The 1130435-nt window shown below is 35.9% G+C and overlaps 6 protein-coding genes, 1 non-coding gene and 1 pseudogene across 10 annotated transcripts in view; 3 read left to right on the top strand and 5 right to left on the bottom strand.

The window, feature by feature from the left end:
* Positions 1-9767, bottom strand: part of KFase (kynurenine formamidase) — a 74558-nt gene extending 64791 nt beyond the window's left edge. The window contains exon 1 of the mRNA XM_090397066.1: positions 9610-9767. Within this exon, the coding sequence (XP_090253192.1) occupies positions 9610-9762 (153 nt within the window). The 5' untranslated portion in view covers positions 9763-9767. The remainder of the gene's footprint in view (positions 1-9609) is intronic.
* An 82176-nt stretch (positions 9768-91943) lies between these two features.
* On the top strand, positions 91944-500841 carry LOC150103732 (uncharacterized). 4 transcript variants are annotated; one of them, XM_090397132.1, is made up of 30 exons: positions 91944-92080; positions 163548-163798; positions 184233-184410; positions 186414-186486; positions 186687-186782; positions 194444-194630; positions 195090-195555; positions 196875-196970; positions 198786-198920; positions 199027-199179; positions 200239-200371; positions 201251-201321; positions 206355-206541; positions 206730-206882; positions 207288-207377; positions 208140-208264; positions 217785-217995; positions 327452-327631; positions 331829-331966; positions 349184-349250; positions 388855-388946; positions 389051-389148; positions 389292-389409; positions 396893-397026; positions 428600-428792; positions 442236-442448; positions 453283-454877; positions 484897-484984; positions 492246-493244; positions 499813-500841. In XM_090397132.1, the coding sequence occupies exons 2-29, from the start codon at positions 163747-163749 to the stop codon at positions 492489-492491; spliced, it is 5568 nt and encodes a 1855-aa protein (XP_090253258.1). In that variant the 5' UTR covers positions 91944-92080; positions 163548-163746; the 3' UTR covers positions 492492-493244; positions 499813-500841. The 4 variants fall into 4 exon arrangements, with proteins under 4 accessions (XP_090253258.1, XP_090253260.1, XP_090253262.1 ...); XM_090397134.1 differs by having other exon boundaries at positions 492246-492666; XM_090397136.1 differs by lacking the exon at positions 492246-493244.
* Positions 225976-226047, bottom strand: TRNAA-UGC (transfer RNA alanine (anticodon UGC)). Its single transcript has one exon. It is a non-coding gene; the product is annotated as a tRNA-Ala (tRNA).
* On the bottom strand, positions 228595-242548 carry LOC150103734 (uncharacterized). Its single transcript, XM_090396515.1, has 5 exons — positions 241506-242548; positions 233801-233869; positions 233026-233113; positions 232019-232903; positions 228595-230765 (listed from the first exon to the last, which is right to left on the bottom strand). The coding sequence occupies exons 1-5, from the start codon at positions 242379-242381 to the stop codon at positions 230137-230139; spliced, it is 2547 nt and encodes an 848-aa protein (XP_090252641.1). The 5' UTR covers positions 242382-242548; the 3' UTR covers positions 228595-230136.
* A 7195-nt stretch (positions 500842-508036) lies between the features above and the next one.
* On the bottom strand, positions 508037-577728 carry Xrcc2 (X-ray repair cross complementing 2). Its single transcript, XM_090397096.1, has 3 exons — positions 577674-577728; positions 534051-534163; positions 508037-508997 (listed from the first exon to the last, which is right to left on the bottom strand). Exons 2-3 carry the CDS (start codon positions 534099-534101, stop codon positions 508107-508109), a joined length of 942 nt encoding a protein of 313 aa, XP_090253222.1. The 5' UTR covers positions 534102-534163; positions 577674-577728; the 3' UTR covers positions 508037-508106.
* Positions 577729-596273: 18545 nt separating this feature from the next.
* LOC150103736 (E3 ubiquitin-protein ligase COP1-like) lies at positions 596274-1002123 on the top strand. Its single transcript, XM_090396516.1, has 22 exons — positions 596274-596996; positions 606228-606287; positions 620051-620148; positions 640941-640996; positions 645796-645915; positions 662144-662212; positions 688371-688430; positions 759209-759253; positions 780677-780817; positions 793357-793483; positions 822366-822498; positions 850631-850691; positions 876368-876450; positions 901316-901424; positions 921585-921666; positions 946505-946621; positions 963034-963151; positions 973288-973412; positions 983204-983292; positions 983412-983471; positions 996556-996600; positions 1001625-1002123. Exons 1-22 carry the CDS (start codon positions 596857-596859, stop codon positions 1001640-1001642), a joined length of 1956 nt encoding a protein of 651 aa, XP_090252642.1. The 5' UTR covers positions 596274-596856; the 3' UTR covers positions 1001643-1002123.
* On the top strand, positions 719234-719352 carry LOC150103737 (5S ribosomal RNA; annotated as a pseudogene).
* Positions 1002124-1041672: 39549 nt separating the features above from the next.
* LOC150103738 (rab9 effector protein with kelch motifs-like) lies at positions 1041673-1116785 on the bottom strand. The gene is made up of 5 exons (XM_090396517.1): positions 1115282-1116785; positions 1097347-1097456; positions 1073596-1073918; positions 1060560-1060715; positions 1041673-1043538 (listed from the first exon to the last, which is right to left on the bottom strand). Exons 1-5 carry the CDS (start codon positions 1115702-1115704, stop codon positions 1043408-1043410), a joined length of 1143 nt encoding a protein of 380 aa, XP_090252643.1. The 5' UTR covers positions 1115705-1116785; the 3' UTR covers positions 1041673-1043407.
* Positions 1116786-1130435: the final 13650 nt, after the last annotated feature.

The following is a 1130435-nucleotide window of genomic DNA, read 5'->3' on the forward strand; positions in this document are numbered from 1 at the left end:
ACACACTTCTCTTCATTTAAAAGTTTGGACCCTTCTTCATTCATATACAAGATGTCAGAAAGGATGGATAGCTGGAACCCACCTGAATCATGAAAGAGAATAACTTGTATCATGATGATTCGTGCCCGCCATCAAAATAAGGATATTACGACTGCTGCCCAATGCTCCCTGAATACAGTAAAAACAATCAGGCATGAACTAGAGACTTGCAATGGTGACTACGAGGATGTAGCAAGAAGAAAGATCCCTAACAGACGATCTGATTGCGTTCGTACAGCAGAATTCCTCGCAAATCTGCAGGAACAGGTGTTGAAGAACCCTGGCATTGGAATTCGGGCTTTGTTCGTGGAGTTGCTAACTGTAGTCAAGCCCTGGATAACAAGAGTAGCCAATGGTAGGCCGTATGTATGGCAGCAGGATTCGGCCCCTTGCCACACCTCTGGGAAAAGTCAAAAATGGTTGTCTGAAAATTTCTACGACTTCACCAGTCCAAATGTTTGGCCTCCAAACTCCCCAGACCTTAACCCCATGGATTATTTTGTATGGGGCGCAGTTGAAAAAGACACCAATCGCACTTCCAGTAATACAAAAGCCCAGTTAATGGATAAAATTAAAACAGTTTTTGCGGCCCTTCCCAGGGAGACTGTAGCATCAGCTTGTTCGAGGTTCCGAAGCAGAATTGAAGCTGTGATCGATGCTAATGGTGGTTATTTTGAGTAAATCTTGTTGATAGTATTGTAATTAACTCTGCTTGTAATGTTTTTTTGTCAATTCATTAAATTTAATAGATACAAAGAAGATTTTCTTTTTCCTTACGAAACTGTCAAATTTATCCCGAACACCCTGTATATATATATATATATATATATATATATACACTGTGTGTGTGTGTCAGATATATATATATATATATATATATATATATACACATACTGTGTGTGTGTCAGATATATATATATATATATATATATACACATACTGTGTGTGTGTCAGATATATATATATATATATATATATATATATATATATATATATATATATATACACATACTGTGTGTGTGTCAGATATATATATATATATATATATATATATATACACATACTGTGTGTGTGTCAGATATATATATATATATATATATACACACATACTGTGTGTGTGTCAGATATATATATATATATATATATACACACATACTGTGTGTGTGTCAGATATATATATATATATATGTGGCGATTAGTTTTTACTCGGTTGTTATACATTTCAAAAAATAGATTTAATGACTCCAAGACCGAGATAACATATAAAGATTTTAATGATAAATACTACTAGTTTCGGCATATAGCAGCCTTCTTCAGGTATTTATAAAGGAAAGGAATACTAATAAACATTGAATTATTTAAAAAACTGTAAATTACAGGTACAAATTGCCTCACATAATCGATACATAAAAACGTTGTATTTTTTCAAGTTGTTCCAACTGGAGTGCCATTGTTTGTTGCAATTGTGCGTGCAAGTTCACGTGAACGCCAATATTGAATAACTGCAGCATGGCTATCTGGGATGTTATAACTTAAATTATTATTTAAGTGGACCGGGTTCAGTAGGATTTCGCTTGATTCTACGATTTTTCTTTCAAACTCATCTTCACAGCGAAAAATATTTTCTGATCTATTCCAGCATACAGAGTGGCTTTGTTGGTCATTATTAGGATTATTTGAAAAAAGAACATGACTGGAAATTTTGAACATGACTCTAAATTGGTACATCTGTCATTAGTATCCGTGTGAAATTACAAGTCATTCTATCAAGTAGTTTGTTTCATACAGCTGTCTGAAGCAAAAGTGTTGTCTGTATCCCTTGAAATGGATAAAACTGAGTATCGTGAGGTTATGAAATTCTTTGTAAAAGAAGGTTTAACGCCAAAAGAAATTCATTCGAAGTTCATAAAAGTTTATGGGCATTCTTCTCCTTCGTTTTCTAAAAGTAAGAAATGAGCTGCCGAGTTTAAACGTGTCCATAACAGCCTTGAAGATGATCCACGTGAAGGACGTCCAAAAAGTGTAACAACACCTGAAATCATATCATTGATGAAGTGCACATTAAATGACCGGCGAGTCAAAGTGCGTGAAATTGCTGAGACCATAGGCATTTCAAAGGAACGTGTAGGATATATTTTGCATGCTGAAGAATTGCAAATGAAAAAGCTTTGCGCAAGATGGGTACCGCTCTTGCTCACACCAAATCAAAAACACATTTGCATGAAAATGTCTGAAAAATGCTTGGAGCCTTTTAACAAGAATAAAACTGATTTTGTCCGTCGATTTAGTACTGTGGATGAGACTTGGATTCACCATTATACACCAGAACCCAAACAAAATTTTTAAATTATAAATTCGTTTTTTCATTATTAGGCAGAGTTTATTGAAACATTTCGAGTTTATTTAAACTGGAGAGAGAACTTGACGTGAGCTAATAATAAAAAAAGTTTTATTATTAGCTAAAATAAAGAGCCAAAAGTCTTCAATTCGGCGATGCAAAATTATATAAATTAAGTGGATATTAAATCCAACATTATTTCAAAGCCGACTACAGAAACTATAAAAGTTTCGACGAAGTTTGACCTGAGAGGTTAACGGGAACACTCGACGCCGTACTCCGAGTTGCCCCAGCCAAACGATAGGAAGCACGATCGCTAGTATTATCAGAACGAAACCGTGAATTTCAGCTGTTTGTGGCTTATCACAGCTTGATAATCAGCAATAGTCGCAATAAGGGGAGGCAATGGTAAAGAACAACGCGATGCATGTTTCTAAAGATACTTATTCATATCAGTTGTTGTTGATTAGTATGAAGTAACTGGTGCTACGACGAATGTGCTAACACGTAAGTGTGTATATTCGGCAGGGTTGCTGTTTGCCAGTACATGTTTTGGAGGGGGGGGGGGGGGACCCGAGATTTCTTCTTGGAGTTTTTTTTTTTTTTTCCTTCCATGTTAAAGTCTCTGGAACTGTAAACTACGTAGGAAGTAGAATGGAAATAAATAATTTACTGAGTAAAATTTATTATTTATAAGTGTAATGACTTGTTCAATTTGTACGTAGTCTTCTGTTAGACTGGGATACTTTATTTAGATTAGTTATAATTAATGATAGTATTAGGGCATTTCTATCAGCATAGAGGAATTTACATTCTGAATAATATGCTAGCCAAGAAAACGCTTCGAAATTGCGAAAATATCGCGATGTTTTAGATGAATTAATTGCCAAATCGGTTGAACGGTGAAACTTGTACCAGCTTCTTATGGCGCTTTGCTTCTTTTTTTTTTTTTTTTTAACCTTCCTTTACACCCTCCACTTAGTTCCATTTTTGTTAAGGGAACGTAATCAGTGTAAGAGTCATGCTAGAAATTTGGTCGAAATCGATTGTTCCGTTTGGAGGCGGTTTTGAAATCTCTGTAAAATGAAGAAAAGAAAAAAAAATGGCGGATCAAACATATTTAACATAGAACGGAATAACAGTAAGTTGAATTTGACCCTAATGATTCTTGTAATAAGAACAGAAGTCACTGACTCACTATACTATTTGAATTCTGTCGCTCTCTGCATAATCCTTGGTAATAATGATATTACAGATAAAGTTCTTGCCAATTTGGATGATAAAATCGTGGATGCAGGCAAATAATAGTCGTGTTTGTTTCTGAATTTGCAAAATAAACACACACAACACACACACACACACACACACACACACAAATTACTGTTATCACAGAAACGAAATGCAATGAATTAATAAAAATAAGATTAACTTCAAATTACTGAAATGCTTGATTTGTTTTTGCATAGTCCCATTAAGTAATCAGTTAATAACTCTTAGGACTTTGGTATCTATGGCTTCTTCTTCTTTATTTTTTTTTTTTTTGAATCTGCTGCTAAATATCATAACTGAAAATTAGCATCGTTTATAGTTAAGAGATTGTCAATGAGTTAGTAATGTATTAAAGTTATTATAATGATTATTATTGTAATTCAATGAAACCTCCAAGAATTCACGCGAGAGGGCACTCTACACCACACAACCGAAGGTCTACAATATTTCATTCTCTATTTACCCACTACGCCACTACTCACCACCACGCCATCTACGTCATTATGTTTCTTTGCATTTGAAGAGAACGGTGGCTGTAAAAATAAGAATGTTTTCGTATTATTTCTGAACATTATTCTCTTTTTGAGGGAGCAGTACTTAGTTTTAACTTTAAAATAATATTTTTGGAATGATGAGTTCTTAATTAACAACAAGATATAACCAAGATTTTCATATAAACTAAGAATGGGTTTGCAGTTCTGTCTCCTAACTTCTTCTCACATGCATTACAGGTGATGACCTTGCTGAATGTACCCACTACACTGCTATGAATAAATTAGGAAGCTACTTTCTCAGCTCTCCCCCTACCCGAGTTTAGCATCGGGTAGGGGGAGAGCTGTCGAGGCCATTCTTGGATTGGAGTCGGGTCACTTCGTGTGTGGGAGGTGCGTACATAAGTTCCTCCCCTGCTTTAGAAGTTTCCTACCTTACGTCAAGCATGAAAGAGAAACCAATAAGAAGCAGAAATGTGGATATAAAATCTCCAACAAACAAAGAATTAAAAAATCGCAAAAAGTGTACAAAATACAAGAAAAAATGTACAAAAAATAATAAAAATTTACCCGAAATAGCCAACATGAGACAAAATCTCACCTAGTAAAGAACATTTCCACATTCATTTAACAAGCATTCCGGACGTCTGCACAAACATTAATGATGTATTAGATTGAGCTGTAATTGCAGTTACAGCCAAACCCGATCTGCTATTCCTAATCGAGTCCCAGTTGGCATTCTCCGAGACTACAAGTCTTCCTCAGCAATCCTAGTAAGTAACATCTTTCCTAATGGCTTCCATAACAAGGAACGAACATGTGTGCTTTTGTCAAATCACACTTTCTTGCCACAAATTATTCAACTTGGAATCACTACATATGACTTGCTGTGACGTAACACTTTTTGCCTCCCTTCATAGCTTTCATACACCCTCTGTCCGAAAAGAAACCGAACTTTTCGAAAATAGAAGAAACTAGTGGCGCCACCTGTTGTATCTTTTTGTTGTCGAAAGCGGCAACCTTCATTAGTGTTGTGTCAACTGTTTGTGACATTTATTTCATTAGAAGCAGAGTTATAGTGCCAAGAGGGACAGTGTGTTTTGACGAACGGTCGGAAAATGAGTTTCAATCATACAGCTTCGAATGAATGCTTATCCCGTACTTAAGTTTACGAGTGGTTTAAGCGATTTCAAAGTGGTTGTGAGACTCTTGAGGACGAAGAAAGCCGATGTCCAAAAACTTGTTAACATCCAAACAGTGCGTGATTTCATCAAAAAAAGCCCAAAATCGTCTGTGCGATTGATTGAAGATTAATTGGGGATTCCAAATTCAACTGCGCACAACATTTTGACCGAGAGTTTGGGTCTTCGTAAATTAAATTCGCGATTTGTTCCCCCAAGTGACCGACGACCAAAAAATGTATCAGAATGAACACTGCAAGGACCTCATTAACACCACTCGTAACGACTCAAACTTCCTTGAAACGATCATTACTGGTGACGAAACGTGGTGTTTTGAGTATGAGCCCGAAACAAAGCGCCAGCGTGCTGAGTGGAGACCACCAAAAGAGGGACATCCGAAAAAAAGTCGCTTGGAGAAGTCCAAAGTAAAGACAATGCTGATTTGATTCTACGAATCCAAGGGCATTATCCACAAAGAATTCGTTCCGCCTGGTCAAACGGTCAATGGTGAGTTTTATCTCGAAGTTTTGAAGCAATCGATAGCGAGAATTCGTTGCGTACGGCATGAATATCGTGATGCAGGCAGCGGGTCACTTTTGCACGATAATGCACTATTTTATCGTTCGAACATTGTGAAATAGTTTTTGAGCAAAAACCAAGTTTGTGTGTTGGATCACTCGCCGTATTCACCTGATTTAGCACCCTGTGACTTCTTTCTCTTCCCCCGAAGTCATTTGCGATGAAAGTAAAGCGATATGACGCCATTGAAAACGTTCGATCGACCCTCAACAGTATCCCAAAAACCAATATAAAAAACTCATTTAACGAATTAATTGACCGAGCCAAATGCTGTATTGAAGCTGAGGGAGAGTATATTGATTGAAATAAATGATTTGAATAATTATAATTTATTTTTCTATCAAAAATTCGGTTTCTTTTGGGACAGAGGGTGGATGATGCCTTTACCATTTTCCTAATTCAGAAAGACTCTGCCCTCTTTCATTACTTATCTCTAACATTTGATTCCATACAATCTAATTACTCAAACTAGTGTAATAATAATCTTAGGAGACTTTACCTTTCATAACACAAATTGGCTCCCCTTTCTCTAACTTCAAAAATGATCATAAATGAAAGGAAGCCGAATAATCTGCTATCAGTGAGGATCCAACACAAACCGTTTACCTATCGACCCGAATAGCAGATGATCTTCATCATTGTCCAAAACGTTGCTTACCCAGCGTTCCTTACAAATACACGGCAGATATTTGAAAGATATCATTAGTGGACTGTAGATGGCGTGATGTGGACAGTGGATTGTGTAGTAGTGTATAGATGATGGAATAAGTGAAGTGAACGGGTTGTGTGCTGTACAGCGCCCTCCTGTGATGAGTCATTGGGCTCTTGAGATGTCAGGTAATAATAGATATAATAGTTTTTTATCTCTTGCACACCATCTCTTTCTTAGTGAGGGAAGAAAAAAGTACATTAACGTTGTACTAAAACTTTTCATAATAGGTAAAATTCAATGAAAACTCGATGAAGAGCGGCTAGCTAGGCAGAATTTTGTTTCATGATAGAAAAATATTTCGAATAAATGTCTTGTAGATAAAAAAAAAGTTTATCTTGGCATTGCGTATATAGCAGAATATACTATACGTTAATTCTGCTATATTATTATTATTATTATTATTATTATTATTGCTTTATTCACATAATTGATACCCAGTCAAAACAAAATATTCAAACTACAATTTGAAGTTGCACCAAGTGCAACGATAACTATTGAAATGGCTTTGGTGTGTTTAAGCCACAGTCAGCCAACTTCGATTGCCAGATCTCGATATTTAGTAATTTTTTTCCTGTTCTTTGTTGTTAATGTTGTTATCACTGGGTACTGCGATATCAATAATCCACACGTGTCGATGTTCGATAATTATGATGTCAGGTCTATTGTGTTCCAAATGCCGATCACTTTGTATTCGAAAGTCCCAGAGAATTTTTGCTGTTTCGTTTTCCAATACTGTCCCTATTTTATGCTGCCACCAGTTATCAGATGTAGGAAAAGCATGGTTTTTGCATACATGATGAATTATTTTGGCTACTTGATCATGGCGGTATTTGTAATCAGTTTCAGCTATTTTGCTGCGGGCACGGATTAGATGTTCTACAGTCTCATCTTTCTGATCGCATAATCTGCATTTGCTGTTATTATTGATGTTCAAAATGTTTGTTTTGATTGTACAACTTTGTAATGTTTGTTTTTGAGCTGCTAGAATAAATCCTTTGTTTCTTTTTTAATGTATCCTCAATTAGCATAAATATTTTCAAGTCGTAAACATGAGTAGCACATGCGCAGTGTTGATTACTGTACTCAATAATATGCAGGCTTGTACATATTGAGTTACAAGAATGTTCGTATTAGTATTTGTATTGCACACGATGAACGATAAAATCGAAATAACAGTAATGTGCATTCCTTCAGTCATAACCTCTAGCTTTTCTCTAATTTCCTGTCTTTTCTGCTGTCCCAATACAAATAAATACACCGACCTTTTTGACTATTTATCCCTGAAGATTGGTTTTCTACAGCCTGATTATCCAAGCAGTGAGATTAACTTCCACGAGACTTCAATATTCATAATTCATGCTGGAAGAGAAGGCAAAATATGTTTTCATCTAACCAGTGGCGGCTCGTGACTTGAAATCGTAGGGGTGCTGCAACTTTCGAAATATGCATACACACTGTAAGTACAGTGTTTGGATGAAATATCAGAACTATGATAAAAATTTAAAAGAAAATGTAAACATGAAAAAATATTGTTTATTATCGATAAAATTTACAGTTTGATGTAGTTAAAAATTACTTAAAAATAAAACCCATTATCATAACTCCAATAAATTTCTAAAATAAAAACTACTTTATAACAAATGTTATGTCTTTAATTGTAATGTCCAAATATTTAAAGAGACGGAGTAAACACGATAAGCACTACGAACACTGTTAGCGCAAACTGCATATAAACAACAGTGGAACTGCGCGAAGGACAGTGCCGCATTACGCTAATAGCTTGCATCTCACTATGAAATGCACATGTTTGCACGCGTTGCAAATACTAGCAATATGAGACTATATCATATTGCTAGTATTTTTGTTGTATAGGATTTTTGATGATAAAAAGTAAACATTACAAGCAAATATAAATAAATTAATAAATATATTTATATATCGAGAAAAATTGGGGATGCTGCAGTTCCGCAGTGCCCATCACCAGCCGCCCCTACATCTAACATAAATTGATCACGACCAAATAACTAAAATATTCATTGCCAGAACGAAAACCTCCATAGCTCACTACACACAAAACTTTCAATCCATGTCGAAGTCTTGGTTCTCGTGAGTGTCAACACAGTCCAAGATAAAGATTCGCTCAAATAAATGTTCAAATCAAAAATTGAAGCTTTCATTTCAGTTCCACTACAGCCATCTCATAGCAACTGTAAAAAAATTAAAAAATCGAAAACAGACTTTGTACCGGCTAAGTACAAAAAAATCTAAATCTCTGTTCAAAGAGCAGTCGCGCCTTTTGGTCCTTTGCTAAGTGGCAAATTCTACCCGTTCTTACTTCCATCGCTTTCACATTCTGGTGATGACAACACCTAAAGATAAGACAAGAACTCATTTCATAAGTCTTTTCTATTTTGCAACTCTCGTATACACAAACAAGATGAGTGTGTCCTTTGATCTTTTACCAGAAGGACATTAGAAAATGAATGATTTTATTCTATTATTTTGAAATTTATAAAATGATACCATAGTTATTTTTATGTAGGATCGTAAGCCGCTTGCTTTGGACCAACCAATACCCATATGCCTTTTCCTAAGCACTAAGCATCATCATAACGATATGATCGTATCAAAAAAATGCATACTAATAATTGTTGTTTCTGTGAGGAATGGGGGACGATAAAGCTGATAATGTCTTCTTTCACTAAGAGGCATTAGTCTACCTGGGCTGACAAAGATGTTACAAGAATACTTAAAGCCGTTTTTCTACTTTCGATGGGAAATAAGGGAAAGGTGTAGTGGGAAGTGTATATAGGGAGGGAGGGAAATGATAACATACTGGCGGTGTGCAGAAATAAAAGCAGGTGAATGCTGTATATATGCAGAGAAGAAAAGAAAGAAGGAATAGCAAATAATGCGCTTAAAAATAGACTGAACGATGCACGCATACAAAGGTTTGATGTACAAAGTCTTTTTTTCATATAATGTGCGAAATCGACTTACCTTGGTGTCGTCCATAGCTGAACCAGCAACGCATGATAGCTGGGTCACAAGACGAACATATAAAGCCAACAGCACAACTTTCCCAACGACACTGAAATACGATAAGGTGTTAGCCATGAACTTTGCTTGACTTGCTTGTTGAATTTTACACATGCAACTGTTTATCGATCCGTAAAGAATTGCTTTGTCGTCTGTGATCTGGTTTTCTTTCTCCTTTTATCACAGACTACAAATGACGTTGGGGATTTAATCTCATCTCTCCCATCTTCGTCATAAAGTGTCACAATTGAAAAACAGAACAAAAACAGACAAAATTTAATCTCAATATACAAAGTTTTTTACCTTTCAGATTTTCAGATAAATTTATTTCGATTTTTGTTACTTAAAAACAAATGGGATTTCGTGTTTTGGTTCCTACTCGAAAGTTTATTATGATTTGGTTTTATTTCATTTTTTTAGATTTTTGAAGTATTTCAGATTAGACAAATTTTGAATTTCTATTTTATGAAAAATGACAAACATTTTAGGACTACTTCCTAAGTTGATCTATCGATGTCTGGTTGGCCGAAGTGGATGCTCTCTAACCAGTAAGCTATGAATTCAAATCTCACTGTAAACATGCATGTTTACGAATGTCTTTGGAAAATACACGATTTTCTTCACCAAGTGGAACTGCAGTGACCTGAAGAAATATCCGTTTGGTCTCCACAGGGGGGATTATGGCCAAAATAAATAACGTTATGAGACCAGCATATTATATCTGTGTGTTTCTTTTGATCAAGTCATCTCTTTTTGTGGGAGGAAAAGTCTACTTTCCGGGGGTGATGGGGGGGCATTGCACCCTCCCTATGAGACAGGCTAACTCGCCGTCAGTTGGAAAGCTATGATAACGTTCTTTACGTCCTAGACGGGATTCCAACCCTGGTTTTTCTAGCTAAAAGGTATCGGCGATGTTGATTGAGCTACGGAAGAAAAACTGCATGAAACTGCTCTTTCATTTGAAGTGTTCCGCTATAACGGTTCTTCGCCTCTTGGACCGGATTCAAATGCTTTTTCCAGCCAAAAGGTTTCGTCGTTATCTACTGAGATTCAGAGAAGGATTTCGAAATTATCTAATTGTTAACTCACCATGGTGTTGTGTGTACGATAGACTTACCATGTTCATGGGTGAGATTTACATTCTCGATAAACAAAAATCATCGTCTGATATCGATTTTTCATTTTAGATTTATTAAAGTTACAGGAAAACTTCGCTTAACGCGAATTCGGTATGCAATAATCAGTTAGCGCGATTGAGTGAAAAGATACTATTTCCCGCTTTAAGCGAGTGATTAATCAGTTAATGCGATTTTTTTACGTTATGCGAAATTTTTTGTCGCCAACTACAGCGAGCGGAAAAGCTGGAAGTCATTAAGAGAAATGAAAGTGGCGCTAATAATACAATGTCTGTGCGAGATCTGGGATGCAGCGAGCCTACAGTTTGGAATATATTAAATGAGAGCAAAGAATACAAAGAACAAGTATAAGTTACTACTGCTTCTTTAAGCATGTAACAACAATGTAGGTCAGCCAAAATAGAATACATTTAATGATAGATGGAGCGTCTTCTGTCACTCTGGAATATTCAGGCAAAAGCTCTCAAATTTTTTTACCTCATTGAAAGAGACCAAACTTCCAGAGGAATGTGAAAGCTTTACTGCGACTTTTGATGGCTTAACCAATTTCAAAATCGAACTGGACTGCGGGAATCTGCTAGTGCTGATAAAGATTCCGCAGCCAAATTTCCTGAAGAATTACAAAGGATAATTTAGGAGGGTGATTATGACGATCGGCAAATATTCAACGTCGACGAAATTGGTCTCTTTTGGAAGCGTATGCTAACAAACACTTTCCTTGCTAAAACTGAAGAATCTCAACCAGGATCCAAAGTATCTAAAGATCGTCTTACGCTTTCATTAGGAGACAATGCAAAAGTCGACTGTAAACTCAAGCCTATGTTAGTTTATTGTGCGCAAAATTCAAGATCTAATATTATTGAAGAAATGAGCACAATTGGAAAAGAACTTGGATTTAATCAACTGGATAAATGTGAGAAACTTGCTCGATTCCCATTCAGAACAGCTAAGCGAGAATGATCTCCTTCAACTAGAACCACTGCGTGCATATGAAGAAAAAGAAAAGGAGCGTGAACAAGAAGAGAATGTTACAAATAAGAAGCAAAAGAATTTGAGCTAGTTTTCAATCACATTGACCATGCTAAAGAAATTTTGTTTGATGCTAGTCCTGATAACGAAGCTTCAAAATCCGCCGAAATCATTATAAAGCGATTGCCAGCTATTGCAAATTGAAACATCTTTACTTACTTTTTTTTCTAAAAAAGTAATTCAATCAAATGTTTAGACATTAAATAAAAATGTAAGCAATTGTTTTTTATCAACTTGGATGATTTTATCTTCTAATATATACTGTAATTTTTTTCCAAATTTAAGATAACTGATGAAGCAATTATAATTATTCCTATCGTTTATTGTATTCTCTTTACGCGATTTCGCTTAGTGCGCATTAATTGACGAATTAATTAATCGCGTTAAGCGAGGTTTGACTGTATATTAAAGAGATGGATCAGCACAATGCGATGAATATTAGAAATAAAATACAAGCAATCATTTGTTGTTCATTGGTACATGGATAGCTTTACTATATAGACGCTTTCTTTTATACCAATTTCTCGATATCTTCTCGCCAGATTAAAATCGTCAAGGTTATTTCCGGTATACACGATCTAAAGTACCACCTCTGCAGGACCTAGAATGCCTTGGAGACAAACCGCCATAGCTTAGATGATGACGCCATTTTGTCGGAAAGATCGGAGTTCAAATCCTCTCTCTCATCCCATTCAAGTGCCGTCTCCTGTCCAGGAGGTTGACTACCATGATGTGACTGATGGTTAACTACGCAGTAACGACATGTGGTGAGGACCCTATCTACTCCACATATTGTCGTAAGTATTCATGGCTGGAAATCCGTGTGTATTCACGGGGTCGGTTTGCCTGTACTGGGTTAACGAAAAACCCGAGTTTCCGGGTGAAAAAAACCATATCTGCGTATGAGACCGGCTAACTGACCTTTAGTCGAAAGAAACCAGATAACGGATCCTTACGTCAATGATGGGAATCGAACCCAGGTCTTTCTGACCAAAGGTCAGAAAGACCTGGGTTCGATTCCCATCATTGACTGAGCTACAGAGGCTCCAAATCTTCTCTACAACAGGAAAATACCTTCATAAGGGCAAATCAGTATATCAGTAATTATCATCAGTATATGGTCTTCACCTGAAAGCCTTTATGAAGGCTTCCAATTGAAGATGAATTGGCCCGGCTGATATGCAGGTTGCAGCTTAGAACTCGGCCTTTTCAAAAGCAGGCAAAATAGCCGTAAAAATAATAGTTTTTAATCGGCCTTTTCATCCTGCATAATAGACAAACCAATTAGAATAATTAGCAAACACTTAACAAGCATGATACGTACAAAGTTATGAAGTATTAGGTTTGATATCGTCTCCTTAGCTGCTTTAACAAAAATGTTGTTGCCAGCGAGAAAGAGTAGGAAATAAATATCGAATCTTGGACATTCCCATTCTTGTGGACAGGAAAAGGGATTTGTTTGATCTTGACTATACTTACTACCTCCATAATCAATTTTAAAATCTGAAGGTCAACGAGAAGTGATCTCCCCTTTGCAGATGTTTAAGTCAAATATGTCATGATTATTGACCAGTCTGAATATTACACATTAAATCCAGCAACATTAAACGTTTGTCAGCTGATAAAGGCGTGCATTCAGTTAACAATAAATCTGTTTTGGGATTTCTTATATTACACAAATCAACTTTCAAACACTGTTTGGTCAAGAAATTAATAAACTCTCTGTGACAACTATATTAGGAACACTTGAAGCTGACTTAACAAAATATTGCTCTCATATGTTGCAGTATGGAAAAGAGAGCCAATCAATATTGGCTTTCCCTTTTCGTCCATCAACAAATCATTGAGTGCACCGAGAAAAATCTTTGTCAAAGTTCTGGAACCACTCGTGCATGAAGTAAGTCCTACGCCATGGTCCCTTATCTTACTAAGATGTAAGATTAGAACCGCGTAAGAATTGTTGTACAGAACACCAAACATGAAGAGATGAACTTCTCGAAAACAATTCTTAATTGGGATATTGAAGTTGGTCTGTTATCGGAACATTCCCATTGTGTTTCAAGGAAGGCATCATCACACTTGTTACAACTTCCAGCAATTTCTAACCACACGCGCTTGGGGTCCTTTGAATCGCACGTTTTGAGATTTCTCATATTCTGGTTGGCTGTTCTTTCACTAGCAAATTGCAACTAGATTTATCGAATTATCCTTTTGTTTTAATTTTCAATGTTCATTTGCTATGCGCAGTTTTCTGTTCTACTACCGAAAAAATTGTTCAAAGGCAGTCACAGGTGTTTCCTAAACCAAATGATTAATTTTATGACGAAAGAACTAACTTTCTCCACTCCTCCCAACAAGTTTCAGCAGCCTCTTTCAAATTCTGAATAAATCCATCTAGAATTTCGAAATTTTAACTTTACTTCTACAGTGATTGAAATTCTAAACGGCATAATCAGGATTAAGTATTGTTAAAAACAAGAGACATTTTTGTCTTTCTCCGATAGTATGAAAATTTAAAACAAATCACCGAAGACCTTTATATTTTTTTGTTAATCTCATACACGTAAGGTTATTCACCTTATAATACGCAAATCTGATGGGAGTCAGAATTATCAAGAGAAAGAAGAAACTTGTGAACATTGGATTTGAACACTTGCAGGTTTTCTTCTTTGTGAAACACGCCTGATGGAAAAATTGTTCCAAAAAATAGTGTTAACAGTGAGAGCATATAAAGAGAAAGAAATAAAGTGGAGGAAAGTCAGCTAATGCATTTTGTTCTCCTATAGGGAGTAGGCGAAGATATTTCAGCCCTATGTAACTTTTGGAGACCAAGTGGGCAGTTCAGTCTCACCGGTAGCCAATCAGAGACAGATAGTCCAAGACTTTCACTAATTATAAAGCGCATACGATGAAGAGATAACTGGCATATGTCGCCATCTCGTGATTCCTGACCCTAACACAATATTATAGTCTGAAATGGTGTGTATTCTGCGGTCGATTTTCTTGAATTTTCTGCTAGTTCATTCCGGAGATCGACTAGCTGAGGAACCGGTCAAAGAAAGGCTTAGAAAAAGTTCCTCGAGTGGGACAGAATGCAAACGCCATTTCCACTACGCTACACAGAGAGTGGGGGAAATTATTGATGTTATTTCTCTAAAAAGAACAAGGAAATAACTGCAGAAAATGAACGTGCGTGCGAGCGAAAGAGAGTGGAGTGACTGGATCAGAGATGGGGATCATTAATGGATGGTATCACTCTCTTTTGTAATGAGTCGAGTATTATTAGGTCTCTATTAGAAGCCCCACTGAAATGCGAGAACATCGTTAAGTGATTGGACGGATTTATGATTTAGAGTGTTCGTAGCTATTCAGAGATAAAATTAAAGAGGTAAATTGAATTCGCAGTCAACCGATGAAAGTCATGGATATACAGAAGACAGACAGTAGATGAAACAGCAGAACTCTGTGGACCAAATTAATTTAGAAAAAATATCCATCCATCGTGATATATCAAAAGCAACTCCTCCAAACGGAATGCCAGCAAACCTAGTTGCAGAAATGTCGGATAATGGAAGCTTGTTTAATACGCCTTTGTGTTCTAAACTCTATCGAATGACACTCAGGAGCATTCACTTGAGATTCTGCGAACTTTTCCATGGCCTTTGATCAAAATGACATGCGCAGAAAAGTCCACAACTCATCGATGATGGTGTAATCCATTTCAGAGGACATTATTAGCTGAGAGGCTCAAGATTGAATAAAAAATGAGTGAATGAATTAAAAAAGAGTTGAAATGAACGAAACTGACGTTAACTGGATGGTAACGATTTGTTATTTTCTTATTAATAGCTCGAACAATTGCTAATTTCAGGACGCAGAATAATTACCTTTCCACTAGCAGAATAACAAAAGGCGGCACAGAATTCAACGCCGAAACACATATCTTCAAACACATCGAAAAAATGCCGATAGGACCAAGAGAATTTTTGAAATCCAGTTTTGACAAGATTCTTCTTATCTTCTTCTGACAATAAATCAAAAAATACATTGAATTTTGTTTGTTTCAAATGATAAGATGACATGTTCTGAAATCGTCTATTCACGACAAAAGACATTCGCTTTTCTGTGAGTAACGATGAAATGAAACCATCCGATCACTATTGAAGTGAAAACGTCGTTGAACAAAAGTTACTGCCAATAACTTTGAAAATAAATCAGAAAACATGACTCCCATTTGGACACAGTTCGTATTTTATGCTTTTTAGCACTTTTAAAATCAATTTAGTTGTGTTGATAGATTGCTTGCAGCAGTTTCGGGCTTTCATATGAACAAAAAGAAAAATTGAGAGTTCGATTAAAGCCAGTTGAGATATATCAGGTGTATTCAGCCTTAGCACACATTCTGAGAACCAAGCCTCAGATAAAAGATCTGAATTTAAAATGGGATTGCAATCAACTCAATAAGAATAGCTTCAGTGATACATTCAGCGTAAAATTTTTATCAGAACACTGAAAACGTAATTTAACCCATGAAATGAGGAATAGAAGTCATGAAATCCTTCATTCTACTCAGCATTCTAAGCTGTCTGGCAATACTTGGGTGAGAGAAACTATTTGAGTGTTGCTCCATAGGAGAATAAATCAACTGTAGATTGTGGTTTCAATTTTCCAGTAGACGAGCATTTTTACTTAATGGATCAGTGTAGACAGAAAATGAAATCTGGTTGCAGCTGTTATAAACAGTAAAATCTCAAAGAAATTTAACTTCGGTATTAGGAATGTTGGAAATTCTATGGCTTTCTATGTGAGAGCGAACATATGCACGTTTGCCATCTATGAGACGGTTAGAGTCGAGCGTGCGGGGATTGGAAAATCAGAGATGAGCAGTGACTGATGAATCTATCTGCGTTTCCGAAAGTATGGTTTTGCAGATTGCAGATGGAAATGAGGTTGGAGCTAAACCAATGCATATTTGTGAAATGGATGTACAAGGCTTTGGAATGTTTGTCTTTATCCGCATGTAATTCATTGGCTTTTTATCGTCTTTTCATGTTTGCTGTGTTTAACTGAACTGAAATGGAAAAGCACGTGGAATATACAGTAACAGATTCTTTGACAAGTCGTATACATGGGTGATTTCGCTTAACTCTTCTGCAAATCCAGACACTGTTCTTAGACACCATTACACGGAATCCCCCGCCACCCCTGGCATACCTGAAAGAATATTGGCAGCAAGATATTGTTCATCCACAGCCCGATCACTAAATAATACACTAGACGAAAGTAATTGTAATGTTTTACGAGGCGTCCAGGTCAGAGAAACCTCTAGACATCACTCATATTTAGTTCACTTCTCCTAGAAACGTTGTCCAGTCTTTGATGGTTGAATTGGCTTGCGTATATCCGGCACTTGTAATGACCTACTAACGTGAAAGTGTAGTTAGACGATTTGTGGTCTACAAACAACCTGTCATTCACTATTTTGCATAATCCATTGGCGTTTTAGACTTTGGTAGTTCACCGTAAGACAGTGAAATAATGTTATCTATCTTAGCTATCAAGATAAGAAACCTTCATCATCTCTCCATCGTTTGTAGCAATGAAAATGTTAAACGGGGGAAGAAATTTGTTGCATTCAGATAAACTTTGAAATAAGCAACTGAGTTAGAAAGGGTAAAATTAAGCGAAGAAAGAAATAGACAAACAAATACTTTTTTTTTTCACACAAAGAAAGCTTACGCCTGAAATTCCACCAACTGTACACATCTTAGACTCTAGATTTGGCTGCTCAGAAGATTGGTGACGATTTCTAGTGAAAGTGCAAAGAGAAATGTGATTCTGGAATTGGTCCTCTTTAAATTCAATGTCTTGAAGCCGAATTAGTCAGAAATTTGCCGTTTTTTATGATTTTCTCATGTAATTTCCTTACCGACATTTGTTCTCACTTAACAGATCTCAGAATAAAGGTGATTTACCCATCAGTGAATTCTGGTGTGACTTCGCTCATAATATGAATTGGTAGATGAAGCTTTGACGAGGATAGATATTGCTTATCAAGCCTCCTTAGCAGTTATCACGCGCTAAGATATTAAATTTAATATATCAAGAGTGTTTCTAAGAACAAATAGAAATCCAGAATTCAAACCAAAATTATACTTCATTGATAAATTTCAGCAACTAACCTAAATATTGAGCCGCAGTAGCTCAGTCGGTATAGAGGAAGCCCTTTGGTCAGGAAAACCTGGGTTCGATTCACGTCTATGACGTGAGGAATCTCTATCTGGTCTCTTTCGACTGAAGATAAGTTAACCGGTCTCATACAGAGGTAGAGTGTTTTTTCAACTGGAAACGGGGGTTTTTCATCCCACAGAACAGGTAAACCGACCTGTGAACACACGCATCTACAGACATAGGACACACCGGGAGACATAGGGTTAACCACCTTATCCACAAGGCGGTCGCGGTTTCCAATCGTAATGGCCTATATTAGGTCCACTAGGCCTAATATACGTAAGAGGAATCTAAATAATAAATGATTGAAATCTCCAGCCTAATGTTGTCTGCTTCAGATGACGCTTAAAGGAACGTAAAATGGTTGCATATTGTCGAGAAAGGCAAAGAAAATAATTTTGAAATAAAATATCGAACCCCAGACACTATGAGATAAATCTTGTCTTTTGTCTCTTCAGGTAACAGAACTTAATTAAACATCAGCTCCATTTATCTTTCTCATAATTCTATAAAGATTTAGATGCTCCTAAATTTAGGAGCATTTATATGCTCCTAAATCATTTTCTGATGATTGCAGAATTTTTCTGCAGTCATCAGAAGAGAACTGATTTCAGAAAAATTATGGCAATTTCTTTAATATTAGCAATTATTTTTCACTAGCAATTATTGCCACATTTTTATGAAACAGTTTTGAACAGTTTCACATTCTAATCTCATATAAAACGGATCAGATATCTTGGGCTCATAACTGAAGAGCACATGACTGATTTGAACTCAGCCATGTGCTCACAAATGGCTGGATATAAGATCTATGTGCGCAAGCACGCACACACACACACACACACACATTAGGTATTCCGTATAATAAAGATAACTAGAAATAAAAACGGTAGTCGTACTCTGAAGTGGAATTTACCTGGCCAGTGATTACCCATTACATGTAATTCTAAGCGCAGTGATCTCGCGAACAGGCAGAAATCACTTGGGGCAATGGAATGATTTTTTTTTTTTTTTTTTTTTTGCTTCTTTCCACCTGAATGGAGATAATGAGCCCTTGCCGGAGGCAATCACAGTAAAAGCGTCAAGTGATGCGAACTGGCCTGGAACAGCTGCCATTGTTGGCACACAATTGAAGCCTCACAGGCAAAGCCATTCTTCGTGGAAACCCTGCATACTAATGCTGTCTCTCATGTGCTACTCGGAAAGAGACAGACTTTACTGACTCAAGAGATATCGCATTAATTGCGTTCTTTCTACAATAATAAAGTTAATGAGTGCAGAGAAAGAATGCTCTTTCTGTGCTGCTACTGAAGTATTTTTACTAAATCGCAGAGGCCTTTTGGTTAAGTGAGTGGAAACAAAATTAGATAAGTCACAAGTTCAAGCAGGCAGTTAACAGTAATGGTTTCATGGCACGTATTATCAGAGAAACTACTTATTCTGTAATTTAGAATGTTTCTTGCCTCCGAGCCAAAAATAATATTGTCTTCTTGATACTACTACAGTGCCTTCAAACAAATATGCTTTACAAAATGTCTGAAAAATAAATATATATTTCTCCAAACCGAATTACATCATCCCCGCTTTATATTAAAACTAGAACAGATAAATTATAAGATTACATTATTTTATGAATATTCAGTCCAATCTTTTGGAAGACTGCCTTCAGTTTGAAAGATTGTACAAAGCAAATTAGATATGGACAGCCTAATAGCTGAATGTCCTAAAAACAATCGGTAAATGAGGGAGAAGAAAAGTTATCGCAAAAATCAATATTCAACTCACAGTGACTTCTTCTTCTTAGAAGCTACATCCCAGTCCTGGATAAAAATCTATTAATTGCAACAGAAATAATAGATCAATTTAAAATTCTCGTCATGCCAAAGATAGTAAATAGAGCATATTATCAAAGGTAAAGACGCTAAATAACAATAAACACGTGATCTTCTTAGTTTCTTAGATTATTTTAATTTCTGCTTAGATTTGTGAAGTGTTCAATTGTAGTGTCATCATCAGGTCATCCTGCTAAAAGTGCTACTTAAAACCAAGAGTCTAAGAATCATAGCAGATCGTAAAATCTGAAATTAAATATATTAAGCTTATTTATTCAACAGCTACTTTTTTGATATAATTAGAATTTAAAACTTACGAACACGCGCCTTAAAGTATACAAGTCAATAGGAAAAAGAAAACCAGGGTGTCCTCTTAAAAGATTCAACGATGACTTCTAAGGGCGGAACAGGCCATGCTAGGCCTAAATCCTTGATATGCATGATGATGATGATGATGAGAACTTAAACCAATAAAGGAGAAATGAAAGAGTTGAGTTATCTCTGGGGTGGATCCTTTCAAGTTACGGTGGTAAGTTAAAGTTTAACTTCTGCTGAGGAAACAAGCTGCCAATCTCCATCTGGACTCAAGTCCGTACACAGGATGGTTGACGAGAGACATCCAGTAATAAAACATTATGAGGTTTCGTTATGAGATGTTTCCAAACATCATTATGATTCGCTTTTCATTAGAATAATAACGGATAGGGTTGCCTCATAAGCAACACGCAGACAATTCACCCGTGATGATAATAAGAAGGCCAGGACTACTTTAGCAAAACTTGAGATGTTGAAGAAATAAGTATAAAGGCCTTTAAGAGGACATAGAGGGTATTGATGATTTCGATTAGCATCTCCGAATGATTAAAATGTCCTGAAGAGAAGGAAAAGAGGAAATCATAAATTCTCCGTTTCAAAAAACATGTTAAGGGAAGTGAGCTTGATGCTGATTACACGCCTTTATAGGTGCTCTTCGTTCTTCGGGCACCTGCCTTTAAAGGAGGCGACCGAAGAACGAACAAACTAGAGAATCATTCCATCAAAGACGGTGTTTGGAAATGAAGAAAGATGTGATAGACTTTTGAGCACACGACTTGAAATAAATGGAACGGACTAAGGAATATATTATCTATTTATGCACTGTAGAGAGGTGAGTACCAGGAAGTAAAAGATAATTTCGGAAACTTCATGAAAAAGACATTACAAGAGGCTGTAGAGGTTGAGCCGGTGTCTGTGGAAGAGCATACGAATAGATAGATCTATTAAAAGAAATATTAACAATATTAAAGATATAAAGAGAATTGATGAAGTAAAAAGTTTCGGGAATATGAATCGGGATGAGAAGAGAATTCCTTTCTCTCTGTCTCTCTCTCTCTCTCTCTCTCTCTCTCTCTCTCTCTCATTAACAAGAGAAAGAAGCACCTTCCTTACCACATGAAGGAGTAGAAAGAACATTTCTGATAGAATATTGTAAGAAATCTCAATGGATGGTCAAAATTTTAGTAACCTCCAAAAGATTTTGATGTATCTGAAAACAAAAACAAAATGGGAGGAAAAATTGGGAAAGGAGTTGAAAAGAATGACAGATGAAAATGAAAGGGTAGTGAAGCTGGTGAGGAGAGAGAGAGAGAGAGAGAGATTGTGGGAATTGAATTGGAAACCAACAAAAGAAAAGTAATTTGGTGGTAGGACGAAGATGCACTGCAGGAAGTAATGGAAAGATAAAAACTAAGAAAATTAACCATAAAAAAAGCTCAAAAATTATTAACGTTAGCTAAGAAGTAGAGTCGAATGACGTCATGAAGAACATGAAATTTAGCGGAAAAGAAGATCATCAGAAGAATATACGCAAAAGCGAGAGATAAGGTAACGGAAGATAATCACATTAGTCCGATGAAAAATTTTATCAAAGAAGCAGAATATAAAGACAAGATGAAAGTAATATTTTTGAAAGACTCTTGAACGAAAAGAATCACAGATTAGTAAGAGAAGAGGGAAAGCCAAATTAAGGAATAAATATAAGGAAGTACGTGATGTCTTGAAAAGTGCATGAAATAGAAAAGCTAGCAAGCCAGGCAATGTACCTGTTGGATACAGAAGGCCTGAGAAATCTAGTGAAACATCGTACCTACAAACCGGAAGTGATTTTGTAAGAATAGGGGAACAGTGCATTCGAAACCATTTTCAAAGAAATGTGAAATTTTAATATCTACCGAAGGGCAAGCTAATTTCACTTGACATGAAGATACGGAAAGGAATATTGGATAAGAGAAGACCTAAAAATAACATAAATAGTAGTTGCTGATGTCGGAAGCGTTGTTATGTTCGTATTGAGACAACTCCTAAAAATATAAAGAAGAAAACAAAGCGCTACTGCGTGGGGTGTTTATAGAAAGGAGAAAGAAATATGATACAAGAAATGATGCAAGAAAGACGTAGTTAATAATGGAAATGCTTAGAGATGCCTGTCAAGCAGAGAAGTTTGGTAAACCAAATAAATTGAGTCCTTTTTTTATTTAATGTTGTCATGGATGTAATTCGAATCTCATCAAGGACTCGAAGAAACGTTTTGTGTTTTTCTGTTGAAAATAAGGTTAGCCCATCTCAAAAGGTGAAAATCGTTTTTTAAAAAAACATCCGCTACAAAGGGTGAAGACGGTGGAATGAAGATGAATAGAACTTCAGGAATAAGTGATAAGTAGAGTAGGAGTATCCCCCCCCCCCTTTGAATGGTGTTGCAAAATAACTGAAGGAAAACGTGTGATACTTTGAAAACTAATGAGACTTTAAATGCATTTAAAACTGGCAAAATCAGTGATAAGTACAACGTCGAGACTTGATAGCGAAGAATGGAGAATAAGTTAAATGTTGACAGCATGATGGGGTTGAAATTAAAGTGCAGTTGCTGAGAAAGATCGAATATGGGACTAAAATTACTCGAGGAAATACTCGGGGAACTCTGCTATACGGACCAAACATAGAATTTTTTCAATCCACTTCAGGTATCCAGTAAGCCGAGCGGTAGTCTCACACCTGGCGAATAAATTAATCTCTCATCTAAAAACAAACGCAAACACATCCATGGCCTGTAATAGGTTTCAAATCCACAAGTGTTCAGTCGGGGCCAACCAGGTTGGTAATAATATTCATATTTTGAGAAGAATAGGAAGATTAAAAAGATGAGGGAATTGGAGTGGTTTCAGGATAGCTGAAAATAGGGGAGGATATGAGATTGTATACGTTCAAATGAGCAACTATTTTCTATATACGGGTCATCATATGAGCCGTCTAATAACACTTAAACTTTAAACTGAACCACTGAACTAGTGCAGTGTTTCAGTTTAAGAAGTTAATGCGTTGATTTCAAGCTCCGGCTGGAAATCCATTCGGTTTCCATTAAGGTTTTGCCACCATTAACTACTCAAACATTTCGATCATTCTCCAATACTACTGCTTGAATATTCAGTGTCCTAACCAATCCATAACGGCCATAATTCCATACTGTTTCTTCGTCTCAATGGTCTTCAAGAAAGATTGATTTAGTAACTCAATGTTTCCTAAAAAGTTCACTGCTTCTGTGATACACGAACTCGTGTTGTGAGGATTGAGGGGTAGCGATGTTGGAAGAAAGCAGTCTTATGGAAAGAAAAAAATATTCGACAACAGCTCCTGCCTCTTTTTTATTCTTATTTATCAAATATAATAATAATAAAATAAAAATGCAAACATATTTCCCTGACGCTTTCCTAAGTACCACACACACACACACACACAAGAGTTTAGTTGAATTCGATTGGTTGTTTTTGAAATTACGGTTTCGGAGAAGCAACTACAGGTTATGAGGCCGGTGTATTATCTATATTATTTTTTTTTTTTTTCAGCTGGTTTGCTTGCTCCTCGGAATGAAAAAAACCGACTTTCAGGGATCCCAAATATGTGGGCACCACATCTTCCAGAACCAACTTAACAACTCTATTTGAAACATTGAACTTAACCTTATAATCCTCATTCATCAAACCAAACGTGTATGCAGAAAAGAATAACAAGATGAACAAAATGTCTTTTAAATTCTGCAGCTAGTGTTCGATTAGACGAAGTGGATAGCACTATGATTTCCGCTATTTGCCTCGTCATTCAAATTTCACCGGTGCTTGAATGTTTGTGAATGTTTTCAGATGAAAGATGATTTTTATCATTGTGTGACAATACTCCTTTTCAATACCTAAAGTGGTTTTACCAGTATCATCCTTGGTCTCTAGAAGGTTTTCGGATTATTTAACCCTTATTTAGTACAATGATTATTCAAAATAATAATAAAAAGGTTCAATGGGAAGCACCTTCTACCTCTTTTTCGATGTAGTGTTCTGCAATTACCAGCTCCTCTGTACGGACAAAAATATCGCAAATCCATTGTCATTACAAAACTCCAGAAACACGACCAAAATCTAATATTAACAGGTCCCATCTGAAAAAATAAAAACGTTCGTTTTACTTGAGACATTAATAATATAGACCTGATATTTATTTTCCCCATTCGAATTCAAATATCTCTCTCCATACAAATTTCAATAATGACATTTAGGCTTAGTCGTTAACAATGACGTCATTCTGTTCTAAACAGTACATTGTAATACGTCTGTAAGGCAAGGTGGAGATAGAACAGTAGTACAACGCACACTGTTAACTTCTAATATTCTGAATTCATTTGAGTACAACATACCTTTAAACGGGATTAAAAAAGGGTTATTTAAGCGAATAATAAATTCTAAATGTCAGCACTGAAAATACCGAATTTTAATGCTGGCCGTACATCGAAATCACTGTTATCCATGAGCCTTTCAATTATTCTCTTGGATCATTTCCATGTTTGTTTTGATCTCCCAGCGGTGATCATATAATCCACATGCAGCCCGAGTTCTATCCAACGTGTGCAAAGATAATAAGAATTTTCACTGTCGATATTTCTGGAGCATTCTAACCTTCATAAAAAAATCCCAATTGTTTTTACACGCAAATCATATGAAGCAATCGTGTTTGTTTAAGTTATAGCGCTTAATTTATTTGCTTCTAGAAAGATTCAGTATCTGAGTATGAAGCGAAAACAATTTTTAAAAAAAAAGTGTTTATTTTTTATTTTAGCAGAATTCCTATTTAATTATTAACACACGCAAATCTAAACAAAAGAAACTTAAATTACTTGGATATAAAAACCTGGTGGGAAAAAAGGATATTAGCAATCCAATGCCAAAATACCGCTTGCGTTGCCATGACAATGCTGAGGTTTATTACAGAAATCTTTATTTATTGTTTAATGCAACAACTAGCTCCAGATCGACCAAAGCGAAAAGTAGTTTTAATGTGTGTGTGTGTGTGTGTGTGTTTTTTTTCTGCGTGAGGATTATTCTCTTCTATCTTCCGGCCACGGTGTTCGGTAAGCGAACTTCGCTGTCAGGTAACTGTAGAAACGCAGTCACAACGAGAAGATTCTAATCTAGTGGCCGCTGTTGACATTCCAGATTACTTTCGAACAAAAATGAAAGACTTCGATTTTTCTCGACAAGAAAAGGTGGCTTTATCTCTTTTCCCGCCCCTTGTTCCCCTCAGGTGATCACTCCCACCTTAGGGCATCAATTTCTGATCGAAAAGACATCAGCTTTCTCTCAGAGTTTGCAATAATGTTGCACAGTTTCGTGGAGTTTGATACTCGAAATGTAAACCTCTGGCGATTTGTAATGACTCCGGGGCTGATGTTCCTGTGGAGGATTTACAGTTCGAATTTCTTAATCGGACGCACGAGAAAGACTGTCGACTGTTGTCAGCCTCTGTCAGAATGGAGATAAGAAAGAGAAGATCTCTTTGGCGTAATTGCAGAGGAACTAATTGAGGAACGATCATCTCTGCTTGTCAACAGTGGATGAAGGCTTAGGATTTTATTTCCTGATCATGTTTTATTTATTTATTAAATAATTTCATTTGGTGGGGCGTCAAATAGATTTCTGTTTACATAAAAAGTAATAATAAGAGATGATTTTGAAAGTATATATTTCGATGTGAGATGGATATTACTGGGGAGCGATAACCGATAATTGTATTCATATGCTCATACGTCTGAGCATATGAATACAAATGCTCAGACATGTTTAGATTGTGTAAAAAAAAGTTTCATAATGGAAGGTTGTAACTAGAGATCTAAAGGGGAAGAAAGAGATTGCACTTGGGAGAAACTCTTGAGTTCATAAGAGATCGCTAGCCATAGATCATACAGAAATGATTTGATTTTGAACAAAATACCAGCATTACCACAGATTGGTAATGCTTTTCTGAATTTTCCGGTAAATTATTTTCTAAACTTTACTCCTGCCCACAGCAGTAAAGCCCAGAAAATAAGTTGAAGTATTACTATTATTAGTTAGCGTACCGATCCTCTAACAAACAGGTTGGGGTTCGAATTTCGCCCTGGACGTGAATGTATTTTCATGGGTGATGTGCTGCTGTATTGTAGAGACCTGGATTCGAATTCAGTCTATGATTCGACCTTGCCAGGAGTCTTTATAAAGACATTTCGATTTAATTACACCAGTCCCGTACAGAAATATTCTCATTACTTAAAAATAAAACCTGCATTTTCATTCCTAGAAGAATACTCTAATTAACATACAGCATACAATAGCCTCATAACCTTAGTTGGATCTGCTGTAACTTCATCCAATTCAAGCAAACTCGCAATTGGCTTCCACTGGCATTCACAGGTTTCCATTAGAAACCTGTGAAAGCGAGTCGACACCCTTTTACCCTCCAACTCCATCCCAACCGAACTAACCACCCGTCATTCTCTATCTGCCTTTGTCTTCTGAACAGCTGTTGTCACACTTGTTTTTAACCAAGAACTACAACCACCAACTTCTTAAGAAGCACATCAGTTGGTTCTTTATGTCTTCTTAACTACTTTCCCAAGCACTACACTGATGTGCTATACGTTTTTCAACCTCCGGTCTGTGGAATTGATATAAAAACTTGGTCTCCGACTTTTTGTTTTAAGTGAACTGCAACTTATAGCTACAGCAACTGCTATGACCTCCTAAATTTTTTACTCCTCCTCACAGAATCGCCGAAATGATTCATGCCAGGATGAAGGTTGTCCAATAGATTGCCTTGCTTCTCCAATATGTGAGCTGAGGCAGCATAAGAAAAAAATTAAGAAAGAAACTGTCAGTTAAAGTGCAAATTTCAAATGCTGTTTAGATAAGATGTGATTTTTTTGCAGTTTAAAAGCAAAAGAATTCTGTGGCGATTCTTCTTCGTTCAGTACACACACACACACACACACACACACAAAAAAAAGAAAAAAAAAACAGCATCTTTTCCCTTTTTGATAACATTTTTTTATCTGTTGATTTTATCTAGAACTATAAATTTGATTTTTCCGTCATTTTCTACAGATAGTTCGTAACATTTATCAAGGACTGGGTTTTCAAATGTATTGGCAGTCACTTTGATTGATTGTCAGAAACTGTCTTCCTACTCACATCCTTCTCTTCTGTGTTGTGTCAAATAAATAATTTACATTTAAAATTTACTTTGGATTTAGTATAAAAAAACTGACCTTCAAAACGTGATCAAAACTTCAAAACTTCAAATTTGATTTCTAACGATGTATTAAGTACCAAAGTTTTTTCTGATTTCAAATTAGCTCGTGAGGCTGTTTCATATTCTCACCACTCTCGAAGAATGAAAAATAAATAAATAAATATGTAGGCGTAACTTGAAATCTAAAATCGGATCCTATGGTTGCCATGGTAACATTACTTCACATCCGGTTCTCATTACACACAGAGAGAGAGAGAGAGAGAGAGCATATTACACCACATGCAAGAGGAGAGCTCACTTCTTCTTAAAAAACAATTCAGTTTATTCTGATGACAGAGTGAATGTATCTCTCACATCATTTCAGCGTTGTGCGTGCCAACAGCTAAAAAAAAAAAAAAAAAAAAAAAAACACCAGAATTTAATTCGCCGTCACTCCTAATGCAAACGCAGTAATGTTTGCACTGCGCTGCTGTTTTAACTTGGTGTCGGCAATACAACCCTACTGCTCGATTCCGATACCATATTTTCTTCAGAGAATTGTCAATTGACACCGTGGCAACCGTTTTAACAGTTCGACTTGTGGCGCCATCTGTAGACTAAGTGACAAAGTAAGTGATTATTAGTCTTCATGAATACAAAATTGTGAACTGGCATGCATTGCTCAGTAACCAACTAAACGCAGACAAGCCATTTCCTGTGATTATAGCCATGGAGATACGAAGGCGAACAAAAATTTGGGAAATTAACAAACAGTGACCAAACGTTGGTATTAGCTTTGGATATTCCTTTGGATATCAGTAACTTACTTGCTTCATGAAATACATCAGTTGGAGCACATCATTATTAAGTTGTTTATAACGATGTGATGTTCCATTAATTTCTTTTCTTGGGTATACCATTTATATATATGGACTCTGTCATTATGTTGATAGAGGAAAAGGGCCTTCACCAAACTCTTGCCACAAAGTTGGAAGCACAGAATTGTCTAGAATGTCATAATAGGCCACAATATTAAGCTTTGCCACCACTGGAACTAGGAAGCCATCCCGAACAATGAAAAGCATCCCCCAGAGAAAGATGCCTTCTCCACCAAGCTTCGCGTTTGGCACAACACATTCGGACAGGTGGTGTTCTCCTCCAAAGCTAGACTCGTCCGTCGGACTGCCAGATGGTGAAGCGTAATTCATCACTCCAGAGTCCAATGCCGGCGAGTTTTACACCGCTCCACACGACGCATACGTTTCCCTTTTTGATGTAAGCTTGTGTGCGGTTGCTGAAGAACATGGAAATCTACGTTCTTTAGCTCCCGACGAACAGTTCTGGTACTGGCATTGCTTGCAGATTCGGAACTCGGTACTGAGCATTCAGCGGTCTGGCTTTACGATCTTATGTGGCGTACTAGGTCACGATTGTGCTGTTGTTGCTTCTAGGCATTTCCACTTCACAATAACAACATCGGGACAGTTGCAGTAACGCAGAAATATCTCAAACTGGGAAATTTATTTATTCGTAATGGGTTATCCCCATTCCTCCACCTTTCCTGAGGACTGGTTGAGCCCTCCACTGAGGGATTAAATATGTATTTTATGACTGTTGATCCGCGTGTGTGTGTTCACGCGCCTGTTTGCCTATTCTGAGGGACCAAAAACCCGAGTTTCCGGGTGAAACCCCCCACCTAAGTATGAGACTGACTAACTCACCTTTAGTCGAAAGAGACTAAAGGTGAGTTAGTCAGTTCCACCCATCACTGATGGGATCGAACTCAGGACTTTCCGACCAAAGGACTTCGTCTATACCGACTGAGCTATGGAGGCTCCAAGTGGGAAATGATGACTATCGATACATAGAAAATTGCACCGGGATCCATATTGAAGTTGTTGCTGTAGATATTCTGACCATTTCACAGAAATGACAATTATATTTTCCATATCATAATCGTTTATTCAAATTAAGTTTTCTCTCATTGAACTGCGATAACCCAGTTGCGATTTATCTGATCCAAAAGAGGATTGTCATCGAAGGTTGGCAGGGGAAGAGGAATGAGGTTAACTGAGATTAGACGAAGCGAATTTATTACGCCTTTAACAATTCCGGAATGCCATTTCATCCGGATCTAGTTAATACTTTGTAATAATTAATCTGTGCACCCAAAGAATGGTATTAACTGACCGTCGCAGGTTTTACCTCGTTATCTTCCCGGTCTTCTCTTGGCCCTTTCGTCAATAAATGTTTCTTTTGGGCGGAGTTGTATTGCGGAAATGCGCCGAATTATCGGATCTGCTCACAATCTCGACCGGAAATGAAATTAGTGGTGGCAAACGCGTGGCCGGAAGAGTAACGACATGGGTGACGTATCACTTCCCCTTGAGAGACACTCCGGTCGTTCTAGGGCTTAACCCGTTGCTCTCTGCGACATTACTTGGTCTAGTGATGCCCACGACAATCAAATGTCATCTTATTCCCCCCCCACCCACCAAGTCCCTTCATCAATCCCTTGTGATTAGTTCACTTTCTTGCCACAGACGACGAGACTGTGTGTCGTGTGTTTGAATCCTTCTCCGATTTTGAGAAGCAAGTTGATATTCTTCATCGAAAACAGTGAAGAAGGACATCGGACAAATAATGAAAGATGTACAACAATAAACAAAAATAAATAAATAAATACTGACATTCGAGAACATGAATTTCTTTGTCTTGTTGTGGAATGATTTCGTATCAGATATATTCAAATTCAAATAATATCCAATTAAAAATTCTGCATCTGCAATGGAAAGAAAAGAAAAAGGTTTTACGTGTTTCCACATCATATTTATTTTATTTTATTATTTGTTTATTGATTTAGTAGTCTTTAGATTTCTGTATGTTAAAATTTAGGAAGTCTTCGCACATCACTAACAATCCTTTTCTTGTTCGTTTTTAGGATATGATGAGCTTCTTTTTGTGGCTGTAATTCCTTAAGCAGTTGACCGCCTTTGTTCCTACAAGAAGGGATCCAGTCGTGCTTATTTCATGCAATATTTTCACTTATATCCAGTGTTTCGGGAAGATTGCTTTCAGTAATTTTTCGAACACTTATTTGCGATTTAATTTGCTTTGGCTGTTTTGTTCGTTTGCTGCAAGAGCTGTCAGCTCCGCTGAGATTTAGCACTTGACTTGCGACGCTGTTTCTGAAACGTCAAAGGAATTATAGCGCAGGTCACTACCGCAGCTTAAGCATTTGCGGTTGCAGCGAGTACGTATTACTTGTTCCATTCTGTGTGAATGCTTTGTTTAACTGTAATAGTTGTTGTTGTTGTTGTAAGGAGTGCAGTAGAACTAAAAGAAAGAAAGAGAGCCATACGGAAATTACAGGTTGCTTCTTACTCTTTGTGCTCCTGATAAGCAAATATTCAGCGGGAGTGGGGAGGGGAGGGGAGACTACTGGTTGAATGTCAGTCCCATGAGAGCACATAAAAATCACCGGTTTTTCACTGTTCTTGTGAAATATTTCCAGAAAACTGAACACGATTTACTGTAAGCATTTTGAATGTCGTTTCTCTCATCATAGAGCACGTTTTCAATAGTGCTCTATCCAGAAGAATTCGACAAGACACCAATAGGCTGATGTACTTTTTACAGATGACAGTCGCTTTAGTCCTTCCTCCGATTCTAGACGATACTTGATCTGGAGTGAAAGTGGAACTGCTTACCATCGCAAGAATGTTCTTGAAGGGGATAAATAAGGCAGTGTCGGGGTCACGGTGTGAGGAGCCATTATGCTTAATGATGGACACATTGAGCTACAAGAGCTGGAAAAACGGACTATGACTAGTGAACGATATTGCCACGAAGTTCTTAAACGTCATGTTCATTGTTCCATGTGCTGTAGGGGAAGAATTATTTTCTTTTTTTTTTATGAATGACAACGCCACACTACATCGTACACGACCGGTGGAGATACTTCTGGAGTAGGGACCGCTCGTGCATAAGCACTGCGGAAATGCAGCACCCCAATCTTTCTCGATATATAAATATATTAATTTATTTATTTATATTTGCTTGTAATATTTAATTTTATCATCAACAATCCTACACAATTCTCTTATTTTGCATAAAAAATAATAAAATTCCATCTTGTAACACGTATTTTTATTATTTTTTATTTTGCATTAAAAATAATAAAAATCCATCTTGTAATCCATCTTGCAACTAGGGCCCTGTGTTTACCCTGTGGGTAAACACAGGACGCTAGCAGCACTGTGTTTACCTACAGTGTCATATTGCTACGCGCGCAAGCATATGCACGTCATAGTGAGATGCGAGCTATTAGCGTAATGCGGCACTGTCCGTCTCGCAGTTCCACTGTTGTTTAGATGCAGTTTGCGCCAGCAGTAGAGTGTTCGTAGTGCTTCTCGTGTTTACTCCGTCTCTTTAAATATTTGGACATTACAATTAAAGACATGACATTTGTTACAGCTTTTATTTTAGAACATTATTGGGGTTATGATAACGGATTTTATATTTAAGTAATTTTGAATTATACTAAACTGTATAATTTTATCGATAATAAACAATATTTTTTCATGTTTATTTATGTTTTTTCATTTTTACCATAATTTTGATATTTTATCCCAACACGTATGCACTGTACTTACAGTGTGTATTGTATATTTCGAAAGTTGCAGCACCCCACGATTTCAAGCCACGAGCCGACACTGTTCTGGAGACCGAGGATATTAATCGAATCGAGTGGCCAGCAAGCTCTCCCGATCTCAATGCTATAGAACACATTTGGGACCCAGTACGGGTGACACAGTGAACCTTTTCATAATACTCTACATCCCCATTTTGAAATTACGCATTGCCACAAGATGAGAGCTAAAAGAAACGTGAAAACCAAGCTGAATCAATTTGATTCCTTTGTCTGTAGATAGCTGAGCGCAATTAAGGATATGCCGGATAGAGTCGTGGATATCAAAGTTCACAAACGCATCTATAAAAAATTTCAAAATACGGAAACCGAGGAAAAGAATATCTACTCAAGACTGAAGCTCCAATGAGACTAATTCCTTCCAGGCTTGGAAGTTGATTAAGGAGTTAATATCTCATCGCATTCTTTTTTTTCCTAAGTGATTTAAAACGAGCGCCTGATTTCTGTTCATGCTGCCAAGTGAGTGAGTGAAGGACCATTCCCCCTATGCTTTGATTTCGGATGGAAATTGTTCGCTAGGTAAGGCAGAATGCCTACGTCCCAATCGAAGGCAATTCCTGGTAGATGAAGGATGTTCAACACAGATTTTTCTTCTTTTCGGTATTCAAAGTTGCTGAAATATTCTTTTTTTCCTTCTCGAAAAAGTTCTGTTTGCGGGATGCATGTAAGGTACGCCACAAGAACACAGAATTCTACAATCACCAGATGTTTGAAGACAGGGTTGATGTCTTTTGCAGATCTAAGGAAGCGACGGACACTTTGGATAGGACTGTAAGTAAATCTGATAATATATATTAAGAAAATTAAGATTAAGATTTCGTCTGAGAGAAGTAACGGAAGATAGTATCCTCTTAGTGACATTCTTGGAATGCATCCTCTATCCAAAAAAGAAACCGAACTTTTCGAAATTAGAAGAAACTAATGGCGCCACTTGTTGTATCTTTTTGTCGTCGAAAGTGGCAGCCTTCATTATTGTTGTGTTTATGACATTTGTTTCATTAGAAGCCGAGTTATATTGCCAAGAGTGACAGTGTGTTTTGAAGAACGGTCAAAAAATGAGTTTCAAACAGAGAGCTGCGATTGACTTTTGTGTTAAACTTAGTAAACATTTTACCGAAACACATCAAATGCCTCAAAAAGAATACGGTGGTTAATGCTTATCCCGTACTCAAGTTTACGAATGGTTTAAGTGATTTCAAATTGGTCGTGAGACGCTTGAGGACGACGAAAAGCAGGGCTATCCAAAACCTGGACTGAGCGAAGTTAACATCCAAAACGTTCGTGATTTCATCAAAGAAAACTCGAAATCATCCGTGAGATTGATTGAAGATGAATTTGGTGATTCCAAAATCACCTGTGCACAACATTTTGACAGAGAGCTTGGGCCATCGTAAATGGAATTCGCAATTTGTTCCCCACAAGCTGACGACAACCAAAAAATATATCGAATTGAACACTGCAAGGACCTCATTCAAACCGCTCGTAAGGACTTAGACTTACTTGAAACGATCGTTACTGGTGTCAAAACGTGGTGTTTGAGTATGAGCCCGAAACAGAGTGCCAGAGTGCTGAGTGGAGACCACCAGAGGAGGAGCATCCGAAAAAAATCGCTTTCAGAAATCAAAAGTAAAGACAATACTGATTTGTTTCTACGATTCCAAGGGCATTGTCCACAAAGAATTCGTTCCGCCTGGCCAAACGGCCAATGGTGAGTTTTATCTCGAAGTTTTGAAGCGATTGATAGCGAGAATTTGTCGCATACGGCATGAATATCGTGAGGACCCACCGTTCGTCAAAACTCACTGTCCCTCTTGGCACTATAACTCGGCTTCTAATGAAACAAATGTCATAAACAGTTGACACAACACTAATGAAGGTTTCCGCTTTCGACAACAAAAAGATACAACAATTGGCACCACTGTTTCTTCTATCTTCGATAAGGTCAGTTTCTTTTTGGACAGAGAGTGTATTTATTCAGGACAAACTGGGGGAGAAACCAAAGTTCTTCTTTAGCTTATCTTCATCTTTAAAAAAAAAAGACTGCTCGATTTCATGGGTGTGAATTGTGTTGTGTCTACCTTTTGAAAGAAATGATGAAGAGACGAAGTATGAAAATGGCGTCTAATATGAGTGGGCTTATCGAAAATATACAAGGAAATGTAAGATGGTTTCTTTGAGATTAGCACATTAAAAAAAAGAGATAGTTTACTTGCGATCTACCAAAGAGAGAACACGTTTCAATAAAAAACATGTCTGAGAACTCTTTAAAACTGCAAAACGTTTAAATCCGTAGAAGGAAGATCTCGCCATAGATCTTGTCAAAAATCTAAGCAATACAGGTCTAAAGTTAAGTCAGACTACTAGTGAACCTCTGCAGTTAAATGATATTCAGTCCATAAATCGGCTACAACCTCCTGCGAAAAAAAAAAAAAAAGAAGGTGAAAAAAAGCAAATGAATAAGTCTTGTCAGAAACCCATTCCTGTCATAGTTCGTCTAACAAGCAAGTCCACAAGAGACAACCTCAGAAAAGCCAGCAGACTGAAAAGGCCAGTCTCCAAAGACCTGAACGTACGTGTCTCGAGATAATACTCTAATCGTCTTGTCCACGTAATTAACACTATTTCTATCAAAATCTGCTGTATGATAGCAAGAAAATCAAAATCAGAAAGAAAAAAAAATTTCTATGGTCATGCACGCAATAAGATTCTTGAAAAAGTCACACAGCTTTTTAAAGAATACAAATACAAAATCAAGACCTCGAAAGACATAAATAAACAACTACAGTGACATATCTTAAAGCGAAATACTTTAGTCAAAAGAAAGGACAGCTACATCTAACCAAAATGAACATAGAGCATCAAACCAGCACACAGCAGCTGGCATGTTATTAACTCGCTCAGTGGATTGAAGCAAATGCAATGAACAAGTAAAGGGTTGTCTATTGTAAATATAAACATCACAGGCATTCAGAAACATTGGCTTATGCTGCAAGCTTATGTGAATAATCATACTGGCGTTATGATATATTAGTCCTAATTGAAGAAGTCACTGATAAAGAGGCAACGAGTTACCAAATGCCAAACTTCCAGCTAAAGACACACTGCCGACAAATAAAGCAAAGAGATGGAATGGTAATATTCCCAAAATAAAAAATTAACAGTGAAATTAACTATGAAGTTAAACATTCTGTGTGTGTGTGTGTTAAAAACTTTTGACTTTTTTTCACGTCAGTCAAAATCTGTTGGCATCCATTTACAGCCCCTAGTGATACCTTTTTTTTTTTAATAAAAACAATCAGAAACCATATACAGTTTAAATGTTCAATTTGGAGACGAGGTAGTGATAGTAACACCTGAAGGACATTATACAGAAAGTTCCAAATACTGGCACTAGATGGTGCGGAATGAATTTGATATCATTGATCGAAGTGTTCTGTGATAAATATTGCATAATTCGCAATAATACAAGTAGAAAGTACAATATTGAAGGGAGCGCTGTGTTGCATAGTAGATGTGCATGAAATGTTATCAATATAAGTTATTTTCGCTTTCTAATTGGGGTTCTTGTATCCTGTATAGAAATTGTACGCACGCGACATTTTGGTATGGCAAACATGGTGCTATATGCAGGTATATTTATGTTACAGAGAGACGCTAAATCCAATTTTACATTTAAACAATAAAGTTATTTTTTTTAAAAAAAATAAGCCAGTATGATAATTTGAATTTAATAGCATACTTTTAAATTATTATAAATAAAATCTGATAATTATAGTATACTTATCTTTTTATAATAAATAAATATAATTATTATATCTCCTGCTGAAAATGCCAAAAAATAAAAAACTAAACTAAAATATAAAAAAATGCATTATTCACGTTAATTTCAATAACTTGCGATGCTAAAAAAGTTCTGGCTGAAATCTTTATAGATTATGAATGTTAAACCAGTTGGTTTTGAATATAAAAGGATTTTCGAATTCCATTTTGACTGAGTGATCTAAAGATCATCGGCTTCAATTCTGCAGATTTTTAGAATAAAATCTTTAAGGGATAGACTGTCAAGTTTAAAGATATAATTTCAGAAATATAGAGTGTAATATAATTGTACATAAACAATTAAAAAAAGTGTTTTTCTTGGAAGGTGTCGACAGAATTGAATAATAATTGGAACTCTTTAAGAGTAAAAAATAATTTAGCAAAAGTTGCTAAAAACAAATTGAGTAATAAGAATTGAAATGGTGATCAACATACAATGTACCACTCTTGATTTCAATGATATTCGAAAGCTGACTGGAGACTCGTTGGCAAAGCGAGTGGGTGAGCAAATTGCCAATAAATGAGGTTGGTGAGCAGTCAGTGACGGCTCGTGACTTGAAATCATGGGGGTGCTGCAACTTTCGAAATATATATACACACTGTAAGTACAGTGTGACACGTGTTTCGATAAAATATCAAAATTATAGTAAAAATTTTTTAAAAAAAGTTAAACATGAAAAAATATTGTTTATTATCGATAAAATTATACAGTTTGGTATCATTTAAAATTACTTAAAAATAAAATCCATTCCTTTAATTACAATTAAAAGAATGGATTTACAATTTTTGGACATTACAATTAAATCCTTTAATTGTAATGTCCACATATTTAAAAAGACGGAGTAAATACGATAAGCACTCTACTACTGGTGAAAACTGCATATAAACAACAGTGGAACTGCGCCACGGACAGTGCCACATTACGCTAATAGCGCGCATCTCACTATGAAGTGCATATGCTTGCGCGCGTAGCAAATACCAGCAATATGACACGTGTGGCGAACACAGTGCTGCTAGGCGCCCTCCTAAGTGCTACAAGATGGATTTTTATTATTTTTTATACAAAATAAGAGAATTGTATAGGATTGTTGATGATAAAATTAAATATTAAAAGCAAATATAAATAAATTAATAAATATATTTATATATCGAGAAAAATTGGGGGTGCTGCAGTTCCGCAGTGCCTATGCACGAGCCGCCCCTGTGAGCAGTGATGTAATCAGCAGTAATCATTTCGTGAAAAACAAATAAGGTTAGCTTGCCATCTGCCAAGCTAATTTACAGTTGGGAATCCTGGGAATGTGGAGGTATGACAATCACTTCTTTTCAAATCGCAGCGGTTCTTTTGTATGACAAAATTGCTACAAAACTTCGCATCAGACGAGGTGCTGCACTCAGCGTATTCAAAAATGAAAAAATAAATACACCATAACGATGGTTGTGTATCTAAACCAAGTTCTTCGTTTTCCTTGATCTCATCGATGGGCACCACTGGTAATGGATTCTGATTGTACGTTCACTAGCTCATTATTGTCTTAAGCAGAAGTCGGACAAATCATTACCGATCGAAAGCAGATGGTTCATTGCTAAGAACCATCTGCTTTCCTCTGCGTTCAAATGAAGCGATAACAGCTTGACTGCTGTTATCACTTCATTGGAAAATATTCCTTCGATTTTTTTTTCTTTTTCTCTCAATCGCTATGCTTGCTTTAATCTTTATTTTAGCTTCAATCTGTCGTTTTATTTCCATCTGTTTTTTTTCGGCTTCGTGACCATCCGCTTCATACACAATAAATATCTCGCTACAGTCTTCTGTTTATTTTAATAAAAGCACGAATCAGAACAATTAAAGTGAATCGCTTATTTGAAAAGCATTGCTGTTAATTCCTCATCATCCCCTAATTTTCACCAAGCCCCTTTGTTGTCAACATCTTTTCTTGAGCAGTGACGCCTGAGGAATATCACCGCTCTGTGAGATAGATTGGGAAAGATCTGAAGTCACGTGAAGAAAAAGTTCCATACCGAGTATGGAACTTTTTCTTCGAAGAATCTGGAGCGGAGGTTCCGGATTCTCTGATCCTTACCCCTCACACAATAATAAATGTATGCACTATATATTTTCCATCTTTCGTAAGTGAGACATTACGTGGAAGATAGAAAGAAGAAAATTGCCTGATGAGAACAAACACAATAGTGACACTTACCCGATTGCTCGCCTTTAATCGTTGACACACTGACATTTCCAGGGCCTGAGCGTTTTCAGTGACATCCCTCTCGAATCCCAATAGAATTGAGACCCATTTCTCCATGGTCTCAATCCATTCAATCTTAGGTCTTCATCATTACTCTGGATCAACGTTTCCCAGATTTTTCCTACGGCGGAACACTTCACAAATCCTGAAATTTTCATGGTTTGTCAAGTGTTGGTTATTTTGTAATGTATTAATAATTAATTATGCCATAATTAATTTAATTTAATCATAAAGAGTATTAGTACACTTATGTACATGGTGTGACATGTTGACAAATATAAAATTACATTTAAATCAGTTATCAATAACTGGACTAATGAAATCTTGTAGCATATTGTAGTTTCCTCAGGCCAACATCATTAAATTAATTTGTGCTGATTTCATTGACATATCCCGTTCTGATCACCAAAAATTTATAATATTATTATAAGTACTTACGAGTGAATGCCGACTTTTTCTCCTATGTGCTGGTAGTTTTCGCCTCGTTTTGTACATCCTGGAGATCGCTTTGTAGGCTGGTGGTAGATGACTCATTATCTGTTGCGTCACAAACACCTTCAATAAGAGATTTCTTAACACCAAAAATAAACAAAGTGCCTTGTCTCTTATTTATATTAAAATTTAAATCTGTAGACCTATCACTTTTAAAAAATCACGGCACTACGGCTTCGAAACAAGTACTTTCACCCTACAATACGAACTTGCGAAGAAAGTATTCAGTATTACTAAATTTGAGAACCGGATACAGACCACCTTGATCTTCAATTTTCGTGGGAAAATTTTCTTTATATTCCCTTGCTGATTGGTCACTGACATTTGCTACACAGATGTTATTTCGTTCAGTTTTGAGAACAGAGGATACGCCGCCCATTTTTATAATCGGCTTGTAGGTAATTTTTATGACCGGTCATAAACAGCGGTATACCTTTTCCCGAATTACTTCCATGTTTAAAAATACACGGCTTGGTCACTGACATCAATGAACACTTATTCACTTTCCGCGGAACACAATTTGGGAAACCATGCTCTAGATAATGACATTTAATTGCTAGGGGAGAGATAAGCATTATGCTTATTGAAGAACTGAAGTGGCTTGAAAAAGAGATCCATGTTTGATAACAGAGCCTGGTTTCCAGATCATCTAACTTATAGCTTATCTACACTTATATATTACAGATTTATAAACGTTTTTAGGAGATTATCGCAAAAAAAAAAACATTCTTGTACGACTGTCAATCGATGATTCAAACGTTATGTGTTAGCTCCAAAACAGATGCTTTGATATAATACTTAAGCCACATCTGGTCGATACGTGAGCGAATGAAGCTGGAGGAGTTTTCTCAATGGAGCCCACAGTGATGAAAATGTTACTAATTTATTGTAAGCGGCATTCAGTGTATTACACCAACAAAAAAGTGGATGACATTGGAGACGATGTAATGAGTAAGGAAGGGTCGTCACCTCAGTGTTTTTGTGAGAACTATAATCTCCAATTAAAAAATGGTTCTCCTCTGCTAGGTTTCTATAAGGCACGAAAAACTGCAGCCAGTGGAAGAGTTCTTCGTTATCTATACAATTTTCTTAAGACGTATAAATTCGAGGTGAAACTCATCTTTGGTGAGGATAAATAAGCATCTCCAGTAAACAGAAAAATATTTGATTAAATTTTTAATCAAAGGCGTTACCTTACAAAACTTACCGTAGCTATTTTTGCAGTTCATAAACAAAAACGATTCTCAGCAAGACATTAATTGCACTTGAAGATAGTCCTTATCGCTAGGTATGCACAAGAAAAAGAAGTAAAAAAAATGCACTTTTCTTTAGGATATACGTTTTTAAGGAACTGGTAGTAAAGCAACATGGTTGGTTTGGGTTATTTTGCAATTACTGTTGAAGAGATTAAGGCTATGAGTCCAGAAAACCATAAAAGTCTTTAAATAGCAAAATAAGTCACGATTTGCTAGCATTCTTTTATATTCCTCCCCTAATAACATCATTGTGGTGTCAAGAATAAGAAGGAAGAGATAGATGAAGGATGGTTATGGAGTAAGAGCGTGTTAAGTCATCCATCAAACCAATCCTCACGACAATAATCTTCTCCTCCTCCTGCAAAAAGTCTTTTTCTCTCATTATTGATAAATAGTGATTGTAGTTTTCGTAAGAGGGGAAAAAAAAAAATTTTTTTTGCACTTGTGCAAAAGGAGCATGCTTCATACACATATTATTATTATTTATTTTATTATTAAAATTTTATTATTATTACATTCATGTTGGACGTTTAATGGAATATTATCAGCACTGAGAAAGGATTAAAAACAATTTTAATACTTCCAATATTTAATATCCGTCACAGACATCATCACGGATTACAAAAATAATTTGTAACAACACACACACCGATATAATACATTAGTGAGTGAAACTTAAGTCCTATATAGGTGGTGCGTGTGTGTTGTTACAAAAGTTTTTTTGTAATCCCTGATGATGTCTCTGTGACGGGTACGAAATATTGGAAGCATTAAAAAAATTTGTTTTAATCCTTTCTCAGTGCTGATAATATTCCATTAAACCTCCAACATGAATTCTTCACAGCACGTAAGCCTCAACACACGATTTATCATTATTATTATTATTATTTTATGTGACTTCTGCTCACCAGAGGTTGTAAACTCACAGCGCATTGTTACCGTAAGTGGAATTTTTTCTTTTTTTCTTTTTTAAATATTTTTATCTATTTTTACATAGTCCATAAATCCTGGTCTAGAGGACAAACGTGGAACTTTTTCAATTCATTCAGGATTTCAGTGATTGGAGTAGTAGTTTAATGCAATGCGATGAAACTCGCATCCTACCGATTGAAGGATGTGAATGAAGTTCAATCATTTATCGTAAACTTCTTTCATATTATACAAATATAGTTTTATAGTTTACTTTGTATCGTACGAATACATGTACATTTAACTTCTTTATCGTGTTCAGTTGTCTTCCGAATAAAAGTTGATGGGTGGTGTAGAGTAATCCCGGGGTTTCTCCGATTAAAATTGATTAACTGCTCATACTTGCAAAAAGGAATCGACAGTAGTACAATAATATACTGCATTAGGGTACTGGTGAACGTAATGGCAGCTCTTGTCTGCCTCTCTTTATCAGATGCCACTTCTAATTACCGATAGGCTTGCGCCAGCTATCTCTGACAAGCCATTTCTTAAAATGGCCTTGCCTACTTCCTATATGGTATAAAAGGCGTTAACGAAAATTCTTTATATAAAAGCACGACGGATAAACGATAAATAATACCACTTGCAGAAATGTATGAAATTAAGAACTACGAAAATTAAAAACAACACAAGAAAATTAAGGCTGGCAATTTTTTTTAATAATATTAAATAAATTGCTACTCCTGTTTAGAACGAGCTCTAATTTTAGTGATAATGAAAGTTCTTTACAATAAGCGCTCGTTGATACTCCAGACAACTACGCCATCTTGTGTACTTAATCCCAACTCTTACTATTTTCTGAAACTGTGAGTTCTACGCCACTTAGTTGCATCATTAATAAACCGAATTCCCAGAGGAATGACCCTACTTGCACCAAATATCGACTAAGTAAGGAAATCATGCTCTAATGTAGATTAGAATTAAACCTTTATGGCCTTTATTTTGCAGACCTAGCATTTTGAGGCTACTAAGAGGATCAATAAACCTTCAACAATTACCTTTTTCTGTACAGACTAGAAACTTAACAGATTACAATCGTTGCAAAATAAAATGGTAAAACTGATATTCTGGGAACAAAGAGAAAAGCCCACACGGGCAGCAAGGACAGACCACACAATATTCACAGTGAATCACTTATGCCAGTACATAGCCATACTAAAACATTACTTCAGTCCAACCTACAGATTAACCAGCACAACATATCAGATAACAAGACCACTGTGAACAAAGTACATAGCATGCAAGTACTCTGTAATAATCACTACAGAAAACTCACCTAAAGCTTGTACATACCAGACATGATCAAAAAACTGTCATTCAACGGGAAAAACTTAGGGACCTATAGAGAGCTGAAAGAGACGCTACATAAATAAGGGTGGTCTGAAACGTTCTCGGCCTAACAATGAAAAAGAGAAGAATTTATAATTTCAAAATTATTTTTATTTTTCAACATAATCTCCCTTAAGACTAAGACATTTATTCCAGCGATGCTCCAGCGCCATTATTGTTATCCCTGTTGTGGTTCTCACTAAGATCTGCAAAATACCCTTCTACAGCTACAATCACCTCTTGATTCGAAGAAAAACGTTGACCAGCGAGGGAGAGTTAGTTTTGGGAAGAGACAGAAGTCAGAAGGAGCCAAATCTGGAAAATAGGGTGGATGTTCCAACAGTTCATAGTGCAGATCCCTTAATTTTCCCATTGCCAAAACACCTTTGTGGGCAAGCGCATTGTCCTGATGAAAGATTATTTTTTTCTTCTGCAAACCGGGTCTTTTCTCACGAATTTTTTCTGGTTAAAAGATCGGAATGATATTCCCCGTTATTTTTTTACCCTTTTCAAGATAATTAATAAACAAAATGCCTTTACCATCCCAAAACACTGATGCCATGACCTTTCCTGCTGATGGAACTGACTTTGTCTTTTTTAGTGCTGAACAATCGGCTTCTGTCCACTGTTTTGACTGCTGTTTGGATTCTGGTGTGTGTAATCCAAGTCTTATTCATAGTAATAAATCGACGCACAAAATCAGTTTTATTCTTATTAAAACGCTCCAAGCACTGTTCAGAGATTTTGATGCGAGTGCGTTTTTGATCTGCTGTGAGCAAGCGCGGCACCCATCTTGCGCAATGCTTTTTCATTTGCAATTCTTCATGCAAAATATATCCTACACGCTCTTTTGAAATGCCTATAGTCTCAGAAATTTTACGCACTTTGATTAGCCGGTCATCCAATACCATATTGTGCACTTGATCGATGATTTCTGGTGTTCTTACACTTTTGCACGTCCTTCACATGGATCATCTTCAAGGATGGTACGGCCACGTTTAAACTTGGCAGCCCATTTCTTAATTGTCGAAAACGAAGGAGAAGAATGCCGATAAACTTTTATGAACTTCTGATGACTTTTTTTTGGCGTTATACCTTTTTTTTTTACAAATTTTATAACCGCACGATACTCAATTTTATCTATTTCAAGGGATACAGACAATTCTTCCTTAACCACATCAACTAAACTTCTAAGGATGATCCCTTGTCCTCTCCCCACCTTCCGTATAACGAAATATTTTCTTAAACGATATCCTATAACACCCTCCAGCAGTTTATAGATCTCTATTATGCCACTTCTCTTTACCAGTGTCAGTAATTCACATACGTATTCTCAATCTGTCCTCATAATCTACATTCCGTATCCTTATCCTGACGTAATGTTAATATTTTTATCTTTTCTTTGTATCCTTTACACGGCTTCTTTATCCCAAATCCCAAACTAGAAACTAAATCTTCACGCAGTAGTTCTGCTGCGCTCTTATCAAAGCCTTGTAAAGAGGCAAAATGACTTCCTTATCCTTACATCTCTCAAGTTTCGCTTCAACATCGCCATTATCTACTGAGTTATATTTGCAGGTTTTTTCTGTGATCTTTGAAATTCCACTTGCTATTCACCATAACTCCAAGACCACCAGCTTCATCATTTTCTTGCAACACAATCCCACCGATATTATAAGCGATTGGATATGTAATCACACCAACGTCACATAACGTTACACTAAATAACATTGAGAAGTCCGACATTAACATTTCCCACACTTCTAGCTTATTGAAATCATACTGCAAGTAATGTATATCAGCAGCATTCCTGATTACCATGCCTATCTTTGCATTATCAGCAAACAACTAAAGATCTCCTGTCAGTCCCTTTCCAATAGCATTAATGTACAGATTAAACCACAAATGGTCCAAGGACTGATCCCTGAGACACACCACTAGTCACCTTAAATCTGGCAGATTCATATCCCCCATATACCCCTTTCTGATACCTGTCCGTCAGCAACCTACTTATCCAGGCTAATAGTTGAAATCCCAGTCCCATATTCTCCAGTTTATGCAACAGCATTTCGTGTAATATTTTATGAGATGCCTTGGCGAAGTCATCTTTATTTTCGTCGTCCAATTCCTTTAAATTTCAATAAAAATATTTACTGTTGTTGAGCCTTGATTTTCTTCAAGTTTAATTTCAGTTACATTGAATAAAACAACCTATGAAAAATATCATTAGAATCAGCTTTGACTCGAGTTCACTATACTTTTAACTATACACACTTTGTTTTCCTTTCGATTTCTTGGTCCTCGCTGATAAAAGTAGGTATGTGGGATCAACGAAATTATTGTTACAGAAACAGACATATGGTAAAAAAAATAAATAAATAGACATCTCTTCAGTCCATTGCAGTAATAATGGTACAAATTGGTATTTAATGACAAGATAAAAAAATATTGCTGTCTTATAAAATATTTATTATTGTCTCTCAAAAGAATACACAAGTTGTAATTTTTTCCAACATAAATCCAATTTGGTTTCCAATACTTTGTGCAACGATATAAAAGCTTATGTCTGTCTGCACTATACTGAGGGAAGGAGTGAGGAGTTTGGTTAGCAGAAAACCCTATATACTATCGTTCTCTCTCTTTGATTAATGGTAAAATGACTGCATTTCAAGCACTTTTGATGTGGCCCAAACAGGAGATGGTGCAACAGGACAGGACATGGTCTGGACTGGATAGCGAAAATCTACTTGCGAGAATTAGTGCACGAACTTTTCAATATTCTCATCAGTCGTTGATGTGAAAGGGTCCCTTATCATTGTTCATCAGCGGCACTTAGTCGGTTGAATATGAATTTGTTCAAATACGCCTTACTGAAGCCGAGCCTTGTTGCTATACTGTAGTGTAAATGTTCGTTAAATTTGGGCACCTCACCAGGCGGCCCCGAATAATCGAATCACTGCATGCTCTTCTTCTTTGGAGCGTAATCAACTCAACTAAGATGATGCACCAGGAGAATTCGGCAATAGAATTGATTTATGAGTTCTCCCTCATAAGTACCTTCAATAAGAGTGAGGTCCCATATTTACGTATGTGTGTATTCATCAACGAAGCCAATTGAGAAAAAAAATTCAATATTTATATATTTAGATACTTTTATCACTTTTTCTTGCACATCTGATAAACACAGGCTTTTTTTTTCATTATTTTAATCCCACACACGAAACTTTGTGCACATGTAGTACATTAGTGCATTGGATGGATGAGGGATAAAATAACTCTAAATTTTAAAGCCATTTCATACCTCCGCAATCATGCTTGTGCACAATTATGGTATCACACCTGACGACTAAAATAACCTTCTATTCAAAGGCATTCCTAAACATCTTGTCCGCGGTATGATTCTATCCTCATGTCTGATGGTCGAAAGGCAGAGATTCTATTTACTGAGAATTTTGCTTTATAAGAATACAAAAAAATTCCACCCACAACCCCGAATAGGTTTACTACGTTCTGATGATAGATCTGTTAGTGAAAAAAAAAAAAAAAAAAAGAGAATATTCCGAAGAAGTCTGAAGGTACCTAATTTAGCTCCGATTTATGAGAATCAGGTCGAACCATCTTCCATTAGCCATCTGCATAAATATATTATTTGGGAGGGAAGAAACGACAGTGGGATTTTTAATCAAGGTGTCTTCTGATTTGCGATGTGATGCCAGAAATGAAAGGGAAAGAAATATCCCACCACATTAATTCAATATTATGATAAGAACGACTCTTCGAAACCACGTCCAATAAAATAAGTTATTTATTTTTAGCATCGGTACACCATCTTTTCTTTTCACCAGTTTCGCCGCTACATGCCGCCCACATTTCATCGATTGGCGTGAGCTCCGTTCTTAAAACACATTGACGTAATAAGAACCTCGCGCTTTGAAGAAATCCGGTAGCAAAGCACTCAGACAGCCAACAAAGGGTGAGTTATCTTCTTGTATTGATGCTAGTTTACAGCAGAAAATGATCTTCTAAAAGCTCGTGTTAAACATCAGCTTTGTAATGACGTAAACCTGAGAAGTTTGGATTTTACGCCACGATTAATCACAATGGCACAAATCTCATAAACAACTTTTTTATTTCCTCTTTGAATGTAGTGTTTGAGCAAAAGGAAGATAATGGGTTTATACTGGGTGAATCTGGAACCAACCGGGAGGAGGGGGGGGTGACAGTTGTATTTTTATCTGTTTATTTGCTCCTCAGTAACCTTCCCTCTGAGTTCTCCACCGAAACTCACAAGACAATTTCTACTAATCATAGTAGCTCGAAAAGAGACTGTTTTCCTTCTAAATTAGATTTCATGAACAGCTGCTGAATCTCTCTCTCTCTCTCTCTCTCTCTCTCTCTGAACAACTCTTACGTAGAGATTGTCACTAGAAGCAAACCTATCGCCATAATCCTTGTTTATTATCTCGGCGAAGTAAATGCCATTGGTCCTTGCTCGCAAGTTAGAAACTCGGATTAGGTGGTATTGTTAGTAGCATTCAGAGCCAACCAATTTACGCAATTAGGTGGTGCTAGGAGCTACAATATTAATGTGATTAGGAGTGTATTAATACGCGTGTCTAAATCTCGTCGGTATTGATTATGTTCTCTAGTTTAACTGTGTTGATTAGATGCTGCTGTTGTTGTAACAGAGTACAAATATATAATATTTTCCATTGAATACAAATCATTCAATCTTTGATTTATAGTTTAACGAGAGTTTTTTAATTCATATTTTTAATGAACAAAACTGAGCAAATTAGCACTTGAAGCATATTTTAAAGTAATTTCCACCTCTATTTGAAGTCACTAGATTTCAGATTTCAAAATATCTTGAAATCTGGAAATCACGAAATAAATGGACGAAAATTAGCACCTTGTATTTAATATTTGATGAAATTAAAATAGTTAATGTTTAAAAATAAGTGAATATTCTAACTCATTTTCATGGCCCAAAGGAAATAAGCGAAAAACGCTTATAACATTAATTCGTGTAAATATGAATGGTAGCTATTCTCCAGCATTAGCTATCACTAATAGCTGAGCTCATGGTTATCGATTATTTTAAAGGCATATAGGGAAGAGTGGTATCCGGAGAGTTCACTGAAAAACAGTTGACCGAATGACTATTCATCGAATTCATCGAAAGATAATTTATCGAAAAAGCAATTCACCGATCAGCAGTTAAATGAAAACACAATTCATCGAAACGCAATTGATCGTAAAACAACAATTAATCGAAAAATCACAATTCATCGAAAATACAGTTCACCGAAAAATGAATTATAAGGGCATGTGGGGTGAAGATGTATGTGCAATTTTATTTATTTATTTTTTTTTTTTTGGAATTGTTTTGAGAGGGATATATCTTTCAGGTCACTTATATACGGCAAACTACTATTTATCCGACTTCGATGAATTACATTCGGGGAGAGTATGTCAGACAATTGCTGCCATTCTATGATCCTCAATACTAATTCGTATTACAGTTTGAAAATGGTGTGTTCTAAAGTCGACTGATTGTTCTGAGTTGCCGCGTTCAAAACTGGAATTTCGGGAGAAACCGTCCCAATTTCCTGCACCAAAATCGACCAACTTTGAAACCAGTTGAAGTCTTAGAAAACAATTTCTACTAGGCAGGCTATTATATTCGGGTGTAGTCGGCTACTATAGCCAAATAGAAAAGTCTTTCTTCTTGAAATCTGGAAATCACGGAAATAAATGTTGGCATCAACTTTACATTGCCGTATAGTGTGTAAAATATTAAATTAACAAGGTGGATGATAAAGTTGATTAACATAATAAATCAGTTATATATGGAAGAATGGCGTAGAATTATTACAATTGCATATTTCCAAGGACAATAAAATATCTTGAAAGTCATCTCTTTAAAATTGTACGAAATTTCTGTATTCAACACGATTGAAAAGTATCGAATAACATTAAAATCAGAATTAAAAATTAATATTATAAAAAAAATAACAATTATTATTATTATTATTATTATTATTATTTCGCATATGGTTCGGAATTCTTAAACATCTTGTCCCAGATTTCGCTGCAGAGCCATCTGACGGGGAAAGATTTACTCGTTACAATAGATAACATGAAGTGGTCATTGACTTTCATGCGGGCGATATGCCATAAAAACACCGGAGGAAATACAGAAATCTAGTTACTTGCGGATGTCAAATATTTTAAGCTTTCTTCCGGTTCTGAATTGCATGCTGGATCCGACAACTTTACTCTTCCTATGCAACGTGGGCGAGTATAGCTACAAAAACATCGCCGTTTATTAGCTTGACCAAATAAATAAATAATAAAAATAGCACGATCATCTTTAAGTTTTGCGAGCTTGGAAGCCTCGTGCAATACTAAAGACTTCGGCTGCATATTTTTTGAAGAAAATTGTTAAGTAAAATGTACATTTTAACATAATTATACACAGCGTATAATATAATTATACACAATTGTATATAATTATACAATTAATTATTAATGACTATTATTAATTATTAATAATTAATAATAATATTATTATTAATAATTAATATAATTATATATGTATATAAATATACATAATTATACACAGCTTACACACATATTTCATTGAAACATTTCGTTTTATACATTCACAAGAAAACTGCGCATGTGCAGCACAGCGCCACCATAGCACATAGTTCTTACAATAGAAAATAATAGCTTTTATATTTCAAATAGATTGCCTCGCCTTAAAATGATATACTGTATATACACTTCCCAATATACATAATGCAATAAATGCACTTGAATTATTATTAACGATTAATTTACGTTTAACTCAATTTCTATTATAAAACTGTTGCCATTAAATTAATAAAACATTAATATAACAGTACGTTAGCTGATGAATTTTTAACCAGTCGTTACCTACGACTGGTTAAAATGAAGATGAATTTTTAAACAGGTTTATCTTGTCGTTGCCTACGACAAGTTCTGTTTTATTTAAACAGTTCTTTATGTTGTGAATAATTAGAGTGGGCAATTGTAGAAATAATATTAAAGACTCAGTCTGTGAACGCCTCAGTTTTGTTTAACATTCTTGGAGTTATTAAGACCGTTTGTTGGCATGGTTTCCACATGTGAAGCCACAGTATATCTATGACACTCAAACTGAAATATTATGGCAGTTTTTCCAAAAGACACTGCCGGTACCAATAAGCTTAGAATATCATAATATTGACAGAAGTCTTATTATCTCCCTTTCCTTGTGTTTCATTTCGTTTTATATGCAATATTAATTGCTTCAGTTAGTCTCCTGTGTTATCAACGACCTCAATAATGGAGTACCTAAACGTTTAAGCAGACTTAATTGAGTGGAATCCTCTTCCGACTTCTTTTTTCGACTTTTATTTCATAGGACTTCTCTTCAGGTTATGAAAGGCAGTCAAAGCTTCCAAGAGACCAAAGAAAGCTTATTGAAAAGGACTCAAAAATTATAGTTACATTACTGCAATGAATGCATTGTATTATATCCATAAAGATAGAGAGACAGATAGACAGAGCCCTGAAAGTAGAAATATTATGGGAAAATACGCTTAACAAACATCATTCGGGAGAGGGGTAAAAAACTGCTTGGAGTACTCAAACAGGTTTTATATCTCAAAATGCAAACTGGGGTTTCTCATCCTGAAACTACGATGGGAGGGGATCGGGAAAGTTTTGATAACCCCTAGGGTAAAAATGATATTAAATAACTGATGTAATCCCAAGAAAGAAAATACGAGGATATATAAATTGCCTTCATAACTCTGCAACTAGCATGTTCTTTCTTGTGGTTATATCAGTTGCTTTAATATCATTTTGGTTCTAGGTGTTATCAGAACTTTCAGACACCCTCGTAAGAAAATCGGCCAAAGAATAAGGACTAGAGAATAAGTTAATAGACAAAACAAAGGTGGTATAGTGAGAGGTAATCGATTCTATTAACCAATGGCATTAATGGCAGAATTATTTTAAAAATGAAGAAAGTACATAGTTCCACTCAAGAATACGTAAGTAAAAGCTAATCTTATGTGTATGGTTGCTTAAACAGAATGAGAGAGCAAAAGTTATCAAAACAGATGCTTCAAGACCAATATCTACTTGTCTTAAAGATTGAAATATAACATTTGATCATTTTATTTTTGAAAAATCACAGATTCGTTTGGAAGCAAGTTGCGTCTGACAAGGTATTAATAGAGTAAATTTCATGATGTTCAATACTATTACAGGAGTGACACTTAACCTTGTTGATGATGAGAAGGTCGAGATCAGCAAACTGTCGATTTGCAAAAATTTGGGACTAAAAGGAGTGCGATCTTACTCCCTTTAGAAGCGAATTTATTTATTTCGGAGATATCACAATTTTTAATGTATTCATTCAAGGCTTGTGCTCATGTCCCAACTTGCTGATTTCGAGTGTCGGTTAATGTTCGAAATCGTCTCTTTGGTAGAAAGAAAATTGATTTCTGAAGGAACTGAGTTAAAACTTTTTTAAATACGATTAAATTATTACATAAATAATAACTCTGTTTATTACAAAATGTGAAAATTTTGTAATAATTTTCTAAATTTGAAACTTAATTCAACCATCTAGCTCTTCTTCTTTTTCTTAAGTATTCTGCAATTCAGCAGGTTCTTCTCTTAGTAACAAAATCTTTCCTTCCACTCTCTTCTGTTCTGAGCCTTCTCTTTCAAGGTCGTGTACCTGTCTCCATTCAGCATGTCATCTAGCATTGTTTTTCTTACTCTTCCTCTTGGTCTTTCTCCGTCTATTTTTCCTTCGATGGCATCTGTGATGATTCCATTCCCTCTCAGAATATGTCCGATCCAATTTCCCTTTCTTCTTTGTTTCCTCTTTAACAGACTTCTTTCTTCTTCTACTCTTTTTAAGACCTCTTCATTAGTTATTTTATCTGTCCATTTGATTTTTTCCATCCTTCTCCAAATCTACATCTCAAAGCTTTCCAATATCTTAATTTCTTCTTTCTTCAATGTCCAAGTTTCAGCTGTATAGAGGGCAACACTCCACACATAACGTTTTATTAGTCTTTTCTTTAAATTTCTATCCATTTTACTTCTGAATAAATTTCATTTTCCATTAAAGGCATCTCTTCCCATCGCTATTCTTGCTTTTATGTCACTTGTACATCTTCCATCGCTGCTAATCACATTTCCTAAACATTTAAATATCCTTCTTTATAATTTTTCTCCATTTAATCTTATATCCATAGCTGTTTCTTATATTGTTATTTTCATTACGTTTGTTTTGCTTATGTTAATATTTATTCCATAGTTGTACAGGATTCCAGTAATCTGTTCAGCAAATGTTGTAATCCTTCCTCAGTGTTTGATAATAATGCCTTGTCAGCTGCGTATCGTATTGCAAATATCTGTCTACCTTCTATTTTTATTCCTTCTTCCAGTGCTTCTTTTAGCATTGCTTCGGAATACATACTGAACAAAAACAATCTAGTTATAATCTTAAAAATCAACTTCATTTCAATGATTATTTTTATTTTCTTTTGCACTTTCGATAACTGATTTTTCCAAGTGTTAACATTTCGATCTGCCTTCTCTTGTCTACACTTCCTCCTTTTTCGTGTACTGTACTAATCTTATTAACTTCCACGATTAGTGATTGCAGCGCCCTCTCGTTTTGACGTAATAGAACATTAAATATTGAGACATTCCAGAAAACAATGGCAACTTAAAAGAGACGTTCTCCACCCACGAATTGGCGCTGTTGTGTTTCTTCAATTATTTCTCGTGTGTAGCGATCGTACAGGAAGTGACATTTGTGCAAAATCCTTCACAAAGGTCAAGGCGTGTAGCTATTTTTGATATTGCCGAGACCACTATGGAAACATAACAGCAATGACAAGAGACAGGAGTTCTACTTCCTGAAAGAACACGAAAAATCCATTTAAGTTTTATCAAGCTTCGAACGCCGCCAAGTTCGTAAAGGTACACTTCAGAAATCATTTCCATATCACATCCGTGGGACTCATTAAGGTCACGACATGCGATACGACGCTGTTTGCATACTATTAAGGAGAGGGACCTTCATTTTGGTGTTTAAAAACAGGTGATTCGTGTTGTACATTATACCACGCAACATGCAAGTGGTCTAAATATAGAGTTATGAAAGGGTTCATGGGTTGTACGCATATCGCATCCTGTTGCATACGTCTTCATATTCACGCCACTTGCGAAATCGTGGATTAAAGTAAATAACTGGCACGATAAATTCAGGCAGATGAGTTCTCTTAGGTCCAATATGGCACTTAAATATACTTCGAATATCTATTGATTAGTTTTCAGTACTTTTCTTTTTTTAACCAGCTCTATTGAAACGTAATGTTAAAAGAAATAAGCTGTTGTTATTCTGAATTATGACCCAAACAGCTAAGGCTATGAGTCCATTGTGTTATGTCTGTGAATGGCGTGTTTTGGTATAGCCCGTCTGCCTATTTTCCTGGATAAAATATCTAAATTTCTTGTAGGAAATATCCTGCCAACTCCATACGAGACCTGTTTAATTCGTCTTCAGTTGAAAATCTCTTACAAAAGCGTTCGTCCTAGACGGTATTCGAACCAATGTGTTTACAGACAAAGGGCTACCGAATGAACCACAGAAGTCCAGCAGGTAAGCATACCTAAATATTAAAAGAAGATAAAAGCAGGAAGATAGAAATTAAATTATTAATAGAAGCATTTAAATATATACACAAAGGAAACATTTAGTCTGTACATAAGAAGTGAAGTGCAATATGCAATCTTTCACTCTATAGACTATCAACTCGAACTCCTCATTTTTGATTTGTCATCTCAGTGAAGAAAGCCACTCTGCCAGGAGAATTATGAAGGAATCCTAGCAGTTGTGTGGTAGAAACATGGAAAGGCAAAATTGGATTACTGGATGGATTTAATTATGGCCGCTACATCTATGAGGCCAGCGTATTTGCTGTGAAATGCGTATGTTCTTCTAGTCTATTTTCCTTATTTAAGGAACTCATAAACCTGAATTTCTTGACGAAACCAGCCTGCGTAGCTCAGTCGGTTTCGACGAAGCCCTTTAGCTGGATAGTCCTGAGTTTGAGTCCCGTCTAAAGCGCGAAGAACCTTTATCAGGGTTTTTTCAATGGAAGGTGAATTAGCTGATCTCATACACAGATGCAGATTTCCTTCTCGAAAACTCAGGCTTTTCATCTTAAGGCTAACGCTTTATCTAACAATTATGGTCACGAAAACCAATCTGAGCATATTGTAAACCTTGAAGGTCTGTTAGTACCGTGCGTTATTATTATTATTATTATTATTTATTCATATAATTGTCAACAGTGCCGTGAGAAAACGAAGAACAAACACCAGACACCAAAGAAAAGTAACGACGCACATCAAGGTAAGCCGCTTCTGGATCCTAAAATTACAGATAACTTTGATTCATTTAAACTCATGGTGAAAGACTTATTAAATGCACACATGGAACAAATTAACAAAAAGTTCGAGGAGTATGAACATTACATACAGGTCAATAACGAGACCATTGAAAAAATGTTAGAAACCGTGCGAGAAATAAAGACGGAATTAACTGTAGCGATAGAAACGCAAGAAACACTCCAACGCGAAAATCAAGAATTGCGGAAAGAAGTAAACACACTCAAGTATCAAATGAAGCACATGTTACAAAAAGAAAGAAAAAAAGAACTTCAAATTGAGGGAATAACAAAAGAAAATACAGAAGACTTAAGCAACATAATGCAACTGATCGGCAGCAAAATTGGAATTCAAATCGCAAACACAGATATCACCTATATATCAACCGAGGCCCACAAAAAAATAAAGAGAGACCGCCACCAATCATCGCTCGTTTTACCAACAGAAATCTGAGAGACTCCATTCTTACAGCAAGCAAGAAAATAAGGCCGACAACAGCGATCCTAACTGATAATAAACTCACAACACCAATCTATATAACGGAACACTGGACTCCATACTTCAAAAATCTTTTATACCAAGCAAGGAAGACAAAATCAGAGAAAAACTGTGGACAAAGAATTCCCAGGTATTTTTAAGAAAGAATGAAAACACTCGAGTATACATAATTACAAGTGAATCCGACTTACACAGCCTACCAATATAAAACACTAACTTTTCACATCCTTAAGAATAAGATTAGAACTCATTTAATGGAGATCTCAAACATAGGCGAACATATCCAGTCAGACAACATGAACTTCAAGGTCTTTGACTCTGAAGAAATGGTCAGACAACATTTCCACCAACACCAACTTCACTATCATACACACAAACATAAGAAGTATAAAAAAAACACTGGCTTACATTGATAACACAGCTCAATTATACCATGATAAACATAGATGCGCTAATACTGACCGAAGTTGCAATAAACGACACAGAAATTTACGCATACAACATAAATAACTATCAAACCTACAACTTATGTAGACCAAACAAAAGAGGAGGTGGCATTGTGACATTTATCAAAAAAAATACAATGTGACAGAAAAACAAACTCACTTCGAACATGCGGAAACACTATTTTTGGAAATCACAAATAGCCACACAAGAAATCACAAATAGTATCAAACACACAATAAACACAATATAACAGACCCCCAGATAATAATCAACTCAGTTTTCTTCACTAGTTAGAAACATAGCTAAGCGGCATCGAACCGAGTACAACGCTCATCCTAATAGGAGACATTAACATAAATACTCTTGACCACGCTTCAACCACTAACACATATCTTGATATACTAAGTCAGTACAACATAAACCCTACCATTAACTCCCCAACAAGAGAAGAAATACTCAATAATTCACTAACACAATCATGCATTGATCATATCAACATACGAGCTCCCATTCATACAGATACATCATCAGTAATAAAAATTGCCGATCACAACTTTGTCTCAACTTCGTTTTATTACGTTTCCTACCTCCCCCCCCCCTCCCACTACCACAAAAGTCGACAAAACTTGATCATACTAAAGAGCATTGTCGATAACCAAGTAAAAAATACAGACTGGAATTCCCTACTTAAAATAAACGATCCTATAACATTATACGAGAATTTTCAACTAAAGTTCACAAAAATATACAAAAAAACAACAAAACCTACACAAACGAGGCGACAAACAGACAACAATCCATGGATAAATGACGACATACTAAATACTATTCCTGTAAAAGAAAATCTATGGAAAAAACTTAAAAAGTCACCCAGTAATACACATTTACAAACCTTATACAAAAACATAAGAAATAAACTAACAACACAAATTCGTAGGGCAAAAAGACGCTACTACTTCCAAAAATTCATGGAATATAACGACAACATTAAGCAAACATAGGCTACACACAACGAATTAGTAACCCGAAAAAAAGAAAACTTCAGCACAAGATTTTATTGCAAAACGCTTCGGTCAGGACACAAACCAAGAGGAACTAGCAGACTCATTCAACCATGCTTTCACAAACAACATCACACAACTCATAAAAGACAAACTACCAACGATCAACAAAAAACTACCGACACTAAGTCAACAACAAACGATGTATTTTCCACCCATAACAAAACAGGAACTTAAAGAAGCAATCCTACAACTAAAACCAAAGATCACTCCAGGAATAGACAAAATAAGACTTACAGACCTTATAACACACTTTGAACAAATAAATCCAATACTTTTGAAACTCGTGAACATAATATTCAACACAGGCATTATTCTACAACAACTAAAAACTGCAGTAATTACGCCAATTACACGGCAAAAGAAACGATACGCAGAACTACAGACTAATAGCTACACTACCAGTCATCTCAAAAATTCTAGAAAAAATAACACACACCAGACTACAGAACTATTTACAGAAGTACGACATCATCTCACAAAACCAATATAGCTTTCAGAAGACAAAAAAGCACCATTACTTTATTAGAAGACATCGCCAACACAATAAACAAAGCTCTCGATAAAAACAAGTATGCCGTCCTTATACTGCTGGACCTAACCAAAGCATTGGATACACTTGAACATGACATACTACTCACCAAACTATACTCAGTAGATATAAGAGGAACACTGCATACATGGTTCAACTACCTCTCAAACAGAACATACGTAACAAGTGCATGTCACAGTCGGAGTATACAAGTAAAACACGGTGTACCTCATGGTGCCATATTATCACCCACTCTATTCAACATATACATTAACGATGTTCATAACATATCCACAAGAAGTCAAATATATCAATACGCAGATGACACTGTACTACTAACAATCCACACAGACATTAACACAGCTTTCTGCAAAGCACAACAAGACCTAAATGAAATCACAACATACTTCCACCAAAACGCAATTCTAATCGACGGCACCAAAACACAGATGTTGATAATACACAACCCAAAAATCATACGCCCCGCATTACTATCGATACATTGTCACACATACCGCTGCATTAACAACAAAAATACCTGCCAATCTTCCGAAATCAAACCTGTAATACACGCAAAATACCTCGGTCTCTATATAGATTCCCACCTTAAATGGACAAAACATATAGAATACCTACACACCAAACTCCGGATTATCACAGCAACTCTTCCAAGTTAAAGACATTATTCCACACAACATAAAAAACTCCTATATCACGGTATCTGCGAATCCCTACTCTGATACCGAATAACAGTCAATGCAAATACATCAAACAGCCACCTAAAAAAATTGGAAACACTACAGGAAAATCGTGTCAACAGTGATCTGGACACCTTACACGCAACAACCAATATCTGACAAGCACATGGCGATACACAGAATTCTGAGCATTAAAAACTGAAACACTACATGACATTAATAAGGAATTACTTTAACATCACCTATCGAAACAACAGAGACACATATCGTATAACACGACCTACAACAACTCTCTACATCCCCACACCCTTCAACAACTCATATGGTTCTTTTGTGAGATCACATCAGATACCCACGCAACTCAACAACCTACCAAGAAATTTAAAACACGTAGATAACTCCAGAACATTAAAAAAAAGAACTCTGGAAAATATACCAACAAAGTTAAGAAACCATTACCACTAATATACACATCACAAATCACTAGCATCCAATGCCAACATCCCATCCATAAACAGTAGCAACAACACAAATAGTGAAGGCTAAATCCCACTCTCTTCATAAAAGCTAACCCAGGCTTCGAAGTAGGTGGGATTAACTTGCCTCACTCATCTACAAGTAATCCTTATAAACAAATGCAGAAATTTATTTTAATAATCACTCTTTCTCAAACTTTGAAAAAAGAAAAAAAAATATACAAAACATTCTGAATAATCTTCATTGTTAATATTAGAAGAACATGTGTTGTAAATACATAATATAAAGGCAAAAAAGTATTATTAAAAATCTTAATTGACATCAAATGAAGAAAACGCAGCACTTAGTGCTGAACTCTGTAAAATTATAACGTGCAATATCTTACAAGATGTTTACTGTGTGTATAAATATTTTAGCAATCAATAAATTATAAATTATATTAAAAAAATAATAAAATAAATAAAAAAATATTATTGCAATAACACCAGAACATACCGGAAATTTCACTTTGATCAGATCAGACCATTCATTTGACCTCCCAAACATCAGCCTACTTCCAACACAGCAATCAAATCAATAAAAAAAATGCATATATCTAACCGGTGTCATCCTCATATAAGCTCAATTAAAAGCTTCGAGGCTGCAAGCTGAGACATTGTCCCTCAACTGAAATCAATAGAAAAAAAAAAGAAAAGAATTATTTATTACATTGAATTGTTGTAGTTACAGCGGTTAAAAACATTAAACAGCAAAAATTGTAAAATACATATAACTTTTTGTTACACTATAAATACTGTTAAAAATATGTAACCTTGTCCAATTGCAAACTATAAATTACCATCCATAGTAACTATTATTAACGCATTTTAGAATACAAAAATTTGTGTGTGTGTGTGTGTGTGTGTGTGTGTGTGTGTGTGTGTGTGTGTGTGTGTGTGTGTGTGTGTGTGTGTGTGTGTGTGTGTGTGTGTGTGTGTGTGTGTGTGTGTGTGTGTGTGTGTGTGTGTGTGTGTGTGTAAATATGTGTATGTATGTAAATGCTCTATAAGATGATCAATAAAATGTTATTATAAAAAAATTATTATAAAAAAATTTTATTATTATTATTATTATTATTATTATTGAGAGAAACTCTGCCACCTCCGTGCTCGGCCCACTAATTCACATTCATGTCTTAGGGAAATTAGATCCAGAAGGAAGGAAAGAAAAAGGTATCTCCTCCCTCAAATTCTTCTCTTTTCCACTGACAGTCCTAAACCAGAATAGGTCCTCTTCTCTCACAGCCATTCACCTTTTGTTGTATGACAGTCGTGAAAGACAATCAATACCTTCCAAAAACCTGAACCAGGAAAGCCTTTCAGTTTAATGCATAGTAAATCATGCAGGAAGAATCGTAGATTAATTACTTTAGAGTTCTATTAAAGAGTATTGTGGCCATACGCGGACATTTTGTAACATTATATGAATACATTAACGTCACTGTTACTGCGTTAACATTATCGCCAAACAATATTTTATTTGAATTTAAAGAAGTAGATATTTTGCACTAAAAATAAATAACTTTTAAAAATACACAAAAATGGATCAAAACCTTTTAGATGGAATATACTCCCTGAACTGCAACTTCAAACAGTTTTAAATTCTCCTTGAATCCTCAAAAATCACTGTTACTTTTTTTACTATTTTACTATTTTTCTTGCCTTTTCATTTTCTTACACGCCGATTATAAATGCACCTCTGGCACCCTTTTCATTCTCCAAAGGGAGCAAAAAAGAACACTCTTCAGCCCTAAGTTGTTGGAAATCAGTAAGAAGTCAGAATGCGTCTTTCACCATCGCCGAGTTCAAGTGCATTCCTAACACGTGCTAGATAAGAGAGGATGCTTCTAATCTTAACTGATATTACAGCAATGATATGTGTGTTGTGGCAGATTCTGTTAAGTCTTGAGATTAAAATCCCGCTTTACTTCCCGATGGGGGAGAACAAATGATAAAAATGACAAGTAAACAATGTCCTACTAATTGGTGACTAACGTCGAAACTGTTCTTCAGATCAACAGTGACAGCGTAACCATGAAGCCACATAAACAACTCGGATGGGAATAATCGTTCAATAAAATCTTCACGGTTATTTTCATCTTAAAGGTGAGCTCATAAATAGGCTTTGACATCCTATGCTAGAGATGTCAAACATAAGATATGAATTTTTAAGCTGTTCTGACTCCAAGTTTTCTGGCTAAGATTCTTTCTGTCACATTAAAAACTTCTATGGCTCCTCTTACTCAATAACCATCAGAGATTATTGGATTAGAGAAGGTTATTGATTAAATTTAGGAGCTTCTCATCTTTATCAGCCATTAAAATATTTTTTTATCTGTATATCAGTTGGTGCATTTTTCCACATGGCTTGCACTTTATATCATCACGCGGCACATGTTGTTTTTTTTTTAAATAGTTTATTGTTTTACTATATATACCGGGTGATTATAAAATAACGTCAAGTGTTCAGAGCCCTCTAGCGAGTAATGTATTGGACGAAACACACCAATATTCAGTAGACGTACACAGTGTAACATAGGGATTCGATTTAACGGGAAGAAAAAATAGTACCAAAAGTCGCCAACAGGGAAAATTTTGGCGCTGCCAAATTAATTTTAGTAGGTGTGACTAATGAATGACTAAATGGCAAATGAGAGACAGCACACATCAATTTCATGACGTTTATTGTTAATTATAAATGAGGTTCAATATGACCACCATTCTGATGTTCCAGGAACTGCATACGATGCACGACATTTTCCACAGTGGCTTGCAACATATCGGAATTGATTTGTCTCACATGTAACGTTATTCGATCTTTCAAAGTTGGAATACTGGGTACATGTCCTTGATACACAATGCTTTTAAGAAATCCCCACAGCCAAAAGTCACAAGAATTGCGATCAGGAGATCTCGGTGCCCATGGCGTGGGAAATGCACGACCGATGAGTCTTCTGTCAGAGAAATGTTGTCTCAAAACACGCTGTACCTGAAGTCCGATGTGGAGTGGTGCACCATCCTGCATGAAGATGGGCGAATCGAGACATCCTCTTTGCTGCAGTTGTGGAACCACAAAGTTCTGTAGCATATTGGCATACCTGTTAGCATTGACGGACCACACTGTGACTTTGGGCGAGTGGATAGGCGTCTGCAGACACACGTGCGGATTAGTTGCAGTCCAAACGCGACATTTCCGTGTGTTAATATCGCCGTTCAAATAAAAGTGCGCTTCGTCACTCCATAAAATCTGCCACGGCCATGCATCATCCACTTCCATGCGCGCTAAGAATCTCAAAGATAAGTCGATTCGTGTGGTCATCACCAGGGCGCAATTCTTGAACATGACTGATTTTATAGGGGTAAAACTTCAACATCTGATGTAGGATTTTTCACACCTTTGTGTATGCGATATCTGTTTGCCGGGATATTGCTCGTGCACTGCTGGTACCCTGCACATTCGTCATCTCCTGTTCCACAATAGCAGTTGCAAGTTGTTCAACTTGTTGGTGATTGATTGATTTGCATCCCCTGCCTACCTGCACTGCTAGAGTTCCAGTAGTTTCAAATCGCCGAATCAGTTTTCGTAAGTTTGTTACGCTAATCGGTCCTTTTCGTAAATTTTTCATACACCGAAAATCACGAAGACAAGCTGGCATTATTGTTCCGCTGATAATACAGTTTGACAAACAAAGCACGCTCACGGAAGGTAAGAGGCATCGAAAAGCAGTTCGTCTACGAATGACAAGAAAGCTGACAGGCTTTCCTTTTATTGCATGATCGCTCACAAGAAACGCGATAATGCAAATTAATGCATTTTACTCGGTAAACAGCGCCATAATTTCCCCTGTTGGCGACTTTTGCTACTATGTTATTTTGTTAAATCGAATCCCCATGTTCCACTGTGTACGTCTACCGAATATTGGTGTGTTTCGTCCAATACATTACTCGCTAGAGGGCTCTGAACACTTGACGTTATTTTATAATCACCCGGTATATCAGCCTGTCACTGAAGATGACATTTTACTCGATTCTGTTTGTTTCAATTATATATTCTTGTGTCTGCATGTACAAATGACTCTAAATATCAAAGGTTTTGTCCTTTTCTTTAACTATTAGAACTCCTGCAGTTAAGGTGCAGGAAATTTATAAAGATTACATGCTTTTCTTATTTCGGAGAAAACTGCAAGATTAACGCCAGAGCATTTACTCTCCGCAACTGTTATCCAAGTACTATATTAAACACCAGTTCCCATGATCTTAATTCTTTATTAGAGGGAATGGTGTTCTCGACCATTCCTTCAAATAATTTCGATCTTTTCCTCAGCAGTTTCTTACTGTACATCAACGATATTTTTTATACTGTAAACAAGGCTTTAAACGTCTGCAGACGTCAGCACTATGCGTTCCTCATTCTCTTTTTTCTGAAAACTTAAAATGAAGAACAACTCGAAAATCTCCAACATCAATCCTTGAATCCTTGAGTGCCAATCGATTTATCATTCCAAGGAGAAGGATCAACAATCTCACCTACATCGAAATGGAATCATGTTTCATTTTGACCCAGAATGGAACACCTGCTCTCTTTCTCTCTCTCTCTCTCTCTGTGTGTGTGTGTGTGTGTGTGTGTGTGTGTGTGTGTGTGTGTGTGTGTGTGTGTGTGTGTGTGTGTGTGTGTGTGTGTGTGTGTGTGTGTGTGTGTGTGTGTGTGTGTGTGTGTGTGTGTGTGTGTGTGTGTGTGTGTGTGTGTGTGCAGAAAGACAGCTCCAAACTTTACTACTCACTTCAACTACGGTTCATACTCTACAGATTCTAGATCTGTCCACTTATGGAATGGTAATTCCATGTTCTGAGAGATCTCCGAAAACCTCCTTAAACATAGAGAACAATTGGTTATCAGTGTGTGTCTGCTAACACACTCACTATTCTTCTCGCTGTTGTTCCGAAGTGTTCAATTTCTGACGGTGTCTTCCAGTGTAACTTTCATGGATAATATTCACCTGAGATTGTATCTGTCATTTTTACACTTTCATCAGATCTTTAAAAAAGATTGAGGAGATTATTGTTCTTGCAGCCCAATATACATCCTCTCTCCAAAAGGAAACCGAACTTTTGATAGAAAATAAAACACAGGCTAATTATAATTATTCAATTCATTTATTTCAATCAATATACTCTCCCTCAGCTTCCATACAGGGCTTGGCACGGTCAATTAATTCGTTAAATGAGTTTTTTATATCGGATTTTGGGATACTGCTGAAAGTCGCGGTTACTGCTGCTTGAACGTTTTCAATTGTGTCGTATCGCTTTCCTTTCATCGAAAAATGAAATTGGAGGAAGAGAAAGAAGTCACATGGTGCTAAATCAGGTGAATACGGCGAGTGATCCAACACACAAACTTGGTTTTTCTCAAAAACTGTCTCACAATGTTCGAACGATGAGATGGTGCAAATCGTGAATTCAAAAAAAAAAAAAATATCGAATTCAATTTACGAAGGCCCAAACTCTCAGTCAAAATGTTGTGCACAGTTGAATTTGGAATCCCAATTAATCTTTAATAAATCTCACGGACGATTTCCTGTTTTCTTTGATGAAATCCCACAGCTTTTGTATGTTAACTTCGCTCACTCCAGTTTTTAGACTGCCCTGCTTTTCGTCGTCCTCGAGCTTCTCACGGCCACTTTGAAATCAGCACTGCCCATGTGCTACTCATGTTTACGACTTGAAAAAATTTATGCTAATTGAGGATACATTAAAAAATAACCAAAGGATTTATTCTAGCAGCTCAAAAACAATCATTACCAATTAATGCAATCAAAGCAAACATTTTGAACATCAATAATAACAGCAAATGCAGATTATGCGATCAGAAAGATGAGACTGTAGAACATCTAATCAGTGCCCGCAGCAAAATAGCTGAAACTGATTATAAATACCGCCATGATCAAGTGGCCAAAATAATTCATTGGCATGTATACAAAAAATATGGCTTTCCTACTTCTGATAACTGGTGACAGCATAAAATAGAGACAGTGTTGGAAAACGAAACAGCAAAAATCCTCTGGGACTTTAGAATACAAAGTGATCGGCATTTGGAACACCATAGACCTGACATCACAATTATCGAACAGCGACAGGTTTGAATGTTTGATATCGCAGTTCCCGGTGATAACAACATTAACAACAAAGAACTGGAAAAAATTACTAAATATCGAGATCTGGCAATCGAAGTTGGCCGACTGTGGCTTAAACACACCAAAGTTATCCCAATAGTTATCGGTGCACTTGGTGCAACATCAAAGAAGCTATCCAACTATTTACAGCAATTAAACATCAACGAAGTGACCCCATATGACCTACAGAAAAGGGCATTACTTGGAACAGTCCATATTTTACGACGCTACCTGGCGGACTATTCTTAGATTCTTGGGTAGAATCTGAATTGTTCTGTATCACCAGTCAGATTGTTGTTTATATGATATCTTGTTTTGACTGTTTATCAATTATGTGAATAAAGCAATAATAATAATAATAATAATAATAATAATAATAATAATAATAATAATATAGCAGAATTAACGTATAGTATATTCTGCTATATACCCAATGCCAGGAAAAACGTTGTTTTTTTTATCTACAAGACATTTATTCGAAATATTCTTCTATCATGAAACAAAATTCTGCCTAGCTAGCCGCTCTTCATCGAGTTTTCATTGAATTTTACCTATTATGAAAAGTTTTAGTACAACGTTAATGTACTTTTTTCTTTCCTCACTAAGAAAGAGATGGTGAGCAAGAGATAAAAAACTATTATATCTATTATTACCTGACATCTCAAGAGCCCAATGACTCATCACAGGAGGGCGCTGTACAGCACACAACCCGTTCACTTCACTTATTCCATCATCTATACACTACTACACAATCCACTGTCCACATCACGCCATCTACAGTCCACTAATGATATCTTTCAAATATCTGCCGTGTATTTGTAAGGAACGCTGGGTAAGCAACGTTTTGGACAATGATGAGATCATCTGCTATTCGGGTCGATAGGTAAACAGTTTGTGTTGGATCCTCACTGATAGCAGATTATTCGGCTTCCTTTCATTTATGATCATTTTTGAAGTTAGAGAAAGGGGAGCCAATTTGTGTTATGAAAGGTAAAGTCTCCTAAGATTATTATTACACTAGTTTGAGTAATTAGATTGTATGGAATCAAATGTTAGAGATAAGTAATGAAAGAGGGCAGTCTTTCTGAATTAGGAAAATGGTAAAGGCAACATCCACCCTCTGTCCCAAAAGAAACCAAACGTTTGATAGAAAATAAAATTATAATTATTCAAATCATTTATTTCAATCAATATACTCTCCCGCAGCTTCAATACAGCATTTGGCTCGGTCAATTAATTCGTTAAATGAGTTTTTTATATAGGTTTTTGGGATACTGTTGAGGGTCGTGGTTACTGCCGCTTGAACGTTTTCAATGGCGTCGTATCGCTTTACTTTCATCGGCAATTACGTCGGGAGAAGAGAAAGAAGTCACAGGGTGCTAAATCAGGTGAATACGGCGAGTGATCCAACACACAAACTTGGTTTTTGTTCAAAAACTGTTTCCCAATGTTCGAACGATGAGATGGTGCATTATCGTGCAAAAGTGACCCGCTTCCTGCATCACGATATTCATGACGACGACTTCTTGCTATCAATCGCTTCAAAACTTCGAGATAAAACTTACCATTGACCGTTTGTCCAGCGGAACGAATTCTTTGTGGCTAATGCCCTTGGAATCATAGAAACAAATCAGCATTGTCTTCGCCAGTAACTATCGTTCAAGGAAGTTTGAGTCCTTACGAGCGGTTTTAATGAGCTCCTTGAAGTGTTCATTTCGATACATTTTTTGGTCGTCGGTCAACTTGTGGGGAACAAATCGCGAATTTAATTTACGAAGGCCCAAACTCTCGGTCCAAATATTATGCGCAGTTGAATTTGGAATCCCTAATTCATCTTCAATCAATCTCACAGGCTATTTCGGGTTTTCTTTGATGAAATCACGCACTGTTTGGATGTTAACTTCGCTCAGTCCAGTTTTTGGACGGCCCGGCTTTTCGTCGTCCTCAAGCGTCTCACGACCACTTTGAAATCGCTTAAACCACTCGTAAACTTGAGTACGGAATAAGCATTCATCACCGTATGCTTTTTGAAGCATTTGATGCGCGTCGGTAAAACGTTTATCAAGTTTAACAAAAAGTCAATCGCAGCTCTCTGTTTAAATCTCATTTTCTGACCGTTCGTCAAAACAAACTGTCACTCTTGGCACTATAACTCTGCTTCTAATGAAACAAATGTCATAAACAGTTGACACAACACCAATGAAGGTTGCTGCTTTCGACAACAAAAAGTTGCAACAGGTGGCGCTACTAGTTTCTTGTATTTTCGAAAAGGTCGGTTTCTTTTTGGACAGAAGGTGTATCCGATTTTTCAAGTATATGTTAATTTGTGGAAGATGTTTGCTTTTTTTAGCGGATCAGAAGAGATGGTAAATCACTAGCTTCGACATTCTGACTATTCTGCGGTTGAAAAGTTCGCATTTGATTTTTTGAATTATTTCAATGGTTTTATTGGCTGAATAAGGTCGAGTATCGCTATAATTCTAACGAACAGCTTTGTGCAGATTCACTGTGTGATTTGTGTTTGTTCCGTTGCTTCTGAATCCTTTCACCCAGTTTAGTTCCGTTTTCTTTGACTTGCACCGTTTCACTATGTTGTGATGGCATTTTTCTAAAAATCTAGGAAGGTATGATCCCTTTCGACTAATTGCATTTTTCACTACCGCTAGAATCAAAAAGTGGAGGTTAACATGTTTATTCTTCGATTACTCGAAACAATGAGCACCTGCGACTGGGTCGACACGTTTAGATGTTCTTAGCCATATAGCTTGTGTGATGATGACTTTGAAATTGAGATCCGACGTGCTGTGTTATTCTTAGATGCAAATTGACTGATTTATTTGGCTTTTCTTTCGTGTAGTTCTTCAGTAGACCCTTTCTTCATGAAACATTTTCTTGACTACTGTGCACAAATCGACTCACCTGCGTTTCATAGCGATGAGGAACAGGTGGAGAGGATCCAGAGACGAGTGATCAAGATGGTGATAGGTCTATGGAATGCACCTCATGAGAGTAGGTTGAATATGTGTGGATTACAAAAATTGGCTGAAAGATGGCAAAGTGATGATATGATTGAGACATACAAATTACTGAAGGATTTTTGGAAGTTAAATAAAGAGGAAATATTTGAGTTTAGGTCTGGTTAATGGAGAACTAGTGCCGTTCCTTCCTGCAAATTAAGAAAGAGCGTAGTTAGCAAGATGTGAGGACTAGATCTTTTGCTTGGAGAGTAGTGAATAAGTGGAATAAGCTGCCAGAGTCAGTTCTGGGTGACATGACTGTGAATGAGTTCAAAGCAAAGTATGATAGTTACTCCGCAAATGTTGGATAGTTCTTGACATGATGTTTAGGGCCTACCTCGATGAGTCTAAGGACACCTTGGAGTAGTAGTAGTAGTAATAATAATAAATTCATTATGAACTTATATTTATTAAATACTGTATTCTATGATCTATAATATCACATTATATCTATAATTTGAACTCATTCAGGTGAATTTTTCAAAATATAAGCGGATACGGGCTTTGAACTACTGTACTAAAAGAACAAATTAGTTTCTATTGTTTTAGAGGATGAATCTGTACGTACGGTACTGACAGTTATCAGCCATTATACGATGGCAGAGATAAAAAAATTCATATTTGTAAAATCGTATAAACAAAAGAAAAAATACTAATTTTTATTTCACGTTTGAATTTTTAATTGTTTTTCATGTTTTAAAACAAATATATGGATATCTTGAATACACTCAACACAAGAAACATGCAAGCAAACATTGGAACACACAAGATCTTGTTTCCTACACTACCGAAACACAAAGAACCGTTTAAGTTTTATGTAGAAAAGGAGACTGAAGTGGGTTAAACTGATGGGTTTTTCTCTTGTTTTTATACAAGTTGACCATAATAAAAGCAAGAAAAGATATCCACAGAGACGGTTTATGGGAAAAGTGTCTCCTTCTGTAATTGATTGATCTCTTGCAGAGAGGCCCAGCTACCTCCGAAGAGGTAATTTGTATCATCAGCCTGTGACGTCAGTAACAGAATGGTGTGTGTGTGGGGGGGGGGGGGGGGGTTAAACGTAGCTCTTGTCATCAACAATGATGGAAAAACAGAAGAATAAACTTACAGCTCGTCTTAAGTGCGACGTGGGACCTTCATGTTTGACCAAAAATAATGGGAACATCGAAGTAATATCGCCAGTCGCCTGGAGAGCAAGATACACGAACCAACCGTAGCTAACCACGAAGCATATTCCGTGAAGTACTTTTACTAAACCTTCAAGACCTACCTAATGATATTTACTTGTGAGTAATTTCTTCTCAAAGAATTAAACCGAATTTATTCTCTGCAGTTTTTTGATTTACCAACGAAAGAAACCCAAGATTACCAGCATTAACCTTACTAAATTTAGCCTTAAAACGCTGCACAGAAGTGCTGCTAAAATGACTGGTAACTACTTAAACGAAGTCTGCTCTCCTGGGCTCCCTCCATCTTCACATACACTACAATACTCAGTCTAGGATAATTATAAAAGGAATCATTAACAAGTGTATACAAGAATGTAAGACTTTTTGTTCTCTTCGTAAAAGCTCCTTTGATGATGATGTTGTCTTGAACGCAAGGCAACCCAACGCAATCTATGGCCTACCTAACTATGCCAAGTACTCATTACTGCTAATGGTGATAGACAAAGTAAGAAACTATAACGGAAACATCACATTTATATAATCAAAAGATTCTCCCTTCTCTGAAGTTCGTTCTTCTGTATTGCTGATGAGTCAAAAATACTCTTGACTGCATTACGACTGTTAATTCCACTTACTAAATTCAGTTTAACTATATCACGAGACGAACACTCCTACTCACTTGCCGCCGTTTCTATGTTCACTGATAAATATCGGCGCCATCTATTGGAGCGATTATGGTTATCTAACAGTTCGAATTTTATCCCAAAATGTCACAACACCATTAGATTAACATATTAGCCAATCAACGTCCACACAAAGACTAACTTGTAAACACATCATCAGTCAGTTCCAGTTAACTCCGATATAAATACATAAACTATTCAAAGAATACATGATTTAAATTATTGTCCAAACACAGATCCAAGACTCTCGGCTGGCAATATGCCAAGAAGAGTCAATTCATGTTGAAGGGGAGAAGGGAATAAGGCGATGTACGAATTCGTTACCAAAAACGCTAAATCAAATGCTTAAGTTTCCAACTGTTGTACAAGCAAAATAGGTACCACTTTATAAATTAGAATGTTCATAAAAGAAAAGCTAATTTTCCCACGTATAATAATAAACACTCACCCCACGAAACGCAGTGATCACCCTATTTAGGAATGGATTCGCCTTCTTCTGACATGCGCAAAAGTGTCAAGGGGTCTCGCATCTGTGGTCGCAGAGTAACATCAAAACTAACACCCTTCCCTCTCACAACAAACCTGACAGAAAAGCGCCACATTTACGACCAATAAGTCTTAAATACTTGTAGGCCAGACTGATGTCAGTAGCAGATTTTGTCTTGAACGCAAGGCAACCCAAAGCAATCTATGGCCTACCTAACTATGCCGAGTACTCATTACTGCTAATGGTGATAGACAAAGTAAGAAACTATAACGGAAACATCACATTTATATAACCAGCAGATTCTCCCTTCTCTAAAGTTCGTTCTTCTGTATTGCTGACGGGTCAAAAATACTCCCTTGTTTAGAGAGTTCGGATTTCAAATCCAATCTTGAACATTTCTAACGACATCTTAATCAGAAGTGAATAATTGATCCACGATAGTAGATGACTGTTGCGTGATCCATGATGTCTGGTTTTCTGGTTTCTATCCACTACGTGTATCTCATCCAACCCGAAGTATTTCTGAAAAATATCAACGTGATTCTCAGAAAGTTAGGCTGGGAAGCTAGATCCTTAAAGCATTTGCTTGGTTGGGTGAATAGCACGTAATCCTGTAACGGAATGTGAGTCTCCCAAAGCGTGGATGAATGTTTGTGAAAGTTTTTGGATGGTAATCCGATCTTAGTGTAAGATCGGATTACCATCCCATTTATTACAACCATGACGTAATCTGAAAAGTTCGAGTTTGTTCTGTAGAACAGAGTTTCCCGGTTATAAAATCCATAACCCTCCATGATACTTAAATGTGTGTTAGGTTTACTTTTGCTGGTTGAGATTCACTTAAAAACTTTCACTGTGTTTGGCATCCAGATTTTCTGGGGAAGTAGAAACTTAATCATTAGGTGTTTCATTCGTCTGATTTTTCACTGCGTGTGATGACAGACAGCTTTCTACTCACAAACTTTATTACCATTGGTGATAAAGTATGTGAATTTGTTTGTTTCTTTGCACCAGAAGTGCACCAGAAGTGTAAAAACTGAGTGACCTTTAAAACTGCACATTTTAAGCAGGGGAAATAATGCACTCGAGTTTGGAAATATTATCCTAGAAATTTCTTCAAAAATGGCAGATCTTGTGAAGGAATTCAGAAAGACTGGTTAATTCTTTTCTCTTACTGAGTACTCATTTATTTCCACTGGAATACAGAGACCCTGTAGATTTCTCAGAGAATACTGTTCTTCTAAACTTGGCTTCGTAAATCCACGATCCTTCTCAACCCTCATTAAATTCAGAACTGAAAACAATGGTCATGCATTTTCAGTTCATATATATATGGTACTATTTTAACCTTATGGTGGCTCCATTTAGGATTACTTTAGTTTCCTCATGATTAACAACCATACTGGTGCAACCTTTGTGTAACTAGTTACAATTGTGATGACCTTGTCTTGCCCTAAAGCCAGTGAATACGGTATTGCTCACAGGTTCCAATACTGAAATGTGTAAAGGGAGATTTCTAATTTTCACATATGACTAAGTTCCACGAAGTCTTGCAGCAATACAGCACAGTATTATGTCTTTTGTTATTTATTCCCAAATCTAGTTTTCCTCTGTAGAGATTTCATCTGTTTACTTAGCACGGAAATGTAACGAAGGATATCAGATCAAGTGTGTGTCCAGCATATTTGCAGCATGGCTAATATCATGACGCATAGAGCACTGATCGATACTGAAGCACATGTCAGAATTTCGATCAGATACCGTCCATAGAAGTTGAAGTAGGCGTAGGAGGTATCATTTCGTTATGATGTTTATTTGCCTCGGTTTACGAGATCATTTTCAGAAAGAGAAATCGTGATCTCTTCTTGGAAATCCCAGCAACTGATTATTATCTGAAGGTCATCATTTTTACGACTTTATTCCTAATCAGCGAACGAATTCTTTCAGTCTTCTCTCATACATCTGCCAATTTAAGTTTCCTACATACCCCCACGCTCCATAAAAGCAGGCTTTATCTCACTGGCCATTATGGACAAGTACGTTTGTCATGCGTCTCAAATGGAATGGTTGCCAACCGAAATGCACCTTAATGCAAGCGAGGACGCTTATATGGGAACACTATTTTAACATAAATCTGGATCTCACCGAATTCCTCAAATGAAAATTAATAGCGTAAATTGAGTATGCTTAAATATTCCTTTCACAGTAGTCGTAACGAGAACATTTCTGTGGAAAGGCTTTTTTTGCTACCGCCGTACTACACACATAAATAAATGAGCCTTTGAAATAGTTTTGCCAACTACAACAGCACGTAAAACCAAGAGTCTCCTTCTTTTGGAAATAACATATTCAAGAAAAGGAGCCGATTATTTTAAAAAAAAAAAAACCTTCACAGAGAACGGAAGCCGTGATACAGGATTTGATTTTCCTGCTAACAAGTAGTTTTTGTGCGCATCATCTTCATGGGGTTGTGTGAACTTTCATCATACGTAGATAATCTATGGCTGAATTGTGCGAATTCGTTCGCGCTTAGAACAGTTTGTAGTTAAGGCACAACAGAATGATCCCCGAGTAATTATAAATGCAAACATATTTCCAAAGGTGTTGTAGATGCCGGGGTGTTTACAAGCACCACTCAGTCACTTACATATAGTGAATATTTTTTGCGTAAATACCGGCTCCGATTGTTTATTTTGTTCTTTGTGCTAAATGTTATTAGAAGTGTACTTTTTTTAATATTAACCAAACATACGACAGATAAAAAAAAAACTTAAAAGTAAAGAACCCTATGATACTCTAGCATTGAAAGAGTATCAATTCCAGGATTGCTTGTCCTGGTGAGTGCTTCCTCCTGTCCTTTGTGACTGGAGGCCAAGGAGAAAGCGATCATGCAGACAATTTGGAGGGAGAGCTGATTACGATAAAGTCCAAAGTGTCAGAAAAATTATGGATGAGGATTGTTTGGTATCTTGGTTGGCCGATTAATATTTGTGTTAGATCATGAGGAATAGTAAAGGATTCGACTTACCTTCCGGCTTGATCTGTGAAGATACTTAAGGAGAGCAAGTTTGCATTACGAAGTTTTAATGTCTACATGGAAGACAATCTCAGAGATTTGGTAATTAGATTTTATGGAATCACCATTCGTAGATAAGTAATCAAAGTGGGCAGCATGGAAGGCTGAAATAGAACAGCAGCAAATGAAAGCTGTAAAGTGGGGTGTGAAAATCTTGAGCAAGAGTAGAACGCAAAGTGGGGATCCATGTTGGATAACCTTTGGCGTGGATTTCACAAAAGATATTCCTCATTTTAGGAAGGCATCAAACGATGAGTTCTTATAGCCATGATAGATGGCAATCGTGGAGTATGCCAGTTAGAGTTGATTAGAACTAACAGATCAGGTTTCGCTAAACTAGAATTCTGAACAGCAGATGTCCCCAAATGACCGTTTGCATCTGAATCGCTAAGAGATTTTTTCAAGGACGATTCCAGCACAGCTCAATGGTTTGGTGTGACCAGTGGCGTACCCAGAGGGGGGGGGTCCCGGCCCTCCAAAGAAAAAGGAATAATAAAGTCTATACTATTTATGAATTAGCGATCATTGCAGAGGCTCAGTCATAGATCGTATGCGATGCGCAGTGTGTATTCTCAAATCATCCACTCAACTGCTCCCCCCCCCCCTTCCAAGATTAAATCTTGAGTTTGAGTGCGCTACTGGTTGTGACAATATTTTTGTTTTGAATTTTGACCAATCACAGTATTGTGTGTTTAGCCTTTAAAAAACGTCTACTGTACATGTACGTCAGGTGAGTTGGCTCAGTTCAACCCTTACGCCGTGATTTGCAGTATAAATAATTCAAATCCACATTTTATAAACGAAATTTCATAAAACGATAAAAAAAAACAAAAAAAAACGACGATCTCGGTTAACTGACAAACACCTTTGACCTTTGATATACGTAGGAATTTGAGTGTAAATTTTGGGAATGATTTTTTTTTCCCAAGCAATGTCATTCTTCTTAATTACTATTTGAATTTATAATCTGAATTAAATGCTACTAATTATCCATTCACGAATATATATTAATAAACTTAAATAAATCTAAAACAATACTGAAAAAATACTAATCTAGTTACGTTTATCCCTTCCTAACCAAGTAAATCTTACTATACAGTAATATAATTATTGATGCATCTGGTTATTTATCTAAGGTTGAATCGAATTCAGTGCCCCTCCATGTGGGGTACCTGTTTGCGGTCGAAGTGACCTCCCAGTGATGGTACTGGCCCTTTTCATTCTTCCTCTTTTTCTTTGCTTTTCTTCCCGTATTCTTCGCTCTACTTCTCCTTAGTCTGTTTCACTATCCTTTTTCCAGACCACTCATTGGGATCCAACGCAGTGCCGCTGTGTTTGCCGTGCGGTGCGACCCGTGGACATCCGGAAAGAGGGATCCTGGTAGTCTTGCACTATTTTGGCCCCTGCTTCGGCAAGACGGGCGGTCCAGGATGACCCAGTCAGGATCAATCGGCTAGTGGACTTACCTGCAAGGGTCAACGGTGTTGCAGTAAGTCTCTCACCCCATAGTCTGAGATCGGGATCCTAGACCTGCTGCAGTGCCGGTATAGCGTCCATGGTAGCCCTGGGGTTTCACTCCTGAGCGCAGTCTTTGCTTGCCGGGTAGTGGGTGTCCATGTGTGGCTCCATGGTGGGTGGGGAGCTCTGGCGCCTTCCTTCATCCTCAAATGTTTCAGGGACCTTAACAAAGTCCCAACCAAGCACTGATACCGTAGATACAGCATATGGAAAGAGAAGCAAGAAACGAAAGATATCGGATGCTAACATAAATGTACCAACCTTTTTAATCATTCATGCAACAGGTGAGAAACCAATTGGGAAAATGCCACCCTTCTTTATTCAAAAAGGTTTAGAAGGACTGGCAGCCCCTTTCAAAACTGTTAAAAAATTGCGTTCTGGTGATATCCTCCTGGAAACACTATCAGCAACATTCCGAGAAACTACTGAGAACAACGACAATAGGTGGAATACAAATTGCAATAACACCTCATAGAACATTCAATTCCAGTAGAGGAGTGATATCAGAATGGGATCTCCTTGATGTTCCTGATGAGGAGATATGTTCAGAGCTTAAAGATCAAGGAGTGACGGGGGTGTGGCGCATCCTGATACGTAGGAATGGTCTCCTGATTTCAACCAAGAACATTATCTTCTTTTAATACACCTAGGGCTCCGACATCTGTAAAAGCAGGGTATCTCAGCTGTCCTGTTAGAATGTACATCTCTAACCCGCTGAGATGCTTTAAATGTCAGAGATATGGACATGCCTGTCGTGGTTCTACTACCTGTGCCCGATGTGGTAATAAAGAACATGATAACAAATCTTGCTGTGCAAAAAAAGTTAAATAAGTCAACTGTCAGGGAGATCATCCAGCTTACTCTCGTGCATGTCAGAAATGGAAAGATGAAAAAGAGATACAAAAATTAAAACAGAACAAAACATAACATATCAGGATTCAGAAAGAAAGCTGGCCGCCATTACACTTGTTCTGAGATCCTCTTATGCTGAAAAAGTAACAATTAAAAAAGTGCTAACAGCAACTCAAACATGAATGTCTGTTCACCATCTGATAATTTCACCATACCTGAAGTTTATGATCTCAAGTACTTCTCTGTTGAGTGCATTAATCACAAGACCTATGGCCTTACTCCAGAGATGTCCAGAGACAACTTCAAAAATGGTCCCAGTCGATGAAAACTCACCTGTCAAAAAAATTATAGCGGAGATATCACTCAAAGATAAACCACCAGAAACTCGCACAGAAAAAATGGATACCCACTGAAAGTAAACTAAACCTATCAACTGACCCTAACACATTTGATGTTTTGAACACTCTACTAGAGGAAGAGATGGATACTGGCCCTCCATACCTCCCTAAAACAATGGATAAATATAAATCTGACAAAGGTAAGCCTTCAACCTCCTGAAAACCAGACAAGTCAATAAAATCAAAACAGTAGGAAACTTTTTACAATGGAACTGTCGATGATATCAAGATGTTGCAGAAGCACAAATCTTTCTGTTTCTGTCTGCAGGAAACGTACTTAAGACCCCAATGAGGACCGTATCTTTAGGAATTTCACTGTTGTACGTAAGTACAGAACTGGAGATGGTCCTGTTCATGGAGGAGTAGCTTTCGTAGTGGGCAGTCATATTTCTTTCCATCATGTCCAGCTTAATACTACTCTGGAAGCAGTAGCGATTCGGCTCTCTGTGGGATTTCTTGTTACAGTATGTTCAATTTATTTACCACCGAGTGCTCAGTTAAATGAAATTGATCTTGACAATCTTATCTTGCAACTGCCTGAACCCGTACTTTTGATGGGTGACTTTAATGGTCACAGTACTCTGTGGGGTACTGCCAACACTAACAGACGAGGTCGAATCATTGAAAGAGTCCTGGATAATAATAACCTCTCCCTTTTAAATAATAAACTCAATACTTTCTTCCATATGCCTACCCGTTCATATTCGGCAATTGATCTTACAATATGTTTCCCTTCCATTCTTCCACTGCTCATGTGGGACATTGAAGAGAACATATATGGAAGTGATCACTTTCCTGTTCTTTGTACAATGTCTTCACAGAAACCATGTTCACCCACACGGATCACTATATGGAAAATGAACCAGGCTGATTGGAATAGTTTTTCTTATCTTGCAAACTTTAATGCCCATACTATCAGTCAAACACCTATCAATGAAGCGGTAAAGTATATAAGAGAGTGCATTGTCCAAGAAGCAGCAACCTCCATCCCGAAAACATCATCTCGGTTTCCATTCTATCCAAAGCCTTGGTGGAACCCAAAATGTCAGATAGCCAAAAAAGATCAACACAGAGCATGGAGCATATTTTGTAGATATCCCACCACATCCAACTTAAAAGCTTTCAAGCGTGCTCGAGCTAAAGCACGTTATGTGAGATGTCAGAGTCAAAAACAATCATGGATCCAATTTACTACATCAATTAATTGTATGGGATAAAAAGTCCAAAAATTACAACCTTTTTGGAAATTGTAATATCTGCCTTTCATTTTCCGGATAAATTCCGGAAAATGAAAGGCAGATATAGAACACACTGTTTGTCTACCTTAGACCATAATGGAAGTGTTATTGCTGATCCCAAAGCTATTGCAGACACTTTGGGAGAAACGTTTGCTAGAATCTCAGCAACAGCTTCATATTCTCCTGAATGTTTAATACTGAAAGAGCAACAAGAGAAACAAAACCTTAATTTTTGTACCAACATTCTTCAGCCATGTAATCAGCCATTTGTTGAGGAGGAACTAAAAAGAGTTCTCCTACAATCTCACCCTAGTGCAGTAGAGCCTAATGACATCCATTATGAAATGATAAAACATCCACCATCATCATCTTCGATTGTTGGGACTCTCCCGGGACAGACAGAAGTGGAAAGATTTCATTCGACATCATCATCATCCACATAGATGATGGAAGAATCATCTTCTATGTATCTTCGTCTCTTATTATTCAATAGGATACTTGCAGAGGAAGTTTCCAAATTCTTGGCATAAGTCCATTGTCATTGCTATTCCAAAAGCAAGAAAAGATCCAACACAAGCAAATAATTATCGACCCATTGCTCTGACCAACTGTCTTTGTAAGATACTAGAGAAAATGGGTAATGCCAGACTTCTCTGGTATTTAGAAAGGAACAGTCTTCTCTCCCAGTACACAGTGTGGTTTCCGGGGACATCGTTCAACTTTAGACCATTTGGTTGGTTTAGAAACTTGTATAAGAGATGCATTTCTGAAGCGAGAACATCTCGTTTCAGTTTTCTTTGACATGGAAAAATCTCATGACACAGCCTGGAGATATGGCATATTAAAAGACCTCTGTAACCTACAGTAGGTCTTAAAGGACACCTCCCTGTATTTATTAAAAACTCTGTCTAGGAGAACTTTCCAAGTCAGTAAAGTACGCTATCTCGACCATATCATTAAGAACAAGGCATTCCCAAGGCTCTGTCTTAAGTGTGACTCTTTTTGCTATTAAAATTAACTCAAGCATCGAACAGCTTCCTCCCACTGTAGACAATGCTCTATGTGTTGATGACTTCACAATGTATTATCACTCACATAACATGAGGGTAATTGAAAGACAACTTCAGCAAGCAATTGATCATGTCTCTCTGTGGGCTCTTAACCCCTTAACGTAACAATTAAAAATCAGAAAGCTGTCGTTTTTCTGCCAAGTTTTGGGCGGTTTTTGGGCGAAGGTAATTTGCTGGATCAAATTCATCATTATTTTTCAAATAATGATGAATTTGTGCAAACACAAACGAAATAGCCGATACACGCCGTTGGCAACTTTTCTCGGCTGAAAGGAAATAGGCACAAGATTGTCTGGCGTCTATATTCGGTTGTATTTATATGTGAAACCAAAATTCAAAATCAATTTTGATGCAATAAACAAAAGACGTGTCACATACGTCTTTGTATGTTAAGGGGTTAATAATGGGTTTAGGTTTTCAACAGAAAAATGTGTCTGTGTACACTTCTGTCGAAAACTCACTCATCACCTAGATCCTGAATTAAGAATGGCACATACTGTTATTCCACTAGCTACAGAAACCAAGTTCTTGGGACTCATCTTTGATAGAAAACTTACATTTCTAGCACACATTCGTCAACTAAGAGAAAAGTGTAAAAAAAAAACTTTGAACCTCCTTCTCACTCTATCCTCTACTGAGTGGGGTGCTGATCAAGCTTCATTGCTCCATCTTTATCGTGCACTTACGTTCGTAGCTGGATTATGGGTTCCAAGTCTATGGTTCTGCAAGACAGCGTAACCTGCGATGGTTGGATTCCATCCATCATCAGGGTATACGGATAGCTACTGGTGCCTTTCGCACATCACCCACTCATAGTCTTTGTGTTGAAGCAAATGAACCGGCTCTATCACTTCGACGGAAACAGTTATCTCTTACTTATGCCCTAAAAATAAACTCTCTCCCAGATCATCCTACATGGACTAGTATCCTCTCTCTGCATTGAGAAGCTCAATATCACAAACATCAAACTGCTATACATCCTTTTGGTATGCGTGTTAAAGAAACTGTGCAAGCTGTTGGTATAAATGTTGACAATATTAGCTACACTAAACATAACAGAATTCCATGGCAGGTTTGCACACCATCCTGCAACCTCTCGCTTTGTCAGCTTCAGAAATCTTATACTCCATCATCCATTTACCTGCAATTGTTTAATGCACACAGAGCAGCACACGCTGATTTCTTACCCATCTATACTGATGGTTCAAGAACTAACACCTCTGTTGGCTATGCTGCTGTGTTTCCTGACATTCTTATCTCAAATCAGATCCCACCAGACTGCAGTAATTATACAGCAGCGTTACATGCCATTCAGCTTGCACTTGTGCATATAAAAGAAAACTCCTACCAAAAGTTATAATTTACACAGACTCATTGAGCTCTTTACAGGCTATATCCTGTATTATCCACATCCAGTACTTTATGAGGTGCTACACGTGTTTCACAAAATGAAAATCCTTAATTTCGATGTTCAGTTCTGCTGGATTCCCAGCCACTTCGGAATCAAAGGAAATGAGGCTGCAGCTGCAGCTGCTAAATCAACCCATACCTTCTCCACGTACTGTTTGACAGTTCCATATACAGACTACAGACAGCTAATAAGATCAAAGCTAATTGCTCAGTGGAGTCAACATGGCAGGAAACATTGACAAACAAATTATTGGACATTAAACCTGAAATTAAGCACTGGCATTCCAGTCAACGTACAAAGAGAACGGAGAAGGTTGTTCTTGCTAGGCTCCGCACAGGTCACAGTCACCTTACGCATTCTTATTTACTGAGAGCTGATGACCCTCCCACACGTGAAAAATGCAATACCAATCTCACTATTTATCATATTCTGGTAGAGTGTCAACAATTTACACGAGAGAGGAACGAAATTTTCACCTATCTAACCAAGCCATATACATTGAGGGAAATGCAAGCAGATTCAGGCAGATTGCATGATGTTTTTAATTTGTTAGAAAGAATTAATTTGTACGAACACATTTCACCATAAATTTGTTTATATGTAAATACTGTATTGCTTAACTTAACTTTTATACAAACATATTATTCATTAGTGTAAATTTTGACTAATTATGTATTACTGTAGGCCTTGATCTTGTATATTTGTGCCATCCTGTTGTAATTTTGTTCATATGTAAACACCACGATGCTAAACTTAATTTTTATGCATATATGCTGTATAATAATTACTTTCTGACTCTTTATGTATTAGTATAATATCATTTGTTGTAATCTTACTATATGTAGATACTGCTTTTCTTGACTTGTTTTGTATATGCATATATTAACCTGTACTCTCATTTATTTATGTACTGCTGAAACCTCTGCCGTAATTATATTTATATGTGGATACTGCATTGTTTAACTTAAATTTTGTATATGCATTTTATTTACTAGTTTATTTTTCGACTAATCATGTATTGCTGTAGGACACCTTGTCTATTTGTGTACCTTCTAGTAATTCTATTCATACTGCATTGATAAATTTAATTTTCATCATGCATATTGTATAATATCCCTTTCTGGCTATTTTTCTACTGCTGTAAAAGCATCTGCTATAATTTTATATATATATATATATATAGATAGGTAGATACTGCATTCCTTGGCTTGGTGTTTCGTATTTTGTGTATTAACTTATATTGTTAACTATTTTTGTACTACCGTAATAACCTCTGACCTTGTGTGTTGCTGTGCCCTCTGCAGCAGTTCTGTTTATCTGTAGATGCTGCTTTGTGGAACTTGATTTTTGTACAGACATATTGTTTACAATTTTTTGTAACTGCTTATGTATAGTTGTAACCTTTAGTATAGCAGTATGACCTATGTTGTCTTTGTACTAAATAAACTATAAACCAAACCAAACCAATCGTCTTCGCAGTGCACTCCATAGTCTGTGTTGTTTAGATGGTAGAGACATTTATCACTGCTCGTGACTTGAGTGAGAGAAGGTTTTTATTCCAATTCATTGCTTTAAAACATATTCTAGAATATCGTTTCATATTCCAGCTTGCACCTTTGTAGTTCGAAGACAACAGACAAAATTATTTTTACCGTTTTATGAGTGTATATATTATGTGGACAGTCGTGTGCATGTATGAGTGGATGTCAATATGTTTGTCACAGTAAAATTTAATGAGCAGCTTTCTCTTTCGTTCTCTCTCTTTCTTTCTCTCTGTCTCTAACAATATTCTATAAGAGGGATGCTCTTATGTTTCTTCTTTATGTGCTGTGAAAGATTTTAATGAATTCTCTTTGAGAAAACGCTAGCAAGACATGCAAATTGTGGATGAAATATCTTAAAATCTTGTATAGAATTCCCAATGAACTAAAAGTCGCAACATCGTTCATTTTTCACAACCATTTTTCCTTAATTCACTTACAAGAATATCTGATTGCGGTAGAATTCCATGCAGCCGAAACATCGCTAAGTTAGATCGATAAAGTCGCCTTCCAAGAAAGAGGCTTGCGGTGGGCGGGCTGCTTATTTCCGGAAGTGCGTTTTAGAATTCACTTCTTCTGATGATGTCAGCTTAAAAGCGTTGTCATACTGTTGGCTCAACGTGAATATTATATAAATAAACAAACTTTTGTTATTTGACAGCGTTTTTATGTCGGAATTTTCTTGAAACTAAAGAAAAATCAGTGGACTGAAGCAGAGGTTGGTTGGTTGGTTGATTAGTTATTTACGAATAATAAAAAAGCAATCGTGAGTTGAGTGGATTCGATGTTTAATCATCTGTTTGTTTCTGTTTCGCAGGATAAAAACCTGAGTTTTGGAAATTGTTTGTGTTCTACGTCGGTGATATGTTTGGACGATTGAAAGCGTAGCTGCTGTCTGGAAAAATACCTGAAAGTCAATCAGAGATTAAATCAAATGTGTATAAAAAAAAAAAAATTTCGTCTTCATCTGAGTCCTGTTAAATGAGTTTCTCAAAACTGGATCATTCCTTAGAAATAAGATAACTTCGTTTAATCGCTTAGCGAAATGAAATCTTTTTCGATAATCCGGGCTACTTTTCCTCCTCCTTTAGTTTGATTCTTTTTTTTTTTTTTTCGGTGTCATCTGTCGGAAGTTTTACTCTTTTGCCACCACCAAAATGGATCCTCCAGAAAGGAAGGCAATGATTTCGCAGTCCATTTTTAAACTCTCTCTCTCTCTCATCTTGGCTCTTCTTTTTTATTTTTCAGAAGTATAAAATGGAAAAATTTTGAAAATAAAATCTTTTTTGAGATCATTATTTATTATTTTAAGACAAAAAATAATAAATAATTATCCGGTTTATATTAAAACTTTTAACATCAATCGGGTTAAGTAGAAAACAAACTACTTAAAAAAATCTAAATAGATTTCGGATTAAAGGAATAATAAAATTATTTCGAAAAATTTCATCAGTGTTCTATAGACTTACTTTAAACTGTTTTATTTTCTTAAGATTGAATGTGCTATACACAAAGAGCAAATGCTGGATTCACATTTTCGCTCCTTTCAAATATTGATGTTGTTGTGATGATCTACAACATCAAAATCAACGCTACTTTTGACTCTTTTTTTTCTTTTGTCGGAAAGGGGTCAAAATCTTGGATCTGAATAAATAATAAAAAAAAAAAAGTATTGTAGTAATTTTTGTAAAAAAAGAAAAATATATATTAAAAACGAAACAAGTATTTCGGCTATGGAGGCTCTAATATATAAATAGCCACTCAAAATCTCTAAAACAATCAAGGACTCACATAAAAAAATATAAATAAATATAAAGACAATACACAACAATACACAAAAACTGCTGCGTCACCCGACTCGAAAGTTGCACGTGCACCGCTAGAGCGTGTTGCGATTACAACACGCTCTAGCGGTCAAAACAATAAAATGTAAAACATTAATCTCATTACAGTACTTAACCGGCACATTGTGTAGATATCGGAGAGAAAAATGATCACCAATGCAGAGAGCAGAGATTATTATCCTAATCTTAGGCAAGGAAATAAATATAATTGTTATTTAAAAGACGTTTAGTTAATGTAACTGATGTCTCCCAAATCACGTTACATCGAAGAATTAAATGACGTATTAAAAGCAATGAAAAATGAAAAACCACCAGGAAAAAGATAAAATCCCCATAGAACTTATACAACATGCAGGAAGTAAATTTGACCAACAATTTCTTACTTTAATAAACATAAAATATGACACTGGAAACAGAGGCGGATCAAGCGGTGTCGGACCTGACAGCCGCCAGGGTAGGGATCCCAGATACATTGGAAAAAAATACGGGACTCTTATGACTGAGGACGAAAGATTAGTATGCTCATACATCACATATGCCAGTCTTACAAAATGATTATAACTTTCGAAGTGTGTGCGTGGTAAGGTTTACTATGCACACGCTTTACTAAGTATAAGTAAACAAATAGTAAATCCAATTGCATATTTTCATTAAGCCACTTTAAGTTGCCTCCAAGTGGATTTTAATTACTATTATAGATACAAAATAGATTGTTAATACAGTAATGCTCTTCTCACCTCATGGATTTTGTTATTCAGTCTTGAACTCTAAAATAGAGGACAAAGCTGTCCCGAAGAGTTTTCTCGGGACAACGGGACGCATTAGCCAAAAACGGGACGATCCCGTATTTTACGGGACGTCCGGGATCCCTACGCCAGGGGCCACGAGCTATGTGGAAAAATTAAGAGGTCTATAAGAACGATATAGATATTTTGATGATGAATTCGACTATGAATTCATAGTCGAATTAAAAATAGATGAATCTACTATTTTTAAAAGAATATAAAGATGAATTCAATTTAGAAACGCATCTATCATTACATTGAAGATTTAGGCATTTCTAGCAAAATTAACAAATTTTTCAAAGTAAACGGAATAATAAAGAAAACATTAAGGTCAAATTAGCTCCAAAAAGCATATTAAGAATGTATAGTATTTTATCCAACCAACATTTTATACGGCAGTGAAGAATGGACAATATGAAAAACAGATGAGAAAAGAATGCAGAAATATATGAGAAGAACAGCGGGTTGTACAAGACAAGATAAATAATGGAAACTATGGAAAAATAGAGAAGCAAATGGAAAGCGTATCTAGAACGAATGGCATGCGATAGAATATACAGGAAGACGATCAGGTACGAGATAAAAAGGTTCGAAGAAACAGAAGCAGACCGATGAAATTCAGAGATAAAACCGAAACAGGTTGCCTGCCTATATTCGTGAAAGGGGAAAGAAGAAGAACAACAATATTTGAGTAGTGAATAATGTAATATATATATATATATATATAAGCGCTATCTGAAATTCATAACAAATTTCACTCTCACCGAAGATGTCTACGGGCTAATTAAATTCACATTAAATGAACATTAAAGGAAAAAAGAAAGAAAAAAAGAATTGCAGAACAGCTCACAAACGATATTGATTATTGCTTCGCGCGTTTGTATTAGAATTAATTTTGATGTTGTGTAACATTCGTTGAAATTGTCTCCCACTTATTCTTTCAAATTATCAAAAAATTCTTGTTAAATTCCTTGTGGACAAGGTCGTAAAAACATCCTGTCTAGAACGAATAAAGTTGGTGTTTTTTGTGATAGGTCTGCTATAATCACAAAAAAAAAAAAAAAAAAAATGTGATTATATTGTATTGATAGTTCCACCACCAGGTGGTGCTAAACTGTCGTGTTTAGTACTAGAGAGGGTGGAGGATAAAACAGTGGACTTTCTGAAACTATAGCGGAGGGTGTTTTTTGCAGGTCGACTATGGACACATCTGTGTTATTTTTAACCGCAGGTGAAGTCCGTAAATTGACACATCTGTCAATCAAGAGGATGCGTACGATGTTAAAAGCGCTTATAGTGCGGACGTGCCAGGAGAGTTCGTCTTTCAGATGCCTTCTTTGCTGTGAAAAGATGATTTGCTGTTTTTGTGATGTCCATTCGTCTCGCATTGCTGCCGAAACGGGTTGGCAATAAATCGTGGAAGCTCTTCACATTCCCGACATTTTAGTGCCGACCACAAGACATACCAAACCATAACGGTTGAAACCCAAGTAAGCCATGTGTTTGTTTCGTATCGTCAGAATGCGAATGATGGCAGTCAATTAAAAAACAACGCTTCAAACACTATAAAACCAGAAACTGCGAGAAACGTACTGGAGAATATGAAGACTGATAATTAAAGTGTGTTATTCTCCCGGTAACTAATACCGGTGTGTCGTTGCACTGTTGGGAAGATGTGCAGCAGTGAGTGCGATGTGAAGGCCATTTGCGTGTAAGAAATTATTCTTATTATACGATACAAAAGTTCTGAATATCACTGCACAAGATCTGAAGGTGTTGATGCAGTTGTATCACTCTCACAAACGATGGGGGAAATAGACTAACTCGACCTGCATTTGGAAATCAGTGCTCAGCCTGCTCTCAACACGAAGGTTAGTGAACGACTTGTATCACTAGAATTTTGTAGTGAGAAGGGCTCAAATCATTTGTGGTTAATAGAAGAGTGAGAGGACAAAATTATTAAAATAGATGCTAATAAAGATATTGTTAATAAAGATAGATAATAAAGTTATTAAGATATAACTTTACCTTTCTTTGGCTTAAATCTCATTTTGATCTAAAAAGTATTCGTAGTTCTCTATTTACAAAAAATATTAACTTAGTTGAATTACTTTTCTCTCTCTCTCTCTCTCTCTCTCTCTCTCTCTCTCTCTCTCTCTCTCTCTCTCTCTCTCTCTCTCTCTCTCTTCCATTTTACCGGTAGATGGCAGTAATTTCGAGGTTGGCCGTTGAAGCCAACTCCGCAGGTTAGTGATGAGTTTTCTTGAAAGTTTTTCGCTTTGTTCATTCTGAGTTGGAATCACACATCACTGCAACGTGACAGAGCGAATCGTTGGAAATGACTGTGTATATCAAGTAGCAGCTTCAGATGGGATGTGATTATCTTCTCAAGACGTTTATGGTGTTGTGCTGGAAAGAAATAGTACTATATGACTATGAAGATGTATACGCGATATCCGTGTGCCTACACACGTAATGAAACTGTACCTTCAGTAACTTAAAAGACGAGATTAAGTTTGTGTGTTACTGTAGGTTAGAGTTGCACGGTATATTACTGGCTGATGTAGTGGGAAGTATTTGCCACTGTTTATTATTAACGAAAGACTTTGAAATTGGGATCTTCGTTGCTCAAGAACGCACTGTCTATTAAATTACGAAAAGTCCAGCAGTGTTTTGTTAAGTGTGAGTTCTCAGACACACACAGTTGTTCCCAAATATTTAACTGAAGTTATTTTCTTAAAGTACATTCTAAGCAGGCAGAAATGTATCACATTTTGTAATAAATACTACTTTCTGTTCTTCGGTTAAACTTACTTGCAGTGGTGCACTCAGGATTTATTTTTTTTGGGGGGGGGGGATTGAGTAGACGATTTGAGAATACACATTACGCATTGCATACGACCTATAACTGAGCACCTGCAGTGATCGCCAATACATGATACCCATGATCTCCTCTGGCCCCGCTCGGGCAAACGAAGTAGCAATCGGTCCGCCCGAGCACTACCTCGTTCGCCTTGCGTTCACAGCGGCCGTGATTCCCGAGAGCTATAGGGTATTTCCACCTTATGTGACCGCTAATTCATATGTAGTATAGAAATAGAAGACACGACACAACATAAATTAAAAATAATAATAATTTTAATTACAAAAGAATTTTTGGAAATTTTTCTAGTGTTTTTTTTTTCTTTTTTTTGGGGGGGGGGAAGAGCCCTCCCCAGGTGGGCCAATGCCTACTTGAGAGATTCAGTAACCTAGAATCTTCATAGTAATATCGTCTACAAAGATTGCATTACTGCTTGCAGACCGAAGTTCTTAAGGGATAGTTGATGGCAGCACAATTGTATCTTTGTGTGTGTGTGTGTGTGTGTGTGTGTGTGGGTGTGTGTGGAAATTTCGAGTCGCTACGATGACTCTAATTAGGAAGGCAGTAAACGGGGTAAAAATAAACCGATTACGCTAATTAGAGCTACTGAAGAGTAATGAGGCCGTTAGAATCACCACGGCAATAGAAAGGTTACACCGCTAGGAATGCGAATTAGGATCATAGGAATATCACCATGGAGAGAGAGAGAGAGAGAGAGAGTACGCTGATCAAAATTGCCTTGACAGTCAAGCACCCTAAGGCAAGAATCACAACGACAATTGCAAGTCGATCCCTGCTAAAATATCGTCAATAAGGTTTTAATTGGTGTAATCTCTTCACGACCAGAGTGATTTGGCGATTACACCAATTAGAACCGCTTACGATAAAATGCTGGTTGTCGTTTCTACGTGAAAATTCATCAGGATACGGAGATGTACGAAAGTAGAAAGATTAGCCATTCAACATGAATGTCATTTGTGTTTTTTCAGATGTAAGTGCGAATACTCGGTGAAAAGGTATTTCTTTTATATTGCGTTTATGTTTTTTTTTCTCTATTAAAAAAACAGATGGGCGATATTTAATCAGCATACTGATTTCAATTTATTCTAAAAATCTTCAGAAAGATCTCAGGGAGAAATGAGAAAGCTGTGCCAAGAAGGTAAACAGACCTTGAGAAAACATACAAAAAGAAAAGACAGCGTAAATGAAGAAAGACAGACAATTAACAGGAATGTGTTATTCGCTCGTAAGCCTATGTGAAACCTACAGGGGAAACAAGGGCAGTGTATAAAATAAGGAAATGTAGTCTTATCATGATCCGACCTTTGGATTTACGAAGCCCAATGAGATGCAGTGACAAGTTGCATTGCTCAACCTCTTTCTTTTGCCATTTATTAGAGCTCATCGTCCCTGAAGATGCGCAGTTCAAGGCCTTCTTCCGAGATCGGTCATGATGGTGAGCTTCTTTGGATCTCCATGGAAGCATCGTCTCAATCGTCGAGCATCAAGTCGAAAAATAGGTCATTCTGGCGAGACTGTCACTTTTGATGAGTGGCTTAGGTTGAGGATGTAAAGACACTGATAAATGATTGCATAATTTATGCTTTGTGAGAACCATCGGTGTTATTCAGGGCAGGCTCTACCGACGGTGCAAGACGTGCATTTGCGCGGGGCGGCAAGTTTGTTTGAGGCGGCAAAGTTGGCATAAACTATACGTAAAATAAGGGAGAAGGGGCGGCAAAATATGCTACTGCACGGGGAGACAAAATTCCTAGGGGCGGTCCAGGTGTTATTGGCCTAATAGGATACAATAGCGTTCTCCCCCTCCCCCACCTCTTTAATTCCAATGCAGTGGCGGCCGGCGAAAATTTTAAGTGGAGTGCTGTATATATATATATAAAATAATAAAAAACACTTTTTTCCCTAATCGGTAACGAATTTATTAATAAATAAATTTACATATTAAAAAACTGCTTTATTATAAATATTTCATCCTCACCACGAACAAACACCAATAATAAAAGTTTCGTATCAATAGCAATGGTAAGCGCAAACGAATATCGGCGTTAGATCGCAGTGCATTCGTTTCGTAATCTAAAGCGTTAATCGAATAATTCCAATTATTAACTATTCAATCAATGTCGAAACATAACCTTTAACATGTTGTATTGCATTTATATAATGTTGTAATCATTGTTATTATTTAAAAACACAAATAAAATTTATTTTTTTCATTTTTTCCTTGGGGGTGCTGCAGTGTCGCAGTGCTCATGTACGGGCCGCCACTGTTCCAATGTGAACAAAAGAAAGAGGAGAGTAGTGAAGTAGGCCTCCTCATTTACAAAAGTTACTGTCTGATAGAAGTATAAAAAACAGCGGCTGGATGGAATGATAGATATAAAAGTGTGTGTCCAACTAATAGCTGCATTCTTGAACAATTTTTATAAATATATAAGCTGGTTGTAGAGTGGCCTTGTGATCACTTTCATGTTTACTGGAAGAGAGAGTTTACAAGCTTGATTCTGTCGTCGACTGGAACTTTTTGGTCTTTTTTTTTAGCTGCTTCCCGAATCGGTTTCGTGATGATAGAATAGCATTATCGCAATAATATACTGGTTAAGATAAGGCGATAGTTTGACATATTCCAGTATCCGCTGGAAAAAAAATTAAATACTGTAGCACATTAACTTTTAGATAATCAGAAGGCGTTAGAAGATTGATATACACATTTTAAGGAGGTTTTTGATAAATTCGACAACACGATAAATCTGATACACATAGCAATGCAGTATATCAACAAGAGTGGTGCCAAAACCAATAAAACAATACTAAAAACGACAAAAAATATACAGGACTAAGAAATGTCAGAACACACCAAAGTCCCCATTCAAGTACCATCTCCTATCCAGGAGGTTGACTACCATGATTTGACTCATGGTTGACTACGGCTTAACATGTAGTGAGGACCCTCTCTCCTCCACATATTGTCGTAAGTATTCATGGCTGTGAATCTCTGTGTGTTAACGAGGGGGGGATTCCTGTTCTGGGGGACAAAAAATCCGAGTTTTCGGGTGAAAAAAAATCCCCTACCTGCGTATGAAACTGGCTAACTCACTTTTAGTCGAAAGAAACCAGATAAAGGTTCCTCATGAATCGAACCCAGGTCTTTCCAATCAAAGGGCTTCGTCTATATCGACTGAAAAGGGAAATAAAAAGGACAAATATCGGATCTCTGTGTATTAGGATTCGTTGAATATATACAAAAAAAAAAAAAAAAATGTAGAACAAATATAACACCTAACGTTGAAACAACACTACGTTTCTAGGAGTTGCAAAAATATTCAATACAATATTTAGAAAGAGAGAGTCCAACAGTGAAATGGAGACACAACAACATCGATGTAAAGATAATTATTATTCAGATGTCAAGAACCACATCCGTAGAAGCAAAATCGGTGTCACTTCAAAAAAAGCAAAACCAAACAGAAAAAATGTAGGGTACTAACTTTGAACAGGATAAACTTCTTATAGTACTAAGAAGAATCGAAGGAGCAATTTAACATGTAAACCGATTCCAAACATCTGCTTGGAATTGGTTAACACGTTCAGCTAAAAAGCCCTCGTTTGATCCAGTTCAAGATGGGATTCGAACTGGGATCATTCTAAAGCGGAAGATTGAACTGAGATCATTCAAAATTAATACGTTTAACTTGCCGCAAATCAGCAAACTACACAAGCATTGATTCAAGTGTAGAAAAGACCCAGAGATATTATTTATTTTTTCTTCTTGACAAGAACGACACCACTTGCATTTATTGTTCCGATACACACACGCGGGTGTCACTGCTTTATTAAAAGTAACGGCATTTCATCCAAGTAGTTGAGGCAGAAGCGGGATTAGTGGAATATGTGCGGCGAGCCCTCCCCCCCCCCCACGTGTGTTAAGTACTTGGTTGTAACCCACACCCTATAAGATTAAGTGCATAAAGTATCCGATGAATAAAAGAAAAGCTTAGAGATGACGTCCGAAACACTTCTTGTCTTTCAAAATTACTTCCCATAATCCTTTTGCAACGCTGTCAGGAGAAAGACGTAATTGGATTAACGGAGAGAGCAGCATTGCTGCGGAAATTGTGGCTGCAGTAGTGCGATGCAGGAGAGGGACTGCGGGCGGACACGCGGTGGAAGCTGCTTTTGAATGATGGCAAACATCACATTGCTTGGAAAGATCTACGAAAACACGTTTCTGCTATATTAAGTATTTTTCTTTTATTTTCCATCGACAAGAACACTCCATTTTTGGCCTAAAAGCAAAAATATTCCTGGTACATCTCTCTCCGATTATTCTAGGTAGGGTGTGATGACATTCTAATGATCGATAGAAAAAAGCCTCTTAACTTAAAATCTTGAATCTTTCTAAGAGACCTAATGCCACAAAAGATGGATGAAGGTGTATTTGCAAAGATTCTAGACTCGTTGATCTCTACAAGACAAACAAGGATAAAATATTGACGCAATAGAAAGAAGGCTTCCCTATTCAGACGCAGCGGATTCCATTTATGTCAACATTTGGAGAAATTGAGATAAGTCTGGCGATAAATGGCAGAAATCTGAAACCCTTTTAGCCGAAGATGCACACAGAAGGGATGGAAGAACCAATCGATAGAAGGAAGCCAACATCTGGAATGCTTAAAGATGGGTTTGGAGAGATTGAAATTAAAAAAAAAAAAAAAAAAAGACGAGAAATTTTTGAGATTGCTTCACAATACAGCAAAAAAGAGAGAAAGAAAAAAAAAGTTTCTTGGCGTTCAAAAGGTATGAATTTAGGATACTTGGAAGTGTTCGGAGTGCTACGACTGTTCACAACTCCATCAAACGAAACGCGGAAATGCATTTGAAGTACTGCGATAAATATGCTACGCTCTGACAAAGAAATCCCATTGAAAGTTAAAACAAAGGAGGTAAAATGTCTGCGTCAATCATGTGATGACGCATGCGCGATGAGTGCACTTCTCACCGCGAGGAATCTTTCCCTTAACCACATCAGCGTGAACAAGATGAAGGTCACATTCAAAGAAGGCGTGAAGGAATCAACTATTTACGAAACTTGAAATAAATAAAAAAATCAGTAATATCAAAACAGAGATTAGAGAGGAGGGATCATAGAGTTACTTTAAACACGCTCTTCGGTTTATTACTCTTGATTTTTTTTTCTTTTTTACCTCTTCGTTCGTTTCTTGAAGAAACTGCATTCATGAATTGGCCACATTAGCCTTTATTTATGAATGACACGCTGTTTACATGGTTGCTTAGCAACCTACATCCTAGCGCATCCATCGTTTGTTCTTTCCTCTCGTTTGTCCTTCAGGCTTTTGATCGCATCGATCATTGTCTTAAGTGGCATGTTGCTAATCTTAAACAAATACTATGACGTCATCACTGCAATAGCTTTTAACGCGTATTGACAAATTCTTACTCTTTCAGCTACTCGTGTCTTCTGTCTCCCTCTGTTGCTACCAACATATAAGATATTTGATCCCTTGCATCTTCAGATGAAAGTACGATACGTTCAGATCAATATTCGGATCTTTACAAATTGCGTTATCTCTCTCTCTCTCTCTCTCTCTCTCTCTCTCTCTCTCTCTCTCTCTCTCTCTCTCTCTCTCAAATTGTATTTTGCTATAGAAAAGGCACTTTGGATACCGAGCATATTTTTTTTGTGTAGTCCAACGCCCGAACTTTCTTTTCGAAGAACATCTCTTTCTGATAAGATTGGTTCACTTGGTATTCTGCTTCGGGGTAATATATTATAAGATAAATTCTATTTTATGACAAGAATAAAAACAACTAGTGCTATTCATTCCACGATCGATTTTCCTTTGCGATGATGATGGAAGTTGAGAAATATTTTTCGAAACTTTTATCCACAAAACATATGTACTAAAAGGCACAGCATGCATGCAGGTTCGCTCACGTGACATGGGTGGTTTGATGGATTTACAAATTCTAATACTAGAGTGCGGCTGAGTATCCCCGACTGTTCCTTCGTTGTTCTTTTCTCTTCTTTTTCTCTGTATCCCTCCCCCCACACACATTCCATTTTGAACTGCTATTCGGTAGCGACTTTCCGAGTGTCGCCAGTGGCCGCATACGCCTACACAAGCACCCGCCACAAGTGTGTTATCTCTTCGTGCAAGCACGTCAGACCGACATCTATCACCGGTCACGTGTTTCGTAGCTGCACAGCGAACTCGTGCGTGTGTATGCGCTCAGTCGCAGCAAAACGTCATACGGGCTTCAGCAGCCGACTGATGTTTAAGCAGCGTTGCCACGTTCTGTATCTTTTCTGCCGTCGTTTAGCGGTGTGGGTGGGTTCGTAGCGGTGTGTGTGTGCAAGACCGTTCACGATCCAAGAATCGCCCCCCAAGAATGACCTCCGTACACGTAAGTACAACTTCGTTTTTTTTTTGATATTTTGAGCAGTCGTGGTTTCCCAGTTTTAGTGTTAACTTCCGCTATGTTTGAACGTCTGTTTTTCTTTCATTTGAAGAAAACATTTTTCGTTCGTACTCTCTCTCTCTCTCTCTCTCTCTACAAATGTTATTTAAACACAGGCAAATCCTCCTCCCAAACGTGACGCTACTGGCAGAGCGCGCGCCAGCTGTTTGTACCCATACCCGGTGTGTGGTACACGTACCTGCAGGTGATACCTGTTGCCCTGACCTAAAGTGGGACTTGCTTCCTAGAGCGAAAAATTCAGAAGAGATTTAATTTTATTTTTTAAAAGGTCACGTGGTTATTTTAGCTCATTTTTTCATTCGTTTTCAAAACTCATTTTCTCAGTACTGTCTGAACATATGGAAGTCATTCATTAACCCAACACGACAATTCTGTGGCACTTTCCACATACCAGTAACAGTTCCTGGTGTGCAGGAAAGTTGTGTTTCAGGGAAAAGTAAAATAAAAGCGTAAAATCGTTCGACTTACATAAATATGGTTTCGTACGCAAGGCTTGCCATTGATAACTGAACAAGCTAAAAGCAAGGAACGAGATGAGTAGGAGATGATGTCACTCCTCCTCTCTCTTCATGAATTAATCTGAATGTGCTACGTCTCTAAACAAATGTATTCACTGTACTTCAAGAATAATATCACTTTCTCTCTCTCTCTCTCTCTCGGATCTCCTCATGTCTGAGGATTCGTGACCTTCCTAATGATGCTTCGCCATTTCTTTCTCTCCTGTGTTTCTCTTATTGCTTGTTCTAGTTTAAGACTAGCGATTCTTGATATTTGGTCAATCCACCTGTTCGGGGAGGGGGGGGGGGTTTCCCTCTTTTTCTTTTCCCACACGGTTTACCCCGGATGATTATTTTTTCCCAGGCAGTTGCCTTCCCTTCTACATGTGTGTCCAAAATATTATACTGTTCTCTTGTCAATTATGTTTGTCAGTCTTGTGTGGATATTCAGTTCTTCTTGGATACTTTTGTTTGTTCGTTTTTCCGTCCAAGACACTCTTAACAATCTTCTCCAGCACCAGAGCTCGAACGCCTCAATTCTTCTTCTGTCATCTTTTGTCATTGTCCAAGATTCAGAAGCATAGAGAAAGATCGAATAAACTAAGGTTTCTACAGGCTTAATTTTGGTCTTTTTGAGATGTGCCTGTCTTTCCAGATCCTAGTTAAATCAGTTATCGCTTTCTTAGCTAGTGCTGTTCTTCTTCTGATCTCTTTTTTACATCCATTCCAGACATAAATCTAGACATAACACAGAACGAAATGGAAGACAATAAGATACTAATCTTAGGGTTGGCGGAAACTCACTGGAAAGAACGTGGTTATTTTACTACACATAAGGGAAACAAGGGGTTTTTCTCTGGTCAAAATAATAATAACAGTGAAAAGGAGTTGCCATCTTTGTCAATAAAACAATAATACATAAGTAAAGCAGTAAAAGGATACAATTAATCTGAATGCGCTACGACTCTAAACAAATGTATTCACTGTACTTCAAGAATAATATCACATTAAAACAAAAAAAAAAAGGAAGAATAATATTAATGGCACCCACCAAACTTTTAACCGACTTGGGTTAAATAACCTTTTATTTCCGATGGAGGGACTCGTCCAGGGTGGGATAAAAACCCTTTCAAACATGCGAGGAGAAAAACAGAAGTCATTTCCGTTAAAAAAACAAAAAGCCTTTGAACTCTTAAGATTAATTTCACAATGAGTTGCCTTAGTATTGCAATGCATAAGATATCCCTTGTGTTAGAGCATCGGTTCCCAACCGGTGGTACGTCCTGGGCCGTTTTGGGTACACGAAAAATAATCAGTAATGGCGGAACAATAAATAAAGTAAACAAAATGCAAAACGTTAATTTGGAACAATAAATGTTAAGTTTGAAGCACCGATAATGGAGACACTTCCAAACTAGCTCACATTGGCGATCTCACCAACAATGTTTCAATCGGCTACTGATCTGTATACCAATTATTACAGACTGTTCAGATAACACAAATAAATATAATTAATAATAATAAATCAAAAGTTTGTTAAATACGTGATCATCATTATCAATATTTAACATGAAGCTATACTTATTTCTGTGTTACGAATATTGTAAAATGAAATCTGTGGTTTGTACTTTCAGTGCAGTAATTTTCCTTTCCCAACTCATCACCTCACTTCCACTATTTTACGTTAAGATAGGCACTGAACGGAAGTATTTAAAAACAGCTATTTTAAAAACAAGGGGTACAATTTATAGAAATGGATTTAAAAGGGACACACAAGTGGAGAAAGGTTGGAAACCACTCTGTTCGAGGACGATAATCTGTCATTGAGATGACGAAACGGGAATCCAAATTAAGACATTCTTTTTACTGCTACAAGGAAAACCGAAGCAGTTCTCTCCAACAGGAGTCTGTTGCTTAAGTATGAGGGCTTGTGTGGAAGGAAATCCTAGTACAGTATCTATGTGGGTCATTGAGGAGTGTATATGTATGTTGCGACATGTTTTTGTTGTTAATTTTAAAGTTATCTGAATCTAAAGGATGCATCTTCTGAATCTAGTATCATGAAAGTTGTGGTTATCGCTATACAAATGTCTGCGATGATTTAGGATCCTCACTGGTTTGCAGCTCCGTTTGTCTACCTCGCTTGTGTTGGGACAGCAGAAACAAAGGTAATATTTCGATCACAATATGGAATCATACCAGAAAAGGTTTAAACTGTTCGACATGCTTAAAAACGGTTTGTTTGTTAAAATGCGTATAGATGACGTATATTCATTGTCTAAACTTGTTTGATGCCCTTTCTACTTTAAGTAGAGAAGAGTGTCAAAAGCTAATCAGTGTACTCAGTTAAATAAGGGCTATTTGCTATTTTCTAGATAATCTGTTTACTATAAGGAACCATTTCCCCAAAATGCACACGCAAAAATCAGTGAGCCAGAGACTTCTAAATGTAACTCGTGATAGCTGACAATACTTCTCGACAACAGGCTCAGAGTCCATTAGATTATACAGGACCACAAATGGTTTAATACCACTTTAGATGTAGCAACAAATCGATTTTCTTGACAGTCGTTTCAACAAATGGCTACTCCTCAAGAAAACGTTCCGTACGATCCTACAAAATCTGCAGATTCAAAGGATCGTGAAAAAAAAGTGTCGAGAATTCTTAGGCACCTGTTTGCATTTTTCTACTGCCAAGAACACGTGAATTGATGTGGAGTATTCGCGAAGCCATTCCATCGATAAATATGCACGTGTGACATTGGACCAGGTCGAGATTTGAGTGCAGATTGGATATTTGCCGGTTTGATAGTGATGCAAGTATGGAATCCTACTTGAACACTTTTAATTTAAAAAAAAAAACGGTGTTTAGGGAGAGGAGTAAACGCCTGTAAGGCAGTTTTAGGGAATAGAAGCATTTTAAATTGTTAGATCCATGAGTCCGCAGAGGGGGAAGCAAACGAGGCACTCCCTCCCCGGATCTACTTGTGAAAAAAAAAAAATTAAATAATTAAATAAAAGTTTATTAATGTAATTATTTGTTTCCAATCATTGTCCCCCCCCCCCGAAAAAGTTTCTGTGGACGCCCATGGTTAGATCGTTTATGTAACATCTTCTGTACGCTCCAACTTTATAACGTGGGAGTCTATACCGGATGAAGTTTTTTTTTATGTCTGGACACGATGACAGCATACGGATACCTCCAAGAGTAATGGAACCATTTGTTGCTCCACCTACGTGTAATAATATCAAAATTAAACGGATTGCCTTTGTAATGCTTGTAATCTTCGCCTCTAGTTACCACCTCTGCCTAATGACATTCCGGATGGACGTAGCTTGGCAATTACCGATTTGGATCCTCTTCAAATATAACTCTAGCAGACAGACTTCCACTTACAACGCTATTGCTTAACTCGTACAACTGTTAACCCAGTACAAATCCGAAATCTGCATAACTTTGGAATACTGTTCTCACGTTTGGGATGATGCACCAAAGATTCTCCTAAGAAATCACGATGATATTTAGAACAGAGCGGGCTGCTTAGAGATACCAGATGACCCTGTTTATCTCTCCAGTTACTTTCGCTAGATGTTCTGTTTCTGCCTTATGTCTTTTCTATAAATATTACGTACTCCTCTGCTGCTAAACTGGTCACCATCATTCCTCCACGTTCTTCTAAGACCACAACAACCTCAGCCATCATAGTTCAGCTCCAACCCTAACAAAGCAACTTGCTGTCCTCTTTACCTGCATCTGTCTCTGTCCTCTGGAGCAACCTTTGTCATACTGCGTTACATCGTTTCTCTTGGATCATTTGGTTCCAACCTTCCTCTATTCCTACCCACTTATCCCCAGACGACATTAATGTGCTAGAGGTTGTGCAGTCCTGCATGCTCGGATTGGTCTTAAAGGGCAGTGGGAAGAAAGCAGACATTACCAGAATATGACCTTAACTGTAAAAGAAAGCGTATTTTTTTTCTTTTCAATATCAGCGCGTTCTTTCTCATGGTGATAAATCTTTATTACTTTATTATCATCCTTAAAGAAGGAAAAATAATAATAAAAAAACTATCTCGACGACAGCAATGCATATTTATGATCATCTACCATGTGATAAACATTCGAACTAGTGATTTCGCAACGTTGGAAATGGCTAGAGAGCGAGGATGACCTTGACAAAGCCCAGTCATGACCTTGACCATGAAGATAAAAAAATAAAACCTTGAACAGTGGTGCAACGGAAACAGCGCAGATGACAGTCGCACCCACCAGAGGAAGAGGAAACTAAAGAGATTGTGTTAGACTGCGTTTTTAAAGAACTCTCGCCCGAATGACGACTCTGCGTCTTCCGAGTTTCATGAGAAGACACTCGGCGACAGTCCATGGACATTCGATTACAAAGATAGTCGTAAAATAATCGTAAAGCATGTCTAGAGATATTCCCGCATGTCTTCAATCAAACGCCCGATTGTCTTTCGCTTACGTTCCTCTATAAAACGAGCAAAACAAACCAAAAAAAAATTTAGTGCCGATCTCAGCAATATTCTACGATTTGTTAAAAGGCATTCCGAAGATAACTACTTCTTTTTCGCTTGCAGGAATGCTTCAAACCCGGAAGATTTCTTGTGGACATCGACGGAAAGAGTTTTAAGATGCCTTCAGAACAATCTTTTTTTTTTTTTCCCCCCGTTTCCGTGTTTCCAGTCCGGTTAACAAAAGTGGACCATTCTTTTGCATATAAATGAAGTTCGGTCTGTGGATTCCGTTCATGCGATACTCTATTTCCTTCTCCCCCTCCCCCAAATCTCCTCCTCCCCAAGCACTTCGCTTTCCCCAACAATTCCGTAAATGACGCACACAATGGTGATCTACGTGTGATAAGTTATCTGGCTGCTATGGCAACCAAGAGCTTTTGAGAATCGCCGAAATGTACTTTAAAAAAACACCTCACCTATTTTAGAAAAGCCGTGTGCAGTTGGCAGTGGATAAATGTTGATAAGACGGTCGCTTAATGCTTGGAATAATCTAATTCGAAGGTTATTTCGAATCCTGGACCATTATTTGGTCGAATTGACTGTACAGGATGAAAGGAAAACGTTTTCAATCAATACGTAAACGAGCGCTGCGAGAAAAACTTGAAGTGGACGGAAATTTAAAAGCAAAACTATTTTTAATAACTACTTAAAATCTAAAAAATATTCAATAAAATTAGTTTTAAAAATGAAGAGTGATTAATATTAATACTAATAAGGTATAATTATTTTTATTAGTAGTAAAATAGCCGGTCGCAGTCGGGTTTTCTCCCAACCAATCGTTGAATGTTTTACCATCGGCATCACCAAGCCTTAAACATCAGTAAAATCTTGCAGGCCTCATTAAAAATAAATAAAAATCACCTTCGTAATGTGGCTAACTGATGTCATGCAGTAGCACAATTCTGCACTGTTAGGATGCCAATGTTTTAAGATCACATTTCATAAAAATCGGTGGGATAAATAATAATAAAAAAATCATTTGACAGTTCACACAGAGATTCGTCAAAAAACTGCATGTGTTACACAGTAACTGATGTGACACAATGATAAATAGAACCGACGCGAAGAAAATGAGAAATAACGACAATCTGTAGGATGGCAGGCTTTAAGTGGGTGTATCTACGATGGCTTCTTTAAGAAATTCAATTCAAAGGCGACGAAAACTGTATCTATGTGAAACTTCACTTTCCTTTTAAAATTGTTCTTTTTGACTAAATATTTAGTAGGAGCTATTAAGAAGTAACTCTCAAAAATGGACAAAGTTGATATTTCAATGGTGTCCCAGAGATGGAAAGAAAGCAACGATAGGAAGACCAAAAAGATGGAGGGGGGGAATTACAGAGATGACTGGAATTCAGTGGTGGAGGCCTTCGTCTAACAGATCACAAATTTTAGTATATACGAGGATGGGCTGAAAAGTTCTCGGCCTAACAATAAAAAAAATTTATAATTTCAAAATTATTTTTATTTTTCAACATAATCTCCCTTAAGGCTAAGACATTTATTCCAGCAATGTTCCAGTGCCATTATCCCGTCCCTGTAATGGTTCTTAGTAAGATCTGAAAATATCCCTCTACAGCTACAATCACCTCTTGATTCAAAGAAAAATGTTGACCAGCGAGATAGAGTTAGTTTTTGGAAGAGACAGAAGTCAGAAAGAGTCAGAAATCTGGGAAATAGGGTGGATGTTCCAACAGTTCATAGTGCAGATCCCTTAATTTTCCCATTGCCAAAACACCTTTGCGGGCAGGTGCATTATCCTGATGAAAGGTGATTTTTTTCTTCTGCAAACCGGGTCTTTTCTCATGAATTTTTTCGTCTAGTCTGATTAAAAGATCAGAATAATATTCCTCGGTTATTATTTTATCATTTTCAAGATAATTAATAAACAAAATGCCTTTAGCATCCCAAAACACTGATGCCATGACCTTTCCTGCTGATGGAACCGACTTTGTCTTCTTTGGCGCTGAACAATTATGCAATTCTTCATGCAAAATACATCCTACACGTTCGTTTGAAATGCCTATAGTCTCAGCAATTTCACGCACTTTGACTCGCCGGTCATTCAATATCATATCGTGCACTTGATCAATGATTTCTGGTGTTGTTAAACCAGAAATCATTGATCAAGTGCATGATATGGTTGGACGTCCTTCACATAGATCATCTTAAATGCTGGTACAGCCACGTTTAAACTCTTCAGCCCATTTCTTAATGGTTGAAAACGAAGGAGAAGTGTGTCCATAAACTTTTATGAACTTCGAATGAATTTCTTTTGGCGTTAAATTTTCTTTTATAAAGAATTTTAAAACCGCACGATACTCAATTTTATCCATTTCAAGGGATACAAACGACACTTTTGCATCATACAGTTGTATAAAACAAACTACTTAATAGAATGACTTGTGATTTCACATGGATGCTTATGATAAATGTACCAACTTAGAAAAAAATAATCGTGGTGATAGTGTTGCCATCTATGGTCGAGGCCGAGAACTTTTCAGACCACCCAGGTATGATGAAGTTGCATATCGCTTACCCTGTATTATTGAGAGAGAATCCAAAAAGGAAATATTATGAACTTAACGATAAAGCATCGTTCCATTTTCTATGAAAACCTCCCCATCTCCCCCTCCACACACACACACACACACACACACACACAATTTCGGGAAGGAACACATGCACAGTTAGCAGCATTCTTCCCAAACACTCCCGCTACGAAACCAGCATCCTGAATTAGTTTTTCTCGTGTAAGTTGTGTCGCTGTCTTTCTGGGAGGACAGCATGTTTTGATAACATTCCTGACAACTTGTAATTAATGTTTCGACACAGCTGGAGTCGTGTGAAGGTCGGAGATTTCTTTGGAAACAAAATTACGACAAAACGTGAAGGATAAATCTCCAAATCGCTTCTCGACTCATTACATATTTATTACTAACCCCATTTTGGTAAAAATTGTTTCTTTATTAAAGAATTGTGTTAAGTTACAAACAGACTCGGAGGCATATTTGCGACAACGAAAGTGTCGTGAGACGCGTGAAAAATGAAGACACGCTTGAGCGATCCATTTGGTCGGATTAGGAAAATGTGTCTGCGAGCAGCGTCTGAATGCGAGCACATCTCGCGTCAAGCATTTCGTTTTGTTGTCATTAAAAAAAGTCCAGCGTATGCACAATGAGCTGAAAGGGGAATGGAATCAACCAACCCACTCTTCCACGACGCAAAAGTTGCTCAAAATATTTCCTCACTTCAAGGCGTCTAATATAAACTGTGCAACATTGTTTTAGGTATTTGCTAAGAATTTGTATTTCTTATCTGCCGTAGTGTATTTATCTTATTTGTTCCAAGGAATAATAATAATAATAAAGATGTTTCCGGCATGACTCAGCTTGAGAAATGTGTAAAACTCGGAAGAAAAAAAATTAACTATTGAGTTTGTCATTTCTTTTAGAGAACCTGGATTCGAATCCCTTTTAAGACATAAAGTATCTGGCTTGTCTGCCTGGGAAGTAGCCAGAAAAATACACGTTGTTAAGGGGCATAATACGCTTATCCTATTGCCTTAGTTGATTCCGTCATAATTCCAACTATAACACGACCTACCGCAATTGAACTATGGACAGCTGGTTGACAGAAGAAGCTTCTATCGTGATGTAACTTTGAAATTTGTCTAATTAGGTACGATATTTATAGAAAATCACATTAGTCATGTGACTATCTAGTACTTTTCTAACCGATTCGGGTGGATTGCAAACCACCAGCGGCCAAAATATTCTAGATCCTCATGCTAACGAAGGATGACAAATCGGCTATAAATAGACAATAGATTGCTTCCAGGAGATTACCTGCATTCAAGTGTGTGTGTGTACGAGATAATTGTGATAAAGAAGAAATGTACACTAAAAACAGGACGTCTCTTCAACAGTATCTCGGAAATCTTTTCCTAGTAGGAAGGTTACGTTATGTGACCTTCCTACTAGGAAAAGTTCTTTCGCCGTAATAGGAAGCTGTGATAAACATCAAGTTACCTTAACCCATTTAGCCGGAAATAGCTGATGGATAAGAGAGAGAGAGAGAGAGAGAGAGAGAGAGAGAGAGAGAGAGAAGCAACATCTTGAAGTCCAGTAGGCTTGCTGTAGTTACTCAAATGACTACAAAATACAACCGGACTGAAAGGAGGCGTATTTACACTCACCGTACGTAAGACACAGGTATTACTCCAGATAACCATTGAACTACGAAGCCTATCCAATAAAAACAATCACCTACTGTAAAAATGTCAGCATTAGCCACCATAAGGTGTGAGAAAAGTCGCATGGAGTTATGAATCTCTGTTCCTGTAATTTCGGTCAATAGAAGAGGAAGGATCTTCCGACACGACGACAGATTCATACGCTTGCAGAAAATAATGCAGAGCATGACCTGGAGTAGCTTTTCTTCTCACTTAACTTCTGAATGTGTGTACGTCAAGGGTCAAATGGTGTGTGATCTATCAGCAGAAACAAGTAGCCATCGCAAAAACATCGTTGCAGACTAGTTGTGTCCTTTCGTGGTGCTCATTTACCTTAGATGTCGTGGACTCTTTCAACAGAATAACGCGCAATACCATAGGAGCGCTGTAATCAAGGAATGGACACGAAACATAATACTGATTTTATCGTAATGGATTCCGTTTCCCTTACTCTGAAGCATCAGATCCCAATCAGTTTGAGCAATTGTGAGATCTGGCAGAACAATTTTTTCACGACAGGGTCCACTATCACCAAATATGATGGGCTGCTGCAGAATTCATTCTGTACCTCCCTCTTCCCAGAATTTGATACCTTTGAGGGTTTTTGGAATCTTCATGCAGTTCTTCTTACATCTAACATTGATACATTACGCACTAGAGAAGTATCTTTAATAAGCTGGCCACTCAAAATATATAAGATAAGTTGTCTTTCAAATAGTTAAAAAAATGTCCAGTCAAAAATGTTATCGAACGATAATGTTCGGCTCTAACACTAGGCTACGAAGACAGCATTTTTTAACGTAACGTGGTTATTTTTTTTTTTTTTGGATATCTGCATGTCTGCGAGTAATTAGACATACATCATCTGCATAGTTTAGATTACCCAAAGTTTTAATTATTTTCGTGATATTCCTTTGGTATGTCATTGCTGTCTGTTCTAGAACATGATCTTGCGCCAGTATAAAGGGAAATATCAGACATCCTTTCAAACTCCAGATACAGTTTGAAGAGGCTGTGACAAATATCTATCATGCAGTACCTGGCATTGGAATTTATTATATCCCTTCTATATGTGGTTTATTATCTTCTATGGCATTCCTTTGCCTTGAATTGCAGTTTACACACAAACTCTAGCAATGGAATCGAAGATTTTTTCATAATCCACAAATAGCAAATATCAAGGAGAATAAGTTCACCCGATTGTTATCATTATTATTCTTAAGGCGTTCATGTGGTCTGATCTATTTCGCCTGAAACCAGACTGCCCTCTTCTCATGCCCCCATCTAAAATATTAAAGATTCGTTGAATTTTGCAGAATCTTTTTGAAGGTTTATTCCCCTCCAATTATCACAATTTCCTAAATCTGTTTTCTTGGGTATTTTTACTATTATTCCAATCCTTAGGGAATGCCTCTTTTTCCCAGATACTTCGGAACAGTGGGTAGAGCATATCTGTGATTGTTGTCGTGTCAGATTTTAGAACTTCTGCGGGAATACCATTTTGTATGTCCCACCTTGCAGCTTTCCCATTTTTCATCTCTTTAATAGCTTGCTTTTAATCTCCAATTTAGATAGTGGGCTGGTATCAATTATTAATTCATCTGCCCATTTTTTATTTTTATCACTGCTATTTAAGATTTGAGTAAAATGTTGTCTCCACCTTTCCGGTTGTTTTACTTTTGAAACTAGAATTTTTCCATTGATATCCTTCACTGGGACATTATTTTGCATGGCTTCCTCAGAAAGTCTTATAATACTGTATTAAAATATGTCCATATTTCCCCTTAACTTTATTTTAAGCTCATTACAGGCTTCATCATCGTTGCTATTTAGCAAGATCAAATTTTCGTCTATTAAATGCTTTCCTCTGATGATTTTTTTGAATATATAACTGCATAGATGCTATTATCAGGTGATGATCTAAGCCAATATCAGCACTGCTTTGATTTCGGACATCTGATAACATTTTCCTGCATCTTTGGATGATGGTAATATGATCTATTGGATTCTGTGTTATGCCATCTGGTGACACCCAGGTTACTTTATGTTATGCTGGAAGATTGTGCCACCTATTACAGAGTTATGTTTGCCACACAGTTCCATCAATGCTTCACTATTTACATTTCTCTTTATATTCATATTGTCCATTATATTCTCCAGCCACTCGCCCATGAGAAGTATGCTCTCGTTACCATGTGTCATCATGAAGATCCTATCAAGTAAATTGCAAAATTTTTCTCTTTCTTCAAAGGATGCATTTTCAGTTAAGGGCATAGCACGGAATAATTCAGCCTTCCAAATTTAGTTTTAAGATTTACTTTCATTGTTCGTTCTGCAATTGGTTCCTATTAAATGTTTTCCCCTGATGATTTTTTCCAATCATTGTTTGACTAAATCTTTTGCTTATGAGGATTCCAACTCCATGTTGATGTATATCTGTTATATTAGGCATCCCTGCTGAATAAAGAAATACGCTCCCATTCGGACAATTTATTCTACCGATTATTCGATTCCGTATTACTTGGCTAACTTCAAATAATTCAATATTTTATTTGTCATAGCCTTTCTTAATTGGCCAATTCTTGTCCTAATTTTCCAAGCTTTAGTCGATATCAAGCAGTCCATCCGATTTCTTCATTTATCTGACAAGACTTACGGGTTGTTAGCCCACAGAGTTCCAATTCTGGTGGTAGGGCTGCTACTTCAGCATCCAGACATGTGTTTTATACACAAACATTTCCTCTAGTGCGATGTTTCGGTTAAACCGCCGATATCCGGTCACCAGAACCTCCTTTGTGATAACAGGTTCTACTATGAGAAAGAGGGCAGTGCTGAGTGGGAAAAGCTATATGCTATATATCATAAAGTCAGAGCCTTCATAATATCAAGCAGTCACCACCTCTTAGAACCCAGAATAAGCTTAAAAATCCTTTAATCAGGCCGTCGGGTTTTTAGTTTTGGCCACACATAGTCTGGCCCTAGTCATCAGACCTTTAAGATATAATTCATCCTGAAAGGAATTACTCGGCACCCCAATCCTATGCTGATCTTTAATTACAAGAATAACGATCCATCCTGACTTGTTTCTGAAACTATAGGAATAATGAAAAAATTCTAGCTCACCTCGGTAGACTTTTCCGGTCTACGTCGCGCTGACATACTCATGTAACATAACTTTTAAATACAAAGAAATTGTTTAGTTCTTCCTGTAATGTCTTAATCGCGTTCTCATTATTTGGATGAAGTGTACTTCTAACTGGATGAAAATCCCCTTTAGTCAACGGTAGACAGAACATCAGAGAGAGATGCCATTTATCTCTTCAGTTTTCTTTTCTGTTTACAAGTTGCTAAGGAGACCATTGGTTATCCAGTGCGAAAAGGGCGATTCTGATATTCATTTGATCAACAAGTTCTAGTCTGGAACTTTCCAACGAAAAAAAAAAAAAAAGGAGACTTGACACACGAGAGCTGTTTGCCACCTTATTGGCTTCATAACTGCTGTTTGACTAGCTTCCCTCACTTCCGCTGCACATAACTTTCAACTTTACTCTCTGAAAACACCTGTCCTTCAGTTGGCGATACACGCGTTGAATGATTCCTTTGTGAGCTTTTGGAGTTCACACCTTACTTTCACATCCGTATAGAGCAAATATTATTTCGACATCTCGACCATTTTATTACCAAAGAATTATACCTTGTGTGCTGTTGTAACTTCACCTTTGAAATGGCGTGGTATGACCTTTGCTGTCCGTCCTTGCACCAATAAATCATAAATCGACCAACCAAGCAAATTAATTAATTATTATAAATTTAAATTATCTATGATTAGCGTTGACCTGTGGGGTGCCGTCATCTTGGCTAGTGGCGTGCGTGTTTGAGGATGCCAATATTTGAACCAGTTGGATCTGTTACAATATGAAGCTCGAATAGCAAACAGTGACAATGAAAACAATCAAACCAACAAAATCAAAAACCTAAAACAGCAGTCATGGAATATGCTCACTCGCATTTATGAACTGATTGGTTCATTTATCGTTTAAACACATCTATAAAAGGCCTAGGTTCATATTTCGTCTATAACCCGAGGAAAGTTTATAATTGCTTTTCAACTAAAGCTGAGTTTGCCGGTCTCATGTGGAGGTGGCAGAATGTTTTCCCCTGCAATTTGTTTCAAGTCTTTCAACCTGGATAACACATAAACCAGCCTGACCACATAAAAATGATAGCCTGTACACCTCATGGTCTTTTTTACATCATGATCATCACGAACCATGGGCACACTACCAGTTGGTGTCTCATGCCTCCTTTACTATCTTCTTCCAGCTTTCCTTGTCCAGTGCATAGTATCGCAGTGTCCAACTCCATTCCACACCAGTCCTTCATGTCGTCTATCTATTCTCTGTATGGTCGAACTCTTCTTTTTATATGGCTTTGCGTAATCCACTTCCATAAACGAAGTCACTGTTCTGAACTATAATTATAGAAAAATAGTCTAGGAATGGGGGGGAGGTCTTTTAAAACTGAGGATGGTAAAACCAAGTTGACTGTACTGATTATAGTAGAGGTGTGTGTGTGTGTGTGTGTGTGTGTGTGTGTGTGTGTGTGTGTGTGTGTGTGTGTGTGTGTGTGTGTGTGTGTGTGTGTGTGTGTGTGTGTGTGTGTGTGTGTGTGTGTGTCGTTTGAAATTGTTCCTTCTTGAAATACCTGTGCTTAGAGCTAAAATGCATCGCATCATTTCCTCTTATCTCGATGCTTGTGAAAATCATTAGTAACAAATCGCAGTTACACATCGCCAGCGGATTTATTTGTTTCATTTTCTTGGTAGTCAAAATTCCTTACGGCAACAGCCCCGTCTTAGAGGTGACAGTCTTGGAAAACAAAGAAATTAAACTATAATTAATGAGTAATTACCCATTTAATTAACCGGCTCTGACATTTTTTTTTAATCTTCAAACCCAAATTAAAATGCAGTAATTGCAGCCCAAGATATTTCCAGAACTTTCCGAATGAGAACTACGCATGCCGGCTGCCATGCCTTGTCACCTAGAGATTCACCGTTCGTCCACAAACGAAAAACCAAAAAAGAAAGAAAGAACAAATGAAACAATTACCAGTGGTTCATGTAAAGGTGTTCAAAATTTTAAGAAAAGGTGACGTCAGTCGAAATACCGATGGGACTCGTTAATTGGGAGAACCGTTTTGTCCATTCTCTTGGTACTTGGAAAATATGATTTACGACTGCTTTAAAAAAAATAGTTCGTATTTGAGAAACAGATTATTCGAGCAGTTGTGGAAACTACATTTCTGTGACTGATAAATGCGCGGTAGGTTTTTTTGCACTCATTGCAATAAATGAATTTATTGGAGGTGCTCTGTTGAATTGATTCCTGGAGCCAAGTTTGATGTGAGAGATAAAGTTACGGAATTCAAAAGAAATTCTGCAGAGTTCTTGACTGAAATAGGGAAAACTGTAACGTGTATTTAAAAAAAAAAATTTTTTTTTTTCATTAAAGTAAGTGGTTTTTTTCTGACAAAGGCAATTGCAGTAGCGAACGAATTAATCCGAACAAGCCGAATTTTCGGCGGTTTTTGGTTTTTTTTTTTTTTTTTTTTTTCATTTCACAATAATTTTCGTTTTGGTTTTAGTTCAGTATTTTGGTTGAGTGCTGCTTGTTTTAACTGTCTCTACGATGTTCATTAATAGTGTTGTGCGTTTTCAGTAGTGCAACTAAGTTGACATTCGCAGTGTTTTATTCATTTTGTGTCAGATGTATCTATAAAATGGATACATCTCCAAGAAAGCATTCAAAAATATGTACTCTTTCTCGGCACACATCCATGACTCAAAGAAAAATTGCCATTGAGTCTGGTGTTGGTTTGGATACTGTTAATACCATTTCAAAAAGGTTTATGGAGACAGGTACCTTTTTCTCCTGACAGAAAAGGAAAATGGACGATGAAGGAACACTACACTTACTGAAGATCGTTTATTAGTTAGGAAAAGCAAAATCAATCCCAGATTGTCTGCTTTAGACTTAAATAGAGACTTAACAGCTAGTGGGATTAATGTTTCTGACATGACAGTCAGTAGAAGAGTATTGGAAGGACTTGCCCAAAAAAAAAAAAAAAAAAAAAAAAAAAAAAAATTGTTGATGAAGACTATGCAGAAAAAAAAAGAGGCTCCAGTTGGGGAAAAATGTACAAATTATACTGTTGAGAGGGGGAAGAAGGTCAATTCTCAGATGAGAGCCATTTCTTTATCCAAGGCGAGTAGCCTATGTTCGCAAATCTAAGACTTGTTGAAGCCCATCCTCAACAGGCTCCTAAACATCCATCTAAAAATATGTTCTCTGGTTGTTTTTCACATGACAGTCCAGGATCACTGGTGCCTGTTGACGGTATGATGAAAAGGGACCATACATAAAAATATTGGAGAAAAGAGTGGTCCTACAGATCCAGAAAGACAAAAAACTCATCTTCCAACAGGATCTGGTTCCCTACCACACTTAAGAAGAAAAAAAAAAAAAAGAGTTCGCTAAAAATCACAACATCCAGTTGCTTCAGTGACCAGATCTTCAGTAACTCTCCTGACATTAACCCAATAGAAAATTTGTGGGCCATAGTGAAAAAGAGACTTGGAAAATTAAATTGTGACACAAAGCATGACTTAATACACATTATAAAAATATGGTTTCGAGATGCAGAAATAAGAAAACGTGTTCTACGTTGGGAGAGTCCATGCCTAAGGAATTAATGAACTTATTAGTAACAGAGACGCACTTGAAATTATTAGGGAAAGTTGGAGTTTAATTTTTGTATTTATTTTCTTGCAAAATTATACTTTTTCTTTAAAATGCGAGCGTTCGGATTAATTTGTTCGCTACTGTATGTGTCTTAAAAAGAAATTGCACTATGGTTTCTCTAAAATCCTCATTAAAATATCTTCTAAAAAATCCGTTTTATTTATGTTCGGTCATCTCGTACTTATCTTTAAATGCAGTGAATATTGCAATAGCTTACATATTTTTAATTTCAAGAATTCAAAATTTTAAATCCTGTGATTTATCGAAATAAAATCATAAATATAGAACTATAAAAAACTGTTTTGTTATTTTTGAAAATGAGGATAGCGTACATTTATGGCTGTCTTAAGAAGTATACATAGATTCGGTTCGTCCACATGGATTTGATGAAAAAAGGTCGTCTGATGTCCAAGTGCTTCAACATCAAATATCAGGCTAAAAAGCAAGTAACACGCTGAGATTAAGACAATATAATAAGCAGCGCATTAAATAGATCGAATGGGATTCTAATATGTTGAGATTAAGTTGTTATAAGAGGCAGTGCATGATACTGCTGGCATTGTAACCGAAGACAAACATTTCTTGAGTTTATTGTTAATTTTCGCCATCGTAACTTTATAATCGTGATTGAAATCTCTTGCATTTGTTCTTGATCTCGTTCTACCTTAATTTTAGCCAATTTCTACTTTGAAACTACATATTTCCTGGTGAATCGACTGTATCGTATTGGAACCCATCTTCATTCAACATTTATAGATAAGTAGCTGCTTTTTTTCGCCTTATTTTTTCTCTCTCATGAAACGTTCAGCCCTCATAATTGGAATTCTTTCTGCAGTCTGTGATCAACACAACTGCCTCGAACGGTAATTGATCAATGAAGCGATCTCTCATTCTCTGAGGCACTTGACAACTCGAAATCTAGTGGCTGATAACGTTTTTCTTGCTGCCAAATAATGCAATGAAAGAACGCAGCTGTTTTTCCAGCCGCCAGTTACGGTACAGCTGCGGTTTGCTGTTTTCGATATCCTTCGCTGTTGCAATATCATGATACAAACAGAAACATTCCTCTCCATCCACGCAACACACGCAAATCTCTCTCTCTCTCTCTCTCTCTCTCTCTCTCTCTCTCTCTCTCCCTCCCTCCCTCCCTCTTTCTCTCTCTCTGCTTCTTCCAAGAATTTTAAGCATGCTGGAGAAGTCGTCAGTTATTTGCAGTACGTCGTGTATAGGAGAGTGTGCTGCTTCTGTAGAGTTCATTGAAATTTGTGGTTGTACGAATGAGTTATTAAATATTCTGCCTAAAGAGTTTGAAAAGTTTTGAAGATTTTTCTTATTAAAACCATTTCTTTCGAAAGGTTCTTACCGCGAAATTTTCTATTTTGATAATTTCCATCGCTGTTTGCGAAGAATTTCGCCAGATGCTTCCACCTGTTTACACAGTGGATTACGTAACATTTCATAGAACTTAGCAGAGAAGCTGGGTCATTCAGGTAAGGTCGCATTATTTTGATCAGAAGGTGAAGCAATAAAAAATTGCACCCGGTGCTGTCACTTCTCACTGCTAGCGGTATTATTTCTCTCGAAGTCCATAATCTGCTAGAATTTTAATCAACAGATCTACATAACATATCTTTCGTAATTTTACTGATCTTAGGGCAAATATAGCTTAAATGTCTTTAAGCGGCAGATAATGTTTATCACCTGATGTGAACTGACCTACCTATTTACTGAAGTGCCTTTAAAAGTTGCATATTTTGTATCAGAACAGTGTTTCTGGACTATCTAACCCCTTAGCCCACCAACATGGTATACATTTATACCACCGTATATTTATACATTTATACCACACTATATATATATATATATATATATATATATATATATATATACAGAGAGAGAGAGAGAGAGAGAGATGGCACTTTGTGATAAAGGTAGAAATAAAAAAAATAATAAAAAAAAATATTTTAGTTATTTAGAAACACCTTATGAAAAGCCTCATAGTACAATAGACAGATGATTGAAATTAAAAAGTACCCACGAGTATACCAGAATAATAAAAATGTCTCAAAAACGCAATTTCCTAACGGTGGTGATCTGTTCGTTACTGGTGGAGTGTCTCCAGCTTCTCCAGCTTCCCCTCCCCAACTAGTATCGAAGTAGGACTTTATCCCCGTGTAGAGTACAAGTAATTCCTTGGGGGTACCATCCACACACCAGGCGATCTCGATCTTACTGTTATGAAGTTGTGTGTTTTTGTAGATATTTTCCGTTTTTATTTTCTTGTAGACTCTCAGCTACAACAAACTGGATGTTTAGAACTTTGTGTTGTTTCTTTTTAACTAACCGAAAAAAAGATATTAGAATTACAATACATGATTACATTTAAGATTTTTTTTAAATGTCAGGAAAATTAGTTAAGAATAAAAATGCCATTATTAAACTTCCTAAAATATTGAACAAAAAAAAATATTTCTTTGATTAATAAAATATCTGAGGATTTATTCGCTAAATAACGATTCGTTGTTAATTGTTAGAAGGTCTCCCTTTGAAGAAATGAAAATTGTTTTCTTTATTTATATATAATTTATTAATAACAGAAGGGTAGTTGAAAGTTTAATAAATAGCTCTGCATGATATGTCAAGTATTAAATTCATGTAACTACAAAAGCGCCTCTGTCGTTCATTTTGAATTTCTGTTGATTGTTGCATTTTCATATCGTCTGTTATATCACTTATGCCTGGTATAATATTCAACTAGCTTTTTTATGTTTAGTATTTATAATTCATTTGTAATATTTGAAAAAGTAAGTTTTCAGTAGAGAGAGAATAACGAAGTAAATAATCATTCTATGCATAGCCTGTTTCTATGCATCTGTAAACGAGGCTACTGGGTTGCCAGTTGCTGATAATCTCTAACAATAACTCAGTGAATCTTTGCTTTACATACGGTGATAGACTTCGGATTCGTGCCAGGTGTGTTTGTATACGGCAGACATGTCTTATCAGCTGTCCTCATTGGCTAATACTGATTAACGCCAACTGGTGTTTTCTTATCTAGTGCTAGACATTTAACAACGTACAATTTGGGGCTATGGTTTGTATAAAAATACATTTTTATGGCCATTAAGGAATTCTTTATACAAGAAATAGAATATAATTAAAATGAATTGGTTCAAATGCGTTTTAAAATTAAGCCTACAAATGCATGTAGCAAATGGCTTACTTCTTTAATGAAAAAGTGGGTTGGTATCTATTCTGGACAAAACGAAGAGCTTAAAAAAGACATTAATATGGATCCAATCTTCATAGGATTATAAATATATTTATATTTCTTTTAAAAAAACTTCTTTTTTTTCGTTATTGGTTGTATTTCGTAAATAAAAGATTACAGACTTCAAAAACACTTAGAATATAATAATCGATTAGCAAAGAAGCTATTGTTTTTCTTGTTGACGTGATTCTTCATTAAGGATAGAAACATTAAAGCACAAATTCATTCTGAGTGTTCAAGATAAAAAGATCTGCGTTATTGTGTTGAGCCCCTTAATGCAATAACGTTGAATACATCAAGGTTTCGTGCAAAGTAAGGGATGTATCAAAGCTCATTGCTTTGTTGACGTTAATGGACCATTGGAATAGCAGACAGACAAGCTACACATCTTGAGAAACATGGAAAAAGAAGAAAAGAATTGCTGTGTGCGCTTCGGTTGTAATCAGATTATGGCAATTAAATTAGCACCAGGAACTGTCACAGGACTCAGTGGAGGATTGTGAAGAGCTCTACGTGCCCTTATCCATGATAAAAGGCGTATTATGTGCTGGTTTGGTGCACTCATGAGTTCATGAGAATTTTTTTTATAAGACGAAATTTTGTTGAGGATTTTGATTAAACATTTGATATCGTTTTTCGACTGTGGATCACAAACAGTTCTGGATTTATAGAAATAACCTCTTAAATGAATAGTCAGTAAATAACTGATTTCATTCTGAGAATAATTAGATTTTAAAGTTTAAAATGAATAAGAAATTTAAAAAATCTGCAGAAAAGTGTAGTCATTTTGAACTGACGATTATAATATATTCAGTTTAAGGGTAAATTGGATAAAACTGACATGTTTACAATCTTTCTAACATTTTCATAGAGTAGGTGGACAGCAGCAAACAGAAAGAATTTACTAACATTAGACTTAAATAACTGCACGTTGTTATCTGTAAGAAACGCTCAAGAAGAAAGATGAAGCTAAAACAAATTTGTGATTTTGAAGAATGTATGGGTGGAGACTAGAAGATGCTGTTTGGTTTTATAGTTTTGAAGAATGTAGGAATTAGGAATTCCATTTTAATTAAACTGAGCCCGTTTGGAATTGCCTATAAAAAGGCATAAAGCAGAAACACACTATCTGTGTGATGGCTAGCGAGTGACTCATGAAAAAGGGTTGTCGATTCTGTAAACTGCAAGATTTCTAAAGAGATGTTTTAAGTGAGCCTCTGCAGACGACTAAGGATACATTATTTTAAATAAGGAATGCGTTATTCAGAAGAGAATTACATACTTAATGATGATCCCAAAGGTCTAATGGCTGTTCCGTATGCAGCACTCTAGCACTTTGGATCTATGGAGAGAGAGAGAGAGAGAGAGAGAGAGAGAGAGAGAGAGAGAGAGAGAGAGAGCATAACTATATTCTGTTCAAAGAAATAATGGTACAGTGGGGATGGATAAAGAGAAAAGCAAAGCTCTACTCTGCTGGAAGTTAAACTGAATGAACGGTGACTGGTCGTGTAGGTGACCAGTCACCGTTGAAAACAGAAATGGAAGAATGATCATTTATAATCGTCACTGAGTTATGTAAATATAATGTGCAATAGAATAAATTATTGAAAGAAGGACAGAAAATCAACTAATTTCTCTCTTTTTAAAGTTAAGGTATTGTGGGCGTTGTAGGAATGTTCGGAATTACTGCAACTTTCTATGAAGCCACTACATTTGATATACTTGTGAAATCAGCGTGTTCTGCTGACAAACTTTCCTGTTTTGGAGGAAAAATCCGAATTTCCAAGAGGAAACCACCTTGTCATCTCTGTATGTGACCCGATAACTCACCTTCAATTGAAAAGTCCACTACTCATTAGAAAGTTTGAATGTAAGGACACATCATCATCATACATTCTGATGCTAGACAAGTCCGTCAGTTGAAAAGGCACAGGAGGAGACAATCAGATATAAAGTTTTTTTTTTTAAGTGTTACGTTGTAGTTGCAAATACTTGTGCGTTCGTAAAACGTTTCTTTGGTAGTTTGTGAACGAATGTAATCTGATATGGTTTCAATGAGATTCGCGTTTGTCTAACATTAAAAAAAAATACTGAAAATCATTTATTAATTGAGGGACTGTGTAATTACTGCGGATGTTTCGTGTTTGGAGATTTCTCTCTGACTCACTCGAAGATATGATCTCGAGAGAAATTAGAAATCTAATCACCAACCGACTGTTTTGATATCCAGATTTCTCAAGCCTGTTCTATTGCTGTCTGTGTAACATCACAAGAGGCAATGAATGCAAAATGTACTTCTGTTAGCAGATGGATCACAAGCGAAGAGAATCAGAAAAAAAAATTAAAAAATCATTCATTGGCTAGATTTCTCAGTAGCCATTGTTATATCGCACCATTTGAATTTCAAAAAAAAAAAAAAAAAGACGGAGAAAAAGTTTTAACAGAAACCACCGCGCAGCTGTGGATTTAAAAAATATGACGAGTATTTTAGGAGTGTGTAAACTTTATACTTTCGATCATTTCGAAATCACTCTTTTGAAGAATTTGTTAATGATTTGTTTGCAATTACTGCTGGCTTGTTCCATAAATAAAATCTTTGCAAATATTTTGATCGAAGATGAAATAGTCTGACTAACAAAAGGAGAAGAAAAATTACGAAGATTATTCCATTTGCGATGGAACTCCAGTAGAGAGAAAGGGAGAATCTTTTCTAAGAAACATGAATTTCCACTGACAATACAAGTGATGAACCCCAAGAGAAAAAATTAATGTTTCTGAACCATATAACAGAGTGGGAGTGGCCATTACTTTGTGAAATTTCAATTGGAGTTTCTCGCCGTGTTTTTTTATTCCGTGTCCTTTTAACTGTTCCACAGATTTTCAGAAATTTCTTTATTTTTTCATCGATATCTTTATCTTTTCGATATGTTATTATGCATCCTCAAGAATTAAACTCTGTCACGTGTTCTATTATTTTATTTGCTATAACCATTTTTGATCTAACATGATCTCTGCCTTTAAATGCCATGACTTTTGTTTCCTTTTGTGAATTTTTTAAATTGTATCGTTGGCTTATTTTGTTTAATTCATAAACTGATTTTTGGAGGTCATCTTTATTGTCTTGTAATATAATCTGATCATCTGCATACAGCATTGCATTGATAACAGTTCTTTTTCTGGTTAACTGGATGTCTTATTTTATTGTTGTTTCCATATTTTAATAATCTGATCAATATACAGTATATATATATATATATATATTGAATTGGAAATAACCTACATACCTGTCTGACACCCTGATTTATTTCAATCTCCTCTGTTAATTTATTACCTAACTATAACTGTAGTTTTGTATCTTTATATAGACTTTGTATGGCTGCTTGTATCAAATATAATGAAAGAACAAGGATATATTCCATAGTTTTTCTCTGTGTGTTTTATCTCGTTATCTATAAAGGCCATATGAGCCTTTATAGATAACGAGAATTCTCATCTTTTTTTCAATAATTTGTTTTAACACATAAATATTTAACATATAAAAAAAGAAGATCTATACATGATCTTCCATGTTTAAAACCATTCTCTGAGAGTAGATTGTTTTTCGAAGTCAGGATTTTAATGTAAATTTTGTAATCTTCCATTTAATAAACTCGTTCCTCTGTAATTTCCACAATCATCTCTGTCTCCTTCATTAAATTTACATATAACCTTTAGCTTTTAACCAATCTAATGGAGCCTCACATTTCCTCTAACAGTTATTTATTAATTTTAAGAATCTGTGAGGTAAATATTCTCCGGCATATTTCCAAAGCTCTGCATTTATGCCATCTAATCCGGTTGATTTTCTACTTTTTGATACCTTTTATTGTTTCTTTTACGAGTAGTTCTAATCTAATTGGTTCTGTATCAGTGCTGATTTCTTATTATTTTCTGTTTATTATTTGAGTCATACCATAATTTCTTAGAATGTTCCATTCTTTCTCTTGTATTATGTTGATTTGTTCTGTATCTTTTTCTTCGTTATTTAATTTCCTTAATATTTTGTAGGCTATGTCCAGTCTTCCATGTATGTCTTCTATTTTATTAAGAAATCTGTCTCAACAACCTTGGTGAGATTTCTGTACTATGGTTTTAGATATATTCCTTTTGTTTTTGTATATTTCTTCTGTTTCCTTTGTATGTTTTTAAATAAGTGATTTGTATGCCATTTGTTTTTCTTTTATTGCATTTTCTATATCTGTGTTTCAGATTTTTAATGTTTTTCTTTCTGTTTAATATTTTATTTTTCTTTCCAAGTATTTCAGAGCGTGCTTTAAGAATTATCTTTATTAAAATTTTCCATTCTTCTTTTATATCTTCACTGATTTGGGCTTCTTTGAGGTAATCTGTTAATCGTGATTGATATAGTGTTTAATGCTTTCTTCTTGTAATAGACATACTTTGTGCATTTGTTCTACTTCTTCTTTTTCTTATTTACCAGTACTTCTTTTCTCAATGTTGTTATTATTGCTGTTTTAGAAACTAATGAATAATGATGTAAACATGTACATCTCTCATACTTGGAGCTAGTTTCTGATTAGTAATGATGTAATAAATTACAGATCTTGTTCCTCTGCATTTCAAGTATATTTATTTATATTCTTTTTTCTTAAATAAAAATAAAAAGCATTGGTTATTTTAAAATTATTGAAGGTACAAATGTGTAATAGTTCTTGACCTATTTGGATGAATAACAATATTCATCCAAATTTCTCCATATTTTCCAACATTTGGGATTGGATTATTTCCAACTCTAGCGTTAAGATCACCTGTTATTAATATATAGTCATTTTTATTACATTTATTTAGCTGATTTTCTAGTAGTTCCTCATAAAATTGTTCAGAGTCATCTTTCCTTAAATATCAATAGGAGTATATGCTCCTTCTTCAGGGGCATATACTCCTATTAATATTTCATTTATTTTTTCAAAAAAAATAAATTTATTTTTAAAAAAAATTATTTTTTTAAATAAACTTTCATTTATTTTTGACGTTCTCTTCACTATGTAATGGTAAAAAGATATGTCTGATTAGTACTATATTCAAGTAACAAGTAAACAATGTACAGTATTTCTCCTATAGTACGCCCACAGATTCGAGACCCTCAACACTTCTGCGCATGTCAACAGAAGGAGAATTCATTCCGATAATAGGGTAATCAATCGGTATTGTGGGATGAGTTGTTTATTATTACACGTCGGAAAATTAACTTCTCTTTTATGATCATTGTATTTTTTTTAAGTTTTAACTATGTTGCTTGTATAACAGTTGGAAACTTTTACCTATAAAAACACGTGATTTCGCATGTTGGTGACCAATTCGTACGTCCTTCATTTCTTTCTCCCCTTCATCATGAAATGACTATTCTTGGCAAGTCTCAAAGCGAAGCTCTCTAAAGTGTGAGCATACTATACCTACCCCAAAAATGAAACCTACTTTACTTCAAAGTGACGTCATAAATTAAATAACTGGTACCAAGGACGATTTGCAAAACTTTAGGGGATAACCGCTTTCTTTTCTAAAGCACTGTGATTTCATCTAAGTCAAAATGCAAACATAAACAACAGGATTGTCGTTATATACATCCCACATACAAGAGGTCACAGAACTTATAATCTAACAATATCCTCTACGGGCAAGGAGAAAGAACAAATGCATTCATTTTTAAAAAAATAATAATAATAAATAAATAAATAAATAAATAAATAAATAAGACGGTTTGTTATCATTGGGGAAAATGGTGTGACGAAGACTATACCTGGGATGAAGGGAAAAGATGAGAGATTGGTTGGTTCCATATGTTTCAAATTTAAATATGTACGGATATTAATAACCAGGATTTTTCCCTCTTGTTCTTACATGTTTATAGCTTCGATGAAGCACCGCATACGATAGTACCTATAAAAAGGTATAATTCAGGAAGATTGCAGAGAGTATTTGAGAGAGAGAGATAATCGTTTAAGGGAACTTCCCTCTTCTGTACATAACTATAATCCTTAGGGTGGTTGTGTTTTGGATGTACTATCCCAAAAATGAGAACAGTAGTCCAAGATTGGGAAGATTTTGATTTCAGGAATTCAGCAAGTGAGAGACTAATGAATTGTAAGAAAAAAGAATGCCAAGTTTTCAGTAGTTGAAGAGGCTATGAACGTAATGTGTTTATGCCAGGATAATTATTGTGAAAATTAATCCAAGAAGAGCAAGCTGGTCTTCATTGGAGATTGAAATTTTATCAGAAGTTCATCATCATTTTAGGTGGCATCTTCATACTGAAGGTTCGCAATTATGGATCTGTCCATAATACACTGGGGCTAATACTTCGCAGGGACCCTAAGAACCAAGTGCAGGTATCAGACATTATGAAATGTTTAAAAAATAACAGTGAAGTAACACCTTTCTTGTGTAAAACAAGACAGGACTCTGTTTTGATAGCATCGAAATTCACTAGATTATCTTCGAATTGCGAATAGCGAGCAGATCAGTGTTTAATGGTTATTGAAGTTGAAATCGTTTGAACGCTGCGATCCATTGACTTACAGCTAAAAGAGTGTCAATTATTTATTTATTCGTATTGTGTGATTAGTTGCTTGCCTATCTGATAAGACTTCCAATGCAAAATATTTCACCTCTTATTCCTTTGACTTTTCGAACACAGGTCTAACTGAGTCCAAACTTTTAATCAGTCTATATCTCCTCTTCCTAATGTATACAGTTTTTGACTTATATTACAAGAACTGAGAGGAACAGAGAGGCACATGTTCGTTTCGGAATTATATATATATATTTAATTTTCATTTTCTTTTGAATTTTGTGCCGGGATACTCATATTGAAGAGAATAATCCAGAGACATATGAAAAGTAAGAACAGTTAATGATTGCACAACTATAAAGTGCAATTCAAAAAGCGTCAAAATAATTAATGCTATCGATATATAAATTAAATCATTATTGATATTTCTGGAAGCAGTTTTATATGTACACAAAATATATAGAGATAACAAGTTTAGCTGTTATTAAAGCAAATATATATATATATATATATATATATATATCTTTGGCAAAGATATACTCCAGTGGAATGCTTTGCTTCGTATTTCATCTCGACATTCATTTTAGAAATATTACGCAAAACGCGCACACTTTATAAGGATAAGGATAATCTAAACGCAATGAGGAAAAAAAAAATACGAAAAGGATATAATTTTAAAGAAGTACCGGAAGTTTCTCTACTCACAAATTCCAAAGATATTCTGCTTCGCTGCAGATATAAAAGTTCATATATTGCTTGTCGCTATGGCTCCAGAAGTGTATGTAAATAGGAGTGACCATGGCTTCACGCAAGCAAGCGAGCATCGATAAAAATTCTTAATAAATATTAAACGAAGAAGAAAAACTAATCCGGACTACGACGTTTTATTACGATAATTCAAATGCTAGAAATAATGACACGAAATAAGCAAAACTTTCGAAGTAACTTAAACGAGTTTAAAGCTGACGCAGAAACAAGAAAACACAAGAGGCTCACAAGCAAACAGAAATTCGAATGAAATAAAACAAACTTCTCGCAAGAATCGTATTCTTCAAGCTTCCAATTATGACGGAGATAGAAATGCCATCGCCCCTCAAAAATAAATCAATCCCGAATGGATAAAATCATGCGAGAAGTACCAGGAAGGATTTAAAGATCCCCCAGTTGATAAATTGCGTTGTCTACACAGACGAGGAATCCAATGAAATCAGCAAGTGCCAATCGATAGCTATTCCTATAGCAGAAAAATTAATGGCAGCTACTAGACCGCATAATATACTGAAGAATCGTTCTGAAGAAATCTTTACGATATCAGATAAATGATACGATTTCTAGGAATACGACAGCACTGCGAAAGAAACTGGTTCGTGTCAGCGAAATATCTTAGGAAAGGATGATATGATTATAATACTCATTCGTGACAAAATCTCCAGTGAACAGTTTTGACCTAGATGATTACAGCGCCTCTAGTATCAGTTTTTTGGACTTCGCTATGAAAGTGACACTGGGTAAAAAAAATAAACATAATGCATTAGAATGATTGTCCATTCGCAAAATATTTGCTTGGATAATCATTTTAGGTTTTTTTTTTCCTGAGTATTAAAAGGTCAATTAACTTAGCTTCCAAAAATGAATTCCGTTTCATCTAATATTCAATTCAATGCTAGAGACATCTACAGTACATAATCGGACACATTTATTCTAGAGCACGGCTGATACGCACATTTGCTGACACAGTAAATGCTCCAGACTGAATAAAAGAGCACATTGAATGGTCAGAAATAGATTCCTATTTTAAAATGGCATAAATGTCACGACTTAGCTCTGAATAAGGATTACAAGAATACTTTAAATTACTGAATTAATTTAATATCTGTTAAGATAATAAATATGCAAACGGTCAAGGACCTTCGTATGTTTTATACAAATTGATTTGGATTATTTTTGTAACATAATCAGCATTTATTTAACAATGTGGTTTCTTTTAGTTGAACCTTTGCGAGATAAAAATCATCTGATTATTAGAAGCATATTTACATATTTCCTTATAATGACAAATCTAGACTTTCTGCGTAACTGAATTACCTAATTCTGAGAGAAAAATTCAACAAACTCTTTTCACTAATTTATGGAATTCAAACCTTAGTAGGCAGTTTTTTTTTTCGTGTGATATGAGGTTGTTCTTCTAAGCTGCTGTGAGTTCTTCATTGATCTAAAGCGAAAACGAAGTTTTAGCTGCAACAGATGACCTCCTCGCGGACTAGTAAACTCGCAAAGTGTTTCATTTCTTAAGATGTTCCTGTTGATGTAAGAGATCCTAAAGGCAAACAGAAAACGGCGAAGTCCTTAAGAGATGAAGTGAACAGTAAGCGCATTCCTTCGGGGGTCATAAGAGAGAGAGAGAGACAGAGAGAAAACGCGCGAGAGAGAGAGAAACGAGTAGGCGCTCGGCAAACTTACAATTGCTAACCTGGAAGCACCTTCGTTCGTTCTTGGTAGCATGTTCCTTCGCAGAAGAGACCCGGATGCTCGTTTTGGCTGAACACTTCGGTGATTAAATTTATTTCATGGATGAGAGGCTCGTTGCCAAAAAACACAACTTTCTTATTAGCCGCCACCAGAACTGGTGACAGCTTACATGAACTTCGCCACCAAAACACGTTAATTAAGCAACGAACGATCGATGGAAAATGTTCCTCAATAGACTTCGCAAGAGAGTGACAGATAATTATGATGGAAACTAAATAGCAATTTCGCTTGGAGAGCCGCATATGGGAAAAAGTGGATTGTTTTAACATGGAAATCAGATTTAAATGACGAATCATTAGACGTGCGCTTCTAAAATAGCAATCCGTAGTGCTTCCATTTTGCTGGCATAAATAAAATGCTGACGAACGACTAGTATTTTTATGAGCAGCCTAAAGCACATCCCTTGCTACATATCTTTAACACATTTTTATGCGAATTCCGCCCATGAATGTTTGAAAGCAAAAGTTGAACGCTTCGTTGACGAAGTGTTACAAAACGTGGTTCTCTTGGCCTGACCGAACACTGAATTTTTTTCAAGCCAATAGATAGAAATCGTCAATCACGTTAGGACTTTCACAAACATTCGTGCTAGCAGTGAAATTTAAATCCATAATCTGTTGGTTAGAAAACAGGAAACTTCTATCCACTCCAACCAGAGTGGCGTGGGTGAGGGAGACCTGGGTTTGATTCCAGTCTGAAACGCGAACAACTTTTATAAGGGCTTTTTTCCAATGAAGGCGAGTTATCCAACGTCATATGGGAATGACAAGGTTTTTCCTGGAGGAAACCCACGTTTATCATCCCCAAAACATGACCAGAAGAATAAACGCAGTGGATAATCACAAATACAAAGGCCTCCGAGCTTGAATTTTTCAGCCGTAATTCGGAAATACCTCAGAATCGTTGAGACCAATCGTTTAGCCAAAAAACTTCAGGGTTGTCGACAATTAAGGTCGCATGGGTATATAATAGTCGACAACCCTGAAGTGTTAACAACTGGAACATAATAGCGTTAACAACCTTTACATAGAGTTAGCAAATGGTGCAGGAGAGACCTGAGTTCGAATCTCCTCTAGGGATTCAAAAGAATTTTTGAACCGATGGTGAGTAGTCGGTCTCCTAAGAAAGTGGTAGGGTTTTCGCTCTCAAAAAACTCCTGTTTTTCATCCTAATAAACAAGCAATTGGCTGAAGATCGCGCATTAACGTACATAATACTAACTCAACATCCTTTGCTACTCTGGCCGTGTTTAGCTAAAAACAGTTTAGCTGAAACAATGATTTTTTTCTCATTTATGATGACAACATAATTTACAGGGAAATGAGAACGTGGGGTTATAAATTACCTTAAACTTTAAGGATGCCACTATCCTATCAACTGTTTGCTCTTGTTATGGTTTCAATGCGGTATAAAAGTTCTAATTTCCTGTTTTCACTGCCGGTAAGAACCCCCAGATAAAAGCGGGTATAGATGCCATCAGGAGAGCGATAAAATTGTATTTTTAATTTCATCTTTAAAGAGTTTTCTGTTTATTGTCCATCTAAATGAATGCGATCCAACGTATTCTCTTTTGTGCGTAAACAGCATTCACTAACACAATACGATGGAGGCTTTAGTACGTGCTAAGTGTAGCCATGCGTAACCTACGATCCATAAAGCAATGCTCTCGTGGACTCGGCTTAGCCGTTAATGCAATACATAATTGAGTTAAGTGCTTGCAGGCGGATGAAGTGGAGAAAGCCAGAGAAATCTCTCTGTCTGGCATGTGAGTCGAGAATGGAAAAACACAGAATATGGATTTTTATTTTATTTTTTTATTTTTCGTTTGTTGTTCCAATAGGAACAGATACGTCTCTTCCGGTAATACTTTCAGCATGATAACATCTCTGCCATGGTGATGTCAAAGATGACTGCGTGTGATCTTTTCGTCAAGCATACACTTGTAGAAAACACCTGTGCCTAGCGATCGCGCACATGGGCAATTTCTCTCTCTCTCTCTCTCTCTCTCTCTCTCTCTCTCGCTTTTTCATATGTGACCTATTCCAAATATTTACTGCTCCAAATTTAAACCATCATATATGATTGCCATACGAATTTATATATACTAGTAATAAGATTAAATCCATACAGTATATTTCAGCAATAAAAGAATATCCAGCGTACAAAGATTAGTAAAAGTAAATACAAATTAAAAACTTTGTAAATATTTATGCATTCTTTATTTATTAAATACTGTACGTGTTAACACGGGCCCTATTATTTTAAACAAACGGATGGTTATTAAGAATCAGAAGCTCTATAAAAAATAACATCTTTATAGATAGATAACAAAATATATCTTAAGTCAGTGCCATTTGGAGATTGACACTCGCGTGCATTCCATACATTCGCATAGCAATAGCTGCTAATTAGCAGCTTCTGGTATGTAAATGTAATCACTATCTGTGAGAAAAGTGACATTTTTAAAGAAATATTATTATATCAGGCTTTAACTCAGTTTTTTTTAGCCCAACACAGGCTTTCACTAAAATTGCAGTGTGACATCGCATAATAAATACATCATAATAATAACACATTTATTGGTAAATCGGTAACATAATATTAGTTGAAAATTAATACCTCTGTTTAATTATCTTTGTCTGCTCTAAAGAACTAGCTAATTTAAAAGGTAAAGTCGTCGTTCTGTGCCCGTTTGGTTATGAATAAAGCACATTAATATTAGGAACCAATTCAGCTACAGAGTCTCTATTACTGATCAAGCGTGTGAACTCTAAGATATCTTTGGTTTAAAAAATTTATTGTTGCACCAAACCTTCATTAAATATCACTGATCAATAACATAAAAAAATGTGAAAAAATAATAACTGCAGTAAGATTAACGATGGGTCCGAGACCTATGTTACATATATTTTTGCCTTTCTCAGCAGTATCATTATTAGCAGTCCACCTTGTTGAGGAAGTTTTTTTTTTCCTTTAACCAGGTGACCGAAACCCTCATCCAAAGTAGCCAATAATTAAAATGACTGGAATATTTACGGCTGCAATTTAAATGAAAATGTCTATGGAGAACATATCGAACATCCAATTACATTTGACAACCATCTGCAAACAAAATGAGGAGGGGGGGGCGATGAATTAAGAATCTATTCCCCGGGAATGTAAGTTCCTCGTAGCAGAGGATTGTAATATTGGAAAGCACGTGCCACGAAGGCGAATGCAGTTTTCGATGAATTACAGCTCTGCGCTCATAAGATGAAGCAATCCCCCGATGAAATTTAAATCAACAAATCATTACTTTGTTGCTCGCTGGTGAGATGATGTGGTCCCGGGTTAAGGAGCACGCGACACTTCTCATTAACGCTTCCGGAATTTAGCTCGCTATAAAAGTTTAATATGTTTAATTTCCCCAGCGGCTGCATACAAACACAGTTAAGAAGAACGACAAACGGCTCATAAATATTATGCCAATAACAGGATAGTTTTTTTTTTGTTTACACGCTTGGCCAGTTAATTACTTTGATTTCCCTTAATTAATGTATTTTCTTTATCCTCCAGTTGCCTCTTTTCACTCGAACTACAAACAAAGAAAGTTTCTCCTGCTTGTATCTCACTTTATGTTCGCCATCAGCCTTCTTTTTCGGTCATTGACCAAACGCGGAACAGTAGAATGTTCGTGTGGAGCTACTGCTTGTCTGATGTAGTTAAAATTTGTGTTGGAGACGAGCTATGGGGAGGATACTTTATTATATGCTTGGCTAATCAGTTTCTGCAGTGTTGTTGGACTTCTGACGCAATCTGAAAGCTCATCTTCCTTGGAAGCAGCCATGAATCAATGTGCAGACTCATCCGTGATGATTATGCAAACAAACGCATTCAACTTCTACTAATGATACCAGAAACTTGAACAGGAAATGTCCGGGTGATATATTACATTCTTTTTAATGTATACGGCGGATGAAATACTGTAGTTTCCTTTTAGATTATTTATTTATGATTTTCTGAAGAACACACATGATCAAATGTTGAACATAAGTGTAACCAACAGTTATTCATTATTATTAGGTATATTATTTTTGCGTATATTATAAACTACTGTATTAATTTTAGGAGTTTAAAATATTTAGCAATTTAAACTCATTAGAATAATATATAAGGTGTATATGATTTAAATTTAAATCGTTTATATACTTCTGGAACTATATTGGCATGAATTTCTGACGCTGCTAATTTATCAAAAAGCATTTCAACTGACCACGTTGGTAACAACCCCAACAGAAAGTGAAGGGCTTCCATCCTTCCTTCACTTTCCAGTGGCCAGGGAAATACTTGCAGAAGAGGCAGAGCTGAAGCAGTGCGTCTGGGAAATAGAGGTAGGAGTGAGTTAGTGAGGGAAGGGTCAGCTATCAACCTCTCCTCTGGATAGCGTCAAGAATTTTTAGGTAGACCTTAGGTACATCACCTCAAACATGCAGGCAGTATTCTGAGAATGGACGGATTTGGGATTTTTACAAAGTTAGCAGTTCTATAACTGAAAAACGGCACCTTAGCAGAAAAGAAATCGTAGTTTTTTAAAGGCTGAGAAAGCTGTTGATGCGATGTGTTTAAGCCAGGAGAAACTGGAGGTAAATGTAAAAGAGAGAGAGAGAGATGATCCTGTTTGATGATTTATGTCTTACTAGGTACAGACATAAGGGAAGCAGAGCCATGATACCTGTTGCGAAAGAAAAAGGCAAGATTGCGGATTGATGGCATTGAAAATAACCAGATTGTCCTCACCCCGTTGAAGACTGATATGAAAATCGGTGTTTAAGGCGCTGATTGAGGATGCCCTTGAAGTTTCTGATGTCTGAGGATTACATCGTTTGTCAAAGAGTACGATTGATGGAGTTTACGCTCACTAGCAAAGTTGAGAAGAAGATCAGCATTGAAAATGAACGCCATTTGACCTTTATAAACCCCTATTTGAAAAGACAAGCTAGGTTTGGAGCCAAAATGTTTGTTGTTCGACACGTCTGAGTCCATACCAAGCATAAGTTTGCAGTTACCGATTTCCTGTAATAATCGCTTCTTCAAATGCTATCATTTGGTGAAGGTGATGAGAAAGAGATGTGATACTGATGTAGATCCTCACCGTAAAAAAAAAAAAAAAAAAAGTAATCCCCCTCGAGTCGGGGTTGTAACACTTCAATAGCCAAACTATTTTTTTTCTTTTTGGGTCTTATATATAGAGAAATGAATTGCAAATAAAGGATTTTCTAACTTTTTCCTTGTTTCTTACCTTTGTTTTTACTCTTTTTTTTTTTTGGTCGATAAAAGACAGCAAGAAAAAAAAAAGTCACTTATTGCATGGTAGTATGTTTGTCACTTTCGAAATCTTATTATAAAAAATTATTTTTTTCTTCAATTTGAAATAAAAATACATCGATTTTTAAGTAAAGTAGTCTATAAATAACACTAACAAACCAATAGAAACCATTTTAAAAGAGTCGTATACGATGCATAAACACACAACCCAGTCTTTTGTTGTTCAGGGTATTTAGCAGCTTTTCACCGACATCCGAGGATGGAAACTAACAACAATTATCAGAATGTTGCAATCACAAACAGTAAACAATCACCCACTGAGGTAATGTTTCTTTCAGAATATCAACAGATGTTTTTCTCAAACAGAATAAATAAAATAAAGAATTCATATATGCTAAGAAGCAAAGCGTACAGCATCGACGCTAAAACATATGGACAGTTCTCGAGAGCAAAAATTCTTCATTTGATAGTTTCATACAAGAATTCACAGCATTGCACTAAGTGAAAATGAAACAGAAGGTCACTCATACTAAATTAACTTTATTGAGATAGTTATTTAGTTTTCCGAATAAACAATTCTGATATAAATATTAGGATAGAACTATATTCAGAAGAACCTAAACTGCACACTACAATATGATGTATGCTTTTTCCTTAGCTCTGATCACGCTTTGCATTCTTTTCTTCATATTCTCCACCAATTTGGGATCATTCAAGATGTCCATCATTCTGTGTACGTTGTGGAATGCGCTTGTGTTGCCCTATATAACGTCCTGGTTCATCCCAAAGGCTGTTCTGTTGAGTTGCCATTCTTAGCAAGCCAGTCACATTTTTACACATCCTTTTTCTCAAACTATGTCGTAAGAGCAACCGGTGTTGTAAGACTGGGTGCATTGTCATGTTGAAAGAAGAGACATGAGCCTGCTCCATAAAGCTTAGATAACGTAGGAATCATTCCATTATTCATAAGTGTTGTACATGCTATACATACAACAAACATTTCAGTCTATACCAAGTATTATAATTCCACACCATTACACCATTAGCTCGTGTCTCGGTCTCAGCTGAAGTATATGATATTTCACTGTTACAGTTCAAGGGAACAACTGCAGTTAATGCATAGATAAAAACTATTAAAAATAATTATTAATTAAAAAACTTATCAATTATTAGTGATCACTTCCCAAAACTTGGATATTGGCATACAGTCTGATCGGGTCAGGTTCGGACGTTTCAAGGAAGAGACGACCAAATTTGAACTTGCTGAAGTGAAGTTTTTTTCTGGTTCCAAAGAACTGTGTGTAGTGTCAACAGCGTGAGAAGCAAGGCCAGATTTGTCAGATTCCAAAAATGTAATATAATCTTGATTGTTTTTTCAATTTTAATCAACGCAGAACGGCCAGTCTGTCTAAAATAGGAACGATGACATGAGCAGGTACTTGATAGACACCTAGTAAGGAAAGAGGTGGTCATTTGCATCCTTTGTAAATGGTTGGAAGGAAGACAGTTTCCGAGCTGGCTTGAAGGAAACACACAGATTGAATTTACGAAGAATCCCTACTCTTAGTTGCGAGGTTCCTTCAAGGCTGGGTATTGAAATTCTTTTCGCTTCGGATTCTAGTCTGGTAGAAGGATGATAATTATCAATAATTTTTGAATGGTAATTTTGTTGTATCCATTACATATCGAATGCTTTTAATTTTTATTTTATTCAGTTCATCTAACAAAATACCATCAGAAGAGCAGATTGTATGAGCTCTATGCATGAGACTCTTGATATTACCCACTTTTTGGGATTAATGATGGTAGAAGGATGAGTGAATGTATCTGCTGGTAAAGGGTGGTGTCTTCGGATAAACTGAAAATTCGACATAACTCTTGGATCTCGAATTATAATTAGGGTATGCAAAAAGGGTGGCTGTTTGTTGGATTCAAGTTCAATAGTGAACTTGATAACGGAGTACAAGAAGTTTACTTTCTCTAGGAACTGAAGTAAATCTGACTCAGTGTAGGACTAGATGCAAATATATTATGAATAAAACGTAACCATATACGATGCTAAGATAAGATAGTGTCAGAGAGTTCCTTTTCTAGATGCTTCGTGAAATAATAAGTTAAGGCTGGTGAGATAGGATTACCCAATGCTGTTCATTCTATTTGTCTGAACAACTTATACCAAGTAAAATAGCCTCCATTGATGGTAAATCTAAACAGTTAACAATATCTTCTGGAAAATCAGATTGTAAAACCTGGAGAGTGTCTTGTAATGGCATTTTGGTGAATTGAGAGAATGTCCATCAAAAGAAACCATAATTTCGTTATTAGACAAATGTAGATCTTTCATTTTCTCTTTGAAGTAAAGACTGTTTTTGATATAAGAACTGGTGTGGCCAGTGAGATTCCGAAGATGACGAGACAGACGTTTTGCAAGGTAGTAAGTGGGAGATCCAATACAATCCACTATTAGGTTTAGTGGGTTGCCATCTTTATGCCTTTTGGGCAATCACAGAGACGAGGCGGACTGCATGAAGAATTCGTAACTTCTCAACAGAGTGGCATCCTACGATTGTACATTGTCTAATAATTTGTTTAATTTACTGATTTGACTTTTTGTCCGATCCCTGCTGATAACACTGCGGGTTTATCTCTTAATAAGATATTCATTTCACGGTTAACCTCGGTGGTATTTTATAAATTAACAATTATTTTAAATATTTTTTCTACGCAACTTACTACAATTCTTCCTTTGAACTGTAATAGTGTAACATATACTTCGGCTGCGACCGACACACGAACTACACATGATTTATGACTCGTTATTTTGATTAATTTTTTGAAAGAGTTAACTGTCTCTCTCTCCTGATGATGCCCACGTAACGTTGGATGAAATATATTGGATTTCTGAATAAATTCTATACGGTTTTTGTTACATGCGTAAGGCAGCACTGTCTGTTAGTTGTCATGGCTTATGTAGAGCGAATATCCTTCGAAACTGAGAGCGAGAAGCTCTTTATGTCTTCTATAGATTCTGACTTTAAACTTCTAGTTGATCATTTCAACTAGAAGTTTAAAGTCGAAACTTCTAGATGAAATGGTGTTAGTTTCCAAGTGCATTTTTGGCCGAACTGGCGTCCTCTTACAATTCCACTGCCAATCTGCAGTTGATTTGAGGTGATGCCGTTTTCTCTCAATGTTACAAACGTTTACAATGTCATAATTGGATATGCCAGTAAGATGACAGCATGCTTTTCTATTTTTTTTTTAATTCATCTGTTTAAAATTCTTTGGAATTTAAGACACTATGAAAAATTATACTGAAGTTTTATACGCAACGCTGGTTCAGAATTACAGTTATTGCAGTAATTTAGAACTATGGATAAACGACGAAGTGTTAATGGAAGTGGGTTGGATGAAATGGTTTCATCTGAATAATACGCTGGAAAATTCTACGTGTGATATTTAATTCTTTCGAATTGTGAAATACTGGATTTACGAAAATTTATTTCTGTAATGAGTAATTAAATCAATGTGTTGAGTATTTCTAAGGTATTTAATTGTTCGTTATTTGAAATGAAATAATTTATTCGAGTCTTAGACATCTCGCATGGAATTCGATGCCCATTCCAGTTAAACAATATTCGGATATTTTAGAACTTTAAAATGTCATTCGCGGCAGTGAATTTTAAGAAAACTGACGCTTATTCTCATCAGATTTCGGCGTTAATATTTACATAAACTCGTTCTAAGAATTCATTAGCTGTAATGATCGTTATCTAAGATTGCTCTTTATTAACGAAAATAATTAAATCGAAATCGTTGTGACGAGAGGAGTGAGAATTGATTACCGTTTGTTGAAAGGAATACTTGAAGCAAATTTTTAAGTAGTTAAGTTAAAAATTTTCATTTTCTTAACGCCACCACTGGTGTAACGTGCAAAATTTATCTGACTCCTAGTGATAGATGATGTGTCTGATCGGGAAAATGAAAAATTAATTTAGCAATGAACAGCTCCAAGAAATGCCAGCGATATTCCTTCTCAAAAACCCTTTAGCGAGAGAATTCTGGGAACTGATGAGGTGAATAATGATGTTTAATAAGTAGGAAGAGACCACAGACTGACAAACTGGGACGCTTGTACCTCATTGGTCATAGAAATAAGGTTAATTACAGAGACTGTTTGTCACCACCTTGCGGTAAACAAATCCCTGGGGAAGACAGACAATAACACATCGTTAGCATTATTTCTATTTTCCCAAGACTTTTATTTTCCAGGGAATATGCTTCGAAATAACAAAATTTCGATCTAATTTTTATCTAAGCAGTTAACCATTCTTTCTTTTTTATTTCCCATTTTTTTCTTTCTCATTCATTCCTGATTACTTTGTCTCACATCAGGGGCGTGTCTGTTTCTTTGCAGCAGGAATAACACTGTAAGGCTTGCTAAAAAAATAAAAAGAACGAAATCTCGCTTTATTAAGGATTTCAAATTGATATTAAAAGTATTAAAAGGATAAATAAAGATAACCTGTGTTGAAACGATACTAAAGGTGGTGCAAAAATAGTACATCGTCCCAGATACAAAAATTTAAAAGAAATAATTAAAATTTCTCCACTGTGTAAAGCCTTTCTAAAGTATTAACTGAAGTGAGTTTAAAAATATTAATAGCAATGCCCACCAGACTTTTTTTATATCGATCAGAATGTTATTTTTTTATTTTATTTTATTATCTTTTTTGTCGACTCGACAGAATCTGTAATTTTTCAAACTATTTGAAAGAATACTAAAATTTTCTCCAGACATGGAGCGAACATTTGAAATTCTTATGTTTTGTTCGAAAATGTTCTATGACTTGGTTACATGTGTTTACATCCACAGATACGGTCACAAAGTAATAACGACAAGACGAGACACATCAAGTCACCTTTTGGGAACTCGCATGAGAAGAATATTGATCGTTTGGCCTCTTGCCAGTCAAGAACTTCGAGAGGTGGGCGGGAGCAAAAATCTTCAACTTTTTCATCGGTAAGGAAGTAAAAATGAAAACTTCACTTTTCACTTTGTCTTTAGAGAGAGAGAGAGAGAGAGAGAGAGAGAGAGCAAATAACTGCTACTCTAACCCAGCACTCATCTGTTTCTGTATCAATACCTACATATCAGTTCCATTGATTTAGGTCTCTCGAGTTGACGGTATTTTGTCTAATCATACAATCAGTCTATTCATTTTGTAGAAAAAGCACCTGGGAAATAATTTTCTCATTCTTTTATGCTATTACTCACCTTTCTTCTGATTACAAAACAAAAGCTAATTTGGTAGGATCAATAAACAAAATATTTGCGCCTCCTTTTTTTACGTTTTGTTTCTGTATTGTGTAGATAACAACACCTTTCTTTTGTGATTTTCATTTTTGTTTTATTTTTATGGCCTATTTGCAGAAAAGCTGCATAAATTAATTCGGTTATTTGTGAATTTTTATCATAATGAAGGACTTCCCATTCCTAATACAATCTATTCGCATGATGACACACTGAATTAAATCTCTGTTGAATCATAACTGTCACCTGCATGCCCTTGGGTATGAATATTTAAGTCCTTGATTTTGAGACCTTTCCTACTATTACTATATAAACAGATGAGTACCAGGCTTACTCAGACAGCACTACCGTACATCATGACACTCGTCGAGACAAGAGAATGACAGGAAATGACGCCATATGCCATTCAGTTAGTTTTGTGCTTTTTCCTCTTCATTCTTTACTAGCGAAGGGAACATAACAAAATCTACCAGAATAAATCGATGCTAGGATATCAACAAAGTATTCAAGAAGAGTCCAGTTGTTTATTTTCTCAGCAGTCCTTTTTATATCAATATAGAATGACTTTTAATAGCAGCCTTTTTTTTTTTTTTTTTTTTTTGTAAAGTTATAATCCTCTCGACTAAGTTTGCTTATCAACAGCTTTTGTAGCTGTTGATAAGCAAACTTAGTTGAATATATAAATATATAAATAATATATAAATACTATGAATATATATAAATAATATAAATTAGTATGTTTATACTAATTTTATAATTCTTATAAGTAAAAGAAAACTTTCAAGGTGCTTGTAGAATTGACCTTTACTTTCAGAAACTCAATTTCATTTTCTTGCAGAAAATCAAAATTTTAACCTGCATATAAAAAAAAATCGATTTAAAACTGAGTTCTATTTATTGAGGAAATAGAACCACAGCATAGCGGTACTTGTCCCCGTTTTCTCTCTCTCTCTCTCTCTCTCTCTCACACACACACACACACACACACACACACACACACACACACATACACACAAATTTGAAAATTCTTCATTCATTCATTGATAGTTTGTTCTTACTCTCAGTGAGGTATGAAAGATGAAGACCAGGATTGTTCACTTGTTTTCTAAAGGAGAAGATTGGCTGCTCACCACCTTCAAAAAAGTTATTTAGGGAGCTAACGGCCTCAACTCCCGTTGGGGAATAAAAAGCGTTAGCAGATTTATTTATATCGAAATCTAAAGTTTAAACAGCAAATTATTATTATTATTATTATTATTATTATTATTATTATTATTATTATTATTATTATTATTATTATTATTATTATTATTATTATTATTATTATAAAAACCTCCATGGAGTCAAAGACTCATCATGGGAGGATTACAAAATGCCTTGGAAAAAATCAACTATATTCCATATATGACACTTCTTTGCAAGCCTCATAATATTCAGAGATCATTTCCCACATCATATGTCACTTGAATATATGTCACTATCATTATAACAGTTTATGAATTACTGTGTGTTAATATTTAATCAGTATTAATTATTTTAGTATACGTAATATGAAATACACTGAATATAGTTTTACAATTGTATGGCTATTTAATTAATTAGCAGGAGGGATCAGGTTCTAAATTTGCTCAATAAAAGCTCTTTGGACTAAAGAGAACTGGTTGAGTTTTATTGTTTTTAAGTTTCATACGTTAATGTAATAAAATTACAAATAGACTATTTCCACAAGTTTTTTTTTTTTTTACATGCATATTTTTGTATATATTTACCTATTCATTCTTAAATAAATTATGAGGATAATGTTAAGAGGGGAAAGTTATTCAAATGCAAAAAATGAAGTGCATTACAAAAAATACTTGCATTACAGTAGTAGTCGACTTTAAATATAAGTAAATTGCGTCATAACCTATGCAGAACGTATTGCAATATACCCAACAGCGTTAAATAAACACAATTCTACCCACAATTCTCTGTAGACTTGCGCAAAAAACAGCAGACGATTAGCAGTCAATTGTATTTCGCTACATTCGCTACTAGGGCGACACTATAATAAGCTCATATTATCATTTTTGATTCTTTCTTGAAGAAATAATTATAAACATTTTTATAAATCAAATAGTTTTAATAGTTGTGTATTTTAAATGTATTTCTCCGCTCTCTTCTGTCTTCTTAAAAGCGCCAATTAAAATCATAATAAAATCCATAAAATATGAATAATAAAAAAGTTATAAAAATTAAAAATAATTGGATAAATAAATAAATAGCCATATTTATTATTATTATTATTATTATTATTATTATTATTATATAAGGTGCCTCCATGGAGTCAAAAGATTCGTCGCGGGAGACCCAACGTTGACATACTAACCGTTATTCATACAATACATATCATACTTCCCCTTAAACTCATTCACAGATGAAGCATTCACAACCATCTGGCAACGCACTCCACCCATTTAGAACCCTCCAAGCAAAAAATCTAATCCTAACACCCTTGTTAACCACACTTTTACACAATTTCCAGGGATGATCCCTCGTTCTCTCCCTTCCTGCGCTGGTCTTAAAACCTTTATCAGTATCTATCCTATAAAACCCTTTTAACAATTTATATGCCTCTATCATATCTCCTCTCCTACATCTATCAACTAGTTTTTGAAGCCCACAGACCTTCAATCTATCCTCTTAGGAGACATCCCACAGGCCTGCAACAATTTTCGTAACCCGCCTCTGAATCCTCTCCACATTTCCACATCACCAAGAAATCCAGGTGACCAGATCTGTGCACAATAGTCCAAATGAGATCTTATTAATGCTTTATAAAGGGGGACAATCACTTACTTATCCCTTCTTGTCAGTGTGTTCTTCAATAACCATGTAATCTGATGTGAAATTTTGGCAACCTTTGCAATATGCCCTCGAAACTTAAGTTCTCTGTCAACAATAAATCCCAAGTCCCTAGCCTCATCAACTTCTTGCAGTTCAGTTCCATTAATATAGTAAACAGAAGTGATCTCATCATTCCGAAGTGCATCACCTTACACTTGGCCACATTAAACTGGCAGCCATTTAGTTCAGCCCAAACCGTCAGCCTATTTAAGTCATCCTGCAAGATATCCACATCATCTGAATTAACTATCGCTCTTTCCAGTTTTGCATCTTCAGCAAACAAGTGGATATCTCCTTTCAAACTATTCCCAATATCATTGATGTACAAATTAAATAATATGTAATTTAATATTTAATAATTTAATAATCAAATAGCCATATTTGAGAGGAATATAATCAGTAGTTGAAGCATTGTTCGTATTTCGCTTCATAAACGTCAATAAAATATTTCTCACTTTAACTTGAATTTATGAAATAGATGTGCAGAGTGCATTGGGTTGATTTTAGCATTTTATACTTGTTAAATTATATTGGATCAAATATGAGAATGCGAATCTCTGTCACAAGCAAGAAGGAACTTTTCTTTGAAACTCGGAATTTTTAACCCAATAATTCAAAAAGATCTACTGTAGAGCTCTCACTATTTAAGACAATGATATATACTTGTTAGAGTTTGGGACCATGACATGGTGACAATTATCGGCGTACGCTCTCTTTCTCTCTCTCTCTCTCTCTCTCTCTCTCTCTCCCTCCCTCCAATTCTCAAACCCTTGAATTAGCTCTCATTGACTGCTGGTAAGGCTGAAGACTAGCTGACCACTGATCTTCTAAAGGTTAGAGCTAAAAGAGCTCCATCATTCCTTTGGAAATAAAAGACTTTGGAGGATTTGTTGTTATTGATGCACAGGAACCTCAATGGAACCTGAAGACTCATCGCAGAAGGCCCACAATAACCATTATGCACATTCTTGTCGTATCTATCTCTCCTTAAACTCATTAATATTCCCTATTACAATACCCCTAAGAACCCCTAGTTTCATCAATTTCCTGCAGTCCAGTGCGCTCAACGTAATACTTTATTCATAATATGTTTATCCCACAGTGCTTAACCTTACAATTCGCTGCATAAATCTCGAACCCTTCTTTTTTTTGTCCCTACAGCCTTTCAACCTATATCAGCTTTACTAAAACGATTTGTGATTTTGATAAATAAAACATCTTATATTTTAAAAACAACATTTTAAGCATTTTTATTTAAATGATAGTTTTCTTCACTCAAAATAACTAAGCTACTTCAAATCGTTCAACTGCAACCTGGAATAATAGCATACTCGGCATTAATGAAACCTTTAATATGATTCAGTTTTGTCCTTATACTTCTGTCTTTATATTTAGTTTGGAAATAAAAATATGTACTTAAGATTTGTTAATGTTTTCTTTCGAATCCTTACAAAATTTCTCTAGGACTGGCATCTCTGGGACTTTGTGCGCATCTAAGAATTTTGTTCCACAGTAATGAAGCAGCGTACACTCGTTCTTTTACTTGACGCAACCAGGAAGCTTATTTGTCAAAGTAACAATCCTTATTGTACTAACGATGTCTGCTATTAGCGCTTTTCAAGCTGGGTATACTAATGAGCAATGCCATTGCTAGTTTAAAATGTAGGAAACGAGATTTAATAGGACCTACCCGTTGCATTCTTAATCCTCTTCCTTTAATCCTTCATAAATTATCATTGGAATACCATAACATGGTTCCCAAATGCTATTCATTTGTCGCAGATCCCTTTTCGGTATTTAAGGAAACGAGTGGAAATATTCGGGTACAGATTTCGATCTTTTCATCCTTATAATAGAAAAATTGATGCTTGAATATTTTAAATGAAATTTACACCCTCTATCCAAAAAGAAACCGAACTTTTCGAAAATAGAAGAAACTAGTGGCGCCACCTGTTGTATCTTTTTGTTGTCGAAAGCGGCAACCTTCCTTAGCGTTGTTTCAACTATTTATGACATTTGTTTCATTGGAAGCCGAGTTAAAGTGTCCAAGAGTGACAATGTGTTTTGACGAACGGTCGGAAAATGAGTTTCAAACAGAGAGCTGCGATTGACTTTTGTGTTAAACTTGGTAAAATTTTACCGAAACGCATCAGATGCTTCAAGAAGCATACGGTGATGAATGCTTATCCCGTACTCAAGTTTACGAGTAGTTTAAGCGATTTCAAAGTGGTCGTGAGAGGCTTGAGAACGACAAAAAGCCTGGCCGTCAAAAAATTGGACTGAGCGAAGTTAACATCCAAAAGGTGCGTGATTTCATCAAAGAAAACCCGAAATCGTCCGTGAGATTGATTGATGAAGAATTGGCGGATTCCAAAATCAACTTTGTAAAACATTTTGAGAGAGTTTGGGCCTTCGTAAATTGATTTCGCGATTTGTTCCTCACAAGTTGACCGACGACCAAAAAATGTATCGATTTGAACACTGTAAGGACCTCGTTAAAAAGTACATTAATTTTTTTTTTTAAATAATCATTAAAATACGTTTTGAAGGACTCAATCTTCCTTGAAACGATCGTTACTGGTGACGAAACGTGGTGTTTTGAGTATGAGCCCGAAACAGAGTACTGAGTGGAGACCACCAAAAGAGGGACATCCGAAAAAAAGTCCCTTGGAGAAGTCCAAAGTAAAGACAATGCTGATTTGATTCTACGAATCCAAGGGCATTATCCACGAAGAATTCGTTCCACCTGTGGCGGAACGAATTCTTCGTGGATAATGCCCTTGAGATATTTGCCCAAACGGTCAATGCCCTTGAGATTTTGCCCAAATGGATAATGCCCTTGAGATATTTGCCCAAACGGTCAATGATGAGTTTTATCTCGAAGTTTTGAAGCGATTAATAGCGAGAATTCGTCGCGTACGGCATGAATATCGTGACGACCGACCGTTCGTCAAAACACACTGTCCCTCTTGGCACTATAACTTGGCTTCTAATAAAACAAATGTCATAAACAGTTGACACAACACTGAATTTGTTGCCGCTTTCTAAAACAAAAAGACACAACAGGTGGCACCTCTAGTTTCTTCTATTTTCGAAAAGTTCGGTTTCTTTTTGGACAGAGGGTGTAAGTCTACAAGAATGTCTCACATTCTCTAAACTGAAAAGAAAACTATCATCCACTCCTAATTGAGGGAAGTGTTTGCTTCATTTTTGTTGTTTTTCATTTCAATATCAGTTCTGTTTTCCTTGCACAATTAGGAATTCAAATCGCAGTAGATATTTGCCATAAACATTTCCCTGCAGGAAATGTTATGGCAAACATTTACATACCATTCCAATTCTATTCATAAATTAATTTCGATTCTCTTCCTATCACGTGACGCGAGAGGTATATTCACGGAAACGTAAACGTCATCAAACGTTTCTCTGTCAATATTAGTGATGAATTTAATTTTAAAGTGAGCGAAAGAGCTAATGAAGCTTACTGAAGATAATACACGGATTAGCTGCTATGGATATTCAAGTTTTTGAGTGGTTCTGTCGATTTAAAGAAAGAATAATCTTCTGCCGAAAGAGATTCTTGCTATGTCTTCAAAGTTGAATTTGGAAATTGAAGAAAGGAAATCATGATTCAATGCCAAATGATCGGCGAATGCCTTGTAGCCATGAGAATAAAATTTTTAAAAGCTCGTAGAAACCTGATTTTAACTGAAAATTAAAAGATGGGGAATTACAAGGTGGTGATGGATCCATACGAATGAAAAATCCATTTTCCCAAGTGAGTTTCGAATTATTGGGAGGCCATAAGAAATAAGTTACTCAAATGATTTTCGGATAATTTCTTCTTTTTTTTAAATTCTCTTTTTTCTAATTTCTCATACACGTCTCGTAAATCTTTTAATTTGTAGTTTTTCTGCGGTAACAAACGATCTTAAAAAGGTCAAGGCACATTCGTTGGTTTGTTCGTGTTATCATTCCTGGAAAGGTGAGCTTGATTTACAGCAGAGCGGAGAAAGTAAGAATGGCTCGCGCTTATGCAGAGGCGGTCAGTAATTGATAAGTTATGGTGGAAGTGGGAAATTACAGAGCTGTTCATTAAAATGCTTGATATATCGGAGTTTAATTAATATCCCAAAATTATATGCGCGTGATTAGATTTCTGATTTAGAATTTCATCTGACTGGAGAACATATTTTTAGCTGGAGGAAGGAAAGAACAGGAATAGGGCATGGGAAGTAACCGCGTGCTTTTTTTCCATCGGTGGTAAATTGAGGTAAATAGCAATTATTGGCGGAGAGTGTGGGAAAAATTCGTTAGAAGCAACGATTTAACTCACTTACCGAAAGTGCTTTTCTGTCGGAAGTGAAGCAAGAGCAGTTTTTTTCTTTTCTTGTTTTTTTGCCAAAGAAATTGCGTGAGTTAATTTCGAGAAGGTCATTACACATAACAGTCACATTGTTCATCAGATTATCCTGCTAACGAGACAATAATAATCATATGAACAGAGAAGAGTCATTTATGCAATTCAAATAAGGTTTTCGTACTCATCTATTGCATATTTGGCCCGATTTGACTTTTTTCTTTGCGGATGAATATGTTGAATCTTAAACTGCAAATACTTCATTGCCCACAAAACAAGAAATAAAACCCCCACCATCATATTACTAGTGCACGAATATGAAGAAAGCATAAGAATAGTTCAATGAAAAATATTTGGGCAAATCGAAATTTGGATTCAATCACATAAACCGACCATACGGTAAATTAGTGGTATGTATGACTCGAATTTCTGTCGGAACAGCTTTGTAGAAAACAGGAGAGTAACTGAAAAGTATTCGAACTACTTCATTATTTTTAACCGTCTGTCTGCGGTAATGTAAACCCTGGACTAAACTAGCCAGAGTACATGAAGAAATTCCATTCTCTTCAAACAATGTTCCTTAACGTATTATACAAAATCCAAAAAGAAAAATAATAATAAGCAATTTCGTGAAAAATTGAATTTGTTGCGATTAATTTTATGTTACTTATTAAATGTGGAATAATAAATTGAAAAACGAGACAGAACAATCTCAGATTTAGTTACATTCACAGAGGGGTAATAATGGGGTTTGATGTTGTCTCTCTTCCTATAAGACTATACGTTATCTGTGCGAAGCTTCACATTTAATTTTTTTTTCATATTTTGATCAACCTTTCAATATTTGATTATCTTCAAAAACATTTCGTGTTAAAAAGCCGAACTCAAATCCCTTTAAGTACGCAAACACTAATGATGAATTGTGACACATAATAAAGAAAATTTCTAATACGAACAATAAAAATTGGTTTCATATTTTAAACTAATTTGGAATGTGTTCTTGGCCTTGGTTTTAATATATGCTATACAAGTTATTTAGAAAGGAAATTGGGTTTCGTCCTTCTTTAGTGATTATCTGATTTTTTTATGTTGTTATGTTATGTTATGATTTATCCTAGCTTGGAACGTGATAGGATGTTGAACATCGCTGCCTCTCTACAGTTACCTCTGAACTCCCCCCCCCCCCAGTCTCCAAAAAAGGTTAAAGCTAAAACGGCTTGGCCTATTTCCTATAGGACATCCGTTCCCAACCGGTGGCACGCGTACCTCCGGGGATACGTGCTTATTCGTTCAGGGGGGTACACGAAAAATAATCAGTAATGGCGGAACAACAAGTAAAGTAATACAAAATGCAAAACGTTAGTTATGGAACAATAAATGTTAAGTTTGAATCACCGCTAATGGAGACACTTCAGAACTATCTTACATCCTCATAACTAGCTCAACGATCTCACCAACAGTGTTTCAATCGGCTAGCGATCTGTAAACCAATTATTACAGACTTTTCAGATAACACAAATAAATATTATTGATAATAATAAATCAAGAGTTTGTTAAATACTTGATCATCATTATCAATACTTAACATGAAGCTATGCTTATTTCTGTGTTACGAATATTGTAAAATGAAATCTGTGGTTTGTACTTTTAGTGCAGTAATTTTCCTTTCCCAGCTTATCACCTCACTTCCACTATTTTACGTTAAGATAGGCACTGAACGGAAGTATTTAAAAACAGCTATTTTAAAAATAAGAGGTACAAATTATAGAAATGGGTTTAAAAGGGGCACACAAGTGGAAAAGAGTTGGGGATCACTGCATAGGAAATAAAAGACGTTAGAGGATTGATTGATTGATTTAAGAATGACAGCAACTTATTGCTTGAAACTACATTATCATTTGTGCATGAGATGACTCATAATCGCCACTGATATTATAGCGAAGCCTCCGTGACAATATTAAGCAATGAAATTTAGATATTCTACTAGATTTAGTAATTTGTTTTTGGATTTTATTATATTACTATACTACGATTATGTGTATGTACATTCACAAGTTTAAGTGGTTACGTATGATCACTTAAACTCAAACAGACTACTTGGTTTGCTTGAATAATATTGCACTGAGTTCTCTGTAAAAGAGATAATGCAACGTGTAGCAAAGGCAGTTGGGATAGATTGCTCCTACATGTCGGCTGAGAGTTTTTCGATTGCAAAACGCCCACATAACAGCTGCGAAAAGAGACAAAAGGAGGTAAAACAGTGGATGGCACGCGAAAATAAATCAGTTCGAAATATTCTAAGGTATAATTTAAATTGTATGAAGAACACAGTTTATCAAAATCAGAAAGTTTTTTCTATATTTGCTATTGTTTCTTTGAGTATTTAATTTTCACACCATACAAATAATAAATAAAAATAGGACTTAAAATACACGCATTCATGAACGTTTCCTAGATGCAAAACTAGCTCCGACCTGCGCATTACGGTTAAAGGTGCACTTGATGATTTGCTGGCATCCTGGTAGCAACTATACAGTATCAGCAAGACAGACACTGTAATCCTGGAAACTAGGTATGCGGGGGACAGGTGATACGAGAGTTATGTAAACTCTTCTGTATCACCTGTTTTGTTGTGCAAGAAAACAACTGTTTGTCATCAGCTACAAAAAATGACCTCAATTACCTTAACCAGCAGTAACAAGAATTTCAAAGCGCTTGGTAACAGAGATGTCCTTATTAATGACTTGCAGTAGGCTGTTTGAGCGGTTATCTCTTAAAAAAAAAATGAATAAATGTCAAATGTTTTTTTTTTTTTTGTGTGTGTGTGTGTGTGTGTGTGTGCGTGCGTGCGTGCGTGCGTGCGTGATGTGAAATGTTATTTAATTTGTACTATTTTTCCCCAAAAGTGAAAAAAAGTCCTTTCTTAACCATTATATTTAAATATTTAAATACATTTGATGCGACAGACGAGATATGAACAGATACTAGCGACCTCTAGGAAGCAAGTTGGAGACTGTGCAGTATTTCTGCATTTATGAGTATGAATCCCACTGAAACACAAAAACGTTTTCGTGGATATACTTAAGTTATTATCCGGTGTGAGAGCACTATCCTGCTTATTAGGAATCTGAAGTGGTTTTAAAAATATCAGTTTTTTCTTGAGCAAGGCTTCAACATTTTCTAACTCAACTTTTCAGCTGCCCAGAGTATTAGGTTTACTTTTCTAGGTGAAAAATCAAAATACTGCCTTGAACAGTGCCGAAAGAATTCAAAGATTTACAAATGAGTGATTGGTTGACGCTGCACATGTAAGTGTTCGAGGGATTTCGAAGGCTCTCAACCTCTAAAAGTACTGCATAGAACATCATAAAGATGAAATACGAAAGTCGTGCGAAGCTGAAATGATATCCAACCGGTTGCGTGTTTTACAGGTACTTAAAAGAGATCTCACAGGTTGCCAAACAAATCTCTTCAACAGCGCTGTGCAGTATAAAAGGTCAGTATCTGATGTCATGGACAAATCGCAGTCCATAAAATCATGATCGCAACGTTAAATCCTTAGCATCTCCAGTGATGTCTTCTGCTTTGTGCACGATGATATGGCGAGTGCTTGATGCTCTGACATCCGAAATAGAGTGGCACTACTCAGGTAATTCAGTTCTCTGCGAATTGCATTAAAAAGGACAATTTCGCAAATTTGGATGTGCTATGGCCTACTTGAAGATGGTAACTTTCTACTTATCTCCATGACGAGTCTTCGTGAGGATCGGAATCAAGAAGACCTTCCAGACGACAGTTTACGGAATGTGTTCTTTGAAAGTTGTTACTAATTGGAGAAATCAGACCACACAAGCTAACTGAAGATCAGGGGTGACCCTGTTAATAATACATACGCAGACATTTGTCAGAAGGAATTGATTACCTTGATGGACCTGTGATTTCAATCAGGATTTCTCCTGATTGAAATCACAGGTCCATCTGGACTCTTTACGACTGCTGGACTCTTTACGACTGCAGGTCGTAAAGAGTCCAGCTGTTCCTGTCTTGTGCCTTTCATCTCCATTTTATTCCAACTTTCTTGATCATTGGGTCTTTCTTCCCACCTTATGGCCAGTCTTCCAGGTTTCCTTTTGGTATCGCTGGTATACCAATTTTTTACTCTAACTCTGACTGTTACTTCATCTGTGGTCTTTCATTCTGGCGAGATGTCCCGCCCATCTACGTTTGCTGTTGTAGATTGCTTTTATTATATCTTTGACTCTACACTTCTTCCTGATTTCTGTGTGTGTCTTACGTGGTCTATTTTATTTATATCGCACATTCTTTCTATTGCACGCTGAGTTTTGTTCTTCTTTTAAAGTTGTGTTCCATGTTTCACTGCCGTAAGTTAATGCCGGTAGGATGTGACTATTGAAAAGGTGGGCTCTTATTTCTATATCTATGTTTTGGTTGGTGATTGTTGATTTTATTTTGTTGAAGGCCATCCAAGCAGCTCTTTTTCTCCTTGCTATTTTCATTTGATATGTCGTTATTCATTTTTATGGACTCTCCGATGTAGATGCAATCTTCAACTTTTTCAATGGTGTGGGATTCTAGAGTGATTATATAATATTCACACTATTTGTTTTTCATCCATCTTGTTTTGTCTGAATGTATTTCCAATTCAATTTTTTGGCAGTTTTGGCTTATGTCATTCAGCATTGAGTCTAATAGTTCGGGGGAGTGAGCTATTAATACCACATCGTCGGCGAATAATAGGATATTTAACATTTCACCATCAATGTTTATTCCACCTTTCGTGTCCGTTTTTCGAATGATGCTGTCCAGAGGATGTGATATATAGGCATAAAACAGCGGGGACGAGTTGAGGATTCGTGAGAAAGAATAAAATCATGAATGTTGGCCTTGAATAACTGCAAAGCGCAATTCCCAGAAAAACACAGATGAAAATAAAAGTGGAAATAGTAGGCTTAAATGAAGAGGAAGTTGGTCTAGCGTTGATCTATGAATGGATGGTGGCTGATTGATAAAGAGAATAAACACATTTAGACTGCATCGAAAGGAAATAAGGGAAGTGGGATCGTTCACCTTCAGCGGACACAGGGAATCCCACCTAAAACTTCCGTGAATGTCGAAAATATTTATAAGTTTAGGATGGTTTAACGCATTCCAAGAAAGATATCGAATGGAATGCTCGTTTCACTTCATGTACCGTATTTAGAGAGAAAGAACAAAATTAGGCAGGGTTTCCAAAGAGCACTGGTATTTTGAATGCAATATTTTTATGCCAAGCTGTTAAGGGTCACTCACTCTAAGAGAACTGTTTTACATTCTCGAGGGTTTTGTTTGCATGCAATACCATTCTAAATGGTATTTCAAAATGACAACATTGCAATTATAACAAAAATAAACAGTGTGTATTTTAAGGTTCGCAAAATTTTGAATTCTGTGGATTTTGCAACGAGAACAACTGACTAATCTGTCAGACTAATTCACATGATTATAAATCCAGCAGAGGGATGGTCAGTAAAGAAACTGAGAATATTGAGAAAAATAAATCTAAAAGATGCCAAAGAAATCTGGAACCGTTCTAGAATAAGTGGTTGGGCATAAAAGGGTCAATTTTCTTGCCACCGATTTCTGTTTACTGATCTAAGGATCAGTTAGCTATCGACCACTGAATCAAACTTCCCATGCGACTGCAAGGCCGGGTCGGAGTAATTGATTTGATATTCGATTAGAAATGCTGCAAGTACGGCTATCCGGGAATGATGTGCACATTGGCACAACTTGAATTACAATACGATGAATGGAAGCTCACAATGAATTTGTTTACTCCAAATAAAAAATAATAAATATAAATATTGTATTCGCATAAAAATTGTCATTCTCATAAAAGTAAGATAAAGAAAGATTTATTATTTCTTTATCTTAATAGTTTTCAATTTATTTAGATTTACAATTGTTTGTTTTTTCTTGAAAACTTTGCGTCACGGTAGATGAATTAGAATTTCATGAAAATCTAACAATAAATCGAAATAGCAAATAAAATTATTTTTCAACGTTTGAAGCAATGCTTGGAGTATTTCTGTTTACTAATTCATTATCTTTATCTTGTTCTTCCTTCTTTTTGAAATCTCTTAATCTACAGAAAATACCTCTCATCTATGTATCATTCCATCTATAGATGGGACTTTATTTCGTAATTTCTTTAAAAAATTGTCCATTTTAACAAAGGAATAACATTTGACATGAAACACTCACCGATTTTTAACAAAACGCACTACTACTAAGAATCCTTTGAATGTTGGTTGGTTTAAGAAGAAAAATTCAAGACTTGTGCAGCCACCTGTTCCAAGCGCTCCTATAAGAAATATTAAACTAATGGATTAATTAACAACTCATTGCCAGACTCCATTGGATAAACCTTTTAGAGCTCATATATTCTAGGCCTCGTAGTCTTCCGTGGCATAAGATGCTGAGCTCATTGTCACATTCCAGTGGACCGAGGCCAACTTTATCAATTTCAGTGTCACCAGAACAAATTTGTTGTTTAATCCCAGAATCCATCCCCAACGAATCCCAGATAACATTCGTAGGGGATTTTCAGCTATCGAATTTGTAATAGGATTTTAAGAACCTTCGTAAGGGATTTTTTAGCTAAAAGCAAGTTAGCCAGTCTCCTCTGAAAAGCGGCAGAGCTTTTACTCCCAGAATCTCGGATTTATCATTCTTCAAAACAAGCAAACCAGCTAGAGAACACATGCAGTTATCAGACACAATACGCCAACTTTATAACCTTAGAAACCCTTAGTTTCTTAGCTGCAATTCCAGATAACCATAGCAACTAAAACTATAACATCTGTATATTACGTGCGTTGGTTATAATACATTAGCCGCACAGCCTCGTTGCTTACTTGTATTGTAATTCCAAACATCTCACCACTCAGAATCACTTCAGTCATCTGCTCTTTCTGTTTTTTTTTGTTTGTTTGTTTTGTTTTTTGGTCTTACGGCTCTCCTGCATGTACTTTCATTTCCATTGAACTGTCTGCCAGCTTCATGCATTATTCTTTCAGCCTGTAAGAACATAGACAGCTGCAGATTCACATCCAGTTCGCAGATCTACCAAAGTAACTTACAGATGCCTTCTCTCTTCTTAATCTCGTCCCCCCCCCTTAAGAATACTACAAATTTTTAAACTCACGTGTATGAGGCTGATACATAAAAAGGTGTTGTGTTATATGTTATGGTTTAAGTATGAATGTCATAAGCACACAATCCATTGTGTTATATACCAATGCATGCAGGGGGACCCTTTCGAGCGAATCCTCAAGAACCCTCTCTTAAAATGAAAGAGCTATCACAAAGCATGCGTTTTGAGAACCTACAAACATTCACTATAAGGAATGTAACTTGTTGGTATATGTGTAATTAATGATAATAGTCATAATATTGAAACACAACAACAAATTACAAGGATTTCTTTCATTTTCGTTTGTTCGCTATGGTAATTATGTGAGGCTATTTGAAATTCGCAGAGGAAAGACACGTTATTTGCTAGTTCGTAGTCGTGGTATAGCACAATCAGAACATATCAGAGACATCAGATATTAATATGTTTCGAAATAGATATTGATGATGTTGTTTCTAAATATGCAAGCGATTGTACCCATTTTTATGAGTTCAGTTATCTGTGGACATGCAGAGGCTGTCGGCGAATAACACCTACAGAATTAAAAACAGGAAATAATTAAAATGATAAAATAACCTGCATGACAAACACCCAACTTAGAGAGAAATGAACTACTCAAAAAACCTGGGCTTGTTTGATTCTAACAAACAGATGGCCGCTTATCTCGACTATAGGTACATATCGCAACAACAGCACATCAGGTAGCTGTTGGATTAATGAAAGACAACTAAGTCTACATTCATGTGCTATATTAATCACCCGATTGTGTTCAGGTTATATTTTTTTGGTAGATAGAAAAACTATCTTTCCGATGTGCGAAAACTCTACAGTCTGAAAGCGTCCTTTACCGATTTGCCTTGTCCGACAAGTGTAAAATTGGGTAAAGAATTACAATTGCATTCTTTTATTAAGATCGTTCTTATTATAAAACCATAAAACAAATAAGATTCTCAGTATATTTTTCTATCTGAGTCACCATTAAATCAGGATTCATTCACAATACGTTGGATTCTTTACTAATTGCAAAGTCTCTCTTCCTATATACCAGTGGTTCTTAACCTTTTCGAAGTCACTTTTGATTATAAGAAAAATTTGGGGAACACTAAAAGCATTAGGGTCATAAAACTAACAATAAAAATATGCATAGACTCGCCTTTTATAAAAATTGAACTTATTTTAATGCGATACTTGAGCGTGTCGGCTTTTACAGGTTTCAGCAATATCAGGTCTAACACGGGATATGGCTACCCTCATCTCTTTGTCTATATTAGTTAGTATTTCACGCTTTTAGTTGATATATGGGTTAGTATTAAGAAATCGAGCTGACACAAATATGATGTTGAAAACTGTAACAATATTTTCAGTGTCCTTGGGGGAGAGCGGGGTATTCAGCTTGGACAAAAATCCAAAATTCCTCAAGAGTAATTTCAGAGAATTTCATTTTTAAAATATGATCCGTTGACAATAACTAATTGTTCTTCTTCTTCTTGTAACGAAAATTCACGACTCGATGTATTAACTATGCCAAATGGGTTTCATGTCCAGTCATAATTGTGTGTATTTAAGGAAGAAAAGTAACTTGAAATCTTTTCTTCCAATATTGCTAAATGTTCTGTTATAACGGAAATCATTCCCTCGGCATTTTTATTCACAGTAGCCAATTACACTCAGAACTGTGACGCCGCTGAAAGATGTCACATGACATCTTTCAGCGGCGAAACACTTGTAACCGGTTGACGGATCACAAGTGTTCCGGGAAACACCGATTAAGAATCAGTGCTATATACAATAAAAATAATAAAATAAAAAGGAAACTTACTATTCAAATATCCAGCTCCGTCTATCTGTGAAGTGGCGAGGTATTATACATTTTTGTGTGTATGTAAATAAGAACATTAAAATAACGCCAGAACAAAAAAAAAAGAGCATCATTGATAACTCAACTGGTAAAATTGTCACACATTTTCTTATAGAACTAAGTAAGGATGAAGAGATACGTGAAGGCGTAGTTAGATGAAGTCAGAGACTCCTAGTTAAAAAACGAAAGTAAATATAAGAGAGAGATAAGACTATAGCAATGTAGAGTTATTTAAAACAATTTAAATAAGTAAAAGGAGTGCAGACTGATTTTGTGAAGAAAATAAAATCTTTCGCCATCTTAGGTTTTCCTTGAAGTGTCTCTGGATCTTTCCATTAAAAGACTGCACTTCGTTCAAGAGTGTAAAACCAACGTCTTTGATTGGTAGCATTTCAGATATGACATTTCAAAGAAATCTATTGCAACGTCTACGAAAAATGAAGATACAAAGTACTACGCGAGATAAAGCAAAGAAGCCTTTTCCTTCTTCCTAACGGTCCAATTGATGTGAATATTCCGAAGACCTCCATTAAGATCGTACTTACTCGCGGCGCTGTTGCGATCAATTTAATGTCCTCACTCCGTGATTCCGGAGGACAGGAGGCACTTTATGTTCGAATAACGTTGGCGCTTCATGCAAATCAGCGAACAGCCTGGTGCAGTAATTGAGCAGCGAGACATCACTCGATACAAGTGCTAGAACCACGAGAAGGTGGGCCGATGGCATTTATTTACAAGAATGCCGACACTGGTTCTGAGTGCTATAATTAATACTCCGGCTTGCAGCTTTTTTTGCAAATAAATTTCCCATTTCGAATAATAGCAGTCGGAATTTCACAATTTTTCCATGTCTTTTATCTTTAGCAGCTTTAGTTTATAGCTTCTGAATATATTTCCCTTATTTCTAAAAATAAAACAGTTTTTTTTTTCTCAGAAATGTATTTTTATTCTTTATTCTTAACTTGGTGGTTACATACAGAACATGTTTTTATCTAAAATTATTTTCCTGATTTCTTCTTCGTGTAGATTCCTCGGTGAGAGGGTGCAGCACCATGTCTTTCCAGTTCTCTCTGTTGGTGGCTTTCCTCTTTGTTTCTGCATAGCCATGTGATCCTGTCCATGATCTTATATCTTCAAGCTCTGTCCTTCGTTTTTTTCCTCTTGATCCTTTTCCCATAATTTTCCCTTCCAAAACTGTTAGTATCCTCTGTCCTGCTGAACCTCTCAGTACATGTCCCACCAATCTCATCTTTCTCTGGATCATTTCCTGTAATAAAGATCTCTGTGTTCTCTGTAGGACATCTGTATTTGTCACATGTTCTGTCCATGGGATTTTCAGAGCTCTCCAGTAGCATCACATTTCAAAGGCCATTATCTGTTGCCTTACTCTCTTCTTTCCTGATTTATATTTCCTTTTTTTTTTTTGTCGATTTATGCTTGTTCTTAGAGCCTCCGTGTTGCTCAGCCTTGAAGATGCTCTTCGATTGAAAAGAGCTGGATTCGATTCCCGTCTGGTACGCGAACTATTATCACGACTATATAAATCAAGTGGATATTAAAAACCCAGAATTCAAATGCAGAAACTATGAAAGTTTCGTACCATTTGACCAGAGAGCTTATGGGAATACACTCGCCAGCATTTACGAGTTGCCCTAGCTCGGACCTTATAGAAAACACAATCGCTTGCCCCAGCGTCCATATATTCGCCTTCTATTGGTCCATTTTGATAAGATTTCACTGGCCTGACAGCGGTTTCAAACTGGTTGGTTCTCCTCAGAGACTAGGCAGAAAACTTGAGAGAGAAAAAACTCTCTTTCAGTACTAAGGAACTGGAAGTGTCGGAGAGGTTATTTTTCGTAAGCGAACTCTCGGTTGGTGCGTAAATTATTTATTAAAATAAAGTGCCAAAAGGCTCTTTAATATCCACTTGATTTATATAATTTTGCATCGCCGAAATGAAGCCTTTTGGCTCCTTATTTTAGTATTATCAAGACTTTTCAAGTGAAGGTGAACTAGCTGGTCTCATACAGAGTTAGTTCGGCTTTTTTTTTTTTTCTCGGAAACTTGAGTATTTCATTCCTTAAACCAGCCAGGAAAACAAAACGTATGCAAAGTAGACTTCGTAGACATAAGGTAACCCACGTTATCCTGGAATTATGGTTACGAAATCCAGAAATATTTTGAATGTCGTAGACGTATGACTTCTTAGAACTACTGATGATGATGATGATTGTTTTTTTTTTTTTTGTATGGCCTGCATTTTGTCCAAAATTTCTGAATTCCTTAAAGTTAACTTATATTCCTGTTCCTGAATTTTAGTCCTTGACTGGTAAGTTTTATATTATTAAAGTAGACATGTTCTTCGAATTATTTCTGTTCCTTATTCTTATTTTAATTTCCATAGACATGATTTTATCCAGATATTAGTTTTGTATTTCGGATTTTGAGTTCATTTCCGTGACTTATACGTTGCCTGTTTCTTTAAAATATCTTTAAGGTGATTCAGAAGAAGAAGAATTTTTTTTTGTTTGTCCGAAAAATAAATATATATGTTTATGCCAGCAGTGTGTTCTTAATTAAACCAGCGGCGGCCGGTGAAAATTTTAAGTGGGGGTGCTGCATTTACAAAATAAAAAAATAAAATAAAAAAATATTTTTTTCCTAATCAGTGATCAATTTATTAATAAATAAATTTACATATTAAAAATTGCTTTATTAAAAATATTTCACCCTCACCACGAACAAACACCAACAATAAAAGTTTCGTATCACACAAAAATAACGCGCAAGCATACGATACACTGCTCAAACGGGCAGTGTCGGAATCACTTGTAACGTGCAATGTGAAGCGCAAACGAATATCGGCGAGTCTGGCTGCAATTGGTCGAACGTGATAATATCGACACTGCGGTAGATCGCAGTGCATTTGTTTCGTAATCTAAAGCGTTAATCGATCAATTCCAATTATTAACTATTCAATCAATGCCAAAACATAACCTTTAACATGCTGTATTGCATTTATATAATGTTGTAAGCATTGTTATTATTTATAAACACAAACAAAATTTATTTTTTTCGTTTTTTCTTTGGGGATACTGCAGTGTCGCAGTGCTTATGTACGGGCCGCCCTTGTAAAGAACACACTCTTGACTGACTTTACAATCAATTCCTGCCCTGAACTGCCTACCTTGTATAATTTTAAACAAGAAACAACAGCAACATTCACCTTGTTATTCTTCACTGGACTAATATACTCCATAAGAACAGTGATAAAATCACGAATTTATCCGTGTTTCTCATCTTTAATTTTACGTTTTCTTTTTAATGTATACGCTTTCGTTAATCTCAATTTATGTTTCCCTTTCCCATGAATAATGCATCATATAATCAGGGTTTAATTTATTCTTCTTCGTTATTACTCCTTAGCTACTTTTGTGGTAATGTGAAATGTGCTTCTTATCCTTGATTTATTCTTCATAAATATGTTTCTCGCTAGTCACGTGTGTGTAAGATTATATTACAGTCGTTTTAATATTAAACAATCTGTTTAGAATTCATATTTTTGTCGTGCATGGTTATATCAAAGCGTATCAGATAAAAGAGACTGAAGGGATTAGAAATTTATTGCAAACTCATATCACTCGCTAACTAATATATATATATATATATATATATATATATATATATATATATATATATATATATATATATATATATATATATCAAGATCAACAAACCCACTTTTGATATCATCTGCAATGAATACCTGAGATTAGAAATAGTATCTTCTGGCAATATGCGAGGGATTTTACAATTGATAAGGGTAGTTTATCATATAAAGCAGAGAATTATAGACAAGTGATTGGTATTAGTATTATTATGAAGAAAGTAAAAGAAAAACCAATTAGAAACTGAATCCAGAAAATTCTTGAGATGAATTGCTTGTTGACCTTGACCCAGCATGTCTTTAAATGGCATACCTGTTTACCTTTATGAATAGATCGTGGGAGGAAATAGACCAAGGCAACGATGCAATTTATTTGGATTCCTGCGAAGATTTTGATGGCGTTCTACGTAACAACCTACACATTAAAAGATGACAGATAAGTGCTGATGATTAAAAGTGGGGAGGAAATTAGGTGACAGAGAAAGATGAGAGGAGATGGTGTTCAGAGGAAAGTTTCTTAAATTACGCTGTTGTAGAAAGGTGTATCACGGGTTTAGTGTTAGAACCCATAGTAGAGAATTTTATGGAGTTTACGTTCAATTTAGGTTCAAATATGGAGAAGTAAAATTTCTCTCTTTAATGATAATGCGAGGTTAATTCTATTCACATTGTTTACAGAGTGAACAATCCTCAACCTCCATATTAGATTCGGATAAAGGTTCACTAATCCTACTCGAGAAACTAAACGTGGAAATTTTTCAAATCACTTCAACCATCCAATAAAAAGAATGGTTGCTTTCACACAGGGATATTAAAATAATCTTCAACCTAACGCCATTTGCAGATTTATTATGCTCAAAGTGGAATTGGAATCCACACCTTGTTCGTAGGAAAGAGACGTTATGCACTCGGCCAACCACTCCTGCCAAATATTAGCACAGTTGAACATGACGGTATTATTTTTATGTGTCCGTAGAAGAATATCAGTGCAAAATAAATAAATAAATAAATGTAATAAGGTTATTTATTGTAATAAGGTCATTCGCCTGCTATTCTTTCTATGTTCCTTTTTTTTTTTTTTTTTTTTACTTGGATACTTGGTCTTTGACCCAGACTATGGATTGATTTTCCTCCAAATACTATAGTGTCTACTACCATAAAGCCGAACTCCAGAACATTTGGTATAGTTACATGCACACCTACCAGCACCGGGCCGATTTATGAGCTGTGTAGCTCCTGAATTTTTATGTTGTTGGAACTAAGTCTCCTGGTGGCAGCCGAAAAATAAGAATAATATTTGCATCATACTCACAGTCTAGAGGGTAATCTCCTTCGATTCAGGCTTTCTCCCTTCACGCACAAATTTATTCAGTCGTTTGTGCCCTACTAGAAGCACTTTTCAAGTGTATTTTGTTCAGCTGTATCAACATCTTCATTTTTTTTTACTTTCTATTTTCTATGTAGCGAAAAAAGAAAAGAAAAAAGTAGCAGCATGTCTGTGGACAAAAAAATAACTCATGCACACATGAATTTGCTTCGCGTATCCCATAAAAACACTCTATTCGAGAAATATAACAATCAGGATCAGCTCTAAAATTTTCTGTTCCAACGAAAAGCCGAATTTGTATAAAACATCATCGATTTAATATGGTGCTAGAACAACAAATCCTCACACACGTACTCAAGCGCCAACAGATTAGTCAAGCAATTCCACTAGGCCAGTATTTTTATTTTGTTCCTTTTTTTCTGCAGTTAAAAAGTCACCCGCTGCTGAACACTAAGCGAAAGCTATCGAGGGTAAAATAAACATGGTGACACTGATTTCATCGTCCATAACCTTGAAATGAATGTTGACAATGAAGCAAGTGATGCAATATCAGTCACCTGTACGCTAATATTCAGCTATTCTGTTCCACGTGCAAAAGGTAGATTCGTACATCAAAAAAGTGAAAAATTGTCATTCCAGCCGAAAGAAATCTTCTTGCTAAATAAATAATTAGCTAAATTCCTTTACGAGTATTCTTGCATATAATAAATAATTTTAATTTTTAATCATTTTAAATATTTTCTTCTTTTTTTAATAAAAGAAATTATTTAAAAAAAATTAGTGCGCAGTTTACTTATTGCGATAGGTGGCGCATTGCATAATAACATTTCGTTATTAAGTCAAGCATATCTGTTTTCTCAACAACTGCCTTTGTTTTCAAATCATGTCCGTAAACAAAATAAAAGAGTGAATATATGTCTAGTGGATTAAAATGTAACAAAAGTGAGCTGATTATTATCTTATTGAACGTTTTTTTTTTTTTTTTCAATTTCAATCTGCTCTGTTATAAAGCCTTAATACAACTGACGTATAATAGATTTAGTTTAATCCTTTATCCCAGTGAGAGCAAACAAAGTTTGCACCTGAAAATATCTTCAGGACTAAATATAGTGTTGTACTATCTTATCCAGTAAGTAGTGCAACACCAAGGCAACTCGTGGCAAAGGTGGAGCAAGCTACCAGGCACTTCTAACCCAGTATCTCCCATAATGCAAAACACATTTCCTATGTGGATATGTATACTGTTATGCAGTAAAGGGATTGGCCATCTACCCAGACTAGTTTCGACCTTTATTGAGGTCTCTTCAGTGGGAGCCAGGCCCAGAGCTGGAGATACCAGGCAGAAGCAGTAGCAAGTCATCTGTGCCTATGGGAGTTGCCAAAAGGTTTATCACCTTTTTTAAAAATTACTCTGGATTTAGAGAAAGATGTTGAAAATTTATTTATCACTAGGTAATTTATCACTTATTTATCACTAGATAAATAAATTTTCAACATCTTTCTCTAAATCCAGAGTAATTTTTAAAAAAGGTGATAAACCTTTTGGCAACTCCCATAGGCACAGATGACTTGCTACTGCTTCTGCCTGGTATCTCCAGCTCTGGGCCTGGCTCCCACTGAAGAGACCTCAATAAAGGTCGAAACTAGTCTGGGTAGATGGCCAATCCCTTTAATGCATAACAGTATACATATCCACATAGGAAATGTGTTTTGCATTATGGGAGATACTGGGTTAGAAGTGCTGGTAGCTTGCTCCACCTTTGCCACGAGTTGCCTTGGTGTTGCACTACTTACTGGATAAGATAGTACAACACTATATTTAGTCCTGAAGATATTTTCAGGTGCAAACTTTGTTAGCTCTCACTGGGATAAAGGATTAAACTAAATCTATTATAGTCTAACTTAGTGATAAATAAATTTTCAACATCTTTCTCTAAATCCAGAGTAATTTTTAAAAAAGGTGATAAACCTTTTGGCAACTCCCATAGGCACAGATGACTTGCTACTGCTTCTGCCTGGTATCTCCAGCTCTGGGCCTGGCTCCCACTGAAGAGACCTCAATAAAGGTCGAAACTAGTCTGGGTAGATGGCCAATCCCTTTAATGCATAACAGTATACATATCCACATAGGAAATGTGTTTTGCATTATGGGAGATACTGGGTTAGAAGTGCCTGGTAGCTTGCTCCACCTTTGCCACGAGTTGCCTTGGTGTTGCACTACTTACTGGATAAGATAGTACAACACTATACAACACTATATTTAGTCCTGAAGATATTTTCAGGTGCAAACTTTGTTTGCTCTCACTGGGATAAAGGATTAAACTAAATCTATTATAGTCTAACCTAGTGATAAATAAATTTTCAACAACTGACGTATATCAGTTTAATGTGAAATCGGACTTTCTTTAATGCCTTTGTTTGTGGGATTAGTACAAGCAATCGCCGCAGAATGGTGCATTTCTTTCAAGAATAAATGTTAATTTCCTAGATTTAGCTGTTACCATAGTTACTAACACGTGATAGAAATTGTATTATTTCCTAGAAAAACAAATATTCTTTTAAATTTCTTGTTAAGAAGTCCACAATGGTTGAATTTTCTATAGCCACGGAATATAATCACGAAATAGGAAAAGTAAACAACAGCCAGCGACATAGTTACCATGGTTTCCTCTGGGAAATAATATTTAATTAGCAATAGTAATAGCAATGGATGACAGAGCGTATGCAGATGGCACCAGTACCCAATTAGTCTTCATAAAGTTCCGCTCTGCACTATATATATATATATATATATATATATATATAGAGAGAGAGAGAGAGAGAGAGAGAGAGAGAGAGAGAGAGAGTAGTGATTGATGACGGATGTAGAAGACAGATGGCAGCACCGAAGAATTATTTTAACAGTGATAAACGTATTCTGTACATCATCATAAAACCATTTTCTTGATGCACATTTAATGGAAAATTTAATATATTTTTTTTTTCTTTTTCGATCTATCTGCCTATCGTTTAGAACATTACAATGTTTGTTTCTCAGCAGAGCGCGCTTAGGAAGTAACTAGCTCGCTGTCGTAATGGTTGTATTCTTGCAACTACATGACTCGCAGGGAGATTTGCATAATGGCATCGTAGATCTCTTGAGAGTCATTCTCTCAGCCAGCAAGATTAATTTGGTGCGCGTTGACCGTGGGACTCAGCAGGTGTCCCCATGAAGAGAAGATGCTTGTATTTCATCCTCCCACGATGAAAATACGAGCGAATTATGATCTCCATGTAAGGAATTTAAGTGACTTTTTTTGGTAAGTTTCGAGCGTGAATCTGCTTATCAAAATACACTTTCATGCCTTCGTAAGCTAAGCCTAATCGCTTGGCGTCTTCGCCAACGACACCTAAGAGAACACCGGATATTTTGCTTGGTCGTTTATTGTGCTTTTGCCACTACTTAACTTCGACCAACAGCGTCCTCTATAGGATGCTGCAATATTATACGATTGTTGGCAACTGTGTTTGCCTGCTTGAAATAGACGTTTATGAATTTATTGATGCCAGCAGGCCGTTGGCAATAAAACCGTGGAAATAGCGTCTTGCACTCTCCCTGTGGTCAAATTTCCATCGGAGATTCCTTACTGTGGCGATCTTATTGGAGCAGCTCAAGTTACAACCTCTACCAATTTCATGTTGTTCGCTTACAGAGACATCTCGCTCAGAAATAAATCAGAAAACAATGCTGCCATAAATCGAATTTATGTTATGACTGTAGCGCCGCCTTGCGTTAGTTACTGTAGCTTCAGAACAATCGACAAATCTTTATGGTATTTTCTAGCAATGTATGAATTATTTCTCACAGTTCGTGTGAATCGAAACCTTTGATTTAACTGTTGTAAATATCATCTGCTTGAAAATTCTCAAAATTGTCTTAATTACATGTAAATAATGACCACAGCTTTTCGTTTGACTTTTTTCCCCTTTAAAATTAAATGATTTCATAATTAATTGTTACAATGTAAACATCGAAATAATTATGTTAATAATCGCATCGATATTGTGAGCTTTACGGATTATATACATAAACAATTCATAATTTATTTTTCTATTAAATAAATACACAAATTTTCAGTGTTATAATTCTCAACGCAGTCCATAAACACATATTCTTTGAGTGTCGTCATTATGTCAAAAAATATGTTGACATCAGACCAAAAAATAGGTAATCACTTGGGTGGGGGTGGGGGGTAAAAGTTTAGACAGAGAATTAATTTCTTCAAACGTTTTTCAATGACTGCATAGACTGATGGAGATCGAGCGTACAACAGCAAATCGGAAGACATGTTTGGGCATGTTTAACCATACAACAAGTATGATATATATATTTCTGTAATATATTTTTCTAATATATAATATTTATTTATTATATTTATTATCTATTATAGTTATTATTTATTATTTATTTATGATATTTATTATTTATTATGGTGATGGCACATTGCAAAAATGGCCAAATCAGCTCATCAAATCACTTGGTTGCTGAAGAATACGTTGACAAGCAGAGACAAGCAGGTTATTGTTCCTCTGTATCGAGCCTTGATAAGACCTCATCTCGACTACTGTGCCCAGATTTGGTCACCTAGGTTTCTTCTTGATGGGGAGGAGGTGGAGAGGATCCAGAGGCGAGTGACCAAGATGATAGTAGGTCTGTGGAATGAACCTTATGAGAACAGGTTGAAGATTTGTGGTTTCCAGAAATTGGTCGATAGGCGGAGGAGGGGCGATATGATTGAGACATTCAAATTACTGAAGGGTTTCTATAAAATTAATTCAGAAGATATTTTTGAGAACAGGGCTGGACTAGGGGACATCCATGGAAGCTGGGCAAAAGTGTAGTTAGTAAGGGTGTTAGAGCTGGGTTCTTTACTTTTAGAGTGGTGAATGAGTGGAATGGGCTGCCAGAGTCTATGGTGGATGAATGTCGTATAGGTGTTATGAACATGATTTGGGCCTCCCTCGATGAGTCTAAGGACTCCCTGGAGTTGCCCGTAATAATAATAATAATAATAATAATAATAATAATAATAATAATAATAATAATAATAATATATACAGGGTGGCCATAAAATAACTTTCTCTCTTTGGAGGCATCTGTAGCTAAAACCAATAAACGGAATGAGACCAAATTTTACATTGAGACTTTTGAAGGCATGGGGAGATGATTTCCGCGAAAAAAAGATTTAGTACCAAACTTCGACGATGGGGCAAATTTTGGCTCTGGCGGAGCCGAAAACAAGCGGATAATTACATTAAAGGCAGATAAAATGGAATAATAACATTTCGACAGTGAAAGCGACAGCCGCGTCACTCATTCCGGCTGAATATGCGGCGCGTTACAATGATAATCATAATAATAATAATTAAACAAAAACAACAACTTGCGAGAGACACCAAAATTAATGTAGTGATTGAACTCACATGAAATAATGTTTTATTCATCAGAATCAGGGTCCCCTGGACCACACACACGATTTTCAATGCGCTGACCTTTCTTGTGTACAACAAATTGCATCCGGTGTGCGACATGCCCTACAGCTGAGCGTAAGGAGTCGGATTGGATGTTCCTAAAAGCCCGTTTTATGTTCGCTTTCAAGACATGTAAGTTGGGAACGCCACCAACATACACAACGGATTCAAATACCCCCACAGCCAAAAGTCACATGGAGATTCCGGGGATCGAGACGGCCATGCCGTCGGAAAGAACTGACTGATAACCCTCTCATTACTGAAATGCTGATATAAAAGGCGCTGTACTGAACATTCAATGTGTGGCCGTGCTGCATCCTGCATAAAAATTATGGAGTTCAAACATTGTCTTTGCTGCAATGCAAGAATGACAAAATATTCCAGCATTCGTCGATAAATCTCTCCAGTAATGGCTCTTGAATTCATCTGAAATTTAAAAAGTATATCTGCTTATGAATTATGGATGAAACTTACTACCGATTATCGGTAGCCAATCAACAAAGACTCAGTCTGTCATTTTGTTTTTTAATGATGGCGTCATCCTCGATGAATTACAGGCTGTACAATCGACTAATACATTTCGATGCTCTCTGTTTTAGCTCAATGACAATAACAGGGAATTAGGTAACATTTTAAATGAAGTAAAAAAAGAATGATGAACCGTACTAAAACTACTGGGCGAGGCATATTGTATCTCTGATTTCAAGAGCGAACTCGGTTTTCTTAATTATTAAATAAAAGAAATGTGTAATTAGAAATCCCAGCGCAAATTAATTTGTGTGAAAAAAAAATTTAATTCGACTTCGTCATCAACATGAAATTTAAATTAATAAGCGAGATTTCATATTTCTTTTTAAGTATTTTATAACTTAAAACTGTTCTGAAAGATGTATGACGTGTTTCGTAACCCTAGAAAACTAATTTCAAGATTACTACCCCCCACATCCCCGTCGTGATTTCATCTTCAACGCCTATGATTCACTCCAAGCAGTTAATTAGTTCCGGAAATTTGATAGCTAACAAAGATAATTTTTCTCGTAAGATAATGCACAGACAGGAAAGATAGATTCGTGTCACCACCCTATATTCGTTACCACCATAAAGTGGTAACGAATTTGTGGAATGACCTATTTTGGAACTGTCAACAGCGAAGCAAATAAAAGCACAGAATGTATTAGTCTAATGTATTATACACTTGTTAGCTGTGTTTAGATATGTGAAGTTATAAAATATATTTGCGACTGTTATATAAAAATGCAATTTTAAGATTATTGTTTCCAGGGGCGTACAATCCAACGCAGGGGCGGCTTGTGCATGGGCACTGCGGAACTGCAGCACTCCGAATTTTTCCCGATATATAAATATATTTATTAATTTATTTATATTTGCTCGTAATATTTATTTTTATCATCAACAATCCGATACAATTCTCTTATTTTGTATGAAAAATAATAAAAATCCATCTTGTAGCACTTAGGAGGGCGAAGGACGCTACCGGCACTGTGTTTACCACAGTGTCATATTACTACGCGCGCAAGCATATGCACATCATAGTGAGATGCGAGCTATTAGTGTAATGCGGCACTGTCCGTCGCGCAGTTCCACTGTTGTTTATATGCAGTTTGCGCTAACAGTGTTCGTAGTGCTTATCCTGTTTACTCCGTCTCTTTAAATTTGGACATTACAATTAAAGACATAACATTTGTTATAGTTTTTATTTTAGAACATTATTGGGGTTATGATAATGGGTTTTATTTTTAAGCAATTTTGAATTATACTAAACTGTATAATTTTATCGATAATAAACAATATTTTTCATGAAACAAAACAGGAATATATTTTATTTTTAAGTAATTTTGAATTATAAACTATAATTTTATCGATAATAAACAATATTTTTTCATGTTTATTTATTTATTTTTTTAATTTTTACCATAATTTTGATATTTTATCCAAACACGTATACACTGTATTTACAGTGTGTATGTCTATTTCGAAAGTTGCAGCACCCCCCCCCCCACGATTTCAAGCCACGAGCCGCCACTGATTGTTTCAATTTAAATACTGTAAATACGATATTGATATTTGATATAAAGTATGACTTTAAATTAAAAATTAAATAATTTCTAATTTTAAATATTACTTTATATTCTATTATTAACAGAATACGAAGTAATTATCTGCCTAAACAGCCTTCTGATATAACTCGGAAAAGGATAGTTATTCCATACGTCTAAAGCGTTTCTTAAAGAAGTCCCTAATATTCTAAGAAAATGCTACCTTCCTCTTCTTTCCAGTTAAAAAGTTATATTCTTTTTGTCCTACTGTAGAGATGCAGTTTGTCTTTTGGAGGGTGTAGAGGCGATGTGTGTGGTCAAAAGGGTTGCTCAGCTAAAGCTGAACGTGAAGAACATTATGAAGTACACTTGTTTCTGCCAATTTACTATGTCAGGATTACGTGAACATGATATTAATACAGATTATCGTATTAAATGACAGGATATAATCCTTTAATCACAGTTCTCTTCAATGCGTGAGATTATTCACTGACGATCCCCATAAATATGTTTTCACATCAGTCAAATATCCGAAACATTTAAAATCGTTACTGAAGGTCCGACCGGCCTGTTTGGCCGAGTGGTCAGCGTGTTTGCTCTCTCTCCAGCCAAGAGGCTGCGGGTTCGAATCCCGCCGTGGGCATAGATGTTTGTGATTATCCTACAAACTTTGTGTGGAAAGGGAATCTGCGACCTTACCACTTATTCTCGCAGAAGACATCGTTGCCAAAACCATGTGAGGCACGGCAGTGACCATACGGCGTCTACGGACGGGAAATGTGAAAACTAAAGATCCTGCTTCTGCAATTAACAAAGAGAGTGCCCCTTTCAAATTTAAATGTGATTATTTAACCGATTCGAAGCTGTACGTTGTTTCAATTCAGTTATTTCTCAATCCCCCCACTATCTACTAATACCAATGCACACCATACGCTAACAGTCTTTCTTTCTGCGATTAACACAAACAAAAAGCATGATGATGATAGGTCCGTGTTATGATGGCCAGATCTTTATCATCATCACGTAAGATTCAATACTGTATGTGAAATTTCTCTCGTCCTCTGGCATCCAATGCCGATGTTCACCTTAGTCATAACCGCTTGAAGGTAAGCCTCCCCGACAAAACTGCTTGTCTTGTCGGAGAGGCTAACTATCCTCAACACCCTGTTGTTATATCCCGCTGGAGACGGTAGATCATGCATGGAACATTCGGATCTACTTCCTAGAAGACCCTGTTTATTCTCGCCGTCACTTGATGACTTGTAGTGTATCTATCGAACTTTACGATCCCATTGCCCTTTTGTCAACTTAACACCGCAGGTGGCCACCTAACGGCTTAACAATCGTTTCTGAAATACTCTCACCACCCCATCTATCATTTCTTTTGTGAAATGACGACCTTTCTTTACTATCACACACACACACACACACACACACACACACACACACACACACACACACACACACACACACACACACACACACACACCTGAACAGCGAAGCTGCCTTTCATATTAATCGCATGTAAATGGAAAATTATTTAAAAAGCTCCGCAGTTGCTTTGGCGAGATAACAAAAGGTCAATCGTTTGTGTCTTACCCGCAGAACTCTGGGTTTAGTAAATACAAACTGGCCTAACTGAACATGCCTACGATAAAAATAATTTAATTTAACGTAAGTTATCCATTCTTTTATTTGTAGAAGTAAGAATATCTAACATTTTGACCACTGAGTGTAGTTAACATTCGTTTACAACCAATTCGTTTACAAAGAGAAAATTATTAATTTCTGTAAATTATAACGCGCCGAATTGCTATTTCACAAGTAAAATGACTACATCCAGGTGGATACATGGCTGTGCATAAAAGAATACGCAGGACATAATACCAAAAGGGATATAAAAGGAAGGTTTATAACGTTTCGCGCATGTTTCTGCACGCAATGGACATTACGTTTATTTAATATTTAAAAGGACTTCTTAGGTGTATAAAATGTATACTTCCATATTCTCTTTCTGTAAATTAATAAAGAATTTAAAATAATGTAAAACTAATGCCAATTTTATGTAAATCTCAGTCCAGATAACTGAGAAATTAAAATTAAAAAAAATCTTCGAGAGAATATTTTAGAAATGGATTGAAAAACATTTAAAGCAAGTTTCTTATGAAGAAAAACACGTCGGCATTAGGAGAAAATGGGGGAGGGGGACCTCAACCAAGGGCGACTCGTGCATAGGCATTGCAGCACCCCCGATTTTTCTCGATACATAAATATATTTATTAATTTATTTATATTTACTTGTAATGTTTAATTTTATCATCAACAATCCTATACAATTCCTTATTTTGTATAAAAAATAACAAAAATCCCTCTTGTAGCACTTACGAGGGCGAAGGACGCTAGCGGCGCTGTGTTTACCACAATGTCATATTGCTACGCGCGCAAGCATATGCACCTCATAGTGAGATGCGAGCTATTAGCGTAATGCGGCACTGTCCGTCGCGCAGTTCCACTGTTGTTTATATGCAGTTTGCGCTAACAGTGTTCGTAGTGCTTCTCGTGTTTACTCCGTCTCTTTAAATATTTGGACATAGCAATTAAAGACATGACATTTGTTATAGTTTTTATTTTAGAACATTATTGGGGTTATGATAATGGATTTTATTTTGAAGTAATTTTTAATTATACCAAATTGTAAATTTTATCGATAATAAACAATATTTTTTCATGTTTAATTTTTTTTTTAATTTTTACCATCATTTTGATATTTTATCGAAACACGTGTACACTGTACTCACAGTGTGTATGTATATTTCGAAAGTTGCAGCACCCCTACGATTTCAAGCCACGAGCCACCACTGGTGTCAACAACAGATCTACTCAGGTCTCCGCTGAGCAGTCTTAAAAAAAAAAAAAAGCTCAAGGGGGAACTGTACAGCCATCATTAAAGCAGTTGTGATCTTCAGACCTGAACCATTAATGAGAGAGAAAGAAAGAGAGAGGAGTCACTGGAGGAGCGTTGTCCATGGAGAATTGAACTTATCAATGCAGAGTAGGATTAAATTATTATTTTTTTTTTCACACCTCCAGGGAGTCCAAAGACTCATCAAGGGAGAGCACCTGCTCTACAACGCTGTCTCCACCACTCAATCCACCGCAACTACCAACGCCATCTACCGCCGCCACTGGTATTTCCACAGACAATCACAAACATCCCTGCCCACGACAGGATACGAGCCCTCAGCCTTTTGACTGGAGAGTGGATACGCTAACCACTCGGCCAGCCAGGCCGCCATTATGTAAAATTATATATTATAATAATATTTAAAAATCCCATTTTTAACAAACTTTCATTAGTTATAATTTTGAATGATTTGCGGGAATCTTCAAGGGTTTTTAGTTTTAATATTCTTTTGATAGGAGCTGCCATAGAACGAGGTGTACAATGCATCCTAATTAAATTCTTTCTTTGCAGGTTTGATTATCCATCGTATCGAGCTATTCCGGTGGGAGCTTCTGAGGTCAGAAATAATCATGAGTTGCTTACAAGTGGGGCGAGTGAGCGAGAGTAGAAGTCATTCTTGTCGATGTCTAGTTTTTCGCTGAAACAATCTTCCGATATTAGCTACCAGGTGTAACCGTTTAACCTTCTCTGTGACGTCAAACGATTTCGAATGGCTGCTTGGAACAAACTGGAAGGTTATTTAGTGCTGAGGCCTGCAGGAGGTAAGTCTATGGAATAGGGAATCGCCATTATAAAAATTCTTATAATTCATCTGATGAGCTGAATAAATAAATAAAAAATAAATAAATAAATAAAATAAATAAATAAATAAATAAATAATAAATAAATAAAAAATAAATAAATAAAATAGAACTCTCAAAAAAATCACCTGTACAGAAAATTAATGATGTGCCCAATTTTGATTATAAAGAGAAAAGTTTCTCTCAGTCTATTACGCCAATAATAAAAGATGGGAGTAAATATCATAACTGCTATTTATGGAGATATTTGCATGACCTACTTTTTAACTTAAATTTTAATTATGCAATTGAAGTTTTAATTCGATGAAATGATATGGAAATTTTATACAAGCTTAGTCCAAAATTACACTAAGTCTCTGTCGCATATATTTAGCATTTCTGATGGTAAAAATGCGGATTGCACCATAAATCTGAAGTAGTCGTAGAGGGAAAGAGAAAAGAAGCAAATGAGATTTAATGTTTGCACAGAACATTGTCCAGTGGAAGAAGAAGAAAAAAAAAAACCTTTTACTGCGTCAAATTACATTGTTTGTCTTACTCTAAATCACATAAATCTTCTCTCTGATGGTATTCGCGTGCATCAGTGATTTTCACTTTACGTCTGCCCACTACCAAAAGAAGTTGTGGAAATTAAAGCGATATTTTATCGTCTGTTATGTCAGCAAAGATTTATAACAGCCCAGATTTGACTCGTTAATTATAAACAGGCTAAATGAAATCGTTTTGGTCGCTGACGAAACAGTAATGACGTCATCGGTGTGGGAACGCCTTCGCAAAGTACTTCAATCATGTCAGACGATTAATATGTAAATCTAAAAAAAAAAAAAAAAAAAAAATGGGTGGAAATAAATCAATCACAAATACAAATTTCGGTAAAGCGATAAAAGCACATTTTAACACACCAAGTTAGGACACCATTTTGTCATAATAAAATCAATCACGCATCACAATATTGAGTTTGCTTCATTGGTTTTACCAACCATAGCATAATCCTGCACTTCCAAGTAATGATATTCCACTAATAAGAAGTAATAATGATGATATCCAGATTATAAGCATCACGAAAATTAATAATAATAATAATAATAATAATAATAATAATAATAATAATAATAATAATAATAATAATAATAATAAGCTAACGCTTTTTTTTTCCTTATAGGGAGTAGGCGAGTCCTTTTAACCCTATTTAGCTTTTTTTTTTTTTTTATAGACTGTAGTAGCCACATTATTTCGGGCAGTAACACATCCTGTTAGGGTTAGGTACCAAGAGATGGCAGCACTTGTTGGCTGGTCTCTTCCTCGGTGGCCGCCTATAATTAGTGATGGACAAGCTATCTCTGATTGGAGATTGAACTGCCCACTCAGTCTTCACCACAAAAATTAAAAACAAATATTTTTTTAGAATCATTACAAACACGCGTAAAAAATAGCATGGACAGAAACGGAAAAACGATAAAAAAAGGTTGCAGCAGCATTTCTATATAATAAGGTTTTTATGATGTGTGTGTGTGTGTGTGTGTGTGTGTGTGTGTGTGTGTGTGTGTGTGTGTGTGTGTGTGTGTGTGTGTGTGTGTGTGTGTGTGTGTGTGTGTGTGTGTGTGTGTGTGTGTGTGTGTGTGATTCCCACATACGGTTGTATTAGCATAATGGCGATCTAAGGATTTTTATGTTTTTATTTAATATTTCATACTTTTTTCATTTTATTTTTGGTTTATGAACTATTGATCAAAATTGTCCCAACTGTGTTTATCCCAACAAAATTAATTATCCCAACTGCAAAGAATGATGCGGGTGATATGCATCGGCAAATAAATTCAATAAGTAGAGTCGGATAATTATTGTGGGTGACTTTATTATGGGATATACATTGAAAGGGACAAAGGTCATACGGACGAAAGGAAATGGAATTTATGCAGCTTCTGAGGAATGATTACTTAAGGCAGCATCTAATGGAAGGTGCAAGTGGATCGAGAGTGCTGGATCTTGTGATTACCTCTGAGGAGTTGTGTATAACTTTTATTTATTCGTGTGGGTTCCCTCCCCCGTCCCTCGACCGCGCCCCTTAGGGCTGGTTGAGCCATCCCAATGAGGGATTAAGTACTATATCATATGACTGTAGCCTGTGTGTTCACGGGCCGGTTTGCTTGCTTGCGGGATGAAAAACCTCCAATAAACTGGGGTTTATTTGAGGTTTTTCAACAGTAAAAACTGGGGGAGAACCCTGCTGTCCACGCCCAAGACTGGCTAACTTGGCTATGGCTGAGAAAGATCCTTAAGCTCCTCACGTCATCGACGAGAATCGAACCTACGACACTCCTTACCCGGGGATATGGTTGCGAAGCGCATACCCACTAGGCTAACCGCGCGGACTGTGTATAACTAAGATGGGTGTATTGTCACCAGTCGGTGAGAGCGATCATTCAGTTTTGATCTGGGAGGGGGCTAAGCATGTGGGCTTTTCAGTAAAGAAGGGTTTAATGTGGACTTACAAGGCTGGGAACTACTAGAAACTTAGGAAAAATTGCTTGAAATGATAGTATGGGAGGATATACTTCAGGAAAAAGATGTCAGTAGTGCGTGGGAAGTGGTAAAGTGGGTAAAGTGGTAAAGGTAGAAGTGTGTGCTAGCACATAGCATGTTTGGTATGCAGTTAGCTAGCTGTTCTTCCTTCGAACAGCTAGCTAACTGCATACCAAAAGTTCAGAGAATTTGTAAACTGGGAATGAGTTAAAAGGAAAGAGAAGCATGTGGAAGAGATTCATGGATTAGAGGCGACCAGCATGCCCATGAGCAGTATAAAACATAGGTCAGAGGAGTGACTCGTATGGTGAGAAAGGCAATTTATTTATTTATTTAGCGTATGGCTAACACATGAAAAGATACATTACGTATAAACATTTAGTATGTAATCTGTATTATATAGTATACATAGTATATTATGTATGTGTAGGTTGCTTATTCAATCAACTACACTTGTGTAGCGTGGTGAAGTCGGACAGGTTTCCATGGTATGCACGTTGAGCACATTCTACTGAGGTAGGACTAATTGTCTGGCACGATTGTCCCACGCACGTGCAACTGTGGATCACAGTTGCACGTGCGTGGGACAATCATGCCCCATTTGTGAAGATGATCTGCACATCTGCCATGATTGGTGCTGATTCTGTTAAGGACAGACCAAGTTTTCCGTGGTAGGTCCAAACTCGAAGGCATCTGGGTTGGGTCCACTTATTCATGGAAGATCCTCGTTGAAGTGTTACGCCAGGACTCTTCCCACTTTTCCTTCATGTTAAAACTTGTCTCCGCAAGATTTTTCGCTGCTAAGATTGGAGGGTGCCCTGACGTTATCCTATTTATTTCTAGGGATGTCTTCGCGGATTGGGAGATCTTGGGTGTCCATGATTTTGTTGCATTCATGTAGAAGAAAGTTGGATCTGCGGATGTGCGGAGGTGGGATGTTGCTTAGCACTGGGAGCCAGTAGGTCGAGGTTGATTTCACAGTTCCAGAAATAAGGCGCATAGCGGTGTTATGTTGAGCATCAACCAAGTACACATGGGCGTTGTCCAGCCACACGAGTGAGCAGTATTCAGCTGTAGAGTAAACGAGGCCAAGAGCAGTGCAGCGAAACGTTGCTGCTGAGGCACCCCAAGTTGCTCCGCAGAGTTTTAGCAGTATGTTGTTTCCTGTTTTTAGCTTGGATGCTGTGTTAATAAGATGTGGTTTAAAAGATAGAGTTCTATCCAAAGCTATTGTGATTGAAATAGGCCATCAGATTTGTTAGCTGGTTATTGTTCAAGTGGAAGCACGAAACTTCTGTTTTGCTAGGGTTTGGGCATAATCTCCGTTTGCAGAAGTACGCATCTAGGACTTCAAGGTCATTTGTTAGTATGTCTTCCATTGTAGCAAAGTTGGTGTGTCGAGATAAGATAGGAGAGGAGATTAACCGAACAAGCTAAGAGTAAACCCAAAGAGTTCTTTAAGTATGTCGCAAACCAAAGAGTGACCACAGTAGAATGATTTTGAAGAATGCAGACGATACGGAAGCTATCGAAGCAGACGAACTAGCTGAATCATTGAGTGATCATCATGATGATATTACAGTAATAGATGCTGGGGGTTAACGTGGAAGTAAGGATACAGGGAGTCGAGGTACGTTGGATTACGGAATCTGGATGTCAATACAGTTATCGTATTGGACGAGACATCCGCTCATGTATTACGAGAATGTGCTAGGGAATTGGTAGTCCCTTTAGATTCTTTAATCTCGTGTAGCGTCCCAAGGGAATGGAAAGAAGTCAAAATAGTTCAATTGTATAAAGAAATAGCTGACACAAGAGGCGGTAAAGATAACGGCGACTTCGCAAAGGCGTTTGAAAGGATACTGCATGGAATCCTGATCCATCAGATGGGTATGAATATGAAGCTGGTGTTGTGGATAAGAGAATGGTTGATGGCGAGATATCAGAGAAGAGTTTATGCAGGTGCATAATCCTGTAGAAGGCATGTGACTAGTGGCGTGCAGCAGGGTCCGCGCTTGTTTAATTTGTTCATTAACGATATAGGAAATGATCTGAGGGGAAATGTTCAGTTGTTTACCGATGATACAAAATTGGGAAGAGCAATACTCAATACAGATGATGTTGATATTTTACAAGATAATTTAAATAGACTAGCAGTGTGAATAAAGAAGAATGGATGTCAATTTAATCTGGAAAAGGATAAATTATGCATTTTGGAGTGAATAAATTACCACCTGTGTACCATATTGATGGAACTGTACTCCAAGAACTTGGTAAAGCCAGGGATTTGGGGATGTTCGTGGATATGCAGTTGAAATTCAGAGGGCACATTGCAAAAGTGGCTAAAACCGCTCATAGGATTGTCTGGTGAACACTTTGACACGCAGAGAGACAAGAAAGTTATTATTCTTCTTTATAAGGCTTTGATAAGGCCTCATCTGGATTATTACACGCAAATTTGGTCGCCTGGATTTCCTGGAGATATGGATGAGATAGAACGGATTCGGAGGCGAGCAACTAAGATGATATCAGGACTATGTAATGCTTTTACATAGTCCTGATTTGTGGGTTACAGAAGCTGGTTAGGTTGGGTTAATAGGGGAGATATGATAGAGACATATAAGTCGCTTAGGGGATTTATTGGCTTGATGTGGATGAAATATTTTAGTATGTTAATAATGTAAGGAAAACTGGAAGTCATCCATGGAAACTTAGTAAGAGTGTGGTTAGTATGGGAGTGAGGAATAGATTTTTTGCTAGGAAAGTTACGAATGATATAATGTAAATTTTATTGATCTCTAAAATATTTACATATATACATAATTATCTTGGACGACATTCCAACAAGTTATTTTACAGTTCAGCACTTGATTTTGCATATATGGTGCAGACTTGGAATATCTTCAAAAGCAGTAACCAATATTATAAATAACTTTGGAACTATTTGTCTAAGAAATATCCTGGATTACTCCTGGGAAGACCACATTCCCAACTCTACTACATTAGATGAAAATTAGCAAGATCCTCTAGTGAGCACTGTTCAAAGAAACCAAATAAAATGACTCGGCCACCAACTTAGACATCCACCCTCTGTACCCTTTGATGCGCTGGGCCTCTACGCCCCTACAGATCGAAAAAGAGGCAGACCCCGAACTCCATATTGCAAATACATCAGCAATATTCTCCCCGTTTCCCCCCAACTCTCTGCTCTGCATCAGCGATCCATCAGTTAGCATATGAGAGAGAAGCCTGGTTTTCCTTCACGTCATAACAACCTCCAATCTTAGTGTACACAGACTACTTATTTGTTTTGATTGGTTTCCTTATTTATAATTGTAAAATTATAAATAAATGATGATGATAATGAATATTGAAGACCTCTCATATGCTATCAATCACATACTGATTTCACACAACAATGGAGAGGCTGTACGTTGATACACGTGATTAATCATTCCGGTCTTTTCAATTTATAGATATTAACTACTGTTAGAAACCGTTAACTTTTTTTGGGCGATTTTTACTTATGTTAAACAACCTCCCGATGATGCCGAAACGCGAAACGCGTAGTGGAAATTTAAAAAACAAATGCATACGTGTTAAACCCTGATGGTTATCATCAAGCAATGTACTCGTAGTGAATAACATAATTTATTTTTTTATGTACTATGCCCAATCAAATTCCTTAGAGATATGGGGAGCAACCATTTTCGGATTCATCAAACTTTTCCATGGCTTTTGTCAAAGATTTTTAACATGAACGAGATCTCCTTTGCTAGATAGTAGAGAAATCGGTAAAATAAATTAGGTTTATTAGTTTTAGAGATTTCAAGGAAGTGTAAAAGTTGAGGGTCAATACTTTCGAAAGAACTTAAGTGAGGGAGTAAAATTGGATGGTAATTAGATTTATATAGTTTTCCTTTTTTTCTCTCTAATCACATTAACACAGATTCCTTTCTTCTGTCTCTTATTGCATGCCAATGTGACAGGTCTGCGTGTGGGGAAGTGATTAGGCGAAAAAAAAAGGAGTCTGTTAAGGATTGAAGGAAACAGTATGAAGAAGACTATTCTAGGAATGTAGGAAGAGGATGGGAGGTTTATTCGGTGAGTCTAGAAAAGAACTGAAACTGCATGTTGGCCAGCAACCACCGTGTTCGTGTATGATTAGGGAGAAGCGGAGAAATAGTGGAGAACTTACAGCCATGGAAATGCTTATAGAAAAGATATAATGCAGAAAGAGATCGTCTGTGGAAAAGCGATTGGAATAAGACAGGATTGTGTTTTGACATTAGAATTTACTGTCCCTTCACCCCACTTGAAAATGATTAGAAGAACAACGTTTGAGGTATTGCTCATCTTGAAGCTTGTATCTTCTGAGTACTACAAGGTTTTATGAGTGATAAAGAGGAATGCGATCGAAATAATGAGAGAAGGCATTCGGGTATAGGAGAAAGGGTAGGTTAAAGTACAGAAACGTAGAGTACTCTATCAATTACGGAAAAATCAAAAATAGAAAGATGAAAGGGGTACCATCCACCATGACGCGTATTGAATGATCAAAAAAGGAAGTTGCGATCCACTCACAAAGGGTAAGCGAGAGTCCATAAGATGGCAGTTTCGTGATAAGGTCAAGATGTCAGACTCGATGGAATGCCTTGAAAATATGAAGACGATCGACTTTCTCCAAGTACTTCCGTCGCCATTGCTCAAAGATTGAAAGAGTTAGCGAAGATTATGCCGTAGAATGAGAATGCAGAAATCTACATTAATGATCACTCAATAATCGATGGGTCTCTAAGTAGCGAAGAACAAACAAAAAAAAAAATTATGACATATCAAAGCTGAAGCACAAACCTTCAGAACAGCAGAAATTCCTTGAGACCAAGAGACGTCTTCGTGGTAAGTTTGGAGAAGAATTCTGATCTCTTCATGTTGAAAATCGAAGAAGCATTGAATTTGGAATGACAGAAGCAATCAGCCAAAATGGTCTATGCATGAATTAGAAAAAATCCAGACTGGCGTTTTCTTTGAGTAATAGTGCAATGGAACCATCCCGTTCAAAAGAAGTGGAGACGTAGTCCGACAAAAGTTGTATTCAATACCTTTGTACTGAACTTCGCCTTGTTTTTCCCAAACGAAATAAGCGAGGAAGTTTAGCCATCACTGACTTTTGAATAAAACTGTACGAAATAAAGTAACCAATGAGATCAGGAAAACTGTAATGCGAAAGGCATTCCTAATAAAGTGGATACTCAGTGTACATGAAAGCAAATTAATTGAAATATAATAAACTTCTTTTCGTATGCTCTATTGATTTAACTACAGCATTTCATAGAATACAGTAATAACCAAATTAAAATGCAGAAAAATGCAAAAACAAATGTCAGACGCAATTAATATTGTATACACAAATAACAGATCTCTAACAAGTACATAATAAGGACAAACTGAAGAAATTAAAATAACCGACAGAATTAGAAAAGATGAGTCGTTAATTCTCACTTTGTTTAATTTAGCGATTACTAGCCAGTGGGAACAAATGATCTAAAACTCTGGTTATTTAAAATACTAAGGAAGACTTCTTGGCACATATTAACTTCTAAGTCCAGAGTTTAAAAGGTTGTTTTTTTTAACAGTAATGAATCCAAGGTCAGAGCAATGACAGATGGATTCTAAGTAAAACCAGGCGATGAATCTAACTTCATGATATAAACAATTCTATATCATGAAAACGTGTCATTGCTAAGCCAAAACTCAGAAATCCTCACAATATGCTGCTTAATTGACCTACATGAACTTCGGGAATTGCTATATAAACAGGCAACACCATTCAAGTTAAAGCATAATACCCATTTACTCCTATGCTATGCGAATCCCCCTTATTACTATTGGGAATATCCTTATAATCTGCTTCCAGTTGGATGCCATAAACACCAAAGCAAAGTTGGGGAAACTTTACGGTAAGAAGTGGTTGATGCTTGACACAATAAAATGACTTTGAAATATGAAGAGCGACTGAGTGAGTTTCTTCAAACTTTAGCATGGGCTGTGTCCAAAGGGGAATTTAGTTAACGAGGAAATCTGTAGAAAGAGAGCGGCAAAATCCATGATGGTAATCGCGAATAAATTGGTGAGCTAATTAATCGGCGAGTCTCCAATTGAAGGTAGCCATTAATGACCTTCTTTATTGCTTTCGAGGTTAATGAAGTGAAGGCAATCGGACGACAGTTTGATGACTCACTTTTATCTCCTTGTTTTTAGGGACGGACCGAGGAAAAGTAATCCTACGCTGTTTGGTACATGCCACACAAGTATAACAGCGCATGTGCAAGCCGAGCATTAATTCTGAAGCAGAAGTGCTTAGCATAGCTAAAAGGACATTGTCTGGTGTCGAAGACCGATTAGTATTAATACTACTGAGGATTTGCTGATTCGCTGCTGAAAAAATACTAGATGTAGCATGCTATGTGCAGCTCGCGGTGTGGTACAAGATGACTTCCCTTCGCACATTACCTGCTTTGGTTGTTATCACGATGTCCTTTGGTGAGAAAGACCTGCTTTCATTCGAATTTCGTCTGAGATGTGAGATAGTCGGTCTCATATGAAGGGAGGACTTCCCCTCTAGGAAATGGTTTTTTCATCTCCAACAACAGATAAACCGACCACAAGAACGCATGCAATATACAGACATAGTTCTGCACATCGGCCCATGACCTTGTTTGCTTTGGGTGTAAATTTCTCGAGTACAAAGCTCGATTTCCACTTGAACAGAAGACAATCTATTTCGCTCTTACGAACTCATAGCAGATTATCTAAATGTGTAGACGGATTTGTGTCATGATAGTAAGGATAATCATCTGACTGTAAGCTGGTGAATTTATCTAACAGTATCCTGAGAATAGATTTAATTTAAGTTGACGATAAAGGTATAGCCAGAGTTTGCTGCATTCGGCTGAACCGAGCATTGCTGAAGTTCATTTTTTAAGGTGAGGATAGAATATAAATAACTGCCTAACAGACAGTTTGTCTTCTTGAAAGTCAGCTAAGTGCACATCATGGTATAAATATGGATTTGGATAATTCCTAGAGATAACTCCTTGCCACGCTAGATGAACCAGAGTCTTAGGGTGATAGGCAGATTAATAAAAATGATAAATTACTTATACAAAATACTAGTGGATGGATAATTGGTGCGTCTTTTATTCCTTCTGAAGCTAGCTGTACTTGAGTATATTGGAATAAGAAACAAAAGTCAAAAGGGAACTACTTTTCGCGAATATACTTCTGCACACTCAGAGAGACATCGCTGAACATGAAATAATTATGAAGTTGAAAACGATAAGCATTCGTCGCAAAAGAAGAAGGCATACTTGGCGAAACCTGATTAGCTTTCTGATTTTTATTGTTTTCTAAGATGGAGTATTTCGATGGAGAAAATCACTAGTGTAGGCATTGAAGCTAACAGCAAATACTCTTGAAGTGGTCAAGAATTTTCAACTAGGAAGGCCAAAAATATTCATGAGGCACTCGAGTTTAAGCCAACACACACACACATAAAAAAAGCCTCGAACCCTTGTGATATTACTTGTGGAAATAGTACGCTCTCTGTAGCGGATTAGTGCATCCACCCCAAAAGAGTAAAACTGCATCTTCAACCGCTAATCCCCTGAGATTACTCGGCGTCTGACGGACATTGTGTTCCGTAATGAGAGCTTTCCTCTACACTCTGACACGGAGGTTAATGTAACCCTTTCATTAGCAACAGCTCACCTGCCATCATGCTTTTCAAGTAAGAAGTATGTCTGAAGGAAGAGCACTCGTTAATTAGAATTGATACCTTCCTGTCTATGATCACATTTTCTCATTTAATACGGTGACGTAAACATTATTTATCGCCATCCCCCTGGCACCGTGAAAGCGACTTCTTTATTTAAACATTACCCAACAGCTCTTTCACAAAAGAAACACGGAAAGATTAACGTGTACAACGCCCTTAATACATCGATTTATCGAAAAATGACGACACCTTTATTTATCTTAAAGCTAAACAGAGCGCGAAAGAAACAACTGATGGGCCTGTTACTAAGATAAGCAAGTCTATAAACACTCCTTTCAGGTTAAATGCTGTCGTTTTGAAACGGCAGACCAGCAACAAAAACAGTATTATTTCTTTCATTATTTCACTTGGACTGTGATATGCCATTGCCAATAGCAGTGTGTATAGTTCCATAATGCCAAAGACCTTAGGATCGCTACTAGGCTCTTTTTCAGTCAGTTTCCAATAAGCAAATGGGGTTATTTATCCTAAAACTCGGGATTTTAATCCCACAACCCAAAAAAAATCGACCACATAATTCATGCTAGTTCAGACAATAATAAGACTTAGGTAAGAGCCTGTGTAGCTAAGTGGTGTTTGTCCTCCTCAACGCTAAACCGCCTGAAGAAAGAGCATACTGAGTTCGATTCTAGTCGCCGACTACAGGAACTTTTTCTAAGCCTTTTTTCGACCGGTTCCCGAGTTAATAGATTTCTAGCATGGTTAGCGGTTTTTCTTCTCCTCGAAACACGGGATTTTCGTTCCGTAAACTCAAGAAAATCGACCCTAGAACCCACGCAATTTCAGACATTTAAAATAATCTGTCAGGGTTAGGAACCACGAGGTGGCGGCACTTGTTAGCTGTCTCTTCACTGCGTGCAGCTTAAATGACTGATAGACTTGGGCCTGCTATCTCTGATTAGTCAGCAGTTCAGTCTCCACTGGTAGCTAATATCTCCAAAAGTTAGATAGGGCTTAAACTGCCTCGCCTACTCCCTATAACAGAATTAAAAGCGTTAGTTGATTTTTAAAGTGACTTAGGTACCCACTCTCCAACCAACAGACTATAGTGTGATTCTGATTCGGATCCCACTATAGGCGAGGATGTTTGTGATTGTGTTATCAATTCTGCAACTCTATAACCCTATCACTACTTCTTCCAACAGAGAATTCACTCCCAAAGTAACTAATCACGCAATGACCTTTAATGTCTGTCATTTCAAAGCCTTCAAAAACATTAGCAGTTATGAGCTCAGCTATCGGTGACGGCTAAGGGTGGAATTGGCTACTCATTGATTTACAAATGTTAGTTAAGGCTCAAAGAGAGAATAAAAAAGATGTTAAAGGATTTATTTATTGTGCTACTTACTTATTCGTTTTATATATTTAGTTGGTTATATTAGATTTGTTTATTTATTTATTCCTCTTTTTTCCCCCCATTAATTTGTTGATCAGTAGATTTTTGTCAAGATATACAACAGTACTGGGTGAATATTTCTAATACAGAGTCACAAGTATTAAAAAATAAATAAGCGACATTGCAATTGACAGATAAAAACTACTATTGGTGGTGGTGATGGGCGGTAGATGGCGTTGATGGTGGTTGTGTGCGGTGGGAGAATTAAGTAGTAGGGAGACGGTTACGTATGTGTAGCGCAATGGAGTGAAGTAGAGTGTCCTTCCGCAATGAGTCCTTGGAAATGTCACATAATAATAATAATAATAATAATAATAATAATAATAATAATAATAATAATAATAATATATAACAATGATATAACATAATAATAATAAGAAGAAGAAGATACATTATGAATAAATTCTGTAAGATAAATGAGATGAAAAAATTCATAATTTTGCTTCATACGTAACTGATCTGATGTAATTCAAGCGCTTTTATGATATGCTTATTTTATTGCTTATATCACACGTGCATCTCATGTGGACAATAAAAGCAACCGTTCCAAGTTCATGATTAATGTATAAATTCTGTGCTGAGAAGTCCCCAGCGGTCGTAGTGGTGAGTCCCGCTTTTTAAACGAACTATTAATCGAGTGACGAAACCCCAAGAAAATGTCACATAATCGATGCTCATGAATGAGAAAAAGATGTAAATTACCCCACCACCTGAGCTCTGTTAAGTGTTCCAAACTGCCTCTTACGCCCTAGCCATTCCAATTTAATACGCATCTTGCTCCAGTCATGTGCTCAAATACTAAACACTTGGACTTCATTTAATCGCCCTTAAAGTACACATTAGAATCTCCTAACTTCTCGCTGAATCGAAAATCGAACTGCTTTTCGTGTCTGGCGTTCCTTTGCCAGCTTATGACCTTTGACCTTTTCAATTTACGCAGTGGGAGGTTAGGAATGCGGACGACTTCGAGTAACCAGTTAAAATCAGTTAACTTTACACATTGATTTTTAAAAATTCCGTACAGAAGAAAAGATGCGATAAATAAAGTGTATTTCGCACAACACTAAAGAAGAAATCATATCAGATACGCTGTTAACTGAAATTAGTAGTAAATCAAAATGTCGCATTTGTATTACTTTCCTCAGCTACAAATTCTTTAATAAAATATTTTCTCGAAATGCAATATAATGTTAAATAGTGAAGCAACATGACGGCAAAGCGATAAATATTTTCGTATGTCCGTTTTTTTCCTATTCCCAAAGTTGCGGTTTATTTGATTTGTCAATATGCATTTTATTCGATAAATATCGTCTTTTTTTTATTACTATTTTTGTGACTAAGAATCAGCATATTTCTGCGAACGAATTTTTTCTTTAAAGAGAATTCTTACTTGAAAACAAAATCGGCTTGTAAACCTATAAAAATACCAAACTAAATAATAAAATATGCAATTCCACTCATGACGTATTTGGCACGCGAAGAATGCCATTAGACATTTCTCGCTTGCAGTCATGTGACGTATGCGCGTGTTGTTCTCCAAAAGACAAATTTTATTCCTTTTCAAATAACGAAATGTAATGTTCTTTGAGCAGCTTATGAAATTTAATAAGCAGAGTAACTGAAAGAAATCAATAGAAAAACAAAAAAATCAAATGTTCTTTGGAAGTGTATTATATTTTGCATTCATGAATATCTGATATCGCTTCTCAACGAGACTTGCTTTTTTTTTTCTTGTTTGGCCTTCTTATTATCTTTGAAATACAGCGAACCATATTTAAATATCTTATTTGATTTTGAAAGTAAACTAGCTCATCAAGGCGTGTGTTTTGTTGTTTTATTGACTGTAAAAGGATAACTTCTTCAAACTTACAAGAAGTTAGAAAAAATAGACAAGCTTTATGGGGATTAAAAAATAAGAAACACGATTAAAAATACTAAGAAGAAGCATGATTAAAAATTACTGATGTCCAACACCATTCGTATAACTTTTCTTCTCTCTGTATTTGCACCCGACGAAGTTTTTTAGTAAAAGGACAGCCTAATAGCCATATACTCAAGCAGGAAGTTCATTCCGTTGACTTATTTCGCGATAATCAGCCATATAAACAAAAGACTCCACCCAAGTGCAAGGAATGCTTTCTCATCTGTATGCATGCATACTTTTAGGGCTGATTTTTATTCGCATTGTAAGGTTATGTTTCCAAAACCCACTGAATAATGGTTTCGATATCAGAATTAGCAGCGTTCAGGAGAAGAAAGATGAAGAAGAAGCTTGTTGAGATTGGATTTGAATCCTCATAGATTGCACTTTTTAAGAAAAAATAAAATGGAAGCCTGTTCCAGATGGCAGCAATAGAATGAATGAATAAACGGGGGGAAAAATTATTTTGGAAGTTGAAAGTTGAACTGCGATTCAGGAGTTTGTTGAAAATGTATTTGACAGAGCAGAGTTGGTGATAGGAAGCTTACAAATCAATGCCATCGCTTTTAGTATTGGTTCGAGTGTCTGTAGGGGCTCTTAGAAGTACCAGCCCAAATGTGAGAAGAGGACTCGATAGATGGATGGATTTGTGATTTGCAAGAAGTGACTAGCCGCTCGGTGAAGTGAGGTCTTGAATGAAAGTGAACACCTAATTTCTCGGTATTGAGTCGGCGATATTTCAAATATGTTTATGCCAAGGAAAAGTTAATGAGAGTCAGATTTATCCTAAGAAGAGAAATCCGTCTCTTGTTCAGAGAGAGATTATTATTACATAACACCTCCAGGGAGTCCAAAGACTCATCGAGGGAAGGCACCTACTCCACAAATCTCCGTCTCTACCACTCCACCAACCGCAACTACCTTCATCATCTACATCAACGCCATCTACAACGACCACCACCACTAGTATTTTCACAGTCAATCACAAACATCCATGCCCATGGCGGGATTCGAACCCGCAGCCTTTTGGCTGGAGAGCGGATACGCTAACCACTCGGCCAACCAGGCTGGCATATCCCGAAAATTCACCGAAAACAATTCATCGAACGACAGTTTATCGAAAGGCAATTAATGGGAAAAAATATTAATCGAAAGTCAGTTCATCGAACAGCAGGTAATCGAAATAGCAAATAATCGAAAGGCAATTATCGGAAAATACATTTCGAAAGGCAATCGTCGAAAACCAACAATTCATCGAAAAATCACAATTCACCCGGAACTATAAATCACCGAAAGAACAGTTGAACGAAAAATGAATTGCAAAACATGTGAAGGGAAGTGTATTATTTATCAAAAAGAACTGCAGTTTTTAATTGGTTAACTTGTGGTGTAATTGAAGCCTAGCATATTCCCTTTATATATGTTTCGCAGACGTGTGTGGCAACTTTTATTGGAGGGATATTCCTTTCAGTCAGTGTATGCGTTTTGTGTATTTTATGTAAGTTTTACACAGGCTGGGAACAAGATAGTTTCCCGTTGTCTTGCTTATCCGGAAGTGTTTCACTTTCATGGAGACCAATTTGCAAGATGAACGACTCGAGCTTCCAGGAGTCAAAACACCACCATCGCCATATGAGACCGAATAACTCACTTTAAGTTGAAGAGGACCGAAAAGAATTCTTCGCGTCATGCACGGGATTCGAACTCACGTCTTTCTAACTAAAGGACTTCTTTTATAGCGAGTGAACAAAGGAGGCGCCATTATTATTATTATATGATAGTAATAGTAGTATTATGTAAAATCTGCGCGCACACATACACCAGTTATGTGGCGAATTTTACTTCGATTTAGTATTTGAAACTTTTACAAAAACCTTTTGTCGAACAGTTCCAGTTTTCAGTTCAACTCTATTCGGGGCTACAAAGGGACGACAAGTCGGCATTTTATATTGCAATAAGAGTGAAGTGAATAACTTTGTAACCTAGTGGAATAGGCACAAATTTGTAATTTGTAAAACGCACAAGAAATCCGTTTGGTCCAGTTTTAGTTCCAACGAGATCACTTTTATTAGAAAATTTTCGTAAAGAAGTTTGGAATGATATTAATCAAATTTTATAGTTAAGATCTGTATTAAAATTCGTCAGGTTTGATTTCAATCTGATCATCGGTGTTTGTGAGAAAACAAAATAGGTAGAACGAACTCTTTGAACGAATGAACTTCAGTATACAAACGGAACGCTGGTCTAGTCACGGGTACTCCTTTTTCTCAGGAGCATTTGAAAACAATGTCCTAGAAGAATACCATCATACACCAAAATCATGAAAAAGGTACGTCGATGATATATTTTTCTTCTGGAGCCATGGACTACCTTCACTTCTGCTTTTTCATGAGTACCTGAATTGTTAATACCCTAACATAAAATTCACCTATGAATTAGAATCTAATGGTTCACTCCCATTTCTGGACCGTCTACTAACTAAGCAATCGTATAAATGGAAATGATATTTCGAAGCCTACCCATACTGAGATACATCTAAGTGTCTCATCTCATCATTATAGACCTCAAAAATCAGGATTCATTTCCACGTTAGGAGCAGGAGTGTGCCGACTCATCACTGACAAGGACAAACTACCCAAAGAACTTCAACATTTAAGAAACACTTTCCTTCAAAATGGCCACAGTGAGCACGCCATCTCCAGACTGCTCAACCGACATGGGACCAGAGAAATTTCTGATAAAGAAGAAAACAGAGGATTCATCACACTTCCATATGTTAGCTCTGTTTTTATAAGAAAATACTTAAGGAATATAAAATCAAAGTATATTAATCCCCTTAATCAAGATGAGATCGCTACTAAGATCCACCAAACCTCGACATCTCTCACTTCAATATCAGGGTGTTTATCGGATATGATGCAATTTCCGAACATCTTACTATAGACAGACAAAAAAATCAATTGAACAAGGCATTGAAGAAAACGTTCGAGATATCGAATACCACAGGAGCGAAACCTCAGCTTTGCCATCACACGTGCTCCCTTCGACTCACAAGACGCTTCGCAAAGGAGACATCACGTGTTATGGGACAAATCGGAACTATTACACCTTTGCTATGACACAACAAGAAAGAAAAAATGTGTGTGTGTGTGTGTGTGTGTACAGGAACGCGTCAAGGGTATTTAGTGGTTTTGAGTAAGATCTACAAAATACCCTCTACAGCTGCAATCACCTCTTGATTCGAAGAAAAACGCTGAGTTTTATTTTTTTGAAGAGATAGAAGTCAGAGGGAGTCAAATCTGGGAGAATAGGGTGGATGTTCCAATAATTCATAGTGTGGATCCCTTAATTTTCCCATTGCTAAAACACCTTTGTGCTCTCTCCTGACGAAAGATGATTTTTTTCTTCTGCAAACCGAGTCTTTTCTCACGAATTTTTGTCATCTAGTCTGCTTAAAAGATCGGAATAATATTCCCCGGTTATTGTTTTACCCTTTTCAAGATAATTAATAAACATTGGATGACCGGCTTCTGTCATCGTTTTCTGAACAACCAGCTTCTGTCCACTGTTTCGACTATTGTTTGAATTCTGGTGTGTAATGTGAATCCAAGTCTCATCCATAGTAATAAATCGACGCACAAAATCAGTTTTATTCTTGTTAAAATGCTCCAAGCACTGTTGAGATTTTCATGCGAGTGGGTTTTTGATTTGGTGTGAGCAAGCGCGGCACCCATTTTGCGCAAAGCTTTTTCATATGCAATTCTTCATGCGAAATATATCCTACACGTTCTTTCGAAATGCCTATGGTCTCAGCAATTTCACATACATTGACTCGCCGGTCATCCAATACCATATCGTGCATTTGATCAATGATTTCTGGTGTTGTTACACTTTTTGGACGTCCTTCACGTGGATCATCTTCAAGGCTGGCACGGCCACGTTTAAACTCGGCAGCCCATTTCTTAATTGTCGAAAATGAAGGAGAGAATGCCCATAAACTTTTATGAACTTCTTTGAATGAATTTCTTTTGGCGTTAAACCTTCTTTTACAAAGAATTTTATAACCGCACGATACTCAATTTTATCCATTTCAAGGGATACTGAAACACTTTTGCTTCAGACAGCTGTATAAAACAAACTGCTTGATAGAATGACTTGCAATTTCAAATGGATGCTTATGACAGATGTACCAACTTTGAAAAAAAAAATCTTACCGATAGTGTTGTCATCTGCAAGTATGTGTTGTCTCAACTACGGTATGGCGAGAAAAAAAAAAAATACCGAATTTCGACACATAACATATATCGTTGTAGTTAGTCAGTACTGTTTTTTTTTTTTTTTTTTTTTTTCGCCATACTGTGTAAGAGTAGTTTTTGAAGTGTGATGTGTGTGCGGGGAGAGAGTGGTCATGATATCCAAGTCTCCTGATTTGTGTCGATAGTAGGATAGATGTATCTCCCAGTTCTAGATTACGATAAATTGCTGGAATTCGACAGTGTAAATGCCTTCTTAATTCCAGCAATTCAATATCTCCTGTAAGATAGAAGACGTCCACTGCGGCTTGACTTGAGGATAGCAATATTTCTCTAAAGACTTTAGCAACAACTCTGTATCCGTTCCCGTTCATCCCACAAGTGTTCGATCTGGTTTAGATCGGAATTTTAATATCGAGCCTTACAAAGAGTCATGCGCGGTGAATGAAGATGAATTTCCCATAAAACTTATCTGAAATATGTGGATAGTTGACTTCATAGACTAAATGCTGCAATACAGGCCAATGACAGGCCTTGTGAAGAAGATAATGATTTCATATCCGTTTGTATTTCTCCCATGTTCCAATATAGATGGCAACATAATGTTCAGGAATACTTAACAAAATAGCAAAATGTTTTCTCTTTAAAGAGTTGTTAAATTTCTCTGCTTCCACTAGTAGAATTGCTGATCATAGTTGCCCAACAGAACTGTTGGAAATGGATGATATAAGTCTGCGTTTCCTGTTGTGTGATAACACCTAAAAGTTTGTCAAAGAAATATCTTCCGTATTTAAAGTAAGTATTCAGATAAGTTTATTTATCAACGAAATACATCCAATTAATAAACAACCAAGGAGCGCAGACGTATTTAAGAGGAGAATTGTGTGAAGGAGACAAACAAAAATGACTCTTTCAAGAAATGGGTCTCTTAAGACGAACCCCATTTCTCAAATTAATTGAATCTCTCCCGCCAACTCATAAAGCTCTCTCTTGAGAAAACGTAGACACGTGTTAAGTGTGCTGTACAGAAGCAAGCGGGATTGCTAATTGCTTGGGTGTATTGTAAACGCACGCGAAAACTTCCTTTTCATAATGAGGTTGCAAATCCGATAAAATTCATCTCTGCTCTCTACCGGAGACTCGAGAACACTTAGCTACTTCGGCAAGAAAAGAAAGGGAGTTGTTGTTACCTCCGGAAAAGGAGTATTCGCCTTAAATTGAGTTACATCGTAAACGCTGAAAACAAGAATGATAAGTAGACAGCATACACGGAGTACTTGGATCTTGCCATGACATTCTTTACTGAATCCTAATGGAACATAAACAATTTTCATGTAATGTGAAAATTATCTTGGATATTTAGAAAACTTACCGTCCACTGAAACGTTTTACATGATCTCTCTCCTTCCCTTGGTCTAAGATTCGAAAGATAAGCAGCCGCAAAGTAAATCTTAATGTCTCGCACATCTGACCACATCTTCATGTACCCAGCGCAAGTTACAGCCAAGCAATTCGACTTATACACAACTCATCTTTGTAAATAATAGAGCTTTTGATTCTCTCCATTGTTTGCTGAGTTGGTTGGCGCGTGATTCTATGGTTGGTTTGTCTGTTTGTTTTTATTTCCGTGTTTTCGGTTAGAAAACTCGAGGATGAGAACGCGAGGTTTCTGGAGCAAAAACTGCCTTCCCCTACATATAATATCCGCTATCTCAACTCACCTCCAGTCGAACTAAACTTGTCAAGAAATTATATGGTTTTTTTTTTAATCCTTTACCCAAGCGTATGCAAACAAAGTTTCTTCAAGACTATCCTACTTGTATAGAGATGTTGTTGAGGTTATAATTCATTGTATAATTAAATATAAGATATAATTTATTATCAGTAATATCCACCTTCAGTCGAAATTCATTAAACCCTCCCCTCCTGGGTGGAATTCGAACCGACTCCTCCCACTACAGTGTTTTCAGGTCACCAACTCACACACTGTTAAAGGAGGATTCAGTTCGTGGTAAATCAGTATTTAAAAGGCTCTTAAAACTGTACTGTAATGAAGAAAAAAATTATTAATTATCATGAACCTATAATAATTGTTACACCGAGGTAAAATGGAGATCGAAAAAACTGTGAACTTCAAAAACTAAAATCTGTTCTTACCCAAGAGTTGATCCTGACAGGTCCTGCATCCAAATAATGATGAATAACCAGTTATTACTTTGTCACCAGGTGGAAAGATTTGATAATTTTACAGATCATAGAAGAATCTCCCCTACCAAATAAATAAAATCATCGGTAATTCAAGTGTCAAGTTCTACATACTTTACTTGAATAATTATGCGCACTGTTAGAGTATATTTGACATATAAAATGGTTTTCTCACCCTATTTTTTATTAACAGCCACTATTTTACAAAGCTATATTTTGAAAACCATTTTTTCATGGTTTTATGTAATCTCTCCTTGCAGCTCTGAGTCGTCTGAAAGCCAGGAAGAGGCAATGGTACGTTTTTGATGAAAGTAGATGTCAACTGTTGTACTATAAAACAGAAACGGATTCCAGAAGCAAGCAGCCCCTGGGCGTTATCAACATCAGAGGGGCGGCCATCTCTCTTACCCTTGAAGAGAGTAACCAGTTTGTGATCCAGTAAGTTGAATTAAATAATAATATTATGGTATTCTAAACTAAGACCTCTAGAATATACATTTATATTCATAATAGCTATGGATGCTGCAAAAATTTTTCTTTGCCAACTTCGAGAGCCATCCAACCAACAAAAATTCTTTCCATTGTTTTCCCCGTCATCGCCGTATGTCAGCAGACAAATTCTCTGAGGAATGGTGACTGTCCCCAGAGGGTTGGATATTTATTGTGCACTTTAAGAAAGTTTCGATTACGAGCAAGAAATCCTTGGTTGCTATAGAAACGCATCTTCAGTCTCCCTGGCAGCAATGAAAATGTTACTGTTAGTCTATTTCCGACTCGCCACAATATGAAGTCTCAAACACACATACTCTGTGCGAATTTTAAATTAATTTTTCCTAACACTTACAGAGAGAGAGAGAGAGAGAGAGAGAGAGAAGTTCTTTGCCTCGGATAAGAGACCAATTTTACTTTCATCATAACCACAGTGACAAAATTGTAATTCTTGTATTCAGATACGTCCTAGATGCGAAAACAAGAACAGGTTTATTAACAATTGCAAACGCTGAAAGAAATAAAGGTATGTGTATTAAAATCGATTAAAATTTTTATAAATCATAAAAAAAAGTAGTTTTATTTCCCTTTACATTGAAAAAAAAAATTATGCGAAATTCACATTCACGAAAGTGATTAAATTTGTATTTTTAGCTATAGCGATAAAGAAAGTAAAATATTTCATGAAAATATAAACCATAAAATGAATGGCTACTCATCCATAAATTATGTTGAATTCGTTTCACTTTTTATTTCCGATTGTCAGTTTCTTGGCTATAATAATAATTCATTAGCAGCGCCCTCTCTGGAATTATATAAATATCTCTAGAATGCAACAAGCAAAAGATAATTGTATTTCACAAACAAGAAAACAGTCGCATTAGCTTGTAACTATGGTCGATGTTATAGTTACTGTAATAAAAGCTGTAATTAGGCTATCAAACATTGGGCTATTACTTCCGTATTTATGTTATCTAAACTAAGCGGATTAAAAGTAAATTTCCAGAGAAACGTTTTGTGAGACTGACTTTTTTTTTTTTTTAATGTTATAAAATAAACATCAGAGTTTGAATTGGCAGACTGGTGTAATTTCATCTACTTAATGGCCCATATAGTACGTTAGACGAGATTGTATTTAGTTGCCTCTTCTTTAGAACACTGAAATAAAAATACAAGAAACTTCTTTACATTTGCTAGTTCTTGAAATGGGTAAAATATTAATATTATCCACCGAAAACTGGAAAGTACTTGCTGGTGATTAACTAGATGCATTTTAGACCTCTATATTAGCATAAAGTTGGCCATTACACGATGAGTAATGAAGCCATTTTCACAAACACTTGAAACACAGCAGCGTTTGCTTTTCTGCGTCTGGTGCCAAATTATAACACGCGTAGAGACGGATAAAGGTATGATGAAGGATTATTAGTGAGTTGCGCTTGATGTACCCATCATAAGATTGCAATTAATGGTGGCGCCTACTGGTGATAAATATTGCAACTAAATGTTTATTTTAGCTTAATTCGCTAGAAGGAACAACGTTCTTAAGTCCTGGTGAGCTTGATGCAGCAACGTCTTGTACATCATTACCCAAATTATTCTCGCACTAAGTACTTTTCAACAAAACTTATCTCCAAGAAATGCAGATTTTCGTATTCTTCATCAGCCAAGTCCTGTAACTCCCTAATAGAACAGATGTTTGCCCTCGACAATCTTTAATGTCACTTAATTAACTGTAAGAGCCCCCTAATAAGCACAAGATTTAAGAGCTACTGGAATTCAATTAACTTTTATTAGAGAAAAGCTGGCAGTCTGCGCTATTAACATATGGATTACTGCATATAGTAAAAGGTTTTTGTTTTCATGTCGCCATGTTTGGAGATTAGCGATTACACTGATAAAACTTTAACGCTGTCTACAATATCTAATGAACATTGTTTGGTGTATTGTAGTTCTGATGGCAAAGATTACGCTCTGGCAGCTGACAGTCACGAGTCCATGATGATCTGGGTGGTTGCGTTGCAGGTCAGTTACTGGATTTTTTCAGTTTTTTTTTTAATCTAACAATTATTTCTCAAACCAACGACCGGAAATGGTCTTCTTGTAAAGCTCAATTTGAACTTCTAATATCAGTTTGATTAAACTTTCTCAACCACGCTTTTCACAATACCATGATTCTTTATCTATCTTTTTTTTATTTATTTATTAAATGATTTATTTTTCAGTCGAAGCGCGACGCATCTGTTAACAAGGTTAGGGCATCGACAGAAGATACTTCGTTTCGAGCTAAAGAGGCTGTGCAAAAAACAGATTCTTATCCGGTAAGTTTCGTTAATATTCTAAGTAGAAGAATCGATCGTAAAAGGTAATAATTATAGATATCTGATCCTTTGATCACGCATCTTCTATCAGTTACAGATGTCAGTAAAAGTTGATTAAAAAGCCAACTAAATTTCATTGACTTCTTACAAGCACAACAATAATTGTAAACAAGTGAATTTTCGTTTAGATATTCACAGTTATGTCAATATTTCAGTTTCATTTTTTCTCCAATTCGTTTTTATTTTCATTTACGTTTATTTTATTTTTCAAGTCGCAACTTACAGTTTTATACATCTGCAATTCTTGTCATTCTTTAAAGCCTCCGTAGCTCAGTCAATATTGACGAAGCCCTTTCGTCGGAAAGACCTGGGTTCGATTCCCGTGTATTCTTCTACAATAATTCCCGTAGATTCTTCTACAATAATGAGGTTGGGAGTTATAATTTTCGGAGAAGGAAATGTATGTTGAAGTGTATAGAGCTGCACTCAATATCCCATAATATGATTGGATATGAATTTACCACGAGCTACTCAGAGATGTGATAATTACAAATAGAGTTAATCATTCATATATAATTTTTTCATATATATATCGTACTAATTAAATAAAAAAGTGGTATGAACATGTACTTCTGCATGATGGACTGAAAAGAATAACTGAAGGCAAAATAGAGGCGAACTCTGTACAATGTCTCTGTTCTCCAACTAACAAGCTATGAATTCGAATCTGATTGTGAGCGTTGATGTTGGTAACTAATAGACGAACTTCATCCCAAGTGTGAACCCACATCACACTTAATAGAAACCCGAAGTGGTTTAAAAAATTGACTTGTTTCGTATTTAGTTTCTTGGGTTTCTCATTTGGTTTGTAATGAATGTCGCTTCTCGGTTCTTGTTGGAGAGCTAACGCTGAACTATCGTTTGAATCGGATGTTGGCGATGTCAACTGGAAAATGTCTTTGGGAAAATGATTTTTCGAAATCAATCCTTGTCCGCTCTTCAATGATGATGAAGTCTGTTCTTTCTTTTAATCGTTTATTTTTTTATTCGGATGTTTTCTTTTGTGAAATTCGAAGGGTATGACTTTAAAAATAATAGCGTAATGAAAACTAATTTGAGCCAGTAACGCAGAATCTTTTTTTTTTTTTAGGTAACATTAAATGGGTATCTAGAATAGAACTCACCTTGTTAAAATATCATTATAACACCACTGGTAGTGACCTTCCTTTATCAAAATCCCCCGATTTAGAATCAGACTGTATTATTGTTGGAAGTTGTTCCACTTGGTTCTGCAATAAATTAAAGATGCCAAGAAATTATATACTTGGTTTGATCCTTTATCCAAGTGCTTACACTTGGATAAAGGATTAAACGAAGAATATAATTTCTTGGTATCTTTAATTTATAGCGGAACCAAGTGGAACAATTTCCACCAACTATCCTTAATCCAGAGTATGTTAATAATAAGGAGTGACACCTTTTAGCTACTCGTATATGGAAATATGACTTCGTCAACCTTGGTATTACTTCTGGGTCTAGCTCCCACTGATGAGACCTCAATAAAGGTCGAAACCGGTCTAGTAGTGAGCATTCCCATAATGAATAGCATTATTCATGTCCGTAAGGATATGTACTTTGCATTATGGAATGCTAAGGCAATTGATTTGAAGTCATTAGCTTCTATACGAGTTGCCCTGTCTTGAAAATAGTTCAGGCGCAAACTTTGTTTGCTTACACTTGGATAAAGGATTAAACTAAGAATATAATTTCTTGGCATCTTTAATTCAGACTGTATTATGGCTGTACTGATGATTTTATACTTTTATTACAAGATGAGTTTTAAAAAATAAAATCACCAACGAACTAAAAGGCAATTAATAACAGTGTTTGACAACAGATGAATATGCGATGGAAATATTCCTTAAGTCTCCCCATACCAACATTTCAGTCTTCTTTCAGAAATGTGTCCCATAAATAAACGAAATAATAAATCTGCAGTTATTCTCATATCGATCGATTCTTTTAGCATGTTGTGTGCCTGTAGAATGCGGCTTGTGATAGTCGGCAGCACCCTTTGCGAATGTTTTTCGCCTGCCTCACCGACGGATACAGAAATCAACTTTTCGTTCTGTTTGTTCTGCAAATGTCACTCGCCAAGTCCTTTGCCAGTAAATATTTAGTCAGCAGAAAAGAATTTGCTTTGCCCATCTGCCATTACTGTCAACGGACTCTTCGCTATTTGACATTTAGCGAGAGCACCGCTCATCTCGGCTGTTGCAGATGTCAGGTCCACTGGCGCACATTATTATGCAATAGGAACCGCACACCGCCTCCTCAACCGCTAAATACATTTCGCCTCGTATCAAGCACAATGACAGCGCAAGCCGTTGAAATCCCTGGTCGCCTTAGAAGATGAGAGGAAATCCCATTACTCTCGCCTGGATCCACGAGAATTTGAATGCGACGTCTCCAGTAAACACTGTGACCCAAGTGTCTTGATGGCTTTAACCTTGTAGCCGGTCCAGTGAATGTGCCACATGGCGAAAGAAATATGGGCAGACGTCGTCATCATGGGAATACGACCGACATAAGTTTCCACTAGAGGTCGCTGGTTACTCCCGGGATCATTTTGGACGAACATTTATAAAGTATCTGTTCAAGTAATGGGACTGACGCACTCGTAAAAAATGATCACAAACGCCGACACCATGTGTGTGTGTGTGTGTGTGTGTGTGTGTGTGTGTGTGTGTGTGTGTGTGTGTGTGTGTGTGTGTGTGTGTGTGTGTGTGTGTGTAAAACAAGAAAAGAACGGTATTGCGCAAAAAAAAAAATAATAAAAATAAAAAAACAGTACTGGACTTCTACCCCCTCTCCCTTCAGCATACGCGCTAGGAGATATGTCGTTCGACGGCATGCACTGTAGCAATGGTGTTGTCGTTCGACGGAATGCACATTAACAGAAGAGCACGGCGGAAGTCCACGATGGCGTAGACTCCTCCAAGAAGTGGAATCTACGCCATCACATTGAGCTGTAGCAATGGTGTTGATGTTGGAAGAAAACACGTTTATTGTTGAGCATTATTTTCGTTCATGTGGAGTTGGTAAAGCAAATGGTCCAAGTCAACGACATGTTTGTGAGCAGTTTGTTCGTCACTCCAGTAGGACGAAGCAACCTGTCACACACCACGTGGTTCTTTTTTTTTAACAGTTTTTATTATTCACATCACGTATACAAATTATACATATTATACTATTCAACTTGTATAATTATGACAATATTTCACAATACAATTCAATGCACAGTACAATATTACAAAATAAAATGCAAGTATTACTATCATATTCTGGTGGTACTAACACTTATTTTGGTTATTATTTTATTATGGTTAATAAAAAGTTTTCTCATATATGTAAGTAGAATATAATATATTTCGAATGGTTTCAAAGTTATGATAAGTAACTGGTTTAGAGTAATGTAAGTTAGTTAGTAATTAGCTCAAAACAGTCACTGAGAGAGTCCAGGGACCGCATCTATGAGGGCTCCCTTACCAGTTATAATGATGTACGTGTTAATATATTAATATCTAATTTAATGAACCAATTTGTAAATCAATACCTTAATTGGTTACGATATATGAGTTATTATACATTTAAAGTAATTGTCAACATTGTTTAATCCCATAAGATAATCTCTCAATCTTTTTCTGAATACATATTCTGAGGTTATTGATTTAATTTCTTTCGGAAGTTTATTATAGCTACTCTCCGCGTTCTTCTAATATCACATTTTCATGTCTTCGTTTTGGAGTATGTTGAAGGAATGGGTATTCCACCATGACCCGCCTTCAAAACTTGATGAACTAAGGGATAAAATTACACGATATGTCCAGCAGATATCACAGCCCTCGTTCTCCAAGATGACAGAGAACCTTCGCATGTGCTACGAAACCTGTCTTGAAAGACAAGGTGCCCATTTCGTCATCTATCGTTAATGCTTCGACCAAGATTCCACCGATTGTTTTGAATGTTCATATCATCAGGTGTAAACATATGTTTCTTGGTTAATAAACCCTTTTACTCCATAACACATATCGTTGTAGTTACATCGGTTTTTGTTTTGTTTTGTTTGTTTTGCACCATATTCTATAATTTCATTCAGAAATATAGGAATGAAGTTAATAATAGTAGTCTCCTTTACTAACCCCACCTGTTGGCAGACTTTTTCTTCCCTTAAGCTTTAGGCTCAATAACATGTCATAGCCGAGTAACTTGGCTTTTTAGGAACCTGCTTACAGCTTATAATAGGGCAGTTTATCCTATCTGCATAGAATAAATATCGATCTGATTTGTCTATTAGTGTGTATGTTCTCTAACCGATTTGTCTGTCTTGCGGACCAGCAAATTCGCCTTTAGTTGAAATGCCTTTATTAAGGTTCTAAAGGTCATCTCAAAAGGACATCCCTTGTTACTAACCAAGCTGGAGAGCTCATACACGTGTTTGTATTTTACTGTCAATATTATTATTATTATTATTATTATTATTATTATTATTATTATTATTATTATTATTATTATTATTATTATTATTATTAAAGATTATACCAGATGAAATCAATGGATAAAGTAAGGTCACTCTTCATAGAATTATATACAAGTAAAGAAAATCTAGCGAAGAAAATGTCGCCTTGCTTCTGCTGTGAGCGTGAATATCTACTGCCCACCCAACAGTGACGCCGAGATGGCCAAGGTGACTCTCAAGCGTGCCACCCCAATGTGCAGCAAGAGGAGCCTTCGTCTCCTACATTTGAAGTACTTATTGTTCACTTTGTAAGCGTAGACTGCACTTCCAATGCTGCAGTATTTCTGAAGTCACTCTGATAGTCCAAAACATCCTGAAGAAATGAAAATAAGACCAATTATCAAGGAAAAGGTAGAGAAATATAACACGATGTTGGCTTTTTTTGTTGTTGTTTAGTTTGTGTGCTTTTCAGACTTTTCAATTTCGATAAACATGATGCATTCGAATGCATGATGCAAGACATATTCAATTCTCGAGTGCAACAGATTATGAAAATCTACATAAGAAGAATTGAGAATAGTTCCCGCTATAAAAATCAAAATTAAAAGAAGGAAATGAAGAGCAGCAACTCTTAAAGAAGGAAAATAAAGAACTACGAAACAAAGCAAACCTACTTAAATTGCAAATGGAAATGCGAATTACAAAAAAAAAAGAACTGCAAACTGGCACGCACAAGATGACAAAGAATAGAGATCGAATTTCTCTAATTAAGTAGACTAGCACATTCCTTCTCAAATATCACCTCTGCTATTGGACCAAAACGGAATGAAGGAAAATCAAACACTAATCACATCACAAGCAAGACCTTGGGAAACCGATCTGTTACAGCCGGAAAATTGATGACGTCAGTGCTCAATAACAAACAACTCCCAACTTCGATCGATGTTCTGTACATAACAGAACATTGGACTCCGTTCTTCAAAACTCTGCTGTTCCAAAACTGTTCAGATCATCTGCCTGTCTATGGTACGATTGGTTGACACCTTTTCGTGGACAGAATTCAAATTAAACATCAAGCATTATTAAAACCTTAAACAAATAAACATCATCCGTACTGTCAAGGTGACATTCGTGCATCGGGACTTGTGAAGTCTAACCCTGCCATAACTATGAAAGCTTCTTTTCACCATTGATAAAGCGGATATCAAAGTGGTTTTAACTTCCAACATTTTGTTTCTAACAAGACAAACAAGAACATGGTAAACATGGTGCGAAAATTATTCATCGTAATTAGGACTGGACATGGATGTGGTTCTTGTGTTTTTATTTTAGCTAATTTAGATTAATCCAATATTTGCAATGGGTTCCTTCGGATGATAATACCAATTCGTTGCGATTCTTGCTCATCCAAGAACGCGTCTACAAAAGCTATCTGATCAACGTGATAATTTGCAACGATTCACATTACCGCACACTGGCAGTAATATTCTGCTTCCACTTACATTCGCTGTGTATTTATGGATATGTTTCTCGTGATCAATTTAAAATTCAGTCCGAACCACTCAAACACTGTCTTTTAAATTGTTAAGGAGGATAGAGATTCATTAATAGGTAAAGAATTTGGCTTTTAATCCCATCTTATGCGTGCAATATTCAGTTTTACCAATATTCACTTTTACCAATTTTCTCATTGGTAAAAGCAGGTGTAAGAGCAAGAGTAACAAAAGCAAAAAAGATTTGGACACACACACACACACACACACACACACACACACACACACACACACACACACACTAATCTATGTTTCATTATTCCCCACCTGCAAAGTAGATGCACCTGTAGGATGAATCCGTAGCAGAAAGTTACCGTATCAGTGGAGTTCCACAGGGAGCTATTCTCTCTCTCTCTCTCTCTCTCATTAACCTTATTTAACATATTCACCCATGATATTAATCAACTTCCTATAATAAGCGAGAGATCTATATGCTGACGACACCGCCATGGTGGTCTACACAAATCTGCCATGACATTAATTAATTTGGTTCCCAGCTGTCTAGTGATCAGACTAAGGCTTATATATGCATAATGCTACGTATAAAGGCTGGATAAATGATATTTAATGATACTTGCAAACCTACAGGTCCAATCCATCGAAATGAAGTACCTTGCAGTAGAATTCCTAAAATATAACTGTCACACTTGTGAGTACAACATGACCTCGGGCTTTATCTCTATGCTGATATAACATTAGAATAGTCATAAGAACTGTCTGCATTTCAAACTCTGGATAATAGCAAATAAACAATTAATATATTAAAATATGTGTCTCTTCATAGTAGAAATCTTAATCTACAAGGCATTGTAAATTATGAAAATATATTTACGTATTTTATCTCCAGTTAATACAAGATCTCTCTCTCGCCCTCTCGTGTATCTGATCGATATTAAACTTTAAAAAAAAAAGCAAAGTATGCTATAAGAGTATATGCAGAGAAGTGTTGACTTACTTTAAAAGTAAACAAATTGCCATCACTAGTAAACTGATTCGGTTTTCTTGAAACACACAAACTAATAATAGTTATTCTGGTGTGTTGAGTTTTCTCTGAGGAATTCTGGTATGTTGAGTTGATGTTTGCTGTTTTATGAACATGTGGAGTTACAGTAAAGTGTTACTCCGAAACACACAAAAGATAGCAGATCAATAACAAAAAATAAATAAAAATAAAAATATTACTATTAATAATAGTTACACAGGTAGTTCTCACTACAGTGAACTTTAAGAACTAAAGATTAACTGAGTGGATGATATTATAGTGAAAAGCTATAATGTAAAATTCTGTTTCAAGTCTTTTGGAGGTGAAACAGAATTTTTGGTAGCTTGAAGTGAGCGAGTTCATTGTGGTGATGTGTGGTGTGGTGAGAACTTACTGTAATAATAAACGAAGTAATAGTTAATTGAACTAACAGTTCAATAAACTATTACCTATTACGCAGAATGAGGCCATCTTTATGATTTGGCTTCTGTAGAAAATTTGACCCATTTAAGACTTGAATCTGTTGTTTAATTTAAGTATCCCATCTGAAGAGGGATTGAGCGGAGTGAATTCACGAGCCCTTAGAAACTTTGTTAATCTCTTTCAGAGCGACCAAGAAATCCAAACGGTGCTCAGGAAAGCCCAGAACGCCGAAGAAAAGCCGAAGGTATTCCGAACGCAGTCGCTACATTTGAGGGGAAAGTCGAAGAACGAACCAGCCCGTCAAAGTGCCGTCACCCGAATGCGTAATCTTTGGATGGGTCAGAATGCGGAAGCGGAATCAAGCTGCAAAGGTAAAACCTGTCCTCGACATGCGATTGTGTTGTATTATATTCGTGTAGTTGCCATAGCAACCGGTTAAGATGTCTGTGGTAATCTTTACATTACAGCAATTCAATTACAAAACTGCCTCCGCGTTGTGGTGACCACAGTGACGCAGTCACTAGAACACGCAATCAAAATGCAGTTACTATGGTAACCTGTTGCAACAAAATAAAGTCGCCAAGGATTACTACGTATCAGTTGCCGCATCGAAACTAAGGTTGTCAGGCTACCCAAAGAAACTGCTGTGGATCGGTTGCTATGACAACCATATCGTTTGTTGCTATGATCTCCGTATTGTATCTTATTCGCTGTAGTCAGTTCTGTTCGATAAATGTTGCTTAACTCTTTAACAAAATTGAAAATTGCTTTCGAACATGGATCGGATGGTCGACCGTCTAATTCTTTGCCCTTCTCTCCTCTTTCTGTAGACAGATTACAACCGCGGTATCGTTTATCGCCTCTCCCGCAAAGTGCCAGCCTGTCTGACGGCGAAGAGGTCGTTCGCAACTGCAAACCGACTTTCAGGATGACGGACGAATCGAAAACTTCTTCGCAGTCTGCCAACGGAGTTGCCCCTGCCGTCCAAGCTATCGAATCCGACCTGACGGTGACCGATGACAACAACAACGACAACAACCACAGCGAAACTGCAAAGTCTCCGAACGTACCGAACGGCAGCGCCCGATCTTCGTCTTCTTGTTCCACCACTGACTCGTGCGATGCTTCCGACGATGCTTTCGACGGAGAAGAAGAGGAGGGCATCTCGTCGTTGAACGGAAACAGAAGGGTGTCCATCCAGTCGGTCGTGTCCAGGGACAAGATTCGTTTACTTCGTCAAATGAACTCCGATCCCATAAGGATGGACGACACCAGGTCACCGAAGGACAGAGCAAGGTCAGTGGAATGTGTTGAAAACATCGTGAAAAATCTTTAATTATTCAGTGGAGTCTTATTAATATTTCCACCAATCTTTCAGTTCGTTCCATATTGAGGCCACACAGCGCAGAGTTTGACTACAAACATCAGCATGTTATTGTGTTTATTGTTATCTTTGATATTGCTGCTGCTTCAATGCTGTGCTTTATTTACTTGTTGAGTTGCTTCAGTTTTATTTTCAATTTTTCAAAATCAAATATAAGAGAGGGACAATCGTATCATGTTAGCGGAGTATCGTGAGAGCTGAAAAAAATAAACTGATTGCAAGTAATGTAAGAATTTTCGTTTAACTACGCGATCTGCCTGTTAAAAAGGTTAGTTGGCACATATGAGAACTCAGAAATCAGCCACTTTTTTCCACGCAGTTAACTATAAATTATTGTTGATTTATAGCGCACACGCACATACACCCACGCTCACACACGCTTGAAATTTATATTTCCAATTTAAAAATGTTTAAAATATAAATCAGATTTTAAAAATATATATCTGAAAAGTGCTACTCGCCTTCATGGGTGCATACTTCTGATACGCTTTTGTCATCAATAACAAGATGAATATTGCCAGTTTGAAGGTTAAAAGAAGTATTAGATGATAATAAGCAGGTCGTAATGAACTTACTGTTGGATAAAAGTGTGGCCCCACTCTGTATTAGAGACCACACCGTTTAAATCGTCGTTATGGCTATTCAAGTAAGTCAGTTCAAATAATTAGTCGCATTTGCCTTGCAGAACACTTTTGAGATTATCAAATGCATTATCGGGAATTACCATTAAGGCACTCGTAAATCGGATTGAGATTTATGCAATAAGATTCATACTGCATAAATGCTTCAAACCATCAAGATGTGTAGTTGGAATACAAAACTCTCCAGGTACAGTTTCATTGTGGAAATTACCAGATTTTCAAATTGGTAATGAATTTGTAATAATTTATATACCTGCTTAAGTAAAAGTCAGTTATCTTGACAAATAAACCCAGTAATAATGTTAGAATTGGACTTGGCTCGTATGACCTTAACACCATTATATATTCCTTAGTATTGGTGACATCTTTAAACATTGTCCACTTGGGTGTGATGTGACTTTAACATTGATGACATCTGGAGTAAGTATGGTAGAGAACAATTTCTTGATGCTTCCTTTTTTGCTGCTAAAAACGTCCTCATTTGGCTTCCTCTTAACATCAAATCATTTCTTTCAAATACTGCAGCTAGATTTTGTATAAAACATGGTTCTCTCTGCTGTACATTCTTTCCATGATGTTTTTCTTTTCAGTTCTCTCTCCGGGAATTCCTTGTCCGGCGACTCAGCCCTCGGTAGTAGCGAATGTTCGTATTCTTCCAGACTACAAGAACTGGAAACGGAACTCATGTAAGTTGCTTCCATTTCAAAGGGTGTGGAAAAGTTTACAAATTTTAAATTAGCAAAATATTATCTTTCTCCAGGTTTCTTAATTTAAGTTTACTTGCCTACAATTACAGTTCATAGATCATATATCCTTCGACTTTTACTTAAATAAATTCCTCGACCATATTTCGTTGAAGAGGAATTATATCATGATATTTAGAAGAATCAGTTTTTCTTTATAACATCAACGAGAGCTAGCCTCGTTGGTCGAGTGGTCAGCGTATCTGCTCTCCAGTCAAAAGGCTGCTGGTTCGAATCCGGCCTGGAACATGGATGTTTCAGATTCTCTTTTCCATTTAAATATTCATACATATAAATATACATATACTTTCCCAAACTGAATTCCGTCTTCCGGAAGAAGTAGACCTAACCCTCACCCAAAGTAGATGCCTTCACCAAGCAGCTGAGGAGGGATAGTTACACGCTGAATATCATCACCATCCACGAGGATTGGAGAACCTAAAATTATAACAGGTTTTGAAGTGTGTAAAGACAGAGGCTGTAAAGAGAGAAAGATCGCACTGATCTTTCGGAAAACTGGAGTTTGTAGTTCCTTGGAAAACATTGAACGTGGATGGCTGTTTCTAAAGAATGGAGGTAAAGGGAATGATAGGTTCCAAGAAAGGGGATTAGTTTTGGTGGAGAGCTTGGAGCACTTCTTCATTGGGAGGAAAATCATCTTAATTATAATCTAAATCTCAAATCTGAAAATACAAATGACCTAAAATATACTCGATGTCTTCAATGGCGGTGATTCTGGAACTTGGTCACTCGCCTATTAAGAGACTTCGTCCAAAAAACTTCGTCAGAGGAATATCAATCTTAGGCACGAATTCAGTTTGCAACTTGAGCAGAATAAAATCTTATCTTCATATTAATTTCACTATCAACGAACAATTTCAAAAAGAACGGTACAAAAGTAATGCCTCCTTATTTTTATTTTCTTTCGATTCGACTCTGTAAAACCTTTACGCGTCACTGAGTGGATAGTAGTCTCTAGTTCTACCACAGCAGAAGGCGCTGCGATCGGTCCTATGAGTACAGAACACTGAAACATGGATTCACCATTACTCCAGGAATTACCTCTGGAGAGAGGGAACTCGATCAGTTCAGAACAGTACTGAGAAGTTATCGAAGTTGGAAATAAATGAAATAAATAAAATACCAATTCGTAGAGTTCGGTCCACCATAAACTTAAATGAGGTTTTCTTTCTCATGACAGCATCACCACTCTTCACACCCATGCGCACAAAAGATGCAATGCAGCATTTGGCTGGTCTTTCCCATCCCATCTATAGCCTGGATATGCCCCACTCTCTTACATGTTTGTCCCTTTGAAGGATGAGACGCCATTTTCTGGACGACAAGAAGCTGAAAGAAACTGAGTATAAGCAGCTGTAATATCGTAGAAAAAACGTGCTGAAGAATCAGAGAACGTTCGGGAAACATGAAGTATTGAAGCCATTATTAAATAGATTATCGTTACCGAGAGAAAATATTTGAAAGCGTACCTTTCGTACATCTAGTGATCGTACACAATTCAGAAGTGAACGTCGAGAAGGAGAAGAAGGTCTACATTGAGACCAATGAGACATTGAGATTCTGCGAATCTCCGGAGAAATTTCATTTCGTTGTCTTTCGCGTAGATAAACAGCACGTCCAGGGTTTGTTTTGGGAAGAATGCTAAGCCTAACATTTTTTTTTAATATTGATATTCAATTTCTTGAAGGTAATAATATTATTTTTGAATGTTCTTACTGTTTTCATTTCTTTTCTCAGTACAATTAAGTGTGAGCTTGCCAAGGCCCTCAATCGCGAATCGGCTTACAAGAATGTCATCGAACAGAAAGAAGCGTCCGTCACTGAACTCAAGGAACGTCTGCAGCACGTGGAGGTGGGAATGGAAGAGTTCTGGTAAGCTGAACTACAATTTTATTATTTTTCGTGCTTCGTGTCAAACAAACTGTTCTTTGAAAGGTGCCAAACTGTCTTTCATTTATGGGATGTCCTTGCCTTCTAGGAAACAAAGTCCCGTCAAGAATGTAGCCGGAGCGCAGAGGTTGCAGGAGAAATGCCGAATCTTACAGAACCACAACAGATTTTTGAACGAAGAGGTTTTGAAGCTTGCCAGGATGCTGCAACAGGAACAATCGAACAATCAACTCAACAAGACGTAAGGAATTCTTTGTGAACTTAAAGTAAACGCCTGTTTTTTTGCATATCCAGTACAATGACTTCAATCACACAGAAATAAGTAAAAAATAACGATTTTTCACTGCTATTTTTATTGTTAAAATCAAATGAACATCAGCACAGATTATGGCTGTAGGTGTAAAGGAACATAAGGATAGTTTACTCTTTGAATTTCATAAGCGAGGTGACAGTTCAAATCATAAACTGGGCTGACACCGTATCAAATATGTCTGGCCATTCGTCTCTCATGCTTTGACATGCTGCGTGAGGATGCCCTCCTGCAACACAATATCATCGTGCCCCACACTAACACTCCACATGAGAACGACTATGGCTCTATCACTGGATGGCACATCCTGATTTTGTAACCAGTGATTTTTATCTGTCCAAACTACTAAGGCTGGAAATCGATTTGCTACCGAAGCAATCTTGGCTTCATATTGCCGTTTCATGGTTGAACTCAGTGAATACCAATTTCTTGTATGTCACTGAGTCTTTCTATGAAAAATGTGTAAACATCTCATGTGACAACCTTTGACCAATGGGATTTACACAAAACAGATTCCGGAATAAAGTCCTGTGTGGTTCTTATGATACTTTTGAGACACTCCTTAACAATAATAAGTATAGTATATAAAATAACATTATAATAATAAATTTAATATACAAACATTGTATTTAAAAGATGCATAATATTTGTATCGAAAAAATAGCACTTCACTAGTTATAAATAAATTCTGGATTGAGATAGCAGCAAATAGTTTTATTATTATCGTGCCTAATAGTAAGGAAATATTCAAATATTATGGTAACATGATTTGTAAAAACAATTGCAAGACTCATTACTGATTGCTAGTTTCAAGACCTTTGTTATCTAGTCAGAAAATAAATCTGGAACTCTTGTGTATTGTTACTGAGAATAAAACAAAAAATAAGATAAACGAGAAAGAATGATGTGTGTGTGTGCGTGAGAGTTTAAAATAACAGAGCAAGTCTCCGTTCGATACGTGATTACAGAATAGCTTCTCTCTTTCACTAGGCGGATCCATGAAATGGAGGGAGAGAACGATCAGTTTAAAAGGGACTATGTCTTCCTTCTTCAATCGTGTCTTCGTATCACGTGCTCCGACGGTCCAGAAGCAATGGAGGTGTATTTGTACGGTGGCGCGAGGGTAAGTATGCATTTTCTTTCCAGAGCAGACTTGGGAATTAATGTTAAATATATAAACAATGAGTGTAAATGAGAACAGACGACGGTTTGAGCTAACGGTCGATGTTATCAACATACGCAAACTTCCGCGAAAGGGATATTCGATGTTAAATTGTTTGTTTAATAATAACCTGAAATTAGTGTCTTCCATTTTTATATAAAGAAAATTAACTTTCATCCTCAATATATGGGTCATCCTTAACTGTCACGTTATTAGACTTGTAGACTTATGAGGCTTGTCGATTTCCCAAGAGTAAAAAACATTTAAAGGCAACCACATAATGTATATGCCTTATGGTGTTGATTAATGATAAATTAGGTCCCATGTGTATCATCCTATTCTTGTCATTATATTACACTACGGAGTACCTGACCTTCAGTCAGAAAGGTTAACCTGAGGGCTGACGATCTGGTGAACAAATTCTAAAGCAAATATTGTGTTTCTGATGGAAGGATAAATTGTTATATTGAACATTTCTCAGAAATAACAATTTTTAGTTAGTGAGATTCATGTAAAAGTAATAATGGACAAATAAGAGAACTTGTTCGGCTAAGTAGCAACAAGATATCTTATTCAAATACAGTTTTTTAAAATTTCTTTATTATGCTTGGATATAAATTTTTGAGCCGAAGATTAACTTTCTGGGAATAGCGATGTGGTCACCTTAACAAGTTAATAAAGGCTTTGATAGCATGCATCCATTTGTGTATCAAAATGATTGATTTATTTATTAATCATAGCACAAAGAATTCTTTCTGTGTACAGTACTTGTGTTCATGTGTAACTCGTTCTTTTTTCTTTTCTTTTCTTTTTTTTTTTTTTTTTTTTTTCACGATCTAGCATAAAGAAAGAGTTTTGTCGCTGCTGGAAGAGGCTAAAAGAATCAATCCCACTTTGCCAAGTTACGACAGGTAACATCCCCTTGACCTAACTTTCCGTAGCATTCTATCATCAGTTATTACAACAATATATGTCTTCGGAAGAAAATATTACACTTTGGCCAACTTTTGCAACACGTTTGCTACTTTTATCTTAGTTACCTACAATTTGTATTCACTACAGCGCCTCTGTTCTTTAAGCGGCGAACAGTGTAACGAGAACTACTTTATTCTCGCTCGTTGTCATGGTGACTGTTCTGATGACATCAAAGGCCCTTCGCGAGCTCTGATTAAGTTTTATTTCACTTGTTGCATTGGTCATTTCTTATTTCTGTTTTTCTTCGGAATACTGATGAGGTCTTTTAGATATGCAGTGAAAGTAACAGTTCTTTTATTTATTTATTTTTCTTTCCTAAAAGCTTAAAGTTTTGTATAATCCTAAACAATGTCTTTACTGGCAAAGGAATATCATGTGTAAAACATATTATGTACTGTATAATATGTTTTATACAAATTGCATTTACAGTTGCATTTCCAATGTTTATTTACACCCATAAATCAAATATTATCAGCTTATTTATTTATTTAATTTCTTTTTATTTTTTTTTTACAAATCATCAGATCAGTGTTATATTTGGGCACACATGCATTGTAACAGTCAGCATTTAAATTACATCACAAATTTAAGCATTGATTAATGGAAAAAATGCTTATTCTTTCACACTTTTTTTTTTTTTTTTTTTTGCAAAATATGAAACAAGCATTAAATACATAACTTCTTCCTTAGCGAGTTACTCTTCATACTCTTCATTCCCGAGTTACTTCATTTCCTATAACCTAATTAGGTTTTATGATCGTATCTGCTTGGCTTTTTAATTTCATGTGTTCCTCGGCTGATTTGACTGTTGTGCAGATGAAAAACATGAATGTGAAAGTGAAACTGCTAACCGCTAACGCACCTTCAGTTTTCTAAATAATAATAATTGTTATTATTATTATTATTATTATTATTATTATTATTATTATTATTTTATTTTATTTTATTTTTATTTTTTATTTTTTTTTCCTTCTGAAAATGAGCAAAGGCCAAAAGAACACATACACTTAACAAACATAGGTTATTGGTATCTTCCTTAATTCGAAATAATCCAACCTAAGTCGATATTGGTTTAGGAGCTAGGGAATAGCGGCAATAAACCATTGACTAAAGGAAAGCCAGAGAATTTTATTTGAACTTGTTACTAGAAGTTTAACAGAAACACGCGCGTTAGACATAATATAATATTTAAATAACGGCTTTACACTTGTAAGAGAAAACTGAGTAGAATTTATTACTCTTATATTTCGCTCACTATGTCATGAGCGTCATTCAGGGAAAAGGCAGAAGAACTGCTAACAACATTTAAATTCTGAATACAAGAATAAGCACGCGTATAATATCACGTGTGTGGTCGCGACTGTACAGTAGGAGGAAACACTCTTAGAGTTCAGAGACGTAGATATAAATCTGCAATTAATTATTTAAAAATTATAAACAGTTAACAGCAATCACTTCCCAAAACTTAGGCATGCAGTCTGTCCGATTATGACAGTGGCATAGGGCTTCCCACGATTCAAAATATAGACGATCAAATTGAACCTACCGTGGTGTAGCATCTTGGTACGGTTCCAGTGAACTCTGTGTCTAGTATCGATGGTATGAGAAGCAAGACCTGAACCTTCCGAATCCAAAAATTTTATATATTTTGAATGTTCTTGGATTCTAATAACAGAACGGCCAGTCTGTCCAAAGTAGCAAAGATGACAGGAACAGGGTATTTGATAAACACCAGACACCGATAGAGGTGATAATGTATCTTTGAAGGCGGTTTATTTATTCGTGTGAGGTTCTCCCCGTTCCTCGACCGTCCCTTAAGACTGGTTGAACCCTCCTAATGAGGAAATACGTATGTATTTTATTACTGTAAATCCGTGTGTGTGTGTGTGTGTGTGTGTGTGTGTGTGTGTGTGTGTGTGTGTGTGTGTGTGTGTGTGTGTGTGTGTGTGTGTGTGTGTGTGTGTGTGTGTGTGTGTGTGTGTTCATGGAGGCTCTTGATAGGCGATAAGAAAGATGACAACTTCTGGACTGGTGTGAAGGTCGTATGCGAATTATATCTGGGAAATATTCTTGTTATTTGTTCGGATGTTTCTTTAAGGTATGTTGGTCATTGAATAAATTCTATTCAGTTTATATACTATATCAACTGAATATACTCAATTCGGTTTATATAATAATAATAAAAAAAAAACCTCATATATTTCGCTCACTATATGTCAGGCGCTGCATTCAGGGAGAAGGCAGAAGAACTGCTAACAACATTTAAATTCTGAATACAAGAACGAGTCACACAGCGTGCGTATAATATCACGTGTGTGTATGTAAATAATTAAATAATTAAATTAAATTTTTAAATATTATTTAAAAATTATATTACTGAACTTTTTCATTTGGAAATATTGAATCACCAGCGAGAGTTTCAATGAGATTCGAGACTCTTCCATCATCAGTGAACGTAGTAAATTCCAAAGATTATTCCAGTAAAAACATTACAAAACTGGAGAACTCACTGTACCTACCGACTATTGAGTTAGGCGAAAGTCATCCACGCGCTGTGAATATCCGTCAATTCGGTTGTGGAAATCGATACACTTCTTGAAAATCCCTTTTCCCCATAAAAATGCTCTACAAATCAAGCAGAGAATTTTTGAAGCTACTTCAAGCATGCTGTAGACAAGCCGTTGATTGATCAGGGTTTGGCTTGGCTGAATGACTGCTGGCAGCAGAATCGGAATGATCCTATCGATATAAGGTTAATGATGGTACTGATCGATAGAACCCTTAGCACGCAACACTCGCCCTCAATAGAGAAATCCGATGCACAAAATCACTTTCGTTGTTTTAAGTCACACTTTACTCATCCTCTACCGATTACACAAGCAAACCACATACAAAATCAAAATAAACATAATTCCAATAACATTCTTCTATGCTCAATAAAACACTTATTCAAGTCGGTTATCAACGCTGTTTACTCCACTTCAGCAGAGGGTTATTTCATTTTTATTTACCACTGTATAGTGTTGTTATAGCAGTCTTCAAGATTCTAAACTGATCTGCCTTGGATGCGATGCGTGCTGCCATCTAGGGAATACAACTGGTATTAGCTGCACTGATCACAACAATTTTCTCCTTCCATCTTAATTCATGCAATTTCAGTTAAGAACGAATGCATTTATGTGCATTCATTAGTGTTAGCTATACTTGGTTGCTACATCGCAAAATGCCTTGAAGTTTTTGTCTTTCTTAAGCAATCGTATATCCATGGAATTTTTTATTGCAAAGTAAGCATCACTCTTTTAGCTACCTTGTGGAAATCGATAGGCAGCTGGTGTTCGTCCTTCGTATTTGAATAAATCCAATCAATCCTCCAACGCATTTCATTCTCAAAAGAACTAGGAGGAGCTAATTTAGCGCTAACTTTGAAAATCAGCAGCAAACGTTCTGTTAATGACAACCAACGATTTAAAGACTTTACGGGTGACGAGTATATGGCAGGCAACTGGCTCCATCTAGTGCTACAAACGCTAAATAAATATTACTCCGTTGAAAATAGTATTTGTTTTTTGAGTTTCAAGGTAAACCAAAAAAAATGGAGATTCTGGATAAAAAATCCTACTAACGTGCTAAAAATGGCCAATTAAGAACAGGCTTAAATAAAATAAAAAAACATTTTTTTTATCTTCAGGTCTTCGACCAGATTCGAACCTATACTGTTTTTTTTTTCTGCATGAAAGTTACAAAAAAGACAAGAGAGACACTCCAATTAATAAATGAAATAAATTCTTGTTTCTGGTATTTGTTTAAGACCCATAATGAATCTTAAACAAATAAAGAAACCTTAAAGACTTAATAAGATCTAGAAGACATTCTTGTATGGATTAAACCGAATCGAACTTTTTTTCTGCTGCTGATCAACTTCGTAAAAGTTATCACGGTTTACACAGAACTCCTGTGAATTTCTTCTTCCACAGAACTTCTTCCACAGAACTTCTTCCACAGAACTTCTGTTACTTGGCAATCAAAGAAATTTGTGGTATCATTTGTGGAAAATTAATTTTAAAACACTTAAATGAATTAAGCGAAGATGACGAAGCATAAGATCAGAAATGAGGTAAATAAGAAAACTGGAAGAAGAAGAAGAAATGCCTAAATTTGGTAATTGTCTGTTTCGTAGATCCTCTTGGCATAAACATAGAGTCAGTGTATCAGTTGAAAGGTTAATCTTTCGAAAAATTTGCTCAACAAAATCAAAAATACAGTATGGACTAAAACCATGTAAAAGTCCAAATTTCAATATAAATAAAAAAATCTCTAAGCATTTTATTCCCCTATAGGGAGGTGGGAAATGTCGTTTTATCCGTATCTAACTTTTGGGGACGTAAGGAGGATAGTTCAGTCTCCACCGGTAGCCAATCAAAGATAGCTGGTCCAAGACTGTCGCTAATTACACTTGACAACTGGTTAAGAGAGGCGAATGACAAGTGCCGCCATCTCGTGGTCCCTAATTCTAATACAGCGTTTACTGTCTAAAACAGTTTTGGTTTTACGACTGATTTATTTATTTTATTTGTCCAAATTTCAAGTTAATTTAAACTTAATAAGACTGTAGAAATTAATTTCGGATACGAAAATTATCTATGAATTTAACTAATGCTAACTCAAACATTTTAAATAAATGACATCAAAACTAATGCACTAAAAGCAGAAGATCTGAAAACGGTGATCACCACACGGAGCATTATAACCGATAAAAGCCGCTATTAAGGCCGTTCAGGATTTTACCCAATGGTTGAAAAATCACTAGGAACGTGCTGAAAAATATTTTTTTTTTCCATATACATGATGCTCTTGGTTTACTGAAATGATTATTATATTTTTGGCAATTAAATTTATTCTATTTTCATTAAATAAATAACAAAGAATGACCGTGTTATAATCTAAATTAATCTGCATCTTATTATTACAGTCTCAGCAGTTCAACGTGCCACGTAGATCCGCTGGGTTTCAAACATATCTACACGGACGACAGTCTCATTCTACATTACATATGTCGACAACTCCATCTTCATTATAGCACCTTAGTTCCAGGCTATGAACGTCATCAACATCAGTGGAAAATTTACATTAAACAAAACACTAATTTACAGATGTCGGTAGGTGTCGCTGCGACAGCCATGTATTTTGTTATCATAAATACTTTTAGCCTAAGCTACGTGTTAATAAAACAAAACTTCATTGATTAGTTGATTACACGCGACTCTTTTAGCGGTTCTAAACGTCAAACTGCAATCTTCGCTAATCGGGTTTCTAATAATTTTTTCGTTTTTTTCCTCCTTACCAGAAAGAATTAAAATCGCTTGTACGTGGAGGAATACCAGCCCATTTACGTCGCAGGGTGTGGTGCGCCCTCTACCGGGCTAGAGTTGGAGACATCATGAGAGAAAAAGGATCCCATTACTACAATTATCTCTGTAGCATGGCTCCGGACTCCATAGTAAGTTAGTTTATTTTGTTAAGCTGAAGAAATTAATGTATGACAATTTAATTAAAGCATAGCTAGTTAAAATAAAATACGTTTCTTATTTTTCAAGCAATTAATAATTACGTAAATTAATAAATAATTAAAATGTAAAAATAGATTAAATGATGTGACAATATCGAATATAATAAACGTAATTAACAAACACAGTTGCAATTTGCAAAATTATTCTGCTAATTTTTAAAAACATTTTAGTGTTTGTTGCTGATTCGAAAGTCAAAGACTGTAAAGGTCAAATCAGAAATACGCAGATCACTTGTTTAGTGGAATATTTCAGTAATATCAGTTTATATCAGTGTATTATTGTTATTTAAGTAATCCACCGATTCTAATATTGCTTCTAATAATTTTGTTTTATAGAAAGTGACAGAACACAGACGCCAAATTGCATTAGACCTCCTTCGGACTATGCCTGACAATATTCGCTTTTCTGATCAAAACGCTGATGGAGTAAGTTAAATATTATAACTACAGTAAACTATTTTTAAAAAGTAAATTTTATATTAAAAAAATACACAACAAGGCTTAAAATCGGTCTCCCTCAAAACACGTCACAAATTTTCTGGATACTACTTCATTAAAAATGATAAATATGACTCTTTGACTCAATGAAATCCTCTGTTCAAAAATATAAATACACACAGTCGGGGTATTAATTATTGTTTCTGTCCTTTTCACATGCAAAAAGCTTTAGAGTCCGTTATCTATCGTCTGCAGACCGATAACATCAGTCATCGACCATAGAATGACACTATTTCAGACAATGATATACATTAGGGAATAGACCCACCACGAGATGGCAGCAATTGAATGCTGTATTCTCTCTCCTGATGCTTTATGGAATCACCAGGTTTTGAACTTAGCTGTCTTCAATGGCTAAGTGGAGAGTAGTTGCTCATCAATCTGCCAAAAATAAATAAGCAAAAAGTTAGAAAACAGAATGACTTTTGCCTGCTCTCTCTCTCTCTCTCTCTCTCTCTCCCTTCTATTTTTATTATTTATTTTCTTCTTCATTGAATGGCTCTGACATAATGAGAATTTTCTTCAAACAATGATACATCAGTGCTAGTAAAATTTTGCATAATTTTTGGAACGTGTGCATATGCTGCTATCTTGTGATAGTGTGTGGAATTATTTTGGAGTATACTACATTGATAGTATTACATAGACGCTGCTGATAATACTAATTCGGTATTATAATTTATTCTTTAGGTAAGGAAGATGCAAGAGGTACTTCAAGCCTTCTGCCTTCATAATCCTTCCTTGGGCTACTGTCAAGGGATGAACTTTTTAGTTGGTATGTGCCTGCTATTCATGGAACCCGAAGATGCCTTCTGGTGAATACTACTTGCATCTATTTCACATATTTCGTGCTTTCTGCCATAGAAAATATGATTAAACTTTAAAAATATCATAAATAATGTGCCAAACAATTCTTTGACATCTTACATAGGAAGTGAGGTAATAACAGATAGTCTTTCCCTCAGCAAATCGTATTTATTCTAATGGGATTATTTTATGCAAATTTCCGCTTGGATTAGTAAAATTGAAATCTGCTTCAGTAGAAAATAGCTTAAAAAGAGTTATTTTGTATCACAAACGCTAAATCAATTTTTGTATCAGTGAGTGCGTGTTGTGCCTCCATCTTGTGACGAAATAAAGAATCTTTTTTCTCAACATTGGTGATAAATACAGCTATGGAATAAATTTCGAAACGGATATTTATTTCCACTTTAATTATATCAATATAGCACTTAAATCTGAATTTAAAATTATCTAAAATGTTTATGCCAATAAAATACAATAATCTTAGAAACTTAACAAAACAAAACAAATATCTTTCGTAAAATGCATAAGGAACTATGTAATAATAATAATAATAATAATAATAATAATAAAATAAAATAAAGCGCCTCCGTAGCGCAATCGGAAGAACGACGGTACATTGCGCCCTTCGATTGGAATAGGCCTAAGTTCGATTCTCGTCGCGACGGGAGGAATCTTTATCTGGTCGATTTCAATCGATGGTGAGTTAGCCGATCTCATACGGAGGTAGCAGGGTTTTTTCTCCCGAAACTCGGGTTTTTCATCCCGCATACATACAAATCGGCCCTTCAGAACACACGCAATTTACAGACAAAAATTACTAGTTGTGGTGGTGTTGGAGGTGGGCGGTAGATGGCGTTGATTCGTAGTAGAGGTAAGGTGTAGAGACAGTTGAAGATGTCCTCCCGCGATGAGTCTTCGGACTCCTTGGAGGTATCAGGAATAATAATAATAATAATAATTTTTTTCCCCGACTTTATAAAAAGTTTTTATTTAGCGTGTGATGTACAGGTCTCAGGATAATACATAGATAAAAAGTTGATATCGATGCTGTTGGCATACTCTCCCTCGATGAGTCTTTGGACTCCCTGGAGGTGTCAAATAATAATAATAATAATAATTTTTTTTTATTCTTTCAAATACTTACAAATGCACAATGATCATCTATTCAGTATATTATTTTACAAGGTTCAGCACTTTGTGCTACATATAATGATATTTAAATAGTAATGATGATAACTGTTTTTTTTATTTTATTTTATTTTTTTCATAACAATCATAATAATAATTTACAATTATATTGTTCAGAGTTACATAAGTTGTATAATATTACATGTTGTAGTTTACTATTTTTTTTCCAAGTTTGAAAAGGTGTGATTATACAACAGTATTTACACATATGCAATCTAAATATTATGTTTCCTTATTCTCACAAACATACAGTGTAAACTCATAATTTACATTTAAAAGAATTTTTTTTATTACATTGCATAGGTTTATTACAGTTATTATATACATTACATACATTTGATTACATATGATACATTACTTACATTTGTTTACATGTGATACTTACATTAGGAACATTTGTTTACGTATAATACATACATTACATGCTTTGGTTTACATGTGATACGTTCATTACATGCATTTGGGTTACGTATGATACATCTTGGATGAGAACTAATTTCGTTGCTTTCATCCTCGAAGCTTATATGTAAGCTTATCTGAGGATGACACAAGTTGGTTATTATTTATTGTTTTTTTTTGTTTTTTTTTTTGCTGTGTTAGGATGCTACGGAATCTATGATTGAGAAATAATAATAATAATAATAATATGGTGTTCATATATTGTACTATACCCAAACCATTCTGTCAGTGTAGAGAATAATTTCGCATTGATCTTTAAGTTATTTACTGATAATTCGGTTGTTAGGAATAAAGAAGCCCAGCCTGCTTCCTTTGAACAGTACAAAGAGCTCATTGGATTTATAACTGAGGGTTAAATAGTCCAGAAAGGTGCTCCAGAACTCATGAATCTCTTTGAAGCCACTTTATGCCTTAAAGCAGGACGTGTGATATCTTTCAAAGATGGATGTTTGTAAAAGACAATCAAAAACATCCATGTCGGCGGAAGAATTCGAACTCGAACCCTGTTCGATGGATTCGCTAACCACTCGGCCAAGGAAGCCAATTCTATCAATTTGTGAAGATGTTGGAAAATTGCAGTTTGAGTTCCTAACTTAAATACCTTCACAAATAAGCATTCGGGCATTCTTACCGCCTGAGTCGAAGTGGCCAAATTTTCATGAAAAAACATGAGATTTATTTACCTGTACTCTTCACACAGTATAAGGGTGATCACAATTGAAGTACCCATGTTTAAGACGTTGTAGAGAGTCACCCAGTGATCCAAATGCTTGAAAACTTAGCACAAAAAAATCGGGCGTTGTGCAGAAGCGATATTTGAGAAAAAAGTTCCAAAATTCACCAACAGATGGCGCTGTAAACACTGAATGCGTGGAATTTGCGTATCACGCAACTCGGCAGGTGGTAGGAGGGTTTAAAAAGATGGACACGGGATTTTCCCTTCATTCTGGTTGCTAATTCCGTCCACATTGGTGGCACTCATATTGTACCAACATGCTTTGCTCATGAAGCTGTAATGCCTAAACAATTGCAATGCTGTTGCTGCACTCCACGAATTTCGTCGACTGAACAGATGTCGACGAGGTCCACTATCTCCATGTGCTAAGAGACAGGTGATTAGTTGCTTTGAAAAAAGGATCGTTGGGAGTTCGACCTTGCAGAAATCGCGAACCAATCAGTTCACAAGTGAATGAAGTTATTACTGCCGTTGTGGAGCAGGCCATGAATATCAATATTGGTTCGAACAGTTCACGTGCTGTATCAAGACATACCAATATGACTTACACAACCGCCTGGAAAATTCTACAGAAGATTCTGCATTTCAACCAGTCAAGATAACTCTGACACAGGAGTTATGACGCAGGACTTTGAAAGTTGACTGACACTCGCTTTGACATCCCTTGCTCGAGTGGAGTTGGATGTTGTGCAACCATGGATGATTTTGTGGGAAGATGAGGCTCACTTTCACTGGATGAAGCTGTGAATACCCACGAGTATAAGCTACGCAAAACCCGCATGTAATTCGACAAATTCTTTTCCATTCACTGAAAGTTATTTGGGTTTACAACTTTATTTATTTGGACCATTCTTCTTTGAGGACATTCGCCAGTCGGGTTCTGCCACCTGCTCAGTTACTGCCGAGTGGTATTGCGATATGGTAAACAATTTTTCTGGGCCACAGTTGCAACAGTTAGTTTCATACAAGATGGTGCTTCTCAACATATTGGTGAATCCGTACAGGAGATTCTTCGAGAACATTTCACGGAAACCAGTATGATGAGCAGTGCGTTTCCCACTGCATGGCCTGATCTGATTCCCTGTGACTTCTGGCTTTGGTATTTTCTCAAAGACAGAGTTTATCGGGATCATCCTGATAACTTGCCAGCGCTAACGTGGCATGGGCGCAACATCAGTGACAACCAGCTGCTGTTGAACACTCTGTGTAAAGGAGGCAGTTTGTGGTATACTGGGAAGAGCAGCACATTGAACAGTACAGCTTGTGAATGCATAATGGAAGTGAATAAAACTGTGTTATTTATGTTTGTGTCTCTTTTCTCCTTGCACACGCAGAAAAATTACTACATTTACATTACGTACAGCATACAGCGTCCCTGGTGGTGAATTTCGAAATTACTTTATTTTTTTCTCGGATATCACTTCCCCATGACGCACAATGCACTTCTGAAAAGTTTCGTAGCATTTGGATCATTTGGATCACAGGGTAATCAAAATTAAAGATACTTTAATTTTGATTACCCTGTACGTATATGCTCGCATTACTGTTCATAGCAACTGACATAAGAAATTACTCATAACGCCATACTAAAAGAATTCCACTATTACTTCGTCCCAGTAATTACGTAGTATTAAGGTATATCAGCTAACGCCTTGTATTCCCTAATAGGACGCAGGACATATATGGCGCAGAGGGTGAACCTTGACGCTTTTTATATTCCCTGTTGTCTGTTTCGGGAGCAGTGATGGGAGAGATTTGTGAGCTATTTTAGCTCTCCCTGAGTGGGTAGAAGTGGTTATACGTCGTTGAGTGTTAGGATGGTTTTCGGTCATTTATGTTTCCAGTGGTCATTAGTGTCATAGTTTCCGGCTTGTTGTATTAGTTGGCTTGGATGCGTAGATGTCTTCATAAAGAATTTTTCTGCTAGGTAGCGTAGTAGTGGAGAGATGTGGGGGATATTTATGTCCCGGTGGATCTGGACGTTCCTGATGAACCACGGGGCGTCCAGTATCATTCGCAGGCACTTCTTCTATAGTCTTTGTAGCTTGAGGATGTTTGTCTTGGGAGTATGGCTCCAGGCTGGGGAGGCGTATATAATTGTGGGACGGATCACTGTCTTGTAGAGTAGAATTTTGTTTCTTGAGCTAAGTTTGCTGTGTCCATTGATCAAGGGGTATAGCTGGGCGATAACGGTTGAAGCTTTGATGCATGTGCTCTTGATGTGGCTGTTGAAGCATAATCGTTAATCGAGAAGTATTCCGAGGTATTTTGCTTCAGTTTTCCAGGGAATTTTAGAGTTGAACAGGGTGATGTCTCCTTTAGGGTATGCTCGTCCTCTTGTCAAGAGTATCTTTGTGCTTTTCTGGGGGTTTAATTGTAGTCGCCAGTCTGTAAACTATTTTTCTAGATTCAGAATGGAATCTTGTTGTTTTTTGATTACGAGATGTGGTTGGCGGGATCTGGCTAGTATAGCCGTGTCATCTGCATAAAGGGCGATGGTGGATGTGAGAAGATTTTGAGGGATGTCTGCCATATAGATGTTGAACAGGATCGGGGCTAGTAGTGATCCTTGAGGAACTCCAGCGAGGATTTTACATTGGGTTGAGACTGTTTCATTGATTTTGACTTGCATCCTCCTGTTTGAGAGGTATGATTTAATTAGGTGTATCATGTTTAGTGGAAGGTTTGCGATGATAAGTTTGTAGAGTAGGCCTTGGTGCCAGATCTTATGGAAGGCCTTTGAGATGTCTAGGAACACGGCTCCATATGCTGATTCCAATTAAATCCTGTGGTGACGTATTCTACTAATCTATGGATCTGTTGGGTGGTGCATGCTGTGATTTTGATGGAAGCCAAATTGTTCTTGTGGAATGATATTTAGTTGGTTGACATGATCTTGGAGTCGGATGAGGATGATTTTCTCTGCTATTTTCCCTAAGTTGGACAGCAGGCTGATGGGATGGTAATTTTCAGGTAGGTGTGGGTCTTTGCCTGGTTTGTGAATTAAGATGATGTCAGCTATTTTCTATGACTGGGGGAAGTGCTGCTATTTGAGGATGGAGTTTATGATGTTTGCCAGATGTGCTATGGCTTTGCGTGGTAGTGCCTTGATGACTTTGTTAGTAATGCCGTCGGAACCTGGGGCTTTTTTGATCTTGAGATGGTTGATGATGCCGATTATTTCGGTAGGTGAGGTAGGCATTATAGGGTTTGGATTTTCATCAGGATGATTTATTGTGAACCTTACTTTACGATGGATCTTGTATACATGGCTGATGTTTAGGTTCTCATATGCAGGACTACATTCTTTCTCTAGGTTTCTTGCTATGGCTTCGGCTTCGTCAGCATCTGTGTATGCAAGGTGCTGTTCTGTTTGAAGAGGGGGGAGGGATTTGCGCTTGTTCCTGGGGTTGTTTAGGAATTTCCATATGGAATGATCTGCTGTGGAGGTGGAGGTAAGCTTTGTCCCATTGTTGATTCCTGTGGTTCTGGAGAGCTTCTCGGACAGATTTGTTTAATCTGTTGAGGGCTGTTTTGTCCTGGGGAGCACGAGTGTTGTGGTATCTTTTTCTTTGTCTGTTTTTTTCCCTTATTAAGTCCATGATTTCTTCCAGGAGACGGTTTTGTTTGTGGGTAATCGTGGATACTGTGGCTGCTGTTATGACTTTATTGATTTGATTGGTGAGGTTCTTTATTGCCGTGTCTATTTCTTCCTTGGCTTTTATATGGGAAACCGGACCAATGTGTTCTGGTAGCACTTTCCTAAGTTTCTCCCAGACAATGGAGGTTTGGAGGGGGAGGTGACTGGTCTTTGTTCCCTAAGTGAAGTAGGATTGGGTTGTGGTCTGATGATAATTCGTTCAGTGCTTGAATGCTGTACTGGTATTTGATGTTGTGTAGGATGGTGATGTCTCGGATGGCTGTGCCAGTTGGGCTGCGGTGGGTTGGTTCAGTGGGTCCTGTTACAACAGCATTGAACAGCATGGTTCTGTTGTTCCAGAAGGAATGTTTGGAGTTTAAGTCCCCAACGACGATGATGGATTCATTTATGCCCAGTACAGCATCCAAGTCAGAAAATAGCAGGGTCTTAGGGGAGAAGTTGGAGGCAGCATAGATTTTAAGTCTTTCAGTTGAGTTTGTGTGGACTTCGACACTGGTGAGTTCTAGGTTGGAGATGGGGGGGTGAGTATTCCATTGTGCCCGATGCAGTTCCTGATAAATATGGCTGTACTACCGCCTCTGTAGTCCAGTCGGTCATTTCTACACAGTATATAGTCTCTCAGTTTTGGATTATCTGCAGGTCTTAGATGAGTTTCATTAATTAGGATGATGTCAGGGTTCTATCTGTGAGAGAATTCTTGAAGCTGTAGTGTCTTGTTTTTTAGGCCATTGGCGTTCCAAGCGGCGATCTGTAGTGAGTCTGGGAGTAATCTAGTTTTGTTCATTAACAAGCATTGATAAGATGGTTTGAGTTTCTTTTAGAAATCTTTTTTGTGGAGTTTGTTGAAGGGTTTGACTTACTTAAGTCTTGAAGCATATTTGCCAATGAGGCTGTGATGACTGTTGTCATGTTTGGAAGAATTTGGTCCTGCTAGATATCTTTGGATGAGCGGGCTGCTTCGACATATGTCCTGCTTTGACGGTGGCTTTCCAGACTGTTGGTATTTTCCATTTGTGAGAGCTGGTGTTTTGTTGTCTTTTGTTGGGTGTCAGGCAACTGGGGAGCTGTCGACTCTGGTGCCTGTGGGCAGGGTTGAGAGATCTGTTTTCTTTTGTTGTCTGTTTTATTCTTAGAGTAGTGACTGTAGCCTCTGTAGTCTACCGGGTGGGGCCCCTCGGTTCGCGCATTTGGCTGGCGAGGTCCTGGGTTTTGAGCAGGTTGCTGTGGGGTGGTTTTGGCCACATTTGAGGCATTTGTAGTCTGCTCTGCAGAGTTTCTGTGCGTGTCCGTACTTCTGACATCTGTGGCACTGGCCTGATGAGGGTCTTTTCCTTAGTGGTTCAGTTGTGATTTTCAGACCACAGATCGTTGTTATGTTGTATATGTTCTTGTGTGTGTTGGATATCTCTACAAGTAATACGGGCAAATGGACTGTTGTCGGCCCATAGCATTCTGCTGACCTTGACAGGTGGGCGATAGTGAAGGCAGAGGTCTTCAGTTATTTCATCTGTGCAGATGTTTTCTGTTAATCCCCTGAGTACAACTGTTAGGTTTTTCTCCGACTTCAGTGAGCAAGTATGATATTTAATATCTAACTCATCCATGGTTTTTGCGAGGTGTCTGTAGTCGCCTATTGTAGCAGGCTGGATTTTAACTCCGTCGTCTACGTTTTTTTCCCATGAATAGGCAATTTGGTGGTTTTGCATAATAGGTCTGGCGGCAGTCCATCGTTCTTTTTCCCGTAGTACAATTAGAGGAACTTTTTCATTGTTGGGTGTGGAGAGGTCAATGTTGGGGGAATTTTCTTCCATCCCCTGGTTTACCTGAGTCTCAGTTGTTTTACGCTTTTTTCGAGCGTGGGTTTCTGTATCGTCTTTTGGTGTGGGAGCAGAGATTATCAGGTTCATCTTCCCTTCCTCCCCCTGGTGTTGAGTTGTCCCCTTCTGTGGAGTCATCTGTCGCTGAATATAGGTTTAGAAACCCTGGCCACTCTACCTCAAATTTCTTCAACAGTTTTTTGAGGAGGTCGAGCGCCAGCTTCTTATCCAGAGATTGGACAAAGTCGTCAGTACTTAAACTGTTCATGTTTAAAAGTATTCAAATATGCTTACCTGAGAAATATTTAGAATGGCGAAGAGAACGGACAAGAGCCGGAAAATTGCATCAAAATCCAAGTCTTACCTTGTATTCTGTTATCAAAGAAGATTCACAAAATCTAAAACTTACTAATCACCACTGAAATCAAAAACATTCTTGCAACAACAACAATCCTCATGCTGGTATCCCAAACTACGCCATTACGTATCTATTCCCTAATAGGGAGTAGGCGAGGCCTTTTATATCCTATCTAGCTTTTGGAGACTGAGTGGGCAGTTCAATCTCCATCGGTAGCCAATCAGAGATAGCTGGCCCATGTCTATCACTAATTATAGCAGCCACCGATGAATAGGCTGGCAAACAAGTGCTGCCATCTCTTGGTACCTAACCCTAAAAAGATACGTTAAGGTATATGCCACCCCTAAATTCAACAAAAGATGTTATAATAAAAAAAAATTAAATTAAATAAAGCGGTGTTTTTCTGGTTGAGATACAATTTTGCTGGTTTGATACCTTCCAAAATTGCCACTCGTTCTGGACATGCCTAACTGTATGTGTGTTATCTGAAAATAATCATGCCATTTATTTGCCGATAACACACACTTGAAGTAGCTTGACAAAGTTCCATTTTGTTCTCTACAGCAAGATTTCCAGGCTGTAAGTCTAGTTAATAAAAGTTGATACATGTTTCCTGCAACCACATCAATGTTATTTTATGCAAAAGAAAATTCACCGTCAATCCTAAGCTTGGATGAAGCATAAAGGAAGGTTAACAGAAAAAATCTACTTAACTGGTGTCTGGCGACGGAGTTGATTCTTGTACACATCTGCTTTGCACTCTCTTCACACACACACACACACAAAGGATCCCACTGAGTCTGTAGACTCATTGTAGGAGGTCTATGGTCACAACTGATCCTTGCAATCTGTTCCATCATTCGCCACTTTCCTAGCAAAACAACTGTAGCCATTTTGTGTTCCTAATTCTATCTAGCATTTATTGGTGCATTCTTTGTGTTCTGTTGTCAATTTTTTCAAGAAAGCGAGATCTAAACACAATTGTAAGCTAAAAAAATAATGGAATTGGCTGAATAAAAGCGGACAAAAATTCTGTTTTAGTCTTTCATTATTATCAAATCTTTTTCCACTGATCTAGTATAACAGACATTGAAAAGTCACACGGGTACTTGGCAGTAAATAACGGATGTCCAGAAGTTTGTATAAGACTAATGTGTCTTACAATCTGGATATGTCTCTATCCTGTCTAGTTACGAAAATCACTTATATTTAATGAATTTGAGTAGCACGGATAGCGAGAACAATTATAATTTTTTTCCCAGCTAAATTGATTTTTAGCTTAAAATCACAGCATTTATTTCTTTACCAGGTGTCTTGTGGCCATCACGGAGCGATACTTCACTCCTCATTACTTTGACCATAACTTGGTGGGTGCCCAGGCAGATCAGGAGGTCTTAAAAGAGCTTCTCAAAGACAAGATGCCCGTTCTCTACCACCATTTGGAGGTGCTGGATATCGAACTGTGTACAATCACTTTAAATTGGTTTTTAGCGATCTTCTTCGACTGCGTACCCTTTGAGGTGAGGCATTTTTTTAATCATTTGACAGTTGAGTTTAGTAACCAGTAAATCATTCATTTTTGGGCAATTGATTTCCATGCTATCAGAAGCATGGATTTAAAAAAGAATTACTTAATGTCTTTTAAGCAAGGATGATATCTAACTTTTTGGGGGACTAAGTGAGCAGTTCAGTTTCCACCAGTAGCCAATCAGAGTTAGTTGGCTCAAGACCTAACACTAATTTTAAGTGAAGAGACTGGTAAACAAGTGCTTCCATCTGGTGGTCCCTAATCCTAACACGATATGTTTTTGTCTAAATAGTGTGGATTATGCAGTCGATTTTCTTGAGTTTACGGGACGAAAAAACAAAATTTCCCCTGTTAGAAATCGACTTACTCAGGAATCGATCGAAGAAAGGCTCAGAAAAGTTCCTCTGGTCGCCAATCAGAATTGAACCTTGATCTTTCTTCGGGAGGACTAGCGCTGAAGAAGCAAACGGTACTTCCATGAGCTACACAGGCAGAAAAAGAAAAAGAATTGGATTGTTTTTAATTAATTCCAGTACTCCACTACGAAATCTTTTTATTTATTTATTTATTCATAAATATTAGTTCTACATACGAAAGGCCGCAAGAAAGGTAGCAAATAAATTCTGTGTGCAGACTGTGATCCACACTGTTTTGAAATAAATATTAGAATATCTCTTTTACAATGAAACAATGTAAAGATTCCTGTTGTCAACGTACATCCATATATGAGGGGAGAAGTGGAGAAAAACTTATGAACTTCGAAATAGATGTTACATGGGATATCACTTTTGTGGCCTATCTCTTTGCGATATTGATAAAAGTCTTCTAAAACAAAACATAAGCAACATTATCATTCAAAGAAAATCTAAGGATATGAGGCCGGATTATTCGGTTTATCAATGGTGTGGATTCTTCAAGCAGTTTTTCTGTTTTGTGGGATAAAAAATCCCAGTGTTTTTGGGTGTAGAAAAATTCGGGCTTTTCTACCTAAAAACCTGCTACTTGTTACTCTTTTACACTAGCAAGTTAACCATCTGTTAAAAATCCCCTATATAGGTTTCTCGTTTCCTAAACGAGATTCAAACCTGGGTCTTTTCAACCGAAAAGCGAATTTGGTGGCTACTGTATCAATATTGAGATTTCAGTGCTTTGCTTCAAAGGACCGAAAGTTGATTATGAATTATCGATATGATATGCAAATGATAAAGCAAAAGTTCAAAGAGTTTAAATGGATTCAAATTAGCAGAAGGAGGCCTCATTAAGTTCTGCAGTCTTTTCAATTGAAGTGCAGTTATATGTAAGCCAAGCATCAGCTTTGGGATCAGCAACAGCTTAAGTTACATTGATCTAAAGAGATATCTATACATTAGACTGGGACTCATTACAGTATCTGAGATCATGCTACATCTTGTTCCAATGATTGAGAGTGGTATAAGTCTGGGAAATGAATGTTTTGCCCCACTGGTGAAGTTTGCTGGTGGGGATTTAATGGCTTAGTGGAAGAAGTGGAACATTGGATAGAGGAGCACTAATTTTCTGAAATAGAGTGTCCTCTGAGTACGTGTTCAACATGGTGTATCTTTATGAAAAAACGGTAATCTCAAAAGTGGTGGATTAACCTGTAATTTAAACTATATCTTAGGAACCATAATTTGCTGGCCTTAAAAATGAATTTATTTCTTCAACAAAGGTGTCGTCAATAGTCGAACACTTGAAAAATGTCGAACTCTGTAATAGTTTAACATTTCAGTTAAATGTATTGCTGTCAATGCTGCCTTAATTAATAATTTAAATCTGTTTTACTTTTTGAAGAATCTATTATATACGATATATAATAACGCCAAGTAAGGTACTTTATTTAATTTTATTCTATAACGTTAAAGAACATACAATGTTACGTTATATAATATGTTTAGTATTATATTATGTAATATCCTAAATAATTTAGAAATATTTACTTGTAAAAAAAATAAAAAGGCGTGACAATATTAATAGTACTTAATATGGCTGCAAAATCCTTGAATCTAGCCATCAGTCAGCATTGTTCTCGCCGCTTGGTGGTGCTCTGTGTTTTCTTAACAGCGGAGTTTTATTTCGTTAATAATTTTCACGAATAAAGGATTTTGAGAATTCTTCATCTGTGATTAAAAATAATGTGAATTCAAAAAATTGAAAAACATTTACAAAGCCCTTGTAGCCCTTGCAAGAGTTAACCTGAATTAAAAAAAAAAACATTAAAAATTAAGATAAGTTAACGCATTGGTTTTAATTTTTTTATTAAGTATGCATAAGCAAATAGAAGAAATGAATGGAAGGAGGGTAATTATTATGGGTGATTTCAATTATGGTAACATTGACTGGAAAGAGGAGAGGGCACATGGGAGGAAGGAATTGGATTTTATGCAGTTATTAAGGGACAACTATCTACGGCAACATGTATTGGAAAATACCAGGGGGCAGAGAGTGCTGGACCTAGTAATTGCAACTGAGAATGTAGCTGTAACGAACATGACCATGTTGCCACCAATTGGTGAGAGTGACCATAAGGTCATGACTTGGGAGGTGGCTAAAGGAGTCGAATTTACAATTAAGACAGGGTATATGTGGAATTACCGGGCTGGTAAGTATGACAAGCTTAGGTGTGTGCTTGGCTCAATGCCATGGCATGTAAAACTGCAAGGGCTGGATGTTGATGGTGCATGGGAGGTGGTTAAGAACTGTTTGCAGGAGGCAATGGTTGACTGTATACCAAGAGTCCGAATAATAAATCAGGTAGGGGTTAAATGGATGAATAACACTATTAAGCTTGAGCTGCAAAAAAAGAAACAATTGTGGAGGGAATTTAAGGAGAAGGGTGACCATCAGGTGCATGAACAGTATAAAGCTCAGGCCAGGATGGTAACAAGGGTGGTAAGAAAAGCAAAAGCAGATTACGAAAGGAAATTGGCCATGCAGGCTAAAGAGAATCCCAAACAGTTTTTTCAATATGTTGCAAGTAAAAGGAAAAATGCTCATGGTAGAATGATCTTAAAAAATGCTGAGGGTAGGGAGGTAACTGAATCAGTCGATGTTGTGGAATTACTGAGCGAGCACTTTGCAAGAGTATATCATCCAGGTGGTGGCTTTGCGGAAATGGAGGAACCAACAGCTTATACTGGAATTGTGATGAATGAGGTAGAGGTAACTAGTCTATTACAGAACCTCAATGTCAATACATCTGTGGGATTGGATGGTATACCAGCTCGTGTCGTACGTGAAGCGGCCAAAGAATTGTCAGTGCCCTTGACCATTATGTTTAATTTGAGCCTCAGGACTGGGTCAGTCCCAAGGGGGTGGAAAGAGGGGAAAATAGTTCCACTGCACAAAGGTGGTTCCAAGGCTGCTGTTGAAAATTACCGGCCAATCAGCATAACAGGAATCATTATCAAGGTCTTAGAGAAAATAGTCAAGAGGAAAATACAAGATTGGATAGAAGAAAATGGGATACTGTATCGGGGACAGCATGGTTTTGTGAAGGGTAGGTCATGCCTCAGTAACTTGCTCACGTATTATAACACAGTGACGGCTGAACTGGATAAGGGTAATGGGTTTACAGTGATTCTGCTGGACCTTGCTAAGGCCTTTGACAGGATACCACATGGAATTCTAATCAGTAAATTGCAGCATATGGGAATGGACATAGGGTTGGTGAGATGGATAGGAGGGTGGTTGACGGAGAGATATCAGAGAGTGGTTTACTCAGGAGTAGAGTCCACTAGACGGCCTGTGACTAGTGGTGTACCACAAGGATCTGTTCTTGGACCACTGCTGTTTAATTTGTTCATAAATGATATAGGAAAGGATCTGAGAGGAACAGTTCATTTGTTTGCGGATGATGCGAAGTTGGGTAGGGCAATAGTGAATGCAGATGACGTCAAAATTTTGCAGGATGATTTGGATAGATTGGAGGTCTGGGCTAGGGAGAATGGATGTCAATTTAATGTGGCAAAATGTAAGGTTATGCATTTTGGGGTGAAAAGATGGGAGGCAGTTTACTGCATTGGTGGAACCGTGCTCCAGGAAATTGATGAGGCACGAGATTTAGGAGTGTTGGTGGATAAGGAATTGAAATTTAGGGGACACATTGCAAAAGTGGCCAAATCAGCTCATCAAATCACTTGGTTGCTGAAGAATACGTTGACAAGCAGAGACAAGCAGGTTATTGTTCCTCTGTATCGAGCCTTGATAAGACCTCATCTCGACTACTGTGCTCAGATTTGGTCACCTAGGTTTCTTCTTGATGGGGAGGAGGTGGAGAGGATCCAGAGGCGAGTGACCAAGATGATAGCAGGTCTGTGGAATGAACCGTATGAGAACAGGTTGAGGATTTGTGGGTTGCAAAAATTGGTTGATAGGCGGAGGAGGGGAGATATGATTGAGACATTCAAATTACTGAAGGGTTTCTATAAAATTAATTCAGAAGATATTTTTGAGAACAGGGCTGGTTGTGGGAGGACTAGGGGACATCCATGGAAACTGGGCAAAAGTGTGGTTAGTAAAGGTGTTAGAGCTGGGTTCTTTACTTTTAGAGTGGTGAATGAGTGGAATGCGCTCCCTGAGTCTGTGGTGGATGCTGTGACGGTGAATGAGTTTAAGGCGAGGTATGATAGATACTGTATGAATGTCGAATAGTTGTGATGAAAATGATTTGGGGCCTCCCTCGATGAGTCTAATGACTCCCTGGAGTTGCCCGTAATAATAATAATAATAATAATAATAATAATAATTAACTGTACTAAGTTAACAATTACTGTACTCTCACTTAAAATAAGTAATCTACTGAATGTGCCGCCATCTAGTGTCAATTTTAAATGCTATTCTAAACCAGTTCCTGTTTGAATATGAAAAAGCTAATTCAGACTTTTGACAAATACATGTAATTTGCTACGATGAAAATGGTATAATTGTAGATTTTGGCTCTCCCTCGTAAATGTTTTGATTTAGCTCACCTAATGTCCAGTAGCGAATTCTCCACGCTTGCTATGCTTGCTGTGCAAGCTCCTTACTTGAAAAAGAAGTACTATTTATTTGTTAATAAATGCGTGCATTTATAAGCATTCCATTTAGGCTTTTATTTTTGTCGACAGAAGACGTCTTAAGCTTGCGCAGCAATAATTGAGCTTTGCGTTGTGTATCGAAGGCCGATGCTCGCTCTACCATGGCTTGCTCGGTTGTAGGAGCTTCCAGATCCTCGCTGTAGCACTGTGATTTCATGCGCGCGCATAGCCATTTCACGTCGTCTCACTCTGTTGCGTAAACACAGGCCATACGCAGTCAACGTAGCTCTAGCCAGTGAGCTTCAGCCAGCCTTTGCAAGTGTGCGTGTTGCTTGGCAAAATTCAGTTACAACCAACTTTTTATGACGATGTTATTGACTACTTCATAAAGAAGAACCGTAGGGTAGAATTTGGATTCAAGTAGCTAAATTGAAAAAGATAGAAAATAAATATTGTATTTGTATGATTAAATGTACGTAAATTTCTAAATATATAATTTTAAATGGTCAGTAATTCATTCTTCCGCTAATCAGACTTCAATCCCACCTCTCACTCCCTGAATTAACAAGAGCAAGCGTGAATTTCCAGACCGGCATTCACCGCTGCTAATCTTTCATCTACCCACCCCTCTGGAGTCGCAGCTACGCCTCTGCTGTGATTCAGAGAAAATCAAGAAAATAAATAGATATCATTTCGAGGGCTCTTGAAATTATATGTCTTGTATTATTATTGTTATTATTATTATTACTACGTATCTCGTGTATTTCTTTTTAAAGCTGTCGACAACACAGTTCAAAGAACTAAGGGTCTTTCTATTGAAAATACCTGAATTGAATTGTCGACATGAAGACAGGGATCCTTGTTTGGACTTTTATTTATCAGTTGAAAGTGAGTTAGTTGCATCTCATGCATACGAAAGTAGAAACAGTTTTTCATCTCGCTGGGGCCACAGAACAAAGCAAACAAAAAATACAGTACAGTGTTTGGTGTGTGCCGAGCCCTATGAATTGTGTACAGAGGTATGGAGTTGCTTCTCACGAAGAGTCCTAGACTCCAGAGAAGTGTCAAATAATAATTTTGATTACTTTTATTTCATGGAATTTGAAGATATGAAACAGCACATGTCTCTTAATAGCACACCAAATTGATTACCCGAAATATTTCATTATATATTCTTAAATGGGTTCCCAACCTCTCTCTCTCTCTCTGCCTCTTATATTCAGAACTGTGAATCTCGGTTTACCTTGTTCTGTGTCACTGCAAAGTGTATCGTGAAACTGATAAACAATGGATCAGCGCTCAGCTTCGATGCTTGTTTAACCTTGTTGAAGTGGCAGTGTCATGCACAAAGCTAGGAAACCCGAAAAAAGAGACAATTCTAAGTGGTTAAGTCGGCAATTACAAGAGCTTTTTTAAGCCCATAAACTCAAAAGAAAATGGACCGTAGGATGTACACTATTTCAGACAATAGTATAGTGTTGGTTAGGGACCACAAGGTATCGGAATTTTTCTGCCATACTCTCTACATTAGATGCCATTTAAAAGCATTGACTTCAACTCACTCTTCACAAGTTAAATAGGACTATAAAGAGCCTTGTCCACTTTCTTAGGGATTAAAACACGTTAGCCGTTTTTTTCTCTAATTCTCTATAAAATTTTCATTTTCTTCAAATGAATAAAATGTAATGTGGAGTTTTAACGTTATATTAAACTGTCAGACGCCTTTCTATATTTGAGTCGATTAAAACAACCTTTCTCAAACACACTTACATAACTAGATTTCATTCCCAGAATATATAAGTGGCCAAATCGTGTGTGATATTACCAACAGTTGGAGAAGAGTGTGTAAGCTTCGAGTGGAGCGGCAACTGCGTTGGCGTCCCACTTGAAGAGACATCGAAAAAAATTGAGTCTATTTTTACGCCTTCCCAAAAATTGATTTAAAAAAAAAAATGGAAATTTCAGTGTTAGTTTCCCAATTTTTGCGATGGAACTGTCATAAAAAAAAATGCCCTTCCATTCCTCAAAGTTCCCTTGTTAATAAAAGGCTGGTAAATAAAAGCAACCTTGAGTTAAATCCCTAAAACCCTCGCCAGACACCATTTCTCTGAACTTAGTTTCGGCTGAAGGCTTCATTGCAGTGGCGTAGCTAGGGGAGTACGGAGGGGGCGGTCCTCCCAGGGCGACACTTTGAACCTTTTTGAACTTTTGCAGTTAATTCCAAAATACAGTCTCGAGAACTGAGCTCCAAATATTGTAATACTACTGCGAATTTTCTTCCCAATTGCTGTAAGTGTTGTCAGTCGTGAGAGGAGTTTTTTTTAATAAAATTGATTCAGAATTACCTACATTACTATGAAATAGACTTCGCCAATGTAATCGACGATTTTACTAACAGAAAAGCAAGAAAAATAACATTTTAGAATGTTGAAATTAAAGTTTTACTTTAAAAATAAACAGTGTTTTAATTTATTTCCCTATACGTCGTTTTGACTTTTTTGGGCGGCAAACTCAGGGTTTCCGCCCCGGGCGGCAACAGCTCTAGTTACGCCAATGTTACTGCATATGTTAAGTTGAAGGTAATTATTTCGCTTAGATTTTGTATGTTTTAGAAGAAGTGGATTTTTTAATTTTTATTAAATACATCTTTTTTTTTTTTAATTATAATAAGAAACTAAAGAAGGTTCTCCCAAATAAACTATCTCCTAATGTTAGTTTCCCATATTCACAAGAGATGGCGCCATCTGCCAAAACATGGGTGATAAATGATATGATAGATATAACTTGAATGGTTTAATATCTAAAAAGTAAATAAAGAGTGCTGTGCATATCAGTAAGTTTAAATCTGAAGATTCATTTTAAAAGCACCCTCTCAGGGGCGTTAAAGAGTAGTTCTTTAATGAAATTAATTAGAAAAAATATGAATTTTAAAGTACTGGAGGTGCCGGGGATCGAACCCGGGGCCTTTCACATGCAAAGCGAACGCTCTACCACTGAGCTACACCCCCTTCTGCTGTAGCAGACCCAAATAATACTACAAAAGTAGTGACTAAACCTGGTCGGCTTTGCTGAATTATTATTTTATTTAGTGGAAAGTTGATTTTGATAAATTCAGGTTACTAGAATGGACTATAACTTTTTATGATATACTAAAGATAACCATTTTATAGTTAAATTCTATAATTTACTGCGGGATTGAGTAATGAATATAGCTAGACAATTTTTTAATAAAATCTTCACCAGAAATACCTTTAGCTATTATTATTTTTTTTTTTTAAACCCATCTTGTTTCGTATTAAACACAAAACGACTGTGCTTTTAGTGTTTCGAGCTGTTCGAAAGTTATAAGCATAACTGATCCGTATTTTATTTAATAAAAAAAGAGTTTTTAATTTATTAATATTATTATGGAACATCTCAATAAAATCCAGCTGGGCAAGCAAGTGTGGTTGAATAAATAAGACACCCACATCGTCATGCTTGATGTGCTCTGTTGCCAAATACAAAGGTGGTCACTTGTATCGATGTCGTGTTTTATTGTCATTGCACAGATATTAGGAGGTTAGTGTGTTGTGTTAGCAAGTGAAGAGGTTATCAACCTACGTTTTACACATCCCCACCAGATGTCGTCCTACCCGCATGTAATTGTCAAACATCAATTCATCTGCGACCCACATTCACATTTAACTTTTAACGACCGTTTGAAACACGCTACATAGCGGCAAGTCACAGAGTTCGTCGAATTTCCTGTTGCTAATCCTCTCATCTTTATTGATGGGTCTTGTGGACATCGGCTTTTTTTTTTTTTTTTTTTTTCCATGGGAAGATGGTCTCAAGCAGTACGGGAAAGTATAGAATGCTTGCATATTAATGATAAGAATAACATGCTATTCAACTCAGCGGTAGATTCATTCACTTGATAACGATTTTGATTATTCTTTTAGTATTGTTGGAGATTAGTGAAAAGTTGTTTGTCCTAATCTTGGGGAATACCTCGGTCGTGTTGGGAAAGAGAGAAAGATTCTCAGGGAGTGATGACAAGGCAAGAGAGATACAGAAAGATAAAGTAGAAAGACACGTTGATATCAAGTCAATAACATAAGTATCTGATGACATCTGCTGTCCTCGGTTAATGTTGTAGCTTTATATGGTTCTTGTCCTTTAATTTGACATTCTAAGCACGGGGAGTGATCGGATGAGCATCTACAGGTAGTCATTGTCATTATTTTCTGACAATATGCTCTTGAGAGGTGTTGATAGTTGAACACGATTTCATTACTCTTTTGTATTATGAGTAGTTTTCTTTCTAACTCACCTATTAATTGTTAGTTCTGTGATTTTATCTTTCAGTCTTCTAAAACAGTCCCAATTGCATTATTTCAGTTTGTTCCATTTTAAACTTTTAAAATTATATTATACGTTGCTATTAGCTGAAAATCAATTTTAAAATAGATCGGGCCTGAGAGTTTTAGAGTTATGCTATTTTCTTTCTCTTAGATAGATTTATTCCAGTAGCTCGCAGATATTATTTATCTCTTTCCAGTAGATCTTGGTCCTACTTCTACAATGAAACAATCAGAAACTGCTTGGTTCCTCTTAGTATTTTACCTGCCTTCCTAAAATATCCTAAAGTCTCTTGTGTAAATTGAAGGGTGGGCTAAGGGATAATTCTTTTAAATTATATGTTACATTTTTTTTTTCACGCAATTATTTCAAAACATGGCTCACGAATCTAAAAATATTTTATTCATCGTAACTCCACTTACTCAATGGCTAATCTTATAGGCGTGTTTTTTTGTTACTGCATTGTATTTGATGTTAATATGGACGACGGTCGTTGAAAACTCGTTACGTTGTTTTCTCAACTTTTAACTGATAGCTGAAAAATCTAACATGAGTTTTACGAAGGTACACCGGGATTGCACTTTTTTTTCTAATAAAATATTTTACATTTTGAGTAAAAGATTTAACTCAAAACTTTATTCCTTCAATCAGGAATTCCTTCGAAATAAATGGAAAAAAAAAAAAAAGTTGGGATAATAAATGTTATCGTCATATTTTAGGAGAATTTTGATTAGATTAAAAGATGGTGTTAGCAAACATTATGTTTAACTAGTTTAAACTACAGACAAATCAGTCCTTCAGAACATACGCAATTTACAGATAAAAATACTAGTTGTGATGGGCGATAGATGGCGTTGATGGAGATGATTCGTAGTAGAAGTTCGATGTAGTGGTCGAGACAGTTGTAGGTGTCTTCCGGCGATGAGTCTTCGGACTCCTTGCAGGTGTTAGGAATAATAATAATAATAGTTCAAAGTGTAAGATAGTTATGACAAGCAAATACAGGTAAATGCTTCAATAACAGCCACAATAAAAGCTGTTTAAGTAACAACAAATGGATGGTTCATTTATTTATTTTGCTTGCTAAGTTACTACAAGTGCTCCCAGAATGAAGTATAGTCGTTGAATTAGAAACTTTTGTGTTTTACAGCATCCATTGGCCATATCTTATCGCTATGTTCAGTGGGATGATTAAAAAAAGACTTCACTGGTTAGTTTTCAAATTCATTTTATTATTGTCGACTAAAACTTAATCCATATAAGCAAAGAGCCATTTCTAAACAGTTTAATATTTTCAACTGGCATACAATTATTCACATTTAAGAATTGCATCGACCAAATTAATGAGGATTTCTTAGTTCAAACAATATTTACAACACTGCACATTTGGCAAACCAGCCAGAGGGGCGATACGTCACATGTTCCTAATGATGCACTTTGCTCGTTTAAATCGATAATACGATTTTAACAGGCTATTTAAATTGAATACATATTTACATGCACTGACGGGCAGGGAATATGACACTGTTAATTAAATTCATTTCTGAGGAACAAAAACCAAAAAAAGAAAAGAAAAGAAAAACTAAGAAGCGCATAAAGATCCGAATGCTCAAACGGCCGTTACTTTTTTTTTCTTAATAATTTTGATATTTTCTCAAAATATTCAAATTAAAAAAAGAAATACCAGATGAATGATTTTCACTACTATTCAATCACTATCTGCGATTGAATCCGATTTTGGGTGGGTGGGAAATTTCTCAGACGTTTTTACGCTTGTAATAAAAGGTGATGCTGCTATCATGGTTAACATCTTTTCATAAAACAGAGGAAGAAAAATCTTGCCAACAAAGTGACAAAGGTTTTCTTTCAAGTTTTGTTTTTCTTCGCACCCAACAGATGGGGTTAGCTACCATTACCGTCGAAGTTGCTTATCAAGCTTTCGAAAATTAAGAAATTGCTCTAAAAATAAGTAATAATAATAAACGCTGGAGGAATAATGATAGCATAAATGAAATTAAACAGTTGTGACTAACAGTAGCTGTTTTGTATATTGCCTAATAGATTTTGTTCTTTTATCGAAAATAAAAAAATAATATTAAAATAATACAACCGTTACAAAAATACGTATATTTCATATCCGGAAGAATGATTAATTCAAATGCATTAATACTCTGAATATTTAAAACACTATTTACATAAAGATTTTATAAAATAGAAAATACTCCAATTTCTATCTCTCGTAATCCTGAATTCGGCAAACACACATACATACAAAATAAGCTAAAATAAATATATAATACATGACTAAAATTGCAAAAGGAGAAATAATAAATAGACCATATTGCATTATGTACAAAAATACAATTATAGTTATTAAATTACATGGATACCAAAAGTATATAAATTAATGAGCTGTCATTTTACTTCAAAGGATGCTATTTACAGATTCATTTATCAACCGAAGTTGAGGAAAAAATAAATAAGATAAAGAATATATTTTACATCCCATAATATAAGGGTTTGTCGAGAGATGGCACCACAATACATCATGATAGCTTCACTCCGATACAAGATTCTATTCTTTGGAACTTCGCTGTACTGCCTTCCATAAGACAAGCAAGAAATCAACTGTCAATTTAATTGTTAAAATTCACACGGATTTAAGGTCCTGTTCAAATTGCAGAATTTATATTTATTCAGAGGAACTGATTAAGACTGCGTTGAAACAACGTCCGTATGAACAATCGTAGTTCTTAAGAGTATCTTCTGGGCCTAATTTTCATTTCCACTCGGGACAATTGCACCCACTCTTGACCTTCGCTGTCGTACCACGTAACTCCTGACTTGTACTTCCCGTTAATGTTAACGTACTGGCAATGATTGTACCAAAACCCGCTGGAATAATATTCGGCACAATTACTGTTACTGGCATCGTTATCTCTGTCCGCGGCACTGAAAGACATCCCGCTGTGGTAGTCCAAAGCATCGCTGGCGTTTCCATGGTAACCACTCACGAACAATTTGTAATTGTCGGCTTCGTCTGTGATGTAAAATTCTTTGTACTCTGAGTATCTGTATTGTCCGTAGATGTCCCACATGTCGATGCGCAGAGAATAGTTACCGCCGTAGGTCAGGCGATGGATGAGGTCGTTTCCTAACCAGTACTCCCCTGTGGGATTTCCGAAACCGTTCTTGTAATCTGACCAGCCACCGGAGAAATCTTCACTCCCATCTTGTCGGCGTTGAATGACAGTCCACTGACCCCCTGAGGTCTGCATGTCACAGAACACCTCCACAGCTTCGGAGATACCCTTGGGTTTGATCAAATATATCCCGCTTTTATATTCCAGGGGCTTCGCTACATCGGATTCCATAGAGCAATCTGTAAAGATAGAGAAAAATACATTACTTAAAGAGAACAAAAATACAACATTTAAAAAAAATAAAATATTGTCTGTAATCTAATCAATGCTAAGAAATTATCCGAGTGAAAAACATCTCGATTATATTAGCATAGAAGAGTGTTTACTTATTTAATAAAATTAAAAACATCGTAAGCAACTAACATTCATTTGTCGCTTACGATGTTGCCAAGGTAACATTTGTTACCATGACAACTAATGAAAACTATTGGGTATCCTAGAAACAAATGAAAACGACAATTTTCATTTTAATTTGTTCCCAGGATAACCTGGGAATGAAAATTATAATGTTCACTTGTTGTTAAGGTAACAAGTAATTTTCACATGTTGCCAAGGTAACAAGTGATTTTCATATGTTGCCAGGTAACAATTAGCAATTCAATGTTTGTCTGTTCTCCAGTAAATTTATTAGGTCATTATACTTCATTTCTTTATGATTTTAATTTACTTTTAGTATTTTTTATTTATATTATATTATATTTATATTATTTTTTATTTTATTAATCTTTATTTAATACTCGCCTATTGTTACCTAAATACAATGTCAGATTCAAGCTACTTTATGTTACAATATTTATGATTAAACCAACATTAAATATTACCAGTTATACAGTGATGCAGTTTTTCAATCTTTGTCTCTATCTTCAATAAAGCGTTAGATTTATAATTCATTTTAGGTGCCGTTTGCAAAATGGGAAAGTGCCTAATAGATTCGCTTTCTATTCAGTCTACTATAAGTTATTTTCGGATGATGACTGGACGATTTTTATTGAATTTTATTTTAATAATTTTTATTCTAAGAATTATCCTAACAAAAGATTACTGAGTCTTCATCTTCCATTTCAATCAGCCCGTTCGCGGGGATATACCAATGGGAGAAAATAATATAAAATTGTATGTCGTTTTATAATTCTAAATTATGTAACTGCACTCTAGAAGAATTTAATATAATTTGTGATTAATGATCTGTGTGAAAGTTTCTTGAGGTTTAGATTTAGATTTCATCACCCAAATCAAGTGATACATTATATGTTTTCGAATTATTAAAATACGAAAGGAATAACAGCAAAATCGCTTTCGAAAATATTAATATGAAATATTTAAAAATAAAATCGTTAGGTCTCTAGTAAAAATGTTCTCAGGCAATGGAAATACTTTCTCCCACCAACAAGTGCAATAATAAATGATAAGAATCATCATTTGCGATATTTACCTTCGGATAAATGATTGACCAGTCTCCGAAGACCTTTTTCAATTCTGGAAGTGAGATTTCGTAAAGCAGGAAGCTGGGATCTTACAGCTTCCATTTCTTCTTGGATGTTCCCTTCGTACCGAGAGACGTCGCTAGCATCTGCTTTAGCATCAAGCTGCTTGTACAAGTCCGCAACTTGTTTCCTTTTATCGTGAATATCCGAAGTCAGAGAAGAAATGCGAGATTCGAGAGCATTCATTTTCAGTTCCTGTATCGCTTCTGAACTGTCCTTCTTACAGTCCTGGATAGTGTGATTGATGACATTATTCTGAATGGCCAACAGACGAAAGTGGTCGCGTTTGATCTCCAGCTCGAGTGTGTTCATGTAATGCTTCAACGACTTCAAATTCTGGACCTGGGTGGTTTGGTCTTCTCTGAGAATACCAAACGAAGACTGGATTTGGGCCATGTTGAATTCCAATTTAGACATTTCTTTCTGCAAGTCGTCGACGCTCTTGTCGTATTTTGTCTCCAGAGATTCCATGGCTTCGAAAAGTTTCACAGTCGACGAATGCAGTTTGGCGATTCCGGCGATATTTCCGGTGGCGTTGTGGACATCTCTCGAGTTCTCCTCTGACTGCCTTTGCACGCCAAGGAGACGAATCTCCATTTCCGTTAAGCGACGTTTGAGGTCGCCTTGATCGCCTTTACATTTCACGGTCTCGTTAGACACGCGATTCGATATGTGTTCAACGTGGAGGACAGTTGCATTCAAGTTACTGTGGCCACGGAGAAGGCGTCTCATTTCTTTGTCCAGCAGCATCTGATGGTCGCTGATTTTCGAGAGGGCTTGTCGCAGAAGGTTCACTTCGATCTTCAGACCTCTGTGATGACGAAGTCTGTGATCTGAAAATACAAATAATTTTTGAGAATCGGAACAACAAAAAGATTAATCAAAAGATTACATCTACTTAATAACCACTGTACTGGGAACAAAAATCACACAAGAATAAGTATGAGTTAATTACCTTTGTGATGCTCTCGGGAATCTTTTTCAAAATTAGGATCATCATCTATGATATCCTGCTGGAAGGAAAAGTCTTCAATGTGGGAGTCCTGTAAAAATAAATTACAGAAATTATTTCAGAGAAAATGCATATTTCAGATTGAAATCACATGCAATATAAAATTGATGAGATGCAACGTATGTAAACTGAATAGCATGGATGGTGTTAGCGCCCTCTACCGACAGAAATCGGAAGTAGAATTATATGTCATTAGGGACCATACTGTAAGTGGTGGCTGAAGGCATTATGAATACAATAGGGCGAGGACAGTGTCTCGAGAATGGCAGGAAGCAATAATCGGCAGACAAAACAATGCTGATCGCATAAAGCTGTTAATTTATGTTCCATTTGAGCCCTGAGGATTAAGGCTCTTATGCTTCGCCAAATGGGAATGCGCGACTCAACATGGTTAAACTGGGAACTAATTTTGATTAGAGTTTCCTGAGAAGAAGAATTATATCTACGGACATATTTCCGCCCTTCGTGCGAACTGTTTCGGTAGCTGTACGCAGTTCGTTGGTCTGCGCCATGCGATTCAGTTTACATACGTTGCAGGTAATTTTTGTTTCCTGTAATCGGTTTTTGTACCGTTAGTATGGCAATAGAAAATGATAGGTTATAATTGGTGTTGCACGTTGACAAAAAAACTTGTCAGAAAGGCTTTCCATGGATTTCTTACAATCCACTGTAAAATTAAAGCTAACCGTGAAAGACAATTTCAGATGACGCAACTCACCTGTTGATTAAATGCAGCAGAACTCGAGTGATGGCGCTGAGTCAACAAGTCTTCGCGGACGGATGTCATCTGCAAATAAAGTGAAGACAATTAAAGAAATCCAACAGCATATTTCAAGGTCTAATGCTTACATGAGCAAGTGAATGTTAAAAATAGTGAACGAATTCGTTTTCAGTCATTTAAAGAAAGTCGAAAATGTTTATTGCATAGATAAATAAGTCCATCAATATTTTTCCTCTTTAATGTGCAAAATAAATACTTTTTTTTTTATTTCAATGCTTAACAGAGCTATCACTGCCCTTCTTAAAACTTTATTTAACAGGATAGCTTCCAAAGTGGTTGTTTGTTTGTTTATATTTATTTCATTCTGCGTGTAGCTTTTCCTTCCGATTTCCTAAACTTACACAGTCTCTTGGCTCGGCAAAATTTGATGATGCCCTTTTCCCAAGTCCAAGTTGTATTTCTTTTCTGGATATTCCTCATCGAGCGCATCTTTGACAACATAATGAAGGGTGTGGTTAAAAGTTCATAATTTTGAAATTCTTTCAAACGCTCGGCTCTGTTAACTAATAATAAAAAGATAACTCGTGGTACAGACCTTTCAGGGGCCCACGACCTGGCTTTCATGACCATAATTTTAGGAAAAGGCGGTTTCTATGTCTAATGGCTCTACAAAGTAGGCCATCCCAAGCAGCAATGTTGGATGTTGTGAATCCCTACGCTTGCAGAATATGAAGTTTATCGTTTATCTAGTGGAGAGTGGAAGTGTGTGCGAGTCTTACGGAAGCCGGGTATCGCAACAGGAATCTAAGCTTCTTAACAAAAAAAAAAAAAAAAAAAAGCGAGTCCGACTGCACCCCTACCTACTCCCTCTTCAACCTACCTAGCTCTGTATCCTCAGCAGGAATCCCTTTCAAGTCCGAACTTCTTTCATAGGCCCAAACTGAACGAATGGTGTAGGGTTTCCCGCCCAATCAACCCCAATAGAGCGGGAGGCCGAAAAGTGCAGACGCCCGCAAAAACAACAATGGCCGCTGTCGACCGACGTGCGCTTTTCAACGTTTTCGCTTCAGACATCCGGCGCACGGATTAGTAGAGGCATTCATCTGCTACTGCTTGCGAACGCCAGTCTGTCTGGGCAGCCTTTGTGTCCCTGAGGTTTGCTATTTGTCTGCAGGCATTCCACTCTCCATCATCGCTTGCTGTTACTCCTCGGCCTGCGGGCGCTTTTGTTCAACCGCGTTGTTTGCAGTCCCGGGGTACTTCTGGCGACATTAAACTCCCGAGTTCAACGACAAATTCCAGTGCCGACACCATGAAATGGGGGTTTAGTTAACGGGGAAGACGACAGAGGGAACAAAAATTCGGTTAACATTCAAATAACTACTCATCGATGCAATGCGGTAAGCCTGGGAAGAAGGGGGGGGGGATACAGGGTCCAGTCCTCTGTGCAAGAATTCTCCCTCGTGTAATAAATTGCTGGCCCATCTCCACCTCCCTCTGCATGCCGAGCACGGAACGCTGCCTCCGACGGCTTTACAAAGTGTGACCAACCAAAGCAAACATCGAGCCGAAGATCGTGAGGAAGCAAGTTCTTGTCTTTAAGATGTTTCGCGGAGTCTGATAGCCTCGAGAAACTTCATTATCGCTTTTGATGAGTAAATAAACTACCGACGACATTACGAAAGTCACCAAACTTGATATGAAATCAAACGCGCATGGTTTGGGTTTATCTCGTATTTAAATGAATGCAACCCGCACAGAATTTACATCCAGGATCAGTGTGCTAATTTATAAGCCGTTTTAATTCACAAGGCAGTAATCGTAATAAATTTATTTTCCTAAGTATATGAATCTTATTTCGCATTTTAACAGAGAAAATGCGTTGTAAAAATTTTCAGTAAATACATTTCGCGTAAAGTGAAATCATTCCGAGGAGTCAGTGGATTATCGTAACATCCGAGAAATGACTCACTTCGGACAAGATGGGATTCTCAAAATTCTCTTTTGGATAATTAATTCAGCCTATTTATTACAAGCGCCATTATAATTATGAGTTTAGAGCTGGTACCACCAGGGTCCCTTTGTCCTATGTGCATTTTTCACACAACTACAACATACTATAGAGAACAAGCCACGCCCAGAACAAATGAAATAGACACGACCCTTTGTTCGATGCGTACGTAGGTGGCCTCTTTATTCACAGGAGAGCCGCTTACTATTAATAACAGGAGTATTTTAATTAGTAGCAAACGACGATCGCATACTTCGAAGTAGTTAATAGTTTCAAAACATGCCTACAGAAAGAATGCAAACTTAAAAAAGAGAAATTCGTGAAACCATTTTTATTGTTAAACAAGTAACAATTCTAAGCAGAGGTCGTCAAAGATTACTCAATGATCATTTAATAGATTTCACCTTCCGTTCCCGTTATTTATGTTTTTATACGAATCCCACCATTGAACGGTTGGGCATTAGCACTGTTGGTAGGCCTAACATTAGATAATCCAAAAATTCGAGCTTAAAATATTGAGTTCGTGTTTTTTTTTTTTTTTCAACTGATATTTCGTGTACAGCGCCAAGTCCAAAAACTGAGTGCGTTTTTTATTTCACAGATTTAAAATTCCAACTTCAAGCAATCTTTCTATAAATAAGAATTCTTATTTCTTTATCATTAAAAGAAATATTTGTAAATTTTTTTCTAGTCTGAAAATTCAAGTCAGAAATGCTTCTAGATAGCAAGGAAATATATTTATCTGACATTGCCATCAGCTGTGCTGCCATTTGCTTCAAATGAATGTCGTGGTCAAATAAAAAAAAATAATAAAAATAAATAAAAACTTGCCAAATACTTCCTCACTGGACCTCGCATTGTGTTCCCAGCGTGCCTTTCTATTGAACGTGCCAGATAGCACCTCACAAACCAACCAGTGTCTCATCGCTTTGCTCATTAAAACCGGCCTCGTTTAACTTTTCGCTGCATGTTGCTCAGCCGCGGCAGGTGACTCTTTAGATAGAGGGTTAAAGGTCAATGAGACGCGGCTGGGGCAATTCGCATTGCGGCAGCTGCGATACGGGCAGCTGACAACGCAAGCCAGCTGCTTGGCTTGTCTGGTTCAACTTTACCTGATCATTTGTTTCATCTCTCTCTCTCTCTCTCACACACACACACACACGCGCGCCTATGATGTCGAAACAACTTGAAATTCTAGAATTCGTCCTTTTGCCTCTTTCAAAAGTTATCCGTTTTACTATCCTTAGCTTCGAATTCGAAATTGTTGTACGCAAGACATTGATTGCTTAGAGAGCCGTTAGCTAATGAAACTTCTACATCGAGGAATACAAAAACTAAACAAGACGTGATTGATGCTTTGTCGTATAGTAACCGCCTTACGTAATCAACGGAAGGTGTAGACCGCCGCAACATTCGCATTTATCAGAACACATCCTAAGCTTTCTAATTCATGACAAAAAAAAAAAAATTAATTAAAAAAAATTAAGTCGGCAATTAGTTTTAAATACATTGTTGTACCGATTGATAACTGAATTTCCATAAATGTGCCTATTAAATTAATTTTCTATAAATTTTCGACTTATTTGGTGTCCGAGACATTCTATTCCTAGCACTGTGCCTTGTCATAATACAAAATAAGACAAGTTCCATTACTAGTAAGCAAAACAATGTGGAAATTAGATCCATAAACGATTCAATATCCCATTGCCCAAACATGTTCGGTATCCAGTAACCGATGATGACGTCAGAAAAGGGTATTCATATACTCCCCAACTCCTGCATGAATAGCCTACATCTGCTCTTGACACGATTTTAGTCCAGTTCCTGTTTTTGCTTTCCTTACCAACTCCCTCCCTCAGGTTTTCTCGAAGAGACCTTTCTTTATTCACGTTAGCTCTATCTTATTGGTTCTCAGCGCGCACTTTGTGTCACAGACCATATACGTATTGATTTGCCATTGGTGAGGGATTAGAAGAGTAAAAACAGACCAAACCGTACGCTTGAAATGCGAACGTGTTTGCACGTTTATACAAAGAAGAGATAACATAAATCGAAACCGCAGGCTTTCCTGGTCTCGCACTCTTCCAAAGGAATATTACAAGCAAAATAAAGTTATAATATTAAATAAATATCAATAATAATAACTATTATTATTATTATTGTTTCAATAAAAAATCATTTTTGCAGGCCGAAATGAAAACGTAATATTACGATAATACCATAAATGCTGCTTCTTAGCATATTACTTTTAGTCGTATTATTTAGCAGAATAAAACTATAAGAAAGATTGAATTTATATCGTATACCAATTTAGGTCGCCATTTTTTTTTATTTCTCTTTATTCTCAAATGAAATGCACGTGCTTCACACATAACTTGAGACTTAAGCATCCTTAATGTCTGACAATTTAATACTCAATATTTTCGGTCTATTTTTATGACTAAATTACGCAAAATATAAACGACCCTACGATGCAAAATTAGTGCCAGTAGAAACTATGCCACCTAATTTATTCAAAATATTTTCTGAAAGTTGTTCAAAATTGGTATTTTATTATTAATTAATCCGTAGCTCACTCACTTTCCATAACTTTGACGTCTTTCAGGTCATACAATTTATTTTCCGAGAGTTTAATCATCTACCATAAACAAACTACTTTCAATAAGAAACTGCGCAAGTGCAATTAATCAACAGACGAAGATTACTGTACCGTATGCAGAAAGTGAAAATGACTGAAGCGCCACCTAATTAGTCTAAATATTTTCTAGAAGTTCTTCAAAATAAGTGCTTTATTTTAAATTAATTATGCGCAGATAATGCCGTTTGTATCGACATAAGAAGTCCCATGAAATACGTATTTAATGCTTATATAATTTATTATCATTATTCTCGTAACTTTGAGAGTTTTAGAAAGTAAAATGCATATTAAAACGTAGTTGTTTTTTTATTATTATTTTACGTTTACGATAGGAAAATATTTCTAATAACTCAATTACAATTTTATACGTAACTTTTAGATATAAATTTACCCAAGTTATTAGATATTAATTGAAATCACTTCGAGGTTTATTATTTAATTAAAGGTTTCAGGGTTAACTTCGGTTTTGTCCGTAAATTACAGAATATCGTCGGAGAAGTTATAGAATACTATTATATAGCTTTTATTGATTTCAGTTTGAAAGAAGACTGGTGATTGTTTACAGTTTTGGTCAGTTCTAAGCAAAAATGTTTCCTTGACGACCACCTGCTGCTATTTTAAAGCATACACAGTTGCCTACAGGCGCGGCCAACCTTCTTTCTTTCTTGTTGAAGTCGTTATTCATTCCGTTCGCATTTTCGTGCACTGTATTCGTCGACCTTGTCCGAACAACACCTGTTGCACGTGGCGAACCAGAACCTACCATCATAGCTTCCGTACGGCAGTTGAAACCCTGAGATTACTACACCGACATCTTAGGTTGTGGGGTGGGAGGGGGGGTGGAAACCTCTTTGAAGTAAGGAAGACCTGAATCCAGGAGGCAACCGGGATAAAAATACCCACCATTATTGTTTTGTATTTCAAAGAAATTCTTTGGTTTGTATTGTTCTATGTTTTCTGCATTGCTAGTCTTTCTTTGTATGGGACTTTAACAAAAAACATAACCATATTAGCTTCGCTTTGTCTGCAAGTATATCACTGACCATCTGAAAGGTGAATGGGATGGATTTTGATTTTTCCTAATGTACTTTAAGACTTGTTTTGGTAATCTTTCTGTTTTCATTCTTTGAACGTGTTCCATCCATTTGTGTTTATATTTTTTAAATTTTTTTCTATTACCGATTCCTGGTTTAATATTTTCATAATTTCTCCGTTTCTTTTGTGATCAAATAGAGTATAGTTTGCAGTTTTTCTCACAAACTTCATTTCAGCTGTTATTAATCTTCGTTTGTCTTTTTGTTTTATTGTCCAGATTTCACTTTCATACAATAGGACTGGTAGGGCTAATGTATTGTATACTTTTAGTCTGGTTTGTTTTTGAAGTTGGTTTGGTTTAAACATAGAGTTAATTATACCTGATATTTTTAAATATATTTTGCAATTTTTAGGTTTATATCTTTTTCGGAATGAATCTATGGAAAGTGACCCTGGAATGGAAAAGGTAAAACGAAATGGAAACGACAAAATATAATACATATAGCAAACAAAAGCGTAAGAGGAATAACATATAAAGAAATAGAATTAGACCAAATATTAAATGAAAGAAATTTTCAAATAGCAGTATGTATGTAAAAATGTATCCGAATTGAATCCAAAATCATTGCTGATGTTTAAGATATTTAAGTCAACATCGAGCACATTTGATTATAATCTCTGGATTATTTTTCAGATTTTTTTTATTATTCATTCGAAACTAGATGAAAAGTGAAGTTTCGTCAGAAATGTGGTATATTCGTACATCTACCAATCGTAAGATGTTCACTTTTTCATTTTTATTTGCAGAATTAAAAACTGCAAAATCTTCGAGCAATGGCTTCAACATAGAAAAAAAAAATTTTTTTCAAGATTAATGACACTGAATTTGAGATGAACAATAAGTTTTCTTTTTTTTTTTCTGAATTACTAATAAAATGGGGGAAAAATCCACATCTGCGCCATCTGGTTATTACACGGAAGTTGCTATCTACTTAAGCACAGTTGGCATATTTTTCGCCAGCTGAAGATCATTTCCTTTGAGTGGCGAGACCCAGAGGAGGGAGGGATAAAAAAGAGGGTAAATGGAGCCTAATTAAGCGGTTAATGATTGCAAAGAATTTGAACTGTGTCACGTGTGTAAAAACATAACATCCCTCGGTGCAGACAAAGTAAGAAATTGACGCAACACATCCAGAAGGCAGCCAGACGACCCTTGATAAAAAAAAAAAAAAAAAAAAAGAAAGAAAGAAAAAACGAGGGGGGAACTAAAACGTGAGCACCTGGCGTTCTGACGAAACTAAGACAGACCCTTTTACCTGGGGGAAGGGGGAAAACCTTTTAACGACACGCGACCAACTGCTTCTCCTTGTTCAGCGTATCGACCAGGCGAAGCGGAATTTCAAGGGGGGGGGGGGAGAAATCTAAGGTTAGATAACTGGTTTTGTAGACACAGTGGAGTGAATAAGGGCTCCACGAGTGGGCCCCTTCGTAGCCTGTTACGATAAGGATTGATGAATTGCAGTGTGAAGGTTATACAATGAAAGCTGCGCTCTGAAGATGTGTACGTCTATATCGATTTTCCTCTTTCTTACAAAAACTCCGCAATGCAACAGCTTTGAATTAATGTTCAACTATTTCAAATGCAAAACAACTCTTAGTTTTTGTTACTGCAGTAAAAATTGCACATCATTTGAAATATAATTCTGATAACAAAATGATGCCAATGAATGAAAGTAATCAAAATGATGTGAATTTTCAAGATTAGAATTATTTCTATACAATATACTTTGGCTAATCTGAACCATAATCACTTGCTAAGTCGACTACGGCCAGTAAATGTAACACTACGTTTGGAGGGTATTGGACGTTAGCTGAAGTTAATTATAGAACCTTCTGAATATCCAGAAGGTTCTGTGATAACCAAAACTTAACGAAACATTAAGTGATTCGTCTTAAAGCATCGCTGATCATTTTGATTGAAAATAAAATGATACCAAGTCAATGATATAAACACTCACCTCTTCTGCAAGATGTTGATAGTTGACCGTAAGTTCCTGGTTCCTTTTCCTTAACTCGAGAATGTCTTGTTGAAGCTGAGTGACCGTGGCTGAGTCACGTTCTTGATGGACCTTGAAACCTTCAATCTCGCTTCTTAAGGATACCACGTCCGATCTGACGAGGCTCATGTTAGCCTCTACCATCTGCCGCTGTCGGAAAGCGACGGAAACGTTCAGAACGGAGGCCATCTCAGCCATCTCGTGCCGAATTTCTTCCACCGTCTTCTGCAACCATTTCGTAGTCACTTGAGTGGATCGAAGTTGGCTGAGAATGGTCAAGTCCTCTTCGTGTTTGGCTCTGACGGCTTCCACTTCCTGTCGTAATCTCTGGATCTCGGCTCTCAGGGAATCCGACTCTAAACGAATATCACCCATGACCCCAGCAGCGGCAGCCTCCCTCTCTTTCACCGATACCATCTCCATCAAATCACGCTTCAGCTCCTTCAGGGTAGAATCGAGAGCCGACAGACCGTGTCTTTCCTTTTCCAACATCCTAATAGCGCGCGAATTCATGTGAATCTCACCTTTGACATCGCCCAGTTTCTGCGACTCGTCGGCGGCAGACGGAATTGACACATCCTCGAAACGGGTAGGAGGAGATGCTAGCGGAACTGCGGTGGCTGTCAAACCGTAAGAGTGCAGTTTGTGTAGTTTGTCTTCGAGAACGAGAATGGTCGCTTGGTCCTGGGCTCGAGCTTCTTGGAGAGCCAACACTTGCGACTGCAGTTGACTTACGATCTTGGCAAGTTGTCCGGCATCAGTTCCACTCACGGCCGCTACACATTCTACAAAACAAACGACAACCGATAAAATACACGAAAGTCTCGACCACCCCATGGTTGTGTCGGGAAAGGGGAACACCGATGAACGAACGTACTCCACAGTTACCGATCTATACCTTCGCTCGGCGTGCGATCATCAATTTACAGCTGAAACCGCCTCCGTCTAAAGGTTTTATATGGAGACGGGACGTCCTGGAGACGAACGCACCACGTGCCACCAGAGGGGCGGGCTACAGCGCGAGGACGGAAGCAGTCACGATTCTCTCGAACCTCCGCAGCTGTCACCGGAGTGTAAGGAAGAAAGGGGATAGGGGATGAGTGGGGGGAGAGGTGAACAGCAGATTGCTCTCTCTTTCTCTTCAAGCATGCGGGCTCGTGTAGGGTCGTCTTGAGCGTGCGCCTTGCTCGTTGGTAATGAATTCGCTATCACTGACGGACGCGCGCACAGTACTATGTAATTGTAGTAGGCACGCGCAATAGAAATTGTGCCATTGCACACGGACCAGCCGCCTGTTCAAGTTTAAAGTGTCTGTTCCCTCTGCGACCCTCTTAAAGTTAACAAATTATAACTCAGAAAGAGCAGATGACATTCTCGAACGAACTACGTCGCGTTTATTGGTATTAAATTATGAGAGCGAACAGAGCAACAAACAGAATATAAGCATCGATTTAAAAGACAAAATAGGAAAACTAGTTAACAAGAATTCAATTGGAATAATGAGTTTTTTATATTATATTTTATTATATTTCATTTCTCATAAGCTAAATTTATACACAATAGTAAGTTTATAAGCATTCGAACAATTTCTTTTTGTTTATATATATATATATATAGATAGATAGATAGATAGATAGATAGATTGCAAAGTTTTCTTTTAAGAAAATTGACTATAGGCATTATAGTTTTCATAAATATGCAAACGTACTACGTCTTCGTCTTAAATTATCAGCTCAAAAACACATTATATAGTTTCTTGTTAAACTATACAACCAGATTTAAAAACCTGCATTAAACAAAATAAATAAGGAAATGCCTCTTTAATGACAACGCAGCAATAAAGACTACAATTTCATTACAATAATTCATTTTTATATTACGCATTAACTTAAATATACTCGTACATTAAGTTAAAATTTCATTTAAAACAAATTACAGTACAGAAATAGCAGACGATAAACGAGCAGCTACTAAAATGGACACATGCTTGATACATTTAGGCCTAGCTGCACTTTATAATTACATAGCGATAAAAAAATAAAACTTATCATGAAATTATATTACCGTCAACATATTTTAGACCCAAAACTATTTAACGCTTGCTGTTTAAGAACATAATCGATAAAGACTAATATTTAAAATTCTTATTTTTCAAAATTTCTAAAACAGAATATTCCATCTTGTTATAAAGTTGTATTTACTTCCAATAGTTTATTGTAATAAATTAAATGGGAAAATCAATAAGTAAGCTTAGATTAATGTGATAATAAACAAGGAATAATTTTATGCAGGGGTTAAAATATTACTGAATAAAATAAAGGGTTATCTATTTCAGATTGATATTTAAATATTAACGTTATTTCTCTAAAATTTCTTACTTAAAAAAAATGAAGAATAAAAACCCGAAGGGGGCGTCATAATTTCATTACTTCGTATAATTTGAAGACTTTTTTTCCCCCTTGTTAGCTTGTTAAAACTAACATAATTTATACATTACATTATATCTACTACGATCATAGTTAAATATCTTGTGTAAAGATAAAGTAAAGGTTCCGGAATATTTGGAAATTGAACGCGCTTGTGAGCAGTACCAAATTTATTTGTCTTGTTAGGATTATTCGTATTTTGTGCAGCAGCATTTTTTTTTTTTTAATCACTAAACAAATACTGGGAGATTATCAGCATTGGTCTCTCCATCCACGAAGAGATAGAACATCTTTGTCATTCTCCTTGTGAGCTCTGTAATTAATTTACTGTCGCAGGTTGTCATGTTGACATGATCGATACGAAGTGTTAGCTGACTCAACAACTATTTTGGAGAAAGTTTTTTTTTTTTTTTTTTAAAGGAGGTAGAATTTTAAAAAAATACAATTTAGTATAGTAATAATAATAATAATAATTTTAAAATATAATTAATGCATGCACATACAGTAATATTTGAGGTTTTCTCTATTTTCTCTATACAAAACCATGTCATAAAGGTTTCTCGGTTTTTTTTATTTTATTATTATTATTATTATTTTTTTTTTTTTTTGGTATTATCTTTTGGTATGATACTATAAATTTCCGGCTTTTTTAGAAGACTTTTATATCCACTTACTATATGTTAAGTTATGATAAAAAATTGATATAGAGGGAAAGAATCTGACAAACAGTAAACATTAAAAAAAAAAAAAAAACATGCTTGGGAATCCGAATTCCAATAAAATTTTCATTTTCTTGTGTGTCTATGTGTGTGTGTGTGTGAGTGTGTGTGTGGCTAAAACCTAAGACCCAAGAAGAAACTCAAATGTATCATGCCACAAAACAGCCAAACCAGCCACCCAGAACACACGTAACTAACAGACACACATTGACCTTGCAGTCATGGTCGCCCCGTCCTTAATTCCAAATGACCCATCCCAACCAATCCTAGGTCACTGAAACACAAATATGTTATCCACGTTTGAAAATTATTCAGAGCCACATCAGAGTGAGTAATAACAAATTATTCGCTGCATTCGACTTAGGATAAACTTCCAGTGTGTTGGTTAACTCCAAGATCAATCATCTTGACAAGTGATGACTTATTATTATTCAAAAGATGTATCAGATACTTGAAATGTCGTAACCGTGAGGTATCTTCTGCGTAGGAGTTGCAGTTAGAATGTAATTTGTACGCCAAGGTGGGTCTTCAGAACTAAAGTTGGACGCACTTGCGGATTACGTAGAGAAAAATCGATACGTGTGATCATCTAGCAGTGCACAATACAGTATTCGAAACTAAGCATTATAAGAGTACAGTCCAAATAAATTTACATCCCCTTAAATCTTGACCTCCGGATCAATCCATGCTTTTAGTGCCACCATGCGAAGTTGCTATAAAGCACTTTCGTATTTCTCTAACTTACATTGAGAAATCATTTTTATTATTTAAATTAAGGGGATATTAAATCCCACATTGTTTTAAAACCGAATAAGAAACTCAAAGATTGAAATCAGAGAGTTTCATGCGAATATAGTAAACTATAAAGTATCGGCGACCACTAGCATGAGCTAATGCACGTTGTCCAAGTACGTAGTACAAACTCGGGGCAACTCGTAGCAAAGGTGGTGAAGTTCTGATCGCTATTTTTAGGTATTTTCCATAATGTAAAAACACATTTCCTAGGAAATGTATGCTGTACATTACATTATGGTGGGAGGTCACTACCCAGACCAGTTTCAGCCTTTATTGAGGCTTCATCAGTGAGTAGCTAGACCAATTAGATACCAAAGGGTATAGCGAAAAGAACTTGTATACTTGGACTACGTGCATTAGCTCACGCTAGTGGTCGCCGATACTTTTATAGTTTACTATATTCGGCATGAAACTCTCTGATTCCAATCCTTGAGTTTCTTATTCGGTTTTAAAACTATGTGGGATTTAATATCCCCTTAATTTAAGTAATGTTTATATCGACGAAATGAAGCCTATTGGCTCTTTATATTTAAGTAGTCATTTTTATTTTTTCAGTTTTATAAATACATTATTTGATATGCATGATGATGATGATGATGATGATGATGATGATGATAAATGCAACAAGTGGCAAACAATTGTACACTTTGTTTTGAAAGCAATTCTCGGTACAACCGTACAGACTTGGAATTTCTTGGATAGTTTTCCTCCTTCCGTTGTATCTCGAAGGCCACTGTATAACCACACCTGCCATCTTAGCGTCCTCTTTAGGACTAACGAGGTTATAGCGGAGAATGGATGACCTTATTTCATATTGTCATGGCCAAGTACGTTGCAGGAGATAAATAGCAGTGTGTGTGTGTGTGTGTGTGTGTGTGTGTGTGTGTGATAAGCACGATCTTGTGTAACATCTTTATTCAAACACTTTTCATTTCTGTGTTTACTTCAGATAAACAAAGTTAAAGACAGATAAAAAGGTAGCACTAACCTTACGATTTTGGCGGTTTGAAGCACTCCCTAAATAAGGCTGTGCTTCTACACTAAGAAATATGATTCGTTTGTTATACCGTAAATTAATTATAACATTTGTGTGTTTGTGTGTGTATATATATCCCCAATCATGCACTGGTATCCTTACCCAGGGACTGATGTTACTTTCCAGAAGGGGGCGTATTCTATTACATCAGTTGCGCGTGTGTGCGCGCGAAGAAATTTTCTGCCAGATTGTCTGCCTTTCTTTATGCAGGTGGCTTTGAGTTGAATCCTTAGTTGTTTATTCTTCTTTGCATTCTAGTTCTCGCTTATCACTGACAGCTGCAAAAATCGTCAATCAACTCGGCCGAATGAGATTCGATTTCCGTGTGTGTGTGTGTGTGTGTGTGTGTCTTTCTGTCTCTCGATGTCATCTCCTTCGTTCTATTCAGAGCCTCTTTCGACATCTTTAGCTAATTTCACAGTTCGTCACCCTTCGTAAGTATATTAGGAAATCGTCGAATAAATACTTTCCTACAGAGAATGAATCTCCATTCCTTAATGTTGATAATAGAGTCGGCAGTAGCATCAAGTTTCCGACATTCGCTTCTTCTCTTAATTCTCCACGTCGGCTATTTGGTTTTTCCAAGTCGTTCAGCGGCGAACCAGCCATCTGATAGGTTCGCTAATCAGCAGTTTCTTACTAGATGGATCATCGACACAAATGCTGTTTTTTCAGTTTTTTTCTTGGAGGTTCACTGCGACTCGTAAAAGATAATTTTACACTTAAAAGTGCAAACAAGAGCAACCATCTATTCTTATGCTGTGTTCCATTTACTTAATGAAGTGAGCTATAGACTTATTCATGCCAGGTTGAACAGACTAACGAAGCCCTAATTTCGTCGGCCTCAACTGATCTAATAAATACACTTGATCATTCAAATGTGTCTCTTTTCTTTTTTCTTTTTTTTTTTAAATAACTTTAATGAGTTACTTTTACCACGCATTTAAAAATATTACCAGAAGGTTTTCACATGAAAAAAAAAAGGAAAATGGCGACCGTTTTTTTTTTTTCAACAGAACCTGCAACCATTCAAAGTATCTCCTGCAAAGCAGGATATCAAAAATTATTCGCAGTTCTATATATATATATATAAAATCAGTGAAACACAGAGATCCTTTTTACTATATCACACATTCATGAGGCGAACTCTCACCTCATACTAAAAATGACTTTAAAATTATCGACATCGTCTACGTGGAAGCCATTTTTCAACAAGCACGCCTTCTCTTTTTGCACTGTATTTGCCACTCCGTACATGTATTTATTCCAGTTTAAATTCAACTAACACTAACTTTTCAAAGGTCTTTTGATGGGTCGGATTGGATTTCGAGGCCTCTTTGAAACCCGATAGGCAAAGAAGGAAAAATTCTCGGTGTCTTTTGTCTACGACAGATAGTAGCTGCATCGAAACACACCAGTCTATAATAATAAGAGGGTCCACAAGTTCATCATAATATAATAAAATCTCCAAATAAACCAATGACACCAGGAAAGAGGATACAAGTTAACATTGGCTGTGAAAGAACCATTTTCTTTGGCTCACATTTCGACATCGTGAAAACCATTAACAAAGTTCCTCCCAGTGGATTTTTTTTTGTTTCTTTTCCCGCCACCCAGAGGATCCTTGCATAAATCCCCAACTGGGCTCTAATTTTGGTCTTATTGTTTAGGATAAGGGGAAGATGACCTTCCGTCTGTTATATGACCTACTTTTTTTGCCTTCATTACAACAGCCGCATGACCTCGCTTGTAACACTAGACGTGTGATGGCATTTCTGTGACAGAGAGAAGAGAAACGAGTAGGGGAATGTTCTCGGCCCCTTATTCATAAAACAGTAGGGGGATGAAGAGTGGAAGCTTTATTTTACAAAGTCTTAGTTTAAAAAAAAAAATGCTAGAAGTCTATTTATTTTTTAAGCAATACTTCATCTAATCTGAGAATCAATTCTTCATTTTGGGGAAAAAGTAGAAATCAGGAAGGGGAAAAAAAGGCTTGGTGAATATCGATGGGTTGAAACACACTTTTTTGGGGGGGACTCCTTAACACTTCCATCATATCGTATGACTTTTGTACATTCCAAACAGGTTTCATATATACGGCACTAATTAATGATACCCACAAGGAAATGACGTAAATAACCGGAAGTGAACTCAAATGCACCTATAACTGAACAATATTACCCCTTCGTTCGTTCCTTCCCCCCGATTTTTGTTTTGTTTTCCTGCGTTGCAGTAAGTTGAAGCCGTCTCCGATGTGTCCACACTTAAGAAATCCACTTCCTCTGCAACACATTCTTCGGCACCAACGTCTGTGTGATCGGGAGGCACGCTGTGAGCGAACTATTTGTACCTGTCATGTCACAGAAGCAATTAATCACAGCCCGTTCATATACAGCATCTGGCGTCTGCTGTAAGCACCCTTCTACAGTCTTTTTCTTTCTTTCTTTCTTTTTTTTTTTTCTTCTGGTTGTTTGAGGCCAACTAAATGCATAGACGTCGGCCTATTTGCACCATAACGGTTATACTTAGCAATTGTTATTTTAATTCTGCCCAAAACTACCCCTTATTTGAGTTTGCATCACAAAATCTCTCTCCCCCTTTCAGTCTTTCTTGGTTTAATCGGAAAGAGGAGGAGGAGGGAGGAAGGAAACAACAGTTCACGTGGCCGACTCTGCTTGCATATGCAAAATAGTGTCAAAGAAAAGCACTGCCGAAAGGTGGCGCTTATTTACAGAAGCCTGGACACAAATCAACGATGTTGAATGTCCAAATACTCTGGTTAAGCGGAACGTTTGTGCACCAGTTGGTTCGATTCCAGTAAACGTTAAACTAATAACTAATTTTATGGTCAACCAATCGTTCACTAATTGGATGTGTTTGTGTGTTGGTATTCATCTTCTTGCCATGATGGGGATACTACTTTTACTTCTGTTTTTAAGTAGTTTAAGCATTTTAAAGAAAGTTATAAAACCCTTCGCCATCTAATAATAACGGGGAATTGGTGTGTGCTGAACAACAGACATATCACCCACAACTAACATTATGTTGTTAGCCTAGTGGCTATGCGCTTTGCAACTATGCCTGAGAAAGGCGTGTCCCGGGTTCGATTCCCGTCGCTGACGTGAGGAGCTTAAGGATGTTTCTCAGACATAGCCAAGTTAGCCGGTCTTGGGCGTAGACAGCAGGGTTTTCTCCCCAGTTTATCTGGGGTTTTTCGTCCCGCAAGCAGGCAAACTCTCTGAACACGCATCCATAGACATGGGACACACCGGGAGGCATAGGGCTAACCACCTTATCCTCGAGTTACGGTTGCGCTAAGAATACTTGGAAAGGTCGTGGGCGCTTAAGCTAGGACCTATTAGGACCACTGATAGGATAGGAACATCACTGTTTCATCCTGGTGAGTCTCACACGCCACCATATTAGCATTCATTGCATTACTCCAAACCCTAATCTTGAATAATAATAATAAAAATGGTAACAATGGAAAAGTACCACTGATCATCTCTTACAATAGTCAGTCAAGAAAAGCATCTTACCAAACACAAAGAATGTCCGTCATACTCAATGTCCTCCCAAATGCTTGTCCTGGACCTGCTTGAATGTGTCCAGTATTTACTAGTACAATACATTTTGAAGGTTTATTCCACTTTTAACTGTTCTTCAATAAAATAACATTTCGTTAAGTTGCCCGAGTTGGATTAGTTGGCTGAGGAGTTATGTCCTCGCTCTTCAACGAAGTTATTGTGGAATTCGAATCTAACCATAGGCGCGGACGTTTTGTGAATGTCTTTAGGCGGTAAATGATATTTATCGCCCAATGCGACATCACTGTTCTGCTTATTGCAAGCCTTCGAATCTTAGTTGGTATGGACGAAGCCCTTCACAGCATGAAAAAACTTGTTTTGCCATTTTTATTACATAGATCTTCTATATGTTATCCAAGGTCTCTCGGGGACTTCTACAGAGTAGCAAAAAAGAATTTTGGGTTGTGCAACATTTGAAGAATAAGGCAGTGAACGAATGCATAGAATTGAATATTTAATACACTTCAAATTTAGCTACCATCACAGCATATCTGTTCCAAGAGAAGACGCTCTTGAGATGATCTTTGGACAGCTGCTATGAAACCGGAGCACAAAGCAGGAAGAGTTTTTTTTTTTTATCTTCAGACTTCTATATCAATGACAGAATACTCAGAATTGACACAGTGGAACATACTTCTACTTTTATTTTCACCTAAACGACTGTTTACGTTCCTACAAATGTTTCATCCCTATCCGTATAAAAATATAAACCTCCTTAATTCAGAATATATTGCTCTCAAATATCTCTTTAAAAATCCTGATATTCAGTCGAATTTTGTGCAGTCATACCTGCGGATTGGGAGCCTCCGTAGCTCAGTCGATATGAACGGTGTCATTTGTTTGGAAAAGCCCGAGTTCGAATCCGTTCCAAGACGAAAAACCATAATCACGACTTTTCTTCCGAAGTGAGTTAGTAGTTAACAGGGCTTTTTCCTTCCAGAAACTGTGAATTTTCATCTCCTATAACAGGCATACAAATAGAAGAGCATCCAATTAATATCCGAAAATATATTTAATAGGCATAAAACTAACCACCTTATCCTAATAAAATTTAGGTTACGAAAGTCTAGGATGCTTGGCAGACTGTAGGCTCTAAAGTCCAGTAAGTCCTGCTGGTGAATAATCCAATGAAACCTGTTGGATTGCTGAGTCGCTCCGGTTCTTAACAAATACATGGACAAGAACTCATTGTATTGCTCGGGAGTGGATATTTACATTCTGGACAAGTCTGTGTTGTTGCGGAGGTTTTTGTATTATTTTGTATTTAGATTGAAGCCCTTCTATCACAACTATACAGAAATTTAGTCCTGATATTAAAATCGACAAAAAGAGAAGCCTCTTCAACTCTTTCCTTAGAATTCCCTTACTGCATGATGAAAGGGTCATACTACACCGCGGTGTTTTTATTCGTGTCGAAATTTCCCTGGTGATAATTCAGGGAGTATTGGACCACCCTGTCTGATGTGAATTGTCCTTGTAACTCAATGATGTCATCAAAGGAGTTCGTCAAAAGGAGATGCTATTAATGTATGCTGTTTGTTGGTATCATAAAAGTGCTGGGTTCCCCTCTAACGGAGACCGCAATAATAAGTTCCCTAAGATAGCCACCCACAGCTCAAGTGATTAGATAGAATCAGACAGGCCATTCAGGATTTTATTTTGCGCCAACTTGCGACGCCTCGAGCTCTTCACAAAAGACTTGAACTCCCCACACTTCTGTCCTCTCTCTCTCTCTCTCTCTCTCTCTCTCTCTCTCTCTCTCTCTCTCTCTCTCTCTCTGTGGCGTCTTGTGCTTCGTTGTTCTGACCCTGTCGTTTTGCGGGAGGGAGTGAGGGACAAAAAATGGAGTGTCCTTTAGCTATGCTGACGTACTCTCTTGTAGAGCCATCTCCGTGGAAAAATGAACACAATACTTGTCAGGGAAAGCGAAAGTTCCAAGTAAGAAGGGTCCACGTCTAAAAGGAGACCACTCCGAGAGAAAAGGACACTTCACCCTAGAGGGGTCAGAGGTCGTGGTACTCACCAATTTGATTTCCTTAGAGTACTTCTTATCCAGAAGTCTTCTACGGAGCCTTTCTCATTTTATTCTTCTGAGAGTGACGAAAAAAAAATTTTTGTTATGTTGGTTGCTTAGCAACTGAAGTTGTTGAATCATCTTTTCATTCTGGTTTATTTATTTGGTTGTTGTGCTTGTTTATTAGTTTCGTATCTAAATCTTCTTCATCAAAACTAATTGAGAAATCTTTGTTTACCTTGTGATAGAACTTGCGCAGCAGCAGCAGCTGAGCTTCCTGACTTTCTCAAATCATTAGCAATTATATATATATATATATATATATATATATATATATATATATATATATATATATATATATATATATAATTGACATTCCCCTAGCAACGTGGCTTCGTATAAATGTAATTAATGCTATGATAGAGCCGTTGATCCTACCTAAAGTGTGCTATCCATATGTGTTCTACGTTTCAATTCCATGTGCAGAATTGAAAAAAAAAAAAAAAAAAAGAAAGTAACACAGTTTTCTTTGAAATCTGCTTACAGAAAAGTCTAAAAAAAAAGTTCCTCTAGTTGGTAACTGGAATCGAACCTATAAAGATTTGATTTTTCAAAGTTGAGGTTATAGACGTTCCCCTAGCAACGTGGCTTCGTATAAATGTAATTAATACTATGATAGAGCCGTTGATCCTACCTAAAGTGTGCTATCCATATCAAAGAAAGGATTCTCTCTCGCTGGTTTATCAAACCTCCATGGAGTCAAAAGACTCCTCACTGATTATATAATATCAAACACCAATTTTCAATGATTTTTTTAAATATTTCTTTTCATCTTTGAGCTTCTGGAAACGTGCTGTCATACAGAGAGAATGGTCTTCTGATTATAGTGATGGGGCGCTAATTCTTACAATTTTTGTATTTATTTTTGCGATGTAGTAAATTTGCATCCCTCGGAAATATAAAGAGACAGAAATCGTTGGAAAGTTTGAAAAAAAAAAAAAAAAACTGAACAAGGAAAAAAAACAACAACATTAAAATGCAGAAAGATAAACGTAAGTCAGTAATTTTTAACTGTCTAGAAAAAGATTCTAAATACTAAACGGACCAAATGCTAAAGTCTGCGAAATTGTTTTCAAATCTTGAGAGATATTCTCTAAATGAGGCACGTTTAAACTTGCCCAGTCCAAGATTCGGACTAAGTATTCCAAGAACGAAATATAAAGAACATTGTGACTCTACTCCAAAGGCCTATTGATCAATTAGTAGCAAAACTGAAAACTGCAGCGATCAATAATAATATTCCTTTATGTAGAAGTTAACAGAAAAGATGTGGATTCTTCATGATGTGGACTATCGCTCGAAAACTCTTGTTGAAAATGAAACCTGCATAGAAACGTAGTGTGTTGCTTTTAGAATACAGTCTCTTGCTTAAAGAAAAACTATAATATTCAGAAGACATCTGATGGAATATAAGTACAGTCTCTTGCTTAAAGACATCTGAAGGAATATATCCAGTGCTGCATTCAAAAATATTTTTGAACACATATTTTATTTTGTCGTTTAAATTTTGTGAATGAATCAGTTCGTTGATTTTGTGTTCCAACGTGAGTGGACATAAAATTTCCGATATTAGTCTGTAGTACCACGAGATGCATTCGGAAGCTGTCAACACAACACCAGCAGAAAAAGGTGCCTCCCTCTGATTTCTTGGGACCCGATTTACAGACTCCCTTCAGGGATAAACTACAGTTTCGTGTAGTTTAAGCGTGGCCACGTTTCTGGTTCTTTTGTAGCGAGGGCAGATGAACAGTTAGAATCGCGGAAAAGTGCTTCCAAGTCTGCAGTCAAATCCCCAGTCGAAATAAGGAAAGAAAAAAAAAAAGGTACCGTTACTTCTATTTCCAAACATCTCCAGATACAATACGGAACACACGTTCATTGCAGCTGCCCCGTGTGGCCCAGTCAACAGCTGGCAAAGTGAAGAGAGAGAGAGAGAGAGAGAGAGAGAGTGTTTTCTGCGGCGACATCTGGCCTCCGCCGATGGCAGCAGAGGAGTTAAACAATAGAAAAAGTGGTTACAATAGACACAAACGTAGGACGAAAAAAATGCTTGGGAGATGACCAGTATAAGGCTTGCTCTTTACAGAATAATAATAAAAAAAAAAGAGGAAAAAAACGGAAAGGTGCAAGATTTTAAAATACAGGCAAATATTCTAAGACAGGAAATAGAATGGGTCGTGTGTGCAACTCAAGCCAGCTGTAAATAACGGCTTTTAGAGGGATCGCTGAATCTTCGAGTGCTACTTGAGATGACGACAGCCGTTTGCGTATTTCGGTTGGTCCAATGAATTTCGTGGCAGTGCACCCGTAAATCACCTCGCATAAATGATCAGAAAAAAAAAATGAAATGCGGATAATTAGGCCTACGTCCTGTAGGCCTAATTATCCGCAACTTCGAAGGTGGCTGCGAAAAGACATCGCTTCTGATAGCTGACGATTTTGCTTATCGCACTTTGGAGAAATGTCAAAGGATTTTCAGAGAGGAATGCAAAGAGGAATTGTGGTGGGATGGATACAATAATCGGTTGGTTAGTTATTATCTGCGGTGAAAAAATTTAAGTTGATGAGGGAGAATATTTGACTGAAATGTGAAGCTTGCATTGCATATCGCTGAACCACTTACCAGAGCGAAAAAGAATAAATAGAATGTGATTATTTATTTAATGTCACGGTGAAAAATACGTTTAAACGCTTCCAGCAATGGGTTTAGGGGGAAAAAAATGAGTGGTTTTGGCGGGGGGGGGGGAATAGCTACTTTATATGAATTGATTCTCGTGTATATGCTAGCCATTTGTAATGCTTATAGGTAATAGGTATTTGTACTAATTTCTTAACATAACCAACACGAAGACGTCTTTTGGGACACCTCACAAAGACGAGATTTAATCCTTTTTTCTTGAGGCACCGCAATTTCTATCTCAACACGAATGTGAAGGCAGTGACTGATCACAATTGGAGATAGCAGTGGAGGCCATTGCGTTTTCTCAATAAAGAAGAGCAAAAAATTGTTGTCAATTGTACCTAATTAATTTTGATGTGAAACCCATCCATGAAATGTTGCCGACATCATAAATTTAGTATTGTTAATGGATACGCCAAGGGACTGGATTTCTAGAAATCTTGTACTAGGTATCAAAATATGAATCTTTTTCAAGCCACTTCAGGTCCGGCGTCTCATAAGCAGGAACAATGATCTTACTGAGACGATGCAATTCATCTTCCACCTAAAGACTTTTACCAAGCGTCTAGGATGGTTGCATTCGAACCCACAATCTGTTGGTTGGAGAGAGCAAGTAGCTTTACTTCTATACAAAATAACAACTTGTTTATTGATCTAGTACGAATCAAAAACTAGAAATATCCCTTGTTAGTGAGAAATCGAATAAATAAGAAAGTCCATGGAAAACGTGAAAAAAATTCAGAAAACTGATGTTTGATAATGAGAGTGTAGCATATGCATGAATTGCCACGTTTAATATTTCATATGGAAGTTGGCAGGCTTATTGGTGAAATTTAAACAAATTGTAAAAACAACCAAACAAACAAATAACTTTAATAATATTTCAGTACATTTGAAATTTAAAAAAATGCTAACGAAGTAATAAATAATAAAAATATAGAATATGATACTTGCGTTTGGTGTAAAAATGTAGAACTTGAATTTTAAAGATACCTTTTTCTTATTATTATTCTTTCCCTCCTCTTTTACCTTGTAGTGTCGAGGATTTTTTTTTTTTTTTTACATTTAACTCTACCGTATCGAGGATAAGGTGATTAGCCCTATGCCTTCAATTTTAAAGATATACTGTATATATATATATATATATATATATATATATATATAATAAATGCCAGATTCTGAATATTAACTCGGTGAGGAGCATGAGTAATGACAACTTTATCAGCAGTTCTGGTGAAACAGACACAGTTGCTAGGAGACCCCTTCAAAAAAGACAGAAATTGACACTTCATAACAGGGGTCAGCGATACAAGCAGCCCCGAATGAATCTAGTGAAAACAAGAGCGAAAGAAACGAAGTGGCAGATCAAAGAAAAATGAACAACCATCTGTGGAAAACAAAGTCACAGAGAACATTGAAAAATATATATTATATGTGAAAAAATATATATACATTTTCTCTTTCTCTCTCTCTCTCTCTCTCTCTCTCTCTCGTCTGTGTCCATTAGTTGTTCTGCAGAGAGCAAAGGGCACTGGACATAGGTGAAGGTCGATGTTGTAGTTGGTGCCCCAAGCACCTCAAGTGATTTTACGAATTGTTTATATTAGAGATATTTGCAATCTTCCTTTAAGAATGACAGTATTAGGAATGTGATCTTGCTGTGTTTATCCTAGTATTGTTCGAAGGCATGTTGTTCCGAATCAATTGATGATATTAACCGCTCGTTGGGTAGTGATGTTCCAGTCTTGGCACCATATGTAAATAAGGCATGACTCGGTTTTGTACAGACAAATTTCGATCAGATTGGATTTTCAGATATTAGTTAGACTTTTACGGGATTAAAGCTTTTGCTATAATCAATATGTCAATGAGAGTATCGATGTAAGACACAAAATCGTCTACTTCTTCAGGAGTGTTGTCATTTAGCCTAATATTTTCTTCTATTCCCTTCTCCAGAACTTTGACTTTGCTGCTTTTGATGGTCACCCCAATCAGTTTTGTATTCTTACATAGATTATCTAAGTGGTCTGGGACAATCTGAATATTAGAGTCAATCAGTACATCATATACAAAACATAGACTACGCATGTGGGTTTGTCTTCTGAATCTTCAAGTTATTCCGGTCCCATTTCCTGTGAGTATAAATACATAGTCAAAGATAATAATAAAAAAAAAAGATGGTGTCAAAGAGTCTCCCTGAAGAATTGCAGTGGTAATAGGAAGACAACTCAGTTGGTGGAGAGAGATGACTGAATTGCCTTCCTGTTACTATACTATTGCAGTTCTTCAGGGACACTCTTGGACACTATCTTTTCGTGGTAATTTTGGAACGGTTCTGCTGTTGCTTTGATTATTTTCTGGGTATGCCGTAATAACTGAGAATTTTGAACATCTTGTGTCTATTGATTGAAAAGAAGGCTTGTGGAAATTCTACGAAGGTTACGACTTAAAGAAGGTTTTTACCTCTTGCTACCTGTAGCAATCTTCTAAGGCAGTGGGTGTTTAACAGTGCGTCTGTTTTTCAGGAAATCTGCTAGATTTTTGAACAGCGGTGTGACATATGGTTTAATCCGATTTGGAAATAGGATGGTGTGGACAACATCAAAATGGGGAATTAGACAATGAAATTTATTTGGACCTATCGTCCAATGGAAGATTCTGTTAGGAATGAAAAGGAAAAAGTAGTTCGTGTTGGAGACCCAGACAGAAGAGTAACATACGAATAAAAAAATATGTAAAAATTGTATTTAAAATTTGGGGAGGGGGTAATAATAATGGTCAGTATGCACTGGATTTCTGTTCAAGACATGAATTAAATATAATTAATGCCATGCTCAAAACAGTAATAATAATAATAATAATAATAATAATAAAATTCAGATATATAAAACACAGAATAAATAAGAAAGACCTGATAGATCGAAGCGTAAACAACAGATTTTAAATAGCAAATTATTGCCATTTAGTATTGTGCATTGGGGGGGGGGGGGAATATCAGTGAAACAACAACCTACGTTCTAAAAAAATCGAAGCGAGAAGCATTCGAATTTCAATTATAGCCTCAAATATACAAATGTTATTGAAGAAAAGATGAAAGAGATTGAAAACACGAACAAACTTTAAAGGTCCAATAACAATATCTGAAGAAAACATTAATTCCACAAGGCAGAGAAAAATCAGAACATAACGGTGGACTTAAGATAAAGAAGTAGCTTTCCTGAGGTTTTCTTTTATTATTTTCTTTTTATTTTTTAATATCTAAACGCAGTCACGGGAATATTTTGAGAAGAAATTAGAAGATTAATATCATGAAAAAAAAAGCAATTCTGGTGTCTAGTAAGAGTTAGAAAGAGAAAATATTAACATAGAAAGAATTTTCCATGATAAAACTGATTCTGGATGTTCCGAGTATTCATAAATGAGATAACCGTCAAAAGGGGGGTGGACAATATCCACAAGAAATGCAGTAATGTGTAGTCTTGGAAGTACGAAGAGGTGGACATCTCCAAAAATGCTCAAATTTGAAATGTGGAAAAGCAGCTGGAGGAGGTGAGGTTCGACCACCAATGCTCAAATAGAGGTTTAAAAGTTTTACAGTGGTTGCGCTGCATAACTCAGAAGGACTGGTCAGAGGGTCGCTTTGACCAGGAATGCTCTTTTTCTTAATTATACTTGAGGTTGTCTCATACTTCATCAAATAGTGAGTTAACTTGGTCGTTTCCTTTTAAGTTTTGTTTAACTCTCTCTCGGTGTGTGTGTGTGTGTGTGTGTGTGTGTGTGTGTGTGTGTGTGTGTGTGTGTGTGTGTGTGTGTGTGTGTGTGTGTGTGTGTGTGTGTGTGTGTGTGTGTGTGTGTGTGTGTGTGTGTGTGTGTGTGTGTGTGTGTGTGTGTGTGTGTGTGTGTGTGTGTGTTAAATTAACACGTGAATGTAAAATAATAACAACGTATTAGTTTCAGCTTTGTGCCTCTTCTGCAGGTGTTTCTTTGGGCGGCGTTTTCCGAACTAGCCAAGATCACCGCTTCACTTTCCCCTCAAAGCCATAAACACACGAGCAGCTGCTGGTCAACATTCGCTCCCTGTCTAACTCCAAACATACCAAACCAGATGCTCGTCCTCCTTCGCTTTCATATAATCTCCGCCTTGGAACAGGTACCGTCTTTCTGACCATTTGTCTACACACCGCACTGATGTGCTCTAAGGTTTTTGGAACCCCTCTTGTGTGAGATCGATGTAAAAAAAAAGGTATAAAAAATCTATCAGTTGTCCCATGGCTCTTCAGCAAATTTTTTCAAAACTTTCTGAAATGAGGATAGACTTTGGTCATTGACTTATATTAAATTATAATACATTTCGATTACACGCATGCGCTTTATAAGGTTGAGTATCAAGAGTTGTGGGAAAATGGAACTCTGGAATTAGAGTGTTTATTATCAAGTGTATGTATGAAGAAATTGAAAGGAAATTAATTGTGGCATAAGCATTGTTGCCAATGGTTTGAATGTGATTATACTAAACTCTTTGGTCTAACTCGACTCAGAAAAGACACATCAATGAATTGCCACTTTTCCAAACTGAGTAAACAAGTTTTTTGATATTTTGAGTACTAAAATTAAAACCATGCCTCATAAATGACCTCTAAAGATACAGATTCGTGTCTCGTTGCAACTGTCCAAGTTTTCCTTTTCTAAAAATCTTTAGTTTTCCTGTCGCTGCACTCACAGACCATTCGGTCAAAAACAGTTTTATGAATAGAGGAGGATCTCAGGGTAGTGGTACAAGTTATATCAATCCCTAATGAAGGGTTGTTTGTTTATTTATTTAAAGATCGCTAGTCTGGGGATGTTAACTACTTGAGTTAACGCTGGAAAAATAAATATTTTTTTGAATATTTTTGCCTGTGTGTTTAAAACGCTCCTTGCATTTTGAACAGACTTTATACAGTCGCGTATTGAAGACTTTAGGGATAGTCGCATCAAATGAAGTAGATATGACTTTCCTTAAGGAAATGTGCCTAACTGCTGAAAGATAAAAAACAATATGTTGCGTAAAGCTGTCAGAAAAATGGAAAATAATCCAGCTAGAAATCCTTGGAACATCCAAGACAAAATTATGCATAGTAAAAAGAGAAGCTGGCATCTTTGGCCAGTGTAAATTAATTCTGGTATAGAGAACGGTAATTTATGCACAAAAAATTAACAACTTTTTTTTTAAAGTCTAACAGCTTTAGTTTAGCTTTAGTTTATACTAAATCATTGATATTTAATTCTAGGAAAAGAATTCCATGAAGTAACAAGTGAATCCAGAAGGTTAAGATTTTTACGTGTTTTATTGATACTGACCAAAGGACAACCGGTTCGAGGCATTCCACTGGATATCAAACAACGACACCACTCTCGGTAGATCCAGTTTATGATTATCTTTGACAATGGCCAGATAGAGCAGAGGATGTATCGGTAATGTTTCACAGAATCGACATCGCGACTGTCACTAGTAGAATAGCGAACTGCATGCCACAAAGAGTAGAATTTTTGACTGTATAGCTAAAAACAAAAGTGTTCAACAAGTCGCCGAGGTAGTGAATAGGGAAGAACATCCTTGTTTATTATTCCCAAGACTTGATGTTCATTTTCGGGTTGTGCATGTCAGCTTTGATACATAATAAACTTATGCAGTTCGATCATTGAAGTTACTGCTCTTATCAGGAAGATAAAACATAACGCCACTTCACAATTCCAGCTACTGAATGCATGTAAAAACAGCGACACCTAGAAACATATATCTTTGAAAAAAAAAAGATTCAGCGAAGAAGTGGTTTTAAATGGCTATTATACTTTTTTCCATCACTTTCACTTCCCAAGTATTCTTCCCTTCTAGGTGGGGTCATACCTGCTTCCCACTTCTTCTTACAAGTAAAGAAGAAAAGCAAGTGAATGCTTAGCTGAGCTAGGACAATCGTGTCCTGGTCGAAAAAGGCCTTTGTGTCATGTTTACAGTCAACCTTCGTTTCTCCTCCTTTTGTGTTGGATTGAACAAAGTGTCGTTTTGAGCGTAGTAATACGATGTCTTGAGGGATAAACAGAAAGTTAAGTATAACGGTAGGGAGGGGGGGGCGCACAAAAAAAGCGAATGAAAGATCAATAACTCGATTTCCATTTAACTGGCGAGTTTGAAATTTTGGGGAAAAATCCCCACACTGTCTTCACACCAAAGACAGTGTCGGAGAAAGGGATTCTTTGGATTTCAAAGACGAGATGGTTTTCTTTGTAACAAACCTCCACTGAGATTGTATACGATGTGTAATATCTCAGTATGGTGCTATTAGGCCTAACTCTATGTAACAGCAATATCAGAGAATCTCCTGAGTATATATTTTTCGAATCGTTCATTTCGAATAATGAATCGTTTCCTTAAGAATCGATGTCATCATCTTGAGACATTCGTAATATATATATTTTTTTTTTTCTTTTACAATAACGGCATGCACGAGACGCTATTCAACCTACAATAAACTAATAAGAAGAAATTCATATTGATTCCCTTAAGAAGTACAGAAGAAGGTTGTTGCGAAGGACTGCATTAACGGAATAAATGAATAGATGAATAGAGAGAGAGAGAGAGAGAGAGAGAGAGAGACTTGGTCTGCATATTTAGAGTTGAATTGAAGGCAAAGGGATGTTGATTACTCACTGCACATGTGTTAGCCAATTTAAAGAGAAATGGGGGATGCCGTTCAGATAAAGAGTGAGCAATGTTTGTAAAAAATGTATGCTAAACGGACTGACCGTCTGTGTGACACACACACACACATGCAAGAAATAAGACAGACTTAAGTTGACCAGTGTTATTAGAGTGCCACTGAAGAACAGTTTGCAAATCAGAATTCAAAAGTTGTAGACGCGGAAGGTTTGTGTGAGAAAGAGGGATGCTGTGTACTGTCATCACTTCGCAGCCAACTGAAGAGGATATACAGAAGGAAAAGAGAAGGCAAAAGAACAGAGCGATATGGAATGCCGCGTCGTTAGTTGCAAAGTCTGCAGATTAATTCATGTTGGAGGTTTAATGGAATACCAACAGCACTGAGAAAGGATTAAAGCTAATTTTAATACTTCCAATATTTCGTCTTGTCACAGAGACATCTTCAGGGATTACAAAAAACGTTTTGTAACAACACACACACACACAAATACAATACAGAGTGAAACTAAAGTCCTATCTAGGTGGTGCGCCCTCTATGGGCATTTGCAGGTGGCCTGGGATATAAAGAGGGATCTCCGATAATTAATGTTTCCCAAATTTTGGGAAGTTTAATGCAACTATATTTGTTTAAATTAGGTTGATTGCTGAGTGCAGATGCAATTTAAACAAATACGGTGGCATTAAACTTCCCAAAATTTGGGAAACATTAATTATCGGAGATCCCTCTTTATATCCCAGGCCACCTGCAAATGCCCATAGAGGGCGCACCACCTAGATAGGACTTTAGTTTCACTCTGTATTGTATTTGTGTGTGTGTGTTGTTACAAAACGTTTTTTGTAATCCCTAAAGATGTCTCTGTGACAAGACGAAATATTGGAAGTATTAAAATTAACTTTAATCCTTTCTCAGTGCTGTTAGTATTCCATTAAACCTCCAACATGAATTCTTCACAGCACTTAAGCCTCAAAACACGGATTCTGCAGATTAAGATCTGCGCTGTCATCAAACATAACGCCGCTGTCCAGAGAGAAAATTGATGACCACCTTTTTCTTTCAGTTGCAAAATTCCGAGCCTAAGATAGAACTCGTTTAATAGACTTTTGTGCCAAACACGGTCAAGTACTGTATCTCAGAGATATTTGGAATAACACCTGAGTTTCTGCAAAACTGTCTATTGGATTTGTCCAAGCAAGAAGAAAATCTCCCGAAGATCACGAGTCCCATAATTGAGATTGGTAATCACTTGTCAGTTTAGAAGTTGACTGCTAACAGATTTCCAAAGGAGGAAAGTGCAATAGGAGATCAGGATGGTAGGGGTTTCATTTCCATCTTAAGAATATAAGGACTATGGCTTAATATCCAAACTGTATTATAAATAACAACGTAGTAGGTTTAGTTGGGTTGGAATTACGGGAAAAGCAACTAAAGCTATGAGTCAAATGTCTTAGGTCTGTTAACTGCTCTTCTCCAGTCTGTTGGGCTATTTGGCAAGATGAAAATAGCGAACTTACGATCTGTACAACACTTAACATGAAATAAGGCAGATATTCGGGATTTTTCTTTGGCTTTTGAGCAATAGCAGATCCAGACTTTACTTTTATGAGGGACGATCAAATTGTGATATTATGGTGGGGGAAGAATGAGAAACGTTTATTATTTTGTTCTCTTTCTTGAGGTTGAATAGTACGATCGCTGCAGTAGAGCCATAGAAAGTAATATAAAAAGTGACAGTAGATGCCCTTTGGAGGTCGTGTCGTTAAGTAGTGCAATACTAAACTAATGTATGTTAAAAGTGTTGTATTAATTGCATTCAGAAATTTCGGTTGCTTTACAATAATTAATTCGCTCACTCGAATGGAAAATATTTCCGTTTATTTTTTCTTTCCTTCTGTGATCATCATGGATTTCCCATTCGTGTGGAAGAACGTAATTCAAACCATCCGAAGAGATGCGAGACAGACCTGTTCGGGATTAACAGCACCTGTTCTGGGATTCGGTACAAGGTCACTTAATATTGCTTTATCTTTTCAGAGATCACAACGACCCCTATTGGGACCCCCGTCCCCAATAGCGTCTTACCTATACGCTGACCATAGAACTGGCAGTTATAAGATGGAGCAGGGCCAACTTCAAGCGGTCCGACTTTCCTTAGCGACCATCTGTTGTGTCAAGTAAGAATAGCCGGAGGCGTCTTGCATTCTACCAGAAGAAAGTTCGGGCAAATAGCTGAAAGGACACACGAGTTTGGTTAAGGCACCGATGGGTTCTCCGTATTGCCCGCATATGCATTGTCACGGGTGAGTTAGCGGCACGCATCAGGTTTAAGGTCTCGGTTTCAGACAGTTGGCTCCTGTGCCGCATTCTGTTTATCAGTAGCCAGCGGACAGTCGGTTCGTCTTCTGGCAAGCACGCTGGCTTGCGCGCGCGTCAAGGTCAAGGGTTGTCATCAACCACCAATAGCAGAGTGTAGCGGAAGTCCGACAGGTCTGCTAACACCTGCCTCTTCACCTTGGAGCGAGCCACTATCCAAGTGCCATTGACGTTTTTACAACCCTGCTTGGCTGCGGGCGCACCAGGTACCTTGGGCAGCGAACGTGAACTGATTGGCAAACAAACCTGCTGCAGATCGAGGACGGAGAAATATTCGTTAGGAAAGCAATTTCGAACCAACTGTGCAGCTGCGTCTGTCTGTAACACGATTAAGGATTGTTTGAACAGTATACCGAATGTGCAGTGACGTCACTCCACACCTTAAGCCATTCGGGCACTTCCGAAGTATTTGAATACATTCTCAGAAATTGCCGAGTGCTCACTTGCTTCTGATCGAGTTATCTGAAGCACTGATGGCATTCTCCAGACCGAACTTAGACATGCAGTCACCTACTTATATTCCTAATGTTAAACAGATTTTTTTTTTAGTCTTAGCTGTAGGCCTTAGTTTTTAGTGAATTCTTTAAGAATCTTCGCAATAAGCCTCTTTAGAATTTTTAAGAAGTTTTTAGAATTTTTTTAAAGAAGTTTTTAAGCCTAACAGACAGACAAAACTACTGAATTCGTGCTTTGCAGTCCCCAAATAAAATATAAAAAAAAGATAGTCATTTTGTATTTTATTAATAGAAAATTTTTTTAGCAATTTGTAGCAAATCGCATATTTTTAAATGATTTTTTAAATAAAATTATGGTATGAACGAGAGATCACACTTATTACATTTGATGAAGACAAAAAAAAAGGGATTTACAAAAGCAAGCAAGCATTTCTAATATATTTCTAAATATGCAATGCAAAACATGTGAGTCTCACATACCGACTTGAAACTGCAAAAAAGTGATTTGCATTGAAGATGATTAGCTGCGTGGGCATTACTATTTATAACGGCAATTACAGGATGGCAGTTCACCTTGACATTAAAATTGCTTAGCATTTTCATCATGCTGGTCGTGGAGACTACAGTCGGATAAACCTACTAAGTTTCTTTCGAAGCTGGTGTATATATGGAATTTTTAAGCACTCGGAGCGACGGGTAGTACACAGTAATTGCCATGAAGCTGTAATAATAATAATAATAATAATAATAATAATAATAATAATAATAATAATAATAATAACTAATAGATAGAATACAAACTGATCGGTATTTGGAACACAATAAACCTGAAATCCCAATTATCGAACATCGACACGTGTGGATTATTGATATCGCACTAACAACATTAACAACAAAGAACTGGAAGGAATTACTAAATATCGAGATCTGGCAATCGAAGTTGGCCGACTGTGGCTTAAACACACCAAAGTCATCCCAGTAGTTATCGGTGCACTTGGTGCAACTTCAAAGAAGCTGTCCAACTATTTACAGCAATTAAACATCAACGAAGTGACCCCATATGACCTACAGAAAACGGCATTACTTGGAACAGTCCATATTTTACGACGCTACCTGACGGATTATTCTCAGATTCTTGGGTAGAATCTGAATTGTTGTGTATCACCAGTCAAATTGTTGTTTCAATGATATCTTGTTTTGACTGGGTATCAATTATGTGAATAAAATAATAATAATAATAGAAAACACTAGGCGTCTTGTTGTTGGTTTTCCATATTTATTGTGGATCGAAATCTGTGGCTTCATACATCGTAGACGTTCACTGTTTTCTGCATTTATCCTTAAAATCACTTCTAAGAAATGGCTTGTTATTTGTTATTGCTGTATTATTGCTTTATATGATGTCCGTCCTTCAGGCCTACATTTTTGTTGTGTCATCTTAGTAATGCTACCCAGTTGAGTTGAAGGAAGCAGAGGACCACTCGCAAACAGATTTATCATTTTTAATGAGCAACCATTTCTTTTGTATTTATAAATTAAGGAGGAAGGAGTTCAAATTAATAACAAAATTAAAGTGTGCTTGAGACGTCAGATAGACCTTGCTGGTGTACGCGATACATACATATCATACTGAGAACTGCAGGACATATACATGGATAGTCACAGATATCGGGTTCCCGAGCTCAGGATGAGTTTTTGATGAAAGAGACCGGAAACAAGTCCTCTAAAACATGCAAGATATATCTAAATGAGGCGGTGTTGTTTTTTTAATGATATCATTGAACAATGCAGTTAACAAGATTGGCTACATACATATGAAAGATTTTATTGAAAACCAACGACACAGATCATTAGAAGAACAAGGTAAGGTAAACGATAACAGGGAACTCGGGGACAGAAAGATAGATCAGTTTATTCCATATTCCTTTATTTTATTATCTTTTTTTTTTATTTTTTTTTTTATCAACGACTTTTATAAATGCCCGTTGACTTGTACAGGCATTTGTGAAAGCCCGCACATTGCACACTCTGTATGTTTAGATTTCATTAAAACGAAGTCATCCATTTTACATTCTCATCAGCAACGTTTCCTAGTAACGCTGGCAGATGGCCAAATATCATCTGTTGAATTTCAGAAGGTCATTTTGAAATGCAAAAACCAGTCTTGTGTGGAGACAGACGTCGAAATAAAATGCAAAGTATAATCTGCGCTGCCAGCGCCTTCCAGAAAAAGACAAGGTTTAAACTACTACTATATAAATACTACTTATATAAAATACTACTTATATATTGAAAATACTAGTAGTGGCTTACTACAGGTGAAAGAGGGATTTATGCAGAGCGAGTTTCACTATGTTGACTTAGTTCTTAGAACTCAGATTAATAAAGGGAAAAAAGAAATAAGCCACTAGTCTTGGCAAATCACCAAGAATATTCGAGTTAAAAACTCACAAAAAAATAATAATAAATAAAATAAATAATTGATCATAAAATTAATTTTGCCGACAAATGAATTCTTACTATTCATTTCTCATCGACTTTCTTTAATTGAATTGTGATCTTGTACACAATTTTGCTGTCAGCACCTCCCCGTTAACAAGAATGTGATAAACGAAATCGAATATTTTTTTTTTTAATTTGGAAAACATGAACATTTACAATCATTACACGTGTGTCCATTTTTGTATGTGAAGAATCCTACGAAAGCCTTGTAGCCTATATCCTCATATTTCATATTCCTTATTTCGTTGCTTATCTTATCAACATTAGTGTCATGGGTGGATTAAAGGGTTACTTCAGTACCTTCCAAAGTTAATAAAATCAGCTGACTAAGGATTTTAAAGAAGTTGCTGGGCCGCATTTTTTTAAATATAAGAGCACTGAAAGGTGATCAGCAGATGCCGTCTATGATCATCACATAGACGGCATCGTCCTGAACTGCATTCAAAATACAAGAAGAGAGTACGCAGCGTCATAAATTCCTTCTCCATGATCTAAATGTGGCATCTTATTGGTACATAACACGGAGTCTTTCCTCATAAGTCCAATTCGGTCCCCTCTGTTCATAACTAGCGCTGTAATTCTCTATTTAACCAACTTGTGTCAATTCTCTATCCATTGTTCCCGCTAATAATGATGCCATTTCGAACGGAAGTCTACCATGAACTTTTCCAAGACTTCAGACTATGCAAACCCATCTACGAGAGGCAAACCTATAGTTCATTAGCACAGTAGATGGATTGTGGATTAGATCATCGGGACTTATTCTCTGGAAATAAACAGTCTTTTAAAGTTAATTGGAGTCTATTTGATAAGCATGATGATATTCTCCCATCTTTCGATAAAATTCATCGACCAACCGAAAAACTTTGAGAAGCGTCCATGCATCGGTAGGATTGGGCCATCAAATCAGGAAGTTATTGTAGATCAGCATCTTTATCCTAACAGGACACTCCTGGTGTTATCTGGAGACATAATTGTTCTGGTGGTCATCTCAATAAGTTCCTCCTGGAGACTGTATCGGTGATGCATCGACTTTACCAGTGGACAACAATCTGTGGTGAAAATAATAAATGATTTCCCCATCGTTCATACACTGATGTATAAGAGCTCTGATCCATTATTGCTTATTTAGTTGTGTTGACCAATGTGATGAAATTCTTTCTTTTGAGATATTTTTTTATCCATAACATTCTGAAACTTGATTTAATTTTGAAACTTTCAGCCTTGTGATTTCAAGCATAAAATCTCAGCTTTGAAAAAAAAAAAAAAATCACAAAAAAGGTGTTCAATTCGAACTGAACTTCCTGGTCCCAATGAGGTCTAATCCAAATCCAGAACGTTATAAACCAGTGAATCTTTCTTGTAAGAAAAGTCTAGAAAGTGCAACATTATCTTTACAAAATATTTAACACAGTAACCTAAACTATTCTTTAAACTCGATGCAAATAATCTTCACTGTAATCATTGACTGATCAGCTTCAGTAAAGTCTGCGATATGGACTCACGTGGAGTGAATCCGAGGTGGAGTGCATGGAACTACCACATTGGCGAATTAATCACGATCGACAGCAGATGTTGACGCCAAGTGCAACGCCGTGTCACCTGCTTTAGGACACGAAGGGTGTCCTTTGGATGATCCCAACATAAACATCATCTGCGTATTAACTCTATTTTTATTTCATTTACAGACAGAAGCTTGTCAGCTGCTCGATTGACTTGATTTTCACCTGCCCGTGCTTTGCTAAAGAGGTCATCGCTCTAAACGCCTTGAGCTGACCTTAGACCACCTGCCAGTTTTTTCTTCTGTGCTCTTTCTCGATGTCATATTTGATTCTGTGCTTTAACTAGCTAATGAACTTCCAACAACCTTTGGAAGAGTTCGTTTTAATGTATTCTGAGAAGAGACCTTATTCCCATTAATCATTAAATTTATTGATGCTTTTCCTTATGTTCCTGATTTAAAAATCATAAAAAAAAAAAAAAAATGCAAATTGGATCATTCAAAACCCACCGAGAACGGATGCGATAGATATTTCTGACAAGCAAATTTTGCCATTCGATGTATGTAATTTGTCATTACTGATGGATCGTTACTTTGTCTGTCTTAATAACAACAGTGCTAGTATTCTGTGTATCAAACAGTCCATTCCTTGTTATATTCAAAGAGTATGGAGTGAACTGAAAGAATAAAACTAATTCTTGAACCTTCATATTTTAGCGTTTTTTTTTTTTTTTTTTAAACGACATTTCCTTCCAAAGTAAATTTGAAAGGAAATCTGAATGGATCATGTCAACTCTCTAACTTGGGCTGTGGGTTCGATGCATTTCACTGTGGAAGAGATGGCTGTGAAATCTCCATCTTTGTCACTCGGTGTGTGAGATCTCATCCTGTTTATTGGAGGACTGAACTGGCTTGTAAAAGTACCGTCTTCTGTCTGATCTGCAGATTAGGGTTCACGTTTTCTTTCAACCATCTAAGGCACTGAATGCACGATGGGTTTAGGTGAATGAGATTCGCATAAAAAATATAATCAAAAAAAGTTGGATATTTGAGTGTGCTCTGAGGTACTGAATCAGCTTCAGCGTAAGATTCAATGAATGATTCTTTGAATCTTCTTTTAAAGATTATTTTTAAAAAATCATTAGCACTTATTGATAATGATTTTGTCAATTTTTTATTGCTTACAAACAAATATATACGCTTCAAAAGGAATAGGACGCAAAAACAAATTGAAAGAGTAGGTTATTATATCTGCTTCGTTATGAGAGAGCTTTTCCTTTTCTTTTATTTATTTCTTTTATTTTATTTTATTTTTTTCATTCGCATCCAGCTCTGCATGCGTTTAGATTACAACCATTACTGTTATACAAGCGACTCTGCTATAATGGATTTTAATATTCTGTTGCGACAACAGTCATGCCATTTTTACCTTTGCCGTGTTTTGCATTTAAAAATGGACAATTTGCAAACATTGGTATTTGAAGAGTGTTAAAAGCAGATGGTATTCAGTAGATGTAGCTCACTTTGCATTTTGTTTTTCATTGCGCGCTTGTACATTGTTCAAATGAGTTGTTATTACTGGTGTCTTTAACTGCGTACGTTCTTCTATGCAGTTTGCCTATTGCACAGGATGAAAAATCTCAATTTTCCAGGTGGAAAATTTTCAAGCATTCGCGTGAGATAGACTAATTCATCTAAAATATTGAAATTGTTAGGATAACAAGTAAAGAAATTATAAGCAACCATCAGAAAAGGTTTAGTTCTCATCCCATTCTTGTATACAATTTTTTACGTGATTCCTACCTATGGAAGGTTATAAACATTAGTAGCATGGGCGGATAATAAAATAAAATGTTTAATATGATAACATGATGTCACCCTAATATTCTTCATCGCTCTCGGCATCAGACCCTCCTGAGCCATTAGGAGATGCTTTTGCCACATCTTGCGACAGTTTTCCAATACTGTATTTGTTTCGTGATTAGACGACATTCTATTAACATTCAGTTATTCTGTAAAAGGTTTCCCAAATCGGAGATGGCGGGTTTTGTGACTAGGAGAATAAATTCCTTCAAAGAAATTTATGATGTCAAAGGAAGAGTCAGAGAGATCATTGATTTACGCAAGTCATGTTTCTTGGACTTCTGTGGTTTGAATTTATGTCGGGAATTAGCCGATTTCTTTCTTTCTTTGTAAATGAATATTTTTAATTGAAAGGTTTATAAAGAAATATTAATAATAGGGTGCGCTGTTTAAATTGGCTGTGGATAATTCAGGCACACAAACACACCCACAGTACTGTAGTTGATTGTTTCTCATCGCAATGCTTTTTGAAGAGGTGGAGATTTTGGTCTTTGAGAAAACAAACAAAAAACATCTTACTTGTTATTTAATTAACTGCCAAATGCAAATAAAACCGCAAATAAACAGAAAAATTTCATTTCTTAATCCTCACCCACCCACCCACACACACACACGAAAAAAATAAACGCCTAAATAGCTGAAATATATTACGCATTGTGTCGAGTCATTACTAAGAACCTAACTGATATTTTCTTATTCTTCTAAATATTTCGTACTCGTAGTAACTGTATTCCAATTACATTCGAAATGTGTTACATTTCTTCGATTAATCTGATTACCGAGTTATGGTTTTAAGATGACATTATCCATGTATACTAAAGAACTGATTTTGATATCACTTATTTTGATCGTTTTTTTTTTAATTAATAACGTAGCCCATATATAGTTACCGTAAGAGAAATAGCAATGGTACAATCTCGTTTTAAACCTAGCCAATAGAATATTTCTCCTTTACATCTGTTAGTAACAATTACGAACTAGCAGTCTAAATACAATACAACATTCTCTGCTATGTTGTTTCACTAACCGTTTTACTGCTTTGAATACTCCCTCCCCTACGATGTTATCGTAGGGGAGGGGGTGTGAAGCTGGGAATGAGTACAACGGCTATAAACTTCGTATGAATAAAAGTGTTGTTTGGTTGGTTGTGTAGCATTACAGCCTAAACAACTAGGATTATTAAGAAGTCTGTTATGTCTGTTAACCAACTTAATACAGTGCATTATTTCTCTGTTAATTGAAGATTCTCTGCTGATTTCATGCATTTGTGGGAGAGAACTGTCGTATGATATCTGTTAATTCATCCTCATTTGAAAGGTCATAAAGGTTCTTAGCGTCGCAGATGACATTCAGACTCAGCTGTTTCCACTCAAAGCGCATCGTCGTTCATGACTGAACTTGGTAAGCGCCGACTAAAGAGAGTTTACTAACTACGCTTGGTAGCAATTTGTTGGGTTATATGAACAGCATTTTATGTCGTCCAAAAGACCTAAACTCTACCGCAGCACTGAAGAGTTATTCTAAAGATGATATTTTTAATAAATGCTAAAATATATAATATAATTTGTTTGGCGTTTGTTTAAAGTAAAGAAAAGACAGTGCATTGTGTACTGGGCTGGGTGTGCCATCAAGCCCCAGTGGGAACTTTATTCGGGCAATGGAAGATGAACAGCTGACTGTTCACTGGCGATCGGCAAGGTGGGCGTATTGAGGTCGCAGGAACTCGAGTTTCACCACCTGTCCCGTATCAGCAGTGTGTGTGTGATATGCCCCTCTGCCACCTGCCCCCCTTATGGCCGGTCATCTCCTGCAGCACACGCGCGCGCCGACTACCAAGCCCAATTGTAAGACGCCACTTTTCGCCAGAGGAACCAATTTAAGTAGGTAAGTTAGAGCAGCTTCAGCCATCTGCTTCGTCGGTGGGTGGTACCCTTGCGCGTGCCGAGACGCTGCAGGGAGATGGTGTCGCTTTGTTAAGGGTAGGTGGTCACTACGCAGGACTGGAAGTGCCTTGGGCGATAATCTGCTTGATGAAGGCACCACTGCGGGTTTTTTGGTTCAGGAAGTTTGCAATTTCTTGAGTGTTTGTCCCGTTCTTTTACTCATATTCTCCCTTCACCACCAAGCCCACTATGTCATCGGCGTATGTCTAAACTGCCCAGCTGGTGCGTTGCTTTGAGAGTATGACAAGAGTTTTATCAGCATCTTCTGAATGGAATAATTTTGTGGTACACATTTTTATCCACGCAGTATCGAACTTTGATTACTGAAGTTTGCTGTTTACCTTAAAGAAAAACTGTCTGCATGTGTATATACTTGACAAGAAATTGTATTCCTGTTCAATCCTTTACCCAAGCATAAACAAACAAGAGTACAATTTCTTCCCTAGAATTTTGTAACTCGACGCCAAAACTTTTTGTCAACATCTAATTTTTCCTGAACGGTAATTTGGCAATTACATGCCCATCAAAATATATTCAAACAACAAAATCCGAAATATTAACAAATGATATTTAGGCATTCACAAACCAAATTTCATTAATGAAATCTCAACAGCTTCGAAGGCAAACTCCTTGGTTATATCGTGAGTGAATTTTTCAAAAAGTGAGATTCAATATCGAACATTTTCTCGTGGAAATCACTTGTAGATTTTGTGTTTTTTGTTAAATCAAGTCCCTTTATAAGAACCATACAATCTTTATAAGATTGTATGGTTCTTATATAAAGGGACCTGATTTATCATATCGCTGGTTCTGTTGAACAATCATCATCATCATTGTAACTAACAACTGACATGTTACATGATCTTTTCATTGACTTCTTTTTAAATGATTGTAAGCAAACCCAGTAAGTCCATTTCACTCCATCGGGTATCTCTCATTAGATTAGTTTTAAATATGCACATTATTTGATTATCACCTCTAATTTAACACATCTGGTGATACCTTTACAATGGATACATGACCAGTGATGCTGTGGAAATTGCGAGAGTGGATCAGGCACAATATCATCTTTCTTCCTTTTTCACACAATTTTTATGAAGCTTCCAGGGCAGAGTCGGCCTTACGTCGATTAGGTCCAAACCGGTCCCGAAGCAAAATAATTTACCATTTCTAAATTTTGTTAAGATCTTGCTTAACCAAAACCAAGAAGTGTGAATAGTGCCAATTGGCTCCCGAATTTACTACATCCGGGACGATCTCAGGGATTGAAATTCATGAAATAACCTGAAGAGACAACAAAGATCATAGGATCAAGTAGCATGTCTGTTAACTGCGGGCATTCTCCGACTACTTTGTTTTGTGAAAGGAAAAAGACTTTCCAGATCAGTACAAGACTAGATAAAGAAGCATTTTTAAGGGGAAAGCTCCCAGATCTGAGAAGAGTATACAAAATTTTAACGATGGCTTACAAATAAATAGTTCAGACGTTAGAAGAAAAAGAAGCCATGGCTTCTTGAACTCACAAGAGGATGAATGTGACATGACAATAAATATAGTGAATAAGGATAGCTCCAAATGTGAGATTGCATAATGTCTGGCGATACCGGGAGTTGCTGAAAGAATAATCGAAAAAATTTTGAATATGTGTGAGAGAGAGAGAGAGAGAGAGAGAGAGAGAAACACTGAATTAATTGCACCAAGACATCTAAGCAAGATGAGATTCCTCTTCTGGAGATTATTGCAACCTCCAATCTCTCTTGGCATAAGCCATTACAAGTTTTGCCTTGTCTGCATCTCCCAAATTAGATTTCCTCTTTCGTTCAAGCTGTTACCTTAATTCTGAATAGCTATTAGCTCTTAGGGTGTCGCATTTGGGACACCCAAAAAATACTGGACTCAGTACAGAAGAGAACCATTAGGTTCATTAATCAGTTTCTGCTGTTTTCATTTTCTAGAACCATTTCCTTGGGAACTGTTCATAATTGGAATCGACAATTCCCTCGTCGCCTTTTAAATTTGTTAAAACACATGCAGCAGCATCTATTCCACAGCCCTTCACAGCTTAACTCCGAACTCACATGGCGAATTTTTCTTTCTCTTTATTCATTCTTTCTATTGCTGTCTTTTTGGAATAGCCTATCGCCTTATGTATTTCCTAAAGAAACAGTCTACAAGGTTTTAACTCCAACCAGGAGATCCCTCCCCCCCATTCCAAAAGACCTCTTGAGTGTTTTGGTTATTTTCACACTGTACTAGTATTTTGGACTTTCTCATTGAGTTATGCAACTCATATTAACGCAGTGCACGAATTTTGCCATTTCCAGATATTTTGATAGATTAGAATGTTTTTTCGATTACATTAACCATCAACAGTGGTTATATGTGTAAGAGTTACGTGTTCGTAATAAAGATTTGCTTCGTTGTTGTTTTGGCCATTTGTTCGATTTTCTGTTTATGGTCTGGAAGAAGAAGGCCGTTTGTAGAGAGTATAACAATATATATTGCACAATAATGGAGAATATAAAGCAGGGAGAGAGAGAGAGAGAGAGAGAGAGAGAGAGAATATGAAAATTTGAAAGGTAATTATCACAAGACTCTACGTATTTATTCATCGAAAAACAGACGAGAAAATAATACCTCTAGGAGACGGAGATGACCGTATGCAGATAAAAACGATATTCAGGAAAACAAATGCTCTATCAAAATCAAAAAAGTTAAAAATGTCAACGAAGTCCAGGAGTGCGAAATGCTATGGTATAAATCACTCGATAAGGAGGCTTAGAGTGGCAATTAAAATCAAGCATATTTTTAGAATGTTTCAGACGTATTTTTTTTCCCTGAAGACTGTTTTGTTGTGATATTAATTTGTTATTTTCGTATTTTTCTGAACTCAGTGTTCCCATTGTCATTTTATAACGTTTAGCCGATCAAAGAATGATCTCCATTTTACCATCCTTTCTGCGCATTAATCGAAGCGTAGCAGGTTTATGTTTGATTGCATGTCTTAAAACCAGTAATGACTAGATAATTAGTATTTAGCCACTAGAACGCCTCAGGAATTACATGTTCCGGAAATGTAAGGTCAAGTGGGTGCACTAGAAGCCCTGATTGATTGGTGCATTTAAGACTTATTGACATGCTGCTTATTAAGAAGTCCAGAGGTGTCATTTCCAAAAATAATTCTGTGAATTAAATAGCTCGTCTTCAAACCCTCCAGCGGAGTAACAGAAATGTGACTGGGTTAGCTTTGAAACTTTTGTCAATTCCTGATAGATGAGATTTGTCCAAAAAAGGCCGGTTGAAAGATCGGTTGAAAGCAAATTCTAGTTAGAACTTTGGCTGTAGTGTAGCTGTCATAGCTCAAAATTTTTTTTTATATTTTGAAGGTCTTCATAAGGATTATCTCAGTGTTTCTAAAAGTCACTTGTGTACATTGTTTAATGTTTGGAGTTGCGATGCAGCAACCTAGAATTACCTAAATAATTAAAGATACGAACAAAAACAGAAGTTCAGTGAAAGGTCCATTATCTGATCTAAAACACTTAACATTTTTATTGATAAACAATGAAATAAACGTGTACAAACAGATCAACTTAGTGCATGTAAAATTGATATCCATTTCTGTTGGAGATAAATTGCCTTTTAGGATGAATAAAGTTCAATTTCTTTCTGATATCATATTTTCCATCAAGAAAGGCATTTTGGTGAGTGTTTATCACGTAACAAATTGTTGTCAATTGTGTAATATTCACTGCAAGAGTATGAGTGCCTTCTGTGGAACACGCAGATGCCACATTTTTCGCTCAACCGAATCATATCGATGCCGTCTGGTTAAAACCAGAAACGCAATCTTGACTGCGTCATATTGGTTCATACGTCAGAAGCGGAAATCGTCTTAAAACATCCAAAAAGCTTTCATTCAATCATTTTTTTTTTTTTCTCGTTTCTTTTACGGTTCTCCTAACGGAAATCAGACACGTGGGTCTTCAACTTCCCCCCATGATTGCGGACTTGTAAGGACAATGGAACGCAGGACGACGATGGGATTCCTATCGCTTGTCGGAAGTCGTGGGGTGCAGGGGCGGAACGCGAGATGTAGAGAGGGTTTGAGGATGTGCTACAGTGGATGGGATTGTTCTACGGTGTGGGTAGGAAGCGCGTGTTTCAACTCTTTGTCTCAAGGCGAACAAGGAAAAGGAAGAAAGAGGTTCGAGAACGTTGCATCAATGAAAGTCGGAGAATAAGATTAAAACGAGCTGATTGCCATTGGAAACGCAACAGGAAATGCAGAGATAAAGGCCGAGCACTCGCATATAATCCCCTTCCTTCTCGTAATCCTGATGGCCGTGAAAGCAAAGCATTATGCAAGTTGGACTCTAATTTTGACAGGAAAAAAAGGGAAAAAAAATTGTGGAAATCGAGAAATGGATACGCGACTTCCTTTCGTGGCTAGCACAGTTTCAATCGATGCGCAGAAAACCTTTGAGTCCCAAGACTTCAGCGGAAAAATGAAAGTTATAACGTCTTGAAGACCTTGTAAAAGAATGCTGACTTACTAAGCAATTTATTGTAGTTATAATCATTTATTGTAATTAATTTATTGTAGTTATTTAACTATAATAAATTTAACTAATGGCTGGTCAACTCGTTGGCCTAGTTGGCCGGCCCTTATCCAACACAAGCTGTAGATTCGAAGCCCTCTATAGGCATGGATGTTTGTGACTGTCTTTAGGCGGGAGAAGAATTTTATCGCCCGGTGTGAGACTACCTCATCGCTTATTGGATAGCTGAAGTGACTTGAAAAAGTTCTGTGCTTGTTCTCTCTAGAGCAAAAGTATGTCAAAAATAAATATAAATAAAAAATGTTAATAAAAAAATTCTTTGGTGGTTCACGCTACTGATGTTTACGGTCTATCTTCGGTGGGAGATTCCTAAATATATATTTAAATTATAATATCAATGAAAAAAATTAAAATATTAGTGAAAAAATTAACAATAAGAAATAAAACTTAACATGATTTGTTAGTCCCCCCCCCAAAAAAAAGGAAGAAGAAACATTTTCCACATTATCGACCAATTAGCATTTTAAAAGTGGTAGTCAAGTATTGCAGAAGCAGGTTAAAAACAAAATTCAGGAATGGGTGGATAGGAGTGGGATAATCTATGGGGGGGGGACAACATGGCTTTATGAAGGGTAGGTTATGCTTCAGTAACTTACTCGCTTTCTGTAATGAGGTGACTGTCGAGTTCGGCAAAGGTATATCTACACGGTGATACTGCTGAACTTCGCAAAAGCAATGTGACAGGATACTGCACGGAATTCATATACATAAATTACAGCAAATGTGTAGATAGATATAAGCTCGTGATGTGGTTAAAACAGGATGGTTGTTGGAGAGGTAGACAGTAGTTTATTCAGTTGTGCTTGTTCTGTGATTAGTGGCGTGCCACAGGGCTCTGTACTTGGCCCACTGCTATTTAATTTGTACATTAATGATATATGAAATGATCTAAGGGGAAATATTCAGGTGTTTTCAATAGAGCAATAGTCAATAGTAAAATGACATGTAATTTGGGCTGTAAAAAAGAAATAAAGATCAGGATTGCAAAGGGAAGAACAAATCTGAAGGCCATGGATAACATCTGGGAAAGTAAAGTGATCAGCCTGCAAACAAAACTAAGAGTGCTGGAGAAACATGCATCTTTAGCAGTGTACTGCATGGATCTGAAACGTGGATTAGACAAATAAGGAATCAAGAAAAATAATTTTGGCATTTGAAAGAACTTGTTACAGGAAGATTCTAAGAATAGGATGGGTACAGAAAATCACAAATGAAAAGTTCTATCGGAAGATAACCAAAGAAGAAGATTATACAACGGAAGCAGCAATTATTTGGACACATCTGCAGAATGAGTGAGGACCGGAAGATGAAGACATTCGTGTTTGGTATTATGGATGGTGCAAACAGAAGTGATAGACCGTACAGAGAATGGATAGATGACATAAAGGACTGCTATGGAATGGGTTTACAGAAATTGCGACAATGTGCACTGGACAAAAAAAGGTGGAAAAAGATAGTAAAGAAAGCATCGGATACCAACGGACAGTGAGCCCATGGTTTATGATAATAATGAATAGTCAATAAAGATTATGTGTTCATTTACAGGATGATTTATATATAGTGGCAGCATAGGCAGAGCAGACAGATGTCAATTTATTGTGGCAAAGTGTAAGGTTGTAGTTGTGCATTTTTGAGTGAAAATATTACCAGCTGTGTACCACACAGATGGAAGTGTACTCCATGAAATTGATGAAGCCAGTGTTTTGGAGTTCAGAGAGAATATTGCAAAAGTGGCTAAAACTGCACATCGGATTACCTGGTTATTGAAGATACCCAGACATGTAGAGATAAGCAGGTTATTATTCCTCTTTATAAGGCTTTGATAAAGCCTCATCTGGATTATTACGTGCAAATTTGGTCGCCTGGGTTTCTTTGAGATGTGGACGAGGAAGGAGAGAATTCACAGGCGAGTGACCAAGAGACCTGTTGGTTAAAGAGCCTGATTAGCGGGTAAGGGAGAATATGATGGAGCCGTATAAGTTGCTTAGAGGCGTTAATAGGATTGATGCTGAGTAAATATTTCAGTACATGAATAATGGGAATTAAACTAGAGGTCCTCCATGGAAACTGAGGAAGACTGTAGTTAGCAATGGCGTGAGGATCAGATTTTTTTGATTGTGAGTGAAATGGATTGCTACAGTCGGTTTTGTGTGCCTTGTCGGTGAATGATTTCAAGGCAAGATATGACAGGTGTTGTATGGTTACATGGTTAATGTTAATGTAATGGGCATCCCGATTCCACGGAGATGCCTATATGTAATAATAATAATAGTTTGGATCATCGGCTGGTATGGGAAAATCAGATAGTGTTGAAATGGCGAGAGAATATCTTTGGCAGAAGACGTGAAAATAATGTTGGATTCAATATCCACTTAATTTGAATAATTTTGCATCTCCGAAGTGAAGCCTTTTGGCTCTCTTTTTGTCAGTAATTCTTGGTGTCTTTTGTGATGTGACACCTTTTTTAGCAACTCGTATGGTAAAGTATAACCTCTGTATCACTTCAACCTGAGTACTGTATTTGCATTTACATGTGGGTCTGGCTCCCACTGACGAGACCTCAACAAAGATCGAAACTGGTCTGATTAGTGATCCCCCCCCCATAATGTATAACATCATACATGTCTGCTAGGAGATGTGTTTTACATTATTGGAAATACTAAGGACAGTGATCAGACCTTAATCCACCTTTACTACGAGTTGCCCATGTCATGAAAGGTTTGCTTACGCTTGGATCCGCCGAAACTTTTATAGTTTCTCTATTTGGTACGAAACGCTTGTAGTTTATCTATTCGGCTTTGAAATAATGTTGGATTTAATATCCACTTAATTTGTTTAATCTAACACTTTGTTAGAGCTCAAGATATATTCAATTCTGTTCTATTTCTGATGATGTGGGTCAAGAATAAGGGTCAAGTTCAACGTGGAATGAAAGTGGATGAAGGTGAAATCATTCATTTCAATATTCAGCAAAGTTGATGCAATCGAGTTTGAGATTTTTAATTCCTGGCCAACATGCATTCTCAATCGTAGTTATGGCAACCTGCTAATCTTCTTTAAGTGGCGTTTGTCAAAATCCGTAAGCATCTATTAAATTCATCGTACAGTCAGTTCTTACTCGAGTTATTCTGAGACTGGCAGAATGGGTTTCGTTGAAATTTTAGAGTTTGGAATCCATATAAAAATTTCTCCAGTCTCACAATAAGGACGAACGGATACAACGAATGTAACAGATGCTTAAGAAATTTACAAACTTTCCTGTGATCAGTCTTCTTGCAAAAACGATGAAATATGGATAATTAAGAATTCATCTCTGAAAAAGCTTCGTATTAAAGTAATTCCAAGAACACCCAAATGTTTGTCTCCCCACAAGGCGCAATGCAGTAATTTTCATTGCTAGTGTTGATTGGTTCAAAAACTCCTACGAAATACAAACACACGTTTCACTTCATTATAATCTGTTTTTTACTGACAGAATGATTTGAAACGAATTTGTTTTTCCTTCTCTCACAAAGGAGGAAGATAAGCATGCTTACCCCCCCTTTTCCCCAGTAATAAAATAAAATTGAATGACTATTTATTTATGATCCCTATGAGATATAATTGTTAGGTCAATAAAGTTATTTTAAAAAGGGTATACTTGTTTTTATCTTTTATTTAAGGATAGACTAAATAAAGGACGTAGCCAATGTTAAGAAGAGAACCATCGTAAAAGAAAGAAGAAATTGTGGTGGAGAGAAAGACCAAACGCAATACGTAGCAAGGGATTTTAAACAACCATAACAAATATGCAGAAGACAAGAAGATGTAAATCACTCGTCTGTGAAGATGTTGCTGTACATCCTGCATGCTTATCGCCCCCTTTTCCTCACCCCCCCCCTTCCCGAAGAACTGATAAGTTTAGGAAGCATTTCCTAGTGGCACAACTCCTTCGCACACAACCCAACCATGTTCCGTCGCAAACAATCATTTTTTTTTTTTTTCAGTACCGATTTTTCGTTGCCCTTTGACCCCTTTCATCCGCGTCTTTCTTGCTCCTTCGATCCCGTTCAGATTAAACTGGAGGAAGTGTTGCTTTTGTTCGAATTTTCCACACAACCAGGGAAACGATATTCCTATTGCTGGGGGGTTCTCTCCCCCCTTGCTGCGCACCTCCCCCCCCCTTCCATCTACCTCTCTCATTCCTCAACACTCCGCCGACTTACGATAAATGCTAGAAAAACGGAAATGTAAGAGAGGGAGGGAGTCGGCACTGTGCGATTACATTACCGACTATTGTGGCAGCACCTGTGACGTCACAGGAAGACACGTGCCTGGACTCGACGACCTGATTGAGGCTTCTGCGATAACTGGAGAATCGGTCGGTGTATCCGATCGGTAGTTTTTTTAACCGAGGAGGGTGTCAAATTTACAGCACCTCCTAGTAATTCCTTTTACTTACTGGAAATGATATGGCACATTACATGTGTTTCCGGCTCGCGCTACGACTGTAATTTCTCATTCTTGACAGCACGAGGGCCATGTGCCCACGTGGCATGAGTTTTTTTTTTTTCTTTTTTCTTTTTCTATTCGAAAAGATGGAAGTCCCGCATTTCCGCTGCCTTTTTTGCATTTTAAAATCGTCTATTTTACGAAACCGCAGATGGTTCAAATGTAGAAATATTTTCCGTTATTTTTTTTCCGCCCCTTCTTTTATTATTACCTTTTTTTTTTTTTTTCCACAATCGGAGCAGAAGTGAGGTTCATTCTTTAGTCGTCCTTTGCTTTCGCGAAAATGTGGACACTTTACTGTTCCTGTCGGAAATAGAAATGGATCGAATTGCGCGTGATGTTAGCTTCCCTTCTGTCGTTTATTTTCATTATCCGAAGAAGCATTATTAATCCAGCAGGAGCTTTTCATTTGCTGTAATTATCAATAAAGCCTATTTCGTGGTCGAAGTTTTTTGCATTCTTAAAAAAAAAAAAAAAAAAAAAAAGATTAAGAACCTTATTTGTTTATTTATTGTAGTAAATATCATCTTGCTTTTCACTTAGTTCCAAAGGCGATATGCTTTGTCCTCCCCTCTCACCCGCGATTCACTAAACGACACAGGATATAAGCAAGGCCAGATGAAACAGGCTATCTCAAGACATTTTCAGGTATTGGGGAGGGGAGGCGGACTTTTTGTTTCTTAGTATTTGATGGATATTTGCGGAAGTACATATTCTGCCTATTCATTATCATCATCATGCCTATCAAGGATTTAGGCCTAGCGTGGCCTATTCCGGCCACGCTAGGCCTAAACCCACACTTTCTGTAAGTTATCTTCAGAATTTGTAATTATTATTTGATCATCAGCAAAAAGGAGTGTTTAAGTTCACAGGAGGAGAAAGTTTAATACCTTGATAGAAATTTTTATTCCATTTTATTATTATTTCATTTAGGTAAATATTAAAAAGAGTTGTTGAGGGGGAGGGCATCCCTGTCGGACCCCTTGGTTTATCTCTCTCGTATATGATAGCTCATGATTTAATCTTGTTAATCAAATTTAATCAAATAAGATTAAATCATTCTGTCTATTCTGTGGACTTATGTTTTCTTTTTGCAACTTGGCGATGAGTGATGGTGATGAGTACTTTGTGACCAATCTTTTCAGAAGAGACTGGTTACTTCTTTTGCGCTTCCTCATGCTGCATCCATTTGGAGCATGAAACAGTTCTAGTTGTCATCTCAATTGGTTATCCGATCCCACACACACACACACAATATATCGTAGTATTAACAATGCTGGTAGCAACCATTCAACTTGCTGTGCATACCGCTTGGTATCGCTTCCAGTTCATGGTTCTCTCCACAAATAAATATCCAGAAATAAATATTCTTTTTAAACTTCAGTTGCAAATGTTTATTTCTTGCAATGAATTTCCATTAATGCACTACTCAATTCTGCAGTGTCTTCTTCTTTATCAACAATTGCTACAAAAGAAGCTGTCAGGTCAGTAGCATCAGAGCTCTTTCTATCCTCCATGTTTTTCATGAAGAATGTTCCAGTTCAAGCTCCTTTTTCTCCCTTAAATCTAATCTTGTCTCTTCACCTTCTCTGTGGTCTTTGGTCTTCCTGTTGGTCTTTCTCCCTTCAATTTTCGTATCACACGTTATTCTTCGTATTCTTTCTAAATTCATTCTCATTACATGTCCAAATCACTTGAAGCAGAAGCTCACAACCATTTCTTCAGCACTTCCTTAGTCCTAAAACATTCCTAATGTCCACCATTCTTATTCTATTAATCGTCCAATGTTGGCCAACATTGTCTTCAAAAATCTTTCGTTTCATTGGTTGTATTTTGCCTGTGCTTCTTTTTGTTGTTGGCCATTATCTCGTTGTATAAGACAAATTGTGCAAAAAGTAACTTCTGTAAATCAAAGGTTTGCATTGACCTCACATTCCCGAAACAAACTACTTACACTGTTATAATAATAAAGCTTTGGCCCAATAAAATCCTCCCTGATATTTCCAAATCTATAGTTCCATCTTAGAAAGTACACTGCGGGCTGCAATCGCCAATGCATCATCTTTGAACATTACGACATTAAAGTTGATCTATTAATATTTTCCTTTTATGACAATCTTGCCCACGAATGGCTGAACCCGTAGCACATTAGAGGCTGCGGTTCGAATCTTGCCATGGCCATGGATATTTGAGAATGTCTTTAAGTTTGAGCTCAACTTCATCGCTCGGTATGAGACCATCTTCTGCGCTTATGGGGACCTAAAGTGGCTTGGAAAACTTTAGTTTCTTAGAGAAGAGTTTCTTGATATGTAAAAAAAAAAAAAAAAAATTAAAATAAATTAAATTAAAAAATTAACCCCCCCCCCCACAGTACTAATGCACTATAGGTTTATAACTTTTCGTTAGGAGAGTCACCATAAAATGTAAAGTTTTCAAACCACTTCACACCCTCAGTAGGCAGGGTAATGGTTTCACACACACCAAGAGGTGAAACTCATCTCTAAAGACATTCATAAAAATGCATACCATAATGGGATTCAAACCTGTTGATTAAAGAGTAGAAATGCTGTTCACTCGGCCAGCCAGGCCGGACCGTACCATCAGTCCATTCAAATTATCCTTCAATGATTCCATAGCGATCATTCCTCATTATCCTTGCCAACCTAACATTAGCAAACAAACTGGATATTCCAGTCCAATCATTTTCGAAATCATTATCATACAAATTGAACAGGAATAGCCCGAGGAGAATGCTTCGACACGCCAGTGATTGCCCTCATTCTTTTAGAGTCTGCCCCTCCATACATCACTTTCCGATACCTGTCACAAAGTGTCATCTTCTTACTCATCCTTGTCCGTTCCCGTTTAAGCAATAACATTCTTTGCGGCATTCTGTAAAATACCTTTGCGGAATCCAACAATATGTTGAATCCATTTCCTTTATCTAACTCGATTATCATAAAACGCGAGTAGATGATTAAGACAAGATCTCCCTTAACATAGCCATTCTCTCCCCTTTAGAGTATCGTATCGTATCCCGATCTACCCCGTTCCTGAAATTCTGAGACCTATTCAACTTTTCCCAATTTCTAACTACTGCTCCAGATATACTAATTACTGTACTATAATTTTATGCGTGTGTTTTGGGCACCCTTGTGCAAAGGAACCATCTTGTCCCCTTCCTACTCATTAAGCGAGGTTCAAATATATAAAAAATAATTTTTACAAAAATATATAAAATTGATAAAAATAGAAAAAAACATCCAGAGCTCACCCACTGTACAAAATGTACTACAGGTTTGCAAATACTTTTTCGTAGGTGGGAGCAACATAATATATACTGTAGGGATACAAAGATGACCTTATTCCTGAAATTTTTAAGGAAAACCAATTTTTTTTTGTTTCCAAAAAATCATTTCGAATTTAGACAAGCCATGACTAAGCACCAAACACACTTTTCTTGACTTCAGAAACGCGTATTTCAATGCAGATGAACATAAGATGATGAATAAAGATCAACATAAGACATCGGTCGCATGGGAACGTAATTAAAAGAGTGGAAATTAGAAATTGAAGATGATACTCAAGATTACATTCAAAGCTATTTGATGAGTAAATCATAAATTAAAACACAGCAGGGCTGCGTTCTTACGCAAATCCTGTCAATACACAGATATCCGCAGAAAATTTTCTAGGAGGGGGGGGGGCAAAATTTTCCAGGGAAGCAAAGCTTGGAGATAAATAATTACATCAATAAATTTTTATTTAATTATTTCATTTTTTTGGGTTTTTTTCACAAGTACATCCCAGGGGGGCAAGGGATCCGTCCCCCCTCCTTTGCGGACGCCCATGTGTTAATATACATAAAAGTGTTCCGTTATCTACAATTATGAGACCCAAATACTGCGTTGATTTTGATTTCGGATTCTGCAGATGAGAGGAACAGTTTGTTCCGTTTCTTTCTGTTATTTTCTTTGCAACGTATGTGTATACTGCCATATTTGTAACATAGCAACATGGTTAACACCAGGGGCAGCTCGTGCATAGGCACTGCGGAACTGCAGCACCCCCAATTTTTCTCGATATATAAATATATTTATTAATTTATTTATATTTGCTTGCAATATTAAATTTATCATCAACAATCCTGTACAATTCTCTTATTTTGTAAAAAAAAAATAATAAAAATCCATCTTGTATAGGGTTCCCATTCATCCCGTTTTTCCCGGGACAGTCCCATTTTTTATAAAAATGTCCCGAGTTAATTCCAAAAGTCCCGCTTTTTTAATTATCCTTCAGAAAAAAAAAATTATCTCGCTTTTAGTACCAATTTCTATCACAATGTTGATAATAATAAATTTTATTTATTTATTATTTGTAACAATAATCATTAGTATTATAAATAATATGATTAACTAATCATAACTAATGGCGATGTTCTTTTTTCCCATGCTTCTGTTATAAGAGTATCTTACTTGATCAATACTTTGCGTGTTATAATTTTTATCGTTTTCTACCCCTATAATGCCGAAACGTAAGTGCAGCGGTAATGATAATATAGAAGAGAATTTCCTTTCATTAAAGGTGTAGATGAAAATGTGGAATGTACTTTATTTAACTGTAAATTTTGCATTTCGCATGGTGGTCGGTCAGACGTAGTCAACCACGTGAAAACGAAAAAACATAAAGCTGCTGTTCGAAGTAAGGCTTCCAACTGCAGTATAAGTAATTTTTTAATTGTGAAAACCAAGAGTGAAAGGGGGAAAAGAGTTCTCACTGGCAGCGCAGGAAGCAACCTTCGCGTATCACACAGTGTGTGGTACATAACCACAGCTTTAACTCCATGGACTGCACAACAACCATCATGAAAAACATTTTTAACGATATATTCAGGTGTTCGCAAACAAAGTGCAACGCAATAATAGCCACTGTTTTTGCGCCATTAGCGACAAAGCAGACTGAAGAAGAGCTAAAAGAAGTTCGTTTTATATCAGTACTCATCGATTCACCACACCACTTTGACATGTGTGGTGTGGTGAATTGATTAGTGCCTCTGATCGTTAGATACCATCATTCAGAAAAAGGTGTGAAGGTGAATGTGTTGGAGTTAGTTAATTTAGGTGGTGAAACTTTTATTTTCTTATGTGTTGGAAGTGTTACAGAAGTTAGATCTCCTGAAAAAGGTTATTGCTGTATTAGCAGATAATACAAATACAAACTTTGGTGGAAAGAATAATCTAAACTTCAAAATGCAAGAAAACATGTGAACAATTTAGTTGGAATTGGTTGCCCTGCACATGTGATACATAATGCAGTGCAGACTGCTTTAGATTGCTTACCTATCGATCTTCAGTTAATAATTAACAAGATTTACCAACATTTCCACATATATTGTGTATGAGTTGAAGAACTTAAATCGTTTTGTGAATTCACAAACACAGAGTATAAAACTGTTTTGGGTAGCAACAAGACAAGGTGGCTTTCTCTTTTGCCTGCAATCCAGAGAGTTATTGACATGTTCCCTTCATCGAAGTCATATTTTCTTTCTATTGACAAATGTCCTATCAGTCTCAGTCCTATCAGGAGTGTAATTGAAAATCCATTTTCAATTACACTCCTGCATTTCCTTGCCAGCCAGTTAGAAACCTTTTATGATGCCATTAAATGTATTGAAAAGCAAGATATAACAGTAATTGAAGTGAAGGATCAAACAAACAAACTGGTGGAGAGATTAAATTGTAGGAAGGCAGAAAGGTTTCTTACAACCACTGTGAGGAAACGGTTGCAAGAATTAGAAAAAGAAGGACACACAACAGTTGAAAAGTTTGAAAACTATGCAGTAGATTTCTACTGCACCTGTATTGAATATATTCAGGAGTGGTGTACACCATTTCTCACACCTCTTCAGTCTATGGATTAGATTAATTTGAAGGGAAAGGATCTTGTGACTTGGAAGAACATACAAGAAAACAAGAAAGCTACACGTTCATGCAGACAGTGTCACCAAGTTTTACTATGAATGAAGAGGACTTATTTGATGGTTTGTATGTGCGAAAAAATATTGTGAAAGCAAATTTGAAGTGTGGAGACAGAAGGATCAAAGTGTCAGTGATAAATGGTGTGAAATGTTTGCTCATTTTACAAAGCAGGGTTATAAATTCTGGGAGTATTAAATGCCTAGTTAGTTTTTGTTTAGCACTGCCAGGAACTAATGGAGCTGTTGAACGTGTTTTTTCATTAATAAATGCTCTCTGGACAAATAAAAAACAAACAGACTTAAAATCGAGACAGGAAAAGTTTTAATCATTGTAAAGACATATTTTAAGAATTTCTCTTGTATTAAGTTCTATGATCAAATATCAAAAGAAAAAAAATTCTTGAACAGGTCTATAAATCTGATAAATATTTTTCTAATTAAATATTTGTGATTAATAATCCTTTTTTAAAGTGGATTTAATGTTAATTTATGTTTATTTACTTTAAAGTGAAACATATATAACAGTTTTATTTTTGGTTTTCTTAATTTTTAACGTCTCGTTTTTTTACAAAATGTCCTGGGTGTTTTATGTAAAATGTCAGAATGTCCCAGATTTTAGTAAAATATTATAGGAACCCTAATCTTGTCGCACTTAGGAGAGCGAAGGACGCTAGCAGCACTGTGTTTACCACAGTGTCATATTGCTGCACGCGCAAGCATATGCACGTCATAGTGAGATGCGAGCTATTAGCGTAAAGCGGCACTGTCCGACCCGCAGTTCCACTGTTGTTTATATGCAGTTTGCGCCCGTAGTAGTGTTTATCGTGTTTGATAAAAATTCTCTTGACAATTCCTATGACTACATCAGAGCCTGAACGCTGTTTTTCACCATTAAAGAGAATAAAAACATTTCTGAGGAGCACTATGAATCAGGATAGGTTAAATGCACTTGCGATGATTTCAACGGAGAAAAAATTCTTCAACAGTCACACAAACATCAAGGAAAAAGTTAGACCCTTTCGCTCGAAACAAAGCAAGAATGGATTTTATTTTTAAGTAATTTTCAATTATACTTACTATAATTTTATCAACAACAAACAATATTTTTTCATGTTTAATTTTTTTTTAATTTTTACCATAATTTTGATATTTTATCCAAACACGTATACGCTGTACTTACAGTGTGCATGTATATTTCGAAAGCTGCAGCACCCCCACGATTTCAAGCCAGGAGCTGGCACTGATTAGCACTACGCCTTGCTTCATAAAAACTGGTTTACGAGAATTATTAGAAAAGAAATGCACTCAAACAAACGCACACCGAATACATGATCGTCTGATAAGCATATTTTCTCTGCACAGTAAGGCCAAAATAATGAAAATAATAATGTGGACTGCATAGAAGCGATTAAATGCATTCTCGATGGCCGTAGTAAGTCTAAGATAAGACATAGCGCAAATTTCTTTTTCTACGTAATATTCCTCATCCACTCAATACACTCTTATGACCTTTGACACTACTATAGTGCAAAGTGGGATAATCTCCTTGCTTTTTACGCATCCTTTTCCTAATTCTGATTGCTGTTTCCACTCCACTCATCCGGGCGCCTGCAAAAACAAACGGTTAAAGCAACGTTTTGTTTCTTCTCTACGTTCTTTCACTTCTCTTTCCAGAAGATCACCTATCGCCATACCAAGAACAGTTCACTCTATGCCTCCTATTTTTAACTCTTCATCTGGATACTAATAGGTCTTCTGCTGCTGATCGTATTCACCCCACCCTGAATTAAGCTAAAATTGGTGTTTCAGAATTTCTCATATCCATTTAATATCGCCTTTACAATGCGATACTCGGCAGATATCATCTTACAGCGTGGAGGATGAGCCGAAACTATGGCAAGTTTGGAAGGTGGCAAAACCTATAAAATTGGATCTCAACCATAAAAACACTTTTTTTTTTTTTAATTTCACCTATTTTCTTGAATATCATCTTCTTCTTCTACGCGTTATTCCCGCTTCTTATGCAGGGTCCGCGTGTTACTTAGATGCGACTTCTTGTTAGTACTACTCCCAACCGACCCGTCGCCTGGAAGATCCTCAAATTCCTCACGTCTACAACGGGAATCGAACCTGGGACACTCCTTCCCCAGGCATATGGTTGCGAAGCGCAAAGCCACTAGGCTAACCGCGCGGTCTATTTTCTTGAATATCATTATCATCACCAAATTCCTGATATGTATCCTCAAGTGGGTGTACAGGATATGATAGTACTACATCAAAAATTTACATCATTACTAACTTCCTATCTACAATTTTCCTCCAAATCAGTCTGTTACTTGTCAAGACTCCAACATTATCAGATCTTATATTTCTATCGTCTAAGGCACTTTGTACCGTATCAATCCACCTATATCTTGGTCTTCCTCTGGGTTGTTTTCCAGCCAACCTGGCAGAGAACACTTGTTTTGCTAATCTTTCCTCGCCCATTCTGTTTAAGTGACCATACCATCTGAGATTAGCTCTGCTAACGCATTCCTGGATGCTGAAATGTCAAGTTCTTTCCTAATATCCTCGTTTTTAATATGATATTGCCAGTGATGCCATCTGTTCACGCCTCTAATCTTTCTCAGGACTCTCATATCTGCGGTCTCTAGTCTTTGGTCAAGTGTTTTACTTCTGAAGCGCTCAGATCCATAAGTTAAAACTGGTTTGAATACTGTCTTGTATACATTTAATTTAGTGTTCCAATTAATTTCTCTATTATTCCATATGAATTTATTCAATTGACTTCGTACCATACCAGCTTTGTTGATTCTGTTGTCTATTTCCATATTTAATTTACCATCTTAACTAAAAATCGTGCCTAAGTAGCTGAAATGTTTTACTTGTTCCACAGGTTCTCCATTCACAACACAGTTGATATTTTCAATGAAAATAGGCTTTGTCTTTTTATTGCTGGCCTTCATACCATATCTATTACAACAGTAATTCAATTTAGTCAAGGTATCTTGCAAACTTCTAGCGGATTTATTTAGAAGTATAACATCGTCCGCATAAAGCAAAGAGCATACATTAACATCTCCAATTCTGATATCATGTTTAATACCACTTTCCTTGATAATGTGATCCATATAGATAATGAATAACAGAGGGGATAATCTACATCCTTGTCTCACACCAATTTAACATTAAACCATCTTCCTGTACTTCCTTCAATTCTAACTGCTGACTTACAACTCAAATAAAGACTAAGTATTGCTTGATATAATGCCCCATTGACACCATATAACTACAGCGTATTGAATAGCTTCTCTCTTTGTACCTTGTCATATGCCTTTTCCAAATCGACAAAACTTAAATACAGATCTTTGTTATATTCCCATGCTTTCTCAACTATTTGTCGTAAAGTGAAGATCTAATCCTGACCCTCTATTTGGCCTCAATCCAGCTTGTTCTTCACCAAGCTTTTCTTCCACAATTCTTCTCAATCGTTTCTCAAGTATACTTGCATAGATCTTGCAGGAACACTCAGTAGGGAAATAACTCTGTAATTCTCACATTCAGTTTTATTTTACCATTTTTATATATGGGTACTATGAGAGCTCTACTCCAATCATCGGGAATTCGTCCCTCTGTCTACGTCTTCTGAACTATGCAGTACAGCCACTGTAAGACTTTTATACCTCCAGACTTCAGCATTTCTGGTCGAATATCATCTACTCCTGCTGCCGTTCCACATTTCAAGCCTTTGATGGCGTTTTCTACTCTTCAAGTATGGATATGAATTCCTGACTGTATGCCTGTTGAGTGTTTTTTTACCACTGTGCAATCAGTGGTTGTTTCGTTTAGCAATTTTTCGAAGTAATTACTCCATACTTCAAGGATATCTTTTTCTCCTGTTTTCATGTCACCTTTATCATCTCTAACTCCTTTTACAGCACTCTTTCTTCCATTCCTAAGCTTCTTCAACAACCTCCAGAATATCTTACCACCATCTTGATATTTATTTTCTATGTTCTTGCCAAAGTCCTCCCATGACCTTTGTTTAGCTAGTTTTTTTAGCTAGTTTTTTTTACACAGTGTTTAGCTTCCTTACATTTGTCTTTGTATTCTCTAAGAGCACAAGCTGACTTATTTGCCAGGAACTTTTGATATACTTTCTCCTTTTTCTTCACTGCCTCTTTAACTTCCTGTGTCCACCATGGAGTTCTGATTTTCCTATCCTTGCAGACAACCTCACCACATGCCTCTCTGGCTGAATCAATCAGGGTTTTCTTCAAGGTTTGGTTCCTGTTCTCAAACTCTTTCATTTTTTTTCAAAATCTTTATGTATTTTAGTCTACAGTTCACATCTGAGAGCAACTCAACTTTTATTCGCTTTAAAACTTTCTTACATGTTATTCTTTTCAATATGAAATTCGATTTTATCCTGCTCAAGACTAAATAGTAATCACTTCCAATTTCAAATCCTCTGTACACTCTGGTGTCCTGCACCAGAGAGAAAACATCACTATTAACAATAACATAGTCAATGAGACTTTTCTTATTCCTAGCCTCTTCTCTCCATGTGAATTTGTGCACATTTTTATGTTGGAACATGGTGTTAGTAATAACCAGTCCATATCCTGAGCAGAAATCCAACATATATTTGCCATTATTATTATCTTGCGCTTTTCCCAAATTTTCCCAAAATATTTTTGTATGTCTGACAATCATTTCCTACTCTGCTATTTAGATCCCCAACAAGGACCAACTTTTCCTTTTTCGTTGTGTGAGATGCTTTCTCTAAAGCATTAAAAAATTCCTCCACTTCTACCTTCTTTTCCTTGATTGTCATTGACTGAATATAACATTTTGTATTTATTGCTCAGAAAGAGCTCACCAATTTTTGTCTTTTTTTCTTTCAGTCACCCCTATTATATCGATCTGGTACTTATCTAATTCCTCAGCTGGCTCCATTTCTTTGTCATTCAGGCTTCTTATGTTGATAGTACCGATCTTTAACTCTGGTGATGTTGAGTTGGGGTGTGTTTTCAGATTTGTTCCAGTAGCTGACTTTTCGCTGTTCATCCTGGATCCCTGGCGAAAACAACCGGGCGACGCCCCAGCTGGCATGAAATTTTGTCATGTTGTACCATCATTTTGTATTTTGGTTTAAGCCAATAAGAATACAATTTGGTTGGCTAAATCCCAAATTGCCAGCCCATCCTCGTTCGTTCAGTATCCAAGTAGATACCCAACAGCGTGCACCACGAGAAGGTGAGGATTGGACATTAGGTCAGCAGCCGTGATCGGTTATCTTCATTCCTTTAAAGGCTATGTGGAGGTCTCCTCTCAGTTATATAGCTTTGACCCTTTCTTGAATATAGGAGTGGCAAAATAGTGCTTGCTCAGAAGCAGCATATACCCTAATAACGGTCCCTTGGAGGCGAAACTGTATTCAAACATTCCCAAGAAGAGTAACATAAGAGTCCGCCATCAAACCATCATTCCATTGCTAACCGCTGTTCTTTCAGAATAAAGTCATCTACCGCAATCTTTTTCACTGTGTAAATGCCCACTAATTAATTAGTAACCACCAATATGCGTTTCGCCACACGCTATACAGCAGACGGGGGACTATCCCCCCCACTTTTGAACACAAACCATAGAGCGGTTTGAGGAAAGCCAAGTGGAAACTGGATATTTATGATTATTATTAAGTTAGGAACAATCAGGAACCAGAGAGGCAACATCACACACACCTCTACTGCAATCATTCTCAACTTCCAAGGACGATCTCTCGTCCTCTCCCCGCCCTCCGTAAAATTTCATGTAATGCTGTTCTGTGTGACCTTTCAGAAGTGTGTATATCTGAATCATATCACCTCCCTCTCTCCTGTTTGCTGGTGTCCATAAATTCTCAATCTGTCCTCGTCATTTACATTCCACAGTCGCGATTTATCACTCTCATTTGCACCCTATTCGAATCTCCTTGGAAACCAGAACCGCGCACACTAATCTAGGTGAGGTCATATGCCTTGTAATGCACAGAAGCCTACTTATTCAACTGTTTGTGGTCTGCGTACCATCCTCTGCGAATGGATTGCCACTTTCCTCTTCGGTCGTTTCCCTACATATCATGGTAAATGGCTTCTTCTGCTCAGATCACGCCAATTCCGAAATATCCCACGGTCCTGCATTAGTTAATATTTATTAAGGAATGATTATTTAATCATTAGTCTAAAAGCCCTGATGACGACGAAGCTCATTCCAAAAGTACGATTTCTTTTTTCATACGTGACTGGTTACTCAAATTTCCTTACAAATAGTTAAAAGTTAGTTAATAAGTTAAGTGAGATTTTTATGGCGTTGTCTTGAATTTCTTCACAAAAAAGTTTTAAATCATCATTAATTCTAGGCTCCCCATCCCCTCCAAGACAAGGAATAGCTGTCTTTGCATAACAGACAGACATTAACCACATCAACTAAAAGTGAAAGAAATAATCCGATTAAGCAGGACTTTCTTTTCCAATAGTTTCTACTACGTTAATTTACACATTCTCTGGATGAATTAGCAAGACTTTCAGCCATGATGGACATCTCGTCTTTCTTCTACGTGTAAGATTCAGTTGAAGTTAGGAGGGTTAATCTACAAAGTCTGCATGGCTGCGAATTGTGGGTATTCCTTAACCAGCTTATAGATTAATGATTAAATAATCATTATTTAATAAATATTAAATAATGGAGCACCCTGGGATATTCAACATCTATGAGATCAGCTAAATAACCAATCAGTTGAAAAGCTCTTATAAAGATTCTTAGCATTCTAGATAGGATTCGAACCTTGAAGGTGCTACATGATGATGATAATAATAATAATAATATGTCTTGTCATTTTCCATTCAATGGGAATTGAATCCGCAGTTAAGCCTCTAACGACAATGTCCTTTGGTTGAAAAATGAATTAGTTGGGTTCGATTTTCATAAGGACCTGTCGAACCTAAGAATTTTCAAGTGAAGGAGAGCTAACTGATCTTATACGGAGATGGCAGTGTGCTTCCTCCCAAAATTCAGGTTTTTCATGATAGGTAAAATCGGCCAAAAGCCATATACGCAGTTAAAAGCATGTCACACCGATCTCGTTTTTAGTTGCTTCAGTCGCAATTCAAGACAACTCCACCCGTATAAGTCATGCTTTTGTCTTCGTCAACCCTGAGCTCATTCAATGAATACTTTCTACTGAAAAATGGCTCTACAGGTTCAACAATAAATAAACTGAAACCAGTTTGTTCTCTATCTTTCCTATTGGGGGAATTATTCTTGTGTAACTTTATTGTACAAGAAATTTCACAACAATACTTTCATTCAGATATCTATCCAACACGAAATTCCATCAGTCAGAAACAGTAACATCATATTCTTGGCATCTTTAAATTATAATAAAACCAATGAGAACGTCAAAATACTTTTACTATCAAACTTGAAGAAGAAAAATTGCAGATTTAGCTTTAATTTTCTGAAGGTATAAATCATATCAGACTTCGCTGAGATTTTGCACTTTTAATGGCAATGAAATCAAGAAAAAAAAAAACTACTTATAATGATGGTAATTTATCACATACCTAAAAAAATTAATTGCATCCCCTCCTTTCCTACCAAAATAACTTCAAGATTATCTGAAGATTACCCTAATTGCAACACTGAGGTCCTCGTACGCGAGTTCATATTTTTATTACATTATTCTTAGAAAAAGAGATGTCGCCAGTATCTGCACCATATTTTTGAATAATGCTTCCCTCGTGTCTGGTTTAATTAATGAAAAAGCTACGCAAACCAAATGTTACTGTGAAGTTCCACCTCAGATGTTGGCAGACAAGAGTGACAAGAAAGGAGATGAGTAAAATTGGCTATGGAAGCATTTCGATCATTACATTACTTTGAATCAGGCACGCCAAAATTCATTTGAGCTTAAATACCTTAACACATCAAAGTGAGAGAATGCAGCAAGATGTGGGGAGAACAAAAATAACAATTTTTTTTTCCACTAAAGACATCAAGAATTAATGCATCCATCGATAGATGGTATTGTGATTATAAACGTGATATTTTGTAGGTGTTAAGATCATTTATGCTAGCTTTAATGGTCGTATTCACAAAGAACTGGGTGGTTTGGGGCTTTAAAAAGTGTATACGGCCTACATCACATCATGTGTTTTTAAATTACAACAAATATACTGTAGAACAATTTATAGCAAAAGACATGTAACGAAGAATAAAACAACATCACACAGTAAATGACAGAGTGAGAAAACAGTGTTGAAAGATATGAACAAACCTGCAATGAATACGTAATAAAGTTGAGGTAAACTATCTAGTCACAGCAAAATGTTAAGGAGAGAGACGTCTACAACTTAAAAAAAAAAAAAAGCAAACACAAAAGAAACAGGACATCACTTTTTTTATTTACGTATGAAAAACGACCCAATGCTGTACATAAAATCCTAAACAACATTGGCAGACAGTCCACAAACTGTAACAAACATCTTTCCCCTTGTATGATTCATCCCTCCCCCCCATCCCTGCGACATCCGTCTCATTAGTTTGAAGGTCAGAAACAAAAATCGGAGTCACCATCGCCCGCATCTCTTCGACAAACACCTGCTGGCCACGCGATAGGCGGAGTGCTTGCACGTGCGGGCGCTAAAATGCCTTGCGGGGCCAGGTGCTTAGCTTCTTTGGCACGCGCAAGCGTGCTTCGCAGCTTCCTTGGTATGTTCTTGTTCAGGCGGGTGCCTGCAGTGATTCTTAATATGAAGTACACTTATTTGGCTTTCGACCGACGACTGGTTTTTCTTCTGCCGTAAACTACACTTTGCTCCACTGTCGAGACGAGGGCGGCAAGATGTCTCGAGATTATCTCCTTTATAAAAGACATAACAGAGAGGGGAAGAAAAAAGTCTCGAGTTTATCGATCAGTTTCATATTGATAAAAAATTGCATTCCAATACTTTAGCACGGAGAATACATTATTTTAATCCGCATTTATTATGAAAATTGCTGCAATGTAATTATTTTACCTTTTTAACCGAAATTTTGATAATTTTCCACATTCAGTGTACAAATGCAATCAATAAATGTTTCACCAGATAAAATGAAAAACAAAAATTGTAGTTTTCGGTTGAGATATTATTATAGTTGATTACAAAATTGTAATCAACTATAATAATGAATAAATTTCCAGACATGCTGCCATCAGCGCCACCGAAGTTTTTTGCACGGTTTGAAAATCCTTTGGTTTATTTATTTGTTTTATTATTATTATTATTATTATTATTTTTTTTTTTTTTTCTTACTGAAAGAAAAGTCATGTTCGTTTTAAAACAATGCAGTGCACGTCTCGGAACTCTGAAAATAATAACGTACGCTATTTTGTAGTTTGAAATTTCTCCAAGTAGTCTGTTAAGAACACCGAAGCGACCTCTATTCGATTGTCAACATTAGTTTACTAACGTCTCTTATAAATAGCGCATTTTATAACTCAATTTAATATTGCTTAAGTAGTGCATAAAGGCGATATTAAAAATTTCCGAGACCATTTTTCATATTCCTTGACTAAATCTCTAACTCGCTGCGAAATAAATAAGACATTTACCTACTAAATAATGAAAAATAAATAATAAATAAAGCAAACGTAATAATTTTCACATATCGCTGATGAAGAATTATGGCATTTGAGGCCATCAAAAGGATGATTTAATACCTTTAGTTTGACCTTATGTTGCAGAACTTGGAGGCTTGATTGTTATCTTAAAGATCCGCAAAGTGGTAAACGAAGCGTACAATGTTGAAAAGCCGAAGCCTGTTTCAATACATGGACAACAAAGGGAAATCCTAAAAAGAAAGAGGACAAGCACGGATATTCGGGGATATCAAAGAATATGTGGGAGTGACTACTTCATAATCGGCAACCTTCTAGGGAGAGTTTTTGTTTTCTTTCCTTTTTCTAAAAGCTCTCATAAATAACCCAATGAAATCATTAAGAAAACCGGATTTCTGAACAGTGCACTGTCAAGATATTTATCAGTTGCTGAGAGAAAATAAAAGAGGGCGCCTCTTATCGCTCCATCAATATCATCCCTTTATTACTATCATTATAAATATTACGTAATATAACATACAAATTTCCCTAGTATATCATATTTATCCACAACAGCCCTTCTTTTTATCCGATTACACTAGTTAAACAACTCCAGGAAGGAAATACCGTACGAAATTATTATCATTAGAGAATTTCGCTAAAAGACGGTGACCGGATTTGCCTCTGCAACAGCGCCAAACAGTGTTAAGGAATGTCTTCCTTAAAAAAAAAATAAATAAATAATAAAAATAAACCTAGTGCGCTATTTCCTATTTAATTAAATCTCTAAACTATAAATTATTTAATGAAGTTCGGGACAACAGAGGAAAGGGAATCCACATATATTAAAATAAAAAAATAATAAATTTAACGTTTCATTCAAAATTTTGAGATAATATACATTTTTTATTTTCTCACATTTGATTTGTAATATAATCTATAAGTACGCGAATGTATCAATAGAGTCTATGAATGCATTTTTTTCATTTTTTAATACCTTAACTTTGACTAGAGATTTAATGTCTCACGAAGTTTCAGTTCCAGTCTTCTAAATAACTGATTAGTGATATTTAAAGTTTTGGCATTTTATTTTAATAATAAATAATAAAAGTTGGATAATTCCATTTTCTTTTTTTTTTTTACTTACAAAAATTTTGTTTACTTGCGAATCGCTACTGCCTATGACGCCAACATCAGTTGGTGTAGAATCAGCAGATGAAGAATTGCATCTGTTTTTATCAAATGCCGCATACAGAAGCTAGGGCGGATTTATTTGTTTTGTAGCGGTTGCAGAGCATGTCTAGTTGTAAAGAGGATGGCCCTATCTCCTTGGAAACCTGTTAAGGACTTCCTTAACAGTATATTCCCCCCATCAGCGTCACTATTAGGAGACAGATAAGAATGACTGGTCTTCCTTATCGGATCTTTGCACTGAGCCAAAAGTCTTTGTGAGTTAGGAAAGAAATGCAAAGGGAGCTTTACAAGTATGTTGATTAATAATATCTCTAAAAGAATGAAAGAAACACACACACGTCATGCTTGAACGAATGCTTACTGGCATTGGTTACGAAATGAAATAAAACAAAAATTAAATCAATATTTAAGGATCGTTACATCAAAAACTGCCTATTAATGTCAATTCCATTTATTTCTGATTGCTAACTTTCGTGGAGTGGATTTTTTTTTTCTTGGATGATTTGACTCTATTCCACGTTCTGCTTACAATTCGTTTCGAAATACTCCGAAGAAAAAAAGAAAATAATAATTTTTCCCTCGCACTCAGCCACACCTGGAGTTCGCTTTCCTGTGCTCCAGTATCGTCGCCTACCACATGATGTGACCAAGAGAACAGGTAAACAGCGATTCCTGATAAAGTTGTATTTTGACCCTCCTGACCTTTGGCCTTTTAGAACTTTGTTTCGTCCACCTGGAGGAACAGACGTTTGGATTGAGCACGTTGTCTACTATGGTCCTTTGTACACATCGCTTCTCTTCTCCCCCCTTATCCACCCCGCCCACGCCTTTGGAATGTCACGTGTACTACCAAAAGCTTGTTGGCTTCTCTGCTCTTTCTTTCACCTCTGTCCCTCTCAAGGCAGTCGCTAGTCCACTGCACTTATCGTCTTTCACCGCGAGCTATTTGTGGCTCTGCTGCTCCACCATCTGGTGCTGGCTAATAAAGACGACTTTCGAATGTTACCACACGAACGTAATGTCCGCGTGTGTGTGTGTGTGTGCACGCGTGTTTGTTTGCCAGATGGCAGAAAAGAGAGAGAGAGAGAGGTCATCGGAAAAGTTCCGTACACATTTAATTATAGAAGATGAACGATGCTGAGATATTGACAAAGTGCACTCAGCCTCTCTAAGCTTAATCAAACGAAGAAACAGATAAAAGATAAGAAAAATCAACAGGCCACTGCAGACGATTCCATAATTTTACCACCTAAAAGTTTTATCTAGATGTTGGAGTTAGGATAAAAGTATTGGGAATAAGATAATGTCATTGAAGTGTGTAGTTGTTTTGTGCGATATTTTTAAATATTGGTTTTCGTGTTATTATTATTATTATTTTTTTTTAAGAGACTCAAATATGAAAGATTCTTTGAGCCATTACTATGACGAATACTAATATGACGTTACATCAATTTATAAAAAAAAGGAAATAAAGATGACCGCAACAACTATGAGGGAATTTACTAAATGCACGTTCCAAGATTTATTGATGATGAAAACGTTTTTTGATGAAGTTAACGAACAAAAGTTTTTTTAAAACATTAGCTGATTTAAATATGCCAATCCAACTCTTACAGTCAATTCAAGAAATATATGTAAGATAAAGAACAGCAGTAAAATTAGAACAAATATCAGAAAGATAGGAAATATCAAAAGGAGTTGGTCAGGTGCTTTGTCACCTTCGCTTTTTCAAAATAAATCTATTAAAAATATTAAACTTATTTTTTTGTTTTAATATTATTAAGATTAAAAAAAATTTTACTCTTAATTAACTTTGTTTGCTGGCTTACTTGGAATACAAATAAATCCAGAAACAAAGATGGATACATTATTATTTATAGCTAATCACAATGTACCAGCTACATCAAAAGCCAATTTACAAATATCAGTAAAATAAAAAGAAATATCTCAGAACAGTATAATTATGAAAATATACAAAGAAAATAAAAATAATTGTAAAGGTGGTTAAAGCTCTGATCACTATTCTTAGTATTTTCCATAATGTAAAGCACATCTCACTAAGAGATGTGTACTGCAATACATTATGGGTGGGGTCACAGTTTGTGACCCCACCCATAATGTTGTTAAGCTGTCAGGCCAGTGGAACTTTTATCAAATGCACTCATAACAGGCGAATATACAGACGCCTGGAAAACGCTCGTGTCTTTTAAATAGTGTAAATTATATCAACTCTGATGGGATTGTATTTTCGTACCGGTCAAAATGTCAAAACTTTCAAAGTTTGTGCATGCATTCAGCTTTGAAATAAGATTGGATCTTTAATATCTATAAAATTAAAAATGTTTATCTTTCACATTATTAATGAATATTTTACTTCTAACTAGGAATTGACAAAATGCAACTATTTTTGTTGTTTCAATTGATATTTTCATTCTATATTGCTGTACAATTCTATTTTAATATGGAATTGTTTAGCAATATATTGGTTTATATATTGGATTCATTTTTTCTTATATATAGCTGCCTAATACTACTGATAGCAATAAAATATTAGATATATTTATTTTATATATAATTTATAAACCTCAGATATGTTATTATAATATTTATTTATTTATTAAGTCGAAAGCATTATGGAAAACGATCCTGGTGGGATGGGGAATGGATATGCAACAATAGTTTTAGTTTGTTTTTTGACTTTTATATATGTTTTAATTAGAGTATCAGTTTCGTATCTGATATTTCTCCTCACCCCCAGATTTCTTTTTTTTTTTTTTTTTTTGGCAATTTACTATTTAATTTACATATTGCATTCTTTAACAGTACTTTTTGTTAGCATCGATGACTGTAGCGTACATTTTTAACAGCAGCATCACATTGGAAGGCAATGACTGCAATTATACCATCCAGTTCCCATGAACTGTTCCACGCACTAGCCTTTCCTCCCTATCTTCGTCACGTAATAAGTAGAGAATTTGTTTGCACAAGACAGGTATCATATTACCCTGTAAAATGTTCACGTGGAGGTATTCGATTACCTGATACTTGAGTACAAAAGCACGAACAAGGCCATTGTCTTTGAGGCTAGATGCTGGTACAGCAATATGAGCTATCTTGTTAAAGAATTTTATTCGATCATAGTTCCATTGGTTTTCTTTATTTATCAGTATTATTATTTTTTCGATTAATTACCAACATTCAAACCAGTTGACGATCAACAGAAGCCATTAAGTAAACAGTACATTTTTGCGCATGCGTATATAAAAAAAAAACTATCATCAGACGAAATTATGATGCGTAGTTAAATTGCGTATTTCTTTATAGTAATCAGAGAAAAATGAGTTTTACAGTACTGTATATCTTTTACTGGGTGTTATTATTATTCGTCTGTTTTCGGGAAAATTAATAAAATTATACATGAACGTGGAGCATATTAAAATTCAATTTATCTCAGATTTCGTTCTTTTCTTTTTAATTTTACTCTGTACTTGATTAAAAAAAAAAAAAACATTCATCCCGTTCCAAAAAAAAAATTTCCTTGCACGAATTTTGACAATGTAATTTCTTTTGATCTCATGCCAACACTTCTCTGCTCCTACTTTACATTTTTTCCTTTATCTTAATATTATCCTCGGTAATCTGTGTTGATCCATTCTATTTTGACGCTGTAATTCATGCATTTCTGCATTAATGAATTTCATTTATTATTCCTAGTTTGTTGACTACTTTTAAGGCAGGTTTTTTTTTTTTTTTTTTTTGGTACCTAATCTTGCGCATCTGCAGCTAAATGTTTTTCTCATGCATCTCATTTCAGCAGTTATCGTTTTCATCTTATTTAAATTCTCCAGGGCTTGAAAATGTTGGCAATCTAATTTATTTTTTATTTTATTTATTTTATATATGGAAGTTATGTAGTGCTCCATTAAGTTGGGTACCACAACTTGTTCGCTGCATCGCATCTATAAACACGTAGTTAATTTTAACCCATTTGATATAGAAAGCAACATATATCAAATGGGTTAAATTTAACACTTAAATAATCATGTGCAAAGCTATAACTTTCAGCGATCATTGAAATAATTTACCTAAAAACGAAAACACACAAACAGCTGGTTTGCCTGGTGTGTGTGTGTGTGTGTGTGTGTGTGTGTGTGTGTGTGTGTGTGTGTGTGTGTGTGTGTGTGTGTGTGTGTGTGTGTGTGTGTGTGTGTGTGTGTGTTTCGTTTTAAGTGGTTTTAGGTAAATTATTTCAATGATTATAGAAAGAGCACAACGCAGTTTACTGACACAGCAAACTGGCTCATGCGGCCGAATTTGGATTTACGAAAGAAAGAACTGGACTCATTTGCTTTGACGGTACTTTGAATGAACTTGTTTAAACATATTTTAATGATAAAATGAGTATTAACAATTTTTTTATCATAAAATTAGCATTTCTTTTTGTTTATTTTCCTAATTTTTCATAAAGTTAGTACGATTTCCTTTTTTTTTTTTTTTTTTTTGAAATCATGGAGTCGCGTTAAGGAATTTGATTGCAATGCAGTTTGCTATGCAGTTTTTTTTTTTTCCCCTCTGTTAATTTGGTAATTTTATAACTAGTTTTTATAATGCCAATAATATTTTTTAATTTTTATGCATGGCAAGCATACGTTATTTGTCAATAACATGGACGAAATAGTTTTTTATTTTATTTTATTTTTTATTTATTTATTTATTTTTTTACTAAATCGGGTAATTACGAAACTGATAATCAAAAATGTGATTACCAATTTTCTGTTATTCGCTAATATTTATTTCTATTGAAAATATCCTTCTATGAGCCTTTGACTACAGGAAAGTAAAGGTAATAATAAAATATATAAGCTCACACATTACATTGAATTTGAGAAGTGGATGTTATTTAAACAATATTAAAACTTGAGACAAATTCCAACTCAACTTCAGCAGAGTTCGAGATTGGCACCATCACCATATAAAACATCAATGGAAAGAAAAAGGGAACTAGCAGAAGAAGAAGAAGTGGATAAGTACCAGATCACATAAATAGGTGTTACGCAGAGCCTGCGCTAGGGTCTTTGCCGCCCGCATGCAATTTCAGTCTAAGCGCCCGTGTAATAATCCGGGCGTGTGTCGTTCTTTTATGATAATAAATATTTAAATTATTTGAAATTTCTGAAATAAATTTTGACAGAACAGTCACACGTTGGTTCGCTAAATGTAACGAACAAAGGGGTGTTGACTAGGTGGGATAATCGTTAAAAATCCGAATATTTAAAACATTCTCAAAATTTAAAGCAAATTTTGATAAATCCACTTCACTTTAATCGCTGAATATAATGATACAGGGATTATAGCCTTCTCACCGAATCGCTAACAAAATTAAAATGAATTTTAATTAAAGTTAAAATTTATTTGAACTAAAGTTTAAAAAAATTCTTGCATTTTACAAGTTACTAAATTCTTATTGGGAGGGGAGTCCGACCACACTTTCTCGCGGCCCCCCCTGGACCCTGAAGTTCTTGACCAAATTTCTTATGGTCCGATTTCAAGGTGACTAACGTGGCAACGGCATCCAATTTTTTAATGAACAGTCAATGCCCCAATACTGAACTGACACCCACTCACATCTTTGCCTGTCCAGCAATTGCAGCGGCCTTGAAAGAAATGGATCCTAATCCTGAACAACAGCTCTATACAAGCAGAATCATAGACATGGCCAGGGCAGTGTGGGGAGCACACGGAGGCATCTAGGACTCTTCAAAGGACAAGACAACAACAACTAAATTCTTAGTAACTTGTAAAAGTTTTTTAATAATTTTTATAAGTGGAACTGTCTTCTAGGAAAATAAAAGAAATTCAAGATAGATGAGAAAATAAGAAAAGAATTCAGAAATAATTAGAACATATTAGAATAAATTAAATTATATAAATATACTTGAAATTTTTTAAATTAAAATTTTAGGTTTTTTGATTTCATATTCACAAAATTAGAAATAATGATCTTAACGTCTAATTCCGCACATATATCATTTTCAATAGCTATTAACGCAAAACTAAAAAGCCTTTTTTGTGACATACTTGTTCTTAACTTGGTTTTAATCAATTGCAACTTGGAAAAGGAACGTTCACCGCTCGCTACACTAACACGTAAGGTTAATAGTATTCTTAAAGCAATTGAAAAGTTAGGGAAAGATAAATTATTGGACAAAATAAAATTAAGAATATCGAAAGGGTTTTGAATATTTAAATTATCCTTCCGTAAAATATCCCGGAAAGCACATAACTCCTCATATAGTTTTAATCAATTGCAAGTTCTATTGCATTTACGTCTTTATTGTCGCCGTCCTTCAAGAGAATTTCTAAATCGTCACAATTTTTTCGTAAATCTTCGTTATTAATTTGTAGTAATCTATACAATAAATTGAAATTATCATAATATGTTTTTAGTTGTTCAAAACTTTCTATTAACGAACACATTGCAACGTCTAGAAGTGTATAAAACACATTCACTCAAAATTTATCTTCTGGCGATTGTGGATTTTCGTTATGAAGTTCGTAGTCAAATTGTCTTGTCTTCTTTCGTCGTCGAACTTCCGTACCAGTTTTAAATTCTTGTTCTCCATCCACTTCTTCACTCAGTTCTTTGGCCGTTTTTAGAACTTCTTTAAAATTTGTATCTGATCGATACTCTTGTAAGAATATTTTTAAGTTTTCGATAGATTCTAAAGCAAGTGTAATGTTCATATTTTTGTCTTGAAGCATTTTACTCACAGGGTTTATTCTGTTAAGTAAATCATGCCAAGCTATAAGAGAGCAAATAAATGTGTAGTCCTTTATTTTAGCACATAATGTTTATGCTTCATGCTGAGTTTCTTTATTAAAATTTTCATTATTTAAAATTTCAAAAAGTGCATCGTAAATTTCTCCTAACTGATATCGTAGAGTGCGGATTGCATTAATTTTATTTTCCCATCGCGTTTCTGATGGCTGTTTCAATGTTAATTTTTTGACGAATTTTAAAAGGATTGCCCAACGTTTGTAAGAGAATGAAAAGAAATTGTATATTTCTTGAATAATTGCAAAGAAACTAATTGTATCTGCATTCACTTTGGCTGCATCGTTAGTGATTAAATTTAGAGTATGAGCAGCACATGGCACGTAAAAAGCTCGAGGATGTTTGTTCAAAAGCAAATTTTGGAGCCCATATGTTTTCCCTTTCATATTTGCCCCATTGTCATACCCTTGACCTCGCATGTCTTCAATGGGAATGTTCCATTTTTCCAGTTCTATTATTGTTGCACATAAACCACGTCCTGTGGAATCTGATACATCTGCAAAACCTAAAAAGTTTTCCCTGATCTTGACAATTCCATTGTCACAGAAAACAAAGCGAATAATAATGGTCATTTGTTCTGTTTTACTTACATCAGGTGTGCAGTCTAAAATTATGGAATAATATTTAGATTTTCGAATTGATAACAAAATTGTATCCCTGATTGCGTTACTTAAAGTTTCCAATATTTCATTTTGACTGTCTTTACTCAAATAGTGTACTCTATTGTTTCCTTGTAGGGCCCTTTCGACATGATTTTCCATAACGTGATCTAACTTCGCAAACAGTTCGACTAATTTTAAAAAATTGCCGTTATTCCTTTCATATAATTTATCAGATGATCCGCGAAAAGCTAAATTTTGGCTACCAAGGAATTTTATCATTTCAATCACGCGTTCTAAAACACTCGTCCAATGTTTCTTTTCCATTTCATACATGCTTTGAGTCTGGCAATCAATAGTAGTTTTGTTTTTTAAATTCTTATCAAGTTCCTTCCATTTTAAGAAATTTTTCATGTGAGTTAAACTAGTCTCGTGTCTATGCAAAGTTGTACTTACATTTCTCCAATCGTTATAACCTTCTACAAGACTATTTGATTCAGTAGGTGCGAAAATTTTGCAACAAAAGCAAAAAACATAATTTAAAGTTTCGGAATAAATGAGCCATGTTCTTGGCACGAGCTCCCCGTTTTCCATTTTTCTATTATAATACGTGTTGCCAAATTTACGACCATATGTATCTGTGGGATATATTATATTTTTCTTTTGGACAGGCCCCATTTGAATTAAAACAACTCGTAATTTTTCATCAATATTTCCCCATTCACCTGGATTTTCTACATTTACAGAGACTAACAATGTGTTAGTTTCGTGGTCAACTACAACTAAATCTTCTCCTAACTGTTATTCACTTAAATCATGTTCAATTATCTTGTTCAACAGTTGCAATAGTACTTTCATGCGAACTGGATGATGTACATAGTTCTTCAACTCTGATTTCTGATGTATCAGTTGGTTACAATCTGCATCAGAATATTTTAATATTTTAACAAATTTATTAAGTGCCCCAGTTTGTTTCTTAATATCTGCTCCTTTCGCAGCATGGCGCTTACGATTTTGTGCACCATTTTTGATTCCATTTCTATTTTATACCCACAAGAAATTATTACACAACACGACACAGAGACGAAATAATAGTCCGCACTGCACTACTGTCAGTAGCCTACTGAGATGCTTACCATATGACTGGTTAACTAGCAACAAATCTTTTGTACGAAAATTCGTTTCTGCGCATAAAAACCGTTCACCGTTTCACTATAGACTGCAGTAGACACAACAATCTGCAGGCAAGCATTTAGCCTGCTCTCGCTGCAAAATTGTAAACAAGCCGGCTGATCAAAGAGGCGGCTGTTTAAATTTTTATTTCGGTGTATCCGGCCTTATTTATTTTAATATTGATCATTCTAAGAATTTTTTGTTTTTATGATAAAAATTTTGTTTCTTAAAGATGAACTTATGAACCGTGCCCCAGCGATGACGCCCCCTTCGTTGCGACGCCCGCATGCCCGCTTCCGCCGGCCCTGGTGTTACTGAAACAAAGAAGACAAACCGATGATATCTTTCTAAGCAGCAAATAAAACATGTTATATACATGCAACAGTGATCAGGGAAAGGAAGGAGGAGCTCTAGTCCTCAACGCCAAAGAATAAGATATCGTCTTGAATGGCAAGAAGTATCGAATAGAGTGATGCAGGCCAATATCAGAATGTGGAACTGGACAGTGAGACTTATTTGTGCCTGTGTTCCGACAGAAGGTTCTCTTAAAGAAGGAAAAGTGGAGGAATTTTTCGGGACATTAGAGAAGGCAGCTAACACAACGAAAAATGAAAAGGTGGTCTTTGTTGGAGACCTAAACAGCAGAGTAGGAAATGATTACCAGACATATTAGAATGTTTTGGAAAATTTGGAGAAAAGAGCAAAGCCAGTAATAATGGTAAGTGCCTACTTGGTTTCTGTTCAGGACATGGATTAATTATTACTAATACAGTGTTTCAACATAAAAATGTACAACACAAATTCACATGGAAAAAAGGCAAGGAATAAGAAACGTCTCATTAATTATTTAGTTGTTGATAGCAATGATGTTTCCCACAAGTACAGGGCACTAGAGTGTACAGAGGATTTGAAATTGGAAGCGCTCACTATTTAGTCTTGAGTAGGATAAAATTGAATTTCATATGGAAAAAAAAAAACATGTGTAAGAAAGTTTTGAAACGAATCAAAGGTGAACAGCTTTCAGAAGAAAAATTGAAAACAAGAACCAAATCTTGGTTTCAGAAGCAAACTCTGAAAAAACATTGAAAAACTCAACCCCAGAAAAATCTGAACTTCATGGTAGATTCAGAAGTTCAAGAGGCAGTGAAGGAAAAGAAGAAAGCAAATCGAAAGTTCCTGGCAAGTAAGTAAGCTTGTGCTCTTAGAGAATACAGAGAAAATCTAAGAAAGTGAAGTAAAACTAGATAAATAAAAGTAATGAAACCTGAAAGTAAAAATATTCTAAATGTCTGGAGTAATTACTTTGATAGAACAGGAAATGCCATTAGGAATGCATGTCAAAAGCCATCAAAAACGTGAAATTCAGAAAGGTAGCTTGAATATATTATATTACCAGAAATGCTCAAATATGAAGGAGTGAAGGTTTTACAGTTTCACAGTATACTGAACGCGCACACTCTGACATCGAAAAGCAGATGATTGGAGCTCTGGCAAAATACAAAATCGTCAGGATCAAATTTTCACTTTAGGACAAATAGTTGAAAAATCATGGCAATATAACATAACAAGGATCTGTATTTAGGTTCTGCGGATCTGGAAAAGTCACATGACATGATGTCAAGAGAAAAGCTGTTCAAAACGCCACAGTTATAAATTGAACATTATATCAAGCAATACTTAGTCTTTATTTGAGTTGTAAGTCAGCAGTTAGAATTGAAGGAAGTTCAGGAAGGCTGTTTGATGTTAAATCAGGTGTTAAACAAGGGTGTATATTATCCCCACTCTTATTCATTATCTACATGGATCACATTATGAAGGAAAGTGGTATTAAACCTGATGTCAAAATTGATGATTTTAATCTTAATCCTTAACTGTATGCAGATATTATACTTCTGAATAAATCCAGTACTGCAGGATTCCCTGACTAAATTAAATAACTTATGTAATAAATGTAGTGTGAAAATCAGAAATAAAAAGAAAAAAACAATGAAAATTGGCAGAAACATTGAAAACATATCGACTACATCCTGAATGGAAAACTTATAGAACAACTAAAACATTTCAACTATTTAGGCACAAATTTTAGTGAAGATGGCAAATTAAACTTGGAAATAGGCATCAGAATTAGCAAAGCTGGTGGTAGGAAGTCAACTGAATAAATTATGGAATAAAAGAGAGATTAGTCAAAACACTAAACTAGCTGTATACAAGATAGCGTTCAAATCAATTTTAACTTATACATTTGAGAGTTGGATTATAAATAAACTCTTGAACAGACTAGAGATCCCAGATATGAGTTTTAGGAAAGATTAGGAGACTGAACAGATGGCATCAATGGAAAAATGAGGAGATTAGGAAAGAACACGTCATTGTTAGCCCTGAGGAATGTGTTGTCAGCAGAGCTAAGCTCAGGTTCTATGGCCAATTAAACGAATGGGAGAAGAAATGTTGGCAAAACAAGTGTTCTTTGTCAGGATGGTAGGGAAGACCATGATGTAGGTAGATTGATACAGTAAAAAATGCCTTAGAAAAAAGAAATATAAGATCTGATAAATAATATTGGTGTCCTGACAAGTAACAGATTAATTTGGAGGAAAATTATTGATCGTTATTATTGATAAGTAGTGTAACTATTTCATGCAGTACTCTCATAATATCCTGTAGAGCCCTTGGGGGTATATGTTAGGAATTTGATGATGGTGATGATAAAACTTGGAATCCCTATGAAACATCACAGGTTCCAAAAAAAAAAAAAAAAAACATGCAAAAGCTTCTCACTCTAAATTCATTATCCATAGAGATTCCCCCCTCATCTTAGGAACAGTATTATGCTTTCTTTATAAAAATCAGCAATGACCCCCCCCATCATGGCAGCATCTCGCCTTCCTTTAGAGCAGTGTTTCTCAACGTTTTTTGGATCATGCCCCGCCTCAGCGTCTCAAAGATTCTGATGCCCCCCTAGCATAATAGTCAGCCAAGTTCTGAAAAAGGATAATATAAATATGTATAAATATGTACACGTACATTTTCTAATTGCTCCCCTGTGGGGCGTACGCCCCACGTTGAGAAACACTGCTTTAGAGCATTGTTCCATCATACTTAAAATCTAGTGGAATCTTTTAGCTTATTCATCGTTGGTTGGGAAGTCCAGATGAGACAGTATAAAGTATATTTTTTTTTGTGTGTGTATCAACCAGCATCCTAAATTTTGATAATTAAAACCGGTCTTTTCCACTGTTAATGTCTCTTTTTTTTTTACAATTTTTCGCAATTAATAAGTAAAATCAGTTTACTCATTAAACTTCGCAAATTTCTTCGTTAGGCACAGTTTTTATTGATGGTATAAGTATCAATTCGGGATTCACTAAATGGTTTCTGCTGAACACTGTGTTTCCCAATATAGAAATTTCGCATTGTTTTTGGCCTTTGTGATATTGAGTTGCTTCCTTATTCTTCCTTCCTTCCTTACTATAACATACGTAAAAGAAACAGCAACATTTTGCGAAACTACTCAACAATATAGGCAAAGGCACATTTCCCATCAAATCGCTCCATATCTGTCTCACAAAGTGATACGAACTTGAATTTGATTGTAATCATCATTCGGGCGACATATAATCGTAAGATTCCTTTATTTCTCCACAATTAATCCGGTCCTGAAAGTTTCTTGTTCCATCATCATCATCATCATCATCATCAAATTCTTGATATGTACCTTCAAAAGATATATATTAGGATAGTACTATATTATTAAGTTATAATTTTTACTAACTTTTTATTAACAATTTTCTTCTAAACCAATCTGGTATTTCAGGACGTCATTATCGTCGGATCTTATATTTCTCTAATGCATTTCTTACTGTATTAATTACTTAGATCTGAACTTCCTCTTAGTTGTTTTTCCTGGTATCTTGGTATCAAACACCTGTTTTGCTAATCTTTCCTTTTCCATTCTATTTAAATGACCATACCACCCGAAATTAGCTCTGTTAACGCATTCCTGGATGCTAACAATGTCAAGTTCTTTCCTAATATCCTCGTTTTTAATATGATTGCCATTGATGCCATCTGTTCACGCCTATAATCTTTCTCAGGACTCTCATATCTGTGGTATTAAGAACAACACAATTTAATATGGAAAAAAGTATGCTTGGTATCACAAGACTGGATTACAAAAGGAATACGTGGAAAAGAAATCAAACCAAAGTCTCTGACATCATAAGAAGAGTGAAATATTTGAAATGGCAATGGGCTGGGCGTATTGCTCGAAGAGAACATCAACGATGGGCAAAAGAAATACTGGATTGGATTCCGCGAGAGGAAAAACGACCACGATGATGACCTAAATCACAATGGATTGATAATATCATCAGATTTGCAGGAGCGACATGGGAAAGGAGAGCTATGAATAGACGGGGTTGGAATAGTTTTGAAGCTTGGAAATGCCTTCGTCCAGCAGTGGATTGACAATGGCTGCTGATGACACACACACACACACACACACACAAGTATATGATGGTTGTCAGTTCAATGAAGCTGGGACGTGACCATGAAAGTACCTGTAGAATATTTGCCTGTGTGGGTGTAAGAGAGAAGAGAGAGGTTGAAGTGAGTCTAAGGGAAGGATCAGCTATGAGACGAACTGCTCTCCTCCTCCGGACAGTATCGAGAATTGTTAGGGAAGTATTAGGTGCACCGTCCCAAACACGTGAGCAGTATTCTAAGGTTGAGCGGATTTGGGATGTGTAAATAGTAGGCTGGATGAGTGTAAAATATCCTCTTCAGCTGAAGATAATGCCTAGCTGTCGAGATGCTGGGGAAACTATTGATGTGATGTGTTTATGCCGAGAGAGAGAGAGAGAGGGTGGATGTAAATGTAGTCTAAGCAGAGATCGGATCTTGTCAGATGATTTGTGTGTTATTGAGAGTGAGGGTAGGTAAGCTGAGATTCTTTTTATGAGAGAAAAGGCAAGACTGCAGATTGTTCTCGCCCCATTGAAGCATAGTATGTAGATTAATATTTAAGACATTGGTTGTAGACGATCTTGAAGCTTGGGATGTTTACGCACTACATGATTTGTCCAAAGAGTAGGATTAATGAAGAGAACTATCGTAAGCAAAGCTGTGAATATGATCAGTGATGAGACTGCAAGTGCTTTCGCGAGTATTAAGTAACTTATCTTAATATTTACTTAACAATCGTTGAATATAGCCAACAAAAGTCAAGAAGGTTCATGTGAGATGACATTCTCTGGGATGCGATTAAAATCAGCAGCGTCCAAAAGTAACAAAACTTGCGTGTTTGTCTCGCATAATGAATCTGTAGTGAAAAATGCATTTCGCTACAGAATAGCTGGCCCTAATTTTAAACACACACTCAATTTTCAATACTGTTTCTATAAAAATTTCTATACTGTTCCTGAGTTGCGAGATATAATGGTCAGCCACAGTGTCTATCACACATATACAGGGGATATGCCACTGATACCGGCAGCAGTAAGTGTGACTTGTAATTGAATTCCAGTAGATTCTGTAATCCTCATAATACTGATCCCCTCACTTAGATTGGGGGGTCGATGGTGTTTAGGAAGTGTCCAGTCACGCTTTATGAGGCAACTAATATAATTTCCGGCATGCATAAATTTAACCCTTAAGGTCCCCTGAGTGGCACTAGACCCAGGGCAGGAGGTACCACCCAGATGCTCCTCGGCAATCTGCACCGCGGGGCGTGTAATGGCTGCCTTAAAAGTCCTAACCGCCTAATTACACCGCTCTCGTGCTGACGATTACACGGCAGAGGTGGTCACAGTGCGTTTCCAGCTGCCATCAGGGTGGTGTGTACAACAAATACGACCCAGACGCCATGCAGGCGTTCGTGTAGCGGAAGTTGGGGATCATTGTACTGTATTGTTGTGTTCCGCCTCCTATACCTTCCACCATTAGCTGTCAGAGGGCGCACGACGTCACATTTGTACCGTTAGGAGAGAGAGAGAGAGAGAGAGAGGTGTTATTCGTTTACTCCTCCGGAAGGATGCCAGTTGACCTTCTGGGTCACCAGTTTATGGTACAATTTAAACATTTGCTCATATGCTCATGTGACGCCCACAAAGGAAAGGGGGGGGGCACAGAGACAGAAAAGGGATCATCATTGCATATTTATGCATGACATAAACCAGACATATAACTCCCTCTAAAGATATTTTACTACTCACCAGAACACGCGTAGCAGATTAACGCTAGAGGGAGTCTACCAAACGATGTTTAACCACAACGTGGAAGAATGGGATATTTATGCAGTAAGTACTTTTGAAGACGCTTATACAACTTTTGTGAGAGGAACGATAAATCAATCAAAAGATCAGTCTTAACGAGGAGCAGATATAAATTTCATTCATTATAAATTCGCATGCAACGATTTGTGGTATGCAAAATGATGAAGTTATCTGAACCGTTACAATAGATGGAAATTCGGAAAACGACTCACGTCGGAATGTAACCGTACGTAAATATTAGCATTTCAAGTGAGGGAAAGAAAAAAAATAATAAATTTCTAGGACTTGGTCTAATACTATTTTGTTTTGAAAAAAAAAAAAAAAAACCGGAAACCTTTTGACGATTTCTATTAGATTTAAGCATTCTTTTAATTGAGTGTAATATTGCCAAAAGCATTAATTTCGAATGACGTAATCGAGGCATCTCAACACACAGACCAAACTTGAAAATCAATCGACCTGCGATGAGATTTTTATGTTCAACGTAACGAATCCTTATTTTTTAAATTGCCGTATTCTCTTATTTACGTTATATTTATTTATTTATTTCTGTTCTGTAGTGCTGACAATAAAAAGAATAGCAGTTGTTGTGTACACAATATATATATTTCTTCGCGGCGCAGACGAAGTAAACATTTTCTCCACTGCGCGCAAATGATAACATATAATGTAGCCAATCTAGAATTTAGGAAATAGAAACCGGTATTTTTCCGTTATTCTTTCATATCAATAAACTGTATATATATAAAATAAATAATTCTGAAGCTAACTTTAGGTTCTTCATCGTTTCCTACCCCCCCCTCTCCATGTATAATAGTTTGGCTTGTTAACTAAGGCTATGCGATATTATACTTCCCAGTTTCCATGGAAACAGTAGGTTTTGCTCATATACACTAGGTGGCAGGGATGTTACAAAATAGGAAATACTGTATATCTCTGGGCATGAAGAAACCTCGAATTCGTCAGAGCCCATAATCGTAACTACAGCTACCAATTTCACCTTAAATATCTTACAAAAATTATGAATTATTAATTATGAATTAATAGTCCAGTGAAACAAGTTATTTGCGACCTACTTTGAGACAGCGCGTCGTCCTGTTGTTACTTCCACTGTGGGGAATTTTTCCAGCCTTTGGCGATGGTTAGCATCGCGTGACATTTGTGTGTTGGGTACTAGAGTTCAAGCCATTAATGTCAAATGGTAGTTCCTGCCTGAGGTATCGTTCCTACCCTCCGTAATATTCGTTCTGATTTTCGTAGCAGTCATAACCTCAGCACGGCTTGTTGCATCTTTTTTTTTTTTTTCCTCATGCAGTGAAAGAGAGAGGAATCATCAGCAAGCTAAAAAAATACTTTATCGGTCATCGAGTTCAGCGTGCCAGTCAATCAGTTTCTAATTGAATCACGTTTTTGAATTTTTTTTTTTTTTTTCTTCCCGACCTCTTCGAATTTAAAAGAAAAGGACATAAACGCATGGACTTCCAAGACGAAGAATTAAAGCGGCATCGAAGAAAAGATTTATGTGTAGTTTCCTGGAATACAAATGGTGTTTTTTCTGAGCAGACGATCATCAAAGAGCATATTTAATCTACGTGCCTGCGACATATTATGTAAAACATGTGAGGAGTAAAGATACCCGAAACGTTTAAAAAAAAAAAAAATAATAAATAAATATATATATATATATATATATATATATATATATATATATACACACACAAATATATATATCAAAACCGCACCCGCTTGAAGCTGTCAGTAGTAAATAAAATATATTTCATGCGAAAGGATTTACTGATCTTGGTGTACCTGACTGTTTTTGCTATATGAAATGCGATGTCAGTTTTTTTTTTTTTTTAAATCTCGCAAGAATGATTATCATCAGCATGTTTGTTGCTATTACAGACTATCGATATTTCAATATTCATCATCATTTTCCAGTATATACCTGCAGATACGTACGTTTTATTAGCTTCCTGTGACCAGTTTACATAATCAAATTCCTGCCATGTACCCTCAAGGGGTGTACAGGATATTATGATAGTACTACATGAAGAACTTACATCATTACTAACTTCCTATCTACAATTTTCCTCCAAATAAATCTTTTACCTGTCAAGACTCCAACATTATCAGATCTTATATTTCTATCTTCTAAGGCACTTTGTACTGTATCAATCCACCTACATTTTGATCTTCCTCTGGGTCTTTTTCCTGGCAACCTGACAGAGAACACTTGATTTGCTAATCTTTTGTCTCCCATTCTATTTAAGTGACCATACCACCCGAGATTAGCTCTGCTAACACATTCCTGGATGCTAACAATCATGACAATTTACTTCGAAAGTAAATTGTTGACTGGAAGCTTGTAATATATAACATAAAAGGACATCGAAGACGAAGAATTAAAGTGATATCAAAGGAAAGATTTGTGCGTTGTAAAGAGTATTTTTATAGTGTCTAATCATCCGTGAGTGGAATTTTAATTTACATTAAAAGAAAAAAAAATTACCTCATCCGTTCTTCAAAGTTAAGGAACCAATCTATAGCCTATTTATAAATAATAATGGTTTAAGTTTAAATACTTTTAGGTTACATGCAAATCAACCACAGCTATGCTGGACGAGAGGATAGTACTGCTGCCCTCCAATCAGTTGGTGGTGAATTCGAATCCTTTTAAGTGGCAGACTGTTTTCGTCGTTAGGTTTGAGACTGTCCTGCTTATCGTACATCTAAACCTAAAGTGCTTGAATATTCCATGTTTAATTTATAAATTAGGATTTCTACATTACCTAACCTTTATTCCCCCCTACAGTATACATGTGCAATAGATTTGTAACTTTTCTTAGGTGGGATTCACATTAAAAATTGGTAATATATAAAACTTTATTAATACAATCAATTATTTTTACATAATATAGATTGCTTTTAATTCTATGAAAAACTGGAACTAAACATCGAAAACATTCCACAAAAGGATACAATCATGCTATTAGGAGATTTCAATGCAAAACTTGGAAAAGAAGGAACATGTATTTGGATATATATATATAAACCTTTATCTAAACAGAACTCTGGTCTAGCCATGGATAGCCAGTTTTAGCAAATCTTTATAAGGAAACATTTGAAAACAAAGTCCTGGAAGAATACCATCATAAACCAAAATTATGGAAAAGGTACGTCGATGATATATTCTTAGTCTGGAACCATGAATTACCTTCACTTCTGCTTTTTCGCGAGTATCTGAATTGTCAACACCCTAACGTAAAATTCACCTATTTTAATTTCGGAATCGGGTAAATTGAAAGTCTCTATATTTCGAAATCCTACACATACTGACAGATATCTACGTGCCTCATTCCATCATTATAGACCTCAAAATTGGGTGTTATTTTCGTACTAAATTTGAACTTCAATAGCAAGAGCCCGCCGACTTGCCAAAGAACTTCAACATTTAAGGAACACTTTCCTTCAGAATGGCTATATTGAGCACACCATCTCCAGACTTCTCAACCGACATGGGACCAGAGAAATTTCTAATGAAAACATAGGATTCATCACGCTCTCATATATTAACTGTTTCCATAAAACTGCCAAAAATACTTCAGGGATATAAAATCAAAGTAGTAGTTTACAAGATGAGATCACTGCTCAGATCCACAAAACCTCGGTAAAGCCCACTTCAATATCTGGGTGGTTATCCACTATGGTGCGATTGCCGGTCATCTTACTATAGACAGACAAAAAATCGATTGAACAACGCGTGTGAATATTGAATATCATAGGAGAGAAGCCTCAGCTTTTCATCACACGTGCTCTCTTCAGCTGACCCACAGGACGCTTCGCAAATGAGACATCAAGCTTTATGGGATAAATCACAACAATTACACTGTTGCTACAATACAACAGAAAGAAAAATATGGGAATCTTTGGAAATAGCATTAGATCCTAAACATTTAAACATTAACCAAAGTATTAACTTGTCTGAATACATCCTATCCTTCATTAGGCAAGAACGTTTTCACTTGAATGCGTAAACACGCAGAATGTTCGGAACAATTAGAAATAATTTTTTAAAAATAACATCAGTCTATTCTGTATAACAGTTGTCACCTTTTTTTTTTTTTTTTGTCCTTACTGTTTTGTATATTTACACCTGAAGAAATCCTGTGCAATTGGAAAGAAAACATTGCGTTACTAAGTAAATAAATGTTATCAACTTATTCTACTGTTCTCCTTATAAACTTTAATCAAATATTCATGAATTGGCAAAATTTATATATATACGTATATGCTTATGCAGAAGAATATGCACAAACTAACATGTAAATATCGCAATGAATATACATTTATTCAGATAGATCATATGATCTCCTGGTGGGTAATACATTTAATTAAATAGTCCATATCATAATATGGGCTATTTAATTAATAGTCTATATTATTGCATCGAGCATATTCGGAATTATAGAGGAGGTGAGTGTAATAGTGACTATTTTCTAATTAATGATATTCTTCGAGTCAAAATATACTATTCATATTTTTCAGGACATGCGAATCATTTGAGATACAATATTGACAAAGTAGATAAAACAGAGGAGAGAAGAAAATATGAGAGTGAATTAAAAACAAAAATTGAAGTATAAACAACTGAAAGATAATGAAAATATTGAAATTATCTGAAATGATAACAAGGAGGATAGCATGAAACTGGTAGCAGAAAACTTAATTGCAATTCAAAGAAAAACAGCAAAAAAAAAAAAAAAAAAGAAAGAAAGTTTAATGAAGAATATGAACTGGCAGTAAAGAAAAAAGATAGAAGTAATTGACTTTATGAATCATCTGATATTCATGTTTCTCAGAGATACAAAGAGAGCAGCGAGAAGCCAATAAAATAATCAGATAACAGAAAAGAATTTTATACGAACAGATTGAAGAAATTCTTTACGTTAAATAACTCTGGAAAATTTTTCTGCGAAATTAGAAGCCAAAAAAAAAAAAAAAACAGGTCCATATATGATAACAACAATAGTAATGGGGCATTCAATAGATATGAAATAGCAAACAAGTGAAGAGAGTACTATAACAAACTTCTAAACTGAAACCTGCAGTTCTAAATGTACCTGCTGAGACTTTTGAATAGAAAACTTAACATAGCTATTACCCAGAAATACTTCAACCTTCACTAACCATACTAGAAAAAAGTATAATACAATTCAAAGACAACAATGCACTAGGTCAGTGGTTCTCAAAGGGTGCGCCCTAGAAGATTTCTGGGTGCGCCCTGTGGTATTCCAGAGAAATATGTGTCTAGATATAAAAATAAATATAGTTACTCTATTATACCTTTTCATTACGGATATACCGCTCTTTTTGTCAACACATCATTATTATGTTAATTAACAGCGGTTTTTCTTGCAAAGAGAACAAGAATATGGTTTATTCTTGTTGTGTATTACTTATGTTGTATATTACTTATTTTAAAAGTGTTAGAAGTGGATGATATGTGCATATTACTTATTTTCAGATAAATACACCAAATAAAATGGATAAATTTCTCAAAAAGAAGCGTGATATTGAAGAATCAGATTCTGGAAGTGAGCAAAAGTTAAGTGCAAGTAAGAACGCAAAATCGCAGCCTACTCGCAAATATAATGAAAGTTATTTAAGCTTTGGTTTCACTTGGACCGGAAGGGAAGATCATCCTTTGCCGCTATGTTTAGTATGTGGATGTAAAATGGCAAATGAATCATTGCTTCCTAGTAAATTGAGTAAACATTTTAAAACTACACCCTCATTTACAAGATAAATCTGTCAGTTTTTTCAAGAGATTGTCTGAACAGCAAACAAAAGCGGCAAATTTTTTTTGAAAGTATAATGACTGTTTCTGATAAAGCTCAAATCGCTTCTTATCAAGTCTCAGAACTGATAGCAAAAAAATATGAAAGATCATACTTTAGGTGACTCACTTATTTTGCCTGCATGCAAAAAAATGGTCATGACAATGCTAGGAAATGAAGCAGCAATGAAAATAAGCAAGATTCCTCTGTCCAACGATACAGTTCACAGGCGTATTATAGAAATGTCTTCTGATATCGAGAAAAATGTATGCAGTAATAAACTTCAGTATTCAAATTTTGCATTGCAAGTTGATAAGTCAACAGACATTACCAACAAGGCGCAACTCAGCATTCGTCCGTTTTATTAATGAAGATCAAATAGTAAATCAGTTTCTTTTTTGCAAAGAATTAAGTGTGTCTACAAAAGGTGAGGACGTTTTTAACATTTTGAATAGCTATCTTGATAAATGGCAGTTAACATGGAAGTCCTGTGTAAGCATTTGTACAGATGGAGCCCCTTCCATGGTAGGCTGAGTTAAGGGCCTTACATCTTTTGTAAAAAAACAAAATGAGAATGTTATCGTAACTCACTGCTTTCTTTATAGGGAGGCCTTGATGGCAAAAACATTGGGAGAAAAATTAAGAGAAGTTTTAGATCAAGTTGTTCAGATGGTAAACTTTATTAAAACAAGACCTGTGAAATCGCGTTTATTCTAAAAGCTTTGTATCGATATGGATTCACAACACGGCTGCTTTTACACACTGAGATAAGGTGGCTGTCAAGGGGGAAGGTACTTACCCGTGTACACGAACTACGACAAGAACTTCTTGCGTTTTTTGAAGAGATGAAACAATTACATTTTTGTAACCTCCTTCGGTGCGAATTTTGGATTGCCAGGTTACAGTATTTGGCCGATATATTTCAACAGCTCAATATTTTGAATACTAGCATGCAAGGGAAAGAAGAAAATATTCTCACATCCACTGACAAAATGAAAGCGTTTCAGAGAAAACTACAGATTTGGAAAAGAAAAGCTGTTGAAGGTAATTTGGAAATGTTTCCATTGGTAAGTAACACTTGCATAAATGAAACACTTCCAATAATAGTTGAACATTTAACAAGTTTAGAAGAAAAATTGAGTTCTTATTTTCCATCACTTAACACTGAATAATACGATTGGATTAGAAACCCATTTATGGAAACTTCAAGTGATTCTGGTTTAACATTAACAGAAGAAAAAGAAGAACTGGCAGCTATATCCACTGATCGTGGATTAATGATTAAACATAAGGAATTGTCTCTTGAAGCCTTTTGGATTTCTATAAAAGAAGCATATGTGTCAATATCTAAGAGCTTTGAACATTTTACTACAATTTTCAATATCATATTTATGTGAATTAGGATTTTCTACCCTCACCACAATTAAGTGTAAAAAGAGAGGAACTCTTCAATGTATTGACGAGGAAATGAGAGTTTGCCTTTCAAATATATGCCCAAACATTGAAGCAATCGCTAGGACACATCAGGCTCATGTTTCTCATAAACACAAGAATGAATAAACTTAAGGTATGTTTCATTTTATTTTTTTTTTATCGCATTATTTTTTTCTGTAATATTTGACTTAATTATTATAACATATTTCTCAGAAATTTGTATACAGTGCGGCTACAATTATTTGTAGGATTTTAAATGCGCCCCGACTTCAAAAAGTTTGAGAACCACTGCACTAGGTACTGATGGAATAGTAACTGAAAATCAAACATGGTGGAAGTGAATTAGCTAAGGAAATACATAAAAGGGAGATACCCTCAGAATGGAAAGCATCACTAATCATACCAGCATACGCGTAAAGAGGAAACAAAAATGAATTTTATCTAATATTGTTCCATAAAGAATCTTATCATATGCCGCAGAAAATATAGACGAATATCTAGCAGGATAGCGAAGGAATAGGTCTACAGTTAACCAAATTTTTACACTGAAACAGATACTACTGAATATATTCAGTAGGTCCATATTTTATTTATAGATTTTAGAAGGATATATGAGTGTATTCATAGAGAAGGCCTTTGGAGAATAATAAATGAACTTTGAGAATAATGAGAAATGGAGAATAATAAATGAATCAAATTTGCACCACTGACAGCCGAAATATTCAGATCTAATGGAATTAGATCTGAATATTTTGCTGTTAAGAGAGGATTGAAGAGAAGATATCCCTTCACATATCCTGTTTAACTTAGTTATAAAAAAATGTATTCGAGATGCAAAAATGTATATGTAAACTACATTAATAGGATGTTCAGAATATGCTTAAGACCGAGAAAATGCTGAAGACATCAGAATAACATTAAAAAAAAAAACTCAAAAGACTTAAGCTAAAAAACTTAAATTAAAATTGGACCGCTATAGAGAAATCAAATATGTTACACTATGGCCAATCCGTCTATACAGCCAAGACAACTTCGTTGGGACTAGATGGACACTATAGATCCAATTGCTGGCATAATGAATATCATCGTTATCCAAAACTACTATTGCAAAGCTGGTTTGCTCTATTTCCGTTGGTCAGTCTTAGCTAGTTCATTCTTGATTAGTGATCACTCGCGGAAGTTGAATGCAATCTGGCCCTTTGGTAACTGCTACGCCTTTTAAATGGAAAAAAAAAGACAAGTTCATTTTCCATCGGAGAATAAGAGAAACATTTATAATAAGGACTTCTCATCTAAAGTAAGTTTTCCGGTAAATTTATAAATCCTGCTGAACATGTAAACTTACTAGAAAAGATAAAGATATGCAATTTACAGGCATAAGACACTCTCTTCTTTGTATTGGCATAAACTCAATCAACCAAATCGACTTGTTACTTTGTAAGAGTTGCTTTGTCAGATGATAATGAAGATAGTGATTTATTTTTCATTAAATATTTCTACATATACATTTCTATTAAAATCTTTACAAACATCTAGCATAAGTACTTCCTCCTTAAAAATTGTCTGATATCTTTTACCGTGATTTATCTCTTCTGCAAAGAAGAAACAAGGATTATGTAACTGGAGAAATGCTAACTGCAATTTTAACAATATTATCACATTATACTTGGGATCTAATTGTATTCATACGAGTCATTTTTGAATCAGAAATACTTTTTTCTGCTGTTATTTATGCTGAGGTTTTTGTCATTAGAACGATTCTTGCGTAGCGAATGGCAGATAATAAAAACTCGATATAGAAATATTTACGAATACCTTTTAAGAATCGTTCGGTTAATAATACATGCATTACATTCGTTTATAAAAATAAATATGAAGACAAACATTTAAACGTTTATAAAATAAATATAAAACACAAAACATTTAACCATTTATAAAATAAATATAAAACACAAACATTTAACCATTTATAAAATAAATATAAAACTTAAACATAAATGTGTAAACTTACTAAACGCCCTCTGCCAAAAGATTAAGCATGTGATCAAATTAATAATGAAATCTCAGCTAACCAAACGAATTTATATTCAGCTAGATAACAAGAGTATGTTAGTTCAATATTTTTTAAAATTTTCTTTCATTTCATTTTCAAGATTATTTTATACTTATTATTTTATACTCGATATTAAAAACATTTTATATTTCTGATTTCGAGATAATTGTTCTGCCATTCATTTTTAGATATCCAATAAAAATTTCAGTGGCAATAGAGAGGTTAGGATGTCTGTCTATTTAACTTACCGACTAGTTTTTATTTTATTTTATTTTTGTTTATTTATTTTATTTTTGTTTATTTATTTTATTTTTGTTTATTTATTTTATTTTATTAGTATTATTATTTTTTTTTTGTGTAGAAAATATAACTTGCAAATATTTTTACAGCAGCAGTTGGTACGAGAGTGATTGCTATTCATCGAATTAAAGGAAAACGCTGTGCAGGAAAAAGGTAGGGGATTGAAGTTCGAAGAGTGGGGCTGGATTTGAGGAAGAAGAAAAAAAAAAAAAAGACCAGGTAAAAGCAAGTACCAGCAGATGATAATACTAAAGGGCGCCTAGAGCAAAGACAGTCAACCCTGAGTGCTCACTACATTGGGCTGCTGCTGGGGTGAGCAAATTACAGACTATCCAAGCAGCTGGTAGCTGGGTAGTCTGACAAGAGCGAGGTTCGGCCCTGTGGCGATGCGGTAGCAAATTATTGGGTCTCTATGATATCACTAGGATGGCGAGAGCTGATAATCCGACTGAATTATAAGGTTCAAATATGACAACTGAAAGAAAAAAAAAAAAAAAGGAAGACGCAATCTGTTTCGATTTCTTTATCTTAAAGCTTCGAATCGCCGAAGTTTTATATAACGTAAAACTTATCGAATTTCTTACTTTTCACGGATTTTCTTTCTTCTCTCTTTTTTCTTTTTTTATTCTCGTTGAGATATGTTTTGAGACATGATTAATTCGACTTTCCTCTTTTAGGTGGCTGAATAGTTGATTAACATTTTTGAAATTATTTTTAATTAGAATTTTTGAGATAATTCTTAATTTCAGTGTATTAATTCACATTCCATTTTAAACGATTTTACAAAATAAACGTTTCCCAACATTCTTCTATTATAATTTCCTTCCTCATTTAATATTTGGAAATAAAAGTTGGAATGTCATATAGAATTTCTTTATTAAGCTTCAATTCCTAGGTGAAGTGATATTTGTTTGACTTACCTCTTACGAAGGATGAGGACAAATCATCATTTCGACTCAGCCAACTGTATTTCAGAATTTTGATACCAGGGGTATAATAAATTTATTAATATGTACGATTTAATTAAAGTCGATTAAAATAAAAAAATTAATTTAATTGATTTCCATATGGGTAATCTGGGTATCTTTCTAATAAAAACTTTGCGAGAGCGATAAATCGATGCAATGTCATTTTGATGTATTTCCTGGCTGTGCTGAGTTTCTGCTACTGTTCGAATCGCAGTTGTGGATAATAAGGAAAATATATACAAAATGTCTTAGATCAGTTGGCAAAAGAGAATAAAATCTTTGTATATTCTACTTTTCTGTAAGTTTGGTTGAAGCAATACATCCTTCAATACTAGCCTGAACCCACATCTTACTCAAGGAGAAAGATGTGGGTTCGAATCTTCGTTCAGGATACGAAGAACTCTTTTAGAAAGTGATTGGAGGAAGGTGACAGGAAATTGCAGTGTTTCTTCTGAGAAACGTTAATGAACATACACACACCATAACTTATCAAACTTTAATTTTGAAAGTGCAAATTTTCTTGTTTGCTACACATCTATCTATAGATCTAGAGAAGCACCATGGAAATACAGGCATGTTGGACAATATACACAAAAATGTACGGTCCCATGTCCGAGTTTTTTTTATGTGAATCTCACTCACAAAGGTTGTAAACCTTTAGAATAATGGTGATGAGGATAGGCTAATTACAGTTAGATAATCCGAAAAACTTGTTCTAGAGGACACGGAACGTTTTCAAGCTTCAGGCCTCCAGTAAACGGAATGAACGATAAAAATCATCACCTACCTAAAAGCACTCACGAACATTCAAGCCCGCAGTGGGGCCCAAGCCCAAAACTTGTCGGTTGGTGAGCAGAGCAATCCCTTTGGACAACCAGGCTTAAGTATATACACATACTGGTCACTGTATTAGAAACCTTTATGCAGATGTATGTAAACTTCGCTTACGGGCCTATATGCAAAATACTTGGTCACCACGTGTTTTAGGCAAGTATTTAAGAATTCTGCTGTCAGGAATCGTCAACAGTGTTGATTGCAATGGGAAAAACAAAGGATCTTTCAGAGTTCGATAAAGGGCTTATTGTGGGTGCCCGTCTGGCTGGAGCCACGATTTCGAAAACAGCATAGCTGATTGGTTTCTCAAAAGGTGAGATATCCGGGATGTTTAATCAGTGGAAAAATAATCACACCTCTGCTTGTCTAAGAGGCCTAACTATGGTCCTAAGACAGTGTCAGGAATGAGATAGCTGCCCCGTGTATGTACGAACAGAACTTCCTGTGTGCAGCAATTGGCCAAAGCATTTAATTAAGGCTTTTCCCAACCCATATTTCACCGAACTATGCGCAGGGAATTGAAAAGGATCAGTATTGGCAGTCGCATGAGTATATACTATTTAAAGTATATTCCCATAAAGGGATTTAATATTTTGCCAAAATACTAAATCCCTTTATGGGAAGAAAGATATCTAGAGAAGTCTAAGCGCTTTCTCAGAAAAAAGTTTGCATTTTTCATATTAGAAATACACAACTTAACACATTTCTAAAGTCGTAAAAAATGCAAATTGCAGAATACGAACGAAATCCAATTAACAAATTTTTTTAGGGCTATCACATCCATGAAAGGTTGTAAACTCAATAGTATAGTATATTAGTACTGTAGGTAAGCTAAACTGTAGAGATTTAGGAACGGAAAATCGACTTTTATAGTGCTAGACAGCCAGAAGAAAGATTGCTATATGTTCGATTCTTGTCGCCGACTAGAGAAACTATTTTTAGGCCTTTTCTTTTCTTTTCTTTCTTTTTGAGTCCCGACCTATGTATGGTACAGGCACGTAAGGTTTCGTCATTCATGCACCTGTAGTATTTAACACAGCAAGTCTATTTTTATGATATGGTCAATGTATCCTCTTTCCAGTCAAAATGCTGCGGGTTCGAATCTCGCCGTGGTCATGGATGTTTGTGATTTCTGTCAAAATACTAATGGTGGTGATGGACGGTAGATGATGGCAGTTGCGGTTCGTTGATTGAATGGTGGAGACGGAGAGTTGTAGAGTGGGTGCCCTCCCTAGATGAGTCATTGGACTCCTTGGAGGTGCCACATAATAATGATATATTAATTTTAGGACTACGAGATGGCAGCTCTTGTTTGCAGTACTCTCTTCCTGATACCTCTGGAATCTTGAAAATACTCTTGAACTCAGCTAACGGTGGTGGAAACTTGAAGGTAAATGGGACATAAAAGAGGTTAAAAAGGATTTATTTTATAAACAAATCGGCCGTAACATTTTAAACAGGTATAAATTAATAGATTAGTGGAATTAATACTTTATGTTATTCATTGTAGATTACATAAAACTATTAATTTCACGCAGTGGCGCACCAAGAGGGGGGGAGGGGCAAGAGAGCCCTGCCCCAGAAAGAAAAAGGAAAAAAAAACACTAGAAAAATTTTCCTAATTCAAAAATCTTTTCCTAATTAAAATTCATTTTTTTTAATTTATGTTGTGTCGTGTCTTCTATTTCTATACGACTTATGAATTAGCGATCATTGCAGGTGCTCAATCATAGGTCGTATGCGATGCGTAGTGTGCATTATCAAATCGTCTACCCCCCCCCCCGAAGATTAAATCCTGAGCTCGCTACTGATTCCACGGGCCCTTCTTAAGCAAAATAGCAATCACTTGACACCCTACTCTACTAGAAATTATCGTTTTTTTTTTTTTTTTTTTTACTAAAAAATAAGTAACTACTGCACACATCAAGAAGTCTATAAAATATGGGAAGGTCATCTTCAATGCATTGCCCCAAACTCAACAAAGATAAACAATGAAATTGGAGATGTAATTACTCAGTATGTGTCCAACTCTATGACGCAACCTTCACTCACACGATGGTTGGGGAGTGTCATAAACACAACTCACTGACAGAAAAATACTTGTCGAAGTGTAAGGAACCGTAACGTCTGGATTACAGCGGCCTTTACCGGAACGTCTCTGATAGCAAAAGTGGATTCCCAACGGACTCGGTTGAGTCTTTTGTTGTAACAACAACAATAATAATAATACAAACAATAATTATTTCCGCTTGGAAAAGGGAGACGAATTGTAGACTTAATTAGCTGATAGTAAAGTTTGGGAATGCATCGAGCCTGTGTATGACTAACGGTTTGACATTGAACGCCACTGCCGCCGCTACATCTTAAGCTATCCTCGATTGCGCCTTGTGATGAAGTTACCAGAATGGCTGCAGAGCGCAGATAGGCCGTTTTATCTACCGGTACTGCTTCAGGCGAGGGTATTTACACACGACAGCAACAACCACCTGCCCACTGTAGAGGAAAAAAATGAACAAAAAATATAATCGGACGCATAGTATTCACAAGCCCTTTGTGCCCGCTCTTGTAGCGCGCGTGCGGCTTCAAGCTATCCAGCTGGCGTGTGCCGATGGCCTACCATAAACAGTCCATGGTGATCCAGCTCATGAGGATCAGCCGTAGCGGATGTGTTTACGACACATCACTTCCCCCTACTTTGAACGATTTTTCATAATGGTAATGTTATCCTTGAAACTTCACAAGTCGAGGTCCCCTTTCCCTCGTATCTCCCTTTCAACCCATGCTCATCATATGGCGATTAGACATGATCCTATTTGCAAGGACAGTGGCTACTGGAAGTGATTTTTTTTTACTTAGTCTGGTAATGTTTTAAAATCGATAAATAATCGATGATTAATAATCATCGATTATTAATCGAATTAACAGTATTTCGGGTGGCGAATAAGAGTATTATTCAATGTGTTACACGCTTAAACTGCTCTTTAAATATTTTCCCAAATTATGCCATGTTTGCCGACCTTTTTCATAAGTATGTTCTCTATTTGCAGACACTTCTTCGTATATGGGACTGTTTTCTCTTGGAAGGACCCAAGGTACTCTTTCGATTTTCTTTGGCCATACTCAAACTGAATGAAAGTACCCTACTGTCAAAGCATGATACGGTATCCATCATGCGGCAATTAAAAGCTGCGGCCAAGCTATGTTTTGATGTAGAAAGCTTAATAAGGGTAAGTAACATGCATAATATAATACAAATTAGCACGTTCCTCAGTTAACATTACAATTTCAAAAAAAAAAAAAAAGGCTAAAATTATATTAAATATTATCACATTTGCTCCGTATTACCATGTACAGTACTATATATTCCCTTGTACAAGATTTCATTATAATTATTTCATGACACCTCCAAGGAGTCTAACGACTAATCGCGGAGGTGCATCTACTCCACTGAGTGGCCCTCTACACCACTTAATCATTCAGCTATTATCCGTCAATGATCGCCCATTAATGGTAACCTCCCACTGTAAATCGCGTTTTTTTTTTTTTTTTTTTTGTTGCATATATGCTTATATGCAGAATGAAAAATCGAGTTTCCGGAGAAAAATCCAATTACTTCCATATGAGACTAACTAGACCTTCAACTGAAACTCATCTTCCATGAAAAAGTTCCTCCCGCCATCGAAGGATGCAATGTCCCGTCGTTCTTTTAATTGTACTAAAAAGGCTCTGCCAGCAACTAATTCGTTGTTTAAATCTATTTGGTAAAATATCGATACATAAACTAACCCATTTTTATGCAGTCTGGCTAGCCGATCCAGCAACACTGCTCTTCAAGCTACACTGCAGTGGTCTCCAAACTTTTCGTCGTGAGAGCCACATTGGGTACTTCAGCGAGCCATAGTAATAAAAAAACTCTAGAACTAGAGATATGACTTTATTGAAAGCAGATAAAAACTGATTACAGAGTATGTGAGATTAAATTATCGTATATTAATGACAACGAACACTATCAGCAAATTCTCATATTTTTATCAAATTATAATAAAATCATTAATGTGAATAATGTAACCGTGTTTGTGTTTTTAAAATCTTATTAAACTCAGGTTCAAATTTTGAAGTGCTAATTACAAGTAGCGATTTCAAATGTTCATCAAATAAATTTGCCCTGTACTTTGACTCGATATATTTCATTCGGGAAAAAGTGTTCGCAAAGATACGTTGTCCCCAAAATAGAAATAAATTTACAAGCAAATTTCTTCAAATTTGGGAACTGCTCAGAGTTCAAAAATTTATAAAAATCGATCAAGTTTCCTTCCTTGTATTTATCTTTAATATGTTCATTTGCCTGAAGTTCAATAATTTCCATTTGAAGTTGACTTGGGACATCAGTAACAACACAGTCAAACGGATTTTGAAACAATCTTATTTCCCTAGCATTGGCGTCCAAATCAGCAAATCGCTTCTGAAATTGTTGCTTAAGATCTGAAATATCTAAATTTGCAAACGAGAAAGGAAATCCTGCTTCACCCTTTTTATGCAATTCTGCACAGTATGGCATATGAGCAAAGTTACAATTTTTCACCTGGCCTTCCAGAAGTATCAACTTTGCTCTGAATGCCTTGATATGAGATAATAAATCACAAATTAAGTTATTTTCACCCTGTAACTTTAAATTCAAATTGTTCATGTGGTTCACCAGATCTGCAAAAATGCCAATTTCCCAACCCACTCGGTATCTGATAAAAGTGGTTCGTAACTTTTTCTCGGTAAGAAATATCTCAATTTCATTCCTGAGATGAAAGAACCTTTCCACAGCTACCCCAGCGAACTGCAGTATAATATGTCGTCAACATATCCAGAATCACATTCCTCGAGAAAAGACCTAAACTGGCGATGATTAAGTGCACGAGAGCGAATGAAATTTTCCAGGGTTTCAAGACACAGCTCATATCAACGTATTTTCCACAAAGTGATTGTTGGTGGATAATACAGTGAAGAAATATTGTTTTTTTTTAATTTAAACAATTTTAATTAATGCATTTGAAATCTATCAACACCCCGTCAATTGGCGGGCCGGATAAAATCATATCGCTGGCCGTAGCCGTAGTTTGGAGACCCCTGAGCTACAGGGTGTGTGCATGTGTGTGTGTCCACCATTCTGCTTATTGGAAGTCTGAAGTGGCTTGAAAAAACATACAAAGATCAGATTTTAAATTTTGTCTGGGACGCGAAAAATTTTATAAAAGTTTTCAATTGAAGGCGATTTCTCTGTTTTATAGAGGTCAATGAGGATTTCCCCTCCAAGAACTTCTGTTTGTTATATATCCCGTTAATGCAGACAAATCGCGCATAGAGAGTCCCCTCAATAATAACCTATTATAATAAAATGTTACAAAATAAAATAAAATAGCCAATTTATTGTTAAACTAAAGCTGTCTTACATTGTTTCATATTAAGATTTATTAAATTAGCTAATATAATAGAATCTCTAATAATAAACATATAACTCCATAATTGCATATCAACGGCTTCATTTGAAGAGTTTCCTACTAGCCATTATTTGTCTACATATATCTTTTGCGCGAATTTAGCATTATGTAAGCGTTGATATATTTGCAGTTTCAGAAAGGTGTTCACACAATTGTCACTGCTGCATGTTATGAAGTCTACATAATGACCAAATGTTTAGTTCTCATGACATTTTGAAATGTTCCAATTCCCATAGAATTGGGTATTCATAACACTTAAAAAAAAAAATCTAGGAATCCCCATGAGTAAAGAATCGTATAACGGTCTCCTTTTATTATCAAAAACGTAGCATAAGTTGAAAGGTTTCGAACTGAATCATTATAATACAAAATGGCCCACTCTTTAGTGTGATCATAAATTACATGTACATGCAAAAGGTCACTTTTTATACGTTAACAGACGTTTGACTTGTCCGTGACTGCTAACCATGCTAAAAGCGAGGTCGAATAGCTGATATACCTCAAGGACCCGACACTTTCTTAACTAACGCATACTTCTAAACGTAGCAAGACAGCCTTCTTGTAAGATTTACAAGGCGAGGAATGGGAGGAGGGTAAGAGCGTTGTTGCAATAACTCCGAAATACAATCTTTTGGAACTTACCTACAAACATAACAACGGCAAATGCGTAGAAGACTAATGATCCATGATCCCCTCTCCATGGAAAGAGAACCGCTGCCGAAAGAAAGCTGAAACTCACGGTCCATTGCAGTTTTGGGTTGGCATAAAAGACTTCGCTTAGCGTCTTTAAATAGAATTTCGCGTCTTTGGGACAGCATTAATAAAGCATCTCCAAAAAGCCGTGGGAAGTGACACTTTTCGTTGTTACTGACTGTTGGATTCTGTTTCTTTAGTGTTTCTAGATTTTGAGTTTTTTTTCCCCTCTCCTTTTTCAAGAGGAGAAAAAAAAAAAAAGAACTTATCAAAGGGCTTGGCAAAACAGCCCGACAACATTAATATTGCAGTTAAGCCTTTCATTAGAAGAATGATAAATGACATGATTTGTACCACAGTTGTCCCATTCGCTATTTGTTCTTGAAGTGAAAGACTGACAATGACATTAGGGAAATTTGAACAGTAAACATTCATCTACTTTATGCAAAAAAAAAGTAAAAAAAAATAATTAAATGAAATTAATTTAAACTGAAGAAATGAAATAAATAGATAAAAATCAATTCCTTTTTGCACAGCTATAAATAATATTGAATCATTTAGGGATACTGTTCTAGCTGGAGTAATTTTCTTTCCCCATCCTTAAAAATAAAATACACAATTTATGAAAATGCCATAATTAAATGCAATCAATAGTAAATCCATTACTGATAGGGCTTATGTTATAAGCATGTCGCTATTATTATCTATTTATTCACACTCTTATTTATAATAGAATAAATATTTTTTCGGTAAAAATAATTATAAACTTAATTTTATAAAAATGTTTTAATAATTGTATAAAACTTCCGAATCGAAATTTTATAAAAGTTTGAGAAACTGTTTGTTTACTCCACAATCAGAAATACATTAATTTATACCAAATGTGTATAATTCAACTGTGTTATTATCTGAATATAATATAATATAATATTGTATAGAAATCCTCCAAATAATAATAAAAAAAAAACGAAGATACTTACTGTACCTTTGCTTGAAAGACACACTGTACATTTTAGTACCTAAAATTTGCTACTGGCGCCATCTACTATTCAAAGATGGTATATTTCGACTTCCAAAATAAATAGTTTTACTTAGTGTTTTGTTCTATAAGATCTTTTAAGTCTCTTTATTATCATAATAATAAACAGTGGCATATAAGACAAAATTTTACACTACTAGTCTTAAATTTTAATGATTCGTTTCTATTAAGTTTTGTTTTTAATTATTTATTTAATTTTCTAGACCGCATTTGAGGGCTTGTCCCCTTTTCCAAGTAGGCAAGAAATAGCATCTAAACAGGCTTATTATTGCAAAACACTAAAAGAACATTCAAAGAGAATGAAGATGGAAAAGGAAGCGCTTAGATATAGAGAAAAAATGGTAACAACTTTTGTTTCTGAAGATAAAATATTTATATTTCTGTATGAAATAAATAAATAAATAAACTTATTTTTTATTGTTTTTATGATTGTTATTATTATTGCAGTAACCTCCATGGAATCAGTAGACTAATTGTGGGAGGCTCACACTAGCAACATCTGTTATATTGAACCTTGAAATGATTCACTCTTCCTATATTCACCATTCACTCTGACAATGCATTCCATTCACCAACCACTCTCTATATCAAAAAATTTACTTCACATACCTTTCTTCACCACATCTTTACACAACTTTCAGAGATGGCCTCTTATTTTTCCCATCTAGCCTTCCAATCTTTAACAAATCCATTCTGTATTAATCCAATAAAATCCTTAACTGAAGGTCTCAATCATAATACCTCTTCTCCTCTTATCCACCAACCCTGCAATGTACATTCCCCAAAGCGCTCTGCATTGTGCTCCTTGAATCAATCCTTGGACCATTGTTGTTTAATCTATATATTAATGATATTGGAAAGGGGCAACAGGATATCTTCAGTTGTTTAGATAGGCAGGGCAATCTCTGATTGCCCTGCCTATCTAAATGCTACTGATATACAGCATTTACAGGATGATTTTAGTCAATAGCCACTGCACCGACACGCAAACCTTTATCATCTATGCCACTGAGAACAATAGTGGGGAGAACTTGAGCAGGCTGAAAATGTGGGCAAATGATAATGGCTATCAATTCAACATTGGTAAGTGTCAAGTTATGCATTTTGGCGTGATGCGATATTCAACCATATATTATATCGGTGTGAGATTATGATTGGAGTAACTGACAAGGCTAGAGATCTTGGAATTATGGTGGATAGAAATTTGAAGTTCAGGGGTTACATAACAAAAATTGCAAATACAACTCAGAGGATAATCACGATGTGGAAACGAACATTGAAATGTAAGGTTGTGGATATCATTTTGTCTCTTTACAAGGGTCTTGATATGACTGCACCTAGACTACTGTGTACAGATTTGGTTTCCTGGGTTCCAGAGGGATAATGAAAAGCTGTGGAAAGGTTGCAAAAAAGAGCTACAAAGATGATATTGAGATTATGGAATGCAGATTACAAGGACAGATTGAGAGTATGTGGACTGCAGACACTGGTCAACAGAAGAAAGAATGATGATATGATAGTGGGCTATAAAGTTTTGACCACTGGGCTACATGTAAGGTGAAGAGATGACAGATTGGCATATGTAGAGGTTAAGTTTGTGCAGTTAAGAAATAGGTAAAAGCTAGAATTTTCTCGTAGAACCCTTAGCGGAACAGTTTGCCTGTTGAAATAATGAGTGCATCTACACCAGCTGTCATACGTTTTCTTGGTATGACAGCTAGTGTAGGGGATGTATGGTCCCTTGATGAGTCCTTGACTCCTTGAAGGTCTAATAACTAACAAGGTGATAGTCTCACACCATGCAATGAAAGTCATCTGCCATCTAAAACAATCAGAGACACTCATGTCCATGGTAGGATTCAAATTTATAGCCTGTTAGTTGGAGATTAGGTACCTTAACAACTGCTCAACCAATCAGGGTACCTAATCTCCAACTAACAGGCTATAAATTTGAATCCTACCATGGACATGAGTGTCTCTGATTGTTTTAGATGGCAGATGACTTTCATTGCATGGTGTGAGACTATCACCTTGTTAGTTATTAGACCTCCAGGGAGTCAAGGACTCATCAAGGGACCATACACTAGCTGTCATACCAAGAAGACGTATGACAGCTGGTGTAGATGCACTCATTATTTCAACAGGCAAACTGTCCACTAAGGGCTCTACGAGAAAATTCTAGCTTTTACCTATTTCTTAACACACTCTATGGAATCATCAGACTCATCATGAGAGGTTCATTCAACTGACAACATATTTTTCATAATGAATCTTAAAATCATTAACACTCCCTACATTAACAACACATTCTGGTAATGTATTCCATTCACTGACAATTCTTCATGTAAAAAATCAGCTCTTCACACCCTTCTTCACCACATTCTTTTATAACTTCCAGAGATGGCTTCTGGTTCTTCCCTTCTCGCCTTCTACTCCTTTTATAATCCCCTCTGGATTAATCTGATAAAATCCCCTCACTAACTTAAATGCCTGTGTCATATCACCTCTTTTCCTCCTATTCATAAACTCTGCAATCCACATTTCTTCGACCTCTCTCCATAGCCAACATTCCAGAGTCACTCGCCTCTGGACCCTCTCCAATGTTTCCACATTACACTGAAATCCAGGTAACTAAATCAGCATAATAGTCCAAGTGTGATCTGACTAGTGCTTTATACAATGGCGCAACTACCTCCTTATCTCTACATGTCAGTGTACTTCTTATCATAGCAGCACTATGATATGCAGTCTTTGAAACATTTGCAATACAGAGAAAAATGGTACTGAATTGAATATGCAATAGTGTAACACAGCACAGATTAATCACCTGCAATGAGGTCTGAGGCTTTGTGGAGGTACCATGGAATAATAATAGCATTTCAGGCTTAAAATTTTCATTTAATGGATGGAATAAAAAAAATTGTGTGTGCATATTCATAAGTTGTAATAATGTAGTGCTGTCATAGCATTCTAATCACACTTTATGAGAATATGTGTTTTACTGGTACTTATTTTGCATGCACACAGAGAGAGAGAGAGACTACTTTATTAGGAACACTTCTCCATTTTCCTAAATATGGGAAAATGGAGAAGTGTACATGAGGGTACTTATTCTACATATGTGAGACTGTTTACATCTCATTTATGGCTGAATGTCAGTAAGAAGAGTGAGAAAAGAGGAAAATAGTTCCATTACATAAAGAAGGCTCCAGACTGAGGTAGAAAATTATCAACCATTCAACATATCAGGAGTGGTGGTCAAGATATTGAAAGAATAGGATAACAAAATTCAGTAATGGGTGCCTTGATCTCCCACTATTTTCTGTAGAACCTCTCCAAAATTGATGCTATAACAACCCCTTACTAACTTGTAGGTCTCTATCATATCTCCCCTCTTCCTCCTGTCCACCAGACTCTGCAAGTTGCATCTTCTCAATCTTTCCTCATACTCGACATTCCAGAGGTTAGAAACTACCTTAGTCATTGTCTCTGGACCCTTTCTAACATTTCTTCATCCTTCTGCAAATCAGGTGACCAAATCTGGGCACAATAGTCCAGTCCATGTGTGGCCTAATCAAGAATCTCCCTACTTCTATAAGTCAGTGTTCTCTGCATCATTTCCAGAAGCCTTTGTATTGTCTTCACAATTTTGGCTATGTGTCCTCTAAATTTCAGATTCTTATCCATTATCACCCCCAGATATCTTATTTCCTCCACCTCTAACAATATATCCTCACCAAGCATAAATTCTGCATCCCATTTTTGTTTTCCAAATTTTAAAACCTTACATTTTGCAACATTGAACTCACATCCCCATTCCCATGCCCAATCACTTAATTTATTCGAGTCTTCTTGTAAGGTTTATTGAGGAGTAGAAATTAGGAGAAGGTCTTGTACTAGTAGTATGCCACAGAGCTATGTGTTCAGACCACTACTATTTAATTTGTATATTAGTTATATAGGAAATGATTTTAGAGGAAATATTTAGTTGTTTGCTGATGATGCCAAACTGAGTAGAGCAGTAAGTAATAAAGATGTAGATATTTTGCAGGATGATATAAATAGAATGACAACATGAGCAATAGGAGCTCTCAATAAGTCTAAAGGCTGCATGGAGATGACCATGTAATAATAATAATATCATACAGTGACCATTCATCCCTAGTTTTTGAGGACAGTGTCTCCAAACAAGACTGATGTGCTAGCCTATTTTTGTGCCTAATTTTATATTCCACTTTTTGGATTATATTTGAGATTATGAGCTATTCTTGTGAGGCATTCACTTAGAATCTGGAAGCAAATCCTGGTATATTGAAGAAAATATATTTTTCAGAAAATTATTCCTCCTGTTAAATGAACATGTCCAGTTAAGTGGTAAGATAACTTCACTAGGTATATTTTGTAAATTAGATATATATGAAAAAAAAAAGTATAATTTAAAAATAGTGTTCCTGTGCGGCAAATTTCTGATTAAAAATGGCCAGTTTCACATATCATATGCATGTATCCCATCTGTATCTCTGCAACAAACAGGCTGTGGGTTCCATCCCTACTGTGGGCATGGATGTTTAACTGTCTTACAGTAATAGATAACTTTCACTGCCTGGTATTAGACCACTACCCCCTCTTATCAAAAGTTTGAAATGGCTTTAAAAAAGTTCCATGTTTGGTCTCTAGAGAAGAACTTCTAGATTATCTAACCTTTAGCCTTTTCAAGATACTAATGTACAGTACTATAGATTATTAATCCAAGGTTTTAATACTAATGTACGAGGTGGTATCAAAAAGTTTTGAGACTAGGTTTGTAACATGCCAAGAGATGGCAGCACAAGGCTGCACGCGCAGTCACAGGGAGCACCTTCCTTCATAAGTCAGAGTGCCAAAAAACATCGTCCTGTGTACGTCGGGAGCTGTGCAACTGATGCTATTCTGACCACCTGCGTTACCACATCTGCAATTTCATCATGGACAGCAAGTTAAACAAAGAGCAAACGTGAAATTCGAGGATCATTACCAGTGACGAAACTTGGGTGTACAGGTACGACCCTGGGATGAAGCAACAGTCTTCACAGTGGAAGAGCCCATCATCTCCACAACTGAAAAAGGCGAGGCAGGTCTGCAGCTTGACCAAGTGCATGCTCATCGTCTTTTTTTGACATTCGTGGCATTGTGCATTGAGAATTCTTCCTCAGGGACCAGACCGTCAATAGCGAGTTCTACTGCCAGGTTTTAGGGTGTCTGAGGAAGGACATTCAGCGAAAGCGACCAGATCTGTGGCACGTGAAAAACTGGATACTCCACGATGACAATGCACCCTGTCACTGAGCTCTCCTCACATGCGAGTTTCTCACCAGAAACAACATGATCTCACTTCCGCACCCACCCTACTCGCCAGATTTGGCTTCTGCAGACTTTGCCCTCTTCCCAAAGATGAAGATCCAGCTCAAAGATCACCGTTTTGACACCATTGCGGAGATCCAGCGCGAATCGCAGAAGGTGCTTGACATGCTTTGAAAAGAAGACTTCCAGGACACATTCCAAAAACAAGAACGCTGAGAGCACTGTATTAATATGCAAGGGGACTATTTTGGAGGTGATAATGTGTAAATGTAGATAAATAAAGTAATTTCTCATAAACAGAGCTAGTCTCGAAACTTTTTGATACTACCTCGTACAAATAATAATGCTCTATAGGTTTTACAGACACAGTGATCTCTTAACTATCAAACTTTTTGGTGTGCACATTATTATTACTACTACTATTACTACAGTAACCTCTATGGAGCCAGTCTATCATATTAAACTTAAGACTGAGAATGGTATGAGCCAGGAGCAAACAAGAAGAGAATATTATTATTATTAACATCTGACCTCTATGGAGTCCAAGACTCATCATGGGCGGTACACACTATTGCACACAATGTTCATCCAATTGTGTTTTAAACTGATTCATGTGTCTACACCCAAAACACACTCAGGCAATGCATTCCACTTACCAACCACTCTCCATGCAAAGAACTTACTCCTCACTCCTCTGTTCACACACTCCTTATACAATTTCCAGCAATGGCCTTTTGTTCTACCCTCCCTCTCCCATTCTATGAAAAATCTCTTCCATGTTGACCCAATAACAACCCCTGACTAGTTATATATCTCAATCATATTCCCCCCTTCCTCTTATTCACGAAGCTCTGCAACTTACATTCTCTCAATCTGTCCTCATACTCCACATTCCAAAGGCCTTCAGAATACATTCACACATTGGTGCTGTTATGTATTTCTTTGTCAGTTCCCAAGTAGCATTTATTTCCTTATCGCTCAACTCCTTATTCCATGCCATAGCTCCAAACTATCTCCTAAGCTTGTCATAATTACCAGCCTTATAATTCCAGATATATTTTTTCCTCACAGAAGTCTGTGTATGGGTGGCTACAACCCAAGTGATCACTTCATGATCACTCTCACCAGTTAGAAGAAAATGTGAAACCCCACTCACAATTACATCCTCTGATGAAATGATCAGATCTAAATCTCTCAATCCTCTTATACCCTCCTTTACATGCTGCCAGAGATAGTTACCTCTCAAAAACTTGAGAAATTCATTTTCCTTATTCTCAAATGTTATTTCTTCATTCCAGTCTATACTGCCATACATAAAATAATCCATAATAATTACCCTTCCTTTGTTCACTTATCCAAGTTGTTTATACATTTCTTCATCACCACCCTCCACATTCCTTGGCCTATAGCAACATCATACTATATATGTCTACTTGTCAACCTCCATTTTACACCACACTGCCTCATAACCATTGCTGCTATTTCCCTCTTTCATGTCTACCTTATGTGGACATAATTCCCCTGTTATCATCAGCAGCACTCCCCCTCCTTTCTTGTCCTTTCTATCCTCACAAAAATACTTTATCCTTCCATTTTTATTCCTGTTAGGATATCATCTTCATTCAATGATGTTTCACTTATTCCAATGATTTTGAGGTGAATAAACTCAGTAAAACCATTTCTTCTCTCTTATTTTTGATACTTCTGGCATTTGTAAACAAAAACAGCAGTTCATTTTTAGATATATAACCAGTCCTATCCTAGCCACTTGTTGGTTGTGATTTCCCCACCAAACCTGCCCTTGCCCAGTCACCCTTATCACCACTTACCACACATATATCTGCTCAGTCTCAACTTCCCCCAAGATTGCAATATACTACATCCCCATGCTGATCATCTACTTACACACATTCACTGCTACTTTCAACATCCTCTCTCCTTATGTTATGTATCCCTGTCTCCCCCCACCCCATATCCCTATTCCTCTTGCATTCCTGTTCTCTCACACTACTGCTATTTCCACTGCTAAGCACTTCTGTCTCTTCATTACCTCTCTCCTGATCTTTCACTTCATCTCTTTTGATTCTCTTGCATGCATCTTCCATCTAGCAACACTTTCTCTAGTGCACTCACTCCAAAGCTATTCAGAGGCAACCCATCTCACCTGTATAATTCCATTCTTCCCCTCAAACACATACCATACATCCACAAACTGTACTCCCTTCTCTTCACACAGCTCCACTAGCATGCCATTCATGATTCTGGCTCTTTGTCTCAACTCAGCATTGTCATACCTTATACTGACAACCTTTCCCACTATACTCTTATCTTCACTGTAACCTCCTGAAATTCGTCCTTACACGCTTCTTATGTCCACATAAATCATAAGTCCCCACAACCACCACTAGTTCTCTTGCTCATTTCCTCCTCATATTCAATGCCTGAATTATCCTGTTCATTCTCCCTGCTGGATAGCAGACCTAATGGATTCTGTCATTAACTAATCATCTAACTATGGAATCTCCATACACTGCTATTCTGGAATCATTCTTCACCTCTTTTACCCCTTTTTCTTTCATTCTATTCTTTTGCACACTTTCATTAGCTTCCACTAAACATATATCACTCTGCATATTCCTCATTTCATTTTTCATTTTCAATAACTGTTTCATCAAATAAATTATATATTTAGTTTAATCCTTTATCCAAGTGTAAGCAAACAGAGTTTGTGCCTGAAGTATCTTCAGGACTGGGGCGACTCATGGTAAAGGTGTACAAAGCTTCACCACACCTGCCTTTATATCCCATGATGCAAAGTACATCTCCTTGCAGACATGTGTAATGCTATGCATTATGGGAAGGGTCACTACCCAGACCGGTTTCGACCTTTATTGAGGTCTCTTCAGTGAGAGCCAGACCCAGAGGTGATACCAAGGTTGAAGCAATGCAGAAGTCATATTTACCTATACGAGTTGCCAAAAGGTGTCACACCTTATTATTAAATTACTCTGGATTAGAGAAAGATGTCGGAAGTTTTTTTTACTTGGTTAGACTGTTAATTATATATTTAGTTTAATCCTTTATCCAAGTGTAAGCAAACAAAGTTTGCACCTGAAGTATCTTCAGGACTGGAGCAACTCATGGTAAAGGTGGACAAAGCTTCACATCATGTGCCTTTACACTTTGTTTGCTTACACTTGGATAAAGGATTAAACTAAATATATAATTTATAGTCTAACCAAGTGAAAAAAAACTTCCAACATGTTTCATCAAATCTTGCATTCCAACAATTTCACTCTCTCTCACTCCCGTAGCCTCACATGTGATGTAAAACATCACATTTGGTGATCTTTTCACATGAGAATGGACCTCCTTTGATAAGTCTTTTGACTCATTGGAGATCTGATGTTAATAATAATAATACAGCATATTAATAACAATATTAGTGATGTTATTACTGAAAAAAGAGAGCCAAAGGCTTCACTTCGACAATGCAAAATTATTCAAATTAAGTGGATATTGAATCCAACATTATTTCAAAGCCTAATAGAGAAACTACAAGAGTTTCATGCCGAATATAGAAACTATAAAAGTTTTGGCGGATCCAAGCGTAAGCAAACCTTTCATGACAGGGAAAAGTCATAGTAAAGGTGGAGTAAGAGCTGATCACTATTCTTAGTATTTCCCATAATGTTTTACATTATGGGAAATAATGTTTTACATTATGGATTACAATTATTTAATGATTTACTCCTAGCGGACATGTATGATGTTATACATTATGGGCAAGGGGGTCACTACCCAGACCGGTTTCGACCTTTGTTGAGGTCTCATCAGTGGGAGCCAGACCCAGATGTAAATACTCAGGTCGAAGTGATGCAGAATTTATACTTTACCATACGAGTTGCCAAAAAAAGGTGTCACATCACAAAAGGCACCAAGAATTACTGAAAAAAGAGAGCCAAAAGGCTTCACTTCGGCGATGCAAAATTATTTAACTTAAGTGGATATTGAATCCAACATTATTTCAAAGCTGAATAGAGAAACTACAAGAGTTTTGTGCGAATATGGAAATTATAAAAGTTTCAGCAGATCCAAGAGTAAGCAAACTCTTGCAGTTTCTCTATTCGGCTTTGAAATAATGTTAGATTCAATATCCACTTAATTTGAGTGATATTATTAATATTATTATTAATATTCTAATTAACATTAATCAAAATAATGATAATAATATTTGTTGATAGGACAATACAATATATCGATATTCACAATCGATAATGCCACAAAGTAAACTATATTTTATAGATAAATTATATGCATATATAGTTTATTGCATATATAGCGCAAAATGCAGGCAATGGGAGGAACTTAGCGAGTTAGAGATTACTATAACTGACCGCATTGAGTCAGAGGCAGAAAATTCTCCACATAGAGGGATGAGTGGCATGATAGAGGGCGAGAATAGCAAGAGAAATATGAATAAAATAATGAGAGTGGGGGGGAATATGGAACGGTTGAATGATTGTGAAGTTTTCAGAGATAGTCTCAATTGGATGGATGAATGACAAATAAGAGTGGCTGACTTGCAGAGAGAGATAGATGAGCTGAAAGAGAAGGTGGAATGTCTAGTGAATAAGATGAGAAGTATGAAAGATGAGATTAAGCAAATGGAAGAGACGAATGCAAGGCGAATCAGAGTAGGAATGAGAGAGAGAGTTATGGGAATGATAGAAGAGGAGAGAATAGGAATAGTAGAAGAGAGGGAATGAGAGAGAGATGTGAATGATAGAAGAGAGAATAGGAACAGTAGAAGGGAATAAGAGAGAGTTATAGGAATGATAGAAAAGGAGAGAATAAGAATAGTAGAAGAGAGGGAATGAGAGAGAGTTATGGGAATGGTTGAAGAAGAGAGAATAGGAACAGGAAGAGAGGGAATGAGAGAGAGTAATGGGAATGGTATAAGAGGAGAGAATAGGAACAGTGGAAGAGAGGGAATGAGAGAAAGCTATGGGAATGATAGAAGAGGAGAGAATGGAAACAATAGGAGAGAGAGAGAAAGAAGAATGCGAGGGAGCACTGGAACCAGAGATAGAGTGATGCCTGGAAGGCAGGTAAGTAAAGGAACAGAAAGAGAAAGTGTTAGAGGAGAGAGAGAGAGAGAGAGCGAAGGATGCATGTGAGCATCGAGGAACAGGGTGGTAAGAGGTGTGATGTATGGAGACTCAATGATCTGTGGTGTGCGTGAGGAGTGTTTGCCTGGAGGAACGTGGCTATGGCAATTAAGAAGGGTGAAAGGGTGGATAAGATGATTGTGATGGTAGGAACAAATGACTTGAGAGGTAATGTGAATTGGGCAGTGAGAGATATGAGATTCTTGCTTGAGATTGTACGAAAGAAGACAGAGAAGAAAGATAGTGCGCATGTTGCCTAGGTATGATAGTGACTAGCTGAGCAGAAGAGCAGTAATATTGAATAACATAATAGCTAGAATATTTCAGAAGAGAGGATTGGAATATGTGGATGCTTGGAGGGCATTTGAGGAGAGAGAGGAATTGTATGTGAGAGACTGCTTGTATTTGAATGAGGAAGGATGTAGGCATCTGGAGAGATTGCTGTTCTGAACAAGTCGGTGTGTCATTGCAGGGAAACTAGAATGCCCAAGGTGAATGGTAACAGGGGGTGGCCTCTTGTGGGAATGGGTACTTGGGAGAAGGGGGATGGCATCAGGTAACACTGAGCCCAGTAGAGTCTAGAGGGGATAATGCTGGGTATAGAAACAGTGGCATTTTTATGCTTTATACTAATGCCAGGAGTATCTGGAATAAAGGAGAGGAATTGGTGGCGCTGATAGCATCAACCTGGCCAAAGATTATTGGGATCACTAAGATGTGGTTGATAGAAGAGGCTATAATAACAGGAATAGAAGTAGCAGGGTACAGCATTTTTCGGCAGGATAGGAAGGGAAGGCATGGTGTCGGAGTACTGCTTATGATAAGTGATGGCTTATGTCCTGTACGAGTGGAGGCTTTGGAAGGCAGTGACACTGATGATTTTGAAAGACAGGATATTTAGTGGGGTGTTGCTACAAACCAAGCAGCACAAAGGGTGGGGACCAGGAGATGTTTAGACAGGTGATCTTGGTAAGTGCAAGAAGAATGATTGTTATGGGAGATTATAGCAGTATAAATTGTCAAACAAGGTCCACGTCCCCAATAATTGGAGTTGGATCTAAAAATCAGTTACTGAAAACAAAGACAAAAAAATCAAACTCAGACCTGTAAAGGATGGAAGTTCGTGGGCAACTGGAAAATTGCAGTTGCTTCAAGAAGAAATACAGATGTGATATATTGAGTATTTCAGAAATGAGATGGACATTGTCAGGAGAATCAAATGGTGGAAGATTTTTCTGGTCAGGAAATGAAAGTAAGTATGAAGAGGCATAGGTTTCCTGCTAAGTAACAAGGCAATGATAGGATACAAACCAGTTAGTGAAAGAATAATGGTTGCAAGATTCAGTGCCCAACCATTTACTATCACAACCATTCAAATATATGTGCACACTTCAGAGAGTGCAGATGAAAACATTGAGAGATTTTACAGGGATCTACAATTGATGAGGTACCGAAGCAGGATATACTCATCATTGGAGGAGACTGGAATGCAAAGATTGGCAAAAATAACACAGGATGGGAAAAGGTTATGGGAAAATTTGGATATGGAAAAAGAAATGAACATGGAGAGATGCTTCTGGAATTTGCCACTAATGATTTGCAATACCAAATTCCAACAAAAAGATTGTCGTAAATGGACGTGGCACTCCTTCGATGGCAAACACAGGAATATTGAATAATATAAGCACGTAAACACAAGAAAGATATTTAATTAACCAAATATTTCGGTCTGGAAATAGCAGACCATCTTCAGTGGCACTACAAGAACAGTTAAAAAAAAAAAAAAAAGGTGGAATACTAACAATAGATCATTTAAAAATAGAACAAGCCATGTGATGTTATATCACTAAGTATTAAAGGGAATATTTTTAAGTGGAGACATGATTGAAATAAAGATATTAATTAATAATATTAAATAACATAAAATTAATATGAATTAATGAGTTATCCTGATTAGACTTTCCCAGATTTTTGATATAGATATACAGTCATTCTGATTCAGGTTATGATGATGGAGTAAGGCCTCTACGCTTTCTTTGATTAAATGTTCAAATTTATAACAGGATCTATGTAAGAGGCGAGTTTTTGACCAAAGGATGTTGTGGTTAGTTTCAATCCCGTGCAGAGCCAATCCAGATATTTCAGGTTTGTTGTGATGAATGGAGGATTGATGTTCTTGGATTCTTTTTTCAAGAGAACGTCCAGTTTGTCCAAAATGATCGACAAATGAAGGAATATAATCGACCTGATATTAATAGACCAGAAATGGAGAACCTCGATTCAACAGTGCAGATCATTCCAAGGAGTTGATATTAATTCGGACCACAGCTTAGTGATTGCGAATATAAGACTAAAACTGAAACAGAAGTACAAAGGAAAGTTCCAAAAAGCTAGAGACATCTCAAAACTAAATGAAGACAGGCTAAGAACAGCATATCAGAACATATTGGAAACTAAGCTTAAGACCCCAAGTGAAAAACAAAATATAAATACAAGAGCAGAACGACTGACTACAGTGCTAAAAAAAAGCAGTAGAGGAAGTAATTCCTGAAAGAGAAAAGATCAACAAGAAATGGATAACTCAGGAAACCCTAAAATTGGTACCAGAGAAAAGAGAACTGAAACTTAAAAGAGATAATTCAGAGGCAGCAGATGAGTTATACCATCAAAAATGCAATGAAGTATGGAAAGCAGCAAGATCTGATAAAACCAAATGGTTGGAGGACCAGTGCAAAGACATTGAACAGTACCATGGAGAACACAAAACTAGAGAGGTCTACAAACTTATCAGAAATGTCAATAGGAAGTGGCAAACAAGATCAGTCGCAGTCAAAGATGAGAATGGTAAAGTATTGATGGACAAGACAAAAATCATACACAGATGGACAAGATATTGCAGTGAACTATATAAAAATCAACTAAATGATACTGCAACAGAAGTAATAGAAGAACTAAAAGCAATCTCTCCACCAGCATAGATCTTTGAAAACCTCCTCTTCCAAGATGTCAATTTCATTTTCCAGGACTCTTGTTGTTCTCAAGAACAACAAGAGTCCTGGAAATGACAACATAATAGGCAAGATGCTAAAATATGGGGGAGAATCAGCTGCAGAAAGAAGAACATAAGCCATGTAATGAAATATGGAGATCAGGGTATGCCCCTGAAAAGGCAGTGTTTTAGAATGCACCAATTACAGAACTGTTACATTAATAAGTCATCTTGGCAAAGTGCTGATGAAAATACTAACACAGTGCCTGAAGAGGCATATGGAGGCACATCTTCCGGATGAGCAAGCTGGATTTCGACAAGATCGAAGTACAGTGCAACAAATACTCACACTGAGACTAATAGCAGAGAAAGCTCAAAGAAAGAACAAAAAGATATATTGCTGTTTCGTGGACTTCCAAAAAGCATTTGATAATATTGACCAAAATATAACATGGGCTGTCTTGGAATCCTATGGCGTGGACAATAAATTGATCTGCCTGCTGAAAGATATAAACAGCCAAGCACAAGCAAAAATCAGAATAGCAGGTGAGACTGGAGATTGGTTTGCCACTAGTCAAGGCACGACAAGGGGACCCAATATCACCAATCATCTTCATCACACATCTGGGAAGAACACTAGATAAGATTAAAGAAAAAGGTGGAGGCATTTCAATAAATGGCATGAGAATAAACTACCTCTACTTTGCAGATGACATTGTCGTGATTGAAGAAGATGCACCAAGGCTGGAACAGACACTGTACTCAGAAGGAAAAAGATATGGACTAAATGTCAACTTTGAAAAAACTAAAACAACAATATTCGGACAACAGGAGTTACTGAACAGAGTTACGATAGACAGATTTCAACTAGAACACTTCACATATCTTTGATGCCATATGACACATGATTTGGACCCCAAAAAAAGAGATAAAAATTAGAATAGCCAGAGCAACAACTCTTTTAAAAGCCATGGACAAAATATGGAAGAGCCGAGCTATAAAGATGCAAACAAAACTGCGCATTGTAGAAACCTGTATCTTCAGCAGCATGCTCTATGGATGCAAGGCCTGGGTACTCCTGAGAGAATCTGAAAGGAGGATATTGGCATTTGAGAGGAAGTGCTATAGAAAGATCTTGAGAATAAGCTGGATACAGAAAGTGAACAATGAGGAAATCTATAGACGAATACAACCAAAAGAAAACCTGATCCAGAAAATAATCAAAAGGAAACTACATTGTATTTGGCCATATATATAGAATGAATGATGAGAGAAAATTAAAAACATTGCTGTTTGGAATGATTGAAGGAAAGAACAAAAGAGGAAGACCAAACAGAGAATGGGGCGATGATATTGTCAAATGGTGTGGAAACTCAATACACAAATTGAGTCATCTTGGACAAAACAGAATGCAATGGATGGCAAGAGACACTGAGTATTGGACTCATAGTTGATGATGATGATGATGAGTATAAATTGGGGAGAGGAAGATGCATGTAGCAATAAGGGAATGAAATTTCTAGAATTTTGAGGGACAGATATCTTAGGCAACATGTAATAGAGGGAACAAGAGGTTCAAGAGTTTTGGATTTGGTCATAGTCAGAAGAGTTGATAATAACTGAGATGACATCTCTCCCACCAGTTGGAGAGAGAGTGACCATGTGGTTTTGACTTGGAAGATGAATAGACATGCAGGAGTATCAAAGAGTTAGGAATGTATGTGGAATTATAAGGCAGGTGATTATAATAGTTTTAGACATCAACTTGGGGAAGTTTCATGGAGGGAGGAATTGGAAGGCCGGAATATCATTAGTGCTTGGAAAATTGTGAAGGAATATTTGTTAGCAGCAATAGTAAGCTGTATTCCACAAGTAAAGAAGAGGACAGAATTTGGTCTAAAGTGAATGACAAACAATATTAAACAGGAACCATCTGAAAAAGAGGCAATGGAAGAGATATAAGGAGACAGGTGAAGAGCAGATGCATGAAGAATATAAGACACAGGCCAGGAGAGTGACTAGTATGTAAGGAAGGCAAAACTGGAATATGAGAAGAGATTTGCCCTAAGATCCAAAGAAAATCCTAGGGAATTTTTTAAGCTATGTGGCCAGTAAGAGGAGAAATCATTGTGGAAGAATGACATTGTGGGATAAAAATGGGAATAGAGTGACTAATGCAGAGGACGTAGTGGAATTGTTCAATGAACACTTTATTGGAGTCTTTCATCGTGGAGGAGTAAATTTTAATACTAGAGGGATAGTGCAGGTTTGAGGATTAGAGGTGCAAGCAGAGAGCGTGTTCCAAATACTGAGTACTCTTGATGTCAGTAAAGCTGTGGGACTGAATGGTAGTTCACCATGAGTTTTGAGAGAATGTGCTAAAGAACTGACAGCTCCTTTGACCTGGCTTTTCAATGAAAGTCTCTGGCTACAGGAAAGGTACCCATGGAGTGAAAGGAAGGTAAGATAGTGCCATTGCATAAGGGCAGTAGCAGACTGGAAGAGTCTAATTATAGGCCAGTTTGTGTGTCATCAGTAGTTGTTAACATCTTGGAGAAATTAGTTAGGGACCATATACAGCATTGGGCTGATGAGGGTAATGTTATCTGTGAGAGTCAACATGGATTTGTGAAGGGGCACTCTTGTTACAAGAGCAGTAGATGAGGGAAAGGCATATGCTGCCAATTTCTTGGATTTAGTGAAGGCATTTGATAAGGTGCCACTGATAAGATGATACTGAAGTTGCAGCGCATGGGTTTGGATGTCAGGTTGGTCAACTTGATTCAGGATTGGCTGTCTGATAGGTATCAGAGAGTTGTGTATGGTGGGGCAGTTTCAAGGAGACAGAGGGTTACAAGTGGGGTTCCACTGGGATCAGTACTGTGACCTATATTGTTTAACCTTTATGTCAGTGACATTGTCAGTGGATTGCTTAGATATTGTTTGCAGATGATGTGAAGCTGGGTAGGGTTATTAGTAATAGTGCAGATGTGGTAGCCCTGCAAGAGGATTTGAATGTTAGACAGATGGGCAAATGAAAGGGGGATATCAGTTTAATGCAGCAAAATGTAAGGACTTGAGGTTTGGGACACATCGATGGGATGCTGAATACTCTATTGGAGGAGCTATACTGGAGGAAGTAGGAGAGACAAGAGATCTGGGTTGATGATTGATAGAAACCTGAAATTCAGGGGGCATATTGCAAAGGTGGTGAAGGTAACACAGAGCATTGCTGCAATAATGAGAAGGATGGTGACCTGCAGAGATAAAAGAGTTATCATTCCGTTGTATAAGACCCTGATCAGACCACACTTGGACTATTGTTCTCAGATTTGGTCCCCAGGATTTGAAGGGGAGAAATTAACTGTGGAAAGGGGACAAAGGCAGATAACAAAGATGGGTTCAGGACTGTACATTGTTAGTTATGAGGATCGGCTGAGGGAATGTGGACTGTAGTTTGATGGATAGGGGGAGGAGAGGTGATATGATTGAGACTTTTAAAGTTGAGAGGTGGTTACAGGGTTGACACTGGAGAGTTCTTTTGCTTGGTTGAATAGCAGAAAGGAGTGATGACAAGAGGCCATCTCTGGAAGTTATGAAAGGAAACTGTGAGCAAGAGGGTAAGGAGTGGTTTCTTTTCACGGAGGGTGGTTGAACCATGTAATGCATTGACTGATAGAGTGGTGTGAGTGAGAATGGTCAATGAGTTTAAGGAGTTGTATGATAGACTTTGTGTTTCTAGGAGGGTCTTCCCACGATGAGTCTTGATAGACTTTGCGTTTCCCAGGAAGGACCTCCCGCAATGAGTCTTTTGACTCCATGGAGGCCTGAATAATGATAATATAAAATAAAATATAAAAAATATATATGTAATAAATGAAAATTTATATAAATATATAAATTTATATATAAATTTATATATTTATATAAATATAAATATATAAATATAAAAAGTAAAATAAATATAAGTACACACAGAAAATAAACTATATTAGATATATAAGCATGGATGAAGATTAATGGTTCTCTCTCTCTCTCTCTCAATTTTCATTTTACAGTTTTCAGAGACAGAAATTTATGAACCCAACCAACTAGTGATTGAATGTGCTGCAGTCTATGATAAAGGTTGGTGGAAACAATTAAACCTTTTTCAGAAATATGTAGAACCAGACTACTCTAGTATTATAACTTTCATTAAAATCAGTCATTTTTGTTGAATGAAAGTGAATTGTTTTAAATAGTTTTATTTAAAATTAGCTAGTAATTTTTCTAAAAATGAATTATTATAGTATTTTCTTGGGCATATCCATGTAGTTAAGGAAGCAATTGTGGAAGGCTTATACTAATCATTATTTACACAAATCATGTGCCTTCTTCAACTCATTCACAGACAAAGTATTCTCAAATACCTCTGGAAACCTATTATTATTATTATTATTATTACTTGCCACTTCCAGGGAGTCCCAGACTCATCAAGTGAGGGCACCTACTCTACAACTCTGTCTCTGCCACTCATTCAACTAACTACAGTGAACATCATCATCTACACCAATGCCATCTACTGTCCAATGCCACCACTAGCATTTTTCATAGACAATCACAAACATCCATGCCCACGGCAGGATTCGAACCTGCAGCCTTTTGGCTGGAGAGCGGATATGCTAATCACTCGGCCAACCAGGCCAGCTATTCCATCCATTTACCATCCTTAAAGCAAAATATCTAGTCCTTCATACCTTTTACTAATCAAATTCTTACACAGTTTTATCGTGATCCCATGTTTTAACCCTTCCTGCTGTGTACAGAAAAGTTTTCTATATCTGGCTTCAAATCCCACCGTAAACATGTATGTTGGAAAGGGCACCTACATCCCCACCACTTTTTCTTCCAGCAGACTTCATTCCCAACCACTGAAAAGTGCCAACCAGAACCCTACAGATACAGTACTATGCTAAAAGAAATTATTTTTTTAATTTAAAGATGAAAAGAAATTATATTCTTTTGCAATCCTTTATCCACATGTAACCAAACAAAGTTTGTGCGTGAAGTATCTTCATTAACAGGCTACTTGTTTATAGAGGCTAATGATTTCACATTAATTCCTTAGTATCCCATAATGCAAAACACATCCTTTCGGGTGTGTATAATGCTATGCATTATGAGAATGGCCACTACTCAGACTGTTTTCAATCTTATATGTGTGTGTGTGTGTGTGTTTGTTTCTATCTCTCCTTTTCCATCTATAAACTGTAACTTTTACAGAACTTAAATCTGTCCACAAACACAGTGTCACAATCTTGGTCACATGTCTCTTGAGTTAGATAAAGGAAATGGCTACTTGGAAATACTACTAAACTTTCTGGAGGCATTATGAGAGAATGCCACATGGGATTCTGTTATCTAAACCAGTGGCGCACTCAGGATTTAACCTTTGGGGGAGCCGAGTTGAGTAGATGTTTTGCGAATACACGCTACACATCGCATACAACCTATAACTGAGCATCTGCAGTGATCGCTAATTCATAAGTAGCACACAAACATAAATAAAAAAAAATGAATTTTAATTAGGAAAAGATTTCTGGAAATTTTTCTAGTGTTTTTTTCCTTTTCTTTGAGGGGTGCCCAGGCCCCTTGCCCCCCCCCCCCCCTCTGGGTGCGCCACTGATCTAAACTAAAGCAAAATGAGAGATAGGATGTGAATCTGCTGATAAGGATATGAAGGAAGCTGATGGATAGGCATTAAATAGTAGTAGATGGATGAACTGAATTCTGGAGAAGCCAGGTGACTGCTGGTGTACTGCAATGCTCTCTACTTGGACTATTGTCATTTCATTTGTACATCAGTGATATAGGAAATTATTTAAAGGAAAATATCCAATTGTTTACTGTTGTTGCCAAACTAGGATGAGTGATAATTAGTGAAGATGATACAGAGATTCTGCAGGATCATTTAAAGAGATTGGTATGGGCAAAAGTTAACAGCTACCAGTTTAATGTGGCAAAGTGTAAAGTCATGCACTTTGGGATGAAGAGATCACAAGTTGTATACTACACCTCAGCTGTAAGATATTCATCAGATCATGGATTTAGAGGGTGATTGTGGACATGCAGTTGAAGTTTATAGGGATGTTGGTCAAAATAGTTCACAGATTCCTTGGATGTTGAAAACAGGGATAGGGAGGTTATTAGAGCACTGCAGTACACTGTTAATCACCTGGCTTCTCCTGAATTCAGTTCACCCATATGCTACTCTTTGATGCCTGTCCATCAGCTTCCCTCATATCCATATCATCAGATTCACACCCATCCCCATTTTTCTCCATTTTATGTAACAGAATTCCATGTGGAATCCTTTCATAATGTTTTCACAAAATCCAGTATCATTATTAAATAGCCATTTTCTTTATTCAAGTCAGTTGTCATGTTATAAAAATGTGAGCAGATATTATGTTAAGACCTATGCTGCTCCCATTGAGGACCATGTTCCTTTCCACTAATTCCTGAATTCTATATTTTACCAACTTCAACAATAGCTTAACCAGACTACTTGAGAGACTGATTGGTCTGTAATTGCTATCACTGTCTTAGAGTCTCCTTATCCTACAGAATTAATTTTTCTTCTTTCTGCTCTGTTGGCACTATCTGAGAGATGAAACTTAAATTAAACAGCTATGTTAGAGAAGCTGCTGTTTTTCTCTCACAATTTTTATAATACTTGGGCTGATATCCCATCTAATCCCATGGCTCTATTTGCATTAAGATTCTGCAACAGTACCTGCAGCTGATCTACTTCTATTCTCACATTAGTCAATGGCACATCTGGCACTGCACTATTTCCACCTGGATGGTACATCCTTGTACAGTGATCACTCATGAACTCATCTGTCTGCTTCTATTATTTCTGTACAATCATCCCTTTATAGTCATTCTTCATTGCCTGCCACTTAGTAAGAGAACTCTTTGGAATTATTTCTGGCTGTTCAGTTAGTTTCTTCTCATAATCTGCTTTTGTATCCCATTTTGAGTCTTGGTTCTGGGTTAGTCCCAAGGGGGTGGAAAGAGTGGAAAATAGTTCCACTGCATAAAGGAGGCTCAAAGACTGCTGTTGTAAATTACTGACCGATCAGCATATCAGGAATCGTTGTCAAGGTCTTGGAGAAAATAGTCAGGGGAAAATACATGATTGGATAGATGAAAATGGGATACTGTATGGGGGACAGCATGGTTTTGTGAAGGGTAGATCATGCTCATGTTTTATAACACAGTGACAGCTGAACTGGATAAGGGTAATGGGTTTACAGTGATTCTACTGGACCTTGCTAAGGCCTCTGACAGGATAACACATGGAATTCTAATCAGTAAACTGCAGTATATGGGGATGGATATAGGGTTGGTGAGATGGATAGGAGGGTGGTTGATGGAGAGATATCAGAGAGTGGTTTATTCAGGAGTAGAGTCCAAAAGATGGCCTGTGACTAGTGGTGTGCCGCAGGGTTCTGTTCTTGGACCACTACTGTTCAATTTGTTCATTAACGATATAGGAAAGGATCTGAGAGGAACTGTTCATTTGTTTGCTGATGATGCAAAGTTGGGTAGAGCAATAGTGAGTTCACAGGATGTCAAAATTTTGCAGGATGATTTGGATAGTTTGGAGGACTGGGCTAAGGAGAATGGATGTCAATTGAATGTGGCAAAATGTAAGGTTATGCATTTTGGGGTGGAAAGATTAGCAGCAGTATATGACATTGGTGAACTATACTCCAAGAGATTGATGAGGCCGGGGATTTGGGAGTGTTGGTGAATAGAGAGTTGAAGTTTAGGGAGCACATCGCAAAAGTGGCTAAATCAGCTCATCAAATCACTTGGTTACTGAAGAATACTTTGATGAGCAGAGACAAACGGGTTATTGTTCCTCTGTATCAAGCCTTGATAAGACCCCATCTAGACTACTGTGCCCAGATTTGGTCTCCTGGGTTTCTTCTAGATGGGGAGGAGGTGGAGAAGATCCAGAGATGAGTGACCAAGATGATAGCAGGTCTATGGAATGAACTTATGAGAACAGGTTGAAGATTTGTGGGTTGCAGAAATTGGTTGATAGGTGGAAAAGGGGTGATATGATTGAGACATTCAAATTACTGAAGGGTTTCTATAAGATTAATTCAGAAGATACTTTCGAGAATAGGACTGGTGGTGGGAGGACTAGGGGCCATCCATGGAAACTGGGCAAGAGTGTGGTTAGCAAAGGTGTTAGAACTAGGTTTTTTGCATGGAGAGTGGTGAATGAGTGGAATAAGTTGTCAGAGTCTGTTTTGGTGCCATTGACCGTGAGTGTGTTCAAGGCAAGGTATGATAGATACTATGTGGAAACTGAATAGTCGTAGACATGATGTTTACGGCCTCCCTTGATGAGTCTAAGGACTCTTTGGAGTTGCCCGCAATAATAATAATAATAACTAACTCCTAAACTCACCATCATCAAATTTCTGATATGTACCCTCAGGAAATATACAGGATATAATAATAGTATTACATGAAAGTATTACTGTTATTATTACTATTAGTATTACTATTGCCTATTGACTTTTGGTCAAGTTAAACCAACCAATGCTAAAACTTCTTCCCTTATTACAAATGTTTCTGGCATAAGTATACATTAACTGCATTGCTCCCTTCAGTTCACAAGCTCCCTCATACTTGCATTGTCTATGATACTTTATTTCAGAACCTGAGGAGCTACATTCATCATCCTTTGTTCATTCTCCCACTCAAGGAATAACATGTACACACACCTCCTTGCATCTCCCATCATTAAAACTTTAGTTTCCATAATTCTGCACTTCTGAACTCTCACTAAAGTAAATTCTTCAGACATACCCCAAATGCATTCAGATCAAATCCTCAGTCTTATATAAGGCTATTCATCCATTGAACTCACTCCATGCATCTTCACAGATTCTACATCATTCCTCCTGACTCATTTATGATCGTGGCCTTGCTTCTCAGCTTATGCCTATCATGCAGTGGCAGCAAATACACTTGTACCAGTTTCTTTCCTTTCTTTCTTTTCTTTTCCCTTGCACCTCTTTCTTTCTTTGCTTCTCTTACCACTTGCCAGGTATCTCCAACCCTGTCTCACATTTTCTTTTGTGATGTTAAACCAACCAATGATTGAAATAGCATGCTTATGCAGTGAAGAATCCTGCATAAGCATGCTATCTCCTTCATTACCATCTTCTAATTCTCCTCATCTTCCACTATTTCTTTCATGCTATTATTTATATCTTGTTCACGTACTCACTTCCACCACTTTATTTTTAACAACAACCCAACAACCTGATGAAATTCTCAGTCATGTTTTCCTTCCTTTTGTCATTCAGCATATTAGAGAGTGTAAGTAAAATTTTAGTAGCTGAAAGATAAGTTGTTTTTGAAAATAATTGGTAATATTAGATGCACTCTATCTAGATTACTATTTTTGAGTGTTTGCTTCTTTGTGTAATTCCAAGAGCTGTTGCTTTTATTATACATATACTCTATTATACATTATAATGCCTATGCAAAGAACAATCACAGGTGATTTCAGTATGTGTGATTTTGTTTGCTGTAGTGTGGGAAAAATGTATTTACTCTGTAGAGTAAATGATTTATGGAAAGAGTCCATACAAGTCAGTGTTCTCTACATCATTCCCAGAATTCTTTGTGTTGTCCTTACAAGTTTGGCAATGTTCCCGTAAAATTTCATATCCTTATTCACTATCACCCCAAGATCTCATATTTCCTCCACTTCCAACAATATATCTCCACCAAACATAAATTCTACATCCCATCTTGTTTCCCAAATTTTAAAATCGTACATTTTGCAACACTGAACTCGCATCCCCATTTCCGTGCCCATTCACTCAAACTCAATTTATTCAAGTCTTCTTGTAAGGCCACAACATCTTCTCTACTCTTCATAGTTCATCCCAACTTTGCATCATCTGTGAACAACTGAATATCCCAATCCAAATCTTCATCAATATCATCAGATTTCTAATGCCAGAAATATTCAGAATTTGGGGGGGGGGGTTGAGCATTGGTTAGTTCATCATGGACAAAACTTATAAGCAGTAGTGAGACTTGGTTGACAGAAGAAACAGAAATAGAATGCATTCAGGGCTTGAAAAATGTGCTCATTGGTTCATACCTGATGAGTTAGAATTTTAGTTCACGAGTAAAAAAAAAAAAAAAAAAAAAAAAAATCAGAAGAGAAGTTTCAGTTTTTAATTGTCAGTTTCATTTATGTAATGCTGTTTCATATCATAAATAGTTATTTTTTGCTGTCTTATTAGGATAATAATAATAACATACTTTTGTTTTAACGAGAGGCAAGGTGCGAGTTGCCTGTGTTTGACTTGCTGTTTAACACGTTCATTGCCAATCACATGATATCGTGTGATGCGAGTTCTCACCAAACGGCCGATCACGCGTTATCACGTGGACGTCGCTAACTAAATAAAAAAATAAAAAAAATTTGGTCACCACACGAAATTCCAATTTTCAGCTTGGCAATGAAAGTGTTAATGACTGTCTTGAAATAGCATATCAGCATGATTTGTAAAGAGGAATCTTGCTTGAGCAATCTGTTTGCATCTTGTGAAAAAAAATGATGGGTGTCATGGATAAGAGATACTTATATACAGTGATATTTGTAGTAATTTTTTTTTTTTCACTGAGTAAATTATACTTGATAAGAAATTATATTCTGCTTTTCATCCTTATTTTAACTAAGAATGAGAAATAATAGAAAGTTTTCATGTGAAATACCTTCACAAGTAGGCTATTTTTATAGGGCAGTTAACTTCATATTTTCACTTAAATTTATTTTCCTTCATAGCAAAGAACCTTACTACAACTACTGAGTACATTAGATGTCAATAAGGCAGGGAGACTAGATAGAGTTTCACATGTTTTAAGGGAATGTGCCCTTGTACTGACCATGCCATTAACCTAGATGTTTAATGAAAGTCTTTCAAAGAGACAAGTTCCTGGAGAGTGGAAGAAGAGTAAAATAAGTGTCAATTGCACAAGGGTAGTATGAAGGTATCAAACTATAGCCATGTCTATATTGGTAAGTACTCATATGCAGAATTGGGCAGAGGCAGGCCATATTATTTATACAAACTAGCATGTAAGGGATGCTCTTGTTTTAGTAAATGGTTACCTTTTACAATAGAGTAAAAGAAGCAGAGGATGAGGGTAATGCATATACACTGTCATTTTTTTGGACTTTCCAAAGGCATTTTGACAGACTGGGTGTTACATGATAAGATGCAATCAGTGCAACATATTGATTAAGGATATCAGGTTAATGGATTGGATTGGTAACTGACTCACTGATAGATATCAAAGATTTGTATAATGGGGGAACAGCATCAGAGAGTAGGAAGGAAGGTTACAAATAGAGTTACACAGGGTTCAGTGCTGGATCCATTATTATTCACTCTTTATGTCAACGATATTGTCACTTGACTACAGGGAGGTATTTAGTTATCTGCATGAAATAACCTTGGAGATGGTGAAGAGGTGGATAACGAAAATGATACTAGGACTGTACAGTGTTGGGTATAAGGATATTGTTTGTTGGATAGAAGATGAAAGGGATATATGATTGAGGCATTTAACTGTTGAAAGGAATTTATGAGGATACCATTGAGGAGATTTTTCATATGGCAGAATGAGGGGAAGGAACAAGGATAAGGGGCCATCCCTGGAAGTTGCAAAAAGTAATAAGTATGAGGATAAGAAGTAATATTTTGTATGTAGAGTGGTAGGAGCATAGAATGCGTTGCCTGGGAGGGTGGTGAAAGTGTCAACAAAGAATAAGTTTAAGAAGTGGTATGATAGACTTGGTGTTCTCTGATGTTCACCTCCCACAGTGGCTTATGATGCCATAAGCCATTGTGGCTTATGATGCCATAGAGGTCGGGAAAGTAATAATAACTATCTGTAGTTCAGAGCATTGTAATAATATAGTGATACACCTTTTTTTTTTCTTCTTGTATATGGAAAATATGGTTTTTGTATCTTTGAGTTAGCTGTCACTGTTTCATGGATCTAGCTCTCACCAATACGATCACAGTAAACGTAAGAACCAGTCCGACTAGTGATTCCTACCATAATGCATGGTATTGTACATGAGAAAAGGGAGTGCACTGTTTATTAGGAGATAATCCTAATATTTTTTATTAGGAGATAATAATGAAATCGACTGATAAGTAGCCTAGTGATTATTATCCTCAGACCTCCATGAAGTCAAAAACTTTTCATGGGAGGTCCCTCTGTTATACAACCAGTTCATCATACCATGCCTTAAATACATTCACTTTCTCTGCAGATAGCACACTCTATGGCAATGCATTCCAATCATGCACCACTCTCTATGCAAAAAAACTTGCTTCTTACTCCTTTCTTCACACCCACTTTATAGAGCTTTCAGGGATGACTTCTTGTTCTTCCCACCATCTCCATTTTATGAAAAACCTCTTTAGTGTTAATCTGATAGGAATCTCTTACCAACTTATACATTTCTGTCAGATTACCCCTCCTCCTCTTATCTGCTTGATTGTAAATTGCATCTTCCCAACCTCTCTTTATAGTACACATTTCAGAGACCATAAACTACCTTAATCAGTTGCTTTTGAATCCTTTCCGATTCCTCCTCATGTGCACAGTAATCCATATATAGCCTAATCTAGGCCTTATACATTGGAACCAATATTCTCTTTACTTCTGCAAGTCAGTGTCCTCTGAATCATTGCTGAATTCATCTGGTAGTGAATATTTCACTACCAGATATCTTATATCCTCCACCTCCTCCAAAAATGTAAGGACCTCCCAGATGAGTCTTTGACTCCATGGGGTCTTCAGTAATAATAATAATATATCCATCAGTGCACTAATCAGGGTTTTTTCTCTCGGAAACTTGGGATTTTCATCCCGCACACAGACAAATTGGCCCTTTAGAACACACGCAATTTACAGACAAAAAATACTAGTTGTGGTGGTGGTGGGTGGTAGATGGCGTTGATGGAGATAATTCGTAGTAGAGGTTCGGTGTAGTGGTTCAGACAGTTGTAGGTGTCCTCCCACGATGAGTCTTCGGACTCCTTGGAAGTGTCAGGAATAATAATCTGTCTAATCTCATTTATTCCAGTTTGACTATCAACTTATTATGTCGCTATCTATCAAAAGCCTTTGTAAAACATAAGTATATGTTGGTGTATCCATCTCCCTTGTCCAGTGCATGTTACCTTATTATAATAAGTAAGCATATTACTAAAACATGACCTTTCTTTAGCAAATCCATGTTGTCCATTAAAGAGAATACTACTGTTGTCAACACATTTCCGTATCCTGGTTCTTACTAACCTCTCCAACAAATATTATTATTATTATCCAGGTAGTTTCATAGAGTCAGAAAATTTCATTATTAGTTAGAAGACTCGATCAGATATTGTATGAATATTAGTTAGTGTGAGTCTCCCAACACTAACTAATATTCACACAATATCTATCATACCTCTGTAGTCTCCATAGCACAATTGAAAGAATGAGAGTATATTATTAGCAGGAGATAGGAGGTGATTTCCCTTGGTCACCTATGCAGGAGTTTGAAGAAAAGAGTGATATCAGGAGGTCAGCTTTATCTTTGGATGAAATAGAAGTGGTGCCATCAGGATGAGATAAAAGTGGAAGTGCAGTACAGCAGAAGTTATGTCCAATGGCCTTAGCAAGCAACCAGAAGGCACAGTTTCCATTTGGATAAGTGGCAAGTTTTCTGCTGGTGGCCTTTATGAAATTAATTTGGATCTACTGATGGCCGATTTTCATATTTTGTGTGCCTTGGTATAGGCAATGTATGAAGCTGGAATTGTTATGCAAGCCACTTACAGTAAGCTGAATTTTTTTTCTTTGACTGCTTTGACACATTTTCAGTTGATTCAGGGCTTGGAAAGTGGATCTGGGTTATGGGTTGAATGGGGGATGAAGGCCTTCATACCAGTGAGAATGATTTCTGTGACTAGTTGAAAGTAGGTGTTGGGGTCAGGTGAGTGGAAGCAATAGTCAGACCAAAGAAAGGAGGAGTAGAAACTCCAGGCAAAAGGCTGCGGGTTCGAATCCCGCCATGGATGTTTGTGATTGTCTGTGAAAATGGTGGGTGGTAGATGGCGTTCGTGTAGATGATGATGATGATGATAGTTGCGATTTGTTGTAGTTGTTGGATTGAGTGATGGAGACAGAGAGTAACTTATATATTGAGTAGGTGCCCTCCCTCGATGAATCTTTAGACTCCCTGGAGGTGTCATGTAACAATAATAATACTAATAATAATTACATCCTTCAATTGGAAAAAACCTCAGTTCGATTCTCAACATGATGAGAGGAATCGTTATATGGGCTTTTTAAATTGAAGGTGAGTTAGCTGATCTGATATGGCAATAGCAGGGTTTTTTCTCCTAGAAACTCAAGTTTTTCATCCCGCATACAAACTAGGGATCTGGGGGGGGGTGATGTCCAGCATCCCCCCCCCCCCCAGATCCCTAGGCTCATCAGTGTTCTGCAGTCCAGTTCCATAGTGTAATGTAATATTTTTGTAATGAAAATATTACATACACAGTATGTAATATTTTCATTCTGAAGTGTATAACCTTACATTCTGTAACATCAAATTGATGACACCATTATCCTTCATGCACACTGACTAAGGATGTCTGCATCACCTTTATCAACTATTTCCCTCCCCGGTTTTGCATCTTCAGCAAACCCTCCATAAATCATTCCATATAACATTCATATACAAATTGAACAGGAGTGGCCCTAGTACAGAATCTTGAAATACTCTACCAGTCACCCTCATTCTTCAAGATTCCACTTCACCATACACTTCTTTGAAGTCATGAAACAAGTCATGAAGATATTTAATACATAATTTTTGTTTACTAATGCTTAGATAAAAGTAAGGGTGAAAACAAGAATATAATTTAATATACAGTAATAGTTTTGGATTTCACAATGGTACTTGATGGATTATTGCATTATAAGTTGTGATACAAGTTGATTTTTTTTTTATCCCTTAGCTGGCATCTAGATACCCCCCCCTTTTAACCAGTACACTGAGTGGGTGCTGCTGGACTCCTTGGTTCATTGGCTTTTTACCTAGTTTTATGGCTCCTCTGCAGGGGACCAACTGCAGTTTCTAGAGGATGTGGCAGGGTCACAGATACCCTTTCCACAGAGTTGTAAGGACAATCAAAACATCCATGCCCTTGTGCAGGATTCGAACCTGCAGCTCTCTTGGCTGGGAGTGGATATACTAACCACTCAGCCAACCATGCCAGCACAAGTTAATTAGTCAGATGGAAAGGAGAATGGTTGTCTGAAAGAAACCAGAAAGTTGTGTATTGAGGACAGGCTCAAATCAAAATTATCTGATTCATTTAGAGAATTATTATTTTGAGGCATTACAGTTTAGGTTACTTGTTAATTATATTTCACGTGAATTGATAGGGATTACTCGGTTGTCTTCTGATGATGATGCATAGTTTAAACAAGCTACAAGTTACACTGATGTCAGGTCTTTTAAATAACATTAATGTCGGAGTGATGCTGATGTCATTTAGAAGTCTATTTAAATCTTCCTGAAGGAAGATTCATATAGATGTTTAATTTGGATAGAATGGATGAATGTTTTTATCATTTTAAAAATATTAATTGGTGTTAATTAAAAATGTTAATTTGGTCCTTGTTGAAGATTTAAACAGCAGAGTAGGAAATGAATTCCAGACATATTGAAATGTGTTGGGAAAATTTGGAGAAAAGGAGCAAAGCTAATAATAATGTTAAGTGCCTGCTGGATTTCTGTTCAAGACATGGACTAGTCATCACTAATATCATCATAATGATATGCACAAATTTACATGGAAAAAAGATAAAAAAAACAAGGATAAGTCTCATTGACCATGTTGTGAGTAGCGATATCTTCATGCTGTTTCAATACACGAGTATATACAGAGGATTTGAAAAAATAGGAAGTGATCACCATTTAGTTTTGAGCAGAATAAAATTGAATATCAAGTTGAGCAGCTTTCAGATGTAAATGCTTCGCTTAGGTATACAACTATTATTGGAGGAAAAATGATGGCATATGAAAACAATAATCAAACCTTGGAAACTTATTGGCAGACTCTGCATGAAACATTGATTGATTCAGCCAGAGAAGAATGTGTTGAAGTTGTCTGTTAGTAAGTTAGTAAAACATGCTCTCCCCTTAACAAACTCATGCTGATAACTACAAAGAATACTGCCATTTTCAACCCAATTCTGTATCCTACTTCTCACCAATCTCTCTCTGGTACCTTCACTCCAACTCCAGATATACCAGTCGGCCTATAATTTGAAGCCTTATCACTACTTGATGCAGTGGAAGAATTTTACCTTCTTTCGACTCACTGGGAACCTGTGCTGTTACTCTAATTAAACATGAATGCCAATGCTACTACTGCCAATTCCCTGGAACATTCCCTTAAGATGCATGGTAATATGTCATGAAATCCTATTACCTTATCAACGTCAAGGTTGTTTATTTCCTCAAATACCTCCTGCTCACTCACAATTAAACCATCCTCTCCTATATCCTCTACACTTAAGTTCCCTGTGAATCCACTCTGATCAAGATGAAACATCCTTATAAGTTGATACTGAATATCTCAATGATGTCTTCTGCAGCAGGTACCATTCTATCATTTTCATCCATTAACATCATCTTACCGTAATCATTCTTCCTTCTTGCGACATATCTAAAAAACTCTCTAGGATTTTTCCTCACCTGATTTGCCAATTTCTACTCATATTGTACTTTTGTTTTCCTTACTAACTGAATCACTCTCCTGGCTTTCATGTAACTAGTTATTACCATTAAGCAGCTTCTACTGCCTCCAAAGTATGTCCCTCATTCATCCATTTTACACCTACCTTATTCAGCCTTTTGGCCTTCAGAATTGATGCTGTTATGTATTTCTTTGTCAGTTCCCAAGCAACATTTATATCCTTACTGCTCCAGTGGTGTACTAGAGCATTTGCCACCCGGGGGCAGTCCTTGAGTTTGCCGCCCTGTCAATACACACCAAAAATACTACAAAAAGTCAAAATGACGTATAGGGAAATAAATTAAAACACCATGTTTATTTTCGAAGTAAAACTTTAATTCCAACATTCTAAAATGTTATTTTTCTTTCTTTTCTGTTAGCAAAATCATCGATGACATTGGCGAAGTTTATTTCATAGTAATGTAGGTAATTCTTAATCAATTTTATTTAGAAAAACTCCTCTCACAACTAACAACACTTACAGCAACTGTGAGGAAAATTTGCAGTAGTATTACAAATAATATTTGGAAATGAGTTCTCGAGACTGTATTTTAGAATTAACTGCAAAAGGTTCAAAGTGCCACCCAGGACAGACCTCCCCTCCCCCCAGCTTTGCCTCTGTACTGCTCAATTCCTTATTCCATGGTATAGCTCCTACAGTCTCTCCTAAGCTTGTCTTAATCAGCAGCCTTATAATTCCACACATATATATCCTTTTCTCACAAAAGTTCTGCATATAGCTAGCCACAACCCAGGTAATTACTTCATGATCACTCTCACCAACTGGTGGAAAGTGGGGTTTAAAGTGTGAAAGACTTTAAACCCCACTCACAATTACATTGTCTGATGAAATTATCAGATCTAAAACTCTCAATCTTTGCATGCCCTCTTTTCATGCTGTTTGAGATAGTTATCTCTCAAGAACTTGAGAAATTCATATTCCTTATTCCCAAGTGCCATTTCTTCATTCCAATCTATACTGCCATAATTAAAATCGTCCATAATATCTTTAATAATAACATTATTAAATTACCCATAATAACATCTAGAATATCTTTATCTTCAATTCTGAATGTATAAACAATTTGGATTAGTGAACAAAGGAAGGGTTCACTAATCCAAATTGTTTATATATTCAAAATTGAAGATAAAGATATTCTAGATGTTTGGGGTAATTATTTTGAAAGATGTTAAATGGAATGAGAAGCGATAGAACAGTGGTAGAAAATATGTGCTTCCATTGTGCAATTGGAAGAATGATGGAACATTGGAAAAGACCTGAGTTCAATTTTTGTCTTGATGAGCTAAATCATTATATGAACTTTTTCAGTTGAAGTTGAGTTAGCTGATCTCATACAGAGGTAGCAGGGTTTTTCTCTTGGTAACTAAGTTTTTCCCCCCATGTACAGACAAATCAGCCATGAGAACACACACAATTTAAAGACAAAAACACACTGCTGTTGTTGGTGACGGGCAGTAGATTGCAGTCAAAATTGCAGTCAATGGAGTCAAAAGACTCATCGTGGGAGGTCCTTCCTAAGAAACACAAATTCTATCAAGACTCATTGAGGGGAGGTCCCCCCCCCCCAAGAAACACAAAGTCTATCATACTACTCCTTGAACTCATTGACCGTTCTTGCTCTCACCATTCCATCAGAAAATGCATTCCATGGTTCCACCACCCTCAATGCAAAGAAACCACTCCTCACCCTCTTGCTCACAGTTTCCTTTCGTAACTTCCAGAGATGGCCTCTTGTCATCACTCCTTCCCACTGTTCAACTAAGCGAAAGAACTCCCCAGTGTCAACCCTGTAACCACCTCTCAACAGTTTAAAACTCTCAATCATATCACCTCTCCTTCTTCTATCCACCAAACCCTGGTTCACATTCCCTCAGTCTATCCTCATAACTATCATTGTACAGTCCTGAACCCATCTTTGTTATCCACCTTTATACCCTTTCTACAGTTAATTTATCCCCTTCAAATCCTGGGGACCAAATCTGAGAACAATATTCGAAGTGTGGTCTGAACAGAGACTTATTCAATGGAATGATAACTGTTTTATGTCTGCTGGTCAGTGTCCTTCTCATTATTGCAGCAATCCTCTGTGTTACCTTCACCACCTTTGCAATATATCCCATAAATTTCAGGTTTCTATCAATCATCAATCTCAGATCTCGTCTCCCCTACTTCCTCCAGTATAACTCCTTCCATAGAGTATGCAGTGTCCCATCGATATTTTCCAAACCTCAAGACCTTACATTTTGCTGCATTAAACCGAGACCCCATTCATTTACCCATCTATCTAGCTTATTCAAATCCTCTTGAAGGCTGCCGCATCTGCACTATTACTAATAATCCTTCCCAGTTTTGCATCATCTGCAAACAACTGAACAATCCCCTGCAATCCACTAACAATGTCATTGATATAAAGGTTAAACAATATAGGTCCCAGCACTGAGCCCTGTGGGACCCCACTTGTAACCCTCTGCTTCCTTGAAACTGCCCCACCATACACAACTCTCTGATACCTATAGGACAGCCAATCCTGAATCCAGTTGACCAATCTGACATCCAGACCCATGTGCTGCAACTTAAATATTAGCTTATCATGTGGCACCCTGTCAAATGCCTTCGCTGTCTAAGAAAATGGTGGTATATGCCTTTCCCTCATCTAATGCTCTTTTAACGTTATCATAAAAGGCTAGCATATTGCTAAAACAAGAGCGTCCCTTCACAAATCCATGTTGACTCTCACAGATAACATTACTCTCATCTGCCCAATGCTGTATACGGTCCTTCACTACTTTCTCTAAGATCTTACTAACCACTGATGACACACAAACTGGTCTATAATTAGACCAGTAACCTCCAGTCTGCTACCGCCCTTATGCAATAGCACTATTTTACCTTCCTTCCATTCCATGGGCACCTTTCCAGTAGCCAGACTTTCAATGAAAAGCCAGGTCAAAGGCACTGTCAGTTCCCTAGCACATTCTCTCAAAACTCGTGGTGAACTACCATCCAGTCCCACAGCTTTACTGACATTCAGATACTCAGTATTTGAAACACACTCTCCTCCTGTACCTCTAAACCTTGAACCTGCCCTATCCCTCTAACATTAAAACTGACTCCACCAGGATGAAATACTCCAATAAAGTGGTCATTGAACAATTCTACTATGTCTTCTGCATCAGTCAGTCACTCTATTCCTATTTTTATCCCACAATATCATTCTTCCACGGTCATTTCTCCTCCTACTGGCCACATATCTAAAAAATTCCCTAGGATTTTCTTTGGATCTTAGGGCTAATCTCCTCTCATATTCCAGTTTTGTCTTCCTTACCATACTAGTCACTCTTCTGGCATGTATCTTATACTCTTCACGCATCTTCTCTTCTCCTGTCTCCTTATATCTCTTCCACAGCTTCTTTTTCGCATGCAATTCCTGTTCAATATTGCTTGTCATCCACTTTACACCATATTGTGTCCTCTTCTTCACTTGTGGAATACAGCTTACTATTGCTGCTAACAAATATTCTTTCATAATTTCCCACGCACTAATGATATCCTGGCCTTCCAATTCCTCCCTCCATGAAACTTCCCCAAGTTATTATCTATATCACTCACATTACAAAGGAAAGAGGAATTAAACTTGATATAAAAATTGGAGATGTTCTCGGTTCTTTACTTCATGCAAATGAAGTTATGGTCTTAAACAAATCAGGTGTTCAGGATTCTTTAACTAAACTGAATAACTGCTGTAGCAAATATGACATGACAATTATCAATAAAAAGACCAAAGCTATGAAGAAAACTTAAACTGCATTCTGAATGGAGAAAAAGAACAAGTGAAAAGCTTTATATTGTCTCTGAACTTATGATTCATCTTGCTCCTTTTGTAATCTTTGATATAAAGAGATAAGCAAAGCTTTTATGTTATGGAGCCACCTTGAATCAGAACATGTATTTTGACTAAGTCTATTTTTTAATTAACAATTAAAATAAAAATTTAATGAAGTGATCATATGTATATTGCCTGCCTTTGCTGCACTTTTAACAATAATGATCTTTGAAATTCAAAGTGGAAGTTGCTGGTGGTGATGAATGAATATGAATGATGTGATATTATTAGTAAATTATTAGTAAATACACTATAAAACTTGTAAGAACTTAAAAATGAAAAAATTAAAAGATTCAAATCTAGAACTTTAAAACTGTAAAGGATAAGAAAAGACAATGTAAAGGCCTCAAAACTAAAACATAAAAATATATGATGAAAGATGAAATTGATTTATGGGGCAAAGTAAGGCAGTTTCAGGAAAATTGTTGCAGGATATAATGTGGTGGACATTTATAGTGTCAATGTGCACCACCTCTGTAAAACTACAGCAAAGGTAGACAATATATATAATCACTCCATTAAATTTTTATTTTAATTTTAAATTAAAACTAGAGTTCCAGTCAAAAGACATGTTCTGATCCAAGGGCGCTTCATAACATAAACGCTTTGATCTCTTTATATCAAACCAAAACATTTCAGTTATTCAGCATAATTTTTAGTGAAAATGGCAAATTAAATATGGAAATAAACAGCAGAATTAGCAAAACTGGTGTGGTGGATTGTTAAATGAATAAATTCATATGAAATAAAAGAGAAATTATTCAGAACACTAAACTAGCATTATACAAGACTGTATTTAAATAATAACCAATGTATCTGAGAGCTGGGTTAGAAATAAAAGACTTGATAAAGACTGGAGACCACAGATTTGAGAGTTCTGGGAAAAATTGGGAGGGTGAACAGATGGCAGAATCCTGAAGAAATGAAGATATTAAGAAAGAACTTGACATTATTAGCATTCAGGAATATGTTAGCAGAGGTAATCTTAGGTGATATGGTCATTTAAACAGAATGGGAGAGAAAAGATTAGCACAGCAGGTGTCTGATGCCAAGATGGTGGGGGACCAAGATACAAGATTGATGCAGTTCGAAATGTTTTAGAAAACTGAAATATAAACGGTAGGAGAGATGGAATGAGAGAGAGGTATGGGAATGCTAGAAGACGAGAGGATGGAAACAGTAGGAGAGACAGAATGAGAGAGGGATATGGAAGTACTAAACGTGGAGAAAATGGAAACAGTAAGAGAGAGGGAATGAGAGAGAGAGATGTATGGGAGTGCTAGAAGAGGAGAGAATGGAAACAGTAGGAGAGAGAGGTATGGGAATGCTAGAAGAGAGAATAGCAGTAGAGGAGAGGGAATGAGAGAGACCTATGGGAATGAAAGAAGAGGAGAGAATGGAAACAATAGGAGAGAGGGAATGGTAAGAGGTATAATGTATGGCGACTCAATGATCCATGGTGTTCAAGATAGGATGCGTGAGGAGTGTTTGCCAGGAGGAACAATAGAAAGGGTGGCTATAGCAATTAAGAGAGGTGAAAGGGTGGATGAGATGATTGTGATGGTAGGAACGAATGACTTGAGTGGTAATGTAAGTCGGGCAGCGAGAGATATGAGGTTTTTGCTTGAGACTGTACGGAAGAAGACAGAGAGGGGAAAAATAGTGTGTGTTGCCTAGGTATGATAGTGATGAGCTGAGCAGAAGAGCGGTGATATTGAATGGCATAATAGCAAGAATGTGTGACAAGAGAGGACTGGTATATGTGGATGCTTGGAGTGCGTTTGAGGAAAGAGAGGAATTGTATGCGAGAGACCTTTTACATTTGAATGAGGAAGGACGTAGGCATCTGGAGAGATTGCTGTTCTGAACGACTCAGTGTGTCCCAGGGAGGATGATAGCAGGGGTGGCCTCTTGTGGGAATGGATACTTGGGAGAAGGGAGACGATGTCAGGTAACACTGAGCCCAGTGGAGTCTAGAAGGGATAATGCTGGGTATAGAAACAATGGCATTTATATGCTTTATACTAATGCCAGGAGTATCCGGAATAAGGGAGAGGAATTGGTGGCGCAGATAGCATCAGCCTGGCCAAAAATTATTGGGATCACTGAGACGTGGTTGACAGAAGGGGATATAATAACAGGAATAGAAGTTGCTGGGTATAGCATTTTTCGTCAGGATAGGAGGGGAAAGCGTGGTGGTGGGGTACTGCTTATGATAAGTGGTGACCTATGTCCTCTAAGAGTGGAGGCTTTGGAAGGAAGTGAGACAAATGATTTTGAGAGCATATGGTGTGAGGTAGAGGTAGGCAAGACAGGATATTTAGTGGGGTGTTGCTACAGACCCAGGAGCACGGAGGATGGACCAGGACCAGGAGATGTTTAGACAGCTAAGTTTGGAAAGTGCAAGAAGAATGATTGTTATGGGAGATTTTAACTACAGTAGTATAAATTGGAGAGAGGAAGATGCATGTAGCAATAGTGGAATGGAATTTCTAGAATTCTTGAGGGACAAATGTCTTAGGCAACATGTAACAGAGGGAACAAGAGGTTCAATAGTTTTAGATTTGGTTATAGCATCAGAAGAGTTGATAATAACTGAGATGACATCTCTCCCACCAGTTGGAGAGAGTGGCCATATGGTTTTGACTTGGAAAATGAATAGACATGCAGGAGTATCAAAGAGACTGGAACTTATGTGGAATTATAATGCAGGTGATTATAATAGTCTTAGACGTCAACTTTGGGAAGTTTCATGGAGGGAGGAATTGGAATGCCGGGATATCATTAGTGCATGGGAAATTGTGAAAGAATATTTGTTAGCAGCAATGGTAAGTTGTATACCACGAGTGAAGAAGAGGACACAATTTGGAGTAAAGTGGATGACAAACAATATTAAACAGGAATTGCATGTGAAAAAGAGGCTATGGAAGAGATATAAGGAGACAGGTGAAGAGAGGATGCGTGAAGAATATAAGACACAGGCCAGAAGAGTGACTAGTGTGGTAAGGAAGACAAAACTGGAATATGAGAGGAGATTGGCCCAAAGATCCAAAGAAAATCCTAGGGAATTTTTTAGCTATGTGGCCAGTAGGAGGAGAAATGACTGTGGAAGAATGATATTGTGGGATAAAAATGGGAATAGAGTGACTGATGCAGAGGACATAGTGGAATTGTTCAATGAACACTTTATTGGAGTATTTCATCCTAGACGAGTCAGTTTTAATGCTAGAGGGATAGGGCAGGTTCAAGGTTTAGAGGTACAGGAGGAGAGTGTGTTTCAGATACTGAGAACTCTGGATGTCAATAAAGCTTTGGGACTGGATGGTATTTCACCATGAGTTTTGAGAGAATGTGCTAGGGAACTGACAGTGCCTTTAACCTGGCTTTTCAATGAAAGTCTGGCTTCAGCAGAGGTGCCCAGGGAATGGAAGGAAGGTAAGATAGTGCCATTGCATAAGGGTAGTAACAGACTGGAAGTGTCTAATTATAGACCAGTCTGTGTGTCATCAGTAGTTGTTAAGATCTTGGAGAAAGTAGTGAGGGGACTGTATACAGCACTGGGCAGATGAGGGTAATGTTATCTGTGAGAGTCAACATGGATTTGTGAAAGGGCGCTCTTGTTTTAGCAATATGCTAGTCTTTTATAATAAAGTTACGAGAACATTATATGAGGGAAAGGCATATACTGCAATTTTCTTAGACTTAGCAAAGGCATTTGACAGGGTGCCACATGATAAGCTGATATTTAAGTTGCAACACATGGGTTTGGATGTCAGATTGGTCAACTGGATTCAGGATTGGCTGTCTGATAGGTATCAGAGAGTTGTGTATGGTGGAGCAGTTTCAAGGAGACAGAAGGTTACAAGTGGGGTCCCACAGGGCTCAGTACTAGGACCTATGTTGTTTAACCTTTATATCAATGACATTGCCAGTGGATTGCAAGGGGATATTCAGTTGTTTGCAGATGATGCGAAGCTGGGAAGGATTATTAGTAATAGTGCAGATGTGGTAGCCCTGCAAGAGGATTTGAATAAGCTAGATAGATGGGGGTGTCAGTTTAATGCAGCAAAATGTAAGGTCTTGAGGTTTGGGAAACATCGATGGGATGCTGCATACTCTATGGGAGGAGTTATACTGGAGGAAGTTGGGGAGACAAGAGATCTGGGGTTGATTATTGATAGAAACCTGAAGTTTAGGGGACATATTGCAAAGGTGGTGAAGGTAACACAGAGGATTGCTGCAATTATGAGAAGGACACTGACCTGCAGAGATAAGAGGGTTATCATTCCGTTGTATAAGTCTCTGATCAGACCACACTTGGATTATTGTTCTCAGATTTGGTCCCCAGGATTTGAAGGGGATAAATTAACTGTGGAAAAAATACAAAGACAGATGACAAAGATGGTCTCAGGACTGTACAAGGATAGTTATGAGACTCGGCTGAGGGAATGTGGACTGCAGAGTTTTGCGGATAGAAGAAGGAGAGGTGATATGATTGAGACTTTTAAACTGTTGAGAGGTGGTTACAGGGTTGACACTGGGGAGTTCTTTCACTTGGTTGAACAACGGGAAGGAGTGATGACAAGAGGCCATCCCTGGAAGTTACGAAATGAAACTGTGAACAAGAGGGTGAGGAGTGGTTGAGCCGTGGAATGCATTGCCTGATAGAGTGGTGAGGGCAAGAACGGTCAATGAGTTTAAGGGGTGGTATGATAGACTTTGTGTTTCTTAGGGGGAACCTCCCCTCGATGAGTCTTGACAGACTTTATGTTCTTAGGAAGGACCTCCCACGATGAGTCTTTTGACTCCATGGAGGCCTGAATAATAATAATAATAATAACTGACAATATTGAGTTCTGCAGATAACAGACTAATTTTGAAGAAATTATCAATAGGAAGTTATAATGATGTAAAATTTTCATGTAGTACTACCATGGTATTTTTTTTACACCCCCTCGAGTATATATATATATATATATAAATCAGTTAACGCCTTTTTATTCCCGTATACGGGGAGTAGGCGAGGCCATATTAGGAATCTGATGTTGATTATATACCAGAATGGGGTGGAAGAGAGGGAAAGAACAAGTGGATATTCCTGGAGGTCATTTAATTCTTGAAGTGAAAAATTACATTATCTTTGTGAACAAGCTTATCATTTCATAACTTTAATGCATTTCACAGTAAATGGTTAATTAAATAAATGCTATAGCTCAGCTAAAAATTTAGTTATAATCCTAAAGAAGATTGTAAACCTGTAATGCACTAGTATTTGTACTGTGGATGAGCAAAGGGATAGATAATATGGAAATCCTGCTGGATTTCCATATTATCTATCCCTAAACCAAACATGGAACTTTTCAAGCATTTGCAAGCATTTATTAAGTAAAGTGGTGGTCTCACACTGAGCAATGAGATTTTTCTACCACCTAAAAGCTCACAACTATCCATGCCCACAGATAGGATTTGAACCCACAATCTGTACTTGGAGAACAGATAACACCATTCACTTAGCCTAGGCTGGCAGAAGGCAAACAATTGCTATAGTAAAAGCATTTTGGATCAGCCACAGTTGATATGTTTACCTCAATGAGAAAGAGCATGTGCTCACTGAGATTGCAAATGACAATGACTGAGTAAGTTGCATGACAGTATAGTCTGCATTCCAGCATAATAAAAGTTACTTTGATTTATTATTATTATAATGTTTATTTTATTATAAAATTAAGTCATTTTTTCAATGTACTTTTTTTCTTTCAATTATTTTTAACTCTTATGCAGTATTAATATACAAAAATACAGATGAATTATTATTAGTCAATCATACATTATATTTCAGAATGGCATCTAAAATACAGAATTATTATTTTTCCAAGAAAAATAGGTCTGAAATTTTTAGATGACAGACATTTTGCTATGTTCACACAGCATGGGCTATATGATTATCATAATAATGATATATACAAATAATGTCTCTCATTTTTCAGTGGTTTTTGCCACATCTTGCTTAACCTAATAAAAGTTATATAGGTTCAAATCCTGCCTGTAACAGGAACTTTTTTGACCTTCTTAAAGAATTAAGTTGGCTAGTCTGAGGTTGTTTCTTGTGAATAGGATTTTCCCTTCTTTCTAACAGACCTGAGAATATCTTCAGTAGCACAAGTTTTAATACGTATTAAGATTGCAAGTGGAAAAATTACTTGGAAGTGGAAAAAATCGAAATGCATTCATATTGATTGCTGCAGAATTGCATATTGAAAAAACTTGCAAAGGAGAATACTGGCTAAATTTTACAGAAAATGAAACTGTAAAATATCTGCTAAAAAAGGAATCGTAGTATTTTTAAATAATGTTAAATTAAATGTTTTATTTCCATGTAAAAATATAGCATTTACTGCACAGAATTTTCAATTTCTACATATTAACTATCATCAGTGTTCATAAATCATTTACTTTAAATGACTTATGAACTTATTTTTAATGACTTAAAAAAAAAAAACAGTAAATTAGCAAGGATTTGATTAGTAGAATAAAATTAAACATAATGAGCAAGGACACTGTGTGATTATTATTATTATCATAAGACCCATGGAATCAAAGACTGGAGGTCCCTTTGTCATACACATCGTTCATCATGCTGTGCCTTAAACACATTCAAATTCTCTGCACACACCACACTCTCAGACATGGCATTCCAATAATTTACAACTGCATGCAAAAAACCTCCATCTCACTCCCTTGTTCACACTCTCCTTATAGAGCTTCCAGGGATGGCCTCTTGTTCTCCCCTGATCTCCCACCATTTTATTAAACACCTGATCATATCACAACCCCCTACCGACTTCTATGAGGGTGGTCTGAAAAGTTTTCAGCCTTGACCATAGATGACAACACTATCAGCAAGATTTTTTTTTCTAAGTTGGTACATCTGTCATAAGCATCCATGTGAAATTGCAAGTCATTCTATCAAGTAGTTTGTTTTATACAGCTGTCTGAAGCAAAAGTATTGTCTGTATCCCCCGAAATGGATAAAATTGAGTATCTGCAGTTATAAAATTCTTTGTAAAAGAAGATTTAACAGCAAAAGAAATTCATTTGAAGTTCATAAAAGTTTATTGGCACTCTTCTCCTTCGTTTTCGAAAATTAAGAAAGGGGCTGCCTTGTTTAAACGTGGCAATACTAGCCTTGAAGATGATCTACGTGAAGAACGTCCAAAAAGTGTAACAACACCCGAAATCATTGATCGAGTGCACAATAATATGGTATTGGATGACCGGCAAGTCAAAGTGCATGAAATTGCTGAGACTATAGGCATTTCAAAAGAATGTGTAGGATATATTTTCTATGAAGAATTGCAAATGAAAAAGCTTTGAGCAAGATGGATGCCACACTTGCTCACACAGATCAAAAACACACTTGCATGAAAATCTCTGAACAGTGCTTGGGGCATTTTAAGAAGAATAAAACTGATTTTGTGCATCAATTTATTACTATGGATGAGACTTGGATTCACCATTACACACCAGAATCCAAACAGCAGTCAAAACAGTGGACAGAAGCCAGTTGTTCAATGCCAAAGAAGACAAAGTCGATTCCATCAGCAGGAAAAGTCATGGCATCAGTGTTTTCGGATCCTAAAGGCATTTTATTTATTAATTATCTTGAAAAGGGTAAAACAATAACCATGGAATATTATTCTGATCTTTTAACCAGACTAGATGAAAAAATTCGTGAGAAAAGACCCAGTTTGCAGAAGAAAAAAATTATTTTTCATCAGAACAATGCACCTGCCCACAAAGGTGTTTTGGCAATGGGAAAATTAAGGGATCTGCACTATGAATTGTTGGAAAACATTCACTCTATTCCCCAGATTTGGCTCCCTCTGACTTCTATCTCTTCCCTAAACTAAAACTCTTCCTCGCTGATCAGCATTTTTCTTCGAATCAAGAGGTGATTGCAGCTGGGTTGCAGATCTTACTGAGAACCACTATAGGGATGGGATAATGGCACTGGAGCACTGCTGGAATAAATGTCTTAGTATTAAGGGAGATTTATGTTGAAAAATAAAAATGAAAAAAAAATTATAAATTCGTTTTTCCATTGTTAGGCCAAGAACATTTCAGACCACACCCGTATATCTCTATCATATCACACCTCTTCCTCCTATCTACCAAATTCCCCCATATAACTCTTCCTCACTTACAGTCAGTCTCTCCTCCTCATGAACTGCTCTCAAACTTTCCATGATGTCACATTCACAAGAATGAAAGACCTTTATGAACTGTTCATTAAATATCTCAACTACAAGGGTAGTAATACAACTCATGCTTCATCAGTTGTCATGCAGAATAATCATTACCACATTCAGGGCTTAGGCAGAGGGTCCTGTTCAAGAAGTGTATTACAGTCTCCAACAAAAGTCAGTGAAATGCAGGGGAAAGAGTATGAGAGTTAGGCCGGAATGTGGCATGTTTGGTCTCGGTGAACATAACACTCGTGGTGAAAGACTTGGAATTTGTCCATGCTAACAGATTAGTTATTATCAATGTCTGCTGTCCAATGGACAGCAGACATTGATAATAACTAATCCCCCCAATGGACCTATACTTGGATATCTAACACTGATAGGTCAAGGCACCAGATTGATAACATCCTGGCTCTCCAGTTGTGGAAGACAAGCATCTCTGATGTGCATACTTGTCTTGGAGCAGATTGTGGTACAGACCATCAGCTAGTAAGAGCCAAAGTAAGACTAAGACTCCAAAAACTTCCAAGTCAGGCACATCCCATTAGACTCTATGTTAGAGTAATTCCTAGTCGATTCACAGAAGAAACATCAACTAGCTTGGATGATTTTTTGGAGACCAATGAGGAGAACTCACCAGAAATGCTTTGGAAAGGAGTCAAGGTGATGATGCCAGGATACAGCCAAGAAGTATCTCGGCCCAATAAGAAGACCAAGAGACCCATGTATATCAGATTCAACATGGGAATTAATCAAAAGAAGGCAGTTGGAAAAACAAAGAGACTCAAGGACTGAAGAATATAACAGATTAAATAGAGCCATCAAGCAGGACAAGGAAAAGTTTTATACTAATAAATGTGAAGAGATAGTGTTCCAGATGAGGAGGCACAACTATAAAAGGATACTAATTTAAATGATAAAGGGTTCATGACCTAAAGCACAATAAGGATTTTAAGATTTTATGTGATAAATATGTTGTCAGTTGAATGAACCTCCCATGATGAGTCTGCTTACTCCATGGAGGATGTAATAATAATAATAATTTTACTCATAAGGGATATCCTCACCTGCAATCACTTTGTTGAATATATTATTATCAGGACCTGTAGTACTTTACTACCACCATACTTGATAATCTCTGTTACCATTCTGCCAGGGCTAGCTGTCTTTCCATTTCTTGATGCTTAAACAGCATGTCTCACTTCCTCTAATGTCATTTCAAATGTTTTTTCTCCCAAGAATAATAGCATCGTGTCTCCTAGAAATTCTACCCTATCCTCATAGAATCTCTTAAAATCTTGGAAGGAAATGATAAGTCCTGCTCAAGATATATAAGGTGTTCGTACCTGTTGCACAAATTTCAGGGCTCAGAAGAGTGATTATATCCCACTAAGTCTTTAATTTCACTGCACTTTCTTTCCCACATTCATCCTTTAACTTAATTACCATTCTTTTCACTTGTCTCTTATTACTGTAGTACTGTTATCTGTCCAGAAAGGTGTTACTCCTTAACTATCTCCTATATGCTCTCTTCTTTTCTGCTATCCTCTCCTTCACTTGTTGACTCATTCATTCTATATTTCCTTGCCGCTTATTTTCCATTCTAAGGACCTCTTTAGCAGCTTCATGTATGCATTTCTTTAAAAGGCCTTACAACTCAGATGCAGATCCCCCTCTGGTTACATCCAATTTATTCTCAAGATGTCATCATACAAATCCCATATACCCATGGTGGCCAAACTGCGGCTGGCGAGCCGCATGTGGTGCTTCTTAAGCTTTATTGCGGCTCAACTAACAAATAAAAAATATTTATAATTTTTCTTAATTTTCTACTGTTTTTAATTTAATTTTTCAATTAACTACATTGTTACTAATTTAATAAGCCAAAAGGCTATTTTACCGGCGAAGTTGTTAATAGAAAGGGGGATAGTAAATCCCTTTATGTTTTTATAGCCGGGTACGAAACTCGGATCGATATCCATCGAAATCCATAGAGTTTCATGCCGAAAAAACTATCGGCGAAGCCCAAGTGTAAATGATCACTTGGGTAGTACAACACCAGGGCAACTCCATGCAAGGTAGGGCAAGCTCCATCACTAACTTTAATATTCTCTCATAATGTAAAACCCAGCTCCTTGTATATATTGTTTTACATTATGAGAAGAGGTCACTACCCAGACCAGTTTCAACCTTTTTTGAGGTCTCATCAGTGAGTAGGTAGACCTGTAAAATAGCCTTTTGGCTTATTAAATTAGTAATTAACAATTAATATTGGAGTACACCACTTTGGCAATTCGATAGCAGAGGTATGTAAGTTCGTGTTCACTTAAAACCTTGATATTCCAGGTCTACCTACTCACTGATGAGACCTCAAAAAAGGTCGAAACCGGTCTGAGTAGTGACCTCTTCTCATAATGTAAAACAATATATACATCTCTTAGGAGCTGGGTTTTACATTATGAGAGAATATTAAAGTTAGTGACGGAGCTTGCCCTACCTTGCATGGAGTTGCCCTGGTGTTGTACTACCCAAGTGATCATTTACACTTGGGCTTCGCCGATAGTTTTTTCGGCATGAAACTCTATGGATTTCGATGGATATCGATCCGAGTTTCATACCCGGCTATAAAAACATAAAGGGATTTACTATCCCCCTTTCTATTAACTACATTGTTGTTTGGCAGTGTAGTTATATTTATATTACCTTGTCAGAAAATTTAAAAAGATACATTAAAAGATACAAAAGAATCAACTGACATTACAGACCAACCACAATTAGCAATTTTTATTCGTTTTGTTCTTGAGGACAGAGTGACGCGAAAAGAATTGTTACATTTAATAGCATTAAAAGATAGTATTCGTGGCGTTGATATTAAGGAAGCTTTTGATGTTGACCTTAAAAATGTTCCAAAAAGTAAATTTGTGGCTCTTAACAATTTCTGGTAGGTAACTATGGCTCTTGCTGCAAAAACTCTGGCCACCCCTGCATACTATCATCTTGTAACAGTCCTATTTTGTATGTAGGGATCTCAATAACTATACCATCATCATCATGTGAAATATTTGGCCTCTAGATGTAACAGGACACACAGTTTTACTTATTACTAACACTAATAATTCCTTGTGTCCACCTGCTGATTCAATTATTTCTCTGAGATCTTCAAAATATTCTTCCTTTTCATCTATTGAAACATCTTCATGTGGGGCGTTAGTTCCAATAATAAAAATTCCAATTGATGTACCTCAAGAATTGCTTTTATAAACCTTTCATTTACTTCTTCCCAACTTTTTTTTTTACATGGTTCTTTCATTTTTTAAGAACAGATATGCCAGCTTTAGCCTTTTTCTTGTATCCACTCCACACCACATATGTAAATATTTACTCATTATTTCTAAACCTTTACCTTCTTCTTTCTTTCTGTTATGATCATGACATCACTTTTTGTTTTTTAACTTCCTGATTTATCAATGTTGCAAAGTGTAAGCTTTTGAAATTTGGTAAGCAATGATGGGATGCAAAGTATACACTTGGTGGGGAAACTTCAAAGGAGGTAGAGGAAACGAAAGATCTGGGAGTGGTGGTGGTGGACAAGAACCTGAAATTCAGGGGCCACATTGCACAATTTGTGAAGATGCCATATCAGATAATGGCGATGATGTAGAGGATCCTGACATGCAGAAATAAAGAGGTTATGATGCCACTGTATAAAGCCTTGATCAGGCCTCATATGGATTATTGTGCATATATTTGGTTGCTGTTTTCATGGTGATGAGGATATGTTTGAAAGAGTCCAGAGAAAATTAACAAAGATGGTTAGTGGTCTTTGAAATATGGAAAAGGACAGATTAAGAAAATGTAAATTGCAAAGCCTTGTGAATAGAAGGAAGAGGGTGAGGATGTGATTGAGACATAAATTAGGGATTGTTATCAGGTTGACATGGAAGAGATTTTTCATAAAATGGGAGGGGGGGGGGGGAAGAGAACAAGTGGCCATTGCTAGAAACTGTATAAAGAGGGTGTGAGCAGAGGAGTGAGGAAAAGGTTCCTTGCATGGAGAGTGGAATGAAATGCATTGCCTGAGTGTGTTGTGAATGTAGACACATCAAATCATTTTAAGGCGTGGTTGGGTGAGCATTATGTATAAAAGTGTATGTACCTCCCATGCTGAGTTTCTGACTCCATGGAGGTTGGAAGTTATTAATAATAATAATACCAGGATATTTAGTATTTAGACTACATACATTTCATATCCCAAAAATCATTGTCTGTTTCTTGCGAAGTTGTCAACAAAAAGATCCAGTGGTATTTCCTTCCTTTCTGAGAATCGGAACAATATCATTTTTACCCAGACAGAGAGCTGGCCTATAATAAAACCTTCAACCTGTTGGACCAGGGTTTGATTTCAGAGTTATCTTTTCTTAAGTATGTCACTGACCAAAGCTAATGAGTCATACCTACCCTATCCAGGAATTAAGTCAGAAAAAAAAGATCCCTAGTCCTTGAATAACATCAGGTTCAGAAGAAAACAACAGTTGGTTGAGAGAGAAAGAGAGACCAAATTGAACAGATAAAGAAAGGAGTCTGACTCAAACCGGACCAAGGGAAAGCCACTTCAATTGTTATCCAGTTAATCTAACAGATAAGCTTAGGCGTTGCTGGTTATTCATTACTTATTTTTTCACGGTATTAACAACACCACAAACACTTTTATCAACAAGGATGTTTTATTAACGCTAATATTTCGCCGATTTTCAAATCAGCATCATCAGAGCACAACAAACATGTAAACGCGACAGTGAGTGAAACAATATAATTGCAGAAAGACAAAAGATCTAAAGTCCTATTTTTGGCGCCCTCTAACGAAAAAAAAAAAAAAAAAAAAAAAAAAAAAAAAAAAAAAAAAAAACGGCAGCAGTTATCCAGGCGTTTTTCTTAGGATAACTGTCTCCCAAATTTTTGGCAAATTAATGCAACCATATTTGTTAAGGTTGGGAGAATTCTTCAAAGCCATTGCTGACTCAAAAAATAGTCTTTCAGATCTATAACGACTCCTAAATAGCACATTCGTTTTTCTCCATCTAATCCTGTGTGAAGGAGTGTCCAAAGCGTGGTCTGCCAGTCCCGACTTGCCATAGTAATAGTAGCGAATGTATCTTTCATGTTCTTCCAGGCGGATGTTCACTGATCTTCCTGTTTGCCCATAATAGGCCAAGTCACAGTCACATGGAACTTCATACACTCCTGGGTGTGCTAAAGGGTGAAGTTTATCCTTTGGTGAGCGGATCAGAGTTGCCAGCTTGACATGAGGCTTGAAGGTGGTGCGAAGGCCATGTTTCACCAGTACTTTGGCTATCTTTTCCGATGTACCTCTGATATAGGGAATAGAAATGGTCATGTTGTATTCTTGTGTATTAGGGGGGGGGCAATATGAAACAATAATTTAAATTATTGTTTCACTCACTGTCGCGTTTACATGTTTGTTGTGCTCTGATGATGCTGATTTGAAAATCGGCGAAATATTAGCGTTAATAAAACATCCTTGTTGATAAAAGTGTTTGTGGTGTTGTTAATACCGTGAAAAAATAAGTAATGTTATCCAGTTGATAGCCCTCTGTGGTCCTGTTGATCCATGGGTCCTTATCCAATCTATTTGGACCACCCCACAATATCTGGTGGGATCCCCTATCCACCAGCAGGGAAATGTACCCTCTAGGGATTACAGGATCCTCCTGGAAGATAAAATAAGAATACTAAGTAAAATGTAACACCATACCTTCAAGAATTGGGAAAGATGGCTGTTATTTCCGTTGAAATTTGATTTATACAGATGGGCTTTACAACTTTCCTTCTATATTTTCTCAGATAGAAAATCAGACTCGTGAACAGTTTTGATGTTATTATTATTATTATTACGGGTATCACCATGGAATCAGTAGGCTCATCGTGGGAGACCCAAACTATCAAAACAATATCTATCTTATCTCTTCTTGAATTCATTTACAGACGAAGAACTCACAACTGAGTCAGGCAATGCATTTCACTCATTCACCATCCTCCAGGCAAAAAATCTCGTTCTCAAACCCCTGTTAACCCCACTTTTCCTTAATTTCCAGGGATGACCTCTTGTTCTTCCATCACTATCAACACAGCTGAAGCATTTCCCCTGCATCAATCTTATAAAAACCTTTTAATAATTTAAATGTTTCTGTCATATCCCCTTTTCTCTGCCTATCAACCAACCTTTGCAATCCACAAGCTCTCAATCTATCAATGTAGGGAGCATTTTTTACATCATTCACCAACAACTTAGTCACTCTCCTCTGAACCCTCTCCACAATCTCCTCATCTCCAAGGAATCCAGGTGACCAGACCTGAGCACAGTAATCTAAATGTGGAAGTATCAATGCTTTATGAAGGGGAATAATAACTTCTTTATCTCTGGATGTTAGTGTGTTCCTCAATAACCAAGTAATCCTATGTGCAATCTTGAACACCTTAGCAATGTGTCCCCTGAACTTCATCTCCCTATCCACCAATACCCCTAAATCCCTAGCCTCATCAATCTCTTGGAGTACACAGCTGGTAATCTTTTAATCCCAAAATGCATAACTTTACACTTTTCCACATTGAACTGACATCCATTATCTTTTGCCCATTTTGCCAGCTTATTTAAATCATCCTGCAAACTCTCAATATCAGCTTGATTTTTTATTGCACTACCCAACTTTGCATCATCAGCAAACAACTGAATATCTCCCTTTAAACCATTTCCTATATCATTTATGTAGAAATTAAACAACAATAGCCCAAGCACAGAGCTCTGAGGCACACCACTCCCTGAGCCATTCTCCTATCCATATCACCAGTTTAGTATCCATCCCCATCTGCTCCAATTTGTGCAACAGTATTCCATGGGGTATCCTGTCAAAAACATTAGCAAAATCCAGAAGTACCACTGTGTAGCAATTTCCTTTGTCCAACTCAGATTTCATTCTATTATAAAACATTAATAAATTGTTAAGGCAGGATTGACCTTTAACAAAACCATGTTGGTCCCTATAGAGTATCATATCCTGATCCACCCATTCTTGAATTTTGTCTTTAACCAACTTTTCCAATACTTTTACCACCACTCCCAAGATGGTGATTGGTCTGTAATTTAGTTGCATAAAGGTGGCTCTAAAACTGTGGAACTACTTTGCCTTCCTTCTACTCTCTAGGGACCACACCAGAGTTCAAACTTAAGTTAAATAACCAAGTAAGAGGCGTTGATAATTCTTTTGCACATACATGCAACACCCGAGCTGATAATCCATCTAAACCTACAGCAGTGTTTGCATTTAAATTTTGCAATATACTAAGTACCTCTGATTTCTTAACTTCAGTTCCCACATTAGTTATTGCTACAGGTACAGAGATATCCTCACTTGGGTGATGGACTTTTGAAAAGTGAATCACTCAGTAACTCTACTATTACATTCTGAATTTGTCACCTCAGTACCATCAGCACCCACTAAAGTTATCCTTCCGAAGTCATTCTTCCTTTTACTTTTGCACATACATGCAACACCCGAGCTGATAATCCATCTAAACCTACAGCAGTGTTTGCATTTAAATTTTGCAATATACTAAGTACCTCTGATTTCTTAACTTCAGTTCCCACATTAGTTATTGCTACAGGTACAGAGATATCCTCACTTGGGTGATGGACTTTTGAAAAGTGAATCACTCAGTAACTCTACTATTACATTCTGAATTTGTCACCTCAGTACCATCAGCACCCACTAAAGTTATCCTTCCGAAGTCATTCTTCCTTTTACTTGCCACATAGCGGAAGAACTCTTTGGGATTACCCTTGATATCCTTGCTAAGGTCTTCTCATAATCTGATTTAGCTTTTCTCACTATGCTGGTAACCTTCCTAGCATGAGCCTTGTACTGCTCATGGGTGTACTGATTGCCTTTCTTCTTGTAAATTCTCCATAACATTTTCTTTCTTCGCAGATCAAGCTTGAAGCTACTACTCATCCATCTAACGCCTACCTTGTTTGTCTTCCTGACCATGGAACACAATCTGATATTGCCTTCCTCAGATACCCGCTGATTTTATCCCATGCACTGCTAACATCTTTCCCCTGCAATATGTTCTGCCATGGGATGGCTGCAAGCTAACTCCGAAGCTTGTAAGCTTGTTATAATTGCCTAACCTGTAAAATCTCCCATTAGGATCATCTTTCTTTTACTTGCCTAACTAATTTGTGTAAACATTTCTATTACTTTTACTATCAATCAATTACTATTGATCTCAACTTTATACCAAACAACTTTAGAATCTTCACTTGTACTATTATTTTCCACTTTTACTCTCGAAGGACACAATTCCTCTGCTGCCATTAACAATACCCCCCCTCCTCTTTCATTGAGAATGGCAATCAGGTCATTATCTAAATATGAAAAAAAATCAGTGATGACCATAGCTCTAATTATTCTATTTCATATTTGTATCAAAGGAAGCAAATTGTTGTAGTAATCCCCATCTGAACATGTGATACCATATTGCAATGAAGAATTTACCCAAGAATAGTATACGCATCTTAAAAATGCTGCATTTACAAATTTTTTAACATAATATATTCTGTTAATTATGAGCCTCAAATTATTTGTTAAAGATGAGATATTGAAGTTCCATTTTGAATTGTTTTCAAGCCATTCATTCCAATCATTCACAACTCTGCATGCAAAAAACCTACTTCTCACTCCATTGCTTACACCCTCCTTGTACAACTTTCAGGGATGATCTTTTGTTCTCCCACCATTTTATGAACAACCTCTTCAAAGTTAATCCTCTAAAAACCCCCTTACCAACTTGTATGTCTATTATATCAACCATCTTCCTCTTATCTGCTAGACTTCACAAATTGCACTTTTTCAACCTTTCTTCATACTCAACATTCCAAAACTACCTTAGTCAATTGCCTCTGGACCCTTTCCAATCTCTCTTCATCCTTTTGAAAACCGGGTGACTAAATCTATGCACAGTAGTCTATATGTTTTCTAATTAAGACCTTATACAATGAACTAGGATCTCTTTACTTCTATAAGTCAGTGTCCTCTGCATCAATGCCAGAATTTGTTGTGCTGTCCTCATAATTTTTCCCACTAAATTTTAGATCCTTTTCCATCATCACCCCAAGATCTCTTATTTCCTCTACCTCTAACAATGTATCCTCACCAAGTGTAAACTCTACATCCCATCTTTGTTTTGCAGATTTCAATACCTTACATTTTGCAACATTGAACTGGCATCCCCACCCGTGTCTTGTGCCCATTTACTCAGTCTATTCAAGTCTGCTTGTAAGGCACAACGTCTGCTCTACTCCTCATAGTTCTTCTCAACTTTGCAGCATCTTCAAGCAACTGAATATCCTTATTCAAATCTTCTAGAATGTGTTTTAGGGCAATGACCCTAAAACACATTCTAGAGCAGTGATGGCGAACCTTTTTACCCAGGTGTGTCAAACATCTTTTTTTAAAATATTGACGTTGTTGATGTGCCACTTGCATACATGCATTATAAATTTAACTACATAATCATCGATGATGACTTATATATATCATATTAGGCTATTTATATAAATTTAACTACATAATCATAGATGATAACTTAAACATATCATATTAGGCTATTTATTTAATAGGACATTGATATAAAATCTATAAATTCATATTATACAATTAATTTAATAAAGTCAAATTACAAACTTACATTACATTTAATGACTTTTCTGTTGCTGAGTACTGGAAGAAAGTTGCTCTATAGAAGGGCTATAGTGTGTACATTTTAATGCTACACAGGCAGCGCTCATATCATTGCTCAATCTATTTCTCCCTTTCGATTTGATATTATTTAAGGCAGAAAATAGAGTTTCACAAGAGTATGTAGAAGAGAAAATTATTAGAAGAGCTTTAGCTCTAACTACAAAATAAAACAGAAATAGGCCAACTATAAAATATAATTCTTTCAATGAGCCGAAACCTACCTTCGCCTTAACTGAGAGCGATCTTACATGATTTATCGCAGGTTTTTCATCAGAATACCAATATTTTTCAGCATCCAAGGTGTGTCATCTGAAAACCTCAAGTGTCTCAGTGCTGACAGGTTCGCCATCACTGTTCTAGAGGCACATCACTAGTGACTTTCCTCTTCTGGGATATTGTTCCCCAATACACAACTTGCTGATATCTATCAGATAGCCAATCTCCAATTTAAAGCACTAATCTAATATCCAACTCCATCTGCTCTAGTTTGACCATCAACTTATCATGTGGTAATCTGTCAAAAGTCTTTGCGAAATATAAATACACTACAGTAGTCCCCCCTTATCCATGGGGGATACGTTCCAATATCCCTCTGCAGATAGTACCAAATCCTGTATATATTATGTTTTTCCCCATATATACGTACATACATACCTACCTATGATAAAGTTTAATTTATAAAATAGAACAGTTATAACAACATAATGTAATAAAGTTATCTGAATATCAATGGAATCTTAGCAACCTCAGCATACGTTTTTTATTATTATTTTATGAAGTTGAGAACTTTCACCTATTTCACTTAAAAGAAAGCATTTTTACGGCTTCTCTTTGGCATATATGAATTGCCAGCATCACTACTCTTGCGCTTTTGGGCCATTATTAAGTGAAATAAAGATTATTTCACTTAATAACACAAGCACTGCGATACTGCAACAGTTGATCTGATAACCGAGAATTACTCAGAACAGCGTGCAATTTAAAACGTATGAATTGTCTATTACTAAAAGAAAGAGCCGTACGGTTTCATTTTGGCAATATAAAATTACACAGGGAAAGTGGATATTAGATTCAACATTATTTCAAAGCCGAATGTTTGTAGAAACTATGAAAGTTTCATAAGTTGACCTGAGAGCTTATGAGAATACAATCCTCGACAACCCCAAGTTGCTTTAGCTTGCACTACTTGACTTAAGTAGTTAAGGCAACTCAGGGATACCGAGGATTATATTCTTTTAAGCTTTCAGGCCAACTTATGAAATTTCCATAGTTTCTACAAACATTCAGCTTTGAAATAATGTTGGATCTTTAATATCCACTTTGTCTATTTAATTATAAATTATTTATTTCTATTATTTTCCATTTATATTTTTGGACCAGGATTGACTGCAGATAACTGAAACCTCAGATAGTGAACCCATAGATATGTGGGGACTACGGTACTGTGAATCCATCTTCCTCATGCAATGCAGCTGTTAATCTCTTACTGTGCCTGAAGTTGTGTGCTTTAATACTTTCTTTTTCAAAATGAGTCTTTTGGCTAATTGTATAATTAATGAGTACCTGTATAAATAATGATAAAATCTGTTCTGTCCGTCAAAGATGGACACCTACTGTTGTCAACCCAATTCTTAATCCACATCACTAAACTCTACACAACTTTAACCACAACTCCTGACACACACACATTGGGCTATAATTAGATGCTTTAATTCTTTCACCTCTCTTATGAAGCAGTACAATATTGCATTCCCTCTACTCTCCTTTGGAACTTGATCAAATGTAAGACTCATATTAAACAAATATACCAAGAAAGATGTCAACTCCCTACCACATTACTTCAAAATATGTGGCAATATATCATCAAGCCCCACAGCCTTATTAACATCAGGTTGCTCAATTCCCCATATACCAGTTGTTGCTCACTTATAGTCAGTCTCTCTCTCCTCCTCATCATCCACTGCTCTTAAGATCTCCATGATGTCACATTCACAAGAATGAAATACCTTTACGAACTGCTCATTAAATATCTCAACTTTATCCTCCTCAGCAGTTGTCCTTATGCCATTTTCTCTGATCAATGCCATCCTACCATAATCTTTTTTTTTTTTTTTTTCTGGCTACAAATCGAAAGAACTCCCTAGGTTTTTTTAGCTTCATTAGTTCTTTGTATTTCTCTTGGAATTGATTATTACCACTGATCTTATGTTGCCTCCATAATGTTTTTTTTTTTCTTTGTATTGCATGCATAATCTCTTCCTTCATCCATTTCACACCTACCTTATTTAACCTTCTGACTTTTGGAATACATTCAGCCATAGATTCTACTAGATAGGTCTTGAATAGCACCAAGCAGCAATGATCTCCTTTCCACCTAAGTCCTCATTCCATGCTGCAAGCTGTCTCCTGAGCTTCACATAATCACCAGCCTTCTAATTCCACATATACTTTTACTGAATGAAGTCATCACATGGCTGGCAATCAGCCAGGTAATCGCTTCATGGTCACTCCCACCAACTTGAGGGAGATTTGACACCTCATTTCTAATGACATTGCCTGATGAGATGGTCCTCAGTCCTCAGGTTCCCTCTGTTACTTACTGTCTGAGGTAGCTGTTCCTCAAAAACTTGAGAAATTCATTTCTTTACTTCTAAATGCTATAGTGCCATCTTGGTCTACATTGTTATAATTAAAATCATCCATAATGATTACCCCTTTTCCTATTTGTTTGACTAATTTACTTATGCATTTCATGGTCACTACCCTCCAACTTTGCAGGCCTATAGCAACACCTAAGTATTTCATTCTATTCACTTCTATCTCAAACCATACTGCCTCAAAATCCCTGCGACTACCCCCCCCTTGCATCTCTACCTCATATATAGACATAACGCGTTTTCTATTATCAATAGCACTCCACCTCCCTTTTTATCATTTTTATCTTCATGAAAAACATTAAGCTTGTAGAAACCTTAGTCTTTTCGATTTTTCTCTGTGATTCTTGGACAATGAAGAAGAAGAATTGAGGCATTCGAGCTCTGGTGTTGGAGAAGATTTTTAAGAGCATCTTGGACAGAAAAATGAACAAACAAAAGTATCCTAGAAGAACTGAATATCCACACAAGACTGACAAAAATAATTGACAGAGAATTGCACAATATTTGGACACATATGCAGAAGGGAAGATCCAACACCCTTAAACCCCTTGTTCCCCCTTTATAACATGTTGTTTCATGCAGACATGTATGAAACTTAGCAACTGTATAAATCCCACTTCCATCTTGCTATGCCCCTTTTCTTCCCTCCAGTTGATGTTCCCATAGTTAAAGTCTCCTATAATAATTGTTCGACTTACACTCATTGTGCTAATCTGCCGATACATAGCATTTACATCTTCCTGTGGGCCTCCTGGTCCATAGCAGTATCCAACAGCAATATTTTGTCTTCTATTTGCCTCTATCTCACACCAGACCGCCTCAAATGAATCATCTCTTTCAGACCTAATATCCTCTCTAACTTCTAATTTTGTTGGTTGTAATTATGCAGCTATCACCAGTAATTCCCTGCCTCCTGTCCTCTTTCTTCTATCCTCCCTGAAAATACAATACCTTTACATTCTATTCCTGTATCTATATAATTTTCAGTCAACCAGGTCTGAGTGATGCCTATAATTTTTGGCTAAGTTGAGCTTACCAATGCCAAAAACTCCTCACCCTTATTCCTGATACTTCTTGCATTTGTCTACTGCATTTCAGTGTCCCACAGTTACCCTTGTGTAATGTCATTACCAACCCATTTAAACTGGAGACCTGTGAAATCCCATTCAGCATTGCGTAATCATTCCTGTTCCATGCTTATTTATCATAAGGATTTCATCCTCCCTAATATCTCTAATTTTCCTGTTTTGCACTATCACACTCTCACTAAACATCAATTTTTCCAAACATCTACCTCCCAAACCATTCAAATGCAGTCCATCAGGCATATATGTCCTTTCGTCCACAAACTCACTCCATACATCAATAAATTGCACACCATTCCTCCTGCACAATCTTCTCATTGGCAATCATGGCCCTTCTTCTCAGTTCTCTCCTATCATACCAAGATATCATATATCTCAGAAATATCATATTAATACAGGGTGTTTCAAAAAGAATGACCTGATTTCAAATAATTATATTCATCATCATCATCATCATGCATATCTAGGATTTAGGCTAGCATGGCCTGTTCTGGCCTTAGAGGTCATCGTTGAATCGTTTAAGAGGATGTCCTGGTTTTCTTTTTCCTAATGGCTTGTATTTATATTTAATTATTAAATATAATTTAATTAAATTTAATTAATATTTAATTAATATAATTAAATAATTATATTTAATAATGAAAATGTGGTACAGTTACAAAATAAATTACCTAGTATGAAGTAAGGCCTAAAGTTTCACTCAACATAATTACAAATGCTCAATGTGCCCTCCACCTGCTGCACAGACAACATCAAGCCTTTTTACAAACTACAGGGCGTTTCTTTTTGAAACACCCTATATATCACTGAGATATCATATATCTCTGTGGTCACTCTCCATTAGTTCCTCCTCACTCAAGTTTTTCACATATGACATGTTCTGCTCAGTATGAAATAATGAAATGTTTATTACCCATATTCCAACTGTATCTTCTAATTATTTTCATATGTAAGGAAAGCTTTTCCTTTAACATTATGATTCCAACTTAAGTTACAATTATAGCAGATGAAATTTTTAACCCCAAGTTAAAACTCTTTCAGAGAATTTGTCACATGCATGTTGTTATTTCAACATCATTTTGAAAGCCACAATTTGTTTTCTTTTTTCCAGACAAATTGTGGCTTTGCCACAGCCACCAGAATGGGGCCCAGATATCTAAAGTGAACTGTGAAGAGAATATAATGTACTGTTTTAAGATAGAGGTAAGTGTTTAGGAGTAGCATTCTTAATTGAGAAATTTACATTTTGTGGAATTTTGTGGAATTATCATGATTAATAGCATGATTACAAAAATGTTTCTTTATAGCTTGAATCGCGAGTGATGTGCATGCATGCACTGGATGATGACACCATGATCCTTGGCACACTGTCCCATTTTGTGCATGCCTTCAGTACAAAATCAAGGTGAGTTTTTTTAAAAAAACTTTCATTTAATGCACAAAATGCCTTAGAAAATACATTGTAATACTATTATTGCAGCTGAATATTTTTTAAATGTCTTATTTTTTAAGTAAATTTTCAATTTTGTTTGGAATGCTTTTTTCTAGGAAACTCATGTGGGAAACTCGACTAAATGATTCTGTTCTCTCATTATGTTCTCATGAAGAAGATGGACTGAAATTGGTATATGCAGGACTTGCAGATGGAACAATTGCAGTTATTGAGGTTAGCATTTTTCCAATTGAGAAACAGCATATGTAAGGATGCCTAAGATAGCAACAGACATAATGGAACAAAAATAATCAAAATATTTGATTTTTCTAACCTCCTAATTATTTCATTGTTCAAAATTCTCTTCATTATAAATAAAATCCTTCAATTAAACTTGTTGCATAATAACAAGCAAAGATGAAATCACTCCGATGAAATTAAACAAATGACTTTTCTCGTTAATGTATTTTGCATTTTGGGAATGGGTCTGATTTCTTTTATTCAATCTTAATTTATAAGCATCTGATTCTTATGATAAAAAGGCAAAGATATTTGAAAGATTTTTCATCATTTTGCTTTTGCAGATAACTTAGATTTTCAGTGTTTTATTTGAATGATGTTCGGTATAGGTCACGATCATCATCAAATTCTTGACATACTTACTCTCTCAGGGATGTACAGGACATTATCATAGTACTACAAGAAGCATTACATCATTACTAACTTCATATCAACAATTTTCCTCCAAATTAATCTCTTATCTATCAAGACTCCAATATATTTCTGTTTTAAATTAAGGGGATAAAAATCCCTTATTATTTTACAGCCGGTATGTGAAACTCTGAGATCGAAAACTACGATCTAAGAGTTTCCCCTGAGATTTTTATCCCCTTAATTTAATTAACTTCGCCAGAAAAAATAGCCATTTGGCTTTTTATATTTGTTTTCTAAGGTACTTTTTACTGTATCAATTCACCTGGATCTGGTCTTTCTGTGGGTCTTTTTTCATGTCAGCATAGCAAAGAACAATTGTTTTACAAATCCCATTTTGTTTAAGTGTCCACACCAGCTGAGATTAGTTCTAAAACATTACTGAATACTGACAATGTCAAGTTCTTTCCTAATATCCTCATTTTTAATATGATACTGCCATTGATGCCATCTGTTCATTTTCCTAATCTTCCTCAGAACCTTCATATCTGCGGTCTCCAGTCTTTGGTCGAGTGTTTTGTTTCTAACCCAGCTTTCCAATCCATAAGTTAAAACTGGTATGAACAGTGGCTTGTATATAGCTAATTTAGTGTTTTCACTAATTTCTCTCTTATTCCATATAAATTTATTCAGTTGACTTCCTACCATACCAGCTTTGCTAATTTTAGTGTCTATTTCCATATTTAATTTGCCATCTTCACTGAAAATTGTGCCTAGCTAGCTGAAATATTGCACTTCTTCAGTAGGTTTCTAATCAGAATTCATTTGATATTTTCATGTATTTGTCTTTTTATTGCTGATTTTGATACCAAATTTATTACTACAGTTATTCAATTTAATCAGGGAATCTTGCAGACTTGTACTGGATTTATTTAAAAGTATAACATCATCTGCATAAAGTAAAGAGCTCCAATTTTGATATCAAGTTTAATATTGCTTTTCTTCATAATATGATCCAATATAGATAATGAATAACATAAGGGATAATGTACATCCTTGTCTGACAACAGATTTAACATTAAACCATCTTCCTGTACTTCCTTCAATTCTAATTGCTGACTTACAACTCAAAGACTAAGTATTGTTTAATATGATGCCCCATCGACACCATATATATAACTGTAGCGTTTTGAATATATTTATTGAGGTTAATTCCTTTTCACCTTATTATGTGCCTTTTCCAGATCCATAAAACTTAGATACAGATCTTTGTTATATTCCCATGATTTTTCATTTATTTATCTTAAAATGAAAATCTGATCCTGACATTTGGCCTGAACCCAGCCTGTTCTTCAGCAAGCTTCCCTTCCACAATCCTTCTCAGTTGTTTCTCAAGTATACTTCCATAAATCTTAGCAGGACTCAGTAGGGAAATACTTCTGTAATTCTCACATGCAGTTTATAGAAGATGACTGGTAAAACAAAATATATCAGAAAAATGGATTACCCCTGAAACTGAAAAATATATAGATGAAAGAAATAAGGAAACTCTACCGCTTAAACAGAATGAAATAAATAAAGATAAACTAGACATTTTAAATAACAATGTCAATGAACTAATGATCAGTGACAAAGAAAATCAAATAAATAAATACTGCAAGGAACTTGAAAATTATAATAAAACTGGGGATACTAGAAACACTTTTCAAATGATAATTTATATCTGAGACAGTGTAGACAGCTATTAGTAAATTCAAACTTGATGAAAGAATGGAGAAACTACTTTCAAGAATTACTGAATGTTGATAATCCCCAACATTCAAGTCAGCTAACAGACCTGTATCTAACCACCGCTCTATCAATAAATTGTGAAGACTTCACTGAAAATGAACTAAAAATAGCAATAGCTCAAACCAAAGCAAGAAAGTCCCCAGGGATTGATGGAATCGGAGCAGAAGCTTTCAAAAATGCTGGGTATAATACATATTCCAATCTCCTTGCCATAATGAATCAAGCTTTCAACACTGGAATAATACCTCAACAATGAAAACAAGGCCTTATTGTCCCTATACCCAAAAAGGGCAGTCTTAATAGAATAAATAACTACATCCACTCTCCAGGGTTCGAATTCCACTGTGGGCATGGATGTCTGTTTGTAAAAATACTAGTGGTAGTTGGCGGTAGATGGCGTTGGTGTAGATGATGAAGGTAGTTGCGGCTGGTGGAGCGGTGAAGACAGAGAGTTGTAGAGTAGGTACCCTCTCTCTCTTGATGAGCCTTTGTAACACCACTTTTAAGAAAAAACCAAGCTGGATTTCTAAAACAATGATGTACAGTAGAATAGATACATTGCATCAGAAGAATCATAGAAGGTTTACATGATAAAAACTTACCACTCATTTTAACCTTTATAGACTTCAAAAAAGCCTTTGACTCCATTAACAGAGAAGCAATGTTTAAAATACTCATAATGTAATCTTATAAAGATTACAATGCTACAGTAATCTTTTAAACAAAAACATCTGAATCCTTTCCAGTGACAACAGGAGTCCTGCAAGGTGATTTACTAGCACCTTATTTGTTTTTAGTATGCTTGGACTACATCTTCCAGACCATCAGCACAGAAGATCTTGGTTTTAACATTAGAACATCCACCCACACCATGCAAATAACTGATCTTAGCTTTGCTGACGATGTTGTACTTATTGATACAGAACCAACAAATGCACAAAAAATCTCAGTCTACTAGAGGCACAGACTAAACTTATTGGTCTGCAGATCAACATCCAAAAGTCCAAAGTATTCTCAGTAGGTTGTGAAAACTTTATACTTCATATCAACAATAAACCCTTAGAAAGAGTAAAGGACTTTCAATACCTTCTATCGTACATCAGCAATACAGAAAATTATATTAGAAAACATAAAAGCTGGCTCTAGTCTTCCATAACAAACTCCACCCCATCTGAAAATCATCATTAATATCATTAAAGACAAAATTAAGACCATGCAACCAGTAGCATCCTCTTGTATGGTTCTCAAACCTGGACAATAAGCACCAACTCCTTTGGAACTACATGTCTCAGACTGACCCTTGGATACACTTGGATGGACCATGGCACTAACTCTACTGTGCTAAATCTGGCTAAGCAAGTACTACTTGTCAATGTAGTCAAAAAACTACAACTTAGAAGGCTTAGGCATTGACTCAGATATCCTGAAGTCTCACCTTTTTGGAATCCCTCATCTTGTACAAACCAGAAGATAGCAATCACAGTAGAGGAAGACCATGTAAACGATTTTGGCAGTACATATGTGAAACCATCAGTAGGCTGAACTGTAAAACTCCATCTGACATCTACCAGTTAGCTCAAGATAGAGAGAGAGACTTGGAAGACCATAATTTGCAATATTTAGTTTTTAATATAAATCTCTTTTCCCTTTTCACATTGTATCATATTGTGAATAAACTGTGTATGTATGTATGTACAACTTGAGCATTTCTAATGGAATATCATCTACTCCAGCTGCTTTGCTACCCTTCAGGATTTTGATAGCTTTTTCTATTTCAAGTATTGAGATGTATTCCTGATTGCATGCTTGTTGAGTGTTTTCTACTACCATGCTGTCACTGCTATATTTTCATTCAGCAATCTTTCAAAGTAATTACTTCATATATTTAGGATAACTTTATCTCCACTTCAGTTTTCATGTCACCTTTATCACCCCTGATTCCTTTTATTATTATTATTAACATCTGACCATCATGGAGTCATAGACTCATCGTGGGAGGTACATACTATCACACACAAAGCTCATCAAACTATGCCTTAAATTGATTCAGTGTTCTACATTCACAACACACTCAGGCAGTGTATTTCACTCACCGACCACTCTTCATGCAAAGAACCTTTTTCTCACTCCTCTGCTCACATCCTCTTTATACAATTTTCAGGGATGTATTCTTGTTCTATTCTCTCTCCCATTCTCTGAAAAATTTTTTCCATGTAAATCTGATAACCCTTGATTAACTTGTATGTCTTAATCATATCTCTCTTCTTCCTCCTATTTATGAGGTTTTGTAATTTACATTCTTTCAATCTGTATTCATACTTCACATTCCAAGTGAAAAATAAACTTTCAACACCTTTATGAATCCTCTCTGGAATCTTTCCAACATATCCTTGTCACCATGAAACCCAATGACCAAATATGTGCACAATAATCCATAACGAGGCCTTATACAAAGACCAACTATGTGCACAATAATTCATAATGAGGCCTTATACAATGGAATCATAACTTCTTTTTTTTTTTTGCACATTAGGGTCCTCTGCATCATTGCCATTATCCGATGTGATGACTTCCCAACTTGTGCAATATGGTCGCCGAATTTAAGGTCCTTGTTAACCACCCCTCTGTCTCCACTAAATTTTCCCCACCAAGTGTGTACTTTGTATCCCATTGTTGCTTACCAAATTTCAAAACCTTGCACTTTGCAACATTGAACTGACAGTTCCACTTACATGCCCATTTATACAATATATTCAAGTCAATATCATTAATATACAAACAGAACAACAATGGCCTCGATAGAGATCCCTGCAGCACACCACCAGTGATTCTCCTCCTTCAAGACACTGCACTCCCGTATACAACTTTCTGATACCAATGTGGCAGCCAGTCACTGATTCACCTCACGTCTGTTATCCAGTCCCATGTCCAATTTCTTTCAGTTTATTTAACAGCTTATCATGTTGCAATCTATCAAAAGCTTTTGCAAAATCTAAATATGCCACTGTATATGTATATCCATTGTCCAAGACATTTGTCACCTTGTTCTAGTACATACGTAAGTGAAACATCTCCCTTTAACAAACCTATGCTGACAACCACAGAGAATACTGCTGCTATTCTGTATCCTAGTTCTCAGCAATCTCTTTCTCCAGTACCTTATCCACAACTTCAGATAGATAGACTTTATGCAGTGGTACAATTTTACCTTCTTTCCTCTTTTGGAACCTGTACTGTTGTAAGACTTATTAAACCGGCATGTCAATGCTACTGCCAATTCCCTGGAACATTTCGTTAAGACATATGGTGATATGTCATCAAGCTTATTTATTCCCTCATATGTCTCCTGCTTGCTCACAATTAAGCTATTCAATGCTGCTGCCTCTGTGCCTCTACACTTGTGCTTCTCATGATTACACCCTGATGAGGATGTAACACCGTTATAAATTGTTCACTGAATACCTCAATGATGTCTTCTGCAGCAGTTACCAGTCTGCCATTTTCATTCATTGACCTCATGTTATTCTTATCGTAATCATTTTCCCTTCTATTTGCTACATATCTGAGAAATTCTTTAGGTTTTTCTTGGCCTGATTTGCTAATTTCTATTCATACTGTAGTTTTGCTGTTCTTACCAAGACCTTCCTAGCCTGCTCTTTATACTCCTCATGCAATTGATTACTACCATTCTTCATCTTGTGTTGCCTCCACAGTATCCTCTTCTTCCAAATTCATTCTTAATCCCTTTATTCATCCATTTGATACCTACTTTATTCAATCTTTTGACCTTCGGAATACATTCACTCATCGATGTTGTTAATTTTTTTGTTCAGTTACCGTGCAGCATTTATCTCCCTCTCCCTTAACACCTCATTTCATGCTGTAGCTTCAAGCTGTCTCCTAAGCTTTTCATAATCACCATCTGTTTAATTCCACATATATTCTGTCCTCCCAGAAGTCTTTGTATGGTTAGTCACAATCCAGGTGATCACTCTCATCAGCTGGAGGGAAGTGTGAAACCCCACTCACAATCACATCCATTAATGAAATGATCAGATCTAAAACTCTTGCTTTTTGTGTGCCCTCCTTCACATATTGTTTGAGATAGTTGTTTCTCAAGAAATTCATTCTCCTTATTCCCAAATGCTATCTCTGTGGATCTATATTGCCATAATTAAAATCACCAATAATAATCACCCTTCCTTTGTTCATTAACCATTAATCAAGTTGGTTATACATTTCTTCATCATCACCCTCCACATTCCTTGGCCAACTAACTATCTTTTCCTGTCAACCTCCACCTCACACCATAGTAACTCAAAACCATTGCCACTATTTGCATCCATCTCATATGTCCACTTTGTATGGACATAATTTGCCTTCTATCATCAACACTCCCCTCCCCTTCTTTGTCCTTTCTATCCTAATGGAAAATTTAACTTCAGGCAGATAACAAAGATGGTTTCAGGACTGTACAATGTTAGTTATGAGGATCGGCTGAGGGAATGTGTACTGCAGAGTTTGGTGAATAGAAGAAGGGGAGGTGATATGATTGAGACTTTTAAACTGTTGAGAGGTGGTTACAGGGTTGACACTGGGGAGTTCTTTTGCTTGGTTGAACAGCGGGAAGGAGTGATGACAATGGACCATCCCTGGAAGTTACGAAATGAAACTGTGAGCAAGAGGGTGAGGAGTGGTTTCTTTGCATGGAGGGTGGTTGAACCATGGAATGCATTGCCTGATAGAGTGGTGAGAGCAAGAACGGTCAATGAGTTTAAGGATTGGTGATAGACTTTGTGTTTCCTAGGAGGGACCTCCCACGATGAGTCCTTTGATTCCATGGAGGTCTAAATAATAATAATAATAATTACCAGTTTGCCATATTTTGTTAAGATTCAAAGTTGATTAATCCAGTCCCATTGTCATTGGACTCAGCATGCAGGCTGCATTTTCCAATAGTTGGCATGTATTCTCTTTACTTGTCTTGGCATTCTAATTATCTAATAACTTTAGTATCTCTCTTGTGGCACTCTCCATAGATCATATTAAAATCATTGTAGGATTTTTTCAACTTCCAATATCATTATTTTCTTCAACTGGAGTAGTAATGCTTTAATTGAAAAATTGTGTCCCCTAATTGTTGCTAATTGACACATGCTGTGTAATTTTGCTTTAAATTCCATGATAAGATGTTTTATCCTAATGTATCTGTGTGTACACATACAAATAGATAACAGATGTGTAAGTATTAATTTTATAACTGCACCATTTACAGCACTTCCAAGGCCGAGTACCAAAACCTGAAACCTTTTACATTCTTATTGGTTCCTGTCCAGTAACATCACTTTTGCTAGTGGATAGAAGATTATGGTGTGGCTGTGGAAACAGAATAACTATTCTTAGTGCTCGGTAAGTATGTGTTGTTTTGTGTTGTGTTGTAAGTATAGGTTTTAAAGAAAATAGATTTTTTTTATGCCCATCTCATCCATAAAAAGTTGTAAATCTGTAGTACATTAATATCAGTACTGCAGGTGATATAAGGATTAGATAATATGGAACCTGGCTCTTAAGAACAAAAACATGAACAGTTTTCAAACTATTTCAGACCTCAAATAAGTGGAAGAGTGGTTTAGTATTCAGTCCCTAGATTCATCTACTACCTAAAAACAAACATCATGCCCTAGATTGGATTATGGTGGCCAAACCACAACATAATGTTCATTTTTAATTTTTTTAACATTTTTAATTCTGATAGCAGCTGCATGGTACATTTTGTTCAGAATTATTTTATGTCACATTTATTATTATTTTCATTATTATTAACATCAGATGCCCAAGACATCAAAAGACTTGTTGCAGGAGGTCCACATTTTCATGCAAAAAGATCACCAAGCTGTGCCATAAATCAGTTCACGGTTTCTGCACTTATCACACTCTCAGGGAATGCATTCCACCCACCAACCACTCCCCATGCAAAGAACCTTCTCCTCACTCTCTTGCTCACTCTCCTTATACAGCTTCCAAGATGACCTCTTCTTCTACCTTTGTATCCCTCTACTCGATGAAAAATCTCCTCCACATTAATCTGGTAACACCTCCTCATCAACTTGTACATCTCAGTTATATCCACTCTCCTCCTCCTTCTTCTGTTCACAAATCTTCTCTGGACTCTCTAAGATATTCTTATCCTCTTGAAAACTAGGCACCAAATCTGTACAGTAGTCCAATTGCAACCTGATCAAGATCTTATGCAAGGGAACCGTAACCTCTTTACTTCTACATGTCAAGATCCTTCTCATCATTGCTATAATCCGTTGTGATGTTCTTATGGTTTTAGTAATGTGACCCTTAAACTTCAAGTCTCTGTCCACCATCACTCCAGATCTCGTCTCTTCTGCCGCCTTCTCCCCATTAATTGTATACTCTGCATCAAATCTTGTCTACCAGATTTTAAGACCTTACACAATGCAACATTAAACTGAGAGCTCCAGTTACACAATCTGTTGAGATTCTTCTGTAAGGCCACAACACATACCAATTCATTCTATTTGAAAAAAAATTTAAAAATCATATCTCACTAAAATATATTGCTCCCCTAAAAGAACCCGAAAAAACTAAATAATCAACTACTCAAAATCTGAACCCCAAAAGCATTCCTAACATAAATAAAAAAGACCCATCATTTTCTCTCCACCCAGCACCACTATTGATAAAGAAAAATCCATTAACCATCACAACATAGACCCACCCATAATTCTAAATCCTGTCAAAACTAAAATTCCAAAATTTATTTTATTTATTTCACTATAATTTTCTAAAGATAAAAACCCAACTCTCTTTCACATCAAATAATATGACAATCGAAAGGAATAACATAACAGTTAAGACAAATCTTAATATAATTACAAAAAAAAATTTATATCCTCATTCTCCCCCTATTAATATCTCCAAAATCAAATCTTTCGAGTAATATCCAGCCAAAAATGGAAATCTTCTCATTGCTAAATTAGCAATATTTATCCCCACACTAATCACTGGAGTTACTGTTACCATTCTTCCCATTAAACGTAAGTCCTGATATCTATTAGTCCATGAATAACCACACCAACACATAAAAATAATATAGCTTTAAATAAGGCATGTATTAACATATGATAGTAGCCAAGCTGAACCAAACCACAACATAATGATACTATTATAATTCTAATTTGACTAAGTGTTGATAGTGCTACTACTTTTTTCAAGTCTATTTCAAAGCATGCAGCAATTCTTGATATCATCAACGTTCCTAATCTTGAGCACAATAAAAAATCTGAAAAATAACTTATATGAAAAATTACATTAAACCGAATTAATAAAAACACTCCAGTAGTAACCAAAGTTGATGAATGAACCAAAGCTGAAACAGGAGTTGGAGCAGCTATTGCAGCTATGAAGAAAATAGAATCTGAGCTCTTTCAGTAATAGCCGTTAACATCAAAATGCTAGTGAAATATGTAGGTAATAATCATCATCATCATCATAAAATTCCTGCCATGTACCCTCAAGGGGTGTACAGGATATGATACTACTAAATGAAAAAAATTACATCATTACTAACTTCCTATCTACAATTATACTCCAAATCAGTCTGTTACTTATCAAGACTCCAACATTATCAGATCTTATATTTCTATTGTCTAATGCACTTTGTACCATATCAATCCACCTATATCTAGGTCTTCCTCTGGATCGTTTTGCTGCCAACCTGGCAGACAACACTTGTTTTGCTAATCTTTCTTCGCCCATTCTGTTTAAGTGACCATATACCACCTGAGATTAGCTCTGCTAACGCATTCCAGGATGCTGACAATGTCAAGTTCTTTCCTAATATCCTCGTTTTTAATATGATATTGCCAGTGATGCCATCTGTTCACACCTATAATCTTTCTCAGGACTCTCACATATGCGGTCTCTAGTCTTTAGTCAAATGTTTTACTTCTGACCCAGCTCTCAGATCCATAAATTAAAACTGGTTTGAATTGACACTGTCTTGTATACAGCTAATTTAGTGTTCTGACTAATTTCTCTCTTATTCCATATGAATTTATTCAATTGACATTCCACCATACCAGCTTTGCTGATTTTGTTGTCTATTTCTATATTTAATTTACCATCTTCACTAAAAATCGTGCCTAAGTAGCTGAAATGTTTTACTTGTTCCACAGGTTCTCCATTCACAACCCAGTTGAAATTTTCAATGATTCTGCCTATTTTCATTGTCTTTGTCTTTTTATTGCTGACCTTCATACCATATCTATTACAACAGTTATTCAATTTAGTCAAGGAATCTTGCAGACTTGTAGCAGATTTATTTAGAAGTATAACATCATCTGCATAAAGCAAAGAGCTGACATTAACATCTCCAACTTTGATATCATATTTAATATACCACTTTCCTTCATGATGTGATCCATATGGATAATGAATAACAGAGGAGATAATGTACATTCTTCTCTCACACCAGATTTAACATTAAACCACCTTCCTGTACTTCCTTCAATTCTAACTGCTGACTTAAAACTCAAATAAAGACTGAGTATTGCTTGATATAATGCCCCACTGACACCATATAACTGTAGAGTATTGAATAGCTTCTCTCTTGGCACCTTGTCATATGCCTTTCCAAATTGACAAAACTTAAATACAGATCTTTGTTATATTTCCATGCTTTCTCGACTATTTGTTGTAAAGTGAAGATCTGATCCTGACAGCCTCTATTTGGCTTGAATCCAGCTTGTTCTTCACTCAGCTTTTCTTCCACAATTCTTCTCAATCGTTTCTCAGGTATACTTGCATAGATCTTGCAGGAACACTCAGTAGGGAAATAACTCTGTAATTCTCACATTCAGTTTTATTTTACCATTTTTATATATGGGTACTATGAGAGCTCTACTCCAATCATCGGGAATTCGTCCCTCTGTCCAGGCTTTCTGAACTATACAGTGCAGCCACTGTAAGACTTTTATACCACCATACATCAGCATTTCTGGTCGAATATCATCTACTCCTGCTGCCTTTCCACATTTTAAGCCTTTGATGGTTTTTTCTACTTCAAGTATGGATATGTATTCCTGACTGTATGCCTGTTGAGTGTTTTTTACCACTCCGTTATCACTGCTTCTTTCATTTAGCAATTTTTCGAAGTAATTACTCCTTACTTCAAGGATATCTTTTTCTCCCATTTTCATGTCACCTTTATCATCTCTAACTCCTTTTACAGCACTCTTTCCTCCATTCCTAAGCTTCTACAACAACCTCCAGAATATTTTGCCACCTTCTTGATATTTATTTCCTATATTCTTGCCAAAGTCCTCCCATGACTTTTGTTTAGCTAGTTTTACACAGTGTTTAGCATTCTTGCATTTGTCTCTGTATTCTCTAAGAGCACAAGCCAGGAACTTTTGATATGCTTTCTTCTTTTCCTTCACTGCCTCTTTAACTTCTTGTGTCCACCACGGAGTTCTAATTTTTCTATCCTTGCAGACAACTTCACCACATGCCTCTCTGGCTGAATCAATCAGGGTTTTCTTCAAGGCTTGCCACTGAATCTCCAAGGTTTGATTCCTTTTCTCAAATTCTTTAATTTTTTCTTTAATAATATTTGTGTATTTTAGTCTACAGTTCACATCTGAGAGCTGCTTAACTTTTATTCACTTTAAAACTTTCTTACATGTTATTCTTTTCAATATGAAATTCGATTTTATCCTGCTCAAGACTAAATAGTGATCACTTCCAATTTCAAATCCTCTGTACACTCTGGTGTCCTGCACTAGAGAGAAAACATCACTATCAACAATAACATAGTCAATGAGACTTTTCTTATTCCTTGCCTCTTCTCTCCATGTGAATTTGTGCACATTTTTATGTTGGAACATGGTGGTAGTAATAACCAGTCCATGTCCTGAGCCGAAATCCAACAGATATTTGCCATTATTATTAGATTTGTTCTTTTCTCCAAATTTTCCCAAAATATTTTTGTATGTCTCACAATCATTTCCTACTCTGCTATTTAGATTCCCAACAAGGACCAACCTTTCCTTTTTCATTGTGTCAGTTGCCTTTTCTAAAGCCTCAAAAAATTCCTCCACTTCTACCTTAGTAGAACCTTCTGTGGGATCATAGGCACAAATAAGTCTCATTGTTCAGTTCTCCATATGTAGGTAATCTCCCATCCCAAATCCCCAAAACTATAAAATCCCCTAGATTTATTAAACAAATAATAGCTATTAATATTCCAATATCCCCTAACGATTTCTCAAAATTGTAATCACTCCTGAATTCAATGAATGATTATTTTGGTAATAAATAACTAAACAAAAGGAAACTAAGCCTAATCCATCTCACCCTAATATCATAAAAACCAAATTATAGCTTAAAACAAACAAAAGTATTATTAAGCAAATCAGTCATGAAGGTATGTTTTTTGAAAATATAATAGGGTGTTGAGCTACTAAAGACTCTCAGACAATAAAGATTATTAGAAGGGTAGCAATTAGTGAGATAATAGATCCAAGCAAGGAAATAATGTTTCAGTAAAGGAAATTGTCAGGGTAATCAGAGTAACGTCATGGTATTCCTCTATGACCTAAGAAATGTTGAGGGAAGAAAGTTATATTTTTCCCGATGAATATAATGAAAATTGAATTTTTAATCAGATTGGCTTTATAGTTACTCCAGTAAATAAAGGAAATCATTGAGTGATTCCACCTATAATAGCGAAAACAGCTCCCATCGATAAGACGTAATGGAAATTTGCTACAACATAAATGTGTCATGTAAGAAGATATCGATTGAAGAATTAGCTAAAATTACTCCTGTAAGTTCCCCAATTGTGAATAAGAAAATAAATCCTAATGCTCATAGTAAAGGAGGCTCATTGGATAAGGCTGAGCCATGAAGGGTAGCGAGTCATCTGAAAATTTTAATTCCTGTTGGGACTGCGATAATTATAGTTGCTGCTGTGAAGTAAGCTCATGTATCAACATCTATGCGAATAGCAAATATATGGTGGGTTCATACGACGAAACCCAGAAGTGCAATTATAAGTGTAAATTATCCCTAGGGATCTGAATGGTTCTTTTTTACCAGAATGATGACTAACAATCTGAGAAATTATCCCAAATCCAGGTAGAATTAGGATGTATACTTCAGGGTGACCAAAAAATCAGAAAAGGTGTTGGAATAAAATAGGATCACCTCCTCCTGCTGGGTCGAAAAAGGAGGTGTTTAAATTATGATCAGTTAAAAGTATAGTGAGAGTTCCTGCTAGAACTGGGAGTGATAGCAGAAGTAGAATTGCTGCAATTTTTACTGATCAAACAAATAATGGAATTCGTTCTATATTTATATCTTTTGGGCATATATTTAGGATGGTTGTGATGAAATTGATAGCTCCTAGAATTGAAGAAGCCCCTGCAAGGTGAAGTGAGAAGATGGTTAGATCTATTGAACCTCCTGGAGTCCTGATAAAGGAAGGTTTAAAGTTCATCCTGTTTTGACTCCACTTTCAACTATAACTAAAGTTAATAATAAAGTGAGTGAAGGCGGTAATAGTCTAAAGCTAAGATTATTTATTCGTGGGAATGCTATGTCTGGGGCTCTTAGTATTAATGGGACTAATCAATTTCTGAATCCCCCAATTATAATAGGCATGACTATGAAAAAGATTATAATGAATGCATGAGCTGTAATGATGACATTATAGATTTCGTCATCTCCGATTAAAGCACTTGGATGTCCTAATTCTGTTTGAATTAAGACACTTAAGGCACTTCCTAGTATAGCCGCTCATAACCCAAAAATTAAATAAAGAGTTTCGATATCCTTATGATTTGTAGAAAAGAGTCATCGCGGTTAAGATAACTTTGGGAAGTGCTAGATTGTAAATCTAGAAAAAGATTTATCTTCTTAATTTAACTAAAGTTTATTTTGAACATTAAATTGCAAATTTAAAAGAATAAGTTAATAAGACGTATATTTTTTTGCTTTGAAGGCAAATAGTTTGGATAACTTATAATCTTATATTAATATAAGAACCATTCATAAACCTAAACATGAAATGGAGGAAAGAATTGGGTGATGACAGAAAGATTTGTTTAGGGAGATTTTAGTTAGGTGAGTATTTTTTAGGAGTTGGATATATGATATACAACAGTAGATATATAGGTTGAGTAAACTAGATAGAATGAGGGGGGGGGGAGAGAATTATCAGAGTTTGAATTAGAGAGTCAATAATTAATCAATTTGGTAAAAATCCTAATAGTGGAGGCATTCCTCCTATTCTTAATAGAAGTAGAAAACTGGCAGTTTTTCTAAAATTGAAAAATCAAGTATTGAGATTTGGTTTAAATTTTTATTAAATGTAAATATTAGGGCACCTGAAGTAAAGGAATAAATAAATATATAGGCTCAGCATAATGAGGGGTTAAAGGAGAGGGAAATCAATATTCAGGATAGATGAGAAACTCTGGAATAGGCAAGGAGTATTTTGGAGGAGAAAACATTAAATATTAAAATTGAAGAGGCTGTGGCCGAGGTGATTGATATAAGAGTAAGGAAATTTAGGGAAATCGAGTGAGAAATAACTCTTAATGGTCTTATTTTTTGAACACTCATAAGTAAGAAGCAATTTAATCATGATAGAGTTGAAATCAAATGTGAAATGGGAATAACCCTAGTTTGGTTGCTATGGAGATAGTAATGAGTGTTGATGATATTGTTCTTAAAAGGTGTTGAGAATGTATTATTAGTGCTGAGATAATGAAAATAGCTGAAGCTACAGACTGGATGAGGAAATATTTTATAGTTCTTTCTGAAGCTTTAGAGTTATGATCGGAAAAAAGAAGTGCACAAAAGGCCAGAGTGTTAATTTCTAATCCTAATCATATTATAAATCAAGATCTACTAGAGACCACAATGAAGATTCTAGTTGTAAGGGTAAATATATATAGGATGGTTTTTGGGTGGATGTTAAAGAAAGATTGCTCTGTATTTGGGGTATGAACCTAACAGCTTGATGCTTATTCTTTATAATGGTGTGTGAGCACACTGATTTTTGATGTTGGAGGTTTATTTATGAGTGTAAGGAATTACTGTTTTCCATTGGTAATCTATCAAATTACTTAAATAATTATGCTTATTTTCATGTTTAAATAGGGTTTTTTTTTTTTTGAAGTATGTCCTTAGCCATCCCAAGCAAAATAGCCATTCACCTGGGTGTATTTTACCGAACATTTATACTGCCCTGCTCTTTGTAATTCGTGAGCCACTAATCTCCAACCGAGGTATAAAGAAAAAGAAAAAAAAAAGTGCTACGCACAATAATAATTTCTTTTGAGCTCCTCATCTGGCAATACATACCGTGCACATACTATAAATAGAATCGTAGAAAAGATTACAGCATAAGAAATTTTAAATAAATTGATGAACATAATGTCAAAGTTTCTTTAATAAATTACAATATTTGAGTTGAATAATTTTTAATAAGATTCATGCTTATAATGGAAGATTATATAAAATAATACATTTATTTAGTAACTACCATTGATTATGGTAGTTTTGTTCATTTGCTCAATACTTTTGTTTGTTTTAAGCTATAATTTGGTTTTTATGATATTAGGGTGAGATGGATTAGGCTTAGTTTCCTTTTGTTTAGTTATTACCAAAATAATCGTTCATTGAATTCGGGAGTGATTACAATTTTGAGAAATCATTTAGGGGATATTGGAATATTAATAGCTATTATTTGTTTAATAAATCTAGGGGATTTTATAGTTTTGGGGATTTGGGATGGGAGATTACCTACATTCACTAGCTTTTTGATGTTAGCAGCTATTACTAAAAGAGCTCAGATTCCATTTTCTTCATGGCTTCCTGCTGCAATAGCTGCTTCAACTCCTGTTTCAGCTTTGGTTCATTCATCAACTTTGGTTACTACTGGAGTGTTGTTATTAATTCGGTTTAACGTAATTTTTCTTATAAGTTATTTTTCAGATTTTTTATTGTGCTTAAGATTAGGAATGTTGATGATATCAAGAATTGCTGCATGCTTTGAAATAGACTTGAAAAAGTAGTAGCACTATCAACACTGAGTCAAATTAGAATTATAATAGTATCATTATTATTATTATTATTTGACACCTCCAGGGAGTCTAAGACTCATCAAGGGAGGACACCTACTCTACATCTCCACCACTCAAACTCATCCACAAACTGCCTCATCTACACCAATGCCATCTACTGTCCACCACTATTATTTTCACAGACAATCACAAACATCCATGTCCATGGAGGGATTCGAATCCGCAGCCTTTTGGCTGGAGAGCAACCAGGCCGGCTTATGTTGTGGTTCGGTTCAGCCTGGCTACTTTCATATGTTAATACATATCTTATTTAAAGCTATATTATTTTTATGTGTTGGTGTGGTTATTCATGAACTAATAGATAATCAGGACTTACGTTTAATGGGAAGAATGATAACAGTGACTCCAGTGGTTAGTGTGGGGATAAATATTGCTAATTTAGCACTGAGAAGATTTCCATTTTTGGCTGGATATTACTCGAAAGATTTAATTTTGGAGATATTAATAGGAGGAGAATGAGGATATATAATTTTTTTTGTAATTATATTAAGATTTGTCTTAACTGTATGTTATTCTTTTTGATTGTCATATTATTTGATGTGAAAGAGAGTTGGGTTTATATCTTTAGAAAATTATAGTGAAATAAATAAAATAAATTTTGGAATTTTAGTTTTGACACGATTTAGAGTTGTGGGTGGGTCTATGTTGTGATGGTTAATGGATTTTTCTTTATCAATAGTGGTGCTGGGCAAAGAGAAAATGATGGGTCTTTTTTTATTTATGTTAGGAATGCTTTTGGGGTTCGGATTTTGAGTAGTTGATTATTTAGTTTTTTTGGGTTCTTTTAGGGGAGCAATATATTTTAGTGAGATATGATTTTTAATTTTTTTTTCATATAGAATGAATTGATATGTGTTGGGGGCTGGAGATCTTTACAATCTAAATGATAAGTTTTGGGGAGAATTTTTTGGTGGAGAGAAAATTTATGAGAATTTAATTAAAATTAATCTTTTGGGGGTAAAAATAAATTCTGGAAAAATAATTAGATTTTACATTAGTGTAAGAGTAGGTCTAATTTTTATTGTTGTTATGTTTCTATATAGCTTATATATATAGCGAAGCTTTGAAAAAGCTTAGAAGTTAATAGGATATGCTTTAAGCTAGTAATAGTTCTAAGCCATTTAAAGAAATCCTTGACAGCGATTAACGAATGCCAATTGCAAATAGGCAAAAAGTGAAAACTGTTGATTTCATCCACGAAAAGGATGCATGGCGGCCCCCAGAGTTTCAAAGAAATTTAACATTTGTTAAGGAGAGAGTTAGCAGCTCTCTGAGAAATTTCTAGAAGAGGTAATTTATCTCAGGTTACCAGTAACAGTGGTTTATGCTCTAAATTTAATTAATTCATGTTAGTGAGCCCTGAAGTCATTCTCAGAGGAGGACCAATGATTAAAATGTCAATGAAAATTGAAAAAGTGATGAAGTAAGTTGAATTTAAGTTGATGGGAAGTGTAATAGGTATAATTAATGATAGTTCTCCATCAAAAATAAGGAAAAATCGTGATCTAAAAGGAGTTCGTGAGATAGATAATGGATCGAATCCGCATTCGTAAGGATTTTTTTTGTGTTGATGAGGATTAGGGTTTTGATAAGATATTTATGATTAGTGTGATGATAATGCTGATGGTGAAGAGAGTTAGTATAATATCTCTTAGGGATGCATTTTGATTGGAAATGAAACGTACATGTATACTATAAGAAAAATAGCCTCATCAATAGATTGTGGAGAAAAGGAATAATCACACTACATCTACGAAATGTCAATATCATGCAGCTGCTTCGAATCCAAAGTGATGGACAGGCGAAAAATGAAGTGAGATTAGTCGGAAGAAACACACCAACAGGAAAGTTGATCCAATAATTACATGAAGGCCGTGAAAACCTGTTGCAACAAAAAAGAGACTCTCAACCATAGGTTGAGTCAGCAATTGTAAATGGAGCTTGGGCGTATTCTCAGGCTTAAAGAAAAGTGAAATAAAATTCTAGTAAAATAGTGATTGTTTAGCTATTTTTAGCATTATTAAAATTATTATTTAGGATGCTGTGATGAGTTCAGGTAATTCTAACTCCTGATGCAAGTAAAATGGCAGTGTTGAGAAGTGGGATGTGAAATGGATTGAATGGTTGAATACCAGTAGGTGGTCATGTAGCTCCTACTTCGATGTTTGGTGATAAGCTAGTGTGAAAAAAGGCTCCAAAGAATGAAATAAAGAAAAAATCTCAGATAAAATAAATAAAATTATACCAATTTTTAGTCCTGAGATCACATATGATGTGTGTAATCCTTGGTATGAAGCTTCGCGTGTTACATCTCGTCATCATAGTGATGATGATAAGATTAAGATAAGTAAACCTATAATTATTAATATAGGGGTATAGTTGTGAAATCAGTCTACTAAACCTCCTATACTAGCTGTTAAAGGTCAGGGGCTTGCATTAACAATGTGATAGGGGTGAGAAATTTTTGTCATTAGTGAATTTCTGTTGAGTATAAGGTTAGGAGTATTGTGAATACATAGGCTGGATTAATGGAACTAATTCTAAAAATATAAGTGGGGCTGAGATAAGACTTAATGGGTTAAATGAGATTGAGATTAAGGTTATAATTTGGTGGCCTGCAATTATGTTGGCTGCTAGCCGGACTGATAGTGTAATTGGTCGGATTAAGTTACTAATTGTCTCAACTCATACTATAAAAGGGGATAGAATGGGCAGAGTTCCTATTGGGAGGAGGTGAATAAATATATGGTTAATATTGTTAATTCATCCGTGTAAAAGGAATGACATTCAGAATGGTGCTGCTAAAGTGAGTGTAATGGGAGAGGTGGGATGATGAAGTGAAAATATAGGGAAATAGGCCTATGAAGTTATAAGTTAGGATTAAAGAGAAAAGGCTAAATAGCACTATGGTAGTTCCTTTTTGTCGAAAGGAGATTAAAATTTGATTTAATTCTTTTAAGATTAGCATAGATATAATGAAGGGAATTTTCATTGTTGATGAAGACAATGTTCAAAAGGATAGGGGGGATAAATGGAATTAGTAAAGATACTCATATTAGATTTATGTTTATGAAAGAGGATGGGTCAAAAATACCAAAAAGATTTATCATGGTGAGTGGATTTCTGATGATTTGATTTGGGTTGAAGGGGTAATAAATGAGTATCATGATAATTGGGTAATTATAGTATAAAGAGCCATTAATGTTAAGGTATTTAAAATAATTCATCTTGATGGAGCTTTTTTGGGGATTATTGATTAAATTTTCAATGTGACATTCTGATGATTCTGAGCAAGCATTTTGTTCCATATGTACTATCTAGATAGTCACATTGCAATGCTAGATGTGACATTAACTGATAGAAGAATAGAAGTTGGAGAAATGGGATGCTTAAAATATTGCAGAACCTCAATATGAACACAATCATGGGATTAGATGTAATACATTGATATCAGTCAATGCATTACAAGAACGTGCAAGGGAATTATCAGCTCCTCTGACCATGCTGTTTAATTTGAGCCTCAGTACTGGGAAATTCTAATGGAGTGGAAAGAGGGAAAAATAGTCCCAGTGCATAAACGAGGCTCCAAGACAGAAATTACAAATTATAAGCCAATCACATCATCTCAGGAGTGATGGTTAAGGTATTGGAGAAATTGGTGAAAGACAGAATTCAGGACTGGGTGGATAGAAATATGATACTCTATAAGGGACCATGGTTTTGTGAAGGGTACGTCTTGTCTTAGTAATTTGCATTCTTTTTGTAATTAAGTGACAGTGGAATTGGATAAAGGAAATGGCTACTCAGTGATATTGTTAAACTTTGCAAAAGCATTTGACAACATTCCACGTAGAACTCTATTGCATAAATTGGAGCAAATAGGAATGGATATGGATCTGGTGATTTGGATTAGAGGGTGGCTGATAGTCATATATATCAAAGAGCGGTTTATAGAGGAGTCGTCCACCAAACTCGTCAATTCACATTCTGTCAACCTCTTTCCATAGCCAGCATTCCAGAGTCCTGATATTGTTTTAGTCACTCATCTCTGGATCCTCTCCAACATTTCTACATCACGTACTGTATTGTATATTCCATGCAATACAGTAAACTTATTTATGCATATTATATATAATTTTTAATAAAGTTGTCTTTTTTTTTTTTTTAATTTTGTGAGTAACAAGGAAGGCTTAGTAACAAGAAACTAATCCATAAAAGATTAGTACCATGTACTAACGTTTATGCAAGCAAGCTGGAAATTATATTCTAGAATTATTTAAATTAAGGGGATATTAAATCCCACATAGTTTTAAAACGGAATAAGAAACTCAAAGATTGGAATCAGAGAGTTTCTTCCCGAATATAGTAAACTATAAAGTATCGGCGACCACTGGCATGAGCAAATGCAAGTGACCCTAGCATGTAGTGCAATACCGGAAGACTCTCAGCAAAGTCGGTAAATTCTGATCGCTATTCTTAGGTATTTTCCATAATGTAAAAACACATTTCCTAGGAAATGTATGCTGTTATTACATTATGGTAGGGAGGTCACTACCCAGACCGGTTTCAGCCTTTTTTGAGGCTTCATCAGTGAGTAGCTAGACCTAATACCAAGTGTATAGCGAAAAGAACTTATATATACTCTGCGATACAAGTTTCCAAACAGGTGCAACCATTAAGTTACTTAAGTATAAAGAGCTAATAAGCTTTGTTTCGGCAATGAAAACATTATTTAAATTAAGGGGATATTAAATCCCACATAGTTTTAAAACCGAATAAGAAACTCAAAGATTGGAATCATAGAGTTTCTTGCCGAATATAGTAAACTATAAAGTATCGGCGACCACTGGCATGAGCAAATGCAAGTGACCCTAGCACGTAGTGCAATACCGGAAGACTCGCAGCAAAGTTGGTAAATTCTGATCACTATTCTTAGGTATTTTCCATAATGTAAAAACACATTGCACTATGTGCTAGGGTCACTTGCATTTGCTCATGCCAGTGGTCGCCGATACTTTATAGTTTACTATATTCGGCAAGAAACTCTATGATTCCAATCTTTGAGTTTCTTATTCGGTTTTAAAACTATGTGGGATTTAATATCCCCTTAATTTAAATAATGTTTTCATTGCCGAAACGAAGCTTATTAGCTCTTTATACTTAAGTAACTTAATGGTTGCACCTGTTTGGAAACTTGTATCGCAGAGTATATAAGTTCTTTTCGCTATACACTTGGTATTAGGTCTAGCTACTCACTGATGAAGCCTCAAAAAAGGCTGAAACCGGTCTGGGTAGTGACCTCCCTACCATAATGTAATAACAGCATACATTTTCTAGGAAATGTGTTTTTACATTATGGAAAATACCTAAGAATAGCGATCAGAATTTACCGACTTTGCTGCGAGTCTTCCGGTATTGCACTATGTGCTAGGGTCACTTGCATTTGCTCACGCCAGTGGTCGCCGATACTTTATAGTTTACTATATTCGGCAAAAACTCTCTGATTCCAATCTTTGAGTTTCTTATTCGGTTTTAAAACTATGTGGGATTTATGTTCTTTTCGCTATATACTTGGTATTAGGTCTAGCTACTCACTGATGAAGCCTCAAAAAAGGCTGAAACCGGTCTGGGTAGTGACCTCCCTACCATAATGTAATAACAGCATACATTTCCTAGGAAATGTGTTTTTACATTATGGAAAATACCTAAGAATAGCGATCAGAATTTACCGACTTTGCTGCGAGTCTTCCGGTATTGCACTATGTGCTAGGGTCACTTGCATTTGCTCACGCCAGTGGTCGCCGATACTTTATAGTTTACTATATTCGGCAAAAACTCTCTGATTCCAATCTTTGAGTTTCTTATTCGGTTTTAAAACTATGTGGGATTTAATATCCCCTTAATTTAAATAATGTTTTCATTGCCGAAATGAAGCTTATTAGCTCTTTATACTTAAATATTCTAGAATTTTTTTTTTTTTTTAGGCCAGTCCAGCCAATTAAACATCCTACTGGTGCTGTTGCTAAACAGTGAAATTAACTTACCACTTTAGCGACTTTTTTAGAAATATCCGTGCCATAGTATGCTTTGAAACCTACTAGAGGTTTTGTCCATTCATCTATCAAGACTGTTTTTAAGATAAAATTACTTATAATGTGATATAGTTATGCATGTAATTCATTATTATAAGATGTATAGCATTCAGTTTAAACTTTGGTTCCTGTAAAGGAACCAAGGTTTAATACTCCCAGAGATATGGAAAATCCTAATTAGATCTCTTAACACACAGGAAATGAATTTCAGGAACCAAGGTTTAATACTCCCAGAGATATGAACACCCTAATTAGATCTCTTAACACACAGGAAATGAACTTCAACGCAACCTACAGAACGTCCCTTAGCAACAACTAGTTAATCATGTACACACGATACATGTATCACTCACGTTCAATGCTATTTCAGTTTGCAACTATAATCATTAGAATTTTACATTTATTCATATTTGTGTAATGTTTTTTAACCTAAGTGCTTGTACCCTGAAGATGCCAACAGCTAAAGTTTGGTGAAACTAGTAGGTTTAATAAATATTTATTAGTTAACACTTGATCTTTTGTCCAAATAATTACTCTAGTTAGATGATCAAGAAAATAAAAACATTCATTATGAATAGAATCCATGGTGATATGAAAATAAAGGTTATGAACTCCTGAAATGCAAAAAAGCCAGGTTATTAAATCATCTCACTTTTTTAAAAAGATGTCGAGATAACTATATAATTCCTAAGTTCTTACACTTTAAACATCATTTCAATTCGAGACGGGCCAGAAATATTTATTTCAAGACATCGATGTTACTCCTTCATGAAAGGTTACAACACACAAGATTCTTGTTTAGTCAAATAGACTTGCAATGTTATGACTTCTTCATGGATCTCTCCAGCTCTCCAGATAAGGAAGTTTGGCAAGTCGTAGACAAAATAATCAACACTAGCTATGCTAAATTCTTGTGTAGAGGCTTGAAGCAGAAAATAAAAAACAAACACGTCAAGAAATACAACAGCTTGGTTAAAGACAAACCACAACCACAAATTCAACCACTCCAGACAGTGATAAACCTCTCGTCCAAAAGGCTCAACGATGATGCCGTCAGCGCCCTTTGCCTTGGCCGTAATTTTGCCATCGCCCCGAGAGAAGTGCCGGTGCTCGATGTTATGGTTAACGTCGAACGGGGGATCGGTCGCTTACCGTCGGAAGTAGCCAACAACATCAGACTCGACGTAGCCAACATCCTCGTTCACTCGTCGCCTCCAAAAAGTAACTTATCTTATTCCCAACGCCTGGCTCTCCAGAAACTAAGCAAAGAAAAAAGTATCGTCATCACCAGAGCGGATAAAGGTAATGCCACAGTTGTCCTTAATACCAGCGAATACAATCGTAAAATGAACATTATCCTCCGCGATCGCGCTACCTACATCCCGCTAGAACACGACCCCACAAAAACGCAAGTTAAGAAATTAAAAATCTTACTTAAAAAAGTAACCTCCTGGCCCCCCGACATCACGAAAAAACTTAAACCTTTCCGCTCCCGTCCCCCCCGAATATACGGCCTACCAAAAATCCACAAACCTAATTCCCCACTCAGGCCTATAGTAGATGCCACCAATGCACCTTGTTACAGACTGTCTAAACAGCTGGCCAACTCTCTGTCCCCCCTCACCGGAAATTCAGCTTCCTATATAAAAAACTCTACCCACTTTAAAGCCCTCACAGAAAATTTAACCTTGAATAATACAGACATATTAGTAAGCTTTGATATCTCCTCCTTGTTTACTAATATTCCCTTAACTGACACTTTATCTCTCTTAGAAAACGTTTTTCCCCCTGACATCTTAGATCTCTTTTCCTTTGCCATCAACTCTGGGTATTTCGCTTGGAATAACAAAATCTACAAGCAGATAGAGGGAACCGCCATGGGCTCCCCCCTCTCACCCCCCCTTGCCAATTTCTATATGGAAGATTTTGAAAAACGAGCCATAGACTCAGCCCCACTCAAACCTTCTATCTGGCTAAGATATGTAGATGATGTGTTCTCTATTTGGCCTCATGGCCCAGACACGTTAGATTCCTTCCTTGGTCATCTCAATAGCCTACATCCAAGAATCCAGTTTACTATGGAAAAGGAAAAGAACAATTGTTTACCCTTCCTAGACACCTTAGTCACGCGCCTGCCTAATGATACACTTGCCTTCACTGTATACAGAAAACCCACACACACAGGCAGATACATTCACAAACTCTCCCACCACCACCCCTCACAACAATATGGCATCATTAAAACCCTTACCAAGAGAGCCCACAATCTTTGTTCCAGTGGAACCGCCCTCACTACTGAGCTTAACCACATACACAGAACTTTCCTCTCCAATGGCTACAGCGAACACAGTATCAAAAAAATAATCAATTCCACCCCCATTCCCCGTCCCTCTCATCAACAAGAATTTAAAAATGCCATCACCATACCCTACATCCGTGGCACTTCGGAAAAAATAGCTAAGATACTAAAAAAGTATAACCTACACACAGCATATAAGCCCTACCGCAAACTGGCTACCCTTATCCGTTCTACGAAAGATCAGCTCCCTCCTTTCTCTCTGCCTGGAGTTTACAAAGTACCCTGTTCCTGTAAGCTTGCGTACTTTGGACAGACAGGCAGATCAGCATCCATCCGCCTAGAGGAACACAAGTCGTACATCGTTAAACACAACTATGGCCATTCAGGCTTGGCTGACCATGTTTTGGACACCACCCACAGAGTATCATGGAAAAAAACCACCATGCTCCACCACAGCAAATTCAAGAAAGAGAGACTTTTCTTAGAAGCAGCAGCAGCTCTCAAAAACCAACCAAATCTTAACAAATACGGTTGCATTAAGCTTCCGAAGATTTGGGAAACAGTCATCGCCAGAGGTCCCACCTTACATTCCAGGCCACCTGCAACTGCCCTTAGAGGGCGCTCCACCTAGATAGGACTTTATTGTCACCCACGTGGTTGGGCTTAGTATTGTAAGTTTTGTGTGCATGTTACATTAATTGTCTTTGTAATCCCCGTAGATGTCCTAGTGACTAGGACGAAATATAGGAAGTATTAAATTCTATTTTAATTCTTTGTGAGTGCTGTAAAAAGTCCATTAAACCTCCAACATAATAGCTATACTAAAGTTTTTTATAAGAGCAAACACACCCAGATCAAGAAATTCAGTTACCTTTATACAACCCATAATAAGTCTAAACCTTCTCTACCAGATAACCAAGTTATTCTGAATTACTCAGACCACATCTTAAAGAAACCTGAAATTGCTATTCTCAAGAAAGGTTTCAACTATGCCATAACTCCTCAACAGATACCTAAAGTGGAATTCATCTGCAGTTTAGACAAAGCAATCTCATTGTTACCACTACGCATAGCAAATGATCTCAGACCAAAAAGTAGCATAACACTCTCTTCTCCTAGAACCACAAAACAAAACTTCACCTCTCCAGATAGAAGAACTATTCATAATCTAAAAAAGGAACAAAGACATCATAATACTTAAGTCAGATAAAGGCAACAGTACTGTAATACTGAACACCAAGGACTACGAGGATAAAGTAAACAATCTACTATCAGACTTGTCCGTTTACTGTATTTTAATGAAAGATCCTACATTAAAAAACCACCCTGATATAAACAAATTACTACGCAATATGCTCAACTGGCCAACAGATCTGATTGAAAACTAAAATCCATGCACCCTTTAACTCCAAGACTCTATGGTGTTCCAAAAATACACAAAGATGATATTCCTTTATGCCCTATTGTGGATGGAATCAACTCACCTACCTACTTATTGTCCAGATATCTCTCTCTAAACTCCTACAACAACATATCCATAACTCAGAGAGTTACATCAGAAACTCAAAACATTTTGTGGAAAAATTAAAAAACATTACCATATCAGAAAATGATCTTCTAGCTAGCCTAGATGTCACCTCTCTTTTTACAAACGTTCCTGTGGTGGAGGTCATCAGCATCCTAGGTACCTTGTTCCCACAAGATATAACCTCACTGTACTATCATTGCCTAAATTCAAACTATTTTTCTTGGAAGAATACAATTTACCAACAATTAACTAGCTTGGCAATGGGCAGTCCACTTTCACCTTCTTGTGCTGACCTATTTATGGAACACCTCGAAAATAAAATCCTATCTCAAATAATTCCTAAACCAACAATTTGGTGGAGATATGTGGACGACATCTTCATTGTATGGAACCACAAAAAGGATGACCTACTTGACTTCCTCAATAAGATCAACTCCTTTCATCATTCTATTAAATTTACTCTGGAACTTGAAAGAGGCAAACAATTGCTGTTCTTAGATATCTTAATTAAGAAGCAAATTAATGACCATATAAACCTATCAGTTTACAGGAAACCTATGAATACAGGTCGCTATCTACATTTCAGCTCCTCTCACCATATTTCTCATAAACTCAGCGTAGTACACATTAAAGAAAAGAGCTGTCCGCATCACAACAGATAACAAGGACCTTCAAGACGAGTTAACATTGATAAGTAATAATCTTTACTTGAACAGCTACCCATGAAGACACGTCAACAAAATCCTTTTCTCTGAACCACCACAAAGAGAGCGAGAGGATACTCAGTATATCAAAACTATTGCGATTCCGTATGTGAGTGGCATCTCCAACAAGCTCGCTAGTCTCCTCAAACCACACAAAATAAGAGTGGCATTCATATAGAAACAATCCGTAAACTACTGAAGTCTCCAAAAGATAACCATCCTTTCTATAAATATGCTGGAGTTTACAATATTCCATGCTCATGTGGTTCAAGTTACATCGGGCAGACATCAAGAAGCCTCGAAATTAGACAGAAGGAGCACATTGATTACGTCAAAAACAACAGACAAGACATATCAGGCCTGTCATCTCATTTTTCTATAACTAACCATGTCATTGAGTGGGATAAAAGCTGTTCCCCTAACATAGAAGAAGACTATCACTCCAGAATGTTTAAAGAAACAGCTATAGTCGCTCACTCTGTTGACAGCCTTTACAAGAACCAAGGTTTAATACTCCTGGAGAGATATGGAAAACCCTAATTAGATCTCTTAACACACAGGAAATGAACTTCAATGCAACCTACAGAACGTTCCTTAGCAACAACTAGTTAATCATGTACATGCAATACATGTATCACTCACATTCAATGCTATTTCAGTTTGCAACTATAATCGTTAGAATTTTACAGTTATTCATATTTGTGTAATTTTTTTAACCTAAGTGCTTGTACCCTGAAGATACCAACAGCTAAAGTTTGGTGAAACTAGTAGGTTTAATAAATATTTATTAGTTAACACATGATCTATTGTCCAAATAATGCTTTCTTACTTTTACACAATTTCTAGGGGGAGGGGGGGATGATACTTTTTTCTCTCTCTCTGCTTGACATGTACTGAAAACAAGTTTTTCACTCTTAATCCTATAAAATCTCTATAATAATTTATATGTTTCTGTTATGTTACCTCTTTTTTCACATATCAACTAGTCTTTGTAACCCATATATCTTCATTATATCCTCATTTGGAACATTGCATAGACCTGTCACAATCTTGGTCACTTACCTGTGGATCCTCTACACCACTTCCTCATCCCCCAAGGAATTCATGCAACCAGATCATGCAGTAGTTCTGAAGCAGCTTATAAAGGATACTTTATAAGGCTACTTCAGAACTACTGCATGGGGTACTTCAGAATTATTGATTGGGCAGCAGTAAAATCTCATGAGAATAATGAAATTGAATTTATTGAGCTGTTGTGAGACAACTTCCTCAAGCAGCATGTGACAGAAGGAACTAAAGATCAAAGAGTGTTAGATCTTATTATAGTGTCAGAGGATTTTCAGTTAAAGACGTAACTATTCTGCCTCCAGTTGGTAACAGTGATCATGTGGTACTCACTTGGGAAGTAATTAAGTTTATGAATGTTCCATTCAAGAAATGTTACATGTTGACCTACAAAGCAGGAAATATGACCAAATGAGGAGTATACTGAGTTCAGCGGAATGGTATCGGTTGCTGGATGGGAAGAATATCGACAGTGCATGGAAAGCATTTAAAAAGACTTAAATGATGCAATACTGTGTGCATAAGGATGATGTATGTTATGAAAATTCTAAGCAGCAGGTTAGAATAGTCTCAACTGTTGTACAGAAAGCTAAGCCTGAGTATAAAAAGAAACTGGCTCTGCCTGCTAAAGACAACACACAAGAATTCTATCAGTATGCTGCAAATAAAAGAAAGAATGAATATGAAAGAATAACTCTTCTGAATGCAGATGGTGTGAGAGTGACAGATGCAGAAGAGACTGTTCAACTAATGTGTCCATTTTTCTAAAAGCTATCAACCTAGTGTATGCAACATTGAGTTCACTGCTACCTCTTCTGAAGAAACTCAGAAATATGAAATAAGAATTCAGCGATAGGGACTGATGAGATATCTGCACAGGTGCTAAGAGTGTTCGGCTGAATATAATTTGAGTCTCAGAACACAAGATTCTGCAGGAATGGAAAGAATGTATGGTAATCCCATTGCACAAGAGTGGTGCAAAGACTGATGTATCCAACTATCGACCAATCGGTATCTCAGGAGTGGTGGTGAAGATTTTGGAAAAATTGGTTAGGCCTCGCATCCAGAAATGGGTTGACAGTGAATCTCTACTTTGCAATGAACAGCATGGGTTTACTAATGGAAGGTCATGTTCTAACAACTTGCTCACATTCTATAATAATGTTTCCATTGAACTAGAGATTGGAAATGGATACACCAGGATTCTTTTGTATTTTGCTAAAGCTGTTGACAGAATATAGCATAGAAGACTTGCATAAATTGGAGAATATGGGTTTGGATTATAAAATATTAGCGTGGTTAAGAGGTTAGCTAACGGACAGATATTCAAAAGTAGTATACAGAGGATGTAAGTCTGCAAGATTTAAGGTAACTAGTGATGTACCACAAGGATCAGTCTTTGGCCCACGGTATGAAAGGGTCGTACAGGATTTTAGCTGATGGAATTTTCATTTTATGGAGGGTAGGGGAAAGGACAGGAGGGCATCCTTGGAAGCTGAAAATGAATGCCACTAAAAAGGGGATGAGGGTGAGATTTTTCTCTCATAAGGTGGTGCATGATTGGAATGGATTGCCATTGGATGTGGTGTTAAGTTCTGAATGAAACTGCAATTTAATACATTTTATGTTTCCTTCAGACTTAACATGCATTAACGTTTACGGGGCCAATATTGATATATCAGATGAATAAAGCTAATTGTAATTTATCAGCAACACTAATAATTTGAGAAAATATTTATCTGTATATCGTATTGTAAATAATTAATGTAAATTTTTTAATGTTTAAGCCAGTGGTTCTCAAAGTTTTTGAAGTCAGTGCACATTTAAAATCCTACAAATAATTGTAGGCACACTATATACAAATTTGAGAAATATGTTATAATAATTAAGTCAAATATTACAGAAAAAAAATAATGCGATAAAAAAAAATAAAATGAAACATACCTTAAGTTTATTCATTCTTGTGTTTATGAGAAACATGAGCCTGATGTGTCCTAGCGATTGCTTCAATGTTTGGGCATATATTTGAAAGGCAAACTCTCATTTCCTCATCAATACATTGAAGAGTTCCTCTCTTTTTACACTTAATTGTGGTGAGGGTAGAAAATCCTAATTCACATAAATATGATGTTGAAAATTGTAGTAAAATGTTCAAAGCATTTTTTAGATATTGACACATATTCTTCTTTTATAGAAATCCAAAAGGCTTCAAGAGACAATTCCTTATGTTTAATCATCAATCCACGATCAGTGGATATAGCTGCCAGTTCTTCTTCTTCTGTTAATGTTAAACCAAAATCACTTGAAGTTTCCATAAATGGGTTTCTAATCCAATCGTATTGTTCAGTGTTAAGTGATGGAAAATAAGAACTCAATTTTTCTTCTAAACTTGTTAAATGTTCAACTATTATTGGAAGTGTTTCATTTATGCAAGTGTCACTTACCAATGGAAACATTTCCAAATTACCTTCAGCAGCTTTTCTTTTCCAAATCTGTAGTTTTCTCTGAAACGCTTTCATTTTGTCAGTGGATGTGAGAATATTTTCTTCTTTCCCTTGCATGCTAGTATTCAAAATATTGAGCTGCTGAAATATATCGGCCAAATACTGTAACCTGGCAATCCAAAATTCGTACCGAAGGAGGTTACAAAAATGTAATTGTTTCATCTCTTCAAAAAATGCAAGAAGTTCTTGTCATAGCTCGTGTACACAGGTAAGTACTTTCCCCCTTGACAGCCACCTCACCTTAGTATGTAAAAGCAGCCATCTGTGTTGTGAATCCATATCGATACAAAGCTTTTAGAATAAACGCGATTTGACAGGTCTTGTTTTAATAAAGTTTACCATCTGAACAACTTGATCTAAAACTTCTCTTAATTTTTCTCCCAAGGCCTCCCTATAAAGAAAGCAGTGAGTTATGATAACATTCTCATTTTGTTTTTTTACAAATGATGTAAGGCCCTTAACACGGCCTACCATGGAAGGGGCTCCATCTGTACAAATGCCTACACACGACTTCCATGATAACTGCCATTTATCAAGATAGCTATTCAAAATGTTAAAAACGTCCTTACCTTTTGTAGATACACTTATTTCTTTGCAAAAAAGAAACTGATTTACTATTTGATCTTCATTAATAAAACAGATGAATGCTAAGAGTTGCACCTTGTTGGTAATGTCTGTTGACTCATCAACTTGCAATGCAAAATTTGAATACTGAAATTTATTACTGCATACATTTTTCTCGATATCAGAAGACATTTCTATAATCGTTGGACAGAGGAATCTTGCTTATTTTCATTGCTGCTTCATTTCCTAGCATTGTCATGACCATTTTTTTGCGTGCAGGCAAAATAAGTGACTCACCTAAAGTATGATCTTTCATATTTTTTGCTATCAGTTCTGAGACTTGATAAGAAGCGATGTGAGCTTTATCAGAAACAGTCATTATACTTTTAAAATAATTTGCCACTTTTGTTTGCTGTTCAGACAATCTCTTGAAAAAACTTACAGATTTATCTTGTAAATTAGAGTGTGAAGTCATACCACCTTTGCCACGAGTTGTCCGGTCCTAAAAGTGCTTCAGGTGCAAACTGCTTACACTTGGATGAAGGATTGGACCAGGTATGTAATTTCTTGGTATCTTTAATTTTCAGCATTTTTGTTTTGTTCACATTTGCTTTATATTCCCTGAACTTCAGTGCACTATCACCATCACTCAAAATTCTTAGCATTATCAGTTTCTTTCAGTGCAGTCTGATCAATGTAACAAACAATTCGTAATCTCCTCAATCTAGAAAGCATAACATTAACTTTGGAATACTGAAGTGGCAGCTAGTTCATTGGTGTCATTTACTCTTGCTCTCTTCAGATTACCATCACCCACAGACAATTTGATATCACTTCTTTGAAACCATTCCCATTATCATTAATGTACAAATTAAATCTTATTGCCCAAGTACAGAGCCCTGTGGAACACCACCTTTTCCTAGATTCTGTGCCACTTGATCCATCTGTCAGCCACTCTCTGTATATTATCAGATTCATATCCATTTCTGTTTGTTTCAATTTATGTAATAGATTTCTGTGAAATGCTTTAACATGTCCTGTATTGTTAGTTCAGTGATAAAATTACAGATGAGATGACAAAAAAAATAAGAATATAAGGTCTTTAATGTGGAAATTATTTAGTATAGTCTAGCAACACTTAAGCATGCAGGCAACAGTTAATGCACTGTCATCATTGAAAATGCAGCTATTTTAGAAACATATTCTTTTGCTGAAATTAGTGAAATCATGCATGATGGTAAATGTCTTTTGGGATAACCATGCAGTAATAAATTTTATTGAGTTTAAAACCACAATTATTACATATTGTGCAACATTACAATTTACATGAAATAGTCTGAAGAAAGTTACCTATACCTATAATGCAATGTTGCCATTCTGTACAACAGCATCATATTCACTCCTCAAAAAATAAAATAAATGATATTGTCAGATTTGGGAAATTGTAAGTTGCTTAATAATTTCTTAATTCTGTGCATATCTGATCTTGTTCTTATTAAGTAACTGTCACTTCTTTCACCTGACTTCCTAAAACAATTTGGTAATATTTTCTTCTTCTTCTTTCTTTTTCCCTCTTTTACCTTGCAGTGTCGAGGGTTTTCTATTCATTTAACCGCAATTGTAAACAAGGATTAGGTGGTTAGCCCTCTGCCTTCCAGCGTATCCTATGTCTGAAGAAGCATTGAGTTCTCAAGGCCGGTTTGCCTGCTTGTGGGATGAAAAACCCTGCAGTTCACGTCCAAGACTGGCTAACTTGGCTATGTCTCAGAAAGATCCTAAGCTCCTCATGTCAGCAACGAGAATCAAACCCAGGACATATGGTTGCAAAGTGCATAGCCACTCGGCTAACCATGCTGACTCTGGTAATTATTGTATATAGAAAAAGATGTTGCTTGAATAAGTAGTGATTGTCATTGATTTTAAAGAGTAATATGACAGGTATTGTATGAAATGGAATGAGTGTCTTATGATGTGCTCTAGGTCTCTGTGTAGGTACCCAATTCACAATAATAATTGCAGGTTTCTTTGAGAAATACTTACCTGTCAGATTATGGCATACCAACCAATTGAGGATAAAGTAAACAGGATGGGGTTGGGGTTATGCCCTATTGACTCCTACAAGAGTAGGAGTCAATAGAGTAGATGGCAGTTCTTTTTAAGCAGTATAGTGTAAAATTGAGACCAATAGGTTGATGTATGAAATTAGTTGTTGCTGCTATGGGATGGGGGATGATGTTGGATCAGCAAATTAACATGATAAGAGCAGGTTGAATAATTATCATGGGGGACTTCAACTTTGGAAACACAGACTGGAAGAGGGAAAGATCACATGGAAGGAAAGGAAATGGAATTTATATGCTTACTAAGAGATTATTACTTGGAGAATCCATAACTAAGATGGCTAGAATGCTTCCAATTGGAGAGAGACTGATCGTGTGGTCTTGGCTTGGGAGGTAGTGAAATGAATAATTTCCAATTAAGAAGGTATATGTAGAACTACAAGGCAGGTGATTATGACAAGCATAGGAGCTACTTAAAAGATATCCATTGGAAGCCCTTCTTATCCAATGGCTACAGTGATTACAGAATTAAAAAAATAATCAGTTCCTTCCCCCCATTCCTTGGCCATCACTTCAGAAGGATTTCAGAAATGCTATCACTATCATCTATGTCCATGGAACATCGGAAAAAATAGCCAGGTTTTTAAAAAAAAGTGCAACCTTTACACAGCTTGTAAGCCCCGCCAAAAACTTGCGACCCTTATCCATTCCACCAAAGATCAGCTCCCTCCTCTCTCAGTGCCTGGAGTATATAATGTACCTTGTTCCTGCAAGTTGTCTTACTTTGGACAAACTGGTAGATCAGTACTTTGCATCAGCAAATCAGACAACAAACTTGTAGATCAACCACTATCCATTTAGATGAACACAAAACATACATCTGCAATCCGGCCTTGCAGACCACATTGGACACAACTCACAGGATCTTCTGGAAGAAACCACCATGATCCACCACAGTAATTTTAAAAAGGAAATACTGTTTTTAGAATCTGCAGTGGCACTCAGAAATCAACCCAATTTAAAAAAATATGAATGCATAAAACGTCCCAAAATTTGGAAAACAATAATTGTCAGAGGTCCCAGTTTACATCATGGGGGCCACCTACAAACGCCCATAGAGGGTGCACTACTTAGATAGGACTTTAGAGTCACCCACGTGTTTCATTTAGTGTTGTGTGTGTGTGTTTTACAAGAGTTATTTGTACACCGTGAAGTTGGCTCAGTGACTGAGATGAAATATTGGAAGCATTAAAATTACTTTTTTTATTTTTTCCTAATGCTGTTAATACTCCATTAAACCTCCAACATGAGATCCATTGGAAGAACTAGAGTACAAATATATAAATCAATAACATGTCCAGTTGTTACCTGTGTATGTGAAACCTGGATATTTATGTCAAAGATAGAGGATTTCAACCTTTGAAAGGAAAATCCAATAAGAGAGAAATTAGTCGGAACATAAATTAGCTGTATACAAGATAGTGTTCAAACCAGTTTTAACTTATGGATCTGAGAGCTGGGTCAGAAGTAAAACACTTGACCAAAGACTAGAGACCACAGATGGGAGAATCCTGAGAAAGATTATAGGCGTGAACAGATGGCATCAATGGCAATATCATATTAAAAACGAGGATATTAGGAAAGAACTAAAATTGTCAGCATCCAGGAATGCGTTAGCAGAGCTAATCTCAGGTGGTATGGTCACTTAAACAAAATGGGCGAAGAAAGATTAGCAAAACAGTGTTCTCTGCCAGGTTGGCAGAGAACACTTGTTTTGCTAATCTTTCTTCGACGAAACGACCCAGAGGAAGACCAAGATATAGGTGGATTGATACGGTACAAAGTGCCTCAGACGATAGAAATATAAGATCTGATAATGTTGGAGTCTTGACAAGTAACAGACTGATTTGGAGGAAAATTGTAGATAGGAAGTTAGTAATGATGTAATTTTTTCCATGTGGTACTATCATATCCTGTACACCCCTTGAGGGTACATAGTAGGAATTTGATGATGATGATGATAGTTTTAAAATGTTTACTCAATTTACTAGGAAGCAATGATTCATTTGCCATTTTACATCCACATACTAAACATAGCGACAAAGGATGATCTTCACTTCTGGTCCAAGTGAAACCAAAGCTTAAATAACTTTCATTATGTTTGCGAGTAGGCCGCGATTTTGCTTTCTTACTTGCACTTAACTTTTGCTCACTTCCAGAATCTGATTCTTCAATATCACACTTCTTTTTGAGAAATCTATCCATTTTATTTGGGTGTATTTATCTAAAAATAAGTAATATCCACATAACATCCACTTCCAACACTTTTAAAATAAGTAATATACACAACAAGAATAAACCATATTCTTGTTCTCTTTGCAAGAAAAACTGCTGTTAATTAACATAATAATGATATGTTGATAAAAAGAGTGGTATATCTGTAATGAAAAGGTATAACAGAGTAACTATATTTATTTTTATATCTGGACACACATTTCTCTGGAATACCACAGGGCGCACCCGGAAATCTTCTAGGGCACACCCTTTGAGAACCACTGGCTTAAGCTATGTTAACTTTGCATAAATTCTTGTGTATTGCTGGGAGAAAGATAAGCAGATTCGATACTAATGGCCAGAAGCTAAACACGTGCACCAAGTAGGACACGCACGCAGCTCCCACCCCCCATAAAGCACGCCAGGGGAGAGTGTAGCGCTAAGTGCTGGGAGACGAAAAGTGTCGTGGGCAAAGGGAGAGAGAATGATGATGTAGAAAGGAAGCATCAGGTGTGGGATTTAAAAGGCATTGCAGAGCCGGCTCGAGGTCCTCCCCCCCCCCCCGCATTGGAGAGGTCTTCGTGATAGAGGTCCTTCGGAGGTCGTTGGAGCATGCTGAAGTGTCTATGTGCAGTTTGCCGGTCAACGAATAGCCCAGCGGAGCAGAGTTCCCGATCGCCACAGAGATCGCTAAGCCATGCTGAGCCAGTCAACCAGAGAGCGGTGAGCACTTACCTTCTTTAGCAGAGATATGTCCATTCCAGGCCTATCAGTGAAATAATGCAGATAAAGTCAACTTAAGAAGGGACCAAGAATTGGAAGTTTTGTCGTGATGTATGTGAAGGTCAAATAGTTCCCCAGCTCTTGGTAATGTAGAAACTTTGATTTGTTTAGTAATTGTGTTAAAGAAGGAAATCTGTAATTGTAAAAGGGACATTAGGTTTTGAAGGCTACGATTAATGAAAGGACATTAGAGATTGTGTTTAAGAAAGTAGTGAAACTTTAAGTTTTGAATGAAGGAATTGTGTGGAAGCACATAGAGCTAACTTTGTTGTTGATAAGTGAATAACCTTTAGCATTGTAGTGTATAAAATGCATGATTGACCTTAGATAGAATTTCCCATGTGAATTGACGTCTTTACATGTTATAGGAGAATTAGAAAAGTTGGATAATTATACTCACTCCTTAAAGTTAGTGCAATTATATGTCAGTATTTGTTCATAAGATGTAAACTGTCTGATTTGTGATTAAACGTTTTTCTTTAAGTTTGATTGATGACTTGCCTGATTTCTTTTCTATTGCACCGCTCATTAAGTTCGAACCACGGTGGGAGATAAATTACGAGGGAGGCTACGACTGTGAATTAAGTTTTAGTTGTTTGATAAAGTTTAGAAGTTATCAAAAGTGTTTAAGAGATTTAAGACAGTGTGCTAAACTGAGTTCTGGTTCCTTGATTTTGCACTGCTCAATAATCTAGAATTCAGGGTGGTGCAGTATAATAGAAATTTTCCCTGAATCTGAAAAAGGAATCAGCGCCAGTATTGAAACAAAGGAATTAGTGCTGTCCAATGGCAATTCCTTTGTCTTCAATCAACATGCACTACTCTTAAGAATGGTTAATGGCCCAGATTGAATATTGAGAATTTAGGTATATTAACTTGATGCACCGAGCAAGGTATTTTAATGAAGTTAGGATAAGGAATTTATATGAGGGAATAAGTCAGGAAAGGATCATTATAGAAAAGACGTGTATATATATATAGAGAGAGAGAAAGAAAGAGTAGAGAAATATAACAGTGGTGTGTGCAAGCAGTGTGAATGAATTCACACTGCTTGCACACATTCAAGAATAAGTATGATAGTTGGTACATGTAGTATGTTGCTTCGAGTGAAGCAACATACTACATGATGAGCTATTTTGGCCACTTTTGCAGTATACCCTGAACTTGTGATCTCTTCATCCCAAAGTGCATCTTACACTTGGCCACATTAAACTGGCAACTGTTATCTTTTTTTTTTATTTTTATTTTTATACTGCCAGTCTATTTAAGTTATCCTACAGGATCTCTACATCATCACCTGAATATTTCTCCTCAAATCATTTTTTATATTATTCATGTAAAAATTAAATAACAGCATGCTAATTACCGAGACCTGCAGCACACCACTAGTCACCCACCTTTCCTTGGATTCTCTTCGCCCATATATATATATTATTATTATATCACACCTCCAGGGAGTCCAAAGACTCATCAAGGGAGGACATCTACTCTATAACTCTTTGTCTCACTACTCCACCAGCCTTCATGTTATATATAACATATATCCATGTTATTTTTTGATATCTCTCCATCTATACCATCTTATCCAAATCACCAGCTTATTCATATTCATTGTACAGTTTATGTAACAGAGTTTCATGTGGTATCTGGCCAAATGCATTTGCAAAGTCCAGCAGTATCACTGCATAACCATTTTCTTTATCCACTTCATTTGTCACTTGACTATAAAAATAAATCAGATTATTATTGCAAGCCATACCTTCACAAAACCATTCTGCCCTTCCCACCACTGGACTATCATATTCCTATCAATCCATTCTTGATGCCTTTTACAAACTTCTCCAGTACCTTAACCACTACTGAGATACTGATTGGCTGTAGTTTGCTACCTCTGTTTTGTAGCCTCCTTTATGCAGTGTAACCATTTTGTGCTCTTTTCACTTCCTAGATAACTTCCCAGAACTGAAATTTAAATTAAACAGCTTGGTCAGAGGGGCTGCCTCTGTATTATACGAATGTGCCCTTGCACATTCGTATAATACACAGGCTGATGTGCCATTCAATCTCATGACTATATTTGCAAGAAAATTCTACAGTATGGTAAGCACCTCCAGTTCATGTTTCTCTATTCCCACATCAGTCTATGTCACATCTAGCACTAGAATATCGTTGCCTGGTGTTACACCCTTGCAAAATGATCACTCAGTGACTCTACTATTTTATTTGCTTCTGTTACCATTCTACCATCAATACTCTTAAGTCTCTCTTCTTCCTTTTACTTGCCGAATAGTAAATGCCACATGCAATACAGTGAATAATTGAGACCTTTATTAATTTTCCTCTTCTTTTCACTTTTTTTTCTTAGTTCTGACCTAGTCTGCTCTAGATAAAAACACTTTTGACATCTTCCTCTCTGATTTTCTGCACAGTGTCCATGAATATATTTTAATTATTATTATTACGTAACACCTACAGGGAGTCCAAAGACTCATCGAGGGAGGGCACCTACTCTACAACTCTGTCTCCACCACTGAATCCACCAACTATAACAAACTGCAACTACTATCATCTACACCAACGTCATCTATCACCCATCATCACCACTAGTATTTTCCAGATAATCACAAACATCCATGCCTACGGTGGGATTCGAACCCGCAGCCTTTTGGCTGGAGAGCGGATATGCTGACCACTCGGCCAACCAGGCTGGTATATATTCCACTATTATATGGACTAAGACTATAAATAAATGCAACTTTACCATGTAGGATTAATATTTTGAGCTAAAGAGATTTCAGATTATTTATAAAAAAAATTCAGTAAAATAGTTGAAATAAGCATTTAGTATTTATTAATTACTCAGTCAATTTTCTTTACATTTTTAAAAATTTTCATTGAAGATGAATTATTATATTTGTGTAACTAGCACTCTGGATACAGTTGATCAGTTCCAGACCTCCTCGAGCTGTTTGGATTACATCTCCTTGGTGGTCCTTGGTCAACATGGTGTTTGGATTACTATCAGAGGCTCTTCAGTCCTACAGCTGTGGGATCCCCAGAGACTTACCTGTAGGTTGCTATATGATGTCAAAGACAACAGCTATCCCCGCTCACCAAAGGTAAAATAATTTCAACTGAAATTATTTAAAAATTCCAAAGCCTGCTACCTGAACTTGCTACACTTTAGAAAGAGAGTTAAGAACTTGTTTTCACCAAACATGCAATTTAATGAAGTAAGATAATAGTTAAATACTTTTTATGCAAATTATTTGATGGTGTTGTGTAGTAGACAAGGAAATGATGTGGACAATGAGGTTGCAGCAAAAATGTGTTTAAAATGGAAGGGAAAATGATGTTGGGAATGAACAGAATGTTTAGAAGTGAGAGAGTAAACATAAAACAACAGAGCAAAGTAACAAGAGGAGAGAAGAGTTGGATGCAAGCAATGGTGAGCTATGGGAATTTTAACAAAGGGCTCACATCGTTGAGCAAAAAAATGTATTTTACACAAAAACTTTTATTAATACAGCTTGTGTACAAATTCCAATCAAAAAATATGAGAGGATGATCAACCTCTAAAGGCTATCGTTTTTAAACAAATATTTCATGATTAGATCATGAAATATTTGCACACAATCAACTGTGTTAATTTATCTTACATAAGAAAAACATTTTTTAACTATCAAAATATAATAAGAATGAAATCTTTTGTAAAACATTTGATTGGCTGGTTTTACCAAACGATTGGCTACCAGAAGGGAGAAGGGTAAAGATAGCACATGGGCTTATTTTATTTTCAAACTTGGGCGCATTCATTATAGAGGAGGTGAAACAATAATTCCAAATAATCTATACACTGCCGAATAGACTAATTTTTGTTAGGTTACCATATGAGTTTCTCGCTTAATATGTTTCAAAAAAAAATTTTTTTTTGAAAAAATAAAAAAGTAAACAAGAAGAACAAGGGGCTTGCAAATTTGAGAAAAATTTAACAAAGGGCTCAGGTGAGCCCCTTATAGCTCACCACTGGATGCAAGGGTTAAGAGTTTTTGATTAAAAAAATAGTATGCAGATATTTATAAATAAGGTGTTCATTTTATTTCCCTTTGTTGAATGTGGCATAATGAGTTAATATTATCATCATCATAATGCTGATTATGGGTAGACCATATTGGTCTGTTCCAGTCTCATTATCCATTCAATATCCTTTTTTGAGGTCTACCCGGCCTTCTCTTTCCAAGTGGTTTATATTTTAGTATTTGTTTAGGATGTCGGGTGTTGGTCATTTGGTTTACATGTTCTATCTATTTTTGCTTATAATTGTTTAGTTTTTCTTCTATTGATTTTGTTTTTAGTTCTTTTAAAATATCTTCATTCCTTGTTTGGTCTAATAATGTGTATTTTGCAGTTCTTCACATAAATCTCATTTCACTTGTTTTTATTCTTTGTTTATCTTGTTTGTTTATTGCCCAAATTTCACTGCCATATAATAATGTGGGCACTGCTCAAGTATTGTATATTTTCAAGTGTGTTTCTTTTTGTACTGTATTTGGAGTGAGTGTTCTATTTATCAGGCCTATAATCTGTAAAAATTTTGAAATTTTTAATTTTATGTCCTTTTCTCCTTTATATGACATTTCACATCCAAGATAACTGACAGTATTCATCTGTTCTATTATTTTATTATTAATAACTATTTTACTTCTAACTGGAGTTTGTCCACAAAATGGCATTGTTTTAGTTTTATCTATGGAAATTTTCGTTCTGAATTGTTCTACTATAACGTTTAAATTATGCATTGCTCTCTATAAATTGTCTTCGTATCTGATATTATTACCTGATCATCTGCAAATAATAGCATATTTATTTTGTTATTCTGGGAAATTTCTATACCTGGATTGTTTAAGGTGTTCCACTGTATTAATATTTCATTAATCTAAATATTGAATTTTTCAGACATTTTTTCATTTATTCTTATTTTTATTTCATTATCTTTGTATATATTCAATATTGCATGTAGTAAAATATTATATTATATTATATTATATTATGTAGTTAATATTATTATTATAATATTAGGCATAATATGACATAATATTGAAGAGACAGAAGTGCTTGACAGTGGAAATAGTAGTGTGAAAGATGAAGAGAGCAAGAGGAACAGGGAAACAGAGGGAGCTCGGGTGGACAGGAAGACACGGCATACGGAGAGTGGATGTGGAAAGTGACAGTGAATGTGTGTATGAAGATGGAGTATATTGCAATGTGGGTAGGGAAGTTGAGACTGAGCAGATATATGTGGTAAGTGGTGATAAAGGTGATTGGACAGGTGTGGTGGGGAAAGCACAAGCAACACATTGCTTCGATAGGACTGGCCATAGACCTATAAACGAACTGTTGTGTTTGTTTAAAAATGCCAGAAGTCCTAGAAATAAGGGGGATGAAATGGTTTCAGTGATGGAGTTTATTTGCTCCAAAATCATTGGAGTGAGTGAAACATGGTTGAATGAAGATGATATTGTAACAAGAATAAAAATAGAAGGATACAGTATTTTTCGCAAGGATAGAGAGTGCAGGAAGGGAGTGGGGGACTGCTGCTGATGATAGCAGGGGAATAAGTGTACATGAGGATGGGGCTTATGAGAAATAACTTACTATGGTACAACAGATCTCTGTTGTACCACGTTTAAGCGTACTTTTGGGAATTTCATGAGGAGGGATTCCACTTTAATCCCTCCTCATGCGTGATATATTCACCCATATGAAGTGCAAGCCGGAGAGGTACTGCTTGTCTCCGTACAGATTCTATGACCATTGATCAATGATCGTTTAAGCTATATATATATATATATGTATGTATTCCTGAGCTTCTACTCGGTTGTTATGGTATTTTAAAAATAGATATTTAATAACTTTAAACCGAGATAAAATATTAAGTTTTAATGAAAACGATACAACTAGTTTCAGCCTTTTACAGCCTTCATCAGGTATCCACTAAAGGTAGAACACAATAATAAAAATTGAAGTTACAAAAAACTGAGAATTACAGGCAAAAATGCAATACATAATTGACATAAAAAAAACGTTGTGGTTTTTAAGTTGTTCTATCCAACACATCATTGTTTATTGTGTGCGTGCTTGCAAGTTCTCGTGAACGCCAGAATTGAACACCTGCAGCATGGCTATCAGGGATGTTGTAACTTAAATTGCTAGTCAAATGTTCACGATTAAGGAGGATTTCCCTGTATTCCACAATTTTCCTTTCAAACTCATCACTGCAGCGAAAAATGTTTTCGGATTTATCCCAGCAAACTGAGTGACTTTGGAGATCATCATGAGGATTGTTTGAGAAAAGAACATGACTGGATAGCGCAGATGCATGTGATCTTTTATAGGAGATGTCTCTCTTATGCTCTTCTATACGTAGTTCAATAGATTTGTTAGTCTGTCCAAAATAAGGAATATTACAATCGCACCATAATTTGTATACACCTGGATATTTTAGGTTGTGATGAATAGGCAACCCTTTATCCCCGGTTCTAGCAAACATTTTCCTAGAAGATTTTGAAACGAAAGCCATATCGTCCTTCTCACTTAAGCTAAAACTTTGGAGGCGTTATGTTGACAACATTTTTATTATATGGAGTCACGGGCACACATCTCTCATGGATTTTCTTTATCCCAGCAAACTGAGTGATTTTGGAGATCATCATGTTCTTTTCTCAAACAATCCTCATGATGATCTCCAAAATCACTCAGTTTGCTGGGATAAATCCAAAAACATTTTTCGCTGCAGTGATGAGTTTGAAAGGAAAATTGTGGAATCCAGGGAAATCCTCCTTAATCGTGAACATTTGACTAGCAATTTAAGTTACAACATCCCTGATAGCTATGCTGCAGTTGTTCAATTCTGGCGTTCACGAGAACTTACAAGCACGCACACAATAAACAATGCCGCGTTGGATAGAACAACTTAAAAACCACAACGTTTTTTATGTCAATTATGTATTGCATTTTTGCCTGTAATTCTCAGTTTTTTGTAACTTCAATTTTTATTATTGTGTTCTACCTTTAGTGGATACCTGATGAAAGCTGTAAAAGGCTGAAACTAGTTGTATCATTTTCATTAAAACTTAATATTTTATCTCGGTTTAAAGTCATTAAATATCTATTTTTAAAAAAATAAAAAAAAATATATATATATATATTCACTCATATATTTACCATACCGAGTGGCAAGCTGGAGAGGTACTGCTTGTCTCTGTACAGATTCTATTGATCAATGATCATATTAGCTATACTATGCTATAATGGTGTGCGTGGTCAGCCTGGTGGCTGTGTGCTTCGTAACCATATGCCTGGGGAAGGAGTGTCCTAGGTTCGACTCCTGTCTGAGACATGAGGAGCTAAAGGATCTTCCTCAGCCATAGCCAAGTTAGCCGGTCTTGGGTGTGGACTGCTAGTAGGGTTTTTTCCCCAGTTTATCCTGGGGTTTTTCATCCCACAAACAGGCAAACTGGCCCCGTGAACATGCAGGATACAGCCATAGGATATAGTACGGCAAGGAAGGTAATGGGAAACCACCTTGCTCATGGTCACTTCCCTAGTATGGTAGCATAGCTGCCCTTACCATCCGTTAGGATGAAAGGAAACTAATCATCAATCAACTAATCATGAGGTAAACATGAAAGGGAGAAATAGTGGTAATGGTTATGAGGCAGTGCGGTGTACCATGGAGGTTGAGAGGAAGACATATTTAGTTGGATATTGCTATAGGCCTGGGAATGTGGAGGGTGATGATGAAGAAATGTATAAGCAACTTGGATTAGCGAACAAAGGAAGAGTAATTATTATGGGTGATTTTAATAATGGTGGTATAGATTGAGATGAAGAGATAGCATTTGGAAATAAGGAAAATGAATTTATTGAATTCTTGAGAGGTAACTATCTCAGGCAGTACATAAAGGAGAGCATGTGAGGATTGAGAGTTCTAGATCTGATCATTTCGTCAGAGAATGTAATTGTCAGAGGAGTTTCACACTTTCCTCCAGAGCATGCGAGGATTGAGAGTTCTAGATCTGATCATTTCATCAGAGAACATAATTGTCAGAGGAGTTTCACACTTTCCTCCAGTTGGTGAAAGTAATCATGGAGTAATCATCTGTGTTGTTGCTAGTCATATGCAGACTTTTGTGAGGAAAGGATATATGTGGAATTATAAGGCTGGTGATTATGACAAGCTTAGGAAACAGCTTGGAGCTATAACATGGCATGAGAAGTTGAGCAATAAATGCTGCATGGGAACTGACAAAGAAATATATAGCAGCATCAATGTGTGGTATTCCAAAAGGCTGAATAAGGTAGATGTAAAATGGATGCATGTGAAGCTTAAGCATGAAATCTAGGGAAAAATAAGTACTTTGAAGGAAGTACAAGATGAATAATGATAATTCAGTTACATGAAGAGTACAGTAAGGAAAACACAAGTAGAGTATGAGCAGAAATTGGCAAAAAAAAAAAACCCTAGAGTTTTTTAGATATTTGGCAAGTAGAAGGAAGACTGATCATGGTAAGATGAGGTTAATTGATGAAAGTGGTAGAATGGTAACTGCTGCAGAAGACATTGTTGAGGTATTCAGTGATCACTTTATAAGGATGTTTCATCCTGATCAGGGTGGAATCATGATGAACTTAAGTGTAGAGGACGTAGGAGAGGATGGCCTAATATGAGTGAGCAGGAAGTATTTGAGGAAATAAATAAACTCGATGTCAATAAGGTAATTGGATTTGATGACATATCACCATGCATCTTAAGGGAATGTTCCAGGGAATTGGCAGTAGCCTTGGCATGCCTGTTTAATAAAAGTCTTGCAACAGCACAGGTTCTAAAGGAGTGGAAGGAGGGTAAAATTGTTCCACTGCATAAAGGTGGTGATAAGGCTGTAGCTTCAAATTATAGGCCAATTTGTATATCTGGAGTTGTGATAAAGGTACTGGAGAGATTGATGAGAAGTAGGATACAGAAATTGGTTGATAAGAGCAGTATTCTCAGTGGTTATCAGCATGGGTTTGTTAAGGGGAGATCATGTTTTACAAACTTATGTACTATAAGAAGGTGATAAATACCTTGGACAGGGAAGATGCATATACATTGGTGTACTTAGATTCTGATAGACTGCCACATGACAAGCTCTTAAATAAAATTGAAACAGATGGGACTGGATAACAGACTTTTGAGTTGGATTAGTGACTGGCTGTCGGATAGGTATCAGAAAGTTGTATATGGGGGGATATGATATCTTGAAAGAAAAAGGTCACTAGTGGTGTGCTGCAGGGGTTTGTTTTGGGGCCATTGTTGTTCAATTTGTATGTTAATGATATTGGGATGGATTTAACTAGTGATATGCAGCTGATGTAAAACTGGGGAGAGCAATGCAGAGTCAAGCGGATGTTACGGCCTTACAAGAGGAGTTGAATAGATTGCATGAATGGCCTGTAAGTGGAACTCTCTGTTCAATGTTGCAAAGTGTAAGGTTTTGAGATTTGGTAAGCAATGACGGGATACAAAGTATACACTTCATGGTGAAATCTTTAAAGGAAGTAAAGGAGATGAGAGATCTAGGAGTGATGGTGGACAAGGACCTGAAATTCATGGGTCACATTGCACAAGTTATGAAGACGTCACATCGGATAATGGCTACGATACAGAGTACCCTGACATGCAGAAATAGAGAGGTTATAATGACATTGTATAATTTCTTGATCACGACTCATATGGATTATTGTGCACAGATTTGGTCACCAGGTTTTCATGGTGATGAGGATATGTTGGAAAGGTTCCAGAGAAGATTCACAAAGCTGGTTAGTGGTCTTTGGAATGTGGAGTACAAGGACAGATTGAGAGAATGTAAGTTGTAGAGCCTCATGAATAAGAGGAAGGAGGGAGGATATGATTAAGACATATAAGCTCAGGGGTTGTTATCAGGTTGACATGTTAGAGATTTTTCATGGAATGGGAGAAGGGAAATAGAACAAGAGGCCATTGCTGGAAACTGTATAAGGAGGGTGTGAGCAGAGGAGTGTGAAGTAGGTTCTTTGCATGGAGAGTGATTGTTGAGTGTAATGCATTGCCTGAGTGTGTTGTGAATGTAGACACATTGAATCAGTTTAAAGCATGGGTATGAGCATTGTGTGCAATAGTGTGTATCTCCCATGATGAGTCTCTGACTCCATGAAAGTCAGATGTTAATAATAATATCTGTTAATTGCATGTGTTTTCCAGTTAGCTTTGCTAGCTTGTAGGATGAAAAAACTAGTCCTGCAAACTAGCATTACTGCTTAAGTGTTAGTTTATTATTAACACTCGTCCATAGAATCAATAAATTCGTTTGACTAACAGCATATCTATCATATTACACCTTACATGCATTCATGCTCTTCACATGCACTGCATTCACAAATAATGCATTAAAACTTAGCCAATACACTTCATGTGAATATCCCATCTAATACCACAGCTGTAGGATTTGATGGGATATCAGCTCACATTTTGCAGGAAGGAACTGGCAATGCCTCTGACTAGACTCTTGAAGTCTCAGCTCTGATAGAGAGTTGAAAAGAGGCAAAATAATTCCCTTGTATAAGCAATGTTCTAAGACTGCAGTAGCAAATTATAGACCAATCAGTATTGATTAGAGTGGTGGTAAAAGTACTGGAAAAATTGGTCAGAAAGAGAATTCAAGAATGGGTGGATAAGAATATGATACAAGAATATGGCTGTGAGAAAGGTCAGTCATGCCTTAGTAATTTATGAACATTTTGTAATAGAGTGACAGCCAAGTTGGATAGAGGAAATAGCTACACGATGTTTCTGCTGGATTTTGCAAAGGCCTTTGACCAAATACCCATATGTCATCCTGTTACACAAATTAGATCAAATGGAGTTGGATATGAGACTGGTTATGTGGATAAGAGGATGGCCGCTGGGAAACATCAGAAAGTAGTACATGGAGGAGCAGAATCTAGGCAAAAACTGGTGACTAGTGGTGAGCTGCAAGGTTCAGTGTCTAAGACCACTACTGTTTAATTTGCACATAAATTATATAGGAAATAACCCAAAAGGAAATATTCAGTTGTTTGTTGATGATGCAAAATTAGGTAGATTAATAGTTAATCAGGGCAAAGTGGAGAGTTTGCAGAATATTTAAATAAGATGTCAGCATGGGCAAAAGATAATGTGTATCAGTTTAACATAGAGAAATGTAAAGTGATGCAATTAGAAATAAATACATTACAAGCTGTGTACCACATTGATGGAACTGTACTCTGGGGAATAGATGAAGCTGGAGACTTAGGGGTGGTGGACAAAGTGTTGAACTTTAGAAGACATTGCTAAGGTCACTAAGACGACTTAAGATTAGTTTGCTATTGAAGAATATACTAACAAGTAGAAATAAGAAAGTTGTCATTCCTCTTTATAATGTCCTGATACGTCCACATCTGGATTACTTGGCTTAGGTCTCGTCTGGTCTGGTCTGGTCTGGTCTGGTCTGGTCTAGTCTCCTGTGTTTCTTGGGGATGAGGAAATTGTAAAGAGGATTTAGAGGCAAGCAACCAAGATGATGTATGTGGTCTGTGGAATGTCTCCTTACAGGATGGATTGAGGATGTGTGGACTGCAGAAGTTGGTTGATAGGTGAAAAAGTGGGAATATGATAGAAACATTTAAGTTTCTTAAAGGGAATGATAAAGGGTTTTATAGAAATGATGCAAGGGAAATATTTCAGCACTTGGCAAGAGGAGGCAGAACAGTAGATACCTGAGGACTAGATTTTGTGCTTGGAAAGTTGTGAATGAATGGCATGGGTTCCCACAGTCAATTGTTAGTGCTTTGTCTGTTAATGGGTTCAGGGAGAGGTATGATAGATTGTGTAGATAGTTTGGATTTCCCACGATGAGTCTTTGGACTCCATGGAGGTGCCTGTATAACAATAATAATGTTGAAAATTTACTCCTTTTGTCACTCATATACAGCTTCCAGAGAACTTTTCTATCATTTTATCAGTTAGTTTGTTTTATACAGCTGTCTGAAGCAAAAGTGTTATCTGTATCCCTTGAAATAGATAAAATTGAGTATCGTGCAGTTATAAAATTCTTTGTAAAAGAAGGTTTAACGCCAAAAGAAATTCATTCGAAGTTCATAAATGTTTATGGGCACTCTTCTCCTTTGTTTTCGACAATTAAGAAATGGGCTGCCAAGTTTAAACTGGCCATACCAGCCTTGAAGATGATCCACGTGAAGGATGTCAAAAAGTGTAACAACACCAAAAATCATTGATCAAATGCATGATAATATGGTATTAGATGACCAGCAAGTCAAAGTGCATGAAATTGTTGAGACTATAGGCATTTCAAAAGAACGTGTAGGATATATTTTGCATGAAGAATTGCAAACGAAAAAGCTTTGTGCAAGATGGGTGCCGCGCTTGCTCACAGCTGATCAAAAATGCACTCGCATGAAAATCTCTGAATAGTGCTTGGAGCTTTTTAACAAGAACAAAACTGATTTTGTGCATTGATTTATTACTATGGATGAGACTTGGATTCACCATTACACACCAGAATCCAAACAATCAAAACAGTGGAAAGAAGCTGGTTGTTCAGCACCAAAGAAGACAAAGTCGGTTCCATCAGCGTGAAAGGTCATGGAATCGGTGTTTTGGGATGCTAAAAGCATTTTGTTTATTATCTTGAAAAGGGTAAATCTTTTAACCGGACTAGACAAAAAAATTAATGAGAAAAGACCCAGTTTGTAGAAATAAAAAGACATCTTTCATCAGGACAATGCCCACATAGGTGTTTTTGGTAATGGGAAAATTAAGGGATCTGCACTATGAATTGTTGGAACATCCATCCTATTCCCCAGATTTGGCTCCCTCTGACTTCTATCTCTTCCCAAAACTAAAACTCTTCCTCGCTGTTCAGCATTTTTATTCGAATCAATAGGTGATTGCAGCTCTAGAGGGGTATTTTGCAGATCTTACTTAGGACACTAGATGGGATAATGGCACTGGAGCATTGCTGGAATAAATGTATTAGTCTTAAGGGAGATTATGTCAAAAAATAAAAATAATTTTGAAATTATAAATTCGTTTTTTCATTGTTAGACCAAGAACTTTTCAGACCATTCTCGTATATATCTTATCAGTATTAATCTGATTTAAACTCACTAATTAAAATGGAGTAACGTGACAATTTTATTTCTCTAACATTTTTGCTCAGGTGTCAATGGCATTGTCAGTATGAAATTCAAATTCAACATGCACAAGTGACAAAACAAAGATTCAGCAATGTGAACATGTGAGCTACATGTCAACATAATAGACATAGTCTAAAGTACATTTAAGTCCATTTTTTTAAAACAAATTGTATATAATAATGATGATGATGATCCTGTGGCTTCCTCTCTTGAAGAGGGTTGCAGCTGATTACTAGGGAGATAATGATGCAAGGTGGTTTCCCGTTGCCTTCCTTGATGTATTTCTGTGACTGTAGCCTGTGTGTTCACTGGTCCGGTTTGCCTGCTTGTGGGATGAAAAACCCCAGATAAACTGGCAGAAAAAAAACTCTGCTGTCCACTCCCAAGACCGGCTAACTAGGCTATGGCTGAGGAAGATCCTTAAGCTCCTCACATCGTCGACGGGAAATGAACCTAGGACACTCCTTCCCCAGGCATATATAATGGGGAGGAAGTAGAGAGGATCCAGAGACGAGTGACCAAGATGATAGCAGGTCTGTGGAATGAACCTTATGAGAATAGGTTGAAGATTTGTGGGTTGCAGAGATTGGACGATAGGCGAAGGAGGGGTGATATGATTGAGACATTCAAATTACTGAAGGGTTTCTATAAGATTGATCCAGAAGATATTTTTGAAAATATGACTGGTGGTGGGAGGACTAGGGGCCATGCATGGAAGCTGGGCAAGAGCATGGTTGACAAGGGTGTTAGAGCTAGGTTTTTTTACTCTGGAAGCTTATTCCACTCATTCACCACTTTCCAAGTGGTGAATGAGTGGAATAAGCTTCCAGAGTCTGTTGTGGGTGCTACAACCGACCGTAAATGAGTTCAAGGCAAGGTATGATAGATACTGTGTCAATGTCGAATAGTTGTTCTTGACATGATGTTAGGGCCTCCCTCGATGAGTCTGTCAACTCCTTGGAGTTGCCTGGAACAACAACAACAACAACAATAATAATAATAATAATACTAGTAAAAACTATTTACTGTGGTGGGATGCATGAAGAAGAACAGTTTCCCACAAAAGGAATAACTTCAATCCTTTTCAATCAGGAATAAAAATATAAAATAGCAGTTTGAAAAAATATGAAAGGAGAATGATTTTTTATACATAAAGATGCCATATTTGTCTCAGCTGAGGCAAGTCCAGAGACCAGAGTCTCCTCTGTTATTTCTCGAGGTTGGGTGGAAGAATGGAACTCAGATGTTATGAAGGACAGCATGGGAGATACAAAGATATTACCTGTACCATCATGGGGAGGAGGAGGCATGGCCATTTCTTGAACCAACTGCTTATAACCAGCATTTCTCCTGTGACTCTTGATGGCATCAGATGAACATTGGGGAAAACTTCAGCCAGGGACTTTGATGTTCTTGACACCTTTCGCCAAAAGGCAAACTTCATGGGGTGCTAGGATCTTTTCTTCTTCTTTTTTGTTCCACCATGCCTTCACATGCTTTGTTCTTATAGCAGTATTGGCCTCTGATGGACATTTGGAAGTGCAGTGCATCCAAGGCCAATTGCGGTGATGAACGCACGATTACAGACAGAACAAAAAAAGATTCTCAAGTTTGTTTCTGCTGGAACACTGACACACTAGTGGGCTGGTTATGGATATCACAAGTTGGTCTTCTTCTGCTCTGGATGGCACTGTTGAGATGAGTGGATGGCACTGTTGAGATGAGTGACTGGCACATCACATACCAATTCCTGAACCTCGGGATCAACTCCTGAAAAATTTCCTGACTCACCAATCAGAGTCGGAGTTTATTTTCTTTGGATTACTTGTAGCGAGTGGAAATTAACCCTACCAGGGATAATTTCCACTCGCTACAAGTAATAGTGCAATGAGCCAGTTAGTCAGCAAAGGTGTCCAGACAACAACAACATCCATTGGCAATCCATTTCAGTCACATACTACTCTATGAGAGAAAAATCTCATCCTAACTCCTTTCTTGACACATTTGTTCTCAACTTCCATGGATGCCCTCTCGTCCTTTCCCCACTCTCCATAAAATGCAAAACTTCATCTACTGAAATTCTGTACAACCCTTTTAGAAGTTTATAAGTCTCAATCATCTCACTCCTCCTCCTCCTTCTCTTCCTGTTTGCTAGTGTCTGCAGCCTACAAATTCTCAGTCCGTCTTCATAATCTGTATTCCACATTCCTGGTATTATTTTCGACACTCTTCTTTGCACTCTCTCTCTCTCTCTCTCTACTGTATTAGAATGACCATGTAAACCAGGTGACTAGACCTGTGTACAATAGTTCAAGTGATGCCTTAGCAGCGCCTTGTAAACAGGCAAAATGACTTCCTTATCTTTACATGTCAAGGCTCTTTTTGAGCATTGCCATTATTCTCCGAGTTGTATTTACAATGTTCGCTATATGACCCTTGAACTTCAACTTTCTGTCTACTAAAACTCCAAGATCCCTAGCCTGATCAGTTTCTTCTATCATAATTCCACCAATGTAACACGACATTGGATATCTAATTGCGCCAAAGTGCATGACCTTACATTTATTGACATTGAAATGACAGCCATTCTCCCATGCCCACAATTCCAGCCTATTTAAATCAATTTTGCAAGTACTGCATATCAACAGCACTCTTGATTATCCTACCTATCTTTACATCATCAGTAAATAGCTGTATGTCGCATGTCAAATTCTTTCTAATGTTCTTAACGTACAGATTGAATACCAGTGGACCAAGGACTAATTTTTGAGCTACACCACTGGCTACCTTGAATCTTGCAGATTCATCCCCTCTATATACGACTTTTTTGATATCTGTCAGTCAGCCATGCTTATATCCTTGCCAGTAGTTTATATTCCAATCCTATATACTCCAATTTATGCAACAGTCTTCCTATATTCTATCAAAAGTCTTAGTAAAATCCAAAAGTATCATGTTATACCCATTCTCCTGTCTAACTCAGTGGTAACATTATTATAGAATGTGAGCAAGTTGCTAAAATATGAGCTTTCCCTTAGTAAACCCATGCTGTTCATTGCAAAGTAGAGATTCTCTGTCAGCCCATTTCTGAATGTGATTCTTCATGTAAGTATATTCTATAGTAGTATATTCTGTTCCTGTATGTTTATCATCCCTGCTCCAAATTTAATTTTATACTAATTTATGTCTATAAATTACTATAAAAGAAATTTGCATTCTTATTCAAATTAGTTATTGAAGTTACTGTCTTATATTCTTTATGAGGGAATAGGAAATATTCATTTTTTTTTTTTTTTTTACTATAGCAAGAGGAGGACAATTACATCACTCAGGCAAGGATTACCACCCTACTTCCATTTGATGGAAGTGTCCTGGTTGGAACAGGAGAAGGCTCACTTATTTTTTATGATGTCATTTCCCGACTCTCTCGAAGCACTAGTTCCATAGATTCACCTTTCCCACATGGCAGTAGTGCTACCGAAGTTCCTGATGTTGAAAAGATACAAGAACGAATACAGGTGAAATAATAATGTTATTGATCTTATTATTGAGAACTGTGCAATTCAAGTCTCTTTCTCCTTTACACACACACACACAATCAAAACATGTTGGCCGAGTGGTTAGCGTATCCACTCTCCAGCCAAAAGGCTGTGGGTTTGAATCCCACCCTGGGCATGGATGTTTGTGATTGTCTGTGAAAATACTAGTGGTGGTGGTGGTCAGTGGTAGATGGTGTTGGTGAAGATGATGAAGGTAGTTGCAGTTTGTGGAGATGGAGAGTGCTCTCCCTCAATGAGTCTTTGGACTCCCTGGAGGTGTCACATAATAATAAAGTCAGCAAATTACTCATTTAATTTTTTTTTAAATTGCAATTCTATAACCATGGTAATTTCCCACTACTGATAAGAATAATTTCTGTTCCATAAATGGCAGGTTAAGAAGAGAAGTATGTCTAGAGAGTGAAGTGTAGATTTTATCTTATTGATGATCTGAGTGCCTTATGGGTTAAATTTAAGAGAGGCATAATAAACGCTGTGTGGTGCAAAACAGGAGGTGACAAGTGAAAAGATTTCCCATGGTGGTGGTGGTTGTGGGTCTTTGCACTTGCTGCAGGTTCCTGATAATAATGACATAATTGTAAATAAAGGCAACAAATGTTCCTTGTAATTCAAGGTATCAAAATCATAAAACTGCAAATATTATTTAAAACAACTGGAAATAATTTTCTCCTAAACAATATTTTCGGCTCATACATATAGAAAATTGCTCTTCCGGTTCCTTGGAGTTGTTTATTTTCTCATTTTTGTGTTTTGAAGTAAACACAAAACAGCAATATGTTGTTACTCAATACAGTACTATAATTATAATACCTTAATGGCAAATACCTCAGTACGTATACCTTAATGGCAAATACCTCAGTACGTATACCTTAATGGCATACGTACTGAGGACAGATCAAATATAAGAAAGTTGAGCATAATGTGGAAATAGATATTGCACCAGGAAGTGTAGTAAATTTAGAGTAAACATTATAAATCTATCTGCCCTTATCAAACCATAAGAGCATGTTTTGTAAATTTGTGTGTTTCTTGATCATGCAAAAATAAACATATGCACTTATATGGTTTTGAATATATAGACTTTGTGTTTTATATTGGATAAACTGCATAAGCATTATGATGAGATATAATATAATCATATATTATGCCATGATCTTCTTCTTCACTCATATTCTATGCAGACTGTTGGGGCATCATAAAGGTGACAGTCCTAACATACTCTCTCCAAGTGTTTCTGTTTTGGGATATCCTTGAGAAGGAGAATGAAAAATTAGTCCATTTTCTGATATCTATCCAGATGATTCTAGGTTTCCAATAGTGTTTGTTTACAGCAAGCCCTCTAGTGCTATTTTAGGTAAACTATCTTATCTAGCCACTTGGTTCAGTCACCAGAGCTCTTTCCAAAGTATTTTAGTGATGATATTTATTCATGTACTACATATGGTATATTCAAAAGTTTTCTGTAGCATTCCCTCTCAAAGGCCAATATTATTTTCTTATCTTCCTTTAGCAATGTCCAACTCTCCAATATGTGTAGCAAGATAGTTAACAAGGTGATGGTGTGATTGTTTGTGTAAGTATCTCCCTGTATGTGTGGGTTTTCTATAAACCGAAAATGATAAGGAACCTTCTGGAAGATGTGTGATCAGTGCATCCAGGAAGGGTAGGCAGTCATTGGCTTCTGGTTCCATTGTAAAGTGGATTTTAGGATGCTGGCTATTTAGATGCACTAAAAATGCATTCAATGTGTCTGGGCCATGTGACCAAATAGCAAACACATCATCAACATAGCGTAGCCAGAGACTAGGTTTGAGAGTTGCTGTGTTGATAGCTAATTTTTCCAGATGTTCTATGTAGAAGTTGGCTAAGGAGGGGGGGGGGAGGGGTGAACCCATAGCTGTTCCATCTAATTGTTTGTATATTTTCCCTTTCCATGTAAAATAACCTGCCTGTACTGTGAATTTAAATAGATGAAATATATCTGGGGGAAATTGTGAATTTAGTAAGTTAAGTGTTTCAATCAGTGGTACATTAGTGAATAATGAAGTGATATCAAAACTCACCATTAGGTTTTAACTATTTAAGGTGTGGTTTTCTAAAATACTTTTTAGGTGGGTAGAATTTTTAACAAAAGAGGAAGAATTGTTTGTGTAAGTGGTTAGTAATTTGGCTAAATGTTTAGCTAGTTTATATGTAGGACTGTTTATACTATCTACAATAGGACGCAAAGGTGTACCTTGTTTGTGTATTTTAGGAGCACCATATATTCTGGGTGTTTTAACGTGCAAGGGTTTGAGTTTTTTGACAATTTCTTTTGGCCAGGAAGTGACTTTGTTCAATAACTTGCACACCTTATTCTTTTGTGAGTTGGTGGGATCTCGATCTATGATTTGATATGTATACCGGTCTTGGAGCAGTATATGCATTTTGCTTTCATATTCTGTTGTATCCTATTATGTTATACTACAGTGGCCATTACCTTTGTCTGATTTTGTTATTGTAATGTGGTTATTATTGCATAGTTCTTTTAGAGCTATTATTTCTTTATGTGGGATATTATTTTTGGGAGGCTTAGAATGGATAAGGATATTGGCCACGTCTAACCTAATATTATTGGCTATAGCTGGAGGCAAGTGGTAAATTCCGCGTTCAACGGAAGCCATTATTTTGGTTTTATATATCTTGAATAGAATCTCCGACTCGACAGCCAATAAAGAATTCGCTAAAGTTAAAAACTGACACCGGAAAAAATTTGAAATCCTCCAACAACGTAATGCTATGCAGCTGCCACAATTTCATCAAGATGGCGGTGCTGTGAACCTATCATCGACAACCTTATCCAAAGAGAGGTCACAAGTGCATTAAGTCTTGGACACAATTTTGCCTTTACTCCTAAAATTGTGCCTAAAACCAAAATAATGGCTTCCGTTGAATGCGGTATTTACCACTTGCCTCCAGCTATAGCCAATAATATTAGGTTAGATATGGCCAATATCCTTAACCATTCTAAGCCTCCCAAAAATAATATCCCACATAAAGAAATAATAGCTGTAAAAGAACTATGCAATAATAACCACATTACAATAACAAAATCAGACAAAGGTAACGGCCACTGTAGTAATGGATACAACAGAATATGAAAGCAAAATGCATACACTGCTCCAAGACCGGTCTACATATCAAATCATAGATCGAGATCCCACCAACTCAAAAAAATAAGGTGTGCAAGTTATTTAACAAAGTAACTTCCTGGCCAAAAGAAATTGTCAAAAAACTCAAACCCTTGCACGTTAAAACACCCAGAATATATGGTGTTCCTAAAATACACAAACAAGGTGCACTTTTGCGTCCTATTGTAGATAGTATAAACAGTCCTACATATAAACTAGCTAAACATTTAGCCAAATTACTAACCACTTACACAAACAATTCTTCCTCTTTTGTTAAAAATTCTACCCACCTAAAAAGTATTTTAGTAAACCACACCTTAAATAGTTCAGACCTAATGGTGAGTTTTGATATCACCTCATTATTCACTAATGTACCACTGATTGAAACACTTAACTTACTAAATTCACAATTTTCCCCCAGATATATTTCAGCTATTTAAATTCACAGTTCAGGCAGGTTATTTTACATGGAAAGGGAAAATATACAAACAATTAGATGGAACAGCTATGGGTTCACCCCTTCCCCCCCCCCCCAGCCAACTTCTACATAGAACATCTGGAAAAATTAGCTATCAGCACAGCCACTCTCAAACCTAGTCTCTGGTTACACTATGTTGATGATGTGTTTGCTATTTGGCCACATGGCCCAGACACATTGAATACATTTTTAGTGCATCTAAATAGCCAGCACCCTAAAATCCACTTTACAATGGAACTAGAAGCCAATGACTGCCTACCCTTCCTGGATACACTGATCACACATCTTCCAGATGGTTCCTTATCATTTTCAGTTTATAGAAAACCCACACATACAGGGAGATACTTACACAAACAATCACACCATCACTCTTCTCAACAATATGGTATCTTAAAAACACTAACCCATAGAGCAATCTGTTCCAATGACATTGCTCTCACTGCTGAACTTTCTCACCTACGACACATCTTCTTAACCAACGGTTATAATCCCCATTGATAACATACTAAATGCTACCCAGGAATCCCCTCTATCTACCACAGAAAACTACAACAAAACTATCACCATCCCATACAATAAAGGCACATCTAAAAAGATATCTAGGGTGCTTAACAAACACCAACTACACACAGTATTTAAACCTTATGTAAAATTAGCAACTCTCACCCATTCACCTAAGGACAAATGCACTCCTTTATCACATCCAGGAGTCTATGAAATGCCCTGTTCTTGCCATCAAGCCTACTACAGACAGGCAGGAAGAACTGTGGACATCTGCCTCAGTGAACACAAAAAATATATCCAACACTTTCGCTATGGCAAGTCAGGTCTGGCAGACCATGCTTTGGATACCCCTGCACACAGGATCAATTGGAAAGAAACAAAAGTAATGCACAGAAGCTTCTACAAGTCAGAGAGGTTGTTCCTGGAATCAACAGAAGCCTTAAAACATACTCCAAACCTTAACAAGTATGGCTGTATAAATCTACCAAAGATTTGGGAGACAGTCATCTTAAGACCAAATTAATATTTATTACTTTTATTTTATTTTATTTTTTTCAAACTTTCTAAGACTATAATTTGGACTACTATTTCAAAACTTGGAACATTTTTTTTTATAACCCAGATGCTGCCATATTAGGATTTTAGTCTTGTGTTGCACGCTGCAATTACTTTTACTAGCCCCACTGTTACACTGGATTGTGGTTGTCTTGCATTTGTAACAAATTTTGTGTTGTGTGCTCTGAAGATGCTGGATATAATACCAGCAAAATATTAGCTTTTAAGTTAATAAATAGTTATTTTCTTATCCATCTGTGTTCATATCAAACCGTGAAATCTATTACAAAAAAGTATTAGTGAAGGGTTTTATTAATCTACTTATCATTTGGAAAGCACTTCTAGGATTGTTTCTTTGTAGTTTCTCTTTAATCTTTCCACACTCATTCAGAATCCAGTTGGTTTTATCTCTTTTAATTTTATTTATTATTATTTTGTTTAGTTATTTATATTTTTCTCTGCTATCGTTATCCTTGTTTATATCACACAGGATAATCAAACTGTAATCCATGGTTTGATTATCCTGTGAGATTTTCCTATTATGGTGTCAGCTGCTTCTAAAGTTGCTTTGGAAAATATTTTGTATTCATTTTCAATACTTCTGAATTCTTCTAGGAGGGTTTCATGGAATTAGTAATGTGTGATTTATATTATTCTCTGATATGAGGTGATTCCAACTTCTCAACACTATATATTTTTCTTTTTTTTTGGTTATCTTTTATTTTTTAAATTTTAGATTCAGTGTATCAGTGACCATGTTATAGTCACTGCCAATATCAGCTACTGGGAAAGATCATCTTAGGAAGGTTATCAAAACAAGATCAGAATCAATTAAATTGTGAAAAGATCCATTAAGTGAAGTCGATGTCCCCCCCCCACCCCCCCCCCCCCCCACCCCCCCCCCCCCCCACCCCCCCCCCCCCCCACCCCCCCCCCCCCCCACCCCCCCCCCCCCCCACCCCCCCCCCCCCCCACCCCCCCCCCCCCCCACCCCCCCCCCCCCCCACCCCCCCCCCCCCCCACCCCCCCCCCCCCCCACCCCCCCCCCCCCCCACCCCCCCCCCCCCCCACCCCCCCCCCCCCCCACCCCCCCCCCCCCCCACCCCCCCCCCCCCCCACCCCCCCCCCCCCCCACCCCCCCCCCCCCCCACCCCCCCCCCCCCCCACCCCCCCCCCCCCCCACCCCCCCCCCCCCCCACCCCCCCCCCCCCCCACCCCCCCCCCCCCCCACCCCCCCCCCCCCCCACCCCCCCCCCCCCCCACCCCCCCCCCCCCCCACCCCCCCCCCCCCCCACCCCCCCCCCCCCCCACCCCCCCCCCCCCCCACCCCCCCCCCCCCCCACCCCCCCCCCCCCCCACCCCCCCCCCACAATTTCTGCAATCCACAAACCCTCAGCTTGTCATCATAGCTTTCCACACACCACCTTGGTCACTTATCTCGTCCACTTCCTCGTCTTCAAGAAACTCGGGTGACTAGACCTGCACACAGTAGTCAGATGTGGCCATATCAAAATCTTATAAAGAGGAATGATAACTTCCTCATCTCTGCTTTTTTTAGTAGGTTCATCAATAACCAACTGGTTATTATTATGTTCATTAATAACCTTTGAGTTATCACACTGTCAGCTTATTTGAATCATCCAGCAAGCTCTTCTCATCACCTTGATTAGCTATTACATGACCCAGTTTTGCATATCAGCAACAGTTGAACATTTCCCTTCAGATTATTTTCTATATCATTTATGCAAAAATTAAACAGCAGTTGTCCAATGTATATCATATTCTACAAGAAATTAAATTATTGTTTTAGTTCTATACCAAAGTGTAAGCATAAGCATGAAGTAACTTCACAACTAGTCTACTTGTATATAGAGGCTGTTGACTTTAAATCAGTTGCCTTAGTATTCTACATTGCTAAAACATTGATGAGACATCAGTGACATCTATAAATTAAAAATGCCAAGAAATTTTATTCTTGGTTTAATCCTTGATCCAAGTGAGCAAACAAAGTTTGTACCTGAAGTAACTTCAGGACTGGACAACTCATATATAGAGGCTAATGACTTCACATTACATCACTTGCCTTAGTATCCAATAATACAAGACACATATCCTTACAAACATGTACCCACTTGGTCACTACACAAGTGGGTAGTGGGATACTAAGTATCCCTTATGGATACTAGGAAATCCTTAGTATCCCATAATGATAAGTATCCCCTAGTAATGATGTGAAGTCATTAGCCTCTATATATGAGTTGCTCAGTCCTGAAGTTACTTGTCGCAAGCTTTGTTTGCTTACACTTGGATAAGGGATTAAACCAAAAATATAATTTCTTAGCATCTTTAATTTATAGTATAACCACGTGGAAAATGCCAAAATCATATATTTTCCAAATACAAGTAGGGAAAACAGTGTATATTATACTTGACAAAAAGTATAGTCTTGCATTAATGCTATATATAAGTTTAAGTATTAGGGTGAAATAACTTCACGACTAGTCTACTTATACATAGAGGTTGATGACATCTATTAGGAATACAAGACAGATAGAGAAATTGGGGGGGGGGGATCAAGGTGGGCAGGGGAACATTCCATGAGAAGTGTCGATGCTGGATGCTGAAGTGAATGTGAATGTGTGAGGAAAAAGGAAGCCTGGGATATGGGGTCTAGGCAGGGTTGTAGGAGGATTAATGAATTGAAACAGCACTGAGAAAGGATTAAAAATACTGTTTAATTCTTCCAATATCATTAAACAGTATTTTTAATCCTTTCTCAGTGCTGTTTCAATTCATTAATCCTCCTACAACCCTTTCTTTTCTAAAGATGTCTCAATAACAGAGACATTTTTTAAGGAGTACAATATGAGACGTAACACAGAAAGGCAACACACGACTAAGTGAAACATGTAGATGAAAGACTAGAGTCTTAACTACTTGGGGCACCCTCTGTGGACACCTATTGGCAACCTAGGATGTAAACTGGGATCTCGAAGTATTAGTGTTTTCCATATTTTGAGAAGTTTTATGCAACTGTATGTATTCAATTAGGCTGATTTTTGAGAGTTGCTATAATGCTGCAGCAGCTATTAGGAGATCTTTCTCCAGTTCATACTATGAGCTATATCCAAAACATTGTCTGCCAGGTTCAGCTGACTGCAAATGTATTTTTTGTGTTTTTCTACATGGATTGTAGCTGTTTTTCCTCTCTGTCCATAGTAGACCAACTTGCAGAAACAGGAAAATCTATAAGGAACTAAGAGAGGGAGTTGGTCTTTAGTGAAGCAGATAAGTGGGGCTTGAAAGCTGTGAAGAGATTGTATTTCTTTAAGATTCTTTTTTTTTGTGCTTTGAACAAAGGGGATGACAATAGCATTATCAAAATACTTTTGAAGAGAATGTTGTGGATGATTGAGGGAAGGACTAGGTGTTTTTTTTTTTTTTTTGATACTAGGGAACTGTAGCTATTAGAACAGTGTGGTGTATATGACTGAGTTGAGCAGAGCTCAGGCCTCATTGGAACAAGGGTTATATAATCTGGTGGTTAGTGCTTTAATGATGACATTTTGTTGAGAAGGGTGATGGGAAAGCTTATGAATGTATCTGCTTATGTAAGTGGGTTTCCTGTATACTGAAAATGACATGTTAACGTTAGGTAGGTAGTTACCAAGGTGTCTAGGAAGGCTAAACTAGTATTAGTTTCCTTTTCCATTGTAAATTGGATTCTAGGGTAAAGACTATTGAGGTGATAAAGGAAAGAGCCTAATGTGTCTGAGCTATGAGGCCAAGCAGGGAGCACATCATTGACATATCTTAGTTAGAATGTTTGAGAGGGGTTGAGTCAAGAGCTTGTTTTTCAAAATCTTCCATGAAAGAATTGGCAAGGGGGGGGGGGATGAGAAGGAAGACCTAAAAAAACTGTCTTTATTTGTAAATTTTGTTTTCCAAGAGAGATATCTGAATGGATTGCAAAGAAAAAGAGATCTATGACATCTGGAGGAAAAAAAAAATTGCATAGCCGTATTGTCTAGTACTATCAATGTGATGCACAGTATGCAAACTTACATTCTACAACATTAAACTGACAACCTATTCCCATTTGTACCATAGATGAGCTAATCATTTTTTTTCCATTTTTATCAATTTTATACATTTTTTGTATTATTATTTATTTTTTACATAGTCCAGAAACTCTGCTCTAGAGACCAAACATGAAACTGTGTTAAGCCACCTCAGGCCTCGAGTAAGCAAGTGGTGGTCTCACACCAGGTGATGAAATTCATCTCCCACTTAAAGACAATCACAAACATCCATGCCTGCAGCAAAATTCAAACCCAAGATCTGTTGGTTGGAAAGCAGGTATGTTAACCATTTGGGCAACCAGGCTGACATTATCAACTATTGTCATCCCCAGTTTTGCATCAAACAGCTGAATACCCCCCCCCCCCTTCAAATCTTTTCCTATATCATTGGTATACAAATTAAAGAGAGGTGGCCCTAGTACAGAACCCTGAGATACTCTACTAGTCACTCCCATTCCCTTAGATTCCACTCCACCATATACTATTCTCTGGTGTCTGTCTGTTAGCCTGCTACTAGCTTCATATGCATTCCTATTTGCTCCAACTTATGTAATAGTTTTCCTTGTGGTAGCCTGTCAAATTCTTTTGCAAATTCCAGCAGTATCATGATGTAGCCATTTCATGTATCTAATTCCACTGTCACCTCATTATAAAATAAAATGTGAAATAAAATAAAATTATAAAATGTGAATAAGTTACTAAGACAGGACCTACCTTTTACAAAGCCATGCTGCCCACTATAGAGCATCATATCCTTATCCATCCATTGTTGGATTTTACCTTTCATCAACTTTTCCAACAGTTTAACAACCACTGCTGATATCTTAATTGGTCTGTAGTTTGCTACTTCTGTTTTACAGCCATCTAAATTTATTTAATGGAACTATCTTATCCTCTTTCCACTCCATTGGAACTTTGCCAGCGCTGAGACTTAGATTGAATGATTTCATGAAAGGCAGTGCCAGTTCTCTTGCACATTTACGTAGTACACAGGCTGATATGCCATCCGGTCCCACTGCTGTATTCCCATTGATATTTTCAATATGCTGAACACCTCCTGTTCATCTACCTCAATTTTGACATGTATCTTTGTCACATCAGCAACTGCAAAATCTCTGCCTGCATGATACACCTTTGCAAAATGATCACTCGCCAACTCAATAATTACTTTCATCTTTGTTGTCTTCCTACCATCAGCATTGATTAAAGTCATCCTACCATAGTCATTTTCCCTCTTACTTGCTACATAATGAAAAAAACTCTTGGATTTACTTTGGCCTGCTTAGCTAATTTTCTCTCATAATCTGATTTGGTCTTTCTTACCATACTAGTCACCCTTCTTGCTTGCACTTTGTATTGCTCATGAATATGCTGACCATCCTTTTCTTTATATTCCCTCCACAATGTTTCCTTTTTTTGCAGCTGTTGTTTTATATATCTATTCATCCACTTAATCCCCACTTGGTTTATCCTCCTGATCTTGGGTATGCAGTCTGATACTGCTCCTCTCAAACAATATCTGACCACTGCTCATGCACTACTGACATTCTTTCCTTGTACTTTCTCAAGCCATGGCACTGCTCAAGTTACATTATATTATATATCACTATTCATTACTGCAGCGATTTTCAACCTTTTTCATAACATGACACACCTAGACTAATTATTAAAATTCTGCAGAACACTAAAAATATATTCTTTTAATTTTTTTGATGATCTGGCAAAAAATAGGCATAATTTTGATTGATTTGCACACACAAGAAGATGAAAGACCAGACACTAATAAATAAACGTGCAAATTGTGACATTATTTCTTTCAATTAATTTGTTTTCATAAATCTCGCTGCACACCGGTTGAAAATCGCTGCATTACTGTGTTGTAAAAGTTTTACAATCTTAATACAAATTAGATAATCAGCATGTCAATTATCGAAACTTTCTTGTATGAAAATACAGAAATATGAAAGATAATATTATTATTACTGGTTTTATTTTCTTATTAGGAACTACTTTTGGAACGGCGACGACGAGAAGCTCAGTCTGAACAAAGTGATGATAGACACAGAAGTGACAGTGGCTGCTACACCACCCCTACACCAACCCCTATGTTAGCACTTAGCCGAAGAGAAAGTACACTTATTCCTGAAGCCCTTCCCATTACCATTGAACAAGAGCAGGAAAGTGAACCATCTCCTGAAGATCGAAGTGAGGATACTAGTGGCTCTACTGTACGCCGAGTACACTGCAGTCGTCATCATAGCACAGATACTATTGTTTCTCCTGATCCACAATTACCATTTGAGGATGATATACTAACCCAGACCTTGGCTAAAAGGAAAATTCACACACATCTGGAAGGCTGCCATAATGATAAAATTTCACCACAAATTAAAGAACTCCCAGATTCATTAGAATCTGAATCTTGTATAAATTCATCTGTAGGTATAAGTTCTGAATGTAAAAAGTTAAGTGGTTGTGAAAGTACTGAGAATGTTACTAAGCATCCATATAATAACATTGGTGATACTGCAGAACAAATTGTTCATAATTACCCTTCTAACTTCTCTACTGTTGTGCCTACTTTATGCACAGTGAACTCACTCTCAACAGGAATTAAGTGTACTTGTAAAACTGTAAATTGTACTTGTTTATCACCAACAAGTGAAAGAAGAAAGATACTGAAACCAAGAGAAGTTTCCCTTATAACTGGTTCTGAATTAAACAGTCACTCTTATGATTCTTCCACCCAACAGTTGGCAATGAGAATATCTGACTTTTTTTTAGATGAACCTGAAAGGACTAAAAGAAAATTTATGTCATTATTGGAGCTCCAGAAATATGAATCTAGGTCAGCAAAGAAAAAGAAAGCATTTCATCGTGCAGTCAGTGCCGATGACATACACAGGTGGCTTAGTGGAGATCTTAGTTCATTTACAAGTGATAGCTATGAATTTGATGATGTTTTTGTTACGTATAGAGAAGATGAAATAGCAAAAGCAAAAATTAGAGCATCAGCATCTTTTCAGAATAAAGAAAGTGGACAGATGGTACCACTCAGGGTTAAAAATTCTTTCAGTGAACGTCGGTCATCTTTTAATGTAATTTCTGATATCTATGAACCGCCTCTGGTTGACCGCTGGTTATCATGGCGAGCAAGATGCTCATTTACCTCAGAAAAAGCAGTCCTATTCAATTCTTCAACTCCCCGTGTCCTAAAAAAGAAGTCAGCAGGTATTCGAGTCCAGCATTCTTCGTGGCACAAAGAAGGATTATCAGAAAGTGATAGTGGTTCTGTTACAGCATCTACAAGATATTTTAACAGGAGTAATGGATATCATGTGAATGATGATGGTGGGTCTCCCAGTTGGTTTAGTTGTGATGATGATGCTTCTGCTACTGAGAATGATAATTCGTTAAAGAACTCAAGAAACCACGATCTTTTACACCTGGGAGAGTGGACTAGTGGTACTCAAAAAAGCAGCGATACTGCCAGCAGCATTTCATTTAGCAGCGCTGAAATTCCGTACACATTTGAACTTCTTTTACAGGAGAAGATCAAGATCTCAGATAAGCCAATTAAATGTTTACTGGAAACAAGGTATTGGAAGTTTTTTCACTTGGTTAGACTATAAATTATATATTTACTTTAATCCTTTATCCAAGTGTAAGCAAGTAAAGTTTGTGCCTGAAGTATTTTCAGGACTGGAGCAACTCATAGCAAAGGTGGACTGACTTCACATCACTTGTCTTAGTATCCCATAATGCAAAGCACATCTCCTTGTGGACATGTATAATGCTATGCATTATGGGAAGGGTCACTACCCAGACTGGTTTATTAAGGTCTCTTCAGTGGGAGCCACACCCAGAGGTGATACCAAGGTTGAAGCAATGCAGAAGTCATATTTCCATATACAAGTTGCCAAAAGGTGTCACACCTTATTATTAAATTACTCTGGTTTAGAGAAAGATGTTGGAGGTTTTTTCACTTGGTTAGACTATAAATTACATATCTAAGAAGTCAGCAGGTATTGGAGTTGAGTATTTTTCATGGCACAAAGAAGAATTATCAGAAAGTGATAGTGGTTCTGTTACAGCATCTACAAGATATTTTAACAGGAGTAATGGATATCATGTGAATGATGATGTGGATCCTCCAGTTGGTTTAGGTGATGATGATCCTTCTGCTACTGAGAATGATAATTCATTAAAGAACTCAAGAGACCATGATCTTTTACACCTGGGAAAGTGGACTAGTGGTACTCAAAAAAGCAGCAATACTACCAGCAGCATTTCATTTAGCAGTGCTGAAATTTTGTACACATTTGAACTTGTTTTCCAGGAGAAGATCTAGATCTCAGATAAGCCATTAAATGCTCCCACTGAAGAGACCTCAATAAAGGTAGAAACCGGTCTGGGTAGTGCCCTTCCCATAATGCATAGCATTATACATGTCTGCAAGGAGATGGGCTTTGCATTATGGGATACTAAGGCAAGTGAAGTCAGTCCACCTTTGCCATGAGTTGCCCCAGTCCTGAAACTACTTAAGGCTCAAACTTTGTTTGCTTATACATGGATAAAGGAATAAACTAAATATATAATTTATGGAAAGAAGTTATTTATTTACTTTTATCATCATCATCATCAAATTCCTGCCATGTACCCTCAAGGGGTGTACAGGATATGATAGTACTACATGAAAAAAAACTACATCATTATTAATTTCCTATCTACAATTTTCCTCCAAATCAGTCTGTTACTTGTCAAGACTCCAACATTATCAGATCTTATATTTCTATCGTCTAAAGCATTTTGTACTGTATCAATCCACCTATATCTTGGTCTTCCTCTGGGTCGTTTTGCTGCCAACCTGGCAGAGAACACTTGTTTTGCTAATCTTTCATCGCCCATTCTGTTTGAGTGACCATACCACCTAAGATTAGCTCTGCTGACCCATTCCTGGATGCTGACAATGCCAAGTTCTTTCCTAATATCCTCGTTTTTAATATGATATTGCCATTGATGCCATCTGTTCATGCCTATAATCTTTCTCAGGACTCTCATATCTGCAGTCTCTAGTCTTTGGTCAAGTGTTTTTACCTCTGACCCAGCTCTCAGATCCATAAGTTAAAACTGGTTTGAACACTGCCTTGTATACAGCTAATTTAGTGTTCCGACTAATTTCTCTCATATTCCATATGAATTTATTCAATTGACTTCCCACCATACCAGCTTTGCTGATTCTGTTGTCTATTTCTATATTTCATTTACCATCTTCAGTAAAAATTTTGCCTAAGTAGCTGAAATGTTTTACTTGTTCCACAGGTTCTCCATTCACAACACAGTTGACATTTTCAATGATTCTGCCTATTTTCATTGTCTTTGTCTTTTTATTGCTGACCTTCATACCATATCTATTACAGCAGCTATTCAATTTAGTCAGAGAATCTTGCAGACTTGTAGCAGATTTATTTAGAAGTATAACATCATCCGCATAAAGCAAAGAGCTGACATTAACATCTCCAATTTTGATATCATGTTTAATACCACTTTCCTTCATAATGTGATCCATATAGATAATGAATAACAGAGGGGATAATATACATCCTTGTCTCACACCAGATTTAACATTAAACCATCTTCCTGTACTTCCTTCAATTCTAAATGCCGACTTACAACTCAAATAAAGACTAAGTATTGCTTGATATAATGCCCCATTGACACCATATAACTGAAGCATATTGAATTGCTTCTCTCTTGGCACCTTGTCACATGCCTTTTCCAGATCGACAAAACTTAAATACAGATCTTTGTTATATTCCTATGCTTTCTCGACTATTTGTCGTAAAGTGAAGATCTGATCCTGACAGCCTCTATTTGGCCTGAATCCAGCTTGTTCTTCACCAAGCTTTTCTTCCACAATTCTTCTCAACCGTTTCTCAAGTATACTTGCATAGATCTTGCCAGGAACACTCAGTAGGGAAATACCCATGTAATTCTCACATGCAGTTTTATTTCCCTTTTTATATATGGGTACTATGAGAGCTCTACTCCAATCATCGGGAATTCGTCCCTCTGTCCAGGCTTTCTGAACTATGCAGTGCAGCCACTGTAAGACTCTTATACCACCATACTTAGCATTTCTAGTTGAATATCATCTACTCCTGCTGCCTTTCCACATTTCAAGCCTTTGATGGCTTTTTCTACTTCTAGTATGGATATGTATTCCTGACTGCATGCCTGGTCAGTGTTTCATTAGCGGTTTTTCAAAGTAATTACTCCATACTTCAAGGATATCTTTTTCTCCCATTTTCATGTCACCTTTATCATCTCTAATTCCTTTTACAGCACTCTTTCCTCCATTCTTAAACTTCTTCAACAACCTCCAGAATATTTTGCCACCTTCTTGATATTTATTTTCTATATTCTTGCCAAAGTCCTCCCATGACTTTTGTTTAGCTAGTTTTACACAGTGTTTAGCATTCTTGCATTTGTCTCTATATTCTCTAAGAGTACAAGCTGACTTATTTGACAGGAACTTTTGGTATGCTTTCTTCTTTTCCTTCACTGCCTCTTTAACTTCCTGTGTCCACTAGGGAGTTCTGATTTTTTTATTCTTACAGATAACCTCACCACATGCCTCTCTGGCAGAATCAATCAATGTTTTCTTCAGAGTTTGCCACTGAATCTGCAAGGTTTCATTCCTGTTCTCAAACTCTTTCATTTTTTTTTCAATAATCTTTGTGTATTTTAATACACAAAGATTATTGAAATGGATTTCAATTACACTCCTATCAGGAGTGTAATTGAAAATCCATTTTCAATTACACTCCTGCATTTCCTTGCCAGCCAGTTAGAAACCTTTTATGATGCCATTAAATGTATTGAAAAGCAAGATATAACAGTAATTGAAGTGAAGGATCAAACAAACAAACTGGTGGAGAGATTAAATTGTAGGAAGGTAGAAAGGTTTCTTACAACCACTGTGAGGAAACGGTTGCAAGAATTAGAAAAAGAAGGACACACAACAGTTGAAAAGTTTGAAAACTATGCAGTAGATTTCTACTGCACCTGTATTGAATATATTCAGGAGTGGTGTACACCATTTCTCACACCTCTTCATTCTATGGATTGGATTAATTTGAAGGGAAAGGATCTTGTGACTTGGAAGAACATACAAGAAAACATGAAAGCTACACGTTCATGCAGACAGTGTCACCAAGTTTTACTATGAATGAAGAGGACTTATTTGATGGTTTGTATGTGCGAAAAAATATTGTGAAAGCAAATTTGAAGTGTGGAGACAGAAGGATCAAAGTGTCAGTGATAAATGGTGTGAAATGTTTGCTCATTTTACAAAGCAGGGTTATAAATTCTGGGAGTATTAAATGCCTAGTTAGTTTTTGTTTAGCACTGCCAGGAACTAATGGAGCTGTTGAACGTGTTTTTTCATTAATAAATGCTCTCTGGACAAATAAAAAACAAACAGACTTAAAATCGAGACAGGAAAAGCTTTAATCATTGTAAAGACATATTTTAAGAATTTCTCTTGTATTAAGTTCTATGATCAAATATCAAAAGAAAAAAAATTCTTGGACAGGTCTATAAATCTGATAAATATTTTTCTAATTAAATATTTGTGATTAATAATCCTTTTTTAAAGTGGATTTAATGTTAATTTATGTTTATTTACTTTAAAGTGAAACATATATAACAGTTTTATTTTTGGTTTTCTTAATTTTTAGCATGTCTCGTTTTTTTACAAAATGTCCTGGGTGTTTTATGTAAAATGTCAGAATGTCCCAGATTTTAGTAAAATATTATAGGAACCCCAATCTTGTCGCACTTAGGAGGGCGAAGGACGCTAGCAGCACTGTGTTTACCACAGTGTCATATTGCTGCACGCACAAGCATATGCACGTCATAGTGAGATGCGAGCTATTAGCGTAAAGCGGCACTGTCCGTCGCGCAGTTCCACTGTTGTTTATATGCAGTTTGCGCCCGTAGTAGTGTTTATCGTGTTTGATAAAAATTCTCTTGACAATTCCTATGACTACATCAGAGCCTGAACGCTGTTTTTCACCATTAAAGAGAATAAAAACATTTCTGAGGAGCACTATGAATCAGGATAGGTTAAATGCACTTGCGATGATTTCAACGGAGAAAAAATTCTTCAACAGTCACACAAACATCAAGGAAAAAGTTAGACCCTTTTGCTCGAAACAAAGCAAGAATGGATTTTATTTTTAAGTAATTTTCAATTATACTTACTATAATTTTATCAACAACAAACAATATTTTTTCATGTTTAATTTTTTTTAAATTTTTACCATAATTTTGATATTTTATCCAAACACGTATACGCTGTACTTACAGTGTGCATGTATATTTCGAAAGCTGCAGCACCCCCACGATTTCAAGCCAGGAGCTGGCACTGATTAGCACTACGCCTTGCTTCATAAAAACTGGTTTACGAGAATTATTAGAAAAGAAATGCACTCAAACAAACGCACACCGAATACATGATCGTCTGATAAGCATATTTTCTCTGCACAGTAAGGCCAAAATAATGAAAATAATAATGTGGACTGCATAGAAGCGATTAAATGCATTCTCGATGGCCGTAGTAAGTCTAAGATAAGACATAGCGCAAATTTCTTTTTCTACGTAATATTCCTCATCCACTCAATACACTCTTATGACCTTTGACACTACTATAGTGCAAAGTGGGATAATCTCCTTGCTTTTTACGCATCCTTTTCCTAATTCTGATTGCTGTTTCCACTCCACTCATCCGGGCGCCTGCAAAAACAAACGGTTAAAGCAACGTTTTGTTTCTTCTCTACGTTCTTTCACTTCTCTTTCCAGAAGATCACCTATCGCCATACCAAGAACAGCTCACTCTATGCCTCCTATTTTTAACTCTTCATCTGGATACTAATAGGTCTTCTGCTGCTGATCGTATTCACCCCACCCTGAATTAAGCTAAAATTGGTGTTTCAGAATTTGTCATATCCATTTAATATCGTCTTTACAATGCGATACTCGGCAGATAATCTTACAGCGTGGAGGATGAGCCGAAACTATGGCAAGTTTGGAAGGTGGCAAAACCTATAAAATTGGATCTCAACCATAAAAACACTTTTTTTTTTTTTTTTAATTTCACCTATTTTCTTGAATATCATCTTCTTCTTCTACGCGTTATTCCCGCTTCTTATGCAGGGTCCGCGTGTTACTTAGATGCGACTTCTTGTTAGTACTACTCCCAACCGACCCGTCGCCTGGAAGATCCTCAAATTCCTCACGTCTACAACGGGAATCGAACCTGGGACACTCCTTCCCCAGGCATATGGTTGCGAAGCGCAAAGCCACTAGGCTAACTGCGCGGTCTATTTTCTTGAATATCATTATCATCACCAAATTCCTGATATGTATCCTCAAGGGGGTGTACAGGATATGATAGTACTACATCAAAAATTTACATCATTACTAACTTCCTATCTACAATTTTCCTCCAAATCAGTCTGTTACTTGTCAAGACTTCAACATTATCAGATCTTATATTTCTATCGTCTAAGGCACTTTGTACCGTATCAATCCACCTATATCTTGGTCTTTCTCTGGGTTGTTTTCCTGTCAACCTGGCAGAGAACATTTCTTTTACTAATCTTTCCTCGCCCATTCTGTTTAAGTGACCATGCCACCTGAGATTAGCTCTGCTAACGCATTCTTGGATGCTGACAATGTCAAGTTCTTTCCTAATACCCTCGTTTTTAATATGATATTGCCAGTGATGCCAGCTGTTCACGCCTCTAATCTTTCTCAGGACTCTCATATCTGCAGTCTCTAGTCTTTGGTCAAGTGTTTTACTTCTGAAGCTCTCAGATCCATAAGTTAAAACTGGTTTGAATACTGTCTTGTATACATTTAATTTAGTGTTCCAATTAATTTCTCTATTATTCCATATGAATTTATTTAATTGACTTCGTACCATACCAGCTTTGTTGATTCTGTTGTCTATTTCCATATTTAATTTACCATCGTCACTAAAAATCGTGCCTAAGTAGCTGAAATGTTTTACTTGTTCCACAGGTTCTCCATTCACAACACAGTTGATATTTTCAATGAAAATAGGCTTCGTCTTTTTATTGCTGACCTTCATACCATATCTATTACAACAGTAATTCAATTTAGTCAAGGTATCTTGCAAACTTCTAGCGGATTTATTTAGAAGTATAACATCGTCCGCATAAAGCAAAGAGCATACATTAACATCTACAATTTTGATATCATGTTTAATACCACTTTCCTTCATAATGTGATACATATAGATAATGAATAACAGAGGGGATAATCTACATCCTTGTCTCACACCAATTTAACATTAAACCATCTTCCTGTACTTCCTTCAATTCTAATTGCTGACTTACAACTCAAATAAAGACTAAATATTGCTTGATATAATGCCCCATTGACACCATATAACTGTAGTATATTGAATAGCTTCTCTCCTGGCACCTTGTCATATGCCTTTTCCAGATCGACAAAACTTAAATACAGATCTTTGTTATATTTCCATGCTTTCTCGACTATTTGTCGTAAAGTGAAGATCTGATCCTGACAGCCTCTATTTGGCTTGAATCCAGCTTGTTCTTCACCAAGCTTTTCTTCCACAATTCTAATCAACCATTTCTCAAGTATACTGGAATAAATCTTGCCAGGAACACTCAATAGGGAAATACCTCTGTAATTCTCACATTCAGTTTTATTTCCCTTTTTATATATGGGTACCATGAGAGCTTTACTCCATTCATCGGGAATTCGTCCCTCTGTCTACGTCTTCTGAACTATGCAGTACAGCCACTGTAAGACTTTTATACCTCCAGACTTCAGCATTTCTGGTCGAATATCATCTACTCCTGCTGCCGTTCCACATTTCAAGCCTTTGATGGCGTTTTCTACTCTTCAAGTATGGATATGGATTCCTGACTGTATGCCTGTTGAGTGTTTTTTTACCACTGTGCAATCACTGCTTGTTTCGTTTAGCAATTTTTCGAAGTAATTACTCCATACTTCAAGGATATCTTTTTCTCCTGTTTTCATGTCACCTTTATCATCTCTAACTCCTTTTACAGCACTCTTTCCTCCATTCCTAAGCTTCTTCAACAACCTCCAGAATATTTTGCCACCTTCTTGATATTTATTTTCTATATTCTTGCCAAAGTCCTCCCATGACTTTTGTTTAGCTAGTTTTACACAGTGTTTAGCATTCTTGCATTTGTCTCTATATTCTCTAAGAGTACAAGCTGACTTATTTGACAGGAACTTTTGGTATGCTTTCTTCTTTTCCTTCACTGCCTCTTTAACTTCCTGTGTCTACCAGGGAGTTCTGATTTTTTTATCCTTGCATACAACCTCACCACATGCCTCTCTTGCAGAATCAATCAATGTTTTCTTCAGAGTTTGCCACTGAATCTCCAAGGTTTCATTCCTGTTCTCAAACTCTTTCATTTTTTTTTCAATAATCTTTGTGTATTTTAGCCTACAGTTCACATCTGAGAGCTGCTCAACTTTTATTCGCTTTAAAACTTTCTTACATGTTATTCTTTTAAATATGAAATTCAATTTTATCCTGCTCAAGACTAAATAGTGATCACTTCCGATTTCAAATCCTCTGTACACTCTGCTGTCCTGCACCAGGGAGAAAACATCACTATCAACAATAACATAGTCAATGAGACTTTTCTTATTCCTAGCCTCTTCTCTCCATGTCAATTTGTGCACATTTTTATGTTGGAACATGGTGTTAGTAATAACCAGTCCATATCCTGTCCTGAGCAGAAATCCAACAGATATTTGCCATTATTATTAGCTTTGCTCTTTTCTCCAAATTTTCCCAAAATATTTTTGTGTCTCACAATCATTTCCTACTCTGCTATTTAGATCCCCAACAAGGACCAACTTTTCATTTTTCACTGTGTCAGTTGCTTTTTCTAAAGCCTCAAAAAAATTCCTCCACTTCTACCTTAGTAGAACCTTCTGTGGGACCATAGGCACAAATAAGTCTCATTGTCCAGTTCCCCATTCTCATATTTGCCCACATTACTCTACTTGAGAATGACTGCCATTCAAGAAGATTAGCCTTGATTGTCATTGCCTGAATATAACATTTTGTATTTATTGCTCAGAAAGATCTCACCAGTTTTGGTCTTTTTTTGTTTCAGTCACCCCTATTATGTCGATCTGGTACTTATCTAATTCCTCAGCTAGCTCCATTTCTTTGCCATTCAGGCTTCTTACATTGATAGTACCGATCTTTAACTCTGGTGATGTTGAGTTGGGGTTTATTTTCAGATTTGTTCCAGTAGCTGACTTTTCGCTGTTCGCCCTGGTTCCCTGGCGAAAACAACGGGGGCCTTGTTTAACCGGGCGACACCCCAGCCGGCATGAAATTTTGTCATGTTGTACCATCATTCTATATTTTGGTTTAACCAATAAGAATACAATTTGGTTGGCTAAATCCCAAATTGCCAGCCCATCCTCACATCCGTTCAGTATCCAAGTAGATACCCAACAGGGTGCACCACGAGAAGGTGAGGATTGGACATTAGGTCAGAAGCCCTGGTCGGTTCTCCGCATTCCTTTAAAGGCTATGTGGAGGTCTCCTCTCAGTTATACAGCTTTGACCCTTTGAACATCTAGATCACTTGTGTACCCAGAAAAATTTAACTGGAAAGCCAGAATTATTTAAACACTAATATAGTGAAAGAGCCCTTTTGGCCTACAGTGAAGAGAGACCTCAAATTCAGAAAGCATGTGACAAAAAGTATTGCACATTGCAATTTTATAAACTTTCGATATAGAGATGTTTATAAATGAGTGTTTATAAAATTACAGGTTGTACACATATAACAAATAACTGAGTAATTGTCAATAAAACTTATTATTAGATTTCATATTCGATCTCATATTTGTAATTTATTCCAAGCTCTCATTTAAGCTGGTTTTTCAGTGATTTAGTAATGATTTTAATTATGGCGATATAGACTGGAATGTAGAGATAGCATTTGGGAATAAGGAAAATTAATTTTTCAACTTGATGAAAGGTAACTATCTCAGACAGCATGTAAAGGAGTGCATGCAAGGATCGAGAGTTTTAGATCTGATCATTTTATCAGAGAATGTAATTATCAGAGAAGTTTCATACTTTTCTCCAGTTAGTGAAAGTAATCACCTGTGTTGTGGCTAATAATATGCAGACTTTTGTGAGGAAAGGATATATGTGGATTTATAAGGCTGGTGATTATGACAAGCTTAGAGTTACAGCATGGAATGAGGAGTTGAGCAGTAAGGAAATAAATGCGGCTTGGGAACTGACAAAGAAATACATAACAGCATCAGTGGGGTAATGTATTCTGAAGGCGAAAAGGCTAAATAAGGTAGATGTAAAATGGATGAATGAGGGGCTTAAGCATGACATCTGGAAGAAGGTACTTTAGAGGCAGTACAAGATGAATAATGGTAATAATAAGTTACGTGTAGAGTATAAAGAGCAAGCCAGGAGAGTGACTCAGTTAGAAAGGAAAACAAAAGTGCAATACGAGCAGAAATTGGCAAATCAGGCGAAGAAAAACCCTAGAGAGTTTTTTGGATATGTGGCAAGTAGCCACATAGAAGAATGATTATGGTAAGATGGGTGAAATTAATGGATGCTGTTAATGGATGAAAATGGTAGAATGGTAACAGATGCAGAAGACATTGTTGGGGTATTCGTAATCAGGGGGGTGGAATTATTAGGGTTTATAAGGGTGTTTCATCCTCATCAGGGTGGAATTATTAGGAACTTAAGTGTAAAGGACATAAGAGAGGATGGCTTAATTGTGAGTGAGCAGGAGGTATTTGAGGAAATAAATAAGTCTGATGTTAATAAGGCAATAGGATTTGATTACATATCACACATCTTAGAGGAATATTCCAGGGAATTGGCATGCCTGTCGAATAAGAATCTTACAACATCACATTTCCAAGGGAATGGAAAGAAAGTCAAATTATTCCATTGCATAAAAGTGGTGATAAGGCTGCGGCTACAAATTATAGGCCAATCTCTAAATCTGAAGTTGTGTGAAAGGCACTAGAAAGATAGAGAGAGAATTAGTAGGATACAGAAATGGGTTGATAACAGCAGTATTCTCTGTTATCAGCATGGGTTTTAAAGGGAGATCATATTTTACTAACTTACTTATGCACTATAACAAGGTGGCAAATACCTTGGACAGGGGAGATGCATATACAGTGTTGTACTTGGATTTTGCAAAAGCTTTTGATAGACTGCCACACGACAAGCTGTTAAGTAAATTGAAACAGATGGGATGGGATAACAGACCTGAGTTTTCTTTTTTCTTTTTTAAGGTACCAGAAAGTTGTATGTGGTGGTGGTGGGGGGATGCAGTATCCCTAGGGATCCCAGATATACATTGGAAAAAAATACGGGACACTTATGACTGAGGGTGAAAGTTTATTCTCGTAGACAGGCTTATACGTTGGTTATGCATTATTAAAACACTTAAGGAATAGAACAACGTAGTTAAGGATATAAATTAAATTAAACTTTAATAAATATTTTCCGATATTTCGGCAACGTCACGTTGCCATTTTCTAAAGGAACTTACAAAAAAGTTACGTGCACGTAGGCACTACAACACAGAAACTGGGAATGAAGAGATGAAGCTATTGTTCTCCTAACAGTCCTGATGGTGCCCTCTAGCGGGCTAAGTAGGTGTTCTTGGCCGTTGGGCTGAAGGTCTGCAGATGTAGGCCTCCCAAATTTGGGGCAGTCGCATACAACCAAATTTGTTGAGGTTTGGAGAATTTCTTAGGGCTGAGGCTGATTCCATAAAGAGTCTTTCAAATTTGTATTTGCTACGGTGTATCACTGTAGCTTTCTTCCACCGTATTCTGTGGCGTGTATCCAGAGCGTGGTCCGCAAGCCCAGAATGACTGTATTTGTGAAAACGGATGTAGTCCTTGTGTTCCGAAATTCTGATATTCGCTGTCCTGCCTGTTTGGCCAAAGTAAGACAGTTTACAACTGCAAGGGACCTGGTAAACACCAGGTATGTCTAGGGAAAGTGGTTGGTCTTTAGTGGAGCGGATAAGGGATGCCAATTTTCTGTAAGGTTTGTAACAGGAGGTCAGGTCATGCTTTTTTAAGATTTTGGTAATCTTCTCCGAGGTGCCTCGGATGTAGGGAATGGTGATGGATTTAGAGTAATCCTTGTTGTGGGGGGGGGGGGATCTGTGGTTTGTAGGTTCTAATATTTTTTGGATTTTTTTGGGGGGGTAGCCATTGGCTGAGAAAGTGTTGAGGATGTGATTTAGTTCAGTGTTTAGGGCCAAGTCGTTTGAACAGATTAGTTTAGCCCTGTTGTATAGTGTTTTCACTACTCCATATTGTTGTGAGGGGGGGGGGATTCTTGGTGAATGTATCTGCCTGTATGGGTGGGTTTTCTGTAAACTGAGAAAACCAAGGATCCATTAGGCTGGCAGGTGATTAGTGTGTCTAGGAAAGGGAGGCTGTTGTTTTCCTCTTTTTCCAGAGTGAATTTGATTCTGGGGTGTTGGTTGTTTAAGTGTGTTAAGAAGGAGAGAAGTGTTTCAGAGCCATGTGGCCAAATAGCGAACACATCATCAACGTAGCGAAGCCATATGGTTGGTTTTTGTGGGGCAGAGGCTAAGGCTTTTTCTTCAAAGGTCTCCATAAAGAAATTGGCCAAGGGTGGGGAGAGTGGTGAACCCATGGCTGTCCCCTCTATTTGTTTGTAGAATTTTCCCTGCCAAACGAAATAGCCTGAGTTCATTGTAAACTGAAATAAGGCTGAGATATCGGGAGAAAATTTAGCTTGGATTAGCTCTAAAGTTTCCTTGAGTGGGACATTTGTAAATAAAGACGACACATCAAAGCTGACCATTATGTCAGTATGTTGGAGTGTAAGGTTTTCTATGCTGGCTTTGAAATGGGCTAAGTTTTTTATGTGTGATGGTGTGTTGCCAGTATAGTGTGTGAGCTCTTTGGCCAAATGTTTAGCTAATTTGTATGTGGGGGAATCAATACCATCCACTATGGGATGTAATGGCACATTTTCTTTGTGTATTTTTGGGAGTCCGTAAATACGGGGGGGGGGGGGGGGTATAGAGTTAAACGGCTTTAATCTGTTGGTAACTTCTACAGGCCAAGAAGTGACTCTCTTAAGGAGCCTGTGAAGTTTTCTAATTTGAGAGTTGGTGGGATTGTAATTGATAGGGAGGTAAGTGGCCCGATCTAATAGAAGAGCATTCAGCTTACCTGTGTAGTCCTTTTGGTTAAGTACTACAGTTGCATTTCCCTTATCCACTTTGGTGATAACTAATTCTTTATTATTCTTCATTTCCTGTAGAGCTTTATATTCCTTGTTTGATATGTTAGTTTTTGGTGGTCTTGCTTTGGAAAGGACACAGGCTACATCCAGTCTTACACTGTTGGCGACTTGTTGTGGAAGGTGGCAGAATCCTCGCTCGATCTGGATCATAATATCCTCACTAGGTATTTTATTGGGAGCAGTGGCGAAGTTGTTTCCACGTGACAGTGCGTTGAGCTTCAGGCTTCAGGGTGACTGAAGAAAGGTTGATTACCGTGTTGTTAGCAGGTTTTGGAAAGACGGTAGAGTTCTTTTTTAATTTTTCGAACTTTTTCATCTGTCGGCCTCGTATTTTTTTAAATTCTTTTTCGGCAGCGGTACATGAGACGTCATGTAAAATCGACCAAAGTTCGTGGTTCAAAGTTCGCGAAAGCTCATCTTCGAAGGCACGAATAGCTTCGTTAATGTCAGCTAAGAGCGACCGCATGGCAGTGATTTGTTCGCGTAGCTAGTGCGGTTATGTATTCGGAGAGCTTTTTGTGACAAACCGGTGCTTAAACTTTACAAAGTTCGGGATTACTTTATTATCCCGTTTCAGGAACGCTAGACGATTTAATTGTCTAGACAGCTTCAATTTCAATTTACTGTATTGGCGGGCCTTCCGTGCGATTGTATCTCCATGGATGATGTTGATTCTCGTAGACAGGCTTATACGTTGGTTGTGCATTATTAAAACACTTAAGGAATAGAACAACGTAGTTAAGGATATAAATTAAATTAAACTTTAATAAATATTTTCCGATATTTCGGCAACGTCACGTTGCCATTTTCTAAAGGAACTTACAAAAAAGTTACGTGCACGTAGGCACTACAACACAGAAACTGGGAATGAAGAGATGAAGCTATTGTTCTCCTAACAGTCCTGATGGTGCCCTCTAGCGGGCTAAGTAGGTGTTCTTGGCCGTTGGGCTGAAGGTCTGCAGATGTAGGCCTCCCAAATTTGGGGCAGTCGCATACAACCAAATTTGTTGAGGTTTGGAGAATTTCTTAGGGCTGAGGCTGATTCCATAAAGAGTCTTTCAAATTTGTATTTGCTACGGTGTATCACTGTAGCTTTCTTCCACCGTATTCTGTGGCGTGTATCCAGAGCGTGGTCCGCAAGCCCAGAATGACTGTATTTGTGAAAACGGATGTAGTCCTTGTGTTCCGAAATTCTGATATTCGCTGTCCTGCCTGTTTGGCCAAAGTAAGACAGTTTACAACTGCAAGGGACCTGGTAAACACCAGGTATGTCTAGGGAAAGTGGTTGGTCTTTAGTGGAGCGGATAAGGGATGCCAATTTTCTGTAAGGTTTGTAACAGGAGGTCAGGTCATGCTTTTTTAAGATTTTGGTAATCTTTTCCGAGGTGCCTCGGATGTAGGGAATGGTGATGGATTTTGAGTAATCCTTGTTGTGGGGGGAATCTGTGGTTTGTAGGTTCTAATACTTTTTGGATTTTTTTTTGGGGGGGGGGGGTAGCCATTGGCTGAGAAAGTGTTGAGGATGTGATTTAGTTCAGTGTTTAGGGCCAAGTCGTTTGAAAGTTTAGTATGCGCATCCGTCACATATGCCAGTCTTACAAAATGATTCTACCTTTCCAAGTGTGTGCGTGGTAAGGTTTACTATGCTGCATGGTAAACCTTATTATGCTGCATAGTAAACCTTACTCCATTGATCGAAAACTCTGGTTGTGAAAACACGTGTGATATGCGAAAGTTGCTTCTTCTGCAACAAGATTCTTTTCCACTTCCCCCCATCTCTTTCTTGGTAAAGAAATCACTGACTTTTGCACTTGTACTAGTTCGAGATGCAGATTTATGTCTTTTCGTAGCAATGTGCTAGGTAATGTCAGACTTTCTGCCATGCTCGACGCTAAACCAGCCACTACAAACCGTACACTCCACTTTATCTGTATCGCTCAATTTAGTAGATTTTTTTATAAACAGAAATTGAGTTTTTAAAGCATCTGTATAATCGTACAGTAATTAATACTCTGCAAGCACCAACCTGTTGCTCTCGGAGCAAGCTTTTAAAATGGTGTGGGCCAAGCGGACCGTTCCATGCTATTTAAAGCTGAGCCAATATCCCGGCACACACCAAAATGTCAATGCACATGTGCACTGTTCTAACGAACTTATCATTGTTTCAGTTTTGCTATCACTTGCCTTGAGAAAATAACATGTCTACAGTTCCCTGTAATGACGGAGAGCAATGTTTGGAACAGAATAGAAATTGTAACTTATCGATTTGTTATTCAGTCTTGAACTCTAAAATACAGGACCTGTCCAGAAGAGTTTTCTCGGGAAAATTCCGTAAAATACGTCTGGGACGTATTTTACGGGATGTCTGGGATCCCTAAGTATCCCAAAAGAGAAAGATCACTAGTAGTGTGCAGCATGGGTCAGTTTTGGGACTATTGTTGTTCAGTTTGTATATTAATGATATTTGGATGAGTTTAACTGGTGATATGCAGCAGTTTGCAGATGATGCAAAATTGGATAGGGCAGTGCATTGTCAAGCAGAGGTTATGGCCTTACAGGAGGACTTGAATAGAATCCGTGAATGGGCAGATAAGTGTAGCTATCTGTTCTATGTTGCAAAGTGAAAGGTTTTGAAATTTGGTAAGTAATGATGGGATGCAAAATATACACTTAGTGGGGAAACTTTAAGGGAGGTAGAGGAGATGAGAGATTGGGAATGGTGATGGACAAGGACCAGAAATTCAGGGGCCACATTGTACAAGTTGTGAAAATGTGACAGCGGATAATGGCAATGATGCAGAGGACTCCGACATGTAGAAATAAAGCAGTTATGATGCCATTGTATAAGACCTTGATCAGGCCTCATACGGATTATTGTGCACAGAATTGGTCGCTCAGTTTCCATGGTGATGAGGATATGTTAGAAAGGGTCCAGAGAAGATTCTCAAAGGTATTCAGTGGTCTTTGGAATGTGGAGTACGAGGACAGATTGAAGAATTGTAAGTTGCAGAGCCTCATGAATAGGAGGAAGAGGGGGGGGGGGATATGATTGAGACATATAAGCTGGTCAGGGGTTGTTATCAGGTAGACATGGAAGAGAATTTTCATAGAATGGGAGATGGAGCAGAACAAAAGGTTATCGCTGTAAACTATATAAGGAGGAGTGTGAGCAGAGGAATGAGGAGCAGGTTCTTTGCATGTAGAGTGATTGGTGAGTGGAATGCATTGCCTGAGTGTGTTGTAAGAATGTAGATGTACTGAATCAATTTAAGGCACAGTTTCATGAGCTTTGTGTGTTATAGTGTGTACCTCCCATGATGAGTCTCCAACTCCATGGAGGTCAGATATTAATTATAATAATAATCTCCTATCTTGTTATAATGAATTACCATATTATCATACAGTGTCTTTTTATTTCCTTTATTTATACCAGCAGATTACAACCTCAAAATCTGGTTTTCTTATCTTTCTAATATTGTTATTTTATTAAATATAAGTCATTTATACAACTCTTATAATGAAAGTGTTTTAAAATATATAGTATTGTACATGAAAATGCATTATTTGTTGGGAGTTAGGCAAAGAGACACTAATGATACTAACACCTTAGGTATTAGAAATAGTGCTAAAGTGGTGGCTCCTCAGGAATATTTAAATAAGCCAGACAGATGCCTTATCTCACATAGTAAGAAGACAATGATCAACATTTATTATAATAAAATTTTGGACACTGCTGCTGTATCAGAGAAATAACTTCTATATAATATCAACCAAAATGCAATATAAACCAATTTGGTAAGCCAGTAACACTAATGGTAAAGAAAAAAAACACTAATCCTGTTTTTTTTTTTATTCATCCCATACATGAGAGGTGGAGGGACCTATAGGCACATCGGTACCATGTGTGGGTTGCAAATGAGAACTAAGATAGAAGCTTATTATTATTTATTTTTTTTAAGAGCTACATTATAGTTTGGAAATACTTCTTGAGGAAGGCTGTTTCAGAGGATAGAGGTGGATGGAATAAAAGAGGAAGAATAGAAAGTTCATTGTGTTTCCAGTTGCACAGTAAAGGGATGCTGGGTATCTGCTGCTCTGCTCTTGTAAAAACAGGTGCAACAAAAAGTAGAGGAATGATGGCTGCCAATTCACTCGAGTAGTGACCATGGAAGTACATGTAAAATAGATGCTGCTAAAACACTGCGCCTGTGTAATAAAAGTTGAAGTGAATCTGTAAGAGAGGGATCATCTATGAGCCTAACCTAATTTCTGGATAGCATTGAAGATTTTAAGGGAAGTTTTAGGTACACCATCCTAAACATGTAAGCAGTACTCTAAACATGGGGGAGATTTTGGATTTGTACATATATTTAAGAGTTGGTTGGGTGTAAAATAGGCTCTTGAACAAAAGAGGATGCCACGCTTCTAGAATACTAAGGAGGCTATTGATGTGATGTATTTATGCTATGAAAGACTGGAGATAAACATTAGTCCAAGCAAAGAGATCTGATCTTGTCTGGTGATTTGTGTATTACTGTACAGAGTAAAGGTAGGTGAGCTGGGATCTCTTTTGCACAAGAAAAGGCAAGATTGTGTTTTGGTGGCATTGAATTTGACAAAGTTGTCATTGCCTCATTGGAGGATAGTATGTAGATCAATGTTTAAGACATTAGTTGTAGATGATCTTATAGCCTGGGATTTAGAGTACTGCATCAATTGTCAAATGAGTAGGATGAGTGGAGAGTACTATTGTCTGCAGAACTATGGATAGGATTAGTAGTTATTATGAGTAGATCATTTAAGTACAGGAGAAAGAAAGTAAGTGATAGTACTAAGCCTTGATGCACTTCAGCATTGGTAGTGAAGCTCAAAAATAGGGAGCTATCTACCATGACTTGCAGAGAATGAACAGAGAGAAAGCTGGCTACCCAGTTACAGAGGATGGCAGGGAGAACAAAGGATGGCAGTTTATTTAGTAGGCCTCGATGCCACTAATGTCAAAGGCTTTGGAAATGTCAAGGGCAACAGCACAAGTTTCTTCGAACATTTCCAATGGTGGGTGATGTAAGCTACGTCAGCTGTGTATCTTGAATGCTGGAATCTGTACTTGTGGTCACTGATTAATTGGTAGGCCTCTAAGTAGCAGAGTTGACTACTGATGACTTTCTCCATTATTTGGAGAAGACAGAGGTGATGGCAATTGGTCAGTAGTTTGACAATAGACTTCTGTCATGTTTTTTAGAATAGGATGGATATGAGATTACTTCCATGCATTGGGATAAGTACCAGATATGTAGAATAAATTGTTGAGACAATACAGAACAGGTGTTAGCTCTGGAGGACAATGTATGAGAACAATTGGAGTAGATGCTATCATGATCAAAAGACTTTTTTAGTATCCAAGTTATTCTTTGGCTAGAGTACTAACAGATAGTTAAAACACCAGTATTACTATTGGCCAGTATATAAAATAAGAGCTGAAAATTATTGTCTAGGGTAGGGATCAGCAAACTTTTTCTGAGAAAGGCGATAGTAAATATTTTATGCTTTTTGAGCCAAGAGATAAAATTGAATGGAGAATATTATGTACTTATATATAATACAGCAAACAAAATTTACATATTTCTTTATTAAAAAAATACAGAATATAATTGTGTATAAACAGATTTCTAGAAACTCATGTTAGAGGCTTAATGGAGTGAAACAGCACTGAGTAAGGATTAAAAATATTATTTCATTCCATTAAGCCTCTAACATGAGTTTCTCCCAGCACTTAAGTCTTAACAAGTCTGGATTATTATGCATATATATCACCTGGATTTAAAGGGTATAAATTAACTTTGGAGAAGGTACATAGACAGATAACAAAAATTATAATAGAATGCGCAATTATGTTAATTATGAGGATAGAGTGAAGGCATGCACACTGCAAAGTTTAGTGGATAGAAGATGAAGAGATTATTATTATTAATAATAGACCTCCATGGAGTCAAAGGACTCATCACGGAGGCGCACACTCTGTTACACAAAAAACCCATCAAACTGTGCTTTAAACTCATTCGATGTATCTGCATTCGCAACATGTTCAGTGCATTCCACTCACCAATCACTCTCCATGCAAAGAACTTGCTCCTTATGCCCTTGTCACATCCACCTTATATAGCTTCCAGGGATGTCTCCTTGTTCTATCTCCTTCCCTCATTCTATGAGAAATTTCTTCCACATGAAGAAATTATTTACCACTATTTACCAACTTAAATGTCTCAATCATATCCCTCCCTTGCTTTCTCCTATTCACAAGGCTTTGCAAACTGCATTCCCTCCTATCTTCATTTACAACATCCCAAAGACCAGTTATCACCTTAATCAGTCTTCTCCAGACCCTTTCAAATATATCCTCATCACCATGAATACCAGGGGACCAAATCTGTGCATAATCCATACAAGGTCTGTTCAAGACCTTATACAATGGAACCAAAACCTCTTTATTTCTGCACATTAAGGTACTTTACATCATTTACATTATCAAATTTCAGAATCTTACACTTTGCAACACTGAACTGACAGTTCCATACTGTTTCCCACTCATACAATCTATTCAAGTGCTCCTGTAAGGACACAACATTTGTTTGATTCCTCATTACCCTTCCCAGTTTTGCATCATCTGCAAACTGTTGTGTGTATATATCATCAGTTAAACCTGTCCCAATATCATTAATATACAAATTAAATAACAATGTCCTAAAACAGACCCCTGTGTCACTAGTGACTTTCCTTTTTCAGGATACTGCATCCTCATACACAGCTTTCTGATACCTATCTGAGAACCAGTTGCCTATCCGACTCACTAATCTATCATCCAGTCCCTATCTGCTTCAGTTTTGTTTCCAACTTGTGATGCCAATCAATCAAAAGCTTTTGCAAAATCTAAGTATTACCACTGTATATGCATCTCCCTTGTCCAATATATTCATCACCTTGTTATAGTACATAAGCAAGTTGGTAAAACATGTCCTCCCTTTAACAAACCCGTGCACAAACATAAAGAAGTCCACTGTTACCAACACAGTTTTGGTTATCCTATCTCTCACCAACCTCTCCAATACCTTAACTATAACTCCAGATATATAGATCAACCTATAATTTGTAGCCTTAGCCTTATTACCACCTTTGTGAAATAGAACAGTTTTACTTTTCTTCTACTTCTTTGGGACTTGTACTGTTGCAAGACTTGTTAAACAAGTAGGCTAAACTCTTGTTAAACCACGTATCTTAAGGGAACATTTCCTTAAGACATGGTGATATGTCATCAAGTCCTATTACCTTATTGACATCTAGCTTACTTAACAACTCATATACTCTTGATCGCTCACAATTGTCTTCTCTCATTTCATTCTTTATACTAAAGCTTCTGATTTCATATTGAGGATGAAACACCCTGATGAACTGCCCACTGAATACCTTGACTATGTTCTCTGCAGCAGGATGCAAACAAGATTGATTATCTTACCATAATCAATCTTGTTGCTGCTGATGTCACAGCATCAGCAGCACTATCTCTCCCCTCTTGTTCTTTCTATCTTTGCAAAAAAAACACTATACCCTTCCATCTCTATTTCCATCAGGATATCATCTTCATTTAACTATGTTTCATTGATTCCAATGATATTTGGGGCAAATAAATTTAATCAGTGAAACAAATTCATCTCCCTTATTACTGATACCCCTGGCAATTGCAAATAAACACAGCAGTTCACTTTTAGGTCTATAACAAATCCCACCCAAGCCACTTGTTGCTTGTGATTTTCCCACCGTATTTATCCTTGTCCAATCACCTTTATCACAAGCAACAAGTGGCTTGGGTAGCACCACTACCCTAGGTGGTAGCTGTCTTTCATTGCCTGATGAAATACCACCACCTTGCTTATTAGAGGCCTGAAGTGGCTGCAGCCATCTTTGGTTGCTAGAGCAAGGGTTACGGTTTCTGTCCCTCCCACTCTTCCCACATGCAGTGAGTGTGATACCTTCAATGACATCTCACTGACATCCTTACATCTTACTGTAGGGAGCCAGGACCCTCTCCTATTCGAGGGTACTGCAGTAAAATGGTTCTGCATGCTAACCGCTGCATAGTAAATGGGATTAAACCAGTTAGTAATGAATTTGGAGGCTTCCCAATCAGCCAGTGTCAAATCCTGAAGCCACGTATTTTGTCAGTTCATGACTGGAGGGAGACCAAATACTGTGGGTGAAGAGGGAACTGTCGAGGCCACTTATGGGCTGGAGACCAAGTTCCCTCTGTGTGGGCAATAAGTTTGCAAGTCTATCACTTTGTAATACCCCACTTCCTCATCAAATACAATGGACCGCAACTCAAAGAAATGCGATTTAGCTGCGGATTACAAAAATTCTCCCAAACAAAATAATTTTAAAAAAAACCTCACCATAAAAACATCAAAAATCCAACCAAAAAATCATAAAAAACAATAGAAATTCAATCAAACAACCTTTCAACATTAATTCTTACCAAAAAAAAGTTTCCACATCCACTTCAACAGCCATGGCCTAAACAGCAATATAAACAATGTGCACCACCACCACCTCCAGTCATCTAAGTCAGAAGAACTATTTCTATCAACAGCCACCCGTACACCTCAACTGCCCAAACTACACATTACACAGGCTCTTTCTGCCACAAGGGCAGTAGTTGTGCATTCATCAGAACCGACACACCATGCCAGAGACTGCAAACCCTTGAATCCCCACTGTTTGTTCTGCTTTGCTCAAAATTTCTCTTCCAAACCAACCTGCCCTTTTCATATGCTCCCTTTATCACTCTCTAAACTGCATCAACTATTCTGACCTATTCAACTTTCTGCAGTCGAAATACCCCAATAGTGAGGTCATCCTTCTTGGAGACTTCAATGTCCACAACTCACACTGGCTCCCCTTCTCCAGTTTCACTGATGAAGCAGGCAGGAATGCTGAGGTGTTTCCCTTCAGCAATGCCCAATCTCAGATCATCAATCTTCCGACCAGAATACCTGACAGCCCCCTCCAATTTGCCAACACACTTGACCACTTCCTAACATGCTCCCTCTTCCAGGTATACTGTGGTTATTGATTCTCCTCTTGGTAACTCAGACCACAACCTCACACAAGTCTCTTTTGCTACAGAACAACCTTCACCCACCAGTTCACAGCCTCGTATCCTATGGCACTACAAGGGTGCCAATTGGGAGGACTTCCGTGACTTCTAGTCCTTCTTCCCATGGTGCAACTACAGTTCAGCTGCAGTTCTTCTAATCCAAACACTTGCTCAGACTAAATAACGGAAATCATCCTTACAGGAATGGAGGCTTTCATTCCTTATTCCACTCCAAATTCTAGGCCACCATCCAAGCCTTGGTTCTCAAAAAAGTGTGCAATGCTGTAAAAGAAAATAAACCTCTGCTTACAACAAGTGGCTCAAGACCAAAACTCCAGCTGCTCTCTCTGCCTACACTGCAACCCACAACAGTTGCAAAAGAATCATCACCAAGTCGAAGTCAGACTCTAAAAGAGCCAAATGCTGCAAATTGGCCTCCTGCTCAAATGGCAGTTACTCCTTCTGGTCCCTTGCCAAGGCCACTGGGTGCAACTTCTGCCCACACAGGTTTCCACCACTCTCACATCCAGATGGTACTGTAGTCATCTCACCAAAAGACAAGTCATCAACAACCAACTCTTGAATCACCTAGAGACATACCAACTAATCAGTGACCAGCAGTATGGATTCTGCCACCTGCGATCTACAGCTGATCTTGCTTTCACCACTCATCTATGGACTCAGGCCATGGAGAAACTCGCATGGTTGCCCTTGACATTTCAAATGCGTTTGATTTAGATTGCCACAGGGGCCTACTCACCAAACTGCCATCCTACGATCTGCCTTCCTCACTCTGCAACTGAACTGCCAACTTTATCACTGGTTGCTCACTACATGTAATGGTGGATGACGACTTACTCTCCTCAGATTTCCCCCATCAATGCAGGAGTACCTCAGGGTTCTGTTCTTTCACCCATTCTCTTCCTCTTGTATATAAACGACCTGCTCTCACAGACTTCCAATCCTATCCATAGCTTTTCAGATGACAGTACACTCCATTCCTTCTTTTCATTCAACAAACCTGTTACTCAGTCTTGTCTGATCTCTTGCAAGAAAGAGCTCGCATCCCTTCCCCTTACCTTCAGTAATACTGAGATATCCAAGCACGATCAGATCTCTCTTCTTGGAATGACCTACACCTTCAGCCTTTCCTGGCACAACCACATTTAAGCCATAGCTTCTGCAGCCACAAAAAACTTGGTGTACTTTTTGCATAAGACACTACTTCACACCTGCTAACTCTATACAAAGTCCAAATCTGTCCAACAATGGAATATTGCTCCCATATTTTGGGCAGTACACCAAAATCCTCTCTAAGATTGCTTGATTCTATCCAGAAAAGGGCAATCCAACTAATTAATAATCCCTCTCTCACAGATGTTCAGTTTCTGCATTGTGCCACTTCTGCAGATATTTTCATGGATGTGCTCTGCTGAATTGGCCACTATTATTCCTCCACTCTCCTCCAAAATCATTAAAACAAGAGCCACTGCTAACCAACACCCTTTTTACAGTCCATCTTGAAACTTGCCGAACCAACTTCACTGCCTCCTCTTTCCATCCATCTACTTCTGTCCTGTGGAACTGTCTCTCCCACTCTGCCTTCTTGCATACACACAGCACTAATGTGCTATAGGTCTTGTGGCCTTTTGTGTATAGATCAGATATATTAAAAAAGAAAAGAAAAAAACTCGCATCCAGATCTATTTCCTATGCTGAACATCACCATACATACATACATTCACTACTACTTCCACCATCCACTCCCCCTCTGCCTGTCCCCCCCTGCCACTCCCATTTTCCTGTTCCTCTTGCATTGCCATTCTCTTTTCATCTTTCACACTACTACTATTTCCATTGCTGGGCACTTCAGTCTTTTCCAGTCTACTCTCCTGATCTTTCACTTCACCTCTTTTGTCTGATTTCTTGTTTGCATCACACACTGTACTTCCAATCTAGCAACAGTTTCTCTAGTTCACTCGCTCCAAAGCCATTCAAATGCAGTCTGAATGGTCACCACTATATAATTCCATTCTTCCCTCAAATACATACCACACATCCACAAACTGCACTCCCTTCTCCTCACAAAGCTCTACCAGCATACATTCATGATTCTCACTATCCATCTCAACTCACCATTGTCATACCTCAGCAATACACTGACAACCTTTTCCATTATACTGTTATATTTCACATTCCTCAATATATATATATATATATTTTTTTTTTTTGTGGCTCCCAGTTAATAATACTGTTCATCTGTTTAATTCTTACTTGATTTATTCTCCTTACCTTGGGTATAAATTCTGATATTGCTTCCTTCAGACATTTCATAACTATCTCCCATACATTGCTAACATTCTTTCCTTGTAGATTCTTATGCTGTGATACTGCTTCAAGCTGCCCCCACCTAAGCTTACCATAATAACCTGCCCGTAGTTCCACATATATCCAGTCTGAAGTGAAAATTCCATGTTTAGCTACCTCCAAAAATCAAGATCACACAATCACTCACCACAGTGGAGGCAATGTGGCTACTCAGATCAACTGGGGCCATCACAAGATCCAGCAATCGCAAATCTTAAGTCCCTCTATCACATGCTATTTCAAGTAATTATCTCTTAATGAGTGAATAAATTCCACTTCCTTTGCACCATGTGATCTTTTCTCCTTTCAGTCTGACAGTCTTTCAGTTTGACATGTAAGGACACAGAAGTCAATTTGTCTCTTTGCAAAAAGGCTAAGTAAGATTGCACCTGGACTACTGTGCACAGGTTTGGTCTCGTGGTTCCAATGGGATAAAGAAGCTGTGCAAAGAAGTTTCACAAAAATTATATTGGGCATCCATGGAATTTAAATTTGTTCATGGTTAAGAAAAGGCTGAGTTAGATTTTTCTCTCACAGAATAGTGAGTGAGTGGAATAGTTTGCCTGTTAAAGTACAAAGTGCACCAAAGGCAGCTGGTTTGGTGATGTGGAGTGCCTTCCTTGATGAGTGCTTGACTCCCTGGAGATCTCACAATAATAATAATAATTCGGTCTGCACTCATCATGCTAATTTGCTGATGACTAATTGGCCTATGGTAGCAACCGACTGCATATTTTGTCCTGTTCATATCTATCTCATTACTAGATTGCTTTAAATGCACTTCCACATCTGTCCTCATGGTGACTTTCTGCTCTTTATGGCTGCAATTCATCTATTATCAGCAGTACTTCTCTCTCTCTTTCTATTCTATCTTTCCTGAAAATACTATACCCCTCACATTCTCTACCTATGACTACATCATCTGCTGTCAACCAAGTTTCACTAATGCCTGTGGCTTTTGACAAGATTACAGGAACAAATGATAAAAACTCCTCTGTTTTGTTCCTGATGCTTCTACCATTAATATATATATAAAGTGCAGTATTCCCATAAGTTGACCAACAACTACCCTTATCTTGTATTAACTACCCTATTCAATTTTGTCACTTGAAAGACTAGATTCTTCATTTTATTGGTCATTTTTATACTCAATTGCTTTAGATGTCTGCACACACACACACACACACACACACCACTCTCACCTGCTCTCCCAACTGCTAGTTTCCCTGATTTTGTGCTTCCATGCAATCAGTAAACAGTGCTTTTTCAAGCCACACCTAACTCCACATCCATTTAAGTGCAGATCATCAGCTTTATATGTACATCTTTTCTTTCATCAGATTCAGTTCAGAGGTCTACAATCTGCACTATCTATGTGTTGACTCATTTGCATTGAGAGTCCTCTTTCTTCAACTCATATCTGTTGTACTGTGGCAACAGATCTTTACTATCTCACATTTCTTTTTTGCTTCTTCCCATGACTCTTTCATATCTTCTCTAATATATACTGTTCAAGTCATTTGTAATTGCCAAAACAATCAATTATTTTACTTCACATTTCTGTACCCTGACAGACTCACCAGTATTATCAATTTTTGCATTGCTGATACAAGAGTTAACTGTGCTCTCATTAAGTACTCCTCTGATCATAGAATAACCATAAAAACCTTCCTCTTCTTCCCTCACTTCCTCATATGTTCCTTTTTTCTTCCCTCACACCTCTTCTTTCTTCTCTCAGCCCCACCTAATAATATTTCTGCAATTGTTCAAGCTCATACTTTATCCAGTGAAGGATTTAACATAAGCACGCTATTTCTTTTATGACATCAGCTTTGCTCACCTGACCTTCTTTTGCTACTGCACTTTCATCAATCCCACCAAAACTCCACACAACATATTTTCTTGCCTTTTGTCAATATTCTACACTCCACTATTGTGTTCTTTACTCATCCAACCTGGCACTCACTCTCAGAACACTGCCTACATATTAGCAAATCATTGGTGTCACTGTGACATGGTTAACAGAGGATGATGTACTCACAAAAATAGAATATGATTGTTATAGCATTTTTTTGAAAAGGCAAGAAAGGATAAAGGTGGACATGGGATATTACTGATGATTTTGGAAGCATTGTGTCCCCTCCATGTGGAATGTGAAGAAAGCAGTAATGATGATGGCTTTGAGATCATTTAGTGTGAAGTTGGGATGAGGCATAAATTTTAGATATCTAGTTGAGTATTATTGCTATAGACTGGGCAATGTAGGGAAATGATTCAGAAATGTTTAAGCAAATGAGACTGGTGAGTGATGGGAAGGTGATAATGTTGGCTTTATCTTTGAAGCAATCACTAGAAGAAGGAAATAATGTGTGAGCAAGGAGATGGAATTCTTCAAGCTCCTTAGAGATGACTACCTTACATAACATGTAGTTGAAGCAACACATAGACATTGGATTTAATATTGTCTCATACAGCAATAATAAAAATTGTCACCATGATGCCACCAGTTTGGGCAAGTGATCATGTGGTTTGATGTGACAAGTGGTTGGGCAGGTGGCAACTTCACCGAACAAAAGAGATGTGGAATTAAAGAGCAGGAAGGGATCATGATAAATTATGGAGATGGATTGGTGACATGCCATATCTTGATCAGTTGAAGGGGACAGAAATAAGCAGTGCCTGGTACTTGGTCCAAAATCGGAAGAAAACTTTGGCAGCTGTACATGGAACATGGGCGATATTCATGGAAGATATAATAGATATATTTAATGAGTGTTTTTTTAGTGTATTTCATGTTGGGGAAGGTTAGGAGTATTATTGAATAACAATAGAAAAGAAGAGGACCGAAGACTAACAGTTCAAGAATGGGAAGTGTTTAGAATTTTATGTAACTTTGATGTTAGTAAAGCTGTGGGACTGGATGAGATACTGCTATATTAAGCCAATGTGTAAAAGAGCTGGCAGTACTCTTAACATGGTTGGTCAACAGGAATCTAGCAACACGAACAGTCCCGGAAGAGTCACAAGAAGGGGAAAAAAAGGAGAATCCAAGTCAATGGTGTTTAACTATAGATAACTGCATATATCAGATGAATTGGTGAAGGTGCTGGTTAAGAGACAGCATACAAACCTGGATTGACAAGAATGGAAATCTTTTGAGAGGGCAGCATGAGTTTGTTATAGGAAGGTCTTTCTCCAATAACTTATATTTTCTAATAGCACGACTAGCATATTGGACAGACGAGACTCTCATAGAGTGATTTTTCTGGATTTTGCTAAAGCTTTTGCTAGAGTATTACATGATAAACTACTGTTGAAATTGAGTAGGATAGGGCTGGGTACTCATTTGGTGGCTTGGGTACAGGTGCCTACCAGGGATGGTTGACTGATAGGAGCCAGTGAGTTGTGTATGGGATACAGTGTCCCAAAACAGGACAGTGACAAGTGAGACCACTGCTATTTGATTTATATACAGTTGACCTTTGAACAACGCGAACGTTAGGAGCACTGATCCCCTGCATTGTTTGAAAATCCGTGTATAACTTTTGACTCCCAAAAACTTTACTAATAGCCTGCTGTAGACCCGGAAGTTTTACCGATAACATAAACACGTATTTTATATGGTATGTATATATACTATATTCTTACAATAAAGTAAGCTAGAGAAAAGAAAATGTTATTAAACAAAATCATAAGGAAGTGAAAATACATTTACAGTACTATGTTGTTCTGTATTTATTGATACTGTAAGTTTATGTTGTCTGTTTACAAGATCAATCGTATGTCTGTCAGTACATACATCAATATTATCTTATATGATACAAAATACTGTAGTTACATGTATTACTAACACTAGACATAAAATGAAAAGATAACGTGAAAAAGAAATTATTCATATTTATTTACAGGTATAACGATTCATGCATTGATAACGAAGCAGCCGCAATATGATTCTTTACGGTAGCCTAGTGCAATCAATACGATTGCTTTGTGGTAGCTTAGCCTATACACTAATGAATGAATCGTTATAAAATTTTTATTTTATGCTAATCAACTAATTAACAGCAGTTCGTTTTATGCAGTTGTGATTTAACACACAGCATCTTTATACATTCATGAGATACCTAACTTTTTCGATATTTCTAAGCTACGTGGTTTGTCTGCGAGCTTTTTCAGCAGCAATGATTCTTTATGGTAGCTTAGCCTATTCACTAATGAATGAATCGTTATATTTTTATTTTATGCTAATTAACAAATTAACAACAGTTAATTTTATGCAGTTATGATTTAACGCAGCATCTTTATGTTTGTTTACATTTCCCTCAACTGTAGATGGTCACATGCAGTCTGTAAGTGTTTGTGTGCATAAGTTTTGATAAATTTTAACTTTTATAAATAGATTTGTGTATACTTTATGCTAGTAAATGATAAAATAGCCTAGTATCTAAATATATTTTATGCATCCATGACATACATAACTTTTTCTTAATTTTTTCAATATTTCTAAGCTACGTGGTTTGTCTGTGAGTTTTTGAAATTGTCATAAATCGTCAAAAAAATTTCCAATATATTTATTCATAAAAAACCACATATATGTGGATCCAAGCAGTTAACCTGCATTCTTCAAGGGTCAACTGTATAATTCAGATGGTGAAAGGAGATATTCAGATGTTTTGATGATGATACTAAATTAGGAAGAGCACTGTCAGGAAGTTCTGACATGTTGTTGTTGCAAGAGGATTTGAATAGGTTGGTGCTTTGGATTGAAGAATGGGGATGTCACTTTAGTGTCACTAAGTCATGCATTTTGGACAGAGAAGATGAAATGAGTTTTATCATATTGCAGGAACTTTGCTCCAGAAAATGGAGGCAAGGAATCTTGGTGGATATCTGACAAGTAGGGATGAGGAGGTGACAGTTTCACTGTATAATGTATAGGACACTAATCAAGTGGCATTTGGATTTCTGTGACTGGTGTATTGGTGATAAGGAAACAGAATGTGCAGAGGTAAGTAACTGAGACTGTCTTAGGATCCTAGAATGTTGAATATGAGAAAAATTAAGTGAATGCAGAACGTGTTAGATAAGAAAAGTAGTAGTGATATTTGTGAGACAAATGTATAAGAGGAGCCTATCTGATAGATATAGGGTGATGGGAGAATGATAAGGCACAATAGTTATTGTAGTCTGTGAGCATTCGGCCTCCCATGATGTCTTCTGACTCCATGGAGTCCTGGAAATAATATTAATGCTGATAGTATTCACTCACTAGTTTTGCTTTCCTCTATGTGGAAGGAAAGCAAAAATTTTTCCTTTGTAACAACTAATTGCACACACACTTAACAAAATCTCTCATATTAACCCCCCCCCCCCCCCAACCGGCCACGATGTCTATAGACTTCGAGATAAATCTGGATACGAAGCTCTAAAATCCATTGAATAACATGGATAAGAAGTGCAATTTGGTGTCACTATTTCATCCACATTGGCCGGTAGGGAGGTTAAACTCTCCAAAAAAAGGTGTTATGTCTACCATTGTTCTATTGGTGTCATGCCAACAATCAAACAGTTATCATGTCAATATATTATGATAATATATTTATATATATATACATATAAATAATACAGTTCAACTGTAGAAATATAATAAACCTAAGAAATTACATTTGATGTATTTATCTGTTTTTATAGCTGTAATGGAGAACCTGCAATTATCAGTTGTGCTGGTTGCTATGGAGATGATGAAGCAGTATTGAAATGGACCAAAGAGGGTGATGAGGTAAATGTTCCATATATTCTAGACTTAATGCAGTAGTTCATATTGAAAAATCTATCTGGAACTGAAACTAATTAGAAACAATGTGAATGTATAAAATTGAACAGAACAAACAATTAAATTGATATATAAACTGTGTTTTGCTAGATTTTTGCACCTAGAATACACATACACCACAAATATGTGGACATGCTAACAGTCAGAGAGTATGATCAAGCAGTTTTGTTTTATGTTTTTTAATATCAATTTCACACAAGAAGTGGAAAACCTCTCATAGAATAGTCATGTGTAGGATGTAGATAAGATTGGAAAGAACAAACCATATTTTTCTTTAAATTTGGAGGACAGAGCTATTGACAAACACTGAGAGAAGACATTTTTAAAGCATATAGAGAGATGGAACAAAAGTGGAAGAGGAGAATTAAATTCAGTGCATTCACAATTGGACCATAAAAGGATATTGAGCAGCTACTGGTCATGTTTCAGCAAGGCCCAATGGAAAGCAGATGAATGATGGATCCCAGTTCAGTAGCACAGTGGCCATGAAAATATTTGTAGAAAAGACAAAGCTAAAATAGACATTTTGTGAGATAGTGGTTGAAGTGAGAGGGATCATCTCTTTCTCTCTCCCTCTCTCAGACAAATTGCTCTGTGCTGGATTCAAGATTTTCAAGAATTTCTATTGAGGTTTTTGTGCACTATGTCAAACTTGCAAACATTATTTTAAGAATGTATGACAGAGTTCGTAGCTTCTTGAGCAGAAAAGATGCCTGGTTTTTTAGATGCTGAGGAAATTACTGATGTCACGTGTTTATGCCAGGAAATTTTAGGCAGTCAATGTCAACAGAACATAAACTCATGCCCATATAACACAAACAATCAGTGGTGCAACGTGAAAGTTTTAGTACAACAGTAGTGATCAATTATTACTGAAGTCCATATTTTTTTTTTTTTTAATGTTAATTACTTATAAGTAGAGTCAAAGTATACTGTTCCCATAAGGGGGATATCAGACCTGTCGAGATTAGAGTGATTTAATAATGTCTCACAACAATTTTAGTTGTAAAGTCCTTCCATCAGGATCTGCTCGAAGGCCTAGTTTTATTTCAGAGGACTTCATGCTTTAAGAAGATAGCAAGTTCTGCAAGACTAGCCCACTCAAGTTCATGGTACTTGCAGTAATTTTTGTGATAACCAAACAAGAACAATACTACAGGAAGCTTATCTTAATGCTCTAGGACAAGTCTACTTGCTATCTTCTTTCTTATGATCCTACAGTAAGCCACATTAACATACTTGTATAGATCCCCTCATATTATGATAATGACTTTAAGAAAAAAAATTAAGCCTTTCATGGACATCCTCCTAGATTATAGTCTTTCCAAGATACAAATAGCATTCGTGGGAAGGTCTTCTACTTATGTTAAGAACACTGTAGATTTAAAAACAAGGTTTTTTTTATAAAATAATAAAAAAAAAGTTGCCTTCGCTCATCTGATAATGATCAGTTCAGATATAGTTTTTCTCCATATGAATATATGGAGGAAAACTATGTCAGCAACTACATCGATAAATAATTGCTTTAGAGAGAAATATGGATCATCTGACTTCTTGATTTTGTTATACATTCTTGCTCTTTTACTGTTCAAGATTGGTTATGCACAAATAGAAGAGACAACTATGGGATATTCTTCTCAGACTTGTGGTCTGGTATAAATGTAAATATTTGGACCAGTTTTACATTAACACTCTATACTTTTGTTATAAAAAATAAATGCAACTCATCCAAGGAGACAGTTGTCTTTATAGAGAACTACCATTTGTACTTTTAATTTCTTGTCAATTTAGAGAAATGCAGCATTCTGCTTTTTGGAGAGGAAAAAAAAAGTCATATCCATGTCAAAAATCTGGTATACTGCTAAAATCTGAATTTATCATGCACATGACACTCTATTTTGCATTTGAGCCTCATTTACATCAGTAACTACATCCATAGTAGTTTCAATAAGCTTGATCAACAAAATAATCACAGATTACTGGACCCTGACTTCTTTCCAGAGGAAATTATTCATTTTCCATTCTTGATGTCAAAGAAATGTCTGAACATATCTGTAAATAGGCTCCTTAATATTCAAGTAATATTTCATCCTGTATCCAAATTTTTCTCTCTTCTTTTGTTAGCCAAAGATAGACATTTCTCTTTGGAATTTTTCTGCACATGTAGCTAGTCATATTTTGGTCAGTTCAAGTAAACTGATTCTTTTCTGTACATGATGAAGAACATAAAAATTGCATCAAGTACCATGAACCTGAGCAGTTTGGCATTATGGAACATGCTATCTTATTGAAACACAGAATCCTTTAGAAGAAAATTAAAGTCCCACACAAAAGCAGGTTTCTAAATGGAACGACTTTACAAAAGGAATTGTAAGGCATTATTAAATTGTCCTAATCTCAACAGTTCCAATGAACAATGTTTACGTATTTATGGGAAATAACTACTTTACTCTACTGGTCATAAATAATTACTGTTTTTTATAATTTAGGCTTAAGTGATGATTGAATGCTATTGCTTACTGAAGATGCATGTAAAATGTTAACGAAAATGTCATGTTAATAAATAGCTTTTTACATAAAGTATTCTATCCTGTTATTATTAGCTCATAGATCTGATTCTCTAGTGATTTGTGTATTATTGAAAGTAAGAGAAAATGAGTTGAGGTCCTTTTTGGTGAGCAAGAAGACAAGACTGCAGTTTGATAGCACTAAAGGTGACTAGGTTATCTTCATCTGTAAGATGAAGATCTATGGAGATCAGTATTCAAGGCAAGAGTGTAGAAGACCTTGAAGCATGAGATGTTTTAACACTTCAAGGTTTGTTGGAAGGGTAGGGTGAGTGAAGTATACATTCATGCAAAACTATGGGACAGAGGGCTGGATCAGTTGGATTTATTTAAGTCATCCAGTTTTGCACCATCAGCAAACAACGAATTAATTTGTCCCCCCCCACCAAATCATTCCCTATATTAATATACAAATTAAAGAATGGTGGCTCTAGTCCTGGCTAGTGGAACGCTCCTACCCTGGAAGTTTCCAGGAGGAATGTGATGGAGTAATTGGAAATCGCTCTTCTGGCCAGCAGAAGAGCCACACAATTAACAGACATAATCACCAGCTTCAGAGCCTTAATATCAGTTACTTTGGCCAAATACTCCATCTCTTGCATAGATGACCAAAGCAAATCACCTATCATCTTACAAAAATAGCACACTATATGTTCCTGTAGGTTAGGCTGCACTATTTTTACCTTCAGCAAATAATACATTAGAATTTTAAACAGCCTAGATACCCAAATCTTTGGTCCTAATGGAATCTCCCTAACTGTACTCAAAGGTTGTGCTCCAGAACTAACACTTATCCTATATTATCTCTGCTGTTTTATATTCAGCTGGGACTTATCCCAAAATATTGAAGCAAGCATATACCAATTTATTCCAAAAAAGGGACATAAAATTACTCCCTTTCCCATCCCCTCTCTCTCTCTCTCTCTCTCTCTTGCATTGGTGGGAGAAGTCCAAAGAGAGAGAGAGAGAAACTATTCATCATGACATGCAGTTAACAACCAAAGAGAAAACTAACTCCTCTGTTATGGAGAGTGGAGGACTGACCACAGTACAGAAATTTATGAGAGGGCCTTGATGATGAACATAGTTAATGTTCTGAAAACACCAAGAGCAAAGGCACATTTCTGCAAACTTCTCCATTGCACATCACATGCCCATTGCTGGATGATGCATGCTAAGAAATCTACTGTGAATTGAGAATGGCTAGATCCGTACTAGTGGGCCTATAGGTTGATGACTTTCTTCATTGTTGGAAGTTTTTTCACTTGGTTAGACTATAAAATTATATATTTAGTTTAATCCATTATCCAAGTGTAAGCAAACAAAGTTTGTGTCTGAAGTATCTTCAGGACTGGGGCAACTCATGGCAAAGGTGGACAAACTGATCATCACTTGTCTTAGTATCCCATAATGCAAAGCACATCTCCTTGGAGACATGTATAATGCTATGCATTATGGGAAGGGTCACTACCCAGACCGGTTTCGATCTTTATTGAGGTCTCTTCAGTGGGAGCTAGACCCATCCAGAGGTGACACCAAGGTTGAAGCAATGCAGAAGTTATATTTCCATATACCAGTTGCCAACTGGTATATTTCTACTCTGGGTCTGGCTCCCACTGAAGAGACCTCAATAAAGGTCAAAACCGGTCTGGATAGTGACCCTTCCCATAATGCATAGCATTATACATGTCTGCAAGGAGATGTGCTTTGCATTATGGGATACTAAGGCAAGTGATGAGAAGTTTGTCCACCTTTGCCACGAGTTGCCCCAGTCCTGAAGATACTTCAGGTGCAAACTTTGTTTGCTTACACTTGGATAAGGATTAAACTAAATATATGACTTTCTTCATCATTATGCAGAGGACTGAGTTGATGGTAATGAACCTTTGTTACCAAACTGACTTATCTCTGGCAGCTGGATGGTCAGTGTCCCAGATCCTGTGAGATGCATTTCAGATATTGCAGCAATCGGGATTTTGCATTTCAACATTTCCATGTTAATGATTTCCTTTTGTCCGACATGGTGTCTGGTTCTCACATTCCATGTAGCAATGCAAATTCCAAATTTTGGTGATAGCTTAGTTATTCAGCCAGTAGTCCACTTCTCACCAGCACCCTGGGTCCCGATGCTGGCACATCAGCTGCCCCAGATGTGGTAACATAAGCAAATGCATTTGATTATACTCCCATGAGGTTTCTTGCCTAATTTCCCTGGTTTCTCAGTTCTGGTCACTGTAGTATGGTTTCACGAAAGTGCAAGCCTAAAGTTTGCTAGTGGGCTAGGAATATTTTTTTCTGTTTTTATCAGTTTTATATATATTTTTGTATTTTTCATTGATTTTTTACATAGTCCAGAAACCTTGCTCTAGAGACCAAACATGAACTTTTTCGATCTACTTAAAATCTCCAATAAGCAGGATGGTGGTCTTGCACGAGGCAATGATATTCATCGCCCATCTAAGTCTAAATACTCATTTACTAATCCTGCATGGAGAAAGATAGAAGCAAAGATGAGCAAAAGTTTTACTTGGTAGCCTTTGCAAAGGATAAGAAAACATGACTGCTATTTGAACAGGAAGTGAATTTTAGGCTGTTGGTCCATTCAGAATCAGAATTGGATTTGCTGTTGGGTGTTTTGTATTGGTTGCATGTATCAGTGTAGGCAGAGTATGAAACTAGAATTCTTGTTGCCATGAGACACCTGCAATATGTTTTCTTCACCTGCTTTGGGACATTTGTTGTTAAACCAATGTTTGGAAATGGTGGGGATTTTGGATGGAATCAAGGAATGAAAGTCTTCATACTGATGAGAATACTTTCTGTAACTTGTTCGGAGCAGGTGTTTGTGTGAAAAGTCAAAGTAGTAATCCGACTATGAAAAGGAAGAGTAAAAGTTCCTGATACTATTACTTGTAGAAAACACACATCTCTTCCAGCTTGGTCAGAGGAAAAGGGAAGCCATGGAATATTGGACATTGAAGTCACTTTAGAAAGATGGAGTGTAGAAAGTCAAGCTTCAAGAAATAAAAAGTTGAAGAGGTTAGAGTGATTTTCAGAATTTATATATACTGCATGATTCATTGTGACCAAAGGAATCATGCAGTATATAATTTAATTTGAACAGTTAAGATGGACTGTGGTTGTAGGAAGTTTTTTCATTTGGTTGAAAATTAAATTAAACTTACCAAGAAATTATATTCTTGTTTTATCTTTTATCCAAAGATACAGAAACAGTCTGGGTTGTGGCCCTTCCCATGATGCATAGCATTATATACATTGAAAAGGGTGTGTGCTTTACAGGATATAAAGGCAATTAATGTAAAGTCATTCATTTAGCTTCTATGTATATACAAATAGCTCTGTCATGAACATATATCACATGCATATTTTATTTGCTCACACTTGGATAAAGGGGAAAAAAAAAGAATATATATCTTTGCAAATTTAATTTAAGGGACTGTGGTTGTTGTAGCTGCTGTATCATTATCAAATATAGGTGGGCTGGTCTAGATGTTTGTAAGTGATGACATTGGTGAAGAGGATGTGAAAGTGAATTTTTGGTTAGGATATTGGTTTTAAGGACATCACTCATACTGCATAGAAAAGAAAGTTGAAGAATAAAAGCAGGAATCTCCACTCTGGAAACCAAACATGACACTGGTAACACTTCAGGCTTCCAATAAGCAGGTTTATGGTGTTTCACCAAGTGGTAAGCTTATCAACTGTCTAGTAGATCTAGTTGTCATTTCCTCTTATCCTTTTGCAGCAAGAATACTCACTGAAAGCTTTCACATGGATGAGTACAACTGCTGTGCTGGTTCACATCATGCAATGATTGGCTTTTTTTTGAGGGGTTATCTTGGATAGCAATATATAGTTTTGAATCTTTGTGTTGAATTTTTTATGAAGATCCCACAAGAGGTTGGCCAACCAATAGTACACTACTTCCATGGGCATTGATTGCCTTATTCTCTACTTTTATTTTGAGCAATCCTCAAAAAATAGTCTTTCAGATTTGATCCATGCAATAGTTTAGTGATGTACCATTTGACAGAGTGGTCCTCATTAACTGTACGTGAGGCAAGTTCTAACTTTAATGAATGCTAATTTTTTACGTATCCTTTACACTTTTGAAAGTGCAATTGTTCCAGTTTTACTAGGATGCATTGTATTTGCCGATTTTGTCTCTGTTATCTTACTCAGATATCTGGAAAATTTCCCCATGGGTTTGTGGATAGTTCTCATGTAATGCTGTCTTAAAATATTTGCAAATTATCACACTAACTTAGCATGACCATTTGCACTCTTCACTCATGCTTCCAAACTAAAAAGTTATATTTTACACTGCAATAAAAAAAACAAAAAAAAACATTATTGTAGTCAGTTTCCAAAATGCAGATTTTGCTTGCAGTAGTCAGTCTGAAACTAAGGAAATGAAAAATCCTCTTCCAGCAGAGTAATTGCTGTATGTATGTAATACATACATTCCAGTGATAGAAAAGGTGGGATATTCCATAACTTGTTTGATAGTTAGTTGAAGAATATTAGAATTATGTCATTAAAAATAGGATTAGAAATTAGTACAAATATTAGGCTGCCCTTGAGATGTTGATTTTTTTTTCCCAAACTTTTTTTTGCAGAAATTATGGACAAATGATCCAATTATTGAAGTATGTCCTTACACAAATGCAATCAAGCCTTCACCATATGCACGTTCTCGTCTTCCGAGGAGAACATCATCCACAGCCAACACCAGAGATTCAGATTCCACTACAAAAGGAAGTCGGAGTTCCATTGCATCATCAGCATCTAGTGCAAGCAGTGTTGTAGGAAGTGGCCTTGCCAAGGTTCAAAACATATTTTTACGGGTTCATGAGAAGTCATGAAAAGACAGTGTGAAATTTAGTATGACATGGTGGTAATTATTTTACAGGAACTGATTAAGTGGTTTGTATAGCTGATAACTGAATGCCATCTACCAGGAATTCTTAGTGTTGTTTCTTGTAGTCTTCCGTTGACTAACCATGTTCTAGGAAAAGAAGAATGATGCTTCTGTTCAAGGTATGGAATTCCTGTAAGCATACTAGAATGCCATTTTCAACACAGATGTAAACTTCTCACTATGTTGCTGCTTTTTTCTGCTACAGTCTGCTAGATGATATACATAATAGCTTCTTATATGTTATATATTTTCTGTAAACTGTAAATGCAAAAACTTTTATGCAGTTTATTACTCCATGGTGAAAGTGTTCCGACTACTCATATAATAAGAGTTGTAATATTTCAGAAAGCATTTATGAAGCATCTGTTATTAACAAAGACATACTTTTTGAAAATTTTAGCCTGCAGCAAGGAGTACAGTTTGAGAATCTTTATCATAAAATGCCAGGTATCAAAAGAGTCCATAATAATGGCATGCATAATCTTCAGATTTCTGCCTCCAGCATCAACATAACAAAAACGATGGTTTACGGGTTAAAGGTTCTCTTACTGGCCTTGGCTTATGATGAAAATTTATGTATGAAAAAGCATACTCCATTCCGTGATGTGTAAATATCATAAAATTTATTCAGCTATTTAGCTTAGATAAGGATATGTGATAACTACAAGAAAGACATCAATCCATGTGATAACTTTCAGTAAGTACAAATATTTAAAAAAAAAATGCTTAAATGTATAGGTAGTTAAGATGCTATTAAATATTTTTAATGCAGAATGCTTGCATTTCCAACAGAAGTTTTCTTATAATATAATTTCAATATTTTTCAAAATAAATATTCAGCCAGTTAATAATTTGCCCTTCATAGGTCCTGTGGACATAATTGACAATTGTAAAAGGAAAATCTTTATAGCTGCCTAGAATTCATATAAGTCTGCTTTTCAGAGGGGATTAGCTTATTCATGGATTTTTCATCTATTTTGTTAAGAAGCAATATTTTATAGCATTCACACTCCCTGTAATTATCCAAACCACAGCTTATTTCTTAATACTCTAGGAGTTAGCCATTCACAGTAGTCAAAATGCAAAGATCTGTACTCAGTAATTTCTGAAATGAAATTATAATATGTAGAAATTCATTATTTTATCATTAAGACTTTCACTATAACATATCTGTCATAACAAATTACTGAAAAGTTTTGCCTGAAACCCCCTGTTAAAAACTATCCACTATAAAAAATTATTTTGGCAAATTGCAGTGATCTCTATAATTATACTATAGTGAGTCAACTGCACAATTATTTAGAAATATGAAGCTGAGTTTCAGAAATAAATGGATAACCTGCCTCGCTTTCCTTTCCTTGATTTTTTTTTTTAAAGGAAAATTTTTGCCTGCTCTGCCTTTTCTCATCCTCTTTGGTGTCTGTTGAAAGATGATTAAAGATTATATGGACTCATTGTCAAAGTTACATAACTAGAATATGTGCCTGTTATGTAGCTTTGACACTTAAAGGAATTTTAGCAAAGCTAAAAAAAACAAAACAATCAATGTTGTTACAGTAAAAACATTTTTAGCAATAAAAGCATTTATTTCTACCCATCTATTGATCAGAAATGATTTTCTTGAAATGCAACCTACTGTCAAAGGATGATTGGTGATGAGATACTAAAATGTGTTAAATCATGTCTAGCTGAGTGAGAGCATTCATGCTAGCTGAAACTTCTCCTGTGGGATGGAAAGCAGCCTATCTACTCATTTCTGAAACTCATTTATGGTTTTCAGTGCTCTATTAATTGAATTTCACAGATTTTAAATCTTTTGTATATTTTCCTCTAGATATTTTAAGAAATGGATGTATGCACACAGTATTCTAAATAATCAGTAATCATATTATTCCACAAAATCTGATTCCATCAACTTTTTGGTCTTTATCTTATAACTCAAGTTTAGCATAACTGGTAATTAATTTATGGAATTAACAACGCATATAAAGTATATTAATTAAAGATAACTTTAATGAATCACTTCTATATTTCGGCAATGTCACATTGCCATCTTCAGGAACATAAAGATATGGTATGTGCACTAAGGAACTAACAAAGCAAATGAGGAAGAAAGTAAGAAACTAATTCTGCGGGCTAATTTGGTAGTCTTGGCAGTTGGGCTGAAGTTCTCATAATGAAAGTCTCCCAAATTTGGGGCAGTTTCATGCACCCAAATTTGTTGAAGTTAGGAACGTTTTTTAGAGCTGCTGAAGATTCTTTGAATAATCTTTCGTATTTAAACTTGCTGCGATGGATTATTTTTGTTTTCTTCCAACGAATTTTATGGTGGGTATCTAAGGCATGGTCTGCCAGCCCAGAGCAGCTGTACTGGTGAAACCGGATGTAGTCTTGGTGTTCTGAAATCCTGATATTTGTTGTTCTGCCTGTTTGGCCAAAGTAGGACAATTTGCAGCTGCAAGGGACCTGGTATACATCAGGTAGGTCTAGGGGAAGTGGTTGGTCTTTGGTAGAGCGGATAAGGGATGCCAACTTTTTATATGGTCTGTAACAGGAAGTAAGGTCATATTTCTTGAGGATATTAGTTATTTTTTCAGAGGTGCCCTGGATGTAGGGGATAGTGATAGACTTGGTGTAGTCTTTATTGTGGAGGGGGGTTGTGGTTTACAGGTTTTAGTATTTTTTGGATTGTAAACCTGTAAACCACAACCCCCCCTCCCCCCCTCCACAATAAAGACTACACCAAGTCTATCACTATCCCCTACATCCAGGGCACCTCTGAAAAAATAACTAATATCCTCAAAAAATATGACCTTACTTCCTGTTACAGACCATATAAAAAGTTGGCATCCCTTATCCGCTCTACCAAAGACACCTACCTGGTGTATACCAGGTCCCTTGCAGCTGCAAATTGTCCTACTTTGGCCAAACAGGCAGAACAACAAATATCAGGATTTCAGAACACCAAGACTACATCCGGTTTCACCAGTACAGCCGCTCTGGGCTGGCAGACCATGCCTTAGATACCCACCATAAAATTCGTTGGAAGAAAACAAAAATAATCCATCGCAGCAAGTTTAAATACGAAAGATTATTCAAAGACTCTTCAGCAGCTCTAAAAAACGTTCCTAACCTCAACAAATTTGGGTGCATGAAACTGCCCCAAATTTGGGAGACTTTCATTATGAGAACTTCAGCCCAACTGCCAAGACTACCAAATTAGCCCGCAAGAGGGCACCATTAGGACTTTAGGAACAGAATTAGTTTCTTACTTTCTTCCTCATTTGCTTTGTTAGTTCCTTAGTGCACATACCATATCTTTATGTTCCTGAAGATGGCAATGTGACATTGCCGAAATATAGAAGTGATTCATTAAAGTTATCTTTAATTAATATACTTTATATGCGTTGTTAATTCCGTAAATTAATTACCAGTTATGTCTAACCAACGTATAAGTCTTACTACTAGAATCAAGTTTAGCAGTAATATAAAAATCATTTCATCATTATATTTATTGAAGATCATAGCTACTAACTTGGTTTTTGAAAATTACTGTTCTGGAATTTGGGCTTGTATCTATGTTTTCAGGAATATCTATAATATTATTAATTGAATTATATTGTTAATTATTACAATTAGCTTTGTCTCAATAAGGATATAATCAATTCCATAGTTCAAATATCTTCAAGTATTAAACTAGCTATGGTGAATATCAACATAAATTATAGTTTTAAGTATTAAAAAAAAATAATGCAGAAATAAAAATGTACGCTGCTATTAATCAGATCTAATTCAAATGCATTGTTTCCAAGAGTTGTGAAAACTAATAGTATAAATCAGACCAATGTGGTGAGCCAAAACTGCTTTGCTCTGACCAAAAAGAATGCTACAACCAAAATATTTTCTTCTGGTTTCTATATACTTTTTTTTCAAAGTTTCTTCTAGCAATAGTACAGGAAGTAAGTCATTTTCTTAATATTAATATATCCTGAAGTGCCTCTGTCACAGTTCTTTGCTTGCAAAAGCTGAAAACATTTTCACTGGCAATATTCACATCATCCATTAACACATTTATAGGCCTTCTTCAGTACATTCGCCAGAAAGCACTTTTTACATGAAGTTTTTGAAGCCATTCTTATACAATGTTAAGGTGGAAGGAAACTTAGTTTCCTCATTTCAAACCCCATAAATCAACAAAGCCTAATAAGTAACCCCCCCCTTTACATACACCCCTAAATCTGCAACGAGCATCCAGAATTAAGCACAGATGTGTAGTCTCACTAGTGATAAAACTTCTTAAATATAAACTTATGATGGACAATGGTGTGGCTGGTACAGAAAATCCAAAGCACCCTTAGCTTGTCAGGTTTGCATGAAATATTTTTTGGGTTCTGATGACCAGGATATGTCATAAAATAAGTCCAATTTTGATCACTGATGACCATTTGTAAAACAGTGTTGTGATAAATGCAATGCAACTTCAGGTTATTACAAATGACATGATAGATACCATTTCATGATTTCAGTCATTATTTTCCACTCTTCAAATAATCAGTTGTCTTTCAAATTGATTGCAAAGAAGCTAAGTTGAGATAATTCTGTGATTCCCATGTCACAGTAATATTAAGTTTACCGAGTCTACTGATATAAATGAATATTCTGTGCTGTCGAGAAAGCTTATATAACTTATGTAGGTGCCAGGTGGGACGGAAGACCCCCCTTTTCGAGTTTTCAAAATTCGAACCAGTGCCTACCAGTCCGGAATTCGGCGGGGGGGGGGGGTGCCCCATAGGCGCCAGAAGCCCTTTTGAGTCTTCAAAATTCGAGTCATCAGAATTCAAGGAGAACCGGCCTACCAGTCAGGAACTCGAGGGGTTGGGCGCCAGGGGGGGATGATCCCCCCTTTTTGAAGACTCGACACTCAGGGGCTACCCTGAGTGTTGTGTCTTCAAAATTCGAGTCATCAGAATTGAAGGAGAACCGGCCTACCAGTCCGGAACACCGGGGGTTTGGCACCGTAGGTGCTAGGGGGGACATAACCCCCCTAGTATATATATATATACACACACACATACATACACACAAACAATTTTTTTCACCATATTTATGTAAAACATTTTCTAAGTGAATGCCCACCATTTGTTAGGTGATGGATGAATTTCATTTCCTCAATGACTACCACCTGTTTATTTGAGGTGGCAAGTGATTTGAAAAAATGTACCATGATAATTCTGAACAGGGTTCCAGGATTATTTAACACTTAGCTAACTCATGGAACTAGTACCCTGGTTAAGTTTATCTTTTCATGGATGGAATTAGAAAAAAAATCAGAAGTCATATCACTAAAATCTTTTTTATCCATGTATAGGTAAAAATTCAATGCATAATTAGCAGTACCAAATTCAACCTAACAGAGTATTTTAGGAACAAAAATTTTGGGTTAAATCCCCCTCCACACACCCAGCTGATTCCTTTTGTTAGTTCAGATTTTGGATATTTCTGGAAAGGATGTGTGCATAATAGCATTTAGCAACTTTATTATTGAGTGTTCTTGTGCTATACTTCATATTCCCTTCAGTTATGCATTTCTATAAAGAAAATATGGTCAGCTCTGGCTTTCTCCTTTAATAACTTCTGCAGCTCATCTGTTACACACACACACACACACAAAAAAAAAACCTTACCTCTAGTGCACCAAATTTCTATATACAGGATGTCTCAAAAAATATATATACACATTTCATGCCAGAATATTTTATTTGTAAATAAAGAAAAAACACATGGAATATAACAAAACAATATGTCAGTCATTATCTGATATTCACCTATAACATGTAGGCAGTATTTAACAACACATCAAGATAAGGAGTGATAAACATGAACAAATATTTCTACATGATGCAGAAAATTACTCAATTTTGCAAGAACTTAAAGCATGAAATTGGGTGGTTCTGCAGATCACTCAATTTCATGGTTAAGTTTTTTTTTGGATTGTAGCTAGCTTCCAACTGTGCAGCATTAATAACCTTATCATATATAAGTCAGGCAGAGTTAAATCAGATAAAATAAGTTTGCTATCTGGTTGTACAAAAGCATAAAGGTGACTTTGAATTCCAACCAGCAACTCAATAGATCAGGAATTGTCTTCAGTCATACAAGATGTATAGTTTTTCTGCTTAACAGATCTAAGTATTCAATGTACAGTTGCTTCCTCACAGGATTTTTTTTGTAACCACGTAAATGACTGTAACAGTATTGTCTGCATTCATTGTAGTTTCATTATCAGGAACATCCTGTGTATGTGTTTTGTACTTTATCTCAAACTTATCAAAATGCAAATTCACTTTTCCATTGCTATCCATGTACTATTATAAAACTTCCTTATGCAGACTAATGCCATTCATTTCTTTGTGCATAAAATATATTTGAATGAAATGTATATATTTTTGAGAAACCACACACACACACACAAATATATATATATATATATATAAAATCCCATTCTGCTTCCTTATATATATGAAAAATCACTTTGTCATCCATATAACTGAAAAGGTTGGAGATATCTCCACGCCTTTTAACTTAATGGTTTAGATTTTAGAGATTTATTTCCAAGAATTAATAAAATTACTTACTTCTGAGTAATCAAAGAGGACAGTTAATCCTAATTCATAGTTTCTGTGTGCATGTCTTACTAGTTGGTGTTTGTCTGGCAGAAAGAAAGTGTGTGTGTGTGTGTGGTGGGGAGGTTACAAGAGTAAATTTTTGCACCTGCATAAGACCAACTAATTCATCATCACTTGAAATGTCCATATTGCTAAGACCTGTGCTACAGAGACAGAATTGATATTACATTTTATTAATCATCCTTCTAAGATACATCTCTCCTCTTTACTCACTTTCTTCTTCCTTATATATAAAAGGAAGAAAACCATTAAAAGTTCTGCTCTGGAAACCATTAAAAGTCAAATATTTATTTTTACATTTTTTTTTTTTATAAAACAGTTACATAAAAAATTTCTCCATGATCTGGGATATTATCAGAATGCAACATTTTAGTTAAAAGTTTTCATTTTAGCAAAAACAATAATTATTAACATTTAAAAAAAATTAACTAGTAACTAGTTTTATTAAATATAAGAATTTTCAAAAATATATTTTGTAATCTTACATTTAAATAATTTTCAAATCAAGTTAAAAAAAAGAATTTCACTTAATTTGAAAATAATTTAAATACTAATTGCTATTTTACATTTTATATCTAGGATGCTCAGGACAATGGGATGATTACAGTGTGACCAAGTGGGAGAATTAATTCTATATTAATACTGCTGTAACATGAAGTTAATAACTAATAACAGTGGATTATGCTTCTGCTGACTGTTGAATAACAAAAACCTATTTGCTTTTATAGGTTTCTTTATTATTAAGATGATGCACTTACGAAAATAAAAAAAGGTCTTTTTTGCAGTCTATTTTAAATTCAGAATCAAACTTTGAAAAAATATTCTGAAAATCAGAAAAAACATTACAATTGCAGCAGTTTTAAAAATAACTGCTGCAAAAAATAAAATTAAAAAAAAAATTTAAAAATCTTTTATGGCTTGCTGCATCAATGACTAAAAATATATAGGCATGAGCTGAAATTTATGTTTTGTTTAGAAATGGTCGCATACTCTGGAAATGAAAACAAGAAATAAAAAGAAATTCATAAATCCAGCCACACTTATAAATCCTAGATTAAAATATTTGTATTTACTTTTTAATATTTATGTATTATAAATACTATATTTTAATAGAATATACAAATACATATGTATTTTTCAAAGTGAAGCACCATCCCTTTTCAATTTAGTAAAACAGAAATTCTGTCATATATAATGGTATAAATTTAGAAGGGTTAATAAATCACTGGAAATATGTTATGAAAGAATATATTTGAACAGTTTGATGTAAATAGATCTAGAAAACCTATTATATCGAGTACATGAAATGATAAAACCTATATTCAAATTACTAAAGATATGAGTTGTTTTGTTATTCTCTAAATGAAAGTTTCACAAATATCTGTTTTTCCAGAGAAAATTATACTGTGTAAATATGCTTACTGGTACCTTACTACTTCCAAAATTATCACAATGTTGTTCTACCTCTTATCTGTGATGTAATCACGTTAAATGTATAAAATATTACTACTGTGTTATATCTGCCTTTGAGATGTGAAAGTCTGTAAAATTAATCCTATATGAATTTACAGAAAATGCATATGTAAAATAAAATTAATTTTATGATAATTTCTTTTTAGTTATCTTTGAAAATTTAAAGCAAACAAAGTCACAGAAATCAACCATTACTGATGGAATATCGATATAGCAGCATTACATGTAATTTAAAAGTACACGTATCAGTCATTTTTTGCACATAACAGAAATTAATCATCCAGGAGTTGAGTTACTGAGATTAAATGCTTTTTAAAAAGTTTAGGACTAATTCTTGTCTATCAAGCATGTTGAAAAATGGAAATCTCTCCATACACACACACACACACACACACACACACACACACACACACACACACACACACACACACACACACACACACACATTCTCCATTAAACAGAAGAGTACCATTTGCATTCCGGTCTACAACAAATTGATCTAGAGTTCCTTGTTCACTGAGGTGATTACATTCAAACTGCAACCAGCTATTCAGCCTTCTACATAAGCTGCACATGAGATGTTGCTCAAATCCACACAGAGATTCTAGTTTTCCCTTTTGACTCCAAATAACAAATCTCTCCATCAGAGAACATCTTATCTCAGCATGCATCCATCAAACAGGATCTACCCTACTGGCATAGAGCCACTAAACCCAATGCAGATGTACAATAGTGAATGTGGCATAATGCCTTTCCCACCTCTACTGAATAACACAAATTTAACCCAGATTTGTCAGAAAGTTGTCTTTTCTGCAACTGAACTGGAAACAATCCATTCATTTTGGGAAACTGCAGTCAATTACATTCTGAAGAGGAATAGAAAGCATCCAACATGAAACCATCTTTTCACCACTGTGATATAGAACTTTTACCTACAATACACAGGAACAGATAGTAGTACAACATCTTTACCAACAGGTGAGAAGCATCTTCTCCATGAACATTATCACAAAGGGAACAACACCCTTGATTTTTTCCATCAACACTGGAACCAACTCCTGACTGAACAGGACAACAGTATCATCCTCCCACAAGGGGAGAAAGAATAACAATGATCTGGAAGCATGTGAAACAGTGATTCAAAATTGACTTTGCTGTTTTAACAAATTTTTGTAACATTTTAACGATCAATATATAAACTCTCTACCTGAGTGCAGAGAAATTCATTTTAATTAATTATGAGCAATCTTTTGTACATAAGATTTTATTTTATTATTACATGACACCTCCAAGGACTCATCATGGAAGGGCTAGTCCACATCTCCCCTACTACTTAATTTTCACCTATGCACAACAACACTAGTGCCATCAATGCCATCTACTGTCCATCACCAAAACAAACAGTATTTATTGTCTGTGAATTGCATGTGTTCTCATGACAATCTGCATACAGATGTATATATATATCTCCACTGGCAAACAACAGGAACTGCCACATAATCTGATGATCGTTTATCTCAAAATCCTGCTGTGCCTCTGCACAGCAGGATTTTGACTATTCTATTCTTTGGGTTATAGCATACATTCCAACATAAAGAACAGTCACCAAAAACAGACATGGCACAAGGCAATGCTGCACATGAGGAAGATCAAAGCATGGGGAAAAATTAACTAAAAACAGTAGTGTCACGACCAGAAATAGCTCTCAAAGCATACAACAAATTGCATCATGTGCATTACATGTAAGCAGCAAACCTCCCAACAAGGACAAATGTGATTGACAGAAAATGTTGTTCCCAGAACCAACAACTACACTTACTAGCAGAATCTTTTGCCAACTCAGAACTACAGCCAAACCAAGATAACAACACTCTCATTGCTGACAAAACACTTGACTCCATCAACGAAGGAAATATCGAAGTTCCAAATAATTAGGAGAAAAGAATACTAGTCATGATGATCTGGAAGATAAGAGCAAACTCCCTCCTGCCCCCTTAACCTCCAAAAGCTATGAACTTCATACTGTCACACAGAAAGTATGAGGTTCATCTCATAAACTAGCAATAGCCCTCAAACACAACAAAAATTCCTGAATTAACGTTGCAACTCCAGGAGTTACATTCAAAATTAAAATGCAAAAAGAACAGAGCAGAGGTCAACAGGTGTGAGATGCACATTACTTAATTAGTAGACTGGAAACAATACCAAAACCAATATAAAAGGAATCCACTCATAATTTCCAAATCCATCAAATTCATAATGTCTCTAAGTATTTTGTCCCTAAATGCAATAGGGTGTCCTATGCAATTAGCTAGTCCTTGGGAAAGAGTAGTGACACAATGCTGATGTAATCTTTCTACAGGAAGCAAATACCCATTTGGCATCCAAGTTGATAGTAAACTGGATAGACTTGCCTTATAAATTCCATCATTCGGCAACAGAACCCACAGAATAGGAGTCAACATAGGACTTCGTCATCATCAATCCCCTTATAAGCTGAACCTGATCACAGAAGTTCTACTAGGACATGCATATTATGTCCAACTTGAAACACCAAACCACAATACTCTTTATGTATTTAATATCTACTTACAGCATGATATACTCTGGCATTAGTAATTGTAGAGTTCACAAAAGCTTCCAAAATTGATCAGGAATACATCATCATTGCAAAATGCTAATGTAATCTTTTTACAGCTGCACTCCTGACCCAACAATAGACAGTTGAAATTGTGCTGAACACCAATATAATATCTGTTATAACTAGTAAGATATTACTCAGATTTGATCAGAAATATGTCTCACACATTTTCTTACATCTTTGACCATACCATCATTAAACCACTATGCTCCAAAACATCTGAACCAGGAAGTACTTATTGGATCTTCAATAACACCCTTCTGGAATATGTACTAAAGGTTCAGGCTCTGATAACCAATCCTACTCAATCAAAAGAAACAACAGAACCCATGAAAACATGGTGGCCCAACTTGTCAGACAAATTTAAAGTCATCAAAAAAAAAAAAAAAAAAAGAACAGATGAACATGAGCATCAGACAACACTAATAGTGGCTTCAGCATCTTCCTGAAGAGAGCTTTGTATATCAATCAGTCCTCAAAGCCACACAAGCACAATTAGTTGTCTGCCAAATGTGCACTACTTAAATCACAGCACACAAATATCAACCTGTCAGATGCACCCATCAAATACTTCTCTCTCCATCAAAAAAACAACCAAACAAACAGGTAGTAACTGTGTGAGAGACCACAGAGATTTTCAAAACTGCTGTCCAATCTCACTAATTAACATAGACTACAAAATTACAAAATCATTACCAAATTAATTGCAAATCAACTGAAACCCATGCTGTCTGATATCAGTGGACACTATTAAACCTACTCAGTATACCACAAAGATCAATAAGCAATAATGTACACTTAATCAAAGGACCTCGTCAACACTCAATACAAAAGAGCTCAGCACTAATCAGCCTTTGATAAGCTAAAGCACAAATACTTTTTATGAAGTCCTGATAGCATTTGGATATGGACCTCTTATTATCCAAACAGTACAATTACTATATGAGGAAGCACTTTTCTAATTAAAAATAAAACTATCTTACCTACATATTATCACACTCCCAAGGGATAAAGCAAGATGTCTGCTCTCTGAACAACTGTATACATTAGCCATTGCCACTCTTGAAAAAAAAAAAAATTCACGACACTGATCTCCAAGAGAATTTACATACAAGTTCTGCATTTACAGCATATGCTGATATCACAATCATCATATGCAATGAGAAGAAAATGAAAACAATCCACAGAGCAGACAGACTACATGCATAACTGGCTTGTGGGCAGGCAAATGGAAGTACTGAATTTTCTCTCCTACTGAATTCAACTGGTCAAGTGAAGAGCAAAAGTATTAGGCATCCATCATGGTAACAGCTACATCTGGTCCCAGCTGCACAACCATTTCAGACAGGTATTATGCAAATAGAGTAACATATAAGCAACTTCTTCACTTGGCAGGGAGACCAGATGGCTACAAGTGTACACTGGCACACCTTAGAAGTACTGACCCTTCCCTCCCCTGCAGAAAATTTCCTCAAGACGATCCAAAGTGGCAATCACATTTTGTCTGGAATCAAACCAACTGGACAACCTATACAACACTCTGCTAGCTACTCAGTAAGGGAGGCTAGTTTCCCCAGAAAATAAAATCACATCTTTCAGGATTGCTTTTCTACTCAAGACCAATAGGTCTCCTGATGTTGCACATATCCTTAAAGAATCCAACAGATGATTCACAATATCCACAGACCTCCTCATACACAGTGCTCCATTATCTTCCAAACTAACTTCATTCTACAATGCTGGAAAAGTGCAGCAGTTCATCATGTAGTGACTGGATCTCAAACAGCTGTGACTGAACCTATCAGCATATGCTGATATCATGTTTTCAAACAGAAATATTATACATCCCAAAACTAGCCAGTGCTTTCTGTTTTTTACATGGATATGTTTAGGAATAAGAACCACAGGAGACCTCCTAACCCATAACAAGAAATGGGAAACATTCAACAGCCTACTGATGAACTCCCCCCCCCCCCACACACACACCAACAAGTAAAAATGCAATACAAACAGGTACAAACATCTATCATAAAGGGACTTCACTTCTAGGAATCCAAATTACTACTGAAAAATCACACCAATCAACTTTTTGGCTAGCATCATATTAATCTTCTTGCTTTTACTGACTAACTTCAAGAAAATATTCCACTTCTTCACATCACTGTTAATGTGAATGAAGATATGGATACATATACAAAATGTAAAGCTAATGAAATATATCTCTATATCGTCATCCACATCTGCATACCTACCAAGGCCATCCAACTTTCATTGGCATCTCCCTTACAAGACCACATGACAACCTATACAACAAAGCCTCCACAGTCATACAGTGGAGGCTTTGTATAACATCTTGTCCATTCCAACAAAGCTCCACAAATTCTGGACTCCAAGAATCCTATCTTTCTCTTCAACACCCTGTTTATTTGATACATGTATTTGACCTGTCCTATAAACAGAGGGATAATTTCATATACCATTGACATAAGCAGGTGTTGGTTTCACATTGGACAATGAAATTCATCTCCCATCTAAATACATTCACAAACATCAATTCTGACAGTAGGATTTGAATCTACAGCCTGTTGGCAGGAAGTGGATATGCTACCCATTCAGCCAACCTCATTACTTGCCTAACTAACTATAGTGTGTGAGAAACTTATTACTGGTTGAAAATGAACATTTTTCATTGAAAGAGGTGAAAAAATACAAAGCTCAAAACATTAGTGATTCTATAAACTAGTTGTATTATCATATTAAGAACCACCACCACAGAATAAGCTTCGTACAATAGGCTTTGCAAGACATACAAAATATGATAATGATGGCATCAGCTGGGTTGGATTTGGTGGGTGTGGTGGACAGAGACTTGAAATTTCATGGACATTTTGCTAAAAATTTTAGGATGACACAGCAGATTATGGGCATGATGCAGAGAACACTGACATGTAGAAGTAAGAATGTTTTGATTCCATTGTACAAGACTTTGATCAGGCCACAATATGGATTACTATACACAGATCTGGTCACTGGGTTTTCAAAAGGATGATGAGATGTTGGAGAAGGTCCAGAGACAATTGATCAAGTTGGTTTCTGGCATCTGTAATGTGGAATGAGGACAGATTGAGAGAATGCAAATTACAGAGCCTAGTGGATAGAAGGAAGAGGGAAGACATGATCAAGATGTATAAGTTGGTAAGGGGTAATTACCAATTAGCGTGGATGAAATATTTCATAGAACATGTTGATGGGGAGAACAAGAATCCATCCCTGGAAGCTGCATAAAGTAATTTTTAGCAGGTAGATTTTTTTTTTTGAATGGAGCATTGTGGGTGATTGGAATGTATTGCCTGACAGCATGGTAAGTGTAGGGATATGATTAGCTGTGCATAAGAGAGTGGGACCTCCCATGATGAGTCTCTTGACTATGGTGGTCTGTTGATAATAATTGCTAATATAATCTCTAGTATACAATGGAAAATTCAATTTGACCAATATATATACATTGGTCAAACAGAGATCTGCTAATATTTGCCTAGATGAACACAAAAAATACATTGGCACACCCCAATTATGGTCAGTCAGATCGAACTGACTATACCTTGCACAGGATCAGTTGGAATAAAACTATTATGCTTCATCACAGTAAATATAAACTTCAAAGACTATTTTTAAAATTGGCACATCCTCTATGGTGTTCCTCATTTTTGCATGTATTATTACAATTTCAATATTGTAGTAATGAAGATGTTTCTGTGAAAGAAACAGAATATGAACGCTTAAAGCTGTTGTGAATGTAGATGAGATGTAGAATACATAATTGGTGGAAATATCTTGAAAGTAGAGGAGATGACAGATATGGAAGTAGTTGTGACAAGGAACTAAATTTCGGGGACATATTGCTAAAATTGTGAAGACAGAAAAACGGATAATGGCAGCAATTTAAATAGAAATCAGGGTGCTATTCTTAAAGACAGGGAAAAATCTCATCGATTCATCTTCAGACGTTGTAGTTAAGAACTACAATACGCGAAAAACCACACAATATGTGGTCATGCACCGGATTCTGACTAACGCATGCGCACTTTCAAACGAGAATTATCAAATGTAACGGCCTAATAGGTACTAACGCTTCTGTATTCATGTAACTTTGTGCATTTGTATTTACACCAGTACAGCCTTGATAATGCTAGACAGTAGCTAGTGAAACTGGTTGGCAATTTGTATTTTATTCATTAAATCATATGGTCTCTTATTAATAAAGTTCTCAGTTTTAATACATTAGACCAAATACGAACAATTTAACTTCATAGAGGTTTGTTAATAATAATTATTTCTTTTTGTGCTGTATTCATTCTGGTAAATTTTAGTATGAATATAAATCGCCACATAAGTCTAAACATGTGTTTACATTGAAAATATATTGCAATACTATGGTTTGAGTGAGACTATATTTTTTTTTGTTTTAAAGCAGAAATTTTCTTATCTAAAGCAAACAGACATAAATGGATGATTAAAATTATAGTATGTGGCATACAGACTACATTATTAAAATGTTTTTAAGTTTTTATATGCAAATAAATCACTATGCTGTTTCTTTACATAATGATTTTCATAAAATAACAATATTTTATAAAAGTTACAAAGTTCATAAAAATTTAATATTCTCAAAAACTGTACACACAAATTTCTAATAATTTATAAACGATTTGACACAGTAAATACATGATTATCTAGGGCTCTATGGTCACATATTACATTACTTAAAACTATCTGATTTTTCAGAAACTTCATCAATAAATTTTATCCCGGCATCAGTCACCTTGCAAAATCTAATTTCCTGTCCATTATTTGGGATTTGTTGAATGGTTATTAAAGTTTCTTGCTCTTTTAATGTAGGATGTTTTTCAAGAATAAGACGACAAGTAACAAACTGTTGCCAGTGTTTCCCCATAAAATCAAAACCAGCTGATAAAAAATTATGGCCACCATTTCTTTTTACCTCAGACATTGCATCATTTTGACCAGTTATCTTCATCAGATACTGTTTAGTTGCTATTAATATAAGATTATGATCATTAATAAGCTTACTGAGAACTTTCACTATTTCACTATAATGGCTTTCAAGCTTTTTCAAATGGTTCATATGATTCATTCTATCTATCCAGTAGAATGCAGAGATGCTGTCTACTATAATCAATGATATTTTACTATTTAATCCAATAATACTGTCAAGCGAATGCAAGGTAGTTAAGAAGTGTTCTGTATTTGAACATTTCAAAATAAGAAGAGAACTAAGACAACTTTTAATGAATGAAGGTATATTTTCTTGAAGAGAGATTTTATCAGTTTCATCAGTTGAAGATCTTTTCTTGGCAGAATTTATTCTTTTTTCCAGAATTGTAATAAGCCTTAGCAAATTAAAATGATAGTCTGTATCAATAAATAAAACACCTGCACTTAGACCTTCTAAAACAATACCTTTCCAAGACGGTGGTAATATACAGCGAGCAATAAAATGGTAGAGGAGTTCTGTTTTTCCAACTCCGGCTTTGCCAAAGATTTCAATAACATCTTGACATCGAAGTTTTGGAAGGAGACATGGCTCTAATGATGATAATGATGGTCGAGTTCCAAGCCTTGCTAAAAGCTAAAGCAAAAAGTTTTATTAGGATTTTTTTCTTTTTTTTTTATCTAAAACTTTTTTTTACAATTTAATATAAGAATTTTTATATAATATAAAATACTTTATAATAAAATATAAGAATTATTATAATTTTATAACATACAGAAACATACTATGGTTTATTGTATATTTTTCATCCTAAGTATTCTTACCACACAAAATTGCGTGCATGAATTTTTTTTCAAACTTTTGTTTATAAAAAGAGTAAGGAGCTGTTCTGAACTGAAATTTCTATTCACCCCTCCCCAAAAAGTTCACAGCTGATGTAAATCTAAACTCGGAATGTCTTTCGGTTCAAAGCAGGATAAATATATTTAACTCGGTCAGTTTCATTTATGATAACAGTACTGATTAAGACTATGAGATGAGTATATATTATTCACAATAGTGCTTCATGGTGTAAGGACCATCAGAAGAACACAATAAATAATTTCCTTGAGTTACTAATGTTTTGCTGAATTTCTTCCCAGCATCTTTAGAACACAAATTACAACTGTTGTAGACACACGACACTTAACTAAGTTGTTGCAGAAATAATTCAAACTGTGACAGGAAGAGAAAATATCCTATCAAAGCATCTTCTAGGGGCTGGATAAAATGCACTTAATTCTGAGAAATTATGTTAAATGTGGTCTTGGAATGAGTATCCTCTCAGATCTGGTAAATTAATGCAACCATGCCTATTGATGTTCGAATGTTTCATAGCTGATGCTGATTTTTAAAAAAAATCATTCAGACCTCTGGCAACTTCAATGCACTGCAGTTGTCCTCTTCCATTTAATTCTGTGAAAATGGGGAATCTGGAGCAAGGTCTACTAATATCAGTGTAGCAAGTCCTCACTTGCTGCACTGATTATTAACACGAATGTAGTTTTTATGTTCTTCAAAGAGAGATTTACTAGTCTGTCCAAAGTAGGCTAAGTTGCAGGAACGTAGGATGTGCATCTTTTACCCTTCAGAGAATGGATGAATGCTGGAAGCAGAATGTGTGTGTTGAAAGTGGCAGAGAAACATTATAGTTATGAAGCGCTTTTGCTATCCAATCAAATGCACCCTGGACACAAGATAAGGAATAGTTTTGATGTGATCTTGTTAAAATGAGAATTAGAATAAGAAATGACTATACCATGATACTAATGGATTTTGCAAAGGCATGTGACAGAACACCATATAGAAAACTATTATAAAAGTTGGAGCAAACGAAAATGGATATGAAACTGGTAGTATAGATAGGGTGGCTTATGACAGACACCAGAGAGTAGTATAAGTGGAGTGGAATCTTGAAGAATTAGAATGATTACTAGTAGAGTGCCTCATTTTTCTGGACTAGGGCCATTACTCTTTAATTTGTATATTAATGATATAAGGAAAAATTTAAGAGGGGATATTCAGTTGTTTGTTGATGCAAAACTGGGGAGAGCAATACTTGATACTGGTGATGTATATATCCAATCGATCCTGTGTGCAGGGGCATCTAAAGCATGGTCTGCTAGATGGTTTAGATACTCCTGCACACAGGACTGATTGGAAAAAACAAAAGTGCCACACAGAAGCTTTTATAAGTCAGAGAGGTTGTTCCTGGAATCAACAGAGGCCTTGAAACATACTCCAAACCTCAACAAGTATGGCTGAATATATTTGCCCAAGATTTGGGAGACAGTCATCTTAAGACCAAATTAACATCTGCTTTCTCTCCCTCTGTCCCCCCCCCTAACATAGATTAGGTGCCTAATTAGGACTTTAGTCTTTGTGTTGTACGTTACAAATGTTCAAACTAGTCCCATTGTTATACCGGATTGTGGTTGTCTCACTTACTGTGACAAACTGTTTTTGTGCTCTGAAGATGTTGGATACCAGTAAAATATCAGCAATAAGTTAATAAATAGTTATTTTCTTATCTCATCTATAATGTTAAAATTAATCAACAAACACCATTAGTCACTTAGTAGCTGTCTTGGTCATCAGATTGAATGTTGCGATATTGCAGTGCTTGTGTTCAATTAACCCATACGGCATTTTATTACCCAATGGCCACAAAGCGTAAGAGTGCTGGAAATTCAGATATGCCAAAAAAGAACCAAAAGTGCTTCCTTTAATTGAAAAGGTGAAAGCTCTCTACTTAATAAGAAAAGAAAAAAAAATTGTACACTGAGGTTGCTAAGATCTGTGGTAAGAATGACTCTTCTATCCATGAAATTGTGAAGAAGGAAAAAGAAATTTGTGCTAGTTTTGCTGTTGCACCTCAAATTGCAAAAGTTATGGCCAAAGTGCATGATAAGTACTTAGTTAAAATGGAAAAAAATTCATTAAATTTGTGGGTGGAAGATATGAAAAGAAAACATGTTCCAATTGATTGGCAAGGTCTTGTGCAAGAAAGCATTGAGCCTGTATGAAGACTTCAGCAAGGTAGCCCCTGAAACGGTAACACCAAGCCATTTACTGCAAGCAAGGGATGGTTACACAGTTTCAGGAATAGGTTTGGACTGAAAAAATATAAAAATTACTGGAGAGACTGTGTCTGCCGATGAAGAAGCTACTACCACATTTCTGGCAGAGTTTAAGAAGTTGATTAAAGAGAAAGGACACCATCCAAAACAAGTCTTCAATTGTGATGAAACCAGTTCATCTGGAAGAAGATACCCAACTTACACTCATAAAAGTGCAAAGGATGCACAAGGGCATAAAACATGGAAGGACAGATTAACTTTGGTACTATATGGCAACGCTGCAGGGCACATGATAAAGCCAGACATAGTGTACAGAGTGAAGAACCCATGTACTCACAAAAACAAAAATTATCTGTCCATGTTCTGGCAACATAATCAAAAAGCATGGATGACAGTCATCTTGTTTATGCAATGATTGCAACAATTATTATTATTATCACACCCTCCGTGGAGTCAACAGACTCATCGTGGGAAGTTCATTCAACTGACAACATATTTATCATATAGAACAGTGGTTCTTAACCTTTTTTTGCCTGGTGCCCCCTGCTCATTTTTGCACTAGGTTAATCACTTAATAAGATAATTATAATATATTATTAGGCAAACCTAAATTACTATCAACATATTTCAACTGACAGTTAATTAAAAATTAGTAACTTTGATACAAATTAATTTTTACTCAAAAAAAGATGTAAACACTGTATTTAATAAGCAAATCATTAATGGCTACCTTGATGAGATCCTGCTAATTTTTCGATATCAGGTTCAATGTTCAACAAAAGAAGTCTCAAGTTATTTTTGTATTTTTTTTTTCAATTTTATTATTATATTAGTAGCATTATAACACTTACCCCCCCTAGTGTTCACAGTGGCTCCAGGGAGGGGGTGCTCCTGCCCAGGTTAAGAACCACTGATATAGAATCTTAAAATCCTTAACACTCCTTGCATTAACAATATATTCTGGTAATGTGTTCCATTCACTAACAATTCTCCATGTAAAAAATCTACTCCTCACACCCCTCTTTACTACACTTTCATTTAACTTCCAGGAATGACCTCTGGTTCTTCCCCTCTCACCTTTCACTGACTCTTTTATAATCCCCTCTGGATTAATCTGATCATATCACCTCTCTTCCTCCTATCCACAAAACTCTGCAATCCACATTTCTTCAACCTCTCTCTCTATAGCCAGAATTCCAAAGTCCTGATATTGTCTTAGTTACTCATGATCTTCTCCAATGTCTCCACATCACATTGAAAACCAGGTGACCAGATCTGAGCACAATAGTTCAAGTGTTGTCTAACCAGTGCCTTATACAGTGGCACAACTACTTCCTTATCATTACATGGTAGAGTACTTATTATCATAGCAGCGGTACAAAGTACGATTTGCAGCCTTTGCAACATTAGCAATATGCATTCTAAATTTCAGTCTACTGTCAACCATCACTTCCAAATCTTTAACCTCATCCACTTCCTGCAGTATGGCACCTTCGATATAGAACACAGCCTTACATTTCTGCACTCCAAAATGCAACACCCTGCACTTACTGATATTAAAACTACAACCCCATTCTTTTGTCCAAGTAAAAAGTTTATTGAAATCTTCCTGAAGAGATTCAGCATCAGCAATGTTATTTATAATTCTTCCCAACTTTGCATTATCAGCAAATAACTGAAGATCCCCAGTCAGTCCACATGACATATCTTTTACAAAGAAGTTAAATAGCAGGGGTCCAAGAACAGAACCCTGAGGCACACCTAGTTACTCTTCTTTTTTGAGAAACTGCTCCATCATACACAACCTGCTGATATCATTCAGAGAGCCAATCTCTGATCCATCTAACTAATATACTATCTATTCCCATCCTCTGCAGCTTGTACCAACTTATTACATGGTAATCTATCAAACGCTTTTGCAAAGTCTAAGAATATCACTGAATATGATTCTCCCTTATCTGACACACACGTCACCTTATCATAAAATGCAAGTAAATTACTGAAACAGGACCTATCCGTTACAAATCCATTCTGACCTTCATAAAGAATGCCATGTCTGTCAACCCAATTCTGTATTCTATTCCTTATCAATCTCCAACACGTGGACCACAACTGCATTTATACAGACCGGCCTATAGTTGGAGACTTTTGTCTTAGAACCATACTTGTGGAGTGGTACTATTTTGCCCTCTTCCCACTCCTTAGGAACCCTACCCGCTGCAAGACTTTCATTAAATAACCAGGTCAAGGGTATAACCAACTGTGGTGCACATTCCTTAAGAATATGTGGCAATTACGTCATCCATTCCTGCAGTCTTATTCACATCTAACCCAACCAACATCTGATACATCTCTGTTTCTTTCACTTCTCCTAATACTTGCCTCTCTTCTATATATTGGACCAGATCATTTATATCAGCATGATATACACTGGTAAAGTGCTCGTCCACTATATCCTCTGCAGCTATGACTATCCACCAATGTTAGTCTGTCATTAATTATTATTTCTCTTGCTTGCCATGTAGCAGAAAAATTCCCCCAAGTTAACCTTTGCCTGACCAGCCAATCTCCTCTCATACTGCACCTTTTCTTTCTTTACCATGCTCATCACCTTTCTAGCCTGCACTTTATACTCTTCATGGATCTGATCACCACCAACTGTCTTATACCTCCTCCATAACATTTTCTTTTCCAGCACAGATTGCTTGATTTCGCTGTTCATCCATTTCACTCCCACGCTATTTTATTATTATCAAGGGCAACTACAAGGCATCCCTAGACTCATCAAGGGAGGCCCTGAACATCATGGTCATCAACTATTCAACATTCACACAGTATCTATCATACTTTACCTTGAACTCATTCACAGTCATAGCACCCACAATAGACTCTGGCAGCTTATTCCACTCATTCACCACTCTAAAAGTAAAAACCTAGCTCTAACACCCTTACTAATCACACTCTGGCCCAACTTCCATGGATGGCCCCTAGTCCTCCCACCACCAGTCCTGTTCTCAAAAATATCCTCTGAATTAATCTTATAGAAACCCTTTAGTAATTTGAATGTCTCAATCATATCCCCCCCATTTTCCGCTTATCAACCAATTTCTACAACCCACAAATCTTCAACCTGTTCTCATAAGGTTCATTCCATAGACCTGCTATCATCTTGGTCACTTGCCTCTGGATCTTCTCCACCTCCTCCCCATCTAGAAGAAACCCAGGAGACCAAATCTGGGCACAGTAGTCAAGATGGGGTCTTATCAAGGCTCGATACAGAGGAACAATAACTTGCTTGTCTCTGCTCGTCTATGTATTTTTTAGCAGCCAAGTGATTTGATGAGCTGATTTAGCCACTTTTGCAATGTGCCCCCTAAACTTCAACTCCCTATCCACCAACACTCCCAAATCCCTGGCCTCATCAATCTCCTGGAGTACCGTTCCACCAATGTGGTATACTGCTGCTAATCTTTCACCCCAAAATGCATAACTTTACATTTTGCCACATTAAATTGACATCCATTCTCCTTAACCCAGTCCTCCAGTCCTATACAATCTGTTGATTTGTGCTATCCTGTTTCCCAGGTAGACCCTGATCATTTGCTACATTAACTTCTTGAATCTGTGCCTTCTCAGAAAACAATAGCCTTTCTAAATGCCCAGCACCAAACCCATTCAAATGTAATCCATCAGCTTTATACCATTTGAAACCCCCTTTGTCTCACACAACTCAGCCATCTTACTATTCATTATCTCCGCTCTCTCCTTCTCATTTCGCTGTTATCATATCTTGGCAACATGCCTACGACTTTCCCAACAACACTATTCTTCTTTACCTGCTGCAACAACTTCCTCAAGTTTCTATCAACATTTTCTTCTCCCCAACTAAGTCATTTATCAATGCTTCATCCCAGAAGTGAAAAAATACTTGGAAGAAGAAGGGTTGGAATTTAATATCCAATTAATAATAGACAATGCACCTGGCCATCCTGAATCTGTTTGCTATGAAAATGTTGAGGGTGTATTTTTACCTCCAAATATAACCTCACTGCTTCATCCCCTTGACCAGGGCATCATTCAGTTGGTTAAGGCCACATATACCCAACTCGTATTTAATTGCATTCGATCAGCAATTGATGCAGGTCTTAATCTGGACATAATGCAGTACATGAAATCACTCACTATTGCTGATGCAATAACATTCATCAAAGCTGCAATGAATGAATTAAAACCAGAAACTGTAAATGCTTGCTGGAAGAACTTATGCAGTGAAGTCGTGAATGATTTTAAAGGCTTCCTGAAGATTGATGGAGAAGTTAGGAAAATCATTCAAGCAGCAAGACAAATTGATGGAGAAGGATTTGTTGACATGCTTGATGAAGAAGTGGAAGAACATATTGAAGGCCAATGAGAAGTGTTAACAAATGAGGAATTGGAAGAACTTCTTAAGTCATCTACAGAAAGAGGACAATGAAGAAACTGAATCAGAACCAGCAATGTGGACATTACCAAAATTCAAAGTGTTTCAAATTGCACAGAAATTAAAGGACAAAATTATGGAATATGATCCTCAGATGGAACGCAGCATTAAAGTAAACCGTACAATCCTTCCCAAAGGATTACAACCTCTGCAGCAACACTTGGATGTATTAAAAAGAAAGAGACACCTTCCGATTACAATGTTCTTACAAAAGATTTCCACAAAAAAATCCTTTGACTATCGAGGATCTCCAACCGTCAACATCGTCATGGCTCGATGATGCTTCTTCTAACATATAATTAGAAGGTCAATAGTAGCCAATGCTATGTCAAAATGCCTATGTCACTCATAGCTATTATTTATAAATATATTATATTTATAAATAATGACTATAGCAAAAATACTATTTATAAAGTTCTTCATAAAACTTGATCAAAAAATAATATAGATTATAGTAATACCATATCCCATATTAAAGGGTTATCGGAGAAAATTAATAGAATCCTACATCCTTACAATCTTAATGCCACCTTTAAAATTAAAAAACATATTCAATTCCTCTAAGGATCCTCTCCCCCCCATTGGCACATCCTGGAGTTTATTGCATCTATTGCACCTGTAACTTACCTTATATTGCGGAAACTGGACATACAATCCCTATCCGTAATAATGACACATTAAATTTAACAATTTTAGTGAAGCAGGCCTCTCAGATCAAGCTCTTAACACCTTAACACAAAACTGATTGGAAAAGTACTTGCTCATTACATCATATAAAAACCTGGTATGAAGGATATTTAAAGAAGCCCGTGAAATTTTGATTAACCGCCCCAATCTTAATACATAAAAATTCCAAGAATTTGGATGGCACACATTTGGCCCACTTAGTCTCCAGCATATCCTGACTTTAGGACTTTAAGCAATTTTTCAGCTTTTATTGGCTACTAACCATACCAGTTGGCTGTAATTTATATGTATACTTAATAAGTAATAATTTATTTATTATTTATTAATTTTTTTCCAATTTTCAAATTCCAATTTTTTCCTTTTTTTGTAAACATGTTGCTCTCCAGCTTAATTTAATTTTGTAACCTAATGGGATGGCTGCGCAGTTATGCGCTCCACAACCATATGCCTGGGGAAGGAGTGTCCTGCGTTCGATTCCTGTCGCTGACGTGAGGAGCCTAAGGATCTTTCTCAGACATAGCCAAGTTAGCAGGTCTTGGGCGTGACTGGGGTTTTCCCCCCCACAAGCAGGCAAACCAGCCCCGTGAACACACGCTTCTACAGACATAGGATACCTCCAGGAATAAGGAGTAACCAACCTATTCCATAGGATTTTGGTTCTGAATGCCTACACCGCAAAAGGTGTGGGTTTACGTGTGAGTGTAAATCAGGAGGAACCTAATGGATAATAATAGGACTCTAGGTTTGATGTAGTAAGGTTTTTTGTTTTGTTTTTTCCACTAGAGGTCAGGTCAATAGTTGTAACGGTTGGTCAGTAAACTAGCATGCCATGTAGATTGTAGTGCAGCTTGTTTCTTTGTATGTATGTGTATACTCCAGATGATGACCTTAATGTGAAGGTCAAAGCATCGAGTATCTATTTTGATTTATATTAAACTAGTTTATTTTATTTTGATTTATATTAAAGTTTTATTCTAACACGGTAGTTGTTTCCATAATTTGCATAATGTATTCTGATCACCATGTAAGCACGAAGGAAATACAATAAGATACTGTATTTTGAGAGAGAGTGAGTAAGTACATCAGAATACATTATGTGCCTAATTTATAAATTAAACTTTATCATATGTATGCATGTATAAGAAGAAACATAGTATATACAGGGTGTTCGGGATAAATTTGACAGTTTCGTAAGGAAAAAGAAAATCTTCTTTGTATCTATTGAATTTAATGAATTGACAAAAAACATTACAGGCAGAGTTAATTACAATACTATCAACAAGATTTACTCAAAATAACCACCATTAGCATCGATCACAGCTTCAATTCTGCTTCGGAACCTCGAACAAGCTGATGCTACAGTCTCCCTGGGAAGGGCCGCAAAAACTGTTTTAATTTTATCCATTAACTGGGCTTTTGTATTACTGGAAGTGCGATTGGTGTCTTTTTCAACTGCGCCCCATACAAAATAATCCATGGGGTTAAGGTCTGGGGAGTTTGGAGGCCAAACATTTGGACTGGTGAAGTCGTAGAAATTTTCAGACAACCATTTTTGACTTTTCCCAGAGGTGTGGCAAGGGGCCGAATCCTGCTGCCATACATACGGCCTACCATTGCCTACCCTTGTTATCCAGGGCTTGACTACAGTTAGCAACTCCACGAACAAAGCCCGAATTCCAATGCCAGGGTTCTTCAACACCTGTTCCTGCAGATTTGCGAGGAATTCTGCTGTACGAACGCAATCAGATCGTCTGCTAGGGATCTTTCTTCTTGCTACATCCTCGTAGTCACCATTGCAAGTCTCTAGTTCATGCCTGATTGTTTTTACTGTATTCAGGGAGCATTGGGCAGCAGTCGTAATATCCTTATTTTGATGGCGGGCACGAATCATCATGATACAAGTTATTCTCTTCCATGATTCAGGTGGGTTCCAGCTATCCATCCTTTCTGACATCTTGTATGTGAATGAAGAAGGGTCCAAACTTTTAAATGAAGAGAAGTGTGTGTTAATACATGTAACTTACGGAAAAATATAATTAATTATAAATATGTCAAATTTATCCCGAACACCCTGTATATGTATGTATATATATATATATGTTAAAGATACCAAGCAATTTTAAACCTGGTTTTACTCCATTTCCCAAGTAAGCAAACAGACTAAGTCAAGTTTGCGCCTGCAATTGATGCAAGTCTAACTGATCCCACAGGTAGTGCAGGATCAGGGCAACTCGTGGCAAAGGTGGAACAAGCTCCGATCACTAATCTTAATATTTACCCTTAATGCCAAAACACATCTCCAAGAAGGGGATGTATGATGTTTTGTATTAAAGGCAAGGGGCCACTACCCAGACCGGTTTCGACCTTTATTGAGGTCTCGTCAGTGGGAGCTAGGCTTAGAAATACCAAGATTTAGTAATACCGAGCTTGAAGTATTTCGCCAAAACAAGTTACCATAAGGTGTTTTAACCTTATTAAATAAAAATCTCTGGAGGAGATATAAATGTAGAAAGTATTTTTACCTTGGGTATAAATATGTTAAAGATACCAAGCAATTTTAAACCTGGTTTTACTCCATTTCCCAAGTAAGCAAACAGACTAAGTCAAGTTTGCGCCTGCAATTGATGCAAGTCTAACTGATCCCACAGGTAGTGCAGGATCAGGGCAACTCGTGGCAAAGGTGGAACAAGCTCTGATCACTAATCTTAATATTTACCCTTAATGCCAAAACACATCTCCAAGAAGGGGATGTATGATGTTTTGTATTAAAGGCAAGGGGCCACTACCCAGACCGGTTTCGACCTTTATTGAGGTCTCGTCAGTGGGAGCTAGGCTTAGAAATACCAAGATTTAGTAATACCGAGCTTGTAAGTATTTCGCCAAAACAAGTTACCATAAGGTGTTTTAACCTTATTAATATATTAATATATATATTAATATATATATATTAATATATATATATATATATATATAGGGGTCAGTACTATCCACAGTTTCAGGTATCTGTGTGTGTGTGGAGGGCATGGAACACATCCCCTGCAGATAAGGGGGTGTCTATGGTAATTAAAAACTATCATCTGTTGGCTGAAACATTGAATGCATAGTTCTGGGCATCAAATGCAACATGAATCTGCATAAAAACATTCAGAACTAAGACTCACAACATGGGCTTCCATGGTTGCTCTGTTATATGTAAGTCCTACATTACCTGAACCAACATGCAACATCATCTTCAGTAGTGTGCAGAAGCTTGGAAAGCTGTGTAATGGAATGGCGAATCACGTTACACCCTCTACCTAACAGATGGATGGATGAATGCCTCTAACCAGGGGGTGAAATCCCAACTATGAAATTAGGAAGTGGTAGTGTGATAGTATGGTCCCGTTTTTCCTGGTTTGGCATCGGATCTCTGTTTGTGATGTCACAAACATTAAATGCCAAGAGATATCTAAACATTCTGGACAATACACCATGTCATAAGGCTGCTGCTGCTGCAACTGCGCAGTTGTTTGTGGACATGAACGTCATCACACTTGACTGGCATCCACAGAGCACTGATCTCAACCTTACCGCACATGTGTGGGATGACCTGGAGTATTGGGTGAGGTCAAGGGCTGTCCACTCCACAAGAGTCCAAGGACCTCATTACATGCCTACAGGAAGAATGGTTCAAAATTCCCATTAATTGCTATCGTACCCCTGTGGAAAGTATTCCATAGGATTGCTGCAGTCATCACAGCAATCCTACATCTTATTAAGGTGGACATGTTTAGCTGTTTGTTCCTCACTCTATGGTGTCCGTTGACTTCTTTCCAAGCAGTCTATGTACATGTACAGGGTGTTTCAAAAAGAATGTCCCGATATGAAAATTGTATATCTCTGCAACCACGAACCACAAATGAATGCGATTTGTACCATGTGAGCAGCCTTGGCCTAGAGTTTGATATGACGACTGCTAGATGCCACTACTAGCGCCCAAATAGCCACTATGCTTAGTTAATGAGAAGATGGCATCTAGTCAACACAAGGCATTTTGTGTTCTTGAATTTAGCAAGACTGAGTCCGTGATTACAGGGCAGCATGCGTTTAGATGACATTACGGAATTGATCCACCACTGGACAAAAACATTCGTCGTTGGTATCGACAATTTCAAGAAACAGGGTGTTCATGTAAGGGAAAGAGTCCTGGACGACCACACACCTCAGAGGGGAATGTGCAACGAATTCAAGAGGCTTTTCAGCAAAGCCCACGCAAGTCCACTTGTCGTGCTAGCCGAGAAGAACTTACCATCCCTTATGTGACTGTTTGGCGTGTGTTACAACGACGTTTGCTTATGAAGCCACACAGATTGCAACTGGTGCAAGTTGTAATCTGTGTCTTCGTGTAGGTGACAAAAAAACAAAACAAAACAGATTTTTGTGCTAATCTGTTAGAGGACATGGAGGACGACACCTTCCTACAAAGGTTGATTTTTAGTGATGAAGCAACCTTTCATCTAAGCAGTAAAGTTTCATGCCACAATGTTCGCATATGGGGACTTGAGAATCCACACGAAATTGTACAACATGAATGTGATTCACCAAAACTTAATGTTTTTTGCATGGTTTCTGTTAGAAAGGTTTATGGCCCTTTCTTTTTTGAGGAAAACACTGTTACGGGAAACTCCTATCTTGAAATGCTGCAGGAATAGCTACTTCCACAGCTGAATGAAGAATCTGAAGATTACATTTTTCAGCACAGCCACATTGAATCCTCCAAGTTCAATGGTTTCTAAACGAAACATTGCCTCAGCATTGGATTGGACGCATGGAAAACCCACGACTTGGCACTACAGTCTTGGCCTCCAAGATCTTCAGACATCACACCTTGTGACTTCTTTTCATGGGGATATGCAAAAGACTGTGTTTATGTTCCTCCATTACCCGCTGACTTGGATGAGCTCAGAACCAGAATCATGGCTGCAGTAAATTCTGTGACAGAAGACATTCTCAGACGCATTCGGGATGTATTCAGCTATCAGCTTGATGTTGTCCGTGCAACAGGTGGAGGGCACACTGAGCATTTGTAATTGCGGTGAGCGAAATTTTAGGCCTTACTTCATAATTGGTAATTTATTTTGTAACTGTACCACATTTTCATTATTAATTATAATTATTTGAAATCGGATCATTCTTTTTGAAACACCCCGTATATTAAAAAAATATTTCCTGAATCTGCAGTTAACTTCGAAAACTTTTGGGAGAGAAAGGCAATCATTACAATTTAAGTTAGAACATGAAGTAATGCTTCAGCACTTTCTCTGAATAAACATTCAAATTTAAAGCATACAGTCAGGCAAAAGTGATATCATCTCAGTAGATCTTGTGACTAATGTTATAAATACCACATATTGACAACACTAGTAACCAAACCAGATTTATGAGGCCTGAAAGCAGTGACCAATAAGAAGGTAGAGAATGCTGAACAAAATTGTTTATACTTTTATTAAGTAGAACTGCTAAGCTAGTGGTCTCAGGACAACCTGATTTATGGATTTTTTTTTTTTTCTTATTTTACCACAGACTAAGAGAATATCATCATTACTATCCATCTATACACTATGCCACAACTCAAAATGCTATCTACTGCCCACAAAGTATTTTTGTCCATAAACTGCTTATATATTCTGGATGATTTGCCTTGTTATGCTCATGCTGTTGTCCATGCTTATATGTTGCCTTTGTTATATCCATGATAGTGTCTAAGCTGACAAGAACAACACAATTACAGTATTTGTCAAGGACAACTACAAACTAAGAAATTATTGATATTAGATCCCCTTGCCATAATCTCTCCCCTCCAAGGAATGAACAGCTTTTATTTCAGAAAAAAAAAATAAAAAAGTTAACCTTAACCTTGGCATTTAGGGATGGTAATTTGCTTTAGCAACTTAGAAGTGTAATATGTTAGCTTCATTACTAAAAAGATGATAATACTATGTATATTATTTCTGGGAAAACTCCCATGTTACTCCTCTTAATAAACTATTATAATTGTTTACCCTTTTGCATACCCAGAAAAAGGTATGTGTAAATTTCTCTTCCTTATGATACATATACTTTTTGGTAAATTTACATCTACAATGCCCGAAGAATCCGTGAGTAAATAGCCAATGACATTTAAACAGGGGCACTCCTAAACTGAAGCAGGCAAAATAGCCGTAATTATAATAATGAGTAATACTAATATTTAGAGGCCACAGCCAACATGACACTGATATACTATAAGTCTTACACCATTTTGTGCATGGGGAAGATATATATATATAAATTTGCAATGTTCTATTCATCCTAAGTTAATGGGTGGTTATCACAATTTTTTGAAGGGTTTCTCAAATTTCTGATGGAGATTTTGAGGACTTTCCATGTTTCAATGATAATTTCATACATGATTAACTAATAACTCAGAATTTATAATACTAGAACCATGAGTCTGTAATTCCATCATTTCAAGGATGCTATTAGCCAGTTCGTTTTCTGAAAAAACACAACCTGATTGTGAACCGGAGGGTAGCTCACCTGAAGATTAAATTATGTGCTCAAGGTGATCTAAAAGTTTCTTTTAGCCTAGCAAATGTTGGAATTAACTTTAACAACTCCATATTTTTTTTTTTTATTATAGCAATTCCAGTACATGGCTTATTAATATTGCAAATAGCTACAATTTAATGTACTATAGTTTTAATCTAGTATACATACATTCTTTAAAAAGATAATCATTGTTAAGCAAGCAGTTATAGTTTGTTGAATTTCCCATTGTTCACAGTTTTTCTTATGGTGATGAAGTTTTGTGATACTCAACATGAAATATAAGTTGTTAACAGTTTTATTTAAATAAATGGTTAAGTTTCTTGTAGATGTTTCTTTCTCATACAATTTTGAAAGTTACCTAGTTTCATGATTCACTACCAGGTGCAATGATCCAAATTTTATTCTGTGTACAAAGCTGTTTATCAACCAATTAATAACTGAACTCCACTTTTTTAAAACACAATGTGCTTTTTAATTTCCAATTCTACATCAGAAGTGATCTAGTGAATGCATTGAACTAATGCAATAAGTTCAATGCACAGAGACTAACATAAGATATTCACATCGGACTTCTGTGGAGTCAAAAAAGATTCGTTATGGGATGTACATACCATCCCACAAAGCTCATCAAATTGTCTTAAACTCATTTAATGTGTCTTCATTCACTACGCTCTAGGGCAATGCATTCCACTCACTGACCATACTTCATGCAAAGAACATGTTCCTCACTCCCTGCTTGCACAGTTTCCATGGACGGTCTCTTATTCTATTCCCTTTTCAAATTATATGAAAAACTTTTTCCGCATTAACCCGATAACAACCCTATAAACACTCAAACATCTCAATCATATGTCCTCTCCTCCTATTAAGGTTCTGAAAATTGCATTCCCTCAATTAGTCTTGATAACCCACAATCCAAAAACCAGTTACCACCTCAGTCAACCTTCTTTGGAAACTTTCTAATGTATCCTCATCACCACCATGAAACCATGTGACCAAATCTGTGCACAATAATTCATGAGGCCTGATCAAGGCCTCATATGGAATCATAACTTCCTGATATGTACCTGCAAGGAGTGTTCAGATTACTATGACAGCACTACATGATTAAGTTTACATTATTATTAATCTCCTATCAACAATTTTCCTCCAAATCAATTTATTATTTATGAGCACTTTGATATTATCATATCTAACATTTTGTGCTTCTAAGGCACTTCTGACTAATCAATCCATCTAGATAGTGGTCTTCCTCTGAATTGCTTACCTGACATCTTGGTATCAAACACCTGTTTTGCTAACCTTTTCTCACCCATTCTATTTAAGTGGCTGTAACACCTTAGATTAGCTTTGCTGGCACTTTTTTTTTTGAATGCTAATAATCAAGTTCCTTTCTAATATCTTCATTTTTAATGATTCTGCCATTGATGCCATTGCTTCGCTCCCCTAATTTTTCTCAGAACCTTCATATCTGTGGTCTCTAGTCTTTGATCAAGTGCTTTATTTCTGCCATCTTCACTAAAAACTGTGCCTAAATAGCTGAAATATTTCACTTGTTCTATAGGATCTCCCTTCAGAATGCAGCCGAAATTTACTATGCTCCTGCCTGTTTTCACAGTTTTGGTCTTTTTATTGCTAATTTTCATGCAAAATTTGTTACAGTGGTCATTCAATTTAGTTAGAGAATCCTGGATCCATCATACCACTTGCACTAGATGTGTTTAGGACAACATCACTATAATTTGATATGACTTCATAACTTGTGCATTGTGACCACTGAGCTTCAGATCCTTGTTCACCACTACTCCCAAACTGCTTGTCTCCTCTATCTCCTTCAAAATTTCCCCACCAAGTGTATACTTCACATCTCATCACTGCCTAATAAATTTCAGAACTTACACTTTGCAATGCTGAACTAAAAATTCCACACACTTGCCCACTCGTATAATCTATTCAAGTCCTCCAGTAAGGACTAAACATCCTTGACTGCTAATCATTCTTCTCAATTTTGCATCATCTTCAAATATTTGCATTTCTCCAGTTTAAACTCACCATACCTGCTTTATAACATATTTCATATATATGTTGTAAATATGTTGTAAACCCCTGCAGCACATGACTAACGACTTTCCTCTTTTAGGATACTGCACCGCCATACACGACTCATTAATATCTATCTGACTGCCACTCACCTAACCAATTCACTAATCTGGTATCCAATCCCATCTATTCCAATTCAGTGACCACTTGTTCTGTGCCAATCTATCAAAAGCTTTTGAAAATCTAATTATGCCATTGTATATGCATCTCCCTTGTTCAATTCATAACCTTATTTATAGTACATAAGTAAATTGATAAAACACAACCTTCCTTTAACAAAACATGCTGACAATCACAGAGGATACTGTTGTTATCAACCTACTTCTGTATCCTAGCTTTCACTAACTTCTTCAATACTTTACCTACAACTATAGATTAGCATATAATATGTAGCACCGCAATTTTATCTTCCCTCCCACTCCTCTGAACTTGTACTGTTGCAAAGCACTTGTTTAAACAGGATAGACATGGATGCCAACTACCTGGAACATTCCTTTAGGACACATGGTGATATGACATCAAGTCCTATTGCCTTACTGACATCAGGCTTATTTAACTCCTCATATATCGCTTGCTTGCTCACCAGTAAGCCATCTTCTACCATTACCTCCCCTCTTGATATCACACTGCTGAGGATGAACCACCATGATGAATTCCTTGCTGAACACCTTGACCATGTCCTTGGCAGCAGTTACCAATCTATTTCATCTATTAACATCATCTTGCCATAATCATTCTTCTTTCTACTTGTCACATATCAAAAAACTCTCTTGATTTTTCTTGGTCTCATTTGTTAATTTATGCTCATACTACACTTTTTCTGCCCTTACTGAGCTACCATCTAGACCAGTTCTTTATATTCTTCATGCAAGTATTTATTACCATGATTCATCTTGTGCTACCTCCACAGTACCTTTTTCCATATTTTAAATTAAGGGGATATAAAATCCACATTGTTTTAAAACCGAATAAGAAACTCAAAGATTGGAATCAGAGAGTTTCATGCCGAATATAGTAAACTATAAAGTATCGGCGATCACTAGCATGAGCTAATGCAAGTGACCCTAGTACGTAGTACAATATCGGACAACTCGTTGCAAAGGTGGGGAAAGTTCAGATCGCTATTCTTAGGTATTTTCCATAATGTAAAAACACAGTTCTTTTCGCCATACACTTTGGTATTATGGTCTAGCTACTCACTGATCAAGCCTCAAAAAAAGGCTGAAACCGGTCTGGGTAGTGACCTCCCTCCATAATGTAATAACAGCATACATTTCCTAGGAAATATGTTTTTACATTATGGAAAATACTTATGGAAAATACATATTTTACATTATGGAAAGTTCAGATCGCTAAGAATAGCGATCTGAACTTTCCTCACCTTTGCAACGAGTTGTCTGATATTGTACTACGTACTAGGGTCACTTGCATTAGCTCATGCTAGTGATCGCCGATACTTTATAGTTTACTATATTCGGCATGAAGCTCGCTGATTCCAATCTTTGAGTTTCTTATTCGGTTTTAAAACAATGTGGATTTTATATCCCCTTAATTTAAAATATTATTTATATCGCCGAAATGAAGCTTATTAGCCCTTTTTCCATATTTTGTATTTATTTTCATTTATGTTTTTTACATTAAACCTTGGTAATCACTGTGTATAATCAAGTTAAATATAAAATATCCTGAAAAAAAATAATAAAATACCATCATCAATTTCCTGATACATATCCTCAAGAGGTCTACAGAATACTATGACAATACTACACAAAGTTTACATTACTACTAATCACATCAAATTCCTTACATGAATACTATGATAATATCATATGAGAAGTTCATTATTACTAAGTCCCTACTGACAATTTTCATCCAAATTAGTCTAAAGGACTCAAAAATTGTCACCTCTTATATCTGAGTCTTTCAAGGCACTTACTGCATCAATCCACCTATATTCTGGGTCTTTTTTTCCTGCCATCTTGGCATCAAATACCTGATTTGCTAATCTTTCCTCTTCCCATTCTGTTTAAATGACTATACCTCCATTCAATATCATGTAACATGTTTTCAAGAAGGCATAAAGAATGCTTATAGTGCACATGGTAAAAAACAAAATATTATAGATGAAATTGAAGAGCCTCTGTAGCTCAGTCAGTATAGACAAAGCCCTTTGGTTGGATAGACCTGGGTTCAATTCCCATCAGTGATGTGAGGAACCTTTATCTAGTTTCTTTTGACAAAAGATGAGTTAGTCTCATAAGGAGTTAGGGTTTTTTGTCCCCAAGAACAGGCCAACCAGTCTTGTAAACACACACTGATTACAGTCATGAATATTGCCCTTCGGGGGGGTGTAGCAGAGGATTGACAAACCAGCTGCATTAAATTCATTGGGAACCCCTCAATAGGTGACTCTACCCATCCTAAACAGATGGATGAGATGAATCAATTGCCAAACACATATTTCACTACGTGAATTGCTATGTTGTGTTGTCCTTATATATTGTTATCTCTTCCTTTCCTATCCTCATTCTGGTTTTTATAGCAGGCTTACCGCGACACCTTATCTTACTTAAATATCCTTTCTCTCTTCTATCAAATCCTACTGGCCATGCTATTATTTGTTGTACTATTTATATATCGTATTGTACCCCCTTTTCCTTTTATTGAGATCCCTCTTTTATTTATTTAATACATGGCTATTATTATCTTAGCTCTTTCGTATATGCAAGTAAATCGCTGGTCTCCTATTAAATTAATTTATTTCTTAGGATCTTTGCAGTTTAATTGGCCTCTTTACCTTCTAAACATCATCTTATCACACAACAATCTGATGGAGTTCACCCTATAAGTATTAATACATTTATTTATTTTTCTGCACCAGCTAATACCTATGATAGAAAGGATTCTTGCTTAGGGTGATCCCTTCAGAGTGATATATGATAACTAGAATCAGGATTAATCTTATCCCTCTGCTTGCTTACTTCTTTCTTACAGTCGTGGCTCGCTTAATATGTTTATTCTCTTGGGTTTATCCCGCTTAGTTCGTCAATTTTTTTTTGAGCGGTGGTTTTGAATTCATATAACACAAGCAGATCAGGCAAGTACATAAATGAAACAGTTTAATGAGCCTTAAGGAAATGTACAATTATACAATTCAAACAGGTTAGTGTGGATGCACTCAATTTAGATCAAAGGCTCTAAATAATTTATACTAATTACACATATTAAATTGCAATAACCATTAATACAATCAATTTTGTATAATTTCAAAGGTAATCATCATGCCATTCTGATGTACATGGCCTTGGGTTAACACAATAACATAATTTATACATTAAGCTTAGCGTAATCAGATCTCTACTCGGCCTCGTGGGCAAACAAATCTTGACACTATTTCGGGCCTATACCTAGTTGTAGGCTATTCTTACAGTCCCTTAAAGCTTAGTCCATTACAAATGTTCTCACAGGGAATTCACTCTCTTGTATAACAGGAAATAGGATTTTAAAAGTCTACATTACCATCTCTGTCCTTGAATTCTTAAATTTTGTTCCTGCTTTGTCAGGTCATCAAGGCCTTCAATATAGTCCCTTTAGAGGATATCTTCCGTCGATCTGAGTGAGTAGAATCTCATCGGGAAAACTGGGAGGTAGCATGGTAACGTTGCCGTGTGCAGCCGGCATCAATTTGGTTCTTCCATCGCACGACAACACACAGCTATCCTAGAGCACAGACATAGCTTGGCCCAATACTATTTCGGGCCTATGCCTAGTTGTAGGCTATTCTTAGTCCCTTAAAGCTTAGTCCATTACAAATATTCTCACAGGGAATTCACTCTCTTCTATAACAGGAAATAGGATTTTAAGGAAATCGGATTGGCCGCTAGAGGGCCAGACGGTTGGTCGTGTTTTCAGGGAGCTCCCGAAAGCTAAGTATAATTTTGAATGAAAATTAGAATGGTTAAAATCATAACGTAATATTGTCTAAATTTGGTAGCTTGTGGTCTCTGTGTGATTTTGGTGTAATATCCGTTATTTAATTTAGTATTTAACGATACGTTTCATAGATTTGAATATGGCGCCAATGCGACGTAAGATAATGGCGTCCAAAAATACGACGCCATTGTTCAAAAACTATAATGTGAGAGAATTTGTCCAATGTGATGCGCGTGGAATGTATGCATTCCCGAATGAGGCTGGAGTTTGGATTGAAAGTGATAGTGGTGGGAGAATGTGCAGAAAGTGTAAGCAAAGTGAGGAGTTGAATTATGTGTCAGGTTGTGAGACAGCTATGGTTGAAGAAAGCCAGAATGTGAGTGAAAATAGTGGCTTGAAAGGGAATTGCGATGTACAAGATGGCAATGAGAGCGGTGATCTAAGAAAGAGTGAGAATATACAGAGAGAGAAAATGATTTGAATGATAAAAAAAATGAGGAATTATTTGTAGGAAGTGAGATCGCTAGGTTGCGCGCAGTGATACACAATGCACAGCGGCAATTAGAGCACCTGCAAAACTCTTTCCAGAGTGATTCGGCTAACGTAAATAACCAGTGTAAGAGTGGGCGAGTTTCTGAAATGAAGGAAAGAGTGTTGCATGGTGACTCATTATTAAGAGGAGTGATAGATGGGAGTGTAACTAAATCGTACTTACCGGGAGCGAAATTTAAGGATGTAAGTGAGAGTATTAGAGTGCAAAAACAGAGGATGAAAGAATTAATAATTGTGGTGGGTACGAATGAATTGAAAGGTGATAAATTTTTTATGAGAGAGGACTTGAAAGTATTGTTAAAGGTAGCAAAAGAAAAGAGTGACAGAGTTAGAATGGTGAGTCTGTTGCCGTGGTATGACAGAGAGGAGTTTAGAAGGAGGGCCATAATCGCAAATGACATTATGCGCAGGTTATGCAGATGGCGTGGTGTGGAATTCGTGGACGTGTGGAATGAGTTTGATGGGCGAAAGGACCTATACAAGATGGATGGCCTGCATTTGAATGGACTTGGTGTGCGAAGACTGGAAAAAGTGTTGCTGAATGAAGTGAAAATGGATGTGCAGAACCAGGGAAACTAGAACTGCCAAGGATGGGGGGGAGTGGATATGCAGACATCAGTGAGACAGTTGAGTGTAAAAATGTATATAATGTACCTGAGCCAGCACTAAGGACAAAAAATGGGAATGGGACATTTAGAATGACGCATCAAGATAGGGGTGGGACAAAGGGATCACTGCATTTCATGTATACTAATGCCAGGAGTATTAGAAACAAGAAGGAAGAATTTTTGGCCTTGATTGGTTCTTCCTGGCCGCAGGTTATTGGCTTTAGTGAAACATGGCTGACGAAAGATGATATAGTTAGTGGGATAGAATGTGTAGGTTATAGTGTGTTTAGGAGGGACAGAGAGAATAAATGGGGGGAGGGGTGTTATTGATGATAGCTGATGAACTGCAGCCAAGGAGAATTGAAGTTGTATTGCAGGATAGTGAAAGGAGCTCATTTGAGGCTATTTGGTGTGAGATTGAGACTGGCAGAATAAAATATACAGTTGGGTGCTGCTATAGACCAGGTGATGGAATAGATGGTGGAGATAGTATGCATAAACAAATTGATGAAATGAGTAGAAGGAGGGTAATTATTATGGGGGATTTTAATTATGGTAACATTGATTAGAAGGAGGAGAGGACACTTGTGAGGAAGGAAATGGATTTTATTCAATTATTAAGGGATAACTATCTGAGACAGCATGTAATTGAAAATACTAGGGGTGAGAGAGTGCTTGACCTGGTAATAGCATCTCACAATTTGACTGTAATGAATATGACCATGTTGCCACCTATTGGTGAGAGTGATCATAAGGTCTTGACCTGGGAGGTGGCTAAAGGTGTGGAAGTTTTGATTAAGACAGGGTATATGTGGAATTACCGTGCTGGCAAGTATGACAAGCTTAGGAGATTGCTTGGATCAGTGCCATGGCATGTACAACTGCAAGGGCTGGACGTCGATAGAGCATGGGAAGTGGTCAAGGAGCATTTACAGGAGGTTATGGCTGATTGTATACCTAGGGTCCGAATAGTAAAACAAGTAGGAGTTAAATGGATGAATAACACCATTAAGCTTGAGCTGCAAAAAAAGAAACAACTGTGGAGGGAATTTAAAGAAAGGGGTGACCTGCAGGCACACGAACGGTATAAAGTGCAGGCCAGAAGGGTAACGAGTGTGGTAAAAACAGCAAAAGCTGATTATGAATGGAAACTAGCTATGCAAGCAAAAGAGAATCCCAAACAGTTCTTTCAATATGCTGCAAGCAAGAAAAAAACTGCACATGGTAAAATGATTTTAAGGAATGACGATGGTAAGGAGGTCACTGAACCAGTCGATATAGTGGAGTTACTGAGCGCGCACTTTGCAAAAGTATATCATCCAGGTGGTGACATTGCAAAAATGAAGGAGCCATTAGTTTATACGGGAATTGTGATGAATGAAGTGGAGTGAGTAGTCTGTTACGGAACCTTAATGTGAATACATCTGTGGGATTCGATGGTATACCGGCATGGGTCTTGCGTGAAGCGGCTAAGGAATTATCAGTGCCCTTGACCATGTTGTTTAATCTGAGTCTCGGGTCTGGTTTAGTCCCGAAGGCGTGGAAAGAGGGGAAAATAGTTTCACTGCATAAAAAAGGATCCAAGACTATGGTTGCAAATTACCGACCGATCAGCATATCAGGAGTTGTCGTCAAGGTCTTGGAGAAAGTAGTCAAGAGAAAAATACAGGAATGGATTGATGAAAATGAGATACTGTACAGGGGACAGCATGGCTTTATAAAGGGTAGATCATGCCTGAGTAACTTGCTCAAGTTTTATAACAAGGTGACGGCTGAACTGGATAAGGGAAATGGGTTTACAGTGATACTGCTGGACCTGGCAAAGGCGTTTGACAGGATACCACATGGAATTCTAATCCATAAACTAGAACATATCGGAATGGATATAGGGTTGGTGAGATGGATAGGTGGGTGGTTGATGGAGAGATATCAAAGAGTAGTTTATTCAGGAGTGGAGTCCAAAAGACGGCCTGTGACTAGTGGGGTGCTGCAGGGTTCTGTTCTTGGACCACTGCTGTTTAATCTGTTCATTAACGATATAGGGAAGGATCTAAGTGGAACAGTTCATTTGTTTGCTGATGATGCAAAGTTGGGGAGGGCGATAGTGAATGCAGAAGATGTCAAAGTCTTGCAGGATGACTTAGATAGATTGGAGTTCTGGGCTAAGGAGAATGGATGTCAATTTAATGTGACAAAATGTAAGGTTATGCATTTTGGGGTGAAAAGATTAGCAGCAGTATACCATATAGGTGGAACTGTATACTCCAAGAGATTGATGAGGCCAGGGACTTGGGAGTGTTGGTGGATAGGGAGATGAAGTTTTAGGGGGCACATTGCGAAAGTAGCTAAATCAGCTCATCAACTCACTTGGTTGTTGAAATATACCTTAACGAGCAGAGACAAGCAAGTTGTTGTACCTCTGTACCGAGCCTTGATAAGACCTCATCTTGACTACTGTGCCCAGATTTGGTCACCTTGGTTCCTTCTTGATGGGGAGGAGGTGGAAAGGATCCAGAGGTGAGTGACTAAGATGATAGCAGGTCTATGGAATGAACCATATGTGAACAGGTTGAAGATTTGTGGGTTGCAGAAACTGAATTTGTAGGTGGAAAAGGGGAGATATGATTGAGACATTCAAATTGCTAAAAGGATTCTATAAGATTAATTCAGAGGATATTTTTGAGATCAGGACTGGTGGTGGTGGGAGAACTAGGGGACACCTATGGAAGCTGGGCAAGAGTGTGGTTAGCAGTGGTGTTAGAGCTGGGTTGTTTACTTTTAGAGTGGTAAATGAGTGGAATAAGCTGCCAGAGTCTGTTGTGGGTGCTATGACAGTGAGCGAGTTCAAGCCAGGGTATGATAGATACTGTGAGAATGTCGTATAGTTGTGTGGACATGATGTTTAGGGCCTCCCTCGATGAGTCTAAGGACTCCCTGGAGTAGCCCGAAAATAATAATAATAATACGAATGCTACGACAGACGAACCAAATGCCTTCCCCAACTGGCCAGGAAACTTCCCAACGATGAGCTCGACCACTGTCCAAAAGATCAGGAACCAGGAATCCAGGAAAATGGATCTTGAGTCATGCTTGCAAGGCCTTTTTGTTTAATTTTCTCCTCTCGGCAATTCTCGATCTTTGCAGTGTGCGCCAACACGGTCACGTGAGCTAACGTCAATCTCCTTAGCTCCCTCTATTTTAATCGCACGTGTGCCCGCTTTCCTTTCCTGGAAAACGCTTAGATTTCCTTTTCCAGTACTTCTCTCTCCCCATTCTTTTTCATAATGCAGGATGGCAAAAGTGACCCTTGAACCCTGACTCATTGGCCTCGCTAATTTAGTACTAGAGACTGGTCTTTTTTAAGTGGATTTGTCAGCTTACATGAATCTATATCTGGTCCACACTTAATACAGATTATATATAAAAGCTTACTATACAAATTTATGTGATTCCTAATTTATAATTGTTTTGCAATTGTAAACAGCTTACACTTATCTAATTGCCAACATTCCATATTCTCTGCCTAAGTTGCATTAAAGTTGACCTGAATAATTTACATTAAACATTTCTTAGCCCCTTCAGGGCACAATAATATACAATAAAAGAAAACACTTCCACTATAAGTAAATTATGCACATACCTGAGTTCCAGTTTCAGACTTAATGCATGAAGCAAATGTGGATGATGCCATTTGCTAATTTCCTTTCTCACAGATGACTGCATAGCAAGTTCATTTCATGGAATTAGAAAATTCTAGACATTAAAAAAAAAAAAAAAAAAAAAACTGAAATATATATTTATGTTATGTAACATATAAGATAACTATATACATGTGTAGTTATGTTTATCTTGTTCATTACAAGAAATTAAATCAAAGGGAGAATTAATTGATAAAATCATAAGCATTCAAAATATCCTACAACTATGTTTTGTAGTGATGCGTGTGAAGGGAAGAGGGTTAAGCATTTGGTATGCCCAATAAAAGAAGTTCTCAGAGTGCCTATGAAAACTAAAAGGAAAATCTATAGTTTTCAAGGAATCTAGTGAAAATATTGCAGGAAGGCCACAAAAATTACTGCAGTTACATCACTTTTACACATTTTGAGGAAATGAGGAGTCAACAGAAAGTGTGCCAAGACTGGTTATCAAAAGATGCATGAATGCAAATTAATAAGTGACCTGTAGGAAGGCAAAAGAATGCATATAAATTTGATACAAAATGGATAAAGAATTAATCATAGGATACATTTATTTACAGCACTTCAAGAAAATTACAAAGAAAACTACAAGGAAGTGGATTCACAAAACATAAATAGAAACCAAGCATTATCCATGCAGATGCACAAACTGCAGCAGCCAATTCACACTGGAAATTATCCGGGGGGGGGGGGGGTAAATGGGTTAACAGTATATGACAGTATTCCTAAGATGACTAATAATTTACAGTATTAAAAATTTTAAATGCTTTCTTTATTCAGACACTGACAACACACACACACACAGTAGTGATAATGTAAAGTTTTCCAACCTCTGGTGTGTATTTTTGTGTATTCACACATGCTTGAAGGGAAAAGCGGGAAGGAGGCAATATTTTAAAACCATTCTTCAAATTTCCTTTAAAAAAATTTAAATTTTAAAAACAATTTTAGGTCTCTAGCTTCTTTGCCCACTTGTAACAAATCACCATTAATAAATGGTAATTCATTAATGTCCTGAAATATGTTCAATCTAATATTCATAACTTTGCACTTACCAACACTACCATTTGCCTACAGAACCAGTTTGTTTAGAACAGCCTGCATGGATTCTGTATCACTACTATACAGACTAACTCTAATATCATTAATTTCATATTGATTTTCATATTGAAAAGAATAACATGTAAGAAAGTTTTAAAGCGAATAAAAGTTGAGCAGCTCTCAGATGTGAACTGTAGACTAAAATACAGAAATATTATTGAAAAGAAAATGAAAGAGTTTGAGAACAGGAATCAAACCTTGGAGATTCAGTGGCAAACTCTGAAGGAAACATTGATTGATTCTGCCAGAGAGGCATGTGGTGAGGTTGTGTGCAAGGATAAAAAAAAAGAACTCCCTGGTGGACACAGGAAGTTAAAGAGGCAGTGAAGGAAAAGAAGAAAGCATATCAAAAGTTCCTGGCAAATAAGTCAGCTTTTACTCTTACAGAATACAGAGACAAATGTAAGAAAGCTAAACAGTGTGTAAAACTAGCTAAACAAAATTCATGGGAGGACTTTGGCAAGAATATAGAAAATAAATACCAAGAAGGTGGCAAAATATTCTGGAGGTTGTTGAAGAAGCTTAGGAATGGAGGAAAGAGTGCTGTAAAAGGAATTAGAGATGATAAAGGTGAAATGAAAACAGGAGAAAAAGATATCCTTGAAGTATGGAGTAATTACTTTGAAAAACTGCTAAATGAAACAAGCAGTGATGACAGCATAGTGATAAAAAACACTGACCAGGCATGCAGTCAGGAATACATATCCATACTAGAAGTAGAAAAGGCCATCAAAGGCTTGAAATGTGGAAAGGCAGCAGGAGTAGATGATATTCGACCAGAAATGCTGAAGTATGGTGGTATAAGAGTCTTACAGTGGCTGCACTGCATAGTTCAGAAAGCCTGGACAGAGGGACGAATTCCCGATGATTGGAGTAGAGCTCTCATAGTACCCATATATAAAAAGGGAAATAAAACTGAATGTGAGAATTACAGAGGTATTTCCCTACTGAGTGTTCTTGGCAAGATCTATGCAAGTATACTTGGGAAACGGTTGAGAAGAATTGTGGAAGAAAAGCTTGGTGAAGAACAAGCTGGATTCAGGCCAAATAGAGGCTGTCAGGATCAGATCTTCACTTTACGACAAATAGTCGAGAAAGCATGGGAATATAACAAAGATCTATATTTAAGTTTTGTCGATTTGGAAAAGGCATATGACAAGGTGCCAAGAGAGAAGCTATTCAATACACTGCAGTTATATGGTGTAAATGGGGCATTATATCAAGCAATACTTAGTCTTTATTTGAGTTGTGAGTCAGCACTTAGAATTGAAGGAAGTACAGGAAGATGGTTTAATGTTAAATCTGGTGTGAGACAAGGATGTACATTATCCCCTCTGTTATTCATTATCTATATGGATCACATTATGAAGGAATGTGGTATTAAACCTGATATCAAAATTGGAGATGTTAATGTCAGCTCTTTGCTTTATGCAGATGATGTTATACTTCTAAATAAATCCGCTACAAGTCTGCAAGATTCTCTGACTAAATTGAATAGCTGTTGTAATAGATATGGTATGAAGGTCAGCAATAAAAAGACAAAGACAATGAAAATAGGCAGAATCATTGAAAATGTCAACTGTGTTGTGAATGGAGAACCTGTGGAACAAGTAAAACATTTCAGCTACTTAGGCACAATTTTTACTGAAGATGGTAAACTAAATATAGAAATAGACAACAGAATCAGCAAAGCTGGTATCGTGGGAAGTCAATTGAATAAATTCATATGGAATAAGAAAGAAATTAGTCGGAACACTAAATTAGCTGTATACAAGACTGTGTTCAAACCAATTTTAACTTATGGATCTGAGAGCTGGGTCAGAAGTAAAACACTTGACCAAAGACTAGAGACCACAGATATGAGAATCCTGAGAAAGATTAGAGGCGTGAACAGATGGCATCAATGGCAATATCATATTAAAAATGAGGATATTAGGAAAGAACTTGACATTGTCAGCATCCAGGAATGCGTTAGCAGAGCTAATCTCAGATGGTATGGTCACTTAAATAGAATGGGAGAGGAAAGATTAGCAAAACAAGTGTTCTCTGCCAGGTTGGCAGGAAAACGACCCAGAGGAAGACCAAGATATAGGTGGATTGATACGGTACAAAGTGCCTTAGACGATAGAAATATAAGATCTGATAATGTTGGAGTCTTGACAAGTAACAGACTGATTTGGAGGAAAATTGTAAATAGGAAGTTAGTAATGATGTAATTTTTTCATGTAGTACTGTCATATCCTGTACACCCCTTGAGGGTACATGGCAGGAATTTGATGATGATGATGATAAAATTACCTCTGTGGTTCTCAACTAGTCACCCTCTTAAGTCTTTTCTAAGACTCAGCACCTCCTTACATTAACTCTCATGACTGAGAGTTAATGTATGGAGATCCACTCTCTTATCCACATCACAAGCCCCTATTCTACATATTCATCCCTTTGAGTTTTAGATAACCTATTTGCTAAGTGGTATTTGATAGAATTCCCATATGGAATTCTATCAAATACCACTTAGCAAAAGACAAAATTATTATGGTATATCCATCCCCCACATCCAACTCAGCTGTTGCTCCAATATAAAACCTGGGCAAACTGCTAAAGCAAGACTCACTTTTCACAAAGCCAGGATATTATCTATAAATGATCACAGTGCTATCCCACTGCTGGATGAAAAACCTAATTAGCCTCTATCACCCTGATAACCACTCCACTGATAATGAGTGGTCTATACATGGTTACTTTCACTCATTAGGAACTAAGCCCATTTTGAGATTTCAGCTGACTATCCTTTTTTTTTTTTTTTTTTTAAATATATCTGACCCACACGTGAAAGGTCATAAGACTTATAGCAGATCAGTGTCGTATATAGGAAAGATGATAAAAAAAGGAAAATCTGTTTCACTTATTTTTTATTTTTTTTTTGGAACTGAAGGTTGTATTCTTTAGGGAAAGCAGAGTGGGGGGAGACTGTTCCAAAGAACAGAAGTACATGGAATGAAAAAGGAGGCAGTGAAGTTGATTTGATGAGTTCCAAGATAAAAGGGTGTTGGTTAGCTCTTGTTCTAATGATTTTAGAGTAAAGTGGATGACTAATAGTGTCATCAGCAGAGCACTGTCATTGAAAGTATCTATAACTGGGGCACATAACAGAAAATGAATATCTGTGAGGGAGAAAGAGATTGAAGTGGATGTGTGTGAGAGAGAGAGAGGGGGAAGGATCATTAACTGAAATGTTCTCTTCTAGATAGAATCTAGCAATCTTAGAGAGGATTTCAGTGCACCATTCCAAATATGAGAGCAATATTCCATGGTTGGAAAGATTTGGGATTTGTATAGAATTAGCAGCAGCAAAGATGTGAAGTATCTTGTGTGAAAAAGTATACCAAATTTTTTGGCAGCTGCAGAAGTTATGGTTGAAATGTGCCGGGAAAGGGTGGAGGAATAGGTCAGTCCAAGAAAGGAAATCTGATCATGTTTAGATATCTGGGTATTACTGAAAGTATGGGAAAGGGATGTGAACTCTTACTTGCAAAGCATCACACAGGACTGAGTTTTGATGGCATTGAGGTCTACAAGGTTATCCTTGCCCTACTGAGATATAGGTAGGAGATTGAAATTCAGGACACTGGTCATGGTGAACCTTGAGGATTCTAACAATTGGGCACTGCAAGGTTTGCAAATGACAAGGAGGAATGGAGTGTACTTCATCGGCAAAGCTATAAATAAGACTGGAGGTCTGTGAGGACAGGTCATTCATATACAAGAAGAAGAGTGTGATGAAAGAATAGAATCTTGAGCTACTCCTACATTGGTGGGAAATCTGAAGAGATGAAACTATCAACCATGACAAGCAGGGAGCAACTAGTGAGAAAGTTAACAATCCAGACGAAGAGCATGGAAGGCAGACAACAGAACGGCAGTTTGCTAAGGAGGCAACTATGTGCGAAATCCATTAAATGCTTTTGAAATGTTGAGAGCAACTATGTGAGTTTCTCTGAATTTTTCCATCGCCTGAGTACAGAGGTGAGTGGCAAAAGCTAGAAGATCAGCTAGATCACAAGTGCAGAATCCATATTGCTGGTCACTGGTGGTTCAGGAGTTGAATGTCGATGACTTTCTCCATAATTTTAGAACAGAAGTGAGAGCAACTGGACAGTAGCTTTTTGGTTGTATCTTTGAGATCAGCTGGATGTGGGCCTGTTTCCATGCTGTAGGGTAGATTGAAGAGGTGATATATTATAGATGTTAGTTCTGGGGTACAAGTTTTTAACACAATAGTGGGATATCATCAGGACTTGATGCTTTGTGTTCAGGTTATTAAGGATTATTTGGATTTCTTTTTGGCAGAAGACTGTGGGTGACAGTTCTTAGTGGAGTGGAGGGAACTTTGCCTAGGTCCATGCAGGAATTGGAAGAGAAGAGTGATGGCATTAGCCTTGTCTTTAGGTGAGATGACTAGAGTACCGTCCAGGTGTGAGAATGTTAGAAACCTGGGTGGACAGAGGTTGCACCCAAGAGATTGCCATTTGAAGAGGAGGCAAGCTTGCAGTATTTAGTCCTTTCAAAGTCTGATTTGGATTTTGTGATTATTCTTTTACAGCTGTTGTAAGATGCAGTATAAGTAGAATGAGCAGCTGGAGTTTTGGTCATAGGTCTTTCATGGTATGGTATGCAGAGGTTTTTTTTTTCTTTTATATTCTTGTATTTAGTCTTGTGTGATGGTTTAATGGAAAGAATACAGCACAGAGAAACAATAAAATATAAGTTTATTAGATACTATATTTTGTCTCTGTCACAGAGAACTCAAAACAGTAAGTGAAAGAAAACAGACTACAAGCCTAAAGTCCTATGAGGGGGTACCCTCTATGTTTGCTGTTGGCTAGCTCTAGCTGTTTGAGAGTCAACCTAAAGATTAGTTTCCCAAATCTTGGGAAGTAGGGCCTCCATAGCTCAGTCAGTATAGGCAAAGCCCTTTGGTTGGAAAGACCTGGGTTCAATTCCAGTTAGTGAACTTGAGGAACCTTTATCTGGTCTCTTTTGACGAAAGGCGAGTTAGCCGGTCTCATACAGAGGTGGAGGTTGAAACTCAGGTTTTTCGTCCCTCTGAGCAGGCAAACCAGCCAGTAATTTACACGCAATTTACAGACAAAAATACTTAGAGGCATACCTTATCCTTGTATTATGGTTGGGAAATCCAAGGATACTGGAAGGCTGTGGGTGCTTAAGTGCCTGTTAAAGGATGAATGAAACCTTGGGAAGTTGAACATATCAAAAATTACTATACTTCACTGCAACAAATATAAACTTCAGAGCCTTTTCTTAGAATCAGCTGCAGATTTGAAAAACCAGCCTGATATTTGTTATGATCAGGCTGGTTTTTCAAATCTGCAGCTGATTCTAAGAAAAGGCTCTGAAGTTTATATTTGTTGCAGTGAAGTATAGTAATTTTTTTCCCATTTGATTCTGTGCAAGGTATCCAAAGCATGTCACTCTGAGCAGAAGATGTATTTCTCATGTTCTAGGCAGATGTTAGTAGTTCTCCAAGTCTGACCATAACAAGGTAATTTGCAAGAACAAGAGAACTACAAATGCCTGGAACAGGGAGTGGAAGTAATGGAAACTTATGAGAGCAGATAAGAGCAGCCAGCTACAGGTGAAGTTTGAAAGCAGGACAGAGATAGTCTTGGCTATTTTTTTTCAAGGTGCCCTGAATATAGGGAATAGTAAAGTATTACTGTAGGCTATCTGATGAGAAGGGAAGAAAACCAATTTATTAATCTTCTTAGCATTGTGACCATTGGCTAGGAAAGTCTGTTGCATAAAGATTTGATCTGATTATAGTGCTAGCAGGGTTTTCAGTTAAAGACAACTATCTGGCCTAGTGACAGTGATACTCAAGTGAGTATCACTGTCACCAAGTTTATGAATGTTCCATTCAGAAAATGTAACATGCTGAATTACAGAACAGGAAATTATGACCAACTAAGGAGCATGCTGGATTCTGTACCATATTATCGAGTTGTTGGATGGGAAGAATATCGGCAGTGCATGGGAAGCATTTAAAAAATACCTAAATGATGCATTGGAATGAATCCCTAAAGTTTCAAGAATAAACAGAGTAGAGTGAAATGGATCTGAAATCTTATTAAGCAAGTGATTCATAAGAAAAGGATGATGGGGAAGGAATACTGTGTGCATAAGGATGATGTCAGTCATGAAAATTACAAGGAGCATGCCAGAAGAATAACAATTGTTATACAGAACGCCAAGTCTGAGTATGAAATGAAATTGGCTCTGCATGCTAAAGACAATCTAAAAGAATTCTGTCATTATATCACAAGTAAAAGAAAGAATGCATTTTTGGAAATTATGGAGACAACTACCGTGTTTGAATAAAAACTTTAGTTTACTATTACTAAAATTTTACAATTCGACGTTTCGACCTTTATGTTAAGGTCATCTTCTGGAGCGTACAAATATACACAGGAAACAAGCTATACCACAATCATACTGGTTCGTTAAAGACACTGACTAACCGCTACCACAATTGTTGGCCTGACCTCTGGTGAAAAAAAAAAAAAAAAAAAAAAAATTGCAGATTGGCTAGAGTCCTGACTTGTGTTGAATCTTTCAAATTAGGTTGGCTGAATAAAAGAAAGAATGAATATGAAAAGAATAACTCTGAATGCAGATGGTGTGAAGGTGTCAGATGAAGAAGAGGTTGTTCAACTCATGAGTGCCTATTTTGCTAAAGGCTAACAACCTGGTGTATGCAACATTGCACTCACTGCTACCTCTTCACTGGATGAAGAAACTCAGATGTATGATCAGGAGGTACTAGAGTTGTTGCACAAACTGAATAGGAATTTCGCAGTAGGAACTGATGGGATATCAGCATGGATGCAAGAAAAGTGTTCAACTGAATTAGTCATACCTTTGACCAGTCTATATAATTTGAATCTCAGAACTGGGACTAAAGGAGGGAAAAAGAATGTATGGTAATCCAATTGCAAAAGTGGTGCAAAGACTAATGTATCTAACTATCGTCAACCCATCAATATTTCTGGAGTGGCAGTGAAGATTTTAGAAAAATTAATTAGGGCTTGCATTTGGAAATGGGTTGACACAGAATCTGTACTATGTAACAAACAGCACAGGTTTACTAAGGGAAGGTAATGATTGGGCATCTTGCTCACATTCTATTACCACTGAGTTAGACCAGGGGAATGGATATGGATACACCATGATACTTTTGAATTTTGTTAAGGCTTTTAACAGAATATAGCATGGAAGACTGTTTGGAAAATATGGGACTGGATTATAAAATATTAGCATGGATAATATAGGAGGAGATGGCTTAATTGTGAGTGAGTAGGAGGTATTTGAGGAAATAAATAATCTTGATGGTTATAATAACCATGAAAGACTGTTTGGAAAACATGGGACTGGATTATAAAATATTAGCATGGATAATATAGGAGAAGATGGCTTAATTGTGAGGAGGTATTTGAAGAAATAAATAACCTTGATGTTAATATGGTGATAGGATTTAACGACATATCAAATGACACATCTTAAAGGAATATTCCAGGGATATTGGCAGTGGCATACCTATTTAATAAGTCTTATAACAGCACAGGTTCCAAACGAGTGGAAGTAGAGTAAAATTGTTCTACTGCATAAAGGTGGTGATAAGGCTGTAGCTTCAAATTATAGGCTGGTCTGTATATCGGGAGTTCTTGTGAAGGTACTGGAGAGATTGGTGAGAAGTAGGATACAGAAATGTGTTGATAACAGCAGTATTCTTAGTGGTTATCAGCATGGGTTTGTTAAGGGGAGATCATGTTTCACAAACTTATTTATGTACTATAACAAGGTGACAAATACCTTGGACACAGGATGCATATAGTGGTGTACTTATATTTTGCAAAGGCTTTTGATAGACTGCCAAACAACAAGCTCTTAAATAAATTGAAACAGATGGGATTGGATAACAGACTTCTGAGTTGGATCAGCGATTGGCTGTCAGATAGGTATCAGAAAGTTGTATGTGGGGATATGATATCTCGAAAAAGAAAGGTCACTAGTGGTGTGCCATAGGGGTCAGTTTTGGGGTTGTTCAATTTGTATGTTAATGATATTGGGATGGGTTTAACTAGTGATATGCAGCTGTTTGCAGATGATGCAAAACTGGGGAGAGCAATGCGCAGTCAACTGAATGTTAAGGCCTTGAGGACTTGAATAGATTGCATGGATGGGCAGGTAAGTGGAACTATCAGCTGAATGTTGCAAAGTGTAAGTTTTTGAGATTTGGTAAGCAACAATGGGAACAAAGTATACACTTGTGGGGAAACTTTAATGGAAATAGAGAAGATGAGAGATCTAGGAGTGATGGTTGACAAGGACCTAAAATTCAGAGGCCACATTGCACAAGTTTTGAAGATGTCACATCGGATATTGGCAATGACATGGAGGATCCTGACATGCAGAAATAGAGGTTATGATACCACACCACTGTATAAGGTCTTGATCAGGCCTCATATGGATTATTGTGCACAGATTTGGTCACTGGGTTTTCATGGTGACAAGGATATGTTGGAAAGGGTCCAGAGACGATTCACAAAGGTGGTCTATGGAATGTGGAGTACAAGGATAGATTGAGAGAACGTAAGATGCAGAGCCTTGTGAATAGGAGGAAAGGGAAGGGGATATAATTGAGACATAAGCTAGTCAGGGGTTGTTAACGGGTTGACATAGAAGAGATTTTTCATGGAATGGGAGAGAGGGGGGGGTAGAACAAGAGGCCATTGCTGGAAACTATAAGGAGGGTGTGAGCTGAGGAGTCAGTTCTTTGCATGGAGAGTGGTTGGTGAGTGAAATGCATTGCCTGAGTGTGTTGTTGGTGTAGACACAGAATCTGTTTAAAGCACAGTTGGATGAGCATTGTGTGCAATAGTGTGTATCTCCCATGATGAGTTTCTGACTCCATGGAAGTCAAATGTTAATAATAATACAGTAAACTCAATGAACTATTAGGGGCAAAAGGTTGTCTTTAAAATCAAAAGTCTGTTAAATCGTGAATCTTAGGTAATAGTATTGAAAATAAAACACTTTCAGCGGTACAGTATTAATACATTTTAACAAGAACATTTTTATGTAAATACCATTTTACTAAGGATTGGGCTTGAAAAAAGTATCACGTTTCAGCTGCTTTCCACTTTCATACTGTTTTTTAATAATTTATGATTGAAATTGCCAAAAATATTCATAATAAGCAATCACCCCTGGATTTGAAGATGCGTCTATGAACAAGAACACATAGACGTCTATGATGTCGTCCATGTGTTCTCTAACCACTGACAGTTTTGCACCAGTTGTAACTGCTTCTTCCTCATTGTCAATCTCCTGATCGCCCCGTAGAACATCTTCAGCAATCGCTTCCTGGCTGAGAATTTCGTAGCCTGGGGTGCTCTCGTCAATGTCTAGCCATTGTTCAATATAATTCTCACTGACATTATCACCAGCTTGCATGAAAGTTTCATGGAAATCAGAGGTTTCAAAACCTCTGAAATCATATTCTGGTTCACTCCCGTTCAGTAACTTGGTCCAGCCATTAGTCAATGTTGTAGTCTTTATCTCCTTCCAAGCAGCAGCAAAATTAAAGATGATGGGCTTGACGTTGTATGCATGCAAATTTTGAAGTGCCTTGGCTCCTCTTGTATCTTCTTTGGGATTGTTTTTGTTCTCCAAGACAACTCTAACCTCTTCAAGAAACTTCTTATACAACCTCTTGCAGGCAACAATGACTCTCTGGTCTATAGACTGTATTATAGAAGTGGTGTTTGGAGGAAGGAAGATACATTTTATTCTTTCAATCCTACTAACCAACTTCTCAGCATTAGGATGGGCTGATGCATTATCAAAAAGTAAAACAGTCTTTACATCTCCAGGAGAGATTTTCAGGACCTCGTCTTGGTAGTTTTGCACTTCAGATATGAAGTGATTGAAAAAGCAGTCAGAAAAAATGTCATGTAAACCAGGCATTCCTTGAACTGGAATAGATGATAGGCAACTGGTTCATAACATTCTTCAAAGCACGAGGCTTTCATGCTCTTCCGACTACCATCAGCTTGAGGCAATGCGTGCCATTGACATCAGCACAAAGTAGGGCTAAAATGCGTTCCTTGTTTAATTTGCGGCCAGGTGTGCTAATCTCATGTTTGTTCGCAAGGGTATTTTCGGGAACAGCATGATAGAACAGGCTGGTCTCATCTGCATTGCAAACTTGAGACAAAATAACACCCTCATATTCAATGACTTCATTGATGTATTTTCTGAAGGGCTGAATTTGTTCAATGTTTTTTTCAATAATTGGCCAACTTCAAGTTTCTTATCCACCACTTTTGGAGCTCTCAGCGCTATATTTTAGCAAAAATTAAGCAAGTTTGTCTTTATTTTTGTGTATATCCAAAACTGTTTGCTTTTTCACCCAGTAAAGTTCACAAACATGAGCAACAGATGCACCACTTTCCAACTTACTTATTAACTCAAGTTTCTGTGCTAACCCCAGACATATTAACTGATACCAATAATGATTAATAACGGCTTAACTAAAAATTACTCCAACAATAGCTTAAACACCATGTTTTGCACTAGAAACGCTACTGATGCTATGCTACCAATGCTACTGAACCAAAGCACATGCAAACTATTACGAGTACACACAAAATATCACGAAGTATCCGAGAACGCAATTTATAAACATTGAATTATTTTTAATAATTATTTCATCTGTATTTATTTGTCAAATTTTGTTCGTTAAATCCGAAGTCCGTTGAATCGAGAGTTTACTGTAATAATAAGAGGATGGTTGACTGACATCAAAAAGTGGTATATGAGAGATCTACATCTATAAGATTTAAAGTGACCAGTGGTATAACACTGGTCACTTTAAATCTTATAGATGTAGATCTCTCTATAGATGTAGATCAAAGGACTGATCCTTGTAGTACCACAAGGATCAGTCCTTTGTCCACTGTTATTCAATCTGTACATTAATAACATTAGGAAGGATTTGGCGTGCAACATACAGCTATTTGCTGGTGCAAGCATAGGCAGAGTAATCAGGAATGTGGCTGATATGCAGTATATTTTGAATGTGGCTGGTATCAGCCTATTCAAAATGTACTTTCAGAACATTTTGAATAGGCTGAAACTGTAGGCATGTGAAAATGGCTTTCAGTTGAATGTTAGAAAATGTAAAGTCATGCACTTTGATGTGATTAGATATTCAATGTAATATTATATTGGTTGGATTATGCTAGAAGAAACCGATCTGGATTGGGACTTGGAGTTTATTAGATAGGAAATTGAAGCTCAAGGGCCATATAGCAAATATTGCAAATACAACTCAGAGGACAATTGCAATGCGGAAAACAAACTTTGACATGTAATAAGGAAGTCATTTTGTCTCTTTACGGGGCTTTCATAAAACCTCACTTGGACTGTGCACATGTCTAGTTTCTGATTATTCCAATACAGTGGAAAGAGTGCAAAGGAGTGTGTTAAAAATTTGATTAGGAAATGTAGAATACTGATTATAAAGACATATGGAAAATTTGTAGATTGCAGACACTAGCCAACAGGAGAGAGGGGTGAGATTGACTTACAAACTTCTGAAAGGATTATACATGATTTTAGATGGAGTTTTCCATTTTATGAAGGGTGGGGAAAAGGCAAGAGGTCATCCTTGGAAGTTGGGAATGAATGTCATAAAGAAGGGGAGTAAGAGCTAGATTTTTCTCTTATGGAGTGGTGCATGAATGGAATGGATTGCCACTGGATGTTGTGTGTACAAGTAGGGTGAATGAATTCAATAACAAGCATGACAGCTGGTGCAGGTATTATCTGGCTTCCTGATTCCTTGGAGGTCTGTCTTAATAATAAAAAGGAGAGTTCAACTGACAGGGAAGCCAGGGTAAAACAAAGGTTGGAAGCTCTGATAAGAACTTACAACTCTGATTAATATTCTGATAAGAATATTAATTCTGGATTAGATGATTGTAGGTGGTGGTACACATTGTTTATATTGCTGTTTAGGCCACAGATGATGGGTGAAGTAGATATGGAATTTTTTTTTTTGGTAAGAATTAATGTCAGGTGGTTTTCTGTGATTCTCTTCAGTTTTTTGTTTTTTTTTTTTTTTTTTTTTTTTGGTCATTTTTGGTGTTTTTTTTTTTTTGTTTTTCAGTGATTTCAATAATTTTTTTTTGTTTTTTATATATTTTTTTAAAACTATTTTTGTGAGAGGAATTTTGTGATTGACAAGTAATGTCATATTTCTTTGGATTGTGATCCATTATATGAGAGAGAAAAAGAAAAAAAGGAAATGGGGCATACGTTTCCTGTTCATATGTGGCCTTGACAGTTCCACCTGCAGCCTGTATATTTGGTCTCCCTACAGTCAGGAACTGCCAAAATAAGTGGCTGCAGGATTTGACATTACCTGATAATTATTATTATTACCACCCCAAGACCTCATGAAGTGAAAGACTCATCTGGGAGGTCCTTTTATCACACACACACAGTCCATCATACTGTGTTTTAAACACATTCAAACTCTTTGCAGACACCACATTCTCAGGCAAGGCATTCCAATCATTCACAACTCTGCACGAAAAAAACCTGCCTCTCACTCCCCTACTCACACCCTCTTTATACAGTTTCCAGGGATGACCTCTGATTCTCAACTGATCTCCCACTATTCTCTGTAAAACTTCTCCAACACTGATCCTATAACAATCCCTTACAAACTTATAGGTCTCTATCATATCTCCCCTCTTCCTCCTGTCTACCAGACTCTGCAAATTATATCTTCTCAATCTTTCCTTATACTCGACATTCCAAAGGTCAGAAACTACCTTAGTCAGTCTCATTTGGACCCTTTCCAACATCTCTTCATCTTTCTGAAAACCCGGTGACCAAATCTGGGCACAACAGTCCATGTGTGGCCTAATCAAAGCCTTATACAACGGAACAAGAATCTCCCTACTTCTACACGTCAGTGTCCTCCGCATCATTCCCAGAAGCCTTTGTGTTGTCTTCACAATTTTGGTGATGTGTCCCCTAAATTTTAGATCCTTCTCCACTATCATCCCCAGATCTCTTATTTCCTCTACCTCCAACAATATATTCTCACCAAGCATAAATTCTGCATCACATCTTGGTTTTCCAAATTTTAAAACCTTACATTTTGCAACATTGAACTCACATCCCCATTTCCGTGCCCAATCACTCAATCTATTCAAGTCTTCCTGTAAGGCCACAACATCTTCACTACACTTCATGGTTCGTCCCAACTTTGCATCATCTGCAAGCAACTGAATATCTCCATCCAAATCTTCACCTATATCATTAATATACAAGTCAAACAGCAATGGACCTAAAACAGACCCCTGAGGCACTCCACTAGTGACTTTCCTTTTCCTGGATATCACGCCCCCCATACACAACTTGTTGATACCTATCAGATAGCCAGTCTCCAATCTAATATCCAACCCCATCTGCTCTAGTTTGACTGTCAACCTATCATGAGGTACTCTATCAAAAGCCTTTGCAAAATCCAAGTATATTAGTGTGTGTATCCTTTTCCTCTGTCCAAGGAAGCAGTCAGTTTATTGTAATAAGTAAGTAGATTACTAAAACATGACCTCCCTTTAGCAAATCCATGCTGTCCATCAAAGATAATACCATTGTTATCAACCCAACTCTGGATCCTAGTTCTCACAAGCTTCTCCAACTACTTAACCACAACACATAAGGAAGCCTCCGGATTTATTACTAACTGATTCAGTTCACTGCATTATCCAGTGGAGTTGGGGGGGGGGGGCAGAAACCAGTTCCCTTTCTCTAGTGACCAATCATGACTACAGAAATTTCAGGCCTCTGATAAGCAAGATGGTGGTATTTTAGAGGGTGATGAAAGACATCTACCACCTAGGGTACATTGCTAATTCTTTTGCAAATTTCTTCAGCGTTATAGCTGACATAACATTAAAGCCTGTTCTTAAGTAGCTGCTCCAATTTGAAAATCAGCAATCATAGTATGCCAGAGTGTCCATTTCTCTGCCATCCTTTTAATCTTGGAATAGCTTGTTACCTATCCATTTCTTTACATTATCAACCAAAGAAGTTTTTGGTCTACTGGGAGATCTTTCTTCTAATTTTTGCTCCAATATTTTCAGACAATTTCCCTGCTGAAGCTCATAATGTGTCTTGCCATCTTGCACTTTCTTTTTATAAAGTGTTCCACGAGTGCACTTTTGGTTCTCATTAATCTTCAATACTCTTCGTTAGTTTTTTTTTTTTTTTTTTTGGGTGTAATCCAGCTTGCCTCCTTGTGGTGCACCCTGGGTAACGCTAATTGAGCTAGAGCGATTTGGCAGCCAGTCTAACACTTAGTTCTCCTGGCTAAGGCATGCAGTCAAACAATACTGATTTTTCTAATTTTATTGATGTTGACAAAAAACTGGGATTTAGCCTTAAGATGTGTCAATGCAATATCGAGGGAATTAACAGAGCAAAATGTGACTATCTCTGCAAGAAAATAACATTGATGTTGTGCTTTTTCAAGAAATGCATGCTGAAAACAAAGATGACCTTAATAGAAGAGGAAAAAAAACTGGTTACACTCTGAATTTTATCTTGCTATGTATTGAGTTGATTTTATCCACGAACGATTTGCAATCTCTCCGAGACCATCTACATGGTGGAGATATGTGGATGATATATTCATCATATGGCAAGACAGCTTAGACAACCTAAAATCGTTCGTGGATAAAATCAACTCAATACATAGCAAGATAAAATTCACTCTGGAAGTAGAAAACAACAACCAACTGCATTTTTTAGATATCTTGATAAAAAAACAACCTAACAGTGTCAAATTATCCATTAACAGATAGCCCACAGATACTGGAAGAAATCTTCACTATACTTCAAACCATCACAAGTCACACAAACTGAGTATTATCCACATGTTGAAACATAGAGCCAAAAAGTTTATATCAGAAGAGGAGGATACACAGAATGAACTCTCACTAATAGCCAACACATTATCACAAAATGGATATCCTCAAAACATCATCAAAAAATATTTATACAATGACAACCCCAGACAAGAAGAATCCCACCGTCAGCACATTTCTACTGTAGTGATACCTTTCATCAAGTCAATTTCTTATCAAATAGCAAGAATACTAAGAGCCCACAACATCAGCGTGGTCTTCGAACCAACCACCAACATCAGACAAGTTTTAGGATCTCCAAAAGATAAAGTTCCGTTCTACAAATAGCCAGGAGTATATTTACATTCCCTGCTCCTGTGGTCTTGCCTACATCGGACAAACTTCACGAAGTTTAGAAATTAGACAAAAAGAACATGTTGGTGATGTAAATCACAACAGAAGCATCTCTTCCGGCTTAGCACATCATTTCTGCACGTCTAACCACACGATAGATTGGCAAAACAGCTCCATGCCATATCTCGATGACGACTACAGGCATCGTGTATTTAAGGAAGCCACAATAGTACTAATAACCGGCGGAAACCTCAACAGAAATCAGGGTGTAATTCTAAACAGTTCGTGGAAAAACTTGATCCTCTCTCTCTCAATCAATCTGAACTACAGCTAGCCAGTAATCGCATTACAAGTCTACAACAAACACGCATGCGTGATAATGAATAAGAACAATAAGTCATCTCTGTCACGCGAAATGTGTAACCATAGATACTGGTTTGGTTTACAACGTTTTTTATGTTCCTTTTAATTTGCATTTACTAACTTTCATATCTCCGTAATGCCTTGAAAAAGCCAGACAGTTTGCTGGCGAAACTGGTAGGTTTGAATAAATGTTTTTATTGTAAAATACTGGTCTGTATTAATAAAATTGTATTTCTATTATAAAACGACCAAAAATGTATAATTTACAATAGGTGAATATTACAAAAAATGAAGCCTCCAGCTCAATCCAGACTAAACAGAAGTATCAAGCTTTCACCTTAATAATCACATGGCAGATGTCACTTTACATATCTTCTTTGAAGGACGTTTACTATGTTTCCAAAGTACTTGGGCGTGACCCTGGAGCGCACTCTCTCTTTCAAGTAACACCTAACAAACGTTTCTGCTAAGTTAAGAATCCATAACAACATAATACAAAAACGAATAGGCACGATATGGGGAGCAACAGCTGATAATCTGTGGATCACAGCTCTTAGTCTAGCTTTCTCTGTTGTCAAATATTGCTCACCAGTGTGGCTAAATAGCACACGTTAAACTTGTTGATATGAGACTGATTTCTGGCACAATTAAATCAACGCCAATGCACTGGCTTCCAGCTCTTAGCAACAATGTTCCACAGAATCTGCACAGGACTAAGGCTCTCTTACAGGAGTATAAAAAAATCTTGGAGAACACAGCCCTATCAATACATTTAGATCTCCCAGACTTAAGTGTACAACAATTGAGATCAAGACATCCACCACTACAATTAGCCCAACTACTATAATCTAACTTTGACCTGAAGCAAAAGTGGCAAGAACAGTGGGAGAGCCAGACAGATGACATCACAAAATTTTCTCTCAAAGAATTACAAGAAAGTTTTGATGCTTGCTCACACCTCCCATGAAAATCCTGGACTCAGCTTAATAGAATACGAAATGGTCATGGTGTATGTGTGGACATGCTTTTTAAATGGGGTAAATGACCATCCCCGCATTGTGATTGTGGAGCTCAAAAAACTGTGGACCATATTATGACTCAGTGTTATCTCAGAGCATACAGGAGACAAATTGGACTTTTTAAGTGCTACACCTGAAGCTATGATCTATTTGACCAATATGGATATAACCTTTTAATTTTATTGGTTTTTAAAATGACTTTTAATTTTGTTTTTAAAGTGACAGTATTGTACTGCATGTTTTGTTATTCATGCCATATGAATAAATAAAAGTTGAGCAGCTCTCAGATGTGAACTGTAGACTAAAATACAGAAATATTATTGAAAAGAAAATGAAAGAGTTTGAGAACAGGAATCAAACCTTGGATATTCAGTGGCAAACTCTGAAGGAAACATTGATTGATTCTGCCAGAGAGGCATGTGGTGAGGTTGTATGCAAGGATAAAAAAATCAGAACTCCCTGGTGGACACAGGAAGTTAAAGAGGCAGTGAAGGAAAAGAAGAAAGCATATCAAAAGTTCCTGGCAAATAAGTCAGCTTTTACTCTTACAGAATACAGAGACAAATGTAAGAAAGCTAAACAGTGTGTAAAACTAGCTAAACAAAAGTCATGGGAGGACTTTGGCAAGAATATAGAAAATAAATATCAAGAAGGTGGCAAAATATTCTGGAGGTTGTTGAAGAAGCTTAGGAATGGAGGAAAGAGTGCTGTAAAAGGAATTAGAGATGATAAAGGTGAAATGAAAACAGGAGAAAAAGATATCCTTGAAGTATGGAGTAATTACTTTGAAAAACTGCTAAATGAAACAAGCAGTGATGACAGCACAGTGATAAAAAACACTGACCAGGCATGCAGTCAGGAATACATATCCATACTTGAAGTAGAAAAAGCCATCAAAGGCTTGAAATGTGGAAAGGCAGCAGGAGTAGATGATATTCGACCAGAAATGCTGAAGTATGGTGGTATAAGAGTCTTACAGTGGCTGCACTGCATAGTTCAGAAAGCCTGGACAGAGGGACGAATTCCCGATGATTGGAGTAGAGCTCTCATAGTACCCATATATAAAAAGGGAAATAAAACTGAATGTGAGAATTACAGAGGTATTTCCCTACTGAGTGTTCCTGGCAAGATCTATGCAAGTATACTTGAGAAACGGTTGAGAAGAATTGTGGAAGAAAAGCTTGGTGAAGAACAAGCTGGATTCAGGCCAAATAGAGGCTGTCAGGATCAGATCTTCACTTTACAGCAAATAGTCGAGAAAGCATGGGAATATAACAAAGATCTGTATTTAAGTTTTGTCGATTTGGAAAAGGCATATGACAAGGTGCCAAGAGAGAAGCTATTCAATACGCTGCAGTTATATGGTGTAAATGGGGCATTATATCAAGCAATACTTAGTCTTTATTTGAGTTGTGAGTCAGCACTTAGAATTGAAGGAAGTACAGGAAGATGGTTTAATGTTAAATCTGGTGTGAGACAAGGATGTACATTATCCCCTCTGTTATTCATTATCTATATGGATCACATTATGAAGGAATGTGGTATTAAACCTGATATCAAAATTGGAGATGTTAATGTCAGCTCTTTGCTTTATGCAGATGATGTTATACTTCTAAATAAATCCGCTACAAGTCTGCAAGATTCTCTGACTAAATTGAATAGCTGTTGTAATAGATATGGTATGAAGGTCAGCAATAAAAAGACAAAGACAATAAAAATAGGCAGAATCATTGAAAATGTCAACTGTGTTGTGAATGGAGAACCTGTGGAACAAGTAAAACATTTCAGCTACTTAAACACAATTTTTACTGAAGATGGTAAACTAAATATAGAAATAGACAACAGAATCAGCAAAGTTGGTATCGTGGGAAGTCAATTGAATAAATTCATATGGAATAAGAAAGAAATTAGTCGGAACACTAAATTAGCTGTATACAAGACTGTGTTCAAACCAATTTTAACTTATGGATCTGAGAGCTGGGTCAGAAGTAAAACACTTGATCAAAGACTAGAGACCACAGATATGAGAGTCCTGAGAAAGATTAGAGGCGTGAACAGATGGCATCAATGGCAATATCATATTAAAAATGAGGATATTAGGAAAGAACTTGACATTGTCAGCATCCAGGAATGCGTTAGCAGAGCTAATCTCAGATGGTATGGTCACTTAAATAGAATGGGAGAGGAAAGATTAGCAAAACAAGTGTTCTCTGCCAGGTTGGCAGGAAAACGACCCAGAGGAAGACCAAGATATAGGTGGATTGATACGGTACAAAGTGCCTTAGACGATAGAAATATAAGATCTGTTAATGTTGGAGTTTTGACAAGTAACAGACTGATTTGGAGGAAAATTGTAGACAGGAAGTTAGTAATGATGTAATTTTTCATGTAGTACTGTCATATCCTATACACCCCTTGAGGGTACATGGCAGGAATTTGATGATGATGATGATGATGATGAATAAATAATTTTTTTTCCTCCCAAAAGATCCTCAGTACTATAGCACCACATCTCAAAGACCTGTAATTTCCTGATTACATATATATGTTCACATCTCACATTCATAAAAATCAACATGGACCATACACAAGATTTTATTAGTCTTATTTTAGTTTGTTATTCCAAGGTGATTAGTAATTTAGTAATTTTTGACTAGTATTACGATTATATTTTGTAACTCTGTATCTGAATTTGCTCTGAAACACCAAATCATCAGCAAATCTAATATTGTTAAATCTATTGCATTCCTATTTCAATTTCTTCATGATCATTTCACTGTATATATTGAAAAGTTAGGGGATATTATACACACTTGTCTCACATTCCTCTTTGATATCTATTGTTTCATTATTAATTTTGTTTATAATTTGTCTTCTGATTCAGTATAATTCTATTAATCTTGTTGCTGTCTTCAAATCAAACTTTTTTTTTGTAATAGCTTTATACAACTTATTCACCTCTATCTCTTCATCTCACCTTAACACCCATATAGCTAATTGATCTGAATGAGTTGCATAAATCTAAGCTATTTTTAAAGCCTCTAACACTCTCCTATGTTCCTACACTAAGGTTATACTTCTATACTACTGCTCTCTCTAACAGTAAGGAGGGAGAGGTGAAGGATAGTATAGAAGAATAATATTAAAAACAAAGGATATTAGAAAGGAACTTGACATTGTTAGCATTCAAGAATGTGTGAGCAGAGCTAATGTAAGGTGGTATGGTCACTTAAATAGAATGATTGAGGAAAGGTTAGCAAAACATTTGTTTGATGCCAACATGGCAGGAAAGAGATCCAGAGGAAGACCAAGGTCGAGGCAGATTGATTTAGTCAGAAGTGACTTAGATGCACGAAATGTTAGGTATGACAATATTGGAGTGCTGACAAGTAATAATTCAGAGGAAAACTGTTGATAGGAGATTAATAAAAATGTAAACTTAATCATGTAGTGCTCATAGTAGTTTGAACACTCCTTGCAGGTATATACCAGGAAATTGATGATAATGATGAAATTTCTGCACTGATAAATGATATGGTATCAAAAACTACCAGCTTTAGGGAAGCCTGGCTAACAGACTGGGATAACACTCTTACAGGAATAGAATGTGATGTGCACAATATAATATGTTTTCCCTGAAGGAAAACTGGATTGAGAGGATAATGATTGTATAGGAATTAAAATTAACTAGTATAGAGATCCAAAATGGTGTGTAGTAAATAAGACAAGTAGTGGATTTGAGGCTGGTGTAAGGTACAAGTGAACAGGATAAAATACAGTTGCACGATGCTACAGGGCAGCATATATGAAGAGGACTGAACTATGAACATCAGATAAATGCTGATGCATGTGGGACTACCATTATGGACAATTTCAACTATGGAGATATAGATTTGAGAGAGAAAAGCATGCAAGAAATGGGAAAGATAGTTATAAAATTAGTGAGATTTAACTACTTTAAGCAGCATGTTACAGAAGGGGATTTGTGGCACATAAATATTAGATCTAATAATGGCTACTGAGGATCTGCATATAAATGAGGTCACTGTTTTGTCTTTAATTCAAGCAAGAATGATCACAAAATAATGAAAAAGCAGTGCCTTGGCAGTAAAAACTGTATGGTAAAGGAGTCAGCAGTGCCTGAAAAGAGGCTAAAGGATGTTTTAAAGATTTTATACTTGACTGAATAAGAAGTTAGGGAAAATAAATTGCATGGGAGATAAATAACTCTGTAAAGCAAAAGCTGCATAAAAAAGAAAATATGGATCTGATATCAGGAGAAAAGTGATGACTGGGCCTAGAAGCAGTACAATAAGCAAGCCAGGAGAAAAGTAAGAAGGTAAAATCAGAGAATGAAAAGCAGTTAGCCTCACAAACAAAAGAAGATTCCAGAGAAGTGTTTTTTGGCAAGTCAAAGCAAGAATTACCATAAAAGAATAACTTGAATGAATGCAGAAGGTAGTGTTTACTTTAGCAATTTGCTCAAGTTTTATATTAGAGTGAAAAATGAATAAGAGAAATGGATATACCACAGTACTTTTGGATTTTGACATGGAATCCTATCAAATGCCATGGGTATGCAAGATGGATACCTGTGACATGGAGTGGATGACAGATATCAGAGAGTAATGTATAAAGATTCTTAGCCTAAAAGGATGAGAAATAAGCTATCCCAGGATTCTGTACTCAGGACATTGTTTTTGTACAGTCGGGTCTCTTTTTATGCAGTAGATACATTCCACAAAAAACCGCATATACAAATTGCACAAAAAAGACCTAACTTAATGTTGAAAAATTAGGAATATGTTCCATACTTTTCTAAAACCACATAAAACCGAAGCAGTGAATTAAAATAAACCTAAAATCGCATAAAAAAGTTTATGAAAATTCAGAAAAATAAAAATGCCTAAGTTTGTTTTAAAGCTTTATTCACTTAATTTTATTGAAAACTAGCAATTTTTTTTTTTACATTTTGTCACCAGAATTATCATCGCTATTAGACAATATTCGGCAATGTTTGCGAACTGGTGTGAAATCACTTTCATCACCAGAAGAGATCGTCAGTGCATCAGATCTGTGATGGATAAAGAATAAAGCCAATTATTCACAAACAGAATTAGCTTCAAGCTCGTTCTGTGTGATTTTTTTCTTCTGACAATGTAATCAGTGATTAAACTTTGCAACTTTGCAATGATGATTTCACTAATTTTTTATACAGCTCGCAATATCCAGACCTACAGTTCTTCAGCGCACGTTGGAATTTAAATTCTCACTCAGAATTTGTGTCGTTAACAAGAAAATGATTTTCCAATTTATTTCACAGTTCAAGACCTCGAATTATATTTGCAGTGAGGAGGACAGTTTTTCTTCTGCTTCATTATTGTTTTCTGGATCTTCAACGATATCTAAAGTTAATCGATATCCAATAATATCATCGTCACTTAAGGCATTACCCACAAGCAATTCATCTACATCATTCTGGCTAAATGTATCAAAACCTTCTCCACCAATTCCATGTGCCAAAGTAATGATTTCAACTGATAATGTAGATGTTTGCATTGTTGCACTCTTTGCAACACATCCAGGCCAAGCTGCTTTCCAGCAGGCATTCAAAGTTTGTGGTCTTATTTCAGCGATAGTAGATGCAACATGATTTAAGCAGTTCAAAATAGAAAATATTTTCCAAATGTCAGTTACTGTTAATGATTCATTTTCTAGTTTATCCAATATAAATTGAAAAGCGTGCTTAACATAATATTTTTAAAAGTAGCAATTATGCCTGGATCTAATGGCTGAATAATGCTTGTTGTATTGAGTGGAAAAAAACACTACATGCACATTTGGATGTTCTAAATGCAGATGACTTGGTGCATTGTCAATAATTAATAAAACTTTAAAATCAAGAGCTTTTTGCTTCATATATGTTTCCACTTCTGGTACAAAGCAATTATTGAACCATTCAGTAAATACAGCAGTTGTTACCCAGGCCTTTGTATTAGCCATCCAATATACCGGTAACTGTTTTAGATCTTTGCCTTTTAGAGCATGTGGTCTTAGAAATCGATTTACTAGGAGGGGTTTCAACATTCGATCTCCTGATGCATTGCTACAAAGTAACGTTACTCGATCTTTGCTTGCTTTAAACCCACTTGCTTTTTTCTCAGACTTCGCGATGTAAGTTCGACTATGCATTTTCTTCCAAAACAATCCTGTTTTGTCAGCGTTAAACACTCGATCGGGACAATAATGACCATCTGTGATAATTCTGGCTAACTTCTCTTGAAAATTTTTGGCTGCTTCTTCATCTACTGCTGCAACCTCACTTGTAATCTTCACATTATTATTATTATTATTAAACAAGACCTCATGGAGTCAAAGACTCATCTAGGAAGTCCTTTTATCTCACACACATCTCATCATACCGGGTCTTAAACACATTCAAACTCCTTGCAGACACCACACTCTCAGGCAAGGCATTCCAATCATTCACAACTCTGCACGAAAAAAACCTGCCTCTCACTCCCCTACTCACACCCTCTTTATACAGTTTCCAGGCATGACCTCTGGTTCTCCCCTGATCTCCCACTATTCTCTGTAGAACTTCTCCACCATTGATCCTATAACAACCCCTTACCAACTTGTAGGTCTCTATCATATCTCCCCTCTTCCTTCTCTCCACTAGACTCTGCAAATTACATCTTTTCAATCTTTCCTCATACTCGACATTCCAGAGGTCAGAAACTACCTTAGTCAGTCGCCTTTGGACCCTTTCCAACATCTCTTCATCCTTCTGAAAACCAGGTGACCAAATCTGGGCACAATAGTCCATGTGTGGCCTAATCAAAGCCTTATACAATGGAACAAGAATCTCCCTACTTCTACACGTCAGTGTCCTCCTCATCATTCCCAGAAGTCTTTGTGTTGTCTTCACAATTTTGGCGATGTGTCCCCTAAATTTTAGATCCTTATCCACTATCACTCCCAGATCTCTTATTTCCTCTACTTCCAACAATATATTCTTACCAAGCATAAATTCTGCATCCCATCTTTGTTTTCCAAATTTTAAAACCTTACATTTTGCAACATTGAACTCACATCCCCATTTGCTTGCCCAATCACTCAATTTATTCAAGTCTTCTTGCAAGACCACAACATCTTCACTACTCTTTATGGTTCGTCCCAACTTTGCATCATCTGCAAACAACTGAATATCTCCATCCAAATCTTTGCCAATATCATTAATATACAAGTTAAATAGTAATGGCCCTAAAACAGATCCCTGAGGCACTCCACTAGTGACTTTCCTTTTCCTGGATATTGCACCCCCATACACAACTTGTTGATACCTATCAGATAGCCAGTCTCCAATCCAATGCACTAATCTAATATCCAACCCCATCTGCTCTAGTTTGACTGTCAACTTATCATGAGGTACTCTATCAAAAGCTTTTGCAAAATCCAAATATATTACTGTGTATCCTTCTCCTCTGTCCAAGGAAGCAGTCACTTTATTGTAATAAGTAAGTAGATTACTAAAACACGACCTCCCTTTAGCAAATCCATGCTGTCCATCAAAGATTATACCATTGTTGTCAACCCAACTCTGGATCCTAGTTCTCACAAGCTTCTCCAACAACTTAACCACAACACCTGACACACAGATAGGCCTATAGTTTGATGCTTGAGTTCGATCACCTCCTTTATGAAGTGGCACAATCTTGCCCTCCTTCCACTCTTTAGGGATTTGACCAAGTGCAAGACTCGTATTAAAAAAATATGTCAAGGCAGGTGTCAACTCTCTGGCACATTCCTTCAGAATATGCGGTGATATATTATCAAGTCCCACAGCCTTATTTACATCTAGTTTACTCAACTCCCCAAACACCTCTTGCTCACTTACAGTCAGTCTCTCCTCCCCATCATCAACTGCTCTTAATCTCTCCATGAAGTCACATTCACAAGATTGAAAGATCTTTATGAACTGTTCATTAAGTATCTCCACCACACATTCTGCAACAGCTGTCTTTATACCATTTCCTCCAATCAATGTCATCCTTCCATAATCATTCTTTCTTTTGCTGGCTACATATCGAAAGAACTCCCTAGGATTCTTTTTAGCTTCATTAGCTAACTGCTGTTCATACCTATACCTCTCTTTAGCTACTCTCACCAACCAAGTCACTCTCCTTGCCTGGTCTTTGTAGAACTCATGAAATTGGTTACTTCCACTTCTCTTATGCTGCCTCCACAATGCCCTTTTTTTCTGTATTGCATGCTTAATCTCTTTATTCATCCATCTCACACCTAACTTATTTAACCTTCTCACCCGTGGTATACATTTAGACATTGCATCCACTAAATATTTTTTGAAAATCCCCCAAGCTGCATTGATCTCTTTTCCAGCTAACTTCTCATTCCATGCTACACCTGCAAGCTGTCTCCTGAGCTCTTCATAATCACCCCCCTTGTAGTTCCACATATACCCTTTTTTCACTGGGGTCCTTGCACTGCTGGCAACCACCCAAGTAATCACCTCATGGTCACTTTCACCAATTGGTGGATGATTTGATACCTCATTGATAATTACATCCTCCGATGAGATGACCAAATCCAAGACCCTTAATCCTCTTGTGCCCTCTGTTACATACTGTCTGAGGTAGTTATCCCTCAAAAACTCAAGAAACTCATTTTCTTTACTTCCAGTTGCTATCTCTTCATTCCAGTCTATATTGCCATAATTAAAATCACCCATAAAGATCACCCTTCTCTTATTTGCTTGGCTTATTTGACTATACATTTCACTATCACCACCATCCACATTACCAGGTCTATAACAACATCCCACCAAGTATTTGATTCTATTCACCTCTATCTCACACCATACTGCCTCAAAACCACTGGCCCCATTTCCCTCTTGCATCTCTACCTTGTATGGACATAACTCTTTCTCTATCATCAATAGCACTCCCCCTCCCTTTTTACCCCTTCTATCCTCACGAAACACATCATACCTTTCCATCTCTATTCCTGTCAGGATGTCATCCTCATCTAACCATGTCTCACTTATTCCGACAATCTCTGGGTGCACAGACGCAATTAGTGCAACCATTTCATCCGCCTTGTTTCTTATACTTCTAGCATTGGTATACAAACACAACAACTCATTTCTGGATCTACAGCTAGTTCCACTGATACCACTCACTCGATATGATCTCTCCATGCTGGACTGGGGCCATTTCCCTTTCTGCTTCTTCATTTTAGAACCCTTTGCAATTCCATCTGTTTCCTTTTGATCCCTGATCATCCCATTACTTTCCTGCCTGCACATTCTCTCACCTCCTCTTGGAGCATCCACCTTTCTCACGCTGTGTATCCCTGTCCACCCTGAGCCTCGCCGTTTCCCTGCTCCTCTTGCACACCCATTCTCTCATTTTCTATACTCATACCACTCACTTCCACATTCATTTCCACTCCTTCAATCTCTCCTGTCTTACTCTCCTGCTCTTCCACATCACTCCCCTCTCGATCTGATTCATTCTCTCTATTCACTTCTCTACCTTCCAGCAGCAGTCTCTCCAAGCGACTCACACCATAACCACTCAAATGCAGTCCATCGCTCCCATACAGCTCACTTCGTCCCTCAAACTCATTCCACACATTAACAAACTCTACTCCCATCTCCTCACACATTTCAGCCAGAATATCATTCATAATCCTTGCTCTCCGCCTCATTTCACCACAATCATACCTAGGCAACACACTGACCACCCTTCCTGTCACACTATTCTCCTTTATCTTTCCAAGCAGTCTCCTGACATTCATTTTGACATGCTCTTTGTTCTCTCTCAAGTCATTCGTACCAATTAATACAATTAACTCTTTTGCTCGTTCCCGCTTCATATTCAATGCCTCAATCACTCTACTCATTTTACCGCCTGGAAAACATACCTTGTGCTGGAAAACATACCTTGTTATGAAGTGCATTCCTTTTTAAAAACCTGGTTAACCATCCTTTGCTAGCCGAAAATTCTTTATCGGCCTGGGAAGCAGAAGTAGTCGGCTACAATTGCTTCATCTGTTCATAAAACCGAAGAGCTTTTTGTTTAATTAAATAACTACTTATAGGAATTCTTCTTTGAGTTAATTCTTCAATCAAAATTACAAGCACTCATTCCGTTTTTCCTAATAAAGCGTCTCTTGAATACGATGATAATTTGGCACTTAGTTTTGTGCCAAATTATCATCGAAAAGCCAGAAATTACAGATTGTCTTATTGCGACTTCATTCTTTTTAATTGCTTATAGTAGATTCGCCTAAATTAAAATGTTTACCGAATCGCAGTAGATCCCTCTCCTTTTGCTAAGCGATCTAAAATTGCAATTTTCATTTCCAAAGAAATTGCTATTCTTTGGTGCTTTTTCTCCTCCATGGGGCCAAATTTAATTATTAATTAATAATTAATAATAAAAAATCAGCTAAATGAACAATTAATTCACACTTTACAAAATAACCAAGGTGTTGGAAAGTGTTCCATGAAAATTTCAGGATTTGTGAAGTGTTCTGTAGTAGGAAAAGTTTGGGAAACGCTGGATTACCCTATTATCGGAATGGATTCTCCTTCTGTTGACATGCGCAGAACTGTCGAAAGGTCTCGTATCTGTGGACGCATTACCGCATAACTTCAAATTCATATAAAAAAGATCTGCATAAAAAGAGACCCAGTGTATATTACCATATTAGCATACTTTAAAGTATATTAATATAGTTGTATATTAATGAGACTGGGGGTTATATGTGCAGTATTATACAATTATTAGTGATGTTACAAAGTTGGAATAGGTGATAATGGCATTTCAAATACTGAATCCCTGCAGACTGATCTGAACACATGAGCAAATGATAAAGAATGTCACATCGGTGTTTGTTACATGCAAGTTTATGGATTCTGAACTGAGGAGTGCAGGTAACGTATTTTATTACTATTAAGAGAGACCTCCAGGAAGTCAGGGACTTATCGAGGAAGGCCACATAGTACCAGCACCAGTTGTCATACTTGTTCTTGAATTCATTCACACTACTAGCGCACACAACATCCAATGGCAATTCATTCCAATCATGTACCAGTCTATGGGGGGGGAATCTAGTTCTCACCCCCTTCTTGATGCATTCATTCTCACCTTCCAGAGATGCCCCATCTTGTCCTTTCCCCACCCTCCATAAAATGAAAAATGAAAAATTACATGTACTGAAATCCTGTATGATCCTTTCGGAAGTTCGTAATTCTCAATCATATCATCCCTCTTTCTTCTATTTGCTAATGTTTGCAGTCTACAAATTCTCAATCTGTATTCATAATCAATATTCCACAATCCTGATATCGTTTTTAACACTCTCTCCACTGTATCAGAATCACCGAGGAAACCAGATCTGTGCGCAATTGTTTAAGTGAGGTCTTACCAAGGCCTTGTAAAAAAACAAAACGACTTCCATACTTTTACATCAAGGTGCATTTCAGCATTGCAATCTTTGCTTTATGGCCCTTGAACTTCAACTTCCGAACTTAAAGCGATCCCAACCAACTTTTCCAAGATCTTCGCCACTACTCCAGAGATACTGATATGTCAATAGGTGGATACATCAGTCTCTCCACCACCCTTGTGCAATGGGATTACCATGCATTCTTTCCACTCTTGCAGAATCTTCCCTGTTTTGAGACTTAAATTATATAACCTGGTCAAAGGAATACTAAGTTCAGCTGAACAATGTTAGCATCCGTGCTGACATTCCTTCAGTCATTATTGCCAAATTCGTATTCAGTTTGTGCAACAGCTTTAGTACCTCTTCCTCATACACAAGTTTCTTCATCCAGTGAAGAGAACTGACAGCAATGTAGCATAAACCAGGTTGACAGACTTTAGCAAAGTGGGAACTCATTAGTTGAACAATCTCTTCTGCATCAATCATCCTCATCTATCTGCATTCAGCAAATTCATTAACAGTAATTTGCTACAAGTGATAAATTATGCTAGACAATGAGATTAAAGTTTGGGGAACGTATTGCTGAAGACATTAAGTCACTACATCAGATAACTGCAAAGCTGAAGAAGAGGTGTAAGGAAGCAATTCCTGTGCAAGACTTTGATAAGACCAAATGTTAATTATTGTGTTCAGATATGGTTATGAAGATTCAGAAGAGATGAAGGATACAAATAAAGAGATTCAGTAGTGGGTAACCAAGAGGATATCATCTACTGAACTACACATATGAACAGACTAAGGAATGCAGTCCTCAAAGTAATAGACTGAAGACAGGAGACATGCTAAACAAACTACTAAGGTGATCTTAAAGCACAGAAAAGTGAGTTTTTATAGCTCATCCCAGGTGAAGAGAGAACTTTGGGTTCAACCTAAATGACACCAAATAAGGGCATGGTTAGAAAGCACAAGAGAGCTAAGCTCTTACAATGGCATGCAGTGCTGAATGACTGCCAGTGGATGCATTGCCTTCAATGAATGTTTTGAGAGATGATAGGAATTTGGGCACTGCATGACCTGGAAGAGGTTCAAAGATTCACAGTGAGGGGACCACAGTAATCATTTTTCACACCACAATATACTTCTATATGAATTCATTCACTGATAGAAACTTACAACTACATGCAGTAAAACATTTCGCTCCTTGATTACTTTCTCTGTCTCTCCAAGCAAGAAAATCAGTCCAAATATCAATGCTAACTATATAAAATTTCCAGTCGTGAAGCCTTGAGCTTTAACTTCTTGTGATAGAAATATTTCTTCTGCATCAATCTTATAATTATTACCATGGTTGTGTGACTGGATAATTCACTGACATACACAAAAGGAAAAGAACAGAAGAAAGAATAGAGATTTTTGATATCACAGCATTAGTTGCAAAGTTTAGGATAAAGATCCATCCAGCTCTGGCATAATTAACACACTTAACCAGAGAGACAGTTAGCAACCTAGTTGGAAAAAAAGGAGATGGATCATATAATGGGACTTGATATGCATTTGTCCAAGCCTAATTAAACATATCAGAGATAAAGAGTAACTGCTATACTTTCTCCAGAATTTTTGTGGTATTTGTCCAAATGTGGATGATGCAAACAAGATCCCATTTGATCAACACAGTAGAAAGTATGATGGCAATAGTTTAATGTTAAGAGGTTTCTAAATATTATTATACAGGCACCTCCATGGAGTCTAAAGACTCATCACAGGAGACCCAAAATATCCACATGATCCTATCCTTGAACACACACCTTCTATCATCCTCTTCTTGAACTCATTAACAGACAAAGCACTCACAACACTCCAAGCAAAAAATCTAGACAAGTGCTGAAACATTTCCCCTGCATCAATCCTATAAAGCCCTTTAAGCAACTAAAGATGTTTCTATCATATCCCCTCTTTTTCTCCTATCAACCAACTGCAATCCTCAATCTATCCTCATAGGGAACATTCCACAGACCATTCACCATCTTGGTTGCTCACCTCTGAATCTTTTCCACCACTTCCTCATCCCCAAGAAACCCAGGAGACCAGACCTGAGCACAGTAATCCAGATGTGGACATATCAAGGCCTTATAAAATGGAATATGAGCTTCCTTATCTCTACTTGTTAGGATGTACTTCAATAGCCAAGTAATCTTATGAGCTACTTTAACAATCTTAGCAATATATCCTTTAAACTTTAATTCTCTGTCTACCAGCACCCATAAGTCTCTAGCTTCATCTACTTCCAGGATTATAGTTCCATCAATGTGGTACACAGCTTGTAATCTATTTATCCCAAAATGCATATCTTTACATTTCTTCACATTAAACTGACACCCATTATCTTTTCCCAATACTGACAGTCTATTTAAATCGTCCTGCAAATACTCTCCACATCGCCTTTCAGGTTATTTCCTATATCATTTATGTACAAATTACCTTTGGCCTGCTCAGCTAGATTCTTCTCATAATTTGATTTGTCTTTTTACCATGCTGGTCACCTTTCTTTCCTGAGCTTTGTACCGTTAATGAATTTGCTGGTCACCTTTCTCCTTATATACCCTCTCACAGCATTTTCTTCTTCTGCAGCTCATGCTTAATGATATTACTCATCCATCTAACACCTATCTGATTAACCCTCCTTACCTTTAGGTATACAATTTAATATCGCTTCCTCTAGATGCTCCTTAACTATCTCCCCTGCACTACTAACATCCTCTCCTTGGAGCGTTTTATTCCATGGCTCAGATTCGAGCTTCCTCTTAAGCTTGTTATAATGACCTGCCTTGTAATTCCACATATACTGCTTATTGATAGAATATTCATGTTTTATAATCTCCCAAGACTGCATTGCATGGCCTTTTCACCAATTGAAGGCAATGTGGCTTCTGATCTTAAGATCAGGTTCAATACTCTGTCACACTTAGTTCCCTCCATCACCTTCCTGCCATGTGATCTTTCTTCCTTCCAGTCTATATCTCCATTGAAGCCCCACCCCCCATAATAATCACTCGACCTGTATGCTCATTGTACTAATTTGGTGATGATGTCTTCAAGGTCATCTGTGGAACTCCCTGGCCTATAGCAACAAGCAACTGTATATTTTGTCTTATTAGCCTTAATCTCACACCAGATTGCTTCAAATGAACAGCCACCCTTCTGCCCATTCCTATTCTTTTTGGCTGCAATTCATCTGCTATCATCAGCAGTCTCCTCTCCCATCTTATCTTCTCTATCTTCCCTGAAAATATTAAACCCTTCACATTCAATACCTGTAACTACATCATCTTCTGTTAACCAAGTCTCACTAATGCCTATAACTTTTGACGAGGTTGCACTAATTAATGCCAAAAATTCCTCCTTGTCCCTGATGTCTGGCATTAGTATACAGAAATCACAGCATCCCTTTAGGTCCCCACCCACCTTTACTTCCTGAATGAACTACCCTATTCAATATTTTTGCTTGAGAGACTAGATTCTGCTCTTGGTCATTCTCACACTCACTCGCCACATGGGTGCCTTTGTAATTTTCACACAAACTTACTTGCTTCCACCCTAATTGTTTAAGTTTTCCTTAATTTGTGTTTTAGCATGCTCGATGAAAACCAGCTCTCTAGACACCTAACATCAAAACCATTTAGATTCAGTCCATCAGCATTATATAAATCCTTCTTCCCATCAAACATAGACCACATATCCACAAATCCTACATCATTCCTTCTGCATAACATACATATTGATTCATTTGCTACCAACACCCTTCTCCTCAGTTTACCTCTATCAGCATGGCAGGAGACTCAGAATCTTCACTTCTCGTGCTTCAGTTTTGTTTCTTCTAATAACTCCTTTACATCCTCCCTCATAGAATACTTCTCACCTCTCAAATCAAAACAATTAGCTCTTTCACCTTACCTTATTACATCCAGATGGTATTACTAATATCATGAATTTCTGCACCAGAGAAACAATTTTGTTACACTTTCATTAAGTACCTCCCCAATCACTGAGTCTCTGTACATAATTTTCTTCTTAAGTTGTTTTCATTGTTTGTTCGTTCAGTCTTTGTTATTACTTTGGCCCACCGGCTTCTTTCTCTTCTCAGCTCTGCTAATTTCTTGCCATTTTCTGCAACTTTTCAATTATAGTATAGAAAGAAGTCAGCTACTAATTTCCAAGCTGGCCTTATGGACCATGTATTGGATACCATTCACAGGATCTTCTGGAAGAAACCACCATGATTGTCAGAAGTTCCAATTTACATTTTAGGCCTCCTACAAATGCCCATAGAGGGCACACCACCTAGATAGGAGTCATGCCCACGTGTTTCATCATTTAGTATTGTGTTGCTTTTACAAGCATGTGTGTGTGTATTACAAGTATTAGTTGCACTTCTTGAAGTTATCTCAGTGACAGACAAAATACTGGAAGCATTAAAAATAATTTTTATTTTTAATCATTTCTTTGTGCTGTCAATAATCCATTAAATCTCCATTATGAGTTTCAAAGCTGTAGGATAAATATCAGTGGAATGCGGAAGAGAAGAATATAAAAAGGCAACATGAAAGGAGTCAGTGTGGCACACAGTAAGAATAATCAAGGAGATCATAAATCAAGCCAAAATGATTTTTTAAAGTTACTATTTAGACTAGACAAGGTTCTGATATCTTTGTGTGAAAAAAAAAATTGGAAGTTGAGTGGAGTGAATAACTAAAGGGAATTTGGCAATAATTCAAGAAGAAAAGAAAATTACAAAACCAGTCTGGGTAGTGGCCTTTAATATAATACACAGAATTATACACATCCTAAAGGATGTGTTGCCTTTATCATAGCATGGCATGATAAATTTTTTGCAATGAGAGGACAGGCGATTCAAATGCATTGCCTGAGAGTGTGGTGAATGCAGAGATAGTGAATGCTTTTCCACGGAAGTCTCTTGATTATAATAATAATTAATTATTTCTCTGTGCCATATGCATTCCATTAAATTTAATTGTGTAAACCAGCACCCCAATCTAAATACTAATTTACTCATAAATGACAGATTACTTCAGATATTTTATTTGACACAATTTTTACTGAAGATGGCAAATTCAATATGGAAACAGACAACAAAACAAGCAAAGCTTGTAAAATTGATAATCAAATGAATAAATTTATATGGAATAATAAAATAAAATAAAAAATAAATTAGTCAATATACTAAAACAGCTGTATACAAGATGGTGTTCAAATTTAAATACGGATCTGGGAGCCAGTTAGGAATTTCTGAGAAAAATGGATGGTGGGGTAGGGGGGAGCAAACTGATGGCAAATAGAAGAATCATATTCAAAATGAAAATATTAAGATGGAACCTGACTTTTTTTTATTATTACATGAAACCTCCAAGGAGTCCAATGACTCATCAAGGGAGGGCACCTACTCTACAACTGTCTCCACAACTCAATTCACAACTACAACAAACCACAACTACACCACCACTAGTATTTTCACAGACAATCACAACCATCCATGCTCACAGAGGGATCCAAACCGGCAGCCTTTTGGCTGGAAAGCGGATACGCTAACTGCTCGGCCAACCAGGTCAACTTGTAAACAGTATGTCTCATTTAAAGCAGTGTTATCTATACTTCATCTTTTAAAGGCAGATTCATGACAAATGGCCAAGAAAGGAATTCAGAATTACCTTACTGGGATTAATAAATTTAAATTTAGCTGAAACAGAGATGTCTTCATTTCTTGATTATTAAAATATGACAAATCATATTCAAATTAGCTTTCATGTTCTCTGATTCAAGTGAGTTTTTCGATGGGACTTCATTTTTTTGTGTAAAAGTCTCAATCATAACAATGGACAATCAGCTTTCATTTCATCCATGAGAAAGAAAAATATTCCTATGAGACAATTATACTTTGCCTTTGACTCTAGCAGAGGCAAAGTATAATTATAACATGAAATAGGAGGAGAAAAAGTATTCTCTCCTCCTATTTCATGTACCTCACAATTACATGAAACATGAGGAGAAAATAAATGTTATGCAAATAATAAGCTAATGCCTTTTATTCCCTTATAGGGAGTAGGCGAGGCCTTTAAACCCTATCTAGCTTTTGGAGACTAAGTAGGCAGTTCAATTTCCATCGGTAGCCAATCAGAGATCGCTGGCCCATGTCTAAAACACTAATTATAGGCAGCCACCAATGAAGAGACTGACAAACAAGTTATGCCATCTCTTGGTACCTAACCCTAATAGGATATGTTATTGTCTGAAATAACGTATTTTCTACAGTTGATTTTCTTGAGTTTACGGGACGAAACACCCAAGTTTCCAGGAGAAAAGAACCCACTTGCCTGTGCAAGAGATCGACTAATTCGGGAACCAGTCAAAGAAAGGCTTAGAAAAAGTTTCTCCAGTCGGCAACTATTATTATTATTAAGAGACCTCCAGGGAGTCAGAGACTCATCGAGGGAGATCACATACTACACACACACACACACACACACACCAGCTATCATACTTATTCTTGAATTCATTCACACTGCTTGCACTTACAACATCCATTGGCAATCCATTACAATCACGCACCACCCTCTGAGAGAAAAATCTAGCCCTCACACCCTTCTTGGCGGCCTTCATTCTCAGCTTCCAAGGATGCCCTCTCATCCTTTCCCCACCCTCCATACATTGAAAAATTCCATCGATTGAAATCTTGTATGACCCTTTCAGAAGTTTGCAAGTCTCAATCATATCATCCCTCTTTCTCCTGTTTGCTAGTGTCTACAAATTCTCAATCTGTCTTCACAATCAGTATTCTACAATCCAGATAGCAATTTTTATAACACTCTCCTTTGTACTCTCTCCAATATATCAGAATCACAACAGAAATCAGGAGACCAGACCTGTGCACAATAGTCCAAGTGAGGTCTTATCCTTATCTTTACATGTGAATATTCATTTCAGCATTGCAATTATCTTTTGAGTTGTATTTGCAATCTTTGCCACATGGGCCCTGAACTTCAACTTCCTATCTATTAACACTCCAAGATCCCTAGCCTCATCAGTTTCTTCTAGCCTAATCCCACCAATATAATACGACATTGGAAATCTAATAATGCCGAAGTGAACGACTTTATATTTACTGATATTGAACTGACACCCATTTTCATATGCCCACAATTCCAGCCTATTCACATCATTCAAAGACTCCATATCAGCAGCATTCCTGATTACACAACCTATCTTTGCATCATCAGCAAATAACTGTGTCACTTGTCAAATCCTTCACAATATCATTAATGTTCTAATAATAATGTACAATATCATTAATAAACTAGATTAACTATAAGTCTATCTTCGAGCAGCCTAGCACAGAGGATGCAAGCTCCACTTCCACTGAGCTACAAAGACCTCTAAATGTAAAAAAAAACAGATAATCATTATATTGAAAACAGATAGAGAAAAATTATAAATCCATAACCTCACTACAAAAACTATCATATAGACCACTCGTATTCTGTAACATGCAATGAATGGCTTCTTGCAGCCAAGTCAATTCCCACAATTCCATATTATGACCTGTTTCCACAAATGGGTGCTTTAACAATCCTGGCAAGTGCTGCTATCATAAAATACCTTCCCTGGTTGAAGGTAATGCCAACTAGAATCAATAGTTGGTAGATGACTTTCTCTGCCTGCTGAAGTACCAATACTACCATGCTTATTAAAAGCATGAACGAGCATTGCCTATTTGTTCTCCAGTTTATGACACCCAGGCACATTCTTCAAAAGCATGCCAAACAGTGTAGGGTCCCAAAAACCTTTCTCAGTTGAAGGGTAGAATAGTAAAATGGCTCTATAGGTCCATCAATGTGGTACACAGCTTGTAATCTATTTATCCCAAAATGCATATCTTTACATTTCTTCACATTAAACTGACACCCATTATCTTTTCCCAATACTGACAGCCTATTTAAATCGTCCTGCAAATACTCTCCACATCGCCTTTCAGGTTATTTCCTATATCATTTATGTACAAATTACCTTTGGCCTACTCAGCTAGATTCTTCTCATAATTTGATTTGCCTTTTTACCATGCTGGTCACCTTTCTTTCTTTGATAGTATACAAGACAAAACTGATGGTAATGCATCCGAAAACTTTCTGACCAGCTAATAAATAATCCTGCAGATATTTCACTTAAATGTACCAGATGGACCATGAAAGGTGTCTGTGGGGGGGGGTTAGTGTAGCAATATGTATGGACACACAATCGAGGCCACTTGTGGACTTGAGAGTTGGTGATGGAAGAAAGTTAATTCCAATTATATTCCAACCATGGAAGATATAAATAAATATAGTAATGATAACTGTAGATTGGTAAAAATCTTCCAAACACATCACATAAAAAAAAGGTCAAATCAAGAAACACCCAACTAACAAAATCCCATAAAAATGCAATTCTATATTCTGGTTCAATAACACAAACCTAAGTGATGTTTACCACCACCAACACTTATAGGCACCTAAATCAGACCTAAGTCAAAATTTCTTTACTGGACTGTGCAGAGTCATTTTCCATTATTGATCTCCTAATGATGGTAACCACTCTAATCTCAATGATTCTGTTCCCGAAGCTCAACTTTCTACAGTAACAAACAGTTCAGTTGTTTTGTCTTTATTGGGGATTTTAATATTCACAAGCTAATGGAATTTCAATCTCTAGTTTCACTGATCAAAATAGAAGAAGCACTGAGGTGTTTACTTTTAGTAATTATCTAGCAAATAATTATTCACGAAACATCCTAGACCTTTAACAACTCTGTTTCTAAATATACTGTATATATGTCAGCACAAAACATAACCTCATCTGTTTTCTTTTATACAGAACACTTTTTGCTCAACCATTCTTAATCCAATGTCCTTACTCTGCTATAACTGAATAAAAGAAATGACTGGGGGTGCTTAAGGGTCAAAGCTGAATAACTGAGAGGAGACCTCCACATAGCCTTTAAAGGAATGCGGAGAACCGACCAGGGCTTCTGACCTAATGTCCAATCCTCACCTTCTTGTGGTGCACCCTGTTGGGTATCTACTTTGATACTGAACGAACGAGGATGGGCTGGCAATTTGGGATTTAGCCGACCAAATTGTATTCTTATTGGTTAAACCAAAATAAAAAATGATGGTACAACGTGACAAAATTTCATGCCGGCTGGGGCGTCGCCCGGTTAAACAAGGCCCCCGTTGTTTTTGCCTGGGAACCAGGGTGAACAGCGAAAAGTCAGCTAGTGGAACAAATCCGAAAACAAACCCCAACTCAACATCACCAGAGTGAAAGATCGGTACTATCAACGTAAGAAGCCTGAATGGCAAAGAAATGGAGCTAGCTGAGGAATTAGATAAGTACCAGATCGACATAATAGGGGTGACTGAATCAAAAAAGACCAAAACTGGTGAGATCTTTCTGAGCAATAAATACAGAATGTTATATTCAGGCAATGACAATCAAGGAAAAGAAGGAGTAGCCATAGTATTCAACACAAAATACGAGGCTAATCTTCTTGAATGGCAGTCAGTCTCAAGTAGAGTAATGTGGGCAAATATGAGAATGGGAAACTGGACAATGAGACTTATTTGTGCCTATGGTCCCACAGAAGGTTCTACTAAGGTAAAAGTGGAGGAATTTTTTGACGCTTTAGAAAAAGCAACTGACACAATAAAAAAGGAAAAGTTGGTCCTTGTTGGGGATCTAAATAGCAGAGTAGGAAATGATTGTGAGACATACAAAAATATTTGGGGAAAATTTGGAGAAAAGAGCAAAGCTAATAATAATGGCAAATATCTGTTGGATTTCTGCTCAGGACATGGACTGGTTATTACTAACACCATGTTCCAACATAAAAATGTGCACAAATTCACATGGAGAGAAGAGGCTAGGAATAAGAAAAGTCTCATTGACTATGTTATTGTTGATAGTGATGTTTTCTCCCTGGTGCAGGACACCAGAGTGTACAGAGGATTTGAAATTGGAAGTGATCACTATTTAGTCTTGAGCAGGATAAAATTGAATTTCATATTGAAAAGATTAACATGTAAGAAAGTTTTAAAGCGAATAAAAGTTGAGCAGCTCTCAGATGTGAACTGTAGACTAAAATACAGAAAGATTATTGAAAAGAAAATGAAAGAGTTTGAGAACAGGAATCAAATCTTGGAGATTCAGTGGCAAACTCTGAAGAAACCATTGATTGATTCTGCAAGAGAGGCATGTGGTGAGGTTGTATGCAAGGATAAAAAAATCAGAACTCCCTGGTAGACACAGGAAGTTAAAGAGGCAGTGAAGGAAAAGAAGAAAGCATATCAAAAGTTCCTGGCAAATAAGTCAGCTTTTACTCTTACAGAATACAGAGACAAATGTAAGAAAGCTAAACAGTGTGTAAAACTAGCTAAACAAAAGTCATGGGAGGACTTTGGCAAGAATATAGAAAATAAATATCAAGAAGATGGCAAAATATTCTGGAGGTTGTTGAAGAAGCTTAGGAATGGAGGAAAGAGTTCTGTAAAAGGAGTTAGAGATGATAAAGGTGACATGAAAACAGGAGAAAAAGATATCCTTGAAGTATGGAGTAATTACATTGAAAAACTGCTAAATGAAACAAGCAGTGATGACAGCACAATGATAAAAAATACTGACCAGGCATGCAGTCAGGAATACATATCCATACTTGAAGTAGAAAAAGCCATCAAAGGCTTGAAATGTGGAAAGGCAGCAGGAGTAGAAGATATTTGACCAGAAATGCTGAAGTATGGTGGTATAAGAGTCTTACAGTGACTGCACTGCATAGTTCAGAAAGCCTGGACAGAGGGACGAATTCCCGATGATTGGAGTAGAGCTCTCATAGTACCCATATATAAAAAGGGAAATAAAACTGAATGTGAGAATTACAGAGGTATTTCCCTACTGAGTGTTCCTGGCAAGATCTATGCAAGTATACTTGAGAAACAGTTGAGAAGAATTGTGGAAGAAAAGCTTGGTGAAGAACAAGCTGGATTCAGGCCAAATAGAGGGTGTCAGGATCAGATCTTCACTTTACGACAAATAGTCGAGAAAGCATGGAAATATAACAAAGATCTGTATTTAAGTTTTGTCGATTTGGAAAAGGCATATGACAAGGTGCCAAGAGAGAAGCTATTCAATACGCTGCAGTTATATGGTGTCAATGGGGCATTATATCAAGCAATACTTAGTCTTTATTTGAGTTGTAAGTCAGCAGTTAGAATTGAAGGAAGTACAGGAAGATGGTTCAATGTTAAATCTGGTGTGAGACAAGGATGTACATTATCCCCTCTGTTATTCATTATCTATATGGATCACATTATGAAGGAAAGTGGTATTAAACCTGATATCAAAATTGGAGATGTTAATGTCAGCGCTTTGCTTTATGCAGATGATGTTATACTTCTAAATAAATCCGCTACAAGTCTGCAAGATTCTCTGACTAAATTGAATAGCTGTTGTAATAGATATGGTATGAAGGTCAGCAATAAAAAGACAAAGACAATGAAAATAGGCAGAATCATTGAAAATGTCAACTGTGTTGTGAATGGAGAACCTGTGGAACAAGTAAAACATTTCAGCTACTTAGGCACGATTTTTACTGAAGATGGTAAATTAAATATAGAAATAGACAACAGAATCAGCAAAGCTGGTATGGTGGGAAGTCAATTGAATAAATTCATATGGAATAAGAGAGAAATTAGTCAGAACACTAAATTAGCTGTACAAGACAGTGTTCAAACCAGTTTTAACTTATGGATCTGAGAGCTGGATCAGAAGTAAAACCCTTGACCAAAGACTAGAGACCACAGATATGAGAGTCCTGAGAAAGATTAGAGGCATGAACAGATGGCATCAATGGCAATATCATATTAAAAATGAGGATATTAGGAAAGAACTTGACATTGTCAGCATCCAGGAATGCGTTAGCAGGGCTAATCTCAGGTGGTATGGTCACTTAAATAGAATGGGAGAGGAAAGATTAGCAAAACAAGTGTTCTCTACCAGGTTGGCAGGAAAACGACCCAGAGGAAGACCAAGATATAGGTGGATTGATACGGTACAAAGTGCCTTAGACGATAGAAATATAAGATCTGATAATGTTGGAGTCTTGACAAGTAACAGACTGATTTGGAGGAAAATTGTAGATAGGAAATTAATAATGATGTAATTTTTTTCATGTAGTACTATCATATCCTGTACACCCCTTGAGGGTACATGGCAGGAATTTGATGATGAAGAAATGACTAATGAATGCCTTCACTGTCTGTTCTATTCGTAATTCCTATTCTCTACTGAAGCTTTTGTTCTCCAACAAATGAGGGTGTGCTAAGGCAGTCTTAAAAAATTAAATAAAAATAACATATCAAAATTGGCTCAAGGCAAAACTTTGGCTTCACACTCAGCCGACAATACAGCTTAGAGAGGGGAGGGGAAATCAGCAACTCATATCTGATTTTCAAAGGACAACATGCTATATAAAACTTGCCCATAGTGTAAATAGCAGTAAAGTTTTCTGGTCCCATACTAGAAACACTAAGCATAACTTCAATCCTTCTATGCTTCTCTTACATTTTCCTGATATATCACTATCTTTATCCAAAGCTGATCTCTAGCCACCATTCTTCTCTAACTCTTGTATGGGAGAGGTGGGGTAAGCATTCAAATCACTTCCCATTATCCCTATAACAGCTCTCAGTACATTTTCTATTTTCTTATAGAAAGATATTGGAATATTTAGCTTGGATACCAACAAGTTATCTGCTTCTGACAGTAACTCTCAAATTAACAGCTACCTATGTCACCTTTAAACTCTTCATTCTCTTTTGGCACCTACCTGATGGATTGAAAGCAGGCTTACATTCAGCACATCCCAGAAAAAGAAGATATACAGACAACTCTCAAACTATTGTACCACTATCCTTACCTCATCTCTTAAAAATGATGGAGGTCATTAATAACAAAGTCCTTCACTACTTGGAGGTAAACGAAATAATCAGTGAACCCCCAATATGGAGTCTGCCAATTTCACACTACACTAAAACTACTTGCCAAGTGGTGGACAGCAACTAGAGAAAAGATTTTGAGAAATTCTTGTGGTTACATGACATTTTCAGAGCATCTGATGAGGTCTGCCATTGAAGCCTAGTTACTAACAAAGCTTTAAATTCCCATACCATTCTTTAGTGAACTTTAATTATCAAAAGTTACAGGAAGTAAAACAAGATCTTGCTAGTAAGAAAGATCTTACTAGCTCACCTTACGTCCCAATTGTTGATAATTCATCATGCATCTACAAGTTAGTTCAGATTTCTCTTCTTAAACTGACACCGCATTTCCTGGCACAAAGACATTATTATAATCCCAAGATCCCATGGAGTGAAAGAGTCATCAAAATCAAGAATTTTCACAAACGTATCCTTTTCCAATTCAACCTTCTCACCTATAACGATGACCTCAGTTAACATTATATAAGTACTACATAATCATGAGGGCGAGGTACTTATTAGATGATGCTCGGCCCACATTTAGACGTTTTTTTTTCTGCCTTTGTACAGGTATCGTATGGATGCTGTTCTACCGAACTGGCTGTAGAAACAACAACTGTTGGTATATACAGTTCAGTCCAGAATCAAAAATTCTACACAATCTTTAATAATCAAAGCGAAAAAAAAAAGCATTTATTTTTATATCTGAAAATGTCTCTCTCTCTTTTTTTTTTTTTTTAATCCATGCAATATATACATTATTTATCAGGTTTATGAGGTAGCCTATAAACGGAAAATTATAACGAGTCCTGGGAATCCGTGGAGGTACTACACATATAATAATAATGAGTCTTTGGACTCCTTGGAGATGTCGCGTAATAATAATAATAATAATAACGGGAGATTTATCGAGGAACATGCACCTCCGTGAAGTTACAGGATTCATTGGGAAAACCCACTCACACTACCTTTAGAATCTAATCTGGTCCGTAAACATACGTACAAGTGTTTTGTCTAACACCACAGCAAGAAAACATACAACTTTCGTATCTTATATATGCCTCCAAGCTGCTGAATTTAAATAAACTATTCAACATTATACAATACACTTTATTTTTCCCGTATTAAAGAAAACAGCAATGACAAACATAATGCACAACACGTACTTTCTTAATTACAACATATTCACTGTATATTGAACATCCCTCGCCTAACTAAAACCAATTAGAACAAGCCGCCAGGAAGTTCATCGTTTGCTCATGCGCAGCTGCACTCGGGTATTAGCATATTTTCTTCACCTGTCGTGAGCATGTCGCTATAAAAAGAAATAAATAAAAATAAAAATATAATAATAATAATAAGCAAGCCTGTGTAGCTCAGTGGATGTAGCGTTTGCATACCACGGCGTTTGGCCGCACGAAGGAAGACTTGGTTTCGAGTCTAGTCGGCGACTAGAGGAAATTTTTCTAAGCCTTTTTTCGACCGGTTCCCGAGTTAGTCGATCTCTGGCACAGGCAAACGGGTTTTTCCTCCCGGAAACTCAAGAAAATCGACCGTAAAACCCACATTATTTCAGACATTAAATATATTGTGTTCGGGTTAGGGACCACGAGATGGCGGTACATTTGAGCCGTCTCTCTTCACTGTGTACCGCTTAATTAGTGATAGCCTTGGGCCATCTATCTCTGATTGGTACCAGTGGAGATTGAACTGCCCACTCAGTCTCCAAAAAGTTAGATAGGGCTAAATGGCCTCGCCTACTTCCGTATACGGGAATTAAATGGCGTTAGCTGATTTTTTTTTATTTTAATAATAATAAATATAATCAGAACAAAGAATTTCCGTGTGTGTGTGCATCATCCTCAGCCAAATACCAGTACAACACTGTATGAAGGCCTTTCCAAGATGACTCAAAACTATCAATGGCTTTTCATCCCATCTCACTTCTGCAAACTGAAGATTTCATCTTTCCACGGTGGTTTTGGTTCATGGTTGTTTTTCCTCCCCTGGAATGCAATCTAGTCTTCACTCTTTCTATCATATCAGAAACGTTGGTTTAATTTCTCATTCAAGTATTTTTTTGTGATAGAGTCGTGATATCATATGATACCATATGACAGTGGTGTTCGCCCTTTTTCACTACGCAAGCTACTTTTCTATAAAAAGTTGATAACTGATAACTTCTGTGGCTTGATGGATATCAATCCCATGGATTATGATCCCTTCATCGCTATGAGATAGACTTATATTAGAGGTTAGCGAGCACTTGGCTCACCCTGTTTAGGGCAATGCGGAAGCGCCTGGGTCGAAAGGCAGTGCAGCTTTCGGGGACTTAGAAGATCCTGAATGAGTTACTTGGAATGAAAAGCTGCTAAGGTGAAAAAGTAGCGGTAGTATTACGAAGCAATGTGGAAATATCTGGGATATCAGCATCGAGATGCAGGAGAGCATGTCATTTGTTGATCATGGAGAAGATGACTTGAGTATTCCTGAGGAATTTCTTAGTGTCGGCTGGGCTGGGGTTCATGTTGCTAAAGGCCATTAGCATCTCCCCTAGTGAGGCAGCAAGAATCAGTGCAGTGTTTTCGCTGTAAGCTGTCGAAGCTACGGGTAAAATCCGCGGAGATACCGCAGAAGAGTATGTTTTATCGGCGGGAACACTCCGCACTGTGACTTCCGGCGAAGGTTTCGTGGCTTGAATCTGAGTGGGCTGAGCCAACGCCGCTCTTGTCTTCCGTAGGTTTGAAGGGAGAATTGAGCAGCCTTTATAATTGGCTGAATGGGGGCCGCCACAATTCGCACATTTAGCAGGTATAGACCGTGATTTTGTGCAAGTGTGCAAGGGATGGCTGTCACCACCCTTTACGCACTCGCTTTCCCCCCCAGAACCTACCCGTGAACGCATCTACATGTAGAACCCCCTCCCTAGAGGTACAGGGCCAACCACCTTATCCTTGATATACGGTTGCGGTTAAATGAACAGAAAATCATCTCATCGACACCTCAAGGTAAAAGATATAAGACGAGGAAATAATATATATATAGAAAGTGTTTAAAAACCACAGCATACCATAGGATTGAACCTCAGCTTTGTGATTACATGTGCTCTCTTCTAATCACCAAGACACTTTGTGAAGGAAACAGTTTTAAGTAATAATTGGGCGCTATTACACCCATGCTATGACACAATGAATAGAAAAATCTGAGCATCTTTGGGAATCGCTGCAGATCCTAAACATCGAAATATTAACCCAAGTATAAACTTGTGTGAGTACATTCTAGTCTTCATTAGCCAAATACGTGCAGGAGGTATTGCAAAAGTTCGGCGACAAGACCTAAACTGATGTCTATCTATGGGCTTCCTAACGCAGTGAATGCAAATATCACTTCCATTGAGCTACAAAGGATTTTTCTTATAGGGAGAAGGCAAAGCCTTTCATCCTTTTATATACATTATATAACATTTTATAACTGAGGAAAATTAAATCAAACACAGAACCCACATTATATCGGAAAATACCAAATCTTGTTTGGGTTAGGTACAAAGAAATGGCAGCACATATTTGCAGTCTCTTCAGCAGTTGCCACTTATAATTAGGAATAGTGATGGGCTATCTGACTCTGATTGGTCACTGGTGGAGACTGAACTGGCCACTCACTCTCCAAAACTGGATGAAATTAAAAGGCCTTGTCTACTCCCTATAAAGGAATAAAAGGTGTTAACTTATCTATTATATATATATATATATATGAGAGGCGTATATTCTGAGTGTAATAGGTGTGCAATGTGCACGCGTGGAAATAGCAATATCACCGATATTATATGTTTGTATTGAATAATGCTAGTCTCTGCAAATTGCATCCCGGTTTCGCGTGATTCTTAAAATTAAACACAATACAATAATTCCTCGTGAAGAGGACACTTTTCGAAATCGATAATTCGACACATGCTGAGTCGCACAGAAGGCGACGCGACGATAGATAATGTACGCTGAGACAATAACACGCAAGAAATCAGCACCTATCCAATTGAGCGTTGTCGTAAGGAGTTGCTATTTTTGAGTTCTGCTTTGATTTGTTTTGAGTGCGTAAAGTGTGAACTAACTTTTTAGGATACCGATATAAACAAGTTTTTAATATACAGGGTGTCCATAAATTAACTTTCCCTCTTTGGAGGTATCTGTAGCTAAAACTAATACACGAAATGAGACCACATTTTATATTGAGACTTTCGAAGGCATGGGGAGATGAATTCCGCGAAAAAAAGATTTAGTACCAAAAGTCGCCGATAGGAGAAATTTTGCCAGCCCGAGCCGAAAGCAGCCAAATATTTGCAGTAATCGCAGGTAAAAAAGATTATGCAAATTTTACTGTGCGTACGTGACAGCAGCGCCCCCAATTCCACTTAAAAAGGGATTGGGAACGTTCAGGCAATTATTCGAATGACAGACAAATTGTGCTCAATATGCGTCCTACCTTGCCTAAGTGTGCTTTACTTATTAAGTTGTTTTACCTTAAGCAGTGCAACGCCGTTGCGGCCCTTCAGGAATTTAGAAGGCTTCATAACCTGCATACAGGTCCTGGGTCAGCTGTAGCACTGAGATATATGATTAAGAAGTTTGAAGAAACTGGATCACTAGGAGTTAGACATGGCAGAGGACAGAAAGCAGTGCAAGAAGAGACAGTAACAGACGTTGCTACTGCGGTGTTCGACGACACAGGAACCAGGCGCTCGTGTCGTAGCTCGCAAACTTGATATGGTTTATGGTACAGTCTGGAAAATCTTACGGAAAATGATTACTTCAATCTGTATAAGTTCAGTCGTGTGCAAGCACTAACTACTGCAGATTATGATAAGCGCATGACCTTCGCGCTAACGTTTGTTGACCGAATGGAGGTCGAGAATGACTGGCCTTGGAGAATATTATGGGGTGATGAGGCTCATATTTATCTGAATGGGTCGGTCAACACTCACAACTGCTGAATTTGGGCATCTCAACATCCCCAAGCCTGCCAGCAAGTATCACTGCATTCTCCAAAAGTAACAGTGTGGTGTGGCTTCACAGCCAATTTCATAACAGGACCATACTTTTTTCGGTATATTACCCCTACAGGTCCTGTAACCTGCTCCGTTACTGGAGAGATTTCTCGACGAATGGTGAGAAATATTGTCATTCCTGCATTGCAGCAAAGACAGTGTTTGGACTCCATAATTTTTATGCAGGATGGAGCACGGCCACAAATTGAATGTTCAGTACAGCGACTTTTATACCAGCATTTCTGTAAAGAGAGGGTTATCAGTCAATTCTTTCCGACGGCATGGCCGTCTCGATCCCCGGACATCACTCCATGTAACTTTTTGCTCTGGAGGTATTTGATATCACTTGTGTATATTGGTGGCGTTCCCAACTTGCATGTCTTGAACGAGAACATAAAACGGGCTGTTATGAAAATCCAATCCGACTCCTTGTGCTCAACTGTAGAGCATGTCCCACACTGGATGCAATTTGTTGTACACAAGAAAGGTCAGCACATTGAAAATCGTGTATGTGGTCCAGGGGACCCTAATTCTGAGAGATCAATCACAACATTAATTTCTCTGTCTCTCGCAAGTTGTTGTTTTAGTTTAATTATTACTATTTTCATTATCATTGTAACGCGCCACATAACCCGTTGGAATGAGTGACGCGGCAGTCACTTACACCATAGAAATGTTATTGTTCCATTTTTTTCTGCCTTTAATGTAATTATTTGCTTGTTTTCGGCTACGCCGAGCCAAAATTCCGCCCCCATCGGCGACTTTGGTACTAAATCTTTTTTTCGCGGAAATCATCTCCCAATGCCTTCAAAAGTCTCAATATAAAATTTGGTCTCATTCCGTTTATTGGTTTTAGCTACAGATGCCTCCAAATAGGGAAAGTTATTTTTTGGCTACCCTGTATAATTTTCTATAAATAATTTCAACATTTTTCTCGTATTTACAATGAGAAACAGAGTTGCCGATCATCTGAGTTTCCTTTTCTGCCAGAGCTTTCGCGGATTGTATGAGTGTAATCGAAGAAGGTTGGAACTTCTGTTTAAGTGAGTAAACCGACTTCTTTCAGCCTTTCTTTGGATCATTCTGGAAACATAATAATTTACCAAGTCATCACTTTTTCGAATTTCTGTGCATATTATTCTTAGTTCTTACCTATACTTACCTTGAAGCATAGCCATTGTTCACTTGACCTTTATGCTTTCCATATTTAAAATTACATTAATTTTACGGAACGAAAAACCCGAGATTCCGGGATAAAAATCCCACTTGCCCACTGCCAGAGATCTGCTATCTCAGAAATCAGTCCAAAAAAGGCTTAGTAAAAGTTCCTCTATTTGGCAACTAGAATTGAACTTACGATGCTCTGTCTTCGGATGATTTAGCGACGTGGAAGGCACATCCCATCTCCACTGAGCTACACAGGCCGAGGATATAGTGTGCACGCGCGCGCGCGCGTGTGTGTGTGTAATAAAATTTTTAACTTGGGGATATTGTATATTAGGATAACCAAGTTATTTTATAAACTTGGTTATCCTAATATACAATGAGTTGCCCTGGTGTTGTACCATCTTTAGACTTGTACTTTGTTTCAGGCGCGAACTTAATTGTTTGCATACTTGGGATTAGGAGTTAAAATAACTAAGTTTATAAAATAACTTGGTTATCCTAATATATATATATATATATATATTCACTGTGTATATATATATATATATACATATGGTGTGTGTGTGTGTGTGTACACACACACACACACACACACACACACACACACACACACACACACACACACACACACACACTATAGTGGAGTACAAGGTAGGACTTTAGCTTTTGATGCACTTTTCCCAGGCCCTCTCCTGTTCCCTACCATGTGCCAGTGAGTAGTCTTCTGCCTCATGTAGGAGATTTCGACTTGCAGTGTACACTTGGTTGAAAGAAGGGACAAGGCAGGTCCTGAATCTCACAGCTCCTCAATAATTGCTACTGCTTCGCGTATTTAACCAACGCTTAGTGTTGTTGGCAGTTTACTGCGGTGCAGGATTCTCTAGAGAATTTCTGCTTGCAGGTCTCTAGACCTGCGGGATTTCTACTTGAGTTCATACGAAATTAAATTGATATGAGCCTGCCTATCCTTGACGGCGTCACTGACTTACTGGATGAAGAGCCGGCTCTTATACTCATAAATAAACTTCAAAACAAGTTCAAGCTCAAATGGCCTGCAAGTATGATCGATCTCGAAATCATCATTGACTCGCTAGATAAAGGGCTAGCACTCCCTTTCGTTAAAAAGCTTCTTAAAACATTTGAACAAGAATGGCCCAGCAACCTAACCTCGGAAAATGACGACTCTCCTCAAATAGAGGAAAAAGCTCAATCTAGTGGTCTCTGCCTCTAATCCCTCTGGTCAAGGAGAGACCTATGCTCGGTTAAGAACCGCAAAACTCTTGCTTCTAAACCTACAAATGATGTTGGTATGGACGAAGACGCTCCCAATTCAGACTCCTCTGCCTCCCCCAATGAGAAGGTGTCACCAATCATCCTAAGGAAAAAGCAACGATAGACAACCCTACGAACCACCATGGCTAACCTACAAATAAATTATAGATTGGCCAAAAACGTAGATGAGGGTATAAAAATTCAGCCCAGCATGGTGACTGATTATAATTGGACGCAAGAAGAATACAATATCATACATGCTAATTTACATACGAAAAAAATCTGTAAGTGATGCTCTGAGGAGTTTCTGAGGATATTGACCCGGATGAAATAGTCACTGACCTCAACTTGCTGATCTACCTCCGATAAAGGTCAAAGAATGTTTAGATCAAGTAAGACCCCTATGCCTCTAGTTCTTGTAGAGATCCATAATATTTACAAAGACATATACAATCTTAAGTAAATCTGTGGACTTAAAAAATCACCCTATAACCACTGAGAAAAAGAACATCTTCTGGGCAATGCCAATGGTGCTAAAAATTTGGCCATGCCCAGAAATTGTGCAAAGCCCAGTACAAATGCTTAAAATGTGGCGAGAATCACCCCACAAACACTTGCACCAAACCATAAACCACCCCAGCTAAGTGCGCTAATTGTGGCGGTCCTCACCCCGCTAACTAGAGTTGGAATTATGACTACATAACTCAAATTTGGTGATATGACTATAGAGAGTGTAGCCATAACCCCAAAACAGATGAAACGACCCAAACAATTAACCTACCTCGTCATATAATGCGAGAGCTCCTGAAATTCAAGTTTCTTATTCCCCAAGAGTGAGAACATTGCAACAGGTGCTTACCCACCATTAACTGAGCCCCTCAAGAGAATGAATATTCAACATCAAACGAGAACATATGCCGATGTGGCCCACTCCAAACAGTAGTCCAAAACCAGAACCTGGTTAATCTGTTCAAATCTATCAGCTATAATCACCTCTTTTCTTGCAAATATGCTGCAGGATTTCAGCAACTCAAATTCATCACAAAGTATTACAAAAATATTTTTACAGCCTACTCAATCCATGTCATCTTCACTCTCTGATGCATAGGAAAAACCTCACTCCAGATTCGCTTAGGATTATCGCTTGGAACGCTGATGGTCTCAAAAACAAAGTGTTGGAAATTCAGGAATTCAATAATAGATATAACCCTGATATATTACTAATCAACGAAACTCACCTGAGGCCTGTTGTCAACCCCAAAATCTGAGGGTATCAGTTTTACAGAAATGACAGACTTGAGTATAGAGGTGGAGGTACAGCTATCCTTATCAAAAACTATATAAACCATCAGTGGCGGCTCTAGGGTGTTTGCCGCCCGCATGCAATTTCTATCTAAGCGCCCCCTGAAACGATCCGAGCCTGTGTTTGGCTCGACGGCGGCCCCCTTCGTAACAGCGCCCGCATGCACCACGTTCTCTGAATGCCCGCTTCCGCCGTCCCTGTAAACCATCATTCAGCAGTCAACCCTGCAATCACCAACCTCGAAATCACAGGCATTAATTACGTCATAAACTCAGTTGGAAACCTAAAACGTTTTGCTGCTTACAACCCTCCATCAAAAACATTGTTGACCTCAGATCTGGACCCCATCCTATGAGTAAAAGGACTGGTCATCATCGCTGGAGACTTCAATGCAAAACATTCTGCCTGGAGCAATAAATATGCCAAAAAAAATGGCCACATACTGTTTAACTACCCGAGTTCCAGTTGTATAGCTGTGGCTGGTCCTTCAGTACCAACTCATCTCAGTCCAATTGGCTCCTTTGACGTCCGATATAATTGTCCTCCAAAATGCCAAATTGCAGTACAACTTGGATTCACTAGACGAATTAACCACTGACCACAACAATATTTTGCTCCAATTAGGCAATCAGAAGGGAATGTCACCCCCGACTTACCCCTTCATACCTTGGGAAAAATTATCAAATTTGCTCCCAGACTACTTTGGCCCTGTTCCTCATATTAACTGCAAGGGAAAAATACTGAATCTCAAGTTAATTAATTTACTGAACAAATTAATGCAGCCTTATCATCTATCACCACAAATACACCTGCTTATAAGCCTAGACGACTGCCAAAAGATATAATGAACTTAATCAGGGAACAAAATAAGGCAAGAAAGCGATATCTTAATATAAGGGCTCTCCAAGATAAAAAAAAGTACTCAACAAATTGAACAATGCAGTGATAGATGCACTAAAAGCCAACAGAAGCAAACTATGGGAAGATAAATTAGCTTCCATTGCACCCTGTGATCAAACTGTTTGGAAACTATTAAGAAATATCAAAAACAAAAATAAAACTCTTCCCCTTCTCAAATCGGATTTAAGCATTATTCACTCAGATGCTGAAAAAGCCAAAATTATAGTAAAAAATTTAGAAAAGCACTGCAGTCTTTCATATGATAATCTGAACTTCAATCATATTTATAAAATCCACCGCCACGTCAGATACGTACTAAAAGGGTATGATACCTGTTCCGGCATACTCACCTAAATCTCCAGCCGAAATCTATGACATCTTACAGAAATTAAAGAATAAAAAAGCTCCTGGACCTGACAGCATTCCTAATAAAGTTATTAATCTGCTTCCCCTAGAGGTTATCATACATCTTTAAACAATAATAAATGCATGCTTAGATTCAAATACTTTCTATATGCATGGAAGTTGGCAGATGTGGTTCCTATTTATAAGCCTGGTAAGGACTCACAGCTGCCACAAAGTTATGGTCCCATCAGTCTGATTTCAAATTTGGGAAAAATTGCTGAAAAAGTCATCCTTTCCAAAATTCAAGTTTCTGTAAACAAGATAAATATCCTTTTGCAGTTTGGTTTCGTAAACTCCACAGCACTGGTCGACAAATTTATAAACTAATCGAATGCATTATCACAAGCTTCAACTGGCACCAATACACAGGAGCAGTGTTTCTTGACTTAGAAAAGGCCTTCGACTGACTATGGCACTTTGGACTCCTATACATTCTGATTTTAGCCGGCATTCCATTGGATCTGGTCAAACTCATAAAGAATTTTCTCTCTGGAAGACGCGTACAAGTTAAACTAAATGGGACAGTATCTACCCAGTGACAGATCTTGGCTGGAGTGCCTCAACGATCCCTCCTGGCGTCGACACTTTTCTTGATTTCTATCCCTCATAATCCGATGTCATCTATCATTGCTCTCTATGCCGATGGTACAGCAATGCTGGTCAGATTTCTTAAGCCGCATCTTGTTTCGAAGAAACTACAAGATAATCTGCTGAAATTGGGACATTGGTTCTACATTTGGAGATTGCATGTAAACTCTCAAAAAAGCAGTGCTCTGCTGTTCACAAAACGTTCAATATCTCCCATAGAAGACATCTTCCTATTTAAAATCAAAATTCTTTGGAAAACAGAAGCCAAATATCTCGGTGTACTGCTGGATAGAAAACTAACCTTCAGCCCGGAAAGAAAATCCTCATGTGCAAAGGCATCAAAAGTCATCGCTCAGCTCAATGCTCTTATCAATAGGAACAGCAAACTAGATATTAAAATCAAATTGCTCCTTTACCAGTTGATGATTCGTCCCATTATCACTTATGCTTCCCCTGCCTGGAGCCATACTTTAAGCTCAAATAACCTTAAACTGCAGAGACTGCAAAACAAGTGCTTACCTATTATTTTAAATGCACCATGGTACATTAGAAATGTTCAAGTTCATCGAGACACAAATATCCCTTATATCTACTCTTTCCTGCAATTTCTAGCAGTAAAGTACTTCTCAAAATCGTCCTCACATCCAAATGAATTAGTTCAACAAGCAGCAAATTATGATAAATCGGAATTATGAAATATAGACCAAAAGCCATCTTAGTTCCCTTTAAGGATCAATAACGTGCCCAACTCGGGCTGAGCATGTAGCTCATAAATTATTCACTATGCGGCAGCCTTATCAGATAGCAGGGATTATAAAAGTATTATGTTTCACCCTTATAGAGAGTAACGTTCTGTGAATCGAAAATTAAGAAATTTAATATTTTAGACATAGAATAGAATACATTTGATATTTTTAAAAATATTCAAAATATAATTAGTAATTAGGTAATATTTTTACTATACCTATTAAGAAATTATGTATCACTCTGAGTTCTAGGCCTATCATTTTCTTCATCACTATTAGTTCCAAAAATATCATTTTCTTCAACCTACTGTCTAATCATGCACTCAGTGGAAGTAGGTCCAATTTATCTCTCTCTGAAGCTTTATTTTCATGTTCTTTTACGTAATTGATGACATTTAACTTGGAATTTTGAAGAATATGACAATCACTTTTTATTTTTGGACAGTTTTATAGGCTAGTGCTCAACATATTATTAATGCATTAACTTACCCCTGCAACGAGTTGCAGACGAATGCTTTTAGAATTCTGATTGGTTTATTCAGAATCAGTCGTTAACGACGTTAATCGACAGAGTTAACAAAGGCTAGTATTGGCGGAAGTCTGTTCGCTGAGGCAGGATACCGTCAGTTTCGCCACAGCAACCGCGGTTTCACACCGGTTATTCCCCGTGTGTAAGACGAACCCCAATATTTGGTCTAAAAATTTTAGACCAAAAATTGGTCTAAAAAGTGTCGTCTTATAAAAGGAAAAGTACGGTATTTAGTTTATACATATAGCTTCAATTAATTCTTTACAGACATTCTGTGGTTAATAAAATAAATAAATCAGCTAACGCCTTTTATTCCCTTATAGGGAGTAGGCGAGGCCTTTATACCCTATCTAGCTTTTGGAGACTGAGTGGGCAGTTTAATCTCCACCGGTAGCCAATCAGAGAAAGCTGACCCATGTCTATCACTAATTATAGGAGCCACCGATGAAGAGGTTGACAAACAAGTGCTGCCATCTCTTGATACCTAACCTTAACAAGATATGTCAGTGTCGGAAATAATGAGGGTACTACGGTCGATTTTCTTGAGTTTAGGATGAAAAACCCGAGTCTCTGGGAGAAAAAACCCACTTGCATGTGCCAGAGATCGACTAACTCGGGAAACGGTCGAAAAAAGGCGTAGTAAAAGTTCCTCCAATCGGCGACAAGACTTCAACTTAAGTCGAACCTCGAGCCACTAAGCGCAGAGGACGCAAGCGCCACTTTCACTGAGCTACACAAGTCTTTCTTTCTTTCTGTGGATCACACAGTAAGGAAATCAATTGTGGCAAGTTATGTATCGATGCAAAGCTGCTAAAATAGTTAATGTGAATACTGCTATGTGGTGACATATTCTTGTGGGTGGAACAGATTGACATACTTGGAACCTCATGAAATATTAACAGCAAAAGACAAACTAGTGAGGTCTTGGAAAGCATAAGGCTGTGGTGACGAGATTTTTTATTAAAAGGGATTTCATTAATCGGTTTGCTTTGATGATTTTGTTGCTGACGAAAAGGTTTGCATATTGTGGAGTGCTTAGTGGTTTAGGTTTCATGAATCGCAGTTAATGGCTCATGTATCCCAGTATAGACTTCCTTGGATTTAAGTCTAATTTGTATGATGACTCTAAATGACATCTTTATGATGCACTGAATTCTCAGCGGTGCATATTCGAAATTGGATCCGCATTAATGCGGATCGTATTTCGTTGTCAGTCATACTTGCTATTTAAAATTTATGATATTTCTTGTTCACCTGCATTTCTTCATGAATCATATAAAAAGGAACACGCTAGTAAGATTATCATATCTCTTTGTTTGCAATGATATATGTTTGAATCTCATCCCAGATGAGTGCAGTCCTACAGCTAAACTTATCAATGGCTTCTCCCCTCTGGAAGTTCATGATTTTGTTCCTACTAATTCGGGTTTTTTCTTCCTACCAGAGAGAGACAACGTAGTCTATGGAAAATTTACAGGAGTCAGTATATTTGGTTTCAGTGGGATGCACACACCCACACCAAGGGATTTTCTTCGGATCTCTGGAGTCAACCTGTGTGTATGTGCGGGTTGTTTGCTTGGAACTAGTTTTCACTTTTGCTTGATGAAACTTGAACAAGAATCAGCACAGTGTTTGGTGGTCGTGTTCCTCAGATAACCTGGAATGCTTTCTACTGTATCTGCTCTGACGGTTTTGTGCAGTACATTTTTACCGATTATTGGAGGTCAAAAGAAGCTTTATTTAATCGGAATTTCGTTTTTCCCCTTTCCATATTAAACAAATCTCTTGTCAACAATGGTGTTTTCCAGATGGCTCTCGACAGAAAATTCCTATGGATATATTCGAGATATTACCTCGTAAAAGAAGAAAAAGAGATTATGCTCGTATGCGGGATATGGATAGGCGAAATAGAGGTGCGTAAACAAGATTCATATCGGAAGGAGAAATTAATCAACCATCTTCGTATCTCTTTTCACACCGTCTGGCACTTCAAAATTTTTTTTTCATTACTGGTGAATCCTCACCCATATGCACCTGCTCCTGATTGTGAAAAAAATATACACAAAAATGTTTGTAGGGAGAGCCTGTGTAGCTCAGTGAATGTGGCGTTTGCACACCACGGGGCTTGACCGCACGAAGGAGCTTCTTGGTTTCGAATCTAGTCCACGACTAGAAGAAATTGTTCTAAGCCTTTTTTCGACCGGTTTCCGAGTTAGTCGATCTCTAGCACAGGCAAGCGGGTTTTTTCCCCGGAAACTCGGGTTTTTCGTCCCGTAAATTGAAGAAAATCGACCGTAGAACCCACATTATTTCAGACATTAAAAATACGAGTGTTAGGGTTATGGACCACGAGACGGCGGCACTTGTTGAGCCGTCTCTCTTCAGTGCGTTCCACTTAGTCAGTAATAGCCTTGGGCAAGCTATTTCTGATTGGGTACCATGGAGATTGAACTGTCCGCTGAGTCTCCAAAAGTTAGATAGGGATAAATGACCTCGCCTACTCTCTATATACGGGAATAAAAAGGCGTTAGCTGATTTTTTTTTTTTTTTTTGAAATTTTTGTAGGTATTGGGATATTTGGAGGTAATATAAGTATTTACATGCAACGCTATTGGTCCATTCATATATCAGTGATTATCGGCAATGATAATCGAGGACCAGATTCTCTACTTCACCACCCTTATTTCATTCTAATGCTCGTAGCATTGATTGTCGACCATTGCATTCAGATTGTCTTTATTATATCATTGAACAATCAGAAGTCAAATCTGCCTGTAATAAACATTCTTGTCCTGATGGTTTTACTGCAATTAATTTGAAGAGTATGTTTAGAAAAGATATTTTCTCGTGATGTTAATATGCTAGTCCAGAGGCTTCATTCCTACTGATGGATGTGCCTAAAATATAATCATATTAACCGCCTTAATTTATGAAACTCGTGGATTGCAAGTTCCACTTACGATTGCTTCGATGGATTTACGGAAAGCTTTTGAAAGTGGCTCCCAGACTGCTATTCCTTAATCACTTTCAAGGATTAAGGAATAGCAGTCTATTCCTTGAATCCTTCAATGGATGTCCTATTCTTTTTAAAGATTATACTTCTGAGTTTTATAGTAAGTCATCTATAACAATTAGTATTGGAAATAAATGTCGTCTGTTACTTCTATACCTGGCGTTACACAAGGAGATTCCTTATCTCAAATCATTTATAATATTGTTATTAATGGCTTTCCTTCATCTGTGCTGCCATATCATGATTTTAATTTGAATGGATGCTAAAAATGCGATGATATTTGCCTTTATAGTAAGTCATCTATAACAATTAGTATTGGAAATAAATGTCGTCTGTTACTTCTATACCTGGCGTTACACAAGGAGATCCCTTATCACAAATCATCTTTAATATTGTTATTGATGGCTTTCTTTCATCTGTGCTGCCATATAATGATTTTAATTTGAATGGATGCTAAAAATGCGATGATGTTTGCAGATAATTTGATATTTGTTGCTGAAACTAAGATGGATCTTCAGGAGTGGTTAGAACATGGTGCTTATCACTTTACTCCCAAAGGTCTTACTATCAATGAAGACAAGTCTCTTACCACCACTTCATGATAGGAAAATGAGGTTCCAGGATTACTCTTTTAATGTTTCGAATATTCCTCAAACCTGTCTGTATTTTAGATTAGTGAGGGTACTTGGGATTAATATTTTCGATTTCTGGATGACGATCTTGGTCGAATCAACTTTCAGTATTTCTAGATAAGCTTTGTAAAGCGCCATTGACATCTCAGCAAGATATTGCGATATTAAGTCATTTGAAATACCTAAATTATTCCATTCTTTAGTGTTAGGAAAACCAACTTTGACCATCCTGAATAGATGAGATAGCCAAGTACATCAACCAGATAGATCTTGGCGTAGACTACGTATAATGTTCCAGTTTCTTATCTTCGTGCGGCCGTTAAATGCGCTGTGGATTAAAAATTCCTCCATTAGGGGGAAGCATTGTTCCTTGCTTACAATGACTAAAGTTAATTCAACTCCGAAATTCATCTTCATCTTTTACCATACCTGCCTTTAGAACTCCATTGATTCCCGAGAATCAACTAAAGCATTACGTACGACAGGAGATGGATTAAGACAGCTGGGACCCCTGGTAGTCAAATTGACGCGACACCAAAAATTTGTTTACATTTGGAAAAGGTGGCATTTCTCTTGCATCATGGTATATTTGTGTGGCAGAATTGAAATTTCCTTTAACTAATTTTAAAAATAGTAGAAACTATTCCAGTTCATCATCAAAATGCGTAATATCTAAATTGTTCTTATAGATCTCTTTTAATTATTCCAATTCCATATAGCTCGGAGCCCCCGCGCGGATATGTCTTTCCTATCTCTTCCTTAACAGAAAGAGATACCTGAAGTAACAAGAATGTTACCTGGACGGGAGTGTTTAGATTCTTAGGCCTCAGAAAAATGTCTATTGCAGGCATAATATAGATACTTCATGTAGAATGGATATAAGTTTAGAGAGAGACTATGACATATATGTCAGTGTTGTTTTCAAACCCACAACATAGAGTTTAAAACTATGATGTAATATGTACCGTCGTAAAGAATCGATAAAACTGAAAGAAAGGGAGAAAGCCGCCTAATGTCAGGTTTGAAGTAGGCTTAAAAATGCTTTATTAATTATTAAGTGATAATAGTGTTGTCTTCCTGGATATCCAAGTTTTGGATCGAACTGAGACCTAGATCAGTTGCATAAAGATAAGATTAATTATTATGGCTCTAATTCTGGTATTAAAAGACATTGTTCAGAAGAGTATAGCTTGCTGTCGGCCTTTTTTTTTTTGCTATAATTTTGATCAAATAGAGGTGTGTGGTGTGTAAAGTCTAATAAGTATGTTCAGGTGTTAGGTCGTAGTGCCCCACCTATCAAAATACTTTCCTCCATGCTCTTTAAGTGATTTTTATCGAATGAATGGAGGATGCATCAGCAAACGACGAACAGGATACCTAACGAACGTGATGGTCATGCTTCGACAAAAAACGGTCAAGTATATGGTCAAAATCGTGCACTCATAGATGTGCGTGCATTCATTGATATGTGCTAGTTATTTCCCTAGCGTTAGGGTACTGTGACGTGAAGTGAAAAGCCACCTAACTTTTGAAAAAGGCTAAGTGACCGTTCACTTAGTATAGGTTTCGGCAGTGGAGTTCGTGAAATATCAGGTCCGAATTCCGAGAATATTCTAGAATTGAAATTTCTAACCCTCTTTGGTTTCGGTAATTCATTCTAAACAATTGTTAATTACAAAAAAGTGTTTATTTCAGTAATGTCGCCAGCTAAGTTTTGCAGAATTTAAAAATGAGACTGCTGCGTAAACTGGCTTTTATATTTTGTAACATACGTTTAGGATTAGGTGATTAGTTTGATGCCTTAGTGTGTGTAGACACACACACGCACACACACGCACGCACGCACACACACACACACACACACACACACACACACACACACACACACACACACACACACACACACACACACACACACACACACACACACACACACACACACACACACACACACACACACACACACACACACACACACACACACACACACACACACCCATATACATATGATGCTTGAACGATCGAATGAAATTTCCTGATCGAATGGAAATTGTTTTCTTAACAACATATTGAAATTTCTGGGGCAATGCTGCTATGATATATACAACACTTTCCAGATGATACTTTAATTTCTCTGGAAATATGCAGCGTCAGAGGTTGTACGAACAATAGACCGAGTTGGCTATTCAGAGGGTAAAGTGGTAGTGCAGCTTTATTCCTTATTTCGCTCTAGATTTTTGTTGATATCTGACAATTAGAATTCAGTTCATTGTTCGTATGCGCTAAATAGTTTCATCTACCACTTTACCATCAGTGAATGTTTTAGGTAACAGCCAACGTATTTATAAATACTCCATCAGCTGTTGACTGTATTTCTAGGTTTCTGTCAATTGATGAGATCAGACGAATCTTTAAAATTTAATAGGACTCGAATTCTAATACTGTTCATTGCAGAGTACAGTTGACCAGACTGGCAAATTAATGTGACGGATGATCACAACCAGTGTCGTCTAGCTTTTTATGGGCCCTATGCAAGATTTTATTTCCCCTCCTTTTTTTTGGGGAAAAAATGAAAAAAGAAAAACGATTGAAATAGATTGGTTAATTTTTAACTTTAACCGAAAACGTTACGGAATCGGCTCCCACAGTGGAAAAATTAAAATTTTGAAAATTGATAGCATAATGCTGATTATTTTTATCAATTCTAAATTGCTAAAGTGCCTGTGTAGCTCAGTGGAAGTGGCGCTTGCATTTTCTGTGCAAGGCCGTCAGAAGATGGACTTATAATTCAAGTCTAGCCGCCGATTGAAGGAAATTTTCCTAAGCCTTTCGTTGATCAGTTCCCGAGTTAGTCGATCTCTGGAGAGGACAATCGTGTTTTTTCTCCCCGAAACTCTGGTTTTTGGTCCCGTAAACTCAAGAAAATCGACCATTGAAACCACATTATTTCAGACACTAACATATCCTCTTGGGGTTAGGTACCAAGAGATGACAGCACTCTTCATCGGTGACCGCCTATAATTAGTGATAGCCATGGACCAGCTATCTCTGATATGCTACCGGAGATTGAACTGCCCACTCAGTCTCCAAAAGCTAGATAGAGTTAAAGGCCTCGCCTACACCCTATAAGGGATCAAAAGGTGTCAGCTTATTATTGTTATTATAAATTGCTAAAGTGTCTGGACAATTATTGGTAGGCCGAGTGATTAGCGTATCCAATCTCCAGCCAATAGACTGTTGGCTCGAATCCCATCATGGGCATGAATGTTTGTGACAATACTAATGGTTGTGGTAATAGTAGTAGATAGCGTTGGTGTAGATGATGAGTAATTGCAGTTAGCTGTAGTTGGTGGATTGAGTGGTGAAGACGGAATGTTTAGATTAGATGCTCTCCCTCAATGAGTCTTTGGACTCCTTGGAGGTGTCACATAATAATAATAATAATAATAATGATAACGTTGATTCTGTAGAGGCGATTGAGGCTGATTTATGTGTCAATTTCTGAAGTAATAGAATAACACCTAAAGTTTTAAAAATAGGTAAAAAATGATATATATGCTTTTTTGTTTCTCTGGATTCAGCTAGAATTCTTTTTGCTCTAATTTTACCTGTTGAAATCGGGAAGCGGATACCCACCGGTTTCCAAAGTTTATCGAATTCATTTCTATCGATACCTTGTAGACATTATTGTCGAGAATAAAGGGGACAACTGCTTCCACCAGTGTTGCGAGGGTTCAATGGTAGACATTTTTAAAAAAATTTTATTTCCTTTATATTTAATTTTGTTAAGAATCCGAGCTCTGCTAGAAACAATTCTATCTACCTACCTGAGAAGAAGATCGAGTAACTCAGGAAGAGGTTGAAAAAAAAAAACCTACCGAAATTTTATTTAATTAGCGATATCTCTTTCGCTCGCTCTTTATATTGTATCACTGATTACCGTGCCATGTTTATAGTTTTAAGAGATTAAGAAAATATAATAAACACGTGATTTGCACACTGAAATAGGATGCTTTTAAAATAAATAAATATTAAATAAATTCATATACTGGAACTTTGTAATAATTTCGACACTAGAGGACGGCATCGATGTGATAGATCAAACTCTTACACTTCACTGCCCTCTAGTGTTGACTTACAAAGAATTATGGGATGAGAAACGCTTGTATTAACAAGGTGGTCGGTGTTTTGGCTAGGAATCCGTCGGTGTTCGAATAGATGTTTCGTCATGAGGTGGAGGGTGAAAAACAATTTGCATTATGGTTGCATATGGGAAGAACACATATGTCACTGTTTGCATGGAAGGTGGCCTGCGGAATAAATGTCACGTGTTAATATCCACAGTTTGTTTATGTGGGTGTTTGTGCACCTTTTCAGTTTTAGGCTTAGTGTCATTAAGGTGATATATTACTCAGATGTCTTATATAAATGCACACGAGTTTGTCCTCACATAAAATATGTAGGTATTTTAGTTTTTGTTCCGTTTTATAGCTGGTGTACATATACACAGGTGAAAACGAGAATGTGTAAAACCGCCTCCTCTTCACGAGAAATAAATGCCACTTAATCTCTAAGAACGCATTTAATCTATGAGTATGATAAACATGATATGTATATAGCAGCCAATGATTGTTAAATAATAAGCCAAACTCTACGAACTACTGTTTCTACAGTATTTAGTATTTTAGGTTGTGTGCGTGTCATATATATATGTATATATTTATATATATCTATATATATGTTACTGTGACCGTCCATGGCATCCACAAACACTCCTCGACTAACACATTCTAGTTCAGCATCCGAGGCAGTGAGACGATGGCGCAAGAGACAATTGCCACCTGTTTTTAATGGAATTCCAAATACGTACGAAGATAAAAATAGTGATTTCTTGTGGTAAGTAGAATACTTATTTCATTTTAGCGTGATTACATAACTGGATACTATTGTTATACTTTAGGATGTGCTGTGAACACACGTGTAATTAAATCTTGAAGTTTTATTCACTGTTTGATTCTGCCACTGTTTGATATCGCTTGAATAGCAACACTGAACAATTAACAGATCATATAGGTATTGAAATTCTGTATTGAGCATGCTCCTTTGCAGAGAATTATATTTTTCGTAGACCAAAATTTTTTCCCACCTGATATACACATGAAATTCTTAGTTATGCTAGTCTCCTAATTATCTTGATAAGTAAAATTCTATTAATATATATATAGAACTGGCATCAGTATATTGGTTGATGAGCAGTGAAGAACAATGACAGAATTGATAAGTCAAAAATACTGACAAGCAGTGCATTTTGTGGCAATCAAATGTATGAGGAGCATAAAGTACAAGGTAAGAAGGTGGGAAAGTGGGACAAGCATAGTAAAGAAAGAAAAAATGCACTTAAGAGGAGATTGTCCAGTCGGGCCAAGGATAATTCAACAAATTCTTTTGCTATGTGGCAAGCAAGAGGAAGAAGAATAATTATGGCCGAGTGACCATTACAAAGGATATGTAGTGGTGTTACTTATTGTGCACTTCACTTATGTCATATTGGTGTAAATATTTTGAAGCATGTAGAAGCGGGGTGAAGTGCTAGGAGAATTAATATTAAGTATTAGGTGTTAGTTGGGTTAGATGTTAATAAGGCTGAAAATAGATGATATATCCACCATGTATTTTAAAGCATGTGCACAACAATTAGTTAATGCCCTTGACCTGGTTATTTAATGAAAGTCTTGCAGTGGCAGATTCCTAAGGTGTGAAAAGAAGAGAAAATAGTACCAGTCCAAAAGCATGGTTCTGGGATAGGAGTTTATAGTTATGGACGAGTCTGTGTATCCAGTGGTGAGCTATGGAAATTTTAACAAAGGGCTCGCATCGTCGAGCTAAAAAAAAAAAAGAAAAAAAAAGCCGTATTTCACACAAAAACTTTTATTAATAACATTTGTGTACAAATTCCAATCAAAAAGTATGAGAGGACAATCAGCCTCTAAAGGCTATCATTTTTAAACAAATATTTCATGATCTAAACATGAAATATTTGCACACAATCAACTTTGTTAATTTATCTTACATAAGAAAAACATTTTTAACTATAAAATATAAGAATGAAATCTTTTATAAATCATTTGATTGGCTACTGGTTTTACCATACGATTGGCTACCAGAAGGGAGAAGGGTAAAGATAGTGAGTCAGCTTATTTTATTTTTCAAACTTGGGCGCATTCGTCATAGAAGAGTTGAAACAATAATTCCAAATAACCTATATGCTGCCGAATAGACTAATTTTTGTTAGGTTACCGTATGAGTTTGTCGCTTAATATGTTTCAAAAAAAAAATTTTTTTTTGAAAAAATAAGAAAGTAAACAAGAAGAACAAGGGACTCGCAAATTTGAGAAAAATTTAACAAAGGCCTCACGCGAGCCCCTTATAGCTCACCACTGTGTGTATCTGTAGTTGTCGTCAAGGTATTGGAGAGATTTGTTATGAATAGAATACAGGATTATGTAAATGGACATAGGATTCTCTATGAAGGGCAAGTCTTGTTTTAGCAATCTGCTTGCATTTTATGATGGAATGTGTTAAATAAGGGAGGTTCATATACGTTGATATTCTTGGACTTTGCAAAAGCATTTGATAGATCACATCAGGATAGGCTTATACAAGCTGTAGAGGGATGGCTAGATGCATTGGGGAACCATATCAGCAAGTTATGTATGATGGAACAACATCTCAAAAAAAAATGAGGGTTACTAGTGGTGTGCCCTAGGGTTCTATTCTTCTATTTATGATGTTATAAATAGAATATAGCTTTTTAAATTGTACATGTTTTTGGTCATAAAGTGTTACAAAATAAAGACTTATTGTTACATAGACCATATATTTATAACATAGTTAAGGTCTTACAAATTGCCTACCGGTTTTACTAGTAACTGACTAGCTTTCTCAAGGCTTGCATAGTACAAAAAAAGGTAAATGCAAAAAAGGTTTAAAAAATACAAAGAACCCTTTAATATTAAGTATTAGGTGTTAGTTAGGTTAGATGTTAATAAGGCTGAAAATAGATGACATATCCACCATGTATTTTAAAGTTCTTTGTATTTTTTAAACCTTTTTTGCATTTACCTTTTTTTGTACTATGCAAGCCTTGAGAAAGCTAGTCAGTTACTAGCGAAACCGGTAGGCAATTTGTAAGACCTTAACTATGTTATAAATATATGGTCTATCTAACAATAAGTCTTTATTTTAGAATATAGCTTTCATGTAGTTTTTTTTAAATTTTTTATTAGAGGTCAGGGCAGTAGAATAATGATTGATCAAATCATTGTCACTTTGGCTTACTGTTAGAAATGTAATGTAGCTTGTCTTTGTATATATATGTGTATACTCTAGATCAGTGTTTCTTAAACTTCAGATATCCACATACCCCTTCTTAAATTTTCATTATTACCAAATATCCCCTTATCAAAATAATAATAAATAAAGTATATTTCATCGTAAATGTCTATTTTAATGAAATTTATATGTTCATGTAAACAACAAATATGATTTATTTTTAATAGAACAAAATTTGGAATAGGTTCCTCTTCATTTCCCATCCATGAAAATCCACATTTCAAGTAATTCATATCATGCGAAGAGTTTTCATCCTTTTCCTAGTTGGTTCTCTAGAGAAGTCAGATGACACACTTTTATCAGTTCCAGATGCAATAATCAACATTTTCTTGTTACTTACAGCTACTTGTATTTGCTATATTGCTCTCTTTTGGGGGGTTTGATAAATCTAATCTTTAACCAATGATCCATACGTAAGAATTTGAAAGCTAAAAAAAATACAGTAGTTACTCGAATATAACTTTTTTCTCCAAAATTAAAGCTAAAAAATCATGTTGCGAGATATGTGCAAGGTTTTTCGGAAACTAAAGTTTTCAGAAAAAAAACTGAAAATGGTGCGACTTACCAAGAAGCTCCTACTCGGCATCACTACTTTTGGCATCAAGAACAGTTTCTTTGTGTGCATCGTCAAAGTCATCTACCCAATTATTTCAAGCAAAAATTACTAGTAATTTACAAGATTTGAGGTAATTTACAAGATTAGAACAGCGAAGAACTGCATATGATTGGTGTGGTATTAACAAAGGATCACACGAACCAAAGACAAATTAGTATTTCAACAGTTGAGTTGAAATGCTAATTCCCTTCAACCGAATTCCATAATATCTGAAACACGTTCACTATATTTCTTAGTTTTAACACATTAACGACGGGGTAGTGTCAAGCAAAACCACATGTTCCACTGGCAACATGTGTATACTTTTTTATCCCAGTTGTCTCTAATTGCACTGTTTGTTGAAAAATATAATGACTCCTTTAATTATGCATAGCTGAAAATTGCCATGTACCCCCTAACGACCTTTCGTGTACCTCCGGGGGTACATGTACCACACTTTGAGAAACACTGCTCTAGATGATGACCTTAATATAAAGGTCGAAACATTGGAAAATTAAAGTAATTATTCCTAACACATTTGTAGTCTCCATAATTTTACTAAATGAATGTTGATCACTGTGTAATGCTAAAAGAAAGTATTCAATTATTTGTTTTATTTTTGTTTTTTTAGACCTTTTTTTTTTGTACAAAATTTGTTATACCACGATGTTGTTATTAAAATGTTTGCATTTGGAGTCAAAATTTAAAAATTACTGATAATTTACTGGTAAATCGGAAAAGTTTTATAAATTTACCATATTACCGGTAATAAAAAAGACTGTAAATTTGCAACCCCTAAACAATACAATTTAAAAATTTCAAAAAAGAAAACAAGTCATGGCATGTAAAGTTCAAGATCATGTTAGATCAAAAATAGTCATAGAAAATAGAATAATATAACAGGTGACACAGTTTAATTATTTATTATTATTATTACGTGACGATTATTATGATTATTATTATTATTATTACGTGACTTCCCTCGATGAGTCTGTGGACTCCAGGGAGTCCACAGACTCATCGAGGGAAGGCACATACTCTACATCTCTATCTCTACCTCAGTCCACTAACTACAACTACACCAACCCCATCTGCCATCCACCACCACTAGTATTTCCACAGACAATCGCAAACATCCATGCCCACAGCGGGATTCAAACCCGCAGCCTTTTGGCTGGAGAGTGGATACGCTAACAACTCGGCCAACCAGGCTGGCATAATAGCATATAATTACATATAGGATAGATTTAGGGTATGTGGACTGCAGAAGTTGGTTGATAGGTGAAAAAGAGGGAATGTGATAGAAATGTTTTAAGTTGCTTATTGGATTTTATAAGATTGATGTAGGTGAAAAAGTTTCAGCACTTGGCTAGCAGGGCCAGAACAAGTGGTCATCCCTGGAAGTTGAATAAAGGTGTTGTTAGTAGGGATGTGAAGACTAGATTTTTTGCTTGGGGAGTTGTGGAATGAGTTACCAGAGGCAGTTGTGAGAGCTTTGTCTGTTAATGGATTTAAGGAGTGGTATGATTGTGTGGATAGATTAGGTCTCCCACAATGTCTTCGGACTCCATAACGGTGCCCATATAATAATAATGATGATAATAATCTAAAAGATAGATGAAAAAAGAAAGAAATTTCAGAAAATCTATGGAACAATTAAAAAGATGCTGAATAAAAAAACAAGACAAGAAACTCAACTAAAATTTTAAAAAGTAATGGCTGCTCCCACTGTATTATATGGTTCAGAAATGGACTATTAAAAAAAAAAAAGAAAGTAAAATACAAGCTGCAGAAATGAGATTTTTATGAGCAATTAAAGGATGTACAAATTGGACCATATAAAAAATGGGCACATCAGAAGAACGCTATATATTTATAATGTAAATGAGAAAATCAAGAATATAGAAAGAAATGGAAAGAGCATCTACTTAAGATGGAAAAATAATGGCAACCAAAGCAAAAGAGACCAGTTGCAAGATGGAAAGACCACTGAAGCCAGAACAGGCAAATGCCTAATCGTTGAAGAGAAGTTTTTTTTATATTTTATTTATTATTATTATTATTATGTGAAATCTTCAAGGAGTCTAAAGACTTATCAAGGGAGGGAGGGCACTTACTCTACAACTCTCTGTCTCCACTACTCAATCCACCAAATACAGTGAACTGCATCATCTACAACACTGCAATCTACTGCCCACCACCACCACTAGTATTTTCACAGACAATTACGAACATCCATGCCCATGGCGGGATTCGAGCCTGCAGCTTTTTGGCTGGAGAGTAAATTCGCTAACCACTCAGCCAGTCAGACCAGCATATATATTATTTATATATTTGTATCTTTTATTATTAGTTTAAATGTGTAATGTCTAATTTGTGGCATTTTTCGTTCTTTTTTACTTGATTTGTTTCTGTGTTTGAAATTCAGTATTTTTGAAATTTGCCATGCGATAGTTGCTAGTATTCCACATGACTTTTGGTTATTGGAAAGAGGGCATCCTATACATTTTACCAAATGTTCTCATTTTGGTCAGTGAATTCCACATTCTCACTTCAATTCCCATAATCGATTTTTAAAATTAATAATAGATTATTACTATGTTATTTTTTTTAGGGGTGGGGGAAGCAGTATTAAAAATGATATGGTACTTCTAGCATTATCAGCACCTTTATTACACGCACATGCAGTATATTTAAAAATTTGTAACGTTCAGCGATTTTTTTTATATGCTTGCCTATTATGCAAATAAGCTTAATTATTTAGTGAAATTTACATTTTCACTATATCTGTTAAGATATTTGCTATATAAAATTTATTAAAAATTACGATATGTTTACTTATTTTTAGATACTTCTACTGTGTGCTATGTTCTTATTCCAAAAACATTACTCCACTATAAAGTAAAAATATCAATAAGTAATTTTTTTCAAAGTTTTCTTTTCACATCCTTCTCATTTTCAATTTTTTCCTGCTGGCAAAGAAAAAAAAAAACCTGAAGTTTCACCTGAAGTTTTACAAGACTCGTCAAGAGTGATTCCTGTTTTCCAAATCATAGATTTGTTATGTTATCATGATTTCTAATTTGCTTATAGAAGATGCACAACTTGTTACATTCTACCTGTGATAATTGTACTCTGAATCAGATTAGTCTCAGTTTTCACAGTACTTGAACACTAAGTTTTAAAAATATATACTATTATTATTATCACATCCTCCATGGAGTTAACAGACTCAATGTGGGAGGTTCACTCAACTGACAACATACAGTATTATATTGAACCTTAAAATCCTTAACACTCTCTGCATTAACAACATATTCTGGTAAAAGTGTTTTATTAACCCACAATTCTCCATGAAAAAATCTATTCATGCCCTCCTTCAACACTTTTTTATAGGACTTCTAGCAATGGCCTCTGGTTGTTCTCTTGTGATAACTCCACCTCTCTATTAATCTAATAAAATCCCCTCAATAACTTAAAACATCTCTGATATTTCTTCCTATCTGCTGAACTCTGTAATTTACATTCCTTTAACCTCTCTCTCTCTAGCCAAATTCCAGAGTCCTGATATTGCTTTAATCACTTGTCTCTGGACCTTCTCCAATTATGTCCACATCACAATGAAAACTAAGTAACCAAATCTGAGCACAACAGTCCAAGTGTGGTCTGACTAGTGCTTTATACAGTGATCTAACCTCCTCCATATCCCTACATGTCATTGTACTCCTTTATCATAGTGGCAGTGCAATTTGAGCTCTCAGTCTACTGTCAAACACCAACCCCAGATCCCAAATCTCATCCATTTCCTGAAGTATAGTTCCATCAATACAGCACACAGCTTTATCTCAGCACCCCAAAACACAACACCTAGCACTTATCAGTGTTAAAATTACAACCTCCCATCCTTTTGTCTAAGCTAAAAGTATTCAAATCTTCCTGAAGGGAATTAATATTAGCAGTGTTCCTTATAATTCTCTCCATTTTCACATCAGCAAACAACTGAATATCTTCCAGTCAATCCATATGAAATATCATTAACAAATTCTTGTTCATTGGATCATATCTTCAAAACCTTGTTTATTAGTATGTTAACGACACCTAGTTTTTGTGTTGGGTGGTGGGAGGAGTTTATGTGTATATATTGGTCAGTATGTGTGTAGGATTACGGTAAACAGTGAAGGAAAGACTGCCAGAAGGAAGACGTGCAACAAGTGTATCCAGAAAGGAAACGAGTTCTGACTTTCAATTTCAATTGTGAAATTGTATGTGTTTGTGTTGTTTTAGGTGGCCGAGGAAAGTGTCTAATGTGTGGCGGCCATATGAACATGAATTAAAAGTTATCAGCAGTACCTTCCTGAAAAATGGCTACAGCCAAAATACTATCAACAAAATTCTTCACAAGACTCCACTTAAAAACAAAAATAAACTAGATTACAATAAAACTATCCATTCCATAAATTTAAGGTGTATCAAATAAAATAAACAGAATACTACAGAAATACAACCTTAATGCCGCCTTTTAAACCTCTTGCAAAATTAAAAAAACTCATTCAACTCATCCAAAGATCCATTTCCTCCACTGGTCAACCCTGGAGTATACCATATTCATTGCACCTATAATTAGGGTGAAACAAGACACACAATTCCTATCAGAAAAAAGGAACATATTCAGAGGATATGTTGCAAAAAGTGGGCAAAATAGTGCAGAGGATCACTTTGTTAAGAAATGCACTTTGGAATTTGACTTTATTTATATGGACATTAATAACAAGTAGAGATTAGGAAGTTATTTATTATGTGGCATCTCCATGGAGTTCAAGGACTCATGAGAAGGTATCTACATCACACAGCCTAAATCTATTACTTAATCCTCCATCTACACATAACTCTGGTATCAACAGTGCCTTTTGGTCTGAAAGACCTAGGTTTGAATCTTATCTAGGATGTAAGAAACCTTTATAGATACTTTTTAATTGAAGGCAAGTTAACTAGACTCACATGGAGGTTTTCCTGGCCAGAAGAACACATCTAATTTATAGACATCGCAGAGAAACTTGCTTTGTCTTGAATTTACAGACAATTGACAGTTTATCTTTCAAAAAATCTGGTCACCTTAGTTATAAATCAAATGTTTTAATCCTTCTTTTGATTAACCAGATTTCTAATTTAAGCTTATTTTTGATATAGGAAGCTATAATGTTTTGGAAGTGTTTTGATAATGATCATCAATAACTTTTATAGTAATTTTTTTATTTATTTATATGGTCTGATCTTAATCTTTACAGTACATGTAATGTCTGATAACCAATAACTGTAGCTTTCTTGATTATCTGTACTTTTTTTAATCCTTGCTTATAACAGAATGGACTAATTTGATTATAGAGGTGATTTTTGTATTCACAAAGGTTTTCTTTTTTCATTATTAATAATCGATAATGAAAGTGATACTAAAATTTAACATTTTGGTGAAATTTCAAATATCTATTTTTTGCAATATATATATATATATATATATATATATATATATATATATATATATATATATATATATATATCCATACAGGTTGTCTCTTAAGCCTTTCATCATAGGAAAAACAACCCCAATCAAAAAAAAAAAAAAACCAAAGAAAAAAGGCAAATGGAAAATTTTTATTCACAGAGCTTGCTCACTATGCCCATTGTTCTCAGTGCACAAATTTGGACATATCCAGTTAGCAAACTCATGGTGAATCATGTCAGGAGTTTTTTTAAGCTTTGCAACAAATCTGACAACTCTGTTATTAATTGCCATCAGCATGAGCTAGACCCAAGAAGCATTATAGGATTCAGTCTTCCATTCTCAGATGTTATGCCCTGTAGAAGTAAGCAAGTATTGAATTTTACTTTTTAGAAATGCAAAAATATCAATTTTTCTTATGAATCCAGACTAATGGGACATCCTGTATATACATATGCCATTTCATAATACATTTGTTGATTGTTTATGCTTTAGTATAATTGACTTTAGTATTTTAGTATAATTTTGTTGTAACTAAAAATGCTATTATCTAACCAAGAAATTACTAGTTTTACCATTTCTTTCACGTATATAGAAAAATCATTTAAGAATTTTTTTTTTTTTTTTTTTTTTTTTTTTACAGCCCAATTTGTTTTGAGATTATTGAAGAGGCTCATATGACAAAGTGTGGGCATACATTTTGGTAAGTTTTTTTGTGAAGTAAAGTTACTAAATTTACTGTTCAATTTAGAAATGTATGTTAATGTGTAGTGAGAGCTGTCAAAAACAGAAATAAGTAAATAAGCTATATTTTTATGTGTGCATCAGCAGACAAATCTGGCAATGGAGTGTGATGTCAAAAAAAGATTTCTAAGTAGTCACTTCCATTGCTGATAGAATAATAGCCTTAACTTAAATGCAAAATTAATATTCCAGCCTGGTTGGCTAGCATACCTACTCTCCAATGAATGGGCTGTAGATTTGAATTCCACTGTAAGCATGGATCTTGCGATTGTCTTTAGGTGGGAGATGAATTTCATTGCCTGGCAAGAAACTGCTGCCTTACTTGTTAGAGGCTTGAAGTGACTTCATAAAATTCTGTTTGGTTTCTAGATTTTGTAAAGAAATAATAAAAACAAAATATATATAAAAAGAGAGAATTTCTTAGCCAATCTGTGGTACTAATGCACTATAGGCTTACAACCTTTTGTGAGTGGGAGTCGCATAAAAAAAAATCCTTACATCATGTACTGATTGAGACCTCAAAGAAAAAAAATCCAAGAATGTTTTCTACAGTCAATTCTCAGACTACACTACAGTACTCAACACAAAACCTCCTTATTGTAAGCAAAGATTTTAATGCCCAAATGGGATCTAATGTTTCATGAAGCATAAAAAATTACTTTTCACATATCATGTATCAGAGATGCAATTGAACATCTGACTGAACTATGCAACACATATAATGTTAACCTTGTCAGTTTACAAAGCCAATTTCCATACAGACCTGAAAGCAAATGGAAGACTTAGGAATACCCAGATGGAATAACCACATTGTTGCAGCACAGAATTGCAGAATGTAAAATAGTGTAAAATTAAACTCTCACCATAGAGTAGTAAGTGCACACAAAACTTTTGCCTTGGTAGTTTTAAATTTAAAATAAGAATAGGAAATAAATATAAATGGGAAGGCCAATTAAACTAATTGAAGGTTCAGTGCTTGATGAATTATCTCAGGAATTGATTTATATTGCATAATCAGTCCATGATTATGCAATATAATCAGGATAATGCAATATTTCAGAATAATATAGCAAAAATGCTATATTATTCTGAAAAAAAAAATAACACAAACTGCTGAAGAATTAATAAATGCAGCAACATTAAACATGGATTACGTGGTGTGGTGTGGGGTATTGTTCTTTTCTTTGTTACCCTGCAATACAATACTATACAATACCCTGCACTACACATACTCCATACATATTTGGACAAATTAAAATCCATAAAGAAGGCTACCCAATGATCTCAATAAAAAAACTCTACCACATCACCTTTATCAGAATTCTTAGTAAAACTTCTCAAATCTATTATTAAAATCACAGATGACCTGTTTCAAAAAATATCAACCCTAACTGTATCCCACGATGACGTCCTCACTTCATTGGACACAACCTCGTCATACACCAATGTGGATGTCTCCAAAACACTAGACATCGTTCACGAACAAAATTAACACCCAGTGATATAACCCTGATAAAACTAATCCAAATTTCTGGACTCCTAATGGGCCAAAATATTAGTGGACAATTAGCCAAATTGTTTCTATCTCATTTGGAATCAAATCTACTCCCCCCCCGACATTACCTTTTACGGCCAATACATGGTCAATGTTCTATTCACTGGAGACCAACATCCATTATTTCTTTATAAGCAGCCCAACTCTACTATATTAGATGAAACCCAGCAGCACTGTTCAAAGAAACCAAATAAAATGGCTCGTCCACCAACTCAGACATCCACCCTCTGTATCCTTTGATGCTCTGGTCCTCTACTCCCCTTCGGGCAGACCCCGAACTCCATATTGGAAATACATCTGCAATATTCTCCCTGTTTCCCTCCAACTCTCTGCATCAGAGATCCTTCAATTAGCATATGACAGAGAAGCCTGGTTTTCCTTCACGTCATAACCTCCAAGTCCTATCTTAGTGTATACAGACTACTTATTTGTTTTGATTGGTTTCCGTATTTATAATTTTAAAATTATAAATAAATTATGATGATGAAGTGTCCCTTAATGCAGTAGACTAAAGTTCACTATAGAAGCAGAACACGAAAAATCCATAAACTTCGTTAAACCTAACATTAATTAGAACCACAACAAAATAGCTATTCCACAAACCTACACATACTGGTAACTACCTGCACTTTAACTTGTATCATCCTTATTCTGTTAAAAAAAAAATCAGTCATTTTAGTACGATTTATGAACGCAAGCAAATTTACGACTAACATATTATTATCTTAGCACGTAAAAATTAAATTAATACAGAGAAGCCTGGTTAGAAACCAAAATTACCCAAGACAACTAATAAATTGCACCAACCAAACAGCAGAAACCCGTCAAAACAGTCCCATAACCAAAGCAAACTTCCCAACACAAATCATTAAACTGCTATATATCCAGAACACATACAAAGCCTATGAATATATTTTTAAGCACACCGACTATAAATTAGTGTTTACTGTGAATCAAAAATTGGCAACACTCTTAAAATCTACCAAATTTCACACATACAAGGAAACATTACAATACCACAATGTAATATACAAGTTTCCTTGCCAGAAAAATTGCATTGTCACCTACACAGGTTCCATGATCAGATCATTATGGGCAAGACTATGGAAACACTTCTGTGATTTCAACATACCAATCCCAGAACATATAAATAATAAGAAGTGTAAAAACCAGAATGAAAACAAAATATCGTGAAAACAGAAATTGCAGCTTACACTCCTCTTGAAAGAAACATACCCTGCAAATTGAAAAAGCCATAATATTAGACATACAGAAAAATGAAACAGTGCTAAAGATGTCAGAAACTATAACCATTAAATGTGACAAAAACTCCATAAACATCCACTGCCCCAATGTAATCTCAGCAAGTTGGAAGCTTCACAAAATGAAAATTAGGTCATGATTCCTGCCAGTAGAAAAAAAACACAGATAAACCTGAGGCAAAAACACTATGCCGACATGACATAGCTTCCACTTTGCCCATGAGCTCCAAGACAACACTCAGTCGAAACAGCTCACACCTGTAACTCTCACTCCTAATCTTCACTTATTATATTTTATCTTCTTCTTTTTCTAAAAAATTTTTTAGAAAGATTATAACATTGCATTTCCTCATATGTGGTTTTGGCAACGTGATGCTGCTGTGAGTCAACCAATGTGCAGTATTCATGAACACAGTTTATTTACATTAATGCTTGCTACATCTCTCCATGTGTAGGTGTTTCACTGTGAATTATAAACTGTTTGTAACTGTTTTATTTCATAGGTTGACCAAATTGGTTGGCATGTTCCATTAAGCCAAGCTATTCAGAGTAACTTTTGTTTGCAAAAATTATTCTGAATTTTTCATTTGCATATCTGATGTAAGTAAATGCTTTTATTTATGTCATTTACACACACATATATGATTGCTTAAAAATGTTATTAAACAATTTTATGCATCTGCAAATTGAAAAAAAAAAAGGAGAGGGAGGCAGTGATTTGCTATACAAAAGTAGTCTGGAACCTAATGTGTCATATGACCTTTGTATAATGAATGAATATATAAATAAACCCATGAATCATGCCTCTGCTCCACTTTTATGACAGTTTTAGCATCATGCCATTAAAACCATTGTATGAATAAATGCATAAATTGTGATTGGTCATAATTGAAAAGTGTCGTGATGATCCACTTTACATCATAAAGTGATGAAAATCATATCTTACATACAATTCTTACACAGGAGACACTTGCATAAGAATTATATATACATGTTATGAATAATTGTTCCTTTATTAGTAAGAGTTCAGTCTATTTCCCAGCATTTTGAAATATTTAGATCATCATAGTGATTTAGATTAGGTTGATTGTAAAGGATTTCATATCATTCTTTGAAGAGTTTCTTAAATTTGGAAGGACTTGTGCAAAAAATATTTGTTTTGTTCCATAGGATTCTGTGGTTAGTAGAAATTCTTTGTTCTGCAAGACCAGATCTCTTGCTTGGAAAAAATGGATGTTATCCATACGTTATGATTGTTGAATGTGCGGTACTACTTGACATAATGAGACAGAGAGAGATTCCTGCAATCTCTCTCTCTCTCTCAAATCTAGTATACACTTTGGTGCTAAGAGAGGACGTTTATCTTTAGTGTAAGGCTGGATAGAAGAAACGTTGTTTTAATTGCACGAAATTTGTCTGGAAATTATTATTTTAAATCATCTGCATTCAGAAATAACTCTGATATAAGGAATGGAAATTTTCTTGATATTTTAACTATTAATAGGATAGTTAATTATTTAACATTCTGTAATGTATATGGAAGGTAACAGTGTTACCTTCCATAGTTCTTGGTCGGAATATATCACTCTACTGCAGGCATAAAATAATTCCCAATCTTGAAAAATTCACTGGGAGTTGAGATGTTTCGTCAATTCGTTAGTGCTCTCATTTTCTCAGAAATGATAGGTAATGAACAACTCCCCAGAAGCATTTGATCCTAACATCAACATTAGACCATTTTTCAGTGCCTTATGTCCTTGTAGCTTCTTTCATTCTTCATAAGATATGTTTTCTGGGAATCTTTGCCAAAATAGACTAGTTTTTGTTGAATACTTGAAAGTGTAAGTAGCATTGAACAAGTTCTTAAGAATTTCCTAAGAAATTTGTTACCTGCAGCTTTATCTGTTGATACTTCCTCTCCATTCCAGTTCTATTCTTAAAATGCTTAAACTATCCATGTCATGCTTTAAATTCAAAGGTGCAGCTCTTTTCTTAGATCAGAAATGCAGTCTGTGCTCTTCTCACAGATCATTTCTGCCAACACATCTGTATCATTATTTCTCATTTCTCTGCAAACAGCTTCAGCGGCTTCTTTTTAGGAAACAGTAAAATTACCTCCTTAATCTTTTTTTTTCAGACCATCCTCAGACCATGTGTATGCTTTGCTTTCTAACAGTATTTGTCTTTACTGGAGATTATCTTTCACAATTCATCATTCATATCAGCCATGCATTGCATTGCATTAGACCAGATGTAAAACTGAAGATTTGTTCTTTTCTTGAGCTGGAAACAAATCTGAAACTAAAATGCAATGAAGGTGTTCAAATTTTGGTAGGCATGCAAAAAAATACATTGAATCACATTTTTGTTTAATAATTATTTATTGCATGACATTTTTTTCTACTCCCATTCATATACTTATTGTTAATAGGTGTTATCAAATTTCACTTGTTTCAGTAAATGAAGAATTGCATGCCTCAAGGTTGTTATGAAGTGGATTTGACAGCATTTTTTAATGTGTTCAAAAAAAAAAAAAAAATCAGTGATGTGAATGTTGCAGTAATCAGTATCAGTGCCGTAACGAAAGAGCTGCTTGCCACAGGCTCAACTAGGTTTGGGGCACTAAAAATTTAAAATAAATAAATAGATATAAAAGTCCACTATTTTATATTATATTTTTAAATTTTGGCAATACGCTGCTTTAGACACACAAATTCTGCAACACATTGCAACTCATTTTGATGGGGTTAATAGTAAGTATTTAACATATTGCATGTAGTAAAATTTAACTTGTTACATTTAAATTTTTCAAAATTTTTGGGTTCGGGGGATGCAAGTTAGAAACTTGCCACAGGCGTTTCATACCCTCATTACTGTACTGAGCAATATCATGTTAAACTGACACCATATTAAATTTCATTTATTGTATCTTAATATTGTTGGAGCTACTACACAGATAAGCATTCATTATGCGAATGCTCATCTGTGTAGTAGTGTGGTATTTGACCAAAGGATCCTGTAACCAGCCACAAAACAAAGTGGGCAGAAGATGCATACAAACAGACATAATATGTTAGTCTCATAGTCTTAGTGGCTTTGACCTTTTAGCCAGACAAAATAATTTATCTCAGAATCTTCATTCTGAGATAAATTATTTTGTCTGGCTGAAAGGTCTTATAAAATGCATGAATATTCTTTAGAATATAAATAGCACATTCAGAAACACCTCTTAGCATGTGCAATTGATACTCTTTGTACGTGGGGGGCAGGGGGGATGATGTGTATGTCTGAATTTAATTTTTTTTTTTTTTTTTACAAAAAATTGGAAACAAAAACAAATCTGTAATTTAGAGACGCATCCTTGAATTTGGAGATTTTTACTTGAAGTAAATCCTCAGAGGAATAGTGGAATAAAAAAAAATGGTGGTGATCTATTTTTTGAGAAGGAATAATGTGCAGAGGAATCATATGTTGATACATATAAGTAGAAATGACCCATCTGTTTGCATTTGATTAAACATCAGGAAAGAATAACTTGCCCTCACATTTCATTTCTATTAGGAATGTGATTTTGGGATGACGTCAGTTCATTTTTTGCAGAGGCATATCAAATTCTTCATCTGAATATTGTCTTTTTAAGATCATCATTGATTTAGTTATTCACATTTGATGTCACTTGATCAACCATATGGTTGCTCCTGTATGGCATAGTGTTTTGAGAGTGAAGCCTTTTGCTAGATAAAGTGGTACAGTCGCAGATTACTTTCCATGCAGAGTTAGTAGAACACTCACAAGCCTGTGGTGAAATTCAGACATGCAGCCTCTTTGCTGGAGAGCAGATATGCTAATCACTCAACCAACCAGGACATCTATCATTGATATTAACAGCCATATTAAAAGTAGATGCCACATTAATTGCAATTGGATTATCTAATTGGATATATAGGAGAAGACAATAGGCTACCTATGGCACTTCTATCAGAGGAGCCTATGGTTTTCTATGAACTGTGTGCTAATTGTGATATCACTTTTTTTTAAAATCAATGTATCTGTGGCAGAAAAGCTTTTTAGAATTTGTATTTGTAGAAAAGATTTTTTTCCCTTTGCTTTAAATATTTTCAAACAAATCCATTTTGAGATAAAAGTACTTTTATTAAAAAAATATTTTTTTCATTGTATGCAATTTAGGTATAATTGCCATACCTCGTTGTGATTATGGTGAGCATTCTAAATACATTTACACGTATTCAAGTAATTTGATATTTTCCAAAAATACTGTAAATTGAATTTATCATCATCATCAAATTCCTAACGTGTACCATCAAGAGGTGTACAGGATATGATATAGTTCGCCCACCGTTTGTAGGTCCCTGCTTCGTGTCTTTCCAAGAATAGTCGATTCATGCTGAAGGGGAGAAAGAAATGAAGGACGTCCGAATTGGTTGCCAACACGCGAAATCATGTGCTTTATAGGTAAAATTTTCCGACTGGTAATAATAAACAACTCATCCCACAATACGGATTACCCTATTATCCGAATGGATTCTCCTTTTTCTGAGATGCGCAGAAGTGTCGAAGGATCTCTAATCGGTGGGCGAACTATAGTACTACTACATGAAAAACTTACATTACATCATTACTAACTTCCTATATACAGTTTTCCTAAACTGTTACTTGTCAAGATGCCAACATTATCAGATTTTATATTTCTGTCTTCTAAGGCACTTTTACTGTGTCAATCGACCTACATCTTGGTATTCCTCTGTTAACTGGATCTTTTTGCTAATCTTTCCTTTCCCATTCTGTTTAAGTGATAATACCACCTGAGATTAGCTCTGCTAACACATTCCTGGATGTTAACAATGCCAAGTTCTTTCCTAATATCCTCGATTTTAATATGATATTGCCATTGATGCCATCTGTTCATGCCTCTGATCTTTCTCAAGACTCTCATATCTGTAGTCTCTAGTCTTTGGTCAAGTGCTTTATTTCTGACCCAGCTCTCAGATCCAAAAGTTAAAATTGGTTTGAACACTGTCTTGTATACAGCTAATTTAGTGTTTTGACTAATTTCTCTCTTATTCCCTATAAATGTATTCAGTTGACTTTCTATCATACTGGCTTTGTTGATTCTGTTGTCTATTTCTATATTTAATTTACCATTTTCACTAAAAATTGTGCCTAGGTAGCTGAAATGTTTTACTTGTTCTATAAGTTTTCCATTCACAATGCAGTTGATATTTTCAATGCTTCTTCCTATTTTCATTGTCTTTGTCTTGTTATTGCTGACCTTCATATCAAATCTATAACAGTTATTCAATTTAGTCAGGGAATCTTGCAGACTTGTACTGGATTTATTTAGAAGTATAACATCATCTGCATACAACAAAGCTGAGATAAATGTTTCCAATTTTGATATCAGGTTTAATACCAATTTCCTTCATAATGTGATCCATATAGATAATGAATAGCAGAGGGGTTATTGTACATCCTTGTCTGATGCCCTATTTAACATTGAACCATCTTCCTTTACTTCCTTCAATTCTAACTGCTGACTTACAACTCAAATAAAGACTGAGTATTGCTTGATAATGCCCCATCAACACCATACAACTGTAGCATTTTGAATAGCTTTTCTCTTGGTATCTTGTCATATGCCTTTTCCAGAGCTACAAAACTTGAATACAATCTTTATATTCCCATGATTTCCTGAACTATTTGTTGTAAGGTGAAAATCTGATCCTAACAGCCTTTATTTGTCTGAATATAGCTTGTTCTTCACCAAGCTTCCCTTCCACAATCCTTCTCAACCGTTTCTCAAGTATACTTGCATAAATCTTACCAGGAACACTTATTAGGGAAATACCTTTTGTAATTCTCACATTCAGTTTTATTTCCTTTTTATATATACGTACTATGAGAGCTATTCTCCAATCATCTGTCATTTGTTCCTCTGTCCAGGTCTTCTGAACTATGGAGTGCAGCCACTGTAAGATGTTTATACCTCCATACTTTCTGGTCAAATATCATCTACTGCAGCTGCTTTTCCACATTTCAGGCTTTTGATGGCTTTTTCTGCTTCAAGTATGGATATGTTCCTGACTGCATGCCTATTGAGCATTTTTTTACCACTGTACTGTCTTTCATTTAGCAATTTTTAGAAGAAATTACTCCAAACATCAAGGATATCTTTTTCTTCAGTTTTCTTATCGCCTTTATCATCTCCAGTTCCTTTCATAGTACTCAACAGCCTCCAGAATATTTTGCCATCTTTATGATATTTATTTCCTATGTTCTTACCAAAGTCTTCCCATGACTTTTGATTAGCTAGTTTTACACAGTGTTTAGCTTTCTTACATTTGACTCTGTATTCTCTAAGAGAACAAGCTGGGTTAATTACCAGGAATCTTTCATATGCTTTCTTCTTTTCCTTTATTTTGTGCACTTTTTTATGTTGGAACATTGTGTTAGTAATAACCAGTCCATATCCCGAGCAGAAATATCAAATATCAGAATGGGGAACTGAACAATAAAACTTATTTGTGCCTAAGGTTCTACTAAGGTAGAAGTGGAGAAATTTTTTGAGGCTTTAGAGCAGTGGTTGCCAAAGCAGTTGATATAACATTGTTAGGGGTCGATAGAAAAATGTAAGACATCGATCTACGGGTAATATTTAATTCAGTTAACTTGGATTACCTCCATCCTGAATGACAATGCAATTAAGAGTGAATCATCGGAACAGTGACATGAATAGGACCTGTAAGATGGAGCAATTTATGAAAATAGTTATGGAAGCCAATCAAGGCCAAAATGACGTATTTACCAATAAATGGATGTTGGTGGTTCCCGCTGGGCAACGAAGCACACACCCTTCACATTGACAACGTTAGTAAATTGTATACTAAGGTAATATAAGTCTTATTTTCATATATATAAGGAAGATTGTATTATTGTTATTTTGTTTTCTAAATTAAATTTTATATTTTATGTATTATTTATCCCTCCTATCAAATATGTAATGTTAAGAAGGACGTCAAAAACGTATCCCCTTTGACGTTAAGCCAGTATAATAATATATACTATATTATACATACAATAAACATTGTAACTGTAAAATAAACAATCTAAAAACTCACATAAGCATCTTTTTTGCTTGTCTATTTATAATTACGTAATAATAAAATAGAGGGGATCGATAAAAAGTAAAGAAACTCTTGAAGGGGTCGACGGTCAAAGAAGTTTGGCAACCCCTGCTTTAGAGAAAGCAACTGACACAATGAAAAATGAAAAATTAGTCCTTGTTAGGGATCTAAATAGCAGAGTAGGAGATGATTGTCAGAAATATAAATATATTTTGGGAAAATTTGGAGAAAAGAGCAAAGCTAATAATAATGGCAAATACCTGTTGGATTTCTGCTCGGGACATGGACTGGTTATGACTTACACAATATTCCAACATAAAAATGTGCACAAATTCACATGGAGAGAAGAGGCAAGAAATAAGAAAAGTCTCATTGACTATGTTATTGTATATGGTGATATTTTCTCACTGGTGCAGGACACTAGAGTGTACAGAGGATTTGAAATTGGAAGTGATCATCATTTAGTCTTGAGCAGGATAAAATTGAATTTCATACTGAAAAGGACATGTAAGAATATTTTAAAGTGAATAAAAGTTGGGCAGCTCTTAGATATAAACTGTAGACTGAAATACACAAGCCTTATTCAAGAAAAAATGAAAGAGTTTGAGAACAGGAACCAAACCTTGGAGATTCAGGTGCCAAGACCTGAAAAAAACACTGATTGATTCAGCCAGAGAGACGTGGTGAGGTTGTCTGCAAGGATAGAAAAATCAGAAATCCATGGTGGACATAGGAAGTTAAAGAAAAGAAAAAAGCATATCAAAAATTCTTGGCATAATCAGCTTGTGCTCTTAGAGAATACAGAGACAAATGGTAGAAAGCTAAACACTGTGTAAAACTAGCTAAACAAAAGTTATGGGAAGAGACTTTGGTAAGAACATAGTAAATAAATATCAAGAAGGTGGCAATATATTCTGGAGGTTGTTGAAGCTCAGAAATGGAGAAAAGAGTACTGTGAAAGGAATTAGAGATGATAAAGGTGACATGAAAACTGGAGAAAAAGATATCCTTGATGTATGGAGTCATTTCTTCAAACAATTGATAAATGAAACAATCAGTGACAGCACAGTGATTAAAAAAAAAAAAAAAAAAACACTCAACAGGCTTGCAATCAGGAACACATATGCATACTTGAAGTAGAAAAAGCCATCAAAGCCTGAAATGTGGAAAAGCAGCTGGAGTAGATGGTATTTGACCAGAAATGCTCAAGTATGGAAGTATAAACGTCTTGCAGTGGCTGCACTGCATAGTTCAGAAGACTATGACATAGAGGGACAAATGACAGATAATAGGAGTAGACCTTTCATAGTACCCATATATAAAAAGGAAATAAAACTGAATGTGAGAATTAGAGGTATTTCCTTACTGAGTGTTCCTGGCAAGATCTATGCAAGTATACTTGAGGAATGGTTGAGAAGGATTGTGGAAGGGAAACTTGGTGAAGAACAAGGTGGATTCAGGCCAAATAGAGGCTGTCTGAATCTTCACTTCAACAAACAGTTGAGAAATCATGGGAATATAACAAAGATCCGTATTCAAGTTTTGTAGATCTGGAAAAGGCATATGACAAGGTGCAAAGAGAGCAGCTATTCAAAATGCTACAGTTATGTGGTGTCAATGGAGCATTATATCAAGCAGTACTTAGTCTTTATTTGAGTTGTACGTCAGCAGTTAGAATTGAAGGAAGTTCAGGATTTTTTTTTTAATGTTAAATCTAGTGTTAGACAAGGACGTAACGTTATCTCCCACCCCCCTCTGTTATTCGTTATCTATATGGATCACATTATGAAGGAAATTTCTAATAAACATGATATCAAAATTGGAGATGTTAATCTCAGCTCTTTACTTTATGCAGATGATGTTGTACTAATAAATAAATCCAGTACAAGTCTGCAAGATTTTTGACTGAATTGAATAACTGTTCTAATAGATTTCGTATGAAGGTCAGCAGTAACAAGAGAAAGATAACGAAAATAGGCAGAAGCATCGAAAATGTCAACTGTTGTGAATGGAGAACCTATAGATCATGTAAAACATTTCAGTTTTTGGCATGATTTTTAGTGAAGATGGTAAATTAAATATGGAAATGGTCAACATAATCATCAAAGCTGGTATGGTGGTAAGTCAACTGAATAAATTTATATGGAATAAGGTAGAAATTAGTCAAAACACTAAATTAGTTGTATACAAGATGGTGTTCAAGCTAATGTTAGAAATAAAACACTTGATCAATGACTAGTGACCACAGATATTGAGAGTCCTGAAAAATATTAGAAGTGTGAGCAGATGGTATCAATGGCAGTATCATATTATGAGCTAGGATATTAGGAAAGAACTTGACATTCTTAGCCTCTTGGAATGTGTTAGCATAGCTAATCTCAGGTGGTGTGGTTACTTAAACAGAATGGGAGAAGAAAGGTTACCAAAGTAAGTGTTCTCTTCCAGGTTGGCAGCAAAAAGAAACCAGAGGAGGACCAAGTTATAGATGGATTGATCTGCTAAAAAGTGCCTTAGAAGATAGTAATATAAGATCTGATCATGTTGGAGTCTTGACAGGTAATAACACAGTGATTTGGAGAAAATTGTAGATAGGAAGTTAGTGGTGATGTAAGTTTTTCATGCAGTACTATCATATTCTGTACATCCCTTGAGGGTACATGTCAGGAATTTATTCATGATGAGCTTTGCTCTTTTCTCCAAATTTTCCCAAAATAGTTTTGTATGCCTGGCAATCATTTCCTACTTTGATATTTAGATCCCCAACAAAGACTTACTTTACTTTTTCATTGTGTCTATTGCTTTCTCTAAAGCCTGGAAAAATTCCTCCACTTCTTTCTACCTTAGTAGATTCTTCTTTGGGATCATAAGCAGAAATAAGTCTCATTGTCCAGTTCCCCGTTCTGATATTTGCCAACACCACTCTACTTAAGATTGCCTGCGATTCAAGAAGATTAATGTAGTATTTAATGTTGAATACTATAGCTGTTACTCCTTTTCCCTGATTGTTATGTCTGAATATAACATTTTGTATTTATTGCAAACTTTACTGTACTTTTCAGTCACCCTATTATGTCTACCTATACTTATGCAATTCCTAAGTTAACTTTATCTCCATTTCTTTCCTTGTACTATCAACATAAGCAGACTAACTTCAGTCTTCTTATGTTGATAGTACTGATCTTGAACTCCAGTGATATTGAGTTGGGGTGTGTTTCAGAATTTGTTCCAGTAGCTGACTTTTAGCCGTTTGCCCTTGTTCTCTGGCGAAAACAATGGGAAGCCTTATTGAACCAGGCAACTCCCCAGCTGGCATGAAATTCTGTAATGTGTATCATTATATTGTGATTTAAGCCAAATTACCAGCCCTCTTTTGTTCAGTATCCAGGTAGATATCTAACAGGGTGCACCACAAGGTGAGGATCGGACATTAGGTTAGAAGCCCTGGTCGGTTCTCCTCATTCCTTTTAAAGGCTATGTGGAGGTCTTTTCGTTATACAGCTTTGATCCTTAAGCATCCCCTGTAAATTTAATTAATAACATAAATTAAAAAGAATTATCTTTGTCATCCCATGTATCTTGAGGGATTTTTATACTATTTTTTTGCAGTTCCTGTCCATGAAAGGTTGAAGGACACAGGAGGCCCAATTTATTTTTTCTGTACTACAGAACATAAATGTTTTTTTTATTGTGTATATTCTTAGTATAATATTTAGTGCTCTTTATTGTATTTTCTTCTACAATATTTATTAATTTTCATTTTCAGTCACAAATGTATTACAACCAGCCTTGAGCAAACTAGTCGCTGTCCAAAATGCAATTTTGTGGTAGATAAAAAGGACAGTATATTTCCCAACATATTTTGTAAGTATGCTGGTTCTTTTATTTATAGTAAAAACAAATTAACTTTTAAGAATATTTGTTATTTAAAATATTGAAAACAGTAAAAAGAAAAATATGTACAAAAAGTTTTAAACTTTTGTAAAAAATAAAAATAAATAAGTAAATCAGATTTAAGAGGTAGTTGTAGACTCACCTTTTACCAGATAAAGAATAAAGGATGACACTTGAATGAATTCCATAAATTACTCAAATTCATATTTATACTCTGTGTTAGCTAGTTATCCATTTGTTACTTGCTCTCATTTTTATATTTGCTATTCATAAAAAGAAAGATGCTAATTATTGAAAAAGAGTATTAGTAATGTATTATTAGTAGTAGTTTTCCCTTAATTTCCACATTTTAGTAGTAGAACTATGTAATTCGGTATGCTAAAGCTGTCTTTACAAATTCATTCAGAAGCCAATAAACCTCATTAGAATTATGCCTTATGATACCAAAAAGTATTTTCTTAGTCTGGTATATCTGCCTGCAGTTACTCCTATCAGGAATTTGTGCTTTCACTAACATAGCTCTCTGGATCACCAAGGTAGCATGCTTTACCACTGCAATAAGGTGGTAGTCATCAATGTGCTGGAGGAGATTTGAAAGATGAGCTGGACAGAGAGAAGTTTTACAAAAAACAATGCTGAATAGAGATTCTCAACAGTATTCAGATGAAAAGATTATTGATTCAAGCATTAATCTAAGACGCAATTACTCCTTTTGACAACAAAGAGAAAACCGCCAAGTGGGGGGGAAGGCACAAGGGCAATCTCATAGGAGATAATTCTTTCTTAAAATTACATCAGTTCACCATTTCAGAAAGCCATGCAACATGTTTTCAACTCCAGCAGTAAAAAAAAAACTTTGTTTGCTCTGACTCTCTCTTCACTATCTCCTTATTATGCCCCTTAGTAAAGTTTGATTCATTCAAGTGGAACAAATTCCTGTCTTGTATATTTTGAACTAACTTGCACACCTAAGTTAAATCCCTTGTCTCCAGTTAGATTAATTCATCAGATTACACCAATTCTCATTACTATACTACTCAACAGTTAACAGAACAAAATGTTTCATTAATATTTTATTTTTAACAGCATCTCTGAATATGGTGAATTCAAATATTCACCATTCTCTGAATAAGGTGAATATTTGATATAACAGGCATTTTCCAGCATGCAAATTCAGAGTATCCTATAAGATTCAGAGAATGGTAGAAATTGATCTACCATTCAACAGGTCTCCATACAATGCAAATTACTCATGCCTCTAAAAACACTGGCTGTAACCACATTACTTCATTCATGTTCTTTGGCTTGCTCAGCAGGCTAGCCTCATGTCCAGTACCTTCAGGGTGACAAGTCATTACTGTTTAAATGATTCTTTGAAATGGCAAGCCTTTGGATGACTCGAAGCCAAGCAGTTGCAGATAAAGGTGGGATTGTTGGCCTGAGATGTCATGTAATGTCATCTCAGCACTATTGGTGCAATTTCATGAGATAGAAACCAGATAGAAACAAAAGCTGGCCAAGTTTGTTTGAGAGCTATGTCAACCAGACAGACTGCTATCTGGCCTTACCATGATATCCCAGAACTCTAAGATGTTCTGCCATCAGCTGTTTTTAGAGGTTGCTCTGGCTGTATGTGAAAACATTTCCAACCAGGCTGTTACAAATGCTCAATGCAAGTGGACTATGCGCATAAGTTGTCTTTTATCCTATTAGCCACAAAACCACCACAGAGCTTGTTGAAACTGGTGCCATGAACATGCAGTACATCCCTCCAGCATCAGAGAAAGGGATACTTATTGAGAGGCAGTGTTCTCGTGTTGGGTGGAATAATGATCATTGCCTGCACACATCTTCATGTTTATGATAGGGATACTATAACTGTGCAGAGGTATTCTTATGTATGACTTTGTTCAGATGCACTTGACCCAGATTTTCTTTTTATGCATGGAAGTGCCACTTCTCATAGAGCTCAAGTGGCAGATGAGTATCTTCAAACTGAAGATATCCAATAATTGCCATGGCCATCAAAATCACCAGACTCAAATCCAGTCGAACATGTGTTGGAAGCCCTTGTGGTGAGCTGAAGTCTGCTGTGGTAGAATAATGAGATTTGTTGCCAGAAAATCGTAAAGACTCCATTATATTGATTGTGGTCCACTGCTGCCAGGCCTGTACTGATGATGTTATGTGACCATATTTTCAAGCATGCTGTTTTAAACTTCTGTAAGTCAATTTTTTGCATGCTCCTTTTTATAATCCCTTATCTTGCCCAACATTTCTTGCTGTCTCCTCATTTTATTGTTCTGTTGTGCACAACGATATGAAATTTTAGCATACTGTATCACAAACTGCACAAATTGCATCACATATTCTAAGTATTTTGTTAATTTTGTCAAGCAGTGTATCATGATACACCTGCTCACTTAGTCGATCTTCTCTGAAAACACATCATTTTCTTAACATTCATTAAGAATCTTAGTAAAGTTGAGATATAATCCAACATCTGCCTAATCAGAGACATATAGAAAGTATCATTACTTCCTGTTTTCCACAAATGAAACTATAGGTTGATCAACCAACCTCTTGTGTATGCTCAACATTAAAAAAAAGTTTTCTTACCAGTATGATTCTTGAAATTCACTCTCGACTAAACTCCCAAATTGCTGTGTTCATCAAATTATGTCTAACATTATCTTCTTACTTAATCACGTATACTTGTATTTGTTCACAGTAAATTTTTAAACTATTTCACTGTCCATCTTTTCAAACTTTTTTTAGATCTTCTTGCGAAGAATTTTGTTTTCATCTAGATAATTCAGTACTGTGTCTAGCTTCACATCATCAGCAGAAAGAAAAATTTTATTTTGAATGTAAATCATTCATGAGTGTATTAAACAAGGGACCTAACACCAAACCTTATGAGCATCCATCCTGTTCCTGTTTCTCAACCAAGTTTCAGTCCATATCACATTATGATCATCGTTATCTGTTTGGTTTATTTTAACCAGTAGGTTTTTAGGTTAGGGTTTTGCTATAATGTAAATAGATTGTATTGTAGTCATTCCCCTGGTCTATTTTCCTTTTTACTTCATTATAAAAAGTAAGCTGATGTCTCTTAATCTCTGATGTAATCATGCTGTGCCCTGCTCAACAAGTGATCCAATTCAAGAATAGTCTTGATAAATTCCTAATTAATTTTCCTTTAATTTGTCTCTAACACTAATAACTCATTTGTCTATAACTTTCTGCTTTATGCATTGCATTATTCTTATGTATTAAAATAAATATTCTAAATCATTTAAGGACAAAGACAATGAAAATCGGCAGAAACATTGAAAACATCAACTCCGTGCTTGAAGAACCTATAGAACTAGTAAAACATTCTGGCTATTTAGGCACAACTTTTAGTGAAGATGGAAAATTGGAAATAGACAGCAGAGTTAGCAAAGCTGGTATGGTAGGAAGTTAGCTAAATAAATTTATATGGAATAAGAGAGAAATTAGTCAAAACACTAAATTAACTGTATACAAGACAGTGTTCAAACCAATTTTAACTTATGGATCTGAGAGCTGGATTAGAAATAAAACACTTGACCAAAGACTAGAGACCATAGATATGAGAGTCCTGGAAAGATTAGAGGCATGAACAGATGGCATCAATGGCAATATTATTAAAATCGAGGATATTAGGAAAGAACTTGGCAATATTAACATCCAGGAATGTGTTAGCAGAGCTAATCTCAGGTGGTATTATCACTTAAACAGAATGGGAGAGGAAAGATTAGCAAAACAAATGTTTTCTCCATGTTAGCAAGAAAAAGACCAAGAGGAACACCAAGATGTAGGTGGATTGATAGAACTAATGTTGATTTTTGTACAAAATAAAATTCCATTGCCTCACATATCATCATGTTAAATATTAAATCGTTTTGGTATGAATGCTTCATTTCCAGCCTGCAAAAGCAGCCATTAAGAAGTTTAATTCTGCCTTTGAAAGGGGCATTAGAAAACTCACTTTGTGAGTTTTCTAATGTACCAAAGGCAGAATTTTCTAATAGTTTTCTAATGTACCAAAGGCAGAATTTTACAGAACAGCTTTCAAAAGCTGTTCTGTAAAATTTTTGTCCATTTGTGTTCCTACCATCCTACCATTCCTATGTACATCGTGGTACCCCTAGTTGTTGGGCACCTGTTCATGGTGAGGCAATTTCCCAGTTGTGGTACTGATTCCTTTTCATTCTTATTTTTTTTCTTTGCCTTTCTTCCAGTATTCTTTGTCCTACTTCTCTGAATCTTTTACTATCTCATTTTCCAGACCAACTCCACTGGATTCCAGTGCCCTGTCATTGTGTTTGCCATGGTCATCCAGAAAGAGAGATCCTAGTATTCTTGCACTATTTTGGCAAAACTGACAATTCTGAATGTCTCATCTAGGATCATTTGGCTAGTGGTCTTGCCTACAAGGGTCAATGGTGTTGCAGTAAGTTTCTAACTCCAGGTGGGACTTAAGGCCTGCTGTGGTGCTGGTATAGTGCCAGAGTAGCTCTGGAATTGCACTTCCAGAGTTTGTGTGGCTTCATGGTGGATTGGAAATTTATATGCTTAATAAAAAATTACTTGAACATGAATTCTCATCATCATCACCAAATTCCTGCCATGTACCCTCAAGGTGTGTACAGGATATGATAGTATTACATGAAAAATTTACATCATTACTTATTTCCTATCTACAATTTTCCTCCAAATCAGCCTGTTACTTGTCAAGACTCCAACATTATCAGATCTTATATTTCTATTGTCTAAGACCCTTTGTACTTTATCAATCCACCTATATCTTGGTCTTCCTCTGGGTCGTTTTCCTGCCAAGCTGGCAGATAACACTTGTTTTGCTAATCTTTCCTCCACCGTTCTGTTTAAGTGACCATACCATCTGAGATTAGCTCTGGTGATGCATTCCTGGATGCTGACAATGTCAAGTTCTTTCCTAATATCCTTGTTTTTAATATGATATTGCAATTGATGACATCTGTTCATGCCTTTAATCTTTCTCAGGACTCTCATAACAGCTGTCTCTAGTCTTTGGTCAAGTGTTTTATTTCTGACTCAGCTCTCATATCCATAAGTTAAAATTGGTTTGAACACTGTCTTATGTACAGTTAATTTAGTGTTCCGACTAATTTCTCTATTATTCCATATGAATTTATTCAGTTGACTTCCTACCATACCAGCTTTGTTGATTCTGTTGTCTATTTCCATATTTAATTTACCATCTTCACTAAAAATCGTGCCTAAGTAGCTGAAATGTTTTACTTGTTCTACAGGTTCTCCTTTAAAATGCAGTTGACATTTTCAGTGATTCTGCCTATTTTCATTGTCTTTTTATTGCTGACATTCATACCATATCTATTACAACAGTTATTCAATTTAGTCAGGGAATCTTGCAGACTTGTAGCGGATTTATTTAGAAGTATAACATCATCTGCATAAAGCAAAGAGCAGACATTAACATCTCCAATTTTGATATTAGGTTTAATACCACTTTCCTTGATAAAGTGATTCATATGGATAATGAATAACAGAGGGGATGATGTACATTCTTATCTCACACCAGATTTAACATTAAGCTATCTTCCTGTACTTCCTTCAATTCTAACTGCTGACTTACAACTCAAATAAAGACTTAGAATTGCTTGATATAATGCCCCATTGACACCATATAACTGCAGCGTATTGAATAGCTTCTCTCTTGGCACCTTGTCATATGCCTTTTCTAGATCGACAAAACGTAAATACAGATCTTTGTTATATTCCCATGATTTTTCAGCTATTTGTCGTAAAGTGAAGATCTGATCCTGACAGCCTCTATTTGGCCTGAATCCAGCTTTTTCTTCACCAAGCTTTTCTTCCACAATTCTTCTCAACCGTTTCTCAAGTATACTTGCATAGATCTTGCCAGGAGCATTCAGTAGGGAAATAACTCTGTAATTCTCACATTCAGTTTTATTTCCATTTTTATATATGGGTACTATGAGAGCTCTACTCCAATCATCGGGAATTCGTCCCTCTGTCCAGGCTTTCTGAACTATGCAGTGCAGCCACTGTAAGACTTTTTATTATTAAAGGGCAACCTTTCCTAGTTCGGGGGCCAAATTATTATTCTGTCTCTGAATCAAGGGCCGGACCAAATTATTAAATAAAATAAATTAATATTAAATGAATTAAAACAAGGTTGCTACTTCGTATTTCATTTATTTATAATATAATGTAGTATAAAGCTCTACATAAATTTTATAATATAATGAACGACATAACAATTTAATGTGAAGAGTGGCCTTGTATACTTCAACTACGAGACTATCAATATTGACGTTAATATTACTTAAGGATAATCGCATAGAATTTTCGAGGTTTTCGTGCGTTATTCTTGTCTGAATTTTTGATTTATTGTATTTAATCCTCGAAAAAAACTGTTCACACATATATGTGCTGCAGAAAAGACAAATTATTTTTAAAAGGCACGTAAATTTGTATATTTTTCTTCCACCAAATAAAATTTATAAAAATCTGTCAAAGCAATGTTGCTAAATTGTGATTTTAGCACTAAATCTGCCTGAAGCTCAATAAGTTCCATCTGTAAGTTTTCTGGCACATTATTTACATCAGCATCCATCGGATGAGCAAATATAGCGAATGTGGAGTCTTTGTTTTTGAAGTCAGCAAACGTTGTATCAAATTGCTCTATTATTGCCTTCAGTTCATCTCCATAACAATTATAAGGGATATTTTTATGAGTTGCTTGAGTAGGAAAATGATAACAATTTTTAGCTCTTATCTGACTTTCCGACAATCTTAGTTTATTACAAAAAGCTTTGACATGCCTATGCAGTTCATGAACCAATTATCCTTGTTTTTGCAATTTAAGATTCAGTTCGTTTAGGTATCTGGTGACATCTACAAGGAACTAAATCACACACCCACTCATCATCTTTTACTTGATTAATTGTGTTTCCTTTTATGTCCATAAAATATGCAATGTCTTGTCTCAGATCATAAAATCGTTTTAACATTTTACCTTTACTCAACCACCTCACTTCACAATAATAAGACACATCTTCATAATCTGAAAATAGGTCTGCCAAATACTCCTTAAATTTGCGGTGATTAAGTGTATATGACTTAATAAAGTTAATACTGGTTACTACAACTTCCATCATAACATTTGTGAATTTAAATCGATTTTGCACACAAATTTTGTTTGTCGATAATGCAGTGAAAATTTGTTAATTTTTACGAATGGATCTGTAGTTCTATTTCTCTTTCATGAACTATTCCAGTAAATCCCATCTGTGCACCAACCATTGCAGGGGCTCCATCAGTACATATGCTAGATAGTGAACTCCATTTAAGCCCAAATCTCTCGAAGTCTGTGTTGACTGTTTCAAATATATCTCCACCGGTAGTTGTTCCTTTTAATGGCCGAAGCGCCAATAATTCTTCTGTGATGTTGAAATCCTCATCAACTCCTCGAATAAATATTGCTAGTTGTGCTGTATCGGAGGCATTGGTGCTGTCATCCAAAGCAATTGAAAATGCTTCCAATCTAGCAATCTTTTAAACTTTTTTTGATATCATCAGCCATAATTTCTATCCATCGGACAACAGTACGTCTTGACAAACGAATATTCTTGAAGTCTTTTTTCTTTTCAGGACATATTATACTTGCAACATCCAGCAGACATTCTTTGATAAATTCTCCTTCACCAAATGATTTAGAATGCTTAGTGATTTTTTCGCTTACCACAAAGCTGGCTTTGACAGTGCTGTGGTGCTGCGTTCTTTGCTCGTTGAACATTTGCTGCTGGGTATCCAAGTTCTTCTTCAACTTCTGTATTTCATCTTTTCGTAGTTGTCCATCAATTTTTGGGTGATCCGCATGTCTCGAAGTAAAGTGTCTCTTCAAGTTGTATTCTTCGTTGACAGATACGGATTCATTGCACAGCAAATATTCAGACAAACTTTTATTCAGAATAAAATAATAATCCTCCATCCAGTTGTCTTGAAATTGACGATTCTCTGCATCTACTTTTCTTTTTTTTTTGCAATAAACGCTGACAATGTCCCAAATTTTTAAGCGATATTCAGAACTGTCAAACAAAACTGTCTTCTACACCGCAGGCACTGAACGGAACACAACATCAACGGAGGTACTGAAACGTTGTAACATGTTCACACACGCCGCTAGTCAATGTGAGAAAGAGACCTTGGTTGGAGAAAACATAGTGTGTTTTGCGCAAGTCATATGACGTCAGCTTAATATAAGTTAGTAGGACATGCCATGTTTTCTCCCACCACGAATCAGACAAACTTCGCTGAAATAGATTAGGGCCGGATCAAAAGAAGTAGAGGGCCAGATCCAACCCATATGCCAGGGGTTGCCCATATCTGCTTTAAACCTACATTAATTTATAGTGGGGTTTCTTTTATATCTGCATTCATATGCTTTAGTATTTTATAGGCATTGGATCTTATTTTATATATATATATCATTTTCTAGGTATAATATAAATTTTTCCCAGGTTTCTCTCTTTTAGTCATTGCTCATCTTTTATTATATTCAGTTATAATTATATATGAAGATTAAAAAAAATAACCTTCAAAATAAGTTAAACACATTATTTTGGAAAAAAATCACTTTTATTTCTCAACAGTCTACACATTTGGTTCAGCAAGTTTCCAATTTTTTCATCCCATCTAAAAAGGAGGATTTGTCGAATTGTGCAAAATAGTCATTGGCAGCCTTGATGACATCCTAGTTCGAAGAAAATGTTTTTCCACTGAGCCAAATTTTTAAGTTTGGAAACAAGAAGTTACACGGGACCAAGTCCAGAGAAAACAATGGATGTGGAACTGTGCATTGTCTTGATGAAAGAGCACTTTTTTGCGTGCCAATCTTGGCTGTTTTTTTCTTCAGTTCTTCTTTTAAATGGTCCAACAATGATGCATAATAGACTCCTGTTATTGCCTTATCCTTTTCCAAATAGTCTATCATGATAATTCCATGGGAACCCCAAAAAACAGTGGCTATCACCTTCCCAGCTGACAAAGCGGTCTTTGCGTTTTTCAGTGCTCTTTCACCAGACATTGTCCACTGTTTTGACTGCTGCTTGGACTCAGGTGTGTAGTTGTGGATCCATGTTTCATCTACAGTCATGAACTGATGAAAAAACTCTATGAATTGCAATTACCCCCACACACATATAAACAAAAGCAGTATTTCTTTGTTTTGTATCTGGGAATGATAATTCAAAAAAAAAAAGCTCTTGCCAATCAAGATCCCTAGTCAATATATTATGTATATGAGGAAGAGGGAGGGGGAAATAACACAATACTAGAAATGTGCCATGAAAAAGTTTGGAGAAACCATGCTCAACATTTCCTAGGTGTTTGATAAGGTTTGGCATTGAGGGCTTCTCTTCAAATTGCCATTTTATGTTCTTCCTTCCTATTTTTATGGTTGGATTATAATTTTTCTCAGGCAATTCATTGCACTTATGGTTTGATTCAGTTCTTATGGCACAAAGACATCAAAAATCATACTGTGCCAGGACACAGCAGTACATAAGACAAAAGGTTAGTAGGACAATCAGAAACTTATATGCCCGTGCCAGGATTTGAACTTGTAGCATTTTGGCTGGAGAGCGGATATACTTGCCAACCAGTCTGACACACTTAATGATGAAAGATATTTTCTTACTTTTCAGCTTTTCGTATTAATGCAGATGGTTCTCAGGACACTGTCATTTCACCTGCTCTCTTCTTTATATACATTAACAATGTCTTACTGACCTTAAAAGACCTCAAATGCTATTCAGTTTTGCTAATGAGACTGCTCTCCATTCTTCCTACTCATACAACAAATCCTGATCCTCCAAACATCTCATGCTTTAAGACAATTTACAATCAGTGCCCTATGCCAGGGCTGTTCAACCCATTGATCGTGATCGACCAGAAGTTTGGGGAATACACAGGAGATCGACTAAAAATCGCAGAGCGATTTTTGGTCGATCTCTTGTGTATTCCTCCTTACTTACAAATTTAATTAAAACTGAAAACATAATGTATTATTTTAAATTCGCTTTAAGTGTATTGCTATTGTTTATTTATTTTTCGTTAAAATTGTCAAATCAATAATTTTCTTATAAGTCCGGGTAAATGAATTAATTTGGATCAGTGGAAGTCAAACAGTGAGCCGAGTGAATACGATTATAAGCAAAGTGTCAAAACTGGATTGTAGCTTAAATATTAAATATTCCAAAGCACATTACAGCGATTTTTTACTTAGGTTAAGTCCGATGTGAATATTGTAAAAAAATAAACTTTGTTTGTCTTGGTATAGTTTGTATTAGATGTTTTAGTAAATAACTCTTTTGAAGCTAACTGTATATACTGCTTTAATAAGAATATGTTAGAGTGTTAAAAAAAAAAGGCAATGTTTTTGTTGCCGAAGCTGTACATAGCGGCATTAGAAAGATTGTTATTGAAACTTGTATGTATGAGAAAGGCTTGCAGGTTCTAAGTGTAAACATCTCCAAAGTCAGTCAAAAAGATTTCAAACAACTTTCCGATGGCCGGCAACTTACAATCAAAAGAAAGCGGAGGAGAACAAAAGGAGTGCCGAACTTGAAACGTAAGATGAAAGACTCATACCTATTCTTTGGGGTTGCCAAACTTCATGCAAGGTCTCAGAGGAAGCCTAATAAAAAGGGACTGAAGCAAGCAGAAGGAGTCCTGGTTCCAGAATTGCTGTCAGAGAGGAGGCCACCTGGTCCAGAGTCGCCGTCAGAGAGACTGCCCAGATCCATGTTACCTGAGAGAGGAGTTTCCCACTTCCAGAAAAGAGCTTCTCGGTTCGAGACATTGCTAGAGAGAGAGACTACTTCTAGGCCGCAGACAAGGGTTCAAATTGCCGAAAGGAAGAGTTCCAAATGCCAGAGAAGTTTCCTGTCTAGGTTAATGTCAGACATTCACCAGTGTGTTGCTTTTTCATTACAATTTGATGAATCAAACGACTTCACCGATATTGCTCAGTTAATGGTATTTATTTATAATGGTATTTCAAGATTATTCAAGTAAAGAAGAACTTTTGAAAATTATATCATTATTGGGAAGGACTAATGCAGAAGACATTTTTTCGGCATTTGACGAATTTGTGAAACAACACAAACTTCCGTTTTTTTAAACTTGTGTCTATTACTACTGATGGTGCTCCTGCAATGATAGGCAATAAATCAGGCTTCATTTCATTGTTAAAACGATGACAAATATCCAGATTTTTTAACGTACCACTGTATTATTCACCAACAAGTACCGTCTAGTAAAAGATTAAACACAAAAGATGTTTTGGATATTACATTTAAAATTGTAAATTCTCTTCAAGGAAAAGGCCTGCAATGGTGGTTATTTAAATTACAGGCAGATGATGATAGGGAACTTCTGTTGTACAATAATGTTTGCTGGCTCAGCAGAAGTCAGTTTTTAGAACGATTTCTTGTATTAATTAACGATATAAAATTTTTTCTTGATGAAAAAGGAGATATTTATCCACAATTGAGTGATAAAAGATGGTTGTTACACATATAATTTTTAGTCGATTTCTGTACAAAATTAAGCAATTTAAATTTATAGTGACAAAGTCGAGATAAAAATTTAATTAACATGTTAAATTCAATAAAAGCTGTCCAACAATACTTACTTTTATTAAAGAAAAATATAAATGACCGCGAATTTAGACATTCTCATATTTATTCAAATTTTTTGAACAAAATCAAGAAATGCTTCGCTATGATTTAAAAGAATTTATTCGTGAAATAGAATTAGTTGAGGAAGAAATAAATTCAAGATTTAAAGATTTTAATAAAACTGAAATGATTATATCTTTTATCAATAATCCATTTCAAGAAAACTTGAACATCACAGAAATTTCAAATAAATATTAGTGGGCTTTTTGATATAGACCAAACTGAAGTAGAACTTGAGATAATAAACATTCAGAATAGTTTACATTTAAAATCAATAAACAATTAAGTCATTTGGAAGTATGCACATGAAAAATTCCCAATATGAACTGATATTGTGCGAAAAATTCTGTTGTCTTTTGGATTGACATACTTTTCAGAATCTGCATTTTCAAATATGACTGTAATAAAAAATCAATTGAGAAACCAAATTACAAATGATCATTTAGATGATTGTTTGCAATTGGCCACTTCTTCATATCAACTTGACTATGAAAATATTGTGAGGTCCAAACAATGCCAAATTTCACATTAACTTTTTTTTTTTTTTTTTTAATCAACCAGCATTTCCTGTAACTTGTGAGTTTGTAATCAATCTGTTGATTTTTCGAACTTTGGTTTTCCAAAGTATCAGGTTGGGGGAACGGCGATCTATATATATAGATCGCCGAATAACTTTTTATAGAAAAGTAGCTCGCGTAGTAAAAAAGGTTGAACACCACTGCCCTATGCTGTGATTCTCATGCCATGTTTTAATGGGGAAGATGATGACTTATCTCAGTGCTTGAAAAATACAATTGTCTTTTTCTTAAAAACAAAAACAAAACAAACAACAACAAAAAAAACAAGCTTTAATAATGATTAACTTAAAACCACATTTCTCTTCTTGGACTATTATCCCCAACCTTTCCTGACACAAACAGATCACTATTTCTATAGTGTCCTCAGCTTCCAAAAATCTTCATATATTTTTTCACTCAAGATATTGCATTTTATCTGTATCTACTATAAATCCACCCAACCTTAGAATGTTGCTCTCACATTTAGGATGATGCACCAAAAATTTCTACGAATTCTTAATGCTGTCCAAAGGACAATTTGGCTAATCCACTTTCCACCACTCTCAAGCTTTCTCCAGCTACTCCTTCACATGATCAGTTTTCTGCATTGTATTTCCTTCAGATTTGTGCATCAGTACTGGCATTCATGTCCCCCCCCCCACCCACCCCCTCACTTCAGTTAAACCTACAGTAACACAAGCAGTAGCTGCCCAACATCTATTTTAGAGTTCAGGTTCTATTTTCATTCATCCCTCATTCTATCTGACATCTTAGTTCTGTGGAACCTTACTCATGAAATGTTCCTCAAGAACTACAATCCCTGGCTCTTTAAAAAGAGTATCAATAGATTTCTTTTTTCTTGACTCCTGCTCATGCACATACACATGCCATTGATTTTCTGCAAACTTTGTAGAAGGAAGTGAAACAATAATTCTACATATATCCATATATGTTAACATTTTACATCTAATAAATGTGTTTTATCCATATATAATCTATAGACAAAACATGTTAATTAGATGCTTTATACCTTTTGTTAAATGCACCTGACTATGCTTATTTCTTAGATGAAGGAAGTGGACACACAGAAATTGCAAGATATAAATGTTTTATCTATTCTGTGCATTCTAAACCTTCCATAATGATGCTTTGTCTTTCCTGTTTTGTTCTTGCCTTTGTCTTCTTGTCTGCTTATCTGGGCCTCAAACAAATTTACACATATTGCAATACTGCTACTGTTTTTTTTATACATATGTGCATCTTTTGATTTTTATCTCAGTGGTTTGTTTGGATTTCTAGCATCAGCCATTATGTGTGACGTTGTTGTCAGTATATTCTCTTGTGTTTCAATTCATGCATTTTATATTCAAGTCGATATTAGTTTTGTTTATTAAGTGTTTATATAAACACACACATACAGACAGTGCCATAAACATTAATGATATGCACCATCACTTGCATACATCAAATCTTCATTTGTTATTATTTAGTGAATCCCTTATAATTACATTCACTTTTAACTATTTTTGATTACTGAAATAAAGAGCCAAAAGGCTTCACTTCGGTGATGCAAAATTATTTAAATTAAGTGGATATTGAATCCAACAATATTTCAAAGCCAAATAGAGAAACTACAAGAGTTTCATGCTGAATATAAAAACTATAAAAGTTACGGCAGATCCAAGTGCAAACAAACCATTCAAGACAGGGACAACTCGTGGTAAAGGTGGAGTAAGCTTCTGATCACGTTCCTTAGTATTTCCCATAATGTAAAGCACATCTCCTTGCAAACATGTATGATGCTATACATTAGGGGGGGGGGGGTCACTACCCCAGACAGGTTTCGACCTTCGTTGAGGTCTCATCATTGGATAGGTAGACCCAGATGTAAATATCCAGGTTGAAGTGATGCAGAAGTTGTACACCTTTTAGCAACTCGTATGGTAAAGTATATCACAAAAGGCACCAAGAATTACTGAAATATTTCAGTAATTATTTGATTATATGATATGATACATAAATTTGATTATATGAATTATTTCAATAATTCTTGGTGCCTTTTATAATGTACACGTTTTAGCAACTCGTATGGTAAAATATAACTTCTTCATCACTTCAACCAGGGTATTTTCATCTGAGTCTATCTATCCACTGACGAGACCTCAACAAAGGTCGAAACCAGTCTGGGATCCCCCCCCCCCCCCCCCATGCATAATGTGTAGCATCATACATGTCTGTAAAAATGCTAAGGGAAGTGATCAGAAGCTTCCTTTACCACGAGTTGCCCCTGTCATGAAAGGTTTGCTTGCGCTTGGATCCACTGAAACTTATAGTTTCTCTATTCGGCACGAAACTCTTGTAGTTTCTCTATTCGGCTTTGAAATAATGTTGGATTCAATATCCACTTAATTTAAATTATTTTGATTACATTTTGCAAGATTACTTCCATTGAACAAAACAATCAAACCAGCCCAAAGAATGCACACACACACAAAATGAACAGACAATTTACTGGCTTCATAGCAACCATGGCTTTGACTGTAATCCCAGATATCAACAACAAGCACTAAGGGTAGGGTTGGGGATAGCTGGTTTGAACAAGTTATCTTCTAATTGGACAGAGACATAATGATAGGCGTTAAACCTCTATCCAATTAAGGAGCTGACATTCACACAGTAGCTATAGCAATTGCATTTCCCCCTTTCATCTCATCAGACTAACTAATGCAGGCTAGCTGTTCATCAGTTGTGTACTCCCCCCCCCCCCCTTTGTAATTGGAGGTGGTAGATTATAAAGTTGATTCACCACTAAAGTTTTCAGGTTACTTTTGATTTTAAATGGCACAAACCACACATTTAGTTCATTATGAAGATTTCAAGTAAATGACAATATAAACTATCAAAACATTTTGAATTAAATGTTATTTTTAGATATTCATTTTATTTCATATTCCTCCAGCATATTCTTCCAGTTCTCTTCTTTCTTTGCATTTCCCATTATTGTCATTTTGTGTGCTTTATGTATCATACCTGCCAATCCTTCTGTTGTCCTTTAATGCCATTTCCTTTGTTTACTGACCTCAGCAACAGTTTTCTCCTTTATTTTCTAGGTTTAATACAAAATGCAAATATTGTTGAAAATAACTAGGTTTTTATTCATCGTAACATTACAGGAAATAAATTAACCTAGTTTCAGCACTAAAAAAAAAAAAAAAAGGCTTTGTCTGGATAAATACAGAAAATATAAATGAGTTAGCAACTGTAAACTAAAAACACTACCAAGTGAAAGTTGTAGGAACTGCTATAATATGAATAATGGAAACATTCGGCAACATGGGAAGTGGCATGCATCACCTGCTATTTAGCATTGGTTGCTGAAAAGTTAAAATATGGCATCTAAATAGATCACACAACAGTTTTCCAAATGTCACAGGATTATTCCTTAGATTTTATTAAGAGTGTCTTGAAAAAAAAATATGTCCATAGTTTATTCTTTTATTCAATGAGAGATGAATAGTTCATATTTGCAGAAAACTTTGGCTATTATTTCTGCAACCCCCATCCCTCCTATATCCAGCATGCAGAATCACAGACCATTCTCATTCCTATGTTAAAGGTATATTAGAAAAAAATAGCCAAAGTTCTGCAAATATGATCTCTATACTACCTTTGCTCAAATGAATATCATGCCGTGGGAAAGGTGATTAAGTAGGACCAGAGTTATCTTCTCTGTTATAAGCACCATCTCTGGTGCTTATAACAGAGAAGTCTAGCAATATATGAAAGATCACATGCATAGGGAATTCTGTAAATTCTAGGATGTACGAGTTATTGTCTTTAGCATAGCAGTATAGACTCCTTATAGTAAGAATAGGTTTATAAGCCACTCTGATATTATTAGGTTTAAGGAGATTATTGATTTTGCTTGAAAGTCTACTGAAGTAATGGATGGAAACAGTCTGTAGTTCATGAGTATTTTGCTGTGGAGTGGGATTAGAGAAAAAGCAATTTTTGGATGGCTGGCAAAACTAGTAGGTAATTACATAAAGAAAGGCTTAGGTATTGTTCATTAATTATAATAATGCTTAATGGTATAATCATTACCAAGAGATAAAAAAGCACTCAACACAGTCACACTAAAACCAATAGTTTGGTTGCATTATGTTGATGATGTGTTTGCTGTTTGACTTCATTTTCCAAAGATAAGATGTATCAAATACATATGTTTTTGGTGCATCTTATAACAGCCAACATCCTAAAATAAACTTCACCATAGAAAAAGAAAGTAATAATAATAATAATCTTCCCTTTTTAGATACAGTGGTCACACGATTTTCTGATGGCTCATTATCCTTATCCATCTAAGAAAATCCACTCATGCTGGTAGATATTTACATAAGCAATCACACATCTCAACACTTCCTCAAGGCTTGTTCAAATGATACAGTCCTTGAAGCTGAGCTCAGGGACCTTCTCAACACCTTTTTAGCAAATGACTGTAGCTCATATAAAATAGATGAAATATTACATGCAAACCCCCCCCCCCCTTTCCATCCTTCCTATACCCAACATGTGGGATTACAGCAAAACTCATTCTCATCCCATATGCTAAAAAGATCTGAAAAAAAATAGCCAAAGTTCTCTGCAAATATGATCTCTATACTGCTTTCAAACCTTTTTTCATATGTTTCCTAAAGATCGACTACATTCTCTTGAACATCTTGGAGTATATAAAGTTCCTTGTGCCTACTTTGGATAGACTAATAGATCATCTGCCTTGAAGAACATAAAAATTACATTCAAGATCATCTATATCAGTGGTGTTCAACCTTTTTTACTATGCGAGCTACTTTTCTATAAAAAGTTATTCGGCGATCTACTCTCTTATATAGATCATGTTCCCCTAACCTCTGATATCTGATTACGCACAAATAAACAATTAAAAAAAATACACAACTAAAAGCTTTATTTGTGTATTTAAAAATTTATTTATCACTTTTAATTATTTTAATACAACAAAAAAAACAAAACAAATATATTGGAATAAAATATTTATTTCTTTATTTTGGAAAACCAAAGTTAGAAAAAACAACTGATTAATTACGAACTCACAATTTACAGGAACTGCTGGTTGATTTAAAAAAAAAAAAAGAAAACAGAAGTTAATGTGAAATTTGGCATTGTTTGGACCTCGCAATATTTTCATAGTCAAGTTGATATGAAGACGTGGCCAATTACAAACAATCATCCAAATGATCATTTGTAATTTGGTTTCTTAATTGATTTTTTATTACAGTCATATTTGAAAATGCAGATTCTGAAAAGTATGTCAATCCAAAAGACAACAGAATTTTTCGCACAATATCAGTTCATATTGGGAATTTTTCATGTGCATACTTCCAAATGACTTAATTGTTTATTGATTTTAAATGTAAACTATTCTGAATGTTTATTATCTCAAGTTCTACTTCAGTTTGGTCTATATCAAAAAGCCCACTAATATTTATTTGAAAATTCTGTGATGTTCAAGTTTTCTTGAAATGGATTATTGATAAAAGATATAATCATTTCAGTTTTATTAAAATCTTTAAATCTTGAATTTATTTCTTCCTCAACTAATTCTATTTCACGAATAAATTCTTTTAAATCATAGCGAAGCATTTCTTGATTTTGTTCAAAAAATTTGAATAAATATGAGAATGTCTAAATTCGTGGTCATTTATATTTTTCTTTAATAAAAGTAAGTATTGTTGGACAGCTTTTATTGAATTTAACATGTTAATTAAATTTTTATCTCGACTTTGTCACTATAAATTTAAATTGCTTAATTTTGTACAGAAATCGACTAAAAATTATATGTGTAACAACCATCTTTTATCACTCAATTGGGGATAAATATCTCCTTTTTCATCAAGAAAAAATTTTATATCGTTAATTAATACAAGAAATCGTTCTAAAAATTGACTTCTGCTGAGCCAGCAAACATTATTGTACAACAGAAGTTCCCTATCATCATCTGCCTGTAATTTAAATAACCGCCATTGCAGGCCTTTTCCTTGAAGAGAATTTACAATTTTAAATGTAATATCCAAAACATCTTTTGTGTTTAATCTTTTACTAGACAGTACTTGTTGGTGAATAATACAGTGGTACGTTAAAAAATCTGGATATTTGTCATCGTTTTAACAATGAAATGAAGCCTGATTTATTGCCTATCATTGCAGGAGCACCATCAGTAGTAATAGACACAAGTTTAAAAAAACGGAAGTTTGTGTTGTTTCACAAATTCGTCAAATGCCGAAAAAATGTCTTCTGCATTAGTCCTTCCCAATAATGATATAATTTTCAAAAGTTTTTCTTTACTTGAATAATCTTGAAATACCATTATAAATAAATACCATTAACTGAGCAATATCGGTGAAGTCGTTTGATTCATCAAATTGTAATGAAAAAGCAACACACTGGTGAATGTCTGACATTAACCTAGACAGGAAACTTCTCTGGCATTTGGAACTCTTCCTTTCGGCAATTTGAACCCTTGTCTGCGGCCTAGAAGTAGTCTCTCTCTCTAGCAATGTCTCGAACCGAGAAGCTCTTTTCTGGAAGTGGGAAACTCCTCTCTCAGGTAACATGGATCCGGGCAGTCTCTCTGACGGCGACTATGAACCGAGTGGTCTCCTCTCTGACAGCAATTCTGGAACCAGAACTCCTTCTGCTTGCTTCAGTCCCTTTTTATTAGGCTTCCTCTGAGACCTTGCATGAAGTTTGGCAACCCCAAAGAATAGGTATGAGTCTTTCATCTTACGTTTCAAGTTCGGCACTCCTTTTGTTCTCCTCCGCTTTCTTTTGATTGTAAGTTGCCGGCCATCGGAAAGTTGTTTGAAATCTTTCTGACTGACTTTGGAGATGTTTACACTTAGAGCCTGCAAGCCTTTCTCATACATACAAGTTTCAATAACAATCTTTCTAATGCCGCTATGTACAGCTTCGGCAACAAAAACATTGCCTTTGTTTTTAACACTATAACATATTCTTATTAAAGCAGTATATACAGTTAGCTTCAAAAGAGTTATTTACTAAAACATCTAATACAAATTATACTGAGACAAACAAAGTTTATTTTTTTACAATATTCACATGAGACTTAACCTAAGTAAAAAATCGATGTAATGTGCTTTGGAATATTTAATATTTAAGCTACAATCAAGTTTTTACACTTGGCTTATAATCGTATTCACTTGACTATCTGTTTGACTTCCACTGATCTATATTAATTCATTTACCCAACTTATAAGAAAATTACTGATTTGACAATTTTAACGAAAAATAAATAAACAATAGCAATACCCTTAAAGCGAATTTAAAATAATACAAAAGAATGATAAATAAAATATTATGTTTTCAGTTTTAATTAAATTTGTAAGTAAGGAGGAATACACAAGAGATCAACCAAAAATCGCTCCGCGATCGAACGGTTGAACACCCCTGATCTATAAGGTAAGGATGGATTGGTAGATACTCACATAGGATCAGATGAAGAAAAACATCTATATTATATAGAAGTCATTACAGGTCTGAGAGGCTGATTCTATTCTTAGAATCAGCTACGAAGCACTCTCCCAACCTCCACAAGTATGGTTGTATTCATTTACAATCTGTAGACTATTGGTTTAAGACCTAATAGCCAGACCTTCTCTAAATTAACTTTGTAGTTATCTGACCCACAGAGGGTGCTATTTACAATTTAGATTGTTTCTGTAATTACTTAGTTTAATGCTGTGTGCCTCTTACAGCTATCATTGTGCTCTGATGTGTGGTAGAAACCCAGCAGAATGTTAAGGAGTTTGAAAAACATATTTTTTGCCTCTTGGCATTGCTAATACTGTTAAGCATTATTATGAATAGTTGGTTACTTTATAGTAATATTACAATCAATACTGAACATACTTATTAAATGATCAAAAGTCTTATAAATAAAATACAAATAAATATTTAGCTGTACTTCCCTCAGGATTACTCCTGACAGTTGTATTTTGGGACATCATTTGTTCAGAAATGTATTTCCTCAAAAATGATGAGGAAATAAATTTTGAAGGTATTGTGCTTTTATTGTTTGCAGTCTTATTCAAAAGCTGTCATCTTTTGGTACTCTCAAATTTAGTATGAATACAGAAATGTAAGTCACTGCAGATTCGTATTTTTCTAATAAAATCAGACTGATATCTGTGTGTTTACTGTTGAATGATTATACATTTTCTTACTCATCTGAGTAATCGAAAAAAAAAAATAAATAAACACATCATATAAACAGAAACATCGACAGGTAAGGAGAAGTACTATAAATTAATAAAATAAAGACTTGGCTCACATAATTAAACAATGATCTTTTTATATTCATGTTCTTTAGTAAATGAATTGATTACAAAGCATCATCAAGACAAGAAAGTCAAGATGGATCATGTGGTGAGTAGTCACCAATACTGTTGTTTAAGTTATAATTTTCTTAAAATTAAACAGTAGTCAAATAGGGATTGCCGAATAGTTTTATGATTTTGCTTTTAATTAATTAGAGCATTTTCAAGAAAAAAATTATCTACAAGTACAACGGTGTATTTCATTTAAATACCACAGGCTGACTTGCTTGGCCTAATGAATAGTGTACCCTCTCTAACCAATAACCTTTAAGTTTGAATCCCAGGGTGGTATTGGATGTTTGTGAAAGTGATAGGTAATAGACAGTTTTTGTCACCTGGTGTGGGATACCACTCTGCTTATTAGAGATCTTAAGTATGAAAAAGTACTGTTTGGTCTCTAGAATTGACTGCCCTGGATCATCTAATGCTTAGCCCATCCACAGTATAGGTTTTTACAGCTTTTGTGGATTGATTCACAAACACATACAAAAATATGTAATGTATTGATCTTTTTTTTTTTTTCCCCTTATGTATATGTATTATGATGGTTGAAAAAGAAAAGGAATTTAATTTATCCAGACCTCACTAATTGAAGAAAAAGGGATATTGCACGTGAGCATGTGCATGTGTGTGTGCACACACATGCACACACAGTGAGAGTAAATCTTTAATTTGATACCTAGTAATTCTTTAATTGAAAACAGATCCCATTTCTCCAGTGACTTTAATTTTGCTTGTTTATAATTTTAATTCATACAGAAATTTTACTTTTCCTTCCCATTGATCAATTTCATATATTCAGCTGATTCAATGGTTATCATCATTGGCAATTTATATTATGACATTGATACCTATCTGGAAAAATAATAGCTTTTAATTTCTAATTGGAAAATAGAACAAACCCATGCTTCCCCCCCTCCTCCCTACCCATAGAGTATCATTCTTTATTTCCATTCCTAAATTTTGCCTTTGAACTTCCCCAGCTTTTACCACCAATCCCAAGGTACTTATTGGCAGAGCTTGATAAATATGCTTGCCACTCACATGTATTAAGTAGAGTTTGCCAGCTGGTAAGTAGCTGCAGACCGGACAAAATAGAATTTATTTTTTTATTTATTTTTAATAATTAAAACTTTCTAAATCTTTTTAACTTTAAGAAAACACAGAAGAATATGCATCATTTATAGGACCATTCTAGTAACAAAAATTAATGTAATAAGTTATTTATGGTGAAATCAATGTTTTTACTGTTGTTATGACTTTTTTGTTTCTCTAAATGTTATTTCACACAAAAGAAAGCTTCTCCAACCACAATCCAGCACCATTAATTACTGTTATTACTGTTTCTGTTGACCTGTTGGTACATATCATTGAAATAAAAATTTGGGGTGGGGGTGGGGGGGTCTTAGGCAAGCACCTTTTTTATATGTGGTGAGCAGATTTTTGCATAATTTTTTAAGCACTGCTTGTTGGTGTATAATTATCTGTGTTAGAGCCTGTTTTAATGCAACAGAACAGTTTTGTCCTCCTCCTACTCCCTTGGGACTTTACCAGAGCTGAGACTTAAGTTAAAATTTAGTTATATAAAAGAAAAGCTAATTCCTTTGCACATGTTGAAATTTTGAAAATTCTACTTTGTCATTCTCACAAGTTAAAAGCACATGATCATTCTCCCCATTTGGAGGTATTGTGTCTAATGTATAGTCATGGACAGATCCTCTGAGTGGACTCTCAAAGTCCCAAGTCACATGCTGTTTTAGCAATTATTTTTTAGTGACTCGTTCTACTTTTGAATGATTGCTTGTTGGTATTCCACCTTGTTAAAAACTAACATTGCTTGGTATTTTAATTAATACCAAGCAATTATTAAAATAATTGCTTCGTATTAATTAAAATTATATAACGGAATTAACTCACGTAAAATATTATTTATTAGTAGAATTTTCACCTGAGTATCACAGGCATCTTCAGTACAGGTAAAAAAGCTAATTAAACAATAACTGACAATTCCAAAAGGCTCCACCTAAGTAGCTAAATGTAAGATAACTAAAAAAGGTCATTAAATTTCCTAACTTATTTAAAAAAAAAATAGATAAATAAATAAATAAATTATTTGCTTGGTATCTTTAATTTGTAGTATAACCAAGTGAAAAAACTTCCAATAACTATCTAAAATAGTATTCCCATATTATCTAGTTTTTGGTCCACCAGTAATATCAGTAGCTCTCTTTTCAGTCCAGATTATTGTATTTAAGATTTTAAGATATTTGCAAAATGCCAAAGCAGGTATTGGATTTGTTTTTGTTCATCCATTTGTCTAACATCTTTAGATGTTAGAGTTCACAGAGGATATGAAGTAAGTAGTGACCACTTCCTTGTTAAAATAAAATTAAGATTACCATCTAAATGGCTACAAATAACAAGAACAGAAAAAAAATTTAAAACATTTGTTTATAAAACTAGCTTATTAAATAATACAAATATACAATGGCTATATGAACAAAGAATTAACCAATATTTATATAAAATAAAACGAAATGAAGAAATCGAAATGGAATGGTTTAATATAAAAATGATACTAAATACAGCGGCAAATGAAAGCTTTGGAAAGACCAAAAAATACAATAAAAAGAAAAAACTGAAGATATGGGATGATACAATCAAAGAAATAATCAAAATGGAAAAAAAAAAAACAGCAGCATATCATAAATGGTTAACCAGTAAAAGATTAGAAGATGAAATAGAATATAAAAGAATAAGAGCCATAGCTAAAAGAGAAGTCAGAAAAAGACAGAGAATCATGGAACAAATTTATTTCTAATTTAAAATGATTTATAAAAAATAAGACCCAATGTATATAAGATTTTGAAACATTTAACTACATATACTAAAGAAAGCATAAAATTAAACACCAAATTGAAATGAGAAGAATTTCTATGCAAAATTGTGGATGGATAGATGTTTCAAAAAAAATAACTTGCAAACATTTAATGAAAAGGAAATAACTAAAGAAGAATTAGAAATCAACCTGAAACAAGAAATGGAAAATCACCTGGAGAAGATAATTTAGGTTCAGAATTATATAAATATGCAGGAACAAGGTTCAAAGAAAGATTCTCTTATTATTCTTAAATAAAATCTATTCAACAAGTAGCCCACCAATAGAATGGAAAAAAGCAATATTGATCCCTCTCTTTAAAAAAGGTAATAGAGATGACCCTAAAATCTATAGAGGTATAAGTATACTAAATTCCTGTTACAAAATATATAGCAGAATTTTAAATAACAAACTAATAAAATATTCTGAAACCTTATTTTAGAAGTACAGAATGGATTTAGAAAAGGATGATCATGTATAGACCATGCCTTTTGCCTAAAATTAATAACAGAGAAAAGAAGAGAATACAATCCAGAAACACACATTACATTTATTGACTTTGAAAAAGCATTCGACAAAGTTAAAAGAAGCACTTTATTTAACATATTAAAAGAAAGACAAATACCAAATAATATCCTAAAAGCTATCATAAGTATATATGAAAATAATCAAATACAAATAAGATTAATCATGAGCTATCAAATATGAGAGAAATAAACCAAGGAGTACGACAGGGATGTCCCCTCTCAGAAACTCTTTTTAATATTTACCTAAATGAAATGGAATAAAAATTTCCATCAAGGTATTAAACTTTCTCCTACTGTGAACTTGAACACTTTCCTTTTTTGCCGATGACCAAATAATAATTACAAATTCTGAAGATAACTTACAGAAAGATATTTTAAATTTAAATGAAATAGCCAAAGATTATGGAATAATAATATCAACACAAAAATCAAAAACGATGTCCTTTAAAGGACAAAATTCAATAAGAACTAAAATAGTAATAAGATTTTAGAATAGGTGAATTCATTTAACTACCTAGGATGTATGATTACATATGAAAATGAAAAGATATAAACATAAAATTGTGAAATATTTAAAAATAACAGGTGTAATTAACTCTATATTTAAATCAAACCTAGTTCAAAAACAAACCAGACTAAAAGTATGCACTACTTTTAGTCTGAAGTGAAGTGAAATCTGGACAATAAAACAAAAAAGACAAAGATTAATAACAGCTGAAATGAAGTTTATGAGAAAACTGCAATATATATATATATATATATATATATATATATTATTCAATCACAAAAGAAATGAAGTTATGAAAGAATTAAATCAGGATTCAGTAATAGAAAAATTAATAAATTTAACATAAAAAGATGGAACATGTTGAAAGAATGAAAACAGAAAGATTACCAAAACAAACCTTAAATGACAAACCATTACGAAAAAGAAAACCAGGATTTCCAAAAAGATCAATGACGACTTCTAAAGCCAGAACAGGCCATTCTAGGCCTAAATCCTTGAAAAGCATGATGACAATGTTGATGATGATGATGATCCATTTGTCTGTAAGCATTTATTCCTTTGTTCTTGTATGGATTTTATTGAAATTCCATATTTTGGTCATGAAAGTATATCAAGCTTTAGTTTTCATTTCATTGGTCCATTTTTAGGGGGAAAATTTATCAAAATGTTTTGCAATAATATAAAGTAATAACTTCATTTAGTTGGATGGAGTTTAATGAAAATTTTATTTAGGATTGCCAGTAAAATTTGTCTACTTTGTATACATAAAAATGATACTAGATTTAATTTATGATATGAATGATATCATTATAGAATAATGCTATTACGAACTATACTTTTTAGTAGTTGCTTCAGACATTTTTTCACTTGTTATTTCTGAACTTTAAAGTTTGTGAATAAAATATTGTGTAATTAATATTTCTTTGCTCTCCCAGAAAAATCAAGGTGTATCAGAGCTACAAGAGTTTTTGGCTCAAGAAACAGATAACTTGGGTTTAGCTGATGTTAATTATATGCTGGAAATTCTCTATCAAAAAAAGCAGCAGTTAGAAGCCGTATGTATTTATTTTGTGAAAATGCATTCATTATTTTAATTCTAATGTATTTACAAATTAGGCTGAGAGCTTGTTAGAGCCAGGTGATTTGACTTTCTCAACCTAATTTTAATTAAGATAGGATAGTTTGTCATCTCTTTAATTCCATCATTCATTATCTATATGGTATAGTTATGTTTGTAAGTTGATTTGTTATTTTGCAGGAAACCTTAATGTCTGATTGAAAAGCGCTGCCACCTCCATATGAAAGTATACCTCAGAAATATATACACGTTAGCACAAGAATAATGTTTAATTTGCCAAATATTTCAGTCTGAATATTACAGACCATCTTCAGTGGCTACATAGGAATAGTTTTAAAAACAAAGTGGAATATGAACAATTGATCATTCATACATAGAACGTGCCGCGTGATGTCATATCACTAAGTATTAAAAAAAAAAACATAATTAAAGATATTAATTCAGAAATTCATGTAATGATCTTAAATAATATTATACTGATAAAAAAAAAATAAAATAAAGTAAAATAAATTTAATGTGTTATCCTGATTAAACTTTCCCACATTTTTGATATAGATATACAGTCATTACGATTCAAGTTAGGACGTTGAAGTAAGGCCTCTACACTTTCTTTAAATAAACGTTCAAATTTGTAGCGACATCTGTGTAGGAGGAGAGTCTTGGACCGGATGTTGTGGTTTGTTTCTAATCCATGCTGAGCTAATCCAGATTTCTCAGGTTCATTATATGAATTTCTGAATTAATATCTTTAATTATGTTTTTTTTTTTTTTTTTTTTTTTTTTTTACTCTTCTAATACTTAGCAATATGACATCATGCGGCACGTTCTGTGTATGAATGATCACTTGTTCTTATTCCACTTTGTTTTTAAAACTATTCCTATGTAGCCACTGAAGATGGTCTGTAATATTCAGACCGAAATATTTGGCAAATTAAACATAATTCTTGTGCTAACGTGTATATATTTCTAATCATTATGTCACAAGTATCGTTAAAAAATCAAAGTATACCTCATTTCCAGTTGAAGGCATCATAGACACAATTCAGACATAGTTCATTCCAACTGTACTACATTATAGTGATATTTTTGTTTCAAGCAGATGCCTAATGGAAAGTTTGTGAATCTTAAAAAAAGAACGCAAAGCATAGAAACATTTTTAAAGGAGGAGTACGATGTGAAAAATAAAACACTTGGATAAACTGTTTTATTTATTCATTAGCATATGTTATTATCATCTTTCATTTATGTTTTATGCTTAATAACTTGTTACTATTAAGTACATTGTCTCTGATGTGTTATTAGTAAGATGGCTCTCACATTCAACAGACAGGCAAAATGTCACAATTTTGCTTGCTTGTATGAACTCTACCATTTTTAAGTTTTCTGAAATAGTCATATGGTACTATCATGACAAATCAGGAGTGATAGATCACATGTCAGACATCATTTCACACAGGATTAAATGAAAGAAAACTACAGTGCTATACAGATGCTGTTACAAGTTTGAGAGTTAATTTTTGAATCAATTAAGGGGTCATACCTAAATAACTGGGAGGAGACTTCTACATATCCTTTTAAGGAATGCAGAGAACCCAGGTTTTGATTTTAATGTTCAATCCTAACCTTCTCAGTATATCCCATCAGTAGGTGTCTGACTGGATAATGAAGGTGAGCTGGAAATTTGGAGTTAAGCAAGCAAATTGTGTCCTGTATTGGCCTAAACCCAAAAGACACAACAAGATAGTGTTGTGCCGGTTGAGGTGTTATCCTTTTAAACAAGGAACTATATTTTCATCAGGAAATCAGAATAAACAGTGAAAAGTCATCTATTAGAACAAATTTGCACTCTACATCAGCAGAACTGAATATCAAATATTCAAGGCACTACCATCATAGACATATCAATGGAAAAGAACTAGAGAAGTACCATGTCAACAAAGAGGATAAAAATAGGTAATATTCTTCAAAATTACTAAGTACACGATTTTGAATGACAGCAAATTTCAAGTAGAGTGATCTTCTTCTTCTTGAATGTTCTGCAATCCAGCAGGTTCTTCTTTTAGTAGCAGAAACTTTCCTTCCACTCTTCTGTTCTGAGCCTTCTCTTTCAAGGTTGTGTACCTGTTTCCATTCAGCATGTCATCTAGCATTGTTTTCCTTACTCTTCCTCTGGGTCTTTTTCTGTCTATTTTTCCTTCGATGGCATCTCTGATGATTCCATTCCCTCTCAGAATATGTCCAATCCAGTTTCCCTTGCTTCTTTTTATCCTCCTTAACAGACTTCTTTCTTCTTCTACTCTTTTTAAGACCTCTTCATTAGTTATTTGATTTTTTCCATCTTTCTCCAAATCCACATTTCAAAGCTTTCCAAAATCTTAATTTCTTCTTTCTTCAATGTCCAAGTTTCAGCTGCATAGAGGGCAACACTCCACACATAACATTTTATTAGTCCTTTCTTTAGGTTTCTATCCATTTTACTTCTGAATAAATTCCATTTTCTATTAAAGACATCTCTTCCCATCACTATTATTGCTTTTATGTCGCTTTTACATCTACCATCACTGCTAATAACACTTCCTAGATATTTAAATGGCTTTACTTGATCCATATTTGCCTCTTTCCTTGCTATTTTCATTACCTTTGTTTTTCTGATGTTAATTTTCATTCCACAATTGATACAGGATTCCAGTAATCTGTTCAACAGATGTTGTAGTCCTGTTTCAGTATTTGATAGTAATGCATTGTCATCTGCATATCTTATTGCAAATATCTGTCTGCCTCCAATCTTTATTCCTTCTTCCGAATTCTCCAGTGCTTCTTTTAACATTGCTTCAGAATACATGTTAAACAAAATTGGTGACAGATATTGGTAAAGTGATATAGACTGTTAAAATGGAGAATTGGCAATGAGACTTGTGTCTGTAGTCCCACAAAATACAGTACTATGGAAGAAAGAAGGAGGTGGAATTTTTCATGTTAGAGAAGGCATCTGACATGAAGGAAATTTTAATCATTGCTGGAGATCTAAACAGAAAATAGGAAATTAATACCAGACACAGAAATCTTTTGTGAAAATTTGGAGAAAATAGCCAATAATGATTATAAGAGCTTGCTGGTTTTCTGTAATGGATAGATTAGTCACTGCTCACACTGTGTTCTGATGTAATGATGAGCAGAAATTTACATGGAGTGAAGACAGTAAATAAGAAAAGTCTCATTGATTCTATTGTTGGTAGTAATATTTTGATGGTTTTCAAGTTAAAGAGTTAAAGAATTAGAGTATGAAAATGAACACCAGTTAGTTTTGGGCAGGATAAAGTGAATACCATATTGAAAAGACAACTATATAGGAAAGTTTTTAAAATGAATCAGAGTGAAGATTCAAATGTTATTGGTAAAAACATCTGAAAAAATAATCTAACTTGAAGACACATGGTATACTCTGAAGAAAATATTTATGGTTTCAGACACAGAGGCATGTTGTGAAGGTTTTGTGAGGATAGAAAAATCAGATCTCCATACAGGATTCAGGAAGTTAAAGAATCATCCATGGTGGGGGGGGGGAGTTGTAAAAGTTCTGAACATAGTCATGGGAAGATTTTGATAATAACATAGAAGATAGATGTCAGGAAGGTGGCAAAATGTTCTGGAGGCTATTATAAAAACAGTTTAGAAATGGAGAAAGTATTGTAAAAGAGAAAATTAGATTATAGTGGCATGCAAACTGACAGTAAAGATATTCTACATGTTTGGATTAATTACTTCAAAAGATTGTTAAATTAAGTGACAGAATGGTGCTAGAATATATTGAAGAGGAATGCTGTCAGGATTACATTTCAATACTTGAGGTATGAAAAATCCATCAAACCCTCAAAATGTTGTCTTCTGAATTATGCAATAATTAGAATGCCTAGTCAGAAGATCAAATTCTGACTAGGCATTCTAAGTTCTGACTGATTGGATTAGATCTCATAACAACCATCTATAAAAAGAAAATATATAAAACTGTATGGGTGAATTACAGAGGTGTTTCTCATCTGAGTTCTAAGTAAGATTTAAGTATGCATACTTGAGTCTAAGAAAAGTGTGAAAGAGAAACTTAGAATAAGCTGGGTTCATTAGGACATATTTTTCACCTTTATGTAATAAGAATTAGTATTTCTTTTGTTGATCTAGGGACTTAAAAAAAAAGCATCTGACAAGGTTCTAAGAAAAAAGATGTTCAAAATGCTACAATTACAATCATATGGTAATTGTAGCATTTACCTACAATTAAAATCATATGGTGTAAATAGGACTTTATATTGAGTGATACATGTCTACATTAAGTTGTGATTCAGCAATCTTCAGGATTGCTTACCTGAACTGAATATGAACCGCGACAAATTTGGTTTATAAATCAGCCATAAAAAGACATTATGAAAATAGCAGGAACATGGAAAATGCTTCCTGTGAAGAGCCTTTAGATCCGAAATATTTCAGCTATTTAGGCACAATTTTAGTGAAGCTTGCAAATTAAATATGAAAATAGGCAACAGAGTAAGGCTAGGATGGTGACTAGTCAACACGATGCATTTATATGGAATAAGTGAGAAATGAGTCAAAATACTAAACTAGGTGTATAAATGACAGTGTTGAAATTTTAACTCTTGGATCTTAGAATTGGGTTATAAAATGGTTGTTGATCAAAAACAAGTTGCATGTATGTGAGTTCTGAGAGAAATTTGGGGAGTAATTCCCAAATTACTCCCCAATTTGGAGATGGCACCACTGGCATAATTACTTTAAAAATGAAAATATTAGAAAGAACTTGACATTATTGGCATTTAGGAATGTGTGAGCAGAGCTAATCTAAGTTGAGATGGTTACTTAAACAGAATGGGAAGAGAAAAGCTTATTGAAACATGTTTAATGGCTGGACAGCAGAAAACCAATGATCTGGGTCAATTGATGCAGTGAAATATAAGATCTAGCATTGTTGGAATTCTATCAGATAACAGAAAGATTTGGAGGAAACTTATTTATAGGAAATTGATACTGCAGAAAATGCTTGCTGTAATTGAACCCTAGGGAACAGTGATAGTTTGTTATAGAGCAAAGGTTTGTAATAGTGAAATTAATGAAAAATACTGCCCCCATTCCCATGAAACAAAGGAAATTGTGAGAAATAAAAACTCAGGAAGTTTTTATTTCTCATAAAAAATAAAACCATAGGAAATAAAACAAAGAAATTGCAATAAATCAAAAGAAAATCACAACAGAACCGAGGAAATTGTAAGAAACAGAACAAGTGAAGATTTACATTGATGAAGAACATAAAGGATTGATAGGAATTATACATAAAACACAGAATGATAACAATAATACAAATGCAAACAATAATGGGACACACGAGAAAGAACTAGAATAATATGAAATTATAAAAATGAAAATCCACAAATAACATTTAAATTATGAATGGTACATTCATATCTAATGTCACCTGAAATCTTCATAATAATACTTGCTCTTCATTAACACTCTGCATTCCTTAAAAGGAAAACATGTCTTCTCCTAGGTACCCAGCTTTAAGTTTCATATCAAATTTGTTACAGATTTATTGCTAGTTATTTAATTCAGTTAGTCCTAACACTTATAATGGATTGATGTTTTTGAGTGTTGAGCAGTATAATATCATTTCCATCAATTAAAGAACTCAGTTTAATTTCAGATTTTGATATCAGGTTTATTACCGCTTTCTATCACGATGTGATTCATATGGCTGATGAATGACAGTGGAGATAACATACACCCTTGTCTTATACCTGATTTTATATCAACCCTTCTTTCTACTTATCCTCTTCTTTCATTTATCTTTCCTTTTATAATAATTGAAGTAACTTATATTTTTCATCCAAAATATCAAATGATGGTACAACATAACAGAATTTCATGCTGGCTGGGATGCCGTCAGGTTAAACAAGCCCCCTCCCCCCTGTTATTTTTGCCAGAGAACCAGGGCAAACAGTGAAAAGTCAGCTACTGGAACAATACTAAAACCCACCCCAACTCAATATCACCAGAGTTCAAGTTTGGTATGGTCAACATAAGAAGCCTGAATGGCAAAGAAATGGAGCTAGCTGAGGAATTGGATAAGTACCAGATCGACATAATTGGGGCAACTGAAACAAAAAAATGAAAAAACTGGTGAGATCTTTCTGAGCAATAAATACAAAATGTTATATTCAGCCAATGACAATCAAGGAAAAGAAGGAGTAGCCATAGTATTCAACACTAAATACGAGGCTAATCTTCTTGAATGGCAGGCAGTCTCAAGTAGAGTGATGTGGGCAAATATCAGAATGGGAAACTGAACAATGAGACTTATTTGTGAATATGGTCCCACAGAAGTTCTACTAAGGGAGAAGTGGAGGAATTTTTTTAGGCTTTAGAGAAAGCAACTGACAATGAAAAAGGAAAAGTTGGTCCTTGTTGGGGATCTAAATAGCAGAGTAGGAAATGATTGTCAGGCATACAAATATATTTTGGGAATATTTTGAGATAAGAGCAAAGCTAATAATAATAGCAAATACCTGTTGTATTTCTGCTCAGGACATGGACTGGTTATAACTAACATAATGTTCCAACATAAAAATGTGCACAAATTCACATGGAGAGAAGAGGCAAGGAAAAAAAAAGTCTCATTGACTATGTTATTGTATATAGTGATGTTTTCTCACTAGTGCAGGGCACCAGAGTGTACAGAGGATTTGAAATTGGAAGTATGAGCAGGATAAAATTGAATTTCATACTGAAAAGGACGTAAGAATATTTTAAAGCGAATAAAAGTTGAGCAGCTCTCAGATGTGAACTATAGATTAAAATACACAAAGATTATTGAAGAAAAAATGAAAGAGTTTGAGAATAGGAACCAAACCTTGGAGATTTAGTTGCAAGCCTTGAAGAAAACCGTGATTGATTCAGCCAGAGAGGCATATCGTGAGGTTGTCTGCAAGGATAGAAAAATGAGAACTCCATGGTGGACACAGAAAGCTAAAGAGGCAGTGAAGGACAAGAAGAAAGCATATCAAATGTTCCTGGCAAATAAGTCTACTTGTGCTCTTAGAGAATACAGAAACAAATGTAAGAAAGCTAAACATCAGAAAGCTAAGGATCACCTTATGAAGGAAAGCGGTATTAAATGTGGTATCAAAATTGGAGAAGTTAATCTCAGCTCTTTGCATTATGCAGATGATGTTATACTTCTAAATAAATCCGCTACAAGTCTGCATGATTCACTGACTAAATTAAATAACTGTTGTAATAAATTTGAAGGTCAGCATTAAAAACACAAAGACAATGAAAATAGGCAGAAACATTGAAAATATCAACTGTATATTGTGAATGAAGAACCTATAGAACAAGTAAAAGATATCAGCTATTACTTAGGCATGATTTTTAGTGAAGATGGTAAATTAAATATGGAAATAGGCAACAGAATCGAGCAATTTTAACTTATTGATCTGAGAGCTTGGCAAGAAGTAAAACACTTGACTAAAGACTACAGATATTGAGAGTCCTGAGAAAGATTAGAGGCATCAATGGCAATATCTTATTAAAAACGTGGATATTAGGAAAGAACTTGACATTGTCAGCATCCAGGAATGCATTAGCAGCGCTAATCTAAGGTGGTGTGGTCACTTAAACAGAATGGGCGAAGAAAGATTAGCAAAACAAGTGTTCTCTGCCAGGTTGGCAGGAAAACGACCCAGAGGAAGACCAAGATATAGGTGGATTGATACTGTACAAAGTGCCTTAGACAATAGAAATATAAGATCTGATTTCTAAATAACTTAGGGAATTGAAACAACGTAGATCCGAATATAAATTAAATAATACTTTAATAGATATCTCCGATATTTCGGCAATGTCTCATTGCCATTTTCTATAGGAACTTACAAAAGGCAGGAGCACAACAAGCTCTAACAATATAGTAACTGGAAATGAAGATATGAAGCTATCTTTCTCCTAGAAGTCCTGATGGTGCCCTCTGGCAGGCTAAGTAGGCATTCTTGGCCGTTGGGCTGAAGGTCTGCTGATGTATGCCTCCCAAATCTGGGGCAGTCGCATACAACCAAATTTGTTGAGGTTTGGAGAGTTTGGAGAAACTCTCCAAACTATGTATTTTGTATTTTGTATTTTGTATTTTTATAAGTTTATACTATGTATTTTGTTTCATAGTTCGTTTTCTTAACTTATATGAATTACTTGAATTAAATAAAATATTTTTTTGTTTGATGTCATTGTTTATATAATTAAAAAAAAAAAAAGATTTTGGAACATAACCCTGCTTTTTCTATGTGTTTCATCAGTTATCCGAGTCTCGCATAAAGCGATTTATATAATGCGGCATTTCTGTGGAACCTAATATCCGCATTATACGAGGTTACCTGTATTTCACCTATTCTTGTATTTTGTCATCCTTTTCGGATATTATTTCTCCCTTTTTGTTTTGAAGGGTACAGAATTGTTTTTTTCTTAAGTATACCTGAGGTCTCTTTCAGCTTTTTGTGTTTGATTAGAAAGCATGATTAAAATTGTCATGCTTTTCCTGTAGAATTTCTATTTCTTTGCATTTTTCATTCATCCTGATTTCTTTTGCTTATTTGATCTTGCATTTAATAATTTTCTGAACCTCTTTATTTGTTGGACTATGATTTTTATATGAACTGCATTGATCCATGAGAGAGAGAATTTCATCAGTTATCCAGTCTTTCTTCTTTACTACTCTATTAGAACACAAATTATTGATACATTTCTTTCTCTATGAAGACAGATTTTAATTTGTCCCATGATGTCATCATTCTTGGTAAGTGCACATTGATTAAAATCTAGCTCTTGATTCAGATCTTGACTCAATTTGTTTCTTATCTCTGGGTTTTTTAATTTTCCTAAATCAAACCTTTTTTGTTGATGTTTCTTAAGTATAGCTTTCACTCTAAGTTTTAACTCTGCCACCAGTAGATTATGATTAGAATCAATATCTGCACTAGGATTCTAATATCAGGCCTAATGTTACTTTCTTTCATAATGTGATGCATATAGATCTTGAATAAGAGAGGACGTAGTATGCATCCTTGTCTTACCTCTGATTTTACATCAAACCATCTTTCTATATTTCTTTCAATTCTAACACCTGACTCACAACTTAAATATAGGCTATGTATTGCTCTGTATAATGTTCCATTTACTCCATATAATTGTAGCATTTTGAAAAGCTTTTCTGTGGGCACCTTGTCATATGCTTTTCTAGTTCTGCAAAACTTAAGTTCAGATCCTTGTCATATTCCCAATATTCCTCAATTATCCTGCTTAGTACTAATGTCACTTCCAATTTCAAATCCTCTGTACACTATTATATCCCGAACGAGCATGAAGATATCATTATCAACAATGATGTTGTCAGTGAGACTTTCTTAATTCTTGTGTCTTCTCTCTACATGAACTTGTGGGAGCATCCATAGCTCAGCCGGTATAACGAAGCCCTTTGGTCGGAAAGACCTGGGTTCGATTCTGTTCATGATGCGAGGAACCTTTATCTGGTCTCTTTCGACTAAAAGTGAATTAGCCAGTTTCATGGAGGTAGGGTTTTTTTTTCACCCAGAAACTTGGGTTTTTCATTCCCCAGAACAGGCAAACCAGCCCTGTGAACACACACTGATTACAGTCAGGAATACTTGAAACCCAGCCATAGGCCTGATTTGTCAGCTGTGCTGGTCCCGAGCCCAGATAAAATTAGGGGTGGGGGATTGAGATTGTGCTGTACTTCCCTATAAAAAGAGCCTTACGTCTGTTGTGTCATCATACGTTAAATAAATAAAATAATAATGCACATCTTTTTGTTGGATCATGGTGTTAGTAATGACTAATCAGTGTTCTGGGCAGAAATCCAGCAAATACGTATTATTATTATTAACTTTAACCTTTCCTCCAATTTTTTTCCAAACATTCCTACATGCCTGATGGGATTTATTTCCTACTCTGCTGTGCAGATCTCCAACAAGTACCACGTTTTCCATTTCCTTTGTCAGCTGCCTGTTCTGATGACTCAGAATTCCTCCATTTCTTCTTTAGTTAGTAAAACCTTTTGTGGGACCATAGGTACAAACAAGTTTCATTGGCCATTTCCCCATTTTGGAGTGCTCACATAACTCTACTTGAAACTGCATTCCAATAAAGAAGTTTACTTTCATGTCTGGTATCAAATGCTATCGCTACTCCTTTCTTTCCTTGGTCATTATTGCCTGAATATAACATCCTATACCTATTATTTAGTAAGACTCACCTCTTTTTGTCTTCATTTTAATAATGCCTATTACGTCCATGTGGTATGGTACTTTTCCAATTCTTCTGCAAGGTCGATTTTCTTTCCATTAATACTCCTTATAGACAATGAAAATATGTAGAAACATTAAAAACATGAACTGTATCCTGAATTGTGAACCTATAGAACAAGTAAAGCATTTCAGCTATTTAGGCACAATTTTTAGTGAAGATGGCAAATTAAATATGAAAATATACAACAGAATTAATAAAACTGGTATGATAGGAAGTCATCTGAATAAATTTATATGGAATAAGAAAGAAATTAGTCAAAACACTAAATTAGTTGTATACAAGACAATTGTTCAAACCAATTTTAACTTCTGGATCTGAGAGCTGGCATAGAAATAAAACACTTGATCAAAGATGGAGACCACGGATACGAGAGTTCCGAGAAAGATTAGTACAGTGAACAAATTGCATCAATAGTAGTATTGTATTAAAAATGAGAGTATTAGGAAAGAACTTGCTATTGTTAACATTCAGGAATGTGTGAGCAGAGCTAGTCTCAGATGGCATGGTCACTTGAACAGAATGGAAGAGGGATGATTAGCAAAATAAGTGTTGTTTTCCAGGGTGGCAGGAAAAGGATCCAGAGAAAGACCAAGATATAGGTGGATTGATACAGTAAAGAGTGCCTTAGAAAAGAGAAATATAAGATGGAGTCTTGACAGATATAACAGATTAATTTGGTGGAAAATTGTTGATTAGAAGTTATTAATGGGGTAACTTTTTCATGTGATACTATTATTATATCTTGTACATTTCCTGAGGGTACATATCAGGAATTTGATGATAGTGAGTTTAAGAGTTAGTTATTATTATTATTATGGGCAACTCCAAGGAGTCCTTAGACTCATCGAGGGAGACCCCATCATGTCTACAACAATTCAGCTTCCACACAGTATTTATCATATCTTGCCTTGAACCCACTCACAGTCATGGCACCCACAACAGACTCTGGCAACTTATTCCACTCATTCACCACTCTCCATGCAAAAAAACCTAGTTCTAACACTTTGCTAACCATACTCTTGCCCAGTTTCCATGGATAGCCCCTAGTCCTCCCACCACCAGACCTGTTCTGAAAAATATCCTCTGAATTAATCTTATAGATACCTTTCAGTAATTTGAATGTCTCAATCATATCACTCCTCTTCTGCCTATCAGCCAATATCTGCAACCCACAAATCTTCAACCTGTTCTCATAAGGTTCATTCCGTAAACCTGTTATCATCTTGGTTAATTGCCTCTGGATCCTCTCTACCTCCTCCCCATCAAGAAGAAACCCTGGCACCAAGATCTGGCCACAGTAGTCAAGATGGGGTCTTATCAAGGCTCAATATAGAGGATCAATAACTTGCTTGTCTCTGCTCGTCAAAGTATTCTTCAGTAACCAAGTGATTTGATGAGCTGATTTAGCCACTTTTGCAATGTGCCCACTAAACTTCAATTCCCTATCCACCAACACCCCAAATCCCTGGCTTCGTCAATCTCCTGGAGTACAGTTCCACCAATGTAGTATACTGCTGCTAATCTTTTCACCCCAAAATGCATGACCTTACACTTTGCCACATTAAATTGACATCCATTCTCCTTAGCCCAGTCCCCCAATCTATCCAAATCATGCAAAATTTTGACATCATGTGCGTTCACTATTGCTCTACCCAACTTTGCATCATCAGCAAACAAATGAATAATACCTCTCAGATCCTTTCCGATATCGTTAATGAAAAAATTAAATAGTAGTGATCCAAGAACAGAACCCCGCAGCACACCACTAGTCACAGGCCATCTTTTGGATTCTACTCCTGAATAAACTAATCTCTGATATCTCTCCATCAACCACCCTCCTATCCATCCCCATATGCTGCAGTTTGCTGATTAGAATTCCATGTGGTATCCTGTCAAAAGCCTTAGCAAGGTCCAACAGTATGACTGTAAACCAATTACCCTTATCCAGCTCAGCCTTCACTGTGTTATAAAATGTGAGCAAGTTAGTGAGGCATGATCTACCCTTCACAAAGCCATGCTGTCCCTCATGATAACATGAGGATGATAACGGTATCCTGTTATCATCCATTCCTGTATTCTTCTCTTGACTACTTTCTCCAAAACCTTGACAACGACTCCTGATATGCTTATCGGTCGATAATTTGCAACAGCAGTCTTGGAACCTCCCTTATGCAGTGGTACTATTTTCCCCTCTTTCAACCCCCTTGGGACTAACCCAGACCCGAGACTCAAATTAAACAAAATGGTCAAGGTCACTCACAATTCTTTTGTGACATAAGACCCGAGCTGGTATACCATCCAAACCCACAGCTGTATTCAGATTAAGGTTTTGTAATATACTATTCACCTTCATTTCATTCACCTTAATTCCTGTATAACCTGTTGGATCTTTCATTCCTGCAATATCACTACCTGAATGATATACTCTTGCAAAGTACTCTCTCAGTAATTCAGTTACCTCCCTACCATCAGCATTCCTTAAAATCATTCTGCCGTATACATTTTTTCTTTTACTTGCAGTATATTGAAAAAATGTTTTAGGATTCTCTTTAGCTTGCATGGCTAATTTCCTTTCATAATCAGCTTTTGCTTTCCTTACCATGCTCCTTACCTTTCTGGCCTGTGCTTTATACTGTTTGTGTGCCTGCAGGTTGCCTTTCTCCTTAAATTCCCTTCACAGTTGTTTCTTTTTTTGCAGCTCAAGCTTAATGCTGTTATTCATCCATTTAACCCCTACTTAATTTACTATCTGGACTTAGGTATACAGTCAACCATTATCTCCTTTAAACACTCCTTTACCACTTCTCATGTACTATCAACTTTCAGCCGTTGCAGTTTTACATGCCAATGCACCAAACCAAGCAATCTCCTGAGCTTGTCATACTCACCAGCCCGGTACTTCCACATGTACTCTTTCTTAATTGAAAATTCCACACATTTGGCCAAAACCTTATGGTTACTCTCACCAATTGGTGGTAAAGTGGTCATATTCATTACAGTCAAATTCTCTGATGCAATTACTAGGTCAAGCACTCTCAAACCCCTAGTATATTCCATCACATGCTGTCTCAGGTGGTTATCCCTTAATAACTGCATAAAATCTAATTCCTTCCATGTGTCCTCTACTCCTTCCAATCAATGTTACCATAGTTGAAATTCCCCATAATAATTACCCTCCTTCCACTCTGCATCTATTTGTCTATGCATACTATCTCCACCATCTATTCCATCATCTGGTCTATAGCAGCACCCAACTATATATTTTGTTCTGCTTGTCTCAATCTCACACCAAATAGCTTCAAATGGCTGCAGTTCATCAGCTATCATCAATAACACTCCTCCCCCCCATTCTTTTCTCTCTGTCCCTCCTAAACACACTATTCCCTTCACATTCTATCCCACTAGCTGTATCATCTTCTGTCAGCCATGTCTTATTAATGCCAATAACCTGTGGCCAGGAAGAGCCATCCAAGGCCAAAAATTCTTCCTTCTTGTTCCTAATACTCCTGGCATTAGTATGCATGAAGTGCAGAAGCCTGTTAGTCCCACCCCTATCTTGATGCCTTATACTAACTATCCCATTCTGATTTGTTTCCTTCGTACTAGCTCAGGCATATTATTCACATTCATACACTCAACTGCCTCACTGATGTAAGCATATGCACTTCCCTCCCCTTAACAGCTCTAGTTTCCCTGATTCTGCACATCCACTTTCACTTCGTTCAGCAACACTTCTTCCATTTCCGCACACCAAATCCATTCAGATGCAATCCATCCATCTTATATGAGTCCTTTTGTCCATCAAACTCACTCCACACATCCACAAACTCCACACTACTCTTCATACATAACCTGCGCATAAAGTCGTTTGCAATTATGCCCTTTCTTCTGAACTCTTCTCTGTCATACCGCGGCAACAGACTCACTATCTTAACTCTCTCACGCTTTTCTTTTGCTACCTTTAGTAATTCCTTCAAATCTTCTCTCATAGCAGATTTATCTCCTTTCAAATCATTTGTTCTTGCCACTACTATCACTTCTTTCACCCTCTGCTTTTGCACTCTAATAGCCTCACTTACATCCTTAATTTTCACACCTGGCATGTACAATTTTACCGAACTCTCATCTATTACACCTCTTACAAGTGAATCGCCGTACAACACTTGTTCCTTCATTTTCCTTTCACTACCAATCATGCTCTCATTTTTCATATCGCACGCTCTTCCTTCCATTAGCTTATGCACTCTGTAAGCAATTTTGTAATCGCTCTAGCTGCCGCTTCGCCCTATGTATCACTCCGCGCAACCATGCAATCTCCCTCATTGCAAGTAACTCCTCATTTTTATTATCACTCAAACTATTCTCACGCTTTGTACTTTTACTTTCACTCTCAATCTCAACACCGTTCTCAATACTATCTGGCACTTCCTCACAAATTTCTATCATATCACTACATTCTATCACATTATGGCCTTTCATCCATTAAATCGAGACCTTTGACACACTTCAAATCCTCGCATTCCTGACACTTTCCTACCGCTATCATTTTTGAACCAAACTCCCACCGTTCTCAGGAAAGCATACATCCCGCAGATGTTACATTGAACGAAATCCCTTGGGCTAAATTTATTCAACATAGAAGGCGATTTGGACGACATTGTTTTTTTTTTTCTTCTTATTGACGCCGTGTGCTACGCTACATATGTATCTTATCAAAATACTAATTAACGCTAATTTAAAACAAACTTTTTATGCTAGACAGATTAACTCTGCAATATACTATAATTCAAGCACAGTTAATTAATAATGCTATTTTTTTAAAAACTAAATTACTTATCTTTCGCAGCTCTTCAGACTTAGGCCTGCCAACAACTTGCCCTCTACAATTAGTATTTCAAATAACTTTTCCTTTTTATGTACCTGTTTTAAAGATCTTCTGTGGATCCTTGCATATAATAGTAAATAGAAATCCTTGTAATCATGCCAAATTAAGCCACATAAGGATTTTTATCTGGCTCTTTTGGCCAAATTGCATCTTGTACTTCTCCAAGTTTTGACAATTTTTCTTAGCTTCTTCTCAAGTTACTCTTGTATATCTTACTGAATTACCTCCTCTTAGTTCCTTTTTTATTGTGTTCATTTTGTTATATATTGTATTTCTATTTAATTCGTTTTGATTTTTTATAAAAGTTCTATTCCTGTCATCTGGAATTTGACCTTCAGAATTATGCAGTGTTATCCATTGTATCTCGGAATTTTCTGCTTTTGTTTACTTTTTTGTATACTTTTTTCTACACTGCTAATCTCATTAATTTTTCTAAGTCATTCACATCTAAAATATCTCTAGTTCAGATTATTATCACCATTTGCCTTTACAGTATCTTTTTTTTTTTTTTTTTTTCTTTTATGCATAAATTAGCTGGCTGTCTTACATTTTGTTCTGTATTCTCTAAGTGCGACTTGCCAGGAAAATTTCAGTGTAATAACTAGGTTTCCTGGATTGCTAATTTAACTTCTTGAGTTCCAGTAAAGTTCTGGATTGCAATCCTCACAGAGAACTTCAGCATTGTTTCCCGGCTGAGTCAGTGTTTTCATTCAATTTTGTAACTTGAGTTTCTATGTTTGTTGTTTTTGTTTACAAACTGTTTCACCCCCCTCCTTCAGTGATAGTAACTTACTTATACTGATATTACTTGCATTTAATGTAATCATGCCTCATTATTATTGATATGTGAAATAATGTATGCATAAAGCATGCTTCAGTTTTATTTGTAGCACTTCTAAAAACAAATTGCTATATTGAAAGTAATTTAAATTGTTTTAAACAGGGTTGTAAAGCAGCTGAAATCCAACTTCTTAGGGAATTTCTTCAACAAGTGCGTAGAAATAAACAAGAGGTAATTTTGTCTTTTTTTAAGCAGTTTTATTGCCTTTATTGAATGTAATTTATTTCCCACAAATTACTTAACTTGAATGTGTTATTTTTTTGAGAGTAAACAGAAAGGCATAATTTGAAGAATAACATGTATTTTGAAATTTGCAACACTTGGATTCACATCCCATGTGATATGCAATGAAACTGTATTCTAGCTTTCCATCTTAGAATTCAGTTTGCTGTGGAAGTAATGGGGCTTTATTCTTGTTAAACTTTGAGTTTCCTAACGCCTACTATATAAGTTGGCCACACATAAATGCACACAATTAATACATAAAATCCATCTTGAATTGTGGCCTAAATATTGCTAAATAACTATAATCAAATAATGATACAAAATAACTAGTATAAGTATGAAAAAAATAATTTAAAACAAAACTATTGAAGGAATTATCCAGATTGTAATAGGAGTTGTCATCATCATAAATTTCCTGATATGTACCATCAAGAGGTTTTCAGGCTCTTATGACAGCATTTCATTATTAAGTTTACATTATTATTAATCTTCTATCCACAGTTTTCCTCCATATTAGTCTATTACTTATCAGCATATCAATATTGTCATACTAACATTTCGTGCTTCACTATAGCAGAGTTTGCTGTAGTGAGTTTGTTGTATTAAATTTATTATTGAAATAAGAGATCTTAAGCTTAGTTTTCATTCTATGTAGATAATGTAATCCTAAAGTTAATTAGCAACAATTCTTGCTAGGACAAATTTGGTATGAAAATTCAGTCAGAAGCTTAAAACTTAGAACATATACAGATGCATAACACGTTCCTCAAACAGTTAAGAACATGTTATGCATCTTACCTGTTTAGTCACAGTGTTTACTAATAATTGTAAACTAAATATGGAAACAATAACAGAATATTGTTATTGTTTCTGATAAACTGATATTCTGGGAAGCTGGCTGAATAAATTTATATAAACAATAAGAAATCACTTAAAAAAGTTCAATTTTGTTTTTGCTGTAGAAGTTCATGGGGAAATTTGAAGAATAAACAGATAGCAAATAATTTTTAAACAGAGTATCAGAAAATACTTTGACATTATTATGTGGAGAACCAACCAGGAATTCCAACCTATCCAGTCCTTACCTTTTTGTGGTGCATCTTGTTTGTATCTGCCTGGGTACTGAATGAATGAGGATGGGCTAGCTTTTTGGGATTTAGTCGACCAAAGTATTGGCTTAAACCAAAGAAAATGATGGTACAACATAATAAAATTTCATGCTGGCAGGGGTGTTGCATTGTTAAACATATGGTTTGAAGACTTTAAAAAGCTCCAAACCATAAAATATGAAAGTTCCTGATCACATCAGAGAGCAAACAAATAAATGATCACTTTGGAAGAACACTGTTGATCAGAAACTTTGCATGAAATCTTAATTATGTTGGATATCATTATATCTAGTACATACCTTGCACGTATAAACCAGAAGAACATGATAATGATATGACAAAAGTGATAAAATATTTCAGTGAAAGAAGTTTAGAAATGGAGGTAAGATTGCCTCAAAAGGGAATTAGTGATGATGAGATGTTATAAAAATTGAAGGCTGTTCTAGTTATTTAGAATAATTATTTTGCAAAATTATAAAAATGCAAAATAAGCAGCAAAATCCAGGAGGAATGCAGGCTTAAGTACATTTCATTATTAGAGGTAGGGGAAGAAAAGTATGAAATATGAAAGATTTTTTTTTTTTTCTTGTTCCATATCAATTTATTCAATATGGCTTCTCACCATACTACTCTTTCTTATTTTTTAATTTATTTCCATATTTAATTTATAATCTTCATTAAAAGTTGTCTAAATAACTAAAGAATGCGTAAACTGTTCTATAGGTTCAGTCAAACTCTGAACTTGCAGTATATACTAGTTTTTAAATTAATTTTGATGTAGGAATCAGAAGATTGACTTATAAACAGATGATCAAAGGTTGAAGATCATATGATCTTCAACCTTTGATTTGATATGATATGATCTCCAAACCCCTTGGTATGATCTTCAACCTTTGATATGAACATATGATATGATCTCCAACCCCTTGGGCATAAAATAGCTCGAATGATAAGACACAATTAAAAATAAAGATATTAGAAAGGAACTGTAAAATCATATTAGATATTTAACAGAATGAAAACAGCAGAAGGAATAAGTCTTACCTTCTATGGAAACCTGGGTTATTATTCAGTATCCCCAAGAATTATCCCATATCACTGGGAATTTAACCATATTTATTTAAATTATATTGCTTTTTTTAAGGGTAACTGCAGATTCTTAAACTTTTCAATCTGAATTTATGATGAAATTTTTCATTTGATTCTGTAGGTGGTGTTCAAGGCATTATCTTCAGATCTGACTGTTTGCATTTGTCATTGCAGACTTTTTATATCCTTTAGGTAAATGTTGGCTAATCGTAATCTGCCCATGGTAGGTGAACTTGCATGAAGAATAAACCCCATGTATAATAGCCACTACTTCAAGTGAGGTTTGAAGGTAGACATTGTATTCCCCCTGGATGATAAGACAGGCAATTTGTGAATATATTTGTTTCAACATTGGAATACTATAAGTTGGCATAATGATAACAAACTATAAAAAGAAAGGAAAATACGTATTCAGCCTTATTTGTGGAATTTTTGCCTAAGTTTCAACAGAATCTTCAGTTCAGAATTACAGAACGGCAATCAAACAATAACAATAATAATTCTAAAAAAGTGCTACCTTAGTAGGTAATATAACAGTAAATTTTCTAATATATATTATAGTACTTTTGAAATCTGCTAATCTTTTCTAGGGGATAGTTGTAAACCATCGGATCTGTTTAAGTTATGATGTTTCACATGATTCTTTATAAAGATGTTCTGTGAGCAAATGACTTTTATGAAGGACTCCTGCATTGTTCCACTGAACTCTGTGTTTAGTGCAGATAGCATGTTCAACAAGTCCATACTTGTTCTTACTCATGATATTTAATATGACTTACGTTCTTCTTGATGAATAAAAGCTGACCTTCCAGTTTGTTCAAAATAAGCTAGAAAAGCACTGAATCTGGTAGATGGCTGATAAACCTAAAGGCAGAAGCATACCATTAAGAGAAGAAAGAAAGGTGGAGATTTTTGTGAAGGGGGTGAAAGGCAACAAAAATGTTCAGTGGTTTTAAAATTTTTGCTAAGTTTCAGAGATGTTAAGTTTAAGTCTTACGCATAAGGGATAGAATGCAGAGTTATCTCCTCTGCATTAGAAGAGGCAGAGATTCCATAACTACTAAACTTGTTTATAAAGAAACGTGTAACATCACTCCATTGTCCCAATTTAAACAGATCTGATGGTGTACGTCCATCTCCTTTATGGGATATAGTACTTTATAAGTCCTAATCTTTCTTATTAAGAGAGATCTCCAGGCAGTCAGGAACTCATTGAGGGAGGCCATACTATTTGCACCAGCTGTCATACTTGTTTTTCAATTCAGTCATGCACTACTCTATGAGAGACACATCTAGCCCTAATTCCCTTCTTGACAGCATCCATTCTCAACTTCCATGAATGCCCTTGCATCCATGGAAGTTGAGAATGGATGCAAGGGCATCCCCTCTTTCTCCTGTTTTGCTAGCGTCTGCAGTGTGTGTGTGTGTGTGTGTGTATTTACAGAGTAATTGACTTGGCTTAATAACATGTTTATAATTATTAACTGACTTAAACACCAAGAAAAATATGAGAGATTTAGTAAGGTTTCACTACTAGTTTCATCGGAAATGCCGACTTTGTCAGATGAATACAGTACCAGTGAGTAAACAACATCTTAAAAATATATTATACTTTAGACAAACACAGAGTTTAGAACAAGTAGTAGTTGTGTTTAAAATTGAGACCGAGTGTTAGTTCTAGCGTGAAGCACTTTGTGTGTGAATGATATCACGAGTATGCCAAAACTGGATTACAACGATAAGGGAATCGGGTAGGCTGTAACTGAGATTGCTGTTTAGGTGGGTAGGGTCGAGAGCTATTTCTTTGGATTCCAAGATACGTCTTTCTAATTCATCAGTGCATTTATGGATGTTTGAAGTTAAGTTCCAGTCTATTTGTTGTTGTCATCCTTCAACATTGGTATTGGCAGGAAAATAAAATGTGGCTGGATAGGGCACTAGAATGGGTTCTGTGGTAAGAAATGTCACGGACTTTTCTGTCTGCCATAATAAGGTTTGCCTCAACTGCAAATGATTTTGTATACTCCTGGAAACTGAAGAAGGTTGTGTTTTACTTTAAGTTGACTGAGGCAAAATCGGAGTTTTGAAAAGGTGGAGAAATATGTTTTAACATTAAATTTCTTCAGGATTTTCGCCAGTTTAGGAGAAAGAGAACTTATGTACGTTAAGGAGATGTAGACTGTGGGGTTTGAGTTATCTTCATTATTATGTTGATTATAGATGATACTTTTAGGAGAGTTACTGTTATTTAAGAAAGTCCTTTTGAGGTAACTAAGTTCTTGTTGAAGTTCCTCTTCTTCTGACAACAAGGATCTTGCCCGATGAGCTAGTGTGGAAATAATTCCTAATTTTTGAGGAGGGGGGTGTAGTGGTGAGACGAAGCATGTAGGTATCCATCGGTGTGTGTTAGCTTTCTAAAGATAGAAATCTTGAGACCATCAGTTGTTCTAGTAAATTTTATACACTAGTGGCCAAAATTGTGGAAACCTTTTGGAAAAAGTGTATTTTTGACCACTTTTTTTTAGTGTAATACCATAAAATTATATATCAATGGAAAGATAATTTAATCAAGAATGTAATGCAATAACTTTTATGAAGGATTTTTTTATTAGAACAGCAGTTATAAAGAAGAAAAGTGAAACACATAGAAAAAATGAGATATACAAAAATTCTCACAATGTGAGTTAATACTTAGTTGAGTAATCTTTAGCGTTAATTACGGCCTTACAACGCCTTTCCATGGAGTGAATGAACTAAGTTTTTTAGTTCTGCAGCTGTTGTAATGTGAAACCAAGATTGAATTATTGCTTCTATTAATTGGGTTTTATTGCTAGGTTGCTTCTTACTAACAAGTTTCTTTAGTTGGCTCCATAGATTTTCGATTGGGTTAAGGTCTGGGCTATTCCAGCAGTGGAATATGATTATCTCGAAACCACTTTTTTTGCACATAGCAGCAACATGACATGGAGCCGAATCCTGTTGAAATATAAATGCTTCATTATCTTGGAAGAGATCACGTGTGGAAGGTTTCAGTTTGGGCTCAAGTATTTCATTTATGTATTTTCGGGCATTTATATTCCCATTAATCACGCAAATTCTGCCCACACCTTTTGATGTCATACAACCCCATATCATGACACTAAGTGGGTGTTTCATGGTAGGTGTAATGCAATCAGGATGCAAATCTTCTCCGATTCTTCTCCTTACGTATTTTATGCCATCACTACCAAACAGGGATTTTAGCCCAGTTTAATCTTTTCAACCTTTGTTTGAGAGATAAAAATGGCTTTTTTCGTGGAATTCTAGCATTTAGACCAAATTCCTGCAGTCTGCGCCGAATCCTTCCACTCAACTTTACATTGTATTGTATTGCGCCATTTCATCTTGTATACACCCAGATGATTTTCTTCTGTCACGTAGTCACAGTCTCTCAATTCTTCTATCATCACTTGTTGTTGTGCACCTTTTCCTGCCTTTACCAGTCTGGTTTTGTAGTGACTGAGTCTCCTTATACCTCTTCGGAAATTTAGAAATGCCACCTTTGGTTAAGTTTCCACCAATTTTTCTTCTAATTTCTTCATAACTCTAGCCTTGTTCACTTAATAGTACTATTTTACATCGCTTTCTGGGTGACCAGTTAACTCTTTGCGCCATTTCTTTAATTTTATTACGTTTTACAAGCTCACTAAATGAAAGAACACCAAAAAAACCCAACCAAGTTGATAGCAATCACATAACACACTGACAAATGTTCTCCTCTCAGCTCCAATACACGACATCAATAGCTGAATCCTACTGTGACCTTATTGGCTCATTGCCAAAACAAGATGACACCTGATTGGCTTTCTAAACACTCATGCTCATTGGCTACATTCAAATGAAGGATGTTGACATCCTTCATTTGAATGTTGGATGTCAACGTTCAACAAGTTGAGCTTCTTTTTTCTGGTTATTTGGCTATAACTTCTTTTCATAGAATACAGATAATTGAACAAACTTTGTGTATTACATTCTTGATTAAATTATCTTTCCATTGATATATAATTTTATAGTATTACACCAAAAAAAAAGTGGTGTTATGAGCCATCAGACCTCAAAAATACACTTTTTCCAGAAGGTTTCCACAATTTTGGCCACTAGTGTATCTAGAAAAGCCAAAACACCATTAACTTCTGGTTCAGATGTGAAGTTTATATTTTGATAATTGTTTAAATGATTCAGAAAGTTTTGTACGTTTTCTGGGCCATGCTCCCAAATTAGGAAAATGTCGTCCATGTAACGTAGCCAGATTTTGAGTTTCAGCATTGCTTAGGAAATAGCTTTTTCCTCAAAATCTTCCAGATAAACATTGGCAGAAAGTTGTGTGACTTAGATCTTCAGGGGTCAAAGATAACTAAAAGTTTAAACACAAGAAATGAGAAATTACTCAAAATAATTCATTCTATGCCAGGGGTCTCCAAACTACGGCCCACGATATGATTTTATCCGGCCCACCAGTTGGACTAATTTTTCAATAAGAATCTGCAAAAAAAAAAAAACATGGGGCGTTGATAAATTTCAAATGCATTAATTAAAATTGTGTTCAAAATATATCTCCGAATAGCAAAAAGTAACCGTAATCCAAGTTATGGTCTTTCTGACTGTAAAAGGTCAGTTAAAATGGACTAATGAAGAAAAAAAATTTAAAAGAATTCAAAACAAAATAAAGTTACATCCGAATAAACTTTTTTTATCAACAAAAAAAATTTGTGGTGCACGAAATAAGGACACTTAAAAAAGTCGGTAAAAACACAGTTAAAATGAACTAACGAGGAAAAAACTAAATGAAAATAAAATTTCCCGATCTGTATTCATTGACAAAAAACTTGAAGTTATACGAGTTTTTTGAAGCACTTCAAAATTTGAACCTGAGTTTAAGAAGATTTTAAAAACACAAACACAGTTACATCATTCACATTAATGGTTTTATTATAATTTGTGATAAAAATATGAGAATTTGCTGATAGTGTTCGTTGTCATTAATATACGATAATTTAATCTCACATACTCTGTAATCAGTTTTTATCTGCTTTCAATAAAACTCATATATCTTGTTCTGGAGGTTTTTTTTTTTTTTTTTTACTACGGCCTGCTGAACAGTGCTGAAGTACCCAATGTGGCCCTCGCGGCGAAAAGTTTGGAGACCACTGTTCTATGCAGTTGTGGCCATCTAACTGTTCATTAAATTAAATATCCGAATGTAGATTCAGTGCAATGCTAAGTTTGAAGCAATGCTGGATGCTGTCACGTTCACATTGTCTGAGGTCTGACTTGGGTATATTTATCAATGCTGACCAAACTTGGTGTAGAATTAGGCCCTGGTTTTTTTTGCATTGCATTGGAATTTTAAGCATGTTTGCAGCTTCTTTAAATTTCCTTATGTAACAATTTTTTTCAATGTAAGACATATTTGTTTTTTGTCCAGAGTACATTATGGCCAGTGGAAGTTGTATGGTATGCTAGGCCTCATTTGTGTTCTTTTCTTTTTTTCACATCTTTTTGGTGTTCGTTCATGTGAATTTCTCCTGATTTTTCCGTCTGGCCTACGTAGCAGATGCCACAATAACAATGAATTTTATAAACACCTAGTTTTTTTAAAGGCTGATGTGGAAGTTTTGGGGGATGTAGAAATCGAAAAAAATCTTGAAATTTTTTCCAGCGGCAGAAAAGCAACTTTGATGTTTTGTTTGTTTAGTAATTAGGCCATTTTGTCTGTAACATTCTTGATGTATGGAAGCGTGATTGCATTCTTGAAATCTTGCTTTTGTGAGATGCTTATAGGAGGTGTGTTGAGGATTTTTTTTATTGTCTTAGGTTCATAACATTTTTTTTTTTTAAGGATCTCTGTTAAATATTGAAATTCTTCATTTCTCTGTTTTTCTGTGCTGGAAATATTATAAACTCTGTCCCTCAAGGTTTTAATTAAACCTATTTTTTGCGAGGGGTGGTGGTGTGAGGCCACATTAAGAAATCTTCCTGTGTTTTCTATAGATGGAGTAATCTAGATGTTTTCTTTGTTTTTCTTTTTCGTGAAGTAGTACATTAAATTTTTAAATTAAATTACACTTCTTTTGATCAGAAATCGCTGCAGCTTTGTTGTATGTGATATTGTCAATGTTGTTCCATAGGTTGGACGGAAGCAATGTGGCTAATTTTATAATATTTTTAAATTTTATTTTTTCATTTTTTAAATTTTTTAGTGGCTAATTTTTTTAATTTTTTAAACACCTGTTTTTTTTAAAAAAACCAGGTGTTTATAAAATTCATTGTTCCTGCTGTGGCATCTGCTATGTAGGCCAGACAGGAAGATCAGGGGAAATTCGCATGAACGAGCACCAAAAAGACGTGCAAAAAAGAAGAGAACACAAATCAGGCTTAGCATACCATACAACTTCCACCGGCGATAATGTACTCTGGCAAAAACAAATATGGCTTACATTAAAAAATATGTTACATAAGGAAATTTAAAGAAGCTGCAAACATGCTTAGAATTCCAATGCAGTGCAAAAAAAAACCAGGGCCTAATTCTACACCAAGTTTGGTCAGCATTGATAAAAAAATATACCCAAGTCAGAGAGCTTGGGTCAAATATACCAGAGAACTTGTAGGAATACATTCCTCGGCATCCCCAAGTTGCCTTAGTGTGCACTACTTAAAGACATAGGCTCTGCTGAAGTGTCCATATATTCATCTTTTTTTTTTTTTAGTCCATTTTGATAAGGTTTCACTGTGCTGATAGCTATTTCGCACTGGTTGGTTCTCTTCAGAGATCAGACAGAAACCTTAAGAGAGCAAAATCTCTCGTGTAGTACTAAGGAACTTGAAATGTCAGCGAGAGATATTTTTTGTAAGTGAATTCTTGGTTGGTGCATAAAAGTAATTATTAAAATAAAGAGCCAAAAGGTTTCATTTCTGCAGTAAAGTGGATATTAGATCGCATTATTTCAAAGCTGAATGTAGAAATGTCATAGAAACTATGAAAGTTTCGTAAGTTGACCAGAGAGCTTGCAGAATACATTCCTTGGCATCCCTGAGTTGCCTTTTATTTATATATATATATATATATATATATATATATATAGACACTTAGGCAGCACCTGTCTTTTAAGCAGTCCATACTAATGCAACTCAGGGATGCTGAAAAATATATTCATGCAAGCTCTCTGATCGACTTACGAAACTTTCATGGTTTCTACATTCGTCTTTGAATTAATGCAGGATCTAATATCCACTTTGCTTATGTAATTTTGCATTGCCAAACTGAAGCCTTTTGGCTCTTTATTTTAGTAATGACCATTTTAGTTATCGTTAAAAATACCAAGCTATTTTAAATATAAACCTGGTTTTTTACTCTATTTCCCAAGTAAGCAAACAGACAAGTCAGTCAAATTTGCACCTGCAAGTGTTGCAAGTCTAGCTGACCCTGCACGTAGTGCAAGTCAAGGCAACTCATGGTAAAGGAAGAATAAGCTCTGATCACTATTCTTAATATTTACCCTTAATGCAAAGCACATCTCCTGGAGGAGATGTATTATGCTATGTATTAAAGACAAGGGCGGTTTCGACCTTTATTGAGGTCTCGTCAGTGGGAGCCAGGCTAAGAAATACTAATTTTTAAGTAATACAGAACTTATAAATATTTTACCAAAACAAGTTGCCATAAGGTGCTTTGACCTTATTAAATAAAAATCTCAGGATGAGAGATAGATGTAGAAAGTTTTTTACCTTGGGTATAATATATGTTAAAGATACCAAGCTAATTTAAATTTAAATATTATATTTAAATATAAAAAAAGGTCATGGAAGCTTCCACGTATGTGCTTGATTTTATACCTCTGTTCGCTGTGCTCAGTATCCATTTTGAACCCCTAATGCTTTGTTGGTTCATGCAGCATTATCTGTAAAGAACGAAAAGTAATCGAAACCTTTTGCTGCAAGTTGTGGGTGTTTCGACTGCTATAAGAGTTGCTGTGCACTCTGTAATTTCAACATGACTGTCTTGGCTGTAATTGCAGATCTTGTTGCCACTGAAGAATTTCAGATCACTTCAAAGCAAAGATAGTAGAAGAAAGTTACACACCGAAGCAGATGTTTAACCTAGATGAAACTGGCCTGTTTTGGAAACATATGCCCAATCATACAAAGAGAAGATGGCAGCTGTGTTTAAAGCCACTAAAGACAGTTACATTGCTTTTGGCAGACATTACTTCCAGGGGAAGATAAAAAATAAGATTTCTCAGCAGAAAACCTACAGCCATTGAAGGGATATGCAAAGGCAAGATTTCCTGTTTGGAGAGTGAATAAAACAGGTTGAATAACAACCTGTTTTATTCACCTCACTTCATTTATTTATTTGATTCAACTTATTTCATTTATTCATCTCATTTTATTACTGGCCTGACCTCTAGTGAAAATAAAATTACAATAAATAAATGAAATAAATAACTACATGAAAGCTATATTCTATTTAAGACAATGTTAGAGAAACAATCTTTCATATAGATAGTTTTGTTACAGTAAAAATTAGGACATCATTTTTACTATAACACAACTATGTATATAATAGAATGTTTTCTCTAATATTGTCATCGTCATCATAATGCTAATTACGGATATAGATCATATTGGTCTGTTCTGTTCTCATTATCCATCCAATATCCTTTTTTGATTTCTACCCTGCCTTCTCTTTCCAAATGGATTATATTTTAATATTTGTTTAGAATATCAGGTTTAAGATATCTAATATTGTCTTAAATAGAATATAGCTTTGATATATATATAGCTAAATAGAGTATAGCTTTTTAGACAAAAAAATAAAATAATTAAAATAATGTTTGTAGAGTCCATAATTTGCATAAAATGAATCGCAGATTTTCAGTGAATATTTTTCAGAAGAGTTAATCTTGAAAATAAAGAACCACTTGAATAGTTATTTGTTTTATTCTTGCTAAATATTTTATTCACGACTCTTACATCTTAATATGCATGAAACATAGGTGCAAGTTTAATTAAATTAATCTTGAAAGATTGGAATCTCGTTCAGTTGGGAATCTAACCTCTATTATCCAATGTTATTAGACTCCCACTTTTCACGTTTTCATTATTTGTGGTGATTTGCAAGTACATAATACCCCCCCCCCCCAACACACACAACGAGAATTACCTGTATTACATTGTGTCTGTGTGTTATTCAAACAGTTAGCAAAATCTCTTGCTTCTTTCACTAGCATTTCACTTTTTATCATTTTCTGATAAAAAGATGTACATTAAAAATTGTACATCTTTTTATCAGAAATTTAATTTTAAATAATTCTGATATGATGGTCTATTTGACATGCTTCTCTCTTCACCGTAATTCCCTTCACACCATCATCATCATGAAATTCCTGATATGTGCCTGCTGGGGGTGTACAGGTTATTATGATTGTACTACATGAAAAAGTCACATCATTGCTAAGTTCTGATCAATAATTTCCCTCCAAATTAATTTATCTGTCAAAATGTCAACATTATTAGATCCTATATATATATACATGGTGGCCATAAAATAACTTTCTCTCTTTGGAGACATCTGTAGCTAAAACCAATAAACGGAATGAGACCAAATTTTATATTGAGACTTTTGAAGGTATGGGGAGATGATTTCCACGAAAAAAAAAGATTTAGTACCAAAAGTCGCTGATAGGGGAAATTGTGGCACTGCCGGAGCTGAAAACAAGCGGATAATTACATTAAAGGCAGATAAAATGGAATAATAACATTTCGATGGTGTAAGCGACAGCCGCGTCACTCATTCCAGCTGGTTATGCGGCATGTTACAATGATAATAAGAATAATAATAATTAAACTAAAACAACTTGCGAGAGAGACAGAAATTAATGTAGTGATTGAACTCGCAGCAAATAATGTTTTATTCATCAGAATCATGGTCCTCTGGGCCACATACACGATTTTCAATGTGGTGGCATTTCTTGTATACAACAAATTGCATCCGGTATGTGACATGCTCTACAGTTGAGCACAAGGAGTCGGATTGGATGTTCATAACAGCCCGTTTTATGTTCTCGTTCAAGACATGCAAGTTGGGAATGCCACCAACATACACAACGGATTTCAAATATCCCCACAGCCAAAAGTCACATGGAGTGATGTCGGGGGATCGAGGCGGCCACACCGTCGGAAAGAACTGACTGATAACCCTCTCATTACTGAAATGCTGGCGTAAAAGGCACTGTACTGAACATTCAATTTGTGGTCGTGCTCCATCCTGCATAAAAATTATGGAGTCCAAACATTGTCTTTGCTGCAATGCAGGAATGCAAAATTTTCCAGCATTTGTCGATAAGTCTCTCCAGTAATGGAGCAGGTTACAGAACCTGTAGGAGTAATATGCTCAAAAAAGTATGGTCCTATTATGAAATTGGCTCTGAAGCCACATCACATGGTTGCCTTTGGAGAATGCAATGGTACTTGTTGGATCGCTTGGGGATGTTCAGATGCCTAAATTCTGCAGTTGTGTTTCTTCTTGCACTGCTTTCCATCCTCTGCCAGGTGTAACTCCTAGTGATCCAGTTTCTTCAAACTTCTTAATCATAGCTCTCAGTGCTACAGCTGACATAGGACCTGTACGCAGGTTATGAAGCCTTCTAAATTCACTGAAGGGTCGCTATGGCATTTCACTGTTTAAGGTAAAACAACTTAACAAGTAAAGCATGCAGAGGCAAGGTAGGACGCATATTGAGCACAATTCGTTAGTCATTCCAATAACAGCCCGAACATTCCCAATCCCTTTTTTACGTGGAGTTGGTGGTGCTGCTGTCATATATGCACAGTAAAATATTCATAATCCTTTTTACCTGCATTTTCTGCAAATATTTGACTGCTTTTGGCTCCGCCAGCACGAAAAATCCCCCTATCGGCGACTTTTGGTACTAAATCTTTTTTTCGCGGAATTCTTCTCTCCATGCCTTTGAAAGTCTCAATATAAAATGTGTTCTCATTCCGTTTATTAGTTTTAGCTACAGATACCTCCAAAGAGGGAAAATTAATTTATGGCCACCCTGTTATATATATAAAGGAAATTAAATGACTCTATACTGAGAATGACAAGTTTAATGTTAAGATACAACTAGTTTCGTTGAATATATCAACTTCTTCAGGTATCACAGGTAAAGAATTAAATAAAAAATAACAGACATGATAAAATACATTAACAGATCTAGTATAAAACACAAGTATATTTACATTTAAAAGAGGAATGCGTGCTTTAGTTCCAAAGAAGTTGACTGTTCGAGAGCTGGCGTGAGTGCGCCAGTATTGGATACTGGCAACGTGTGCGTCAGAGATATTATAGCTAAGGCTATTGTTAATATGAGATGAATCAAGCGATATTTCTCTAGATTCAACTATTTTTCTTTCAAGTTCATCATAGCACACACAGATATTAGAAGTTAGTGGCCAGTCTACGAGGTGTTGGTAGCCCTCATCCAAGTTGATAGAGAAGAGAACATGGCTAGAGAGAGCACTGGCTCTGGTTCTGTTGTAGGAAATGTCTCTTTTATGTTCTTCCGAGCGTTTTAGCAAGTTTTGGGGAGAGAGAGCTGATGTATGGTAACGAAATAAAAGCTCTTGGTGGAGAAGAATCTTCAGCAGCAGTTGAGTGGTGGACAGAGAGAAATTTATTAATCTTCTTAAGGGAGAATCCATTGTTAACAAAAGATCTTTTGAGAAAATTCATTTCATAATCAATTTCTGTTTCATCTGTAAGTAACGATCTGGCTCGATGTGCCAGCATTGAAATGATACCAAACTTTTGTGGAGGGTAGTGATGGGAAGAAGCATGAAGGTATCTGTCTGTGTGAGTGGGTTTCCTAAAAATGGAGATTTTGATATTTTCAGCGCATCTCGTAAGTTTTAATTCCAGAAAGGGAGGCAGTCGTTGGATTCAAGTTCACAGCCTGAAATAGATTTTCTGATGAAAATTGTTGAGGTTGTCGATGCCGTGTTCCCAGATGAGGAATACATCGTCAATGTAATGATACCATATTTTAGGTTTAAGACTCGAGGAATTCATAGCTTTTTCTTCAAGCTCCTGAAGAAATATATCAGCAAGAATTGGAGAGAGCGGACTGCCCATAGCTAAACCTGAGTTTTTATAAATTTCGTTATCATATTTGAAGTATGGTATCCTGAGTTCACACAATGAGAGAGTAAGGAGAAAAAAATTTTTGATAGTTTCATCTGGAGAAGGTTAAGAACCTCTTGAGTAGGTACATTCGTAAAGAGGGAAACAATATCGAAACTTGCCATTAAATCTGATGTGTAGAGTTTGATGTCTTTTATTTTGGAGGCAAAATCAGCTAAGTTTTTTATATGAGAAAAGGAAGTACCACAAAGGTTTTTAAAAAGGCGGCGAGGTATTTTGAAAGGTTGTAAGTAGGGGAGTTTATGCCTTCAACGATTGGTCGTAGTAAAGAGTTTAATTTATGGATCTTAGGGAGTCCATATAACCTAGGGATTAGAGGATGAATCGACAGATGTTTCTTGGTAACTCTGAGGTGGTTTTCAGTAAATTGTTGATTCTGTTATGTAGTTCTTTTGTAGGATCACTATTTAGTTCAGAGTAAGTGCCAGTGTTAAGTAGTTCCAAAATTTTGTTATGGTAATCCAATCTATTTAAGATGACAGTATCATTCCCTTTGTCTGCAGGGAGAACAATGATGTCATTACTGTATCTCAAATTTTTGATAGCTGATCTCTCAGAATGAGAAATGTTGTCAGAAGGCGGTCTTGCATGATTTATGGCGAAAATAGCTTCCATACAAAGAAGGTTTGCCTCGTGGATAGGTAATGAGGATGCTGCTTTTTCTATCTTAGTTAAGAATAGTTCTTTAGGTATTGAAGTAGGGACGATAACAAAATTGAGACCTTTAGCAAGTACACTTTCTTCTGCCGTAGAGAGTGGATGGGAAGAATTATTTATAACAACTTTTTTTATGAATGCAGAATTGAGATTGGAAGTGCAACGATCTTGCATACATTTTAGAGTATTAAATTTTATTTGTGTTCTGGACTTTAGAAGCTCATAGAGTGCTAATATCTTTTAAATTGTTCCAAGATGAAGAGTCTAAAGAAGTACATAAATGGCCTTCAAGTGCGGTCTGGCTGCTTATTTTGTTCCTAGCAAAATAAGCTGCCAGACTCCGTTTGGTATCAAAAATCTGTTTGGACAAGAGTTCCAAATTCTTTAAGCTCTAGTTGTTGTAATGGATTCTTTAAAATTAAGAAAACAGGGAATAATAGAATGGAACTTACATCTTTTGAGAAATACTAGTCTGTTAATGAATAATCCAATGGTCCTGAGATTTTTCTGATAATCTTTAATGAGTACAGGTACTTCCTCGTTATCAGGAAAATTGATATTAATGTTCAATATTTACTCAGTAGAACTGTATATAAAAAAGGAAATTAAATGATTCTATACCGAGAATGACAAGTTTAATGTTAAGATACAACTAGTTTCGTTGAATATATCAACTTCTTCAGGTATCACAGGCAAAGAATTAAATAAAAAATAACAGAGACATGATAAAATACATTAACAGATCTAGTATAAAACACAAGTACATTTACATTTAAAAGAGGAATGTGCGCTTGAGTTCCAACGAAGTTGACTACGTGCGAGAGCTGGCATGAGTGCGCCATTATCATCCCCTTTCTGGACTTAAAACTTATGAGATGCACTGAAAATATCAAAATCTCCATTTTTAGAAAACCCACTCACACAGACAGATACCTTCATGCTTCTTCCCATCACTACCCTCCACAAAAGTTTTGTATCATTTCAACGCTGGCACATCGAGCCAGATCGTTACTTACAGATGAAACAGAAATTGATTACGAACTGAATTTTCTCAAAAGATCTTTTGTTAACAATGGATTCTCCCTTAAGAAGATTAATAATTTCTCTCTGTCTGCCGGTCAACTGCTGCTGAAGATTCTAATCCACCAAGAGCTTTTATTTCGTTACCATACATCAGCTCTCTCTCCCCAAAACTTGCTAAAATGCTCCAGAAATTCAACATTAGAACTTGCTTCACTACGTTTCCTAAACTTCGTTCCATACTCAGTAGACCTAAAATGAAACATCTCCCTACTCAGTATCCAGAAGTCTACAAGATTCTGTGTGATTGTGGCAGACCATACTACAGCTAAATCCATCCTTTTATGCACGGAAGAACATAAAAGAGACATTTCCTACAACAGAACCAGAGCTAGCGCTCTCTCTAGCCATGTTCTCTTCTCTATCAACTCTGATGAGGGCCACCACACCTCGTAGACTGGCCACTAACTTCTAATATCCATGTGTGCTATGATGAACTTGAAAGAAAAATAATTGAATCTAGAGAAATATCGCTTGATTCATCTCATATTAACAATAGCCTTAGCTATAATATCTCTGATGCACATGTTGCCATTATCCAATACTGGCACACTCACGGCAGCTCTCGCACAGTCACCTTCGTTGGAACTCAAGCACGCATTCCTCTTTTAAATGTAAATGTACTTGTGTTTTATACTAGATCTGTTAATGTAATTTATCATGTCTCTGTTATTTTTTATTTAATTCTTTGCCTGTGATACCTGAAGAAGTTGATATATTCAACGAAACTAGTTGTATCTTAACATTAAACTTGTCATTCTCGGTATAGAGGCATTTAATTTCTTTTTTTATATAAAGGTCTACCGAGTAAATAATGAACATTAATATATATATGTATCTTCTGAGGCACATTTTACTATATCAATTCACATAGATCTTGGTCTTCCTCTGGGTCTTTTTCCTGCCAACCTGCCAATGAATACTTGTTTTGCTAATCTTTCGTCTCTCATTCTGTTTAAGTGACCACACCATTTGAGATTAGCTTTGCTAACACATTACTGAATGCTTACAGAGTGAAGTTCTTTTGTAATTTTTTAATCTAATTTTTAATACGATACTGCTGTTGATTACATCTGTTCACTAATCTTTCTCAGAATTCTCATATCTGTGATCTCCAGTGTTTGATCATGTGTTTTATTTCTGACCCAGCCTCACAGATCCATAAGTTAAAATTGGTTTGAACACTGTCTTGTATACAGCTAATTTGCTGTTTTGACTAAATTTATTCCAAGGCTGAATAAATTTATATTCCATAAAAATTTATTCAGCTGACTTCCTACCATGCCAGCTTTACTACTTCTGTGACTAATTGTATGACATCTTAACACTTAAAATTCACCCCCCCCCCAAACATCACAGATCTCCACTCACGCCACCCATGCAGTTTATTTCTCTTCGAAGAACAGTCATTCCGCTTCTTAAAAACGAATGTCATTTAAATTAGTATGGTTGTTAAACTCCCAATGTGTGGAAACAATAATTCTTAGATTTCCTGAATTACAACCTAAGCTTCCTACTTGTGTCTACAGAGAGTACTCTTTCTAGCTAGGACTTAGTAGACTAAGTTCCACTTTACTTGGTGTTGCTGCTTGCTTGTTACTTTTTTATTGTACTCTTGAAGATGTCTCTGTGACAAAGATGGAATATTTGAGGCATTTAAGTGTGTTAATTTATTTCATTAAATATATAATATTAGTACTAACCAGTGCCAAGTTAAAAACACCTTGGAACTGTGCATCATTAGTTTCCAAGAGCATGTTAGCACTTTGATAGTATATTGTCTTGCACGTAGGATTTAATCTTCAGGGGGGGGGGGGGTCATTTGAGTAGACAATTTGAGAATACAGCCTATGACTGAGCATAGGCAATGATCGCTAATTCATAAGTAGTATAGAAATAGAAGACACGACACAACATAAATAAAAAAAATTGAATTTTAATTAGGAAAAGATTTTTGGAAAATTTTCTAGTGTTTTTTTTTTTTTCCTTTTTCTTTAGGGGGAGGGGGGGCAGGGCTCCTTTGGCCTCCCTTCTGGGTGTGCCAAAGATCTCTTAAATAAGAGATGGGAGAGATTATTTTTCGTGTGTGAGGTATATGCAAAACTTTTTAATGTCTTTTTTTGTAAAGTAAAATCAGGGATGCGAGTTATACACGAGGGCAAGTTATATTCGAGTAAATACAATAAGCATTTCACCGACAAGTTGACATTTTTCTGCTGCTTCAACATCATTAAAATTACTTTAATAATACAATAATCAATTTTACACTGAATAATATGAATAATATTATAAATTTATATATAAATATTATAAATAAAATAAAATAAAATATTATATATATATATATATATTATTATTATTAAATATTATTAATAATATTAATTTTCTTCTATTAAAAACTGCCCGGCATGTCAGCAACTCGATTTGTAAACTTTTGGCATGTGCACATAAAAAGGTTTTACCACCACTGTCCTAAAGGATGTATGCTTTTTGTTATGGGATAATATTAAGGCAATTGATATGAAGTCATTAGCCTCTGTATACAAAGTAGCCCTGTCGTGAAAGTACTTCACACTAAACTTTGTTTGCTTACCCTTGGGTAAAGGATTAAACTAAGCATATGGTTTCTTGGCATTTTTAATTTTTAGAGTATAAGTACCTTAGAAGATTGAAATGCCAGAGTCAACTATATTGAAGACCTGACAAGCAATAAACCAATTTTGAAGAAAATTGTTAATAGGAAACCTGAATGCAACTCTTTAGTGTACACATCAGTGCACAAATGGTTGGTAATCCACAGTGCATTTAGTATTATAAGTGGGCTAAAGAGTAATCTAGAAAAACCTAGAGAAATTTGTAACTTTTCAAGCCACTTCTGGTCTTTGCTAAGCTTGGAGAAGTCTCACATTGAGTAATGAAAATCATGTATGTTAGGAAATGGTGCTAATGTTATTTATGATCTCTACGAAATTTTGATTATATTACATCTTATAGTGACAGATGTAATATAAGTTACACAAGACAGTTCATAATTACACAAAGGTAGACATTACAAATTTTCACTTAGATTTCATTACATTTAGAACAGCATGTCTACAATTTAATGCCAGATATTGCTAACAACATTTGACTCAGTGTTTGTTAATATTGAGCCTAATGTGATCTGATTCAATCCAAAATGAAGAAACTGAACACATTTTGTAGAGATTATAAACAACATGGTTATCCATTTCCTGATATAGTGATTTTTCATCACCCAGTGTGAGACCCCTCTCCCCCCTATGCTTAGTAAAAACCTGATGTAACTTGAAAAGAACTCATATTTACATGACTGTCATCTCCTAAAAGAAATCTTGGTAGCCAACTCTCTGCTTTGTCTGTTTGGATTGGGAGGAGGTGGGGTGGGGGGGGAGGGATCATTACTAGAGCAGGCAAGGGTAATGCTACTATAGCCTTCAGCTAATATTCACTAGTGAATATAACTGTAAAATGAATATTTGCTCAGTGGCTCCTATACCTTTTAGATTGTGATCCTATTAACTTTCCGATTCAAACAGAAAAAAAAACAGGTTGCTCAAAAAATAACAACCTCCTGGCTTTACTGATTTAATTATTTTTATTTTATTTTTTTTTTTTTAATGTTGATTCCATACATGAAAGGTTGGCTGGTCAACTTATAGTATGTTAATACCATGGAAGGGCAAAAATTTGAGAAAGAATAATTTCTGTTCATGTTGGTATGAAAATCCCTCTGTTTTGTTCCTTGGAAAAGACATAAGAGACTATTCAAGAACCCAGAATAATAGAAGGAATGAAAGAAGCTGAAGAGAAATTTGTTTTATGAGTTTAAAGGGACATTAGGTGGTTGCTGCATGCATTTCACTGAATTTTAGTTGGAAAATTATTGATGCCAGTTCAGATGAGCAGTTATCTTGAAAGCATTTATAGAAGATGCATGGAAACTAAGTATGTGAAAGTGAGTGAAGCATATTCAGTGGTGAGGTGGGTTTATGACATATAAAGTTAATAGCTGTTTGGAGGCAAAGTAATGATTTAAACAAAAGAAGTCCTAATTTTTTTTGGATGCTCAAGAGGCAATAGTTGTAATGTATATTCCCAAGAGAGCTGATCTTAGACTAATCCCAGGGAGAAATCTCATCTTTAAAGATTTGAGTGTTGTCAAAAATAAGACTGAAATAGCCCCCCCCCCCCCCCCCCCCAATGTCTGGATTATTTAAAGTTCACAAACCCAATAAGCCTTTCTGATCCATAGTATATGCTGATTCTAACACCTATAGATTAGTCAGTTAATCAAACACTACCAAAATCACTTGCTTCTCCACTGGCTATACCCCCTCTTTACATTTTACCCATTTTAATTACCCAGGTACTCCAGAAGGAGTTGCTTTCTTGATCCAGAAAAATATTATGCACTGTGTCATCGACTTTGAACTTGTGAATAGTAGACTTGCAGTAGTAAGACTAAAAGATAAACTATTAAATATATCTATTATATAAGTATATGCACCAACAACTTCGTATTATCAGGAGCTGGATAACTTTTATGATCAATCAATAATCTGATCCATGAAACACTTACAAGGAGATTGGAATAAGAGAAAAAAATGAGAGGAGTATGAAAATGATAGAATTTGCATTGCAGATTAATCTCACCATAACTAACACTTTTTCTAGATAAAAGGTTACGAAAATGAATCTTGATCTCTCCAGATGGAAGAACACAGAGTCTGATCAATCTGATTGATTATATACTTATAAAAACCAAATATAAAACCTGGATAAACTCAACGAGAACTAGATCTTTTCTGGGTGTTGACACTGGAAGTGACCATAATTTAGTCATAGTAATGTATGTCAAAATTTGAATTTAGACCCATGAGAAAAATAAGAAAAAAGTTTAACTTTACACAACTCAATCAAATACCACTAAAGAATTATTTTAAATAAATCTTGCTTCTGCTTTTTCTGAAATCCCTTTACACCATAGTATCAAGCTCACCATGGAAATTGAAAAAGATAAATTATCCTTTTTAGACAGCCTTCTCTTCCGCTCACCATCAGGTAATTTAACAACATCTGTTTACAGAAAACTCACTTTTACTGGATGCTACAGTCTTAAAATCTGCTCATCATCCTTCTCAAAAGACAGGAAACATAAAATGTTTAATTCGATGAGCTAGAACTAATTGTTCAACTCCTCATCAGTTATAGAAAGAACTTTCTACTATCAAATGTTGTATGACATTAAATGGTTTCTCCAAAAGGACTACACAACATCTATTCGAATCCTACAAGCCAAACCAAAACAACAAAGAATCTATAAGTCGAGTTCCAATCTCATATCTCTGGAATTTCAGAACCAATTTCAAGAATTCTGAAATGTGATCTAACAGTGACTTATATTCATATCAATAAAATATCCACCTATTTCCCATCGTCTAAAGATAAATGCTTAACTATATCTCTTCCTGATGTGTACAAAGATCATGTGACTGCTATCTTTTTTACTTTGGACAAACTAGATGCTCTATAGAAAAAAGAATACAAGAAAATCAATCTTATATTCTTCTCTACAAATCTGATAAGTTTGGATTGGGGCAACACAGAATAGAAACAAATTACAACATTCTCTGGTCTAAAACTTGCCTTATACACAGATATAAATTCGAACGCCTATTCAAAGAGAGTGCTGAGGCCTTACTTCAATGCCTTAACTCGAACCGGAATAACATCATATCCTTGTAAAACATATGGGAAAGTTTGATCCGAATATTAAATTTTTTTTTTAAATTAATGCTTTCTAGATACTACATCTGTCTAATGATATCTTTTAATATGATTTTATAAATTAAGTTTTTTGTATGACATTGTAAATTCATACAGGTACTTTATTTCTACACTCTTGTGTTTACATTTCTTTAGTGAAATGATATCATGATTAGCAATATAACATCACATGGCTCATTCTGATTTTGAATGATTAATTGTTTGTATTCTACCTTGTAAAAGACTGTTTCCTGTCTAGCCACTAATGATAGTTTGTTATTTTCAAACTGAAATATCTGTCAATATGTTAAATATACATTTCTTGTGCTAATATGTTGATAGAAGTTTTTTTCACTTGGTTATATTATAAATTAAAGATAAAAAGAATTTATATACTTGGTTTAATCCTTTATCCAAGTGTAGGCAAACAAAGTTTGCGCCTGAAGTATTTTCATGACTGGGGCAATATGAAAATATGACTTCTGCATTACTTCAATTTTAGTATCATCTCTGGGTCTGGCTCCCACTGAAGAAACCTAACAAGTGGCAGAGAACATTTGTTTTGCTAATCTTCCTCTCTCATTCTGTTTAAGTGACCATACCACCTGAGATTAGCTCTGCTAACACATTCCTGTAAGCTAACAATGTGAAATCCTTTCCTAATATCCTCATTTTTAATATATTGCCATTGATACCATCTGTTCACATCCCTAATCTTTCTCAGCACTCTATCTGTGGTCTCTAGTCTTTGGTCAAGTGTTTTATTTCTAACACTCAGCTCTCAGATCCGTATGTTAAAATTGGTTTGAACACTGTCTTCTATATAGCTAATTTAGTATTTTAACTAATTTCTCTCTTATTCCATATAAATTTATTCTGTTGACTTCCAACAATACCAGCTTTGTTGATTCTGTTGTCTATTTCCATATTTAATTTACCATCGTCAGTAAAAATTGTGCCTAAGTAGCTGAAATGTTTTACTTGTTCCATAGGTTCTACATTCACAACACAGTTGATATTTTCAATGTTTCTGCTGATTTTCATTGTCTTTGTTTTGTTATTGCTGATTTTGATACCAAATTTATTACAGCAATTATTCAATTTAGTCCGTGAATCTTGCAGACTTGTACTGGATTTATTTAGAAGTATTGCATCATCTGCATAAAGCAAAGAGCTGACATTAACATCTCCAATTTAGATATCAGGTTTAATACCACTTTCCTTCATAACATGAACCATATAGATAATGAATTACAGATGGGATAATGTACATCCTTGTCTGACCCAAGATTTAATTTAATATTAAACCATCTTCCTGTACTTCCTTCAATTATAACTGCTGATTTACAACTCAAATAAAGACTAAGTATTGCTTGATATAATGCTCCATTAACATCATATAACTGTAGTGTTTTGAATAGCTTTTTTCTTGGTACCTTCTCATATGCTTTTTCCAGATCTACAAAACTTAAATACAGAACTTTGTTATGTTCCCATGATTTCTCAACTATTTGTCGTAAAGTGAAAACCTGATTTTGACAGCCTCTATTTGGCCTGAATCCAGCATGTTCTTCAGCAAGCTTTCCTTCCACAACCCTTCTCAACTGTTTCTCAAGTATACTTGCATAAATCTTGCCAGGAACACTCAGCAGGGAAATACCTCTGGAATTCTCACATTCAGTTTTATTTCCCTCTTTATATATAGGTACTATGAGAGCTCTACTCCAATCATCTGGAATTCATTCCTCTGTGCAGGCCCTCTGAACTGTGCAGTGCAGTCACTGTAAGACTAATTTTGTCACACCTCTAAGGAGTCCAACGACTTGTCGAGGCAGTGCACCTACTCTACAACTGTGTGTCCACCACTTAATCCACCAATGCCAACTACCGCTCACCACCACTAGTATTTTCAAAGACAATCACAAGCATAAATACCCATGGTGAGATTTGAATCCACAGCCATTTGGCTAGAGAGCAGATACACTAACTATTCGGCCAACCATACCGGCAATTGAGCATTTCTCGTTGAACATCATCTACTCCAGTTGCCTTTTCACATTTCATGCTTTTGATGGCTTTTTCTACTTCAACATGATTGCATGCCTGTTGATTGTTTTTTTATAATCGTGATGTCACTGATTGTTTCATTTAACAATTTTTCAAAGTAATTACTCCATACACGAAGGATATCTTTTTCTCCAGTTTTCAAGTCAAGTTTATCTCTAATTCCTTTTACAGCACTCTTTCCTCCATTTCTGAGCTTTTTCAACAACCTCCAGAATATATTGCCACCTTCTTGATATTTATTTTCTATGTTCTTACCAAAGTCTTTCCATGACTTTTGTTTAGCTAGTTTTACACAGTGTTTAGCTTTCTTACATTTGTATTCTCTGTATTTGTATTCTCTAAGAGCACAAGCTGGCTTATTTGCCAGGAACTTCTGATATGCTTTCTTCTCTTCCATGACTGCCTCTTTAACTTCCTGTGTCCACCGTGGAGTTTTGAATTTTCTATTCTTGTAGTCACCAAGAATAGAAAAATCTTCTATGACTGCCTCTTTGGCTGAATCAATCAGTGTTTTCTTCAGGGCTTGTCACTGAATCTCCAAGGTTTGGTTCCTGTTCTCGAACTCTTTCATTTTTTCTTGAATAATGCTTATGTTTTTCAGTTTATATCTGAGAGCTGCTCAACTTTTATTCGTTTTAAAACTTTCTTACATGTTATTCTTTTCAATATGAAATTCAATTTTATCCTGCTCAAGACTAAATAGTGATCACTTCCAATTTCAAATCCTCTGTACACTGGTGTCATACACCAGGGGGAAAACATCACTATCTACAGTAACATAGTCAATGAGACTTTTCTTATTCCTTGCCTCTTCTTTCCATGTGAATTTGTCCATATTTTAATGTTGGAACATGATGTTAGTAATAACCAGTCCATGTCCTGAGCAGGAATCCATCAGATATTTGCCATTATTATTACCTTTGCTCTTTTTTCCAAATTTTCCTGAAAATCTAGATAGAAAGTCAGTGGTGATGCAAGTTTGTCATGTAGTGCTATCATATCCTGTACATCCCTTGAGGGTACATGCCAGGAATTTGATAACGATGAGCTTTGCTCTTTTTTCCATATTTTCCCCAAATAATTCTCTATGTCTGACAATCATTTTCCTATTCTGCTATTTAGATCCCTAACAATGACCAACTTTTCCTTTTTCATTGTGCCAGTTGCTTTCTCTAAAGCCTCAAAAAATTCCTCTCTGGGACCATAGGCACAAATAAGTTTCTATGGTCTCCATTCTGATATTTGCCTACATCACTCTACTTGAAATTGTCTGTCATTCAAGATGATTATCTTTGTATTTAGTATTGCATACTATAGCTACTCCTTCTTTTCCTTGATTGTCATTGCCTGAATATAACGTTCTGTATCTATTGCCCAAAGATCTCAACAGTTTTGACTTTTTTGTTTCAGTCACCCCTATTATGTTGATCTGGTACTTATCCAATTCCTCAGCTAGCTCCATTTCTTTGCCATTCAGGATTCTTATGTTGATACATAATGTTTAAATAATTCTGTTACAGTATAATGACAGTTATCACATCTCTTTTCTCTTCACCAATGTCTCAGTGAATCATTTATATTAAAATATTCCCTCCCCCTCTCTCCCAATATTGTAGATCTCTATGCTTTTGTCATCTCTGTGGGTTAGTTCACTTGGAAGAAAATGAGTTGTCTCCTCTTGGATATTTAGCTCAAGAGTTTTGAGAAACATAGTCTCACAGTGATCATTTAGTTTGCTTGAAGGCTCTTCTTGAAGACTTGGAGATTATTTATTTAAGATGGTGACATGATTGGTATAGAGTAAAGAACTGAGCTTATCACATTATGGCTTTGAGCTACCTGTGTTGGTATCCAAGAAGACTGGGTGGAAAGGTGATGATTGTACATTGAGTCAGAAAAAGCCATAGTAGATTAATTGGCTTTAACCATCAGCAATGTCTTATATTTCTTCTAATATTAAAATCATTCTCTAATCTGATGTCATTCACAATTATATATATATTTGACAAAAATTAATTCTAAAATATGTTAATTTCTCTCTTCACCCCTCCCCCCCTCTTTTTTTTGGCAGCAACTAGATAAACTTAACCAAGAAATTAGTGTTATTGATGAAGACTCCAAAATGGTTGAGGTAAGCAGATGAACATGTTTAAAAAATAAAATATGAATTGAAAGCAACTTTTTTTATTTGTTAAAAGTTTTGTAGTCTTGATGTTTTTGAGATGTAAAAGGAAAATATAGTTTTTACTTTTTTTTGGGACAGCTGGAATTGAGTAAAATGGGGAGGGAAAAAATGTCATAAGTGCAGATATTGATAATGAATTTTTATTTCATAATCTTTCTTAATAGAAGGAAGCAATTTTTTTTAAAAAAAAACCTTTAGTGCATAAATCATGTCTTTATTTCTTATGCTAAGTACTTTCCAAAACAGCTGCAAAGAACTAATGGATGGTGAAAAACTGCAAAGAAACTCGCCTATTGAAATTGGTCATAATATCACAAGGCTTTCAGTGATCATAAGGATGGTTTGTTAATGCAAGGAGTTTATTTGCATTAACAAAGATTACACTGAACTGTTGTCACATCCCCAGAAAAGGAAACGTAGCCTATATTAGAGCTATGCATATCATCCTCCTGAATAAGATCAAGTATATACTGTGAATTTCGACTTAGGTGAATTAAAACTTATACACATCTTCTGGAAATCTCATCATCATCATCATCAAATTCCTGCCATGTACCCTCAAGGGGTGTACAGGATATGATAGTACTACATGAAAAAAATTACATCATTATTAATTTCCTATCTACAATTTTCCTCCAAATCAGTCTGTTACTTGTCAAGACTCCAATATTATCATTATCAGATCTTATATTTCTATCGTCTAAAGCCCTTTGTACCGTATCAATCCACCTATATCTTGGTCTTCCTCTGGGTCGTTTTGCTGCCAACCTGGCAGAGAACACTTCCTTTGCTAATCTTTCCTCACCCATTCTGTTTAAGTGATACCACCTGAGATTAGCTCTGCTAACGCATTCCTGGATGCTGACAATGTCAAGTTCTTTCCTAATATCCTCGTTTTTAATATGATATTGCTATTGATGCCATCTGTTAACACCTATAATCTTTCTCAGGACTCTCATATCTGTGGTCTCTAGTCTTTGGTCAAGTGTTTTACTTCTGACCCAGCTCTCAGATCCATAAGTTAAAACTGGTTTGAACACTGTCTTGTATACATACAGCTAATTTAGTGTTCCGACTAATTTCTCCCTTATTCCATATGAATTTATTCAATTGACTTCCCACCATACCAGCTTTGCTGATTCTGTTGTCTATTTCTATATTTAATTTACCATATTCAGTAAAAATCGTGCCTAAATAGCTGAAATGTTTTACTTGTTCCGCAGGTTCTCCATTCACAACACAGTTGATATTTTCAATGATTCTGCCTATTTTCATTGTCTTTGTCTTTTTATTGCTGACCTTCATACCATATCTATTACAACAGCTATTCAATTTAGTCAGAGAATCTTGCAGACTTGTAGCAGATTTATTTAGAAGTATAACATCATCTGCATAAAGCAAAGAGCTGATATTAACATTTCCATTTTTGATATCATGTTTAATACCACTTTCCTTCATAATGTGATCCATATTGATAATGAATAACAGAGGGGATAATGTACAGCGTTGTTTCACACCAGATTTAACATTAAACCATCTTCCTGTACTTCCTTCAATTCTAACTGCTGACTTACAACTCAAATAAAGACTGAGTATTGCTTGATATAATGCCCCATTGAGACCATATAACTGCAGTGTATTGAATAGCTTCTCTCTCTTGGCACCTTATCATATGCCTTTCAAATCGACAAAACTTAAATACAGATCTTTGTTATATTCCCATGCTTTCTCGACTATTTGTCGTAAAGTGAAGATCTGATCCTGACAACCTCTATTTGGCCTGAATCCAGCTTGTTCTTCACCAAGCTTTTCTTCCACAATTCTTCTCAACCGTTTCTCATGTATACTTGCATAGATCTTGCCAGGAACACTCAGCAGGGAAATACCTCTTTAATTCTCACATGCAGTTCTATTTCCCTTTTTATATATGGGTACTATGAGAGCTCTACTCCAATCATCGGGAATTCGTCCCTCTGTCCAGGCTTTCTGAACTATGCAGTGCAGTCACTGTAAGACTCTTATACCACCATACTTCAGCATTTCTGGTCAAATATCATCGCACTCCTGCTGCCTTTCCACATTTCAAGCCTTTGATGGCCTTTTCTACTTCTAGTATGGATATGTATTCCTGATTGCATGCCTGGTCAGTGTTTTTTACCACTGTGCTGTCATCACTGCTTGTTTCATTTAGCAGTGTTTCAAAGTAATTACTCCATACTTCAAGGATATCCTTTTCTCCAGTTTTCATGTCACCTTTATCATCTCTATCTCCTTTTACAGCACTCTTTCCTCCATTCTTAAGCTTCTTCAACAACCTCCAGAATGTTTTGCCACATTCTTGATATTTATTTTCTATATTCTTGCCAAAGTCCTCCCATGACTTTTGTTTAGCTAGTTTTACACAGTGTTTAGCATTCTTGCATTTGTCACTATATTCTCTAAGAGCACAAGCTGACTTATTTGCTAGGAACTTTTGATATGCTTTCTTCTTTTCCTTCACTGCCTCTTTAACTTCCTGTGTCCCCCAGGGAGTTCTGATTTTTTTATCCTTACAGACAACCTCACCACATGCCTCTCTGGCAGAATCAATCAATGTTTTATTCAGAGTTTGCCACTGAATCGCCAAGGTTTGATTCCTGTTCTCAAAATCTTTCATTTTTTCTTCAATAATCTTTGTGTATTTTAGTCTACAGTTCACATCTGAGAGCTGCTCAACTTTTATTCGCTTTAAAACTTTCTTACATGTTATTCTTTTCAATATGAAATTCGATTTTATCCTGCTCAAGACTAAATAGTGATCACTTCCAATTTCAAATCCTCTGTACACTCTGGTGTCCTGCACCAGGGAGAAAACATCACTATCAACAATAACATAGTCAATGAGACTTTTCTTATTCCTAGCCTCTTCTCTCCATGTGAATTTGTACACATTTTTATGTTGGAACATGGTGTTAGTAATAATCAGTCCATGTCCTGAGCAGAAATCCAACAGATATTTGCCATTATTTTACAACCATAATTATTTAAGCTTGGTTGGGTGGTTTTTTAAAAAGAGAGCTATAGATTAAAAAAAAAAAAAACCTCCCACATATAAACTACTCTGATTATACAATATTGCTAGACTTGACTATATAGTTTTGGCTATGAATGCATTTCTTATGTTCTTCCAGCAAGATGTTAGTCAGTCTTTAGTTTGGATATAATAGGGTAATTTCAGGAACAAAAACTTCCACCATGTATAAACTGAGAGGAAAGATATGGTTCTTCGAAGAGTGGATAAAGGCAGTCATTTTCAGGTGGAGCATGAAAGCAATAAAAAAATTGCTTTCATGGGAGGTCAGAACTTTTGTTTGAAGTTCTGACCTCCCACCGAATTTGTTTGCTATATCTCTGATGTAGATAATACACTAGAACTTCTGTAATCATGTGTAGCAAGTGTCATGGATTTTGTGAATGATTAAGTACTTTGTTAATGCAGTTGGAACGTGGCCAATGTATGTGAGTAATTTCAGCCACGGTGCATGCATGGGTAGAACACACTGATATTTTTTATAATACTTTAGGGGGAAAGAAAAGAAAAGTGTGTGATTGATTGTATTTATTCATTTTGGTAAAATTATGAAGACTGCTAGTATGTTAAGAGTAATAACTTTAATTTTCTGAAGTTTCAATTTTTATATGAAGGTCATCATCTGGAGTACACACACAGAGAGAGAGAGATGGGGGGGGGGATCTGAGGTAGGAGAATAGAAACGTGGCCAATGTATGTGAGTAATTTCAGCCACGGTGCATGCATGGGTAGAACACACTGATATTTTTTATAATACTTTAGGGGGAAAGAAAAGAAAAGTGTGTGATTGATTGTATTTATTCATTTTGGTAAAATTATGAAGACTGCTAGTATGTTAAGAGTAATAACTTTAATTTTCTGAAGTTTCAATTTTTATATGAAGGTCATCATCTGGAGTACACACACAGAGAGAGAGAGATGGGGGGGGGGGGATCTGAGGTAGGAGAACACCAAAGGTAAATCTGCATGGCCAGAGATCAACTTTATATTTACCTATAATGGTAGCCCAATCAGATTTTGAAATAAAGGTCGAGGTTTGTTATTAACATTTCATGGCTAAGATACTGGAGTGTTGCAATCCTAATTACTATGACCTGATAGAACAAGAGGTTATATGGGTTGAATATGCCATCCATATTCTTGAGACTTTTAGACCATCATTATTGTTGAGATTCATTGATTAGAATTTCACAGGCTTCTTTAAATTTATACTCCTACTGGGTTTTGGTATGATGTATGGAACAGTGCCTTTCCAATCAGGCAGAGTAATTTTGCTATAATTTTTGAAGCATCTTGCACCAGATCACTAGATTTAATTTAGTTTTGCCAATTTCAAGGCCAGCAGAAATAAGAAGGGTTAGATAACTTATATAAATTAAAGATTTAAGTTCACAATTAAAATAAACACTTCACTGATAGAATGAATGATAGGAGTAAATAAGCAGGATAGGAAATATACTGAATAGAACTATATAAGAGAAAAGGCAGATGAAGATTAATAAAGAATTCAATGGATAAACCTTTTTGACCTGAAGGAAAGACACAATTAATAGGAATAGATGAAAGGATGAGAATGAGGGACTGGAATCATAGCAGTAAACTAAAATATAAAACAAAACAGAAGAAATAACATCATACCTTTTTTTTTTAATCATTCAACCCTTTTTTATTTCTATTATTATTTTTACTGCTTTTTCCTATTTAAAAGCAGATGCTACACAAATCAAAGTAATTACAGACACAGACTGCATTAAAAACTATATATAATCATAGGTATTTTGCATTTGTATTTGATTACTTTGAAAAGCAAAAGGGATTGAGCTCAATATGTACTAATTAAATGAAAGATGCCAAGAAATTATATTCTTGTTTAATCCTTTATCCAAGAGGCTAATGACTTCAGTTATGAAGTCATTAGCCTCTATATATATATATGTGTAGCCTAGTCATTGAAGATACATCACATGCAAACTTTGATTGCTTACACTTGGATAAAGGATTAAACAAGAATATAATTTCTTGGCATCTTTAATTTATAACAATATGTAGTGATGCAATGTGCAATGAAGTACTTAAACTTCATTGCACATAATGCGTAAATGTTTTAGGCGAAATAAAATAGTGCATATTTTAATCTTTCATAGCACAAGGATTTGAGGATTGGTTAATAAACACTGGTTTGGTCATGTAATCACCTCATGCATTACTACAAAACAGTAGAGCAATTCTATCTTTGGAAACTTTGAATCCAGGAGCTGATCTTTCATGTTTCTAAATATAGGTGCGTTTTTGCACTTTTTCCAATATAATCCGGATTCATCTGCATTGAACACCTTGTCTGCGCTATAAAAGTTTATAAACTTTGAGAGTTTTTTGTTTAATAATATTTCCATCCATATGAATTTTCTTTTGAGGTGCAATTTTCTATCGAAATCATTAGAGATTTCTCCATTTTTCCATTAGAATATCGAGTACACGAACAACGCGCTTTGCACTTATCATTGACCCAGCAATAAACACTTTTTGGGATTTTATGTTCATTTTGTTTGATTCTTCGAATTGTTGATTCATTTAAATTCCAAGTCCCTGCAAAAACTCCTGGTTTTTCTCCATTTTTCAACCGATCCAAGATTTTGAATATTTTTCTTCGAGAGAAATTAATTTTCAATGTTGGTTTTTCCCTTTCGTTGCAGTTTGAGACCATTATTATAAAAATCATTTTTTACACAAAAAAAGCAAGCATTACATGTTGTATGTAACTCACCAGAAAATAAAGTGCTCAGCTTGAGATGAACACACTTATGATTTTTAATGCACTTTCCTGGCAGAAACGAGGACAATTTTCAACAATAAATGTAGTAAACAATTATATAGTAAACAAATATAGTAAACAAATACAGTAAACAATTGAGGTGTGTGTTATGATCCATCGAGTCGTTTCTGACTCCTAGTTACTCCACGAACATACGCTCTCCATTCCGATCTGTCCCTGACCATGTCTTTCAGAACCTCCAAGCGCACTCCAGTTGCTTGCTTCTTTAACTCCATCCACCCATCTAATTCTTGGTCTTCCTCTTCTCCTGCTTCCATCCACTTTAGCAAGCATCATCATCTTCTCCAGACTGTCATTTCCTTGCATAATATGTCCGAAGTATGACAATTTTTGCTTGATGATCATAGCTTCAAGGGTACAATCTGGCTTTATTCTGTCTATCACTGATTTATTGGTTTGCACCCTTGAAGCCGTCTCCAAACCCATAATTGAAATGCATCTATCTTCCTTCTTTCACTCTTTCCCAGAGTCCAACTTTCATATCCATACAGACCACAGGGAATACCATTGCTTTCACAATTCTGATTTTTGTTGTGAGGCTAATATGTTTATCTTTAAAGATCTTGCTTAAATTTGTCAATGCTTTTTTTCCGAGTAATGATTTTCTAACTTCTTTGGTACAATAACCATCTTTATCAATTCGGGATCCTAGGAACACAAAATTGTTAACTTGTTAACTGCTTCCATTTTCTCCCCATCTACTTCAAAACAATTGAGATACATGCATGCTAAAGGGTATTTCTCCTAATATAAATTCACTACTTATAATTACATGCAGGATACAGGCAGACACAAATTTAACGAAGATAAAATTTGATTTTTAAGTCGCACGGTGAAAAACATATGAAAAGATAAAGGGTTACTACAATTTGTAGACCGTGTTGTATGAATACCGCATTCAACAAGAGTTACTATAATTTTAGACCATGTTATATCGAAATCGTGTTATATGAGGGTTACCTGTATTGACTTTTTCAATCCAATTAGTATATTATTTTTATTATTAGACCTCTAGAGAGTCAAGGACTTTTCGAGGGAGGCTCTAAATCCCACACCAGCTGCCATACTTTCGCTTAAATGCATTCACTACTTCAACAGGCAACCGTTCCACTTACATTTCTGTGAGAGAACAATTCAGTTCTCACTCCTTTCTTAACAACACACAAACTTTCCACAGATGAACCCTTGTCCTTTCTTCTCCTTTCATATGATCAAATCTTGAAACATTTTGTTCTGGCTCTATCAAGCAAATAATCTTACCTGTCAGATGTTAGCCTGGGTGTATTAGCCTACTGATATATCATAGTCATATGTTTATTCCTGGATCAAGTGAATTTATAAGCCTATGTTGATACTGCTTATGTATTAATGTGTTTATCCATCTGGGAAGGAAGAAATTCATGTGTATTTTAAGTGATACAAGACCATTTATGTTTTTAAATTAATAATACTATTTTTGGTATGTTTTCATTTCTAACACTAAAAGCAATTCTATATCTTGAATTGCTTTTATTGAAAAAGGCCAGCAGTATCTTCTCTGTCATTTTAATTACATGCTGAAAATTTTAATTATAAAAATTTTCATATTTCACATTTAAAATTTTAATTATAAAAATTAACTATATTCTGAAATCTCAAAATAAAACCCTTAGGTTTCCACAAATAATAACTATACTTTGCTATATAATTATATAATATATGCGTTTTTGAATTCTGGTTAGCTCCAAAACCTTATTGGTTGAATAAGAACAGCAGTTGTGTGACATACCAACAAGTCAGAAAAACAAAAAAAAACGTTTAGGTTAGAATCAATATAATGAAATATTTTGAAAAAATATTTCTTTCTCACCTTTCCAAGTTTTAATATTCATTATTAACCAATGAATTTGCATATTCCATCAGTGGATAAGAAATAACTGATTATCACTGCATATTTATTTTAGGTTGCAGTTTCATGGTTATCTCTCAGTACAACAAGCACTCTATAAGATAAAATAATATGTGCATATCCTATCCCCTCATTGGTTGTACTCCATTATTACAGAATCATTGATAATCAACAAAATAGGCATTTGTAATGGCCAGAATTTCCCTCATAGAGGTGATAAATTGTTGAAAGTTTTTTCACTTGATTCATGCAAAATGCAAAAATTTCAACAGCTATATCTGATCTAGAGTGTTTAATAATAAGGTGATACATCTTTTCATACTTGTATACAGGAAATACAACTTCTGCATTACATCAACCATGGTATCTCTCTCGCTTCCACTGATGAGGCCTCAATAAAGATCGAGAGCAGTGTGGGTGGTGGCTCTTCCCATAATGCCTATCACTGAAAGGATCTGTGGTTTGTATAATAGCATACTAAGGCAATTAATGTGAAGTCATTAGCCTTCATATGCAAGTAGCCTAATTGTGAAGATAATTCTTGTGCAAACTTTGTTTTCTTATATTTGGATAAAGGATTAAACAAGAATATGTTTTTTGTCAATTATAAAGAGAAATATATTGGGTTTATTTGGCTGTAATAAAAATGAAAACTGACTAGGTTTACTACAGATACATGTGGCTTCTAGGTTAGGATGAACTAAATATAAAAAGTTAACATGAATTATAACATTACTAAAATACGGAACATGTAAGAACTGTTACAGTATAAGTTGAAATGGAAACCACATGAAATGTGAAAGCTGGCAAGGATTATAATAAATTTAGTTTAATCCTTTATCCAAGTGTGTGCAAACAAAGTTTGCACCTGAAAGTATCTTCAGGACTGGGGTAAAGTGGTACAACACCGGGAAACTCCTTGCAAAGGTGGAGCAAGCCACCAACACTCCTATCTCAGTATCTCCCATAATGCAAATCACATCTCCTTGAGGATATGTATAATGTTATGCATTAAGGGATTAGCTGTTCTTGTCAAATTTAATTTTAAATGTGATAAGGTTAAAGGGGGGGGGGACTATTTACATCTGAAAACTTACAACAGAATCTACATTACATAAATGAAATGATGAAACCAAAACCTCTCTTCCGATTTTTTTTTTTCCCTCCACTTGTCAACTAAAAGTTTTTGCTCATCATGGATAAGTGCATGTTTCATGCCTTGCAGGAGTAGTCGGTTACTGCATTTGTTCTTTAATAAACTTAAGTTGCAGAAATTACTGATGCTGATTTTGGTGAATACTATCTGTTGAAATATTTTAAATTCATATGGTAGAAACAAAGTCTGAGGAAGTGGGGGAATTAATGAGTGTGTATACATGCATTTCAGTTACTATCGATTAAAATTTCCTATGTATAGTCCTTTTTTACTGCATCAGACATGTTATTAAGCAGTATGCATACCTTGCTTGTCATTACTTTCCTACTATTTTTGATACCATTCCAACATTTTCTGAAATTTTCCTACTCTTTTTAAAGACAGTCTAATAGACTTATCATTATTATGGCAAGCCTGTACTGACAGACCATGCTTTGGACATCCCCTTCAAATAGGGTTAGATGGCAGAAAACCAATGTGCTATATAGGTCTTACAGGTCAGAAAGATTATTTTTAGAGTATAATCGCTATGAAGCATTCTCTGAATCTTAAAAAGTATGGCTGCATTAATTTGCCAAAAATTTTGGAGACTGTTATCCTAAGATCAACTCGTATACAAATGTAACAACAGCATTACAGAGTACCAAATTAGGACTTCAGATCTTTTGTCTGTTACAATTTAAATTGCTTTACTTGCCCATTGTGCTTGTAAACTAGCATGTTGTTTTCCTTTGAAGATGTTGGTTTGAAATCCAGCAAAAATAAGCCAGTTACTAAACATCTTTTTATAATTTAGTTCAGTTGGTGTTGTAATTCCATTAAAATAAGTTAAAAAAAAGTTTTAAAAACATTTCTGTTGTTTTTTATCTATAATGTCCACAGATTATTTTGACAAACTTCAAAATGGGGACATGGACAATGAAACTTATTTGTGCCTATGGTCTCACAGAAGGTTCTTCCAAGGAAGAAGTGGAGGAATTTTTTGAGTCATTAGAACAGGCAGCTTACAAAGAAAATCAAAAAAGTGGTCCTTGTTGGAGATCTGAACAGCAGAGTAGGAGTAAATGAATCTCATCAGACATATAGAAACATTTTGGGAAAATTTAGAGAAAAGGGCAATGACCTGCTCAGGACATGGACTAGTCATTACTAACACCATGTTTCAACATAGATGTTCACATGGAGACAAGACACAAGAAATAAGAAATGCCTCATTGACGACGTCATTTTTGATAATGATATCTTCGTGCTCGTTCAAGATACAAGAGTGTACATTGGATTTGAAATTGAAAGTGACTATTACTTAGTATATTCAGGTTAAAAATGCATATATTGAAAAGAACGGTATATATATATATATATTAAAAATTTAAAAAGAATTAAAGTAGAGCAGCTTTTACAAGTAAGCTGTAGACTTAATTATACAAACATTATTGAAGAAAAAATGAAACAAATTGAAAACCAGGACCAAACCTTGGAATCTCAGTGGCAAACTGTGAAGAAGAGATTGATTGATTCAGCTAGGGAGATAAGTGGTGAAGTTGTCTGCAAGGATATATAAATAGGAGCATCCTATATATCTATATACAAAGCAATACATAGTCTATATTTAAGTTGTCGTCAACAGAATTGAAGGAAAATCAGGAAAATGGTTTGGTGTAAAATCTATATGGATCACATTATGAAAGAAAGTGGCATCAAGCCTCATATTAGAATTGGAAATGCCAAACTTAGCTCTTTGCTTTATACAGATGATGCTGTACTCCTAAACACATCTAGTGCAAAGTCTCCAGGATTAACTAACTAAATAGAATAACAGTTGTAACAAATTTGGCATGAAAATGAACAATAAAAAGACCAAAACCATGAAAATAGGCAGGAGCATAGAAGACTTAAGCTGCATTCTGAATGGAGATCCCATAGAACAAGTAAATTTAGGCACAGTTTTTAGTGAAGATGGCAGGTTAAATCTGGAAATAGACAAACAGAAAAAGCAAAGCTAGTATGGTGGGTAGCCAGCTGAATAAATTTATATGGAATAAGATAAATTAGCCAAAACATCAAGCTAGCAGTATACGAGACGGTGTTTAAACCAGTTTTAAGTTATGAATCTGAAAGTTGGGTTAGAAATAAAGTACTCGATCAAAGATTAGAGACCACAGGTATGGGGGTATTAGAGACCACAGGTATGAGTGCTGTAAAAGGAATTAGAGATGATAAAGGTGAAATCAAAACAGGAGAAAAAGATATCCTTTAAGTATGGAGTAATTACTTTGAAAAACTGCTAAATGAAACAAGCAGTGATGACAGCACAGTGATAAAAAACACTGACCAGGCATGCAGTCAGGAATACATATCCATACTTGAAGTAGAAAAAGCCATCAAAGGCTTGAAATGTGGAAAGGCAGCAGGAGTAGATGATATTTGACCAGAAATGCTGAAGTATGGTGGTATAAGAGTCTTACAGTGGCTGCACTGCATAGTTCAGAAAGCCTGGACAGAGGGACGAATTCCCGATGATTGGAGTAGAGCTCTCATAGTACCCATATATAAAAAGGGAAATAAAACTGAATGTGAGAATTACAGAGGTATTTCCCTACTGAGTGTTCCTGGCAAGATCTATGCAAGTATACTTGAGAAACGGTTGAGAAGAATTGTGGAAGAAAAGCTTGGTGAAGAACAAGCTGGATTCAGGCCAAATAGAGGCTGTCAGGATCAGATCTTCACTTTACGACAAATAGTCGAGAAAGCATGGGAATATAACAAAGATCTGTATTTAAGTTTTGTCGATTTGGAAAAGGCATATGACAAGGTGCCAAGAGAGAAGCTATTCAATACGCTGCAGTTATATGGTGTCAATGGGGCATTATATCAAGCAATTCTAAGTCTTTATTTGAGTTGTGAGTCAGCAGTTAGAATTGAAGGAAGTACAGGAAGATGGTTTAATGTTAAATCTGGTGTGAGACAAGGATGTACATTATCCCCTCTGTTATTCATTATCTATATGGATCACATTATGAAGGAATGTGGTATTAAACCTGATATCAAAATTGGAGATGTTAATGTCAGCTCTTTGCTTTATGCGGATGATGTTATACTTCTAAATAAATCCGCTACAAGTCTGCAAGATTCTCTGACTAAATTGAATAGCTGTTGTAATAGATATGGTATGAAGGTCAGCAATAAAAAGACAAAGACAATGAAAATAGGCAGAATCATTGAAAATGTCAACTGTGTTGTGAATGGAGAACCTGTGGAACAAGTAAAACATTTCAGCTACTTAGGCACAATTTTTACTGAAGATGGTAAACTAAATATAGAAATAGACAACAGAATCAGCAAAACTGGTATCGTGGGAAGTCAATTGAATAAATTCATATGGAATAAGAAAGAAATTAGTCGGAACACTAAATTAGCTGTATACAAGACTGTGTTCAAACCAATTTTAACTTATGGATCTGAGAGCTGGGTCAGAAGTAAAACACTTGACCAAAGACTAGAGACCGCAGATATGAGAGTCCTGAGAAAGATTAGAGGCGTGAACAGATGGCATCAATGGCAATATCATATTAAAAATGAGGATATTAGGAAAGAACTTGACATTGTCAGCATCCAGGAATGCGTTAGCAGAGCTAATCTCAGATGGTATGGTCACTTAAATAGAATGGGAGAAGAAAGATTAGCAAAACAAGTGTTCTCTGCCAGGTTGGCAGGAAAATGACCCAGAGGAAGACCAAGATATAGGTGGATTGATACGGTACAAAGTGCCTTAGACGATAGAAATATAAGATCTGATAATGTTGGAGTCTTGACAAGTAACAGACTGATTTGGAGGAAAATTGTAGATAGGAAGTTAGTAATGATGTAATTTTTTCATGTAGTACTGTCGTATCCTGTACACCCCTTGAGGGTACATGGCAGGAATTTGATGATGATGATGATGAGGTATGGGGGTTCTGATAAAAATTAGGGGAGTGAACCAATGGTATATGGCAGAATCATATTAGAAAGAAACATCCAAGAATGTGTCAGCTGAGCTAATCTTAGGTGGTATGGCCACTTAAATAGAATGGTGGAGAAAGGTTAGAAAGAAAATGGCATCAAACACCTGTTTGATGCCAAAAGGGCATTAAAAAGATCCAGAGGAAGACCAAGATCTAGGTAGATTGATTTGTTCAGAAGTACCTTAGAAGCACAAAATGTTAGATATGACAATATTTGGGTGCTCACAAGTAGTAGATTGCTTTGGAGGAAAATTGATAAGAGATCAATAATAATAACAATGTAAACTTAATATTGTAGTGCAGTCATTGTAATCCAAACAGTACCTTTGCAGTACATATCAAGAAATTGATGATGTCCACAGATTTTTTAAAGTAAATAAATACATGAAATTGTTTCTCATAGTTAACCTATTTGTTAATTTTAGAAAGTTGTTAATCTAAATAACAAAAAGACAAACTTTTATCATAGAAATATGTCAGATTATGGAATTTTATTGTCCTCAAAAGTTTTTATCTTTTGCAGACTGACATGAATATTCACTATATTGAAATTTAAAAAATGAATACTAAAAGTCTAATGCATGTGGATTAATAAATGCTTATCTTAAGTGGAAAATTATTTCAGTACAAACCCCTAGAATACTCTGGCATTGGTGAGGAAATCTGAAGACAGGAAACTGGTGCAAAAGGGTGAAAGACAGACCATAAAATTAGCTTGGTAAGTAGTCCTCTATGCCAGACCCAATCAAATGTTCTGGAAATGTCAAGAGTGACAACTAGTTTCTCCAAACTTTTTCGAGGCATGTATCCAAAGGCGGTTAATGTTGAGAAAACTGCCTGTAGATGTGGAATCCATGTTGGTGATCTTTGAAGCAGCAAAGAAGGCAGCTGTTAATCACATTCTTCATTGTTTTCAAAATGATTGAGGTAAGAACAATGGGACATTAGTTAGATGGCTAACTTTTATCCCCCCCCTCTCAGAATAGGCTGAATATGCTATATGGGTAGTTGCCAGTTGAACATTTCTGCAACAGATTGAGTGCAATTGTTGGATGGGAAGTGGATACCATTTGTTGTTATCCAAGCTATGAATTATACTTCAGTCTTTCTAATGAGTGATCAGAAGAAGCATTGTGAACTGTTTATGGTGGTGTTGGAGGATAAGATTGAGATCAGTAGGTCAGCCATATTTTTGAGTAATGCTATACTATTTGGATGGGCAAGAGGTGGAAGTTTGGAAGGTTTATAGTTGCACACAGTTTCCTTCATAAGTACAAAAAGGCTTGACTACTCTTTGTTCTAGAGACAGATTTTCTGCATTTGTTCTGTTTTGAAGTCAAATTTGGATTTGTTGATGGTTTCTTTTCAAATATTTTGGGTGTAGCACAGACTGAATTCAAAGTTGAGATTTTTCAGTTGAGATATGCTGAAGTTTTATCTTGGACTACTTTAACATACTTCTTGAAGAATCAGGGCTTGGATAGTTCAGAAGGGAAGTTTGAGTGGAGTTGTGGATGGCCTTCATTCCAGCAAGATTGTTTATTTGTTTGGAACAGGCTGTTTGGATTGAGAGGACAAACAGTATTCACTCCCATTCAAATGAAGATTAAAAATCATAAGATCATCCCATTTGGTTTTCATAGTGCCAAAGGACACAATACTGAGAATAACTGGATGCAGAATGTTCTGTAGAAAAGGAAATATGGACAAGGTTATATATGGTCTTGAGTGTTACAAGAGGAAAGAGATGACATTCCCAGAAGGTATGAAAGGACAGCTGGGAATGTCATCAGAATGATTATGGATTATGTGGTATTCTGATGGGATAGATGGGCAATTTGTGTTAGATAATTGCTACTATTAGCAAATACTTTTTTTTATAATTGAGCTTATTACATTAAACAAAAACTATAAAAACAAGTCTCACTAACTTAATATGTGGTAGCTTTGTCAGGATTAGAAAATGCAGAGAGAGAGAGAGAGTGCTTTTGGGTGATTGTTAGAAGAATTGGGAGGGGCGGGGGGTCTAAATTATTGCACAGTTGGATCAGCAACTTTCACATTATGCATAATCAATCCTTGGTTCCTGTTAAGGGATCCATGTGAGCAAATAGTTTCTGTAGATTCTTTAAAATGATCATGTTGGGGATTACGGTCGCAGTTGTGAATTTGTAGATGAGATTCAGTTAAAAGCTTAAATTTGCAGTTTCTGTTATAGTCAACATGGTTACAATGTGTCTCTCTTCTTTTTTTAGATCAATATAAAGCTTTCTGGAGAATTATATAAATATGTATACTTTGGGAAAGGGTGACTATTTTTAGAAGGTTGCTTAATATTTAATCTGTAAGTAATAAGAGTAGATATGACATCAGAGTATGGACTGTGTGTGTGTGTGTGTGTGTGTGTGTGTGTTCAACATGGTGGTTTCTCTGCATAAAGTAGTTCAAAATAGTATTTTTTACAATAACTATTAAGACAAATTGATGTGTGACATATTCAGATCTTTCTTCTTATTATTGTCATCTCTTTATATGCAGATTTGAAGAAGTTAGAATAGTGGTAGTGTTTTTATAAATCTGTTATTATCATCATCATGCCTATCAAGGATTTAGGCCTAGAGTGTCCTGTACCAGCCTTAGAAGTCATCGATGAGTCTTTTAAGAGGATGTCCTGGTTTTCTTTTTCCTAATGGCTTGTACTTTAAGGCTTGTTTTGGTAATCTTTCCGTTTTCATTCTTTAGACGTGTTTCATCCATTTATATTTTTTAATTTTTTCTATTACTGATTCCTGGTTTAATTCTTTCATAAGTTTTTTTTTTTTTTTTTTTTTTTGTGATCAAGTAGAGTACACTTTGTAGTTTTTCTCATAAACTTCATTTCAGCTGTTATTAATTTTTGTCTTTTTGTTTTATTGTCCAACTTAGTCACTCTCCTCTGAACCCTCTCCACAACCTCATCTCCAAGGAATCCAGGTGACCAGACCTGAGCACAGTAGGACTGGTAGGGCTAATGTATTGTATACTTTTTATTGTTATTATTATTACGAGTATCTCGATGGAGTCAGTAGACTTATCGCGGGAGACTCAAACTATCAAAATATCTATCATATCTCTTCTTGAATTCATTTACAGATGAAGAGCTCACAACTGAGTCAGGCAATGCATTCCACTCATTCACCACCCTCCAGGCGAAAAACCTCGTTCTCGCACACTTGTTAACCACACTTTTCCTTAATTTCCAGGGATGACCTCTTGTTCTTCCATCACTATCACACAGCTGAAACATTTCCCCTGCATCAATCTTATAAAAACCTTTTAGCAATTTAAATGTTCTATCATATCCCCTCTTATGTACCTATCAACCAACCTCTGCAATCACAAGCTCTTAATCTATCAATGTAGGGAGCATTTTTTACATCACACACCAACTTAGTCACTCTCCTCTGAATCCTCTCCACAACCTCTTCTGCAAGGAATCCAGGTGACCAGACCTGAGCACAGTAATCTAAATGTGGAAGTATCAACACTTTATAAAGGGGAATAATAATAAACTGAACACGCTAACATTTGGGATGTTAGTGTGTTCCTCAATAACCAAGTAATCCTATGTGAATCTTGGATGAACACCTTGGCAATGTGTCCCCTGAACTTCATCTCCCTATCCACCAACACTCCTAAGTCCCTCTCATCAATCTTGGAGTATTGTTCCATCAATGTAGTACACAGCTGGTAATCTTTTAATCCAAAAATGCATAATTTTCCACATTGAACTAACATCCATTACCCTTTCGCCCATTTTGCCGACTTATTTAAATCATCCTGCAAACTCTCAACATCAGCTTGATTTTTTATTGCGCTACCCAACTTTGCATCATCGGCAAACAACAGAATATCTCTCTTTAAGCCATTTCCTATATCATTTATGTACAAATTAAACAACAATGGCCCAAGCACAGAGTCCTGAGGTACACCACTGGTCACCTGCCTCATCCTGGAATTCTGCTCCTCCATACACCACCTTTTGGTATCTCTCCCTGAGCCATTCTCTTATCCATATCACCAGTTTAGTATCCATCCCCATCTGCTCCAATTTGCACAACAGTATTCCTTGGAGTATCCTGCCAAAAGCCTTAGCAAAATCCAGAAGTACCACTGTGTAGCAATTTCATTTGTTCAACTCAGATGTCATTCTATTATAAGAAGTTAATAAATTGCTAAGGCAAGGATCGACCTTTAACAAAACCACGTTGGTCCCTATAGAGTATCATATCCTGATCCACCCATTCTTGAATTTTATATTTAACCAACTTTTCCAATACTTTTACCACCACTCCCGAGATGGTGATTGGTCTGTAATTAACTACCACAGTTTTAGTCACCTTTATGCAAAGGAACTACTTTGCCTTCCTTCCACTCCCTAGGGACCATACTAGAGTTCAAACTTAAGTTAAATAACCAAATAAGAGGCAATGACAATTCCTTTGCACATTCACGCAACACTTCGTAGGTTTAGATATTCCATCTAAACCTACAGCAGTGTTTGCATTTAAATTTTGCAATGTGCTAAGTACCTGTGATTTCTTAACTTCAATTTTCACGTTAGTTTTTGCTACAGGTACAGAGATATCCTCACTTGGGTGATAGACTTTTGAAAAGTGAACACTCAGTAACTCTACTATTCCATCTGAATTTATTACCTCAATACCATCAACACCCACTAAAGTTATCCTTCCAAAGTCATTCTTCCTTTTACTTGCCACATAGCGGAAGAACTCTTTGGGATTACCCTTGATCTCCTTGTTAAGGTCCTCTCATAATCTGATTTAGCTTTTCTTACTATGCTGGTAACCTTCCTAGCTTGAGCCTTATACTGATTGCCTTTCTCCTTGTAAATTCTCCATAACATTTTCTTTTTTTGCAGATCAAGCTTGAAACTACTCATCCATCTAACGCCTACCTTGTTTGTCTTCCTGATCATGGGACACAATCTGATATTGCCTTGCCTTCCTCAGATACCTGGTGATTCTATCCCATGCACTGCTAACATCTTTCCCCTGCAATATGTTCTGCCATGGGACTGCTGCAAGCTCACTCCGAAGCTTGTTATAATTGCCTAATCTGTAGTTCCATATATACTCCTTCTTAAGAGAGAGATCCACAAATTTTGCAACTTCCCAAGTCAATACCACATGATCGCTCTCACCAACTGGAGGTAACGAGGACACCTTACTTGTGCATATATATCCTCTGAACCAATGATCAGGTTCAACACTTGCACACCACGTGTCCCTTCAGTTATGTGCTGTTTCAAGTAATTATCTCGTAGAAGATGTATGAATTCCATTTCCTTTTTGCCATGTGATATTTCCTCCTTCCAATTGATATCACCATAATTAAAATCACTCATAATAATCCCTAACCCTGCACTCATTGCACTAATTTGCTGATGCATGAATTCAGTATCATCCCCTGTACCCCCATGGCCTATAGCAGCAACCAACTGTATATTTGGTTACGTTGTTTACCATTTCACCTCAAATGAACTATCATTCACATGTCTATCATTTTGATATACTACTTTCTTTGGCTGCAATTCATCAGCTATCATCAACAGTACTCCTCCTCCTCCCTGAAAAAACTGTATCGGTCACATTCAATTCCAGTGACCACATCTTCTGCTGACAGCCAAGTTTCACTAATGCCTACAACTTTTGGTGAGATTGCACTGACTAATGCCAAAAATTCTTCCCTCTTATTTCGAATGCTTCTTGCATTGGTATTCAAAAATTGCAGATTCCCTTTAGTTCTTGTACCAGCTTTAGAACTGATATACATGTCACTAATTTCAGTAGTCCCATGCCAATTTTTATCCACTCTATTCTTCAGTTTATTCTGCGAATAAGGATCAACAAATATACAATCACTGCTCAAGTTTCTCCCTCTTATAATCAACCTTTTTGATTTTAGTTTCCCTGCCCAATTACTTCAACTTGTTCAGAAAACAGTAATTTTTTCAATCGCTTCCATGTTTAGATCCAACCTATCTCTTACATACAGCTGTCTTTTTCCTTCAAACACATTCCAGACCTCTTTTTTTGCACATTCTTGCAATCATATCATTCATTATCATCGCTTGTCTACTTAACTCATAGTTGTCAAAACGAGGCAGCACACACACACTATCCTCCCATTGTCACTTTTCTTCTTCAAGATATCTAACAATGTTCTTAAATCTTTTGCTACATGATTTATACTACCACTCAGGTTTGTACCCACCATAACTATCATCTTTTCTGCATCATGCTCTCTATTGTTCCACCAGCCAAGCACTCCTCAGGCATACCACTCTCCATACCGTTAATCATAGAATCACCATATATTTTACCACTCATAACTTCATTCAAGTCCAAACAAGCGTCACTCATGGCCTCATTTTCTATGCTATTCAGCATTATTCTCCCAGTTTCATTACTCAACACTCTTTTACTTACTCCCTCACTCTCACATCTTGTTTCTTCTATACCTCTTGTGCTTTCATTCTGTTGAACTCCCAATCACTGCCATACTATTTATTACTTCATCAATCACCAAAGACTCTCCCATACTTAATCCTGTTCTAGTTACTTCAGCTAAAGTAATCTCCATAGTCCTAATTTCTCTGTTCAACACATTTAACTCAGTTTTAATTTGCAGAACCTCCTTACTGAGCACTTCCAATTCCTCTTGCAGAAGATGAAGGTCGCTTTTCATTTTCATGAACTCCTGCCGAAGTTCTTCCACTATGGTCCTGATGTCTGCTTCCATTCCTAATTGCTCCAGCCAATTCCGACACTTCTCACATACATCGACATTTTCATTCTTCTCATTTAGCCAAACTCCACAGATCCTTCACATTCTTCGGTGCATACATGTAGCAGTTTCCACAATGCATCCATTGCGAAAAATCCAACCCAGAGCCAGACTTTTTGACCTCTGAGGCATTCACATATGCCTCTTGTTGGAAGCCATCTTTAGACTGAAGTAGTGAAACAGCAGTGAAAACACAATATATATACAACAGAGTTTCAAACAATAACACCACTGAAAAACCAATCCAATCAAAGCACAACTGCAGCACAATTTGACAAAAAGCTACCCTATACTTGAATTTAAAAACACGTTTTCTAGCATAACTCAACACAACTGCCACATTCACTAGCAACACTAGTGCCCTTTTAGTCTGGATTGTTTTTGAACTAGGTTTTATTTAAATATGGAGTTAATTACACCTGTTATTTTTAAATATTTTGCAATTTTTAGGTTTATATCTTTTTCATTTTCATATGTAATCATACAACCTAGTTAGTTAAATGAGTTCACCTGTTCTAAAATCTTGTTATCTATTACTGTTTTAGTTCTTAATAGATTTTATCCTTTAAAGTCCATAGTTTTTGATTTTTCTGTTGATATTATCATTCCATAATCTTTGGCTATCTCATTTAGATTTAAAATAGCTTTCTGCAAGTTATCTTCAGAATTTGTAATTATTATTTGGTCATCGGCAAAAAGGAGAGTGTTTAAGTTCACAGTAGGAGAAAGTTTAATACTGTGATGGAAATTTTTATTCCATTTCATTTAGGTAAATATTAAAAAGAGTTTCTGAGAGGGGACATCCCTGTCGTACTCCTTGGTTCTCTCTCATATTTGATAGCTCATGATTAATCTTATTTGTATTTGATTATTTTCATATATACTTATGATAGCTTTTAGGATATTATTTGGTATTCGTCTTTCTTTTAATATGTTAAATAAAATGCTTCTTTTAACTTTGTCAAATGCTTTTTCAAAGTTAATAAATGTAATGTGTGTTTCCGAATTGTATTCTCTTCTTTTCTCTATTATTAATTTTAGGCGAAAGGCCTGGTCTATACATGATCGTCCTTTTCTAAATCCATTCTGTACTTCTAAAATAAAGTTTTCAGAATATTTTATTAGTTTGTTATTTAAAATTCTGCTGTATATTTGGTAACAGGAATTTAGTATACTTATACCTCTATAGTTTTTATGGTCATCTTTACTACCTTTTTTTAAAGATAGGAATCACAATTGCCTTTTTTCCATTCTATTGGGGGGGGGGGGGGGGGAGATTACCATTTGAATAGATTTTATTTAAAAATAATAGGAGTCTTTCTTGGAACCTTGTTCCTGCATATTTATATAGTTCTGAACCTAGCTTATCTTCTCTGGGTCATTTTCCATTTCTTGTATCTTTCAGGCTGATTTCTAATTCTTCTTTAGTTATTTCCTTTTCATTGTCATTAAATGTTGCCAGTTACCTTTTTTAAAATATTTATCTGTCCACAATTTTGTATAAAAATTTAGAAATTCTTCTAATTTCAATTCGGTATTTAATTTTATGATTTCTTTAGTATATATGTATTTAAATGTTTCAAAATCTCATATACGGTTGTACTTGGCTCTTATTTTTTATAAATTATATTTTAAATTAGAAATAAATTTGTTCTATGATTTTCTGTCTTTTTCTGACTTCTCTTTTAGCTATGGCTCTTATTCTTTTATATTCTATTTCATCTTCTAATCTTTTACTGCTTAAACCATTTATGATAGGCTTCTTTTTTCATTTTGATTGTATCATCCCATATCTTCAGTTTTTTTTCCTTTTATTAAATTTTTGGTCTTTCCTAAGCTTTCATTTGCTGCTGCATTTAGTATCCTTTTTATATTAAGCCATTCTATTTCTATTTCTTCAATTTTATCTTAATATTGGTTAATTCTTTGTTCATATAGCCATTGTATATTTGTGTCATTTAATAATCTAGTTTCATAAACAAATGTTTTAAATTTTCTTTCTATTCTTGTTATTTGTAGCCATTTAGGTGGCAATCTTAATTTTATTTTAACGAGGATGTAGTCATATCATTATTAATTCCAATTCTTGCATTTAAGTCTCTTGCTAATATTACATAATCATTTTTATTTATTTTATTATATATATTTTGTAACTGATTATAAAATTCAATATTATCCTGTTCTCTTCCTTCTTCTGGGGCATATAAACCAATTATTGTTAAAGTGTGGTTAGTAAGATTGGATAGAAGAAAATGGGATACTGTATCGGGGACAGCATGGTTTTGTGAAGGGTAGGTCATGCCTCAGTAACTTGCTCACATATTATAACACAGTGATGGCTGAACTGGATAAGGGTAATGGGTTTACAGTGATTCTACTGGACCTTGCTAAGGCCTTTGACAGGATACCACATGGAATTCTAATCAGTAAATTGCAACATATGGGGATGGACATAGGGTTGGTGAGATGGATAGGAGGGTGGTTGACGGAGAGATATCAGAGAGTGGTTTACTCTGGAGTAGAGTCCACAAGATGGCCTGTGACTAGTGGTGTGCCACAAGGATCTGTTCTTGCACCACTGCTGTTTAATTTGTTCATAAATGATATAGAAAAGGATCTGAGAGAAACAATTCATTTGTTTGCGGATGATGCGAAGTTGGGTAGGGCAATAGTGAATGCAGATGACGTCAAAATTTTGCAGGATGATTTGGATAGATTGGAGGACTGGGCTAAGGAGAATGGATGCCAATTTAATGTGGCAAAATGTAAGGTTATGCATTTTGGGGTGAAAAGATTGGCGGCAGTTTACTGCATTGGTGGAACCGTGCTCCAGGAAATCAATGAGGCACGAGATTTAGGAGTGTTGGTGGATAAGGAATTGAAATTTAGGGGACACATTGCAAAAGTGGCCAAATCAGCCCATCAAATCACTTGGTTGCTGAAGAATACGTTGACAAGCAGAGACAAGCAGGTTATTGTTCCTCTGTATCGAGCCTTGATAAGACCCCATCTCGACTACTGTGCTCAGATTTGGCCACCTAGGTTTCTTCTTGATGGGGAGGAGGTGGAGAGGATCCAGAGGCGAGTGACCAAGATGATAGCAGGTCTGTGGAATGAACCTTATGAGAACAGGTTGAGGATTTGTGGGTTGCAAAAATTGGTTGATAGGCGGAGGAGGGGAGATATGATTGAGACATTCAAATTACTGAAGGGTTTCTATAAAATTAATTCAGAAGATATTTTTGAGAACAGGGTGGTTGTGGGAGGACTAGGGGACATCCATGGAAACTGGGTAAAAGTGTGGTTAGTAAAGGTGTTAGAGCTGGGTTCTTTACTTTTAGAGTAGTGAATGAGTGGAATGCACTCCCTGAGTCTGTGGTGGATGCTGTGACAGTGAATAAGTTTAAGGCGAGGTATGATAGATACTGTATGAATGTCGAATAGTTGTGATGAATATGATTTGGGGTCTCCCTTGATGAGTCTAATGACTCCCTGGAGTTGCCCGTAGTAATAGTAATAATAATAATTATTTATTTCATATCCTCTGTGAACTCTAACATCTAAAGAGAATTTTGATGTCTTTTCATTTAAGATAAAATAATCTAATATTGATTTCCATCCTGTATGTCTTTATGTTTATAGAAATAATTCATTATTTTTAGGTTATAAACTACAAATCCAACCAAATTTTTACCATTCCTGTTTAGAGTATGTTCTCCATATATTCCTATATTATTATTAATTTTTATGTTTCCAATTCTTGCATTTAAGTCTCTTGCTAATATTACATAATCATTTTTATTTATTTTATTATATATATTTTGTAACTGATTATAAAATTCAATATTATCCTATTCTCTTCCTTCTTCTGGGGCATATAAATCAATTATTGTTAAATAACCTCTATCTATTTTTATTCTAGCTTCTGTTATTCTTTCATTCCATAATTTATAATGTTTTAACTGTTTTGAAAGGGAATTATGAATCCTAATCATAACTCCTGCTTGTGCACTTAGGTCTGTCAACTCCACTATATATCACATCAAAATTAGATCTTTAAAATTTTCGGTACTCATGGTTCCTTTTAATTTTTTTTTGTTACTGCTATTTGAAAATTTCTTTCATTTCATATTTCGTTCGTATTGACCTTGAAGGTCACCTGCGACGCGATTTGTAAACAATTTTCAAAAGGCATGCCGAAACTTTGGCGTTTCTCTTGGTTTCATTACCTCTTTCTACTTCTCTTCTTGAATGAGTTAATTTGAGCGAGTTAATGAGTTAAATGAGCGAGTTAATTCCCTTTGGGCTTATTTTGTTCTTTACACAGATAACTTTACATAGAAAAATAGATACATTTGTACAAGGAAATTTGGGTGTATTTCCACTGTAAAAGGTCGATGTTCTAGATCATTTATATTTTGGGAACATCGAAATTTTACATGGGCCCTGCCTTTCATGAAAAAAGTTTTTTTCAAACATTCAAATATGGATTCAAAAAATATTTTTTTTAATACATAGCGCTCCTGCGTCGAGGTTTATCACTTCTCTGGGGCGAATACCGCTCAGTTATTTTACTATCAGCCTTTGAGATAGCATTGCACTCAGCCCAATACATGTTTTCATACAGTTGTGATATGCAATTTTCGTCAAAATTGCTGCTTTCTGCAGCGAATTCTTCCAGTTTATCGATCTCACCATTTCCCTAATATCGGTTTGCTTATCTTCATTACTCATCATCATTCTTGTCTCAGCACGATTTGGCCTTGTCAAGCATTCGGTGGTGTCCCCTTTCTGGGTGGTTGCACTCTCTGAGGGATCATTCTTCGTCTCTTCATTCACTCACATCCTTGTTATTCTGTCTGATGTTGTGGTTATATTTTCCTACACGTTTATTAGTCCCTTCGGCTTGGAATCTCTGAGTGTTTCTCTTGTTCTGCCTTACTCCCATTAGAGAAACTTCCCAGGCACTGAAATCACAGGAAAATCTATGCCTTTTTAGAAAGTCAGTATTACTATGGAGGTTTCTGGGATAATTAGCAGTTCAGGAAATACACTCAAACCAAAACCAGGCAACCACATGCTTAATTTTAGCTTTCTATTAGCATAAATAGTAGGATTTGCTATACCATTCAGTCTTACTGGCCTCCGAAGTTTCGTGACCCCGTTATCAATTCTAGACCTTAGTCTCTTGAACAAGGATTCTGTCATAACTGAGACTTGGGATCTGTGTCCAATACAACATTACAGTGTATCTCTTTTATTTCTCCATGAATAATGGTCATGAGCTTGTTGCGTTGTTTCTGACTCTCTTCTCTAAAATTTTCCTGATCTGTTTGTGTGATGTTGCCTAGCCCCCAGCGCATTAGTTTCAAACTGTTTATTCTGGTAATATCTTCCTCTATTTTGGAAGCACTTCCTAGCTATGTGTCCCATTTTGCTGCAGATATATCATTGGGGTGCTCCCCCCCTTGTTATCCCTTCGTTCATGACTGGTTTTCTGTGGTGGTTTTAGCTATTGTTTCATGTAGTTGAAAACAGATTTTTGATGAGAAAGACTTCAATTACAGGCACATTGTCATTGATTAATAAAGATATAATATTAAGATTAGCTAGAATATCTTATATAGAGAGAGAGGTTTAATTCTAAGAATTTCTAGGCTAAATTTGAAATATTTTTGATGTAGGAATTAATATATTCAATATGATTCTTTAAGAGGCCTTCTAATCATTTCGATAAGCTGTAAGTTGAAGGATGCATTGGAGTGGCTGACTTACAAGATGGATAGTGAAATTTAAGCTATTTTTAAAATCCATCTAGCCAATTTTGGCATGTGATGAATAAAATCTTTTTGTGGGTTTGACCAAGTTAGGTCTCTGTCTGATACTGAGTAGATAGGTTGAGGAATCAGAGAGCGAAATAGTTGCTAATTTTGTTTCATAGTTTGTATTCAAGTTACTGATGCATCTTCTTTGTTGGCTTTCAAAAAAAAAAAAAGTGTATTTGTTATTTCCAAGTTTCTTTTTCAAAGCTTTATTTAAATTAAGGGGATATTAAATCCCACATTATTTCAAAGCCGAATAAGAAACTCAAAGATAGAAATCAAAGAGTTTCATGCTGAATATAACAAACTATAAAAGTTTTGGCAAATTGTAGCGTACACTAAAAGCACATGATACCATACCAGGGCAACTCGTAGCAGAGGTGGTAAAGTTCAGATCATTATTCTTAGTATTTTCCATAATGTAAAACACAACTCCTAGGAGATGTATGATATTATACATTATGGTGGAAGGTCACTACTCAGACTGGTTTCGACCTTTATTGAGGTCTTATCAGTGAGTAGGTAGACCAGGTAATACTGAGATTATAGTGAAGAGAACTTATATACTTTGTTATACAATTGTCAAAAAGGTGCACTGATAAATTACTAAAATGAACAGCCAAAAGGCTTCACTTCAGCGATGTTCAACCATAATGTATAACATTATACATCTCCTAGGAGTTGTGTTTTGCATTATGGAAAATACTAAGAATAGTGATCTGAACTTGAACCACCTTTGCTACGAGTTGCCCTGGTTTGGTACCATGTTCTTTTAGTGTACGCCACAATTTGCTGAAACTTTTATAGTTTGTTATATTCAGCATGAAACTCTTTGATTTCTATCTTTGAGTTTCTTATTCAGCTTTGAAATAATGTGGGATTTAACATCGCTGAAGTGAAACCTTTTGTCTCTTAATTTTAGTAATCAAAGCTTTATATTATTGTATTCTTGGGGTCACAGCATTGGTGAAGCTTTCCTCAAGTAGGCCTCCAGGAGACAGGTAGAAATGATTAAATTAGGGAAATAGGTAAACATCATAGCGACATTTCTCATTGGAAACTAGAAATGAAGATAAATCGCATGTATCTCATCTGTGCACCATGATATATGTGGAAGAAAATTTCTTATCCTGACATTTTAAAGAATCTATTGAATTTATTCCTTCACACAGACCATTAATAAAAACTAAAGATTGATTTTACATGTTATGGAAATCCAGACCCACATCAGGTCTCATAATCTGACCTGCTGTGGGAATGACCAGATTTGTTCCAATAGCTGACTTTTTGCTGTTCGCCCTGGTTTCCTGGCGAAAACAGCGGGGGCCTTGTTTAACCGGACAGTTCCCCAGCTTGCATAAAATTTTGTCATGTTGTACCACTTTACCATCAGCGACCTGAAATTTAACCCGTCGCTGTTGAGATTTTTAAAACATTATAGTCAATTTAAAATCTTTGGGGTCTGTGACATCTCACCTTACTAATGCTGGGTTAAAAATGCCACTTCCTTCAAACATCTTGGAACATTGATTACTCGAGATAACAAAATCGGTACAGCAATTCAAGCTGGAATACGTGCCTCTGGGGTGCTCAAGTCAAAGCTGTATAACTGAGAGCAGACCTCCACATAGCCTTTAAAGGAATGCGAAGAACCGACCATGGCTTCTGACCTAATGTCCAGTCCTCACCTTCTCGTAGTGCACCCTGTTGGGTATCTACCTGGATACTGAACGAACGAGGATTGGCTGGCAATTTGGGATTTAGCCGACCAAATTGTATTATTGGCTAAAACCAAAATACAAAATGATGGTACAACATGACAAAATTTCATGCCGGCTGGGGAATCGCCTGGTTAAACAAGGCCCAAGTTGTTTTCGCCAGGGAACTAGGGCGAAAAGCGAAAAGTCAGCTACTGGAACTAATCTGAAAACACACCCCAACCCAACATCACCAGAGTTAAAGATCGGTATTATCGACATAATAAGAAGTCTGAATGGCAAAGAAATGGAGCTAGTTGAGGAATTAGATAAGTACCAGATCAACATAATAGGGGTGACCGAAACGGTGAGATCTTTCTGAGCAATAAATACAAAATGTTATATTCAGGTAATGACAATCAAAGAAAAGAAGGAGTAACCATAATATTCAACACAAAATACGAGGCTAATCTTCTTGAATGGCAGTCAGTCTCAAGTAGAGTAATGTGGGCAAATATGAGAATGGGGAACTGGACAATGAGAATTATTTGTGCCTATGGTCCCACAGAAGATTCTACTAAGGTAGAAATGGAGGAATTTTTTTAGGCTTTAGAGAAAGCAACTGACACAATGAAAAAGGAAAAGTTAGTCCTTGTTTGGGATCTAAATGCCAGAGTAGGAAATGATTGTCAGACACACAAAAATATTTTGGGAAAATTTGGAGAAAAGAGCAAAGCTTAATAATAATGGCAAATACTTGTTGGATTTCTCAGGACATGGACTGGTGCAGGACACCAGAACCTACAGAGTAGGAATTATACACACTTTAACACAAGAATATTTTACTATTTGCAAAATTTTTTTTTTGTCTGAAACTAACAGACTATCTTCAGTGGCTACATAGGAACAGTTTATAACAAGGTGGGATACCAACAATTCATCATTCAAAAGTAGAATGAGACACGTGATGTTACATTGCTAAGCATTAAAGAGAGGAAAAATTTCATCAGAGTGATGATTAAATTATAGGTATTAATTCACAATTTCATATAATAATCTTAATTTATAAATAATATTAGACTAATGTAGGAATTAAATGGGAAGTCCACTTTCACCTGCGCTATCCAACTTTTGTTTGGAACATCTAGAAGACGTCCTGTTTTCATCTATATTCCCTCGACCATTCTTTTGGGTGAGATATATAGACTACATCTTTTCAGTGTGGCCTCATAACAGAGATTCCTTACCTTCCTTTTTAGCCAGAATCAATTCCTTACATCCCTGTATTAAGTTTACCATGGAGATTGAAAGAGACAACAAGTTATCCTTTTTAGACATCCTCCTCATCCATTCACCTTCAGGAATTTTAACAACAACAGTTTACAGAAAATTCAATTTCACTCTACGTTATATTCTCAATCTGCTCATCATCCTTATCAAAAAATAGGAATCATAAAATGTTTAATCCGACGAGCTAGAACTCATTGTCCAACTCCTTATGAATTACAGAAAAAACTTTCAACTATCAAACATCACATGAAATTAAATGGATTCTCCGAAAAAAGTATCCAACATCTGTTCAATTCCTACAATCCAATCCAGAACAATAAAGAATCAATATGTCAAGTTCCAATTCCATATATTTCTGGGATTTTAGAACCATTTTCAAGAATTCTGAAGAAATATGATTTAACAGCCACTTATATACCTATTAACAAAATATCCACCTATTTCCCCTCTTCTGAAGATAAATGCTCAACTATGTCTCTGCCTGGTGTGTATCAAGTTCCTTGTAGCTGCATTCTGTCCTACTTTGAACAAACAGGACACTCTATAGAAAAAAGAAAAAAAAAAAAGAATTCAAGAACAATCATACATTCTGCACAACAAATCCGATAAGTCTGGGTTGGCTCAGCATGGGATTGAGACAATCCACAACATCCTCTGGTCCAAGACTCGCCTTCTAAACAGAAGTTGCTATAAATTTGAATGGCTATTCAAAGAGAATGCTGAGGCCTTACTTCAATGCCCTAACTTGAATCGAAATGACTATATATATCCTTATCAAAAATATGGGAAAGTTTAATCAGGATAACACATTATATATATATATATATTTTTTTTTTTTTTTTTTTAATTGAGACTTTTAATTCCTACATTAGTCTAATGTTATTTATAAATTAAGATTATTATATGAAATTGTGAATTAATATCTATAATTTAATCATCACACTGATGAAATTTTTTTTCTCTTTGATGCTTAGCAATGTAACATCACAAGGTTTGTTCTACTTTTGAATGATCAATTGTTAGTATTCCACCTTGTTAAAAACTGTTCCTATGTTGCCACTGAAGAGTCTGTTAGTTTCAGACTGAAATATTTTGCAAATAGTAAAATATTCTTGGGTTAACATGTGTATAATTCGTAATCATAATGTCAAGTGTCTCTCAAAAGTAAAAGAGTGTACAGATGATTTGAAATTAGAAGTGATCACTATTTAATCTTGAGCAGCATAAAATCGAATTTCATATTGAAAAGAAAAACATGTAAGAAAGTTTTAAAGCGAATAAAAGTTGTGCAGCTCTCAAATGTGAACTGTAGATTAAAATACACAAAGATTATTGAAGAAAAAATGAGAGTTTGAGAATAGCAACCAAACCTTGGAGATTCAGTGGCAAACCTTGAAGAAAACCCTGATTGATTCAGCCAGAGAGGCATGTGGTGAGGTTGTCTGTAAGGATAAAAAAATCAGAACTCCCTGGGTGACACAGGAAGTTAAAGAGGCAATGAAGGAAAAGAAGAAAGCATATCAAAAGTTCCTGTCAAATAAGTCAGCTTGTGCTCTTAGAGAATATAGAGACAAATGCAAGAATGCTAAACACTGTGTAAAACTTGCTAAACAAAAGTCATGGGAGGACTTTGGCAAGAATATACAAAATAAATATCAAGAAGGTGGCAAAATATTCTGGAAGTTGTTGAAGAAGTTTAGGAATGGAGGAAAGAGTGCTGTAAAAGGAGTTAGCGATGATAAAGGTGACATGAAAACTGGAGAAAAAGATATCCTTGAAGTATGGAGTAGTTACTTTGAAAAACTGCTAAATGAAACAAGCAGTGATGATAGCACAGTGGTAAAAAATATACTGCATAGTTCAGATGGCCTGGACAGAGGGACGAAATCCTGATGATTGGAATAGAGCTCTCATAGTGCCCATATATAAAAAGGGTAATAAAACTGAATGTGAGAATTACAGAGGTATTTCCCTACTGGGTGTTCCTGGTAAGATTGATGCAAGTATACTTGAGAAACGGTTGAGAAGAATTGTGGAAGAAAAGCTTGGTGAAGAACAAGCTGCATTCAGGTGAACTAGAGGCTGTCAGGATCAGATCTTCACTTTAAGACAAATAGTTAAGAAATCATGGGAATATCTTATCAGTGGCCAGATAGGTTTGAAAGCACCAGTTCTCGTCTGATCACTGAAGTTAAGCAAATCTAAGTCTAGTTAGTACTTGGGAGGGTGTCCACCTTGCAACCCTGGGTGTTGCTGGCATTTATTATTTTAGCGCCTCCATAGCGTAATTGAAAGAATGACGGTACATTGTGCCCTTCGATTGGAATAGGCCTAAGTTCGATTCTCATCGAGACGGGGGGAATCTTTATGTGGACGTTTTCAATCAAAGGTGAGTTAGCCGATCTCATATGGAGGTTACAGGTTTTTTCCTCTCAGAAACTTGTGTTTTTCATCCCGCATAGAAACAAATCGGCTCTTCAGAACATGCAATTTACAGACAAAAAAAATACTAGTGGTGGTGGTGGTGGGCAGTAGATGGCATTGATGGAGATGATTGGTAGTAGAGGTTCGCTGTAGTGATGGAGACAGTTGCATAGTGGGTGTCCTCCTGCGACGAATCTTCGGACTCCTTGGAGGCATTATGAATAATAATAATAATAATAATAATAATAATAATCTATTTTAGTTTTGTCGATCTGGAAAAGGCATATGACGAGGTGCAAAGAGAGAAGCTATTCAATATGATACAGTTATATGGTGTCAATGGGTCATTATATCAAGCAATACATAGTCTTTATTTGAGTTGTAAGTCAGCAGTTAGAATTGAAGGAAGTACAGGAAGATGGTTTAATGTTAAAATCTGGTGTGAGACAAGGATGTACATTATCCCTTCTGTTATTCATTATCCATATGGATCACATTATGAAGGAGAGTGGTATTAAACATGATATCAAAATTTGAGATGTTAATGTCACAGGTTTTTTTCCTCTCAGAAACATCATCTCATAACATCATCTGCATAAAGCTCTTTGTTTTATGCAGATGATGTTATGCTTCTAAATAAATCTGCTTCAAGTCCTCAAGATTCCCTGACTAAGTTGAATATCTTGACTTTGGCACGATTTTTAGTAAAGATGGTAAATTAAATATAGAAATAGACAACAGAATCATCAAAGCTGGTATGGTAGGAAGTCAATTGAATAAATTCATATGGAATAAGAGAGAGATTAGTTGGAGACTAAATTAGCTGTATACAAGACAGCGTTCAAACCAGTTTTAACTTATGGATCTGAGAGCCGGGTCAGGAGTAAATCACTTGACCAAAGACTAGAGACCACAGATGAGAGTTCTAAGAAAGATTAGAGGTATGAACAGCTGGCATCAATGGCAACGTCATATTAAAAACGAGGATATTAGGAAAGAACTTCATTTATTATATTTTAGAATTCTCTCAAGGAAAGCTAAAATAGAAATACTTATGGTAATCATTAGATATATTGTTTTATAATGAGCAGAAACCCAGAACATAAAGGAGAAAAACATAACCATGAACTCTCTAATTTCATTTGTTTGTAGTGGGGATCTATAGATGTGGAAAGAATGAGCAAGCAGAGAATAGCCAAATAAGTGTTCATAATGAGGCCTGATGGAAAGTGATATAGTGGAGGACTGCAACGGTGTTGAGAGGATAGCATCCAAAAAGACTTAGCTAAAGATGGAAATCTTGGAATTGACTGGAAAAGCTCAAGACATGAGTGGAAGAAGTTGGTACTTGTAGCAAAGAACCTTAGAGGTTCAGTGAGCTAGAAGAACTAATAGGTCTAACTACCGACCTATTAGTATCTCTGGCGTGGTAGTGAAGATTTTAGAGAAGTTGTTAAGAACTCGCATACAGAAATGGGTAGACAAGCATTCTAGATAAATAAATACAACTCATAATAAAATATAACATATAAAATATAAATACAACTCATAATAAATAAATAGATAAATACAACTCAGAGGATAATTGCTATGTTGAAGCGAACCTTGACATGTAAGCTAGAAGAACTAATAGGCTAACTACCGACCTATTAGTATCTCTGGCGTGGTAGTGAAGATTTTAGAGAAGTTGGTAAGAACTCGCATACAGAAATGGGTAGACAAGCATTCTATACTCTGCAGGGAACAGCATGGGTTTTCTAAAGGAAGCTCATGTTTTAGCAATTTGCTCATATTTTATAACAATATTACGGCAGAGTTGGATAAAGGGAATGGATACGCTATGATGATGTTGGATTTTTCTAAGGCATTTGATAGGATACCACACGATAGGCTGTTGTGTAAACTGGAGAATATGGGATTGGAACATAATCTATTGACTTGGATCAGGGGATGGTTGACAGACAGATACCAAAAAGTGGTATACAGTGGGTGTGAATCTGCCAGATTTAAGGTAATCAGTGGTGTTGTACCTCAGTGTCCTTGGGCCATTATTGTTCAATCTATACATTAATGACATCAAGCAGGGTATATCATCAGATTTGCAATTGTTTGTTGATGAAGCGAAGTTAGGCAGTGCAATCAGGGATGCTACTGATATTCAGCAATTACAAAATGATTTGAATAGACTGGAAATCTGGGCAAACGAAAATGGCTGTCAGTTTAATGTTAGTAAATGCAAATTTATGCACTTTGGAGTGATTACAGTTCCAGTGACAGGGTTATGTTACAAGAAACTGAAGAGGCAAGGGATATTGGTGTATTGGTGGATTAGAATTTAAAGTTCAAAGGTCACATAGCAAAAGTTGTAAATAGAACTCAGAGGATAATTGCTATGTTGAAGCGAAACTTGACATGTAAGGATAAGGGAGTAATTTTGCCTCTTTATAAAGCTTTGATAATACCACACTTGGATTACTGTGCGCAGATTTGGTCTCTCAGGTTCCAAGGGGATAAAGAAGCTGTGGAAAGGGTGCAAAGAAGAGTTACAAAGATTATCTGGATTATGGGATTTATATAATGAGGACAAATTGCAAGTATGTGGATTACTGACTCTGGTTGACAGGAGAAAGAGGGGGGGGGGTGATATGATAGAGGTCTATAAACTTTAGAATGGGTGTTATAGCATTTCAACTGATGAAATTTTTCATTATATGGAAGGTGGGGAGAGAACACGGGGGCATCCATGGAAGTTAAGGTTGTTCTCAGTCAAGAAAGGGGTGAGAGCTAAGTTTTTCTTCCAGAGAGCAGTGAGTGAGTGGAATAATTTGCCCTTATGGGTAGTGAGTGCATCTAGTGTGAATGAATTCAATGGTAGGAATGATAGCTGGGTTGGTTAATTTACAGTCTCCCTCGATGAGTCCTTGAACTTCCTGGAGGTCTCGGATAATAATAATAAAAGTAACATAATGAAGACTCAACATTGAGAACATGTGAGTCACATGTTGAATAAAGTATAGTAGCATGGTTGAAACTGCTCTAAAAAGTCCTAATGACATTTTTTTATATATATTTTGTTTAAAAAAAATTAACCAGAAAGGGCTGTGTGAACAACAATTTCCTATAAAACGAGTAACTTATCCCATCACATCTATTCAGAATGAGCTCATGTAGCAAAGTTTTGCTTCTTTTTCCAATGACTATAACCAAATTGAGTCTTGGGTTCCTGGATTTATTGCATCCAACTCTGTCTGTCCAGGACCCTATTTTGACATTGCAATATGATGTTGCGAATACAATTTTTCTCAGGATTTTTCTTTCAAAAGCTGAAATTAGATTCTTTACACTTACTGTAAATATCCAGGTTTCACACGCATAGGTAACAATTGGATGAATTATTGATTTATATGTTTACTTTAGTCTTCCAGTTTGTATCTTTTGAACTGAATACACCAGAGAGAGAGAGCCCCCCTCTCTCTCTCTCTCTGGTGTATTCTTCATTTGGTTGGTTATTCCAGCCATTCCATAATACAGTCATACCCCGACTTACGCGAATCCGGAGTTATGCAGTTTCATATATGTACGTATTCCTGTCTCGCCACTAGTCGTATCTTTCCGGCGGGGGCTGCATTCGCCAGTGTCGCACATGCTGCGAACAAGCACTAACGTGTTTCGTGCTGTCTCCATTCATACACAATTTTTATAGTCTACAAGCGTTGCGATTGTTTAATGTTATGTTCTTGATAAACATTTTATCACATAAAAAATAATAATGTCGTCCAAAGGAAGCAAGCTCCATTCTTCTACAGCTAGCAAGAAAAGAAAAACATTGACTTTGGAAACAAAACTCAACATTATTAAGGATTTTGAAGGCGGAATGAAATTTGTGAGCTAGAAAGAAGTTTGATCTACAGGACTACACAGTAAGAACAATCATAAAAGAAAGGTTACAGATTTTGGAGGACATAGCTTCTAACGAGGAACGAATTGTAGCCACAAGGTAAGGAATAAAAAATCATTAGCTTGCTATGAAGAAATGTTGCGTGACAAGAAAAAGACATTATGCCGTCAGACGAATCTATTAGATTTTATGAAACTATTGACATCAAAATAACTATCTTTTTTTTATGTACAAAAAACTACAATTATGATTAAATTACAATTATGAAAAACTACAATTATGATTAAATTTCTTATAGGTGTTTTTGTAAACCTTTGGTCCCAATTAACTAATATTTTGTAAGTTTATATGCAAAATTATACCCAAGTTACGCGAATTCGACTTGCGCACTTTTTGTTGGTCCCACCTACCGTGTAACTTCGGGGGTATGACTGTAATTCCCGCAAGCTTTCACAGCTGTTTTAAAACTGCTGCTCCATAAGAAAATGGCTTTTTTTTTTTTTTATAGGATTACAGTCTTTCTATAGAATTCTGTGTTGGAAGGAAACAACATGTTCATCAATTCCATATGTTCTGGCTCATAAAATCTAATAATGTCTAGATGTTCATTGTGACAAACAGCTGCAAATTTGCTGGATTAGACATAACAAAATTGATAGATATGGATAAGTCAGAGGGGAAGTTTGTCCTTTGCAGAGCTTAGGAGAAAAGTTTATTAATCAGGTAAAAAAAACACTGAGATCATTGGATTTAAGTAATTTGGAGACACTTTGACACATGGAATGGTGATACGGTTTGCTGCTTTTTGGGAAACTGACGATGGAGAGATTGTTTGTGAAACTCACTGAAGCTGTTAGACAAAGTAGTTTTGATAAAATTTATTTCTTGGATTGATAACTTCTGTAGAGCACAGCAAACTAGCAGTAGATAAGTTGTAATGTGAGACTTTTTGACAAGGGTGGTAGCATGACTAAGCATTGATATATAAAGTATGTGGTTTTCTTTCTATCTCAAGACAGAAAACTGAAAGATCCCACTGGCTCATGAAGTTAAGCAGGTTAAGAAAGGAATGTATGTTGATCCTTTTCAATTTTGAGAATAAACTGTATGTGAGGATGAACCTCATTGAGCTTTATGAGAAAGTGTTGAAATTCAGATAAGGAATCATGCCAATACTGCATAGATATCATCTGTATCAATATCATCACAAAGGTCTGGGATGGATGTTGTAGAGCAGTCACTGTTCAAGATGTTCCATGAAGTAATTCACATGGATAGATGAAAGGGGACTAATTGTAGTAGTACTCTGTATTTGCTGGTAAAACTTACAACAGAAGTGATCTGATTAGATTTGGGCAATTTTTTTTTCCCATTCCAATTTCTGATGTGTTCTGGTATGTCAGTTTTTATTTAAATGTCTACAGATGTTTCCATTTGAAATACATCTCTCTTTTTCATAACCAAGGATGTACTTCACCTTGTATCTTTTCTTAGGTACTTCATAGGTGCTGTTCGATTGACTGGCATCCATTGTTCTTCCACTTTTTGACGATGCTGATTATAACAAGAGCAGCAGCTGCTGCCTTACATTCTCTTACAGTTCCTCTGCATATCCATTGATCTTGCCTTTCTTATTTTATTTAATTATTTAGTCTGCCTCTGTTCTCTGAAATCCCAAGCGTATCACACTTCCTAAGGAAGTACAACTTTCAGCTATTTAAGAGGAATAAGAATCCCCCCCCCCATCGTGGCAGCACATATCACTAATCTGCAATATATTCTGAAATTTTTCATGTTCAGGATTGATATATTTAAAAAGAAAAACAACTGGAAACCTAATCTCAAATAATTGCTAGTATAGATTCTCTCACTGTCATAAAAGTGATATTACTGCATATGTCTCCCACTTTTGGACAAATGCCACAAAAATCTTTGGAGAAACTGAAATATATGCTGTTGATATCTCTAAGGCATTTCTGCAACTTGGTTGCCAGCTATCTCTCTAGCTATACATCTGTGATAATGAATATGTAAAAAAAAAAAAAAAAAAATGATCACGAATTATTAAATAATTAAATTAACAAGAGAATAACTAATGTGATAATTTTTATTTATCATAAAATTTTTACTGTAGTAATAAGATCATCCTTAGTATGAAGTTTAAATTAAACAGGCAAAAGAGATGACTGAAAGATGCATAACTGAATATGTTTCAGAAAGGAAATACCGTGAGTAGACAGAATTATAATAACGGAATTAACTCGTAAAATATTATTTATTATTATTATCTGAGACCTCCAGGGAGTCAAGGACTCCCTTCCCTTAAATTCATTTACACTAAATGCACTCACTACCCCTAAGGGCAAATTATTCCACTCACTCGCTGCTCTCTGGGAGAAAAACCTAGCTCTTACCCCTTTCTTGACTGAGAATAACCTTAATTTTTATGGATGTCCCCATGTTCTCTCCCTGTCTTCCATATAACGAAAAATTTCATCATTTGAAATGCTATAACACCCATTCTTAAGTTTATAGAGCTCTATCATATCATCCCTCTTTCTCCTGTTAATCAGAGTCTGTAATCCACATACTCGCAATCTGTCCTCATAATCTAAATCCCATAATCCAGATATAATCTTTGTAACTCTTTTTTGCACACTTTCCACAGTTTCTTTATCCCCTTGGAACCCAAGAGACGAAATCTGCGCACAGTAATCCAAGTGTGGTCTTATCAAAGCCTTATAAAGAGCCATAAACCATCGGATCTGTTTAAGTTAGGAGAGTTAAGTAAAGTTTCACATGTTTCTTTATGAAGCTGTTCCATGAGGAACCAACTTTTGTGAAGGACTCTTGTCTTGTTCCAATGAACTCTATGTCTAGTGTTGATGGCATGTTCTGCAAGTCAAGACTGTTCAGGTTCAAGATATTGAATATAAGACTGGTGTTCTTCTAGCCGAATAAAGGCAGATCTTCCTGTTTGTCCAAAATAAGATAATCCACAAGAGCAAGGAAACTGGTAGACACCTGGATAACTGAGATATGGAAGCTTGTCCTTTGGAGAAGTGAGAAAGGTGGAGATTTTTATTTTTCTGAATGGTCGAAAGGCAACAAAACTATTTAGTGGTTTTAAAACTTTTGCTATGTGTTCACTAATGCCTTGCACATTAGGAATATGCATTATTTCTTTTATATTCGAAGAGGAAGACATATCAAAACTACTCAAAGCTCTTTTGATGAAGGAATCCTTATATCCATTAGATAAAAAAAGAGGAAATAATTATTGCAATTTTTTTCTGTAATAGATTGTCTGAAGAACAAAAGGAGTGGACTCGATGAACGAGTGTTTTAATAGTTCCTGCCTTTTGATTGAGATGGTGATGAGATTCAGCATGGATATAATGGCCTGTATGAGTCTTCTTTCTATAGACTGAGAAATGTAGATTACCATTTGGTTGGCAAAGAATTAAAAGATCTGAAAAGCTAACTGCTTATTTAATTCTACTTCTAGGCTGAACTGGATCCTTGGATGAAGTCCATTTAATTTCGAGAGAAACTATTGTAGTTCATCAGAAGAGTCATTCCAAATAGCAAAAATGTCATATACATATCAGAACAAATGAGTAGGTCTAGGAGAAATGTTGTCAAAAATACTTTGTTCAAAGTGCTCCATAAAGAAGTTAGCGATAGCAGGAGAAAGAGGATTGCTTATTGCTGTTCCTTAGATTTGTTTTTAAAGGAAAAATAACCAGAATGCATTACAAAATCAAATATTTTTACGTCTGAAGGAAATTCTTGTTGCTGTAATTCAATGCTCTCAGGTAAAGAAACATTAGTAAATAATGAAACAACATCTAAACTAAACATAATATCCGAAACGTCCAAATGAAGATCCAAAATTTTATTTTTGAAATCCAAAGTATTTTTTTTTTATAAGTATCAGTTCTTCTAGTTGAAGAAGTGGGTAAATTTGATAAAAATTTAGAAATTTTTTATGTGGGACAACCTATACAATCTACAACTGGTCTCATCATTGAAGAAGAAAAATTACTCACTTCTTCAACTAGAAGAACTGATACTTATATAAAAAATACTTTGGATTTCAAAAATAAAATTTCGGATCTTCATTTGGATGTTTTGGATATTATGTTTAGTTTAGATGTTGTTTCATTATTTACTAATGTTTCTTTACCTGAGAGCATTGAATTACAGCAACAAGAATTTCCTTCAGACATTGTAAAAATATTTGATTTTGTAATGCATTCTGGTTATTTTTCCTTTAAAAACAAGTTATATCAACAAATCTAAGGAACAGCAATTGGCAATCCTCTTTCTCCTGCTATCGCTAACTTCTTTATGGAGCACTTTGAACAACGTATTTTTGACAACATTTCTCCTAGACCTACTCATTGGTTCAGATATGTATATGACATTTTTGCTATTTGGAATGGCTCTTCTGATGAACTACAACAGTTTCTCTCGAAATTAAATGGACCTCATCCAAAGATCCAGTTCACCCTAGAAGTAGAATTAAATAAACAGTTAGCCTTTTTAGATCTTTTAATTCTTCGCCAACCAGATGGTAACCTACATTTCTCAGTCTGTAGAAAGAAGACTCATATAGGCCATTATATCCATGCTGAATCTCATCACCATCCCAATCAAAAGGCAGGAACTATTAAAACACTGGTTTATCGGGCCCACTCCTTTTGTTCTTCAGACGATCTATTACAGAAAGAATTGCAATACATTATTTCCTCTTTTTTTATCTAATGGATATAAGGATTCCTTCATCAAAAGAGCTTTGAGTAGTTTTGATATGTCTTCCTCTTCAAATACAGAAGAAATAACACGTATTTCTGTTCCTTATGTGCAAAGCATTAGTGAACATATAGCAAAAGTTTTAAAACCACTAAATAGTTTTGTTGCCTTTCGACCATTCAGAAAAATCTCCACCTTTCTCACTTCTCCAAAAGACAAGCTTCCACATCCCAGTTATCCAGGTGTCTACCAGATTCCTTGCTCTTGTGGATTATCTTATTTTGGACAAACAGGAAAATCTGCCTTTATTCGGCTAGAAGAACACCAGTCTTATATTCAATACCTAGAACCTGAACAGTCTGGACTTGCAGAACATGCCATCAATGCTAGACATAGAGTTCATTGGAACAAGACAAGAGTCCTTCACAAAAGTCGGTTACTCATGGAACAGCTTTATAAAGAAATTTGAAACTTTACTTCACTCTCCTAACTTCAGCAGATCCGATGGTTTATGGCTATCCCTTTTATGGGAGATAGGAAAGATTAGCTGATTTATAAAGTACTAACTTTTTTAATTCTGTGTGTGTGTGTGTGTGTGTGTGTGTGTGTGTGTGTGTGTGTGTGTGTGTGTGTGTGTATTTTTAAGTTAGGAAATTTATTGACTTTTTTTTTAGCTATCCTACATTAGCCACTTAGGTGGCGCCTTTTGGAATTGTCATTTATTGTTTAATTAGCTTTATACGTGTACTGAAGATGCCTGTGATACTCAGGCAAAAATTCTACTAATAAATAATATTTTATGTGAGTTAATTCCATTATTATAATTTTAATTATTATGCATAACTAAAAACATGTTAGCCACATTCAGATAGCATAGTTAGCCACTTTTCACAAAGGACTTTGCAGGTGATGGCATGTTCTACAAGTTTAGCTGTTTAGCTCATGAAATTTAACAGAATCAAGATATTCATCATGACAAACTACCACAAATCAACCAGTTCAGCCAATGCACAATATGATAATTTAATAAACACCAAGCAGAAATTTCTTTTGCAGAACCTAAAAAGGCAGAAATATTTTTATTAGAGCAAAAGAACACCTGAAGGCCAACATGTGTAAGTAGTATGACTATTCCTTTAGAAATACTTTTATCATAAAGAATGGTGATGTGATATACCACTTCTTGGGAGGAAGGTGATGAAGTTCTTCTGTTAATGACTGTTGACATAAGACTTGGTGAAGCCATTAGTTTTTCACAGCATACCCTCTTCATTAAACATAGTCCTTTGGAATAACACTAAGGTCTTTCAAAATATCCGGTTCCCTCTTATATATTTATACAAAGAAAGTTATGAAGCCATGCTTTGCCATAAAAGTGAACAGAAGTAATGGACCAAAGTCATCCATGTTATGGCAGATAATTGTTTCCTATACATTCTGCCACATGCAATAGTGTTTAAGATTTAATAACTCTTTTGTTTTAAATTATGCAGTTAGGCTCTTGATATTTTTTGACCATGTTATTCAGTGTTGTTTGTATGTAACTCTCACATTTTCATAGTTGAGTATTCCAGTTGTCTCTTCTGCCAAATACCATGCCAATATTTTAACAAATGAGAATATCGAAAATTAGTTAACTTTTGAAATCTAAAGAAAAACAAATTACTGGACAGACAGTTCGAGAATGGGTTTATATTAGGGGGATGACTTGTACTTGATTTTATTTGATAACAGGAGTCTGGAGAACCTATTTATTGGTATACAACCTTAATACAGAACTTCAAAGAAAACTAGATCATGATGGGAGGAATGATGAGAATCTATGTGTAAGAGTGATTAAGATATGCAACTGTATTAATAATACAAATGTGCCTTAACATGAAGGTGATTATGATGATTGGATGATTGTGTCCTTATCTGGTTGAGACGTTATCTGCAAGAATGTGAGCATAAGTGAGGCCTTAGATATGATTAGAGATATATAAGTTGTTTAACTGGATCATGCAGGTTACAGAGGCAAGTATACAGAAAAGGCTGGAGGAAACTTATGTCTACACACAAATGCTAGGTGTATCAGGAACATATGGATTGAGCTTTGTTGCCTTACTGAATATGTTGTGACCTCAGATTATAAGCATTAATAAGATCTGGTTCTCAGAGGCATACTAACTGACATCAAGTGTAAAAGATAAAACATTTTTCAGTGGAACACAGGGAGAGAAAAGAGGTGCTGCTAATAATGTTGGATTCATTTTAGTAATTTAAGACTACAAATGTTTTAGGAATGATTACTTTAATTGCCTGATGTTTCAACCTTCATATCAAGGTCATCATCTGGAGTATATACACAAAGACAAGCTATATTACATTTCAAACAGTATGCCAAAGTGACAATGATTTGATCAACCATTATCTTACTTACCTGAACTCTAGTGGGGAAAAAACCTACATCAGTGCTATTGTAAAATTCAGTGCGGTGAAATTTTATATAAAGATTTTCCGCCATCGATTTTTACAGAGGTCATAAATCATGTGGAAACAAAAAAAATTGTAAATTACTGTATTTTAATGGAGAAGTGCTGGTTGTAAACTTGTAAAGTCAACAAAAAGAATGATATAGAAATTGTTCACAAATTATAAAAATATTGTGAAAGTTTAAATTGTTCATTATGTTCATTTGATATAACAGAATGTTAAAAGTAATTCTGCCTTAAGTTAAGGGGATTAGACAAGATTATGTTGGCGATTTGAAAGTAAACAAAGGTATTGAAGGTCATTCAGAATGTATGAGATTGTGTCTGCCAAATCTGAAGGTCAAGACAACAGTGACGTCGGTTACTTACAGAAGATTCGGGGGGGGGGGGGGGTCTCCGACCCTAAAAACAAGGAGTTTCTGAATCATATAAAAGAGATCTTCAGAACCCAGAGAGGAGTAGAGTTTTGTTTTTCGTCTTGCTGCAGTCCCTCTACTGGGAAAACCCAGGAGAGGCAGATCATTCTAAGGAGATGTATTTTCAGTAGTGGAACGTGCAACCAGATATGTGCCACCAACAATAGCTAGAAAACTGACGGTGAGCTATGCTACAAATCCCGGCAGAGGACTACACAGGAAGGCCGCCAGAAGCCATTCGCAAAGGCTAGGAAATAGGACTGAGGAAAGTAGTCAGCAGAACTTCCACAAATAAGACTGGTAGGACTGTATATGCATCTACAAATTTATGAGTAGATTTTAAGGTATTAACACTGAGATAGTGTTTAAGAATTGTATGTCTGCTGAACATAGCTTTGTTAAAATAGTTGTATAAGTTCTATAAAAAGTAATTGAGGCTGAAAACTAGTTAGTATATTTATTGAGGAAAATGTTAGCCAATGATATTGATTTTGATTGTTGATATTTGGTCCTTTTTTTATATTAAATGAGATATTTTCTTTGGATTTTTTGGACCATGATTCTTTATAAATATATGTATACAATCGTCAACCAGTTTCGCCAGCTTTGGACTGTCTGGCTTCTTCAGGATGAGAATGGTTACATTAACATTAAATTCTACAACAGAAGAATGCAATAACGACCTTAAAATCCGTTTAAAAAAAAATTGAAAAGAGATGCGTGATATTAAGAGCATAAAACATGGAGAATTAATCATTGTTAGTAGATCGAGTTTTATAGTTTTTCACGTAATTCAGTTCTGCTAAACATAGCGAATTATTAAACATTTCCAAATGTCTTTTAATATCATGCCTTGATTTCTATTGCGATTGTCTCCTGTACGGAGTACAGGAGACAATCGCAATAGAAATCAAGTGGTTACGGAGTACGCAATAGAAATACAGTGGTTACGGAGTACCACTACAGTGGTACTCCGTAACCACTGTAGCTTCTTTAAAGTTTCTACATTTGAAGTCTTCTTCAATGTATGGCATGGAGCTGTTGTCCCAATCAATGGAATGGTTCGAAGTTGAGAAATGATGAGCTAATCCTGCGGTGTCTGTTCTGTTGTTGTTGACATCTTAGATATGTTATTTTTTTCGGATTTCAGATTTCAGTCCACAGGAGATGTCAACAACAACAGAACAGACACCTCAGGATTAGCTCATCATTTCTCAACTTCGAACCATTCCATTGATTGGGACAACAGCTCCATGCCGTACATTGAAGAAGACTTCAAATGTAGAAACTTTAAAGAAGCTACAGTGGTAGTGGTACTCCGTACAGGAGACAATCCAAATAGACATCAAGGCATGATATTAAAAGACATTTGGAAAAGTTTAATAATTCGCTATGTTTAGCAGAACTGAATTACGTGAAAAACTATAAAACTCGATCTACTAACAATGATTAATTCTCCATGCTTTATGCTCTTAATGTCGCGCATCTCTTTTCAATTTTTTAAACTGATTTTAAGTTGTTACTGCATTCTTCTGTTGTAGCATTTGATGTTAATGTAACCATTCTTGTCCTGAAGACGCCAGACAGTCCAAAGCTGGTGAAACTGGTTGACAATTGTATACATATATTTATAAAGAATCATGGTCCAAAAAATCCAAAGAAAATGTCCCATTTAAATGATATTGATTGTAACAGCCAGTAATTGCCTAGATTTTGTAAAGCAAGTTATTCAAGCTTTGTAAATTACAGGTCTAAATTGTAAGGTTAAGATTTAAGTTTAAAATAGGCATTGGAGAGAAAATGTTTAATGTGTATCATATTGTATAGTGCCTAAGGTAAAATAAACATGTTTTGTTTATTTAAAACTATCGCCTGATTTTTGACCAATGCACTGTCTCACAAAAATAACCGAACCTATGTGCTTAAAGTAAAGAAATTGCCACTACTGACTATTTAAGGTATTATTTTAGAAAGTGATCTATTCTATAAGTGTTATAACTATTCTTCCCATGCTATAACATTAATTCAGGGTGGCGCAGTCGAAAAACAAATTTTCCCTGAATTATGTTGCTTGGGAAATAGTTAACTGTAACCGTGAGTTGCCTATTTTAGAGACTGTTTCACTAACAGCACTAATACATGTAGAAAGTATAAGGGATCACAAGCAGGGACTAAATTAATCGGCTTAAGTTAGAACAAGGTAAAGAGTACTTAACTTTGAGTTAGAAGTTAAAATACACATAAGAAAGATAATGGAAAAAGAGTACAATTAATACAAAGGCGAAACAGCTGAGAGGATATTGAGGAAGAAATAATTAAATTATACTGTAATTATTTCTTCCTCATTATCTCTCTCAGCTGTTTCACCTTTGTATTAATTCCATTATCTTTTTTCCCATTCCATTATCTTTTTTCATTATCTTTTTCCGTTATCTTTCCTATGTGTACTTTAACTTCTCTCAGTTAAGTGCTGTTTGAGTTTTTTCACTAGAGGTCAGGCCAGTAGAATAAAGTTGATCAAATCATTATTACTTTCACATATTGTATGAAATGTAATATAGCTTGTCTTTGTGTGTGTGTGTGTGTGTGTGTGTGTGTGTGTGTGTGTGTGTGTGTGTGTGTGTGTGTGTGTGTGTGTGTGTGTATATGCGGGATGATTTGAATCCACTTAGAGCAGAATGCCATGATTGCAGTATAAATAACAAATGCCTGTGCAACAGTGAGTTTGGAGCTATCTGGTGTATGTTGTTGCAGACCTACACATATTGGCCTTCTTCTTTAGTCTGAAGTACAGCACATATACAGTTTGGCATAGATTCCACAAGGTGTTGGATTGCATCTAATGCCTACAAAATAATCAGGCTTTCACCAGACAGTCCTCATTTAACTGACTCAGATTTGATGGAGGAGGACTTTACTCCTAGATGTGTTTTTCTAAAATTTTTCAACATTGTCAGTGGGAGTTCAGACCTGGACTTTGTGGTGGCTGGTGAAGATGGTAGCAATTGCTGTCATGCTTGTTGAACTGCTGCTGAACAGTTCTTGTATGATGGACAGTAGCATTGTTGTCCATGTTTTCTGCATATAGGTTTCTGATTCAGTGGCTGCCTGTATGTATAGTTGGTCAATTGCTGGCAGTGAAATACATTGCCAAATCAACCTGATGGAGTAATAAATGAGTGATGATTGAGTGACCTTAATTATCCAAACACTGGGTAACAGAGAAATATCATCTCATGAGAAGAATTTAACCAAATTATTGAGCTCTATCTGTCACATGCTGCTTCCTCGAGTATCATGTGACAGAAGGAGCTCAAGGTCAAAAAAGTTTCAGACCTTGATTATATTGTTAGAGAAAGTTTCAGTTGAAAGGTGACTGTTCTGCCTCCTGCTGGTTTCAGTGATCATGCTATACTGATATGGGAAGGATATGAATGTTCCATCCAGGAAGAATAACTGAATGGAACTAAAATTATGACAAACGAACTAAGGAGAATGCTAGTTCTGTCCAATTATATCGGTTACTAAATGGGAAGGATATCGTCAGTTCATGGAAGTATCAAAAAAACTTCTCACTGTTCCAATATCGGAATATGTCCCTCGAGTTCGAAGAATAAATAGTGCAGGAGTAAATGAAAATTTTCTTAAGAATCTCATATAATGAGATTCTTAAGAAAAAGAGTACATCGAAGGAATGCTATGTGCATAAGGACATTAGTTAAGAAAATTATAAGGTGCGGGTCAGAAGAGTTATTGGTATTGTACAAACAGTTAAGTCTCAGTACTGAAAAGAAATTAGTTCTGCAAGCTAAAGACAACTCAAAAGAACTTTATTTATTATTCTTTCTATAAGTGATAGAAAGAAAGAATGAATATGGAAGAATAGCTATTGAATGCAAATGGTATGCAGAAGAGATTGTTCATCTAATATTGACTGTTCATTTTGCTAAGAGCTATCAGCCTAGTGTATGAGAAGGAGGTATTAGAGCTGTTGCATATAACTGAATAAGAATGGATGGATGTCAGCATAGATGCTTAAAGAATATTCAGCCGAACTGGCTGTGCCTTCAGCCTAGTTGCATACTTTTTCAGTCTAGGTACAGGGAAGATGGCACATGAGTGGAAACAATGTATATAATTCTATTGAACAGGAGTGGTGCAAAGACTGATGTGGCTAACTAAACTTGTCTATCTCAGGAGTGGTAGTGAAGATTTTGGAAAGGTTTGCAAGGGATTGCATACAGGAATGGGTCGACAGAGAATCTATATTTTGCAATGAATATCTGAATATCTTGATTGCAATCTTGAATATCTTGCCTGCATATTATAATAATGTTGCAGTTGAGTTGGACAAGGGGAATGGATACATGATTTATACTTTTGGACTTTACTAAGGCTTTTCTCAGAATATAGCATAGTAGAAGGCTGTTGCTGAAGTTGTTGGCTATGGGATTAGATTATAAACTATTATTTTGGATAAGAGGATGGATGACTGACAGATATCAAAAAGTGGTCTATGGGGAGGTGTGAGTGATTTAGGATGATTCATTCTTTACATTAATTACATCAGGAAGAATTGAACAGATGACTTACAACTGTTTGCTGATGATGCAAAGATATGCTTGGTAATCAGGAATGCACTTAACATGCAGCACTTGCAGAGTGATTTGAATTGGCAGTCATTTCAATAGTAAACGTAAAGTTATGCACTTTAGTGTGACAAGATACTCAGTGGCATATTATGTTGAATAATTTTGACAGTATATATTAAAACACAGACTGATAAGTAAATTATCAAGCTAAGCCTTTCTACATGCTAGTGGCATATTATATTGGTGGGGTTATGTTAGAAGAAAGATCAGACTAATTAATAGCTTTAATGGAACATGTGCACTAGACATATTAAAGTAAGTTTCATCACGGCTTACACATGTAACAACTGCAACATGTAATAATGTTATGTAACTTACTTGAATTACTTGGGGGAGACCACACTCCTACCAGCCTCGTCCCCTGGGTGGTGGATGGGGGAAATCCAAATGGGTTGCTCTGAATAAAGAATAAAGAGCTGTGGACCAAAGGATGTAGCAGAGGCATGGCACGCTGGCTACATTATTATGCCAGTAATAATGTTTTGCAGAAAGTCTACAAACCGACTACTCCGTACAGGACAACCGATGCGCCTACTCAAAGACCACATAGAGTAGGTGAGAAATCAGCAATGTAGTCAGCCAAGGATGTGAAACATGTAGCCACCCTCAACATAGATCACTATACCGACCTGGAAAATTGCAATTAGTCCAGGAAAATTTAAAAAGACTTAAATGGAGTATTTTAGGTTTATAAGAGACACATTGGTGCGGAGATGGATTCATGGATTTACCAGAAGGAAGACTGTACTTCTCAGGAAGAAAAGATAACATACACAGAGAAGGAGTTGCATTATTAATTGAAAAGAAACTTACACACTCAGTAATTGAAATAAACAAAGTCTCCTAGAATTATCACAGCCAAACTTCAAGCAAAAGAAAAAGGTCAAACAATTAAAATAATCCAAATATATGCACCAGACAGTAACCATTCAGCAGAAGAAATAGAAAATTTCTATGAAGAACTAAAACAGGAAATAGATAATCCCCAAAATAGAGAACTCATGATAGTGATGGGAGATTTTAATGCTAAAATAGGACAGTTCACTGCAGACAAAAAAAGATGTGATGGGGAAATTTGGATACGGAGAGCTTAACGACAGAGGAGAACAATTACTCTACTTCTGTAAAGCAAACGATCTAATGATTACAAACACATTGTTCTATCAACGCCCTAATAATAAATATACATGGACATCCCCAGATGGTAATATAAAGAACTGCCTAGACTATATCATCATAAACAAACAATGGAAAAGATCAGTAAATAATGTACGAACATTAAGAAGTTTTGATTTTGACACTGACCATGAAATATTAACTGCCAAAGTGAAGATAAAATTCAACAAGAAAAACAATATCAGAAAAGAAGAAAACATCAACCTATCAAAGCTAAAAGATAGCTCAAGCAGAAGTCGATTTTTAGAACAGATGTGCTTGAAATTAAAACCCTCCATCTTCCAGAACAGCGGAAAATACTGGGAAGAAGGAAAAGAAACAGTATTATCAATTCCAAAAGACACTCTAGGTTCCAAACCCAAAATAAACAAACAGTGAATAACCCAAGAAATCATAGCTACCATAGAAGAGAAAAGAGAGGCCAAGATACTTGTAAACCAGCAAAACGATGAAGAGAATAGAGAAAAATACACAGCACTAAAAAATAAAGTTGATAGCCTATGCAAAAAAGCCAAAGAATAATGGTTAGAAGAAAAAGCTAAGAAATGCCAAGAAGAAAGTACAATGATACTGTAAGAGAAATTACAAAGGAATTCTCAGCAAAAGCAGTAACAATGATAAACAACAAGATGACTGAAACTGAGAATATTGAATATATAAGAAAAATCTGGTCAAACCATTTTAAGACTATCTTCCACCAAGGAAACGAAACTACAATGCCAACAATGGAAGAAAATAATGATCACCCAAAAATTTTACATGAAGAAGTTAGATACGCAATAAAACAGATGAAAAACAATAAAGCACCAGGCATTGATACTATCTCTACTAAACTGTGGTCATATGGAGGCAGCACATCACTAGAATATTTAACAACCCTAGTCAATAAAATACTACAAACAGGAGAGATCCCAGATAACTGGAAAGATCATCCCAATATACAAGTAAGGAGACAAAAGAGACTGCAGAAATTACAGATCAATCAATTTACTCTCTCATGCCTATAAAATATTCATAAGAATTATACCAAGTAGATTAAAAAACACCTATGAAGAAATGATAAGCATAGAACAAGCTGGTTTCCGAGGAAACTATTCAACAATAGACCAAATTTTCACATTGCACCAACTGACAGAGCTCAGCTAGGAAGACCATAAAGAACTATATTGTTGTTTTGTGGACTTTAAACAAGCTTTCGATAACATCAACAGAGAAATCCTTCTTAAAATTCTACTAGAAAAAGTAATACACAAATATAATACAGTTTCTGATAAAATATTACTCTAAGACAAATGCAATAATTAAAAAGCACGCACTCACAACAGAACCCATAGAGATCCAAAAAGGAGTAATGCAAGGATGCCCATTATCCCCATGCCTATTCAACATATATCTAGAAGTTGTAAAGAAGGCAATAGACAATGAGCCTGGAATCAATGTCAATGGTTTAAACATAAATAATATCAAATATGCAGATGATCTCGTCCTTCTTGCAAGAACCCCAAATGAACTACAAAAGTTGATCAACAAGCTAAACGAAACCTGTAAAACATATGACATGACAATAAATATACAAAAGACAAAAGTGATGAAAATAGGGACGACGGAACTACCATCTGAGCCACCCTAAACGGAGAACAAATAGAACAAGTAGACAACTTCATATACCTTGGATCAAAACTAACAGAAACAATAGATGAACTCAAAACAATCAAACACAGAATAGCAATAGGATGGACCACCATTGGAAAATTACAGAAAATCTGGAAAACAAACAAGATATCTAAGCAAGCCAAAATCAAATTATATGAAGCAATAATTATACCAATAGTCATCTATGGAGCAGAAGTGTGGACAGTTAAAAAAAAAAAAAAAAAAAAAAAGAGAGGAGAAAAAACTGCTGGCATTTGAAATGAAATGCTTAAGAAAAATAAATAGAACAAGTTGGATAGAAAAGAAAACAAACATCACAATCAGACAAGAACTATTGTATAAAAAGACAATAATAGAAAAAATTAGAAAACAACAACTGAGATGGTTTGGACACACTGTACGCATGGATGCAGACAGACTTCCTAATGTCCTAATCAATACTTTTCCAACTGAAAAAAGACGACCTGGAAGACCAAAAATTACCTGGCTGAAATTAATAAAGAACATATAAGGAACTTTTTCGAACAGCAAGGAATAGAGAAGACTGGAAGATCCTGCTCAAGAGAAGACAACCCATCGTAGACGGAAGAGAAGAAGAAGTACTTACTTTAAAAAACCATGAGAGAGAGAGAGAGAGAGACCATGAGTTTTAGTAGATGAAAAGTTAAATTTAGGGATCATATAGCAAACACTGCATATACACCTTAGAGGAATATTTCAGTGCTGAACAAATTTTGCCTCTTTACAAGCCCTTGATATGACCTCACCTGGACTATTATGTGCAAATCTAGTTATCCTGGTTTCTGAGGTGATGTAGATACAGTGGAGAGGGTACAATGAAGAGTGTTAAAGATGATATCAGGATGTGGAATGTAGATTATGACGACCATTTGAGAATTTTCCAACTTCTGAAAGGGTCGAAAGTTTATTTTTCACTTGGTCAGACTATAATAAATTTAGTTTAATCCTTTATCCAAGTGTGTGCAAACAAAGTTTGCGCCTGAAAGTATCTTCAGGACTGGGGTAAAGTGGTACAACCCCAGGCAACTCCTTGCAAAGGTGGAGCAAGCTACCAACACTCCTATCTCAGTATCTCCCATAATGCAAAAACACATCTCATTGCGGATATGTATAATGTTATGCATTAAGGGAAGGGCCACTACCCAGACTAGTTTCGACCTTTATTGAGGTCTTTTCAGTGGGAGCCAGGCCCAAGTGGAGATACCAGGCAGAAGCATTAGCAAGGACATCTTTCTCTAAATCCAGAGTAATTTAATAAAAAAGGTGGCACACCGTTTGGCAGCTCCTATAGGAGGAGATGACCTTGTTAATGCTTCTGCCTGGTATCTCCACTTGGGCCTGGCTCCCACTGAAGAGACCTCAGTAAAGGTCAAAACTAGTCTGGGTAGTGGCCCTTCCCTTAATGCATAACATTATACATATCCGCAAGGAGATATGTTTTGCATTATGGGAGATACTGAGATAAGGGTGTTGGTAGCTTACTCCACCTTTGCAAGGAGTTGCCCGGTGTTGTACTACTTTACCACAGTCCTGAAGATACTTTCAGGTGAGATACTTTATCGAAGTGTGTGCAAACAAAGTTTGCACACACTTGGATAAAGGATTAAACTAAATTTATTCTGAAAGGGTCACATAGTATACCAGTAATGGAATTTTTAATTTTATAGAGGATGGCAAGAGGATATCCATGGAAGTTGAGAATGAATGCAGTCGAGAAAAGGGGTGAGATAGCTTGATTTTTCTCTCATAGAATGGTACTTGACTGGAAAATGGATTGCCTATGGAGGTCATGTGTGCAGATAATGCAAATGAATAGGTATGACAGCTAGAGTGTGTGGATGATACATGGCCTCCCTTGATGAGTCCATGACTCCCAGGAGATCTCTGATGATAATGTCATTTAAAATTCATATTGACTACGTTCCTTGATACTAGAGTGAACATTTTGATAAATAAAAGTTATTCCATCATTATTTATTTATTTAGTTATGCTGGCGTATATTCCTATTCATCGTATTAATCATAAATTCTATTTATGAATCTTTTAATAATAATTCTTGCACATTAGAATTCTGATGATTAGTTTTAGTTCTATTTCTTCATGCTATTGAAACTTATCTTGTGCACAATCAAACAATGATAACTGATTAGAATATTAAGATTTTTTTTTAAAGTCAGTTGTTCTCTCAGAAACTTTATTACTTGTAATAATTTCAGTAATCTCTACTCAGTCTGATGATTTAGTAATTGTACAGTAATTCCTGTTCTTTGTTGTAAAGTCATGTCATATATGATAGTTTGATAGTCATTTTGATTATATGCTTACCTTACATGTAATTGACAGCTGCATGTTTAAAGGGGATACATGGATTGACAGCTGTTATTCAGAGAATCAGTAACTGCAGACAGAAAAGAAGATTTAGAAGATTTAGTAGACTAAGAAGATTTATTTGCAAAGGTCATGTGAGATATCCATTGGTACATTTATAGAACTTTTTAACAAAAGTGAACATGATGAAATTAAGTCTAAATGGACAATATGAGAAAAGAACTCTTTATGAAGATAACGTTCCATTAAGTGGTCTATCTGGGTAATTATTATTATTGCATCATCTCCAAAGAGTCCAAGGATTTATCATGGGAGGGCACTCCACTACACACGTCAAACTGTCTACTACTTAATTATGCTACAAAAGGAATTTTTTTTCATTCTTAAGGACAAATACTATTAGCAAACATAAACTTTATTCAGCCCAGAAGTTTGAAGGTAAAAGGATTAAGTATTTTGAACTCAGATTCAGCAGTTTGTAAAGGCAGTTTATCCTGATACATTGGGACTATGCTATGAGCTAAGAACAGCTGTCTAACACATAGGAACTTCATTAGCATAAGAGAATTTGCATTTTTAAAAGTCAGTTTTTGTTCTTTAAATGGAATTACAGTCGGATCTCTTTTTATGCGATAGATATGTTCCACAGAAAACCGCATATAAAAAATCACACAAAAAGGCCTCAACTTATGTTGAAAAATCAGGGATACGTTCCATAATTTTCCAAAACCGAAGCAATGAATTAAAATAAACCTAAAATTGCATAAAAAAAGTTTATGAAAATTCATTAAAATAAGAATGCCTAAGTTTGTTTTAAAGCTTTATTCATTTAATTTTATTGAAAAGTAAAATTTTTGACATTTTGTCATCAGAATTATCATCGCTGTTAGACAATATTCAGCAACGTTTGCAAACTAGTGCAAAATCACTTTCATCATCAGAAGAGATAGTCAGTGCATCAGATCTGTATGGTAAAGGCAGCGGTTCTTCACAAACAGAATTAGCTTCACCTTCGTTCTGTGCTGATTTTTTTCTTCTGACAATGTAATCAGTGATTAAACTTTGTGATGATGATTTCACTAATTTTTTATACAGCTCGCGATATCCAGACATACAGTTCTTCAGCTCACTTGGAATTTAAAGGCTCGTTCAGAATTTATGTCATTAACAAGAAAATGATTTTCCAATTTATTGCACAGTTCAAGACCTTCTCGAATTATATTTGCAGTGAGGGGGACAGGTTTTTCTTCCGCTTCACTATCGTTTTCTGGATCTTCAATGATATCTAAAGTTAATCGATATCCAATAATATCATCACTTAAGGCATTATCCACAAGCAATTCATCTACATCGTTCTGACTAAATGTATCAAAACCTTTTTGAAAATTATGGAGACAACTACCGTGTTGAATTAAAACTTTAGTTTAATATAACTGAAATCTACATTCGACGTTTTGACCTTTATGTCAAGGTCATCTTCTGACCATACAACTATACACAGAAAACAAGCTACACTACAATCAAACTGGTTGGTCAGTATCATTAACAAACCGTTTGATTGTAGTGTAGCTTGTTTTCTGTGTATAGTTGTATGCACCAGAAGATAACCTTGACATAAAGGTTGAAACGTCGAATGTAGATTTTAGTTATATTAAACTAAAGTTTTTATTCAAACACGGTAGTTGTCTCCATAATTTTCAAAAATGCATTCGGATCACCGTGTAAGCTTAAAAGAAAGTATCAAAACCTCCTCCACCAATTTCATGTGCCAATGTAATGATTTCGTCTGATAATGTAGATGGTTGCACTGTTTGCAATACATCCAGGCCAAGCTGCTTTCCAGCAAGCATTTAAAATTTGTGGTCTTATTTCAGCAATAGCAAATGCAACATGATTTAAGCAGTCCAAAATAGAAAATTTTTTCCAAACATCAGTTAACTGTTAATGATTCATTTTCTAGTTTATCCAATATAAATTTAAAAGTGTGCTTAACGCAATATTTTTTAAAAGTAGCAATTATGCCTTGATCTAATGGCTGAATAATGCTTGTTGTATTGGGTGGAAAAAACACTACCTGCACATTTGGATCTTCTAAATGCGTTTGACTTGGTGCATTGTCAACAATTAATAAAACTTTAAAATCATAAGCTTTTTGTTTCATATATGTTTCCACTTCTGGTACAAAGCAATTATTGAACCATTCAGTAAATACAGCAGTTGTTACCCAGGCCTTTGTATTAGCCATCTAATGTACAGGCAGCTTTTAGATTTTTGCCTTTTAGAGCACATGGTCTTAGAAATCGATTTACTAGAAGGAGTTTCAACATTCGATCTCCTGATGCATTGCTACAAAGTAACAACGTTACTCGATCTTTGCTTGCTTTAAATCCACTTGCTTTTTCCTCAGACTTTGTGATGTAAGTTTGACTAGGCATTTTCTTCCAAACCAAAACAATCCTCTTTCATCAACATTAAACACTTCGTTGGGACAATATTCACCATCTTCAATAATTTTGGCTGCTTCTTCATCTGCTGCTGCAACTTTGCCTGTAATCTTCACATTATGAAGTGTATTCCTTTTTAAAAACCCGGTTTACCATCCTTTGCTAACCCAAAATTTTTTATGTCTAGGAAGCGGAAGTAGACAGCTCCAATTGCTTCATCTGTTCATAAAAACCGAAAAGTTTTTTTGTTTAATTAAGTAATCACTTATAGGAATTCTTCTTTGAGTTAATTCTTCAATCCAAATTACGAGCGCTCGTTCTGTGTTTTCTAATAAAGCATTTCTTGAGTACGATGATAATTTGGCACACTTAGTTTTGTGCCAGAAATGACAGATTTTCTTATTGCAATTTCATTCTTTTTAATTGCTCTTATAGTAGATTCGTCTAAATTAAAATGTTTACCAATCACCGTAGATCCCTCTCCTTTTGCTAAGCGATCTAAAATAGCAATTTTCATTTCCAAAGAAATTTCTTTTCTTTGGTGCTTTTTTCTCTCCATTGGGCCAAATTGAATTAATTATTAATTAATGATCAATTATTAATTAATAATAAAAAGTCAGCTAAATTAATAATTAGTTATTATTGAATACATTACAAAATAACCAAGGTGTTCCATGAAAATTTCAGGATTTGTGAAGTGTTTCCGTTGTAGGAAAAGTTTGGGAAACACTGGATTACTCTATTATCGGAATGGATTCTCCTTCTCTTGAAATGCCCAGAAGTGTCAAAAGGTCTCGTGTCTGTAGCCGTGCATCGCATAACTTCAAATCCACATAAAAAGAGACCCGAGTGTAATTGAAAGCTTCAAAAAAAAAAAAAAAAGCAAATAGATTTTTCCATATATGTATTTTCTGTTTCAAGAGCCCTTTAGTTATGATAGTAGTTATTGTTAGTGTGGAAGAAAATTACAAGTGCATATCTACAGAAATGTTTCTTCATTATGAGCATTTTATTCATCTGTTTTGCTAAACCAAGGAATTACAGCATTGAACATTGGGTGACAGAACATCATTATATGAAGATAGACCTTGCAAAAAAACTTTTTTGGTTGGACAGAAAATAATATAAGATATAATAATGTAATCAGATCTAAGTAATTTCTTTATTCATTAAAATCATTTTATAATAGGCCTTGGATCCAATTATAATAATTTTCATGCACAGGAGGAATCCCAAGACCTAGTACAGAATGATGCTATGTTGGACAAGTGGTTAGAAAGACATTAATTTGGTGATGTGTTTCTCGAAGCCCTGAGAGTTGCAATCATCAGGGAAATGTTAGTTTATATTGCTTAACACAGCAAACTCTTAGACTATAAATCTGAACATGCAGCTTTCTTTGTTTTGCGTATATATTTTATTAATATTTGGCTTATAAAAAAACAAAGGATTTTCTCTTTAGTTCTGTCTCTTAAGAATGTAGAAAATTCAGTTTTCAAATCATTGCACCAGTTGGAAATAGGTCAGTATAAATTTTCCTTACCATTCCTTAAAGTATAAATATAAATACGAACAAAAACGTGTTAGTAGGTGGTTCCGTGACATCCTTTGCAACTTTCTATATATCAACTACCTTTTCCAGTTGACTACTTAGGCTATATACAGTTTTGCTGATGACAGTACCTTGCATTCTTCTTTATGACTTAACCATGCAAATAACAGAATTTTAAAATGTTTCTCCAATCCCAAATTCTGATCAAACCATACCTTAGTGGGATCCTAATTGTTAACTTTAGTGCTTGTAAAACTCAGTCCTGTCATATTCTTTTCTTCCATCTACTTCTTTTATTCTATTCTTTTTTATTTTGTCTACCTCTGTCATCAAAAAGAATTTCAATAAATTTTCCATATTTTCACCTGTACACACACACTGATGTGCTATTGGTTCTTCTGATTCTAATATGTAGGATCAATATAGATTAAAAAAAAAGTTTACACCATTCTTTACTGTAGATATTTAGTTTCTGTTGTGTGCATTTCCTCCAGATATTTCCATGATTATTGTTTATCAAATTGGAATAAGTAATTTCTGATTCTGCTTATGATAGATGGTTGCATTATATGCTACCTGCAAATTTCATATGTTCTCCTGGCCACTTAGCCTGTTTTTGAGACAAAAAACCCTGAGTTTCCAGGAAGGGAAACTTGCAGCCACTGCATGAGACCAGGTATAAAACTCATCTTGAGTTGGAAATTTCACTACTCTTAACTAGTAGTAAGACTTATACGTTGGTTAGACATAACTGGTAATTAATTTACGGAATTCACAACGCATATGAAGTATGTTAATTAAAGATACTTTAATGAATCACTTCTATATTTCGGCAATGTCACATTGTTCTGCAAACAGATAGAGGGGACAGCCATGGGTTCACCACTTTCCCCACCCTTGGCCAATTTCTTTATGGAGACATTTGAAGAGAAAGCCTTAAACTCTGCCCCACAAAAACCCACTATTTGGCTTCATTATGTGGATGATGTGTTTGCTATTTGGCCACATGGCTCAGACACACTCCACTCCTTCCTAACACACTTAAACAACCAACATCCCAGAATCCAGTTCACCTTAGAAAAAGAGGAAAACAACACCCTCCCCTTCCTAGACACTTCAATCACCCGCCAGCTTGATGGATCTTTGGTTTTCTCTGTTTACAGAAAACCCACCCACACTGGCAGATACATTCACCAGCAATCCCCCCCCCCCCCCACTCACAACAATATGGGGTGATAAAAACACTATATAACAGGGCAAAATTAATCTGCTCAGATGACAAGGCCCTGACTATTGAACTAAACCACATCCTCAACACTTTCTTAGCCAATGGCTATAACCCCAAGAAAATCCAAAAAATACTAAAACCTAATAACCACAACCCCCCTCCACAATAAAGACTACACCAAGTCTATCACTATCCCCTACATCCAGGGCACCTCTGAAAAAATAACTAATATCCTCAAAAAATATGACTTTACTTCCTGTTACAGACCATATAAAAAGTTGGCATCCCTTATCCGCTCTACCAAAGACCAACCACTTCCCCTAGACCTACCTGGTGTATACCAGGTCCCTTGCAGCTGCAAATTGTCCTACTTTGGCCAAACAGGCAGAACAACAAATATCAGGATTTCAGAACACCAAGACTACATCCGGTTTCACCAGTACAGCCGCTCTGGGTTGGCAGACCATGCCTTAGATACCCACCATAAAATTCGTTGGAAGAAAACAAAAATAATCCATCGCAGCAAGTTTAAATACGAAAGATTGTTCAAAGAATCTTCAGCAGCTCTAAAAAACGTTCCTAACCTCAACAAATTTGGGTGCATGAAACTGCCCCAAATTTGGGAGACTTTCATTATGAGAACTTCAGCCCAACGGCCAAGACTACCAAATTAGCCTGCAAGAGGGCACCATTAGGACTTTAGGAACAGAATTAGTTTATTACTTTCTTCCTCATTTGCTTTGTTAGTTCCTTAGTGCACATGCCATATCTTTATGTTCCCGAAGATGGCAATGTGACATTGCCGAAATATAGAAGTGATTCATTAAAGTATCTTTAATTAATATACTTCATATGCGTTGTGAATTTCGTAAATTAATTACCAGTTACTACTCTTAACTGTATTAAGATATGGTAATTACTATTCTTTCACAGATAAACTCAAATAATTTTTTCTTCCTTCCTCATTCATTCATTCCACCTGCTACTCTTCTTACTATCTCTCGTGTACTTCATATAGAGGACAATCTGCAATCTTCAGATCAAATGTGAACAAAAATTTTCTTTCATCAGCTTCCATAATATTAGCCTTAAACTGTAGTCTCCTTGCTTTCCTTCAGAAGTACAAAGATGACCTAGTGAACTTAAGCACTATCATAACACAGTTCTGCCATATTTCTTACAAGAAAGATCTTCATTTCCTCTCACTTTTATTAATGTCTAGATCTCTAAACATCAGCTTTCTCTTGTGCTGATTGGCAGCATTTTCTGGCAAAAGTGCATTATTCTTTTTAAATTACTAGAAGAATGCTTGAGGCTATCCAGTAGAGAACAGTCCTGTTAATTGGTGACCTCTCTCTCTCTCATGGAAATGTGTTCTCAAACTGGACAGTTATTTCTTCACTTTTTTTTCCAAAGCTATAAGAACGTGTATCTGCTGGTCAACATTAATTTACTGTTATTTATTGTCCAGCTTCAAATATCTTCTTTCATTCTACTATTACTGCTGCTGTTCTTTTGGAGCAGCTTTTCTCGTTCTGTCTTGTTCATGGACACAATCTGGATTTATTTATTTTTTCTCTCTCTTCTCCAAGAAGCAAGTCAACAGATTCCTTCTCATTAATATTTTGCTCACAAACAGCATTAATGTTTGATAAGTTGTGTGTGGGTGTAAGAGAGAGAGAGAAGCTCTTTTTTTTTTTTTTTTTTTTTTTTTTTTTTAACCTATACATGTTCTGTAGACTGGACAACTAATACAAGGGATCACCATAAAAATGCATCATATTGATCATGATAATTATATTAATTATAATCAATAGTATAGTAAATAAATTTTTGCACCTCTTTTTCTGTTGGTTGGTCATGCTGCTTGTCAGATGTCATAACAGCTGAACACTTCATATATAGTTTGCATGATCACAGAAGTTGGAATATAATGCAATACATGCAAGTACTACATACACCGCAATCACTGATAGCAGGAGATAACTTACTTTACCTTAAAAAAAAAAAAAAAAAAAAAAAAAAAAAAACTTTTACAAAAAATAATTTCAGCAGTACTGAATAAGCAAATTACAAACTATTGTTTATTTATTTTTTAATAGTTCATTTCATGCCTCTGAAATCATTGACAGCCTTGGAGAAAGCCATCTGATAACTGAGAGTGGAGATACATGACCTTGTCCACGCCCTTTGGAAAATAAAAGGTGTTGGATGATTTTCATTTATTTATACGCTGGTTTCCATAACTTAAGAAATAAAGAAAAAAATTGTAATAACTCAGGGAGATAAGGGGAAAAAAAAACATGAAAGCCAGGCACATTATGTAAAATGTGATGTCGAATCTGGCTATCATTTACAAATGACTGACGCTGTCAGTGGTATATGCAGATGAACCATGGCATAAAAGTTGGTGTTTCGGAGTGGGTTTCCATTTCATGTCTGGAGTGTTCTCACTTTAGACATGATAGCAGAATTTTTAGATATGGCTGCAAGATATCATTTAACTGAATTCAGGTGGCAAGCCAGTGTGAGACTAGAGACTGGCCAAAGTCAGGCAGAAGTAGCCAGATGGTTGCATGTGAATATCTGTAATTCACCGAAACAGGAGTGCTAGTCCTAATCAACTATGATCTAATCTCACATTGGCTACAGGAATATTGATATCTGCTTCTGCTGTTTGCAAAAGGCTTTATGAAGGTGCTCTGTATGCTATGCAACCAGTAGTCTGCATGGCCCTGTCCTCATGCCACGGAAGAGAATGCTTGAAATGGGCTCGGCTCCACATCAGCTGGACCCGAGTCTCCTGATTTGCTCTAATCCGGAAAGAACAGGTGGCACATTATCATTCCTCTAATATCTAAAGGGACACTTATGATAGAGGTAGTGTTGATGATAGTTTGGGGAGGCATCTTGTTAGGTGCACTGATCTGTATGTGCTTCCTAGCGGAACCATGAATGCTGCAACTTGTAAAGACTCATCATCCTTATTTAGCAAAGCTAGTGGACCAATATTTTCAAGAAGAGGTTATAATGCATGTGGACTTGTAAATGGTGCTATTTATTTGCTATTTATAGCCACCGTTATTATTAATTATATATATATTCCTTTCTTATTCTCACTATTCCATCTTACTATTGCATACTTAGTTTATCTACCTTTCGCACTACAAGTTTTATGCCTATGGATACTAGAAAATTTATTTGATAAGACTGCGTCATCAGTATCTTTTAATTGGCATAAAACTCAGTAATACGGCCGGTTGATTTTTCTCTCTCTTTCTCTAACACAAATTCCTTCAGTAAAAACTTTACACAAACAGTCATGGTCTATTTTCACTTAACTGTATGCTTCAGTTATCTTACTTGGTTTCCCACTCTTAAGTTCGCGTTTATTTAGGAACAGTGCATTGTAAAATAAATAATCAGGCAGCACTCTATTGACATATAATTAAAACACGTTTATTTTCATTAAAAACAAAGTACATTAAATAAGCGATAGGGAGGTTTCTCTCTCTATCTATCCTTCATACTTTTGGTATAAAGAAACAAACTTTCCCTTTTCAATATTAAATGATTATACAATATAATTACTCCGTTACTTTTCTGCTTAAAAAAAGAAATTGCCGAGACTATTTTATTCATAAAGAGATTAGCTAGCTATGACAATTTATCTCACAATTTATATTCCAGTTAACAACAAATCAGAGGACTCTCTTATAGATATTTCTTATTACTATTTCTTATCAGTCCATCTGTGACATATCTCCTAGATTACAAAAGAATGTACATAAAAAGATGGGACACACTTACGGAGGCTCTTTGTCACGACACCTTCCAAAGGTCCTGCATCAAAGTCTGTATGGTTTTTCTTTCATCTCAGGCCTTAGGTTTCCATCTGGAGAATCCTGCTTCAGGAAGCGTTTCGTCGGAATATCAGCGGTACTTGGACTGCAATCTTCCCAGTACTCAAAAGCTCAGGCAAGAAGTTTCAGCATACAGGCTTGAATATCGTTCTGCGGCTTTTGGCTTCGGTTGACTTCCTGCAGCAATAGGACATCTGACCAGCACTTGGCTTTACATCGGCTGTTCTCCCATTTTTTCCCTCTGCCGTGGGTTTGATGTAAAGTCTGGTCCTTTGGGTCCAACTACCTCTAGCTCTCTTTGGTAACAGCACTTTGCCTCTCCTTTTGGTAACTGCAGCTTGTCTCCCTTCTTGATAGCTGCACCTTGCCTCCCCACTCGATGTTCAGCTCAGTCCCCCTTTATTTTCGCCTTCTCGGCACCTTGCACCAAGGGTTGTAAACCCCGAAGAAATGGGCAGTTCTCCTTGATCCTTTTGTTAAGGCTGGCCCATTCTTTCTTCTCCTCTGTGCGCTCTTTTTTTTTTCTTGTCTTGTCGGTCAGCGGAAACTTCTCTGAAACTAGTGGACCTCTTTGATACTAGCTTCGAAAGTGTTCATGTGCAGAGCTCGCAAACAACTTTCTCACCCACACTTAATCGTAAACAACTTTCTTGTGCTCTTATACATATATTATACAAAGTTCTAATGGTAAAGCATTGCCTTTGTTTTTGACATTCTAGAAACTTTAGTAAAACAGTACATACAATCAATTCTCATAGGGTTATTTACATTAATATTCAACATAAAATACATAGAGACAAACAAGGTTATTTTTGTAGCTTTCTCATGAGACTTGACTTCTGTAAAAATTGATGTAAAGTGCTTTGGTATTTTTAAGCTACATCGAGTTTTACAGACTGGTCCACCAGATCTGACTTGAATCCTATTGAGTATTGGGGATGCTCTAGGTAGACATGTGCACTGCTATCAATCCCCTCCCTCCTCAGACTTGAGGGACTTAGAGTTTTGTAGGTTTGCTTATTAGAACTGCTGAAAGATAAGTCATTTTTTTTATCGTTTAATTAATAAATTAATTCATTATTGTTTTTGTTTTATATGGGTGTGTGATTGACTGATTTATTTAGTTTTAAGTAAACCTTGTATTTTTGTTTAAATTCGTTATTGCCAATTGTTGAGTAAATTAAATTTCCATGATTTTTTACAGTGCGTGCGCAATGTATTCATTGCAAAAGTGGAAGGAGAGCAAAACTGGTGAGTAAGTGTTTTGAGAGTTAGTGCTAATTGGTTGGGTGGTGAGAATGAAGCAAGTGTTAGTAGCCAGTATCGATGGTGGACTTGAAACTGTTAATGTTGGAATTAATGATGGCTGAGAATAGAAAGAAGCAGGGAGGTTCAAGGTAAGAATCAGGATCATGTGAGCAAATGAGAAAAATGAAATAAGAAAATTTTGTATGAAGACTATGATCAGAGGAGTATTTAATGAAAGTGTAACAAAATGTTGTTTCCCTGCTAACATAATAATGAGTGATGCCATCCAGTTGCAGAAAGGTAAGGTGAAAGAACTAATTTTCTTGGTTGTCACTAATGAGCTGAGAGGCGAGAAGCATTCTATGAGAGAAGATGTGAAGCAGTTGTTGTGAGGGAAGATGTTGAAGGAGTGAAGAAGAGTGAAAAGGGGAAGATCATACATCTTCTGCCACGTTATGACAGAAGTGAACTAAGGATGAGGGAAGGCATCAATAGCAAAAAATCAAATGAATATGCGGGTTGTGCAGAAAGAATGATGTAGGATTTAATTAAATTAAAATTAATTTTTAAAATTTTCAATAAGTTTTTAATTCAATAAAATTTAAAAAATTAAATTAATTTATAACCAAGTGTAAAAAAACTTTCTACAGTAATGTAGAATTTGTGGCCCTGTTGTTCTGAGTTTGACAGAAAGAAAGATTTATATAATGCTCACAGACCTGCACCTAAATTGTTTTTGTGTTAGGTGCAGAGAGCTTTGTTTGCCAAGAGTGCTGAAGCCTGAAGTGCAAAGTCAGGAAAACTCATCAATTAGGGTTGATGTAGGGATGTGTGCATGCAGGCAGGCAGGCATGCATGCATGAGGCAAGTGAATGTGAAAATGGCGATCAAATACCAAATCTATTTTTTTGAGCAACCGTGTTGAATGGGATAGTCATGTCAGGAAGTAAAGTAGTGGTTTGAGGCCTAAAGGGATGCTACAGTTTCTATATACTAATGCCAGAAGTATCAGGAACAAGAGGGAGGAGTTTTTTGCATTGGTTAGCACAACCTTCCCAGAAGTTATAGGTATTAGTGAGATTTGTCTGACAGTAGATTATGCAGTTACAGAGATAGAATATGAAGGGTTTAGTATTTTCAGGGAGGAAGGATAGAGAAGATAGGATAGAGGGAGGGTACTGCTTATGAGAGCAGATGAATTGCAGCCAAAAAGAATAGCAGATGGGTGGGGGATAGCTGTTCATTTGAATTGCAGTCTGGTGTCCTCTTTCTGGTTGTCATTATATGATTGAGTGGTTTATTAAGTTTCATTATCATCAAATTCCTGGTATATACCCTCAAGGGGTGTACAGGATATGATAGTACTACATCAAAAATTTACATCATTACTAACTTTCTATCTTCGATTTTCCTCCAAATCAGTATGTTACCTGTCAAGACTCCAATATTATCAGATCTTATATTCCTGTCTTCTGAGGCACTTTTTACTGTATTAATCCACCTATATCTTGGTCTTCCTCAGGGTCTTTTTCCTTCCAACCTGGCAAAGAACACTTTTGTTAATCTTTCCTCTCCCATTCTGTTTAAGTTTATTAACTTTTTTTAGTGAATATCACAGATTCGGATCCAGGATATTATTATTATAATATGTTAAGAAATTGAATGAGAGACAAAGACAATTGAAGAATAATATCTTTATTTAAAAACTATTAATATTAGTGGAAATTCATGGTATTGATTTAACAGTTTGTGTAAAATGTTTGTTTCACAAGTGTTATATACAAATTTGCATTATAAATAAAAACTTGTATCCTAAAGAGAAAAGGGTCCTCAAACTTAACAGACTTAAAAAAACATAAACACCACACAAGATTTCTTGTTTGTTCTCTTCAAGACAGATGTGGGAACAGAACTGAATGAATTGGAAGTCCTTGGGTATTGCAAAATCTCAGTATAAATATCGCTGTGAGATTAGATGGGTATTAGCTCACATTTTACAAGAATGTGCAAGGGAACTGGCAGTGCCTCTGACTAGGTGCTTTAATTTAAGTCTCAGCTCTGGAGTTCCAAGAGAGTGGAAGGCAGGCAAAATATTCCTTTGTATAGGGATAAGGAGGTGTGAAATCTCTCATGGGAAATTGTTATACAAATTCTTGAGATTGCTTTTACATAGGTTCTTTATTATGTAGAAATCAGAAATTAAAGTTTTAAAACTACTGCAATAATTATACTGTTAAGTTGTGTAAAACTATGTATATTCAAAGTTTATGTATAACAAAAAAATAAGGGATTAGCCCGGATGAAGTTTGATCCAGTAAGAACAAAAATTAGAAAGATCATACAAATGTAGAAAATTGCCGCCAAAAATGAAGCTAGCCCAAGTGGCATCATGTATGCGGAAGATCCGGGGAGTTTCAGCTAAAGAACAAAGAATGAACAGAGCTATAAAAGGGCTCTTGGCACTTGCGTGCACACACACGCGCACACACATACACACACTCTCTCTCTCAAGTTTGTTCGTGTTGAGGTGTGACCCCAGGTACGGGGTAACACCAGTACTATAATGGTCACACCAGCCTCACCTGTGTACTGGGGTTACACAGGTGATGTTGGTACCATCCGATATATTTCCAGTAGCCACCAAACGTGCTATGCACGTGTGGAATTCAAGGCGTCAAAATGGCTCGAGTTTACCGACGGAAATTCAGTCTACATTATCTTGGAAAACTGCCACTGAAAGACTGCCAAGTGCCATCCAAATTATAGCCAGCAAGGCAAAGTGTAGCAGAACTTACGAAAGTATCATCCAAGTTGTTAGGACTATATGTGAAACGTAAATGTGAGTAGGATCTGATCTGTTAATATTACAGTAGTTGCACTTGAGATTGTATGTATGTATGCTTACTGAGGTTAAAGTGTAATTAGTTAATTGTTAAGTTACGGGAATGGAGAGAGAAGCTTAATGTTAACTTATATATGCTCAAATAAGATGTTTAGCCAAGTATAAAGTAAGAGGCAGCTCAAGATAGCAAAGTGTTGTAAACCAGTTGGTTAAGTCTTGTATATGTTAAATATATATGTCGCATGCTGAGTAAGTGATAGTGCCTTTAAGAGCTTTTGTTTGGTAATTGTCTAATACATTGTACAATTTACTTGGCTTAAAATAAACATGTTTTGTTTGTATAACTCTCTTGCCTGATCTATTACCCAATGCACTGTTTCCAAATAAATATTGAACCTGCGAGCCTGATTAAAGTAAGAATTGCCATGACTAGCTTTTAAGGAATTAAGTATATTAAGATCTTACATATGTTCAAACTTAAATTCTCATGCTGTATATATAATTTAGAGTGGTGCAGTCGAAAAACAAATAAATTTCTCTAAATTATACAGTGTGTGAGTTGGTAACCTGTTATAATGGATAGACTAAAACCAAGGGTCTTCCACTAACAGTATGGACATAAGTAAGATTAGAAAGGATTAAATGTGGGGCCTAAGATAGCAGATTATTGTTAAGATCAATGAAGTATTAAATGCGCATGTATATGAAAAATGAGTACAACTTAAAGGAAAATTTTAGCATACAAGGAAATAAACCAAATTTAAGAAAGATAGAGTAAAAATTAAAGCAAAGAATAATATTTTGCAATGGTGCAATCAACATTATTTTACAGAGGACCTAAGTCTGTGGTAGCAAATTATAGACCAATCAGTATCTCAAGAGTGTTGGTAAAAGTACTGGAAAAGTTGGTCAAAATGAGAATTCAGAAATGGGTGGATAAGAATATGATAATCTATGAAGGGCACCACGGTTTTGTGAAGGGTCAGCCATGCCTTAGTAATCTGCTAATTTTTTATAATAGAATTTGCATAAAACTATTATGCAAATCAGAAGAAATAGAGATGGATATGATACTGGTTATGTGGATAGGAGAGTGGCTGGTAGACAGATACCAAAAAGTAATATATGGAGGAGAATAATCCAGGAGAAAGATAGTGACCTAGTGGTGCACAGCAATGTTCTGTGCTAGGACAAGTACTGTTTAATTTGTACATAACTGATATAGGAAATAATCTGAAGGGAAATATTCAATTGTAGTTTAACACGCTAACTGCCACAGTACTATTTTTTTTCTATCTTCACAGTGAATAATGACAAGTTAATCTGTGAAACGGATATGTATCACATGGCACTAGTGGAAAGTGTGTGTATGAGGCACACTTGTTGCAGACGGCAGTCAACATGTTAAAGGGTTGGTTGCCAAGGTAGCTCATGAGATTAATTGGCTATTGAAGAACACACTAACAAGTAGAAAAAATAAAGTTATTTCTCTTTTTAAAGCATTGGTGCAACCACATCTGGATTACTGTGCTCAGGACTTGGCCTCCTTGGGATGAAGAAGTAGTGGAGAAGATTCAGAGGTGAATAATCTGTGGAACGCTCCCAATGAGGAGAGATTAAGGGTTTATTTGCATTGTAAAATTGGTTGGTAAGTGAAAAAGAGGGAAGATATGATAGAAACGTTGGCATTACTTAAGGGGTTTTATAGGATTGTTGCAGGGAAAGTGTTTTTAGCACTTGACTAGAGAGGATAGAATAAGAGGTCATCCCTGGAAGTTAAGAGCATAGTTAGCAGGTTGTGAGGACCAGATTTTTCACCTAGAGAGTGGCAAATGAATGGAATGGTTACCAGAGTCATTTATGAGCACATTTTTTTAATAGATTCAAGGAAAGGTACAAATGATATTGAATAATTTGAATCTCCCACAATGAACCTTCAGACTTTATAGAGGTGCCTGTACAATCATAATATTAATAATAATTACCAACTGATGTCATGGACACCATTATAGACAGTATTGAAGCATTGTTGTGAGTGTTGTATTAATAATGAAGGAAAGTGCTGTGAACCCTTTCCTTATTTGAGCTACTTTGGCTTCCATTGTCTTCATGTACCTATTTGTTACTGAATTAAACTATTGATTTACAATTTTTGTGTGGTGTTTCTTTCACATCTCATATCATACTGCTTTTCACCGAATTGCATAAAAATTAATTTATGGAAACCAGTGTAGTTCATTTTATTATGTATGTTGTTTATCACAATGATGCATTTAAGCTAGACTATTTTGTAGTGTGTGTGTGTAATAAAGATAAGCTACTGAGACTGATATGTTGCATATTCTAAATATTTTATATTTACAGAGTATTACGGTGAGAATGTTTCTAACTGGAAATTTTTTACTATTGTTATGAGAGTACTTTGTTTATACAAAACTGAATAAATTCCGATTGCTTTATTTACTTATCTCTCTCACCAGTGAGAGAAAGTGAGAAGTAATTATTCTTACTCTTCTTGACGATGTTTATGGAGTTGACAGTTGTTGGGGTGTTTCAGGACAGTACCCTAAAGATGAAAATGGTGTTTGGTAGTTGGACAGAATTAGGATTTGTATGGGGTTTTGTGCACTCCTTTTTTTTTTTTAAAAAAAAAAAAGTCTGAAGCAAAAGCAAAAACTTGTTTCCTGGATTCTGAAGTGATGATACTTCAATATACAGGGTGTCCGGGCTAGAGATATACAAAAATACACACATAGAACTCAGCATTTATAAGATTTATTAAAATAATTTTTTTTGTTAGCAACTCACCAAGTTTTTATGAAGGTTAGTAAAGTTCAATGTGGGTACCTTTTTAGCTCGACAGATGTCAAAACAATACTCAAGTGTTTTCCATCATCTAAGGCAGGAGTTCTCAACCTTTTCTAGTGGCGTACCACTATATTTAATTCAAGATATTAGATGTACCAGTAAGGCAGTGGCTCACGTACCACTAGTGGTACACATACCATAGGTTGAGAATCCCTGATCTAAGGCATTAATAGAGCAACTGCTGTAACGACACACTGTTTCAAGTTATCCAAATCTCAAACTCTTCTCTGGTACATGGAGTTTTTAATAAAGCTCCATGCAAAAAAGTCAAATGGTGGCCGGGCAGTAGGGCTTCCTCTTCCAATTTTACGTCCAGGAAATGTCTCGTTCAAAAATGTAGTAACATCTCAATCGAAGTGTGGTGGAGCACCACCTCACTGAAACGTGAAACCTGGGGGGATCTGTGGAACAGCAAAGATCTGCAACATGTCAAGGTAACTGTGCCCCATCACTGTGCACTATGGGGGGGGGGGTCTAATGGTGCCATTTTTATGCACTCCTAATTGGGCATTGATTTTTGGTGTGTCCCTTTCATTTTCGATTACTTGGTGAGGATTCTCAGTACCCCCAAATGCACCAATTGTGTCTGTTAACTTTCTTGCAAATGTGAAAGGTTGATTCATCACTGAATTACAACAGATCAAGATAACTGGATTGCTCATTGATACTGCTGATCATCTCAGCAGTGAAATCATTTCTCAAGTGGTGATCATCTTGTGAAGAAGGTGTTGGAAGTTTGCACACATTCAAACAGAGAGATAAGTGAAATGCCATTAACTGTTGAACGAGCGTGTCTAATTGACTTATGTGGACTCCTAGAGAATGATGTATGCACCCGATCCACAGTCTCATCAGTCACACTTTTTTGGGTGTTTCCCAATTTGTGAAACCAAACTTCCCTTCTCTTTTAGAGTCTTATCCCACTGAAGAATGGAATTTGATTGGGAGGATCCACATTTTCCATTCCTGTTGTGCACACTGCTGAACACATGTAACTGATTTAAATTCAGCTAACCAATCACACACGTTGCACCTTACCCTATGGTGTCCACATCTTGACTGAGGCAATAGCCATTCTTACGCTGTGTTTATGCATGTGCAACTACACATGCACTCTAGTGACCTTGAAAATGTGACAAGAATCTTGGAGAGATTTACTATGAGTGGTTTTAGCATTCTTCTTCTTCTTAAGTATTCTGCAAATGAGCAGGTTCTTCTCTTAGTAGCAAAAACTTTCCTTCCACTCTCTTCTGTTATGAGCCTTCTCGCTTAAGGTTGTGTACCTGTCTCAATTCAGCATGTCATCTAGCATTGTTTTCCTTACTCTTCCTCTGGATCTTTTTCCATCTATTTTTCCTTCGATGTCATCTCTGATGATTCCATATCCTCTCAGAATATAACCGATCTGGTTTCCCTTTCTTCTTTTTATTCTTTTGAACTGTCTTCAAAATCTCTGGGCCTAGATCATCTTCATTTACCTTCTTTATTTCTTCTAATGGCAACTCATTTGGTCTATTTTTCTTGTCATATAGATCTTCAATGTATTCTTTCCATCTCATTAGGATTTTATCTTTTTCAGTTATGATTTTCCCATTCTTATTTTCTATGCCTCTAGCTCAAATTCCATTTCTTTTGTGATTCATGCTTCTTGCTTTTTCGTACAAAAGATCATACCCTTCCCTCTTTCTCATAATTTTCCATTTCTTCACATTGTTTTTTAAGCCAATCTTCTTTACTTCTTTCTGCTTCCCTTCTCAATTTGTCATTCAGGATTCTATATTGTATTTTCCCTTCTGGGGTGTCTTTATTTTTCCATTTTCTTCTTTTTTTCCCATTAGAGAAATCATCTCATTAGTTATCCAAGTTTTTTTATTATTTTAGTTCTTACATATCCAATTTCTTCTTCGCATTATAAGCCGTTATTTTTGATACCTCTAGCCTGGACACTCTGTATTTATGTCAATAAAGATTTGGGATTAAAGTTCTTTTAAAGAGTGATATTTCATCTTGTTCAACATTCTTTGTATTCTATTATTCTATATATATATATATATATATATATATATATAAGAGTGAATTATCTGATTCCCATCAGAGATATAGCTCTGGATGGTAGATGATAAAGCCAGTTTACTTGTAAAGTCATATATAAGGAAGAAGATTATACCGTGTTAAATATTATATTAAATACTGATACTGTTGTAATTAATGGGCATAACAAATAAAAAAAAATCTATCATACTTAATAATAACTCACTTTCTCATGTAGGATATGATTAGAAATCATAGACTCTCTTATCCTGATACAAGCAATGTGAGTAGTTTTTAGAATTTTTTTGTTTTTTAAAAAAATTTAATCTTAAATGTGCATATCTGTTTTATCTTATGTCATGCCAGCATAATGTATATATTGTTAATAGGAAGCTAGTAATGAAGTAAAATTGGATTAGTGTAATCTCTGGTAGTGTAATTAGTGTAATCACCCATGAAAGGTTTATTTGTGAACCTGTAATACATTCGTACCTTGGGTGGTTTGAGATTTTTTTTTTTTTAAAAAATATGTATATTTTTAAATTGATTTTGTATTTTTCATTTATTTTTTTTTATTTGGTCCAGGAACCTTACTCTATAGACCAAACACAGAACTTTTTCAAGCCACTTCAGGCCTCCAATAAGTGGGACAATGGTCTCGCATCAGGAGATGAAATTGGACGGTGTTATGCATCACTTGACCAAGTGCTAAATTGATGTTTTTGGAAAAAAAGCTTTAAACTTTACTGTCTCATTAAAAATCGAGTTACTGTTGGAACTAACAGAACAAAACTGTGAAGCTATAGACTCCTGCTCGGTCTCAATTATTTTATAGGTAGGTTACATCATTATATGTCAGATGGCAAACTAATCTCCAAAACATCAATTAGGTGCTTGGTCAAGTGATGCATAATGTGATCCATTTCATTGTGAATATCCATGCCAATGATGGGATTTGAATCCACAGCCTGTTGGTTGGATAGCAGATACTCTAACGACTCAGCCAACCAGGCTGGTCATTTGATGACACCTTAGAAAATGAGGATGATGACTTAGTTTTATATATTTTAGAATAATCATTATTCACTTTGCCATTTAAACAGACACTTTGTTGTTAGTCTGTCATTTAGACCATTTCTCTCCGCTTCCCATTTAATCTGAAAATTTTTCTCCATCTGGCTGCAGTTCATATATAATTTGTTAGTACATTTCATACAATGTTAATGATTCTTCCCCTCCTTACAAAAGTTGATCCCACCATGCTGATCTGCAATTTGTAGATGTTGCCTTATGGCCTTAACTAGCTTGCCATAATATTAAACTATCAACCAGCTTCATTACTGAGTATTTACTTGTTTCTGATTGTTGTGATCTGTTATTTTAAATCACTTGTTGGCCAAGGCTATGTTCTAGAAATACATTATAATCTCTCTTCCTTATTTCTCTTTCCCTCTCCTGTCTTGTTAGCTGTCAGGATTTTGCTGCTTTACTCAATGCCACATGAGAGGTTGCAAAACCTATAGCATGTCATTGCATGTCAGGAGAGGTACACCAGACTGCTTATATGGGTTTAGCCTGTCAAATCCTCAACTCATTCTGTACCCATTTCCAATGAGTGAGATGTAGTTAAAAGAAATAATGACAGATCTGGTCCCAGGGAGTTCCTGAAGAACCTTTATTTGAGAACTCTGGTGGAAATAGGAAAGTGCTCAGCTATCTCTCCACTAACTATTACTCCATGATGATGGTTCAGTTACTGGAATGTACTCAAACTTGACATTCAAGCAAAATTCAAGGTAGCCACCCTAAACATAAGAGTATCTGCAGAAATGAAGTGGGACTAGCAGAAGAATTGGAGAAGTGCCATGTTGATATAATTGGTGTTATGGAAATGAAGACAAAAACAAATGAGATTTTTCTAAATAGCAACTACAAGATGTTATATTTAGGTAATTATGATGAGGCAAAAGAAGGAGTAGATATAGTCTACAACACTTCCCTGAAAATAATCTTATATTTCAGACAATATTCAGTAGTGATGTAGGCAAACATCAAGATGGGAATTGGATAGTGAGACTTATTTGTGCCTGTGGTCCAACAAAAGGTTTCACTAAAGAAGAGAAATTTTTCCGAGTCATTACAGAGGGCAGCTGATATAAAGAAAATGAAAAAGCTCATCCTTGTTGGAGATCCAGAGATCTAAACAGCAGGGTAGGAGATGAATATCAAACATAGAAATGTGTTGGGAAAATTTGGAGAAAAGGGCAAAGATAATAATTAGGGTAAGTACCTTTTGGATTTCTGTTTCAGGACACGAACTAGTCATCACAAATTTACATGGAATTACAAAAAAAAGTCATTTACTATGTTGTTTTGAATGGTGATATCTTTACACTTTCAGGATACAAGTATACAGTGGGTTTGAAATGGGAAGTAATCACCATTTAGTTTTGAGCTACTTCTAATTTTTTAGGAATTGACAATGTAAACTAAATTATTAATTATAAAAACTTTAACTACCTATATTTCGGGTATGTTACATTGCCATCTTCAGGGATCACAAAACAATGATATGTGCACGCAGGCACTCATACTAAGCAAATGAGGCTGAAGAAAAGTAACTGAAGTTGGTAGAATCTTAAAAGGTGCCACCCCACAGCGGGCTAAATTGTCTTGGCTTTATTATTATTATTACATGACACCTCCAGGGAGTCCATGGACTCATCAAGGGAGGGCACTTGATCTACAGCTCTGTCTCTGCCACCACCTGCATCTACACCAACACCATCTACTGCTGACCACTACCACCACTAGTATTTTCACAGACAATCACAAACATCCATGCCCATGGTGGAATTTGAGCCTGCAGCCAGAGAGCGAATATGCTAACCACTCAGCCAATCAGGCTGGCTTGGTTGTTGGGTTGGTGATCGTAGATTGTAAGCTTCCCAAGTTTGGGTCATTCTCATGCACCCAAATTTGTTGAGGTTTGGGAAGTTTTTCAGAGTTGAGGCTGATTCAAGGAATAATCTTTCATACTTGTACTTACTGCAGTGTAATAAAGTGGCCTTCCAGCTTATTCTGTGGTGGGTGTCCAATGCATGGTCAGCAAGTCCTGAATGGATGTATTGGTGGAACCAGATGTAGTCCTAGTGTTTGGATATCCTGATATTAGCTGTCCTCCCTCTTTGGCCATAGTAGGACAGTTTGCAACTGCAAGGGACCTGGTATATTCCAGGTAGGTCTAGGGAAAGTGGCTGGTTTTTGGTGAAGTGGATAAGATGCCAATTTCTTATGTGATTTTGTAACTAGTTGTGAGGTCATATTTTTTTAGGATTTTTGTTAATTTTTTGGGTGTGCCCTAGATATATGGAATGGTGATAGATTTAGAGTAATCCCCACTATAAAGTGGGGTTGTGGTTAACTGGTTTTAATACTTCCCCTAGACCTGCCTGCAGTATACCAGGTCCCTTGTAGTTGCAAACTGTCCTACTATGACCAAACAGGCAGGACAGCCAATATCAGGATATCTGAACACAAGGACTACATCCAATTCCAAAAAAGTTCATTAGGAGAGTCATGCTGCCAGGTCTCAAAATGACAGTCTCCCAGATCTTTGGCAAATTAATGCAACCATACTTGTTGAGGTTGGGAGAGTGTCTTCATAGCTGATGCTGATTCTAAAAAGAATCAGACCTATAATAAATTAATCCTATGTGAAGGAGTATCCAGAACATGGTCTGCCAATCCTGACTTGCCCTACAGATGTATTTGTAGATGTATTTTTATATTCTTCAAGGCAGATGTTAACTGATCTACCAGTCTGTCCAAAGTAGGCTAAAGTGCTGCCCAAATTCCTTGAAGTTGATCTTTTGGAATGATGGATGAAAGTAGCCTTGCTGAATGAAAGCAGCATGGAGATCACATTTGCAGAGAACTTTGGCTATTTTTTCTGGTGCCCCTTTAATATGTGGAATAGTGGTTTTAATGTGATTCTGTGTATTGGTTGCAGCAGGGATGGGGGTTGCATGCAGTATTTTATCTATTTTATATGGGCTGTAGCCATTGGCTGGAAATTGTTGTGAAGATCTCTGAGCTAAGTAATTATATCATTTTTGGAGCATACAAGAAACCTGTTACCACACAAGATCATTATCAGTTAAGTATCATCTACTGAATGGGAGAATGTCAGAAGTGCATAGTAATCTTTGAAAAAGTGCTTAAATGAGAGATGGTATCTGAATGTATCCCTAGTGTTCAAAGAATAAATAGGTTGGGAGTGAAATGGATCTGCAACTTTATTAAGCAAAAGATCCACAAGAAGATGATTTGGAAAGAATATCATGACAATAAAAAGAGAAGTTATGAAATATATTAAGCTCATGCCAGAAAAATAAGACTATTGTGCAGAAAGCTAAATCAGAGTATGAAAAGAAATTGACTATACAAGCTAAAGGAAATCCAAAAGAATTTTATTGTTATGCCACAAGCAAAAGAAAGAATGAATAAATGTGGAAGAATAACTTTATTGAATATAGATGGTACTCTAGTGTCAGAAGCTAATGAGATTGTTCAGTAAATGAGTGCTTAGTTTGCCAAGGTATATCAACCAGGTGTATGTAACATGGTGCACAGTGCTTCTGCTACATTCGATGAATAGTTAGAAGTGCATGAAAATGAGGTTGAAGAGCTGTTGCATAACCTGGACAAGAAATTGTCAGTAGGGACAGATGGAATATCAGCATGTTTGCTAAAGCAGTGTTCAGCTGAATTGGCTAAGCCTTTTTATATAACTTGAGTCTCAGCTCAGGAATGATACCACAGGAATGGAAGATATGTATGATAGTTCCATTGTACAATGGTGGTGGTGCAAAAACTGATGTGTCTAACTTCTGACCTATCAGTATCTCTAGTGTTGGTAGTGAAGATTTTAGAGAAGTTGGTAAGAACTCGCATAGAGAAATGGGTAGACAAACATGCTATACTCTGCAAGTAGCAGCATGGGTTTACTAAAGGACGATCATGTTTTAGCAATTTGCTCATATTTTATAACTATGTTACAGCAGAGTTGGATAAAAAGAATGGATACACTGATAATTAGGATTTTGCTAAGGCATTTGATAGGATACCACACGAAAGCTTGTTACATAAACTGGAGAATATGGGATTGGAATATAAACTCTTGACTTGGACCAGTGGATGGTTGACAGACAGATATTAAAAAAGTGGTGTATGATGGGTGGGAATCTGTCATATATAAAATGACCAGATGTGTACCTCAGGGTTCAGTCCTTGGGGTACCATTGTTCTTCAATCATCAAATTCCGACATGTACCCTCAAGGGGTGTACAGGATATGATAGTACTACATGAAAACTTTACATCATTACTAACTTCCTATTTACAATTTTCCTCCAAATCAGTCTGTTACTTGTCAAGACTCCAACATTATCAGATCTTATATTTCTATCGTCTAAGGCACTTTTATCAATCCACTTATATCTTGGTCTTACTCTGGGTCGTTTTCCTGCCAACTTGGCAGAGAACACTTGTTTTGCTAATCTTTCCTTGCCCATTCTGTTTAAGTGACCATACCACCTGAGATTACCTCTGCTAATGCATTCCTGGATGCTGCAGTGTGAAGTTATTTCCTAATATATTTGTTTTTAATATGATATTGCCATTGATGCCATCTATTCACACCCCTAATCATTCTCAGGACTCTCATATCTCATATCTTGTATACAGCTAACTTAGTGTTCCGACTAATTTTTCTCTTATTCCATATGAATTTATTCAATTGACTTCCTACCATACCAGCTTTGTTGATTCTGTTTATATCCATATTTAATTTATCATCTTCACTAAAAATCGGGCCTAAGTAGCTGAAAAGTTTTACTTGTTCCACAGGTTCTCCGTTCAAAACACAGTTGACATTTTCAATGATTCTGCCTATTTTCATTGTCTTTGTCTTTTTATTGCTGACCTTCATACCATATCTATTACAACAGCTATTCAATTTAGTCAGAGAATCTTGCAGACTTGTAGCGGATTTATTTAGAAGTATAACATCATCTGCATAAAGCAAAGCGCTGACATTAACATCTCCAATTTTGATATCAGGTTTAATACCACTTTCCTTCATAATGTGATCCATATAGATAATGAATAACAGAGGGGATAATGTACATCCTTGTCTCACACCAGATTTAACATTAAACCGTCTTCCTGTACTTCCTTCAATTCTAACTGCTGACTTACAACTCAAATAAAGACTAAGCATTGCTTGATATAATACCCCATTGACACCATATAACTGTAGCGTGTTGAATAGCTTCTCTCTCTTGGAACCTTGTCATATGCCTTTACAGATCAACAAAACTTAAATACAGATCTTTGTTATATTCCCATGCTTTCTCAACTATTTGTCGTAAATTGAAGATCTGATCCTGACAGCCTCTATTTGTCTGAATCCAGCTTGTCCTTCACCAAGCTTTTCTTCCACAATTCTTCTCAACTGTTTCTCAAGTATACTAGCATAAATCTTGCCAGGAACACTCAGTAGGGAAATTCCTCTGAAATTCTCACATTCAGTTTTATTTCCCTTTTTGTATATGGGTACTATTAGAGCTCTACTCCAATCATCAAGAATTCGGCCTTCTGTCCAGGCCTTGTGAACTATGCAGTGCAGCCACTGTAAGACTTTTATTCCACCATACTTCAGCATTTCTGGTCAAATATCATCTACTCCTGCTGCCTTTCCACATTTCATGCCTTGGGTGGCTTTTTCTATTTCAAGTATGGCTATGTATTCCTGACTGTATGCCTGTTGAGTGTTTTTTACCACTCCGTTATCACTGCTTGTTTCATTTAGCAATTTTTCGAAGTAATTACTCCATACTTCAAGGATATCTTTTTCTCCCATTTTCATGTCACCTTTATCATCTCTAACTCCTTTTACAGCACTCTTTCCTCTATTCCTAAGCTTCTTCAACAACCTTTTTACTACTTTCTTGATATTTATTTTCTATGTTCTTGCCAAAGTCCTCCGATGACTTTTGTTTAGCTAGTTTTACACAGTGTTTAGTTTTCTTACATTTGTCTCTGTATTCTCTAAAGCACAAGCTGACTTATTTGCCAGGAACTTTTGATATTCTTTCTTCTTTTCCTTCACTGCCTATTTAACTTCCTCTGTCCACCATGGAGTTCTGATTTTTCTGTCCTTACAGACAACCTTACCACATGCCTCTCTGGCTAAATCAATCAGGGTTTTCTTCAAGGCTTGCCATTGAATCTCCAAGGTTTGGTTGCTGTTCTCAAACTCTTTCATTTTTTCTTCAATAATCTTTGTGTATTTGAGTCTACAGTTCACATCTGAGAGCTGCTCAACTTTTATTTGCTTCAAAACATTCTTACATGTTATTCTTTTCAATATGAAATTCAATTTTATCCTGCTCAAGACTAAATAGTGATCACTTCCAATTTCAAATCCTCTGTACACTCTGGTGTCCTGCACCAGGAAGAAAATATCACTATCAACAATAACATAGTTAATGAGACTTTTCTTATTCCTTGCCTCTTCTCTCCATGTGAATTTGTGAACATTTTTATGTTGGAACATTGTGTTAGAAATAACCAGTCCATGTCCTGAGCAGAAATCCAACATGTGTTTACTATTATTAGGTTTGCTCTTTTCTCAAATTTTTACAAAATATTTTTGTATAGCTGACAATCATTTCCTACTCTGCTATTTAGATCCCCAACAAGGACCAACTTTTCATTTTTCATCAGTTGCTTTCTCTAAAGCATCAAAAAATCCCTCCACTTCTACCTTAGTAGAATCTTCTTTGGGAGCATAGGCAGAAATAAGTCTCATTGTCCAGTTTCCCATTCTGATATTTGCCCACTCTACTTGAGACTGCCTGCGATTCAAAAAGATTAGCCTCTTATTTTGTGTTGAATACTATGGCTGCTCCTTCTTTTCCTTGATTGTCATTTTCTGAATATAACATTTTGTATTTATTGCTGAGAAAGATCTTGCCAGTTTTTGTCTTTTTTGTTTCGGTCACCCCTATTATGTTGATCTGGTACTTATGTAATTCCTCAACTAGCTCCAATTCTCTGCCATTCAGGCTTCTTATGTTGATAGTACCGATCTTTAACTGTAGTGATGTTAAGTTGGGGTGTGCTTAATGCCAGTAAGTGTAAAGTTATGCACTTTGGCGTGAGATTTCGGCCAGCCATGTTAGTGTGGTTATGCTACAAGAAACTGATGAGGCTAGTGAACTTGGCATAATGGTGGATAGGAATTTGAAGTTCAAAGATCACATAGCAATAGTTTCAAATACAACTGAGCGAATAATTAGGATGTTTAAGTGAACCTTGACATCTAAGGATGAGTCATTTTGCCTCTTTATATGGCCTTGATAAGACCACACCTGGATTATTGTGTGCAGATTTGGTCTCCTGGGTTCCAAGGGTATAAAGAAGCTGTGGAAAGGTTGTAAAGAAGAATTAAAAAGATTATATCCGGATTATAGGATTTAGATTATGAGCACAGATTGTATGTGGATTACAGACTCTGATTAACAGGAAAAAGAGGGGTGATATGATATAGGTCTATAAACTTTTGAATGAGTGTTATAGGATATCAACTGATGAAATTTTTTTGTTATATGGATGGTGGGGAGAGAACAAGGGGGGGGGGGGGCATGGTTGATCATCTGAGGCATGTGCACACATGCACACACACACACACACACCTCTTTCTCTTTAAGTGAAGGTAAAAGGGGAGAAAAAGCAATGAAGTATAAATATTATTAGCAATATGTATATACTCAGATGTTAGATTTTCAGATAACTGTATCCCAAATGCAAGAAATTGGCATAGGTATTCTTGTTCTGCTTTGGCTAATGTAGAAAGACTTCATAAGACTCTTGGAATCTTAAATTTATAGAAATTATGATGAAATGGCATATCTTGCCATGTGGTAGGTAGTATTTGTTATGGTCAGCTAATCCTGACATTCCATGTTTTGAAATTAGACATAGTCTGTGTTCACATCTCATTTCAGACTAACCAGTTTGCCCATAATAATTAATTCTTATAGGAGACAAGTAATGTACTCATTTTGGTGAAAGAAAATAATCTTGTTTTTTAACTAGAAAAAAAAGAGGGAAGGAGAGAATGAAGGAATGATTGAAAGTTTTAGGATGTATGCAATTTCTTTGAGAAACATGTTTTACAAGAGAACAGCAGTTGGATTTCTCATAACAGTGCTTTACAGTATAAACAACACCAAGAGGAAAATATAATTAAGTAATTGTAATTAAGAAAGTTCAGTAAATGACTCATATTTTTCTCTTGGTGTTATACTGTGAAGCACTATTTATCTGTTTGAAATATTTGTTGTAATGTATCTCCCCCCCCCCCCCCAATTGTTATTTTGTTAATTAATGAATGCATTGTAACTTAGAAGAAAGGCTAATTTTGTATGTCTCATGTTTATGGATTGAAAGGACATGGATTGTTCTGGAGAAATGAATGATAGAAATTCACATAACTTTGCACATTTCTGTAACATAATTTATCTTCTGGTATATGGACTTTCTCTGAACCAAAAAAGTTAATTCGCTTTCAGGCGATAATGTATGAAACAGTTTTTGAAAATTATTTCCTTTTCTGCAATGAATTCAATGTATGAATGGTTTTATTATCTTTCTAGGGAGATTTTACACACACAAATGATTGTGTGTAAAGAATAGCTTGTGATTAATGTCAGAAGGAAACAACAACAGAATACACTTATGTATATTTACATGAATAGCTAGTTTCATCCTTATTACAGAGGTCTTCTTTGGGCTTACAATGTATAAGAGGTTCTGGCGAAAAAATGTTCCATAAATGTCACGGTGTAACAAATATAGTATTAAACAGGATTCTGGTAATTTTAAACAGCTTTGTAGGTATTACCTTGTATTATGAATGAGTTCAGCTCTGTCTTGCAAAGTTGAATGTTTTGTACCAATCAGAAGGATTTAAACTTGGATTGAACATGATTTCTGTATAATCATTTATTCTTATTACAGAATAAATAATAGCACATTACAGAATAAATAAATAATAATAAATAATATAATAACTCTATTATATTATTATACAAAATCGGATGAGAACCTCTTCATGGAAAACAGTACATAAATATCACTGGTGTTAACAAATATATATTATTAGGCAGGAGTTTGGTCATTTTAAACAGTTCTATGTAGGTACTATCTTTTATAATGAATGGATGCCAGCTCTGCTTTGCAAAGTAGTTGAATGAATGTTTTGTTGCAATTCAGAAGGATTTAACATAATTTCTGTAGATTCAAGATTTCTATCTCACCGTAGCAGAAGTGTAAAGATTTCTAAACCGCTGCAGAATATTTGATGCTTTTTCATTTGTTGTCAATAGCACATCATGAAAGAGCTGTAGCCATGAGTCTGTGGTACTCTATTTCAGACATGCTTCAATATTTGCTCAGTTTCATTGAACTATATTTAGATTTAATAGACTGCAGTAAGGACTGTTATTTGATAAAAGGAGTGCATGTTGTTTTGAGTTTATACACTTTGAGGAGGCTAATTTGATGTGGAGGCAATGTATCTTACCTACCTACTTATTATCTTTGTACCCTGAGTAGTACATTAGCCAAGATCTACTTTGTCTGATTAACTGTGTCTGTCATAATAATTCTGCCTCTCTTTATCTTTTTCATCATACTGGCTTTCTCTGTCATTCTTTGCCATTTTACTTTCTGACTTCCTGCCTCTTTTTTGGGATCCATATCAAAGCTACTCTTGACATTTCTCTGTCCATTCTCAGTACATGGCTAATCCACTTCCATCTATATCATTTTTATTTCTTAACTGGTAATTAGTTTACGGAATTAACAACGCATATAAAGTATATTAATTAAAGGTAACTTTAATAAATAACTTCTATATTTCGGCAACGTCACGTTGCCATCTTCAGGAACATAAAGATATGGTATGTGCACACAGGCACTAACAAAAGCAAATGAGGAAGAAAGCAAGAAACTAATATTGTTCCTAAAGTCCTAATGGTGCCCTCTGCCTGGCTAATTTGGTTGTCTTGGCAGTTGGGCTGAAGGTCTCAAAATGTAAGTCTCCCAAATTTGGGGTAGTTTCATGCACCCAAATTTGTTGAGGTTAGGAACGTTTTTTAGAGCTGCTGAAGATTCCTTGAACAATCTTTCGTATTTAAACTTGATGCAGTGTATTATTTTTGTTTTCTTCCAACGAATTCTATGGTGGGTATCTAAGGCATGGTCTGCCAGCCCAGAGCAGCTGTACTGGTGAAACTGGATGTAGTCTTTGTGTTCTGAAATCCTGATATTTGTTGTTCTGCCTGTTTGGCCAAAGTAGGACATTTTTATTTCACTAGCAGTATTTTATTTTATCATCATCATCATCAAATTCCTGCCATGTACCCTCAAGGGGTGTACAGGATATGATAGTACTACATGAAAAAAATTACATGATTATTAATTTCCTATCTACAATTTTCCTCCAAATCAGTCTGTTACTTGTCAAGACTCCAACATTATCAGATCTTATATTTCTATCATCAAAAGCACTTTGTACCGTATCAATCCACCTATATCTTGGTCTTCCTCTGGGTCGTTTTGCTACCAACCTGGCAGAGAACACTTGTTTTGCTAATCTTTCCTCGCCCATTCTGTTTAATTTTATTTTATTTTATTATTTATTTATTTTTGCCTGGTATGTTTATATAACTTCATTTGTTATACATTACGACCAAATTATTTTCAGTTTATACACACTTCTTTTGTGAAATTATTATATTAATTGTTATGTTAATAACAGTGAAGATTCTTATTTTGGTTTTGTTATGATATTTGGATGATTTCTGCATATTTTTAAATCTTTCTGAAAGCAGAATTTGCTTTTTATCAATCTTTGTGTTATAACTTTGTTCCACCTGTGCTATCAACATTTGTTCTCAGGTATATAAAATTCTTAACTTCACGTATATATGGTAGTCTAGCTTTTCAGCAGTCTTATACAATGCTTTAAATTTTGCTCAGGTATATCAGAACATTTTGATAATAGTAAAACTGTTGTCTGTGATGCAAAATTCTTATAATCTTATTCCTTCCCTTGTAATCATTTCATAATCCACTCATTAAATATCTTTATAAGAAGTCCAGACCGCTGGTCTAGTTGGCTGAATGGATAGTGTACCTGTTCTCCATCAAGTTGAATGTGAATTTTTTTAAATCCCACTATGGTATGGATGTTTTGTGCAAGTCTTTATGTAGTAGACAATTTTTGTTGTGTGATGTGTGAGGCCAGACCTGAAGTATCTTGAAAATAGCACTTCATGCATTCCATGTTTGGTCTTTAGAGTAAGGCTTCTGAATTATCTAATACCCTTAGATAATTCAGGATAATAGGTAGGCATTATCTAATTCCCTTAGATAATGCCTACATATAGCACTACTGTATATTACAGATATAGAACTTTTTTTTTTGTGGATGGAATACACACATAATATTAATAATAACTGGTGTCTCACACCCAATCCTTATCTCAAACTGTTCAACTGTTTGCTGTGTGGTGATGCTTTCTTTTACTTTCTCTTACTTCTCTAAAATTTCCATAATCATGAAGTTGCTTCATGCTTATGCTTAGATATAGGATTAAAACAAGAATATAATTTCTTGTCAAATATAATACACACTGTAACTAAGTATGAAAACTTTCCACAACTGTCTCTCTTCCAGAGTATTTAACAATAAGGTGAACACTTTTAATTTTTATATGGAAAATGTAAAACTTGTGCATATATTTTTTGTAGACTCAAGATGATAATCTTGGTATCTTCTTGGGTCTAGCTCCTACAGATGAAACCTCAATAAAGATTGGTTTCAGTCTGGGTAGTGAACCTTTTCTGTAATCTTTTTTGCATTATGGGGTATCAAGGCAATTGATATGAAGTCCATAGCCTCTGTGTATAAGTAGATTGGTCATAGGAGTTCTTGTTTTTCCATGCTTGCAGATAACATTGCTTACATGCATCGCTTACAGATTTCATTGCTGGGCGTCCAAAATTGAGTCTTGTTTTCAATTTAGTTCACTCTTTAATGTTTATATATTTCACTCTGTAGTTTACATCTATAAGATGTTCATTTGTAATTTTCTTTGAAGCTTTCTTACTAGTTTGGCATTTCCTTGCAATAACTTGTCTACTCAAACCTAGATGGTAATCATCACTTCCTATTTTAAATTGTGTGCTAGCCCTTTTATCTTAGACTGGTTTGAAGATATCATTGTCAACAGTTGTAATCAATGACTTTTTTTCTTGTGTATGTTTACATATACATGAAGTATATGTAAACTTGTGTATGTTTACATAAACATATACATGCATATGTTTGTTCTGAAACATGGTGCTACATTAAACTCCTAGTTCTTGTAGTTGAATATCTTGTTATAATGAATTTCTTTATCAAAGCATTCTAACTATGCAACTTTGGTCAGTAATAGTGAGTTAGATTATTATGTGGGTGCCTCCAGAGAGTCTGAGATGCATTGAGGGAGAGTCCTTTGTAGGTCATGCATTGCCTAGGTATTATCTTACTTCTCTTTGAAAATATTCATTGAAGATGCACTCAGTATCCACTGGCAGTTTGTTCCATTCACTCACTACATGGCATGAGAAGAATCTGAATTTTGCATCCTTCCTAACCTTATGAATCATGTCAGGCATATCCTCTTTATTGAGGATCCTGATTTTTCATCTGTCAGGAGTTGCAGAATATTCCTTATGCTCATCTGCTCATCCATGGTGAGTGAGAATTTTTAGATGATGAGCAAAACAAAATCAGAAGAGTTTATTTATGTAATGCCAATTTGATAGCACTTTTCAGTCATGAATATATATTTTTAATATTACCTCACTTATTGCATCTATTGAGGCATGCTGGTCATTAAAAACCTTTGTTGATTGACTGATTTTGCCATAATAAAATACGATCAATAAGAAGATAGGATACACAGGCATTATAAAAAAAATATTTAAAGAGTGCTCAGGCATAACACAAAGTAACTAGCTATTTGCAACACTGTAACATATTTTATTTGCATTATTTATTATTTTATTTTTATTTTTTTATGGTAATGTAAAATAAACCAGTTACCAACTGCAGTAATTGGCTTATTTTGTACCTAATGATGGAATATGCAAAATTTGAACCATTCACTTTGGATATCAAAACTTGGAAAGAGAGAAAGACAGATTTTTTGAAAAATATTTTTCCCAAAATATATAATTTCTTTATATTATATTGATTCTCAAAACGTAACATTTTTTTATCATGTTTTCTCAGTTGCTTCCAAGTCATATCACATCACTGACATTGTCCATCTGCTGAAGTATTGGAGTCAGGTATAAGTGTATTATCTAAGGCAAGGGTGGCCAACCTTTTATAGTTCAAGCGTCAGTTTTTTTCATTTTTTAGTTAAGATGCGCCATTCAAACTTATACCACTTTTCAGACCTTTTAAAATACGGTATATGGATATATTGAACAGTTATGCATAAATGATTTATTATATATATGGTAATATAGACACTTTTAGCAGTTGTAAATAAACGAACTTCATATAAAGACAAGATAAACATTAATTATTTTATTGAGACTTTTGAAATTGCTTTGCTTTTGCTAAGCTTGTAATGTTTGGAGTTAAATCAGTTACAGAAAGCATCAAACAGTTTTTCAAATTTGAATCAGTCAGGCGTGACCGTAGTTTGTTCTTAACCGCTTTCATTGATGAAAATGCTTGTTCGCATCTGTATGTAGAAAGTTAATTTTTCACTTGGTTAGAGTATAATAAATTTAGTTTAATCCTTTATCCAAGTGTGAGCAAACAAAGTTTGTGCCTGAAAGTATCTTCAGGACTAAGTTAAGGTAGTACAACACCAGAGCACTCCTTGCAAAGGTGGAACAAGCTACCAACACTCCTATTTCAGTATCTCCCATAATGCAAAACACATCTCCTTGCAGATATGTCTAATGTTATGCATTAAGGAAAGGGCCACAACCCAGACTAGTTTCGACCTTTATTGAGGTCTCTTCAGTGGGAGCCATGCCCAAGTGGAGATACCAGGCAGAAGCATTAGCAGGTCATCTCTACCTATAGGAGTAGGAGTTGCCAAATGGTGTGCCACCCTTTTTTAATAAATTACTCTGGATTTAGAGAAAGATGTTGAAAGTTTATTTTTCACTTGGTTAGAGTATAATAAATTTAGTTTAATCCTTTATCCAAGTGTGAGCGAACAAAGTTTGCACCTGAAAGTATCTTCAGGACTGGGGTAAGGTGGTACAACACCAGGGCACTCCTTGCAAAGGTGGAACAAGCTACCAACACTCCTATCTCGGTATCTCCCATAATGCAAAACACATCTCCTATAGGTAGAGATGACCTGCTAATGCTTCTGCCTGGTATCTCCACTTGGGCCTGGCTCCCACTGAAGAGATCTCAATAAAGGTCGAAACTAGTCTGGGTTGTGGCCCTTCCCTTAATGCATAACATTAGACATATCCGCAAGGGATATGGGAGATACTGAGATAGGAGTGTTGGTAGCTTGTTCCACCTTTGCAAGGAGTGCCCTGGTGTTGTACCACCTTACCCCAGTCCTGAAGATACTTTCAGGTGCAAACTTTGTTTGCTCACACTTGGATAAAGGATTAAACTAAATTTATTATACTCTAACCAAGTGAAAAATAAACTTTCAACATCTTTCTCTAAATCCAGAGTAATTTATTAAAAAAGGGTGGCACACCATTTGGCAACTCCTATAGGTAGAGATGACCTGCTAATGCTTCTGCCTGGTATCTCCACTTGAGCCTGGCTCCCACTGAAGAGACCTCAATAAAGGTCGAAACTAGTCTGGGTTGTGGCCCTTCCCTTAATGCATAACATTAGACATATCCGCAAGGAGATGTGTTTTGCATTATGGGAGATACTGAGATAGGAGTGTTGGTAGCTTGTTCCACCTTTGCAACAAGTTGCCCTGGTGTTGTACCACCTTACCCCAGTCCTGAAGATACTTACAGGTGCAAACTTTGTTTGCTCACACTTGGATAAAGGATTAATCTAAATTTATTATTAGCATCTGTATGTAGTTCCAAAACGACAGATATAACTCTGAGCAAATTTTCTCATTTCTGGAAAATGTTCGCAGGGCAACGATCGCCAGAAATTAATTATATCAGAAGCATCTGGGAGTGATGGAAGTTCATTAATTTGTATTTTCAATAAAGAATTGGTTTTGAGTAATAAATAAGTTCAATAAGTTCCATCTGTATGTTACTAGGTATCGTCAAGATTTTTTGTTCGGTAAGTGAAATGGAATTTATAAATGCAAGTATGCAGTCTTCTTCTTCAGCAAAATCGCTAAAACGACTGTTAAAGGACTCTTGCAATAATCTGAGTTTCTCAGTATATTCTGTAAAGTTATCGTTATCTTCAACAGATTCACTATGTTCTTTTATGTGGAAATTGACTTAAATCCACGTTTTCTAACTTGGAGATGAACAGCTTTAATTTTCATTTTGAATGCACTGATGTCATTTACTAAACTAGGAAACATTTGTTCTTGCCCTGCAGCTCCAAATTTAGATCATTGAGGTGGCTGGTAAAATCAACTAAAAATGCCAAATCAAATAGCCATTTCTCATCACACAACAGGGCTTTTTCCTCATGCAACTCATCCTTCTCTTCCAGAAAATTACGAACACTTTCTTTCAGCTTCCAAAATCTACTGAGAACTTATCCTTCATAAAGCCAGCGCACCTCACAATGAAGGATGAGATCACCATATTCCATATCTAGCAGTTCACAATATTCTCTGAATTCTCTTCTGTTTAACCCTCTTGCTCTAATTTTATTCACACACTTTACAACTGGTATCATAACATGCTTCAAATTTAGAGTTTTTCCACACAGAGAATCTTCATGTATAATACAGTGATACTTTAGTGGAGAACGACCTAAAATACTTTCAAGTAAAGTTACAGTCCCAGAAACTCAACCTGCCATTGACGGTGCTCCATCAGTGCAAACACTGATGAGCTTACTAGAATCTAGTTGTTGATATTCTAGACATGACTTTACTTTGTCAAATATGCTGATCCTCTAGTTTTTCCATGACGTGACTCAAGACCGATAAGTTCTTCAAAGTTGCTAAAATTACCATCAATTCCTCTTATAAAAATGCTTAATTAGGCTACATCACATGTCAGCGGATTCGTCCAAGGCCAAAGAAAAGAAAGAATAAGCATGAACATGATCTTTCAATTGCTCAGTAACATCATGGGAAAGTTCTTCGATGCATCTTGTAATTGTTTGCTTGGACAGAGCAATTTGGTTTACTTTTCTTTCAACATTCTTATCACCAAGACATTTTGCAAATTTTTCGAGACAGGGCTTAACAACTTCCTCTCCATCAGAGAAAGGCTTGTGTTTTTTAGCCAACACAAAGGCAATTTCATAAGACGCCTTCAGCATTGCCACACTTTCACAACTTCATTTCACAAATATATTTTGTCTCTTTTTTATTTCTTCCTTTTTCTTAACCACCTATTCTTTCTGCAACTCAGACCCAGGAACTAACTTCAGTTTTTCTTCTAATTCAGCTTGATGTTTTCTACAGTGTCTGTTAAGATCATGTCTTCTATTATCTGAGAGAGTGCTTTCACAAACAATGCACAAGGTTTTCCTGAAGGACCCTCAATAAATAAAAACTCATTTTCCCACAGTTCATTAAACTGGTGCTTGATACCATCTTCTGCTTTTCTTCTGCTCATTTTCTTTTGCAAAGTAATGGGTAACTGACTGTAAAAGAAAATTATTTCAAAAAGTACAGCTTATTATTAAATAATTTATTTAAATTATTTTATCGTTTTAAACATTATGAACATTCAAATGTTCTATAAGTTTAAGATAAGATTCCTGTTTTCATGAAGACCTAATACAATTCTATAAGTTTAAAAATCACATATATATTTTTTTTCATGGAGAGTTTCATCTCTCTCTCTCATAATATATTATGTCCAATGAAATACGAGATCGCTTCCTGCCATAAAAAAGTCGATCAGCTGGCAATCCCACACAACCCAAACATCCTCATTACGAAAGCTTTGCTGATGATCAGTTAAATTTTAGGAATAAACCTACTATACGTAAATAAAAAGGAAAGATATTGTATAAAAAAAAAACACATAAACACACACATACGAATACACCAAATAATTGCAAGTTTCGGTAATCGGCAAATTAGGGGAGCGGGCAAGAACTTGACATACGCGTTCAAAATGAAAAAAATTTATTTTTAAATTTACAGAACAATATTAAGCCTTCATGAAAACAGAAATCTTATCTTAAACTTAAAGAACTGTTAATAAAAACATATAAGTTTGAAAACACAGAATTGTCACTCGCATCGAATCAGAAGTTCATCGAATGTTATGACACGAGAGTCAGCTGTAAACTGATTGAGTAACTGGTGACGCATGTCAGCATTTGTTGCTTCAAGATCAAACAAGTATAATAAGTGCGCACTTATTATAAATATATATATATATATATATATAGAGAAAAGCTTAATGACTGTTACCGAGTAACAGTCATTAAAGCTTTTCCATAATATTCCAACTGAGTAAAAATGAATTCTCAAAAAAATATATATATTAGGGTTACCAAATAATTTTATAATATACAGTATCCCCAAGTTAAAAAATTAATTACATACATATGTGTATATATATATATATATATATATATATATATATATATATATATATATATATATATATATATATATATATATATATATATAAATATAAATCGTATACAATTTTTTTAAAAAATTTTTCTCTGCTCTGGGGTTCAGTGCACCACTTCTAATCATGCAATGTTGCCACTTTTGGCGCATGCACCATAGGTTGGCCACCCCTGATCTAAGGGTTTTATTTTGTTGGAAGTTTTTAACATTCATTTGGTTGTACAGAAGGAATCGACTTTTTGTACAAGTGATTTGAAATATTATATTTTGAATTTGTTGTCTTGGTTGGCCAAGTGGTTGGTATATCCACTCTCCAACCAGCAGGCTGTGTTTGAACAAGTTATGGATATGGATGTTTGTAATTGTCTTTAGGTGAGAGAGAGAGAGAGATGAATTTCATCATCCAGTGTGCAACCATTTTCCCTGCTTATTGGAGGCCTAAACTGGCTTGAAAAAGTTCCATGTTTGGTCTCTAGGGCAGCATTTCCAGATTTAAAAAAAAAAAAAAAAAAAAAAAAAAAAAAAAAAAAAAAAAATCCTTAGCTAACCCCCCACACTACTAATGTACTGTAAGTTTGCAATCTTTTGTGGGAGAGTTGCATGAAAAAAATGATTGTGCATCATTTTTTATAATTTATCAGTAATTAATAAATGTATAATAATGAATGGTAATGTGGCACTGACTTATGAGTTTTCCTTCATGTCTCAGACTGATAAACACATTAATATATAAGTAGATGGACATACCTATTTCAATATTCATAGTTAAAGTGAGTAAATATTAGCCATAACATTAACAAAACTTTTGAATTGACCAGCCCCACAACTGAACATCAATGAGAGTTGATGATGAGACTGCATAATATATGATATATCAGGTGACCCAAGTTGACACCTGACTAGTGACATATTTGCCTAACCGGTAAGCCAGTAAATACAGTGTTAAATTTCCCAAGATTTGGGAAACTTTAATTCTTAGGCCTCATGTCCAACAACTAAGACTAGCCCAAAAGCACCCATAGAGGATACCTCTCATAATACTTTAGTCTAATTTCATTTCTTCTACTTATTGTTTCTTGTGTTTTATTATAATTTTGTCATTGCATTCCCAAAGATGTCTTTGTGACAGAAATGTAACATTGAAACAATTAAATCTGCTGTTTAGTTATTTTTCTTTGTGCTGTAGTTATTCCATTCAATTGTATTATGAGTGTAAACCAGAACCTGTGTCTAAATATGCAAAACCCCACTTTATATCTGTACTTATTATCTTTAGTCTGTCTGTCTTCTCATGCAGAATTACAGAGGCTAGTTAACCTAGTTACTTGGTGATAAATCTTTTCATATCTATGAAATCCAAGTGGAATCCTTATATGAGCACAGTAGTCCAAATACAGTCTTATTAAAGCCTTGTAAAATGGGAAAATCATTTCATTATTCCTATAATTTAATGTTCTTTTCCACACATAACCAAACAAGTTATTTTATTTATTTATTTTTTTTGATCCTTTAAGCAAGCATATGGAAATAGTTTACATATAAAGCATCTTCACAACTAGACTACTTATATATAGAGGCTGTTTACTTCATATCAGTTGCCTCAGTATCCCATGATGTGCAGCACATCTCCTTCTAGCTATGTATATTTCTGTGCATTATGGGAAGGAACACCATCTAGACTGGTTTCATCAGTAAGAGCTGATGAGACTGCATAAAATACACATCCAGAAGGAAGTATGCCTTATGGAAGTCAGCTGTCTCTGTATACACTTAAGTAGCCTAGTAATGTTGAAAGTTTATTTTTCACTTGGTTAGACTATAATAAATTTAGTTTAATAAGGCGACAACCATCAAGAAAATCGAAGCCTTTGAGATGTGGCTATACAGAAGAATGCTAAAGATATCATGGACAGAAAAAATTACCAATGAAGATGTCTTAAAATCCATTGGCAAAGCTAAACATCTTGTACAAATAATCAAGAAACGAAAAACATCGTATCTTGGACACATCATGAGAAACAGCAAATACCAACTTCTACAAACTATTTTGGTAGGAAGAATTGATGGCAAAGGAACTAGAGGAAGAAAAAGAATATCATGGTGTGACAACATCAAGACGTGAACAGGAAAGAGCAGTGCACAACTGCTCAGATTAGCACAAGAGCGCAGTTTGTTCGCCAAGATGGTCGCTGACCTTCGATAGAAGATAGCACAATAAGAAGAAGATAACTTGAAATAATTTTGTTTCAAAGTAGTTAGTGTACTTGATACTTTGTTCTTTTTCTTTTGTATACACAAACTTTTTTTGGGGGGGGGGGAGGGCAGGGGACAGCATGGAAGATTTATGTGTTTGTGTGTAATAAGTGAATTTTCATAACATTTGTTATTGTATATTTGAAATGTTTGTGATCAAATGAGTTCATTCTGGAAATTCTTCAGTTATTTTTATGTTGAATTATTTTAAAATATAGATTTTGTCTATAGATGAATTGTAGAATGGACTTTCACCATAGTAAACTCATAAGAACCACAGGAATAGTTTGATATAGTGAATTTTCTTTAGAATTTCTTCTTTTTTTTTTTAACTTATTTAAATTTCAAAACTATTTTTCCTTCTAATATTTTGACTAAATATTTGTCAAAATTACAAAGTAATAACAAATATTTTGACGAAATATTTGTTATTACTTTGTAATTTTAAGACAGCTACCTGATGAACTGCATTATTGTTGTTTAATAATTTATTTATAATGCATTCTAGGTTGATAACCACTTAGCCATTGTATGTTATACCAAATGACATATGTATGATGGTTTATTTTATTTCAGACAAATTTGTTTGATGGACAGATAGGAGTGTGGCCAACTTCAGAACAGCCATTTATTAGTAGTGGAAGTGATCAAAGTAGTAATGGTGGTACTTCTTTTTCTCCTATGACTATGCAGGATGGATTCAATGGCAGTAGACATGTAAGCATTTTTTTTTTTTTTTTTTAATATACGTACATGCTTGTGCATGTTGTGTCTTAAAATCACAAATATAGTAATTGTCATTAATCGGTCATTCAGACACTTCAGTTTTTAGACGCTTCCCACTTCTTAGCCATTTTAATGGCTAACAGGTAAGAAGGAAGAGAACAAATATTGTCTTTTGATACACACTTAAACACCTGTTTTTTAAGCCACAGTCCCAAGTTCATCTTAGAGTATGTGGAAGTTGTGGGTCTTCTTAATGCATTGTTTTTCAGGGCACATCTTTACAAAATTTTTTCATTGATTGTAAATTGTTAATAGTTATTACCGAAATACTTTTTTTTTATAGAATTACATTCTACAACAGCAAGGTTGTGGGATGGAAGATACGAAAAAATATTGGAAACATTTAAAACTGACTAAACAGAAAGATTGATTAGTTTAAAGTAATACTTTTGTAATTTAATCTTCATTAAAAATACAGTGTACAAAGCCAAATAATTATTTAAGTATATTTAGAGGGGAGAGGAATGATATTTGTATCTTTTCATCTTGAATTCACATTGCAGGATGATATAGTATCATACTATTTCCTCATTAACATCCAAATTGATGATTACATAATTGCTTTATGTGACTGTAGACAGCAATCATTTTGTACACTCCTTATCATTATACATTGGCCTCATTTCTTTCTTTTTTACTCTACTCAGTCAGTGGCAGTCATTTTATTTTTTCTGATGTATGGTGAAACATCATTTGAATCTTGGATAAATGGAATAGGTTATTGACTCCTCTTCTCAGTCTGGTGAGGAGGAGTGGTGTTATGATGTGGTATAAGTTGGGCTAATTACAGAACCCAAGAATTAGTTGCTATATTTGCAAATGCCAGAGATATGAAAAATAAGGAAGAAGAATTTTATGTCTTCAATTAATTTGCCTGAAAATCATTGATCGAAACGATTTGATAAAGATGGAAATAGAGATGGGTAGATATTATCATTGTTATTGATGATACTGAGGAATTGTGACTTCTCAAGAAGGGGATGCAAGGGTGGAGAGATTTTGGTGGTTGAAAGAAGCAATGATAGGAAATATTTGGACATTATTTTAGCAAATTTGTTATCGCCTGGTTGAATGTTGTACCTGCTCTCCAACCAACAGGCGGTGGTTTGAATTTCACCTTGGCATGGATGTTTGTGAACCATTAGGTGGTAGATGGATGTCATCACCTAGTGTGAAACATTCTACTTTTTTTGGAGGCATGAAGTAGCTAGAAAGTTCTATTTGATCATTAGAGCAGTCCGATTTTCATTAGTACTATTGGGCTAATGTTTCTCTAAACATTCATTGATTCTCTTTCTTGTTTTTAGGTCAACATTGCTGTGGTTACCCTCTGTAACTAACCTCCAAAAAGTTCTAATCAAAGCTATTTTAAAGGACATAGACGATAAAGGAAACCTTCCACTATAAGGAATGATTCCTAATTCCCACAAGTTTTCAGCAGGAAGAGTTGACTAATACAATTTTCTAGACAGGCTTAAGTGCTGGATGTTATTCATATCTTTTTTTCTTTTTTTTTTTATGGTATTATAACACACGCTGAAAGATATTTACATAAAAATCAGATCATCATCATCCAGCCCAACAGTAAAATCTTCAAAACATAACTCATAGAACTAGGGTTGTTCTAGTGATGCAATCCTTGCCATTGGACCTCAACTATCTTTTCCGCACTTTTTGACTAGCGACTATAGCTCTTACAAAATAGGGGGAAAGGTGCTCCCACTCACAGAAGAGCAGAATACCATCATTCCTGTTGAAATGGGTACATCTGAAAAGATAGATAAATTACTAATGCAACATAACCTTCATACCATATGTCAAATTAGCAATTCTGATCTGCTTGCCTAGCACATCCTGGAGTTTATGAAGTGTCCTTTGATGTTTCTATTAATATTTGCCCCAGGAACATGAAATACATTCACTACCATCATTAATACAAGTCAGGACTGGCAGACCATGCCTTAGACTCCCCTCCACACAAAATTAAATGGAAGAAAATCAGTGTGTTATAAATATATACAGAGGACTGAGAAAGACTATTTTTAGAGTCAGCAATGGCCGTGAAGCGCTCTTCTAACCTTAACAAGTATTAATCTGCCAAAAGTTTTGTAGACAGTTATCTTAAGATCACCTTCAACATAATAACTGTAATAACTTCTGTGCAACATCAAAAGGTGCCAAATTAGGACTTTAGACCTTTTCTTCATTAGTTTGAATTGTTTCTCTTATTCATTGCTGATGTATGTTGCAACAGATAGTTGTGCTCTGAGGATTCTTGTTTGAAATCCATGAAAAATGAGCTAATTAATAAATGTTTATTTTTTATTTTTTATGTTTTTTTTTTTTTTTTTTTGTTATCGTCACTGTATCCTCAAGAAGTACTCAGGCTATTATGACAACACTACGTTTATTTTATTACTAGCTGAGCCCTCCCTCTTCACCGAGATGAATTTATATTGCCAGCTTGAGCAAACACTTCAGGGTGTTTGCTCAAGTATTTGGTGCTGGAACTTTTGTCATGGTGTAGAATTGTGAATTATAACACTTCTTTGTAAACAACATTAGAAGTCCACCAGTGTAGCTAAATAGCACACATGTTAAACTTGTTGATAACAACTAAATAATACAGTGAGACCGATTTATGGCACAATTAAATCAATGCCCACGCACATGCTTCCAGTTCTTAGCAACACTGTTATTGTGACTCAGTGTTATCTCAGAGCATTCAGGAGACAAATTGGACTTTTTAAGTGCTACACCTGAAGCTATGATCTATTTGACCATATGGATGTAACCTTTTAATTTTATTGGTTTTTAAAATGACTTTTAATTTTATGTTTTTAAAGTGACAGTGTATTGTACTGCGTGTTTTGTTATTCATGCCATACAAATAAATAAATAAACCTCTCTTTAATGCTTAGCAATGTAACATCACACGACTCGTTCTACTTTTGAATGATCAATTGTTTATATTCCTTGTAAAAACTGTTCCTTCAAGCCACTGAGGATAGTCTGTTAGTTTCAGACTGAAATATTTGGCAAACATTAAAATATTCTTGTGTTGACGTGTTTATAATTCTTAATTTAATGTCACAAGTGTCTCTCAAGAATAGAATCATCTACTCCAGCTGCCTTTCCATATTTCAACTTTTTGATGGGCTTTTTCTATCTCAGGTACAGTCTTTCAAAGTAATTACTCCATCATTTAGGAATTCCTTATCTTCAGTTTTCATATCACCTTATCATCTTTGATTCCTTTTACATTGTTTTTTTTTTTTTTTTTGTCGCCTTCTGGATATTTATTTTCTATATTTTTACCAAAATCTTCCCATGATTTTTGTTGGCTGTTTTTACACAAAGCTTAGCTCTCTTATAATTTTCTGTATATTTTAAGGCATCTGCTGACTTATATGCTAGGAACTTTTGGTATGCTTTCTTCTTTTCCAGAACTGATTCTTTATCTTGTGTCTATCATGGAGTTCTTATTTTTCTATCCTTACAGACAAATTCGACACATACTTTCCTTGCTGAATCAGTTAATGTCTTCAGAATTTGTCACCGAGACTCAAAGATTTGGTTCTTGTTTTCAAACTGCTTCAAATTTTCTTCAATAATTTTTATGTACTTGAGGTTACAGTTTGCATGTAAAAGCTGCCAACTTTATTTTTTTTAGACATTGCTTACATACTGTTCTTTTCAGTGTGATATCCATTTTTATCCTGTTTAGCACTAACTGATGGTTTCTTCCAATTTCAAATCCTCTGTACACTCTTGTATCTTAAACTGGCATGAGGATATCACTATTGACAATAAAATAGTCAATGAAGCTTTTCTAATTTCTTATATCCTCTCTCCACACGAACTTGTCCATATTTTTTTTTGTTGGAACATGGTGTTAGTAATAACCAGTCCATGTCTTGAGCAGAAATCCAACAGATATTTGCCATTATTATTAGCTTTGCTCTTTTCTCCAAATTTTCCCAAAATATTTTTGTATGTCTAGCAATCATTTCCTACTCTACTATTTAGATTCCCAACAACGACCAACTTTTCCTTTTTCATTGTGTCAGTTGCTTTCTCTAAAGCCTCCAAAAAATTCCTCCACTTCTACCTTACCTTCTGTGGGACCACAGGCACAAATAAGTCTCATTGTCTAGTTCCCCATTCTGATATTTGCCCACATCACGCTAGTTGATATTGCCTGCCCATTCAAGATTAGCCTCGTATTTTGTGTTGAATAATATATAGCTACTCCTTCTTTTCCTTGATTAGCATTGCCTGAATATAACATTTTGTATTTATTGCTTAGAAAGATCTCGCCAGTTTTTGTCTTTTTTTTTTCCCCCCCCATTCACCCCTATTATATCAATCTGGTACTTATCCAATTCCTCAGCCAGCTCCATTTCTTTGCCATTCATGCTTCTTATGTTGATTGTACCGATCTTGAACTCTGGTAATATTGAGTTGGGATGTGTTTCAGGATTTGTTCCAGTAGCTGACTTTTTGCTGTTCGCCCTGTTTCCCTGGTGAAAACAACAGTGTTCTTATTTAACCAGGCGACAACCCAGCTGGCATGAAATCCTGTCATGTTGTACCATCATTTTACATTGTGGTTTAAGTCAATAGGAATACAGTTTGGTCAGCTAAATCTCAAATTACCAGCCCATCCTCGTTCTTTCAGTATCCAGGTAGATACCTAACAGGGTGCACCACGAGATGGTGAGGATTGGACATTAGATCAGAAGCCCTGGTCATTTCTCCTCATTTCTTTAAAGGCTGTGGAGGTCTCCTCTCAGTTATACAGCTTTGAACTTTAAGCATAACCATTTTTATTTAAATATATAACTCAGAAATGGTTTAGCTGGAATGAGACTTTTCCATTGTGTAGGATATTAAAAAGTTCACTGATCTGTTTTATATTACTCTCTTATGGATTTCAAAAATATATAATATGAATTGAAAAAATGTGATGTTTGAAAATTCTACAGAATCTCCTATTAGGAATTGCAAAATATGCAATTCCTAATAGGAGAATTCCTAATTTTTGAATAAATATTGCATATTTATTCAAAAAATACATGAGATCCACATTAAATAAAGTAAATAAATTATCTATATATTGGTTAATCTTAACTAGACATAGTACAGTTTAAAAATTTCACCAATCCATTATAGTCCTCTCCTGTCAGAAACTATTAGTTTTCTTTCCCATTATGAGCACAGGCTTCAGAATGTGTGCACAACTTACTGGACATATGCACTCAATCACTTAGTAGATGGCTGAAAGCTGTGTGGCAGGGACCTTAGTTTACAGTAAAGATAAATGTGCTCTTAACACTTTAAGTGCAGTACACATAGGAACATGTGGAACATCTCAAGTTATATTTATTGAACCACATGCATTTTAATAATTCCTCTAGAGTATGATTACTATGGTAGTCCATTATCCAGGACATTAAAATAGCTTGTTATAGCAGTTTGTTATTATAGTGATCTCGATCAGACTGCCATACTGAATAAGGTAATGGGTTTACAGTGATACTGCTGGACTCTGCTACAGCTTTTCACAGGATACCACGTGGAATTCCAATCAATAAACTGAAGTACATGGGAATAGATATAGGGTTGGATAGGAGGGTGGTTGATGGAGAGATATCAGAGAGTAGTTTATTCAGGAGTAGAGTCAAAGGAAGGCCTGTGACTAGTGGTTTGCTGCAGGGTTCTGTTCTTGGACCACTGCTATTTAATTTGTTCATTAATGATATAGGAAAGGATCTGTGAGGAACTGTTCATTTATTTGCTGATAATGCAAAGTTGGATACAACAATACTGAATACACATGATGTCAGAATTTTGTAGGATGATTTGAATAGATTAGCAGACTGGGATAAGGAGAATTGTTGTCAGTTTAATGTAGCAAAGTGTAAGGTTATGCATTTTTAGGTGAAAAGATTAGCAGCAATATACCACATTGATGGAACTGTACTCCAGGAAATTGACAAAACCAGATGGGAGTGTTGATGGATAGGGAGTTGAAGTTTAGGGGAAACATAGCAATAGTGGCTAAATCAGCTCATCAGATCACTTGGTTACTGAAGAATACTTTGACGACCAGAGACAAGCAGGTTATTGTTCCTCTTTATCAAGCCTTGATAAAACCCCATCTTGACTACTGTGCTCAGATCTGGGCACCAGGGGTTTCTTCTTGATGAGGAGGAGGTAGAGAGGATCCTGAGGCAAGTGACCAAGATGATAGTTGGTCTATGAAATGAACCTTATGATAACAGGTTGAAGATCTGTGAGTTACAGAAATTGGTAGATAGGCAGAAAAGGGGTGATATGATTGAGATATTCAAATTACTGAGGGTTTTAATGTAATTCAGAAGAAATTTTTCAGAACAGTTCTGCTGGTGTTAGAACTAGGTTATTTACTTGGAGAGTGGTGAATGAGTAAAATAAGCTGCCAGAATCTTTTGGGGTGTCATGACAGTGAATGAGTTCAAATGCTGAATAGTTCTTGACATGATGTTTAGGGCATCCCTCGATGAGGCTAAGGACTCCTTGGAGTTACCTGTAATAATAATAATACTTACAGTATATGGAAGTTTTTTCACTTGGCTATGCTACCAATTATATATTTAGTTTAATCCTTTATCCAAGTGTAAGCAAACAAAGTTTGCACCTGAAGTACTTTTAAGACTGGGGCAACTCATGGCAAAGGTGGTATAACTTCTCATCACTTGTCTTAGTATCCCATAATGCAAAGCACATCCCTTGCGGATATGTATAATGCTATGCATTAAGGGAGGGATAACTACCCAGACTGGTTTCGACCTTTATTGAAGTCTCATGGTGGGAGCCAGAGGTGGTAATACTAAGGTAGCGAGACCTCAGTAAAGGTCGAAACCAGTCTGGGTAGTAACTCTTCCCTTCATGCATAGCATTTTACATCTCCACAAGGAGATGTGCTTTGCATTATGGGATACTAAGGCAAGTGATGAGAAGTTATACCACCTTTGCCACTAGGTGCCTCAGTCCTGAAAATACTTCAGGTGCAATCTTTGTTTGCTTACACTTTGATAAAGGATTAAACCAAATATATAATTGGTAGCATAGCAAAGTGAAAAAACGTCCATTAAATTATCTCTAATCCATCATCATCATCATCAAATTCCTGCCATGTATCCTCAAGGGGTGTACAGGATATGATAGTACTACATGAAAAAATTACATCATTACTAACTTCCTATCTACAACTATACATAATAAATAACGGAAAAACTCACGTAGAAATATTATTTAATAGTATAATTTTCACCTGTGACACACAGGCGAAAATTATACTATTAAATAATATTTCTACGTGAGTTTTTCCATTATTTATTATGTATAGTTATGTCTACTCATGGTTTACCTCTTTTAAAACTTATTCCTATCTACGATTTTCCTCCAAATCAGTCTGTTACTTGTCAAGACTCCAACATTATCAGATCTTATATTTCTATCGTCTAAGGCACTTTGTACAGTATCAATCCACCTATATCTTGGTCTTCCTCTGGGTCGTTTTCCTGCCAACCTGGCAGAGAACACTTGTTTTGCTAATCTTTTCTCTCCCATTCTATTTAAGTGACAATACCACCTGAGATTAGCTCTGCTAACTCATTCCTGGATGCTGACAATGTCAAGTTCTTTCCTAATATCCTCGTTTTTAATATGATATTGCCATTGATGCCATCTGTTCACGCCTCTAATCTTTCTCAGGACTCTCATATCTGTGGTCTCTAGTCTTTGGTCAAGTGTTTTACTTCTGACCCAGCTCTCAGATCCATAAGTTAAAACTGATTTGAGCACTGTCTTGTATACAGCTAATTTAGTGTTCTGACTAATTTCTCTCTTATTCCATATGAATTTATTCATTTGACTTCCCACCATACCAGCTTTGCTGATTCTGTTGTCTATTTCCATATTTAATTTACCATCTTCACTAAAAATCGTGCCTAAGTAGCTGAAATGTTTTACTTGTTCCACAGGTTCTCCATTCACAACACAGTTGACATTTCAATGATTCTGCCTATTTTCATTGTCTTTGTCTTTTTATTGCTGACCTTCATACCATATCTATTACAACAGCTATTCAATTTAGTCAGAGAATCTTGCAGACTTGTAGCGGATTTATTTAGAAGTATAACATCATCCGCATAAAGCAAAGCGCTGACATTAACATCTCCAATTTTGATATCATGTTTAATACCACTTTCCTTCATAATGTACATCCTTGTCTCACACCAGATTTAACATTAAACCATCTTCCTGTACTTCCTTCAATTCTAACTGCTGACTCACAACTCAAATAAAGACTAAGTATTGCTTGATATAATGCCCCATTGACACCATATGACTGCTGCGTATTGAATAGCTTCTCTCTTGGCACCTTGTCATATGCCTTTTCCAAATCGACAAAACTTAAATACAGATCTTTGTTATATTCCCATGCTTTCTCGACTATTTGTCGTAAAGTGAAGATCTGATCCTGACGGCCTCTATTTGGCCTGAATCCAGCTTGTTCTTCACCCATCTTTTCTTCCACAATTCTTCTCAACCGTTTCTCAAGTATACTTGCATAGATCTTGCCAGGAACACTCAGTAGGGAAATACCTCTGTAATTCTCGCATTCAGTTTTATTTCCCTTTTTATATATGGGTACTATGATAGCTCTACTCCAATCATCAGGAATTCATCCCTCTGTCCTTCTGAACAATGCAGTGCAGCCACTGTAAGACTTTTAATACCACCATACTTCAGCATTTCTGGTCGAATATCATCTACTCCTGCTGCCTTTCCACATTTCAAGCCTTTGATGGCTTTTTCTACTTCAAGTATGGATATGTATTCCTGACTGCGTGCCTGGTCAGTATTTTTTTACCACTGTGCTGTCATCACTGCTTGTTTCATTTAGCAGTTTTTCAAAGTAATTACTCCATACTTCAAGGATATCTTTTTCTCCTGTTTTCATGTCACCTTTATCATCTCTAACTCCTTTTATAGCACTCTTTCCTCCATTCCTAAGCTTCTTCAACAACCTCCAGAATATTTTGCCACCTTCTTGATATTTATTTTCTATATTCTTGCCAAATAACTCCCATGACTTTTGTTCAGCTAATAAGGTGTGACACCTTTTGGCATCTGGTATATGGAAATGTGACTTCTCCATTACTTCCACCTTAGTATCACCACCTCTGGATCTGGCTTCCACTGATGAAACCTCAGTAAAGGTTGAAACTGGTCTGGGTAGGGACCCTTCCCTTAATGCATAACATTATACATGTCTGCAAGGGATGTGCTTTGCATTATGGTATACTAAGGCAAGTGATGAGAAGTTATACCACTTTTGCCAAGAGTTGCCCCAGTCCTGAAAATATTTCAGGCTCAAACTTTGTTTGCTTACATTTGGATAAAGGACTAAACCAAATATATAATTGATACTTACAGTATGGCACATTATAGTAGCTTTATTAAGTACATTGTAGGATGTGTATCATGATAATACAACTTTACTGAAGTATGTGGTACAGCAATTGTTCTATAATTTTCCGGGGGGGGGGGGACGACACAGAAAGTTATAGAACATTTCTAGTTTTTAAAATTTTAAAATCTCTTAAAATAATTATTTTTTGCTCTTTATTTTACTTTGTTTCCAACTTGTATCATTTTATATTAGTAATCTGAATTATGTAGTTTAGTTTCCTTTGTGGTCACAAGTCAACTTTTTGCTGCTGGCAATAGAAGTGATTCTCTGAAGTTTTAAACAATAGTACAAATGCATAGAACTGAACATTGTTAAGTGCTACTTGAATGCAATTACTTTTTGATACTTTCAGTGTTGTGATTTTCTGATTTGTTTTTTCTTAAAATTTACCCCTTATGAAATGAGCAAACATAGAACATTATTTGATTTCCTAAATATAAATATAGTAAAGTTTTTACAGTAATATTTAAGTAAAGTTGATTTCTGTTTTCTGAGTTTTTTTTTTTTTTTTTTGTCATTATAATCAGTAAATAAAACTGCTATTTTTTTTTAAAAAAAAAAAGTTTATTATATTACTACAAACTAGGGGTCGCAAAAATATTTTAGGATACTTAGGCGGCCACAACTACTAAAAGGTTAAGAACCACTGTGTTACTGCATTTAAAAAAAATCATAATTGGAGAATTATGATTTTTGGGAAAAAGTTTCTTTCAGTAGTGCTCATTTTTTAAATTTCTTTCATTGGCATTTAGTTTGAGAAAAAAGCTCAGTTATTTTGGTTTATAGAAAGGCATCAAGAACTGGGTGGAAGTTGCTACATCATGTTTTTTTATTTTACTGAATACAATAAATCACATGAAATAAAGACACTCATTAGCAACTAGTATTTTCCTTGTACAGTAATACCATTCCTTACGATGCTTCATTTTATGACGATCTATTCGTACGATGTTTTTTAATGGACATTGATATGACACTGCATTCACTCATATGGTAGTTTTAGCAACATGACACTACTATGACAGTATTAGTGAACTCAGTTTATTTATGACGTCATTACATCTCTGTGTGTTGATGTTTCGTTGTGAATTATAAGCTGTTTATGACTATTACCTTATTTTTTTTTTTTTGTTGTTAATAATGGCAGATAAAATTCAAAGTAAGGGTGCTGTTGCTACCACTGAACAGAAGAAGACGTAAACCTATTACATTAGATACTAATATTAAAATTATTAAATTTAGTGAACACAGTGTAGAGAGTATGAGTAAACTGTTGTTATTACAGCTGCTAAAAAAGAGATATAGTTCTTAGTGAAGCAAAAAAGCACCACACTAGTTCACATTCAATTATCTTGCTTCCAAAATGGATTAATGATGTAAATAAAGCATTTATCTATGTCAGATTGATGACAGATTGATTGGTGTGTTGCCTTAAGCCAAGGTATTCAGAATAACTTTTTTCATTTGCATATCTGACATAGATCAATGCTTTATTTACATCATTAATGTGCATATATGACTGCTTGAAAACATTATTAAACCATTACACATCTACAAGTGAAAAAAAAGCAGCGATTCACTATAGGACGGCAGTCTGGAACCTAATGTCTCATATGACCGGGGTATACCTGTACTTCAGATCAGTCATCCATGTAACTGAAAAGCCATTTGCTAAATATCAATGTTGATCAGTTGCAATGATAACTGGTTGGAAATATAGGCCAGATACTAAGTTATAATTAGTAGATGGATATTTTGTGATGTATATCGGATTTATATATATTTCTTCTTCTAGGCACAAGTTAACATTTATTTTATTTTTAATAATAATAAAAATCATTCTCTGGATACTCCCCCCCCCCCTCCAAATTATTATACAGTACTATGGATAGGCAATTTCATTGTTTAATTTTATCCTAGCCTGTGCTGGAACATATGATTGTGACATTTCATCACTCGGATCATCTTGAAGACAAGTTTTGTGCTTATCCAATCCTTTTCATACTCTCTACACTTCAAATTTTATTCTCTATTCTTCATGCTCTAAATTGAATCAGATCGTATAATTGCAATCAATTACTAAATAAATTAAAATTAGAACACCAAAGTTAAACCTTCATACAACGATATATAATACTACAGCCTTTCTTATAAAACCAATAACACTGAGAGGCGCACTGAAATCTAATAAGCACCATTTGACTAAAATAGCCCCATTTAATAAAACCAGTCAACTGTGTATCTAAGCAGTTATCACAAAATCACAGTGGTGGTCCTGCCACTTTTTTCACAGTTTGTATCACAGCAAAAATTATTTCCATAACCATTTTTTTGGGGGGTGGGGGTGGATTTGCATTCATTTAAAATGTATTTATTAAAAAATCCATTTTGTACACACCAATGCATAGCTATACAAATTACTTAAGCAACACTCCACTGCACATTACTCATAACTGCCAGCCCAAGACTACTGGGCACTGTTTTTCTTGGGTTCTCCTTCTCATCTGCAGTACATCTGCTACATTTACAGTTCACCATCTTCTTTAATTTTAATTAAATTACTTGGTAATATAATTATTTTAATTAAAATATTCTATACCCTATACTGTTTCTTTATGCAGTTGATTCTCATTATAGCAAAATCATACAAGAATAGCTTGTTATTGTGAATAGTTGCTATTGAATTTCTCATCTCTTTTTGCTATTAAATAATTTATTTTCATCTTTTTTGCGTCGTTATTTCTATAACTATTCAAGTTAAAAGTTATGACGAAATTCATGCTAACTCTAAATATCCCAAATTTAACAGCATGTTTTAAATTATCACCTTCTCTCACGATGTGATCTGTTCAAAACCCCCTCTCCAATTTTAAAGCAAAATTAAAAATGAAATGTTAAAACATTCTTAGATATAATAATAAGTTTTATTTATGACTCTTTTAAGGGAGGCCGTCTACAGTGGCTTAATAATACTTTGGCTAATCGTAGAAAAAGAATGTATATTCATTTCCATGATTTGGAGCAGTGCTACTTGACAGTTCGTGCCAAAGATCTGGAGCCAACGACATCCGGTAAGTAAACTGAAATGATCTTTTAAAAAGCAGTGTGTCTGCTAATTTGGTTGGCCAGTCAGATAGCATTTCTCTCTTTCTCCATTAAACAAACTTTGGGTACAAATTCACTGTGAATAGATATTTTTGAATGTCTTTAAGTGGTAATAATTTTCATTGCTTGGTGTGAAACTTTCTTTATTACTGAAATAGCTCTAGAGTTTCATGCTTGGTTCTCTAGAACAGATTTTTAGTTTTCTAGATTATTAACCCTCAGTATTAGTGTATGACAATTGGTTTGCAAACTTTCTTGGTTGTGATGCATGCTTTTTGAGCAGTTAGTGGATCAACTTATATTTTCTGTTATTTTTATGATTAATTTCATAGTAGTTGCTGATAAAAGAAAAAAAAAAAGTAAATATTTGTATATGACCATTCTCAGCATCTTAGTGCAAATGATGCTGAAATATTTCTAAGATATGTCTGTATCGCATTTAGCAAAACAGAAAGCCTTTAGAAAATTCAAATAGGTATACAGGGAAAATACTAAATACTCATTCACTCATGCTAGTTTATGTATACAAAGAACATGCATTTGAAGAGAATTCTGTGCAGACTTTACAAATGCAGAAGCCTATTATTGAGATAACTATTTGGCTAGCATCAGAAAGCAGTATGAAGTAAACCGTATAAGTAAAAATATTTAATGTAAGATAACTTAAGGCATATTTTATTTAGCTGCATTCCACGGTCATCTTCTGTGTTAGTAGGAATGGTGGTATACAAATATAGAATAATAAGTTAAATTCATACATTATAATACCTGTGAAGTTGCAAGTGAGGTCGATCGGACTTGCTGTTGAATCTCAGAAAAATGTATTTTCCAGAACTGGGGAAGTGATCTACATTATTTCTCTGAATTAAAACAAAAATCTGGTTTTTGTAGAATAGAGCAGTTTTATAGTTTTGCATCCCCTTATAACCTGGAGAACATCTAAAAAGATAGCTAAGTACTTTAATAATCTTTACTTTTTTACACATCAAAAATTACAAATTACACATCAAAATAGCAGTCTTTATCCAGTCTCTTAAAGACAGATTCCATGTTTTGATGCATCCAGTAACGTATAAAATGACTTTGCATTGAAGCTTAGCCTGTGTATAGAGTGACAACTGAGACTATTTTTGGAGTTTTCATCAGCAGTGAAACATTTTTTAACCTCAATAAGTATAGCTGCATTGATTTAGTAAGAAATTAGGAAACTGTTATTTTAACACCATGTTTGACACCTCTAATGGTTGTGGATTATTTAAATTCAGCAAATACCATATAGCATGTTAATTCTTTTGCCTCTCACAAAAAAAGTCACTTGATTATTAGTGCCTATTCTGTGGCAAGAGTTTTATTTGCTTCAAAGATGCTGTTTTGAAATCCAGCAAAATACAAGCTGCTTAACAAATTATGTTGTGATGGTATGAGTCAGTAACATGAAATAGTTCGTATCTAATTGCCAACATCTAATCATAATTGCCTTTCTACATGTTTTTCTAGTTGGAAAATTGGCTTCTATGGAACATGTTCTGATGTTCCATTGGATTCCTTGACCAAGTTTATTCATAAAACTTTTCATACTACAGGACAAATCTTAACTTAAGCCAGGCTGAAATATAAACATTACAATATGTAGGTATAGTTTTCCCACAGTTGAGAAAACTGTAGCTGGTAGAGTGCCAAGAAGAGTCAGTTCATGTTGAAGGGGAGAAAAGAATAAGGGATGTATGAATAAGTCACCAATATGCGAAATCACATGCTTTATACGTAAAATTTTTACAACTGTTATGCAATCAAAATAGTTACCACTTTATTCGTAAAAAGAAAAGCTAATTTTCTGATGTGTAATAATAAACACTCATCCCACAAAACAAATTGATTACCCAATTATCGGAATGGCCTTCTTCTGCCATGTGCAGAAGTGTTGAGGATTCTCTCATCTGTTGTCGAACTATGTAAGGAAATGGTTTGAAAAGTGAATAATCCAGTGTTGAAATATGCATTCATTTCAGATCTACGACAGTTTGTTATTCTTAGGCTGGGAAACTATGAACTTGATTTAATATAACGAGTTTAGTTTTCTGATACGATTTGCATATTAAACTATTGTCTTTTGAACCTGCCTATTCTATTATTATGTGCATGGATGTACACACATACTCACTTGCCAAAAACGGGGGGGGGGGGGAGCTGCAATGCATGGAATCATTATTGACAAGTATAGTGCCATAAACATTGATATAAATTGGTAAGCACATGTTTAACTACATTTCGTTGAATAAAATTTAAGAATGTGTAATTAGAATAAGATGATTTGTCTAAGGGGGTTCTTAAGGGTCAAAGCTGTATAACCGAGAGGAGACCTCCACATAGCATTTAAAGGAATGTGGGGAACCGGCCAGGGCTTCTGACCTAATGTCCAATCCTCACATTCTCATGATGCATCCTGTTAGGTATCTACCTTGATATGGAACAAACAAGGATGGACTGACAATTTTGGGATTTAGCTGACCAAGTTATATTCTTATTGGCTTAAACCACAATAAAAAATGATGGTACAATATAACAGAATCTCATGCTGGCTGGGGTGTCCCCGGTTAAATAAGGCCAATGTTGTTTTCACCAGGGAAGCAGGAGGCAAACAGCACAAAGGAACAAATCATAAAACACACCCCAACTCGACATCATCAGAGTTCAAGATCGGTACTATCAACATAAGAAACCTGAATGGCAAAGAAATAGAGCTAACTGAGAATTAACATAGGGATGACTGAAACAAAAAAAGACAAAACTGGTGAGATCTTTCTGAGCAATAAATACATAATGTTACATTCAGGCAATGGCAATCAAGGAAAAAGAGTAGCTATAGTATTCAACACTAAATATGAGGCTAATCTTCTTGAATGGAAGGCAATATCAAGTACAGTGATGTGGGCAAATATCAGAATGGGGAACTGGACAATGAGACTTATTTGTGCCTATAGTCCTACAGAAGGTTCTACTAAGGCAAGTGGAGGAATGTTTTGAAACCTTAGCAAAAGCAACTGACATAATGAAAAAGGAAAAGTTGATCCTTGTTGGAGATCTAAATAGCAGAGTCGGAAATTGTAAAAAGATTGTCTCTATAAAGAAGGTTTTTACTCAAAGTATTTATGTTTTTCACAAGGATTCAATTCTGATTTGTGCAATGACTTTTAACTTTTCTTTTAGAATCTGGAAAATCACTGACTCAAGGCCAAATACAAAAAAAATACACATTTAATAATGCTAAAACAATATATACACTTTAAATAAAATTGCATAACTACAAAATACTGGATCCAAGGCTTTCTAAAATAAATCTACACTCAAGATTTTCTTATCCAAAAATATTAGTCACCTATTCTCTGACTCATTCTATTACTGAATTGTTTAATATGTACTTAATCACATCTACCAGACTAAATACCTTGTTTTCACAATAACAAAATATTCATAGTTAGTTTCTTTGTTAGGGCCTTTTTCCAAAAATATAAACATTTCCTTCATCTGTTCCATAGGATCTTTTTTTTTTCTCCCTTATATAGTACACAATATTATTCTTTCTGTCTCACTTAAGTATAAATATTTCTTACCTCTTGCAGTTCTACTTAACATACAATTTACTGTACCAGAGAAAAAAAAGTTTCTTTTTCTACTACTTCATAAACAACATATCTAAGTTGAGCTAATTCCATTGCCTTTTCCAGTAGAAATAACAAATAGATCTGGCATTCTTAAGACAGATGAAACTTTCCCAATTAGTGTTTCCTCGAACATTCAATTAGAACATTGACTGCAATATCTTCTTTATTTACTAAATACTTATTGACAGTCACAACTCCTCCAGTTTAAAGACACAGTTCTATGATTCGTTTTTGAAATCTTCTATTAACATTCTTCTGACTGTCACTAAAAACTTATAAACTTCATAAGAACATTGACATGGAGACAAGAGGCAAGGACTAAGAAAAATATCATTGACTATGTTATTGTTGATAATGACGTTTTCAGAGTATTTGAAAATGTACAGAAGATTTGTACACTTTCAAATACTCTTGAAATTTGAAGTGATCACCATTTAGTCTTGAGCAGGATAAAATTGAATTTCATATTGAAAAGAAGAACATGTAAGAAAGTTTTAAAGCGAATAAAATTTGAGCAGCTCTCAGATGTGAACTGTAGACTAAAATATACAAACATTATTCAAGAAAAATTGAAAGAGTTTGAGAACAGGAACCAAACCTTGGAGATTCACTGGCAAGACCTGAAGAAAACATTGATTGATTCAGCCAGAGAGGCATGTGGTGAGGTTGTGTACAAGGATAGAAAAATCAGAACTCCATGGTGGACACAGGAAGTTAAGGAGGCAGTTAAAGAAAAGAAAAAACCATATCAAAAATTCTTGGCAATTAGTCCAGGCTTTCTGAACTATGCAGTGCAGCCACTGTAAGACTTATACCACCATACTTCAGCATTTCTGGTCGACTGTCATCTACTCCTGCTGCCTTTCCACATTTCAAGCCTTTGATGGCTTTTTCTACTTCAAGTATGGATATGTATTCCTGACTGCATGCCTGGTCAGTGTTTTTTACCATCACTGCTTGTTTCATTTAGCAGTTTTTCAAAGTAATTACTCCATACTTCAGGGATATCTTTTTCTCCCATTTTCATGTCACCTTTATCATCTCTAACTCCTTTTACAGCACTCTTTCCTCCATTTCTAAGCTTCTTCAACGACCTCCAGAATATTTTGCCACCTTCTTGATATTTATTTTGTATATTCTTGCCAAAGTCCTCTCATGACTTTTGTTTAGCTAGTTTTACACAGTGTTTAGCATTCTTGCATTTGTCTCTATATTCTCTAAGAGCACAAGCTGACTTATTTGACGGGAACTTTTGGTATGTTTTCTTCTTTTCCTTCACTGCCTCTTTAACTTCCTGTGTCCACCAGGGAGTTCTGATTTTTTTATCCTTACAGACAACCTCACCACATGCCTCTCTGGCAGAATCAATCAATGTTTTATTCAGAGTTTGCCACTGAATCTCCGAGGTTTGATTCCTGTTCTCAAACTCTTTCTTTTTTTTTCAATAATCTTTGTGTATTTTAGTCTACAGTTCACATCTGAGAGCTGCTCAACTTTTATTCGCTTTAAAACTTTCTTACATGTTATTCTTTTCAATATGAAATTCATTTTTATCCTGCTCAAGACTAAATAGTGATCACTTCCAATTTCAAATCCTCTGTACATTCTGGTGTCCTGCACCAGAGAGAAAACATCACTATCAACAATAACATAGTCAATGAGACATTTCTTATTCCTAGCCTCTTCTCTCCATGTGAATTTGTGCACATTTTTATGTTGGAACATGGTGTTAGTAATAACCAGTCCATGTCCTGAGCAGAAATCCAACAGGTATTTGCCATTATTATTAGCTTTGCTCTTTTCTCCAAATTTTCCCAAAACATTGTTGTATGTTTGACAATCACTTCCTACTCTACTATTTAGATCCCCAACAAGGACCAACTTTTCCTTTTTCATTGTGTCAGTTGCTTTTTCTGAAGCCTCAAAAAATTCCTCCACTTCAACCTTATTAGAACCTTCTGTGGGACCATAGGCACAAATGTCTCATTGTCCAGTTCCACATTCTGATATTTGCCCAAATCACTCTACTTGACACTGCCTGCCATTCAAGAAGATGTGCCTTGTATTTTGTGTTGAATACTATGGCTACTCCTTCTTTTCCTTGATCATTGCCTGAATATAACATTTTGTATTTATTGCTCAGAAAGATCTCACCAGTTTTTGTATATTTTGTTTCAGTCACCCCTATTATGTCGATCTGGTACTTATCTAATTCCTCAGCTAGCTCCATTTCTTTGCCATTCAGGCTTCGTATGTTGATATTACCGATCTTTAACTCTGGCGATGTTGAGTTGGGGTGTGTTTTCGGATTTTTATATTATATTAATGTAGATTTCTGTTTTAATAGTATTTAATGTTTTCTTAACATAATTTTGCTGAATAAAGCAATATTAAATGCAGCTGTAAAATGGTGCCAAAAATATACAAGAAATAGAATACTAACAAGAACAGCAAAATCGAGAACAAGATGTCTTGCTAAGATAAATATTCAACTGAATATTAAAAATCACTTTACCTTCAAAATCGATTATTAGACAGACTACATGGGAATTACAGAAAGTCGAATGGTATTTAAAGTAACATAAGAATTTTAAAAAATTAAGCACCGAAATGAGAAACAACAAAGCAGAATCATGAAAGTTAGCGCATAATGAAAATCGAGGGTAACATGATTATAAAAAGGAAGATATTATTTGTTATGGTGTCTATCATAAAACATGCCATTGATGAACAGGCTATATCTTCACATTTTCCTGGAGCAAAAATTGAAAATGCAGCACATGGAATTGAAAAACTGAAAAGCAAAGCAAAAGATATTGCAATTCTAGTGAGAACGAAGAACTTAACCAGTGATAAGTTCAGTAAGAGAGAGGATATGAAAGAGTTGTTGGAAGAAGCAAAAGTAGAAAGGGAGAAAGTGAAAATCCCTGGACAGCCTATACTTAAATGTGTTCAGTATTGGGAGTCTTGAAAAACTATTATTATTTATTTTTATTTATTTATGTTTTTTGATTGTTGCTCCCATCTATGGAACCACCTGCAAAAAGTTATTTGCAAACCTGTAGTAAATTTTGTACCATGAGTGGGCTAAGGAATTTTTTGTTTTTTTGTTTTTATCAGTAAGTGGGGTGGTGGTCTCACACCAGGTGATGAAATTTATCTCGCACACTGAAAAGCAATCACAAACATCAATTGCTATGGCAGGATTTGAACCCACAGTCTGTTGGTTGGAGAGTGGGTATGGTAACCACTTAGTCAATCAGGCTGGAATGGAAATGATTAAGAGGAGAGAATGATTCTGTGTTCATCTGGTTCAGACCTATTAAGCATGTGCAAGAATGTCTGCATAAGTAGGGCACTCGATCAGAACAGTGATACAAGTTGTCCATCTTTGTCATGAAGACTACAGAGAAGAGTATACATAAAAGCATGCAGGTAACTTATTATGCCTGTACACAATTGCTAGGAGTATCAGAAATAGAAGGGTAGTCTGTTGCCTTGGTGAATATACTGAGACCTCAAATTGTAGGCATTCGGAAGACCTGGCCATCAGAAGTAGATACTAACTCATATCAAGTGTAAAGGGTACAATATTTTTAGGAAGGAAAGGAGAGGAGGGAATATGCTGCTAATGATATTGAATGGCTTAAATCCTGTTGGAGTTGAGACCTATGACTGCAATACTAGTAACGGTTTACCACATGGCGGTGAGTTTGAAGCCATGAGTGAGAGTAACAAAAATAAATATGTAGTAGACTGTTGTTACAGACCCAGTGGATCAGTTGCTAGTAATGAAGAAATGCATTAACTCTATAGAATGCAGATAGTGTGCATGTGACAGATGCAGAAGAGGTTGTTCAACTAATGTGCAACTGACCATTTTGCAAAAAGCTATCAGCCTTGTGTATGCAGCATTGTGTTCCTTGCTGTGTCTTCACCGGATGAAGAAACTCAGGTGTATGAGGAGAAGGTACTAGAGCTGTTGCACAAACTAAATAAGAATTCAGCAATAGAGACTTGATGGGAATTCAGCATGGATGCTAAAAGAGTGTTCAGCTGAATTGGTATTCCTTTGTACATGCTATTTAATTTGAGTCTCAAAACAGGGAATATTCCACAGGAGTGGAAAGAATGTATAGTAATTCCATTGCACAATGTGCAAAGACTTGTATCTAACTATTGACCTAGCAGTATCTCTGTGGTGGTGGTGAAGATTTTGAAAAATTTGGTTAGAGCTTGCATGCATGCAGAAAGAGTTGACAGAGAATCTATACTTTGCAATGAATAGCATGGGCTTACTAAGGGAAGGTCATGTTTGAGTAACTTGCTCACGTTCTATAATAATAACACCATTGAGTTAGACAAGGGGAATGAATACCCTATGGTACTTTTGGAGCCTGTGTAGCTGAGTAGATGTGGTGTTTGCACACCATGGCGCTTGGCCACATGAAGGAAGACTTTGTTTCGAATCTAGTCTTCGACTAGAGGAAATTTTTCTAAGCCTTTTTTCGACCGGTTCCCGAGTTAGTCGATCTCTGGCACGGGCAAGCAGGTTTTTTCTACCGGAAACTCAAGAAAATCGACCGTAGAACCTTGCATTATTTCAGACATTAAATACGAGTGTTAGGGACCACGAGGTGGCGTCACCTGTAGAGCTGTCTCTCTTCACTGCGTGCCACTTAATTATTGATAGCCTTGGGCCAGCTATCTCTGATTGGGTACCAGTGGAAATTGAACTGCCCACTCAGTCTCCAAAAGTAAGATATGGCTAAAAATGGCCTCACCTACTCCCTGTATATATGGGAATAAAAAGGTGTTAGCTGATTGATTTTTTTTTTTTTTTTTTTTTGATACTTTAGGATTTTCCTAAGGCTTTTGACAGAATACAGCATAGATGACTGTTACATAAATTGAAGAATATAGGATTGGATTATAAAGTATTGGTGTGGATAAGAGGATGACTGACTGACTGATTGGGGGATCTGAGTCTGCAAGATTTTAGGTGACAGTGGTCTATCACAGGGATCAGTCCTTGGTCCATTGTTAATTCAATCTGTATATTATTGACATTAAGAAGGATTTGACATGCGACATAGTTATTTACTGGTACAAACATAAGCGGGGTAATCAGGAATATGATTGATATGCAATACTTGTAGAACAATTTCCATAGGCTGGAATTGTGGGCATATGAAAATAGCTGTCAGTTCGATGTTAGTAAATGTAGTCATACACTTTGATGTGATTAGATATCCAATGTCATATTGGTGAGATAATGCTAGAAGAAACTGATCAGGCTAGGGATCTTGGAGTTTTAGTAGACAGGAAGTTGAAGTTCAAGCAACATATACCAAAGATTACAAATACAATCTTTGGTATATGTTCCAGCAATGCAATTATCTCCGAAGATAATTGCATTTGCTGGAACAAACCTTGACATGTAAAGACAAGAATTCATCATAAAATATTATTACCAGATTCACTTACTTTTAATTTAAATGTCTTTATTTGTAAAATTTTCAGATGATTTTCATAGCCATTGTCAATACAATTATAGGAGAGCACAAAAAATGAGAATAATATAATTGAAAGTATGTGATATTTATGTCCACTATCAGCTGCAGGAAAATAGCTCCATCTGCATTAATAGATATTCAAAATAAATTACAATAAAATAATTTAGTGAATAAATTATTTTTTAAGAGGTGCTTAAGGATCAAATCTATATAACTGAGAGGAGACCTCCACATATACTTCAAAGGAATGCAGAGAACTAACTAGGGCGTCTGACCTAATGTCCAATCCTCACCTTCTCATGGTGCACCCTGTTAAGTATCTACCTGGATACTGAAATGACGAGGATGGGGCAATTTGGGATTTAGCCAACCAAATTGTATTCTTATTGGCTTAAACCAAAATTTCAAATGATGGCACAACATGACAGAATTTCATGCCGGCTGGGGCATCGCCCAGTGTTAAACAAGGCACCCTTTGTTTTCGCTAGGGAACCAGGCAAACAGCGAAAAGTCAGCTACTGGAACAAACCCTAAAACACACCCCAATTCAACATCACCAAAGTTCAAAATCGGTACCATCAACATAAGAAGCCTGAATGGCAAAGAAATGGAGCTAGCTGAAGCATTGGATAAGAATCAGATCGACATAATAGGGGTGAGTGAAACAAAAAAGACAAAACTGGTTATATCTTTCTAAGCAATAAATACAAAATGTTATATTCAGGCAATGATCAAGGAAAAGGAGTAGCCATAGTATTCAACACTAAATACAAGGCTAATCTTCTTGAATGGCAGGTAGTCTCAAGTAGAGTGATGTGGACAAATATGAGAATGGGGGACTGGACAATGAGACTTATTTGTTCCTATGGTCCCACAGAAGGCTCTACTAAGGTAGAAGTGGAGGAATTTTTTGAGGCTTTAGAGAAAGCAACTGATACAATGAAAAAGGAAAAGTTGGTCCTTGTTCGGGATCTAAATAGCAGAGTAGGAAATGATTGTCAGCTATACAAAAATATTTTGTAAAAATTTGAGAAAAGAGCAAACCTAATAATAGTAAACACATGTTGGATTTCTGCTCAGGACATGGACTGGTTATTTCTAACACAATGTTCCAACATAAAAAATGTGCAGAAATTCACATGGAGAGAAGAGGCAAGGAATAAGAAAAGTCTCATTGACTATGTTATTGTTGATAGTGATGTTTTCCCACTGGTGCAAGGCACCAGAGTGTACAGAGGATTTGAAATTGGAAGTGATCACCATTTAATCTTGAGCAGGATAAAATTGAATTTCATATTGAAAAGAACATGTAAGAAAGTTTTAAAGAGAATAAAAGTAGAGCAGCTCTCAGATGTGAACTGTAGACTAAAATACACAAAGATTATTGAAGAAAAAATGAAAGAGTTTGAGAACAGCAACCAAACCTTGGAGATTCAGTGGCAAAGCCTTGAAGAAAACCCTGATTGATTCAGCCAGAGAGGCATGTGGTGAGGTTGTCTACAAGGATAGAAAAATCAGAACTCCATGGTGGACACAGGAAGTTAAAGATGCAGTGAAGGAAAAGAAGAAAGCATATCGAACGTTCCTGGCAAATAAGTCGGCTTGTGCTCCTAGAGAATACAGAGACAAATGTAAGAGAGCTGAACACTGTGTAAAACTGACTAAACAAAAGTCATGGGAGGACTTTGTCAAAAACAGAAAATAAATATCAAGAAGGTGGCAAGATATTCTGGAGGTTGTTGAGGAAGCTCAGAAATGGTGGAAAGAGTGTTGTAAAAGGAATTTACAACACTCTTGAGGTTGTCTGCAAGGATAGAAAAATCAGAACTCCATGGTGGACACAGGAAGTTAAAGATGCAGTGAAGGAAAAGAAGAAAGCATATCGAACGTTCCTGGCAAGTAAGTCGGCTTATGCTCCTAGAGAATACAGAGACAAATGTAAGAGAGCTGAACACTGTGTAAAACTGACTAAACAAAAGTCATGGGAGGACTTTGTCAAAAACAGAAAATAAATATCAAGAAGGTGGCAAGATATTCTGGAGGTTGTTGAGGAAGCTCAGAAATGGTGGAAAGAGTGTTGTAAAAGGAATTAGAGATGATAAAGGTGACATGAAAACAGGAGAAAAAGATATCCTTGAAGTATGGAGTAATTACTTTGAAAAACTGCTAAATAAAACATGCAGTAATGATAGCACAGTGGTAAAAAACACTGACCAGGCATGCAGTCAGGAATACATATCCATACTTGAAGTAGAAAAAGCATTCAAAGGCTTGAAATGTGGAAAGCAGCAGGAGTAGATGATATTCAACCAGAAATGCTGAAATATGGTGGTATAAAAGTCTTACAGTGGCTGCACTGCATAGTTCAGAAAGCCTGGACAGAGAGACGAATTCCCGATGAATGGAGTAGAGCTCTCATAGTACCCATATATATATATATATAAAAAAGGGAAATAAAACTGAATGTGAGAATTACAGAGACATTTCATTACTGAGTGTTCCTGGCATGGTGTTCCTATGCAAGTATACTTGAGAAACGGTTGAGAAGGATTGTGGAAGAGAAGCTCGGTGAAGAACAAGCTGGATTTCAGGCCAAATATAGGCTGTCAGGATCAGATTTTCACTTTACGACAGATAGTTGAGAAATCATTTGAATATAACAAAGATCTGAATTTAAGTTTTGCAGATCAGGAAAAGGCATATGACATGGTGCCAAGAGAGAACTATTCAATACACTACAGTTATATGGTGTCAATGGGGCATTATATCAAGCAATACTTAGTCTTTATTTGAGTTGTAAGTCAGCAGTTAGAATTGAAGGAAGTACAGGAAGATAGTTAAATCTGTTAAATCTGGTGTCAGACAAGGATGTACATTATTCCCTCTGTTATTCATTATCTATATGGATCACATTATGAAGAAAAGTGGCATTAAACATGATATCAAAATTAGAGGTGTTAATCTTTGCTTTATGCAGATGATGTTATATTTCTAAATAAAACTGCTACAAGTCTGCATAATTCCCTGACTAAATTGAATAACTGCTGTAATAAATTTGGAATGAAGGTCAGCATTAAAAAGACAAAGACAATGAAAATAGGCAGAAACATTGAAAATATCAACTGCATTGTGAATGATGAACTTATAGAACAAGTGAAAGCTTTCAGCTACTTAGGCACGATTTTTAGTGAAGATGGTAAGTTAAATATGGAAATAGACAACAGAATCAACAAAGCTGGTATGGTAGGAAGTCAAGTGAATAAATTTATAAGGAATAAGAGAGAAATTAGCCAAAACACTAATTAGCTGTATACAAGACAGTGTTTAAGCCAATTTTAACTTATTGATCTGAGAGCTGGGTTAGAAGTAAAATACTTGACCAAAGACTAGATACTGCTGGTAAGAGGCCTGAGAAAGATTAGGGGGCATGAACAGATGGCATCAATTTCAATATCATATTAAGAACAAGGATATTAGGAAAGAACTTGATATTATCAGCATCCAGGAATGCATTAGCAGAGTTAATCTCAGTTGGTATGGTGACTTAACAGAATGGGAGAGGAAAGATTAATAAAAACAAGTGTTCTCTGCCAGGTTGGCAGGAAAAAGACCCAGAAGAAGACCAAGATATAGGTGAATTGATACAGTAAAAAGTGCCTTAGAAGACAGAAATATAAGACTTGACATTGGAGTCTTGACATTTAGCAGACTGATTTGGAGGAAAATTGTAGATAGAAAGTTAGTAATGATGTAAATTTTTCATGTAGTACTATCATATCCTGTACAACCCTTGAGAGCATATATCAGGAATTTGATATGATGATTATTACTATTACTGTTATTACTGGCAACTCCAGGGAGTCATTAGACTCATCGAGGGATGCCCCAAATCATATTCATCACAACTATTCAACATTCATACAGTATCTATCATACCTCGCCTTAAACTCATTCACTGTCACAGCATCCACCACAGACTCATGGAACGCATTCCACTCATTCACTACTCTAAAAGTAAAGAACCCAGCTCTAACACCTTTACTAACCACACTTTTGCCTAGTTTCCATGGATGTCCCCTAGTCCTCCCACAACCAGCCCTGTTCTCAAAAATATCTTCTGAATTAATTTTATAGAAACCCTTCAGTAATTTGAATGTCTCAATCATATCTCCCCTCCTCCACCTATCAACCAATTTTTGCAACCCACAAATCCTCAACCTGTTCTCATAAGGTTCATTCCAAGACCTGCTATCATCTGGGTCACTCACCTCTGGATCCTCTCCACTCCTCCACATCAAGAAGAAACTTAGGTGACCAAATCTGGACACAGTAGTCGAGATGAAGTCTTATCAAGGCTCGGAACAGAGGTACAATAACTTGCTTGTCTCTGCTCGTCAAAGTATTTCTAAACAACCAAGTGAGTGATGAGCTGATTTAGCCACTTTTACAATGTGACTCCTAAACTTCATCTCCCTATCCACCAACACTACCAAGTCCTTGGCCTCATCAATCTCCTGGAGTACAGTTCCACCAATGTGGTATACTGCTGCTAATCTTTTCACCCCAAAATGCATAACCTTACATTTTGTCACATTCAATTGACATCCATTCTCCTTAGCCCAGTCCTCCAATCTATCCAAATCATCCTGCAAAATTTTGACGTCATATGTATTCACTATTGCCCTACCCAACTTCGCATCATCCGCAAACAAATGAACTGTTCCTCTCAGATCCTTTCCTATATCATTAATGAACAAATTAAACAGCAGTGGTCCAAGAACAGATCCTTGTGGCACACCACTAGTCACAAGCTGTCTTGTGGACTCTACTCCTGAGTAAACCACTCTCTGATATCTCTCCGTCAACCACCCTCCTATCCATCTCACCAACCCTATGTCCATCCCCATATGCTGCAATTTACTGATTAGAATTCCATGTGGTATCCTGTTAAAGGCCTTAGCAAGGTCCAGTAGAATCACTGTAAACCCATTACCCTTATCCAGTTCAGCCGTCACTGTGTTATAATACGTGAGCAAGTTACTGAGGCATGACCTACCCTTCACAAAACCATGCTGTCCCCGATACAGTATCCCATTTTCTTCTATGCCATCTTGTATTTTCCTCTTGACTATTTTCTCTAAGACCTTGATAATGATTCCTGTTATGCTGATTGGCCGGTAATTTTCAACAGCAGCCTTTGAACCACCTTTGTGCAGCGGAACTATTTTCCCCTCTTTCCACCCCCTTGCGACTGACCCAGACCCGAGGCTCAAATTAAACAAAATGGTCAAGGGCACTGACAATTCTTTAGCTGCTTCATGTAAGACACGAGCTGGTATACCATCCAATCCCACAGATGTATTGACATTGAGGTTCTGTAATAGACTAGTTACCTCTACTTCATTCATCACAATTCCAGTTTAAGCAGTTGGTTCTTCCATTCCTGCAAAGTCACCACCTGGATGATATACTCTTGCAAAGTGCTCGCTCAGTAATTCCACAATATCGACTGATTCAGTTACCTCCCTACCCTCAGCATTTTTTAAGATCATTCTACCATGAGCATTTTTCCTTTTACTTGCAACATATTTAAAAAAACTGTTTGGGATTCTCTTTAGGCTGCATGGCCAATTTTCTTTCGTAATCTGCTTTTGCTTTTCTTACCACCCTTGTTACCATCCTGGCCTGAGCTTTATACTGTTCCTGCGCCTGATGGTCACCTTTCTCCTTAAATTCCCTCCACAATTGTTTCTTTTTTTTGCAGCTCAAGCTTAATAGTGTTATTCATCCATTTAACCCCTACTTGATTTATTATTCGGACTCTTGGTACACAGTCAACCATTGCCTCCTGCAAACAGTTCTTAACCACCTCCCATGCACTATCAACATCCAGCCCTTGCAGTTTTACATGCCATGGCACTGAGCCACGCACACACCTAAGCTTGTCATACTTACCAGCCCGGTAATTCCACATGTACCCTGTCTTAATTGTAAATTCCACTCCTTTTGCCACCTCCCAAGTCATGACCTTATGGTCACTCTCACCAATTGGTGGCAACATGGTCATGTTCGTTACAGCCACGTTCTCAGTTACAGTTACAAGGTCCAGCACTCTTCTGCCCCCTGGTATTTTCCACTACATGTTGCCATAGATAGTTGTCCCTTAATAACCGCATAAAATCCAATTCCTTCCTCCCATGTGCCCTCTCCTCTTTCCAGTCAATGTTACCATAATTGAAATCACCCACAATAATTACCCTCCTTCCACTCATTTCTTCTATTTGCCTATGCCTACTATCCCCACCATCTATTCCATCACCTGGTCTATGGCAGCACCCAATTGTATATTTTGTTCTGCTAGATTCTATCTCACACCAAACAGCCTCAAATGTGCTCTTTTCTCTATCCTGCAGTTCAACTTCTATACTCCTTGGCTGCAGCTCATCAGCTATCATTAATTACACTCCCCCCCCCCTTTTTATTCACCCTGTCACTCCTGAACACGCTATACCCGTCGCATTCAATCCCACTAGTGTTATCATCTTCTGTCAGCCATGTTTCACTAATACCAACAACCTGTGGCCTGGAAGTGCTAACCATGGCCAAAAACTCTTCCTTCTTGTTCCTAATACTCCTGGCATTAGTGACATGAATTGCAGAAACCCATTTGTCCTATCCCTACTTCGATGCCTTATACTAACTATCCCATTCTGATTTGTTGTCCTTCGTACTCGCTCGGGCATAATATACTCATTCATACACTCAACTGCCTCCCTAAAGTCTGCATATCTACTCCCCCCCCTCTTAATAAATCTAGTTTCCCTGAGTCTGTACATCCCCTTCCACATCATTCATCAACACTTTTTCAAGTCTCCGTACACCAACTCCATTCAAATGTAACCCATCCATCTTATATAAGTCCTTTCGCCCATCGAACTCATTCCACACATCCACAAATTCCACACCACTCTCCATGCATAACCCACGCATAAAGTCATTGGCAATTATGGCCCTCCTTCTAAACACTTCGCTGTCATACCGCGGTAAGATACTCACCATCCTAACTCTCTCACTCTTCTCTTTTACTACCTCAAATAATTCCCTCGCATCCTCTATCATTTCCATTTTGTCCTCTTTCAAATTATTTGTTCCTGCCACGATTATCATCTCTTTCACCCTCTGTTTTTGCAGTCGAATAGATTTGTTGTCGTCCTTTATGTTCGCACCCAGCTGGTACGACTTCGTTAAACTCTCAACTATTACACCTCTTAATAGCGAATCCCCATACAACAATTATGATGAATTATTTTTAAATATAAACAAAAAAAAATTAATTACAAATTAAGCAACACATGAATGGTGAGTATTATTTTCTCAATTCCCAAAATTGAGAAAATTTTAGGCAGTTGTTGTTGTTCAGGTTTGGGTTGTGAATGTGTACTTCACAGCTTCCCTTGTAGTCTTTCCAAAACAAAATAACTCTTTTGTTCCACTTCAGTTTTGTTTTACCAAATCCTATGTTTTGTAGATAATGTGTGGTTTAGTAAACTGGATTTGTTGGGTTCTTAAAGATGAACATATGCAGAATGACCAATTTGTACATAATAATTGGAAAAGGGCTAAGTTCATTTCTCATCATGACGAGAGGAATCTTTATTTGGTTTTTTTTTTCAGCTGAAGGTGCATTAGCTGATCACCTGTGGAGGTATCAGGGTTTTTTTCTCCTGGAAACTTGGATTTTTCATCCTGTATACAGACAAATCAGTCTTCAGAACACACAATTTGCAGACAAAAAAAAATAGTAGTGGGTGGTAGATGATGGTGTTTGTGTAGATAGGGTTTCTCAAACTTTTTCTATGACAGAACACTTCACAATTCCTGAAAATTTCACGGAACACCTTGGTTATTTTGTAAATTAATAATTAATTGGTAATTTAGCTGCTTTTTATTAATTAATAATTAATTTATTACATTAAATTAATTTTTGCTGGATTTCATTGACATATCCTATTCTGATCATCAAAAATTTATAATATTATTATAAGTACTTACGAGTGAATGCAGACTTTTTCTCCTATGTATTGGTAGTTTTTACCTCCTTTTTTACATCCTGGAAATCTTTGTAGGCTTGAGGTGGATGACTCACTATCTGTTCCGTCACAAACACCTTCAATAAGAGATTTCTTAATGCCAAAATTAAACAAAGTGCCTTGTCTCTTATTCATATTAGAATTTAAATCTGTATTCCTATTACTTTTAAAAAAAATCATGGCCCTCCAGTTTCAGAACAAGCACTTACACACTGCAATATGAACTTGCGAAGAAAGTATTCACTATTAATAGATTTGAGAACCAGATACAGACTACCTTGATCTTCAATTTCAGTGGAAAAATTTTCTTTATACTTCCTTGCTGATTGGTCACTGACATTTGCAATACAGATGCTATTTCGTTCAGTTTTGAGAACACGCCACCCATTGTTGTAATCGGCTTGCAGGCAATTTTTATGATCGGTCATAAATGGCAGTATTCTCTTTCCTGATTGTTGAAAGATTTCGATGTGTGAAAATTAATGATAATTCTTGAATATTTCCATGTTTAAAAATATGCCGCTTGGTCACTGACATTTGCTACATTTGACAGATGTAATTTCCTTCTGTTTTGAGAACAGAGGATATGCCACCCATTGTTATAATCCACTTGCAGGCAATTTTTATGACCCATCATAAACAGCGGTACTCTCTTTCCCAAATGTCGAAAGGTTTCGATGTGAAAATTAACGATACACAGATGTTATTAGGTATTCTGGGTCTGAGCTTTTCGAGTTATTCACGAATATTATTCTTCTCAGAATATTTCTACTATAAAATATTTATTAATGAAAAATGAATTACTAAAAAAAAAAAAAAAAAAAAAAAAAAAAAAAAAAAAAAAAAAAGACAAATTCCAGAACTTCTCGTGGAACACCTATTCACCTTCCATGGAACATAGTTTGAGAAACCCATGTAGATGACGATGGTAGTAGCAGTTCGGTGTAGTAGTTGGTGTATTAAGTAGTGGAGACAGAGAGTTGTAGAGTAGATGCCCTTCCTCGATGAGTCTTTGGACTGCTTGGAGATGTCATAAAATAATAATTACATTAGCTACAAGAGCAGGGGATTCTGTAAACTCTAGGATAAGAAAGAGGAGGATATCTGTCCTTAGGTGGGATAAGAAAGGTATTAAGTTTGTGAACTGGAACAGAAAGCGATTTATAAGTCAATCTGTTGATCTAATCTTGATGTTTTTTTTTTTTACACTATTAACATGAATAAAAATTCTGGTGATTTCTTCTTGAAGCAGGTTAGAACAACGGCTATAATTATTGATTATTTTTTGATAGTTTTTTGCATTCCAAACTTGGTCATAGCCCACTTCAATTTCTAAGTATTTATCAGCTATGGTGCAATTGCTGGTCATCTTACTATGGACAGATGTTGAAAAATCAGTTGAACAGCATATTGAAGAAAACATCTGAGATATCGAATAACATACGAGCGATGCCTCAAGTTTGCCATCACATGTGTTCTCTTAAACACATGTGATGTGTTAGACACTACTCAAATGAGACATCAAGTGTTATGGGATAAATCAGAACTATTACACTGTTGCTATGATAAAATGGAGAGAAAAATCTGGGAGTACATGCATTCCCCGGGTTACGAACGACCTGACTTACTGCATTCCATATTTATGAATGGCTCCCAAGGCTCCCCATAAGAATAATTAATAAGTGAATAATTTGGGAACTAGTTTCTTTTGTGCATGTAAACAAACCTGCACTTTGCCACATTATTAAAGCAACTCTTCCCATTATTTGGAAGTCAAATTTAAGGACCTGGATCACACTTGCCATGTTTAAAGATTGGTTCTTAATCTGTTTTATTCCTGCTGTGGAATGTTATTGTTCATAAAAAAATTCCCTTTAAAATTCTGCTTGGGGTGGACAATGCAACTGGACATTCAGCATCTTTAGATGGCTTCACCCTAATATAAAGGTCATATTTTTACCACTCAACACTACATTGTTACTACAACCAATGGACCAGGGAGTCATTTCTGCATTTAAGGCTTATTATGGCATACATTCCCCCAAGCAGTCAGGGCTATGGAAGATGATGTGATGACCTTGAGAGAGTTCTGAAAGAATTATAGCATCTGTGAAGACATCAAAAACATTGCTGATTCTTGGGAGGAAGTGAAGCAAAAAATCAACAATTAAAGGAATGTGGAACAAACTGTGCCTCAATTCTGTGATTTTCATGGCTTTACAGAAGACATTGCCGAAGCCAAGACATTTGGCTTCCTCAATGTCTTGCTTACTGGAAGGAGAAATGCTCCTTTCAGTAAGCAAGACATTAATGCAACCTTTAATATTCTTTTTTTGAATTTCTCCAATCTCCTGTCTAAACGTTTTTGTATGGTTTGAAAGAAAGAGCACAACAGTTTCTGTAACTTATTACTGAACAGGGTTATTATTTCAAAAGATATATTTCAGCGATTACACCACATTTTTTTATTCAGTTATATAAAACACTGAAATAATAGTTCCCGACAAGTTTCGTAAATCGTAGGATTTACATCTTCAGGGGGTAAATAGTATAACTTAAAGTTTAAACAAGAGAATTTATAAATACAAATCATAACCGTCTGGCTATTCATAAAACTCAAATAACAGAATGTAGATATATAACATTATTGACGTTGAACAATACTGGACGATATCACGTGTTCTTATTCTCGTTCATACAGTCCGAGCTCAGATTGAGGTAGATTTTTTATTAGAGCTGACCATACTTGATGGAGAATTAAACCTTGATTTTTATTGCATTGGGTTGGGTTTTTTTAGCATATTAGCAGCTTCTTTAAATTTTCTTATATAACTGTTGTTTTCTATGTATGACATCGTGGTTTTTTGCCAGAGTACATTGTGTAGAGTGGAAGTGGTATGGAAAGCAAGACCTGTTTTCTGTTCTCTTTTGTATTGTACGTCTTTTTGGTGTTCAACCATGCGTATTTCTCCAGATCTTCCTGTCTGTCCTACGTAGCAAATCCCGCAAGAGCAATGGATTTTGTAGACTCCTGGTTTTTTAAGAGGATGATGAGGTGGTTTTGGTGGATGTAGGAATCTTGAAATTTTTTCCATAGGAAGGAAGGCTACTTTTATGTTGTGTTTGTTCATTAATTTGGCTAGATTATCTGTAACATTTTTGATATAAGGAAGCAAGATTGCATTTTTGTAATCCTGTTTTATTGTGTCGTTAGCTGGAGGCATTTTGAGGATTCTCTTGATGGTTTTGTTTCAAAGGAGGTATATCTGTCTTATACATCCTTTGACCAAGAATATATGGTGTTCCAGAGATCCATAAGACAGATATACCTTTAGACCAATAGTAGATGGAAGAGATTCACCGACTTCCAACTTGGCGAAATGCCTCACCAACATGATCTCACAACATATAGGAAAAACATCTTCCTTCATAAAAAATAGTAAACATTTCATAGAAAAAGTGAAAGATATACATATTGGTCCAACAGACATCTTAGCAAGTCTCGACATTATCACCTTGTTTACAAACGTCCTAAGACAAGAAATTTTGAATCTCCTAGAAGACCTCTTCCTTCTGGACATCTTAGATCTTTTTAAACATTGTATAAACAATACTTTTTTCACCTATAAAGATAGAATCTGGGAACAAAAAGAAGGACTGGCCATGGGTTCATTATCCACCGGTATTAGCAAACCTATTTATGGAAAATTTTGAAAACAATGCTCTTAAGAATTACCATAAAAAACCAAAAATATGGCTACGCTATGTGGATGATATTTTCATCATATTCAGTGGAACAACAGATGAACTTATCAATTTCAAAGATTATATCAACAATTTACACAACACCATAAAATTTGCTTTAGAACAAGAAAAAAATAAAAAACTTCCTTTTCTGGATATTCTATTAGAAGTTAATGAAGAAAGTAAACTCTCCTTCTCATTATATAGGAAGCCGACAAACACTGGAAGATTTCTAAATGCAACCTCACACCACCATCCTTCACAAAAAATAAGCTTAATTAAAACTCTTTGAGACAGAGCATACAATATCTCCAGCACACAAGAAAGATGTAATGAACTAAAATACTTAACACAAATCCTCCAACAGAATGGATATGAAACAAAAACCATCAAGAGAATCCCCAAAATGCCTCCAGCTAACAACACAATAAAACAGGATTACAAAAACGCAATCTCGCTTCCTTATATCAAAAATGTTACAGATAATCTAGCCAAATTAATGAGCAAACACAACATAAAAGTAGCCTTCCTTCCTATGGAAAAAATTTCAAGATTCCTACATCCACCAAAACCACCTCATCATCCTCTTAAAAAACCAGGAGTCTACAAAATCCATTGCTCTTGCGGGATTTGCTACGTAGGACAGACAGGAAGATCTGGAGAAATACGCATGGCTGAACACCAAAAAGATGTACAATACAAAAGAGAACAAAAAACAGGTCTTGCTTTCCATACCATTTCCACTAGACACAATGTACTCTGGCAAAAAAACACGATGTCATACATAGAAAACAACAGTTATATAAAAAAATTTAAAGAAGCTGATAATATGCTAAAAAACCCAACCCAATGCAATAAAAATCAAGGTTTAATTCTCCATCAAGTGTGGTCAGCTGTAATAAAAAAATCTACCTCAATCTGAGCTCGGACTGTATGAACGAGAATAAGAACACGTGACATCGTCCAGTATTGTTCAACGTCAATAACGTTATATATCTGCATTCTGTTATTTGAGTTTTATGAATAGCCAGACGGTTATGATTTGTATTTATTAATTCTCTTGTTTAAACTTTAAGTTATACTATTTACCCCCTGAAGATGTAAATCCTACGATTTACGAAACTTGTCGGGAACTATTATTTCAGTGTTTTATATAACTGAATAAAAAAATGTGGTGTAATCACCAAAATATATCTTTTGAAACAATTAGCCACAGAAGTCTACGCTTGCAAGGGAGTATTATTATTTTAGTATTAAAATGTATTATTATTGGCACATATGAGCCATTGTAGTATTATTGTTATTATTTCTGCATATGCGCTGTTCATCAGGGATCTGAGTTACATACAAATCTGACTTAAAGATGTTCTCAGGAATATATTTTGTTCGGAACCCAGCGACTGCCTATATTGGAAATGCCATTAGATCCTAAATATCTAAATATTAACCCAAGTATTAACTTGTCTGAATACATCCTATTCAGACAGGTTTTGTTAGCCAAACATGTTCATGCAAATTGTGAATGTGTTAACATGTCCAACGTTTTGAACAGTGCAACACACAATTAGTAATACTTTAAAATAACACCAGTCTTTTCTGTAACTATATATAATAGTTGTCACCTTGTTAGCCTTTACTGTTCTGTCTGCGTGTTTTTATGTTTACAACTAAAGAAATCCTGTGCAATTAGTCATGTTGTCAGGTTAAAATAAAGGTTATCTTTTAACCTATTAGTCGTGTGTGGTAGCAGGATATATGAATTTTTTTTTAAAAGTTAAAAATAATATTGTTGTACAAAAGTATCAAGTTGTATGCTTATTGTTCCTCTCTTTCTAGTAAAGGAGTAAAATTTTAATGAATTATATTCATTGCTATCTGACATGGTTTAGAATTCCCCCTTATCCACATATATTTTCATTTTTCTCTATGCTATCTAAAATTTTTGGATATATATCTTTGCTTCTTTTCCTCAGATCTTGCTTCACAAGATCTGAGGAAAAGATCTTATTTGGCATCTCAATAAACAGTGCTAGGAATGAATTGAACATCAGTTTAATCATCATCATCAGATTCCTGCCATGTACCCTCAAGGGGTGTACAGGATATGACAGTACTATATGAAAAAATTACATCATTACTAACTTCCTATCTACAATTTTCCTCCAAATCAGTCTGTTACTTGTCAAAACTCCATTATTATCAGATCTTATATTTCTATCGTCTAAGGGGCACTTTGTACCGTATCAATCCCCCTATATCTTGGTCTTCCTCTGGGTCGTTTTCCTGCCAACCTGGCAGAGAACACTTGTTTTGCTAATCTTTCCTCTCCCATTCTATTTAAGTGACAATACCTCCTGAGATTAGCTCTGCTAATGCATTCCTGGATGCTGGCAATGTCAAGTTCTTTCCTAATATCCTCATTTTTAATATGATATTGCCATTGATGCCATCTGTTCACGCCTCTAATCTTTCTCAGGACTCTCATATCTGCGGTCTCTAGTCTTTGTTCAAGTGTTTTACTTCTGACCCAGCTCTCAGATCCATAAGTTAAAACTGGTTTGAACACTGTCTTGTATACAGCTAATTTAGTGTTCCGACTAATTTCTCTCTTATTCCATATGAATTTATTCAGTTGACTTCCCACCATACCAGCTTTGCTGATTCTGTTGTCTATTTCTATATTTAATTTACCATCTTCAGTAAAAATCGTGCCTAAGTAGCTGAAATGTTTTACTTGTTCCACAGGTTCTCCATTCACAACACAGTTGACATTTTCAATGATTCTGCCTATTTTCATTGTCTTTGTCTTTTTATTGCTGACCTTCATACCATATCTATTACAACAGCTATTCAATTTAGTCAGAGAATCTTGCAGACTTGTAGCGGATTTATTTAGAAGTATAACATCATCTGCATAAAGCAAAGCGCTGACATTAACATCTCCAATTTTGATATCAGGTTTAATACCACTTTCCTTCATAATGTGATCCATATAGATAATGAATAACAGAGGGGATAATGTACATCCTTGTCTCACACCGGATTTAACATTAAACCATCTTCCTGCACTTCCTTCAATTCTAACTGCTGACTTACAACTCAAATAAAGACTAAGTATTGCTTGATATAATTTCCCATTGACATCATATAACTGGAGCGTATTGAATAGCTTCTCTCTTGGCACCTTGTCATATGCCTTTTCCAAAGTGGCAAAACTTAAATACAGATCTTTGTTATATTCCCATGCTTTCTCGACTATTTGTCATAAAGTGAAGATCTGATCCTGACAGCCTGTATTTGGCCTGAATCCAGCTTGTTCTTCACCAAGCTTTTCTTCCACAATTCTTCTCAACCGTTTCTCAAGTATACTTGCATAGATCTTGCCAGGAACACACAGTAGGGAAATACCTCTGTAATTCTCACATTCAGTTTTATTTCCCTTTTTCTATATGGGTACTATGAGAGCTCTACTTCAATCATCGGGAATTCGTCTCTCTGTCCAGGCTTTCTGAACTATGACAGTGCAGCCACTGTAAGACTCTTATACCACCATAATTCAGCATTTCTGGTCGAATATCATCTACTCCTGCTGCCTTTCCACATTTCAAGCCTTTGATGGTTTTTTCTACTTCAAGTATGGATATGTATTCCTAACTGCTTGGCTGGTCACTGTTTTTTATCACTGTGCTGTCATCACTGCTTGTTTCATTTAGCAGTTTTTCAAAGTAATTACTCCATACTTCAAGGATATCTTTTTCTCCCATTTTCATGTCACCTTTATCATCTCTAACTCCTTTTACAGCACTCTTTCCTCCATTCCTAAGCTTCTTCAACGACCTCCAGAATATTTTGCCACCTTCTTGATATTTATTTTCTATATTCTTGCCAAAGTCCTCCCATGACTTTTGTTTAGCTAGTTTTACACACTGTTTAGCTTTCTTACATTTGTCTCTGTATTCTGTAAGAGTAAAAGCTGACTTATTTGCCAGGAACTTTTGATATGCTTTCTTCTTTTCCTTCACTGCCTCTTTAACTTCCTGTGTCTACCAGGGAGTTCTGATTTTTTTATCCTTGCACACAACCTCACCACATGCCTCTCTGGCAGAATCAATCAATGTTTTCTTCAGAGTTTGCCACCGAATCTCCAAGGTTTGATTCCTGTTCTCAAACTCTTTCATTTTTTCTTCAATAATCTTTGTGTATTTTAGTCTACAGTTCACATCTGAGAGCTGCTCAACTTTTATTCGCTTTAAAACTTTCTTATGTCATTCTTTTCAATATGAAATTCAATTTTATCCTGCTCAAGACTAAATAGTGATCACTTCCAATTTCAAATCCTCTGTACACTCTGGTGTCCTGCACCAGGGAGAAAACATCACTATTAACAATAACATAGTCAATGCGACTTTTCTTATTCCTAGCCTCTTCTCTCCATGTGAATTTGTGTGTATTTTTATGTTGGAACATGGTAGTAATAACCAGTTCATGTCCTGAGCAGAAATCCAACAGGTATTTGCCATTATTATTAGCTTTGCTGTTTTCTCCAAATTTTCCCCAAATATTTTTGTATGTCTCACAATCATTTCCTACTCTGCTATTTAGATCCCCAACAAGGACCAATTTTTCATTGTGTCAGTTGCTTTTTCTAAAGCGTCAAATTCCTCCACTTCTACCTTAGTAGAACCTTCTGTGGGGCCATAGGCACAAATAAGTCTCATTGTCCAGTTTCCCATTCTCATATTTGCCCATATTACTCTACTTGAGACTGACTGCCATTCAAGAAGATTAGCCTCGTATTTTGTGTTGAGTACTATGGCTACTCCTTCTTTTCCTTGATTGTCATTGCCTGAATATAACATTTTGTATTTATTGCTCAGAATGATCTCACCAGTTTTTGTCTTTTTTGTTTCAGTCACCCCTATTATGTCGATCTGGTACTTATCTAATTCCTCAGCTAGCTCCATTTCTTTGCCATTCAGGCTTCTTACGTTGATAGTACCGATCTTTAGCTCTGGTGATGTTGAGTGTGGGTTTGTTTTCAGATTTGTTCCAGTAGCTGACTTTTCGCTGTTTGCCCTGGTTCCATGGCGAAAACAATGGGGGCCTTGTTTAACCGGGCAACGCCCCAGCCGGCATGAAATTTTGTCATGTTGTACCGTCATTTTTTATTTTAGTTTAACCAATAAGAATACAATTTGGTCGGCTAAATCCCAAATTGCCAGCCTATCCTCGTTCGTTCAGTATCAAAGTAGATATCCAACAGGGTGCACCACGAGAAGGTGAGGATTGGACATTACGTCAGAAGCCCTGGTCGGTTCTCCACATTCCTTTAAAGGCAATGTGGAGGTCTCCTCTCAGTTATGCAGCTTTGACTCTTAAGCACCCCACCTGATCAGTTTGATTCATATTTAAATTAGGTTGTTTTTTGAGGTAAGTTGCTTAAGGGTCTTAAACCTCTCTCGATATGATACATATCGAGAGAGGTTTAAGATCCCTCCCCACTATTCTGGCTCATAAAATACGAATGGAAACATCGTGTATACTAAATCCTAACAAAAAACTAAACACCAACATAAACAAAACCGAAAATCTAGCCCTTAAATCCTTAAAAAAATAACCAAGATATTATAATAACGAAATGTCCTGTTAGACCGTACGACATACATTGAAAAAATGAACCAGTTAATATCGGACCATAACACCTACCAAAAGGTTAACTACAACCCCACAAAACGTAACAAAAAGAAAACAACTGAATTAATCAAATCCGTCCACACATGGCCCGAAGAAACGACAAAAAAATTAATACCTCAGTATGCCCGTGCGCCCAGAATTTATGGCCTGCCAAAAATACACAAATCTGGCACACCACTTCGCCCAATCGTTGAAGGAATTGACAGCCCAAATTATCACTTAGCAAAAAAATTAGCTGCCACACTCAAGGAATTGGTAGGTCAGTCCCCTTCCTACATAAAAAATACACAACATTTCATCAGTAAAATCAAAAACATCACACTCACCGACCAAGATTTATTAGTCAGCTTTGACATAACTTCCCTTTTCACCAATGTCCCAATCAATGACACGATCTTGCTCCTAAAGAACATATTTCCACATGACATCACGGCCCTTTTGGCCCGCATACTCCGCTCCGGATATTTCGTGTAGCAAAACAATTTTTACCTTCAAAAAGAAGGTACAGCCATGGGCTCACCACTTTCTCCCCCAATAGCTAACTTTTATATGGAAGACTTTGAGCAACGTGCTCTAGAGACAGCATGTCTAAAGCCCAAAATTTGGCTCAGATACGTCGACGATATTTTCGCCATTTGACCACACGGCCGCGAAGCTCTAAATACATTCCTTAGCCACCTAAACAAACAACACAAACGTATCCAATTCACCATTGAAATGGAAAAAAACGACTCTCTTCCTTTCCTAGACACACTTGTCACACGTCTTCCCTCTGGCTGTCTCTCCTCAGTTTACTGCAAACCTACACACACAGGCCAATACATACACAAAAATTCTTACCACCACCCAACACAAAAATTAGGTGTCATAAGCACCCTTAAGCACAGAGCCCTAACTATTTGTTCGAATGAACAGGCTCTAAACCAAGAATACAAAATCATCAACCAAACATTTATCAAAAATGGATACAATAAAAAAACTATTCACAAGATCCTCCATAAAGATACCAGTAAGAACAAAAAAGATTTCAAGAATGCCATTGCCATTCCTTATGTTAGAGGCATTTCTGAAAAAATAGACAGAACACTTCGCAAATACAACATTAAAACCACCTTTAAACCCCCAAATAAGCTAAGACACCTACTCAGTTCCTCTAAAGATCCTCTTCCACACCTAGCACACCCAGGGGTATACAAAATACACTGCACATGTAACATACCATACATAGGGGAAACAGGGCGAACTATCCCAATCAGACAAGACGAACACAAACGACACATTAAATACCTCCACTTCGGTAAAACAGACCTTTCTGACCATGCACTCCAAACATACCATAGAATTGACTGGAAAAATACCAAGTCCCTAACCGCACCAAAACCTGGTTTGAGAGAAAATTTAAAGAGTCTTGTGAAATGCTCAAACACAACTCAAATCTCAACAAAAATGATGGTCTCACCATTTCAAGAATGTGGAGGACCCATCTACAACCTGTATAACATCCTAAACTAGCATTAGAAAAAATTCCCACTACAAGAAGACAACCTGGTGACCTGGTGAAGTGTTTAGAACATTCAATAGCCACTGAAAGAAATCATTTTGTAACTATCCAGAATATTAATACATGAGGACTCTAACAGTTTATTGTAGTTGCATTTATCTATTTATGATATATATATATATATATATATATATATATATTTTTTTTTTTATTTATTTATTTATTTTTGTTTTTCTTTTCTATCACTAGAGGTCAGGCTAGAAAACAGATTTATTAACTACGTAGATTTAGTTTACTGATATAGAAAGCATGAGCATGTAGCTTGATTCTGTATACAGTTGTATTCTTCCGATGATGACTTCGATATAGAGGTCGAAACGTCAAGTTTTATTTTATTTGTAATTAATAAAATAATCTGTTCAACACGTGTGTTTTTGAGTCCCTAAATCTACAAATATGAGTGCTGATCACCGTGTAACCCTAAAAGAAAGAATAATGTTATTTTCAGTATGAGATATCTGTACTTGGTCTGTTACTATGGTTATTGTGTAATTTTGTTGTTTATAATTATGCCACAGGTACCTTTAAAGGGTTATATATTTTGTATATTATTTTTTATTTGTTGTACATTCTCGTTCCAGATGTGTCTAAAGAAGGATTAGATGAGTTTACAGAAAGTTTGTCAAAATTTACCAGATTCAATGGCATGAGAGCCTTAGCTACTCTCAGTTATGCAACTGATATGTTTAGTGGTTCAAGTAGCATTGTTTCTAGGTAAGCATTAATTCTTTACCTCTTCATTTTCTTCTCATCAGTATGTTTGCTTAACATTTTAATTTTGATCACACAAAGTAGCAGTAATGCCTGTGTACCAGTTTGCAAGTAGCAAAGAATGCAGTTTTTAATGAAGCAATATATTAAAAGTGCATGTGTATCTCACTTGTTGCTGTTTGAATTATTGACATAATCTTTGCAAAATACTCTCATATTAAAATGCATTTTAATATGGGAGTATCAGAATCAGTATTCTGTTGGAAACTATTTCTGAAAATAGTGTATGGATGTACAGGATATCTATAATTAAACTTTCCCTATTCAGTGCCTTATATAGTTCGAACTAACAACTGAAATGTCACCAAATTTGGTAGGGAGACTAATCAAGACCTAGGAAGAATGACTCTTAAGGGGGAGGTCAGAAAGTTGCTGTTGGGGGGGTCACTGTTATAACCCAGGAAGCCGAAAATTTGCATAAAGCAGTGTTGAACACCTCTTTTGCTGGCATCATAAGAGCTATAAAGGGAAAAATCACAAACTCATTTCTATTGATAACTAATATTTAAGGAATTGACAGCGTATACTGGAAATATAGATTAAATAAACTTTAATATACACTTTCCGATATTTTGGCGAACGTCACGTTGCCATCTTCTTGGGAACTTACTAAAAAGACACGTGCACACAAGTACTAATAACAGCAAATGAGACTGAAGCTAGGAAGCTAGCATTTCCTAAAGTCCTGATGGTGCCCCCTGGCAAGCTATATTGGTAGTTCTTGGCCTTTGGGCTGAAGTTCTTCTGATAAAAGTTTCCCAAATTTGGGGCAGTTTCATGCATCCAAATTTGTTGAGGTTTGGCATGTTCCTAAGGGCCGAGGCTGATTCCATGAATAGTCTTTCATACTTGAACTTGCCGCGGTGTATTACTGTGGCTTTCTTCCATCTCATTCTGTGGCGAGTATCCAGAGCGTGGTCTGCAAGCCCAGAGTGGCTGTACTGGTGAAATCGGATGTAATCCTTGTGTTCTGAGATTCTGATATTTGCTGTCCTGCCTGTTTGGCCAAAGTAGGACAGTTTACAGCTGCAAGGGACCTGGTATACACCAGGTAGGTCTAGGGGAAGTGGTTGGTCTTTGGTGGAGCGGATAAGGGATGCCAGTTTTCTGTGTGGTTTGTAACAGGTGGTCAAGTCATGTTTTTTTAAGATTTTATTGATTTTTTCCGAGGTGCCTCTGATGTAGGGAATAGTGATGGATTTAGAGTAATCTTTTTTGTGAAGGGGAGGGGGTGGTGGGTTGTGGATAACTGGGTTAAGTATTTTTTGGAGGGGGTAGCCGTTGGCTGAGAAAGTGTCACGGATGTGATTTAGTTCAGTGGTTAGGGCTTGATCATTAGAACAGATTATTTTTGCCCTGTTGAATAATGTTTTAATAACTCCATATTGTTGTGAGGGGGGGGGGGATTGTTGGTGAATGTATCTGCCTGTATGGGTGGGTTTTCTATAAACTGAGAAAACCAAGGTTCCATCAGGTTGGCGGGTGACTAGTGTGTCTAGGAAGGGGAGGTTATTGTTATCTTCTTTTTCCAGGGTGAATTTGATTCTAGGGTGTTGGTTGTTCAAGTGTGTTAGGAAGGAGAGGAGTGAATCCGGGCCATGTGGCCAAATAGCGAAAACATCATCAACGTAGCGAAGCCATATGGTAGGTTTTTGTGGGGCTGAGTTTAAGGCTTTCTCTTCAAACATCTCCATGAAGAAGTTGGCCAAGGGTGGGGAGAGTGGTGAACCCATGGCTGTCCCCTCTATCTGTTTGTAGAATTTTTCCTGCCAAATGAAATAGCCTGAGTTCATTGTAAACTGAAATAGGGCTGAGATATCGGGAGGAAATTTAGCTTGGATTAGCTCTAAGGTTTCTTTGAGGGGGACATTCGTGAATAGGGAGGAGACATCAAAACTGACCATTATGTCATTATGTTGGAGTGTAAGGTTTTCTATACTGGCTTTATGTTTCCATTGAAGATGAATGGAAACTTGATATGAATATGTCATTTCTATTGATAGTCATGTTCAACATGCATCTCACTTTCCTTAACATGCTTACTTGTAAAGTTATTTTATCTTAACAAGTGCAGTGCATGAGCTGCCAGAATTTGTATAAGGGTCCTTTGCATTCCATTAATGCAGTTAGATCAATGATTCGGAAGCTTGGAGAAACAGGATCTTTGGAATTAGAATTTGGGCTTCTGAATCACCCCTTGTGCTCCAGGAACTCCCATTACATTCACTGAAACCATTTGGTGTAGCTTTGTAGCAGAATTTATAGTAGGACCATTCTTTTTTGAGCACATCACTCTAACAGGACCAGTAACTTGTTCCATTACTACATAGAAATATCAAGATATGCTGAATAGTTTCATCATTCTGCAACTTCAGCAATAACAATATCTGGACAAGACCATTTTTAAGCAATGGTCTTGGAGCACCTCCCCACATTGCATGATTGGTACAGCAGCTTCTGTGGCATCACTTCACAGAAGAAAGAGTGATTAGTTGTTTCTTTCCAATTGCATGGCCACCTTGTTCCCCTGATATTACTCTGTGTGGTAATATCGGGAACTTGAGGCCAACGTCTATCATGACGGCATCTCAAACTTGGCAGCCTTAAAGGACAACGTATTACAAATGTAATGAACATTCCTTCAGACATGTTAAGTTCTGCTGTTGAGAATGCTGTGTACAGGATGCAGTTTCTCGTCATTGAACCTTAATTATCGTGGTAAGTTAAATTAATATTAAATGTTTTATTGCTATGTATCATAAGTGCAACACATGAAGGTAATCTTTCATTTCACTTTAGTCCTTATTATTCATTTGCCTGCTCATTTTAACACTTTTTTTTTTTTTTTTTTACATTGTACAGGCAACTTTTTGAACTAAAATTTTTTTTCACTGATTCCTCCTTTCCATGTCTTGATTAGTCTCCCTACCAAATTTGGTGGCTTTCCAGTGGTTAGATAGAATTGCATAAGGCTCTGAATAGGGGAAATTTAATTATGGCCACCCTGTACATCCCCTGAAAGTATATATCAGGAATTGATGATGAAAAATAGTAGACTAGCAATAAAAGTCCAGTAACTTGTTTAATGAGCTCTGTCCCTAACAAGAACTGTTTTAACAAGTGGTGTATTTTTATTCATTCAGTGCAAGATATTAAGAATCAAGTCATTTTTGGTAACAAGCACTTGATCATTTTACAACATCACATAAACATACATCTGGCAGTGTAGCATGAGCATTGTTTAATTTTCTCAATGTCTGATAATTTTTTATGGTCGTATAGATTTATATCTAGCAATGTGACTTGATGCTGTTGCTGCTGTTCTATGGCAGCACAGTACTGTCTTTGATTTTTGTCCATTTGGTTTCTGTAAATTTACAAATCAATTGTTTGACACAGTTGTAACAAAAAATTGCTGATTGACAATTAAAATGACATTAGGTAATCAAGTATTCATATCATGTTTCCATTGAAGATGAATGGAAACTTGATATGAATATGTCAAAATCTGTCTTGCATCTAGTCTTGATAGAATAAATTTTAAAACCAATAGTAGTTATTAACAAAAAAATGGAGTTTTAATTTGTTGTTAACAAAAGATAAAAACATACAAGAAAACACATTTCATTACCATGGGACAGTTGGCTTCTGGATTAAAGATAATGAGAGAAAGAGGAAAAGGGAGGGGAATGCATATTATCATAAATAATCTGAGGGAAACCATTGCAGTTTTGACAATAGAAGCATGAGGAAACAACGAAGTGTGGCACATCATCTATTCTTAGCATTGTAGCTGAAAAGTTGAAATCAGGTATGTTAAGCAATCTAATTAATTATTTCCAGATATCATTTAGGATTCTAGTAGGGGATGTAAATGCCAGAATAGGAAACAGGAAATACAAAACAAACATATAGAGATTTGGTGAAGATACGTGTAATCAAAATGGACAAAAACTGCAACATTTTGTCATTTATAATAATATGAGAATAATGAACTTAGTATTTAAACATAATACATAAAGAAATATATTAATATACATGGTCAGCTAGAGGATTTGAGTCAGTTATTGACTACTTTATCACATATTTAAAATTAGCTGAGTTAATCCTAGATTTAAGAGTATAGCAAGGCTTTGAATTAAACTTTGATCATTTTATGGTATTAGCAGAAATTCAATTTAAGCCCTAAATGACTAAAAGTAAATAAAGTGGGAAATTATTATCAACTGAGTTAACAAGTTTCTTCATTACAAAATCCCCATACTAGGCAACAATATCAGAAATGCATTGATTTAAAAACAGAATCGTACATGAATCAAATGACATACAAGAGGAATGATGAAAATCTTAAACAAATCCTGACAAAGGTAGCAACAGAAAGCTTATGAATAGAGTAAATGGAATAGAAAAGAGGACTATGAAACTGAAACAAAGAAATAGAAAAGATAATAATAAAAATAAAAAAAAGTTACCAGAAATGGCTCAGTTTTACACGAGCCATTTCTCAGTAGAAGCAAATGTCAATGACAGTAGAAGCAAAAATAGGGTACAAAAGAAACAGTGCAATCACAAAACAAGAAGTAAACCTATAAAATACTAAAATACATGAACAAAGACATATGAGAAAACGTAAAAATACAAACAGATTTAGAGAAATGGGCAACTTATTTTCAAAATCTCTGGACTGATGATAATAAAGAAATAAAATTTTATACAACAAAGAATGATCAAACATAAAATGTTACGATGTCAGAACTAAAATATGCAATAAATAAGATGGGAAAAAATATGAAAACACCAGGAAAAGACATTATAAACATGGATTAAAAAATTTAATCTGGGTGTGAAAATTTTAAGGGAAGACGTCTGAAATTCTTTAACATGATCTGGATTTTTGTAAAAACTCCAAAATCTTGGAAAAAAGCACTATTTATATCAATTTATTTAAAAGAAAATAAAGATACTGCAATAACTATAGGGGAATTAGTATACTAAATTCAGAGTCCAAAATATATACAGGAAAAGCAAAAGAGTGTACAAAGGATTTGAAATTGCAAGTGATCACAATTTAGTCTTGAGCAGGATAAAATTGAATTTCATATTGAAAATAATAACATTTAAGAAAGTTTTAAAAAAAGAAAAACAAAAAGAAAGAGTTCGGTACCTGGATACTGAACTAAAAAGGATGGGCTGCCAATTTGCGATTTAGCTGACCAAATTGTATTCTTATTGGCTTAAAGCAATATGGTACAACATGACAAAATTTCATGCCGGCTGGGGAGTCGCCTGGTTAAATAAGGCCCCCATTGTTTTCCCCAAGGAACCAGGGCGAACAGCAAAAAGTCAGCTACCGGAACAAATCTGAAAGCACACCCCAACTCAACATCTCCAGACTTAAAGATCGGTACTGTACATAAGAAACCCTAATGGCAAAGAAATGGAGCAAGCTGGGGAATTAGATAAGTACCAGATCGACATAAATAGGGGTGACTGAAACTAAAAAGACAGAAACTGGTGAAATCATTCTGAGCAATAAATACAAAATGTTATATTCAGGCAATAACAATCAAGGAAAAGAAGCAGTAGCCGTAGTATTCAACACTAAATACAAGGCTAATCTTCTTCAATGGCAGGTAGTCTCAAGTACAGTGATGTGGGCAAATATCAGAATGGGGAATTGGACAATGAGACTTATTTTACCTATGGTCCCACAGAAGGTTCTACTAAGGGAGAAGTGGAGGAATTTTTTGATGCTTTATAGAAAGCAACTGACACAATGAAAAATGAAAAGTTGGTCCTTGTTGGGGATCTAAATAGCAGAGTAGGAAATGATTGTCAGACATACAAAAATATTTTGTAAAAATTTGGAGAAAAGAGCAAAGCTAATAATAGTAATTACATGTTGGATTTCTGCTTAGGACATGAACTGGTTATTACTAACATCGTGTTCCAACATAAAAATGTTCACAAAATCACATGGAGAGAAGAGGCAAGGAATAAGAAAAGTCTCGTTGACTATGTTATTGTTGATAGTGATGTTTTCTCCCTGGTGCAGGACACCAGAGTGTACAGAGGATTTGAAATTGGAAGTGATCACTATTTAGTCTTGAGCAGGATAAAATTGAATTTCATATTGAAAAGAATAACATGTAAGAAAGTTTTAAAGCGAATAAAAGTTGAGCAGCTCTCAGATGTGAACTGTAGACTAAAATACACAAAGATTATTGAAGAAAAAATGAAAGAGTTTGAGAACAGCAACCAAACCTTGGAGATTCAGTGGCAAGCCTTGAAGAAAACCCTGATTGATTCAGCCAGAGAGGCATGTGGTGAGGTTGTCTGCAAGGATAGAAAAATCAGAACTCCATGGTAGACACAGGAAGTTAAAGAGGCAGTGATGGAAAAGAAGAAAGCATATCAAACGTTCCTGGCAAATAAGCCAGCTTGTGCTCTTAGAGAATACAGAAACAAATGTAAGAAAGCTAAACACTGTGTAAAACTAGCTAAACAAAAGTCATGGGAAGACTTTGGCAAGAATATAGAAAATAAATATCAAGATGGTGGTAGGATATTCTGGAGGTTGTTGAAGAAGCTTTGAAATGGAGGAAAGACTGTTGTAAAAGGAGTTAGAGATGATAAAGGTTACATGAAATCAGGAGAAAAAGATATCCTTGAAGTGTGGAGTAATTACTTCGAAAAATTGCTAAATGAATCAAGCAGTGATAGCACAGTAGTAAAAAACACTGACCAGGCATACAGTCAGGAATACATATCCATACTTGAAATAGAAAAAGCATTCAAAGGCTTGAAATGTGGAAAGCAGCAGAAGTAGATGATATTCAACCAGAAATGCTGAAATATGGTGGTATAAAAGTCTTAAAGTGGTGGCTGCATTGCATAATTCAGAAGGCCTGTACAGAGGAATGAATTCCCAATGATTGGAGTAGAGCTCTAATATTACCCATATATAAAAAGGCAAATAAAACTGAATGTGAAAATTACAGAGGTATTTCCTTACTGAGTTGTTCCTAGCAAGATCTGTGCAAGCTTACTTGAGAAACGGTTGAGAAGAATTGTGAATGAAAACCTTGGTGAAGAACAAGCTGGATTCAGGCCAAATAGAGGCTGTCAGGATCAGATCTTCACTTTACGACAAATAGTTGAGAAAGCATGGGAATATAACAGAGATCTGTATTTAAGTTTTGTCGATCTGAAAATACATATGAAAAGGTGCCAAGAGAGAACCTATTCAATATGCTCCAGTTATATGGTGTCAATGGGGCATTATATCAAGCAATAGTTAGTCTTTATTTGAGTTGTATGTTGGCAGTTAGAATTGAAGGAAGTACTGGAAGGTGGTTTGATGTTGAATCTTGTGTGAGACAAGGATGTACATTATCCCCTCTGTTATTCATTATCTATATGGATCACATTATGAAGGAAAGTGGTATTAAACATGATATCAGAATTGGAGATGTTAATGTCAGCTATTTGCTTTATGCAGATGATGTTATAGTTCTAAATAAATCCATGACAAGTCTGCAAGATTCTGTGATTAAATTGAATAACTGTTGTAATAGATATGGTATGAAGGTGAGCATTAAAAAGACAAACACAATGAAAATAGGTAGAAGTGTTGAAAATGTCAACTGTGTTGTGATCGGGGAACCTGTGGAACAAGTAAAACATTTCAGCTACTTAGGCACGATTTTTAGGGAAGATAGTAAATTAAATATGGAAATATACAACAGAGTCAACAAAGCTGGTATGGTAGGAAGTCAATTGAATAAATTCATATGGATAAGAGAGAAATTAGTCAGAACCCACTAAATTAACTGTATACAAGAGTGTTCAAACCAGTTTTAACTTATGGATCTGAGAACTGGGTCAGAAGTAAAACACTTGACCAAAGACTGCAGATATGAGAGTCCTGAGAAAGATTAGAGGCTTGAACCGATGGCATGAATGGCAATATCATATTTAAAAATGAGGATATTAGGAAAGAACTTGACATTGTTGGCATCCCGGAATGCATTAGCAGAGCTAATCTCAGGTGGTATGGTCACTTAAACAGAATGGGCGAGGAAAGATTAGCAAAACAAGTATTCTCTGGCAGGTTGGCAGGAAAACGATCCAGAGGAAGACTAAGATATAATTGGATTGATACAGTACAGTGTGCCTTAGATGGTAGAAATATAAGATCTGATAATGATAATATTGCAATCTTGACAAGTGACAGACTGATTTGGAGGAAAATTGTAGATAGGAAGTTAGTAATGATGTAAATTTTTCATGTAGTACTATCATATCCTGTTCATCCCTTTAGGGTGCATGTCAGGAATTTGATGATGATGGTTTTTGATTGGTCTCCAATGAGAACCAACAGTTTAAAACTCAGGCCACTGAAACCTAATTAGTGTGTTAATAAAAGTCAAATATATTGGCTCGTGGGCAAAATTCACAAACGAAGGCCGAAGAGTTTATTTTCATACTCTCTGGTATGAAAATATTTGAAACATTTTAAGTTTCATTCATTTGGTTTTAAAATGACAGATGTGTAATATCCTCCTTATATATATATTCTTAATCTTGCCAAATTAAAGCCTTTTAGGCTGTTTATTTTGGTAGTAATCTTACTATTTTCTGTATGGGCTTAATATTGGCTTGCTTTCATGCTGTTGGGTAGATGTCAGCTGAATGTAAGAGTTCAGAGATGATACAGTATGGACATTAGTTCTGGAACACAATTTTAAATACCAACTAACACATACATGCTGTATCATTTCTGCATTGTTATATAAACAAGTATATTTACTCCTATTCCAGAAAAAGGGAGATTAATGTCTGCCTCTGCCCTAATGATCCATTTGGCTTACCTTAGTCCTTCCTAAAATAATAGTCAACTCTTTCATTACCTGAAAACACACGAAACCTAAGTCTACCAGTTAATGACTACCACTGTGAATTCTGCCACACTACATTCACTGAAAGAAACTGGCTCACATCACCCATTTCTTAATGCATGTCATGGAAAGATTTGGAGAAAAGAAACCTGTACTATTGCTCTTTGCATATCCAGAGTATTTAATCATGCCTAGAATACAAGTCAGTGGGATGCACAAATAGGGAGACTGATGGAGCATTACATGGTGATTCATGTAATGCAATTAATGCAAGCTTGATTAATGTTTTTGGTTGCGAAGATGAGCCTCCCTAGCTCAGTTGGTTTCAACGATGCCCTATGGTTGGAAAGGTCTAGTTCACTTCCCATCTAGGATCTAGGATTTTATCAGGGCCTTTCAACTGAAGATGAGCTAACTGGCCTCATAAAAGGTTGGAAGGGTTTTTCCATCCTAGAGGTTTGGTTTTTCACCCTGCAAAACAGACAAAAATGGCCAGTAGAATACAGATGATTAACAACCATAATACATTATGTGAATAGATTAATCATCCTATCAGAGCATTTAATTAGATTTCAAAGGTGCCAAGTTACTTGGCCGTGATGAGCCGTTGAACATGAAAAAACTGGGAAGTACGATTGGGACAGTGCCACCATTGCCAGAAGACTTTGTATCTAGATCATTTAAGATTCTTCTGATGTTTTTTGGTGAAAGACCTGATTGAGGAAGATAATTTTCCTTCTATTTATTTTTCTATCTATTTTCCATCTGTGTAGGAATGGGAAAAGATGAATAATGCCAGGTATTCAACTTTATCATAAGGTATCATCACAGCAGTTACTGTCTGTGTGTGTGTGTGTGTGTGTGTGTGTAGGAAAGAGAGCACACAGATGGACATGTGATCTGGAAACATAGCCAGAAGAATGCCTTCAGGGATATCCACCATATTGCTTGAATATCAGGGGGGGGGAGAAACCAAGCTCTGTGGATGAACATGGCTTCAGCCTCTAATAAGCAAGTTTGTTAGTGGTGGTATTTCACCAGTAAATAAAGGTAATTTACCACCTAACCATGGTTTAAGACACTTTAGTTGTCTTATGAAAGAATTCAAAATCTGCAACCAAATCTTGAAAGCTCATTTACAAAATCTGAAGTAAATGTTGACCGTCTCACTAATGAGATACATGGCAAAGCTATTTGCAAGGATAGAGAAATCTAAACTTCTGTCTCATGGAGTTATATACAGGCCTAGAAAAGAAATCCGATTGAGAGTTTCTGGCAAGTAATTCAGCGGGTGACTAGAAGAAATTCAAAGAAAAGTGTAAGAAAGCTTTCATCATCAAATTCTTGATGATGAAAGCTTTGCATGAAAAATTTGCATCATTACTAACTTCCTATCTACACTCCAAATCAGTCTGTTACTTGTCAAGACTCCAATATTATCAGATCTTATATTTCTGTCATCTAAGGCACTTTGTACCATATCAATTCACCTATATCTTGATCTTCCTCTGGGTCGTTTTCCTGCCAACCTGGCAAAACACTTGTTTTGCTGATCTTTCCTTGCCCATTCTGTTTAAGTGACAATACCTCCTGAGATTAGCTCTGCTAATTCATTTCTGGATGCTGGCAATGTCAAGTTCTTTCCTAATATCCTCATTTTTAATATGATATTGCCATTAATGCCATCTGTTCACTCCTCTAATCTTTCTCAGGACTCTCATTCTGCAGTCTCTAGTCTTTGGTCAAGTGTTTTACTGCTGACCCAGCGCTCAGATCCATAAGTTAAAATTGACTTGAATGCTGTCTTGTATACAGCTAATTAATTTAGTGTTTTGGCTAATTTCTCTCTTATTCCATATAAATTTATTCACTTGACTTCCTACCATACCAGCTTTGTTGATTCTGTTGTCTATTTCCATATTTAATTTACAGTCTTCACTAAAAATCGTGCTTAAGTAGCTGAAATGTTTTACTTGTTCTATAGGTTCTCTATTCACAATGCAGTTGATATTTTCAATGTTTCTGCCTATTTTCATTGTCTTTGTCTTTTTAATGCTCACCTTCATACCATATCTATTACAACAGTTATTCACTTTGTAGCTAAAAAAAAAAAAAGTTTAAAAATGAAGAAAGGAGCTCCACAAAAGGAATCAGAGATAAATAAAGGCAATATGAAAACTGAAGATATGCTGCATGCGTACGGTAATTATTTGTAAAGATGGTTAAATAAGAAAGTGCTGACAGATTGTAGGCAGCTTGGTTGGATGAGTGGTTAGTATATCCATTTTGGATTTGAATCCTACTATGGGCTTGAGTGTTTATAGATGGGAAATGAATATCATCACCTGGTGTGAAAATACCACTGTGCTTATCGAAGGCTTAAAGTGTCTTGAAAAAGTACCATGTTTTTTCTAGAGCAGGTTTTCTAGATCTTCCCAAACTTCTGGATGTCAGGGCCCCCCTTTGCAAAAATTAAAATATTTCACGGCCCCCCTCGAAAAAAAATCGCAATAGAGAGATATATTATTATAATATTTATTGTATTTATATTCAATACAAAACATACACAGCAAATATTGCAAAAATCAAATGCATATATTACATTTTTTGCCTCTTACCGTTTGATTCTGAAGACGATGCAGGCTGTTTTGGTAAAATATGAAATACTGTTCCTTTTTTTTTTTTTTTGAGTCTGTTTCTGCTTCTTCTGATTGTTCGCGGGATTTTTTGTTTATTTTTTTTTATCAGCCACTTATCCATCTCAGGGTTAAATTTTTTAATGTAGAATAGATCAAATAATATCACCACTTACCGATACTGGCACACCACAGACTGATAACAGGAAATTAGTGGATATTACCTGAATAAGGGAATCCCTGGACCAGGAACATTTTTCTCTTTTGTGACTTTTCTCTCTTTACTGTAATTATAATTAAGCCTAACGTGAAACAGACAGCAAAGGCAGGTTATTAAAACGTGCATATGATTGGTGCGGTATTAACAAAAGATCGCACAACCGAAAGATAAAAGCATACTGACAATTGAGTTGAAATGCTAACTCTCTTCAACCGAATTCCATATGTGAAACTGCCATAATATTCATTATATATATATATTACTTAGTTTTAACACTTTTACAAATTTTAACACGTTCGGTTGAATTTTATTGCTGCCTTGGGAAATCGAACTCATACACATCTAATTAATAACAATACTTTTTAGTTAGATACTGTGTTTGCCCATGCAACATATGGTTTTGTTTCAGTCTATACAGCATAACTTCTGTATGAGGGGACATGTGATTCATTAATTAGTGTTTTTATCCCAGTTGTTTGTAATTGCACTATTTGTTGAGAAATATATTACACAGACTGCTCATACCTTATTCACTGGCATAATAAAAGTACTTGTTTTTATTGCCTCTGCAGTATAGTGGCTGTTAGGGAGGGCGTGTTGTTTACCACTGCAAACAGTTACTATCTCCCCACATGAACTTGTTTAAGCTTTTTTTCATGTGTGAAGTATATGCGAAACTTTTATTGGTAACAGAAAACTAGCTCGGATGACATTGATAATATAAAACGAGTTTTGATATGTATATAAAGTCAATATCAACAGTCCCTGATTACGAACGCGTGATGAAAGGGACAGGAAGATTTGGAGCTTCCCTGGAGAGCATTCGAAGTAAATACAATTAACCACTGCTTTGAAATGAAGCATATGAATAAGCGATATTTACTAATATTCATTTAGCGCCGAAATACGCAGGAAGCAAAGTTTGTGAACCAACACCAATGTGTGAATTTTTCCATTAAAATATAAAAAATAACAAAAAAGAAATAATAAATAATAAAAGTTAAATACGTTTCTTTTAAAATAAAAAAATCTACTTAGTCTTAAAACATTTTAAATTTGTTTTCATTATTTCACGGCCCCCCCTCAACAAAACCTACGGCCTCCAAGTGGGCCGCTGCCCACAGTTTTGGGAAGCGCTGTTCTAGATCACCTAACCCTTGGTCCGCATATCAATGGTTGGTCAGGTTTATTGCCTCAAGGATAGAAAAGGTCTTATTAAATAATCCATGCATGGTAGTGTTGCTAAATGTATTATAGGCCACCAGCCTTTCCTGTGTCAGATTCACATAAAAACTTGGGGCATGTAATCAGGAGTGTGTATCAATACTTGAGGTTGAAAGAGTCATTAAAGAAAGAAAAAAAAAAGTTGCAATGTATAATTCAAAAGGCTTCATCAGAAAGTTTCATTCTGGATGATTGGCATACAGCTCTCATAGTACATATCTGGGAGGGGGGAAAAAATAGGAAAACAACATTAAATGTGTGAATTATAGACGAATTCTCCTCCTGAGCAAGTGAGATTTATGAAGCATACTGGAGAAAATAAGATAAATTGTGGAAGAGAAACTTGAAGAATAGGTTGGGTTCAGGCCAAACAGGGTTGTCAGAATCAGATTTTTTTATTTTTTTTTTAAATTTAAGACATTAGAGAAATCATGGGAATGTGTTTTTTTTTTTTTTTTTTCCCCTCTCTCCAGGACAGAGCTCTTTATTTAAGTTTTGTATATCTGGAAAAGGTATATGATCAAATTCTAAGAGAAAATCAAAAGATTTTCTCTTGGAATCAGAAAATATTAGTTCTGCCAGTCTTGAGTAGATAACATATATGCTTGCCCACTGACATACTTTGGATTCAGATTCCATTATCAGATAAACGTTTTGTGATTCTGAATGTGATTGGTAAATTTCATTCAGGGAATGAAACTACTTCAGCCAGTTGAAAAAATTTAAATGGAATAAGAGAAAATTAGCTAAATGCTTAACAGTATACAAGACAGTGTTCAAACCAATTTGAAGTTTGGTCAGAGTTTGGTTAGAAATATGAGTTAATCAGTGTCTAGAGACCACAGATATAAGAATTCTGAGAGAAAGTAGGAAAGTGGAGGGATTTAAAATTGGAAGATGATAGCAAAATAGTAGAGAACAGTTAAAAGACAGAGTAAGATATTGCCTTTTTATAGCAGTGTCCTTATAAGACCAAAATGATTGGACAGCAAATGAAGGAAACAAAATGAGACAAGTAAATCTCGAGGCTAAGCAAATCATATAAAGGAGATTCCACATCTGATAACCTTTGGCATGGGATATGAGACTTGGCAAAAGCATATGTTCCACCCTTATGGAAGGTTTCATACATAATGTAATGTGGAAAGTTTAGGTCAGCAGTAGTCACAGAGAAAGCTAGCTTGAGGTATCTGTTATTCAGTAATGAATAACAGATACAGTTTGCATATTTGTTAATTGATTGATGCATATTACTCATTTGGTGTTAAGCCACTGGATGCTGGTAAAATCCATGTGAAAGTGTTTTTATGTTTGAAGTTTTTGTTTTGTTATATTTTTGGGTATATTTTTGATATCGTTTAAACTTTTTTGTGGGAGAATTTTTTTAGCTACAAAAACAAATTTTTATGCTGTCTTATGCTAGAATGTTGGAAAAATGTATAGAATAGATGGAGTAGGGATAAAGAACTCTTGGACATGACCCCCCCCCCCACACACCCACACACAGGGAATGCCTGGACCACATCGAAGTGTGGCCTCAACAGTGTTCCCTGCAAACTGCTATACTTTGACTCCCTGCAAGCACAACCTAGCAAAGTAAGCAACAGCAGGATTATTCACCATCAGATCCAAAAGTCTCCCATGGCAATAGCCAATGACTCCAAGAAACAAGGCAGTGGTGTTTCTACTATCTAGAAGTCTCCAGTTGGCATTTCCTTGAACTTATGAAGGCATGTTTATAATGTTGACAAATAATGGATTATATTGAAGAAATCTGTTTATGAAATTGTTGATAGTAATATGAAAACTTAGGCCTGTAATGCTATCACAATATACTATTCATTGCCCAGAGTGTACTGAAGGTAGCTAGGGATATCATACTTAGCCTGAAACTCAACTCTGATCGTTTATTGCATTCCTTGTATTTTATGTGGAGGTCTCCTTCAGGTGGTCTAAACTTTGACCATTAAATAACTTCTAAGTATAATGTAATTTTATATAAACATGGTTAATGTTTATATAAAATTAGATGTGAATTTTTTGCCTGGTTAACATAGTCAGATTATCAGTTTTCTAAATAGTTGTTGGTATAGAAGTAAAAAAGAAATGAGAACATACTGAAAAAAATTATAACATGTTTAGGAAGAAATTGAGAGATATTAAGAGGATAGAGTCTAGAATAAAAGTTCATAATTCGAGACGACTAATTGAATTACTTTTTTTAATCTCTGTTGTTCCATTTATCTACTTATGCTATTTTAGGTTTTGAATTTTGTTTCATTTAGTTGACCAAATTGTACTCTAATAAATAATGGATGTTATATTTAGGCAATAACAATCAAGAAAAGGAAGGAGTAGCAATAACATTCAACACCAAACATGAAGATAAACTTTTTTTTTGGAAGATAAGTTCAAGTAGAGTTTTTGTACCTATGGTCCAACAAAAGTTCTAAGGAAAAGTAGAGGAATTTTTTGTTATTAAAGCAACAAATGACATGAAAAAAGTGGTCCTTGTTAAAGATCTTAACAGAAGAGTAAGAAATGAATCCCACCAGGCATATGGAAATGTTTTGGAAAAGTTTGGAGAAAAGGGCAAGGTCTAATAATAATGGTGGTATTTGTTAGATTTCTGCTCAGGATATATACTGGTTATTACTTTATTTTGGAACACCATGTTCCAAAATAAAGAAGTGCACAAGTTCATGTGGAGAGAAGATACAAGAAATAAGAAAAGCTTTACTGTCATTGTTAATAGTGATATCTTCATTTGGGATACAAGAGCATACAAAGGATTTGAAATTGGAAGTGACCATTACTTAGCTTTAAGTAGGATAAAAACAAATATCACATTGAATAGAACGGTATATAAGAAAGTTGTGAAAAGAATTGGAAGTGTTGAGCAGTTTTTACAGGTCAACTGTAAACTCAACATTATTGAAGAAAAAATGAAGCAGTTTGAAAACAAAAACTAAACCTTGGAGTCGTGTTTCCCATTATACCAATAAAAGCTTGACTGCAATTGGCTGAATCAATGTGCTGTTGAAATTTTAACTAGTGATCAAGGAATCATGTGCTTATAATTACTTGGGATCCCTAAAATTTTGGGGTATCCAATTCAAAAGGTACTATAAAATGCACAGAACTAAGAACTTTTGGTGCAGTTTGCCTACATTAATTACAGATTACTCTACATTTACTTTCTGAATATTTATTCAGAAATGATTCTGTGATTCCAGTGTTTGAGTTGCCTACATTTATGTAGATATTAGCTTTACCTATAGCCAGTTAGATGACTGCTTCTGATCTGCTTGGAATGAAGTGGTTTGCTAAATTGACAATTGAAAAGGAAGCTGTGATGGAGGAGAACACAGAAGTAAACCAAGTCAGAATCAGAGGTAAGCTTGTTTTATGTGAATCATACCCAGGAAAGGTTGTAAATCTAATGTATATTTGGTACTTGTAGGTGGACTGTGGATTAGATAATCCATTCCATTTTCCCGTTCTACAGACTAAATATGATACTCTTTCAAACTACTTCAGGCCTCCATTAAGATTCATTGTTGGAAGCCCAGATAAACCATTATTCACACACTGCCTGTTATACTTCTTGATTCACTAACAAAGCACTGTCACCTTCATTCAGTTACTACTCCTCAAGCAAAAAAAACCAAAAAAACTAGTCCTTTCATCTTTACTAATCACACTCTTGTGCAGTCATCAGGGAAGGAGGAAGAAAATTGTAACTATACCAAAGCCTTATAATAAAGGATAGTAACCTACCTTCTCTGCTTGTCATTGTGCTCTTCAGCATCCAAGAACTCTGAATTTCAACAGTTTCCTGCAGTTCAGTTAAATCAGCATATGGACATATGTAATCTTTTCATCCCAGTCTGATAACTATTATTCTTTGTGATGAAGGAGACGTCCTGGTGATGATACCGGCCTCTTTTTCTTTCCTTTTCGTCTCATATTCTTTGCTCTTATTCTCCTGAGTCTTTTTTTTAATACCCTGTCTTCTAGACCACCATCCTGGAATCTGATGCCCTGCAATTGTTTGCTGGTGGTGTGACCCATGCACATCTGGAAATGGGGATCCTGGTGGTCTCTCACTACTTTGGCATATGCTTCAACAAGATGAGTGGTCTTGGATGGTCCAGCCAGGATCAATTGTTTAGCGGGTTTGAATACAGTTCAACGGTGTTGCAGTAAGTCTCCTACTCCATGGTCCAGGGACAAGGCTTAAGGCTTGCTGTTGTGGTGCATCCTGGTTAACACTGGCATTCCACTTATGAGTGCATTTATTGCTTGCTGGATAGTGGGTGCCCATGTGTGTGTGTCTTTGACAAATGTGAAGTTCCACACTGAGTAAAATATCCTTTCAGCATAAATTCTTTGTCTTCAAATTTTTAGGGTCCTCACCAGGTCTAAACCAAGTAATGATACCATAGATACATCATTTGATAACATAAGTCAGAAACAAGACGTGTTGTACCAGTGTTCCTCGTCATCTGTGCAAACATCTGAAAAGCCAATAGGAAAAATGTTGTCCTTTAATCAAAAGGGTTTAAGACTGGCAGGATCTTCCAAAACAGTTGAGAAACTACTGTCTGTCTGGTGTTATCCTTTGAAGCATCATGTTAGCAACACTCAGAAAACTACTGAAAGCAGCATCAGTAGCTGGAATACCAGTTATGATAACTACTCAATACAATAAATGCTTCTAGAAGAGTGATATCAGAATAACATCTCCTTGATGGTCCACATGAGTAGATATGTTCAGCGTTTGAAGATTAAGGAGCAACAAGTATGAAGTGCATCCTATTACTTAGGGATGATCACCTGGTTCCAACCAGGTGAACATCATCCTTACTTTTGATACAAACCTTCAGCATCTATAAAAGTAGGGTATCTCAACTGTTTTGTTACACTACATTCCTAATCATTTAGGATGCTTTATATGTCTGAAATGTGGGCATACCCAAACTGCCTGTCATGCCTCCACTATCTCTGCCCAGTGTGGTAGTAAAGAGCATGACAAAGTTTGCACTGCAAAGAAAGCTAAATGTTAGTAGTCAGAGACCATCCAACCTACTCTCATGCATGTCAGAGGAATTAAAAAAAAATTCAAAAGATCAAAACAAAATATATCAGGATGCAAAAAGGAAGCTAGCTGCCTGAAATCCTCTTATGCTGAGAAGGTGGCAGTTAAGAAAATTTTAACAGCAGCTCAAACTTGTTTGTCTATTCCACCATCAGATAATTTCACCATACCTGAACTTTATGATTGCTGGTACGAGGGTGGTCTGAAAAGTTCTTGGCCTAACAATGAAAAAACAAATTTATCATTTCAAAATTATTTTTATTTTTCAACTTAATCTTCCTTAAGACTAATACATTTATTCCAGCGATGCTCCAGTGCCATTATCCCATTCCTGTAGTAGTTCTCAGTAAGATCTGCAAAATACCCCTCTACAGCTGTAATCACCTCTTGATTTGAAGAAAAATGCTGACCAGCGAGGAAAAGGTTTAATTTTGGGAAGAGAAAGAAGTCAGAGGGAGCCAAATCTGAGGAATAGGGCAGATGTTCCCACAATTCATAGTGCAGATCCCTTAATTTTCCATTTGCCAAAAATACCTTTGTGGGCAGGTGCATTGTCCTGATGAAAGATGATTTTTTCCTTCTGCAAACGGGTCTTTTTTCACAATGATTTTTTTCGTCTAGTCTGGTTAAGATTGGAATAATATTTCCTGGTTATTGTTTTACTCTTTTCAAGATAATTAATAAACAAAATGCTTTAGCATCCCAAAAAACACCAATGCCATGACCTTTCTTGCTGATGGAACCGACTTTGTCTTCTTTGACGCCTAACAACCGTCTTCTGTCAACTATTTTGACTGCTGATTCTATGTTTGACCATCTAAACGTAAGAAAATTGACATAAATTGGGTTTTATTGGTTGAAGGATTTTAATCGATACTAAGTAAGAAATTCCAACCAGTTTCACCAACTTAACTGCTTGGCTTCTTCAGGGTGAATAAAAGAGATACAAAACAACTTAAACTGTTTGTGAAGGAATGAACCGAATACAATTGTGTTTTTTACAAATACAGAAGAACATGTACATCAAATGCATGGAGCATGTATGATGTCAGCTGTTGTTATGCAGGAACATTCTGTAATTAGCAATGAAATTTAACTCTGGAGTGCTTAGTGATCTTATGAGGAGGATCTTCCAAATATCAGCTAGAATTAATTCTTGGTTTCTATTGAGGTTGTGTTAAGAATGGATGACTGTTATGGCTTCTTTTATGTATCTGGAGTGGAAATCTTCCTCTAAATAGGGCATGGAGCTTTTGTCCTATGCCCTATTCGATGGTATGGTTTGTCCTCAAGAAATGAAAGGCTAACCCAGAATTCTCTTCTCTGTTATTGTTTACATCTCTTACGTGTTCTTTTTTTTTCTAATTTCCAAACTTCTTGAGGTTTGACCAATGTAATTTAATCCACATGAACAGGGGATGTTATAGGCATATTTGAAGATGACATGACTGTCTTTCGGAGATCTTAAAAAATGGCAGATAGTCTTTCAAGGTTTAAAAGTCACTCATATTTCATGTGGCTTGAGGAGCATAGCAATCTTTTTTGAAACTGTCCCAGCATAAGGAATGGCGATGTTGGATTTGTAACATATTTCCTCAGATTGTGGTTGTGGGGGGTCGCAGAAAAATACTTACGGATCAGTTTTTTTGGATAACCATTGTCTATCAGGGTTTTTGAACCATCGAATGGGAAAAAAAGCTCCATTCCCTATTTAGAGGAAGATTTCCACTCCAGATACATAAAAAAAGCTATAACAGTCATCCGTTCTAAACACAACCTGAATAGAAACCAAGGATTAATTCTAGCTGATATTTGGAAGACCCTCATATGAGATCATTAAGCATGCCAGAGTTAAATTTTGCTGCTAATTACAGAATGTTCCTGCGTAACAACAGTTGACACCATAGACGCTCCATGCATTTGATATACACGTTCTTCTGTATTTGTAAAAAATACAGTTATATTCGGTTCATTCCTTCATGAACAGTTTAGGTGTTTAAGTTGTTTTGTATCTCTTTTTATTCACCCTGAAGAAGCCAAACAGCTAAGTTGGTGAAACTTGTTGGTATTTCTTACTTAGTATCGATTAAAATCCTTCGACCAATAAAACCCAGTTTGTCGATTTTCTTATATTTTGACTGCTGTTTGGAATCTGGTGTATAATGATGATCCAAGTCTCATCCATAGTAATAAATCGATGCACAAAATCAGTTTTATTCTTTGATAAAACACTCCAAGCACTGTTCAGAGATTTTCATGCAAGTGCATTTTTGATCTGCTGTGAACAGGTGCAGCACCCATCTCGCCCAAAGCTTTTTCATTTGCAATTCTTCATGCAAAATATATCCTACACGTTCTTTTGAAATGCCTATAGTCTCAGCAATTTCACGCACTTTGACTCGCCGGTCATCCGATACCATATCGTGCACTTGATCAATGATTTCTGGTGACATTACACTTTTTGGACGTCCTTCATGGATCATCTTCAAGGCTGGTACAGCCATGTTTAAACTTGGCAGCCCATTTCTTAATTATTGAAAACAAAGGAGAGGAATGCCCATAAACATTTATTGAATTTCTTTTGCCGTTTAAACCTTCTTTTACGAAGAATTTTATAACTGCACAATGCTCAATTTTATCCATTTCAAGGGATACAGACAACACTTTTGCTTCATACAGCTGTATAAAACAAACTGTTTGATAGAATGACTTGCAATTTCACATGGATGCTTATGACAGATGTACCAACTTAGGAAAAAAAAAAAAAAACTCGCCAATAGTGTCGCCATCTATGGTTGAGGCCGAGAACTTTTCAGACCACTCTCATATGTCTCATGGAACACATCAGTTGCATTACCTATAGTCTCACTCATGACCAAATACAGTTCCCTTCAATGAGAACCCACTTGTCGAGAAAATTTTATTGAAAGGATATCACTGAACCACAGAAAAAATGGATATCTCTCTTTATCCAGCGAATGTTAACCAACTCAGAATGATAGATTGAAAATACAACCTCGCCCAACACAAATGGGCGAGGTTGTATCATTGAGTAAATGCTCGACAATCATGACCTCTCCCTTGTTAATAATGGAGTTAATTATCCCCTTCCATATGTCTGCTTGTATTCTGCAATAGATCTTACAATCTGCTCCCTTACCATTTTTCCACTGCTCATAGGATACTCAAGAAAACATCTATGGATGCAATCGTTTTCCTGTTATTTGTGCTGTCTTCACAGTAACCATGTTCTCCTACATGGATGCCCATTTGGAAAATGGACCAGGCTGGCTTGGAGTACTTTTCCTCTCTTGCAAAATTTTAAGCAGTCAGTCAAATATTATGAAGCAGTGAAAGATGTAACGGACTGTGTTGACCAGGCAGCAACAGCTGCAATTCCAATGAATCTCAATTTCCACTGTATCCAAAGCTTCATGGAAGTGAGTGCCAAGCAGGCAAAAAAATATCAAGACAGAGCATGTGGTATATTTTGTAGATACTCTTCCACATCAAATCTAATAGCGTTTAAACATGCTGAGGCTAAATCATGTCTTGGATTCAATTTACATCATCAGTTAATCAAAAATGCAGTGCAAAAAAACTGTACGGAATAAAATCTGGAAAATGAAAGGTAGATATAAAACACACTGTCTGACAGGTCTGGAACATAATAGAAGTTGCTGATCACGAAGTTATTATTGCAGACACTTAGGCAGAAAATTTTGCTGCCATTTCAGCAACAGCATCATATTATTCTGAATTTTTAACATTGAAAGAGAAACAGTAACAAGTATCAAGCGAAACAGTGGCTAAACAATAGGCCTGAGCTGCACAATCAACCATTCATTATACAGTCCTGTATTTATCATGTCCAATCAGATCCTAGTTCATTCCAGTAATTAAACAGCGAGTTGCATGCAATTCAACCTGTGCATGTAAAAGAAAATGACTACCAAAAGTGTGTAATTTGTATGACTCATTAAGTTCTTTAAAGGCTATCTCATCTCCTCCATATAATCCATGTATAGTACTTTGTGGATTCTGCAACTGTTGTACACAATGAAGAACCTTAATTTTGATGTGTGATTGTGCTGGATTCCCAGCCACATTGTAATCAAGCGAAATAAGACTACAGATGCAGTTGCTAGGTCAGCTCGTACTTTTTTTTTTTTTGACATACTATTTGACAGTCCCACGCAGACTACTTTTATAAGATCAAAGCTAATTACCTCCCAGTGGCATTCAGCACTAATGAACAAATTGCACAAGATTAAGCTTGAACTTAAGCATTGGCAGTCTAGTCATCTTAGAAACAGAAGGGAAGAAGTTTTTCTTGCTAGGCTCCACTTAGGTCACAGTCTGCTCAGGCAGATGTTATCAGACTCAGTCAAATTACATGACATTTTTAACTTTTTACAGAGAATTAATTTATAAACAAAGACATTTGGTTATAAATTATATTTATGTGTAGATTCTACATTGCTTAACATATATATTTGTACACGTTATTTACTAATTTATCTCTTTATGGCTATTTATTAATAATTTGTGTACTGCTGTAACCTTTGATATGGCATAGTATGACCTTTGCTGTCCTTGCACCAATAAACCATAAATCAACCAATCAACCAACCAAATCTATTTAAATCATACTGCAGGTTATCCCCACATCACTTTTTATTAGCTGTTGCCCTCCACAATTCTGTACGATCATCAATAAATAATTGAATATTCCTTTGCAAATAATTCTTTGGAGCCTGTGTAGCTCAGTGGATGTGGCGTTTGCACACCACGGCGCTTGGCCGCATGAAGGAAGACTTGGTTTCGAGTCTGGTCGACGACTAGAGGAAATTTTTCCAAGCCTTTTTTCGACCGGTTTCCGAGTTAGTCGATCTCTGGCATGGGCAAGCGGGTTTTTCCTCCCGGAAACTCTGGTTTTTCGTCCCGTAAACTCAAGAAAATCGACCGTAGAACCCACATTATTTCAGACATTAAATATATTGTGTTAAGGTTAGGGACCACGAGATGGCTGCACATTTGAGCCGTCTCTCTTCACTGTGTACCGCTTAATTAGTGATAGCCTTGGGCCACCTATCTCTGATTGGTACCAGTAGAGATTGAACTGCCCACTCAGTCTCCAAAAGTTAGATAGGGCTAAATGGCCTTGCGTACTCCCGTACACGGGAATAAAAAGGCGTTAGCTGATTTTTTTTTTTTTAAATAATTCTTTGTATCATTAATATGCAAATTAAATAGCATAGCTCAAGTACAAAATCCTCAGACACTATACTAGTTGCATGCATTCTCCTGGATTATCCTCCATCATATTACCCCTTTCTGATGGTCTTTCTGGTTACTAGTCACCCTCTTATTTCATGTCACCATCTTCATATCCATTTCAGTTGCCTCAGTTTACATAACAGGATTTATTGCAGCATCCTGTCAAATGCTTTTGCAAAGTCCAGTACTGTCATAGTCTAGCTTTTTTTTTTTTTACTGAACTCTGATATCTCTTTATTATTAAAAAATGAGTAAATTACCCTCTAGAAAGCTGTGCTCTCCCATAGGGTATCTACCCATTCCTGAATTCTGCCTTTAACCAACTTTTCCAATATCTTATTCACTACTCCTGAAGTACACTTGGTCTGTAATTTGCTGCTTCTGTCTTGAACCCTCCTTTATGCAAAGGGATCTTGCCCTCTTTATACTTCCTCAGGACCTTGTAAGGAATATGCTAGAGAATCCTAGCAACACACTCAAGGCAATTATCCAATTTAATCCCATGGTTGTATTTGCATTGGTAATTTATAATATGCTAAGCACCTCCAGTTTGCCTGTCTGTCCTCATATCAGTTAACAACTGCACTATCTCCACCTGGAATAAGTGTTTGCAAAGTAACACACTATTTCTTATGCTTCCATTACCTACTACCATCAGCACTCGTTAAAGTTATCCTTCCATAACTAATTCTTTTTTTTTCTCTTTTAATATTGATCACATACATAAGATGGAGAACCAGTAGCGTATCAGCACCTTGTATGAAAGGCAAGTGAGGATTAGAATGAAGAAATCTGTTGATGTTTTTCTTGAAGAGTTGGGGGATTGTAGTTCTTCAGAAACACTTTATGAAGAAGGCTCTTCTAGAGATTAAATGTGAAAAAGAAGCTGGTTCGGTGTGTTTGTGGTTGTACTGAAAAGGAATGTTAGACATCTGCTTCTCTGGTTTCAACAGGCCCAATGTAGGGCCTGTTTCAAAGTAGAGAATGATGGCTGCCAGTTCAGTGGATCCAGTTTCCATAAAGTACATGCAGAAAAGACACAGAGCTGAAATGTTGCATCTGAGAGAGAAAAAAAGGATGAAGCGAGTCTGTGAGGAAGGGATCATCTATGAGCCAAGTTGGACTCCAGACAGCATCAAGAATTTTTAGGAAGATTTTAGGTGCATCACCCCAAAACTTGCTAAATAGTATTCCAGATAGTCATTGCTCTGCAAATCTCAAGAGTTGTAACACAGTTCTGCAAACCTTTCTGTAGTACATGTGTTGTGGGTGATGTAGGCTAAGAGAGCCATGGATCTCGATTGACAGAATTCATAGTGAATGATATAATCACGTAATCACAAGAAAGATATTTATTTAACCAAATATTTCGGTCTGGAAATAGCAGACCATCGTCGGTGGTATTACAAGAACAGTTTAAAAAATATACAAGCTAGAATACTAACAATAGATCGTTGATCATTGTTAGTATTCTAGCTTGTATATTTTTTAAACTGTTCTTGTAATACCACCGACGATGGTCTGCTATTTCCAGACCGAAATATTTGGTTAAATAAATATCTTTCTTGTGATTACGTGATTATATCATTCAGTCTTATGTCGCAAGTATCCTTAAAACAACAGAATTCATAGTGGTAGTTGCTGATTAACTGGTGAGCCTCTGTTAGTGAAGTTGACTTGATTCTTGACTATTCTTGCTTTCATGCAATAGGATGTGCCAGCCAAGTATAGAAGGTTGTAGAGATGATAAAGGACAAGTATTATCTCCAGTGCATAACATTTGAATACAATTAACTGATGCATAATGAATTCTTTGGGATTATTTCCTTTTGATTTTTTCTGCTAATTTCCTGTCATCTGATTTTGTGTGGTAGTCACGTCACATCTCTTGCTGTTTTGTATTGCTAATCACCTCTTTATTTTCTTTCTGCATTTTTTTTTTTTTGCAGCTCATGCTTACTAACTTCTGTATTTAATTCCAATATGTTTTATCTTTATGATCTTATAAGTTTATTATAATCAATAGCTTTTTAGTTCCATACAGTTATTCTTAACTGAAAATTTCACAGGTTCAGCAACCTCCATATTATTAATAGTCACAGTAGGATATTGCCCTCCTACATGGGGATCTACAATCATAAAGGACAGTTTATCTTCATTAATGAATTTAATTAGATTCAACCAAATGTTATGGTTTGACATTAAATTGTTGTCATTAAAAATAACTAAGATTATTAGTAATCTGAGCCTCCATAGCTCAGTCAGTATAGACGAAGCTCTTTGGTCAGAAAAACCTGGGTTCGATTCCTGTCAGTGATGTGAGGAATCTTTATTGGGTCTCTTTCGACTAAAGGTGAGTCGAAAGAGACATAGTTAGACAGTCTCATACAGATGTGGAGGGTTTTTCTCCAAGTGACTCAGGTTTTTTTTTCATCCCTCAAAACAGGCAAACCAGTCCTGTGAACACACATGGTTACAATCATAAAATATACTATAGCAAGGAAGGCAACGGGAAACCACCTTGCTCATATCATCTCCCTTATGGTAGTATATAGTTACCCCCACCAGCCATATGGCTGATAGGATAGTGTAAAATGCGATGCAGTAGGATTTTTCCTCATTTTGCATAGACTTTTACATTGGTTGCAACTCGTAAACAAGCCCAACAAATTTTGTATTAATGATGTAAATATTGATGTAAAAACCCCAAGGAATTAATATGCAAGCAAGATTGTACAAAACAGTAAATGTTAAATTGAAAGATTCAAGGGCAATGCCTTAGAAATTGGCATAGTATTGATGTAGGAATTGTATGCAATGTAAGTGAATTTTAACGTGTTCAGAGTCAGCCTGATACCACCTTCAAGGACAGTGATAAAAGGCGGTATATTTCTGAAGTGGTTCCGCCTTTTTCAAAATAGGATTAAGTGTGTATATTCGGTGAGAACTAAAAGTGAGCTTTAATTTGAAGGTCAAGATGGTTTGCGCAGGAATGTTCGGGGGGGGCCTCGATTCTTCGTCCAGAGACCCAAGAAAATTGTATAAAGGTCATCTGAGAATGAAAAAAAAGAGGAGGAAGAGAAGAGAGAACTTCAGATCGAGTCGATTTGTCGTGTTTGTCGATCTGGTTGAAGGCCGCGAGAGACAGCCACGGAGGTCGTGAAACTACCGAGGGAGAAGAGAAGCTGGACCAGCATGCATTGCCAATAGGACAGTCTGCTAAGTGCCTCAATCGTCGGACCCCTTTGGCCGATTCATAGACATCGGGAAAAATGTGTTCCAAGTCCCGCAAGCCAGACAACGGAATCTTTGCATGGAAGTCAAAACCTGAAATGGATGGGAAGCCAAAGGAACCTAAGAAGGAACTAGGAATGGGTGTATAATAGTGTTAAAGAAGATATGTGAGTAAATTTTGTTGTGTTTGCTGATGATATGTGAAATTGACTGAGAATCCACAGGACATTTATTGTGCTTAACATAGGTCATAGTTCAGGACTGGAAAGTTAGTCTAAGAATAGTTTGTTTACAAATATAGTTGGAATTACTAATAAATCATACAGCATGATAATCCTTGAATTGAAATGGGCTGATAGTTTTTCTTTGAGTGTTGCTATAATACATTGCTTGACTCCGTGCATTAACTAAATGTTAAATTGCTGAAGTTTTAAGATTAGAGTGGAGTTATTAGAGAACCCTTCCCTATTGTATGATTTTGTATAATTGCAGTTTAGTGTAAATAAATGTTTGTTTTGTTTACAAAGTGTGCCGCCTAATCTTTATGCAGTGCACTGTTTCTAAATAAACACAAACCTGTGACGAAGGAATTTAAAATTACCCATGATTGTTTAAAAAAAACAGGGCTTTAGCATAATTTCAGAGTGAACTCTACTGGAAGTATAATTATATCTTATACCACAAGGAGAGCACTGGTGGCACAGTTGATAAATCTAAATAAATTTCCAGAGTTCTCCCAGTATAGGAAAAATACTAGTCCCTGGAGTAAAGTTAATAAAGGAAAAGAAGATAAAGGATAAAGAGTTAATAAAGCAGTAGAGAAATTAATAAAAAGTAAAAATATCAGAGAAAAGATTAATAGTAAAAACTACAAATAAGTAGAGAGAAACACCAGAAAAATATTACAATAGGATTAGTAATCTGATTGAAATAACAAAGTTTCAAGCTTGAAGTTCTACCATGAGAATTACATAAACATATTTATCCACCTAAGTAATAGATGAGTTTCATGGTAATGTTAATACTGCGCAACCATTTTGTTTCTTGGAGTCTTGATATGGCTGAATGCTGTGATTGGATCCTAGAACAAAATCTTTTCAACTTCTCCTTTTTTTATCAGCATGTGATATGGTGATATTTTCACCCAAATTTCATAATAAAGCAGAAACGTAAATGAATTTGAATTCTGGTGTAATATTTATGAACCTGAACTTGACAAGTGGTAAAGATTACATAGCAAATTTGTCTTGTTTAATTGTGAAGATTAAACTATAATCTTCACAATTAACTGCGGTAAGTGGCTAATGGCATTATTAAATAATGAAATCTCTTTGCCTTTGGCTTATTTTAGGTTAAAATAATAAGCTGTAATCTGAATAAAAAGTTAATCTACTTTATTAGAATGTTTTATTATAACATCACAATTTTATACTATATTCTCAAAAGCACATTTTTTCTGCTCTCTTTCAAATCTGTTTAGCATAGAGTTTGACAAGGACAATGAATTTTTTGCTATAGCAGGAGTAACAAAAAAAATAAAGGTAAGTATTAGTTTACTTTGCTTGAGTATCTGTATTCTCTAATATACTGTGCTTGACATTTTTTGTCAGAATAATGCCAAGTCTAATTGCTTTAATAAAGTTCTCAGTTAAAATAAAATAAATATCTTTTAAATAAACTAAATATAGCCTTTGCTTTGATTGTTATAATTATGTCTACACAATTGTAATTAAAAGATACCATATCAGATGAGAATGTTGCACATTTACTTATTGAGATATATATTGCACACTACATGCAAATTTGCCAGTCACCTGTGCAAGTTTTTAAATTAGCAATTTTTGCCCTTGATACTAAAAAGGTTCCCCACCCCTGATGTAGAATATAATCATCTTAGACTAGCTTTGATTTACTACTCCAGGACATTCCAACAGTGTTAGTGCTCAGCAGAGTCGAGTCAAAGCCTCACACATATCAAGGCAAGTTTTTCATATGATCCTGTGTTATAGATAGGACAACATGAAAAAGATGTTACAATGATATTTTAGCCCTCTTGTACAAAGAATTTTATTAATTCAAGTAAAGTGAAAACGAAATGTCTAGAATATGAATAAATGGAGCTAAGAAAGTGCTCATCTGCTCTTCCATGATAAGTGACAATTTTTAGACAAGAATTAAAAAAGGAGTAAAAAAAAAGTGTGTTTGTTTTCCTTATGTAATTCTAATGCTGTAGCTTGTTTTGTGTTGTAAATATTTTGATACATATTGTACCTGTTCGGCATATCATCATTACAAATGTCTGTTTCATTGATTTTGTTATAATGGAATACTACCAATATGAATAAGGATACACATGCATAATTATCATTAGTAATTGGTAACATTGCATATTACCAATTATTATTATGTTAACTGGCTTATTTCACACCACATGGTGGATATTAAAACTTAAAAAGTTATATATATATATATAAAGTTATAGATTTTATTTTCCCAAAACATAATTTCTTACATTGATTCTAAATTATAATCTAAATGTTTTTAGATTATTGCCTTTAGTTGCCTTTTTTGTAACTCAATGAAACATATAGGTGGTGTAAGGAAGTTTTTTTTTAATCATTTTAGTATTGTTTTACATTTTTATTTATCTGGAAACCCTTCTCTAAAACCAAACATAGAACGTTTAAGGCTACTCCAGGTATCCAGTAAGTAAGTGGAGCTATGGTGATTTCATACTTTTTCTTCTTCAATTCCATCTAAGACGGGTTGAATCTTCTCTTGAGCAGGATCTTCCAGTCTTCTCTATTCCTTGCTGTTCGAAAAAAGTTCCTTATATGTTCTGCATCCTGAGATATTCTTTATTAATTTCAGACAGGTAATTCTTGGTCTTCCGGGTCTTCTTTTTTCAGTTGGAAAAGTATTGATTAGGACGTTAGGAAGTCTGTCTGTCTGCGTCCATGCATACATTTTTCTTAAGCATTTCATTTCAAATGTCAGCAGTTTTTTCTCTTCTCTTTTTTTAACTGTCCACGCTTCTGCTCCATAGATGACTGTTGGTATAATTATTGCTTCATATAATTTGATTTTGGCTTGCTTAGATATCTTGTTTGTTTTCCAGATTTTCTGTAATTTTCCCATGGTGGTCCATCCTATCGCTATTCTGTGTTTGATTGTTTTGACTTCATCTATTGTTTCTGTTAGTTTTGATCCAAGGTATATGAAGTTGTCTACTTGTTCTATTTGTTCTCCGTTTAGGGTGGCTGAGATGGTAGTTCTGTTCCTCCCTATTTTGATCACTTTTGTCTTTTGTATATTTATTGACATATCATATGTTTTACAGGTTTCATTTAGTTTGTTGATCAACTTTTGTAGTTCATTTGGGGTTCTTGCAAGAAGGACGAGATCATCTGCATATTTGATATTATTTATGTTTAAACCATTGACATTGATTCCAGGCTCATTGTCTATTGCCTTCTTTACAACTTCTTCTAGATATATGTTGAATAGGCATGGGGATAATGGGCATCCTTACATTACTCCTTTTTGGATCTCTATGGGTTCTGTTGTGAGTGTGTCCTTTTTAATTATTGCATTTGTCTTAGAGTAATATTTTATCAGAAACTGTATTATATATTTGTCTATTGCTTTTTCTAGTAGAATTTTAAGAAGGATTTCTCTGTTGATGTTATCAAAAGCTTGTTTCAAGTCCACAAAACAACAACATAGTTCTTTATGGTCTTCCCAGCTGAGCTCTGCTAGTTGGTGCAATGTGAAAATTTGGTCTATTGTTGAATAGTTTCCTCGGAAACCAGCTTGTTCTATGCCTATTATTTCTTCTTTGGTGTTTTTTAATCTATTTTGTATAATTCTTATGAATATTTTATAGGTGTCAGTGAATAAATTGATTGGTCTGTAATTTCTGCAGTCTCTTTTGTCTCCTTTCTTGTATATTGGGATGATCTTTCCAGTTCTCCAGTCATCTGGGATCTCTCCTGTTTGTAGTATTTTATTGAATAGGGTTGTTAAATATTCTATTGATATGCTGCCTCCATATGACCACAGTTCAGTAGGGATAGTATCAATGCCTGGTGCTTTGTTTTTCATCTGTTTTATAACTTCTTGTAAAATTTTTGGGTGATCATTATTTTCTTCTATTGTTGATATTGTAGTTTTGTTTCCTTGGTGGAAGATAGTCTTAAAATGGTTTGACCAGATTTTTCTTATATATTCAATATTCCCGGTTTCAGTCATCTTGTTGTTTATCATTGTTACTGCTTTTGCTGAGAATTCCTTTGTAATTTCTCTTACAGTATCATGGACGACTTTTAGGTTGTTTTGTTGGTATGCTTCTTGGCATTTCTTAGCTTTTTTCTTCTAAGCATTTTTCTTTGGCTTTTTTGCATAGGTTATCAACTTTATTTTTAGTGCTCTATATTTTTCTCTATTCTCTTCATTGTTTTGTTGGTTGACAAGTATCTTGGCCTCTCTTTTCTCTTCTATGGTAACTATGATTTCTTGGGTTATCCACTGTTTATTTTGGGTTTGGAGCCTAGAGTGTCTTTTGCAATTGATAACACTGTTTCTTTTCCTTCCCAGTATTTTCTGCTGTTCTGGAAGATGGAGGGTTTTAATTTCAAGCACATCTGTTCTAAAAATCGACTTCTGCTTGAGCTCTCTTTTAGTTTTGATAGGTTGATGTTTTCTTCTCTTCTGATATTATTTTTCCTGTTGAATTTTATCTTTACTTTGGTAGTTAATATTTTGTGGTCAGTGTCAAAATCAAAACTTCTTAATGTTCATACATTATTTACTGATCTTTTCCATTGTTTGTTTATGATGATATAGTCTATGCAGTTCTTTATATTACCATCTGGGGATGTCCATGTATATTTATTATTAGGGCGTTGATAGAACAATGTGTTTGTAATCATTAGATCGTTTGCTTTACAGAAGTAGAGTAATTGTTCTCCTCTGTCGTTAAGCTCTCCGTATCCAAATTTATTTCCCCATCGCATCTTTTTTGTCTGCTGTGAACTGTCCTATTTTAGCATTAAAATCTCCCATCACTATCATGAGTTCTCTATTTTTGGGATTATCTATTTTCTGTTGTAGTTACTATCCGCTGAATGGTTACTATCTGATGCATATATTTGGATTATTTTAATTGTTTGACCTTTTTCTTTTGCTTGAAGTTTGGCTGTGATTATTCTAGGAGACACTGGGTTTATTTTCAATTACTGAGTGTAAGTTTCTTTTCAATTAATAATGCAACTCCTTCTCTGTGTATGTTATCTTTTCTTCCTGAGAAGTACAGTCTTCCTTCTGGTAAATCCATGAATCCATCTCTGCACCAATGTGTCTCTTATAAACCTAAAATACTCCATTTCAGTCTTTTTAAATTTTCCTGGACTAATTGCAATTTTCCAGGTCGGTATAGTGATCTTATGTTGAGGTATAGTATCTTATGTTACATATTTCACATCCTTAGCTGACCACATTGCTGATTTCTCACCTACTCTATGTGGCCTTTGAGTAGGCGCATCGGTTGTCCTGTATGCAGTAGCACTATCTTGGTTTGTAGACGTTCTCCTGCTCATGAAAGTTACTAGCATAATAATGTAGCCAGCTTGCCATGCCTCTGCTACATCCTTTGGTCCACGGCTCTTTATTCTTTATTCAGAGCAACCCATTTGGGTTTCCCCCATCCACCACCCAGGGACGTGCCTTGTAGGAGTGTGTGGTCTCCCCCAAGTGACATTCACAAATATCCTACCTAGTGACATTCACAAATATCCACACTGAATCCAGAATTCAAACCCATAGCCTGTTGGTTGGAGAGTGGGCCAACCATCCTGCTTTATTTGGAGACATAAAGTAGGTATTATCGTGTGCCATTCCCAGAGCAGGATTCTGTCCTCCTCCCCAAATCTTCCAGTACACTGAGTGATACTTCTCAAGGGGATGCCAAACATACTGTGCAGACACATAACCTCCTCTGTGTTTGTAGTAGTAGTAGTAGTACAGCAACAAAGCAGTTCTTCAAGCTGGCTACCAGATATGGTATGGGACCAAACAAGTTGTAACGTGTTTAGCAGGCTTCCTGATCAACTGGTGCATAATCTTACTGCCACTTGTGCTGCTAGGTCATGCCTGGAGAATGGATCTGTGTATGTGTAGCGTGCCTAAGAGTATCTCCTCTCACAATGTGTTTCCCCTTCTCTTTGTTTCTCTTTACATCTGAAATGTTAATATGACAATAAACATAAATAAATGTAGTCACTGTGGTTAAATTCTTTCTTTTAAGGTTACACAGTCATCAGCATTCATATTTATAAATGTAGGGACACAAAAACACAAGTGTTGAACAGATTATTTTATTAATTACTAATAAAATAAAACTTGACATTTCGACCCCTGTATCGAGGTCATCATCGGAAGGATACAAGTGTATAAGGAACCAAGCTACATGCTCTAGCCCTGTATACCGGTAAACTAAATCTACGTAGTTAATAAATCCTTTCCCCTAGCCTGACCTCTAGTGATAAAAATAAAATAATAAATAAATAAATAAGTACAACCACCATAAACTGCTAAAGTCCTCATGTATTAAAAGACTGTGGTTAAAATAAGAAAACAAACATTCTCCAAAAAATTTAACTCAGAAAAACTTTGGAAAAAACAAAATCATTCACTAGCCAGTATTCATGGTAGAAACACTAACCTAAATGACTTGCACTATCACCTGCAGACATTCACATCTCCACAACAACAACCATGACCAATCTTAACTGTCCAAACTACTCCCTGTATGATTCTTTTTGCCACAACGTTGGCATAGCTTAAGATTTCCTTGCCTCATTATTCCTCTCTCAGCCAGAATTTCTGACAGTCCTCTCCACCCATCTAACACTGAATCTTTCTTTAACCATTTCCATTTTTTACACTGTCAAAATGACTGTTCCTCTTGGTAATTCAGATCACAATCTCATCCAAGTTTCATCTGTAATAGAACATCTTCCTCTACCACTTGTACTTTGGCACAACAATGCTAAGTGGAACAATATCCAGTTTCATTTTTACTTCTCCTTTCTATGGTCAGACTACTGTTTTTGTTCTCCAAATCTAAATATTTGTTGTAATCCTGTTGCAAAAGTTATCCACGTTAGAATGAAGGCCACCATTTCACATTTTGCTCAGAGTTTCAATTTTATATCCGAGCCATGCCCCCCCCCCCCAAAAAGTGTACCTTTTAAGAAAACTCCAGCTTCATTCAGATCCTACACTAAAACCTACAACACTTGCAAAACCATCATTAACAGGGCTCTGACTTTGAAAGGGTTTAAAAGGTCTTTGCTTCTATCTTCTATTGCCTAAATAGTAGTATTGTGGCATCACTCAACTCTAGAATAAATGATCAAAGCAAATCATCTATAGTGTATGCTGATTATGACTCTGCTAGAAAGAAATCAGAGGAATCTTGGAAAACCTGGATACTAAAATAGTTTCTAATGGAATCCCACCAATTGTGCTTAAGAAATAAGAAATGTGTTCCTGAACTAGCAATTTTTCATTTATACACTGTATTATACTCAACTGGTATCCACCTCACAGCATGAGAGCAAGTCCATATATAGTAGCCAGTTCAAAAAAAAAAAAAAACTGATAAGTTTCTAACTTCAAACTGTTAATCTATTGTTCTCATCTGTCTAAAAAAGATCATCAAAGTCAACTTCTTCGACACCCAGAGAACTCCTAATTATTCTCCACCAATATGGATTTTCTCAGTTAAGATCCATAGCAAATCTCCTTGTCTACATCATCCACCTCTGGGCATGTGCCCAGAAAAGGTATGGAGAAACCTATGCTTTTGCACTTGACTCCAAGCATTTGTTAGGATTTGGTACTGACTACTTTTCAGCAAATTGCCATCATGTGGTCTGCCTTCCTACTGTCTTTGCAGTTTCACTGATGATAGCACTGTCCACTCTTCCTACTCATGTGATGGCATTTGTAGTGCTTAAACATTTAAAGCTTTCTACAATAATTTTCTTATACGTGGATTCAGCATCATCCTCCAGTGGGGCAGTAATAATCTTATTACCTTTAGTGCTTCCAAAACACACAGTTTTGTCTATTTTTTGGGGGAAAAAAAAAACCTAACATCTCACTTTACCTTAACAATGCTCAACTTAACAACCAAAGTAAGATATCTTCTTATCTCTTGCTGCGCAGCTACCCAGGAAACTAAGCTTTAGTTAGCTACTTGGCAGTTATTCTTATTCTAAAAGAATAGCTGTGCAATTTTGTCATGTTTTATTTGCAGTGTGCATTTGGCAGTGATTAATAAAATTAACCAATTATTTGAATGTTTTTTAGTATTACCCACTTCATTCTACTCCAATACAGTGTTTCTTCTATTGCTTTGGTAGTTTGGAAGTTCTATAACACTTTCATGAATGTGTGTGAATCTTTTTTGCAGTAATTTTATTTCATAGTGTCTGCTCCATTGCTTGTAAGTCATTTATTGTGCCATTCTAAAGTGATAACTAAAGCAATAGATAACTATCGCGTTAATTATGGCTGCATCCAACACCGTATAAATTCCTAATATGTATCCTCAGAGTCATGTATAGATTGCTATGATTTTAATACATGATTAAGTTTACATTATTACCAATTTCTGTCAACAATTTTCTTACAGATGTATGCAGATTACTGTAGTAGATTAATCTGTTATTTTCAGATTTGATATTTCACTCACTCGTGAAAAAGTGTCAAAGCTGCATAACTGAGAGGAGAGCTCCACATAGCCTTTAAAGAATGCGGAGAACCAACCAGGGCTTCTGACCTAATGTCCAATCCTCACCTTCTCGTGGTGTACCCTGTTGGGTATCTACCTGGATACTGAACGAACGAGGATGGGCTGGCAATTTGAAATTTAGCCGACCAAATTGTATTCTTATTGGATTAAACCAATATACAAAATGATGGTACAACACAACAAAATTTCATGCTGGCTGGGGGCATTGCCCGGTTAAACAAGCTCCCCCGTTGTTTTTGCAGGGAACTGGGGCGAACAGCGAAAAGTCAGCTACTAGAACAAATCTGAAAGCACACCCCAACTCAACATCACCAGAGTTAAAGATTGGTACTATCAACATAAGACGCCTGAATGGCAAAGAAATGGAGCTAGCTGAGGAATTTGATAAGTACCAGATCGACATAATAGGAGTAACTGAAACAGAAAAGACAAAAACTGGCGAGATCTTTCTGAGCAATAAATACAAAATGTTATATTCAGGCAATGACAATCAAGGAAAAGAAAGGGTAGCCATAGTATTCAACACTAAATACGATGCTAATCTTCTTGAATGACAGGCAGTCTCAAGTAGAGTGATGTAGGCAAATATCAGAATGGGGAACTGGACAATGAGATTTATTTGTTCCTATGGTCCCACAGAAGGCTCTACTAAGGTAGAAGTGGAGGAATTTTTTGAGGCTTTAGAGAAAGCTACTGACACAACGAAAAAGGAAACGTTGGTCCTTGTTGGGGATCTAAATAGAAGAGTAGGATGTGATTGTCAGACATACAAAAATGTTTTGGGAAAATTTGGAGATAAGAGCAAAGCTAATAATAATGGTAAATACCTGTTGGATTTATGCTCAGGACATGGACTGGTTATTACTAACACCATGTTCCAACATAAAAATGTGCACAAATTCACATGGAGAAAAAAGGCAATGAATAAGAAAAGTCTCATTGACTATGTTATTGTTGATAGTGATGTTTTCTCCCTGGTGCAGGACACCAGAGTGTACAGAGGATTTGAAATTGGAAGCGATCACTATTTAGTCTTGAGCAGGATAAAATTGAATTTCATATTGAAAAGAATGACATGTAAGAAAGTTTTAAAGTGAATAAAAGTTGAGCAGCTCTCAGATGTGAACTGTAGACTAAAATATACAAAGATTATTGAAAAAAAAAATGAAAGAGTTTGAGAACAAGAACCAAATCTTGGAGATTCAGTGGCAAACCTGGAAGAAAACCCTGATTGATTTAGCCAGAGAGGCATGTGGTGAGGTTGTCTGCAAAGATGGAAAAATCAGAATTCCATGGTGGACACAAGATGTTATGGTGGAAAAGAAGAAAGCATATCAAAAGTTCCTGGCAAATAAGTCTGCTTGTGCTCTTAGAGAATATAGAGACAAATGCAAGAATGCTAAACACTGTGTAAAACTAGTTAAGCAAAAGTCATGGGAGGACTTTGACAAGAATATAGAAAATAAATATCAAGAAGGTGGCAAAATATTCTGAAGGTTGTTGAAGAAACTTAGGAATGGAGGAAAGAGTGCTGTAAAAGGAGTTAGAGATGATAAAGGTGACATGAAAACGGGAGAAAAAGATATCCTTGAAGTATGGAGTAATTACTTCAAAAAATTGCTAAATGAAACAAGCAGTGATAGCACAGTGGTAAGAAACACTGACCAGGCATACAGTCAGGAATCCATATCCATACTTGAAGTAGAAAAAGCCATCAAAGGCTTGAAATGTGGAATGGCAGCAGGAGTAGATGATATTCGACCAGAAATGCTGAAGTATGGTGATATAAAAGTCTTACAGTGGCTGCATTGCATAATTCAGAAGGCCTGTACAGAGGGACGAATTCCCAATGATTGGAGTAGAGCTCTAATATTACCCATATATGAAAAGAGAAATAAAACTGAATGTGAGAATTACAGAGGTATTTCCCTACTGAGTGTTCCTGGCAAGATCTATGCAAGTATACTTGAGAAACGGTTGAGAAGGATTGTCGAAGAGAAGCTTGCTGAAGAACAAGCTGGATTCATGCCAAATAGAGGCTGTCAGGATCAGATCTTCACTTTACGACAAATAGTCGAGAAAGCATGGGAATATAATAAAGATCTGAATTTAAGTTTTGTCGATCTGGAAAAGGCATATGACAAGGTACCAAGAGAGAAGCTATTCAATATGCTACAGTTATATGGTGTGAATGGGGCATTATATCAAGCAATACTTAGTCTGTATTTGAGTTGTAAGTCGGCAGTTAGAATTGAAGGAAGTACAGGAAGATGGTTTAATGTTAAATCTGGTGTGAGACAAGGATGTACATTATCCCCTCTGTTATTCATTATCTATATGGATCACAATATGAAGGAAAGTGCTATTAAACATGATATCAGAATTGGAGATGTTAATGTCAGCTCTTTGCTTTATTATTATTATTATTATTATGGGTATCTCCATGGAGTCAGTAGACTCATCGTGGGAGACCCAAACTAGCAAAACAATATCTGTCATATCTCTTATTGAATTCATTTACAGAAGAAGCGCTCACAACTAAGTCAGGCAATGAATTCCATTCATTCACCACCCTCCAGGCAAAAAAAAGTGTCTTGTTCGACACCTTTGTTAACCACACTCTTATTTAATTTCCAGGGATGACCTCTTGTTCTTCCATCACTATCACACAGCTGAAACATTTCCCCTGCATCAATCCCAAAAAACCTTTCAGTAATTTAAATGTTTCTATCATATGCCCTCTTCTTCGCCTATCAACCAATCTCTGCAATCCACTAGCTCTCAATCTATCAATGTAGGGAGCATTTTTTACATCACTCACCAACTTGGTCACTCTTCTCTGAACCCTCTCCACAGCCTCCTCATCTCCAACGAATCCAGGTGACCAGATCTGAGCACAAAATCCAAATGTGGAAGTATCAATGCTTTATAAAGGGAATAATAACCTTTTTATCTCTGGATGTCAGTGTGTTCCTCAACAACCAAGTAATCCTATGTGCGATCTTGGACACCTTAGCAATGTGTCCTCTGAACGTCATCTCCCTATCTACCAACACCCCTAAGTCCCTAGCCTCATCAATCTCTTGGAGTACCTTTCCATGAATGTATTACACAGCTGGTAATCTTTTAATTCCAAAATGTATGACTTTACACTTTTCCACATTGAACTGACATCCATTATCTTTTGCCCATTTTATCAGCTTATTTAAATCATCCTGCAAAGTTTTAACATCAGTTTGAATTTTTATTGCGCTACCCAACTTTGCATCATCAGCAAACAACCGAATATCTCCCTTTAAGCCATTTCCTATATCATTTATATACAAATTAAACAACTTTATGCAGACAATGTTATACTTCTAAATAAATTCACCACAAATTTGCAAGATTCCCTGACTGAATTGAATAACTGTTGTAATAGATATGGCACGAAGGTCAGCAATACAAAGACGATGAAAATAGGTAGCATCGTTGAAAATGTCAACTGTATTTTGAATGAGGAACCTATGGAACAAGTAAAACATTTCAGCTACTTGGGCATGGTTTTTAGTGAATATGGTAAATTAAATATGGAAATAGACAACTGAATCAAAAAAGCTGGTATGGTAGGAAGTCCATATGAATTTATTCAATACCTGGTATGGTATTGAATAAATTCATATGGAATAAGAGAGAAATTAGTCAGAACTAAATTAGCTGTATACAAGACAGTGTTCGAACCAGTTTTAACTTATGGATCTGAGAGCTGGGTCAGAAGTAAAACACTTGACCAAAGACTAGAGACTGCAGATATGAGAGTCCTGAGAAAGATTTGAGGCTTGAACAGATGGCATCAATGCCAATATCATATTAAAAACGAGGATATTAGGAAAGAACTTCTTTCCTAATATCCTCGATATTAGGAAAAAAGAGCTAATCTCAGGTGGTATGGTCACTTGAACAGAATGGGCGAGGAAAGATTAGCAATACAAGTGTTCTCTGCCAGGTTGGCAGGAAAACAACCCAGAGGAAGACTGAGATATAGGTGGATTGATATGGTACAAAGTGCCTTAGATGATAGAAACATAAGATCTGTTAATGTTGTCGTCTTGAGAAGTAACAGACTGATTTGGAGTAAAGTTGTAGATAGGAAGTTAGTAATGATGTAAATTTTTCATGTAGTACTATCATATCCTGTACACCCATTGAGGCTACATGTCAGTAATTTGATGATGATATTTCACTCTTCTAAGACTATCAATTTACCTATTTATTTGTCTTCCTCTGTGCCTCTTTCATGCCATGCTCACATCATATACCTATTTTTTAACCTCTTCATTCCATTTAAGTGATCATACCAGCTTAGATTAGATTTGCTCACACATTCTTGAATGCTAACTTTGTTGAGTTACTTTCTAATATCTATTTCACATTTAATATGATTCTGCCATTGATGTCATTTTTTCTAATCCTACTCTAGAATCCTTAAGTTAAAATTTTCATATATACTGCTAGTTTAGTGTCTTGGCTAATTTTTTTTGGTCACTGTTTGTAGCTCTGCTTCTATTTTAGAACATATGCACTCTTAGATAGTTTTTATATAAATCATCATCATCACCACAAACCATGGACTCACTGCCTATTGGTGTCCAATGTCTCCTTCACTAACTTCTTCCACCTTTCTTTGTCCAGTGCACAGTGTCAGTTTCTCTACATCCATTCCACACCAATCCTTTATGTCGCCTGTCTCTTCTGTTTACGCCGTTCCTCACTCATTCTACAGATGTGTCCAAATAATTGCAGCTTCCGTTTTATAATCGGAATGATGTGCTCTGTTGGAAGATACAACCATTTTGGTTGTATCTTCTGGTAGAGCTGTTCATTCATGATTTTCTCTACCCATCCTATTCTTAGAATCCTCCTGTAACTTTTCAATGCCAAAATTATTTTTCTTGATTTCTTATTTATTACCCATGTTTCAGATCCATACAGTACACTGCTAAAGATGCATGTTTCCAGCACTCTTAGTTTTGTTTGTAGACTGATCACTTTACTTTTCCAGATGTTATCCATGGTCTTCAGATTTGTTCTTCCCTTTGCAGTCCTGATCTTTATTTCTTTTTTACAGTCCAAATCATATGTTATTTTCTTCTCAAATATGTGAATTGTTCTACATTTTCTATATCAGTTCCAGCCACTTGTATCTTTTGTTTCATGTTCTTCTCACCAAATACCATTGTCTCTGTTTTTTCCAAGTTCATAACAATTCCAAATCTCTTTCCTTTCTCATTTAACAGCTTCACTGTTTTTTTTTGTAGATCTCTTTCGTCCTCTTCAGTTATAACAATGTCATCTGTAAATCTCTGATTGTCGCACCAATATCTCTTCATTTCCTTGCAAAGTAATTCTAGTTTTCCTGACATCCAAAGTGTCCATACATTCCATGTTCCTACTGATAATAGTTCTGTTAGTTTCAGTTTCCTTTTGGTATCCTACTTTTCAATCCAACCCCAATCGCTTGATTGGTATTGCAGACCTTGTTCATCCAGGCAACGTCCAAGCTGGCATGTTTTATCTGTTGATTGTATAAGCATCAGATAACAATTGTGTTTTTTCTTTACGGTCAGAGCATCGACACTCATCTGACTGACCCCTCCTCCTCCTTTATCCAGGCTTGGGACTGGCATGAGATCCCTAAGGATCCCATGGCAGAGTTTTTATATAAATCCAAGTCATGAAAGATACTATTAGTATATGATATATTTATTGTACCTTAGATGGGTTAAGGAATATAATCTTGGAAGTCTTTCTCTAAAGACCAAACATAACTTTTTTTTTCAAGTATGGTAATCAGGGTGACTGGCAGCAACCATTCAAATTGCAACCAAGAAGGAACTACTATGAGTAGGAGGGGAAAGCCATTCCTGACTTACCATAATGATGATAGCAAATGTAGTTTTTACGTTCTCTAAAGCAGATGTTAAAACTTACTGGTCCATCTATTGTTGGTTAACTTACAGGTGCATGCAACTTAGGAACCCCAGAACGTGTAGGTAGATCTGTATATGTGTGTGCGTGTGGGATTTCTGCAAATAGAAAAAAATATATATTGAATCATTATCTTTTGCTGTTTATAGGAGAAAGATAAGCCATTTGGAAGACATCTATTGCTAGCATTTAGGAATGGAATGCAGTTTCTTTTTCTATTGTGAAATGCATTTGGATGTTGGCTGTTTACATGTAAAAAAAAAAAAAAAAAAAAAAAAAAAAAAAAAAGCTTCCTAGCCATAGGCCAAATAGCATATATATATATATATATATGCTATTTATATATATATAAATAGCATATACACACCTGGCTACACACTGTGTATATATATATATATATACACAGTGTGTAGCCAGGCTGTTGGTTTAAGTGCAAAAGTGTTGAGTGTTTTGTTCTCTAGATGCTGTGAGGTGTATGGAAATTGGGTAACCTATTGTGGTTGCATCTGGTTATGTGTATATTTTTCCTTTCCATGTAAATTGACCTGAATGTATATTAAACTTCAATAATTCAAATAGAGTATGTCACTCCAGAAGTGTGACCTAATCAGGTCGACTGTCGTTACATTGGTAAAGAAGAAAGGTGATATCGAAGCTGATCGTGATATCTGAATATTTTTGGATAAGATTTGACCAAACGGTGTGCCACCTTTTTATTAAATTACTCTGGATTTAGAGAAAGATGTTGAAAGTTTATTAATGCAGAAGCATTAGCAGTGAAAAATAAACTTTCAACGTCTTTCTCTTTCTCTAAATCCAGAGTAATTTAATAAAAAGGTGCCACACCGTTTGGCAACTCCTATAGGTAGAGATGACCTTGCTAATGCTTCTGCCTGGTATCTCCACTTGGGCCTGGCTCCCACTGAGACCTCAATAAAGGTCGAAACTAGTCTGGGTAGTGGCCTTTCCCTTAATGCATAACATTATACATATCCGCAAGGAGATGTGTTAGCTTGCTCCACCTTTGCAACGAGTTGCCTGGTGTTGTACTACCTTACCCCAGTCCTGAAGATACTTTCATGTGCAAACTTTGTTTGCTCACACTTGGCTAAAGGATTAAACTAAATTTATTATAGTCTAACCAAGTGAAAATAAACTTTCAATAACTGTTGTCTCTAGTCCTTGATCACCTGATGTATTTCTAATTGAACTCTCAGATCCATAAGTTAATGCTTTGAGCAGTCTTTTATATTGGTAGTTCAGTGGTTTAGTTAATTATTCTCACTTTGTTCCATATAAATTTAACTTCTTCCTTACCATACCAGTTTCTAAATATTTCTGTGCAAATTTTCCATCTTCACTATAAAAATTGTGCTTAAATAGCTCAACTATTTTTTTTTTCTATAAGTAATTTTTTAGAGATACTTGCGCCATGAAGTAAGACTGAACATCATATGAACATAAGGATAAGGATGAATCAAGTATTACACTTTGGTAGCCAGATATTTTAACCCTGAAAATTACTAGTCATTATCAGTGCCATAAAGGCTAGTGAAGCATAAGGTGAAATGCAAACAATGGATTATTTAAAATTGTACAGGTCACATGGTATAAAGAGAGCAGTGTAAGTGGCTGACACAAGAAACATTAAATCTAAAAAAAAATATTAATGATGTCTGAATAGAATTAGACTTTTCCATATCTTTAAGTAGAGGCAGTTGTTCTGATTCAGGTTTGGATGATGGAGCAAGGCTTTGGCACTCTCTTTAAACAAATGTTTGAACTTGAGGCAGCACCAATGGGGGTAAGCATGTGAGCATGTTTCAGACCAAAGATGCTGTGATCGATATTCATGTCATGTTGTGCTATGGCAGATTTCTCAAATTCCTTATTAATGACATCATATTGGTGTTCTTGTAATTTCTTCACCACAGAATGTCCCATTTGTCTGAAGTAGCAAGGGTGGCAGTTACAAGAAACTTGGCAGATACTGTGAAGAGAAAGAGGAGATTGTTTATCTTTTGAAGACAAGAGAACCAAGAGGAAAGTTTGTTGAAAGGAATAAATGTAGTCACTAGATTGTATTTTCTAACAAATCTTGAAATTGGTTTAGAAATTCCAGATATCTGTGGAATTGAGACTATTGTTTCATGCTTGGTTGAGTCAAGCTTGTAGGGAAAAACATGTATAGTTCATCCTGAGAAGCCATTCAATTGCATAATACATTTGGTGTCCAGAAGCTTTTGCTCAAGATCTTGTGGTTTAGAGCATACAACATGAACATGCTGTAAAAGAGGTTTTATGATTCCAGTGTTTTGAGATGCTGAACAGTTTGCTTTGTACATAGTGGCAAGTGATGCTGGTTTATGATAAATAGCTCAACTTTTTTTTTTTTCTATAAGTGATTTTTAGAGATACTTGTGCCATGAAGATAAGACTGAATATCATATGAACACAAGGGTTAGTTAGTTCACTTCATCTAAGAAGAGCTGTAGTCCTTTTCTATTTCCAGTGAAGGTTATCCAGAGGTGAAGAATTGCAGATATAGTCAAATTGTTGGACTTTGTCATCCACTCAAGTTATTTCATCTACCAAAATAAACTTTACAGACAAATTGAAAGGATCGCTATGGGTAGCCTGCTCTCTCCAAGTCTTCCAAACATATCTAGAACACCTAGAAGAAATCCTCTTCTCATTTGTGCAACCTTTAACCTTCTTTTTGGCTGCACTTTGTAGGGCCAGTTGACAACATCATTGCCAGCTGGCCCTACAAAGAACATGTCTTATTTATCATTCTAGCAAAAATAACAACCTATACTTCCAGATAAACTTCACTATTTGACATATTGCTCTCCTGCTCTTCTTCAGGTGAACTGACTATTCCATTCATTGCAAACCTATCTTCACTGGCTGTTTACTACAGCAATCTGCTCACCATTCTTTTCAACAATAACAACAACAAAAAAATATATAAATAAAATAAAATAAATGGAATCATAAAAATTCTTTTACTCATGATCATATTTTATGCTTTAAACCACAAGATCTCAAGTAAGAGCTCCTGGACATCAAATGTATTATGCAACTGAATGGCCTTCAGAATGAACTATATAATGTTTTCAATTCCTACTAGCCTGCCTCAAACAACCATGAAACAATGTGAAGGGTCCCAATTGAATACACTACTCGCATTTCTAAACTGCTTTTAAGAATTCTTAAAAAATACAATCTAATGGTTGCATTTATTCTTGCCAAGCTCTGTGTGAGTGCCACCTTTACTACCTTGGACAAACTGGATGTTCTCTGGAGAAAACATTACAAGAACACCAATCTTACGTTGCTAATAAGAAATCTGACCTAGCACAAAGCTGAATTAATACTGACTGCAGTATCCTCTGGTCTGAAACATGCTTACTTATATATTTTTTTAATAATGCTTCTTTTGTCAGCCACTTGTGTTATTATGTTTATACTCTCACATTGCTCATACTATTTTAAATAATCCATTGTTTGCACTCCAACTTACACTCCACTATCCTTTATACCACTGATTGTAATTGAAGTTTTGAAAATCTTTTCTCTTGGTACATTGTCATATGTCTTTTCAGACTTTATAGGATCCTTGTTACATTCTCATGATTTCTCAACTGTTTGTCTTAAAGTGAAAATCTGATTCTGACAATTCCTGTTTGGCTTGAACCCTGTTTGTTCTTCTCCAAGTTTCTTTTCCATAATTTTTCTTATCCTGTTATGTATGCTTGCATAAATCTTACCTTGAATACTCAGTAGGAAATTTCCACTGTGATTCTCATTTTTCTATTTCCATTTTTATGCAATAGATAGGTGCTGTGAGAACTCTAATCCAGTCATCCAGAAATCGACCATCAGACTATACTTCTTGAATTATGTGGTGCAGCCACTTTAAAACTTTTATACTCGCATATTTGAATATTTCTGTCATATATAATCTGCTCCAGCTACTTTTCCACATTTCATGTGTCTTATGGCTTTTTTTTTTAATCTCAAGTATTGATATGCACTCCTAATTGCATCTCTGTTGAATATTTTCCACCACTGTTCTGCCATTGTGTGTGTATGTCATTAACAGTCAAAGTAATTACTCTAGACATCCAGAATTGATTTTTTGTATGCTTCTTTCATGTGATTCCTTTTACAATAAGCTTTTTTAACTGCCTCCATAACATTTTGCTACCTTCATGATATCTACTATATATATTATTACCTAGTTTTGTTAATAGCTTCCTGTGAGCTTTGCTCAGCTATTTGTCTATGCAGTTAGCTTCTTAGTTTTCTTTGTATTATATTAAATATAATTACATTTCTTTGTAAGGCATCTGCTGACTTACTTGGTAGTAAATTTTCATATGCATTATTTTCCTTGACTGTCTCTTTGACTTCTAGAGTCCACAATGAAATTAGAATTTTTCTGTCCTTGTAAATTTCTCATGACACTTCTTTGGATGAATGAAAGGTTTCTTCAGTTTGCTGCTGAGATTTCAAGATTTGCATCTTGTTTTCACTTTTTTGTTCTGTAATATTTTAACTGAAACTAAAGATATTCTGGATTTTTTAGAGAGATTACTTTGAAAGGCTATTAAATGAAATAAAAAAAAACTAAATACCATTTTTTAAATGTAATTTATTAGCTTTCAATTTCAGGAATTCCAGATACAATTGATTTGGGGTAACTAAAATATGAGACAAATTGCTGATTGTCATTTATATCATCTCTGCAGGAAAACTATCCATAGAATTGCTGCTTCTTGTCTTTGCTATAGCTGCGATTAGGGTTCATAGTGAGGTTGAACTTCACACTGATTTCTTTCTTATCTTTACCAACAGTTCAAAACCTGAGACCTCTGTTGGCTATGCTGTCATATATTCCATGAGGGTTGCATGCAATTCAGTCTTACAGCATAAAAAAAACCTGTTATCAAAAATGTATAATTTATACAGACTTATTGAGTTATGTACAATCCATGTTCCATGCTTTGTGACGTGTTACAACTACCATACATATAACCTTTAATTTTGATGTTTGCTGTGCTGGATTCCTGGCTACATTAAATTTAAGGCCAATGAGACTGCAGTTGCTAGATCTGCTCATACTTATGTCTGTTTTTTACGCATACTTCAAACAGTTCATAAGATCAAAGCTAATTAAACACTGGCAGTCATCATGGCAGGAAGCACTGACAAGTAAATCACATCAGATTATTCCTAAAATTAGGCACTGGCAATCTAGTCATTGTAAAAACAGAAGAAATGGTGTTCTTTCTAGGGTCTGCATAGGTTATAATCATCTACCACATTCTTATCTGATGACTCACCTATGTGTGAACACTGCAACATATCTTGCCATTTTCCTTGTTCTAGCAGAGTGCTAGCACCTCATTTGAGAAAGGAATAAAACTTTGTCTCATCTGGCTGAGACATTTACACTCATGCAGATCTTATCAGACTCAGACAAACTGCATGAAATTTTTAACTTTTTACAAAAAATGAATTTATACAAATACATTTGATTGTAAATACCACATTGCTGAACTAACTTTATTTTTCTAAAACTTACTTTATTTAAATAACATGTTATTAATAATTAGGAAAGAACTTGACATTGTCAGCATCCAGGAATGCATTAGCAGAGCTAATCTCAGGTGGTATGGTCACTTAAATAGAATGGGAGAGGAAAAATTAGCAAAACAAGTGTTCTCTGCCAGGTTGGCAGGAAAACGACTGAGAGGAAGACCAAGATATAGGTGGATTGATACGGTACAAAGTGCCTTAGATGATAGAATTATAAGATCTGATAATGTTGGAGTCTTGACAAGTAACAGACTGATTTGGAGGAAAATTGTAGATAGGAAGTTAGTAATGATGTAATTTTTTCATGTAGTACTGTCATATCCTGTACACCCCTTGAGGGTACATGGCAGGAATTTGATGATGATGATGTTATTAATAATTTATCTCTTTTTACTGTTATCATTACTTTGAATACTGCTGTTACCTTTGGTTGGAGTAGTATGACCTTTATTGTCATTGTGCCAGTAAACCCTGAATCAACTAACCAGCCATCTTTTAGAAACACAATGAGGACCAGTGAATTAGGATCAAAGAAATGAATATTGAAATTAACATTTAGAATTACTGGTATCTGATAATTTTTCTTCAATAGTACACACACGCTGTCATTGGAATAAGGCAGAAGAATGAAGTCAATATCTATAAATAAAAAAAACAAAAAAAAAACACAGCTAACGCCTTTTTATTCCCGTATACGGGGAGTAGGCGAGGCCATTTAGCCCTATCTAACTTTTGGCGACTGAGTGGGCAGTTCAATCCCCACTGATACCAATCAGAGACAGATGGCCCAAGGCTATCTTATTATATTAAGGCTATCTTATTATATTATTATATATATTAAGCGGTACACAGTGAAGAGAGACGGCTCAAATGTGCCACCATCTTGTGGTCCCTAACACAGTATATTTAATGTCTGAAATAATGTGGGTTCTACGGTCGATTTTCTTGAGTTTACAGGACGAAAAACCCGCTTGCCCATGCCAGAGATTGACTAACTCGGGAACCAGTCGAAAAAAGGCTTAGAAAAATTTCCTCTAGTTGCAGACTAGACTCGAAACCAAGTCTTCCTTCGTGCGGCCAAGCGCCATGGGGTGCAAATGCCACATCCACTGAGCTACACATCTATAATATCCTCATTTTTTTTTAGAAAGTTTTTTCACTTGGTTATATAAATTAAAAATGATAAAAAATTATAATCTTGTGTAATCCTTAATTAAAGTGTAAGTAAACATAGTTTGAATGTGAAGTTTCTATGACTAGGCTGCTTGTATATAGAAGCTAATGTCTTCACAGTAATTGCTTCCATATTCCATAATGCAAATCACAAATATCCTTTTAGGTGTGTATAATGCTATTGTTAGGGAGGGCCACTACCCCCTACCAGTTTCGACCTTTATTGAGATACTGTGTGTGTGTGGGGGGGGGGGGGTACCTCTCTCTCTCTCTCTCTCTCCAAAAAAACTAATTGATCTGCATGATCACTCTAAATATCACCGAGTGATCTAATAGAATCACTCTTCAACTGTTAACTCTCGTTGGTGGCTCCACCCAATGACGGGCACCAAGCAGAATGGCTCTGCTTCCTGGAATGAAGCCCATTAGTTGGAGCCAGTCCCAGAAGAGGTCAGGTTGAAGTAATGCACAAGTCGCATATGTCCCGTATACAAGTAGTGAAAAGGTGTAACAACTTATTAAAATATTCTGGATTAGAGCAAGTTGTAGAAGGGTTTTTCACTTGGTTATATACTAAATTAAAAATGCCAAAAAATTATATTTTTGATTAATCCTTTATCCTAGTGTAAGCAAACACAGTTTGTAGGTGAGGTTTCTTCATGACTAGGCTACTTATATAGAAGCTATTGACTTTACATTAATTGTCTTAGTACCGCAAAAAATTATCTATGGGGATTGCAGCCAGGAATTCATATCATTATCGGGTGGGGGGGGGAGGGGAAGCTGCCTGAAACTTGGCATGGAAAGGCAGCTGAAGTATATAATATTAAATCAAAAATGCTGAAATATGCAATGTAGCCACTACAAAATTAAGTTTTATTGGGACTCCACTGCATAATCCAAAAGCTTGGTCACAATGTCAAATTCCAGATTATTGGAGTATAGCACTTGTACTAATTTATAAAAAGGGGATACTAAATATTTCAGGAAAGATTTATATAAGAATGTTAAGAAAAGACTAAGAAAAATTTTGGAATAATACTGGTAAACATTTTTGACAAACAGATTATAAAGTTAATTTTTATTTATAACAAATGATCCAAAAATCATGAGAACATAATAGGAATCCCTGTATGTTTTGTTGATCTTGAAACAAGCATATGATAATATAACCGAGGAAAATGTTCAGAACACAATCTGTATGGTGTAAATGGGGTGGGGAGAAGCAACTTATACAGAACAGTACATAGATTATATTTAAGTTCCAAATCAGTACTTATTATTATTTCGGGCGACTCCAGGAGTCCTTAGACTCATCGAGGGAGGCCCTAAACATCATGTCCACACAACTATGCGATTACATTCTCGCAATATCTATCATACCTTGTCTTGAACTCGTTCACCGTCATAGCACCCACAACAGACTCTGGCAGGTTATTCCACTCATTTACCACTCTAAAAGTAAAGAACCCAGCTCTAACACCCCTGCTAACCACACTCTTGCCCAGCTTCCATAGGTGTCCCCTAGTTCTCCCACCACCAGTCCTGATCTCAAATATATCCTCTGAATTAATCCTATAGAATCCCTTTAGCAATTTGAATGTCTCAATCATATCTCCCCTCCTCCGCCTATCAACTAGTTTCTGCAACCCACAAATCTTCAACCTGTTCTCATATGGTTCATTCCATAGACCTGCTATCATCTTAGTCACTCGCCTCTGGATCCTCTCCACCTCCTCCCCATCAAGAAGGAACCGAGGTGACCAAATCTGGGCACAGTAGTCGAGATGAGGTCTTATCAAGGCTCGGTACAGAAGTACAATAACTTGCTTGTCTCTGCTCGTCAAGGTATTTTTCAACAACCAAGTGAGTTGATGAGCTGATTTAGCTACTTTTGCAATGTGCCCCCTAAACTTCATCCACCAACACTCCCAAGTCCCTGGCCTCATCAATCTCTTGGAGTACAGTTCCACCAATGTGGTATACTGCTGCTAATCTTTTCACCCCAAAATGCATAACCTTACATTTTGTCACATTAAATTGACATCCATCCATCTTAGCCCAGAACTCCAATCTATCTAAGTCATCCTGCAAGACTTTGACATCTTCTGCATTCACTATCGCCCTCCCCAACTTTGCATCATCAGCGAACAAATGAACTGTTCCACTTAGATCCTTCCCTATATCGTTAATGAACAGATTAAACAGCAGTGGTCCAAGAACAGAACCCTGCGGCACACCACTAGTCACAGGCTGTCTTTTGGCCTCTACTCCTGAATAAACTACTCTTTGATATCTTTCCATCAACCGACCACCTATCCATCTCACCAATCCTATATCCATTCCCATATGTTGTAGTTTACGGATTAGTATTCCATGTGGTATCCTGTCAAACGCCTTTGCCAGGTCCAGCAGTATCACTGTAAACCCATTTCCCTTATCCAGTTCAGCCATCACCTTGTTATAAAACTTGAGCAAGTTACTGAGGCATGATCTACCCTTCACAAAGCCATGCTGTCCCCTGTACAGTATCTCGTTTTCATTAATCCATTCCTGTATTTTTCCCTTGACAACGACTCCTGATATGCTGATCGGTCAGTAATTTGCAACGGATCTTGGATCCTCCTTTATGCAGTGAAACTATTTTCCCCTCTTTCCACACCTTCGGGACTAAACCAGACCCGAGACTCAGATTAAATAACATGGTCAAGGGCACTGATAATTCTTTAGCTGCTTCACGCAAGACCAGTGCCGGTATACCATCCAATCCCACAGATGTGTTCACATTAAGGTTCTGTAATAGACTAGTCACCTCCACTTCATTCATCACTATTCCCGTATAAACTAATGGTTCCTTCATTTTTTCAATGTCACCACCTGGATGATATGCTTTTGCAAAGTGCGCGCTCAGTAACTCCACTATATCGACTGATTCAGTGACCTCCTTACCATCGTCATTCCTTAAAATCATTTTGCCGTGTACAGTTTTTTTCTTGCTTGCAGCATATTGAAAGAACTGTTTGGGATTCTCTTTTGCTTGCAAAGCTAATTTCCTTTCATAATCCGCTTTTGCTTTTTTTACCACACTCATTACCTTTCTGGCCTGCACTTTATACTGTTCGTGTGCCTGCAGATGTGCCCTTAGAATTGAAAGATGTACAAAATAGCCTAATGTTAAATCAGATGTAATGCAGGGTTGTATGCTGTCTTTAGCGTTTTTTATAATTAAATATGGGCAGTGTTATTAATGAAAGTGGTTGTAAGCCTGATGTGCAAATAAGAGATAATTAGGTATAGTTCTTATATCAGTTTAAGTAAGGGTGGCTTGTGCATAGGAACTGTGGACCCCCAATTTTTCTCAATATATAAATATATTAATTTATTTATTGCTTGTAATATTTAATTTTAAGGACACTAGCAGGCGCTGTGTTTACCACAGTGTCATATTGCTATGCATGCAAGCATATGCAAGTCATAGTGAGATGTGGGCTATTAGTGTAATGCGGCGCTGTCCGTCACACAGTTCCACTGTTGTTTATATGCAGTTTGCACCAGTAGTAGAGTGTTCATAGTGCTTATCGTGTTTACTCAATCTCTTTAAATATTTGGACATTACAATTAAAGGATTTAATTGTAATGTCCAAAAATTGTAAATCCATTCCTTTAATTACAATTAAACGAATGGATTTTATTTTTAAGTAATTTTGAATTATACTAAACTGTATCATTTTATCGATAATAAACAATTTTTTTCACGTTTAATTTTAAAAAAAATTTTTTACCATAATTTTGATATTTTATTCAAACACGTATACACTGTACAGGTATCCCTCGATTAACACAGTTAATTAATCCCTCGATGTTACCGCATATATCAAAATCGCGTTAATCAAATCTAATAATCAATGGTAAAAAGTACAATTCGTCCCTGAATGATTACTGTACTAATAGTTCGTTTTATATGGTACTCTTTTAGGAAAGATAAAAAAATGAATGCAAAGTAAATGTTTAATAAATACTTGTACCTACATTAGTTACTGCAATTTTTTTTAATCAAAAGAAGTTATAAAGAGTCATTTGAACAGTTTTAGTTTTTTTCTTATCAGCATAAATTCTACGATAACAAGCAAAATGACTCTCCAGACCTCGGCAAACAAGCATTCTTCGATTAACATCTGGACCCATATCCATTACTTCCTGCTTAAGTGATTCTAAACTGTGAAATATTCCATCCAGTTCTTTGACTGTTATTTCCTTTGGAACCTCATCTTCACATTCCATTTGTTCGTTGACTTCATATGTGTGTTGTTCAATTTCAAGAAGATCGTTGTCACTGAAATATTTTTGAATTTGAATCCAATAATTCTTTACCATCTTGTGCATCAACACCATCAAAGCCGAGGTCTTCACCAATTGCAACGATTTCTTTGACCACTTTGTTCACAGGATTTTGAAAGCAACCTAAGTCATTAGCGCATTCTGACAGAAGGTTTTTTCCAAACAGCTTTCATGCAACTAGAAGACCTTGCTCCCACGAGTCATGATTGTTCTCAATTGCGTGTTTAATGTTAAATTTTTTCCAAAATTCGTGGAGCGTAATCGCATTTCTCCCGTTGTTGTTTCTACTGCTTTTGAGAATGTCTTTTTAAGAAAATAGGCTTTGAAAGTTGCAATGACGCCCATGTCCATAGGTTGTAGCAATGATGTCATATTTGGTGGGAAAAGTAAAACTTTCACATTCTCACACAGATCATTAAAGAGAATTTGGATGATGATGAGGCTAGCAGCCTTGTGGCGTGAGCATGATTTTGCGTGGTAAATTTAAAGGCGCATTAATCAAAACTCTTGCCACGTATATATCAAGGGATTGCCGCGATAATCAAATCCGTGTTAAGCAAGGGATACCTGTACTTACAGTGTGTATGTATATTTCAAAAGTTGCAGCACCCCCACGATTTCAAGCCACGAGCCACCACTGATTTTAAGTAAATTTTCTACTGGTCTTCAAGAATTTTGCACCGTGACCTTTATACTACAACAAACAATAATACAAGTGGTAGGATTTGGGACTATGAGATGACAGCAGGTTTCTGCCATACTTTCTCACTGTCGGTGAAGGATAAAGTTTAGCTGTTGGTTGCCTGTCTGGCTTCAAAAAGTTAGGCTAAAGAAACTCTGAGGAATTTTTTAAAGAAACATGTTACCATTGTTAATCTAAAATAGTGTGATCACCTTAAATGAATAGAAGATCAAACATTGTTGATCAAAGATTATCAATGTTTGAAGTAATAATTAGCAGGCAAACAATCAGACTAAAGCTAAGATGTAGATGTGATTGATGCATTTAGTGGATATTTGTCACAATCTAAATGTAATGTAATAATTTAAGTGTGAATTGGAGACTTGACAAATTAATAGACAAATTTAGAGGGTGAGGATTTGTGAAATACTGTTTGTTGTAATATATGGTATACCTTGTGCAAGTATACACCAAGAAGAGGTGGCAGTGGTCTTAGAAATCCATACATTATAAAACTGATCCAGATAGTTTTATTCACTAATTTTGCTTGCTTTTCTATGAATAAAATAAAATAAAAATAACGTTTTAGCCATGCTGATTAGTAGGTTAACTTTTTATTTTCTTAATAGGTTTTTGAATATGGAACTGTGATAAGAGATACTGTTGACATTCACTACCCTGTAAATGAAATGTTGTGCAATTCCAAAATCAGGTAAATATTTTCAGCACATAAATGTTTGTTTCCTTTGCTATTCTGTTAAGTGTAACTTGAGTGGTAATTTACAGGTGCAGAGTTCTGTATATTGTGTTTAAGAAGTGGAATTTATCAGTCACTTTTATATATGAATGACAAATCCCATTCCTCACCGCAGTTTGCACTTTTATGTGGATCTCACTGTTAAGTTGTAAACCTAAACCTGTCATACAGTACCATGGGTGGGATACAGGTAGGTAACCTGGAAACTTGATAGTAGAAGCCAAACATACAACTTTTAAAGCCACTTCAGGCCTCTAGTAAGGTGGTAATCTCACATTAGGCAATGAAAATGATCTACCACAGATAATCTGATCTGTTTGCCTTTTCTGATCATGACCAAATTAGGTCTAATGGCTCAAATCTGTGATAAAACAAATCGGACCATTAAACATGATTAAGTCTCATTCACGTGTACCCAACCAGTTTTAAACATTTTTTCACACTTAGCATAAAGAAGTTTTTAAACTAGTAACTGTTCTAGTCTGAAAATGTTAATCATATTGCAAATATGAATAACATTAACTGAATTGCAAAGTATAGATTCTCTGTCAACCCATTTCTGAATGTAAACTCTTACAAACTTTTCCAGAATCTTCACCAGTTTTAAACATTTTTTCACACTTAGCATAAAGAAGTTTTTAAACTAGTAACTGTTCTAGCCTGAAAATGTTAATCATATTGCAAATATGATTAACATTAACCAAATTGCAAAGTATAGATTCTCTGTCAACCCATTTCTGAATGTAAACTCTTACAAACTTTTCCAGAATCTTCACCACTACCATAAAGATACTGATAGGTCGATAGTAAGCAATGTTCCTACTAGGGTGTAATAAAAAAAAATAAAAAAACTTTTAAAATCAAACTTTCAAGTTTCTACTAGAGTGCACAGCCACTTATTGGCTTAGATGCTCCTGTATGCACCGAATTGCTGTTGCACAGCTGAAATTTTATTTTAAAAATGCTTCTTTTTATCAGGTTATCCCAAAAGTAATATCGTTTTTAACATTAAGTTTTGAAAGGATATAAAAGATAAATCACTTGCTACTTTAATCAAGTTCTCCATTTCAATCAGAAAACGCTCTTTCAATGTTATGAAGCTTCATAATGCTATTTCTATAGAATTCAGGAGGTTTGGAGGCAAATAAGTCATACAGGCTTAATTTCAGTTTCTCTAATGTATTGTATTGTTTTTCATTTATGAAATATTACAAACTTCGAAATAAGTGTTAATCTGAAGATGCAAGATCAGGAAAATACGAAGGATGTGGAAGCTTTACCTAGTTCCTCAATCTTGGTACAGGTGATTCTTGCACTATGAGGATGTATTATCACAGTGAAAAACATCTTTTCAGTTGACCAGAGAGCACACACCTCTTTTCTTTCATCTTTTCAGGAGGTTTATTCATTTTTCATTCATTCGATTGAGTTGTTCACAGTATACTTCAGCTGTGATTGTTTGGTTTTGTGGCAAGAGTTTAAAGTATATAATACCATCCATCACCCACCAAACACTTAACAAATCTTCTGAGGCCGAAGGTCTTGTTTTGGTTGAGGTTTAGCCAGCTTCCCTGAATGAACCCACTGTCTTCAGCACTTAACACTCTTGTAAAGTATCAGCTTTTCATCACCGGTGACTACATGACTCAAAAATTGAGAATATACCTCTCAAGAATGAAGAGCAGTACAGATGTTGATATGTGCTCTTCGATTATTGTTCATCAGTTCACGAGGAACTCACTTACCACACTTAGATACTATTCCAAGTTCTTGCAAATTATGTCTTCAGCTAAATCTTCAAAAGTTGCATTGGCATTTTTTGCAATAGTGGCTTCCAACATATCATTATCAAGAGAGAGAGAGACAGGCACCTAGAGCATGGGAATCTTTCAAGCTAAAGTCCCCTTGTCAAAATTTTTGGAACCATCGCTGGTACTTTTGTACATTCAAAACATTATTGCCATACACTTCTTGCACATTTTTTTTACAGTGTTAGTAGCATTGTTGCTTTTTTGAACTCATAAAGCATGATGTGCCTAATGTGCTCTTCAGTGACCTCCATAGTAATAAAGGGTTATTTAAACAATACGTTATGTATGATATTCTTGAAAGGTAGAATTCCTTAGAATTAGACCACCTTAGCTTAGCAGTACTTATAAAGCTTTAAAAATTCATGTTTAGACAAGCTGAGACACGTTTGAACAAGTACAGTATAAAAAACATTACTTTTGGGATGAGCTGATATATTACAAAAATAAAAAATAGTGCCACGCAGTCATCAAGTCATGTCAAAATTTTCTACTGAGAGTAGTAGCAAGTCTACACAGGCTGTAAAAAAAAAAAAAAAAATTAGAGAGAATACTAATAGTGAGATATCGGTTTTTGCAACACCCTTATACAATGGGATTATCATACATTCTTTCTACTCTAATGGAATCTTCTCTGTATGGAGACTCAAATTATATAGCCAGGTTAAAGGAAAGCTAGTTCAACTGGACACTCTTCTAGTATCCATGTTGATATCCCATTAGTCCCTATTGCTAGATTCTTATTTAATTTATGCAACATCTCTAGTACTTCCTCCTCATACACCTGAGTTTCTTTCTCCAGTATAGAGATAGCATTGAGTTTCATATTGCATATGCTAGATTGATAGCCTTTAGTAAAATAGCTCATTAGTTGAACAATCTCTTTTGCATCATATCTTTTTCTTAAGAACATCTTGTTAATAAGATTGTACGTCCATTTCATTCCCAGCCTGTTTATTCTTTGAATTCTAGGGACGCATTTATCTCTAATATTGCATCATTGGTGTATTTTTTTTAAATCCCCATCTAGTAACCTATAACCATGGGATTAAATCCAGTATCCCAGTTGGTCATGATTTCCAACTTAGAAGGTCAGTATATATTTCTAAATGGAAAAGGGTACATGCTGAACTTCAAAGTATCTATATACTTAGCCAACTTTCTAGTACAGCATGATCTCTGTCATCAGCTGAAGGCAGAACTGATGCACCTTTTATTGAAACCCCCTCTGACACTATAATTAGGTCTAATGTCACATGCTGCGAGTCATCTGATCTCATTAGCAACACCCCCCCCCCCCTCTCATCTTGAGGGAGGGGGTTCCCAAAAATACTGTACCCTTTATGTATCAGTTATTTGTTTGAGAACCAGATGAGAACCAACTACACTAATAATAATCTGAGACCATAGTGAGGCAACAAACTCAACCCATTTGTTCCTTATACTTTTGAAATTTGTGTACAGACATAAGTTACCTCCATGCTTTTTTGTTACTCTCCTCTGCAGTCTGCATAATTTTCAGATCTAATTCTTCACTTAAAAGCTATCTTGACACATACTTAACTCCAAACCAAGCAGACACAGCCATCTTTTTCATCACAATCACCTCCATTATTAAGCATATTTGTATCATTAATATAGTTGCATTACCTAGTCACTCTTAAACACAGATTCTTACCATTCCTCCCATCATAATCTACTTCTCTGTGTTAGTTCTCATACCAATTATAATGAGGCCTCATACCAATAAATAATTTCTTCAGACTCCTGCCAAATGCATTCAATGCAGGCTCTGTCTCTCTTATATAAATCTCTTCTTTCTTCAACCCATACTTTCGAAAACTCAACCAATCTTTCTACACAGCCTATGCTTCGAATTGTTTGCTATCATAGCCTTTCTTAGGGCTATGATAGCAAACAATTTGATGCATCAAATAGCGATAGCTTTCCCATTCAGATTTAATGAATGTAACTGAAAAGCAGAAAAGAGATGGTAATTCTGGTAGAAACAAATGATTTCTATTGTGGTAAATCATTTGTCTGCTGGGTAAAGCAAGAGTTCACCTGCTGCATGTTATTACATGTAAGACACATTGGTTTAAAACTTTTCTCTTCAATTGCATATCACCTCTGAAGTTATTTTCTCTGAAAAAGTTTGAGAACAGCAACCAAACCTTGGAGATTCAGTGGCAAGCCTTGAAGAAAACACTGGTTGATTCAGCCAGAGAGGCATGTGATGAAGTTGTCTGCAAGGATAGAAAAATCAGAACTCCATGGTGGACACAGGAAGTTAAAGAGGCGGTGAAAGAAAAGAAGAAAGCAAATAAGTCAGCTTGTGCTCTTAGAGAATACAGAGACAAATGTAAGAAAGCTAAAGCTAAACACTGTGTAAAACTAGCTAAACAAAAGTCATGGGAGGACTTTGGCAAGAACATAGAAAATAAAAATAGAAGCTTAGAAATGAAGGAAAGAGTGCTGTAAAAAGAGTTAGAGATGATAAAGGTGACATGAAAACGGGAGAAAAAGATATCCTTGAAGTATGGAGTAATAACTTCGAAAAATTGCTAAATGAAACAAGCAGTGGTAAAAAAACACTCAACAGGCATACAGTCAGGAATATATATCCATACTTGAAGTAGAAAAAGCCACCAAAGGCTTGAAATGTGAAAAGGCAGCAGGAGTGGGATATGTGGTGAGACCAGTCGAAATGGAGGTAGCGTCCAGTGTTGGTAGGTTTTCTATATACCAACAGGTTGATGCTATATCCCAGAAACTCAGCATTATCCATATGCTTAAAAAAAGTGCTATACAGCACACTACAGACCCTGGCGACTTACAAGAAGAATTAATGAAAATATCCAGAGATTTATCCCTAAATTGTTACCTCCAAGAATCATCAACAAGATTCTCTTTAATGACATACCACAAAGACGAGATGAAACCCAATACATCAGCTCTATAACAATTCCATTTGTCAGTACCATATCCAAAAAATTAGCTCTTCTTATAAAACCATATAATATCAGAGTAACCTTCAAACCTATTGAGACCATTCAGAAGTTTATAAGATCCCCGAAAGATAGCCATCCTTTCTACAAATACTCTGGAATTTACAGCATACCCTGTTCATGCGGCATCAGTTACATCAGACAGACATCTAGAAGTTTTGAAACAAGAAAGAAAGAACACATAGGCTATGTAAAGAATAACAGACAAGATATATCAGGCCTTTCTTCCCACTTTGCCTCTACTAACCATAATATTGAATGGGATATGAGTCATATGCCTTACATAGAAGAGAACTACCATTCCAGAACATTCAAAGAAGCTGCTACAGTCGCCTGTTCAACAGTTAACTTAAATAAGAATCAAGGCCTAATCTTACCAGATATATGGAAAACTCTGATTAGATCATTTAATCAAAGAGAAATGAACTTTCATGAAAATTACAATAAATATCTCAACAAAAAACGTTGTGCTTGCGACACATGTATTGTATCACACACAGTGATAACTTTATATAATTTTTAGAATTGTCGGTTAGTTTCCTAGTTTTTGTTACTTTCCATTGCTTACTAGTGTATCCCTGAAAATGCTGACAGATATTAGTCAGTGAAACATGTTGGATATTAAACAATTATTTACTTGACTAACATACCAAATTAAGTCTTTAATTTATTAATAAAGTTTATTGTTGATTATCTTTCTCACTTATCCACTCCATTCACTTTCTCTTAGATGTTCTGATGTTAAGTTTCTGCCTTATGTCTCTTCTATATATATATATATATATATTTGTTAAAGATACCAAGCTATTTTAAACCTGGTTTTACTCCATTTCCCAAGTAAGCAAACAGACAAACAAGTCAAGTTTGCGCCTGCAAGTGTTGCAAGTCTAGCTGACCTTGCACGTAGTGCAAGACCAAGGCAAATAAGCTCTGATCACTAATCTTAATATTTACCCATAATGCAAAGCACATCTCCTGGAGGAGATGTATGATGCTTTGTATTAAAGGCAAGAGGCCACTACCCAGACTGTTTCTACATTTTATATATATATATATATATATATATATATATATATATATATATATATATATATATATATATATTTAAGCCTCCAGTTAAAAAAAAAAATAAAATACACGAAATCCTTTGGGATCCTTTTTCGTTACTTTCCTGGACTTAGCTCTGATGTGCTATATTTTACATATTACTTCTCATATGTTAGATTGAATTAAAAAAAAAAAAAAACGAATTCAAAAGAAAGTTATGTTGGGGAAGGAATTGATAAGAAAGTTATATATAATGGCATTCAGTTGTGCTCATCGATAATGTGAAATACATATTTAAAGATTATTGTATTTGAAAGAGAAATCTGTGTTAAAAGTATATTTTATGAAGGATTTTGCATTATAAAAATTAAAGCATGGTTTCTGAAGTTCCAGTTCACCTTTTGAATAATTGTTTTCTTGACTGTAATATATCTTGCTGTATTACTCAGTTAAATTTACTTGCATTTGGTGATTATCTTCAAATTACTTTGATGGGTTCATTAAGTCATCATGCTGCATTAAAGATTTCTTTTTGGGACTGTTAGTTCGTAACAGTATAAAAATAAAATAAACATCACTCGTAAGATGATTAGTGTTTTGCAGTTTTCAATGTCAGGGTAAACCAATAAACTTTCTGCTGGACTAAATGTAACATGCAAACTGAACTGTTTCAAATACTCTTTGCTACACTGACTTTGTCAGTCATTAGAAAACTACTATATCAAAAACTTTTTTTCAGTGTTTCAGTTTGTTTGGGAGATGCCATTGTTGAATATCATAATTCTGGTTTATATAAGTTTGGTTCAGGTTCATAAGGGGTTATTCCTCGAAATGTTTTACTTGTAACGGGAAGAATATGCATGTAGGAAGGGAAGAGTGATCAAGGAAAATGTGACCTGACATTGAGAGAGAATGTTTAGTTTGCTATAGTGCATTTCCTTTAGCATAGCATTATACTAATGGAGCTTTGCTCATGACTTGAGTAGTTTGTTATAGTGCTGTTTCTTATAGTGAGAATCAACTGTAACTAGATTTAAAAATAAATGCACATAGCCACAGTTAAAGATATTTTAATAAAATTGAACTATTAATATACAGATATTTCAATTTTGTATTGTTAGCTGTCTTTGTTGTAGAATAAACAATGGAAAATTCACATACTACAATTACTATGAATAACAGTTATCTTAACAAGAGCACTCATAAAGGTGCCAGGTTGTAAGTTATTATGCTATTAGGATCTGTAAAAATTTTCACACAGTTGCAAGTAAGTTTCCTAGAATTTGGGCATAGATAGTCCATTGTTGAAGTTTAAGTTGGGACAATGTAGAAAAACCTCAGTACTCTCTTTGAACTGCTATGTGCTTCGATGTAGCAGTTCTTTGCGTCACTCCATCATGTAGTTAGGTTTGTTAATCCCATATTTTTAGAGTTGTGATATTTAATCCATTGAATAATATATGAATGGTGTTCTGAAATGTTTTACCACTGATTGGCCTTTTTGTCCAAAATAGAACTAGTTGTGGTTACAAAGAATTTGTCCACTTGTGGAAGAATTTTATCTTTAAGAGACGGTAAAAGTAGGCTGATTTTGTTGATGGGTTTGCTTATGGTATAAAGTTGACATTCCTTAAGTGCGTGTGAAACATGCTCAGAAGTAACTATTTGGGAATCCTATTGAAATCATCTTTTCTCATAGAATTTAGAGAGAAAGTGTTAATGATTTTTGGATTATAGGCTATTGAGAATAGAGGTTTGCTTGATAACTGATATTTCATAGGCTGATATAGACTCTATACCATATTTTTGAGAAGAATAATGCAAAAAATGTTTGTGAAAGCCAGAAAAAAAATTGGCATCATACTATGTGGGATAGCTTAAGGGTCAAAGCTAGATAATTAAGAAATCTACACATAGCCTTTTCACGAGGATACTGAATGAACAAGAATATGCTGGCTATTTTGGGATTTAATCAAAAAATTTTATTCTTTTCTTTAATGTTACATGGTGATCAGCATTCATATTGATAAATTATGGAGACTGCAACCATGTTAAGAATAATTACTGTAATTTCCTGACGTTTCGACCCTCATATTATGGTCATCATCTGGAGCACGCGCGCGCACACACACAAAAAAAAACAGACATTACATTTCTAACATTATGGCAAAGTGACACTGATTTGATCAACCAGTTATTCTACTGGCCTGGTCTCTAGTGGGGGGAAGAAAAACTTCATCAAAGCTATATCCTGTTTATAACGTGGTCAGAGAACAAATTCATATTAATCTTTTTAATACAGCAATAGTGGTGGTCTAATTAATAATTTAACATAAGTGTTTGTTATATTAAGGCTAAGATCCTGGATTATTACAGCCCTAATTATAATTTATAATGAACTTAGAACAAAAGGTTATGTGGGTAGAATATGTGCCATCCATATTCTAGGGAGTTTTAGGTCATCGTGTAAAATCTCACATAAATGTATTGCCAAATATATTCATTTTTACAAGTTTTGTCAGTGAGAAATTGTTTATAAGAATTATGTTTCTGTCATTAATTGTCATTTGATATGGAAGTTATGTACTTTGTATCATTCAAATTGTCATGTGACGTAAGAATTGTAATAATGGCGCGTGTGATGGAATGTTCTCATTGTGAAACTTGGGAATGAGCATGCATATACTTTGTGTATAAGAACTCTCATTTAGTAAGACAGAGGGTCTTTGGCATCATTCATCGACAGAGGTTATCGTCGGAGAGATAGGTCATCTTGGCAGGGAAAATTAAGGGGAGTCATTGGAAAGACAGAAGGTCATCATCGGTGTGAAAGTATAAGAGTCATCAAGGTGGAGATATAATGGGAAGGTGTATTCACTGACAGAAGAACTCATCAGAAACTCTATGGAGTCAAGTTTAATAAAATGCCAAGGAACTTTCTTGAACAAGAAATTGTACAGCAAGTGTATGCTGAAGTGATAACTGTATCTCAGAAGAATTCGATATCCATTGCAAAAAGCTTAGGAAATTGGAAATGTACCTGGACTATTCAAATAATTATGATCCCGTTTTTGTTTTTTCTTGTAATATGTTTTTGTTGTCTGTTGTTGAATATTTATTTCGGATAGTAGAAAGACAGGTATGTTAGGTGAGGTTTTACATTTTTATTATTATTATTTGACACCTCCAGGGAGTCCTAAGACTCATCGAGGGAGGGCACCTACTTTACAACTCTCCATCTCCACCGCTCAACCTCATCCACAAACCGCCTCATCTACACCAACGCCATCTACTGTCCACCATTGCCACTGTTATTTTCACAGACAATCACAAACATCCATGCCCACAGCGAAATTCAAGCCCGCAGCCTTTTGACTGGAGAGCAGATATGCTAACCAACCAGGCCGGCTGAGTGGTTAGCATATTCAGTACATGTTGAACTGAATGATAAAATTCACTGGTAGAATAGGATATGAGAGAGATTTGTTTAAGTTCATTAATGTTAAGTAAGAATTTATTATATAAAGTTCTTCTTGATTAATAATATACATAATCTGGTACATAAATTAATAGTTAAAGTAAATATTATGAAATCTTATTGAGCTTCATTAATTTGTGCAGCAACATATCGATGTTATTGACATCAACATATCGATGTCATTGAAATCAATGCACTGTCCCAGGGTACAAATCTGGTAAAACCTAAGCAACAAATTTAAATTGTTGTTGTTGTACTCTATGACTGTCTTTAATTAACAGTTGGAATGTATGGCGAGAATAACACACATCTTTATCATAGTATAGTAATTTCACACATTAAGATATATTTATTATTACTTGATGCCTCCACGGAGTCCAAAGACTCACCGAGGGAGGACACCTACTCTACAACTCTGTCTCCACCCACTACAGTGAACCGCAATTACAACAATACCATCTATCGCTCGCCACCACCACTAGTATTTTCACAGACAATCACAAACATCCATGCCCACAGTGGGATTTGAACCTGCTGCCTTTTGACTGTATAGTGGATATGCTAACCATTGGCCAACCAGCAAGTTGGCCAATTTGATTACCACTCATATTACCGGCAAGTGCTGCCAGTAATATGAGTGAGAAGGTATGCATGAAATAAAATTACAACAAATGCCGCAGCCAATAGTTATTATAATGTAAGACATATATGAATAAACAACGATAAAGATGCTAACAAAATAGTGCAGCCGACATTTTTTTTGAATATGAAGACATATACAAATAAAAACTATGATAAAGATGTTAACAATCATTATTGTCAAGATTAGGGTGGTTGATTCGAATTTCACAGGCCTCTTTAAATTTGCTAATACCATATTTTAGTGCAATGTAATGAACAGGTTCTTTTTCAATCAGTTCTATGTAGAGTAATCAGGCATGATCAGAACGGTACTAGATTTAGCATAGTTATTAAATTTAATGTGTCATTTACGTTCCTTTTTTCAGGTTGAAAATTGCCTAAGAATATATATGCAAAATATATAATACTAAAGCAGTAACTAGTAACCTTAACAAAAGTTAAATAGCAGTTATGAAATCTTTAAAAGCATGTCAGGATATTGTACTTACTAGAGCCTATAAAGGCATTGCCGCAGTTATTTTAACCATGCTACCAGCCAAGACGTCTATAGACGTCAAGGTTATCATGGATGTGAAGTGCATATTAAAATTGTGATATCATTGATATTACATTGAAATATATGATGGATACAAAGCGTATGAGGATGCGTATTTGATCCATGATGGCCGGTAAGGTGGTTAAACCAGACAACTTACCTTGAAAAGATGAATCAATTAGTCTCAATTTATGAAATACAACCCAACTACTTGAATTAAAAGAAAACAACATTACTTAAATCAGTCACTTATTTGCCCACAGATACTGTTAAAAACACTACTTCAGCACTATGCTTGTTCTCCAGAAATTTATGGCTTGCCTAAGATTCATGAACAAAACATACAACTTTGACTGATAGTTGAAGGTATTGACAGTCCCAACCCAAAATTTTTACAAGAAGAAGTTAATTATGCAATAAAACAGATGAAAAACAGTAAAGCACCAGGCATTGATACTATCCCTACTGAACTGTGGTCATATGGAGGCAGCACATCACTAGAATATTTAACAACCCTAGTCAATAAAATACTACAAACAGGAGAGATCCCAGATAACTGGAAAGATCATCCCAATATACAAGTAAGGAGACAAAAGAGACTGCAGAAATTACAGATCAATCAATTTACTCTCTCATGCCTATAAAATATTCATAAGAATTATACCAAGTAGATTAAAAAAACACCTATGAAGAAATGATAGGCATAGAACAAGCTGGTTTCCGAGGAAACTGCTCAACAATAGACCAGATTTTTACATTGCACCAACTAGCAGAGCTCAGCTGGGAAGACCATAAAGAACTATGTTGTTGTTTTGTGGACTTGAAACAAGCTTTCGATAGCATCAACAGGGAAATCCTTCTTAAAGTTCTACTAGAAAAAGTAATAGACAAATATATAATACAGTTTCTGATAAAATATTACTCTAAGACAAATGCAATAATTAAAAAGGACACACTCACAACAGAACCCATAGAGATCCAAAAAGGAGTAATGCAAGGATGCCCATTATCCCCATGCCTATTCAACATATATCTAGAAGAAGTTGTAAAGAAGGCAATAGACAATGAGCCTGGAATCAGTGTCAATGGTTTAAACATAAATAATATCAAATATGCAGATGATCTCGTCCTTATTGCAAGAACCCCAAATGAACTACAAAAATTGATCAACAAGCTAAACGAAACCTGAAAAACATATGACATGACGAGAGAAAAAGAAGAAAGTTTACATGAGTTCTTAGAAAAAATCAACTCTTTTCATGATAAAATCAAATTTACTTTAGAGTTAGAAAGCAATCATCAATTACCTTTTTTGGATGTACTTGTCAAAAGACTAGAGAATGAAGATATTAAACTTACTATATATAAGAAACCCATGGATACTGGACGATATCTCCATTATTCTTCAAATCATCATCTACACAAAAAATGCAGCATCACCCATGTGGTACGAAACAGAGCCCACAACATAGTCACAGACAAAGAAGACGTACATAAGAACTTTCCAACATCTCCAAATCTCTATCTCAAAATGGGTATCCTCTAAACTTAATCAATAAAATGCTCTATAAAAACAACCTCCAACAACAGCATATAGCAACTCAGTACGTATCAACCATTGTCATACCCTATGTTGGTTTAGTCTCTAATAAAATAGCTAGAATTTTAAAACCTTATAACATCAGAGTGGTGTTTAAACCGACAGCTACCATTAGACAGTTTTTAAGATCCCCTAAAGACAGTATACCTTTTTTCAAATATGCAGGTGTTTACAGCATACCTTGTACGTGTGGACTATCCTACATAGGCCAAACTTCAAGAAGCTTAGAAATTAGACAAAAGGAACATGTCGTAGACGTTAATCATAACAGAACATACACCTCAGGTTTGGCGCATCACCTCTCAACTTCAAACCACACTATAGATTGGGATAACAGCTCAATGCCATATATGGAGGAAGATTACAGTTGTCGAATATTTAAAGAAGCTGCAGTGGTCCTACGACCAAGGAGTTAATATTGAAGGATATATGGAAAAATCTTATCAACTCATTAAGTTTAGCAGAACTACAGTACGCCAAAAACTATGTAACGCGTATTTATAATAATGACTGAAGTATATCGCTTCACGCATACCATGTCACATGGTGCCAATTTTTTGTTGTCCAACCAGCGTATAAACTGTTTCTGTAGTCTTTTTTTTTTTTCTTTTTTTTTTTCCCCCCCACCGTTTAGTCTTGACAAAGCAAGTCAGTTTTGCTAGTGAAACTAGTCGGCAAATTTGTGCATATATGTATTAAACATATGGTCTTATAATCCAAATATCTGTTTTGTTTAAGTATATGACATGACAATAAATATACAAAACGGAAAAGTGATAAAAATAGGGAGGAACAGAACTACCATCTCAGCCACCCTAAATGGAGAACAAATAGAACAAGTAGACAACTTCATATATCTTGGATCAAAACTAATAGAAACAATAGATGAACTCAAAACAATCAAACACAGAATAGTGATGGGATGGACCATCGTGGAAAAATTGCAGAAAATCTGGAAAACAAACAAGATATCTAAGCAAGCCAAAATCAAATTATATGAATCAATAATTATACCAACAGTCATCTAAGAAAGTTAAGAAAAGAGAGGAGAAAAAACTGCAGGCATTTGAAATGAAATGCTTAAGAAAAATAAAGAAAAGAAAACAAACAGCACAGTCAGACAAGAATTATTGTATAAAAAGACAATAATAGAAAAAATTAGAAAACAACAACTGAGATGGTTTGGCCACACTGTATGCATGGATGCAGACAGACTTCCTAACGTCCTAATCAGTACTTTTCGAACTAAAAAAAGAGGACCTGGAAGACCAAGAATTACCTGGCTGAAATTAATTAAGAATATCTCGGGATGCAGGACATATAAGGAACTTTTTCGAATGGGCAAGGAATAGAGAAGACTCGACCCATCTTAGACGGAAGAAGAGCACATTTTTTAACTTTAATTTTAGGGAAAACAGTGCAAGTTATATCCAAATAAATACGGTAATATGTATCATCTGTGAGGATTGGTGAACATATCTGGTAGTAAAAGTTGTTTTTTTATGAACCAAAATTTCATCATTACCTGTAGGATTTAGAATTATTGAAATATCCAAAAATGGTAAAATAGTTGAATTTTCTTTCAATAGTGAACTTGATACATGAGTACGAAGAGTTTTTTTTTTTTTTTTTTTTTTTTTTTCAGGCACTGGAGTAATTCTGTCTCCAAGTGGAACCAGATTGCAATGCTATTTCATCATCAAATTCCTGCCATGTACCCTCAAGGGGTGCACAGGATATGATAGTACTACATGAAAAAAACTACATCATTACTAACTTCCTATCTACAATTTTCTTCCAAATCAGTCTGTTACTTGTCAAGACTCCAACATTATCAGATCTTATATTTCTATCGTCTAAGGCACTTTGTACCGTATCAATCCACCTATATCTTGCTTTCTCTTCCTCTGGGTCGTTTTCCTGGCAGAGAACACTTGTTTTGCTAATCTTTCCTTACCCATTCTGTTTAAGTGACCATACCACCTGAGATTAGCTCTGCTAGCACATTCCTGGATGCTGACAATGTCAAGTTCTTTCCTAATATCCTCGTTTTTAATATGATATTGCCATTGATGCCATCTGTTCACGCCTGTAATCTTTCTTAGGACTCTCATATCTGCGGTCTCTAGTCTTTGGTCAAGTGTTTTACTTCTGACCCAACTCTCAGATCCATAAGTTAAAACTGGTTTGAACACTGTCTTGTATACAGCTAATTTAGTGTTCTGACTAATTTCTCTCTTATTCCATATGAATTTATTCAATTGACTTCCCACCATACCAGCTTTGTTGATTCTTTTGTCTATTTCTATATTTAATTTACCATCTTCAGTAAAAATCGTGCCTAAGTAGCTGAAATGTTTTACTTGTTCCACAGGTTCTCCATTCACAACACAGTTGACATTTTCAGTGATTCTGCCTATTTTCATTGTCTTTGTCTTTTTATTGCTGACCTTCATACCATATCTATTACAACAGCTATTCAATTTAGTCAGAGAATCTTACAGACTTGTAGCAGATTTATTTAGAAGTATAACATCATCCGCATAAAGCAAAGAGCTGACATTAACATCTCCAATTTTGATATCATGTTTAATACCACTTTCCTTCATAATGTGATCTATATAGATAATGAATAACAGAGGGGATAATGTACATCATTGTCTCACACCAGATTTAACATTAAACCATCTTCCTGTACATCCTTCAATTCTAACTGCTGACTTACAATTCAGATAAAGACTAAGTATTGCTTGATATAATGCCCAATTGACACCATATAACTGCAGCGTAACGAATAGCTACTCTCTTGGCACCTTGTCATATGCCTTTTCCAAATCGACAAAACTTAAATACAGATCTTTGTTATGAAGATCTGATCATGACAGCCTCTATTGGGCCTGAACTCAGCTTGTTCTTCACCAAGCTTTTCTTCCACAATCCTTCTCAACTGTTTCTCAAGTATACTTGCATAGATCTTGCCAGGAACACTCAGTAGGGAAATACCTCTGTAATTTTCAAATTCAGTTTTATTTCCCTTTTTATATATGGGTACTACGATAACTCTACTCCAATCATTGGGAATTCGTCCCTCTGTCCAGGCTTTTTGTAGTATGCAGTGCAGCCACTATAACACTTTTATACCACCATACTTCAGCATTTCTGGTCGAATATCATCTACTCCTGCTGCCTTTCCGCATTTCAAGCCTTTGATGGCTTTTTCTACTTCAAGTATGGATATGTATTCCTGACTGCATGCCTGGTCAGTGGTTTTTACCACTGTGCTGTCATCACTGCTTGTTTCATTTAGTAGTTTTTCAAAGTAATTACTCCATACTTCAGGGATATCTTTTTCTCCCGTTTTCATGTCACCTTTATCATCTCTAACTCCTTTTACAGTGCTCTTTCCTCCATTTCTAAGCTTCTTCAACAACCTTCAGAATATCTTACCACTTCTTGATATTTATTTTCTATGTTGTTGCCAAATAACTCCCATGACTTTTGTTTAACTAGTTTTACACGGTGTTTAGCATTCTTGCATTTGTCTCTATATTCTCTAAGAGCACAAGCTGACTTATTTGACAAGAACTTTTGATATGCCTTCTTCTTTTCTTTCACTGCCTCTTTAACTTCCTGTGTCCACCAGGGAGTTCTGATTTTTTTATCCTTGCAGACAACCTCACCACATGCTTCTCTGGCAGAATCAATCAATGTTTTCTTCAGAGTTTGCCACTGAATCTCCAAGGTTTGATTCCTGTTCTCAAACTCTTTCATTTTTTTTTTCAATAATCTTTGTGTATTTTAGTCTACAGTTCACATCTGAGAGCTGCTCAACTTTTATTCGCTTTAAAACTTTCTTACATGTTATTCTTTTCAATATGGAATTCATTTTTATCCTGCTCAAGACTAAATAGTAATCACTTCCAATTTCAAATCCTCTGTACACTCTGGTGTCCTGCACCAGGGAGAAAACATCACTATCAACAATAACATAGTCAATGAGACTTTTCTTATTCCTAGCCTCTTCTCTCCATGTGAATTTGTGCACATTTTTATGTTGGAACATGATGTTAGTAATAACCAGTCCATGTCCTGAGCAGAAATCCAACAGATATTTGCCATTATTATTAGCTTTGCTCTTTTCTCCAAATTTTCCCCAAATATTTTTGTATGTCTCACAATCATTTCCTACTCTGCTATTTAGATCCCCAACAAGGACCAACTTTTCCTTTTTCATTGTGTCAGTTGCTTTTTCTAAAGCCTCAAAAAATTTCTCCACTTCTACCTTAGTAGAACCTTCTGTGGGACCATAGGCACAAATAAGTTTCATTGTCCAGTTCCCCATTCTCATATTTGCTCACATTACTCTACTTGAGACTGACTGCCATTCAAGAAGATTAGCCTCGTATTTTGTGTTGAATACTATGGTTACTCCTTCTTTTCCTTGATTGTCATTGCCTGAATATAACAATTTGTATTTATTGCTCAGAAAGATCTCACCAGTTTTGGTCTTTTTTGTTTCAGCCACCCTATTATGTCGATCTGGTACTTATCTAATTCCTCAGGCTCCATTTCTTTGCCATTCAGGCTTCTTACGTTGATAGTACCAATCTTTAACTCTGGCGATGTTGTGTTGGCATTTGCTTTCAGATTTTTTCCAGTAGCTGACTTTTCGCTGTTTGCCCTGGTTCTCTGGCGAAAACAACGGGGGACCCTGTTTAACCGGGCAACGCCCCAGCCAGCATGAAATTTTGTCATGTTGTACCATCATTTTTTATTTTGGTTTAACCAATAAGAATACAATTTAGTTGGCTAAATCCCAAATTTCCAGCCAATCCTTGTTCGTTCAGTATCCAAGTAGATACCAACAGGGTGCACCACGAGAAGGTGAGGATTGGACATTAGGTCAGAAGCCCTGATCTGTTCTCTGCATTCCATTAAAGGCTGTGTGGAGGTCTCCTCTCAATTATACAGCTTTGACCCTTAAGCACCCCAATGCAATGCTATTTAGGTTATTTAATCTGCAGAAACTTTTGCAGTTGTCCTTTTGAACTCCGTAATCTTGTCAACTTGGCTGCGATTGTGATACAAGCTAGTAAGCATGTTATATGATTCATGTTTTGGATGCAGTTATTGGTCTTTCTCATTGACAATGTCTATGAATAAAATATATCAGAGTTTTGAAAAAAAAATGAAAGTTCGAAAACACATTGGAGAATCACTGACAGACCGTGACGAGAACAATGATTAAATGAAGACAGCCAAAGATGTAAGGTGAATTTGTTCTGCAAGGATATAAAATCAGAACTTTAATGTGAAGTTACACAGTTAATGAGCCTATCATGAAAAAGAAGAAAGTATGTCGAATGTTGCTAGCATGTAATTCATGGAATGCTTCAAATGATGACAGATTTAGGGTTTGTGGGTTGGAGAGTTTGGTTGATAGGTGGAAAAGAGAAATCATGATAGCATCGTGTAAGTCATTAAAAGGCATCATAGGATTCATACAAAGTAAATTTTCCAGTTGCTTGGCTTGAGGGAGCAGAACAAGAGATCATCCCTGGAAATGGAAATCGAGTAAGAGCCACAGGACCAGATTTTTCACCAGGAGAGTGGCGAATGAGTTGCCAGAGTCTGAATGCTTTATTGCTTAATGTGTTTGAGGAGTAGTATTGTGTGAATATTGGGCCTCCAGTTGGACTTTGGATTCCTTGGAGATCCCATGCAATAATAATTTCATGGCAAATTTCTTAGCGCAGGTAAAGAATTATAGTAGATTTATTTCAGAGGATAATGTCACCTATAGAATATAGAACCAAGCTTAATTAGTATTGCTTCTTTGAATATTTGAGTTAATACCACTTTCCTTAATAATATGGACACAATGTGCATTATAAATAATAGATTGATAGTATATAATCCTGTAGCAAATTATAGCATCATCTCATCAAATTAGTGATTGTACCCTCAAGGGAGGCACAGGATAATATGATGGTATTAGATGAAAATTTTACATTATTACTAACCTTCTATCAACAATTTTCTTCCTGATTCGTCTGGTTACTGTCAGAACTCCAGTGTTGTCAGATCTTACATTTGAGTTGTATAAGGCACCAAAACCTATTTTGCTAATCTTTCCTTTCCCATTCTACTTAAGTGACTATACCACCGATTAGCTCTGCTCACACATTCCTGGACACTAGCAGTGTTATGTTCCTTCTTTTAATATCATTTTTAATTATTCTGCCATTGAGGCTATCTGTTCATCTTAGTTTTTCTCAGACTTCTCATATGAAAATTTTTCATATGAGACCAACCTTTACTTCTGATCTGGTCCTCAGATTTATGTTAAAATCGGTTTGAACATTGTCTTCAGTTTAGTTTTTTTTTTTTTTTTTTTTTTACTAATATTATTATTATGTGACACCTCCAGGGAGTCCAAAGACTCATCGAGAGAGAGTGTGCCAACAGCATCGAAGAATTGTGTCCCCTTTCAACTGCTAACTGCACCCAAATTTGCTTAATTTTTTTCGTGAGCCATTAGTAGCAGAGGCTCTATCAATCGACCAACCTTTGCTGGCAATCCTAGGACCAACTTTGCAAAATATCGATCTTATTCCATATAAATTTTATCAGTTGAACCCCCCACCCCACAATATCACCTTTGTTTATTCTATAATCTGTTTCCATATTTAATTGCTGTTGGCATTAAGAATGTGAAATTTCAGTCAAAGGGTATTTGCAGAAGTACAAAGCTGGTGATTATGACAAACTTGGAGCAGTGCTGTGGCTAGTACATGTGATGCAGTCAAGGATTGTTTGAGTGAGGCAATATCGGGTGCATATCTAGGGTCAGTAGGATAGACTAAGCAGGGATTAGGTGGACGACTAGCAATATAAAGCAGGATCAGCAAAAATTTAGAGCGCTGTGGAAGGAATATAAACAAGATAGGCTGAATCATTGGCATGCTGGTCACAAGATGATCAGCATGCCCATGAGCAGTATAAAACACAAGCAAGAAGGTTAACTAGTTATAGTAAAGAAGGCTAAATCTGATTTTGAGAGAAAATTAGCTAAGCAGGCCAAAGTAAATCCAAGAGTTTTTCAATATGTAGCAAATAAGAGAGAGAATGATTATGGAAAGATGAGTTTACTCAGTGCAGATGGTAGGGAAGTGATAGAAGCAGAAGAAATAGTTCAATTACCAAATGATCACTTTGCAGAGATATATCATCCAGGTGGTGTGACTTTGTAGTTACTAAGGTGACAGAGACTGCCTGATGTGAGCATGGAGGTAGATGAACTGGCAGTACTCAGTATATTGAAAAATATCAATGTGAATACAGCAGTGGGCCTGGATGGTATGTTTGCACGTGTGCTATGGAAATGTGCAAGTGAACTAGCAGTGCCTCTGATGAAGTTAATTAATCTAAGTCTCAGTTGTGTCAAGGTTCCAAGGAAAGAGGGTAAGATTGTTCCATTACATAAAGATTGCTCTAAGACAGAAGTAGCAATTTACAGATGAATTAGTATCTCTGGAGCGCTGGTTCAAGTATTGAAAAAGTTGTTTAAAGTAAAATTCAGAAATGGGTGGATAGAAATATGATACTCTAATAGTGGCTATCATGGCTTTGTAAAAGGTAGGTCCTGCCTCAGTAAGTTATTATTTTATAATAATTTTATAATAAGGTGACAGTGGAATTAAATAAAGGAAATGACTACATCATGATACTGCTGGACTTGGCAAAGCCATTTGACAGAATACCACATATAAAACTATTACATAAGTTGGAGCAAATCGGAATGGATATGAGGCTGGTGGCATCGATAGGAAGGGGGGTAGCTGCTAGACAGATATCACAGGATGGTGTATGGTGGAATGGAATCATGGCAAATCATGGAATGGAATCATGGCACATCATGGCTAGTGGATTGTCCCAGGGCTCTGTACTGGGACAATCCACTAGCCACCCTCATTTGCCATGATTCCAAATTAAAGAATAATGGTCATTACCATGACCATTATTCTTTAATTTGTATATTAATAATTAGTAGAAGATTTGAAGAGTGACATTCAGTTGTTTGCCGATGACACGAAACTAGGGAGAGTAATAGTTGATAAAGGTGATGTGTATATCTTACAAGATGATTTAAATAAATCAGCAGTGTGGCAGAGGACAATGGTTGCCAGCTCAATGTTGTAAAATGTAACTTTGTATCATATTGATGGTACTCCTTTACAGGAAATTGATGAGGCTAGGAATCTGGGGGTAATGGTGGATAGAGAATTGAAATTCAGAGAACATATTGCAAGAGTTAGCTAATTAGCTCAGGATTACTTGGATGCTGAAGAAGACAGCGAAAGGTAAAGATATGGAGGTTATTATCCCTCGTTATAAGGCTATGATTCAGCCACATGTTGACTGCTGTGTTAAATCTGTTTCTTGGGGATCAGACTGATAGAGAGGATTCAGAGATGAGTTTATCATTCCAGTGACAGATTTGTGGAATGTTTCCTGCGAGAATATATTGAAGATGTGTGGGTTGCAGAGTTTAGCTGATAGGCAGAGGAGAGGGGATACGATAGAAACTTAAGTTACTAAAGGGATTCTATAAGATTGACACAGAAGAAATGATTCAATACATGGGGGAAAACAAGGGTCACACTTGAAAGTCGTCTAAGAGTGTGGTTAGTAAGGGTGTGCAGACTAGATTCTTCACTTGGTGAGTGGTAAATGAGAGGTATGGATTGCCAGAGGTGGTTGTGAACACACCAACAGTTAAATAGTTTAAGGAAATGTATGATAGGTATTGTGTTAATGGATAAAGTGGATCTCCTACAATGAGTCTTTTGACTCCATTTAGAGAACTGTTTATTAATACCTTGTAGAGAACTATTTATTAATGCTTTTAATATGCAGATGCTTAACACTGTGCATCCATTTTGCCTTATTCACTAATTTTATTTATAGAAGTATTTATTTATTTATTAATACCCTGTGTACTGCTGAAACATGTCTTGGTGTAGCATGACCTTTGCTGTTCTTTTGCCATAAAAACCACAAATCAATCATTTCTGCCTCATGTATTAATATACATTCCTGATTTATCTTCCTTTTGAATATTTTCTATAGAGAGCTCTTAAGAACCATCCACCATTAAATGAAATGTGTATCTCATCAGAAAGCTGGCAACACAATTGCAGAAGTTGTGGTCAGTGGGCAGACTAAATGTCAAAAATCTTGGGAATATCAATGACAACCACTTGAGATTTGCCATCCTTTGCATGCTATTTGCCTAGAGATGGGCGACATAACTGAGCATATCCCCAGTTGATTGATGGTGGTGGAACCTATATTGGCAGTAGTTTATTAGGTGCAAGCCTTCAATGTAGTGTAGGAGTTGAGTGTTGATGGTTCTTTCCCTAACTTTAGATAGAATTGGGGTGAGAAAAATTGAATCATAGTTTGAAAGTGAAGTCACTTCTCAAGAATGGGTTGTATATGGGCTAATTTCCAAACTTCAGGATACTTGCTGGTGTAATAAGAGGTTCTAAAAAAAAAAAAAAGATGAACGAACAAAGCTTTCTTTTAGAACAGTTGGAGGAATGCCATCAGGGTTATGGGACTTTTTTGGTACTCAGTTTGGACAAGATTTTTGTGATCTCTTTTTTTGGCAAAGGTCATCATACAGAACTAGTGGTGGCTTGTACATATACATTACAGCTCCCCCAAGCAAAAAATGAAAAAATTATTTTTTTTGTATGTGTTTATAAATAATAATAATAATGCTTACAACATTGTATAAATGCGATACAACATGTTAAAGGTTACAGCTTATGTTTCGACATTGATTGAATAGTTAATAATTGGAATTGTTCAATTAACGCTTTAGATTACGAAACAAATGCACTTCATTCTAATGCATTGTCGGAATTATCACGTTCGGTCAGCTGCAGCTAGATTCGCTGAAATTCGTTTGCACTCGTCGCAGCACATAACAAGTGAATCCGACACTGCTCAATGAGCAGTGTCGCTACAGATAAATTGTATGCTTGTGTGCATTATATCTGTGAAATACGAAAACTTTTATTATTGGTGTGTGTGTGCATGGTTAGGGTGAAATATTTTTGGCAAATCTTATTTTATTCTGTTAAAATGACAGATAATTATTTATTTATTATAGATACAAGGCTGAATTATGACAAGTGTCATTGTTGAAAATATGAAAAGAATTATATTTTCTCAATTATCGTTCGAAACAAATGCACTGCAATCTAACGCAGTGTCGGAATGTCGAAACTGACACTGCTCATTAAGCAGTGTCACTACAGATAAATTGTATGCTTGCATGCATTATTTCTGTGTACAGAACTTTTATTATTGGTGTGTGTTCATGGTGAGGTGAAATATTTTTTATAAAGCAATTTTTTAATATGTAAATTTACTTATTAATAAATTGGTTACTGATTAAGAAAAAATGAATTATTTTTCTTATTTTGTATATGCAGCACCCACCACTTAAAATTTTCACCGGCTGCCACTGTACAGGAAATTGAGTATTTAGTGTTTGGAATGGTTGGAAGGCATTTACCAATTTAGTAATCATCATCATAACAGAAATGCTCAATTACAAGTTCAGATTGACAATATAAAAGAATGGGATGAGATTAGATGATCTTATGTATATTTAAATATGACTTAGAAATATCCAATAAGTATTTTTTAAGGTATAATATATGCAGTTTTTTTGTGTGTGTGTGTGGGGGGGGTATGTCATACTGCCACATCTATTAAACAGTTATGCTTGACATAAAGATTTGGTACATTTAGAAATTTGTAATATTCAGTAATTTTTCATATATTTATCTAGTATTTAAATAAGCTTGGCTATTTAATGAAATTTTCTTTTATACTACTATTAAATTATTTGATATAACTATTTTTATAATTTTAAATTACTTTGGATGGACATTATGTAAACGAATGGAAAGAACTCTTGGAGTGGAAAAGATAGGCATGAAGATTTCTAAGAAATGAGCAATGAAGTTGCCTATTTTGGCAACAGAAACAGTTGCTGTCTTTAAGAAAGAAAATATCGCACTATGAAGTAATAATATATATATAAATGTTTTTTTTTTTTTTAGTTTTCTTTAAATCTTCCATTTTTCCTGTTAGCAAAGAATGAGTACCAGAACCTATTTGTTTACAAAAAGAAAAGAAACAAACAAAAAGCACTGTGTGTGTGTGTGTGTGTGTGTGTGTGTGTGTGTGTGTGTGTGTGTGTGTGTGTGTGTGTGTGTTCGCATGTGCGTGCACACATATACGGTGTATATATACATACATGCACACTGTTTGGAAAGAAGTCAACAAACAGCATAGAGCAATGATCAAACAGCCATGGCACCTACCTTAATAAGATGGAGAACCTGCTTTCACTGTGATGCCTCCAGCAATCCTATGGGCATAACTTTCCATTCTTCCTGTAGGCATGTAACGAGGTCCTGGACTGTTGTGGGACAGGCATCCCTTGATTACCGGATGCGCCATTTCATCCCACAGATGTTCAGTAGGATTGAGTTCAGGTCTCTATGGAAGTGGATCAAGTGTGGTGACATTCGTATCCACAAACCATGCAGTTACAGCAAGTTCATTGTCTTGCTGAAAGAGACTGGTCAGTTTCATAGAAACGCCACAAAGTAGGAAGCATTGCATTGTCCAGAATGTTCGGATACCTCTCGGAGTTCAACATTTGTCGCACCACAAACAGAGGTCTGAGGCCAAACCAGGAAAAACAAGACCATACCATCACACCACCACTTCTGAATTTCATAGTTTGAGTTACGCACTCTGGTAAGAGATGTTCACTGGGCATCCACCAACACCCACACATGTTCATTTGCTTGGTTTAGGGTGTAGTGTGATTCATTGCTCTATACCACAGCTTTCCAAGCTTCCATGTCCCACTTTACATGCTTTTTGCACCACTGAAAATGATGCTACATGTTGGTTCATGTAATCTGGGGCTTGCATATTGCAATCCTACCATGGAAACCCATGTTGTGAGCCTTGGTTCTAAATATTTTTGTGCAAATTTGTGTTCCACTTGATGCCCAGACCCTCCACATTCAATGTGTCAGCCAACGAATGGCAATTTTTATATATTATCCTTCATAGCATCCTACAATCATGTTCAGCGAGTGTGGTGGATCTTTCACTGTGGATAGCACTTGCAGTTGACTTCCTGCGCTTCCATCAGTATGATATAACTGATTGTTGACCTGGGATGGCCTCGTACAATTTGCTAAACAGATAAGCCTGTTGTGGCACCCTATCACAACACCTCTTTCAAACTCCATCAGTTCTCTTCTTGAAGCCATTTCACTCAGAAACAGTTGCACTGACTTGGGAGCATCATATTCCTCCACTTTATATCTGCTACAAATATGTGACTGATTACATGGATTGATGACCTTGTTCATGGGATGTCTGTGACCTCTTTCCAATCAGTGTATGCTATATGGATTGAATAAATCATCAGATTTGCATGAGTGATATGGGAGAAATGCTATTGACAGACAATCTTGAAGCCATCTTGCAAATGCATTTATCTAACAATGGATTGAAAATGGCTGATGATGATGATTTATTATAGATGCTATAGTATTTAATTGTATTACTATTATTTTTTTTTTATCATTTTAGCTGTATCAGCTGGAGTTCCTATTTTAAAGGTATGCTTGCCAGTAGTGATTATGAAGGTACTGTTACTGTCTGGGATGCCTTCACAAGCCAAAAAATCAAGGTTTTTCAGGTAGGAATCAATAAATAATAACATGATTATAAATGATTTTGAGAGGCATCACTGTAACAAAATCAAATAGCAAACCATTGTAAGTTAAAACATAGTATATTTCTGGCTTGTATTCAGAAATTTTAAGTTGCACTAGCTCATTTGTGATTTTTCAGTCTGCTGTTAGTGGTTATTAAACATTCAAGTGATTGCAGAGGAAATATATACCTTCTGATAAGTTAGGAGACACCTCCATAGTACACTTCTCATTTTTTACATTTAGGATGCAAAAATCTTTTATAAGAACTTTGAGTTAGCCAGCCGTATATGCAGGTGGCAAAGTTCTTCCCAGGATACTGGTTTTTTTTAACTTGTAAAACAAACACACTAGTTACAGAATGTGTTCAATTCATGAATATTCTCAGCTCTTCTCATGACCTTTATTGCTAGGGCTGTAAATCTGAATTCAATCCATTAAGTCAGAAATATAGTGGTGGAAATTTTTTAGATATAACTGTTAATGATCTTTTGATGGGACAAAGAAGGACCTGTTGTCTTTAAGCTTTTTCATGCTTTGAGTACGTAGTATGTTCGCATAAGCAATATTAATTTAATCAGATAGTTTCACATTCTCTTTGGTCTGCTTCATTAGGATTAACCTTACATAAATACATCTAATAATGGTTCAGTTATGTTCACAATTAACTATTAAGTTATTCAGAACACGAAAACTATTACAAATAGTTTGTCTTACAATAAGTATTTATATTACTAATGTTTTTAATAATAATAATAAAAACTATTTCTGAACTGTATTTCTGAGGTGCCTAAGGGCCAAAGCTGTATAACTGAGAAGAGACCTCCACATAGCCTTTAAAGGAATGCAGAGAACCGACCAGAGTTTCAGACCTAATGGCCACTCCTTACCTTCTCGTGGTGCACCCTGTTAGGTATCTACCTGGATACTGAACGAACGAGGATGAGCTTGCAATTTGGGATTTAGCTGACCAAATTGTATTCTTATTGGCTTAAACCACAATGAAAAATGATGGTACAACATGACAGGATTTCATGCCAGCTTGGTTGTCGTCTGGTTAAATAAGACTCCTGTTGTTGTTTTCGCCAGGGAACCAGGACGAACAGGGAAAAGTCAGCTACTGGAACAAATCCTGAAACACATCCCAACTCAATATCACCAGAGTTCAAGATTGGTACTATCAACATAAAAAGCATGCATCGCAAAGAAATGGAGCTGGCTGAGGAATCAGATAAGTACCAGATCGGTATAATAGTGGTGGCTAAAACAAAAAAAAAGACAAAAACTGATGAGATATTTCTGAGCAGTAAATATAAAATGTTATATTTAGGCAATGACAATCAGAATGGGGAACTGGACAATGAGACTTATTTGTGCCTATGATACCACAGAAGGTTCTGCTAAATGGAGAAATTTTTGTGGCTTTAGAGAAAGCAACTGACAATGAAAAAGGAAAAGTTGGTCTTTGTTGGGGATCTAAATAGCAGAGTAGGAAATGATTATCAGACATACAAAAATATTTGGGGAAAATTTGGAGAAAAGAGCAAAGCTAATAAGAATGCAAATACTTGTTGGATTTCTGCCCAGGATATGGACTGGTTATTACTAACATACATGTTCCAACATAAAAATGTGCACAAATTCACATAGAGAGAAATCGCAAGGAATAAAAAGAGTCTCATTGACTATGTTATTGTTGATAGTGATGTTTTCTCTCTGGTACAGGACACTAGAGTGTACAGATGATTTGAAATTGGAAGTGATCACCATTTAGTCTTGAACAAGATAAAATTAAATTTCACATTTAAAAGGAGAACATAAGAAAGTTTTAAATCGAATAAAAGTTGATCAGCTCTCAAATGTGAACTGCAGACTGAAATATATAAACATTATTCAAGAAAAGATGAAAGAGTTTGTGTACAGGAATCTGTTAAATCCTGAATGAAAGGTTTAATTTTATTGTAAAAATATTTCATTCAGATTTAACAGGTAACAAAATTTCCGAAAAAAATGCTTCTATATAGATATAGGTAAAATTTAATGAAAAAACGAAATAGTCTTTTAATTGTAAATTCTCCTATGTATTATATTGTTATGTGTCCTTGTAAAACCGACAAGAGTTGACATTTAGTGAAAATTATATTAGCATGAGAAAGTTAGATCGACATATACGAGATAATCGGCTTATAAATAAGACCCGAGGCAGTCACATACTCGAAGACTAAGTTGCGTGCGGGAAGTTCCCATGGAGAACTCAGTGAGGAGAGAACGTACTGAGTGCAAGAGATTTAGGTGCTGGCCAAAGAAGGTGACATAGTAGGGAGAACAGCTCAGGAAACAATATATATAGAACTTGGCGACACCAACTAAAGGCTTTTTGCCCTTTTCTCCCTTGGATTCCTGTCACAGTTGTTCTTGGAGTAGGAGTACGTGAGTGCGGTCGAGAAGAATGATGTCCAGTGGCAGCTATGCAGCCAGATAGCGAATCAGTGCAAATAATCATCGGTACGGCAGAAAAGTCAGCGTAGACCGAAACAACACATGGAACTACGTGGACCGATCCCGGCAGACCAGCTTCGCCCACATCGAAGAAGGTGATTCGTGATCATAATCGCCAGCTTGTTCTGAAGACAGCAAACCGTAGGAGAAGGTAACAAGCTGTGTGAATTTAATGAAAGATTGAGAGAAAGAACCAGAGAGATCCAGTTACTCAGTAATGTAGGAACTTTTTAATTCCTTTGTATACTAAAAAGAGTTAGAATGCAATAATGTGTAGATATGCTCTGTGATTGGACTTACATGAATTGAAACAGGACTTTAGAATCTAACCAACCTGTAAATTGTGTCATGTCTGAGAATGAGATATTGTACAGTGTAGAGTTAATGTACTAATGTATGTCATAGCCTAGTATATCTTGAAATTAAATAAGGTAAATGCTTGTATAGGATTGTCAAATGTAGGAAGGAGAGTGATTTAAATTAGTTCCAGATATTGTTTAATGTTGAGAAAGATTAGGAATATTAAGGTTATGTCTGTTTAACCCATGTAACTTGTAGGAGAGAGAGATTTAGCTTAATTAAGTAACCTTTAGTAATTGTGCATTGTATTAGTGAGACGAATAAACCTTTTTTTTTTTTACCTAACAAATTGCCTGATCTGAAATCACAGTGCACCACTCATTAAAATAGAACCTGAGCAAATCAATAGTCAGGGATAGCTACAACTGCAGTAAGGGAAAAATTTAGACATTTAAGGTTTTGTAATTGGAAATATTAATTGCCTGATTATCGATAAGTGTGTCATTCCGAGAATTAACTCAGTGGCAAAGAAGCTTCTCTTGTCTAAGAATTTGGATGGCGCAGCTTCAACAAATAAAATTCTCCAAATTCTGATACAGAGTTAATTCCAGAATTGCAACAAAGAAATTTGGCTCTAGCCTGGGGCAATTTCTTTGTCTACCGAGTTTGCACACGAAAGCAATTATAGTAGTGGCCACAAAGTAGTTAGAAGTTAATTGGAATTGATAGAGATAACAAAGGTAGAAACAAGCTCGAGTAAACATATTAAGTATTAAGTATAATCACTTAACAAGTAAAATAAGAGAAGTTTAACAACTCTAACAATTTAATATACAATGTGATGATAATAAAATTGTAACATATCAAACCTTGGAGATTCAGTGGCAAGCTCTGAAGAAAACATTGATTGATTCATCCAGAGAGGCATGTGGTGAGATTGTCTGCAATGATAAAAAAATCAGAACTCCATGGTGGACACACGAAGTTAAACAGGTAGTGAAGAAAAAGAAGAAAGCATATCAAAAGTTCCTAGCAAATAAGTCAGCTTGTGCTTTTAGAGAATACATAGACAAATGTAAGAAAGCTAAACACTGTGTAAAACTAGCTAAACAAAAAGTCACGGGAAGATTTTGGTAAGAACATAGAAAATAAATATCAAGAAGGTGGCAAGATATTCTGGAGGTTGTTGAAGAAGCTCAGAAATGGAGGTAAGATTGCTGTAAAAGGAATTAGAGATGATAATGGTGATATGAAAACTGGAGAAAGAGATGTCCTTGATGTATGCAGTTGCTGGATCCTACTTCTTCTCAATCTATACTTTGGATCCAACATGATTACTATTGCGATGTTCTTAACTAATTGATAAGTTGTAAGTTGATTTCTAATTCAAATATAAAGAAGATTTATATTTAAAGACTGCACCACTTTATATCGGAATTAGTTCAAGAATTGAAGATAAACCAACTCTCAACTACCCTTCCTTTATATGTTGTTATTATATATACTGGCCGAGTATATTTAACTTACTTAATTTACCCACTTTGGTTCGAATATTTTATGAATGGTGCAGTAAAAGAGATTCAGGCAAAATACAACTTTTAATTAACAAAAACAATCATTTAATTTTAGAATCACAAATTTTACACTTAAGATCAAATCACTAATTATGTTATTATAAACACTTCAGCCTTTCTGATAATACTGTCATACAAACTCAGACAATGGTAAATTTGTTATCTCCAATACAGTCTTCTCACAGTTCCTTAAGTTCCAAATACAATAAAATCGCAGTAACATCACTTTACAAGCAAACACTTTTAAATTTACACTTCAGCTAATCTTCGCAATAGTTACTGTTAACATAAGGAAATTCTAGGATGAAACTCACACACTTCTCTGTATAGAAATATTAAAGGTTGAAATAATCTTACCGATAATCTTTTTTCTTCATCTACTTATACGTAAACACTTTTTATAACTGTAAACACTTAAACAGTATACAGCACTCATTAAATAAATCTTCTAAGCAATAACCGAATTAATCATCGGTCACTACACACATAAACAAACGTTCTTGCATGAAGTACTACTAATCACTCATGAATTAAGGCAACACACAATAATTCTTAACTTGAGGTTTTATATGCACAGTTGTTCATTCTTCCTGCATTCAATTAATTCTTTTGGCACTATCTTCTTTAGGCAGCTGTCTTCCATAGCTATAATTGTTATTCTACAACTTATTAGCTAACTGCCTCTCAGCTAGTAAACTTTAATTAGCTCTTTGAGTGATTTTGCTGACTCGTTATTATCACACTCTGATTCCCGAATGCTTCTATTCTAACCGAATGCCAATCCTCTCCCTCTATGTTTCCTCTCTATCTCCTTATCTATTTCCTTCTCTCTATATCTAAATTTTCAGCATTAGTCCTTTATATATCCGTTCTTCCCGTCTAAATTATTCTCGTGATCTCTTTCTAAAACTCTTTTCAATAAACTTTTAACATTCTCATCACGCACTGTTCCAAACTCGCGCTCGCTTACTTACATACATCTCCATGACAACAAAACAAAACAAAACATAATAAAATTGAGCTATTGCATAACATTAAACTTCTACAAGTAGGAATAAATAGAGAAGATTTACATTTCAATTAATGCACAGTTAAATTATCAAATACAAATTCTTATAATATTAACATAGTAATAATTAAAATAGCTTAATAATATTTAAATACAGAGTCTTGCTTGGTATATGGTAGATTATGTTAAATGTGAATGAAAAAAAAAACAAAAATATACAAAACAATTTCATTCACAGTTTAACACAGTAATTACTTGAAAAATTGCTAAATGAAACTAGTAGTGATGACAGCACAGTGAAAAAAAAAAAAAAAAAAAAAAAAAAACCACTGACCAGGCATGCAATCAAGAATACATATCTGTACTTGAAGTAAAAAAAGCTATCAAAAGCCTGAAATGTGGAAAGGCACCTGGAGTAGATGATATTTGACCAGAAATGCTTTGTTGTCGAATTGCATTGTGAATGGAGAACCTATAGAACAAGTAAATCATTTCAGCTACTTAGGCATGATTTTTAGTGAAGATGGTAAATTAAATATGGAAATAGACAACAGGATCAAAGTTGGTTTGGTAGGAAGTCAACTGAATAAATTTATATGGAATAAGAGAGAAATTGGTCAATACACTAAATTAGCTGTATACAAGACAGTGTTCAAACCAGTTTTAACTTATGGATCTGAGAGCTGGGTCAGAAGTAAAACGCTTGACCAAAGACTAGAAGTCACAGATACGAGAGTCCTGAGAAAGATTAGAGGCGTGAAGAGATGGCATCAATGGCAATATCATATTAAAAACGAGGATATTAAGAAAGAACTTTATATTGTCAACATCCAGGAATGCATTGGCAGAGCTAATCTCAGGTATTATGGTCACTTAAACAGAATGGGAGAGGAAAGATTAGCAAAACAAGTCTTCTTTGCCAGGTTGGAAGGAAAAAGTCCAAGATATAGGTGGATTGATATCGTAAAAAGTGCCTTAGAAGATAGAAATATAAGATCTGACAATGGTGGAGCTTTGACAGCTAACAGATTCATTTGGAGTAAAGTTGTAGATAGGAAGTTAGTGATGATGTAAATTTTTCATGTAGTACTATCGTATCCTGTACACCCCATGAGGGTAAATGTCAGGAATTTGATGATGATGTCTGAAACCTATCTGGCTAAAGTGTGTTAACCCTCTCATGCATGAATTTTTATATTCATTTATAAAAAATTATAATGGCATGATCCAGTACAATTTAATCTTACAGTATTACCATGAATTTATTAATTTTGCTAAATTTGTATCCTGTATATGTAAATACAAAACATTTTATATTTTGCTGAAACACTGCATGAGTGATAAAAATTTGGATTACTTAGTACATACAAAAAAGTAGAACAATTTGAATTTGCAGTACAGCTATGTAAATCAAGGACAGTCTTATTCTCTTTGCCTCATTTTGTATGGCTAAGGTGCATTAACTGAAAACATTCCAGATTGGAACCTCACATCTATCACAGATGCATCTTGTTTTACTCTTGCAGTGTACATCTCTGCAATGATTGTCATTAGCACCTGTTGTCTTCTTTGGGAAGTGTCCACTGCCGTCAAAACGTTTCTCATGTGGCACAGAGTGAGTTTTGCATTTCTTTAGTGCTGGTGTGTCTGACTTGAAGGGCATCCTTGTTTCTTTGTACCTAGCTGTGCTAAACCTTGATATATCAAAGCAGTTACCACTCTTGATTTGAATTCCAACAAATGCAATTTTCTTTTACTTCCCATTTCCAAATGATCCATGCATTACATAAAAGTACGTTCAACATATGGTAAAAAATTCTCATACACCATCATTTGTTCCTGGTATCATTTCAATACAAAGCCATAAGAGAGTACATAAGGTCCATTAGATCCTTATGTTTGTTATAAACTGCTATGCTGCGAGGTAGTGGAATTTCAACATACTTTTTTTCTTTCTGGCTGAGCCTTTCAGGTTCAGCTGGAAAGAAAGACTCCTTTCCTAAGTAGCTATATACCACATGTATTATTGAATTATCAACCTATCTAGTGACAGTAATACCATCAGAGGACGTGGTAACTGACATATTTCCTCGTCCCATCTTCTGCAAATCCTTTTCATTTTTCAGTTTCTTGTCAGCACTTTGAAGTCGATTTCTTCTGCATGTATCCACATAATATCTTTCTTTAGTTTTTTAATTGGGGGCGGGGTGCTCGTGAAGTTGTCTGCATATACCTTGAAGTTCTTACCAGCAAGATTAATTGTCTTCCAGGATCTGCACCTACATAAAGATCAAAGCTATATACATAGCCTGAAATGCCTGTCCTCACCCACATTTTGAAACTCCATTTTTTGGTTTCTTAGTTAAGTATTGTTTGAGTTGTAAACGTCTCTTGAATGGAATCATCATCTTATCTACACTCTGAAATTCTTCTGGGCTGACAGCAACATGGAATGTTTCATGAAACCTTTTCAACACTGGTCTTATTGCTTTGTCTTTATATTTGGTAGGTATTGTGTCTCAATCAACAAAATGCAAATATCACCTTATGTCTTTCTATCTGTTCACTGACATAGCATCAGCTATAACATCCATGCACAGTCCATATTCAGAAGACCAAGGTCAGATCTCTAGAAGCTTCGAAACGAGACTGAAGGAACACATAGGGTATGTCAGAAACAACAGACAAGACATTTCAGGCCTTTCTTGACATTTTGCATCTACCAACCATATCATTGAGTGGGATAAGAGTCATATTCCCTATATAGAAGAGAACTACCATTCCAGAACCTTCAAGGAAGCTGCTACGGTCGCCCATTCAACAGGAAACCTAAATAAGAATCAGGGCCTAATGCTACCAGAAATTTGGAAAGCTTTAATTAGATTACTAAACATCAAAGAAATGAACTTTCATGCCAATTACATCATGTCTCGTAACAAATAAATCTTTTTCCCGAGACACGCGCATTGTCTCGCACAATACTAATTTTGTATGAATTGGAACTGTCAGTTAAAAACCTAGTCTGTTACCTTCATATATGCTTACCAATTGTATTTCCTGAAGATGCCGATAGCAGAATTGGTGAAACATGTAGGATGATATATTAAGTCACTTGACTAACATTCAAAAAAAAGTGTTGTAGTTATTATTGTACAAGAATGTTCTAACCTCAAACTATTTACCGCATAGATTATCTTACAAACATATTGTCCTCGTGCGAGGACAGGTTGTTTTCAAGTTTGCTTTATGAATATGGTAATAAACATGAACAAATTAAATATTCACACTTCATTTACAAGGTATAACAATATATAAAACCATACTAACCTTTCCAGAAGACTCAAAAATCACCAAATTCAAATCAACAAAACAGCAGCTTTTCACTTCCTCCTTGATACCACCATGCACTTCAGAGAGATTAGTATTCCTGTAACTCTGTTGAAACTCCTGCCATCTGGTATGGTTTCTAAGAACACTTTGGTCTCCCCAGATGTGGACTCCATGCATACAGTAGCACTAAATTATGAATGAATAATTATTATGAGGGAAAATACATGTCCTCATATGATGCCCTTTTGCATGAGAGGGGGTTAATGATGTGTTTTTCATTTGACCACATGGCTTTCACATTAGAATCTTTTCTCCTTTGCCTCAGCAGCCAGTACCTTAAATCCAGTCACCATAGGAAAAAGAAAAAATATAACATGGCTTTTTTAGACACTCTTATCACACATCTTCACTATAGCACTCTTTATTTCTCAGTTATAGAAAACCTACCTACACAGGTAGATGTATACATATGGCTTTTGATGCCATGTCTGGATTGAGGTGATAAGAGGAACAGTTGTTCTCCTCAAATCCCTCTTAACATACAGATTGTAGTAATGCTATTACTGTTCCTTATCTCTGAGGCACTGAAAAATAGTGAGAACTTTAAAGAAATATGATTTCTGCACTGCTTTCAAAACTCTCTTAAGTTGGATGCCCCTATCCTCTCTTTTTTTCTAAGGAACAACTCCCTCCCTTCTCTGTTCCTGGGTTCTTTGTTCATACAATTTGCCATTTTATAGACAGACAGACAGACAGACAGGTAGATCTGCCAATATCTGCTTTGAAGAATACAAGAAATCATCTGCCACTGCAATCATGGTCAGTTGAGTGTGGCTGATCATGCCTTTGGATACCTTGCATCCAAATGAAATCGAACCTTGAATCAAATGGAAAAAATTACTACTATGCTTCACTATAGCAAAAAGAAACTTGCAATACCTTTTTTATTTTATTTTATCAGCAGCGTTTTCAGAAAACCAACCTAATCTAAATAAATATGGCAAATATTAATTCTTATTAATATTTACTATCAGCACTCAATAGAGAACACCCTTCTTAAGTGTTTATTCTTTTAGTAACATTTTCCACTTATTATTTGTGTGTTTTTGTGTATATTATTACAATTTTAATGTTGTATTTCAGGAGATATCTCTGTGAGCATCTGCCAGCTGGTGAAAAGTCATATGTCATATAATCTGGATATTTCTTTCTCTCAGGGTTACATGGTGATCAGCATTCATTGTGTAGAAATTATGGAGGCAAAAGACACATGTTAAAGCAGTTACTTTATTAACAACTAAGAAAAGTAACACAGTATTTTTAACACAGTGATATTCCTGATAATTACCTAAAATAGGTCATTATCAGGAATACATATGTATGAACTAAACACAACACACGTCACAATACACCTAAGTGAGCTAGTATAATTCAATATCAGAACAGGCATGGTACAATATGCCTGTTCTGATGAGCAGGCATGTTGTACCATGCCTGCTCATCAGAACATATGCTAAAGAATGAATATGAAATTATGAGGCCAATTTATAAAGAACGGTTACATCAAAAAAAAAAAAAAAAAAAAAAAAAAAATTCACAGGATCCTTTACAATAATGCTTCTAAAGATAAAAAAAAAAAAAAGATGACACAAGTGCCATACTGTACATTAGAGTAATCTCAGAAAAAAAATAGAATACTGCATAAATACAATACTAAGGCAACACTCAAATCTTCCACAAAATTAATCAACATACTTAGCTCATCTAAGGATATCCTTCCTTACCTTGTCCAACCAGTGTTTTATAAAATTCATTGCATGTGCAACTTACCCTGTATATGAGAAACAGGATGCACAATACCAATCAGAAAAGATGAACACAAATGACACATTAAATTCTTTCATTATGGTAAAACAGGCCTTCCTAAACATGCACTCTGAACATGTCACAGCATTAATTGGAAAGGTACTTTCCAAGTCTCTACACCACGCCAAAACTTGGTGTGAAAGAAAATTCAAAGAAGTGTTTATGAGATGCTGATTCATTATCCCAGTCTCAACAAGATTGATGGACTAGCAATTCCACCAGTCTGGAAGATCCATTTGTAGCCCATATAGTATCAGGTATAGAACAGAAGAAAACCTGATCAGTGGACAGAATCTAAAGATAGCAGGACAGTAGAGTAGCAGTTGGTGTGATTCCACTTTAAATTTTTTTTATCATTTTTATTTTATTATAAATTTTCATTATAGTTTTTTTAATTTTAAATTTTACTCTTCCTCCTCTTTCATTTTCTCACCAGAGGTCAGGCTGATGAAAGTAACAAAACAGTTATACTATCCCTTCCTTATGTGTATGGTGATGGATCTTCAGTTCATATATATGTATTCCTGACCTTGATATAGAGCTCAAAATAGTGCTATTTTTCTTTGTTGTAAGTTAAGTAATTGCTCAGTCATGCATACACAATAAACCTGGATATGGCCATTGATATATAGAAGAATGAAAACATGTGAAAGAACAGAGGTCATGGTATATAGTATCCATGTATCATTACTTACAAAGTATAAAGATAAAGGTTCATCCACCATCACATGAAACAGAGAAAACTTGCTGACAGTTTATTTTTCTCTGACAAAACAAATACAAAAAATGGAATCATGCTTCAGACTTTTGTGTTTGACCTGATCAAATGCTTTTGAATTATCAAGAGCAGCACTTGAGTTTCTCCAAACTTTTCCATAATATTTATTTGCAGATAGGTGACATAAGAAGAAAGATTCTCTGTTGATTGACAGTAGCTGAATCCTTACTGGTAACCATTATTTAAGTAGAATAGTTCCATATAAGCAGGAACTGATTTTTGATATGTGCTGCCATTAAACAGGAAGAATGATGCAACAAATACTCTTTGATAAAGATCAAAATCTTATAACTTAAGCCATATTTATCTTTTCAATTGAAGATAAGTTGCTTAGGCTCATGAGGTACTAGAGATTTTTACTGAAAATCAGATTTTTTTTTTTTTTCCCTCCTGGAAAGCAGGTACACCAGCTGGAGAACACTTACACAACGAAAAATATTTAAAGGTTGGAATGAAGTTACACGGATTATGAAGTGAGCAGTAGAAGCAGTTTGATGGTGAAGATTTGTCATCCCTTTAGAATATGTTGAATATGAGCTAGTTTAAAATCCATAAGATAAATATTAGTGAAATAAGAGAATACCTCGTACTCATCCAACAGAGTATAGTGCACAAACTTCAAGATCTATGCTTACAGTCATATGTCTACCAGCTCTGTATGAATTCCCAAATCTGCCCAGGCTTAGAATTATTTGCATGCTTGAAGTTATTCATCAAAATAATACAATAATCCATGGTACTTATAGGTCTTTGAGACCCATGATCTGCCAGATTTGCTTTTATAACTTTAATTTTAGAATAAGATGGTTAATCTTATGCCTAAATATGTTTTTATGTGTAAATTATGTGTTCTCCTGAAAGAAAAATGCTTACACCTCCATATGAGACTGGCTAACTCACCCTTGAAAAGCCCTGGTAAAGGTTTATCACATTCCAGGTGGGATTCAAACCCAGGTCTTTTCAACAAGAGGGCTTCATTAAAATCAACTGCGATGCAGATGCTTGGTTCACCAGAAATTTGCCTAAAAATTCTTCATGCTGTCCATAATGTCTGATGATAGACGAACCCCCCCTCCCACACACACACACACACACACACACACACACACACACACACACACCCTCTCCCTGTCTCTCATTTCAACACCTGTTTCTCAAATGGTGTATTGAACCATGAGCTGTGGTTTAACATCTTTTCTAGAGGTACTTTTGTGTGCATCACCGAACTGGCATACATCATTCCTTCACTTTCCATTGGGATTGTTAAAACACATGAGCAGCAACTGCCCAACTTCCTTTTACTGTTCAAATGTAAACTTACCAGACATGCTTCTTCACTTCCTCTTTTATTTTATCTGCCACTGTTTTCAACAATTGCAATCTAGAAAAATCGATATCAGCTTTCTAAGAAAAATATTAATAAGTTTCTTCTTTTCTTAAACCCTTGCTGACCGACATCTCCTTGCACATGGAGTGAACTCTATAGCATAACCCGTCTGAATAATTTTAGAAATATATCAGTCCAGGAAAGTTTTTATCCCGATTGCTTTTTTTTAAATCATATAACGCATTAAATGTGATGTATTTGGTGTGATAGAAGAATGTTTCGCCTAGGTCATCAGTATAAAAATTGGAGGGAAAAGTAAGGAGGAAGATTAATTTTCTCTGTTGATAATGCTGCAATAGAATCATCTTGCTAGAAGAGAGGTAGAGTAATGTTAGACAGAAGTTTCAGGCAATAATTTTAATAAGGACCAAAACAGGTATGAAAATGAAACGTGAAATAAATGTTTCTATGGTATAAAATTTATTTCAGTGACGTAAACTTGAAAGATTGAAAACAATAATTCAGCCAAAATAATGAATATTAGAAATCACAAAAGACATTTTATTTAGCTTCCTTTAGGTAGGAGATGAATTTCATTTCCTTATGTGAGACCACCACTTTTCTTATTGGAAGTATTAAGTGACTTGTAAAAGTGCTGTGTTTGGTCTGTATGCATGGTTTCCAACTTATCTGTCGATTTTCTGGAGTTTACAGGACGAAAATCCCGAGTTTCCGGTAGAAAAAAACCTGCTTGCCTATGCTAGAGATCTACTAACTCAGGGAACCGGTCTAAAAAAGGCTTAGAAAAATTTCCTATAGTTGCTGACTAGATTCGAAACAAAGTCTTCCTTCGTGCAGTCAAGTCCCCTGGTGTGCAAACGCCACAACCACTGAGCTACACGGGCTCTATAATATATATATATATATATATATATATATATATATATATATATATATATATATATATATCTCCCCGCATGAGAGGCCACAAGGCTCTAGTGCATTGGTGCTCCAGCATTTTATCGCTACTGCAAGAGTTTTCTATTCAAATTAAACACCAAAAGGAAATCTTAACAGCTGCTACCAAGAAGAAGATAACCTCAGCACAAGCTGCAAGTACTTTTAATGCATTAAACTATTTATATATCGGCCACGTGCAAGCGCCTGCTATGCCTACCATACGAAGCAAAGATGGCTGCAACAAAGCCAATGATGAACAAGCACCCCATGTCTCGCCAGCGTAGCGCCGTCGATTGCTGACAAACCCACAAAGTACACAGCTGCAAAATCGATATCAGTGATAAAAAAGGGTATAATGTGCGAGTTCTGCTGCCACTGGTTACACGCTTCCTGCACAAAAATGGATGAAATGGCACACAAGATATGTATCGACCTTAACCAGCCCTATTTCTGTTCGCTGTGCCTCCCATCTGTAAAACAGCTCCTGAACTTAGGCAAACATATAGAAAGGCTCGAACAACACGTCGGTGTTATGAACAAAACTCTTTCTTCTAAAATACACTCAGTAGAAACCAAGCTCGAATCAACTGACGATCAACGGCACAACGTAAGTTCACTCCTCCCCATGAATGAACTCCATGAAATAATCGCAACAACGGTGCATGACTAGATGGAGGCCAAAAACAAAATATTCAACGCCGTCATTTTGAACTTTCCAAAAAAAAACCCGGTAAACCACTAAAAGAAGATATCATCAAACTATCTGAAGAATGCAACATTAACCCTAAAAATATCATCAGGTGGCATTGTTTCGGACCCATAAACAGAGACGGAACAAACTTTCCACTCCTTGTAAAAGTGACTTGCAACATGCCGATAAGCACATCAAAACTAATAGCAGCGATCAACAAGTTCAAAGACACTTGTCCACAATCACGCATACGTGCTCAACCAGATTTGTCATTTGCACAAAGGGAACAGGGACTCCATCTTCAAAGACAACTTGCAGAAAAACGTCAAAATGGTGACTACAGTTGGAGCATCGACTACAGACAAGTTGAATTGGTACAAAAACCAAGTGACACCACTAGCAGTCACCATGGTGACTAGTATGCAGGCACTGCATAAGAAATGTGCAGGACCCGTGTGGTCAAACACATGACTCATAAAACCCTACAAATCCACTTTACCGACATCCGTGGCCTAAACTCCAACCTTAATAGTGTCCACTACCACCTGCAGTCTGCCAAATCCTACCTATTCTTTCTGGCAGAAGCTCAGAAATTAGCAGCCTGTCCAAATGGCAGCCAAGCCTTTTGGTCTCTCGCCAAAACAATTGGCTGTAACTTCTGCCCAACACCCTTCCTGCCTCTGTCATATCCAGATGGCTCCATTGCATCATCTCTTACAGAAAAGGCAAATCTCCTGGCCTCACACTTTGCCTCCAATGCACGCACAATCAGCAATGGCAAATGATCCCCAACCATTCCAGATGCCCAACATACAATGCCCACCATATCCTTTTGTCAGAAAGAGATCAACAAAACACTGTCTAAATTGGATAAAAAAAAAAGTCTCCTGGCCCTGATTGCATTCCTCCAATTGTCTTGAAGGTTTGTGCACCAGAACTGTCTTCTGTCCTATGTCGCCTGTATATACACTGCCTTAATTCAGACCTCCAAGCCATCCTCCAATGGGGTTCATATAACCTTGTCTATTTCAATGCAAATAAAACCCAGTACTGTCCCATTTCTCATAAAAAAAAAAAAAAAAGAACCAGCTTCTCCCAGTATTATTTTTGACAATACACAAATTTCCAAACAATCTGAGATTTCTCTTCCTGGAATTACCCTGACATCAAGCCTCTCCTGGCATAAACACATTGTATCCTCAGCTTCTAAAAAACTAGGATTTCTCTTTTGCTCAAGATGTTACTTCACCCCTGAACTGCTGTTAACCTTTCACAAATCCATCCAGCTATTGAATACTGTTCTAACATATGGGGTGGGGCTCCCCAAAAACTCCCTCAAAATGTGTGGACAGACTTATGTGTTCGTCGAACATGTTGTTTATTATTTTAACGGTATAATAGAACGCAGAAAAACCGTTATATTATACCGTTAAAATAATAAACAACTCTCTCAAAATGCTTGACTCAATACAGAGGAGCGCAATTAGACTTATTAATGACCCATCTCTTACCAACTCAACCCCACTTTCTCACAGAGGATTGTTCTCTACAATATGTGTATTCTACAAATATTTCCATGGAAAATGTTCGTCTGAAATAGCATCAATAATACCCCCACTTAGTATTAAGCTCGTTGGAACATGTGAAGCTGTTGCTGCTCAACATCCCTACACAGCGCACCTTGATATCCACAGAACAAATTTCTTCTCCTCCTCCTTCGTCCCATGCAACTGCCATACTATGGAACAGTCTTCCCCTTGATGTGTTCCCTAGGGAATGCAGTCTGCAGTCATTCAAATCTGATGTGGACAAGTACCTTCTTTCCCAACCCATACACAGTACTAATATACTATAGGTTGATCTAAAGTACATTTGTACTATAGATCAACCTCTCATGTATGGGCTCCACATAAAAAACATATACATATATATACATGCCAGATTGTGGTCTGTGGTCAAGGACAAAGTAATCTATTGATATTCATTTTTGAAAAGCTGGAGTTGTAATTTTTGGGGAATAGTTTATTTGGAGATGCAAAAGTAAGATAGATAGAATGAAAGATGAATTGAGAGTAGCTGGTTTGGTGAATCAGTAGTTCAAATGTAAAAGGATGTTTACCAACTGTTACTCCTATTATTGTATTTGTAGCAGAAATGGGGGTGTATGATGGATGACAATTTTGCTGAGCAGCAACAATGGAAATATATGTTAGAAGAGACAATGCTGATATCTGTTCTGAGACTGGCTGAAACGAGTTCTGAAAAATGGGTCATCACTCTGCTGAGCTGCTCTTCTCTGGACAATGTGAATTTTTAAGAGAGGTTTTTTGAACTATCCCAAATGCTAGAGCAGGATTCTAAGATTGGATATATTTGGGATTAGTACAGAGTTAGTAGCTGGACAGATGAAAAGTGTCCCGACTAAAACAGGATATCAAGTTTTTGAGATGCTGAGGATGCTATAAAAGCGATTTATTTGTGCCACAAAGCTTGTTGATTCGTGTTGGTCCATGAAGAGAGAGAGAGAGACCTAACTCCTCTGACCTTTAAGCTTGAGCTTTATCAAAGAAAAGGGAAAATGAACTAAGGTCTTTTTTGTGAGAAAAAAGGGAGGAAAAAAAATTTTGGGAGTAAGTGACTAGATTATCATTCCCCATTGAAGGATGGCATGGAGATTAGTGTTTAGGACACTACTGTAGATCTTGAAACTGGAGACATTTAACCACTGCAGAATTTTGTGAGTAGGAGGAGTGCAGAATGGCGTCATCAGCAAAACCATGAATAGGATTTGGGGTCAAGTCATTTATCTATAAAAGAAAGATTGTGATGAAATAACAGGCCTGACCATAGTAAATCTTGGACCTAGTTGGGGTCATTTTGATAGATCCTGTAACTTAAGATAAATATCAGTAATATATGCTAATGAACGTTATTTAAAATTAAATAATAGGTTTATTGATTATACTTTTACAAAAAGAAACTAATTATAAAGAATTTTTTCTTGCTTTTGGTTTAGTAACATCTTCCAAAATTTTAACAAATTTTAAATTTCTTGCTTCAGGACCCTGCTGAGGAACACCTACAAATTCCTTGGAAATGTCAGGAACAACAGCAGATTTCCATTGCATGTGTCAAGAGGTGAGTGATGTGGGCAAGGAGATTACTATGGATCGTGATTGGTGAAATCCATATTGATGGTCACTGATTAGTTGGCTGTTCTCCATATGTTGAAAAAGTTGACTGCTGATAACATTCATTACTTCAGACAACAGTAAGCCAATAGTTTGATGGTAGATGATGGTACTTAACTACCACCTCTTTTTGGAATTGAATATGCATGGACTTGCTTCCATGCTATAGGTTTGTTGCCAGATGAGTATAATGAAGTATTGAAATGATAAAGAACAGGTGCTAATTCAGTAACACATCTCTTAGTCATGCCATGTGGAATACCATCAGCACAAGAAGCCTTTTTGGTATCCAGGTTGTTCAGAATTCTCTTGTCTAGAAAGACGGAAGAGTTTTCCTTTCTTCAGAAAGCAGGTCGCATTAGGCATGCAATGCAATGGTCCAGGTAGAGGAGGAGGTGATTTTCCTTGATCATTTATGCATGACTTAGAAGATGCTAGGATGTCAACTTCGTCTTTTTCTTCTTCATGTAGCTTCCTTGGTGAGAAGGTGCAGCACCATGTCCTTCATGTTCTCTCTGTGGCATGAGACAAAAGCTCCCACTTTAAATGAAGTGGGAGTTTTTGTCTCATGCCACTTACAAATTTTTTTTTTCATTCAATCCTGATACATGGACCTGTATAGTCCTGTAGAAGTGGCATTTGCATCCATGGTGCTAGGTCACCTAAAAAAAACCTGTTTTCAGTTTGAATCTAACTGCCAACTTGAACTTTTTCTAATCCCTTCTTTGACTGTTCCAAGTTACCAAATCTCTGGCACAGGTAGGTTTTTTTCTCCTGGAAACTCAGGTTTTTTCATCCCACAAACTCAAGAAAATTGACCATAGAACTCATATAATAAATATCGTGATAGGGACCAATAGATGGTAGCACTGTATGCCATCTCTTCACTATATTCTGTTTATAATTAGTGATAGTCTTGGGCCATCTATCTATCTGCGATTGGCTACCAGTGGAAATTTAACTCCCCTCCCCTCAGCCTCCAAAAAATTATATAAGATTAAAACTTCCTCTCCTGTTCCCTATAGAGGAATAAAATGGGTTAACAGGTTTATTTTATTTATATCCTAATACACTTTTTGGAAAACCATGTCTTGAATATTGGGTAGTGGAAATTTTGAGCAGAGTAGGGAATAAAAACCCCTCATTCTAGCATTATTATTTCTGTAACAGTATCACAAGTTTTGGGATCTGGAGAATGGAAACAGTAGTCTGACTGGAGAAATAAGTCTTGGTGATCTTTTTGCACTTGAAATTATCATAGTGCTAAAGGTTGTGAATTAGCTGAGTTGAGGATATTCCACTAGAGAGGAATCCTGTATGAGATTGTGATTTGTATTCCCAAGAGGAGCAGTCAATTGCCATTATACCTGTAAGAAAAACTGGTTTAGAAAAAATCTTGAGTGTTGAGAGAGTGAAGAGGATTATCCGAAATTTTGGTTGGGAGATGAACAATTTCTTTAGGGCATTGTTTACAGTAAAAATGTCTCAGCTTTAATTAGATAAAGGTAGCTAGTTGGAATTTTGGACATTAGTCACCAAGGAAAATGACTACAATTATGGTAGCTGGAATCCAAGAAATCGGACATCACACATAAGAAACCAAAAAGGTTAGAATGATTTTCAGAACTTGGGAGGTGGGGGGGGGGGAATTAGAGATAGCAGGTGAATGATACATAATGAAGCAAGTTAATCTTAAGCCACAAAAAAGTTCCATAGGGGAGATTCAAGGTTAGGTGTCATCTGGCAAAGAATATCAGATATCAGACAAATGCCCAGGTGCTTTCTTGATTGCTCTTATTTAGATTTATGTATTGGTTTGTACTTAAAAAAAAATTTAAGTGGCTTATTCACTACACAGAAGTTAAATTAATTCATCATTTCTCCTAACAGTAAATGAGGCATTGTCAAGGATATGTCAACAGAAATAAAACTAGTCACATTTGACTGTGACCAGAGAGTAGTCAAAATATTTGAATGGTTGATATTCTGAGCTACTGATTCACAGATTCCCCTCCTCCCATATTGTTGTATTTTAACATTTCAGCTTTATTAACTTTTAGAGATTGCTGCTATTCATTGGTATTGAAATTCCATTACTTGTTCTGATATTTTTCCCATTTAGTTCCAGTTTACATTGTATTAGTTCTTTCTTGTTACCATTATTTTTGTTTTCTCTTCTGATATTTCCCTATTAAAATTATTGCGTGTCTGCTGTAGTTGTGATCAGGGCCGCACCAACCCGGAGATGTAAGGGGTGCACCGCACCCGAGCGGCGTCATTTTATGTAGCTAATATCTAATTTGGATTATACAATGCAGTATTAGGGGTGGCCGATAAAAGTTTGCATCTGGGCGGCAAATACTCTTGGCGTGCCCCTGGTTATGATGATCTTTTTTCCCCATAAGCAATTCTGTAACTCATATTACAGAAGAATTGGGGTGAAGAGAAAGGAACTTCAGCTTGTCAGCAAATAGTTGATTCACAGATTCATTAAAAAGTAATTTTATATTATGTATTTATGTATTCATTTCGAATAACAGAAAATGATAAAAGCTGTATATTATATTAATGTTTACAGTACATTAAATATCAAAACAGATGTCATTTCAATACTTACAGGAACATGAAAAGAGATGTTGGAGTGTAGACTTCAATCGAGTAGATACAAAATTAATAGCTTCTGGTTCTGATGATGCCAAAGGTAAGGAAATCACCATACTGTTAGAACACTGACTGTGTGCATGCACTTTTTTTTTTTTTTTATATTAATATTGGTTATCAGTCACTGTGTGTGTGTGTGTGTGTGTAGGGCAACTAGGAATTGGTTGATACAAGTATTATTCATTCTACATTCCTATTTAAAAAAAAAAAAAAAGACTTCTGAAGATCAGCTTGCAGTGCTGTTTATTTGTTATAAATGACGAAATACTCTATGTTTGGGTTCTTACTATTCTTTTAGCATATGCATGAATCCTTGATACAGTATACATTCATTATAGTGAATGTTATAGCAAACTCACTATAACACTCTACCAAAAAAAAGTCTCAACAGAAGTTCCATAGACACTTTACCATTTCACTATAGCAAGCTAGTCACATTAACATGCATTAAGTTTGTGATTCATCTGTGGATGACTGATTTCATGAAAGCTGTAATGTTGTTGAATGGATCAGATGTGTTTAGACCAAATCTATCTTTGAAATTTTGATTCCATCATTTTTATTGAGGCATGGTTGGTTGATGACCTCACATGTCCATGGAATGCTCTTTCATACCATGTCTTGGTAAACATTAGGATGCTGTTTCAGTCAGTCCTGTGTTGAGTTTTTAGTTATGCTTTGGCATTAGTGAATGGAACATCTGTATGGCAATGTCACAAGAGGAACTAATTTGGTAAATTTCTAGGCAGAGAATGAAAAGGAGAAAATTGTCACCATAGCTTAAATTTAAGGGATTTTTAAAGATAGTTGTAATATTATACATGCTAATTATATTATACATGCTAATATTATAGTAGTAACATGCTAATTTTTTATAGATATACCATTTTTCATATGTAATAATTGTGTTAATTTTATGTCAATTTGCTTTTATTGTCATTTTCCATAAAATTGTTAATTGTGTGTTCTGTTTTGAACCATCTGTTTTTTGAAACAAACAGTTGATGCTTTTAAATTTTATTTTTTAAGGCTATTAATTATTCTCTAATTTTTGTGAAGGGTGGTGACATGAGTTCTTCTTCTTCTTCTCCCTTCTACGTGTTAGGCCTACTAGCCTGTTACAGAGCTATCTTAAGCCCTTCTAAGTTGTATCCATCCTGAGGATAAGGTGACCAGCCCTTATGCCTCCCAGTATATTCCATGGCTATAGCTGGTGGTCCATGGGGCCAGTTTGCCTGCTTGCAGGAGGAAAAACCCCAGATAAATAGGAGAGAAAAACCCTGCTGTCCATGCCCAAGACCAGCTAACTTGGCTATGACTGAGAAAGATCCTTAAGCTCCTCACATCAGCAACAGGAATCGAACCCAGGACACTCCTTTCCCAGGGATATGGTTGCAAAGCTTGTAGCCACTAGGCTAACCGCATGGACGGTGACATGAGTTACAGTGAATATATTATTGACTAGTGTATATAACTAGCAATAGATGTTAAATGGACCATTCGATATAAGGTATGTTATTAATATATCAGGAATGATAACACATGATTCTCTATTTCTATTATAAACTGTATCCATTTATGTTATTTAAGTAGCTGAGGAAAGCATCAAGTTTTGGCAGGTTTGTTGCCAAATAACAAAAACCTTCTTGAGAAGAGAGTTGAGAATAGTTCAGATAACCATAATGTCACTTCTTGTAAATAACTCTTTTTTTTATCCACTCTGTAAAATTTATAGTTGACTGCTTGGTGTGTTATGTGCGTACTAGTATTCTCAGCTACTTAAGCATTTTATCCACTTGACTGATATTCTCCCCTCCCCCCCCCCCCCCCAAAAAAAAATGGTCATATTCTTTTTCACAGTACGATAAATCTTATTTCTCTCTCAATTTCCTAATATATACCCTCAATGGATGTGCAGGCTGAGATGATGGCACTGCATTATTATGAATCTCCTATCAACAATTTTTCTCCAAATTAATCTATTACTAGTCAGCACTCCAATATTGTCATATGTAATATTTCATTCTTCTGAGTTACTTCTGACTGAATCAATCCACCTAGACTTTGGTTTTCCTTGGGGGTCTCTTTCCTGCCATGTTGGCATCAAACACCTATTTGGCTGACCTTTCCTCTTCCATTCTGTTTATGTGGCCATACCATCTTACGCATTCTTGAATGATAACAATGTCAAGTTCCTTTCTGATATCTTCGTTTTTAATATGATTCTTTCGTTGCTATTATCTGTTCACGCTCATAATTTTTCTCAGCATTATATCTGTGGTCTCTACTCTTTGATCAACTGCTTTTTTTCTAATCCAACTCTCAGATCCATAACATATTTTTAATTTGCCATTTACTAAAAATTGTGCCTAAATAGCTGAAATATTTTACTTGTTCTCTAGATCCTCATTGAAAATGCCACAGAAAATTTCTACTACGTTCCTGCCAATTTTCATGACAAATTTTTACAACTGCTATTCAGTTTAGTGAGCACATCCTGAAGACTTGCATTGGATGTGTTTAGGAGTATGTCATGATCTGCAGAAAGTAAAGAGCTATGTTTGATATCTGTGATTCTAATATCAGATTTAATCTCACTTTCTCTTATAATGTGCATCCTTGTCTTACACCTGATTTTATATCAAACCATCTTCCTGTTCTTTCCTTCAATTGGATATCTAACATGGATAGGTCATGACTCCAGCTCCAGCAGTGGAAGACAAGCATCTCGGATGTGCATACTTGTCCTGGAGCAGATTGTGGTATAGACCATCAGCTAGTAAGAACCAAAGTAAGACTAAGATTCTGAAAACTTCCAAGTCAGGCACATCCCACTAGACTGGATGTTAGAGTAATCCCTAGTGGATTCACGGAAGAAACAACTCGGTTGAATAATTTTTTGGAGACCAATGAGGAGAACTTTAGAACTCACCAGAAATGCTTTGGGAAGGAGTCAAGGTGATAATGCAAGAAGTATCTCAGCCCAATAAGAAGACCAAGAGACCCATGCATATCAGATTCGACATGGGAACTAATCAAAAGAAGCTGGTTGGAAAAACAAAGAGACACAGGGACTGAAGAATATAACAGATTACATATAGAAATCAGAAGATCCATCAAGCAGGACCGGGAAACGTTTTATACTAATAGGATGTTTTATTTCATTTGTAACCTAAAGCACAAGTTTCAGCCCAAATTGAATGTCATCAAAGACTGGAATGGAGCATTGCTGACATCATCATCATCCAATTCCTGATATATACGCTCAAGGGGTGTACAGGATATGATAGTACTACATGAAAAATTTACATCATTACTAACTTCCTATCTACAATTTTCCTCCAAATCAGTCTGTTACTTGTCAAGACTCCACCATTATCAGATCTTATATTTCTATCGTCTAAGGCACTTTGTACCGTATCAATCCACCTATATCTTAGTCTTCCTCTGGGTTGTTTTGCTGCCAACCTAGCAGAGAACACTTGTCTTGCTAATCTTTCTTCGCCCATTCTATTTAAGTGACCATACCACCTGAGATTAGCTCTGCTAGCACATTCCTGGATGCTGACAGTGTCAAGTTCTTTCCTAATATCCTCATTTTTAATATGATATTGCCATTGATGCCATCTGTTCACACCTATAATCTTTCTCAGGACTCTCATATCTACGGTCTCTAGTCTTTGGTCAAGTGTTTTACTTCTGAGCCAACTCTCAGATCCATAAGTTAAAACAGGTTTGAACACTGTCTTGTATACAGCTAATTTAGTGTTCTCACTAATTTCTCTCTTATTCCATATGAATTTATTCAATTGACTTCCCACCATACCAGCTTTGCTGATTCTGTTGTCTATTTCTTTATTTAATTTATCATCTTCATTAAAAATCATGCCTAAGCAGCTGAAATGTTTTACTTGTTCCACAGGTTCTCCATTCACAACACAGTTGACATTTTCAACAATTCTGCCTATTTTCATTGTCTTTGTCTTTTTAATGCTAACCTTCATACCATATCTATTACAACAGTTATTCAATTTAGTGAGAGAATCTTGCAGACTTGAAGCAGATTTATTTAGAAGTATAACATCATCCGCATAAAGCAAAGAACTGACATTAACATCTCTAATTCTGATATCATGTTTAATACCACTTTCCTTCATAATGTGATCCATATAGATAATGAATAACAGAGGGGATAATGTACATCCTTGTCTCACACCAGATTTAACATTAAACCATCTTCCTGTACTTCCTTCAATTCTAACTGCTGACTTACAACTCAAATAAAGACTAAGTATTGTTTGATATAATGCCCCATTCACACCATATAACTGCAGCGTATTGAATAGCTTCTCTCTTGGCACCTCGTCATATGCCTTTTCCAGATCGACAAAACTTAAATTCAGATCTTTATTATATTCCCATGCTTTCTCGACTATTTGTCGTAAAGTGAAGATCTGATCCTGACAGCCTCTATTTGGCATGAATCCAGCTTGTTCTTCAGCAAGCTTCTCTTCGACAATCCTTCTCAACCGTTTCTCAAGTATACTTGCATAGATCTTACCAGGGACACTCAGTAGAGAAATATCTCTGTAATTCTCAAATTCAGTTTTATTCCCCTTTTTATATATGGGTACTATGAGAGCTCTCCTCCAATCATCTGGAATTCGTCCTTCTGTCCAGGCTTTCTGAACTATGCAGTGCAGCCATTGTAAGACTCTTATACCACCATACTTCAGCATTTCTGGTCGAATATCATCTACTCCTGCTGCCTTTCCACATTTCAAGCCTTTGATGGCTTTTTCTACTTCAAGTATGGATATGTATTCCTGACTGCATGCCTGGTCAGTGTGTTTTACCTCTGTGCTGTCATCACTGCTTGTTTCATTTAGCAGTTTTTCAAAGTAATTACTCCATACTTCAAGGATATCTTTTTCTCCCGTTTTCATGTCACCTTTATCATATCTAACTCCTTTTATAGCACACTTTCCTCCATTCTTAAGCTTCTTCAACAACCTCCAGAATATTTTGCCACCTTCTTGATATTTATTTTCTATATTCTTGCCAAAGTCCTCCCATGACTTTTGTTTAGCTAGTTTTACACAGTGTTTAGCTTTCTTACATTTCTCTCTGTATTCTCTAAGAACACAAGCTGACTTATTTGCCAGGAACTTTTGATATGCTTTCTTCTTTTCCATCACTGCCTCTTTAACTTCCCGTGTCCACCATGGTAATTTTTCTATCCTTGCAGACAACTTCACCACATGCCTCTCTAGCTGAATCGATCAGGGCTGTCTTCAAGGCTTGCCACTGAATCTCCAAGGTTTGATTCCTGTTCTCAAATTCTTTCTTTTTTTCTTCAATAATCTTTGTGTATTTTAGTCTACAGTTCACATCTGAGAGCTGCTCAACTTTTATTTGCTTCAAAGCATTCTTACATGTTATTCTTTTCAATATGAAATTCAATTTTATCCTGCTCAAGACTAAATAGTGATCACTTCCAATTTCAAATCCTCTGTACACTCTGGTGTCCTGTGCCAAGGAGAAAACATCACTATCAACAATAACATAGTCAATGAGACTTTTTCTTATTCCTTGCCTCTTCTCTCCATGTGAATTTGTGCACATTTTTATGTTGGAATATTGTGTTAGTAATAAGCAGTCCATGTCCTGAGCAGAAATCTAACAGGTATTTGCCATTATTATTAGCTTTGCTCTTTTCTCCAAATTTTCCCAAAATATCTTTGTATGTCTGACAATCATTTTCTACTCCGCTATTTAGATCCCGAACAAGGACCAACTTTTCCTTTTTCATTGTGTCAGTTGCTTTTTCTAAAGCATCAAAAAATTCCTCCACTTCTACCTTAGTAGAACCTTCTGTGGGACCATAGGCACAAATAAGTCTCATTGTCCAGTTCTCCATTCTCATATTTGCCCACATTACTCTACTTGAGACTGACTGCCATTCAAGAAGATTAGCCTCGTATTTTGTGTTGAATACTATGGCTACTCCTTCTTTTCCTTGATTGTCATTGCCTGAAAATAACATTCTGTATTTATTGCTCAGAAAGATCTCAAATAAACAAATAAAAATAAAAAAAAACAGTTTTTTTATTTTTTTGTTTCAGTTGCCTCAATTATATCGATCTGTACTTATCCAATTCCTTAGGTATCTCCATTTCTTTGCCATTCAGGCTTCTTATGTTGATAGTACCAATCTTTAACTCAGGTGATGTTGAGTTGGGGTGTGTTTTCAGATTTGTTCCAGTAGTTGACTTTTCGCTGTTCGCCCTGGTTCTCTGGCGAAAACAACGTGGTTGTTGTTTAACCAGGCGATGCCCCAGCTGGCATGAAATTTTGTCATGTTGTACCATCATTTTTTTATTTTGGTTTAACCAATAAGAATACAATTTGGTCAGCTAAATCCCAAATTGCCAGCCCATCCTCGTTCGTTCAGTATCCAAGTAGATACCCAACAGGTTGCACCACGAGAAAGTGAGGATTGGATGTTAGATATTGGATGTTACTAATGATTTCACTATTTACACTAATCCCTTCCTTTCAAGACTTTTTGAAATATGGCTTCTGAGTATGTGTTAAAAAGAAGAGGTGACACCACACATTCTTGCCTTACCCCTCGTTTGATGTTAATGGAGCCTGTAATAATGTCATCAACTTGAACAGATGCCTTTTGGTTTCAATATAAGTTTTCAATGATCCTGGTGTCTTTACCATCTAATCCAATTCTTTTTAATAGTGCAATCATTTTAGCATGTTGTACTTTGTCAAATGCTTTCTCGAAGTCGATGAAGCAAATGAATATTTCCTTGTTTTGGTGAATACATTTTTGGAATAAGATCTGAGAACAGAAAAGAGCCTCTCTTGTTCCAAACCATTTCTAAAGCCGAATTGGGTATCACTGATGGTGTCTTCACACTTTCTGTATATTCTTTTTCGAATTGTTTTCAGAAAACATTTTGAGAATGTGACTCATTAGGCTGATCATGCTATAGTCATTACAAGTTTTCACGTTTGCTTTTTTTAGGTGATGGAGGTCGACTGTGACCAGTCTTGAGGGAGATTATGCCTGTATCGTAGCTCTTATTAAATAGCTTTACTAATATATTAATGTTGTCACCTTCTAATAACTTTACTATTTCTGCTGGTATTCTATCTGGGCCTAAGGCTTTACCATTTTTAGCTGAGTTTAGTGCACATTCTACCTCTGATCTTAGAATGCATGGACCTTCCATAAGTTCATAAGTATTTTCTGTGTTCTGTCTGTTATCAGTAAAGTGTTATTTTATATATTTCACACATTCTTGTATTTTGTCATCCTTTTTGGATATTATTTCTCCCTTTTTGTTTCGAAGGATACAGAATTGTTTCTTCTTAAATATACCTGAGGTCTCTCTTTCAGCTTTTTGTGTAGATTAAAATTATCATGCTTTTCCTGTAGAATTTCTACTTCTTTGATCTTGCATTTAATAAGTTACTGAACCTCTTTATATTTTGTTGGACTATGATTTTTATATGATCTGCCTTGATCCATGAGAGAGAGAATTTCATCTGTTATCCTATCTTTCTTTTTTACTGCTCTATTAGGACATAAGTTATTGGTACATTTCTCTATGAAGACAGATTTTAATTTGTCCCATGATTCATCAACCCTCATGATGTCATCATTCTTGATAAGTGCTAGCTCTTGATTCAGATCTTGACTCAATTTGTTTCTTATCTCTGTGTTTTTTAATTTTCCTAAATCAAACCTTTTTTTTGTTGATGTTTCTTAAGTATAGCTTTCAGTCTAACTTTTAACTCTGCCACCAGTAGGTTATGATCAGAAGCAATATCTGCACTAGGATAGGTTTTTGTACTCTTTATAGAACTTCGAAATCATTGATTAATTAGCAAGTAATCAATTTGGCTTCTGACTATATTCCCATTATTATCCTATGGTGATCGCCAAGTATACAGCCTTCAGGATGGTAGCTTAAACCATGTTTGTGATTATTAGCTTCTCTTCCTGGCAGAATTGAATAAGATGGTCGCCTCTCTCATTTCTTGTTCCCAGTCCATGTTCGCCAGCTACATCTCCACTTCTACCTTTCCCAACTTTAGCATTTAAATCACCCATGATGATGTTAATATCATGCTTTTTTTATGTTTTTCATTAGTTCTTTTAATTGATCATAAAATTTTTCAATCTTGGTATCACTCTTGTCAGCAGTAGGGGCATTGACCTGTATAAGATTAACATCTAGTGGTTGACCTTTCAGTTTTAATAACATCATCCTATCTGAGTAGGGGATGAAGCTCAACCGTAACTTATTGACATCTCTTTTTAATATTATTCCAACTCCGTTTTTGATGGTTGTTTTCACTACTTCCAGAGTGATGCATTGTCATGTCATTAACTCGAGCATTGCCTGATCTGGCCACCTAACTTCACTCATTCCTAAAATCCCAATTTCAAGTCTTTTCATTTCTTAGCTTACCTGCTTTGAAGTATGCTTGCATAAATCTTACCTAGAACTCTTGTAGAGAAATTTCTCTGTTATTCTCAAATCTGGCTTTATTCCTTTAGTTATTTAATAGATAAGAACTCTGAGAGCTCAGCTCTGAAGTATGCAATGCACGCACCAAAGAAACTTATAGCCCCATATTTGAATATGTCTGGTCGAATATCATTTACTATAGCTGCCTTTTCAACATTCAAATTTTTAATAACTTTTTCTACGTCAAGTATTAACATGTACTTCTGTTTGCATTCCTCTTGAAAATTTTCTCCTACTGTTCTGTGACTATTTCTTTAACAGCAGTTCTTTCAAAGTAATTACTCCAGATATTAGGATATCCTTGTCTTCAGTTTTCATGTTTACTTTTATCATCTTTGATTCCTTTTACAGTACTACTTCCTTCATTTCTAAGCTTTTTTTTTCTTTTAGTCTTCAGAAGATTTTGCCATCTTCCTGATATTTATTATTATTATGTGACACCTCAAGGAAGTCCAAAGATTCATTGAGGGAGAGTGTGTCAATAGCATCAAATAATTGATTCCCTTCCAACTACTAACTGCACTCAAACTTGCTTAATTTTTTGCGTAAGCCATTAGTAGCAGAGGCTCTACCAATCGACCATCCTTTGGCAAAAAAAACACTAGTACATTACACTCACAAGATAATGCTTGAACAAAATTCTCTGTTATCTTTTGTATTCTCAGCAAAGTTTTCCCATGAGTTGGTTTAGTTACTTTTATACCATATCTTAGCTCTCTTACATTTTTTCTGTCTTCTTTTAGGACATCTGGCAACTTTTGGTAAGCTTTCTTCTTACCACAACTGCTTCTTGTGTCCAGGAACAAGAGAGAGGAATTTTTGATATTGGTTAGTGCAACGTCACCAAAAGTTATAGGCATTAGTGAGATAGGTTTTCAGGGAAGATAGAAAAGATAGGATGGGGAGAGGAGTACTGCTGATGATAGTAGATGAATTGCTCCCAAAAAAGAATAGGAAACAGGTGAGAAGGTGGCTCTTCATTTGAAGCAGTCTGGTGTGAGATTACAGTAAGACAAAATATACAGTTGGGTTGTTGCTATCGGCCAGGGAGTTTCACACATGATCTGGAAGACATGCATCGCAAAATTAGTACAATGAGGTTGGGTGATTATTATGGGGGACTTCAACTATGGAGATATAGACTGGAAGGAAGAAAGGTCACATAGCAGGAAGGAAATAGAATTTATACACCTTAAAACCTTAACAGGAACCAAGGACTAATCTTGCCTGTGATCTGGAAGACCCTTATCAGATCCTTCAACTCGCCAGAACTGAATTATAGTGCCAACTATAGAATGTTCCTAAATAACAAGTGATATCATGCGCGCTCTATGCATGTATCGTATGCACTCTGTTCTTTGTTTAATATAATTGGAATTGGTTGATTATAATTTGTAACAGTTCTTTACTTTTTAGTGCCTTACATCAGTTATGTACCCTGAAGATGTCAACAGCCTTAGTTAGTGAAACTAGTTGGTATAACATAGTTGTTTATTATATGCACTTGATCAATATAATCCCATTAAAAGTCTTTCCATTTATACACCTGCTGAGAGATAATTACTTAAGGCAGCATATGATGGTGGGGACTAGGGATGGGAGAGTATTGGACCTGATCATAGGATAAGAAGAGCTATCCATAATCAAGGTGACCACATAGCCTCCGATTTGTGAAAGTGACCATGACTTGGGAAATTGAGGAATAGTCTATCAAGAAGGGATGTTTGTGGAATACAAGGCAGGTGATTATGACATGCTTAGGGAGAAGCTTAAATCTGTATCATGGCATAAAACACTGCAGGATAAGGATAGAGTGTATGGGATATAGTTAAAGGTCATCTAGAGGAATCAGTATTAAATTGTAAACCTAGGGTAAGGAGGATTAATTAGATAGGAGTTAGATGGATGAATAATATCATTAAGCATGAGCTGCTGCAGAAAAAAATGCTGTACAGGGTATATAAAGAGAAAGATGACTAGCAAATTCATGAACAGTACAAGGCTCAGGCAAGAAAGTTGACCAGTGTGGCAAGGAAGGTAAAATCGTATTATGAGAAGAATCTAACTGAGCAGACCAAAGGAAATCCCAAAAGGTTCTTTCGTTATGTGATAAGTAGGAGGAAGAATGACTATGGAAGATAAACCCTAATGAGTGATGACTGTCACGAGGAGACAGAAGCAGATAAAATAGTTGAGTTATTGAATGATCACTTTGCAAGAATATATCATCCTAGTTGAGGTTACTGCTTTAATGTCTGTGTGACAGACACTAATGTGAGAAGAGAGGTGGATGAATTTGGAGGTTCTTAGGATATTGCAGAATCTCAGTGTAAACACAGCTGTGGGATGAGATGGGATATCAGCTAGGGTTTTACAAAAATGTGCAAGAGAACTGGCAATGCCTTTTTCTAGTCTGCTTAATTTAAGTCTCAGCTCTGGTAGAGTTCCAAGGGAGTGGTAAGAGGGCAAAATAATTCCTTTGCATAAGTGAGGTTCAACTACAGTAGCAAATTATAGACCAATCAGTATCTCAGGCATGGCGGTACTTTTACCACCATGCCTGAGATGCTGATATAAAAATTGGTAAAAAAAGAGAATTCAAGAATGTTTAGATAAAAATATGATACTGTATGAGGATCAACATGGCTTTGTGAAGGGTAGGTCATGCCTTAGTAATTTACTGACTTTTATAATAGAGTAACAGCTGCGTTTGTTAAAGAAAATGGCTACATGATGATTTTTCAAAGGCATTTGACAGAATATCACATGGATCTTAGAACACTGGTTAAGTGGATTTGGTGGCTGCTGGACAGATATCAAAAAGTGGTATATGGAAGTGCAGAATCGAGGTGAAAACAGGTGATTAGCGGTGTGTTGCAAGGTTCAGTGCTGGGACCATTACTGTTTAATTTGTACATAAATGATATAGGAAATAACCTTAAACAAAATATTCAGTTGTTTGCTGATGATGCAAAATTTGATAAATAGTTAATCAAGGCAATATTGGAGAACCTTTCAGGATGATTTAAATAGGCTGTGAGTATGGGCAAAAGTTAATGGGTGCCATTTTAATGTCAAGAAATGTAAAGCTATGCTTTTGGGATAAAATACATTATAAGCCATGTATTACACTGATCGAACCATACTCCAGGAAATAGATGAAGCTAGAGATTTCAGGGATGATAGTAGACAGAGAGTTAAATTTAGTGAATATATTGCTAAGATAGCCTATAAGATTACTTGCCTATTGAAGAGCACATTAACAAGTAGAAAAGGAAATTGTCATTTCTCTTTATAAAGCCTTGATACACCCACACCTGGGTGTATCAAGTCTGGTTCCCTGGGTTTCTTGGGGATGAGGAAGCAATGGAAAGGATTCAGAGGAGAGTGATGAAGATGTTGAGTGGCCTGTGGATATTTCAATGAGGACAGATTGAAGTTGTGTGGATCGCAGAAGTTGGATGATAGGAGAAAAGGAGGAGATATGATAGAAATATTTAAGTTGCTTAAAGGGTTTAATAGGATGGATACAGGGGAAATGTTTCAGGATCAGAACAAGGGGTCATCCCTGGAAGTTGAATAAAGGCATTATTAGTAGGGGTGTGAGGACTAGATTTTTTGCTTGGAGAGTGGTGAATTAGTGGAATGGGTTGCCATAATCAGTTGTGAGTGCTCTGTTAATGTGTTCAAGGAGAGGTATGATGGATTGTGTGGATAGATTGGGTCTCCCGCAATGAGTCTTCAGATTCCATGGAGATGCCTGTATTATTATAATAATAATAATAAATACTTACTTACTAAAATAAAGAGCCAGAAGGGCTTTAGTCTACATTCAGCTTTGAAATAATCCTGAATCTAATATCCGTACATTACATTAGCCAGGTGCTATCAGTCCGGGGGGACTTTTGGCCTCAAGCACATGTTGCCACTGGGCACGGTCTTTACGACTGTGCACCATGTTCTGGTCTCCAGCCCAACAGCCTGCAGGTTCTCCTGATCCGCCCATCTCTTTCTCGGTCTCCCTGGCAGCCTCCCTGATCGGGGTCGGGCCTCCCACGCTTGTCTCACAGTCCTTTCAGGGGTCCATACGGTACAGGTGCCCCAGCCACTGAAGACACTGGGCTCGCAGCTCCATCAAGACATCTGCCAAGTTGTATAAAGTGTGTATGGCAGCATTGGACTACCTCCTCCAGACTCCATCTGCCATGACCCCTCCATAGATATGTCATAGCAACTTGTTCTCGAATACTCTTAGGTGATTGGCTTGTCTCGCCGTGAGAGTCCACGCTTCAGCACCGTAGAGGAGAACAGGCCTGATCGAAGTCTTGTCTAGTCCCACCTTTGTAGTCCAAGACAGCAAGCGCGAGGCGAAAAGGGGACACACCTGATAATAGGCCACATTCACAGCATTTACCCGACTCTGGACATCAGCCTCAACTTTGTTGTCTTCAGTCACGAAAGAACCCAAGTACCTAAATACCTTCACCCTCTCAAACTGTGCAGCTCCCTCTGGATCTTGAGCAGCATGGTGACTCATAAAAAGGTACTTTGACTGAATTTAATATCCACTTATATAATAATAAATATATTTACTAAAATAAAGAGCCAAAAGGCCTCAGTTCAGTGATGCAAAAATTATAAAAATCAATAGATATTACATCAGCATTATTTTAAAGCCGAATGTAGAAACTATAAAATTTTCATAAAAATAAGTTGGCCAGAGAGCTTACAGGAATACACCCACCAGCATTTACGAGTCGCCATAGCACAGACCACTTTAGAAAGTATGAACGTTGCCCAGGCATCCATATATTTGCTTTCTAATTAGTCCATTTTTGATAAGGTTTCACTGGTCTGACAGATGTTTCAAACTGGTTGGTTCTCTTCAGAGACCTTAAGAGAGCAAAAACTCTCTTTCAGTGCTAAGGAACTTGAAACACCGGAGAGGTGTATTTTTCATAAGCGAACTCTTGGTCAGCTTGTAAAAGTACTTAATAAAATAAAGAGCAAAAAGGCTTCAATTCGGCAATGCAAAAAATATAAACATCAATGGGATATTAGATTCAACATTATTTCAAAGCCAAATGTAGAAACTATGAAAGTTTCATAAAAATTAGTGGACCAGAGAGCTTACAGGAATACATCCACCGGCATTTACGAGTCACCCTAGCGTGGACGACTTTAGAAAGTATGAACGCTGCCTAGGTATCCATATATTTGCTTATACAGGTAGTCGTCGACTTACGACCATGTTAGGTTCTGACCGACCAGTTTAGGTAAATCAGACAGTGTACAACACAGTTGGTTTACTATTTACAAAAATAAAAAATATTATGATAAAGATATCAAATACTGCATAAAACCTAAAAAATATTTTATCTTAAAGAACTAAACAAAACATATGTAGAAAATAGATAAGAATATTTTACTGACCACCCGTGCTTGGCTGCGGGTCATCAATGCCACCACTTGATGTAGTGGGAGTTGTTTTTCTCATAAACATGTTGATTTTTGGCTGAATTGTTTGTTTCCTTTTTTGCTTGTAGATTTCACGGTATGGCCAAAAAGTATCTTGTACCATTCGTTCAATGTTTGGGTCCATTTCCTCAAAATGTGTAAGAAGTTTATTTAGTAGAGAAAAACCTTCCGATAACCCTGTGGTGAATTTTCTTTCTTAATACAATTTTGAAAGGAATTTCTTTCTCGAAGCAATATTCATGAACTTGAGGTACAAAACAATTTAGAAACCAGTCTTTAAACAATGTTTGAGTCATCCAGGCTTTTCGGTTTGAACAGAAGTATACAGGCAGAGTGTGCTTGTTTACATTCTTGAATGCTCGGATTTTCAGAATGATAAATTAAAAAAGGCTTCAGTTTAAAACCTGCGATGTTCCCGCCATGGAGCAAAGTCAGCCTATCTTTAAGTGCCTTAAAACTAGGCATGCTTTTGGCTTCTTGGTGAATGTAAGTGCATTCTGGCATCGTTTTCCACAACAATCCAGTCTCATCCACGTTGAAAAGCTGCTCTGGTTGATACCCTCCTTCTGTAATTATTTCATCCAGACTTTTAACAAACTCTTGAGCTCCTTCCACATCTGCACTTGCTGATTCTCCAGTGACTTGAACCCTATGAAGGTTGAATCTTCTTTTGAATCTTTTGAACCATCCTGTACTTGCTATAAATGTCTGAGTATAATATTTTCTGGTGCATTCCTTCAGTGTCTGAAAGAGACTTCTAGCCTTTGATTGCACTGTAAGAAGGCTTAAGAGTGTTCGCTTCTGTATCTGATCTTCCATCCAAAGATACAATAATTTTTCCATTTCATTGATGGGTCCTGTACGTTGTTTCGTTATCACTGTTGCTCGCATGGGTGCCGAACCTTTAACAACTTCACAAATCCTTTCTTTCTCTTTCAAAATCATCAACACTGTAGAATGAGATAACTTAAAATCACGTGCGATCGCGTTCATCTTCTTTCCTTCTTCATGCTGCTTGATCACTTTCAATTTTGTGTCTAAATCAATGGCCTTTCTTGCTTTCTTGACATGTCTAGGAGTAAACAAAGGCACTTTCCTCTTGGTTGACATGTTTAGGGGTTTTAAAAAAATGCTAATTGTAATACAAATTATAACTGAACCAAAAATAGTGAACATAATATGTATGCAAACAGAGATCGAGATGCATGAGTCACGCCAAACACACATTACTGGGCAGTGAGCTGATGCTACACGCACAGCTGTTCCCATTAGGCTTCAGGGCTACGGGGGACCACACGGATAGGGCATGTGAGTGTAGTAGAAAAATCTGAGATGCAGTGGCAGTCGTAAGTCGACAACTACTTGTATTCACTTTGAACTGAAGCCTTTTGACTCTTATTTTAGTAAATACTTTTACACACCAACCGATTCAAATTCCACCACGGACATGAAAGGTCTGAAATGGCTGGAAAAAGCTCCATGTTTGGTCTTTAGAGCAGATCTCCAGCTTATGTGAAATAAATAATAATATTCCTTGGTGTATTACAGACCTGTGCTTACTGGACATTATATTCCAAGTCATTCATCCCATCATGAAATAAAAATTAAATAAATTGTCGAATGCTTTTTGTTTCCTAAGGAGAGTGGGCAGAACTCTTTTGGAAATCAGCAAGAAGCCAGTCTCCATCCTTAAATCATTACTGGTAGTTGAGTTCATGGCTACTGATCATTTCAAAACCAACATTCATACTAAAAGTATTTTACAAAGATGTTGCTATGAAAAGCTATCAACACATTAGCTCAAGCCATTTGGTAAATCCCGTTTATCAGATTCTCTGACTAAAATTCCAGATTGCATGAGCAAACTGTGGATACTTTCCAGAGGAAAAGATTTCATTTGCTGATCCATGTTTGCAACACCTAATTTATCAGGTCTTGAAGAGCATTTAGACTCAACTAATAATAGAATTCCTTGAAAAAATAATCAGTTTGTGTAAGCAGTTATAAATTCTTTGAGGAGAGCTTGTGAAAGTCATCTTAAATTGATTTTTGCCATTGTTATTAATCTCACTGTGAAAGAATATAGTTCTCTGTGCTCTAGATATGGTATACTGTTCTGCTCTTGTTAGCTCAGTGGTAGGATGATCTACTTTCAGGCTGACTATCTACATGGAAGTCATGTTACAAATATAATTGTTATTTAAATTAAGGGGATATTAAATTCCACATTGTTTTAAAACCAAATAAAAAACTCAAAGATTGGAATCAGAGAGTTTCATGCTGAATATAGTATAATAAACTATAAAAGTATCGGCGACTACTAACGTGAGCAAATGCATGTAGTGCAAATTCGGGCAGCTCGTAGCAAAGGTGGCAAAGTTCTGATCGCTATTCTTGGTATTTTCCATAATGTAAAAACACATTTTCTAGGAAATGTAAACACATTAAAAGCATAGCTGACAATTGAGTTGAAATGCTAACTCTCTTCAACCGAATTCCATATGTGAAACTGCCATAACATTCATTTTATATATATATTACTTCGTTTTAACACTTTTACGAATTTTAACACGTTCGGTTGAATTTTATTGCTGCCTTGGGTAATCGAACTCGCACACATCTAATTAATAACAATAGTTTTTAGTTAGATACTGTGTTTGCCCATGCAACATATGGTTTTGTTTCAGTCTATATAGCATAGTTTCTGTATGAGGGGACATGTGATTCATTAATTAGTGTTTTTATCCCAGTTGTCTCTAATTGCACTATTTATTGAGAAATATATTACACAGACTCCTCATACCTTATTCACTGGCATAATAAAAGCACTTGTTTTTATTGCCTCTGCAGTATAGTGGCTGTTAAGGAGGGCGTGTTGTTTACCACTGCAAGCGAGTTACTATCTCCCCACATGAACTTGTTTAAGCTTTTTTTCATGTGTGAAGTATATGCGAAACTTTTATTGGTAACAGAAAACTAGCTCGGATGACATTGATAATGTAAAACGAGTTTTGATATGTATATAAAGTCAATATCAACAGTCCCTGATTACAAGCGCGTGATGAAAAGGACAGGAAGATTTGGAGCTTCCCTGGAGAGCATTTGAAGTAAATACGATTAACCACTGCTTTGAAATGAAACATGTGGATAAGCAATATTTACTAATATTCATTAAGCACCGAAATACGCAGGAGGCAAAGTTTGTGAACCAACACCAATGTGTGAATTTTTCCATTAAAATATAAAAAATAACAAAAAAGAAATAATAAACGTTAAATATGTTTCTTTTAAAATAAAAAAAATCTTCTTAGTCTTAAAAAGTTTTAGTCTTAAAACATTTTAAATTTGTTTTCATTATTTCATGCCCCCCCCTCAACAAAACCTACGGCCCCCAAGGGGGCTGTGGCCCACAGTTTGGGAAGCGCTGCTTTACAGTGTAACAAAAAACAAGGGATGATTTTACATCAAATCTGGTCTTCCTTAATCCATCATGACACTTGTATCTACCAGCAGTATACAGCAACTCATGAACCAGCAGCCAGTGTAACAGCAAATGCACACTTTCTATTGTTTAAATGTTTTCAAATATTCTTCACTAGAAATGCTTGTAATTTTTAAATTTATTCGTGCTAACTAATCAAAACACTAAATTAGCTGTATACAAGATAAGTTTTCGAACCAATTTTAACTTGCAGAACAGATAGCATCAATGACGGTATCGTATTAAAAATGAGGATATTAGGAAAGAACTTACCATTGTTAACATTCAAGAATGTGTTAGTAGAGCTAATCTCAAGTAGTGTATGGTCAGAATGGGAGAGAAAAGATTAGCAAAAACAAGTGTTCTTTGCCAGGTAGAGAATAAAAAGATGCAGAGGAAGACCAAGATGGATTGATAGTAAAAAGTGCCTTAAATGACAGAAATATAAGATTTGATAATGTTGGAGTATTGACACTTAACAGATTAATGTGAAGGAAAATTGTTCGTTGGAAGTTAGTAACGGTGTAACTTTTTCATGTAATACTATCACAATTATGATACACCTCCTGAGAATACATATCAGAAATTTAATGCTGTTACTGTCGATTAACACTAGTTATGTCATCTTGGTATATCAATAATTCCTCTGATATTTTTCATGTACTCTCAGCCAATGTGGAATATAATTTGATAAACCAGATTCAACATTCTAAGAGAGTGTGTTTGTGTGTATATATTTAACTGGTCAGTAAAGGTTGAATTGTGTTTCCATTCTTGTTTAAGCCTGTGCAGTAAACCAGCAACCATTACTCTGAAGATAAATTCAAAACTAGTTCTAAAATATCGGTATTGTGTGCAGATTAATATTAATCTAAACTTGTTCTTATAAGTGTTGCAGTTTTACATGTGTAAATTAAATGATGATTTTGCAGGCATCTCCAAAGAAGAGTATAGTTATTCCTTATTTAAAAGGCATATCTGAAAGGTTTAGCCAGAATCCTGAAGAAATTTTGTTTTCAGATGAAATTGATTTAAATGTCAATTCTCTCATCAGTTAAAAACTTCATCTGCTATTATACCTAGGGGTATACTAGGATTCTGTGTGCTTGCTTGTATTAAATGGAAAGATAAGCAGATATCCCAATCTCACTAAGTATGCAGTTTCCATCAGCCATAGGATAATTTGGAATAATACCAAAGTCTTCTATAGAAATTTCTTCAAATCAGAGAGAGAGAGTCTTTGAAGAAAGCTATATAATATGCACCATTAATCAAATCAATTACCTTAGGCTGGTTCAGACTTGAGAAAGTGATCGATTTGCATGAGCCTTTCTTCTCCACATTATATAATTTTATGTTGGTTACTGATAGGTTATATTTTTATAAATATTACTTCTGGAAATTTTCCATGTTATGCCTCTAAAATTGATATTAATATTTATGGCTATTTAGCCTATTTTCTTAAGGTGTACTCCTTGTATTAAACCCATTGGCTTTTACTTCAATTGACTTAAAACATTAATGATATTTTAAAGACATAAATTAAAATAAAAGTATGAAAGGAATAATTTTTGACATATCTTTATAGAATCTTCAAGATTATCTTTTTATGGAATTGGCATTAGAAATATATTGATGAAAATTATATAACTGAACTTTGAACCATTAAAATGAACTCTGGATGATGGTTCGAAGTTCAGTTATATAATTATCATCGATAAATTTCTTATGCCATTCCATAAAATGATAATCCTGAAGATTCTACAAAGGTATGTCAAAAATTATTCCTTTCATACTTTTATTTTAATTTATGTCTTTAAAATATCACTAGTGTTTTAAGTCAATTGAAGTAATAGCCAGTGAAGTTATGTTTTTGTTTCTTTTTATCCTAATAAGGTTGGTTACATGACTTCATTCAGCCAAACACACTTAAACAATCAACATCCTAGGATCCAGCTCATATTAGAAAAGGAAAATGACAGCAGTCTCCTTTTTCTAGACACTTGAATTACATGTCAGCCTGAGGGATCCTTGGCATTCTCTGTTTACAGAAAAATCCATACACCAGTAGATTCAGCCACAGTCAACTTCTCTTCCCCTCCCCACAGAAAACAGTGTTTTATTATTAAAACTTTATATAGCAGGGCTAAATTAATTAGTTCAGATAACAATGCTCTCTCTCCACTGAACTTGACCACCTTCACAAAACCTTAGCCAATGGCTACAATTCCTATCATATCCAAAGAATATTAAAGCTTCAAACCCACATGCCCTCTACAGAACAGAGATTGCACCAAAGCTATCACATTCCACATATCCAAGGCACATCCAAAAAACTAACAAAAATCTTAAGACAACCTTTCAACCACTTACAGACCATATGAAAAATTAGCATCCCTTATCTGCTCCACCAAAGACTATCCACAATCCCTTATAGTCATATATGTCCAAACAGGCAGTGCAGCCAACATCAGAATTGCTGAACATAGGACTATATCCATTTCCATCACTACATCCACTCTGGACTTGCTGACTGTGCTTTGGACACCTGCCATAGAATATACCGGAAGAAAGCCACTCTACTCCATTGTAGCAAATATAAATACGAAAGACATTTCCTTGAATCTGCTTCTGCCTTAAATTACCATAACCTCACAAATTTGGTTGCATGAAACTGCTCCAAATTTGGGACACTCTCATCCTCTGTACTTCAGCCACAGACACCTAGTGTAGTCCACTAAGGAAGACTATTCAGGCCTGCTGTCAGTTGACATGCTTCATCTTCATTACTTAGCATAGTGCCTGTGTGCACGTACGTTATTATATTTTGTTCCCTGATTATGGCAGTTTGACTTTGCTGAAATATTGGAAGTATTAATTAAATTTCTTTTAGCTTATATATTAGTCTACATTGTAATTTCCTTAAAAAATACAGTTATGAATAGGCAACTTATAAGCCTTCCACCAGACAAGCAGTTATCTATTTTTACCTATTTTCATTTCATTCTAGGCTGTAAGTTGTTACTTTTATGATGATGTTACTAGAAATTGGATGTGAAATATTAGTATATAATACAATTATTATTTCTTAGACATCTTCATCAAGCACATTGAGTCATTGCAGGAGATCCACATTAACCATTATTCACACCGTACCCATACCAGTAATACACCTTACCAGTTAAAGAAGACATTTCTCCTTTAACTCATTCACTGACAAAGTACTCGTGACTGACTGGCAATCCATTCCACCTATTCACTACTCTTCAGGTAAAAATTCTATTCCTCATGCCCTTGATAACTACCCTTACATGATTTCCAGGGATGTCCACCTGTTCTCCTCCATTCTTGTCATGTATTGAAAATTTTCTTGTACATCAATCCTATAATGTCCTTGTTTTCTGCACATTAACTAATTTTTGTAACACAGACCTCTCACTGTTTTGGTCACCTCTCTTGGATCTTCACTATTTATCCTCATTGAACCTCAGGCAACCAAAACTCTGTGCAGTAGATGTGGCTATATCAACTTATAAAAAAAAAGGATAACACCTTCAACTCTGCTTGTTAATGTGCACTTCATTAACCAAATAATCTGATAAGCTAGTTTGACCCCTTTTGTGGTGCACCTTCTGAACTTCAACTTCCTATCTATCCCCCCCCCCCCCAAGTTCCTAGCCTTAATAATTTCTTGCAATTTGTTTCCATCAGTGTAGTACACAGCTTATGATCTTTTCATCCCATAAGGCTTTGTACATTTTACCATATTAAACTGACAACCAACCATTATGTTTTGCCCATATTACCAGTCTATTAAAAATCATTTTGCTGGATTTCTATATCATGTCTATTAACTATTGTTCTACCAGTTTTGAATCACCAACAAATGAGTGGATATTTTCTCTTAAATGATTAAAAGGAGGGAGTCCCAGAAGGTTCAGTTTTAAGGGTCATGATTTTTTGCAGTCAAGGTCAACATTCCTCCAAAAAAGGGAGTAATGTTCTTTGTGTTCTCTATGTGTCATTCATATAATATGAGGGTTACAGAAAGACATGGGTGCTTGTAAATAAGTTCAGATTTCCACAGCTTCTCTGCACTTTTGTCATCGCAGACGTGGTCTTTATCCTACCCAGAACTCCAACGACGACAGTCATTAATCCCAGTTTCACTAGAAGCAAAGTTCTTGGGACTCATATTTGATAGCAAAAACTCAGTTTTGTCTCTCACATATATCAGTTACAAAACAAGTGCTGTAAAGCAGTGAACATTCTCTGCACCCTATCTTCCACCCGTTGGAATGCTGACAGATGTTCTTTGCTATTTTTGTACAAGGCATTGATAAGATCAAAACTTGATTATGGGGCAAAGTCAGTGATTCTGCCAAGAAGAATACACTGCAATGGCTAGTTCCTATTCTTCATCAAGATGACTGAATTGCAACTGGAGCATTTTGCACATCACCTATTCCTAGAATGTACACCAAGGCAAACAAAAGCCACCTTTGTCACTTTGACTAACAGCTGCCTCTGTTATACTAAACAAAAATAAAACCCCTGCCAAACCATGCCGTGTTGTCAACTATTTTTTGTCCGAAATGGAAGAATCTTTACAACACTCGACAGACTGCCACAAAATCCTTTGGTTTGTGTAAAAAAAGCCCTCCACCAAACTCACTGCCACTGTGGCAATCATACATGCCAACATGTAGCTTTTCTTTCAGTAGGCCACCTAAATTTTTCATTCTTCCTGTTGTTTGTCAGCAACTCTTCAAAGTTCATAGAACCGATACCAAGAAATTATATACTTGGTTTTAATCCTTTACTCAAGGAAGCAAAACTGTGTTTTGTGCATGAAATATATTCATGTCTGAGTTACTTGTATATAGAGGCTAATGACTTCACATCACTTGCCTTAGTATGTATCCCATAATGCAAAGCACATACCCTTTCAGAAGTGTAAAATGCAATTCATAACGGGTAGGATTTTGACCTTTATTGAGGTCTCATTAGTGGGAGCCAGACCTGGGAGAGATACCAAGGTTGAAGTAATGCAGAAGTCATATATATATCATATAAAGAAGTAGTGAAAAGGTGCTAGACCTCATTAATAAATACCTTGGTATTTATTAATAAGGTCTTTTTTTCCAGCTCCTGTTGGAAAAAAAAACAAAAAAAACATGGCAAGTTCTGCTTTCCATGAGTTCACCCTCCTCTCAAGTATTCATAACAAAAATAGTATTTTTATTTATAAAAATGAAAATAAATCTGAATATGAGATTTAGAGGAATTTCCCTTATTAGTTCCAGGTTAATGCAAGCATTCTTGAGGATATGCTAAAAAAAATTATAGAAGAAAAACTTTGGAAAAAAATGAATTCCAGCCGAAATAGGAGTCGGGATCAGATTTTGACTTTGAGACATATAATTGAGAAATCATGGAAATATGACATGAATCTGGGTTTAAGTTTTATAAATATGGAAAAGGTATATAACAAGGGCCAAGGGAAAAGCTATTAAAAATGCTACCATTATGTGATATAAATGGGACAGAGCAGTATATAGTCTGTATTTAAACAGTAAATCTGTGAAGATGGTTTGATGTAAAATCAAGTATAATATAACAGTGGAGATAGTGGAAAAAATCTCAGCTCTTTACTTTATGCAGATAAATAATTTATACTCTGAAATAAATCCTATGCAAATCTGCAGAATTTCTTGACTAAGTTGAATCACTGCACTAATAGATTTGGCATGAAAATTGACAGTAAAAAGACAGACTGAAAATTGGTCAGGATCATGTATATTATTTTTGTTTGAAAAACATCAGCTGAATTCTGAATGGAGAACCTGTAGAACATGTAAAATATATCTGCTGCTCACACAGATTTTAGTGAAGATGGAAAATTAAATATGAACAGACAACAGAATAGTTGTTGTTTGTTAGTATGGTGATGGAGTCAGTTGAATTCACTTATATTAAATAAGAGAATTTAGTTAAAACACTAAATTGCCTTTGTACAAGACAGCTTTAAAACAACTAGATTTCACTCATAGAAAGGGAAAAAAACTTTCAACACACACCCAACTCTAATCTAGAATATTTTAATAAATTTTTATACCATTTCGCTACTTGTATATTGGAAATATATGCCTTCCACTTTACTTCAACCTTGGTACCTCATCTGGGTCTGGCTCCTACTAATGAAATTTTAATGTTTATATTTGGGCCCTGATTTTAGGAAATGGAGTGGTCCTGCTTGGAGCTAGGTTTTTGCTTGTCACTGAGTAGAGCCACAGATGAAGAGTTTAATGAGTTTACACACAGTGCTTTTGGGTCAGTCAGTGAGATTTAGAGTAATCTTGTAGATCACTCAGAGTTTTTGATGATTTCTCCCACCCTGCATTTTAACAGTGTAAGGCAATAATGTGAAGTCGCTAGCCTACTTCACGTGGACACTTTATTTGCTTACGTTTTGAATATAAGATTAAACAAGAATATAATTTTTTGGCATCTTTAATTTAATGTAGGGTTAGCTGTTCTTGAATGTAAAAATGTCTGGAAAAAAGAGCATGCACTTTGCTTACTAATGATGGAACACACGCATGGTCTAGTTTTCCTCTTATATAGAACTTGTTTTGCCATGGAAGAATTGTATCACAACTTAGTCCTTGTATATTTAATTTTATACGAAAAAGTTCAAACCTAAATGTTTTTGTCAGCCTGATAGGACAAGTGGTTAGTGTATTTGCTCTCTTCAACCAGCAAGTTGTGGGTTCAAATTCAACCATAGTTATTGAAGTTTGTGATTGTGTTAAGGCAGAGAAGAATTTTCATCACCTAGTGTGAGACTACTACTCCACTTATTGGAGGCTTGAGGTGGTTTGGAAAAGGTCCATGTTTGTTGTCTAAAGCATGGTTTCCAGATTATATAAAAAATTATTTACAAAAATAAAATTAATAAAATTAGGGAAAAAATTCTTAGCCAACTCACCCATACTAATATACTATATGCTTACAACATTCTGTGGAGTGTCGCATTAAAAAAAAAAAAAAAAAAGGAAGGAAAAATGTGATCCTTGAAATGTTTTTCAAGCCATTTCAGGCATCCAGTGAACAAAGTGCTAGTGGTCTCACTCTGGGCATTGTAAATCGTTTGCTATCTAAAGGCATTCGTAATCATTTTCTAGTGGAATTCCAACCAACATCCTCTTGTTGGTTGTTATTCACTCAGCCAGACAGGTCCTCAAATCAAAACAGATTCATAATCAGCTGCTGTTGGATATGATATTTTATTCCAAATTATCTTTAACTCTATAACTACTTTTCATCCTATTATTTATTTATTATTATCATATTTCTTATAGTAAAGCTCTGGTCTACATGCAATGACCATTCCATAACTAGTTTAGAAGCCAAGGCTAATGTCTGTTGTGTAAAATTTAATCCAGAAAGCAGATACCATCTTACTTTTGGTTCAGCTGGTAAGTTTTTTTTTTAATTATTTTATTTAAGTAAAGATACAAAACTTTAAAATAAATTTTAAAGTTTTCAAGATCTCAAGACAAATCATTGACTAAAAAAATTTACATTTTTTTAAATAAAAATGTTAGTAATACATGTGAAAAAGAATATTTGCAAAGCTGTTAGTATATATAGAGAAAAAGTAAAATAGTTGAATTGTTTTGGCAGGCACAATTTGAAATGTGAAAGATATGGAATGCAAGGACAAATGTAAGAGTTGGTGGAAGAAGTGAAAAAGAAGAGTGAAAGTATTGTATGGTAGGTGTAAATTGAAGAGGACTGATTGTAAATGAGTCAGTGTGATGAGTGTGCAAGAGGAATGATGTACATTTTACGGATATTTGGAATCAATTCGATGGATTGCATTTGAGTTTGATTTTTGGGGATGCAGGAAAGAATATGTCTAGCTATCTAGTACTGGGACAAACAAGTGTATGGAAATAATTATGTAATGCAGAATGCACTTATTCAGGCCTCAAATTTAAATAGGTTGGTAATTAAAGAATGCAAGGGTAGCTGTGAGGCCAAGGGGATATTGAAATTCCTGTACATGAATACTAGATGCTGTGAAGATTTTTGACATTAGTCAGTTTGAGTTGGTTGACAGAAGTAAATATAGAATGTGCAGGTAGCATATTGTATTTTCAGTGAAAACAGGAATGTTGCGTGTATGTGTGTGTGTGTTGGTGGTGAGGAAGGGGGGGGGTGATAGCCTAAAATGTGCTGTCTGTAACATAAGTAGAAATTAAGAAAGAGGAATTCAGAACTTGAGGAGAAACAGTTCATTTGTAGCCATCTGGTATTTAGATATGACGTCATTGGTTGCTTGCTCTACAAACCAGGGATAGGGAGTACACAAAAAGATATAACTGCCACAAAACCAAATCAGCACAGTGAGTGAAGGTCAAGCAGTTATTTAAGAACTTCAGCTGTGAGAATATAGGTTAGTGCATGGCAGGATCAAAATGCAATTTGTAGAGTCACTGAAACATAATTACTAGAGGTTTTACGGTGCTAGATCTGGTAACAGCATCAGAAGACTTAATCCATAGAAGAGGTAGCCACTCTAAGATCAGGACAAGTGATCAGGCAGTCTTGTCCAGATAGGCTGGTAAATGCAGAATGCTCAAGGATGACTACATATGCATAACTACAGAACCAGCAATAACTGCAAAACGTAGGAGGTCACTGAGCACTGCCATGGTGCATTGAAGTACAAGGAAAGAATGTTAGTAATGCATAGGAAATGATAAGGAGGTGTTAGAGGGGAAACAGTACCAAACTCAGGGTCAGTAGGATAAACCAAATGGGATTTAAATGGATTGAGTAGTAGCATCATTAAGCAGGATCTTTTAAAAAGAAAAAGAAATTGTGGAGGGAACATAAAGAAAAAGATGATCAGCATGTTCATGAGAAATAAGAAGCACAAGCAAGAAAGAATCGTGAATGTTAAGGGAGAGAAAATTAGCTGAGTAGGCCAAGGAAATAGTTCTTTGACTATGTAATGAGTTAGGGGAAAGAATGATTATGGAAGGATAACTTGAATAGCTGCTGATAGTAGGAAAGTGGCAAAAACAGAAGAAATACAGATGATCATAATTAAAGTATTCCTGTTTAAGGCCTTATGGAGTGCCATCCAGGGATCCAAATGCTGCAAAACTTTGCAGGAATACATTGTGTGTCATGCAGAAGCAATATCTGGGAAAAAAATAAAAGTAGTTCCAAAATTCACCACCAGGGGCATATGCAAATTGCATATCACACAAGGATTTTAAAAAATAGAAAATTCCCATTCATTCTGGTTGTTGATACCATACTCCAACGTGCTTTGCTCGTGAAGCTGTACTACCTAAACAACTGCAATGCTGTTGCTGCACTAAATGAATTCCATCACCTGAACACTGCAAGGTTCACTATCCATGTGCTCTGCGATGAATGATTAGTTGTTTTGAAGAAATGGGATTGTTGGGAGTTAGACCTGGCAGAAGTCACAAACCAATCAGTTCCCAACAAGTGAATGAAGTTACTACTGCTGTTGTGGAGCAGGCCATGAATAACTGCATTGGTTCCTGCACGTGCCTTACACAAATGTCTGGAGGATTCTGCATTTCTACCCATTCAGGATAACCACTGCATGGCTGCTTCATTCACCTGATCTGACCTTCTGTGACTTCTGGCCCTGGGGATTTCTCAAAGACAGGGTTTATTGGGATCATTCTGATAACTTGCCAGCACTGAAAGGCAGTTTAACTCAGCATGTGCACAACATCAGTCCTGACCAGTTGCATTCTGCCATTGAACACACTGTGCAAAGGATGCAGTTTGTGGTATACCAGGAAGAGCAACACATTGAACAATACAGCCCATGAATGCATAATGAAAGTGAATAAAAATGTGTTATTTATGTTTCTGTCGCTTTTCTCCTCCACACACAGAGAAATTACTATATCTGTATTCAGTACATCATACAGTGTCCCTGGGGTTGATGAATTTTGAAACTACTTTTTTTTAAATCAGATATTGCTTTTGCATGACACATAATGTATTATACAAAGTTTTGCAGCATTTGAATCTCTGAATGGCACTCCACAAGGCCTTAAATTGAGATACTTTAATTTTGATCACCCTGTAATTGAATTAATAAGTATTCATTTATTAATTCAACTGTTTCTTCCAGGTAGAGAGATAACTCTTTTTCTGTGTGGAGATATCACAGTTACTAATGTGAGAATAGAAGCAAATAAGCAAGAGATGCTCAACATATTGGTGAGAATACAGCAGTGATGGGATATCAGTTCATATGTTACAAGAATGTGCAAGACAACTGGCAGTGCATCTGACCAAGCTGTTTAAGTGTCAACTGTGATAAGGTTTCAAGGGAATGTTACTAGAACTGAGACTTTTGCCCTCTTTACACTCCAAGGGATGAAAGAGGACAAAATAGTACCATTATATAAAGGAGACTAAAACAGAAGTTGCAAACTACAGAATAATTTTTATCTTGTGAGTGATAAATAAAGTGAATATTGGAAAACTTGATTAAAGCAGAATTCAAGAATGGGTAGAAAGGAAGTGCAGGTTCTTAGTAATTTGCTCACTCTTTATATTTAAGTGACAGTTTAATTGGATAAACAAAATGGCTACACCATGATGCTGCTTGGACTTTGCAAAAGCATTTGACAGAATGCATAGAAATATATTAAGCAAATTGGAGCATATGGGAATGGATACAAAGCGAGTGGGGTGCATAGGAGGGTGGTGCAAACAAACTGGACACTAGAGAGCATATATGGTGGAGTAGAATTCAAGTGAGTGACAAGTTCACTCATAATTGGGTTTAATTATTTAATTAGGTACAGTAGATCATATTCAATCAATAAGCCTGCTTATTGAAAAATGCAATGAATACAACCTTCCTCTTCATGTGGCTTTCATAGATTTTAAAAAAGCTTTTGATTGCATAAAAACATTATTAATAATAGAAGTCCTGAGATATTATGGCATTGAAAAACAGTTTATTGACATAAACTGTTTATTTTCATAAAATATGTTTATGAAAGTGCTACAGCAACTATCATTCTCAGTGAAATAAGTGAAAAATTTCACATAAATCAAGAAATAAGGCAAGGAGACACCATTTCTCCTAAACTCTTCACATTAACACTGGAACATATGATGAGCAATTTAGAATGGTCCAATAAAGGAGTCAGTATTAATTGAATTAAAGTAAACAACCTGAGATTTGCTGATGATATTATTGCAAACAATATGAAAGATTTAAAAGAAATTATGTAGAAGATCTAATAACTAAATCACTAGAAATTGGATTAGACATTTATTTTGAGAAAACCAAAATAATAACAAACTGAAAAGTATACGATGAAAGACACAGCATTATTAGGGTAAACAATAAAGAAATTGAAATAATAAATGAGTATACATACTTAGGAAAATTGTTAACAATGATGAAACAAGGAGTCATGGAAGAAGAATAGAAATAGGATCAGCTTTTGGAAAATTGAAGAGAATTTTAAACAACAAAATGAAACCTGCAAACAGAGCAAGACTATTCAACCAATGTATATTGCATGTTATGATATAAAGACCAGAAACCTGGCCAATCAAAAAAAAAAAAAAAAAATGACTGATGAAATGCAAAAAATGGAAAGATGTCTGCTAAACATAAGACTTACAGATAAAATCAAAAATGAAGAAATAAGAACTAAAAAAAAATATTTAGATATTGGAGAAAACATACTTCAAAAGAAATGGAAATAGGTGGGATACATCGCAAGAGACTCAAGGACAATAGATGGACAAGCGTTTTACTGGAGTAGCAGCCATGTTAAGGTAAAAGATCTGGGGGAAGACCTGAAAGAAGATGGTAAGATGGTATAAGGAAAACAGTTGGAATTTCCTGGCACCGACAAGCTCAGGATAAAAACAGATGGAGAGAACTCGAGGACACTTATAGCCAGAAATTGCTATAAAAAGGATTAAAACGAAGTGAGTGATGTCAAAAGAAGCCTCAAGCCATATGGGAGACATCCTCTATGGGTGTTGATAAACTGTTGCTGTTGGGCGGCAGGTCTAAGAAATCTACTTCTCATTCCAAAAAATGGCTTTCAAAGTTTGTATTTTCTGCAGTGAAGCATAGTAGTTTTTTCTCATTTGATTCTCTGCTAGGTATCCAAGCAGGTCAGCTAAACCCAATATTTATATATTGGATTTAGCTGATATATTTTTTGTGTTCTTCAAGGTGGATGTTGGCATATCTCCCAGTTTGTCCATAGCAATTCCATAGTGCAGTTGGAAGAATGATGGTACGTTGCACCCTTTGGTTGGTAAAGACTTAAGTTTGATTCTTGTTGTGAAGAGAGGAATCTTTATATGGGTTTTTTCAATTGAAGGTGAGTTTGCCAATCTCATATGGAGTTGGCAGGGTTATTCCTCATGGAAACTCAGGTTTTTAATCCCATGTACAGGCAAATCAGCCTTGAGAACCACATAGTTTACAGCAAAATAATACAAGTGGTGGGCAGTAGATGTTGTGTGTAGATGATGATGATGGTAATAGTGTTTCTGTGTAGTTAATGGATTAAATGGTTGAGATGGAAAGTTGCAGGGTAGTGTCCTCCCTTGATGAGTCCTTAAACTCCTTGGAGGAATTGCATAATAATAATATGACAAATTGCAAGAACAATTAATCTTATACATACCTGGGGGGGGGGGTTAATTCTTAGGAGCGCATATAAGAGCATCCAGTTTTAATTCCTCCCTCCCCCTCTCAAGGTCATGACTATGCTATTTCACGTGTACGTATTTTAGAATAGCCTCTGGCTGAAGCCAATTCCTTTGTCTAAATAGCTGGCTTTTTTCTCGCAATGATCTCTGAAAATTTATATGTATTTACGACTGCACCATCAGAGATTGCCTAGATAATTGTATATCTTCCAGTACATGCAAAATAAGCACTCAGCACAACACAGAAATATCTCTAATATTTATCTCTAAGTCAAGCAACGTTCAAATCTACTATTCATCAGTCGTGACTACTTTTACTCTTAAGGTCACATAGGTTCTGTCTTTTTATGAGAATTACATTGGTCAGGCAGAATCAGGCAAGTTATTTGACAAACAAAACAATTTATTCATGCTAAATCAAGATACATAAAAAGGTAACACTACACATACTAAATTAATCCAACTCAAATTCCCCAAAAAAATGACATGGAAATAATATAAAATTCACGTGTCTAGCTCTCCACTAGATTAATTAAACAATTCTCTCTTAAGCTTAATGACTAATGCAATAAATACGCTCACACATAATTCAGACACGGGAGCAGACTTGTACACACTTTACATTAATTTAACTTAGGCTTAACTAAAACTTTCGCATACTATTCCTTCTTCAATATATAACATCATCTAATTCCTAATAACTCTGCAAAACTACTTCACAAGTATTTTTAACAATTCGGCTTTCCATCTTTACTATTGTTCTTTATGCTAACAAACAAAAATATTCAGCAATCTTTGCCATTAATTTCACACCTAGAAAAGTCCTATATAGAAATCTTACTTGTTATTTTGTCATCCAGTTCATTACACAAGATCCTAGAGATCATTGACACCTTTTACTTTCCGGTAAAATTCACACATGGCCACTTTTTACGACGTCCTATTTTAATAGGAATTTAGTGGTGGGAACTCTGGAGTATTCCGTCGTTCCTATTACGAAACTTCTATCATCGTCAGGCATCAACTTTCATGATGTGGATCCCTGTCCTTGGAATGGCAGGACACGCAGGAAACTCCTCGCAGCGAGAGCAGGAACAGCAAGCCTAGCTTCCGAAAAGCCCTTTTTCCTTCGATTCTTCCCCCTTTTATTCTGCTCTCCTGACCTTGCAACTCCTACAGATACAGTTGCCTGGATTTTCTTGGAGGGGTCTTCTCAGCCACCTAAAAAACCCTCAGCCACCTGGAAACCCTGGACTTCGGTGACCTCTGCAAGTTGCGATAGCCTCAAGTCTTACATTTTAATCCCGTCTGAGTTAATTCTTTGTCTGTACAATTTTCTTATTACAATTTATTCTAACATTTTTTTCAGGTTTATTACAGCAAAATGAGTTAAGTTCAGGGTGGCCATAAAATAACTTTCCCACTTTGTGGGCATCTGTAGCTAAAACTAATAAATGGAATGAGACCAAATTTTATATTAAGACTTTTGAAGGCATTGGGAGATGAATTCCGCGAAAAAAAAAAAAAAAAAAGATTCGGCACTGGCAGGGTCGAAAGCAGTCAAATATTTGCAGGTAAAAAGGATTATACAAATTTTACTGTGCGTATGTGACAGCAGCACCACCAATTCCACTTAAAAAGGGATTGGTTCAGGCAGTTATTCGAATGACTGACGAATTGTGCTCAATATGCATCCTACCTTGCCTCAGCATGCTTTACTTGTTAAGTTTTACCTTAAACATTGCAATGCCGTAGCGGCCTGGATACAATTTGTTGTATACAAGAAAGGTCAGCACATTGAAAATCGTTGGTCCAGGGGACCCTGATTCTGATTATTAAAACATTATTTCCTGTGAGTTCAATCGCTATATTCATTTCTGAGTCTCTCGCAAGTTGTTGTTTTAGTTATTATTATTATTCTTATTATCATTGTAACGCACTACATATCCAGCTGGAATGAGTGACGCGGCTGTCACTTATACTGTCAAAATGTTATTATTTCATTTCATCTGCCTTTAATGTAATTATCCGCTTATTTTCAGCTCCGCCAGCGCCGAAATTTTCCCTTTCAGCGACTTTTGGTACTTAATCTTTTTTCCGTGGAAATCATCTCCCCATGCCTTCAAAAGTCTCAATATAAAATTTTGTCTCATTCCGTTTATTGGTTTTAGTTGCAGATGCCTCCAAAGAGGGAAAGTTATTTTATGGCCATCCTGTATTAATCAAATTATTAAATTAATTTTATTTCCCAAGAAAAATCCTTATAGAAGAGATTTTATTCTAAATTCCTTCTATACAAGATTTTACACAACCACAGAGTGTGTCCCTCTTCAGACATTAAGCTTCTAGTCTAATCTTCCACTTATTGTGTGTGTGTGTTGCTACATTTTTTATGTTGTATTCTAGAGAAAATGCATCTGTGAGAGACAAAATATCAGAATTATTAAACCTGCGTTTAATTTCTTTGTGCGGTTCCATTGTTTCCGATCGATATCTAATTTATGTTTGTCTTGGTTTCTCAAGCAATATTGTTTTACATCCAATGATGGATTGCTAGCCCAATCACCAGACACCTCCCACGTTAGCCGAGAATATTGATGTAGCCTTCATGCCTAGGGTGGCCCTGCTGGAAGATCAAGCTTCTGACATACTTCACCTACATCTCCCATTCGCCTCTTCACCATGATGAAGTGTGGGTAGGATTTATTGAGGCCAGACACTAGAAAAACAAGACAAATGCTAAACACAGGTGAAATGACTATATTAAGAAAAATAGTAAATAAAACTAGACTAAATAAAATAAAAAATACAGATATAAGAAAACAATGTGAAATACCAGCATTAAACAATTGGGTAGCAACCCAAAGAATAAAATGGATTGAACATGTGTAGAGAAGTGAAGATGGAATAATAAAACAAGTCTATAGTTGGAAACCAAAGAATAAGAGAAGAACAGGAAGACCTAGAAAAAGATTAAAAGGTGCTATTAAAGAAGATGAAGTCTTGGTTGCAACAGATATTACATCTAATGTATGAAGAAGAAGTTCTATTGTGAACTTAATTATGAGTTTAAATCAACATGTAAATCTTAATTACCTATTTGAGTAACAAATGAAGTGCCACAAGGGACTGCACTAGGACCACCACTACTGTGTAATTTGTATATAAGGAATGATTTGAGGAAGAATATTCAATGTTTTTGCTAATGATGCAAAACTCAGTATGATTAACAAAAGTATGATGTAAATAAATTGGCATTATAGTCAGAGGATAATGGTTGTCAGCTTAATTCAGCAAAGTGTAGCATTATACACTTTGGAATGAAATTTTGGAATTGATGGTACTGCACTGCAGAAAAATTGACAGTCTAGGAATATAGAAATTGTACTGCACATGGAGGCTAAGTTCATAGGGTATATATTGCAAAAGTGGGAAGAATAACTCAACGGATGTTGATCACTTGACCAACAGAATATAATAAATTTAGTTTAATCCTTTATCCAAGTGTGTGCAAACAAAGTTTGCGCCTGAAAGTATCTTCAGGACTGGGGTAAAGTGGTACAACACCATGTGACTCCTTGCAAAGGTGGAGAAAGCCACCAACGCTCCCATCTCAGCATCTCCCACAATACAAAACACATCTCCTTGCGGATATGTATAATGTTATGCATTAAGGGAAGGGCCACTACCCAGACTAGTTTTGACCTTTATTGAGGTCTCTTCGGTGGGAGCCAGGCCCAAGTGGAGACACCAAGGCAGAAGCATTAGCAAGGTCATCTCCTCCTATAGGAGCCGCCAAACAGTGTGCTATCCTTCTATTAAATTACTCTGGATTTAGAGAAAGATGTTGAAAGTTTATTTTTTGGTATTGTACCACTTTACCCCAGTCCTGAAGATACTTTCAGGTACAAACTTTGTTTGCACACACTTGGATAAAGGATTAAACTAAATTTATTGTAGTCTGACCAAGTGAAAAATAAACTTTCAACATCTTGACCAACAGAAATGAGAGGTTATTACTCCTCTTTATGAGGCTTTGATATGGCTGTATTTTGATTAACATGCTTTGGTTTGGTTATCTGGATAAGATGAGAATGTTGGAGAGAGGATCCAGAAGTAATTGATTAAGAATGACAGGTCTGTGGAATAATCCCTATAGCAGTGGTATTCAACCTTTTTTTTACTATGCGAGCTACTTTTCTGTAAAAAGTTATTCGGCGATCTACTCTCTTATATAGATCACGTTCCCCCAACCTGATATCTGATTACACACAAATAAACTAAAAAATATACACAACTAAATACCTTATTTGTGTATTTAAAATTTTATTTATCACTTTACAACAAAAAAAAAAATAAATAAATATATTGGAATAAAATATTTATTTCTCTATTTTGGAAAACCAAAGTTAGAAAAAACAATAGATTGATTACAAACTCACAAGTTACAGGAAATGCTGGTTGATTTAAAAAAAAAAAAAAGAGTTAATGTGAAATTTGGCATTGTTTGGACCTCTCAATATTTTCATGTAATTCGCAACTAATCCTATTTCACGAATAAATTCTTTTAAATCATAGCAAAGCATTTCTTGATTTTGTTCAAAAAATTTTAATAAATATGGGAGATGTCTAAATTCGTTTATATTTTTCTTTAATAAAAGTAAGTATTGTTGGAAAGTTTTTATTGAACTTAACATGTCAATTAAATTTTTACCTCGACCTTGTAACTCTAAATTTAAATTACTTAATTTCGTACAGAAATCTACTAAAAATGATAAGTGTAACAACCATCTTTTTTCACTCAATTCTGGATAAATATCTCCTTTTTCATCAAGAAAAATTTTTATATCGTTAATTAATACAAGAAATCATTCTAAAAATTGACTTAATTGATTCTTTATTACAGTCATATTTGAAAAAGTGGATTCTGACAACTATGTCAATCCGAAAGACGACAGAATTTTTCGTGCAATACCAGTTAATATTGGGAATTTTTCATGTGCATACTTCCAAATGACTTCATTGTTTATTGATTTTAAATGTAAACTATTCTGAATGTTTATTATCTCAAGTTCTACTTCAGCTTGGTTTATATCAAACGGCCCACTAATTTTATTTGAAATTTCTGTGATGTTCAAGTTTTCTTGAAATGGATTATTGATAAAAGATGCAATCATTTCAGTTTTATTAAAATCTTTAAATCTTGAATTTATTTCTTCCTCAACTAATTCTATTTCACGAATAAATTCTTTTAAATAATAGCGAAGCATTTCTTGATTTTGTTCAAAAATTTTAATAAACATGGGAGATGTCTAAATTCGTGATCATTTATATTTTTCTTTAATAAAAGTAAGTATTGTTGAAAAGATTTTATTGAACTTAACATGTCAATTAAATTTTTATCTCTACCTTGTAACTCTAAATTTAAATTGCTTAATTTCCTCCAGAAATCTACTAAAAATGATATGTGTGACAACCATCTTTTATCACTCAATTGTGGCTAAAAATATCTCCTTTTTCATCAAGAAAAAATTTTATATCGTTAATTAATACAAGAAATCTTTCTAAAAATAGACTTCTGCTGAGCCAGCGAATATTATTGTACAACAGAAGTTCCCTATCATCGCCTGTAATTTAAATAACCGCCATTGCAGGGCTTTTCCTCGAACAGAATTTACAATTTTAAATGTAATATCCAAAACATCTTTTGTGCTTAATCTTTTACTACACAGTACTTGTTGGTGAATAATAAAGTGGTATGTTTAAAAATCTGGATATTTGTCATCGTTTTTACATAATGAAATGAAGCCTGATTTATTACCTATCGTTGCAGGCGCACCTTCACTATCAATATCTGCTCCTTCAATGATAGGTAATAAATCAATCTATTACTACTGAAGGAGCACCATCTACTTAGTAGTAATAGACACAAGTTTAAAAAGCAGAAGTTTGTGTTGTTTCACAAATTCATCAAATGCCGAAAAAATGTCTTCTGCCCTAGTCCTTCCCAATAATGGTATAATTTTCAAAAGTTCTTCTTTCCTTGAATAATCTTGAAATACCATGCGAATAAATACCATTAACTGGTATTTATTCACATGGTATTTCATCATCATGATGATGAATATAATTTGATGAATTACAAATCAAACAACAACACTTTCCATTTACCATTGTAAAGAAAAAAATCCGTTTCCCATGCCTTGTGACAATGATACGTCTTCGATTTCTTTGATACACTCATGATTATCCCAAATTAAACGAAGCGCATACGATGTGCTTTTGCTATCCAGTCGTTACTGCGTCATTGTAAACTTTTATTATTTTTTAACTTTGTATACTTGTAATTTCTATTAATTACTTGTGATGTCTTTTATTCTATACTTTATTCTCCGTTATTCTAATTTACTGTGCACGCTTTCTCTCTCTCAGAATCTCTCTTGTTTATCTTATTACATGCTATGTTTATCTACCTTTTGCATTACGAGTCTCATGCCTAAGATATTAGAAAATTTATTTAAAATGAGACTCCACCACTAATATCTTTGATTAGCAAAAAGAACTCGAATATACGGCTGGAAGAGTTCTCTCTCTCTTTCTCTAACACAAATTCCTACATTAAAACTTTCACAAACAGGCGTGGTCTATTCTTTTTCTTAATTTCACGCTTTGGCCAACTCACTTAGATTCCCGCTCAACAAGTCTGATTTATTTTAGAAACAGCAGTTATAAATAAATAAACAGCAGCACTCTTTTAACAAGAAAGTCAAATGACAATTATTTACATTACTATGAAATATACACAATTTTAATGTTAGGGAGATTGCTTTCTCTATCCATCTATAAAAACTCTTTAGCAAAAATTAGAACCTTCTTTCTTCAACATTAAATACTTTCTCTAACACATAAGGTTACCTACTCTCGGTTTACAAATTTTTACTTATTAATCTCTAAGCTTACTCGTAAAGAGGTTACCTAAATCTGTGTTAAGTTATCTTTACACATTTGATATCAACCTCTAACATGCCAATTGATTCTCTTATGGACATTTCTTAACACTATCAAACATATATCTTAAGTCTTTCTTGTATCAACTATAACAGGAATTATATAAAAGTTTTTAACTTACAAAGGCTCTGTATCTCACATTCAGTCAAAAGTCTTCCACTAAAAGTTCTATGGCAATTCTTTAGTCTCAGATCTTCAGGAAATTTTGGCTTGGCTGCATCTCATCGGGAATGTAGCGAGCTGTGGGCTTATTCAGTTCCGGCAAAAGGTTACTCTCCCTCAGTGAAAAGAAAAACTTACGAGCGAAGGTGCTTCGGGAAATTTGCCTTGCCTTTTCTCCTCTGCTTGGGCTCGTCAAAGCCTGCATGACTGTCTTCTTTTTCTGCCGTTTCAACAGCTAGAACTGCTGTTAACTGGATCCCTCTCTGGCCTGGAAATTTTTCTCTGGCGATTGGAACTCTTCCTTTCGGCAATTTGAAACCTTGTCTGCAGCCTAGAAGTAGTCTTTCTCTCGATGTCTCGAACCGAGAAGCTCTCCTTTCTGGAAGCAGGAAACTCCTCTCTCAAGCAATGTGGATCCGGGCAATCTCTCTGACGGCGACTCTGGACCGGACAGCCTCCTCTCTGACAGCAATTCTGGAACTGGGACCCCTTCTGCTTGCTTCAGTCCCTTTTTATTAGACCTCCTCTGAGACCTCGCATGAAGTTTGGCAACTCCCAAAGAATCGGTATGAGTCTTTCATCTTAAGTTTCAAGTTTGGCATGCCTTTGGTTCTCCTCCGCTTTCTTTTGATTGTAAGTTACTGGCCATCAGAAAGTTGTTTGAACTCTTTCTGACTGACTTTGGAGATGTTTACACTTAGAGCCTGCAAGCCTTTCTCATACATACAAGTTTCAATAACAATCTTTCTAATGCTGCCATGTACAGCTTCGGTGACAAAAACATTGCCTTTGTTTTTAACACTCTAACATATTCTTATTAAAGCAGTATATACAGTTAGCTTCAAAAGAGTTATTTACAAAAACATCTAATACAAACTATACCGAGACAAACAAAGTTTATTTTTTTACAGTATTCACGTGGGACTTAACCTAAGTAAAAAATCGATGTAATGTGCTTTGGAATATTTAATATTTAAGCTACAATCGAGTTTTTACACTTTGCTTATAATCGTATTCGCTGTTTGACTTCCACTGATCCAAATTAATTCATTTACCCGGACTTATAAGATAATTACTGATTTGACAATTTTAATGAAAAATAAATAAACAATAGCAATACACTTAAAGCGAATTAAAAAAAATACAAAATAATGACAAATAAAATATTATGTTTTCAGTTTTAATTAAATTTGTAAGTAAGGAGGAATACACAAGAGATCGACCAAAAATCACTCCACTATCGACGGGTTGAACACCCTTGCCCTATAGGATAAATTGAAAGTGTGCAAGTTGTAATAATATGTAAAACATTAACTTCAAAAGGAAGACATCAGTTGTTCAGGCAAATTTTTTATGAGGATGTCAAACTAAATTTGGAAATGGCTAATACAATAAGCAAAGCTAATATGGTAGTGAACCATTTAAATACATTTGTATTGAATAAAAGCAGAATTATTAAGAGTTGAGTTAAAATTAAAATAGTTGATCTCATGTCTGCATACCTAGAAACTAGATATCCAGACATGAGAGTTCTGAGAAAAAAATTAGGAGAGTGAAAAGTTTCATCCATGGCAGAATCATATTTAATATCAAGATACTGAAAGGAATATTAGAAAGAAAGCATATTAGCATTAAAAAAATGTATGAGTAGAACTAATCTATTATGGTCACCTGGAATAGAATGGGAGGAAAGAACAAAACAGTTGTTTGTTAGAGAAAAGATCCCCAGAAAAAGCCCTTGATGTAGCTAATAGTGCCTTAGAAGGCCCGAATATAAGATCTGATACAACGTAGTCCTGTTGTATTCTATAGCACCTCTAGATGAAATTTGATCAGGAATTTTATGGTGTCACTTATAAAACTTATTAAGAAAATCCACCAGGTGTTTTCCTTTCTTGAAGACCTGCTTACTCTTTTGTTGCCACCAGATGTTTATCAAATCAAATGTTCTTGTAACCTGTCTTTCTTTTATCAATCTGACTGTTCAGCTGAGAAGTGAAGCTTGAACATCTCTGAACACTGGTGTTCAGAGATGCTAGATTGGCCCAGCATGTACTTGGTGCTAGCCGTGGATTTCGAGTTAATACCAAATTTCTTCATTGGAGCATTTTTAAATATGTGTGTTTATTCATATAAAGCTCCAAACCCTTTTTTACATGATTCAAATCAGAATGATGGACTTTGTATTCCAAAGTTCATAATAGTGTTATGGTTTGTCTAGTACAAAGGCTACATTTAAAATGTTACAGCAGAGTCCAATCGATTCCAGTTGAATTCTCTTAGTTTTATCCAATGACAGTGTTTTGTGATGCTCAAAACAAAATATCTGTTAACTAGTTAATTAAGTATACCACCTTTATATCATGCTGATGTATTCTTTCTGTTATCATATTATGTTTATATTTGCAGTATACACAGGCTTTGTGGTTCATAAAGATTACATAAAAATACCATTTAAAGGTGTTAAATATATAGCATTAAGACTGTCATTTTGTTGAGCAGTTGGTCTGATCAGGTGGTTTCCTACAAAACGCAAACTTCTTATATATGCAAATGTATTGTTGTTGCCTTTTATATTCCATGTCTGCTAAGTTAATGATAAGAGTGAGTGAATGATTCTCTGAACTGCATGTAATTATTAAGTAGGATATAAATCGTTTTGGTTTGCTGTCAGTGTTTTGTCTGACTGTTACATATGTGTTTGTTGTCAGATGTTAATGACAATTTTTGTATCCTAATCCTTTTTTAATTAGGTATTTATGCTTCTGGTTTTACTTCTCTTAGTTGCTTGATATGGCATATAATTTGTCCCTCAGACTACTAATACTCCCATCACCATCCAGCATTTCTCTGTTGTTCATGGTGATACAGTTCATTTAATTTTGGATGTGATTCTTCCTATTCCTGTCATTTAAGAGATTTCATGTAAATGGTAAACTGTAGTGAGGTAAATGATCCCCAAACCTTCCTGCTTACTTTGGAAAATAAGCAGAAATATTTTAGACTTTTTTTTTTTCCAATATGTAATATTGGAAAAAAAAAGTCCTTTCTGAAAATTAGTGGAAATATCCGATACTATTTGGTTAGAAAAGCTCATCTATGTATCAAATGCACTGCCATTAGATGTTGTGTGTGCAGGCAGTGCGAATGAAATCAAGAACACGTATGATAGCTGGTGCATGTAGTATGTGGCCTCTCTCGGTGAGTCCCTGACTCCCTGGAGGTCTCTCTTAATAAGTTTCTTCTTAGAGTATGATTGTGAATAGGCCAGCCATATCCAATACTGTCCATGGGTCATGTCTTTTTTTTTTTTTTTTTTTTCCAATAAAATCTGTGGAGAATTTGGTGTACCCATCTTTCCAGTGTTTTGGACAAATAAACAATTATCTCCCCCCCCCTCCCCTCCCAGTATGGTCTGGTAGAGTTGGTGCCATCAGGATTATACACTTATGTTCTTGATTTGTGACCATTAAATTTGGTTCCATGCGCTGTCTAGCAGTCTGCTTGTGGGATCATTTTACTGCTGTCCTCATGTGGAGGAAGTTCTGGATCTCCATACATGTCCTTTAAAGGTATTGCTCACACTGTCATGGAAAAAAATATGTGATAAATAGCCAGTTTGTGAACAGCATCATAACCCAGTTTAATTATTATTATTATTAATAGTAGTAGTAATTCATTTGTTTCACAACACATTCAAGTATTTTGCCATTATTATGTAGTCAGTTCTCATTAATAAGAACACCATTATAGAAAACTCATTAAAGCTGTGGCCCTTTAGCATCAGACACTATTTTAAAGAACTTATGTAGCAAACTGTACTTTACTGACTATGGGTTTATTCAAGAAATAAGTTGTCTGTAATCAGTTTTGAAAATTACTTCTCCTTTACAGTTTTAACTTTGTTTTGGATAGAACAATTATTGAAAGAATTCAGTTTGTTCATTTGTATTTTCAGATCACTGTGTTCATTATTATGATTTAAGAAATCCCAAACAGCCATTGGGAGTATTTAAGGGACACAAAAAAGCCGTATCATATGTAAAGTTTTTAAGTCCTAATGAAGTGGTTTCAGCGTAAGTATTTACTGCTATTATCTTAGTATAACGTTTTTGCTATGTATTTTAGTGATTTTGAAATAATGAAATCTTAGTTTTCTTACATTATTTTTATACAATTAATTGAAGATTAGTACATAAAAATTTATTTATTAATATTTTCACTTGAAAGCCGTTAAAATATTTTCACTTTTTTCAACTGTCCATCAAGCTGATCCTAATATTATATGATTGTTGGGGCATTTAGAAAGATAAAGTTGGTGGATACATTTATTTCAAAATTGGAAATATTCCAATTTAATAATATCTCAATGTGTTCTTTTTTAATTATCATTGATCACAGTTGTTCCCCCCTTTCTTTTTCACCAAAAGTATCTGACATTTGTATAACATATACTGCTCTTTCTTCTTCTCTTGTAGCTTAGAGAATGAAAAAGATTCTTTTGAAACCTGTCCAAATTATACTTTATCACAGGTAATCCCAAAATGTTTTTCAGAATTAATTAGTGTCTTGTCGAATGTGCTTCTCTTCTGTTCATTTCATACTGAATTATGAATTATTCAGTACAAATTATTAGCACATTAATATAAAATTTTCATTGGCAAAATTTTTATATCAGTATATTAATCATTTGATGCCACATATCTGTATTTTTTTTATTAATCCATGCTTCTATTGGATTTTGTAGTGTATTGTGCATAAACTGAGGATCGGAGTTAGTATATCCAAGTTTGATGTCAGGTTTAATGCCGCTTTTTTCGTAATATGATCTATACAGCTGATGAATAATAGTGTCATTAGTGTACCCTTGTCTTGTACCTGTTTTTGTAGCATTCTACAAAATCTACACAACTTGATTTAAACTGCAATTTATTATTGTTATTATTTATTTTTATTTATTTTTTTTTTATCTATATAAGGAATGTATGTATACATATAAGCTGGCCACCAACAGGCTGTAGGATACAATTTCACCATGAGGTGATGGATAACTTGTATGTTTAAGTGGTATGAAATTCATTTCCCAGTATGAGACCTACATCTTGGTTATTGGAGGCCTGAAGTAACTTAGAAAGGGTCTATATTTGGTCTTCAGCCTTTCCATCCAAAAAATTGGGCTTCCTTTTTCACTCATGATGTTACTTTTCATCTGTTCAGCTATTAATGCTGTACAAATCTCAGCTTTTCCCTTATCTTAGAGTACTGTTCTCACTTGGGGTGGTTCACCAAAAATTCTTTCTAGAATTTCTTGAGGCTGTGCAGAAGAGGGATAATGATCCCTCTCTCACATACTCTCTCTCTCTCCAGTCACTATCTCACAGTCGGTGAGTTTCTTCATTGTGTCTTTTCTACAGATATATCCAGGGAAGCTCTTTCTTTCCCCATTTCTTCTGTATACAATAATTATAAGCAACAGTTGTCCAGCATCCATTTTACAGTTCAACTATAAATCACTGAACCTGCTTCTTCCATTCATTTACTTCTTCTGTGGGACAGCCTTTTCCTGAAGTATTCCTCAAGACTACAACCTCCAGCTCTTCAAAAATAATATCAACAGGTTACTTTTCTCTTGATTTGCTATCAGTTTATGGACATGTGGGATTAATATATATATATATATATATATATATATTTAGAAGATATTTAATGATTAAAAACCAAGAATTAATTAAAAGCTTTAATGATAAAAAAACAGTAGTTTCGGCTTTTTACAGCCTTCATCGGGTATCTTTTTAGGAAGAGGAAACAATAATAAAAACTGAAGATTCTAAAAAACTGAGAGGCACAGATAAATTGCAGTACATAATTGAAATAAAAAACATTGCATTCAAGATTGAACTGTCCAAATTATACTTTGTTACAGGTAATCCCAAAAAGATTTTCAGAATTCATTAGTGTCTTGTCGAATGTGCTTCTCTTCTGTTAATTTCATACTGAATTATGAATTATTCAGGTGAAAATATATCAAGTGAAAATATTTTAAGGGCTTTCAAGTGAAAGTATTAACATATATATATATATATATATATATATATATATATATATATATATATATATTGAAATAAACTTTCTTGACACAGACTGCAGTTTAAAAAAGATATTTAAAAGCTTTTCAGTGTAAATCTGCTAGTCTCCTTTTCTTTTCCTAAAAGCATAACAGTCATTAGAATTGTTATAGTAGAAAACTGTATTAGCTATTTCCTGATGGTATACATATACACTTGCTGTTTACTTGTTGGCTGAATCTACCAAGTTCTCCTCTATTAGATGGGACAAATTATAGGTAAAAGAACCAGGGTTAGGAAAATGGTTTCATTCTGTTGAAGAAAAACTCAAGTTCTTGACAGACATCTGTGATATATGTATGTTAATACAGCATCATATTTTTATCTACTCATTCTTGAATTCTCTTTTTAACTAATTTTTCTAGTACTTTTACACCAAACCTGAAATACTGATTGGTCTATAATTTGCTGCTGCACTCTGGGAACATCCCTTATGGAAGGGAATTTTTTTGCCCTCTTTCTACTCCCTTGGAACTCTATCTGAGTCTTAAATTAGAGCCTAGGAAGAAGCTTAAAGAGTTTAGACTTAAATTAAAAAGCCTAGTCAAAGACATTGCCAATTCCCTTGCACATTCTCACAAAACCTAGCTGATATCCATCTAATCCCACAGCTATGTATACATCGATTCTGCATTATCCTAAAAACTTCCCATTCATCCCCCCCCCCTCTGTTCCCACATTAGTGCCTGTCACAAAGGTTAAAGCAGTAACCTCGCTAGGATGATATACCATTGTCAAGTGATCACTCAGTAACTCAACAATTTTATCCACTTCTGTCTCCTCATGACCATCATCATTCATTAAGGTTAATCTTCCATAGTCATTCTTCCTCTTACTTGCTACATAATGAAAGAACTCTTCAGGATTTCCTTTGGCATGCTTAGCTAGATTCTACTTATAATCTGATTTTGCCATGAAGGTTGCTATAATGATAATATTTCAACATTTTTTGTCAAATATTTTTTCCACCTATTTTATATATATCCTGATTGCATTTCTCATATTTTTATCACTATTCTATCACTGCTTCTTTCATTTAACAATCTTTCAAAGTAATCACACCAGACATCCAAAATGTCTTTGGTTTCATGCCACCTTCATCACCTTTTCATTAGCCTCCAATATAAGAGAAATCTTAGTTTTTTTGAGGCTGAGGATGCAAAGTTTGAGATATGTTTATACCAGGAGAGGTTTGATGTGAGGGTGATTCCAAGGAGTGAGATCTCAAACTGTCTGGAAATTTGGGTATCGTCAAAAAGGATACTGGAAAAAAATTGTTCTTTTTTATGGGAAATAGTACAGAGCATTTGTGATATGTATCTCTTCTCATGGAATGCTTAAGGGTCAGAGCTGTATAACTGAGAGGAGAACCTCCACATAGCCTTTAACCCCCCCCCAACCGGCCGAGGTGGATGAAATAGCCAGCCCACTGGAGCTTTTTTTCATGGATCAAAACTTCATCGGCCTTCTACCTTTTATCATGCCATTACCTCCCTCCACAATTAATCCCTTTATGGCTATTTTAGAGCCATTGGTGGATTAACTGTTGGTTAGCGACCTTTGTGTCACCTGTCTTTAAGATTACTTTGTTGCTTGGAATTTCCTTTACTCCTAAGATATTTGACTTTTTTTTTTGCTTCACAATTGATTTATTGTGTCTCTTCCCAAAAATTGAAACTCATTTCATATTTATATTTTTACGGCTATTATAGCCTGTTTTTTGTTCTTTTTCATATGTACGAAAGCAATCATTCCTGAAATGACTACCAATCATCCTTTGCAATGAATCTATTTAGTAATAGTAATTTGCTGTCTTTTATTCTTCAAATCAGTGCAACGGAACAAGACAACTTTGTTTCTTCACTTTACTGATAATACAGAAGCATTTTTTATTCGTGGATTTTCAAATGTTTGTTTGCATTGAAAATATGTCAGATATTTATCTTTTTAAATAACATTTATTGAAATAAATATGATGGCCTTTTGTTTTGTTTTTATGAATAACAAATGATGTTAAATTACATTACTCAGTTTCCGATTGTGAGATTTCCGATCAAAATTTTTATCCAATGATATTTTAGTAGGGACTCTTCACCTTCATCTTTTTTTTTTTTTATAGGATGCATATTATGATAATATCCAGTACATAACCACTGTAGGTATGTTGAAAACATAGTATGAAAGATATCATATAACGGAATGATTCAAAATTTATGCTCATTTTGAAGATTTTTTAATGCTTCCCCTCCTATCCTCTCATGGAACACAATTACATAACTACTCTAAATTTCTACAGGTTTGAAAGCTTTTCCAGACAATACCATGAAGCTTCCCATTCTATGCTATTTCTTTGCAATCTAAAATCAGTTGTTCTACTGTCTGCTGAAATTATTTGAAATTTTAGGAACGCTATTCTATATTTTCACCATGTAAAACTGTTTATATGCATACCACACAAAAGAAAGTTCAGTAGTATTATTTTTGTTTCTTTTTCTTAAAAAAATCTAAATATTACTACTTGTACTGCTGCTGGTTGCTGTTTCTGAAATAATCTATGTCTTAGAAATACTTGATAATAATCCTCTTAGCTGGAGGAAAATCTAAAAGCTTAGATTACTCTCACTGCTATTGAGAAAGAAAAGACAGAACACTTCTCCATTAGTTACACTAAAGTGCCTCAAGCTGTAGTGCAGAATATATCAAGAATGTCTTGTTGATTAGCAGACATCCTAACACAGAAATAGTGACATTCTGATACATATTTATGCCAAAATAATTTCTTAATTTATGATGATCAGTTTCACTTTTATTATTTGATACAATTATCTTGAAAAAGAGGACTTGAATTATTTTAAAAGAAAATGAGCATATGCATTACATAAATTTTTTTTCGGGGGTGGGGGGGATTATAGACCTATTCATTCAGCAGATATTTCAGAGAATTTATTTTATAAATCATTCACAAGACAACTGTTACAAATGTAAATCACTAGTGAAACATGCCCATTCATTGTAAAATAGTAGCAAAGGTTTAGCTACTTCAACAACACCACATATCTAAACTAGAAGAAAATGTCATTATATCTACTGATGTTAGAACTCTTACATAATTTTTTCTGACATGATTTCTCTATTAGTTATAATGTAATCGATTTACAGATTTTTGCCCTCTTGCATTCTCCCATGTTATATGCAGTGATTTCTTTGTACTACAAGGAAAAAAAAATCTTATAACAGAAGAAAAATATGTAATATTTTCTTTTTCACTGGGTGAATTTACAATGTTATTTCTTTGTGTTTTTTAAAAAAGTGCAAATGATTTTTTTTTACTATTTTTGCCATTATAACATCTGATTGATTTTAAATATTAATTCCCCTATTACACAATATCACAATTTCCTGATTTATAATAAACAAGAAATAATATTTGTATTTTCTGATTTATAATTTGCTAATTTATAATAAGCAGCATCTAGTTTCTGTATCGAAAAAGTAGTTATGTGGAACGATTACTAGAGAAAAATAACAAATTAAATAAAAACTGTACTGTATCTATGTTTCATAACAGTTTTTGGGTGTGTATAGTGATGCAGTGGGAGGGGGGGGGTTTAAACTATCAGAGGCGAAATAAAGTTCAATTCTATTGTAAAAATATTGAAATGAAATTTCCAATTGAGGCATGTGCATATACATATTTTGAATGATAGAATATAAGCAAAAGTATCGCTTACTTTAAAAATTGGTGCATAATATCTGAATTACAGAAAATATATACATATAAATTTAAATCATAACTGTTAATTTCATTTTATAATGACCAATTATACAGGGAAACCAGAAATTGAAGGTATAATCTGGAACGTCAGCAACTGGTTTTCTTTCTTTCATTTTTTTTTTAAATAATATTTCAAATAATCATTGTGAATTAATTTCTTCGAGAACAAAGAAAATGTTTTGTCGAGTAAGTGATTAGAAAAAAATTAGTACAAAAAAATTAAAAATGGAATTGGTTCTCCAAGGTAAGGCAATATTTAAGTGAAGAAATTATGCAAGGATCTTTCTTTTGTCCAGGCATTAAAATTGTGTTGTACAATAAAAAGAGAAAACAAAAATATAAATAATTTCTATATTTTTAGTCTGTCCAATATAACTAAGTACACAACGTAGCAAAAGGAACTGCATTTTTTGTTATAAGCAACTAAGATGCAGCTATGAACGTGAGATAATCCGATTCAGTGTTCTCTTCAGCACGAGGGTTTATCACACCTTCTAAACAGCCTCACGGCCAAATTGCACTTCTTATCCATGTTCTTTCACCAGGTGAGCTGAATCATATCCAGATTTAGCTGGACGTCTATAGACGTCCTAGCTGTTCGGTTCTCCGCATTCCTTTAATGCAGAGAACCGATCAGAGCTTCTGATCTAGTGTCCAATCCTCACCTTCTCGTGGTGCACCCTGTTAGGCATCTAACAGGGTGCATCTGGATACTGAACGAACAAGGATAGGCTGGCAATTTGGGATTTAGTTGACCAAATTGTATTCTAATTGGCTTAAACCACAATATCAAATGATGGTACAACATGACAGAATTTCATGCCGGCATTGTTTAACCAAGCGTTGCCCAGTTAAACAAGGCCCCCGTTGTTTTCCCCAGGGAACTAGGGCAAAAGGGAAAAGTCAGCTACTGGAGCAAATCCTAAAACACACCCCCAACTCAACATCACCAGAGTTAAAGATCAGTACTATCAACATAAGAAGCCTGAATGGCAAAGAAATGGAGCTAGCTGAGGAATTGGATAAGTACCAGATCGATATAATAGGGGTGATTGAAACAAAAAAAAAAGGCAAAAACTGGTGAGATCTTTTTGAGCAATAAATACAAAATGTTATATTCAGGCAATGACAAAGGAAAAGGAGTAGCCATTGTATTCAACACTAAATACAAAGCTAATCTTCTTGAATGGCAGGCAGTCTCAAGTAGAGTGATCTGGGCAAATATCAGAATGGGGAACTGGACAATGAAATTTATTTGTGCCTATGGTCCTGCAGAAGGTTCTGCTAAGGTAGAAATGGAAGAATTTTTTGATGCTTTAGAAAAAGCAACTGACACAATGAAAAAGGAAAAGTTGGTCCTTTGGGGATCTAAATAGCAGAGTAGGAAATGATTGTCAGACATACACAAAACTATAAAAGTTTCGTGTGAAAACTGACCAGAAAGCTTGCAGGAATACACTGCCGCCATACTACAAGTTATCATAGCCAAACCTTATAGGAAGTGCCGAACGCTCAAAGCGCTCGTATATTTGCCTCCTATTGGTTCATTTTGATAAGGTTTCACTAGTCTGACAGCTGTTTCAAACTCATTGGTTTTCATCAGAGACTAGGCAGAAACCTAAGCGAGCAAGAACTCTCAGTACTAAGGAACTTGAAGCGTCGGAGGGTATATCTTCTGTAAGCAAACTGTCGGTCAGTACATAAAGTATTTACTAAAAATAAAGAGCCAAAAGGGCTTCATTTCGGTGATGCAAACTTATATAAATTAAGTGGATATTAAATCCAACATCATTTCAAACCAGAATACAGAAACTATAAAAGTTTCGTTTGAAATGATGTTTGATTTAAACAAACATCAAACATCATTTGATGTTTGATTTAAAATCCACTTAATTTAGATAATTTTGCATCACCAAAATGAACCCTTTTTGTCTCTTTATTTTTGGTAAAAACAAAAATATTTTGGGAAAATTTGGAAAAAAACAGCAAAGCTAATAATAATGGCAAATATATATTGGATTTCTGCTCAGGACATGGACTGGTTATTACTAACACAATGTTCCAACATAATGTACCCATTCACATGGTGAGAACAGGCAAGAATAAGAAAAATCTCATTGACTATGTTATTGTTTTCCTTCTGGTGCAGGACACCAGAGTGTACAGAGGATTTGAAATTGAAAGTGATCACCATTTAGACTTTACCAAGATAAAATTGAATTTCATATTGAAAAGAAGAACATAAAGTTTTAAAGTGAATAAAAGTTGAGCAGCTCTCAGATGTGAACTGTTGACTAAAATATACAAACATTATTCAAGAAAAAAATGAAAGAGTTTGAGTACAGGAATCAAACCTTGGAGATTCAATGGCAAAGCCATTGATTGATTCAGCCAGAGAGGCATATGGTGAGGTTGTCTACAAGGATAGAAAAATCATAACTCCATGGTGGACACAGGAAATTAAAAAGGCAGTGAATGAAAAGAAGGAAGCAAAAGTTCCTGGCAAATAAGTTAGCTTGTGCTCTTAGAGAATACAGAGACAAATGTAAGAAAACTAAACAGTGTGTAAAACTAGCTAAATAAAAGTCATGGGAAGACTTTGGTAAGAACATAGAAAATAAATATCAAGAAGATGGCAAGATATTCTGGAGGTTATTGAAGAAGCTCAGAAATGAAGGAAAGAGTGCTGTAAAAGGATTTAGAGATGATAAAGGTGACATGAAAACTGAAGAAAAAGATATCCTTAAAGTATGGAGTAATTACTTGAAAAATTGCTAAATGAAACTAGCTACAGCACAGTGATAAAAATAAATAAATAAAAAAAAAACGCTGACCAAGCATGCAATCAGAAATACATATCCACACTTGAAGTAGAAAAAGCCATCAAAGGCCTGAAATGTGCAAAGGAAGCAGGAGTAGATGATATTCGCCCAGAAATGATCACATATGGAGGTATATAAAAGTCTTATTCGTCCTTCTGAACTATGCAGTGGTTTCACTGCATAGTTCAGAAGGACGAATTCCAGATGATTGGAGTAGAACTCTCATCGTACCTATATATAAAAAGGGAAATAAAACTGAATGTGAGAATTACAAAGGTATTTCTCGACTGAGTGTTCCTGGTAATATTTATGCCAGTATACTTGAGAAACAGTTGAGAAGAAGCGTGGAAGAGACGCTTGTTGAAGAAAAAGCTGGATTCAGGCCAAATAGAGGCTGTCAGGATCAGATTTTCACTTTACAACAAATAGTTCAAAAATCATGGGAATATAACAAAGATCTGTATTTAAGTTTAGTAGATCTGGAAAAGCATATGACAAGATGCCAAGAGAGAAGCTATTCAAAACGTTACAGTTGTATGGTGTCAGTGAGGCATTATATCAAGCAATACTTAGTCTTTATTTGAGTTGTAAGTCTGTTGTTAGAATTGAAGGCAGTACAGCAAGATGGTTTAATGTTAAACCTGGTGTCAGACAAGGATGTACATTATCCTCTCTCTCTTATTCATTGTCTATATGGATCGCATTATGAAGGAAAGTGATATTAAACCTGATGTCAAAATTGGAGAATTTTGAATTTCGAACCAGCTTTTCCTTTTTCTTTGTCAGCTGTCCTCTCTAATGACAAAAATTCCTCTACCTTTTTCTTTCTAGAATCTTCTATGGGACCGTAGGAACAAATAAGTTTGCATTGTCCACTTTCCATTTCTCGAAATTTGCCTGCCTCATTCTACTTAAAATTGATTCTTGTTCAGAAATTTTGTGTAGTATTAACACTGTGACTAATCCTTCCTTTATCATATCACCATTGTTTGAATGTAAATTAATTTCTTATAGTTATTTAGAAGTGTCTCACCTGTTTCGTCTTCTTTCTTATTGATAACATAATTTCTCTAAAAAGATATATTGGTAATTCCTCTGCTAGCTCCATCACTTTTCCATTAATGCTTTTATGTAATAATAATTCTTTATTTTATGTTAAAATATAAAATAGAGAATTCAAAGTTTTCTTATCTAAGATTTTATAAAATAATTTCATAGTAAGACATCTTTATCAGATTTAATCATAAAACTAAGTTTTATGAGTATATATTTATTTTTTTCTCACTCAATTAAGAACTCAAATTTATTGAAATTTGCCATAAATGTTTTTTCTTCCTTTTGGTTTATGCTTCAAATTTGACATGAAATAGTTTCAATATCACTGATGTTTATATATGTGTTTTTTAATATAGGCAGTATATATTAGATTTTAATGTATGCATCTATGGGGATCAAAAAAAATGCAGCAATATTTCATGTCTGTTTTATAGGTCTACTGATAGCCAGTTGAAACTTTGGAATGTTAGCAAATCACATTGTGTCCGGTCATTCAAAGGTCATCTAAATGAAAAGAACTTTGTGGGATTGGCTACTGATGGAGATTACATAGCTTGTGGTGGGTAAATAACTGCACTTAAAGTAATAACTCTTGAAAGTTAAAACATTTCCTACTATAAAAATATTAACAAAAAAATAAATAAAATAATCATTCCTTTTATAAGTGCATATGTTGTATGCATATACTAATGATGTGTAGAAAAGCTTAGGAAATTCAACTGACGATTTGTATGTTCCTGCCTATTTTCATAGTTTGGATGTTTTTATTTAACGCAAATTTGTTATAGCTATTATGCAATTTAGTTATAGATTCTAGAGACTTGCACTAGATATATTTAGGAGTATAACATCATCTGGATAAAGCAAAAAGCTAAATTTGATATCATCAATTCTAATATCAGGTTTAATGCCATTGTCTCTCATAATGTGATCTGTAGCCATGAACTGACAACTTAAATATAAACTAATATATTGTTCTGTGTAATGCTCCATTTGTTCCATATAGCTATATTGTTTTGAAAAGCTTTTCTCTAGGCACCTTGCTATATTCCTTTTCCAGATCTACAAAATTAAAGTGCAGATCCTTGTCATACTACATGCTTTTGCAACAATTTGTCATAAAGTGAAATCTGATCTTAACAACCTTTGTTTGGTGCTTGTTTTCAATTAATTTCAAGTTTCACTTCCACAATTTTCTCAGCCTCTTTTCAGAATGTTTGTATAAATCTTACCTGTAACACTTAGTAGAAAAATTCCTCTAATTCTCATATTCAGCTTTATTCCCTTATTTATAGAGGACAACTATGAGAACCCTACTTCACTCATCTGGAATTTGACCATCACTGATCAGGCCTTCTCATTTATACAGATTTGCAAAACTTTACCTCTGTATTTGAGCATTTCTAGTCGAATATCATCTACTCCAGCTAACTTTCCACATTTCAAGTTTGTGATGGCTTTTCTACCTCAAGTATTTGATATGTACTCCTGTTTGGATCCCTCTTGATAATTTTTTTACTACTCTTCTGTCACTGTTTGTCTTTTAAAGTAATTACTCCAGACATCTAAGATATCCTTATCTTCATATCATTTTGATCATCTTTGATTCCTGTTACAGTACTCTTTCCTCCATTTCTAAGTTTTTTCGATAGGCTCCAGAACATTTTGCTATCTTTCTGATATTTAGTTTTGATCCTCATACCAGTCTTCCTGTGAATTTTGTTACCTACTTTTATACATAGCTTAGCTCTTACATTTTTCTCTGTATTCTTTTAGGGAATCTGGCAACTTATTTGCTAAGAACTTTTGATATGCTTTCTTCTTTTCCCAGACTGCTTCTTTGTGTCTACCATGGCGTTCTTTTTTATCCTTGTGAACAACTTCACGACATACTTCTCTAGCTGAATCAGTCAATGTCTTCTTCAGAGTTGGCACTGAGACTCCAAAGTTTGGTGCTTGTTTTCAGACTGTTTAATTTTTTCTTTAGTAATGTTTGTATAGGTGAGTCTTCAGTTTATTTGCAAAAGTTGCTCAACTTTAATAATTCTTTTAAAAACTTTCTAACATAATTCTTTTCAATGTGATATGCTTTAGTTTCTAGTTTAAAAATTATTGTTTGAAATTTTAAAACTAAAACAAAAAAGTAACATAGATGATAGTTATCACACACGTGATTTTAATAGGTACCAGAAGCTTCAAGTTTTTATCATTTAAGATAAAACCTACAAAACATAAAAAAGTTGGCTGGATGCCTGTAGTTACCTCTCCACCCTTTCCTCAAAGAATAACAGTTTTATTAATTAGAGAAGTTATGTGAGCTGAACATTTTTGATTGCAATGTGCAATAGTATGACTCTTTTATTCTAGTTTTTTTTTTATTTGCTTTCAAAATTTTTTTTTTTTTTCATTTTTCTCTGTATAAGTGTTTTTATTGTTAAAGCAAAGTAAGCATATCCTTGAGCCTTTCTACTCTTAATTTTCATCTATCCTGTGGATTTGATCATGATGGTAAGAACTGTGACTGTTAAATCTGATATAAGGCTTCCTGATGTTCCTCCTATGCCAAAGGCACCCCATAAGTAACATTCTTGGATGGTGTCTAAATAGCATGAATAACAAAAATTAGTATATAGGCTTCTTCTACTTATAATCTTTTGATAAATCACACCCACAAAAGAGTTTGTAAAGGGTGTGATTTATAGATGATTAGATAATTCAGGAAACTTCTCTAAAGAACAAATATAGTATTATTATTATTATTATTTTTTTTTTTTTTTCCCAAGCTACTTCAGGTCTCCAATAAGTAAGGTGGTGGTCATGAGCACTGTAGAGGTTCCATTTCCTCATCCTACATCCAAGGCTCAATTACAAGTGTGTGGGTTTGTATTCATAACCCTAGGATTGAAGCATAAGGATTAAGTCAGAATCCAACACAAATATTTTATCCAAAATAAGATCTAGGATATTTAATTCTGGTGCTAGCTAAAGAATTGATGACCTATTAAACAATTGTCTATGTAGTTTTTTTAAACTCAAATTTTTTTGCTTCCTTTCAAATTGCAACCAGTATTCTGATATATGCTAATTTTTAGTACTTAGTCTTCAATAGGCAGAACTAGCTTCCCATATAAGGCAAAATGTTTTTGATCTCCTTCCACATTCATGATTGCTACAGTAAAATGCTCTTCAGTATGGGTTGCTAAATGGATAGATTCTTCTTTCAGGCTTCTGCAATTATCAGCGGCTGCCTGTTCTCAGATTCCACTCTGTATGATTCCTACAGTCCTCATCCTGTAAGCCTCTTTTCTCCATTATGTTCACAATTTCCATCTTACAGCCCTTGGTCTTCCTCTTTTTCTCCTTCCAGGGGATGACCAGTTCATAATTCTCTAAGGTCATTGTTCTTCTGTCATTATCTGGATGTGTCCATACCACTTCAAAGCACTTGCCTCTATTCTCTCCATAATAGGCTGTTCAACTTTCATCTCTGATAGAATATATGCATTTCTTAGACGATTCATATGGTAGCGCTCATATTTCATCTGAAGTAATCCATTTCCACAATTTCTACATGTCTCCTCTGGTTTGCTGAGTGTCCAATACACCTGTAAGCCTTATACTCTCTATAATTATATGACATGGCATCTTCTTAGTTTTCCTTTATTACAAAATTTAATTTTGTAACCTAATGGAGGATGATGATGATAATAATAATCAAACTCTAGCTTTGATGTAGTAAGTTTTTTTTCCACCAGAGGTCAGGCCAATAGTTGTAATGGTTGGTCAGTAACTTTAGCATACCATGTAGATTGTAGTGCTCTTTGTATATGTGTGTATACTCCAGATGATGACCTTAATGTGAAGGTCGAAATGTCGAGTGTTTATTTTGGTTTATATTAAACTAAAGTTTTACTCCAACACGATAGTTGTTTCCATAATATTCATAATGTATTCTGATCACCGTATAAGCATGAAGGAAAGGACTTTACAAAATACCATTTGTGGTTCTAATAGCTGCTTATGCCAAGTCATATTCAAAATGCTATGTCCACTTCACACTGGCCAGACTTGTCCATCATGGAGCCAAGATATTTGAAGACCTACTAAGTTTATAGTTCCCAGTTTTAACTCAAGATCTGTTGCACTATCACTTCCATCTATTAGATATTTGGTTTTTAACAAATTAACTTTCATGCCCTAACTTTCATTTGCATCCAACAATTTTCTCATCTGGTATTCTACATCCCCCTTGTCCTGTGAGAATCACCTGGTCATCAGTAGGACTTGGTCTCTTATGAATATACGCATTTCACGGCATTATCTGTTCCAATCCCCCCCCCCCCATAAACGCCACATCCAAGTAGATCTTAAAGTTTTAGTGATATACAACATTCCTGCTTTGAGTCCCTTGCAAGTAGAAAATTCCTCTGAAAGTTTGTTACCAATTTTTATAGCAGATCTGGAGCTCCTGTTACATCCTCTGTGCCATTTCTGCTGTTCATCTATTCCTGCTCTTTTCAATACCTGCTGGATAGATAAGTTAAAAAATAAACAATGAGGCCTAAAGCGATTTGCAGCCATATTGGGTTGCTAGAGCAAGGGTTTTGGTTTCTGTCTTCTTCCTCCTCCACTGTGACTCCTTTACTGACATGCCAATCACATTCTAGGGACCCAAAGCCCTACCCAACTTAAGGGTACAGCAGTAAAGGGATTCTGCATGCTGGCCACTGGTTAGTGCATGGGACCAAATCAGTTAGTAATGAATCTGGAATCTTCCCAGTCATTTAGCACCAAATCCTTCTGCCAGTCCATGACTGGAGGGAGACCAAGTAAGGTCGCTGGAGAGAGAAGTGTTGAGGCCACATGTGGACAGGAGACTGGGTTTCCCTTTTATGTCAGCAGTACATTTTGAGCATCCATCATACTTCATTGTGTATCCTTATTATCTCTTCCTTTCCACATATAGTGGATTACAACTCAAGGAAACAGGATTTCACTATGGATCATAAAATTTCTTCCACAAAAAAAAAAAAAAATCACAATATCATAAAAAAAACCCAAAATTTAACCAAAAAAATCAGAACTTTACATTGATTCTTGCCAAAATAAAATTTCCATATGTACTTCATCAACATCTACGGTCTAAACAACAACATAAATGATTTACACAACCACTTGTGGTCATCTAAAATAGAATTACTATTCCTAACAGAACACCAGCTGGCAAACTTGCCAACCACTGTCCACCTCAACTGCCCAAACTATATATTACACAGTTCCTTCCACCACGTGGATGACATTTGCGCTTTCATCAGAACTGACATCCCATATCAGAGATTGCAAAACCTTGAATCCTCCATGTTTGATCTTCTTCACTCAAATTTTCTTACCAAACTAACCTGACATTTTCATTTGTGGCCTCTATTGCTCTCCAAATTCTAATAACCATCCTGACCTCTTCAACTATCTCTCTAAAGCTCAATTTTCTGCATTCAAAATACCCTAATAGTGAGGTCATCCTTCTTCTTCTTCTTAGGGATTTCAGCATCCACAACTTAACTTGGCTTTTCTTCTCCAGTTTCACTTAATGAGCAGGCAGGGTTGCTGAGGTATTTGCCATTAGCAAGGACTTATTACACATCATCATCAGTCTCCCAACCAGAATACCTAACAGTTCCTTCCAGTCTGTCAACATACTTGATCTCTAATAATAAATTTAGTTTAATCCTTTATCCAAGTGTAAGCAAACAAAGTTTGCACCGGAAAATATCTTCAGGACTGAGGTAAGGTGGTACAACACCAGGCAACTCCGAGCAAAGGTGGACCAAACTCTCATCACTCCTTGTCTCAGTATCTTCCATAATGCAAAGCACATCTCCTTGCAGACATGTATACTGCTATGCATTAAGGGAAGGGCCACTACCCAGACCAGTTTTGACCTTTATCGAGGTCTCGTCAGTGGGAGGCAGACCCAAACGTGGAGATACTAAGGCAGAAGCAATAGGAGAGGTCATATTTGCCTATAAGAGTTGCCAACAGGTGTACCACCTTATTATTGAATTACTCTGGATTTAGAGAAATGTGTTGGAAGTTTATTTTGCACTTGGTTCGACTATAATAAATTTAGTTTAATCCTTTATCCAATTGTAAGCAAACAAAGTTTGCGTCTGAAAATATAACCAAGTGCAAAATAAACTTCCAACATTTTGTAATTAAAATGAAAAGCCAAACGGCTAGTTTTCTGGCAACTTAATAGAAATTAAGTGGATAAAAATCCTATGTTGTTATATAGCCAGTAAGTGAAACTCAAGATCGAGAACTACGATCTATATGAGTTTCAATGCCCAAAAACTATCGGCGAAGGCAATTCGAAGCAAAGGTGGAGCAAGCTCCCTCACTATTCTTGATATTCTCTCATAATGTAAAACACAGCTCCTAGGAGATGTAATACTGTCATTACATTATGAGGCGAGGTCACTACCCAGACCGGTTTCAACCTTTTTTGAGGTCTCATCAAAAATCATCAGGACTTATGAGGATAGGAAAAGATATTTTTTTTAAAAGAGGTAAACCGTGAGTAGACATAACTATACAAATAAATAACGGAAAAACTCACATAGAAATATTATTTAATAGTATAATTTTCGCCTGTGTGTCACAGGCATCTTCAGTACAATTAGGCACAAAAAATTAAACACTAACTGACAATTCCAAAAAGCGCCACCTAAGTAGCTGGTGTAAGATAACTAAAAAGGTCAATAACTTTCCTAAAAAAAAAAATAAATAAATAAAAAAAAAATAAAAATAAAAATAAAATAAAATTTAATACAATAAAAAGTTAGGAAAGATTAGCTGATTTGTAAAGTACTATCTCCCAAAAAGGGGATAGACGTAAGCCGTCGGATCTGTTTAAGTTAGGAGAATGAAGTAGAGTTTCACATGCTTCTTTATAAAGGCGTTCCATGAGAAACTGACTTTTGTGAAGAACTCTTGTCTTCTTCATGGAACGCCTTTATAAAGAAGCATGTGAAACTCTACTTCATTCTCCTAACTTAAACAGATCCGACGGCTTACGTCTATTGCCTTTTTGGGAGATAGTACTTTACAAATCAGCTAATCTTTCCTAACTTTTTATTGTATTAAATTTTTTTATTTTATTTTATTTTTTTTTTATTTTATTTTATTTTTTTATTTATTTATTTTTTTTTTTAGGAAAGTTATTGACCTTTTTAGTTATCTTACACCAGCTACTTAGGTGGCGCTTTTTGGAATTGTCAGTTAGTGTTTAATTTTTTGTGCCTAATTGTACTGAAGATGCCTGTGACACACAGGCGAAAATTATACTATTAAATAATATTTCTACGTGAGTTTTTCCGTTATTTATTTGTATAGAAAAGATATTTGTTTGCAAAATATACATAACTAACCAATAATAAACATCAGCTGTATGCATTGGTAAATGACTAAATAATTATAGGGAAGGACTTATCCAATTAAGTGATTTATCTAGGCTTTCCAGTAATATGTGGGAGTTGATAAAGCAACAGATCATCTTGTATTTTTTGTTGTGCTTGTTATGTGTATTTATTTCTGCTTTTTTTTTTGTTGATATTTTGTTTTCTGAGAATTTCCTTTTGTTCACTAATGATCAGTGTACTCTTTTTCCATAGTAATACATAGATAAATAATTTCCAATGATCATTAGAATTATCCACTATTCCAGAATTCTACCTTCAGAGTGAGTTTTTCTTTCAGCAGCTGTATAATGGATATCCCACATGTATTAGTATTTTGTTGGAAATAACTAGACACAATCCTCTTCTTATAACAAATACATGGAAGGATTAATTTTTATTCAGGAATAGGTGAATATTTACTATGTCTGATCTTTATGAAGGTGGGAATGAAAATGTCTCTACATTATTTAAAAAAAAAAAAAAAAATCCCCAAACAGGGTACTTAATTACAGTGCAGAGACTTACAGTGTATATAGCAACAGTTAGTGTAGAGACAACTGGAATGAGAATGACCCTATATGGAAAACACATCTCCTCCCACAGACACTATATTACATACATGCAAGCAACACATACAGTATATAACTAAATACATTTGTCCTAACATCCTCTTTCAAATGTTCAGTTGTACAAAATTGCATGGTGATACTTTTTTTACTGCATATAATATAATGCAGTCATTGGGTGCAGAAAGCAAACAATTTGTTTCCTTTATACACTCAATTAAAGCAAATTTTCAAAAGTATATAGATGTGTGTGTCTGTACACTCATAAATAAATAAAACTTGAAATCAGTTCAAATTGCATTTGAGATGTTTTGTATCATTAAGACAATTCACACATACCAATCTTACATATAAAATATGTAAGAATTTTATGCAAATTTTTTCTGTCAAAAAATGTGCATAAAATGACATAAAAAATTACAAAGTTCATGCCATATATATAGATATAGGTATCCCTTGATTAACGCGATTAATTAATCCCTCGATGTTACCACATACATCAAAATCACGTTAATCAAATATAATAATCAATGGTAAAAATTACAATTCGTCCATGATCAATTACTGTATTAATAGTTCGTTTTATATGATACTCTTTTAGGAAAGATAAAAAATAAATACAAAATAAATGTTTAATAAATGCTTGTACCTACATCAGTTACTGCATTTTTTTTTATCAAAAAAAGTTATCAAGAGTTGTTTGAACAGTTTTAGTTTTTTTTCTTATGAGCATAAATTTTTTTGTTTCTCAAACTTTTTTTTGACGACGGAACACTTCACAAATTCTGAAATTTTCACAGAACACCTTGGTTATTTTGTAGTGCATAAATTAATAATTAATTGGTAATTTAGCTGATTTTTTATTATTCAACAATTAATAATTAATTAAACACCAATTAAACCATCATTAAATTAATTTAAAAATGACAAATTCCAGAACTTCTTGCGGAACACCTATTCACCTTCCGCGGAACACCGGTTAAGAACCACTACTCTAGACCTCGGCAAGCAAGCATTCTTCTATTAACATCTGAATCCATATCCATAATTTGCTGCTTAAGCGATTCTAAACTGCAAAACGGTTTTTTGATTGTTATCTCCTTTGTAACCTCGCCTCCACATTCCATTTGTTCGTTGTCTTTATATGCATGTTGTTCAATTTCACGAAGATTGTTGTCAATCAAATCTTTTGAATTTGAATCCAATAATTCATCAACACTATCAAAACCAAGGTCTTCACCAATTGCAACGATTTCTTAAACCATGTTCACAGGATTTTGAAAACCACCTACATTAGCGCATTCTGCAAAAGGTTTTTCCAAACAGCTTGCATGCAGCTGGAAGATACTTGCTCCCACAAGCCATGAATGTTTTCAATTGCTTGTTTAAAATTTTTCCAAAATTCTTGGAGCGTAATCGCATTTTCTCCCTTTGTTGTTTCTACTGCCTTTGGGAATGTCTTTTTAAGAAAATAGACTTTGAAAGTTGTAATGATGCCCATGACCATGGGTTGTAGCAATGATATATTTGGTGGAAAAAATAAAACTTTAACATTCTCACATAGATCATTAAGAGAATTTGGAGGACCAGGTGTGTTATCTAAAAGCAAAAGAGCTTTGAAAGCCAAGTTATTTCTCATGGGAGGAATGACGTCATAATGCTCACGACTTTCTTTCTCTCGGTCAAGAAACACTCCTCGAGGCTTGCATGTTTTGGCGTGGTAAATTTAAAGGCGCATTCATTAAAACTTGCCACATGTATAAAGGGATTGTCGCAATTAATTTCGCTGAGTTAATCAAATCCCGCGTTAAGCAATGGTGTATTTGTGTGTAGAACTGGAAAAATGTGCCTATCTGATGCAGAAGGGACATATAATGTACAGTAAAAAAAACTTTCCACTGACGCACTTGCAAGACACCACCTGGAATGAAATATTAAGTATGATTTCCATAAGTGCTATTCTTATATATGTGGCTTTCAGCAGTGATGAAGTAAAGTCATTTAAAAATCAGAAAATGTACATTTTTTGTAATCATGGAATTTTTTTTTGTCCATATTCATGTCTCAACGTGTGTGTGTGTGTGTGTGTGTGTGTGTGTGTGTGTGTGTGTGTGTGTGTGTGTGTGTGTGTGTGTGTGTGTGTGTGTGTGTGTTAAAAGGATGGAGAACCTGTATTATGATTAATATGATAATTTTGCAGCTTTTCTGGTAATATTTTCTACTATCATCCATCAAACATTATATATATTACCATTGCAAATAGTTCAAATCCTTCTAGCATTTTAAAAAATTACCAAATAATTATACTTTTTTTCCCTTTTTTACAGGCAGTGAAAATAATGGCCTTTATGTCTATTACAAAGGCTTATCAAAACAGGTGCTTACTTTTCGTTTTGATACAGTTCGAAGTGTCTTGGTGAGTATTAATTAGTTTCATTGTTAGCAAAAGCATTTCAATATCAAAAATGTAATGAGATATCCTATCAAAGGACTTGAAATATCAAATTATTTTACTAATTATGACTTATCTTTCAGGAAAAAGATAAAAGAGAGGAGGATACTAATGAATTTGTGAGTGCTGTATGCTGGAGGATGGTATGTTTCTTTTTAGGATTTACTTTAATGAGAAAAATCTGATTTTTTAGTTTATCAAAGAACAATCAAAGTATCCTGGCCAACACAAGATTTTGTTAAGAGATTCCTGTCAGCAGTTTTTCTTTCAGATTATGTTATTATAGTTTATACTAGCTATAACAAACTGTAGGAATGAAAGAAATGTTTGATTATACTGTTTGTTATGGTGAATTTAGTGGAGAAGGGAGATGCATATGATTCTTGGGAAATAATCTTAAAGAACGCATTGGCATTAAGTGGCAACTCTGACATTAAGCGTTTATCAGGCGTCTTTGGATTATCACTCATTACATACACATTGCAGAATTTCAAGTATATTGGTGATGGTCTTTATGAAGTATTTTGAACTGAATAACTGGGCTTAAACTGGATGAATTCCTTTGTTACTCTATAATTTCATGTTTATTATTATTATCAAAATTCTGATATGTGTCCTCAAGGGATGTACCAGATATTAATAGTGCCACACAAAAAAGTTTACACTTAATTTCATATTTAGTATTATGTTGTTGCAATTTAAAGAATAATAAAAAAAGTTAACTTGGGGACATTGTCTGTCTTCACTTTGGGCTTTTGAATTGTCAGAAATGTAATTTTCATATTGAGAATCAGCTTTCAGACATGGATAAAAGTTAACATTTTGTTAGCCATAAATAACCAGAGTGTACAGAAAAAAATAATGAAGCAAGGATAATTCAAGACAAGTGCAACAGCATATACTAAATGTTGAATGCTGCTGTGTTACAGTGTACATAATTTCTTGGGGGGGGGTGCAAAAAGAAAAGATAACTATCCCATATTTTACAGCCAGGTGGACAAAGTCTGAATCATGACCTTCTCCTGAAAAGTATAACTTTCAGGAGAATATTATCATAAGATTTGATGATAACCATATATAATGAGAGAAATATTATTATTAAGAGAGACCTCCAGGGAGTTAGACTCATTGAGGAAGGCCACATACTACACACACACACTAGCTATCATACTTATTCTTGAATTCATTCAAACTGCTGGCACTCACAACATCCAAAGGCAGTCCATTCCAATCGTGCACCACACTCTGAGAAAAAAATCTAGCCCTCATACCCTTTTTGGCGGCCTTCATTCTCAGCTTCCAAGGATGCCCTCTTGTCCTTTCCCCACCCTCCATAAATTGAAAAAATTCCATCAATTGAAATCCTGTATGATCCTTTCAGAAGTTTGTAAGTCTCAATCATATCACCTCTCTTTCTCCTGTTTGCTAGTGTCTGCAGTCTACAAATTCTCCATCTCTCTTCATAATCAGTATTCCACAATCCTGATATCATTTTTAACACTCTCCTTTGTGCTCTCTCCAATATATCAGAATCACAACGGAAACCAAGAGACCAGACCTGTGCACAATAGTCCAAGTGAGGTCTTATCAAGGCCTTGTAAAGAGGCAAAATAACATCCTATCTTTACATGTGAATGTTCGTTTCAGCATTGCAATTATCTTTTGAGTTGTATTTGCAATCTTTGCCACGTGGCCCATGAACTTCAACTTCCTATCTATTAACACTAAGATCCCTAGCCTCATCAGTTTCTTCTAGCCTAATCCCACCAATATAATATGACATTGGATATCTAATCATGCCGAAGTGAATGACTTTACATTTATTGACATTGAACTGACATCCATTTTCCCATGCCCACAATTCCAGGTTATTCAAATCATTCTGCAAAGACTGCATATCAGCAGCATTCCTGATTACACTACCTATCTTTGCATCATCATCAGCAAATAACTGTATGTCACTTGTCAAATCCTTTCCAGTATCATTAATGTACAGATTGAATAACAGTGGACCAAGCACTGATCCTTGTGGTACACCACTTGTTACCTTAAACCTTGTAGACTCAGATCCCCCATATACCACTTTTTTGATATCTGTCAGTCAACCATCCTCTTATCCATGCTAATATTGTATAATCCAAACCCATTTTCTCCAATTTATGCAACAGTCTTCCATGCTGTATTCTGTCAAAATCTTTAGCAAAATCCAAAAGTATCATGGTGTATCGATTCCCCTCGTCTAGTTCAGTGGTGACATTGTTACAGAATTTGAGCAAGTTGCTAAAAACATGACCTTCCCTTAGTAAGCCCATGTTGTTCATTGCAAAGTAGAGATTCACTGTCAACCCATTTCTTAATGCAGGCCTTAACCAATTTTTCCAAAATATTCACCACCACTCATGAGGTACTAATTGGTCAATAGTTGGATACATCGGTCTTTGCACCACCCTTGTGCAATGGAATTACCATACATTCCTGTGGAATCTTCCCTGTTTTGAGACTCATATTAAACATCCAGGTCAAAGGAATGGCCAATTCAGCTGAACACACTTTTAGCACACATGCTGATATTCTATCAGTCTCTATTGCTGAATTCTTATTCAGTTTGTGCAACAGCTCTAATACCTCAGCCTCACACACCCGTGTTTCTTCATCTAGTGAATAGGTAACAGTGAGTTCAATGTTGCGTTCACCAGGTTCCATTTTACTCCTACTCTATTTATTCTTTGAACTCTTGGGACATATTCTGATATTGCATCATTTAAGTATTGTTTGCTTCCATCCAGAAACCGATCCCATTCCACTGAACTCAGTATACTCCTCAGTTGGTCATTTCCTGTGGCTCAACATGTAACCTTTTCTGAATGTAACATTCATAACCTAGTCACTTCCTAAGTGAGTACTGCATGATCACTGTCACCAACTGGAGACAGAATAGTCACATCTTTAATTGAAATGCCCTCTTACACTATAATCAAATCTAACACTCTTTGACCTCGAGTTCCTTCTATCACATGCTGCTTGAGGAAGTTGTCCTGCAACAACTCAATAAATGCATTTTCATTCATCTCATGAGATTCTACTGCTACCCAATCAATATTTGGATAATTAAAGTCTCCCATTATGATTACTCTTTTTGCGCTCATCTTTTCTATTTGGTGATGCATTTCTTCATCACTAGCAACCGATTCACCAAGTCTGTAACAACACCCCACTATGTAATTTGTGTTGTTAGATTCCACCTCACAGCAGATGGTTTCACGCTCACTACCACATCAAATATTGTTAGTAGTATTACTCAATCATAGGTCTCAACTCTAACTGGATTTAACTCATCCGATATCATTAGCAGCATGCCCCCTCCTCTCCTATCCTCTCTATCCTTCCTAAAAAATACTGTACCCATGACACTCGATATCAGTTAGTAGGTCTGATTCTGATAGCCAGGTCTCTCTAATACCTACAATGTGAGGTCTCAACATATTGACTAAGGCAGCAAACTCTATCCCTTTGTTTCTGATACTCCTAGCATTTGTGTACAGACATAATAATCTACCTGTTTGTTCTTTTGTATTGTCTACAGTCTACCTGACACAGTTGGACAACTTGCAGATCTCTATTATTCTCTAATGCCTTACACATGTGGATATCTATGCACACATGATGGGTCCAAACCGGATGAACACAAACCCACAATCATTCTTGCTGCATCAACATTTCCATGACAAAGCCCATTCCTGTCATTAACAGAGTTATATAACATTGTTGCTCATACACTCACATTCACACCATTCCTCCCTTTATAATTTAGTTTCCTTGACTGTGTTAGGTCTCATACCAGTTATTAGTTTTTCTATATTCCTGATACCAAACTCATTCAGGTGTAGGCCATTCCTCTTATACAAATCAAATCTTCCCTCAAACTCACTCCACACATCCAAAAACTTGCATCCATTCCTTCTACATAGCCTACACATCGAATCGTTTGCCGTCTTAGCCCTTCTTTTTAATTCACTTTTATCATAGCGAGGTAAAATACTAATGATTTTCACTTTCTCACTCTTCACTCTCACCTCTTTTAACAACCCTTTTATGACCTCTCTCAAACTGAACTTATCGCCAGTTAAATCGTTCGTACTTACTACAACTACAATTTTGTTTACTTTTCTGTTTTGAATTACATGCGTTATATTTTTGTGTTAAATAAGAGTATAAAAATAAATTCAACAAAATTAACATCTTTGCTTAAATTAATATCACTTGACTGAAACCTTCATAATGAACTAAATGTATTTATAGGTATTCATCCAATAAACATATTCAATATTTTATAGCACAGTTGATGAAGTCTGAGACATCATGCTTCTGCAGATAAACAGTAACCATAAAACAAATGTTTATGGGGAGGGGAGGCTTATATTGAGGATAGGGCACAAATGGATAATAAAAATTTTTTTTTTAAATAAATAAAAAAAAAAACAGGAAGAAATTCAAAACAGTAATTGGTGAAAAGAAGACTAGTGCTTGAAAAATATAAAATTATAAAAATTAACATCCATAATTAATATTGATGTTTTGAGGTGTTATGGTAATTTAAATTAATGTCACTTACCTGCTTACCTTCTTAATAAACTACAGATGTATGTAATCTGTACCTCACTTTGCTTTATTTATTTTTCATCATCATCATGCTTTCCAAGGATTTAGGCCTAGAGTAACCTGCTTTGGCCTTAGACGTCATCGTTGAATCTTTTTTTATAGTTTACACTTGTTAAATAAATTGTAGGGATATTTGATTATACTGTTTATATAATTATAAATTTATTTATTTTTTATTTATATATATTTATTTATTTAAGGACATATCATCTTCGTAAGTCCTGAGCTTGATTATCCAGAGCAGCGCTTCCCAAACTGTGGGCTGTGGCCCCCTTGAGGGCCATAGGTTTTGTTGAGAGGGGGGTGAAATAAATTTAAAATGTTTTAAATAAAATAAATTTATTATTTTATTTAAAATAAAATTAGTTATTTTATTTTATGGTGTGGGTTTACAAATTTTGCTTCCTGCATATTTCAGCACTTAATGAATATTAATAAATATATGCTTATTTATATAAGTTTCATTTCAAAGCAGAAATCTAAGAATTGCAATTTCAAATATTTCACCTGATATTGACTTTTTGTGTAGCAATATTGAAACACATCCATCACATTAAATTGTTATTAAACTTCTTTTATGTTTTTAATTCTTTCTTTATTACTAATCACTTTGTTTCATGTGCTTGTACTGCAAATGTACAGTAACAATATATCTATCTATATAAATATATGAGATAATGTGCCATGTAATATTTGCATTTGATTTTTGCAACATTCGCTGTGTATGTTTTGTATTGAATATAAATACAATAAATATTATAATAATATATGTCTGCATTACGATTTTTTTCGAAGGGGTGGGGCTGTGAAATATTTTAATTTTTTCAAAGGGGGCCCTGACATCCAGAAGTTTGGGAAGCACTGATCCAGAACAGGGGTAGAAGTGATGGATAGCTAGCATAGAAGGCTTACAGTTTTCTAGGAACTAAAAATTCAGGAACTACTTATATGATGCTTGTGTGGATAACAGCTTCTTTTTGAAAACTTGTGTGAAAAACTCAAGGAATTGTTTAATGAAACTGTATGAACTTTTCCTCTCCTTATGAAAATAAAATATTGTATTTTAGATGCCTAACAAAATATTTCAAATTAGTACTCATCCATTTGTATCCTTGATAAGTATACAGTAAAAAGCAAAGGAAGATATTTTTCCTCCCTGATATATCTTTAAAAATTGTGAAAAAAAAATTTATGATGGTATGGAAAAGTAATAAAGATGTAATGGATTTGTTGACTGCTTGTTAGTAGCACATATGTGTGATTCAATGCACAAGCTATGTAGAAAAAACGGATGTGAGTTTTTGGATATGTGGAGTGAATTTGATGGTAGAATTTCTGTAGCATTCTGTTTGTTTTATTGTTTACATAAACTAGATTACAATAAAACTGTAACCATTCCATACATTAAAGGGATATCAGATAAAATAAACAGAATGCTACAGAAATACAACCTTCATGCCACCTTTAAAACTCCTGCAAAATTAAAGAACTTACTCAACTCATTCAAGGATCCACTGGCCCACCCTGGAGTATATCGTATACATTGTACCTGTAATTTGCCCTGTATATATATGTGTATATATATATATATATATAGGTGAAACAGAAAGCCCGATTCAATATGGCATGAGGCATTATGGGGAATACTGATCCAATATGAAATAGATAATAAAATAATAAAGTATGCCTAATTAAAACTCTTTACCATTCCTTAGAAATCTTAATAAAAATCAGTGGCTACTACAGCAAGCCTTTCAAAATGAAAAGTGGTGTGTGTGTCAAAGCTGTATACTTTTATTGATGCTTTTTAACCTTTATTTGGAATATATAATTAACTTAGCCTTGGAAAACAGTGGTATTGAAATTACAGTTGATGACAAAAAAAAAATCAATTTCAGATTTGCCAATGATATTGACCTAATAGTATAGAATGAACATCGGTTACAAGAATTAGTTTCTAAGGTTTTTAGTGATTATGAATTAAAGATCAGCATTCACAAATCAAAAACAATGTCTTCAGGCATTAACTATAAAAATTTCAGTTAATAATAAAAAATTAGATGAAGTAGTAAGATTCACCTACTTTGGAAGTATACAACATATGACCAGTCTAAACATTAACCATGCATTGCTAAAGCAACTGTTGCCCTTCAGAGATCACAGCCACTTTGGAAGATACCATATTGGCACACAACAAATGATGAAGTTGGAAGGAAAATCCACTCCATTGCTAGAACATAAGAAAATATCATCACTAAAATATGTCACAAAGAGCTCCAGTGGCTGGGCCACATAGCTAGATCAGATGGCTTACCTAAATTAGCACTAGAGGGCTTGACATCTTGTAAAAGACATTGAGGACATCCTAGAATCACCTGGATAGATAATATTAGAAAGTGGACTAACTCTTCGTTCTCCACTTTGTTAAGGAGATCCCAAGGCAGAAACATTTGGAGAGAGTATATTAGGACCATCACCTTTATAGTGCCCCAACAGTCTACATAGACTATGGGTGAAGAAGAAAAAAATGTACTGTTTCTCTCCATTTAACTTTTATCATGATTATACATGTCCTAATACACATCTGAAAGAGATGTGTGTGCATTATGGAATACCAAGGCAATTAATGTGAATAATTGTTGTATGCAAACTTTGTTTGCTTACACTTGGATGAAGGAAGAATATAATTTCTTGGGAAATTTAATTTAACTTATAACCAAGTGAAAAAACTTTATATATATATATATATAAAATACCTGCCATGTTAATGTTGTAGCCAATTTATTTTATCACTTTGACATCATATTAATTTTGTGTATTATTTGCTTTCATATTTAATTTGCCATCTTGACTAAAAATTGTGCCTTAATTAACTGAAATGTTTTACATGTTCTATAGATTCTCTCCCAGAATGCAGTTGATATTTTCCATTCCTTCCTGTTTTCATATTTTTTTTTTCCCCTTCCTGATTTTCATACCAAAAATTTCCTTGTCCTACCCACATTATAGTTGTGCTATCAGTTTGCAAATAAACTTTCGTGGGTGAAACACACACACACAAAGAAAAAAATCAATCTTCATATTTTGCTGGTTAAATAAAGTTTAAAATAAACTTTATTTAACCATCAGAAAGGGTTCTTTGTAACAGGAAGCCAGGAGGCTTCCTGTTACAAAGAAACAGTACTCCTCCCTGTTATACATACATTCACCTTCCTGAAAGCATTATATAATTTACAGGTGTGTAAGTATTTTTTATGTTAATTTGAAATATATTGTACTAATAGGTACAGTGGGTATCCACTTAATGTGATACCAATTACCATAAATAACATCTACTACCATGAGTTTTCTTGTGGAACAAGTTAAAAAAAAAAACATGCAATCAAATCTGCTTTGGTGGATTTTTTGAAGCATGCAATTTTTGTTTTTTTCCTTTCCACTTCAAAGAGTGAAATTTGATGTTGCCTATTAGCAAGTGTATATCATCATTTTCATTATCAAATTCCTGACATGTACCCTCAAGGGGTGTACAGTAGCAAGTGTATACTTGGAAGTAAAGCAACCTGAACTGAACCAACAAGATATCATCTGTTATCACATTCCCATGAAATGCTTATGGGGTGTGATTGTCTTTAGATAGGTGGTCATGAGATATAGCAAGACTTAATGTGCAGTTAACACCAAAGCAAAAAGGGGGAAAAAAAATAAAGTTGCACTGTGAAAGACATTAGCAAGAATTTGCAATACATGTGCAAAGCCTCAGCCTCATAAGCTAAGTGTGGAAATTTTACTGCTTCTTGAAAATAAACTGCTGATGTTGTTTGCAAATAGGTGTGAAAAAGATATAAATATGTCAGCAGACATTATTTGTGAGAAGATATGGAGTATATATTTTTATGGAGCATGGAAAAAAGTGCAGGTCACTTATTCCAGTTTAAAGCAAGTTATGGGTGGGTTAGGCATTTTAAGAACAGAACAGGAATAGTTCCCCAAAAGAATTGACATTGGGAAGGATAAACAGTGAACAGAACTGCCTAGGCAAAAGGCATTGAAAGATCCTCTGATGTTTAGATTGAATTCCATGGGAAAATTCAGAGTGCTCTGCATAGAGTTATAGAAGTATAACAGAATGTGATATCTTAAAATCTGAGAGCATGAGGAATGTTATTAATCTTCCTTCCAACTAAAGTGGATCAGATAATACATGAACCACCTTATGATTTTTCATGGATATAAACAAGAGCAGCACTCAGTCTTTTTATCATATAATTACCCTACTTTGCATTAATCCCTTTATCATGATCGAAATTTCCTACATCAGAAATTGTCTTGCAATGTTTTAATGCTTTACTTTACATTTTATTTATTTTGTTTGATTGCAACTGATTATTATTGCATGAAAACCCCCATGGAGATAATTACATATGACAGGGTAGACTAATGCTATTCCACACAGTATCTATCATACCTCTTCTTGAAGCCCTTCACCAACATAGCACTTGCAACAGACTGGCAACCCACTCATTCACAACTCTTCAAGTGAAAATTCTAACCTTCACACCTTTTGCTAACCACATTAATGCTGATTCTGAAAATAGGGATACTATTCAGTGTCAGCTATGAAACACTCCCCTAACCTTATGGCCGCATTAATTTGCTAAAGATCTATGAGACAGATCAGAAATGTGCAAAAAAAAATAAATAAATAGCCTCTCCGTCCCCCCAAAAAAACCTTTAACTTTACTTCGACTTTAACATCATCCATGATCTTTATTCCAATATCAGTAACGTGCATTACTACCTACAGACATACAAACCTGAGTTGTTATTCATCACTGAACCACAATGATAAGCTTTGGCTTAATAATTCCTTACCTCACTTCTTTACTGCCCTGCTATTCTCCTAACTCCAATAACTTAACTAACCTATTTGATTACTTATATCTGAAAGTCAATCACATATAGTCTAATTACCGTAACAGTGAGAATGTCCAGTTCAGTTCCTTGATGATTCTAATGTCCACAATTCGAGCTAGCTTCTCTTCTCCTCATGAAAGCTAGAAAAGAAGCTGAAGTGTTTGCTCTCAGTAATGATTTCACACAAATTGTTCACCGACCCAACCAGAATTCCAGATAATCCTCATCATTTTCCCTACACCCTGGACTTTTCTTAACCAGCTCTCCCTCCTGATCCACTGTCGATGTTAGCTCTTCTCTTTCCAAGCCTGACCATAACCTTGTTTATGCCTCATTTTTACATCATCCTTCTCCTAGTCATTTTCAGCTTCATATTCTGTGATACTACAACAGTAACAATTAGGATGATATTTGGGACTTCTATGCCTTATTTTCATGGTTTCGTTACTGTTTCTGATACTAGCAGATGCTGTAGTGCAATAACAAAAATTATTCTTGTTGGGTTGAGTGTTTTTATTCCCCACTCTACTCAAAACCATTGACCCGTGTCCTTCTGGTTCCTTGCAAAAGCTATGGGATGCAAATTCTGTCCTTGCATGTTTTTACCTGTCTCATATCCTGATTGTACTATGGTAATATCTACTAAAAATGAGGCAATCCTCTTGGTATCACTTTTTTTTTCTCCAACATCATGCCAAGCCAGATTTCCCCCAACTTTTCCATAAAACTATCCACAGTATGTCTCCTCTGAAATTTTGCTAGAAGGACATCAGAAACTACTTGGTAGCCTTGATACCAATGTCTCTTGGCTCTGATGATAATATCCCTCCAGTTCTGAAAGCTTGTGCTCCAGAACTCATGCTGATCTTATTTCATCTCTTCAGGTTGCCATACTCATCTGATATCTATCCAACAGTTCAGAAACAACTTTTATTCAGCCTGTTAAAAAAGGGAGATTAAAGTCAACCATCAAATTACTGCCTTGATCTCATTACTCCCAGAAATAATGGAAAAGTCAACAGCCAACTGCTTCACTACTTGGAGACTCACCAATTACATAGTGATCACCAATACGGATTCTTTCATTCTCATTCCACAGCAGATCTCCTAGCCAACCTCATTGATCTTCAAATGCAAGCCATTCAGAGAAATTCAAGTAGTTACCTTGATATTTCCATGGCATATGATTGAGTCTGGCATTGTGGCCTTCTTACCAAGCTACCATCTTATGGTATTCCTCCTTCTCTTCGCGATGGATCTCCAGCTTCCTCTCTGGTCATTTCCTTTCATCATATTTTTTCAATCACTTCTGGTGAACCCAGGGCTCTGTGCTTTTACCTGCACTCTTCCTCCCATACATTATGATCTCTCTCTGTAACATCAAATCCTATTTATAACTTTTGCTAATGACAGTACTTTCACTCCTCTTTTTCATTTTCAAAATCTTCTAGTCCTCAGGCAGTTCATACTAATAAGATCTTTAACCAGAACCTTAATCATTGATCTTCTCACCATTCTCGTGTGGGTGAGGATAACCTTTAATTTTGCTGAACAATATTTTCAATAATTCTATTCAGCAACTAGGATCAGTTTTTTTTTTTTTTTTTAACCTATCTGACACAAGCACCTCAAGTCCATTGTCTCTGCATCCTCCAAAAAACTTTGTATTCTTTTTCATTCCAAATAGTACTCCTCTTCTCAGATTCTGATACTTTATAAAGCTGAAATCTGCCTTGTCTTAGAATACTGTTTTCACATTTGGGATGTTGCACCTAAGACCTCTCTCAGATTGCTTGATTGTATTCAGAAGAGAGTAATTCACTTAATTGATAATCTCTCTCTCTGATTCCCTCCACTTGCTTTTTCAGAGATGCTCTGTTGCTGCATTGTCTTTTCTGTAGGTATTTCTATGAGTGCTGCTCCACTGAACTAGCTGCTGCCATCCCTCTAATCACGTATGAATACAAGCAGCTGCTTGTTTAACACCGACATACAGTTCAGCTCCAAACTTGTCGAACCATCCTTCATTCCCTACTCATGTATGGAGAAGACTGTTTCAAACAGTAGAGATGTAGAATCTCTACTGTTTGGAACAGTCTTCTCCATACTGTTTCCCCCAGTGATTACAATCTCCTGGCTCTTTAAGAGCACATCACCAAATTTCTTTCTTCTTTCTAACCTCTTGCCCAAACTTGGTAATATTGTGTCATGGATCTTGGGATCTCTTGTGTGTGTGTTGTGTGTGGTTGATTTTATATATATATATATATATATATATAATATAAAATAATTCTAAAACATTAGAAATTGGCCACTACTTCTGCATTAACTTCATTTTTATCCACTCCTAAGAGGATTCCTTGATAGGACATTAGTTCTTTTCAGTTACAATTTGAATATTTTCTAAACAATTGAATTGAATGCTGTGTGTTTTTCCTGTTGTTAATTTTATTCTGAAGATGCTGATCAGAAATCCAGTGAAATATTGATAAGTTCAGTAAATTATTTTCTTCTGATGCTTTATACTGTGGAACACTGTAATGAGTAATCCCCAAGCCTATGTGTAGATAGCATATCTCTTGGTTTTGTGTGATTACACATGTTCTCACAGTTGTGGTAATACCATAGATCTAGATTAGTGCAGGTAAACCAGGAATGGATTAATTTTATAGGAAATACATGTTATTCTAGTTAAAAATATACCATTTTATTGAATTGCCAGACCAGCAATTTAATAAAATTTTACTTTTTACCAGAGTTTTGCATTATCCACTTCTGGCAACAGGTTGGGGGGTTTGAATCCTGCCATGAGCATGGATGTTTGTGATTGTCTTTAGGTGGTAGATGAATTTCATTGCCTGGTGTAAGATCATTGCTCCAGAGGAGAGCAATTAGATTGATTAATGACCCATTTCTTACCAACTCACTTTCACACAGATGTTTGGTCTCTGCAATTTGTATAAATATTTCCATGGCAAATTTTCATCTGAAATATCATCAATAATTCCCATACATCTCTAATCTAGAATATTTTAATACACCTTTTCACTACTTGCATATGTGAAATATATGATTTCTGCCTATTTAATTCAACCTTGCTATCTTTCATGGGTCTGGCTCCCACTGATGAGAAATCTGTTATCATCAGTGGGAGAACCAGTCTGGATAGCTGCCCTTCCTATAATGCATAGCATTATATACATCTAAAAGGATGTATGATTTGTATTATATGATACTAAGGCAATTGCCATGAAGATACTTCATGCACAGAACTTTTTTTTTACACTTAAGTTCAATTTATAACCAAGAGAAAAAACCTGTATATGGTAGACTGGTTGTGAAGACACACTTCATTCACAAATTTGGTTTGCTTACACTGGGATAAGAATTAAAACAAGAATATAATTTCTTGTCAAGTATAATATACTTTATAACCAATAAGAAAAATTTCCTATAATGTAATAAGTTTACAACTTTCATAGATGTGAGGGGCATAAAACTTCTTCTTTGTGCCAGAAGTAATCAGGATAATGTCTTGTAATTATTATAACTCTATATAAATATTGTATATATAAACATACATTGAAAAAATTTTATTTTCCTGTTTGTTAAAAAAATGTTCTTGATTATATGCTTAAATGATTCTTCTAGGGATCCAATGTTGTAGTTGCTGCAAACAGTCAGGGAACTATAAAGGCAAGTAGATATAAAGTTTGGATTATTAAACAGAATCCATTAATTGTCATCAAATAGTAAAATAGTAGGAAATTAGTCATATTCATAAAATTATTTTCTGTTTCATTGAAATTAAAGAATTCTCACTTAATTATTTAAAATTTTTTTAAACAATTTTAATGGTCAAAATTTGTATATTTCGATTAATATTTTTATTGTTAGATGGAAAAACATTTTTTTTAGCAGTTAACACTTAATGTTTTACTCTTATGCTGTTATATAGTTTAATGAATATGTAAGGCCTCTACAGTAGACCCCAACTTTACAAGAGGTATAAATTTTATATTATGACTATGTGAAATGCTGGGGCTACAAAAGCTAAGTGATCAGGATGCATTTCCATCAAAAGCAGGTTGCCAGTGGATAGACACTGCAGTGTACTGGGAATAAATTATTTGAAGTATTGTGATTCGGTGTTTTTATTCGATATGTCCAGATAAAAGCAGTCAGCTGTTAGGAAGACACTTAATCCAAGAATTTTGATGAAAATTCAGCACTCGGATGCTCTAAGAACTTAGCCATGCCTAGAATGAGCTTGCTGAATCCAATCCAAAGGGAGTTTGGAAGAAACTCTACCTACAGTTAATTGAAGACTTTGAAGGTATGAATCTTCTTTGGAAAGGCAATTACTGTAGTTGAGATAGCAAATCATTTGGCTCTAAAAATGAATCAATGTACTCACATGAAAGGAACTTACTATTGAGGGACTTATTGAAATGGCAGAGCAAGAAACTTCTGAAGAAGATGCCATTGAATTTTGAAAAATTGACTCCACTCGGAAAAATTTGAGAACTGATGATCCAGTTTTTAATAAAACAGCTCAAAGGCAGCCACATTCAGGTTGCCTTAAATGCTACAGCAAAATTTATTTACTGTAGCATTAAAAGGGGAAAGGATTTCTTAGTTCAGAAGAAACTACATGGTTTTTATTTTAATCCTTTAACATCTTCACTTTTCCATGATTAAGTGTGTATTATATAGTCCAAACTATATTTTCAGGAATGTAGCCTTGATTCGTGACACTTAGCCTATGGGAATTTAGTGTTTGATTTACAATGGTTCATTAATGTTAGTTTTCCAGTAACCAGCAGTTTGGTCATAAAAGCAGGAGTATATCATATTTAGGCAATAATTTACTGTCTCATCCTCATGGGTAATATAAAAAAATGAGAAACTACACATAAACACTTGCTTAATGTTAGACCAACATTCAACTGTTGTTGCAGTTACTCTGGTATATATTGTGTCCCCATTCATGTTGTATTCTAGCCATGTATGAAGTTGGTGATCATCATTAGGACCCAAGGTGGACAAGCAGGTTCAGCTTAAATTCATGTTATATTCTAGTCATGTATAATAAAATCAGTGATCTTCGTTCCTCACTAGGCACAAGGTGGTGGCTTTACTTGAAGAGCTTCAGGAAAAGTTATCTGGATTTACATTCATTATAAAAGGGCATGATGGCTTTGTTCCAACTGACTTCATGAGACTTATTCAAAACATTAGCTGAGGGAACTATTTTTCTTATCTACTATTGGTATGTTGCCTGCAGGAAATAGCTGATATTCACCATCAGGGCCAATAGGACTGGATCCAGTACACTTCTATAACCAGATCAACCAACACCAGGTCTGTGATAAAATCCAGAAAATTAAGATAGATATACCCTCCCCTTTTGATCTTGGAACGCAGTAGATTTATAATTGCTGTCCTTTAGGCTATCAAGCATTTGCAATATACTCTTGGAGCATTTTTTCCAAAACATTGACAAATATCTACTTTCTCCCACCCAGATTGCTGGCCCTAAAAAGCAAAATAGAACATCAGATTCCATTCACTTTGAATGGCCTGCAACCTTACAACATTCATGAAACAAGTCATCCAACTCTATAGAACCAACCACCTTTATTAAGATGGTTAAAAAAATGTTGCTATTTTCCATGGATTAACTATGCTGCCTCTTTAACAGAATTTTCTGTGAATGTGAATTTCTGGATTTGTGGCTAAAGCCAATTATGACTGCTCTTCCAAAGCCAGGCAAGCATCCAAATATTCCAACAAATCACTGTCCACTAGGTCTGACTAACTGTCTATGCAAACTCCTGGAAAAATTGGTTAACTCATCAAAATTTTATGGTTTCTAGGGAGTAATAACCTCTTTCTTAAGATAGTCTGGCTTCTGAAAACATTGAACACTGGATCAGCTTATTAGAATAGATCATCCATTAGACATACTTTACTTAAGAATCAGCACCCTGGTATTGTTTTTTTATATAGAAAAAGCATATGACACAGCATTCATTTTAGAAATTATGGACTTTACAACCGTATTATAAATAACTATTTTAATTTCCCGACGTTTCAACCTTCATCATCATCATCATCTTGAGTATATACACATATGCAAGGACATCAGCTGAGTTACATTTCACACATTAAGCTAAAGAAATGATGATTTGATCACTGGTTATTCTACTGGCATGACCTCTAGTGGAGAGAAAAAAAAATTACAGATAAAATTACAAATTAATTATTTAGAAACTACATCAAAGCTAAATTATTTTTAAGATAACATGAGAAAAACATTCTTTCTTATAGATAGTGTTCTTACAGTAACAATGATGTCCTATTTTTAACATTACAATTGTTATTTTAGATTTAGGATTCTGGATTATCTGCAGTCCTGTTTATAGTTAACTCTTAGAGAGAAAGGTTCCGTGTGTAGAATATGTGCCTTCCATATGTTTGGGATTTTTAGACCATCATTATTTTCAGATTTGGAGTGGTTGATAAGAATCTCACAGGCTTCCTTAAATTTGCATTCATACCAATGTTTGGTGTGATATAAATAACTGCTGCTGTTCCAGTCAATTCTATGTAAAGTGTTCAGGGCATGATCAGAAAGGCCAGCTTCACCATAGTTATTATATTTAATGTGTCGTTTATGTTCCTTTTGTCTGATAGGAGTTGTGCATCCTGTTTCCCCTATATATGGTAGATTACAGGTGCAAGAAATACAGTATACTCCAGGGTGGGCCAAGTGGGTCTTTGGATGAGTTGAGTAAGCTTTTTAATTTTGCAGGAGGTTTAAAGGTGGCTTTGAGGTTGTATTTCTGGTTATTTTATCTGATGTCCCTTTAATGTAAGAAATGTTTTTATAGTTTTATTGTAGTCTGATTTATCTTTGTTTTTTATTGAGGTCTTGTAGAGAATTTTGTTAATAGTGTTTTGACTGTAACCATTTTTTAGAAAATTATTGCTAATAACTCTAAATTCGTCTTTCAGCACTTGTTCATTGGATCAGCTCTTCAAAGCCCTGTTTTTTAGAGTATTAATGACCCCCAGTTTTTGTGTTGGGTGGTGGTAGGAGTTTGTGTATATATTGGCCACTATGTGTCAGTTTCTGGTAGACAGTGAAGGAAAGATTGCCAGAAGGAAGATGTGTGACAAGTGTATCTAGAAATGGAAGTGTGTTCTGTTTTTCAATCTCAATTGTGAACTGTATGCGTTTATGTTGTTTGTTTAGGTGACTAAGGAAAGTGTCTAGTGCCTGGCAGCCATAGGACCAGATCACAAAAACATTGTCAATGTATCTAAGCCAGACTCTGGTTTTAAAGGAGAGGAATCTAAAGCATGTTGCTCAAATGTTCCATATAAAAGTTAGCAATAGGGGGGAATAATGGCTGTGCCTTCTTTTTGTAGGTAGAAAGTGTTTTGCCATACAAAAATAACCAGAACGTAATACATGCGCAAAAGTGCTGTGATATCTAGAGGGAATTTGTTCTGTAAAAGAAGGATTGTGTCATTAATTGGTTCATTTGTAAAGAGGGCAGAGATGTCAAAACTAACTAATAAATCATCTTTTTCTAATGTAATGTCTTTAATTATGTTTATGAAGTGTTGTGTGTTTCTGAAAAAAGAAAGCATATGACACAGCTTTTGAGGTTCATATTGAAGACTGCACAACTTTGGTCTTAAAGGGAATCTTTCTCTTTTCATCAAAAATTTTCTATCACTGAATATTTCATATTCAAAGTGGGAACCACATCCTCTTGATTCTTTTTCAAAGAGAAGGGAACTCCATGAGTTGGGGGGTAAGTGGCAGACTGTTTGCAACAGAACAACTTGCTACTACTGTAAGCACTGTCCTCAATGTAGATGAGGACAGTGCTTACAGTAGTGCCATACTCAGTGTAGATGATTTTACCATCATTTATCATTCTTGTAATATGAGGTTCATAGTTGGGCAGTTGCAAATAGATTTGTTTTCTTCAAAGAAGACCATTTGTATGCACTTTTACCCAAATGATAATCCCAGTTGCAACAAAATTATTCAATTAATATGAAATACATCAGCTGTAGGATACATGCATGAGAGCAATGAACATCCTCTCTACATTGTCTTCCACCTCCTGTGTGCAGACTGATGTTCTTTACTCAATCTCTACCTAAGCACTTATCTAGTCAAGACTCAATTATGAGTTCCCAAGTCTTTATGCTTCAGCAGTTGATCCTATCCACCATCAAGCAATTAGAACCACATGTGAATCATTATGGACATTGCCTTTTCCTACTTATATTGAAGCATATGTTTCAACAACAATAGATGTCTTAGCTGTATGCAAGGAAGATAAAATCTCTGCCAAATCTCATCATGATAAAATCTCATCCCTTGGGCAATCCACATTGAGGAAACTTGTATAAAATGACTTTATTGAAGCCCTAGACATTAATGTCGACAATGTTGCATGAGTGCCTCTTAACATACTGACACCTTGACACAGTTACATTCCATCATGCAGATTCTCCTTGCATAAGTTAGCAAAATGTTCCAACCCTTCCTCTGTCTATGAGCAATTCTTCAGTTAATTTCTGTCAATCTATACAGACAGTTCAAAATCTGTAGTGTAGTGTAGCTAAGTTTATCATATTTTGTGTAAAATTACAAATTGTATTTATTTATACATTTTTTAAATTTGTTTCAGGTTTTGGAGCTGGTTTGATGTCTATTCATTTTTAACTGCCAGAAGAGTTTGTAAAGATATGAGGTACTCACTAAGAAGCCAAGCCGAAATAAAGCTTCGTGGAGAAGGGCTTAAAATGTATTGTGTACTTAATTCTCGAGGTGAAACTGGGTTATGGGGAAGACAAGAAACAGTCTTGGATTACTCCTGTTGTTCTTCCTTTATATCGTATATGGAGGTTCACAGTGATTGCATTACCTCATACATTGATCTTTGTAAAACTCATCTCATAAATCATGCTTGCCAAATTATTGTGCAAAATAAATGCCTCGTCAACCTAGAGGTTCATATTTCACAGCCGTTATTTTATTATTACTTTTAATGATGTACAGGACTTGGTAGGATGATCAATAGTATGCAAAATACCTGATCTTTGCATACATTTGTTATAGTATATTTATTTAAAATGAATATTAGCAAAAATAAAATGTGACTGGAGAGTCCAGCACTAAAATTAGTATTCTAGTCTGTTTTTTCCACACACACACACAGACAGCTTTGGCATATGAAATTATGTTATTGAATTCAGTTGCATAATATCAAAAGCTATGTATTGATGTAATTATTTTTTCTTAACACATTTCAAGTTTATCCCTACTGGAATTTAAAAGAATTACTGAAATTGTGAGTATTATTTGTATCTAAAGTCCCAAAGATTTTTCTAATAGAGAAGTAGAGGAACTTTTCCTATTTATGGAAATCATCAAAAGATTTCCATAAAACATTCCCAAATTGGTTTTTGATATAAAGATAATGTTACAATGCATGACACTCATAAATATAGTTTACTACAGTAAGGATCAGCAAAACTGATGACATATTTTGTCATGGCACTCATCTACCATTTCATCTAAAACTCATTAAATGAAATAGCTTCTAATTGATTTTTTGTTCTCATTATGGATTTCTTCTGACTCTCTGTTGGTATTATTCAAAGAATGAAACATGGATTACCAAAATTGTGACAATTAGAGACTAGTCCTTGCATATGTGAGTTTCAGTGAAAAAAATCTGTAAATTAAGAGATCACCTAAGATGGTCACACATACCAGAACAGAGTTGCCCGACATTTTTGACAACAAAAACTGCTGTGTGTTATTGTGGGCCATTTTAGACAAAGGCAAGAAACAATTTTAAAGAATTTTTATGATTAAAACTTTGTGGTTTATCTTCCAAATTACATTTTTATTAAAGCCCACATTTATTTTAAAAAATTAGATGACCTTAAGATAAATTATCTTAAGGCTTGTAAGAGAATGTTGATACATGCAAAATATTTATTTATAAAATTGTGCAGGTGAAAAACGTTTACAGATATTTTAATAATAATCCAATCCTTAAGGATAAAAGTAATTGGGAGGAAACCTTCACATAATGTGTTATGAATGCAGAGAACAGACTGGGGTTTGCTTGTTACGACACAACTTTTTCACCTACCGAGTGAAGAAAAGTTGTAGAAATATGAGAGCCAAATTACCAACTTATCCTTAGCACCAATTTTGTATTGCCACATTTAAACCACACACACAAATATGATGATGATGATGATGAACTTGATCAAATGTTAGTTGGGTGATCCTTAAGTCAGCTGTTAGAATAACTCATACTCAACCAGATGAGCATTAGGGGAAAAGTGGAGGATCTAGCAAAGGAATTACAGAAATACAATACAACACTGTTGGTATGACCAAGACAAGACTAAAAGGGTTGAAATGCTTCTAAATCAGAGGATTCCCAAAGCAGAGTGTACTTTCCCCCTGTGGGACAAGTAGTTTTTTGGAGGAGGACATGTAATATGAAGCACCATAAGAAATATTTTTATTAAAATTTTGCTTTGTTGAGGTGGTAGTTATGCAGTAGCTATGGAATTCAAATTCATAAAATGCAAAACAACAGTTATATTCTTGTAAGCACTTTAAATGTTTTTAAACTATAGGGTTATATATATATATTTTTTCAGAGAATGGTATCAGGAAAAGGAAGGAGCAGCTTCAGTATTCAAAAACTTAACAAGAAGATAAACATATTGAATGGGCAGCAGATTCGAGCAGAGTGATGTAGCATAATTCAGAATGGAATTAAGACTGAGTATTATTTGTATCTAAAGTCCTAAAGAATTTTTTAATAGAGAAGCAGTAGAGGAACTTTTCCTATTTATTAATGAGAGAGTGAATAGCTGATGAACAATTAGTTCTTGTAGGAGACCTGAACCAGAGTAGGAAATGAATTCCAAGTGTATGTAGAAACCTCTGGATACCCTTGGAGAAAATGTTGAGGAAAAGCAGACTAATAATATTGGTGATACCTTTTGGAATTCTATAGGACATAGACTAGTGATTCCTACCACCATGTTTCAAATAAAGATGTGCATAAATTCACATAGAGAGAGCACAAAAAATATAAGTGTTATCACTTTCTCTGGTTGTGGCTGTCTATAGAAGTTAGATACTAGGAAAGAAAAAAGGAACATATTGAAAGCTGGCAAGTAAATTGTCATGTACCCTTAGAGAATCCTTCCATTTGAGTCACCTGCTCATAGCGGAGAAGACCTCCCAGTGACACTGCAGGTCTTTATTCTTTTATTATGATTTACTTCCCATATTTTTCACTCTACTTCTCCTGAATCTGTCTTATTGTCCTGTCTTTCAGACCAACATTACTTGGGATCCAATGTCATGTTTGTGGTGCAGTGCAGTGCAGCTTGTGAACATTCAAAAAGGAGGATTCTAGTAGAGCAAATTACTAGGATTTCCAAAAGTGGCGTGATTTTGGTGCATGACAATCTCGTGAGTGGTTGAGATGTAATTGTTAGGAAAGTCTGCCACAGCCCAGACTCCCCTCCCCTCAAAAATCCCTATCCGAAAGGTGTTTCACTGTGGATGAGGAGGTTCATCAGGCAGAGCAATGTTGGTTACTGCGTGTTGGATGTCTTCAGCAATGATATTGATAAACAGGTCTATCTGTGGGACAAGTACACCAATAAAGTTGGAAATTTTGTGAGAAGTGGATACTCGTTTGTGTATAAATTCAACTTCCTATTAAACATCCTTTATAAAAAAAATGTGTATATATATATATATAACTTATTTGTTTCCATTGTTCAGCAGCAAGGATAATGATGTTTTTGAATTCTTTTTTTCACGGTTTTTATTAATAGAATTTGCATAATGTAAAGAATGCAAAACATAGAAATAGAGAAGTTTTCATTTCTTTGCTGCAAGGAAAAATAGACGAATATCTATCGTATAATTATTTAATGTTAGTAATTGATACTGGATTAAAAACCTCCCACACGAAAAAAGTTTAGAACTTTAAGAAATAGATAGTGAATGTTATTCTGGCAGTTTCAGATATTTTGGAATTCGGTTGAAGAGAATCGGTATTTTAAGTCGACAATCGTCGTGGTTGTTGAATCGCGCGATGTTTTAATACCGCACCAATCATATACAGGACCGGAAGTAGCGATAACGAATAGTAGATTCTTGGTAAATCATACTCATTTTCAGCTTTCTTCCCCCCCCCCCTAATCATCGCGATCTTATGATTCCGAAATGATAAAAGCACAAGCAATGGTGAAATAATGAAACTGTTTGTTTTTAATTAATTACAGAAACATTGTCGCTAAAGATGCAGTATATCGCGTGATGAAGGTGAGAGGCCGCGTGAATAATGATAATTAAAATTTAAATACATTCATTTTATAAATGTGAACAGTTATAACGTATAATGAATACTGAAAGTTTTAATTATAAACAATTACATTTTTTTCATAAAAACTTTAGTTTCCGAAAATTCCCGCATATATCTCGCACCACGATTTTTTACTTTAATTTTTTGGGGAAAAGTGCGAATTATATTCCAGTAAATACGGTATATCGATACCATACGAGGGTGGTCTAAAAAGGTCTCGACTTCAAACCATAAATGGCAACACACTTGGCAAGATTTTTTTTTTTTTTTTTCTAAGTTGGTACATCTGTCATAAGCATCGATGTGAAATTTCAAGTCAGTCTATCAAGTGGTTTGTTTTATGCAGCTGTCTGAAGAAAAGTGTTGTCTGTATCCCTTGAAATGGATAAAATTGAGTATCGTGCGGTTATAAAATTCTTTGAAAAATAATGTTTAACCCCAAAAGAAATTCATTCGAAGTTCATAGAAGTGTATGGGCACTCTTCTTCGTTTTCGACAATTAAGAAATGGGCTGCCGAGTTGAAACGTGGCCGTAACTGCCTTGAAGATGATCCACGTGAAGGACGTCCAAAAAGTGTAACAACACCAGAAATCATTGATCAAGTGCACGATAATATGGTATTGGATGACCGGCGAGTCAAATTGCTAAGACTATAGGCATTTCAAAAGAATGTGTAGGATATATTTTGCATGAAGAATTGCAAATGGAAAAGCTTTGTGCAAAATGGGTTGCAGTGCTGCACTTGCTTGCAGCAGATCAAAAAACGCACTCGCATGAAAATCTCTGAACAGTGCTTGGAGCGTTTTAACAAGAATAAAACTGATTTTGTGCGTCGATTTATTACTGTGGGTGAAACTTGAATTCACCATTACACACCAGAATCCAAACAGCAGTCAAAACTGGACAGAAGTCGGTTGTTCAGCACCAAAGAAAGTCTGTCCATCAGCAGGAAAAGTCATGGTACCGGTGTTTTGGCATTTTGTTTATTATCTTGAAAAGGGTAAAACAATAACCGGGGAATATTATTCCGATGAGAAAATTCATGAAAAAACACCTGGTTTGCAGAAAAAAAACCATCTTTCATCAGGACAATGCACCTGCCCACAAATTTGTTTTGGCAATGGGAAAATTAAGGAATCTGCACTATGAATGTTGGAACATCTGCCCTATATCCAAGATTTGGCTCCCTCTGACTTCCATCTGTTCCCAAAACAAACTCTTCCTTGCTGGTCACCTTTTTTTTTTTTTTTTTTCGAATCAAGCGCTGTAGAGGGGTATTTTGCAGATCTTGCTGAGAATTACTATGGGAACGGGACAATAGCGCTGGAGCATCGCTGATATAAATGTATTACTGTTAAGGGAGATTATGTTGTTTGAAATTATAAATTCGTTTTTTCATTGTTACGCTGAGAACTTTTCAGACCACCCTCGTACAATATCCTTCAACGTAAAGTTCTAGAAGGCATTTCCGAAATTCTCTATCACCGCCTGAGAAGGAAAAATAATTAGCGATTTTCATGGGCAAGCTATCTCTGATTGGCTACCAATAAAGACTTTAGGCTAAAGTAAGATACTCTTAATTTTCTTATTAATATCTCTCCCTCGGGGTTTTCTTTCGAATCAAATAGAAGCAAGTATTGTTTCTATTTTATTCAAAAAAAAAAAACTTTTGTCCTTGTATTTCAATGCATGTTTTCAAGTAGGCAATGTGTGTGTAGCAAGATGTATATCATTTCATACTTGAAGCTGAATTTTCATTCGTATTATATGATATCATTATTGTAAACGTTACTGGCATACATTATTTCAGAAAATAAAGTGACTTTTTATATCACTCTCAAAAAAGGTCAGTAAAAACTAAATCTGTTCATCTTGTATTGTGTGTCAATTAGTATTGACACATACAAGATAGAATTGATGACCTCCAGAAACAAAATCATCTAAAACCTGCTTTTATTTTTTCTATGATTTTTTACTATTTAAAAATGAAAAGGTGTTTTATTTAATTTATTTTTTAAATAATTAAAAATTTATAATTACATTACATTTAAAAAAATTTATGATTTAGCTCAGTGGAAGTGTTGCTTGTATCCTCTGTGCTAAGCCGCACGAAGATCGACTTAAATTCAAGTTTGATCGCCTATTGGAAGAACTTTTCCTAGGCCTTTCTTTGGCATGTTCCCGAGTTAGTCGATCACTGGCATGGGCAAGCGGGTTTTTTTCACCCAGAAACTCGGGTTTTTCGTCCCGTAAACTCAACAAAATCGAACGTGGTACCCACATTATTTAAGACAAACAAATCCTTTGAGGGGTAGGTACTAAGGGAGAACAGCATTTATTTGCCGTCTCTTCATCGGTTGCCTCTTATAATTAGTGATAGTCATGGGCAAACTATCACTGATTGGCACTCAGTCTGAAAGCTAGTAGGATAAAAGGTTTCACCTCCTCTGTAAGAGAATTAAAAGGCGTTATGAAAAAAATATCAAGATTTCCATCAAAACCAGTGGTTTATCTTTTTTGCTTCTTATCTGTACGGATAAATTCTATTTCCCCCCCCCCCTTAAAACCGTGTTGCACTGTTTCATACACCTTTCCTGTAATTTTCAGAATCTGACACTCAAGGACTTGAAACATAAGATAATAAAACTAGGAACGATTGACACGTTATCAAAAAGATCTCAGTTATTACGAAATCTTCGGGGCTTAGACTACATGGGAATGTTTGTAACTTGGAGAGTAATTCATTACCCCTCTCTTTGTGTCTTGGTTAAATCGAGCAACTTCAAATGAAAGTGATTTGAAATTATTTCTGTGATTGGTTCCATATTCTCCTTAGTATTCTTTTTACAAATGTCTGCTACATTCTTGAATATTTTGAGCATAGATTCCTGTCTCAATAAACTTGTATGATTTCAGAGTTCGTAACAATAATGCTGAGAATGGCGTCTCGATAGGAAATCGAGAGGTTTAGATCTGCTCATTTCATCAGAGGATGGAATTGTGGGAGGGGGGGAGGTTTCACAATTTCCTCTAGTCGATGAATGTGACGAAGTGATCACGTGTGTTGTGGCTAGTCATATGTAGACTTGTGGTGAAAGGATATATGTGGATTTATAAGGCTGGTGATTATGACAAGCTTAGTAGACAGCTTGGAGTTATAGAATGGAATGAGGAGTTGAGCACTAAGGAAATAAAAGCTGCTTGGGAATTGACTAAGAAATACATAACAGCATCGATGTGTGAATGTATTCCGAAGGCCAAAAGACTGAATAAGGTAGGTTGAAAATGGATGAATGTGTAAGTCGCTCTCTTGAGTAGAGAAATTGGCAAATCAGTTTTTTAGATATGTGGCAAGTAGAAGGAATAATGATCATGGTAAGATCAAGTAAAAGGATGAAAGTGGTAGAATGGTAACTACTACAGGAGACACTGTTGAGGTACTCAGTGATCAATTTATAAGCATGTTTCATCCTGATCAGGGTGGAATCAAGTGTAGAGGATATAGGAGAGGACAACTTAATTGCGAGTGAGCAGGAGGAATTTGAGGAAATAAACTTGATGTCAATAACTTCAAACAGCTCCTAACCATGTACAAATCCCCAATCCACTAGAACATTGAATATTCCTCTCATATCTGCAGTGGTGTCCGTAAGTGATCCCTGATATTACTGGATTCTGTACAGAAAAGAGCAGAGCGCCACATATATCCTTCCAACACAGACGTCCGCAGCCAGAGCCTCCAAATGCGTGCAGCAGCTGACCAACAATCTCTCACTGTTCGACTCCAAATTTACAGGACAAATTTCTACTCTTATACTTTTATCTTTTACACTTTTCCGTTTATATTTCTAAATTTATGCTTTCAAAGTATGCTTACTATCCACTATATTCCATTTTCCCTCATAGATTACTTCGGAATAAATCGCAGCAGCAGCAGCAACAACAAGATGCTTTCTTCTAGTTGACAGATCACTTTGAAACTTATTAAGATACGATTATTACACATATGACTTATTTGCTGCTATGTGGGATAATATTGTTGCAGAATTCCTTCCGCGTCGACTTTTATCCCTTTTAGTAAAAGGGATAAAAACAAAAACTGCCTGACACTGGTTCTTTGAGAGTTGTGGTTTTCGTTTATACGAGTATTATTAATAACATCTTTTGTACGAGAAGTACGTAAGTTGATTCATTGTAGGAAAGTTCTAAATTAGGTAATTTAATTATTAATAAATCACACTAAATGTTCTTTTTAAGCTTTTTTTTATTTTTTTTTCAAAAATAGTGACAGTCGTTCTGTAATTCACCTTTAAATTTGCGTCGACTGCATTTTAACTTGAATCGAACACGAACTCAGAAATACGCTGAAAATTACCTATAAAAGGTTGATATTGATATAATAGTCATTGAATAGACATGAATACGTGTTGTTGTTTTTCTGAATTATAAAAAAAAAAACAGTGTGCTGGATGTGTGTTTATCTTCTTTCTGTAGCAATAGATCTGGAAAACAAATACTGATAACAAAAAACAAAATTAATAAATAAAATAAACAAGTGATTTTTCTAATTTAAAATGTTATTACTAAATGTTCAAAGATCTTTAATTGACGAAAATAAATAAAATCAAATAGTGATTTTATTTATTTGCATCATATAACTATATCACTTGCGTTATTGCCTCGTTATATAAAAAGATGGAACATTAATATATTAAGCTTTATTTGGTTTTTTTTTTTTGCATATCATTACATCGAGGGAGATAAGTTCTAAATTATATTCAGTCTAGTCGGCGCCCAGAAGAAATTTCACTAAGCCTTTTTTCGACCAGTTACCGAGTTAGTCGATCTCTGACACGGGCAAGTGGGGTTTTCCGTACCGTAAACTCAAGAAAATCGACCGTAGAACCCACACTATTTCAGACACTAAATATATTATGTTATTGTGTTGGGGGGGGGATCACGAGATGGCGGCTTATTAAGCCGTCTCTCTTCACAGTTCTTGTGCTGCTTAGTTTGTGATAGCCTTGGGCAAGTTATCTCTGATTGGCTACCACTGGAGATTGAACTGCCCACTCAGTCTCCAAAAGTTAGATACGGCTTAAAAACGGCCTCGCCTACTCCCTATACGTTAATGAAAAGGCATTAGCTGATTTTTTTTTAAATAAATTATTTTCCAAATAAGTAAAAGAAAATAACTAAACGGTGTCTTATTTTGTTATCTAGAAACAAAACCTCTCCAGATGACAAAATAGTGAAAGAAAATCCGGTGATATTAGTTAAGTTGTAGAAATATCGTAAAATGGGTTCGGAAATCTTTTAGGAGTTAGCCAAGCAACTTTTGTGACTGACTGCCACCTTAAGAAAATTGCTCAATATATTCAAAACGTTAGGTATCACGCAAGCTTCGTCTGCTTTTTTCTGAAGCACACTCACATAATCATTTCCACTTTGTTTAATGGTTAATTCCATTAAAAACTGCAAGTGTCAACTTCAGATTGTCAGAGTTGAAATTCACACCAAGAGTGCAGGTGGTCTCAAGATTAATTCTGTGTATAACTCCCGAATAAAAGATTGCTTGATTTTCATTTGGAAGAAGTGTTAGGCTCTGGCCAAATAGTATCAGTCACAGGAGATCTGAATGTTTTATATGCCGCATGGAAGAGCCAATTCACCAACAAAGGCAAATTCCTTAACATATTCACCACCATTAGAAATATATCAGTTATTGATTTCTCTCTAATCCACACACTTCAGTGGCTCTGGTCTTTCAGATATACTGGATGTTGCTGTCCTAAAGAATGTGCAATAACATTACCAGATGATTATAAATGATGGCTAAATGATTGCCTGGTTGACCGAGCAGTTAGCATATTTTTTGATCTCCAACCAACAGCTCACGGGCTCGAGTCCCGGTGCGGACATGAATGTTTGTGATTGGAGGATTGAAAAGGTTCAGCGTTGGGTTTCTATAGCAAGGATTCTGGACTATGCAGAAATATTAAAAATATATAAACTTGATCAAATTAATATGGAAACAGGCAAGTCAGGAATCCAGCGAGTGAGTTGTTAATAAAAAGAAAGAAGTTATTTGGTGTGGTGACTATAATAAAACATGCCATTGATGAGCAAGTTATAACTTTTAGGTTTCCTGGAGCGAAAATTAAGAATATAAAGGAAGCAATTCAAAAACAGAAAAGAAAAGTAAAAGAAATCGTAATTGTACGACTTAACTAGCGATAAGTTCAGTATGAGAGAGGACATGAACGGTTCGGACTTCCTATGAAACGTGTGCAAAAGATGTCTACATGTATAGGGCACTACAAAAGAATAGAGATCTGCAAGTTGTCCAACTGTGTCGTGCAGACTGCAGACAAGTGTATACAAAAGAACATGCTGGTAGATTATTATGTCTGTACACGAATGCTAGGAGCATCAGAAACAAAAGAGTAGAGTTTGTTGCCTTTTTCAACATGCATCTACCATTTACTATTCTTAAAGTATGGAAATTTTCATACAAAATTGTGTAAAATAATCTTTATATATATTTTTTTTTCAGTTATATTTAATTTACTTCTACACGTTGCTGCACGCATATTGAGATTCTATTGTAATCGTGCGCCCTAACTGCATGTTATTCCTAGTACTGTTTGAACTACTGTACTGATCATGTCCCAAGATATTCGGGATAAAATATTTACCAATTAAATAGTCATTACTGTGATTAGTACGTGTGTTTTTAGTGATGAATTCACCTTAGGTTTCGTTATATAAAAATGTATATACTATGTGCTGGTATACTAAAGAATTCGGTATGAAATTTGTAGCTGGGAGGTGAGCATACAACAAGATCCTTGGCTAATGACACAGTTGACAACAGATATTAACGAAAATGTTAAATTTTAATCCTTTTGCAGTCCATAACCTAATTTAATCCTTCTCAATGACAAATATATATACATCTTTATAGGATACATACGAGTGTATCTTCTTACATAGAAATAAAATTGGGTCAGCCTCAGTGACTAACACTGTCTCTCTCTCTCTCCGATGAAGAAGCAAGAGGCTATTTTTCTGTTGGCGTAAATTTCATGTCGAAGAACTATCGGCGAGTCCAAGCGTAAGTCGTCACTTGGGTAGTACACACTATTGTTGTACTACCCAAGTGACGACTTACGCTTGGACTCGCCGATAGTTCTTCGACATGAAACTCTTAGATTTCGATCTCCGAATTTCGTAATGAGGGGTTTATTATCCCCCTTAACTGTCTCTCTCTCTATCTCTGACTCGCTCGCTGGAGAGAGAGAACTAAAATAATTGTTTCAATATCTAAGCATGTGTAACCCATGGAACTCAAGCTGAGGGCGATTCTCTCACCGCCCTCAACTCCTCAGCACTCAAGAGTAAGAAAGAAATCTTAAAACATTTTGCCATCTGCTAATCCGTGGTGAAATGCACTTCAGGACAGGAATAATACGAGGCGTGTTCAGAAAAAAGACCGAACTTATTAAATATGTGCACAACCGGCACAGACAGCGCACCAAGCGGCATGTTTGGTCAACAAACTGGCATTTGCTCCGTTTTGCTATGAGCATATCGACGAGTTGCTTCCGCTGGAGTGTTAAAGGGCACAAACAGAATGATAATGAAAGAGCTTGAAGAAAAAAAGGCACGCGGGCTCGCGCATGTGTGTGAAATTTTGGTGTAAATTTGGGAACTTTTTATAGAGGAATTGCAATTGCTTAACCAACCATACGGGGAGAGAGATATCTGATGTTTAGCCACATAACTGCACATGCAGTTATGTGGCTGAACATCAGGAACAGTGTATCACCGGTAGAGGGGACTACTTTGAAGGGGATAGTGCTTAAAATATTGCCAATCTTTATAGCAAAAATTCGTTTTTTTTTTTTTTTTTTTTTTTTTTTTTTTTTTTTTTTTGAACACGGCTTATACTTCACAGTCCAGGATAGCGGACGCTTTGTATCCCCCCCCCTCTTCCACGCCTAGTCGTACACGCCGCCTCCTATTCACCACATAATACTTGAGTCGAAAATTCCATACTTTCTCTAATGCACCTCATCAAGTTCCTGCCCACCCAGCCTCCTAAAGCCAAGTGGCTTACGGGGACTGTTAACCCGAACATGCTATTCTAGTTAATCCAGCGCAAGTTCTCATCTGAATCACCACTGTTGTATTTATACAACAGTGGTGATTCAGAATTCAGAAATTCAGAAATCTCCTTGCACATCACAATAGCAATGGCATTGTAATAAATCCTAATAAGCAGTTTCGTGTGAGAACAATAGAGCGAAAGATGTAAGGAAAATTCGTTTAAAAAAATGTGATACACCAAGTGTGGATTGTTGATATTCCAGCAGAAAATGATAACAGACTATTGATGAAAAATGAAAATTTGAATTGTTAAGTTTGTCATTCGCTTCCCGGCTTGTAATCGAATTGTGATGCTGGTATACAAGCAGATGGGTGGATTAAGATTTTTTATTCCAAATAGAGACAAATTGGCGAAAGTCAACATACTCGATTTACAGGCAAATAATATTGTTGATGGTAGTTGACGGTGGATGGCGTTGCGTGTTGATGGTAGTGTAGTTGAATTATTAAGCAGGGGAGAAAGTGAGTTGTGAGTAGAGTGCCCTCTCACGATGAGGCTCTTTGGAGGTGTCACGTAATATTAATAAAAGCCTCGTTCACATTTATTTGTTGAAATTGGTTAGATTCGTATTCAGAGCGTTCGTGAAATGCTTCAATTTTTCTGAAACTGTTTTTTAATTAGTTGGAATGTCTGAATTGCGCGGGTTGCGTCGGTTTCATTTAGATGAAGCCTAATCCACAATTTTTTGACTTCCCTTTCAGCAAATGTGAATTGCACTTTAATATAGTTAGCCATCCGATATCAGCTATTCGATCCAATATGGAATGATGACGAAATCTTTATTGCACATCAAGCTGCTCTCTACTGATTTTTTTCAAGTCCTGTAAGTGTTTGATCGATTACAAAATAATATATTCAGACTCATTGGAATCGTACATTTTCATCAGCTTTGGCCGTATCTTCGTAATGTTTGGAATTCTTCAGTGGAATGAGATGGGATTTGGGAAGCGTGTCGCGAAAATGTGCAACAAACGGCTCTACTTTTGACCATGTTGTTTGGATGTGTCAGTTCAAATCGTTTCATTTTATTTCTATTTCAAAATATAAAAGAGCTGTTATGCTAGGCAGGAAAAGGAAAGTAAAATTTTAGTTATAAACAAGAAAGGTCTAAACAACTGACGTTTTTCTTTTCACACTGGAAACAGTCCAGAAGTTCGCCTTCGTATAGACTGTGAACTGGGTAGTCGAATGCCTTCAATGATCAGTCTTTGGATTCTATGGAGGTCTTACTTAATAATAATAATAACAATCATAATAATAATATGAGCGAAATATGAAATTTCGACAGAACAAGCGTCAATTCTTTCGGTCTCTCCAGAGAAAAACAATTATTCACCAGAGAAAGAAGAAGCACTCAAATTTTGGAAGTCAAACTGGGATAATCCAATTGAACACAATAAAGATTCTTTGTGGATTGGGGAAAAAGAATAAGAAACGAATCAAAAACAAATAAAAATTGTCATTATCACTAAAGAAATAGTCAGTGCACAAGCTACAAAATTAAAAGACTGGTGTGTATCTGGCAAAGACGAACTAGATGGATTTTGATTAAAGTCTAACCGGTCTACATGATCGAAAATGGCAGAACAATTTAATTATTTCTTTGGTCCTCACACTTATCCTTATCTTTGATAAGGATAAGGGTGAGGACCCAAGTAACCATAGTGCAATAACTTGTCATAGAAAATTCCATATACCACTACTTATCAGATAATCAGATTTATCCGATTGAACAAAAAGGCAATTTTCAAAACTCCTGAGGAACAAAACACCACATCCTTATTAATAAAACGATTCTCAGAAATTCAGAAAGACGAAAAACTAACATAATCATGGCATGGATAGACTACAGGAAAGCATTTGACTCCCTCCCACGCTCCTGGATACTAAAATCACTAAACATATTTGAAATTAGCAAACAAAATGTTCAATTCTCGTTGTTGCTATGAAATCATGGAAAACTTATAGTGAATAATGAACGTTTCGGAGATATTAGCATTAAACATAGAAATTTCCAAAGCGATTCCTTGTCACCATTGCTCTTCACATTTCTTTGACACCTTTGTCTATGATTCTGAAGAAAACAAAACTTGGGTATGAAACTTGTAAATATAATATCAAAATGTTCCATGTGTTGAATGTGAATAACTTGAAGTTATATGGAAAATCGGCCCAGCAAATAGACTCTATCACAGTTCGTATTTTCAGTCAGGATATCAAAATGGAATTTGCTTTAGACAAATGCGCAATTTTATCTGTTAAACGAGGAAAAATTAATGACACTATCAATTTTAATTTTGATAATGAGAAATATATAAAAGCAATATCAGCTGACGAACACTGTAAATTCCTAGGAATATTAGAAGCCAATGATATTCTCCACTCGAAAGTTAAACAACAAGAAGCAGCAGAATACATCAAAAGAGTTCAAAATATTCTGAAAATAAAATTAAATGGATTAAACACAATGACAGCAATGAATTCTTGGGCTCTACCAATGATCCGATACACAGCTGGCATAATAGTTTGGACAAACTGGACTGCAAAACTAGAAAACTAATGACATGCATTACATCCACGAAGCGATGTTGACGGGTTGTACCCACCGAGGAGAATAGGTGGACGGTGTCTGCTGCAAGTGAGAAAGACTGTGGAAGAAGAAGAATTAGTTTAAGAAGTTACATCGGCAATAGCTCTGAACCACTTCTTCAAGTCGTTTCACAAGAAGGCCTTCTAAAAGCAACAGGAAACAAATCCGATTACAAAAAGGAACAGCAAAACAACCGATATATATACGCTGTAGAAACAAACCCTTGCATAGCTAATTTCTTCGAAATACTGAGGACAAAACTGGCATGAACAAAACGTGGTAATGCTACAATATGGATATATACTCATATTAAAAAGAAACAGAAGGATTTATTCTAGCAGCTCAAGAAACAAGTATTACTAACTAATACAATCAAAGCAAAAATTTTGAACATCAATAGTGACAGTAAATGCAGGTTATGCAATCCGAAAAATGAGACTGTAGAATAGCTAATCAGTACCTGCAGAAAGATAGCTCAAACTGATCATAAATACTGCCATGATCAAGTAGCCAAAATAATTCATTGGCACGTATGCAAATATTATGGCTTTCCTACTTCTGATAACTGGTGGCAGCATAAAACAGAGACTGTATTGGAAAACGAAACAGCAAAAATTCTCGGGGACTTTCGAATACTAAACTGATCGACATTTGGAACACCATAGACCTGACATCACAATTATCGAACATCGACAGGTTTGGATTATCGATATTGCAGCACCCAGTGATAACAACATCAACAACAAAGATCTTTGGAAAAAAATACTAAATATCGAGATCTGGCAATCGAACATGGCCGGCAGTGGCTTAAACACACCAAAGTCATCCCAATAGTTATCGGTGCACTTGGTGCAACTTCAAAGAAGCTGTCCAACTATTTACAGCAATTAAACATCAACGAAGTGGCTCCAGATTATTATTATTGTTATTATTTTATTTACATAATTGATACACAGTGAAACAAGATATCATATAAACAACAATTTGACTGGTGTTACAGAACAATTCAGATTCTACCCAAGAATCTAAGAATAGTCCGTCAGGTAGCGTCGTAAAATATGGACTGTTCCGAGCAATGTTGTTTTTATAGGTCATATGGGGTCGCTTCGTTGATGTTTAATTGCTGTAAATAGTTGGACAGCTTCTTTGAAGTTGCACCAAGTACACCGATAACTATTGGAATGACTTTGGTGTGTTTAAGCCACAGTCGGCCAACTTGGATTGCCAGATCTCGATATTTAGTAATTTTTTTCAGTTCTTTGTTGTTAATGTTGTTATCACTGGGTACTGCGATATCGATAATACAAACCTGTCAATGTTCGGTAATTATGATGTCAGGTCTATTGTGTTCCAAATGCCGATCAGTTTGTATTCTAAAGTCCCAGAGAATTTTTGTTGTTTCGTTTTCCAATACAGTCTCTATTTTATGCTGCCACCAGTTATCAGAAGTTGGAAAAGCATATTTTTTTGCATGCATGCCAATGAACTATTTTGGCCACTTGATTATGGCGGTATTTATAGTCAGTTTGAGCTATTTTGCTGCAGGCACTGATTAGATATTCTACAGTCTCATCTTTCTGATCGCATATTCTGCATTTGCTGTTATTGTTGATGTTTAAAATGCTTTGCTTTGATTGCATTAGTTTTAATGCCTGTTCTTGAGCTGCTAGAATAAATCTTTCTGCTTCTTTTTTTATGTATCCGTATTATAGCCATTGCCACGTCTGGTTCACGTCAATTTTGTCTTCAGTATCTCGAAGAAATTGGCCATGCAAGGGTTTATTTTTCCGGCGCACTTATTTTTTTGTTCCTTTTTGTAATCGGATTTTTTCCTGTTACTTTTGGAAGGCCCTCTTGTGTAATTGTTTGAAGCATTTGCTCAGAGCTATTGTCGATGTAATTATTATTATTATTATTATTATTATTATTATTATTATTATCAAGAGAGATCTCCAGGTAGTCAGAGACTCATCGAGGGTGGCCATATACTACACACACCAGCCATCATACTTATTCTTGAATTCATTCACGCTGCTTGCACTCACAACATCCAATGGCAGCCTATTCCAATCACGCAACTCTCTGAGAGAAACATCAAGCCCTCACACCCTTCGTGGCGGACTTCATTCACAGCTTCCAAGGATGCCCTCTCGTCCTTTCTCCACCCTCCATAAATTGAAAAATTCTACCAATTGAAATACTGTATGACCTTTCAGAAGTTTCTAAGTGTCAATTATATCACCCCTCTTTCTCCTGTTTGCTAGTGTCTGCAGTCTACAAATTCTCAATCTGTTTTCCTAATCAGCACTCCACAATCCTGATATCATATTTTGAGTTGTATTTGCAATCTTTGCCACATGGCCCTTGAACTTCAACTTACTATCTATTAACACTCCAAGATCCCCAGCCTCATCAGTTTCTTCTAGCCTAATCCCACCAATATAATACGACATTGGATATCTAATCATGCCGAAGTTAATGACTTTACATTTACTGTCATTGAACTGACACCCATCTTCCCATGCCTACAATTCCAGCATATTCAAATAGTTCTGCAAAGACTGCATATCAGCAGCATTCCTGATTACCCTACCTTTGCATCATCAGCAAATAACTGTGTCGCTTGTCAAATACTTCCCAGTATCATTAATGTACAGATTGAATAACAGTGGACCAAGCACTGATCCTTGTGGTACACACCACTGGTTATTATTATTATTATTAATGTTTGTATTGGTTATGGGCAGTACTACCCTTACATCAAGTCCAGACATCTCATCCAGATTCGATATAAGCCTAAGCCTTTACAAGTGTTTTACCCTATGCCTGTTCTAGTTATCATTGTAGTCATTCTCTTGTGGCAACGCCATGCCACCAGTGTTCCCTGTAAGGCCCTCAAGGAAAGAACTTTTATATCCTTCTGCGTAAGCCCAAGTTGTTTTAAGTCTTTATAACTATTTGGGCTCCATACGCCATGTAAAGAGATGGTGGCGCTGGTAAACCTCGGCGTTGCCCCTGCTCTTCCCGTATCTTACTAACTAGATTTTGGTTATTTTTGTAATAGTTAATTTATTATTATGGCTATAGACTAGTGGGCGCCTTGTTCCCACCACCTGAGCAACAACTACCCAAACATCACCATCTCTTTTAATCACTAAATCTGGCTTACGCAAATCCGCGGATGTCCTATAATGTGGTTCCACCTCGGTCTCCCAACCTTTTTTCTTAAAGCGGTTGTTCAACATGGAGACCACGGCGTCATGCCTCCGCACGCGGACCTTATGGGTGCGGAAGTAACACTGAGCTATATGAGACAATGTCTCACTGTAGTGGCAGCCAACCCCACAGTTTGAGTCTTCACTACCCCATCGAGCTGTGCGGGCAGGGCATTGATCCTCGTCCTGATAAGATCTATATAGTCGAACCCAGGGAGGAGTCTGGTGCCATCCCTTACCCAATCATGCTGGGAAACCACCAGATATGACTCTTTTAAAGGAGCACCATCCACAGAACAGTGCAGCAGAGACGTCCACTTCTTGTGTTCTGACTCAATTAAGGTGTCTTCATAATGGAACCGGCGTTTAGCCAACCTGAAGTCTTCTTATTAATGGGCTGTAGAAAGCGTCTCTGCAGACAGGGGAAGATCTAACTTCGCGATTCCACAGGCGTGGGGGCAGCCATGTAATTGATGGAATAGTTACACCTTTAACTGAAACACCCTCTGACACTATAACAAATCTAACGCTCTTTGACCTCGAGTTCCTTCTGTCACATGCTGTTTGAGGAAGTCATCCCGCAACAGCTCAATAAATGCATTTTCATTTTTCTCATGAGATTCTACTGCTACCCAATCAATATCTGGATAATTAAATTCTCCCATTATGATTACTCTTTTCGCGCTCACCTTTTCTATTTGGTGATGCATTTCTTCTCCACCAGGTCTGTAACAACACCCCACTATGTAATTTGTCTTGTTAGATTCCACCTCACACCAGATGGCTTCAAACTCACTGCCACATGAAATATTGTTATGAAATATTACCTTAAAAAAAAGCATTACTTGCTACAGTCCATATTTTACGACGCTACCTGACTGACTATTCTTAGATTCTTGGGTGGAATCTGAATTTTTCTGTATCACCAGTCAAATTGTTGGTTAAATGATATCTTGTTTTGACTGTATATCAATAATGTGAGTAAAATAACAACAACAACAACAACAATAATAATAATAATAATAATAATGATTAACAAGCTTTAAATATTTATTCTCCTTTAAACAAATTACATGGAATACACAAAAGTATTTAAACAAATTTAATACTTTAATGCAAACGTTTTTTATAATAGGTATGTAAAGGAATAACAATAGTAATGTTTAATAACAATATCAATCAAAATCTTATTGGTCTATTAGAAGAGTTGCACTTTTTTAACACCAAGATACAAAAATTTCAGCGACTATGGCCTTTGTTTTTCTGGTGTTGCTTGAAGCTCGTAGCCTGAATATTGAAGAACTAGTTTTACAGGAACCACTGGATCGATTTCGATAATTAATGTGTATGCATTTTCAGATTACTGAGACGATTCATTGGAACACATTTTAATGGTGATTATATTAAGGCAATTATTTACATTTAAGTTTGGGACAAGGGCAGATTCAGCAAAAGGCATTCACTCCAGGTCTCACATATGATTTCAACTATGGGAAACAGGCAGGAAATGGATTTTATGCAGTTCCTAAGGGATAATTACCCGAGGCAGCATGTAAATGGAATATATACTAGGGGTTCGAGAGTGCTCAACCTAGTAATTGCATCTGAGAATTTCTCTATGAGGAATATGACCACGTTGCCGCCAATTGATGCGAGTGATCATATAGTCTTGACTTGAAAGTTGTCTAAATGTGTTGAATTTTCAGCTAAGACGAGATATATGTGGACTGCTAAGAATGATAAGCTTAGAAGGCTGCTTTGATCAGTGCCACGGCATGTGAAACTGCAATGGCTGGATGTTGATATTGCATATTTGAGGGAAATAAAGGGAGACTGCATGCTTAGAGTCCGGAGAATAAATCAAGTAGGAGCTAAATGGATGAATCCTCTTTAAGCTGGAACTGGAAAAAATGAAAAAAATTGGAGGAATTTCAAGGAGAAAGGTGACATGCAGGCACATGAACAGCACAAAGCACAGGACAGCCAGCCAAGTAAGGAGGAGTTTGTTCAGGCCAAAGATAATCCCAAACACTTCTTTCGATATGTTGCAAGTAAAAGAAAGAATGTTTAATGCAGAAATATTTTAAAGAATGCCGATGGCAGGAAGGTAACTGAATCAGTCGAAATAGTAGAATTACTAAGTGAGCACTTTGCATGAGTGTATGATCCAGGTGGAGATATTGCAGTAAAGAGAGAGAGAGAGAGAGAGAGAGAGAGACGCAAAGGCTTTTACGGCAAGTGAGGAAAAAGAAATGGAGGTGCGTAGCATTTTCCGTATTGCATATTTCCTACCTTTATGATTGTAACCGTGTGTGCTCACAGGACTAGTTGAAAAACCCAAGTAAGAGGAAAGAAATCTCCACCTCCGTATGAGTCAGATTAACTGACATTTAGCCGAAGAAACAAGATAAAAGTTCCTCACGTCATGGACGGAAAACAAACCCACTTCTTTCCAACCAAAGGGCGTCGCCTATACCGACTGAGTTACGGAGGCTCAGAGCACATAATTCAACCTTAATGTCAGAACAGCTGCGAGATTGAATGGTATACCAGCTCGAGTTTTACCTGTAGCTGCAAGGGAATTGTCAGTGCCCTTGACCACGTTGTTTAATCTAAGTCTCAGCTCTGGGTTAATTCCGAGGGTGTGGAAAGAGGGAAAAATAGTTCCGTTGTGTAAGGGAGACTCTATGCCTGATGCAGCAAATTACCGATCGATCACCATATAAGGAGTTGTTGTGAAGAACTGGAAACGTTAGTCAAGAATTGGCTTGGATAGACGGAAACGGGATTGTGTATGTGGAAGATGATTTTCTGAAGGGTAGATCATGTCTCAGTAACTTCCTCACGTTTTATAATACAGTGATTGCTGAGGTCGATAAAGCAAATGAGTCTACAGTGATACTGCTGGATTTTGCGAAGGCCTTTGACAGGATACCACATCAAATTCTAATCAACATACTGAAGCACACGGGGGTAGACATTGGGTTGGTGAGGTGAATAAGAGGGTGGTTGATGGAGTCATATCAGGGAGTAGTATTCAGGAGCAGAGTCCAGAAGAAGGCTGTGACTAATGGCATATCACAAATCTCTGTTTTTGGGATGCTACTTTTAATTCATCTGTTAATGACATAGAAAAGGATGTGAGAAGAACTGTTCAGTTGTTTGCCAATGATGCAAATTGGTAGAGTATTAGTTAATGTGCATGTTAAATTTTTGCAGGATGATTTGGATAGATTCTCAAACTGAGCAAAAGAAATGGATATCAGTTTAATATGGCAAAGTGTAAGGTTATGCATTTTGCAGTGAAAAGATGAACAGCTGTGTACGACACTGGTGGAACCGTACTCTAGTAAATTGACAAAGCCAGAGACTTGGGAATGTTAGCGGACAGGAAGTTAAAGTTTAGAGGGAGCATAGCAAAGGTGGCTAAATCAGGTCATCAGATAACTTGGTTACTGAAGAATATTTTGATGAGCAGAGACAAGCAGGTTATTGTTCCTCTTTATTGAGCTTTGATAAGACCTCATCTTGACTACTGCGTGCAGATCTGGGTGCATGGGTTTCTTGGTGATGAGGTGGAGAGGATCCAGTGGTGACCAAAGTGTTAGCAGGTCTACGGAATGAACCTTACGAGAACAGGTTGAAGATTCGTGGGTTACAGAAACTGGTGGATAGGCGGGAAAGGGGTGATATGATTGAGACATTTAAATTACTGTGGGTTTTTTTGCAAAGATTAATTGAGAGGAAATTTTTCAGATGAGTTCTAGTGGTGGGAGAACTAGGAGTCAAGGTTGGAAACCGAGCAAGAGTGTAGTTAGGAAGTGTGTTAGCAGTAGGAGTTTTCCTTGGAGAGCGGTGAATGAGTGGAATAGTTGCTTGGGTATTCAGGTGTGTCCGACGTCGTACGTGCCATTTGATTATGCGACTTGAATTATCAAATGTATACTAAATTTGTGTTCATAACTTTCTCACTTTCATTCTCACCAAGTTAATTTCTAAATTAAAAAAAAAACCGTTTCAAACTTGTTAAATTTGAACTAGAAATTATTACGTGTTTATTATATCATATTGCGTTCTGTTTTAAGGATTACTCGTAAACCCACACCATACTGTCTTAGCTTACAAAACCAGATCCAAGGGTGGTTAATACTCACTGCTCTACTTTTTCTGTCTGTATAATGCATGTGTTCTTCTAGCCAATTTTCCGCTATATATAAAGCTTGAGTTTCTGACATAAAAAAAGTTTCATAAAAGCATGACCGGAAACCCACCTGAAAGTGATAGGTGGCGCTGTTCGTCAGCGCTCCAGGTGAGCAATTGAGGCCTCCTCGTTCAAGCTTCCGACGTCGTACGAAGAACATGCGTCGTTTTACGAACGCTGAGATGGCAGACATGCACCTCGTTTATCATATTATGTATCCAACTACTATTGAACTGTTCAGTTACGCCTAATAAAGTGTTTTTTTTTTTTTACACTACTTACTGCCTTGTGTTATTTCTGTATCTTTGTGTCTCTGTTAGTACCTTCCGGTGGCATTTCAGGTCATGCTTTCCTATGTGAATATTATTATTATTATTATTTGACACCTCCAGGGAGTCCAAAGACTCATCTATGGTTGATTTTGATGTTCTCTACCTCCCCTCAAAGTTTTTACGTGGAATTTTGAATCCCCCTATATCATTATTGTTTTGTAATGTATGAAGAAGCAAGCGAGAAATAGTAGGTAGAAAATAAATGAATCCTTTCGAAGAGGAGAGCATGACTTTTTTTTTTTTATTAAGATAGATCTTCTTTTGCCAATCTACTCACGTTTTACAATGCAGGACCCAGAGGAATTTGATAAGGGAGTTTAGTATGTAATAATGCTTTCGATTTTGCCAAGGCATTTAACAGAATTCCCCATAGGAAACTATTTTGAAAACAGAGAATCTAAAGGATGGGTAACAAGTCGGAGACTACAGGGTACGATCCGACTTGGTCCACTCTTGTTTAACTTGAATACTAATGACAAAGGGAAGTGGTCTGGATATGAAACTTTCGACTACATGCAGATGGTGCAAAGTTGGGTCGAGTGGACCAGGATATTTGTTATACCGAATCGTTGCAGGCCGAACAGAAAGACTGACACTAGGAGCAAATCTTAATGAGTGTGTGCCTATTACTGCTAAGTGAAAGTTTATGCATTTTGAACCGAAGACATTGCAAACCGTTTAGAGGCCACAAGGTATCACTTGATAACTGCAATGAGAAAACGAATACTAAATTTTAAGAGTAATGAAGCTATTTTTCCACTTTTCAAGATCACAATAAGATGATAGTCGAAAAGATGGAGCAACGGTTAATCAAATTCATACCTGACTTGTGCAACCTTGCACAAGAAGACAGACTGAAGGTGTGGGATGACGGTGGTGAATATAGCTGCCAGTTTGCATTGTGAAAGAAGACGTGTCACAGTCCTAATGCATTATTCCCTCCATGTTTTTCCTAGATGAGTCTCTAACGTCTTGGAAGTGTCCGTGTAATAATTAAAACGAAAAGTATTCATATACTATCATGCGATAATACTTATATTGTTATTTGCCTTGCACCAAAGAAAGGTTGATAAACCTATAGTAGATGGACTAAGAGAATTCATTATTTTTTTTATTGTTCCATTTATTTTCACATAATCCGGAAACGTTTCTGGATTACAAACGGGCAACTTTTCTCAAGGGACTTCAGATGTCTAATAAGCAAGGTGGTGGTTTCGAGCTAGGGTAATGACATTTATAAAGACATTCATAACAAACTTGTAATAAACATCGTTGTCTACAACAGAATTCGAACCCGTGGCCTATTGTTTGGGAAGAGAGAGAAACGGAGAGAGAGAGAGAGAGAGCATTAACAGCTCGCCAGAATAATAATGATAGAATGCTTTTCAAAGATGGTGCTGAAATTTTTGGCAGTGAAGGTATGACTTTAAAATTAATGTCAACAAGAAGTTTCTACTAAAGATAACGATAAAAGTAATGGAAGTTATCCGAAATGGATTTTGTCTGAAGACGTACACTATTATTCTGATCTCATCGTCTTCCCAGTTTTCTTTCAACTGCTTTAACCTCAGAAACAAGCCCGAGTGATAACATTTGAGTGAGTAACTCATTATGCCAAAATTGTAAAAAGAATATTTAAGAGCTGAAGTTCAAGTGGTAAATGCAATCTTTGTCAACAGAGGGCGTTCTTTCATCGAATTACTAGTAACAATTACTTGAAAAGTAATGGACATTGTACATCTCTGTTGCATTCTGCTTATTGCATCATGATAGAAAATGTATTAAAAAGAGGCTTAGAAGTTAGGATTTTAAGAAAAAATTAAAATGTCATCTGTGTCACTAAAACATTACAATACAATAAAAAAGTCACTTTTACGTGAAAATGAATTCGTCTTTACATCTGTACAAACCTGAATGTGTTACATACGCATGCTTTACATATAATACATTCCATTTAATAAAATACGTTCTATTTGTAGGTCTCACTTTATCTCCTTCGGTAAAATATTGTAAGTGATCTGAATACAGCTTACCATACAATTAAACTAGACTGAGGATGAGCGTTATTAGCCCACTTTCCGCCACCATAGATGTATTTCCCACCATTTGCTGATCATGCAAGTCGAGTGCTTTGTACGATTCTTGCTTTATTCAATTACAATATGGTGGATGCCTTTTTATGTCGGTATTTATCCTCAACTTTCTCTTAATTCTCAAGTGGCCGCTAATGCGTATGAATCGAATATTCTTCTTTTGTTTATGGACTTACTTGTAGGGATTTCAGTTCACATGCAGGAAACGTTGAATTCCCCCTTTGATCCACGATTTCTGAAATCGTTTTGCCAAATTCCACTTTTGAACTCAGTCTTATCCACTTCTATGAAATAAAACAATAGTGTTAGTGCAAAGATGAACACTTCATCCGTGTGTTGATTTTTTAAAAATAACATTGATGTGAGCGTGGCCTAAAAAAGTCAATGACTGGCATTAACTTCTAGTGCGTTATCGACCAGGATTCGAATCTGGAGTGCCGTTTATAAAATTTTCAACCCATTATTTCTAGACAATCGATAGCTTTGAGCTTATAAAGAACTAATTAATGAAATAAAAAATTAATGCAATACTGGCCCTTCTGTTTTCTGTACTAAATTGCAAATATATTTTATTGTAAGACAGGTCACGGAGTTTACAAAGAAACATTCACCTCCAATTAATATATATAAACAGTTAGTGAGTAAGTGCAGCCATCTATTGCCTATTTTGGAAAATGATTTTTTGCTATCAGCTCACTCAGGCTGGTTACATATAAATATTCTAGTCTTACCAATATTTGCGCAGTTGTTCATAATACTTGTAAAAGGAGTATGATTTCGAGCATCCGTTTATTATTATAGCTAGACTTTCTTCTTCTTCAGGAAAAACTCATTTCGTATTAGGGCTAATAAAACACAAAGAACACAGCGGATAATCTGTTCTTTTGGGGAATATCAAGAAAAATGTAAGACTTTTGAAAATGTGGAATTTATGAAGGGATTATTGGTCCCTCCTATTCATAAGGAAATGACTAAATCTTTTAATAACTGATGATCTCATCCATAAACCAAAAGACAGTACAGAAATTGCAGATTTATTTATAAATGGGTCACATCACAATAACCTATCTGATATTTTAATCATCCAAAATTTGTTTCGTAAGGGTCCGTATTATCGTACGATAAGTTTGAATTGTAGCTACACTATCTGCTTTGGCAATCCTAGGGAGAACGCGCGAATTTATCACGTGGCTAGTCAGATATATCCTGGAAACTCAATAGCGCTGGTTGATATTTATAAAGAACAGCACATCTCTCTCACACATATTTGCTGTTAGATTTTAAACAGAAAACATCGAAATTTCTAAGGTTGCACTCCCCTGTCTTACCGGAGCTAAGTTCGACAGTGGTGTTCATCTCCATATGACTCCAAGCCTCAAACAAATCGGTCACTTCTTACGACTTCTTTATAATTCTAGCAGAGATCAATCTAGTGCCCTTTCCAGAAACTATTCAAAACGACAAATCGCAGCGCTTTGTAAAATCTGCAAAAATGTCTTGAAATGCAACGTGAAGGTGAATAAGAACACAACACGTTCGTTTATCAAAGAAAAAATATTTTAAGAAAGTTAGCAAGCAGAATAAGCCATCTGATTCAAAGACGTAGATTGATTTGGCAACACGGAGGGGCATTGTTCTCCCTCTTGGCAAGTATATTATCACCCCCTCCTCTCCGGGTTGTTAAAATGAAGGCGACATTTCATAAATATTCCCTCTTCCAACCGGCAGAGCAGAAAGAGATGTACAAATTGGATGAAGAAATGACAAATATTGAAGATGACGGAATAGTATCAATTGCATTAGTTTACATTTCATCAATTACAATTGTTTTGTGCGGAGTGATATCCATTTTATTTTGATAAAGTAATGACAACTATTTTTTTACTTAAAATCTTTTAATTTCAGCAATTCAGGAAATCAAAAAAAAAAAAAATCATCTAACGCCTTTTTATTCCCGTATACGGGTAGTAGGCGAGGCCATTTAGCCCTATCTAACTTTTGGAGACTGAGTGGGCAGTTCAATCTCCACTGGTACCAATCAGAGATAGATGGACCAAGGCTATCACTAATTAAGCGGTACGCAGTGAAGAGAGACGGCTCAAATGTGCCGCCATCTCGTGGTTCCTAACACAATATATATTTAATGTCTGAAATAATGTGGGTTCTACGGTCGATTTTCTTGAGTTTACGGGACGAAAAACCCGCTTGCCCGTGCCAGAGATCGACTAACTCGGGAACCAGTCGAAAAAAGGCTTAGAAAAATTTCCTCTAGTCGCCGACAAGACTCGAAACCAAGTCTTCCTTCGTGCGGCCAAGCGCCGTGGTGTGTAAACGCCACATCCACTGAGCTACACAGGCTCTAAGGAAATCAGGAGTTAAATTAAAAACAACACAAAACAATTCTTTGAGTAACAATTTTTAATAATCTCAGGAAGAGAAAACCCGCGACATCTCAGTTTTAAAAAATGTAATGAATGTAATTTAGAGCTAACAGTGTCACTAGCTCAAATGGAACCGCGCGGTTAGCCTAGTGGCTTTGCGCTTCGCAACCATATGCCTGGGGAAGGAGTGTCCTAGGTTCGATTCCCGTTGGAGACGTGAGGAATTTGAGGATCTTCCTCAGGCATAGCCAAGTTAGCCGGTCTTGGGCGCGGTCAGTAGGGTTTTTTCCGCCACTTTAGCTGGCGTTTTTCATCCCGCAAACAGGCAAACCGGCCCCGTGAACATACGCCTCTACAGTCAAAAATATATTCCCCCCCCAGCGGCAGACCAGGCGACGGGTCGGTTGGGAGTAGTACTAACAAGAAGTCGCATCTAAGTAACACGCGGACACTGCATTGGAAGCGGGAATAACGCGTAGAAGAAGAAGAAGTGTCACTAGCTCAAATAACAACAGAATTGATATCTTCAGGTTGACGTGTCAGAGAACTCCCCCCCCCACCTAGAAAAATCGATCTGTCTCTAGTAACAGACAACGTTGATTCAAATTCAACAAAAAGAATCGCGGTGGCGTTCTTGTGTAATGCACTTGCAAATTTCAGCTCGATTCGAACATTTTCTGTCCTGGGAACATTGATGTTGGGTCCAATGGCGCTATAGTCTGAAAAGATGTCAAATGTACGTGGGCTGTTCAATAAGTAATAAGACTAATTTTACTGTGGCGAAACCACTCATCGCAATATTAATTTCTGTGGAATAAAGAAATGTTGCTGTATGTATTAACAAAAGAGGTTGATAGATAACGTATACGGGTTGATGTGCCAGAGTGTCACGTGACTAAACGCAAGTGCTCATCGGCGCGCCTACGAGGTGCGACCAGTCTTCGAAATGGAAGTGTCCTTGGAACAGCGTTATGCGATTAAATTTTGTGTGCGTTTGCAAAAATCGGCATCAGACACTTTTAACATGATACGTGAAGCTTTCCACGATCAAGCAATGTCGATGGCAAGTGTTTTTCGCTGGCATAAAACTTTTAAGGAAGGCAAAATGTGGATGATCTTGAACGTGAGGGAAGATCTTCAACGTCCATCACAGAGACAACGATCAACACAGCAGCGATTATCATCAAGCACGTCAAAAGGAAGCATCCATTGCTGAAGAATGGCTTCTTATTGCACTACGATAATGCAAGGCCACATATTGCTGGTTGTGTAGTTTTGCAGAAGAACAACGCAGATATCCTACCACACTCTCCATACAGTCCTGATCTTGCACCATGCGATTTCTGGCTGTTTCCTCGACTCAAGAAACCACTAAGAGGCCGCCATTTCGAAAGTAACAAAGCATGTGTAAAAGCTGCGGAGGCGGTTTTGAAAGAACTCTCAAAAAACGGACTCTCACATGTGTTTAAGAAGTGGACGCAACGTTGGGACAAATGCATCGCGTCTCACAGTAGTTACTTCGAAAAAGACCATGTAAATGATGACGATTAAAGGTAATCTGTTTTCTGTATAAATATAGTCTTATTACTTATTGAACAGCCTACGTATAAAGCACGTCACCCTGAGTACAGTCAGAATGGGATAAATCGTTTCCATAATCTTGATTTAACTTCTAGAAACTTCTAGCAGATGTTGGTGTAGCTCAGTGGTAGAGCATTTGCTTTGCATGTGAAAGGATCGATCCCGGCACCTCCAATATTTCTGGCCGGCCTCGTTGGCTGAGTGGTTAGCGTATCTGCTTTCCAGCCAAAAGGCTGCTGGTTCGAATACCGCCGTGGGCATGGATGTTTATAATTTTCTGTGAAAATACTAGTGGTGGTGGTCGGCGGTAGATGGCATTGGTGTAGATGATGAAGGTAGTTGCAGTTGGTGGAGTGGTGGAAAGAGAGTTGTAGAGTTGATGCCCTCCCTCGATGAGTTTTGAGACTCCATGGAGGTGTTATGTAATAATAATAATAAAACTCTATCGGTCCCTCACTGTCCACACTGGCTTCAGTGTGAAAAGTAACAAAGGATGATCGTTCAATGCTTAAATTCTCAAGTGGTCTGGAAAAGAGATGGAGTAATGACGTCATCACTTTTGTATTAGTACCCGAAGACATCGCGCTAGCGTTTTCGTTTTTTACTCCAGGACACTTTCGAACAATCTGCTCGCCCTGTTTTCTGTGCAATACTGGTCCAGTTTCGCTCGCTCTTGTTTTTAATAATATAATGCTCCTTTCAAAGGCATACGATTGGTGACATCAATCAACACGTTCAGGCCTGTTTGTAATGGATGGGAGCCGAGAAATTTAAGAGATAGCCAAATAATGGGAAAAAGAATCAATGAAAAGAATAGAATCAAAGTCGAAAAAAACAATTCACCAATAATTTTTCGATGAATTCTTTCATAATTCATCGAAAGGTAATTTTTCTTGCAAACTATAGTTTAAAAGTGTTCAGTAATAATACCTAACGTTGCTCAAGATACATGTGTAAACGTTATAATTATTTTGTTGCATTTTAGAACATATTATGTAAGTGGACACATTGCTTCATCGTGCACACAGCGATTTATCTGTAGAGAACAAATTTCGTTCTACCAAATTTTGCCACAATAACAGTACTCAGATCTTAAAAGTAAAATTTTCATGAAATTTCATCCAGGCAGAGCGGAATTACTAATATCATTTCAAAACTTCTTTACCAAAATGTTATAATAAAAGTGATGGAACTAAAATTGAATCATGCCGACAGCTTCTTGTACCAACAACTTCTGCGAATTCCATTTAAGTCAGAGAGATATTGGAATACATAATTTCGACACGTTGTCTCTTGTAGTCCCAAATACAGTTAAATTGAAAACCGGAAGTTGGAAAATTTTTTTGAAAAAGTTTCAAATACCGAGTCTGAGTAAAATTCATCCCATAATTGCTGTACTAACATCACATATTGCTACTAGTAATAATAATGGAGCTTCTGTATAAACGAAACCTTTTAGTAAGAAAGACCTGGGTTCTAATCCCATTTACCACGCGTATGATTATTATCAGTCCTCTTCAACTGAAGGTAAGTTAGCAGGCCTAATACGGAGATGGCCGGGTTTTCCTCCTGGAAACAGGCAAATCATTCCAATAAACACACACACACATGTAATATAGACATTAAACAGTTATTTGACAAGAAAGACAATAAGAAACCGTAATTACTGTTCTATAATTATTCCCTAGTAAAGTATCATTGCTATCCCACCAATCATTAGGTTAAGAAGGATGAGGGGAAATAACATTAATCTTTACTACTAATAATGATAATAATATAATACACCTACTGTTAATAATAACATTTTCATTAATCCTTTTATAAAAAGGATTTATCATACTCTCACTCGTGATCACAGATAGTAACAGAATAAGACATAACTATGTAGATTCAGGAAACAATGTTATTATCCTCGAAGTCAGTGTTAATTTACGATTAAATATAAAAGGCAAGGCAAATGATCCACGTTCTCTACTGAAAATATTTTTTTATCTTCTTTCAAACATCTCATTAAAAATATGAATTCCGAACAATCTTACATATATATGGTGTCCAAAAGCTAAGGATGAGCTACATGTATATAAAACATTTACATGACTACAGCCAAATGTGGACATAAATATATTGCCAGCATACTGATAAATTATAATACACAAATGTGTTATAAATTTTGTACAAATTAAATTACAATATGTTTCTGGCAAAAGGTACGAAGTACGTAGCTAAGGAATTAATTGACAGTGATTACAAAAAAACTGTGCGGAGAGACATTTTCAGAATGAAATGTGTTTGCCCAGAACTGCGCTGCAGCTCTCACAACGTCGCATCATGCTTAGCACCAAATGATTCGAGAGTTCTTGAGGCAAACTGACCCACTCCTATTTCAGAACAAAGATAAAGCCTTTCTGGAAAGTGTGCTGGTCATTCGATTTGATTAATATCCTCGGTCTTCAGAAATAATCCATTGCTCACGTGCGATATGGTACAGTGCGGAATTGTCGTTGTCATCCGGTAGCATCCTCTAAAAAAAAAAGAGTTGCAGCAGATGAGCAGCTCTTCTCCATTTCTCTAGGTCTGTTGCCTCCGTCATTCTTAAGCCAGTCCATTCCACGATGTCATTAAACCGCTCTTTGGTTGGCCTTCCACATCTTCTCTTCAACTTCTGAGAGGTTCCTCAGGACATGTCCTGCAAATCTGGTCTTTCTTGGAATAATGTTCTTAAGCGATGTTCTTTCCATCCCAACTCTCCTTAAAACTTCTTGATTTGATATTCTCTCTGTACAGCTAATATTTTCCATCTTTTTATAACATCACATTTCCAATGCATTAATTCTTTCCATCTCTCTTTTGAGTGTCCATGACCTCACTTCCATAACTTGCAATACTCGACTGATGCTTTAACTATTCCATTTCTCACACACCTATTTTAGTATTCTTATTAAATTTTTTTTCATTTCCATAAATGCCGATTTAGTACATTAGCTTTACCTATTCTATTTCTGTCCAACTCTGAAGTTCCTTTCTCTGAGATCCAAGTACCTAAATATTATTATTATTGAAATATTTCCACCTCTAAAATCTTTCCTCCGCATCTTATCTTTGCATTATCCCCTATTTTTCTGCCCATTATCATTATCTTGGTCTTCTTTGTATTAATCCTTAGTCCATACTCTTTACATAAGTTTTCAATCTTTGAACAATTTGTTGTAATCCATTTTCGCTTTCTGCCATCATCCTCATACCTTAAGTTATTGATGATTCTTCCATTTATTTTTATTCCTTCTGTGGCATTGTAATCCATAAAAACGAATTCTTCGCCTTCATCACGACGGAACAATCAAACATGACGTTGAAGAAATTCGTTGCAATATCGTTCACCACTCATAAGTCCTTTTTTTTTTCAGCACTTATAGCTCGGTGCCTCCATTAAGCTTAATGCTTCCCCACACCTTGAAAGGCAATACCACCGTGTCTATTGCCTTTCAAGAACATTCTCGCGATGGTAAGCAGTACCACTTTCACGCCAGATCAAGTGTCGTCTAGAATAGAAGGAAAGACTAAAACGACTCTCATCTATAAAGAGTACACTAGCCCATTGGTATTTTGTCTAATTTTTATGGATAAAGCACTACTGAAAATGTTCTACGTCCCTTTATCCACAGCTCATCGTACAGTATTTTCATTACTGGTTTATCCATAAAAATTGGAGAAAACGCCAATGGACTAATATACTCTTTACAGATGAGAGTCGTATGGGTGTACTTGTAACAGACGTCTTGCCACAGATTGTCGAGATATCGGGTTGAATGGAGCTGACTTGCAAGCAGATCTGCCGTGTACGTGGATTACATTTTGCTGTTATAACCAAAAATCGGTCTTCGTGCTCCATTGTAGAGTGAGGAAAACCTCTTAAGAAACGTCTGGGACACAATCCATTGGTTTGAAATGGTGCCCAGAACCTGAATTCAACGCTATGTGACATTTCCAGCTCTCTAGTAAATGTAATTCTGCGGCCTTCTTTAAGCTTTCAAGTAATTCCTCTCCGCACGAAATTATCTACATGTTGTCTTTGAGAAATTCAAGATATCCAATTTGCAGCTTTATTTCTTCAAGAAAAGAGCTTCCTTCAAACACAATTCGCTTAAGGCAACTTTTAGCCTTCTATCCTGTTGAGTGCTACCACGTGATCCCTTTGGGCGCGATTCGAAAATTTGAATGTGCATCCGCTTTCTACTCGAAATCTTATACAAATTGCCACAAGCTGATTCGTCCGAATTTGGGCTGTAATCTGAAGTATAGAAGTTAAAGCTTCTATAAAATGGCATATTTATTTTTTTTAATATCAATATAAAAATGCAAATAAATAGAAAAAAAACGCTAATAAGAAAGCAGTTTTTTTTTATTTTTTTTTATTAGTTTGTTTTATTATGATTAGTAATAAGGAACGTTATTTTCTGTGGGATTATTCCTCGGCTTCAGAACCAGCTTTATGAAAGTCGTAAGCGCTTCATAGATGAAAATAAACAATTTTTGATGTAGGTGGAAATATTCAGGCTATTATGTCTCTTAGCTAAAACATTTCCAAATAAAATGGTCCGAAAACAGATTATTACAAAAATTTGATCATAAGTTTCTCCCACACCTCAAAAAAAAGTTTTTTTTTTTTTTTCGGGCAGTTAAAATTTACAGGAAAAAAAACAACTTTATAAAGTGCATATCTATTGGCTTTGAGGAAGACCGACTTACTTTAATCTTTCCTATAAGGCCTTATCAGCCAACTCTTCTTACTTTATGACCCTTGTGCTATTAGAGTACTCGAGGGCCATGGGGTCTTTTCATTTCTGGCCTTACAACTATGTCCTCTCTATAAACCTTACTATATTTCTTCTATAATTTACCCTTTCCCCTTCAATATACCCTATTCCTCCTATGGGTCTAAATTCGGAAGAAGGCGAGTTCAGAAGCCTTAAGGTAGCAGCCCTACCACTGAACTATTCCATCGTCAGGCTAGTCCCCTGACAAGGAGAACATAACCATACTTGTAAGCTGACAGAAAAAGATAATCGGATTGAATCTATGGGAAACGACCCTGGAATGGAAAAGGGAAAACGAAAATGGAAACGACAAAATATAATACACACAGCAAACTGGAATGTAAGAGGAATAGCATATAAAGAAATAGAATTAGACCAGTTATTAAATGAAAGAAATTTTAAAATAGCAGTAATCACTGAAACAAAAAGAAATTAAAAGGAACTATGAGAACTGAAAATTTTAATGTGATATACAGTGGAGTCGACAGAGACCAAAGAGCACAAGTAGGAGTCATGATTTGGATTCATAACTCCCTTTCAAAACGGTTAAAACATTATAAATTATGGAATGAAAGATTAATAGAAGCTAGAATAAAAATAGATAGAGGCTATTTAACAATAATTGGTTTATTTGCCCCAGAAGAAGGAAGAGAACAGGATAATATTGATTTTTATAATCAGCTACAAAACATATATAATAAAATAAATAAAAATGATTACATAATTTTAGCAGGAGACTTAAATGCAAGAATTGGAAACACGAAAATTAATAATAATATAGGAATACATGGAGAACACACTCTAAACAGAAATGGTAAAAAGTTGATTGACTTTGTAGTTTATAATAACCTAAAAATAATGAATTCCTTCTATAAACATAAAGACATACATAAATATACTTGGGCAGCAAGAGGATGGAAATCAATATTAGATTACTTCATATTAAATGAAAAGACATCAAAATTTTCACTAGATGTTAGAGTTCACAGAGGATATGAAATAAGCAGTGACCACTTCCTTGTTAAAATAAAATTAAGATTACCACCTAAATGGCTACAAGTAACAAGAACAGAAAGAAAAATTGAAACATTTGTTTATAAAACTAGACTATTGAATGACACAAATGTACAATGGCTATATGAACAAATCATTAACCAGTATCTAGATAAATTAACACAAATTGAAGAAATAGAAATAGAATGGTTTAATATAAAAACGATACTAAATGCAGCAGCAAATGAAAGCTTAGGAAAGACCAAAAAATTCAATAAAAGAAAAAAACTGAAGATCTGGGATGATACAATCAAAGAAATAATCAAAAAGAAAAAAGAAGCCTATCACAAATGGTTAAGCAGTAAAAGATTAGAAGATGAAATAGAATATAAAAGAATAAGAGCCATAGCTAAAAGAGAAGTCAGAAAAAGACAGAGAATCATGGAATAAATTTGTTTCTAATTTAGAACATGATTTATATAAAATAAGACCCAATGTATATAAGATTTTGAAACACCTAAATGCAGATACCAAAGAAAACATAAAATTAAACACTGAATTGAAATTAGAAGAATTTCTAAATTACTACACAGAACTGTGGACAGACAAATATTTTAAAAAAGACAACTGGCAAACAATTAACGAAAACGAAAAGGAAATAACTGAAGAAGAATTAGAAATCAGCCTGAAAGAAACAAGAAATGGAAAATCACTTGGAGAAGATAAGCTAGGTTCAGAACTATATAAATACGCAGGAACAAGATTCAAAGAAGACTCTTATTATTTTTAAATAAAATTTCCTCAACTGGTATCCCCCAATAGAATGGAAAAAAGCAATTGTGATTCCTATCTTTAAGAAAGGTAGTAGAGATGACCCTAAAAACTATAGAGGTATCAGTATACTAAATTCATGTTACAAAATATACAGCAGAATCTTAAATAACAAACTAATGAAATATTCCGAAAACTGTATTCTAGAGGTACAAAATTAATTTAGAAACGGACGATCATGTATAGACCCAGCCTTCTGCCTAAAATTAATAATAGAGAAAAGAAGAGAATATAATTTAGAAACACATATTGCATTTATCGACTTTGAAAAAGCATTTGACAAAGTTAAAAGAAACATATTATTTAACATATTAAAAGAAAGACAAATACCAAATAATATCCTAAAAGCTGTCACAAGTATATATGAAAATAATCAAATACAAATAAGATTAAATCATGAGCTATCATATACAAGAGAGATAAACCAATGGGTCCGACAGGGATGTCCCCTCTCAGCAACTCTTTTTAATATCTACTTAAATGAAATAATAATAAAATGGAGTAAAAATTTACATCAAGGAATTAAACTAACACTCTCCTCTTTGCAGACGACCAAATAATAATTACAAATTCTGAAGATAACTTACAGAAAGCTATTTTAAATCTAAATGAGATATCCAAAGATTATGGTATGATAATATCAATGGAAAAATCAAAAACTATGGCCTTTTAAAGGACAATTTTTTAATATAACAGGAGTAATTTTTAATTACTCCTGTTATATTTAAAAATAACAGGAGTAATTAACTCTATATTTAAACCAAACCTAGTTCAAAAACAAACCAGTATACGATATATTAGCCCTACCGTTCTTAATGTATGGAAGCGAAATCTGGACAATAAAACAAAAAGACAAACAAAGATTAACAACAGCAGAAATGAAGTTTATGAGAAAAACTGCAAAGTATACCCTATTTGATCACAAAAGAAACGAAGATATTATGAAAGAATTAAACCAAGAACCAGTAATTGAAAAAAATTAAAAAATATAAACATAGATGGATGGAACACGTTCAAAGAATGAAAACAGAAAGATTACCAAAACAAGCCTTAAAGTACAAGCCATTAGGAAAAAGAAAACCAGGACGTCCTCTTAAACGATTCAACAATGACTTCTAAGGCCGGAACAGGCCATACTAGGCCTAAATCCTTGATAAGTATGATGATGATGATGATATCTATTGGCTTGTTATCAGCTTTGATAATTTACATGAAAATCAAGATCACATAGAAATTAATATCTAAACTTATCCCGCTCCCAATCTTCCCTTTCATGTTAGGCTCAATCGGTCATGGCCAAGCAACTTAGTTTTTTTTTTTTAGAAGACAATTTGACTTTTTTTGAGACAGGATCACTTCGTTTAAATGAAAAGCCCTAATTAAGATTCTTCGCGTTCTAGAAGAGAATCGAACCCAAGGTGTCATCTATATTGACTGAACTACTGATACTCTTTTTCCCTCCCGGAAGTTCGAGATTTTTCCATCCCTTAAAACAGCCAAACTGTGGAAAATCCACGCATTTAAGACAAACACGCTGACTTCATACCGTCTTAGTTGCTACGGTAATTCCAGTTGACTCAAGTAACATTGAGATGTAAAATTCCTTAAAAAAAAAAAAAAATCATCCTGCTTTATTATTTTTCTCTGGATTTTTTAAACAGTCACGCCAAAAATATTACGCTGCACCGCACAGTACAGTAGAGAGTTTCACGTTATGATATACTACTCCACACCCAGCATGATTCATAGACTTCACTACACTACCATGATGAAGTTTGTATGTCAGCTTTTACCGATCAACAATTTTCTATTTGCATGCCTAAGTATAAGGAACAAAAGTAAAAGTTCTAACTTGTTTTTAACGTTCAAGCTTGAATATGCTTATTTTCTTTCAGGTGATTATATGAATAACGCATTTCTATCATATTTACTGGTGAAGGAGACATCTTTTTGCCTGCAGTTTTTCACTTCTTAAAGGGTGGACGATATGTCCACCCTTAAGAAGTAATTCAAACACCTGCTTAGACCGAATAAATTCTCATAGGAATGAAGGCTTTCCTCCCTTATTCCACTCCAGATTCTCAGCCACCATCCAAGCCTTGGTTCTCGAAAAAGTGTGCCGCTGCTGTAAAAGAAAAAACCTCTACTTACCACAAATGGCTCAAAACCAAAACTCCAGCTGCCTACTCTACAACTCGCCACCATTGTAAAAGAATCATCACTAAGTCAAAATCAGACTTTGAAAGGGGGATACGTCCCACTGATAGTACCAAACCCTACATACATTATGTTTTTTTCCTATGATTTAATTTATAAATTGGGCATAGTAAGATTAACAATAACTAATAATAAAATAGAACAATTATAACATCATACTGTAATAAAAGTTATCTGAATCCGAATGAAATATTAGCAACCTCAGCTTACGTTTTTCTTATTATTTTATGAAGTCAAGAATTTTCACCTTTTCACTTAAAAGCACTTTACAGCTTCTTTTGGCATATCCAAATTGTCAGCATCACTACTCTTGTGCATTGGGGCAAATATTAAGGGAAATAAGGGTTACTTGAACACAAGCACCACAACAGTCGATCTCATAACCAAGAACTATTCAGAACGGCACAGATTTTAAACTTCATCATCAGATTCCTGACATGTACCCTCAAGGGGTGTACAGAATATTATGATAGTGTTGTGTCCTGAATAAACCAAGAAAAAGAAATACCATTTAATTATTCAGGAACAACTCTCTTTAAAAATAGGCAGAGAATGTGGTGTGTTGGCTATATATAAACTGGAAATGTATATATATGTATATAACACTAAGATAGGAGTAAGAAATTATTTAACTAATGAAAGAAAATTGTAAGACCTAACCTATTATGTGTAAGGGTCTGATAGAGAAATTATTTAATGTATTGAATTAATTTAAGAACCCCATTTTATGTGTTATAAGACAGAAAAACCGTCCAGTGTTATGTGTGCTGGGGGGTGGGGGAGAGAAATTATGAGAAAGAGAAACTAGAGCGTTTTCTAAGAAAACACGGCAAGCGCACGTGCAATGTAGAGGAAGGAGCTGGACGCCAACGTGACTGCGTTGGCGGGCATCGCGATATACAAGAAACGCCAGGAAGGGCATGAAAACAAAAAGGTCAAGCACACCCCACTCGAGGCTTTTTGGTTCTTGTTTTCTGACCTCTCGGACGTTGGTCCAGTCCGCCCCTACGGAGAAGTTCCAGGCTGGCCGTGGAAAGTATGAGTCGTCTGTTGCAGCATATGGAATAGGGCAAGTTATTTCTTTGGACTAGGACAGCTATGCAATATCATGCGACGGAAGAACCAAGTGGATACCATCCGTTCTGGCTAAGCTCCTGAACCGTATCACCTTTCCTGCTGAGAATCTGGCTGTAGTTGTCGAAGGTAACCAGATGAGCAGCAGACTGAGAAGCCTTGATGCCCAGACAAGGCACAAGAAAGGAACGAGTATCATTTCAGAGACAGTAATGTAGATTCTTGTGTTATATTTTCCAGTTAAGGAATTGTGTGTTTTTCAAAGAACATTTTGTGTAGTGGACTTATATGGAACTTTAGGAACTGTCTCCAACTTGGCATAGACCCATCGTTGTTTGAGAACTGTCTGTCTAGAAGGGCTCTATTTATTTTGTATGAATTAATTGTGTTATGTTAAGTGATATAACTAGTGACCACGTGAGCGTAGAATGAGTGATAACTTGTGATGAGATAAGGTTAAGCTACATATAGAGGTGGTCCAAGCAAATTTGTTCATGTATTTCATTAGTAGTAATGAACCAGAGATCTTACTAAAATTTGATTCAGATCACCTAGTAATAAGACTTTCATGTATCATTTCTTTAATTAATAAATATGTTTCTTAGTACCTGTCTGATCTGGTTTAGTATATGAATTCAAACAGCCACTCATAAAAATATTATTGAACTTAGCGGGAAGAACCCACGTGTATAATTTAATAAAGCGGACCACAACTGTATACAAGAATATAGTGAACAGAAGTTAGATATTTATTGTAGTTTAGTTGCTGTGTATCATTCTGAGAGAGCCATCCTGGATAACAGTCTCATCTATCCTCAGCATTGGCTGGCGCAGTGAAAAAATAAATTTGTCAATGCTTATCAGGTGGACTGTCTCAGAAGATATGTTTAATGGCCACGTCTCATTCTAGGACAAAACCCTAATCATTAAGTATCCTACACGTGATTAAACTTAAGAGCGGCCAAAGATTTTGTTTGTTTAAAAGGGGGAAAGATTTAAGAGAACGAGTTAAATATAGATTAACTTTAAAGGCATAAAAGGGAAAAATATAGAACAAGAATAAAATAACAAAGTACTACATGAAAAACTTACATCATTACTAACTTCCTATCAACAATTTTCCTCCAAATCAATCTGTTACCTGTCAAGACTCCAACATTATCAGATCTTATATTTCTATCATCTAAAGCACTTTGTACCGTATCAATCCATCTATATCTTGGTCTTGCTCTGGGTCATTTTCCTGCTAACCTGGCAGAGAACACTTGTTTTGCTAATCTTTCCTAACTTGCCAAGACGTATATATATGTACACACCTACGTCCAGGTTACCATGGATGCGAAGTGCATAGTAAAATTGCAATACCATTGATATTACATTGAAATATATGATGGATACAAAGTGTAGAGGAGTGATGTATTTTATCCATATTGATGGCAACGTGGTTAAAGACAAAAATAAGAAATGCAGCAATTTCTTATTTTTGTCCTATTCATCTCCATGAATACATCTACATGTAGATGTATTCATGTTTGCAATCTGCTTGAGGAATTTCTATGAAATTTCTGCCAACATGAACATATTGACTATTTCCTGATGAATACCTTGTTTCAGACAGATGCATCAGGAAATATTCAAGTATGAAATGCTATTTAATTTAAGAAGCTAACCTGCATCCTTGCATTTGTAAAAATACCAAAGAGGTAACAAAAAATCACTGCATCTCATATCTAACAAAATTTTTAAAGAACATTCAACAAATATTAGATAAATCTATCACACTGAAAGGGCTCAGCTTTGAATTTTTTTTTTAAAAAGTATTTTTTTATTAAAATATAAATGTACAGTTACATTTATACTTGAAAGCATAAAATTATTACTTACAAGTGAGTGCATGCACTCATACAAACACATGGCTATCGTCAAAAATTAATTTCAGTATAAATACCAATATGCAAATAAATAAAAAAAAATCATGAATACCAAAACACAGAAGTAATGCATATAATGAAAGAAAAAAATCTGTAATTTTTTGACTAGACTGTTGGTATACCCAAATATTACTGGGTATACCAAACTGATACACTAACAAAACCAATCTTATTACAATTCAAAATAAAAAGGAGAATAAATTTATGTAAATAAATTTTTTATTTACATAAACAATGTAAATAAAAAAGTTGCACAACCATTAATGTCTGAAGAGATTTATCATCAAAGAAAATAAATAACTGATGTTAGCTTACATACTGATCTGATGCACAAAATATCTAATTTATCTAAATATAAAATTTAGATATTTTATTTATAAAATATCTAAAATATCTTATTAATCTAATTTCAAATTCTCAGCTAATACATCGTATCAGTTAATACCTATATTTAACTGGTCTGATTTTTGGTTTGATTTTCATAATTTTTGGCACCTATAAAATGTGTTAATTTCTGTACATGGACATTAAAATTTGCTCTAGTTAAATATTCTAAAAGTTAGTGATCTACATTTTTAATATTTTTGCATTTGAAAACTTAAGCTTACATAAAGCTGCTTCTCTACTTCTTTTACCATATCTGAATATGGTAAAAATGTTGTTGCTGCTAGCTATCATCCAAATGCAGACAGTTCCCATTTAATGAATAATTATTTTTTTCAGAAGGAAAACTTAAGTTTTCTTTTAAAGATATTAAATAATTTTGGTACTCTATACAATAAAATACTGACACATTTATTAAATGAATCCAACTTCCATTACATATGTGTCAGATTTATAAAATAATTTATATAGCATATGGGTGTTCAATTAATTTAGTTAACTGATTAATTTGATTATTTTGAAATTGAAAGCATTTTTTATTTAATTGATAGAATTTAATATTTCCAACACATGAGTGGAAATTATGATTTCCATTATACATGTGTTCTGTGAGCCTATGAGGTTTAGATATGAGTTAAAAGAAAGACTCAAATTGTGAGTTGACAATGATATAGAAAGCAGTGTACAAGCCATAAAATCTTACTGCTTATAGTAAGCAGATTGCATGTTGGTGCTATCAGCATTCCTTGAAATATTTCCAGCAGTTATGAAATAATTTTCCATAACTGCATGACCATTAACTGAATGAAATTAATGCAACAGTGAGAAGTAAACAGTAATATGTAGCAAAAATTTATTCACTGTATTGTTTACTCTTAATAACACAATAATAAACAGTAATATTAAATTACTGTTCATACTCAGTATTCTACTTATAACTGAAAAAATATTTTGTAGTTCATCCATTATACATTTAAAATAATTAACCACTTTTTTGGAGGTGACTTTGAACTCTCTCCATTTAATAGTAACTATTCTTATTTTATATTGTCATACTATATTGTCATTTAACAGAAAGGACTTATTTCTGCATGCATCATTAATACTCATAGTGATCAGTTTCAGCCTCTCATTGTAACTGCAAACATTCTTCTTTATATAAATAAAGAAATAAATACAGAGAATTATATTCCTATAAATTAAAAAGTTGAAAGGGAATAAAAAATGTAAACTGTTACTTGTATTAAACAGCATATATATAAGCATCACCAAATATTTCACATTCCTTATTCATTCCACCATGAATGACAATAAAAAACTGACTTGGTGACTTGGATTTCTTAGATTGATTTTCAAACTCTGCTTGTTCAGAACCTAAATTGGAAGAGAGAAAAAAAAATTATATATACATACACAAACATGTACAGAATGAGTCAAAAATCTTTGCAAAAATTTGGAACCTGTTCAGCAAAACAAAATAAAGACACTTAAGTACACAGGTAAAGAAACATTTACTTCCTAAGATAATGATACAGTGCAGTGCAGTGTAATAATTGTCAAGTGGCTACTCTTGCCAACTAGCATTCAATGTATATGTTCAAGAACAGAGCTTACATTTGAAGAACTGAGTGATGTGACAATTTAACTAGCATATGATAAATGTTATGCTGTGCAATACTGTGCACATATTCATCATCATCAAATTCCTGCCATGTACCCTCAAGGGGTGTACAGGATATGATAGAACTACATGAAAAAAATTACATCATTATTAATTTCCTATCTACAATTTTCCTCCAAATCAGTCTGTTACTTGTCAAGACTCCAACATTATCAGATCTTATATTTCTATCATTTAAAGCACTTTGTACCATATCAATCCACCTATATCTTGGTCTTCCTCTGGGTCGTTTTGCTGCCAACCTGGCAGAGAACACCTGTTTTGCTAATCTTTCCTCGTCCATTCTGTTTAAGTGACCATACCACCTGAGATTAACTCTGCTAACGCATTCCTGGATGCAGACAATGTCAAGTTCTTTCCTAATATCCTCATTTTTAATATGATACTGCCATTGATGCCATCTGTTCACACCTATAATCTTTCTCAGGAGTCTCATATCTGTGGTCTCTAGTCTTTGGTCAAGTGTTTTACTTCTGACCCAGCTCTCAGATCCATAAGTTAAAACTGGTTTGAACACTGTCTTGTATACAGCTAATTTAGTATTCCAACTAATTTCTCTCTTATTCCATACAAATTTATTCAATTGACTTCCCACCATACCGGCTTTGCTGATTCTGTTGTCTATTTCTATATTTAATTTACCATCTTCAGTAAAAATCGTGCCTAAATAGCTGAAATGTTTTACTTGTTCCACAGGTTCTCCATTCACAACACAGTTGACATTTTCAATGATTTTGCCTATTTTCATTGCTTTTGTCTTTTTAATGCTGACCTTCATACCATATCTATTACAACAGCTATTCAATTTAGTCAGAGAATCTTGCAGACTTGTAGCGGATTTATTTAGAAGTATAATATCATCCGCATAAAGCAAAGCGCTGACATTAACATCTCCAATTTTGATATCATGTTTAATACCACTTTCCTTCATAATGTGATCCATATAGATAATGAATAACAGAGGGGATAATGTACATCCTTGTCTCACACCAGATTTAACATTAAACCATCTTCCTGTACTTCCTTCAATTCTAACTGCTGACTTACAACTCAAGTAAAGACTGAGTATTGCTTGATATAATGCCCCATTGACACCATATAACTGCAGCGTATTGAATAGCTTCTCTCTTGGCACCTTGTCATATGCCTTTTCCAGATCTACAAAACTTAAATACAGATCTTTGTTATATTCCCATGCTTTTTCAACTATTTGTCGTAAAGTGAAGATCTGATCCTGACAGCCTCTATTTGGCATGAATCCAGCTTGCTCTTCACCAAGCTTTTCTTCCAAAATTCTTCTCAACCGTTTCTCAAGTAAAGTTGCATAGATCTTGCCAGGAACACTCAGTAGGGAAATACCTCTGTAATTCTCACATTCAGTTTTATTTCCCCTTTTTATAAATGGGTACTATGAGAGCTCTCCTCCAATCATCTGGAATTCATTCTTCTGTCCAGGCTTTCTGAACTATGCAGTGCAGCCATTGTAAGACTCTTATACCACCATACTTCAGCATTTCTGGTCAAATATCATCTACTCCTGCTGCCTTTCCACATTTCAAGCCTTTGATGGCTTTTTCTACTTCAAGTATGGATATGTATTCCTGACTGCATGCCTAGTCAGTGTTTTTTTACCACTGTGCTGTCATCACTGCTTGTTTCATTTAGCAGTTTTTCAAAGTAATTACTCCATACTTCAAGGATATCTTTTTCTCCCGTTTTCATGTCACCTTTATCATCTCTAATTCCTTTTACAGCACTCTTTCCTCCATTCTTAAGCTTCAACAACCTCCAGAATATTTTGCTACCTTCTTGATATTTATTTTCTATATTCTTGCCGAAGTCCTGCCATGACTTTTGTTTAGCTAGTTTTACACAGTGTTTAGCATTCTTGCATTTGTCTCTATATTCTCTAAGAACACAAGCTGACTTATTTGACAGGAACTTTTGGTATGCTTTCTTCTTTTTCTTCAGTGCCTCTTTAACTTCCTGTGTCCACCAGGGAGTTCTAATTTTTTTTATCCTTACAGACAACCTCACCACATGCCTCTCTGGCAAAATCAATCAATGTTTTCTTCAGAGTTTGCCACTGAATCTCCAAGGTTTGATTCCTGTTCTCAAACTCTTTCATTTTCTTTTCAATAATCTTTCTGTATTTTAGTCTACAGTTGACATCTGAGAGCTGCTCAACTTTTATTTGCTTTATAACTTTCTTACATCATTCTTTTCAATATGAAATTCAATTTTATCCTGGTAAAGTCTAAATGGTGATCACTTTCAATTTCAAATCCTCTGTACACTCTGGTGTCCTGCACCAGAAGGAAAACATCACTATCAACAATAACATAGTCAATGAGACTTTTCTTATTCCTAGCCTCTTCTCTCCATGTGAATTTGTGCACATTTTTATGTTGGAACATGGTGTTAGTAATAACCATGTCCATGTGCTGAGCAGAAATCCAACAGATATTTGCCATTATTATTAGCTTTGCTCTTTTCTCCAAATTTTCCCAAAATATTTTTGTATGTCTCACAATAATTTCCTACTCTGCTATTTAGATCCCCAACAAGGACCAACTTTTCATTTTTCATTGTGTCAGTTGCTTTTTCTAAAGCCTCAAAAAATTCCTCCACTTCTACCTTAGTAGAACCTTCTGTGGGACCATAGGCACAAATAAGTCTCATCGTCCAGTTCCCCATTCTCATATTTGCCCACATTACTCTACTCGAGACTGACTGCCATTCAAGAAGATTAGCCTCTTATTTTGTGTTGAATACTATGGCTACTCCTTCTTTTCCTTGATTGTCATTGCCTGAATATAACATTTGTATTTATTGCTTAGAAAGATCTCACCAGTTTTGGACTTTTTTGTTTCAGTCACCCCTATTATGTCGATCTGGTACTTATCTAATTCCTCAGCTAGCTCCATTTCTTTGCCATTCAGGCTTCTTACGTTGATAGTACCGATCTTTAACTCTGGTGATGTTGAGTTGGGGTTTATTTTCAGATTTGTTCCACTAGCTGACTTTTCGCTGTTAACCCTGGTTCACTCGCGAAAACAACAGGGGCCTTGTTTAACCGGGCGACGCCCCAGCCGACATGAAATTTTGTCATGTTGTACCATCATTCTATATTTTGGTTTAACCAATAAGAATACAATTTGGTCGGCTAAATCCCAAATTGCCAGCTCATCTTCGTCCATTCAGTATCCAAGTAGATACCCAACAGGGTGCACCACGAAAAGGTGAAGATTGGAGATTAGGTCAGAAGCCCTGGTCGGTTCTCCACATTCCTTTAAAGGCTATGTGGAGGTCTCCTCTCAGTTATACAGCTTTGACCCTTAAGCACCCCGTGCACATATTCTGGGTTTCATAATTTTTCGGTTTGTTCCCATTACAGTAATCATTCAACATTGCTCAAATACTATATATAAAAGATTACTCAAGTATTAATAAAAATCATCTAATGCCTTCCTTTTCTCTGAAGGGGAGGAGAATATATAGAACTATTTTTATTCCTAATTTTGTTTTTCTAGAAATCAGTATGCAGCTGCTCTCCATCCTCAGCTGTCACTAGTGCTTCAGCTAAGGATTTTATATAATGATTTGTAGACTTATGGGTTAAGAGAGCTAGCAGCAGACAACTGCCACTATCTCATGTTCCTGACCTTGTTACTGGCATTACTATGTGAAATAATGCAAGTGAGGTCTATGGTCAATTTTCTACAATGTGAAAAAATCTGCATTTCCAGGAGGAAAATGGTATACTTAGCTGTAAGAAAGAATCATTTGGGAACCAACTGAAAATAGAGTGTAGACAAAATTCTTTTAGTCAACAGCTAAAATTAAATATATAATGGTTTCTACTTCTCATGTAGTGTTATGAAGTTAAAAACTACACATGCTAAAGTATAACTAAACTAAACTATGAGTCAAGGTTTCCATGGCTTTAAATGTCCATACTTATTTTGTCTCAAGATCACCACCTACAACTTATTACATAGAAAAATATTTAATTACCTGTTTTGTACATCATCTTGTCATGTACATCTTCAGATTAGATACATTGAGAGAGAGAGAGAAGTATTAACAAAGAGATCTCTAAATTAACAAGTGTTATACAATAAATGAATGAATATTGCACTCTGTCTTCTCACAGAATACAACTTTCAGTTGTTCAAAAAAAAGTAAACAAATTCCTCCTTTCTTCTTATCCTCTTGTCACATGTAGCAACTACCATATCCAGGCAGATCTGAACGCAGCATCAAGATGTCAGACATGTGGCTCACTACTGTGATGTGCTGCAACTTCTCTCATAGCCTAATTCATTAATGTCTTTGATATATGCTGATCACAGCTGGTTTAAGATGAGATCTTGGTTTTTATTTCATTGGGTTAGATATCATATCATTTCACTAGCTCTTTAAATCTGAAATAATTATAGTTGTTGAATTCTATGTAAGGCATTTTTGTAAGTCGCCAAAGTACTAGATGCTTTTCTTTAGTGGTGATATACTCATTTCTTCTCCACATCTTTGATAAGTGATTTCTCCAGAATGGCCTGCCCATCCAACATAACAGATAATTTTGTACACCCATGGTTGTATAAGAGGGAGATGAGGTTGTTTTGATGATCTTAGCATCATGGACATATGATGCATGAGGGCAACTTTTCAACTTATAAGTCGTATTGATAGAGAATTTTTACTATATGTAGGGTAAAGAAATGGCACATTTGTAGTTGTCTTGTTGGTATATATGTGCTGGAACATTTAAGATGTTATTGATAGTTTTGAGATTGTATCCATTTGTATGTCTTTATGATATGTTATTTCTTCTTATCTTTTGTTGTCATTACTGGCTATTGTGAAGGCTCTGTCTTAGTTTTTAACGATGCTTCGTTTTTGAGTAGGATGGTTATGGGATGTAATGTAATGTACATTCCAGTGTTGAGCTGTTTTCTGTAGACTTCAAACAAAAGATTGCTTCTGATGTGAATTGGATTTTTTGGTTTAAGTTGTTGAGGAATTCTGTAAAATTGTTGAGAGATTTCTTTAGAGCTTGGCCAAATGACAAAAATGCGAATATACTGAAACCACAGTCTGGATTTAGTATAGTATATATTCACCAAATGCAGTGAAATGGACACATTCATGACTAGGCCTTCTTTCTGTTGAAGAAAGTTGAAGTTGAAGAAAGTGTTTCCTAGGCAACATTCAAAGATAGCATCTAATGAGAAAAATATCTTCTAAGATTTAGTATGACATATCTTGGAAAACAGGATTGTGATGTCTAAACTCATCATGATGTCTATAGGATCCATTTATTAATTTAGAAATCACACTTTTAATACTTTTTTTTTAATTTGTATTTAATCTAAAGATGTACATGACAAGATGTATGAAACTAGTAATTAAATATTTTTCTTTCTAATATGTGGTGCTTTCCAGACAAAAATAAGTATATAACTATATCTAAAGATAATTTAGATTCTAAATAACTATAATTAAGGTTGGAGGATGTTGTTTATTATTTTAACAGTATAATAGAACACAGAAACTAAGTAAATAATTAATTTATTAACTTGATGCTGATATTTCGCTGGTATTATAACCAGCATCTTCAGAGCACAAAAACACTGTTTGTCACAATACGCGAGACTAAAACAACATGGTGTACTTAAACAAAATTGTAGCAGCAACACAAAGACTAGAGTCCTGATTTTGGCGCCCTCTATCTGAAAAAAAAACGCTATCATATATTACTAGAGTCCTAGAAAAGTGCTAGTTTTTTCTTAATATGACTGTCTCCCAGATCTTCGGCAAGTTAATACAGCCATATTTGTTGAGATTTGGAGTGTGTTTTAGGGCTTCTGTCGCCTCTAAGAACAATCTCTCTGATTTATATGGGTTTCTGTGTAGTACTTTTGTGTTTTTCCAGTTGATCCTGTGTGCAGGGGTATCCAGAGCATGGTCTGTTAGGCATGACTTCCCATAATGATAATTCCGGATGTATCGTTTATGTTCGCTGATGCGGATATTCACAGTTCTTCCTGTTTGACCGTAGTAGGCTTAATTGCATGAGCAGGGTACTTGGTAGACTCCTGGATGTGATAAAGGAGGAATGCTGTCCTTGGGTGAGCGGATGAGGGTGGCTAATTTGCTACATAATAGGTAATATGATGGCTAAAGGCCTGATGGCTACGGCTATGATGGCTGAAAATGATGGCTAAAGGAAAGGTGTGTAAGAAGAGAAACTTTCATAATCACACAGTTAATGTGAAATATCAGCATCAAGTTAATAAATTAATTATTTACTTAGTTTCTGTGTTCTATTATACCGTTAAAATAATAAACAACATGTTCGACGAACACATAAGTCTGTCCACACGTTTAAGGTTGGAGGATGTAATTTTTGATTTTTAATGACATCACAAGAAACCATAGGAAAAAAAAAAGGCAATTATTCAGAAGAATTAACATTATTCAGGTGGGAAGGAGTGATCACGATCACATATGGAATTATGCTGACCACATGAAATTGTATACACTGCTTAGAAGAAGTTGATTAAAACACATAATAATGTAGTATTCTAACAGGAAATTTGGAAAACCACTGAAAGATACCAGGGTATCAGAAAATGCTTTAATAAAGGATAAGCGCTCTAGAGTTGCAAGCAGACAACTGATAAAGTCTTCATATTCAGGGAAAGATGACTCAAGTTACAACTTGGTGAGTACATTAAATGAGAAGGAAAAGGATTCCATTAAAAAGGATCCTTACCTATTTAAGTTTGGAATATTTTAAATAAGTTAGTTCATTAGGACATAACCATAAATTTTCCAGGTAAACAAGTATCTCTTGTTTACCTGGAGCCAGGATAAGATATTTAATGTTACCTGAAAGGAAAATGAAAGGAATTCTAAGATGTTTATGATAAGGAGATAAAATGCTTTAAAAGTAAAAATGAAACCTTAACTATGTTAGTCTTAGCTGATACATCTCTTAGACATATAAACTAGAAAATGATGGCTAAAGGAAAGGTGTGTAAGAAGAGAAACTTTCATAATCACACAGTTAATGTGAAGGTTATGCTAATGGTACTGAGACAAAAGAATTTTTAGAAAAATAATACATAAATCTTGAAGAAAAGTATTTTCTACAGAAAAATCTGTAGAAAATGACATCTTCACTGACGTCTAGAAAAACATGCTACTAAATTACACCTTTGTTTAATCCACATTATGCAGTGTCATATAAAGTAACACATTTGAATGAAATGAAACAATTATAAACATTGCAGACTTACTTGAAAACAAGCATTCATTACGTTTACCTTGGGTTTTTTGTTATATGTTAAAGATACCAAGAAATTATATACTTGGTTTTAATCCTTTTCCCAAGAAGGCAAAACAATGTTTTGTGCATGAAATATATTCATGTCTGAGCTACTTGTATATAGAGGCTAATGACTTCACATTATTTGTCTTAGTATGTATCCCATAATGCAAAGTACCCCCCCCTTTAGGATGTGTATAATACTATGCATAATGAGAAGAGTCAATACCCAGATCGGTTTTGACCTTTGAGGTCTTCTACATTTTCCCCTCATCTAGAGTTTTTTATTAATAAGGTCAAGAACCTTTTGGCTACTTGTATATGAGATATGACTTCTGCATTACTTCAACCTTGGTATCTTTCCTGGGCCTCATCATTACCCAGGAGATACTAAGACAAGTGATGTGAAGTCATTAACTTCTATACATGAGTTGCCCCAGTCCTGAAAATACTTCAGGTGCAAATTTTGTTTGCTTACACTTGGATAAAGGATTAAACCAAGAATATAATTTCTTAGTATCTTTAATTTATACATGCCAATACATGGCATCTACAACTTCCTGCAGATCCCCTGGTCTCTAGCAGCACCAAACCGTATTTTGCACTATTTGTCTCTATCTCACACTAGACAGCCTCAAATGAACAATCTTCCTCAGACCTGAAATTCTCTTTAACTTCTAATTTTGTTGGTTGTAATTCTTCAGCTATCATCAGCAATACCCCACCTCCTGTCCTGTTCCTTCTAACCTCCCTGAAAATACATTACACCCCTTGTGTAATGTCATTACCAATCCATTCTAATTGGAAAACTGAAATCCCATTTGGCATTGCATAATCATTACAGTACACATGCTCATTTATCACAGGGGTGGCCAGATACATGCTTGTTTTCATCCTCTCTAATAACTAGTTTTGCACTACCACACTCTCACTAAATAACACTTTCTCCAAACAACTCCAAAACCATTTAAATGTAGTCTGTCGGGCATATAAGTCCTTTTGTCCATCAAATTCACTCCATACATCAATAAATTGCACACCATTCCTCCTGTACATCTGCTCATTGACAACCATTGCCCTTCGTCTCAGTTCTGTCCTATCATACTGAGACAGCAGACGTACAATCTTTACTTTCTTACTCTTCATTTTTGCTTCCACTACAACTTTTTCATATCTTTTCTCATTGCATATTTCTCACCTTTCAAATCATTTGTGCCAGCCAAAACAATTAACTCATTCACTTCTTCTTCTGCATACTTATAAAAAAGGATTAAACTAAATTTATTATATTGCATACTTATAGCTTCACTAACGTCCTTTATCTTCACACCTGGAAAACATGCTTTCGTCACTTTCTCATACAATACTATCGCTTTTCTCCCAATTTCTCATACTGTTATGCATTTCCCTATTCACTCTTTCTTTCTTTCTCTGTCTTGTACCACAAGCCAATTGTTTCTCCAGTTGCTTGAGCTCATGTTTTGTCCTGTGAAGGAGTCCAAGTAAGTGTGCAATTGGTTTTATGGCTAGTATCTCATTATCCACATTATTAATTTCAAGCACTACTTTCAAACTCTCATTTGTATTTTGTGTACTATCATTCCCTCTTTCTGCTACATTCTCCACAGCACTTTGATAATCCTGTTTCATATTCATAATATCAGTCATATAAATTAAAGATACCAAGAAATTATATACTTGGTTTAATCCTTTATCCAAGTGTAAGCAAACAAAGTTTTCACCTGAAGTGTTTCCAGGACTGAGGCAATTCATATATAGAAGCTAATGACTTGACATCACTTGCCTTAGTATCCCATAATGCAAAGGACATATCCTTACAGACATGTATAATGCTATGCATTATGGGAATAGCTTCTATATATGAATTGCCCCAGTCCTGAAAATACTTCAGGCACAAACTTTGTTTGCTTGCATTTGGATAAAGGATTAAACTAAGTATATAATTTCTTGGTATCTTTAATTTATAGTATAACCAAGTGAAAAAACTTCCAACAACTATTTCTAATCAAGAGTAATTTAATAATAAGGTGCGATACCTTTTGGCTACTTGTATATGAAAATATGATTTCTGCATTACTTCAACCTTAGTATCATCTCTGGATCTGGCTTCCACTGACGAGATCTTGGTTTTCGGCAAGATAAGTATTTTGGTTTTCTTTTGTTTGTTTTTAACTTTAATTTATTTTACTGGTGCTAGCACTGGTTTCTTTTAATAAATATTTTAGGATTGCTGGTAGTGCAGTTAACATCTGCATTACAGGATTACTTTTAGCGGTATCATGGCTTCCATTTATAGTAGCTCAAACAAACATTTGCTGGTGGTGGTGTAGAATTATTTCTGTATCAAGGAATTATTTTATTCTCAGTTTCACGACTGCAAGTTTTTTCTTCAATTAAAAGCAGAGGTTATAGTCTTTTTTTCCCACTTGAGATAATGGGACCAATTCCTCCAAGAGTGCTAACTCTAGGAATTGAAATTCCCGATGCATAGAAGTGAGATGGGTAACTAAGGTTTTAAAAGAGATAGTTGGCGCAAACAAGATTTATTCTTTCACCCCTTACGGCAGAGGAAAATATTTAATTGTAGTTAAAGATGTGGAAACAAGAGACAAACTATTACAGGATTTTACTTTCGAAGGCAGCACAGTTATTCCTGTAATGGTCGGGAGCCAGTAAAAATAGTAAAAATCGAAAGATTTCTGATGGAATATAAAGAGAATAGTAGTGAAATTCTTATACAGACATTTTCGAAATGAGTCAAGATTAGTAATATACGAAAGGGTTTGTCAAGTGAAGATCCAAATTGGTTTTCTGGTGATGTCACCTTCACAATGGATATGAAGATGCCTGTATCAAATTTTGTCAACATCGGTACAACCTGAGTTATGGTAAACCATCCCGGAGTACAACATCAATACCTGCATTGCAGTTCATACAATCACTTGGTAACTTCCCCAAATCTAAATGTTTCAAAAGCGTAGAGATCGGACATATCGCTAATCAGTGCCTCAAACCGTGTCAGAAATGCGAAAGTTCTGAACACCGCGTTAACACCTGGTCCTTTTAGAACTTTCGCAGAAAGAGTGGCAGTTCCTGTAGAGCCAATTAGAACACCATATATATCAATGAGACGCATAACGAAGAGTTCCTGGATCTTCCAATTCAGTCTAGTAAAGATGGTGCTTTTAAGCAAACTACACTAGGTAAAATCACAAAAACTGCGCAACCAAATCAGTAAGAAATTAGCCCCAAAATTCCCAGTCAAATAATGATGGAACATCCATTGAAATTACCAATAATGAACCTAATATAACAACTGAACAGGTACACTACAAAATGAACAGGTACACAAAAATCATTCAACTGTTCTACAAGGAGAAACTGGAGAAGAAACAAAAAAGCAAGTAAAACAACTGAAAGAACTTAATATGCTGACAAGATCATCAAAAAGGAAAGATGAATTAATGAAAAAAAAGATTGAAGATAAATAAAAATAAAAAAAAAAAAAGAACTATATCTAAAAGAAAAAGAAGTAATAAAAAATGTAAACATGGAGAAGGCTGTGGATGATCAAATGAAAACTCTTCGGGCTCAGAAGAGTTTATGGATTATGAAGAACCAACTCATGCTAATAAAGAGAAAGCAAGAGATACAATTAAAGAAAATATAATAAAGTTTACTGATTCAAAGTTTTCTCAGTACAGTTATCATCTACATGAAAAGAAAATAACTAGCTTCCAAATCAAAACTAATAGGCATGAAATTGAAGTAATGGAAAGCAACTGTAAAAAACTGGAAAACAGTTTACAAGAAGCAAGTTACACAATTGCTTCTTCACAGATTGAAGAACTCATCAGGTTCATCCAAAATTTAGAAGTTTTAGAAAATTTAAAGACTTACCAGTGACACTTCAATAATCATAACACCTCCTTTCTGCATTGCCATTGCCTCATTAAACGTATTCCATAGGCAAATTAAACAAGAACTATATGGAAACCTAGAAGGGCTAGAGTAGAAGTTCTTATTCTTGCCCCCCTCCCCCCTCTTTAGGTCATTCTGTAATATCCAAAGGGATGCAGAAGAAGGGAGAATCTTGACAATAGATTAAAAATACTACGGATGTGTAATAAGTTTATAAATGTTTATGCTCCATCCAATGGAATAGAAGAAAATTCTTCCAGGAATGGGAGCCATATTTATATGGTACCCACTATACCATAGTAGTTCGAGAGTGGAATTGTATTGAAAACTCCACATTAGACAAAATAGGAGGACACCCCAGGAGTGGAAAAGTGGGATATGCACAGTTAAAAACATGTCTTGACAATGCTCAAGTAGTAGACATATAGAGGATCTGCAATCCTAATCTCCAGGCATACACATACATGAATCTGAATTGGGATATGTGGTTAAAATTCAAACAAGCAGTAAAGCAGAATACAATGGAATGGGAAAAGGAACAGGCTTTCCTCAAAAGGAATAAGTTGAAAGACCTGTATAAAGAGAGAAGCTGGTTTGTAACAAACCAATGCAATGGTATAGAATGTAGCAACATCATTAGAAACATTAACATAGAACTGGAAAGGCAGAAACAAGTAGAAGAAAGAAATTTTAAGATAAGAATACAACAGCACTTAGCAGATAGCCCTTCAGCTGAATTCTTCAAGAGACAATTTACAAAATTTCACAAAGAAAGGACTATCACTCAAATCTGTGTTGATGGAGGACATGTCCACCACTAAAGACATCCTTGACTTCTTTCAAAAACACTACAAAATCTGTTTGAAGACAATAGTATTGTTGGAAATTATAACTCTTGGAACATTAATGGCTTTCCTGTTCATATCCAAGATGGGCTTGACAGCCCCATTACAACATCTGAAGTTACCACAGCCTATAAAGAATGCCGCAAGAAAATCCCCAGGACCTGATGGTGTAGGGATAGAACTTTATCACGAGGCCTGGGATTTTATTCTTCCCATTCTAGTTACGCTATTTAATTCCTTTCTCTCATCAGGACACATACCAAGTGAATTTGTAGCACGCAATACTGTCCTCATTCCTAAACCTAATAGAGATCATACCTTAATCAGCAGCTGGAGACCTAACCTATTTCTCTATCTAATACTGACTACAAGATATTTTTCAGCATTATCAATAGCAGGCTCAAAGCAGGAATGAAATATATAATTAAAAGTACACAGGTGTATGGAGTACCAGGTTGAGCAGTAGAATTTAATCTATTTCTGCTAGGTGATCTAATCTGCTTAGTTAACACGAAAAAGCAGTTGACGGCAGTGCTATCAGTAGACCTTACTCAAGCATTCGATAATGTCCAGCATCCCTTTCTATTCCACAACCTCCAGCAAATTGATGTAGGTAAAAAAACTGCTACCTGTTATCAAAGGAGCCTATGCCAATTCAATCACACCTGCCTCCTAGTAAATGGGTTCCTGTCAGACCCAGTAAAAATTCAAAACAGAATCAAGTAAGGTTGCCCTCTCAGTCCACTGCTCTTTGCATTGGTTCTTGAACCTTTATTCCAACAAGTCAACAATACACATGCTGTGCAAGGAATAACAGTTCCTTCAACTAAAAGGAAAATAAGGTATTAGCATATGCTGATGATGAACTTTGAAGAATAATGATTTCATATATATATATTTTTTGGTATTTTGGAAAAATTCAGCAAAAGCAGCAGATTAATTATTAATGAAAATAAGACAAAATTAAAAGTTTGTTACATGGGAACTTGGAGACATTCCTTTTGGACTAACCCCAAAGAGAGAACCCCCCCTCATTATACTTGAAATTCCCTTCTCTGGTTACCCAACGTTACCAGTCCAAGAACTTGGAAATGTTAGAAGACTGGCAAATAGGGCCACTCTCCTTTTCTTCTAAAGCCATAGAAGAAATTCTTAAAATTCTGCTATTAAACATAGCTTCAAAAATCCATAAATTAATGCAAACTAATCACGCATGTGCACATCTTCCCCGGTACTACTCCAAACAAGGGAAGATTTTCATCTTTCTTTGTTTGGAGTTAATGATTATAAAGATCCAAAAGCTGAGATTGTTCCTGACTACTACAACACTCTACGCTTAACTCTAAGACTGCTAAAACACTCCAGAATTGACATTCTTTCCATTAAAAAAAGTAAAATTTAGCATAAAGAAATCTTTAATCTCTTTCGCTGTGACCACAGTTGGGTACTGACAACAATATTTTGTTTCATAACTTGACGAAGTTCCAAAGGTACTCTAACAGGAAGGATCTTGCTAGGAGAACTGCATATGGCTGCCTTCCAGTCAATGCCATCAGCTGCCCTCTAGCTCTGCGTATTTGGAACAGATTATGTAATGTGTTGGGCATTCCACTATTTACAACAGAACAGGTTATTTTTTTACAATACACACCACCTGGAAGAGAATTTTGATTTTTATAATTAATGAATTAAAATACCATTTATTTTAAATATGGATTTAAAAACCAGAAAAAATCATAGATTTGAAAACCAGCAATATGACATCCAAATACTTTATATTGTATTGTAGAAATTTTATTGTTCAGTCAGATGTTTTTTGTATTTAGAAAGAAGAAGCATTCTAGGAGGTATCAAATTTATCACTAGATGGTGTAGACCACCCACATTATACAATATTGACCAGGGAGACATAAAATTCACTCTATTCTTGCTATGAGAGGTTTTTTTAAATAGTTTCATCCTCTTAATTCCACTCGGCCAACCAGGCTGGCCGAGTGGTTAGCGTATCCTCTCTCCAGCCAAAAGCCTGCGGGTTCTAATTCTGCCATGGGCATGGATGTTTGTGATTGTCCATGGAACTAGTAGTGGTGGTGGTCGGCAGTAGATGGCAGTGTTGTTGCAGTCATTTGGTGGAGAGAGAGTTGTGGAGCAGATGCCCTCCCTCGATGAGTCCTTGGACTCCCTGGAGGTGTCAAATAATAATATAATATAATTCAATGTAGTCTTATAGTCAATTGCAAGGGTGACTGGAGAGCAATCACAGGCAGAGAAGGCCAACTCGAGGTGGTTAACCCAGATAGGGCTAACCACCTGGGTATCAGTTATCTTCACACTTTAGTTTCAATTGGTCTTTCGACTGTTCATCTATATGAGATTAGTGAAAAAGAAAAATTGGTAGCATTTGGCTATATGATGATATAAAAGAGCTGAGGCCTTTTCTCTCTCTCATGCTATCTATCTGTCTTTTTTTTTTCTCTTAATACTATCAGGCTCTCTTGCACCCTATACTAACTACTCTAGGCCTATGATGAGCAATCCTTTACTTTTTCACCTCAGTAAAGATCAAAACCAGCCTGGGTAGTAACCATTCCCATAATGCATAACATTATACATGTCCGCAAGGATATGTGTTTGCATTATGGGATACAAAGGCATGTGATGTCCAGTCATTAGCCTCTATATATATATACGAGTTATCCCAATCCTGAAAATACTTCAGGTGCAAACTTTGTTTGCTTACACTACGTGTGTAGAGGCTTAAGTGCTGTGAGGACATCATGTTGGAGGCTTAATGGATATTTTTACAACACTTAAAAAGAATTAAAATAGACTTTAATGCTTCCTATATTTCGTCCTAGTCACTAGGACATCTACGGGGATTACAAAAAAATTAATGTAACATATGCACAAATAACAAACAATACTAAGCCTCTATCTAGATAGGACTTTAGTGTCACCCACGTGGTTGGGCTTAGTATTGTTTGTTATTTGTGCATATGTTACATTAATTTTTTTGTAATCCCCGTAGATGTCCTAGTGACTAGGACGAAATATAGGAAGCATTAAAGTCTATTTTAATTCTTTTTAAGTGTTGTAAAAATATCCATTAAGCCTCCAACATGTTATTTGCTTACACTTGGATAAAGAATTAAACCAAGTATATAATTTCTTGGTATCTTTAATTTATAGTATAACCAAGTGGGAAAACTTCCAACAAATAATATCAGTCACTTCATTCTTTTACTACTTGCATTCTTATATAAGATTTCCGATAAATATTTTCTCTATTCTTACTCTCATACCATAAACCATTCACTCTCAGAACAAATACATTAAACACATGCTACATTGCACTAAATTCTGCACATCGATATCGAATCAACATCAATGTCGTGGTTGCCATTTTTCTCATACACATCAGTGCCATAACGAAAGACATTTTTAGCTGAGCAACACATATGACATCTGCTACTAAAGATGACACTTTTAAATCCTCTGTATAGTGTTGTCATGAACCAGTGGGAAAACATCGCTATCAACTATAATCAATGAGACCTTTCTTATTTCTTGCATATTTTCTCCATGTGAATTTGTGCATGTTTTTATGTTGGAATATGTTGTTAGTAATAACTAGTTCATGTCTGGCATATAAATCCAGAAGGCACTTACCAATTATTATTAGCTTTGCTCTTTTCTCTAAATTTTCCCAAATTTTCCTACTCTGCTGTTTAGATCTCTAACAAAGAATCAACTTTTCCTTTTTTATTGTGTCAACTTCCTTCTCTAATGTCTTGAAAAATTCTTCCATTTCTTCCTTAGTAGAACCTTCTGTTAGACCATGGACACAAATAGGTCTCATTGTAAGCACTTTACTTAATACTGCCTGCCATTCAACAAGATTGTCCTCATATTTAGTGTTGAATACTATAGCTACTCCTTTCCACTGATTGTCATCCTGAATATAATATTTTGTATATTCTGCTTAGAAAGATTACTTGTTTTTGTCTTCTTTGTTTCACTCATGCCTATTATGTCATTCTGGTACTTTAGTACCTAGGAAAGTAATAAATATTAATGATGTCTGAGTTTTTAAGATAAGTTTTCTAAACTAGTGTTAAAATAAATTTTTTATATAATATAAAGTAGGGGAAGTTGCCTATTGTTCAATTCAATCTAAAGTAAAAGAAATTATTACCAGCCAGTTTTTTTGCCCTCTTGAAAATTAATCTTTGATCACCAATACATATATTATTGCTCTTAATGCATAGTGTGAATTTACTCACATGCTACCCAGCACAGACAATGAAAAGTTAATAAAATGAGCCTAGGTTTGATACAGCAATGAGTAACTGTATTTTCTCATGAAAATTATAATCTATATTTATTAATTCAATGCTAACAAGATCTTTGTTCTCAACATTTTACAACTTTTAACCCATGTGCAAGATGAAGGTATTACATTTCAAAATTTCAATCATTCATTAGTATCTGGGATTGTTTTAAATTGTATTTAGTAATATTTAATATAGTTCTCATATCAGAAGAAAGTTTGAAGGGGTTAAAAAAAGTAGTACATAGAGAGACCACAAACCTTTGGTTAAAAGTGAAGATTCTGAAGATGAGTGATCACTATCCAATTTGCATGTTGAAGCACTTGGCTTTTCACCCATCTCTATTACACACATTGCAAAATCAAACCGTGGAGAAGGTGCAATTTCAGTATCATGCTTTGTCCATATCTGATTAACTAAAATAAATAAAATATAGCCATGCTATGTGTAAACTGTCTATATTATTTAAGAATTTAATGAAATTTTAAAATGTTAACAATCATATTTTAAAATTTAATAAACAAAATTAAAACATCTGTATTTTTATTTTAATGTAATAGAAATGCAGATACTAAACGTTCAATAAAAATAAAACAAACCACCTCAAAACTGAGTAATGTTCACTGCATCTGATTGAAAATTACAAGTTAATCTAGGAAAATTACTAAAGATGATATAAAATAAAAATTATTAAAAATAATGACAATCAATGAAAATTTATTTCTTGCATCTTCTCTCCATGTAAATTTGTGCATGTTTTTATGTTGGAATATGGTGCTAAGCCGTGCTTTTTTTCTGGAAAAAAAAGGTGCTGGTACTCACCACGAAGATGTTATTACAGCAACTTCCACACTTTTAACATATCCTCCGATATACCCTCGTCGTCTCGCTTTCTGCACTGTACTCTCCTTTATGATCACAAATCTTTTTTCTTAATGACATTAACTGTCGTTTGCGAGATTCTCCCCAATGACTAATTTTACCATTTGACCACCCCACTGAAATTTTTGTTCCATGTGTTTATCGAAAACAAGACTTCCGACATCACAACACCCTTTGCAGCCCAACATTTTATTCTTGACATACATCCACTCCAACATTCAGGCCAATCATTATCAGAAGCTGTTTCCTTTTGACCACATGGATCTTCGTCTTGGTTTCGTGATCCTTTTCACCAAGTGTATTTTCGGTGCTAGATTTGTTTTACAGGATCACAAGTAGATTCAACAATTTCTGCTTTTTCAGCCTTACTTTTTTTTCTCATTGGCATAAAGTAACTACTTATTTTACTCATTGTGAACAATGATTGCACTGATTTAACTTAGATTAATTCATAACCCACGTGAACACCTGCCTATTGCAGAGTGAATATAGATTTCATAAACCGATATTGGAAGCAATCGGAAGTGAACACAACTTCCTGTTTCCGGTTACGTACCAACCTATGAAAGAGGAAAGCAGGGTACCAACTTATGAGTAATTAAAACTGAAAATTCAATTCGTGAACACAGTACCACCTACCGGAATATTTATAATACATTTTGCTGTCAATAAATCGCAAATTTTTAAAAACTTAACAACGGTACTGCATCCCGTTGCATACTGCCAGAAAAAAAGCACTGGTGTTAAGGCAACAAATCCTGGTCCTGAACAGAAATCTAGCAGGTACTTGCTATTATTATTAGCTTTACTCTTTTTTTTCAAATGTTACTATTTTTTTCCAAATTGTTTTCAAATGTTACTACACATATAGTATTCATTTCTTACTCTGCTGTTTAGTTAACCTAACTCTTTACTTTATCATCTGCCTTCTCTAACAACTCCAAAAATTTCTCCACATCCTTAGAAGAACTTTATGCAGGACTATAAGCACAAATACGTCTCCTTGTTCAATTCTCCATTATGAAGTTTGCCCACATTACTACTTGAAACTGCCTGCCATTCAAGATTATTTCACGTTCATTGCAGAATACTGTAATTTCTCCTTCCTTTGATCACTACTGCCTGAATAAATTATCTTGTAGTTATTGTATAAAAGAATCACATGTTTTATCTGTTTTAGTAATGTCAATTACCTTGACCTAACTAATTGTTTTGCAAATTCTCATTCTGTCTGGTTATACTTCTTACAGTACTGGTAACTGCCTTGAATTCTGCTAACATTGAATTTCACTTTGTTCCAGTAGAGCTAACTTTTCATTTTCTGCTCTGGTTTCCTGATGAAAATCAGTGGGAATCTTGTTTAATTGAGCTATGTCTCAGCTGACATGACCTTTCATGTTGTACTATCATTCTGCTTTGGTTTAAGCCAGTACAGAATACAATTTAGTCAGCAAAATCCAAATTCCCAAACCATCTTTGTTCATTCTGCATTCAGGTGAATATCTAATAATTGGATGCACGCATAATAAAAAGGCTAGGATTAGCATTTGGTCAGCAGATAAGGTTTTAAAGTTTCTATAAATAAACTGCATGTCATTTTTAGCAGCTTTTAAAGAGTATCTCATATTTTTGTTAAAAACAACTCAAGACTTTTTTTAAATATTATTCTTTACTATTATTTTGATAAAATAATTATTAAAATAATACCATCTGACTCCTATGCCATATATTAAAGTCATATCTGAACATGTGACAAAAATTCTGAAAAAAATCTTAACTCATTGCTACCTATAAACCTATCAACCAAATTCATGACTTGCTACCTTCTGCAAAAGACAAACTCACTGCTGATGCTACCTGGCATATACCAAGTACAGGCAGCCCTCGGTTTACAACGGTTCAATTTACGCCGATTCACAATAACGCTGGATGCCTGTGCGTGCTTTCTTACAGTAGTGTGGTCTGACTGAGAAACGATGCTGGCAGGCACTCGTGTTTGAGTGTTTACTGAGCTACTACGATGTCTATGTATCAAAACTAGTTTACTGTTGAATCTACCTAATTGTTCTATTTAGGTAGATTCACCTTCATAAAAAAATGGAAAAATTATTATCATAATGGGTAAATGACTTGAATCAGAAAAACATTCCTCTGACTCAAGCTGTTATAACTGAGAAAGCAAAAATAATTTTTGAAGATCTTAAAAAGACAGATGGAGGCAAAGAAACATTTATGGAAAGCAAAGGTTGGTTCAGGAGATTTAAGTCTCGAAATAAGTGCCATAGTGTCAAATTATGTGGTGAGGCAGCAAATGCAGATGTTGTGGCAGCGGCTGCTTTTCCTAAAGAATTTAAAGACTGTAGAATAAGGAAGTTATCCTCCTGATTTTTGATGTTGATGAGATTGGCTCTACTGGAAAAAAATGCCATCACGCATCTTCATTTCCTGTGAAGAACGTTTTACTTCAGGTTTTAAAGATGCAAAAGATAGACTTATGCTTTTGTTGGGTGCAAATGTTTTTTGCACCCAACAAAACTTTGAAGTTTAAACCAATGTTGGTGTACCATTCACAGACACCACGTACCTTCAAGGGTCTAAAAGCCATGCTGCCAGTCTATTGGAAATGGAACAAGAAAGCTTGGGTTACACAAGACGTTTTTATAGATTGGTACACAAGTTATCTTTGTTCTACTGGCTTCACTTCTGTAAAGAAAATGATTTGCCAGCCAAGGCATTGCTTCTCTTAGATAATGCCCCCTGGACATCCTCAAAACCTTGCTGAAGTAAGAACACCATTGGATGTCAAGGTTGTTTACATGCCCCCAAACACATCGCTTTTGCAACTGATGGATCAGGGGATTATATCAATCTTCAAAGCCTATTACCTCCGTATAACATTTCTGGAAATGGCAAGTGTCTTGGACACTTCAGGAAAAACTATTAAACATTATAGGCGGTCATTCAATATTTTGAAGGGTATTAACAACATCAAGGCAGTTGGAACAAAGTGCCGGCAAAGTGTTTAAAAGGAGCATGGCAAAAACTTCTTCCAGCATTTATGCATGACTTCGATGAATTAGGGCAAGAGAAGAATATTATTGAAGACGTTACCAAGCTTGCGCAAGATTGGATGATATTACAGCTGAAGATGTGACAGAAGTCTTAGAGAGCCATGAATAAACCACTTTCCAATGAAGACTTAAAAGAATTAGCCGAACAATTAAGTCAACATCCAAAGGAGGAAAAAAGAAAACGAAGAAAGTCCTCGGAGAGATATAAAAATGGCTGATTTACAGTGCATCCTTGAAAGCATAGAGACATTGGCTGATGAACTCTGTGCAATGGACCACGATTGGGAACATAGTGCGAACGTAAAAAGGAGTGTAATCGTATCTATTCGACCTTACACTGAAAGAAAGAAAAAGAAAATCTAGGCAGTTAACACTGGATACTTTAAAAAAAAAAAAAAATGCAGGTGATCCAAAACCAGAAATTTCAACATTGAAATATGTAATATCTTTTCGAAGTTTCATATATTTTGTATATAATTTTGTTTTGTTTTTGTTATTAATAATTTTATTTTAACAAATATATGTATTATGAAAGCTTTAAATATAATAATGTTACACATACTTTATGTGCATATTTTTTGACTGCATGGAACATAACTTTGTACCTTCCATTAAAATTGGGTTCGTTTTACGCCCGTTTTTTCAGGAACGTAAGCGAGGTGTAAACCGAGGACTGCCTGTACAATGTTCATGCAACTTGTCTTATTATAGACAAATAGGAGGATCTGTAAATAAATGTATCTCTGAACATGAAGACCACATCTGTCTTATCAAACCACACAAATCTGGCCTGGCACAACATAGAATTGAAAACATAACCACAGGATCGAATAGCAAAACACTAAGCTGCTGCATAGCACTAAGCTTCAGCACTTTCTTTGTATAAACATGAATGTTCATACAAAGAAAGTGCTGAAGCCCTACTTCATTGACCTAATCTCAATTGTAATGGCTGCCTCACTATTCTAAAAGCATGAGAAATTGTTATCCTCAATTGTATTAAATAAACTGTATCTCTAATATTTTTAACTAATTTTGATTATTTTCAGTCCAATAATTTTAATCCATTAATGCACAAATGTATACCTAGAGGGATTCCAATATAAGCATGAAGTCAACTGTTTTCTAATTCAGTTCCTATTGTTTTGTTCGATAATTGTACTGATGATGTCTTATGATACACAAGATGAAATATTTGCATGATAAATTTATTTTTACGTGTTATTCTATAGTTATGGATACTCCACAGGTTACATTATACAAGAAAACTAGCATCATAAGACAAACTTCATTAATTTCAAGAATATTTAAAATTATATGTCTTATATAGTTGATTGTCATTATTATAAATGCAGGCTACATGAATAGTTTATTATAGTGAATGCTTTGCAACAGTCAATTTCCTTTAGAACAGCAGTATATTTGTCAGGATTCCAATGTTATCAGATCTTACACTGTGCTTTTCAATTTGCCCAATCAAGTACTTCCTCTAGGACTATTTCCTGCTAACTTATTATTAAATACCATACCACCTTTGATTAGTTAGTTCTGCTCAGACATTTTTACCCTGGCATGGTTAGCACCCTTGAAAGTACTTATATTTCTCATATTTTGAAAGTTATTAAAACCTGTTTTTTAATATCTGATCCAACACAAGAAAGGCCACAAGCCCTATATGCACATTAGTGCTGTGTGTGTGTGTGGGGGGGGGGGCAAGAGAAAAAGAAGAAAGGAGGAATCAGTTCCACATTTTGTTTGAACAGCTGAGGGGAAGGCAGAGTGGAGACTGTTCCAAAGAACAGAAGTAGATGGAGTGAAAGAGGAGGCAGTGAAGTTAGTTCAGCAAGTTTTAAGTGGGACTATAAAAGGGTACTGGTTAGCAATGGTTCTTGTTCTAATGATTTTGGAGAAATGATAGTGGCCAATTCAGCAGAGCACTATCCATGAAAGTATCTTCAGAAAAGGCACAAGGCAGAAATAATATCTGAGAGAGGAATTGAAGTAAATATGCAAAAGAAGTATCATTAATTAGTTTGACTGCTCGCTTCTGGATAGAATCAAGTAATCTTAGATATGGAAGCAATATCCATGGTTGGGTGAATTTGGGATCTGTACAGAAGTAGCAGCTATGAAGGTGTGAAATACACTCATGAGCAGTTGAATTAGGGATACCTGTCGTATTGGCAAAATGGTGCTGTGGTCGCCCCGGCGAATGGAATAGTGCCAAGTGGCACATAACGGGGATGTCATCAGACCTTGTACTGACCGTCTGAGTAATAGTCGAGCACAGAATGGGGAAGACTCGAGATCTCAGCAAATTCTATCGCAGCCAGATAGTCGGAGCCAGACGTATGGGGCATTCCATCTCTGAAGTCGTGCAGGCACTGGGCTTTTCACAGGCCAACGCCCGTGAAAAGCCCAGTGCCTGCACAAGAGTGTACCGCGAGTGCACGGAATCGGGTAAAACCACAGCCGCCAAGGAAAACTCCGTGGTGTACAACGTGTCAATGACGGGATGCCATCAGCTAGCTCAGATGGTAACAGCAGATAGACAGGCCACAGTGTCGCAGATCACTTGCCAATTCAATGCTGGACAACAACGACATGTGAGCAGCCACACCATCCAGAACCATCTCCTCGCTATGGGATACAGAAGCCACTGCCCGACTAGGGTACCTCTGCTCACAGCACGTCACAAGACAACGATTAGCATGGGTGCAGGAACACCACCACTGGACCCTCGACGCATGGAAAAAGGTCACCTGGATTGATGAGTCGAGGTACACGTTGTTACATGCCGATGGCAGGGTACGAGTGTGTCGCCAAGCACATGAAGCACTGGATCCCTTGTGCCAGCAGGGTACAGTTCAGGCTGGTAGTGGTGGTATCCTTGTATGGGGACTTTACGTGGGGTGAAATGGATCCCCTGGTACATCTACCATCGTCCCTCACCAGCGAACTATACAGGAATCTGCTGTCAGATCATGTGCACCCATTTCTGCACCTACAGCACCCTGCAGGAGACCTGCACCCACAGCAAGACAATACACCGGGCCACCGCTCCCGAATTGTGGGCAGATGAACACTCTACGGACATGAGGATGCTTGGCTGGCCCCCTGACCTCAATCCTATTGAATACATCTGGGATGCTGTTAAGAGATATATACGTGCCCTGGACCCTGCTCTGATCAATCTCCGTGCATTGTGGGAGGCTGTGCAGCGGTCATGGATCAGTTTGGCTCCCCAACGTTTCTGGTGCCTTGTGGAGTCCGTGCCACACTGCATCACCGCTGTCATCAAGGAGAAAGGGGATGCAACCGGCTACTAGGCAGGTATCTCTAATTCAACTGCTCATGAGTGTAGTATCTTGTGCAAAAAAGTAAGTACACCAAGATTTTTTGGGTGCTGCAAAAGCTATAGTTGACAGGAAATCTGATCATGTTTGGATATTTCAGTATTACTGAGAAGGTGGGAGAGGGGGAGCAAGCTCTTTCTTGCAAGAAATCAGACAGGACTAAGTTTTGGTGGCACTGAAGTCTACAAGGTTGCCCTTGCTTTGGAGGACAATAGAAAGGGCAAGTTGATTTGTTAGAGAAATTATGAGCCAAAGTAGATCAAACAGTGGAGATTCAAGATGTTTTGCAATCCCTGGCATGGCATGACAGTTCTGATGAATGAATAAGTGTTGCTCTTGTGGCAGAAAGAACTGCATGTGTAGTTTGGGTGATTGAGGTGGACAGTTGGGGTCCTGATAGGAATAGTAATTCTGGTTTAGATGACTGTAGGTGGTGGTGCACATCATTTATATTGTGTTTAGGCCAGGGATGTTGAAGTGGATGTGGAAACTTTTTTTGGTAAGAATTAATGTTTTTTTGTGTGTATGTGTGTGTGGGGTCATGTTTTTTATGGTTTCTTTTTGTTTGGATTTTTTTGTGGGAGAATTTTTGTGATCCACAGTAAAATCGCATTTCTTTGGGTTGTGATCGATTGTATGCAGTAATGAGGAGGTAAAAAGGACATGGGGCATGCAGTGAGAGGTGACAGACTCACAAATATGCTGCCCACACAAAGGGAACTCGGTCTCCTGTTCATACATGGCCTTGACAGTTTCCCTTACAGCCACTGTATTTGGTCTTCCTCCAATCATGAACTGGCAAAATACGTGACTGCAGGATTTGACACCAGCTGATCGGAAAGCCTCTAGATTCGTTACTAACTGGTTTGGTCCTGTGCACTAACCAATAGCCAGCCTGCAGAACCATTTTACTGCTGGGTATGAGTGCCCAGCAGTAAAATGCACCCTTGAATGGGAGAAGGTCCCCCCCTCAGAGTACACATCAGGCATTTGATGATGTACTACTCGAGTATCCTGTACACGGACCCCCCACCACCACGCACACACACCTATCAAGGATACATATCAGAGATATGATAATAAAAATAGCATTTGCTGATGATTCAATCAGCTGTGCAGTAGAAGCACTGTTTTTTTTTTAAAGATGCGAAAACATTTTGGATACACTTCTATTTCCAAAAAATGAAGAACCATTGATTGAATTAGTAAGATATAAAATTAATTATCCATTAATTAGCTTTCATATACCTTCTGTTTCAAAGAGAATGGCTAGGTAATTATAAATCAGTAATTTATCATATTTTTGGCAAGGAGACTTTGCCAAAAATATCACCTGTATCTTTGTACAATCTGATATTGCCTGCCAGAGAATGCCAACTATAGAATCCCTTGCTTTTAACCTCTGGCTCAAAGTTTTCTTGCCTCATTCAGTAATGCTCAGCTGCTGTATTTACCACTGACCACTCTGACTCTTCATGAAGCTTGACCAACATAATCCTGTTTGAGTAATGTTCATACTCAAACATTACTGAGGTGAGAAATGTCCTACTCACCAACCAAATAGTTATCTTCCTAGGCAACCTTAATATCCACAATGTGATGCATTTTCTTTTGCTATTAACAATGATCTAAAGCAAATCATACATCTACCTACCTAAATTCTGGACAATATTCTCCATTCTCTTAATGCCACTGAATTTTTTTTTTTTTTTAAACTAGTTATCCTTATGTACCACAGAGATCACTTCTATTGGCAACTTGGATCACAATCTTGTGCAAATTACCACTCATAGAATGCTCTACCTATAAGCACTCCCAACCTCATGGCCTCTGGCAGTACAAAAGTAGTAAGTAGGATAACCTCCAAAACTACCATTCTTCCCATCGCTTCCACTCTTCTGACCCAAACACCTACAGAGAAAGTCAAAGAAATAATCCTCACTAGCAAGAATGTCTTCATCCCCCAAAATTCTCATCCACTTTCAAAATATCAAATATCAAAAAATCAGCAAATACAAATTCAACTTTATAAACACAAGTAGTAGAAAAACTCACTTCCTGTCCGAATGGAAGCTATTTAGCAAAGGCCATTTGGATATGACTCATGATCATAAACACATCCACCTCGCTCACCCAGATAGCAGCACTGTTATAGTACTCAAAAATAAAGCTGATCTCCAGGCATTACTATTTAACTCCAACTATGATTAATGCACTGATGATTAATGCAAATCACCTCCTACCATGCTAGTAACTGAGCAGCATATGTTTCCTGTGGCTTTTTTTGAAAAAAAAGACGTAATAATGCCTAATAACTTGGATACTAAAAAAAAAAGCGTTCTCATCCTAATGACATGCCTCCAAATGCACTCAAATGTCATACTCTAGTTAACATCAAGCTATGTTCAGCAGGCATTTATCAAAACATTATGGAAGCAATCCTTATTCCAAAAAATGGAAATAAAAGCCTGCTGCCCAATTACCAACTGCTTTGCATTATGGGATACTAAGGCAAGTGATGTGAAGTCATACTACCTTTGCCACAACTTGCCCCAGTCCTGAAAGATACTTCAGGTGCAACCTTTGTTTGCTTACACTTGGATAATGGATTAAACCAAGTATATAATTTATAATGAAGAAAGTTATCAACAGTCAACTTCACAATCACCTAGAGGGCTACTAGTAGACTCCGCTATAGTAAGATTGCTGGTAAGCCTGAAAGAAGGCAGTTTGCTAAGCAAGCTATTGATGTCAGATATGATCAAAAGCCCTAGAAATGTCATGAGTGACAGCAGATGTTTTCCAAAACTTTGCATGGTATGTATCCAGTGGTTGGTGATGTAGGCTAAGAGATTGCTGTGGATCTAGACCATGCAAATTTTTGGAAAACATCTGCTGTCACTCATGACATTTCTAGGGCTTTTGATCATGTCTGACATCAATAGTTTGCTTAGCAAACTGCCTTCTTTCAGGCTACCAGCAATCTTCTGTAATTGGATATGTGATTTATGCACTTTTTGATTTGATTCTGGTGATTTGTGCAACAGAACTGACTACTATTCTATGTTGCCACAGCTTGAAAATTGGCCTATGTTCAACCCATTCCCAAGAAAGGTGACAAATCCCTGCCATCCAACTACCATCCTATCTCACTTACCTTAGTCCTGTCTAAAGTAATGGAGAAATCCATCAATTACTAACTCCTACACTACCTTGAAGGCACCCAGTTAATAAATGACAGTATGGATTCCCATCACTGCTGATCAACAGGAGATCTACTTACATATATCACCCATCTCTGGACAAATGCTATGACGAAGTTTGGTGAATTTCAAGTGATTTCACTTGAAATCTCCAAAGCTTTTGACTGGTCTGCCACAAAGGCTTACTAAGCAAACTCCCATCATTTGATCTGTCCCAGGACGTCTACAGTTGGATTGCCAGCTTTCTGTCTGGATGCACATTATGTGTAATGGTGGATGGTTCCTTATCCTCTCACCATTCAACGAATACCAGGGTTCCACAAGGTTCTGTTCTCTCACCAGCCCTCTTTCTTCTTTATATCAAGAACCCACTTCAGTTGACCTCCAACCCAATACACAGGTTTGCAGTTGACAACACATTGCACTCCTATCTTTCATTTGATAAACCTTACTCTACACAAATCACCTCAACCACTACTGCCCTCAATTCTTATCTTCAAGCCATCCTCCAATGGGGTTCAGATAATCTCATCAATTTCAATGCTAGGAAAACTCAGTTCTGCCCTTTCTCCCCCCCCCCAAAAAAAAGAACCATTTTCTCTTAGTATTACCTATGCCAACACAAAAATTTCCAGACAAGACAAAATTTCTCTTCTTAACATCATCCTGACATTAAGCCTCTCCTGGCATAAACACATCACAACCACCATTGCTTCCTCATTTTTTAAAAAACTGGGATTTCTTTTATGCTCAAAAAGTTACTTCACCTCTGAATAGCTGTTAACCTTATACAAATCATAAATCTGCTCAGCTATTGAATACTGCTCTCACATTTGGAGTGGGCTCTAAAAAGGAGGAAAAGAAATACTCAGTACAAAGGAGGGCAATTAGATTGATTAATAACCCATCTCTTACCAACTCATTTCTCCCACTTCCACACAGGTGTTTCATTTCTGCAATATCGGTATTCAATAACTTTTTCCATGGTAAATGTTCATATGAAATAGCATCAATAATTCCCCCACTTTACTAAGTCCATTGGAACATGTGTAGCTACTGCCCAACATTCCTTCTCAGTACTCTGAAACACACAGACAAGTTTCTTTTCCTCCTTCATCCCTGCTACTGCTGTATTGTGGAACCCTTTTCCTTTATGCGCTTTCCAAGGAATACAATATACATGCTTTTAAATCAAATGTAAACAAGTTTCTCCTTTCCCAACCAAATATCCATACACGGCACTAACGTATTACAGTACATTAGTACCTATCATGTATGGGCTCAACACAAAATATTGAGCAGCCAGCTTTCTCTCTGGTCTTTCGTGTGCATCATGTTAGATGGCATCATCTCTTCAAGCTTTTCTACAAATGTAGGCATGCCTCACAGCTCCATTCTATCACCTACTAGATAAACGACCTACTCTCCACCATTGTTGATCCTATTCACAGCTTTTCCAAGAACAGAACACTCCATTTATCATATTCTTTTGACAAATTATGTAGTTCTCAGACAACCCAACACTGATTCAATGTCACCAAAAGTCAGTCCTACTTTTTTCCTGCAAAAGTGGTCTCAGCTCACCTTTCCTTACACTTTCTCCTTTGATTGACATTTCACTCCAGCATCTTCTGCCATAAACACATCAATAGCTTTTTTCAGCATCTATAAAAATGAGGCATTCTCTCTACCTAAGATGCTATTTTACACCAATCCAGCGACTAATCCTATACAAATCCACCCATCCTCAGAAAACTATCCATGCAACTGGGGTGGTGCACCTAAAATTTCCCTAAAATGAGAGTAATTCAGCTAGTAGATGACTACTCCCTAACAGATGCACTTCAACATCTGTCTCACAGATGCGTTTTTTTAGTTCTATGTCTTCTACAAGTACTTTCAATGACTGCTCCAGTGAACTTGTAAACATCATCCTTCCACTTTGTTGGGCCTGCTAAAACAAGAGCAGCAACTGCCTAACATCCCTTTTCAGTGCAACTGTAAACACATCACACCTACTTCTCTTCTTCCGTGTTTATTCCATCTACCTCTGTCCTCTAGAATAGCCTTCTCATAATGCATTTGCCAACAAATACTACCTCTAGCTTGTCAAGAAAAATATTAATACATTTTTCTTGAAGAGAAAATAAGATAGTCTTAGTTTTGTTTATATTATTACCAGCAAGAGATGATTCAGTAAGGGCACAAAGTTATGAGTTCCATAAAGATATATTTACTAACATATTCTAGGAGTATGTTGGTCCAACATCAGTAACTATGGCTTGGTTTATTTAACAAAAGAGTTAAAAAGTGCAACTATACATTAGACAAGAAATTACATTCTTGTTTTAATCCTTGGCACAAGCATAAGCAAACTAAAGTTAGTTGAGACAACAATGCAACCTCAATATGTTTCTGTATAATCCTTTAGAAAACATGACTTAGCTTTCAGTTTCTCCACAAGTCTAGCTTCCACTGATGAGACCGTAATAAAGGTTGAAACTAGCCAGGGTAGTGACCATTCTTATAATGCACAGCAATATACACATCCTAGCATTCTAAGATACAAAGGCAACCATTATAAAGTCAACAACCTCTATATATACAAGTATCCTGGTTTCAAAGAACACTGCACACACAAACTTTTGTTTGCTTATGCTTGGGTAAAGGATTAAACAAGAATTAATCTCTTGTCTAGTATGATATACTTTCTAACCATGTGAAAAAGTTTCTATAATTGCAACTCTACCTTCGTTATATGACCAGAATTGATTAGCATCTCACCTGTATCAAAGCTATACAATTCATCAAGGGCACCTAATGCATCTAGTCCTCCAAATATGTAAATTTCATCTCTCACTGCAACACCTCTGTGATAGGCACGTGCAGATGGACTTGTGGCAGTTGGTGATATTTGTATCCACTTAGCACTAGGTATATTGAGCACAAATAAGTCATCAAAAAATCTTTCGTCATTCATCCCACCATGCAGATACAGAGAATTTTCAATAGAAACCATTACATGACCATGTCTTGAAGACGGTGGATTACCTGAAGTTTGAAATATGGCCCATGTTTTATCTTCTGTGTTGAACATATGAACATTACTAAAACACAAACAAAAAGTTATGTTTACACAGGGGCATTCACATTTTTATGTGTATATATATATTAGTAAAAAAAATAGGACGCTATGATAATACAAAGTAAATTATTAACATAACTGTTAATTTTAAGGAAAGAACAACATATATTATTATATTAACTAAAAAACTTTAATTAATACTTCCAATATTTCGGTAATGGGGTGCTTAAGGGTCAAAGCTGTATAACTGAGAGGAGACCTCCACATAGCCTTTAAAGGAATGCGGAGAACCGACCAGGGCTTCTGACCTAATGTCCAATCCTCACCTTCTCGTGGTGCACCCTGTTGGGTATCTACTTTGATACTGAACGAACGAGGATGGGCTGGCAATTTGGGATTTAGCCGACCAAATTGTATTCTTATTGGTTAAACCAAAATAAAAAATGATGGTACAACATGACAAAATTTCATGCCGGCTGGGGCGTCGCCCGGTTAAACAAGGCCCCCGTTGTTTTCGCCAGGGAACCAGGGCGAACAGCGAAAAGTCAGCTACTGGAACAAATCTGAAAACAAACCCCAACTCAACATCACCAGAGTTAAAGATCGGTACTATCAACGTAAGAAGCCTGAATGGCAAAGAAATGGAGCTAGCTGAGGAATTAGATAAGTACCAGATCGACATAATAGGGGTGACTGAAACAAAAAAGACCAAAACTGGCGAGATCTTTCTGAGCAATAAATACAAAATGTTATATTCAGGCAATGACAATCAAGGAAAAGAAGGAGTAGCCATAGTATTCAACACAAAATACGAGGCTAATCTTCTTGAATGGCAGTCAGTCTCGAGTAGAGTAATGTGGGCAAATATGAGAATGGGGAACTGGACAATGAGACTTATTTGTGCCTATGGTCCCACAGAAGGTTCTACCAAGGTAGAAGTGGAGGAATTTTTTGAGGCTTTAGAAAAAGCAACTGACACAATGAAAAAGGAAAAGTTGGTCCTTGTTGGGGATCTAAATAGTAGAGTAGGAAATGATTGTGAGACATACAAAAATATTTTGGGAAAATTTGGAGAAAAGAGCAAAGCTAATAATAATGGCAAATATCTGTTGGATTTCTGCTCAGGACATGGACTGGTTATTACTAACACCATGTTCCAACATAAAAATGTGCACAAATTCACATGGAGAGAAGAGGCTAGGAATAAGAAAAGTCTCATTGACTATGTTATTGTTGATGGTGATGTTTTCTCCCTGGTGCAGGACACCAGAGTGTACAGAGGATTTGAAATTGGAAGTGATCACTATTTAGTCTTGAGCAGGATAAAATTGAATTTCATATTGAAAAGAATAACATGTAAGAAAGTTTTAAAGCGAATAAAAGTTGAGCAGCTCTCAGATGTGAACTGTAGACTAAAATACAGAAATATTATTGAAAAGAAAATGAAAGAGTTTGAGAACAGGAATCAAACTTTGGAGATTCAGTGGCAAACTCTGAAGGAAACATTGATTGATTCTGCCAGAGAGGCATGTGGTGAGGTTGTGTGCAAGGATAAAAAAATCAGAACTCCCTGGTGGACACAGGAAGTTAAAGAGGCAGTGAAGGAAAAGAAGAAAGCATATCAAAAGTTCCTGGCAAATAAGTCAGCTTTTACTCTTACAGAATACAGAGACAAATGTAAGAAAGCTAAACAGTGTGTAAAACTAGCTAAACAAAAGTCATGGGAGGACTTTGGCAAGAATATAGAAAATAAATATCAAGAAGGTGGCAAAATATTCTGGAGGTTGTTGAAGAAGCTTAGGAATGGAGGAAAGAGTGCTGTAAAAGGAATTAGAGATGATAAAGGTGAAATGAAAACAGGAGAAAAAGATATCCTTGAAGTATGGAGTAATTACTTTGAAAAACTGCTAAATGAAACAAGCAGTGATGACAGCACAGTGATAAAAAACACTGACCAGGCATGCAGTCAGGAATACATATCCATACTTGAAGTAGAAAAAGCCATCAAAGGCTTGAAATGTGGAAAGGCAGCAGGAGTAGATGATATTCGACCAGAAATGCTGAAGTATGGTGGTATAAGAGTCTTACAGTGGCTGCACTGCATAGTTCAGAAAGCCTGGACAGAGGGACGAATTCCTGATGATTGGAGTAGAGCTCTCATAGTACCCATATATAAAAAGGGAAATAAAACTGAATGTGAGAATTACAGAGGTATTTCCCTACTGAGTGTTCCTGGCAAGATCTATGCAAGTATACTTGAGAAACGGTTGAGAAGAATTGTGGAAGAAAAGCTTGGTGAAGAACAAGCTGGATTCAGGCCAAATAGAGGCTGTCAGGATCAGATCTTCACTTTACGACAAATAGTCGAGAAAGCATGGGAATATAACAAAGATCTGTATTTAAGTTTTGTCGATTTGGAAAAGGCATATGACAAGGTGCCAAGAGAGAAGCTATTCAATACGCTGCAGTTATATGGTGTCAATGGGGCATTATATCAAGCAATACTTAGTCTTTATTTGAGTTGTGAGTCAGCAGTTAGAATTGAAGGAAGTACAGGAAGATGGTTTAATGTTAAATCTGGTGTGAGACAAGGATGTACATTATCCCCTCTGTTATTCATTATCTATATGGATCACATTATGAAGGAAAGTGGTATTAAACCTGATATCAAAATTGGAGATATTAATGTCAGCTCTTTGCTTTATGCAGATGATGTTATACTTCTAAATAAATCCGCTACAAGTCTGCAAGATTCTCTGACTAAATTGAATAGCTGTTGTAATAGATATGGTATGAAGGTAAGCAATAAAAAGACAAAGACAATGAAAATAGGCAGAATCATTGAAAATGTCAACTGTGTTGTGAATGGAGAACCTGTGGAACAAGTAAAACATTTCAGCTACTTAGGCATAATTTTTACTGAAGATGGTAAACTAAATATAGAAATAGACAAGAATCAGCAAAGCTGGTATCGTGGGAAGTCAATTGAATAAATTCATATGGAATAAGAAAGAAATTAGTCGGAACACTAAATTAGCTGTATACAAGACTGTGTTCAAACCAATTTTAACTTATGGATCTGAGAGCTGGGTCAGAAGTAAAACACTTGACCAAAGACTAGATACCGCAGATATGAGAGTCCTGAGAAAGATTAGAGGCGTGAACAGATGGCATCAATGGCAATATCATATTAAAAATGAGGATATTAGGAAAGAACTTGACATTGTTAGCATCCAGGAATGCGTTAGCAGAGCTAATCTCAGATGGTATGGTCACTTAAATAGAATGGAAGAGGAAAGATTAGCAAAACAAGTGTTCTCTGCCAGGTTGGCAGGAAAATGACCCAGAGGAAGACCAAGATATAGGTGGATTGATACGGTACAAAGTGCCTTAGACGATAGAAATATAAGATCTGATAATGTTGGAGTCTTGACAAGTAACAGACTGATTTGGAGGAAAATTGTAGATAGGAAGTTAGTAATGATGTAATTTTTTCATGTAGTACTGTCATATCCTGTACACCCCTTGAGGGTACATGGCAGGAATTTGATGATGATGATGATATTTCGGTAATGTTACATTACTATCTTCAGGGAATATAAAAATTAATGAAATGTGCATGCAGGCACTAACACTGGGCAAAAACAACTGAAGTCTGTCCTAAAGGGTGCCACCTAGTGGGCCAAATTTGGTATTAATCTTGGCTGTTTGGGCTGATGTTTTAAGAATGCAAGCCTCCCATATTTGGGGTAGTCTCATGCATCCAAATTTATTGAGGTTTGGGGAGTTTAAGGCTAAGACTGATTCTAAAAATAATCTCCCATATTTAAACTTGCTGTGGGGTAATAAAGAAGCTTTCTTCCAACGTATTTTATAGCAGGTGTCCAAGGCATGATCAGTAAGTGGCTATAACGGTGGAAACGGATATAATTCTTATGTTCAGATATCCTGATATTAGCAGTCTTGCCTGTTTGGCCATAGTAAGACAGTTTACAACTACAAGGGACCTGGTAAAGTCCAGGTAGGTCTTGAGGAAGCAACTAGTCCTTGGGAGAGCGGATAAGAGATGTTAATTTTTGATATGGTTTGTAACAAGTTGTCAAGTCATATTTTTTTTTAAAGATTTTTGTTAACTTTTCAGAAAGTATCACGAATATAAGGAAAAAGTGACAGATTTAGAGTAGTCCTTGTTGTGAATGGGGGTTGTGGTTAAATGTTTTTAATATTTTTTGGATTTTATGGGGGTTGTATCCATTGGCTATAAAGGTGTTAAGAATATGAATAAGTAGTAAGGGCATTGTTATCTGAACTGATTAATTTTGCCCTGTTATATACGGTTTTTATAATCCCATATTGTTGGGAGGGGGGGGATGGTGTGAACGCTGGTGAATGTATCTACCTGTATGTGTAGGTTTTCTGTAAACTGAGAAAGCCAGGGATCCATTAGGCTGACGTGTAATCAGCGTATCTAGGAAAGGGAGATTGTTATTGACTTTCTTTTTCTAAGGTAAACTGGATCCTGTTGATTGTTTAGGTGTGAGAGGAAGTCTTCGAGTGTGTCTAGACCACGTGGCCAAATAGTGAACACATCTACATAGTGTAGCCAAACAATAGGTTTAAGTGGGGCCGAGTTTAAGGCTTTTTCTTCGAAGGTCTCCATCCAGAGGTGGGGAGAGTGGAGAACCCATGGCAGTCCTCTCTATTTGTTTGTAAAATTTTCCTTGCCAAACGAAATAGCCTGAGTTCATAGTGAACTGAAATAGGGCTGAGATATCGGGAGGAAATTTGCCTTGGATGAGGTCCAAAGTATCTTTGAGTGGAACATTGGTGAATAAGGAAGAGACATCAAAACTGACCATTATGTCAGGTTGGAGTGAGAGGTTTTCTATACTGGCTTTAAAGTGGGCTGAATTTTTAATATGTGAAGGTGTGTCACCAGTATATTGTGTGAGCACTTTGGCTAAATGTTTGGCTAGTTTGTATGTGGGAGAATCGATGCTGTCCACAATGGGACGTAATGGCACATTCTGTTTAGGGATTTTTGGAAGGCCATATATTTTGGGTGGGTCTAGAGTTTTATGTTCCCTGAAGATGGTAAATGTAACATTACCGAAATATTGGAAGTATTAATTAAAGTTTTTTAGTTAATATAATTTAAAATTAACAGTTATGTATCACCAAGTGTATAAAGCTTATCTACAAGAAAAAGTAAATTATTCATTACAGAAATCAGTGTTCAAGCATACTTTATCACTGTATTTTCACACACACACATATATAAATATATATATAGCTCAGTAGGAGTGGCGTTTGCACTCTACGGCGCTTGACCGCATGAAGAAAGGATTTGGTGGTTCAAATCTAGTTGCTGACTAGAGGAAATTTTTCTAAGCCCTTTTTCGACCGGTTCTCGAGTTAGTCGATCTTTGGCACGGGCTAGTGGGTCTTTTCTCCTGAGGAAACTTGGGTTTTTCACCCCATAAACTCAAGAAAATCGACCGTCGAACCCACACTATTTTTCAGACATTAAAAATATTGTGTTAGGGACCACGAGATGGCAACTAGCTTGCTGCCTTCTTCACTGCATACCGATGAATCAGTGATAGCCTTGGACCAGCTATCTCTCTGATTGGCTACCAGTAGAGACTGAACTGCCCGCTCAGTCTCCAAACGTTAGATAGGGTAAATGGCCCCTATCTAACGTTTGGAGGTGTCAGCTGATTTTTTTGTTTTTTTTTTAAATTAGTTTTTTATATAACTGTGCATACACACACACACACAGTTTTGCTGAAAGTCAAAAGTTCAATACAGAATGGCAAAATTCAAAGTTCAGCTTTAAGTTGGCAGTTTTTTAGTCTTTAATTAAAATTTATTTTAATTAAATTATCTCTTACACACAACACGATAATCTCAAGTAACAAATAATTTTTACTTTTACAATAATGTGAAAAAATGAGAAAGAAACAGTCAGTGACAGTGAGCAATTAGTAATTCTTTAAGTGCACTTTGAGGATCATAGAACAACTCTTTTTTTTTTTATTATTGCAAATATAATGAAAATTATCATTTGCCAATTTCTTGATTGTTCAGTTGTGTTCTACAGCATTTTGCTGTAGAATGCAACAAGAGAATCAATATATATAATAATACAGAGTATTAAAAAATGCAGTTTGATATATTTACAATATCTTTCTAATTTCAACATTCACATATTTTAAACCGCAGAAAGTATACATGGCAATCAATAAGCTCATCATCAGGTGCAATAATTCAGAAATGCTTCTGGAGAGGATTAACACATCCAAACAGCAAACCTGAATTAATCGACATGTGTTTTTAAAGTGCTGCGATTACAGCAGGATACTTCTCCCTAGATGCAGCAAAGTTAAGAGCAAAATACAAAGTCTATTCAAACTTTTTGGACAATTATTATTATAAAGAAACTGTGCATGCTAGCATATTGTTCTGTAAGAAGATATGTATACTGATGAATGAACAACATGGTGCATCAAGTTTTGCATTAAACTTGGCAAAAATGCTGCAGAAACTTATCACATGCTTAAAACACTTGTGGGGATAATGCCATGAGCATCTTAAAAACATTTGAACACCTTTAAATAAAAGGTTTAAATGGTCAAATTTTGAATAAAGATGATTCCTTGCTTTGGATGACCATTTGATGGCTTGTATTCATAAAAGTCATCAATAATCAGTGAATTATTGTTTCAGAGCTAGCCTGTAAAGTAGGAATCTTTTTTGATCCTGCCACCAAATTCTGACAGAATATTTGGAAATGAGGAGGATTGTTGCAAAGTTTGTTAGTCTTCTCACTTAAAAGTAAAAGGATCACTGAGTTGCAGCATGTACAGACCTCAAAGATCATGTTGTTAAGGATCCAAATTTCCTTATGAGCATCATCATCAGTGGCTCCACAGATGAAGGCTCCAGTCATCTCATTCAGCTCTTTAACTTAAGAATTTCTGGCTCAAAAGAACATCAGTCACAGTGAAACTAATTCCCTGTACTTAAAAGATAAAAGTTTCAAGACATAAATGAAAATAAACAGAATGAGACAGAGATAACTCAATGCCATTCCTTCAGAATGCTTCTAGAGATGCTTCCAAAAAGTGGGCAAGACATTGGGAACACTGTATTAGGGCAAAAGGAGAATATTTCAAAGGGATATGCTCCCATAGCTCATAAGCTTTTGTATATATTTTAAATAAATTATGGCTCAGAACCTTTTGAACAGACCTTGTATATATATATATATATATATATAAAATACACAGCCCAAAAAAAGTTAAATGATTATTAATGCATATGAATTATTTTTGGAGTAATAATCTCTAAATTAGTCAAAGACAATGAAAATATCAAATGCATCATAAATGGAGAATTTACAGAACAAGTAAGAGATTTTAGCTACTTAGGCACAATTTTTAATGAAGACAGTAAATTAAATATGGAAATAGACAACAGAATCAACAAAGCCACTATGGTAGGAAGTCAAGTGAATAAATGTATATGGAATAAGAGCGAAATTAGTCAAAATGCTCAATTAGCTTTATACAAGACAGCATTCAAACTAATTTCAACTAATGGATCTGAGAGCTGGGTTAGAGAAAAAACACATACCCAAAGACTAGAGACCATAGATATGAGAGTCCTGGGAAAGATTAAGGGCATGAACAAATGGCATTAATGGCAATATAATTAAAAATGAGGCTTTTAGGAAAGACCTTGACATTGTTAGCATCCAGGATTGTGTTAGCAGAGCTAATCTCAGGTGGTATGGTCACTCAGAATGGGATAGGAAAGATTAGCAAAACAAGTGTTCTCTGTCAGGTTGGCAGGAAAAAGACCCAGAGGAAGACCAAGATATAGGTGGATTGATACAGTAAAAAGTGCCTTAGAAGACAGAAATATAAGACCTGATAATATTGGAGTCTTGACATTTAACAGACTGATCTGGAGGGAAATTGTTGATAAGAAGTTAGTAATGATGCAAGTTCTTCATGTAGTACTATCATAATATACTGTACATCCCTTGAGGGTACATCAGGAATTTGATGATGATAATCTCTAAATAAAAATTAAAAACTAAAGCATTCTTCAACTGAAAGGGGATGGAGCATAACTAATATTTTGCTCTTATGGAGTTGTTCCATACCAGAAAAGAATGACATAGTTCCTGAAAGATAAGTACACAATCCATGGTAATATGTATAAACGTTGCTTACATATAGCTTTATTGTAACTAGAAATATCAGTGTTATATAATAATCAAATTTTATATTAAAAACAGCAGCAGAAAATGAGAAATAATCATACTGAAATATGATTTTTAATTATAACTGAGCAATAATTGCATAAACTGGAAGTGGATTTATATAACTTTTTAGGGAGGATAGAAAGAATGGGAAAGTGGGAGTTTTGCTGATGATAGTAGAAGAATTACAACCAACATGAAATTATGCACTCCATATACAAGTCACCTTACATCTTAAGGTGTGTGAGAGAGAGAGAGAGATGTGGTTACTTCAAAGGACAATCCCCCTGATACATTATATCAGGAGGATTGTTGGAATTTCGAATTTGGAAATCTCTGCAGAATTTTGAATTTGGAAATCTTGCACATTTATTTCATCATCATGAAATAAATGCAAGATAGTGCACCTGAGGCCATCTGTAGAGGGCAAGTAATTATTATGAAGGAGACATGGACCCTGGAGACACTGATCGGAAGGAGGAAAGGTAATGGAATTTATACAATAAGACAATTACCTGAAACCTTAAGATGGGAATTGGAATCTGAGAGCACTAGATTTGGTTGCATCAGAGAATTTGTCTGCAAAACAAATTATTGCTTTCATTTGGAGAGAATCATCAGTCTTGGGCTGGGAAGATGTCAAACATGGAATTTTCAGATCAGAAGGGATATATGTGGCTAGTCTATGGAATCTAATCAATTTTTGAAATTTACACAATGAAGATTTATGAGTTATAAAAATTGATAATGTATGGATGGACAGAAAACAGAAGAATAGAAACAATTTATTACAGATGTTTTATAGAATTCATGCAGCAGAAATTTTTCAAAAGATGACAAGAGAGATGAGAATAAGCAATTAATACTGCAAATTGTGTAGGAGCATGATTAGCAAAGACATGATGCTGTTTTTTTTTTGTTTTTTGTTTTTTTGTTTTTTTTTTATAGAGTAACAAACAAGTGGAATAGGTTATCTGAGACAGCCATGAGTGCTCTGACAATGAATAAGTTTGAGAAGTATGATAGATATTGCATTAATGCATAATGGTTAGTGGGTCTCCAGCAGTCTTCGGACTCCAAAGAGATGCTTATACAGTCAACTCTCACTTTAGCAAACAGCAGTTAGCAAACTACTGAAAAGTCCTAACAAAATCCTGAAAAATACAATGCTATGCTAAACAGCTGCTACAGTATACTATCCACTATAACAAACTGTTCCTTAGTCTGAGTTTGGCATAGTGAGAGCTTCCTATTAAGTAATATTACTTACTTTACTACATAATAATGTTATTTGACCATTTAAAAGTAGGACATACATATAAAATTGTATAAATTTTTTTTGTTAGACAGAAGTAATAATTTTTTGTTTTGTGTTTTGTTCAAGAATATTACTTTTATTCAACACAGCCTTTATATAGTAACTGCATGCTTCTTGCAAATCTTGAACTAATCTATAAATTGTGAAGGCTGCACTTTTTTTTTTAGATGTATATCACAAAGTGCATAGCACTTATTAGTTTTGTTCACTTATCCTTATGGATATAAATAACTCCACTTAGGTTGGGCAGATTTCAATGAAATTTGGAATGTTTACTGAAATTTGTCATCTCAAAATTATAAAATTAACAATTCTGCTATGGATATAGAACATAACTACAAAATACGATATTTTCTATTTATCAAAATCTGCTATATCAATTTTAGTTTAAATCTAAATTTAAAAATAATACAAAATCATGTTACAAATAACAATAAATAAAACTGTCTACAGTTCATTTTCAGTGATTGCAAATAAACATTAATAGAAAAAGTATTTTGCAATAGCATTCTTGTATATTAACAAGAATGCTGTTTCAAAAACAATATTCTTGTATCGTGACACCAATCATTATCATAACAGCTAGCTGTTTTGGCTTTAAGACAGAGTGGCAATTCACAAATGGTAGACTATGTGAGTAGTATACCAAAGAGTTTTTCCACATTTCTTTCCTGAACATAATAGCCCAAACATTACCAAAAATACTGGTACATGACTTTTCTTAAAGGATAAGCAAATTCGAATTTGCATTTTCATTATTACTCAACTCTGAATTCATAAGATACTTGTATAAGTTACATGTAAACTTTATTTGCTTACACTTGGATAAGGGATGAAATCAAGAATATAATTTCTTGGCATCTTTAATTTATAGTATAACCAAGTGAAAAAAACTTTCTTCGTCAGATTCAGTTTATTTCATCTGATATTTCCTTTCCTTATTATTTCACAAGTCTGACTGGACAAGTGAATATAGCATCTATGCTTTCCGATTTACAGGCTGTAAGTTCAAATCTACTATGGTATGAATGTTCATCATCAAATTCCTGATATGTACCCTCGGGAGTGTACAGGATATTAAGACTGGAAGTATTAATTTCATTTGAAATTAAATGAGTTTAGGCATTAAGTTTGCCTGACTATTCTGTATCTTGAGATACATGGCCTTTAAGAATGAAGTGTGGGTCAAGATTGTGTTTAGGAACCACTGACCTAAATGTTTCAACAATAGTTTCAAAACTCACTATGCATGAAAATAAGAAAAATGAACAGTTTCCTTAAAATCATGCACAAAACACTATGGGTTCATTCCAACATGTCCTGTTGAGAGTTTTACTTCATCTGATATTTCCTTACTCTGATGCACTAACAATTTAAAAATTATATAATTATCAAAATAAATAAATAAAATAAAATAATTTACATAAAATCTGATCAGTATCTCCTTAAATAAACCTTTGCCTATGTTTACATCAGTTCTAGTTTGAAATGAAGGTATTAAATATATAAATAAAAAACTACGCATGCTCTTTGGCTATATATTTTATCATTCTGTAAAAGTAAATAAAATAAAATAAAAAAGCTTTAATAAATAACTGTCATTCAAGTCACAAAAGAAACAAATTTCAAACTTGTTCCTATGATTCCAAGCATAAAAAATATGGCTATTAATAATCATATTCTGTAATGTATTAAAAAAAAAGTTAATTATGAAATATCATCATCATCATGCGTATCAAGGATTTAGGCCTAGCATGGCCTGTTCCAGCCTTAGAAGTCATCGTTGAATCGTTTAAGGGGGAAGGGCCCTGCAACCCCTAGAGAGCACGTCCCTTGGGTGGCGGATAGGGGAGCCCACCATGTGTGTGTGTGCATATGGTGGGGTGGTCCAAATATACTAAATAAGGACTTGTGGAGCAACAGGGCCATAAGGGGCAATCATCTTGATTGTAAGGGAAGTGGCACTCCCATGAACCCCTAGCTGGATCTATCCTCTTCTTCTACTTTGAGGAAGACCCACTTACTTTAATCTTTCCTATAAGGCCTTATCACCCAATTCTTATTTTATGACCCTTATGCTATTAGAGTACTCGAGGGCCATGGGGTTTTTCATTTCTGACCTTACAACTATGCCCTCTCTATAAACCTTACTATAATTTTTCTAGAATCTACTCTTTCCCCTCCAGTATACCCTATTCCTCCTATGGGTTTAAATTCAGAAGAAGGCTAGTTCAGAAGCCTTAAGGTAGCAGCCCTACCACTGAACTATTCCATCATCAGGGTAGTCCCCTGACATGGAGAACATAATTCTACTTGTAAGCTGACAGAAAAAGATTACGAAATATATGAATATACATTATGAAATATATATCTTAACATTAAAATGCATAGATAATCAAAATATAACAATCCATGTTTGTAAGTCTCATTGCATATAAGAAATGCACACACTGGATAAGTAAAATGCAATCACAGAACATTTACATAGAAAAACATAGCTAACTAGCCATTCCATCCATTTGAAGCTATATAAATGCTTGTGAACTGATTATTTAGACTTACATGCTGGTTTGAACTTAAGGTTTAACAAAATAAATATGGCATGTGTTTATTTATTTAACACAAATAAATAAACACATGCTTAATCAATCTTTAGACTTGTGGACAGACTTATGTGTTCGTCGAACATGTTGTTTATTATTTTAACGGTATATTAGAACACAGAAACTAAGTAAATAATTAATTTATTAACTTATTGCTGATATTTCGCTGGTGTTATAACCAGCATCTTTAGAGCACAAAAACACTGTTTGTCACAATACGCGAGACTATAACAACATGGTGTACATAAACAAAATTGTAGCAGCAACACAAAGACTAGAGTCCTGATTTTGGCGCCCTCTATCTGAAAAAAAACCCTCTAGTCTTTCCATCTTTCCATCTTTGTGTTGCTGCTACGATTTTGTTTATGTACACCATGTTGTTATAGTCTCGCGTATTGTGACAAACAGTGTTTTTGTGTTCTGAAGATGCTGGTTATAACACCAGCGAAATATCAGCAATAAGTTAATAAATTAATTATTTACTTAGTTTCTGTGTTCTAATATACCGTTAAAATAATAAACAACAATCTTTAGACTGTTTGAATATGTCAGATAAATCAGCCTGTAAAGAATTTCTAAAAATAAAGGAGAAACACATTAAGAAATATAACAACCTGTATAGATCTTTTTTTCTCAGCTGCATAGTCAGCCATTTTTCAAGTTGTAGTAAACCTTTCATCAATAAAGGTTTGATGAAACGGTTGTATCCATAGACTCAGCTACAACTTTGCAGTAGTGACACATTAAGTTCCATCTTTAGACTTTATGCTGCATAACAGAACATATTGAAAAGAAGTACAGTACATTTAAGAAAGTTTTAAAGCAAATAAAAGTTAAGCAATTAGATATGAACTGTAGACTAAAATACACAAGCATGACTGAATAAAAAAATGGGAGTTTGAGAACAGGAACCAAACCTTGGAGATTCAGTGGCCAGCCCTGAAGAAACTCAGTGTTTTCTTCAGGGCTTGAATCAATCACTTTCAGCCAGAGAGGCATGTGGTAAAGATGTCTGCAAGGATAGAAAAATCAGAACTCCATGGTGGACACAGGAAGTTAAAGAGGCAATGAAAGAAAAGAGGAAAGCATATCAAAAGTTCCTGGTAAATAAGTCAGCTTGTGCTCTTAGAGAATACAGAGACAAATGTAAGAAAGATAAACACTGTGTAAAACTAGCTAAACAAAAGAGGACTTTGGTAAGAACATAGAAAATAAATATCAAGAAGGTGGCAAGATATTCTGGGGGTTGTTGAAGAAGCTCAGAAATGGAGGAAAGAGTGCTGTAAAAGGAGTTAGAGATGATAAATGTGACATGAAAACTGGAGAAAAAGATATCCTTGAAGTATGGAGTAATTACTTCGAAAAATTGCTAAATGAAACAAGCAGTTATAACTGACCAGGCATGCAGTCAAGAATATATATCCATACTTGAAGTAGAAAAAGCCATCAAAAGCCTGATATGTGGAAAGGCAGCAGGAGTAGATGATATTCGACCAGAAATGCTCAAGTGTAAAGGTATAAAAGTCTTGCAGTAGCTGCACTGCATAGATCAGAAAGCCTTGACAGAGGGACAAATTCTAGATGATTCGAGCAGAGCTCTCATAGTATCCATATATAAAAAGGGGAATAAAACTGAATTTGAGAATTAGAGATATTTCTCTACTGGTGTCCCTGGTAAGATATATGCAAGTATACTTGAGAAATGGGTTGAGAAGAATTGTGGAAGAGAAGCCTGATGAAGAACAAGCTGGATTCAGGCCAAATAGAGACTGTCAGGATCAAATTTTCACTTTACAACAGATAGTTGAGAAATCATGGGAATATAACAAAGATCTGTATTTAAGTTTTGTCGATCTGGAAAAGGCATATGACAAAGTGCCAAGAGAGAAGATATTCAATATGCTACAGTTATATGGTATCAATGGGGCATTATATCAAGCAATACTTAGTCTTTATTTGAGTTGCAAGTCAGCAGTTAGAATTGAAGTACAGGAAGATGTTTTAATGTTAAATCTGGTGTCAGACAAGGATGTACATTATCCCCTCTGTTATTAATTATTTATATGGATCACATTATGAAGTAAAATGGTATTAAACCTGATATCAAAATTGGAGATGTCAATGTCAGCTCTTTGCATTATGCAGATGATGTTATACTTTTAAATAAATCCACTAGAAGTCTGCAAGATTCCCTGACTAAATTGAATAACTGTTGTAAGACATTATATGAAGGTCAGCCATAACAAGACAAAGGCAATGAAAATATCAACTGTATTTTGAATGGAGAACCTATAGAACAAGTAAAATATTTCAGCTACTTAGGCATGATTTTTAGTGAAGATGGTAAATTAAATATGGAAATAGACAATAGAATCAACAAAGCTGGTATGGTAGGAAGTCAATTGAATAAATTCATATGGAATAAGAAAGAAATTAGTCAAAACACTAAATTAGCAGTATTCAAGTCAATTTTAACTTATGGATCTGAGAGCTGGGTCAGAAGTAAAACACCTGACCAAAGACTAGAGACCACAGATATGAGAGTCCTGAAAAAGAATAGGGGCGTGAACAGATGGCATCAATGGCAATATTAAAAACAAGGATATTAGGAAAGAACTTGACATTTTCAGCATCCAGGAATGTGTTAGCATAGCTAATCTCAGGTAGTATGGTCACTTAAGCAGATTGGAATAGGAGATTAGCAAAACAAGTGTTCTCTGCCAGGTTGGCAGGAAAAAGACCTAGAGGAAGACCAAGATATAGATGGATTGATACAGTAAAAAGTGCCTTAGAAGATAGAAATATAAGATCTGATAATGTTGGAGTCTTGACTGGTAACAGACTGATTTGGTGGAAAATTATAGATAGGAAGTTAGTAATGATGTAGTTTTTCATGTAGTACTATCATATCCTGTACACCCCTTGAGGGTGTATATCAGGAATTTGATGATGATTCACAACTTGCCTCCTTGCCAACAATATTCGGCTTGACATAGCTAATATCCTCTCTTAATCTTTGTTGCCTAGAAGAAATCTCTCTAACAGTGAATTCCTCTCTCTCCCTAATTATGTAAAGACAGCAGGATAATAATTGCTAGAGGCAATAAATCTACAATGATCATCATTGTTAACAAAAATAATCAGAAATGTGTTACTCAGAGACTGCATTACTTATAAACCACTGGATTATGATAGCAACAATTCTCATAAGAAACATTCAAAAGGCTTCTTTAAAATGTCACATTTTGGACTCCTGAAATAAAAAGCACTCAAACAATTTAGTCTCTCCCACCCAAGGATATAATTGAGTTGAAAGTTTTTCAACTTTCAACTCCAGTTACTTCATGTATGTATAAGCTTTGTTTGCTCACACTTGGATAAAGGATTAAACCAAGAATATAATTTCTTGGCATTTTTAATTTATAATATAACCTGAAAACTAATTTCAACATCTATCCTTGATGTCTCAGTAATAGACAAAATATGGGATTGATTAAACATGTTTTTAATTATTTATTTTTATTATTATTATTATTATTAAACAAGACCTCATGGAGTCAAAGACTCATCTAGGAGGTCCTTTTATCTCACACACATCTCATCATACCGGGTCTTAAACACATTCAAACTCCTTGCAGAGACCACACTCTCAGGCAAGGCATTCCAATCATTCACAACTCTGCACGAAAAAAACCTGCCTCTCACTCCCCTACTCACACCCTCTTTATACAGTTTCCAGGGATGACCTCTGGTTCTCCCCTGATCTCCCACTATTCGCTGTAGAACTTCTCCACCATTGATCCTATAGCAACCCCTTACCAACTTGTAGGTCTCTATCATATCTCCCCTCTTCCTTCTCTCCACTAGTCTCTGCAAATTACATCTTTTCAATCTTTCCTCATACTCGACATTCCAGAGGTCAGAAACTACCTTAGTCAGTCGCCTTTGGATCCTTTCCAACATCTCTTCATCCTTCTGAAAACCAGGTGACCAAATCTGGGCACAATAGTCCATGTGTGGCCTAATCAAAGCCTTATACAATGGAACAAGAATCTCCCTACTTCTACAAGTCAGTGTCCTCCTCATCATTCCCAGAAGTCTTTGTGTTGTCTTCACAATTTTGGCGATGTGACCCCTAAATTTTAGATCCTTATCCACTATCACTCCCAGATCTCTTATTTCCTCTACTTCCAACAATATATTTTCACCAAGCATAAATTCTGCATCCCATCTTTGTTTTCCAAATTTTAAAACCTTACATTTTGCAACATTGAACTCACATCCCCATTTGCTTGCCCAATCACTTAATTTATTCAAGTCTTCTTGCAAGGCCACAACATCTTCACTACTCTTTATGGTTCGTCCCAACTTTGCATCATCTGCAAACAACTGAATATCTCCATCCAAATCTTCGCCAATATCATTAATATACAAGTTAAATAGTAATGGCCCTAAAACAGATCCCTGAGGCACTCCACTAGTGACTTTCCTTTTCCTAGATATCGCACCCCCATACACAACTTGTTGATACCTATCAGATAGCCAGTCTCCAATCCAATGCACTAATCTAATATCCAACCCCATCTGCTCTAGTTTGACTGTCAACTTATCATGAGACACTCTATCAAAAGCTTTTGCAAAATCCAAGTATATTACTGTGTATCCTTCTCCTCTGTCCAAGGAAGCAGTCACTTTATTGTAATAAGTAAGTAGATTACTAAACGACCTCCCTTTAGCAAATCCATGCTGTCCATCAAAGATTATACCATTGTTGTCAACCCAACTCTGGATCCTAGTTCTCACAAGCTTCTCCAACAACTTAACCACAACACCTGACACACAGATAGGCCTATAGTTTGATGCTTGAGTTCGATCACCTCCTTTATGAAGTGGCACAATCTTGCCCTCCTTCCACTCTTTAGGGACTTGACCAAGTGCAAGACTTGTATTAAAAAAATATGTCAAGGCAGGTGTCAACTCTCTGGCACATTCCTTCAGAATACGCGGTGATATATTATCAAGTCCCACAGCCTTATTTACATCTAGTTTACTCAACTCCCCAAACACCTCTTGCTCACTTACAGTCAGTCTCTCCTCCCCATTATCAACTGCTCTTAATCTCTCCATGAAGTCACATTCACAAGATTGAAAGATCTTTATGAACTGCTCATTAAGTATCTCCACCACACATTCTGCAACAGCTGTCTTTATACCATTTCCTCCAATCAATGTCATCCTTCCATAATCATTCTTTCTTTTGCTGGCTACATATCGAAAGAACTCCCTAGGATTCTTTTTAGCTTCATTAGCTAACTGCTGTTCATACCTCTCTTTAGCTACTCTCACCAACCAAGTCACTCTCCTTGCCTGGTCTTTGTAGAACTCATGAAATTGGTTACTTCCACTTCTCTTATGCTGCCTCCACAATGCCCTTTTTCTCTGTATTGCATGCTTAATCTCTTTATTCATCCATCTCACACCTAACTTATTTAACCTTCTCACCCGTGGTATACATTTAGACATTGCATCCACTAAATATTTTTTGAAAATCCCCCAAGCTGCATTGATCTCTTTTCCAGCTAACTCCTCATTCCATGCTACACCTGCAAGCTCCTGAGCTCTTCATAATCACCCCCCTTGTAGTTCCACATATACCCTTTTTTCACAGGGGTCCTTGCACTGCTGGCAACCACCCAAGTAATCACCTCATGGTCACTTTCGCCAATTGGTGGATGATTTGATACCTCATTGACAATTACATCCTCCGATGAGATGACCAAATCCAAGACCCCTAATCCTCTTGTGCCCTCCGTCACATACTGTCCGAGGCAGCTATCCCCCAAAAACTCAAGAAACCCATTTTCCATACTTCCAGTTGCTATCTCCTCATTCCAGTCTATATCGCCACAACCAAAATCACCCACAACGATCACCCTTTTCTTATTTGCTTGGCTTATTTGACTATACATTTCACTATCACCACCATCCACATTACCAGGTCTATAACAACATCCCACCAAGTATTTGATTCTATTCACCTCTATCTCACACCATACTGCCTCAAAACCACTGGCCCCATTTCCCCCTTGCATCTCTACCTTGTATGGACATAACTCTTTCTCTATCATCAATAGCACTCCCCCTCCCTTTTTACCCCTTCTATCCTCACGAAACACATCATACCTTTCCATCTCTATTCCTGTCAGGATGTCATCCTCATCTAACCATGTCTCACTTATTCCGACAATCTCTGGGTGCACAGACGCAATTAGTGCAACCATTTCATCCACCTTGTTTCTTATACTTCTAGCATTGGTATACAAACACAACAACTCATTTCTGGATCTACAGCTAGTTCCACTGATACCACTCACTCGATGTGATCTCTCCATGCTGGACTGGGGCCATTTCCCTTTCTGCTTCTTCATTTTAGAACCCTTTGCAATTCCATCTGTTTCCTTTTGATCCCTGATCATCCCATTACTTTCCTGCCTACACATTCTCTCACCTCCTCTTGGAGCATCCACCTTTCTCACGCTGTGTATCCCTGTCCACCCTGAGCCTCCCCGTTTCCCTGCTCCTCTTGCACACCCATTCTCTCATTATCTATACTCATACCACTCACTTCCACATTCATTTCCACTCCTTCAATCTCTCCTGCTCTTCCACATCACTCCGCTCTCGATCTGATTCATTCTCTCTATTCACTTCTCTACCTTCCAGCAGCAGTCTCTCCAAGCGACTCACACCATAACCACTCAAATGCAGTCCATCGCTCCCATACAGCTCACTTCGTCCCTCAAACTCATTCCACACATTAACAAACTGTACTCCCATCTCCTCACACATTTCAGCCAGAATATCATTCATAATCCTTGCTCTCCGCCTCATTTCACCACAATCATACCTAGGCAACACACTGACCACCCTTCCTGTCACACTATTCTCCTTTATCTTTCCAAGCAGTCTCCTGACATTCATTTTGACATGCTCTTTGTTCTCTCTCAAATCATTTGTACCAATTAATACAATTAACTCTTTTGCTCGTTCCCGCCTCATGTTCAATGCCTCAATCACTCTACTCATTTTACCACCTGGAAAACATACCTTGTGCATTTTATCCTCTAGCACACCTTTAATAATGGAGTCGCCATACAACGCCACTCGCTCATCTTTTGTTAACTCTTTCATGCCATCATGATTTATTTTAATAGTTTTGACTTGCATTCTCTTAATTTCATTCTGCATCCATTTCATTTCTTGCTTCATCCAATCCAATTCACCTTCTGAACCTCGCGACACATTCACTCTATCATTAAATCTTTCTAACTTTCTAACTCTCGACCCTCTCTTCTCACTTTCCCTCTCATTCATCCTTCTTTGTTTCCGTACTTTCGGTCCAACTTTCACTGTCATTCTTCTCACTTTCACTCTCACATATCTTTCTTTGTTTCCGTACTTTCAGACTAACATGCGTCCAACTTTCGCTATCATTCTTCTCACTTTTACTGTCATTCATCTTTCTTTGGTTCAGTACTTTCGTTCCAACATGCGTCCAACTTTCGCCATCAGTCATTCTTTTTTCGCTATCATTCATTCTTTCGATTTTTTTTACTTGTGATTTCTGCACCACGCCATTTCTACTTTCATTCGTTCTCTCAATTTCGTTTCTTTCCGCCTCACTTTCGTCCCTTTTAACATCCGTTACGGTTGTCAAATCGCTCTTTTTCTTTTTTCCTGATTTTTTAACATTTTTTCGCCTGTCTTTCCCGCCATCCTCTTTCAAACGTGCACTCACGACACAATCGGTACTAGCACTTTCTGTCATCAACTTCATATTCGCATTCATCAATTCCTCGTTCAGGTCACATTTCGCACACACCCTTCTTCCATCCGCACTAAACATCCACAAATCATTTATGTAATCGAAGGAATACATATAACAGACCTCACACTTAACGAACCTACTGAAATCCAAATTAAAATCATGGAATGACAATGCCGCCGCCATTTTTTTTCTCTGCAGGTTACTAGGTCTAATATTAACGTTTTCGTATTTAGTTTAAGCAAGAAAAAAAAAAAACCCACACTAATAATATCGGTAGCGTACAACGTTTACAGCCGCTCTTACTTAAACAATTACGCATATATACTTAATTATTCCTAGTAAAACTTATCTGAATCAGGAGCTCTTCAAAGCATGTTCGTAGCGCTTGACCCACTAGTACTGCATTTATTCCATTAACCATTAAAATGATATTTGTGAATGCATTTAAACAGCTAATAGTTTGTCTGGCACAAGACAACCATTCTACTTACAAAAGCCTGGAGTGGATTGAAAAATTATGGTGATCTCCAGCAATATTTTATTCATTTCTTTCATACTGCTAATTGCAGGAAATTATTTCTGCACAGTTTTCAAAGGCTCAAGTTAAACAATTATATTCAAGATTTATGAAAAAATTATGGAAGAGCATTTATTGAAATAAATTATTTCAACTTTTTTGATTTTCTTGTAAAATTCCAATATGTGAATATACGCTTATTTTCATGCTTGCTGTTCATGATATATTGTTCTGTTCTTATGAACAAATTAATATATAGTAATATGTCAAAAGAACTTCGACATGAAAATTTTTTTTAAAAGAAATATCCATTCAGTAATATCTATTACTTAATCACTGTAAACATGGTGAAAATATGATTTTTTTTTTTTTTATGTTGGATCCATACACGAGAAGTTGGCTAATCAACCAATGGTACATTAGTTGCATATATGAGTAGTGGGTTGAGAAAGGAGAAACTTGTTTACATTTGATTTAAAAGCCTCTATATTGTATTCCTTGGGAAATACAATAAGGGAAGACTGCTCCACAGTACAGCAGTAGCAGGGATGAAAGAGGAGGAAAAGAAACTTGTTTTGTGGGTTTCAAGTATACTGTGAAAGAAAGAATGTTGGGTGGCAGCTGTAAGTGGTCCAATGGGCTTAGTACTGAGTGGGGAAATTATTGATACTATTTCAGACGAACATTTGTCATGGAAATATTTATAGAATACACAAATTGCAGGGACCAAACATCTGTGTCAAAGTGAGGGGAGTGAGTTGATGGGTCATTTATCAATCTAATTGCTCTCCTCTGTATTGAGTCAAGCATTTTGAGGGAGCTTTTATAGCTGGGTGGATTTGTGATTTGTATAATGTTAACAGCCGTTTAGAGATGAAGTAATGTCTTGAGCAAAAGAGAAATCCTAGTTTTTTTGGAAGCTGAGGATGCAATGGTTGTTATGTGTTTATGCCAGGAGAGGCCTGATGTCAATGTGATTCCAAGAAACAAAATCTCTATTGTCTAAATTAGACAAAAAAAAAGTCTCCTGGGCCTGATGGCATTCCTCCAATTGTCCTGAAGGTCTGTGCACCAGAACTGACTCCTATCCTATGCCACCTGTACATACGCTCTTATTCCACTAGTATCTAGACCAAAGCCTGAAAATTGGCCTACAACCCATTCCTAAGAAGGGCAACAAATCACTGTTATCTAACTACTGCCCTATCACACTCACCTCAGTCCTAACTGAAGTAATGGAGAAAACCAATTTCCAACTCCTACACTACCTTGAAAGCACCCAGCTAATAAATGACCCCAGGATGGATTCCCATCACTGCTGATCAACAGGAGATCTACTTACATATATCACCCATCTCTGGACAAATGCCATGATGAAGTTTGGTGAATTTCAAGTGGTTTCACTTGATATCCCCAAAGCTTTTGACTGGGGTCATTTATTAGCTGGGTGCCTTCAAGGTATTGTAGGAGTTGGAAATTGGAAAGGCTTACTAAGCAAACTCCCATCATTTGATCTGTCCCAGGACTTCTAGTTAGATTGCCAGCTTTCAGTCTGGATGCACACTATGTGTAATGGTGGATGGTTCCTTCTCTTCTCACCTCCAACTAATGCTGGGGTTTCACAAAGTTCTGTTCTCTCACCAGTCCTCTTCCTTCTGTATATCGATAACCTACTTCAGTTGACCTCCAACCCAATACACAGTTTTGCAGATGACAGGATATTGCACTCCTCCCATTCATTTGACAAACCTTACTCTACATAACTCACTTCAACCTACTCAACCACCAGTGCTCTCAATTCTAATATCCAAGTCATTCTCCAATGGGGTCAGATAACCTCGTGAACTAAGGACATATACAGAATGATTCAAAATTTATATTCATTTTGAAGTATTTCACACTTACATCTATCCACTCTTCACTTCCCATGCACAAGAATTGTCAACTCTAAATAGTTACTATCAGTAGTATTTTAAACTTGCTGGTAAACCTAATTATCTTAAATAAGATTCCCTGAAAACAGCAAGTTTTCTTTAAGAACTGCCCAATTACACTTCAGCTAAGTGCAATAAGCAAAATTAGTAAAACTTGATACTGACTAGGCTGGCACAAACATGCAATAAATAATTCTAACCATTTCCCATATCTGTCGATCACCATTTTTCTTATTTTATCCTTTCATTAACAACAACTAACTATATAATAAAAGGACCAGAAACATAAAAATATATATTGTCTATGTTTAGTCTAATATTCGTATCTAAAATTAGAGCTACTCTACTTAATACAAGGAACTATGTATTTTTTGTTTTTGATAAAAACTCAGCGAAGCAGAGTGCATATTAATCTGGTTATGTGTTTTCCTGAGCATGAAGGATTATCACATCTTGTAATACAGACAACTAATGACATACTTCTTCACATTATTTCAAATCTGTTACAAACTAACATCTACGTTTTGATGAAAATGAAAACACAGCATGGTTAGTAACAACTCAGGCTGTGCAGCCAGTGTCTGTAAATTGAATGTGGTTGGTAGGGAGTTAAAACTTAAGTACCAGTTTTACAATATGACATTTTTAAAAATGTGTACAATTATGTAAATTTTTTATCATGCTAACTTTGATTTAGTATTATACTTCTATCACAGATGTCATTTATTTTTTAAACTGATGATTAAAAATGGCATAAAAAGGTAAGATACAAAAAAAATTTATTATTAATACAAAATCCACTTTTTTTAAAATTGAAAATCCTAACTTCATACAGAATTATTATAAAAAATAATAATTCTGTATGAAGCAAGATTTATTATAAAAAATGAATCATATTTTAAAAGATTCAGATATGTAATTCAATTAGCACTAAAAAATCCATTAAGATTGCAGAAATATAAATTAGGAATTTATTACCTGTCTGCTATAGGTATATCTTCCCCAGATCCACCTCCAAATACAATTAAAGAATTTCCAATAACTGCAGAACAGTGATGAGTTCTTGGACTTGGCACATGTCCATGAACCTAGCAAAAGAGAACAATAAAAAGGTTCATAGTTCCCTATTAAGCAAGTTTAACTTTTACCAGCAACAATCATGATTTCATCATGTTAAAAAACATATTTCAAAAGAATATATTTTGTTTAGTGAAAATGACTTCATATAGAGCTGTTCTAACACATCCAACCCTAAAAGCTAACAAATTTCTTAAATGTTAATAATTTAAAAAACTTTATTTTATTTTATTATTTTTTTTTTTTTGAAAGAAATATTGATATGGAGACATACATGAATGCAAATAAATTGTTTTGTAGAATATTTTAAATTGCTTATGTATTTTTGTATAGAACTTAAATAGTCAAAAATCAGTATAATAATGAAGAAAAACCTTACAGTACAGAGTACAAAAGGTAGTAAGTATATGAACCAATAAATATTAAATTATTGAGATAAATATGACAGTGGATAGAATATTTTCAGTAGTTTATCATAATTGTTAAAGGCACAAAAGATAGTTGATGAGGTTGCCATGAAGTCCTATAAAGTAACAAGGTATTAGATGAGATTTTACTGATTTGAGAGTAAGGGAAAGCAACTTACTTTATTTAATTAACATTCAGATGAGATTAAATAAAATCCACGTGAGTTTATAGTGTATTGGCAAGTATGTACTACAAGAGTTTCTAAGCATTGCTATTTGCTCTCACTTTCTTGAATAATTACCCTCTCAATTTCCAAAATGTATTTAGATTATATGGGCTGCAACAATGTTGCAGTAGTAGGATTTTTTTGTTGATACTGCAATCACCATAAACTTCATATAAATGAAATTTAACAATATGAATAGGATACAGTGAAGCTGGATTACATACAGGTTGACAGTGAAGTTATTTTTTTGTTAGTTATTATTTTGACTTTGTTTTTTCAATAATTTGCAAACTTTCTTTTGAGAGTTAGTGGACTCACGATCTATAATTTGGTATATACATTGGTTTTGCAAAAGTATGTGCATTTTGCTTTCATATTCAGCTAAATTCATCACCACAGTTGCATTACCTTTGTCTGCTTTAGTTATAACAATATGGTGATTATTGTATAGTTCTTTTAAAGCACTGATTTCCTTTGGTGGGATATTGTTTTTGGGAGGATTAAGATGTTAGCCATATCCAAACGAATGTTATTGGCTGTTGCTGGAGTCAGGTTGTATATTCCTCGTTCAACGAAAGCATTATTTTGGCTTTTGGAACTTTCAGCAAAATTATGTCCTTGACTTAATGCATTAACAGCTTCATCTGTTATCAATACTGTGAAAATAAATAGCATATACTGTGAACATATAAGCCTTTCCACATGCTCCAGTTGTTTGCTGATGAGGCAAAGTTGAGGAGAATTATAAGTTGCACTGCTCATATTAATTCCATTCAAGAAGATTTGAATAGACTTAGACAAAGGAGTAGGATTATAGTTTTAATATCAATAAGTGTAAAGTGTTGCATTTTGGAGTGCAAAAATATAAGGCTATATATGTCTATGATAAAGATTTGGGAGTGTTGGTTGACAGCAGACTGAAGTTTAGAGGACATGTAACTGTTGCAAAGACTGCACATTGTAGTGCTACTATGATAAGTATTCTAACATGTAGAGATAAGGAAGTGGTTGTGCCACTGTATACAGCACTGATCAGACCACGCTTGGACTACCGTGCTCAAATTTGGTCATCTGGTCTTCAGTGTGATGTGGAAACATTGGAGAGGTCCAGAGACAAGTAATTAAGACAATATCAGGACTTTTGAATGCTAGCCATGGAGAGAGGTTGAAGAAATTTGGATTGCAGGGTTTTTTTGGATAGGAGGAAAAGAGGTGATATGATAGACATTTAAGTTAGTGAGAGGACGTTATCAGAGAGTAGGTGAGATGGGGGGAAAACCAGAGACCTTCACTGGAAGTTATGTAAGAGTGTGGTGAAGAGGGATGTGAGGAGTAGATTTTTTACATGGAGAATTGTCAGTGAATGGAACACATTACCAGAACGTGTTGTTAATGCAATGAGTGTTAAGGATTTTAAGATTCGGTATGATAAATACGTTGTTAGTTGAATGAACCTCCCATGACCAAATCTGAGCACAGTAGTTCAAGTGTGGTCTGATCAGTGCTTTATACAGTAGCACCACCACTTCCTTATCCCTACATATCAGAATACTTATCATAGCAGCACTACAATGTGCAGCCTTTGCAACATGTCCTCTAAACTTCAGTCTGCTGTCAACCAACACTCCCAAATCTCGATTCTCATCCACTTCCTCCAGTATGGCACAATCAATATAGTACAGAGCCTTATATTTCTGCATTCCAAAATGCAACACTTTGCACATTGATATTAAAACTACAATCCTACTCCTTTGTCCAAGTCTATTCAAATTTTCTTGAATGGAATTAATATCAGCAGTGCAACTTATAATTCTCCCCAACTTTGCATCATCAACAAACAACTAAAGCATGTGAAAAGGCTGAAGTGTTCACAGTACATGCTATTTATTTTCATGGTATTGATAACAACAGATGAAGCTGTTAATGCATTAAGTCAAGGACATAATTTTGCCAAAAGTCAAAACAATGGCTTCCTTTGAACGAGGAATATACAACCTCCCTCCAGCAACAGCCAAAAACATTCGTTTGGACATGGCTAATATCCTAATCCTCCCAAACACAACATCCCATAAAAGGAAATCGGTGCTTTAAAAGAACTATACAGTAATCACCATATTGTTATAACTAAAGCAGACAAAGGTAATGCAACTGCTGTAATGAATTTAGCTGAATATGAAAGCAAAATGCACTTAATTTTGCAAAAAAAAGTATGTGCATTTTGTATATATCAAATTATAGATCGTGAGTCCACTAACTCTCAGAAGAATAAAGTTTGCAAATTATTGAAAAAAAAGTCACTTCCTGGCAAACAGTTAACAAACTCAAGCCTTTTTCATGTTAAAACACCCAGAATATATGGAGCACCTAAAATTCACAAACAAGGTACATCCCCTACACAGGAGTCAGGAACCTTTTTTGAACCAAAGAGCCATTCCACCAAAAAAATTAATTAAAACAAATTTTGGGAGCAGCAACTTCAATTCGATTTTTCCTGGTGATCAAAGTTGCAGTTAGTTCAAACTTAGATAAATTTTTTAATTCAGTACTTCCAGATATCAAATACCATTTTTATGTTTACATATAATTTTTTTTATATGTTCAATAAATAAAACAACATCAAGTTTGATTAAGTTTTTAATCACAAAACATGTTTAAGTAAGTATAATATTGCAAAAAAAGTCAGAATTTGTATTGCAAAAAGAATTAGTCTAAACAAAAATACAATATTATGTATTTTAATAGATATTTGATTGTTTTAATTTAAAATCACTGAGACTTTTGATTTTGCATCTTCTCAGCCTTAAATCTGGATTGTATGTCGTGCACTTTAATAGTAATTCAGCTTTCAAACTTTCATAAGTCAATTTTTCCTATACTTATTTTTAATATAATTCATTGAAGAGAGAAATTGTTCACAATTGTACATTGAACTGAAAAGCGTCAAAACCCCAAAAGCAAGTCACCTGGCATTTTGTATCCATTCGGGATTACTGAGAAGTCATTAAATCTTTATGTTACCTACCTAGTTCCTCCAAAAATGTGTTATAAAGGCTGCGATTCAATGCCCGAAATTGATCATTGGCATAACAACAACATCCGCCACTCTTTCTATTTGTGGTAATAATCCCAAAGAATTTGCTACTAAAGCTTCTTGATGCAAAATGCAATGAAATGAATAACTCCATGTGGAATGTGAGTGGAGAATAATTTAACAAACCCCTTATTTTTCGTAATCGTAGAAGGAACACCACTGTCGCAATGCATACTATATTATTAATATTTTTATTCTGTAAACTTGTTAGAAGGTTTTCTGAAATATCTTGACCTGCAGTGTGTCCTTTAAGTGTTAGCAGATCAAGAAGTTCTTCTCTAATACCGGAAGATGTGATATATTTAACCATCACGCAACATTGTGCCACATCGGAAATATCATTTGATTCATCAACCGCAATAGATATAAAATCAGCAGAATTAATATCCATAATTTGCATATTTGAAACTTCTGCAGAAATTGTTACAATCTGTTCCGTGACAGTTCTAGCCGAAAGATGTAAATCTTTAATTTTTTTTTTACGTATCTCGTCCTTATTTTTCATATCCTTAAATAGAATTTCAGAGAAGACATTATATATGCAATTTTTTAGAAATTCACCATCGATAAAAGGTTTTCCCGCTTTGCTATTTCAAGGAATAACAAAAAACTTGCTTCAGTAGTATTCGACAAAGATTTCGTTCAAGTTGACAAATTTCTTTGCTGAAGCAATGTTTTCTTTTGTACTTCTTCAATAGCATTTTTTCTATTGTCACTCTCAGGATATTTTTTTACTGAAGTCTAAATTTTTTCCTGGAAAATGTCGTTTGACATTATTTGATTTGGTATTTTGAAGTCGTAGATGGCAAATTAAACATTGCAGATTTCCATTTACTTCTATAAATGCAAATTTCTCTATCCACATTTTAATGAATCCTCTGTTTTCTTCAATTATTTTTCTTTTTCTTGAACTCATATTAAAAGGATTATCGCAAATTTACCTGCAAGTAAAAATACAAATTCAACATAATAACATAATAAATAAAAACATAACATTACCTGACACTAAATTAAACACCAGTTTAGTACCACAATAAAGTTAACTAACCGAATATTTATTTTGACAGTTAAAATCCATATGTATCTAAAAACCATGGTGTTTGAGAGGACAGCTGATGCTAGTTACCTTAGGCAGGGTTAGCATTTAGCGGTATTTCAAACGTAACATTGTCAGTTGTTCATGTCATAAAATTTCATGCGTAACACATGTCACATGCATAGTATCTAGTGCCACGAACAGGTCATATCAAAAAACAATATTTAGTTATTCCTATTAATTAGGAATCTTTTAATTCAATATAAAAGAGCCGCATGCGGCTCCAGAGCCGCTGGTTCCTGACCCCTGCCCTACACCCTAATGTGAATAGTATAAACATACAAACTTGCTAAACATTTAGCTAAATTACTAGCCAACCTCAAAAATAATTTGCCCTCCTTTGTTAAAAATTCTGTTCACTGAAAAAGTATTTTAGTATCTTAAAACCATATCTTAAAAAGTTCAGTTGTAATGATTAGTTTTGATATCACTTCATTATTTACAAATGTACCATTAATTGAAACCATTGATTTACTAAAGTCACATTTTCCTCCTGATATATTCAAACTATTTAAATTTTCAGTACATGTAGGTTATTTTACATGGAAAGGGAAGATACACAAACAACTAGATTGGACAGCAATGGACTCTCCCCCTTTAGCCAATTTCTACATAGAACATTTGGAATAGCTAGATATGAATACAGACACTATCAAACCAGTCATTTGGCTACACTATGTTGATGATGTGTTTACTATTTGGCCACATGGTCCAGATACAATGGATACATTTTTAGTGCATTTAAATAGCCAACACCCTAAAATCCATTTTCCAATTGAACAGGAAGCTAATGACTGTCTGCCCTTCCTGGATACACACTAATCACAAGGCTTCTAATTTCCTTATCTTTTTCTGTTTATAGAAAACCCACACACATTTTTACAGCCACACCCTCATCCAGCTCAACAGTATGGTATCCTAAAAATACTAACTCACAGAGATAGAGCTATTTATTCCAATGACAATGCTCTTACTGCTGAAATAACTCACGTCACACCTTCTTAGCCAATAGCTATAATATCCATAGGATAAAAAAAATACTAAATTCTCCAAGGAAATCCCCTCCATTGCCTACCACACAAGACCACAGCAAAATGTTACCATCTCATACATTCAAGACACATCTAAAAAGATATCTAGAGTGCTCAATAAATATCAACTACGCACCATATTTAAACTTTGTGTCAAGTTGGCAACTCTCATCTGTTCACCTAAGGGAAAACTCTCTTCTTTATCACATCCAAGAGTTTATGAAGTACCCTATTCTTGTGACCAGGCTTGCTATGGACAGACAGGAAGAACTGTTTTATGTTCACCAAGGCCTCGGTGAACATAAAAAATTAAAAAAATTGGATACCACTTCACACAGGATCAATTGCAAGAAAACAAAAGTGCTACACAGAAGTCATAAGTCAGAGAGAGAGAGAGAGAGACTGTTTTTGGAATCAAGAAGCTTTAAAACATACTCCAAACCTCAACAAGTATGGTTGTATAAATTTACCAAATATCTGGGAAACAGTCATTTTAAGATCTAATTAATATTTGTTTTCTCTCTTTTTTCCAACACAGATAGGACTTGCGTTTCTTGTGTTGTCTGTTACAAATTTTTTTTTTTTTTAAACTAGTCCTACAAATTGTTGTTTCGCATACTGTGACGAACTATTTTTGTGCTCTGAAGATGCTGGATATAATACCAGAGAAATATCAGCAAATAAGTTAAGAAATATTATTTTCTTATCACACTGTGAAAATACCGTGAAAATAAATAACTGAAGATTTCAAATCAGTCCACGTAACATATCATTTAAAAACAAGTTAAACAGCAGGGGCCCAAGAACAGAACCCTGGGGAATGCTGCTGGTTACTCTCCTTTTTTTTGAGAGGCTGCTCCATATATGCAACTTGCTGGTATCATTCAGAGAGCTAATCTCTGATCCATCTAACCAATATACTATCTATTCCCATCCTCTGCAACTGTACACCAACTTATCATGCGGTAATCTATCAAGCGCTTTTGCAAAGTTCCAAGAATATCAATCTCTAATCCAGAATATTTTTGTAATAAGGTGTGACTTTTGGTTTCTTGTATATGGAAATAGGACTTTTAAATTAGGTCATTTTTTTAAATATATATAACTAATATTAATGGTGCTCCACAAGATGGAACACCGTGACTGATTCAGTCGAAACCAAGCAAACCATGGTGACACCACATTGCATTCACTAAACTTAAGGAATTGAATGCTGGATTGGAAATAAAACAATATCCAAGACTATATGAGAGTTTTGACAAAAATTAGAGAATGAACAGATGCAATCAATGACAAAGTCATTAAAAAAAGGAAGATATCAAGAAGGAACATTCTGTGGACAAAATACAACATGGAACTCTGTTACGCAAATTAGAATAAATGGGGATGGATATGACATTGGTTATTTGGATAAGAGGATGGCTGCTGGACAGATATCAAAAAGTGATATATGGTGGATCAGAATCAAAGTGAAAACAGGTGTCTAGTGGTGTGCCACAAGGTTCATTGCTGGGACCATTGCAGTTTAATTTGTACATAAATGATATAGGAAATAACCTGAAAGGAAATATTCAGTTGTTTGCTGATGATGCAAAAGTAGGTAGAGTAATAGTTAATCAAGGCAATGTGTAAAGCTTGCAGGATGATTTAAATAGGCTGTCAGTATGTGGAGAAATGTAGTTATGCATTTTGGGATAAATAGATTACAAGCTATGTAACACATTGATGGAACTGTATTCCAGGAATAGATGAAGCTAGAGATTTAGGAGTGGTGGTACACAGAGAGTTAAAGTTCAGAGGACATATTACTAAGATTGCCCATAAGATTACTTGGCTATTAAAGAACAAACTAACAAGTAGCAACAAGGAAGTTATTCCTCTTTATAAGGCCTTGATACATATATATCTGGAGTACTGTGCTCAGACTGGTTTTCTTGGGGATGTGGAAGCAGTGGAGAGGATTCAGAGGTGAGTAGTGTGTGGAATGTTCCCTCTGAGGATAGACTGAAGCTGTGTGTATTTCAGAAGTTGGTTGATAGGAGGAAAAGAAGGGATATGATAGAAACATTTAATAAAGCCACAAACATGCTGTTTGTGGCTTTATTCATCCCTGGAAGTTGAATAAAGTTGGAGTGTGAGGACTAGATTATTTTGCTTAGGAAGTTGTGAATGAGTGGAATGAATTGCCAGAGTCAGTTGTGAGGGCCTTGTCTTTTAATGGATTCAAGAAGGTTTATGATAGATTGAGTGGATAGTTTGGGCCTCCCGCAATGAATCCTTGGAGGTGCCTGTACAACAATAATAACAACATGACGCTATTAGCATTTAGAATGTTGGAAGTTTATTTTGCACTTGGTTAGACTATAATAAATTTAGTTTAATCCTTTATCCAAGTGTGAGCAAAATATAAAGGAGTTGCTTCACTCAATGAAGAGCAGCATTTTCATGTAGATAAATGCCTCCCCTATTGCACCCACACATGGACAAACACAGATGTTCAGGACATCTGTGTTTGTCCATGTGTCCATCAGTAGAGCAAATCAGGACTGATCTGTAAACAATACCATTTCCCATTGGTATTCAGTACAGCTGATATGGAATGTGGACTATTTCAAACATTCTTTCCTAAGGTAAATGGGCACACAGAATACCTGTCACCCAACATACAGACCACTTTTGTTCTGCATACAGTGGTATATGCACACAGAATATACTATGTTGGTATAGCCAATGTCAGGTTAGATTGCAGATGATTAAAGATAGACAACTGTTTGGCAACCAGATAATCAGAGACGTGGCCTTGCTTCACTGCATCTCCAGGATGCCACAAATGGCATCCTGGAGATGCAGTGAAGTGAAGTGGCTGTCCTCTACGCTTCAGATGACTTGCCACTTGAATTCATTAGTTAATGATATCTTTTATTTTTTTATATATTTGACCCACACATGAAAGGTCACAAGACTTATAGCACATTAGTGCCATGTGGGTGTTGCCAGGGCCGGTTCTAATAGGTGTGCAGGGCATGCGTGCACGCAGGCGGCCAAATCTCTAGGGCAGCCGATAGAATAAATTCGATACAGCCTATAATTAATTTAAAAATATTGCGATGAAATAGGAACATAACATTCTTAAAACTTATACTGGTGCTAACTTCGAAATATCTTCTTTGGGTTTCATTCTCTATCTCTTTAAAAACCTTACTCAACAAGGAATGTTCAATCAAGCGAACCATAGTTTTGGCTTAGTTTTTTGCTACTAAAAAATTCGCATCTGTTTGGAAAATTGTACATTTTGCATCTGTTTGATATAATTTATACATTCATTGTACTTCTTCTATTTTTATAAAATTAAAATAAATAGCCTACAGTATATAAAATATTTTATGAATTTTCCTTTGTCAATTAGGCTACATTATACTGTCATAAAAACGTACTAATAGTAATATTCTGGATTATGCTGTAAATTTATTCGCGATCTACATTGTTAGGGTAGGGCTGCACTAGTTTTTTTTTTTTTTTTTTTTCAAACATGTACAGCAGTGAATAGAACATATGCACAAGAGTGGCGATGTTCTGTACAAATTTTTTCCATCAACGTGGCTATCACCATTCTTGTATACGTTCTATTCACTGCTGTACATGTTCAAAAAAAAAAAAAAACACTAGTGTAGCCTTACCCTCAAGGGTGGCCAATTATCTCTAGCATGCAGGCATCTAACAGTCTAAAACCAGCCCTGGGTGTTGCAGCCATATCTAAGAATTTTGCTTTTATGAAATATCTAATTCTCACTCCAGACATGATATGGAAAATTGCTCCAAAACATTCACATTTATGCCATCCAAAGAAAGATGTGCTAAAGTTTGATTCCAGCTGCTAACTAGAGGGAACTCTTTCTAACTCTCTGTTCGATTAGTTCACAAGTTAGTCTATCTCTGGCATGTACAAGGTTTTTTCTCCTGAAAAATCAGGTTTTTCACCCCATAAACTAAAGAAAATTGACTGGAACCTACACTGTTTCAGACAATAATAAACTGTGTGTTGTGGGGACTATAAGGTAGTAGCACTTGTCTGGCATGCTATTTATGACACACACACACACACAATAATAATCACAGTAACATTATAAGAGACCCATGTAGCTCAGTGGAAGTGCTATTTGCACTCCTAAGCACTAAACCACCCAAAGAAAGAGCATCGCGAATTCAATTCTAGTTGTCGACTAGAGGAACGAGCCTTTTCTAAGCCTTTTTTTCGAAGGGTTCCTGAGTTAGTTGATCTCTGGCATGGGCAAGCAGATTTTTTTCTCCCTGAAAAATTAGGGTTTTTTTTTTTTTTTTTGCCCTGTAAAACTCAAAAAAATAGACTGTAGAACCCACATCATTTCAGACATTAAAAATATTGGCTACCAGTGAAGTTTGAACTGCCCATTCAGTCTCCAGAAATTAGATGGGGCTAAAACAGCCTCATCTACTTCCTATAAGGAAATAAAAGACATTAGATGATTTATTTTTTTTTTTATTACAAGTGAAAGCTATAAATTAACTTGCAAATGTACTGCTGACATTTGAAGCTGTTCTGGATGCCCAGTATTGTTGGGCACATTCATGTAATGTAATGTGTTTGTACACACACACACCATCAGGAAAAAGAAAACCAGGACATCCTCTTAAAAGATTCAACAATGACTTCTAAGGCCAGAACAGGCCACGCTAGGCCTAAATCCTTGATATGCATGATGACACACACACACACTTTTTTTTTTTAAAAATTTCTCTTTTCATGTTATGCACCCAATGAAGTCTTCTAAGAAGACGAAACTAGTTGTGCGCTCAAATAATAAATAGTATTTTTTCTATTTTTCTATTTTAGTATCTCTTGGTTTCTAATCATTAAATTTTTTAATGTCATATAGCTGAGTAAATCTGTTGCATCATATATCATAAATTACATCACTTATACTATAACTGATATCTTAAGAGCTACCAACCCTTATGCTTGAGAAATTTTAAACTACACTAGTACAAATTATAAAACTGAAACAATGAATATAACTAGAGCATAATAACATTCAATGATTGCTGCTAGTGAAAGAACAATATACACTGTTAGGGAAACCAACCATTAATCTGATATAAAACTGATTGGGAAAAAAAAAATGGAGGGTTAAATGAAACATTCAGGAAGGAAAAGGTAGTTTGGAATGTGAAGTTCTTAATCCTGCAAGAAGACATATCTTGGCTTTTTTTTAATGACTTGATATAGTAAATTTCAAGATGGAACTGGGAATGATGATTATTGAATGTTGCTTAAAAATTTCTCCTACAAACCTTTCCAGCAGCTTTTATGTTTCTATCGTATCCCCTCTCTCTCTCTCTCATTTGCAACATGTCTTCTGAACTTCAGTTTCCTGACAATCATAACTCCTTGCAAATCCTTGGCCTAATCAATTTCAAGGTGTGAAAAAGGGTGATTGTCTAGAAACAGTACACCATCTTTGGAAGATAATAAATTTAAATTAAATTTGTGCATCCACCAAATCAGCACCATCAGGAATGAACGGACAGATGGTTATCTAATGGAATGGAGACTACAATCTGTATACGAAGTTCTAACACCACTTCAACGTGTGGACAGACTTATGTGTTCGTCGAACACGTTTATTTTTTTACAGTATATATTAGAACACAGAAACTAAGTAAATAATTAATTTATTAACTTATTGCTGACCACTTCATCCTCCTTATCCTTATGAACTGAGAGGTACTATGACGATTGCTACTTATATAACTGACAACCACTAGTAGCTGGAATTTCATATATACCCTTATATATCATCTGAAAACTACCAACTTGAAGAAAAGTACCAGCAACAAATGATATGAGAAAAATGAAATTTGATATCTTGAGCCATGTCCTGTATGAAGAAAGAGAGGAAACAAATGACAATTATTTCCATATAATTCATGCTAGCTAATTTCCTATTCCTAGTTTTTCCGTATAATTCGTGCTAGCTAATTCAACAGCTGTGGGAATAATTGTCTGGTTAATGACATGGAGCAAATTATTTGTTGCCATAGCTGATCCTACTTGCAATGATATATCTTCACCCTTTTGCAGTTGACTAATATAACTTATGCAACAATTCACCTCAGTCTGAAAATACTCTCTATTAACATCTTCTAGAACTTCAACTGAACCTAGTTCTTTGTTTTTAAACAGCATCTGATCAGAGTCACCACAGTTAGAATCACTTAGTATTTGGATCTCATTGCTTTTCCTCCTACTTAACAAATGTAATTCTACTCAAAGTAGAATTACATTTGTAATTCTACTTTGAGTAGTAGCTGCCCAATACCAGGCAGCATGGACCTGGGTGGATAAGTTATACACAGTCATTTTCTGTTACATAATACTAACACTCAAACAATCAGATGAGACTTCTATCAAAATTTCCACTCTTATGGTCTCAGCTGTGTTTACAAAAGAACAGGAAACTTACAAGAATTTTCTAAAAATAAACTGTAAGCTAATAGGCACTATTTGTAAGTCTTTAGGCTCAAGCACTCACAGACTGATGTCCAAAAAATATTACTAGAAAATAAATGACTGAAAACATCTAACCAATTACTTAAGTGATTACTCCATTCTAAGCAAAATCACTGGGATTCCATCTTATATAAATTCTTCTTCTTTTCAGCCATTTTCTGTCCACTGCTGGATGAAGGCCTCCTCCAGTTCTTTCCACCTTTCTCTGTTCTTGGCAATGGTTGACCAATTTTCCCCAACAAAATTTAACAATTTATCACTCCACCTTCTTTTAGGATGTCCTCGGCCTTGTTTCCCTTCTTTTGGAATCCAGTTCATTACCGGTGGTCCATCACTCATCTTCTCTTCTGGATAGATGTCCGGTCCATTTCCATTTTAGTCGCTTATGGTGAAGAACGATGTCAGTGATGCAAGTTTGGCTTCTTATCCAGGTGTTTCACTTCTTATGTTTTAATGTGATGCCAAGAATCTCTCCATTTTTCTTTGAGTTGTTGATATATTTGCCAGTGCTTTTGTTAGCGACCAAGTTTCACAATATGAGATGACTGGAAGCATACACTGTTTAAATGTCTTCTTTTTTTAAACAGAGTGGACCATCATTGTTTTGAAAAATGCTTTCCAATTTTCTGAATGCACTCCAGGAAAGTTGAACTTCCCTATTTATTTCCTTTGGAGTCCACAGTTTAGATCAATGAGATGACCTAAGTATGTATATGAAGAGACCCTTTCCAAGAAATTGTTTTCTATCATTATGTTTTTTGGTGTAACAAAATGATTAAACATAATTTTAGTTTTTTCTCTGTTTATTTTTAGACTGACTTTTCTGCTTTCACAATATAGGTCTTCTGGAGTGTTTGCAAAAATTATGATATCATCTGCATATCTTAGGTGTGTTAAGTTTCGGTTATTAATTTTTATACCAAGGTTTGTCCAGTTTATATTATTAAATATTTCTTGAAGGACTGCTGTAAAGATTTTGACCGATAGAGAATCTCCTTGTCAGACACCTTTTTCAATTGATATTTTATTTATTGCTACTCGTGTGAAGTTGGATTGTTGCTGTTGCAGTGTAGTATATTGCCTGGAAGGGGTCCATATATTTTCCAGGAACTCCCTGATTCTGGAGTGCTTTGATTATTGCATTAGTTTTGATGGAATCAAATGCTTTTTCTATTATTTGTTTTACTGCACGAATATGATCAATTGTGTTAAAGCCTTTATGGAATCCTCCTTGTTCTACTGGTTGATTTGAGTCTAGAAGAGGAGTTAACCTGTTTGTTATTATTTTGTGAGAATTTTGTACTCAGAAAGAATACTAATTGGTCTATAGTCCTTTACTTCTTCTTTGTCCCCTTTTTTAAATAACAGTATCAGAGTGGCATTTTTCCAATTTTCTGGTATCCCCTCTTCTAGGCATAGATTTAGTAAGTTTGTGACATGGTGAATTATATTATTTCCTCCCCATTTAATTAATTCTGTGTGTCTTCACCAGGACATTTTCCATTTTTCATTTGTTTTAATGCTTGTTTTATTTCATCTGAAGTGAATGAGGGGATGAATTCCATATGCGATGGAGAAGAGTTATTTATATTTGATTTATCTATTGAAGGATCACTACAGAGTTCTTTATAAAATTCTTCTAGCCTGCTTAGGATTTGTTCTTGGTTCCTTATTGTAGTTCCATTCTTATCTTTTATTGCAGTTATTTGACTTTTGCCAACATATAGATTTATATAGATTAATCAGTTATTTATTCACTTCATTTGACATTTAGATAAGAATAAAATTCCTTTCATACATCTTCAACAAAAATATAATCACTGAGAAACCTCATAAATAAAAATTAATTAATGCAATAACATGAGCACAACCATTCAAATCGCACTTTAAATTTGCTAGTTCCCAACTTAGAACATTAGAAGATCAAATAGCAATATTGAATCCAGCTCATTTGATTAAATATGCTGTAGTTGTTCAGCATATATTTATATGCTGAACAACTACAGACTAAACCTTTTGCTTCTTGAATACATATAATTAAGGTATTAAAGAATCGCTGTAATCGAACATAATTTAACAGTTCTTGAAGCAATAGTAGTTGCTTTAAAGGATGTCCTAATTAGTTTGAGGGCTTAGCAAGGCAAAGGATTCAAATACTTGAAACTAATGAGAATCTCACCATATTCATTAAATCTAGTCACAGCCAGCTCAAAAACGCATGTGATTCACGACCTAACACATGAATCGACAGTGAACTACTATTAATATATCACCAAAACAAATGAGAAAACATACAACCAACAAAATACAACTTACCAACTCCAGTACACACAATCAAAAAAAAGTCAATTTTATAATGATTAAAAACAGATACATAAAGTCAGTAAAACTAAAACTTATCTTAGTGCTGATTATAATTCAGAACCAAAACTGAGTAGTAGTGATAACAAATAACAGCCTAGCGTATTGGACTGGCTATCTGATAGGTATCAGATGTCCTTTATCTAAGTGTATGGGGAAGCAATATCACAGAAGAGGAAAGTCACTAGTGGTGTGCCTCAGAGGTCTGTTTTAGGGTCACTGCTGTTTTACCTGTATGTTAATGCTATTGGGAAGGATTTGAATGAGGATATTCAGTTGTTTGCAGATGATGTAAAGTTGGCAAGAACTATGAGCAGTAGAGCAAATGTTGTGGCCTTACAAGATGACAAATAGACTGAGTGAATGGGCATAGGAGTGGAATGCTAGTTCAACATTGATAAATGTAAGATTTTAAAATTTAAAAAACAAAGATAAAATTTACATATGTTGTTGAAAGTAGAGGAAATAAGAGAATTGGGGTGATGGCGGATAAAAATCTAAAATTTAGAGGACACATTACAAAAATTATGAGGACAACACAACAACTTCTTGCAATGATGCAAAGGGCACTGATTTGTAGAAGTGAGAAGATTCTGGTTCCAACGTATAATGCCTTGTTTAGGCCACACATGGACTACTGTGCACAGATTTTGCACCCAATTTTCGAAGAGGTATTGTACAGTATCCAGAAGAGATTGACTAAAGTAGTTTCTGGTCCATGGAATGTCGCGTATGAAGAAAGGTTGAGAAGATTTAATCTGCAGAATCTAGTGATAGGAGGGAAAGCAGCAATATGACAGAGACATACAAGTTGATAAGGGGTTGTTATAGGATTAATGTTGAAGAGGTTTTTCATAAAATGGTGGGAGATGGGGAGAACAAGAGGTCATCTCTGGAAGCTGCTACAAAATCTGAGTTTTGTTGGGCAGGGGAGGAAATCCTGACACCTTAAGATTTATCAGCTGTAAACAAACTGGCATATACATATACTGTAGGTTCACATGAGATGCAATTATTGTATCAACTTGTAATTCTGATTTCTGAAAAAAAAATGTATATAAAGATAACAGGACAATTCTAAGCAGATTTGGATTTCCCATGAAATGTAGATGGTTAATCAAACTTAGTAACATTGGCTTCAAGGCAAAACAAAATTTTTAATTTATTTATTTATTATTTATTTTGTATAGGCAAATAGAATTAACTATTAGCCTATACAAAATACTGAATGTTGAAAGTGTTTTCACTTGGTTATACTATAAATTAAAAAGGCCAAGAAATAATATTTCTCAGTTTAATTATATTTTAATTACAAAATTACATTTAATAATAAAAATTAAAATTATATATCTTGGTTTAATCATTTATCCAAGTATAAGCAAACAAAGTTTGTGAAGGAAGTATCTTCACAACTGGGCTACTTGTTTACAGAGGCTAATGATTATCTCTGATCCAGAGTATTTTAATAATAAAGCAGGTTAACCTTTTCACTACTTATATATGAGAAATATATGACTTCTGCATTACTTCAACCCTGGTATCTCTTCTGGTTCTGACTCCCACTGGCAAAAATAAAGGTCAAACCAGTCTGGGTAGTGTGACCATTCTCATAATGTTTAGCATTATACACATCTGAAAGGATGTGTGTTTTGCATTATGGGATACTAAGGCAATTGATGTGAAGTCATTAACTCCTATTACAAGTAGCTCAGTCATAAAGATATTTCAAATGCAATACTTCACTTACACTTGGATAAAGGATTAAACTAAGAATATAATTTCTTGACACCTTTAATTTACAATACTGAATATTCAAGGTTATCCAACTTTCATGGGTAGTGAATGACATTTAAAAAAAAATAAAAAACTTCACATACTGTTTGGCAAAGCTATCTTCTACCATTTGCAACTGGACTGCCATTTTCCTCTATCGCCACTTCTAACTATACATAGCAGCTGATGGTTTCTTCTCAAATTTGTCATCCAATGTAGTAAGTAGCCAAGAACACTCTACTCTCACCCACTCTTCCTTCTATACACAAGTGATTGTATCTCATTGACAACAAACTGTACTTATAGCTGTGCAGATGACAGAACACTCCATTCCTCATTTGACAAATCTTGTAGTGCTAAATCATTAGAAATCCTCAACATCTTTTATTAGCCATATTCTAAACTCTAATCTCCTTGCTATTCTTGAAGCGGAGTGAGGATAACCATGTGATCCTTCAATGCTACCAAAATGCAGTCCTTTCTTGTCAGACATTAAACAGATTCCCACATCATCACTTCTTGCCTTTGGTAATACATAGATCCTCAAACATTATGGTATTTCTTTTCTTAGTCTGGCATACACCTCCAGCCTTTACTTTCACAAACACATTTTGGCTACTTATCCACTCAAGATGCTACTCATACAACTTCTAACACCGTATAAATTCCAAATATATCTAATAACTTATCCAAGATTACTTGATGTTATACATATACATAAAGGAGACAACTAATTGACTGATTATTACCCTACCTCCCCTCAAAGATTTGCTTTAATTACTCCCTCACAGATATTTGGCTGTTTTCCTCTGTCTCATTGTATCGGCAGTCATAGACAACATTCTGCAGAACTGATAACCATTATTCCTCCTTTCTCTCAAGATACTAATAACACAGAGAAGCTGCCAGTCAACATCCGTTTCCTGTCTAGCTTCAAACTTACCAATCAACCTACTGCTATTATTTGGAACACACTTCCTCATCTTCCCCAAGGATTACAATAAAAAAATATAAAAATAAGTGGCACGGCTAACTTTTCAAGTCACACAAAAATCTTAATTCTGCCTATCAAAAAGATCAGCCTACTGACAAAATCATCTCAGCTACATATATATATATATATATATATATATATATATATATATGACTGCTATATCATAACTGTCAGTTTACCATTGCTAGATAAATAATGCATAAATTCTAATAATGCAATTCTGTTCTATTCATATTCACATAGAAGTGCATGTACACACATATTAAAAATTATGTATTTATGCATGTAAGTGAAGAAAAATTACTTTACCTTGGATGTTTGACATGTTATGCCAATTAAATCCACTTCTTGAACATCATTGCGGCATCCTTTAGAATCAGCTCCTCCAAAGATATACATTTGTTCTGAAAGATGAGGCAAAACAAAGGCAGTATGTTCATATCGGCTACTAAAAACAGAAGGATGTATTTGAATCCATTTTGAATCATTAAAGTCCAAATAATAAATGTCTTGGAAAGGACCTTCAACTTCAGCTCCTCCAATAATATACAATCTCCCTGAATCTTCTGAGCTAACAGGTTTAACATAAAAAGCTACATGTCCAACTCGAGGAGCTGGTTGATGTTGAAGAGGAGAAACGAAATAAAATTTGTATGGTTGAGCATCACTGAGGGTTGCTAAAGTAACTGTATCCATTTTATTTGCTTTAATCATATACAAAAAAATAAACATTTACATATAATACCAGTCAAAGACTAGAATATAAAAATGGCTTTAACAGGGCTTAAAATGCGAAGAAAGAATTTACATACAAAATAAATCACTTTATAAAATTATAAATGCAGGAACACTCGTTTAAAATACTACTTAAAATATTGCTATATATAGGATACTTCAAACAAACAGGTAAAACTTTTTTTTTTTGTTTGTTTGTTTGTTTGACAAACTAAGTTATGAAATGAATTAATTTTATGAAAATAAACATCTTTCACAGTTGTTATAAAATTATGCAGATCTGACTTTCTATGGCCTTTTCGTCGGATTTGATCACGTCATTCCCAATCTGTTGTATAATAACAGCTGAGTCTCCATGACAAGTGTAGGCATAACTTTTGTGACTTTCCCCAGTGCTGAGATAACTAAGTGGGCGAGGTTTGTTTTGTCTCTCTTTGAATATAACCAGTGATGTATCTTCATACCTCTGTTTAATTTCACACAATGAATCCGCAAATGGCAATGTTCGCGGTTTATTCATCTACTAAAACAAACTTGTGCGGAAATTATATGAAATTAAAACAAATTAACAGCATCTAATCAAGTTGGCATTACAAAAAGTTGAAAATGCCGCCATTCATAACGAAACTATGCAACGTGCTAAATTTTATATAGATATAACGAAGTTATCTAAACTGTCAAGCCTTTGGAGAACCGAACCATAGAAAAGTTAATGAGACGCAGGCTACAGCAGACGACGTAAAAATTGTGGTATAAATAGTCAAAACCTTCCTGCTCATATATATATATTTTAAGGAGGACCTAGTAGTTTTGAGTTAAGTCACAACATGCCATATATCTCATTATTAGTGATTCACAAGCATGTAGCACAGGTTTTAAAGCTTACAAAATTTGCAAATAAAGCGGTATACGCAGTCAAGCGTAATCACAAAGCATGTAAAAAAAAGGGTGTAGAGCTTCATGAGGTTATTATTACCGCCAGAGAAAATTAAGTGTCATTACATTCTTTCCTTATGACTTCATAAACTAGTCCACATTACATAAAAAATGGGGGAATTCAACACCGACATACGTTAAATGCTATACATAAATAAAATGAACGCTACACTTGAAGACCGGTGACTGAAATACAACAATAAATAATAAATTACTTAATAGACCGTAAGAGGGCGTAATTTCTGGGGAAGCCGATTTTAAAACTTCCTTAATTAAATTAATGAGAAAAAAAAAACTAGTGCACGAACATTGTCAAAAAAAAAAAAAAAGGATTATAACTAGGCTGACCATATTTCCTTGAGATCAAAACGGGACATTGGGATGGCAAAAACAAGACAGGAGTTATGTAATATCCTGTATTCATGAAAAGTAAGACGATAAAGTTTTATTACTTACTTACTTACTGTCCTCTTCCATCGGGGACGGGTTGAATCCTCCATGTTTCCACAACAACCTCCAGGAGTCTCGGTTTCTTGCATGGTTGGTGAGCTGTCTATATGTTTGTAATCCAGAGTTGACCTTTATTGTTGTTATTCATTTAGTTCTTGGCCTTTATTTTTTATTTTCTTCTTGCATACAGAGCAAGGTTGGGTAGTCTTTTTGATGCCATTCTCTCGACGTGTCTGTACCACTGAAGTTGTCTTCTTTTGATCTTTTCGATTAATGAGTCTGTATATTTTAGATCTTGTCTTACAGTTTCATTTGTTTTATTTTCTGTCCATTTTGTTTTATTTATTTTTCTGAGATATTTCATCTCGAAAGCCTCCAGTTTTCTTACTTCTGTCTTCTTGCGTGTCCAAGTTTCTGAAGCACATAGCACGATGGGTATTATAATTGCATTATATAATTTTATTTTTAGAGGTTTGAAGATTTTATTAATTTTCCAGATTTTACCTAGCTTATTAAATGATGACCATGCAGACGATATTCTATGTTTAATAGTGGTCATGGTCTAGTGTTCTGTTATTACAGTTCATAAATAGTCGAATTGTTTTACCTGTTCAATTGTTGATCCATTCAAGGAGGGGTTTAGTTTTTCTTCGTTTTTTTCCAATTATCAAGATTTTTGTTTTGTTTGTATTTATGGTCGTGCTATATTCTTTAGCCGTATTGTTTAGTTTGGTTATTAGGTTCATCGTTTTTTCTTTTATGTCTGCTATCATTACAATGTCATCAGCATATTTGATGTCATTTCGGGTTAGCCCCTTTTTCTCCTTCCAAGGCTTGGTTAACCATATCCTCTAAGTAGATGTTAAAAAGGAATTGGCAGATGGGACATCCTTGGGCTACTCCTTTGCTGACGTTTATTTTATCTGTTGTAATCAGGGGCGCGCTGGCAATGTGGGCGACGCACAGCCGCCAGGATAGTAAAGGCGCCAAAGAGGAGGATATACTTAAAAAAAAAACATTTCTTTAAAGTGATTTTTTTATTGGGCAGAGGAGGGAGAGGGGCGCCAACTAAAGTTTTGCACACAGGTGTGGGACACTACTCACGTGCCCCTGGTTGTTATACTATTCAATTAAATTATTGCTTCTGTGAGACTATAATATTATTCTAAGAAATTTAAGGTATCTTCATTGATTTGTTTTTGTATTAATATTCTTAATAAGGATACTCTGTTTATTGAGTCGAATGCCTGTTTAAAATCGCTAAAAAAGAGTAATAGATATTTTTGTATTGTTCCAGTATAATTCTGTTAGTCTTTGTATTATGAAGATCTGATCTATGTGGAGCGATTCTTTCTGAAGCCTGCCTGTTCTTCACTAAGAATGATCTCATATCTGCTCTTTATTCTGTTCTGTAAGACTCCATCATCACTAACATCATCATCATCATCATGAAATTCCTGCCATGTACGCTCAAGGGTATATACAGGATATGATACTACTACATGAAAAAAATTTACATCATTACTAACTTTCTATTTACACTTTTCTTCCAAATCAGTCTGTTACTTGTCAAGATTCCAAGATTATCAGATCTCATATTTCTATCGTCTAAGGCATTTTGTACTGTATCAATCCACCTATAGCTTGGTCTTCCTCTGGGTCGTTTTCCTGCCAACCTGGCAGAGAACACTTGTTTTGCCAATCTTTATTCGCCCATTCTGTTTAAGTGACAATATCACCTGAGATGAGCTCTGCTAACGCATTCCTGGATGATGACAATGGAAAGTTCTTTCCTAATATCCTCGTTTTTATCTGTTCACGCCTCTAATCTTTCTCAGGACTCTCATATCTGTGATCTTTAGTTTTTAGTCAAGAGTTTTACTTCTGACCCAGCTCTCAGGTCCATAAGTTAAAACTGGTTTGAACACTTTCTTGTATACAGCTAATTTAGTGTTCCAACTAATTTCTCTCTTATTCCATATGAATTTATTCAATTGACTTCCCACCATACCAGCTTTGCTGATTCTGTTGTCCATTTCTATATTTATTTTACCATCTTCACTAAAAATCGTGCCTAAGTAGCTGAAATGTTTTACTTGTTCTATAGGTTCTCTATTCACAACACAGTTGATATTTTCAATGATTCTGCCTATTTTCATTGCCTTTGACTTTTTACTGCTGACCTTCATACCATATCTATTACAACAGATATTCAATTTAGTCAGAGAATCTTACAGACTTGTAGCAGATTTATTTAGAAGTATAACATCATCCGCATAAAGCAAAGAGCTGACATTAACATCTCCAATTTTGATATCATGTTTAATATCACTTTCCTTCATAATGTGATCCATATAAATAATGAATAACAGAGGGGATAATGTACATCCTTGTCTCACACCAGATTTAACATTAAACCATCTTCCTGTACTTCCTTCAATTCTAACTGCTGACTTACAACTCAAATAAAGACGAAGTATTGCTTGATATAATGACCCATTGACACCATATAACTGTAGCGAATTCAATAGCCTCTCTCTTGGCACCTTACCATATGCCTTTTCCAAATCGACGGAACTTAAATACGTATCTTTGTTATATTTCCATACTTTCTCGACTATTTGTCGTAAAGTGAAGATCTGATCCTGATAGCCTCTATTTGGCCTGAATCCAGCTTATTCTTCACCAAGCTTTTCTTCCAAAATTCTTCTCAACCTTTTCTCAAGTAAAGTTGCATAGATCTTGCCAGGAACACTCAGTACGGAAATACCTCTGTAATTCTCACATTCAGTTTTATTTCCCTTTTTATATATGGGTACTATGTGAGCTCTACTCCAGTCATCAGGAAGGAATTCGTCCCTCTGTCCAGTCTTTCTGAACTATGCAGTGCAGCCACTGTAAGATTCTAATACCACCATACTTCAGCATTTCTGGTCGAATATCATCTACTCCTGCTGCCTTTCCACATTTCCAGCGCCTTTGATGGTTTTTTCAACTTCAAGTATGGATATGTATTACTGATTTCATGCCTGATCAGTGTTTTTTACCACTGTGCTGTCATCACTGCTTGTTTCATTTAGCAGTTTTTCAAAGTAATTGCTCCATACCTCAAGGATATCTTTTTCTCCCGTTTTCATGTCGCCTTTATCGTCTCTAACTCCTTTTACAGCACTCTTTGCTCCGTTCCTAAGCTTCTTCAACAACCTCCAGAATATTTTGCCATCTTCGTGATTTTATTTTCTATATTCTTGCCAAAGTCCTCTCATGACTTTTGCTTAGCTAGTTTTACACAGTTTGACATTCTTACATTTGTCTCTGTATTCTCTAAGAGCACAAACTGACTTATTTGACAGGAACTTTTGACATACGTTCTTCTTTTCTTCACTGCCTCTTTAACTTCCTGTGTGCACCATGGAATTCTGACTTTTCTATCCTTGCAGACAACTTCACCACATTCCTCTCTAGTTGAATCAATAAGGGCTTTTTTCAAGACTTGCCACTGAATCTCCAATGTTTGATTCCTGTTCTAAAACTATTTCAGTTTTTCTTCAATAATCTTTGTGTGTTTTAGTCTAGACTTCACATCTGAGAGCTGCTCAACTTTTATTCGCTTTAACACTTTTTTACATGTTATTCTTTTCAATATGAAATTTAATTTTATCCTGCTTAAGATTAAAGATTTTTTGGTAGTGTTCCATCCATATTGCCTTTATCGCATTTGGGTTTCCTGTTTTTTCGCCTTGATGATTGATCATAGTGGTGAAAATTCTTTTGTAATTTCTTTAACATTGTTATGTAATGTTTTTGAGTTATTGTGTTTATGTGATTCATTGCATTTTCTGCTTTTTTTTGGAAAGTTTTCTTTAGCCTGTCTTCAGAGATTATCAATTTCATTTTTGAATTGTTTGTATTTCTTCTGAGGTATGTCTATTTATTTTTTGTTTTTAAGTTTTCTTTTTTCTTCAATTTTTTCTAATATTTCAGATGTTATCCTTTTATTATTGATTCTCTTATAAATTCCTGAAGTTTCCTTTGCCGAGTTAATATTTCTTTTCCTGTTTTCCAAAGGTTTTCGGTTTCATATGTTTGAGTCCTATTTTTTCTTCAATTTTCCTAAGGTAGTCTAAACTTATGTGGTTATTTTTAGCTTTTATATGTGGAGTTTATCAATTCCATATCCACATTTCTGCAGAGAATAGTTCATGCTCTGTATCCAGATCTAGGCTCTTGAGCGTACTTGGTTTTTGATTGAGGCGTTCCATTTACTTCTGATTAGGATATAGTCTATACAATTTGGTATTTCTCTATCTGATGAGGTCCAGGTGTATTTTAAACTAGGTCTATGGTAAAACATTGCGTTTGAGATGACAAGGTTGTTATCTTTGCAGAAATTGAGCATAGTTTCTCCCCTTTTATTTTCGGTTCCAATTTCCATATTACATCTTTTAGCTCTTCTCTGAAAGTTCGATCTTAGCGTTCAAATCTCCGATTATGAGTAAGATGTCTCTGGAGTTTGTATTATATCTTTCTTTTTGAAGTTCGTTGTAGAATAGTTAGATTTTTTCTTCGCTGTGACTTGCATCCGGTGCGTAAATTTGGATATGTGTAGTACTTTTTCTTTGGCTTTTAGTATAATCCCTATTATTCTGGATGAGATAGGCTTAATATCTGTTACACTTATAGTAACATTTTGTTTTATTAGGATTGCAACTCCTTCTCTATATACATTGTCTCTTCTTCCTGAATAGAATAATTTGCTCTCTGGTATGTTTAAACATCCTTCTCCTGTCCAGGGAGTTTCTGAGGTTCCTATGATATCCCACTTTATCCTTTTCAGATTATCTTGTAGAATTTGGAGTTTTCCTGCTTTGTATAGAGATCTTATATATATATATACCATAGCTATATACTTATCACATTTTGCTGACCACATAGATTTCTCACCAACACTATGTGAGGCTCCTATCGGCGCGTCAGCAACCCCCTACGCAGTAGTGCGAGATATTTTTTCAGTAATCGTGTAATCCATGGAAGTTTTTGGCATTTTAGTGTAGCTAGCTTCTCTTTCCTCTGGCACATCCTTTGGTCCACGGCTCCTTATTCTTTATTCGGAGCAACCCGTTGGGGCTTCCCTCATCTGCCACCCAAGAGACGCTCGTGGTAGAAGTCTGGTCTCCCCCAAGAAAGTTTTATTACATTAACACATTGAACTTACCATTATTCTTCAGTAATAGAACCCATATAAAAATTTAAGTAGACATAGAGGGGAACTGTATTTCACCACGATCGTACCATGAATATTTCTACAATGAAGTGATCTTACGCAGCAATTTTCGATCTTTCAACATCTTATCATAAAACTATTCACACTCCATGACACAATTTTGTCTTACAACTAACATAGTCCTCATTGTCGTAACACTTAATCTAGATTTCTTCTTTGATCAAATACTGTTCATAACAGAAAATATTCTCTCAACAGGTGCTACACTTTGCGGAAGACAAAGAATAAACCCTACAATATTACAAAAGCCTTGAAAGTCTAGGCGATTTTCTCTCATTTCAAAAAAAAATTTGTACTTTTGTTCCATCACTTGTACACAGCCTGTCCAGTTCCGGTTAAATAAATTTGAATTATTTCTGGAGATCCTCATTAAAACTGCAGTTTCGCCTCTTTGACATTGCAAGGATAGATTTAAAGCTTTAAAAGATATGAAATTTAAACCAACGGCATAGCAAAGCCACCGGTTAGCATACAGACAAAACAAAAACTAACGTTACAGCAGAACAGATGCTTCGTCTGAGACACGCAAGTGTTGCCAACATGCACATTTTTATTTCCTCTGAATAAGTCACTGCAGACATCGACATTTAGTATCGAACAATGCGACTCCATGGTTATACAAATTACTGGTATCCATGATATTGATATACGATTATAGGTTATGAATAATAATTTATGATTGACCAATATGAAAGTATATTTATAGTTTTATTAAAACGGGACAAAATTTACATTTTTATTAAAACGACGGGACGGCCGGGAAATATGAAAAAATACGGTACGTATGGTCAGCCTAATTATAACGAACATTGAATGTTATTTAATACTAGTTACAATGTTTGTGGGAAAAAATCTTTGAAAATTTCAAAGGTGATAGAGGGTCATCTCGAGGAAGAGGGAAGCTTGTAACCTCTAGAGAAGGTGTCCCTAGGTGGCGGTTTGGTGAATGCCTCCCAGAAATGGGAGGTAGGACAGAAATGAAATACTTCCCGCAAACCAACAGGTATGCAGCAGAGGAATGGCAAGCCGGCTGCATTAATTGCCTAAAATCCTCAAAGATGAATCGGCCAATAAACAGAAGTAGAAATGCTACCGTGTATGGGGGAGCCGATGCGCCTAACTCAGGCCGACATAAATTAGGCGAGAAGACAACTATGTGGAACGCAAACTGCATATATAATATTTCAACCATCAATATTAGAACGTTGTACAAACTTGTCAAATTAAAACTGATACAGAGAGAGAACTTGAACTGTTTAAATGGGAAATACTGGGAGTTGTAGAGACCCAGTGGACAGCCAAGGGGAAAATCGGCATAAAAATGTAAGCATATTTTACTCAGCAAGGAAAGTTACCATCACAGAGGTGTAGCACGAATCATTAGAAAATGGTTTCAAAATTCAATAGTTGATGTAAGACCAATTTCTTCTAGAATTATCTCAATAAGATTCAAAGCAAAAGGAATATATATATAGCTCAGAAAGATTCTCCGATTCCCGAGTTAGTCGATCTTCTGCTGTTCTTCCGTCTGGAAACTCGGGTTGTTTATTCTGTAAACTCAGGAAAATCGACCGTAGCAGCCACATTATTTCAGACAGTAACATATCTTGTTAGGGTTAGGTCCCATGAGATGGCAGCACTTGTTTGCCAGCCTCTTCATCGGTGGCTGCTATAATTAGTGATAGACATGGGCCAGCTATTTCTGATTGACTGCCGGTGGAGATTGAACTGCCCACCCAGTCTCCAAAAGTTAAAGAGGATTGGTCAGTACTCTAAAGCAGAAGTAATGGGAAAATTTGGTCATGGAGAGATGAATGAGAGAAGACTTGATTAATTTTTGCAAAATAAATTAACTGTTAATCACAAATACCTTATTCTATTACAGACACAACACAAATACACCTGGAGATCATTAAACAATGGAATCAAAAACTGTATAGACTATATAATAGTTAATAAGAAATGAAAACATTTGTTCCAAAATGTCAAAAATTAAACAAGAATTATAAGGATGCAGACCATCAACTGCTATCAGCCAAACTAAAAATCAGTTTCAAAAGAAAGAGAATAAATCACCAAAAAAAGAAAGAAGATAGACATCTCAAAACTTAATGATAACTTGATCAGTTCTAACTATCAGAGGACATTAAAAGAAAAATCAAATAATAATTTTGTTTAGATGCAGTTTCAGAATCTTGGAAAAAAAGGTAAAGAAATTATTAAAGAAACAGCAAGAAAGAACAAATAAAGATTGGCTCACACTAGAGATTTTGGACTTATGGGAAAGAAAAAGAATATCCAAAATTAAACTCTCAAAATAAGATAATTCAATGCGTTTGGCATCAGGAGGCTTGAAAAATTATTAATCGATATAAGACCTAACACAGGAAGTTACAGAAACTGAATTCTGGTGGAAGGAATAGTAAGACTTTATGTGTAGGAGCGACAATGTTTGATAACTGTCTTAATGATGGGAATAGTTATTATTATGGAAATTATAATGGAGAGAGAACGACTGTGTTCGTCCAGTTCGGACCTATCAAGCATGTGTAACGATGTCTGCATACGTAAGGAATTAGCTAAGAACAGAGATCTGCAAGTTGTCGAACTGTGTCATGCAGATCACACAAAAGTGTATACAAAAGAGCATGCAGGTAATTTATGATGTTTACTAGAATGCTATGAGTGGCCTGGTTGTACTACCTTACCTGTCCTGAAGATATTTTCAGGCACAAACTTTGTTTGCTCACACTCGGATAAAGGATTAAACTAAATTTATTATAGTCTAACCAAGTGCAAAATAAACTTTGAAGATTATGAAGACAGACTGAGAATTTGTAGACTGCAGACACTAGCAAACAGGAGAAATATCAGTGATATGATTGAGACTTACAAACTTCCGAAAGGTCATACAAGATTTCAGTTGATGGAATTTTTCAATTTATGGAGGGTGGGGAAAGGACAAGAGAGCATCCTTGGAAGCTGATAATGAATGAGCTAAGAAGAGGATGAGGACTAGATTTTTCTCTCATTGGGTGGTGCGTGATTGGAATTGATTGTCATTGAATGTTGTGAGAGCAAGCAGTGTGAATGAACTCAAGAATAAGTATGATAGCTCGTGCATGTAGTATGGGGCTTCCCTTGATGAGTCTAACTCCCTGGAGGTCTCTCTTAATAATAATATTGACAGCAAGACTTTCATTATATAATCAAGTCAAGGGCATAGCCAACTGTGGTGCACATTCCTTAAAAATACATGATGATATGGCATCCATTCCCACAACTTTATTAACATCTAACCCAATAAACACCTCGATAATACCTCGAATTCTTTCACTTCAAATTCTCCTAAAATAAATACAGTACTTGCTTCCCTTCTACATATTGCACAGTACCGATTATGCCAGTACAATATGCACTGATAAAGTGCTCATTCAATAATTCCACTATATCCTTTGCAATGATCACTCTTTTGCCATGACTGACCAGTAGTGTCAACCTGCCATAATTATTCTTTCTCTTGCTTGCCATATAAGATTGTCTCTTGAATTATCCTTGGCCTGACCAGCCCAACTCATTTCTCACACAACATTTACAATGCTTGTAAAGAAAGAAAAGATGCTCTTTTTCCAACAGAGCTTGCTTGATTCCACAGTTCATCTATTTTATCATCATCATCAAATTCCTGCCAGGTACCTTCAAGGGGTGTACAGGATATGATAGAACTACATGAAAAAAATTACATCATTACTAACTTCCTATCTACAATTTTCCTCCAAATCAGCCTGTTACTTGTCAAGACTCCAACATTATCAGATGTTATATTTCTATCGTCTAAGGCAATTTGTACCATATCAATCCACCTATATCTTGGTCTTCCTCTGGGTCGTTTTGATGCCAACCTGGCAGAGAACACTTGTTTTGCTAATCTTTCCTCACCCATTCTGTTTAAGTGACCATACCATCTGAGATTAGATCTGCAAACGCATTCCTGGATGCTGACAATGTCAAGTTCTTTCCTAATATCCTCGTTTTTTATGATATTGCTATCGACGCCATCTGTTCACGCCTATAATCTTTCTCAGGACTCTCATATCTGCGGTCTCTAGTGTTTGTTCAAGTGTTTTACTTCTGACCCAGCTCTCAGATCCATAAGTTAAAACTGGTTTGAACACTGTCTTGTAGTACAGCTAATTTAGTGTTCCGACTAATTTCTCTCTTATTCCATATGAATTTATTCAATTGACTTCCCACGATACCAGCATTGCTGATTCTGTTGTCCATTTCTATATTTATTTCACCATCTTCACTAAAAATAGTGCCTAAGTAGCTGAAATGTTTTACTTGTTCAACAGGTTCTCCATTCACAACACAGTTGACATTTTCAATGATTCTGCCTATTTTCATTGTCTTTGTCTTTTTATTGCTGACCTTCATACCATATCTATTACAACAAATATTCAATTTAGTCAGAGAATCTTGGAGACTTGTAGCAGATTTATTTCGAAGTATAACATCAACCGCATAAAGCAAAGAACTGACATTAACATCTCCAATTTTGATATCATGTTTAATACCACTTTCCTTCATAATGTGATCCATATAAATAATGAATAACATAGGGAATAATGTACATCCTTGTCTCACACCAGATTTAAACCATCTTCCTGTACTTCCTTCAATTCTAACTGCTGACTTACAACGCAAATAAAGACCAAGTATTGCTTGATATATTGCCTCATTGATATCATATAACTGTAACGTATTGAATAGCTTCTCTCTTGGCACCTTGTCATATGCCTTTTCCAAATCGACAAAAATTAAATACAGATCTTTGTTATACTCCCATGATTTCTCAACTATTTGTCGTAAAGTGAAGATCTGATCCTGACAGCCTCTATTTGGCCGGAATCCAGCTTGTTCTTCACCAAGCTTCTCTTCCACAATCCTTCTCAACTGTTTCTCAAGTATACTTGCATAGATTTTTGCCGGGAACACTCAGTAGGGAAATACCTCTGTAATTCTCACATTCAGTTTTATTTCCCTTTTTATATATGAGTACTATGACAGCTCTACTCCAATCATCGGGAATTCGTAGGCTTTCTGAAATATGCAGTGCAGCCACTGTAAGACTCATATGCCACCGTACTTCAGCATTTCTGGTCGAATATCATCTACTCCTGCTGCCTTTCCACATTTCAATCCACTTGAAGTATGGATATGTATTGCTGCCTGCATGCCTGGTCAGTGTTTTTTTACCACTGTGGTGTCATCACTGCTTAGTTCATTTAGTAGTTTTTCAAAGTAATTACTCCATACTTCAAGGATATCTTTTTCTCCCATTTTCATGTCACCTTTATCATCTCTAACTTCTTTTACAGCACTCTTTCCTCCATTTTTAAGCTTCTTCAACAACCTCCAGAATATCTTACCACCTTTACTCCTACTCTATTTACTTGCTTAGCTCTTGGTATGTAGTAATGCATTGCTTGTATCATATACTGTGTTATGAATTCCAATGCACTGGTGGCATCTTTTCTGCACAGCTCATCTACCCAATGTATTGATGCTAGTTGACTACAGAACTTTCTATATCCATTTTTGGCAGTATTCATTTTTTATTTTTTGACCACTTCCCGAACAAGTATCTCATGATCACTCTCATCAATCAGCTGCAGTGTTAACACCTAATTAACAACTACATCTTATGAAGTTATCATCAAATCCAAAACCAACTGTTGCTTTGGTCACATCCTGCTTAAGATATTTATCCCTCAGAAGTTAAAGAAACCTATTCTCCTTGTTCTTATACACCATCTCCATCTTCCATTTTATATCATCATCAAATTCCTGATATATACCCTCAAGGGGTGTGCAGGATATGATAATACTACATGAAAAATTACATCATCACTAACTTCCTTTAAAATATCTACAATTGTCCTCCAAATCAGTCTGTTACCTGTCTAGACTCCAACATTATCAGATGTTATATTTCTATCTTCTAAGGCATTTTTTACTGTATCTATCTACTTATATCTTGGTCTTTTTCCTGCCAACCTGGCAGAGAACACTTGTTTTGCTAATCTTTCCTTCCCCATTCTGTTTAAATGACCATACCACCTGAGATTAGCTCTGCTAACGAATTCCTGGATGCTGACAATGTCAAGTTCTTTCCTAATATCCTCATTTTTAATATGATAATGCCATCTTTTCATGTCCCTAATCTTTCTCAGGACTCTCATAACTGTGGTGTCTAGTCTTTGATCAAGTGTTTTGCTTCTGATCCAGCTGTCAGATCCATTACTTAAAATTGATTTTAACACAATCCCGTACACAGCTAATTTATTATTATTTCGGGCGACTCCAGGAGTCCTTAGACTCATCGAGGGAGGCCCTAAACATCATGTCCACACAACTATGCGATTACATTCTCACAGTATCTATCATACCTTGTCTTGAACTCGTTCACCGTCATAGCACTCACAACAGACTGGCAGCTTATTCCACTCATTTACCACTCTAAAAGTAAAGAACCCAGCTCTAACACCCCTGCTAACCACACTCTTGCCCAGCTTCCATAGGTGTCCCCTAGTTCTACCACCAACAGTCCTGATCTCAAATATATCCTCTGAATTAATCCTATAGAATCCCTTTAGCAATTTGAATGTCTCAATCATATCTCCCCTCCTCCGCCTATCAACTAGTTTCTGCAACCCACAAATCTTCAACCTGTTCTCATATGGTTCATTCCATAGACCTTTTATCATCTTAGTCACTCGCCTCTGGATCCTCTCCACTTCCACCCCATCAGGAAGGAACCGAGGTGACCAAATCTGGGCACAGTAATCGAGATGAGGTCTTATCAAGGCTCGGTACAGAGGTACAATAACTTGCTTGTCTCTGCTCGTCAAGGTATTTTTCAACAACCAAGTGAGTTGATGAGCTGATTTAGCTACTTTTGCAGTGTGCCCCCTAAACTTCATCTCCTTATCCACCAACACTCCCAAGTCCCTGGCCTCATCAATCTCTTGGAGTACAGTTCCACCAACGTGGTATGCTGCTGCTAATCTTTTCACCCCAAAATGCATAACCTTACATTTTGTCACATTAAATTGACATCCATTCTCCTTAGTCCAGAACTCCAATCTATCTAAGTCATCCTGCAAGACTTTGACATCTTCTGCATTCCCTATTGCCCTACCCAACTTTGCATCATCAGTGAACAAATGAACTGTCCCACTTAGACCCTTCCCTATATCGTTAATGAACAGATTAAACAGCAGGGGTCCAAGAACAGAACCCTGCGGCACACCACTAGTCACAGGCCGTCTTTTGGACTCTACTCCTGAATAAACTACTCTTTGATATCTCTCCATCAACCAACCACCTATCCATCTCACCAACCCTATATCCATTCCCATATGTTGTAGTTTAAGGATTAGTTTTCCATGTGGTATCCTGTCAAACGCCTTTGCCAGGTCCAGCAGTATCACTGTAAATCCATTTCCCTTATCGAGTTCAGCCGTCACCTTGTTATAAAACTTGAGCAAGTTACTGAAGCATGATCTACCCTTCACAAAGCCATGCTGTCCCCTGTACAGTATCTCGTTTTCATCGATCCATTCCTATATTTTTCCCTTGACTACTTTCTCTAAGACCTTGACGACTCCTGATATGCTGATCGGTCGGTAATTTGCAACCGTAGTCTTGGATCCTCTTTTGTGCAGTGAAACTATTTTCCCCTCTTTCCACACCTTCGGGACTAAGCCAGACCTGAGACTCAGATTAAACAACATGGTCAAGGGCATTGATAATTCTTTAGCCGCTTCACGCAAGACCAGTGCCGGTATACCATCCAATCCCACAGATGTATTCACATTAAGGTTCTGTAATAGACTAGTCACCTCCACTTCATTCATCACTATTCCCGTATAAACTAATGGTTCCTTCATTTTTTCAATGTCACCACCTGGATGATATGCTTTTGCAAAGTGCGCGCTCAGTAACTCCACTATATCGACTGATTCAGTGACCTCCTTACCATCGTCATTCCTT

The sequence above is a fragment of the Typopeltis vanoorti genome, chromosome 8 (genome assembly GCF_054136105.1).
Source record: "Typopeltis vanoorti isolate ZY-2024b chromosome 8, IOZ_Tvanoo_1.0, whole genome shotgun sequence".
Taxonomy (NCBI): domain Eukaryota; kingdom Metazoa; phylum Arthropoda; class Arachnida; order Uropygi; family Thelyphonidae; genus Typopeltis; species Typopeltis vanoorti.

Coding starts and splice junctions, on each gene's coding strand:
- LOC150103732 (XM_090397132.1), top strand. CDS start 163,747: ATGGCTGCTTGGAACAAACTGGAAGGTTATTTAGTGCTGAGGCCTGCA. Junction 194,631..195,089: donor AGCGGAATCAAGCTGCAAAG/GTAAAACCTGTC, acceptor CTCTTTCTGTAG/ACAGATTACAACCGCGGTAT. Junction 397,027..428,599: donor ATAACTATTCTTAGTGCTCG/GTAAGTATGTGT, acceptor TTGTGTAACTAG/CACTCTGGATACAGTTGATC.
- LOC150103734 (XM_090396515.1), bottom strand. CDS start 242,381: ATGGGGTGGTCGAGACTTTCGTGTATTTTATCGGTTGTCGTTTGTTTT. Junction 233,870..241,505: donor ATCAACATCTTGCAGAAGAG/GTGAGTGTTTAT, acceptor CTTTATTTGCAG/ATGACATCCGTCCGCGAAGA. Junction 230,766..232,018: donor GGTCAATCATTTATCCGAAG/GTAAATATCGCA, acceptor CTATCTTTACAG/ATTGCTCTATGGAATCCGAT.
- Xrcc2 (XM_090397096.1), bottom strand. CDS start 534,101: ATGGCATCATCCACATTTGCTTCATGCATTAAGTCTGAAACTGGAACT. Junction 508,998..534,050: donor AGTCTGAAACTGGAACTCAG/GTATGTGCATAA, acceptor TTTTTGCTTTAG/CTTTTAGCAAGGCTTGGAAC.
- LOC150103736 (XM_090396516.1), top strand. CDS start 596,857: ATGGCATCCACAAACACTCCTCGACTAACACATTCTAGTTCAGCATCC. Junction 620,149..640,940: donor TATATTTCCCAACATATTTT/GTAAGTATGCTG, acceptor CATGTTCTTTAG/TAAATGAATTGATTACAAAG. Junction 921,667..946,504: donor TGGTTCTGATGATGCCAAAG/GTAAGGAAATCA, acceptor TATTTCTTATAG/TAAAGCTCTGGTCTACATGC.
- LOC150103738 (XM_090396517.1), bottom strand. CDS start 1,115,704: ATGTTTATTTTTTTGTATATGATTAAAGCAAATAAAATGGATACAGTT. Junction 1,097,457..1,115,281: donor TAACATGTCAAACATCCAAG/GTAAAGTAATTT, acceptor CTCTTTTGCTAG/GTTCATGGACATGTGCCAAG. Junction 1,060,716..1,073,595: donor ATTGTATAGCTTTGATACAG/GTGAGATGCTAA, acceptor TATTTATTTTAG/TTAATCAGATATGGACAAAG.